A 1153433-nucleotide genomic window follows, 5' to 3' on the forward strand; every position below is an offset into this window, starting at 1 on the left:
CCAGGTTTGGTTTCATCTCAGCCTGTTCTGGAAAAATCCAGCCTAGGGATGCCTGCACCACGTTTGCAGAACTGGCAAGGCAGGTAGTGCAGCTCAAAGCAGCCCAATGTTGTTACAGGTGCAGCTCTTAAATTGAATCAATGCTGGTACAAGGAGAAAAGGAGGCAGGAGCGTGCAGCCAGGAGCAAGGTCAGGGATGAGGTGAGAGAGAGAAGAGGACCAGAGCAGCCCTGAGTGGTCTGCCTTAGGTCACAGTAGAAACACACCTCCTGAACTAGCTGAAATTTCATCATGTCCTGCTGCACCAGAGAGATTTAGAACTTGGGAGCAGTGCTCCAGTAATGTATGGGGACAGCAAGGGCTCACAGTAAGTGATGTTGCAATATTCTGAATGAAAAAGGGGCTGATGGCTGGTCATTCCTTGTCTCTAAGCAGTAAAAAACATCAAGTGAATTTAGTAGTAGCCAGGTTCAAAATAAACACAAGGAAGTGGCTCACCACAAAGCAGAGCTGCTGAGAAATGCCTTGCCTGAGAGACTGTGGGTGCAAGAATTGTGGCTTAAACGGAGTCTGCAAGGCGCATTTAAAAGATCCTGAGTGCTGTAAAAAAAGACCACAGCAGACTCAAGAAATGCCTTCAGCTGGGAAAGTTTTTTAGAAGAGAAATATATGATAGATTTGCTTTTATTGTTCCCAAGCCATCCGCTTTTGGAGACTGTTGGAGGCAGGGTAATGGATTAGCTGGCCCGTGATCCACGCCAGTGCAGCCATTCCTCTGCTCTTAAGACAGATAAATCCTACCAGCTTCCAGTTAGCAGCAGCTGGGAGATTTCCAGGGCCACAGCTAAACTGCTCTGTTCAAAAATATGCCTAATCCCTCTTTTTTTTTAACATGTTTCTGATCTCCGCAACATCTTGTGACAATGAATTATAAGCTTTGTATAAAAAATGTGCATAAAGGCACTTCATTTTTGTTACTTTAAATATGCCACTTGGCATCCTCATTGAAAGCGCTCTACCTGTCATAATATGAGAAAATACTAAAAAAGTAGGAGGTCTTTATAATATTCTTTCTCATATATTGCTACAGCTCTTTTCTAGCCTGAAGGAGTTCCTTTACTTATTTATATTTATTTACAACTCAGCACAAAACTATTCTCACAAAATGTTAGAAAATACATATCTTGGGAAGTAGCTTTGAAAGTGTAATATCAAATCTACAGCAGACAAAAAATAGGAAGTTAAAGCATAAACATTTGTTTCTACAGATTATTTGCAATTCCTTTTATGGTCTCTTTTGTGGTTGTGCTGATTTTTCATTGAATACAGACTCTACATTTGTATCAGACTGTTCTGCAGCACTCTGACCTAGTTCAGACCTTTACAGGCATGTAAATCAATCCAAGGGAGTAGTTTACGACAGTGAGTACTGTAATACTAACGTGAAAACATCGAATGTGAAGTATAGCAGTGGGGAATCCACAGAACTCAAAAAGGATGGACTGTGTAAAGTTACATGCTGTGCTTTCACCATGGCCGTGAAAATAGATAGTAATGGTGGCTAGACAGGAATGATGACAGAATAACACTTCTGTGATTCATTTGATTTTTGATGCTGGACTTAAACTATTCTTCTCTATTTGTAAACAGAGATAGAAGCAAATGTATAAACTTCCAGTATAAAGAAAAATCTCTGCTGCCCACTAGAAACAGTTTGAATTATTTGCTGGATCAGCATAGGTTTCCACTAGATGGTGCTCCTAGCATTAGAAAAATCATAAACAGATTCACCTGCTGCAATGCAAGCTGAGGAATAAATTGCTTCATGGGCTGGTGAACTAACAGACATGAACTGGCTTCTTGCAGACCTCAACCCACCCTCTCAGATCCCCAGGCTGTGGTGATTCTGCTCATTCTTCATGTCTACTAAGAACTCGCAAGCATAGCTTTTTAAATCTCATTCTCGTTTTCCTAGAACTTCTCCCAGTAACCTTCAGATCCAGCCTGTGTCCCTAGCTGTGACCTGGCATCATGCTTTGACCAAGCTGTGTGAGTGCCCACCAACCTCAGCTGACAGGCACATGCCCACCAAGCCCATGTTCCAGTCTTGCCTCAGAAGAGACCAGCCTTCTTGGCTCATGCTTTTCTTCAGCTGCAGAATTTCACACAGCCTGCAAGACACCTCTAAGATGTCTTCTGCAAAGCAGGCTCATAAAGATACATCACCTTGGAAAGCCACTTTAGGAAAAGGTACATATACACACATATTGTACAGGTTCTTTTTCTGCTCACCCTCATTCTTGCTATAGTTCTTTATACCTCCTCCAGTAGAGCAATAAGGTGTTGCCATCTTCATTTTTGACAGGAAAAACCCCCTCACATGCTTTCCATAAATAAAGTTCCATACAGACACTACCTTTTTCTTTTCCATTCAAAGATGTTTTAATGTACACTGGAGCCCCCCAAAAAAGCATTAATTTTTTTGAATCATTGAATAACACCTGTTGATTCCTTCCCCTACTCCTTTCCATCTGAGCAGCTTTTTCCCCAGTCAACCTAGTACCAACAACACACATAAGAAGAATATTGAAATACTGGAGACATTTCAGAGATGAGCTGCAAAAATGATTGAAGGTAGGAAAAGTGTGGTCCTATGAGAGATTTAAAGAGTTCAAATCCATCCATTTCAAAAGTGTTTAAACACCACCAAGTCCCATGATGGGAAAAGAAAGGAAAGAATTAGTAGAGAACAAAAAGACATAGACATAGTGAAGTCCAACACTACCTGTGTGCAGCAGAGTTGGTTCATATGCATTTGGGGATATTCCTTGCTCATTCAGCTCATGAAGAACAACTGCAGCCAGTTCCTGGGAACATTGCACTTGCCAGGCTAATGCAGAGTAAGCAGGCGTGTCATACTAAGGCTTTCCAGAAACACTCAAGCCTGGTCAGAGCTGCTGTACAGCATAGTCTGTGCAATTATCTGAAGGACTGATGGCATAGGTTTGTGAGGTGGAAGAAGCTAAAACTGAGCAGACATATCTATATGTAGGCTTCCCAAAAAAAAACCTTTTTGTTTTTTTGCAAGAACTGCCTGTCTTTGGCTCAAAACAGCTACCACTGGCTGGTGGAACTGACAAAGAGCTGGCAGTATCAGCAGAATTTTTACCCTAAAGTTCTGCTACTATGGTTCACCAAACTGAGATTTCTCATTTGGACGTAAGAGTTTCCTCTGACTTCTGCAAGATCAGTATTTAAATTTGCTGTAACCAGAGCACTGTTGATAAATCTTTGCTGTGACAGTAATACATGCTGCCATCCTGAAGGATCAGTACACCGTGTTGCAATGCATCTGGAAATAATACATCCTCATGTGGGCTGCTGGTGGCATTCGTGTACCCAGAATACTGAGTTTATTCACAGAAAGAATACTTCTTTGTTGTTTGTCTGACTTTAAGAGAAATCTTCAGTTACACTAAGACTGTCTTATCACACTTCATAAGGAAAGGCAGTTTGGTTTATTCTCTAGGTTGCAAATCCAATTAATAATTACTTTGCTAGAAGAGAGGAATGGCTGAACTTGGCCCCGGGCAGACTGGCAGTGAAATCTGCACTGACAGACAAGTGAAGAACTCTGAAGTTGAGGCCAACAGATCCATTTAGCCTGCTGTGGGTGAGCAAGACGTGTGAAAGAATGGGACAGAGGGACAGAGAGAAAAGCTAGAAGTTCGAACTGTAGCTGTCTCTTCTACGAAATGCTGCAGCTGCTGGGGGCAGCCCACTGTGTCCTGTTGCTTCAAGGGCAAACACCTGACTCAGTGTTAGACTGTGCCTTGTAAAGCGATGCTCTTAAAGGGAAGCAGCATCAAAATGAACTGCTCAGAACAATGTCCAAAATACAAAAGAGAGAGGAACTGAAGCCACGGTTGCTGCAATGTATTTGTGATTGCAGACGTGACAGCCACGCACCTTTCATTACAGTAAATGGTGGAGTTCTTATGCTTGGGAATTTGAGGTAATGTTGATTTCTGTTCCACAGCAGAAGCCCTTAGGCTCACTCCATTACCTACAAAGCCATCAGGCTCTCTGACACGTCCTTGTCCACCAGACAGGTAGGTACCCGATATATTGACTTACCCTGGTCTGGGGAACCTGTGATGAAAATACGGTGCAAGCTGACCATGCTTTCCTAAACTTGAATGTCCTCTCAAGAGCCAGGCAGCCTCCCCCGTGCTTACAAATATATGAATACTAGGTCAATGTAAATAGATTAGCAGCCTCTCCAGTGTCAGCTGCAACTAACCAGAATTACTAGTTACTTGAAACCCATCAAAGGAGGACAGATAGGTACTGCTGCTACAAATCCTGGCACCTCCTCCTTTCAGGAGTTTTCACGTGCAGATGTAGAATTGAGCTTTTTCATTCATTGCTGCAGAATGACCCTGCCCCAACTTAAATGGTGTTGGGTTAAAAGTGTTGAGATCTAGCTATCTGTCTGAGCTACCAACATGTAAGCACCCTGCCTGGAAATCAAACAGGAATGAGGACGTATATCAAGAAATACCAAGACTTTCGAAAGTTATTGAACTCAGTGCAAGAAAAATCTAATTCTATCCATCCTACCAACAGATTTTTATGTGTAAAAAAAAATCAGTCTTCAAAGAAAAAAACTTGGAAACAAAAGCTGCACACTCCATGGCTTACAATTAAATGTGGTGGAATATAAAAACTAGCTAATAAAATGCACTAATAAAGTAAATGCCTATTGTACAATTTGTCAACGCATCTTAATTACAAAATAAAATTAAGTTGATCATTTTGGGGTTCTTTTCTATGAGAAAAGAGCACTAAGCAGTAGTCCTGAGTGAAGAAGAGCAACATGCTGGTGTAAGAGATGTTTGGGTGGATTCACAGAAGAACACAAGACATTTTGGGTTAATTGACCTGCATCTTTTGCAGAAGGATATAAAACTGCAGGATTTGCATGTTGTCTGTAGCAACAAATTACCTAGATGTAACCAGTTCCTATATGGTAAATGACATGATACCAAGAACTGAAAGTACGATGTATGCCTCTGTGCAGTGAATGTATATAAATTATTATTATCTGTTATATTTAAATAAATATTATGCAGTTGCAAAGCTTCCGCTGAACTGATAGGCTACCAAGCTATATTTCTTTCAATTCAGAGAATAAGCCAATGACTAGGGATTTGACATTCATCAGAAGGGAGAGGGCTAAGCTAAGAGGGTGTTCCTCGCACACTGTGGACTCTGGCGTGGTTGGTTCATTTTCTGAAAAGTAGCAGCAAGGATTTTCTTCATCATGTAAGACGTCAGAGGGCAGTATGTCGATGGCATAAAAGAATCAAAGTTATAGGAATAATGTTTTCTCACACCTTCTGAATAATCCCAAAGTTCAGTTAAAAAGGAGAAAGAAATGCTTTACACCACAGCAGTAGTTCATCTGAAGAACAAGCTACCTTCTGAGAAATTTCCTTTTAAGTCATTATCATGTTACTAACACTTCATGTGACAACAGCCCTACTGATGCTACAGATAACGGAACTTGAGATTTATTAGAGCAATCGAGCCCTGAATACATTTCAACTTGACTACCTGTCACATTTTGCATTTTCTCTCTGGTTATGACTGTGACCATTGCCTGAGTCCCTGGCTGCTGGCAGATCTGAGCAGTTCATTAGTTAAACTTCCTAGCCAAAGAGGTAAAGTCCACACTTCTGGAGCAATGATCATTCAAGCAGAACACCACATGACCACCTAAGCTCATCTCTATTCTTCTGCCCCAAATCCCAGGCAGTAACTTTTGCACTAATTTCTATTTCTATTTAGAAAGACATCAAATCGCTACTAAAAACATCTAGTGGGAGGGATATAAGCATCTGGAAGGAAGCCTTTCAATGTTTAGTTATTTTCTTTCCACTCGCCTTTCCCCAAATCACCTCTTCGGGAATTTAATTTGAATCCGTGTGCTTTTAGCTTCTACTAAAGTCATTGAATCTCATTATGATATTGTTTTCTGCAGGCTTAGAGTTGTCTACCACTAAGTAATAAATGTAAGTACATATAATTATGAATCCTACTGAGTACATCAGACTCCAAATTTCTCACCAGCTCTTTTTTACAAATTGTGGAGTATTCTTTTGTGTTCCAGCTGAAACCTTACTTAAAGGACAGTGTTGTTTTTGAAGGGAGGATGTGATACTCAGGTAGCAATCTTGCTCACATAGCAAACAAAGGACTGTTGGACACTCAGTTGAAACAGGAGAGCCATGTAATTGCAGGCTTATGGCATGAGTGGGAGACTGTTGGGAGGATGAGAATGCTAGGCTGATGATCCCCTTGCCCTCTTAATAAATCCATGATCTCTGAATAATGCTGCCCTTTTCTCCATCTCACTGGGATGTTAGCTGGAGAACTACAGCATATGCAGTAAAGGCTAAGGAGAGGGCGGCTCCTCTAAGGGGTTGCAACCTCCACGCAGACGTGCAACTACTGCTGCTTCCCGGGCACAATATTTGAGTAGCTCAGTATTGCTAGTAACACACAGGGGCAATAAATCTCCCCTGCTTCCCTGGCAAATCCTCTGCCAGCTGTGGTAACTGCTGGTTGTGGGTGGAGTTGTACAAAGTCACATAGATGAGCTTGAACCTCATGTAAGATATTTTGTTTAACAGAGGTGGTTAAACAGGGCCAAAGAATCTGTATGACTGTTCTTCTCAGCCACCGAGTAGGTTTTCTGAAATCTATCCACCCTTGTCAAAGGCTTTGGAAAGCAAACTGATCCAGACAGCGATAGCACACTATGAATGAAAGAAGAGTCACTAGCAGGGAGTTCCTACTTACTAGTAGTTGCATCCCTAGTACCATCTTTCTCCACCTTCCACAGCTGACACTAAAAAAATCAATTACCTTTTGGCAAGAGCCAATAAAAGTATTAAAAACTGAGTAGAGGATTAGTATAGAACAGGCCTGTGCAATTTATAACTTAATCCCTCCAAGTAATTGTTACCAGCTGACAGGGTTTTAAACTTTCACATTAAATTACTGCACTTAGTTTTGCCATCCTTATTGTTTGACACCATGGATCACTGTTGTAATATATTTACACTGAAATGTTACTAACATGAAATGTTTTATTCTAAGAGTTGTCTTTTTGTTGGGTATCTGATCTTGAATTTAAGAAAAGCTGTAGAAAAGTCAGGTACAATCCGTAACATTAATTAACCACTCCAGCACCTAGAAATTATTCATAGTGTCAGGAACAGCTAAATGATACTCATACAAGAGCCTATCTAAATTTAACTGCTGTATCATGTTAATGAGAGATAAAATGCCCTGCGTCCACAAACAGATGGTGTTAGCCCACATTAATAAACTCACTGGAGAACTTAATATGCTTAGATTTAGATGGGTTATTCCACTGGACGACACAGTCGATGACGCATCCTGAAGCAATGTATCTGTATTTGGCAGTTCTTTATCGTCTTACTCAGTTCTACTGGCTACGCCGTCTGCTCTCTCTGCATCCTGTCCTGCCTCTGGGTTATCCTGACTGGCAGATACACAAGTGCAGCTCTTCGTGGTTCTTATTTGTGGAAGCCAAATGCAATCAAGATAAACCACTTACTGTTGCGCAGCCATATTTTGTATTTTCACATGATCCCTGGATTTTATTAACCCCAGGGAAGACCTGTGCATCGACCAACACACATACACACGCACACTTAATTTATCTCCCTCTTTCCCTAGCAGAGTGGGGAGGGCTATACAGGTAAGAAAGATCTGGCTGCCTGATTCTGCCTTGCCCTGTCTCATCCGAGGGCTGCAGCTGCCAGGGAGCTGGCACGGGCAGTGGCATGAACTGGGCATAAAGCCACTGGCACCACCATGACTCCCACATGGTCTCCTTTTCACCACAGGCTGTGATTTTGCCTCTCTATAATCTGCCTCTCAAGGCAACAGATTGAATCTGGACATTCTTGCCCAGGGATCTTTTGGCAGCTCATCCTATTTGCACTTCCAAAAGCCTAAAATGTTTGTATGTTATGTTTTGCATATTTAACCAGTGTTACTAGCTTACAGTAAATAAATATTTTAAACACATTAAATACTAGATTTTACTAATTAAATTAAACATTCTATGTGATTGGAAAGTGGTATTGGATATGATTGGGTCATGGCATAAATTTCACAAAGGCTGCTTCTAGTGAATTAATTTATATGAATTTGATTTACCTTATCAGCAATCTCCACTATTATTTTGTTATATGAATAATGCACAAAGCTTCCTAAAATAAATCTTTTGGATACCATTTTACTCATCTTCTGAATAATGTTAATTTAGTGCTCTTTAAATAAAGGTTGCCTAATACAAAAGCTCTGTAAATACATACAGTAACTTAGAAATGAGAAAACATAGGAAGCGGGTAGAAGAGAACGTGCAAACTGAAAGTTCAAATGTGTTGGAATTCAAAGGGTATTTTCATAAGATATTGTAATATTTGCACAAAGATACAAGTGTGGTGACTGCAGAGAGCTCAAGATGTTCTTATCTGCTTTATATAATGTGGTCTGGAAGATGGAAAATGTTGACTTAGTAGTCAGTATTCCAACTTGCAGAATTTACAATGATAGTCATATGGAGCTTTACTTGTTTTACACTGGGGCACAGGCTTTATATAGGGGGAGAGAAAAATTACTTCTTTTGAGCATGTACATCAGTAGAATTAGACAAGAGTGCATTTTCTACTTGCAAACCACAGATATACCTGAATATACACAGAGAAGAATTCAAGGGTTTCATTCCCTACCTTCCAATTATCTTACACAGGGGAGAGACTGTTTCATTTCCTTAGGATTCCTCTTTTCTGTTGGTACTAGAAACATAAAGTGGTTTTAGCTAAGACATTCAGAGAAAGAAGAGGAAGAAGGTGTATAAAGATGAAAAAGAAATGAACACAGATACAGAGAATTACAAGCACAGTAAAGCACTGAAAACATTTGCTACTTTAATTCGTACCTAGTCCCCTTTATCTGTGCACTCTTTTCATCTTCATATACCTTGTGTGTGTGGTCCTTTACCAGGATGTGTTTTTTCAAGTAAGAACTGAGAGGGGCTTAGTCTAGATCTGAACCATGGCTGAGAACCAATACATTTAAAGGTCAGTGTGATATTACCAGAACCACCATGGCCATTTTCTTCTGGGTTTCAGTATAAGAACAATGAGGGACAAATAAAATGCACAAGACAAATTGGGATACTCTTGATCAAGCAATCACATATGAGGCACATCTCAGATCCTAGAATAGTTTATTCCACAGACTTGGATCAGCCTTATGAAAAAGTTAAGCAAGGCTCATGTTGCCCAAAATTTCTTTTCATCTACTGGGAAAAGATGGAATCAGCTCCTTAAGGTCACTCGATCTCACAATGTGATTTCCACTGATGTGCAGGGTTTGTGCAACAAGAGTGGACGGCTCAGCACTGAGCACAGTGTCTGTGACACCTAACACATCTGCCCTCTCCTACTCCAGTACTGAGAGGCCATTGTCAGGTGGGAACTGGTGAGTTTGTTTGCAATCGCAGAAGCCAAGGTCATTGAGTTGATTATAACATCAGGAATGCTCAGGTGAAAAGTATATATTAAGTGAAAAACTATTACTCGAATTCCCTGAATTACATTTCCTAATAATTTCTCAATTACATAGGTCTTATCCTGGTTTTTGGTTGTTCTTTTTGTCACAAGGGCTTTTATTTCTTCAAGCTGACACATCCAAGATAATACAGCACTATCAAAAGAAGAAACTGTTGTTATCCCCACAGTCCTGCCACTAACTCCAGCCATTCCTCTCCTGATTCAAGAAAGCCAGATGGATGCTGCATTTCCTCACAAATCAGAAAAATGTGACCACATTTTCATTGCAAAATCTGTACAACTGCTAGTAATCCAAGAAGAACTTATTTGATTTTTCTCTTCATAGAATACATCTTTTTCCAACTATTTTTAAAACCTTTCCTGGTTTAAACACTGAATAGATTTGCAATGGGAGTCACAAGGGAAAAAAGAAAGAAGGAAAAACCCAGTTCAGAAATACCCCCTATGGAACAAGTGAAATCAACTGCAGAAAAGTTGGTTTAAGGGTGGAGGTATACCTGAACTGTGTTTGAACAGGTATCAGCTGATTCTACCAAGTGACCATCAAGGTCAAGTACCATCATAAACATCAAAGCAAGGACCTTTCCTAGGATGGAAAATATTTTTTTTAATAAAGTTCAGTGCTGAGGTCAACATATTTGCTTTTTATGAACATTTATTTGATTTATTTTAGAGAAAACCACTTCAGTTTAACTGTTAAATATTGAATACTCCTTTTCCTACTTCAAGGCTCAGAGAAGCATATTTCTGAATTAATATTTGTACGCTTTTATACATGAGTCCTTTTATTTGTACAGCTCCCTATAAATCATATAAATGAATGACAGAAAGGACCAATTAGAGATTTTGTGCACCAGAGTAGAATGGCACTTATATGTTTGTGCAGTCTCATTTTAATGGTTTCAGGTTCCACAGTTTCCCTGAGGAGATTATTTGAGAGCTTACTGCAATTTATTCTCATGATAGTCAGCTTCAACTTTTCCTTTTCGAATTGTACGATAATACACTTACATCCAACATAATGCATCACACATTTTCTTCTCTTGTGAAGCAAGGTAGTTTCCATAAATCCTGCAACAAATTCGTCATCTCTTCTCGTGTCCTTGTAAGTCCTTATTAGATGAGCCGCGTAGCATACACCAGCCTTGACAGCAGTGTCATATTTAAGGCTTTTTTGTGATTTGCACAAAAAAGTAGCAATCAAACCCCAATTCTGTAGTCGTACTTTATCCAATTTCCAAATTAATTCATAAAAAATTCCCAGGATACTTGTTTTTAAATAAGTATATTACACTATATATTGTAAGCATAAAATACTGCCCTTTTTTATATGCTCCCGCAGAGTGTTGCCCCCAGGAGCAAGTTTCATCATATGTCTCTTCAAGGATCCAAATAAACTTTGCACTTCACTGCACAGAAAGGAGCAGCATTGTGTAAGCATGGCTTATTCTGTGCTGCCATTTGCGCCAGTCCCTTCACCCCCCTGCTTATCATATGCCAAACTGGTTTGCTTGCAGACTCCCAGCCTGCCTTTCCCATTCAATCCCTGCCATGGGATTGCTCCTGTTCCAGGGCTCTCGCTCAGCCTCTTTACTGCGTGAATTTTCTCTCACAAGAAACAGGGCTTAGATGCATCATTTTAGATTTTCACAATTCCAAATTAAGAGGACTACAGAAATGCAGAAATATATTATTGCAAATTTAAGAAAGCGAGGCTGGACATTTTAACTTATTCATCTTGAGTTATACTGATCACAGCAGAATTTCAAAGAGAATAAATGAGAACCGAAATCCAGCAAAGCACCTGTTAACCTCCTAATATTTCGTGTCTGTTCACACACACTCTAAAACAACCCAGAAAACAGCCATCAAGTTATAGTTCATGGTACAGACATGGTAATTAGAAAATAATAGCCTAAACCCATGAAAGCAGTAATAAAATGTAGAATGCTGCTTGCACACCCAGTCATACAGAACAGGTGCTCTAATAGCGAAGGCTAAAGAGCTAAAAGAACAGGCAGGTAACACTCCACTAGATTTTGCAGTTGTGGAAGGTGCTACAAATACCAAAAACCCTGATGCAACCAATAATAATATTAGATCATTTTTTGGAAGCTGGCTTTAGAAAAGTGAGAAAACAGAGCTGGCAGGATTCAAGAAGCCTTGCTTGCATCTCACAGCTGAGCCTGTTCCAAAATCCTCGCTGCATCTTGTGTCCTACGCCTACGGGACGGGGAATGAGGGCATGTGCTGGAGCCCTTTGACGGGCTGAGGAGCCAGCAGCCACCACTGACCTGACAGGATGGTTTGTGGGGAGCTGCAACAAACCCCTCCAGGGCCAGCCACATGCTATGCGGACCCTGTTAGAGGGAGTCTTTGCTTCATTCTTCAAGAAATCTGTCATTTATTGTTGAAATTGGCCCTGTATGGCTGATCTAATCACTGGCTTGAAGGCACCAGAGAGGGAGCAAAGGAAAGGACAGCCAAATAGTCTGGAATGCAGCTAAAATACTTTAGAGAGTTTAAGGTTGAAAGGGATCTCTGGGTCACATACTCTGACCTTGGGCCAGTACATCTTATCACTAGTCCTGAACTGAACCAAGGAGCTTGTTTATGATTAAAACCTTTATATTAACATTAGATTATCTCAGCTTCCAAGCACTGATCCTTATAGATCATTTTAAAAAGCGTTAGCATGCAATACATTTTCCTTGTGAAGGTATTTGAACACTGCATTAAGACAACCCCTGCAGATCTTTTTGACAAATTAAACTGACTTAGATTTTTAAATGTATTGTTGTAAGAGATTTCCTCTAGTTCTGTAATATTTTGGGGGGTCTTTGCACCGCCTGATCTCTGATGTCAGAGGTACGCACCTTGTTCTAGTATCAGTCTCATTAATAGACACAGTAATTGATTTTCTGTGCACTAATCCTGGTAGTACACTCAACAGTCGTACTGGACACATTGCACTGGGACCTTATCTGTGATAGTTAGCTTGAAATTGGTTTTAGATGATTTTTGTCAAGACACAAGCTCTCATTCCAGAGGCATGGCTTATACTCATAAAAAAATAAATATATATTGGCTGTAAAAACCTGATTGAAAGTGCTAATTTTTCTCAGCAGTCCTGATGACAGTACAGTTGCTCTCACGGTACCTTACCAGGTTACCATATAGCACATCCATGGATTTTATTGATGGCGAGTTCATTTGGGATCTTTGGGAAACTCTTGAAAGATGATGAGCCTGCAGAACCTTGCAGACTCCAGCATCATTAAGATTAACCTCTGAAAAACTTTCTGATCCTTCAAAAGTCAAAACCTATTTATATGTTTAAGATATTAGCCATTTCACAGCGTTAGCCACTGGAAGTATGTATGGTATTAACCATAGGACTCAGAGACCATTTTGCAGTTCTCAGCCTAAAGATAAGGAACTGTACAGTCATTATCATTTTGCAGTTAATCAATTTACCTTTAAATCTCATTCAATAAGATTATCAGAATTGTTTGATTGACATTAAGGCTATCTTCCATATTTCTTTATCTAACAGCATATATATCTTCTGGACTGTTTTGCCTATGGCTGATGTTAAACAGTAAAGAACTGTACAGGTCATTCTTCTTGGTCTTTCAAAACCAGGCAGAACACAATGGCTAGTTTGTCTCTCAAGAACTTCTTTTATATTTAGAGATTTATTAAACCCCAAACTTAGATACTTCCTTAGCGAACTCCGTTAAGATCCCAGGGTGCAAATTAGCTAGACTCTTCATTAAAAGAAAAGCCAAGGTTTGCTTGGAACAGGAGATTCCCTGTAGATTTGACAAACATCTCGCCATGTGATGTGAGGACAATATCTTCCTTCTTCCAGGTACAGCAGGGATGTTCATTCACTACTATTGATCTAAGAACAACAAAGAGATTCCCTTCATCCCTTTCGGTTTTGGGGTTTTTTAGATACTCCCCATACTCAGTCATTGCCCCACTTTGGGATCCGAGCGAGGTGCCAGACCCGAACTGAGCAGAGCCAGCAGGTCCCCGGTGGCCACCCTGTCCACTGGTGGTGACCCCTCAGCCATTCCCCGAGCCCCCCCTCCCTAATCCTATTAATGACACCTTCCCCTAGCATGACTGTGGAGGTCAGCGCGTGTGGACGAGTAGATGGGTGGAAGGAGGGATGGAGGGATGGACAGACGGATGGGTGGAGGGAGGGAGGAAGGGAGAGATGAACGGAGGGAGGGAGGAATGGATGGGTGGGTGAGTGGACAGGTACATGGGTTGAGGGAGGGGATGGAGGGATGGATAGAGGGGTGGGTGAAGGGAAGGAGAGATGGGTGGGTGGGTGGAGGGAGGGAAGGATGAATGGAGGAAAGGATGGGTGGATGAGTGGGTCGACAGGTAGATAGGTGGAGGGAGGGAGAAATAGGGGGATGGGTGGAGGAAGGGATGGGTGGATAGAAGGAGGGGTGGGTGGGTGAATGGAGGGATGAAGGAAGGGAGGAAGGGGTGAATGGGAGCATGGAGGAATAGATGGGTGAGTGGGTGGGTGGATGGGTAGATGGGTGGAGGGAGGGATAGAGGGGTGGGGTGAAGGGAGAGAAAGATGAGTGGGTGGGTGGGTGGACAGGTAGATGAGTGGAACGAAGGAGCGGGGACAAGGAGGGGAGGGAGGGAGAGATAGAGGCATGGGTAGGGGAAGGGATGGGAGGATGGGAGAAGGGATGGGAGAATGGAGGGAGCGATGGGTGGATGGAGGGAGGGATGAATGGAGGGATGCAGGAATGGATGGGTGGGTGAGTGGGTGGGTGGACAGGTAGATAGGTGGAGGTAGGGAGGGATAGAGGGATGGGTGGAAGGAAGGAGGGAGGGTGGAGGGAGAGAGGGCTGGATGGAGGGATAGATGGGTGGGTGAGTGGGTGGGTGGATGGGTAGATGGGTGGAGGGAGGGAGGGATAGAGGCATGGGTAGGGGAAGGGATGGGTGGGTGGAGGGAGGGATGAATGGAGGGATGCAGGAATGGATGGGTGGGTGGGTGGACAGGTAGATAGGTGGAGAGGGGGAGGGATAGAGGGATGGGTGGAAGGAAGGAGGGAGGGGTGGAGGGAGAGAGGGCTGAATGGAGGGACAGAGGAATAGATGGGTGGGTGAGTGGGTGGGTGGCCAGGTACATGGGTGGAGGGAGGGAAGGATGGAGAGATGGGTGGATGGAGGGAGGGATGGGTGGATGAATGGAGGGATGCAGGAATGGATGGGTGGGTGAGTGGGTGGGTGGACAGGTAGATGGGTGGAGGGAGGGAAGGATGGAGAGATGGGTGGGTGGATGGATGGAGGGATGGGTGGATGAATGGAGGGATGCAGGAATGGATGGGTGGGTGGGTGAGTGGGTTGGTGGATGGGTAGATGGGTGGAGGGAGGGAAGGATGGAGAGATGGGTGGATGGATGGAGAGATGGGTGGAGGGAGGGAGGGATGGAGGGAGGGGTGGATGGAGGGAGGGATGTTTGGATGGAGGGAGGGATGGATGGAGAGATGGGTGGATGGATGGAGAGATGGGTGGAGGGAGGGAGGGATGCAGGGGGGATGGAGGGAGGGATGCAGGGGGGATGGAGGGAGGGATGCAGGGGGGAGGGAGGCAGGGCTGGGTGGGCGCGCGCGCGGGCGGGCGCCGTGCTGGGCGGAGGGGCGGCCGCGGCGGGCGCGCGGGGCGCATGCGCGGCGGCTCGGAGGGCGGGGGCGGCCGCTGGCGGCGCTGGGGGCGGCGGTTCCTCCGGCCGGGGCCGGGCGGCGCGCGCGCTCCGAGCCGCAGCGATGAGGCTGAGCGGCCGCGGCCGGGGATGCTGCGCGCCCGGCGGGCGGGAGCCGCCCCTGCGGAGCCCCTTCGTGCACCAGCTGCGCTTCAGCCCCCTCCAGAAAGCCAAGGTAGGGGCGGCCGGGGCCCGGCTCTCCCTCCTGCCCCTCCCCGCCGGCTCCCGGGCCGCGTCCTGCGCCGGGCGGGGGCTTCGGGAGCCGCCGGGGGGGGCGGCGGCGCGGGGGCCGTGAGGGGGGAGGGGGGGTCGGGGGGCAGCCCGGAGGCTGCAGGTTGTGAGGCGGCGGGGCCGCCGGGGGGGCTCGTTCCTCAGCCGCCCCGCCGCCCATTTCTTGAAAAACACAAACCAATTTTCTTAAAAAAATGTGGGATTTGATAATCCCACGCGCACACGGTTAAAAAACCCGCATCCCGCCCGTCTGAAGTTTGGCCCCTGGGTGAATCATCCCTGTGGCACAATTTACGCATTGAACAGGTAGCAAGAGTCGGTATTAAAATGCTATTTCCCGGTTGCATGAGGGTTTTTTTCCCCAGTTTACGGGTTTTTTTCCTCCCCCGCTCCTTCCAGGGGCAGCAGGAGCTGGCTGGGCGGTCAGGAAGCTCAGCCCTTGTCTGAGGGTTCCGCAAGATCTGGGTCGCTTGCTGGATGAGGAACTGCCGTTACGGGCTCACCTAGGAACCGCTTGGCCATTTCTGCTACTTGCATCACTGTAATGCTTCAGTTCCCTAAAGTTGTTGTTGTTTTGGGGGCCTAAGAGCCTGACAAGAAAATTAGGGTCCTCTACTACCGAACCTCTCGGATCAAGGTGCTTTAGATCCAACCTTAATAGAATTTGCTTATTGTTACGTTGCCCTGTTGCTGTCCAGATACTTAATACAAGGCGTGCACGGCCCGATTTAAAGGACGTCGAAATGTGCTTCGTGCTAAGTATCTAACAGCCAAGGAGTTCATAGCAGACTCCAGCAGAAAAGGCTTTTGCTTTTTTTAATCAAATTTCCCAGAATGATACAGTTAAATCCTGGATTCGGTGGTTGCTGGTAAATTGTTGTTTGAATAGGAAAAGGGAGAATAGGTTTGTCGTTCACCTCGTTCTGTCTGTACCTAGAGCTTCCTCAATAAACCATATAGTTGTAATTTCTTTTCCATGTAACCCAACTTTATTCCTGAACTCATGTTTCTGATGTAATTAATGAGATAGAACTCTTTTAGAGAGGAGGGAGAAGCAAAGATAAAAGCATGTGTTCATCTGGACTAGGATTGTATCTAATTATAACAAGATTTTATTTTGCAGTGTTAATGTATCTTATTTTTAGTGTCACTTTCTACTTGGTTATTTATAAGGAATTTTAAAAATACTCTTGGAGGGGGCAGAGTACCAGTTTCACGGTTCTTGCAGTACTGAGTCCCATATGAGCTACTGGTAGTGCAGATTTGTTGTTAGGTCTAACAGACCTTCAGCTGCTTCAGTGACTGGTCATAGAAAGTACCTGCTTTCTGTGTGGGCCACCCTGTACATCTGAATGAGACACAAGCTTTGCCACTGGGTTTCAATGATTTGTTATTTTCAATTAAAACTACAAGATGTGTTTAAAGCTCTGTAGTTCTTTCCAGCACGCAGACCAAACGAATAGTGTTGTCTGAGTGCAGGTCAGACTTGCTTTTTAAGTGAATGATCTTCTATTGATGTATTGCAGCACAGAGTTCTTGAACCCAGACTTTCTTGCGGTCTTAGTTTTGCAGTTTTTATGTGTGGAAAAAGCTGACACAAGGAGCTGTGATAGATTTTCTTCTTTGCCTTAATCATGCTCTTCTAACCTCTTTGCTGATTAAAAGAAAAGTTGTGCTTGAGGGTAGAGGTTGCTGAAGAAGAGCTATGGAACTGTTCCAGTTATGGGAAATGCTGCTCTCGGATAGGGAGACTTCTTGAATGGGAAGTCTGCTTTATAGTCAATCATAGCAGCTTGTGTTCTCTTCCATGCAGTCCTGGCCTCTTACTGAGGTTTCTGTATGAAGTATTACAGCTGAACTCACTTCCTGCTCAGCTGCGGGCGCCTATTGTGTCACAGGCTTTTCTGTCTGCCCTGTGAATCTAACGGGTGAGTTCTGGGATTGCAAAGCCTATTGAGGAAGGTTAGGAATGCGTGGTAAGGAGGTGGGTGAAGAAGTTGATGAGCACAGAGGACTTGGGAGACAAGACTGCTTTGTCTCATGGTTTGTTGTCTGTTGCTGATGATCTGTCAGATAGCCCCATTATCTTCACTACCACCACATCCCTCCCTCATCCTGCACTCTGCAAGAGGTTAGATTAGCTTTTCTGCTCGTTAATACAACCCAAAGTAAATGCATTTTAGAACACTTCAGCCTGAGACTGTGGGAGTGGAGGGAAAAAAAAAGTAGAAAGTAAGAGCACAAAACAACCACAAAGAGGAGGAACACAGCTACAAAAAAAAAATCCATTTGAGTGCCAAGGAATTGTTCACATCATCTTTTATTGGCTTTATAAAGAACTAGGAGATAACAGGAGTATAAAAGCAGTAAGGCTATTTGAGAATGAAGTCTCATGCTTCCTCTAGAAATGATGGTTATTTCACTCTGATCTGAGAGTGACAGTCATTCTTGAAGCTACCTGTTTTATTTCAGTACTATAATAAAAAGATTCTTTATGGAAGGCCAACAGACATAATTTCATTAATCGTGAATTTTGTTTATCTTAACATCATCTGGGCACCTATAACATAAGTCAAAGCTCTTGATGCTAGTTACCTCTGCAGAACAGGCAGGAACATTACTGGAGCTGTCACAAAGTGCTCATAGCTTTGTTTCCCTGCCACTTAAAAGCAATATGATGCCATTTTCCTTGCTTCCAGTGTTTCTGGCCCTCTTATTCCATCACTGCAGGTGTTCCTTTGGTGTCTTGGTGAGCTTTTTGGCTCATTAAACCAGCAGTTTATTGTGGTTTTCTGTTTTCTGATAATTTTCTTTTGCTGGCATTGCTTTTCTTCACTCTCATGCTGTATTGGCTCATTGCAAGCTCATATAAGTGCTAGAGCTGACTCAAGGGGAAGATTGAGGAGAGAGTGAACAGAACCACCCTCTTGAGCAGCAATGATCTGTTAGATTGGCTTGGTTGCACATGAAAATTTCTCCTCCTTTATTTAATCTCCATGATTTTGTCAATCAGGGAACTCTCAGAGTGGGAAAGCAGAGTGGCAAGACTACTGTTCAGTATGTGACTGTTACTTTGTAATAAGTTGTGGAAGTGTTGGGAATAAACTGTTTTTTAATAATGTATCTCGTATCATTAATTCCAAAGATGCCCTTTTTCACCAGAGGTACTATACTGACTTTCGAGAGACATACAGAAGAGGAAACAAGGGTACTGACTCTTGTTCAGTGCTTAGATATGTGGGATGTGGTGTTTTGGAGAACTTAAAAAGGGGCTTAAGTTCTTATTTTATACCTTCATTGTAGGTTCATACTCAAATCTGAATGCAGAGTCTCTAAATGAGGAGAACATGGTACGTATTTAGTTAAGGTGCCTTCCTGTACATCAGATTGAAACCCTTCTGACAGAGAAGTAGAGTGCAGTTTCCGAGGGAAGCCTTTTGTTACAAGCTCTAAGACCATCCTCTTCCTTCCTGCAGTCCATGTCAAAGAATATGCTTCAAATGCTGGAAAATTAAATAGGATCCCGTAGGCAAGCAAATGTTATATGAGCTGTAGTTAAACCCTGCTTGAGAAAATCGGTCATGAGCTGAACCTGAACCTCCCAAGGTACAGCTCTGGATGGACTGCTAGAGATCTTTAAATGTAGCTTAAAATGCAGATATTTACATATGACTTATTATTAATTCTATATGCGTACTTTAATAGAAAACATGTCTGGGTGCATGTCTTAAATGTGTAGAAATAAGATGTCTTTACAAAGTCAGACTGGAAGCATAGGTCTCCTGTGTCCTGATCTCTGACAGGAGCCAGTGGGGACCGTATTTTCTCTGTTTTCCTGTCTGACACTGACACTCCTGCTGTACCTAGGTTTTACGGGATAGAAGCTTTCTTATCGACATTCAGGCACCTTCCTGGATATAGACAGAACTGTGTTAGTGTCTTTTGTTGATTCCTAACCTTCTTCAGGGGCCAAACATACTTCCCTCTCCTACCAGATTTATTGTGTGACAGGTACTGCACTACCACCTGCAATAAAGGAGCCTGGTGTCACAGTCAGACCCTGTATACCTGTATGCTTGAAACTGCTTCTTCCTGGTGATTTCCACCACTTATCTCTGGACACAGATGAGCAAGAGGTCTTTTCTACATATTTATTCCATCTTTTACCAGCTTATGGATGCAAGTACTACTTCCATTCTGTGATGTGGCTCTAAAGTGATCTTGGTACAAAGGATTGGTACAGAGTTGCAAAGGACTGAATAGCTTACTACCAGTCACCTGTCATTCAGTTTGCCCTAGTACAGCAGGAGATGTTGAGGAATGGGAGGGAGAAGGTGCGAATCCCAGAGGACTCGCTTGTTTCCTGTTTTTTCTTGACAGCTGGTCCTAGGCTTAGGAGCCTAGAAGGGCTTTTCTGCGATAAGAGTGGTAGTCTTGTGTATGGATGCAGAATTACATGAGCTGATGTGACTTCAGTGCCTGCTTGACCATCACCAATTTAGGAAGTTGAATTCCTTCATCTGGGAAGCTAGCCTATGTAAGGGGGAAAAAAAAGTAAAATCATTTTTCTTCTGATTCTGCAAACTGAAGCGGTCCATCCAGGGACTGGAATCCTGTTTTGGGGAATAAGACCATGGTTGTTAATGAGGTCATGGTGTCAGTCTGAACAATCGCTGTAAAATCTACCATTGCAGTTGGCTGGTTTATACCCTAGATCAACGAATTTGTAGAGCTTCAGGATGAGTTGACTGTTGAGCTGTTTTTGGAACTAAGAGGAAGCAGGAACCGATCAATGGGAAACTGAGCTGCACGATGACTAGATCTGCATCAGGGAAAAGAATAATATGAATAATGCTTACCACAGCAGCCTGGAGATGCATCAGATTAAGCAGAACACGAGACAGCACCTTATGCCTCATTAATCATCCATGCCCAACCATTGCAATGGTGAAAAGTGCTTTTTGACCTCATGTAGTGCATCTGTCAACATATAGCATATTCCCTTTTGAATTCTCTTTCTCTACATGGCCCTTCTGTGTCATAGGGACGTTTTCATCTTCTTCTAGCCTCCGCACAGCTTTGAAGAGTTTTCAGTTCCCTTTCTCTCTTAGCCAGTCATCTGAAGCTGTACCCTCCTCCACTTAAAGAGCTGATTTTCTTCCTGTCCTTTGAGTGAGAAAGGTGGGTCTCTCAGCTCCTAGAACTTTTTCCTGGAACAAGTGTATCATTGCACAGACTGCAACTAAGTTGTGTTTTCTGAAGGACAGTTGGGAACAACTCCAGACAGCTCAGGGCTGCAAGAGAAGTTCCAACATGACGTGTTTTTCACCAAAGTTAAAGGCAGAAGTCTGGCTGGGAATAGGCTCTCTCAGAACTAGAGTGCTTGGAGGAGGGGCAGGAGCAGCTAGGCTCACCATGGCTAACTGACTTTGAAAACACATGCTTTCCAGGAAGTTGTGCCTGTTAGCATGGGAATAAAAACTCATATGTGTGTCTGGATGTTTGTCCAGAGCTGTCTCTGCACAGTGGTTGCTCACAGCTTCTGGTTCCAAGAACGCACAGCAGAGGAACTGGTGCCTGCCCAGTCCTGGAAGATCTTTCCAGCTTGGGCCATGCACCTTGCTGAAGAAGTGCACATCACCGACTGGCAGGTGCTGTGATGGACTGGCTTCTCTACAGTGCAGCAAGATTTACAATACACCCATGCTAAATATTTACTTAATGTGAGGCTGCAGAAAGGGAAAAGAGCATGTGGATATATTCACAGACAAATACAGGGTCTGAAGAAGTGTGGAAAGCTAAGGCTGCGTTAGCTTTAAAGCGTGTGATGTTTCAGCTATAATTAAGATGGGTGAATACAAAGCTGTTATGTACACCATAATTATTTGTTTGGATTGAAGTGTCTTCTGCTATTTTTAATGTTATGTATTTTTAAGTTAAAATTTCAGGTCAGTTTCAAGGAATATTGACTTTTTCAGTTTGAGATTGTGTTAGAATAATGCATTTGTTTTGGATTTTGCAGATTGCCATCATGACCTTGACTCTGTTTCCTATCCGACTCTTCTTTGCTGCATTTATGATGTTGCTGGCATGGCCTTTTGCATTCATTGCTTCAATGGGACCTGAGGAGCAAGAGCTTGAAAAGCCTCTGTCCTGGTGGCGAAAGTGAGTAACTGATGTGAATAACTTTTTAGTTCAGCAGTTTGAAATGGAAAAGATTGGAAATAACCGATATCTGTCCCACAGACCTGCTTTTCTCAACAAAAGAAAAATATAAAAGCTGTTGCTTAAACACTTTCCTCAAATGAGAAACTAAAAATACCTTAACTGTTTGATTTACCAAGGATTACAGGGAGAGAAACTCATCAACTCTGACCTCATATCTTTATTGAGGATGCAGTGTGAGGCTTCATTGTGACATCCTTCAATTTCAGTTATTCTCATAGTGTCAGCTTCTTGTTATAAAGATTGACACTATACAATGTACCTTTATTACACATTCAAAATTGTTGTTTTAAACTGCTTCACTCTGTTTTTTTGCCTCTCTGATGAATTGACAAAACCTCTGTTGATTCTGTAAGGGCTTGCCCCATTCTTTGCTGCTTATTAATAAGTCTGTGCTTTCTTTGATATTGGAATGCTAATTAAGGTAGAATGTAAGGTAGTGTTCACCCATCCATAAAAACTGCTGTTACGGGAGCAAGGAAGGAGTGTGTAGCCTCCTCTGTAGAGAACTTTAAAATTAGGAGCTGGTACTAGCATGAGGGAAGCTAACTGGTTTTTGCATCACAGGAGCAAGGAGGCTGAGAATTGAAGGCATGTAATTTTACATTTCAGTTGGAATGATAGCAGTATAATGGCTAAAGCAATAATGGAGTGCCTTTGATCTTGTATACAGTTATTTTGAAGCTTTTTAGATTGTCCCTCCTCTATTTCATCCACTTCTCGGTGTCACCCTGCTCTCCGGTGACTATGACAATTTGTGGTGTTTGGTTTTTGCACCCTAGTGGTTCAAAGGTAACAAAGTAAATGTTTATCTTTTCATGACCATCAGATAGCTTAAAAAACAAACAAAACAATCCCCCCCCCCCGCAAAAACCAAACCACCGAATCACTTTAGGAGGAGAAAGAGAAAGGGAAGGAAGTAAAATGTTGCTAAAGCTCCCAGATATGTTCTGTAGGCATCCCTGTGTTTGAGAATCTGTGCCCAACAATTCTCTACTCTTTTACTTGGGTAAGCTTGAACCCAGGAATCAGAGTTGTTGCATTCTAGTGATATCCTAATAGCATTTTTCAGGACTCAGTTTATTAGAGCTTTTTTTTGGTGTTACTAGGAGGCATTATTAGACGTTATATAGAAGAAACGCAACAGTCATAGTCTGAATCATAATTAATTTAGTGATAAAATAGATGCTAATATTATTGTAATTAAAAATCATTCATATTCAGGTGTGAAATAAAATTGAATGGTGTCTTAAAGTGATCTTAAGTCTGCTGAGAAAGAGACAACAGAAGGTCTACGCAATGTTCCTGCTCTGTTTAAGCAGCAGATATCTACTCTGTTGTGCATACAAAGTATTTACATAACATTTTTCTTTTCATTATTTTAAGGTATTCCTCTGGCACCATAACTATTTTCTCAACTCCTTACAGGATAGTGGATATTTTGCTGAAAACAATCATGAGGCTGATGTGGCTTGCTGGTGGATTCCACTGGATAAATGTAAAAGGCAGACGGGCATTGCCAACAGAAGCAGCAATATTAACTGTGGCTCCCCATTCTTCCTACTTCGATGCCATTCCTGTAACTATGACGTTCGCCTCCATTGTGATGAAAGCAGAAAGCAAAGATATTCCTGTTTGGGGAAGTAAGTTGGCAGATACTTAGTTTCTGTGCTTACTGAAAAACAAAGAAAATTTTGCTGTAATGCTTGGTGAAATATTTTTTTTTAGTGGTTTACTCTGAATGTCAATAGAAAAAAATTGAGGAGGATGTGGATTTTCTCCCTTTTTCCAAAGTGGGATTGTTGTACAAAGTCAAAACAATCACACAGAACTCATGGTTAAATTTGCAGTGAAATTGCAACATTTTAAGACCTGACAAATAGAAAAGCACGTTAATATGGGGCTATAGAAGCAAAGAGTGAGTCTATAGAGGAAGTTCTTTCTTGGTGCCAGTTTGAGTGCTATCCCAGAAACGTGTTTTAGGAATGTTGTCTGCTCTGATGCCCTGCCTTAAGGGAGTGCTGCTAATCCTTCATGCATCAGTAAGTTTTTTTCAGGCAGGGTGTGAGAGATAAGCAAGGGCAGATTGTTGTGCAGTCAGATTTAATCGTAAGAAATGCAGATGCCTGAGTTGGTAGAGTTTTGGTTTCTGTCTTTGGAATTACCAATGAAGATGCTCAAAAAGGCTTGAGAGAGACCTCTGATTTTTGATGCAGTTGTGCCAAACAAATGTGTTAGTGTTTAGGCTTGTAGACTTCTAACCAAAGTCTGGAGGGAGGTGTTCTGGAGAAACCCAGCACATTGTTTCTAGGAACCAACAAAGTGCTGAGAATCTTACTGTGTCTAGTTGTGCAGATTTTTAAGGTAATATAAAAATAACCAAAGATTTTACTTTGGCCTTGGGTAGAGACTCTTTAAAAGTCCAAACAAAAGCTTGGAGTTCCTTTGAAACTAAGTGGAATTGGGCTGTTGGTGCTGACATCCTAAAATTCCATTAGATAATGTGGGTTTAAGGGCAAAATGAGAAACTGGGATCATGACCACAAATGGTGTGAGGTTACCTATGGAGGCTTTGTGGAGGGAATCTCTCTGTTTAAAGGTGTCTCTGTATCTGATAAAGCTCAGACCAGAACTGTAGGTGTATCTCTGTTTCACTGAATATCTGATTAATATAGTTTAGGGGAAGTTAGTGGCACTGAAAAATCTGTGTAAAAATTATTGTTAGGTGCTTTGAACAAAACGTTTGTAGGCTTGTGTTTTTAAAAACAGATGTATACAAACAAATGTAATGTGAAAATAGAAATGTAACTCCCTTGTCCAGTACAGAAAAACATATTGTTCTGAGATGGTAAGTTTGCACTTCAGCACGGTATATGTTTATGCAGACCTCCTTTGGTTTTAGGAGCAGTCCAGCCGCAGGAGCAGGGGCAGTTTTATCTTCTTTCTCAGATGACTCAATTGACTGTTTAATATTTACTGGCTTAGTAAAATAAAGTAGTCCACGTGCAGCTCTCCTTTACTTGCACATGGACTGTTTTGAAGACTCCACGTAATAAGTTCAGTGGGGACTGGTGGGAAGCCTGAGGAGAATCTACAGGGATAGGGAGGTTGTCGTTATACTTAAGGTAGCACAAATATATAACAAGTAGTTCAAGCCATTTCCTATATACCTAATTTAATTTTAAGATAACTTTTAGAGGATTTAATTGAAAGTCTAAGCTTACTGCAATAAACTTTAAAAATTATTCACTTGGTTTTGTTCACGTGTGAGAGAGACCAATTACAGAAAAATATGAACCCCAAAGAACTACTTGTAGTGATTTGATGGAATATTACTGGAATGTACAGTGCAGTCAAGTAAATGAGTGTTTTGTCTTGTATAGCTGCATTTGCTTTGTCATGCAACCCCCAAGAAAACGTAGTCCCTTATGAAGTGTTCAGAAAAATGCCACGGAAATGACACATGGCAGAGGTCACAATTGGAATTCAGAGTTCAAAAGCTTCTTTTAAAGGAGTACTTTTATATGAGCAACATTAATTTACAGCATTTTGTGTTTATTAGAGTAAATGGACCTTAACAGAAAGGTAAGTAATTGCTGTTATGATTAGTTTGGCTTAAAATTTAGTGAAAGTTTTCCAGGGGGGTGAAGTTGTGATTTATTTTTCTTTTACTGTTTGAAAGAGATTTTCTATGATGGTACTGACTATCCTCTCCTCCTTTGATATAGTATTTTAATATCAATGTTATTTAGACCTCTCTACATACACACAAACATAGATTTCGTGTTATTGGACCACTGGTATTTTCCCTTATGCTGTATGTGAAGAGATGGTTGTGGTTTTCTTGGATTGTGTGGTGAATTTTCAATGCTTCAGGCATTCATCTAGAACTTATCCCTGAGAGGTCACAATTGTGTTTTATGTTCTTCAATTCTGTGACTCTTGCATACTTGGTATACAATCTCCAGTGAAATTTTGGGGCCAGCCATTGATAGTCCTAATCTTGCTATGTCTTAATTGAGTCTTGTTAATAGTCATTCAGGATCTTTTGGGAAGTTTTTAAAAAATACATTCATTTAACTGTGTGAACAGGCTTAATTAAGTACATGAAAAATGAGGCAGCAGAGAATATTTGAAGGTAGTTTCCAAGGATTAAGACTTAAGATGAAGAGTAGATCTTCATCCAAAATATCCAAATATTATATTAAAAAGTTGGCTTTCTGATGTAATGACAATGTTTATCAGGACATTATGCATTGTGTACCAGAGGGATCAGATGCTTTAGCAGGCACAAAAATCTCCAATTGCGAACTGGTTACCAAGATTGGTTCCAGAAGTATTTTAATAGGTTTCTGAAGCAGCTGTCTGTATTATTTTACCCTTAGTTTGCCAGTCACGGAATATTAAGCTTTTGATCCACTTCTGAGTCTTGATAATTAAAAGCCCATTGTTCATGGGATTGGAAGCATTCCACAAGTGTGTTTGTGTATTAGTATTTTATTGCTTTCTGACTTGAAAACAGCTCTCCTGAACCAGTAAGAATGCCAGAACAGATGGGGCACACCACCACGATGCTGAAGTACATGTATTTCTGTATAGTGACTTTCCGGGGTTTTGGGGGGTTAGAGATTTGCAATTTGCTGGACCATTTTAAAGTGTGCAGCCCAGGGAAGGTGACGTTTTTGAATCTGTTACACCTTACATTGACTGAAGAAGTTGGATCAGTTCATTTATCAGCACAGGTCCTTAAACTTTCATGTTTTGTCTATTAGATCTCACTACAAGTCAAGACAAACTCTTCGCATAAATTCTGGATGGTTACACTTCACTGCCTTAGTTTTGGCTGGTAAAGCAACCTGGATAAGTGTTTTTTGTTGCCAAAGTAGTCCATGCTACTGCAGAAGTACTTCAATAAGAAGGAAGAGGGATTTGTCAGTAAATACGATTTGGTGGAGATTTTGTTGGACAGCTTTTGTGATTCGGACATCATCTGTGATCTGAACTTTTGAAAACTAAATTTAAGGTGATAAGTTAATTTAAACTTTAAGCAACTTCTCAACATCTGTAATCTCACACTGTGTAAAAGAGGAGGTCACTGCCAGTGAAGTGAATGGGGGGATATGTTACCTTAAGTTTATAAAGGGAAAAGGAGGCCATTTGTACCTGGCAGAATACAGAAGAGCTATAGGGGAAGGAACAGTCATACTGTGCTATAAAACCTATCAATTCTTTTGTGGATGGTTTTTTCCATATCTATTAAACTTAAGAATTTTTTTTTGTTCAAGCTCATCTTTTGAAAGTACTTTATAGGCCTTTCTTGAACATCATGACTAAAAGACAAGAAATAAGTAACTTAGCAGGAAATATATCCAGCTACCTAACAAAGCATGTATGTTTTTATCTCTGAACTTGAAAGCTGCCAAATTACTTATCAGCTCTGTTACGCAGCCTAATCCTCCAGTCCTTCACCATAATTGTGACCCTGTTGTTCCCCCTCCTCAAGTACATGAGAATGAACAGTGGTAGACTCCTAGATCTTCATTGAGGATCTTGCATTTAAATACTTACAAGATTCATCAAAACAGTCCTTAAACCTCTTTTGGAAAAACCTGCTGTAAGGTGTAGATATCACGGATTTCTTCTCTTTATGAACTGTAAGTCAGTTGCTCAAACACTGTTAAGGTCACCAGCTTGAATGCCAATATCCTGTGCTTTGTTGGCATGATAGCCTGCCATGAGTATACAAATGATTGAAGATGAGCTCCCCAGTTCTGAGGAATGTCTTGAAGTTATTGCCAAGCTTATACATTTCGTCCTCTCATTTTAAAACTTCTGTTTGAAAATTCAGTGTTTCCTTCAGGCTGTGCACGCTCGGATAGTCTTGCAACATTTCAGCCCTCACAGGAGCTCTCTTGGAGAGACTTAAAATAGTTGTGCTGTCACCTGTGTATTATACATAAGTCCTTATTGTTTGGATTAGAATCTTAAACTTGGATTTTTTTATTATTTTTTTTTACCGTAACTTCAGTAAACAATTACTTCTCATGTAAACTGCTACTGGAATGCCTAAACCACCATTTTTTTAAGCATCCTAGTTGATATCATTAGTGGAAGTTACAAAATACAGTATATAGGAAACCTGCAAACCAACACAACTGCCTTCATAAAATACTTTATAGACTGACAGCTGCAAGCTAAAACATACAGCCATGCCCTCATACAGGTATTGCAGGTGTGAGAGCAAACAGCAGTCTTTGTAATATGAAAAGGGTCTTTGTCCCTCAAGAAGTTCTTAAAGGAAATGGATCGCACTTCAAGACCAAGCCAAATGCCATGGAATTTACTTTTCTTAAAGCTAAAGAGAACAGCGGTTATTTGCTTCCCATTGCTGGCCTCTCCTTGTCGTACTGACTGCACGTTTCCTACCTTTTGCTTTAGAAACAGCGAGAAGCACTTTCTCATTAACACTGTCTCTATACCAGGAATACTTGGTATCTGTTCTGTCAGGTGGTCTGTCTGCTAAGCATTTAGTCAAACTAGGAAGTTGTTCTCAGCACATATTTATCTTTAGTAGTTGGTTCAGGCTTGGGTCAGAAAAGTATATATCCCTGTGTATGATTGTTGCTGTGGTAAGATACCATCACTAACTTGGAAATCTCACGTAGAGTACCATGACTACAATAATACTATTCCTGTAAGAACAATATAATTCCAAGTGCAAAAGATCCTAATCTTGGTTGACTTCAATTTTGTGCATTGATACAACTTCGTGTATTTGTTGTGCGGGGGGGTGGGGGTTGAGGCTTTTTTTTTCTACTTTTCTGTGTCCATATATACAGGAAGTCATTTTATTGTAGAACCTTAGTGGTTTTTCTTCCCATAATGTTCAGAAGACTTCTGAGCTTCTTGCAGATTTTTCTTCTCTTCTCTCCAAAAAGGAGCAGTTTTCATGTTAGATATTACTTCATTAGAAAAGCTTAGAGCTCAGAACTTTGTGAGCATTTTCATTTGCATAAGGCAGCTCTTAAAAACTAAGCCCGAGGTAATGCTTTTCATCCTTTAACCTTCTGTAGGCCCTAAAAACAGGCATACAGACTGCACATGAGGGCAACTCCTATTAGAAAAATAATCTGGTTTTTTTTTTCCCCATAGTAAGAAAAATCATGGAGTAAATACAGTAGAATATCTCTATTTACAGTAAGTCTACCTGCATTACCCAGTCTACCTCCACGTTAAATGCAACCACCTTGTACTTGTCTCTGTAGGCTGTCATGTCAGTATATCAGAGGAACATATGTAGTGGGATTTTGTGGTGTTTGAGGGAGAGACCAAGTGAAAGCCTCAGGTTCAGCATTCTCTGTTCTTGCAGCAGATCTGTCAGACTGTTTGCTGTTTGTACAGTGGTGGTAGTGTAACTGCCTACTCAAAAATGTGTGTATGGATACATTATAGAAGAACAGTACTTAGTGACATACTGCTGTTCAGTTGCTTTTTGTGTTCTCTGATGCCTTGTAGACCAGTGGTGATGCTGCCAGTATAACTTTATCTACTATATGATCGTAACAGTTGAGCATAATTTAAATGGTTTGTTACAATACTTCTATTGTATATTTTTTATTTTCCCCTCTGTTATCCTGAGAATTTCATTGCCACCAGTTGTATGCATGGAGCTCATCAGAGAGAAACTTTTTTTTGCTTATGCATCAGCTTGTGCTTGAAATGTTTGCATGGGAGCTAGGGTTCTGAAATCAGTTGGAGCTGCTACCCTGTAACTAATTAAAGCAATACTGATTTTTTTGTAGGCTGTATCATGCTAGAGCGACTTCCCATCGGTTAGCCTGTCTGTAGCTTTCTGGCTGCCCTGCAAGGTCGAGGTTTTGATGTATAAAAGGTGGAAGTGTTGATGTATTACTGGTGTCCTATTTAAATTGCAGGCATCTGCCCAAGAAGGTGCAGTACAGCATGTGTCACCTGTCTTCAGGACTACTCATAATGAGCTGAAATCAGGGATAAGAGTGACTCCAGCAAGTAGGACTGACACTGCTAGAGAAAAAGCTGGAATAACAACACTGGCAAGGTCAACTTTGAGAATTGAGGGATTGTCTGCCATCGCCCACTAGAATTTATAATTTAAGGGTGGTTTTAGGGTGAGGAGATGGGCAAGCATGTCTTTCAGCAGCTCTGAATACTTGAGCTGTGTTCTTCAGTACCCAGTTAAAATCAGTCTTGGACAGTTAAATTGATGAGCAGAGAAGGTTAAGATTAAGTTTAGTTTATTAAGCATACTGCACAGTTCTACATATTTCCTTTAACTGCTCCAGTATGCGTGCTGCTTTTTGCTCCTGCCCTGACTTTACTCTAGTCCTACCTATTCCTTGCCTCATAAACTACCTTACAGTATGGCGTTCAGGCTTCCCTGTGTTTCAGCTTGACTTCTGACTGCAGTCTGGTCCACCTATTTGGTATGTTTCTCAGCTTCTCTTTACAGACCTTTGGCCCTGCTCCTGACTATTTCTTGCACAGACCAACTTGATACAGCCTTTGAATTTTCAGATTCCTCTCTGTTTACCAAACATGAAAATAAGTGGTGAGAGTGAAGTTCTGTGTAGCCTTGTTCTCTGTTTTCAATAGTGGTTATGGAAAGAATATATGAGGAAAGGCAAGTACAGAGCTAGTCTTCCCTTGGTATATATTTTCAGCTTCTTACTGGTTTCAGTTTCACTTAAATTGTTGGACTTGGCCACTAACAGCCTGGTAGTTGGTGTCTTATAGGATCTTAAATTGCTGTTTAATGTTAGAACAAGAATTCTGTCACCTTTTAATCTGATCCCTAAGGAAGTAGGACTTAATATGATCACCTTGTCCACTAGGCTAAGGTTTGATGTGGTGGATTAAAATAATGATGGCTCCATAAGTGTTTGAAAGAAAGGTGATGCATGAAAATAGTGTCTGAACTACAATAACAAAAAAAAGAACTTGCCTTATAGCCTATTTTGTATCATATAATTCGACAGGCAGGACATAGCCATAGGAAACCTGGAGAAGCGGAGGCTGAGGGGTGACCTCATTGCTCTCTACAACTATCTGAAAGGACGTTGTAGAGAGGAGGGTGCTGGCCTCTTCTCCCAAGTGACAGGGGACAGGACAAGAGGGAATGGCCTCAAGCTCCGCCAGGGGAGGTTTAGGCTAGACGTTAGGAAAAAATTCTTTACAGAAAGGGTCATTGGGCACTGGAACAGGCTGCCCAGGGATGTGGTTGAGTCACCTTCCCTGGAGGTGTTTAAGGCACGGGTGGACGAGGTGCTGAGGGATATGGTTTAGTGTTTGGTAGGAACAGTTGGACTCGGTGATCCGGTGGGTCTCTTCCAACCTGGTTATTCTGTGATTCTGTGAAACCAAGCTTTCACTTGTCTATGTGCTTTTTCAACATACCATAATAGTTTTCCTTTGCATGTGGCTGTGTGGCTGTTTGTGATGTCCATTTGTAAAGTAATTTGCAGTCTGTTATTTTGGTGCTTGATAACATTGCAGTAGCTTGATTTTAAGAAGGTTGGAACAGTTAAACTCCCAGGTTAACACCACTTTCCTGTTCAGTTTTCAGATACAGATTACATTAGTGGTTAGAAACTCTAAACTGAGTTGTCTACAGTCTGTTTCTGTCATGCTGTCCTAAGTAAAATCTGCTTGTTTAATTTTGTGTTATGAAGAAGACCCTGCTTGCAGCATATTCTCAGATAAGAGCCTCAGAGCTCTGGAATTACCTTGTTCATTCCTTGACCTGAAATAACCTGAATAGCATCATTTGGGAAAAACGTAAAAGAAATTTCAGTGTGAAGGCTGAAGACATTTGAGTGTTTTTTGCTTCCTTTTACTTGATAATAATGGTTTTGCAACAGAATAGTAATTTGCAGGCATAAGGGAAACTCAGGACTTCATTGCTAAGAAACAAAAGGAACAGAATTATGAAACCAAGTATGATTTCCTTTGTGTTTTTTATTGCTTATTCTGTTTTTCTCTGTTTTTTATATTTATATTTTTTAGTGTATGGTTGTTTTGCGGTTTATTTGGGGTTTTTTTTGTTTGTGAGTGGGTGGTTTTTTTGTTTTGTTTTGGTTTTTACCTTCCCACAGCGGTAACCCCAGTTGGCCCATGAAGATCTCCTCTCCCGTAGTGGACATTGTTCTATGGATATTGTGTAAGAGCAGGCATGTAGGAAATGCAAGCGGATGGTCACTGCTCTGATATGCTGTCTCCTAAGCTTTGGCGACTTGTGGGATAAAAACACTATTTCAGAGACTGGATGAATGTTTGGAAGCTTGCTGTAAGATGTGATGGTTTAGTTTCAAAGAACCATAGAAGCATTTTGGTGAGTTACTGGCTAAACTGCCAGTGTGGTAATAACGAGAAACGGCAGCTTTTGCTGAGTACAGGACTGTAATTCCTTATACTGTTTCTTTGTACACATTAAGCACTGGCTGATCCATTAATGCAGTAAGTCTATCCATGACAAAAGAAGATTAGACAACTAGTGTCAGTGAACTCATCTTGCAGTGGCTGGAAATAGGAAAAATGTGGTTTATATTTGTATTTTAGGCAAATAGAATAGCTAATGATTTAGTGGCTCTTGAGCCTTTGAATAAGCTTGCAAGATACAAAAATGATAAAAAGGTATTTGAAGACCACCTACTTAAATAAAAGCATGAAGTAGTATGTTTGAAGAGGATTCTCCTGTACTTCTTGACGCTATAGAAGAATTGTATGTGCTACTTAGTGTTTCGTGAGCGGGCCTTGGTGTTCTTGCAAGGCATTCGTGGAGAGAGGATTTCTGATTCTTGCTTGTGCTCTTTTTGTCTGGCTGTGCATAAGAGGTTTCCCACTAAGCCAGGAAGAAAGTGACTGAGATCTGATTCATCTATTATGAGGAACAAGCAAACAGGTGATGATGCCTATTCACTAGAAAAGATAACTTAATCTGTATTTGGAGTATCTTTGGTGTACCTGCAGTGGAGCTGGGTATCATTGAAGGTAAAAGCTCTGAAGATAGTGGCAGTTTGACCCGCAGGATGTCTTTTGGAAGTGCTTACATAGGGAGATTCCTGATATTTTGCTGGGCTGGGGGCGGCTATAGATTTTGTGAGTTTTGTGGTAGGTGGAAATGGCCTCGGTCAGCCACAGCACTACTGCTTCATTGCAGATAACTACACAAAATACCTCCAATCACGTTTTAAATTCTGTGACGTATGCGCATTGGTCTGTGAAAAACTGAACAAGTACGAAGTACCAGAATTGTGAAAATGGTTTTCCTCATGGGATTTTTTGAAAATATTTCAATAAAACTTCAGAAATTCAGCTGAGTATTTAAGTTTGCAGTGTAGTTTACTATAAGCAGTTATGTACTTGTAACAATTTCTTTTTGTCCAGAAGATTGTTGTGGGGCGAATCTTTTTCAAAAAAAAAGAAGAAATAAAGGCTAGTTTGGTTTTTGTTTTCTTCCTTTTCAGCTCTAATCAAATACATCCGACCAGTATTTGTATCTCGGTCAGACCAGGATTCGCGCAGGAAAACTGTTGAAGAGATAAAGAGACGTGCTCAGTCTGATGGTAAATGGCCACAGGTACTGTATATTACTACTGTGTGACAGATGGTATTTGGCATCTCCAAACTTTGGATATGCAGCTTGCTTGTTTCCATGTGGGATGCTTTAGATGGTTTCTAGATCCCACTCCTCCTTTCTAGAACTTACGATGTAAGATTCTTATTGGTATAAAAAGCCTAGCTTTTCATTGCAGCATGTTTCAAGGGGAGACTTGGTAAGTACTTGGGATGACAGCTCTATTAAGTAATAGTAAATGGACATGTCGCAGCAGATTTAGATAGTCCTCTAAGAAAGTACTCAGGTGTTCAGCAGAATACCAGAGGGAGTATTGTGTGTTGTTGCCCTTTTCAAGATTCTGGCATACTGTCGGTGTTGTAGATGTGCAGCCAAGAAAGCCCAAGCAATTCATATGTTCCAATAACCAGAACACACCTTTATTGGGCCACTTGATGAAAACATTGCTAAAATAAGTGGCTTGGGTTTTTCTGCAGCTACATATTAACATGATTTGGAAGAGAGTTAATGGAAAGGAAGGAATGGCTCCCTGATGTCTCAGTTTCCTAGAAGCATGTCATTATTTTGAAAACTCAAAGCATTCCTGTGAATTTTTGAGATTAAGATATAGTATGTCTTTTATGGCATTTTTACTATGACAGTGGTTATGTCTACGTACTGGAGTAGAGAAATATTATAAACAGTTATAAACAACATGACAGAAATATGCTTTCACATCATTACTTTCTTTAATAGATTTGAAAGCACTTTAAAAAATATTCTTACTTACAGATGAAGAAAGTGAATTGCAGAGCTAAAGGGATTTCCAGGGTATCTAGCAAGCTAGTACCAGAGTGGGCAGTAGAACTAGTAATTTTACTTCTAGTCCATTGCTTTGTCAACCTTATTATATGTATTTATTTCCATTAAGTGTCTTGTTCTGTAACTCAGCAGAATTTCAGCAGTTCTTGGCTTTTTGCTGTCCAAAACTTTTTTTTTTTTTTTTTGGTATCTAATCTCTTCCTCTGAATTCAGTTAAATTGAGCAGTTTTTACTGTGTTAGAATTCTGGTTAGATACTTTCACCCTCTGTCATTCTGACATCTGTGCACATGCCAGGTAATAAATGTAAAGAGAAGTCTTCCTTTCCTTAGCCTATAGGCAGGTAGCTTGGGAGCAAGAATTTTGTTTTGGTGCAAAACAGAGTATGATTTTTAGCAGCACCAAAACCTATTGTGAAAATTCTGTTATACTTACAAGTGTTTCTGGTTACTGTCAGTGTTCCAGTCAAACAGAATTATTATCGCAGGTCAAGAAAGAGGCGAATTCACAGAAAGAAAAATATTTTGACTATTAAGATAGAATTTCACTTCCTTATTGAGCACTACTTTTTAATCTAACTGAACTGTTTTTCCTTTAAAGCTTTCTTTACTGTAGTCAGTTAATGTTAGCTTTGAAAATGTGTTTTTAAATGAATCCACGTTGAAATATTTCTTAAAAGACAACTCTTTTTTTACTTCAAGATAATGATATTCCCAGAAGGCACTTGCACAAACCGATCCTGTCTAATTACATTCAAGCCTGGTAGGTATGATGCTCATTTCTCTGTTCTCTACAGAATGTTCTTGTATCTTCATTTTCTGAAATACCATTTGCATTGCAATTTCCTTGCTGTTGCAGAGGTTGAGTAAAAAAATTTGCAGTAGGGTGGAATTAGAATAGAAATTTTCTTATGCTACAAAAAGATTTTAGTTCTACTGTTGAGCAAAACAATTTAGATAATTCAGGGGTTTTTTTTCTTGACTTCTGAGGTACATATGAGCTAGAGGACTAATTTTTCTTACTGGGTTTTTGCTTTTGGTAGTCTTTTTTTATTTCTTGCCTCCTCCTTTTCCAATTTTGGATCTGTCATGCAGCATTTAGATACACTGTAAAGCTTACTGTATCAATGTGAATCTATTTCCGGCTGCTGCAGCATTTGTTGCTGTGTGGTATGTGATTAATTCCTCTCAAACTCCTGAGCTGCATTCTGGTGAAGATGGCACAAGAATCTTGCCAGTATAGCACTGTTACAGAGACTGGCATTTTTTACAATATTCTTTTAATTTATCCACTTTCTAAGCTCTCTTCAGTTAGTGTCACCTTTTTGGCTTATCAAATCAGTAGAGGGCATAACAGTGAACAGAGCTGTAGCTGTAAACTGCAGTTACAGTAGGGAGAAATGCCAACACTGCAGTGAACCAACAATGTTTAATGTAAAATTAACTTTATGATATAGATAAGGAGATGGTGAGTGAGGAGGCTGCAGTGAGTGATGCAGTTGTGAATGGGGTTTTTTGATTCTTCGATTTCTGCCTAGTTCATTGTGTTCTGATCTTACTGTGTGTCTTATTTTGTGTTGCTTACAACTTACATATTGCTATTAGAATATCATGCAATGAGTCAGCATTGCGATTCCTTGCAGTGCTTAATTTGACTGAAGGAATCTCAATATTGTCTCCTTAGCAAATATTCAAAAATCTTTTCTTCCTGCCCTCTTAGCTCTTACCTTTTTAGTTTCGTGGTGGTTAGGAGAACATCACTTCCTTCATTCTTTACTCTCCCTCTCTCTCCACCTGAATCCTGGCCGTGCTTTGAAAACCAGCCTGAATCCTCCATTAGAGCCCTAATTTCCTGCCCTCCCTCAGTGACATAGACATTCCAGGCACCATATACTTTCTTCCTCAAATCCCCACTCTGTCTTCTCCTCTGATCTAGTACATACTGCTGTCTACCTCTTGACTATCTCACTTTTCCTGCTGGAACCTGCTTCTGTATCCATCCAGCCTCCCAGAAATCCTTTGCCTCCAGATTCCTCATTTATATCAAATTGCTTTAGGTCTCTATTCAAGTAACTGGTTTCAGGACGCTTTTCCTCATTCTGCTTGTGTGGCCTTACTACACGTTTTTTTGGGTTTGTGTTTGTACAAGCTAGTTGTACAGGGGAAGCTAGTCTAGTTTTGTTTAAATAGTGTTGTCCTCTACTACTCATATATTGTCATCTTTGGATTCTTCCAAAAGTTGCTTAGGCTGTTGTTCTTGGAGACTGCAAGTACCACTGTGCCAAAACCCAAGTCTCTGCTGGATCCTATTCAGACAATCTTCGCTTAGAGATGTTTATACACCACTAACAAATGCTACTTTTATATCTGGGCAGTTATTCTATAAAGGAAATGTAATTTTAAGAATACAGTATAATTCTGTTGCTTGGTTCTTAATTTTAATCAAAATATTAGGCAGAACTTAGGAAACTGCTATAGATAACTTCATTTAAGTTAAGCTTTCTTTTTGTTTTGCGAGAAAAAGATGTTTAAAGAAATCTTGAGCAAGGTAGTTATAAGTCTTATCCAGTCTCTGTGCTACAAACTCAGAAAATTATTAGCAAATGACACAGATCTTGTGCTACTCATTTATCAGAACTGTAATTTTCATATGAAATGAAGCAATACTTTTGTACAATAGCTCTAGTTCAGTACTGTTAGACTTTCCATAGCTACAAAATATGTTACATTAATTCTGTTGTTTCAGGGATTATAAATTTCCTACAAATTGTCACTCAGCTAAAAATAGCTTATTTTATGTAAGAAAGCTTAGATTCTGCACCAAAAATACTGCTGATCACAATGAATATATTGACTTAACTGTCTTGCACGTATGCATAGTTTTAATCATTTATCAGGCTGAATTTAGTACGTGGCATTCATTTGTGTATATGACACTTTCTGTAAATGGTAGAGGATAGTTTAGAGAATGCAAGCAAGTGTTCTTTATTTATCTGCTGCAAAGGTGGGTATACATTGTCATTCTCCAGGGCTTGCTTTTTAGATTACTTTTGAGGCTACTTTCAGATCTTATTTTTTCACTGTCAACTTATTCCTATGCATACTAGCCCATTAATTGTATCGTTTATTGATTTGCTGCAATAAATTTCTTCTGTACCAAAGTGCAGTATAAAGTAATTGTCATGTGTGCCTTCTAGGAGCGTTTATTCCTGGAGTTCCTGTACAGCCAGTGGTTCTGCGTTATCCAAACAAACTGGTAAGTTCAGCTTACAGTGCAGTTGGAAATATGGGGTGTTTCCTCGAAATAAATTGGTACTCCTGTAATCTTTTAGGTTAGATAATTGGGTTTAGAAATTTGGAATGCTTTAATAAATGCGTGTTGGATGAGTATGTATTCCTGAAGCCTGTAGCAATATAAATAGTCTTAACTCAGGCAGTTTAAATGTTTCTGCTTTTATTAGGCTACTCCTTTAGAATAGTGCTCTGAACGTTATTTAGGTTGTTACAAGAAGTGCTGTACAGATGACTAGACAGAAGTCAATTCTGTCTAGGGTTTGCGTTCCCGTGTGCTTCCTGTTATTGCAGTATGTCCTGGAGAGTTTTCTTATGATAATTTATTGCTGGAAGATATTTCTGCACCTCCTGCCTACATGGGTGTTAGTCACAAATTAATGCAACTAGCTAAATGATAATAGAATAATGTGTTGAGGACCTTGGTACCTTTGTAAGGTGTCTTGTCCATGTTTTATTGTGCACTTGGCTAAGGAATGCTAGACACTAGCTAATTTGGAGTAGACCTTCAATATGAAACAGGTAAAATGCAAATTAGAGTGTTTATTTACAATATCAAAATTAAACAATTTCTACAAATGCTTGTAAATATATAGACAAAAGAATTAAGACAGCACTCACTTCATCTACTTCAAGGTTAAGCCTACAGGAAAGCAAGGGAGGGGGAATTTTTTTATTATATTTTTATTCGGTTTACCTTATGTAGATACTTTGCTGTCTTACGGTAGCCAGAATCCCATCTGTCTGCATTCCTTGCTTAATGAGAAGATGCTTCCTAGTGAACTTCGCTAGCTTTCCTACCTGAATTTTCTTTTGGGGCCCTCTGGGGCTATATTCGGGTCCAATCTGTCCACTTCTAAAGTAAGAAGTTATTTAGGGGTGGGTGGGAGGAGCATCAGAAGTAAAATAAGGCATACCTTATCTCTTTGCTGATGCATGTTACATCAGAAGACCTCATGTCATCACTCTGACTAGTCCATTGGCAACCCCTTGACCTGAGGAAGGATTTCTTTTTCTCTTGGTGCCTAAGTGCTTAAGTTTTAGAAGTGTTTACATCCATTATGCTTTCCAACAATTTAAAGGTTGATATAAAACATATGTTTGATGGGGAAAAAAAACGAAAAGAACCTAAGCAAAGTTTATTCATACATACATAAACCACCACTTGCTCTTGAATGAGAAAGCGTGATGGCACTCAACTATCTTGCAGGAACAAACCCCAAAATTATTTTTGTAGATGCTGTGAGAAGTATAGCAGCTTGTTATGCTCAGGCAGCATTAAGTGCATTGTGGTTGGTTTTGTGGGACTTCTCATTATGTAATTGCTTTATTACAGAAGACAGATTCTTTTCCAAAACTATTTTTAAACTTTTACTACACTGCCAGCTTAAATTGCAAGTATGCACGTGCCTTATCATAATATACCGCGATACTTTCAGTTAATATTAAACTTAGTTACTGCAATATAAAGCTATTAAATGTTAATTTGCAAGTATCTTAAAACAATCTATTTTCATACTGAAATGTCCTTACTGCCTGTAGTACATAATAGGCAATGTTCACAAACTAACACTGAATGTTTTTAATACTCTAACAAAAATTGTGAGTTTTTTACTTTGAAGTCAAATAACATAAATTTTAATGAAAATTTACATTTTTTTTTACTGCAAAATGTTGTGAAAGAAACTGTGAATAATTACATAAAAATCCATCAGAGTTGGCCTGAATCTGTGTATGGAACTTACTTTTTCCTACTATTTTTGATTGCTGGAAAACACTCAGTTTTCAGTGCCTTAGTGAATCATTTAATGTCTAGCAGTATATTATGTCTTAGCAGTATATTGCTGCTAAGCATTAAGGAGTGGGGGTAAATAATTGCTATTAGTATTTGATTTTCAGATTAGCTTTTGCAGCAGAGTTAGAATGAGGAGAGGAGAGAGGAGTATGATATGATCTGTGAAGGTGAGGTGGTTTTTTGTTAGGATGCAGTTAGTTAGGTAGCAAGTAAGAACAAGAGAGTAGGGAGAGAACGCTTTTTTTTTTATTCACTGAGGCAGCATTTCTAACAAACTTTAATTGTCTCTGACTTCATATTTGTTGTCTTGTTTTACTAATGCTTATTATAATTTTAGGTTTAGAAAGGAATTTCTTAAGATTTTTGCTTACCCAGTGGATTCCATATATTCATTGCGTGCAGTTACCCCACTGCTTTTAGCTTGAACTACCTGCTCTGATCTACCTTCAGAGCCTTAAGTTCAACAGTACAGCTGAGAACAGTCTTGGACTTGAGTGCACCTGACTGTTTCAGGAGGCTTTTTAAGATCAGAGCCTGGAGTGAATGTATTAGGAGTGTGCCTTCTTGCATGCTTTCTTTCCTTGTACTCTATTCAAGAAATAGATCATAGAATCATAGAATAACCAGGCTGGAAGAGACCCACCGGATCATCGAGTCCAGCCATTCCAATCAAACACTAAACCATGCCCCTTAGTACTTAGATAAAGTACTTCTGCTGTGCAGTGCATTGAAACATGTGGCAAAGGTGATGACTCAGTTCTTTTCTAGTGAATAAACCTATTTCCAGTTGCCCAGAAGGACACTTCTTCTAGTCAGGGTTGGCCTCTGAATACCTTTCTTATCTGGGCTTGTGTGTGTGTTTGTGACACTTATAGTCCTGTGTCAGTATTTCTTTAGGAGTAATATGTTAGTGTGTTGCTCCTGTAGGTACATGAAGAGAAAAAAAACTGTAAGGCTTAAAATGTTGTTTAGATCTGAAATTCAAGATTGGCTTCTGTTTATCTAGTTTGGTAATGTTTTGCTTATTGGATGCTTGGCAGTTATTACCTATATTCTAATGAAAATAAATGCTCCAGTGTATCCATCCGTAGCTTCTACAGCAATCCTTTGTGCGGTCCTTTTTTGCATTAATTTTCATGTATACAACTCCTTCCCTCATTTGAATTTTCTGTCAGAGTGCTGATAATTATGAAAGACTAGATACCTTTTAAAATATCACAGAGCCATTTTAAATGTATTCTTATAGCCAAGTGTCTTCCACAGGTAGCTGTGCTATTTGATAGGTTTGGCAGCATCTCTTTTGCAGCTTTGGTGCGTCAGAGTTGACTAAGCATGTAAAAACACAGCCAACCTGCTGATTGAAACTTGGCATGATTCTTGATATGTTCTTGTGTAAACAGAAGTTACAGTGAAGATGTCCTTCCACATAGTTCAAAAGATTCATTATCTAGATATAACAGTTTGAAAGTGTATTCAAAATGCCATCAAAGTGAATGCTGTCCATGAGCATTAGCTGGTAGCTGTGATAAACATAGAAGATATCTAAACTAGGTACAGGAAATACCACTTCCCATCATCTGCTTGCTGTTTTATTGTAAAAATATTGGATATACTGGCAGGAGTCCTCTACAAAATGAGTCTGGCTTTTGCAGACCAGAATCTTGTTTTCCACTGCATAGCATTTGTAGCAGTCCTGCTGCATCCTGATGTTTTTTACAAGAAAAAGTATGCATATGGTGACAGTTAACTTGGGAATTTCTTACAGCATTTTTGATAGGCATGGCTTTTTTGCGTTTGTCATGCCAGCTCACCAGCACAATGGCTAGATTGTGAAAATACTTAATTCACTGCTGAGTGATCTGTTGCCCAGGCAAAGTACCTTTATAGGTACAGCTGTGTTGCTGTTATATATGGTGAATCTAGTGTCTCGTTAGAAAAATTATCACCTATTTACACTGCATGGTCAGTTCCTTGTGGAAGTAACAAACCCTACAATGTGCTTACTTGCAGTATTATCAGAGACCTCAAAATTGCCAGAAGCATTTTAACAGTAAAACTATAGACATTAAAGTTCTACAAGATCATTACATGGAGAAGTCTCTTTTCATGAGTGTATGTTGATTGCTAGTGATAGAATAATCCTTTACCATGTTTTGTTTGATTTAAAATAATAGTTGGAAGTAAAAATTTAGATTTTAAGAGTCCTTCATGATACATTGACCTTTTTCCAAGCTGTTGATCTGTCCCATTAATCATATTTTTCACCTTTAAGGAAAATACACATGGGCTATGCATATTGAGGAACATCAGCTTATAGTAAATAACTTTTCCAAGGCTAACAGTATTTGAAGAATCCCTGGATCTGTAAATGTTTTATAGATAGATGTTCTGTATTTAAGAGCTGGCTTACTAGGTGTTTCCTAGCTACATAAAAGGTAGTCTGATTCCTGTTGGGGCTAAGAAAACTTGCAAAGAGGACATGAAAGCTTCCATGAAAGCCTTTTAGTCATATGTCACCAGTTATACTATCTACAGTGTAACAAAAGTTGAAAGTACAATAACCAATTGCAGCTGTCCTGCTTCTTTCTGTAGGATACAATCACATGGACGTGGCAAGGGCCAGGAGCGTAAGTGGTTTATGTTTCATTGCTTTCTTTCATTAATTTTTATTTACATGACTTATAGGCATATATAGTGAAGTAGTAATTACTGGTTATTGGATTACTCTTTGGGGTTGATTTTGGATTTGATTATCTTTTATGTATTATTGCCTAATTAAGATAACATTCAGTTAGAAGAATTCAGGTATAAACAGCATACTTCGCCATCTATGATTTTGACTGTTTGCAGAATGGATTTTATGTTTTTATTTCAAATTTCTATTGCTTTTTTTAGCCACATATCTGTAGTAAAACAGCTAGTTTCTGTTCTACGTATTTCATTGCCTGCAAGTCAATTTGGTGTGTTTCTGTATAAAATCTGTATGGCTGTTGTTTGAAACTGGCTTAGTCCACTTGAGGATTTTGGAGATGCTGTTTTCATTATCTTGCCTCAATGTAATTTTGATTATTTTGTTATTTTGGAGGCTCCTTAGAAAATTCATGTAATGTAAAATACTAAATGAAGCAATTCTTGCTTGTTTAAAAAAAAAGTAATTTAGCTGTGTTTTCATTTTGGGGCTAAATTGTTTAGATGAAGATCGAAACAAGAAATTTTGAACCCTAAGTAAAGGGGAGTTGGATTCTATAGCTAATGGCTTGCCATTAGCTTCATCCTTGGGGACTATTGTTTTGAATATCACAGCTGAGATCCTATGTTTTAGTAGTAATGAGGAAACCATTGGGATTAACAAGGATTCAAGTAATTTAGAATTTTGTCAGTTAATTTTGCACCTTTAAATGGACTGGGAACCAGCTATGGTTAAGGATGCGTCTAGATTTGGAGACTTGAGAAAGTCAGTGGTCACTTTTAAAGGTCCAGTTTTCAGTTAAATTATCACATTTGGAGCTGATGTATCCATGATACTGTCTAAGTAGGTGCTGCAGCATTTACTGCATACGGATATTTCTGTTCTTTCTTTGTGAGTTTCTACCTCTTTCATTGCATTTGGAAGAAAATTGGGAGAAAAGTGAGTAGCTTACTTCCAGCTTAGTGTCCCAACTGAGAAGTCAAGAACACATATAAGGAGGAAGAAGAAGGAAGGAAATTGTAGGTGTGTTGCTTCGAAAATCCCTTCAATGTATGCAACCCCCTTTTTTCACAAGTGCTGACCTCTGCTAGTAAAGTTAAATTTAATTAAAGCTGAATCAGAGTCTGAGGCAGCACGTGATGTTATGCAAATTCACTGGGTCAGTTTAAATTACAGCTTTGCTTAATTAGGATTAATTCTTCTGAGTGACCTGAAATGTATTTCTGATGTCTTAGCAGAAAATAATTTAAAGACTGATGAAGTCTACACTTTCTCAGCAAATGTCTCTCTTCTTTTGTCTTAGTGTTAGCTAAAACTTAATCTGGAAATGTTACTGTATCCAGGCGTATTCTGTTTGTTCCAATTTTGATGTAGCCTATGAAATGGATTAAAAACTTGTCACATGGAAACTATGCACTTTCTTCCACTTATGAGAAGTAATGTTTTTACTAGTTTGACAGTATTCAGAGCAGATCAATTGGCTCTGCCTTGAAAATGGAGGTTTAATCTTTGAGGATTACAGAGATCTGGCAAAGAGAAAAGTTTACTTGTAACTTACTGGGAGTTTTAATTCTCCTGGATACAGATGTAGGAATCGGATTCCTACGTTTCCTGTCAGTGGCGGACCTCAAACCACAAGTTCCACTATTCTTTTGCTCCTTTTCTTTGCTTTAATGTGGTGGAAGTTCAGTAGGAAAGAAGGTTAAAAAGAAAGTATGTTACAGCCCTCGATGCGTGTATAGCAGAAGGAGTAGGATGTTGCTTCTAGGAACTGCACTTCATCCGCTTAAAATTTTTATCAGCCCTCCCCTCACAATGGCTGACTGCTGTAATCACCTAGATACTATGTAAAATGTGGCTACTCATGCTGCTCCTTAATTTAGATTTACTAAATCCTTTCCTGGATTTGAACCTTACTGCTTTCTAAGGTCAAGTTGATTCCCAGTATCTTATGTCTTAGGCTACTAAAACACATGTACTGCACTTGATTAACAGACTTCTGAAGGATAATGAACTTTGATTCCAAATCAAGATAATGATAAAATCTTAGTGGTTATAATTAATCTTGCCGACTCTATGCTAAATACACTGTTTTCCTGAAACAGACTCAATTTTTTGTTTTACATACTACATTGTATCTTACTGTATGCATTAGTACCTATATATCCAACTACTGCTTGTCTTCCTGATTTGGGATTTCTTTTAAGATGCAACTTCAGTGTAGATTGCTTTTGTTCCACCTTATAAAATGTTGTGTTTAGAAGTACTTTCAAAGACCTTTTCTTTTAAGTTTTTGTCTGAACAAGATCAAACCTAGAAGTAGAAAAGTTACTGAAAGACTTTGGAGCATAATGTACTATTGTTTCACTACACGTAATTTTTTCCTCCATCCTTCTCTTTTTTTTTGTTTTTTTTTCACCTTTTAGGTTAAAAATTCTGTGGCTTACTTTGTGTCAGTTGCACAACTCTGTGGAAATTGAGGTCAGTAAGAAAATAAAGTGAATTCTGAGCAGTATCAGAATACATAATATAGTACTTAATTTTGCAGTGAAAGTTTGTTTTCAAACTTTGTATGTTAACACAGTCTGTGAAAACAGATTAAAATAATAGTTATGTTTTAGAAAACTGGCTTCTGTATCTGCAAATGTAGACTAAAAATAAAATAACAAAATAGTTTTCCACTTGGCTTAAAACTTTACTTACTTATTTAAATTGCGTAGATTTCCAATTCTGTTCAAAGAGTGTTTTGTGAACAATTTTTTTGTCTTTTACTGGCCTGATTGCTATTTCAGTTAGTATCCAACTGTGTGTGTTAGATATCCAAGTGTGTGAATGCTGATGTACAAACTAAGGACTGTCTTCTTGAGAAAAGTCATTCCAAGTAGTTTATTATAGGCCAGAGAGGTTATTTAATATCTCTGGCTATTTTCCTCTTGGACTTAACTATTCAGAATGTGAAATAAAGAGGAAAAAAAAAAAGATAATATATATATTTTTAATTTTATCTTGAGGAAAACACTGTTATCCTAACACTGAATACTATTGTAGTGAAAATATGAAAACAACTAAAAACTTTCCTTTTAAATGGCTGCACTTATGCATTCTGCAGAGTAATTGATATTTTAGAGGTGTTACATAAGATGGTCTGCAATTCTTTTGCTTCCATTTTTTAATAATGAAGCAGCTGTTTATCTCTGGAACTGATGGCAGGTTAAGCTATTAGGAAGAACTATTACATCTTTACATACAAATATATGTTACTATTATAACATATAACATGTGCTAATCTCAGTATTTGTCATCGCTGTGCTCTGTGTTTACTTATTTATGCTATAAGTTCTCAAAAATACTCTAACTACCTATAGGTGATTATATGAAATATAACTTAAGTTTATTACAAATTTTGGGTTCTACTTCAGAAGCTTTCCATAGGATTATGAATATTGTTTGCTTAGTGCATAAATTGTCTCATAGTGCTGCACTACTACAGGAATTGTCTGGTACTGAGCAGGGATGGGGATTGGAGTGATCTCTTCTTGTTCCTTCTGAGAAGTTACTGGACAGACGTGTGATGTTTTGAGTTTTTTTATAAGTGAGGCTGGCCGTGATCTTAGTGCTTACATCACATTTCAATGAACACTTAAACATAGCCAAAAACGGAAGGGTCTCTTAATACAGGACATCCTATTCTGAAAGCTACCTTTTCTATTGCAGGTGTCCAGCAGTTCTGGTTTAATTTTCTCTTTCTAACCTCAACTGTTCTGTGGTTCTGTTGCCATCTAAATTTATTTAGAGTTTTTCCTTCAATCAAATATTAATAACTAATGTGCAATTTGAATGAGAAACTTTTTTTAAAACCTCCAAGAACAGAAGATAAAAACATTTGGGGTATACATTAAGCAGTCATATGATTTCAAAATGAGCAGGGAGAACAGTAATACCCAATGTCCTAAAAATTTGGCTTTTTAATATTTAAGCTTTAGAACAATGTTCACATAGTAGGTGCTTTTCTTGGTTATCTGGAAAGAGCTGAACAATACAGGACGTAAGAGAAAAGTTTATGAAAGAAAATGCTAATACTTTTAACGGATTTAAAAATTCCTGGTCACACTTACGAAAGAAAGATGAAAGTCCATTTGAGTTCCATCAGTCACTGTTACATGACTTTCTAGAAGTATGATACATTCTTAAGCATTTGAAAGTTCATATTTTAATTTTCTATAGTCCTTTTGTTAATATAATTTTGTAAGTAGCAACAAACTGTATACATTTTTCACTATAGTGCTGTAATAATGATTGTTTAAAATGTTAAATATTCTTGTTGTAATTCAGTTCTCTGTATGTAGTTTCTACCAGTGTATACTCCTTCAGAAGAAGAAAGAAAAAATCCAGTGTTATATGCCAATAACGTCAGACGTGTAATGGCAGAGTAAGTATGTTGTAATAAGGAATAAAAATAATGTGTGATTTTAATTTTAGAATCAAGAAAATGTTATTAAATCAAGTCAGCTTGCAAAGATGCTTGTAGTCTGCGGTAGTGTATATGAAACATTATATATAGCACTCGTCTTCCTCTCTAAGGAGAGGCCAAGGAGTCACAAATACAGAAGGAACTGTAGGAAACGGTGGGTTTGGGAGCTTTTTTAACATGTCTTCATATAAAAAGCCAGTTCTGCCTGGTGCTGTGGGTATTCAGTCTTCTGAGGAGAAAGGCATAGTTGAATTTTATAGAAGTTTATGTAACCAAAGTTTGTAGCATTGAGGTTGTATTTTTAATTAACCACTCTTGCTCATTCTTTATCGTTTCAGTAAATCTTCCATTACTTGGTAGATGCTCTTTTCAGTGTTTATAAAGAACCTTCAGGTCTTTGATCATCCTCTTGAAGGATTTATGAATCTTTCTGCTCTTAATTTTGAAAAAAATTGTGGCATCTTGATTTCCTTTGTGTAACTTTTTTTCCATGTCTAAGTTAGCAGTTTCAACCGAAGTAGTAGATGGAAACTAATAATACTTCTCTGGTTTATAAGCAGAACCCAGCTCTGAGTGTCCTTAAGGATGTTGGGCCTGCAGTATAACAGTAGATTAATACTCCATCTCTTGTTGTTGTTGTGAGAAATGTCCTTCTGAACAATAAGATCTATGTGAATCTACCTGTCTTAGAGTTGCAGTGGCCTCAAAGACTCTTGTAGTTAATTGAAGACAGTCAGCTGGTACTACATGAGTGTTGTCCTCAGACTTAAGTTTGAAGGCTGTATTATGAAACCTTCATTCTGACATCTACTCTGATGGGATGGCAGGGCTTGTGTGGTACAAGGAGAAATTCCAAAAGCCTACAGAAATTTACAACAGCCTGCATATTGAAGCATTTCTATGTGTGTGTGGGAGGAGAGATGTGATTTTCCTCATCCTTTTTTTTTTTCTTTTTTTTTTTTTCTCCTCCTCCTACCCCTGGAGAATTAGGCATGTGGACTAGTAGAAGTAAAGTGCAGGTCTAAAGGAACAGTGTCAGAATGAGAAATAACAAACGTGGTTTGCTTTGATATGAAGAAGGGGCTGCAGATGCTGTGTTGATGTGATAGGAAAATAAATGTTTGGGTATCAGAGTTCTGAAGTTAAAAATGCAGATGAGAATAAAACAGAATGCTGATGCCTGGATACTGTGGATTACTGTGGATCAGTTAAAATAACATCAACACAGCCGACATTTTCTTTCTTCTGATCACTTGCAGGTGTTTACTTCTAGTGGCAATTTTCCACTCTCTCCTAGTTTATTCATGTCGTTTTGGTACAGGAGATACCAACTCAGATGCTGTCAGTCTGTTGTGGAGTTGTAGCAGTTGCAATTCTAGCACCTCAGGTGCTATTTGGTGCTAGCACTGCACCGTGTGTTGCTGGTTAGTGAGTAGTATTACTGCTTCATCTAGAGTTCTCATTTTCCTGAAGATTGCCTCAGTTAGTGCACCGTTTTGATGAGACACGTCACTTCAGGATGCTTTGCCCTTCCTCCCCATCATGTTTTCCTGGAAGAATCTAATTCTATTGGATATCTTACAATGGTAGAGGTGGCAATCCCAGATAATAATGCATTTGTGAGTTTAGAATCAGTGTTGTGGCAAAACCTTGTGCTTTGCCCCTGATTTCAAGGGGAGTTGATTAACTTGCTGAGGGCAATGTTAGATAGAATTGCTACTCCTGAAATCTGTTTGCCTTCATGATAATCTTGTCTGGTGAACAGCTTCTGTTAAGTGTTGAAGAAAGTATGTGACAGGATGTCTCATTCTTACAATGTTTCTGCTTGCTGACTATGTGGGAAATGTTGGGGTTAGCCTTATTTGTTAGGCTACTCTGTGGGCAGCCACAGATGCACGTGGTGGAGTCTCTACATAGTTCCTGTTCACTTAATAAATTTAATATTTAACAAAGGAAAGGCTGTTATCCACAGATGATTGCTTCCTTAAGACATTCGTTTCTTGCACGATAGATGAATTTACTTGCCCGAAAAGTGAAATCCAAAGTGTGCCTGGCCTTTTGCATCTCTTTTTCAAGCCAGGAACTTCAAGCATAAGTGTTCTATGCCTCAGGTTCCTTCATGTAGCCATACGAATAACAAAGGAAATGCCATTTTTAAACTGCTATAGCACTCCACGTGTCTTTATTGTATTCCTTCTCATCCAGGATGAAAATGATTGTATACTTTTGAAGATGCATTGAACTGTTAACCCAGCATTTGTCTCATTCATCTTTTCTACTTCCCTGTATTATGCATTTGAGTATGAACACACTGGATTGTTTTTCCTGATCATGTTGGGTATGATCATCTCATGCATGTGAGCATTGTGGCTTAGAACTTACTCAGTTTGGATTACTATTCTGCAAGCACCCTTTCCTGCTGCTCTTCAAGACCTCATTTCCCAGACACCTTTTTTTTTTTCTAAAAACTAAACCTAGGGTTTTTTTTAATTCAAGTGTAATGTGAGCTGATCTTTTGATTGATGGTGTTTCAGTATTTATGTAGTGATCTGTCACCAAATTCCACAACAATCCAGGTGATACATTTCCACTTTTTGAAGGACACTGTCATGTTAGAAAATTAATTTAAAGCTTAGAGACCTTTCAGTTATGCCTGTGGCTATTTGCTTCCTGCAGTGCTAACTTGTAATGATATCTTTCATTGCAGTCCTTCTCATCAGGAGGATGAGCAAGATCCTTGGTGGCTGGTCATTTCAGAGCTTCTATAAACATCCAAACTTTCTTTTTAAAAGGATTTCTTAATCTTGCCTATATGATTACCAGTATTTTAATGTCTATCACCTTCAACCTTTTTTCTCATTGACAGATACTTACTCAATAGCATTGGGGTAGAGTCATGTACTGTCTTGTTACAGCTACTCAGCTCACTGTTTCTTCTGTTTTGGGGATTATCTATGTAATCAGTACTGTAATTGCTCATACAGGATAGCCACTGAATAGTTACTCCATACTTGTCTTCCTTTGTATCATTTTCTTACTATGCACAAAAGGTATGTGCAGATTAATACAACTTGCCATTTTAAAATATGCCCCCCCTGCTTATTCTCCATCAATACACTTTGTGTTTTATTTTTTCATACAACCTGTGTTGTTTGAGTGAGTCTGTCTTTGATCTTTCTGGCCTTGTTCTTATGCTACTGTGTTCAGTCACCGTCTATCTCATCTACAACATGGTCTCAGGAAGTGTTTAGAATCACTTTCAAATCACTGAACGTGTTGTGCTTTTAAGTATGGTGAAAGTCTACCCAGGTTCTTTCTTTAAAATAAAGTCTTCATGTGTGTGAGCTGTTATCTCCTTACACTGGTGGTAGTCAATGTTGATTATTTTGATCTGTTAAGAAACAGTAAGTGCTGAAATTAAATTATCTGTTTTCTAGTTTAGTGTCAAGCTTTCTGGCCCACATTGTTAATTTTTTTTTTTAAATATCTTCAAAGTATTAACCCATGATTTACTGGACATATGGTGGTGGTGTAAAATTGTCAGTATGTAGACTTGAGGCTTCAGTCCCAGCTCTCCTAGAATTTTTAGGAGCAGATCACCTGACCTTACCATCACAAGTATTTATTTATAAAAATTTCTTAGTGATAAAGGAAACATCCCTACCAGTGTTAAAGCATTGAAAAGGACTTAATTGTATTTGTAAGATGTGTCATCATAATTGTTTCTTGATGTAAAGTATTTATTGCATATGACAGCTTCTTTTGTCTTTCGGCGATTTTGCTGTCCTCCACTAGTAGTAAGTTATGTCCCTCTTTAAATGTTTCCCTTATGCTTTAAAAAGAGTTTATAACTGCACCAGTTGTAACTTTCCCTGTCTTTATCTTTCTACATTGTATTTATGCTTCATAGTTCTAATTTACTGGTGCACACTTACAGGTTTTTTTTGGTGGTTTGTTTGGGGTCTTTTTTCCTTTAACAAAAATAAAAAATCTCTCTTCATTGTGAGATTGTAGCCTTTTGCCTGTTGAATAAGCTCTTGGGCACCTAATTCAATAGTTGGAAAGTAATCAAAGTCCTGATTAGGGTATAGAAACTGTTCTACTCCAAACTCTTGTACTTTGCCAAACAAAATTTGCTCGTTTGTTACCTTACGGTCCATTAGGGCTCTATTATATTAAATAGCAGTATGTCAGTAGCTCATTTTGTACACAGATAAGCCCATGGTAGTTCAGGCAGCTAGTTGTGAAATACCTGCACTGTGGTTTTTTTGTGGAAGTCTAGAATAACCTCACACATAATTACAGATGTAAGCTGTTTAGATAATTATACACAGACCTGTTGGACACTTGTGAACAATATTTGGTTTGCTTTAGTTTGTTAATTACTTTTGCAGAGACTGTCGTCAAATTAGGGGAAAATACAGTTTAAATGATACAGTTTGGGGAAAAAATGCAAGTTAAAATATTGGAAATTATGCATATGGAAGATGGTTAGACTGAAACCTGATGGAAACTGCACACCTTTGCCTCTCTCTGTTTTTCTAAACTGTAAACACCCCAGAACTGAAGTTCTGTTAGCGTTCCTGATTTAAGCCTTTCACTTTTCTTATCTTTCTAGTATTAGAACTCAGTGTTATCACTACGTACATAGTCTGGTTTGTATTTTTCCAGTGACTTTGTTTTTCTTCTCCACTTACACAAACATTTAAAGACATATTTTTATATTTACAATAGATGCTCAAATCGATTAAAGTGCTGTGTTAGACATGGAACTTGAAAACGTGTGTCTTCCTTATGTTTTCTCTATCAAGACTTCGCCAGATCATGTTCCCCTTGTCAGAGCATATCATACTGTTAAAGCAGTAACTCTTATCAGCTTGATGTGAGGATTATGTTTTTGCTTCTGAGAAATGAATCCTTTTTTCCAGATGCTGGTGAAGGCAATAGATAATATAGATCATCTTCTGTGTCCATCTCACCTTTTGTCATCTTCTACATAGTCAAAATCAGATTTTTCTTTCTTGCTGGCTTTGACAGCATCAGAATGTGATCTCTGTATATGGTACAGTAATGCTAGTTGCTGAAGAATAGCCTTAAGGATTTGCGTTTACAGTAGCTTACTGGTCTATCTCATGGCTATTTGCTGTGTTCTGTCCCTATGCTGTCTGAAGTTTTATATGTGATTCTGCTGAAGCACTGGTTGGGGGCTAAGCACTCAACTTTGATATTCAAGACTTTTTTTTTTTTCCTGTCTTTTTTATACCATCAGAGGCATAAGGATCAATATAAGTGGAATTATTGAAGTGCTGGAGTTAACAAGGATCCATTGTCTAGGTTTCAGGCCGTACACAAAGATGGAGAGAAGAACTATATTGTGCAGTCTGTTTATTTCTGCAAATGCTCCAAGTGTAGCAATTAGGCAAACAGAGTTACTGAGCTATACTTTCCAAAGCTGACAACGCAGAGGACCTGCTTCATTTTTCGTCTCTTAAAGACTTGTGATGTAGAAGTCTACAAGATCTTATCAGACGTTAACACTAGGGATAAATACAGCTGTTAGTATCTTCTTTTTCTGTCTAAATTAAAACATCATGAGATACTGTAGTCTTGATGTGAACTCCAGACTCCAATGACTGGACCTTCATTTGCTTGGAGACTGTCACAAGCTAGGAATAGTCCAAGGAGAGAAGGGGGTCTATATGCCCTGGCCTTCCAAGGCTAAATAAGTAAAAGCTCTTCAGCCTGGGAAAGAAAGAAAGAGAGAGAATGAAAATAGAGGGTTATTTTGAAGATTACTAAAATGAGTGTTCTGAAAATACATAATAAGGCAAGTTTGTTACTTCCTATAGCAGAAGAGATAGAAAGCACTCAGTGGTCAATCAGCTAAAGGTAAATAGAAGTACTCTTCAAAGCACGAACAAAATTGTGGTGTTCACTACCAGATGCATAAAATATATTCATCAGAGCTGTTAAAAAAAAAAAAAAATCGGTCTACCAATGGTTCTAAACTGCAGTGATACAGAATAGTCTTTGATTCAGGAAGTTAATATACGCATGATTACTAAAGGCCTGAATAACTATCCACCATGTTAGTCTCTTTCCTAAGCATGTGATAGTGAACTAAAATACTAAATTTCCTGTCCTTTTCAGCACCCTATAAAGTTTATATCCAATTTAAAGGGCTTTTGTTGAGCAGCATGTGGGATATTTTCTAGATTATTAATAAGCAGAACTGTAAACTAATGTTTGAAAATGTTTTTGTTGAAGTGTAGATTCAGTTTGTCACTATATTGCCAGTGCTATTTTCTCTCACTTTATGTAATATTATGGCAGTTACTTTCCATTTTATGGTCAGAATTTTGTATGTGTAGTGGATTGGTATGCAGAAAATGAATACTTTATTTTTATGTTATGACTAGACAAGTGTTAGACATTGAGCTGCTTGGTGTGAGAAGTCAGGATATAACAAGTACAACTGCTGCATGTGACAGACTTGAGTTTGCAAGAAAGCTTTGGGCTTTTCGTTTGGTTTTGTTTGTTTAAACTGACTTGCTGACTTTGGAATTTCGTGTAGTGTAATATCATGAAAGGTAAATAGACAGCATTTCAGAGAAGGGAGGAAGGGAGAAAGTCTCAAGTTATGTCAAGCCAGACATGCATATCTGGCACTGTAAAATTGCTGAACGTTAAAAAGGCCAGGCTCAGGCTAACTGGTTGTAAGAGCAGAGATAGTATGAAGAAAAAAGGAAAAAAAATGCTTCCAAATGAAGACATGGGAAAAGCTGTTATATTCCTAGTTTATTAAGTATGTTGGATTCCCTTGGAATTTGCATTTCAAATCTCAGATTGAAATTATCCTATTTTTTCCTAGCAGTTCGATTGAAGTAGAAAAAGATTATCCTGGGCATGAGTTGAAATAGTTTGCTAACAGGTCCTGTAGAAAATCCTACCATTTGCAGACTTTGCAGTGAATCTACTATGCCAATCTTTATTCTAAAATTCACAAGTGTTAGCGCCAACAGTGAACTTTGTTCCCCACCTTGAGTTTCCTCAACATTCTGAGCTGAAATCAAAGTCGGTTTGTGTTAAACATCTAGCCATATACAGTTTGTCATTTACTTCCTGAGTTTAAGAGCCCCTTGAACTCTATGTGGCTTTGGGTTGGTCCTGTGACTGAACTTTACTGTGAGTAGAAGTTGTTTCTTCCTCTTCTGATCTTTGTAATTCTGAAGGTCTTTAGATTGTTTCAGTTCAATTTGCTTTTCTTCAGAAGTCCAAAGGCTGGAAAATTGGTAAGAGGTGAGCAAGAGCAGATGCATTTATACTTCTCAATTCTATTTTGTGTTTGTGTTAACACTGGGTATACATGCAGACGATTGTAGTGGGAATTTTCCCATACTGATAGCATGGTAAGTCTAACGCAAATACACACTTTTCTTTAAAGGATGCATACAGCTATAAAAAGATGCATGTTGTAGTTTCCCCTTATGGATTGGCTGAGCCTGAGATGATCCCTGCTTTTGTTTGGAATTTGTTCTGTATCTTAAGTGTGGTTTTGGTTGTTTTGTTGGACTTGGATTCTGTTTATTTATTCCTCTTTGGCTAGGCTCCTTTAACGTGTTTGAGGACCATTAGTTGGAAGATTTTATTTAAATCTGGCATTGGTTCTAGGATGGCAGTCAGTCAGTCCTCCCCCCCAGGTTGAATGACCTGATCTTTCTTAGTCATCTCTCTTCCTTTTGATGTGTGTGGAAAGCTTATAGCTTTCAGTTTTAACAAGTTATTTTTGCTTGCTTTGGCTTGCCACCTTTACACTTATGTTTTAACTTGTCCAACTTCTTTGTTTTCCTTGAGAGAACATGGGCTTTTTAAAAAATATGAGGGTTTGTTCTAATTGCTACCTTTAATCAGTTGCTGAGTCATGTGGGATTTTTTTGTCCTTTCAGAATCTTTTTAGTGTCTTGTTGCTTCTCCTGATTCCTTTTTTTTTTTTAGTTTCTTTTAACTTATTAACCAGCTTCCCCTTTTCTGTATAGTTGCCCTATGCTTGTGCTGATGGCCTGCAAGTTCCTGTGTTTCCCTTGTGTGCTATACCTACTGTTGCCTTAATCTGAAGAAATTTGGTGTAATGTGCCTCCTTTCATCCACTCGTTTTTCTTCTTCCAAGGGAAACTGGTGTTGTATTGTATAATACCAGTGATCTCTTACGGTATAATGCAACAATATATTGTATACCATATAGTTTTAAGTATTGCAATGCCTGATCTCTAAGTCAATTTGAACTTAAATTTAAATCCCCACAGCATAGAGGAGTCCATCTGGATTTTACACAACATTAATTACTATGTTAACCGTAAGTCCGTGGGATGAACCTCTTGTCTATTCCACTAAGGTGGTTAACAGATTTGCAAATGCTCCTAGGACAGTTCTCGTAGGAGTAGAAGAATAATGAAACAGGAACAGATCAAGAAGTGAAAAACTGGAGGAAATGCATTTTAATTGCTTAGGATCATCCCCATGAGGCAATCTAGCCTTCAGCAGTCTGCAAGATTTCAAGATGCCTTTTGTATGTGCCTATATCTTTTTGGTTTAGTTGACTTCTTCCTTTTGTTGTTTTTTCTTGCAAGGGGGAGGCTATTCATCTAAAATTGCTATATCCTGTATGTCCTTTTTTTGTCCTTCTCTGCCTTAGAGAGAAGAAACCCTGATCAGTTGCTTTAATGTTATGTGCATATTTTACTAATGTATTAGTATTCCTGAAGTTTGACAATTGGTGTGAAAAGAGAACTGGTTTGTTATTTACATTGGCATGTGCATTCAGCAGCCTTATAAGGAGATTCTGGATAAGAGGCTGCTTAAAAGAAATTAAGCGATTATTGCATGAGAGGTAACTACAATTGCAGATCATACTGTTGTATAAAGCACAGAATTAAATGCAGAATTTCTGTCAAAGAAAGTCATAATGACTGTGGCGTGCCTGAAGGTTTTGTATCAATCTCACCATTGCTATATGTTAGTTTCCAGGCAAAAAATGGTAGTTAGTAGTGAGGTAGAAAAACCTGTAGATGAAATAGTGAAGGTAAGTCAAGCAAAAATTTTGTGAAAACTTCATCAAGCTGCAATAGGCTGCACAAAGGAGATAACAATTTGTAGTAATACAAGTAAAGTCAAATATAATGGAAAACATGTCACGTGAGTAACTCGTAGAGCAGTGTTTACTTTCTAAATTGCGTCTTATGTTTGTACACTGAATTCTCAAAGGCCTCTTCCAAACGGAATTGTCTCTCCTTCAACTTTGGCCAAGTAAATACAATGGTTTCTTCAAGGAAACCCTTCAATATCAGGGTTTCCTTGAAGTATCTTTTGGTGATGCTGTTACTACAGAGCATTAAGTTAGAAGTAAAGCAAAAATGAACATGTCATTGTTTGACATACAACATCTTGGAGTAGTTTTTCTTATATGTTTCTTATGCCATACACTTAAAAAAAAAAAAGTTGTCTTTACTTGGAGTTAAACTCCACTTGCTTTAATACTTTGTTCTAGCCACTCTTTGTGGACAAATGGCATAATAGTAACGTAATTTAACATAATTATTAATGAATATTTTTGTTCTAGATTAATAATTTTGAAACTCTTGTTATTCTAGTCTATAAGAATACTAAGGAATTTGAAAGTCCATGCGTTGCCTTTTTTTTATTTTGTGTTCTTTTATATTTTCACGTACCTGTAAAGTTCAAATAGATATTCTGCAGTTGCACAAGGTGCCGTATTTCATTCTTTGTATATGAACTTTCTTTTACGGGTTCTTCCGTATAGCTTTTTCAGAACAGAGAGCACACTTGTTACAGGATTTCTTGCTGTAAAAAAAAAAAAAAAAAAATGACTCTGCTTACTGTGTTTCTTTGGTTTATTCAAGGGCATTGGGAGTTTCAGTGACAGACTATACATTTGAAGACTGTCAGCTGGCTTTGGCTGAAGGGCAACTTCGTCTGCCTTCAGACACATGTCTTCTGGAATTTGCAAAGCTTGTGAGAAGCCTTGGGTGAGCATGCACACAATATTTATATGTAAAGTGCATCTTTATTATGTGTGCAAGGTTTTGTACTTTTCCCTTTATAAAACAATACTGCTTTTATGAACGTGTGGAATGTTCTGGTATTGTAATCAGGGAAATGCAAATATAAAATTAAACCAATACTGTTCTCTACTTCCAAACAGCACACTAGTTACCAATGAGTAGAGTAGGTTGTAAAATTCACATTTTCCTAGTCTGACAAGTGAGTGAAGTGTCTGAAGTGTTCATACCTGAACAGAACAAGAAGAGACCTCCTGAAGAGGGTCAGGAATACTGTGGATTCCTAATATTTGATACAGTTAAGAGTCAATTGCCCTTTCCTGTGACATGAAGGGAGAGCAGTGCTGCCCTAACAGTCTTGTGACTGGATTAACGTTACTGTAGTGAGGGCAGAGGGGTCACCCTTTCCCAAGAAGTACATAGAAGTGATTGATCCTTTGAGTAGGTTGCTCCTAGATTGAGGAAAGTGAAGCTAGTAGTTCAGTTCGTGCAATGTAGCTCCTTTCTAGTGAAGCTGTAGTTTAATATGTGCAGTGCGAGTCCTTTCTTTTCTCATACTGTCAGATCTCTCTGGCTTCACCTTTCAGAAAAGCTTCAGCAAACGGTGAAAAGAGTTACATAAACCAAATAATAGAACTTGCTGCTGTTTTCCAATTTTTTCCCTGTTTCTCCTCTCATCCTATTGAGGAACAACAAACTAAATTTGCAGCCTCATCCTACGAACTGCTTTAATATAGAAACAACCCTTTCCATTTTTTTGTCCCCTCACCTGAAAGTATAGAGCATAGTTTCTTATTTCCATTCTGTACTGTATTTCTTTTCACTAATTTTCTTTTCATCTTCCAGCTTGTGTACGTAAAGGGTATAAAGGGAGAAAGACCTATTGGATAATAAGGAATGTAGGACAGTATGCATTACGCGTTCAGATGACATTCATTCGTTGTCAGGACCTCCATCTGGAAAGACTTCCAGCAGGACAGGAGAAACTTATAAGGCAAACAAAACAAAAACGGCCGAAAAAAACACCCACATCTCTTATTATGCAGTTGATAATCCCAGGATTCACTTTAATCCTCTTGTTAAATTGTCTGGCTTCTGTCTGCTCAATTTAAAGCTGTTGCTTCAAATTATGCTTTTCTGGGTTTTTGTTTTGACCTCTAAAACAATTATGTGCATTTGTGAGTGAGTCCCCTCAACTCAGAAGTTCTTAGTAATGTCTGAGCAACTATACATTGAAATATTATCCTGTCTTGAGTTGAGTATGTGCCAGTAAGAGAACTATTTTGATGGTATTTTTCTGGCACAATTGGATGAAGTTCGTCATATGACTTCATGTCTAATGCACCTTTGGCAATGCAGTCATTTTGCTGTTTATTCAAAGGCTTTTAGGCCTAGAAAGGCATTAAAGACCATCCATTCGCATCCCTAAATAATGGGAACAGTACATCTCTATCCAATGTATTTTGCATCCAGTCTTAATACTTGTTTCTGAGCAGTAACACATATTCAAGTTAACATCCAGTTATAAATGCAAGATTTTTATAGAGAGGGGAAATCCAGGCTTCTTTTTTGTTTAGACTCCTTGAAATCAAGTTATACTTCAGTTTGCTACACTGGAGAGAAATTTCTGTTTACGTATCTACAGGATTCATTAACATTGCCTGTAGAATTGCTTAGCCTGTGCTCAGCTGGACGTCATCCAATCCAGAAGCCAGGCAGCCACAGCAGCAAGTTCTCATGCTTCATCTAATGAAGAGCTTGAGCTCTGTTAACACAGCTGTACAGCTGCCAGATCACAGCTGGCTGAAACTCAGCTGCCTTGTACTGAACTTAGTGGTAAAATGTTGTGTCAATGAGATCAGTTGACCATAGTTTTATCTTCTCAAATTCTGCATTAGTCCACAAGCAATTATGCTTCTGTTGAGCCTGATAATCTCTCTGACTGATGAGCTGATCACTAAGCTGGGTAGTCTTTATTGTATCTTTCATAAATTGTAAATCCTTTGCTTAATTTGATTTATTCCATAATTAATTACCCCACTGCTTAAAATAATTCTTTGTTTGTACTTTGACTGGATCTGTTACCAGCTTATTTGGATTTTCTTCCTTATTAAAGATATCTTTGGTTATGTTCTCCTTCAGAAAGTGTTAGTACAGTAGAATTAAGTCTCATCTTTTTGTGAGATGCTTTTAATGAGCTGCTTAAGGGTAGTTGCCTGCAAGAAAATCCTTAAGTTCTAATTTGAATTGATCTGTTCCTATTGTCTCAAAATTCTGTTCATTGTATTTCCTGCATTCGCTTTGCCCATAAACTAGAGGGACTGTCTAGCCTTAATTGTTCCTTGTACTTATGGAACCATGGCTTTTAGGCTGTCGGTTGATCCTTAGAGAATTCCCAGTTTTCAGTCAATTTTCTAGATTTTTTAATTGACTGTGTTCTGCTTTGCTGTTAGATGAGGCGCTTAAAGTCATGTCTGGATGTAACTTGAAATTTTGTTCAAGTAATTCTACTGGTACAGGCCTTTTGCATCTTTTTTGCGGGGAGGAAGTATAGCTTCATCAAGCTTCAAGCCAGATTAAGGATCACCTTATTCCATGCTTGATGGTTTGTGGGAGGTTTGTGTTTTCTTCTCTTTTCTCTTGCTATCTGTCTACCCTTTGACTTATTAACTTTCAGTACTCTGCTACTGCATTGTTTACTTGATTGCTTCCTGGTTGGTTTTTTTCCAAATCTTTTGCTTTTAAAACTCCAGGTTTAATTTGGAATGTGTAGCAAGGGTGGATGCACCTCACATCCTTCTGGTTTAGCCAGTCTTCTACTTCTGGATTTTTCTTATCCATTTGTCTTTGGCAAATGCTCTTCACAAATTTAAGATTTTTTTCATTTATTTTTTTGTCTACATTTTTTTGGAGGCTAGTACTTGTACAAGATGGCACATTTTCTCTTCCAGTATGGTAGTGGGCTTCCAGTTTGTGTATCCAAAAGCAGTAGGTATGGAAAGTACAGCAAGAACATTATATGGTGACATGGTGAGTGTGCTTTTTATTATTGATGTGTGTGGCACCAGAACCTTCAGTCTGACAAGTTCTTGATCTGGAGTATGCATTTAATACATAGACTCTGAGGTTCTTCGTAGCTTTCACTGAAGACGTTATGTCTATGCTGATGATGTCCGTCTATTAGAAGGTATGGTTTGCACTAGATCATCTTCTTCAGGTCAGATTTCAGAAAAATCCCCTATTTTTGCCTTCTAGATTTCTTTGGTAATTCTTAGCTTTAACAATGGGCAATTCACTTGGGAATTCTTTTTGGATCCTTAGCTATCTCCTTTGCATTCCTGAGCCTGAGCATTGCTGGTGTTTTGTATCCGTGTGATGTCTTGTGCCCATGTGATGGCATCAGGAAGCCTGTGAGGTTTACCTCCTTACATACTGCCTGCTGTGGTGAAATTCAATGAATTTAACCTACTTGAGTTGAATCATTTCTACTGCGTCTTAAAAACCGTAGTACTTTTGATAAGAATGACCTGCATTAAGCAGTTACATTATGGCCATTACTCTTCAATATTATCTCATCCATTTGGCTTTGAGGATCCTACTAGGCAATGCCCCTACAGGTTTGTAAGATCTGCAAAGGAGGATGTAATTACCTCATAGTCCTGGTACCTGTCTCTTCCTGCTTAACAGCCTTTACCATCAAGCCTACAATGCAAACTTCTGCTGTGTGCCTGAAATGGTGGTCCATGCTTTGCATCCACAAAACTATAACCCCTTACGGTTAACAGTGCCACAATTTCAGAGTGTTCAGGGATCATCTCTAACAAAAAAAAAAAAGCCCTCTGGAGGGTGTTGGCTATCTGCATTCATGGTAATAGCAATACTGTCCGTTACAGGAGGTGATCATGGATCAGGCTTTACATAGAGGTATTTAAAAGACCAGTAGATGAGGTGCTCAGGGACGTGGTTTAGCGGGAGGTAGGAATGGTTGACTTGATGTTGGAGATCTCTTCCAACCTGGTGATTCTATGATAGCAAATATGAGCCATGATAGCCCCTGCCTCATGAATCAAGGCAGGATGTGCCAGAGTATTCAGGTCACTTTTGCAGCTGTTGAGAATCTTTCTCCATTATGACAAGAAGTTGCACAGAAGTACATCTGCAGATGTAAAACTGAATGTATTGTGCTCTTCTGACTTGAGGCATGTTTTGCAGGGCTTGCAGTTTACAGTAGCTAGCTACAAGGTCCAGCTGTTCTTATGCAGCTTGATGCTTTGTGAGATACCAGAAGGTTTTGGTTATTCCCATCATACAAGAAGGGAGTTTGTTTTCAAATAGTCAAGTACAGCTAAAACTAGCTTTAAGTAGGTAAAACATCTATCTCGCTTGCTAAAAATAGTGTTAATCATGCTGAAAACATCCTACCTTCAGGGATCTAGTTTTCCTTGTCAAATGTGCTATGCAGAGCTGTTAATCTCGAAAAATGCCTTTTCCATCTTCAGGGACTCAGGAATGACTTGTTATTCTCTTTAATGCCCATTGGTCTAAAAAATGAAGCAAAACACCCCAACAGCAAATAATGTTATATATCATAAAACCTAGATCCTGCATGGAAGCCATCAGGCAAACAAGTATTGTTTCACAAGCAAAGACATCCACTGCTGACTTTCCAGCTTTTTGTAACCCCCATTGGGATAAAAGTAACAGTTCTATAGGAATTGAGACACTCAAACCATTTCATATTGGTTCAGAAGCTATTGAGAGGTCTGGAACACTTGGCTTTGAAAGACTTCAGTGCAGTAGCTCATGATCAACTGCACATCAATCACTTCCTGATTCTGAAAGAGCTAGAGGGGGAAGTACGATGCAGTCATACTCAAGCTGAAGCACTAAGTTTGCCTAACTGATCTGCATACTCTTTTGGAGATTGGCTCACAATCTCTTTTGATGTTTACCACACCCAAATCACAAGAAGTTTTTAGGATTTGTGGTAAGCCATACTGGCTTTTTGGACTTAATTGATGAAGAAAAGATCTCTCAAGTCACAACTACTACTCACCAAACAAGTACTCGCTAGTAGGTGAATTTTGGGTCAATTCATTGCAAATCAAATGTGTCTGATTTAAAGACAGATGTTAGACTGCGTATTCTGTGTCAGTGGTGGCTTATCTTAATGGAGGATTCATATGCCAGCTGTCCTCATCCTGGAGTTAAAATCCAGTTCGGCTACTGCAGTGGGGATGTATTATCTGTGGACACTTCTTATGTGTAATCCTGCATGTGAAAAGCCGAGTTCTGTGTGCATCTTGAATCCTCCATGGATTCCTTTGTCATTGTTCCTGCTACTTTTCTACTTGATTGTGGAAAATGAATGTTTGTGGAGGAGTGTTTTGCAGTTCTTTTTATACTATCTAGGATCAAAAGTTAAGATAGGTTCTTTAACACTGGGACGAAGAACATAGGAATGTTCTGTGGGAGCCATGGAACTGTAGAAGAATGACCCATGACATACAGGAGTTGGAGTTGTTTAGTACATTTTTGGTAACATTTAGGTAATGACAGCATAGCAGTTGTGGTTTTACTTAAAAGCAGTGATTTTTAGCAAGGGTCATTTCAGCAAGCAAATCAGGGTCTGAAGCTGACATATCAGAAAATCTTCCTATGAGAAATGCTCTTCTCTTTTTTTGTAGAAGCTCCTGAGAATGCTGATATTAAGTATTTTATTCATTCTTGTCACTGAGAGGAAGTTGCAGAGGAGTCCCAGCTGCAGTCTGGGAACGGTTCTGGTGTGAGCTTCAGTTATGTAAAAAACCTGCTTTTCCACGTCTGCTGCAGCAAACAACGAAACTGACAACTGCAGAAAAATATTGTAGAAAACTTTATCGGCTTTTTTGTCTTCAAACTGGAAAACTTGGATGCCCACACTACCCTAAATCAGTTCAGAGTAAACCTGCTGATCAAGATTTGGTTGATGAATCAGGGAGGGAATTCTCTACGTGTCTGCAGCACCGTTTCTTATATTCATACTTAGACTTATTTTCACAAAGCAAACAGGAAGCTTGACTTGGGGAAAAAAAACCAAACCAAACTAACCAACCAAAAAAAACCCCAACTGTGCAGTATCTATCTGCATAAATATAAAGCTGTGAATTCATCAGCCAAAATCTGGTTTTGTATTTGGAAGGACTGAGGGAATTTCTGTTCTGGTTTTGCATTTGGAAGGACTGAGGGAATTTCTGTAGCTGTATTAACTGCTATAACTTTTTTTGGGTCAACCTATAATGATGTCCAGCTCTGGACTGAATGTGAAAAATTAGGTCTGACAAACAGGATTAATGGTATAATCGCTATTATGTAATCCCTGATTTCTTTTAGGCAAGATGCATCAGGTCTTTCCTGTTCAGTGACATTAGTAAATTTGGAATCGTAATTGGTTTATGTTACTGTCCTACCATACAGCCATATTCAGGTGACCTAAATCCCACCTAGTTCTCCATGCCTTGTGTTTCTTATTAGCTAGTTCTAGACTGGTTTTTGTTCATGTTGAACTGCTTATATATATGGCTTGTAATCAAGGTAGAATATAGAATAAAAAGCACAAGCTTATGACTACAGTTCCTAAGATCTTCCAGAAATTTCTAATAGTTCAAAAACCAACAGGAGCCTTAAAATGGCAGAAATACATTATTTTATTGTAAAGTTGCTTAGTAATTCCGATTTTGGATTTTGTGATGTTTTAGACCATTATCATCCATGTCTTTATCTTGTATAATGAAATTTGTATTGTAAAACTGGGTTTATTTTGAAAAATGTGCAAAACCAATATGCTTTCTAGGCTGAAGCCAGAAACACTTGAAGATGATCTTGATAAATATGCTACAAGTGCCATGAAAATGAAAAAAGAAAAGATTGATCTTAAAGAGTTTTCAGCATATTTGGAATTCCCAGCTTCCCACACATTAGAAAGTATGTTTGCCCTTTTTGATGAGGTAAGAAACAATATTTTGTTTAAAAAATTTTGCTGTTTTTTGGTTAACAATGCCTTAGCCTAATTCCATTCCAGCTGAATTCACTGAGGTCTGATTTGGGCCAGTGCTATATGCTTTTGAGCGTTTCGCCACAGTATTTGCCTACTGCATTCTCCTTTCAGCAAGGTAAAGCACCTGTCATCAACTGAATAAAGCATTCATTCAGGTAAAAGCTAAAACGAGTATCAGTTGGACAAAACTGATTTTCTTTCTAGATGCAAAATAGAAGAGGAAGAAAGATGAGTTCAGGCTAAAATTCTTCAGTCAGTGCCTGACTGATATTTCAGTTACCTTGTAAATAGATGACTTGTTCTTTTGGATTTCTGAAATGTGAAGGACCTAGGGACTTGGCAAATGAGCCAGTTTTCATTTCTCTGGCAATCAATCAGGAAGGGGAAATGACTGCTGTCTTTGTCTAGATGAGGTGCTGTTTGAACCAGAAGATGGATATGCCCGGACTGTTCTCTCCTAGACCAAAGAGTAGATGTCATGTATTCAGGGCTTAAATTAGGCTACTTTTCCCTCTAGTTCACTAATTTTAATTTCAGCATGGTAATTCAGATGGTTTAACATAAAAATCTTAAGTGTGCAAGTGAAGGTTGACAGTAATGGCACGGTCTTCCAAGAATCTTCAAACTATGACTTCTGACTGTGACTCTGAAAAGGCCCTGCAGAGCTCTGTCCTGCCCTGAAGTAATTCCATAGTGATACTTTTTTTTTTTACAGTGGCATATGTAATGATCTTTCTGAATATTCTACATCTTTAGCAACCATTAGTTATTTATGAAAATTCGTGGACAAACTGCAGTATTTTGAGGTGAAGTTTTCCTTCACAGAATGAAGATGGCGTTATTGACATTCGGGAATTTGTCATTGCTCTGTCAGTTGTCTGTAAGCCATCCAAAACTCTGGAAACAATTCAGTTGGCATTTCAGGTAAGCAGCATTTTCTTCCTCCACGTAGTTAATTTTTCTTAGAAATGATTAATACTGCTTTTACACTTAAGGGCACGTGAAACAAGCTTCTGTTTTAATACTTAATTATATTTTTAAATAACATTAATAGAAAGTTAGACTAAGAGGTTGTGTAGAGTGAATGCACCGCTAGTTTGTTGTGTAAAATCATGGAAGTTTGCAGTTTGAAATTGTTGTCTGTGGAACTCTGGGTAGAATCTTTTTCAGCACACTGAACAAACCTGAAGTCCTTTTATCGATTCCTCTAAACTAAAGGCTAATGAGTTCTGCTTACTACTTTTGTGTTTCAATCAAATCTTATTTTTAAAGCTAATAAAATTTAAAAACTTTTCCTACACATTAATCGAGATTAACTTTTTTTTTTACCCTCTTTTATCTTCTTGATAAGATTTTCTTCTCTCTTAGTCTCGCTGTGTTGGTCCTACAGTCTCTGCCCAGACTTTGTGATTCCTAGAAGTCCTCCTGATGTTCTAGTTTCAGCAATTTATCCATCTATGCTGCTGTGACAACGTAGGCTTTTTGGGAAAGTGACAGCAGCAATGCTTCCTGTTTGCCATTTCAGGGGGGTTTGTCTGACACCTTGATCTATTACTTCTTACTTATTTCTTTAACTTAATAGAACTGTTTCTTAGAAAATTTCTGTTCTACACTATGTGCTCTATTCTTCAACTCATAATATATAATTTTGAGTTCTCTGGTTAACTGCAAAATATAAAGTTAACTGTAGAGCTGCAAAGATGTTCCCTGCATGTGTTAAGAAGGGGAACCACTCTGCAAGGCTAAGCAGGTGTGGCTCATTTTATCCTGCTAGTGACAACTTGATGGTTTAAAGAAAGTGTCAAGCTGAGGAAGTTTTTCTTACAGTATCCTAGAAAAAAAGGGAAAGAGAACCTCCTCCCCTCCAGTCCTTTCTTCCTCCCTGCCCTTGTTTGGTGTACAGTAAGATATTCACACTTTACAAAGCTGAACAAGTTTTCAAAGTAGAATTGTTCTGTATATAGCTGAAGACCTGGAAAAATGAGACTTACTGAGCCACCAAAGTTCTAAAACAGTGGACAATTAAAAGAGAAGGCAGGGGGATTATGCTAATCAAGTCTAAGAGCAGCACTCCACTCTAAGTGCCATGCATCCTCCCTTCCAAATTGCTAAGGAAACAAAAGGGTGTTGTAAATCTTGCCAATATGATACTTGTAAGCCTTCTGACTACTTGATCTGTGAAAATATAGCAGGTTTTATTAAATAAGTGTCTTGTCCTTGCCCCTAGTCTTTGTGAAATAGTGTGCGAGTTAGGTAGAGAGGAAAAGGCAAGATTCCTGATTTGAGCATGAATGTTGTCCTTCATGGAACTCCATATTTATTTATTTTTTCATTTCATTAAGGTGTGCTGTCTTGTGGCAGCAACTTCTGCTGTGTGAAAAATACATCCTTAGGCTGTTTTGTGTAATCTTCTCAGTTCCCACCTTTTCAATCATGTAGAGAAACTAAAAGGAATTTTCCCAAATAGCATTTTTAACATGGTTCAATATTTGCAGAGCTGTCATGCTTGAAAACGAGACAAGGATGTTTCAAAAACTCTTGTCTCAATTTCCATTGCACAAGCAAATGGAGTTATTTTAGAAAGTTAGAAGTTGTTTGTCACAGACTTTTTTTAAATTCTCAAGTCCTTTTTGTTCAGGGAAAACGCTGTACATATACAAAGATAGAATGAGACTATGAAGAATTTTTAGTTATCGATCTCCTTTAAGGAGTAAAGCTACCACTGTAGGAAAACTCTTCGCTTCACGACTTAAAAATATATGCCAACTATTATTTTCTAGATTAACTATTTGTAGAAAATTATAGGCCTATTGCTTTATGGGGTAGGATTCTCCTGACTAATATAGCGCCATTTAGGTATAAGAGTTTTATGCAAATTGGCTGTCAAATCAGGTGGATGTTGGTCAAAGGAATCTTGAGTTTTACATCTGACCAAGTGGAAACAGTGTCTGCTTTAGGCTAGATAAATCTCCTGATTCCACTGACGCTCTTGAGTGTGGACATGTATCTCAATGGACCAAAAATTATTTTGATCTACATAGCTGCAAAACATGTTCCACAGTTTTGTCATTGAATATCACTGAAATTCCAGTGGTTAGGCATGTAAACATAGTTTTTTCTGAATATAGCAAGCTTTACTTTATAAGTATACACAGGTGAAATAATAATCAAGTCTATCTTTTATCTAGACTAATCAGAAATCCTTAGTAGGTCTCATCAATCCCAGAGCACCTAGAATTTCCTAATACCAAATTTAAATTTTTAACAACGTTAGTGTTGTGCTGTTTATGGGAGTTAAACTACTGCAAAGCTGAATGTTATCTTGCTGTCTTAATTCATAGCTGTACCAGTCAGAAAATGGAACTATAACAGAAGAGGATTTAGCTCATATTCTGAAGACTGCCATGGGCGTGTCACAGATTAATGTTACACATCTTTTTAGAGCTGTAGATGAAGAAGAGAAAGGAGAGATTACATATGGTAAGTATTTTAAGTGGATCTGAACTGTCACAAAATGTCAAAGCTGTCTGTACTCATGTTGATACTCAAACCAGTTATTTTTATTAAATTTTATCTTTTGTAATTGATTTGTTGACTCTAATGGTGATAAAAACACTACATACAAAGTAAATTTACATTTAAAGAAATTGAGTTTCACCTTTAAAATCAGATTACATGTTTTCAGTTTTCCCTTCCATGTTGAGTCAGGCAATACCTAGATTAGCTTTTTCAGCATGTTCTGTTCCGTGACTTACATGTATGTGAATACATGTTTTTTAAGAAAGTTATCTTAGCTCTCTTCTGTTGTTTCGTCTCTTTATATCTGTTCCCCACTGGTTTTGCCCTCCCAGAATACACGGGACTATAAGATTTTTCTACTCCCAGATTTATTTCTCAGCCTGTTTGAAAATAAATCAGGGGGAGTGTGAAGTGAGGGGGTATTTACCAGGCTGCTCAATATGTAGTCTAATGCAGGTGATATGGAGGTGAGAAAGTTGCATTTAAAAAATTCTGAAATCTGGGTGAACAGATTATGCTGGGAGTCAAAAGTACTTGTGTGTTGCTTCAGATTCTTCGTCTCGTATGCAGTAGGGTTCTAAATTTATGATTTAAGTAGGGTTATGATTTAAGTATGAACACAGTTGTTGATGGCCAACGTGTCACATCTCTAGTAGAAGTGCTCATGACATGCGCTGTTCTAGTGTTTTTCCTACAGAATAATCAGTATTTGATCTGTAAAAATCTTAAAATTTAAGACATCAATCATAATTTCTACAGTAGTAATTTCTGTTTCAGTCACACAGTATGTATGTAAAGCTTCCACTATGTAACTATTTTAGTTATTGGAATGAGTATCATTGCCAGTGCCCTCCTCTTTTTTCCTGATTGCTAAGTCTTTCTTCCTTGATTCCTGCTCCACTGCCCTTTTCCTTTCTGTACGTCTCATCTGGCACATCTTCAGTGTGTCCATGTCCACTCTACACTGTTGCCTCTTTCCCGCCTGTGTCTGTTGCTTCTTCTTTTCTCTCAGCTCATTTACGTGGTGACTCAACTGCTTTTTATTGGGTTTTTTTTCCCCCCCTCTCTCCACCTCCATCACCAGCTTCAAAAATAGCAGCACAGAATCTAAGCTGCTGAGCCCAGGAGAACTCTTAATTTTATTGCACTTCATTGTTTGAGAAATAGCTAAATTTGAAATAGTGTACAATCAACTCAGACCAGTTCGTGTGAGTTACCAAAAATACGTATTTTAATATGCATCTTTGATAGCACAAAGTTGCATTTAAATCTGTGTACCACACACCACTGAAGTGCTTAGCTCTCATTTTCACCATTTTATTTCCTACAGTCAAGAGTAGTCGTTTGTGAGGGTACGCAAAGTAGAGTGGAATTTATATCACTTCTTTGAAACTTGCTTGGATCTTTTTCTGAGAGAAGTGCTCATTTTATCATATGAATGTTGCACTGAGATTTTAACATAGCTGAAGGCTTAATAGTAAGGATAAGTGTCTGATTTATTGTGGCAGAGAATTAGAAGATGGAAAGAAACTTATGGTATTGCATTTCTGTCTTGAATGTTCTTGCAGTAAATATTCAGTCTCTTGCCTTTCCTAAGAATATGTGCATTCAATTTGTTGCACTTAAATGCTGAGAACAGAGAGGTGGAAAAGTTGCAGACTACATATTTTCTGAAGGCATTATCCAGACAAGTTCTGAGAAATCAAAGTTTTGTATCCAGTGCAAGAGTACTGACTTTACTTTGGATATACATAGCAGAGGAATCTGCTCTTTAGCTCCTTTCTAAGGTGTTAAAATGTGAAGCTGGAATATTAAGTCTTCATTGTTACTCATCAGAAGAGCAACGAAGCTGGTGAGGGGGCTGGAGAGCAGGTCTTATGAGGAGCGGCTGAGAGAGCTGGGGGTGTTTAGCCTTGAGAAGAGGAGGCTGAGGGGAGACCTCATTGCTCTCTACAACTATCTGAAAGGAGGTTGTAGAGAGGAGAATGCTGGCCTCTTCTCCCAAGTGTCAGGGGACAGGACAAGAGGGAATGGCCTCAAGCTCCACCAGCGGAGGTTTAGGCTGGACATTAGGAAAAAAATTCTTCACAGAAAGGGTCATTGGGCACTGGAACAGGCTGCCCAGGGAGGTGGTTGAGTCACCTTCCCTGGAGGTGTTTAAGGCACAGGTGGACGAGGTGCTAAGAGGGGCATGGTTTAGTGACTGATGGGAATGGTTGGACTCGATGATCCGGTGGGTCTCTTCCAACCTGGTTATTCTATGATTCTATGATAAGACTTAAAACTTGTAAGACCTGTAAAATAAAATATCTGAAGTATCAAACCTTAATTGTTGTACATACAGCAGAATTCTTGAAGCCAGAGATCTTATCCCAAAGGAAAAGCTTAAGTTGCAGGTAACCGGAATAACCAATAGCAAAACTGAGATTCTGTAACTAGATGGGTAGTCTTGGATGTGAATTGTTAGAAGCCTGAATTTTTTGTTGCATGTTTGAAAAGGCACTAGTTGCCACAGATTTGTGTGTTGTTTCAGTTCTTTTAAGCAGTAGGATGCTCTTGATTCCAAAGTAGATGCATCTTGATTCCAAAGCTCAACCCTTCACTGCAGTCTGTCAGAATCTGTCAGCAACATTATCCTGTTCAATTTAGTCCTCCCTGGAATCTGAGGGGTTTTTTTTAATTTGGATCCAGTACTGATAAAACATTAAGGCATGGATCCTGACAGAGTTGTTGAGATGCTGATCTGGATGTAGACTGTTATACTTGTGTGAACAACTGCCTCAAAGGAATTTTCTGAATTTATTTTCTGAAAAGATAAAGTAGCTTTTTGAAGAATTACTCAAAATGGCATGTACAGTAAATAAATATTCTAGTCTTACCCATACAAAAAGGATTATAATTAATGTGATTTTAAGAGCATCTTTGCTGCTGTTGGTTGAAACTTTTAAACTCATCTTACCTGGACTTTCAGAATGGCCTTTCCTGAAAAAGTCTATTTTTTTCCATAGTTGCACACGTTGATATGTGTTGTTACAAAAAGGAGCCCTTGGGATGTTCTTAAAGCATCCATGTGAAAAACGGAAATGTTTTCATGTTCTTGTTGCAGGCCAGACATGGTTAAGGCTGATAGCTAATTGCTCTCTCCTTGTTAGCTGCAGAAAAATAATGTACTCTGTTGGGTTTGCTGATTATGCTTAACTGTTTTGATTGTGATGGATCAGTTTGCTCTCAAGTGTTTCTAATGTATTATTTGTAGCTACTTACTACCACTGTTAAATATTTTAAATATAAACAGATGTTCTTCATTTCCATCTTAAAAAGGTCAGATGCATCACACTCTTTGCTATGGGAGTATTTTTTAAAAGTTGAACTTGCATGAAATATGATTGAAAGAAGAAAAAGTTTTGCTTGTCTGCATTTTCAAACATTTAAGATATTCCCTCCACCTCCCACCCCCAATATGATCATTTACACGATCAAACAGGGTGTTGTACATGCAGGTTTTTTAATATAGAGGATAGTGTTGGGTTTTATGGCCTGAATATCATCAGCTTTTGTTGAAGCTACAGGGTGCAAAATACTTCAGAAACAAATAGACTATGGATAAAGGTTACCCACTTTTTTGTTTGTGGAAAGATGAAGTTAAGTTTATTGCATTCTCCCAACTTGTCCCTTGGCAACAGTTCAGAGGCAGGGTTGACCTACAACTGGGCTTCCCTCCTCTGAAAGGCTCTACCGTAGCTGTCAACAACACTGCACACCAGGGAGCTCACAGCATCATCTGATCGTGACCTCTTCTGGGATAACACAGTGAATTTGAGTGGGCTGTGAGAGATACATTGTAGGTTCCTGAGTTAGTGATAATGTTTGCATCCAGCTTCTTCCCGTGTCAGCTTACATTATAAGGATAGCTTCTTACATCTTGAATTCTGTACAGTATTTTATGTTCAAATCATGTTTGAAAATATGTCATATGGGCAAATTGTGACAAGACTTCAATGCCTCTTTTTTAACACCAAATGTAACTTCTTAAAGGTAAGGATTTCCTGCTCCCTCAAGAATTAATCTTGCTCTTTTTATTGTCTTATTAGTATCCAGCATTAAATAAGTTTTTTTTACGTAATGTATTACAAATTATCACAGTGTTGTTCTCTAAAATATTAGTAGTTTTGAGAAGCTGAAATCTTGAAAGTAGAAGGCAGCATTGACAGCTGCTGTTAGGTTGATGGGAATTGAGTGCAAGGCATTAAAGGGCATGTTTGCAAAAGTCTCCCCAGATTTTTAAGAAATTATTACTCTTTGTTCATTGTTCCTCAGCTGGAGGGCTTCTGCCCTTCTCCCTGTGAACAGTGAGATGCTGTGTCAGGGCATGTGGTGGTGCTCGTGCATTTTAATGCAAGTGTAAACCTGTTTACCCCTTCACTACACAAGCTAAGCTCTAGTCTGAAGCGTTTTAACAGGGCATAGATAACTTCGCAGTATTTCAGCTCTGTGGATGTTGTAAACTGCTGAGAAGCTAAAACAAGCTATGAGGATAGCATGATGTTACTTGCTGCTATTTTTCTCCAAAGTGATCATATGTTCATATATGTGTAAGTATTCAAATTTAGCATCCTCCTGTTTTCAAAGAGCTGATTCTGTGTAACAACGTGGTGTTGTTTTTTTTTTTTTTTAGATGACTTCTACAGATTTGCTGAATTGCACCCACACTTTGCAGAAGACTATCTCTATGCAGATCAGATGGGAGCTGAGAGTGGCTTGGAGACTTCATCTCTTTCTGCTCCTAATGGTATCTGTACTGACTTCAGTCCCGAAAATGCTGAAGATAAAAAGCTCCCGCAGAAGAAACTGAATTAACACTACAACTGTTACCTTCCTCTCCTGGTGAGAGGATTGTCTTTGCTTGGGATTTTCATCAATAACTACAACTACGCAGCAAATACCAGTTTTGTGTGTGAAAGTTCTTCTACCTTAATACCCTTATTTGAATCATATGTGCTGTATTTCACAACACGTTCCAGGTTATTTTGGGGAAGGTGGTTTGATATTTTTCAAAAAGGTCTTTGAAAGGCAAAAATGTGAATGTGCTTCAATATTAATATTCATATTTAAAAGAAAGCAGCACACTTATTTATATTCCATTGGCTATTTTCATGTACAAAGTGTCGCACAAACTGTGCATGTGTAAGCTGTAGCTACTATGGTGTTAAGTGCACTTTGGTGATTAGTGTTTTCCCTAGTTATGGGGATGTTTATTTGGGGCCAAACTTTGCTGTCCATATTTGCATCGTCGGTCTTGTTGATTTCAGTGGGATTGTTCCCTTGGGCAAGGCAAGCACATTTTGGCCCTTTGTTTTGGTTTCAGTGAACAGTTTGGAAACAACAATGCAAAAACGTGCTAAGGATTACATTTCTTTTATGGTTGAAGGACAAAATTGTTTCTCTTTCAGTCTATTCCATGGTAGAATGAAAAGGAAAGGCTCCTTATCCCTTACCCCAACACTTTTCTACTGCAGTCTTTCGGATGCAATTAAATGTGAATTATTTCCAAACTGACATACCACATACGGTTTGCAAATACATGACAAAACTGTTCGTGCTTTTCTCTTATAGTAAATACAAATCATGTCGACCCTACATTTAAATAGGAGATGTTTACACAATTGTATTTAATCTAAATTTATCAGGAATCACAGGTTTCTTTTGTAGCAAGCCTGTATATACAGATGACGTAGCGTGGAACACACTATGAAAACTCCATTGCATTAGCACAAGTTTGAAAGGTTGCAGTTACTTCAGAGGCCAAGCCAGCAATAGTTGCAGAATATCCTGAAGAAATGCTAGTTAAATCTCTATAGCAACATTACATAGACTGCATATAAACTATATGAAGCTTAAAAAAGTTTAGAACTGTGTAAAAAACAGAAACAAGCCAAAAACAAACCAAGCAACCTAAAACACTTGTATTGGTGATGATTCTTATCTTTCCTTTTGTAAAACCAGATGCCTTAATTACCAGTGGAGGTCTCAGAGAAAATTTTGAATTATTATCAAACCACAGAGCTTCACTGATTAGGAAGTGTGACAAAAGCCTCAAGGATTACAAAGGAGGATTCTGTCACAAAACTGTGTTGGCAACAACAAAATACTTTCAAGTCATTTCTGTAACTGCTTTGATAGGGGTGCACTAAGTTATGGTGGGTTTGTGATTAGAAAACTGGTGTTGAGATTTGAATATTTGACATGTTTAAGTAACTGAAAACTAGATATTTTTTTTAATTTTTTTTTAACAAAATAGCAAGAGGTGTTGTGAAGGTCATTAGGGTATTGTAATGTGTCCTTAGAAATCCCTAACTCTATGTGGCAAGTCTCCGATCTGAAACTGGCTTTAATAGAGTTTGGACAGGGGAGGAAATAAGAAATTACGCTTTCTGTGTGTTATGTGGAGGTAGGTCCTCATTTGGAGGTGGTAATTAATTTTTTTTATTTTTCTTGGCAATGCATGCCAAGCTGACAGGACTGCAGCATATGGGCAGACAAGACTTGAGTTAAAACTGATCATGGAAAACAGGAGAAATTATTTGGAAAAACAAGACATGTGAGGAGCTATACTTAGGTAGGAATAGTCAGCTGCACAGACGAGGGAGTGGGTATTACTGCATAAAATATCTTATGCAGGTATGGTTTGAGTACAACAAACTGAGCACTGTTAACTCATTGCTGCAAAAAAGGTGCTTCTTATAGTGGGATGTATCAACAGTGTGGCCTAAGAGAAGCATAGTGGTGTTTCTGTGTTACCAAGATGTGATAAGGCCTTACCTGAAGTACCTGTCCACGTTTGAGCACCTGAGAAAGATGAGGAGTAGCTAGATAGTCTGGAGAACAGAAAGTATTTAAAAAAAAAAGATGAAAAGTATTCTTTAATCCAAAGGAAACTGAAGAAAGATGTGAAAACAGTCTTCAAATATGGAAAATTTTGTTATAGAGAAGATAGGAACAGTGTTTTCTCCACATTGATGGTAGGTACAGACTGTATATTAGGAAAGTGTCCTTCCAATACACCCAGTTAAACTGAGGAGAGCGGGTTATTCTATGTGGGGTGAGGAGCTCTCCTTCACTGCAGCTTTTGAAAACAGAACAGACAAACAGCTAAGGCAGAGACACTTAATTTTGTTAGCCAAGCCGCAGGGTCATAGGAATACATCCTGAGGTTTACTTTCTGTGATTATACAGTATGTACTTTAGTTGGTATGTAAGGAAAGGCACGTGAATTGTAGGCTGGGTGTACCACATCTCCTGAACAAGACTGAGATACTCATCTTTTGCTTTGTATGTGAGCGTCATAATTTGAGAATTTTGGAGTACGGGGGTTGAGATAAGAGTTCCCCAAGACACATCTCTGAAAAGAAAAAAGGTAAGCTCGGTATCACATGGACAGCTTTGGCGTGAGAGAAGCTCCAGAAGAAGAAATACTCTGTCCACATCTGTGGAAGCAAAAAAACTCATTGAATTTGCATGTATGGTGTGCATAACTTGGTTTTCAGAAGACAGATTCCCAAGTACTTCATTTGGCTTCATATTTATTTAGGCAAGGGAGATGTTTTCTAACTGCGAGTTTAACAATTGCACTTGTTTGCAACTGAGCTGTGGAGGGTGTTTATGTTGAAGGGCCTGAAGGCTACAATAGACGGGCCTTTAAACAAATGCTACACTGCGTGGTGAAGAGGCACTGGAAGCCACATGCGTCATCGAGTTCTGTGCAGAGCTGCTGCTGAAGAAGGGCAGTGACCAGTGCATTGTTTGCTTGGTGAGCAAGTACTCTGGGTGGAAGCAACCATTCAAAAAAGAGAAAGGGAAAAACAAAATAAAAAGAAAAAAAACAAAGAAAGAAAGCCCATGCACAAAACAACACTTAGATTCTGTAATGAATTGCAACACTTCATCTTTTGTGAGATTGTTGAACAACTTCTGTAAGTAATGGGATAAGCGGTAGGGTGAAGTCCTGGTCAGCCTGCATGGGAACATTAACATCACACATAATGTCACAGAAGCAGAGATTAATGAATAGAATTCCTGTGGGTTTAGCGTATGTAGGATATAAGACTATAATACTGGACTGCCTCCTAGTGGCAGAGAAGCCACACTATCATAGGTTGGTAAATGAGGTTTTATTGAGGGCTGAGACCTGTAACGCATTGCACTATTTAGTGATGTTCATTGCAACTCATCTATCAAACTCCCAACTGCTGAAATGTATTAGTAATTCCACATTAAAAAAAAAAAAGGCACCTGACAGTGGGACAGCTGGGTTGTGACAGGCAGGTTTCAGCGGCTTGTTGCAGCGTCAGGGTAGAATTGAAATCTTCCTTTCACCTTCAGGAAATGATCTAAATTAAAATATAGATTTAACAAAGACACTGTTTTATTTTAACTGGTGCTGTCAAGAGCCCCTGAATTTACAGGGAGACATAGGAAGAAATTACTTCTTTGCAACAATCTAAATGAATGTTCCTTACACACAAAAATGCAGGGCTGTGAAGGCATTTGACATTTCTGATGAGCATTTTTACTGCTTGTATGTAGCGCTGCCATCATTTGCCAGTGAGCCAGAGCTCTTGCATCAGGCTGAATTTTTATATATTGTATGAGACCCAGTCAAAGCTTTGCTATTCTGACAGGGTTGAACAAGTATACTCTGTATCTTTTTTTAAAGTAACACAGCAAATCATGAAATCAAAGGTATCTAAAAAGGGGGGGGCATCATTTGTGTTTCTTCAAACATAATGAAAACCCCACTAAAACCAGCAGAAGTTCATGAGGTACAAATTAGACTTAGACTATTGTTTCTACCACAGCAAAGCAAGTCCTGTTATAGATTTTTCAGGAGTCCAGTGCTATAAGCAGATAAGCTGGAAAGGCTTTATAGGCAATTGTAAGCCTTATGGAGAAATTAGGTTGGACATTTAATTTTATACCAATTAATTACACTATGTTTCAATGTATTTATCATAGCTAGAATAATCTTACTGTGATAAAAAGTAACTAAGCTTGTGTGTGTGTGTGTTTGCTAATCCCACTTTGAAGGTATAAATCCTGAGGTCACAAAGGTTGAAAAGCAGACACGTGTGCAGTAAGGAAGTGCTGCAACGTCATTAGTGGTAAAGCTGCTGAAAGTAAATAGTTAGGGTTTGTACACAGCTGTTTATTAATATTTTCGTGCAAGCTGGATAGGTAGTTTAAGTATTGGGCTAGCTGGAATATCTTTTTATTCATAAAAGCGTAGTAAACTTTTTTTGGAAAAGGGATTGTTGCACTTTAACATCTGTATAGCGTGATAAACTTTCAAAAGCAGATATGTTTTTATTGAGTTCCCTTATAAGGCTATTTTAGGAACTGCCATTAAAATAGTCTTCCTACATTTATATTACCACATGGTAAGTACAGTTTTTCACGCTAGTTGTTTTAGTGAACACTTTCTGTAAAGAGTACAGGTTGCAGAAGTTGAGAAGCATGTACTGTAGATCCTGTGATCTCAGAAAAGCTTCAGACCAAGTCAGACTGATTCTCGTTCAGGTCTGTGTGCATCATAGGATTTTCTGAAATGTTGCATTCTGCTTAATGTGAAGTGTCTGACTTTTTTTTTTTTTTCCTAGCAGCACTTCTGTAAGTGTTCTAGCATTAAAAAAATGGCAAATAAGTTGAACAAGAATTTTACGTTAGCAAAACTTAAGTTCAGCTCCTAAATTCATATTGAAGCACAGAAGTTGCCTGTGAATCAAGCACTTCAGATGGTTTGTTATTTCTTAGATATCTGAACTTCAGCTAATTTGGAAAACAAGTTACCTAATTAACATCACTAGATCCTTTACAAAAAAAAGAAGGAAGGGTAACCAACAGTTAGAACTGGAAAGTAAGAATTTGTAATCAGTGACATCAGTAATTAGTTATTAATTTAATTATTAATTTAACAGTCCACCAAAACTGCAAGATCTCTTTCATAGATGAGCAGAAAGACTGAGAGTGTCATTCAAGTGATTTTGCAGTCTAGCTAGGCAGAAATTAAGCCAGCTGTTCTTCAGTAAGAGGATTGATTGATTTCTTGAAGGTACTGCAGCAGTGAGCATCCAAGTAATGTCTAGGTCACTGGCAGCACAACCAGTGAGGTTTCATCTATTCTCACTGCCTTTTTTCCTTTGAAGACCGGAAAAAATAGTCAAATCATGACATTTTAAGACCTCTTCAAAGGTAAAATCCTCCAGCACCACCTCAGACAAAAAAACACTTGTTCTGTGCTATAGATAGAGCAGTGAATTGGGTATACATGTTAGTCACCAACACAATGTGCATAAAGTATATAAATATAGAGATAAAATTAATGCAATAAAGAGGTCATGCATTAGATGTTCCTTGACTTCCACCTGTGGGCATTTCCTGCATCTCATTGTGATCTAGTTAAGATAAGTTTCTTTCTCTAGAAAACCTTTCAGATTTATTTCAAGATAAGTAGTACTTTGAGTTTTACTAGTGCAGGAGTGATAAGTTTTGTAGAAACAGCTGCTTTTTCCCTAGATGGTATGTTGTGCTTTATCCTTTGTAATGGGATTAAACCGAAGTGGGTGATAACCAAGAGAGCAGAGGATTTAAGAGGCCTCTAAATTGGAGGTTCTGTGTTTCTGTGAAATGTGCTGAGATCTTTTTGCAGTAGTTGATGCTCTGCCTAGATTGTCTTGCAAGTTTGTTAGGCAAAATTGTTTTAGTAATTGGCAGCAGCTGCTTATTCCATTTTTTTTAGTAAAGTGGCAGAGCAGAGTACTCCTATGCAGGTGAACTTTAGGTCACCTGTAACTGCTAAAGATGTAATTGCAGTTTCCAAATGATCAGCCTCTGGGAATGGAAACAGCAGAATTGCTTTAGCACAGATTGCACCTGAATAAATTATTCTTGTTAATTAACTTACTTGCTTTTCTTTATTCTGAGCTAAATTGCACAGGGCCAAGTGAACATCAGAGCTCATTTGAAGTTAGATTGGGGATCTCAAAAAAGGTGCTGTACAATAATGTCAATATAGTGTTAAGTTTCTTTTTTTTCTTTACTTTGACCAAAACTGTTAGAAGGAAAAGTCATAATGACTTTTGTAATATTCTGGTTTGATATCATGAATGGGGTGTTATCTGAGAGTGCCAGTTCTGAGCCAGAGTCAGCTGGAGAAAAATCAGGCTTCGCTGTGTGGCTGGCCTTTTCCCACAATAAAGTAGGATCTTTTCTGCCTCTCGGGCTGGTGAATTCAGTTTCCTGTATCCCTAGGTCTTGCTTGTGGTGTTTGTTTCTTGTAGGTGTGTTGCAGCCAGAGGGAGACCTCGCTGCTTCTCTCCATTCATGGACTTCTCTCCCTGAGCTGTAGATGCAGGTGAATATTGAAATCATGTTCTGGTAATGACACCCAAAATTAAGGGCCTGTGAACTGCTTTAGCTTGTACCTGCCCTTAGATACAGGACTGCTTTTTCTTTTCCCACGCTTTAACCATTGCAGATATGTCCAGGTGACAAGCAGGTGAGAAAGAGCTTATGAGATTAGCCTTGTTCTTACAAACAATAAGAAATTAAATTTAGAAATATAGTGCAATGAAACCTTAAATTGCATTGACTTCTGGCTTGCTATGTCACTTTCAGTGTATGTTTGTTTACTTCCAAGTTCGGAATGCAGCATTTATAAATGTGGCAGCAAACAGTCTCCTCATGGATACTGAAGAAAGCTTAAGCTCAGACACTTTTCATCCTACCATGGTACTGGAAATGAAATTCATCTGATGATGGGTTATCTCTAAGTCTATGAATGTATATGGGGAAAACCCAAATACATGTCTCTTACTATCCAGCATGAAGATGATTTTGTATTTTAAATGCTGAAGAAATAAACTTGTAAAAATCTTGTATGCCCTAAGTATATATTTTTGTTCCATGTTTTCTTTTATAATGAAGTTCAAGCAAAATGTTTCTTATCTTTCAGAAGGGAGGGCTAGTGGTATACTTTCAAGACTAGAAAAGCAATTTTTAAGTAAACATCTAAAAAAGAAATTGTATTTTTAAATATGTGAATTTGAATCCTTAAGTTAAACATCTCTCCTTAGCAACTGTATATACTAAAACCAAAAGCAAAACCATTGGTGTCTATAGTTGTTTGTGTTTGGTGATTTTTTTTTATCTTGCTTTCTGTAATTGTTCTAGGGGTGTTGAGAGCTTCATGTAAGTAAGTCAGTAACATTAGAAATAGAGATCAGAAGCACATTTCTTTATAAGTGATAGGTTTTGTTTCCTGGAGGACCAAGACCAAGCATCTTCTCACTTTGTATTATGTGCTATATACAGCTTCAATGTTGCAGCATTATGCTGAGCGTATTTGGCATCCATTCAATGGGACCACTTTCTAAACTTTTTTGTAATTCCCAGCATCTCTCCAGGTATGCAAGACACTTCTAATCTGATCAGTTACTAGATCATCTTTTTGGAAGAAAAAAATTGAGTTATCAACAAGCTGAGAAATAATTCAGAAAAAAAAAGTTTTTGATCTCGAATTTTTGTTAAACTTGCATTGAGAATATCATTTATATATTTTGGGAAAAAAATATTGCTATGTTTTTGAGCACACTTGAGAATTTAAATATAAAAGCAAAAAAAAAAAAAGCCTTTTAAATGATCAAATTGTGGAATTTTCTCTTACTGCTACTGAATCCAAGTTAGGCACTGCCATGAAGAGGAGGCTTCTAGTTGAAAACCTGTGCTGACAGAGCAGGAGGCTGTTTTGTAGGAACTCACTTGCAAGGTATCCTGTGCTTGTTCCATCAGAGGTACAACTTCTGTTGACTTCAAGGCTGCTCGAGCAGACCTGGTGTGTTTAAAGATGCATATTGGCTGCAAGCTTTTTATTATAAAAGCCCTTGGATGTGCAGTGTAAATCTGTAACAATATATAGTGCTACACTGAATGCGTATTTCCTGCTGTAAATTTCCCTCCTGTGGCTCCTGTGGTATGTGTACATAAACTATTATCTTTGCACTGAACTGACTATACTTCATAACTGAAAAGCAAAAGCTTGTAGTATATTAAAGATGACTGTAGCTTGTGGTTCCAATACTTTTGCAGAATGAGAAGTATAGCTTTAGTGCTACAGATTTGATTTTTATATTTTTTATTAACGTGCATGGAAGACTAAGGACAATATTTTTTAAAAAATGAACTTGGTTTTGTACATTTTTCAATGTTTAAAATGATATGATTTAACATTACCTCTGAATACCAGTGATCAGTAAATTCTTAAAGGAAATACCTCAATTCGAGCATTCTTTTCTTGTTAGCTGTCTGGTAGGTTGAGATGGACTATAGCATGTGATGAACTGAGCCAAATGATGCAGATGCTTAAACTATATAAGTCGTATGATGATTTACTAGAAGGGAACTAAATGATACACTACAATGTGTTGAAGTGCAGTAAACAATCACGGCTCATTCTGCCCAACTGGACATTTTCCTTAAAAATGGCTTGCAAATTGAATTTTCTGCGTGAAACCCAATTAAAAATGAAACAAAAAATGTTTGGTTTCCTCTGTATTTTTTATTTCTTTTTTTTTTATAAACACCAAGGTTTACAATAAGGGAAAGGATACAAATCTTAATTGTGAATGACTGTCTCATGTATGTTTAGGCATATGTTGTTAAAATATGTTCTTTGTGGCAGTGTGTGCAGAACAGTGTTTATTTACCAGACTGCTAAGAGTAAGAAATTCATAGACTGAAGGTAGCTCCGGCTGCTTGCATTTACCCAGGAAACAGACGAGAAGTGATTCAGTGCTCCAGATGCCTACAGGTACGTGAGAAATTTGTAACAGAAGATGGAAAAAGTACAATGAGGTCCAGTGGATATAAGCTGAACCGTTTAAAGAATACAAGTGAAGCACTGGAAGTTCACTGGGGAAATGGCACATTCATCATGATATGAGAATTTCAAGGGAAGACTTGTTAACTGTTCTCCTTCATGTTGGTCTCTAATTTCAGATTTATGGGGTGGATGCAGATTTTGAGTATGTTCTTTGGCCCAAGTCAGGGTAGACATACAGTGGCTTCTGTGAAAAAAAAAGACATATGTAGGTGACAGCAAATGCATCTAATTTCTTTCTCTGTAAGAAAAAAAATTGAATAGCATTTGTCCAAAACAAAAGTTTATCTAGTTATTTCTTCTTTCAGTGAAGTCCTAGTAGTCTTGCAGTGATGTGCTATGTTTTCTTCTGAAGAAAATCTTTAAAACATCAGATATTTTTTGCTTTAAATATTTTTTCCTCTTTTTCCTCTCCTCTGAAATGCAAATAAGTTATTTGCTCTACACTTATCAAAGTAGATTAAACTAGAAATCACTTTAATGCCAGAGCATGCTATCAGAATGCAATACACAAATACATACTAATTAAAAAATGGAAGCGACTGACATAATTAACGAAATACTACAGATGTGTAAATGCACAAAATGCAGGCAGCATTTCTTTCTTCCAAGGCTAAAGATTCCCCCGCCTGGTACTATCTGGTTTTAATGCTGTTTTTCACTACTGCTTGCCAGGATTGCACAAGGCCTGCCCTCGCTTTGCTCCTCTGCTGTGCCTGCCACTGCTGCTTGGTCCAAGAGGGAGATGGCAGCCTCCAAATCTGTAGCCAGCCCTTCCTCTCTGCTCTCATTTTGTTATCTTTTCAGGCAATCTGATCTGCTGAGGTAGCATTAGGAGCTGCAAGTCCTCACATCGTGCCTTCCTCTCCTTCCCCACCCTCATCTTCCCAACATTCTCCCGTTGCTCTCCACCATTTTCTTCTCTTAAAGATTTCCATCTTCACCTTCCCCCGTGTACTTCCAAGCTCCACGCTCCTGTGATGCGCTTATGGTAGCATCCCGCACTACCCTAGCCCTTCACTTGTCCGCATGCCCATTTCCTCATTCCTCTGCCTTGCAGGGAAGCTCCCTGTTGTGCCACTTCACTGAGCTGCCAGGGCAGTCATCTCTTACCGCATGCTTGCACCTTTTCCACCTCAGCACAACTTCTGCCTGGAGCTCTCAGTGAAGGTGTGGCTCAGGTACATGCCCATGCCACCACTTTCTCCTGGATGTGTGAAGACTACCAGAAACGCTTGTTTTTCAGTGCCAGTGCAGGGACTGGAAGAGCTTTCCCAGCTCCCTTGAGGAGTAATGTTTGGTAGCTGAGCCCTGTGAGAGCAGAGCATGACTGACCAGTGGGCAGCATCATTGCCTCCCTGGGCTGCGTCCCTCCCTGCTGATAGACCCAGATGGGTCCCTTCCCTTCTCCCCCATGCAGCGCTACAGGCTTGGGGAAGAGTAGCTAGATAGCTGCCTGGAGGAGAAGGACCTGGGTGTGTTGGTTGACAATAACTGAACATGAGCCAGCAGTGTGCCCAGGTGGCCAAGAAGGCCAATGGCATCTTGGCTTGTATCAGAAATGGCGTGACCAGCAGGTCCAGGGAGGTTATTCTCCCTCTGTACTCGGCACTGGTGAGACCGCTCCTCGAATACTGTGTTAAGTTCTGGGCCCCTCACCACAAGAAGGATGTTGAGGCTCTGGAGCGAGTCCAGAGAAGAGCAACGGAGATGGTGAAGGGGCTGGACAACAGGCCTTATGAGGAGCGGCTGAGAGAGCTGGCGTTGTTTAGCCTGGAGAAGAGGAGGCTGTGGGGAGACCTTATTGCTCTCTACAACTACCTGAAAGGAGGCTGTAGGGAGGAGGGAGCTGGCCTCAAGCTCTGCCAGGGGAGGTTTAGGCTGGACATCAGAAAAATATTTTTCACAGAAAGGGTCATTGGGCACTGGAACAGTCTGCCCAGGGAGGTGGTTGAGTCGCCATCCCTGGAGGTGTTTAAAAGATGGGTAGATGAGGGATGTGATTCAGATGGAGATCCATGACAAGTAGTGTCCCTCAAGGGTCCATACTGGGACCAGTGCTGTTTAATATCTTAGTCAATGATATTGACAGTGAGATAGAGTGCACCCTCAGCAGGTTTGCAGATGACACCAAGTTGAGTTGCCACATTGGAAGAGGGAGCTGGACAGGCTGGAGAAGTGGGCCTCTGAGAACCTCACAACATTCAACAAGGCCAAGTGCAAGGTCCTACACCTGGGTCAGGGCAATCCCCGATTTCAATACAGGATGGGGGATGATGTGATTGAGAGCAGCCCTGCAGAGAAGGATTTGGAGGTGCTGGTCAAAGTACTGTGCACTTGCAGCCCAGAAGGCCAACCGTATCCTGGGCTGCATCAGAAGCATGGCCAGCAGATTGAGGGAGGTATTTCTGTTCCTCTACTCTGCTCTTGTGAGACCTCAGCTGCAGTATTGTGTCCAGTTCTGGAATCCTCAACATAAGGAGGACGTGGAACTGTTGGAACGGGTCCAGAAGAGGCCTACAAAGATGATCAAAGGGCTGGAGCACCTTCTCTATGAGAACAGGCCGAGAGAGTGGGGTTATTCAGCCTGCAGAAGAGAAGGCTCCGGGGAGATCTTATAGCGACCTTCTAGTACCTGAAGGGGCTACAAGAAAGCTGGGGAGGGACTGTTCACAAAGGCTTGTGGTGATAGGATGAGGGGCAATGGGTATAAACTGGAGAGGGGCAGATTTAGACTAGACATAAGGAGGAATTTCTTCACCATGAGGGTGGTGAGGCCCTGGAACAGGTTGTCCAGGGAAGCTGGGGCTGCCCCATCCCTGGAGGCGTTCAGGGCCGGGTTGGATGCGGCCTTGGGCAGCCTGGTCTGCTGGGAGGTGTCCCTGCCCACGGCAGGGGGGTTGGAACTGGGTGATCTCCGAGGACCGCACCCTCCTCCGCCTCTGAGAGTCGCTGACTCAGCCCCGGGCAGCTCCCCCGCCCTCACGGCCCCGAAGGGCCCCGCCCCCTCGCGCTCCGGCCCCGCCCCCGGAAGTGACGCGCGGGCCATGGCGCGGGGCGGCCCGGCGCGCCCGGGGCGGAGGCGCCGCCATGCTGAGCCGCAACTCGTTCACCAGCCTGGTGGTGGGGGTGTTCGCCGTGTACGTGGCGCACACGTGCTGGGTGATGTACGGCATCGTCTACACGCGGCCCTGCCCGGCGGCGGCGGCAGGAGGCGGAGGCGGCGCGGGGTGCGTTTGGCCCTACCTGGCGCGGAGGCCCAAGCTGCAGGTGTGCGGGGCGGGGAGCGCGGTGGCCGCGGGCCCTCGGCCGGGGCCGCCCCGGAACGGGGCTCCTCGGGGCTGACCGCGGCGCCGACCCCGCTGACCGCGGCGCCCGCCGCCCAAGTGGCCCGCGGCTCCCCTGACCCCGGCTCCCCCTTCGTCTCCTCGCCCCCTTCTATCCCTACACCTCGTTCTTTCTCCCCTTCTTCTTCTGCAGCCCCCTTCTTCTGCGTCCGCATCCGCTTTCCTCCCCCTTTGCCCTCTTCTTCCCCCAACGCTGCATTTTCCTCTCCCCCACTTCTTCTCCCCGTTCCCCTTCGCCTTCCTCTCGACTCCTTATATTCCTATACCTCTTTCTTCCCCCCTTCATTGCCCCTGACCCCCTTCTTCACCCCCTTCACCTCCCTCTCACCCCTTTCGATATCTACTCTTCTTTCTTCCTCTCTTCTTCTCCCCCTTTGCCCTCTTCTCCCCCTTTGCCCTCTTCTCCCCCTTTGCCCTCTTCTCCCCCTGTGCCCTCTTCTCCCCCTTTGCCCTCCTCTTCTCCCCCTTTGCCCTCCTCCTCTCCCCCCCTTTGCCCTCCTCCTCTCCCCCCCCTTTGCCCTCCTCCTCTCCCCCCCCTTTGCCCTCCTCCTCTCCCCCCCCTTTGCCCTCCTCCTCTCCCCCCCCTTTGCCCTCCTCCTCTCCCCCCCTTTGCCCTCTTCCTCTCCCCCCCCTTTGCCCTCCTCCTCTCCCCCCCCTTTGCCCTCCTCCTCTCCCCCCCCTTTGCCCTCCTCCTCTCCCCCCCCTTTGCCCTCCTCCTCTCCCCCCCCTTTGCCCTCCTCCTCTCCCCCCCCTTTGCCCTCCTCCTCTCCCCCCCCTTTGCCCTCCTCCTCTCCCTCTACACTCCTGTCTTCTCCCCCCGTTTTTGTTCCCCGTCTCTCTTTTCCTCTTTCGCCTCCTTTTCTCCCCCTGCACCTCTCTCTGCCCCATTTTCTTTTCCTTCTCCCTCTTTGCCCTCTTCCCCCATCTCCCCAGTCCCAGCAGCACTGCAGCTATGCAAGGTCCAGCCCCCGGGTCGGGGCAATCCCGAGCACAGTTACAGGCTGGGCAGAGCATGGATTGGGAGCAGCCCTAAGGAGAAGGATTTGTGAGTGCTGGTGGATGAGAGGCTCAACATGAGCCAGCAGTGTGAGCTGCAACTATATCCTGGGCTGCACCGAAAGAAGTGTGACTAGCAGGTCAAGAGAGGTGGTTCTGCCCCTCTTGTTTACTCTCGTGAGACCATATCTGGAGTATTGTGTTCAATTCCAGAGACCTCAGCACAGGAAAGACTGTTCAAGCAAGTCCAGAGGAGGGCTATGCAGAGGGCTGAATCACCTCTGCTATGAGGGCACACTGAGAGAGTTGGGGTTCTTCAGTCTAGAGAAGAGAAGGCTCCAGGGAGACCCTATAGCAGCCTTCCAGTACTTAAAGGGGACTAACCTGGGAGCACGTGGCTGGCCGGTGGTCCAAGCAGACCCCTGCCCTGTGGGTGATGCCCCAGGCTGCTCTTTGGGTAGAGTGAAAGCATGTTTTGGATTTTGATTTCCTGTCTCTGAGGGCGTGCATAGTGAATGGGGCAGCCCAGCTGGAGGAGTGGCTCACTTTGCTTGGAAATCTCTGACTTCGAGTATAGGTTGTCCTATGAAAATGTTTTTAGTGTCTGCATTACGATGTGTTTCTGCCCCCCAAAGGAGGGGATGGATAACTGAAAGCTATTTTAGACATTTTTTTTGTGTACACTTTTTCTTTCTAGTGAGTATAGCCACCATGTTACAGAAAAGCTGGGGAGGGGCTGTATCAGGGAACGCAGTGATAGAAAGAGGGGTAACAGTTTTAAGCTGAAAGAAGGGAGATTTAGATTAGGTATTAGGGAGAATTTTTTTCCTGTGAGGGTAGTGAGGAACTGGAACAGGTGGACCAGAGAAATCGTGGATGCCTCATCCCTGGAGGTGTTCAAGACCAGGCTGGATGCGTCTTTAAGCAACCTGGTCTAATGGGAGGTTTCCCTGGCAGGGGGGCTTGGAACTGGATGATCTTTAAAGCCTGTTCCAACCCAGACCATTCTATGATTCTTTGTGACTGCAGAAATTAGTGAAACTGAAGGGCATACAGGTCTGTATTCTAAGTATACTAATGCATGAACTTCATATTTCTGTACTCTGATTTCTCTGTGCTGTGTTTTGTTTTCAGCTAAGTGTGTATACTACAACACGGTCAAACATTGGTGCTGAGAGTAATGTAGATCTCGTTTTGAATGTGGAGGATTTTGATATTGAGTCCAAATTTGAAAGGTAAGTATCCAAACCGTGGGTTGTTTAATTCTGAAGTATGTATCCTAGCTAGTAATTATATGTATGGAAGTAAGTATGAAGCAAGGCAGGCTGTTCACGTCAGTTACATTGAAAGAGTAAAGTTGTTGTGTTGTTTTGGGGTTAAAGCTGGTTTTGTATCCTGTAGAGACTATTCAATATACACTTATTTTCACAAAGTAATAACCATATTTGCCATCTTAAGGTAGTAGAGGTGTTAGTTGGATTTTCAGCCTTAGAGTTGAGGATGAAATGCTGCTGTTAATGAAACCAGTATTTTTCTCTTTAATTAAAGGTTCCTAGAATATTTCTTGAGTTAAACATTGGTAAAGTGTGTGCCTTGATGGAAATAGTGTGCTAAGTTCACTTGGTACTGAGGAATAGGTTCTTAGACAAACATTTTTGCATTGAAAATCATCTTGTAGTTGCAAGAAACAGTGCAAAGTAAAGCTATACCAGTAAATACAGAAAATGCATAAATTGATCTCTTTTTTTTTAATGTCCCCAACCTTTTCTTGCTTGCGTCCAAAACAGCGATCCTTATGCATAATAGCAAAATATTTCAACATGTCATATGTCATAACATATTTCTTTTTGTTTTTTTAGGACAGTGAATGTCTCTGTACCAAAGAAAACCCGAAATAATGGTACATTATATGCATATATATTTCTTCATCATGCTGGTATTTTGCCTTGGCGTGACAGTAAGCAGGTGCATATAGTAAGTCCTCTGACCACATACATGGTCCCTAAACCAGAAGAGATTAATTTGCTCACTGGAGAATCAACCACACAGGTAGGTGCTTTTTCCATCTGTGGATGAACAGCTGCAAAAGAAGTAATTTCTTTTCGTTTAGCATCTGTTCTTGCATCTCTGCGGTTGTTGTGATGATATTTGGGGAGGAGAAAAATCAAAGCCCCTCTTCTTGATTGTCAGCTGGCTAATAGCAGACCGCTCAGAATAGCAGAGGTAGAGTCCTTGATAACACTGGATGCTGTTATAATAAAACACTTCCCTTGCTAACATTCATTACCTTTTTAAGGATTCATTGCTTTTGGTAGAAATACTGTATCATACTGTAACTGCCTAATGCTGCTTTGTATAGTGAATTGTGTTCTTGTGGAACTTTTGAAAACAGAGATGATGACTTGATTTTGACACTAGTTAATGATCAATGTCAAATTGCTTCTTTTTCTTTCGGATGTTCTTTCCACTTCAGTTTATGAGAATAAGAGAGCATTATTTGACAAATGCTACTATTGCTCACTGGGGGTGGGAAAATGTAATGCTATTTAATGAAACACTTGTGAATAACTGTTGTACCTCATATTCAAGTGGAGCTTGAGAATTTCACCTTATTCTTTGAAATCTGAAATAGAACTGTAGCCAGCAGTGTTGTTTCCAAGTCCTGTCAGAATAAAGTAGAAAATTAGTTGAGGCTAGAGTCCAACACAAAGTCAGAACAGGTGGTGTTCATCCAAAGAAAAGCAAGTAACATCTGTTTATTATTAAGTTCTTATTTTCAAACGATTTTTCCTGTCTGGTATCCGGATTTCCACCATGTTAAAATTAATTAGCTGAATGTTCATGCTGATGAACAAGGCTGTGAATGGGCAGTGAAGTTTTTCAGACAGATCATAGCAGGCCTTTACAATTGGTTCTGTCATATTTGATCAAAATACTTGGTCTACTCAAATTTAAGGTCAAGTGTTTGTTTCTTAGTGGTCTTCTATTTTGTGGTATAGCTAATGACTCTATAACTTCTGTGAGTTAGAGTGTTATCCTATTAAGTTCTGTATTGTCATATCAGTATTTGTTTATTGTATTTTTAAAGCAAATAGAAGCAGAAAAACAAACCAATGCTCTAGATGAACCTGTCTCTCACTGGAGGTCAAGATTAACCTTAAATGTCATGGTGGAAGACTTTGTGTTTGACGGATCATCGCTCCCTGCTGATGTTCATCGTTACATGAAGATGTAAGTGAATGACTTAATTTTGCTAGATTTGTTATTACAAACTTAACTGCACATTTCTTTCAAAAGCCTCCTTTAGTATTCTATATTTAAAACAGAGCTTAGGAGGCAAGAAAAAAATACTCTTAATTCTTGCATTTTCGTAGTGACTGTTGCTAAGAGATTGCATACTAGGTAGCCTTATTGAAAATATCTTGTTCCTGGGCAGCTCAAAGTTTAGAATACTTTGACCTTTCCAGTTACCCTTGATCTGCTAATTATCTGTACAAACTGCAAGTGCTTAAGAGTCACAGATGATCTCCTATGACATGGGTTTTTTTTTTTCACCTTCTAAGATTGGCTTTGTTTTATGTTGACAACATGTGTTCTTACATTATATTGTTTTCTCAAGAAAGTACTGAAAAAGCAAGGGTAGGTTTTTAGGCCACTAAATGTAGCAGTATCTTCTGTTCACGGCTTGCTTTAAGTACTCTCAGTGTTAACCATATAAATCGTGTTGTATTGGCTTGTGCTGCTGTATGTTGATGCCTTTCTCAACAAGTATCCTGTTAAATGCAGAAGTAGTTGCTTAATCGGCAGATTCTGGGATTCTGGGAAAGCTTCCCAAGCAGAACAGAAAAACTTTGCAACTCATAAGATAGACTGATAACAAAAAGGGATTGGATTGAGGTTGATGATTGAAGATATTTTTTTCTGGGTTTGTTTAGATACTGAATCAGTGCTGTTTTGTTATTGCGTTGTACAGGAGATAGTTTGGATATGAAATAGCCTGCTGCAATTCCACTAGCAGTTGTTTTAATTGTAGTTATTATATAGAAATCTAAACCTCTTCAGTTAAATAACCAAGCACTATTTCTGAGCCTTGGTTTAGTAGTTTTCTGCATTACTGTTGCCCCTTGCATGTTTAGTATGCAGTCTTTCTTATCATACATAGAGGCTTGTTTTCTTTAGTCAGCAACTAAGATTCAACTTCCAGGCTTTAAAAAGATCCATTATGCTAGTTCCTTAGACTTCTACTGAGAATATCACAGTGTAGTTCTTCTTTCTACTGAAGAACTTCAAAAATTTGTCTCTCTTGGGGCCTTAGGCTAAATACTTGCATGTAGGTCACTATTTGCTAAATAACTTCCCAGTGATTGAGTTTGTAGAGGGCTCGAGGGCTGCAAAGTTTCTCTTGATTTCACGTAAGTTGGTGAAGTGGTAGAGTAATCCAGAGTGCTTCTGTTGAGGAAGAGACAGAGAAGATTGCTGCTCCCTGTGCACTCTTCAGTAGTATCTAGCCATCTGGTGTGTGTACCAACCACTGTGTTCAAAGTTCCATGCTAGCAGGAGCATGTGCTTTTGTTGACTAAATAGATGTCATTGGAAGTTCAGAAGAGCGAGTGAGGGTTGTCATTGCTGTAGTAGGAAAGGGTTACTTGAGGAAAAGGATACAAATATATGGTAGTAAACTTCAGCACCTTTTTCTTCAACAAACTTTCTAATTTCCTCTACTTTGGTCATGCAACAGCTTCAGCATCATTGCCGCCAATTTATTTTTCTTTTTTTTTTATTTGCTTATTCTTTATACAGAAAGTAAAAACAAACTAAAAAGAGAAATATGACGTGTCTAATTTCTTATACAGACGTCTCTCAATGAAAGACTCTAGAGTCGTTGCTTCTATCTTGCTGTGAATTAAAGGAAAATGTGCCTGAAAATACGATGGGAAATATCTACATGGGTAGATCTGAAAGCGATGAATGAGTGCTAATTTGAATAAAAGTAGTTTTCTTTTTGGATCACTACAGTCATAAAATCCATGTTTAAACATCCTAGGGTTCAGTTGGGGAAGACAGTGCATTACCTTCCAATATTATTTATTGATCAGCTAAGCAACAGAGTGAAAGATTTGATGGTAAGTAATAGAATGCCTTTAATTACATTTGACAGTTTTAACATTAATTTTCAATGTTGCTTTAATTAAGATTTTGTTATAGGTTGTTTGCTGTAATGAAAAAGTATAAATTCACAAAAAGACTGTCAATAACTGATGTAATGTGGTCAACAGGTGTAACTGCAGAGGCTGGATCTGGGTTTTGAGACTCCTCTCTGGCAAAAATATCTGCCAAGCACTCCCTTCTGTTCCACCAAAAGATAATTAGATTCCTTTGCTTCTGCCTTTTGGGTGGATATGGAGGACACCACTGTAGAGCAGCTGTGTTAGGAGCAGTTTCATGAGGGATTTGACTCCATAAGGTGATGAAGTTGTGTTAGCATCCCAGAGCTGCTTCCAATATCTTCGAGGGAGGTGAGCATATTGAACACAGCTGATACTGGAGCTATGCTGAGATAAATCAGTTACAATTGTCTTATCTGCAGAAAATTCACTTGTGGTTAAATTTTCTGGTGGTGCTCTCTATCACGTTAGAGTAACTTCAGCACCTGGAAGTTTGGTACTGCAGTACATCCAGTGATTTTGTGCACTCAAACAAATCAGGGCTTAGAAACTTAAATAATGGAATCGCAGAAGGATGAGGTTGGATGAGATATCTGGAGCTTGCTAGTTCAATGCCCCTGCTCAGAGTAGGGTCACCTAGAGCAGGTTTCTCGGAACCTTCTCTAGTTGGGTTTTCAATACATCCAAGGATGGAGATGCCAGAGCCTGTCTGGGCAACCTGTTCTAGTTTTCAGTCACCCCTGCAGCTGAAAAAAAAAAAACGCAACTCATACACGTAAGTAGAATTTTCTCTATTCAGTTTTTGCCCAACTCTTCTCTTGTAGGAAATCATGCAGTTCCTTTACTACAAATTACACATGGCAGTCCCTTGCATCTAGACTGTGTTTATGTTAGCAGCTCTAAGTTAAGCCCTGCAGTTCTTTTCAGTTGTACATGACTGGAATTTAGCAATTGGAGTTTCTAAGAACAAATGTCTTGAGGAATGTCTCAGAACTGCTAAGCAAGTATGCCTGGGTTCAGCATCTTCTAGGTAGAAGTCTTGGTAGATGTAAATTTTCCGTAGACAACCTAAATTGTCTTTCCAATTAACTAACTTTAGAAAGAATTTTGTTACTTACTGTTGGGGAGAATCTTTAAGAACTTGTATCTCCCCCCCACCCCAAACTGCTTCAGCAAAATAAACTCCTGAGCATTTGTTTCAAATCTTGGTAGCAGATAGTTTTGTCCAGTATTTCTTTAGATATAATTTTGTGATGTCTTTATCAGTGGTCATTGTGTTTTGTTTTGAGTTTCTCAGCACATTCAGTTGAGTACATTCATACAAGCTCCTAACTGGTCGTGTATCCTGTTCACAAATAAAGTCAACATTCTCATGTTATTAATGCCATTCCTGCAGTTGTCATGCATGTCATGGTTAATACTACTGTAACTCTCTGCCTTGAAGTCGTTAAAGTTACAGAGAAGTGCTGTGAAGACTATTCCATCAAAACTAGCAAACTTCCACTTTGGCACTGGCTTATGTGACTTCTCAGTAATGACTTGCCAAACTGCCCACAAGTCTTGCAGAAAGAATGGTCTAATAGTATGCATACTGTGAGATAACGAGGGGTAAGTGAAGAGCAGGAAAGAATAAGGGGAGGAAGATGATACAGCTTTTTTTGGAGCAAGGTTGGCATTTGACTGTAAATAGGGGCATAGATTTCTTTTTGATATGCATAACCTAAAGTCATGGAGCTGAAGATGTGTTCTCCCTGCTTATGCTAGGCCATGTCGATTCCAAACTGACTATTACTTTGACGCAGATACAGATCTTCTACAGTATGTGCAGTAGTTTGGGGTTTCTTCTGTGTGTTCTCACACTCTTAAATATTCTTGCTGTGCCAGGGGTTTGGGGATTGTGTAGGATTATGATTTCATAAAGAGAAAACATTAATATTCATGCCACTAACGTTATTTTCCTTGTTTACGTGCAGTTTTGTAGTACTACAGAGTAGAGGTCCAGAAGTAATATGTGCTGCGCTGAGGCCATAGTATAAAACAATAGTACCTTGTGTTGCAGAGGTCTGGTAACCGTCTAGTTTTCGAAGGCTTCACACCCATCTACTAGGTTGTGAGGCAGCGCTTGTGGGCTTTTAATTGAGAAAGAGTTCATTCTTCTGATCTTTGTACATTCATTTGCTTGTGGTGTTGAACTCCTATCTCCATCTCTTATTGCAATACAATTTTCTCCCTGTGCTTAGTAGTGCTTTGTCTGTGTAAAGTGCACTTGCTGCTTGTCACTTGCCCATGCATTTGCAAAGTTTTTATTTTTCTGTTGGTCCTGCACAGATAAAATTTCTCTTCCTTTTCTCCCAGACGTGTTTGATGCTGTCTTTGGTAGACTGAGAAATTGGAATCAGAATGGAGGAATTACAGGCATCCTTTAAAATGGGAGAACCCTGGAAATGTTTATGTAGCTTTTGGTAAATTACTGTAGAATCTCACCAGCGTTCTGTCATCAGCTCTAACCATGTTGGTTTCACGTGATTTTGCTGGTTTTGGTTTTGTTTTTTCAAACAGTTCTGAGATCCCTGGTACTATTCTAGTTTCTCAAGCTTTCTCGCTTCTGTATTTATAAAACTTCCCCAGCTTCCCTTTCTCTCCTTTGCATGCGTGCATGTTCTGCCACTGTCTGAAAAGCATATAGGGTCTTGGGAGGGTAGTGAGATTGAGAATTGTTTGTACGCAATTCAGAGTGCCTGCCTGTCCCTAGTCTCGAGATATCCTTGCAAGTTTAAATCATGCTGCTTGAACTTGTTCTTAGGTAGCTGCAGAGAAGCCCAGTCAGTATCTGCAATGGCATTTTTTTATTCTTTGTTTTACACCTATTTGACAGTCAGCTATCATGCAGAAAGAGCTGAGGCAATTCGAGGTTTCTTCCTAGCTTAAGGAGATGCCACATAGTTCTCATCATAGCTGAAGTATGGAAGATACAGTAGGATTAGCTGGAACTTAATTGGAGCAGTACGAACATTTATGTGATACCCCCTGTCCCAAAGTTTGCAAGCGGGGTAGCTTGCTTAGCTTTAGTTGCGGTGTTTTCACCAGTCCAAGCAAGAAGCATCATCTTGCTTCCTGACCTTTTGTTTTGATATAAATTGTGACTTTAATTTCTCCCAAAACAGGCCTCAACTTAGTGAAGTTCTGTCTGTGGCCTTTGGGATATGAGGTTTGGTTTTGGTTTTGGGTTTTTTTTGACCAGCAGGAGGAATCTTATGTGAATGCCTCTGAGGCTTTTGTATACAGAAACAGTGAGCTTGCTGTAAGAAGTTGAACAGAACAAACTGCTTATTTAGGATTTCTTGGAAAAAAACCCTAAGACTTCAAGTATAGTATAGAAATCTTAAGATCTCATTCCCTCTCAAAAAACAAACTGACCTCTAAAATTTTGTGATTAAATCATAGTGTGTTAAATAAAAAAAATGAAACTCTGTCTTTTTGAAATACAGGTTATAAATCGTTCAACAACAGAGCTACCTCTTACAGTGTCATATGACAAAATATCTCTTGGAAAACTCCGATTTTGGATCCATATGCAGGATGCTGTGTATTCCCTGCAACAGTTTGGTATGTTTTCTATCTTTAATCACTTTAGGCCAAGTAAAACCGCAACCTCTCATTTTTTTTCTTCTAAGTACGTAGATGACACTTAACTCTCTCTTTTTTTGCTGCTGAAAAGGTTAAATGCTTCAAATCTTATGTTGTTTTACTTTGAAGTAAAGGTGGAAGTAAAATGTTGACATGTGGTAGGAAACAAGAATATAGAGGGGACTAACCATTTTTAAAACAAATCATATTTGGATAGTACTACTGTAAAAGTGTAAGAGACCAAAATAGGGGAGAGAATTTTCAGCCTCAAGTATAACATGCCTGTTTAAAATAACTGTCTTTAAAGAGTCAAGTAATTGCTTGCTCAGAGTTTGTGTGTGGCATTTGACCCCTGTAACTTCTCCATCAATTTTTGTGAGCCTCTTCAGAATGGCATAAGTGAAACTTTCATAATCAATGCCTTGGCTGTCTTGGATAAGCGTATCAAGGCCTATCACCCTAGGAGTACCTCTTCTGCCTGAAAAAAAAGCTTACTTAAGGTACTGTTTATTCTCTTAGTATGCAGATAGTGTACTGTAGCATTTAAAATTTTGCTTTTGGAATAACTTATGAAAAGGTCACCTTAGATCAGTAGCAAAACTCCCAGGTCGCTGGAAAATGTGTAAATTCACATTCTCCTTGCTGTGATACAAGACAGCTGATAGGACAAAGTGAGTTGGTACTGTGCTCACCAGTGTGCAGCAATGTGTGTTTTATGGGAAGGGTAGACTTAAGTCCCAGTGGCTGGGTTAACAAAGGAGGCCTCTTAAGACTGGCTGAAGGAGTTCAAAGGGATGCTGCTTTTCTGGAAAAAAACACTCCTGGGTGCTGGCAACTGTATTGAGAATCATAGAATAACTAGGTTGGAAGAGACCCACCGGATCATCGAGTCCAACCATTCCTATCAAACACTAAACCATGCCCCTCAGCACCTCGTCCACCCGTACCTTAAACACCTCCAGGGAAGGTGACTCAACCACCTCCCTGGGCAGCCTGTTCCAGTGCCCAATGACCCTTTCTGTGAAGAATTTTTTTCCTAATGTCCAGCCTAAACCTCCCCTGGTGGAGCTTGAGGCCATTCCCTCTTGTCCTGTCCCCTGTCACTTGGGAGAAGAGGCCAGCTCCCTCCTCTCTACAACCTCCTTTCAGGTAGTTATAGAGAGCAATGAAGTCTCCCCTGAGCCTCCTCTTCTCCAGGCTAAACAACCCCAGCTCTCTCAGCCGTTCTTCCATTTATCATGGACAGCCTCTAACTTATTTTGAATTAATGGTTGTCCAGCATATAACAAGAAACCGGGGTTCCTCCTTTAGGAGTTTTGATAAGACAGTAGAGAATATGTATTCAGCTTACAGATTGTGGGTTTTGAAAGATGCTTTGCCTCTTTCCATTTACCAACGAGAAGCTTCCAAGTTAATTCTGCAAGGACTGTCAAGACTTGATCCATAATCTGTGGTCTATAATTTTGCGTATATGGCCATGTTTCCCACTGACCTTTTTTGTCCTCCACAGTGTAGTCCTTTTCTCATTTTTTCAGTTTTTAATGTGAGGCTCACTTTTCTTTTGAATCAAATAAAAGTTGAATAATCCTTTCTCTTCCCACTCAGGCTGCAATGACTTCCTGTGTCTTGCCATTTATGTGTCTGGTGTTCAGCTTGGATTGTAGTTACACAGCATGTTAAACGCGCATCAGTGTGATTGTAACTGATGGGCTTTGATTAAGGCGAGCAAAATAACTAGCCAAATTATGGGTCAATTTGAGTTTTAACAATAAAGCTGTCGTCTTGCTTTGTATTTATGATTCCTTAATAAAACATGTGCAGGTGATAGAAAATTCCTTTTGTACTGGACTCTAGCATAACAGCAGTTAACTGTCTAGTACTTCTCCCATAATTACTTTTTCTTTCTCTTAGGGTTTTCAGAAAAGGATGCCGATGAAGTTAAAGGAATTTTTGTTGATACTAACCTGTACTTCCTGGCTTTGACGTTCTTCGTAGCAGCATTCCATGTAAGTAGACAAACTGCGTTTTAGGAATTATAGCATATTAAAAAAAAGAAGCGGTGGGGGATGGGTTGAACTTCAACTCTTATTGAGCTTTATCTCTTTATTGAGAAGTGTTCTAGGAAGCAGGCATTTCAGTAGAGTGGTGGGAGAGGTTTCTGGTACAAGTCAGCTGTATTTCCAATACCAAGTTATCTCGAGATAAAAATGTGAGATAACTAGGTATATACTAAACAATCTTGGCTGAAGTATAAGATATTCAACTTTTTTTTTTTTCCTGAACCAAAGCACTGAGAATTAATATGCCTGTCAACATTTTTAGATTTCGTTGTTCTCCTTTGAACATTTTTGTCTTATACAATTGCTGTATTCTGGGATGGATAAGAAATTGCTGAGCATGCTATGTTTCTGTATACATACATTACAAACAGTTTGGTTGAAACCCTTAGACTTCCCAGCCATTTCAATTTGGGTTTTTTTTTTCCCTGTTAATTACATTGTAAGGTATCTGTAGGCTGAGACTAGCTCTTCTGATATGCTTTGCCTTTCGTGTATCATTTGCCCAAATTAAAGAAATAAACTTTTTCATTAAAATTCTATGACCCAAGCATTTTTTGAGTCTGTGCTAATTTTTTTATTTTTTTTTTAAAGACAGTGAGTGCTTAAAGGAAATACTGAAAAATGTCCTGGCAGCATTAAGGGGTGCATTCAGCACAACATTACCAGCCAGTCAAAAGAGATGATTATCCTGCTGTATTTAGCATTTGGTGTGGACTCACCTTGAGTACTGTTTGCAGTTCTGGCCCCCTACAATTCAAGAGGGATGTTAAGGTACTCAAATGCATCCAGAGGAGGGCAACAAAGCTGGTGGAAGGGCTGGAAGGAGTGCCCTGTGAGGACTTTGGACTTGTCTGATTTGCAGAAAAGAACGCTGAGGGGTGAGCTCATGGCTCTCAACAGCTTCCCTCAGGAGCAGAAGCAGAGGGAGAGGTGCTTCTTGGTATCCAGTGAGAGGACACATATGGGAATGGTTCAAAGCTGCACAAGAGAAGGTTTAGACTGGGCATTAGGAAGTGTTTCTTTACCAAGAAGGTGGTCAAACACTGAAACAGACCTCCTAGAGAGGCGGTCGACGCCCCATGCCTGTGAGTGTTTTAAGAGGCATCTGGACAATGCCCTTAACTACATGCTTTAACTTGTGGTCAGCCCTGAAGTGGTCAAGCAGTTGGGCCAGCTGATTGTTGAAGGTCTCTTAAAACTGAAACAGTCTTTTCCTTTCTGTTCCATGCTATTCTAAACACAAATACTGGAAGTACTGGAAAAAGTACCCAGTAAAAATAAATTTAATGCTAAAATGCCCTTGAAGTTCAGATCAACTCTTCGTGATGAAATAGAAGAAAATTGCTTGCTGTATTTTAGGATTTTTTTTAAAAGACTCTGGTACTATACAAGCCTAAATTGACTATCAACCTGATACAAAGCACTTTTAATCTAATTTACTGTGGCTTTCCCTGGTCTGTCAAGGAGGAGAGCAATTCTTTGGAATCCTCAGTTCTTCATCCTCTCATAATATGTTACCCTATATTGGGTCACTAACTTTCTTTATGGAATGCAACATTGTAACAATAGGTGGAATTCCTCCTGTGCTTTTGCACTGGTTGGGTCCTTGGGCTTCTAAGACAGTTTTTCATTTTAGTTTTTATTTCTGAGGCTTCTAAACCAGATTTTTCTTGCAACTCCATCTTAAATGAATTTTTAACAGTTTAACTGGTAGTCTTTAACTGCTGCATGTTTGAATAAATAAGTGTGTTTCTTGCTATTTGCAGCTTCTCTTTGATTTCCTTGCATTCAAAAATGACATCAGTTTTTGGAAGAAAAAGAGGAGCATGATTGGGATGTCTACAAAAGCGGGTAAGGGCCAGAATGTGAAGTGTTGTGCATGTGCTATCTAATGTATGCCGTGTGGTTTTAGTCTAAGTCGAAACTTCATAGATTCACCAAGATGGCAAAATGAGATGTGTTTGTGTATGAAAAGGTGATGGCTAACAGGCTGGTTCAGCATTGTGCTCAGGTATCACCTGCTTTTAAGCACTTTACGTCACTTCTGAGGTTCGACTTTCTTACAATTGAGAATAAATTTAATACGAAGTCACCAGAATTCCTTTGTTGAAGGAAGAGAAAAATACTTTGAGAAAAGAATGAGGAACAGAAGAAATCCATGGGTGGAGAGATTGTGCTGTCATGGATAATGCTGTTCTGCGAGTCCCATATGTTCCTTGTAGATACTGAGATACTAAAAAATATTTTTGGGGAAAAATGCTGTAGTGTAACGCTGTTTGATTTGGGCTTTGGTGTAAGCAGGGGCAGTAGGAGCAGCTGTGGGAGGGTTGAATTGACTTGGTTGTTGGAAAGACGAAAGAAATACTGTGGTGTGACGTTGTCAGGCCTTCCTAGAGACAGATGAAGGTAGTAGCTAGCCCTGGATGCTTGAGATTTAACATGCCAGCGTTGTTTATTATGCTAATACTCCTTGTCTTTCTAATAGATTTTTCCATTCTGAGTGTAAACCAAAATGATAAACCTGGAGACATTTGACCTAATTCTACCATATTTACAGATTGATTAAAACACGTGAGAGATATCAATACCAGGAAAAAAACTGGACTTTCTAAATATTGGTGGTCAGCAGCATGTTTTTCTCATGTGGAGAATCTGTTTATCATCTTTACTGGAGAGTGTTTGGTTTTGTGAGGCATTTATGCTGTTGTTGGTGTATGTACACCAAAACGTTAGTGAAAATTGAAAACGGTCCATGGAATGTCAGAATTAAGAGTTTATTGCCAGTTTAAAAAGTAAGTAAAGTCAAATTAGACTGAGTGACAAAGGTGGTTTTTTTAACCTTACTGTCAAAGAATCAGTCTTTAGTCTCCAGTAACTGATGGTTCCATCCTCTCTTTAGCAAGCCTTAGTCACATTTCTGCCTGTCTCCTTCTTGCCCTGAGGGAGAAGAGGGACAGGCAATTGCCCTTGAATGGTACAGTGTAATTACTGATGTGTCAGTGTGTTTTAGCTCTTCTCTCTTTCTGTCCCTGTATAGGAGGATAGATATTCAAATCTGAATTAGTTGCTAGACATTTATAGGCATCCAAAGTTTTTGCAAAACCTGAAAAGTAACTCTAAAATATTGTTCTTCACATTCACAAACATTAAATTAGTTGCATGAGTTTCAAAGGCTGACATTACGTTAACTCACAGCCTTTCAGCTTCCCTGAGAGAAGAATCATGAAGGTAGTTCATAATAGCACTGATACATCACTGAATTGCTGCAGTACAGAAGTCTTCCTTAAATAGTCTGATTTCCCTTCCTCTTTTGTGATAAGGGTTGCATAAAGTGCTTTCAGTCCTTATTTGTCTGGAGGTTTATAGATCACTGTTTCTAGGACTACTTGATATATCAAGACATATACAGGAAAATTTCGTGCTTTAAGCTGTATAAGATGGAATTATAGTAAATAGGCCGCAACAGTATTCTGTCATCTCAGCTGTGCAATTAAATGTTAATATGTCTTTTGTTTTCATTTTTTTATCTAGTGCTTTGGCGGTGCTTTAGTACTGTGGTAATATTTCTTTTCCTTCTGGATGAACAAACAAGTTTATTGGTACTTATCCCAGCAGGCATTGGTGCAGTGATTGAGGTGAGTTTCTAAAGCTCTAGAACCAAATATCAGTATCTGTAGCAACATCCATAGTTTATTGTAGAAAAAGAATGCTAAACTAGTTACTGGGAAAATACTTCTGTAGTATGCATCTAGATGGAAGTGGATGATGTTTAAGGTCTCTTCCAAACCAAACCATTCTATGATTCTGTGCTGTCTTAGCAGCATTGTTTAACTGGCTTTCAGTAATAGACAAGTTTGCATCCCTTTATCAGGTAACTAAACTGAAAGTACTAGGTTTTCCTGGGATGGGCCAGCTGGCATCGTGGAAACCAAACACAGAGCTATGCTGAGGTTCTTTCTTATCACACCGTCTGATAGGCATCACTCCTGACCAGGCATGTATAACCATGTCAGCTGACTCCATGGAAGCGTTTGTCAAAGGGCAGGCTGTGTGCCGTCAGAAAGTGCTGCAGGTCTGCAGTTTTCTTCCTGGCTGTGACTGAGGTGCCTGGGGAAGGAGGAGACTGCTGCCTGTGTAGCATGTCCAGTTGCAGGTACTGATTAGAAGCTTGCTTTATGTGTAGTAAAGCACAAAGTCAACAGTAATGGGAAGGGAAGATCGCTCTGTCTAGTATTGGTTGCAGATCTAATTACTTCACAGTGTTCAAAAATAAATTTGGGACTCTCATGTGGAATTTTTGACTACTATCCATTATAGTTGCCGGTCACTCCCATGGAAAGAAAAAATAATTTTTAGTTAGTGGTTAAACTGTCGAATGCAAACTCACAACACAATCCTTAAATTTCAGCTTATTTAATGAGACAGATTAGAATCTTGCAAAAACTGCTAACAGTAGTCACACTAAACAGTATCATTTCATTGACTGTAACATTATTATTCAGTAAGTTGAGATTTTTAAGTCTGATGTCGTTACTATGTGTTAAGTTTTCTGTATCAGATTTACTGGCAGTTTTGTTCCTATAAACAGAAATTTAGTCTTGCATTTCAAACTTCCTTTAACTGCCTGAAATTTTAACAGAAGAAAGAAATGGTTCTGGTCTCTAAATCACTTTTTTTTTTTAAGAAGTTTTAATGGAAAACTAGATCAGGCATGTATGGTAGGGTAACAAGAATGATCAGCTATGCTACAGGATTTAAGTTGAATTAAAACTGTTAAGGTTTTGCTTTTGTCTTGTATAATGAAGATTGATTTTGCAGCTGCCGTTGCCTAAGAAGAGGCAGATCCAGATCTCATTTGGTCATTTTGTCAGTCTGAGGTTCCTCTTGGAGCTGTCCAAAGATCTGTTAAATAGACCTCTCTGAGATGTGTAGTTGCTGTGATAATTTAGCTCCTGTGGTCTTCTCATGAACCTTATTTCCTCCTATGTTGCTTTTGGATTGCAGGCTAGGGGAAAGGGTTATATAGGAACACTGTATAGGACACTTAAATAGAGGGGAAATGTTCTGTAGGTTTTATTGAAGTTACGCATCTCTTCTCACGTGACGGTGAGACAACATGGTTGCCTCAAGGTGGAACTGAACATACGTACCATACATCTCAAAGGAATTTGCCAGGAACAGCTTTTTCACAACTTGTTTTTAACACCTGTTTCCCATGCAGTACTAATAGTGGCATTGCTTCTGTAATAAGAAATTCTCTTACTTCTCATCAGAGATGGCAGCAGAGGACTGTCTTTACCATATTGCACTTTTTGTTTGGAAGATATAATGGGTGAGAAGAGAATATCGGTGCACCTGAAGTAACATAATGCAATGTAATGACCATCTAAGTCCCCACGTTTAATGTTATGAGTTCTGAGTCATTTTCACCATGCAGATCCCAGCTGACCTTGAAGGCATGTAAAAACTTGCTTGGCAGCTGGTTACTGCAGAATTCTCTAAATGCTTGCCCTGGGGTGCATGCTGGTTAAGTAGCTAACCCCTACTTAAGTGCTGCAATCGAAATATCCTGGAAGGACTGCAGTATTTCACTTACGGTATCACTTACGGTACATTATCTAACATGGAAGCTTAACAGTGCATGCTACCAATATTATATTTGTCTGATGATCTATCATTTCATTTGTACAGAGATGCAGGCAGTGTGCTGCAATCGTGACGTCAGGGCTTTATGCAGTGGGTGTTTAAAATAGATAGTCTAGGATCTTCATTCTGAGTATCCGAATCCTCCATAAGACTTTCCTTTGGATAATTTGTGTGTACTTTTTGGTTTTGCTAATCACAGCTCTGGAAAGTGAAGAAAGCTCTGAAAATGACAGTCAAATGGCAAGGCTTGAGACCCAAAATTCAGGTATGGTAGACATTGGCCTGTTAAGAATTACACTCTTGAGCTTTCCATCTGTTTCCAGATTATTCTGCAATTTGGCTTTCAGTGAAATGAAGGTTAAAAAAAATATAAGAGTTTCCTGTGTACATGTTCTCTTTATGGATGGCTTAATCTAAAAGCTGGATAAGTATTCTTGAACTTATTAATTTCTTTGATGAATTCTGTAGAAAAGCTATTTGTGTGTGTTGATAATATGTGAAACTTCAGAACTCTGTCAGTCCTGCTGAATCTTCACAGGTGGGACTGTGCTTCTGCCACTCTGTTGGAAAGGCACTTTTAACTGGCATCATGATTTGAAATAAGAAACTGAAATTTTCATGAAACTGTAGGTGTAACTTCTCCATTGTGGATCTAGTAGATGATGTGACATGTTCTGGGGACAAGACAGTCTTTGACAGAGACTGTAAAACATGCAGAGGCAGCTGGGATTCAAATTAACATTTTTTAAAGTACAGTCTACAATGAAAGTTTCCCTTGTTGGTAGGAGAAACAGTTGTATAATCTTCAGTGTTTACTTCACAAGTACTGTGGTTTTGTGCTGCTTGAAGTCCATGCATCTTGAGTGGCTCTTAGCTCTGGATCTTCTTTTGTCAGTATTCAAGGTACTGTGTTTAAACAGTCGCAGTTTCTTGTAACTGACCTGTTCATGCGTGAAAATGGTTATGTTTCTTAATAATGGCTTCCTGTATCTGCCAGATTCTTAGCCACTTGAGCTTACTTTCACTTTGTGAACTCTGCTATGTTAACAGCATTTTCCTAAACAAAGAAATCCTGAATGTTTGGTGTAAAAAGTGAAGGAAAAAAAAGTAAACTTTTTCCTTACACTGTATTTGGCAGGCTGCACAGGACATTTATGTAACTCTCTTGTATAGAAGCTTATAAGAGCTTTGAACTTTTACGTAGCTTGCTGTCTGAGCAGTTCAGTTTGCAGTTTAAATCTGTTTGGGGAGCTGACTAGCAAGTGCTTTTCCTCCCAGTTCTGACTTGATTATATATCATATGTGTTGCAGTTTGGAACATACAATGACTCTGAAAAGAAAACTGAGGAGTATGATGCTCAGGTAAGAGGTAATCCTGTGACTTCTGATCTATAAAGTCTACATTAACTTGTTTCACTCCGTATTACTACAAGTAAATTTTCCATTTTCCCCGTAGTTGTCAAGTGGATCATCATTACATGGATGATCAGATAGTGAAGATTCATTCTAGTAATTTAGAAAGAACAGTGAAAGCCTTGTTTGTTAGCTGAGTCAGGTTGAAACGTTTCTCTTGAGAAGCAGAATTGCAGGTGAAGAGACCTGAAGAGAAATATCTTGAAGGGTCTTTGTTTACTAATTTTAAAATTTTTATTTGTACTGGAGTAACATTTATGTGCTTCCTGATTCCTAAAAGTTGTTAAAGAAATCAGGAAGTTAAGCAGAGCAGAGAACTACTCTTAGACTCTGATCTTAATGCTGCCTCATGTTACTCATGGTCTAAGGTCCTTGGTAGTCTGAACTGAGCATTGGAATTTTCATCACCTGTAGAACTGGAAGCATACTGGAAATAATAGTAGACATTTGGAAAATAATTTCAGGAAAAAAAAAATACATGGCTGTCTTCTAGTTAATGCCATGACAAATCCGCTGTATGTAAAATGTAAGCTAACAAACTATTTTTATTGTCTGTTAGGCTATGAAATACTTGTCATACTTGCTCTATCCACTGTGTATTGGAGGTGCAGGTTACTCCTTGCTGAATGTCAAATACAAAAGGTACTGTAAATCTATAAATGATTTGTACAGAATTGAAACATTCCCTATTTTTCCTGTATTAATTAATTGGAGATGATGGGAAATGAGGTGTTTTATTTTGCTTGATTCATAAGCTAGGGGCTAGAAACTTCCTTGTTCCATACAATCTAAAGCTGAAAAGTCTAGCTTTTAACATCTTGTAAGCTACAGGCTTGCATTTAGCAAGTAACCTGATATTACTATAGTATAGAATTCAACAGCTTACATACAGAAGTAAGCTTTGAATCAGAAGAGGAGGGAGAAAGCTGCCATTAATGTTCAGAGAACTGATAATGTGATAAGAGAGGTGAGAGGACTTCAGTTGTTAAAGCTGTCCAATAACAAAGAAGCAAAAACTTCTGCAAAATTACTTGCACTGACCAAAAGGTTTTTCTGTTCCTAAATATGATAGCTAGGATGGCAAGCAAGTGAAAGCATTTTTAGGAAAGGGCTCTGTATTCCTTTAGAGCCATGAACTTACAGCAACATATTAATACTTCAGAAAGAAGGGAAGACTCGATATTTCAAGAAGAGGTGATGTCCCCTTTCACTCAGAACAATATGGCTTGTTCATTTTATATTGGAGAGATGCAAGCAAGCATGCAGGCATGAGACTGTTGTAGAAAAAAGTCTGCAAATGCAAGTGTTGTGATGGCCCTGTAAACAGATTTTTTTTTTAATAGTCCTTAGGGCCCTAATGGGTGTGAGGGAGAGCAAGTAGTAGCTTGAAATAACATCAGAAAGAACTACTGTTGTTGCATATGTGGGCCTAGCACTTGTAGTAGAAACCGGAGCAATTTCTGGGCTATTAGAAAAATAATTTTTCTGAAAGTTTCTTGTCTTAGTAAGGAGCTAACAAACGTGCATTTAAATTCTGCTTTCTCAGAAAATTCTTAAGTTCATTCAGTACTGTGAGATACTATATGCCAGGTGTTCTATGACCTGTAACTTAAGAAAGTGAAAACAATTGATATTACAGAATTTTTATCCTTGTTAAATATTTGTAAGGAAATATGGTGGAACAACTAATCTAAACAGTGGATTATCCTTTAATCTCGCAGGCATTTTCTGATGCATTTTTTAGATGGTTGCACATTGGCAAAATGCTACTGCTGCTGTAACATTGCTATTAGCAAGTCACTAACACAGCCTTGCAAGTTTAACTTTAAATTATGTAACTTGAGCATCACAGTTACTAATCCTTCTTACTGTTGCAAGCAGAAGTACAGAATTTGACCAGTATCTCTAACACTATTCTTATGTTGCTAAGATGGTGCTTCATTGAACATCTGGGAGGATTTTGTGATTGTAAGGAGGGAAAAATGTAGATTCCTTGTATTTACCTTTTTTTTAAGTGCCTGCTATAGTGTTTTGCACTGAATGGTATTTGTTACTTGAAATTTTGACAGTTCTTACAGTGCCATGTGAAGTATCTCTTCATATTTAGAATACAGTGGTACCTTTGTGAGCCTTAATACAGCTGGGGTTCCATGCATAGTATTATCATTTTAGGTGCAGAAGCCTTAGTATAAAAGCAGTTGATAAAACCCTCCAAAATTGTGGGATGCACGGATAAACATCCTTTGCTTAAACTGTTAGCACATTTTTTGGAGCCGTTCTTAGTCAAAGGGAAGTGCCAGGTATTTAGTTCTTGTATAAAGTAATTGACAACACAGCCATTTCTTGGAGCAGTCATAATACAGTCATGTAGAGGATGAATTACATGTATATATTTTTGGCTCAGGTTAAAAAAATAACTGGACTGTTGTCTTTGTTTGTAGCTGGTACTCCTGGTTGATTAACAGCTTTGTCAATGGTGAGTCCCTTCTTAATTTTTCTTTTTTACTATTCATATTTCTTCAAATGGAGGGCAAGATTCCTTCAAATAGAGGGCAAGCAGAATATTAATTACTGTCTGCTGGTTCAGTGTAATATAGAGCAAGAATTTGACTGTTGGTTCCAAAATTATCATGGTGATTGAGAAAGGGAGAAGAATCAAACCAAAAGGAAACAAAAAGGATTAGATGCATCTTCTCTCTTTAGGAAAATGGGTGTAAATCCCTAACAATGAAAAGTGTAGTTCTGTGGTTTACTTCAGTTGTGTTTGTCTCTAAATTTTTCATCTTTCATTTTCAGGAGTGTATGCTTTTGGATTCCTGTTTATGCTGCCCCAGCTGTTTGTAAACTACAAGGTAAGATTGAAAAGTGATAAAAGACTACTTTTTTAAGTTTCTTCTTTGAGAATTTATTAAAAACTGATGTTTTTAATCCTAGATGAAATCTGTTGCACACTTACCGTGGAAGGCTTTCACGTACAAAGTAAGTAAAGTTCTACTTTTTTAAAGAATTTAAAGAAACCGCTTAGTATTATGTAGCTTAAGATGACAGCGCTTTGTTTGTTTGAAGATCTACACTGATAGTAGAACCAAATTTGTTTACAAATGTCGTTAAAAAATAGGAACATTGATTGCCATTTTTCATAATGAATTCCATATGATGAAAATACCCGCAACCTAGTTTTGATGATAACGTTGGGTTTTTTTACTGTCAGCTGTCTTGCAGCTTACTAATAGTTCAATACCTGCATACCCACAAGCACCCATGTATGTGTCTGAGAGGTCTGCGTAGCATTCAGGCACTGAGATGGATGGACCTCTGTACCGCAGTCAGGATTCCTTGTGCTGACTTCGAGGACAAGGGCCACCCACTGTTGAGTTCCTTTGTCTCCTACAATCTTCCTAAGTTGATAGCTACATGCTGGTTTTGTTCTTGTTCTGATAGTATTTTGACTCCATCCTTGCCCACTTCTGTGAGTCATCAGGATTTTTGTGCTTTCATTTATTTTCCCGATCATTGTGTCCTGAGAAGCACTAGATGGATGTGCTGGAATCACAAGGACCTTGATGCAATGTTTTCTTCTGCTTCCACTCATAAATACATTAACGTATTCTTCCTTTATGCTGGTATGCATCAGTACTTTAAAAGAAACAGTATTAAAATCTGCTCAAGAAATGATGTCCAATTCTGAATTGGGGCAAAAGAACTAAAATCTTAAAATTTGAGGTGCCTTTCATAGCTTTTCCGTTTCTGTGAGTCTACAGCAATAGCTAAACTTCCCGCTGCTTTAATATTTTTAAGGAGTCGTGGGGCATCCAGGAAGATGTTGAGATACAGCTGATAGCGGAATAGCAACTAAACAGTGTTTGATATGGAAATATAGTCAAAACATCGAGTGTTTCAGATGTATACTAGGCAAATCAGCATGTTTCGTAATAGAAGAGTTAAATATATATCAGTCACAACTTTATTTCAGCAAGAAAATACAATAACTGAGCAGAGACATCAGCAGTTAAGTAGACAACAAAGGGACAGTATTCAAGCAAGTAACCATTAAAGCAGCAGAATTTTCTTCCTGAATAGCCTTATCTTACAGAGCATTAATTGCTTCCTGTTAAGATGCCTGAGGCTACCCACAACAGTGTCTTATGTGTATGTAGAAAGAATTGTATGATGTTTTCAATTATGTTTAACAAATTGGTCTTTGGAGGGGGTAATACATTTTTTTTGTTGTGGATATTTAAAGTTTCTTGCTGTCCTCTGTACTTTGAAGAGTGGAAAGAATAGTCTGAAGTCTCATCTGCAATTGTTTAGAGTGCCTTTTTTTTTTCTCCTTAATTTAAACTTTTTCCTGTTTTGGAATACATTGGCAGAAGTTAAGGTCAGTTTAGCTCTCTAGTTTCTGTAGACTTTACATTTATGGTCTTTATACTTTTACAAGGAGTACCTTAAAATGAGGTAATCTCAAAAGAAAACTAACTAGAGTGAATACTGTTTGGCGGCTGCCTTGATGCATTCCGTTTCAGTGGTTTATGAGGGCTGCCCAAGAGCCTGAAGGATGAAACATTTAGCTTTTTCTCCCTTTCATCGCTGTAGGATCACTCCCTTGGGTGTTGACTTGGAAAAGGCACCTTTTCCAGCTTGCCAAATTGTTTTTGTTCCATGAAAAACCTTTGCACAGGCTTGAGAAGTGCCATCCATATCCTTTGACCTCATCAGATTGGTGTGTTTGTTTTGACTTGCCAGAAAGAGCTTTGCCGTTGTAACTAATAGGGACTCTTTCCTGTCCAACACCCCTACTTTCTGCTAATGCTTCGCTTTATCGTATAAATGTTGGTTCATTTGGAAGAGCGAGTCCTTCTGTGCTTACAGAATACATTGCAGCTTGCTAATATTGAAAAGAAAAAGCCACATTGACTCAGTTTGTTAACCCAACAGTGAACATTCTTTGTTGGATTTGTTTCCTGCTGTTCTTAGTGAGTGAAACAGTTTATTGCACAGTATGAGGAGCACTAGAGATGATGCACTGTAAGAGAGGATTTTCTCATCCTCCCTTGTAGGCTAGAGCCAGATCCAGATGAATTGTCCTTCTGTTTACTTTCTTTACCTTCTCTGACAAAATACTGTTGTCTTTGCATGCTCAGAGCCTGTTTGCAATGCTTTCCCTGCAGATGTCTTGGAATTTAAACTTTCTCACTTAGGAAGAAGTAGCGAGGAAAGATTTCTTTATTGCTTCAGAAACAGATCCTATAGTATGCCTAGTTGAGTTGAAATTATTTTAGAAAATTGTCTCTGATAATGATGGAGGAGAGCACTGAAAATATTTTCAAATCTTTCCAAGACTGTAAGAGCAGTAAATTAACAAGTTTTTACACAAATCTGAAATTCCCGCAGAAAATGAAAGTGAATTGATGTTTTATAGATCTTCAGTCATTTGAGTACTGACTAACTAAAAGTTTTTTGCCAGTTTCTTTGAAACGTTTCACTGAAGTTGAATTCATGTTTTTCCCCTCGCATAACAGTACTCTTACTTACCTTAAGTAGTCCTGTTTTCTTTGTACTCGTAACTATAATTGTGTGATCTGGAGCAGACAGTGTTGCCTTCATTAAAAGAAAGCACTTTAAAGCTTGCATTAATTAGTTTTGGAACATAACCCTTAAGTATTGTTATAAATATGAAAATAGTCTTCATTCCTACTGAGAATTGGAGTTCTAGGAAGCCTGTTTCCTGTAGCTTTGTGTGACAGATGACTTCCTTTCTTCACAGCTAATTGAAGTGTACTTTTCTTTTATTTTTAGGCATTCAACACCTTTATTGATGATATATTTGCTTTTATCATCACTATGCCAACATCTCATAGGCTGGCATGCTTTAGAGATGATGTGGTGTTCCTGGTCTATCTTTACCAAAGATGGTATGCCTTTCATTAATATTCATCAGTTTTTACAATGCTATAGATGATTGCAGTTTTGTTGCTGTAAAGAACTATGAAATAATTTGGGATTGACTTCAAGTATAATTTTTATACCATACATAGTACGGTCTGGATAATGGTAGTTGTGTATATACCTGATGAAGGGAATGTTGAGCAGGGGACTCTGGAAAGAAGATCTCAATACAAATAAGAGGAGTAAAGTACTTTTCCATAACTGACAGCATTCCTGGACCCTTTCTAGCATGCTAAGAGAGTAGTCAAGAAATTCCTCTTCTCACAGCACTCACAGAATTTTTGTCAGTTACCTCTTCTTCCTTCCCAAAATAGCAGTCCTCCATTTGAGCAGATAGTTTCACATTTGCAAGTTACAAAAAAAAATTAACCTGAAACATGAATACCTGAAGTAAGGTGAAGGAGAACAACTCTTAAGCCTGTTTTCACAAATCCTTTTAGGAGTTCTGGGCTTCTAACCCTTGCTGAAGGCCACATGCCTACATAAACACTCAGTATCTGAGGTGTGTTTTCCAAGTTACTCTGCAAGGCACTAGCAACAGATGTTTTCTGATGCCCTGCTCTGCTTTCCTCTTTATCTAGATTCCAAAACACAAGTTACCAGATTCTATTGTAAGTTGAGTATCTGGCAAGTTTAAGGTTCTTTAACTAAAATCAGATGAGGAAGAAGGCTGTATGCAGTAATCATGGAAACATTGTTCATAAGTGAAGCTGCAGAAAGAGTATTCTTGTTGCCAAGAGGAAATATTTAGGTGTGGAGCAAAAAACAATCTTAAACCTAGTTCCACATTGTAGCAGAATATATGGATGTGTACATTTATCATTAATACTAAATGCAAACTTCAGTTTTGGGTTTATATGGTTGCATACAAGTGTAGTAAAATATGTCCCCTTCCAAGGTATTTTTGTAGAAGTTAAGAGCTCCACAACTTCTGGTAGGGGCTGAACACTGGTTTCAAGTTTGAGAGGTATCCTGGATTGCTTGAGAAATATTCCAGAAGTGCTTTAGGGGAGCTAATACATCTCCTAAGAGGCCCTGTTACGAGACAGCTGATTAAGCTTTAATGTGAAGATGCTGATGGATCCATAGCTACTCTTTAAAACTCTTGTGGGTTTTACCACAAATGGGAATAGAGACTATGTCAAAAAGGAAATTCACTTTTAAAACTAAGTAGCACAGAACTTCTTAATTGTTCAGGTAGCAGACAATATTGTAAGTGATTTTTTTTTTTTTTTTCTGACAGGCTTTATCCTGTGGATAAGAGCAGAGTGAACGAGTATGGAGAATCTTATGAAGAAAAGCCAAGAAAAAAAGCTCATAGAGAATAACTAAAAATTGAAGAAGATACTGACCCCTGGACTCTTACTGACTTAATGTATTATCTTGTCTTAAGGAAGGAAAGACTTATTTAATAAGAGTATTTTTAAAGCTTATGACAGAACTACATGGACAATACATCTTCTATATTGCCAAAATCTAGTTTTGATATGCTCTTATTTCAAGATGCTCTTTTGTCCTCACAAGATCTGCAGTCTGCCTGATGTCATAAAACAAACATCCTGCATTTAAACTTCTGTTTGGTGAAAGCGTCAGTGTCCTGACCATTGTGATTAATATCCAAATCTACATTTTTAAGACAAGTCACTAACTGGAAGCGTGGCGCCCCTGCCACTAGGTGAAAGTGAAAAAATAAGCCAGTGTGTTTCAGCAGAATTGAGCATTATTGCTAAACTGGAAGCTGTCGAAAATGTGTAATATTGGATTACAAATCATTTTCATTTGATAATTGAGGTAATGGAAATTCTAGAAATCACAATTAACTTGTAAGTTGTATGTGGGCATTTAAGTTCAATGCTTAAAAAAAAATTTTGTTGGAAATATACGATTAGAGAGATGAGGTTGTTAAAATTCTAATTCTGCCACGTTCTTAGCCCACAACATGGCAGAGGGTTTCAGTTGTCTTAAACTGAATGAAGATGTGAAAAACTGTAACGTGATTCCTTTCAGTATGTATCTAAGTTAGTATAAATCCTTCATCGCTGACAGACCTCCTGATTTCTTGGCCTAGCAGGCATTCATATAATGCAGGTCATTGTTATGTGCTAGGAAAGTCTCTTAACACACCTTAAACTCTTCATCGTGTGGTACCTCAGTACCTAATAGGCTAGTTCTCTCATGTTTGAAAGGGAGTAATTCCTTGGTCTTTCCCCTCTCCCTCCCCGTCCCATTCTATTTATAAGATGAAACACACATCATTCAAGTAAGATGATTTTGCTCAAGTACAATACTGGTACAGCAAACTGCCTGGATACAGAGAGGAAAAAAAAAAGCAGCTTGGTGAAGAACAGGTGTCTGCCTTTCACACAATTTAAAATCCATGATACACACGAACAGTTCATTAAGGGAGATATTTTTATCTGTTTCTTTCAAATGAGTAAAAATAATCAGGTTGAGGTTTGATATAAAAATTCAAACTTCATGGCTGTATCTAGAAACCATGGTTCTAGATTTTCAAAAGCATGTTTCTTAGTAAGTGGAATACAGAGTGCATTCCCTTCAGCAGCAAATAAAACTCAGTTAATAAATTCCAAAAGGCACAATTCTAGTTTCCAATTCTAGTTTTGCTTTGTAAGTTTACACATTAATGCTAATGATTTTATTTAAGTTTTTATTAAATTGCATGCTGTTTGTGCAACACTATTTAACTTCAATTTGTCATTGATTGAAAATATAAACGTAATAACCTGGAACGATGCAGCTCTACTCCTATTGTCCAGCTACTTCACAAAGTAGATTTTATCTAGTTCTGATACTGAAGAAGTCTGAACATATAAATACTTGGGTCCCAAAAAGACACAGAAATGTGCTTAAGCCCTTGTGTCACAATCTATACTCTTTTCTTATACTGAAGTCCTTACATGCTACTGGCAGTGGTAAGGAGCCTTGAAGTGAATATTTAACTTCTGTTCATGTTAAGGTCTCTACACTGTTAAATGGAATTAAGGAGCTGGGACTAGCATATCTAAGTATATGCAAAACCTGGGTTGCATTTACTGTATCTTGCAGCTATTTGGATTTGTTTGGAAGGAGCTCTTTGCTGTTAGGCAAACTGATTTGGGACTCCTATTTAATAATAATTGAATATAAGTGCGTGAAATTTTTTTCCTGATATAAATAATGCATATAGCGGTTTCCCTTTTTGTGCCATTTCAAAATAAACAAGTTATTGGTTCTTCTAGAATAACTTCTGAAAGTCCAGGATACCATATTCCTGTATTTCTAATGTCTGATCACAAATATTTTATATGTAGCTGTTGAAAAATCACTCTTGCACCTTTACATACTGTGAATTTATCCTGTCTTGCATTTCTGATGACAGTGACCTCATAATATCGTACACAGTAGTCATAAAGGATATAAAATTAGAACATTTTAAGTCTTTAAAATTAGGAAGGCTTTCCTGTTCAAGTCGTTGTTTCATGCATTCCATTTCCAAATAAAAGACTTGGAATACAAGCTAGCGAGTTACCTTGTGTTGTTGGGAAGACGGTGAAAATCTGTGTAAGCAGTGTAATTTTGGAGATATTAAATGAAATGTTTTAACTTCCTAGTTGTGGAAATGACAGCTTAAGACAAAAGAGTGATTCTATATGTGGGTAAAGCAGAAGAAAAACTTAACTGTATATAAAATGTCATTGAATGTTCTCTTTCTGTACAGCATTACACTCCAGAAATTGTCAGCTACAGTATCTACAGCTCAGCACCAGAAGCATTAAGTCAGATAATTCTGTAATTTGTCTGCTTGTAAATGTGTTCTAGTTTACCATCAGAAGATGAATCTCATGTTGAGGAAGTGAAACATGGTCATTTATTAGTAATACCAGTCCTCCTTTACATTACAGCTTATGGTTTTTCAATTTTGCAAGACCTAAAATAATGCAGGTGGAAAGGGACCTTAGGAGCATATCCAGGACCAGCACAGCATCTTTCCCCCTGACCCCTTACAGAGACCAATCAGGCTTCCCTGATAAACCATCCAAGTTATTCAATCCAGCTGTAGGAGTTGAGAAATGAAGTCAGAAAGAGCACAACTTTCCCAGAAGCCAATGACTGACTGTTTCCCCTCTTAAACTGGATAAATGCAGTTTTCCAATGATAATAGCCATAGTTAAGAATTTCTTCTTAGTGCAGAGGGGAAACTGTGATATCAGTCTCCCATGTTTTCATCCGTGTTAAATGCCACTGCTCCTTCTTAAGGATATCTGGAAAACGATCAGTTTGTTCCATTTTTTCCTTTATGCATTCTTACTGCTCTTTTTAATATCAGCTCCCTCAAAATCCTGTATTGTCTTTTTTTTTTTTTTTTATCCTAACCCCCACTCTTGATGAGTGTAGCTGCATTGAAAGGAATGAAATAACTTCAGAACCAGAAGACAAACTCTTTAACACCAGGGAACCCTTCTGCCTATGTTCAGTTTAAAGAACAGGATGACTTCTCCCTGCTTCCCCCAAGCTTTCTGTTTGGCAGTGGTCTGTCCTTTCAATCTTTGCCACATGGTACCCATAACTTTTCTAGCAAGATGTTTCAGGTACAGTGTGTACCAGTTGTCTCAGTTTTTGCCCCCTAATGTTCTCCTAGTCATCTACAGCCCCACAGTCCTTATTAATTCAATACAGAGCTCTCTGATGGTTCCCTTTTTGATGATTTTCCCTCCTGTTCTTGCCTTAATGGAGTCTTTATCAGGCATTAATTGCCTCCAGCAGTCTCTAGCCACAGGCTAGTCTGTGCCAAGTAACTTAAAGCCAGGTAGGTGTTCCCTTGCTGTGGTTCATCTGCGCGCTGTAGTCCAGCCAACCACCTGGCCAGTGAAGAAAGAGCCCTGGAGCTCTTTGGAAGCCTGTGGAAGTGCAGCTATACTCTTCACTCGGAACACGCGGCCTGGCACAGCTCCAGCTCAGTGTTACCTATTGTTCAATGTCTGGCTCGTGGCCAGCACAGTTTGCCTCCCTGCTGCCCTGCAACCTCCCATCTGCATCGCTTCCAAGCTTCACCTCAAAGAGCTGTCACAGATACCTAGTTTGGACTGACTTCCACAGGTCCTACCAGAGCATGGCCTCTGCTTTTCCAACTGGATTTAGCAATTTGCATTTCCTATACTGAAATTCTCAATTTTTGCTACATCTGCTCTTTAGCCTCCATCACAAGCAGGCGTTTCATTTGCCCAGTGCTGACCATGAGGACAGGAAGGGATGAATAACCGGTGTTCTATTTGATAAAACCAACAAACCCTTCATCAACTTATTTGAGAAAGAACTGGTTAGCCTCATCCTCTCTGCCATCCCAGAAGTTGTTACAAAGATACTTAGGAAAAACAAACCACAAACCCTTGATCCAGGAATTTGTGTTGCTTCAAGCTGACCTTGATTTCCTAAATCTGGAAATCTCAGAAGATCAGCGTCAGAGGAACATGCAACCTAAAAAGTTCCAATCACAGCCCTCGATTCCGTTACTCTCAGAACACAGTGCGCATTGCTCTGTAGTCTCATACAGGCTACCTCTGATCCTCTTTAATTATGATGAATGTGCAAGGATCACCAGTACATTATGGATCCATTTGCTTATTATCAAAAACCTCCACAGATCAGCAGTTTGAAAAGCAGGCTTGAAGATACAAGGCTCTGCAAGCATCCATGCCCTTTACTAATGCTATCTTCAACCTGTCACTTCACAGAACCAGTATTTCAAGAAGTAGCTATTCGTTATGGAAAGGGAACAGAAACATATTCATCCCTTTCGGGGATGGAGGAGGGAAAATGAAGAGAGTGCTCTCTGGTTATGCTGTGTTTTCAAATGATTGGTTACAAACACCTCTAGCTGGAGTGCCAAACAAGTCCCTTAGACTTCCTTGTTTTCTATCCCAGGAACTGAGGGTCTTCTGCTAATCAGCTACAGCTATTCTCAGACTACAACAATCTGTTTTAAAAAGCTGCTCTTTTCTGCATTTCTAAAGGTAGTGCAGCCTCTGCCTGAAAGTCCTCCAGCGACAAAGGCTAATTTACTTAATATATAAAACAAGTATTTCATTCTGCTGAAGATGTGACCAACTGAGGGAGCTGTTCTTACATTCAGCTATCAGCTGGATCATGTATTTTGCTTCTTTTAGATTACTCTTCCCTGGCATCTTCTTCACAGGTTAAATGCAGTTCCATAGCTCTTTTTTGGGACTGTTTCCTGCTACCATAGTACCGGGGCAGCGCTCCGAAGGACTCAGCAGAGAAGTGGAAGGATACTACCTTCCCTAATGCCAACCACCAACTCTTTTTTTAGGGTCAGGCTGGACATTTTCTATCAGAATGGATCATCTTTGAAGTCAGATAGTAACAACTAGGTTGGCCAAGGTCAAGAGCAAATGCTGAGCACAGTGCTTTCTTTAAAGAAGCAGAATTAGACTCTTCAGCACACAGAGCTTTTCTACCACTGGAACATTCCTGGACACCACTGAGGTTTAGCGCACGTGGACTGCGATCTCACTGCCAAAGGGGTAGGACTTGCTTTACACTGGGTTGCTGAGCAGCCTATATTTCTGCCTTCTGGCACAGTGAGTCACAAACATGAGCTAAGTAAACTTAGAGCACTTGTACAGCATTTACTCCACACATACAGACATGATGCTTAGAAGCCGATTTTTTTCGCTTGTGCTCCTGGTAGGTGGCAGTTACCCAGCAGTCTCTGCAGGGAAATGCTGAGTTTCTTTCTCCTTTCCTCAAACACCCGTGTATAGTGAAACATGCCTTTTCTTGTATAGTAACACCATACTGTGGGTTTGTGAGCTTGGATGGAAGTGTAAAGGGTTAAGATATTAAAGCTGAGTTGTTCTTACTGTTTCTTGCATAGCAGGCTTCCCCGGGGGTACAAGAATAGGACTGAGAACAGAGTTCCCACCACCCAATAACAGGTACATGAACTGCAAATGGTCAGTTAATTGTCACCAGTTAACGCCACCCAAGGGGCTGGGCAGAACAAAGATCCAAACACAAAAATGAAAGAATGAACACATTTGAAAACCCTCCCGTATATGGTGAAAATGAAGAGGATTTCAAGACATAAAAGATTGTTTAAGAGCCCCCTACTAGAACAGGATAGGTTACAACATGGAGAGAATGCTACAGCATTAACTCCAGGTAAGGAAATTAGGACTGACCAAGATCCCCTCTTAACTACCAGCAGGTTCTTTCCCTTTTAGTACAGAAAAAATGATCCACCTTTTGCTACTGGAGACTGCAATCACATAGCGAAATAAATAATCCAGTGAGGTGTAAACTATTAAGTAAATCAAAATTTTAGAGAGCCAACAGTGCACACATTTTCTGCTCTGCCTCATCCACGTAAGAACGTCAAAGACGCTTCACTTCAGCAGAGTACATTTAAATGCAAACTGGTGGATGAGCCAGGCATCTTCATCACTAAAGTAGGAGTCAGAGTCTGGGAGCAACTTGACAGAGCACACCTGGGCTACGAAGAGATCTGTGCCAGAGGGAATGAGTTTGTGTGGAGGTCTCAAAACTTATGAATCTCATTTGCATGAACAAGGGCATGTCAACACATCTTGCAGATGAATGAACTTGCAGAAAGTACTGATTCTGTAGAGCCTGAACTCGTGGTGTCGTGGTTTAACCCCAGCCAGCAATTAAGCCTCACACAGCCACTCACTTCCTTCCCCCAGCTCATGGGATTTGGGGAGAATCAGAAGGGTAAAAGTGAGAAAGAAACTTGTGGGTTGAGATAAAAACAGTTTCATAATTAAAAAGAAATAATTAAAAAAAATGAGGAAAAAAGTTAATAATGAAGAGAAAGGGAAACAAAACGCAAGAAACATGAGCGATTCAAATGAAAACGATCGCTCACCACTAAATGACAGATGCCTAGCTAGTGCCTCAACAGTAGCTCCCCCACCAGCCTCCCCCTTAGTTTTGCTGCTGAGAGCACAATCCCCTATGATATGGAACATCCTTTCGTTCAGTTGGAGTTGGCTGTTCCAGCTGGGTCCCCTTCCAACTTTTTGTGCACCCCCAGCCCAGTCGCTGATGGGGTGGTGAGAAGCAGAAAAGGCCTTGACTTGTGAGGGATAACAAAAACATCCCTCTGTTATCCACACTGTTTTCAGAAACAATCCAAAACAGAGCTCAGTACCAGCTACTACGAAGAAAATTAATTCTCTCACAGCCAAAACCAGCACATGTGGAAAATGGATTTCCCCCCCAAACTCTCTTATATGGAAAGGCAGTGTAAAAAAGAGTGAGGAAGCACACACTTGAGGAAAAGCAAAGTGTGATGTACTTGGACAGGGCTGGCTGCCAGCCAAGGGGCTGAGAAAAGGATCAAAGAGTTTGTGGAGGAAATATCATATCGGGATCGAGGCGTGAAAGGCAGCATTGAACCTTGATTAAACAGAATTGAAGTGAGAAGTTCAAAGTTTAATTGGCACAGGGTGTGTCTGATGCAGTGAAGACCATGACACTGAGGCAAATGTAGGAGAAGGAAGGGCTAAACATTTGTTTTAAGGAGAAACAGGCAAGTGTGGAGGACTGGGATGGAAACACCTGGCAAGAGCCATATCCATGCAAGTAATAACAATGGTGCTAGCCAGGAGTTCTTCCCCCACACCACACCCTCCACTGCAAGACGAGCTCTGTAATAAAGGAAGCTGGACAGAGAAACTGATGGCACCTCCAGTTAACAATTCCACTGTAAAGACAACCAGTGCTGAAAACGCAGCCCAGCAGAGAAGAGATCAAGTCCTTGTCATGGAAGGCTTCATTCCACAGCAGATGAAAGCCATGAGAGGTATGGGTGCTGTAAAAAGGGGATTTTATTGTGTAGCTGGTTAGACTGGAGGGATGCCCTTTATTAACAGCATATGAGTGTATGGCTCTAGCTCAAGCAGCAGCCTTAGAGTGAGACTAGAATCAAGACTAGCTATATTGGCTGAAGATCTGCTAACTAGTGATCACTCAGACTGATGGATATGATGGATTATTAAGGGATCTTACTCTGCCAAGGTGTCCTGGGTTTAGCTGAGGCAGTTACCTTTCTTCATAGCAGCCTGTACGGTGCTGTGCTTGGATCTGTGACTGACAGCACGGACAACACCCTAACATTCTGGCTGTTGCCGAGCAGTGTTTGCACAGCATCAAAACTTCTTTTTTCCCCACTCTGTCCAGACTATGAGTAGTCAGGGATGGGCAAGAAGTTGGAAGAAGACTAAGCCAGGACAGCTGACCTGAACTGACTAAAGGAATATCCCATACTACGTAACCTCATCCTCAGCAAAGGTAATGTTTACTCCTCCAGTATATCATAGTTAACAATGTGTCCACTAAATCCATTTTCTATTATGGAGTTAAGTCAACTTCCACAGTAGAGTCCTCAGACTTACTGCTAGGTAGTCCCCACGATCTCCTTTGGGATCCTTGGTGTCTTGTTATTTATAGTCATGGCTTGTGATATTAAAACACTGGCATGATACAGGTAGTTATTCAGTCATTGAGTTCGTTTACACTCACTGGTAAATACCATCTGATCATGGAGTCTCACTGATTTTTGAACTTTTTTTTCCTTCTTATTGAACAACATAATTTGTAGGACTCGAGACAGATCATGTTCTGCACAAAGATTTGATGCAGGACCCCACAGAATCACAGAATCACAGAATCACAGAATAACCAGGTTGGAAGAGACCCACCGGATCACCGAGTCCAACCGTTAAAGTCCAACCCCACTCAAGTTCCTTATGTAATTTCCTCAGTATCATCACAATTGCCCTAAGTGTTCCTTCTCTACTTTTACATTATTGACTTCCTGGCAAGCTGTCCCACTTCTGATGTTTGATGTTTCTTTCCGCTTCGGGAAGTTATTCATCAAACTATTCTGATTTTGGTTTCTTAGTATTTCACTTTTCTGTTTGAACACAGCTTCAGGTTTTTGAAAGACATTTCTTCTCCTGACAGTTCTCAAAATAGTTACTAGTTTCCTTTCAGCCTTTTCAAAGAGAACTTTAAAAAGAGCAACACATTTGCAGTAAGCTTGTGTCTTTAAATAGTCCTTTCTGAAGCTGGACCTAACCATAACACTGTTGGATTGTAAAAACGGCATTTTATTTTTATCACTGCACTATCATCATCCTTTCCCAGGGTAACTCCCTTTCACAGAAGCTCATTGTAAAGCAGGATGTGGATAAGATTAAGTCTGCCTTGAAGGATAAGTTTTGTTGAGGAGAACTGTGCCTTTATTATTGATCCAGATCTGGGTTCCCAGAACAAGAGTGACATGGATACACAGGAGTGAGCCCAGTGAACCTGCCACTGAGTGCAACTATGATGACTAAGGAGATTACATTCTATTGCTTTTCAAGGTCTAATTTTAACGTTATTACAAAACTTTGTGACAGTCAAAACGCTTGTTAATTTGGAGCTGGCTTCAGCTCTCTGCCTGACCTTGCCTTTGAGATAGGAAGAAACTCCAAATCGAGATGATTGCAGAAGATCCATCTGTTCAGCTCAGATCATACTTCACAGAAGACTTTATCATCTTCAAGGAAAGAACAATCTCTGGGAAAAAGCTGTCTAAAAGCAAACACCTTATTGGGGGGGTGTTCTGTCTAACTTTCAACAAACACAATTGCTTAGACGAAACTTTAGCTTAAACAAAAAAAATTCCTATTTTTGTAACAGCAACTACTTCTTGTGTCAGAGAAGAAGAAGCATCCAAGGTGGAGGAGGGAAGGAGAATCCAAGGTGGAGGAGGTAATGAGCATCCCAGATGGAGGAGGGGAAGGAGCATCCGAGGTGGAGGAGGGGAAGGAGCATCCGAGGTGGAGGAGGGGAAGGGGCGCCAGAGGCGGAGGAGGGAAGGAGCATCCCAGGCGGAGGAGGGCAGGAGCATCCCAGCTGGAGGAGAGAAGGAGCACCCGAGGTGGAGGAGGGCAGGAGCACCTGAGGCGGAGGAGGAGAAGGAGCATCCCAGGTGGAGGAGGGGAAGGGGCGCCCGAGGCGGAGGAGGGCAGGAGCATCCCAGGCGGAGGAGGAAAGGAGCTCCCGAGCTGGAGGAGGGAAGGATCATCCCAGCTGGAGGAGGGAAGGGGCATCCCAGCTGGAGGAGGGAAGGGGCATCCCAGCTGGAGGAGGGAAGGGGCATCCCAGGTGGAGGAGGGAAGGATCATCCCAGCTGGAGGAGGGAAGGGGCATCCCAGCTGGAGGAGGGAAGGGGCATCCCAGCTGGAGGAGGGCAGGAGCATCCCAGCTGGAGGAGGCAGGAGCTCCCGAGCTGGACAGCGTTCTCCCGCCCCGCCCCGCCCCGGCCACGTTGTGTCCCGGCACACGCGGCGCTCGCAGAGCCGCGGGTCGGGGTTGCGAGGCCGTTGATCTTCATTTTTTTTTTTTTTTAACCCCCTTTAAATGCCCTCATTTCAAAGACGCTCTTGGCTTCCGAGCGGCCGGGGGCATGGAGGGCGCGGGGCCCTTCGCGGCGGTGCTGGGCGCGCTGCGAGGCTGCTACGCCGAGGCCGCCCCCTTGGAGACCTTCATCCGGCGGCTGCGGGAGGAGGAGGAGGAGAAGGAGAAGGAGGAGGCTGCCGAGGTGCTGCGGGGCGACGACTCTCCCCGCTACCGCTCCTTCGTGGGGCAGTGCCTGGTGTGCGTCCCCCGCGGGGCCCGCGCCATCCCCCGGCCCTTCACCTTCCAGCAGGTAGGATGCGAGCAGGAGACCGAGCGAATCCCTCCCCACCATCCCCACCACCCACCACCACCGCCATCCCCCTTCGTTCGGGGCCTCCCGAGCCGCGCTTCCTGCCCTCGTGGCTGCGGGGACCCGCCTCCCCCTTCTGCTTTTTGTGGGGTCGGCGAGAAAGTTGAGGGTGGGCGGTGGGGAACGCAAAAGGGCTGCTCTCTCCCACCCCACACCCCCCACCTTGCTCGCCCCTCTCTGCTCGCCTTTCCTCACTAGAAATGAAAAAAAAAACACCCCTTTCCCCGCTCCTGAGCGGGTTAAGGGAAGGAGAAAAGCCCGTGCCGGGTGGGTGTTTTGAGGAGAGGCCTTTCCAAGAGGAAGGAGTCGCTACCGTGTGTGGCATAAACCGTGTCCCGGTAGGAAGGGGGCTCTGGCGGCCTCAGGAGAGCCTCTGAGGGTTTGTGTGAACCGAGTCGTTGAGTTGAATGAGAATGGACTTGACGTAAAAGGAAATGGAGGCCTCGAGAAAGTCGGTTTGGGTTCCCTGGAGGTCAGAGCCTGCGCGAGCAGGTACCTGCGGACCCTGAAGGCTTTGGAGCCCCTTCTGGAGTCGCTGAGGGAGCCGAGGGGAGCAGTGCAGCCTGTTTCCTGCGTGTGAAAACGAAGATCAAAAGGGCAGACGTTAAAAAGACTTCCTTAAAGTCGTAGGCCCACGTAAACGGCTTGTGGTGTAGCTGAAAATCGTTCTTTTTTGGATACAGCACGTGCATCGTTAGAATCGTAGAATCGCTAGGTTGGAAAGGACCCACTGGATCATCGAGTCAAACCGTTCCCATTATAGAATCATAGAATCACCAGGTTGGAAGAGACCCACCGGATCATCGAGTCCAACCATTCCTATCAAACACTAAACCATGGCCCTTAGCGCCTCATCCACCCGTGCCTTAAACACCTCCAGGGAAGGTGACTCAACCCCCTCCCTGGGCAGCCTCTTCCAGTGCCCAATTACCCTTTCTGTGAAGAATTTTTTCCTAATGTCCAGCCTAAACCTCCCCTGGTGGAGCTTGAGGCCATTCCCTCTTGTCCTGTCCCCTGTCACTTGGGAGAAGAGGCCAGCACCCTCCTCTCTACAACCTCCTTTCAGGTAGTTGTAGAGAGCAATGAGGTCTCCCCTCAGCCTCCTCTTCTCCAGGCTGAACAACCCCGGTGATTAATATCACTTTGAAAGGGTTTGACCTAAAGCTGATGTCTTGGACTGTGTCTTGCATGCCTCTTTATTTATATCGTGATTTATAGAACAGTCGGTAATACAAGCTAATTTTCTCTTTTCTTCCTTTTTCAGTTATCAAGTCAGAGCGAAGTCATCACAAGAGTTGTCCAGAGGCTGTGTGAAAAAAGAAAGAAGAACGTCCTCGCATATGGATACTCCTTACTGGATGAAAACAGTTCTGATTTCCAAATCATGCCGTCTTCAAATATATACAGCTATCTACCCAATACCGCGACAGAAAATATTCGCATCAGCGGCCTCTGGGAGACATTGCTGAGCAGGATAGGGGATGATGTGATGATGTACTTACTGGAACACTGTGCAATCTTTATGCTGGTTCCCCCCAGTAATTGTTACCAAGTTTGTGGGCAGCCGGTTTATGAACTTATTTCAAATAATGTAGACCCGGCCCCAGTGTTTGTTAAACAAAGGTGTTCAAGATATAAGCGTAATAGCTTGCTTGACTATATGCAAAAAAGGCTCATGTTTCATAGACAACATCTTTCAAAGTTGCCTTGGTGGAAGAACAGACAAAGACTTGAAGCTTATGTCTCCAGCATGGGAAATAAGAAAAGTAACAAGATAGAAAGCTTAGCATCCACTTGCAATTATTCTGCAAAAGCTGTTTCTAGAGCAAGTAAACAGATCAAAATGTTTACTGAACATACGGAGAAACAGAGTAACTCCAGTTTCTCTCCGTCAGCTACGGCACCATCTTTAAAAAGGAAGCATGATAGGGAACAACTTGAAATTCCAGCTAAGACAGCAAAAGTAGAGGAGCAAAACACACAAACCTTAGTGTCCAGTTGCCAGTATTCTGCAAAAGCTGTTTCTAAAGCAAGTAAACAGATCAAAGTGGTTACTGAACATATGGAGAAACAGAGTAGCTCCAGTTTGTGTTTGTCGGCTACCGCACTGTCTTTAAAAAGGAGGATTGGTAGGGAACAACTTCAAATTCCAGCTAAGAGAGCAAAAGTAGAGGAGAAAGTGAGAGAGGCAAAGCCTTACTGCATTACTCCTGAGGTAAACCGAAGTAATTCCAAGATACATGGAACTGCATATGTAGAGTCGTATTCTGTAAGTCTCATTAAAGAAAAGCACATTTCTCAAAGAAGTAACAGTGATATGTCTGGTCCTTCTTTGGTTCACACGTCTTGTGAAGGGAAGAAGTTTGTGGCAGGTGAAAGCTCTTTTCTGCACGGAGTTCAGAGTAACAAACCTTCAAAGTCTGGCCTTGAAACACAAGCAGAATCCCGTAGGAAAGGAGTAGAGATGCGTATGTATAAATCTCAATTGGATTCTGTACGAATCGAACCTATGGAAGGTATTTCTTCAAAATGCAGAAGGCAGGAAGGTCCCTTAGGTCATTTGGCAAAGAAGTTACCAAATACACTCTTGCGTTCTGCAGTGTATATTGACAGGAAGCTTCTTCTGTATTCTCGCAGCAGTTTCCAAGAATGTTTTCCTAAATCATTTTTATTGAATCGCTTGCGAGGCTGTCAGGCAGGTGGAAGACGGCTTATAGAAACTATATTCTTAAGCCAAAATCCTTTAGAGCAAAAACACGGCCAAAGTCTGCCACATAAAAACCGGAGAAAGAAGAGGTTGCCCAAACGCTACTGGCAAATGAGACATACGTTTCAGAAGCTGTTAAATAACCATGGAAAGTGCCCTTACTTAGTTCTCTTGAGAAAAAATTGCCCTGTCTGGATATCTGAAACCAATGTGAAAAGAATGGAGCTGCATCGTCAGGCAGCTCTGCCTGGGGAAGCAGAGGTTCACAAGCAAGCAGAACAGTTTGGGAAAGAGCCTACTAAGTGTGTGACAAGCAGCAGGCGTGAGTCTGGTCATGGTGATGTGCCAGACAGCTTATGTGCTCCTGTTGCCAAATCTTTGTGTGGGGAGTTGCAGTCCGAGGAGCAAATCCCAGGAAGGGTGTGTGATTCAGCCCTCGGGGCGCTCCTCAAGCAGCACAGCAGCCACTGGCAGGTGTACGTCTTTGTGAGGGAGTGCTTGGAGCGGGTCATCCCCGCTGAGCTTTGGGGTTCAAACCATAACAAGTGTCGGTTCTTAAAAAACGTGAAAGCGTTCATTTCCATGGGGAAGTTTGCTAAGCTTTCGTTGCAGGAGTTGATGTGGAAGATGAGAGTGAATGACTGCCTGTGGCTTCGCCTACTCAAAGGTACTTCTTATATTAATAAGAACTAAGTGGCGGGGGTGTGAGATGACTGGTGTTCACGTTTAAGATGGGAAGGGGAGGGTATTGAATGTGGGTTCAGGGTTGTCAGGTTCACTGTTAAGAGCTACTGCCAAGAGAAAAAACTTGGTGATGTTTGTGATTGATGGTGGAAGAACACTTAAACCTATCTTCCTTCCAAAACTTCTGTTTTCATTCACACTTTGTGTGACATTTTCATGAACATGAATTCAGAACCTGGGCCTTTAAACACAACTTTCTCCCTTGTACCCCTGCCCTCCAAACTGCAATAACTCTGAAAATTGATTGAAGTATGACCTAAGCACACACGGTACAGGGGCAGTCTGCCTGTTGGTTACCGTAAGTTATCAGAAGGAACTAAAGGCAAATCAAGACACGTGTTCCTCTGCTATGGAAGTGAATTTTTGCCCCACAGCATGGGTTTTCACCCTCCTCACATCAACCCTGTGAGATGGGCATGAATTTGGGACTCATGCAATGCAGGGGTTGCCCACCATCTCTGTCACCTTTCTGGAGCCCTTCTCTAGGAACCAGAGACCAGTACTGAGCAGAACATCAGACTGGTTAGTTGGTAGTGCAGGTGTCACCAGACTGAGTGATCCTTAGCTGAAGGCTATCCGAGGTCTTCAGCTAATTACTCCATATTCTGTACAAATCCCTTCTGTTTAGTCCTCTTTTCAGGTGATGACAGGTAAATCTCTCTTTCCTGAAGAAGTCTTTCTTCAGACACTCCTAGGACTTAAATCTAGGCTGAAGCTGTGGTTCAATGCTTGGTTGTCATAGGATCTGATGCATGTTATCATTTCTCTGTGTTTCCGTTCTCCATCTATACAATGTGGATTGCACTTTCTTAACTGGTATGTTTGCAGTGTTTATTCTTACTTGGTGAAGTACTTGAATCCTACAGCAATGTGAACAAAAACTGTATTCCTTTTTAAAAGGTGTGATAAGGTTCTGAAATAACTATCAGTCCTTTGTAAGGTAGGAAAATAGAAGGTCTGATGTTTAAAAACTGATGCCAAAATAAGGCACGTTACATTTCTATAAGAAACTGATCCTTTGTTCAGAAGCTATGGCTCAAAACCAAACTTTTCAAAATACCGGTGAGTTAAATATTCTAAAAGGTTTTTTTAATTGTAAGATATCCATTTGGTTCATAGCCATTTGGAATATCTTATCTTAAAAAAATGTAATACCCTTTTATTCTCTGGCCTTATTCCAGGAAAAGCCACACACAGGCTTGATTTTAATTTTCATGAAACTACTCCCTTGTGCTTGAAGTTTAAGCACACATTTAATCGCTTGGCTGCACTGTAGGTGGGGATTTTTTTGCTGTCTTCAAAAGTAGCAGTCGTGGTTTCTTGTCAGTTCCCTGAATTGTAGTCATAATTTACAGCTGTTGTCAAGAACTTAGGAAACAAATCATGTAGTTCCAGGACAGCTACTTAACAACATCCTGGCTTAATTTGTGTATTACTACTGCATATGGCAACTCTCCAGTTAGAGAATTTTCTGGCATTCATTGGGTTTTTTTCATTGGTGCTACCTGGCTTCTGAGAACACTGTTTTATGGCAGTCTTTTCTTAGGTGCTGTAAGTACAGGAAAATGTCTCCGCCCTGAAGAGCACAAAATCCAAACAGGGTAGAGAACTGGAAACTTATTTCCATTTTCTAAGTTTCAGTTTTAAGCCTCAGCTCTGTTGTGTGAAAATTAAGCTGGTTTTAACACATTTGTGCCATAATAATGATAATTTCTGCTATGCAGCCAAACTAATATTTCTGTATAACTTCTTTAAATTGTCCTGTTGTGTTTTGCTAAATTTTACTCTTAATTTAATTAGAAAAAGTATTATTGGAAGTTACCAAAAATATCAGTATTGTAGCACAGGGTTTTATTCCCTACTAACCCGTGTTAGACCTCACTACAAATCTCTGTGGCCTTAAATTTCGCAGTAGCTAGGAATGTTCTGATTTCAAAATTTTTGTGCCACCTGAATATTGTAAGTACTGATGGACTTAGAGTGATTTTTTTTTAAATTTTTTTTTTAGAGTGAAGCTCTAAGTTTTATATAGGTTGTCTGAAATAAAGACTAACCCTGAAATTAATTTTCATATAATTGGAAAATCTAAATATCATTATTATCCCCAAGTCAACTCAGTTTTAATGCAGTTATTTTTACAGTATACCTAAGTATTTTCGTTATTTTGCTTATTAAGTTTTATATTGTAGTAGGCTTATTTCCATTTTACCTTTCACTTCACAATAGTCTTGTCATTGTACATTAAAGATCTTGCACGATCAACGCTGGGGGAAGAACCTAAGTCCTTGGGCTACTAATAGCATGCATTTATATCCTGTATGTCACTTTGTCACTGCAAATTAGTTCCTCTGTTTGCACTTTAAGCTCGAGTTGGTCACCTTATTTAATGCCACTGAAAATTTGGAGCTGCATCTGTGCAATTGCTTGTATTTGCTTTATTCTTGCCATTAATCTCAAATTAAGAAAAGAGTTTTATACGTGGGGGTTTTTTTGTTGTTTGTATGTTCTGTTTCTTGACTAATACAAATAGTTGATATTTACTATAACTAGCTTTGAATTGTTTATTGAAGGTGATCACTTTGTTCCTGCCTATGAACATTGTTTCCGCGAAGAACTTTTGGCTAAATTCCTATACTGGCTGATGGATACCTATGTTGTTGAGTTGCTCAGATCATTTTTCTATATCACCGAGACCATGTTCCAGAAAAACATGCTTTTCTACTACCGAAAGTTTATTTGGGGCAAGTTACAGGACATTGGAATTAGGTAACATTAGAAAACTAATCAAACATTACTGGAATATGTGAAAATCTCATGTTTTGTAGTGTAAAGTTACAGTTATGCTTTTATTTATTGCTCATTTATCCTCCTTTTATTTGCTTAATTTCCCAAAATAAAATTCAACCTGTAGCATGCACAGTTTGTAAATTCAGAAACGTTTTATGTGGGAAAGCTAATTCAAATTTCAAATTCTTTGGTAGGAAAAGAGAAACCTTTGCAATTATAAAATCCATTATGAGGAGGATTTTGTTTTGATAAGACTATTTTTTTTCACCTTTTAGCAATGGGCATCGTAACAAAATCCCAAAGTATCCTTGGGAAAGTTAATTTTAAAAAAAACTCAATTTGCTTCAACAACTTTAATTTAAAAAAAAACAAACAAAACAACACCAAAAAAACCTACCAATACCAAATGTCTGCTGAAATACTGTAATACTCTATTCATAAATTCAGATAGTGGCCTTACAATCTTGTGGTGTTTTGAAGGTTGAGGGTTTGAGAAGCTGCAGCTTCTTTTTTTTAGAGTGGCTGTGGAATTCCATGCTGCTTTTTTAGTCTTATAAATGCATGCATGTATTAAAATTAGGGCATTTCTTAAGACCAAATTTTAAGCATCTAAGTGAGAAAATAGGAAAGATCTGAAGGCAATTCTAATGAACAGTGTTGTGTGCACATCTCCATAGTTCATATCTTTTTGGGGTTTTGTTGCAAATTGTTGGTGTCTGACAGGGATTTGGAACTGTGCAATATGAATATACTTGAAATCTTCTGTTTTAATGGCTGTTTTATATAGTGAACGTTCTTTCACTGTGTTCTGTTGGTTTACAGCATTATATGTGTGATTTTTCCCTTCTTGCCACACCGCTCCATGTTTTCAACATTGGTACCTCTAATGTATTTCTTCTGCATAAATGTTTGCATGTAGCGAGGCCTCAGTCTTGTTTGCAGTTGTAGAATAGAATACACTATTTAAATAGCGGTAGTAGAATAATATAATTTCCATCCCACATATTCCGTTTGTCTTGTCTTCAGTCTTGCAGCCTTAGTGTTGCAATTAGTATTTATGTAGTTTTAATGTACTTTGAAGGTCACTTTCTGACGTAAATTATCATCAAATAGTGACTTTTACATATTGAATATAATGCTGTTTTATTGGGGTATGTGATTAAAAGAAAACATATTTTTGGTTTTAGCCCTTTTGTCCCTATTCCCAGTTTCCTAGAAAAACCCAATATGTAAGGACAAGGTGCGCTGAACTCAAAAGGCTCTAATCTGGACTGATCTTGTTTCTTCTGATTTCCTCCCCACGTATTTCCCCGTTCTCACCTTTGCCTTGGGAAGTTTGTGAGATTACTGGAAGCTGGGGAAGCAGCCTAAGGAAGTACTGCTGCATGCTTGCCAAGGGTGTGCTCTAAGAACAGATTGTGCAGCTATGTGGACTTTCAGCTGTGCTTTGGCTTCACTGACAAGGCTGGGGCTTTCAGCACTCCACTTTTTTGGGATGTGCTGTGCAGTGTGAGGTCTCCTGCTGATCCAGTGTACTGCAGTTGTACAAGTTGCAAGCTGCACACTTCACGTGGAAGGAGAGAAATTGGAGGTTAGATGTATTGTGAAGCAGCTGCTTAGGGCTTCCTGTGCCTCCTTGGCCATTTTGAGACTCTCCACGCACCATCCCCTCTTACCTAGGCAGTATTTTCAGTCACTGTCGGTGAATCGTTGCCAAAGGCTGTTGAGTTGCTTCTGTCTTCCCCAGAGGATGAGTATTTGGTGACCTTAGTTGTTGTCCTGCTGGCTGTTCTGTGGCTGTCCTGATTCTTCCTCCTCTTCAACTGGAGCTGCTTGCACTGACTGCTCTGAGCTGGCTCACAGGAGGGTGTTCACAGCCAAGCATAATCACTGATGCCTTTCCGTTCTTTTGCATCCTCCTTTGAGAGGAAAAGGATGAATTAAACAGGCTGAACTGAATGGACCTGGACTTTACTTACGAGCTTCCCACTCAAGGGTACTGAGCACGGTTCTAGGAAGACACCTGAATATCTGTTTATCTTGCTGTATAAGTGGAGGTTAGAGTATGTTGGACTTTTTGCACACAGACAACTTCTAATTCATTTTTGAAGCCACACCAAACTTCATACCCCAAATTAAAAATAGCGCTTATTCCTTATTAAGAAAAAATCATTATTTAAGGATACAGTTGGTTCAGGTTAAATGGCCCATTGAATACAAAGTTACGTTTTAAAAATAACATAACCAGTGCCCTGGTGACAACACCTACTTTTGTAAGGACCACAGTCTCCCTGCCCTTGCCACACAAAGTAGCTGCTGAGGATTGAAAATGCTGCAGAAATTCTGAATCTTCCTCCGTCAGGTTGTAGTGTGATGTCAATAGACAGCAGCACCATCCACTCAACTTCCTCCAAGTTCCAGTGCACAGTAGCACCATCAGCATAGAAACGAGAGTAGGGTGGCCGCTAGATTAGTACACGTTCAAAATCTTTACTGCTGCTATAAATGCCTTGAAATAAGCAATGAATGTTGCTTCAAGCAAATGTCATCCACTTGTACAGCTGACCAGAGGCAGTAATGATGAATGTCTGCCAAAAATTGGCCTTTGCCTTCACTTTCAGGGGAAGTTGTATTTCTTTATGTAGTGATTGTTTGGGTTTTTCTCCCTCTCTGTCTTAAATGTGCACTGCAAAGCAATGGAGATTGGATCATTTGGTTGTTTCTGTTGAACTGAAGTTCTTTGTTTTATCTTGGTGATCTAGCTGGTACATGATGAAGCTTTGTGGGTCCAGGAAAGAATTTGAGTCATAATAAACAATAGTGATCTCTAGCTGTGGAAAACTGATCTTCCTGTCCATGCTGCTCTACTTCAGGCTACAACTATACCAGGAATATAATCCCGAAGTTTGAATATAAGTCCTCAAAACACTTGCTCGGTAATAGCTCAGCTTGCTGGCTCTGGATGTCTCTACATCTTTTAAGTATAATGCGTTGTGTCACTCAGATGACAACAGTCCCAAGCAGCTGTATCATTAGCTTGTGTGGGGGTTGATGTTGGCATATAGAAGTAGTTGTGTGCTTTTCTTACCTGCATGCTTGGCTTCTCAGGTGTCTCCTAGAGCACGCTAACCACATTTCCATCAATCATCTACTCACTGCCTTTTGCTGAATCAGCCTGTTGGTTGGTGTGGGATGAGGGAAGTCTGCATGCAGGTTTAGATTTGCATCGCCCCTTCTGCAGGGATTTGAATTGTCTAGCTTCACTTCCCAGGGGAGTAGCCTAACCACTAGGCTGTAGGGATTTTTAGAATGGCACGTTTTGTCCTTTTGAACAATTTAAGCAATGCAGGAGATTGATCTGTGTCTTTTACATTGTAAGTAGGCCACTTTGCATCACCTACTTTTCCAGACTCATTGCCTGAGAAAGTCTTGATTTGGACTAAGCTACACCAAACTAAATCCCAAGGGGAGTATCTGTGGGGAAAAGAACTTTCCTGGTAAGATGAACTTAACTGGGCTTAGAACCTGTGGTTTGGGAGCCTTGTGTTCCTCATTATTCTCTGCTGTTAGCTTTATTTAATACCTGCTCCTGGTATCATGGAAAAAATGGTCTTGTTATTGTATTACATTTTCATTAAGGTACTGTGAAATTGTTCTGAAATTTAGTGTCATTTTCTGCAGAGGTTATTATTTGTGATTATCTTCTTAGTAAAATATTTGGCTTCAGTTATAAAGAGTAAATGAAGAGTAAATGTTGTAACTTGCTGCCTTTCCTGTTGCTTACACTGAATGTGTATTTGTATTTTAGAAACCATTTTGCCAAAGTACATCTACGTGCTTTATCTTCAGAGGAGATTGAAGCTGTCTGTCAGAAAAATTATGTTCCTGTGGCATCAAAGCTCCGGTTCATTCCCAAAGCAAATGGATTAAGACCCATAGTAAAAGTGAGCGGCGTTGTTGAAGCACGAGCATTCAGCAGGCAAAGCAAAGCAAAAAAGGTTTTTATTTTCTTTATTGTTTTATGTGGGTTTGGTGTAGGGCAGCTAATAAAGTGCATGAGTTTTTTTTATGTTATATACAACTAGTTTTAATGTGGTGAACTGGAAGATTCAAATCAGAATGACTGAATGGGTCTACCTGTTGCAACTTAGCTTCTCCCTTCCCAGTTCTTAGTTACTATCAGCCTCCAATTCCAGAATCACAGGGGGCTGAACAGCAGGGAATTGAGTGTCTTACAGAGAAGGTAAGAAGGACATGGAAGCTGTATCAAACATAGCAGGAAGATAGGAGGGAAGCTGGGAATTACTGCAGTCTGGGATGACTTGAACATACTAAAGAAGATGAACGGTCTAAGTCAACCACGGTAGCTGGTCAAGTGATTTGAGCTAACCTGGCTACCCTGGAGTTGAGAGGGAATGCTTATATCTACTGAAAAGTGGAGAATGCCGACAACAACTGAGCATGCTAAGACTTGCAGCTGTTAAGAGTTCATCTGTCTAAACTAATCGCAATCACAAAGCATAGCTAATGATTTTCATAAATCCAGGAAAGAGAGGGAGATGTGAGAGGTAGTGTTACCTCTCTTCTCAGATAATAGACTGAGAGAAAGAGAAGTATCTAGTGCAAAATAATAATCATATTCATGAATTTTGTGCTTCCAATCTAATGGAAGTGATGTGGTCTTTTTCCTTTTTTTGTTTCTTTTTTTTTTTTCCTCTTTTTTTCCCAAAACTTGCATGGCTACTCAGTTTGTGTCTGTCATGGCCTTTTATCCTGCTCTCTATTCCAGTTTTTCATCCTCTACCATATTCAACATGTTTCTGCTCTTCACTTTCCTCCTACCATTTTAAATTGTAGGAGCAAGATGATCTTGCAGTTCTTTCTGTCTAACAGTATTCGAGGTTTTGGAATGTGGAAATCACTGTGGATTTGTAGGGGTAGTATTGGTCAGCTTCTGTACCTCAGTGCTGGAACATATCCAGATTAATTGCCAGGGAAAATCTCCCAAATATCCAGTAAACCAGTTCTGATTTTTGGGCAACTCTCAAACTTTGCTGCAAAATACATGGTGGAATGAGTCCAGGTCTGTGAATTTATTCTCTAATCAGTGTAGATTTGGGTTTGGCTCAAAGGGTTTATATATTTGCTTTACATCCCTCTCCCTTTTTCATTTGAACCAATTTTTTTTTTTTTCTTTTTAATGGGAAGCTCAAAGCACTGGGAGGCAGCAGAGTGCTAAAAGATGTGATTTGTCTGAGACTTCATAGTCCTTTACTGCGTTCTGCAGAGATTCCAGGCTGTATTTAGAGTTTGCAAAAATGGTAACAACTCTGTGGATTAGACCCCTTCTGGGAAGTTAAGAGGCTCGAGGGAATTCCTTCTTACATGAAAATGAGGAGCTACTGTGAAAACTGCAGCTCTAGATCTCTCTGGGGTAGTTCAAACTGGGTTTGCAGCCAGTCTAAATTTTCTTTTGTTGACTCACCTGCTAACACCCATATGGCCATCAGCTTTGTGAAAAGGTGAAGGTGTGCTTTTTGTGCAAAAGAACCATCCTGGGATAGGCTTCTTAAGAAGGAAAGGAGGAACTTTTCTGCTGATGGTTGCTTTTGATCTCGCTGCTTCCGTTAACCTTTGTACTTCACTTTTATCCTTTTAACCGTTTTTCTTAGGAACTTGGCGTGTCACAGAAAAAATACCACTGCAGTGATTCAGGAAAATGTCTCCATTTTCAGAAAACTTTGTTTTATAAACTGATCAAAAACATTTGGCAAGGTCAGCTGATGAATGAACATAATTATTTACCTTATGTAAAACAGTGAAGTTGAATCAAGTTATTTTGGAGGCAGTGGTAGTGGTACACTATAAACATTTTTGCTTTTGCTAGCTCTTCACTGAAACCTGTAATTGTTTTTTTTCAGTGAAAAAATGTTTTCAGATTAATTGGAATGCTTCCATTATTAGTAGTTTCACTGTATCCATATCATGGTCAACTTGCTGTTTAGAGTAAGAAACCTTTTATGTTCTTTTTGTGTATACATTTTGGAGGATTTCTCTGAAGTTCTGAACTGATTCATAAGTACACTATGCATGCAGTCTGTTTATTTTCTTCAGTAGCATGGCTTGCCCGTTCAACATTCTTTTGTTGCCAGGGCTGTCAATAGTCTTTTTTTTCTTAAAATGTTTACAGAGCTAATCAGCTTGAACGATTTCACTGCCATTCTGGTGTATTTTACTATTCCCGTAGCTGAGAGTTAAATCTTTGCAAATGTATTTGCCTAAAATACCTCCAGAGGCTCAACTTGATGGTGCAGTTGGAGTTAGCCTGGCATCTTGGGGGACATGTTCTTTTTGCTATTCTTGTTGTGATAATCTCCATCAGAGAGAATGCATGATATTTAAGAAGTTACTAATTGGTGGCAGTTTTATTTGCTGGAGTTCATCTGTGTATCTCTATAGCTATTAACACCTTGATTTTCAAGAGTCGAGTAGAGAAAAAAACAGTTTTCCATAGGATTTAAGTGTACCTCTTCACCCCACCCCAAGGCTGTTTTGTCACTTCCAAGTAGTTACTACAGCTATATTCAGGCTTTTGGAAGACTGCGGTTGACCAAAGCAATATACTAAATGTACAAATTTAATCTATGTATTGCTGAGAATTTTATATGTTTCAACATACTTTAAGGTGATTCTCTTTGATCTCTTTGTAGATGCACCACTACAACACTCGATTGAAAAATCTGTTTAGTGTGTTAAATTATGAACGGACTATGAACACCAGTTTTATTGGCTCTTCAGTGTTTGGGAAAGATGACATCTACAAGACATGGAAGAAGTTTGTTACAAAGGTTCTTGAATCAGATGGTGAAATTCCTCATTTCTACTATGTAAAGGTTTGTATTTTTAAATACATATTCAAAGTAACTTTTCAAAGTCAGCCTTTGAAATCTAAGAAGTCTACTTTCATAGCTTTTATAGTTGTGATCTGAGTGTATAATTATTTCTTTTTCAAAATAAATTTTTGTGCATACCTAACAGACTCTGGTTGTTTTTCTGTGGGTGTGGGTTGTTGTTGGTTTTTTGAGGGGGCAGCAGTGCTTCCTTTACTTGGATATTTTTCTCTCCATCTTTCTGTCATGTAGCAGCTCTTGCTTCTGCACATGTAGTTACAGTTACTAGACAGATATACATTTTATAGACATATAAACGTGGGACAAAAATAGGAACTCAAATATGCTTTTAGGGCCATCTTCCCAAAGGAAAACCATGAAAAACTTGCTATGTGCATTTGGATAAACTCACATCTTTTTAAAAATAGATTTCTTTATTTCAGTATGATTAGTTTCTGTTGAAAATGAACAATTGAGCTCTAATATCTCTCCAACAATTTTCTTCTTTCACTTGAGAGACATGAGTGCTTGTCTTATCTCACTGTTTGAAGGAGCATCTTCTTAACACTTCTGGTTTTCAGCTGTGTCTAGCAACCAACCTTTTGTGTTTGAGCTCAATTCATAGCTTTGAATTGGAGCAATTTACACAGATGTATGTAAATGCCACAGTTTTATAAATATTATAGTGGGGCTTCTTTCCTGTGCTGTCGTATGTCAGTTTTCATCCTGTCCTGAAATCACTTTCAGTGACTGTCTCCTTATCTTTCAAGCCAAAGAATTGTCAGTGACGTAGTTCTCCTAAGACTGTTCGTTGCTTCTTCAGAAGGTTTTGAATTTTGACTATGACAAGTAAAAGCAGAGTTAAAATTGCAATAGGAGGTTTAGGAAAGGTAAAACATCTGGGTTTGCTGCTTTCCAAAAGCTTAAGATGCCACCTTCATGATCATATGGAAAGGAAATTTTCTCAAAATATTTAAACAAACAAAAATATCAGCAACAAACTTTGGTTAATTGACTCAATGTTGAGCATTAGATTTAAGGTTGCACATGGTATCACCTTCAGTTAATAACAAGAATTGTGCTGAAACTGATGGTTTAATTATCCCTTGTAAGGGAAAACTCATTGATGAGTGAGAGAAGGTTTTACAAATCAGAAATGAGGTTTGGTTTTGTCACAAATTTCGTCTGAATGATGCAAAAATTTCACTAGTATGTGATATAATATCACCCTTGTTTACATACTACAATACTCTTTTCATAGTATCACTGTAAACACTGTGATAGTGATGAATATATAATGGAAGATATTTCTTCTATTTCAGGCTGATGTTTCCAGAGCTTATGATACCATTCCTCACAATAAACTTGTGGAAGTGATTTCACGGATCTTAAACCCTGAGAAAAGAACTGTCTACTGCATACGGCGCTATGCCGTGATTATGATCACCACAAGTGGAAAAGCCAGGAGGGTCTATAAGAGACATGTAAGATTTGATGATTTCTTATATTTGCTGCTTTCAATATCTATTAGTCCAAGGAAAATTTTTGTTTATAGCTGTATTTAGTCACGATTTGAATTAGGCAATTACTTCATGAACACTTAATTTTAATAGTTTTGGATATTTTTCTGAGAGAGCAAAGCTTCTCTTTACTTTTTGCACTTTTTACTCAACATTAGTAAGAATAGAGATAAATGCAGTGTGGAGATACAGATGTATGAAGGAGGTATTTAATTTTACCTATATGCAATTGTTGAATTAAAATAATGCAGTAGGGCCAGCCCTTTGACCTTCACGGAATAAGAGAGTCTAGTATTGAATTTTTTATTGTTTTTGCCATTTATTTCTTTACACTCAATATACAGGTTTCTACTTTCAAGGATTTTATGCCAGACATGAAGCAGTTTGTGTCCCAGCTTCATGAGGATGCCTCATTGCAAAATGCAATAATAGTTGAACAGGTAAATATTAGGAGGCTTCTTTTTCAGCTGAAAAAGAAAGCTATGGAAGAACTGGAGGAAGATTGGATTTCCACCTTTGGTAGAAAGATTTTTTTGTCATCTCTTCTTTGATGTTTAGAACAGGCTCTTGGTGGTCAGTGAAAGGAGTGCACCAGGCAAGAAGTCTGACAAAATGTCGTTCCAGGCTTTTCTTATATTTTCTCATTGTTGTCTCAAACTTTCATTTCAACCAGTGTTTTCTTTTTCTTTCCTAATTCTTTTGTGTGTTGCAAGAGTTCTCAAGTGATAAATCTAGTAAAGAAGGGCTTCAACATTTGCTGTCACCAAAATATACAGAAGTAAAACTGAGCAAAATGTATTCTAAGGTTGGTAGGTAAGGAAATAGATGTGGCATCTGGAATAGCAAACTGCACAGAACAGAAAAATGATTTTTTTGTTTCTTACATGAGAACACTTGTCTTGAAGCTATGCAGGATGTATTGGAAAGGATGTATTTTTTTTGTTTCTTGCCTTAAAGGTTTGAACTGTAGCAGTCGTAACTTTTCATGAAGGTTTCTGTGTATCTTTTATATTATATTTTTAGTTTCAGTACATTTCTTAAGTACAAATATTGTTTTGTTTTGTCCCATTTCTAGAGCTTAACTTTTAATGAGACAAGTTCCAGCCTGTTTACTTTTTTTCTTCAAATGATACATAACAACATCCTGGAGATTGGGAACAGGTAAAAAAGAAGTTAGTTTTATTTTGTATAGCGTGGGGGGGGGGTTTGGCTGATTGGTCTTTTCTGTTAAGCAGGATAGCTTTAACTGGTTCAGGGAATTTTTTATAGTGTTTTTTAAAGGGTTATGTTTGATGTTAATTTGAAATCTATCAATTTAAGCTTCATTAATGCATGAAGAGTTTGGAATGAAATTTATATTTGAACAAAATTTCTCTTTTCCACCTGGATCACCTTAACTATACACAGATTGCATTATACTACAAATATGTGACCTTCTTAATTTAAAAGTGCAGATTTAGTTAAAAAAAAAAAGACATTAAAATGTTGAGATCTATAGGGGTGCATAAAAACAAGGTATCATCTAGGCAATCGTGCAAAAGCCTTGTTAGTTATTTACCTGTAGTGCAAAATTAAAACTTTTCTGCATTGCTTTTCTATTTGACAAGTTGCAATAAAAGGCAGTAGCAATAGAAGTTAAAATTATTTCTTGCACCAAAATTAGGAATCAGATGTTATAGATAGTAGTAAAGAAGATTTCTTCTAGAAAGGTTGGTCTGGTATTTGCATTTTACCTCTAGGTGGCAAATGTCAACTGTGTCTAGAAAGCAAGTACTTATGATTTTTGTAAATGTAGAGTGAGGTGTATGAGAATGAATAGCTTCTTGCTCTTGGAAAAAATACCTGTGTTTTAGAATAGTTAATCTCACAGGATTGAGGGAGAGGAGCTCTCAAGGAGGCAAATAGAAGAGCGTTTGTAGATTTTCCTAGCATTGATACTCCCTTTGACAGGATCGTGAGAATGATGGTGTGCAATGCCATCAGTAAGGACTAAGTGACACCAGTATGTTTAGTAGAAGTTTAATGGTTTTAAAGAAAGCACACTTTTACAAAGCCAACTTCACATTTACTTAAATACAGTCACAGATTGGCTGAAAAAATACTGTTTGTCCTAGAATTAATTTGCCATTTTTAGGTAGTTCATTCTCATTTATTTAAAAAAATAACAGACAAAACCAAACTGCAAAAACGTTCAGTAAATTAATACACTCTTTAACTGATGGTTCACAGTTAGTCAACATTCACTCAATGTTTTGAGAAAAATGCTGATTGTTGAGCTGGGGATCTAGAAGGAATCTTTTAATACCATTTGATACATTTATCAAAAGTCTGAAAAAAATTAAAATTACTGATTGAAAAACTTGCAGATTACTCAAAACATAAGTAAAATCACTGCTAGAATGTAGTGTGTGGTCTGGTGTCCAGTTTCATAATTTCATTCTCTTCGGTTTCACTAAGACTTTTATGTAATAATGGTAAAATGGGCATTATAACATGTCACTCTTCTGCCAGGAAGCAAGGATGAGAGGAAATGCCCTCAAGTTGCATCAGGGGAGGTTTAGATTGGGTATTAGGAAAAATTTCTTTACTGGAAGAGTGATCAAGCGTTGGAACAGGCTGCCCAGGGAAGTGGTGGAGTCTCCATCCCTGGAGGTGTTCAAAGGCTGTGTAGACATCGCACTTCGTGATGTAGAATCACAGAATTGTTTAGGTTGGAAAAGACCTCCAAGATCATCAAGTCCAACTGTCAGCCCAACATCACCATGCCTACTAAACCATGTCCGAAAGTGCCATGTGGTTTAGTAGGCGTGGTGGTGTTGGGCTGATAGCTGGACTTGATCTCAGAAGTCTTTTCCAACCTTTATGATTTAAAGATTCTGTGATTCCACTTCAAAGGAGTTTTGTGTAAATGATTGCCTTGGGAATACTCATTCTGCTATTGCCAGCAAAGAAAAATCCACAAAGTAATGGGGGGACCTCTATCTTCAGTAGCATATCTAGATATGATATGTTACTATTCCTACGTATGGTCTCACTGGCTTTATACAAGTTACAAGGCAGGGGAAGTACTAATGACCCCCCCCCCAGCTATGTCTGTATGAATCTTTGAATCTGTGAGAGTCAAAGCAAGATTTACTCTTTTGCAAAATGACAACCAGCAACTCCACTGAACTTTTCAAGGTTGGGGGAGCTTGAGTATATTTACAGATAAGAAGGGTTAGCATTTCACAGGATGTAGTGGTTTTACCTAATGAAAAGTCAGATAGCTTCATGCCTGAACAGTTGAATGAGGAAATAAACGTGATTCACAGTGTAGCTGGGATGTATAAAACCAGATCACATGCTGTATTTAACTAAGCCATCAGAAATTTCTCTAGAATTAAAATATTTATTGGGACACACACACCCCAAAACAATAACAACAACAAACCCAAAACCTCAATAAAATAATTTTCTTGGCTAGATCATGCTGTGCAAGTATAAACAAAGAATAAACATCCCAATTCAAATTATTAATTTAAACTATTTCATAGTTAGACATTATTATTCTGTCTTGTCCTGCTGAAAGAGCTTTTTTTCCAGAAAACTTTGCAAGATTTGATAGTGGTGAACATTTATATTTGAATTTAATGTGGATATCTGCTGTTTCTGAGAAAAGTTGGAATTGTTCCATCTCAAAATCCACCTGAATTCTATTCTTGTGATAGATGTACAGTACGAGCTTCAGCTTATGGATTTTTAGTGGGCACCTACTAGGAGCTGTTTGGATAATAATTAAATAAATTGTAGTTTGAAAGATTTGTCCAGTACGTTTTGTTTCTTACACGAGAACACTTGTCTTGAAGCTATGCAGGATGTATTGGAAAGAATTAAAAAGCTTAAATGAAGGGTGTCTCTGCAGCTGAAGCAGGAAGGAGGCATTGTGGTTTGAGATCAGTTAGAAAATTTTTTGGTTTTATGACTGTTTACTGCAGATCACTAGTAAAAAATTAATATGTGTTTCAGTGTTCTTTTCACTGTTTAACTTAAAATTCCTGGGACCATATGTAGATTTCCTAGAGGAAAGAACAAATTTAGGCAAGGCTAACTAGCAAGCATGTAGAGTATTTCTTATTGAAACATACGTGATATGCTTGAAAAAAGTAAGTATATGTTTAATGGCTACTGGAATCTCCTTGTTGCATGCTTGGATTTTTAAAATTACTTTATCTTTTATTAGGTACTACTTGCAGTGCTGTGGGATTCCACAGGGCTCCATTTTGTCAACCCTACTTTGTAGTTTATGCTATGGAGACATGGAAAACAAATTGCTCTGTGGAGTACAGCAGGATGGGTATGGATGCTGTGTTCTGTGCTGTGTTATAGTAATGCATAATATATATTGGTTATAATGTATCTGTTAGCCATTTTCTCTGAAGTTTACTTTTCAATTTCAAATATTTCCAGCTCTTTATTGGCAGCGTGGTACACACAAACATCTCTGCAGCTTCAGTGTCACTGTGTCTGTTTTATGGGGGAATTTCTCTGTTTGCCATAGATTTGGAAGAAGAGTGCTGAAAAGAAGTTCCCTCACATCTGTGTGTAGAAGACTCTTCTCTACAAAGTGCACAGTGTTTAATGATGTTGTAAGGAATTTGATACGTTGTTCTTGCAACATCTAAGAAGCTTTATAGCTTTCTCACACTTGTTCCCACAAAATCTGTGGTCTTTTGTCCTTGAACAAGATGAGGTGTTCATTACAGGCTTTCTGATATTCCAGGCTTCTGTCTGAGGGCTTTTCAGTTCACCATCTGTAAATCTTAACATTTTAATCAAGGTCACAGCTTTATTGCAGACTTTTTCTGAGTATGTTGGTTCTTGGTTGAAGCCCTGTGTGGCTCTTGGTACATCTTCTAAATCTTTGTGCCCTGCTTGTGCTTTCTTCTTAAGAGCCTAACAGAAAGTTAGCCTGATCATTTTATTAGATGTAAAAACTTTAGAGTCCCTTTTACCTCCATATGAACTGATCACCAGTTGAATCCCAGATTAGGCATGAGCTGGACCCTGAAGATTGACTGTGTTCACACATCTCCCTCCTTTGCTATGAACTCTGTCCTAAGAAAGAAAAAAGGAAAATAAGAAGTATATAGGAGTACTGCAGATAAGTGCATCTGTCTGATGTCTCTTCCTGGGAGGCTCACTGGGTAGTGGAAAGGCTCAGAATTTTAAACATTTCCCTATACAAGTAGTACCGTTCTTCTCCTAAGCTTTAGGATGCTATGATGATGTGAGTCTCAACAGTATCTTTTGCTTTCAAAGGATGTTGTTTATACACATTGAAATTATGAAACTGATTTGGAAGAATGCACTCTTCAGTGCAGTGGCTATTTTTATGCAGAGCACATTTTAGAATGTTACTTAGATGTCTGTTGAATTATTTTGGTAGTTTCATTTGGCCTTGAAGTCAAAAAAAAAAACAAACGAAAAAACCCTGGCTACTGACTTGGCTCAGCCAAAGCGTAACTGATCTGATCATAGCAATGGCAATATTCCTCTTAGAAAAGGAGAGTGGACAAAATCATCTCCAGAGCTTCCTCTGTATGATCTATGAGGCAGATTTTATTAGAAAAATATGAGCATGCTTGGGACCTTAATTTTGTTGAAAAAGAAAATTCCAGCCTTTACAGTGGTAGACAGTAGTCTGTTTTACATTCAAGCTATAGCTTCACAAACAAATTATTACATGGTAAACAAAGATAAAGAGTTAGAGCACATCAAGAGTCTGACATCTGCTTGTGTACCTGGTATTATACCTCCTTTCCTTGTCTTGTGAATAAAAATCCTGTAGATTCTCCCTTGGAAAAGCGTAAGACCCTGAAGCCAAGAAGCTGCTGTGGAGTAGCTTGTGTACTCAGAGTTTCTGTCGTGTGTCAATGCAACCTGAGTCCCTTTGCTTTCTTCTTTGCTTTTTTGTTTGGTTGGGTTTTTTTCATTTATTTTTAGGAAAGAAGCAGAAGTGAGCATGTCTTTATGAGGCTCCATTTGGAGATCATATTGGCCTCTACCTTCTTGTGAATTAAAAGGGGTACATAGTTGCTGTGAAGAGAAAGACAAAAATTTTAAAGGATTACAAATAAAAAAATCTTAACATCAGTGTCTTCTTGATTACAGGCTCCTAATACGTCTTATTGATGACTTTTTGCTGGTTACACCGCACTTAATGCAGGCAAGAACCTTTCTGAGGTATGCTATTAGAGACATAGTCTTTAAAGTAATAGACCAACACCTTCTAGGTCATTCTTTTTCATCTTTATTTATGCTTGTATGTATAGATATATTTGTTTTATAGGTTTATAGTCAAGGGTTGTTCTGGAGTCCTTGATGGTAGCCTGTACCAGGGGAGAATCTTAATAGCTACCTTCTTGATGGCCAACTAACAACCTCTTGTAGCTCAGATGGTAGAGGATTCCTGCTGAAGTTTAAAGCTACTGACCTGGACAGAACTTCTAGCAGCAGTTAGGAGTGCAGACTAAACAAAGCAGCCAACAGTTGTATTTTAAGACCATTTTTCCTCAAATTTTTAAGATGTCTTACTTACATCATTAAAATGTTTCTGTTGGGCAGACATGCTGTTGCCTTTGTTCCCCAGGAAAGAGCACAACTTTACTCTGATCCAATATTTTGGAATTTTCTGGTCATTAATATTCTGGGGTGAGTATTTGAAAATATCAATAGCATGGCAGCACACAGCTCGTGCTGGAGTTTTCAAACAGTAATTCAGAACTGCTTTTTTTTTTTTTTTTCCCCAATTGGGCCCCAAAGGAGACTCTTGGTTATCATGGATATGAATGTTCAGTCAGTATCCAAGAAGAGTTCTGCTGGTGCCAAAGCCAGTTTAAGGGTCCAGAGGAGAGGTCTTGAAGGAAAGCTTAGCATCTGCAGTGCAGTCTGTTGCATCGTGGTTTTCAATAGCCACGCAGTTCTGTTGTGAGTCCAAAAGGTGATGAGGAAATCAATTAAGTACAGTTTGAAGTACGAATTGTAGTAAATAGCAGGGAATGTGCTTTGAAGACTTCATTTGTCCTCATTTCTTATCAGCACAGAAAGAAATTTCTAGGGAAACGTAGATTTACTGTTCTGGAAATGATGTCAAACTAAGAGGCTGGGGACGCCTCAGTCTGTTAGCACATATAACATCTTTTCTCGTTCATGTCACTTGCAGTAGCATAGCAGATACTGTCCTAATAACCGTGTGAAGCTATATTCATCTTTGTTGTACATCAACACCAGCTGTATTGATTTTCTGTATACAAGTAGCCTCTTCAGTGCAAGTTTTCCAGATCTGCTTACAGATCCAATGAACTCTGCCACAAATGCAGTGGCAACAATTTTTTTCTGATGTGATATTAGAACTGGGGTACTCAAGAAATTAATTTTGAAGAGACAACATGGTAACTGTTGCTCTGCAACAAGAAGATCCTACCTCTTCCTCTCACTCTTTAGAAGGATGAAGCCTGCACATTAATAATTAAGATAAACTGTTGCTTGCCCATGAAATGATACTGCTGATCCAATGTGTAGTAGGTAATCAACAGACATTCTGGCAATGAAAATATTCTTAGGGAAAACTTTGTGAAGCAAGTTCAAAACTTTTCATCAGATAAATGTGGATTCGCTTTGCATTTGTTGACTTTCAAACCAGTAACTTTTCATCTGTCTTTTTTCCAGTGATTTTGAGCTCAGTGTTTCTGTGAGGACTGGTTTATGTAGCTTGTCTCAAATGCTTCATGGCTCAAGTTCTTAATTTCCGTTAATCTGTAAAAGCTTTTCTCCATTATCCTCATATCCTCAACTTATTTATTTATGCACTTATTTACATCTGATATCCTCGATTTTGTTAATTTCTAATTCTGTTCCTTAGCCTAAAGAGTTGGCTGTTGTTCCCATTACTCTTTAGTTTCTGTCCTTTTATGCAAGGTCATACATGAAGCATGTTGGGGTTTTTTGTTTGGTTTTGGGGAGGGGAATTAGGCTAACTGTTTATATCTGTTTTAGGACTCTAGCAACAGGTATTCCTGAGTATGGCTTTTTAATAAATCCCAATAAGACAGTCGTGAATTTTCCTGTTGATGATATCCCAGGATGTTCCAAATTTAAACAGCTCCCAGATTGTCGTTTAATCCCATGGTGTGGTTTATTATTAGATATTCAGACACTTGAGGTTTACTGCGATTATTCCAGGTAAGTAGAGTTGTGCACTCCAGTGTCAACTTTACAGTATATTGTGCATAGTGTGAGAAGAACAAGGCTGTCTTGTGAATGGTGTAGTTGACTTAACTGCAAAATAGATCTTAGAATTCTGTTTCTTCTACAGTAATATAAGCTTTTTGTTATGCTGTGCAGCCTGCTATTTTCTTCATTTCATCCTGGTGGAACATGCATACCATTAACACAATTAAATGTGGCACAGACTACTAGTAACCAGAAGTCATATACTATATAGTGTCTGTGTGGTTCTGAGAAAGTTTATTCAATCACCTCAGTTCATCTTCTTCCACCACTGTGCACTATATTGTACCTGATGTCATGTAACTCCATTTATTGTTCTGATACTGGGGTTTTTTGTACTGTCCTAAAAGAAGAAGGAAGTATTACATGAGTTGCAGATTGGATTAATTTTGTACAGACTAGAGGGGCTGGAAATCCTTTCAACATCAGAGATGTTCCCTCTGGTACACTTCAGATAGTAGCGTTGGCGAGAAGTAACCTCTCTTTAAACTAGCAAACTTGACTACGTACACAAAGCAGTCTGAAGTGGCATAGAACTTGGGATGGGACAACGTATCCTACTGAAAAGCTCTGTAGATCCTTTACATGGGTTACCAGAGATGGCATTAGACATTTGCTAAAGATTAACAAGAAAGAGCTGTTTAAATTGAAAGACAATATTGCTGTGTTATTGACCATATTTTGTATAAATGGCCCATGCACATATTCAAATAGGAAAACAGAAGGAGGTTTTCCATCACCAGAGTGGTGAAGTTCTTCAGTAGTTTTTCAAAACAGAAAAGCTTGGTCAGTTTAGGAAAGGAATTTACATGACATGATTTTCTGTAAAAACAGAGGATTAAAATCAACAGCGTAAGAGGTTTATTCACTGGCTGCATTTCTAAAAGAAACGGTTTACGTTGATGAGGGCATTGGTGCTACTGGTCTGGGAGACACTGATCAGAAGGGTGTTTGTTACAAGGGATGCCTTACTTAGATCAAGCTTATCAAAAGCAACTGGAACACCAGGGTGAAGGGAGGTAGCTTCCAGCCTAAGCTCCTGCACTGCATGGATCACAAAGTATAAACTGTCACTGCAGTCGTTAATAGTGATTTGCCTAGGTGATGTGTTTTAGAAATACACCAAGTTTAAGTTTGTGTTTGAGATTATTGCTTGGTTTTTTTTTTTATTTGTGCTTTTTTTTTTTTTTTTTTTAGCAAAGTGAATTATTCAGCCCTGAGATAGTGGAGTTAGTTGTTCCTTAGCTAATAGTCTTAATGCCACAATGTCTAGTCCTTTCCTAAATTGAATTAGTTATAATAATCTTTTAGCTACTGGCTCGTTGATTAGCAGGCTCTCTCTATAACACAAGAAGTTAAATGAGGCTTACTTTACAGAATTTAATTTAATCTCTTACGCAATGGAGTTTAACTACTTTTTTTCCCTTTTTTTCTAGTTATACTTGTACTTCTATCAGATCAAGTCTTTCCTTCAATTCAAGTAGAACAGCTGGCAAAAACATGAGAAACAAATTGATTACTGTCCTCAAACTGAAATGCCATTGTTTATTTCTTGACTTACAGGTGGGAATATGGAAATGGGTGTTTAGGAATGTTGTGATTATTAAAAAAGAGCATTAAAACTGCTTTAAATGCTAAGATAAAGAGTTGATTTTGAGAGATAAGCCACTGCATTTGTACATGTTGGCATCAACGAAAATGTGGGGTCTCAGCACCTTCCAGAACTGAGCCTTCACAACATTGTTAACTTAGGTACATAACTTAAGTACATAAAAGAGATCTTTGAAGTTTCGCATGACATGTTTTTTCTCTAGGTCTCTAAATCTTCTTATGCTGTTGAGCTTGAACAAATCTGACTGTGACACTAAAATATTTTTATAGTTCTGTTTCTGTTCTGTTTTGTTCTAGATCAACTGCCTTAGAACAGTTTTAATTAATATCTACAAAATATTTTTACTTCAGGCTTACAGGTAGGTCACTTCTGCAGTAACTTTGAATATTCATTGCTCTTCCTTGACACAGGGAGGAGCTATGGATTAGGAAAAAGTATGCTGTATAAATGTATGCTGGTAAATGTCAGGAGTAAGTAGTATTATTCTTGTTTCAACACTGTTCTTGCATAATATTAGTAGATTCAGGATTATATTGATCTAAGTGTTTAAATGACACTTTACTACATTGATTTTCAGCATCTCTTGGTATTGACCTCAGGAAAAGCGGTCTGTTTTGCTTCAGGAGGATGACAAGAAGCCTTATCACTCATTAGCCAGTTTATATTTAGAACTTTGTGTCTATTACGATCATGTAGAACTTTGACCTGCATAACATTACCTAATGTGAAGTTTCATTCTACCAAGTTAATTGCAGTTTTTTAGCTGTTGATGATGTCTTAATTACTCCTTAGCTGGTAATACCTTGGTTTCTGTGAGCTATTCTTGACCAGCAGAGGAAGTGAAAGTTTTATACAAGCATAAGGGAAAGAAAGCAAAACCAACAAGTAGGGTGGGAGAAAACACTAGTCTCTGTGCATCAAAAACTTTTAATTATTTGTAACACCAAGTAATTGTATGTTTATTGTCTTAAAACAAAAAAGATAAGAGGTACTTCCCTCTTTGCAGAAATCAGGTATTGTTTTCTTTGCTAGGCTCATGCATGTTAGGAAGTAACATGTTAGTTTGTTCTTGCATTGAACTTGGTCCACATTCACCCTGTATCGTTCTTGTGTCCAAGAAGTGTAAATGGATTCGTCTGGAACAGCACTGATATGTCAAACTCTTAAGCTTTGTGTTCTGAGTGACTTAGGGGTTTTCTGTGATGTTGGATTTGAATACTTTATTTACCTCTTTTCTTTTATGTTAACACTCTAACAAAGGTCTTTATGTGAGAGTACTTTAAAAAAAAAACTGTCCACCATGCTTAAAACACGATAGGTTAATTCATCCAGAGCTCTGTGATGCAGTGTAGTAATAACGTTTATTCTTTAATTATTTTAAGATTTCAGAATTTCTTGAAGTGATTATGCTTATGCTGGGTTAATTTAATAAATAAGTATATACATTGTTAAGTAATTAAAAATCAGCATTGTAATTGTTGATTATATTCAGAATAAGCATTATAATGCCAGAGTCTGAGGGAAAAAAAAGTTTTAACATGTGTCCAAAGAGAGGTGTAAGGGAGTATACAGTAAAAGTAATTTCCATAGTATTGAATTCCAAGTAGGCAAAAGAGTGGGCTTCTTTGTCTGTGGAACTCCATGACATATGGAGGTCTAAATTCCTGAATTTCTGCACAGAATTTGTGGTGGGGTTTTGTTTTTTCTTCCTCTCACACTCTCATGTGGGTGTTCTCTGGCTGCATGGTCTGTGGTATGGAATTGGTGAGCATGTGCGGTTTATCTTTAACTTGTAGACAGCTACAAGGCCTTTCAGGAGAGAATTTACAAACATCATATGTGTCTGACACTTCAGGGATGTCTATATATAGGAGAGGCATCATATGTTGACAGTGTTGATATAGCTAAAGACTATTTGATACTTTTAAATACTGTATAGTGCTTGAGTTGTGTATTCATGGTTTCGCTTGAAATTGCAAATGACTTGTAATTCAGCAGGCTGGTTTTGTGAATAGGTTCCATGCCTGTGTTCTCCAACTTCCTTTCAACCAGCAAGTTAGCAACAACCCTTATTTCTTCCTGAGGATCATCTCTGAGACTGCTTCATGCTGCTATTCTATCCTGAAAGCGAAAAACACAGGTATAGTGTGTTAATGACTATGAAGTGGTGTGTTGGGTTTGGCTTTTTGTTTCTTTAACAAAATGTCTCAAATGCGCAGTCAGATCATGCCATTTTGAGATAAAGATCAAGAGTGAAAAATACAGAATGCATTATAGGGATTGCAGTGCATTTTTTTTAAACTCAGTTTCCTGAAAATACTAAAATATTTCAAGTTCTAGTTTTTAGTCCTCTGCTGGCATAGGAGACTTCATTGACTACATAGTCTTTTAGTAAAAAATATTGGAGCGATTTTTTTAGAAAGAGAGAGGAAGTCAGACAGTTCTTAATGCTCATAATTTTCAGTGACATTATTTTCCTTTTCTGTCTCTAGGGGTTGCTTTAGGTAAAAAAGGTGCATCTGGTATGTTCCCTTCTGAGGCAGCAGAATGGCTCTGCTACCATGCCTTCACTGTCAAACTTTCAAACCACAAAGTTGTTTACAAATGCCTGCTTACGCCCCTAAAAATCTGTAAGTATTTGATTCTTTTTACAGTTTGAAATATAGTTCATTGTAATAAAACAGGAAATCTAATGGATTTTTTTAACGTTTTCTTATGAAGTGTCATTCTAGGATGTACATTAACGAACTTACTGAATTTTTTAATGAACTTTCTGATTTTTTTTTTAACCTACTAAGTGTAAGTGGACAAGTTAAAATGATACTTTTCCATTCAATAGGTTTGTACAGTTCAGAAAGCTGAATAAGATTGGGTTGATTATATACACGTTCTCAGCAGGTTTAACTAAATGAAACATGAACGCTCAGTTTTCCATTGTAAAAAATGTAGATTAACTGGCAACTAAGTAAGTTCCTCCCACAATGTAAAGGCTGGCCAAAAAAAGTGTCACTGGGGTCACTTTGAAGCAGAAACACTTGTAGCGCTGCATATGCTATGTTGTAATAAGGTTGAGTGATGTTGGCAAATCTCTGACTCTTCTACTCCGTGAAAGAAGCTGTCTGTGTATCTGGCCTCTGGGGAGCTCTCTCTCTGACCAGTTGTGTGGTCTGTCCCCAGGCTGGCCACTGAAATAATATAATTTTCATTTTGAAGATATTAAAAGTGAAGAGTGGCAGGTTTTTCTGAAGCAGTCAGTACCACTGTAAAATTTAGCTGCAGTGAAAGCCGGTCAGTGACAGTGACTCTCTAATTCACACTCTGAATGAATCATTATTGGGTGATTTTGTTATACAATACTGAGAAGTTCTTCAGTTTGGTTCGAGCTTCCCTTGTTATCCATGCTGAGGCCCAGTGCTCCAAAAGCTGAAGAGTTTAGTTCTCGGGATCTTTGACTGACATATCACAATTCAAGCCAAAGCTCCTCCATCCTTCTGTGTACATGCTTGACTGTTGCATCTGACAGTCCGTTCAGGGTGGAGCTGCAGCCCCACGTGACATCATCCTTCAGCAGAATCTCATCTTTCATGGGTGTGTGCATCTGCGGTGAAAGTGATCTCCACTGCCCACAAAATCACACCACCACAGATATTGGGGAAAATGGACTAGAAAGTAGAGATGGAATCTTTCCTAATTTGAATAACGACTTTTTTCCTGTGTATGATTGTTGTTAGGTTCCTTGTGCTGTATCCATACAGTCCCTTGCCTCATCACAATACTAATTCAAAACTTGTGGGTGGTCCAGGCCTATCTCCATACATGCAGTTTCTAACCCAAGAAGGTCCCCTCTGGCAGTGGGAATTGCCCAGACAGAAATGGAATAATCTTGCTTCCTAAGCTGCTGTGGAGGACTGTTAATGTTGTATTTGCTGAGTTTTGTGTGGGTGGAGCAGGAAAGGTCCAAAGGCAAGCAGAAAATCAATGGTGTCATTCTCTTTTAAAGAGTAATTTCCAGCTGTTCTTTCATAAATCTTCTATTCTCTGAGGCAGAATCTGTTCTTTACATCCATAATATCAAGACAACTCTCTTTAACCTAATTTCTATTCCAATTTCTTTTGGAAATATCTGAAACTTCAAGTACACTCATGAAAGATCAAGCGTTCAGAGATTTTTGCTTAGTGGCTGCCTAAACCATTAGCAGGCTGTGACTTGTCCTTACTGTGAAACTTTTAAGGTGGAAGTTTTTGCCGCGATCAATCAACAGATCACTGGGCCCAAGTAAGCTGAATGCCATTTCTGAGAGCTCTCCTATTGCTTACAGCCTCATGAAATCTGACCTGTACTTCCACAAGCCATGTTCCACCTGTGCTGCAAGGGTTGATACAATACTTGGTGGAGCACTTCTGTAGTTGCAGTTTTTGCAAAAGGCCCCCAAAACATCTACTAGACAATTTGGCAGGAGGGTAGCTGTTTGGGGTCAGCTTGTCATGCAACTTAAATACTTACCAGTAACTGTTATTTTAAGAGGTGCTCTGACTGCATGTATAGTTGCTTCCCACCTGCCTTTCTATTTCCATTAAGAGTGCTTGAGGTTTTAAAAATAATTTCAAAATAATTTTTGAAAATGAACTGAGAAGGCACCACGAGACACTCCACCTAGGGGCTGAGCAGAAGGAAGGGTGAGGCATCAGTGTGCTGCTACGGTAAAGCTGTGCAAAAACATCTTGTGCTTTGTAGTGGTAAGTCATAAGCCTACCCTTGGTGTGAACATGCATCATTATGAACAAGCTGCCTAGGGAGGTAGATGAGGTGCTCAGGGACGTGGTTTAGTGGCAGATAGGAATGGTTGGACTCAGTGATCAAAGAGGTCTTTTCCAACCTGGTGATTCTATGGTTCTATTATTATCTCCATGTTCTCAAGATCTCTGATCATAGATAATGATAATTTTCCAGTCACCTGATTGAATGTGGTATTTTCTTCCACATTTAGTAGGATACTAAGTCTCACAATCTTGCAGGAACTTACTAAAATCCATTTAAAGAGACATCGATATTCAGTCAGTTAGTTTGCCCTGCATCAGACACGTTCCTGGGTTCATGTTAGTGAGATCGTGCTGCAGAGAAGGCTACTACAGAGCTCAGCACTATGTGGAGATACCAGAGCTAATTTTAAACACTGTATTTTAAATTCTGTCATAATAGTTCTGAAAAACAGGTCGCATGTGTGGATGTCAGAGTAGCTGTGACAAGAAAGTCACTGGTTCTCAGATGTGTTCCTGTAAAGTTAGCTTAGTATCTCTGTGTAGCACAGAGATAAGCATTGCTAGTAATAGGGCCTTTGTTGACTTAACAACTGCACTTTATGTTGTTGTTCTGCAGTTTGTATTGGCTATATAAAACCTATTACCCCTGTAATATCATGTTGTTGACGGGAATTGATACAAACTTAGGTTTTTTCCCTGTGTCCACGCACATGCCTTTCCATTACTCTCTGTGGGAATCAATACCAAGCTTATAGGTTTTGGCAAGGAGATTCTTCCCACTATTCACAAACCTGTTAAATAGCAACATCAGGGCCTTGTCAGTACAAGTTGTCATCATTCTTCAGTTAAGTATTTAGAACATAGTTACTGTTTAACATCCCTCCTGTTACTACCAGTGGGGAAAGGAGCAGGAGTCTTTCCTTATCATGATAAGATATAAATACATCATCTATCTCCTTTCCAAAGACAGAACAAATGTTTATTGAGCACTTCTGCCTTTTTGCATCATTGACAATTTTGCAAACTCTGTTTAGGTAATGGGCTTAAACTGTTGCTAGGATTTTACATGCTCTTCCTAATCTTTGAAAAGTTCTTTTTATTGTCTGTAATTCTGTAGGCACTAGACTCAATGACCTTTTGTGTCTCAAAACTATTATGTCCTCTTACAAAAATTTCATTCCTAATTGAAAAACCTCATTTAGTCTCCATAATTTTATATCTTAAGAGTAGCTTTCCTGTTAGCCGCTCTTCTCTTACAAGGAAACATGGTGGGGAGAATTGTTGTTGCCAGTGTTTTAGCAGAAGGTGCATTTTCCACATGATTTTATTTTCCTTATTCTTTTTATATGTGTCAGTTTCAAGAATAGGCTATTTTGATGTCATATCTGAACATAACAGGGAACAGAAACAGTTTGAGAGTATCTCCTTGCTGTAGGTAAATATTAGCAACCAGACAAGGGAGGACCTGTTCCTTGTCCTTAACGTTGTCTAAAATAGGGTCTTTCAGAGTAACTATGGTTTGACAGAAGGCCTTTTTTTGGTGAGTAGAGCTATTGAATAGATGATCTTATATGTTTCAAAAAAATATTTACAATTCTTAAATCCAAACAAAGAAGTGTTACAAAGACATGGCGGGAGGAATTTGCTCCTTGTTGTTTTATTTTGTTAATTTTGTAGCATATGATTTTTAACTTTTTTTTATTTATTAGCCTGATTTAAGGGAAAAAGAATAGTAGCATATTTTATTATAGCCTTTTTTATGCTTGTGTTCTAGGTGTTCCAACTTTTTAATTGGATACAGCTAGTATTGGTTTCATTACTTTACTAGCATTCCCCCTTAAAGTGAATTGTTGTTTGCTTGCAGTTGTAATGAATTGCTTCTGATGTTCTGGTAGGTAAAATGCAGCTGTTCAGGAAGATCCCAAAGGATACTATGGCACTACTGAAGACAGTGATAGAACCGTCTCTTTGTCAAGATTTCAAAGCTATCTTGGACTGATGGAAGTTTATTTAATAATTTTTCCAGGTTTGAAAATAAATACTATGTCTTTAGATGACTTTTCTCTGTAGTTTTGTTTTGGTGGAGTGGACTGAATAACTTCACTGGGAAATTTTTTGTGTTTGTTTCTCAGGTGCCAAACAAGGACTTAAAAAGAGCAGACAATTTTGTTAATACCTTCTTGTTTGTGTTTGCCTGTAAATTCACAAGCTATTTGAAGTAGTTGACTTTGTTTCAGTCAGGAATTCCTGTCCTCTTGATGGAGGCATCTGTAAGCTATGTTTGTATGAACAGATCTACTTTCTTGTTTCAGTGTATTTCTGAAGGACCGTTTTTTGCTTCACTGAGTTGTAGACTATTTTATAATAAATTGTCTGGTTAAATGCAATAACACATACTTGTCTCCAATACCTTTGTTTCATTGTAATGTTTAACATCCTGCCCAGCCAGGTTATGTCCTGAAAGACAGTTACACACACAGGGCAATTGCATGGCACATGTCAAGATGTACAGGATAGAATTTTTATGCTTTGGAGAATGCAACTAATATATGCTAAAATTTCAGCATCAAAGCTGTTTGTTTAGTGTGTTATATATTTTAATACTTGCTGATATTTTTAATACAGTGATATACAGAATGATGGTGGTGCTTTTATGCATACAAAACAAAAGTTCTTGATTAAATAATACACCGAGTAGATTACTCTTCTATTTGCATTTCTTGTTCTTTATTTAGGTTTATCATTGGCTCTGTAATGTTGCTGCAATACCATCTAGCCCTGGTGTTGGCAAGTTGTGCACAGCTGAGTTTTGCGCTGTGACTGCTCGGATAAACCTGCTGTGATTGTTTTTCTCTTCCAGGACTGCGTGTTGAATGTGCATTGCTCTCGTGTAGAGTTATTTTATTAGGATTTTTGTGTCTGTGTTAGAGGCTAAATAGCAGCTTCTGGGAGGTTTTCTCAAAGAAGATGGAAGATACCTTGCTGCAGTTTAACACAGTGAAGGCAGTGTTACTCAGTAAATGTTTTCAAAGGACTGGCAGAGTGACACCACACAGGGGTTGAAAACAGCTCCTAGAAGCAGATTTGCAGTATTGCAGTCTGTCCATTAACACCATAACTCAGTTCAAACTGTCAAAACCTAGAGAGAGTCAGTCATGCAGTTGTGTGGGTTTTTTTTTCTTTTTATGAAGCAACACTGTTAAAACATAAATAATAATAATTTAAAAAAATAGAATAATTGCTCTTAATAGATTGGAGAGCAAAGGAAAAACAGCCTGGTTGCTCCCTACCCAGCAGCTCAATCAAAACCCCTCATTGCCCAGAATGTTCTGCAGAGATACCGATGTGAGGGAACACTATCATGGACAACGTCGCATGAGATAGGGCTGGTGTTGCAGGAAGGTTTGTTTTATCAGATCATATGGCAGGAAGAGGCAGTGAGGTTCTCCAGTGAGGGCTTTGGCAGGGGTGAGACTTGAGCACTCGGAGAACTTAGTTCACTTTGGCTGGAGCTGTTCCTACCTGTGGCTGTTCACCCTTTATCCAGACTTTCTTCAACTGTGCGTTCCTTCCTAAATGCTTCTCTTCCCTGCTCCTGCTGTGCTGCATATAAGACCGTGTAGTAGCAGGTGGTATGAATTTTGACTCTGCTTCTTACTGCACAGGCCCTGTGTATTTTGTGTGTCATATTGAAGAAGGCTGTGCTGGGGGGCAGCAGGAGGGATGAATGCACGCTTACTTTGTCCTTATCATTGTGTTCTGTATGAACCTTCAGAAAAGGTTGAGGCAGAGAAGCCCAGTCATTTCCCAAGATCCAACAAGCATGCCTATTTTGAAAGGACCTTCTGGAATAGGGGTTGGGCATCCTGAAAGGATACCTCAGAAGCCAGGATCCTACGGCCTCCAGGAAGAGCAAGGAGCTTTTCCACAGTGAACAGCTGTCCAGAGGCAAACTTCCAGGGTGATCAAGATTGTGTCCTGGGTAAGTGGGGTAGATAACTCAAGCAAGATATGTGCTGAACTGGTCAGTGTTTCAGAAGGGTAGGTAGACTTGAAGAAAATCTGTCTGCTCCCATCCAAGACCAAGGTAGTTACGCATATATTTCCTTCTAAGCCTCTGAACTTAGATTTTTTTTTTTTCCCTGTGAGCCAGAACTTTTTAAAAGTTTTAATGTTAAAGACAGAAGTTTATAGTGTCATTCAACATGCTCCCTTCTAGAAAATTATGTGGTTGTTGGCTCAGAACAGTGGGTCCAGTTTCCAGCATCATTGCTTCTTTATGTGGCTTCCACAGGGTGCTCTGGCGTGGAGGGTGGAGGAAATAGAAACTTCACTGATGACTTGGTTTAGCCCATTTTTGCTTTGCCTCACAATGGATACTGTGATAATACAAACTGCCAATGTGGTCTCGGTTGGGGGTGTAATTTTATAAAGATGCATGAAGAGTAATGCTTGCAAGTTTCTGAGCCAATGTTTGGCTTTCCCCATAACTACCTGCTGAGTTGTCAGTTTTAAACAGTGACTGCGGATTCTGAAGGCTATTTGTAAACTGTTACACATATGATTCAGAAATCACAAGAGAAGACTGTTTCATTTTAAAATATCTTCCATTTAAGAACGCTGAAAGGACTATGTGTTACAGCAAAAGGAAAAATTGAGATTTTAAAGAAGAGCCGGCAGTCTGTACTAGAAGCTTGTACTTACTTGCTGCTATGGCTTAATACAATTGGAAAGAACAGTGTGAGCCTTTGTGTAAGGAATGGAATAACCATAGCAATGGCATAGATTTAATACTCTAAAATGAGATGTCTGTTTTGTAGGGAAGGTAAAACTATTTCATAGTGCTACTTCTGTAAGGAACTGTTCTAAAAGAAATAATGCAATATATTATGGTGTTAAAATATTTTCTATTTAATTGGTAGCAAAATGGTACTTCAACCAGCAATTGGAAATGCTTCGGTAAATTGAATAACTTTAATCTGGAAATATTAAAAGAATTAGGAGCATTCTGAATGTGCAATGTAGATTTTGAAGAGTCATTGGAGAGCTGGGAATATGGCAAATGATTTGAAGGTTGGAGGAAGATCAAGGATTTCTCAGTGTTTAGGAGAAGTTAAGTAAAGACGTTGAGAGTTAAGCTACTTGGGTAACTGCTCCGTACAACCTGTATTACAAGTGTTGCAAAGCACTGTAAGTATGGGGAGGAAGAGTGATAGAGCTGAAAATTGTTTTTTAGTATCTCTCTGCAGGGCTGGAAGGGAGGAATTTGACAGAAGCCCATCTAGAGGAAATGGTAGCAGTTTCATGCATCCTTCTCCCCACTCCTTCCTTTTGGGGAGAGGATTATGCACCACAAATCTCAATTTTAGGCAGGTATCAGATTTTGCAATGTAGGGAACTGCCTGTTTTCCAGAAGGAATATGCTTTTCCCTCTGCAGTTTTTCTCTGTTTACTGTTTTATGATAATTGGGATGCTTCCCTGTTTATAGTGCTGTTGCAGTGCTCCTTCTGAGGCTTCCCCTTTAATAGGTACTTGAGCTCCTTATCTTAGTGCTATGGATTCTGCTTAAGGATGAACATCACCATGCCTGTGTCTGTGTCCCGTATGGATTTGCCCCCAGAGAATCCAGGTCTTTATATCCTAGAGAGTTCTGGAGAAGTCTTGTCTGTCAGAACAGTATGAGTTCACAGAAGTGTATTATAGCAACAAAGATCCGATGGGATATGCAGATGAAAAATTGGGAGGATATTTATCAGAAGTAGAAAGTGCTTAGTATGCAAGACAAACTCATGATTCAGTTTCATGTTTGCGTGCACATGCTTAACTCAAATAACAAAGTCAATCATGCTATTCAAGAGAAAAAAACCCTACCTATAAGATGTACTTCGTTTGAATAGGAAGGGGAAGATTGTAGCACTGATTTTACTTGAATAAGGCTACAGTTCTGGCACAAGAATTCTAGCAGAGTTCATAACAGAAGTGCAAGAGTTGCTCAACACATTTTTCTACCTGCTTATTTTTGCTTAAAAGTAACTTCATCTAGTGTTTCCCTGCCTTGAGTTGTAGTTACTGGAGCTGAAAGCTGTCTTCCCCTCGTGTCCTGTCCTAAGCTGAACTGTGTGTCCAGCGACCCACAAAGTCCCTCTTCTGGTGAATGGGAAGGGGCACCTCAAAAGTCAGGAAGTCTGTGATGCCACGACAGTGACTCAAGATAGATTTATAGACTTAAGTCTTGTATATGTAGTTAATTATTTTCTCAGCTTATGTCTATATTAGTTGGATGTGGTTTTCTTTAAGAACAGATCTCTGACCAAAGACTTAAACTTGTTTCATATACTCTGCATGTATGATTTTAATTAACATCTAGTTATATGTAAAGACATGAAAATTGAGTGTACACTTTGGTTAAGCAAAAATTCTTATTTATGTGTTTACAGATTTTATATGAATAAATGCTAACTATTGCAATTATATTTTTTTTCTTGATTATTCATTCTTTATGGAAGTCTTTTTTACTCATAATCTTTCAAATTTACTTTGCAACAAGCAGAGTGGAAATTGAAATCATCTGTGTCATTGTCAACAGCCTTTACAGTGCACAGCTGCAGAATATCAAGAAGTTTTCTTGGACCTTTGTGCCTTGTGAGGTTTCTGCTGACAGAAGCTGTGTTTCCATGCTGAGAGGCCTGTCCCTCGGTTTACTTCAAGGGCTGGGGCTGTTGGCAGGTTACCATGGGGAATTGCTGAACACCATCACACAGACCTGTGGCCAAGTCCATGGGGAGGCCACGTGCTTAACAGCCAGAGGCTCTGCTTTGGCAACTGTTGTGCACACGGGCAGTTTACCTGTGCATTTCTTTTCAGCAGGCAGGGGCACAATGTACTTTTGATCATCTGGTAGATCTGGTGTGACAGACTGGATGCTGCTGTTTCTAGTAGCATCACTGCTCCAGGAGAGCCTTACTCTTCAGGCTAGTTGTAGGGCAGGAGGTTACAGCAGCTCTGTGAGGAGAATAGTAATTCTAAAAAAGAAAAAACTAAAGAAGTCCCTTCTTTTTCTTTACCCTGTTCTTACTTTAAGCAGCAAGATAAAAGTAATCCCCTGCTCTGTCGCAGGCTTGCAACTTGTCTTGTACCCCTTTCAAGTAGTTAGATAGCTGCCTTTCTTCTGCAGAGTTTGAGTTCATCTAATTAATCTTCACTGTGTGGCCAAATCCCCGTTACCCATTATGAAGTCCTGCTGGTATGTAGACCATCACAAGACTAAATACTGAAATTACTTCCATTTTCCTTCTCTTCCTCTCCTTGACTCTCTTAGTTACTCAACCTTGGGCTTTGTTATACCTTATCCTCACATACTTTCCCTTTATTTTTTCAGAGGCTGCTGGTTGCTCAAGTATCTTGGCTAAAAGAATACTAATCTCCCACCAGTGCGGAGTGGCTAGAATCTGCAGGCAAGTGTAGGAAAACGTATTTTTAAGTACAGATGAACTTCATTGTCATGTCATGTAAGGCTGCAGCTCACTGAGAGGCTCTCATACATCTGCACTTTTATTACAGTATTCAGTTACTGTGTTCAGTATGAGAAATCAAGGGAAAAGAAATAGAGACATTTGTTTTCACAGTATTTTCCACTGCAATAAATTCTGGAATCTGCTAAGGTAAAGAGATCTGTGAAAAATTAATTACTCAGATTTACTTAATACACAATATTTTAATTGCTTTAATTTTTCTCTTTGCAATGCTTTAGAATATGAAATAATCATAAAATAAACACTATTTAAATCCCTATATGCATTTACAAAAAGTACAGTGTCGTGGACAAGAGGAGTCCTTACTCTTCAAGAGCTTCCATTCTAGATGTCTCAGAGAGGGATGAGTGAATGAAACTGTAGGTGTCTGTATTCCAATTTTTATGTTGCTTTTCTTTAGGAACAGACCTTTTTTTGGAAGAGAAGTGAAGGAAGACAGAGGCCACTAGCAGTAACTAGTAGGCTTTCCATATTTAAAGTCTGTTTAAAGTCTGGAGAGAGATATGAAGTTGTTAATGAGTGGAAAGTGTTAAAGCAGTGGGGCTAGTACTCAGCATGTAGGATTCAGGACAGGATGTAGGAGAAGCAAGATTATTATAACTTGTGTGATTTGTTGAAAATAAAGGAGACGCAGCAGCTCTGTTTATAGAGTGTTTGTGATTGGCAGTAAGCATATGAACTGCATAAACCATGTTGGTTGAATGACACCTTACTACAGCTAATCGTGTCTAACAAAAGCTTTCTTATCTTTACTTACAGACAGATACAATGGATATTTCTTCTTTTGGATGAGAACAGTTGCTGTTAGCCCCCTGAGATGAAAAAACTTCTGGTGGTACAAAGCTTGGGTCCTTGCTTCTGCACTTTTGTTTGATCAGATGGAAGAGAGCTCTCAGAGGTATGCACACACAGGGAAGGACAGCTAACAGCACACAGATGGCCTGGACCCAAGGTGGATAAACTTTCTCCTCTTTCATAGGAAAACCTTCCTATGGAGATAAAAAAGAAAAAAGCAAAATAAATAATTGGTAGGTGCAATTGCATTTTGCTATGATTTCCATATGCACTTTTTTATTTTGTTACAGTAAGGATAGCAAAAATTTACTCTTGCTCTGCAAGAGTGGCCGTGTTCTCTGTACAACCCTCATGGGTCTAAAGATGGCTGTAAATGTTTTATAGCTTCAAAGATTCATAGCTGCAAGTGTGAGATACTCCTAGGGGTGCAGAGGTTGCCCAAAGAGTTATAAAATTCACCCTCCTTTGGTTTTAAGCTCTGTTTATTCTTGTAAGTACTCAAAGCTTACCTGGTTTCAGCGATTACCAAGCATGATCATTGCCAAATAGGAAAGATTTGTTTGAGACATTTGAAGGGAATGATGATAACGCAATTTCTGCAAGTCTGTGATATGAGTTTTAGTTTGGGATGGTAGGTACATAACGGTGTTTGGAGGAGGCACTGCTGGTGTATGTACTGTTGGAAGAAGAGAGCTTTTCCATGTGTATATTTACTCTGTGAAGGCTGATGCCTCTCTGTGAGAGTGACTGCAATCCTCGTGCAGTTTAAGGCCACAATCAACCTTCAGACCCCTGCATGGGGTGTATTTGATAACTATCTGGGAAACTACAACTGATGTGAGTCAGTGCCATGCAGATTAAATGTTCTCAGCATAGACACCTCTTTGGCGCTAAATTAACCAACATGATTCTTGGACCACTGCCTCCCTCCCTGTCAAAAGTTACACATTCCTATATCCACAGCATCCCAGTGATATTAGTAGTTGTCACTGAGAAATGCTTCCATCCCCAGCACCTGTTCTGCAACTCCAAAGCTCTGCTCATGTATTTGTTCTACTTCTGAACCCCTTATAGGTTCAGACTCTTTGTGAGAAATTTCACTTCAACCGTTCTCTTGTTATGCGCATCTGGTAGAAATCCAGAGCGTGGACTTCTCAAGAAGAGGCCTTGTTAACAGGAAAGTGTTTCAGTATGTGTGACCTCTGGGCACACTGGAGCCTTCTCACCTCTGAACATTGCATCATTTCAGACAGCGTTATGTAGATAAGCAGTAGTTAGCAATGATTTCAGAGGATCTGGTAAGGGAGAAAAGTACACAGCTCTTGCATTTATTAAAAAGTTTAGAAGATATTTGCATGCATACATATTTAGGGTTCCAGGCTGCATAGCTTGGTGGTTTCTGTATCTGAAGAGTAACAAAGGCCATGAAGACAATTAGCAGGAGCAGAGGGCTAATAAACCTCCATGTGATCTGCCAGTAGAGGTTGAGTTTTCGTCCAGTCATCCATTTCACATCTTTGCTGAACCTTTCAAAAGAAGAAATGTTTATGATGGGGTCAGATCTAAGTGGTGTTTCACTTTTTCGTATTTTTCTGTAAGTTTTAAACACATTACAACTCCCTAAATCTTTTCTATACCATACCTTTCTTTAATAATTTACTATAGGCTTAATTAAATAATGTAGGTCTTCACTGATCTTTACATTTTTACGTTTTCAGTTTACGTTACCTGAGCACCTAGCCTAAGGATTCTAAGCGCAAGTAAGTGATGAAAATATTACAGCAGCTCTGTAGAACTATGGAAATCATGAAAAAAGACAAAATTGCCTAGGGAACAAACACAGCTTCTTAGCAGGTCTGAATTAACCAGTACCAAATGCATCAGGGACAAAATTATTGCGACCTGAGCAGTTAGTAGGGGCAGTTGTTTGGACACAAAGCTGATCTTTCACATGTACCTCTTACAGTTTTGTACATTGAATGGGCAGTAGATACGTGATTCTGGGTTTGATATTGTTTGATAACCTGTATCTATCAAGTTGGAAAGAGCTTTGTAATCTGGAATAGGAATTGTGAAGTGTGTGAGTGTGTATGTGCATGTGTGTGTTCAAACACCAGCACTGTCTGTTAATCTAACTGAAGATATTAGAAATTCCTTTGAAAACTAGGAAAAAGTGTTTTGGCTATTCTTGTATTGCATAGTGACAGATGAAAAATAATCTGTGTACTGTCAGAACAGAGAAAATGCAGGTGCTGTGGAAATCAGTGTCTGTTGTAGCATGTGAAACCAGATTTTATTGCTACTTCTTGCTGCTATATGGGCAGCAAGAGGGATGTGTGAAATTTTTTAAGACAATGTAACCTGGGAGTCACCTTTAACGTGGGCAACACTCCAAGAATCTTGACAGTGGATCTAGAAAATTTAATGCAAGAACTTTAGCTATAACCAAGGAATATTTTTCTTCAGTTTCTTATTTTTAAAAACATAGCCTCTTTAAAAACTTTATGATTATTGAAGCACCTTGATATGCAACAGCACTGGCTGAACGTAAGCTCATTGTCTAGATGGTGTACAGACTGATACACAAAATATCAGGACCTTCATGATCCAAGTGTCAGTAAAAACTGGAGATAAAGTTTGTGGCCTTTACAAAGGATGTAGGTGAGTTTTTAAACTAAAGAGTGAATTCAATTAGTGTTTGTTACTGTGGGGATTCTCAGTGGGCAGGGTGAGCCTTTTAATATGGGGGAGTCTTTTAATATGGGGGAGCTGCCGCGTGTTGCTTACTGTGAAGTTTGAGGGGAAAAAATAATAGTAAATAAAAAATACAAAAGTATACAAATCAAAAGGGCAGTAACAGAAAGACAGTGCAATCCCTCTTTGCCAAAGAACTACAATGGCTTTTGACTTTCTAGCTTTAAAATTTGTTTTCCCCCCTTCCGTAAGTCCTGTCCAGAGATTACCCCGTATGTTTTACATATATAGGCAACTTGAAGCAAAGAACAATAACTACATTCACAGAACTAGTAAATGCTACAGAAATAAGTCAATATTGTCTACCTGCATGAAACAACATGGATTGAGAGTAAAATGCATTTACCTCTTAAGAGAAAAGAGTACATCTGCATCCAACTTACCTTTTAATTTTATAGACGTATGCAACCCCAATCACTTCAAAGAAGGCAATTACTAGAAGAGGCACTGAGCCTGCATAGCTGTCAAAAATGTCTATCCAGTAACTCCCTGAACCCAGCGTAAAACACAGAGCAATGAGGAAGCAAATTAGACATATGACACCTGAAGAAAAAAAGGTATCTTTGTTACTGGATTGCTGAACTGAATTTGGTCAGTGTATTTTTGTTCTAAATTTTTTCTACTCTTGTTCTGGTGATATTTATTGTCTCTACATCTGTAGAGCTACATACAACAAGCAGTTTTTCTCCAGTGGAGCTAATATAATTTCCCAAACACAGTCTTCTGCTCTTTGTTGGCCAGGAGGCACCACTTTTGCAGGAGGAATGCACTCATGTGACTCAGAGCATCCTTCAGTTATTAGTACTTCCAGAAACAGTCTGTGCTGTGCTTTTCTATTGCCCTCTGTTAATTTTCGACTGATGCAGTGAGTTTCAAGTGCCCTCATTTCCATGCAGTCATTGGCCTGAAGCAGAGGCAGCTGGGGTCTGAGAAGTGTAAGGGCTCCCTAGATTTCTGCTCTGCCTTTCCTCAAAGGGCCTCAAATGTGGACCTTTTTATGTTGCATGTTTTAGTTTTCACTGCACTTCCCCACAGTCAGTCTCCCTTTAACCTAGAGGGGCTCTTTATCAGGGAGTGCAGTGATAGGACAAGGAGTAATGGTTTTAAGCTGAAAGAGGGGAGATTTACGTTAGGTATTAGGAGGAAATTTTTAACAGTGAGGGTGGTGAGGCATTGGAACAGGTAGCCCAGAGAAGTCATGGATGCCCCATCCTTGGAGGTGTTCAAGATCAGGCTGGACGAGGCTTTGAGCCACCCGATCCAGTGGAAGGTGTCCCATGGCTGAAGGTTTGGAACTGGATGATCTTTAAGGTCCCTTCCAACCCAAACCATTCTATGATTCTATGATATGGATTTGGGGCAACTGAGAGAAAAAGTGGGAAGGAGGGAGAGTGTCCCATGGGCTGCCAATCCAATCTGTATGTCCTTGTGCTCTGTTACTAAGCTTCTGACTCTGAAATGGGATTTGGTTCAATGAGTTGTAAAATTTGCTTACACTTCTTTTTTTTTAATTGGAAAATCAATTTCAAAACTGTATGGTGACCTCAACAAGTTGTAAATAAATTTGTTTCTATGTAAGTAGTAAACTGAGAAGGATATAGTTTAGATGTCATAAGAAGACTCTAAAAAAGGCATGACAGCAATATTCCCCATAAGAATTTGGAAGGGCACCTTGCGGAAGTGTAAATCCATTACTTCAAACTGCCAGAAATTTTCCTAGATCAATTTTTCTACACTAGCTTCACAGTAAGATCTCACTGAGTCTGCTTTCTGAGGAACAGTTGGGTTCAGTCACTGTCACTGGTTGAAAAGATTCCAGCTTAGGTGCAAGAACAGGATCACATGCCATAACTACTACCTCGTCTATGTGCTGATCTTCTGCAAACACAATCCATTGTCCTTACTTGAGACTGTGTGACTGCCAAGTTAATATAACAAATTGTTATTTCCTCTGTAATATATTGTTACACAGGTGCTAGTTTGTTCATCCATGAAGAAGCCATTTTCTTTGAACAAAGCAAAGCAAATATCTTACCAGATAAAAGCTCTTTGGGTATTGAATTAGATAGAACTCGAATCTCCAGAAGAGGAGTGAAGACTCCCTCGATGTTCCCAAACATAGAAGAAAGGCCCAAGCTGAACAACATTATGAAAAACAGGATGGCCCAGGCCTGGGAACCTGGCATGAGAATGATGGCTTGAGTGAAAATGATGAAAGCCAAGCCAGTTCCTGATACGCTCTGCAGAATTCACAAACAGATAAAAATATGCATTATAAAGTCGTAAATGTGGTTCCTTATCCATACAGAATTATAACATGCTGCTATCCTTCCCTGAAGTCAAAGGCCTGTGGGCCTCCGTGGCAGCCAGCGGTTGAGAAAATGGGTAGTGGGGAGTCTTTGTGGGGATTTTACTTTCACGTGGTCTATCAGAGATGTTTAGACAATCATACAGCAGAATTTTTGCTTGCACAGAGAGACAGGTCCAGAGTAAAGCAGAACAGAAATTGTTCTGCTAATACCATCTTAAATATGTTTTTTTTAAAAAAAAATCTGTGATGTAATCGCTGCTGGAAAGAAAAAGATATCAGTAAGGAAATGATTGCCACTCCAGCAGCAACAGATTTGGTGAATTGTTGATCACAACTCGTCCCCCCCACCATAATTACCAGGGCAGAAAATGCTAACAGGGAAAATCCTAATTTCAGCCACGTTTCTTTGAATTCAGTCTCCCAAGGACAAGGATATTTAAGTCCAAGCACTGAAAAATGCTGATGTTGCTCTAATTTGGAAATAAAATGTATCAAACCCTAAATTAGAAGTGAGTGACATCAAAGGAAAGCAGACAAAACAGACACCAACTCCCATCAGAACTGGGGTGTCGTCCTTTGACTTCATCATCGGAGTAGAATAACCTGTTTCACCATCATTGTCTATTAAGGCTATTGTGCATTAACCCAGTCTATCTCTAGCAAGTACGTCCACCTTTTTGTCCTAAGATTTTATTTTTTTCTCAAGCTCCTTTCTTTCTTATTATGTCCTCCAGCCATGGCTCTATTCTTTTCTCATTAGGTGGTGAGGACTCGTAGCAAGGGAGCACAAATAGGTCAATAGTAAGTGAGAGTTACAGGACGGGGTGGAGTCGCTGGAGCAACTGGAATGAGGCTGGAGAAGAAACATCTGTGTTTAGTAACAGCAGAAATGTTTTAGTAGGGCTGGAGAGGGAAAGGGGAAGGATCATGTTGTATTTTGCAAGGAGGGAGGGGAGTTGGGGGAAAAGGAAAATTAAAGTATCAGTGAGATCTGTCTAGAGAGGAAGCAAAATAAAAAGCAGAAGTCAAGAGGGAACAGAAAGATGGAGGAAAGAAAGTAAAAGACAGTGATAAGATACCTTCCTGGTGGTCGTAGATGCGCTTGAAGACAAACATTTTAATAGATTTTTTTTTTTAATGCTTTCCTAAATATGGATTTAGGAAGCTCCAGCAGCCTTTTTCTGTAATATTTCAGCTAGGTATTTTTCCTCTTTTGTACTTATTCCTGTAAACCAAAGTAGGACTGAATCTTGTGTCCATGGTAGGCTCCAGGTTGGAGCACCTTTGAAGACTAGTTTTGTGACAATAATATATAACTTTGCATGCCATATCAGACAGCTTTGAGTTCAAACTGACTTACAGCAATGTGATTATTTGAAGTTTTCTGTAGTTGTTTTGTTTCATGATTATATATAATAGATTCATTACAAGCATAGTAAAGTACAAGTAATAAAAAGTAAAGTAAGTAAAAAAAAATAGTAAAAAAATAAGTAAAAGTAAGAAAAAGTAAAGTAAGAAAAAGGAAGGTCTTGGTCATTCTCCATATTTTGTTTAAGGGTTACTTGGGTGAAAGCAATTGTGCTACCTGATCAAGAAATTCTTGAAGGTCACAGCTTTTCAGTCTCAGTCCAGCAATTTTTTCTGGATATGATGCATTTAGTAAACTAACCCAGGCTGTATAGTCCTGACGCGTGATACTTTCTTCCGGAAGATCAAATTCATTGATGATACTGATAATGTTTCTGCCAGAGAAGCCAACATATCATTAATTTAAATGTTTGTAGATGATCTTGCTGGAAATGCTGTACTGGTATTCTGATGTTAATAGAAAGTTGTGTTTACTTTCTGTGCTCTTATTTATAATATAAACAAAAATATTAAATGAGGACTTTTATATAAAATAGCCTGAATATTTTCTCCTATTTAGTGTTTTCTCTTTCTGATACAAACTCGGAGTACTTTATGAAGATGCAATCTCTAAAACATTTCTATTCTTATTTTATCAGTTCTTCAGAGCATTTCCACCACTTGTGTTTAATAACTAAAGTGAATCTGGTAGAATAGGAAAAAATACTATTTTTTTAACTACTTCTAATGCTAGTCTGAGACTGAGATGTAATCCCTGATGTACTGCTTGCAGAGGATAGTTTAATAATTTGTATTGCTTCTTAATGGTTGGACTCGATGATCCAGTGGGTCTCTTCCAACCTGGTCCTTTCTATGATTCTATGATTATTCCATGATTCTTATAATGCTTCCCCAATCATCCTTGCCTCAGCACCATAATACTTTGTTTTTCTGTTAGACTTCTCCATATGAATGGAGAATGAATGATGAGGCTATGAGAAACCTGATATAGTGGGAGGTGTCCCTGCCCATGGCAGGGGGGTTGAAACTAGAAAATCTTTAAGGTCCCTTCCAACCCAAACTATTCTATGATTCTGTGGTACAGATGCTTTTCCTTTTTAGTGAAAATGAATTCTTGAAATGCATGGTTTTCAACACATTATCTACTTAGGAGTCGAAACCACAGTATAACACTGGAAATGCAAGTTTCTCACCTGTCGAAGCAGTCCCAGTAGGCTGTGGTTGCTTTAAACCCCAAAACAGAAAAGACTGGGATGGAAGCATAAAGGGATGTCACGCTGTTTACAATCGCTACTGTCACCGCATCCTTTTCACAGTCATTTCTATAAATAGAATTCAAACAAGCAAAGTGACTAAAAAGAGCAGTATTTACCCTCCATAAGATGTGGAAAATATTTATTTGTTTTTAGGATACCATACAAGTTGTTAGTCTATATTGAATGTACGTTCTGAGGATGAGATACAAATCTGTTTTAACTGGTAAAATAAAATGGTCTCTCAAACTTATCTATCATTCTCTCGGGTATTTCTCCAAACATTTTCTTTTTTTAGATAGTTTTCCCTCCTTCCTGTTAGAAAATATATTTGGCCTTTTATAAAGACAGCAGCAGTTAAAATCCTTTAGAAATACCCCAAGGAAGGAGTTTGGAAGATTTTAGAAAATTTCAGAAAACACAGCAAGAATTTAACCAACTTGTAAAGGCTGGACTTCTACTTACTTTGGTGGATTGTAGCTTGAGAATGCAATAAGCCCTCCAAAAGCCAAAGAGAGAGAGAAGAAAATCTGGGTAGCTGCATCAAGCCATACACGGGGATTTTTCAGAGTGTTCAGCTGCAATAATTGAATAAATGCGTGACTTAAGCTCGAACTAGACTTTCTTTTTCTCTCTTGGTTCTCATAACTCAGCTCTGATTTCACATGTGAAATCGTGAGTTGTGTTGCCATTTAAATACACTGAAAATGGAAATTAGTGCAAAATATATAAGTAAAGCAGGTGTTTCTGAAGGTGTAATTTGGTCTATTTAAATGTATGTGGTAATTATAGAATCTGTTTCATTGTACGCCTCTTCTGTCTGATGATAAAAGTGTGTTTCTAAATGATAGACATTAGACACACAATAGGGACAGTAGATTACATTTTTCCTCAATTTTTTTCTTTTTGTTAATCCACATACTAGGTAACTTACAGTTTAAGATTATTATCTTCCTAAAAGTGTATAAGCAAATACTAAACCTTCATTATTTTAAGACACAAAGTGATTCCATAGCTTTCTAAATTCACTTTAAAAAAAAAAAATTAAAAACCCATGCAGACAAAAGGTTATTAATTAAAAAGAGCATCTTAGATTCAAAGTACTGTGAAAACAGAAATAAAAATAAAAGGGCAACAGGAAAAGTAAGGAAAAAGGAGGAACTAACAGATAAAAATTTGAATTTTGATGTATAGGCGATGTAATAGAGGAAGCTAAATTAAATGATCAGTTATTATTGCATTACAGAGAGTAACAGGAAATTTTAAATAGCCACACTAACAAGGAATCTTATGAATAAAATGTCTAAAAGAAAAAGAAGAAAAAGATAAAACATAAGTAATTTGCAGACTGTAAATGTGCTCAATAAATATTACTTTCCTGAAGAAAGTAAGAAGCAGTATGTTATATTCATACCCTACCAGGTGAATTACTTTCCAATTCATTAGCAACAATAGGGAACAGAAAACAGTATTAGTTAAGAATGATTATTTTAAAAATCCACTGGCCCAGAAGTAATTCTGGGTACGTAGAGTATTTCGCTTTGTTTTAAATTAGCCTGAGTCAAATCTGCATCCTAGTTATGTAGGGAGAATTTTGTGTTTCTATGTCATGTCTACATGCCTGTGCTATTGAGCCTAGTAGGAGTATTTTTAGGAATCATAGAATCAGCAGGTTGGAAAAGACCCATTGGATCATCGAGTCCGACCATTCTTATCAAACGAGAGATAAATATGCCAAAAACTTAATAGTATTTTGGGCTTCTCTGAAGCCAGCCTGAGCTTGAAGAGCAGAAATAATGGGTTCACATCAGCATGATGGGTGCAGTGAAAGCCGTTACTGCAAGATGCTTTCTCCACAAATGTGCGAGTGCTTTGACCGCAGCAGACCTAGTAGAACATTTTGTGCAACTTAGCATAGCAAGCAGGTATGCGTAGCCATTACTGGCTGAAAGGCTTCAGCTTGGGCAAACCTTCCTGGAGATGTTTTAGGAGATCACAACCAAACCCTCCAATGCCAGGAGTGCTCATGGGTCGGAGCTCATGCAGGTGTGGAATTAGATTGCTGTTGCAATGTGCAGCCTCCGTATTGGTATTGCTGTGTAGCCTTGATAGTTTAAGTGCTGCCAAGAAAATTATCAGTGCTGATAGATGCGACTGCCACATCGCTGTATTTCTGACTGAGGACTTTGGCAAATGAGTCTGGAGATAGTTCAGTTTGCTGATAGACGCAATGCATTTATTGACTCTAAAAGATATTTATCAACTCCTAAACTTGAAAAAGTAGTGGACACACAAGCATGCCATGGCAATGTCATTGTCTGATCTTAAGCAAAGAATTATGACTCTAACTGTTATTTTATGTTTTCAGTAATATGGCATAAAGGTCACAAAAGTGTGTCTTCAAGAAGAAAAAAAAGTGCTGAAGCTAGAAATGTGCAGATGAAGATACATAACCAGAATGTTAATGAATGAGTGTTACATTCATTAAGGAAGTGTAGTTGCTCCCCTCCCAGGTGATGAAATGTTTGGTTACTTGAGCACGTGAAATACAGACAGAAAAATTCTTACAACAGAATTACACAATATTGGAATGCCTATGATGTAATTTTGGTGTAAAAAGAGCTATTGCTTTTCTTATAAGCAAGTGGCCAACGAGTAATACTGCACTTAAGGACTGCAGTTCATTAGGTAATGCTTTCATTCTGCTTAATATCAGGTGTATACTGTGAAATAGAGGAAAAAAAATACAAATTGCCTCTGTGATAGAGAATCTGGTACTTGTGCTGCCTTTTCCCCCTCCCTTCTTTTGGCTCGTCTCACTGCAGAGCTCTGGACACAGGCATCAGTTGCCCAACCAAGTTCCTGGAATTGTTCATTGCTAGAGAACCCCCAGATATTTACAATTGCTGAAGCTCTTTCAGCTGTAAAATACACTGGAGAAGGAGGCATTTGTGCTCCTAAACTGACACAGATGGCCACAGAAGCTGAACCCTGCAAAGGCCATTGTTGATGCTTGATGCAATCCGTTTTCTGCTGCTTCTGATGATTTTTTTTCAAGAACCTTTCCAACACCTTCCGTTCCAGCTCCTGTGTTACTTCATCTTTGTACAACTTCTGCATTCCCTTCAGGTGCTTCTGAGCATAACTTCAGTATATTTTTTGTCTTCTTGTCAGCCACACTTTCCAGGTAGCCAAGGATTTTAGAGGGGGGTGAGTAAATTGCCAGACTTCTCCGTGTCTGAAAGTCAATGAAAAGAAATATTCATTATTTATTCTAGAACTTAAAGAGTGATTGTGTGTCATAAGGTAAAGAGCTGACTGTATTTTTGCATGATTATAAAACCACAGCCTGCTGTATTTAAAACCCACATGCATCTAGTTGTTATTTGTGAGACTTAAGGAGAGCTAAAAATACAAACTTGGAAAGTTAAAGAACTGATATAACAATTGTTTAGGAAAAAAAATCAATTAACTTAGGTGATTATGATGTAAAACCAGGTAAGATGTGACTTTTAGCACTTGGTATTACTTTCTTTCACAGATTTTCAACAGTGAAGTGTAGCAGTTACCAGGCAGCGGATGGGGCAGCTGTGGCAGAGAAACTACAATTACTGCTGCGCTGCAAAGTTGGAAAAATGTCCAGAAAAGGTTTCCTCCAATGAGTGGAGAATGTCAAGAAGGTTGGTTCTTTTTTAATTTGTTTTTGAAAGCAAGCTGAGACAGGCAGTAGGTGAGCTAACTCTTAGTTTATTTTGCTAAAGCTTGACAAGGTTCCTGCAAAAAGACCCGAAAAGAAGAAAACGGCACATGCTTAAGAAATATGCTTTATGGTTTTGTAAGCTAATGTTGTCTAGGCATGCCAGGTAAATCTTTCCAAATAAAGCCCCCACAAACCAACAAGCCCCTTGTACAACTTGTTTTGGATCATTCCTTTTGGAGAAGCGTAACAAGAAAAACAGGTATATTTACTGATGGCAGTGGTGGGAATAGTTCCTCATTAAGCAAACTAACAGAAAAGGCAGTACTGATACTGCAGTTGTGGGCAGGGGGAAGAAGAGAGAACAGAAATGTAGCTGTATTCTTACTGTCTTTTTGAAGTCCTTTAAGTTCCAAAATCCTCCATAGTAGTTACTATGTTAATTTAACAAAACCATCTCTCAGTCTTGGACTGTGGCTTTCATAGAATCATAGAATAACCAGGTTGGAAGAGACCCACTGGATCATCGAGTCCAACCATTCCTATCAAACACTAAACCATGTCCCTCAGCACCTCATCCACCCGTCCCTTAAACACCTCCAGGGAAGGTGAATCAACCACCTCCCTGGGCAGCCTGTTCCAGTGCCCAATGACCCTTTCTTTCTATGCAAGAACAACACTCATAGCAGATATCACTTACCACTCACCAGGCTGTTGCCTCATGTTTTTCCATGTTTGTAGATACGAACATTGTTTCATCACCAAAATGATATTTTGATGACTCTTCAAGGACGTCTCCAGATTCTGCTTTCTCAGACCATCTAATCATTTACTGTGGGTTGATTTCAGTTGGATTTTCATTCTGGTGCCAGTCTACAAAACCATCCAATGCATCTCCTTCTGATGATCCGTTCCCCCTCAGCACTGCAATGCCTCCAGGCTTTGTGAGTATACACAAATCTAGGTTTGGTGTTAAGTTCAGTGTACCAATGATCGTTAATCCCAAAGATGTCTGAGCTCTTCCAAAGAAACCTGCCAGCGAGACTAAGACCAAATGATAACAGGCCAAGCCCTGTCATGGTTGTGTTGTCTAATCTTTCTTCTCTTAGACACTGCATCAAGAATTTCTTGTCCTGTCTGGGCCCTACAAAAATTGTGGTGGCAGAGAATGCTCCAAGACCATCTGTTGGCAGGTGCTGCTTTTGCACCTCTGCACTCACTGCTTTATGGAGCTTTTTAGTACGAAGGCAGAGTTGTGAGGATGCCTATTGTTGATAGCAGCTGCTAGGCAGGACAATTTGACTTTGCGTTTGGGAAGGCCAGTAAGGACAGTGTAAAGAGGTTCTTCTGAAATGCCCAGTGTATGGACAGATCTGGAACTTCTGTCCCCTTGAGAAGATGAGAAAGAATGGTTATTCTCCAGTAAGCAGTTCCATCTTATAGGGAAAGCTACAGGGCTGGGGGAGAAACTTCAGCTATGGGGAAACAAGGGTAAGAGAAAATTACTTTCAACCTTAAAAATTAAAAAAAACCAACGCTTTGCAGTGTAATTCGTCAGTTGTTTTCCTTGTAAAATCTTAAAAGATTAGTTGTGTAAATTCTGTACTGTTGGGAGAGAAATCCCGTATTTATCATATGAAAAAGAGAGATGATGCTGTTTATGAAGTGCAATAGTTTCACTTATACATTCAACACTCATGCATCCAAAACACATTTATACTCAATTTTGCAATATTTTCTGATATGCTTATTACTGAGCTGTTAAATACTTTGCTACAGCTTATCTTGCTAAAGTATATTAAAATACTTAATCACTCATCTCATGGCAAAAAAAGAGCTTTACTCAGCCTTTGGATAGGGAACTAGAGTGGGAGTTCCTGGGAAATTAATATGTAGCATGAGATCTGAGGGGGAGAAAAAGGAATAATGATAATTCTGAGTAAAGCAGTAATACTTACATTAGGGGTGAAAAGGTAAGCTAGACCTTCAGTGGCTCCTGGTAGAGTGAGTCCTTGAATAAGGAATATAGTTAGGACCAGGTAAGGAAATATTGCTGTTACATAAATAGCCTAAAGAAAGAAAACAGACGGACAGTTACTGCCCGGTATCTTTGATAAATCCTGTTTAAGTTATCATAACATCCAATCCTAATAATATTAGATAAGACAGCTACAGGTAAACAGTATCATCTTTAAAAGATGGCAGAATGTGCTTTTGCAGTTTGTATTTGTAACAAAATTGCTCTTAAAACTGTGTGAGGGGAGACTGGTAAGGTAGAAGCATTTGCAATGGAAAAGGAGAGTCAAAGTGTCACTTCCATCCATCTTTACCACTGTTACTGCTTCGTAGGACAAGGAGAACACTGAAATGGTGCTGGTGAGGTAAGTGGAGAAAGCTTTCCTTGGTAGTGAAACTCAGTATATGAAGAGTAAGATCCATGGTGTGGTATAATACATTTCTCTGTCATTTCCATACCTTTCCCGTGGTTTCAATTCCTCGGATGGTGCAGAGGTAGACGATTGCCCAGCAAGTTGCTAAGCACAAAATGAGCCACCACTGTAACGTGCCACTCTCAGTGACATCAGGTGTTATGTTCAGAGTTTTCCTGTACCAAAAATAATTTACTGCGGTACTTTCGTAACATTCTTCATTGAGCCCTGGAAAAAAAATGTGGCAAGCATAAGAATAAATATTAAAATTGGTATTGTTCCCACTCATCGTATAGATGGGAAGCAATACTTTATACTAACAGAGAGTGGCAGAATGGTCTTTTGGGGGCTGCCAAATCAAATACAGAGATGGACTGAACTGGTCTTTCTGCCCTGTCTGTAATATGCAGTGAGACAAACTCTGTTATGCAGGCTGAGACTGTGAGACTTTTATGTGAGACCTACACCAGAACCACACCAGCATTTCTACAGGCAATAACGTTCTACATAGAAAAGGCATCGTACTCAGTACAAGGTAAGATCTGAACTATAATTGTGGTGGAGACGGATTTTTTTTAGCTGTACGCCTACATGTTGGTGGAGATTCAGGCACCTGAGGATACATCTAAGCCCAGGGTCCCCTGGCTGTGTCACAGCCCTGCAGTGGGGCCAGACACAGGCATCAGCCTCTTGGGATCAGGTTTGCAGGACTTCTGTGAGCAGGAATGTCAGGCTTCTGCACTGGGGAGAGCAGGCTCTGCACCTGGAGAAGAAGGAACAGGGAACATGACATTGCCCATGGCTATGGGCAAGAGGAGGATGATCTTCAGGAAATCCACTAATGTGCTGTCTTTAGCTGGAAACTCAGCTGCAGCTCCTGCCTTTGCTCTCAGCCAGAATCAGTTGTGCCCCAAGAGTACGAGGCAGCCCTGTCCGTTTCCAGGAGCTGGGTTTACTCAGCGTGGAGCCAGCAGAGGCAGCACTGATGGCAATCCCTATAACCAGGAGGTCCAACACAAACCCAGTCTGGAGGAGCTCTTTTTCTTTTCCCTACCTCATGAGATCTGAATGCATTTCTTCCTCTGCCTAGAAGAGCACGCTAATTTTCTTGCCATGTCTTGTGCTGAAGCTGCTGATTTGCAGGCAATCCCACTCAAGTTCAGCATAGCATCTTTCCTCCTCCTTCCCCAATTTCAAGTCCTGTTAGCTTTGGCTCTGGGCTCCTGCTCGAATAACCTAAGGCACTGAGCAGAATACCTCACACGTGGCAGTCTGCCACTCTCCTGCCATGAACAGCTGGTAGCCCAGGCTTGAGAAAGGACAGCTCATTCTGCTTACCTGGAAAGGTAATTCAGTGTCCTGTAATGACTTTATGAAGGGAAAGAGAATGCCTGCAGGCAGGGAAGTGATAAAATGTGGCATTTTGGCAACATCCTGATTCTGCATTTATTGCTAGTAACTTGGAGGTGGCTGAGTAAGGTAAGTGACTAAAAGAAACCTCCCCTGTTCTCTTATTTAAACTCTAGAGCTGATTCTATGATTTTAGGAAGATAATCCTGAGAGTACAAGAAACAACTCTTCCTTTCATTTTTAGATTTTTTTCCTGTTGTATGAAATGGCAGCCTCTTCAATCAAGCTCTCAAACTGGCACCTTTCTCCCTTCTCTTGTGACCTCTCACTCACTTCTGAAACAGCCCCATTCAAAACAAAATTCTGAAAGCACACAAATGAACAATGTGGTAATTAAGTCACTAAGCAGAGCTCATGGATCCTCTGAGATGATCCCAGTGACTGCAGTGGGGAAGCTCTGATGCTCCTGGGTGGCCACCTCCATGATCTTGACAATGAATTGAATTTGGTTCCCTTTTTGCCCTGATAGATTACGTTTAGCGAGTTTCATGTTATGCAGGAGATGTTAATTCAAGTATTTTCATTCAGAAGGACGTAGCAAAGCGTATTGCTCTTCCATCCTTGCCTCACAGTCCCCCAGCCTCTGGAAGATAAGTTGGCTGTGGTACTTTTTGCTGTGGTTTGGGAGAAAGGACCAATTGAGAAGCTCACTTCTGGGAGAGGTTTATGGAGTGATGCCCCAGTGTTAGGAGAGGATCCCCTGCTGCCTGACCCTGGGGAACAGAACCACCAGCACTAGCTGCTTTAAGGAAGATCTTTTAAAAGAGAGAAAGAAACCCTGACAAATACATCATAAAATTGTTCTTTATGATGTAAATAAAACAAAGATAATACTGGTAAATCAACATTTTTTCCCTCAGTCTACTGTAAAATGGAGCCATCACAAGGCTGCCAAGTAGTAAAGATAGGCTAGAAAATGCAGCTTACATTAGAAATCATCTACAAATGATAAATATTTAATTGAACAGATGCTGCAAATCTCAGTGGAGACAGTGGAGGAGATTCCTGGTTTGAGAGTCTTGAAATAATGCTGTTATAGAAATAACCAAAGTTAGGGCACCTGTCTTTGAAAAGCAAGAAAAGTGACCTAAATAGTGTCAAAATTGTGACCTCAACTCTGAGCTAAATTCTGGGAAAGCTGGTCTAGCTGGCAAAAGGCTGATGATGAAGAGACATCATGATTATGGTCATTGCATCATTGTGAAACTTGTCAAACAAAACTTGGCGTGGTGAGATTGCAAGATGGAGAATGAAGTGTCCTGCAGGTATGTGAGCTGCTGATTTAGCCAAGTGACTCTCCAGTTACAGATTTGCATTTGAAGGTGTGGTTGCTGTGAAATGTCATTGCACCTGAAGCTGATGATCCTCTTTCAGTGTATGAGTGTACTTAGATTTGCTGGTGTCCTCTCCTTGGTGCCGAATTAAAATAACTGGCCTTGTGCCTGAACAAACACTGACCAGCGCGATCCCGGTTACCTCTGAGTACATAGTCTGGCTGTTAAATAATCTGTGTATTATAGCAGGGTGTATAAAAAACAACCTAGGTTGTGAAAAGCTTTGCTGCTCTTGACCCTTCAGTCCCAGCTTAACTACATGAGCCTGAAATAATGCCATTTTAGTCTATGTTCAGCTAAGCCTGATGGATGGGAACAGCTGCTACTCGGCTCACTTAGGAACCAACTCCTTGGAGAGAGCTTTGTGGTCATGACAGAGAAGGGCAGGTTCTTCTAATCTCACCACTGATGTTGAAAAATCTGTTCTTAAAGGACTTCTTCAATATTTTCTAAAAGATGCTTAACTAAAAGTTGATTTTTTTGAATGCTAAATTCGTTGATTAAAAAGTTTGTTTAGTTCACTAGTTGGGACATCAGTATCCTGAGGAATGAAAGAATTCTATTTCTTAAGGTCTGAATATTTTCCCTACTTTTGTAAAAAAGATTGGGGATGTCTGATTGTTTTCTTACTATAGAATAGTCCTTAGAATAACTAAGATCTCCAAAAGAAAGTTGACTTCTAATATGTTTTGCTTTTCTTCTTAGCCTCTTACTCAGTTTATGTTTATTGCTCTGTCCCCGAACTTGTCACTCATGTTCTGAACAAAAAAGAAAGCTGAAAAATAACTGTAAAGAACTGAGAGCAATCTTCCTTATCCTTCTAAAGCACGCTGCCTGTCTTTTGTCTTTTGTCTTACTGCAGGTTTTGTAATGAGTAGTGTGAATTTGGCCAAAGCTTCAAAGATTCCTTCTTTAAATAGCTTCTCTGCTACCTCAAAAGTGGTTTCCTTGTTTAGTTTCTTCTTTTTTTTTCTTTTTTTTCTTAAACACTTATTTCATTTCCCATTTTGAAATCAAGCAAAAGGGGCTTTCTGGCTTTTGTTGTTCCTATGAGGATGGTGAAGTTGAATAGGTCATGAACACTCTCATAGCTTTTTGAGAGAAAACCAAACCAGGTCTTGTGCACAAATTGGGGCCCGATCAAGTGTGGTTTTTCAAGTTAACTGCTCTAGGAAGCTGTCTTGTCAAATGTGTCAAAGTAGTCTCAGCAATCTACAGGCAGAAACCAAAGTTCTCCAGTAGGATTGTGTTTCCTACTCTGACAACTCAGCTGATAGTTCTCAGAACAACATGGCAGATGAGCTGAAAAGTTTCTGTAAGAAGTTGTTATGAGTCATAACCAATGTATCACTGCCTAATGACCACTCAAAAGTCTCATTTAAAGCAGTTACTGGAAGATGTAGTCATAAATTTGGTTCTTAATTACGCTAACAATCTCACACATCTTGGTACGTAGTTTATGATACAGATACATGTGTGTCTTGATAAAGGACTATTACTCAATAGCCAGAAATCAGAGAACACTCTTTCAGGCTGGTATTTGTATTATAGCACAAGCCTAAAAGACTAAACAAAACTTCACTTTTTCCCCTGCTAGCCCCCAGACTCTGAAGTTTGCGATAATCCTTTTGCTAGCAATGACACCTGAAGCAGTAGTTACCTGTTCTGTTTTCGTTTAGAGGACAAATGCTCCAAGGAAGGGGTTCTTGGAAGGAGTTTATGAAGTACCACATCACCCAGGTTAAAACAGTGTTGTAGTATAAGCTCACCAGAACTGACACCACCCATGAAGCAATCCCTGCGGAAAGCACAAGATCTCAGCTTAGAAAAGCTTTGGAAAAAAAATTTATGAGTCACAGCACTTGCTCTTAGAAGATTGGGTTTCCTATTTTTTCAATTTTTTCTATTTTTCCGGAGAGATTTTCACATGAAAGATGGACATTTGTATCCTCAGTAGCCGGACACTTCCCCAGCTCACCAGCCCTGCTCCAAGTCTGAAACTCAGAAGATTAGGGTTGAAATCTTTGCTCTAGTATATAATACATTATTTTCTACAACGTGGGACAACTTTAACTGCAGAAACCAAAAGAGGCTGAAGTTTCACAGCATGCTCTAGCTGCATGAGGGCACATTTTTGTCTTCATATACTCTAAAATTGTTTTCCTACTACAATAAGGAAGGAAGAATATGATAGCAACACCATTGATTCTGCTTGCTTGCATTTTTTGCAAAGGGAGGACAAGCCTAATTGTAGGAGATGGGTTTAACTGGAAGCACCACCCTGCTGCCTGGTATTTCTTCCCGACTGCACTCTGGCTCTTAGATAAGTCCTCTCACCCATCCTTTCTCATGGGTGTCACTGTCAATCCCATTGTCAGACACCTGCTTGAAGCAAGGCATGATCCAGCGGTGCTGGCTGGAGCATCTGAGGTTTTTGGCTTATCTGTGTAGGCAGGAGGGTGCTATCTCAAACCCGATAGAGCTGCTACTCCCATTCACTTTTTGCAGCCTAACAATGTGCATAAGGCACATTTTTTCTGTGTATATTAAATAAATAGAAAAAATTGCAGGTACAGGACCTCATGTTGGTCTGATGCGCACTGCCATGTGCATTGTCCCTTCAGCAACCCTGTCACGTCTCCCTCTTCTGGAGGGGAACTTTTGCAAATGTTTTAGACTCTATAGGATATGCCAGGTTCCTGTTCCTGATTTCTTGTCTTTTTGTCCCTTCCCTCTAGTCTGAATGTCACTGGGCAGAGAAGACTGTCTCCTGGAGGGGCTGTGAGTGAGAAATGAGAAGCACTGAGGGCAGACAGCTCTTGGGTAAGATCCAAGATGTAGTAAGAACGGGGCAGTATTTGCTAGCAGAGTTCATGGTTCCCATAAGCAAAAGTTCCAGGGTTTGTATTTAAGGCTGCTGTGTGCCTGGAGCAGCACCTGATGGGAGCGATATAGAATCATGGAATTGTTTGGGTTGAAAGGGACATTAAAATGTCATCTAGTCCACCCCACCTGCAATAAACAGTGACATCTTCAACTACATCAGGTTGCTCAGGGCCTTATGCACCCTGCCCTTGAATGTTTTCAGGGATGGGGCATCTACCACCTTTCTGGGCAAGCTGTTCCAGTGTTTCACCACTCTCATCATAAATATGTTTGTTTTATTTTTGTCTTGACAAGCATGAAGCACAGGTCTGTAAGAAGTGAATGCTGGGTTCCTTGGGCTGGGACCCCAAGAGACATACCAACTCCTGCAAGGTAAGGAGAGATGGTGTTCCAGGCACCGATGCTGCCTTTCCTCAGGCACTGTCCTAGGGCCAGTTCAAGATGCAGCAGTGGTATTCCTTCGAAGAGAAGAGCGATGAAGTATGGAATCAGGAATGCCCCTGAAAACAAAAATAACTGCAATTGAGCCACATGGTTACCTGTATCTCACTGAAATTGCTGTTTGATAATTTGTCTGCTTTATGACCCTAACAAAGTCCTTGTAGGGTGTGTTGGGAGAGGAAGCATCCCTGGGGATACCTGCCAAGTAACATCCGTTACTGGTAGCTTTGTTGGTGAAGACGTAGGAGGAATGACTGGGATGCCTAGTGCTGTAGGATGCTTCCGCTCAGGCACTGCTACAGCCCATTGTAAATAGTCTCACTATTTCCATTTCCCTTTCTTTTAAGCATCTTCTTTTCTCCCTCTGGTCATAAAGCACAAGGATTTGCCTCTCCCCTAAACTAAAAGCAGGACAAGTTGTTCTAGGTGATGTGCGAGCAAAGAAACTGAGTTTCCTCCTGCTGGTAACCTCTACTTCTTCCCTGTTTTGCTCATAGCAGCTCCCCTAGGCTCGAGGCAGCGTGTGCTGTTGGGTGCCTGCAGGCAGGTATCGGTCTTGTTGGCAGCCTGGTTGATTCCTGCAAAATGCAATGCCTTGTCTCCCCCACTTTCCCTCAGAAGGGACACAGGATTGGGTCTCCTTTGCAGAGATACTGATTTTCATGAGACCAAGGGAAGTTTCATTAGTACACTTAAACCACTCACCCAAATATCCTATTAAATTGAAATGGTGTAATGGATTGAAGTTTATTGCCATGACCAACAACCGCTGTGACCACAAAGCCTCTTTTCTTCGGGGAAACAAAGACAGAAGTCCTTCCTCAGTCCCCTCACAATCTTCCCACCAACTCGTGCTGACCCCACATCACTTTGTCAGTAAATCTGTGCCTTGTTATTCCGTTTCAACTTTGCTTGCAGAACTCGTATCTGAGTCTGCCCAGCTCTGCTTTTTCAGCTCAGGAAACGTCCTCTCCTCCTTCAGGGCTTATAGGAAGAACAGCTTCACCATCACCATGTGAGAGAGCAGGGTGGAGCAGTTCAGCTCTCTATTCTGTCTTCAGCCAAGAAGGAGGTGGGGGAATGCATAAGGATTTCTGGACTCTTCCTGGAACGGCTCCTGTGTTTTGCAATCACTGATTATTTAGAAAGGCTGAGCAGATAAATTGAATCACTTGGGTTAGGCATTGCAATAACTTTGCTACCTGTTGTTAGGTGCTGCAATAACTATGTACAACACCCAGAGTGGTTTTGTTGTTTAATAGTTTAGCCCTTTATCAAGAAATACATATGAACAAAAATAGGCAAAGCCCTTCTTAATGAAGCGCTCTTCTTAATTTGCCAAAAGTAGAAATAAATGTCTCTCCTTATGATCTGATTTCTTAAGTGCTTTTAACTGCTAAGAAGCAGATTTGAAAAATCTCACAGGAAATTTCCAGTATGTTAAATTCTCAGTTTGGACCCTTGATATTCCTGGTTTGTAGTCCCCTTGCCTGCAGAAACTCTAAAGTGGCTGTTATAAACCCATCTAAGAGAGAGGTACAGAAAGAATTAAGGACGACAATGTTTAAAAGTTTTACCACCTGATGAAATCTCACCTGGAGCTACCTTCTGAAGCTCCCATGTAAATGTGAAGGAATTTGCAGGTTCCTCTTGCAAGTACTGAGTAACCTCTCCCTGTGCTCTCGATGATCCGGTGGGTCTCTTCCAACCTGGTTATTCTGTGATTCTGTGATTCTGTGCTCAGCCTAGTGCTCTCTCCTTCAAACTGCTACAATTTTCCCCCTCCACAGCGCACCTAAGGGTGCCCACCCAGCCCTCCTGAGAGCCCAATGCCTTGTGCTGGCTCCTGGAAAGACCAAAACCTTCACACAAGTGACCAGAACACTTCAGTGTGGCGTATTCTGCTTGTTTGCCTGGCTGGCTGCGCACCAGCTCCAGGTGGCATCTGTTTTGCTGCAGTCCATGTGATGCTAAGCCCTTGCTAGCAGAGCTCTCAGGTCGGTCCCTTACAATCTCCCATATCATATCTCCCTGGAAATAACTGTGTAATAATTAGTGCAAACTACCCCCTGTTATCTCTCTCCTCTTTTCTGTTTGCTAGTTGAACCATTGACAGCAGAGCATGTTTAGATATTCTGTTGATAAAAGCCTGTTTACTTTGTGCTGGTTTGTACGTATCTCCAGTCATATTTACAGCACGGCAAAGCATAATGTTACACTTGGAAGCAAAATACTGGGTTTTGATGAGACCAATGTAAAAACTAAACTATCCACAAATATGAAAATATGTCAGAAGTTTGGCCTAAGAAGAAATAGTTAACAGAGTTAGTCATAGAATCATAGAATCATAGAATCATAGAATGACCAGGTTGGAAGAGACCCACCGGATCATCGAGTCCAACCGTTCCTATCAAACACTAAACCATGCCCCTCAGCACCTCGTCCACCCGTGCCTTAAACATCTCCAGGGAAGGTGAATCAACCCTTCTTAAACCTAATTAAAATACGTGTCTGGTCCTGTAGAAAAATGTTTTCCATTATTTATCATATTCCTTTACTTAATTATTATATTCCTTTACAGTATTTTAAGGCAAAAAAGAAACAGTCAGGAAAAGCATAGACAGTTTGCTTAAGCACTTGTGTCTTGCTCTTTTCCATGATAAAATCCCCCACCCATAGGAAGAAAAATGATACTGGAAATGTATTGGGTACCTAATAGTGAGCAGGAACTCTCTAGCACTATATAGTCAAGGTCTCTATTTAATAGATAGGGGCAATTAAATGGTACTTTTTAAAAATAGCTGTAAGAAATCTAACTGTGGAAAAGACAAGAAGAAAGTCCAAGAAGCAGAACGAAGATGCATAGAATCATAGGATCGTTCATAAAATGGTGTGGAAGGGACCTTAGAGATCACCCGGTTCCAGGGACACCTCCTGCTGGATCAGGTTGCTCAAAGCCTCATCCAGCCTGGCCTTGAACACCTCCAGGAATGAGGGATCCAAAGCTTCTCTAGACAATGAATTCCAATTCCTTACCACCCTCACTGTTAAAAATTTTCTCCTAATATCTAATCTAAATCTCCCCTCTTTCAGCTTAACACCATTACCACTTGTCCTGGAGCACATATCACAAAAGAGAGCTCAGCATTCAAATGTGGGCACCCCAAAACCTTATCAGCACACACTGGGTGTGTAGCACAGATACAGCAGAAACTCAGGAGGCTTGGCTTCCCTGAGGCATAGGAAAAGGAAAGCTTAGTAGAAACAATAATGAAATTAAGAGAGCAAATAATGCTATATCGGGTTATTCTAGGTATATATATTTATATTTATATATATATTTAATATCTGGATGTTCTAGATCTGCATGCTGCACAGTTTGAAGAAGCTAAATGACATAAGAAGCAAGCTCAGGGGGAAACCCCCTAACCCCAGTAGTTTAGCTTCATTAACTTATTTTTTCATCTCAAAAAAATAAAAATCATGTTAATCAAGCATTTGCAGGTTCTCTAAAAGCCTGATGAAATGCTCAGGAACATCAGAAGGCACAATTTAGTTGGAACACTGAGAGAAGATGAAGGAAAATTTTCGTTTGCACCATTCGTTCTGTCAAAAAGACTCCCAAGATGCATAAAACATCCATCGTGAAAGTAAACGTACACGTTACTAAATGAAGGTCAAGAAAAAAACCACACGGTCAAAAAATCTGCCGAAGTTAAAAGTTAGATTGGAAGGAAATTCTGCATGAGGATAATGCACAGCCAAGGAACAATCTGTGTCGTCATGAGAAAACACAGAAAGTTTGAAAGGTCTTCGTCATATGAAGGTATCAACAACTACGATATTGCGTATATTGATAAGTTGTTTTCATTAATAGTGGAGTCTCAAGCAACAAAGAACACCAGTGTGTAGCACAATCACATTGCTAACTTAGAAGAACCATTAGAGTGGAGATGCATCTGTAGTCATGGCAGTAAAACAGAGAATACCTGGTGTGCTACATCGAAGATTTTTGAAACCTGACCCCTCAGTGGCAATATAGAGGCAAATCAGGGTAGAAAAGCAACTTCTCACCTGTATTCAGCCCTCTATCTGCAAAATGACACTTAAAGGGCACAGTTGTTGTGGTATCACCTCCACATGACATTCTAGAAGAAAAGGGCATGAGCTACTAGGTGCCCTGTTGAGACTTGCTGATGAAAGAGAGGGAAGAATGACCAGGAAGCTAATGAAGGAGCACAGCCCAAGGCCACTGGCAACGCAGAGGGAAACAGCCAAATTGGTTTTGTCACATCTTAAAAAGAGAGAGCAATAGACCTGACTAGTGGAAAAGTAAAGCAGTTAGAAGGGTCAGCCGTGTGATCTTCTAATCAAGATGTACCAAAAACAGCAGAAATTGTTGAGCTTTGATGAGAAGTGGTGAGGAAAACCCGATAGCTTTTCTTGATATTGACGTACCAATGAAAACTTCCTAAATGAAAGAGAAATAGAATCATAGAATGACCTGAATTGGAAGGGACCAACACAAGGATTGAGTCCAACTCCTATCCCTGCACAGGACAACCCCCACATTCACACCATGTGGCTGAGGGTGTTGTCGAAATGCTTCTTTAGTATTGTCAGGCTTGGTGCCATGGCTACTTCCCTGAAGAGCCTGTTCCAGTGCTTCACCACCCTCCACATGAAAAACCTTTAACTAACATGCAGCCTAAAATACTTGGAGAAACCAATCCATGTGTGCAGTATTGCATCTTACCAGCACCTGCAGGTCAGCTAGCAGAAGTAACTTAAAATAATAATCTAAACATAATAATGGAAAAAAATAATTGTAATGAAGAATTAAATGATCTGGGAAGTAGCAAAATCCTAATTCCAAAGGAAATGCATCTGTATAGTCTGAAAGATTCAGCAAGCCCTTCTCAACATGATATCATGCAACAAGCATTCAGAGATTCACTTCACTGGTTCTGTTGGTACATAGGAAAAATTACGATGGTGGGTGAATTTTTCCAGAAGACTGAGAACTTAATGGCAAGATACCTGTGATAAGTTATGTTTTACCTACATGAAATTGCACAAGGTGGTAAGAACTTGTTCAGATACAGAGAAAAAGCTATTAGCTATTGAAATAGGATTATAGAACCTGTCCCTTTTTCTCCGTGGGAGTTAATTCAGCTGTGTAGTAGCCAACACAGCAGTAAGTCACATTAAGAGATCAGTCAGGAAAAAACATAACAATATTTACCCCTCTCTCTGGAAAACGAGACTTCCTGAGCTTTGTTATGTCTTCTGCACAGGCCTTAATCTGGATAAAAAAGTATGAGCTATTATAAATGCATTTGTGCATCGCATTCGTGGTTTTGACTTACAGACCCCATTGTATGTGTTATAGACTCTGAAACTTTGCAGGGTTGAGTTTCCTATGTAAATGACTATATCTCCTTGAGCAATAGTGAAGGAGCTAAAGCCATGTCCAGAAGACCAAGGGGTCAACAGCCATTTCAAGCTGAGATGGTAACACTTATGCATCAACTTATAATAACATAACCTTGGTGAACTTCCCTATGAAATAGTCATGACTGAAGGATGTAAACGAGCAGCACCCGCATGCACCAACCTGAGCTGTAAAGGGCAACTAAATACAATGCATTATTAAAGTTTCAACCCCAAATGCCATAGGTTTTCATCAAGGACTTGAGCAAGAGATAAGAATCCAGAAAATGAAGTTTGTTGTATTATTTATTTTTCTATCAGAGGGTGGACTGTTCTTCTCTTCCTGGCATACTTTTTTTTCCCCAGTGTTTTCCAGGCATACTTGTTGTTCCTTTCAGATTTTATTTTCTGCATGAGGACACAGTGAGACAGACAACTGCATTTCACAGCAAGTGGTCATTCAATTTCTAGCAAAAGGTCGGGTAGGACACAGGTTATGAAAGTCTGTAAATCATTGCCTCAGAAGTAAAGTTTTCCCTTTGTAGCAGAACTTTAGTGTTTATGCGTATTTATTTTCCTAGAAAGAAACTGTATTTTATTCTAAAGATATTTTTCAGTTATTCTCTAAGTTTGGACACTATGCATATTTTTAACACTGATGGGTTAGGTAGGAGTATAAATACTAGCTATAATCAAAAGTACAGCAGTGCAGTAAGTTCCAGCTAGAACTGTTTGGGGTTTTCTAAAGTATGTTCCAATTACATGTATGTGCACGTATCTAGCTATATGACTTGTTTGAGTGTCGGTTTTAAGAGACAAACTGTACGATGGGCCATTTGGAGACTTCTTTTCAATCTCAGTTGCTTGGGAACCTTTGTGTTTTTCTCCACTTACTGTGGCAAACAACCTTCATATCCATTAGTCATGAAAAGTAAATAACTAACTTAACTCGGGCAATAAATCCAAGCAATCAGTAACGACAGTGGGTGACAAATGTCAGCGAAACTGATATTATATTAGGTCCAAGTTACTGAGTAACACTAATGTGCAATGAATAAGGTCCAGAGGTCTGATGAGAACAGCTGACATGAGACAAATATACAAGCACTTATTTTTATCTCTTGCTTTTTAAAACATCTAGGAATGAGGAGAAGTGCATTGCCTAACTCTTAAGCACTCGGATATTGCCTGAACCAACTGTGAAACTGTGGTCTATACCCCAGAGGCCATTAATCCTTTGAGCATGTCTACGCTCTTTTCCCATCGGGCTTTGCTGAACTCATGGTTGTGGCTGCAGGCGCTGAGCCGCTGCCCCTCTCAGGGCTCCTAGTTAACCACGATGCTGCTGGCTGTCCTGTGTTCACGTTGTCAGATACACACAAGCAGGATTTATGCTCCAGTACCCCTGGCAATCTATTGGGCTTTTGCATTTGAGTTGCTTGCTTTCAAAAATGCAACCCCGAATCACATCACTGCCTTAAATTAGCAAAAGGAAAACGCAACCACATTTTATGCACTGGTATAAACCTAACAGCATTGTCTTCCTAGTAGTCTTCACGAATCACTCAACTCTTCCAATGCCAGCTTTCGGAGATAAATTCTTCACAGCCCCCACAGTACTTCATTCATGATGTCCATCATGCTGTTGGGGTCCCTGAACCTTTTGTTAAAGTCTGTTGACCAAACATTGACCACACATCCATACATCAACCTTTAATCATTGCTAACTTGTGCTGCTGTCCGTCTGTCGTGATGCTGTATGTTGTTACTGAGTCTGTTGGCTATTTTATATATTTAATTGGCAGAATTAGTATTCATGATGCAAAAAGTGACTCAACCTTTGTCCTTGCGGCATTTTAATGCCTTTTAATCTTTAAACCTGCTCTGAAACCTGTCCCTATTTGACCCTAGCAGCGCTGATGGGATATAGCAGTGCTGAGAAGCTGGATACAGAAGCAAATAGACTTTCTGTGCATGATGTGTTCTGCAAAACAGGTCACTGTGGGTCTCCTTGCCCTAGGACTCACACTTTTCCCAGAGTGGTAGGTGTCTGCAGGACAGGGATGTAGGAGGCTCCAGAAGGGAGGAAAGGAGAGGAGAGATCAAACCTCATTAGGAAGTGAGTGTTGCTGATCTTCTGAAATGCAGCTGGGATTTGAAGAACAGCTGGCCACAGCTAGACCCTTGTCTCCAGCACAGAGAAGCAACTTTTGGTGCTTAATGGCAAGATGTGGGAGCCCTTTTTATAGGCAGTAGATCAGTGTTTCATCTTAATCTATAAGAGAGATTTGCACAAAACGCTGAAGTACAAATTTCATGCAGCCTTATGCAGGTGGTGGCCCCAAAAGCAACTCTGAGATGTGCAGAGAATCTGCATTTTGCTATGGTCCCATGTGTTAGTTTCAAACCTTCCACTGAACACTTAATGTTAGTTTTTCATTACATTAAAAAAATATTTATTTTATTTTTATTATGTTGTTTGCTAATACTGAATACTTGATCCCTTGCTCCAAGATAAAGAGGTAACTTGAGATACCTGTAGGGCATTTGTTTGACCTCCAGTTCCTGCTCCAGAAGAACATCTTCCACGCAGGCCCCATGCCATTTCTGCTATGGGGATGTCTCTATGAAGGTGTTTATCACGTCTTATAAATGCATGTATCGTTAACTAAAGTGGCATGCTGTTTCTCTTCATTTGTTTGCACCCATGACTTTCTAACTACCTATTTAGAGCACTCATTGGAGAGAGTTTCACATCTTGCAAATAAATAATGGAAAACGTTAAGTTTCCTGAGAGGAATCCAACCTACTGCTTCTTCTCTTTTCTTATTTTAATTTATGTAATTGTAACCTCCATCTGTTACATATTCACCAATAAAGAGCTTCTTGCCCTCAAAATAATTTCAATGTACTTGTTTATAGACAATATATTATAAACACTCCTTCATTTTCAATTTTATGAACAAAGTAGATTGGATTCTTAAGTTATTCCTTGTCCCATAAATTTTCCAGACCTTGAATAATTGTTGGGATATTTCTGCATTTTGTCAAATTTTTAAAGTTAACTTTGAACAGTGGACTTCAGAGGAAGTCAGAAGTTCAGAAATTGTCTGAGTATCAGTAGTAAGATCTACACCTACTTCCTAGTTCTCTGTTTAATTATGCCGAGATTGTTTTTGCTGATACAACCTGCTGTATTTCATTCATTCAGTTACTTATCAGAATCCTTAAGTGGCTATTTCTTTCGAAAATACCTTCTTCCATTAAAGGCAGTAACCGGTCTTGATTCCTTGGTTGAATCAAATATATGTAGTACGTGAAGTAATACAGACACCTTGGTAGAACAAGCTTGGATTTAATAAATTTCTTCCTGTAGTCTGAGTTTCTCTAGGTCTGAATTTTCTGTTAATTGAGAGATAATTTATAATACTGGACTGAAACAGTTCACTATCTCACTCTGCTTTAGACAACTTTCCATTGCAGATTTGAAAAGCTATTGTGAATGATGAGTTATCAAGTACTCTTTTCTGATCCTTTTTTATTTACTAAATTGGCTGCTTCTGAAGCAATTCTTTGTGAGAATAGTGCCCAAAAACAGTCTTGGGCAGCTGTTTGTTCCACCTGGCAGGCTCCTGTTGGTGTTCTATGAGCTGAGCATTTTAAGCAGCCTCTCAAACATCAAAAAGTGCACTTAGTTTTGTGCAGAGGCATTTCTAGGCGATGAGTTAACTCCTAAGAGCATCAGATAAATGAGGAGAATGACTCGCTGACTCGTTTATCTTCCCAAAGACCATTTGCCTTGGGGCCAGTTCACTCAGACCTCCCCAGGTCTTCTTTCTTTTTCCTTAAGCTAAGGAGCTGCAGGTGCAGTTTTCTCATCCCATTGGAGCTGCAGCAGCAATGTAAGAACTTCAGCATCGAGGGTGCTGAGAGTTAGCATTAGTCTGGTCTTATTTCCTAAACAAATGCATCATTTTAAAATGAAATATACTTCTATAGAAAAAGCTAATCTAACAGGTGCTAAACATTTATGAGACTTCGATATCTAAAACCAAAGGTGATGCAAATATATAACTGCCGTGTCCATTGTAAGTTAGTATAGTTATATTAGAATTGTAGTTCAATATTTCAGCAAAGTCTCATTTAAATCTTACCGCCTCCATGTATCTGACACAAGTATGGAAATCGCCACACGTTCCCCAGACCAACAGCAAATCCAATGCAGCTTAAAATGTACTGGAACTTATTGTCCCACTTGGGTCTGCCATCTTCTTTATGGATTTCAGGTGGCATGGATAAATCTTTTGACATTTGAATGAAATATCCTTGGGTCCTTAGCCGCTTTCCCTATAAATGGGGAGATGATTCAAAATCTGTCTCTCCTACGGGTTTTATGTGGGGTGACTGGAGGATCCTGGAAAGAGAGGTGGAGCTTTCTTTTTATGTGATGCAAAGAAAAGTGTCATTGCCAAAACTGCAGTTTAAAGACAAAACCAGGAATTATTATTATATAGTGTTACCACCCTTGACTTTTTTGCAGATCCTTCTATAGTTGGAGAATGTGGGAATATGTTGTTAATGGGTAACTTGACATCAAACGATTTTTATTTTCTGTTCTCAGATACTTTCAGAGAAGTGTGACACTGAATATAATTAAAAATAAACCTTACAGAAGACATGAAAATCATGAAATACTTGGAAAAAAACTGTGAATAAAGTGTTGCCATATCCTTCCTTAGTTTGTTAATAGAGGTAAGTGAATGAAGTAGCTTTGGGCAAGTGTAAAAAGAAAATTAAAAAAGATCCAAGAAAAATTAGACTGTGTAAGCTCCGACATTAGGATTTTGTGCGTTTTCACCATAGCTGCTAGAGGTTAATCACTTCCCATCTGTCAATGAATCCCAAGTGACTATTTTTATTGTTCATTAAATAGTTACTGATGAATGCAAGAGCTGAATGCTTTCCTTCAGCTGATTGTATGTGAGAAGGTTTTTATTCTGTCTTTCAGTTAGAAAAGGGTTTTGCTATTTTGCACGTCAGATCAGTTCGTTCCACACTAAACAGATCAGCCAGTCAGCTTGCTTGCTAGAGTAAATCGACACTTCATGCCTCGATTCCTCTTTTAGAAATAGGAACAGTGTCTAAGTGACAATGTTTGGGGTTTCTTTTTGTCCCAAAATACTTAGAAATAAAACCTTGCTCTGCAGCTGAGCATACAAATATGATCAGGTTGCAGCTCATCCGACCAGAAGCTAATTTCACATCTAGGCTACATGAGCCTCCCCTGGTAAGCACAGTTCATCTGCTTGCAGCTCTGCAAACACCCAGACCCACAGGTGGAATAACTCAACTCCTCAGCAGCTTATCAGGATGTTCCACAGGGTACGTGCAGCATAGTTTGGCAGCAATTACACAGCATCGCTGCTGCCAGGGCACCCACCACCATCGCCCCTGGTTTTATCATAGAATCATAGAATAACCAGGTTGGAAGAGACCCACCGGATCATCGAGTCCAACCATTCCTATCAAACACTAAACCATGCCCCTTAGCACCTCGTCCACCCGTGCCTGAGCTTTGGGCTGGGGGATGACTGTGCTGGGACCATTTCAAGCAACACGCTGGTTTCCATACCTGCCACCTGTAGCTGGCTGCTTCAAAATCGGTTTTACTCATCTTTGGTGGCTGAGCTTTTGTCTGCCGGAAAATATGACAAAAAATGGGTTTTTCCCATTTTAGAATAACATCTTTAAATAGTTGAAATAATTACTCACATTCAAATAATTTACAAAAATGAAATTGGAATGCAAAGGAATTTAATCATTCAAATACACATACGATGCTTTGTATTTTACTGTCTATTCAGAGCAGGTACATACTCTGGATATATCCTAAACACCCTTACTTATTTTAAGAGAATATTTTGATTGTAAGGGAGTGTCAGGGTGTAAACTGGATTAATTTTTGTCTTAGAAGGTGGGTGTAGGAAGAGCTGCCAAATGATATAAATTTGTTGCCTATGTACAGGGACAGCTGGATGAAAGGGACCATCTATCCCGAGGGGACATCTACACTCTCTGCTTCTGGCATTCAGCCTGGGTGCTCTAATGCTGCCCCTTTCACTCTCCAGGGACCACGTGTGGAATGGAAATCTGACCGAGCTCTTCTGGGTCACATGGAAATTAGACGTTTGAAACAATTGTAAGGTGGGGGGCATGTGTGTGCATGTGTCTGGGGTTATGTGAACTTGAGATACCCACCTTGACTGGGACAGATGAGGGCAAGAACTTTCACACCACTTGGGTGCCTTATATCCCTCATCAGCATGGACCTCCCAGGCAAGTGGTGCACCCCTTGCTCATGGGTACCAGAGAAGGCAGATTTTGCTATTTCCTGAGCTGCTGCTGCTGCTCCATTGCAAAACTACCTCTTCTGTCATCACTGAAAGCAGTATTGCCTTCTGGGAACTTGGAAGTAATAAGCAATTAATAAAATATATAGAATTATAAACAAATCAAATTGTTATTCTCGTACCTAGAAATGTTTTTATTAAATATTTTAATCTTCTACATGAGGCAAATAATATTGATGGCTTCGTGCAACACAGTGGCATGTAAAGTAAAAAGAATTTACTGTGCAAGAAAAGTCAGTATTAAGTTACCCTTCATATTGGCCACCCGACCAGAACAATTGCACGTGGAGGAGTCGCTTATGGCATGTCAAGCACAGAGCATCACCAGGGAACTGCAAGCCAGTTTCAGACAAGCTGGCTTCAAAACTAGAAGTAGGACAAATAATTTGGCCTGGTGTCCCAATCATTTGCAAATGTGGTTGTTTTGCTTCCAGGATCCAAGCCGTTAACTCTTCATCGTGCATTGCATTGTTAAGTAAACAAGTGTTTACCTGGAAACAACATATAGTTCTATTTTTATGAAAATAAAACTAACTCTGGATTCATAAAAAAAAATATTTTTACTTTTCTCACTAACAAAGCAGCCTTACAAATATTTTACAATAGTTTTATGCTGAATACTTTAAGTTTCCATTAACTGAAGTCTCAGATGTGGAGGTGATAAGGCCCATACGATCATTCTTTTTCTGGCAGCAATTTCTGATGGCTTTGTAGATGGCAAAGGCAGGGATGACCAAGCTAGGCACACCAGCGAGGATTACAATGATAGCATACACCCAACCGGGATATTCAACCTTCTGTGTTTTGGGGAACTCCTCCTGAAAGAGCAAACAATCAAGTTGTAGGAAGTCATGAGAAGCAAATACCTGGATACATGCACACATTCAATAATTCACCAGATCAAAATTAGAATCAATAATGTAATCGGAAACAGTAGCTAGCCCAAATGGCACAATAATTTGACAATTCCAAAGCAGGTTCCAGCTCAAGGGTATCCAGTTTCAGTTGGTTTGGACTTATTTTTACTTAAAAGGAATGGAAAGAAGATGGAGTGAAAGAAGTACAAGTCAAGAAGGACTGGTGGGACTGCTCCTGGCATGCTTCCTGGGCACAAAAGTGTGTGGGGCTGAAGGGGCCTCACAGGATTTAAGGATGGCAACTGGTATAAGGCCAGAGAACAAAAAGGAGAGCGTGACTGTCAGGGAAGAGACTGAGTGATGGAGAAAATTATGTGATCCACATCCTTTCTAATATGCTCTTCTCTGTACCACATGCAGCTTTTTATTCTGCAAGAGGAGGAAAGGAAAAGTAGGTAACACTGCTGCAGTTATAATTTAAATCATACCAATACATTTGGAAGAGGAAAGAAGAAATCTGGATATTAATATTGCTCAATAATTATTTCTGCTGTCAGTGATGAGTAACCAGCACTACCACAGTTCTTTGATTTTAAATGCATACAGAAACAAGTGCAGTATCAAAATGACTTCACAGATTTGGCCCTTTATCAACATAAAAACATGATGACCTTTCCGGCTCTTTCATAATCCCTACTGGGGAAATGAAATCCATTTCAGTCTTGCACGATTACTGGACTAATGTTTTGGTTTTGCCTGCTTTGGAAAAGTTACTCAAGTATCATTATATACCAGCTGCAGGCATCACAGCAGAATTTAACACTTATTTTTCTAAGTATTACTTTTTTATCATTACTTTATGTCTTGAAATAAGCTTTTTTTTACTGGAAAATGTTTCAGTATGAATGAATATAACTGACTCTGACTCTTACATCAAAGAAGAATATATAAAATAATTCTAAGTAAATATTTTGAGTTCATATACTTACATAGTTAGGGTCCCAAACACTGTAAAGCAGTTCTTCATTGACTTTCACCACAAAATAAAAAAAGAAGATAACTAACATAATGAGGGGACTGATAACTCTCCAAGTAATCTGCCAGAAAATATTTGGCTTGTGTCCAATCATGAACTCAATATCTTTGTTAAACCTAGAAATGAAAACAAGAAGTTCAGGACAATGAAAACTGTTCAGGATCAAAGGGTGCCTGCTCATACACAGGGAAGCCCAAAGTACATTTAGCTGGGCTTCCCAGGACAGTGCGAAAAGAGGATTGACAGCAACATCAGAAGTTAGACCTAGGTCATTCAAATTAAGTCAGATATAGTTGCAACTATATTAGAAGTTTTTTAACTCGTAGTTCTCAAAAGTAAGTCAGGAAAACTATTTTTGGAAATGTACTTTCTGCAAGAAGTATATGCATGTGCAAAATAGTTTCAGCACATAAGATTCAATACATATGGACTTCCCCTGCAGCACATGGCACTATTGTTTTACAGGTTTTTTGGTAAGTACCTCAGAGCTGCAAAAAATTAAAAGGAATGGCACAATATTAAAAATGAGTAAAAGCAAATTAGAGTAATTAAAAAACATTAGATTAGATGAATAACATTTGCTTAATTTGGATTTCTACCAGCTTTCTCAGGCTGATTACTGAAAGAATACTTAGCTTTACACATTATTAAGAAAAGAAACAGTCCTTGCATTGAGAGCAATACTGTTTGCATCAGTCTTGAACTAGTTTATGGCCTCTACGTCTGATGCAGCAACGCGTGCACACATGTCTTAAAAGCAATGTTTTAGAAGTTTGGGACTACTACTGCTAGTCCTCTTTTCTGGCTTTCCTGCATGTCCTATGGGGATAAGTCTAGGGAGATTATTCAGTTGGTCCTATGGCTGTGAACAACACAGATTATTCAGTTGAGTCTCAATTGCTATGTAAACTTATTTTATCTTTCATTCCTAACTTCTAAGATTTAGGTATCATTCTTAAAATTACATGGAGCCCCATGTCCTGACTGCAGAGTACATCCAGGTGTAGTTCACGTGAGTGTCATGGATAACACGCATGTTCCCCTTCAAACAGGCGAGCCATTTTTCACCAATGAAATTTTGGTGTGATGCTTTTTTTCCAATCCCTACCCCACTATGGCTTCACTCCATGTTTGTGTCCTGCGAATACTTTTAATTTCACTTTGTAAGATGTTCTGAGATTTTAAAAGGAAGGAAAAGTGATCAATGCAGACTTTTCTGTCCTCTACAAATTAAAATAAGCTTTCTTTCTCTAGGGTACTCCCTCTGCTTGTCTTATTTACCTAAGTTGATTCATGCCTTCTCAGGAAATATAGAAGTTTAAGCATGGGGAAACGAGACACAAGGGCCTTCACCCCATCACCAGGAGTGTCACAGCTGGAGGGTCTGGCAAAGGTTCAAGCAAAGCCTATGGGTGTTAAAGTCCCTGCACTTGTTTTCATACTCTTATGTATTAATTATGAACAGAAAGATGGTGACATTTCTTTTATTACATCTCTAGAGAGATGTTAGGATAATTACTCACTGATACAACTGATAAAGTTCTGAATCTATCAGCTAAGAATGCATCTCAGTAGCCTTGGATTCACATCCTGTTGTAAAACAATATCTGCAGCCTGCATGGAGATCCCTGCTTTTGATAACAACATTCAGCATTCGCTTTAAATGCTCCTGGGTTATACCTGTGTTTTTAACCTTTCATCTCAGTGCCAATGTGCTTGTACTTTGCTTCTGTGAATTAAATAAATGATGCAATTAGCTTGAAGGGGATTTGTTGCAAATGCCACCATATTTAAAATGTAAATATGCCATAGCAGCATTTTGTAACTGTTGCAAATACTTACATCCTGATGCTTGCTTTGAAAATAAATGATTTGCATTCATATTGTTATACTCTAGGTTAATTAAGCTAATGCTTAATATTTTCTTGTAATATCTTGCAGATGTGTTTATTTTAGCTGTTATGGAGCATTACCCATTATAACATATTAATAGAAAAGTGAAAAGTTTTCATATGCAAATAAAAATCCCCACCACACACTTGATGAAGAATCATTTCTCTTTCTTGAGAACTATTTTAGAGACCTAAATCACTAAGCAAGCCTAAACTAACTTTGCATAATTGCAGTGATTTCTGTAACAGAAATTATATGTGGCTGTACCACTAATCAATTTATTCACTAGTTTCTACTAATGTTTAATTTGCATTTAATTGCATTTAATTTTAACTTGTATTTCAGATATTTCATACCTGTCTATTCCATAAATGTAGACAACAGAAAACATCTCAAAAAATGCAATTATTAGCAAAGGAATAGAGCCAGCAAAACCGTCAAATAGAGCCAGCCAGTAATTACCAGACTTCAACACAAAAATGAAAGCGATCAAGTAGGACACCAGGCAAATAAGACCTGTAGGAAAAAGAAAACAAAACAAACAAACAAAAAAACAATAGTATATTGTTAGTATATATATAGACAAATACAGCAAAAGCGAAAAAGGTAAGATATTTTCCTGGTAGCTATAAAGTTTTGTAAGAAACTTAATTCAGTTTCAGCCTAAAGGTAACTGCTTTACTTTTTAATGCTGTTCTGAGAAGGTCTGCTTCTGTGCAGGTAAAATGGCAAAAATCTCATAACTTTGCACAGGTGGGAGTTGCTGCAAACAAAACCGGAGAAGTCTGAGGAGAGATAAGAGGTCCTCTTCCTCCTAGTTGGTGGGGCAATGTTGCACTGAGAGAAATCCTGCTCAGGTGAAGGACTCGGGTCCTCCAGATTCCCAACAGAGACGATGACAATTATCAAGAGCAGGGGAACAGGGAAACCATGGGGTGAGCAGCTATCTGCAGGCTCAGAAGGAATCTCACAATGAGCTGCCCCTTTAGGGGACGTGAGAGAACCTTCAGAAGGTTATCTAAGAGTCTTAGGACCACGCCAGATCAGAAAGTGGAAGAGTGGTGGGTTGAGTTTTCAGCATACAAGTTGTTTCCTGGGGATGTCACTTGTCTCTTAAAAAATCACTTACCAGTAACAACTTCCTTAGGCACTTTGGGGGGTATAAGCTTAAGATCTTGCAAAGGCACAAGCACACCTTCCATATTTCCAAACATAGATGACAAACCCAAGCAGAAAAGCATGATGAAGAAGAGAATGGACCACAAAGGTGAGATAGGCATTTTGGTGATGGCTTCAGTGAAGACAATGAAGGCTAGGCCAGTTCCTTCAACTCCCTGTGGAAGATTTCAGAAGGTCCAAAATTAGGCTCGTCAACATGGTGCAGCACTTAAATTTACATTGGTATTCACTAGACCTGGTGTATGCTATACCATAATGATTCTTTTTTGTTTCCACAATATATTGCTCTTAACGCAGCAATATATTTCCTGTAATGATAATACAGACTCTATTTCATGGAATTTTATGGACACGTGTTTTCATCCATAATTCACCACCTTTGAAACAAAAAAAAAAAAAAGAAAAGATGTACACATTTAATTCTTGTTTGGTGTCCAGGTCAATTCTCTATGTTGTGAGAAACCTACACTGATCAGTACAGGGCTTCCTTATTCTGTTCCCCAGCCTTCCTTTCCCACCGTGGGACAGCTTGAGAGAAATACCTGCTGCTGTTTTTCCAGCTACGTCTGGCCAGCTTAGGAGACTTGTGGATTTAGCTACTAGTCTTACAGATTACTAGTACTCTTCATAGGAATTAAACAGTTCATCTCTTCAAAAGCCAAACAGGATAAAGAAGACAACTGCAATCAGTTTATATAATAAACCCAACAACCTCAGAAGGAAAAGCATTAGGCAATTAAAAAGATTACCATGTGTTCCTATCATATTTATGATATTGATAGAGTCAGAGTGTTAAACTTACATCATTCAGGAAACTTTCCAGATTACAGGTTTCAAACTTCAGGCTTGCAAAAGTTGTTGGATCAGTCATGTTACACAGCTGCTGCATTTGTTCGAAGTTAGCTTGGGTTACATTACCTTCTGGCAAATCAAATGCATTCATCAAAGTAAGAATATTTCTGAAAAAGTGAATACAAGAAATTTGAAAATATTTATTTGTAAGCATCCTCAGTATTCACTTTCATCAGCGAGCAAGTTATTAAGAGCATGACATCTTTTATAAAGATACAAAGAAAGTAATGTTTCTGTTGCTTGAGATCAGATTTTGAAATTGGGAAGTCCAACGGTTTTGTGCATGTATAATTCTTTCTTTTTCCAGGCTGAGTCAGATGCTGTATTTCATGGTGTAGTTGACAGACACTCCAGACACCTGTGCAGAAGTTAGGTGCCCATCTTTGCACTGTAGATTGGGCAACAGTTGCCAGACTTCACAGCTTCTGAGAATGTGTAAGGTATCTGCAGTTATGTATTATGCACTTTTACAGCTGATGTGGGGGAACTTGACTGGAATCCACCAGTCTGGCAGCTCCAGTTGGAAGGGAGTCCAAATTCCTTTGGAAAAACTGGATACCTGTGATGAGACCTAAGTGTTCAAGCTCTCCAGGAGGCAACTTAAATACAGAGCTGACATTCATGCCATATGTTGGCTCAGCAGGCAACAATTATTGTGAATTCTGCTTTCATTTTTCCTTTTGCAGAGTTTCTAGACACTTTTCCAGTGGTTGGAAGAGCTTCATCTAATGAATTAAAATGGGAACAATTTAATTAATTAATTTGAATGATCTCCCAGTGTAGAATACAGAGTCACTAGCAGCACCTGAGGGGCCTAAAATGTGATCCAGCTGTGGCCAGAACTCTTCAGGATTGTCAGAAATGCCTGGTCATGAGGAGCTTTCTTAAAAAAAAAAAAATGGGCAGTGCTTTCAATGGCTCATTGCAAGTGCTCTCCAAGGCAGAACTGCATCGTTTGGCCACCACGTCAGGCACCACAGAGGATTTGACATCAGCCAGAGTAGAAAGAGCAGCAGCAGCAGCCTAGTATCCTTTGATTATTTGTTTGTAAAGAATGCAACATAAGATCCAATTTTTCACAGAAACACTTTTTTGAAACTTGCCTATCTACTTAAGTACATATATTCCTTTAGAACATGTTCCATATCCACTGTTGCAAATAATTAATTTTTCCCATTTACCTCTCAAACTATAGATATTGTAGCATGTTTTAGTGAAATAATGCGTTACTAGCTGTATCTGCCTTTATGTAAATAGAAATTGTTACATAAATCACAGTTACATTTGAAAGAACTCTTTCAAAAAAACCCCACAATAAACATGGAATATCCTTGTTACTTTTTGGAAACTTGATACCTTTTGCATTGCTTATGTGACTCTGTCAAGGAAATAAGACTTCTCGAAAATTTGTCACTCCCTATGTGGTTGAAACCATATGATTTAATTTTTTTAAAGTAATGAGTGGTCTGATACCATGTGGGTCAGGAGCTGTAATTGTTCAAAAATACTAAATCCATTATCATCAAGCTAACAGAGCTGCCTCAGCCAAACACACTCCTGTATATTCTGAGGGGTTTTTCAATAACTTACTTGTCAAAACAGTCATCATATCTTTCTGTGGCTCTGAATCCAATAATGGAGTATATGACCGTTGCTGCATAGATGGATGTGAAACCATTGATCACTGAGATAATCAGGGCATCTTTCTCACAGTTATTGCTGCAATTCAAAGAGAAGAAGAGAATGGATTTCAAACACATTCCCAAAACCTGGCTACCAAGACTAACAAAAAAGCAGTCTACAAATGCTTAGGTACATGAGTAAAATCTCTAAGAATATACAACTGTTACAGATAGATGTAGTGAATTAAAACGTCATGCCTTAAGCAGTTTAATGTGGGAGCAATGCCAAGTACATGGAAGATGAACTGGGACTAAGACAAAGCATGAAGCTGATACCAAGCACATTATAATAAACATTATTAAAAAGACAAGGTGTTTCAAACAAGATACACAGAATAATGAATCTTGAATATGTGAGAAGGCCAGGTAGGAAAAAATGCCTGGGAATAAGAGAATTGGAGATATGGCTGAAAACAGTCAAGAGAGTGTAGAATAGACAAAAACATCGTCTTTGTCTGAATTTGAGAAGCTGAAGAGCTGTATAAAGATCTGCCTGAATGAGAGAAGCCACTAGTATTTTCTTAATTTGATTCCTGTATGCTGTGCTGATTAAAAGAATATGCTTAGAGAAAACTGTGAGGTCTGTATCTCATTCATCAAGACAGTTTAATAGCTGTGCAATCTTCCCCACCCCTTGCTCCATAAGGAATAACTGCCTGGAATAACTGCATTCTATGTCTGGATCTTGGGAAGTAAAACATGAAGAGTGAACAAATATGTCTCCTTCTTTTGGTATTTGACCTACATGTGTTCAGATACACATTGGCATAAGCTGTATCTTAGCTCCTGGGGTGTTCTGCTGCAAGGCGAAAGATTTAGGCCTGAATTTGGAAAGTCAGAAGGGAAAAATGACCAAAAGTTTCCACAGCACTTGATGTTGCAGTAGCCAAGAGTGTTTTGGAACAGTTTTGTTTGGTTGTTGAACAGAAGGTGGTTCAAAATGTCCTCAAGTTTTGGAAATACGATGGAATGTTTTGCTGATGAGGTTGGACAGGCAAGCTATTCCATTGCGAAAGTTGAACTGTTTTGTAGAGATTTCTCTGCTATGGGCACTTGCCAGAGTATCTATGCTAAGATGAAAAAATTGGAGAGCTAGAAGGAGACTCTCACCTGAGAGAAAAGGTAAAGAATCAATATTGAATTAGTTAATGGTTTTATGAGAAGGCTGTAAAGCTCTAGGTATCATATTTCTCTTGAGCAAGTGATGACTATTGAGATTAACTTGATGTTGCCATATTTAATTTTCTGATCACCTTCAAGATGATCAGCCTGTTGAGTCAAGACTTGTGATCTTTCCTCATTTATAGGATTGCAAATAGCTTTCTAGTTTTTAGAATGCGTTGAAATTCCTTGGTGTACTCTTGTATTATTTTTTTCAACATAAATTGAGATTCTCAATAACAGGCTCGATAAAAAATATTTCTTCCTTCAGAGAAAATGTTCACATTCCTCTCAGGTAAGGAGTGAAATCCTGATTGCAATGAAACCTCATAGTATTTCCTGAGGTGTTTATAATCCCAAACCATCTGGGTGCAGAGACGCTTGCACCCGGCCCAGCTGGGGCTGAATGTCAGGTTGTGTAACACCACAGTGTCACATTATGGAATTTTCATGTTTTTTTCCCATGTATTCATGGAAATGTCATGACTTTCTGCACTTTCCTTCTTAAGTTATGAATGACTGAGGACTGAAGGAACATGGCATGGTGCCACAGCCCTGCATGTTGGAAAAACATGAGGACACCGCTCCTTTTCTTTGAGTCTTTTGGGGAGATGTAGAACGTTCTCAGCCCTGCTCCTGACAGTTGTGGCAACACTGGCTTGGACCTAAAGTGGTGCTTGTCACCTCACACTGAGAGTTGCAGGCACCAAAAGCTCCTCATGAACTTCAAAAAAAATCTCAAAACAAGAATGGTGGTGAGGAATTACAACAGTGACTGAAATGCTGCTGTGGTGTGGTCAAACCTGAGCCAAGACTGAAACACAGATTTCTGAATGCATGAAAAAAACAGATAAACAAATCTTAATTTGGAGACATTTATCAAAAATACTACGTTTAGAGAAAGCCACACAGTTTGTATTTCAAGACGACAGTGTTGAAGAGAATGCCACCAAGAGGAACTGGTTGTTGCTCCAGTATTTTGGAGGGATGATTTTAGAATATAGCACCATGTCTTAATTTGCTGACAGAGTCATTGCCTGGGTGATGGGAGCTTGTACTCCACCTCTCCCCTGGCCCCACCAAAAATATAAAGGAAAGAATTGAATTAAAATTTCAAAACTCGTAGATGTATCTTCTAATATCTAAGCTAAAGATTTAAACTGTGGTCTATAAATTGCTTTGGGACATGTGTTCCACCTAGCTCCAACAGTGTGGAGACAAAGGGCAACACTGTGCATTGATCACTCTCACAAAGAAAGCTCCTGCTCATCAGCTGGTGGAGGGCAGCCAGTCCTCTTCTTTCTAGCCTGCGCTGCCATGACTTTCTGCAGGAAATCACCAGGACTGAGACCTGAAATCTTAGCTCAGGAGAGCCCTGATCAGTGAGAGATGTGCCTTACATGGCTGAGGGGATGGTGTCCTGATCCCAGGTGCTTACGGTGCAACAATAGGGCAGAGTTGGAAAAGCTTCATTTGAAAGAATTAAATGTTAATATAAAATCTGGCTTTTGCCTGGCTACTTACTGAACAGAGTTGTAACTGGAGAATGAAATGAGTCCTCCAAAGGCCAGAGAGAAAGAATAAAACACCTGTGCACCTGCATCCAGCCATGTCACCGGGTTAGCCAGCTCGGTAACCTGAGGCATCAGACACACAGCTTTAAGCATATACAACATTCCTCTTCAGACTGAATATGAAGGATTTAAAACAATAATTAAAACAAGAATATTAACCATGAAGAATTCGCCATTTTTTAAGAAAGTTAACAAATAGGTCACTATTTCTAGCAAACTTTTTTTCCCCCAGATGAAAAGCAATCTGTAGGTTTTCTACAAGAATTTTAAAAATTGATTAACTTTCTATACCTGACAGCTGCCACAACTGTTTCCAGAGTAGATATTTATTATTTAGCAGCAATAACGACCTTTCGGAGGTTTTATGGAAAATGAAACCCCTTTTAATTTTGTTTACGATCCGTCATCTAGTTAAACCAGTTAAACTTAGGTCTTTTGTCCATGCAGCCATACTGATTAGATGGGTTCTACTCCCACCTGCATGATTTGTGCTTTGAAGTTAGACTTGTCCTTAACTAGAATATAGGAAAAGAAAGCAAGCTCCCTTATGGCAACCCTATTGCATTGTTGCGTGATGATCTTTCCTATTTTAATAACAGATTTTGATTGGTGGTGGAGGGAGAGAGAGAGTGTGTATGCATATCTGTATTATACACCTGATGAAAAGGATTCACCTCACGGAATTAAGATTTTAAAGGTGTCTGAGGGATAGTTAGAAAAGCACCAATGGAGAGGGCTAGTTTTCAATCAATTGTTAATTACGGAGATAACTACACCGTGTTTCACAAAGGGAGGAACTATGCAGTGACTTACATTAGGGGTGAAGAGATACACAATTCCATTGGTTGATCCTTTCAGCGTCAAACCACGGATTAGAAAAATGGTGAGCACCAGGTATGGAAGAGTTGATGTTACATACACGGCCTGCACAAGAAGCATGTAAGTAAAACACTTGCAAATAAAAATAGCACTGCAGGTCAGAAAAGATGGGAATAAGTAAGTTACTGTGAGTAACAAACAGTAACAGCAAGTGTCAAATGAGTCATAACTAACATGCTACAGAAAACTATGTTCAAGGGAAACAGTACACGCGGGACCTTTTCATAATAAACATTTCTACAGTTATAGTGGTCTATTTAAGACAAATTTTCATCGGTAAAATCCAACTCAGGTCATTCAAAAGTAGCACAAAAAATAATCTAGACCCTGAGATCAGGTTGATCCTGCTGATGCAAGGATGGGCCCTTAGGGCTTCTCTGGGAAGCAGAACACTGGTCACCCTTTCAGAGAGATAGAATTACAAACTAGCACAAAATCAAACAAGTCTATACAAGTATGTTTTGAAAAGAACATCAATAGCAAAAAAGACATAGTCTTTTTAGGTGAAGGAAACTCCATATAATTCAACTTCCTTCTTCAATAAGCAACCTCACTAGTAACACTCAAAATTTTAGACATGGTTTTACTCAGGATACACTTTCTACACTATGATTAAGTCTATATGAATGAGGAATCACAGCAGTATAATGAATATTTTCTCATAAAAAAAAAAGAATAGTGTACCTTTCCTGTTGTTTCGATGCCTCTAATTACGCACACGTACAGTACACCCCATGCACATGTTAAACATAACAAAAGCCACCACTGTATTGTGCCAGAATCATCAATGGAAGTGGAGATGTTTAATGTTTCTCTGTACCAGAAGTAATCTACAGGAGAGCTCTTGGCACACTCTTCTATGTAATCTGTAACCACAAAATGATTGTCATTCTCTATGTCTTTTACTTACCTGAAAAAAGGAAGTTAAATAATAAACACCAGTGTTCTCAATTATACCACCTAATGCCAACAAATTTCAGATTCTTGGAGGCTGGTTTCATGGGAAAGTGAGATACTTAACAGAGAATTTTTAACAGGGATTTTAATACAGATTTTATTGTTATTTCTATTTCTTCAACCATGCAGAAAAAATCTTTGAAGCTCACTTAAAGACTCTTCTATCTTTATAATTTTCCTTGTGAGGTTAGAAACTTCTTGTGCCAAGGACAGCGTGGAGAGTATTTCTGAACATAAATGTATATTGCATGGAATACTTTTTTTTCGTAGAAGAAAAACAATCAGGCAGAGGTTTTCTAATGACTGTACACTTCCTATCTCATCTTAAAAGAAAAGCCAAATGACTACAGGCTTTCCACATGCCTCCTGCTCTTTCTTGCCTGTTTCCTGCAGCCAGGTGGCTCTTCCTCTCCCACATCTCCTTTCAGATCAGCAATACTTCATCTTTCTGTTTTGTGGGGCATTGTTCAAGGTCTTCGTAGCTCAGGGAGGATTCTCAGCTCCCTGCAATGCACTGACCTGTGCAGTATTCTGCCCTGCCTGCTTTTATATGAGGCTTTTTATACAAGGGAAGGGAAGGGAAGGGAAGGGAAGGGAAGGGAAGGGAAGGGAAGGGAAGGGAAGGGAAGGGAAGGGAAGGGAAGGGAAGGGAAGGGAAGGGAAGGGAAGGGAAGGGAAGGGAAGGGAAGGGAAGGGAAGGGAAGGGAAGGGAAGGGAAGGGAAGGGAAGGGAAGGGAAGGGAAGGGAAGGGAAGGGAAGGGAAGGGAAGGGAAGGGAAGGGAAGGGAAGGGAAGGGAAGGGAAGGGAAGGGAAGGGAAGGGAAGGGAAGGGAAGGGAAGGGAAGGGAAGGGAAGGGAAGGGAAGGGAAGGGAAGGGAAGGGAAGGGAAGGGAAGGGAAGGGAAGGGAAGGGAAGGGAAGGGAAGGGAAGGGAAGGGAAGGGAAGGGAAGGGAAGGGAAGGGAAGGGAAGGGAAGGGAAGGGAAGGGAAGGGAAGAGAAGAGAAGAGAAGAGAAGAGAAGAGAAGAGAAGAGAAGAGAAGAGAAGAGAAGAGAAGAGAAGAGAAGAGAAGAGAAGAGAAGAGAAGAGAAGAGAAGAGAAGAGAAGAGAAGAGAAGAGAGCTCCCCAAAGACCTGTTCGCTGATCCACCAGAAAAACCTGCTTTATACAGCTGTGTGCAGGGCTGACAACAGAAAACAAAGCTGGTGTCACCAAGCAGTCTTCAAGGAGCTGTAGACTGAGATATGCAAATGTTTCATATGGATTATGCTAAATTTTTATCCATTCCAATGTGCTAACACAGGGCTGTTGATGAAGAGATGGATGAAATGTATTAACTAAATCTGGAAATTGTTAATGTTTACATTAGACTTGCACTTTGTGAGTATTCTGTATGTGGACACTTCTATCAAAATCAGCCCAGAAGTTTCATCTAAAAAGTCAAAATTTGTCCTAAAGATTAAGGGTTGATCCCATTTTAGATAGTGAGAATTTTCACAAAATACGAGTATTAAAAAAGTACAATGTCCTTGACAAAACTGCCATGCCTTGCTGTTGTTTTACAGAAAGAGGCTCAGTTAGTCTAATTGCTACAACTAGAAAAATGTGCTAGGCAACAAAATACAATATTTCCTAAAATATACCTGTTCTGTTGTAATTGAGAGGACAGCTACTCCAAGGCAGTGGCTCTTGAAAGGAGTTGAAGAAATACCACATTACCCAGGCAATAATAGTATTATAGTATAAACCCACCAGGAAGGATACAAACATTGCTGCTATGCCTAAAAAGAAAAATAAAATCAGAACACAATGTAAGTGCCAATAGTTTTTGTCTTCAAGACATATCAAAATATATGCTACAAACCTAAACCTTTTCCTAGCCTTCTTCTCATGGCTTATAGCCTTTCCCTCCTCCTGTCTTTGTTTTGGATATAGGCTTAATCACTGTTACTTAAAGGTTGGACCACTAAGTCCTATATAGACGTATAGCCTAAAGCTACTCTGAGACTGAAGCTGACACCAATTTAGAAGCCAGCATCATGGGTGGACTAACTCACTACAGACACTACACAGTCCTGTTCACAGTCTTGTCCACTGATATCTAGGGAGTTTGGGATGCTGGGCACATGTAAAGCTCAACTGACCCAGGATTTTACCTAAATGAGACCCAGATTTTCTTCCCCTTCCACAACGTCACTGCACAGGTCAGCAGATCCGTTTGGCTAATCTTTGTTGTATGGGATGAATACCTGCCAGGAGGCATAGTATGTGAAAAGATGCAGGATTCAAGCTCGTAGCTCTCCTCCTTCCCCAAGTAATCATCCTCTGATGACTTCTCTGGCAAACAGTAAATGCTAATGATTAGCTCCTGAGGGTTCTGAAGAAGTTTGAAAAATTCCGGATGCAATGAATGAATATCTTTTGTAAATTATTTACAGATGCAGTGGATGCCAACGTAAGTCTTAACTGGCTGTGTTTCTTCCCTTTCAAGTGTGTGGTATTCACAGAACAGCTGAGGTGGGAAGGGACCTTTGGAGGTCATCTTGTCCAATACCCTGCTCAAGCAGAGCCACCTACAGCTGGTTGCCCCAGACCGTGTCCAGGCAGATTTTGAATATCGCTAAGGATGGAGACTCCACAGCCTCTCTGGGCAATTTGTGCCAGTGTTTGGTCACCCTCCCAGTGTTTCTTATGGCAAACCAGAAAAAAATCCTCAAGTTTTGCTTTTAAGATTATCAGTTCAAAGACTTCTGCTTTCTCAGGTGGCCTTTTGTATCCTCTTCAGACTTACCAACCCCTTTCAAGGTAGGGTGGATAGAGCTCCAGACACCCACACTGCCTTTCCTAAGCCTTTGACCGATAGCAAATTCAAGATGAAGCAGGGGGATACCCTCCAGGACCAGCAAAATCAGGAAAGGGATCATGAAGGCTCCTGAAATGGATAAGAAAAAAAAAAAAGTTGTTTCCCACAAGTGAAGTAATACTATAAAGCACAAACTTGAGTTGAGGGGGCCTTTGAAACCGCAAGCAAGTTAAAAGCATACTTATGGAAACCCTCTTCCAGTTTCTCAACAATGCTTTTGACTGATTACCCAGGGACTTCATTAAATACATGCTTCAGGTTAGAATTCTTATTCTTATAAACAGAAGTTTTACACTCCCAAGGTTAAACTTTGAAGAAGACACCTTTGGATTGCAAGTAGAGGAAAGGTGGTTACTTTCCTGAAATTACTTCTTTTTTTCTGTAAAAGATTATTTTTTTATAATTGTGAATCATGCAAATTATGTGAAGTAATTGAAAGAACTAAGCAAGACGTCTTGAAAGGCAGAAGCCTGGGGCTGTCTGTATAAAATAAACAATAACTTCCTGGCAACTGAGTTCAACAACTTTTACGTTTGAGTAGAATGGGTCTGAAGTTCAGGTTTCAAATCTTGTGAATTATGACAAAGCTGGTTAGCATCGGACAAGTTTTTTAAATTAATATTTTCCTGAATAAAGTGGAGATAACATATAATCACAGTGGAATACCAAAGTGCAGAGTCAAGTGCTTGAAAACTGCTACGTATTTCAAATATATTTATCTGTCATCACAAAAAGTTTTTCACTTCCTAGTCATAGGCAGTAAATAATCTAAGTGCATTAAAATAAAAGCAAAACTGTATATGAACATTTCCGGTTTGGGTATTTGCTGACATCTTCCTCACGTATGCAGTGAAAATCAGAGAAGTTGTTGTGGTCTAACCCAGCAATGAGCTAAATACCACAGACACGTTTGCTGCCTCCCATCCTCCCTTCCCAGAGCAATGAGAAAGAAAACTGAGAAAAGTAAAACTTCTGAGTTGAGATAAAGGAAGTTTAGTAGGACAGAAAAGGAAACTAATAATCATAATGATGATAAAAGAATATACAATACAAGGGATGCACAATACAGTTGATCAGCACCTGCAGACCGATGCCCAGCTGGTCCCAAGCTGTGGTGTTCGCCAGCCAACTCCCCCCAGTTTATCTGCTGAGCATGGTGTCATACGGCATGGAATATCCCTTTGGCCAGTTTGGGTCAGCTGGCCTGGCTGTGCCCTCTCCCAGCTTTTTGTGTGCTTCCTTTCTTGCTGGCAGAGCATGAGAAGCTGAGAAGTCCTTGACTTAGCATAAGCAGTGCTCAGCAACAACTAAAACATCAGCGTGTCATCAACATTATTCTCATCCTAAATCCAGACCACAGCACCATACTGGCTACTATGAAGAAAACTAACTTTATTCTAGATGAAAGCAGGGTACAAGTGAAAGAGGAAACCTGAAGAATGGAAACTGTAGTTTCAAATTCAAGGCAGTTGAATGTGTTTTGGAAGAGTTAAACTGTGTGCTTTTCTGCTCAGTGAGTTATCTTTTTCACATTGTCTACACTAGAGCTTTAGAAATGATCATTACTGCAAAGTCTTCATGTTCTACATTCATCAATAAAGTGTGTTGAAAACAATATTTTTGTATCAAGTGGCTGGTGTGATAATGGAGTTGTTCAGCTATGCTTTTTTGCTTTCCACTTCTATGAAATTCATGTAATGCAAGTTACTCACTCATCTTTCACTGACATTTTTGAGATTTACTAATCCAAATCAGAGTTTTCAATACATAAAACACTAGTCAAAACACTGAGCACTTTGAAAATCCACATGCCACATATCACATTGACTGACTGATCAATGATGCACCAGAAAATATACTCTTTGTTGAAGCCAGCTGCCACAGATAACTGTATAGAAACAATATTCTCAGGACTTCATTAAAGCAGGTCATTTAGCAGCACAAAAACTTCTTACTAAAAATGTAACACTTTTCAAAATCAGTGTAACTCATCTGGTATGAATTAAGAACTATTACTGTAAAACAGAGACTGACAAACTGAAGGGGCTTCGAAGGAGACACAGAAGAACAACTGACTTTGGATGTATTTTTCATTAGTGAAAAACTCAAGGACTTACTATGAACTATTATTTGTAGAGAAGTTTGCTAAACTTCCAGCTCTGCTGACTCTTCGCCTCTTTCTGTCAGTCTTTCACCTTGGGAAATGAGTAATCATCACCAAGGAGGACAGTATACCTTTGGTTTTCTCCCCACTTCTCACCTCTCAGCTACATTCCTCCTTCCAGAGACCATGTAGTCCTTGCAGGAATAAAAGCCCTGCACTAGTAGGGAGCAGCCCTCTGTTAGATCTAGGAACCTCAAGATTGTATTCTTCCACCTTGGAGGAAAGTGGCTATTTTGTAATGCCAGAAAGGAATGAAGGACAGTGGTCCCCACTAGATTTGATAGACTGAACTCCTGTAGTTGCAAATCCTAGTTTAGAGCTGTGGTCTTTGCTGGGATGTCATTACAAACGGTATCGGTGCTAAACAAATCACTTGCTGACTTGTGTCTTTCTGAATATATATTTCCACATCATAAACGTGTGAAACATATAGGGTGTATTTCAATGTTAGAGAGACTAGGGTTACTTCCAAAACTAGGCTCTTCCACCTCTGTATTCCTACCCCTCCAGGTATTTCTATGAAACTGCTGACAGCAGGAGCTCTGTCCTTTCAATTTCTCTATCCGTGCTGGCACACGGACTGGCATCCATATAAGCATCCCTCTTTGTCTGATTAGACATTGTACATGCAGATTTGTCTTCAAAGAGTTTGTACTCTGATACCTGACCCTATTTCTGCATGTAACACTTTGCCCAGCTGTTTTATTCTTGTTTTCATAGAAAACAGGATTTTTGCAGTGTATGCAATTAGTACCACCTCACCGTGGAGAACCATCTCCCTAATGATGATAACTTCCTTCCTACACAGGAGAGTCAAGGCGACAATCTCCAAACACCAGATCTCTGGCCTTTCACGGAGACAAAGTTACTCATTAATGCACAGAGCTACAAGCAGCTAGAAATATGTCCCATGCTCCAACCTCATGTCAGGCTTGCACGCACTTTCCCTCCTGTTACACGCTGTCCAGGGGCTCTCATGAGAGTAAAACAAGATAAGGACAAGATAGTTGTGTTTATACCAGCAATTTTTAATTCCAGAGCATTGTCTCTGTTTTAAGCCCAAGACACCTCCCAGGAGTCTGAAACCTGACCCTACAGAGGACATATGGCTGCTCCATATGTATCTTTTCTTTTTATGTCCTCTTTTGGATGCCAGATAGGTCTCTGCTGTACCACAATCTCATTTCTCTCTGGCAAAGCCCTTCATCGGCAATGGTAATAGTCAACTCCAGAAGATGTATCTGTACAGCTATCTGATCAAAATACTCCTTACGTGCACTTACTTTTGTAAGTCCTTGTCAACCATTGAAACTCAGCTTGCAGTGATTTTAGATCATCTCTTGAAACTTCAGAATGGGCTGGCAGTCAGTTCTGCTAAGGTGCATTGCTTAACCACCCTTCCCCTTAGTGGAGACACATCACTTTTTTTTCATTGGGTCACAGTAAGGTCGCTTAAGGACTTCATCAGGTATTCTTGCCCTCCTGGTCAAAGACCTTGTCGTCTAAGGAAACACACAGCCTTTATAATCCTTTCAATCTATGACCCCTTGTTTTTTATCATATCTGTCAAGAATTATTTTTTTTTTCAGTAGTTAGTTACTATTTCTTTTAACAGAAGGGAAGGAAGATCAGATCATTGCCTATGAAGCATTAGAAGCATTTACTTCAAAAAGCGTTCAAAAGTAATCTCAACATTTCACTTTCCATAGAAAATGGTCTGATTGATATTCTCTTTTGGGATCCGTTTTTTCCATGCTTGAGATACTCTTGTAGGCCTCAAATGCAAAGTTATTCTCCACTCACACAGCTCCTGAAGTCAGAGTAGACATCATGTCTCACTCTCCAACAAGGCAAGATGCAGCAATAGCACTGCCCCTACACTCTCCTTGTGGACAATACAAGGCACAAAATTTGCTTCAAGGCTCTCAGAACTGAACAATCTTCCATGGTGACAGGACATGCCATGTGCCTTCTATCAAATCCAACAGATTTCCAGAGGTGTCGAGATATGTACAGAACAATTTTTATTAATATGTTATAGAAGAAGTCTTTAAGCATGACATATCTTTGACAGAGCAGTCAGATAAAGGGACTCCATGACCTTCCCTGCACAGTGAGTAAAAAGGGAAAGGATGCCTTTTGCTAAGACATCTATCACATGATAAAGTTATGCTGTCCAACTGCATGCTCACAGCTCCCAAGCTTCCTCGCTACCTTGGAATCACCAAGAAATAAATTTCAGGTTCTGGGCTGGACACAGATGGAGAAGGTAGGGTTCTGTTCATCCCCTTCGTTATCACAGACATAAAGTAAATTTTCAAGAGAAATTAAACGGGAGTTCTCAATTATGTATGCCACTTTTTTTCTCTTTCTTGTTTTTTTTTTCCTCATTCCAGGATTCAATTCTAACAGCCAGCTCAGAAATCCAACTCTTCTCTGTTTTCCATTTCTCTCAGTTTCTCTCCAACCTTTCTAAAAGAAGCTATAATGGAAAAAATAAGTGACAATGATTCTGTGAAGCTGCTCTAGGTGACAACAAAAATCAATGCATTTTAAGCTATCAGTTTTATGAACCTAACAAATAAAACAATGATCAAAAAATTAATGCTATGTAGATATATCTTAAAAAAGAGTAATCTTTCCAGTTTGAAACCCTTATAGCTGAGCTATTAGATTTTCATCCTGTTTCAGTACTGTATTTCAGAACTTATATTCTGTTTGAACATAAGTATAGCTACTACTCTCTCTTTAATCTAAGAGTTCCTAATGTGAAATTGAAAAAAATATTGCTTTCACATAATTCCTCATAAAAGAGAGACAGACAGGCTTCAGGCAGAGATGTTTTTCTATGCTTAGATTTCATCTGCAGTGAGGGTACCAGTACTAATGAGGAACCACTGATGTCATTACTGTCACTTTGTTCAGTGTGGCACGCACAGAGATGAAAAAATTCTTCCTCATACAGTGGCCAGGTTTACTGCAGATGTATACAAGCTGTAGCCTTACAGACCTTTTTTATATCAATTGTTTGAACATTAAATATACATTCTCTTTTTTATAATACTCATCAAGGATGAAACCAAAATGTTTAACAGTTGATTAAATGACATGTTGGTCAATAAAGATTAAACAAGAGCTTTGTCTAATGTCAGAGACAGCTGTCAAATTAAAGGAAATTTCAGTCTCACTAAGCTGGTGAAAGTACCAAGGCAAACACTGTAGGTTTTACATTGTGTATATGTTGAATCTAATTTGTCTGGGGCAATGATGTATTTTAAAACTTTTAAGGTGAGAGAAGGATAAAATGTTCTTTACTGTACTAAATTTTCCTGGGGTGAATATTCCATTTTAAAAAATATAAGCTCATAAGCTATGACAACAAAAGTAAGTAAACTATGTAATCACTGATTTATTTTGGTAAATTTGGGTATCACAGTTTTGAAACACTATCATAGTGTTGTGTATTGGAAGAAGCAGACCTCAAGTAATTCCAGATTTTCTTCTGAATATAAGAGTTCTCTATACAACTTAGTGTTCTTAACTATCTTCACTACAGTGAGTTTGCAGAGAAAAAAATCACTTTCCTTGAAGTCCAAGTACTACAAGGGTAAATTTTATACCTCATTATAGTCTGTTTATGTTTCACAAGGGATATAAAATGTGCAAACACTGTTTCACAGAGTTGATGGTCATCCAGCCTCATTTGGGAGTGTCCTTGCTGAAATATTTACTACAACCCTGCTACAAAACCTCACCCATGCCAAAAGACTCCCAATGTTCATCCATATAACTCATATTTCATAAAGAAAGAAGTTAAGACAGCAAAGCCAGCCCTCAGAAATTAGAAACAATTTGCATGAGGTTGTCTATGTAACTTTGATTCCGCATGCATCATATGAGACAACCTCTAATTGTGTGATCACATTGGACTTTTTCTCATCCTCTGCAGATATTTACTGTGTGGCAAATAGCTGGATTTTTTTCTGTCTCTTAGTGCATGACCATAATCCACCAACATGTTCAAAGTGAGCTTTAAGACTCTATAAAATATTCATGTCAGAGAATGAGAAGCAGCATAACCCACATTTCCAGTGAAATCTGCACCCAGGATTCAGAGAAGACATATCTTGAAGACACAAAGCATAAAGATACACATGTCCAGTGCCATTGATGGTAAATGCACTGGATAGACTTGCAGAAAATAGAGCTTCCTCCGCACACTCCTGAGTGTTGTGTGAACTATGTATTAGTTAACTTGGAAGAAGATGCATAACTTTGCAGAGATCCCCTTCTCTGTTACAGAGGCACATCTGTGTCCCTGAGAGGGACACACAAATGAAAAGATGAATAAATCATCTTGGTCACCACATTGAGTGGTAAAGAATAAGGTGAAACTTGTCCAAAATGTCTAGCAAATGTGAATTTCCAACTGGATGTAGCTGAAGCCAGACTTAAGAGTGTCTGTGTAGTCAAAGATGATGCAAAGTGCTGCATCTATTGAGTGCTTGCTATCCTGTGAGTAGGGCTGATGGGGAACTAGACATGCGGAAGCCAGAAAATCCCATGAGGCAGAAAATGCCTCAACACCAAAATATCTTCAAAAGTAAGAACTTTACAATCTGTCCTTAAAATACAGATGCTCAAATTCACACAAATTCAAAGCCATTGAGGCAAAGAACAGCAAAAGCCTTTTTTTTTTCCTTATTGAGGGGAGAAGTTGAAGCACAGGCACTGTAATGAGAAGGTGGCAGTGGTGGCAGGAGCTGGATTTAATCTTACCAGGAGAGGGTGAGGTGCAGTGTACAGCAGGTAGGGAGGAGGGATTGCACAACACCTTTCTATTCTTAGGTGTATAAAGTCGAGGAGTCTTTTCTAGGCAGTCACGAGAAGGCATTTGTGCTCGCTATTATGTATTGATACAAATTACAGCATTTAGTGTTATGCAGAAGATTTGATAGAGAAAGTAGTGAAGTCTGGCTACAGGGACATATAGCTGTACAGTAGCCATAAGCCTAGATCCAGCTACATCGTTCCTTTGCTATCTGCTACCTTTCAACTTCTGCATTAAAGTTGAATGAGAGCCCCAGGGAAGACAGAAACCAGGGATAACTGTTGTTAACGTTCCTGAGTAAGGACAAGCCATGTGATGATGTAAAAGAAAAACAATTGCTGCCAAAGGATAAAATACAGTACTGTCACACACACATAAGCGATTCATAAATCTTCACTGACATCAATCAGAAAACTATGATCCACACCAAGTTCTTTGCGTTTGTTGCATGTTCATTTTTCAGCTGTGTTTCATACAGCTAGAACATGAGGGAAAGGAAAGATAGTTGGAAAAGCAGGAAAGTGCCTATAAATCAACACTGGAAAACAGGGATGCCCATTTTCTATGACTAAGAAGAAGCCTAAGAGTGCCATGAATTTTGGAGATACCCATCCACTTCAAATTAAAATTTTCACACGTGGAAAGGTGTTTATTCTGTGTATGTCTTGCAAATTTTTTGTTACAAGAGGTGGCTGTGCCACAAATGACCTTCAGTTTGTACTGCAGACTCTGAACACCAGCCTACATTAGAACAATCTCAATGTTAAGAGCATCTCTTCTTGCAAGTGAGTCATCTGTCATTAAACGTCCTTGAGTTTGTGCCAGCAACTCCCCACAGAGCCCTTCTTGGTCCCTAATCTAAGCAGGAGGAGCAATTTTTAAACATGCCACTGTGTACATTTAATGAAAACTAATTTTTATGCTGTACTTCAAGCCAAAAGTTGTCTTTTGAGATTAAACATCACAGAGGAACAAACACTTTTTACATGTAGCCCAGCATGAAATGCAGATAACAAATAGATTGTGGGCAGAATAGCCTCTCAGAAAATGAGAAATTTATGTTGCCCTATAATATTTAAGCAATGGTTCAGCTTGAGATCAGATTTAAAAACACAGAGAAAAGCCATGAAACAAAATTTTTAAATGGTCATTTTGTTCTAACCTGAACCCTAAAGAGCTGCAGTAAGTTATATGCTAAACAACAGACATTTGGATTTTAAGTGACTTAGTAACACCAACTGCTAAACCATATTCTTAACATGAACCACTTTCACACTGTTACTCCTACCATAAATCACATACACACTGACCCTACAGCTGACACACAGATCAGTCCAAAAACTAATGAAAACATTGTTATGAAAAGGTTATTTGGGAACATAACCAGAATCATACTCACAAGTAGTGTATTAATATTTTAAACGTATATTATACATATGCATGTTTGTAAAGTAACAATAATTTTAGATTGAGAAAATACACTTGACAGCACAAGACTGATGTGATCAGTCCTGTGTCCTGAAATACAAACTGTCCCTTCCTTTCCTTCATTCACTAACATAACTTCATAACCTGTAAAATAATCTTTTATATTAGACAGTCTACTAGAGGTGAACTTCACCATTCTTATAGGAACTGACCAGGTCCTAGCACATTCTGTTATTTCTTTCCGAAAGGAGAGATTATACCTAGTTTACAGCCAAAGTTATTTAAGATATATTGAATACATACCTCCTCCATGGCTCTGACAGAGATATGGAAACCGCCACACGTTTCCTAAGCCCACACAAAACCCTACGCACGTCAGCATGTACTGAGCCTTGTTATCCCATTTTGGTCTGGAGTCTGCCTCTTCTTTCTCAAGGACCTCAAGTTCTGCATGGGAAGGTATCCTGTCCTCCAGGCCAGGATTGGGCAACTGTAGCTTCACCATATTTCAAATTCCCTGACTGAAAATGCTGCCCCAGTGAGGAGATGATGAAACAGGCAGCTAGTTAGAAATCTGGACAAAAAGAGAACATCTATTTGCTGTCTTCAGCTATATATAGTGAACCTTTGGCACTAAACTTGAAAGTGCAGGCTTGTGGTAAAAAGAAGCGTCAGCAAATCGTTCGATTGACCAAGTCAGCTCTGACACTTATTAATGCTTTATCTGTCAAGGTTTTATGGAACAGTCTGTTCATCTAGTAGAAGACATTGATTTCAGCTAATGTAATTCAGGAGATAATTTGGCCATAAACTGTAATCACCTATAATGCTATGAAAAACCCCCTGCCACTCCTGTGTTTAAACTCACTTAAATACATGTATAGCCCTAGCAAATATGGAGTAGGAAGATTCCACTGGCCTCAGAATGAATATACAGGCTTCACATTATTTTTTATCAGAAAGACAAACTGCTTGTGAATCCCCATCATTTTCAGCTCCCATTGTGTAGGCTTAGAATATTGCATGATTCATAATAATTACCAAAACATGCTCTTTCTTCCCTGTATGAGACCTTACTGTACTAAATGCTCTGACAAAAAGAATGGAGAATGAAAGGGACTGTAAAATCTGACCTTTAAAATCATAAGCATAATCTGCTTAACCTAACACCTCTAATCATTATAGAACAAGGTCTGAAGAATATAACATCTTTTAAATGGCTTGAAATTCAGGGTCCCTTCACCTGTTCAATGACCTTACGATATGCTGGTCAAAAATAAAAAAGAGACACTGGTTAACAAATATCACAGATATTACTGACATCCTCAGTCTTTCAGTATAATCATAACAAGACTGTTCCATTTGTACCTCAGTGTTATCAAAAGGCAAATATTTGACATTGAAAACTATATATAAAATCTAACACAATATATGCCATAAGAAAGAATTCTGCAGGCTAAGCCCTACAGGCTCATTGCATACAATGACACTGGGTGGTCAAAACAAAGAACTAGAAGGGCTCTTGTAAGTCCAGCTCCTGCCAAAGAAGGTGAGCACATCACAGCATCCCTTTGCAACTTTATCACTTTGATTCAAAATTTATTTTTCTTTTCACTCCTTATTTCTAAAAGGCTGGTCTAGTATTTCAGTTCTCTTATGCCCCAAGAAGGCTGTTTAATATAATTTGAACAGAAAAGTTATAAAAGGAAGTCTTCATCCTTGATGTGGACAACTGCATACTGTAGCCCAGACAAATTTTTCCTGTGCCTTGTAATCATATGTTACTGCTACTTCCCTAACTTGACTTGAAATATCACCATCCATCTGCAAAGCAATAGCATTTGCCTTTTTCTTAACCCCTTCAGTTCTGTGGATGAGCTGTCTCCTGAATTACCCCTGTGTCAACACCTTTCTTCTCCCCTGACAGTTCCAATTAAGGATTTCCTAGCTTGCAGCAGAATTTCTTTTTCTAAGTTATCATATTTTGAATTTCACAGTTTCTGCTACCCATGTACATTGAGCTACCCAGTTATTCCTGAATGATACATTTTCCACATTCACAGTACTTCTGAGGTTGTGTCACTAACATGCTACTATTTTTTTGTCCCTACTTAACGTGTCCCATGACTGTCCCTAAGCTGGTCCTTGAGGAACTGCGTTAGTAACCTCCCCTTAGACAACCATTTCTGCTTCCAGTACAGCTGACCACCATCATCATATCTTTACCAAGTTCTTTGTTCATGTTATATCTACTTAGCTCAGATAATACATCTAGTTGTGTGGTCAAGTGGCAACTGTTCTACTGAAGTCCAAAAAAACTATATTTACTGTACATCCCTCATCTAGAAAAATCAATTTTCACTTATAAGTGGCAATAAAGAACTTCTGAATTGCAGCTCTTCAGGTTCCAGTTTCACAGAAGAACATTGACCTATTGGTCAACACCAAGAAACCTCATGGTGCAGGAGCTTGCAGTTCATCTGCAGTATCATCCTGCCTCCTGAATCACTTGGAGATAATCCTAGTAGGGAATATGAGGCAGTAATAAATAGCAGACAGAAGACAAATAGGAAAACCCAACATCCTCCCCATAATATTTCTACATTCCCTGACTTGTAGACTTTAGTTTTAAATCCTTGCACAGTCATATGTAGACTTTCAACTGATGGAGAATCTCTTTCAACAACAGAATCACATCATGATTACACACTCTCCACACAACATAGCTTACAGCTACAACCTAATGACTCTTCATAATCAGAAATCTTTGACAATCAAAGTTCGGTATGGGAACCTAAAACAGCATGTTTTTCTTTAAGCACAGAGCGAGCTGACATGGAAGGAATTAATGTAGCTTCATTTGGGAATCAAATTATATGAGGAAAAATTGCTAGGATATGAAATAAATCCGCACTTGTGTTAGGATGATCTGGAAATTCCTCTCTGCTAAGTTTCATGTGCAAGCAGTTTCCGTCGGGATCAACAAAAAATACATTCCAAATTGCTTTTCACGGAATAAATCCAAAATGTCTTTCCAGAGAAGTTTATCTTACTTGGTTAATGCCAGGTTCCAGTGGTTGTTAGCTGTATATCCCTTGTAAATATTTGCGGAAGCAAATATGCTGGTACAGCCTCTAGCTCGAATTTCTTTATCAGTGTAATTGCATAGCTAATGATCTTGGAAGGCACAGTGCCTTTCTCTGAACGACCTGTGGTAGCAATGAATGACACCAGCTCACACTTGATCGCAATGGCACGAAGGGGTTGTCTATATTGCCACCCTGTGGACTTGAACAAAGAAATTGGCACTGCTCTGCAGGAGTCACAGTCACTTGCTTATTCTGCAGAGCCCTTTCCTTTGCTCTAAGGTAACTTCTCCTTCAGGTTACACAAGGCTTAGGTTTGATACATCCCACAGAGCCTGTTATGGCTAATAACATGTTATGGCTAATAAACATCTATGAAACCAATCCTTTCACAATACAGGCTGCTAAAAAGAATTAAAAGGAACAAGTTATGAACATCATGTCTGCTGTATTTCATCTAGAACTGAACTAACACTGATGTCCATGTGCACTTTCCTCCCCTATATCTTCTAGAAATAGGCACTATCTCTATTTTTTTTTATATACTTCAGCTTTGTATACAAATACTTCACTGAAGTAATAGCACTTTCAGCATCCTCCTCCTCCTTTGTTTTGTTCTTCTTGTTGATACCAGAGAGGGACATGTGCTGTCCTTAATGTAATGATGCACTGCATACATTCAGAAGATCCCCAAAATATTGTTTTCCTCCTTGAAAAATATATCTCATCTTTGGAATCACTTGGGGGTGGAAATAGAGGTAAAGTGCATAAGTGTAGAAATGCTTCTGTGGATAGCATCAAATTATCTGACCTCATGATCATATAGAATCATAGAATAGAATCATAGAATGGTTTGGGTTGGAAGGGACCTTAAACACCATCTAGTTCCAACCCCCCTGCCACGAGCAGGGACACCTCCCACTACACCAGGCTGCCCAAGGCCCCATCCGACCTGGCCTTGAACGCCTCCAGGGATGCGGCAGCCCCAGCTTCCCTGGGCAACCTGTGCCAGGGCCTCACCACTCTCATGGTGAAGAAATTCCTCCTTATGCCTAGTCTAAATCTGCCCCTCTCCAGTTCATACCCATTGTCCCTAGTCCTATCACTACAAGCCTTTGTAAAAAGTCCCTTCCCAGCTTTCCTGTAGCCCCTTCAGGTACTGGAAGGTCACTACAAGGTCTCCTCGGAGCCTTCTCCTCTCCAGGCTGAACAATCCCAACTCTCTCAGCCTGTCCTTGTACAGGAGGTGCTCCAGCCCTCTGATCATCTTTGTAGCTCTCCCCTGGACCCATTCCAACAGCTCCGTACCCTTGATCTTGTCCATGATGGCCAGTGTCACCCTAAATTTCTTAACCAGTAAAGTTCTATTGCTTGAATCCTGCTCACCTCATGCATCTCTTCCCTAGCAAGGAGCAGAACGTGTTGGCAGTTGTAGATTGCTGCTTACCATGTTCATCAATCAATGGATAGTGTTCTTTTGAACAAGGCTGTTACTGCTTTCTTTTCCAGTGCTGTGGTATACAGCGAGATGCTAATAGGCTGCTGAACCACATCCAAGTCCTGAACGCCACCTTGGCATAGAGGTCTATCACAATACTTACTTACTTTGGTGGGTACGAGTTCGTCCTGTCTCAGTCACTAAACATGTTTTTCTCATCTTTCTTGTTACACACTCCAGTCACGTTTGGACCAGAGAGTTCTGACAGTGTGCCTTTGGAGATGTGATCCAGAACAGCTCATGGGAACAGAAGGTCCCGCTGAGCCTGCTGGCTGGAATAGCCATTAGCCACAAGGGGGAGGCAGTATTTAATGATACAAAGCATCATACATTTCAGCTGAGGATTTTGTTCTGATTGTGTAAATCAATTTTAGAAGTGAGGTGTTTCAGAAATACAAACCTGCAGGAACAGTCATAAATAGAAGGGTGAAGAAGTGTTTTTGCAGCAGCTGGGCAGCTCAGGCGGGGTTCAGCCTGGAATACAAGGCTGTTCGAGGCGTATGACAGCAAACAGCCATCACAGCAAGCCTCACAAGCCCTCTGCGCTCTTCAATCTCTTCTACAGAATCTTTGTTTCCAGAGGCAGCACTTACTTTCAGTTGTCTGGTTGTTACCACTAGTGTTATACGCAGTAGGCAGTACTTTCAGGGCTATTGCATCAGCATGTTTACTCTTTTCACTTTCTCTGATGACTATCCAGAATCTGTCTGTAACTGGTAATTTTGCACAAGTCCTTCCACAATAATTTCTCAGACAGCACTACCTTGCGAGTAGGACTACAGGCTATGACTGCTCTTCTCCGTTTATAATACATCTTGCCATGCAGGTGACTTATCAGTCACCAGCCTTAGTACTTTTGCACAGCAGGTGATCACACATACAAGCTGTGAGATGTGATCACTTTTTAAGAGCCCTTTCGAAGTTAAAGACCAGGCTGCATCATTCATGTCTGCATGATTCAGCAGGCATGAGAGTCTTGGTACTGTGTAGGTCTTCAAAGCAGTTAGCTTTCTAGAAAGTTTTTGTCAGTGCTTTTCCCATGTTAGAAAATCAAGAATTGAGTTTCAATAATCGGATTTAGATGTCTTTATCCAAAGGTATATTTTCAACCCTGGGGTATTTCAGTCTCCTGGAGCAACTGTGTTTGGCTTACGTTGAACAACTTCCAGTAGCTGCAGTCACTGATCATGGAAGGGTCATGGGTGGGGTTGATGAAAAAGCTGTGACACTTCTCCCTCGTGGGTTTTCAGATCAGTGCACTCACAGAAAGGTTTCTACAAGGCAGACAGTGTTTTGCATCCCCTCCCACGTGTTGTTTGGCAGAACCAAGTCATTCGCAAAGGCCAAGGTGGTAACCTGGCTTTGCCAAATTGTGGCATTTGCTCTGGTGGAATCCATAGACATGTTTTTCTAGGTTGCAGAGTAATGGATTGATTGAGTGACATTGGAATGCCTTGTTTGACATTGACCTGGGCGGCAACTGGCTCAGCATGATCCTTTTTAAACTCCAAACCAGTGGTAGCACTTCCAGATGAATTTTCATCTGACCCCATACTCAGATAGTTCTTTTTCCTTCAGAACCAGAGGGTATGTTCAAGTGTCACTGAGTAAAAGGCCCCAGACAGTTCTATGATTACTTCGCACAAGGGTTATAGTTTTTCCTAGCATATTGAATGATGAGTCGGTGTGATTTCACATTCTCAGAGCACCCACTTTCAGACATAAGGCCTTTGTCACCCATTGGCTATTAAAAGGCTAAGCTTTTTTTATCCCGTTTTTTAAAATTTATGAAATGAGTATTAAGATGGTTGATCAGATTGTGATAGGTCTCCCAGTTTCATTACATAACTTGATTTCAATGTCAAAATAGTTCTGTGTTCCTTGACACTACCCAGTGCAGATGCTGCCACCCTTAAGTGAGACAGACTGCTAATACCAGTCCTTTGGGGGTGTGCCTGTACAAGGTCTTTTAAATATATATAATCCAGGTTAGATGCTGAGTTTTTACTTGTTTCTTCTAACTCCTTCAAAATGTATTTAGTTGTTATCAGTTTAAAAGGTCAATTTGTCCACTTTTCTAAGATTTTGAAACCTCTCTGTGCTGAGAAATGGTTTCTTACTTTTCCACATTGACTTTACTGACCAAACATACCGATGCACACATTCATAGAGAGAACCTGTCATTATTTTGAAAAAGGATATTTTGCATAGGATAGTGCTCAGGAAGGAGAGGGGTATCAAATCTTTTGACCAAGAGGGTTGGTTCCCACCTGGGTCCTGATGTTGCAAACACCCCTGCAGTGGTGTCTTCTGCTAGATGGAGTAAGACTCACCAAAGTGTTGTTCTGGTGAATTCTTGTAATCCAGCCATGGACCTGTGTGACCACTAGAGTGCATGCGCGATCAGTTTTGATTATCTTAAATCATGTAAGAAACATGTCTACATGCAAAAGACAGTCCTACACGCAGTCCTTGCAGAGGCAGAAACCATTTCCACTGCCTATATAGAATTATGCATGATTTGATCAATTCATTACTCAACAATACGAGCAACCCAGGGAAATCCATGGCTGTGCACTGGACCCTTCACCCCAAATGATTAAGCAACATCTAAACATACAGATAGCATGTACCAGCTTACAGACCAGAGCTGCTGCACATCAGCAGGAGCTCCTTGGGAAAACCTCCGGCATAGCCCCAGCTGCCCTGGGAGTGCCAGCAGCAATCAGTCGGTTGTTTGGTTGTGAAGTGGCTAGCACATCGCTTGACCTCCTCATTGCCAGGCTACTCTAAATTTCGGTGAGTTACTTCTTTGCAGATCTGTCTGTTGTTGCAGCGATGCAGCGATTAGCTGGAGAGCTCCTGGACTGGGCAGTTAATGACTGAGTCCTTGGCATGCACGCAGGCAAAGCCTTCATACACAGCTGCACCATGACTGCAACTATAAGCTTGAATTTCATCCTTTTATCACAGCTATAATTTAAATTCCTTTTCTTTTGCCACAATACCTGAACTGTTGACCACCGTTTTCTGCCCTGTATCCTCCACACAGGAACTTTATTTTCTCATCCTCACACAGAAGCGCTCAAAAGTATGAGCAAGAGGTAAAGGAGAGCTTTAAGAGAGCCGCCACTAATAGTGTGGCATCCCTTTTAGCAAGATAGGTTGGTGTGTCAGATGTCTTCTGGCAGCTCCTAGTTAGGCAAAATGAGCAAAAGGCACCTGGACCCTCTGGGCAGCCTCCCTTTACCCACCCCTCTTCAGGAGCATTTTCTGAGGCAGACTTCCCTTCTCTAGCACTCAGTTCCTTGAAAGTACATAGTGTGTTTTGTGTTTCTCTTTGTGCTGCACATACCCAGGGCAGCAGCTGTATCACAAGCAGACACACCAAATAGGATGTGTGTTTTGCTTTTATTGAAAGCATGAGATGTCTCAGGGCATTTCCTTGCCTGCGTCAAAATGTGGAAAGTCATATTAACAGTTATTGCCTTGCAGAGCATGACTGGGAACTAGTCCACCAAACCCAGCACCACTATCTGGACCTCAGAACATTGAATTTTCTTCTGGAAAGGAACCCACAGCCCTCTGTCCCACGGCAGCCCAAGGACACCTCTTCCAATCTGCATTTTACTGATTTTTATAGTGACCAACCTGAACAATATACATATTGAAAAGATGCTCTAATCTCCAAGTTCAGTAGTTTTAAACTACTAGTTTGTTAGTAGTTATACTAACAAACCTAATACTAGCTCTTATTCTCAGTTTGATAACAAGTTGTCCTCTTTTTCTTTGTTTACAGTATTTCACAACGAAGGCATTCTCCATGTGAAGATGAGGGATGGCTAAATGCAAAGGAATGTGTCAAATACAAAAGATTAAGGATCTTTTATGAAGGTAATTCAGAGTCCTAGTGTCTGAACATTGTCCTAAAGCAGCTGGATGCTATAACAGTTCTTCACAGAGAGCAGGAAAACAAGAAAATCCACACAGTGAAATAAAAAGGAGCTGACTTGCAGAACGAGACATATCAGGGATCGTGAAGGAAGGCAGAACACCCCACATAACAGACAGACCGAAGGAATTACCCATCTTTCAGTGGTATAGTCATCTTTAATCACTCATGTTTAGGTAAAGCTGGTGCACTTACTTGTTTAACGATGCTCTTTCCTAAGAAAGAAAAAAAACTTTCCAATATAACCTCTTCTCAGCATGAAGATCCAAACTTTTATATGCCAATTTAAAAACTGTCCAATTTGTAAAGCACTAAAATTGTGCAATTTGCTTAGAAAGATGGGATAAAACAGCAACCACCTCACCCAAGTTTACAAAACAGTGCAGAAATGTGCAAGGGTTTTTATTAATTGTTATTGTTTAACAGGTGAGTGACCGTTTTCATAACCAAAAACTTCATTAAATATTCTGAAAACAAATTATTCTTGCATTCTACACATATGCGGCCATTTCCAAACAAATAACCAATCCAGAATGAGAGCTGTTTGGCAAGATGAAGCACACAAAAGAAGTTTCAACTTAACAACTTACAGTGGGGAAATGTTTCAAAAATCCGTAACACACCAAGAAACGTGAATTTGGGTAGAAACTAACAGGCCTGGTGCTTATAAATCAGTTGTACACTTTTAAAAAGCCCTCCTCAAATAACTCTTCAGTCTTAATATACCAATCTGCAAAGCGTCCATGGACAATAGTTCAACCAATAGTTGTACAATTGACACTTCTAAAGAAGTGAAAACAAGTATCAAACATTTATTACATTGCATCCAACCCTGTACAATTGAGCATATGATGCTTCAACTTACATATTCATACTGAAAAAGTATTTTATCCCCTTGATTACGTTTTCTTTGAGCATTTTGAGTGATGTCAGTGGCAAACTACAAAAAAAATGAAAAAGCAATTAATGTTTAAGAACTCATGAATATGCACAAAGTTGCAAGTCTTAAATAGACTGGCACTGATTCACTGGCTACTGTTTGGCAGCTGAGCTGCTTAACTGGCTGTACATCCATACGAAATGTGCCACAGCAGTGTGGTCAGGTACTTTCTGCGTCCCGGAGGAATTACACACAGGGTAATTAGGTGTTGAAACTAATTTGTTCTACTGGGCAATCAGGGCTTGTGCATATGGTCAGCTACAGTAGCTTGGCTCAGGCTGTCGCAAGAGGGGTAACTCAATTGCATTCTCATCTCCCAACCCACATATGCTTGGCATACAGACAAATTTGGGTGTTTGTGATGGCATCTCTTTTTTTTTTTATCTCTGTCTACTAGAACTTTGTTAAAAAAATAAATTAAAAATATCCAGTACATAAGATATTAATAAATTGGTACAACAGTATAATTGGCACCAGCAAGGCGAGCAAAAACACAACCGGAAAACTGAATAGTTGGGAAATATATCCAGTTTAAGAATTTTGTTTTGTGTTAAGATATTTTTGATGAGTAACTGGATTAGGTTGCACACACTATTTCAAAAGATTTATCTGCTGTCTTCTATGCCCAGATTGAAATGAAACTAGGAGGAAATAACGGAAGAAAAAACTGTATCTGCTGGAACTCTGTTAAACTTGGATAGGCATTCACTTAGCTCGATTGCTTCTGAGCCATGCAGCAGCTGATTGCCTACAGCAAACATGTTTGCCAAGTCTAGCCCTCAAATAAACAAAGAACTGCTAATTAAAGAAATGAAAACCTACCAACTTTAATCAAAGCCAAGTAGCAGAGAAGACCAGATGTTATAAGCAAACAGGCAAATACTGCCCCTCTGAGGTCTAAGGCTGGATTAGAAGGAAAAGTGTCAATTCTCCAAAACACATGGCACATCTGAAAAACTGCTTCTTACTGCTACAAGGACTCACAGTTTTAATGTATTTCAAGGACAGAAATGCACTAGAGTAGGGTTTTTTTTAAATACATCTAGATGTGTTTATTTTAATGTGCTAACTAAAGTAAAAAGTCCCCCTTCTGAAAAGTTTGCAAAATGTGTATATCTAGTTCTCACGGTCATGTGCATGTTAAGCATAAGCTCAAAATTTAAGAGTCATGGAAAAGCATAATTCAAAGCATAGTTCAAATTCTTCTGGAAGAACTGAGACAGTCAGGGAGAGAGGCAGTGGCTACCAGCGCAGGCTGCATTTAGGTTCCTCTCTGTGGATAACTAACAGGACCTGTGTCCAAGGAACCACGCCACGCGCAATGGCTGTAACTCACAGAGGTTCCTGCAAGCTAACCAGGTACCAGCCAGGTGCTGGGATGCAGTGGCAGCAGTGCAGTGATGTCTATAACAGAGACACACTGTTGGGTTACAATTAAAACCTTGACTCAGAAAAAAACGTAAGAATTCTTAACTTACCTACAGTATGGTAAGAATATAACTTCAACTTTGTATACTCTCCAGCATCCAAGTATGGATTCCTAGCTCCAATGAGTCTTTCATCAAACTGTTTCTTTATGTGTTATTTTAATTAGAGTCTTTTGGATGTTTCATTCATAAAGTTCTATTTATATATTATGGTGGAAGACAATGAAAAACTGATTAATTTGAAACATGATCACACTATTCCCCCCCTCTGAATACTAATACATTTATACACACGCACATTCACAAATATACGTTGTGAATGTGCGTGTGCTATAAATGTATAGTATACAAGCAGGAGGGAGGCAACTAGCCTGCTTATCATGTCTCTCAAAATCAGTTTTCATTGTCTTAAACAAATAAACAAAAAAAATAAAAACAAAATAATAATAAAAAGATAGCCTTGAGACACCATGTAAAACATCAGGGATAAGGAGCACAAAGTGCTACCCCACTTAGCGGAGACAAATCACACTTCTCTGCTGACAGAGTATGACCATCAATCAGGTAAATCTCTCTAAATTGAGTTCTGTTTTGCTACTTCTGATACCTGTGGAAGCTGGCATACACTGCAGTCTGCAATATAAGCACACTCACAGAGTTTTAGAGCATGCATAGCTCATTGGAGCATCTGCTGTTAGACACTGAAAGGAAAGGCACCAACACTGCGTATGCCCCATGCAAATACAAGTGCAACGAGGACGAGAAATGGAAACACAGTAGGAGAATTTAACAGCTTCAGACTACAACAGTGATTGTCCCTACTATACACAGTGGATCACGTGAAATCCCATTACTTGCACTACTTATCGTTTCCCTAAGATGGCTTTTTCTGCCCTCTTGAACTTCTGTAATTCAATAGCTAGTTCCCAATATCTCAGATACAGCCACATAAGTTTTCCATTTTGAGTTTTGTTTCTGTTCAGCAAATTGCCACAGTAGTTATCATGTTTGAAAATATCTTTTAAGCCACTTTCCATATGTAGAGACATAGCAAGAGGATCAGTTGCTGCTTTAACTAGCAGATTTTTCTCTATTTCTAATCTCTGGCTTCTGGGTACAACGAGACTGCAGTAGATGTCCTGTCTCTCTTTAAGTCCCTCTTCAAATTCTTTCAGTAAATTATTGGCTCTCTTTTGCCACTCTTCTTCCTTTGCCAGACAACTTCGGTACAAGTTACCTGCTGCTCCAGAGTGCAAAAGGACTTGTTTTTCTCGCTCTAACTTCTCCTGTTCCTGTTCTAGAATCCTTCTTTCTTCTACTAGTTTGCGACTCTGGGACACAAGGGCTTCACGGTAACTCAGGGTTCTGTTCCGTTCCTTTTCAAGCTCCAACTCCAAGTGAGCAACCGTGCGACGATTTTCTGTAATTACATCCCGGTATTTGGCTTCCAGGTCTTTTTGTAAAGATGAATGTCTTTTATAATATTCTTTTTTTTCTCTTTCTATTTCTTTTTGACATTCTCTGGTCCAGATCCAACCTATCATATACAAATAAGACTTCAGACATGAGCTAACATATATAACATTGATAGTTATGATTAATTAACTATGCCTCTACAGAAGCTATTAAGTGCTAGAAAACCTTCCTTCCTGCCCTCCCCAGTAATAGTTACTGTCCCACAAAATGTATTTCTGTGGATATGTGTTTCGCAGTAAGTAATTTTAAATGATCATGTTTCCTTTGAAGTGAAACCTCCTCTAGTCTTTTATTATTAATACAAACGCTTCTTGGATTAAAGAAGAAAAATAAAGTTATGGGGAAACAAACCGTTGGTTTCCAATGCAGGAACTACAATAAGAACTTTTCAGGTCTAGTAAATAAATACAGAATCATACAATGGTTTGAGTTGGAAGGGACTTTAAAGATTACCCACTTCCAACCCCACTGCCATGGGCAGAGACACCTTCCACTAGATCAGGTTGCTCAAAGTCTCATCCAACCTGGCCTTGAACACCTCTGGGGATGGGGCACTCGCGGCATCTCTGGGCAACCTGTTCCAGAGCCTCACCACCTTCACAGGAAACAAATTCTTCCTAGTATCTAGTCTAAATCTCCCCTCTTTCAGCTTAAAACTGTCACCCGTCGTCCTATCCCTGCACTCTTTGATAAATACCCCCTCCCCGTCTTTCCAATAGGCCCCTTTTAAGTACTGGAAGACTGCTATAAGGTCTCCCTAGAGATCTTACAGATAATATACATCAGTAGCTCCTCGGGTTGTTTGTTACCTTTGGGCTCTCTAGCACATCGTACATCAGCTCCTCTGAGACAAACCGGTAAACTGGAGCTTAGCAAATACGGATTCAATTCCGTGTGTGGAGGCTGGGCATTGCTTTAGCGCTATAAAGAGCGGGCAGAGCAAAGGCCACGCCCAGCCTGTCCCCCTGTCCTGCCGCAGATCCCCTCGGGTGGCCCAGCAGCCAGGCCTGGGCGCTACTTACGGAAGGCTGCCAAGCCCAGCATGGGGACCAGCAAGGCGTAGTTCCATCTGCTGCCTTCCCCCCCGGGCTCCCGCTGGTTTGGCAGGATGTTCCAGTTGGGAGGGTCATTTAAGTTATTCATCAAGGCACCTCAGATTTACAGGGCAGAAGCGCGGCCTCAGCAGGCCGCAGCGCTGCTACTGGGGTAGGGGGTGGGCGGTGGGGGTGCCCACCGCCTTCACTGCTACTGCTACTGCTGCTACTGGGGATGGAGGCGGTGTCGGAGCTCGAGGTGGTGCTGTCCCCCGGTTCGCGGCTCTGGGGGGCAACGCTGCCCCCCCAGCTCCGCTGCCGCCGTCCCGCAGGCCCCGCACGGTCCGGGCCGCTCTCACCGCCACCCGCTGGCCCCGCCCCCTCCCGGGTTAGCCCATGGGCCCGCGGAAAGGAGGGGGGGACGACAGCCCGGAGAGCGGCAAACCGCCCCGCCCGAGTCCTAAAGGGCTCCCGGTGGTTCGGCCTCTTCCCAGATCTCTTAGGCGGTGGGAGGAGGGGCAGGTTTGAGGGGAAGCGGGGGCGTCCCGCGTGCAAGTACGGCCGCAATAAGCCAGTGCCCCCCCCCCCACCGCTCCGGGGCAAGTGGTCTCTCCCGCCGGGCCTCACCGGCAGCGGCGCCGCTAGCGGCGGCCCCGCGCGTGCGCCCTCTCAGTGCGAAATGGCGGCCGTGACCATCGCGGCTTCGCGCAGCCTGGCCAGGCGCTGCCTGCGGCCCGCGGGGCGGGCGGTGAGTGACGGCCCGGGAAAGGGAAACAGGGAGGGAGAGGGAAAGGGGAGGAGGAGGAGGAGGAGGGGAGAGGGAAAGGGGAGGAGGAGGAGGGGAGAGGGAAAGGGGAGGAGGAGGAGGGGAGAGGGAAAGGGGAGGAGGAGGAGGGGAGAGGGAAAGGGGAGGAGGAGGAGGAGGAGGAGGGGAGAGGGAAAGGGGAGGAGGAGGAGGGGAGAGGGAAAGGGGAGGAGAAGGAGGAGGGGAGAGGGAAAGGGGAGGAGGAGGAGGGGAGAGGGAAGGAGGAGGGGGGAAGAGGGAGTAGAGGGAAGCGGGGAGAGGGAGGGGAAGACGAAAGAGGAGAGGGATAAAGAGGGAAGGGGGAGAGGGATAAAGGGAAGGGGGAAGGGGAGAGGGTAGGAGAAGGAAGAGGGGGAGAGGGATGAAGAGGGGAGGGGAGAGGGAAAAGGGAGGGGAGAGGGATGAAGAGGGGAGGGGAGAGGGAAAAGGGAGGGGAGAGGGATGAAGAGGGGAGGGGAGAGGGTAGGAGGAGGAAGAGGGGGAGACGGAAAAAGAGGGGAAGGGGAGACGGAAAAAGAGGGGAAGGGGAGAGGGTAGGAGAAGGAATGGGGAGGGGGAAAAAGAGGGGAAGGGGAGAGGGAAAAAGAGGGGAAGGGGAGAGGGTAGGAGAAGGAAAAGGGAAGGGGAGAGGGAAAAAGAGGGAAGGGGAGAGGGAGGGAAGGAGAGGGGAAAGGAAAAGGGGGAGGGAGGTTGGCACGGAGAGGAACGTAAGTGGAGGGGCGAGAGGGAGGGGAGAAGGATAAAGGAGGGGAGAGAGGGATCAGTAGGGGGGAACCCCGCGAGCCTCCCCTTTGCGACCTCGGCGGAGCCGCAGCTGCCTCGGGCCGGGGGCCCCTCCGGTTCCCGGTGCGGAGGGCGGGTGTCCTTGCTGCTGGGGCAGGTTCCTGGGAGGCGGCTGGCCGTAGGCGTACGTCGGCAGCTCCTGGTTTGAGGAGGAGAATGGCGTAGCCTTAGGCTGTGAGCGGGCTCGCCCAGGGACATACGGAGGCAGCGGGTTCAGGGTGTCCTGGGGAGAGGCTCGGGGAGAGTCTGGCAGCTGCAGCACCAGGGTAGGTAACTTATCATTGGATTCTTCTGGACTTTCATGGGAAGCTAGCATAGATCCTTTTGATAGGGAAAGCCTCGCATAGAGGCTGGCAGCTGCAGCACCAGGGTAGGATGCTTATCACTGGCTTCTTCTGGACCATCATGAGAAAATAACATAGATCTGTCTGCTGGGGAAAGGCTTGGAAAAAGTCTGGCAGCTGTAGCAGCTGGTAGGATGCTTATCACTGACTTCTTCTGGACCTTCGTGGGAAGCTAACATAGATATGTCTGCTAGGGAAACGCTCAGGAAGAGTCTGGCAGCTGCTGCACCTTTGTAGGAAGGTTGCCGCTGGCTCCTTCTGGAGCTGCGTGGGAAGCTATGTAGATCTGTCTGCGTGTTGTGTAAATCTGCCCACTGTTGCTTCCAGGATGTCCTTAGTGAAGGGTTGTTTTCCTGTGTGCTGAAGTGGAGGGTTTCCATTTCTTTCTACTCGTCTTCCTGAGTGTGTCCGTAGTGAGCTTAGGATTACGAAGAGATACGCACAGGAGAAGGACCTGTAAATGCAGCTGTAGCTACCCATGTCTTATAAAGTAAGTGCAGAAAAGCCAACCTATGAAGGAGAAAGGCTTAAAGAGCATCATTACGTTTAGGTGGCAGTGAGGTAGCCCTGACTGGACCTTTGAATTTCAAACAGGCCATGATTTCCCTCATAGTTTAACAGTCCAGGATTAGTGTGATCGTTCTTTCCTTCAAATTTAGTGCAGTGTCTCTTTATGCTTTGTGGACTTGTATTCAGACTCATTCTGAAGAAAACTTGGTGGTAGCAGAAATTCTGATGTATAGCTTTAACAAGAAAGCGTATGTGGATGGGAACAGCAGTTCTGAAAACTCTGTTTTTATGGAAGCTTAGATGTGAAAAGAAAAGTAGTCTGTTGAACAGTTGTGTGATTTTGGTTTCTGCAATATATTTCCAGAGTCCTCTGATGGAAAATGTGTGATGACCGTTTATAGTGACTCCAGAAAATATCAGTTTTTTTATAAGAAAATTAGTTGCAAGGCATTGTTGCAGAATTCTGATTGGAGATGGCAGCAGGCTGTTTATTCTCAGGGGAGAGGGGGAAAAAAAAGGGTCAGTTTCTTTTGGGGCTTTAGGGCATAACCACACTTTATAGCTCTTGGGTTTTGTTTTTTTATTTTTATGTTGGCTTTTTTCCCCCCGGCTCGTTTGCACATTCTGTAAGCAATACTAAGTGTGTACAAACCTGTTTGTTGTGTGCTGTCTTTATGTACAGTCAAGTTTTTCTTTGAATTGCTTTATGCAATATGCAAAATGTATTATTCACTTACACAAAGGAACGTATTGCAGTAAAAAGAGCTGTAGTATTGCTGGAAACAAGAATTTTGGAGATGAGCAGTAGTAGTATATGCTAGAGAATGCCTGGCTGCCGCATTTAAAGTGTGTTGTAGCCTGCCACACCAACTACAGTTCTGCCAGCCTAACTTTAGTTGCACTCAGGCCTGTGAAAGCACTTTTGCTGCAGAGATGGTACCCCATTTTAGCTTGGTCTGCAGTTGTTGGGAGAGCTGTTTTGGTGATAAATCACATCTGATAATTTTGCTTCACCTGGCTGCCAGTAAACTGCTTGATCTGATTCTATTGTGAATTATTAATGAAGATGATTAATACAGGAATTAAGATGGGTATGGAATTGCCCCAAAACATGATAACACTGCAGGGTGGAAAGGGGAGAAAAAGTGCCTAGAAGTGTTAAGACTGATCTTATTTAAAGATGGCTGTAAAAAGATGGAAGTGTGTTAGAAAATACAATGACACATTAGATTCACTGTTACACAATAAGTTAATTTGAAAAAACTAATATAAGATATGAAATCAGATCAGGGAAAGTGTGCTGTAGTTCACTTCAGGGGTGGAGGAAGAATGGACCTTTGGAAGTGATAAGAGAGGGAAGACCTATTTGTTAGTATATTATAGGGTGACTGTGACTGAACCACGAATAAAGCAGTTGCTGGATAAGGCAAGTGTTGCTCCAGTGCATTTTAGGCTATATTTCAAATACAGTATTGCTGATATCACTGTACAGGTGATTAGAGTGGGTTTGTGTTGATGTTCTGATCAATCATACATGCTCAGTTAGCTGTATTTTTCTGAATGGTGTGAAGAAGGAATACAGTGTTCCAAGAAATTGAAGATTTGTCCTGTGGAGATTTAAAATTCTCAGTTTTAACTTGTCAAAGCAAAGACTGGGTACTGGATAGGTTTGGGTGGTGGGTGTTTTTGGTTTATTATGGAATGTGCCAGAGGAGAGGGAGTAACATTACAGGAGTGGAAAACTGTGCATTTGTGCTTCATTTAGATATTACTAAATTTTTCCAAATTGTCCACTAATTAATAGAGAATGAGAACAAGAAAAATATCTCTGGCTTTTGAAGCAGTGATGAGCTGGAACACCTTTCCCTTTCACCTGCATTTTTTTCATCGTTACTCTTGTCCACACAAAATGATTCAAATTCTGAGGATTGCTTGATATGAGAGGTATTTTCCAATAATTCCTGTGGTCCTTCATCTGTCTTCATCTTTGTTTACGTTTGAAAAAATGCAATAATACTACAGCATTAATTGCTAATGTTCTTCTGTCAGTGAAGCCTCAGATGGACCTGAAAGACTAGTTATTGAAGTGAATAACAGCCTGTGACACCCTGTTACTTGCAGGCTGTTCTCTCATCGGGTCAAAACTTTTTGTTTCTGGGTATGAGTCCAGGAGAACCAGAATTTCATTATGTGTAGTTCCAAAATACATTGATAGTATTGAATGTGTGGTGTCAGTGATAAGTAAAAGTTTGCTAGAAATGTAGGGTAGCTGAGAATGCTGGAAGTCTTCCTTGTGGAAACGTTTCTTTCTGTAATATTTGCCTTTGTTTTGTAGTGGCCAGCGGCGTTCCAGACTTTTGCACGGAACTTACACTTCACAGTCTATGGGAAGAAAAATGCTTCTACAAAGGTTTCTGATTCGGTATGTTTATACTTCTTTATATCTTAAGTAACAGGTTAGATAATACATGTAATACTTGAAAGACATGAAACAACCAGATGCTTAGCTTTTATTGGAGTGTTGTGTTCCAAGTATGTAGTGAGAGACTGAGTTGCTGAGTTGTTTTTTTAAAGATAGTTTCCACCCAAGAGAGTATATGATAGCTGTAGCGTTTGATACAAGAGTCTGTTAAGGACGTAGAACTCATACTGTTCATGTCTCTGTGAAATTTAGGTTTGGCATAGCTTGAAATATCTGTGATCATAACAGAATTATTTATTTTTCCAGATTTCTACACAGTATCCAGTAGTGGACCATGAATTTGATGCAGTCGTCGTGGGTGCTGGAGGAGCAGGTCTGCGGGCTGCATTTGGTTTGTCAGAGGCTGGCTTTAATACAGCATGCGTTACAAAGCTGTTTCCCACCAGATCTCATACTGTTGCTGCACAGGTGAGAAGTGAGGTAGAACAAATATTTTTAAAAATACACACTGCCAGAAGGCTGCTTTGGATATGCAGATGAACATCACATGTCCAGGCCACACTTCCTTTTATAACTATTACTTGTTTAGTTGAAACCATTTTGCAGGGCAATATACGTTTAGGTTCTATTCAGTGCTTTTTCACTACATTCAATGAAGCCTTGCAAATCACTGATGTGCAAAACAGAGCAATGCAACAGCCGTTGTGAAACTCACTAATTGCACAGGTTTTTCACAGCCACATTACTTCTGACCTAGTTGTATTTCTTGTACATGGAGGCATAAATGGTTTGTGATTTTTAACAGAAAGGAGGAAGATCTACTAAAACTGTACCAGTAATATAATTCAAACAAAATGGATGTTTGTTTTCAGGGAGGGATCAATGCTGCTCTGGGAAACATGGAGGATGATAACTGGAGGTGGCATTTCTATGACACAGTGAAAGGATCTGATTGGCTGGGTGACCAGGATGCCATACACTACATGACTGAGCAAGCCCCTGCTGCGGTGATAGAGGTGAGATTCACTGGAATTTGTGTCGGCTATATAAGTATTTACAACACAGATTAGCTTCCAAAGAGATCTACTTACTAGAATGTAGCAAAATAATTTGTTGGATTGTTACGTGCAAGTGATTCTAATGCTTGCGTTTGGGTTCAACAGCTGGAAAACTACGGGATGCCATTCAGCAGAACTGAAGAAGGAAAAATCTATCAGCGTGCTTTTGGTGGACAGAGTCTTCAGTTTGGAAAAGGAGGACAGGCTCACAGATGCTGTTGTGTTGCAGACAGGACAGGACACTCACTGTTACATACTCTGTATGGCAGGGTAAGCAGCTGTGAAGTAAACTTAGTTTGGGGTTTTTGTATTTGTAGTTAATTGTTACCCCAACCCCACTCCAAGGAATTTGAAGAAAAAACAAACAAAATGTATAGCTGTTCACATATCAATGAGGAATTTTGGGGGAATGACTGGTAACAATTCTGGATTTCCTTCGCCAGTGTGGAAGGGTGTAGCCTAGGTGATGCTTTTTGGATTTTTGTCAGGACTATGCAGAAATAGGATCAGTGGAAAGACCATAATTATAATGGCTCTTGTGAAGGCAATGAGTGATGGTGTACACTGTTAGCTTTATGGCGTGGAGTAGTTCCTCACTGTTAATACTGCTGTGTCTGTTAACTAGACCCCAAAAGAATTTATGTAAACTTTCCAAAAAAACTTTTTTCAAAAAATCTGACATGGTAGCATTGAGGAACTCTGAAAAGAAGTACAAGGCAGCGGTCTGTTTCACTTATCTTCAAGCAGGCAGCAACCAAATATGTAAATGCATAAAGGCATCCTGTGCATTTCTGAGCTTACTCTATGGCATGTAAGTGACTAGTGTTCCAGCATCTGTTTCTATCAATTCTACAGACCATAACTGAAGGAAGATCTGGTTATTTTAAAATGGTAGTAAGCTACCTGAAGCCTGAAATTAAATACCTAATAGGCAATGTGGCTTTTTTATTTACTTAGTAGCAAGCTAATTGCTCTCCTTCAGGCTCAGGCTAAATATGCTGCTGCAGTACAGATGCTCAGTGCTGCCAAATATTGGCTTGATCCTCGAGGGCATGAAAGAATGTTTGACTTGGTGCCTACTGCTTCTGCTATTATACTAGGCTTCTGGAGGTGTATTCCGCTTCTGTGTGAGAGGTTAAGTAAAGCGTGCTTGTACATGTATCGAGCACCGCAGCTGACTAAGTGTTGCCAAAGGCAGAGAGAAATAACAAGGCCTGTTGACTAGCTATGACTTCTCAGAATTAAGTGGTTCAGTAACTACTTGTTTTTCTTTAAGCTTGAATAGATATTTTAGCAAATTTTTATAAAAATCTGTGAAGAAATGGGCTTTCCTGGGAGTTAGTGGGTTTTATCCTGATACAGCCCATATGCATTGACGATTTTGAAGAGAGGTTACTTTGGTGTCTGGATTTTTCCCAAAGTTCCTTTTTTCATTTTCCTCCAGTCTCTAAGATATGATACAAGCTACTTTGTTGAATATTTTGCCTTGGACCTCCTTATGGAAAATGGAGAATGTCGTGGTGTTATTGCCCTTTGCATAGAAGATGGCACTATACATCGTTTCAGAGCAAAGAACACTGTCATTGCCACCGGGTAATGTAATGTTTATGATGGATAGAAGCTCAAAAGTGCTACTAGTTGAAGTCGATTTGCACATGTATTTGAATCCACAGTGTAGAGATGACACATTGGCTTGAAAAACATAGCTTACATGTTCATCTTTTCCCCTCCTTCAAAAAAAAATTCAATGTAACCAAATTCAGTCAGTCCCACTGAAAGAAGGCACGTATTAACTTTGCAACAAAATTAATTATTAAGTAATTAAGTTTTAATGAAGTATAAATTTGAATTCCAGAACAGTGACATAAAGATGAAATGTGTAAGATCACCATGTATGATCCAAACGGTCAGACTTATAAAATGTGTTGTTTAAAGTAGACATTGTTTCAGTGCTGCCAACATATATATATCTTTAGGGTTTCAAGTTTCCTGTAGGAAACAACTATTTTCAAAGTTTAGGAGGATCTCTTACATTAGGATACAAAAATTGTAAGTCTAATTGTTGTAGGATTAAATTATTGTGAGTGTAGCTTGACATTAGTTGGTTGCAAAAGTTTATGTACATTATTAGAATGCTATATGCTTTGGACAGCAATAAGCACCAGATATTTCTTTTCTGGTTCAGTATGACAGATGTGTCTGGTGATTGTCATTGTTTTTTATTTGGGCTGCTAATTCCGGTAACTTTTGTGTCCTGCAGTGGGTACGGCCGCACTTACTTCAGTTGTACATCTGCTCATACTAGTACAGGTGATGGCACTGCCATGGTCACACGAGCTGGTCTTCCTTGCCAGGACTTAGAATTTGTACAGTTTCACCCTACAGGTATGGAATAATACTTAAACATCATTTTTAATGACTTGAACAGTTCTAGTATTTTGTATACTATGAGTGTTCCAAATCAAATTGCTTACCTTACAGGAAGTTTTGGAAAGAAACAGCAGCACTTGTTTCTGTGCAGTCTCAGAGGACTGTTACTAGTGGTGTGATCAGGGTGGATTAAAATCTACCCCTGTCACTTGTCTGGTTATTTTAAGACGACCTTGTTTATCCAGTCCTGGTTGTCCTATTTATGAAGCTGTTGAGAGACTATCTCATTTGATGGTTATTTTCTTTCTTGACAGGTATCTATGGGGCTGGCTGCCTTATAACAGAAGGATGTCGTGGAGAGGGAGGTATTCTAATTAACAGTCAAGGTGAAAGATTTATGGAGAGATATGCACCGGTGGCTAAGGATCTGGCTTCCAGGGATGTGGTGTCTCGTTCTATGACCATAGAAATCCGTGAAGGAAGGTTAGTTAAACATTCTAGCAAAGCTGCAGAATCAATACTTAATCATTCTAGACTTTGTGTTGTACAGTAGTGCATTTGATAAACACCTGATAATTCATGAGATTGAGCTTTAGTAACTGTTAGCCGAATATTACATGTAGGGCAGAAACTTTGCTTGTTAATTCCTAATGATACTAAAAGATGTTAGGATTCTTCTGTTCAAATTCAGTTCGTATAGAAACAGTTCTTCAAATAAGTTTAATGTATATGCTTTTATTACAAACAATGGAAATTAATCAAGAGAACAGAACACCAAAGAATGATTGTAATTTTTTACTGATTTCTGCAGTGATACAGTGGCTTAACGGCTTGAATACTATGATTTATTGTGAAAAGAAAGCTGGGAGGTAAAAGATACACTTAAATTCTGCCAGGTTCAACAGGTCTTAAATATGCTAGATACTTTTTTTTTTTTTTCAAATGTTATCTGACAAAAACAAGTTAAAATTTTTCACAAATGAAACAAATTGGATTAGAACTGTTACCGGTGTTTGCAGAATTCCTATTATGTGTTCCGATGTTGACTTTTTTTTTTCTTTTAGGGGCTGTGGTCCTGAAAAAGATCATGTGTACTTGCAGTTGCACCACTTACCACCACAACAGCTAGCAACTCGTCTCCCAGGAATTTCAGAAACAGCTATGATATTTGCTGGAGTTGATGTCACTAAAGAGCCTATTCCTGTTCTGCCTACTGTGCATTATAATATGGGAGGCATTCCTACTAACTACAAAGGACAGGTAAGTACTACACATCACTTTTAGTATTTTTTTAAATTGTAGTAATAGGAAATTCATCTCCAAATACAAAAGCATTAACAATGTGTGGATGATTAATAATATTAATAACAATAATACTATAATTATAGTGTTAGAGTACTTAGATAATCGGGCTTGTTTTTCTGAAGATCTTGAGAATCACATTCCATTTCATCTGGAGATGGGAGTTCCAAGAAACATCTAAAATGAAGTCACTATCGTGTCTGACAACAATTCTCTGTCTATGAAGCTGAGGATAATATAGTTGAACAAAGATCAAACCAGGACTCTTACATTTTATAACTTAATATATATTAATTCTTTGTGCCTCATGTAATCTCTATACTAAAGCATATTCCTCTAGCTCATACTAGTTAGAAGACAATGTGATAGTGTCAGCTAAATTTTTCTGTTTCAGTGCATTGTACTTAATTTTTTTTAACTTAAACTTTTGCCTTAGAACTATGTGCAGGTTGGACTTCTATCCTGTGCTTTTCTGACTTACTGCAGAATTGTGATGAAACGGAACCATGAGCATAAGTAAAGAAGTCTTAGGTTTAGTGTCATCTGTTTTTACAGACTATTACAACTTATCCTTTAGAACAGAGGTATTAATAGTTTTAGAGTTGGAGAAAATTTTAGATTACTTTGTTTCAGCCTTACACACACATGGCCTCTGCATGCAAGGAGGTTTGACTGTTATAAACTGCTGAAGTATTAATGGACTGTCTGAAACAATAGGTGATTACACATGTGAACGGTGAGGACAAAGTGGTACCTGGTTTGTATGCTTGTGGGGAAGCAGCTTCTGCATCTGTCCATGGCGCAAATCGACTTGGAGCGAACTCTCTCCTGGATTTGGTGGTCTTTGGTCGTGCTTGTGCCCTTACTATTGCTGAGACGTGCAAGCCTGGTAAGTCTCAATTTGCCTTTACAGTTTCACTCCTGCCCAGCAGAAGTTGTTACCTAATTCAAGTTCAGAAAGCCAGACATAGACTCCTTTTTGTTAGAAAAGGCAGAAATCTGTTTATGCTTTTTATAGGAATGTTCTTTGCAGTGCGAGTACTTGTCATTAACATTTGCTTTGTGAGTTGGTAGTCTTAAAACTAGAATTGGGTCAGTGCTTCTGGCAGAAAAACGGTTGAGATTTTTCACAAACTAGTAGAACAGAATATTGAATATGAAGACCGACTTTTCTACATCCTGTGCTACGTCTTCTACAGCAAAAGGAAGTCTGTTTTACACTAGGTGCTTCCAAACAGTGGAATTTGCTGCCACCTTGTTGATATATAAGGTGGGCTGCACATGCAAGTGGTAAGAGAGAGATAATAAAAATTGTAACACCTTATCCCCTGTATATGGATAATCAGTGCTGAATGTTTTTCAGTAGTCTGGTTCAACCACAGTTACTTACCTGAAGAAAAACCCCACTTAAAAAAAAAACAGAATCGAAAAAACCTCCACAAAATACTCTTAAGAGGTGTTTATGTTGTCAGAGCAGCTGGAGGCCAGAAGCAGTCATCTGTTTCCTCACTGCTTAATGTCCAAATTAACAAGACTCTCTTTTCAGTCTGACTCTGCACGAAGTGCACAGAATGATGGTCCATGATGGAATCAGCTTAGATCTAGCAGTGCCTGTTGGCTCTGGCTTTGTGCAAACATTTGTTTGGATGGATCTTTCTGTGGCTTCTTTAATTTTGAAGTTGCATGAAAGTTTTTATTAGTCTTAATGCAAAGTTACATGAGAGATGAAGCATGCCAGTAAGATACTGTTTGGTTTGTTACCCAGTAACAGATGGGCTCTGATATTGAAGGTAGGATGCAGAGCTTGCATGTAACTGCCAAGCTTATTAACTAATCCCTGGTTCTTTTAACAGGCCCAAGAGAAGGGTGGGAGGTGTGGGGGGTGAGGAGACAAAAGTATAGGAGAAGGTGGTAAGGAACCACAAGCTTATTCTGTAGTTTAAACTAATTTGCTTCAAGTATTGGTTTTAAGTAATTAATAGCAGAATTTAGCCAAACTGATAAATTCCTTGCTAACTGTTATAGGAAAGAATGTGATTCACACATTCCACAGAGAACTCTGTTTTTAAGTGTGTGGATACTGCTGGTATGAGTTCAGGAAAGTTAAAATTAACCTGCTCCTCAGAGGAAGGAAGGAGATTGTGTTTTAGTCAAATTGACTTTTAGTAGTTGCTAGCCTAGTAGTTGCTGCCAGAAACCAAAACCAAACCTGACTGACTAAACTTACTGAAACTTCCTCCTTAGGAGAGCCAGTTCCCTCCATTAAACCAAATGCTGGTGAAGAGTCAGTTGCTAATCTTGACAAACTAAGATTTGCTAATGGAACCATAAGAACTTCGGAATTGCGACTTAGCATGCAGAAGGTAAACCTGGTGAAGCTCTGAAGTATAAGGTGGGAGAAGCTGCAAGCAAAGGAGGTGGTTTGGTCACTTTGTGAAGTACAGTTCAGGATTTGCTTTGCAGAAGTAAAAAGCAGCATGGGAGGATTGATTGTGTGCAGTAAAGGCTGTATCAATTTTGTTAGTTTGTTCTTCCCTTCCTGGTTATTCCTCTTGAGCAGTTTATCCACAGTGTAATAGTGGGGTTACCTCTGTTTGGAGTGAACAGAAGAATGTGTTGGGTTTTTTTCTCTTCAGGCTGCAGGCATGTCTGAAGTCAAAACAGCACTCTGTCGGTACTAATTATGTGGGATATTATGGATACGCGGCAGATGAAAACTGATTTTGTTTTACTGCCTTGCAGGCAATGCAAAACCATGCTGCTGTGTTTCGTACTGGCTCTGTACTCCAAGAAGGCTGTGAAAAACTTAGCCAAATTTATAGTGATCTGGCTCATCTAAAGACCTTTGACAGAGGTAATCTTATAGCAAAGAATATACCTTTGCAAAAGTACTCTCTGGGAAAAGCGTTTCTTTTCGTTTTCTAAACCTTATGTGTTTCTTGAAACCGTAGCTGAAGAGTTCTGACCATTTTGAATTGTTCAAATTATTTTATAGAGTCCTAATTGCTAAACATCGTAATCTGTAAAGCACTTGATCTTTCTGGTCCTTTTTCTGGTTGCTTCTTTCAAAGAGTATGCAGAGACTGAAATCTGTTTACCTCTATAAGGTACTTACTACTGTTTTCTCAGAATGCAATGCGAAATTGTTCAAATACTAAGACAGACTTTGTAAGTATCTTCTGAAAAGGCCAGGGAGCTGCAGAATGGTGGAAGGACTTCTCTTTTCATTCTTCAGCTGAGCAGATAGCTCTGCATGCAGATACTGCCATGTCTTGCAGCATATCGTAGGAGAACTTGGCTAATTAAGTACAACTGATGATGTACGTTTTGTCCACTCCCACTATGTATTTCTCTTCAACTACTGATACGTATCCTAAACCGAAAGTAGAACTGGCTTTCTTGGACAGCTCTCTCTGAGCTTCCATAAAAATGTTACAATAGTTTAGAATGTAGGCATCAAAATGAAAGATATATTCATGTAAGTGAACTTGGATCCACCTTGGAGATACTTAAATGAAGAACTGCCTTGTAGAACTTGCAAGGCTTTTTTTTTTTTTTCTCCTTTCTCTGTGGGTCAGAAGGAAAAGCCTTGTTGCCTGGATCTGCTAGGGGTCTACTTAAGGAACTCCCATCTAGACAGATCCTGTGATCTGAAATGAGGCATGGGGACCGAGCTGTAGGTATGATATAAAGCAGGCAAGAATCTAATAGTGTAATTTTGTCACAGGCATATATGGGCAACAGGGATGGCTGGTAGAACTACTGAATTTTTCTAAGACTTGTTAAAATTGTTAGGGTGTAGGAAATCATTACTGAGCCTTGCAGGCAGTAGTAAGTAATTCAGTTTTGCAGAGTACTGTGACTGCAGTGGGTAGAACATTGACTAGTTTATTTCTGAGAATCAGCAATAGGACAGAAGTAAATTGAGGAATAACTTGTTTGTAGAACATCTTCCATAATATTTTAATATTTTACTAGGTATTGTGTGGAACACTGACTTGGTGGAGACCCTTGAACTGCAGAACCTGATGCTTTGTGCTCTGCAAACCATTTATGGTGCTGAGGCTCGCAAGGAGTCCAGGGGTGCTCATGCTAGAGAGGACTATAAGGTATAAATATTTTGTGTGATTGAATTTTCTTGTTTATGTGTGCTCAGGTGGATTATTTAGAAGTTTTTTAGTTTCTTCCAAGTACAGTCTTCAGAGTCTTAAGTTAAGATTAGTGTAGTATTTGTTTAGGGTCTCATCTGCTTTGTTTTACCCATTCTTATTTATGTATAAAATGACCAATACATGCAACACTGAGTAATGATCTTGAGAGTAGTTCTTTGTGTGCAGACAAATGATTAGAGAGATATAAAGCAGGACTATAGTAATAATAAGGTCACAAATGCATAAACAGGACTTCAAGCAGAATAGTTATTCTATTTTAGTTGTTCTGTTAGTTGTTCTAACATTACCTTTAATACTGAAGCTTAACAAGGGCTTTAAAATTTGACATGAGCAGTGTCAAGATAAAGCTTGCTGGCTATTAGGAGAAACATTGTATTACAGTTGTAATTGGAATGCAGCTAATCACATGGTCATAAAGTAATTTGCAGATGCATTTTCTGGTCTGTTCTAACCTAATTTTATCCTTAGTTACGGATAGATGAGTTTGACTATTCTAAGCCACTCCAAGGCCAACAACGGAAGCCCTTTGAAGAGCACTGGAGAAAGCACACCCTTTCATATGTGGATGTCCCATCTGGGAAGGTATGTTGAGCCTGATGCATGAGGCTCACTCTCGCTGTCAGCAGACTGTTGCTCGTTAGACAGCTGTTGATACTGTGATAATACTGCAGTTGATTGTCACTGTCTGAAGTACCTGATACAGTTTAGTGTTCTTAGGGCAAAAAAGTCAACATTTGTTCTGTTGTTGAACAGAAGGCATAACTGAGAGAAATTACTGTTGATCTTTGGGAAGTAACTTTGCAGTCTGAGCTGGAATTGTTTTTCCCTTTTTATCAGGCTAGTTCAAGAGCTTTTTTCTTCTTGTCTGACGGTGGTAAAACCTCCTGTTGGTATTTAGCATAAAGTTTTTATGGCGTTTCAAAGATAAAATTGAAATCTGACCCTACAATAATTTTGAGTCTTGTTTTTTGTATCCCATTCTCTGAATCCTCTTCACTTCCTCTCCCCAAGTTCCAGCTTCCTTGAAGTCTAATTCAAGGACAAGTGAGAATACTTCAGTTTCTGAATAGCTGCTGAAGACAGAAAGTAAAGAGTGTCTGTCTCTTAACTGATCAGGAATGAGGAACGAGTAATCTTAGGCAAAATTTTACATATGTCCCAAAGGCCTTTTTAAAGTAGTAGTCGCCTTATACCATTTCTGGTCAGGCTTTGCTTTAAAGGAATTCAGTCAGTGGTAACTTGTAGGTTAACAACTGTTCATTTCCATGGGAAGGAAAAGAATAATGGAGGAATTGGGTTAACATCTTTGAAGTTACTCAGTTATCCATGTTATTCAGATAGGCCGTCTTATATAGATACAAGAGGTTCGTTTGTCTTAAAATTCTTTTGTTCTCTTTTACTTTAGGTTACCTTGAAATACAGACCTGTGATTGACAGAACTTTGAATGAAGAAGACTGTGCCAGCGTCCCACCTGCTATCCGCTCATACTAGTAACTTGCATTCAACTTGCAGCCCTCTCCCAGTGGAGGGGTTAGTGTACATAAGCATAGCGCAAGCAAATCAAAATGATATGGTCACTATCAGTTAATGGAAATGCTGACTAAAATTTTCGCCAGCTTCTATTCTCCTGCAGCTTACTGTACAGCTATGAAAATGGAATGCAGGACAGTTCTTTCATCCGTCTGTCAAAAGTGACAAGGAAAACACAAAATGTGTCTAAATAAAATTATTATAAGCCTTGTATTTGTGTGAATATACTGTTATGTATGTAATAAGTGCTTTTACTTTGAGTGTATAGTTATTTCTATATTTTAAGAAACATAAATGCATTGTGATACCTTCAGACAAGACTGAGATGCTGAATTTTACAGTATGGAGACAAAAGCATTGTAATTGCTGATTGTAAGTAACAGGAGAGAAAATTATAAACTAGTAATTACAACTTTGTTTTTTTTCTAAAGCTAAAATGGTAAAGATTGTCATGCTGTTGCTTTATTGAAGGAAACAAGACTCTTCTACTTCAGTTGAACAGAATAAAATCTTAACAGCTAGTCCGTGCTCTCTGTGGAACTTCTGAAGATCAACATTGTTGTGCTTGTGTAATTCTTATGCTGTTTTTGCCCAGAGGAACCAAAGGGCACTTTTGCAGAAGACTGAACTAAATCTTAAAGCTTACCGGCTTTGACCTTAACCTGCTGTAGTGCTACAATGTAACTTGTGAGGCAACACTAGAGCAGCATTTCTGTGAATAAGGTTCAGTTCTTGAAGGACAGGAGTGTGGCAATTGAATGGAGCATTTCTTGATTTTGGACACTTTTTGTTTTCTCAGCTGCTGAATGTTGATTGTTGGAAAAAAGAATGCTGGAAAAAATGAAATGTGGGGTTGTTGCTGGTTGGAATAATCTAATACACCATGCTTCACTCTTGTAGTGTTTCTGTACTTTACACCGGCGTGTTGAGACTGAGCTTAGAGAAATGTAGCACATGGAATCATAGAATGGTTTGAGTTGGAAGAAACATTAAACATCACCCAGTTCCAAACCCCCTGCCATAGGCAGGGACACGTCCCAGTAGATCAGGCTCCCCAAGACCCCATCCAACCTGGCCTTGAACACCTCCAGGGATGGGGAAGCCACAGCTTCCCTAGGCAACCTGTGCCAGGCCTCACCATTCTCACAATGAAGAAGTTCCTCCTTAGGTCAGGTCTAAATCTGCCCCTCTCCAGTTTATACGCGCTTCCCCTCGTCCTCTCACTATGGCTAGAAGTGCTACATGAGCGAGGGTAGAAAGGGAAAAGGGAAGAAAGATATCTTGACTTGGCTTTTTTTTAATAGGAAGATTTGAGAAGGGCAGCGAAGCTGGTGAAGGGGCTGGAGAACAACCCTCCTGCGAGGTGGCTGAGGGAACGGGGCTGGGTTAGTCTGGGGAAAAGGAGGATGAGGGGAGACCTTATTGCTGTCTGCAATGGCCTGAGAGGAGGGTGCCGCGAGGTGGGTGCCAGCCTCTTCTCCCAAGTGCCAGGCTTGAGGGAGCAGCGTCAGGAATGGTTGGCTCAATGATCCCCACACTCTTCCCAACCCAGGGTTTCTACAATTTCTTCTCTGGAGCGAGTCCAGAGAAGAGCAACAAAGCTGGTGAGGGGGCTGGAGAACAGGCCTTATGAGGAGCGGCTGAGAGAGCTGGGGTTGTTTAGCCTGGAGAAGAGGAGGCTGAGGGGAGACCTCTTGCTCTCTACAACTACCTGAAAGGAGGTTGTGGAGAGGAGGGTGCTGGCCTCTTCTCCCAAGTGACAGGGGGGACAGGACGAGAGGGAATGGCCTCAAGCTCCACCAGGGGAGATTTAGGCTGGACATTAGGAAAAAATTCTTCACAGAAAGGGTCATTGGGCACTGGAACAGGCTGCCCAGGGAGGTGGTTGAGTCACCTTCCCTGGAGGTGTTTAAGGTACGGGTGGACGAGGTGCTGAGGGGAATGGTTTAGTGTTTGATAGGAATGGTTGGACTCGATGATCCGGTGGGTCTCTTCCCATCTGGTGATTCTATGACTCTATGACTCCCCGTCCTTCTTCAGGAGGGAGGAAGCGCCGCCCTCTGCTGGGAAGGGCGCAGGCCAACCGGCACGCGCGCCCGCCCCCTCCCCGCTCTGGGACGGCCCTGGGGACCGCTCCGCCCTCGGCCTCGTCCTCCACCCCCTCCCACCCCCGGTGACGCCCGTCCGGGGCGTTGCGGCCGCGCTGCCCGCCCCGCGGGTGCCTTCCCCGCCGCCGCCGCCATGCAGCGCTCACTGCGCGCCTGCCGCCGCCTCGGGCTCCTCGCGCGCCGCCCTCCGCCGCCGCCCGCCCCGCGCTGGGGCCCGCGCGCCGCCATGGTGGGTGAGCGGCCGGGGGGCGCGCGCGCCCGGGCCTCGCGTGGGGAGGGGAGGGGGGGAGCGTGCGCCGGGCCTGAGGAGCGGGGGGGGGGGGGGGGCGCGAGCTGAGAGGGAAAGGACTGAGGGGAGTGGGAGGAAAGGGGAATGGGGCGGTGTGAGGCTGGGTAGGTGGCGCTGCCTGCGTCGGCCGCGGCCCCTTCGTCCGGCTCTACAGCTACAAATTGGGACAAAAGAACCTGCCTTCGCACAATGACAGAGCGGCTTGAGTTGGAAGAGCCCTCAAAGGTCATCCAGTTCCAGCCCCGTGCCGCTGGATCAGGTTGCTTGTCCAACCTGGCCTCGAACGCCTCCAGGGATGGAGCGTCCGTGGCTTCCCTGGGCAGCCTGTGCCACTGCCTCACCGCCCTCACAGGAAAAAAATGTCTTCTTAATATCTGATCTAAATCTCCCCTCTTTCAGCTTAAAACTGTTCCCCCACATCGTATCGCTGCACTCCCTGATAAAGAGCCCCTCCCTAGCTTTCCTGTAGGCTCCCTTTAACTACGGGAAGGCTGCTGTAAGGTCTCCCCAAGCCTTCTCTCCGGGCTCAACAACCCCAACTCTCTCAGCCTGACCTCCTAGGGGAGTTGCTCCAGCCCTCTGATCATTTTTGTGGCCTCCTCTAGACTCGCTCTAACAGATCCATGTCCTTCCTATGCTGAGGACTCCCATTCTCACAGAAATGGTCTGTCTGGAAAATCTCTGAGACTGCTTTAAAACTGTGGAGCTTTCAGCTAAGAACTGTCAGTAACCTCAAGCAGGCACCCTCAGTTACTGTTCAGGTATTAGCTGGTTGACTGTCTGACTGAAACATGAGTGGAACACGTTTATTGTGTGAAGTTCAGAGTCAAAACGAAAATTATGTTCAGATAAGGAGCTCTGAATCTCAGTGTCACAAGCTAGGACATAGCAGGGAAACGTTAGTCTTAGGTGCATTTCTGAGTTCACTTTTTAAAACGAAGTAACTTGAGCCTGTCAGAAGAATTCCAGCAGCAGAGCGTTAAGGATTTAGAGTTATAGAATGGTTTGTGTTGGAAGGGACCTTAAAGATCATCCAGTTCCAAACCCCCTGCCACGGGCAGGAACGCCTTCCACTGGGTCAGGTTGCTCATCCAGCCTGGTCTTGAACACCTCTGGGGATGGGGCATCCGCAGCTTCTCTGGGCAACCTGTTCCAGTATCTCACCACTCTCTTCGTGAAGAATTTCTTCCTAATGTCTAGTCTAAATCTTACCCCTTCCAATTTAAAGCCGTTCCCCATAGTCCTTGTAAAAAAAATCCCAGTTTTCTTGCAGGGCCCCTTCACGTACTGGAAAGTCGCTATAAGGCTTCCCCAGAGCTTTCTCTTCTCTTGGAGCTGAACAAGCCAACTCCCTCAGACTGTCCTCATAGCAGAGGTGCTCCATTCCTCTGATCATCTTTGTAGCCCTCCTCTTGATCCGTTCCAACAGTTCCATATCCTTCTTATATTGGGGATTCTGGAACTGGACACAGTACTCCAGGTGGGGTCTCATGAGAGCAGAGCAGAGGGGAGGAATCACCTCCCTTGACATGCTAGCCATGCTTCTTTTGATGTAGCACAGGATATGTTGTAAATTAATTTTATTACTTAGCTTACCAAAATAGTTAATAAATGTAACTAGAGCATTGGTTCCCGATCTGTGATATTTATTATGGTATGAAAAATGGCATTAAAAAAACAAGCTTCCAAATGAGTGATTAAACTGCATAGTCAATGCAACATACCTGTGTAAGAAAACCTGGGTCAGAGTGCACTGTGTAGCCAGTGGCCTGTCAAATGGTTCCTTTTTTTATTTTTCTCTTTGGCATTATCTAAGAAAAACATTGTACGTTGTGGTTCTCAGTTGCTTGCTGGAGACCCAGTATTAATGAAGGGCTGCAGCCTTGCATTTTGATCTTTGCTGGTCAGAATTATGACCTGTCTTCTAAATAGACCTCTTTAATTGTGTGGGTTTAAATAACAGCAGAAGTTACAGCAAAATGTCCCTCAGTGAATGTGGAACTCAAGCAGCCCTCGAATTCTTACAGGCAAATTTTGTACGTTCCTACTTTGAGAGGACCAACAAAAATGTACCAGTGGGTATTTAAATTAAAAAAAACAAAAACAAACCAAAAAAACCCACCACTTTTGGATGTTTGCAAGAACTTTTCAGCATTTTTTTTGAAACACCCCGTATAGACACAACCAAACATGCATGTTGTCCTGTGATATCACCATTGTGTTGCACAAGATGTTTTAAATGGAATTGTGGTCTTAATGGTCCTTCTTCAGCTGAACGTTGTAAAATATTTGGGTTTATTTTCTAAAGTGTAAATTTCAGAATTTGTGGCTCGATATTATAAAGGAAAAATGACATGTAAAATGGAAGCATTCTGCCTCTGCTAAAGAAGAGCAGTTGAGCACAAATTCTGTTTTCTGCCAGGCCTTTAAAGATTGGCTTTGAAATGCTAATAATGATCATTCTTTGAATTGAAATACTTGCATCCGAAAGTTGCTACATCCTTAAATCAATGTAATTTTCCACAGGAATCGTTATTGCAGCAGTTCTGACATTTGAGTATCTCCCAGTGTGTTATGGTGCAATCAGTCCTAGCTGATATGTTCCCTGCAACAAGGCAAAAGTACAGTTATGTTTGCCTAACTGTGTATGCTTTGGACTATGGCTTCTTGGGATTTTGGGAAGAAGAGTACACTTGGTCAGCCCTCTTAAATACACGCATATGTATTTGTTTTGTAAAGGTGAGGAGTGGTAGTTCTGAGCTGAGAGCTGCTGTAGCTGTCATAGAAACTAAGTGAGCACAGGAGTTTGCCCTGGCTTGTGGTGCAGTTGCTAAGTCTCCTTCTGGCTTCCCCTGTGGCTCACTGGTGTGGGAGCAGGCGGCTGGCACCAGGGTGCCACTGTTGCAGTATTTCACAGCAGGTTCCCTAGGCAGGGAGTGACTGCAGAAACTAATTTGGTTATGGGAACAGGGACCTTCAGCTCCTAAACTCAGTCAAGAGGGTGAATTTTGTCTAAGGAGTGAGGGAAGGATGTTTTTTTACATAAAAATTCAGACAGTAACTTATGCAGGTTCCGCATTAAACTGAAGGTAACACTGAAGTTTAGTTACTTTAGTATGTATGAAACATATCGCTTTGCTTTTCAACCTAATGTCTCTAGTTACTCTGTTAATCAGCAAATGACGTTCAGCTTTAAGCAGCTTACACTGTTAACACCATTGAGTTTGTGAATATATGTAAGGTGGAATTGGCTAGGAAAAGGATTTTTATTTACTAACAGGATTTAATTGTTAAGAGGTACTTGTATGGGAAGGCAGCGATCCTATTTATCTTTATTTCACCTTTGTTGACATTGGAGTTATGTAAGTTTGAGGATTCAGTTGTGCAACTGTTAGCATTTTTGTCTTGAAAGGTTACAGGTAGTTTAACTTTTTTTATGTTGTTTGAGCATGGATAATTCTGGTACTTGAACCAGTGATGACATCAAGAGCTGGGCTTGGAACCGAATCAATTCTGCTCATCCAGCTCCAGGAAAAACTTGATATTGTCTGCTTACACAAGGTATCCAGATATCAAAAAGCAAGGATTTCAGATGCATCAATGATATGTACTGTTGGAATATTAACGTGTGCACACATAAAGTAAGGCCCGCAAGCATCTCTGTTAAACGTTTTTGGTAGAAAGATACTAAATGTTGACTCTGTTCTGTTTCTTGTTAGCATGTAAATGAATGCTAGGTGATTAAAATAGGATAAAGAGGAGGAACATAGGAATGCAATATTAGTCCACACTAAGCTTTATATTTTTGTGAGGTCAGCATCTGGGAGAGCATCAGCCAAAACACAAGGTGTGGGGAGCGGGACAGCAATGTGAGAGCTAACCCTTGCTGTTTTGGGGCTGGGCTGCAATTTCTTCTGGGTCATGTGCGTGACCTGCTCTGCAAGGATGCCCTAAGCAGGTGGGTCTGGTGTCTTTGGTATGCAGCTGCTGTAGTACCTGAGGGCAGAGCATCTCCGTCTGGCTGGGAATGCTGCTTAGGACTGTAAAAAGGTTGGAACACCCCTCACCACTGCTGCCTGGAGCTTAGTGTCCATGGTTACAGACCTGGACTGGCTGGTGCAGAAAGTCAGTGTTGCTGGAGAAGGTGATCTGCCCAATATGCATCAGTGCTCCTGTTCTTGAGACCCATCAAGCAAGACGCAAGTAAAACAGACAAAGAAAAGAAAAGAACAGTCCAACTTCAGAAGTGGACATGTAGGGGAAAGTAAGAACTGTGCAAACTTAAATGATGCTTTCCTCTTACTGTGACCTATACTCCTCATTTTCACGTCAGAGGATTTCTTGAGTCGGTGGTTTGGCTGTGTAATAACCCAGTTTAGATCTTTATTCTGAGTGCTCATCTCATCTTTCACGAACTTGTGCAGACTTCTTGCATCTGCAGCATCAGCTGGCAAGGAGTTTTGTCTGTCTGCTGCTATTGTGAAGAGCTGCTTCCTTTTCCTTGCTTTGAACCTGACTCCTACTACCCTGTTGTTATGGCACCTCTTTTTGTATCGAGGTGACAGTGAACACGTAATACCCATTACCATTCTACCAGTGTTTTTATTGACCTCAGTTTTCCTTCAAACCCCAAGTTGTCTCTCTTCTGAATGAAAAAGTCAGTTGTCTAAAGAAAGCTCTTCCCTACCTTCCATCAGCCTTATTGCCTTTCTTTGAACTGTTTCCAGTAATATGCTTTTTGAGATAAGAGAACCAAATATGCACAGATTTGTGGAGGAACCGAGGTGCCAGGGCAATGTTTCTTTGGCTGCGCTGCAGCACTGCCTGCCTGCTCTGATAAAGTCAACCCAAGGACTCACCCAGAGCCTGGCGTTCTATATGTATATAACGTTCTTACTGGCTATGATTAAGAATTAAAAAAGTCTTCTTCCTCTTCTTGAAGACTATGCAAGAAGGTCATCTTCTTTTCTGGGGAAGGATGAACAGAAAATTGGGACTTTGCTGACCAAGGCACAGGGAGAGGAAGAGCAAACTGCTCTTGCTTGTGTCCAGACCAATAATCTTTATAGACCTGCCTGTGAATGTGATCACATCAATGCAGATGAATGGGTTGTTTCACAAAAAGTAAAAAAATTCTTCTTAGTTGGTATATGTCAGTTAACTTTAGTTTACCTCTGGGTGTGTGAGATAATAAAGTGTGCTAGGTATACGTGATACAGAGATACTGCCTTACTTAACTCTCCTACAAAATATTCCTAGATGCAGTTTATTTGTGTTACACAGCTTTTTTGGTTAGGACAACTGTGTTCCTGGCTTATTAGGCCTAAGAAGATAATTAATTGTCTGTAACTTGAATTAATTGTTCCCTTCCAGCACTTTTCTCCTGTCCTGTGCGCGGTGTGGATTTCAAGTACCACATGTCTGTTGCCTGGCTGACTGCCATCTGGGTTCTTACTGTGCTAATTCATTCAGCTGGTTAAAACAAAACACCAGTTCTGTAAATTGTGGGATAAGTTACTCATTCTTCAAAAAGAAGAAACAGATCTTTTGTCAGGCTGGTGTGTTTCGCACAGTGGGCAGCTGAGGCTGCCTGTCACCAGCGGGCCTGCTAGACTATGCAGTGTTAGTAATTGTGACTGTTAGTGAGGCAGGTGCTCAAACTAGAAAAATGTCTTAACTTTGAAAAAAATAGTTAGAAAAGTGCCTATGCCTTGCTGTGTGTCTTTGTTTTAATTTTTTTCCCTTTCTTGCGCATATTTTCTTAACTGTATCTGCTTTCAAAAAGAATGTGCTGTTTACCAGTGTTTGAAATATATTTTTCCCTCTCCATAGTCCAGCCAAGAGGCTTTTAGGATAGAATATGATACTTTCGGTGAACTAAAGGTGCCGAGTGACAAATACTATGGTGCCCAGACTGTAAGGTCTACAATGAACTTCAAGATTGGAGGAGTTTCAGAAAGAATGCCAGTGAGTAATATAACGCTGTGTTCTTTTTTTTTTCCTCTTTGAGCATGTTTAGAATGTGGGAGTGAATACCTTCTTCTTAGACCTCTGCTGGCAATACAAGCAACATGGAATTTTAATTAAAGTTAGAAATTCCATGGCAAGATATTGTTCTGTGTTAGAATTCTTTTTTTCATTTAAATAATTTGAATGTTGCTTTTGTATAATTATTTTATTGTGTTGCTTAGTTTTTGTATTAAGATTAATAAGATTAATGGAAATCTTATTTTTCATTTTTCTGGACACGAAAATTGAATAGAATAGTTTGTTTGCCATAGCATTATGTAGTTTGTTATTGAACATGTTTAGTGTAGCATGAGTTGATATAAAGTTGCTCTTTCACATGTAGCTGTGCATAGAGCATTAGTGTGTGTGGGCTTTGTCATGCACTGACTTTCCATGTACTGAAATGCAGATCAGTTTGCCCTCAAAAGGCTATTTTAGAAATAAAAGTAGTTTTCCTTTTCTGTTCATTTTATTGCATGTAATCTGTTTCAACACATGAAGCATACCTGTCTTATAAAGAAAGGATGAGCTGTGAACTACTTTCTGTGCTACTTGGATAAATAATACTGATAATGGGAGCATAGGTTATGTGACTTAATTGTTCTTCAGTTTGTTTGATGGATTACTGCTGGATTTAAGTTCAGAAAGAGTTTGATTTAGAACTAGACCTGTGCTATAGATTCCTAAAAAGTCCTTTGAGCGGAAAAAAATAGGTATTTAAACTTATTCTTGTGTTGCAGGTTCAAGTTATAAGGGCTTTTGGCATCTTGAAGAGAGCAGCTGCTGAAGTAAATCAGGATTATGGTCTTGACCCAAAGATTGCTAATGCTATCGTAAAGGCAGCAAATGAGGTAGGAACGAACGTTTCAAAATAGTAGAATGGCCATTATATTTTTGCTAAGCTTCTCATGGGATGTTTGGAGAAACAAAGGGAAGGCCTCTTGCATTTCTCAGATTGTTACAAGGGAGGAATTTATTGCTAGTAAATTTTGCTTTTCAGCTTGAGGAATCATTTACTTAGTGTTTTGCTGTTCTACTTCCTACATTCATAGAAATGATAGAATGTTCAAATACATTTTGATACTTAGGTTATAAAACCAGTGTATTTTTTCTTCTCTGTTAAGTTTACTCATTACTTGCACAGCATTGACTCTTACCAGATGAACAGTATTAAAAAAACTAGGAGGGGAGTAGAATCTCAGTTCATTGAGCTAATGTGAAGTCTGACATGCTAAGCAAAGCTTTTTCATTTTGGAAGTCTCCAATCTGTTAACAATTGCATTTTGGTAATGTGAGACCATTTGCAATCTGAGTAGTTTCTCTATTACTAGTCTCTTTCCTCTTCAGACTTAAGCTTACTAGTAAATCTGTGCTTTCTAAGTATCACTTTTATAGCTAAAGAGGACATGATGTGACACTCAGAGGCATCTCCTCTTTCTCAGGATAAATGCCATCCAAGTGCACAGAATTGTGAATGACCATTATTTGAGGTATGGTAATATCAGGTGTGTTGCTTTCTATAAATCAACAGATACATTTATCTTGAAGCGTTGTTTTACCGAGGTTTCTTGTTCTGATTAGCTTCAAAATATTTCAGTATTTGCAGCTCTATCTTCTTTCTACCAGCTGTAGCACCATAAGTCCCAAGACCCAGGAGCTTTGGAGAACTCCAGAATACGTTCAATTTCTTCTTCTGGTTTCTAGGGTTCTCCTAGTTAAAAGTGGATCAGGATTTTTGGTGGCTAAAGGCTACCTAGTTTAGATTCATGAGTTTCTGAAAGTTGTTTGGGGCTTTTTTATTGTGTTTTAAAAACATCCCTGCAGTGATATCCTATTCCTTACCTCCAAAATAGTTTTCTAGTATAACTTAAAAAGAAAGCAAGGAATGAATTTGTTCTTCGAGGTGGGAACTTTGTCACTGTATAAGATGGGAAATACCCAAGATCCTTTACTGAAGAGCACAATTCCGAGACTGATGTATCCCGATAATCTGGAGGTAGTTATCTAGCCTCAGAGTTGTAACAACAGATCCTTTGCTTTCCATTCTCAACTTTCCTGAGGCTAAGATACACAGAGGTGATACTTCTGAGCACAGATTTTGATACTAACACACATTTAGAAAAAGCTCTGTGTGCATATGAAGTTCAACAGGCTCAAAAAAATGTGGATCAAACAGCAGAATATTTGTGCCTGTTTGTCTGTTTTAGTTTGAGATGGCAGTTGTCATTGCTTGCCTGCAGAAGATATAAGTTGGTATAGCCACCTCTGTCTGATCAGGACCTTGTTCCCACGGGTAATCAACCAGTCAATACCTGGAAATCCATGTCATATTCATACTTGTCTGTGTGTGTAACATACCCAGTTGCAGCAGTCACTAGTCCTTTTTAGGCGTCTCAGTTTAAAGGTTTATGTCCAAGGCAGCATTAGGGAAAGCACGCCTTGCAGGAAGAAGGTGTTTGATAGCAGCAGCCATCTGTCAGCTAATTGTGTTGGTGCAAAATCCAGTACCTACAAGTGTTTGTCATAGGTCGGGAATTTCCCTACATTAAATTTATTTCTGGAGAAATTTTTGAGACCAATTATACAAATATGATGTACTGCACGTGCACGGCAAATGACCATTGACACAAACCCTTCTTCTGGGAACTCTTTCCCATAAGGAATGGACTTCCGAATGCCTCTAATTTAAATTGTTTTATGGTTGTGATCAGTGTTCCTGATGAAATTTTGCAGCTGTTGAGAAAGAAGTGTACCCATGCTGATTCCTCTGTATCTCAGAATTCAGCATCTTCAAAAAGCATAGCAAAAGCTTTTGCTCTTTTAATATCTAGGATTGCATCGAACTATTGTAGTTATTCTAGTATGAATTCACAATTGTTATAGGTAGATTTAGAAATAGAACAGAGAAGGTTATTTGAATTATAGCCATAGAATTCTCAGTTTTATGCTTTTTAATTTTTTTCTTCCAGTAGAACAAATTTTCTTTCTCTTTTTCCCATTTAGGTAGCGGAAGGGAAATTAAATGATCACTTCCCGTTGGTGGTGTGGCAGACTGGGTCTGGAACTCAAACCAATATGAATGTCAATGAAGTCATCAGCAACAGAGCCATTGAAATAATGGGGGGCAAACTGGGGAGTAAAAACCCAGTACATCCGAACGACCACGTTAACAAAAGCCAGGTCAATATACATGTACTACTTTTAATGTCAGAAGTATTTTTTCTAATTGTGAATCTTTATTTCTCTCATAGTCACTGTTTAGATATAAAAAAAAAGGAGTGTTTCATATAGCTTTGGCAACTATTTTCCAGGTTTTTCAGTTTAAGTGAACTTTAAAATGTTGTTTATTGACACTGTGAGTTTTGGAGATTAAAAATTTTGAACTCATTCATGACAGATGAATTCATACATGATGTAGTGGGCAGAGGGGGGTTGGTGACAACCACTGATACTGCAAATAGTCTTCAAGAAGTTAAATACAGGTCCAGTTACTAAAGTTTGGATATTTATAACTGTTATATACATAATGCATTATATAAAGCACGTAGGAAGAATAACAGGAAGAATGGCTGAAGTTCTGTACTGGGTAAATAAATTATCCATTTCATTTTTTTTCCCTAACGATCATGGTAGACATTTTTACTATACTTCACTCTTAATATTTGCTTCAGATTAACTGAAGTTTAAGCCACTGACTCAGTTTTATTCCTTCCTGATCTTTTGTACTTACTCAGTGTCCCGGGAACTATGGATTTAACACTACCAAAGCAACACGTAGGTGTTGCAAAGTCACCTACAAATCCTTTAAAATCGTCCATCTGTTTACTTGTCTTTTTTCTTTTCTCCAGTGTTTTTGTGACCAGTCTACTTATGTAGTTAACTTCCTGTGGGTATAGTTATAAAAAGTTGACTTTATCATTAAGATGCTGAACTTTTAGTTCAGAACTGAGTTTAGAATATTTGACTATTCCTGCAGATTGACTTGCAGATTACTCCAAAGTTGCTTACTCTTAGTTTCTTCTTGTTTTTATATATATATATGCAAAGAAAATAAAGCCATACATGTACATCCTACAGCAACAACGGTGAGAGAAGCCTGTCAATAAATTTCTTGACCTTCCTTCACAGAGTTCCAACGACACTTTCCCAACAGCAATGCATATTGCTGCTGCCCAGGAGGTTCATGAGGTGTTGTTACCTGGACTAAAGAAGCTCCAGAATGCACTTGAAGCAAAATCCAAAGAGTTTTCTCAAATCATAAAAATAGGACGCACTCATACACAAGATGCTGTTCCACTTACGCTTGGACAGGTAAAAAAAAAAAAAATTATGTGTTTGTTTGGAAAATTCTTGTGAATATATTGAAGGAAACTGAGGCAAACTTGAGGAAGCTTAAATTAGCTTAAGAAAAATAATAGAAAACTGTCTGAATCTCCATCAAAGTATTCTCATCTTTATTGGAGTTTGCTGGATGCTCTACTCTACCGAATCATAAATTTTCTTAATCTTTTTCTGTGTGTTTTATTTCTAACAGTAGTGAGATATAAATTATATAAAAATCACGTTCCATTATCAAATAACACATGATGTTTTTATTGCACTGACACTGCAAGGAAGAAGGTAATTAGTCAGTAATCTTTAAGCTTATATAAATGAAGCTTTGTCAACAGACAAAGCTACAAAGTATTTTGAATGAAAAATCTTTATGACACATGATCATGTATATATTTCGTAGCAAATCTTTGTTGTCGTATTGCCAAAAATGGCTTATATTTCATTACGTTGGTAATGAATTAACTTAAACTGAAATTGTAATAATCCATGTAAAATTTGTGGTTTTTTTTTTCCAAGAATGCTTAGGTGGGTTTTTTACTAAATAAAATTTAGTAAAATCTGTTTCTCTATTGCACCTTAGGAACATTAATTTAATCTGAGAGCTGATTTACCTTAGTTTCAGGTGCTGCTAAGTGCACAACTGAAATAAAAGGCAAGAGAAAGATGTATTGTTAATACGTTTTTATCTGTAATTGTTCATACTGTGAGAGCCAACTTCTAATATATGTAAATTTTTCCTGTTATTGAAAACATGCTAAGGTTTAGCATCTGCCTCATGCCTTCAGTGCCTTCAGGTTTTTGAAGAAACTAGTTCAACTGTGTTAAAAATCTAAATAATTCTAGATGCTTATTCTTGGTTGTTGTCTTTCTTCCTTTATTTTGTCCTTCTCTCTTTCAAAGGAATTTAGTGGCTACGTGCAACAAATTAAATACGGTGTGGCTAGGATTGAGTCGACCATGCCAAGAGTGTACCAGCTGGCAGCTGGTGGGACTGCGGTTGGTACAGGATTGAACACCAGAATTGGTTTTGCTGAGAAAGTTGCTGCTAAAGTGGCTGAACTCACGGGTGAGGAATGGTGTTTCGGAGTTGTCAGTAAAGCAGTGTATGTAACATACAACCAAATTCAAACTAAATCTTTCAGCTTGCATACTTCTCATAAGAAGTATTGCATTGAATCTGTTTAAGAAATAGCTTTGTGAGGTATTGTCTAGAGAAGAGAGAGATGAACTTACAGTGTTATTGATTCAATTCTTTATTAAACTAGTCATGTGTTTGATTATCAGATTTATGTCTACCAGGAAGGGCCTCATAGGTTTAATGTTTCTTGTGATCCCTGCAGGTTTGCCTTTCGTCACCGCTCCAAATAAGTTTGAAGCTCTTGCAGCTCATGATGCCCTAGTTGAACTCAGTGGTGCTATGAACACAGTGGCATGCAGTCTGATGAAAATAGCTAATGATATTCGTTTCCTGGGTTCTGGACCACGCTCTGGACTAGGAGAACTCATCTTGCCTGAAAATGAACCAGGAAGTAGCATCATGCCAGGTACAGAGAAAACATCCAGAAAAATTGCCTTTTTCTTTTGTTATGGACCACTAACTTTTAATAGATATTTACCAAACACCACCAGAAATGTCAATAAGTCCATGATTTAACACTTCTGTCAGCTTTTATCTTCTGCCATATTTTGCTAAAATTTGTGCTTATAAAAACGCTTGTTTGCACAGCAAAGTACATGGTCGAGAGTAGTGTCTGTAAATGAATGACTTTATTAATACAGGCATACAACCTTCTTTTAGAGTTGCAAGATCTCTACTGTTTATATTTAAAGGCTTCTCTGAAACAAGCTTTAAATGGTCCCGTCTATGAATTGTAGCAATATCATGATGTAAATTGACTTCTGGCTTTACTTCTTAGCATGGTTAGTGTTACGTACCCGCATATTCCCTTCAGCAATGATCCCATTGTATGGAAGGATGAGAAAGCAAAGAATAATATTAGTAATCGTTCCTTGCTTCTCTTTTGAAAAAGTATGTGTATGTGCATGTTGTACATCCAAAACTATTGTAAGCGTATTCTTCCTGTATGATAAATTATAAAAGAAATGGGTCATGAGCATATCTGGCTTTCAAAAAAGCAGATTATGAATGTTCTTATTAGGATTATTTCTAGAAATTAAAGCAACCATAAAAGTTTCTTGTTAGGAGGCCACTCTGATTTATTGGGTTTGGATTTTTTTTCCTGATAAAGTAAACAGTGTGTTAATTTTATTACGAAGTATTTCTAACAAATTAGTAATGCTTTTCTGAAGTGGACTGAGATTTGGTAATGAGTTACCAGCAATGCCTGCTTACACAAATAAAGACAAGTTATAATCTCTTAAGAATTAACAGCTGCTTAGCTCAAGCATGTTTGATCCAGCCCATAAAGCCCTGCTGGATTGCCATGGCTGCTTTAAAAATCCTAAGTGAATTACTGAAATAGTAGAGTGAATTTAATATCCATGGAAATTATTTCCTTTCTGAGGTGCACAAATACAGGTAAGTGAGACAAAACAGCTTTTGTTGAATGTGATTTGGTCAATGGGGGAAATACTGCATTTAAAAATTTATTTTTATTTTTTTCTTCTGTGGTAACCTTTTTCTCTCCCTCCCACAACCAGGAAAAGTGAACCCTACCCAGTGTGAAGCTGTAACCATGGTGGCAGCCCAGGTTATGGGAAACCATGTTGCTGTTACTGTAGGAGGTAGCAATGGACACTTTGAACTGAACGTTTTTAAGCCCATGATGGTAAGTTATTTCATAAAATTTGAAATGCCTAAGACTGTTAAAGTCAGCATTCGTGCAATCAGATGACTCGAGGGAAAAAAACCTCCATGAATACAAGCACCAGAGGAGCTGATAAAATGTGCCAACAAATTTTAATTTTTTGTATGGTAAGTCCTTGTTACACCTTGGAACAGGTTTTTACGTGTAATTATTTTATGCAGATAAGTTTTCATCTTAAAAATGTATGCTTATCATCATCTAAGGAAGTCCAAAGCTGAAGGGATTTTGGTATTTTAGCTAAAAATGAGGATTTTTTTCTTTAACAACTACCTCTTACTAATTTCTGTTACTGCTGAATACTGAAGGTTTATGTGCTTTTGGCAAGTGAGTCATGTAAAATCGTAATTATTAGTCTTGGAATTCAGTATTTAAAATAATGTTTGCCATCTACAATGCAAGCAGGATACACTTAGCTACATTGTGTGTGTTAAAGGTTGAAGGAATAGTAAAGATTTTGGTGTAGGTGCAATAGTTTATAAAGAATGAAGCTGACTTGTGGAAAAGATCCTAATATTAAATAGAAACAAAAGGAAAGGTCTTGAGATTTTGTCATTCTCTTAGAAATAACATTGACAGAGGAAGCACCAGGTCATACATTATTTTTCTATGCCACCTATACCGACTGATGCTGCTTTTTTATTATGCCTGCAAGAAATGATTGAAGAAAATAGAAATCTTATCATAAAATCAGTGTTTGTCTCTTCCTTAGCGAGTCTGCTTAGAGTACTGTTTTTCCTCGTCATCTGAACAAACAACTTGTAAGCATTCAGCACCTGGTTTTCACAAAAAAAGAAAAATAACCCTGTTGAACAGCCAGGAGATGTCCCTAGCAGGAGATAAATTTTGATAGAAACAAACACCTCAAGAAAGGCTAACTATACATTGCTGCTGGAAAGTGACAACAAAATGCTTTTGTGGAAGATGACAATTTTCCTGGCAGAGACTTATTTTGCTACCAAGGGAAGAGACTATGAGTGAAATACCTGATATTTGTCAGTGCGACCTACACAAACCCGTGCACATCAGTCTCTTGCAGATACCTGTGGCTGGGGTGAAGAGAGAATTAGTCATAGTTTGTGCTTTTCCCAGTGTTTTATTTTACTGACAAAGAATCTGTATTGCTTTTTTAAGCCCAAACATATCTCCAGGTACGTTTAGCTAGAACAGTAAATAGAGCATGCGCTTGAAAACAAGAATTAGCTTTCCTATTGTTGCCAACTTCAGTGAGTGGCTAGAACTCCCATATCCATCTGAGATACTGTTATTGATGCTTCAGTGAGTGGCTAGAACTCCCATATCCATCTGGGATACTGTTATTGATGCTTCAGTTTGTCATTTTGGCAGCATAAGCTGAAGACCAGGAAACCTTCTTTCTGTCACAACAACTCTGTCTTAGTCCGTTAGATCTCTTTCAGGGCTGATTTTGCCAGTTGCAAGTCAATGTGCATTTTCTAATGTTGAGGCAAATCCAACCAAAATTTAGTTATGCCAGCAGATCGTCTTCTTTTAAGAGAGTTTGTTCAATCCCCGTAGATTTTTTGGGCACATATTGATGTAATTTAAGCAGCTGTTGTGATTGTCAACACCAGGATTTTAGGGTTTCTTTTCTCAAAACAAGTGGCTGTCAGTTCCACCCAGCAGGAGCTGCGTGCAGTTTTGATCCTTTTCTAGTTGTCTGTAATTCCATTCTCTGAAAACTTGGCTCTACAAGACAGCAGGTTAACTGAAAACCAGAATTTCAGGTTTATTTTATGTAGTTACGACCTTGGCAACCAATGATGAGTTACAGGGTGGTTTTCAATCCATATATATATGGATTGTCAAAGTAGAGGACTAATGCCAGACATTATTGTACTTCATATTTTTAGATGTCTTCTCTTGATCGGTAGCTGAGGGGGGAAATGACAATGAATCAAATGCCTTCACGTGTATTTTTTACTTGGTGGTTTCTGAATGGTTGTAACAAAATGATTATACATCCTGTGGTTGTCTTTATGTGAGAGTTCTCCTGCTACTGAAAGCTTCTCACAAATTCTTCTGAATAGGAGTGGCTGAGCTTACTTTACCAGAGGAGGGTGTGTTATTTACTGTGCTGCTTTTCCACAAAGTGATGGCTGAAGAAGTGGATATTGCAGGGTGTGGGGCACACAGGTTACGAACAGATGTAGCAGGCTGGGCAGCTATTAATGTCTCAATTTAATCGTCGGTATTTCTTCTTTTTTTTTTTTTTGTTAGATTAAAAATGTTTTAAACTCAGCAAGACTTCTTGGAGATGTTTCTGTTTCTTTCACTGACAACTGTGTAGTCGGAATCCAAGCCAATACGGAAAGGATCAACAAACTAATGAATGAATCTTTGATGTTGGTAACAGCACTTAATCCGCATATAGGTAGGCTTACAACTCAGAAGCTTCTCAAAACATTGTAGAATCATAGTTGGGTTTGGATTGGAAGACACCTTAAAGATCATCCAGTTCCAACCACCCTGCTGTGGGCCGGGACACCTCCTGCTGGCTCAGGTTGCTCAAAGCCTCATCCAGCCTGGCCTTGAACTCCTCTGGGGATGGGGCTTCCACAGCTTCTTTGGGAAACCTGTGTCAGTGCCGCACCACCCTCACGGGAAACAATTTCTTCCTAATGTCTGATCCAAATTTCCCCTCTTTCAGCTTAAAGCCATTACCCCTTGTCCTAACGCTGCACTCAATGATAAGAGTCTCTCCCCACTGGAAGGCTGTGATATTATTATAAGAAAACCTTATGCAGTAACATTACTTGGCACACGTTATTTCTATTGTCACAGTGTTTAGGAGACCAAGTCATGGGTGAGGCCACAAGTTAAATTACTGTAATGTCACCAACTACTATTACTGATGAGGAGGATGTGTCCTCCTTGCAGTAGCCACACCATTGTATGATAAAAGTAATTCTGGTGAGAATCAAAAGGAAGGAGATTGGTAGAATTTGTGTACCTGTCACCCTGATTTGACTGCTCATAATAATGAGAAGTGAAAGAGCATAGTAGGAGGTGTTTTTTCTTTAAGGATGAAGTCACATAAAGCTTTGATCTAAACGCAGTAAGGCCAGTATAACAGAATTTATCTTCACTTTGCATGAAGAAGTTGTGTAATGCAGTTAGTGTGTTTACTGCCGGTTGAGTTAAACAGTAGAAACTAACAGGTTATTTCTCCAGAGGCCTGTTGCCTTACTTCCTTTCATACCTCTAACAAATCTCCTGAAACTGCAAATACCTAACGTGTTCGGTTTTATTTGTTACAGGATATGATAAAGCGGCAAAGATTGCCAAAACAGCACACAAAGAGGGGACGACGTTAAAAGAAGCTGCCATAAAGCTGGGGTTCCTTACATCAGACCAGTTTGATCAGTGGGTGAAGCCTAAAGATATGTTAGGTCCTCAGTAACTCCTGTATAAAGAAGTGGTGTTCTTAACGTAAAACAAATAAATTAAATAAACACAATGCCCTTGTTTCACGTTTTTGTGGTGTTATAAAGCATCATAGAATCACTAGGTTGGAAAAGACCCACAGGATCATCGAGTCCAACCATTCCTATCAAACACTAACCCAAGCCCCTCAGCACCTCATCTACCAGTCTTTTAAACGCGGCCAGGAATGGTGACTCAACCACCTCCCTGGGCAGCCTCTGCCAGTGCTTGATAACCCTTTTGGTGAAGAATTTTTTGCTGATGTCCAGTCTGAACTTCCTCTGGAGCAGCTTGAGGCCATTCCCCCTTGTCCTGTCCCCTGTCACTTGGGAGAAGAGGCCAGCACCCTCCTCTCTACAACCTCCTTTCAGGTAGTTGTAGAGAGCAATGAGGTCTCCCCTCAGCCTCCTCTTCTCCAGGCCAAACACCCCCAGCTCTCTCAGCTGCTCCTTGTAAGACTTGTTCTCCAGCCCCTTCACCAGCTTTGTTGCTCTTCTCTGGATTCATTCTCTTCTCTGGACTCATTCCAGAGCCTCAACATCCTTCTTGTGGTGAGGGGCCCAGAACTGAACACAGGATTCGAGGAGCGGTCTCCCCAGTGCCGAGTACAGAGGGAGAATAACCTCCCTGGACCTGCTGGTCACGCCGTTTCTGATCCAAGCCAAGATGCCATTGGCCTTCTTGGCCACCTGGGCCACTGCTGGCTCATGTTCAGTCACTGTCAACCAACACCCCCAGGTCCCTCTCCTCCAGGCAACCTTCTAACCACTCTTCCTACACGTCTGTAGCTGCTCAGGGTTGTTGTGCCCCAAGTGCAGGACCCGGCATTTAGCGTTGTTGGGCCTCCCACCCCGTTGCCCTTTAGCAGCTCGGGGCAGCCGGTCTCAGGGGCGGGCTCTGTGGCCGCTGCTGACGCTCCACGGAAACTATTCCCAGTGGGGGCGGGGCCGAGCAGCAGCCTCCTTCCGGCGCGTGCCCGGCGCTTCCGGCGCGGGGCCCCAGCCGGCCAATGGCAGCGCGCGGCCGCCGGGAGCCGGGCGGAAGTGCCGCGCCGCCCGCGCTTCCGCCCTCCCCGCGGCCCCGCCCCCCGCTGCCCGCGCGCTTCCGGGTCGAGTCGAGTCGCGTCGGGTCGGGACGGAGAAGCCGCCGCCGTCGCGGGCACCGAGACACCATGAACCGGTTCTTCGGCAAAGCCAAGCCGAAGGCACCTCCGCCCAGCCTCACCGACTGCATCGGCACGGTGAGCGCCTCCCCCGGCGGGCCCCGCCGGTGCGAGCGCGGGGTCGGTGCGTGACCGGGACGGGGCGGCGGGGCGCGCCGGGCCCGCGGGATGGGGAGGCCCGTCCCGGGTCGGACAGGGCTCGGAGCGACCCGGCGTGGTTGGGGATGTCCCTGTGCCTGCGGGGGTTCGGCCCGGTGACCTGTGAAGGGCCCTCCCAGCCCGAACCATTTGATTCTGTGACTGACGCCCCGTGTTTGCCGGGCTGTCGGTTTGCGTTTCGGTGTCAACCGTGCCCTGCGCTGCATCAAAAGAAGCGTGACCAGCAGGGCAAGGGAGGTGACTCTGCCCCTCTGTTCCTCTCTTGTGAGACCTCACCTGGAGTATTGTGTCCAGTTCTGGAATCCTCAACATAGGGAGAATATGGAGCTGTTGGAACGGGACCAGAGGAGGCCTACAAAGATGATCAGAGGGCTGGTGCACCTTCCATATGAGAACGGGCTGAGAGAGTTGGGGTTGTTCAGCCTGGAGAAGGCTCCGAGGAGACCTTATAGTGACCTTCCAGTACCTGAAGGGGCTATAAGAAAGCTGGGGAGGGGCTGTTTACAAAGACTTGTAGCAACAGGACTAGGGATAATGAGTATGAACTGGAGAGGGGCAGATTTAGACTAGATATAAGGAGGAATTTCTTCACAATGAGAGTGGTGAGACACTGTCCTGGGTTGCCCAGGGAAGCTGTGGCTGCCCCATCCCTGGAAGCGTTCAAGGCCAGGTTGGATGGGGCCTTGTGCAGCCTCATCTAGTGGGAGGTGTCCCTGCCCATGGTAGGGGGCTTGGAACTAGAAGATTTTTTTACGTCCCTTCCAACCCATACTATCCTATGATTCTACTGCAGATGAGCTTGCTAACCTTGCTTGTTTAATGTTGAAGATGTGTGCAGATGAACAATTCAGCTTTTCATAGTTCATCTGGGCTTGCTTAGGAAACACATGGTAGAACACTTTACAGGTGTTGTAAGGTTACCCTGTCTGAAAAGAAGGTTAAGGAGAAGTTTTAAGAAGGTTAATGTTGTAGTTTCGTAGTCATCTTTTGGCTTCTAAGTTTGTGAAGAAAACTCTGGTATGCTTTTACAGATCCTTCTGTTGTAAAATGATTTTAAAAGGTGAAGAAAGAACACTGAGGTCTTGAATATTTGTAGTTAACAAAGTAAAGTATCAGTGGTTTTCAGAGTCAGGTGAAAGGTCAGTAATGGTTGTGGTATAAAGGGGGATTAACTAAAGTTAACTAAGCCTAACTATCTCTGGAACCTGACAACAAAACACTGCCATGGAAAAATCACTATTTTCCTTAGAGAAGACTTATTTTGCTGCCAAGTGAAGAGACTCTCCAAGTTAATTGCCTAAAACTTGTCAGTGCGATCTACACAAACCCATGCACATCAGTCTCTTGTAGATACCAGTGGCTGGGGTGAAGAGAGAATTAGTCATAGTTTGTGCTTTTCCCAGTGTGTTATTTTACTGGCAAAGAATCTGTATTGCATTTTTAAGCCCAAACATAGCTCCAGGTATGTTTAGCTAGAACAGTAAATAAAGCATGTGCTTGAAAACAAGGATTAGCTTTTCCGTTTTTACCGTAAATGCTTCAGTGGGTGGCTAGAACTCCCATATCCATCTGGGATACTGTTATTGATGCTTCAGTGGGTGGCTAGAACTCCCATATCCATCTGAGATACTGTTATTGATGCTTCAGTTTGCGAATTTGGCAGCATAAGCTGAAGACCAGGAAACCTTCTTTCTGTCACAACAACTCTGAATTAGTCCGTTAGATCTCTTTCAGGGCTGATTTTGCCAGTTGCAAGTCAATGTGCATTTTCTAATGTTGAGGCAAATCCAACCAAAATTTAGTTATGCCAGCAGATCGTCTTCTTTTAAGAGAGTTTGTTCAATCCCCGTAGATTTTTTTGGGCGCATATTGATGTAATTTAAGCAGCTGTTGTGATTGTCAACACCAGGATTTTAGGGTTTCTTTTCTCAAAACAAGTGGCTGTCAGTTCCACCCAGCAGGAGCTGCGTGCAGTTTTGATCCTTTTCTAGTTGTCTGTAATTCCATTCTCTGAAAACTTGGCTCTACAAGACAGCAGGTTAACTGAAAACCAGAATTTCAGGTTTATTTTATGTAGTTACGACCTTGGCAACCAATGATGAGTTACAGGGTGGTTTTTAAGATATAAACCAGTGTTGGTCAGCTCTTGAGAGATAAAGGTCTAGCTCCAAGCACAGGTATTTGGCATGAGGAAGTCTATAAACTGCTGTTGTCATTACTGAGCTCCATGTAAGCCTTTTACCCTGCTTTGACATCTTCCAGTTTCTGTGGTTGGAACTAAAATTTAAGAGTTCTACATATTACTAAGTGGGGAGAAACAGACATCCTTTTACAAGTTCTGTGTTTAAGGATTAACTCTTTGTGCCAGTTTACATGGAGTAAGGTATCTGATTGGTGAGAGACTTGCTATATTTTCAGTTCATTTTCGCAACAGCTAAGTCTTTAGTACAGGTCCTGCTAAAGGACTAGAGATGCCATTAGATTATTTTCTTACATGGTATATAAGTTATTATTAAAGAGAGCTGTGTACGATAGTAAAAAACCCTGTGCTGTTTCTTTACCATGTTAAATTCAATAGTTAGTCACATCACTTCTGTGTTGTCTTCAATCTTAGGGATATTTTGATGTCCCCTTTGAAAGAATCAATTTGCTTTGTAAAATCTCTTACCACATTATTTCACTTGCAATTAGCCATTAAATGGCAGTTGGGAATTACTGTATTTGGCGAGCAATGGTTAATATTCACAGTTACCATGTGCTAAAAATATAGGCAAGTCTTTGACAGTGATTATTGCTATTTTGAATGTTCTTCCCTGTGTATGCCAAAGTTGAATGACTGAACTCATTAAGATCAGCACACAATGCGCTTTTTTTTTTTTTTTCTGTGGCAAGAGAACAAGCATCAACTTAAAAATCTTCAATTGTGTAGAGCTCTTGCACTTATAGAGCTGGTTCTGTGGGATGGCTGATCTGAAATGTTTACTGAAGCCTGTGAAACACTTCTCCCTAGTTTTCTTGGATGTCTGGTTACTATGGAGTTTGCCAGCTGGCTGTGTGATGCCCTCCTGTCTCCCCGCTTACTCCCCATGTTTATGTTCCCATTCTCTGCCTTCTGGCTCTTGCTCGCTCTCTTGCTGTGCCTGCCTCAACATTGTACTTAGTGGCAAATCTTTTTTATTCTTGCTGGCTGACAAAATCAGATGACTCAAAGCTGTCACGAGGCCAGTAGGAGGAAGGATGCATCAAGAACTGTGGCGTTGGTGTTGTTTTTACTTTGAAAAAACACTCTAAACTTACATTTTTTCAGAGTAGTAATTAGGAAACATAGGAACAAAGCTGAGGTCCTGTGTAATGTGTCTGTGCAGTTTTTATGTAGATAATCAATGTAGGAGGATCTGTCTCTGTTTAAAGCTTTTACTGACTAAAAGAATCCTTGTAAAAACAAACCACATAGCTGTTTTTTCCCCTGCGAGGGAGGCTGACCTCAAAGATGCTTTTAGCTGATGAGGATCTCGAGGAGGTGTTACACTGTGAACCTGCAAGAGTTTTAAAATTGGAAATATCTCTTTTTCTTGCTAATAGTAAAATATTTGGTATAATAGAAAGCTTAATACAATTTCTTTCAATGCCAGCTGTGCCCAGGCACTTTAAAGTCTTGTGTGGATTGTTCATATCAAACGTTCTGCTCAAGATGCTTCTGGCAAATGCATGTTGCTGTAATAGAGCAGAGATTTAAAAGGATCATTGAGACACCAGAATGAAAATCCACATAATTGTGCATGCTTAGCCGCACTATTAGCAAGTCAGAATTGTAAATTTGCACTGATCAGTCTCACGCTATAATTGGAATGTCATTATATTCTAATCCCTAGAGAGGCCACTTGGAATGAGACGTTAATAAGCTTTATTTTGTTGCTTCAAGAGAAATGCTGTGATAGTCAGTTCACATTAAGGGGCCTTACTTTGTTTTTTTAATATGAATTTGTGTACGCTATTAGAATGATCTATACCCATGCTTAGTTATGTAATTAATTGCCATAATGACAGCTCTGTGATACGCTTTGCTCCAGGGCTGTTAGGATTGACTGCTGGGGGTCTCTTACTGAGCTACGCAGCTACTGCTGGGATTTGGAGCAAAACTGCTGTATTAATTCAGAGTCGCTACCAGGAGGAACTGCAGCATTCGAGCTCCCTTTGTGGGAAGCAGTGGGAAAAGTGTCTCTCTGACAAAGAAATTGGGCACCTTTGAAAAAGTAGTTAAGTCTGGGCTTCTTATATGTAATCGCTAATACATGTGTCATTCAGAAGGACTGATGTTCTATGCCCACCAGGAATAAACCTCTAGCCTTGGTGAACACATCCTTCCCCCTTTTGCATTGCCCTCATATCTGCAGCATGGTACACTTCTGTTTTCCTTTGCTTATTCTGGTTTAGACCCTGATACTGTATGTTGTTACCAGAAATTCCTAAATAGAGATTGTGACTTGAGTGGGTGTGCAAGGAAGCATCTCAAAGTTATGGGAACACGTTAAAACGGCACAGCTTCCTGTAACCTCAGAATGTTTCTTGTGCTCCTTGCAGAAGGTGTTTCACTTGGTTCTGGTTTTGGATTCTCTAAAACTAAACTGTTTATAAAACCACTGAAAAAAAAGAAACAATTTGGTTAGAAGCACAATAAAACACTGAAGTTCTTCTTTTTATTGTCCCATGTCTGAGTAAAACCTTCATGAATGGTGTTTTTGTGCGTTTCACGTATTAAAGGTGGACAGCAGAGCTGAGTCAATTGACAAGAAAATCGCAAGGCTTGATGCAGAACTGGTGAAGTATAAGGATCAAATGAAGAAGATGAGAGAAGGGCCTGCAAAGGTAAGAATCTTCTGTGGTATTTAAGAATGAGAGGATGTGACTCATGCTTCTTGTCATGTGGTGGAGCTGTTTAGCCGGTTCATCAGGTTCATAGAATTGCATCTTGCCCTACTGGATGGGATATAACATCCTGTAGGATTGTTTTAGTTCTGAGGCATCTCTTAGACATTCGTATTTGAACGGCGTTTTAACTGGCTTTTATTTCCTCCAAAGTGTAATATAATTCCTTAGTCAGAAGTATCTTGCTTCCCTTCTTCCTTCTGTTACCTGAATTAAGTCTGGTAGAGAGTCTGTTTTGTTCATCACCCAAAATATAAAAGTCTGTACTATGCAGAAAGGGGGGAGTAGGAAAGCCCATTTTTGAAAGGGAATGAACATATAATATTAAACGTATCTAAAAATAAACCTATCTTATGTAAACAGTATTGTTAAAGTACCTTTTGCAGTATTATTTCATGCTGACTGTTGAAGTCTTTTGATAAAGATGATTCTGTTGGACTAGGTTTGACTTTGTATTCTGCTTATCAAAAAAAAATTAAATTCAAAAGCCAGAAATTTTTAAAGTATTTCCAATTAGAAGCTTATATACAAGCCTATTCAGTTAATCAGTAGTGCAGGACAAATGCTGAATGTGACTATTGTTAAAAGTCTTTGCACTGGTAACTAAGGAATCTTTGCGAAAGCTGAAATGCAATACATTAGGTTTAAGTAGCATAATCATGAGTAAAGTCAGATATTTTTTCCTAATGTTACTATATTGTGTCTTTCAGAATGCAGTAAAGCAAAAAGCATTGAGAGTGCTAAAGCAGAAGCGAATGTGAGTTTAAACTTTTCTCAGTTTGGGATTAATGAACACCGGTTTTCTTTAAGGGGTACTTGCTGAGTATTTGTTAATTCTTACCATCCAAAATATCCTATAGTAAGGAACACAGTAGTTTAGGTGAGGAGGACTGCTTGGGTTTGCTTTTGGGTATTTTCTTTTCTTTTTTTTTGACTGCGAATTTTATTTGACAGCTGTGGATTGCATAACCTGCATCTCTTCCATTCTGCTCACAGCATTATTGAGCTGTGGCACACATCTCTAGTGATTAAAACTTTTGCTATGTCCTCACCTACTGGGTACGCCTATACAAATGTTGTTTTGCCATCAGTTAAAACAGAAGCTTAGTTCAGGGGTAGCGTCGTTAAGTTTAAATACACAGAAAAGCATAACGGCCAGATATTTATGAAGCTTTTTATTCTGCAGTGATTGTTTGTATTAAAGGTTTTAAAAATTATCTTATGTTTTGACTACTGTTGCTGATTTTGTAAATTTTTAAAAATTTAGATATTTTTTTTTTTTTTGCAATAAATAGTGTCGTGTTTTAAAGGTGCTTGCATTGTTTTTAACAGGTATGAACAGCAGCGGGATAACCTGTCACAACAGTCTTTTAATATGGAACAAGCTAATTACACTATTCAGGCACTGAAGGACACAAAAACAACGGTACGAGTATAGTAATCTCACATTTATCTAACTTGTGTGTGCTGCACCAGATACAAGCATGTTGTTTGACTCTGTTCTAGGTCGATGCAATGAAACTGGGGGTGAAAGAAATGAAGAAAGCTTACAAGCAAGTCAAAATCGATCAAATTGAGGTGAGCTTCTATAGCTTACATTGTCAGAGAACAGAAACAGTGCACTGAAACAGTGATAGGTATACTATGTAACTTAAAGATAAGCTGGCTGCTTTAGTTTACATGAATTTGCCTCCCTTTTTTCTGGGACCACCATCATAATTCCTTCCTGATTTCTCTGGTGCTGCACGATCAGTTGTTTGCCTTCTTGCACTGATTGTTTTCTTTTTTTTTGCTTGCTGGGCTAATCTTTAATCTCTCCCTTACTTTCCTCTGCACTTCACTATAAGTGAATTATGGTGCATACTTCCTGCTATGGCTTTTTTTGTCTTCCTCCCCCCTCTCAAATGTTAGCAACATGTGGATTAGTCCTTTACTTCCCCAGTTCCAGGTAGTGCCTGATTTCTTATTTTTTTTTAAAAAAAGGCAAAACAGCCAAAAAAACCCCATCAATACCAACCAACGAGAAAAAAACCCAAAACCAGCCAAAATCTCAAGAGGTCTGCAAAGCCTGGCCCTGTCTTCAGAAAATGCATTAACCCCCCACATAATAACTCTAAATATAAAGTCTACTGTGCTTAAACTCTTTACAAATGCCAGTGTAAAATTCCTTTGAGGTTCTCTTTCTTATGCTGTTTTTATATATGGGCTGCATTGTAAACCTTTTGCCATGTATTGTTTCCTTGCTGTACTCAAGTGCCAGTAGGTATGCAGAAATAACTTCTAAATTATGCTGTGGCACAGCTCAGGTTAATGCTTCTTCATCAGACGGTAGGTTTAATTTCTCTAGATTTCATACTCTCCTGCTTTTCAAGAAAATGCTGGACTCTGGATAATTTATTAGAGGTTTTCTGTTTACCCTGAAGGATACTTAAACTGATTTACAGAGATATTATTTCAAGGTTCCTCTTTTTCTACCTGTTATGTTTATTATAATTTTAGTAGTAGTTAAGGCTGCGCTATAGTGATAAGTGCATGTGTCTTGTATTAATGCTCCTTCAAAAAAGGGCTTATGCATTACAAAAATTTGAGTGCCTTATTCAGTTTAATAATTCCAGTATATTTGATTAAGCTCTGATAAATTTAACTAAAACTATTACATGTGGACCTATTGAAATAGTTTCTTTTTCCAGGACATACAAGATCAGTTAGAGGATATGATGGAAGAAGCTAATGAAGTCCAGGAAGCACTGAGTCGTAGTTATGGAACACCAGAGATTGATGAAGATGACTTGGAAGCAGGTGAGGAGGGTGGAGGATGACTTTTACATTTTATATTAATGTAAAAGTCATCATGCAGTCATGCACTGATTTTTAATGTCATTAGCCAAATATTTTAAGTGTGTTTAAAAAAAAAATTAGTTTAAATCACTTTTTTTTAAAACATAAAAGCTGCATTTCCTTTGCAAGCAGTAATAAAAGTACCACATAAATATGAGATATACAAATAGAATGCAGTGAAGGAAAGAAAGTTTTCTGTTTTGTATGCGTGTGTATTGCTAACTGATGACTTAAATGCTAAATGCATATGAATATAAGCGTTCAGCATGAATCCTGTTTCTCTTTAAGAAAAACTTTCTTTTCCAAAAGGATTTCTTGGAAAACTTTTAAAACCTACATAATTAAATTTCAGAACTGGATGCGTTAGGTGATGAGCTTCTTGCTGATGAAGACAATTCCTACTTAGATGAAGCTGCATCTGCTCCAGCACTCCCAGACGTCACACCTACTGACACAAAAAACAAAGTGAGTCCTTTCATTTTTGAGTCATAGAGTAGAATCGTTAAGTTTGGAAAAGACATCTAAGATCATCCAGTCCAATCATCAGCCCAACACCACCTTGCCTGGTAAACCATGTCCTGAAATGCCACATCTACATGTTTTTACAACACTTCCAAGGGATGGAGACTCCACCACTTGCCTGAAAGCAAAATACACTTTTTTGTTGTTTTGGATTAATCCCACTTGTATTGGTTGCTTGATATTTGTAATCCTTAATATTTTGAACAAAAATGGATGTTGAATCTTACATATGAGAGAATACAGTAGACTTAATGCTCCTTATTATATTTTAAAGAGCTAAAATGGCATTTTGTAACTCCTATCTAACAGTGTCAGACTGCAAGTAGAATTTAGGTGTACCATTACAGCTCCTAGTATAGTTATTCTTAAAAGCAGAAGAAACTCTGTATGTTTGCTTGTGGGGCTTTAATATAACCTCATAGCGAGGAAGAACACTGGTGCTCTTATTCTGATCTCCGCTGTCACACTGTGACAATTACAGAACCATCACACTATAGAAATCATAAGGAAACTTTTGTGCAGGGTTCTGGTTGGTGGAGAGTTGTTAACCTGCTGCTGCTTTTTGTTTCTCACAGGATGGTGTTTTGGTGGACGAATTTGGATTGCCAAAGATCCCTGCAACATAAATGTTTCAAAAGCACAATGGATATCATGAACTACGCTTTACAAATCAAATTAAGAATTTTTTTTTTTTTAAATCCTGGAGAACTTGTCCTTCCAGTGTAACCTTAATATCACTACATCCTAGAGTGCAGTATGAGTGGCTGGTGGTGTTCTTCCTTTGAGGAAAGTTGTTCTACTACTGACTTTTCTATTAATGGAAAATTCGGCACAATTCCCTTTGGTGGAAGCAGTCACATACATTTTGATTTCTGTGTCTTATGGACGAAGTAGTATGTGAAGAGTATTGGTGGCTGTTGATAGCTTTATTTTGACTTTGTATTATGTTTCTCTTTCTTGAAACTAAGACCGTATGTTGCTGCTTACTCTCTGTAAAATAGCTCCCTTATTACTATGCTTATTTGATAAAAGAATTGAAAGCAATTTTTAAACTACAGCAGTCTTGAGACTTTTATGCTGTATCGTACTTGTAACCTTCTTGAAAGCTGTAATAAAATAGGGTTAACTTCATGTTCTATGGAAACATAAAATCATGTAGATGAGCTGCTCCTTTTGCATGGTGTTTCTGGTAATTAATCTGGTCTTAACTAGTCTTCTGTCTTTATTGGTGTTGCGTGCTGCTCAAGTACAGCCTCTGCCAGAGCTGGAGTTTAGTTCTGATCATAAAAGCCACTCGTGCTGCCTTTTGCACTTTCATGTTTACACCAGGATTGTTCTGGCCAGGTCGCTCCTCCTGTCAGGAGCCACTCAGGAGTGACAACAAAAAACAACCAGAAAAGCAGCACCCTAGCAAAACCAGCTGAATGAAACCTGCTGATTTTCATTCACTAGCTGCAGATCTGAACCTGGCCTCTGGTGCTCATGTTTTTCAGGCCTGCAGGCGAGGGTTGCTGAGGAGAGGCCACGGGTAAGGCCTGGCGCAGTGTGCCGGCAGCGCGGCTGGCTGGTAATGGCTGCTGCTCCCTCAGGAGGAGGGAATCCATAGAAGCATAGAAGGGTTTGGGTTGGAAGGGGCCTTAAAGATCATCCAGTTCCCACCCCACTGCCAGGGGCAGGGACATCCCACTGGATCAGGCCTCCCAAGGCCCTATCCAACCTGGCCTTGAACGCCTCCAGGGATGGGGCAGCCACAGCTTCCCTCGCTAGATGGGGGTGCTGGTTGACAGCCGACTGAACAGGAGCCAGCAGTGGCCCAGGTGGCCAAGAAGGCCAATGGCATCTTGGCTTGGATCAGAAACGGCGTGACCAGCAGGTCCAGGGAGGTTATTCTCCCTCTGTACTCGGCACGGGGGAGACCGCTCCTCGAATCCTGTGTTCAGTTCTGGGCCCCTCACTACAAGAAGGATGTTGAGGCTCTGGAGCGAGTCCAGAGAAGAGCAACAAAGCTGGTGAAGGGGCTGGAGAACAAATCTTGTGAGGAGTGGCTGAGAAAGCTGGAGTTATTTAGCCTGGAGAAGAGGAGGCTGAGGGGAGACCTCATTGCTCTCTATAACTACTTGAAAGGAGGTTGTGGAGAGGAGGGAGCTGGCCTCTTCTCCCAAGTGACAGGGGACAGGACAAGAGGGAATGGCCTCAAGCTCCCCCAGGAGGTTCAGAATGGGTATCAGGGAAAAAAGTATTTCATGGAAAGGGTTATTGGGCACTGGAACAGGCTGCCCAGGGAGGTGGTTGAATCACTTTCCCTGGAGGTGTTTAAAAGACGTGGATGAGGTGCTGAGGGGCATGGTTTAGTGGTTGATAGGAATGGTTGGACTCAATGATCCGATGGGTCTTTTCCAACCTGGTTATTCTATGATTCTATGATCTTTAAAGTCCCTTCCAGCCCAAACCATTCTATGATTCTGTGATTTTTTTGAAAGTTAGGCAGAATGCACCTCAGATGGCGTGTTTTCTTTCAGACAGTGTTTTTCCAGACACTGTTTGGAGACGATAACGCCTGCTGCAAGCACGACCTGTGCCCATCTGTGCTTCTGCAACGCCCTCTGCTCGCGGTCTGTCCCTGTCTCCCGGGCGGGGTCCGGCACAGCTGGAGCCACCTCCCTATCAGCGAGAGTTCTGACCGCTGCGGAGTTCATAACAACATTACTATTAGCCCTGAGAGAGTATCAGAATACGCGTAAGACTCCTGGGAAGCCATATCCACGGCCTCCTAGGTGGAAAGACGGCGCCTCAGGCGGGGCTACCCCCCTCCCTCCCCCCCCCGCCGGAAGTGACGCGGCGCGGGGGCCGCGTGGCGGGGACATGGCCGCGCCCGGGGCGCCGCTCGCCGTCACCGTCACCTACGGTAAGAGACGGGGCCGGCTGGGACGGGGACCGGGCCCCCCCACCGCGGCAGCCCGAGCGCCGTGCCCGGAGGGTGCTCCCTCCCTCCCTCCTGTGGAGTCACGGGATGGTTCGGGTCTGGAGGGGTCTTAAAGAGCACCCGGTTCCGACCCCTTGGACCTTGGGCCTTGGACGCCTCCGGGGGTCTCTCGAACTGACCCAACACAAAGGAGGGGAGGCAAAAAAAAAAAAAAAAAAAAATCAGGCTTTTTTTTTTCCGTATCAACAGGATGATCAGACTTGCCGCACGGGGTTTGAGCGACTGTAAGTCTAGGAAGGCTATGGAGCTGTTGGAACGTGTCCAGAGGAGGCCCGCGAAGGCGACCCGGGGGCTGGAGAAGCTCAGCCGTGAGAACAGGCTGAGGGAGTTGGGGTTGTGCAGCCTCTTCAGCTCCGAGGAGACCTTATAGCGACCTTCCAGTACCTGAAGGGGTTACAGGAAAGCTGGGGAGGGACTGTTTATCAGGGGGTGCAGGGAACTGGGGTTGTTTAGCCTGGAGAAGAGGAGGCTGAGGGGAGACCTCATTGCTCTCTACAACTACCTGAAAGGAGGTTGTAGAGAGGAGGGTGCTGGCCTCTTCTCCCAAGTGACAGGGGACAGGACAAGAGGGAATGGCCTCAAGCTCCACCAGGGGAGATTTAGGCTGAACATTAGGAAAAAATTTTTCACCGAAAGGGTCATTGGGCACTGGAACAGGCTGCCCAGGGAGGTGGTTGAGTCACCTTCCCTGGAGGTGTTTAAGGCACGGGTGGACGAGGTGCTAAGGGACATGGTTTAGTGTTTGATAGGAATGGTTGGACTTGATGATCCGGTGGGTCTCTTCCAACCTGGTTATTCTATGATTCTATGATAGGCCGAGGGGGAAAAGTTTTAAGTGGAAAGAGGAGAGATTTAGAGTACACATTAAGAAGGCTTTTTTTTTTTCCTCCCTGTGAGAGTGGTGAGGCCCTGGCCCAGGTTGCCCAGGGAAGCTGTGGCTGCCCCATCCCTAGAGGTGTTCAAGGCCCAGTTGTATGGGGCTTTGAGCAGCCTGATCTAGTGGGAGGTGTCCCTGCCCATGGCAGGAGGATTGGAACTGGATGATCTTTAAAGTCCTTTCCAACCCAAGCTGTTCAATGATTCTATAATTCTGTGATAGTGCTGGGAACAGCTGACAAGGCTGACCTTGCTAGAGATAACAGACTGAACTTCACTTTCTTGGTAGCAGTCTTCATTCAGATGAAATAAATGACTAGAGCCATCACTGTATGTTAAAAGCAGGTGCTTCCCAACAGGCTCTCATCCTGTTCATTGAATAAGCTTGAATGCTTACAAGAACGCAGCAGAAAGTGATAGTTTCATCAGTGTGACAGCTGGGTGCTGACCTGATGAAATGAGTTACTCAAAGGACTGTCGGCACAGTTGAGCTTTCTTTGGGAAGAGAAACAGGAGAGAGAAGAAGGTGGTGAAGGGAAGATTAAGCCTGGATGATCTTTAAGGTCCCTTCCAACCCAAACTATTCTGTGGTTCTATGATAATTCCAACATCCCGCTGTTTGCCAACAGTCTTCTTCTCTGAGAACGTTTTTATCTCCCGTTGTTTTCTTATCGGCCAATTACTTTATAATAACAGATAGCAAAACGAAGGCATCCTTCAACTTGGACTTCAGCTTTCTGATGTAGCTGTTGCTGTCAGGTGCTGGCTTACTACTTAGCACAAATGTTTTCATAAAAGTTTTGCATGCGTGAGTGAGTGTGGGGAAGGATGGAGATAAGGCTTAAGAAGGAGAAAGGTCATAGACCCACATGTATCGCTTGACAATCTGCAAGAAATTGAATTTACCTGTTGTTTTTTTTTGGGGGGGGTGGAATTTATTATTATAAATCAGTATTCTCATTTGCTGAAGCAATCTGGTGAGTTATGATACCTCTTATAACTCAGAAGGTATTTTTCATGGTGATTTCACTGCTATGAATTTACAGTAAAATTTTTGTTTCATTCAGCCCAAAGTGGTACTCACCATTTCTGATTAAATCTGTTTCTATTGCATAGCAGACTTCAGCTGTTCTCTTCCCCATTTGCTGTTTGGTTTTTTTTCTCTGAACTGCAGTCAGGCACAGCCCTTACTCAGAGCAGTTGTATACATCAAAACAACCTTTTGAAATATACTGAGATTAGGTTCTGAATTTTTGGTTGTTTCCCCCTCCAAAACAAACTGAGAAGAAGGTCTGTTTATAAAAACTATTCCCCCAGGCATTTTCCGTAATGTAATTTTGAGTTGTTGGAGCTTGCAGGTTTTTGAGGCCACAGTGTCACTTATCACATGACTCTGTGAGGCTGGAACGTTTTAAAAATCAGTGTTTCTAGCATTTTTCTTTGTAAAAGATACATGCACTTCAAATTAGTGGCCTGAGAATAGTTTTCTTTCTGGTATTTGTTAAGTTCTCTCTTCCTGCAAATTACAAAATGTCTGTCTTGATTTCCCTTGCAGCAAGCGGTAGCTGATACCTGTGGGTGCTGTCAGATTGACATACCTTAAGCGTGTGGGAGCAGAGGGTTATAGAAAGGGTCTTTTGCAAAGCAGAGATTAATAGACGTTCTCCTTTTTTCTAAGAACTTCCTGCTGTTTGTGTGAAAGTAACCACAGGGAGTCTGAGTAGGATGTTCTGTAAGCGGAAGGTGACATACAGGCTAAGACTTCTCAAAGCAGCTAAGGCTACATAGCAGCAGCAGTACAGGGAGAAATAATTTTTTGACCACAAGAGTTCTTTCAGGTGGGTGGTGGAGGGTAGGCAGGGTAAATACTGGTTGCCTGCTTCTCATATATGAGGCGTAGGGAGCAAAGGAAATGATATATCAGATCAGATTCTCCAAGACTCATGCCATTAAAAGTTAGAATAGAATCGAATCGAATCACCAGGTTGGAAAAGACCTCTGAGATCATCAAGTCCAACCATACCTGCCTGCCACTAAGCCATATCCCTAAGTACCTCATCTACTCCTCTTTCAAATGTTTCCAAGGATGGTATCACAACCACCTCCCTGGGCAGCCTCTGCCAGTGCCTGTTAACCCTTTCAGTGAAACATTTTTTCCTAATGTCCAATCTGAACCTCCCCTGGTGCAGGCAGAGGCCATTCCCCCTTGTCCTGTCCCCTGTCACTTGGGAGAAGAGGCCAGCTTCTCCCAGAGGCCTGGAGGTTGTACCTCCTTTCAGGTAGTTGTAGAGAGCAATGAGGTCTCCCCTCAGCCTCCTCTTCTCCAGGATAAACACCCCCAGCTCTCTCAGCCGCTCCTCACAAGACCTGTTCTCCAGCCCCTTCACCAGCTTTGTTGCTCTTCTCTGGACTCGCTTCAGAGCCTCAACATCCTTCTTGTGGTGAGGGGCCCAGAACTGAACACAGGATTCAAGGAGTGGTCTCCCCAGTGCCGAGTACAGAGGGAGAATAACCTCCCTGGACCTGCTGGTCACACCATTTCTGATCCAAGCCAAGATGCCATTGGCCTTCTTGGCCACTTGGGCACACTGCTGGCTCCTGTTCAGTCGGCTGTCAACAAACACCCCCAGGTCCCTCTCCTCCAGGCAGCTTTCTAGACAGACTTCTCCTAGTCTGTAGCTGCACAGGGTTGTTGTGCCCCAAGTGCAGGATCCGGCACTTGGTCTTGTTAAACCTCATGCCATTGGTCTCAGCGCATCGGTCCAGCCTCTTTAGATCCCATGCTCCTTCAGTTCCTACCATTAAGAAATGGAATGCATCATGAAGGTGCGGGCTTTCATGCTTTAGCCTGTGGGATGGCTGGACACCATCTACACTCTTGAAAAGAGGTGGGGAATAATATTTAGCAGGAGCATTATGCCAGTAGAATACTTCTGATTGAAGTCTTTAGGTTACAATAATGTAAACCAAAATGTTCAGCTGAGTTAAGGTATGCCAAGAGGAAGAAAATGCAATAGAAATCTTTGATGGAAAATTATGGTTGTACATGAGAATCATTCATTTGACAACTTTCTGCATTAATGGAAATAAGAATTAGAAATGGAATTCCTGTAGTATTTTCTAAGTAGCAATAAGTATTACTGTTACTCTGTTTTTTGTTAGGCAGTGAAAAACACAGTATTCAGGTCGCTTCTCAACAAGAAGATGGTGAACCTACACTACAAGACATGGCTCTACTTATTGAGCAAGTCACTGGAGTTCCAGTTCCTTTTCAGAAACTGATATACAAAGGTAACTTATAAATCTGTGGATGTTTCTTATAGGTGATACCTTTTGTCATAGTCATTTTCAAGTATCCATGTTTTGAATGTCTTCCTGAAGACATTTTTATGCCACTATTTTTTAACTTTTATTTTCCTTTCTCATTTTCCGTTTAGGGAAGTCTCTCAAAGAACTGGAACAACCCTTGTCAGCACTTGGTGTTAAAAATGGTTGCAAAGTCATGTTGATTGGGAAAAGGGTAACTGTTGCCTTTGGACTTTTCTTCTTTGTTTTTCCCCTTAAGTTATTGTCGTTTCCTTGAGTGATTCAGCTGTTGTGCACAGAACCGTGTTACAGTGTAAACCTAATCTTGTATTCCTACCCACAAAGTTGAATTCAATCTCACCTTGTACTGCAAATAACTGCAGTTTGTATGTTTCAGTGATTACATTATTGACTGACTTTTGCCTTATGTTATTGAACAATTTCTGCGGGATCTGTTGCTTGTCGGTGCTTATGAACCTTCTGTACACTGATGATCGTATCTGACCATCTTATTTTTCTGGTTAAAAAAAAGGAAAAGAAGTGTAGCTACTGCATCTGCTGGGTTATTTCTAGTGAAATGGCTTGTGGCTGGCTTTGACGAGTAGAGGATGAGGTAGTATCTTATGATATAAATGTTCCTCTCTAAAGATGGGGTCACAGAATGGTTTGGGTTGGAAGGGACCTTAAAGATCATCTAGTTCCAACCCCCCTGCCATGGGCAGTGACATGTCCCACTAGATCATGCTGCCCAAAGCCCCATCAAGCCTGGCCTTGAACACTTCCAGGGATGGGGCAGCCACAGCTTCCCTGGGCAACCTGTGCTGGTGCCTCACCACTTTCATCATGAAGAAATTCTTCCTTATATCTAGTCTAAATCTGTCCCTCTCCAGTTTGTACACATTGCCCCTAGTCCTATCACTACAAGCCTTTGTGAACAGTCCTTCCCCAGCTTTCCTGTAGCCCCTTTCAGGTACTGTAAGGTCTCTCTGGAGCCTTCTCTTCTCCAGGCTGAACAACCCCAACTCTCAGCCCGTTCTCATATGGAAGGTGCTCCAACCGTCTGATCATTTTTGTAGCCCTCTGGACCTGTTCCAACAGCTCCATATCCTTCTTAGGTTGAGGATTCCAGAACTGGACACCAGACGCTAAGCTAAACAAAAAAATCCTTTCTGCCTTCAAATTCATCTACACATATGACTGTGTGTATATTATCTACATTGCCATTTTGACTGTATTTGTAATTGGGCTTTGGAAGAAGCTTATTTGATTGGTATTAAAATATGGAAACAACCACAGGGTAACATGCTTTTTTAAATCAGCAAAAACCTTCTTGTCTCTATCAACAGTCTTAGTGCTTTTTAGTTGCGTAGTGACTCTGTTTGTTCCATAGTTGTGAATATTGTATTTTTCAATACACAGAATAGTCCAGAAGAAGAGGCTGAATTAAAGAAGTTAAAAGACTTGGAGAAGTCAGTGGACCAAATAGCTAATAAGTTAGAGGAAGTTAATAAAGAGTTCACAAGTATCCAGAAGGTAAGCGAATTTTGTGTCATTTTATAATTTTGCAAAACAGTTTTGTGGGTATTAATAATTTAAAAAATTACCGTTTAAAGGTTTTGTATAGTCAGTAATAGTTTGCCCCTTCTAAAGGCCTAAGAGGCCTGTAAAATTCTTACTGAATTTCAAATGCTGTTTATAAGCTTGCAAAATGACACAGTTTGGAGAAAGGTATGTATTGTGGCAAACTGAATAATTTATGTTCTTTAGATTTAAAAGATGTCCAAAGGAGAATTGTTTAATCTTCTAAGTAAACTTAGCAAATCTTACATTTTGCATTTCAAACATATAATCATAGAATGGTTTGGGTTGGAAGAGACCTTAAAGATCATCCAGTTCCAACCCCCCTGCTATGGGCAGGGACACCTCCCACTAGGTCAGGCTGCCCAAGGCCCCATCCAACCTGGCCCTGAACACCTCCAGGGATGGGGCAGCCACAGCTCCCCTGGGCAACCTGTGCCAGTGCCTCACCACCCTCATTGTGAAGTATCTCTTGTTAATGTCTAGTCTAAATCTTCCCCTTTCCAATTCATACCCATTCCCCCATGTCTTATCACTACATGCTCTTGTAAGAAGTCCCTCCTCAGCTTTCCTGTAGCCCCTTCAGGTACTGGAAGGTCGCTATAAGGTCTCTCCGAAGCCTTCTCCTCTCCAGGCTGAACAACCCCAAATCTCTCAGCCTGTCCTTGTCTGGAAGGTGCTCCAGCCATCTCATTATCTTTGTAGCCCTCCTCTGGACCCATTCCAACAGTTCTATATCCTTCTTATGCTGAGGATTCCAGAACTGGACATAATACTCCAGATGGGGTCTCATGGGAGTAGAGGGGCAGAATCACCTTCCTCAGCCTGCTGGCCACGCTTCTTTTGCTGCAGCCCAGGATACGGTTGGTCTTCTGGGCTGCGAGCACGTGTTGCTAGCTCATGTCAAACTTTTCATCAGTGAGGAGCACCAAGGCCTTCTCCACAAGGCTGCTCTCAATCACATCATCCCCCAGCCTGTATTGAAACTGTGGATTACCCCAACCCACATGCAGGTCCTTGCAGTTGGCCTTGTTGAACCTCATGAGGTTCACACAAGCCCACATCTCTTCATAGAATACAGACTGAGATTGGAATCCCTGTCATACCTGAAACTACAGAAACAGTAAAAGACGTTTTCTACTGTGGTAGACTGACAGATGGAATAACTTTCCTTCCTTCCATCTTTTACCTCCTCAGGGATTTTTAGCAAAGGACCTCCAAGCAGAAGCACTAAAACAGCTGGACAAGAGAATAAAAGGAACTGCAGAGCAGTTCATGAAGATCCTGGAACAGATTGATGCCATTGTAAGTAAATAACCACAGAGGAGGATCAGTTCCCAACAGAACCTTACTGTTAGGAATATATCTTTCTTGAAATTTGTTTGATGTTTAGAATACTAGCAAATTTATTTTTGCTTTGAAAATTAGTTAATTGGTTTGCTCATTTTTTTTAATATCCAGCTCTTGCCCCTGCCTCCGAAAGAACAGTTGTCAGCATCTGTTTCTAAATGGTGACATTAATGCCTGTGTATGCATTCCCATTCTACAGGAGAGCTTCATTTGGGGCAGCAGCCTTTTAAGACTACATGAAATGGGTATCCTTTAATCAAGTTTTACCCGTTTAGTTTGTCTTGGCAAGCAAGCTTCTGTTTTAAACTTCATGGTAGCAGTAAAGCTCTGTAAAAACCCCACTAGATAAACTTTGTATTCTATATGGCATATGAACAAGGAGGTCTTGAATACTGAAGAATTATCTGGTCAAGTCATATGTGAACTGATGGTACATTTATTTGAGATGCCTGCAGATTGAGGACTGGATTCTTTCTTTGGAATGTACTGAGGTACGTCCAAGTGCTTCACAGTCATTAATGAATCATAACCCTACGGCATTTATATGCATTTATAGTGCATAATCCTTCCTGTATCATGTAGTAGCTGAGAGCTAGGTGAGAATGGACCTGTGCAGAGATGAATAGAAGATTATTGCAGCTAGAGTATTTCCTTATTCTGTTTCTCTGTCTGCTGGTATTTCTTTGTGAACTTCATTATATTATTATGTTGCGTATCACGATCACTGGCGGTCATATCACTGCGCTGGTTCAGCTCCACCTTGAGTACTATGTGCAGTTTTGGGTGTCACAGTATAAAAAAAAATGAAGCTACTGGAGAGTGTCCAGAAGAGCCCACAGAGTTGGTGAATGAGGAGCATTTACTGCATTCTCACAAGGGGACGAGGAGGAGCAGGTGCTAGTTTCTTCTCTCTGGTGACCAATGATAGGACCTGAAGGAATGGCAGGAAGGTGTGATGGGGAAGCTTTAAGGCTGGATATCAGGGAAGAGTTCTTCACTCAGAGGGTGGTGGAGCACTGGCACAAGCTGCTCAGGGAAGCAGTCACAGTGCCAAGCTTGACAATACTCAAGAGGGATTTGGACAACACCCTCATATGCATGGTGTGAATGTTGGGGTTGTCCTGTGCAGGGACAGGAGTCAGACTCGATAATCCTTGTGTGTCCCTTCCAACTCAGAGCATTCTATTATTCTGTGATCATAATATTCTGCTCCAAAGGAAAAATGCTGCTTTTCTGTGGTATTGATGTCTATGGGTCTACTTCTGTTGCTCAGTGACCCTTAATGGCATTGTTTCAAAAAGATTCCACCTGAATGCCCATAATTGGTGAAGCAAATGTAGTTCATTTGATGGACACTGGAAAAGTTAAATCAGCAAAGAGAAACCATAGAGTAATAATTTGAATTGGCCGTCATCATTATATGCAATATGGATGCGTTCCTAGGAATGATAGGGAGCTCATTAACTTATTTCTTCCTTTCATGTTGTGCATCTTTAATGGTAAATTAGCCTTTGCTGTTTGTTATAGCCAACAGTTCTTAAATATTTTTTATTTAAATTGTAATGTGCTGACTATTTTAAATTCTTAAAATTACTCTTTCCTTCTCTGCCTCATATGGAAGAAAATATTTTGCTGACAGTTCTTGGATGCTGTGAGATATACAGACTTTATGTAACTGATTCCCTGTTTGAAGTGGCACATTAATTATGAGTTATCATGAAAATAGCAATAAGGTGACAACTGCTTAATTTGGATGGGATTAAAGCTTATTTCTGATCCCTTCAATTCCTGATATTAAGTCCTATTTAGAAAAAAGTCAGTAATTGTATGCTGGTGTACAGTTCTGGAACCCAGCAAGCAGCCTTGAAAAACCCTTTTCACTGATTTCTAATTGGTCCAAAATGAGATTTCCAAGTTTACTTTTGAATCTGATACTTTTTGCATGGCTTATCTATCTCCTTATACAAAATACTCTAAATAGTACCAGTCAAGGGAATTTTAGGTTTGTACAAGATTTTAGAAGACTTATAACCTGATTATTTCATGTTTAGATTTAGGAGATGATGGAGTCCCTGTGCTTCAGTTTTGTCTCTTGTGGGAGTGGAGCAGCCAGTGCTAAAACTGATTATAATTACTATCTTTTAATATTTGTCATAGTATTTTGTTACTTTGTTACAAGAGCCTGTGGCATTGACAAAGCAAGAAGTAAGTGAGGGGTTTTATCACCACGGATTGAAGTTGCATTACACATAGCGAAGTCTCTATTTATTTGTTTAAATATAGAAAGGCAGCTGTGGTTTTTGTTGTGGTAACTGAATTTCTTTGAAACTTCTGTGAGATCTTGCAGATAAAAGGTACATGTAGTTGGATGCAATCTTTACGTAAAATATAAAGTCATTTATGTGATGTGATATTCAATGTAGTAGCATTACACTAGATGAGGTGAGCAGGCCACTAGCTTCCTGAGGTGTTACTTAGCTATATGGTAGTTGTGCAATATACAGAGGTAGCCACACGGAATGGTAATGAAGTATGTATATGAACAATAAAAGGGTTCCACTGAAGTAATAAGTGGTAAATAGAAATGCAAACCAGAAGAACATAAAGCTTCTAGAAGGTATTTTATCTGTATCTCAGAATTGTTGTATGCAGTATTTAGTGTTCTTTTTATTAGCCAAACAAAAAAACCAAGTTCTAACAAATCTTTTAATTGCTGTTGACAACATAAATGTGCTATTGATTCAATCAGCAGTATGTTAGAAAAATATAAGGGGAAAAACAGTGTCTGAGTGAGCTGCTTTCTACTAAGACAGAACAGTGGATGCATTTTAGAAGTGAAATGTACGGCAAGCTCACACTACAAATGTTCCAGTTTGTTTCTTTGGCAAAACTGCTGTGAAAGCTCTTCAACATGTTTTGGCTGTCATGCATTGTTTGGATCAATCAAAACCATCTAGCTTGATACAAAATGAGGTTTGTATGGTTATAGAGAGCTAAGGGTGAAGAAGCCTGCATATTGTTGTCGTATCTCTTCCAGGGATGTCAGTCAACCTCTTACTGTTAGCAGATAAGCTCATTAATTAGAGGAGCTGAGTTTGGAACTAATAAGTCTCTTTTTCTGGTCTGCCTGTGTTGAACAACTACACATTTAAAAGAAGTGATTTAGGAAGTGGAGAAGTAGGTCAGTAGTTGTAAAATATTGTGATAGAAGAGAAAAAATAGTGTTGTCGCTGCCAGAGGTGTTAAAGTCTGTAAAGGATGCTTTTGGGTAGAGTAGCTGCAAATTAAACATTTTAACATTAAATGTGTTTAAATAGCTACTGCTTCCACAGTGGGAAGTGTGGAGGGTTCTTGTGATCATGTTACAAATTTTTGAATGCTGTGACACAGTCAGATGTTCCTGTAAGCCACAGATCTCTGAAGTTTTTTTCAGAAGGAATAAAAAATTGAGTCATGTTCAACAGGTGAACATGTGTGTGTCCATCATCAGAAATCCCATTTATTTCAGTAGTTAAAACATATAGTCTAGGAGTAAAAGTTAAAGTACACTGCCTATTACAAATCTCAGTGAATGGAACGCAGAAAATCCTTGACTTGATCAGCTGGCACAGTTATTTTGAAAAACTGAAAGGCTTTTTTAAGAAAAAAAACCCAAACCAACAAACTTTTCTGAGATCAGTAGGAAAATTTAAATCCACAGGCATGACACTATGCACTTCTTATGACCCTGCTTTCATTTACGTGAATTCTGTCACTGATACTGCAGTCTGAGAAATTACTTTGTTCTCGTGATGATTTCTTATTAAATGGCAGATTTGTAATCTATAAATTGCAGAGAACAGATTGTTCTAACAGCTGAAAAAAACCCCACCCTTTCTCTTCTGAAATACCAGTCACTGATTTTGTTTACATAAATTCACAAAAAACCCATCTGTCAAATTACATGTGTTACTGTTGAGGACATTGATAACATTCCTGACTTGTAATTATGTGCTGGTGGCCCATCCTCCTTTTTCTGAGGACTTTTTTTGGTTTGTGAAACTTAAATTACTGCAGTGTTCTGATGAAACTTTTTTCACTGTCTCCTTGTCACTGTTATACTTGGTAAATCGATACTAAATTAACAGTTTAAGTTTTAAAACAAAGAAGAAGTATTCTGGAAAAAAACCATCATTGTGCCTGTAACAAACATTTCCCAGGCTTCTGGGAAGTTTTGCCACTTATAATAAGATGATAATTTATTGCTAAACCTTTGGATTTATCTGGGTAAATAAATATTTCTTACTGTAATTCTCAAATCTGAAGAATCTCAAATCTGAAGAATCTCAAATCTGAAGAATCTCAAATCTGAAGAATCTTATGAATCATAAAAATGAAATCAAAGCATCCAGGGAAAATTTTTCTACAGCACAAGGAACATGAAAATACTGTCATCCCTCAGTGAGGGCAGAGCGCTTTGTTACCATTTCTGCATTCAGAAAACCTGTGGATGCATGCTGCCGTTTAATAGTTGCTTTTAAAGAAGCTGCTCAGATGTCTACTTAGGTGAAACAGATTTATTATCAATGTAATATGCCTTTACCCAATTTATCTACTTATTTAAAAATAAATTCAAAAAAAAAGAAGGGCTGGTAATCAATAAAAAGTAGTCACTTAGTAATTAAAAGAACACTCAGGAATAGAGAGAATCTACAGACAGGAAAACATACACGTGAATTTATTACTTATGAAATGGTGATTGATTTTAAGGTTTATAAAGTGTGTGTTGTTCATACAGAAGATGAGGTTGTAATAGGTGTGTGGCTGCAGTGCATCTTAGTGTATCTGCAGGGTGAGAACTCTCCAAGAGATGTGGTTAAGCGACTCTGAATTCAGGTGGTGTGGGGCGGAAGATTGTCACTGGCATCAGAGGGTCACAGGCTCCATTTCTGGGTGGTTGGAGAGGACAAAGAACCTGTGACCAGGAGTTCTACTGAAGTTGTTGGGTTGAAGCCAGCGCTGCAGTCACTTTTGAAAGTTTAATGCCATACAAACCAAGTACTGTGAAACTTGGTGAGGATTTTATCACAGAGGAAGTGCAATGCAGAGGGGAGACTTACTATAGAAGTAAGAATATGCTGTGCAGTAGAAATCCACATGCTGTTGTACAGCATTGCTCTGCAAGCAATGCTAGCATCAAGATGTCGATTTGGCAAGAGTTTTGCATAAGCATTGCCTAGGCTTAAGCTACTCCTTCTTTAATTAAATTTGATTTTAATTAAATATTGAAATGTTATTGTGACTTAAGGTTTATTACCAGCTTCACCTGTTAAACCCTGAATAGTTGGACAACGTATTCCTGGAGAGGAGACGTAAGCTGACTAAGGTAAAACAGAGAGACTGTGAGATTTAATTTGATGTTAAGATTTGTAAACCTCACTAAATTTGATTGCAAAACACCTTTTAAGCAGCTTGATAAGTAAGTTAGTACACCTAGGCCTTCCAGTTCGCTGTCTCTGCAAGGAGTTTACAAGGTGTGATTTAAAAAATAAAACCCAACAAAACAGCTATGAGGGTGTGCAAGCAACCACAGGAGTTTGCACACATGGATGTAATTAAAAAGAACAGTTTTAAAATGTTATCAAAAATAGAAACAGTCTGAACATTTTCTCTACACTCAAAGTTTCCTCTGGTTACCAATATCTGTTTCAGAAACAGCCTTTGTGTGCTAAGCGCAGCTGGAGTTCCCTGTCTGCTATTAAATGTCAGCTTAGGCCTTTTTGGATAATAGAAAATGTTAATTTGCTATTTCAGATTGGCAGGCACAGTTGCAAAGGCCAGAATCTCTTTCAGAAAATACAGCCTGAAACAGGTACTTAGCAAAGGGAGTGTAAACAAACTAGGGCATAGTTTCATTTTTAATTTGATTATTAAGAAATTACAATTAACGGAGAAGTTCAAGGCATAGAAAAATTTCTGTGACATTGAGATAACGTCTTGATTTTTTTGGTGAGAATCAGCTGTTGACAATTAGGCCTAGCCAATCTTTGCCTTTTCAGACTATTGCATATATAGAGTAAAAATAGAATGCATCAAATCCTCTCTCTATGTTAGATGTTTCTTGTTGTATTTTATTCATCTTAAAAGGTGAATCGTGTTGTTGAAAACCAAGGGAAAAGTAGGAATGTTTTCTCATGGGGTTGCAGGGTCCTATGTCCAAGATCCCTTAGAATAGTTCATGTAATTTCTTAATAACTTCATAACTTGTAGTGGGATGTATCCTTGCATGCGTGGTTGGAATTAGAAGATCTTTAAGGTCCCTTCCAACTCAAACCATTCTATGATTCTGTGATTCTATGATTCTATAATACTTCTTTAAAAATATTTCCCCCTCTGACAGCTATAATAACTTGCCTTTTTTTTATTTGTGAACCAGATCTGGTGTTTGAAGAGGATTCACCCACAGCTTTGAACTAATTTCTCAATTATTTTGTAATGTCTTTGGAGCATTCAGTTTCTGAAAGAAAAGCATGTAATGCAACCTTTTTACAGCGTCCTGCTTTTTGGGAGGAGAAATGCAGGTTTAACATGCTACAGCAAGCACTTATTGCAATACACATTACTAGAAAGTACACTTCGTAAAGAGCAAAGTAGCTTCCCAAATGAGCAATTAAAGAAGTTGTGCTTTGGAAAATGGACATAGGCCGTCTAGTAAAAAGGAGCTTCTGGTTTAGGCAGACCACTGTTGAAAAAGTAGTAACATAGTAAACGTCATGTATATATAGACGTCATACACAAGATTCCCTTTGTTGCCTCAGTCTCTAATTCTTACCGATAAGATTTCAACTTGATTGTGGCTGCTCTTCAGAGACAGCTCTTCCCAATCTATCCATTTCTTGATGTAGAGGGCGACCCCTCCACTCCTCCTTCCATGCCTGCCTCTTCTGAACAGCCTGTAGCCAGCGACAGCTGCGCTCTCTAGTCATGGGATTCATCCCACCAAGTTTCTGGAACAGCAGCTAGGTGACAGTTTTCTCGCAGTATTGTGGCTTCCAGCTCTTCCTGCTGCCCGTGCTGTGTGCATTGGTGCAGAGGCGCTTCAGCTGGGCTGTCAGCTGTGTCACCTTAGAGGAACACACATTAATTCCTTTGAGATATTTCACTAGTGTTTCCCTGTTGGCTCCTCTTGCCTCAGGAGCCCCTGCTCATCTCTGTAAGACGTCAGGTGTGCTCCAGCATACCCAGTGTGTCTCAGAGCAACATGCTGAGGGCCCTTGCTAGCACCTTGTGCCTCTAACCTTGGTGTGATGTCCCACAGGTTGTCACAGGAAGCCTGATATTATCCCTCTCCCCCTTCAAGTCTAGTCTAAAGCAGTGACACTAACACCAGTCACAGAGCCATTATTAACGGGTGCAACTCGAAGGATAAAGGAAAGAATTGCCTGGGCTCCAGATTCCCTTACCAACCATCCCAAGGCCTTGAAATCTCTTTTGATTGCCCTTGGAAATGTAAGAATGTGTCCCGGCGTGCCCATTTTCTCCTCACCCATGGTTCAGGGAAAGTAGGCGAAGCCTGGTGATGATTATTTCATTGAGTTATATCACTTACAATGTGCTAATTACTGCACAAATACTGGAGCAATGGAATCCCCAAACTTCCTGGGATCTCAGCGATGCCTGTAGTTTCACTTCCCATGATGGGCTGTTTTTGTGGTGTGGATTATTGTGTATTTTTAACTCCTATATTAGATTAGGTGCAAGACTCCTTATATTTAAGATCATGTATGTTTGGCTGGACACTAAAAGAGTCCTTTTTTTTTTTTTCTTTTTTCCTTTGATTGTTATAAAAGATTGTGTATCTAAAACACCTAGTAGGACTTGCATTTTAGCTGAAACAAATCTGAAACGAGACTAGTATAAGGAAACCTCTATTATTGATGTGGAGTTAGGTTGGGAAATAAAAGGTATCACAGTGAGAAATTCCAAGATCTTTATGCATCTTCAACAGTGAGAGCATGATGTTTCAAAGCAAGTTCGTGTAAAATTTATATAATGATAATAATCTGTACAGGCTTTTTACATGTTTCAGAATAATATCATAAACCTGAGCAACCAACACCCCAGCTTGACATAGCTCCAAAAGGACAAAGCCTGTAACATTTGCTAACATGACGTACACGAGCACATTGGGTGGTAGGAGTGCAGAAAATGATGCAATTTGAAATAAATTAAAAGCTGTCAGCATGTAAGATTTCACATCTGTTGTCTTCCATGCTTGCAAAGATCAGTTGTACAGCTTAAGCAGACTGGCAGTGCCTGCGTTACTGGTGATACATTCTAATGATGGTGAGCGATTGAGTTAATGGATTCATAAGAAATTAATTCATCTTGTAGCCTCTGAAAAAAACTGAAGTGGAAGCTCAGCAGAACATTTAACATAAACCACAGCAGACAGAAGCAGTGTAGGTGGTCTGTTGCTGTACATTACCCAAAGACACGTGGTACACTCGCTAGCTCAGTTCTTTGCACTCAGCGTGCCACATCCCTGACTTTTGGGATTTATAGCTTTTTCTTTCAAATTCTTTCTTGTATAATCTTCCTCAGTGAGGAGGCTTGGCATTTTCAGGATGCCTGTTCAGGGGGTTCTTTGATACATTGGGTTTCTGCTGTTGAGTTTACTCTGTTGATGTCAACATTAAGCTGCATCAACTTCTTTGTTTATTTTACTGCAGAATCTACCAGAGAATTTCAGTGACTGCAAACTGAAAAAGAAGGGGTTGGTGAAAAGGGTTCAGGTGAGTTTTTTTGTTTGTTATTCATTAATGCTGCACACATTTGGGAAAATGAGAGCTGCTTAGAGCTTAGATTTTCTTCAGTGATGTTGGTATTTCTTACGACCTCCTTTTGAGAGGTAATTAATAGCTTTATAAAACAGCATACAAAAATACAGATTTTCATAGTTCATGCTGGTTTTGGAGCATGTTTTGTAATTTACTTCAGCGGTTGGCCTTACGGCTGCCTGATGATGCAAAGTAATTTCAATAACTTGTAAACAGAATGGGATCATTCCTCATACCTCTCGGTGGGCTGGAGTAATGAATGAGACGTGGGCACAAGGACGGAGTCAAGTGTAACTCTTGCCAGAAGTGTTCTTTGGAAAATGTAGCTTCTACTGCAGTGCACCAACTTTCTATGGAGAGCAAGGCTCTGAAGTAAAATCTGTACAGAAGAGCAGCTGTGCTGGGAGGTGGGGTTTGTAATTGCTTTTGCCATTGTGTGATGCTTATAAATTCCTAGGGATTGTTTCCTTAGCGACCTTGAACTGAATGTTTGTAAATAAATACTGGAATTTGTCCTTCTTCCCCTCAAAGTCAAGACTTCCATAAATGAATGGTAATGCTACTCATGGTACTGGTTTTATTTGTATTATGTGAGCTTCAGTCATAGATTAGACTCCTGAACATTGTTTGTGAAAGTACCTTGCATTCATATATGGAGCTGAAAGGTTTTGTCTTTTACTGTATCCTTATTAAATACTTTCCATTAGTATTTTCCAATTTTTTTTTAAATATCCGTCTATTTTAAAGGAAGCCCTACCAAGAAGTACTTCGTAGTAGAAATGTTTTCTGTTAAAGCTTTTAGGGACAAAGCACTCAGTTATGGATGTAAGTTTAGATAAGGCAAATAGAAATGAAGATGGTTTTGGTGTAGGTATGTTATACAGGGCTCTGAACATGCTCTTGAGTCAATGTGCCTAACCAAAGCAGCAGAACTTTGTAATAGAGGTATGGTGGTAAATCTCACGGCAAGCTCCTAGAGCTCTGCTCTTGGATGAATTTATTGCAGAAATAAGAGGGGGTTTGCGTAAGAACTGCTGTTAATGCATTAAACAGGCTATTGAGCAGAGATCAAAATTCCTGATGAGCTTTTATAGGTGCAACGTTCTGCAGCTGTAGGTTATGAAGCCTTTGAGGACTGCAGAAGAATCTAAGATGTTTCAGACCAGAGCAGTCAACAACAATTTGTTTTTCCAGAGCAAGATGACGCTGGCAAGTTATGCTTGTCACCTTTAAGTATTTATGAAAGCAAGGGGGAGCTATTAACTGCCTTCTCTAGCTGGCAGTCAAGTGTCTTCCAGAGTGAGGATACTTACATAAAACACTTGCATACAGCTACTGCAGTTGTTACTACCTTGCCGGTGACTCAGGGAAGTTGCGGGTGCCCCATCCCTGGAGGTGTTCGAGGGCACAGGGGCTGGAACTAGAAGATCTTTAAGGTCCCTTCCAGCCCAAACTATTCTATAATTCTATGATTGATCTCTCAAGTCCTTACAGAAGTGAGGAGATGCCAGTGCAAGGAACTGGTTGAAGACAGAAGATTCAAAACTGTGTGATGGTTGAGAAACATTCACCTGGCACAACAGTTAACTGCTTTAGAGGGAAGGAAGTTTATTAATGTAATTTTAATGTAAATAGCATTAAATATCTGGTTTGACTGCTAAAGCCTAGTGCAGATGTAGCAAAAATGAGTGAATAGATAGTGGGAGAGTCTGCTCAGAAATGGTGATGTACTCACATATACATTGGAATTGGCCTAAAAGAATTTGTTGTCTTAAAATGGTGGCATGTTGTGCTGTGTACAGCATAAGCAGAATAACCAGTGGCTGCTGGCTCTTAATCACTGTGTGCAGGCTGCTATACTTGTAAGAACTTGTGGGCAGGTCCTGAGAAAGTTTCAGGTGCTGTGGAGTGCTCTTTTTGGAAAGAAGCCTTTGGTCTTTTGAGGCACACCAACTACTTGCTGATAAAGATGAGGGCTCATGTTGTTTATGAACTTTGAATCAGCTCAAAGTATTTCAGGAGCAGGATGGTGAGGATGGGCAACTGCATTATTGTCTTATCAGATGTCACGTTTCTTGTTGGATTCTGGATAAACAGAATTGTGACTAATCTGTTATCAAACTGAACTGGAAGGTGGTTGTTGAGTTGGCTTCTTCAGATTAATGATGGAAACTGCAGTTTCTGTTCTTAAGAAGCATCTACTATTGCTATAAGTGCATCTCCAATCACATTTGTTTGTTTCCTTTTTTCAGGCTTTTCTTGCCCAGTGTGACACCATTGAAGGAAATATCGGTCAAGAAATGGACAAGCTACAGTCAAAGAATTTGGCTCTGGCAGAATGAGGCATTGCCCTACGTAATTAGGAAACATAATTGCTCTATGAGCAAGAAGACAAGTTTGCTCTTTGTTTTGGAGCACGTATTCAGCTTTTTTTTGGTTTTTTTCAAAGCCCAGTCTGTTAGACTGGTACCAGTCAATCATTTCTTGCTAGTTGTATTGTTTGCTGCTTGGTTAGACCTCTTACTTTGAAAAGAAAATCCTTCCTGAAGAATGGCAGAAATAATCTTTGTGGTGAATTGTTATGTATCTTATGGATGAATGTTTAGTTTACTAAGTTATAAAGTTTGCAGTGACGGGCAGTTTTGTCTGATATGTCTTTGAATTTATTTAGAGCTCGAATCAAAGAAGGTCTGTAGTCATACAAGTGCCGTAAGTGGCAGTTGTAGGGCTTCATCTTGATTGAAAAAGGCAAACTGAGACGACATCTGGGAGAACTGAACATTCTAGTAGACGGTTCAGAGCAATAAAGAAAACCCTACCCATTTGTATCTACTTAATGTTTGTATGCATTTATAAATATAAGAAAGCTTGACTATAAGGGAGTCGTACCTATTTTAGCCTTAAAGTGTCATAATAAATGGAATGTACTGTAACATGTATGGTACTTAATTTTGAGTGGTGCTTTAAGTTGTTACTGAGCTCCTTGATACTGACGTATGTTTTTTACATAGATTACTGATGTACTGTGGATTTTATAGATTATTCTTATTTTTATTGTTTGTGTTCCCTCTTGATTTATGGTGGGAAATGAAATGAGATTGCTCATGCTGCTCATATACCAAGGGTTTGGTTCAAGCAAGGTGTAACTAAGGAGCTGTTTTGGAAGGACTTTTTTATACTTTTTTCTGATTTCACTAAATTAATGATGCTATATTTAATGGAAAATTGTAGTGATTATTTCTAGTTTGTTAAGGTAATTGGTGAATTTTTATAACCTATTACAAAGTGACACAGCTTCATTTTAGCAGTGCCATGCATCTGAGGGTTATGACTGGTTGTTGCAGTCAGATACATGCCATGCTTACCTTTCTCTGTTAGGTGAAAAATAAGCTTTTGCAGGAGATAGTGTGATAATTGCCAGCAGGCGCAGCCAGAGCTGTTGGTCAGAGCCCATGGCTAATTTAACTATAGTGGAAGCTGCTTTTTCACTGACACTTCTGATTGGTAGGTCAGTCATGTACGCAGTGGCTGGTAAAGTAGTGACTGTTAAGGAGCCTTTTTCCATGGGGGGAAAAAAGTTTCTTTAATCTCAAATGAGTCAGACTAAGAATTTTTAGAAATGGCCTGTAGGTAGGGAGACTTTATCCATGTGTGACTATTTTAAGATTAGCTGTCCTTTCAAGATAAATGTAGGAAAAGTGTGTAAAAAGGTTTTAAATTCTAATAGGTTATAAACCTTAAATAATACCTAAAGTATTATTATTATTAAAGCATTGTCTTTGATCTTTGTAGTTGGAGGAGCATTTCTTTATTGAAAAATGCCATTGGACAAATGCAGTGATAGTCCTGTGTTTTATTCTGAAAATGCCTTTTGACCATACCAATGTTGGAGTTGCTCTATTTTTTACTGTTAACCAGTTTCTTCAAGGTTGTATTTTTGATTCAGATAACTCTCTTCTCAGCATCTGTGGAGGATTTTAAGGTTTGGGCTTCTAGGAAGCTTGTCTGTCGTAGAATCATAGAGTCATAGAATGGTTTGAGTTGGAAGGGACCTTAAAGATCATCTAGTTCCAACCCCCCTTCCATGGGCAGGGACATGTCTCACTAGATCAGGCTGCTCAAGGCCCCATCCAACCTGGCCCTGAACACTTCCAAGGAAATGATGTGTTTGGTAGAACTGTGGATATTTTTTTCCTAAGTTACTGGTTTGGTCAATGCTGGATTTTCCCAGCACTTTAAGGTCAGGAGGAGTTGGTTGTAGCCATTTTTTGTGAAGACCTACCTAGCTTGGTGCTGCTCCTAGGCCACATTCGGCTAACTCTTAAAACACCAGCAGCACAGTTGCCTAATTCAGAGTATGCAAAATTATCCACTTTCCTCTGATAGGAAGGATCCTTACTCTCTCAAATGTAAGTCTTCTAATGTGTTGAACTTTCACAGGTGAATGTGTAACAAACAAATTGCCCTCTGGTGCTCATGAGGAGAACTGGGAGCTGTAGTCCTGGCAAGGGCTGTGTCTGTTTCTGCGGCTCCTTTTTATTTTTCCTCTCTTGGGCGAGAACACTTAAGGCTGTAGGCAAACATCGTCTTCCAAGCACTGCTTCCCAAAAACTGCTGCTTCTTGAGATGCACTTTTGTGAGTACAACCTCAGCTAGTCTCAGAGCCAGGTGGATTCACTTCAAGTTTTTCCATAGAAGGTCTTCTGATAACCTGGTACTTCGAGGCAAAGAAAGTGGGGATGAACCTTCCCCACTAGCACATCTGGATTCAGCAAGGGATGGGTGTCCTGAGCTGGAGTTAAATTACAGTGGTAACTCCTGGTATCAGAGTGTTTGATTTCTAGGTCAAAAGTGTAAGTGAATGAAGACAAACCTTTGCAGTGTAAATTCGTTTGGCTTCCAAATAAAAAAAACTGAATTGATTTATTTTGGAAAACAGTTGTTGTACTTAGAGTTATCTAAGGATTAACTTTTATACATGGTTTTGAAAGAGGAGCCCTACTTTTTTTTCGTAATAGCCTTAAATTTCAGTAAAAGCAAACTTAGGCACTTTTGAAAAGTGCAGCAGACTACAGTTGTGGGAGGAAGGGGAAGGAAGAGGAGATTTTAAATACTCATCAGAATTTGTAAAGGTAAACGTGGATCTCGATCAAGCTTAAACTGTATTCTCCCTGATTCTGTAGTCTAAGTATCCTATGTTGCCTATTTTGCTGCTGAATCATTTCCTCACCCCAGCCATCTGCCCTGATCCTGTCAAGTGAGAAGTGACTCCCTTGTTTCTTAGTTGCACTTATCCGATTGTCTTCCTCCAGTTACTCTGTTGCTCTGGCTGTGTTTACGCAACTCGGATTTGCCATCTGGACAAAATGTCTTGCCACAAAGTTTGTCTTTTATAAAAACAGAAATCAAATTACACACTTCCTTGCCCCGTTTACCTCCCCAGCTCCTAGAGGCTGGTGTGAGATGGACCAAACCCAGCGTTCAGGGGGCTGCAGAGTCTGGAGCTGTGGGATGTCTTGCTCTCTGCGACAGCATAAAATAGGCTGCTTTAGTTGTGTCCTCTGTGACCAAGTCCTCTTGAAGGAAATGTCCTGGTAAACCTGGAGTAACGCGCTTTTGACTTTTAATGGTCGCTCATGGTTTTGAGTGGAGTACTTGACACTGTGGAACTTGGGGCTAGACTTTTTTTAGTTAACTTATTTTATTGTACTATCATAAATGAAAAGGTAAAAATAAAATATGGAAATTCTCTGCTGTCCTTGGTCATGGTGCTGTTACGACGTGCCGTAGATGGACTTTGTTGTAATAGGGAGAACGCACACTGTTACATTACACCTTGTTGCAGTGTGTGCTGTAAACAGCAGCTGCTGTGCCAGGCCTGCTGAAGGATGCTGGGGCTCAATGCCTGGAATGTTGCGGTGATGGGCAACAGGCTGAAGCTTAAAGAAAAGCTGTTTTCTTTTCTCAAGCACACTTGGAATCATAGAATCAGAGATTGGAAAAGACCTCTAAGATCATCAAGCCTATCTGTCAGTCCAACACCACCGTGCCTACCAAACCATGTCCAAACGTGCCATGTCTACAGCTTTTTTAACACCTCCAGGCATGGAGACTCCCAACACTTCCCTGAGAAGCTTATTCCAATGCTTCACCACTCTATTGGTAAAGAATTCTTTTCCTGATTGCCAATCTAATCCTCCCCTGCTGCAATTTGGGCTATTTCTTCTCCTTTCACTTGTGACTTGGGAGGAGACCAACACCCACCTTGCTACAGCCTCCTTTCAGGTAGTTGTGGACAGCGGTAAGGTCTCCCCTCAGCCTCCTCTTCTCCAGTCTAAACAACCCCAGCTTCCTCAGCTGCTTCTCCTAAGACTTGCTCTCCCTTTCATCCGCTCCATTGCCCTTCTCTAGACACACTCCAAAGCCTCAATGTCTTTCTGTAGTGAGGGGCCCAAAACTGAACACAGTATTCAAGGTGTGGCCAAGTACAGGGGTGTGATCACCTTTCTCCTCCTGCTGGCCATGCTATTTCTGGTACAGGCCAGGATGCTATTGGTTTTCTTGGCCACCTGGACACGCTGCTGACTCGTATTCAGCCGGGTGTCAACCAACACCCCCAGGTCCATTTCCAACAGGCAGTTTTCCAGCCACTCTTCCCCAAGCCTGTCGTGTTCCATGGGATTGTTTTGCCCCGGGTTTGGGACCTAGCACTCAGCCCTATTGAACCTACAATTGGCCTCAGCTTATCAATCCAGCCTGACCAGATGTCCCTGGAGAGCCTCCAGGGACACTCTGTGAGCAGATCAACAGCTTCACAGGTGTGTTGTACACTGAGGGCTTCTGGATCTGAGTGTATCATAGAATCGTGGAATAATTTGCGTTGGAAGAGACCTTAAAGATCCTCCAGTTCCAAACTCCTTACCATGGGCAGGGACACCTCCCACTGGACCAGGTTGCTCAAAACCTCATCCAGCCTGGCCTTGAACACCACCAGGGATGGGGCATCTACAATGTCTCTGGGCAACTTGCGTGTATAGGAGGTACTGGGTGTTTTTCCTTTTTTTAATCACTTCATTAGAACACTTTTTGGGGCCAGAGGCCACTGAATTTCCTCTTACCCCGCCCCCTCACCCAATAGTCCCTGCCCCCTCGCCTCTCCCTCAGTCTGCAGGGCGGGGGGCGGGGCTAGTTTCCCGCCTAAAGCCCCTCAGACCCTAAGCCCCGCCCCTCCTTAGCCCCGCCCCCTCTCCCCTCATCTCTTGCTTCCACACGGGGCGGAGCTTGGTCTCCCTCCGAGAAACCCGCCCCCATAACCCACGCCCCCCTGGCCGCTAAGCCACGCCCACCCCTCTATGTCCTCACCAGGCCCCGTCCCCTCAAAGCCCTCGTTTCCCCGCCCTTCCCGCCGTGCCGCGCGCCGGTTCGCAAGATGGCGGCGCTGGGCGCGGGGCGGAAGCAGGTGCGGCAGGAGGAGCTGCGGCGCCTCATGCGGGAGAAGCAGCGGCAGAACGCGGGGAAGAAGCGGATCGACTCGCCTTTCGCCAAATATCCTCGGCGCGGGGGACGGGGAAGGGGCTGGGGGAGGGGGTGGGGAAAGGCCGTGGGTCGGGGTCCCGCGTGGCAGCGCTTTCCCTTAACGCGGCGGGCACGTACAACAGCCTGGGGCACCTGAGCTGCTCGCTGTGCAACGCGGCCGTGAAGAGCGAGCTGCTGTGGCAGACACACGTCCTGGGCAAGCAGCACCGCGAGGTGAGCGACCCCCCGGGGCCTTACCGGGACCCCGGACACGTCTGTGGAAGCGCTGCGGGAAGGGGGGAGCGGCCGCGGATTTCTCTTCAGGTTTTTAACTTCGGGTTACGTGGCGGAGACGGGGAGAAGGGGGAACCCCCGCTTGGAGTACCGTGCCCAGGTCTGGAGTCCTCAACGTGAGGATATGGAGCTGTTGGAATGGGTCCAGAGGAGGGCTACAAAGATAATCAGGTGGCTGGAGCACCTTCCACGTAAGGACAGGCTGAGAAAGTTGGGGTTATTCAGCCTGGAGAGGAGAAGGCTTCGGAGAGACCTTATAGCGACCTTCCAGTACCTGAAGGGGCTACGGGAAAGCTGGGGAGGGACTGTTTACAAGGGCATAGTGTGATAAGACTAGAGGCAACAGCTTTAAATTGGAAGGGGAAAGATTAAGATTAGTCAGTAGGAAGAAATTCTTCACGATGAGGGTGGTGAGGCCCTGGAACAGGTTGCTCGGGGAAGCTGGGGCTGCCCCATCCCTGGAGGTGTTCAAGGCCAGGTTGGATGGGGCCTTGGGCAGCCTGATCTAATGGGATGTACCTGGCCACGGTAGGGGAATTGGTACTGGATGATCTTTCAGGTTCCTTCCGACCCGAACTGTTTTATGATTCTTTTTGCTCTAAGACTTGCTTTACTTTTTTCCACCACCTTGAACTTCATAGAGATCTGCTTCATAAACCCTGCTACCCACCCTCTGCTGCATTAACGTGGGAAGCTTTCAAGATAGCTCCGTAACTACATACTTAGTTTTAATTTGCTGAGCCTTCACAGACTGCCGTAGCCTGACAGAAGTGACAGCAGGGTAGCTAGCTCAGAGATACCCCAGGTAGCTTAATAACTTGTGAATAAGGCAAGCTGAACACTGGCTTAAATTAGAAGGAGCATTGCCTGCTGATTGAGGGCACTTAGACTTGCTTGTTTTGTGTTGACCAGCCTGGACATGAAATGCACTGGACATGGACTGTAATTTGATGTTGGCTGGGCTGGATGGGTTTTTGTTCAGGAGTGACCAGGGTCTGGATGAGAAGGGGTAGAGATAGGGGAGGTTACACTGCCTGAGTGGTCTCTTCTCCCAGGTAAAGAGGAAATGGCCTTGAAGTTGCACCAGGCAAGTTTTAGGTTGGATATTATGTAAAACTTCTTTACGGAAAGAGTGGTGAAGCACTGGAGCAGGGTGCCTGGGAGATGATTTAGTAGGCACAGTGATGTTGGGCTGATGGTTGGACTGGGTGATCTTAGAGTCCTTTTCTAATCTCTGTGAGTCTATGCTTGTGGAGGTGTATACTGGTGGGTAACACATGAGCATCTGCCAGGAGAGAGTAGTGTTAAAACAAGCCTGCTTGTTCTGTCTTGTTTTGTTTTCTTAAAACCTGTATAACTATTGGAAGGCCAAGCACTTGGGAGAGTTGGCCCGTGCACTTCAAGGGGCGTGCTCTTAAAATGGAGCTTCTCCAACCTTAGCTGTCACTTGTGTGCAGCTTGGGCTGGGAAACCCTCCTTGGGATCTCTTTGTTGTGTGTATTTTACTAAGGGACATGTCATTAAGAAAATGTTTGGGGTTTTTTGTTTATAGTTTCACAGTAAAGGTAAATAACTTTTAAAACAATTTCACAGAGCTTGTAACTTGGATGCAACTTTAAATCTCAATTTTTTTTATCCTTTCAAATGTTGCTGCTGCTGCTTAGTGATTGCTGAGATTTATTTATTTATTTTACATGTAGTGAGGAAAAGACCAAAAGAACTGAGGGGTTCCTAGTTCATTGCCCACATTCTGAGTAGGTCATTGCGGCAAGGAACAGTAACATATCTTTAATACTATTGCTGTGTTTTAATTTTAAAACAATATTCCAGGACCCTAGGATGAGTCTAGCCTTCCTGCTCCTTCCACCAGTATTTTACTGGTTTTGCTGCTGTAAACATCACTGATCTCAGCATTTCCTTTCTCATTCTTGTAGCCTTTCTTGTGTAAGGGTTGATTCCTTTGCCTCAATGTCACATCATTCAGGAGGCTGACAGAAACATTGGTCTTGGTTTGGTATCCATGATATGTATTTCAGCAGTGTTGTTCTAGAAAGATTGTAGCTCACTGGAATAAACTGCTCTAAAAGTTGTGCTCCAGAAGTTCCTGCTAGAAAAGCTTCCTGAATTTTGTACTTCTTTACAGAGAGTTGCAGAATTAAAAGGCACAAAGCAGACAGCAACTAGTTCAGCTACTAGCACATCATCTCATCCTGTCAAGAGAAAAACTGTTGACACAGAAAATGCAGAGTTAAAGAGAGTAAAAGGTAAGGAGAAAAAGTACTTATCAAGCACTTGTCAGAGTCTAGCCTTTTTTTTGTTTATTTATTTTGTTTGGGTTTTTTTGTTTTCTTATGGAAGTGAGTGTGAATACAAAAGACTGATAGACTTTTTTCTCCCCATCATTCTATCTTTCTCTGCAAGTTCACTGATCGGGAGAAAACTGTGCTTTTGGTAGTTTATCTAGTTTTCATCTGGCTTGTTGGTTAAATTAGGTCATGGAGCTGTGGACTGAGTCCAAGCAGAACCACAAACCCTGTAAGTTAAACAGTAGAAGCATTTACCCTGAAGTGGTTTTAGTCCTTTTCAGTGGGATCAAGCTACTCATTTACCTCAAACCAGGAATGAAATAAAAGTTCATACTAAAGGAAAGATAGTTTTTTTTCCCTTGGTGCTATTGAATGTGCAAATACATGAAATGCACGAAAGTGTGCGTTTGTGAACTTGCTGCTGTGGTAGGAGTCTGTTTGAGGGATATTTCGTTTCAAAGCATGATTGACTCTTGGCTGTTCCACAGGTACAGATGAAAAGCCACACACGTCTGCGTCTGGGTAAGTAGATGTTATTGCATATTAGTTTTTTGTAACTGTACCAACTGCTGTATTCCCACCCTGTTCTTCCTCGTCTTTCCTCCCTTAGCCAAGGGTGAAGATTCAGAGAATCAGCAGATCCCTGCTTCTGCTTATTTTCTAATGTGGGTGTGTATTCCTAAATGTGGCAACATCTTCCTCAGTGCAGGTGATAAAATCGTGGTGTGAAGTCTAGAGTCAGGAATTCTCTTACTGTCAGCCTTTTAAGGATTAATATGTGGTGGTATTATGCAGTTTGCTAGAATGAAAATAACTAGATTGTGACGTGCACTCTAATGTCAGCATACTGCAGAAAAGGCAGGAGTCTGAAATTAAGACAAATGTAAAATGTATATTTACACGTACATTTAAATGATACTTATTCACAAAAACTACTGATAAATTTCATCTACAGGTCTTTATTAAGATGTTTTTGTCACTTAAAATCCATATAAATGCATATCTTGCAGTTAAATTCCAACAAATAAAGGAGTGCATTTGACTTCAAGGGATCAAGTTAAGCATCTTACTGCCACCCAAGATTTCTGACAGTATTTGGACATCTTTGTGGGGGTGGCAGATGTCACATGAAGCCTGCGTGTCTCCTGCTCTCTTTTTCACAGGATAAATTATTGTTATCTTGCATAGATATTTTGTGCTGTTATCTTGACTCTAGAAGACACATACCTTGTAGAGAATTTGCGTATGCGTGTGCAAAATAACCAGTTGAGAGGTTTGTTCGGTTTTAAATTGATGGGTATGATTATTTTAACGTATAACCTGGAAAAGTGTTTGACTTGGCGGCCTGCAGCTGCTCTAGGGAAATCTAGTTTTTCTCATTGCTGAGCTTATGTGACTCTTATAAGCTGCAGTTCTGAGCAGCAGTAGGTGCCTGAAATAAGCAGTTGTGTTATACGTGACGGTAATCGAGGTTTATGTGATGTAAGTGTGACTGCTGAGATATGAATTTTGTATTTAATGTGTTCACAGAAGGTATACTGATGCAAATAACTCTGAACACAAAACCAGAATTTTCTAAGCTACCGTTCCTCCAAATGCACTTCGTTATGGGATATCTTTATTAATGTTTCTGATCGTGAATATTCAAATACAAAAATGGAACTGAAATGTGTTTTCAGAATTAACCTGAGCATTTCTGGGCAACTTCAAGTGAAAGCAACAAATGTGTGCTGCCCACAGACAGTGGTTGCATTGGTAGCTGCGCAGTTTAGTGTATTGTAAAACGTGTAAAAGATCATGTTGCTCACAGACTGGATAGGCTTCGGATACTAGACTTCAGCTGATTTTTGTAAAGTTTGAAATAGTCATGTTGTGTGTTCTTTACTAGGCTACCAGCAGACTTTTTTGATGAAAAAGAGCAAGCTAGTGCAAATGAACAACTCTTAAAGGGTCCAGGTCCCAGTTTATTGTCAGGAAATTATGATGACGATGATGATGATGATGAAGAGGAGGAACAAGATCAATCAAACAAATCTTCTGTTACGAATAAAACTGAAATTCCACCTCCAACTCAAGAAGTAGCAACTAATTCTCTGCCTGCAGGTAATAGTGACTGAAATAAGAAGTGATTTAGTAAGGAGTAGCTGTGTTTTCACTGATGATGGAAGGAGTTTTGTTTATTTTTTTAATTATTGCTGTTAGCTGGTTAGGGTGTGTAATGTTGGAATTAGAGAAAGGAGACTTTGCTAGCTCATTACTGTGGTATTTTCTCGCCATGCTTATTGATTCGTGTGTTCTAATTGTTAAAAGCTATCAAGTGAAATAATGTCTGGCTGTTCTTCCCTTGGTTCAGTAAGTTATTAATTGAAATTCCCACCTAGGAAGAATTTTATACATTGTTCTTTTTGTTCATAGGCTTCTGTCCTTTCTTGTAGACTTCTTTGACAGCAAACCTGCAGCTGCTCCTGTAGTTTCCCATTCAGGATCCATACAGAAACCAGAGGTACAAGAGAAGGTAGTGGAAAGGTAAGCAGTCAGATTATGTATCGATACTTTCGGGAATAGTAAATAAACATTTTCCTTCCAGGAAATACAGACTGTGATTACTTAAAAGTCTGTCATGTTGTTAACTTGTATTCAGAATGCTTTGTATATACATCAGCATCTAGCATGATTTCAGGCATGTATTTTGCACCCTAAGGGCATGATGATAAGGGTGGAACATCTCTTATGTGCATCTATCTGCACATTTTGACACAGGATGATTTTGAAGCTTGGGTGTCAATGGCTTCATTTAACTGTTTAAAGAAAACCACTTGTTTGTTCTGTAGTAAAAGTTCAGCTCACTTAGGCATTTTTTTGGCAGTGGTTTAGGCTTTCAAAAATAGAGGCTATGGTGTTTAAATGTTTAAGGGCTCAGCACACTAGAAATAAAAGTTTAAAAAGCCTAAGCTCTTATTTTGACAGTGAACTTCTTTGTAAGTTAGGTAAGACCAAACCAAAGAAACAAGTTTGTCAGTTGTAGGTAAAACTTGGGGAATAAAAAAACTTCACTGTATTTCTAGGTCCTTTTATGAAAGAACATGGATTTTATTCTTGGCTACTTTTAACTCTACAGTAAAGAGGTTGTAAAGTGTCAACTTGAGATAACAGTAATCAAACATTTCAGGAAAGAAAACACTGCTGAAGCTTTGCCAGAAGGCTTCTTTGATGATCCTGAAGTGGATGCAAAAGTAAGTGATCTGCTGTCTTTATGCTGCTGGATTTATTTCTTGCCAGTTTTAATGATTTCCTGAGTAGGAAGGGTAATTAATTATACCAGAATATAAGAAAATGATTGAACTGTTTAATTCCATATTAATTAGAAGGATGAAAAGGGACAGAGGCAGGCAGGAAGAGCTTGTAAATCATCTCTCAGAATGTATTTTTTGATTGTGGTTCCTTGTGGCTCTTAAAGAAAACCAAAGAAATATTATTTGTTGGTTAAAATACAGAACTGCAATTTGGACAATCCACCTGTTATTTTACTTCTTTGAGTTACCCCAAAAAAAGCATTTCACCTAATTTGTACATCCAATTCTGTTTCTGAATTGAGGATATAAAAATAGTTCTTTCATGTCCTTTGAGAGATTCTGTTGAAAAGTCTTAAAGAGTTACTGTGTGACCGACAGTACAGCTATTTTCATCCTAAGGGAATGTAGATTGACGTACACTGTAACCTCTAGTACTGGTGTTCTGCAACAGCAAACTTCATTTACAGCCCTCTTGTCTTTTACCACTGTGTCTTTTTTTGATGCTCGGAAAAGAAATGGGGGCATTCAACAAGAAAAAATCCTGCAATTTTGATCAAAGTAATTTGTACTTCCTTCACCTTGCACGGTACAAAATGATGACCAAAATAAACACTGATAATTGAAATACAAACTTTTTCTTTTGTTAAATTTTCCATAGATTTGATGGCTTTTCTGTTTTCTTGATTGAAATAGTGTTGTAGGCTCAAAGTCTTTTTTATTTTTTTTTTATTTTCCTTGAGTGTATCTCCCTATTGTTCAGCCTTCAGAAGACAGCTGGTGTATTTAAATTGAGTTGTGAGGTCAAATGCTGACTTCTGACTCGGAGACCTTCCAAATAATGCTGCTCTATGTTCAGTTAATCCCACTGTTCCATTCGCAAGCTTAGGTGTCTCTTTGCTCTGGCAAGATTCTTTTGGCACCTCTCATGGCCATGTGTTGGCATATGTGAATAGTTTTGAATAATGACATTTTGAAATTGAAATATGTAGCTGAAAAAGCTCTTTTTTTTATTATTATTATTTTGCATATGACTAATTGGAACGTGAAATTTTTCTGATACTTAAGCTTCTCAACTCCTGGTGAAACTGTATAAAGCAGGAATGCCTGTCTAAATCTGTGAGGACTCTGGTTAGTGACCTTTGTTCTGGTTATCACCTCAGCTGATAAAATTTACAAGTGAATACATGTTCCAGTAAGCTCTTCCTTGAATTGCCTGCAGGTGCTCTTCTTTTCAATGAACACTTTCTAAGTTTAGTTAATAAGTAGGGGAAGGAGGATGTTTGTGACACTGCCTGTTTTAAGATGGCTGCAGTGATTCTGTGTTGGAAACATACACCAAGTGATTATTTTCAGTATTAACAGCGATCATTTGTAAGGGAGATTGTGGGCTTAGAAAATGTTTGTTCTTTACATCAGGACTTGATAAAGCATATGAATTCTGGATTAGATAAATATTTCAAGGAAAAAATAGTATCTTTAGTGTTTAAATTTATTTTAAGAAATACAAATAATTATGAATTACAAAAGACAACCACAATGCGTAATAACACAGTACATACACATATGATAGAAATAATCACAGAACAGAAAAAAATGAAATGGTGACTATTACTTCCGAGTACGTAGTTTGCTTGGAAGCTTCTAATTCATTCTATAAACTTAATTCATAATACTGGATTTGGTATAATCATTCAGGAACAAAATGTACCAAACTGTAGTCTTTACCGTGATGATGACTGATGTGTTACCAAAAGAGAGAAACAAATAAAGGGAAAATAAAACTAATGCAAAAAGATGGTGTCATGGATTATTCTATTAAAACTGCTTAGTTCTCCTAGCTATATAATTTTGACCCAGTCCAGAGCCAGGCATAATCTGTTATCTAACACATTATATGCCACATCTTCCAGTCTTGAATTGTGGAAGTCTTGGTTACACAGGTAAATTATCTTGTTTATTCACTTGTATTAAAAGCACAATCTGGTTTTGATTGCCTTAGTTGTAGATCTTAAATGCATTCTTACAGCTACTGTTTTTTAAGTTGACTTTTCTTAGTAATTAATGCTGTCTACCTCAGAAGAAAAAGCTTTGCATGTCATTAAAACTGGTATGTAGCTGTACTATTTCTTATTTTAGCCAACAAAACTAGACTAGATTTGAAATACAGTCAGACTACCTAACACCAGTCAGACTAGTGACTGGATAATTTGATATTTTATGTTACGCCAAAGGCAAATAATTCACTGCTTTCTGGCTTGCGAGATAGCCACTATATACTGTTCAACAGGCAGCTCACAGAAGAATTTAGTGAAACTGCAGACCATCAAATTAACAGACTTAGTCACTATTTAAATCCAAACATTCCGCACCGTCCATTCTTAGTCAATTATTCTTTAATGATACAGTCTAGGACCTTGTTTCAGGCCGGGACTAGAGTTAGGTTTTTCTTCCCAAACCATTGTGCCGCTGCAGTCTCTTATTCATACGCATAAAGTAACACTTGAAGTATGTCGACCAGGCATTTCTGAGAACACAGCATAATTTGTCCTATTCCTCCAGGTGCTTTACAGTGCCCCAGAGAGTCACTAGATGTAAATTGTTAATAAGTCTGTTTTTTCACATTCCTTAGGTGCGAAAAGTTGATGCTCCAAAGGATCAGATGGACAAAGAATGGGATGAGTTTCAAAAGGCAATGCGACAGGTCAACACAGTAAGTAATGGAATCTATTTTTATTGATTCTAAATACTATACACAATAAGGAAAACAACAGTTTCATGCAGCTCTGCAGAATGACTGACATCTGCATTTCTCAGCTGTTTGTTGCAATGCAGTGTGTGGTTAAATGCACTTTATAAATGAGCAAAGGGTTCCTTATATTTTCCACTTAAGAGGAATTAGGTTGGAAAAACTTGATCAGGATCCAGTCATCGACATGTATCTAATTACATTTGTTGAACTGTATTTAAATAAGGTAGCATATACCTCTGATCAGTGTCCTGTATCCAAACAGGACACAGTCGTGAGCTCTTCTTCAGATGAGATATATCCATACTTTAACCTTGGAAAAAAAACAGAAGAAAACACCACCCATTTGTCTTTTTCAAAAAGGGTCTGTGAAGTGTAGGTAACCTGGGTTTTATGGTTAGTTTAAATGTACTGGAAAGGAACCCCAACATTTGGGGAAGTGACAAAAAATTTAGTGTGTGAGAGACGTAGGTCGGCCACAATTTTTCTGTACTTCCATTTTTTTACTGTTTAGCATTGCATGGAAAATCTTCCTGGAATGGGTTTTTATCTGCCCTTTTGTACAATGTAAAACTGTAACTAAAGACGCCTGGTGGTCTCGGTCTTCCCTTGGAGTGTTTGCTGGTTTTTAAATTTTAATTGTAAATAATTGTTAACTGTGAAGGAAGTGATGCAAAAAAATTTGTCATTGCTCATTTTAAAGTGGTCAGCACTATAAACAGAGCGAAATGTTCATACAGAAGCAGTGGTGGATACATTTTGCTAGCTTTAGCCATTCAGATAATTCTTCAGCTTAGAAGGAATCTTCTCAGTTATGCGTGGACCATTGATTGCATAGCATCTCCCAGACATTCAGATTTGAGAAAGTATATGCTGAAAAAAATAACAGGTTAGAAACACTTCGGGATCTAGTGTGAATATTTAACCAATAATTTCAATAAGCTTGTGCAATGAAGTCCCAAGCATTGGGATATAGCTCCTATTTCAGCCTCAGACTTTGGATGCACGTAGTTTGTTTATGCTTAGTTTGAAATAGTAGTGTATTGAAAAATTCAAAAAGTTAACCCCAAAGCAGACAAACTACTTTTAATTTTTTAGTTTTAAGAAAGAAAAAGTTTCCATTTAAAATTAAACCAAATCACAAGTCTTTTTCTGTGTTCGCCTTCAGTGTCTTTTGTGGAGGTGGGAGTATACATATAGGAGATTGGCATTGACTTGAGGTAGAGAGGAAGAAGGGAAGACAGACATCAGAGAGGAACAACAGTGGGATTCAGGATGAAAGTGAATTCTCTTATCGCTTTTCTGGTTTAGATTTCAGAAGCAATAGTGGCGGAAGAGGATGAGGAGGGACGACTAGATCGTCAGATTGGAGAAATTGACGAGCAGATGTAAGTAGATCAATTTTTCCTCAAACTTTCTGTTCTCCAGCAGTAATGAACTGCTATTTGACTACAGTGATAGTAATTTTAATTTTCTGCAATGCTACCTTTCATTAATCACCTAAATATTTAAAGGAGAAAGACAGACTCCCTCAAGTTGCGGAAGGATACCTAATAAAAACATGATTTTTGGTGCAAAGTTGTGTTAATTATTTCCTAGGAGTGAATGTACTAGAATCACCAAAAATACAGCAAGCAGGCATGAGCAAAATAAAGCAGTAGAAAGCAAATTCTTTGAGCGAAGTGTCCCCTTACCCCCATTTCTCTGCGAATTCTAATTGAGGTAGAATTTATGTGAACATTTTTAAAAACCAAGGTCCGATAGTCTGTACTGCAAGTAGAATTTCAATAGTGAGATTTGTGTTGTGACCATCCATTTGCTGTACTGAAAACACCCTGTTCTGTGACTAACTCTTTTGGTTTCTCATAAAAGTATACTTAAAGGTTTTGTTGAATGGTGCACTTGATTACATGAAATGGAGTTGTTTTGTTTTGTTGAAATGGTTCGTGTAGCGATTGGATCAGCATTAGTTGAAACTCTGAGTAACCTGAAATACAGCTTAGTGGAAGATTGTTACCATTATCGTGTAGCTTAACACACTGGTTAAACAGTGATTATGGCAACGCTAGTGATTGAAAAGAAAAAGATGAATTCAGATTTTAATGAACCTTGCAACAAGAAGAAAACACTAAAAATTAAAGCAAGACTTAAACCACCTGACCAAATTTGCATTCTACAGATAATTGGCAAATGATAATAATAATGTTAGGTTTGAACTGAGCTTTGGTACTACAGCAGTTCCTTTTAACAATATTCACGTAATTTTGGGGAGGGCTTGAGCTAAACCTGGCTGTTCTTGAGTGTTCCTTTTTATCAGTCACTTAGGATGCATATAGTACATAGAACCAGATTCAGAAATGTGTAGAGAATTTCAAGTTTGTTACCATAATAATTATTTTTCCCAAAATAAAATTTCCAATTAGATTTTTGAAGACTGTTTTTGTAGCTTTGTCTTCTGGGTGCATTTATAAATGCAGACTGTTTCAAATTAAATTCAAGATCAAATTAATTCCAGTGGCATTCCTGTTTTCTGTAGCCATCAAATCTTAAGCTGTGGCTGCCTGTAAGTAATCGTATTGTAGATGTGCAAAGGAGAACAGGATCCAGATAATAAGTTTTCTTTGTTGACTCTCCCTAGCAAATAGGAATGAAAGAAGCAAAGATGTATTTAAATCAGGCTGATACTACTTGGTATTTTCAACAATATACGCTGTTAAAATGGCTAGAATAATAACTATAAAACATATTACAAGGACAGAACATTTTTAGTAGATGGGAAACTGAAACTCAAGGATTGTGTTTACTTAAAATGTTCTGTTATAGCACACAGAAAGCAGATGAAGGTTCTGAACGCTCGTGCTACTTTTTACAGAGATGCCACCACTAAGTTATCAAAATTGAGAGCCAGTTGATATCTCACCTTTCTGCCATATAAGAAAAACATAAATGGCATCTCTTCTTGGGTGGAAGTGGATATTGGTTCTGTGTTTTTTTTGGAAATGCTTTGTGGTAGTACTGCCATTGTTAAACATTTGGAATAGATTTCATTGCTAGAGAACTGACTGCATCTCTCCTCTGTTCTGTTTCCGCTTCATTAACACAGAGAAGATGCACTAGCATATTGAAAGCTTATTTTTTTAATTGGTGGGAAGACATGGAGCTTTTTTTTTATCCAAAATTATAGAACCAAAATTCAGCCCTGTAGAAAATCCAGTGAACGTGTAAAGACTACAAGTATTAATTGTTGGTTTACTTTTCAACAGTGAATGTTATCGCCGTGTTGAGCTTTTGCGTAACCGTCAGGATCTGATGAAAGAGAAGTTAAAAGAAGCCATGAGATTAAGAGCAACTCAAGAGAAAGAGGATGAGGCTGTTGGTAGTGAAGATGAAGAAGAATTGCAGGATTTGCTGTCTCAGGACTGGCGGGTGAAAGGGGCTTTATTGTAGCATTTCTGCAACACCACTGATATTCTCTTGATACGTGAAGTTACTTCCATTGTTAGAAGTGAGACACTTGTGTTAAATATTTATTTAAAGAGGATTGTGAAATGGTAAAAAGCCAAGTGTATTAAAAAACCCCAACTTTTTAGATCTGCAGTGGTGTATTACTTGCTGTAAAAACTGTATATTGCAAATGTTTTACAATATTGAATGCACATTTCCTATTAAAATTATTGATTTCTTACAAGAGGTATTTTAAGGGGATTAATAAGTAACTGAAGAATCTCTGAGGTTTTGGAAGCATTAACTATATCTGGTAATTTTGAGACTTGTCTTATTGTGTATAGAGGTAAAGGACCCGCAAAAGTGGTAGTGTCTGGAGTTTTCCCAGATTAGGGGGCTAGGGAAAGGAAAATATTATGCATTTATATTATCTTAACCTTTGTAAGTGCTTTTCTGTCCATTGCCCCAGCTCCCAATAAAATATGTACATTTTTTTCAGGATCTGTTACAATTTCTCTGTGCATGTAAGGACCAAGCTCTGAAATGGTGAGCTACAGCTTCTCCACAGCGTATACTCTGTGATGCACCATAGGCAGTGCCGAATATTTTTCTTGATAGCATCTTGTTTTGCTTTAGTGCAGCTGTAGTGTAGCATCCCTCACTTTTCTTAAACCAGAGGGATGAAACCAGAATGGGTACATATCTGCATAACTAAAAGAGGGACAAAATAACAGAGAGGAAGGTGCTGCACTGGAAACTGATGAGGTAAAATAATGTAAAATCATTTATCCAGTTGCAAATACTGGAAGCTTTCTTAAGATACTATCTTACTAACAGAGAGTGTCTAAAACTGATTTCTGTTTTGAAAAACACAGATGAGTAAAAATGAAGAACCAACAAATTTAAGACTGGGACATGGAAGGCAGAACTACCTTGAGCTTTGGTAAATTGTCTCTTTTTTAAAAAAGACGAAGCATATTTTTTTACTTTTGCAAATCTTAAAATATTTCAAATTTGCTGAGGACTTTTGAAAAAAGAGGAGATGTGTGGTTTGATTTTTATCAAAAAATAAAGTTGTGAAGGAACCGCTTAACATTTTCCTTTTCTTAAAAGATTCACATTTTAAAACCAGTTAGTTACTTGCCTCAAAGATGTTTATTAACCAAGCAATAAAGAGGAAAACTAAAGCTAGGTGTTTGGTTTGCGTGTTTTGTAAGAAAGATATGGTATAGTGGGAGCCCATTCTGTATATGTTTATAAAGCTGTCAGAATTCAAGCCATGGTCCTTAGCAGACTGGTGCATCTATTCCTGCTCACACATAGAGCCGTTGTTTTTTTGGTTGATACAATGACCGTAAATGTAAGAAGCTGTTGCTGCTAAAATATTTGACATGATACTGCAGTCTTGGATGAATTGGTGCTGTTGTTGAGATAGCAACATTCAGGAAGTATTGAAATGCAGAATATAGAAACATTCAGAGAGTATTGAAACAAATACTGAATGTTTTGGCAAGTTGGAGAAAACTCAGTTAGGCTAAAACTGAAATAAAATTTCTTTCTATAGCATGAAACATTTGAATGTCAATGTATATGGTGCCTGTCATGGAAGTGAAAGATGTCTAGGTCTGTTTATCACTACAAAGGGAACTTTCAGCTGAGAAGGTGGTAAAATATGAACAGATGGGCAGTTGTTTTCAAAAGAAAACCAAAGATACTCTCCCAGTTTTCACTCTTGAGAAGAGCTAAGCTAAGTTTCTAACTGTTCTGCTTTGCTTTTCACTGACCTCACTCAACAAAGTGTACTGGCTTGTCAACACAGAACTTCAGAACCACTCCCTGCATTTGACTTAATGTCAGAGAGAAAAATGTGACTAAAATCAAGTCACATTGAGCATCACGGACTGAAAATGTTAAGCTCTGAGTTTATAGCTTACACTTCCCTTTTGTACATATATCTGTAACTTTAATTTTGTACATGAGTCTGCAAGTATCTAAGCATTAAAACTGTTCAGCTGGTTTAGTTCAGTGTCCCTTCTCTTCAGAGATACCTAATGGTAAGAAGCTGAAGGCAGTGAGGTTAGTCACAGTGGAGGCAGCTTGTACATTCCAGTCCAAACCAGTGCAGCCCATTGTTTTAATTATTAGGAATAGATGGCAGGAATAAACACCAGATCACTCATCACTCTATTCATTATCCTTGCATAACTTCTGCTGAAACAGTAATGAGGATGGACCAGCCAGTGAGTTATGTATTGCTGGGGAAGTAACTGGCAGCACTGGTTCCTCTTGGTTGTTGCCTGTTTAAGAGTTGATGCTTTTTCCCTTGGAGGAATCTCATAGATCCACATAGAGAGCTATATACAAGTTTTATACACCTTGTTGTGTACAACCGTGTGTTTCTTTGCAATTTGAAACAAAGCTTTTGGAGAGCTTTGTGAAGAAGTGACTTTGCTATCTGTATGCTACGTGACCACTGATGTACATATTCTGTTGTGTCAAGAAGTTATCTCTCTTTTTAGCAGTGAATGTAACGTGGCTGTAAGGGACAAGAGGGAATTATTCCAACCCGACTGCACAGTCAAGCTAACTTATTAAAGTAAATGATCTCCTGCGTCTTAGACAAATGTAGGCGTAATTAATTTACATTAAATCTGTCCTCAGTTTTAGACAAAGATTTATGAACTTCTGATGAGCCACCAGAACGAATAATTGTTATTAAATATATGCATTTCCTTAATTTCTAAGTTCTTAACTTTCTTGAATTCGTTTTTTAAATAATAAGGATGAAAGTAGTCCTAGTAACTAGCACTGTCCATAGTCACTACTGAAAATGAAGCTTTAATCTCTAGCACAGTAGAATTGAAAAGAATACTTCAATTCTCTGATCTCCAGGACTTCCAAAAACTGAGGAATCAGGATTAAGGGGGAAGACAGCTTTTGTAATCCTTTTGTATTGATATAATAAGAGGTGTTGCCCATATTTAAGAACTATGCAATTTCTTACTACCAAAAAAATAGTTGTGATTCCCCAGTTCAGTGGTTTTGAAACTAGTGACTTCCAGGGCCAAAATGTGTGTGGGCACGTGTGGGTTTAAACTAGAGTTCTGAGGAGCAGCTCTGCAGGGAGCAGCCAACTACAGCTGCAACTACCAGTTGTTGGTAGTTAGCTGTTCTCTGGCAAATGTAGTCAGTCACAAATAGTAATCTGTGCTGACTTCTCTCCTGCCATGGAAGAAATAAATCTCTGCTGTTGTGATTTAGAAGTAGATGTGGAAAAAAGCGCTGTATTTGGTACAGAGGAGCCCAAAAGTGATTGTGCAAAAACAACCAAACCAAACTAACAACAACAAACAAAACAATATTCTCATTTGCTAACACGATTGTTTGTCAGCCCTCCAGTGAAGTGTGTAGTTTTAGAATTTGCTTCAAAATTACAAATACTGGTTAAAATGAACATTAACCTTAGCTTTGGTCAGGCCTGCTGCCTTCAATTTGAGGAGAGACAAATTTTGCTCATTACACGCCACTGTAATTAAATTCTCTGCATTTTATCTTCTTAAAAACACTGAGCTAGAAACAGCTTTGATGCGGAAAGTTGTTACTCAAAAGTTTTCAGCACTTAAATACTTTCTTTTTTCTTACAATCAGAAAAGCTTGCTTTAGGAAATCAGACATTCAGCCGATAGGAATCATGCTGTAGCTGTCATTACAAACCACAATGTGATTATATAATGTTTCAAAAAAATCCCTTTTGTTAGGTAACATCAGATGAATCTAACACTTATCTTCAGTTACTATCTTGAGACATATGCCAGTCTTGTATCCCTAGATGCAAGGCTCGCGCCAAGAGACTGAAATTTTCTATGGTGAAGCAGTTTTTCACTATTTGCTTTCATTTAATCTTCTCCACTTCACTTAGAACTATCCTGGCTTATTAGCTGGGAAACGAAATGCGAGTGATTCCCTTGTGTAGACACCTAAACCAGGTCTTTCTTCAAAAAACAGAGCAGTAGGACCAATGCCTTCCATAACTGGTTGTTACAGAGGATGCATGAGATCTGTTCAAATCCCTCCTCTCTATGCTGTCTTCCGAACAGACAGTTCCTGTGATCTAGCTGAGCAGCCTAACAATTTCAGCCTTCCTTGTAGAACCTGCGTCAATGTAAAAGGATTGAATTAGTGAGCACGTGTGACTTCCTTGTTCGATAATCATGATGCTCACCCGAGAAGAAGGTCTTGTTCCAAGTATGTAAGTAGTGCTGAAATACATTCAGCCGAGATTGAGGCTATGGAAGAAATTGGATTTGACTCTCCCTAGCTAGTGTTTGTTTTCATGCTGTTGTGTATTTACAAATTAAAAAAAAGAGTGACTCTTCCATTTCTGCCTAGTCTGGACCAAGAAGGTTCGGCGCATGCTTTGAGACTGTCCTGTGAAACCTCAGGACCATGCCCATGCAGCCCTGTGAGGCTGAGGCACTTACCAGGTGCCTTTGTTCATGGCATCAGTGAGATTTATGCTATTAGCTTCTTAGGAGCCTTGACTGGCACAAATATGCACTTTGGGGCTTAGAGGTGCTCTCTGGCTGTGTCTGAGAACAGAAAACACCCTACGTATTAGCTCTGGACTAGGTTATGTGGTTGAATACCTCTGACCTTGTTTGTTTTCCTTCTGGTTGACTATTCCAGACAGCATTCATACTTCCTATTTTTTTTTTTTCCACTTGAGAAGCACAACAGAGCTGCTGGAATACATTTGAGATATTTGCCAGAGCTCTGATAACAATATGATGATGTGAAAGCTGCAGAGCTTGTGCTGTCTGTCATTTGGAAACTCTCAATTGTATGGGCAGTGACCTTTTCATATTGGGTGCCTACTTCCTTTTATCTACCTTTGGGCACAAGTGCTTTAGTTTTCTATCCTGGATAATGTTTTCACTTTTCCCCCCGCTCCCTCCGGATGTATCTTCTCATGTTTTATTTACCTGTTTTGTATATTAAAAAATACCCAGGAACTTTTTCTTGCTATTCAGAAATCTTTTCCAACTGAAATAATTAAAATGGGTCCTCAATTAGACTCGACTGTATCACATTTCTGACTGCATTTTTTGCAAAAGCCCTCTCAAAAGACTTCTTTTCCTTTGTTGGTGTTTTCCTCATTCCCCACACAAACATGCCCCTGCACTTGTTTGCTTAACTCTCAGTCTTTTCTAGCCAATTCTGCAGGGCACATCGGAATTATTTATGTGAAAAATGCTATAATTGACAGAGCTGCTGCTGCCCTTTGCCTGGCAGCTCTACTGGGAGAGCAAAGCCTTGACCTACTTAGTGCTGAGCTGCAATAAAATGTTCTCCTTTTTCCCCTCCTCATTTGCACTAGCCAGAGAAACAGCTTTCCCTGTTGAGGAAATGAACAGTATGTGTTTAGGAAATGAGGGGTATGGAGATCTCTGTGAAAGCAGCTTCAGATCTCCTTTCAAGAATAAGAAGTTAAATACATTTGAAGTTAAATATATTTTAAGTAATATAGTACTACAGCCTATGGTTCTTCCGACCTAAGTGTTGGAGTAACTAATTCAACATTTGATAAGGTTTCCTAGATGCTGGGATGCAATGAGGCATGCTGTAATCATCCTTGGCAGCCTGATCTTAAAGTTCTTTTCCAACCTGAACAATTCTGTGATTCTGAGTTGCTCTGTGGCTGCATCTGTCTTGAAAAAGCTGTATGCACATCTTGGCCATACCATAGCTCCAGGCTCAGTTTCAAGATGCAGACACATAGGAGCTTTCTGTACCCTAAAGTCTGTGGAAAATACTAGTGATATGCCCCACAGGTACTCAGCCAGGGTAGTAAGGGGAGCCAGGACCCCAAGCTAAACACAAATACAGACCTTAGTAGAGTAGAGATGCAGGTTGCAGCAATAGTCTCACATCATTAAGGATGCTACTTACTTGCACTGCCAAACCCTCTGTTTTCTTATGAGGATAAAGCGGTAAATATGAATTACCGGTTCCCTAAGAGGAGAGGTGGCCAGAGGGCAGCCTGAAGCCCTGAATGCAGCAACAACTTGGGGCCAGCCCCTTTCTTTCACTTTCAAGTTAAGAGAGAATTGGAAGCTGTGACTGCGGTGCTTCAGCAGATTCAAAGAAGGAGCTGAATGGCTCAAGCAGAGCGGCAGGGCAGGATGAGGCATCTCTCTGGGCCAGCTCTCCAGTCTCTCTTTTTAATGCAAGTTGTCACGCTCCCTTGCAGCTGCTGGGCTGGTTTCCTGGCAGGGCAAAAGGTCTAGAAGCTTCCTCACAGAACAGTGCTGCCGGGAATGGGAAAATATGAAGGGACTTAGCAATAATGTACTCAGCACTTAAGTTTGGTATTGTTTTTCTTTCCACAGTATCTGATCTTAAAATCAGTGTGGGAAACCACCAGGATCATAGAATAGTTTGGGTTGGAAGGGACCTTAAAGATCATACAGTTCCAACCCCCATCATCTAGTTCCAACCCCCAACCAGAGACTGATACAAACCAGTGTCAAATACCAGATACAAATTCTGTCCTTTCTATGCAGTGTGAGAAGTTCTCCAAGAGCAACTTTGTTAAAAAAATAAGGTATGGCAGAAATAAATGCTTACTCCCCTAATTACACGATCTGGCTCCATCTAATCATGACAAGACTCATCATCCCTGACAATGGTCTCATGTACTTTCTAACGTTGCCAGCATTGCACAGTTATAACACTCTCTTCCCAATGAGCACTGGGACCTTAAGCGTGATAATATGAAACCTTTAATCATTAATGAAAACAAGCAATTTGTCTATGATCTTAGTTTGACAATCCATAAAATAGTGTTTCTCAAATGACAAATTAGCAACTTGGTTACAAAGAACAAAGTTTAAACAACACAACAGTTGTATGCACAAAGCTACCACGTCTCTTTTTTTTTTTTAAATCAGGAAAAAAATTTATTTATAAAAACGTCTTATTTAATTTACTGTTGAGTCTCTAGCTGAATACAGTGGTTTAGAACACTAATGGCCCATGCTTTCATACAGATTAGCCAAAGCATGAACATCAATGAAAATTAACCCCCAAAAATAACTTTGCTTTATGTTAGGAGCCACAACAGTGTTAAAACTGGAACAGTAATGAAAGCAACACAAGAGTTAGGAAGCACAGTTGCTTAAAGAGTAAAGAAAGTATTTTCTTTTGATGTGTCAGAATAATAAGAAAGTTAGAAATGGCAGAAACTCCTCTGTAGGTTAGTCCATAGAAAGCTTTGTCTCATGGGGCTTTGGAAAAGTCCTGTCTGGTGGCTAATGCACTAGGGCATGATGAGATACATTACAGAGCCCCCAGGCCAGTAACTTCTGAAGACAGCCTAAAATGTAGGAACAAAAATGAGGAAAAGAAAAGGAGAAAAAAAAAAAAGGCAAAAAAAGAAAAAAAAAATCTTCTCACTATTAAAAAAATAACACTTGAGTACAACCAGCATAGAACAGCATTTCAATGCAGGCAAGTTTTCTCACACAGAGGTTGGTGCTTTGTTGTTTTTTTTTTGTTTTTAAAATGTCAGTTATTGAAAGAGTTACAGTAGTCCAGAACAATTTTACAGCAGTTTTCTAGAGCTGTTAAATAGCTGAGGTACCTTGACATTGTTTCCAGTCTCTCCTTCATTATATACATATGACCAAAAAAAAAAAAAAGCCCCACAAACAACAAAACCAACCAAAACCCCCACTTGGATAAGTGCAAACTGTAACAGCGGCAGTTCTACAAAGGGTTACAGTGACAAAGCTTAGTGCAAAGGTACTAAGGTGAGGAAAAGCCCACAGAATACAGAAATGACACAAAATACTGAGATCGTACTTAGCCCTATACAATAATAATAACACATTTTGAAATACCATGTTTTAAAAAGTATTGCATTTGCATTCTGATTTTAGTTTATATTAAAATGCACTGAATACAGTTTAATTGTTAAAGCTTTGTGTCCAAGGAGTGCAAGGTGGATGAACATGGTGGGCTAATGGGATTCTGGATTTGGAAGCTGTGAGGAAAACAATATTGCATTACTGAGTTATGCAACAGAAAATAAAAAGAAGGTGGATGGACAAACGGGAGATGCAGTTAAAAACTAGTTCCAACAGCTAGCAACCAGTCAGTTACATCACCCAGCTCTCTTCGGTTTGGCAGCAGTTAGGTGTCTGGTTTTAGTTAACCTGAACATCATTGAGTTCTTGTTAAAGGGATGTTATCTGGCCAGGCAGCAAAACCTTTGAATGTCCTTTGCTAAGCACTAGATTTTATGCATAATTACAATACAACCCAGTTGCATGACTAGTGGTGAGTTAAACAGGGCTGTATTTTGTACAGAAACCTAACAAAAAATGATCATTTTGTCTGAACAAAATATACGTGGGAGAGGATACCAGTATAGTGACTGTGGGTCTGATTTGTTCCTGCTATTAAGTACTTGGAGACCTAAGTATTTCGTCAATATAGAGGAGTAAAACATCTGTGTGCAAAAGGAAGGAGCCTGCTCTCTCTCTCTGTCTCAAGTAGAGTTGAAATCAGAGTTTTTCCAAACCAGAATAAAATTGTTGCACCGTTTAAAAGATTAAAGTGGAGAGGCACAGGTGCCTGATATTTTTTCTCTTGTTGTCATCCAATCATTTTAATTTGGCCATTTTTTTCAGACCAGCAAGCTTCATTAGTTGTAACCAGAAGTACCTGAGGTCTGGTACTTTCTGTCCCCATCTCCTGCTTGCAGAAGCACAGAAGATGGGAATCTTCAGGCTATGAATGAGGGGCCAGCACTTCATGTGGGATTTCAGGGGCGCCAGCAATCATCAGAACTGCCAGCTTCGCAGTCTCCAGCAACAGAAAAATCATTAGAGTTGCCAATTTGGCATAAAAAAAATTGTTCTGCAGCTGGAGGGATCTCTTCAAATGGATGTGAGTGTATTTATATGCCAGGCAGTAGTGCTGGAGCAAGACCTGGCTGAAAAAATTGTGCCTTGTTTATGTTTTTTTTTTTCCTAGATGTCTCCTTGCTGGAATGGGGGCGACCCTGCCGGGGGAAAGCGAGTCCCAGTGCTGGTGCCCACCTGCTGTTGGAACTAGTTGGTAGGTGGTGCCCGGGTGTTAGTCGTTATGGAGAGCGGAAGTCGACTCGAATTGGAAACAGTTAACACTAGCAATTTAACAGAAAATAAAAAGATGCCGTATTGTTTCCTTGATAACTAGGATCTACCACAGACACTTGGTAGAGCTGGCAAAGCTTGCTTTGTGTCTCATCCCTTCAATATGGAGCAAACTTCTGGCGGTCAGATTTCTTAACCCCGCTCGTCGAAGGAATTTTGGCAGTGTAAGCGGACAAACTCCCCGTGGCCCCCGCGGCGGCCGCGGCATTTAGTGCCAGGAGTGGGACAGTTTTCATGCCAAGCAGACTGGAGACAGGAACGGCATAGTGGGTGGTTGGCAGAGTTGGTAGGGGAGGGGGGGTACTGACGGTAACGGCGGAGGCGGCCGCCAGCACGGCCATGGAGGTGGGGGTGGAGGTAGGGGTGGCAGACTGAGAGAGGTTCATGTTGAGGTCAACAGGGGTCGTGACGGAAGCGGTCTGGGTGCTGACTTTAGCCATCTCTAAGCTGCAAACGAAGAGAGGAAGAGGAACAAACAGGTTGGGAAGGTCCAGCCAGGGTGGTGGGGCCAGGAGGAGGAAGGAGGAGGAAGGGAGGGACGGACAGAGGGACAGCAACCACAAAAGGGCAGGATTAGATCGGTGGTCGAGGGGGACAGACGAGAGGGAGGGATAGGGAGGAGAGAGAGAAAAAAAGGGAAAATGAGGGTCAAAGGAGGAACATGTTATGTGTTAAAGAAGAGAAATAACAAAAGGGTTTTTCATGATTTGATGGTGAAAACATTACTGAGAATCTAAGGTTCTTTCCAAAAAATTAAAAAAAAATAAGAGGTTGGGAGGGGTAGGGGTCTGCTAGTTCATTTTATAGATGAAAAAAGAAATCCAAGGAATGCAGGTAATGGCAAAAAGATGGAAAAAAACGAAACTTAAAAGAAAACTTAAAATAACTATGAAGTTTACTCCCCAGCACTGATATGGTGAATTTTGCTTTTCAAAATTAACGGTATTTTTGAAAGGGGGACGCGGGGGGTTTTCGTAATTTTTTCAATTTGTCAATTTTGTCATGTAAATAGTACCCTTTGTCATTTTGCCAGGATGAGAGGAGAATGAGCAATGAGTTGCTGCTGCCATCTAAGGCATAAAGTTTTGGTTTGGTTTGTTTGGGTTTTGGTTTTTTTTTTTTTTCAGAAAGTTAGTTTTTCATTTAATTCACTGTGAGGTCAATGTGCATTTTTCATATAAAACAAACCTGATTAGCCAGTGTGTTCCCCAGACACTTTGTTTTTTTTTTTTCCTAAAACACAGCAAAATATTTATGCAATCTAATTAAAGGAAATTAGTAAAAAAGGAAGACTGAAAAACATCCCACAGCAGTGGTATCTGAGCTTGTGGCAGTGGTTACAGTGAACATAAAAGAGCTTAACAGCTGACAGACAAGGTTCTACATAGATACAACATACACATCGTCAGACAGACCCCGCCAGCACAAACAAGTTCAGATTGACCCAACCTCTTAGCCCAAGGCAGTTATGGGCTTTTTGGAGGATGTAGGTACCAAATCACCTTCACTTTCACTCCAGCCATCAGCAGGCAAGGTAAGTTTGCCCCGTGTACTTAGGCTTTTCTGTACATGATTAGGCATCAAAATACAATAATTCCAAAGACACATTTTTTTTCAGATAACAAGATGTTTACCTTGGTAAGTCCTCCATTTGCCGATTGTTGCAGCTTGTGCACTGGGTTTTGGGTTGTCAAACAACCAAAATACTAACTTTAGGAGGCATTTTGCTGTGACCAGCTGGGAGTTATGGCAGCCTGGCATAAATTTAGGACTAGGGCTTAGAAAATCTTTGCTAGCTATGGTTATATGTGTATTAATTCCAAGTTTGGGGTTTTTTTTCAGTCATTACGAACTTGTAAGGCTCCTGGGCTTTCTCCTGAGGCGAGCTGAGGAGCTGCAGCAGCTTTTCCCTCCTGGAGTGGAGCATCAGCGACTGACCTGCCAACCACGCAGAGGATCTGCCTGGCAGAGGATCTGATGCTTTCTTATCAAATCCTATCAGGCCTGGGACAGCTTCCTACCACATGGTTTGTGCTGGTCCCTGTTGGCGCTAGTGGCTGCGTGTGCAGGCTTTGAGAGCAGCTGTAGCCAGGGCTACAGGTTGGGAAGAGAGCATGGTCACCCTACTCAGGGCTTGGAGGAGCCTTAAACTTAGATACGGTTTTGAGAGCAACAGCCCCTGGTCTATTCAAGAGAAAGGCAATGACCAGAAGGCCTGCCCGCTTTGTGCAAGGGCACAGATGGAAGTGATCAGCTAGTGCTACAGGAGGAGATCTGGGCTAGGGCTTCCCAAATCGTGGCTGCTGCTGAGTCTAAAGGACACCTGAGGTGGGGAGAGGAATGTGGAGGAGAGAAGGAAACACTTAAGCTCCGAGCTCTTCTCTTTCCAAGGAGGCAAAGAGGGCTCTCGAGTATTAACTTTTGCTTTTGCTGGGGAGTTGGATGGTGCATGAGGGGCTGGGAGGGAAGCAGGGCAAGTGTGTGCAAAGCAGGCCTGTTCGTGGGAGGCAAAGCTTTGGTTTCCCTACCCCATGGTGTTTATCTGGCCCCAGGGATAAGCAGCAGCTCAGAATTTTTCTAAACCTCGCAGCGGAATTGTTGTTTGCAGGCACAAGAGCATCTTTGTGCTGTTAGCCATGCTACTTGCAATCTACTCACAATCTACTCACATGGTGGGATTTTTACATCAACAACACTGAATCAATGGCTCCAACTCCAGTGAACACCTTTGACTTGGGGTACGAGGTGATCCCTTAGTAGGTTCTGAAAAACTCAGTTTATACAGTTGGATTTTTTTTGTGTTCCTAAGTCAGTATTATTCTGGGAGAGAGGCATCTAAAAAGATAATGTAGGACTCAGTGTTTCAGTGACTCCAAGTCTGCCTACCTTGTACTTAAGAAAACAAAAAATCCTTGCTGATATGGGGGTATTTGAGCCTGAGCTTTTCCCTCCACCAGCAGGGAGAATAGATCCCACAGGCTAAATGCTGTTGGTAGCAGCCACTCAAAGTCCGTCTCTGGTGCACTCGCACAGGCACAATTAAAGGTTTGTTTTGCCCTGCTTCATGTTTATTACTGGTGGTAATAAATAAGGTAAAAATACTTCAGGTTAACTACCAGCTGTCCTGTGACAGTGGCTGTTTCCCAAACCAATGGCAGATGCAACAATATTGAATGTGAAAAGTGGAAGAGGCAGTCTGCATATAGAATTTCATGGTGCCAATTTTACACAGCCCCTTGGAAGTACTATGTTTTATGAATATTTATGCATTACCTGGAACTGGTGAAAGGAATAGAGCTCGAGTGTAGTTTTGGTGGCCCTGTTAGGTCTCTGAATTAACCTTTCATCAAAATGGCAGTGAAAAATACCTTCAGGGAACTTCAACAAGGAGAAAGTGCTGCTGGCTACAATTCAAAGTAAAATATTACACAGGAAAACTAAACTGCCGTTCATTCTTAATAAAAGCTAGACTGTGGCATTGGATAATGACAATCGAGTTACTACAGTGGAGACCAGTTAAGAGACAAAAGATTTTACAGGAATAAGACACTTCTACTGCAAACAAGCTGGGACACATTCTACTTGTACAGAGGTCAGCGCTCGGGTAATCAATACAGAATCAAACCAATACTTTAGAAATATTTAAATCTCTGTCTTGAAGTATCGATGCACTTACATGGCTATAATTTAGTGTATACTATGTACATATTCAACACCAATTGCAATAGAAGTCTTAAAACAACTTGATAAGTTATTCTGTAGATGGCAGCCTTGGTTGGAGGATAGTTTAAAGACACCCACAGATTGTTTCAGGAATACAGTGGATTGGATAGATACTTTTTCTTACAGCTATGCTGCTGTAAGACACTGATTTATGCCGAAATACTGGCCCTGGAAACCAAAACCATAAGAATGACAGATCTTGCAGGGAGAGGAAAAAAAAAGTCCACCTTACCCTGAATGCTTATATGGCTTTTATTTACTATTGTTATTATTATTTTGGCATACCAGGCTATATCTTGGGTACTGTTCTCAGCTCTTCCCCAACACTGTTTATTTCATGCCATCATCTTTAAAAGAGACAGAAGTACTTGTGCAGGTTTAGGACTGACAAACACTGAAATTGGCTCCCAGTGTGTACAGATAGCGGCAGCCGAGATCTGCCTCTCAAAAACCTGCCTGAGCACCTAAGCCCCAGCTAGAGCAGACCTTCCGCTTGCTCGAAAGCTTCTCAGTTCTTAGAATCATAGAATGGTTTGGGTTGGAAAGGACCTTAAAGATCACCAGTCCCAACCTCTTGCCGTGGGCAGAGGCACCTTCACTGGACCAGGCTGCTCAAAGCCCCATCCAACTTAGCCTTGAACACCTACAAACTCACATTGCTGCTGTGGTGGCACCCAACTGAAGAGGAATTTCTCTTGGAAAAAGAGAAATCTAGAACAGTGCCACTTTTAAAAATGAAAGAAGCCGCCTTAATGTCCTGTGTTGCCTTAGAGCTTAATTTATTACACATTATTTAAAGAGTCTTCATTTACAAGCGGTCACTTCATCTAAATACAGTTCCAACACATGGTACATAAGAATATATGATGGTTTATTGTAGATGATGATAACAAATGACTTCTATCTAGAAATTCAACAGGAAGAAAATATTTTGTTTCTGGTTTCACAGGGTATAGATAGAGTATCCATAGTATATGACTGCTGAGAAGTTTTCTTCTTTGCAAAAGCATATTAAAAGACCTCATATATATCCCATTCCATCAAAAGAACTATTAAACAGTAATAAACAGAAGCGTGAGAGTTCACAGGCTTTTCTAAAGTGAGTCAAACAGAGGTTTGTTCACTAGAGTTTCTTTCTCTGGTGAGCAGCTCACTGCAACTCCATTAATAAGTGCATTATTTTATTTGCATGCTTTAGCTGTCTTGAAGATCTTAAATTGTTATCTTCTGAGATCCAGATGCATGCCATATGGTGTTTGTGCAACTAAAAATGAAGGGGTCTATTCTCGTCTCGATGTGTGGGGAATCCCTGAACACCAAGAGAAGAACATATCCTTAAGGGTTAAAGGAGGGAACACATTTTTATTTGATTACAGGGCTTATGGAAGTGACTTATATTTGCTACAAAGATTATAAAACAAAAGAGTTGTAGGCTGTTTTAGGATTCTGGATAACGGCTTATCTTAGGCTTCACCATGCCACCCCTCAGTATATCTTTCCCTGGGAAACTACTTTCAAACTGAATTACAAAAAGTATTATTTTTGCTTGCGTTAACACCGAGCTGCAGTTTGTTTCCCTCCATTAAACCATTTACAGTGACTTGCAGTGGTGCAATTAGAACTGGGCAGGAGAGGAGGCTGCACCATAGGAGACTGTAGCCCTGCTACAACTACAGCCCCCACCTCCCAGTATAAATCACATACTTTTCTACTACCTCAACAGCAAACATAGTTAAACACAAAGCTGGGTTTTTATCACAGTGTCTTGGGTGGGGGAAAAAAGAAAAGAGGGGAAAAAAAAAAAGAGCAATAAAATATGTAGATACTCCCCCATCCCACAATATATTGCCTTGGTCCACCATTTACAAGCAGATCTATGAGACAACACTACATCCATTGCGCTATCTTCCCAAGATAATTGCAAATAAAGGCGATATCCATTTTAATATTTTTCTAAATAATCATATAAAAACTGATAGAGACTTAAGCTGTCGCAATGGCTTAGCTAAACAGCCAGCACTTTCATTAATTCTGGCACCGAGAAGTGGAGAAGCAGATAGTCTCGCCCTGTCTCATTAGGGAATGCTTTTTACAAATTTGTGATGCTGTCTCTGAAAAAATAAATCCCATACCCCTTCAGCAACCAAATGTCAGTTTAATATCAGCTCTGAGTGGCAATTTCCAGTTAGTAAATTAAATCTATTTGGCAATCTGTTTCACTATATTTGCCATTTAGGATAGCAAAATGGGTCTGTGAAAAGTATTTTCTTGTAAAGAATTTGTAATTGTCATTTAACTTCTCTGCCTGTATTTTAGGCAGACACCAATGTGAGCATTTTTGAGCTTTTGTCGTTCCACATGTACCTGGAATTGCACCAGATTAAGCTGCCTTCCATTTAAACCAACCGCAAACACAGGTTCTAATGATACAGAATTTACAAATCATTAGGAATCGAATAACACTGTGCAAAATGGACACTGCAAAGAAACTTTCTGGATCTATCCAGGACAGACATTTGCTGGAGAGCAGACAGAGCAATCTTGCAGAAGCATAATCACTTACAAAGCAAACTTACCTTGCATTAATGAGGTACTGTGCTAAGCTGATGTTTGCAGGGGATCCTGTGATTGTAACTTGTCGTTCTGCGGAGCCTTCTGTGGCATTAGCAATCTTGATCTGCGCTCCTGACATCTGCCTGATTTCATTTATCTTACTGCCTTGTCTGCCAATAATGCAGCCTATTAACTGGAGCGGGACAAAGACTGAGATTAGTGTCACAGACACAAGCAAAAACCACTTAACTGCAATTTGTAGTATTACTAAAAACACGGTTATGAAAGACTTAAGAGCAAAACAAAAGATTTTTGCTGTGCTGTTTGGAAGGAATAACTCCTGCAGACTGTTTGCTCTATGGTCCTGTGTCTCTCAATCAAGTTTCGCTGCTACGTGGTTATTAGCTCGATATCAGATTATTTAACTGGCTTCCATGGTAGAAAATGAATAAAGGAATAAAAACCACAGCCCAGCCTGACTTGCCAGTGGCAGTAGTGAACCAAGAGCAGCAGCTGGAGGTCTGACTAACTATCCGAAGTTCTCGCTGTGTGGCCCTGCACCGTCCTGGTGTGTCTGCTAGTCCTAGATCTCCCTGGGCATACGTGGTCCTTGCTTGGCCAAGGGCTGCGCTATTAAAGCCAGAGGGATTTACAGCTCTGCAGGCAGAAGCAGGCATTGGAAGAGCCTCAAATCTGTCTGCATTCCTTTACAGAAACTCACAAAACCTGGTATTGTGTAAATAAAACAGAGCTTCAGGTTTGTGTATGTATCCCTAGATTCCCTCACTTTTTTTTTTTTTTTTTCATAAAATTGCACTGATGTTAGCTTCAGTTAATGGTATTTAAATGGTCTTGGTGGAGTCACAAGCTTTTGGAAGCTGTATGCAAGACCTCGAGCCAGAGTTTAGCAGCACACGTAAGCGCTGCAGCTGCAGCTTGGGTAGGGGAGCATGACAACTGTGCCAGGATATTGCTCCTCTGGCACACAGAGCTCCCAAGAGCAAGTGGGCACCAAGCAGCAGGCAGCTGAGCCTGAGATGTTTAGGCTCCCGCAAGGGTGAGGAAGCAGACTTTAGTTTTGTGTTAAAGAAGGATGGGTGCTGAGACCTTCAGCAATGGCCACAATAGGTAGAAAACAGAAACTTCACTCTACGGGTCTGTCGACACTGGGATGATGTTGCCACTTTGGCAGAAGGATGTGCCAAGATGCAGAAACGGCTTTCCCTTCCCACTGCTTCAGACTGATGTGTTATTCTTTCTGGTACTGTACTGCTTGGAGTATCTTACCAGAAATGGATTCACATTGTCCAGATGTTTTCTCAAAAGAAGCTTCCTCCCTACCCGCCCCCCCCATAATCCTTGCTTCATGCTCAGGGATGAAGCACAGGAGTACGCATGAGGAGAAAAAAAAACGGATTTTCAGGAAATGCACACAGAATTTCCCATCCTGTTCAACAGGAGGTCCTTGCTGGGCTCTCTGTCCCTATCCCGAGTACCTGCCTCTTAGTGTGTGACTGCACCTGCCACCACAGAGGACCTACATGAGCATCACCAAGAAGCCTCCAGCCTGTCTCTGTGTGCACACAAACATGCCTGCATATTCCAGCTGCTAGTGGTGCCCTAGGTGTCTGCTTCCTATAACTCAGTCTCACTGGCCTCCACGGTCCACAGGTAGTGAAGGTGAAGCAGGAGAGAGGAACGCTCAGAGCACAGGTGGTAGCACCAGAGCCAGCTGGCAGGGCTGTTGTTTTTTAACACAATATGCCATCCTTGCAATGAAAGCAAAGGCAGTCCTACCACAGCATCACTGTACAGCAAAGCCAGCAGCACTAGGTCCACTCCCATCTATTACAACCCGGTCGTGGACATCATTAAGTTCCCATGAATGATTTGCATGCCACACTGCAGCTATAATTTACTCAGCTCTGGTCAAACACACTCACTACTGCTGAAGAAGAATGGAGTACAGAGCAGGGAAAAACCTTGGGCCATCTTTACTGCTACCCAGAGCCGTGCCCCCAGATTCCAGCGGCTTGAAATGGCCAACAGGAATGTAGGCTCTTGGTATTTCCTTCTGCCACAATAAGTATCTCATAATTTCTGTCATGGTGACCTGGAAGTGGCTGGTCAAGGATCTGTCTGTCGCTACAGTTGATTTTATGAAGCAGCGACCAGGATTTAAGTTCTATGAAACAGCTGTTACAGTGCTGGTCATGTCTTCAGATTCCTCAGATACTTCTCACTCAATGTGCAGATCTGAACATGCTTCTGGTTGTGATACAAAAAGTAGTTACTACTACAAAAAGTGGAACATTCTGATTTAAGCTAAAGTAGAATTAAGTTCACCCAATTAACTGTACTTTTGAAAGTTAGACAGGATGTCCCTCTGATAGCATGTTTTTTTACAGCATCTTTTGTTAAATTGTGTTTCTCCAGATGCTGTTGTGTTTTGTGTGAAGTATGATGTGTGCCAAACAGATATCTCTTCTGTAGTCACTTCTGTTTGCAGTCTCTCCCTGTCTCCGATGCAAAGTCAAGCAGAGCTGGGACCAGCTCAGTTAGCAAGAGATTTGACTGTTGTGAAGTTCATAATAACATTAAAATTAGTCCTTGGAAAGTAGCAGAATATGCATAAGATTTCTGGGGAAATTTATATCTATGCATGTAAGTGAGAAATACATTCTGTAACCAGCTCTTGTCTTGCTGCACATGGTTGATGGAGATCACTCCCTTGTGTTGCCCAGGCCTGATAAAGGATGCTCGCTTTCTAAAACTCCGAAATGAGTCTTAGAGGTTATTCGCTGGCATTTTCAGTATCAGTGGCTTTAATAATTATGTCCTAAGATGTAGACTGCACATTTTCCCTCAGCCTGTGCAAAGCAGACAAGCCACTTAAGTGTGCCAGGGGTCCTCCAAGGAGGCTTTAACCGAGGTGGGTCAGTACAAAGAATGTGCCATCTCCTAGCTGACCTTGAGTTAGGTAGCAAGGAATCATTGCAGACCAATTGAGGATACTGTTGATGCAAGCATCTGGAAGAGAGCTTTGGTCTGAAGCTCTCCAAAGTCATCCTTTGTTGCTGTGACAATGGGCTGCTTGAAGATAATCTGCAAGCCATGACATGACCTGTAGCTCATGTAGAATACACTTATACATTTGCTGTGTGCGGAGGACAGTAGAGCTGGGGTGCTTGGGATCCCTCTGGGGTGCCTTTCCCAGTGCGTATTACTTACACTGAAATTTGTCCAGTATCTGCATATTCAAGACCTGATGGGTTCTGGAAGAAGTTCAAGGGACTAGTTTTCATCTACAAAGCTTTGATCAATCATGGCATGGCCACCTGGTTTTACATAAAAACACCTGCCCTGCCTTGCTCTGAGATGAAGCCATGTCAAATTGCATCTAAATACGTATCTCTTTTTCAAGACTGACCTTTCCAACGCCTTCAGCTGCCCCCTTGTTGTTCTGTAGCTGGCCAATTCACATGACTTGGCAGACTACGTGTAATTCAGTCCCACAAAACTCCCTCACCACAAAAGCAAACTTCCCCAGGCTTTGAAAGCTGCTACCTTGCATGTAATGCTGCGTGTTTCACAGGTGTGGGTTTGCTCCTTTTCCAAGATCAGTAGATGGAACTAGGGAACGTGGAGGACAGTAAACATAGACCCGTTTTTAAGGACTTTAGGTGCTGCATTTTTTATGCTCACCTGCGTGCCCAACATACAGTGAGACTTACTCTCACTTCTGGAATAAATTAAAAGAAAATTCTCTAGAAAATAAGTGATAAACTTGGCCCACTTGAGAAAGGAGCTAAACTTTCCATAGACTATGCCAAGCCTACTACGCACTATAGTATCATATATAAACCATAAAAAAAAAAAGTATAGTATATATTTATAGCATAGCACATATACTATAAATATATACATATGTATAATACATACAATATACACATAAGTACATACAAACACACACACACGTGCCTAATATGTGCATGTGTATGACTTGAGAGGAATAGACCAGATCAGATGTGCACCTAGCCCAGAAGCCTGCCTCTGACTGTGGCAGGAACACATGCTTAAAAAAAAGGATAAAAACAGTGTGAGGTATAAAAAAAAAGTTTCCACTGGTATCCCAAATTGCCACCTAAGTCTTACAGACTACTTGAGCAGCAGCCGGTATTGCTGCCTCTGTGCTCCATAGTCCACGTGTCTGACAGTTTCTTTTTGAGCCCGTTTTTCTTTCTGCTGGTGGAAGAGGCAGCGCCACACGGACCTCCTTGGAGCATCATGTGGAGATGATGCTGGATTTCACTGAGGGATCCTCCAAGAGCATTTTCCACATGTGGAAACCACTCTGTGGTTTGTAGAGAAGCATTTCTGACTCCATGGGGAGATAAAGATGGTTCTTCCCTATGCCATTTCCAATTTGGATGGATTAACATGTCTGTTTCTCGAGTACAAGATCAGACTTACAGCTTTCTTAAAACACTGGTGTTTTCTGAGGGGGAAGTTGTTTTCCTGCTACTTGCCTCTGCCTGTCTCTTTCACATATATGCAAAATATACATAATTTTTAATAAGACAGAATTTTTTATTGGTTTGTTCATTTGTTCTCAAGGGCCATTTTGGAGGATTGGATCACAAAATCTGAAAGCATACATCATCTGTGCCCAAATTAGTTACACCCAGTTATACCATTCCTTTCATTCCCTTCAGGACCTGCCACTGTTAAGCACTTTATTCTGGGATTTGTGTGAAATGTGCTTACATTGTGTAACTTTGGTAGCAGCAGCAGGTCAGGCAAGAGCCCAGCAAGGAAACCAGATGTCCCTACAAGAGGCTTTTATGAGGAAAAGGTGATACTAGATAAGGATCATAGTCACTTCTGAGAGGGATTGGGAGAAATGTGACCTCTGTGCTCTTTTTTTTGGGTACATAGAAGTTATAAGAAAATCTAGAAAGAAAAATCTTCTGAATTTCCTATTAGGAGAGGAAGCTCAGGCTTTTTAGGATATGGAAAACAGCTTTCTGTAAAATGCACTTCTCTGTTGCCTGATATCACTTTTTGCTATTTAACCAACAGGTTAGCTGCAATTATCAGCATATCGTATGAAGAAAGCAGCATGATGTTGTTACAGTAATCATTAATAATAACAGAAAAAAAAATCTATTACTGCATTAACGCCAGAGGGAGTAATGGAAACTTATTTTAATAGGAAGCTATGGAAATTGTAAATGGCTATTAGTATCTACTTTCTGCAGAGTAGGCTAAAGTCTAAGATGCTTATTCTCTTTATATCTGATTTTGCCCCATCAGAGATTTACTAAGGCTTTGGCTTTTTATACTTCTTATGTTGGTTTATAAATATAAGTGTAACACTCACAGAGATACACACGGAGTTCTGTGGTAGCTGCAGAGCATGTGGATATTTGCATCCTCATGTTCTCCTCACATGCACTGGACTTGTGCACACATAAGCACAGATGATGAGAAAGCTGCAGGACTCATGCAGGGCAGGGGATCCCTGAAGTCGGAGCAGACAGCAAACTGGCCTTGGGCTGTGCCACAGCCCTGTGTGAGGGCCTGCAGCTTCCTTCACTTCCAACCAGATATATAATCCCTGCGCCACACTGACTGCCAGTCTATCAAATCTGTGACTCGGAGGTGCTTACCGAGAAAGTGAAGTCAAACTCCCAGTGCAGGGTTTGCTGCGCAGCTGCTGTTGCCTCTCCCACCCTGACCTCCCTCTGTGCCCAGCAGGTGACTGACGGAGCACACAAGGAACAGGTGCTGGTGACTCCTCACTCGGCTCCCTCTCTGCCCTGCATCCCTCTGTCTCCCTCGCCTCCTCATTTCTAGCCATGAGGCTGCCCACAGAGCAGCCTTGCTGCCAACAGCCTGAGGCACAGGCAGAGCAAACACCTCCAGGAGATCATAGAATCAAATCATAGAATCACCAGGTTGGAAAAGACCCACCGGATCATCGAGTCCAATCCTTCCTATCAAACACTAAACCATGCCCCTCAGCACCTCGTCCACCCGTGCCTTAAACATCTCCAGGGAAGGTGACTCAACCACCTCCCTGGGCAGCCTCTGACAGTGCCCAATGACCCTTTCTGTGAAAAATATTTTCCTAATGTTCAGCCTAAATCTCCCCTGGCAGAGCTTGAGGCCATTCCCTCTCGTCCTGTCTCCTGTCACTTCGGAGAAGAGGCCAGCTCCCTCCTCTCCACAACCTCCTTTCAGGTAGTTGTAGAGAGCAATGAGGTCTCCCCTCAGCCTCCTCTTCTCCAGGCTAAACACCCCCAGCTCTCTCAGCCGCTCCTCATAAGGCCTGTTCTCCAGCCCCCTCACCAGCTTTGTTGCTCTTCTCTGGACTCGCTCCAGAGCCTCAACATCCTTCCTGTGGTGAGGGGCCCAGAACTGAACACAGGATTCGAGGAGCGGTCTCACCAGTGCCGAGTCCAGAGGGAGAATAACCTCCCTGGACCTGCTGGTCACGCTGTTTCTGATACAAGCCAAGATGCAGAGGGAAATAGTTTTCACCCTTGCAAAATACTCAAGAAGCCCTTCATGCCTGGTGGGGTGCAAGAGCCCTTCCTCCCCCCTTCACTGGCTGCACACACACACACACACACACACACACACACAAAATGCACGCCCGCAGCGCACACGGGCAGCACTAATGCCTTTTGGTCCCTTAATGCACACCCTGACACCATAGGAACATCAGAACTCCCTTTCATCACGAGCAGAGCCCCTGGGGGCTGTTGTGAAGCCTAATCCCATTTTGGTCTTGGTTTTGCTCTTTCAGGAACAAGTGAGACACACACTGTGTAGCCAGAAAAAACCTTCTCTTCTATTGGAAGCAGTGCAAGATGTGTGTTTGCTTCTCAGAGGACAGAGCATTTCACACCTCCTAGATGAGAAACACGGATTTTTCAAATTTCCTATTGCACTACAGGACACAAAGCCAACTTTCTCCCTCTCTTTCTCTGCTATGAACCCTGAAAGAAGTGAAGTCAGAAGAATTACCTTGGATTTATATCACTGATGGCAAGAACAACATCTGCCTGAAAGCGAGATAAAGAAACTTGCACTGCAAGGATAAACACAGTGCTCCCATAAAATTCTCAACATACAATAAATTGGGTTATATAGGTATGGACAAATCAGCAGAACATCTTTTAAGTAACAAAAAGCTCACAAAATCACAGCACTCATAAAAGATTTACCTTTGCTTCTTTGCTATTTTGTATTGTTTTCATACTGTAAATCACTGCCACTGAATTTAATAGGGCTTACACAATATTGAAAGTATCTCTTAAGTAATATAATTGCTGTTTGTGATTCTACTCATGCTTGAGAGCTTTTTTCACTGGAGGGGAAATCTTCCATTTTCCAGGTAATTCATTTGAAATGAAAACTGAAAATAAAACCCCATTTGCAATGAAGATGAAAAAACGGGAAGGCACTTTTATATGACATGCAGCATATCAGTTGGGCATTTTGAGTAGCTGTTTTAAGATTCAGCACCGCATTGCTCATGGAAACTGGGTCTGTCGATCACAGCCGGTCCAGAGTTGCTGAAGCAGGAATGTTTTTAGCCCTTGTTTTTCAAACAAACCCTTATATTGCACTTCTACATAACCAAGGCAGCTTTTTTTTGTTGGAAAAAAATGCAGTCTTGGATGATGCAAAGCCATTGCAGTGCAGGCTCTCTCCCCCCTAGCACAGAGGACTCCAGCCCAAGACACAGCACATGGGGCTGCACGTTTTTCCACCCTATTTAAGTGCTTGTGCCACCCGAGAGAGGAATCTTGGTTGCTCATCTAATTCCACTGCAACCAGCAGGCACCCAGGCTTTAACAAAGCTGGTGAAGCACCATGGAACTGGTGCCGTCGCTCAACTAAACTGGCAACGCTAGAGGCCTGACACGAGAGGGGTTAGTTGCTCTTGTCCAGCATTTCAATAGCCCCTAATACCTTTCCCTAACAGACTAATTGCTGTGCAGTTTACTTTAAAGACTAATATTCAGAAATCAGTTGAAGATGAGAGGTTTCCCCTCCGGTGTCAGAGGAGCGAGAGAAGAGAAAGTGATAGACTATTGGTCCACTTACATCATTGGGAATAGTAAGTTCATGGGAACTGGTTGGAGTAGTGGCATCCAGTCCTATTCAGGGGACAGAGGGAAAATGTTACACCAGTTGTTTGCACAAAGGGCAAGACACAAGAAATGATATTTTAAAGAAGGAAGCAGACAGAAAGAAAGAAAAATGGAAAAAAAAGAGAGGAGCAAAGGAAAATAGAGAACTGCTAATGAAGCAGAAATAAAAGCAAGAGATGCAAAACTCAGCGGGCTGGACTTATTTTAAACAAGTCTTCTTTTAATTAACTTTTAACCCACCAAAGCAACAAGTGTCACATGAGATTCCACAGGGTCATAAAAAGCTTCCAGAAAATTAAGGGGTTTCCCCTAAAAATAGTCCCTGAAGTTTGTTCTAAACACATCAATTAAGAAATTAACCAATGGCTGAAATTTGACCTGTCTACCAGGAGTTCTAGAATACGGACAACGACAGTCAAGCAAACAATTAGCATGAAAAAGAAAAATTAATAAATTAAAATAAGGATGAGGAAATTAACCTACGAAAATTTGGAAATTATATGTGGGATTAGTTCCAGAAGAAACTTTGGGAAGGGTAATTTTTGAAGGAAAATGTACAAAATACTCTAAGCTGCATACATTTGTTTGTAAATTGGGTGGACAAAAGGAAAAAGCTCAGGAAAAATGGAATTGCTGCTCTAACACACAGTAACATTGCAGAAACTTACATCTCACAAATATAATCAGGAAAAGATTAAGAAGCAGCATGTTAATGACAAGAATAAGGGAAATACAAAGGGAGGAAAGGTGATTTAGTATTACTTGTGCATATTTTATCAGATACATCATGAAGAAAAAAGTGTATTTTGGATGTCATGTCTCTTTCTCTCATTTTTGCTTTTTTTCGGTGTTTATCATTATCATTATTATCTGTGAAGACATGCCAAAAATACTCTTTTCCAACTAGAAAAGACGGAAAAGAAACACTCTTACAAAAATGTGGCTCACCTACATTTTACTTACGTTCAATTTTTCAATTTTACGTTCATTTTACGTTTACGTTCAATTAAGAGTTGCATATGTTTACTTTACATTGAATATAAAGCAATCGAGTTGCTCACAGAATTTGATGTAAGTGATAAAATGTTATTTGCCACACAAAGCATGTACCAGTACGTATGTATTTCTGTTCTATAAACTTTCCAGATTCCAAGCATGTAGGTAGTGAAGTACAGTAAAAATGATTTATTGCAGTGTTGACTGACTTCTCACTCTTAAATCAAGCATTCAGCTTCTGTATTTAACTACATTTTCATTTCATTTTGTAGCTATATCTGCATAGCCATAGGAAGAGAGGCACTTGTCGCAGCAGTGATGATTACAGACACTTGGGTTGACAAGGACTTCGAGGTTCTGCGTGCTGTAATTTCTTTAATCAGTATTTTTGTACTGCAATTATATACAGTTTTCCTATGCTTTCTTCTTTCTGAACCGAACTGGAAATTTGACAAGATGCACACTCAAGTATTTCACTCGGGACCAACTGGTACATACTGTATGGCCATAATAACTTTACAAGGACCGAACAAAAGAAACTCGGGTCTTTTAGCCAATGGCACAAATGAAGCAGGTTTTATGACATAAACATAACAAACAAAGCATGTTTTAGTAATGATGAAAGGAACTGTAACAAAGGCACAGAGGAGGGAGGGGAAGAAAAGAGATTAATGTGTGAAAACAGAAGGATCGCTGGTCATTGACGACATTCATTATTAAAATGATGTAATGACCACGGGAAACAAAGCTGTTAAGAAGAAGGACATCCTCAGGGGGTCATGGGTACGTACCAGGGAAACCAGGGGTGGTCTGCCCAAGGGGAGTAAAGGGGGGATGCTGCATAGCCAACTGGTGAAGCTTGGTCAACTGCAGGGCAGGATGGGAAATTAGAACTAACCAATCAAATGGAATTATTTCAGAGCAGAGAAACTATCTTAAATGTTCTAAAACCGGATTAATTAAAATTATATTGGAAAAAAAAAAGGTTTAACCATTCATTCTAATCTACCATAGAGAAAAAAAAAAGGCAAACTGGTTATAAATGACATATCTACTGTTATTACATGTAATGGCTATTGTTAATATTAACTAATTACTGTAGAATTACATATTAAAAGAACTCAAATATATCACATGCAAAAAAAAGACCAAGATAGATAACTGTCATTTGTTCCTGGGCCATTGTACTTTCTAGCAATTATTACATAAGTTCAGAGAGGCAGCTGAGCTAACATTAGGTTCTACAGCGTGTTGTTCAGGAAAGGTGTCCTTAGGCTGTCTCTTTACTGCTAACTGTAGAAAGCAAATGTTGCCCAGAACAAATAAGAGGGAGAGAAAGAAAAAGCGAGTAATTTACATGACCAAGACTCACGTCTGGATGAGGGATGGCATACTGCCCCTGAATCGTGAATGCCTGAAAACAACAAGCAGAGTTAAGACACAGGTCAGTCAGGTGGGACAAGCAGCGTTCCTGTTTTTCATCAGAAAATCTCCTTCTAGCTCCCCAGGTGAATGCCACTTGCATTGCTTCCAATGCTGAGCAATGTTTAATTGTCTTGTGCTGCTTGATAATGCTTGACATGGGACAGAAAGATCTTACTTGGGCTGCCCACACACCCCTTCAGGGCAGGGGATGCCAACTGCCACTGCCTGAGCTCTGGTGACCCCGTTCCTCAGGATCCCTCTTCAACCCAGTGCATCTGCCTGAAGCAAAGCCGGGGACATCATGGGAATTGAGGAGCATGGGGGGTGGCCCCTTCCCCTCCCTGCAGCCCCATCCACCCAGTGCCACTGATGCACAGGGGGAGGTGCTGATCTAGGGCAGCAATAATAGGACAAACCTGCCTGGGGGTGGCAAAAAACCCCATGTGAGTGAGGAGGAATACGGTGGAATGCCTGGCACTAGTTAGCATGGCCCTTTGTTTCTTCTGTTGTCTCTGTTCAGCTTTCTGCAATGACCTACAAATAAAAAACTACAGAGAGTTTATAATTTCCTATTATATTCAGCAGGGCTTTTCTGAATGCAACAGTGTGTCAGGAGAATTTTATGTGCTTGTGCTTTCACAGGCAGGAAAGCAGAAGGAAAAATTATGAAGTATAAATATTTGTAGTGGGAGAATTATAAACAGGAACAGAGCTGATTAGCTTAGTTTTCAAAATGCTTATTTGACAAAAGGCCTCTTAGAAAGTAATGAATCCTTTGCAAATGATAAAACAATTCATTTAATGGAGTTAGGATATTAAAACCTTTAATGCTCCAACTGCTTAATGCATGTTTCTGTGGCAAAATTTCCCTTCTGGAGAAGAAACATTTCATTTAGTTTTAAAATTAGTTATAAAGCAAGGCTGCAATCTGGTAAACATTATGCACATGAGCAGTTTTCTGGCAGAAGTATGTGTGACTGGGCTCAGTGGGAGGTTCATAGGTAAACATACTCAGGTGTGTCTACAGGGGATGGCCATGACACACGCTTCATAAATGACAAGAAATGACTCTAATTCACAAAAAATAGGATCAATGCCATCACTGAGTCTTAAACAGGGATGGACTCAAACAAGAAAAGCATGTGTTTAAGTGTTTTAGCAAGTGAGGACAACCTTAAGTAAATGTTATGATGCTTTGCTGAGTGAGGGTTCCATGCAGAGCCAAGCACAGGAGCAGCCTCAGGGATGTTATAGCTGGAAACAGCGCTGGGCAGGGGCCTGGGTCCATGAGCAAAGTGCAGGTTTGGAAACCACGCTTTGGACTCAGCCTCTGTGCTGGATCACAAGTGTCCTTTCTGATCTTGGCTTCACTTCAAACCCAGCTGAGAGAACATCTTTTACATGCTTCCAAAGCAGTGGTCTGCAAACCAGCAAGTAACCGCTGCAAAAAAAGTCAATAGCAAACCTAATAGAAGTCTCCCCCGTCCTCATCACCCTACTCATTCATACTTCCATCTATACACAGAAGGAAGCAAACAAACTGGAGAAATAACAAAACTAATGAACATTCAGAGCTTATCCTAGCTTTTATTTGTCAATGAAAATCATCAAAGCAGCATGGACAAGATGGGTATTGAATTTTCTTTCCCCGGGGAAAAAATAAAAATAAAAAAGCTCTTCCTTTCTTAGGATCCCCAAAAAATCATTTGATTGATTTAGTTTTTTCCCCTTGGCAGACGGCACTGGTCTCTTCTGTGGCAAGGCCAGACTGAGTTCAAGCTTGGTAGAGGCTACTGAAGCATCTGTACTGCAACGTTTCACTAAGGACAGGAGCTACAGGTCTGCTTCCATGAACGTTAAAGGCAACTTTCCTACTGATGTACTGAGAGTAGTAACAGCAGGAATGACCTGGTCTACAAATTTTCTTCAATTTAAAACATAAAACTCCTGTAAGACATAAAGCAAAGCGGTACCCTGGGAATACCCATCTAAACACCAATGTGGCACAGTGGGTAGAAATTTCCAATTTGTTTCAATCAGGCAGTTGTGCTGGATTTATTTATTTTTTTTAACCACTGTATGTGCTAAATATTGGTAAGGGCCAGAGCAGGGCAGGACAGTGTTCAGCTTCCTTTTAATTCTGTCATGCAATACAGTATCCAAAAAGCACAAGAGATTTAAAAGCAATATGTAAAGCAGAAGAACCCATACTTGTTAAGAAAAACTAGAAATTTGATTTAGCTAGTGTTGTCTGATATGCAAGCATTAAATAAACCAAAACCTTTCAAAATAGCCATCATGTAATTTAGAACGAACAAATAACTTCTGATAGTGTAGCCAAAAAGTTAGATGGAATTAACACTGCTATAAAAAAATTATTTTCAGTATTAATTTCCACTTATAAAACCTGGTTAACGCGTCTTTCCATACCAAGTCTGCTTAGTTGGCAATCACAGAAATTCAAAGCACAGAGAAAGCATCCGTTCCGCTCTTTCTCACATCAACAGGTTGTGTTAGAAAAGTGGGAATACTTTTTTAACTGATAAAACTGAAGATGACAAGAGCTAGTTGACTTTAAAATAGGACACTCAATTATTTATATAAACTCCTCAGAGCACTCTGGCAAATGGTACCAATACTTTAAAGTGATCATATACAGAGACAGTCTTTGAACATGGTGGCAATTATAAAATTTGTAACATGGGATGCTGCGTAGATACACACAAATTTCTTGAAGGAAAACACTGCAGTGTAAACATAAATATGGAGTAAATAATTCATTTCAGTCATAGACCTATTTTTGGCAAATTATTTGAAATTTCAATTCAACTTTGATCACTAAGGTAGTAGATTTCTTATTCTGAGTACAAGTAAGAGTGCTGGGCTTGAACACCAAGAATTGAAAGCTATTACATGCAGATTATGAACATCTGGATATACATCAGAACATATCATTATAGAGTAGAAGGTAAAACTCTAAAATTCAGAGAAAGCTTATTACAAGGGCCTGTCAGAAGCAATGGTGCTTTGGTGTATGTTTGAGATGTGCACAAGCTTCCTTACAAACTGGCTGATCATAGCGGCAAGGGTCATCATACCAATACCAGCAGCACCTTGTGCTGCCCCCTGTCCTACCAGGAACCCCGTGTATGGCTTGTCACATCACCTCCAAATCACCTGCTGGCATGAGACATGGTCTCCAGGAGACCATGACAGGGTGATGACCTGGGCTGGACTAATGGGACTGGATCTACCTGCAGATGTTACACCACGCAGGCGAGTGGCTTTTCCCACTAGGTAAACTTAAAAAGGGGCCTTGCTCTTATCATGGGGAAAAGATTTGGGTAGGTTGGGGTGCCTTACTGCCAGAGAGGCTTCACATACATGAATTGTAAGTAGAGAGATAGCTGCCTTTCTAGGCCAGACTTGGGAGTTCAGTTTCCCCTTGAGTTGGGTAGGGCTTGCAGCATCTCACTCCACCACCACTGCACATACCCCGAGCAGTGCTGCTCTTAGCCTGTTGGGTCATCTTGTGAGCCTTCTATAGTATTTTTAGGGTACATGTCAGTTGTGTTTGTTGCTCATCAGTTACTACACTGGCATTACCCTTCAACAGATGATGGAAGAGTAAATTCCTGCCCTGTCTCAGAGGCACATTGCAGACCTGTGTCAGTGCACTATCAAAACACACGGAAATGTCACATGGCATACAGGGTTTTAAAGGCAGATGAGAACCCTGACTAATACAGCTTAAGATGAAGGGGGAAGAGTTAAAACTCCATTATATAAAAAAGAAAGAGGAAAGATCTGTGTTATCTGTAAGGCTGTTGCACACCATGGTTAGGAAGGTCTACCTCAGAACTCCATTGCTACTTGGTCTTGTTGGACTATAAGCAGCAGCAACTACACCTGTATAAATTTTTATTGCAAAATGCACTATTTGGTCCTAAAAAATGTGAAAACATTGAGAGCAAGATTATGCCTTTCATAAGCAGAGATATCCTGCTGTTTGATCACCTCGGAAATTTGACAAAATTGTTTATACTGCTAGTGGAGCTGTAAGTGAATCATAGAATCACAGAATCATAGAATCACTGAGAAAGTGAAGTCAAATTCCCAATGCAGGGTTTGCGGCGCAACTGCTGTTGCCTCTCCCACCCTGACCTCCCTCTGCGCCCAGCAGGTGACTGATGGAGCACAAATGAAACAGGTGCTGGTGCCTCCTCACTCAGCTCCCTCTCTGCCCTGCATCCCTCTGTCTCCTTCGCCTCCTCATTTCTAGCCATGAGGCTGCCCACAGAGCAGCCTTGCTGCCAACAGCCTGGGGCATAGGCAGAGCAAACACCTCCAGGAGATCATAGAATCAAATCATAGAATCATAGAATCACCAGGTTGGAAAAGACCCACAGGATCATCGAGTCCAACCATTCCTATCAAACACTAAACCATGTCCCTCAGCACCTCGTCCACCCGTGCCTTAAACATCTCCAGGGAAGGTGAATCAACCACCTCCCTGGGCAGCCTGTTCCAGTGCCCAGTGACCCTTTCTGTGAAAAATATTTTCCTAATGTTCAGCCTGAACCTCCCCTGGCGGAGCTTGAGGCCATTCCCTCTTGTCCTGTCCCCTGCCACTTGGGAGAAGAGGCCATCACTCTCTTCTCTACAACCTCCTTTCAGGTAGTTATAGAGAGCAATGAGGTCTCCCCTCAGCCTCCTCTTCTCCAGGCTAACAACCCCAGCCCTCTCAGCCACTCCTCAGAAGGCCTGTTCTCCAGCCCCTTCACCAGCTTCGTTGCTCTTCTCTGGACTCGCTCCAGAGCCTCAACATCCTTCTTGTGGTGAGGGGCCCAGAACTGAACACAGTCTTCAAGGTACCTTCCCTCCTCCCCTACCCCCCAGTAAGCAATTTTGTCCCACTCAGGCAGCATCTGATTTGGAAACCTCTCAATTAGCAGAAGGGCAACGTTTTCTTAATTACACAAGTTAATTTTAAACATTGGTAAAATACCAGTCATCACAATTCTGCGTTGTTTGCAATGCAGTGTTCTCCTTCCCTGCAAACCGTGAGCACACACAGCAGACAAAGCACAACAATACTATACCGGGTGAAAAAGAGTAAAAGTTGAAAACTAACAGGCGCTGGCTGAGGTTGGGCCAAGACGGTGTGGTTTCCAGCTGAAGCCAAAATGGTGTCTGCTCTTACCTGGCCACCTGCAAAAATGATAGGTGCAGAGGCAGGTTTGGGACGGTAGGGGATGGTGGCACCTTTGGGTGGGGACTGCAGACAAAAACACAAAGCGATCAAAATGCAGAATGAAGCAGAGCTCGTATTAAAACACCACTCCCTCCCTTAGTCACCTCAGACAACAAGGCACGCGCCTAACCTAGCCCAGCCCACCCCATCCTGCCTTCCACCCCACCAGCAAAAAGGCAAGCTAGAGGCCACTTGTTTGGGCTTCCAGACGAAGAGAGGAGTTCCTGGCTGCACGGCCAAACCAGGCAGCACTGACACTCACGGCTTCATTGCCGACATCATTGGTTGAAGCTATGAAGCTTCATCAAGCATGTCAAGGCATTTCGGGAGATTAACACAGAGCACATCTTCTGCTTTATCATCTCTCTTACGCTGCTAAACATCAAGGTTTTTTTGTTTACCAACTCAATTTAATCAGCTGCTCCGTTGCAAATAACCATCCTGTTCCTGCCTTTTGTCTGGTTTAGCTGGAAGGCTGGAGAAAAAGCCTCCCGGTTTCAGCAGGAGCATAACCATGGCCTTTGTAATTTATGGAAAGGGAGGTTTGCTCCCTGCAGCCCAACCCAAGGACCTAAAGGGAAAACCTGGGGTCCAAGGCTAACTTTCTCCTCATGAATAAAGCAGGAGAGTGCATCTGTAAAAAAAAGGCTTCAACCTGTCTGTGCAACACCTAGCAGAATGGCGACGTGATTTCAGTGCATTAAATACAACTAAGGAAGTTAACCACGTATCACTTCCACTAATTAATATCACATATTAGCTACATCATGTCAATGAAACTGTCTGTTGCCTAATTAAATATATGCTGCAAATCAGAGAACATTCATTTTCTTAAATATTTGAAGCAGTAAACCGTAGAAGCCAGTGTCAGTCTACTTGCAATTTGCCTGATGCTAAAATTAAGTACTTCTTATGTCAAAGTGGTTGTTTAAAATATGGCTCTACCAGTAGGAAAATGGGGCTGTATCTCTCATTTTGACAAGTGACTTCTCTTATCTTCTTTAGCAAATAACTATTTATTCCATGAATGTCACTTGGACAATAGACTAAACTTTGTATTCACAAGGCTGATAACTATTGCCATCACGTACACCAGCTCTCACAAACTAAAATTATTTTTTAATACTATCTTTCTGTTCTCTGGCATTTCTATAAAGAAATTCCTTCTTCACAGTAGTTCAGCAAAAACTGAAGCAAGAACTCACTTTTCCCCAGGAAAACACTGGGGATTTATTAGTTTTTGATGCTTTATTTGCATTAGGCTGTATGACATTCTGATGCATCGCATACTTCTGAACAGCCAACAGCTGCAGTGCTGTCTCAAATACTACACTGTTTCTGCCTTTTCTAAGGAAGAACAGAACAGCAGGGTGTCAGAGATCATCATGAGACAGCCCTTGACTAGAACTTAAGTAAAAAAAAAAACAAACCAAAACACCACAGAAAAATTTCTGGCTGAAATTGTGATAAAAGCAGAAATGTTTCATGATCCTTTTCAAAAAATATGGTTATTAGGTCAAAATATTTAATTTTGATTTGCTGAAATATTTTTTTTTCCAAAATTCTATTCAACTTAATCAGTTGAGAAATGTACTTGCACGAAATCACAGGCATTTTCAGCAAGGGTTAACATGTCCAGATTTTTATATAAATTCATTCTGCATCACCTAATTTAAGAGCTAAAAAATTGTTGTTAAAATTAAACGTTCTGGTCTTAAGCAATGACCTGACCCCAAGGCAGCAAAAAGTCCTGGTAAATCTAAATTACACTAGTCAAAATTATTTCTATTTAAAACAAGACCTAAATCTTTTCTGCTCTATTCTGCATCAGAATAAAATGCTTTTCTCTTAGAACAGTCTGTAGCCCCGTGCTGGACTTGGTTTGTGGTTTGACAGTGTCATGATAGTCCTGGTCTTTGATTACTAAACCCTGCTGGGAAACGTTCTCAAACACAGTCTAACAGTCTCGAAATCCTGGTCACGGAAAGGGCTGGCAGCACCTCTTCAAAATTAATAATGTGTTTGAGCATCTCCTGAGTGAGAAATGATTTACCAAGCACTCACTTACCTCCAGCATAACCACGCATATTTGTTTCACGCACTGGATAATGGCATCAGGAGTACCCGAGATAGTCACTGCGCGCTCCGTTGAGTTTGGCAGCATGTCCCCTGCTACTTGCACCTGGGCTCCTGTGGACTTAAGCACAGACAAAGCAAAGAGAGAGTCATCATGGTTGGGCAGGCAACAGCCCCTCTCAAACCTATGATTCACTGATGTGATGGAGGGTAAGCAACTCGAAACTTTTTGTCTTTTCTTTGCTAGATATGTGGTAGAGCGTCTATGTAAACTCGTGCCCAGAGAGGGTAATTGGGGTCTGGTAGGACATGGATTTGCCTGTTCAAGCTGATTTGCAAACAATCCCATCCTAGGAAGATCAGTCCTTAGTAGCTGTTAATGAATCAAACTGTAACCTGAATTGCAGGACAAGTCTTTTAACCTCCTCAAAGACTGACAGCTGCAATACTGACTGAAAAAAGAAAAAGGTGAAACAAAATGCTTTTCAGTAATTAAAAAAAAAGGAAAAAAAAATGCTCATAACCAAAGAAGGTCTGCTAATCAAACGAGTTGCAGATAAAAGGCTCCTTAATCCACTGATGGCTGACTCGTGTCTCTTGATGAAATCTGGGGCTGCTTTATACTCTGGTATGTCTCAGAACAGTAGAGAATCACTTCTAATTTATAATTAGTGTTGATTAAATAACAGCACATCATCAACTTTTAGCTCATTAATGAACCTAAGGAGGTAATGAGCCAGTTTTGGTTTATTTTTTTTTATATTCAATCCTGGGCCTAACTAATGTATCTAAATTAACCAAAATAAGTAAAAAAAACCCCGAAATAAGAAAAAATACATGAGGCCAAAAGAATCCCTAGCATTATTTCACAAACATCCTCAAAGGCATTTTCAGTCAACAGAAAAAAGCCCAACTATTCTGAATTGATTCAGTACTTTCACAAATTACAAACAAAATCTATTCCTGACTGTAATTGCAATGCAATATTTTGGGCTTTTTTTAAAAAAAAGTATTTTTAGTAACCATTGACTATGTGTCAGCCAGCAAAGGGTTAATTTGTTTTCCTGCTGGTTACATGCAACACATGTTATTCTTCTTCCAAAGACTGATTAAATTACTGATTGCATCTTCTGTTCACTAGTGCTGTTTAAGGCCAGAATATCAATTCCTTGCTCTGTAACAGGCTTTGGAATTTTGCCATAATTTGATCAATCAGTCATGACTTTCTTTGCTTTTGTTTTGTAATCTTATCTTGAAAATAGTACAACAACCCTACGTGTTCTTGGGTACAGGAATGAGCACAAAAGTCCACCCTTCATGCAATTGCTTCTCAGTGTGTTGTGTGGTGACAAAATTAGACTACATCTTGAGCTGGATGCTCCTTTTTTTTCCATTTGATCGTGTTTGCTGTTTAACTTCAGTTCTGAGTATCTGTACATCTAAAACTCTGCCAAATACTGCAATCATATATGCATTTAATTCCAGTGCTAATCTTGTTTATTCTTTGACTTTGGTCATGTGCCAGTAATGAAAAAGTGAGCAATATTTTGTTCTTTACCCTTACACTTAAGAAAATGTGCAGTGTGACATCTTGCAACACTAGCCTTATCAAAAGACCTATTTGGCTAAACACTATCCTTTGCCTTCCCTGTATCAGACTAGTAGGCAATTGACTCTGAAACTATGCTCACCAGAATAATCACCTAAGTAACTTAATGTACCCAAACCAGCAGACTAATTTCCCCTTTAAAACATCCTAATTTCACTCCCTATGTCCTAAAAGCAAGGCAAACTGAACACCTTCCTTCCACCCAGGAAGTGCACTCCAACACACAAGTATCTTTTCCCATCTATACAAAGTTCTCTGACAGAAAACATGTTTTATTTCCCCTAGTGTCATCAAGTGACTCCTTTCTCCCACCTCTCAAAAGCTCCTTTGAGAATAAGGACTGCTGCAGAGGCACAGCTCCTGGACTCTTTGAGGAAAAAGAAAGTAATAGCATGCCACAAAAAAAAAAATCTGCTTTGTAAGTACCTTTTATTTGCAGGTCTCAGTACGCAGAGACCCCTTCAAATGGCAGGGTTGTGAAGTGTTTTTCTGCAAGTTTAAAGCAGACAACCTACGCATGTTTTCATCAACGTGGTTTACAAAGTAAGAGGCACATGGCTAAACAACATGTAGTTGGCATGTAGTAGCAGCAAGAACTCCGGAAGAGCTTTGGGCAGCGCTCTCAGCTAATGGAAGTGGTTCATGTTGCTTTCGCTTCCCTGTATACAAGGGCAGAAAAGACCCTTTCAGTAGCAACCAAATCCTAAAAGGTGAAGATAAGCCTTCAGAGGGAACTTTGTTAAAAAAGTCCTGGGACAATCAAATTGGAGTTTGAAATTTGAAAGTCAACACGATCACCACCTTTCCCTCCAAGGCTACCACAGACTAAGATTTCACTGCAAATACTGGATATTTTGATGAAAGGGTTTTCCACTCCTTTTTTGAAATTTTTAAAAATCTTATTTGCTAAAAAAAAATCCATTAATTTTTATTTTCACATTTGAAAAGAAACTTAAAAGCTCAGTGAAACCTACTCTCTTGAATCTACATTTTAGATAAAAAAAGGAAGTTTCATTTTGATAAAGCCTGTCAAGCGGGAGTGCAGTGATAGGATGAGGGGGAATGGTTTTAAGCTGAAAGAGGGGAGATGTAGATTAGATATTAGGTATTAGGAAGGAACTTTTCCTTTGAGGGTGGCGAGGCACTGGAACAGGTTGCCCAGAGAAGTCATGGAAGCCCCATTCCTGGAGGTGTTCAAGGCCAGGTTGGATGGGGCCTTGGGCAGGCTGATCCAGCAGAAGGTGTCCCTGCCCATGGCAGGGGGCTGGAAACTGGATGGTCCTTAAGGTCCCTTCCAACTCAAACCATTCTATGATTCTATGAAATGAAAAAAATTGTTCTGTGTGTTATCTTTATATTCAACATCTCATACCATGTTAGGATGAATATATAGGTAGAAGGAGTATTGTCACTTTATCCAGAATAAAAATCATTTTTACTGAAATGACCTATTCAGATTTTCTCTACATGAACTTAGCATCTACCAAATTTTCTTGTTTGACTGGTTAAAAATATTGGATCCTTGGCTTGGCATGTGCTATGTTGTTGCAGTCATGCATGGAAGAATCAAAACTGGCACCTTATGATAATTTTTGCATTTTCTGATTAGAGAAAAAAGTGGCTGCTAGCACAGAACATTGATTGAATATTGTTAGAGAAATTCTGGATTAAAAAAAAAATCAATATGAAGCACATGAAATCAGGTCACCTGTGGCACAGTGAGATTAGGGAGAAAAAGGAAAGCAGCATGAAAGTAACTCTCTTCTAAAAAAGTGGATTAAGCGTTTAACCCACTAACTTGGACTCCCCATTGCTACTTGGGCCTTTCCATGGTCGCAAAGGTGGTAACTGATTCGGAAACGGCTGCAGTGTTTGAAACTGGGATCACCTGCGTATTGCTGGGGAGAGGGCTATGCCTGAAGAGCAACTGGACGAGATGTTTCTGTCACTGAATTGTTGCTTCCCTAAATTGTAGAAACTAATACATTGTAAAGCTATTTCTTTACATCACACATGGTCTTTAGCTTCAAGGGAGGCAGAAGGGTACATCTGTGTAAGATCCCTGCTTACCCCAGAGCAAGACTTTTCCAGGCTTTTCACTCAACACGTGCTCACGTTTGTGCAATGGGCAAATTGTAGTGGACAACGCTGGCAGGACACGCTGTGGTAGGACGCTAAGCTAGCCAGTGTCCCTGGCCCAAGACTTACCTCCCTGATTTCTTTGATTTTGGAGCCTCCTTTTCCTATAAGGGATCCACACTGACTTGCTGGGACCACGAGCCGCAGTGTTACAGGCGGTTTGCTTGTCACTGTGCTGTTTGTCATTGAAGCGTTTATGTCCTGTAATCATAACATGAGTGAGAATTAGCAGAGGATTTGTCATTCCTGACAAGCACTGAAGGATTCAGAGCAAATGCCTCAGCTGTTCGTGGAGACCGGGCGAGCATGCAACCAGTCATGGTTTGTTTCTGTTGCAGGTAAAGCTGCTGGCTTTAAAATCATAGAATCACCACCAGGTTGGAAAAGACCCACCGGATCATAGAGTCCAACCATTCCTACCAATCACTAAACCATGCCCCTCAGCACCTCGTCCACCCGTCCCTTAAACATCTCCAGGGAAGGTGAATCAACCCCCTCCCTGAGCAGCTTTCACTGTCTGGTATTGCAGGTACCAGAAGAGAGTCCCTGAGACAGGACTAGGAAATGGAGGTGGTATCTGTCATTAGACCATCCAAAGCAGATGGAAAAGACAAAGAGGCTTTTGAGTTCACAGGCCCCTGAATCCTGATTTGGTCTCTTTTCTACCATGTCAACAGAACGCTTCCACTAAACAAAATATCTTTACATTTCAGGAAATTTCTTGTCAGGATTTGATACAAAGAAAAAAGGTTAAAAAAGCAAAGTACAAAAAAAAATGTGAATAATCTGAGCAGAGAAAATCAGATTGTTTTGATAAATATTTTGCTGTACCCCCCAGGTATAATTTCTCTTTTGTAGCAGATCTATAAGTATTTGTACTGTTACATAACTCCTAAACTCTTTTCCATCAAAGTTATATGACCAGAGTACAAAGAGCTCAGCAGAACAGCAATTAGCCATATCCAGGTAATGTAACCTGTATCTCTGTATTTCATTATCCAATGAGACTATACCACACACATACATGAGTATTCCAATATACTTCTTGTTGCAAGGTTTACATTGCTTTACACATATTTTGTTTGTTCAAAATCTTCTAAGCAAGACAAAGCAACACCTCTAAAGTCTTCATCACAGAGGAAAAGATAAAGCTTATCTTTCCACTGATCAGTGAGATGCTGCTGAGGGCACTTAGGATCACACAAAAAAGCCACAAGATACGTGGCAGTTGTCCAATGACTCATGAGAATCTTGATGTAGTTTGCTAACATTAGCTGTGAGCTGAAAAAACCATCTCATCCATTTGTGAGGTGGCATGGTGCAGCTATCACAGAATCACAGAATCACAGAATAACCAGGTTGGAAAAGACCCACCGGATCACCGAGTCCAACCGTTCCTACCAAACACTAAACCATATCCCTCAGCACCTCGTCCACCCGTGCCTTAAACACCTCCAGGGAAGGTGACTCAACCACCTCCCTGGGCAGCCTGTTCCAGTGCCCAATGACCCTTTCTGTAAAGAATTTTTTCCTAACGTCTAGCCTAAACCTCCCCTGTCGGAGCTTGAGGCCATTCCCTCTTGTCCTGTCCCCTGTCACTTGGGAGAAGAGGCCAGCACCCTCCTCTCCACAACCTCCTTTCAGGTAGTTGTAGAGAGCAATGAGGTCACCCCTCAGCCTCCTCTTCTCCAGGCTAAACAACCCCAGCTCTCTCAGCCGCTCCTCATAAGGCCTGTTCTCCAGCCCTTTCACCAGCTTTGTTGCTCTTCTCTGTACTCTCTCCAGAGCCTCAACATCCTTCTTGTGGTGAGGGGCCCAGAACTGAACACAGGATTCGAGGAGCGGTCTCACCAGTGCCGAGTACAGAGGGAGGATAACCTCCCTGGACCTGCTGGTCACGCCGTTTCTGATACAAGCCAAGATGCCATTGGCCTTCTTGGCCACCTGGGCACACTGCTGGCTCATGTTCAGTCGGCTGTCAACCAACACCCCCAGGTCCCTCTCCTCCAGGCAGCTTTCTAGACAGACTTCTCCCAGTCTGTAGCACTGCATAGGGTTGTTGTGCCCCAAGTGAAGGACCCGGCATTTGGCCTTGTTAAACCTCATGCCATTGGACTCTGCCCAGCGGTCCAGCCTGTTCAGATCCCTTTGCAGAGCCTCCCGACCCTCCAGCAGATCGACACTTCCACCCAGCTTAGTGTCGTCCGCAAACTTGCTAAGGGTGCATTCGATGCCTTCATCCAGGTCATTGATGAAGACATTGAACAGGGCTGGACCTAGCACTGAGCCCTGGGGAACCCCACTTGTCACTGGCCTCCAGCTGGATTTCACACCATTTCCCACCACTCTCTGGGCCCGGCCATCCAACCAGTTTTCCACCCAGGAGAGTGTGCGCCTGTCCAGCCCAGAGGCTGACAGTTTCTCAAGCAGAATGCTGTGGGAAACTGTGTCAAAGGCTTTGCTGAAGTCCAGGAAGACCACATCCACAGCCTTTCCCTCATCCAGTAGCCGGGTCACTTTGTCATAGAAGGCGATCAGGTTAGTCTGGCAAGACCTGCCTTTTGTGAACCCATGTTGACTGGGCCTGATCACCCGGTTCTCTTGCATGTGCTTCATGATAGCACTCAAGATCACCTGTTCCATGACTTTCCCTGGCACTGAGGTCAGACTGACAGGCCTGTAGTTTCCTGGGTCCTCCCTGCGGCCCTTTTTGTAGATGGGCACAACATCAGCCAGCCTCCAGTCCAGTGGGACTTCCCCAGTCTTCCAGGACTGTTGGAAGATGATGGAAAGGGGTTTGGCCAGCACATCCGCCAGCTCCTTCAGTACCCTAGGGTGAATCCCGTCTGGCCCCATAGACTATTACACAGTTCACAGAAATGCTACCTAAAAGATTAGGACAGGAGGGAGAGAAAACATGCATTCCATATTCATTTAACTCATTTATGACGTAGCATGAGTTACAGCACACAGAACTGATGTAATTCCCTACATTCTCACTTATCATAGAATCATAGAATCACCAAGTTGGAAAAGACCCATTGGATCATTGAGTCCAACCACCAAGACTATGACTTGCTGAAAAAAAAAGTGTGTATGATCATTACCCCAAACTAAAAAAAAAAAAAGTACTTTAAACAACTCTGCACACCTTGTTGAACCTGTGCGGGAGCTCAGTGACATCAGCACTGATTCCTACAGTACTCCACATTTGTGACGGCAGCATTTTTCCATCCAAGAAATGGCTCTGTGTGACCTTGCTTAGCTTAAAAAAGAAGAAAAAAATCTTGAACAGAATGAGGCATCACTGCATGCCACAAGACAGCTATCAAATCATTCCTCTGCCAGACAGTAGCTCACATTTTGTTTGATGCCTGTGTCAGTGAGAGACTGAAATCCAAAATAAACTAAGAGGGATAACAGAACTTAGCGGCACCTATATATCTGAAACAAAGCACAAGCCAGGCCAATTTTTCAGATGGAAGATGCCAGCTCACTATAGCACTTTTGTGTCAGGTGGAGGCACAATCATCCAGATGTAGATAAACACCCCTCCTCAGCCACCCAACATGACCCTGATAATGTCTCCCATTTTCTTAACATATGTGACCTGTCCTCAAAGCTTTCACTGCACTTATTGCCTTCAGAAGCACTTCACAAAAAATCTCCTCCAAAACTGGGGGCTCCCAAGTAGCGCTGGCTGGACACCTTCTCACACAACAGCTGCCTTTCAAATTAGGAGAGTCTTACTTCTTTAACCTCTAGCTTTCTGTGGCACTGCATCTGTTTCATAGAATCATAGAATCATAGAATCATAGAATCACCAGGTTGGAAGGGACCCACTGGATCATTGAGTTCAACCATTCCTACCAAATACTAAACCATGACCCTCAGAACCTCATCCACCCGTCCCTTAAACACCTCCAGGGAAGGTGACTCAACATGTTCCAGTGCCCAATGACCCTTTCTGTGAAAAAATTTTTCCTAATGTCCAGCCTAAACCTCCCCTGGTGGAGCTTGAGGCCATTCCCTCTTGTCCTGTGCCCTGTCACTTGGGAGAAGAGGCCAGCTCCCTCCTCTCCACAACCTCTTTTCAGGTAGTTGCAGAGGGCAATGAGGTCTCCCCTCAGCCTCCTCTTCTCCAGGCTAAACAATCCCAGCTCTCTCAGCCATTCCTCATAAGGCCTGGAGCCTTGGGGCTCTGGCAGACACTAGAGATGGACATGGATTTCTGCCTGCCTGCTGGAGCTACTCCTCAGGCAGGATGGGCTAACTGCGAGCCGGGAAGTGGTGGGGAAGCCAGCTCACAATGCTGAAATGTGGCGTCCCTAGCTCCTGGCATCCCACAGTCACAGTGTCTAAGGCTTCCCAAGGCAAGCAAACCTGACAGCTCAGAAGTCTACCAAGTCTCCAGGGAAAAACATATCAAAATTCTACTTCACTGTTTTTTAAATGAAATGTTAAAGCTGCCAATTTCCACAGCAAGCGCAAGTCTGTGAGATGGCTCCTCACTTGGTAATGACCACCACAGGATTTACTTTAGTTGTAGCAGCAGGAGTTAGGATTTGTCAAAAAAGCATCATCTCAATTGCTTTTACCATATCGCCTTTCTCTCCTCCTTATTCCTAGAGTGAAGCCATTTCTTCATAAATGTTTGCAAATGAACAAGGATTCTGCCATCCTCTTCCTTATTTATTTGGAGACGGTCTGAACACTGAGCTCTGTCTGCTGTTTTTTCCAGCACTGAACTACCACGTGCTTCCAGTGGATTATACATATTTATACCCAAAAGCAGAGCTGTCCCACTCACCAGTGAACTTATAGTTGCATTTCTTGGCCTCCAGTCTGGAAAAGTACTCTCTAAAATGCTCCCTCTTGCAACTCCAGTGATCTGCCTGGGTTAGTGCCATGTTTTAATGTCACGTTTTAACAACCCTTCCTCCTCAGCAGAGAATACTTCAGTTGCTTATGCAATGACCTACCTAGCTTGTAAATTCAACATCAGGCTGCTAGAAAATCAACTTTTATTAAGAAGGTTGTCAAAACAGAGTCATATAAGTCTGCAGAGCAACCACACAGAGAACACTCCTCCAGATCTTTCTTTTTCTTCTATCTACCTGATGCTTTTTCAGATTTCTGCTAAGATTACAAAAGCATTCCAGGGCTCCCATGTCTTCTGAGATCTGCTTATCCCCAGCTGTACAGCTGTAGGGTTGAAATTTCAAGGGCTTCATATCAAAACGCTTCATATGGGCATGCATAACAAATACTAAAAAATCTCTCGAACCATAAATCTCACAAATGTATCTGTTTTTTTCTTTTCTCTTTCAAGGTAGGTGTGATAACCACAGCTGGGACAGGCACTGTCTGCTCTGTGATTTTCAGTTTTTTAAATGGCTGAAGAAATCTCCAACAAAAAGATATGCATGAAAAATAACATTTGGTAGTTAGTTCATTTGTAGCTGCTGAACCATTACTTTATTTTGCCTCCAGAGAGTAAATTACCTCATTTTATTGACAGAAATAATTAAAGGAAACCTAACTGATTCTATGAGATATTTTCCTTACCACTGTTCTTTTAAATATACCAGAAACCAACTACATTTAAACTAAATACAGATATTTCAGAATATAACCACAGTACCTTATCTGCAGGGAGTGCCAATCTCCCTTTGCTAATAGCCACATGAATAGTCCAGACTACCCTCTAAAATCTATAAGGGTAAATAACCATATAATCCAGTCAGATGCCTGAATTTCAGATTTCTTTGTGTGTTGCTAACTACAACACTTTCAAAGACAACGTGGTGTTGGATGTCAGGGTGGGGACCTGATGCTGTATTCAATGTTTTTATGAGAAATGCTGTTATTTCCACTGGGTACTCATTTGGTGGGAACTGACAGGGATTATCTCTGTTAATAATTCCCTCAGCATTTCTCAGAGTAAGGCCTTAAGCAGAGCATGTTTTTCATGTAGAAAGCAGAGTGACCGCACTCTCCATTTCTTCATGGATTGGAGGATATCGTGCCACGTACAAAGCTGCCTCTTAGCCTAGAAGAAACAGGGAGTGATATGAGATGGGTAGGAGATAAAACTGAGGAGGAGATGACAACAGGTGGTTTTAAAATTGGGCTGAAGCAAATTACTTTTGTGGTTCTGCAGGATCCAACCTCAAAATCATTGTTATTGAATTAATAATTGGTGAGGAAAAAAAAAAGCATTCTCATAAAATATACCATGCCACAAAACCAAGGTGCCTCATCAACTTATTGGAAGACAGGAATATGACACAGGTATACTTGAAAACCCACAAAGGATTGGAGAAACCTAAGTAGGATTAACATTTGCAGTATAAAATAACAGATCATTTGTCTGGGGGATGACAAGAATTGAGACCTGAGAGGTTCCCAGTGGAAACTCCTGAGCAGGAACTGGGGATACCTGTCAGGCACAGCATGTCTGTGTGTAAAACATTACACTAGCAGGAGGTGAGGCATTTGCAGCAGCAGCAGAGATATGTTAGTGTGATAGCCGGACAGGGGACTGTTAATGCCACTAAATCAAGCTTGTGTGGAACTTGATTTGCAACCTCTCCACACTTAACACATACAGTTAATAGAAACTAGCTAGGAAAAAGTAGAAAGGGACTGCTAGAGTTTTGAGAGGAATGGGGAATGCATCCTCTGAAAAACTGAGCTTGGCTCACTTACTCCGGCAAAGGCAAAGGCATGAAGGAATAAAACTGGTTTGTAAGGTATGTCTAGAGGGTGGAATCCTCAGGGATGGAAAGGCAATAATTAAACTAATGGCCAGTACTGGCACAGGAACGAAGCTGTATAAACTGGCCATGAATAAATTTAGGTAAGGAATGAAAAGAATGTGTCTAATTATCAGAAAACGGAGTTTGTGGATCCAATTTCAGGAAAAAGTAGGAAAAACTCTAACTAGATGATCATCACGCTGTGAAGGAGGTTACAAGACATACTGCTTATGCTAGATGACAAAATCTGATGACCCACAAGCTCTCTTCTAGTCCTGTTACTCTAAATGTGAACAATCACCACGGATAAATAAAGGTAAACACTGATGTTTCTGATTGATGCCAGCATCTCCTGGCAGTATGAGAAGGTGTGGATACTAACTTCATTGATTTGAAGAGATAAGCACGTAGAAGAAGAGGATTCAAATCCCTTTAGTTTAATTACTGATGGAGAGACACAGCCCCTTTCTCCTGCTGCTGGTGATTCAGTCCATCTACCTGCAGGCTCTTCCTTTAGCAGAAGGTAAATTTCCTTCTGCAGGGACCTCTGTCTCTCCACACAGGACAGGACAGATGCCTGGACTGGACATCTGATTTTCCAAAGTTGAGAGAGTTAAATCCTCTCCCGAGTGACCAGGGTTCATCTTCTGTAGCTTGCTGCCTTTTCTGTGAGGCTTCCCACTAAAGGGTGACAATATCTAATCATCACTGGTCCATGAAACTTGAAGAGATCCCAGGACTTTAGGTATGTATCTGCACAGAACTGTAAATCTACAGTAAATTGAGTGTTCTCTTGCCTCACTTCCTTTTAGAGCCTTTATTTTAATTAATTTTAAAAGCCAAGCTTTAACTATGGTAACTGGTAATCATATAGTTTGTTTTTAAAATAAAATTTTCTTGTTGAGTGAGTTATATATTCATTTTGACATATATAAAATTTCATCAATACCAAATGGAGTAATATAGAAACAGCTAAAAGTTACGCATTAATCTTTTCAAATCAAACCCACAATGGGACCAGAAATTTTCCAAGACATTTTTCCCACCATTAGAGCACATTACTAGAAGCAATTGCTTTTCCCTGAAGCCTCCAAAAAGCAGAAATGAAAAAAACAGCTTGCAAATTGACCTATTATTTTTCTTCAGCATTACTGCCAAAAGCATTTATAAAAATACAACCGCTTTCATTGCTGTTAAATAGAACATTAAACAAATCATATTTAACATTAAAGCAAACATGAGAAAATTCAAGCAGTGTTTGTTTTTCAGCTTGAAGAGAGAAAAACCCATATTTTATTTGCTTACCTCTTCAAATTTTAGTGCAATCATAGAAAAAGCTTTAAAAATTGCATCTGTTGGGCCTGTTATGGTCACAATTCTCTCTGGACAGGAGCCTTCTGAAATATTGATTCGAGCACCACTCTGTCAAAAAGAACAAACATTTTTTGAATTTATACTTCCCAGGGAGTAAACTGAGTAGGATTAGGGATATAGTTTGGGAAGGAATAGCTTGAAGCATGTAATTCCCTCCCCTACAACTGCAGCCCCAACATCATATAATTTCAGCATGAACTGATCATATTCCAAAAATTCATCTAACTGTGGGAAGATGAAATCTGTCTGGGTAAATACTTTTACACATAGTACGCTAGAGCAGTACGCAAATAGTACCTCCGTAACCCAAAGTTGTAAGTAAGTGCATAATCAAGTCTTTCCCCTTCCCTCTTTCAGGGTCAACCTTAAGCAGGATCAGAGCTGCAGGATTTCAGACAAAGTCGTCGTCTCCAGGGAGCATCAACACCTCCCAGGAAACATGCACCTCTCTGGTTTGGAGGTCCAAATGCAGGGCTTGACCTGCCTAGCTGAGGCATTGCTTTGCACCTAGAAAGTTCCTCATAGACATGTCTTACGAGAAGGCAGTCAATTAACATGCACTGAATAAGCCTTTAAAGGAGTAAGCAGCAGGACAGCAAACAGTAAAGGCAAGGAGCCTGTTGGAATGGGTTAGAAAGCCATAAGAGAGAAGCCAGGATGGTTCTCAGGTACACTTAGCGCCCTTTATGCCACTGCTGCAGTGGAGAGAAAACTCCTAAACCAGATGTAAATATATGTAAAAGGATCTTGGTGCAGATAACAATCAAATCCAGTCCAGGTAGGACCCACCCTACATTTTCCCTGAGGTTTCAGGCACGGAAATGTGTTAATGCAGCCTAACAAGTCAGTGGAGCCTCAACTCATCCACAGGCACCGACCTTCTCTAGGATGTGGGCCTGGAGGAAACATGAGATAATCTGGGTTAATTTGTCCCTTTGCCTTCAGGTTCACCACGAATCAGCTGATGTGTCTGAGCCCTTATTCGCATGCATCCTGCTACTCAACAGCAAGATATCTTATTTCCTCATATGACAGCAATCAAACACAACAGGAAAAAAAAAACCCAACACCTCAATAGAAAATCTTGCTGCCTCAGGTTTTTGGTTTTAAAAACCAAACCAAACAAATAAAGCCTCTTGTGACATGTAAATCAAAATAGGTTTTCAAGAGTGGAAGATGAACATTTGATATTTATCTTGAAAAACTAACCAGGGATCATAACTCTTCTCTAAGATGTTTAACTCACAAGTCAGGAGCACTCTGCAATGATGGCTCCCCTTTTGTTCATGTACTTTATATGCATAGATATTTGCTCATATCATAATTAATAATTAAACTAAAATGTGTTTGATCAACTGTCAGGATTACCTGATACATTGGAAACTTTTTTTCTTGTTTGCTTTTTTAAGTCTTAGCAAATGTAGTTATGTGTGAAAATATGGGTGAAAGCTCTTATCATCAAAAAAGGAGCTCTGAACTCTGTCAGGCTGACAATGAATTCCCTATTGTGTACATTTAAAGATGGATCTCAGCAATTTTCTTTACTACAAATACTTCGAGATTTCCCTGTCACAGACCTGCTATCAGTGTGTAAAACAACAAAGCAGCTAACATTGTAACATACTGGAGATTTACCAGAACCAAATCAACTTTGCTTGAGGCATCCTCTATCCACTCCGAAATCCTAAAGTCTTAAATAGTAGGATTTGTCTTTGACTTATGCTTTTAACACTTGCTTCAAAGAAGGAAAATTGCATCTGTCTCCAGGGAAGATGTGATGCCTTGCAGGACAAGTGGGGATCTGTAACCTCCACATCGGCACAATGATCTGAAGACAGTGCAGCCTGCAAACACTGGGGAGACTGAGGTTTATGCAGAGTAATGTTTTAGCTTGTCTTTTTGTGTTTATGTGAGTGGGGAGCGTGGTCTACCTTGTCCACATCCTACTCACAGCTGCAAAACGAAAGTTAAGGCTCTGCCAAGCCATGGCAGAGGGATACACTGGCTTATACAAGTCTGGCTCCAGCTCTGCTGCAACTTGTGCCTTCCCTCAACTTTACGCAGCATCAGTCTAATGCTTGGTTTCAGATTTTGGAAGCTCTTTACCAGGAGTCCCAAGCTACGTGCAGGACCAGTGCTGATACGCTAAAGAAAGACGCCGTGGTTTTGATGCATAGAATCCTGCTGGCTAAGCTCTTCCTGAGATAAGACAGCAGTAGGCATATTGCTAAGGGAACTAAAGACTCCAGACCCCTGTGGGATAGGGTGACATTAACAATAATGTTTAATTTAGGCCAGCACGTTCAGACACCAGTACTTGCAAAGAGTGGTGATGTTGTATTAGCTGCCCACTTGATGGCAGCGTCGGTCTACATGAGATGAATTTTCCCTGTTCTCTAAGCTGGAAAGAAAGGCAAGTGAAGACATCAAGGCTTGTCTTACCTCCTCTCTCATCTTCTTAACTGTCTCACCTTTCTGTTAAAGAAAAAGGAAAAAAGTTAGCCTGGGCTGATGAAGTGAACTGATATACAATATTTTGACATGAAAATAAAGAGAGAAAGTAATTTCCTCACCTTTCCGATGATGCTTCCAACCTCCTGAAACAGAAAACAAAAGACAGTGTGAATGATACAATTCACTACAGAAGAGCGTTTGCTCTGCTCCTAGCCTATTTCACTATCATTTATTTCAAACCTGCACTGTGAAGTGCAGCCCTCCTCCATTGTTGCTCTATACAAACATATCATGTTAGACACAAGGTGGTGGTCTAAAAATGGGTCTTTGCAGCTTATTCATGGTGCAGAAAAAATACCTTTAACAGAAACTGATTTTGTAGCTACAGATCAATCCTGCTACTACAAACATAGATAAACCCCTATCATAAAATGGAAAGTTCACAAATAATAGAGCTGCACAATCTGCTAGAGAACATGGGATATAATACAAGCATCAGAACAATTACTGATCTCTCTGAGGACAGGCATTTACCCTCTTTACACCATGTAATAGAGCTGAATTTCCATGCTACCGAGTGTTATTGCATAAACACCTGGTGGCCTGTCCTAATCTCCCTGTTAAGCGCTTACAGAACAATAACCACTAATCACTTTTCAGGGATTTGGGAATTGCTACTGGGCTCCCACAATCTTCCATGCAGGGACAGAAAACATTGAGATATATCACTGTGAACGTACAACGTGGCAACAATTTGGCAGTTCTAGCAACATCCCAAAGGTTAAAAGCTTGGGGCGAAAAAAAAAACAGGTAGCAGAAATTAAGCTAATAACTCTGAAATGAATAGTCTGGATATGTTACACATCACACAGGTGTGACATCAGACTGGAAATCATCTGACAGAGAAGATCAGCTAAAGGAAAACAAACTCCTGTCCTTTACTCAATGGTTAAAGACTGTCCCACACGGCTGATCTGTCCCAGACATATGTTATACAACTTCACCTGCTCCACAGTCAGTATACTTAAGTATACAGCCTGAAACAAAGTTTGAAGTGTATGATTTAAGAAATTGTCCTCCATTGCTCAATCCAATGATGTACTCATGATGAAGTGGTGTAACACTGACTTCACCTTGCAGGAGAGGACTACCTGCAGTGCCTTTGAGAACTATTTCATATTATGAGAAGTTCATAATGCGAAACTACTTGTGCTTGCAAATTCTCACATCCTGCTCAGAAGACATAAAGACTTGTCAGTGAGAACATCCATCTCAACGGAGAACTTCAGCACATAGTTCCTTTACACTCTCTGCAAGTCTGCACATAATACTAACCCGGGGGGAACAGTCACTACACTGTCAGACAAGGCTGCTATTTGGAGTCACCTAGACAAGCTGGTGAAATGGGCTGAGAGAAACTTCAAGGAGTGCATTAAAGTCAAAGGAAAAGTCTCATGTCTGGTACGGAACAAGCCTATGCAGCATGACAAGCTGGGCAAAAAGTTGCTACATACAAACTGGCTTTGCAGAAAAAGTCCTTTGCAGAAAAAGCACAACTCCCAAAGTGAGTATGAGTACATCAGCAGTACATCCCTAACCAACCAAATGATGGGCAAGAGTGTAGCTAGCAGGCTGGAGCAAATAATACTTGCCTTCTTCTCGTGTTTGTGAGACCACATCTGGAGTACTGCGTCCTATTTTGGGCTCCTAGTACAAGGCAGACATGGACACACTGAAGTGAATCCAATGCAGGGCCAGGGGACTGAAGCACGGGACACATGGTGAGAGGCTGAGAACTGTGTTTGTTTTCCCTCTTAGGGAGGGAGAACTTGAGAGGGTCTTATAGCAGTGTACAACAAGGAAAGCAAATTCCAACATCAAACTCCTACTCAATATGAAGAAAAAATGTTTTACCATGGGAAGGGCTGGACACTGGAAGAAGCATCCAGAGAAGCTATGGAGTCTCCATCCTTTAAGGTGTTCAAACCCAGCCTGGGCAAGGTCCTGAGCAACCTGTTCCAATGGGGTCTGCTTGATTCAGGAGATGAGACCAAAGACCTCTGGCGGTCCCTTCCAACCTCCATAGGTCTGTGATTCTTCAAGCATAGAGTTATCCCCATTGAAGTCAATGCGTAACTAGCCACAAAGCTCCTCAACCCAGTGAGGCCCCTTCTCAGGTTTCTTTTTAAATTTTACTTTCCCCATTTCCCTTTTTTATTTCCTTTCCTACTTCTCTTCCAAGATGGGATTCTGCTGTCTCATATATACTGACCAGAGAGCATACAGTCCAGACAGGCATTGCAAATCTTCCAGGGGTTCCTGCTTTGCAAACCTATAGTTCTGCTGGCTGATGTACAGTAGACTTTTTACATGCCACACAGCTGTGCGACTGTCCTTGCTAAAGCTTCCTGTGTCCATCTGGAACTGTGAGACGTTTGTACATCTGTACATACAATGCAAAGAAACAGCTCTACCAGAAGAGGGATGAATGAAGCGGACTCGCTGCAGTTTTGCATCTTGTGACTGAATTATCCTGTGTCTTCTCCTATGTGGGTCTAGGTCATGCCTTTTCCTGTGGCTGAGACAGCCGTGCCAGCATGTGTAGGCTCACTAATGAGGCGCAGCTTTTTTTGTTAGCAGTGAAACAAATTTAGGATACCCACAAAACTTTTAAGATCTTGCTGTTTTCTTATATGGTCACTGTAACTCTGCCAACATGCCTCTAACTTTGAATGGGATTCGAGGGAGTAAGACTCTCAGCGATGATAAGCCTTCTGAACACCTCATGTCTAGAAGTTCCTATCTGTCTACTCAGCACTTTCAGCAGTTTCTTTGGTAAAACAGATTCTTAGGAGGTAGAAGGACGTTTTGCTGTGGGTGAGCATATTGTGTTTCACTTGCTATGGGTCATCATGTTTCAGTCCAAGGTATACCTTCATTTTTTTTATATCTGAAGTTTCATTAGAAGCTGCAGGCCTGGTCCTGAACTTTCAAGGCTCTTGCTAGTATGAAATCAGCCTCAATTAATTTGATTATCCTGGGTCTTAATATCACACACCATTCTTTCAGAAATGTAGGGGTGAGTACAAAGATATCTTCCTTGGAAATAGGAAAAGATACTCCTGCTTAGGAAACAGAAAAGGCTACTCTTTGTAGCCCTAGGAAAAAAAGATGCTCCATTTCAAACAAGGAAATTGGGAGTATTTTAACAAGCAGAGTAGAGCCCAAAATATTAGGATTGTCAAACTGCTTGTTTTACTGAAGTCTGTGGGAGTTTTCCTATTGATTTCAGTGGGGAGAGGAATTCTAACTGACTGATCACCACCTTGTTATTACCAAAGAGCACAAGCTGCTGAAGAACTGAGCAAATGAACAGTCAGAATCCCACTGAGAAAAAAAAAATTCAATATGACTGGTGACCAGTTCCTTGCAATATGCTAGCAAATGCCATTGTAATGCTATGGGGTACATCAAACCTTCCCCTCCTCAGAGGGAGAATTCAAAGCTTATTCTGTAAGGAGGCAGTTTCAAAACATCCAAGGAAGCACCACTTCTCCCCCTGCACTGGAAGCTGGGATTCTGCTAGGAGATGTGAAGGAAAGGTGCAGCAGAAGAGAGAAACATTAAATTCATATGGATATTCCTGATTTTTCCAGAATTTTTGATCTATACAAATTACTAAAAAAAATAATTACCTAGAATGGTTCTAAATGGGTCACTTGCAACTTTTTTTTGGCCTTACCTCTTTCTACCAAGTCTGATTTGCACATAAGTAGTAACAAGGATTGTGCCTTTAGTAATGATGAGAACAGAAGATTCTTTTTGCTTCATTCTCTAAACTACCAATGCTACTTCAATGAACCTTTAATATTTCTTTTTACAGTTCAATATTTGTTTCATATAAATTCTTGTATCACCCTAAATTACACTTAATGAGATCCCTAATGTAATTTTTATGACAATCCAGTGTTATCAATATTTCTAGCCAAGGTTACTTTGAGGGCTTTATCTTTAGAAAATGTTTCTAATCTGCCAGACAGCAAACTGTGCAGTAGTTAACTGCACAAGACTGAAGGGGTGGGGTGTCTGTCACCTACATCAGTTCATTAAAAGTTGGAGTCCAGTCTAAGCCAGGCACACAGCCTTCTCTTGCAGTCTAGGGACAGAGATAATGGAGGATGTCTTGTTCTACAAGAGGAATGAAGAAGTGCACTCCTGAGGGTTTTGTCTTTCTTCATCTGCAGCAGACACAGGGTGGACTGACACCAAGATACCTGGTTTGGTAAGAGGAATCCTACAGTTGATGTCAAATTCAGCCTCAGTGCAGGTCAGACAGGAGTTTGATTTAGCTGTCCTAGCAAATAATTGCCTACCAGAATACAGTAATAGCTCCTGAACGATTTGCTGTTTTCCAGTGCTCAGGAATATAAGCGAAAGGCAAATATTTATCAAGAATTTCAAATTGATTTGTTGACTAACCATCTGTGTGTAAACATAGTGGGAAAATAGATTACATGATAACAATTACTGGGTTTCACACAATCACATTTCAACAGCTGATCGAAAAGTAGCGCACAACAATAAATGACAAATGGGGGAACTAAAGCTCAGAGGAAGGAAGACAGGTCCAAGGCTCTCTGGCAGTCTTATGCCAGAGCTAAAAGTATTACCCGAACTCTTTGGTCTCAGCATATAAATACCCACCCATCAGAAGCAGATATGCCACAGCAACCGTGCTGGATGAATAGGATGCCTCTGAAAAGTTGCAAGAATGTCTGCGCCTACATCTACCAATACATATCCACACACAACCCACACAAACATTTATATATTTGTGTATGCAGTCAATATATACAGGCACCGAAGAGATAGATACAAACTTTTCTTTTCTTTGAGAAATGGCAGTAACGTGGGGAGCCTATCTTGAGATTGATCAAAGAGGCCTGAGTTTTGGATGGTGCAGAGTATCCAGCCCACATAATGCCTTCCGAAAAGCATATCCCCAGGTGGCAGTATTTCAAGCAGAACAGTCTCGCACTTGGGCTCCCACAGTGTCATTTTGGAAAACATCAGGAAAATTTGCAATGTACATGCTGATTTCAGATAGCCTGAAGCAAATTCTTTAGCCTGGGGGGCTGAGTTGATTTATCCCCATGATTCTTTGTAGTATGTAATTTCTAATAAAACAGATAAAATGACAAGAAGTAAACCTCACCAACAAGCACTGGAAGACTGCTCAGTATCAATAAAGTATCTTGCTAGCCAACCCCCCAATTCATTACAGATAACATGAGGAAAGTAAACGATAAAGACAGAGGATGCTTTATTTCATGCTGAAATGCAGCACATTATGTTATTTGCACATTGCACTCACACAATGGGATGCGTTTTAGTCTTTATGAACACTTGGGGAGCAGTGGGCTCATCACAGTGCAGAAAGCTCTTTCTGCAGTTTTTGCATCATCTGTGGTCACCTAAGGGCAAGACAGCATCAGCAAGGCAGAAGGTGACAGCAGATAATTCTGTGATACAAGACGCACAAGAGCAAGGCTCTTGATGATGCAAAAAACTAAACAAAGATATAAAATAGGTTATAGGAGAAACCTATTCCCTACTCCATTTTCTGATATGCCTTTTCAATAATAAGAGAAAGAAACTAGTCATGTTAAGAAAACAAGAGGCTTAACAAATGGCAACGCACCTTGGTATAAAGATTAACCTTTGATCTGTAAACATAATGTGTAAAATTCCATCATCTCTTTCTACGTGTGAGGTTAGTTTAATAATTACTGTGGCCTAGGAAGTCAAAACAAAACAGCTAGCTATTCCAAGACCATGTAAAAGCACAGATCTTGTTCTGTTACTGTAGGGCATGCCGCTTCTATTATAAAGGCCACAGGGCAAATAGAACGCTAATCTCACAGGAACCCTGAGAGAAAGTCACCTCTAGAAAGAAAAAAACATTCAAGAAATAATACAAGAACATATAATTTCACTCCAAAGCATCTGACAAAGAACAGATCACATCTTAAAGCCTGAAATTCATTGACGCAATGCTTTGATTGCCTAAGTCTACCTGCTTTCTATGAGCAAGGGTAAGGTAGAACCAGTAGGACTGGAATCTACAAACAAAAAACCTGCTTGGAAAGCACTGAAAAAAAGGAAATACAGCCATCCATTGTGGAGAAGCACATCCTTGTAAGACAAAGAGGGATCCTGACAACAGCAAACACCACCTACACTGATATAGTTTTCTAGACCAGCACCAACTGTCCTTCTCCTATCCATAAAGAGGCATAACACAACACAACTCTTTCTCTTTGCCTAGTTCTGAGTATACAGTTCCCGATATTTGTAGAAGCTCATGAAGACAGTTGCATGGAAGACCTTAGGAATATGTTCCATGAAGATGTTCGGAACAATGTGTTTGTATGGAGCACATGAGGCATCAGCGTTTTTTAAAGGCTGGGAATAAAGCCTTAGTCAGTTTTGGGAAACATTATGTAACACATCTACTTCAGGGAACAAACGGCTGCCTCGGATAAATTGAGAGTCTGATTTGTCCTCTGGGATTATGTGGAATCAGTCTCACTGACACAGGAGATCTCATATTCCTAGGTAGTCACCATCGGATGCTAACAGCCCTAATTTAGGAGTACACTGCAGTTCAAGCCTTTACTGAGACAGATACCATGCTGACAAATGTGATGGAGAGGTCAGTGTCATGTATGTTCCACAGGTTCATCTATTATTTTTTGGCCAGCTGTGCCAACAGGCATTTCTCATTTGCTTTTGTATAGCAGATGAGTAACCAATTCATATTCAGTTTCACAGCAAACCTCCCACATTTCCTTCAAAAAAACAAACCACAAACTGGTTCTGTCCCTTTGCTTATTCCTCCACCTGTGATGGTGAAACAGCAGCACTGAGTATGTTGTGCGCCTTCTGCAACCTCATTTCATTGTAGCTGTGCACCAAAGATGATATTCTGTTTGACAAAAGTGGGAAAATTCAGTGTTGGAGATTGGTTTTGGGGTCATACAGTGCCCAGAGGCTGGAGGAAGAGACCTCTGTCCTTGCTCTTGATTTTTTTTAGGCTAAGGAGAAATTCTCAGCTCTTACTACAGACACACCAAGAGAAGACCCATCTCCTGTTGTGGATTTGCATGCAGAGTTTTGTTGCACAACTAAAGCTCTTAGGTACCACAGTAATGCAAACAAACAAAACAAGAACTATAACAGCAGTGGGCAGGACAGTCAATCCTCATAATACCCTGACAGTGTTCGTGGAAACCAGAAAGAACAGAACAAACATTGGCTTGGTTGACATTTTAAGTCTTGGATTAAATTACTGACAAGGTGATTCTTAAAGCTACTTTGTTGTACTTCATGCTTTAATAAGTAAAAAATAAAAGAAAAAATGGGGAAGGAGAAGGGCATTACCTACAAGATGAGGAAAAATTATTTCTGTGCTTGTTTTACAGTCTTTCAGGGGGCATTTAAGCAGCTACAGCAAAGTGGCCACAAAAACCAAGTCCCCAGTGCTAAAACTATATAATAGATACTGAGTAAAATATCAATTTTCTCAATGACTTTATTCTGTCTATGTTTGAACTGCTAAGAGCAATTACCTTAATGTGTCTAAATGTTCTTTCATTCTTGTAAAAAAAAAAGTTATATATAGCATCACAAAATAATCACCAACACGTCTGAAAATCACTACTGAAGCTGGATGTAAATTTGCAGTAGCCAGTCCTTCCAGTGCCACTCACTGATCCTGCTGAAACCATTGGGAGGTAGAGTTCCACAGGCCATTTGAAATTAAGCTGTAAATACCAGTAATTTAAAAATCAAGGCACTTGTAGGGTTTTGTCCAAACTTGAACCTTTGACTACAGGTACAGTTTTCTAAATCACTGCTGCAGAAACCATGAGAACCATATCATTGAGGAGATGGTATTGAGGAAGGAAAAACTCCACTCAGTCATCTTATCTTTCCTTCCTCAATGCAGGTTATACATTCTATGTAGTACATGTGCTGCTCTTCCCCAGACATGCTTAAAATCTGCTTAGGAGACTTCCAGAACCTTATGAAAATCTCAATACTAGGAATTTCTCTTGGGATTCCCTTATTAGGATTTATTTTAAAAAATATATTTTATCCCATTATTTCCAGCCATAAGCACTTGTACCATTCAAAATAACGACACTCCTTTATGCAGGTATTTATGACAATGTCTGAAGAAAGCCAGACGCAGTCTCCTCAGCCTCCTAAAACTTTGTTATTTTTCTGCAAATTCCCCCTCTGCTGAGTCTCCAACATAATTCACACACACGGCACCTGCTGCTGAGCACAGAACCGCAGGTGCGATTTTGCCAGAAGAACAGTAAGGTAATTACCGCCTCTTTGCCCCGTGATGCACCAACTCTATACATCCAAAACTGCATATGCTTTTGTTGCAATAACTTTTCTCTCCAACCCAGCACATCCCAAATGTGCTACTCTCTAGACACAGCCACATCTGATGCTTTTCAGCCTTTTATGTTTTCCAGATTTCCTTCTCTCGCTGAACATGTATCTTGTAAATGATCTTCTCCACTTAATTGCCTTAACTCTTCAATTTACACCTCTCGGCATTTGGCAAGAGTCCTACTTCCCCGCCAGTTTTCCCTTCCCTCCTTTATCCTACCTGTAAATTATTCCCTTGTTCTTCCTAACCATCTAACTTTAATAATCCATTTTGTTTTCTATTTCTGCACTCCTTCCCTTTTCTTTAAAAGATTCCTCAGACTCAATATATTACTATATTCTACTTTGGTTTCTTGCAGACTTCACTGCACCCAATATGGTTTCACCGATGCATACCTTCACGCAGTGCTTTTAGAAATAATACATTTTTTTCTTCTGCAGGTTTGTACTGAGGGGAGGAAGAAAAGACTCCTGCACTATCGTTATGAGATGGAGACCAAGTGGATTTGTGACCCTGCTGCCCTTTTCCATGAAGGCACATTGAACATTTTCTCCCATTCCACTTCATGTACTCAACTTTTAAATCTCCATTAAGCTGCTTTCCTGAAACGTACCATCTTTCTACTAGCACAGTCTCTTTACCATCCACATTTAAAATTAACCTTTAATGGTGAGCTTCCAGGGTCTTAACCAGCCTGTTAATACTGGTTGTGTACAAACCACTCAGAATCATGTAATCATTATCCAGTATCGCCAAAGTAGGTGCTTTTTCAAGAGTTAATTCTTTCTGGGCATGAACTGACCAAAAGTAGAAAGAGTACTGCAGATGTCAGGTAGTAAGGTCTGTTGGCAGAGATGACTGGGCCAAGTTATGACTTTCCAGTCTTCCAACCTCATCACCTATGGCAATAAGCAAGAAAAAAACCCCAGCTATGAGTCATGGGGATAAAAAATTCAGCAAAAGGTGAGCAAGGAATGGTAAGAGACAAACACTGATTTCCATCAAAGATCCTATAACAACATAACCCTATAACTCATGATGCCATAACAAAGACCCTATAACCCAAATGGGGTTGATTTTGACAAAAACTGAAAAAAAACACGAAAAAGTGAAAGGCAAGTTTCTTTTGGAGCCCGAGTTCTGCCTTTCCTTATAGTGGGCTCTGATGCCTGGGGGCTGTTTGCGCACGAATGCACACACACTCGATTTGTGTTCCATAAGCCCTTCAAAAATGTCAATTTGATCTGATGCTGTCATTTTTACTTTCATTGGAAGCAGAAATCTTGCAATCCCTGAACTACTCCAACCCTGTCCAGAAACTCTATTTTAAAACAAAACAAAGGTACTAAAGTAACTGTAGCCATTTATGTATCTACCCTACACAGCGATTTTATTTATTTTCCTTCAAGAAACACTAGGGTTTAGATGGAAAATATGGAAGCAGGGCAATATAAACAGCCCCAGCCCATATTCCTTGTTCTTCCCTACTGAAATGCATGAAACAGCTTTATCCCTTAGTGTGTTGCATTTTTCTCATTAATAAAAGATGAAAATGCATATCTGCATTACTTAATATACTCCATATATCCAACTCCTGCACATGTTTCAAAAGCCTTTTCAGTTCCTGCCCTCTCCAGAGCAGCATTCAGGTAACTCAGTCGAAAAGATCCCAGGCAGCAGAGGCTACAGGGCCACGGCAGCTTTACAGAATGCGTTCCTGTATGTTTAACTTCTCCTTAAAAACCTCCAGTGATGGATGCTGCAACATGTCCAGGCATCCTCCTCCCCTCCTCACACCTCCGCATAAGAAGTTTTTCCTAATTTTGCTTTTAAAATTCCCTGTAAACAGAGACAATTGCTTCTCTGTGGAAACAAAGAACATCTCAGCACTGCTCTTGTAGCTTACTCCCTAACACCTGTCCTCGAAGTCATTGCAAGAAAGACGAAATATTTTGTGTTGCTCTGGGTTTCTCTTCGGGGCTATCACACTACCATAACATTTTTACTGATGTAAGACAGCGCAAATTGAAAATTAGGCCTTCCATCTCATATCATCACACACCCTCTGAAGTCTTGGCTCAGGAGGACACCATTCATATCAAGCCTTGGAAATATTTACCCTGAGGTTAACCTTTTGTACCTCACAGTGGTTAGCTTTTTGCTGGGTTCGTACAAGCCTTTTTGCTATTTCCACAGATAAAAATAGTACTGTCCTCCCTTAACATCGCTTTTTCTGCACTGAGAAGACTAAGGCTGCTACCATATCTTGCTATGCTGCAGACGAGTGGCAGAGCTGGTCTTCCAAGCAGCCATCCCAGCCTCTTTGGTAGGAGGTTGCACAAAGCCCTGGAGGAGTTCAGCTGGACCTACAGCCACATCTTTCCTCAAAGCAAGATAAAGTAAAGGAACTCATAAGAGGTGTCCTACCTGCGGGGATGCATGGGCCCTGGGTTCTTGAGAACTTCAGGAATGTTCCCCTGTGTTTTCCTTTCACCAGACACTAATATTAGTTTTGAATTTTGCTAATTGTTTCTTGTTGTTAAAGATGCTTTAATCCTTACCCTTTCACAGAGGTCTGCCCGTTCATACAAATCCTGCTTTTTCTGTCTGTAGGTACAGAATTTAGCTTAATTGTGTAATTAAAATGACCATCCTTGACTTAAAGCTCCTAAACAAATCACATGAAAAATACACACCAACAATCTCCTAAGCCTGCAGAATTTACAGCCAAGAAAACGAAGCACAGTAGCACAAGTTATGGACTTCCATTCAAGCTGAATGCAAATACTACAAAGCACGTAGATCTTCCCTATGCAAAGGTACACTGGTAACAGAGGTTTAGAGACAGAAATGAGGTTAGTAGGGAGATACTCTCATATCTTCATGAAGCACATTAATAAATAAATAACTTTAAAATGATCTTATTCTAAAATTATCTGACTGAATGCAGTTTGCTACTGTTACTTTAAAAAAACCCCTTTTTATTCCCCTCTTCTCTTTCAAGTTATTTACAGCCCAATTTCAGCTTCAGTTAATTGTTTTGTCTAGAAATACTAATTAGAGATCAGCAGTTTCCACTGATGTCACTACCACAACAAATCTTAAGGAAAAGCCTAGTAACACATTTCTTCTTTTTCAGAGCCACATGTAGCTTTCAGTGACCTTCTCACACTGAGTTCATATTGACTTAGGCATCCTTCATTCCTCTATATTAGCATTTCTAAATCAGAGATGACATCAAAGAAACCATAAGGGTCTGACTTCTATCACCTAAATAAATTCTGATTTAATGTCCTCTTTGCAATATTTAGGCACAATAGGATACATGATTAGAACATAGTAGTAGTATAGTATACCCATTGCGCCTTGTGAACTGAGGATTCATAATATACTCCCACTAAAAATTTGAACTTTGTAGCTTTTATGGGTTTAATTTAGACCTTTGGAGGTATATGTGCATTTAAGATTAGACATAATATCCTTTACTGTTAGAAGTGGTTGCATACACAGTCTTCGGTGCTTAACACAGAAAATTAGCTTTTTACAATTTAATTTCTGATTACTCATCTTCTACTTCAAAATAACTCTAGCCCACGGTTTAAGTAAAATGTCCCGAAAATGATAAATCATAAAATCACAGAATGGTTGGGGTTGGAAGCGACCTCTGGAGACCATCTGGTCCAACCCTCACCCCCGCTAAAGCAGGTTCACCTAGAGCAAGTTGCACAGGAATGCATCCAAGTAGGTTTTGAATGTCTCCAGAGAAGGAGACTCCACAACCACTCCAGGAGGCCTGTACCAGTGCTCCATTATCCTCACAATAATGAAGGTTTTCCTCATGTTAAGGTGGAAATTCCTGTGTTTCAGTTTGTACCCGTTTCCCTTGTCCTGTTGCTGGGTACTGTTGAGGAGAGTCTGGCCCCATAGTCTTGACACCTGCCCCTTAGATATTTATAAGCATTGATAAGATCCCCTCTCAGTCTTCTTTTCTCCAGCCTAAACAGACCCAGGTGTCTCAGCCTCTCCTCACAAGAGAGATGCTCCAGTCTCTTAATCCTCTTTGTGGCCCTCCAGTGGACTCTATCCAGTACTTCCTTGTCTTTCTTGAGTTGCAGAGCTCAGAACTGGACTTAGTACTCCAGAAATGGCCCCACTAGGACAGGGTAGAGGAGGAGAATCTACTGGCCACACTCTTCTTAACGCATCCCAGGACACCATTTGCCTTATTGGCCACCAGGGCACATTGCTGGCTCAATGGTTACTGGTTTTATTTGGGATATTTTTCTACTTGATATGGGGTTTTTTATATCTTATTTGGGATGTTTTAGGATTTACCGCTTGGGCTTTAATGGCATGATTCTGAAAGAAGCAGAGCCCAAGCATACCTAGGTACATGGGAATTTGACTGAAACAGTAGGGCTATTTATACCCACCAGGATAAGTATGTATTCAAATGCTTTTCTGGATTGGGATCAGAACGCAGTAGAATCAACCCCTAAAACCTAATTTTCAGTGCAGACATGCACACAGATTTTAGGTGGGTTTGGTAAGATAGTCTGTTATTAAATTTGTTTGACAGATCCTTACTTAAGATGCAGATTTTACACACCAGATGCCTGCCTGAAGCTGAATATTTCAGGGGGGTGAAAAATCAAACAAAATGGTTGGATCATTTATGAGAAAATACATAACTTAATCTGGCATAACCCAACTTCTGAGTTATCTAATTTGCAAACTTAAACCATGCCACCTCATACTTCTAAGCCACTCCATTGGTAAAACACAGAGATACCTTAGCTTCCAATTTGTGCTACAGGTATATCCTGTGTGTGTTCATGTTATAGGTTGAAAGTATGCACTGTTTTAAAATGTAACTGTATTTTTAGTTATTACATTAGATTTCAGGAGTAAAAATAGTTTTAAATTTCTATATACAAATTTCATCTCCAGAATTTTATATTTACATATATACTGTCAGTATCCTTTATTAGAGAAGAGCGAAACCCACCTCCTTTATATAACATTCATTCATTACGCCTAAAAATGTCTGGTGTTGCCTGACGTAAGCAACACAAACAAAGCTATGAAATGTGGTTTTCTAATTAACAGCCCACTTCGTGACCTCACAATGTGAAAGAAACAGCTATCAGACTGTTAAGTCTGACAATACTGAATTAGCACTTTGTCTATGGCACAGATTTCACACTTATCTGTATGCTTTAGTGGTGCACTGGACAGAAACAAAATAACAGTCAACCTTCCAAAACAAACCCGCAGAGGACCTGAACGAATGCTTGGTATATAAGGGGGTTCACTTTAATAAGATGCTACATCAGAATAATGAAGAACTATCGCATTTGCATTCAACAGAAATAAGACAGTAGTTCTGTGGCAATTACTTCACCCTTGTCAATGTTCTGGTATCTTAAAAATACCCTGCAAAATCCAGCAAATAATGAGGCAGGCGAGCTGTATGCAGGTCAGCTTTGCTCAGGGCCTGCCTAATTTGGCTAACTAGCAATGGAAGAACTCTATTTTTTGCCGCTGGATCTGCTCAAAAGCAGCGTTTGTTCCAATGAACTCAAGCTGCAGTGCAAACTTAAGTCTGATGCCTTGAAAGGCAGAGGGTGATTTTACGGTCATGGCAGTGCTGCTTGTGACTCAAGCCAGAGGGGGAGGAACAGACCCTCTGCCAATGCCACTGTCAGGCTCTGATGTGCACACACTCGCTCAATAAACAGGCAACTGCTGTGGCAACAGTAGAAGTTTCACCTTGCCATGCATGAGAAGGCGTATGGTAAGTGTGACATTGAGACCTCCTTCAGACACTTTTCCGTCCCTCGTGTTCATCCTGGCCTTGTATCTTCAATACTCGAAAGGAGCTTCGTTTTTCTTTTTTTTTTTTTTCCTATTCACTTAATCAACCTATGAAGACAGAGAGAGAGAAAAAGAAAAAGTACCATTGAGTGGTTGCGGGTACTCTGAACTGAGAATATCATGTTGTACAAACCAATTAACATTCCTCCCTTTGATTTTCTGGACTACAGTTTAGTGCTGAAAAGGTTCCTTTGATCAGCATCGTTCCCCAACCAACTCTTTAGCCCTCCACCAATTACAAGACAAACTCCTTTTGAAACCTTAAACATTCTCTTAACTTCCTGTATTTCAAAACCGAAGCACAGAGCACAACAGAGTGAAATGCGATGTTTTCTTCCCAACAGAGCTTTCTATTAACCTTTGCAGTATGTATAATATATGCAACACATACATATATGCATTTTTACATACGCCTGGTGCTGTTTTCATTTCTCTGTTATTATGCCTTTCTCTTTCTGTTACTTTTGCAGAAGAGATATTTTTGTATTCTCTCCAGCAAAAGACAAATTAATTCTGAGCCTAAACACTGATCCCTACCAGCAACAGCAGATGACACATTAGCAAAGATAACTGAGTAACTAAAAGCCACTTGCTGCTGTAAATCTGGGCACTGTCTGATTTTATTTTTGTCTACCAGGCCCAGAGGTGGCTCAGTACCTCAAAGGCCAAAGCTGAGCTCCAGCCCTAAGTAGAAGGAAGATTTTTTCTTAATTCCAAATGACAAATTGCAGATTTTCAGTCATTTACAAAGCCATAAATATCTCCAAATGCTAATGAAAGCTGCAAGGTCTCAATTTGAAGGGATAAACATGATGCATTATGAGTTTATTAATGCAAAGACATTTAACAGTACAAACAAAAGTGGGGGCAGGGAGGAATATTACTAAGGGCAAGCAAATTCCACAGTACAAAAAGCTTATAGACTCTTTATTTGGTTTTGACCTTTTCAGGCCTATCTTACAGAGCATAAAATCCTCCAACAGACATCATGTCTCTCAGTAACCACCTCTTACTAATGACAACCCTATTAGCTTCCCATCTTGGAACTTTCCAAAAATTTGGCTAGCTTGGGCCCTGGCTAATGAGCATCCCTGGGGAACACCATTTTATGGCTCAGATCGTTCAACAGCATCTCACCGGAGTGGGAGGCTGCTCAGGCATGGGACCAAACTGCTGCAGGGACCTATGAGATCATTCCCCTAAAAATGCAGGAGGTAGTATCACGCACACTGTGTCATCAACTGATTAAGCACCATCTTAAGAGCCACTAAACACTGATATACTAGGTCAAAGTAAAGCCCATCTTAGCTGAGCATGTGTGAGAGAACTCAAATGCAAAGCTTAAAGAAAGAGCACAAGAAATGTGTATGGTCCTTAGAATCATAGAATCACCAGGTTGGAAGAGACCCACCAGATCATCGAGTCCAACCATTCCTATCATACACTAAACCATGCCCCTCAGCACCTCGTCCACCCGTCCCTTAAACACCTCCAGGGAAGGTGACTCAACCCCCTCCCTGGGCAGCCTCTGCCAGTGCCCAGTGACCCTTTCTATGAAAATTTTTTTCGTAATGTTCAGCCTAAATCTCCCCTGGCAGAGCTTGAGGCCATTCCCTCTTGTCCTGTCCCCTGTCACTTGGGAGAAGAGGCTTGGCCTTTGCGAAGAAAGGTTGGACCAGATGATTCTTTAGGTTGTTTCCAACCTGGGAAGGGACCTAAATATTAATTGTTGGTGTGGAAAAAAGTGCTCCATTTTATCTCATCTTAAATCTCCTGACCATCATTTTCCCTTGTAAGGCATTTTGCCCTCTGTGTATTATCTGAAGACCATCTGAGAAAGTCACTCCTCTCCTGGCTGACACTTCTCACTTCAGCCTGAGCCTGTTAGTGGCCAAGCCACTCCTCATGTGTTTTGCTGCTGGGAAATAGTCTGGAAAACGCAGAGTTTTTACTCAAGTCTCTGCAGGAGTACTTAGGATCATAGAGAGCTGCTGTGCCTCTGGTGACTGTAAGAATAAGAGGAGGAGAAGTGAAAGCAAAGAGGGAGAAAGAGCAAATTCATTAGTCACTATCACAGGGCAGCTCCTGTCTACCTGCTCCACTGATGACACAGACTTACAGTTGCCATGGGCTTTTAGTGCTGTGATGCTACAGCAGAACGCTCATATTGGGAAAAAAATTTGGAGGAAAGCCTTTTCCCAGACAACAAACCAACCCCTATCCAAGCCTGACCTTTTCCAGATAAAACCTTAAAAAAAAAAATTCTGCATTTTTAGCTAATGCCTTTTGGATTCATTTTAAAGACAGAGGTAAAAAAATAAAATTCCACTGCAAATATTGTTCAAAATATCACTGCCATCTTATTTTTTTTGCAGGATTTTGTCTTTGCCTCACCTTCCAACAAGCTCAAACTCTGGCACCTGGTATTGAGAGGCAGAACAGATGTCTGGGGGAGGGCTGAGAGCATGTGTGCCTGCACGGAGTTAGGCAGCTGTGTGAGTTACAAAGGGAATGAATTAAAAAAGGTGACCTCACATGATATGGAAGAATACATGAAACCTATACGTATACCATGAAAAGAGAAGAGTGTTTAGGATGCCAGGTCATTTACAACACCCCAGTTGTCCTGAGAGTCCAAGTGTTCTGGTAAAACACTTACGGCTTTATAAAGTAAACCTACAGGACTGTTAATTTCCTGCGTATTTCAGTTGTAAAGGCAGATTAAAATAAAATGCATTGTTGTACTTTATTAACTAATTAAAGTAAATTTTTTCTGCAGGCATTGTCACAAACACATGCTGATCTAGACCTCTGTCTGCATGGGGATGTTTGATCATGGCACAAGGAAGTAAATGTTTTCTTCTACAAAGCCTTCAACCAGTCTGCAATACGTCCATGGTTTTATAAACCCACTGCTATAATATAACCTACAAACACACAATGACTATTTAATCAGTAAAATAATATCCCTCTCCTTTGCAAAATCAGCATTTTGGACAATTTACTACGTTTTTGGCTCACACATGCCACTCTCTGTGAGCAAAGAGAAGGCTAAATATATAAGGCTTTCCTTTGTCAAGCTCTCTGTGATAAGGTGGCATGGCTACTCTGGGGGTTGGGAGAGTTGAGTCTCAGGCTATGAAAAAATCAGCGTGTCACACTTTTCCTGATGTCAGAGGAAAGTCAGGGACTATACAAGTGAGTAGAGAGCATCATGCAGGCAGCTACAATCAATGCAGTGGCTAAATGTTAAGAGTCAGGTTTTATGCATTTTCCCCTGCCTTCAGCAGAAAGCTGGCAGTGACAGGAGGGTGGCTGGACAACTTTCTCCTTATGACCTTGGGACCCGTATATTGGGTTTCTGTGCAAAATTTTGGTAGTGGAGAGGGGACCCCCATGCTGGAGCAGAGTAAGACTGTGGGGAGTCCTTCCCCTGAGAAGCAAGGAGCAGCAGAAACAACGTGTGATGAACTGACTGCAACCTCCATTCCTCATCCCCCTGCCTTACTTGGATGGAGGAAGTAGAGAATTTGGGAGTAAAGTTGAGCCCAGGAAGAAGGGAAGGATTAGGGGAAGGTGTTTAAAAATTAGGTTTTATTTCTCATTATCCTACTCTGATTTGGTTGATAATGAATTAAACTAATTTCCTCAGGTCGAGCTTGTTTTGCCTGTGACAGTAATTGGTGAGTGATTTCTCCCTGTCCTTATCACAACCCATGACCTTTTAATTATATTTTCTCTCCTCTGTCCAGCTGAGGAAGAGAGTGATAAAGTAGCTTTCATGGGCACCTGGCATCCAGCCAGGGTCAACCCATCACAGCCAGAATGCGCAAAATCCAGCATCCTGTGCTCTGCAGCTCCAGGTAACAAGCAAAAGAAATCATGCCCAGGAAACAAAGGAAAGTAGATCACATCCAATAGTTCCCACGAAACAGCAGATCTTTGCTTTCTGCGGGGATAACTGTGAACTTTTTACACGATAAACAGCAGTGGAAATGTCCTCAAAAGTGAAAATACTGCTTTAGGTAGTAATAGGCACCCAAATGCATTAAAAAAGGCTTTTGAAAACTCCAATAACACAGATAATGTAATGCCATGCAAATGCCTTTTATGTGTAAGTATGTGTTTCTACACATTTTCAATATCAATTATCTCAAGTTTGTATACAATTACATGTCCTATATGCTCACTATTCATTACAAAAGAACCATCAAATTTCTGACATGGCTTTTCAATAATTGTTGATAGGTTAAATGACTAAAACAACAAGCAGCTAAGCCACCTGTTCATCAGACTATTACAAAGAACAACATAGCTCCTCGAGTATTTCACTGAATTAATAAAAGCAACAGGATTAACTACACAGCCAAAGGGCAGTGACACAACTCCACACCCACCCCAGACACATTTGGGTGTCCACATAGCCAAGGGGATAGAGTGAGATGGCTGCCTGAAGCCTGAGACCTGAAAAGTCAACTTCATGACCTTGTTTCTTTCTACCCATCAAGCCTAATACTCTCCCAAGAAAATATGCAGACCATTGCAGAGAATATGGCTGCACAGTGCTGAAAAAAATTTAAATATATATATTTTTCAAATCTCTAAGGTGACCACTTCAAGCATGCAGGAGAAGAAAGCTTTTGACTCCGTAGTAGGCAAGGATGCCAAAGATGAATAAAGTCACCATAGTACCAAGTCAGACATCAGCCAACTGATCTCCGAGTTTAAAGCTACAATAAATTATTTGACATCCGTGAATCTGCCAAGAAAGCTACTCATCTGGAAGATCAGAGGAATGAGAGGGAGGAAGAAAGATTGTGCACAGGATGGAATGGAACAGAGCTGCACAGTCATAGAGGTCTGCTGGAAAGGAAAGAGATGCAGAGAGGAGAGAATAAGAAAGGCAGGGAAAGAGATGAAGCTTCAGGTGGCTGATACAGAGAATAGTGTGAGAAGAATCAATGTGGAAGTAATAACTGCCTGAAAACATTCAAGGAGCAAGCCTGCTATGGGATGTGAAATCTTGATCAAATAGTTGCTAAATCTGAGTGTGCCAGGAAAGATGAAACTAGTCAGAGCACCTAGCAAAGCATTCCCCAGGCTTCAGCCTTGAAAGGAATGCTTGAACCTAATCATGGTGCTTTCACAGAATCATAGAATCATAGAACCACTAGGTTGGAAGAGACCCACCGGATCATCGAGTCCAACCATTCCTATCAAACACTAAACCATGCCCCTTAGAACCTCATCCACCCATGCCTTAAACACGTCCAGGGAAGGTGACTTAACCACCTCCCTGGGCAGCCTGTTCCAGTGCCCAATGACCCTTTCCGTGAAAAATTTATCACTATCAACAGAAAGATGTAATTACGTAAAAAGCAAGAAAGAATCTACCAATAAAATTAAAAAGAACAAATTCCAGTCGTACTACTGGAAGAAAAAATATAACAAAAGAGAAAGAATGGGGGAAATTACAGGGACATTCAGCAGAAGCCATGTCTATTTTAGATGAGTACACTTAAACTCAGTCATAAAGTTCTCATGTATCTGTAGGCTTAGAAAAAGAAAACTTCTGTACAGGGAAACTAAGAACATCCAGTTTCTCACACAGTAAATCGGTCACTTGCATAATATACAGAAACATCCCAAAGGACTGGTAGCTAAGCAGGTGATCAAGCCACAGGAATGGAGGCAGGGAAAGACAGGGTCTGAACAAGGAGATGAAGACATGAGCAGAGTAACCTGAACACAAATAAGGAGAATTATCATGAGCTATGAAGAACTGGAAGTTGGATAGTAACACAGTGATGTTATGAAGAAATAGTTCAGAGTTTGGTTTATCTAGCAAGAACTCTTTAAAAAAGTGTTATTACAAAGAAAAAAGAAAGAATAAAGGTAGTAAGACTGAACAAAGAAGAACGGAGAAAACTGAGACGTGGGAAGCTATGAAAAGGCTGTAGCTAAGTCCTCTTGATCAGAAGTCTCCATGTGGAGGGAGACCTACAGGGAATTGGAAGAAGCTCACTGCCAGGTATCATGACGAGAAGAAAGGACCAGTGCTTTCAGCAGAGAATAGTTCTTCAGGGACAGATTTATGCTACTCACATGATTTTAGTCTTTCATTTAAACTGGATGGAATATCAGAAAGGAGAAAGAGACTTAAACTTAAAATTATTACAGGACAAGGACTGATGGCATTACCAATAGAAATTAACATATTCAGCCACATATGTAAGGTTTAAAATTAAAAATAAGCTGTCTGCCACAGAAAGATTCATGCTATCAAATGAAGAAATAACTACTTTGCTTTCAAGTTCTTTGATACTCCAGTTATCCTCTATGACTTTTGACTTGAAAGTAACATATCTGGATGTCAAAGGATGTCAAAGCAGCATAATCAAACTCTTTCCCCCCCAACCCAAAGGGAATCAAAAGCAAAACCAGCTCATTGTATTAATTAGGATCACTAATTAATTAGGAAGTTATTTTCAGGAGTAGTGAAAACTGATAATGATCAGCAGCTATTTATGGTGTCAGCTGAAGAAAAAGAAGTAGTCTGGACATTTGCTAAACATACGCTTTTTCAGTTTCTGTGCCAACAGAAGGAAGAAGACGTCTACTGTTACTAAACCATATCATTGTGAGGTTACTGAGAACAAAAGGCTCACAGGATACCACAATAACATAACAGTAATAACAATGATAACTCTTCCAAGGATTTCTCTCCCAATAATAACTATTTAGAAAAGGAGAATTCATGCTTTGAAGCACTCCAGTTTTATACAGAAGCCTCACCAGGAGAATCTGATTAAAAAACAATAGAAAGGGAAGCAGGTACAGTATTAACCTTTCTACTTTACCAGTTCCATCTCTAGAGAGAAATGTACACAATGGAATGAGATTATACATTTTATTCACACCCTTATCATTTATATCCCAAAATAGATTCAATGATAATCTCTAACTCTTTGGTGAAGTGAACAAGACCTGCAGATCCTGGCGCCATTACATCATCATATCATGGCCCATTTTAAGTAAGTTGATAGTTGAGATGGATCCAAAATGAGAAAATTAATTCTTTGTGTTAGCAGAACAAAGCAAGTGCTTGTGTCAGTTGGTAAAATGTGTTTTCACTAGAAAGATAAGATAAGATTAAGGAATAGCTCAAGAATGGAATTTAAACACTAGAGAGAACAAGGCTTCAGGACATTCATAAAGCACATAGAGATCTAAAAACAATTAACTAATATGAAAGTAAATATGGGCCACTGAAAAAGCAGCAGTTGAATATACAAACAGATACAAAAAATATCTTTTTACCAAAAAGTTGTAAAATATCATTTCAAAAGTCAAAGGGCATTATAGAGCAGAATATTATTCCACAATTTAACAGCTACTGACAAAAGACAGTGACATACCTTAGCAAGCCATCTTTTGCTAATTACAGTAAAAATCTTTATCTCTCTGATATGCTAAGCTCCGTAGTTACTACAGATATCTGGAAGTAGCAGATATACCACAGATGTGATACTGATAAGGAAGTAACAGATTGAAAATATAACAGAACAACTTTTAAAGGCAATAGCAAATATCAAAAGTGGCAAGACTCCAAGAGTGCTGCTTCTTAAATGTAACTGTAGGAACTATGACAAGTGGTACTAGATTTTTGTATCCTATCTATAGAAGAAGCTGTATTTGTATTCTCCCTAAAACTAGAAATATTCTTACTCTATATGACTAATATATTTAGGTCTATTTTGCTGAAGATGACTAGATGGCGTTATGTCATATTTAGGAGATGTCATATTTAGAAGAAATAATCTTTGACGAGAACAGCAAATGATTAGACTTATTGTGGGAGTGACGCCAAGTGTATGGAAGATTAATTTTGGGACTAAGATAAAGCATGAAGCTGGTGCCAAGCGTATTAGAATAAACATTATTAAAAAGACCAGGTGTTCCGAACTAGACACACAGGATAATGAATCTTGAATTTATGAGAAGGCCAGGTTGGAAAAATATGTTTGGGAATAAGTGGACTGAAGATGTGACTGAAAACACTCATGAGAGTGTGGAATAGGCAAAAAACCCCCCCATCCTGGGGTTCAGCCAATGGCACTGCTTGTTTCCCTGTTAATTTATTAAAGGAAATGAACAGCAATGTATTCATTGACTCTTCTAACATTTTCTGTAGAGCCTTCTGCGTAAACAATATGTCATTATGAATTTATTACAGGAGGAGAACTCACAGAAGCACAATAAAGACTATCATCTCTTTGTTCACAAAACTATTTCTAATATCAATTATATATTTCTAATATTCAGTTATGAATTACTTATCTAATACAAATTAGTACCAAAATATTATGTTGTTTGCAAACATACAGCTACGCACTTTGCAAAAACATGGAAAGTTATCCCTTCAGAAAATGACTTATGTCAAAAGGTAATAAATGCTACCAAATGCCTGGAAATCAAGTCTGAGGACATCTAGAAATCTGCACAATGGTCTTCAGCCATAGCCAAACAGATCTGGGATTTTGTGGGTAGTAAGTAATTTTCAGGCTATGGAAAAAAACAGTGATTCTTTAGTCAAAGATACCTTTCCAGGTTGTTGTGCTTGGTTTTTTTTTTCTTCTTTCTGTAATTATTCCAGAAAAAAAAATCCTGGCAGGAATGCGGAGAGCATCTTTCCAGTTTGCCATGAACTAAAAAAAGCACTAGAGTGCGCATATCAATACTTTGTACAGATCCACTACCCAACTTGCTCTTCCATGTATGTGAAAAAGCCAGGCAGCTAAAAATCTCTTGTAGACGGAAGCTGCTACACTACTCTAATGAAACATAAACTCCTCCACAAATATGCAGTTTGTGGCAGCCAACTGTAAATTACTCTGTACACATATTCCCCAGGAGGATTCAACGAGTTCAGGATGGATCAGAAGGTGCTTTCTTTCCTTTCCTAATGACTCACAATGTAATTAAATGTAAGCTTTGTCATGGACCTGGCACTTTGTAAGATCAGGGAAGACAATATACACATAGGGTAGACCAGTTATTTATTAACAAATAATGCCTCATCATAGCTTTGAGCACAAAACCAGCTTTATCTGCCACTTTATCCTGTGGCTCCAAAACTGTCAAGTTAAGCATCGTGTTTCTCAAATCTTTGTGAGTTATGTTGCTCAAGTTTTAAATAAGTTTTTCTTGACTTCCTTAATTTCAACTAAGAAACAGATACTCCAACTAACTTTCATTCATCATTCCATATGGTCCATGATAATTAATCCAATAAAAAATGTGCATATAAGCCATAGTGAAGGCCGGGGAAAAACTGAACAGACCACTATCAACGGTAGCAGAGTGGCCTCTCCAGCACAGACACAAAAATCGCCTACCATATAAAAAGAGATTTTCAGTCCACACCTGTTCCTGAAACACTCTAGATTCTGATGATCTGAACATTATGAATGTGTGGTATATTTCTTAAATTATCTCTGCCCCATAAAGTCAAATATATGACTCTGACGCTTCATTAATTAAATATTTTTATTTTGAAATAATGTTTCAATTGCAATTTCACCTTAATTTAATTCAAAGCACAAAATACAACTAAAAATATTCTGGAGCATACAAACATTACTTGTTGATTTAAAAATCAATGCACTTGCACCAAACAAAAGAGAGTCAAGCCTACACAGATGCTGTTTGTTACATTTTTCAAAATCTCTAAGAGAATACAGGAACTGTTCACATGACCTATTTCCAAGATATTTTCAGTGAGCAAAATTTATGTACATATATAAAAAGATATATTTTAATATATGCAAAGAGCATGGTAAAATGTTAGAAAGTAAGCAATGTATGTGGGGACAAATGTTAAAAGATTGCTGGGGCATAATCTAATAAGCAAGTATTAAGAATAGCATGACTTTTGAAATGACATTTTTATCTTTAGTAAAAACAGTCTCACAGACATGAAGAAGAATTATAATATTCTTTTCCAGTACATACAAGAGTATAGAGAGCTTCTTATTGATCAAAGGAAAAAGATGCTCCAAATTAGCAGAATAATCCAAGAAATACGGGAGCTTCTTTAATGGGAAACATTAATGCATTGAGTACGTTCCCACTGGGTACAGAATAAACAGATATTTAAATATATTCATATTTTTATAATCCCATCAATGCCGCTATGACATCTGCCTTAGACTGGAGGCTGGTAGATGTTACACCCATTTACAAGAAGGGCTGGAGGGAGGATATGGGAAACTATAGACCTGTCAGTCTGACCTCAGTGCCAGGGAAGGTCATAGAACAGATCATCTTGGGTGCTAACACACAGCACAGGCAATACAACTGGCTGATCTGCCCAGTCAACATGGGTTTATGAAGGCAGGTCCTGCCAAGCTAACCTGATTGCCTTCTAGGACAAGGTGACCTGTTTAATGGATGAGGGAAAGGCTGTGGATATAGTGTACCTGGACTACAGTAAAGCCTTTGACACAGTTTCTCCCAGTATTCTCCTTGAGAAACTATTTTCCACTGGCCTGGACAGATGCACACTCTGCTGGGTAAAAAACTGGTTGGATGGCGGAGCCCAGAGAGTGGTGGGAAATGGAGTTAAATCCAGCTGGAGGCCAGTGACAAGTGGTGTCCCTAGGGCTCAGTGCTGGGTCCAGCCCTGTCCAATGTCTTTATCAATGACCTGGATGAGGGGATTAAGTGCACCCTTAGCAAGTTCATGGATGATACTAAGCTGGGTGGAAGCATGGATCTGATGGAGGGCAGGGAGGCTCCAATGGGATCTGAACAGGCTGGACCACTGGGCAGAGTCCAATGGCATGAGGTTTAACAAAGCCAAATGCCGAGTCCTGCACTTGGGGCACAACAACCCTATGCAGTGCTACAGACTAGGAGAAGTCTGTCTAGAAAGCTGCCTGGAGGAGAGGGACCTGGGGGTGTTGGTTGACAGTGACTGAACAGGAGCCAGCAGTGGCCCAGGTGGCCAAGAAGGCCAATGGCATCTTGGCTTGGATCAGAAACGGCGTGACCAGCAGGTCCAGGGAAATGATTCTACCTCTGTACTCGGCATTGGTGAGATCACACCTCAAATCCTGTGTTCAGTTCTGGGTCCCTCACCACAAGAAGGATGTTGAGGCTCTGGAGCGAGTCCAGAGAAGAGCAACAAAGCTGGTGAAGGGGCTGGAGAACAGGCCTTATGAGGAGCGGCTGAGAGAGCTGGGGTTGTTTAGCCTGGAGAAGAGGAGGCTGAGGGGAGACCTCATTGCTCTCTATAACTACCTGAAAGGAGGTTGCAGAGAGGTGTGTTGTTCTCTTCTCCCAAGTGACAGGTGATAGTCTGAGAGGGAATGGTCTCAAGCTGCACCAAGGGAGGTTCAGAAAAAAATTCTTCACTGAAAGGGTTATCAGTCACTGTAACAGGCTGCCCAGGGAGGTGACTGAATCACCATCTCTGGAGGTATTTAAAAGACTGGCAGATGAAGTGCTTAGGGATATGATTTAGTAGTGGACAGGTATGGTTGGACTTGATGATCTCAAAGATCTCTTCCAACCTAGGGATTCTATGATTCCATCATTTGTCCAACCTATCTGTAAAGTAAATATTTTGTAGACATATCCGGTTTGATAAATATAAGTCAGTTGATTCACTCAATCCAGTATAAAACACGGCTTCTTGTTAGGGAAAAGAGGCTAAATATAATATCACATTTCACCTTATTAAGGATAAAAATAATATATATTGATATAATTGAATCTCTGACACCAACAAGCAAAAGTATCATTTTTGTAATCACCTTAATTAGATTATTTACAAGGCTTTGATTTGAAAATACATTCAAGCTCCCTAGATGAATAAAATAAATACTCATTAAAAAAAAAAAGAATTCATATAGCATCTAAGACAGGAAGGAGGCTGAACTCCTACCCTTCTGTCACAAGGGATTGGTACCAGCCTCTGGGATGTTAGTCATGGGCTCCCTTTTGAGACACCACAATTGTGCTTGCTTGAGGCAAGGATGGATTAGGAATTGTCTGAGAAACTGGTCCAAAAGGATCACAGCTGTAACAGCTGTAACAGCTGCAACTATGACTGAGCCCTGTGAAGACTCAATCATTCATGGAGATAAAAGGGTAAACAAAAAGCACCACTGCAATTTCCTGCCAGGTTGCTGGAATTGGTATCATCTAAAGTCATGCGCACAAGATGAATAGTTAAGCTCTTGATCACTGGTTGTTAGTCAAAACTTAGAGCATTACAAGAATTCCACCATGATTATGCAGTGGGTATAAAATCCAGTAAGTTCCCAGATTTTCATTTGAAACTACATTCAACAAAAAAAAAAACCAAAACAAACCCCCCAAACCCCAAATCACAACAACAACAAAACCCAAAACCAACAATGACAAACCTAACAACTAGCCCATATTAAATGACTCTTTTATGGACAGTCAATACTCAGACTAGAGAACCAAACACATACTAAGATTTAAGACACTTAAATCAATATTTTTGTCACTGATTTAAACCAGGAGAATCTTTAAAACACAAAGGGAAGTCTAATTGATGAAGTATTCAAAAGTGAAGAAAAATCAGTTTATTAATAATGACTTCAAAGTGCTAGGTGTAAAGTAATCACTATGTCTTTCTTCTGCATTGGGATAAAAAGCAGTGCCAAAGCTGTCCATTTGCTACTTCTGTGCAGCTTTTACAAAGAAAAGTGCCCAATTTTGCATAAACAACTCATTTGGTTCACAAAGCCACTGAACTGAAACTGCTACATGAAGTATCTGTACTTTTATTCTATCCTTCAGCCCTTTTCCTTACAAATACATGCATACACACCTACCTATATACACATATGCATCTGTAAGTTCCTTGACCAATTTCAAGATTTCAAAGAGATACAGGGATGTCCAGTGTTTCCAGTCCCCACAAGTTTCATGGAGTCACAGCCTAACTAGAGGCACAAAGTCATGGTTCCACTGCAGGAAAAGCTTTGGTCTGATCGCTGCAGTGAAGGTCTTCCAGTAGGGGTGGGAACCTGTGGGTCAGCAGATGTACGCTGGTCGCTCAACAGCCCACAGCCAGCCACAACATGCACTCTGCTAATAGTGAGCATCACAAGAGAGAAAAGCGGGAAGAAGGGGCTCTGGAAATGAACTAACACAATTACTAAAAAAGCCCTCACTTTGAGAGGAACTCCCTCCAAAGAGTGTTTTAAACAGACATAGGATACCTGCTTGAATTTTACTCCTGTCACTCCAGTAGCTTTGTTACTCATATACAGCTCCACACTGCCTTTAAAGGAGTTTCACAGACATAACTGGATGTGGAATTTGGTTCTACGTTCTTATGAAAACAAAACAGGACCTGGGCTAACGTGAAGGATTTGATGCTGCCCTTACCTTACCTTACTCTGGCTTGGGAACACAAAGCAGTCCATTTGCTCAACAGAAGGAAAAAGTGTAAAGATCAAGAGAAAGTAATTTTTCACTCATTGCAGAGCCTCCGGAGAAATACTGAGGAATACATTACTATTTAAAAAAAAAAAAAAAGAAGAAGAGAAAGAAAAGCATTTCTAAAGTTTTGGTAATATTTCACAGAATCACAAGGTTGGAAAAGACCCCCAGGATCATCGAGTTCCAACCATTCCTATCAAACACTAACCCATGCCCCTCAGCACCTCATTCACCCATCCCTTAAACGCCTCCAGGGAGGGTGACTCAGCCACTTCCCTGGGCAGCCTCTGCCAGTGCCCAATGACCCCTTCCATAAAAATTTTTTTTCTGAGGTCCAGCCTGAACCTCTCCTGGTGGAGCTTGAGGCCATTCCCTCTTGTCCTGTCCCCTGTCACTTTGCATCCAATAGGGACTGAATATTCTCCCTGGTCCTCCTTTTATTGTTAATGTATTTACAGGAAGATTTTTTGTTAACTTTCATCAACTTACATCACTAATTGGAAGAGCACATTAGCAGGACATTAATGACATTGTTAGATGATACTCAGTTGGAAGGACTGCGAGCATTATAAAGGACAAGAGCTCAAATATAAGCAAGAATATAACACCTTGAGAAGAAACACAGCAAAGAAACATAATATGATACAACTAGGGAAAACCAGTTCTTCATAGTGAGTCAAATCCTGAAGGCACCAATGATACAAACGGCTTGAGATGACATAAGGCTGCAAATTAGAAGTTGAAAACGTCTTCTTTGGAGCAGGAAAAGAGAAAGCAACCATGTTCACATAAAAATAACCTGTTTCATATTTGAATCTGGACACTCCACAACCACAGAAAAAAAGAAGAAAAAGCTGCAGTTCATGAAGAGGAGAGTGGAAAAGAACCACTGACAGAGAAAATTATACTAAGACATGGGTGGAGCTTAGCTGGTAACAAATGAGGCAGTATTCAAAAAAGGCTACTAATACTGCAGGAAAATTGGAAAAAGGAGAGAAATTAAGATCCTGCAAATGCAGTTGGCTAGTGCAAGGGCAACTTAACTGCATAGACAGGGAAGCAATTAAAGCTAAATTTCTGTCCCCAAAACCTGTTTGGGTCATCCCTCAGACCGTACGACATTCTCCAGAAGTGGCTGTGCCTCCAACATTTCCATGTAGAAAAGTCACATAGAACTACCTGGGAGCGATATAAGAAATACACTGAAGTCAGCTGAGACTCAGCACTAGCAATGCTGGATCAGGCCTCAAACAGAATTCAGACACAAATTGCCTATTTTATAGGAAATTCCACCTTGCAAAGTTTGCTTTCACTCCAAATTGAACCAAAACATCAAATTAGTTTGTGCACTGTGTGTTTGTGCATGTTTTAATATTTTTTGTTGATCCAAAGAAGTTATTTTTCTACAACTAAATTTTTGTACAGACTTCAACTTCCTGATTTTATATGCTATGAAGTATAAAATATCCCAAAGAATAAATATCTGTTTGAAACATAAACCCCAAATGGCACAATTTTACAACCTTGTGAAGGTAGTATGGACAGTACTTATCAAAGCCCTCTCTATAACTACCTGAAAGAAGGTTGTAGAGAGGAGGGTGCTGGCCTCTTCTCCCAAGTGACAGGGGACAGGACGAGAGGGAATGGCCTCAAGCTCCACCAGGGGAGGTTTAGGCTGAACATTAGGAAAAAGTTTTCATGGAAAGGGTCATTGGGCACTGGAACAGGCTGCCCAGGGAGGTGGTTGAGTCACCTTCCCTGGAGGTGTTTAAGGCACGGGTGGACGAGGTGCTGCGGGGCATGGTTTAGTGTTTGATAGGAATGGTTGGACTCAATGATACTGTGGGTCTCTTCCAACCTGGTTTTTCTATGATTCTATGATTTAATTGTTTTTAATAACAAAATCAACACATTCCTACAGAGAATTTAGATATTGACAATTAGAAAAAGATATTTGAAAAATTTCTATCTGCTCTTCTACAGAAATATTTTGTAATGGAAAGGACACAGTCATGAATGGATGAATGAGTTTTTCCGAATCTCCAGTTTCCAAGACTTTTAATGTTTTCTGTCTCTTTTCCATTTTTATAAGAGACGTGGTGTCATCTTTGTTGAAGTTAGGGAGAGGGGGTATGTTCTAGAGATTTTTTTACTATTAATTAGTCGCTGAGTAAGTTAACTTGGTAAGAGAAAAATGAGGTCACATAGTATTCAAAAAGATACAATACTTGTTTTCTTCTTTCCCCTCCAGCACTCTGTACTGAAAACTGAAGAGCCCTGTTTCATATTCTGCACTTTGCTATTGCACACGTAATAATAAGACACACTGGCCTTTGATACAATTCTTTTCAGAGAACAAAAGCTTCCTTTGGCACAACTACAGCCACTGCTTGTTGTAGGTTACACATGTCTTTCCAGTCAAGCATGATTAATAACTGTTAAAAAAAATGCTCATGACCCATGGCAAGTATTCTTTCAACTATAATACCAGCATTATGGTCTCTGAATCTCAGTAATTTTAAAATGTGCTTCTACAATGGAACTATAATTTAATTACTTTTTCTGCAGCCTGTTCCATTTTGTTTCATCACTTTGATTGCACCATGCGCTTGGCAGCTTATGGAAGACTGCATCTGCCTCCAGGATTATTTCACTGGGGTCTTTCGACATCTGTTTCTGAAAATGACTTTATTTGCAGTGGCATAAAGTATAATCAGAGACTTGTTTAATCCAGATAAATTGGAAAAGAGAGAGAGACAGAGGCAGAGTTGGAGGGAGGGAAGGGATGGGGAAAAGGAGAAAACAAATCTATGCTGCATGCTGCAGAAGATATCAAGATAATCTGACATGTTCCTGTGCTTCAGAAAATGCTGTTATCTAATGGGTGATATGATACATGAAATGATGAGTCACTAAGTCAGTTCCTTTTTCCATTTGGGTGGAGTTTATAGATGTAATACATAAGACATTCTAGCTAAATCTTCATGTTGTGCTTGATCGGTTTAATATATTTTTCATGAACTACATTTGCAACCTCATCCCCTGAGAATGACAAAGCACTCTGAAATGATCTGTAGCAGTTGACAAAAGTCCCTATAATAAATGAGCTAAACCCAGGCTTCAGCGTGACCTGACCTCCTTCCAAACACAGCTACAGCCAACACCTGTTGCAGAGAGCCACAGCACAGACCTCTGAGCACACGGTGCTCCTGTGAGAAGTGACCCTGAGAGAAAACTCCCCGCATATTAGCAGACGTGCACTGGGTCGCCTGTGCATTAGACGAGCAAGTACAAGGCATCTATAACATGCCTGTGCCTGTCTCGGCTTGTGTTCAACACAATGGAAATCACCACTGGCAACTGCAATTTGTTTTTGTGTTATGGATGGGTTTGTTAACCCACAAACCATCATAAGCATTTAAAGAAGTTCTCTCTAACAGGTCACAGGTGTTGACCAGGTTTTGTTTTGTTCTTTGTTATTTGTGTTTATTTTTTGCAGGGGGTAAACAGATATTTGTCATGAAGCATCCACTGCCTTAATAAGGAAGCACTGCAGGAAGGCTCTCCTGGCAACAGAAGAAGAATAACGACTGAACAAGCCATACAATGTGGCTTTAGGGACTAGGGCCACTAGAATCAAAGCAACAGCATAGGTAGACCATAACAACAACAAGCAAAAAAAATTCCCAACATGCTATTATGTTTTGAGAGTTCAAAATCTTGTTGCTTCTTCCCTTTTGAGATTTTTCATCTGTGTTACTTGCTGGTCTTGTGCTCTGCTGCTGTAAGAAGCACATCAGGAATAGTCACATTGAACAGATTAACCAGCTGGTTTGACGCATGTATTTTGCTAGGAATTACGTAAGAACAATCCAAGACAAGGCCATAAAGTTCTCAGAACAATAATGAAAAAAAAAATAAAAATCATTGCCCCCAAAAGTAATAGGTACAATGCAAACACAACAGCTGAACCAAAACAACTTTGTAATAGCCTAGTTCCCATAGTCACGCAGCCTTAACTAACTGTCATGAGAATGTGGGCTTTCCTTTCCCATGTGGCCAGACTCACTCTTGTCCAGTTAAAAGTGCTTCCAGCTCTCTGGGATTTCACCCATCCAGGGCACTTAACTACCTGCACCCCCGAAGATGTGCTCTTAGAGGTGCTCATGCTCTGTGCTGCTGTCCCTGTGGGAAGGCAATAAAAAGGAAAGAAAAAAAAAAAAATCTTTCTCTTCCGTATTTCACCGCCACACCTTTTCTGAGCAAAATAAAGGAGCTGAGGACCTTGGAAAGCTCAAAGCTTCCATATTGCTGATCTACTTACAGGCAACGTGAGAAGCAAAACTCCGCTGGCAGCCTGCATGTCTAGTAACTTGGCAAGCTTGACAAACTGCGTTTGGAAGCTTGGTTATTTTCATAAAAGACAAAATCCCAAAAGCAAACAACTCAAACTTTTGGAAGGCAACACAGAGCAAAACAAAAATAAACAGCTAATGAAAACAGTCATCAGTGTAGAGTATTTCACTGATGAACCACCTGAAACCCAGGAGAATAAGGTTCCCTTCTCTCCTTCCTAACCAACCCCCTCAATATCTATTTGATGTCTGAAGATGAGGTGAAGATTTGATAAAAGATATTGTCTGTTCAAGATGGTTTCTATTTGGTTAAAACAGACAGGGAAAATGCCCTGAACAGAGATATTAAAGTGGCAGGTCATGCCTGTGAAAATCTTAAGAGTTTATTAATAATTATTTTCTTTCTTTTCTTTTATTTTTAGTTTAGATAAATTCACTTCCTCCCCTCATTTTTGACCTCACAAGTGAGGGTTGATGGCCTTCCAAAGAAGTTACTGACTGCTTCTCTAGAGCTTCAAAGCAAACTGTGCACTGCATAAGAGATGCAGAGGGTTATTACGTTTTCATAAAGCTTTGTTGTCTTGCCAGTATTACCAAAGAACAAAACCCGTCAAGCTTAACTGGAAATTCTCCCTGAAAAATTTATTGCTTAACAGCAAAGATGAAAATAAGCTTGCCCCTATAATACCAGCTAGTGACCACTGTTGGACAACGACCTGATGTCTGTACTGTACTGCTGGTCAGATGTGGCTTAGTAGCACATCTGTCCCCAGTTTGTTTCATAAAAAGTGTCCTTAAAGACAGGATAAGTGTTTGAATGTATGGATGTTTACCTTCACTTGGTCACATGAACTTGGAAAGAAGCTTTCAGACTGCTGGTGGCCTGACCCAGTAATGTCACCCCTTAAGCACTGATAATAAAAGCAGTTTGTAAGGTCAGGGTCAGGGTCAAGTCTGGACAGGATAGCACAGAGGAAGTGGCTCTTTACTGATGTTACTTAAGAGAGGAACATAGTCGTAAGCTTTTTGCCTGTACTGATGCCACTTTGGATGCTGGTGCTAGGACCTGTTCAGATGTTCAGAGGTTGGCTACGTGCTTTGGTAAGGAACTGAGCCAGTATCACATGAAGTCTCTAGATGCTCGCAGATCCTCACTTAAGTAAGTGCAGATGACTATCCAACTGGGTGACTTAGGCCCCTTAATCCAAGCACATGGAGGATCTTGGAACCTGCTGAGTGTGGGCACAGTGCAGCCAAACCACCACGCCACCAAATCTAGTTACCATGAAACAAATGAAGTTTGTCATCATTCTCTCTTAAAAACAAAGCAAAACAAAAAAAATCATAAATGTTGGACAGTTCTCCCCCAAGCATATATGCATAGACTGTCCAAGACTGCCGGGAGTCAACTAGTTACATCTAACGATGCATCTGAAGTGCTAACCTGCACAACAGAATTGCTCTTAGGTCAGAAAAGAGGAAGACCACACTATAGTGTATCAGCTGTACTTCCTCCTTTCCTCTAACATGCTCCATACAAACTAACCATTTTTCTTGCAGCATTTAAAGAAATCTACTTATAAACTGCTTTCTGACAGCCCATTTCTCAACTATGTAATTGATTTTCATTTACAACTTATATGCATGTCCTTGAAGTGAAATCAGTTAAGAGCAGCTGAAATGAAAATTAACCCTGTCTGTAATGGGCAGCTCTAGTTCTTGTCTGTAGCTATTCTCTACCTTAACAGGGGAAGTGCTAAGATACAGAAGGAAAATAATCCATGTGGGTGGCTTCACTTTCTCCATTTAATTAACTGCTGTTTAATATGTGGAACGTGCAGCAGTGTGCACCTTCATGTCCTCACATATACTTACATGTAAAATCAATGCATACTGGTAAAAGGTTTGATATATTTTCTATAAATTGGGATGTGACACCAAAACATTGCCAAGAAGGACTAGTCTGCATTAATTTATAAAACAAGTCAAGATTTTCCCAGTCTGCAACACAGAATCATAGAATGGTTTGGGTTGGTAGAGACCTTAAAGATCATCCAGTTTCAAGCCTCCCTGCCATGGGCAGGGACACCTCACAGTAGATCAAGTTGATCAGCATGTCTGAGCCTGTTTAATATCAAGTTCATGAGCCGTATCTTTTTCTTCAGGAACTAACTCTTCAATCGCTACCTTAAAGGTGAAGCTCTGTCTTTGCAACAGCATTCTGTTAAACTATCTAGAGTCTTCCCAACCTGTACTGTAAGTTAAAATCAAGATAATTGAGAGATCAGCCATGCAGTACACATTTACGTATATATATTTTATTCTGATGGAGTCCTACATGCATAAAACCACGTGTATTAGCCTCAACACTCCCTCAGCATTCAGAGATAATATTCTGATCACATAAAATGCAGCAGCAACCACTGCTTTATCACACAGTCGTTCTATACACAAATGTCAGATTATGTATTGTTCTTGCCAATGCAAATGTCAGTTTGGATCATTCATACGCTACAGACATGCCCCAGGTTACCCTGGGTACCCTGTGGAGCTGAGGCATGAATTCTCAGCATCTCTCAGGAAGAAAGACCATTGCTGTAGTGATGGGCAAGGATACATTAGTCCTGTCTTACTGGCATGAGAAGGGCCCAAATAAACTGTTGAGTTCCTGCACTTCTGACCCTTAAAATGCAGCATCAAAGAAAAGCAGAGCAGGACAGCTTCTGTGGATATGAAAAATTAATGATCCAGCTTCTCTGATCTGGGAGCACAGGTGAACATGGAGTTGGGAGGTCACAGGTGGGGCTCTTCTGTGCACAAACTGGACCTTATAGGAGGGAGGTGAAGCATCTAAAACTCAGGGAGAGAAGAAAAACACAATGCCTAGTGGGTGACCAACAGATAACCACTCCTTTACTGTTTCTACAGCAACCTATTGATTATATATGGCTGCTGGTGAATATCTGTAATATAAGAGGGTGAAAAAGAGGGCATTTCAGGGAAAGGAAATGTCAGACACACATGGTGTGTTAAGTGTTTCCCTCTCTTTTCTTTGTCTTCCCTGTGCTCCAAAAAGGAAAGGTGGTGAACCACTCTGAAGGATTCCCTGGGCTTTACCAATAGTGTTCAAACGGCTCTATTTTACCATTTCTCACCATGACAGATATGGTTAATGGCAAAATTGATGAATAAAGATGTAGACAACCTGAAAACACTGGACCAAATAATTTTGTGTGTAGGGTTTTTTTTTTGTGTTAAAATCTGAGAAACACAAATTCTGCTGAAGTATTAAGAACTTCGAGAATTACACAGGTAATTTGTTGCTACGGCTAGCTGAATAACACCCCCCCAAACCTCCAACAACACATCGCTGCCTTCCAGAGTATTTCTTCAAAGATTAAGTTTCAAATGCTATACAAAGCCTAAGGCATCATGTTTTATATGAGGTGTGTATGTTCTAACAGAGGGAGATCTGTCATACCCTCAAGCCCTAAGCAAACTAAGTGTCTCTCCTCCCTCCAAGCCTTGCTGCCTGCTTCTATCCCTGCATCAGGTCTCTGCCAGCTAGTTCAAGAAACTCAAACTCAATTATTCTGAATTTCTGCAAGCTATTTTGTTAAGAAATCCTAAATGAGAAACTAGTCGAAAAGTCCTATTTCTGTTACCTAAATGGCCCTAAACATTTGTCAAATATCATCCATTTCCAGATTTTTTTGCTGTTGAAAACCAATGGAAGCCAGCTCTCCCAGGAGTACAGATAAACAAGGTAACCACAGTTCTGAAACGTTTCTGTACTCTTATAGTGCTTGGGAAGACCAGCAGAAATAATGGCAAAACAACAAAAAAGTTGTAACTATGAAATACAAAGACTACTAAATACTTAAGCAGTACCTTTCAGGTCATGCAAATACATAATGCAAGTCATTCACTTTGTACTCCATGAACCATAGAAGCTGATATAGAGGAATGGTTGAAGCTACACGCTCCCTTCCCCTGCACCTGCCTGTCCACACACACACTCTACAGTTGCTGACATCCAAGCATTTCTGAAAATGGCTGTTTTTCCATTCACCTTTTCGAAATATATATTGCAAATTCAGTACATCTTACCTCCTCCCTACTGATGGAGTATTAATACTAGCTAGCTTGACTTTACATGCAGATGGAATATACTAACAGCTGCACTCTTTCATAAAATGAGATACAGAGTTATTAATTTTGCCACCAAAGTCATCAGACTAGAGTTTCTTACTCACGGCCATGAAATTCATTTCAGATGACATACTTCAAAACCAGAAAAAAAAATAAATTAAGAATTCACAGAGAGGAGGATAAAATGTGTCATATTTTAGCAAAACATAGGCTTGCAACTCTTAAGACACATAGGTTTGGCAGGAAGCAAATTTGTACACAGCCTACTACGAAAAGCATCTTGTTGGTCTTACCCACAAATGCATAAGTAAATGACAGGCTACTTGAAAAACTTTCACAAAACCAACATTTTTCATGGCAAAATTGTTCTGTTGTTGGGTTGGTTGTATTTTTTCTTTTTAATTTTAAACAGAGTGTTGTCTTTTTCACATGAAGGACATTCCAAATTCCACTTTCCAACTTTAATCACAATGGTCTTCCCTGGGAGAAGTCTTTGCTGGATGAACTGGCAGCTGACAGATGCCATGTAGCTGCTACAATATCCAAGTGTGAACCCACTGGTCAGGCTGTCTCCCTTTCTACTTTTCAGATCTTGGTTAAAGCAGTCACAGTCTGAGCTTTGAGAGAAGACTCTCTTTCCTTATCCCATTCTTTCATGCTTGAATGTGAATGCACTTCTCTGGAGTGTGATCAGGAACAAGGATTTCTGTCTCAGCACGGAAGAGGGACACTGCTGTCCTATGTCTGCCGACTCCACAGAGGAGCAGGTCAACATGAGCAACGAAACACAAGGATGGGGGGATGGCTGGAATAAAAATACTAGCAATGTCAAAAGACAGGCATGAAGCCCTACACGTGCCCTACAGAAAATGGCAGAGGTATCCTGAAGTCTAGATTCAGATGGGTGAAACTCCCTGTGCCCAGTATTTTGTACTGGATAGACTCTTCTGGGGGGTGCAGCCAGAATATACACAAACTGAGTCCAAGGTTTCAGGTGCAATTAAAGGTATCTGAATCCAACCATCTATGCCATTTCCTACACCGCAGTCATCTCCTACTTCCTGCAGTAATTCTGACTGAGCACAGCTTCTCTATTTAGACCTATACATCCTAAAATTGTGACTTCAAGACTCACAAACTTTCAGACCTCATCACTATCAAAATGATGCAACAAATTCTGCAAATACATAAGACAGTAACATCCCACAGACTATCTGTGGACTTACCTAGCTCAGAGCAAGGAGGCAAAAGCCCTCCCCCCTCATTGCAGGTAGGTGATAATTACAACAGCTACGCAGGACCAACACAAATGATAAGAACATCTAGTTCTGTATGGAGGATTAACTATGACAGCATTAGTCTGAACCACAGGCTTTCTAGTAAAGGCTAACTAGATCTATTCTACAAATTTCTGCCAGCACAGGCTTTAAAGGGAGAAGATGTAATTTTTGGGTACGGAAGCTCTTTAGATACAATCTTCCAGGACAATTACGGTCAAACCCATGGACCTACCATTGGTAGTTTACTGTGCTTTGAGATTGTGTTCACTTGCCAGCCCAAGCTGTAAACACACAGTGGTGCGCTGGTGACAGGGTACTGCAGGTTTGCAAAGCCATGGTAGTATTTGCATCACCTGATGTAAATACGCTTAATTTTACTAGGACTATTTAAGTGATTGAAGGTGTGCAGGACTGGGCCTTATCCTTACACTGGTAACATTACCTTGAACTCTTGCAAGGTGAACGGCCATTTACATCTTTAGTAGATAAAAAGTGTCGGCTTCATTTGAGTTTGTTTTTCAAACAGATTTAATTTGGAGATTTTGAGTCCCTTTTGTTCTTGGTATGTAAAAAGCTAATCCACTTACTGTGGTACATGTCCCTGCTTTAAGATGCTTTATGACTGCACATTTTTTTTGTGACAGATTTACAATTTATCATATGCTGGCTGAAGGAGATTAAATCCAAAATCTTGCAATACTGTGGCAGTTAAGTGATCACTATGAACACAGGAGCTAGTTCAACCACTGCCTGTCAACAGTTTGATAAATACAGTGTTTTTATCCTGCTGGTAAATTGTCTGTAAAGAAAATAAAGCTTTTCTAAGTGTGTTTGCCATTTTCAGGTGTGCTGGGATTGATTTATTAATATCAGGCTACAAGTTTATCCTGCACTGTTCACAGTGAGTAACAAATTGACTGGACAACATACTGCATTTTGTATTCAAGGACAGTTGTGTGTGCAGCAAACTTGGTTTATTCTATCACAGCACAACCTGTCTTAAATTAGTATCACAAAATAAAATATATTGCTCGATTTAATACAACCTGATTTATAAGTACTTTCAAAAGGTACTGACAGATCCACATAAAAACAATTTTTAATTTAACGGTTTATTCAGAGGTCATTAGTTTCTGACTCTGGTTTCATTCAAATGTAACTAGGCTTTCTCAACATCGATGGCTCTTCAAATGTGTGCATGAAGCTGAAATGAAGTTTCCATGGATGTGGAATAAAATAATTATTTCAAATTAATCAAACATTCACCATCTGTCTATGTATGTATGCATTTCTATAAAGTTTTATAGTTTAAAACTTTAAACTCTCTCAGACAGGCTGAGAGTTTTGGAGTTGAGCCTGGAGAAGAGAAGGCTCTGAGGAGACCTTACAGTGACCTTCCAGTCACCTGAAAGGGCTACAAGAAAGCTGGGGAAGGACTGTTTACAAAGGCTTGTAGTGATAGGACTAGGGGTAGTGGGTGTAAATTGGAGAGGGGCAGATTTAGACTAGACATAAAGAAGAATTTATCCACTATGAGAGTGGTGAGGTGCTGGCACAGGTTGCCCAGGGAAGTTGTGGAAGCCCCATCCCTGGAGGTGCTCAAGGCCAGGCTGGATGTGGCCTTGGGCAGCCTGATCTAGTGGGATGTGACCCTGCCCATGGCAGGGGGGTTGGAACTAGGTGATCTTTAAGATCCCTTCCAACCCAAACAATTCTATGATTCTATAACTGACCCTGAACCACAGAATCACAGCCTCACAGAATGACAGGGGTTGGAAGGGACCTCTGGAGATCATCTAGTCCAACCCCCCTGCTAAGGCAGGTTCACCTGCAACAGAGTGCACAGGAATGTGTCCAGGCGGCTTTTGAATATCTCCAGAGAAGGAGACTCCACAACCTCTCTGGGCAGCCTGTTCCAGTGGTCTGTCACCTTCACAGTAGAGAAGTTTTTCCTTATGTTGAGGTAGAACTTCCTGTGCTCTAGACTGTACCTGTTGCCCCTTGTCCTGTTGCTGGGCACCATTGAGAAGAGTCTGGCCCAACACTTGTGCTTTAGATATTTATAAGCATTGATAAGATCTCTCAGTTTTCTCTTTTCCAGACTAAACAGATCGAGTTCACTTAGCCTCTCCTCATAAAAGAGATGCTCCAGTCCCTCAATCATCTTTGTGGCCCACTGCTGGACTCTCTCCACTACTTCTTTGTCTTTCTTGAGCTGTGGAGCCTAGAACTGAACACAGTACTCTAGATACAGCCCCACTAGGGCAGAGTAGAAGGGAAGGATAACCTCTGTTGACCTGCTTGCTACACTCTTCTTGATGCACCCCAAGATACCACTGCGCACATTAGTCAATGAGTTGTGAATGTCCAGTTTGCCTAGATGATCTCTAACCTTATCTTTGTCGATTAAGGGAGAGTTTTCCTTTCTCCAGACTGTTTCCTTCTCCAGGGTCTGAGATTCCTGAGCGCTGGCCTAAGCAGTAAAGACCAGATTAAAAAAGGGTGTTCAGCTACTCTGCCTTTTCTGTGTCCTTCATCACATCAATCACTAAATTATGTCCCTGAGCGCTTCATCCACCCATCTTTTAAACACCTCCAGGGAAGGTGATTCAGCCACCTCCCTGGGCTGCCTGTGCCAGTGCCCAATGACCCTTTCTGTGAAATATTCTTTCCTGATGTCAAGCCTGAACCTCCCCTGGTGGAGCTTGAGGCCATTCCCTCTTGTCCTGTCCCCTGTCACTTGGGAGAAGAGGCCAGCTCCCTGCTCTCCACAACCTCCATTCAGGTAGCTGTAGCGAGCAATAAGGTCTCCCATCAGGCTCCTCTTCTCCAGGCTAAACAACCCCAGCTCTCTCAGCCGCTGCTCATAAGACTTTTTCTCCACCCGTCCCTAACAGGCTACAGTCATTGAAAAACGTCCCATTGCTAAAACATCAAAACCAGCTGGTCCTGACAGCACCAGCTACCTAACCAGGAGCTGATATGCATTATACGCCTATTTTCTGGCTGCCCCCTTCCCTCCAGCTGGTAAAATGGAGGGAAAGATAACTTGGGCACCTGTACCTTTCACTTGCATCCCTACAGATTTACAGTCTTCCTTGATTCTGCTTAGGTTCTGGCTCGCTCCGACAGCTGTGCCGCCATGGAAGCATAACAGTGGATACTAATCTGTGTGTGTTGTGGCACCCTCTCAGTAATGCCTCAGATCTTAGCTCCTGGAAGACACCACACCTCTTGTGGCTCCATGTCAGGGCGACAGATAGGTGCCTCAGTGCCCTTTAACAGAGAGTCACGCACTACAAGCATGCATTGTTTCTTTTTGCAGTATCCACTGTGGGCTGCTAGTACAGTTTCCCCTTGTGGACCTTGCTGGTGAGAGTGTCTGTGGCTGTTAAAGCTTTTTTATCTGTTTTTGGTCATGATAGTAGAGGACGGAGACTGAAGTGGAGCCCTGTTTGTGGGTCACCAGGGTCCAAGGTGCCTCATCCTCAGCAGTGTTTGCTGCAGGAACATGGTTCTGAAACCACCTATCTATCTCTGTTCTGGCTCCCCTAATACTACGCCACCTTTTAATGTTTTCCTGCAGTTCAGACAGTTGACATAATAGATCATTGACCCGTGCATCTTTTTTTGCAGGGACTTATTTTTCCTTCCAGCAGAAGTGTCTGGGCATATTTTTGCAACCTATTGCCTGTACCAAAGTCTCCTTCTTTACTAGTTCTGTCTGAGTGGATCCATCACATCTCAGGGAGTTCTCTTTTTAGGAACACTGGGTTAGGTTGAGGGTGAGTGCTCACCACTTTGACGGAGACCTGGAGCACTTCCCTGGGCTGTATACCCACAAGCCAGTGGCCAAGCTCTTCCTACACGCCCTTTCTCACAATCTGCCACGTAAGCTGCTGTGCCATGCACTTCTGACACTCTACATCTTGTCTGTCCACCCTGTTAGCTGTTGCTCTCTAAGGTTTAAATCATCTGCAGTTGCTCCTGCCAATGCCCGATCCATGTCAGCCTCTGTTGAGAGAGCGCTGTGGGCTCCTAGCGGGCCCTCCTGCTCTTTCGAATGCTTCCCTGGCTCTGGGAATCACCTGTCCACCTCAATCTATCACTCAGTCCCAACACTTAGAGCTGCTGCTGCCACATGCCTCGCTAACTGAGGCAGTTCAGCTCAAACTCTCAAGCTCCTGGTATCAGAGCAGGCAAGTCTACATGCATATTGCACATACTTATCTCCAGCACACGTGCTATTACAGTCACATCCTTAGCAGCCCTCTAGGTAACCTGACAGATAACGAGGGATATTTCATTAGAAGATGATGAAACTGCTTTATTTCCATAAAATATTTGGATAGTGGCAGATGATGCTATTTCTGACAACTCTCCCTTCTTTGTTTCATTAGGGAAACCAATGAAGCTCCCGAGAAATTGCTGCCACATCACAACAGTGGCACTGCACATCCTCACCTTCAAAAAATGAAAGCAGAGTTCCAGAAACGTTTTATGTGATAACAAATGCAGCTTAAGAAGTCTAAATCCTTTTTCTTTCTTTATATTTGCTTCTTTTCTGCAGTCCTCTGTCTCCTCAGTCGTGCTGATGCAACCATAAATTGAACAAAACTGTACTGAAATGATTTGACTTCAAAACCAAACCAAACCAAGAAAAATGAAAAAAAACCAAACACCTAAATATGGATCTGGTTTATAGCACTACCTGCAAATAACCATCTGGTACAACACGGAAGTGAGTGAACAACAGTGCAGGAACTTATTAAACTGGCTTTGCTGACTGAGAAAATGTTTTTGTACTCATACCTGTCTGTACAAAATGGATGGTACTGAAGAATCAGATGTTGCATTTTTTCCCTAGAAGGTTTGCCCATTTCTAGTTGGCCAGGGTTAAAATATTCTTCTAACTCCCAGGGACCACAAGACAACTTGGTATATCTTTGTACCTTCTTGCTGTTTCCCAATCCTGCTATCTCAGTTCCAGGAAGGGATGTGATTGTGGAACAGAATTTCTCAGCAATGTGCAGGGTAACTGTGGAGTAGCAAAACCAGAGAAGGGGTAATTTCTTACTTTTGCTGCCTTCATCAGTCTGAGAGCTGCAGTGCTGGTAGTTAACCAAATTGGAAAGATGTATTAAATCTGGAGGCTAAATTAAGCAGCAAATTTTCTTCAACAATTTACACATCAAATCACAGGTGTGAACTTTTTATTTTGAAAAGAGCAGCATGCATTGTTTTCCAGGTAGTTGTGACAGCTATGTGCTTGATACAGACTGAAAAATAAAGAAGTTATTTATTGTGCTTTCTTATATATTATTTATAACTATTTAAGAAAATGAAAGCCTTGTTGCTAACACATTTTGATCACTGAATGAAAATGTTTCTTCACATTTCCGACATGTTTTGAGATCCCCAAAGAGAAGATAGTGTATAAACCTTACTGTTACAATTACCACCTCCTCATCCTTAGAGGAATGTATGCAAAATGCAGATACTATTTCTCCATGAACATTTATATTTTTTTCCCCATTTTAGAAAGTAACTTGGGCCCAGATGATGTCAGGTGAAATTCAACAGTGGATGCCCTGTCAAAGGCACGTCAAGCAAGCTGAATTTATTTTAGTGATCTGCTGGCACTCCAGCGTAAATGGCTCAGTGTTATTAACTGAGTTCCCCCTCCTCACCTGAAGTGGATTTAAACTAATTTTCATCTTGCAGAAGACACAGGAGTAATCTGATTAGTTTAGAAACTGCTGGAACGATTAAAGAAGGATGCTTAAACTGAAGTGTGTGGCAAGGAACAACAACCAATACCAGGAGGCTTCTTGCTTTTCCCAATTAAGACCCAGAGGCAAACTTTGCCATCCCATTCCTATGCCAGGGTCCTGGTGTCTTTTTGTATGACCATTGTGTTCTGACCGTTTAGCCAATGTATTTTTTGGAGATGAGTTGAAACCAAGACCTGAGTCAACAATGCCAAACTCTGAAGCAGCACTCTTCCTCACTCTTCCCACAAGCACAGATATTCCACCAAGCCTCCACAGACAGAGCTCAGCTCCAAAACTGGCCATTAGGTTTCCCACCCACCCGCCCCCCAAGTTCCCTATATGTTATTTTAATAATCTGCAGTGTCTTGCCCAGTGAAAATAAGGCTCTGCAAAATATCTGTAGTTCCCCATTAAGTCCCTCTAGATCAGGAAAGGATTGTTGCTTCTGGTTAGCTGGAGAGCTTATGCCAGTGAGCATAAAATCACGAAGATCTAAGCAGCTAAGGACTGCATGCTCCTTATATCTCCCCAGAGGTCCCGCCAACCTCAATATCTCACTGGTTCAAACTCATGACCCACATCCTGCCCACTGAAACAAAACATGAATTGACACTTATGCCTGGCTCTTGGCTCCAAACTTTCCTTTGCTGTCTTATGCAGGGCTGGTAGTCTGGTGGCCTCTGGTCAACACAATCTTGGCACCGACTTGATTTTTTCTAAATCTTCAGACCTGAGCAGACACCTCCTCTCCTTGCCCTACAAAGCACAGAAAGAAACTGTTTCTCACCATTGGCTTATACCCTCCAGGCTTTGGAAGACAACATGTCCAAAGCTCAGGCTGTCCCACAGCTGGCCCTTCCCTGCTGTAATTACAGCAGCACGCACGCTGTGTTGGGAACCTCAGGGAGCAGATCAGCCTGGCTTGCCCATGGCAGGCACTCAAGAAGAATGAATAAGCCTGGCTTGACCTCTCCTTTCCCACACTGCCCAGAACCAGTTCCTAATCCAAATACCTTCCTTCTCCATGCCACACTGGGACAGTGCCAACACTGAAGTCTCTAGCCTCAAGTTCATTTGATTTAAACACAAGTCCGTCATTTCCTTTCCTGAAGTCATCCTCCCTCTTCATCACACAATTGTCAATTTCTTGATTAACTTCTTTGACAACATCTTCATTCACTACATCAAACTGATTCATGCCCTGAACACTGCTCATCTCATGCCTGAAGGGAATGCTTCTCCTCTGGAAAAACTGCTGCAATGATGTAATTCATGACCGTAACACAGTAAGTATGTATAACAAAGCCAAATTGAAGGCACAGAAAACCCCACACATCTGGCTTTTCCTAACTTCCACGAGCTTGTTTCTGCCACTTTGAAGTTCTTTTACTGTTGTTTTTCAGCGCAACACTATATACTCTTTGTTAAGCACTGACAGTGGGGTTAGTGGCACAGTAAAAACCTACAAAGAGAGTCTCAGTCTTGAGGAGTATCCTTTCAAGTAAGAAAGGTGTATAAAGAAAAAAGCCTGAACCCCTTTAGCCTCGCAGAACACCATGATCTCCATCTCCCACTGCCAGCAAAGGGAAATAGACTGGCATTGAAGCCCTGCACCACTGGCAGGGGACTCATAGGAATTCCTCCAGATGGAAATAAAGCTGACCACTACCCAAGTCTATATTGTTACCAGCCTAGAGTGTTAACAGCATTTACACCACAGATACAAAAACCTCCAGTGCCCTGCCAACATTCATTCATGAAAGCAGACCAGTTGTTTTTCTTATTTTTTTAGCAAATAACTTGCACTTCTAGCCTACTCAGTATGGAGCCTATGCCTTAATAATTTCTTCATTAAGGTTCATTGTAACCAATATCACATCCACTTTTGCTCTGCTTTAGCGTTAGCATCACATAATGCACAAGTCATCACACACCATGAGTTTTTTAAATGAGCATCATAGCTGTACTGCATGCAAGCAACCAACACCAAGAAAAACAGCACTACCTTTAGTTCTGCCCTCTCCTTCCTTGCAAGCCAGAGTTCTCCCCCTGCTATCCTCAGTCTGTTCCAATTTCTAAAAAGTGCAATTTTAATGCACTAAGAATTTTAGGCACGCCAACAATTTGTAGATACATTTGAGCTGCTGAATATAAAGGGTCACTCTATGCGAAATTAAAAAGCACTGAATAATCATTTATTTTAAACAAAGACTCTTTTGTTCCCTGAAGTTGTTGCTATGCACATTGATGTGGGAATATAACTTGATCACAGGAAACAAGAAAGCTTTGCAGTTTGCATTTTTTGGCTTACAAACGCAGTCCTGTTCACAGCAGACACAAAGACATGACTTGATTTTTCACCAGTATTAGTAATGAAACAATCTTTTCTTGCTGATGTTTACTGCTGCACAATTAGTACACAACTGTAATACAACAGAACTTTCTTTATGGGTGTGAAGGCTAGAAAACCTGGGTTTTGCAGTCTTAGTGTTTCAGACACGAATGGTATCAGTGATGGGCAATAGGTGATGGCTTACAGACAGTCCAGCTGTGCCTCTTCATAGCCAGTTTACACGGTGCAAGATCCATTCCAGACCTGTTCATGCTGCTCTTCCTGCAGCTTTTTGATTTCCACTTTGGAAACACAATGAGGTTCTGACAGTTGAACTGGATGATCTCAGAGGAATTTTCCAACCTTAATGATTCTATGATTCTCCATAGCATTAAGGCAAGGCTGCTTCAGAGAAACAATAACCCCAGGGAAGCAGATCTGTGCCTGGGGAGAAAAAGCTCCAAGAGGCAAAGAAGACCCACCCAAATACTCGAAGCCATCACAGTCTGCTGCTCTGTGCTATGCAGTTGGCAGCGTAGACAGGAGATCAAAGGGGCTCTCTGGCCTCAGACCAAATCTGAAACAGCTCTGGTCATTTCAACAGCACAGGGTGTTTTCATTTGTGGTCATGTAAGTTTAGAAGCTCACTTGCACATCAGCCTTTAGGTACAAAAAATAAGCTTACAATGCATATTCCACTAAGAATAAATGAAACAGAACCATGGATATGTAAAATGACTTCGGGAACCGGGGAAAAAAAACCCAAACAAATATTTCTTTCTGTTGAATAAGTCTTCAGTAAAGCCTGGGAAAAACGGTTCTCTCTTCTTTGACAGCAACAAACTGCATCATCACTAACCCTAGCATCAGAGAAAATCAGCTATCACTGCCCCTCTTCAGTTACAGCTCAATCACTCTTGACTCCGCAAGCAAGGCAAGGATGGGAACTTGAGGTTGGAGAAGCAGGCTTGATTTTGTCACACTGAGTTATTACACAGTGTTACACTGAAAGCAACTTCATTCATCATGAACCTTATCTGACAAGGGGAAACTATAATATTATTGCATTTTACATGAAGGAAAATAAGGTATCAATCAAAAAATTGGAATGGACTGCCTTCCTTAAGGACTTTTCCTTAAGGAAAATAAATAAATAATATGGGTTAAGTGTGCTTTTCTGGCATTGCCAATACTAATTTTCACTGAGTGTATGCATTTAATGATTTTCCATATTAGGAGTCATGAGAATGCACTTAATTTGTTAAACAGTTCTGCAAATCCATTAAAACAGGCAGACCACAATGACATTCATTGGTTCAAGTGGCAAAACAGCACATACTCCCTTTAATCTGAAGCACACTTAGAAGCATGTCCTGAAGTGTTAGGTGAGCATTCACCTAACATAACAATGGGTTTGCTTATGTAGTGGGATTAATGCAGGGCAAGAGAGAACACTATTGCTTTAACATGATGCTTTTACCCTAAGGAGACTCTCTTTCTTATTTCCTCTGCAAAGAAAATGTAGCTGTCAAGTGTCAGTCTGAACTCAGACTGAAATCCTGATAAGATTTTAACAACATAAAACTGTCTTGTTCATTTCCGATCTTTGCAGCAACTAGAAATGATCCCCCAAAAGTAGAAGTACCTATTTATAACATACAGAAGCTTGAATTAAAATGAACACTTCATGATTTTCTGTTCTCTATGCTAATGTATGGGGACTAGAATAAAGTGAAATTCTCAGGATGTAAAAAAATCACCACCACCACCAAAACTCTTGCTCGCCTGTTTTTTTTGGCGCTTCGGTTTGGTTCTGCTCTGTTAAGCTAGGATGAAATCACAGCAAACACTACACTAAAGCTTCTGTTAATTAACAACCTGCTCCGAAACTGCACTTTTCATTCCCACAAAACGTGCTGCATTTTCACAAAGTATCACTTGTAGTAAGGCATTCAAACATGCTAATCGCAGCTTTGCCTCCCTGGGAGATGTATGGGCTTACTCTGCATTAGTTAAATGCTTCCAAGTTGATTTCCTTTTATTACTGTTATTATAACTGGGAAAAAAAAATAGAATTTGTTGTATTCCTGCAACTTAGCACAAATTCAGCTAACAAACAGATAAAATGACACCATGGCATGCTTCACAAAGATAGCCGTAACCAGCTAGGCTTAAAGCTGTGTCACAGAAATGCAGTTTGGAGGGGATCTGGGAGAAAAAAATTCTTCAGACATCCCTGTTTTTGCGCACACCACAGAAATGGAAGATAGGCTGCTCTGCAATGGCTACGATGGGAATGGGACAGAGAAATGACTGCAGGCTATGCAAAGCAGATGTGATTGCAAACTGCAACACATGCAAATCGTTCCGTGTAGCTTCCTATAAACATTGCATATTCATTTTTTTAACCATCTTTACTTGTTATTGAGTATTTCAGACTTCATTCCTTTGCTCTATTTATATCTAGTTGCTGTGTAGAAGTAACATGATTGAGAAGTTTAGTCACAAGACAAAAGGATCCAGCACTTGGTTACTGCAAATTCCTGTTTACTGTGAACACTGACGTATGTGAATAAAGAATCTAGGTCAAAAAAGCACAACAGAGGATGCTACCTGTCTTTGTACTGAATAGCAGGCAGCTGGGAAATTGGCAAGCTTTAGCACAAAAACAGTAGGAAACTTCTTCAATGAGATGATTTATATTTTTATAAGGGCATTTTTAGATGTTGAGCCCAAGTGAGAAGTTGTTTCCTGTTGAATTAATGCTCCACTTTCCAATAGATCTAGGCATCCGCTACTTCTGTGTCTGTGCAGCAGGGAGATTTGTCTTCCTAGGCAGCGTAGCACTGACTGTATTGCTAAACAAATTAGCAGGGGACTGAACCTGTGGGTCTGGGAAGAAGCACTCTCTCGAATAGTTGTCCACTGCTAGACAGGGAAAAAGAGAAAAGAGATGCCTCAGAGAATGTGTTATTAAGCAACTGCCTAAGAAGACAAGCCCCAGGGATCTTGCTCTATTTTGAAAGCAGCTGCTGTACCAATAACATATGATAATCTGCCTGGAAGATTCTAGGCTAATGTTTTAACTAGAACAAATTGATGATGCATTTTTTTGTCCATGTGTTAGTGGTAGAAGATTGTACAATATTAAGAGACAAAAAACAGGCCACTGCATGAAGAGAGTGTCTGGAGCACATCAGGAGTAAGTTAACAGGGCATGGAGAAATGAACACAAAGGGGCCAGAGTGCCCCAGACCAATTTACAATGAGTCATGATTCTCCGAAATAACAAATCAACATGGACAACATAACCAGTTGTCATCCAAACAATGAGGCGCTTTCTGAACCAGATCTTGAAAAGAATAATTTGTCCCTTGAAACCAAGCATTATGGTGAGCCTTTTTTTCAATCAAATGTGCAACTAATACCATTAAAAAAAAATCAATAGACAAATGCATTTAATTATATAGATGTTACTCGTTGAAGGTGTAGACCTATTTGAAAATGTCATGCATTAAGAGATGAAGGGTCTTCAGAAGTTCACACAAAGAGAGCACATAATGCACTATTAGTCTTTTAGTTGTATTTGTACACAAATTGGTTAAACAAAGTTGGCATATTTTTAAAAATTCTTTTTCTGAAAATATATACATAAATAATACATACAAAATCTTTACTACTCAATCTCACTAGATGTTGTTTTGAGCGGGACTAATGAAAGCCTAATGTAATTAATTTAGCTTATTGGTATTACTGCATAGGGAAGGGCAAAGGCCGATTAGGTTCCAAGGTACAATGCTAAAAAGAGTCAGATACACTCGCTGTAAAAGTTTTAAAATATGTTCCTATTTTAAAAGAAAACAAATAATTTTTTAAAAGTTCTTCTAAATACATACTTTCTTGCAAGTTAAGTCCTGAAAACAAAAATTAAAAGCTAGGACTCCTCCTGTGGAAATCATCACTTTCTGCCATAGTAGAAACAGTAGATTAATTATCTACAAGCACACCTTTATTTTAAAAAAACTCACAAGCATAAGATTAATTTGTTACAACGTAGATGCTAGGATTTACAGAGGCAATTAGAGAAATTAAAAGTTTTGTTAAATCCATCACTGCCAATTAAAATGTGGTAAAGATGATATTGTCTCTTTTGTGTTCTTTCAAATGTAAAGGCATTTACCCCTAGGTTATTTTTATTCAGCTCCTGTTTGTGAGCATTAGTCTGTGTCTAAATGATGCTCCACAATCTATACATTTTAAGGGGTTGTTTTCTTCATTTAATGATGACCTACTAAGCAAAAAGACCACATCCCTACTGCTACTTTAGGATGTATTTAAGAACTCAGTAGCAGGACTGAGCATTTTTGCTTAAACACCGCCAGCTAACTCTTGTTTTGCTTTCTCTTTCTGCTCCTTCGGGGCCGGGCTCTGAGCAAGGCAGCATCTTGCTTTGTTAAAATTCTATCACCTAAGCTTCTTCTGAAAAGCATAAGCTGCTTTATCTTTAGCTTTGAGAAAATTTTCAACTTGCACATTTTCTAGATCTTGGTGTTTCCTTGACCTCCAAAAAAGGGGCAGTGGGTCTTGGGAACTTGCAGAGAGCCCATATGCCTGTTGGCTTCCACTCCCACCTTGAATAGGTGAAGCATAAGCCTAGGCTGCTCAGTGATCGACCACACTGTTAAACTTCCAGGCAGGTGCACTGCCAATCTGGGAGGTAAGAGAGAAAACCTGTAGCCACCTTGCAAACTCAAGGCATGTCGGGTCCCGTTTCCACAAAGGGGAAGCACTGAGGGAAGTCAGCTCAGGTGGGGCAGGCTGGCAGCTTGGTGTAAAGTGGGACCCTGACCTCCTGTTGAATTTGAGAATCTTCTGAAAGTCCCTGTGACCTCTTTGGATGACTTTGTTCATTTATAGTCCTTCAAGAGTCCTGCTGCTATTACTTAACCTACAATGACAGGCAGGCTGCTCCCAATGCATGACTACAAAGATGCAGGAGCAGAAAGTAAAGAACAAGAATCCAGGTTTTAACTTAGGAAACCCGGACCAATTAACAGTACTAGTAGTGATGCAGATGGACACTTTATCGAATATCTAAAATGTTTGAGATGAATGACAGAGCCCAGTTTTCCAAGAAGAAACCCCACAAAAAGCATCAGCTGGGCACTTCTTTCCCTAGATAAAGAAAACCTTCAAACTAAGCTCTTCCCTGGTAAACTCCAAGAAGCCTTTATATTTCACTACATCTACACAGACTGCTAGCTCTGGCTGGGCTGGGTGAAAGGTAAGATTAAAGGTGTCCCTATTTTTTTTCTCTCTGTGATGAAATGAGAAGTGGTATTCACCCTGCAAAGAGCAGGCTTTGTCCTGCTGACACAGCAGAAGGGCTGTCCTAGGAATTAGCACTATAGGAGGCAGGTGAAAAAGACAGTTGCCAATCTCTCATGCCTTGCCTGTTGTATGAAATGCACTCTATTAGAACTAAATTGTACTGCTAATGAAATCATATTGTTAAATGAAGCCATTTAACAAGGACAAGCATTCATCAGAATTAACTAATTTTTAAAAACTGCCCATGTTAAAAAAAATTATTGAACTCTTTCTTTGTTGAGAAAACACAATTAATACAAGACAGCACTCCCACTCCCATTATAGGCATAACCAAGCTTACACAGAGGAAGACAACTGATGCTATGGAAAAAAAGACATTTTCCTCTAATTGCCACTCTGCTGTCCTCTCCCAACCCTGCCAACCAGCTTTGAAGAGGGTAAGATACACAGCTCTCTATTGATTCACGGGGCACAGTTTCAGCCATCTCAATGAATGAATCCTAAGGTAGAAACAAAAGAAACGTAACATTTTGTTCTACATACTGAAACACAAAGGTCTTGATCTTGAAATGCCACTGCTCAGAGATGTCCAAATACATATGCTTCAGCAAGAATTGTAACCTTTAATAAAAAGGTACAAGTACTTTCTAAGAAGAGTACTTTCAGCACAAACACAAGGTATACAAATAAAAACAAATCCTAAACCACAGCTGGTCCTTATACACACTTAATTTACATAACAATATCAGAACTGAGTGTTTATGGAAGTGACAAAGGATGAAGAAGATGGTTTTACCTTCAAACTGCTACTAAAAAAGCCTCCATTTCCATAGATGCTTCCCAAAGCATCACCTTTTCAGTAATGAGTGCTAGGAGAAGTCATCAGAAACAGATGCTTACTGAAATACAAATCCACAGCCAGTTGCTTCTTCAGACAGCAAAATTCACCTCAGAATAATTTCCTCTTTTGCAGAGGACCAGAAGTTTGAGTCCCTCTTGAACTTTCAAACTACGGTTTAAATAAGACTTCAGAGAGGTGTAATTATTATGTTGACCACCTGCCTGAATGCCTAACTTAGGTGTGAAGTAGATCATAGAGCACCCGAGTCAACAAGCCTTGTAATCAATAGTGTCAAAGGCTGATAATACACCTAATAAAAACCATTGCAGGCACCTCCACACACAGCATCCATTGCTAAGAGTCAATTATCCATCATCTATGGAAGTGCATTTGAAGTACTACTTCTGTTACTTGAAATAAAATTGCACCTAGTCAGGGCAGTTTTAATGGTTGGATTTCTTGCTGGCTTAAGTCCACACCTCTTTTCCTGTGCTTCAATGCTAGCTGCAAACTTCTAGTAAAACTGCAGTATTTAACATTTTTTTATTTATTTAAAATTAAGCCTCATGTATTGACACTGACAAATAACCCAAATTAGCACCTACAGAGCTCAAAATTCCTTGGAACCAGTCAGCTCTATTTAGCTTAGGCACCAGTGACTGTATCCAGCCTTTCTCTTCTTTGGCACAAAGAAAGCTCCCCTGCTGTATTTTCACCCCATCGACCCAACCTCTAGCTTTTAAGAGCAACTGCTCCCCAAGCTCTCCACTACAGCCCTTGTTTTCATATTGCTGAGGGTTGCAATTGATCTCAGTGAGACTGGAAGTCCAGAACGCACAAAACCTGAGCTCCAGAACAGGGAGCTGCTCTTGAAGCACTTTTAGGAGGTTGTCATCCAGCTTCCTTCTCAACTCTCTCTTCAGTTTCAGTATCCACATCCTGATATAAACTTTGCATTATTTATCTGCTTTTCTCCTTATTTGTTTAGATCATAAAGCTGGCTTTTCCTTTCAAATGTTTATAAGCTGATCTGCTACATCACTATCAAAAAATAATATACCACGTAGCAAACTGCCACAATTACGTTACAAACAAGTATTTCTATGATGATAAAAAACATGAGGGAATAATCATTTTGTAAAGAGAAAACTGACATTACTATTTACATGTGTGTGTGTGTGCACGTGTGCACAAAGGGTAATTTCCTGACATCCTACATTATTCAGTGAGTTGGATAGCATCTTCCTTCCCAAGATATACTTAAGAAAATGCATGCAATAACTGAATTAGGTATTGCAATTTTGTGTAATCCATGTAAGATTTTCTGTAGAAATCCCTGGTTCATCTGTAGATTTCTGTAGAAATCTTCCAGTTCGTGGAATTTCACTGGGCGGCCTTGATCAGTTCTTCTGATGTTGCACAAGAACGTTTCTACTTCACATTATTAGCTGAAAAAAGCATTCCCTCCGGACACCATAACATTCCAATACTATTTGCGCTTAGCATGGGAGGCACTGGTGACACAAATATTTACTGGATATAACTGTACGTGGAGACAATGGTGTGGATTCAATCTGCCATTCTAGAATATGACTGAATGCCTCTAAACCACAAACTCCTACATGAATACAACCTTCAGCTCACTCATAGTGTCTCCTTACCAGCTAAGACTATATAATTTCTATTTAGCCCAATACAAACTAAAATAGAATTCTCATTAAGCACAGAAGTTAAAAACATCTACCTGTTTACACTGCCCTGGAAGTATCTTTACGCAAGTAAAAGGAGTAGAGGATGTGTCAGGAGTAGAGAATGGTATCTAGCAAATAAAGAAACTACTGAGTAATAGTATTCTATCAACGTACATGGAGGTACATGCCCACTCCTTTTTAACACATTGAAGAAAATGTGGTATCAGAAAGGGGCAGGATAGTCAGCTGAAAAGAAGTGTAATCTCCTACTCTGCCGTGGATCTGCTGGGTGATCTTGGGTGACCACTGTGAAGCGCCCACTCCCGTAAGCACAACTAACAGTCCTGATGTTTTCTGTTCAAAGCACTGAGAAATCTCTTCAGGAGACAAACAAAGAGATCAGTTAGGATATATTGAGTGCTGTCTCATTAAATGGCCAGAAAGAACTGAAATGCTCAGAAACCTCTAAGCCTCTCCATGGCATCAGGTGGTGTCTGGCCCTGATGCATGACTAAGGCCATTCTGATGTGAGTAGCTAAGAAGCAGTTGTGTCAATACCTTTGAAATTCGGTAACATACTCTGGTTTCATCATCCTTTTCTCTATTATTCTCAGGGAGACAAAATTTCAAATCAAAGATAAAACTTGAAGATACCTTACATCCTTCTCCCTCAAGAAAATTTAGGACTGAGTTTTAGATGGGTGGATGCTGGTTCAGCCATTCATACATGTTTATTGAAAAACAAAACAAAATCTATCATTAGGGAATTAATTCCAAGAAGCTGTAAGAAAAGTAAAACATCATTGGGGAGCTCATTTAGAGAAAGCACAGCAGGATGTGGAGTCACAGAAAAATAATATTAAAAAATTCTGACCTAGATAACATTATTTCCTAGTGACTAGAATTCATTAAAAACAAGAGATTAAAAATGTACTGCGCTGGATTTATTGAAGCCTGAGTGTCACATTCAGTTTAAATAACCCAACCCAGCTAAAAACAAAAGCAATTTTTTTTCATTTTTTAAAAAACACAAAACAAAGAATGAAGAGAGTTCTATTATTAAAAGTATAATAATAATATGTCAGTATGAAACAGAGCTCTGACTTTGTAGGGTTTCATATGAGTGGATGCTTTCTTTGGCTATAAGCGAAGCTGATAAGCTCACAGATCTCACTGAGTTTAAAGGGTTGCTAAATGAAAAAGCAGAACTCAGCAGAAAGTGTCAATGTTTCCATACTATTAAACTAAAGCATTTTCACAAAATTTTAGTGGAAAATCCTGATAATTAAATTATGCTGTCTCATGGTAGCAATGTGTTAGCACAAGTTATTAAATATTCAAAATTTTCCTACTTCCTTGCTTCTCCCCAAGTGCTATGACAAAAGTCCCTGTTGCAAAAGGAGGTTCAGTTGTGTCCCTGTCACAGAGGGGAAGAAGGGAGAATCAAACTCTTCCGTCCTTTAGAAATCTTTGAGTTGTGCCGACTACAGCCCCAAGTCACCTCTTCATTTCAAGAAGCTACTCATATGCTTCTTTACTTGAATTTAAGCACTATACTAATGCCAAAGTACATTTTTTCTACATCAAGCCTGTATTCATCTTACAAGTAGATATGGTTTACTTTAAAAGATTTACTGTCATGCATGCATGAATAAAGGGATGAGATTCATAGACTTCACATCTTTTCTGGTAAAAATAACATGATCTATCTCAAAATATTTTCTAGTGTATAATTCAAAACTTTAGATGCCTGCAGAATGTGTTCTGGACATCTCCATGTCTGAAAAAGACACTCTCCCCGCCCAACAAAAAGCATCATCTAACCTCTCATTTAAAACTGCTGAAAGAAAAGAATCATAGAACTGCAATCCATATGAATGCACCTTCATGCTTACCACTTTCAACAAGTTTGACAGTTCCTTAAAAATGACCCCAGAAGCAGCTGTGAATTGCTTTATAACTAGTGACTGCATGGTTAGCCATTTGTCATGTGGTAACACTTATTTTTGCCCTGAAACAATTACAGGAGTCAAACTAAGATCTCGTCTTTTAGGAAACACTAAAATAAGTTGATGAACGTGCTCCATCCTAGTCATTATTTACTTACTACTCGTATTTGGTATTCACTTCCTAGCCATTAAAGATCAATTAGAAGATGACTACACTTACTAGCTAATATAGGGCCCATTCACCCCAGTGCTGGTCAACCGTGTTGCAGGAAAGAAAAGGTTCACTACACCTTCTGCAACCTGGACAGTGCTGGATTTAACAGCAGTGACTGAAGAGGCTTGTCAGCCCTCCTATCCTTTTCTGCCACCACCCCACTGCCACAGTTAAATCAAATGAGATAGTGAGTCCAAGTCCCCCACTGCCTCAGTTCACATGCTGCCTCAACACTAAATAAAACCTGAAAGTGGAAGCTGCAGTGGCTGGGGAGCAGGCACACTACTTTTTGCTTTTTTTACCTCAAGGATAAGGTACTCCAGCAGAGGCAGGGCAAAGGAATCAGAAGTAACTTCTTAAAATGCCTTGGTCTGAATCAATGCAGCTCGTCAATCACAGCCCATGCAGCAAAACCCAGCCAATGCACCCCATCTGCTCCACATAAGTCACCCACAGAAGGATTTGCTCAAGTATATCGAGTTGGGCTTTCTTTTGTTGGTCCAATCACCAACTAATCTCCGGAAAAAGTCTTCTTATAACTCATTTTACCAAGCAACTGAAATTTCTTCTTACACAGGCAGTTCTGCCTAAAAAGGCAGCTACCTGTGTGGCTTTGGATCCCAGGCAAAATTACAGACTTTCTGGAATTAAATCTGAGCAAAACAGCCTCATGTGTTCTTATTGATTTTACTCTTGCATTTTAGAGTTACTATTTTTAGGCCTCACAGGCTGACATCTTCTCCTTGCAGGACCAGTAATCATTAAGTTAAAATTGGTATCTTGGAGTCAGTGCTTTTCCACCTGGGATTTTTGCAGGTGATCTCAAAAGTATTAACATAACTGGTAGGAAAGAAACCTGTCCAATTGTCTCTAGTGACAGTGCCTGCTTGGTAGCCATCTGCAAGACCTCCCTAGCATTTTCTTTCTTAGTCATCAAGAAGAATGCTTTACTTCACTGTATTCAGACTTTAGGCTGTTGTATAATATCAAAGTGCTACAAGGTCTTTCTGCTGCTTCAAAGATTTCTGGCAGGAACCTTTTGCTGGATTTTGATTTACTCTGTTCGTTATCTAGTGTTTCTGCATCAGTTTCCATCATCTCAAAGCTCAAAACATTGTTAATGACTAACACAGGCTGTGCTAATCTCCTACTGTCAGAGTTTATGCTTCATCCCTCTGCCCAAGAACTGTAAGGCAAGGCTGCTCCCAGTTTTAACCTGATCCCTTCCTACCTGAGAAGCTTTGAAAACAAATGTCCCAAACTATTTTGCTCTTTCCCTGTTCAATAAGAATTATGTTTTTTCCCTGTAACTGGATGGATGTTTCTTCTTCAGAAGACACCACTTCAATTGTACAGCAAACAGTCAAATAATAGTTACTGCCTGCCTGATGTTCCAAATAATTGATTTACATTAACCTTGGCAGCTAAAATTGTCCACACTGTATAATGCTTAATAAGGGAGTTTCTTCTTACATCCATGAATCCAAGATTTCCAATTTCAGCCTCCCATACTCCAGAAAAGCAAACGGCGAACTGTTCCTTTTTATTTATTTACTTCATTTTACCTGAGCTCCTTCTAGGAAGGAACATTTCAGTGTGAATTTGGATCATAAGACCTAAATTCTAGGAGAAGCAGGCAAGAACAGTAGTAGATGGACAACCCCAATGTGCCATGACATGCAAAGTAAATGGATTTATATTAGGTAAGGATAGTGCTGCCTAAGCTGTGAAACAAGAACTCATTCTGTGGGGACGTGAATCTGATCTCTACTACACTAGGGGTAAATCAGGAGCAACGTCAGGACATTGACTGGATTTACATCAGCAACAGAGTAGGAGATAACTGGTTTTATAGATTGTACTTCAAGAAGTTGAACATAAACAGCCTATAGTCTGTCATCCCCCCCTTTCCCGCAACCCCAAGCCTATACAGACTTCCAGGATGTAATTCACGAAAAGAAACTAAACTCTCACATGCATCTTTTATTTTTCCTAAAATTTGCTTTGGCCCTAACAAATATTCCACTTTCAGAGTAAGGTTAGCAAATAGCTAGCCAAGCATCTGCTACATTTCCTTGACTTTTCCTTTATTTTCTTCATTGGGAAATACTGCAAAGTCTGTCCTTAGGGACGGCTGCTCAAAACCTGTGCTTAGGCTGCGACTAAGCATTGCTCTGGTTTGCTCAAGTCCCAGATTCAATAAAACTGTTAAATTTATGCTGAGGTTTATTTCTACTGAGCAAAAGGCTTACCTATGTGCATAGGACTCACTGAAATAAAAAGTATGTAAAATGACTACTTACATTTATGCAAGTAAAATATTCAACTGCTTTCTGGAGCCAGGACTTCAGCAAGTCAAGGCACGTAACAGATTAAATTTAAAAGTACTGCTCTGCATTTCTGTAATAGCACAATAATTAAGATGCAACTACAGAAGTACCAAATGGCACTCTGTACCTCTAACTTTCTTTGCAAAGAATATACATACAAATGAATGTAATTAAGGTATTTTAAATGTATCATTGGTTATACAATGATCTTTTGGGATTATTTTACTATGTGCCTAGTTTACTTCCCCAGGAATGGGAGATCCCTGCTTTCCATACGAAGACTTGATCCCATCATTGGGACGTACCTTATGTGAACTTTAAAACATGTTAAGATTACATGTGCCAAAATGCAGGTAACTCACCTGAGGATGAGCCACCTCAGACTAATGTCATAAATTGTTATTATTTCAGTCCCTACTCCAGAGATATTGGAAGAGGCTGTGGCTTTAAGGCATTGACTGTAATACAATTTTGAAATTGTAAAATCCATTCAGATGCACAAGGATGAATCCAAATTATCTGAAGTTACTGACAGTTATACTGTTCTGCAGAATTTTAATACATCTCAGAAAAGTTGATGCATGTAGAATCTAACACCACAAAACCCCTTATATAAACAAATGAAAATCTAATTGCAGATGGATAAAAATAAATGACTTCTAAATGATTTTTGAAAAGCTCTTTAGCATTTACCAAAGAAATGAATTTTAAGTTCCATATTTGAGGCTTGAAAGCCCATAAGTAGCTGTTTAGCAAGGTACAGTAGCAAGTGGAAAGCCAGTAAACAATAGACGTATTTATAACATAATTCTGTGATGAACATCACGTGATGATATCCACATACCTGTATACATACATAATGTTTTAACAATAGTGTATGTACTTTCTAAGGGCATAAAAATACATATACATAGATAGATTATGTGCAACAATATTAAAATTTTAACCGGGTGTATATTAGATTAATGGAATTTCCAATTATATAAATATTAGCATTTCATGAGAAAAGGGGCAAAATGCTTTTGTCCTTTTAACCTTCTAATTGAAATTGAAAAGATACTAAAATTTACATAAATCTAAACACAAGGAAGCGCCAGTTTCACTGGAGATTTTATGAAAATAATATTCTCTGCTTTGCTTGTGGTTGTGTTCCTCAGGCTTATTACTGCAATTCTCTTGCAGTTCAGTTAAATGTCAATGCTCCAATTACTTTAATAGTCAAACTGTGTGCTATTTTCACCACACAGTCATTCAGGCTTGTCATGTCTGACAAATCCAGTAATTGAGATGAACTCTTGGAGAATACTGACATGTAACCAGTCATTTCCTACTACAGAACATTGACCTCTGCAGCATAAACCACAGAGGATTTATTCAGCAGCTTGAAAAAAACAACAAGCTTGTTAAGTTTAAGATCATCATTTTACACATCTCCACATATTTCCTTGTTTATTCACTTTATGTTCTGTTGGGGTGGGAAATGAAACATTGGGAGCACTTTAAGCACCGAAAAAGGACTGGAGCAAATATTCTGAAAAACTATTGTAAATTAAAAGTTTCCTAACAGACTACTAGAGACTTAGTGTATTGTCAAACAACTTCAACACCTCCTCAATCTCTCCATGGCCCCAAGCAGCTGCACCCCACCCCAGCTTCAGCTTATTAACAGAAGACTGTTATACAAAAGACTGTATTATACAAATGGCATGAAGTGTTTTATCAAACAGGGGTGGTTTCTGTCCTTACAGTACATTAACCCTTCCTAAGGCCTTTTTCTTTTTACTATTTCTCCACCACAATGTCCAGCAGCCAATATGTAGGCAACACACTGAAACCTCAAGACTATCCCCATTTACCTCAGATTCACTGAACCAAGCACAAGTGCAAAACCTACAAGTGTGTACTTGCTAGGCTGGAAGGTTCTTGGGTGATGCCTTTGGGACAACCATCAGGTCTGGACAGCTACAAGCCCATCACATTTGTATTGAAAAACAATCACATACTCTTCAATGCCAGCTTGCTGCACTGAGAAAATGCAACCTGGTTATTCTATGATCCTATGAAGATGCAACCTAATTAAAAACCTGTGATTTACATCAACTGGAGACCTCATGCTACTTTGTTATAATTATGAAAACTACTAGGGACCTTTCTACCGGAATTTAGCCCTTCTTTGTATGAAATGCTAACACTTCATATAAAGAATAATGATAAAAATTAGTTGAGTTAAAAAGCAAATGATGGCTAAAAACATAAAGAAGAAGTAACCCACACAGACAATACCAGCTTTCAAGAAGTGACCTTTGCAGTTGCCAAAATTAAACATCCCTTTGAATGCTTCTGACTGCCTTTATCATCAGAGACAGGGGCTGGTCCAGGACATGTTAGCAAACTGAGTTATAAGACACCTTGCTTCATATCCCCTCTCCCAAAGGGTTTTTGCTTGATCTTGGGCAAGTGAATTAATTTATCTATTTTACAAGCTGATTGATTGCTCCTCCCTGGAGGCTTTGAAAGAAACGTGTTAACTATTGCAGGTCACCTAGATTCTGCAGGGAATAAAGACCAAAGACACCCTGTCCATGTAATTCTTTTAATGCATAATAATTCACAACCAAGTGTATGGCAGCCACCAAAGCTGAAAGGGCAAAAGGAATCATTGGAGAAAGCAAAACTAAGAGCAAAGGCTTTTATTGGAAATGACCAGCTGGAAAGTACTTGTGCAAAATTCTTTTTCTAGGAGAAACAAACAATTTAAAAGCCCAACAACAGAAAGGGGAAAATGAACAACTGAACAGCTGCAGTCTTAATAAATTACTATATTTCTATTTTCATATAATTTCCTTACAGTATTATTTTTTCAATCAGTCAGGCATTGCTCACTTGAGACGGACCAGAAACTTATAAGGCTACTTAGAGCAACTAGTAGCGTACAAAGCCTAACAGCTGGGGGTGAGAACAACACACTTATCTCACTGCGTAGAGTTGCTCAACCTGGTTGAATCTTGTGATAAAGAACAACCAGTAGCCAGAAGGCCATAGAAGAGGCTAGGTGCTCTCCCAAGGTACTGCAAACTTGCTTTGCTACCTCTGCAAGGTCATCTATGTTGTTTGGTCACTAACACTGAATTCAGATCGGTTGCCAACAGTATCTAAGACTTTTTTTACAAGCTCAGCATTGACAACCTGTGAGCCAACCACATCCTAGGCTGCATCAGGAGCAGTGTGACCAGCAGGTTGAGGGAGGCGATTCTTTTCTTCTGGTCTTATGACCAGAAGTAAAGTGTTCAGTCTGGAGTAATCAGCACAGGAAGGACATGGATGTGTTACAGCAAGTCCAGAGGAGGCCACCAAGATGATCAGAGGGCTGGAGCACCTCCCATATGAGGACAGGCTGAGAGAGTTGGGGTTGTTCAGCCTTGAGAAGAGAGGGCACCAGGGAGACCTTCTAGTAGCTTTCCAGCACTTAAGAGGGGCATACAGGAAAGATGCAGAGGGGCTCTATCAGGGAGTGTGGTGATAGAATGAGGGGTAACAGTTTTAAACTGAAAGAAGGAATACTTAGATTGCATATTAGAATGACTTATTTTACTGTGAGGGTGGTGAAGCACTGGAGTAAGTTACCCAGAGAAGTCATGAATGTCCCACCCCTGAGGTATTCAAGGCCAGGTGGGATGAGGCTTTGAGCAACCTGATCTAGTAGGAGGTGTCCCTGCCTGGGGCAGGGGGGTGGAACTAGATGATCTTAAAGTCCCTTCCTGCAGAAACCATTCTAGGATTCTATGAAATATCTGAGAAATTACCTTCCAGCATTCCTTTTAGCTGCTATACAAAGCAAGCTACTGCACAAGAGATGGTGGCTAAGGATTACATGAGAAACAAACACACTATGCAAAATTCCAGCTTTACATGATTTTTTTTTTTTTCTGCATAAAAATCCAGGGGAAAATGTGTTCACAATACATCTCCTCCCGATATCTGGAGGGGGAAAGGGAGCTGTCTCATGAAATTCACCTTTTCTTTTAATAATCAGTCACCAGTATTTCTCAGGGAGCATTTTCAGGCCCCAGAAGCTGTCAAACTACTTTTGCTGAATGCTTCAAAGTCTATTTGACAGTCTGAAAAAAGATTATCACATCCTGTATTTTTTTTTCCAGGCCAAATCCTTTTTCTCCACAATCAAAACCCCAGCGAGCCAGGTGTTTGAACATCTAGGCTGAAAAAAAAGACTTTGCTCTTGCAAAAAGAGGCAACAAGGAGGGAGGAGCAAAAGGGCAGGAAGAAATCATTACTCATGGCTCTAAGTTGGGAATACGGGCAACTGAGAGGAGCAAAACTGCATGAGGATCAACTAGGAGTATTGTGGCTTATGCCTTCTGAAGATGCTACTTTGCAAGGTGGCCTGCAAGCCAGGTAGGTGGGTGTCTTGGCTCCCAGGAGACCCTAGGATGGAAGGATAAGAAATTATATGGGGCATTCTTTCCTTAAAAATACATTTGTGTTTTGCTCATAATGTTATTTCAGGTTACTTCATGCATTTTTGCACTCTCAGATGGTTCACTTGGTGCTGGCTTATTAAAAAAAACCAACAAAACAGAGCCCAAATTATGTTCTAGATGTTAAAATGGCACTGCCTTGTGAGAGAACCTCCATTCATGTCCCAGTTTCCAGAATTACTTAAACCAGACTGTAAATCCCCCTAATGTTCTAAGCAGAATAGTTGCATCCACGAAGACCATAAATGGGGATTAGTAATACCTAATAAAGGACTTATTAACACATCTGGAATGGAGGAATTGAAGGGGCTGATGTCCCACAAAACAACCAAATGTTCTTTTCTAACCACAGTTACCATTTAAGCTTTGGAAATAATTAGTTACGTACTGAATATTCCACTCATACTGATATGAATGACCTTTATTCCTTACATTTCACTGATTCCTACAGCCAGCTAGGTTCTTTACAGAATAGAAGATGTAAGCTTTGTGGTCAACAGCTCTATGTTCTATTGGAGACCAGTGATGAGTGGTGTTCCTCAGGGGTCAGTGTTGGGACTGTCGCTGTTTAACTTCTTTGTTGCAGACATGGACAGTGGGACTGAGTGCACCCTCAGGGAGTTTGCTGATGACACCAAGCTGTGTGGTGTGGTTGACATGCTGGAGGGAAGGGATACCATGCAGAGGGAACTTGACAAGCTTGAGAGGTGGGCCCATGCAAACCTCATCGGGTTTAACAAGGCCAAGTGCAAGGTCCTGCGCATGGGTCGAGGCAGTTCCAAGAACAAATGTAGGCTGGGCAGAGAATGAATTGGGAGCAGCCCTGAGGATAAGGACTTCGGGGTGCTGGTGGATGAGCAACTCAACATGAGCCGCCAATGCGCACTTGCATCCCAGAAAGGCAGCCATATCCTGGACTGCATCAAAAGAAGTGCAACCAGCAGGTCAAAGGAGATGAATCTCCTCCTCTACTCCACTCTCATGATAACCCACCTGGAGTACTGCGTTCAGTTCTGGGGCCCCCAGGATAAGGAGGAGGTGGACCTGTTGAAGTGAGTCCAGAGGAGGGCCATGAAGATGATCAGAGTGCTGGAGCACCTCTCTTAGGAAGGCTGGCTGAGAAAGTTGGGGTTACTTAGTCTTTTTATCAGGGAGTGCAGTGATAGCATGACGTGTAACGGTTTTAACCTAAAGAGAGTAGATGCAAATTAGGTATGAGGAAGAAATTCTATACTATGATGTTGGTAAGATATTGGAACAGGTTGCCCAGCAAAGCTGTGTATTGCCCCATCCCTGGAGGTGTTCAAGGCCAGGCTGGATGGAGCTTTGAGCAACCTGGTCTAGTGGAAGGTATCCCTGCCCGTGGCAGGGGATTGGAACTGGATGATCTTTAAGGTCCCTTCCAATCCAAACTATTCTATGATTCTATAATGTCACAAGTTACAGGACAAAGGGAAGAACCTTTATGGGTGGTCCTAACAGGATACAAAGAGCTTTGCGAGTAGTTACCTTCTCCCATAATCATGGAAAAATGAGATTAAACACACTCTTTTAGCCATAATGCAGCTCTCAAACTTACTGATGTAGAAGGGATGAAAAAAAAAAAACAGACCATAGGAGAAGTAAGCCGGGCTTTTCTTGATGCTAAACGAGAGCTCCTTTTAATCATGTTTGTTTTATATGGTTCTGGAGGCTTTTGGCAAAAAACTTGTTGGAGTTGCTAAAACATAATCCCACAGCCCACACTAAGCTTCATCATTTATTCTGAGAATTTAAACAATTTTGGCCATTCTAAAACAACATATTCCATAGCACCTGTATTTTCTGTCACAAATTGTGTGCATATTATACAGAATTTTGAACATATAAACATACATAGATACATACAATATGGAGTCTACTTTTCTGTATGTGTAGTTCTGTAAAATATATACATAAAGTACATTACATTATTCCATGTACTATACCCCTTTCCCTTATTAGGTTGCAAAGGTCATTGTACTGCATGAACAACAAGTAACAACAGAGGATGTTTATTATGCATCTTGAGCTCGATACATAACTGTGTTTCTCATCTTTTACACCTCCTTAATTAAACTGAAATGAAAGTGCCACACAGTTCAATAATTGGAAAACCCAAATAGTGAACCAATGGCTGTACTGTACCATGACTCTAACACCTAACTCAAATACCTTAAAGCACTTTACAGACAAGATCTGCATATTTATGATTCCCTTAGAATCTGGAAAAATGGAGTAACTGCTGAAAATTTTCTGTTAATTGCCCTCAAACATCTGTTGAATAACTGAGAAAATATGAAATCAAAGGGGTATCTTTAATAGATGTTTTTTCTTTATGTTTCTTTCATATACATGTTCACAAGCATATACTAATATATCAACCTCTAAAAACCAATAGAAAACGTCAAATTACTTTGAGTGGAAGCTGTATTTTTTATTCTTAATTGCACAAACCTGCAGATGCCCAACTCTACTGCCTACACTGAAAATGAAGCTAATATAAAAGTTTCGAAATGAATAGGAAAAAAGAAAAAATTCCTCACACAATAAAAACAAGCAATAAGATGCAAGAGCACACATACACACACAAAGGAGGCTTGTCTTGGTGCTGCAGTAAGCAATCATTTCAACTTATGTTTCTGGTTGGTTTTCATCCCACCAGAACCCTATCAACAAAATGATAACCATGTATTACAGACTGCCTACTTACTGTTAACACACACTTAATCCTGCCAACACCAGTTCTACAGAAAACATTATCAGTGTGCAACCATAAATGAACAAAATTACCATCTGCACATTGAAGAACAGAATTGCAAACATAATTATATCTCTTACATGTTATAAGTACACAGTTGTTTTAAATTTGGTCTTATAACCTGTTTTCAAATAACAGCTTTAGCCTGCTTCCAAGTCACCAAGGTAATGGCTGTAATAAGCAGCTATACCTCCTAATCAGTGAGTGTCACAATAAGCATAGTGCATCTATCTATCTAATCTTTTTTGGCCACGTTATTATGGTTTATGAGCAGTTTTACCACCCATATGTTATGCTGTCATGTTCTTCTAAAAGCTGGTTATTAGGATTAACTGGGGAAAGTGAAATATGAGTGGCTGTATAAATTGCAGAGCTGACTGCTGCTAAAAGCAAGGTGTCCTAGGTCAGTGAAAGACATGTTATTCATTGCAGGGCATGCCACTTATTTCATTTGGAAAGCCACAAAATTTGCGTTGGCCTCTTTGAGCCTTTCTGACTCTTTGCTGCAGTTGGTTTTATGTGGAAAATAACAGCCGACCCCCATTTATTTCTACTCTCTTAATATGTACCATAGATGTATCTACAAAACAGTAGAATCATCCTCCTTCTCACCAACTTTAAAGCTAGATGCTATCATGACCATGTTATTCATCACATTCTTTTTTGGTACAAAATACAAGGGATGCACAATGGAGTATAACTACAAAACAAAAAGAAATTTAAAAAAATAATCAAAACCCAAACGCCACAAAACATCCCTCAGGGATTTATGACCCACAATGAATCATGACTTGTATAAGAACGAATGCTGTAAGGCTGTTCAGGGCTGGGGAGGCGTGGAGTGGTGGAGACAAATCTCATTCTGTGACATATGAGCAGAAATGTTACGTGCAAAAGAGAGAAGGCTATTATCCTCCGCTCAGCCCTGAGGAGGCCCCAGCTGGTGTTCAGGTCATTGCACTTGCAGGAAGTGCGGAGAAATTGGAGAAAATCTAGAAGAAAGCCACATATTTAAGATAGTTCCTAAACCTCTGACCAGGAAGGAGAGACTGAAAGGTACGGTTTCCTAATCTTGATGAAAGAGGAGAGTTTTCTGAGAGAAAAATGTTCTTGCAAATAAGGACAGTTTTTTTTCCCCTCCATGTCTGGACAAAGATTTACTGGTTTAACATGCAATAAAGAGGAGAAACCTTCTAACCAAAAGGACCACTAAGTATGGAAGCACACTACTGCACACAATCCACTTTGCTGCAGATTTTTAAGAAAAAAAATCCCATAGAAGATAACGTAACTATAAATAATTCTCCATCTTAGTGGAACCAGGTGACTTTTAGAGATTCCTTCCAGCAGAGGCAGTGTAAGAATTGTGTCCAACACAGCAAAAGGGAAGACATGAGCCCCTTCCATCTGCAACACTGCTTCCTGCTCACCTGAACAAGAGAGGCTGGCAGCCTGGAGGAAGCACCTTCACAGCTTCTCAGTCCTCTATTTTTTTTTAATTCTGAGACTGAGAAAACAGGGCTGCATAACAGGGCTGAGTGACAAAAATATCATCTTCCTGCATGCAGGAGAAGTCAAATAATATACTTTCTTCACAAGTCCCTTTGTCAGCACATCATCCAAAAGTCCTCTGCTCTCTCATAGAGTCATCTTCCTGGTGTTTCTGGGGCTACCTCTGGCCCTTGCTGCTGTGCTTCCCCACCACCTGCTGTCCTTCCCTACAACCATGTACCCTGGCTTTTCAAGCCTTCTCAAACCTTTGCATGGACAGCAGCTCCCCGTGGAATGTGGGGAACAGGCTGCTGCTCCTGTAGGAAACTGGCTACATAAAGAAGGTTAAGGATCTCTTGACACCTATCATAGAATCATAGAATCACCAGGTTGGAAAAGACCCATCGGATCATCAAGTCCTGACAGTAAGGCTGAGATCTACACACAGTATACTAAGATGTATTTATCAGTAAGGCACTAGGTAAGACACTTCTGTGACACCTCTTGCTACATTATTAAAATGGCAATTTCAGTATTGGAAGTTCATGCACTTCTCCAGGGTAGACTCTTCTCTGTTCCAAAGTTTCAGTATCCTTCCTTTCTGACATACATATCTTTAAATATCTCTTCTGTATATGGATTCCTTCAAAAGAACATGAAGCTTATGAAATGCTTGAGATAAGACTTTTTTTTTGTAGCTGCCTCTGAGATTCAGGAAAAAGACTTTGACCAAAATTGCCAATGTCTAGGTCCAGGGAGTCTAACTTTGCTCATAGCACTGTACCAGGCACAAAAAGCCAGCATGGCAATCTGTAGACAGAACAGCATCTGTACTGGTATCGTGATGACCTTATACACTGAGTGGGCTGACAATTGGCTGCTAAAGCAAATGAGATGCCAGCTGATGATGCGCAGCACAGGCGCTGTGTGTTTGCAACGCTGTCCCTATTAATGAGGTAGGCTGCTGCGCTGTGCAGTAGCTGAAGTTTCTATGGAGCTTTTATCTTCAGCTTCAGTGAGTTACAATAATCCAGCCTAGTTGTGCAGAACTTGCTCATCTCTACTGCCAGATCCACGCCAAAGAAAAGGAAACATAGCTTCTTGGACAGCCAGAAGTAGAATAACTTATTTCTGACTATTTCCAGCATCTTGGTATTGAACTACCAGCTAGAGTAGAATGCTGCACAGAACTCGTAATGCTTTGAAAAACGAAGGTCAAGTGCCTTCCCAGAGAAAAGGGGTCACTGCCTCTTCTAGCTCCCTCAAAGCACTCACACTAGACACACTTCTGTGCTGTGGCTTGGATACAACCCGAGTCAGTTGCTTTTGCCGAGTAATTTAACAATATCTTGTGATCTGTATGTCAAAACCAGTAGGAACATCAGGTATGGATGTTAATATGATTTAAAAGGTACTCTGGAGCAGCAACAGCTAGAGACACAATTAGGTCTCTGTCTTTGCTAGTCATGGAAATATAATGAAAGATTAGTATAAGTAATTACATTACAATGGTCAAAATAAGAGCTAAGTACTCCATTCTCTATGGTGTCTGTATTCATCTGCAAGTTTGAAGCAGCAATTCCTTAATGTCTTAGCCATGATAATATACTGCGGAGGCTGTATTGCAGGTCTACCTTTAGCATTCTATTCGCTTCTAATAAAACAAAACTGAATAAAGGCAGCCCAAAATGGTACTTTGCAATATATGTTGGAACAAACACTTCCCTGATACACAAGAACTAAAGATTATGGTGCAGATGTATGAGAAGATGGGCAGCATGTGGCACTTTACATTAGCAGCTGATAGCAAACTAGTACCTTGTAGGTGAGGTGACAGCTTAAAATGTTCAATATAAACCATCTTGGTTGGGGGAAAAAAGAAATCTCATCCTGGTAAATGAAGCCTTAAAATGGTCACACCCCCACAATTGCCACCAGTGCTTCTCTGAAGCAGGCTACATTCCTAGTTACTATTAGTGCTTTTGAGCAAAGGGAGGTTTGGGGGTAGCCAGATGTAGCTGCTGGCTTTTTACCCCAATGGGAGGAGGGAGGGAAGGGAGGGGAGAGAGGGAGGACCAGCATTTCTCAGTGACAGAATCTAGAACACAGGCTGAAGAGTCTAGAGGCCATCTGCTTGCAGCATTAATGACAATAAGGGATTACCAGGATGTTTTTGCAGAGGTGATCACCTCTGGTGCAGCCTTCCAGTACTTAAAGAGAGCCTACAGGGAACCTGGAGAGGGGCTTTTTATCAGGGAGTGCAGTGATAGGGAGAGGGGTAATGAATTTAACCTGAAAAGGGTAGATTTAGATTAGATGTTGGAGAGAAATTTTGTGCGGCACTAGAACAGGTTGCCCAGAGCAGCTGTACACACCCCATCCCTGGAGGCATTCAAGGGCAGGCTGGATGAGGCATTGACCAACCTGATCCAATGGGGGGTGTCCCTGCCCATGCCAGGGGGGTGGAACTCGATGTTCTTTAAGGTCCCTTCCAAACCAAACCATTCTACAATTCTATGAAGTCTTCCCCTCTGAGGTGACGCAATGAAAAACAGAATTGCACATAAAGAGAGATAAATATCTGACCCTCCATGCAGACCCTAGGACCTGCAGCACTTTCTGCAACAAATAATACCTAGTAAATGCGAAGACCGTGAGTCAGTGAATGTGACTGATGGGTACCTCTAGGACATAGCACCCATACAGCCAGACATTATCACAACGTGAGAACTTTCAACCAAAGCAACGTGCAAAAGGGCGCCTCTGCCTTATTCATTCATGCCTAGTTGGGATAAAGAAGTTTTGCCTCACAATGCATTTTTGCATTCTGAGAATAGACACGACTTCTTGATTTCTCCATCTATTGTGGCCTTTTGCTTTCTATTACCAGCCATAACTGCCCAGCAGGTAGGAAGCTATAAGCAGCTTGGCAAGGTGTTGCCCTGCAGAAGATGACTGGTGAAAGAGGAGCTGGTACAGCATCCATCCCGTTCTCACTCCAGTGGAGCAGCAACCATGACTTGTAGCTGCTTGCAGGCACAGCCATTGGCACAGAAACCCCCACACTCATTTTAGTGACCTCATTTTAGAGATCCCAGCCGTATCAGGGGAGCACACCTCCTTCTGCTTCCCTTGGGGCTGCAATACACGGTGTGGCAACGCACACCCAGCTCCTGGGAGTACCTTTCTCCCCATTACAGGGGCTTAAAAATGAGCTCGGCATAATCCAGTCTTACTGGTAGTGGCTTACGGGGCATCACTTTGTTACATCCTGCCAAGGATTATTAAGAGTTCAGGTTGCTTCCTCAGCCCATGAATCTCACGTAGTATCACCAAGTAGTACTTAGTAAATCCTCAGCTGCTATAAAATGAAACAGAATAACCGATAAGCACTATTTTTAACCACAAAACATGCTACTCGGTATACAATATATGCTTCTGCCATTCTTTGATTGAAAAAAATGCCTAATTGCTTACATTATATCTCATTGGAAACATAACAAAGAAAACAAGCAAGGCCACTGAAGGATGAAAATAACTACTATGCCAACTTGTGGTACAGGGCCTCACCCTAAGAGAGACATATTTATTCTGAAGAAATTTAAATTATAACAGGAGTTTTGAGAAGAGCACTGCCAATTGAAGAAATTGCCTGACTTAGACCAAGGACGTCACACCTACCTAAACAGGATTTGCTTAAGCTTAATGCATATTGTTCTGCTCCTGTGTGCAGGCGTGGCAAAGGGGGCATACAAGACTGATGGAATCCTGACTCTGCTCCTCCCCCCCCGCCAAAAATACCCTTTCTGCTGCTCTTTGGGACTATAACTCAGTGTAATACAGAAAGGGCAGTTTTCTGAAAAATTATGGTGGCTGTCACTTACTGTTGAACATACGGTCAGTTTGACAAAATTCCTAGCAGCCTTATGGCTTAATACCTGCATATGTTTTCACCTTGGTTTTGCCTCAACAAGCACTGGGATAAACCTGTATCTTTATTCCTCTCTGCTGACTGCCCATCACTCACACATATTTACACAAACAGGGGTGTACAGGGAACTAATAACAAGTGACATTACATTTCTGCAAACGTGATGAGTAGCCATTTCTCAGGAATCCTGTACGTCCTCTGCAGGTAAAACTTGCAGACCTCCAGAACAGCTGCTACTTATTAGGAGTCTATAAATCTGCACGGCCATAACTGTGTTGGATGTGCTTGGTTATCTATCAGATATGCAGAAAGGTAATGGTGTGGCATGCATTAGAATTCATGAATGCACTTCTGTAGTGGTGTTTTTTTTCCCCCCCAGAGGTATATTCAGGCCAAATCAATGGCCTCCAGAAAGTGGCAATGATGCAGTGCACAGCTTGGAAATCCATTCATGAGGGAGCTTGACTTGAAAGATTAATTAGGTATTTGTACTTTCTGGGGCCACAGTTGTCATTGTTGTGGAAAGGCACCTGTTACATATATGCATTTACCACCTATGGCAAAATAGGGCATAACTGGACATGAAGCCTTAAAAATCCAAACCTGCAATTGAAAGAGTAAATGTTTAAAGGACACCAAAGCCATCATCCTACACATGCAGTGCACCACATGGAAGAACGGTGAGGCACTAACATTACCGTTAAAAGGTTTGTAGTAATGACTACCTGCTAAATACAATATAATTAGAGAACACTTCCCATGAATTAAATGCAAATACTTTGAAATGTGACTGAGTGAGCACATTTAGGTACTATTAGCATATTAAATACAGTTTAAACTCCTTTCTCAAGCACCTGATTTTTTTCCTGAAATGGTAGTCAGGCAGAATACAATATTTCCACACCAGGGGCACGAGGGGGACTGGAAAGCCTGGTGAGGCATGAAAAATTGAATTTCAGCGAGGCAATGGAAAGGACATTGTTGGGCAATTACGGTGCTCCAGTATTTGCAGTCTGCAAAGGCTGCAATCATCTGCAGCGACAGCATGGTGTACGACTCCCCCAGGGCAGGGCACTCTAGTTAAATCAATTTGTCAGAAGCGGGGCTGCTCCCTCCCTTCTGCAGAGGAGACCCACTGGAGCGGAGGACAGCTGGGGCGCACAGCTGTCTCTCCGCAGCAGATCATTTAGAACATCAAAATTCATCTGCTAATTAGCAAGCATGTACAGAGGGGAAAGAAACCTCCCTTAAATGAATAATTTCCATGTATTAATGAATTCAGTGACATCCCAAATTTAGAGCCTAGCCCAACGAGAAGAGACACAGCCACGCGAGGCACTGGCTAACATGATGAGACAATTTCATTATTGCAAAAGTTGAATCTGCTGCTGAGGTGAAAATAAAACTCGCTAAAACTAAAAATTTGCACTTCCAATATCAGTGAAGGAAAACCCATAGCTAGTACAGCTACTAATGTCTGATCACAGTATAAATAGTGATCACTGTTATGTGGTATTGAGAGTAAACACGAGTTGGACCAGGAAAAATACAGATTGCAGTCAGCCTGACATACTGCTTGTTTTGAAATGTGCTGAAAAGTCTCTTGACTTCAGTGATTGAGGACTCGGCCTCAGGTCAGCAATTTTTATCCTTGCTTTTATTTATTTTTATATCAGACTTTTGCATTGTTATTAGAATGACACTTACTGTTTATTCACATGCTGCAGTGTTGCTGAGGGGTGTTTTTACAAGAGAACTTGGCCAAAGTCAGCTGCTGATCCAATGCCATTTCAAAGCTTAGCAGGACACAGTCGCTCTATTTCTTTTTACCTTCTGACTCTTTTAGCGTGGTTAGTACAGATGACACAGAAGAGAGTCATGCTACATTTTGCATCAAAGCTCAAAGCATAGCTGTTCATTCTTGCATGCGCAGTTTCCAGCCCAAAGAGAAGCCAGTCATATTGATTGGTAATATATAGAAAAATATTTTTTTCAGCTGGGAAGCGTGCCACAAGCCTCTCTAGTTACTTTTTACTGCCTTAGCCATCACAGCCTAATTGAGCAGCTCTTCTCCAGATAACGAAGCACAAACCCTTTAATCTCAGAAGTTTGTCCAAGAACCCCTGTATGATAGATATCTTTCCAGAAATGGTTAAGGACAAGAGAACATTGGTGTGGACAGGACTAAGACAAAAAGACCTCCTAGAAACAGCAGCATAGACTCATAGAATCATAGAATCACTAGGTTGGAAAAGACCCACAGGATCATCGAGTCCAACCATTCCCATCAATCACTAAACCATGCCCCTCAGCACCTTATCCACCTGTCTTTTAAACACCTTCAGGGAAAGTGACTCAACCACCTCCCTGGGCAGCCTCTGCCAGTGCCAAATGACCCCTTCCGTGAAATATTTAGTAAGGAGAAAACTGAAACTGACAGCAGCAATGAGCCTACAGCTCATTTGAAGTGGCTGATTCACTATACTTCAATTAATTCTCCCATAGTGTTTATTTTTTAAGGCTTTGACTTCTTACAACACGCAACACCTACTTGGAAACTATATTCTTTAATGTGACATACAGGCACTGACTACTTACCTTGTTCTTGGTAGTTTAGTTGCCTCACCAAGATTCCTCCTCTTTTGTTCTCTTAATGGCACTCATTAAAAGCAAAACTGCATTAGAAGAATGAAAACACAAAGCCACACAGCAATGCCAGTACATGAGGAGCTGAATTCTCCAAGGGAAGGCTATAAAATGTTACTGTTAGCTCTGCTGCAGTAAAATAAATTGCCACAGAGAGCCATGTCCGTTCTCATCTACTGAAGGAGAAAAGCTGAAAGTAAGTCAGAGAGGAGGTCAACCAAGATAGTGCCCCACGTGCTTTGCAATAATGAAAAGCATGTATGAAAAATGTTTAATCATATGAGGAATTTTTATCACTACCCTCACTTCTTTTCAAATCCTGTATTGGACTTGAATTTTACACTGATCTCCATTACACCAAATAAAGTCCATCCATGAAAAGGAAGAGTGTGACCGACCAAGTTTTACAACTTTAAGCAGCCATTTAGTTTAAATGTGAGGACTGCTGAACATGGCAAGTACTGAGCTGTAATATATAAATATACTCCATTAAAAGCAGTCCAGAGAACGTGACATTCTTCTTATCCTATTACCTCAGTTACTGGCAGAATAATATAATTAGGATTCACATTGAAGTGGCCTACAGAATTAATTTAATCAAATTTTAATATAAAATATGACCACTTAGAGCATATTCCATTCAATAGCTTGTTCAGTCAAGACGCTGTGTAGGGAGGAGAAGTGCACAGTTGTCAGTCACAGTAACAAAACAACCATCACTTCTAAGTCAAACACAGCATCAGGATGTTTAAGCAGACATTAGAGAATGTCACTGCTATTGTGCTGTACTTCGTAAATAATTTGGCATGGATGACTGCTGTGTCACTTTCAGTCCCCTTTGATTACAATACAGACATGAAGAAACCTAGTATTTGAGTGCTCCTAGCAAGGAAAGAGTAATTCATTCACTGAGAAAACTCTCCTCCTACACTTATTCATGCAGACCAAGTGGCTGGATCCTGTTTTAAAGGCCATCTGTGCAAATTCAGAGCATAATCACTGAAAACACACCAGTCACTGCAATTCTACGCTGTTCTGGCTGAGTTGGTATCTATTGATTTACTTATAACTAGATGACTTCAAAGTAGAATGTGTCCCCTTGATTAGATCTTGGGGAACTCCAAATGCAAGGAGATACTGTTCAGGTGTGGAAAATTCTCATCATGTTGGTAGTTTTCAGACAAGTATCTTTGTACCTGTGGTTGCAAAGGTTAAGATATGAAACTAAATGCAGAAAATGCATAAAAAATACTAAATGTGAGGAGTACTAGATACAAAAGGCATTTGTATAGGAGTTGAAGTTCATTACTGTGCACATTTTCTGCAGCACAAACTTGGATTTGCTGCTCTTCAGTTTGATGCTTTTCAGTTTTAAGGCTCTAGCAAAGCCCGTATGCTCAGGTTACACAGAAGGAGCTGTGCAGAGTTAAAAATAAATAAATAACATCAGTGGAGAGCCACACCTTTTAATTTATAGCATCTGAGAGTCCACACACACACTTTACAACTATTTACAACATTTTAGCCATTTGGCTGTGATTTCCTAGCAGTTTATGAGATTTTTCTTGAAGGTGGGTTATATCCATGAATCCCTTGGATGTCATTCATGGGTTTCATTGTTTTATTTTGTGGGTGTTTGGCACTTCTTTGTTTTTATTGCCGTTGTTGTCTGTTTGTTTTCTTTTAAAAAACCTGTCCATCTGCTAATCTCCTAGGGCTCTCACCACATCCCTCACTGCCTCAGAGCATCTGTCTCTCTTATCCTCTCCTTACACTAGCTCCAGTTGCTCTTTTCTTTTAGTTTTCTTCTGTTATTTTAGCTTCTTTTTGCTTCCAATCTGCTACGTCTGACCATCTTTGTTCATTTATTCTCTCTTCACTTCCCCCTCACGATCCCACATCCTCACCATCTTGCCTCTGGTGACATTATCCCCTAGAAACAACCTTCCTGCCAGGTCAACCTTCTACTTCCCACCCCAGTTTTGGCACTACCCCCAGAGCTTTGGTAGCATTACTTACACCCGCATAACTTATCTCTCATCCTCTTATTTCCTTCTGTCTCATATTTTCTCTGAAATTCTGTATTTAAAATTACCATAACCAGCCACAGCTTCCTTACAATTCCCTTTTCCACTAGCTCAGTTATAAACAGACGTCACCCAAAATCACCTTGACTTAGCAGGAAGTCCATAAAATCTAAAACGTTTCCAGCGTTTTCATTAATCTTTAACCTATTCTTGAAAACAGGGAAGGAATGGGTTTGGTCTGAGAAGATATTTCAAGTTAATGGTGCATCTCCACAACCATAGCAACAAAGAGTTGACTTCCCGCTGCTGAGGTCTGACATGGGAGCTGCAAACGCAGTACAGTGCTGGGATCATGATCGATACCAATGGAAGCACTGTGGTTTTACTGCTCCGCAATAGCACAGCTACTTCAACGCGTTTGTTATCGTGCATGCAAGTCACAGTAGGTCATCACTTGTTTTAGGATTATTTTCCAGTGAATTTAAACATATAACAGCTTTTTAAACGTATCAACAACTTCAATTAAAAATAAATGGTTTTGCTCCAGAGCTAGCCAAATATCTTGGGAAAACCTGTTTTGTTTAAAAACATGTATCTGACTTCTAAACAGAGATTTTTTTCCTGATTATCCAAACTAAATGAGAAATCCACTATTTTAACTGAACAGTGGCTGCAAAAAGAAACTCAAAACTACTATAGATTACTCTAAACAAAATATTACCTGTCAGTAGTGATTTCTACACAAATTCTAATTGATTAAAATTATGATGAACTATGAGTATCTAAACATGCTATTTATAATGAAGACAGATAATTAGATATTGTGATTGTTGTCAGAAATACTAAAGCCAGAAATGTATTGTACAAAATTAAAATATTAGATAGGCCATCTTCAAAGTTAACACAGGGTATTCTGCTCTCAAGAGAACTCTTTTCTCAGGAAGAAGATGAATTTTTGCTTACTTCCTAATCCACACATCTTAAAATAATCTATGGTATAACTATGGTACTTCTGTCTGTTCCAGAAACATGCCTTTTCAGTATTACCTTTTCATTTATCAAAACTATGATAAATATAAAATCAAAAGTATCATAAATTATCACTGTCTAGCCACTGAAAATATTAGAAGTTGAGTAGAGAAGGATGCTAAAAAATTTGTCTTGCCGAGTGGAATAACTGAAAAGGTAGCAGTGGAGGGGGCAATGCTATGCATGGAATTAAAATAAATGGAGGGGTCTCTGTTTCACTGACTGCTCAGTGTATATTTCTGTCCAGATTTCTCTAGCAGGTTAATAGCTGGGCTGTCTTAACCATGATAGCCTTGATGACTGTATTGACAAGGAATCATGATCTACAGCAGATCTGCTTTTACGAAATGACTGGATAAGCTCTTCCATTAACAATACTAATAAGATAAAGTATTCCTAATGGATGACCCTGCATCTGGTTAGCATGAACTGTTCTGTTTAGTATGTATATGCTGTATTTCTCATGCAAGATCAAGATGTCACTGCTATAAATTTATACATTATGTTTGGAATTTTTTTATTTTAATTTATACTCTACATCTGCTGCAACTTTGGAAAACAGAGAGCTGGGTCATTGTGCTTGTCATTAAACCAGATTATTCTCAGGCACTGCTAAAGATTTCAATGACCTAAATAGCAAAACAGGAGACCAACACATAAAGACACTCTAGGAATTAATTTACACATTCACTTTTCACTCCTGCTATAAAGGACTTATAAATATAAGATGTGAGTCTGGATAATCACATTTCTAGGTGAATGAAACTAGAAGTATAATACAATAGCCATTCAACAGATATGGTGCATAAAACCATAGTGCCCTGAGCATCAATCCCTTCATGTACCTATAAAATATTTAAAGTACACAGCATATACAGGCAGTTAATAGCAGTGATAAATCCTTTCCAGAAAAAAAACAAACACCAAACCTGTCCTGTGAACATTACAGACAGGAAATAAATCTGAAGAGGTGCAGCATCCACATGCCAAGCGATCCCTCACACTCTTCTCCATGAAAAGAATGGCATCTGTGCCAAAGTTTGCATGAAAACTGTATTCCTTCAGTCCTGTGGTGAGTCTACCACCAGATCAGTAAAATCTCAAATGGTTTTACAGCATTTGTCTTCAGTCAGTGAAAATCTCCCTTATTGGCAGCACAGATTGCTGAATTTGGTTATGTTTTTGTAGTGTTTGGATGCCCTTTCAGCTTTAAAGCTTTGACCTACATATTGTCATGCCCCATGTAATTCTGATGTGGTTTAGTGCCTGGGGTTATTTCTGTGCATCTTTTTGCCAAATTATGCAGGGCTCCACCTATGGATTGAAACAGATACAAGATACCATCAACTGTAAAGGCGTACTTGTATCTCTTTATAATTCATATATTTTTCTTGAAACTTTAACCTCTGCTGCTGCCAAGTCTGGATTCCCTTACTGCTGTTCTTGTGCCTGCAGTGAGGTTCTCAGCTTGGTCTATCTTCTTATGGTACCTGTCAACTTGCTGTTATGCTTTCCAAGCTCTCCTTACTCTCTTCACTGTATTCTTTTTTTTTTTTTTAAATTGGAATGAAAATCAGGGGCTATATGCTCAGCTTTGAGTGAATTCAGGCCTACACGACTATGCTAAAAAGCACAATGAAATAACCAAACTGTGTTGGGTTGAGATATCTCCTTTAAGGCCTGGGACAGGCTCAGACAGTACAAGAGCTTCCCCTTAACTTGCTCTGGCACTTTCCAGCCCCACCGCACAACAGGAGGGCGTATAAAGCAAGAAAGAGGAGAGTTTTGGTAAAAGGAGGAATTGAGCTGTCTATTCCTACAGTTTTCAGAGTTTAAAGGATGTTTTTCTCCCTATAATAGCTATAACAAAGCAATGATCCCTTTACAAATGAGCCAAGTTTTCTTCCCTGTCTTTATGAAGCGCATCAAAAAGCACAGACTGGAGGAAAGCCAAAGGGCAGCTCCAGCTCAGCAATTCTTGACTGGGCTTCAGCCTGGGCACTAAGCCCAGTAGGACCATATTGCAGAGGAACAAGTGGTCCAGACTTTGTACAGGATGATGGATGGAATTAGCTTCAACATGGTGACTGCTGCAACTATTCTTTTCCATGAGTGTTCTTCAACACTGAGGTCATACATATGGAAAACTTTTCCATGTGTGTTCTGGGGGTCGTACTGACACTGTGCATGCTTTTGTACTGGATAGAAACATATACAGTTGAAGGAGTCCCTCTCACAACCTAGAGGTATCCTTTGGCCATTGCTTGAAGGCAAGAACTTTCATTAAAGACCTGAAAGCAGCATTTTTTTCAATAAATTCATGACTGCAAATTGTCAGGAATACCTGTGGCTATTCTTATCATTAAGATGGCATCAGTGTTACTGACATAGTGCTTACACTTTAATAGGTCTGTGACTTAACTGTGAGAAATTCTCAGAATAGCTCATGCTGCAATCTCAGCGTCATAAACATGTACCCCAGAGTTCAATTACTCAGCCAAAATGCAATAGTTGTTGTATACAACATAATGTAAGAAAAAGGTGCCTTTTCACACAAACTCATCTATCTATTTTCGTTCAGGGTAACTTTGTTACTCAGTTGTCTTTTTATTTTAATGCAACTTGTTTGCTGCATTGGTGATTGCAAGATGATTCGAGGTTGTTTTTTCCACCCCTGTAGAGAAAAAGGGGTAGCTTGGGGGTAGTGGTGGTGGTGGAGGGTGAAAGGATCTTTAAGAAATGGGGGACGGTTTGATGTTTTGCTTTGAGGGTAGCAAGTTTTTTGGATAACCTAGTGGCTTCAGACAACATCACAAAATAAGACAACATGGTCTCGGATGAAGGAAAGGAGGAAGGTCATAAATGTAGCGGTGGTCCAGTAAAATGCAGTATAACTAACTCCATGAGCTACAGCTTCCCTGCCTGCATTGAGTGGTCTCAACAAATACAAGTTCCAATTGCCTGAACTGGAGGAATGTCTTCCTGCTCAAGGCTGCTGCCAAAGGCTACGATCAGACATGAGCAGATTTCATGAAGGTGACAGTTTGAGGGGAAACAAAGTCTGGGCTGATGTCCACCCTAGGCAACTCTAGTGATTTCAGTGCATAATTTAGGTAACAGCAACATGTTCTATGCTGAAAAAAAGCAAAGAGAACCTCCAACACCAGAAAAACAATGCCACATCCCTTAAAACGCCACCTTCTGTCACAATGAAACTCAATTCCAACCTAAACGCCTTTTAAGGGCAACCTCTTCCTACAAACCTCTAAACAAAAAACCCACATGAATACATAAAATAAAGAACTAGAATATAAGTATACATGAACAAGGTCTGACCTTTCCTTCTGGCTTGCCCATATGACTAAAATAATGACATCTGCTTAAGGTCAGAGGTCTGCAATCTATGAATGCTGTGCCTGTAGTATATGCGTTCCAAAGGCAGGCTGCACTGTCATGGATAATTATGATATCTAGAGTAGAGATAGTTTCATTTACAGTAGGCATTTTTTATTTTGGGCTGTAAACAGACATAAGCCTTGATATAGAACTATAAGGCATCTTCCTTATAATGGGAGATCTCTTTGGCAAGACTGATCATTTAAAATTAAAGTGAAAAACATGATATTTTTTTCAAATTAATTTAACTTTGCATTTGCATTTAAATTTGCAGTACATCAGAGAATTGTATAAGCAGCCTAGGAAAGCTCCATGTTCATATTTCAACACAAAAAGATCTCATTTATAAAGATTTTGACCACAAGAAAGGGAAGGTTATAATCTAGCTACAAACCACGTGATCCATTTGTAGGATAGGAGGTATGGGCAAAAGGCATCAACATGACCATAGAGAAATGCAATGCTAACTCAGTCTTGCTGGTTTTCTGAAAACAAGGGAATATATTTTCAGGTCAATGGTTTTCAACTGTTTTCAATTCACAGATCCCTAAATATTTTCCAGCGGATACGCAGACCTTTGAATAGCAAAATTAAGCCCAAGGCAAAAGTGCTTGTTTTTCATCTTTACCTGCCATGAGTTTCCAAGATACAGTTCACAGACCATAGGCTGAAAAATGTTTTTAATGAATATCTTTTTATCGCAATTTAGCTGTTTCATTTAGAATACTACTATCCCAGCTTCTTCCAAAAGGGAGAGGAAAGATACACTACTTCATGCTCTGTGGACAAGATTTCTTTGAACTGAAACCACAGATACTTATGTTTTCAGGTTTCCTCATTCTAGATATATTTAGGCACAAGTTAGATCCCAAGCCCCCTTTCTGTAGTTTATCAGCATTCAATTATACAGGAAAGCACTCACGTCTAACTATCTGAGCCTGATCTTCAGCACAGGAGATCTGCACCTGCTTCTGGTTCAGAGCCAGAACATCTTTGGCCAGAAGCACAGACACAATTTACAGCACAAAGTGAAATACCAATATACTATCTGAGGCTCAATGATGTGCATACCTGCTACCCTGGAACAGTTGTATGTGTTACCTTCATTTGCCCGAGAATCATCACAAGTGGGACAAACCTATACAAATCTTTGTTGCATTTTGTTTTAAAATACCTTCCTTCTAGTTGCCTGTAGAACTCTTTCATTCCCTCAGTTCCACTGGAATGAAGGGATGATGTGTTGCTCTGATAGAGGTTTACACTATGTATAGTCCTCTCCATGTTTCCTTCAGGAGCATCTCATGCGTCCATCTAGTAACAGATATTTTTATTCACCTAAAGGACTCAGCCCATCACTATGTGGCCTATATGAACAGTCGTCTATGTGACAGGCATCCCCTCGGGCACAAACTTGGAAACAAAAGCCTCTTTGTGCCCACAGATCATTGAAGCCCCTGAAGCACTTCTTTCAATCCATGTTTTGTACAGATGTTGGTTTTGAAGACACACATTACTTCTGCTCTTTATAAAGCGTTCTCTGTGCACGCATTTAAAAGAAATATTGATTTGAACAGGGTTCTTCCTGGCCGTGTACTTTCTCTTCCCCAATCCCTTTCTAATTTTTAACTAGAGGTTTGACTAACTGTGGTTTCTGGTAATGTGACATCTTGGCTTCTGGTGATATACGCTGTATTACAAAGAGGAAAGAACAATACAGTCACCATGCAGTGGCTGAGGCCCAATTTAGATGATTATGCAGGCTTTTCCCAATAATGCTATACCCTGGCTTGATAGAATCACCAGAAAAAAGTTCTTACAAATTTAGATGGTGTGGTAAACTTTCCCCCTTTCCCCTCACCTGCAGTGGTTTTGAAGTTACTAATTCCCACATTTGTGGGATTGCGTTAGCAATCTTTGCCCTTGCTAATACACTGTAGCAATCCCTTTCCTGGCAAACATTATGATCAAGGGGACAATTTCCCAGAGAAATCTGGCTCAAATTCAAGATTCTTTGGTAGGATCAAAGATGGATCAAAAAGGGGGGAGGAGAAGTCATGACCACATCAATCAGAAAATTTGCATGCATCTACTCTTGCCCTTGATCAAAGAAAAAGGGGGAAAAAATTGTTTTCTTTTAGTCTCTGTATGACTGATCAACATTGAGGCTGAGTCAACACTTCTGATTTGCAATTGGGAGCAATCATGCTTTCAGTGAGATGCAGATCAAGTACATGAAATATAAACAAAGATCAGTTAACACCAGAAACCTTCACTGTGGAATAAAAGATGTAGAACAGGGACCTGTGCACTTCACCACCCCTTCCCCCTCAACAAGACAAACCTATAACATCCTGACAGATCTAATGTTTATACTGGTATTACCATGGATCTGCAAAACACTCCACTTCAATAAAAACTTGATTTTGATGAGCTAAGAATCAGTGGTCTAGAATGGCTTCAAAGAATAATGGACTGCTTCAGAAATATCCTTCATATTTTTGGATAAATAAAACATACTTCACTTTACAGGGCCACAAAAGGTTAGTGAATATCTTTGTTACTTCACGTGATGGCAAGCAGGCTGCTTAGTTAGAGAAAACTGAAATTATTAATAAACTACTTTAAAAAGCTAAAGAAAAGAAAGAACTGTGTTGTTGAAACTTGCACTGGAAAGAATGGGAGGGAAAGCATTACACCCAGCCTTACAGCTAGCTGATCTTTGGCTCTTTTAATGGCTGTAAGCTTTCTCCCCCACCCCAGACACCAGGAAAAAGTGTGAGTAGGAGCCAATTTTCCTATTCAACTTTGCAACAGCAGCTCATTACAAGCTAACTTAGTACAAGTTAGTGGTGAGACCCTGAAAATCTGGTTTGTTTGCAAAGGGATCCCCCTGCAACCACACATACGACTGCTGGCTCAGGAGAAGCTGTAATTGTATTTCCCCTGAAGCTGCTTAACAGCCACTTCTGCTCATCCGAGAAGGTACACAGACACCCAGAAAGCAGATAGGAGCAGGCAGTTGGCTCGCACAGACTGACAGACCAATCAACCTGGGCAGCTTAGATTTAAAACCAAAATAAAATAAAACAAACAAAAAACCTCCAAACACACGTATTCTCCCTGGCTGAGGATATGATCCCAAGCAGCATCACTGTATGCTCCCTGCCTCTGCCTTGCCTACCAACAGTGCTGGGAGCACCTACAGATACTACGGAGACGCAGACTTGTGGTATGGAACCCACGTACGCTGTCCTGTTCTTGTCACTGATAACCAGACAGTTCTGCAGGGCTTCAAAGGTGCTCCCAGGCTTTTGTGGCAGGTTGGAATAACATGGTGACATGATTTGCCTCAGAAACAAAACAACACAGAAAGCTTCAGCTCGATAAGTAGGAACCAGCTGGTTTCTTTTACTCCTGTGAGCCTGCTATTCTTACATATCTATCTCCCAATGCACATTTTTCTTTGCTATTTATGCATTACAACACAAACTCCCGGAACAAGCTATTAATCTTAAATGATACCAAGTAAAACAAATAAATAATGAAATACAAACACAAATAATGCCTGCAATATTCTACACTTGGGTCCTCACAGGATACCCAGTCCATCACCCCTCACCACCCTGCAGTTAACAGCAGTGTCAAGGGCATTCAAGAGACCTGCTGTGAGGATGAAGGAGGCAAACCAGGAAAACCAATCCTGAACTCCTCTGCTCCCAGCACAGTACAGCAAGATGAACTCCATGTTTAACAGCCCAAGATGGACATTAGGAAGGAACTAGCAATTTACCAAGGGAACGGTAATCAACGCTCTGACTCTGCAGGAGAGTGGCAGTGAGGTATAAGCCAAGGTTCCAGCTTTGGGGCTACAAAGATGCCTTAAAGTGGCTTAATTTTATTTTTTGTTTTCCTAAATCCTGTTATTTTCTAATTCCAGTTCGAATTCTGCATTGAGTCCCCTTTCCTTGGGTTCCCCTTGGGACAGTAACACTGCATTTCCCCTTTTCACAACTAACACTGCTCTCCTAGATCTCAGTGACTGCTAACTTCAAAAGCGAACATACTAGGTTCATTAGACTGCTTAGCAGCATTCATTTTGGCATTACTCCTAAAGTATTTTATGTATTTAAAACTTTTTTAAAATAACCAGTATAACCTAACAGTCAGGACCCTCCATCACAGGAGGAAGCAAGCACATTGTAAAGACAGCTTGCCTTATTGAAATCTCACCTGAATTATGATAAAGCATCACACAGAACCATGAATCAAAATACACTGTACAATACTATGGCAACACTTAATTTTTTTCCAACTGAACATAATGAAACAAATTAATCTCTCCCATAGACTTGTATGGAAGCAAATAAGAAATGTGGCCACTGATGCCAAGTGTAAATTTGTAAGGGAAGAGTAAGAAACCACCAATGGGGATACAACCAACACAAAGCCTTTACAAAGAGTTTACATGTGCATGATTAGAAGAATTTGATAATGAAGAAGCAAACTGCCTTCTTACAAATCCTGAAATCCTAGCATTCACTCAGGCAAGAACAATACAAGATGCCAGTAGTGTAAGCTATTTCACACAGATAAGCAGTTCTAGAAGGAAGCAAAAGGTGCTAAATGATACTCAAGGGAGGAGAAACAGCTATAGAGAAAGAGTTAGACACACAAGATAAATTTAGCGGAAAAAGACCATGGACTTGGAAAACACACATTACAAGAAAATTACAGGAAGTTAAAATAAGGATTTTTTTAATATAAAGGTTACCGCAGATGTCATTAAATAGAACCTCATAAAACTTCAATTGAATTTGATTTATAAATGTAATGAATTGTTGGATGTGAAACTGGAAACACCTTGAATAAAAGGTAGATAAATCAGACACAGTTCATGGGTTTGATGTACTTGGGGGGGGGGGGCAGAGAACAAAAACAAAGGCTGTAATAATTTAGAGGTCTTCTAAAAACAGAAAATGAAGTTGGTTTTGTGAGACTTCTGGTATGTCCAGCCGCTGGTCTAGTACGCAGTTGATTTCTATTTTAAAACTGTCATTTTTTGCTCTCTTGAAAACTGAAATGACAAATATGCATCAAAATTTACTAAAACCCAGATACACATCAAGTAAAGATGTAGGATTTTTAATATTGGGGTTTTTTTTTGTGTGAAGTCCATAAGCATAGGTTCATGTACTTTGGAGGAAATATTTTGCATCTTCCAAATTTATTTGCCCTTGTTTACAAAGCCAAAGAGGGTATGAATCCACCAACATTCGAAATGCACTGACACAGAAAACAAGGTTATATTTACTCATAATAAAGAAAGCTGTGGTTGCTTTAGCTTGGAATATAGGCAGCACTGACAAAAATGGTAGTTGTCTAGAAGCATTGAGTATGATGCTATCTGAAAATAAGGTCAATATTTGACTGGAGAGCAAAGATTATTTTGCAAGTTTGATCTGTTTGCAGGATAAGCAAATTTCAGATTTCAGTGTGCGTGTATCTCCTACAAATCCAAGGAGTTTATAATTCCACAGTACAAAGCCATGATGTGACCACAAATGGAATACCACATGCAGCTCTTATCTCATTGGATTGCGAAGAGAGATATAACATAACTAGACACACACACAAATGGCTGACTTAAATGATATGGGAATTGCAGGATAAGATACTGAATGTGAAGACAGACTAAGGAAGCTGGAGTTATATAATCCAGAAAAGAGGATTGAACAGAATATGATCATAGTCTATAAATATCTTACAGGTAACAATATAGATGAAAGAAGAGAATTATTTAAAGTCCTGGTAGAGGGTAAGATAAGAAGCAATTTCCTTTAGCTAAAGCAGTAAAAACTGAAAGGAAGAATGTAGGCCAAACATTTACAAAACCTGACGCCCAATAGCAGTGTGCATGAGACTGCATTTTAATCAAGGTAGATGTGGCAGTTCCAAAAAAACAGATGACTCCTGCGCCTAGAAGGACACAACCCAATCCTATGGTCACCTGCCAACAGACTGGATGGGGTTTTGCTTTGCTGTCTGGCCACCCAATAGCAGAGACGAATTCAAAGAGATATTAAGGTTAAGTATGGCTTTAAAAGCTAGAAGATAGGCTGTCCAAAAGAAGTATTACTATTTTCCCTTTCAAATTATAGGAGACAGATTGCTAATACTAATCATGGACGGGAAAAAAAATGCATTAGCATCAAAAATAACCCATCATAACAGTTAGAGATGTGCATATCTTGGGTGCTCACTGTATGTCTCAGCTAGAAAAGACTTGCTTTCAATTAATCCAACTTGCAAATTTTCAGATAATGTCAACGTAAGCAATAACTGCTCATAGCAAATAAACTGGAATGAGTAAGTAGCGATTTACCTCAAAGAGACTGAAAAAAAGTGAAGTCTAAGTTTGCAAATGCATTCAACAGAATAGCAGGAGTCTATAAAAGAAGACAAGAAGCTGGCTGTGAGATTGATACGAGATCCAGAAGGATGATGCTGTACCTCGCATGCTGCTGTACGGCAGTGTGAACTGAGCTAGCTTGACAGTAATTATCTCCTTGGGCACTGTGCAGGCAGCAGAGCTATAACCACGCAGATGTAAGCACAATCTGCAAGACCACGTTTGGATGCCAATAAAAGCTTAAGCTCTTCCCTGTTTTTGTGCTGCTGTGGCTACGTTATTGTCACTAAACAAGTAGCCAACTAAATGACAGTTTTAAAAGATCTGCAGGAGGACTGTGGTGATGCACTAGTCTGCACTGTAGGCAGCCAAATACTGATGTATTCAAGTGGTTAGTATCAGCCTAGCAAGGCTTTCCAATAGTCATGGGAGAAATGAGGCTTCTGAGATGGGCAATTCAGAGCTGCTTTGCTTGTAGATGCTTCTCTCTGCAAGGACAACAGACCGAGCCAAGGGTCAGGAGGCGTCTTGTTAAGAAGCTTTGGGGAACACTGCCCCCCATCCCCCTTCTATCAGACATGTAATAAACAGATATAACTCTGCCCACTAAATTCCTGACGTAGCAGCATTTTACCTTGAATCAGACACCTGTACTACTGTTAAGTGTTTTTCTGATAATCCAACTGATTTACAATGGTGTTAGGAAGAAGCAAGCAAGAAGCTTCTGTATTTTGTAGCATTGCAGCACACATTTTGGGAGGATTTCGTTATTGTCATGAAAACTCACATGGGCAGTGGAACAAGAATTCACCCCTTTGCCCTGTCAAGATGGCCATTTCAGGCATTTCATCTGCAATGGAAATGCCACAGGTTCAATAAAGGTAATCTAGTGTGGTCCATCTGCTGACAAAACTTCTGCACATTGGTGTTTCTCTACAAACACAGCCAAGATGCACAGTGGTAATCAGCTCAGAAGAGAAAATAAAGCAGTAATTAAAAGCATAACTAGAGCTACAGATTGCCTTCAGCTGCAACAGAGTGTTGTTGTTGGGTTTTTTTCAGTTTTACATCACGCGTTGGTGTCTACAGTGCTATTACAGTACACTAGATAATAAACCAGTGTTTACCAGGGAGGACTGGTCAACAACTAACCAAAGCCTACTTGTTCCAGCCTATTAAGAATCCCTCACTAATGCTGACACGTACAACTTCACACAAAGGTTTCAGATGCACTGGGCAACATCCCAGACTGAATGTTCACACGCCACCACAGCACCTTCTTGAGCATTTATTCCCATTTCAGCTGGCATCAGAAGTACTGGGGCTCAGAAAGTTGTGAATGAGGAAACAATGACTGCATAGGATATGGTCTTTTAGCTATTTCATCGCCACATGTTCAGAGTGGTTGAAATGACATTGCACAAAGCTTAGAAAGTTCATATTCCTACTAAAGTGGTTGTGAACACAATACAAAAGGTGTTACAGTTCCTACATTAAGCAATAGATCTTCCCCATGTCACTAGAAGTAACGTCTCCTCTTAGAGATGCGTTAAAAAATTCACATACCAAGGTAAGCGCTTTCTGCAGGTGCAATGCCCCAAACATACTGCGAAGACTTTCACTCTTCCTTTCTAATCTCACCGACCCAACACTCCCACTCTCCTTTTCCACTGGTCGAGTATCTTTGACAATGTATCTTTGCAACCCATTTCTTTCTTCTTTTACCCCAACAAAAAGTGCCATTCAGCCTTAAGACTCAGAGGACCTTCTGAAGAGGGAGGGTAAGTCAGGAGAAACAGGTGGAGGAAGGTGACAGAGCCTATGAAAACACAGCTTCTGTGGATCTTATTCAGATATGAGCTGGAGTAGCATCACACATCACTTTCTGTGACATGACATCTTGCAGCCTAAGTCAACAGAAGAGGCTGGTAACATATTTGTGTTTGTCACAAAGATGGATATTTCTGGGATGTAGGAGTACAGAGGCTCCCAGGAGCCCCCAGGAATTAAAGAGAAACATGTTCTCATCCTACTGCTCCAACAGAATAATCAAGAAGAAATTCCTTGAGGGACTCGGTGGACATCTCCTCAAGGCCTTCCTGAGCTACCTCCAGCTCAACCTTTTATCACATTTGGTCTTCTGCAGGCATGTTAAAATTCAGGGCAGTCTTCAGTCTGTTCCCAAAAGAAATCAGGCAGCAGGTGAGTGGAACAGCTTCAATTTACAAAAACTAACCAGATAAACAGTATTAAAATATGGCTACAGCTACAAATCTAAAACCATCGTTGGCTAAGAAGGCAGATCAATGGCACTTCAGATTGCCAAAAAAAAGAGAAACAGAAGACAATGTTTAGGGCTCAGAATCACCTCTAATACCATTTTTGTCATTAAGCCCCTATGGGTGTATTACAAGATACAGATAAGCACGTAAATTAGGTGCTCAGTGCTTGAAAAAAACTACAGAGTTTGACTAAATATTAATTGGGCAATATTATTAGGTTAAAATTAATATTGATTAACTCCATACTTTGTTGGATACATATAAATTAAAGAGATTCTTCTGAACAAATGTAATTTTGTCTTTTTTTGTGAATGAGAAGTGTAAAGGCAAGACAGATTGTTATGCGCAGCAGTTATTTAAAGCTGCAGACATGAAAGCTAGTCTCACAAGATGAGCTATAAACCCATTTTTGTTTATTACTACAGCCTACTTGTTTGACATCCACATAATAAATGGTTCTCAATGAAAAACACACAAGTATATACCATTTTTTTTTGGCCTTCCCCAGAGCACCGAGGATCATTAGACAAAATATTCGCTTTCTGGAAGAGATGTGTGCATAGTTTTAAAATTTGGACTAATAATATCTTCAAATAAGGCTTGCAGCAGAAGACACTTTGAGCCAAAGTCATCACTAGTCTCCATCTGTAAGGACATGATTTTTAAAGATGACTTTGCCCTCAGCTTTAGATGTACTTACAGGTCCAAAACGGTTTTATTCTGTGCCTATCTCCAACCCCCCAAAACTGCAGTTACTACCAAGAACACAGAAGTACCAATCCAGAACAACTTCAACTGAGATATTTGTGTGACTACTCCTAGCAACAGAGCTATTTCTCAGAATCCATATAAGTTTCCCTTTAAACTTGGACAAATATGTGCACAATTTTTACTTTATTTGCTTAGAGTCTACAAACAAAAGTACACAAGAAATTAAATGTAGCATAAACATGATAATTTTCTTCAGAAAGTTGCTGGACATGGTTTAAAGCTGTAGTTAAGTTCCGAACTTTCAGCTTCAAAACCCAAATTGCGTTATCAGTGTAGGAACTAGAAACGAAATACATTTTAGACACATTTGCAATCTTTCACACTTGCCCAGTATGTTTTAAGGATATTATTTAGAAAGCCATTTCCTTATCTGTCAATTCAGCCTTGTTCTCATTGACAGCATCAGATTTTGATGTATTTTTAAGTATGATCTCAGAGGCATGTAGAGCTAAAATGAAGGTGACATTTTATTAGTAGCCGTAGGCTACCCTAGTTCTGGCTACTTTCATTATTATTTATCTCCCCATATATATGATCTGCTGCTTTTAACTTTATTGACTAATAATAATATTCACTGGAGACTGGGTCTTTCCTGTCTAGTGATGGGAAAGCAGAAAGGTCACAAGGTAAAAGAAAACTCCATTTTCATAGGCACTTTAATGCATTGCTCCTAAGGGAATTCAAGTTGCTTTGGAAAGGTTTGGATATATATTGGTGGCCTCTTTACTCCCGAGCCAACTAAAAGCCCATCCATCTGTGCACAATGCAATGTAATAAAAGCACAGCAAAAAGGATAGTTTCTGTACACTTTCTTTGTAAAGCCTCACTTGCATTTTATTGCCAACTCCACAGTAACTTCACACACCCATCAAAGGACAATCGGGGTTGTTTCTCAACAGGAGGTACAAAAGGCAAGAATAGGTCACAGTGCTGTGAGATTTCCTTTTAGACAATGAAAAGCATTAGAAGTGAGTAGGTCCCAGTGAGCAGATTTACTCTAAAATGCAACCCAGGGATAGCAGGGCAAAGCCCAGGGTCCAAACCATGTGTCAGCAATGGTTGGACTCGATGATCTGGTGGGTCTCTTCCAACCTGGTGATTCTATGATTCTAAGTGTGGAGTCAAGAAGTAGCTACCAACAATACCACCCTACATATACAAATGTAATCCACAAGGAGTGTGGATATATTTGCCCAGTCAAAGAACCAAGTAAACAAACAAAACCATGTAAAAGTTTATCAAATATGGAAGTTAAGGCTATCATTGTAGAAGAAAAGTAGTAGCAGAAAATTTGGGAGTATCAACATAGGTTGCCTAAATAGTTCTAACTCTGCCTTTTATCATCTTTTCATTGAAACTGAAGACTAAGGGAGCAGAAAGAGTGTTCCTGAAAAATCAAAAAGCATCATCCAACCACAGTAAAGTCTGTTCATACAACTGCAAGGAGAACATATCAGCCACGGGCTATAAAATACCACTCATCTGCGGACACTCGGTAACTGGTCACGGATATGACCCTACGTGGGGGTAACATGAAGTAAAGCAGGCGAGCTACCGTTACATTTGATCAGGACAGTCCTAACAGCCACAGAAGGAAACTACTTGTATTTCTAGTGTTTAAGGTAATGCATTCTGCTCTGAAGCCAGGATCAGGTATCCCTGAAGTTACCATCCCACAGCTGAAAGTTACAGTGTCTTCTTAAAGCACACTTTTTAAGATGTGCATGAAATTACTCAAAACCATGAATTTGCTACCAGCGAGAGGCCTAATACTATGATGTCACATATTAAGTTATGACAGGACATGCAGACAGGTTAATTGCGCTCAAGCTCCCAGAGTTATCTAGGTAACTATGGCTCCTGTAAGCATTTGGGAGGCAACAGCAACACTGGTTAGAAGTATGGGAAAGAGTTCTATCCAGCACACAACAGCCACAGTAGGCGCTCACAGTAGGCAGATGCAATTCTATCAGTATTAGAAGCTATTTGGGGAGCTGCTCTAGATAGTCACAGTCAAGTACAGCTTCAGGAGACTCCTCAACCACAGCTCACACAGGAGGCTTGTCAGAGATGTATCATTTCTGCACAAACAACAAGCTTTCAAAGTTTCAGCAGTCTTTTAAAACACAGGGTCAGAGCTTATTGTCTGACACTACAAACACTGAAAGAACATTAGACTTTATTACAAGCAAAGTTTAAGAGCCCTTATGATTTTTACTCTGCCTCTCCTACCCTACTCCAGTCCACACTAAGCATCATGGAAAGCTCAAAGTACTTAACAGTCTTTCCATTACCTGCTGGGCATCTGTATTTGCCCAGTGTGAATGCTGACAGTGAAAGGAGGGAGAGGGAAATGAAGCGTATCTCTGGCTCACAGTCTCCCCAGTGCTCTCGCTTTTTGCTGAGCAATCTAATGGTGTAACTTACAATCTTCCCTACTACTCAATCAAAACCCAGCAGTTTAAACATCTTTGAACTAAAATGAGTTTAAGACTCCAAACCTGATTCTCATCACTGAGTGAAAACTCTGAACTTGCAAATCAGAACAACAGTAGATCAGAATATCTCATATATTTTACCACTTGCAGGAGCAAAACATTTTTTTTTTTATTTACTCTTATAGGTAGAACACACATTAATAAAAAAGACAAATAGTCTTTTTAACCACTTTGGTCATATATAAGTAAATCTCCACCAGATCCAGGCAGCCCAGGGACTTCCAGTAGTTAATCCAGTACTACACATTAATTATAAAGTGGATTTACAGCATTTACAACGGTTGCATCTGTTCCCAATGTTTCTACAGCCTTTTCACTTAAAATCTTTGCTGTTGTTCTATAGAATGTTTAATGTTACAAAACAGACAGCAAAATTTCCATTTGATCTTCTGGCTAGATGCTGGCACACAGCCACAACCATGCTAATGAGATCCTCAAGGTATGCAGAGCTTAGTATTTGAATGAACTCATAGAAAAGCCATTTTACAGTCTTCATAGCTCAGCTTCTATCTTTCTATTAGTTTAAGTCAGGCTCAAATACTGAATAGGTGCTTTACTGCACATTCCTGAGAAAAACATAAGCCAATAGAGGTAAAGGTAATAGACCATCACAAATGCAGGGCTAGCTTCATCGCATGAAGCATTTCATTGCCATGTAGCTACATTCAGAAGTACTCTGTTTTGGGGGAGATGTACACCTATTTGCTTTTCTGTAGAGTGTTCTACATCTAGGATAGTATTCAGATTCCCTCGTTGCCCCCAGGACAACCACACAGTTCAGATTTCATTTCTTTAAATCCTCAGATTAGCACTAATATCTTATCCGTATTCGCTTACCATCAAATGCATACCTATTTGTATACAAAAGATAACAGTAGTCTTTTTGTAGACCTTCACTTGCTCCCCACACAGCTGCTCAGACTCTTGCTGTGTGCCTGGGACTGCGGTTCTGATGCAGCCACCCCCATTTTTAAAACTTGGCTGAACATTCATAAATCTGTGCTTTAAGCATTACAGTCAAGTGCTTCTATTTGGCTGTGTATTTTTATTTGTTTTAGGGGTTTTGGGTTGGGTTTTTTTCTTCACTTTAGTGAAATTACTCTTTGTTTCTTATTGCAGACTTGTCCCTAACCTATTCTGTAAGTATAGCCAAAAGTTTTTCAGTTAACAAACTGCGTACAGACATAAAGCAGTACAGAACAATGCAGAGATGAGCAAACAATGTTTTTCTAAACATATTAACTGCCTTTAAAAAAATTATTTGGTAATGTTTGTCTTAAACCGTTTACATAGTAAAAAAACTCCCAAACATTACACATTCAAGTATTTCTCAACCATTCAATAGGAGTTTTCAGGTCTCACTGTAATAAATCTTACTAAAAAATGCTGCTAAGTCCTCCTTGCACGCTTGTATCAAGCCATAAGCTGTCTGAGGAACTAGATTATGCTGAGAACAACCTGAAAACAACAGGAATGTGGACCTTTTGTTCATTTTATAAGTCTTCTGCTTATTTATTCCGTAGTATGAAACCTTCCACTAGTGCTCATGCCCTTCTTGGGGGGAAAGTCTGTTGAGGTCACTGGGCTCAGTCTTGACAGTCTGAATCACTGCTCAATGACTCCTAGCAGCATCTTGCTATAACGTCAAGCATGGACCTCTGAGGGGGTGGGTAGAATAAGAAATTTCAGACTGTAAATGACCATTACAGCTTTGGGAAACAAAAGGACTGATCCAAGCGGGAATCTGCTATGAAGAGGAAGAGAAATTAAAGGGGGAAAAAAGAAAAAAACCCTCTTGCAAAAAAAGATCAATTCCTGTTAGTTTGCATTTTTTTTGATGTATAGATAATAACCTTCTATTTTTTTAAATAAAAATGACTTTCTATACTAATTCTTTTCTGTGTGTCTGAGCTAAAGGCTTTCAGGGCTTGGAAAGAGTCAAGATGCTGAACAGCATGCGTGTACACAAGATGACAGCCTTTGGCAGGGGACACAAAAGCTTCAGAATACGGGTGAGCACAGCAAAGGGCCACCCATGTGCATCAGGGATGGTGGGGCTTTCTGCTAGAAATCTTGGCATACTGCTCAAGTGGGAGCTTGTTGACCTGAACTTGATTTTTGTGCCCGATTGATATATGTTAACATATGATTGCACTTGCTGAATATTTTCATGGCTTTATAGATGCTTGGACATATCAGATCCCTTCCTTTCCCCCTAACTGATGGGCACTACATTCCATAGAAGCACTTATACACCCTTAAGACTAGGTGGATGCCTATTATGAAGATCTTCTTCTTGATTTTAATCCAAAGGAGCTAGCATTGAGATGTTATATTTAATTAAAACCTCCTTCGCTCAGCTCTTTTTTGTCTTGCAGAGCATCAATCAATCAGTAGTCACCATGGGATGCATCCAGTGACAGAAGGCTATTTCATCCCCTCCCCCAACCCAGACACTGACTTTTTTCTCTCCCTCCCTCCTTCCAACTTCATTAACTAAATGCACTGAATAAACCTTAACATCCCAGCTAAATCCTATTGGCCCTGGATTTGCTGCTTAATGCTAAAACCCAAGCGACCCATTTTTCTCCTGTTGATACTTCTATTGCTGATGGCAGCCAGCAGAGAAAAATACCCAACCTTAAAATATTTTAAGGTAGGGAACAGAACACAGAGAATTTGTGCCTAACTCTTGCTGCTGCTGCTCATAAACTTTATGTAAGCTCTACTTCATGTGTCAAAGCCTCCCTTGATTTTGTGCTTCACAGGCAACACAGCGAGTCGATTGCTTAGCAAATGAATGCAAGAAAGTGCATCTGTTATTAAAAGTTAAACAAGGTCTCTTTTAAAGAAAAACACTCTTGCAAGTTCTTTGAAAATTAATTAGTGCACGTTCTACAATCTCCAGCCTTGATGCTATTATAAACTTTAGGATATGAAAACCCCAATAACTGCAAATCTTTGGGAAAGACTAACAATGACAGTAAACAGTTTCAGTGCTATAGATTCATTTTGAGTTCCTATCCTTATGTTTTGCTTTGAACTTTAATAGTTCAGCTTCCCAATTTCACATACACAATTAAAAATCTAAAGATCATTTACCACCCCCTTGCCTCCTGGCTGGCAGCCCTCCTGCTACACCCAACCTTACCCTGGCTCAGCTGTGTAACGCTTCCTCCATGATGATGAGCAGGAATCCCGATGGTCATTTCCCAGCTCCTTACTCTTTCTCCCAAAGCACCCAAATTGGGTTACCCATCCGGCTGCAAAGTCTCCCTATAGGAGCATTAAGAGCTTTGGCTCCCGACTGCTCCCAAGACCACCAGCCTACCTTTACTCCCTGGTCCATCAGACCTCCGACATCTCTGCCCCTCTCAAAACATCACCGTCACAACCACCATGTGTTTTTTTCACAGCATCTACCACTCCAAAGCCCTTTCTCCTGCAAATACCTCTTTCACTTTTCTGCCACATCCCCAGTTAGCTTTGCAAGCTTCTTCTAACTTCATGCCACGGCGATATATACCCTTACCCTACTGCAGGGTCCTTTTTCCCAGCGTACTCGGTCCTGGCTTCCCAGACCTCCTGAGCAGGAGGGATGGCTCATCCTCTGCTCTCCTGTGTCATGTCCTGTCCTGCTTCCTCCGGCACAGAGCACTGTGAAGGGTGTGAACCACTGCATTTCAGGCAGGACAGCCTCTTTTCCTCTGATGGCTCTGTGGCAAGCGGCTTCGCACGCAGACAACTCAACACTACCCTCATGGTTCGCAAAAGTCACTCACCACATTTTCAGTCACTCACCACATTTTCAGTAACGTGTTGGAGAAGGCTATTCCAGTTTGTTCTTGAGTATCCAACCAACGCAGCAGTCTTTGGATTTGACTTATATTTTTAATAAGAAATTTTGCTTTACATTAATATCAGAACTCAATGCCTTGCAATACCGAAGCAGGTTTCTGAGAAGAAGAGCTGTATCCCAAAACTGCACGTACACTCAACCTTTTGCCTGGAAAATCCCTGTGCCATTCAGAGGCTGCAAAGGCTAAAAAGAACTATGGAAACTGGACATCTAGTAGAAATTAAGTTATTTACCAAGTACTTAAAAGTAAATCTAACCTAACACTGAATATATGTAGCACAGGTTACACATTAAGGTTATCAGTACGGTGTCCGTTATAAGAAGGCTTTCAAATAAAAATGTTTTCTTATTGACTGTGCACTGGCATTAATGCTTATTACCAATACCACTAATGGGACATTTATCATGTTTCTAGCTTCTGTGAAGTAACAAGAAAAATATATTGAGCCATGTAAGAATAAAATGAATATATACATCCATGTCATTATGTATTATCATACTGTATGCGCTCTACAGATGCATTTAAGTACGGTCCTTGAAGGAAGCAATGGCAAATGACTTTATTATTACAGAAATATATAAACCAGCATAAACTGGAGACCAAGTGTGAAAGGACGGAACCAGAGAAACGGTTACAATCTTATTTTTGCAGTATGGAAACACGTGAAATAAAGAAAAGGGCACGGTCTTTTATAAGAAACCAGCTATTTCAGGTTGTAAGGAAAGTAAAAATATTTTTGTTCACCTGATTGTAGATTAAGAAGGTACAGAGAAATTACCACACAATCAATCAAGTTTTTCCTTTTCTTGAATACAATGAGTAGAACACTAGATAAATGATGTATTTATTAAGAGGTTTAGAGTAGGCAAGCCTCAGCTTTTCAGTTTATTTTATAAACTCTTGCCTGATTTTAGTATGGCCAGTTCCTGGATTTCACTTTGAACCATCCTCAGTGACAGTTCACAAACTTTATACCAGGAATCTTTGTAGGGATAAGGGGAGAACAAAAGGATTATCAGCTGCTCAACTCCATTTTTCACTGTTGTTCTACTTCTGAAACAGTGCACAAAAGAAACAAACAAGACCTACAGCTAGAGGAATAGTACGCATGCTTCTAATACCAATTTTTTAAAAAATATTTGAAGATAGACATGCACAGCAATTTCCAGCTATGACTGTATTTTTGCCAACTATAAGCTACACAAGAGCTGTTAAAACATGCGTTAACCAAGCATTTACTTTTCCAGTAGTATTATTAGGGTTATCAGAAACACAAACAGAATTTGTACAATAAACATAACCAGATCCAGCGTTAAGAGGTCTGCTAGAATGCAGATTTATCGGAGCGATTAAAACAGGTTTTGGCGCGCAGTAACAAAACTTATGGCATCTTTAAAATACTAATACTGCTAATAATAATAATTATAATAGGCATGGAACCTCAGCGTCCTCTCTCACTACCGTTATCATAAATCTACCATATATTTCCCAACTTTTCTTTAAGAAACACACATGTGGAAGTTCACTGCGCAACGCACAGAACAAGGATAGAACTGTTTACTTAGGCTGTTTACATTAAGCAACTTAAAACCGAAAAAAACGCCTCCAGAAGCGTTACCAGACAAACAAAAGGAAGCAACCTCCAATGCTAACCCCCCCAAATCATGGGGCAACATCCCAGCTCGGTGGCTTTTGGCAGCGAAGCCAGTTTATAGCAAGTCAGAAACTTCTCATCCTCTGCCTCCCCAGCCCCTGCGGTTTTGCTTGGAAGGGGCAGCTCCACGTTAAACTCGCAGGAAACTGTTAACCGGGAAAGCAGGACACACACAGAGCGCAGATTTTATGGGATTTAATCCCCGGAGCTGCGGGCTCGGGCGGGTTTAGCCGCCCAAGGGAAGATCAGGCTTCTCCCACCTCGCCCATCCCGTCCCCGGCTGGCAGAGGGACGGGGGAGGAGGGGGGTAAACCCAGCCCCTAAATCAGCCGCAAAAGCAACACGTTCGGCTCCGGCAAAGCCACAAACCCAAGCGAAGCCCCCTCCCGCAGCATCCCCCCCGGTACCCACCTGCGGAGCGGGTCCTGAGCGCCTCCGGACCCCTGGCACGCCCCCTCCTGCAGGGATGCGCGGGGACAGCCCTCGCACCCACCAATCTTTTTTTTTTCCCTCCTTTTCTCCTCTCTCACCCTTTCCCTCGTTTCTTTTCTTTCTTTCTTTCTTTTTTTTTTAATGCCTTTTGCTCCCTTCCCTCTGCTTTTTCTCTCTTCCTCCCCCGGCAGATAAACCCGGAGCGCACTCACATCACCCCCTCCGCCAATCATCTCAATTAGTGCCACATGAGAGGAGCTTCTGCCCAAAATCTGCTTAGAGAAAGGGCCAGAGGGCAGGGCAATCTCCTTTGCTCAACAATGACCAGAAGCTGCTATAAATATCCAAACAAAAGCACTGTCAAGGCCGAGAATGTCACATCCTAAAGTGATAAAAATTGTAAATATCCAAAATATAAAGGAGGAAAAAAATATATATTTTTTTTTAAAGAAAGAGACAGAGATTAAAAGCAGTCACCGCCTTCCTACCCTCTTCCCCCGATACGTAACCTTGTAATACGTTATCAAAGTTCCATATTTCTGAGTGCCAAGCTATTGTGTTCTCGAGGTCCCGAGCAGCTTGCTCACAATCCCTCTGTGACAGCTGCACGCTAACATTTATAGGTACCCAAGCCTATGCATCTTATATAACAAAGTACAGTGACCAGGGCTGGTCAGGGGCAGCCTCCAACCCCACCGATACATCACACAAATGCTATAAGCCACGGCTCCTCTAAATTAAAACAGTAGCGAGAGGCTCCCAATATGCCAGTAAGTAAATCAATACGGTAATAAAGTACAGACTCAGGTGCGTTTGTATCAAAACTGGGAGACTTAATCTAATTTGATTTAGACACGTTCTACACCAGCATATTCCAGCGTGGTGAGTGAGGGCTATCACCCAGCCTGAGGTTACTGACTATACTGCGAGTTAGAGCGGAAAACTCACCCCCAAAAATTCCCCAACCATATTTAAACCAAAACAAATTCCCCAAACACCCTTGATCAAGCAGAGTTCTCCCACTGGCAGTGCCCAGACCTAGCACTGCTTTGCAAGCCTCCAGTTTGTGCTGTGCAAGTAGCTGGACATTGCTTGCTCCGGCATGGGATGGGGAGGGCAGGGCGGGAGTAAGGAGTGGTTTTGGTCCCGTTTGACTGCTTGTAAACTCTGCAATGCCTTTGAGATAGTAATTTCCAGCCTGTTGATGGCAGGATGACAACAGCCAGGTTCATCTGAGGGGAAGCCGATAGTCACTGTCACCTAATTCCCTCCCCAGACGTTCCCGAAAGTAATCATCACAAAGGGAGGGCACTCAGCTGATGTCCCTCCAGCTCTTGCATCTCAATGTTTATGTACAAATCTATGTAAAAGTAGTTAATCCTATTGACTAACCTCATGCTCTTTTAGAACAGAGATAAAAGCCATCTGAAATTATCCCTGTTTCGTCTGTTTAGTTTCCACCAGCTCAACAATAATCATCTACAAATAAATGTTATTTTTTCCATTTCATTCCCATGCCCTCCTCTGATCATACTTGTTTGTCCTGCTGCAGTGAACACTGCTTTCTCATACCAGACCCATTCACATACAGGCTCATCCTCAAAGAATGTCCAGATATGTTTTTTGCTGGCTTATTAATTCCCGCAATTTAAGCATTTGCCCTCCATAACATAAAGTGTACATTTAGAAGATCATTTGAAGAAATGCACTTAAAAGAAAGACTATTTAATTGAAGCTCATGCAAAACCCTTGTACAAAAATTACGTGCACAGGCTTGCAAGAATAAAACTGCTTTCAAGATTTCCAGACTTCCTAATTCAAGCAGGGAAAGAAATATTCTTTATTTCAACAAAAGGCTTTCAGTAACCCAGAGTGCACAGATGCAGAACAATAACACAAACAAGACAAAGCATTGTCAGGCCAAAGCTGCTGACCTGTGGGCTGAGAAAGCCCTCCTGAGGATGGGGGAGAGCAAAACAGAGATCCCTGTTCTGGCACAGGCAGTGGGGATGCCCATGTAGCCCAGCACAGCAGCCGGAGGTACAGCAGGACATCCAGCTGTGTTTGCAAGGCATTAAAATACAGCTAATAAACCCTACCAGTTCCGCCAGCTGATCTTTATGTAGGGTCCAGCTTTTACTTCAAGCAGGACCAAGCTGGGTGTCAGCAGCAGTAGTACAGACTTGCTTTGCATTGCAAAGGAGTAGACAGGACTTTTGCCGAAGGAAAAATAAAATAATCCTCAACAACAAAACCCCATCCAGGTAAGCAATAAAGGATTTTTAGAGTAATGAGCTTACCTGGGAAAAACATGACCTATGACTTAAAGAGCTTCAGAACTGATCCACTGGTGCCAGAAGTGAAAGAAAAATATTATTCTCTCTGAATTCTGGGTGGGTTTTGTATCTTCCACTTCCTGGATCAGCTCTCATTACACAGCTCAAAGAGGAAAAACAGTTATAAAAATAAACAATATTTTCTCATTTTGCCAAAAGGCCTTGTTTGAGTTGATCTGTCGTGACTTGCTCCTGATTGTTGTCCTACACCAGCTTTCCCACCTATGCACAGAAACAGTGGAGGAATTCTGCAACTTCTCTTACGGATGTTGAAAACGTACCATGAAGAAAACTGTGTGTATGGAAACGTGCCACACAGAGAGGTATTCAGAAGGGTTCTCCTTTGTAAGTTCAGAAGTATTCAAAATGCCATCTGCTTTACAGATCAAAATACTGTATTTGATGATAAATCTAAGAGACAGATGACAGAAATCTCTGTGAGCAGTGCCCCCCCCAAAAAAATGTATAGAGAAAAGATACTGTTCAGTCTGTAAACAATTTAGTGTATATTTGCAGAATTAAAATGTTTATAAAATACTCCACCAGTAAATCAGGGTATGACTTCTTGTTTTATAGAAAATTTTGACTATTACATGGAAGTGCTTTAAGTTAACCCATCGTGGAAATGGAAAGCTAGATCAGATACATCGGATCCTCACGCTTGACATAATTTCCCAGAGAAGCAAGCCTGTATATGAAAAGCTATCCTCAAGCACTGGTTGAAGTTTTCCCTTAAACACTGTTTTGTTTGATAAGTGAAAACTGACCACACCACCAAATCATCTACTATTAATGTTCTTTTCTTTTACATGTCTCCGCTCCTGGAAAAAGAATAATAATGGATTATGCTATTTCTTTGTCTGAATAAAATGTTGCAGTTCCGGAGATAAAGACGTATTCAGCTGAGCAATTAAATAGCTAAATAAATGAATCAGCAGAGCAGAAGTGACAGATTTAATTACTGCTTAGAGCTAGGAAGGGGAACTAATTATGGGGTTCATGAACCACATGCCTTTCTTCTCCTTAAGCATGTGCTTCAATTCTTCTGGATCAAGTTCTGCAAAGTAGGACCATGCACCATATTTTTTAAAAATGGAGGAAGGGGGAAAAAATAGCTATTCAAAATTTGGAAATAAAGTCCAGTATTTGAAGAAAGAAGAGTCAATACTCTATTTTAAAAGTCCACGTAAAAGTGACCAGATTAGTATGAGTTAAAGGAACTTTCTTTCAAACAGGCAGGTGTTAAAAATGTAGTTCTCAAAAAAATGAAAGCACTGGTGAACTTCACTGGAGTGAACTTCACTGGATGTGAATAAACCAGAGATTGTAACAGAAACCTTTGGTAAGTGAGGCATAAAACATATAGCTATATTAAATGATTAGGAGCCCTATTTATCAGAAAGCATCTGTAGCTGGGAAGCCTGAGAAAGCTGTTGATCCTGGCTCTCATCACATTCGGTCTGTTCACCACAGCAAACAATACAGTTTAAAAAGATGTTTTTGTGGGCACCAACTGCAAAGCCAACAGCAGTGGAAAAAACTGCTCCTTCATTTCTGCTTACTGTCCCATTTCTCTGGTTTACATTTACTTTAGCCTCCTAATTTTATTGTTGTTTGATAAGATTGTCAATTCCAATGTTTGATTAAAATCATGAGCCTTGCAGCCCACAAAGACTCCCCTCTTCAGTGGGAGGGAGAGAGAGGGAAGAAATCCCAAATGTACTTAATTTGAATCACATAATTCAATGAATTGCATAATTTTGGTGAGTTTATGGCTAACAAGCAGATTAAAAGAGACAGGTATAATTTTAGAAAAGAAATGAAAAGTAAAAAAAAAAAGCATCAAGCTGTATTTTTTAAAAAATATGAATTAGTGGAGGTAAGAGAAGGGAAGTCTTTCATTTATAACCAGTGGTTTTCTAAAATTAAAATCTTGATGTGTTGTGATGTCTGTTTTAGTGTAATTTTCAAAATCAACACATTTGCTTCTTCCTAAAAATCCTGTGAAGGAAGAGATACATTACTCCGCATGGCTGACCCGGTGCACCGTTCTGAGAAACAATCAGAACTTCTGCTCCACTGACTGAAATTTTTTAAACAAACAGAATATGATGCAAACAATAAAACATCTTATTGATGGGAAAGGTCTAAATCCACCCTAGCTACAGCCATGTTCTCTTTCCACACCACCGGTAATTTTGTCAGATTGAAAATAATTATGTCCATACTCAGGGATGTGGGCTGATCCCTGGGAAGGCTCACTGGACAATTGCAAATGGCATTGTCATCCGAGATCACAACATCAGCTCTGCTTGACTGAAATTCTGTTCTTTGAAGGCAGCCAAAATTAAGGTCTAATGCATCAATAAAATCCAAGATGAACCCTATCTTGAAAATCAGTGTCTGGGCTTCTGTATCAAGGGAGACTATCTACAGGGAACCAGGAGCACTGTACAAGATAAGGTAAAAAACATTTTTAGTTTTTTTAAAATGGAATTATGATGTAGCTATATAAAAGTGACACCACCTGCTTAGAATTCTAGTGCAGCTGGGTCAGAAGAAAGTGCACTTTGTACCTAGAAACACAGCATAACAGAGAGGACCTCATCTTCAAAAAAAGCACTACATCTGAAACATTATGAGCAAGTTGCATTAGCACTCATAACCATACGAATTTTACAGTGTCTATTATCTATGTTAATAAAGAGTAATACCTATCAAAAGTCACTAAGCTACCGGTGATCATGAACATATGCACATATGCACTAAGCTACCAGTGATCATAACATATGCACAACTAATAACTCATAATGGAAATATTATGGTTGTATAAATAACCTCAGCAGGGTGTGAGGAGCTGAAAAGGATCCCATGGGCAGGGGTTGCTAGTCAGCTGACTGCCAAAGGACAAAGGGAGAATATATCGTTGGTGCACAACACTTCTGATCGCAGGAGGCAAATCTAGCTGTATTTATCTGACAGTCCTTGCCAGGCTGACATGGAAATGACCATGTAAGTATCTGAGGTGCCCTTTTCAAGACAGGACATGATTGGAATTTGCATTTGTATCCAAAAGCACAGCCCCAAAGGATTACAGAGGGTTTGGAAGTGGAAATCGTGCAGAAGTGCGCTCGCCACCTGGGAGGAAGGCTGACTCTGGGAAGCCACCATCTTCGACTTTCACTGCAGGACAATGCGAAAGAAATCCCTCGCGGGATACTTGAAACAGGAGTCATGGTTAAATATAGATGAGAAGCAAATTTGTCACTGTTTTATTTATACCCTTTTGCTCTCAATCTTGCTCTTGGATGTTTGCCCTTAAGCCTTGCTTAACATAATTTTGCAGCGTTTCACCACCCAGCCAGTCTGGTGCAGTGGAGAGACAAGATGAAACACAGTGAAACCAGCAAGTTCTCAGTAGAAAACAAAGGAAGGTGCACAGGGTGTCTTGAGATACAGAACAGTCATAGAAGCCCACAGCTGGCAAATATCTCTTTCCTATTTTCAAAAGATCACTAGGGGATGGATGGGAAGGGAGGATGGTACTAGCAGGGAAAGGACTAGCAGAAATGAACTAATTCCTCTCCTGCAAGAAGCAGACGGCAAAGCAAACTCCCCAGTTCTGGGTGAGCCCTGGATTTTCAAACAGGCTCAGACTTCGATTTTGGTTATTACGTGGAAGGCAGATGGTAGTTTTTCATTGCTGTGGGGAGCATGCCAATTTATCAAAGCTACCCTTGGGGAACTTTGCTTGTGGGGATTTACAAAAGAGGTGACTAAGCATGCCGGTGGGTGTAAGAGGAGTTGCTACTTGACTGGAACAAAGAAGGAATTACTGTGATTTTTATATAAAGTCTAAGTAACATTTATACACTAATAATCACAGAGCTAAAAATAATTTAAAATCACCCACCATTTTCTTCTCAAAGAAAGCTCTTTTCCTTGTTTTTGAGTGCCCTTTTGCATTTTTCTAATAGTCCATCAAAGACTGAAAGCAAACATCCAGCCTTTACTAAGGACTAATATAAAACCCAATCAAGCTCCTTGACAATAACGACAACTGAAATAACCGGAGCCACTGTCCAAACGAAAAGCTGAAGCAGGCATCCAGCCATGATGCCCAACGGGTTTTGACTGACAAGGGCAAGGATGCCTGCATACAAACGTCGGAGCTTGCTTAGTGTTGGAAAAAGTTGTATCTGAGAAAAAAAAAAAAGCCAGATATAGCAGGAGCAAGGAAGCATGTGAACTGGCTAGAGGGCAGCCCTTAAAAACTAAGCCTGGGTGAACTCAGAGAAAGTTCTTTGTTTCTCCTAGTAGAGCAGCATACCAAAGGGGAAGCAGCTATAAGGAGTATAAAATAAGGAATAAGTAATCTGATCCTCATGAGCTTCACACGTACAACTCATTATAATATGGCTCACTGTGACATTTTTTAACAATTATAATGAAAAGCTATCTTGATTTGTAAAACCAGAGAAGCAGCTACATTGTAAAATTCTGTCTCCTTGAAAACCACTGGCTGCAACATGAGGGAATATCACAAGCACAGGACGGACTAAGAACAATTCACAGGCCTGTATGAATAGTTAAATTCCATCACTTAACATCTGAAGTCTGCCAGCCCAAGGGAACAAAACTCCAGGGCACAAAAATCAGTCAGACATTTATGGAACAAGCTTGGGAAGTTCCACTTCTAAGACTCTGAATTTGGCTACTGAATTTGTAATCTCTGGAAGATTCCGCAAATGGAGGTGTAGAAATCACCAAGACAATAATCCTGGAAACAAAGTAAAGTTTGAAAGTTGAAACTGAACCACATTTGTGGTTCAAGTCTGAAATGCAGACAGTGACGGCAGAACGTCCATCCATCCAACCATACGGAATGAAAACTAGTTTTAAAATTAATCTGTTGAATTTGCAACAAAGAACCTGGGGTAGTAAAAGGAGAAACTGAGATATCCAGGAGTAGAGGATGAAATGCTGATGATGTCATCTGGATTTTGGAGCGAGTAGCATGGTATATGTAGCATTTAGACGGAGAACACTCCCTGAATTTCTAAATATAAATAATTCTATCATTACTCCTCATTTAAGACTATAAACATTTTGCAGGCCTTTTATTCTCGAGCCAGCACAAGACTTTTAAATGACTCAGAAAAAATTGACAGTCAGCCACCCCCTAAAATAACAGATGGGACAGGGCCACCCCGACTGCTGCAGAAAAGTAGGGAATTGCAATGGAGAGATCTAGAGGATCCATGCTGCTAATCTGACTGCCTCCTGGGACTGATACCACTCAGCTATCACAGCTGCCGGCACTGGGCATTCTACCAATAGTTTCCACTCCTACTTTAGGGGCAGCAGCAGTTTCAGACAACCTGTTTTTCCCAGTCCTAATATGGACAAAATTATGGGGGGGACACATTAGGAGACATGCACTTTGTCTTCCCAGCAGTCCGTTACCTTAGGCAGTTTCTACTTTGCCTATGCTCAGGAACAATCCAGCTTGCTGCTGGAAGCTGAGGACTCAATTTAACTTTGCTTCTGCATTTTCAGAAGATTCATCAAAGACTACGTTCACTAGTGTCATAATTCTTTGGAGAGTCAAGGGCCTTGACCCTAAATGCATGAAGTCCATCTTATGTCAGCCTCAATTCTTCTGCAGGGGCATCAATGTAATATCATTCTCAATAAAAGCAAATAGTTCACATATAATTATTAAGTTTTTTTTTAATATGCTGTCATATTGTGCTCTTCAAGTCCCTTATGAAAGAGTTTGAGCACAGTGAAATTCTTGATGTAAAAGGCTACTGTGAGATATTTCAATATGCTGGTACAACATAAGAGAGTAATCAGTGTGCTAGTGTAGAGCTTGACTAGTTTGATCAGGAAACTATTGAAGATCCGTAGAGCAAATAATAGATTTCAAAACAGGAATAGCTTTGAAGTGTGTATTGGCAGTTACTCATTGTACAGCACCATCAGAACACATGTTCCATCAATATTGGCAGATAACACACAAATTTGAGTAAATATTAGTGTTTCAAGCTAGAGTTATTAAAGCCTTATGCAAGTATATTTGCAACAGCTTTGCTGACAGATTATACCACTGCTGGCCAAGTCTGCCAGCATAGCAACAACAGGAAAAATATGCAGAGCAATGATTTTGTTCAATATAAAATCATACTTTGTCATTCCATAAAGACTTTTTATACCCAGTTTTATATCCTACTTAATTTATTATTATTTTTTTTTAATATCCAAAACTTTACTGAGGGAGAAGATACTTCAATGATGCTCACTAAGTTCAGACCCCCTTCTCCAGCTGCAGATTTCCACTGCACCCTCTTGAGACTCACTTTGTCTTTCAGAGCCTTAGATCCACTGACATAAAATAATGACCTTGTCCTACATCCCACAGAATTGGTATTAGCACAGCCCATTTAGATTCTGGAGCGTTGCAGTATTATGGGAGAAAACTAGTTTATCTATGTACCATTTTGTGTGTACATTGTCTACTGTTTTTTTTTTTTTTAAAGTGAATTTTTCTCTTGAACATTTGAGTTTTTAAATTCTCTTTTCTAACTTGTGCTGTGCTGTGTCTCATAGTACAGTCTTCCACCTTCAGTCACTTCTCTGTGTCTTGTAAGTGCGATGATGTTTCCCTCCGTACTTTTTCTCCATAACTGCATCCTTCTTATTTCTCCTGTTTTGCCAGGGTCTCTAGATTGAGAATAGATGACTATTCCCAAGCTTCTCCACATCTTTACATCTCCTTTCCTAACGTTTTGAGACTTTCCTTTACTTCCCTTGTACCATCCTGCATCCCCTCCTAAAAGAATTTTCTGTCTTTACAAGGGTGAGAGGGAGCCTTGCGCCTGCAAGTGGTTGTAGATGAGGAGGCAGGGAACTTACAATAGAAAGAGCACTGATCATAGAGCTTTTATTTGGGATACTTGTAGGCCTTCAGCTATGTATAAAACACCTCACTGAAAGAGATAATGAGCACTTCAGGACAGGGATGGTATCTGCCTGAAATAAGCATTTCTCCAGTCCTTGGTGCATAAAAGCTGCTAACCTTGCAGAGGACTTAAGAGTTGCTACAGCTCAAATCCGAGGAGGCTTTATAGGTTAAATCCAAGTGGAAAATAAAAACAAAGCTGAAACAAATCAATGGGCAAGCCCTCTCCACTCCCAAACATTTATTAGAAACAAAGGAATAATTTCTACCCAAGCCTCTAAACTTCAGATTGGAGAAGGTTGAGAAAAGTATTAGAAAAAGTATCCCCCTAAAGCTGGCTTCTTACTCTTGAAATATATGTTATCATCTACATTTAGAAAAATATACCATGTCTACCACTTAGGCTGATCAGAGATGTTTTCCTTTTCTTACCCTTGCAAGAACTGTGCTCTAAGCAGAAGACCTGCATGGTTCAGCATGGAGGTGCAGAGTTGCCCAACCAATCACTAACAGTGTGTCAGGACAGCAAAACAGAGCAAGAGGGATTCTCCTCTCTTGTTGGGAGCCCTACATCATTTGTACCCACGCCTAAGGATAAAGTCTTGGCCTCTTGAGAAAAACCCCTTCTGCTCACAGAACCTTTGGGCAGTAGAATGGTCTGCATGGCCAGACAATGGTCTGCACAGCTACCAAGAAGCCCTCTTTGGCCTCCCCTGCCCTCTTTTTTGATACCAGAGCCCAGAATATAGCTCCCTGCCTTTCTGGTATGCCTGTGTGACTGTCTGGGCTGTGGGCTGCTCTGAACCCAGGTCTAGGGAGGTTGTCCTCAGAAAGCAGCATCTTCTCAGAGTCCTTTCAGGGCATTCTCCCATGGGAACCTGCCAAATGGTTCCCAGAATGAGCTGTTGAAACCTGTAGTTTCATTTGCTCTTCTCATTTTGAAAACTTCCCAGGTTTTGCTCAAAGTATTTTTGCATTTCAAATGATCTGCAAAAAAAGAGAACTTAAGTGTAAAAAAGAGATCAAAACAAAACTTTTTTCTATATTGAAGTCAACTTAGATGCATCTGAAATTTTACAAGGAACCATAGCCACTTAATTGTGTTCATTGACTAAGCTGAAATATAAAGTAATGGAGTATTAATGATTATTGATTATCAATAATGGAAATTATTTGTGATTTTAAATATTAATTTGTGAATAATGATGCATGGTTGAATCTGACAATGTGGCTGGAAAATAAAATTGAGAGAGATTACCAAAAACCCATCCCAACTCAGCATCTCATTAGTTTTGCTTGCTACCTGTCAACATCTGTTTCCCTTCTCAGCAGACCTAGTCTCACCCCCTTTGCAACTCATGGTGCTGCCTAATTTATACATTCCACAACCATGTTTTTAGTCCTACATCATGAGTATGTGAGATATCCAATTATTGCTTCTTTCATGTTATTCACAAAAGACAAGCAAGAGGGAGAGTACTGTTTTTTTACTCCCACTTGTTATGCTAGGAGAAGCTGAACAAGTGTTTGACAGGTAAAAATATAAATTATGAACCCTCAAATTAAAACACTATTGGAATTAAATTCACTTACATTCGTGAGAGTTTGGGTCAGTTCCAGAAACTGACAGCACTTTGCTTTTTCTTTGACACATATAGCATGCTCAAAAAGCCTCCATTAAAATGCCATGTAATTAACTTAGGATGCAAGGGATAAAATGGTGAAGAGAACAACAAAGATAATTTGTCATCAGGTTTTTCATTTAAAACCACAGTATTATACAAATTAATTTCAGCAGTGCTTTGCCCTGATTACTGCCTGTCAGGTAGTGTATGGGAACCAACAAGATATTTGAACGAGGCGTGTATGCAGAATTGCGTCTTACATCAGCATTATGAAGGTAAGTGCTTTATCTAAATTGTCTGTAATTAATTATCTATGTTTTAATATTCAAAACCTGAAGACTTTGATTTTAACTTCTCCTAACATTGCTATTTTCTGGTAAATGTTACATGGATAATAGCATTTTTTTGACACACATTGCAGTATCTGTCTTTGGCAGGGAGAAAGACTGATGAGCTTCAAAATCACAATAGCCATTAATTTGTCACTTTTTTCTCCCAAACTTTGCAGTCATTCACTAAATCGTGGCATATCACATAGGCACACAAACTTTATTGGCTAGAAAGGAGAGAACCAAATTTGATTTCAGACTCTGAATTGTCCTACGACCTGCATAGCATCTTCTTATCCAGCCTTCACATTTTAATATTTTCAAAATGTTCCCCTTCTAAAACAGACCACTTTGGAAACTGCAACACATTCTAATCCACTAATCCAGTAGCATATTAAAGTGGCACTTGAGAATTTAGCTGTATGATGTTAAATAGTCTCAGCTTACTGATGTCTCTCTTAGTATCCTGTATTTCCACACTTAGTTGAAGAGTAAAGTTATTTGAACTAATCCATGCCTATACTCTACTTCACACGGTATTTCTTGCTTGAAAAGCAAACAATGCAACATGTATGGCTTAGAGCAAGGAAACTGCAACATATGGTCAGTATTTCATTTTCTAGTACATTTTTTCATCCAAGTGGTCTGAAAATATTTTTATAAACAATCTCACCTTAAATCCAAGAATGCCGTTGTGGAACTGCATTACAGACATTACTTTGGTCACTTTTGGCCAAAACAATGCAGGAGTTCAATGTCACTGATGGGAGCAGTGAGGGTGGAGCAGATAGAGAAATCAAATTAACCCCTACAGCATACATGAGATATTCAGCATTAGTGAGGAACAACAAGACAAGTATTGTACAGTGTCTTATAAAATCATGTTAAGTGAACACAGAGGTGATTGAATGTTGCCGTGAGTTCTTTTTCCTCGTTGTCAAGAATTTATGATTTATTGTCTGCTAAAATTTGACTGAATAATGCCTGTACTGCATACAGCTGCCCGTAAGGCACATAGGCAAAGTATTTTTATGGCTTAAAAATTATTAACCTAAATAATATTTTAATTTAGTTATCTAAACTCAAAGAACTATGCTTTTGATTTACCCTCTTTGACTGGGCTAAAAGGAGGTGTCCTGGTACTTCAGCAGTATTTCAAACAAAAAAAACCCCAGTATTCTCTAGCATTACACTTTAGAAGTTGTGTTGGTGCACTGATTTTCCATCAATTCCCAGCTTTGCTAAGAGCTGTCCCAATATACTATAGGTATGGGGATCAAATCTGCTTTGCTTGCATCTTTTGTTGTAATCGCATTATGAAATGACACATACAACCGTTTGGCTGTAAGAGAACACTTAGAAAAGTCAGGTTAAGATGACTCAGTTGCCTTATTTAGATGAAAAAAATCCTTCAAAGTATACAGTACATTAAGCTTTTTATTAAGTAACAAAATGTGCCATCTCTCTTCTCTCTGTTCTCACTTTTCCGTTCCTAGCTTCCTGGTCCTTCCATTACCACATGTTTTCCTTCTTCCAATCTGTTGATCTCTTTTCTCCTCTTTGCTCTTCCTTCTGTTCCTTCTCACTCTTCCCACACTCTCTCCTATTCTACTTCTACATAACACTGCCAGGTACTCCCAGCTTCTCTTTTTATTCACATCCAGCCTCCTTCTGTTTATGCTCTTCCTTTTCATGGGGTATATGTACACGGCAGGAAATCAGCAGCTTTCCCATTTTCCAGTACCTCCGTAGGGAAAATTCATGCTGTTGCATAGGAGGTAAACCTGGTTTATAGCAATGTCCCATTCATGAGGTGCCCGAGAAGAAAAAGGCCACCATTGCTTTTTAATGTCCTGCAGGCTACAGAGTTATTCTAGCCAAGAAGCTCTAAGTGGCATGCATGACAGTGGCTCCACGGTAAACACTAGGGCTTGCTCTTCCGTGAAACTCTGCAAGACTACTGGATGCATAAAACAAGTTACATTGGGTCACACTTCAGAAAAAAAGTGCTAGATTTGCCTTTTAAATTATTAAAGCTACTCATCAGAGCTACTTCTGCCAGGCAAGGCCTGGGGCTCCTGAATACAATGATATCACAGGCATGAAAGCATTTATTTTCTGCCACAACAGAGCCATAGAATGGAACCTAAAATAAAAAGTAGAAAATGTGGAGCCAGAACATTAGATTTTTCTCTTGGATTTTTTTTCCTTAGATGTAAAACCCATTAAATAGGCCAGTATGTAGGCAACCTCTTCTTTAACTAGAACTTCGCAGTTGCATCCACTCCACATAGAAACATATCAAGTAGTAATGGCTAATTATTTCAAGCGTTTTTCTGAATCAATAATTACAACTGCGAGATATTGATTAGATTCTATATCTTCAAAAATGTCAACAATTATTGCTAAAAATCTAAGTAATTACTTATAAATACAAACATGCGCATTAGGAGAAAGGAATTATTCAAAATTATGTGTGTTTTGCAACACAGGAAGTCTATTAGCACACACAAAATAGCAAGCTAGTTTGTGTTTCCAGTCAGGGAACCATAATAGTCTATAGCTTGTAATCCAGAGCAGAAATAAAGCTGTGAATCTGCTGCAATTGAAAGTGCCACAAGTGATGTTCCTATATTTACTATCTTGCATAAATAAACTAGTCCAAGAGGAAGGTGGTTAGATGATGTTTACTTACATTTAGATATCATCCTTTATGTACTAACTATAATCCGCTGTCACGGGGCCTATGTGAGGACACTAATACCTGTGCCTAATTCTTTCCGCTTAGGTGGCTCTAAAACTTTAGGTGACATCTAACTTTAAGTAACAGGAACTTAACATGGAAATTAGGCCACCTGAAGATGACCTTCTCCCCACAGCCAAGCAATGGGATAGGTTATAAGGATAACGCAGCAGCCAAGCATGTCCAAAAGTGTGTCCAGCGCATAAAGAACTGTGAGGACTTCCTCCAAATTAATCTCCCATTTTCAATATAGTCACACCAGTTCTTCATGCAGGGCAGTACCATGACTTCAGAAACTTGCTGAAATTACTTTAAAATGCTTTCTCTCACCTTTCTTTATGGATGCTGCTGACACCAGTCAAAGATGATTCTAAAATCCCATCCTCAAAAAAGGCACAGGGAAGGACTTCCACACCATGCTTTTGGAACAAATCTGTCTTGCTAAACTCTGGGTTTTAATAAATCTGAAGCAATTTCTGTTCACTGTGTAAAACTAGGGCAATGGAAACACGATTGCTAACAATGTGACAAAATACATTTAAACCTCTGGCAATAAATGAAAAGCACTAGGCTCTTAGTGCAATGTTGCCTCTATACAAGGTCACAAGGATCACAAAGCCAGTTTCCACTGGCTTCAAGTGGGAACTGGTCGTGTAAATAAAACCTGGTCCTAATACATCTGGGTGTAAGTCTGTCCCTGCTGTCTCTATGCTGACAAGCTTCTCAATACCTGAAGTCACCTGGCCAACAGGGTGGCTTTGTTAACTCCATGAAAACCTGGGGGTAACTTGAGGGTTTATTTTTCTTTTTTAATTTTTTTTTTATTTTTCTTCTTCTGGCAATCAGTGCAATTTCCGGGAAGTAGAGTTAATGGGCTAGAAGAACAGTGACATGCTTTTCTATAAATCTTATGGTAATTAGGGTAGAAATGTCACACAGTTGTGGTCTCCCCTTTAACAGCAGGAAAGTGAGGAAACTACAAAATATGGCAATATACACCAACGTCGCTGTGAGTAGATTCTGACTCGTGGGACTTATTTGTAACTGAAAAATCAATAAACGTTGAACAATTATAATACGAGTAACTTTTCCTAGCACAGCCTATAATGAAATTGTGCTTTAGATAAGACTAATGCAAGCCATATTTTAACCGTATTTTGGTCTTAGCAAAAGGCAAAGCTCTCCAGAATTATCCACTCTTACCATGGCATAACCTGAAATTTTACTTTTCTTGTCTACCAGATAGATTTTCAGTTATTCTTTAGTTTATTTATTTGCTTAATTTACTTCTTGCCATGTTGTCCACAATCTCTGGATAGGGTTCAGTTTAAAAATATCTCTGTTTTTGTTTACAACACAAGTTCCGTAAACACTTATATGCTTCTTAGCATGAAACATTAGTGTTTTTAAATACATAGTGATGCTTTGAACCTTCACAGAACTAATTGTGAAATGTTCAGCCCTTGTCTGAACCTGAGTGACCCAGGCTGGGTCCTACTGCTTTACCCATCCAGAGGAAAGTGCAGTTAAATAATAAAGATAATGTATTTATACCACTAACTACAGGTCTATGTGTGTGTGTGTGTATACACACATACATATTTCCACTATGCACACATGTGTACTCTACATGCATATATTATATATGTAAACATGGTTTTATTATGATTAACTTAATGATCAACTAATTTGATTGCACTTTCTTCTTTGACTTGAATCTGAGATATTCAGGTCCTGCTGAACCAATCTGATCTCCTTCTATGACAAAGTGGCTCCCTGAATGGATGAGGGAAAGGCTGTGGATATAGTCTTCTTGGACTTCAGTAAAGACTGTGACACAGTTTCTCACAGCATTCTGCTTGAGAAACTGCCTTCCACTGGCCTGGACAGGCGTACATGCTACTGGGTAAAAAACTGTCTGGACGGCCTGGCCCAAAGAGTCATGGTAAATGGAACTAAAACCAGTTGGTGGCTGGTCACAAGGGGTTTCCTCCAGGGATCAGTGCTGGGTCCAGTTCTTTTTGACATCTTTATCAATGATCTGGATGGAGTGAGCACCCTCTTAGCAAGTTCATGGATGACATTAAGCTGGAAGGAATGGAGATGAAGGCAAGGAAGTGATCTATAAAAGGAAGAAGAAAACCTACTTGCTGAGAAGATGCATAAATATACAGCCTCGTTGCCTGGCACAGGACAGAGGAAAGGATGCTGAATGCATATATGCACATACACCTTTCTACTCAGAGCACTACCTGCTGCAAAGAGAAAACAACCATCTTGAGAGAAACAGAGAGGAAAGAGATGGAAAGTAAAGTAAGTCCTGTCAAACAAATGCAATAAAAGCTGAGGCAGATTTTTGGAGGAGTTCAGCACCCACAATGGAGGTTCTGTCCTGCCAACAGATCTCACAGGCTCTTAGAAATGGTGTGGGATACGAGAGGAACAAAAGAGCAGTTCTGAAATCTTAGTGAGGGTGCTGCTGGACTACCTTACACTGCATCCCAACACAGTCTTTGCACTGGGCCCGAGAATACTCATGTCTGTTTTGGTATCTCATGTTCAGTATTTATACAAGTCACCAGACTCTCTGCACAGTTCAGAAGGAACTTCCCTACCTGATGTTCAAGTCTATTTTATGAGCATGTAAGAAGCACGGAGAACCAGAGACACTCTATTAAACTGTGTTCATAGGTTCACAGCACAAGAGGTTTGGGCCAGATACATTTATTATTGTACAGTGCCACGTGAAGCACTTAATAGGGTGACGCAGCTTACTGTAGATTTAGGGTTACAATTTATGTGATCCAGCTCTGGGCACTTTTGGTCTTGGACTGGATTGTTGTGACACTGAGCACATGCATTAATACACAAGCAGGGCTGAGCAGCGTGGACAGTCATTCTCTGGCTTAGCTAACTGGATTCCTTCAGATAAAGCATGAGTCCATAAATGTCTATGGAGAAGACATGTTTAGTGGGGAATTCAGCAGCAGACAAAAGGCTGAATGGAAACACCCCATGGAGAGGCTACTGCATCCACATGGAGCCATATGTGGGCACAGCAGGGTAAAGCCAGTGTCATCTCTTGCCACAAGCCATATTAGCAGCTGCGTGGGAATCCTTTGCTCCAGAAACATCCACTAAATATCCCAGTTCAATATATGTTTGAGCAAACGTTACATGGAGGTGCACTGTTGTAATGTTAATGTATGGCAGGTTTTTCAGTAGTAAGCCTTGGCATTTCATAACACCATCTGATGGACTTTCCAAAAGTATAACAGTAACGTATAGAAGTAAGTGTTTTTACTAAAGGTTGAGTGACCATGAAGGAAGGAAAATATAAAATCCAGACACATAACAACTACTTGGAGTGATTCCTGGACTAAATAGCAGCTCTCCTCATGTCTAATGTCATGAGGAAGATAGGCAAGGAATATCTAATATCCTGGATGCATAAGACAGTTAATGATGATCATAAAATAAGATACTGATATGACTATTCTTTGGCAGAAACTGTGATATTCATTATAGCTGGCCTTTCATGCTTCAACAAAAGTCTATAAAATATCACCTCTGACTTGACTGCTGTGGATAGTTTCTTGAATCAGGAGTATCTCCACTGCCGGTGTATGACAGAATTCCCTTCAGAGTTCCTGGCTTTTGTATTAAAAAGTTTTCTCCCTCAATGTTTTCTTCTCTCCTGTGGCTAAAGTTCGGAAATGCTACTCTGCACATGTTTGCATGGGCACAAATTTCCATGTGTATTTCCTCTCAGTGATTTTATCCAAACCCCCTTATGCAGGGATTAACTAATTCTCATAAGTGACTTCCAAGCTAAGAAACCACATTTCTTCCCCTACTTCTTTTGTTAATTCTACTGATAAAGGTTATTGTTGTCTCCTGATGGAGAATTTAAACAATAATTTTGTTGATACACTTTGCAGCAGAAAATAGATCATTGTCATTATGACAATGGTGCTGCAATCTGCTTGGATACTGTAACAACAGGTTTCTGATTCCAGAGGGAAAAAAGAGATGAATCAACCCCATTCAGCACCTGGTTCCTCCTCAAGTGTCCAAGCCATGTTATCTTTTCGATATACTTAACTTTTCTTCTGGAGGAATTATCAGGGATTTCCTAGTAAGTTACCAAACTGAGCTCTCCAAACTCCTTAGGGTTTTCCTGAGCTGGGAACATGGAACATTAGTTATCTACTGCCAGGTTAAGATCTGTGAGATGCTGAAATAACCTCCTAATCGACTCTTGTGCTTCTGAATAGTTGACTCAGACAATATGCTGTGCTCTAAACCAAACTTTTGTCTTCTTTGTACTAAAGGTTTGACACATCTTCATTGATCTCTATTTACTTAAATTAACAAGCCATTAATGTGAAGTAAAAAAACCCCAAACCTTCAAAATCCTAGTGTAGGTCAGCTTTAGTCTTTACAGGGAGGGAAAAGGTGAGCGAATGTTTAAATATCAGTGAAAAAAAGAAAAGAAAATTGCATACAAGTTTCATTACTGCATGTTTAGCATCATACCTGAATGCAATTCCACTGGACATAACCATGCTAGAGGCACTTCTGCTTCTTTCTCTTGGGTTTAAAGAGCTTAAGGCTCAGGGAACGGCAAACACTCACTCTACACATTATTATGCTGGCTTGACAATATTACCCCTTTCTGTTTTCTGAACTCTGCCCCACAGCCACACCAGCAGAGGGGAGCGTGTGAACACTCTCTAAAATGCTTGAGGCAAAGCCAGCCAGTTTATTTTAAGTGGAGAGAACGATGAGTCTGGACTGGCTTGGCTGAGTTTGCAAGTTTCAGGCTAAGGAGCAATCACGCGAGCCGCTCTGCTAGCAAAACTGCAGGGGCAGCAATGCCAGTTGGTGAGTGAAAATGACTGGAAAGCAGGAATGTCTGTAAGCACAACTGGAGCCTAGAAGGTGCCATCACTCGGCAGTGGTAGAACTTCTACATCAGTGTCCATTTAGTGTGGGAAAGACCAAACCCAAAAGAAAACAGGGGTAACAGGGAAAGAGTCTGTTAGTTATCTGGAAAACAAAAGAGCTAATGTATTACTCCAATCCACTTGATATAAGCTATATTTGGGAAAAAAGCCAACAAACCAACAGCTAGTAAATCAGCAAACTCTGTAAGTACAGAAAGTAAAAATTTCTTCTACCCAAACCCTGAATAAACAAACTACAGCCTACTGCGGTGTAAGTGCACCAACTTAGACTTTTTCCTGGATTTTGACATTAAAAAACTCCAAACTCACAAACCCTTCAAATAACAAAAGCTATCAAATAACTATTCCTATATGTTGTTCCTGTACTGGCAAAAGTTTTCAGTAAAGATCTGATTCAGAGAAAACTGCATTAGTAGCACTTAACCATAAGCATGTTTATGTGAATTTTATATGATAAAACATCAAGCAAGAAGCATGTCTTAAAATCCAGTGGTGGTTTGATTGACACACTTTTCTGGCCTGACTGAACCGAAGCAATTCCCTTCTCTATGATGCATGTTCAGTTGAGCTGGTGCAATGATTTGGGGGCTACACTGCAAGCCAGATGAGCACATTGATCTACTTTATAAAGGTTCTTGAGAAAAAGAAAAATGAGATGAGTCAGTTTCCAAGGTTGCTAATCCAATTCACTGTCCAGTCCTACAAAAAGCTATACGAGCACAATGGGAAGGAAAAAGGCAGAGGCAGATGGAAGGTTGTGGACAGGGGTAGGAGCTGCTTAAGGTCAACTTTTTCACCAAAAATGTACCCATGGAGGTCTAAACTGGTGTTAGATATGAGTTCTGTGCCCCACTCAGAACTATCTGTTAGCATTTAATATTTTATATTAATAGTAGTATACACATAAATTCAATAATGGTAACTTAACTATTAAATATATTAAATAAATAATATTATAAACATTGATTTAATAGTCCTTTAAAACTGTAATCAGGTAAAACTAAAATTTATGTATATTTAACATATTTGTATTTTAACATCTTTAAAGAACTTCACCTAGAAATATGGTATGAATTCTTATGCAGGAAAAATTTTGATTCAATGTGATTTGTCTGTTGCATTTAGAAGGAACTGTGGGATGGCATTATGGATGTGTATTTTCTCTCATTCTATTAGGCACACAATAAAGATTTCAGAATTTTTTTAATGTATCATAAGAAAAACTCTATAGGAAGCAAAAAAATAGATGAAAATTGCAGAAGTCTACTTTCTGAGGCCTGCCTCTGACCCCAGACACAACCATTAGCACAGAAACTGCACTTGTCTTACAGATATGGAATATGGGCTTCAAGCAATGGTTGCCAAAACACATATTTATTGAAGATAAAGTAACAGATCACTGGAGAATATCAGCCAGTACACTTATCAGGGTTACTCATGCAAGACATCATCCTATTGTGTAAATACACAGTGCCAGCCAAAAGCCATGTTAATCTAACATTGAATTAAAGGTAGTTTTAGCTTCTGGACTTCACATTAAGGATTGAGGGTGACTCTCCCCCCTCTTGGTGCTATGCCAGATTAGAAGTACCTGGAGTTTCCTATGCTGCACTACTGCTTGAGTTTGTATATTGAAAATATAAATGTACCACTTCTGAGGGGGTGTGTGTGGCATGTTAGGGCATAAAGGTCAGGAGAGGAACTGAGAGAGATTGCTCCAAGGGCCAACCCCTTCAGAGGTGATGCAGCATCATGAGAAAGGATGGTTGTCTCACCATCAGCTTAATGCCTACAATAGGGGTAGCAATCACGGCTGCAATGCTTTAAGTGTGATTGTTTAAAGACACACAAGTCAGCCCTAAAGAGGGACTTAAAAGCTTGGAAATTGCCTGCTTCTTGCAACTTTTCTGGTCAGCACAAGAAAAGACAGTGCCCCTCCCTTACAAGCCCACCTCTCTCATCTCACATATTTAAAATTAAACACAGCGTTTTGAAGCCAAGAAAAATCTGTTCTCATCTAAAAGGAAAACTAGGCACAAAATTATTCAACACATTGAATCATGAGTGAATACAAGAAAACTGAACTGTGTTTACAGCTGGACTCGGTGATCTTCAAAGTCTTGTCCAAACTAAATGATTCTATGATTCTGTAATTAAAGCTGCACCTCTTACTGTTTTCCGGAGCAGAACATAAATTAGTTGAGCGGCAGTACTTAATGCAGCAGTAAAGCAAAGCTGGAGCACTGGATCTTTGGGTCTCAGCTTTAACCAGAAAAACATTAAATTCTGCAAGGGTTGAAAGCTATAAGAAGTTGCTGTTACATTGCACAACTGGTGCTGCGGCTTCACATTAAAAATAAGTGATGAGAAGTACAGGTGCAACAGACTAAGGTACTGTCTTTTATTATTCAGTGGGCAGTACTGAAGTAGCGCTGAAAATAAGGTGCGATCCAGTCCACTGTGGAGGAGCTGTTGCACTCATTTTATAGACTAATAAGATATTTGGACAAAGATTTTAACAACAGCAGCAATACCTGAAACAGCAGCAGGCACTATTATCTATGAGAATATACGGTGGATGCCTTTGTGGCTTTTGTTTTATCAAAGAACAATTAACAAGAAGTTTTGAAATTTTTTGTTTTGTTCCCAGGTATTTAATGACAAGCACAGCTGCATGAGATCTCTCTTATCCTTCTGGACTCTGATTTCTCATGCAGAATGAGCGTATTGAGGTTTTAATATTAAATAGTTTACTCACAGCGCTTTCATTCAGACTCACATGCTAGCTTTCCTCCTTCATAAAAAGGTATTTTTGGATACATGGCTGAAGAGCCAATCCACAAAGTTGCCTTCTAAATGCAGCAGCTGAGTGCAACACACGGTCCCGGAGTTATCCCTCTCGATGTGCTCAGAGGAACGCTTGGGTAACACTCTGCGTATCGTTCTGAACACAATGGGAAATGCCATCCACGCCAGCAAGGCTGGAAGAAATCTTTTTCCTGATTGGCTGCTCATCCCAAACTGCCTGGCAGAGGTTTGAAATATGCAATGCAGGGAAGTGATATTCTGTGGCATTCATTCAATTTACCTGCACTAGACTCCAGGGAGCCATGCTATTAAACAACAGCTCCAGTGGGTCAATAAAGTTAACTTAATTAAATTGCTTTCCCTCCCACTCTTCCAACTAGCAAGATTTAGGGCACAGGGACACCAGTGCTGCTTGTAAATAAAAGGATGATTTAGCTAATCATTTGCCAAAGACAGATATATATTTGTCAATAATTCTAAATACAAAGCAGAGAGCTAGTTTAAATTAAAAAAATCATGTAGGATGGGAAAGAGAATACCTACTAATGAAGGTCCATTAATATTTTCCAAGCAGTGCCAATTAAATCCACTACTTAAAAGTTAAATCTCAGAGATTGCACTTTTTGCTCCATAAAACTGAAATTACATTTGCTCGATTGTAATGTTATAAAACATACTATCATAATTACAAAACATGATGATTACACATTCTTAATTTGCTGGGGACTGATCTAGTCTCTTTCTGGTCATTTTGATATGTGCACACTCACTGCTTTATAAGAAGCGTCTTCTAGGTGTCTCTGGTCTGTGCTTTTCTATGGCTGAACACAGAAAATATCATCAATAACTAGGAATAACAAACATTACAGTTGAACCAGTGTTTACAGTTAATTTGCAGCCTTATCATGCTTTCAAATCCTCAGTCTGAAATCTCTGAGGCCGCTTGTCTTTTTGAGGCTTGATGCTTTGAAAAGCTACAATTAAACTGATGCAGCTGTTTTGCAAAATGATATTTAGGTATCCTTATTCATTCTTCCTCAGGAACTCTACTAGTCACTCAGAATACAAAGCTGAGTTTTGGCAGGGATTGAGCTGTTGTGCACCCTTTGGTCTGTCTCTTCAGCGTTTCCAGCTTTGACCCGAATCTCCCTTAGCATACACTGAGCAAAAGCACACCAAGCACTCGCAGCTAGAATCTCTAACGATTCTTCTGCACTGTTTATAATCTGTTCCCTCTGACCTTTTACCTGTAAGGAAATGGGTCTTTTTTGTTTCTTTTCTTCAAATATCTTTATTGTTTCCTATGAACAGCAAGATCTTGGAGCTGGTCTCTCCACAAACCTGCTTGCCATGGGGCCTGAGACTATCCTTTACTCCTAGAGCTCAAATCTTCCTCCAGTGTTGGATTTGTTGATCTTTATTCTACTCTGACTCCATCCATCCAGTGCAAGTGAAGGTCTCTGGTCCCAAACCAGTGAAATCACCAAGTAGCCTTATGACACTGTCCTTTCACTGCTTTTCATACTGATTATTCTTCCTCTTATTTCTTCACAGCACAAGCTGGAATAGCAACAGCCTTCCTGCACATCCTCTCCCAGTATTACAGAAAGAAGCCCCAGGAGAGCATTAGTTACGCAGATTTGATTGACATTCTGTAAGAACTCCCACTGAATACCATAACAGAAAACTCAGATTAAACATATTTTTTACTGTGATTAGGAGTGTCAGAATTCAGTCAGAATGAACAGCCATTTAACTGCTTCATATTCCAGGCAGTGTTACTTCATCAATATCTTGTCAAAGTCGAGACTCCACAATGAAAAATGCATATACAAATACAAATATTAAATAGCTAGGTTGAGCAATTAAGTATGAAACTAAAAATCACTTGCCTAAGGAACTATCTGTCAAAAAGACTGCCAGCCAAGGACTGTCAGTCAAGCCAGGAGGACTGGTGGGATTGCCTGTCCCTCTCCTTGCATAGCTCATTCTACACATAGGGGTGCTCCCTCCGGGAGAGAATAGTAACATTCAGCTGCTCCTGGTGTGCTTTTGCACAGATGGATCTCAGCCTCAGAGAAAAAGAGCTCTATTCACAGCACTCAGAGATGCCAGGAAGGGGCAGGAGGGCCCTCTTGTAGGACAACAGTGACCTTTTGGCTAGGACTGAGCATACAGAATAAGACCCTTCTGGAAGTAAAATGGCTAAGAAAAGGGGAGTACCTATTATAAAACAAATAGCATTGAAATGGAAACCTTCTCTTTTCTTAACCAGTTTAACTCCATATGGCAGAATAAAATAATTCAATATAATAGTCATCATATTTACATATTTTCTTTTCCTTTTGTCCCCTGAATTCCCCAAGCCTGATGAAGCTGATAGGCCAGGGGACAGATGCTTTATGCTTTTATTGCAATATATAAATTTCAGCAAACAGCAGGAAAATGATAACTACTACCAAAATAAAAAAAAAAGAAAGAAAAAGATTAAGAAGACAGTTTTCTTAGGGTAATTAAATAGCTTGGTTCCTTCCTAATGAACTGTACTTCTGGCTCTTTGCTCATTTGTACCCTGACAAGACAAGCAAAGAATGTGTCTATAGTTTCCTAATAAGCATTGTTATCTTTTAACTGGTTATTAGTTCCACAATATGAAAATAATATTCGTGTTGAGCTGCACAGGACTGCATTTTGCCAGCCCTGCTCTTAAGCTGGGCTGAGTCTGCCCTTTCATATTAGAATGAAGTAATCGCAGTTTGGAGGTGGCACTCCTCCTTAAAAAGACACTAAACATTTGCTCTCTGCCCCAAATTCTTTGAGCTGTCAGGAATTTGCAGCCCTTTGCCAGAGCCCCAGGAGGAGATACTGGAGGCTTGGTGTTACAGACATACACCATAGCCCCAGGGATCATCAGTTTCTTCTATTTTTAATTCTGTGGGTAATTAAGTGCCAGTCTGTTCTGCAGCCAAAGGGCTGAGACAAGGCACACTGACCCCAAAGACTCTCCCAGGCCAGGACCCCATGATCACTGCAAGGGCTGCTGCTGGGCATCAGTAATTTGTGCCTGTGGGAGGAGGCTGAGGGGGATCCAAATCCAGAAGGCTCATCTCCTTCTGCCTGCTGGAGAGCAGGAGCAGTCTCTACCTGTAGGGAGCAGAGACCACTTACTTCACTGACTGGAATGAGGACAGAAGTTTACAGTGATCCTGCTCACCTTTAGGCACTTAATCAAAGCTCCTAATTCAGGAGAACAGTTGCCTTCAACCAACACGGGAGACACCTTTGAAGGCAGACGCAGACCTCAGATGGACCAGGGTCTCTCCCAGTAACTGAAAGGGAAGCCTGAGGTGATGGTGTCTCTAAACTTCGCAGCCTTAGTTATACGCCAGAAATTAGACAGAGGTAGTTCCATGGGATCTTTGAGGAATAAAAGAGGATTTGAGGATGAGTGCGGTGATTTCAGCACTCGATAGCCCAGCAGGACCTGCCTGCTCATCTCCTCCCATCTTCCTGAGCACACCTGCAAAGGGCCCCGTACTGCCGCTCAGGTGGCTACCATCATCCTGATAAGCAGGTCCAGCTGCTGCTGCATTCCCTGCCCCAAGGTACTCCCTGCCCACAGCAGAAATGCCAGCCTGGATGAGGCCTGGGGCCGCAGGAACATTTCTGGGGAGGAAGGCAGGACTGCAAAGAGCTTCCCACCACCACAGCTGGGACAGTGCTGCCAACAGTTTCAGCATCAAGCATGAGCAACAAAGACAAGGCAATCCCTAGCTCCAGCACAAAGTCTCCAAGGGGAAAGGCAATCCTGGATACAATTTTCACACACCTGAACTGGGGTGAATTTCTGCTTTTTTTTTTGGTCCGGCGCCACTGGCATTTCCTGCCTGATGAGAGGCTCCCTGAAATGGAATTTCTCATTCAGGTGTCTCCTCTGCCATCCCCCAACCAGGTGACTGTGACCCTTCATTTTTACTCATGCATTCACCTGCACAGCTCTGAATTAGCAAAGACAGGTGTCACAGGTGCTCAGCATCTCCTGTGGCCAAGATCTGTATTTTACACCTGTCAGCTCAGTCAATGATTGCTCTGTCACACTCTACTGTGGGCAAGCATAGTCCTTCCTGCCAATGTCAAAAGCAGATCTATCTATTCAGCAAAGCTCTACACTGAACAACTGTCATGCTGTGGGGAAAGAAGATTGTGATCAGCACCATTTGTCTACATAATTACGCTTCTTACCAGACAATTGTTGGGTCAGAGGCTAACGTTTTTTATTTAGAGCGTTTCACATTCATCTAAATTTTCCTGTGCCTTTTCCCATAACAAAGATTGCAATGCTGCAATGCCATTTGGCTTCATACTGTGGGAAACCTGCTAGAAATCTGAGAAGAAATATCTGAAAGGAAATGCAGTATACTTGACTGAACAAAATTTTGCGTTGAGGAGCTGGAGAGGTGCCTAAAATTCAAGGTGCATTTCTAAGAAAAAAGAATGACTGTGCACGTATTTAGCTTCTTTTTTTTTTCTTCATGGTGTGAAACTCTTAGTTCTAGGAAAATATATTGAATTCTGCTAATGGTATGTGTGGAGTTATATGTATCTGGAATGTGAAGATCTATACATCTTCAAGGTTAGCTTTATTAACAACATTACGAAACAGAACTCAGATAAACTTGCCTGGATACTACCTTGTCTTTAAAGTCTGAAACAGAAAAATATGTCTCCCTTATATCTTAGGGTCCATTTAATATCATTCTGAAATTCCCTAAATAAAAGGGAATATATATAAAAAATGTTTCCTTTATAGTTAGAATTCTGTGTATTTTCACAAAGATAACACTTTTTTTGTTATGCTTATTAAATAAGCAAATCAACATCTAAATGTAACACACTTGTTGCCTTAGGCAAGCCACTATTTCACTTCTTTAATAGATGAAGTGTGTCCAAATCATGCAGAGTAGAGCTGCTTGCTTCATTGTCCACTGTCTTGTAGGCAGCCTGAAGAGAGACTCATGAATAGTTTTTAATGTAAGAGCAGATTTTGCCAAAACTGGTTTTTTAATCCAGATGCACTTTTTTCAGATCAGATATATATTTTTATTTAAAACTAGGATAATTTATAATTAAACATGACATTTTAACAATGTACTGTCAAACTTCTTAAATTCCATGTTGATTTACCTTAAATAACATGCAGAATTCAAGTCTTACGTGTCTGTTGGTAATGATTTGCTGACTATCAAACCACTGAACTGGGAGAGTTTGAGTGACTGGAGAAAAGGGTCTCTGATGAAGTGTTCAGTCCAAGTTTGATAGCTGTAGCTTCATCTGCAGGTGCAGAGAAGATATTTTCTTCACTTTCTTCAGGTTAGCTCAGTTTAATATCTAGTTCATGCAAAGCTGTCTCTTGAGAGCTGATAAAGGCAGGAAATCTTACTTTCTACTGTATGTAAAAGCTCCATGGCAGAGGCTGAAATCTGCTACTTCTAAAATCTTGTAGCACACAGTAAACAGAAAGAAACACACAGTTCTGTTTACTCAGTACAAAGAATTGTTATTTGACTAATAAATCTGCTGAATATAAGTAATAAATGAAACAAATGAGCATGTAGTAAATGTGAAGTGGAATTCATTGGTTTCTAAAATGACAAAAAATAGAAATCAGTAACCTGAATAAATATATCAGGAACTTTTATATAATTCCCTAAATGCACCTTAATATAGTTGCACCTTTACAAACAGAACTACCTAATGTAAACTAAGTAGCAGTCAAAATAATCTTGGGTATGATATTGTCACAAGAGTGTAACAGATCTGACTGTAGTGATAAAGGACTTCTCTCCCAGCACAATTTTGACCATGGGAATTATACTGCCAGTCAACAATACTGTAAGCAAGGAAACTACGATGTAAAGAAAATTACTCACTCTTATTTGGATAATAACATACTTCCCAGTCTAGATTATCAAACAATGGAGGTCACTCACCTTATTATTTACTGCTATAAAGTGTCAGAAAACCAAAATCCATTAATGATACCTACAGAGAAGAACCAACTCTGTTCCAGGAAACTAGTTAAAAAGTAAATGCATGAAAAAAAAAAAAAGACAGTGATGACTTCAATTACATTCCTTGCTTGCTTTTTCCCAGTAAGGCCATCAAATTTGGTCTCGTCTTCTTTTAAAAAAGCAAATCAGACTGAGCTCTTTCAATCTGTTGCAGACATTTTGTTGCCTGTAGACATTTACTAATGATTTCTTTGGCCCTTTCCTGACCCTCTTCATTTTTCACAAGATCCTTTCTTAAAGCAGGGTAACTGAATCACAGCCTTCTAGTATCAGTTTCACCAAAGCCAGAATCATGACCAAAGCAACAACCCCTGCTCTACGTAATCAGTTTTTTCACTTGAGTTGCTTATCTGCTGTGAGTCCTACAATATTTCTGTCAAAAGTTAGGACTCCTTAGAATGTAATTCCTCTTTCTGTAAATGAAACCAGAATTCTCCAGCCTTAAATTCAGTATTTTGCTTTATATAGATGGACTATGGTTACCAAGCAACCCAGCTTGCTCGCTATAGCAAGTAGCCTGGACTCTGTATCATTTACAAATTTCACTGAAAGTGATATTTTGTCAGCTTCTAGGTTGTCTGAAAAATACAGAAAACATATGTTGAACTGTGAACCTTGTTGAAACTTGTTGCAAATACTCTCCCTTTAATATGACTCCTCATGCAAAGTATTTTCTATTATGTGCTCATTTAGTGTGGGCTCTATTGACACTGTGTAGGGTTAATTTTTTATTAGAACATTGACTAAATTAAATTAAACTCTAATAAATACTTTGCCTGGGAATATTATAAAGCCAAGACAGCTAATAGGTACTATAACCAGATGTGAGTGATTTGGGTTCAAACACTACTTAGCAGAACAAGGAACGGACCCTGTGACTATTACAATTCTGTACAACAAAATAAAAAGAGAATTGACCACCACTACATCTGCCTATGTTGTGAGTCTGCCTATACTTCTCCTTTGCTTTTGTAACATCTGTCTCAAAACAGTGTTAGTTAAAATCAATTATCTGCCTAAACCCAAATGGAGCCTCTTCCCCACCTCCTTGTCCCATCTCAAAATGAAACCCTCCCATTTCTCCAAACAGATTGTCTCAGTAATTATTATTTATTTCCCGTGTTGATGAAGTGATGAATCAGTTTTGTATCCTGACATGCTTAATGCCACAGAGATTCTGTAATTGAATTATTAAGCCTGGATTTATTATGTCAAACACCTTCAGCTTCCTTAAGGAATGCATTTCATGGTCAAAAGGACAGCAAAACTGCATCTGAAGACAAATCCAAGAAGAACTGAAACTTTTAGTTCTAGCCTGTCTTTCCTTTTAGTAAAATCCAAGTGAATGGTCAGTTAAATAGATAAGGAAACTCATGTTGCTATACATATCTCTGACATATTATGGTCCAGATATAAAAATGAACCACACAAAAGTGCAAATAATTAAAAGAGAGATCACTGAGTAACAAGGGATGTATACGGCAAATCTACTTTCTGGGAAAAGAGAAATCTAGATCATAATCCTGTGTCCCTTTAAGACCCCTAAATAAAGTTTCAAAAGTTTGGCTACATGCTTATATCCAAAACACCTGAAGAGGAAGCACACGAGCAATTCAAAAGAAGGAAACTGATTTTGCACATGTGAAAAGAAGGGAAACTGAGAAAAACATCCTGAAATATCATTTACTTGTATAGAATGTGAAATTTCAGAAGTTCAATCTATAGCTTCTAATAAAATTACATTAAAGTAATAAAAATAAACACAAAGACTTTTTATTTCTGGAGTTTCACTTAAGTTCAATGCATTATTTTCATCTTGATCTTAGAAACATGCAGTGGCAAAAGTGGTAATATTCGAGAATTTGTTTGGCTATAATAGACAGGATGATAAATATGATTGCTAAAGATAATCCAGCCTGTAACAAGGCACTGAGTTTCATAAAATTGATCAGATAGACTGAAGTATATTCCAACAAGAAGCAAATAGCATAATCTTTACAGTAGCTATATAAAGCCTCAAAGAAAGATAAAGAAGTGTGGTAGTGATATGAGAATCTTCATTGCTGTTTTGGCGGAGCAGTCTCTAGAAAAAAACCCAAACATATATATAAGAGGTCCCTCACTGAACAAGCTAGGATGAGTGGACTTCCATGTTTAGCGATAATTTTGTGTTTAAAAATGTAGTTTCTTATAAACTTTATTCTTATGTTAACAGGAAAACTTCAAGAAGTTCTGAAGTTCTCCTTCAATAAGCCCTGAACAGAAAGTAGCTTTCTTTTCTCTTCATCTTAGTAAGTAGCAAGGATCCTCTTTCTCCTCTTTCCTATGCAAGTTCTTTTTTCTTTCTGCTTTTCCCAATCCTATCAGCCCTCCTAATAGTTTTTCCTTATACCGCAGAGGCTATCCTCAGACACTTATTTCCATCAGTTTCCATATTCTTCCAGCTTCCTTTCCTAAGTCCAGTAAGGACTTCCAAATTGCTAAATACTTTTATTTTTCCCTTTCTATAAAATCTCTGATATTTTTGAGAGATATCATTATTGTATTTCTCTCACAGTTTTCTCCTTGGTCTTCGTTCTGACTGGGAGAAGCAACAGCCAGTAGGTTCCTTTATAAAGCTATAAAAACTTTGAAAAGGGGTTTTCTCTTGTTCTTTTAGAAGTGAAGCCAAGGAACAAACAAGATCCTCTTCCCATTTCCCAATATAGACAACAGAGTCCAAGAAATCTAACAGTAATGTGAGAAGAATGAAGTTCAAAGACCTTTTTCAAGCCTCCAGGTCCCCATTTTATGACAGTTTACCTGTGGATTGGTATGTTATCATGTAACAAGCCTTGAGAACGTTTAAGGTCAATGGTCTACATTTTTGGGAATGCAGGGGAATTTGAGAAAGACAATGCAGAGGCAATAGGAGAAAGTGAGTCAGGTATTGCTGCCATATAGATAGTGAGCATAGTTATGGAAACAAGTTATATTAAAAGGTTATTCTAATATAATCTGTTGTACTAGGTGGATCACACTCTGTAAGGTACTGATTTTGATACAGTGTTAGCAAAACCCTGACCTAGTACAAGTCTGAGGCTAAGCTGCTCAAATTTCCAGAGAATAAGACATGCAGAGGGAGCACAGCAGATGAAACAGGCAGAAGAAGCATATGACTACAGGTTTTGTATCCATGTGAATTCTGGAAATTTTAGGGTTCCATTTACTGCAATGAGTAACCTCTGGAGGCTCCCAAGAAGAAGAAGAGCCTGAGTACAAATGGATAAGCATTTCTAGACCCAGATGCTACACAATTCTAGTGACAGAAAAAAAAAGGCTATAACCATTTACTGTTATACCAGGGAAAAGTTCCCAATCATTCAGAGATATGACAACAGTCCCGCTGGCATTACAAGTTGGAATAATGAGGCAATATAGTACTTCATGTCAATTATATGTGTAATATTGATAGGATTCATTCTAGCTGGAAAAAATTAAGATGACTTTCATATTATTGGCAAGGATAAAATGCAAGTCAGGAATACAGAGGAGAAAACAAAACTGAGAATGAAGAACTTACTTGTCAGAAGACCAGTGATATTTGAAAAATTGCTGTTGTTGGTCAGTTTTTGCAGTCACTCAATGGTCTCAGGGAAGAAATCTAATGGTGTTGAGTATGCTCTGAAAGGAAGAAGAATCAAGGACTCAGTAATTATATCACCTATCAAATACTAAAATAAAACTTGTCCTAAATAACTGGCTTTCCTGTTTTATGGGATTACTAATTCATAAAATAATTTTTTTATTCCACTATTGAATTTCTGTAAAGAGTTTATGGGTTTCCAGCACCTGAACTGCTCAACTCAGGCTTCCTGGAGTGCCCAGGGAATCAAAACAACAAGAATAGTTATTTAATTTATTCTCTTGCATACCTACATTTCTAAGCTGTTTCAGTTGTGAGAGAACAGTGAAAATGAAAGAGGCCTGGCTCCTTTCTTATATAATAAACCAATATGTTGGAGTAAATGGCACATAAAATAGGCACATTAAATCATGTCCCTAAATGTCTTTCAAACAATTAACTAGAGTTCTTTGGCTATCTTTTGGACTAGTTCATGTATTTCATCTCCTTATTTGTGACCTAACAGCTGAGGATGTCCCTGTGTACTCACAATGTTATTCAGCACTCCAAGTCTAGCTTTTTAATTTCAAATTGTCCTTAATGGACAGGATAACTGACTGAGTCATCTCAGCTCTCCAAATCAAAATGAAACAGAGACTGGGACATGATCAGTGCTTCCAGCGAGGCAGACTATGGGTGGAAGAGCCAGAGGATTTGGGAATGAAGTAGTGAAGCTGAGCCTGGGAAAAAGAAGGAGTGGAAAGAAGATGTTTTTTCAGTATTGTCTTTTTTTCACATCGTCCTACTCTATTTTAAATTGGTAATAAAATAAATTTATTTTCATCAGTTGACTGGTTTTGGTTTGGTTTTTTTTTTTCTCATGATAGTAATTGGTGATTTATCTCCTTGTCTTAATCTCAATCCATGAGATTTTCTATTTTATTTTCTCACCCTGTTTTGATGAGAAGGAGAAGCGAGAGAGATGCTCGTGCCTGGCTGCTGGCCAAGGTCAACCCACCAAACCTATAAAACAATGTTTCTGTCACTGATCTCTCCCAAACCAGCACGACTGAGACCAGAAAGAGAAGAAAAGCCATACAAAGAGAACACTGCCTATAATGCATGGGAATAAACAGAATTAGTAAGCAACAGAAATCCCTGTCAGAGAAGACTGCATGAACAGGAAATCTTCAAGAACCGGAAGCTTCTGTATGGTAGTGCAGCCACAAATTTTGAAATAAGATCTTTTGTTAACATACAGAAAGTCAAATGAGACATAGTCCACGAATGGAGAGTGCTGAAAATGTCATTTAAAAAAGGTCTCTTCTTGTGATGTGATGTGATATGATACAGAGGCCTTTTTGGCCCACTAAGGAGTTTTTTACAATTATCACTGAAATATATAATAGCGAGTGTTTTAAAGTCAGAGACGAGACTGATTGACTTGCACTAATATATTTATTCTGTCAGCACTTCTTTTAATAACAACTATTTTAAGTTCTTTCACAGCTTGGTTTTAACAATCCTGAGGTGATTTATTTAATTCCAGATTTCATTAAGCTCCAGAACTCTATTTTAGCAACCATTATGATAGTAATAACATGTTTCAGCTGTAAAAAATATTGAAAGGCTATGCATCTCTATCTCATACTGAAGACTGTAGGATGAAATCTTCCTTGAGTTCGTACAGCACAGGATTATGCATGTTTGGATTCCTTTGCTTTTGGTCAGGATTTGCCTTACACTGACAAAATTAGCAAAACTGTCTTAGAAAAAAACTCACTGGACAAACTCTTTCCAGAATCTCTTTCTTGTTATAATTAATGTTCTGCTAAAATAATCAACAATGCACTAAAAAGATGGGGTCCATGTGGAACACTGGCACTGCCTCACATGCTTGTGAGAAATCTCTGGTATAACAAAACCTAGAACAGTATAAAGCTGCCAGCAGAGGTGAGCAAATATTAAATTCTAGCAACAATCATCCTGTCTACAGCCTAAACCAGTCGTGTAATTTAGCTGTGTTTTCATGGCTAGATAACTAATGTCTCATGCCTTTACCCTGGGAAATATATAAACACATCATGAAATTAACTGTTGGTTGGGAAAGAGAGCTTGGAAACAGCTTTATGAAAATGTCACCTAAATCCTCATCAACTGTCAAAAAAGAAAATGGTGTGTTAGGAAAAGAGCAGAAAACAGCAGAAGAAAACATGATAATACTGCCATAAAAATCCATTGCCCATCTAAAATTTTGAATATTGAACGTGGTTCCAGCCATCCTATCTCAAAAATGACAGGGCAGTAATAGAAGAATAAAGAAGAGTGTGACAGGATGATCAAAGGTATGTCACGGCTTCTGTACTAGAAGAGAAAAAATAGCTTTAGAATTTTCATATTGGAAGAGGGATGACTGAGGGAAAGGACTGACAGAGCACCAGAAAATCATGAATTGAGAAAGTGAATAAAGAATGCTTTTTCACTGATTTCATAGCACAGGAAGCAGTCTCAATAAAACAAGCACTTAACAAGTTTAAAACGTAAAACCCAAGAAAGGATACTTTCCACAGAGATCATAATTCCTGTGGAACTCATTGCCACAGGATGAGGTGGACATCACATGCATATCTGGGCTTCAAAAAGGAATTCACTGGGGTGATAAAAGAAACACCCACCAGTCTGTATTTTACATAAAGATGAACAATAGAAGCCTTCAGCTTAAGAACTGCAGAGTGCTGTGGGATAACACCAGGGGAAGCTATCCTTTGGCCTAATTTAAATACAGCTGTCACAGTGTCCTCAATAATTTTGCTCTTTTATTGCATTCATGGTAATCTCATGCAATATGCAGATGTTTGAAAGCGTATTGTGCCTCCAGCGAGTGCAAAAGAAAGTTCCAGAGGGCAGAAAATTCCCAGTTTCTGTCATTCTCCTGTGCAACTTCACATGCTAGGATAATTAGAATAAGTGAAAGCATTAGTTTTAGGGACTTTACAAATTCATCCATAGTTTTGAAATGAATACAATGATAATAACAATAATACTCCATACAGCCTTACATAAACAAATATTAAGAACTATTAAAAGCAGCTATGCTAGGTCAGACAGAAGAACCATCTATCTAAGGCTGTATCCCATCTGAAACAGTGGCCAAAATACGAAGTCAGCTTTGGCTAGCATGACAGATTCAGCTTTCAGGGCATTATACATTTCAGAAAGCTGCGCAAACATTTCTTTCATCCTGAACAGACACTAAGTAAGCACTATGAAAGAAAAAGTTTTGTAGAAAAATCCTTCTCAGGTCCAAGTCCTGGTTTACACCCCAGTTATTGTAATCACACCAAGATATGCCTCATCCCTTCTAGTTTTTACTGAAAAATAAAATGGGCAGAAGCACCTGAGAACGGTCATGTAGGAATGAGAGCTTCTCCCTCCAAAAAGATGATGGGATCAATAGTCCAACTGAAATGCATCTACACCAATGCATACAGCATGGGCAACAAACAGGAGCAGCTGGGAGCCATTGTGCATCGAGAAAACTATGTCATAGTTGCCATCAAGGAAACATTGTGGGATGCTGCAATGGATGGCTATAAACTCTCGAGAAAGGGTTAGCAAGGAAGGACAGGCAACAGGGTAGCTCTGTATGTTAGGGAGGTTTTTGACTGTCTAGAGCTCGATGATGGTGACAATAGGGTTGAGTGTTTATCTGTAAGAACCGGGGGAAGGTCAAGAAGGCAGATAACACGCTGGGAGCCTGTTACAGGCCACCCAACCAGGATGAAGAGGCAGATAAAATGTTCTATAAGCAGCTGGGAGAAGTCTCATCAGCATGACCCCTTGTCCTTGTGGAGGACTTCAATTTAGCAAATGTTTCTCTTTACTGAAGAGATGAAAACAACTTCTCAAAAAGACACAGATTACTAAGTAATGACTGAATAACAAAAAGCAAATATCTAGCATGTTAGTTTGCACCTGGATATTGTTTGCACGTAAGTACAAAATATTCTATAAAGCAAAGTACTTCCTCACACATATAATTAAATATTTCTCAGTTCTTCATGTAAGGAACTGAAATATCATCAAACCAAATACTTGTTTGGATCTAATAGATGTTTTTGTCAAATGTTATAGTGGTCACGAATGAGTTTAATCTTTAAGAAAACAAGTTTGCTGTGACCAATATGTAATCTGTAATGCAAAGGTTGCCTCACTGAAGGAGTTTGCTGTGGGAACAAACAATTACAATTATATGTGCTGTAAGTTTGGAGAACCACCTGGAATAATTTTGTTTGCTTTAAGCTTGGCCAAACCAAGTGCATTCTCTTTTTCCTGATTTTCCTTTAAAACTCTGTTCCACCTGGAAAGATCTTATCTGGTGGGGTCAATTCTTTTTCTTTGCACTTCCAATACCACACACACAAAATTTTTTAAGTCCCAAAGGCCTTTAACATTGCATTACAATGCTTCAACTACCACTAATATGCTGAGAAGGAAGAAAAGCTGACTCTCCAAGAGAGGGAAAGCAGACAATCTGCCCTGAGGCTCTTCTGCTGTTATTTCATTTAGAGAGACAAGCAATACCACAGTATCTATGACAAGAGAGGAAAAGATTTCCAGTCCCCCCAGTTGTCTCCTCCTTAATTTGATACTGATTGTTCAGTTGGTGCCAACTGAGATTTTTCATGGCTGCTGTGCTAGAGAAATGTCCTGCCTGCTTGTGATGTGCTGTTCTTCTACTTTGAGCAACATTCTAAAATCAGGAGGATAAGGGTAGCACAAAGGTAATCGTGAGCAGCAGATACTACTGCCTTAACCAGGAGCGAACTGTATTTTTATTGAAGATTATCGTGGTGTGTCAGGAAGCAACACTCATGCTTAAACTTTTCTAATTGCCTCAGCTTAGTTTCATAGGGGCATGGGCAACATGAAGATATATGTGAACTTTACACAGTTCAGTAAACATTGCTTTGGGGAGAATGGACAAAAAAAAGAGGGTGGTCAGCATAGTATCTTTGCTTGACAAGCTTGGACTGACAGCTGGGGAAAACTGCGCAGATAACAAGGAACAAGTGTTGTTTCACTGACCATACTCTGTAGGAGATAATATCTTCTCTATAGAGTAGGCACTGCTGAATAATGGTTAGGAACACGGAATCTGAGAAACTGTCTAATTAGTACACGATCTCAACTTAAAAAATAGTAGCATGATCGATGTGCCATATTGTTTAGTAGAAATATTAAGCACTTCCAGACTTGTTATTGTCTTCTGCGGTAGGTATCAAAATCCTTTTCTAGTTGAGAAGTGGTATTATGCAGACTGTACAAAAATGCTGAGCCACCTGCCTCAGCTCCTGCAATGGAAGTGGTAGAACTCGAAATAAAACTCATGTCATTTATCATAGCTACTATGCAAGTTCCATCACTGCAGACACCTTACACAGATGACACATCTCTACCAGATAAGGACAGACAAATGACATAACTTGCCCCGTGTCACATAGTTGAGGCTTACTTAACCTTCATGGTATTGCATTATCTACTAAACTGCTCTGTCCCTAGAATTAGCTAAGGCTAATGAAATGGTGATGTCACTGGAAGGCAACTGAGAAGGAAAATCTCACTGTGAATTACTGAAAGTTGTTGCTTACATCACAGCAATGACACCCATTCTCCAGCAAAGAGAAGCTGAACAATTATAAGACAAACACAACAATTGAGAACTAACAGTATGGCAGATATGACTTAACTAGGAAGAAAAATTGTCAACATAGCATCAATTTTATCAACTATTTTCATTCTGGGACTACAATCAATGGATACATGCCATTGTATAAGAATCTGTGAGCACAAATCCATTTCACTTCTATGTGAAATCAGCAGCCTTACATTAGAAAAGAATCACAATCAGGGACATCCTTAAACCATTAATCATTCACATGATTAAGATGAACGAGATTTCATTGCATTTCTCTCTGGTGACTAATAATAGGACCAAGAGAATGGCAGAAAGATGAGCAGGGGAGGTTTAGGTTGAATATTAGGAAAAGGTTCTTCACTCAGAGGGTGGTGGAGCGCTGAAACAGGCTTCCCAGGGAAGTGCTCGTGGTGTCAAGCCTGACAATATTCAAGAAGCATTTGCCCAACACACTCAGATACATGGTGTTAATTTTGGGGTTTGTGCAGGGGTAGGAGTAGAACTCGATGATCCTTCTAAGTCCCTTCCAACTCAGATCATCCTGTGGTTAACAGGGCCACCTGATATCCCTGATGCATACTACACATTACCAGTTATGCAGTGTAGCAATACTTAAAATATCATTTCATCCATTAAAACATCTGGCTAAAAAGTCTGTTACCAGTTAACCAGTATGAAAAATCTCACCTTCTCAGCATTTTAGTTTTAGTTAAATAACTCAGCTGAAAATTATGAGAATATTTCTTATTTAATTTTCTCATTCTACATACGAGGAATCTAATTCAACCTCCTTCACTCAAACAGCGATCTCCTGCAGTTTTCCCACAAGACATGAATGCAAACAAATAATTTTGATCAATCTGTAGGTTATCCACACAACAAAGAGCATATTGCAATCAGTAAGCAAATCTATAAAGGTATAGTTTATAGCAGCAGGTCATTTGCTTGTACTGCAATTTAGATTTCAGTTTTTTCATATCAGCTTAGCAATTTTACCAGAACACTGTAGTGTATCCTGTTGTCATAGGCAATTTGGCTGTTCAGAAGCACAGTAATGTTTCCACTTGCATGCAAAAGTCCACCTTGCCCTTCCTTATGACAAAAGGAAAGCCACAGTTGTTTTGATTGCTTACACATCATGACCTTCGTATGCAAAGGACAGTGGGTCCTCTTCAATCACTAAGTGTGACCTCCCACAGAATATGTCATGCGGATACCTACTTGGTTAGTACATCCCCAGCTGCAAGCCTAAACTACTACCTTCCCAACAGATTTCCACCTTTCAACAGCAAATATGTTTGGTGTTAGTGTGTGGAGATGGGATTCCTCTTAGAAATTAGGCTTCCTTTGCCTTCCATGTCTGTCTCTATCTCCTCTAAAAATAAAAGAGACAAAAAAAAAACCCAAACAAAAAAAAAGATGATAGACAGAAAAATGGCTGTACAGAAGGAAAGAAGTTCAGAGACAACAAACTGTGGATTTACTTCTGGCCAACTCCTGCTGTCCAGCTCCAGGGTAGGCTTGTCTATAAGACAATCACAGAATCATAGAATCACCAGGTTGGAAAAGACCTCTTGGATTGTTGAATTCAACCATTGCTATCTGCCCCCAAATCATGTCCCTGAGCACCTTGTCTACCTGTCTTTTAAATACCTCCAGGGATGGTGACTCAACCACCTCCCTGGGCAGCTTGTTCCAGTATCCAATGACGCTTTCTGTGAAAAATTTCTTTCTGATATCTACTCTGAACCTCCCTTGGTGGAGCTTGAGGCCATTGCCCCTTGTCTTGTCCCCTGTCACTTGGAAGAAGAGGCCAGCACCTTCCTCTCTACAACCTCCTTTCAGGTAGTTGTAGAGAGCAATGAGGTCTCCCCTCAGCCTCCTCTTCTCCAGGCTAAACAACCCCAGCTCTCTCAGCTGCTCCTCGTAAGGCCTGTTCTCCAGCCCCTTCACCAGCTTCATTGCTCTTCTCTGAACTCTCTCCAGAGCCTCAGCATCCTTCTTGTGGTGAGGGGCCCAGAACTGAACACAGTATTCGAGGAGTGGTCTCACCAGTGCCAAGTACAGAGGGAGAATAACCTCCCTGGATCTGCTGGTCACGCCGTTTCTGATACAAGCCAAGATGCCAAGTTAACTCCATTTCCCACCACACTCTGGACCCAGCCATCCAACCAGTTTTCCACCCAGGAGAGTGTGCGCCTGTCCAGGCCAGAGGCTGACAGTTTCCGAAGCAGAATTCTGTGAGGAACTGTGTCAAAGACTTTACTGAAGTCCAAGAAGATACACCCACAGCCTTTCCCTTGTCCAGTAAGCGGGTCATCTTGTCATAGAAGGCGATCAGGTTAGTTTGGCAAGACCTGCCTTCATGAACCCGTGTTGACTGGACCTGATCACCCTGTTTTCCTGCATGTGCTTCACGATAGCACTCAAGATCACCTGTTCCATGACTTTTCCTGGCACTGAGGTCAGACTGACAGGCCTGTAGTTCCCTGGATCCTCCCTGTGACCCTTCTTGTAGATGGGTATAACATCAGCCAGTCTCCAGCCAAGTGGAACTTCTCCAGTCAGCCAGGATCACTAGAAAATGATGGAAAGGGGTTTGCAAGCACATCCACCAGCTCCCTCAATACCTTCGGGTGGATCTCATCAGGCCCCATAGACTTCTGAGTGTCTAATTGGCAAGCAAGTCTCTAACCATCTCCTCCTGGATCATGGGAGCTTTGTTCTGCTCCTTTAACTCCTGGGTATGCACACACAGGGAACAACTTTTCTCAATATTAAAGGCTGAGGCAAAGAAGGCATTAAGTTCCTCAGCCTTGTCCTCATCCTTTTTCACAGTCATTCCCTTTGTATCCGATAAAGACTGGATATTGTCCCTGGTCTTCCTTTTACTATTAATGTATTTATAGAAAGTTTTTTTATTATCATTCATTGAATTGGCGAGTCTGATCTCTAGTTGGGCTTTAGCCCTCCTGATTTTTCATCTGCATGATCTCACTTCCTCCTTGTAGTCCACCCAAGATGCCTATCCCTTCTTCCAAAGTTCATAGACATTCCTCTTCTTTTTGATGTCCCCTCAGATTCCCCTGCTCAACCAAGCTATTTTTTTTCCCCCACCTGCTCATTTTCTGGCACATGGTGACGGCTTGCTCCTGCACTCCCAGGATTTCCTTCTTGAAGACTACCCAGCCCTCTTGGGCTCCCTTGCCCTTCAGGACTGTCTCCCATGGGATTCTATCAACCAGCTTTCTGAACAGTCCAAAGTCTGCCCTCTGGAAGTTCAAGGTGTCCATTCTACTAAACCCCCTCCTCACCTCACCTAGAACTGAGATTTTCACCATTTCATGATCACCTTGTCTCAGGCATCCTCCAGCCATCACATCCCCCACAGGGCCTTCTCCTTTCACAAACAGCAGGTCCAGGAGGGCGCCTTCCCTTGTCGGCTCTTTCACCAGTTGTGTGAGGAAGTTGTCTTCCACACACTCCAGGAACCTCCTAGACTGCTTCCTCTCTGCTGTATTGTACTTCCAGCAGACATCTGGTAGATTAAATTTTCCCACAAGGACAAGAGGTTGTGATCTCGAGACTTCTCCCAATTGTTTATACAAGAGCTCGTTAGCTTCTTCTGTTTGGTTAGGTGGTGTATAACAGACTCCCAACACAACATCTGCCTATATATTCCACCAGCCAGATTATTACCAAAAATATTGAATAACTGAAGGAATTGAAAGCTGCATATTGGAAAGGGCTCAGTTGATGATTTCAAGCCCAGGCACCCCTGGGAAAATCGGCAAGACAAGAAGGAGGTCAGCAGAGTTGAGAAAGTCTAAAAATCACATTGAGTATTTGTAGTGTTGGTCAGTCAGGGGTTGAAGGACAACAGAGCCCTCATAAGGCACAAAAGCCAGGAAACATCATGCCTTGGTGCAGCAGAAACCCACTGGCACTCACTGCCGCTGTCCTTCACGAAAGCAGCATGCTACTTTGGCAAAACATATGCTGATGCAGGCAGAAGATTAAGCCCAAAGATATAAATATTGTTTTGTCCCTTTAGCTGCGCAGTTTGCATAAACTGAAGTTAGAAGGACCTTGCTTATGTCTAGCAGGCACAGTCATATTTTATCTGCACTTTATTCTACTTTCCAAGGAGGGACAATGAGGCCTAAGGGAAATCTGACCCTTTCTGCACCAGTCTGTCACCATTAAAACTGAAATCTTTGTCTTACAGCTGCAGTAGCATCACAGTCTATGGATTGAGACAGAAGCTGATTTTTTTTTTTGCGAGTACCCATTGCAGTAGATGTGAAAACTCTTCAGAAACATAAAAGTTCTTTGAATCACCACAGTATTTAAAATGAAAAGAGAAGTAAGTCACTATAAATATTTAAGCATCTTAAATAAAGATTAATTAAGAACTAGGCAGAATGCTGCCTTTTCTTTTAAAGCAATAAATTTTTAATTGCAAAGTATGCTTTAGTAACAAATTGGTGCTTAATGGAGATATAAAAGGAGAAATCTGAAGGTCAGGGATAATGATCGCATACTGTATATGTGTCTGCACAGAGAACAGAGAGCAATACTTGAGAAAATACAGCAAAAAATTATTAAAAGATATTCATTTAAATAAAATGCTAAGTTCTATTTAAGTATTTACCATCCTTTTTATTTGCATGAGTTCATGCTCATATGCAAGAGTATCCCTGAAAATAACACAAATTGCATATACCTATTTCTACAAATTTTTCTGCGAGTGACGTGCTATTGATTAGGAAAGTAGGGAGCAAACAGAAAGACGCTGCTTGGAAGAGAAGAAAGTGTCTTATTTTAATTATATGGAAGAAGCCACATCTATGAAGCATGACCATCAGTTTTCTGGTAATCAGGTAATAAATAACATTGTTAGCCACCTGAAGATATATGAAGGCATTCCATGTGTGATGTTCATGGCCTACTTTAAGGTGTTCTCTACCTGTTTGAAAAAAACCCCAATTCTTCTCTGGTCTTTTAAGGTAAACCAGAACTGGAAAGGCACTGTGAGTTTTTGATAGAGATTACATTTTAAAGATTATTAGAATTTATTAATTAGAAAGTAATATTAATGGCACTGATCATTGGATCAAGATGTTTATTGATTATAGTAGGAGTTTAATGTGCTTAATTTTGCTAGATTTGCAAGATCAAGAAAAAATGATCAGAAATGCATCTATACCAAACTAGATTTGGAAATAAGCACCCCTGCTGGCAAATAAAACCACAGTGTCTTTTAATATTATTTACAAGGGTTGTTTTGGTTGCCTAGTATAGTGATTTGCTACCTACATAACTCCATTTATTTCAAAAGAGCTATAAATTCTAGGCTTATATCTCCACTGAGGAACACGTTTTCTACTGAAGATTCTGTGCTGAAGCCTGTAATTACATGGTGCCATGTCAGTGTAGCTGAACACAGAATCAGGACCCGCACGTATTTTGACCACTGTATCTGTGGTCTTCCACTTGCCCACACAACCGCTAGTAACTAAGTGACATTTCCAGGGATTTCAACTAATGATCAAATTTGGCTGATAGAAATTGGAATACAGAGGTTCTTTTCTATTCACTTGTAGTTTGTCCACAGCAGAAATGAAACAAGCACATCCCTTATCATTGATCTTTTTCTATTATTTAAGCAATGAATGTGTCAAAGCACTGCTGTAAACAGGGTAGGAGTACTACTGCTGTGCATCAGAAGCCAAACAAATAAGACAAGACAGTAAAAAGAGATACCTCCTTGCTGAAACAGACCAAATCACAGCATGGAACTTTTTTACAGAATCTGACAGCAAAACACTAATTTGCTTCTTTGAATGATGCAGATTCAATCAATAAAACTCCAGCTATCAAAATAAATCCTTCAAGAAGGTAAACCAAACCAGAAAATTCACTCTTTCCATAGAACATTTGAAACCTTTCTCTGCTGTACCATGTTTCTGAGATACTGAGTTCATACCAAAGCCATGCTTTATTTTCATCGCCTAAGCATATCAATGCTCCCGTGTTCCTGTTCCTTAAAAATTCGCTTTAGTAAATTAAAAACATAATAAAGCTTCAGTGAACCAGTAAACTGTTTCTGCACAGCTTTGATTCTACAAAGTTCTTCAGTATGCATCTTGCTCACTAAGACCAAGTCAAAGCTGAATATGCATGGTAAAATCCATGACAAATCAGTGATTAAAATCTATATCCTGTATCCACATGGTGGAGTAGTACATTATAAATGTCACAAAATAATCTGCAACAACCATGTGCTTCCCAGTGATCTGAGTACCTTTACTCTTACCCCTTACAACCAGTGAAAATCTCCATGTAGTTTTATCCCAAATGAGTCCCATGTTATACAAAATGAAAGGAGTTAAAACAGAAGTTTCTATGTTACTAGCAGATCTTCTAAAACCATTAAGTTCACAGTGACTGAAATATGCTGTTATAGGAGCTTTAATACCTCAAGACGTCATCTAAGTAAATGGGCATTTTTACTCCTAGACACATTAGCAGATGAATAACCAAGCTTATAAATGTGTAATGAATGAATAACTTAAATTTGAGTCCCTGGAGGTTACACACAGACTACATACCATAATTTTCTTCTGAAGAAGCCTATGAATTTCCTGTAGTGTGAATCAGTGTCATCACAATGTGCTTACCTTTACTTGAGTCTATTTGCAGGAGGAAAGCCCCTTCTGTTTTAAAAGAGAGGTGCCAGATATCATGCCTTTTGCACATTTGGTGGCAATGATGGTGACTGCTGCAGCATGACTACAGAGAGGGAGCTGTGAGAAATAGCTTACGGTGAGACCCTGAGTCTTACAGCAGAAATTGTTTTCTAGCCCATCCTCTTGCCTGCAGCTCATTTAAGCTGCCAACAAGTTGGGTGCATTGTAACAGCAAAAAGACACGGGGCAAAGCTGACTCCCTCAACTCCGTTCACAGAGTGGACAGGGGAAAGGGAAAAAAGGCTGCTGAGAGGAGAATAGTCATAGAATCATAGAATCATAGAATCACCAGGTTAGAAAGGACCCATCGGGTCGAGTCTAACCATTCCTATCAAATACTAAACCATGCCCCTCAGCACCTCATCCACCCGTCCCTTAAACACCTCCAAGTTCCACTGACCAATGACACTTTCTGTGAAAAATCTTTTCCTAATGTTCAGCCTAAACCTCCCCTGGCGGCGCTTGAGGCCATTCCCTCTTGTCCTGTTCCCTGTCACTTGGGAGAAGAGGCCAGCACCCTCCTCTCTACAACCTCCTTTCAGGTAGTTGTAGAGAGCAATGAGGTCTCCCCTCAGCCTCCTCTTCTCCAGGCTAAACACCCCCAGCTCTCTCAGCCGCTCCTCATACGGCCTGTTCTCCAGCCCCCTCACCAGCTTTGTTGCTCTTCTCTGGACTCGCTCCAGAGCCTCAACATCCTTCTTGTGGTGAGGGGCCCAGAACTGAACACAGGATTTGAGGAGCGGTCTCACCAGTGCCGAGTACAGAGGGAATATTTGTCAGCAGAATAATTTGTCAGCAAAGAAGATGACAGACAGTTGCATTGTTCCCCACTTGCAGGAAAGCTGTAGCAAAACTGAAGGTGAAATCATATCTCTATACGTACACTTTAATCAACTCAGCCTGCTTGCTGATGACACAGTAGTTGCTGTCATTAATGAAGACAGAGGAACACAAGCCTCTGTATGAGACACCCCATGAAGGTGAAGGTCCAGAGAAGGTCTCTGCAGTATATGCTGGTGCCCAAGGGACCACAGTATTACTGCTCTTTATACTTGAGAAAGCCTCTGGCCCTGAAAACCCTGGCTGCACAGCCTGAGTCTTAGAAACCATCTCATTCCACTGTAAGTTCTTTTCCCGTGAAAATTAGTCCCTCTTGAGTTCTTTCTTGCCCATCAATTTACTGTAAGAAGATTTAGCAGCATCTCTGCCAACGCGTTGCCTTCCACCTGCAACACATAATTCATTATGTCCAATATCTCCCTCCTTCAGACTTCTCTCGTGTGAACCCATACGGACACCGTTTAAATGAGATAAGCATTGGCCTTTCACACACTGGAGGACTATACCAAGCATCTTACCTTTTAAAACACAGATTCAGCTACTGAATTCTTATTAAATAATTACTGCCCAAAGGTATAAAAAAAATCCCAATTATAAATAAACTATGTATTGAGATTTAATGTATATGCCTGTCAGATTTCAGGAAAAATTACAGGATTCAATAAAGAAGGAGAAATATCCATCTTCAGCAGCTGTTATCACTAATTAACTAGCTCTGATATAACTTTAGAAACATTTTAATGATAGCCATTCTGATTAATCTATGACTTGAATGCTTTTGATGATGAGAAACCTTACACCTAAGATAGCACAATATAAAACAGCTCCTATCAGCTTCTGCATTATCTGTGGTGGTGTCCACCCACTTTAGTGAAGAAAATGACAGATGAACCTCTTAGAGGAGGAAGATGCTGTGTGTGGGTATTGACACAGAGCCCTGTGGAGTCAGAGGACTAATATACTCTAACAGCACGTGAAAGACTGAACATTCAGAAGCAGAGATCACATTGGGGGAGGAAGGATTGTTTCATTGGTTTTGCTGGGTTTTGTGAGTGTAGTTTTTCACCTCCCGATCCTTGTGTATTTTTCTCTGTGCCAAAGGAAATCAGTTCTCTGAAGGCAGGACTTTTCAGAAAAATAATAAAAAAAAATCCGTGCTGTCCATTCCCTCACTGACCTGACTCACTCACTATTCCTCGTTTTTCAGAGCTTTGCATTGACATTAGGCTCCGATCCAGCAAGGCCACGTTCCTATCAATCAATCTTTTCTCCTCAGGAGAAAAACAGGTTTCTCTCTACTATAACTGCTACCTACACTGGTTCTTCTTATTACAGCTAGATGACAAAACACAGCAGCTGAGACTGTGTGATGTAATCTAACTGAGCTACATGTCATAAAGTATCAATCTCTACAGCCCTTTAAATGCGTTGCTCCCTACTTTCAACTCATTTCAGCATTCAAAGTAAATTCTTCCAAAAATCTCCTCCCAAATGAGAAAGATTTAATTTAACAGTCTCTGCAGCTGGGCAGAGCCATGCCTTTCTGTGTTTATTTACAATATCTTATATATTTGAGACAAATGTCACCTAGCAACTGCAACATGTCCCTTTTTTTAACTCTTACACATAATTCCTAAAAAGACCAATGTACACATGCAGTTTGCTTATTGTGAGTAGAAACTGTTGAATGGAATGAAGTTACTCATCTTTAGTATTTTAGAGGCCTGAGGGAATGAAATAGATCAAATAGAACAGAAATACATTATTTCTGATCAGTGCTAAAATTAAATATTATTATACCATATCTGAATTTTTGAAGTGTATTAAAAAATGCTCATTGAAATCTCATCCAGAATGAAATTCCATTAATCTCACATTACTTTATCTTAGGCACAAATAAATTATTATTATAGAAAAGTTACTTTGTTTAGAGGATAGATATATACATACATGTACATTTATTTGTGCAAAACAACATAATGATAGTTCTAATCTATTCAACTAGATTTGTCTTAGTACAATGATTTTTAATAAGAATGTGCTAGAAGGATTTCAACAGTGTATTAGCCAAACGGACACTGTTCACTCAAAGTTTCTACATATTGACCTATCTTTAAAAGACCTTTAAAATATTCCTCCTGTTAAAATATTATTAAAACATCTCTCTCCTCTACTATCATGACAGTCTGGATGGAGGAAGACAAAACCACTTTGGAGACTGTTTTTTTTTTTTTCCTTCATAAAGTGTTAACATTGGAAGAATTCATCTGAGGAACAGAGGATTTTAGATGTTTCTAGTATGTTTGCCAATTTACAAGGGCACTGGAAAACATGAAAATGGTAACAGATTACATGCCATGGCTACAAACCAAGACAAAACTGGCTGATCTGATTTAAGCCGAAGATGTTTGATGGCACCTTGTCTGCAGAACTACAGAGTAGGCTGAGATGAAGATACTCCCTTGGTGCCATCGGTCTGCCGGGCGCATGCCCTGGATTACCTGATTGCAGTGCTAACCCATAGCTGAGATTGGTGCTCTCTATCTTCTTGTTAGGATAACTATACATTTGTATTTTGATCTCTTCATGGCTACTGTAAATCCTAAAACAAGGCCACTAGTGTACATGTCTTACAGTCTTCTGCAGTGACTCTCATTGTTCCTTTGTAATTCAACTACTTTTCTCCACCACTGTTCATTTTTAAAAAATTACTATACCTACCTAGCTTAAGACAGATTAGTTTTTTTGAACTCTTCTATAGTACCCATTGAGCTTCTTTCTTCTATTTTCAACTAATAATTACATAGTTTTACAATAAATTTAATTAAAAAGAGAACCCTCAAATCATACTACACAGTGACAATGCTTTTATTTGAACCTGGATCTACTTTTATCTTCACTGACAACATTGCTACTGTTGTGAGGACATGCAGTGCTTTACATGAAGCATCTTAATTTAGTGGTGACTATCCTTGATGATAAACAAAAAAACCTCTATCTTCTCAAAAATACTTATTATTTCTCAGACAATGACAGACCAAAATGTTATTCCAGAGTGGCTTCTATGGGCCTGTATCAGAAAGAAAGCAAAATCAGAAGACACCATTACTACCATACCAATTACATTTGCCGAGCAAAGCTACGGAGAAGTGTGATCCCCGGAGAGCTAGAATTGCATGCTAAAATTCACTCAAAGGGATCACCTATAACTTGATCCAAATAGGTGCTGAGAACTCATTTTAGGAGCTTTAACTGATCACAGCAAAAACTGTTGGTTAAAATCATCCTTCTGTTTTTAACTCCATACGCTAACGTTGTCCAGATGGGGTGCCATTATCCCATAAACTCACAGGCCAGGAGAAAACCCTTGGTTTAACTCTATTTACAGTGACTGACAGTTGCTATTACACAGTTCTTATTTAAAATATCCATAATTCAATCTCCAGAATGTTTTTGTTAATGAAAGCTTTACGCCCACGTAACAAAAATTAACACACCACGACGCGTCTCCTTGTAGGTGCTGCCAGCCCAGGGCCCCTCATACGGCTCTTGCATCCTTGCTGTACGCAGACCAAACTCCACTATTCATCAAGCCTTGTTTTTCACTGCACCTTTGACAAGCCGAATGGCAATATTCATTCGGCCTGCCCCACCATCACAGTCTGATTTGTAACCTAACTGCTCAGCTGTCAGCTTCACTGCTGGCCAGGTTTTATTTTAATAAAAACTGTGGGAGTGAGACAGTTTCTTTGTACGAGCACAGCAAAGGCCTTGAGCTTTCCTAATTGAATCCATTAAGTCTTTATTATTGACTGATATTCAAAATTTATTTAAATACGTAGTTTTAGTAATCGGACACAACACTGAGAATAAGTTTAATTGGCAGTTGTAATTTTTCCTTTTTTGGGGTCAGAAGCACTGAGTTACTTTGTTTAGAGGATAGATATATACATACGTGTACATTTATTTGTGCAAAACGACATAATGTGTTAAGGCTCTGCTACTAGGAAGGGCTCAAAGGGTCCTTTATCTATTACTGACTGCAGAAGAGGGTACAAACCTACTGTACCAACACTCAGGACTAAAACCCAGTCCACTGAGGACATTCAGGCTTCTTATTAAAACATAAATCTTACAAAGCATTTAACTGAAACAGGTGAAATATAATGAGGAACAGGATGCTGGATATAGTTAACACACAACTAATCGTGACAGGCTACTTATTCTAATTTTAAATATCCAAACAAGTGGTGTACAAAACTCAAATGTTTTAAATTGCTTGCACAGACTCAAAAAAATAGGCACCTGGGATCGCCATTCCTAGAACTACGCTACACTCACATCAGCCCATTCACTTGCATTTCTCAAATGGAAAATTCAAGGTCCTGGGCTGAGAAAAGGTAAGGCTCACTCAAACCAGAGGAATGCAGAATCCTTGCAAAATCTAATTCATACAGCAAAACACAGCAAAAAAAATATAACTAAATATATAGGAGACAACTAGAATTGGATTCCCAGGTCAGTGACATTACTGGTTCTGACAAGGTGAATTTATCCAAGCTTTTACAAAAAACACATCCAATTTATCTCAGAATACTGTATTTTTCTGTTCCATCTTGTCAATCTGATCACATTTCATAGACTGCTGCACCATTAGCAAATAGGTTGCTACTTTTTAAAAATGGCTTTGCCAAGCTCAGAATTTAACAGAGAAATACAGTTCAGGTTCTGTGACAGCTATATTTAAAAATTCACTCTCAATCATCAGGCTAATTATTGCTTTAAGAAAATCAAGAATTAAATGCAACTGAAGTTGCAAAACACCCTGAAACAAATTCTACCCTCTTTTATGCACTGTTCTGCCCCACTGACATAATCAGATTGGAAACGGTAAAATTAAGATTGAAACTCTTTCCGTTATAGAAAATAGTTTTGAGCAATTAAAATTTCTTTGCAGGTCTTGTTTAGTTCCATAAATGTTTCTGAATGAAATTTTGATCTAATTATTTTGATGATTTTCTGTTGACTTGCATAAAGCTACAAATCACTGACTGCCTTTGGTTTGTAGGCAGATGTATACAGAGGATGCGTTATTAATTTAATCTATCTGTAAAACTATTAAAAACCATCACCTAGTTGCTTTTTAAAAGGTAAAAAGTAGACTACAGGTCTGATTCTGCAGCTCTGATCTTGGATCCCATTGTCTTAGACAGACTTAATATACACTACGAATGCTAAGGGTGATTTACAATTATTAACTGCCTTTAATAAAGTTTTTTTTCCTTTGCACATACTCTATATATACTGATAAAGAAAGAGTGCTCAACTTAAAATTAATTTCATTGCTTAAAATTCTGTGATAAACAAACATAAAGACTAACTGAAATAAATATGATTCAAACCTCTCTAGGGAGCAGTTCATTTACTGTGAAGACCGCTTTCTGTGTCCTGCACTGCCCCTTGCTGGAGTATCTCACAAATGTGACTAAATTCTGATAGCGGCACTAATTAAAATGTTTATCAGTTTCTGAACCATGAAATAATCATAAAATATAAGGATTGCACAATTTTATAATCAGTCACTTAATTAACAGTTCATTATCACATGGACTTCCTTTTCTAAAAAAGTATTGTCTATTCCCATTTGCAAAGACTAATTTTAATCCATAAAGAGTTGATGAACAGTTAGCTTTTTCTGATTGACTTCTCACAAGAGATTACTATTGAAATAAGAAAAACATAAAATGAAACATCCAGAAATATTGCTACTTTACTACTAATGAAAAGTGTCAAGGAGACCAAGGCAAGCAGATGCTTTCCTAAAAACATAATATGTACAGTAAATGTGAAAACAATCCATATACAGAATGAGAATAAGAAAAAAACCAGCGCACTTAGCAGTATCTCTTATCTCTGAAACTTCCATGGCATTTCCTGCTATCCTCCAAAACTGTGTCTGATGAACTAGTGTCTGATGAACTAGTGTCTGTTCTCTCTTCTTTTTATGTGTGCTATCAGTTATAGATTAATTCCTTCATTCATAAAGTCATTGCAGGCTTGACAAAATGAACACACTTGAATACCTGCATCTGCAACTCGGTACCTTTTAACTTTATGACTCTGGTATTTGTTTGATTTAAGTTTTCTGTCGTGGACACTTTCCACCTTAAAACAAGGGCATGTTTTCCCAAAACTCTGAAATGTCATTTGTACAACTGTGTATGCAGAAAAACTGACTTACATGTTAGAAGCTCAGTGAACAATTTCTGCATTAAGGTAGATCCTGCCACAACATATCTTCCAACCAAAATATTTGTAATACCCCTCAGATAGTCATAGTTTATTCAATTTATGCTGATATTTTTAATTGCATACTACATGCAAATATTAAGTTCAGAGAAATTACTCTATACATCAGATTTATATAACCCCAGTGGAACTTATTCTCTTCTTCCTTCCAATGTGGAAAATCCTTTATTGGTGAATGAAGCCAAGGACTGACCTTCCTTGAGTTCTCTCTATCACAGAATCACAGAATAACCAGGTTGGAAGAGACCCACCGGATCACCGAGTCCAACCGTTCCTACCAAACACTAAACCATATCCCTCAAAATATGAAACCATATGAATATGAAACCACATATTCTTCTTTGTCAACAAAGAAGAACAAAGAAGTTCTTTGTCAACAAAGAACCCTATGGTACACTCTGTCATTGCAGCGACGTGAGTGACATCACTCTCCTGAAAACAGGGGGCAGTGTAAGGCTCAAAGCATCTAGTCTACACGTGAAATATTGCTTCAAATTTAAAAATGCACAGGAGAAAAAATTAGTGTCATGGACAACTAGTTACTTAAAACTCTTTTTTTTTTAAAAGACCTTGCAGGAATAGCCAGATGGAAGAGGCTAGCCTTGCCTATATTGAGAGCAGAGCACCTTCTGACTTCACCAAAGCTTTGATTTCACCCTCAGACTTTTAAACTGACCTTGGAATTTGGCCCAAAATATAATGGGGTCAAGTGGCAAGAACAGGAATCGAGCCATACCTCTTAAATAATCCTCCACACTAACAGATCTTATTGGTGATAAGAATACCAAAGGAACTGAAAAGACTAAAGAATATGACACTGAAACAGAAAAAGAGTACCAAAAAGCACCTGCAGCTCTTTAAGAACTCAGAAAGAAAATAAAGACTAAAATACTAACATTGGTCTGTTCCTGTGTGCCATCCCAGGTGTCGATTTAACTACTCCATCTTGGGATGTGAGGCTGACAGAGGTCTAACACTCTGCAGTTCTCTTTTTCCTGTTCTCCTGACCCAGGAGAATCAGGATTCATAAACAAAGCTGCAAACAGCATAGGGTGCTGCCTTTCCTTAGCTCGTGCATATCCTGCGACTAGAGGGAAGATCAACACGGCTATTTAAAATGTCAAATCACTGCCACAGCTGATTACATGCCTCTGCTCTAGAGTGGAGCGTCATCAAAGAAAAAAATTCTTATGCGTTGTACAGAGTGAGGGCTCTACATGAAAGCTAAATTGAAGCCTGCCAAACCCACCAAGCCCCTTCCCAGCAAGTCTGCAGAAGAGCAGCACTGTGAATAAGAATCAGGATGCTACCACAGACACAGCATGGCAAAAAAGGATGACAATAATTTCCAAGGGTAAGATGGTATCTCTGTGTTTCATCTGTATAAAACGAGGTAGGGCAGCTCCTGATTTACTCCTAAGACTTGATTGAGAGGGACAGAAGTACAATACATTACCTCTATGTTTGGCACCAGTGTAACTGTGGCTGGAACACTGCACCTATTTCAAGCATCCACATTTCAAGAAGGATACTGAGAAATTGGACAAGGTTGGTAACAGAGCCTAGGGAATGATTAAAGAATTAGAAGACATGCCTTCCAGTGAGAGACTCCAGAAGGTTAATCTACTTAGCTCATCAAAAAGAAGGTTAAAAGGCTGGGACTTAATCATAGTCTCACATTTAACATGAGAAGCGGAAGTTTGACAGTAAAAGAGTTTATCTCCTTCCTAATTACTAAAAGTCCAGCGGTTGAAAGCTGAATATAAATAAATTTGGAAATGGCAGAGGACAGATTTGTTTACTAATGTATTTAATTTTAAACAAGGAGAGTAATTAACTAGTGAAAAAAAGTGCTATATTTTGCCAATGATGTCAAAACAAGACTGATGCTTTTCTAAATAAACTATGCTGCAGTTCAAGCACAGGTTAGAGGCTGAGCTCTTTAAGAAAGACATAAATAACACAGAATGAACTTACTAAAACAAAGTCATCAATGTGTTGCACTGAGAAAGTGCCATAATTTCTAAATATAGCAAGTCTTTTGGTTCAAAACTATTTCTGCCTAAACCTGAATTAAAAAGGATGCCCACAGAAATCTGAATCTCTAAAAGCGCATACCTAGCAGCAAACTGTAGCTAGACTGAGACATCTGAACTTAGCCAACTTAAAAAATGTAGACAATATCCACTTCATTAAGGTCTATGTTCTGAGAGACTGTTTTGTTGTAATATCCCCCCAAATCATTTCCAGTTATTGATTTGCAATGTCCAGGTGGATGCATGTAGCTCTGATAAGGATGACTGCTTCAAAGTTGAATGGTTCTCCACAGATGTCTGACAGATAAGCTTCTGAACATGCCGGGCATTACTGGGAAAATACAATATAATTGAACAGGAAATGTCTCCGCCTCAGGCCCTTGCCTTTGGTAGTGGTATAGTAGCAGAAGACACTTGCAGTATCAGTGTTTTTTCTGGTGAACAACCTCTTCTGTTTATTCATGCAAGGAGAATACAGTGGTAGCATGAATTCTGAAAGATACGTAACCTCTGACTCAAGAATATTAGGGTATATAATTTTTAGCTTATTGTGTTTTGCATTGAAAAATAAAAACAAAGAATAAATACATTGATAAGCGTCTCAGCCCTTAAACTAAAACTCCTTTGTGTATGCCTTCATCTTTACCAATAGCCCACAGGCCTAAATTTCACAAAGAGAGAAGTTTATTCTTTAAATGATATTAGCTATCACAAGGTAGCAAACCTTTTGGCAGACTCAAGAAAATATTACAGCAACCTGATGTTCCTTACATTAACCTGAATATATACCAAAATCTGCCTTTTTCTTATTCAGCTTACCTCTTATTATATGCTTATCAGATCCTGAAAGTATTGATTTTCAGATTGCAAAAAAGTTCATTCTTCTGTGTGTCAAGCTTGGAAAAATAGCTGTCAGACAAGAATCAGACTGATACTGTTGCCTTGACATGCAAAAAGTGAACTTTGTTAGAGACAGTCTAGCATTTTCTTAATTCACGTTTTGATTAAGTTTCACAATTTGTTGCCTTGTGAAAAGAATCTAAAAGTATGTTAGAAATACATTAATTCTCACTTAGGCATTCATAGGTTCTTGGACACTTGTAATATTTTTCATTACCCCCTTAAAGTTAATGGTGAGAGCAAGATTCTTACTCCTGTTTGCTGTGATGACTGGGTTAACAAGCAGAAAGGTGCCATGAGTAGCAGTATAGTAGTATTGCAACCCAGCATTGTTGAAGTCTGATACCTTATTTGAGTTCCTAGAGTCTTTCCAAAAGAAAAGGGGATAGCATGTTGCTACAGGGCACAGAATGGTTTCACAGTGCAGGTCAACACCCCAGATAAACACACAGATGGGTATAACCACGTACAGAATAAAAAGCACAGCATTAATCCATGTAATGTATGTTGTTCAAATAATTTAGACAGCCACAGATCTAAAATGTGTCCATGTTCTGAAGGACAACCCTTTTTTTCTTTTCAACATACTGTTTCTTTTTTTGCTATTACTGTTTATTAATTTGATCTATTTTAAAAGTTGACTACTATGTTTTCCCATATACCAATAGGACAGACTTATCAAGAGAGACATTAAAGCAGTTGGTACTTTGTGAGCAATCTGCATCACTCCAAAAAATGTATCTGCTACTACAAAGCTTAGGAAATGAAACACCAATTCTAGGCAGTAGCATTAAGAGCTTTAGAGGTTTAATGTTTTATAGCTGTGGAGGTGTATGCTCGTATATTTCTAAAATGCTTAAATCAGTGGGATGAAATGTTCTAAATCTTGAGGATCAGGCTTATTTTTAAAAGTTCAGGGGACAACAACAAATGCTGAGGCAGGTTCTCTGTATTATTCTGAGCTATATTTGTGCAACTGTAAGGTGAATTCAGAATATTTTTGCATTAGATGGGCAGATTGTTACAAGTTTCCTTGCAGATGTGCTTGGGACAAATGCTTATATCTTCCTGTTTTGCCATATTTTGCTATTTTTTTCAACAGTCATTGTTGACATCATAGCATCACAGCACTGAGGCATGGCTGGAAAAGGCAACTCAGTAAGAGACAGAAGCCTTTTTCTGATGTGTTACTCACAGAGGGATGCGTGCAGGGAAGTGTGCAAAGGGTGAAGTTGCAAAGTCTGTCTAAGCAGATTTTACCAAGGTAGTTTTAATGAACTGAACTGGCTTGCTGTGGATGGCACTCAAGCCAAAGGTGGGTGGTGTGTGCAAGGCATTAGGAGGTAGGCTTTGGGAGGTATGAGCTGAGGCTCTTATCTGAGTGTTAACAAACTAGCCCCTTTGAATTAAGCCATACCTTGAAACTCTGTCCAGAAGGGTTTTTTTCCTGCTGTTTAAGTGACTGAGTCATGGAGGAGTCCTCCTTGAGGAGTCCAAGGAACACGAGAGCCAAAGCAAGGGAATACACTTAGCTCAGAGACAGTATGTGACAGAGCCATAACATAAGAATGCAGATAGGTAGACAAGTGAAGAGAAATAAACTTTTAATTATGTGATTTTTCTGAGAGGTTTCTGTCCAGCCCTGCCCAGGAACAAAACCCAGAAAAACCTGATAAGGAAACAGCATCAGTAACTTATGCAGAGGTGAGACATCTCTCTGTAGAAGGAAAAATGTGAGGCAAGAATGGATTTGGGCATAGGGATGAAAATATGTGATCCAGTGATGTTGTTACATTGGTTAAGGTACACGGGGAATGGAGACACACATCCATTCCAATGGACGCACACATCTGCTTCCTAAGAAGCAGAACGAACATCTGTCTAATATTCTTTCCTCACCAAATTACACATCTATGCAAATTTAACAGCAAATTTTTCATTTTCAATTATTTATAATGGAGATATTACAACTAGTACACTCAAATTAATGCTTTGGAGACTACAATTAGTAGATAATAGTTAACAGAAAGTCCCCTCGAAATTCTTGTGCCAAGAAGGGCAAGCTCCATGTATGTATACCAGCATACCATACAACAAACTTGCTAAAACCAAGATCTCATAAATAGCATGATAACAGGAAACCTCATTATAGAGAGTAAACTAGCCACTACCTGACAAAAAATGTATCTGAGAACACACTGTGAAGAAGCCTGAATATTGATACTCTACATGCAAATCTAATAATAAGGAATATTCTTTAAAAGTTCCACATTTCAGTATTACGTGTGTTAGCTGAGTTAATTGGAAGTCTTACCTGTAACCTTTTCTGAATATTTCCTCTTCTTACAATGATCTATTATTTCCTTGCTTGTTAATGGAACAACAGTTAGAGTTTTCCCAAGTGACAGCCTGCTTTGCAGGCTCACTTAGAAACACTGAAGAGTACATTATAGCCACCCTTTGTCAAAGCTGTTTGTTCTGTGAATGCAATTTGCAGTCTTCCTGACCAACTCAAAATAACCTTAAATACATTCTTTTTCACTATTAGAAAGGTAAGGAAAAAAAAAGAGCTTCTTTTTTTTCTTTGAAGGAAATCTTGGATTCTACAAAAACCTGTTTCAGTTTTTCCAAAACTTAAATAATCTGAAAAACAAACACCTGGAGATATGCATTGTATAGTTATAATCTAAGGGGATAGAATGATACAGTGGTAAAGAGAAACAAAAATTCATTTTTACAAGTTTTCATTTTTTTCGTTGAAATGAGAAGAGTATGTATATGCACATATATTAGCTTTCTATGTATCACTGTTGGTTTACTGTACGTGTTGGCATGGAAAGGAGTCAATTTCAAAAACAGCAAACATGATAGGATATTTTCCTTTAATTCAGAAGGAGATCTTTTGTCATTCTCAGAAATCCTACTATGTTTGACTCCTTAATTCACAGTAGAAGATGATTCAGTTCTCTGTGATGTGATTCAACAGAGGTATAATGGGAGCTCTGCTTCACAAAGGGAGAGGAAACATGAAACAAGAATGCTCTGCAAATTCAGAGTAGTGCTACAGTGCTAGCAAAACAGGCAAATTGATTTTTTTTGTTGGAAGTCAGTTTTGGTCCAAACTATCATCTGTTTAAGCTGAAACTTGTTAAACAGATTAAAACTGAGGCATTTCTATAAACCCCATAAATCTTACAATTTAACATTGAATGTAAAACTATTTATGAATAAATATCTAATGGCCAGGAACGATGGAAAACACGCTTAGCAATACCTGTTGTGAATACTTGTTTGGTATTTAATCCTTTTCTATGTTTACCTGCTTTCACTGCCCCTAGGTTACAATATTATTCCTTTAATGAAGCTTGTCTGTATGAATTAAATTATACTTGGGTTCTGAAGGATTCGGATACTGTATTATTTTTTATATTTTCCTCCTCAGATTGTTTATTTTCCTGAGAAAAGTATGCTTCAGCAAGAAGGTGTTGCCACTAGCTTTCAGCTGCATTAAAAAAAGCTTTCAGAGCAGCACTCGGAGCATCCAATTTAGATAAGGACAAGTTCTATTTGGAAAATTTTGGAGAATGCTAGGATAAGAAGGTTATCTGCTGACCAGCTGAATGACAGTCAAGAAAATGTAAGCACTCTCCATAAAGGAAGATTGTAACATAAAGAGTGCGTTAACAAAATGAATAAGAACCTCCTATTCAGAATCATTTACAAAGTTATTGTACCAGATAAGAAAGAACCAGAGTTCAGGAGTATATCTCTTATAAAACATGATTAGATTGCTTAATCTTAGGAGTGATGAATATTTACTCTTGAGCTTTTAAATTTATCTGAAGATTTACATACATTTATTCCAATGATTCAAGATTTGACAAAATACTGATACAGCTTGTAAGCTTTCCCTCATGAAGGCACAGCTGAAATGGTGAAGCAGCCCTCTGCCAATACAAGTGACAGTCAATACATCGAGTCACATAAAAGAGGAAAACCAAACCATTTCTTTTTCTGCAAGAATCATGACTGTTACACCAGGCTCCAGCTGCAATGGGGAAGGTATCAACTAGAGGACTCGCTCTCTACATCCGTGTTCCTGCTTGGGTGGCCCTAGTAAAACCCTGACACGTAAATGATGCCTCTGCAGAAGGGGAAATGTCTTAAAGATAGAGTTTCATAAACAAAGAAACTAGGACAGCATGGTTTCTGGAGGATCTGAGGCCCTGGACTGACTCACTAAGGAGGTGCAAGTTCCCACAGGAATTTCTCCCAGGGTGCCAGCATTGATGAAGCCACCCCTTGGAGGGAATTCTCTGCTGCTCAGTAAGGTATCAGGAAACTATCAAGAGTCTTCCATTTATAAAAGAAGGATAAATGAAAAAGGTAACTGTGTACATGATCAAAATGGTGAAAAAGTTACCAGCTCTATCAAAAGTAGAAAAATATCAGAGAAACTGAACTCATTGACACTCGCATTGCCCTCCCCATGTGGGATGTAGTAGTATTTGTAAATTCCTACTGATAAGATGTTCTTTTATTACTTCTTCAGTTAGCATGGTTGTTGGAATGCCTTTATATAATTAAAAAAACCCCCAGCATATGATCTAATTTGCAGAGAAAAGAAAGCAAAATAATTCTTAAAGAAAAAATTACATTCATAGCTCTTATCACAAATAAGGCCACTTTGCCAGATCATGAGATATATACTCAGACTTGTTTAGATCTTCTATGAGGAGGAAACAACAGATTGCCACCATAAATGTCCAACTGTGCTCCAGAGATGGTGCATTTCTTCTAGAACACTATGACCAAAAATGATCAGTACCTCGGTAGTTTTATGGTCTAAGCAGTAAGAGAAATACAAGCTTGATTTGCAAACCAGAAACATACAGGGAAGCTCGTCAGCTGAAGATACTTCTGAAGAGCTCAATTCCATGCAAGCAGAAAGCTTTTTCTTTTTTCTCTAAATACTGTTTCCTTTTCCTCTATGTTTTATCTCACTGGAGTTGTCTGCCTCCTGATTACAGATCTTGCTTCAACACTTCACAAGGTGTGAATGCACATCTATGGGTCTAAGAAGTGCTAAAACTTCAATATCTGCATTTTGACAAATGATACCTTCAATAAGAATGCTTCGCTGGAGACAGCAAGAGTATGTTTGTGTGAAGCTAATCTTCTGGAAAAAAGTAATCGAGCCATTTTCATAAGAAAATTCCCACCTAATATTAGATATCTACAATGCAAATATCTACAGCCAAGCTAGTCTCCTGCACTTTCTTTTGAGTCAATGAAGAAAAGTAAAGACTTGTAAGGCATGATTACTGTTACCATTTTTAAACACATAATTTAGAATAGATGTATTTACATCCTACAAGTGGTTATTATGCTCTGTGAACTAAAAAGGTGCTACATCAACTTTTACACTGTAAACATTTATTTTTGGCATTGTGAATCCCACCTCCTGTACAGCACAACAAGTAGGAAAAAAAAGAGTAACTAATGAAGCAAATCTAATTGACACAGCTGTGCCTTGAAGGGCTGTTGAGTTGATTCAATCCCTTGCACTGGTGTGGCTGTGCTGCACAACTTCTTAATTTGAATCTTCCTTCCACCTGCAACTGAATGCTGTTGATTTAATTTCACACAGATACTAATTCATTAAAAGATCAATTTAATCAACTAAGCAAAATCAATGTGACTCCAACTGCAAATTTGATTTGTTCATTGCACTAGTCTTTTGTGCTCAGTTTTGTAAAAAAAAACAAACATACTTGTTAATTGATTTTATTCTACAAGCTTGTTAAATTTCCATAAAATGTTGAAAAGAACATTGAAAGATCCTGCTCCCAGAATGAAACACAAGGTGTAGCCCTGTAAGAACAGAAATAAAGCAACTAAGCCCTTTGCCACATTTCCATCCTTCCAAATTACAACAGTCACCTGCAGAAGATCAATAAGTAACACAAGGAACTTTGAGATAACACTCTGAAATTATGTGATTACCTACCAACTAGTGGCAATTCTCATGGAACATGGGAAATGTGATACAGAAACGTTTTTCTCACAAAGAGAAGAACAAAACAGATTCAAAGACCTAGCACAGAAATTTATCTTCCATGGAAAATATATTTAAAAAAAACATAGGCTTAGAGCAGAGCACTGAAGCCCACCCTTCTTCTAGACCAGAAAATTATGCTGGAGAATCATTTGCCCTAGAGTTTCATGCTCTCGATTTCCACTACTCCAAATTATAGGAGTTGCCTTCCCTCCTGGACAATAACTCCTGAGAAGGTGAAGTTATTAAGGGGAAAACAGACAATAGGGTAAAGAGGCACTGAAAATTAACTATCTTTTGTCAACAATTGCCAGATTAAGGTAATATAGTCTCACATGTTCTGGAGTAAATAAATAAAGAAAAGCATATTCTGTGAAAAATGGGGAGAAATATGAGCCTTCCAGAGCAGCAATAACTGATACCAAGAGATATTGAGTTCAAGTGAGATGAGATCTGACATCTCGAGGAACGTTCCACATACGTTCATGGTCTCTCAGCATCAGGATTTTTAAGGTAAGGGAGGTAACAAGTGCACTTGTGGGAAATGGTTGTAGTACCAGCTTCTTTCTACATAGTGTATTGATTCTGTGTGTTCTAGCACACAATCGTTGATAGGGGTGTTTGTCAGCTGTACCCACCATGCCTGAAGAACTTCAAAATTTATTGAGGTTGTCATACAATCTAGACTGGGCATTCAGCTGCAATTTGGACAGTATTTGCTCAGCACTGGGGATAGAAATCTATGAAATTGGTTACCATATTACTGCCAAAAGGTAGCAGATGTTTTTGTAGACCTCATCAACCAAGATACATTTTTTAGCCTCTGAAACAAAATTCTAATACTGATAAAACCATTCCACTACTTAACTAAGAACTAACTAGAAGAATTAAATCAACAACAAAGTCTTTGCCAGTGTGCTAGCTCCATAGCTATAAAGAGTAAGACAAGAACTGGAGAAAAACTGTAGTTTTTCAAATTTTCATTCTTGTGAGTAAGGACATCAAAGGTAATGCAGAGTAGAAAGGTAACCTCACACACTGGAAGCAAGATATACGTGGATCATGACCCAAAGGTCAAACAACATTTCGTAGCTCAGATTCTACTCCCAGCAAAACAAGATACAAGCTGAAACATTTCTCTTGGGTTTACTGGCAGTACATCAGATCCGCACGTGTGTAACAAAGCTCAGCTATGAATATCAGAGATCAACATGTAATGTATTTATGCACATAACTGATGGCTGTACCTGTTAAAGTATCTTGATTGGTGGGCCAGACCATATTGATACGAAAAACCTAAACTAACAACACTGTATGTGAGTGGATGGGGAACACATATCAATATGTTAGAGCTTTCCAAGGAAAATACTTTGATCCAAAAAGAAAATAAACCTCCCTAAACAAACAAAAAGCCCTCCTGCTCAACTGAAATAGTGACAACAGGAAAAAATGTCAGACCTTAGTGATTAGCTTTGGCTGTATTTCTTTTTCTCCTGTATTTTCTATCCTCGCATGGAACTGTGCCAGTTTTCTAAAGGATACAAAATTCAACTGTGGTTACTTATTTTTTGAAGGTATAGAAAAGAAAAGAAAGAACAAGATAATGAAAGGCTAAATCACTAGCTTAAAAGAAATCACTAGGTTAAAGCAAGCTGTGGTCCCCGTATTGTCCCGAGTGCAGACACAGCTCCTCAGCATTTCAGAAAGAAGGAAATTAGCTTCTGACCTTGCACATGAAATAGTCTGGGTATCTAGTCATTACAAAAAGCGGCTTATGATCCTCCCTTTGATCTGAACTGATGGGGAAACTTGGCCAGTCTTGGATTAAGTTGAACATGGAAATTTGACAAGAGAGGTTTCCTTCTGTCCTTTTGATATCCATTTTAAATTTAATTTATAAAGCCGTGCCCTTAATCTGTTTGTAAACTTGCTTTTAACTGTCAGACTTGAGTAGCTATCAAGCAAAATGATACACATTTTGAACAACTGCCTAACTGGATATTTACTCTAGAGACATGACTGCTTTCAAATAAGGTATTTCATTCTCACAGGCAAATATTTTTTAATTTATATCATTTCATGAATGATTTTTGAAGATAATAAATATTCCTCAACTTCTACTCCTCAGTAGCCACTGAGATTGTAAAAAATATTGGCAAAGAAATGCAGACTAATACTCTGTCCTTCGATGCCTCAGCAGTGCCATTGTTCTGTATTTTTACAGCAGTAGCTAATAGCTTACTTGCTAGTTCCTCCTTTGTGTCATACACCTGGCTGTCATTTTGTTATTTAAGCATATTTTTCCCTTGTATCTAATATAAACACAAGCATATCTGCAAAACCAAAGCTGTGCCTTCTCACTTTTAGTCAAGCACAACTCCTGTGAGCTTCAGTGGGAGGAATAAGTCCTGTTTGCTAACTATCCCAGTGTACGTACCCTCAGAAAAAGCAAGAAATGTGCCAACTTCAGTGGGAACATTCTACCCAATAGCTTCTTCTGGACACAGCCTGCAAAGGGGGCTGGAGACAGCACAGAGACTTTATGGGACACTTGAGGAGAGCTGCATGGGGAACCTGAGACTTCTTCAGACCTCTTCACACTTTGCAGCCAGATAACACAATATTGTCAGATCTTCAAGCCAAAGTCTTCAAAAAAGCTGTACTTGAGCAGTAAAATAAGGGGTCTAATCTCCAACAAAGTCAAGAGCCAGGATCTTCCAGGGAGTCTGGATATTCCATGCTTTCCAAATTAAGCGAGTTCGTTAGCTGTTACAACTCCATTCCTTTCACCGCCAGACAGATTCTCCAGTATATAAATCAGGAGCTCTGTCCTGTTTGTCACTAACTTATCTGATAGGACAGATCTTTAACACCCGTGTGACTTTTTCACTGCAGAGTTAACTTCAGTTAAAACATGTGCTGTTGATAACTCAGGTCCCATTAGTGAAAAAATACCCACCAAAAAATCAGCAACCCTCATTCAAGAATAGCTACACTTTTAACTGCAGTTATCTGGCCCATCAGTGGAAATCAGCTCAGGAGAAAACCCCGTATCAGCTACTGACGGAGCTACTCTGTGCTGCTGTGGTGTTAATTCACAGGGTGGCTTTCCTCATTCAAGCCATATTAACTTGAGACACATTACCTTGAGTGTATGAAATTTAAACTAACACTTTAGTGAGGACAAGTTCTGTGGCTTTTACCATAACCTTATAACCTTTCTGCCAGTAGCTCCTAATCAGGAATACATTTTGAAAAGAAGAGCTTTTTCCCTACTCTTAATGCTGGACTAGCTGCTCTCGCCTAGGACAGTATAGAGTCACATTTTTATTTCATTTGTTGTTTTATGTGCTTTGACCTCCACATTTTGTCATTTTTACCAGAAGGACCTATTATTAGGAGTGCTTTTTCCTAGCCAGTATAAATCCTTGGCAGCCAGTCCCCTCAGTCTGATTGAATCAATTAATCTGCCAGAAAATCACAACAATATCATGTGCTATGAATATTTTAGTTTACTTACTCTAACTGCCCATTTCAGGACCAAGCACACTGGTCACACCTGTTAGGATATTTTGTCCTCCATGAGACTGAAAAGTAGGTGAAAAAAACAGATTAGTCTCACATCTCATAATTCAATTAGAGAGAGATATCTGGGACTAAGAAATAGATGAATCGACAAGCTTCTCCAGGCCAAAGAGCTATCAAAACACTTTCAAGACAGCTGACCTCTTTTCACCCTGCACACATATATGTGTCAGGTCCTTTTGTCAACATACTCAAGGTCTTGAGCCATGTGGTGCCCATCTCAGTCAGTTCGTGCACTGGTTGTTGTGATAAGTGCTGATATGGCAGGCTGACAATTAACCTCTGCTTGAGCTATCTGAAGAGATACCTGTGCTATGTGACACTCCCAGATTCAACATGTTCTGTACAGCTGGCACAGAACGCAATGCAGTAATACGCCAAGGATATTTCTTGGATGTGTTAGTTACAGTTTCCTCTCTCTAGTGTGGTTGAGATAGATGCTGCAGCTCGAACAAAACGTATCAAGCAATGATTTATTAATAAAGATTCTCAAGAAACCTTTACAAAATTTTACTATAGCAGGACATCCCCCTCCCAATTGCAAGCAGAGATACAGCATAATAGGCACATTAGAGACAACAGTGATGCTCAGGGAAGAAATCATAAACCATCTTGTCTACCAAGCCAGGGAAATTAACTTGATTATAGTCCTCTTTTCCCTAGACAAGATATCTATATATAACTGCAATACCGCAAGTGGCTTTGATTCAGCACTGCTTCAGGGTTTTACTGCTTAAAGACAAGCATGCCTTCACAAGAACACTTTCCACAATTCCAGCAAGAGATACATGACTTCTGCAGCATTTTGTACTGCTGTGGTAACGCAGCAGCTGATTAGAGATTCAGACAAACCCATCTTTCAGTGCAGGTCGTGCTGGTGTTCCACAGGCTGTGATAAGAGCCACTGGGTGGAGGCCAGGTTTGGAGATACAGCACTATTTTAAGCACTAAAAGCAGTTGGGAACCTTGTTATGAACATTTGAAACATGGCATTCTTGTAAAATAAGATTATAGCCAGTAGATTCAGATTCAGTACAGACATGATATTCTTCTGCCAGAAAGAAAACAAAGACAGTGGTAGCATTTCTGTTCAAGAACAGGTGGCTCTCAGCTGTCATGCATATTGATATTCAGCAGGAAACCCTAAAAATGAATGTTTGCTAATCATTTCCATCCAGGCCTAACCATATTTAGCACAGAAAGCAGTTTACCAGGTCTGTCAGCATATTACTACATATGTTATCTGTCTGTCATATCCCTACACCTTGCTTTTTGTTGTCATTCACTGCTAAAAATTAGAAAAAGTAGAACTGAACAAAGAAGCAATCACAGTTGCATAAATCCCATGAAGCTGTCAATAGAGAAGTAGCCTGAAATAGAAATGCCATGTACTAGACTGGTCTATTACACATTCAAGAAAGTGATGGTTTATGCATTTCTTGGATTTCCTTCAAAGATTTTGCTTTGTCAATGTACAGAAATGACAGGTCAGGCTGTTCCTCACCAATGCAATACCTGGCAAATACAGGTTCTTAAAACAAATAAAGAAACACATACAAATTCACACACACTGAGAAGTGATTTTGGTTTTGTGTTAAGGTTCTGCTTCAACAACTCTATTATCATTCTAAAATGACAATAAATCAGGGAGGTTATTCTCCCTCTGGACTCAGCACTGGTGAGACCGCTCCTCGAATCCTGTGTTCAGTTCTGGGCCCCTCACCACAAGAAGGATGTTGAGGCTCTGGAGAGAGTCCAGAGAAGAGCAACAAAGCTGGTGAAGGGGCTGGAGAACAGGCCTTATGAGGAACAGCTGAGAGAGCTGGGGGTGTTTAACCTGGAGAAGAGGAGGCTGAGGGGAGACCTTGTTGCTCTCTACAACTACCTGAAAAGAAGTTGTGGAGAGGAGGGAGCTGGCCTCTTCTCCCAAGTGACAGGGGACAGGATGAGAGGGAATGGCCTCAAGCTCCACCAGGGGAGGTTCAAGCTTGACATCAGAAAAAAATTTTTCACAGAAAGGATCATTGGGCACTGGAACAGGCTTCCCAGAGATGTGGTTGAGTCACCATCCCTGGAGGTGTTTAAAAGATGGGTGGATGAGGTGCTGAGGGGCATGGTTTAGTGATTGATAGGAATGGTTGGACTAGATGAACCAGTGGGTCTTTTCCAACCTAGTGATTCTGTGATTTTGTAAAAAAACATGCAAAACACACATTCCGAATCATCTTTAAATAGTGAATGATTCTCGATAGCCAATTTCAGTGCTCTATGAATTTTATTGACACTGGATGTAATTTCTCCTCACTATTTTTCATATACTTTGGAGTGTGAAAATGGGCATCTTGAGAAATACTGTTGAATAAATTCTAAAAAGCATCTTTAGTTTCTTTGTATTATTCTGAATTTCTGAATGCATAATATAGAGTAACAATTGCATGTCTTGAATAAGTAGGATGCAAAATAATTGCACCAAGCACAATGAGCTCATGTAAAATTTCACTATTCGGAAACTGGGCAAGAACCCCCTTTTCCTTCTCCTTCTGTCAATTCTTTGATTTTTTTCCCATTCCTTCAGACATATTCTATTTCATTCAGATTCTGATCACTGGAAGATTCCAGAGTATTTGTGTATCTGTATGTCCACTTCCTTTTGCTGGTATTCTTACTGATTCATTTACTCACTAACATCAGAAACAATAATTTCAGTATGACTACCCTGTTAACTGGGTAGTATGAATTTGTCTGAAAATCTGGTGTCCTCAAAAGCTTTTCTGATGGTGTATAGGGAGATGCAGCAGCAAATATGCTTGCCGCAGTCAAATTCTTGATGAAAATAAAGCTGCATATAATGTTTTGCATTTTTTTTCTGATTCTTCAGCTGGTGAAAAACTTTTGAAAAGTAATGCAGTAATACACCAAGGATATTTCCTGGATGTGTTAGTTACAGTCAGCTTTTAAAAATTAAAGATGGAATCAGAAAATCCTCTATCTGGTTCCCCTATGACAAAGATCTTTGTAAGTACACATAAAGCAAAAATATTAGACCATTCTTAAGTAAATTCATCAACATTGTTTAGCAGCTGTAGAAATTATTTAAAAGTTTAGTGCAAACTTGAACTAGCAGTTATTTATAACCAGAATGGTTTGTATAGTTATGTGTCTATCCCATATTCCTAACTGTACCGAAATAAACTTTAGACTGTTTAAGTATATTTGCCCTAAACTGATGTGAAAACCCTTGGCCACATCCAGAATGTAGGTCATGCTTTTTTTTTTTTTCCTAGGAAAATATTTTATATATTCTTTCTTTTCAGGAGGAAAAAAAAACACCTTTGGTGTTCCAGGACAAAGCTTTGTAGCTTGTTCTTCCTTTTAACAACTTCCCATCCAGTGCAAGCCTTCACTAAGTCGTCCTTCCCCTAATTATCAAATTTCCTTAGTAGCAGTAGCTGTAAAATGCCAAGCACTTTCAGTTAAAACTCTTCAGCAGCAGTACTGCATACTTTCCCTAGCATGGCACATGTAGTCCTAGATTCTCTGTCCTGGAAAACATTTTTGTAAAAGTGTTCTGTTACAGGCACCATCAGCTGAATAGTCAGCAGTAGTGGCACTATCATAGATACGGACTACTTTCTTGTAAATAAAGTCAGAACTTCTTCAGGTCAAGGAGCTCGCATTAGAGCTAACGAATTAAAAATGTTGAAGCTGCTACTGTAGTGACAATCTCTATATTTACTAGATAACCTACAAATAGGAGAGAGCACTGGTGTATGATTTAAAAGTGTGGCCAATAAGGACATCTGCCTACTAGCAACACGAGTCAATGCGTATTTCTGCTTACTTTATATTAAAATATTAAGATTCTACACTCAATACTAATCTTCTACACATGGGACATGTCTGATAAAAAGAGATTTTTCTTTTGAGATATGCTTCATGTCTATTAAAATACTTCTTTATCATCCTGCTGTTCTTTCACAAACAAAATCATATGTTACTGTTTCAAACCACGTTTCTTTCTTTTAAGTTGATCTCATGGTAAGCAATTGTGCCATTCTTGCTCTGATGTTTTCTTGAATGGACAAATGAACCTGAGCTTCACAAGACCTGTTCTGTGCCTATGGCAAGAAGTGTATAACTTTACAGACAGTGACTAAACTGTCTCCTGTCTCCAGTTCAAAAGCAAGCAATGTACAAACATTGCTTGTGGGTAGTTAGTGAATGAAAGGCAAATGTACTGGTGTCTAATTGAAGCCCGCTAATACAATACAAAGCAGACACAGTTTTAAAGACTTAAATGGTTACCCTATCCTCAACATGGACACTTTTCAAGAGACAGTGGAAAATACTGGTAATAATAAATCAGTAAATAAAGCAGATGAAGGGAAAAATAAACTAATACATTTGCATGTTGGGTATAGAGGACCTGAGCTGCTATAAATGGCAGTAAATTACATGCAGTATCTGAGACTCAGCACTGTGCATCAAACTAAACATGAGACAGTAGACATCATTCAGATTAAGTGGCATCTGTTGTGAGCACTGAACACCTGAAAGGGAACCTGATGCAGGGGACATGGGATATTATGTTGATAGACATGAAGAATACAAAGGCTGAACCAGTTGTGGGTTTCCAGGGGTGCTGTATCTTCCCACTGTCTCCGAAAATTGGGCAATGTACAATCGTATGGAAAGCTGGATGCTCAAGGACAGCCACTCTCTCACCTATGATTAAAAAATACATAGTACTTTCTGCTTCTGACAGCTGATTTCAGACTGAAGGCTATATATTCCCTTGATGCAGTACGCCCTTGAGTAAGATTTGAAACTCAATTTCATGTTTGTTTAAGTGGAAGCAGTGGACCACAAACACATGTCCTTTCCTTCAGCAAAGGGACAGAAAAACCTTCATTAATCAAATACAATGAATGTTAAACACTGACTCTATTAACTCAGAGTAAATAAGCTACACGATTACATTAATCTTGGAGGTCAAGCCCAAGGGGATTTGTCAGAGACCACTTCATAACAGGTTACCCTTCTGCCCTGCTACAGCCTTTCCACTCTCCAAGAAAAGCTCAGAAAGAGATGAGCACAGGCCATGTGGTGTCCATACTGAATGTCTGCATTGTGGCACAAGGACTGGAGCAGTAACTCTGGACGTTTTCAAGTCACTGGACTGGATTGTTTAACAAAAACAAAGTTGCCCACAAGGATCAATGAAACCTCTTTATCTGTAAGAAGCTGCGAGGAGAAACTTTTGTTTTCTGTCCTGACCTAGTCTATGCAAAAAGCAAAAGGGTAGAGAAGATGCCCAAGATACCCTTTTGCTGAGGTATCTGCATGGTGAGCTGTGCAGTAGACCACAAGATGAGTTGTTACCCCTCTTCACTGCGACCTGCAGAAGAGGTGGGAGGAAGGGCTGAGCGAGCTGACAGACCAAAGAAGAACCAGGGCATCAGATCTATAACTAATCTGCCTGATTTTCGTAAACTACCTCTGCAATATGCTGCCAGTTGGAGGCTTGAGGGAGTAACAGAATTTATCCTCATATGAATAAATAATTTATTCCACATGGGTATAATCAGTCCATATAAGTTTACAGAAAAAGAAACACAAGAACATAGTAAAAACAACTAAGTTTTCCAACATTTGGCTACATACTTACCGATATAAGCTCATTTAATACTTTTGAAAGCGGCCTCGTGAAAAGATATGCATATTCACAAATGCAATGAGTATGTTCCTTACACTTAATTAGCAGAACTTCTGCACTCTCCGATAACTTATCTGTGAAAATTACATTGCAGATTTTGCAGCTGATATGAAGACATTACAGTGAAAAACACCTGGTAAAAAATATGAACTAATTACATAATGAGCCTTCAGAAATCAAGTTCTCATTCGGTACATCACTCGTGGTATATCAGATATCTACATCAGAGATACCCACCAGCACTAATCTACTCTATAAACATCGGTGATTAAACTTAATAACTAGCTTTTAATTCTGCTGAACTGACTATCCAGGATTAGGTGTCTGCAGATGCCTCCAGTGCTTGGTATGATTCATCTATGTCAAACCAGGACAGGCAGCATGTACTTGTGTTTCAAAAATGTACCTCAAACTACTCATACTGTAAATCTTCTTGATCCTCCTTAGAGTATACACATCTTTTAGTTCTCTATCTTTGTCCCAGCATATACCACCATAAATTATTTTCTGGTACTCAGATGGAAGTCATGGGAATCTCTGCCCATGTGAATGTCCTGCACACTTGAGATCGCAAGGGCTATTCCTACCTTAGCCACTTGTGCACAGCAGCATGAGCAGCTCCATGAAGCAAAACACTTGTAACTATAGATCCAATGGCTGCATTATTCCCATTTTGCAGCTATTCAATCCAGACTACTCCTTATCTGACTCCACTGATCCAAAGATCATTTACAATTTTAACATATTATGCACACCACAACTCTGGAGCAAATTTTGCAACTTAGTATCCCCCCCAAAGGAAAGCAGCTCATGTGTTCTGAAGCAGTTCCACATTGAAAAAAAAATCAAAGAAGGTAGGGACAGTTGGGAGACTTGCATCTAAGGTGTCCTCCTACAAACTTAAAAGCTAATGTTGACATAACCCATTTGACCAAATCATGCTTATGCTAAAGGGTGAAATTTGTTTCATCCATCTCATCTTTGAGGAAAGTTGAGGAGTTATAGTAGCTGGGAAATTCAAATGTCATCACAAAATTTCTCCTACAAAATGATAATATATCACTTCAATGTGAAGATGCCTTTCCCACAAAACCTTGAGCAGAAAACTTACATGCTTTTGCTGAGTGGCCTTTCCAGATTTAGCTGTCCAAAGAGACATAAAAACCTCTACTAATCCAAGATGACATGAGAAAAGGTTTCTAAAAATGTATGTTCTGCTTAACTGTTCACTTGCGATATATGCTCAGTAGTAAAGAGGTTTTTCTCTATTAGTCATGACTACCTTGCGGGTCAAGGTCAAACAAATTTAGAACAGATCTCTGCATATGCTTTTGCTTCCTTACACTAATCACAATCCAGTTGACACCAGAGCAAAACGTGGATGGCCTGCTAGAAGCACCACCAGATCACACCAGATGCTTGGGTCTGTCAAGTAGAAATGCTTTGTAATTACAGTTGGTTTATAGTCAGTGTGAAAAATATTCAATGCTATTTGCTCTTTGTGCTTCTGCGTGTGTGTTTTAATATGATTTACTAGTCTTTTAGAACTAGTAATTACATTTAAATGTTTCAAGCCTAGAAAGAAGATTTTTTTCTTCAAGTTTGTTTGTTTGTATTTTGTGGGTCAGATGAGAGATGATTACCTTTCCCCTTTGTTCATCTTGCCTCTCTGGTAATTGTAAAGGCCAGTTCTGAGAACTGTAGCTGCTCCAGCCTTTAGCTGCTTGTTGAGCATTCACAAGACCCTGGATTGCCATCTAGAGCAACGCACCCACAAACATGCCAGCAAAAGAGAACTGTAAAAGACTGAACAGAAACCTAAAGCAGAAGTACAACAGGAAAGATTCAGAGGCTGATCTAGGGAATTTCAGCACTTGTGTCTATGTACATATTTACTTCTCTCAACTTTACTATCTGTGATAGTCCCTTACAATAGTCATCATTCAGACTCTAAAAAAATGACAGCTAGTTTTTGGGAAGATTTCTGAAGTGTACGCCTGAAGTTTGAGAAGGTACAGTTACAACAGTATGTTGTCTTCGAATTTTGTCCTGCTGGGACAAGGCTGTAAAAGATACTTTTGACACAGTGCTATTGGATTTTGACATCAAGAAAAAAAAGCCTGAACTAAGGCTAATAAGACAACACGTTTCATTACACTTTCTCAGGAGTTCTTGAAGAAAATATTGTCTTTGAGACTATTCCAAGAATGGAGAAGACTAATGATGTATTTGATCTTAAGTTTACTTCTCTCTTTGGATATTTTCTTTCTGTTTCCTTTCACTTTGATTAATGCTGTGTTAGTCAAACTCTTTTTCATTATTGCAATCTGTAATATTTCTTCTGATGTGAAATTAAACTTTTAAAATGTGCTTTTTTTTTAAAGCATTTTCTTCCTCCCTTTCTTCTTTCCACTTTCTCAGTAAAATTAGGAGGTTTTTGGGAAATGCTGGAATTTCCTTTAGACATGTCTTCTATGCCCTTTTAAAAGAATTTTAATTTCCATTCTAGAAAAGCACAGGGAACAAAATGAAACCGGAGTGCAGTCTGTCTAGCCTCACCACTGTTCAAAGGGGTTAGTTAAATCGTCAGTATGATCGTTAGTATAGCTCGTTCTTGACATATTTTTGCCATTGCTCATTCTGTTTTATAAAACAGAGGGATATGTACAGAAGCTAACTCTACACTATGTGGCCAACAATTATAGAAAATGCAGAGACTCTATCAGCCCTCAATTAACTGGCCAGTGCTGTGTTTTGCCATAATCCAGGTTTGAAACACATCTTACAGCAACATATAAGCATGTGTTTCAGAAACACAGCAGTAACTTTCTGGAATTACCTTCTTTTCTTATTTCATCCCAATAAAGTCCAAAAGAGAAAGTCAAACAAGAAGAAAAGCAAGATTGGAGTGTATTACCCAGCTAAGATTCTTTCTCTGAGTGCAATTTCTCCCTGCGCTCTCAGTCTTCAGATCTAGTGTTCATGTTATTTTAATAAATTTTTTTTTTTAATGAGAAAAGGCCAACACACTACAGTCATGAAATGGCAAATCAAACTGTAGGAGGTGTTTATAAACATCATCAGTATTTTCTTTCCAGAGCATGGTATAAGATTTTAAAAGGGTCAACCGCTCTGCCTCCTAGAAACTTATGGGAAAGTAGTTGGAGACCCTGTTTTCCTGAAGTAGTATTTCCTGCTTATCATTTCCACTGAGATAGTGCCTTAGAGTGTCACCTTACTGTAATAAGGATTGGAAAATTGTATGCTACTTATTGTCCCAAGAGACAAGAACACACCTGAAGTATACGCTAGGGCTGCAAATCTTTCCTGTTCACTTCCCCCCCACAAAAGTCCAAAGTAATAGGTGCTGTGACAACTGTCTATAGTAGGATGGCACATAACAAGTCCTTTCTCTCCAGTATCCTTCTGTCAGAAAACTGATCTAACTTCAATCTGTTATTAATATTTGACTTCAGTTTTAACGTCATAAAATATATGCTAGTAAAGTAAAAGAGTATTTATAGAAGTACTAGTACCTGTACATGACGAAATTATTTTAGCGGCAAGGACACCAGAACAGAATGAGCTATGAACTGGAGATTTACAGCTGCATATATGGGATTTTGTAAGACAGCAAAGTTCTTTACTCTGTAAGTTAGTCTTAATATTGATTTCAAATCCATTTCACACCTACACTTTCAGAAACCCTAGCAAGAGTTTATCCCCTACTTATAATTTGATTTACACAGCAAACATGTGCTAAAGATTACTGAAAAAGTTTCTTGCTTTGACAGCCTCGGTGGAAATAACTATCCAGGCAGCAAACCAGAATTTTTCAATGCAGACTCACACAGGTTATAGAATTTCTTTTAATGTTCTTAACCAAAGCAAAGCTTGACAATACTCCACTGCCAGAATAAAACCTTATCTTATGAAAGCTGCCCATGTAGATGAATAGATGGAAATCTTTCATAGTAGTTAAATAATATATACAACTTCATGCAGAGCAATAAAGTGACTATCATCAGAATTTCATATTGACAATGGGAAAAAAAGAAGTAATGGGCAGCATTTAGACCCATTAAGCTTTTATTATCTACAGTATGCTTATACTTTGAAGTATATTTTGTAGGCTTGAGCATGTCAGATTTATGCTGAGTACTTCTTTTCAGACTATATGGGTTTTGATTCAGTAACCTGTTGTAATTTCTTGTGCTCAAAAGGACTGCCTAATAAGTCCTGAGGTCCAATGGTTTGGAAATTTTAAAGTAAAATCAGGGGTTACCAAGTCAGAGAAACTTCTGTGTCTTGCTTGGTGTTCACATAACATTGTTAGCATTAGGCTTTGCACTAGATCAGGGAGTTCAGCTTGATTTTATTCACGTACAGCTTTCACAAAAGTTGGGTGGGGAGACTCACCACTGAAAGAGGCTTCATCTCTGAATAGAATACTCTATCAAAAAAAATACACCCTCCTAACTTATTAAACTAGGTGCCATACAAAGAGTAACAAAATTTTAATAAGATGACCTTCAGTGAACTAATTGGTGGGTGCCTACAAAAATTGTTAGATATTTCAGTTGGTACCTTACACACTACCAGTCATTCTTGCATTCCAAAGAAATGCTGAAAAAGCTGTGAAAGGGAGAATTTTCCATAGGAAATGTTTGTCTTCCTTTCTTATTGAATTATGTTTTGGGTTTATGTTGGGCTTTTTTTTTTTGGTTGGTTGGTTGTTTTATTGTGGTTTTAATGGTTTTTTTGGGGGGGTGGGGAGAGGTTTAATTGCCACATGCTGCTCCAGCCTCATGGAGTGACCAAAGGCAAGAATTCAGACAAAAAGATTATGCCAACTTCAGCGTCTGTAAGGATCAGGAACACTGGAAGAATTTTATAGTAGGTAAAAAGGAAAATAAACTTGATTTCCTCCATGGGGTAAAGATAAAATTAGGGATCTTTCTTTCACAGCTAGTAGGGGAGGTTTAGGCTGGACATTAGGAAAAAATTTTTCACAGAAAGGGTCATTGGGCACTGGAACAGGCTGCCCAGGGAGGTGTTTGAGTCACCTTCCCTGGAGGTGTTTAAGGCACGGGTGGATGAGGTGCTGAGGGACATGGTTTAGTGATTGATAGGAATGGTTGGACTCGATGATCCGGTGGGTCTCTTCCAACCTGGGTATTCTATGATTCTATGATTCTAAGAGCAATCACAGCCTCTCCCATGCATATGGCTGATGTCTAGCTGGATGCACTGCAGCCAGGATTTGCAAGAACATTGTCATAGATCCCCTTTCTGATTTTTCCACTAGAGAAAATATAAAGTGGCATCACAAGCTCTTCTACAGTCTCTGTTATGTAAATGCTTGCACACTCATCAAACCTTCTCTCTAAACTCCTGCCATTGTGTACTAAACCCACTGCAGCGGCAGATACCTGGCACATTCCAGGAGTACATACAGTGCTGAAATAAGGTTTCTTTGGGCAACAGCTGTGCTACATAGCTCCCTCTCCAACTCTAATCACAGCTATAGATGTGTTTGAGTGGAGAAGCATATTTTAGTTCAAGTATTGACTCTTCTCCATTTCTGATCTAATCTTTGGTATAGCTGTTCCCGTAGTTTCCTGGTTTATTTTATCTTCTATTAATAAGTAAGCCAGCAACCATAAAAAATATATATAACAACAATGGAAACAGTAACATAAAACTTGTTGCCATTTGGCTCCATGAATCTAAACAAAGCGTTATGAAAGAATCAGAGACACAAGTCCTGTATCTTCAACCAAAATCCATCTGAATAATTTTAAAATTGTGCAAGTGAGGAGCTACTGCTCAGGTTTATTGGTTCACATTTACCCATGGTATAACAAAGTAAATGGTGGAACAAAAGGACTAACTTTGGTCTATTACATAGTAAAGAGTTTTTATAGCTTTGCTGAGTGAATAAATAATGATAAACAGGTTTTGTTGTGTACTATGGCACTTATTTTCTGCATTGTACATTCATATTCATAGCAAATACACTGAATGTGTTTTAAGAGAAAGCAATCACAAGGAGTTGCACACTAAGTTAAATATGCAGTGTGAAAATTAAAACAAAAACAAACATACCCCAAAGGGTCATAAATGCTTAGTTATGATCTTAGAAGCCAAAGAAATGAGTCTACCAGTGTTTCTGGAGTGTGGATCTGATCTTCTGCAGTGTTCCCACAGAGTTATTCTGCGCGATTAAAGTGTTGAAATTTAAGATATTACATTCCTGGACATCCACCCTCTTAGCAATTACTGTCACCACAGCAAAGACAGCAGAAACAACATGCAAAAAAAGCAATGGCTCTCCGGACACTGAAGTTCACAAGTTCAGTACATTAGCTTAAACTACCCTCTGTCTGTTGGATTTAGCTGCAGGGTTTAACAGGTCCTCAGCAGGATGCTGAAGGGAACAGTATTCTCTTCTGCCTCTCCTCTACATATCTTCTTGTCTCTCACAGCACACTGTATGGACACCTGAAAGCAGTAATATCCTTATTGCTGTAGCTTAATCCAGTACAGCCAATCGCTCTCAACCCTAAACTATCTGAAAACTTTCCCAGAGAAAGAATAAAGATTACTTTACAACATCTATATTGTTTTCTCACACAATGCATACTTAATTTTAATGGTCTCAGACTGCAGTAAAAGCTTGAGCATCCATATTTAGAGGGTCCAGGGAGCTTTGACAAGGTGTGAGATACCCTGAAGCATACCCTGGACAGTAACACTTTGCAGAGATTAGATAAGAAATTGTAGTACACCTCTGCTTTCTTTACCAGGGAATAACTCTTGCTTCCAAGAAACCAGTGGCAAAATATTCTTTTACTGCAGGCCACTGGGAACTCACTCCAGTCCAATTCTCAACAGTGGCAGAAACTGTAAAAATTTTTATTTAAAGCTAAATCTTATACTGAAAGAAAGTAGGCTGGCTCACTGCTTTGCTCCACCATACACAAGCCCACTCTTTGTGGGTCCACAAACAGGGAGATGGTAAAATACTATCTTTTAGTTCCACAGGAGAAAATGAACAGACATAGCCATGCTACGTTCATTAACGTAGTTTACCATAGGGCGCCCCATAGTACTGTGCAATCATGTGGCTTTTATTGCACAGGACAGATAAATGTGTTAAAATATGATTTCATAAAGTATTAGTAATTAAGTAGGTAATGAACATTAACACAGAGCAATTCTCCTTTGCCACTGCTAAGAATTCAATCCTGTCTTGTTTTTCTTTTTTTTAGAGTGAATTTAATACCTCTTTGCAGCTGATTAACACAAACTCAGAAAATTTTATTAGCAGCACTGTATATTCATAGATAAAGCCCTTGACCCCAGGTAACCTCACTTGCTTCTAAAATCACTATTCCTTAAAAATACATATTGCACTCTCAGGTAGCTCAAACTAAGTGAGAGGTAAGGACAGTGTGGAAGGGATCACTGAGGGAGAGGGAACAGACCATAGAGGGTCTCCCAGGAAAATTTTTCTTTTTATTACTCACACACATATACAACCCACTCTGCTGCTGAATGACATTCTATTTTTCAAGCAGGTAACCTGCAGGTTAGACAGACAGAAATTCAGGTTATTATTATTTGAGTTGCAGTATACTCAGGAATGGACTTGCACCCTAGTGTGCTGGCTGTATTACAAACAGAATCTAAAAAAATGTTTCTGTCCCAGTAGACCTTCACAGTCCCATAAAATTACAGAAAGGCCAAATCTTGATGGTAAATTCAACCCAACTTTTTTATTTTCTGGTTTCAAGCCACTTGGAGTGTTTTATATTACACCCTTGGGTTCTCTGTAGTTTCTTTCAGTCACAAAAGCATTTGGCAATCACATTATAAACAGTACAGAAAAATTCAGAATGCAAGAGCATAAATTACTTTAGACACTCTCAACCTTTACAAAGAGAAGAGGGGAGAGAAAGGTAATGTGAATGTGAAATGGGGGACAAACAAAAACTAGCAAAAACTTTACTTTCCAAACTTTGGTCTGACATCCAAGCAAGAAAGGAAGCATTGAGGGTATGTCCCAGCAAGTTCAGCTTCCAGTAAATCAGGTGGTAGTCACGACAGGGTGGGAAATATCATCTTAGGCAAAATTTGCCACTTTACCTATAGGTTCAAAGAATATGTCCAAAATAGGTTGGGGTGTTGCATATAAGTCCGTTTTTTTTCTTGACCCCTGGTGAATGGGAGCATGCTAAGAATGCCAGCTAAGTATGCTCTCCATGCACCATGTCCCTGAGACTTGTGCAGAAGAAGGCAGAGAAAGTTCTCAAAGGCGAGACTGCAATGTAGAAGCAGAGATCATGAATGAAAGGATTTTCTTCCATGAAAACAGAAGTAATAAAAAAACAGCAACAACAATAATGACCAGTCCCAGTCCCCAGATCTACAATGGCATAGGGAAGTGATCTATCTCTTAATTTTTTCAGATACATGTCTGAGCATACAGATTTTCTACTTTATCGATACAACTGAGATCAGGTTATTGAAATTCTACCAGCTTCACATTAGTCCTCTGTAAGACTGATTTTTATTAGCCCTACTTGTTATTTAAAAAGTAGTCTCAATAAGAGGCTCCTATTGAATCAGGAGTCCCTTTTTGGAGGAAATTGCAAATATATTCAGTGAGTTGTCACTAAAAGACATAACCAACAAAGCATGTCTATTTTTCATTTTAATCAAGTAAGCATGCAAGTCCATTGTAAAAACACATTCTTCTAAGTAAATGGTCATGTAGAAGTTACCACTTTATTCCATGCCCCAGGCCACTTCCCTACATCCTATATTTGAGCAGGAGAAGTATGAAAAGATGTCACATTCTCTCTTTGCATCCCTTTCTTTCATTTATCTTATATCACCAAGGTACACTTCTCCAAGCAACTTCTAACTACATTTTGTGCATCTTAAAAGCAATAGTGACGTATTTTTATTATACGCATGAATAGAGTTACAAATGGCATTGTCCATCACAACGATGGAAAGAGGTATGAATGTTGTCTTGGCTACTTTTAATATTTGAATGCCGAACATGCTGCCAGAGGTGAGCCAACTCGCCTATGTCAGTGAAATAGAAACACTAAGAAGATTTCAAAACAAGCCTCCAACCCAGAGATGTAAAGCAATCTAACAGCTGTGACACTGCGCTGGAATCCTCCTGTGGTGCTGGACATACCTGGAGCAGCTGTTAATTACTGCTTTTTTTTTTTTTTTTTGCATCATAGGGGAAAACCTTCAGTAGAGGATCACAAATGAAGGATACCTTTTTTTTAACAACCATGAACTGGAGCGTAAGGACACAGCATAATATGTTGCTAAACCATTCATGCTTGGTTTGCACACAAACAGAAAATCTGAGATTAGTAACCTCTCCCTGGATTAGTTACAGAGATCAAAGATGCAGAGGTTCAAACACAGAGATTTGAAAAGCAGGCTGGGGGCTGTGGTGACACAGGACACTGAAACCAGGCCAGGGACCTTGACTTTGGCTCAATTAGTTTACAGGTACGGACGCCTTCTCTCAAAAAGGGATTGTGGTATCAGGTCCTCTGATCCCGAACAGCAAAGGCAGAGGACACACACACACAGAGCTGGTTTTTGGATGGTAATTTACTAGTGACTGATGAGTGCCACCCATGCTGTTACTCTGTGACTGCTACGCTTACTGCTGTATGTGTTTCACCTGACAGAGCACTGGCTGAGTTAAGAGAAGCAGCAACCATTCAGCCAGCAGCAGGAAAAGTGGAAAGGCAAAGAAAGAGCAGTGCAACTACTGAGGACACTAAGAGGCTGGGCAGGAGACTTTGGCATAACATCTTGGCCTTTTCAAGGACTACTGTTAACCCCTTGTGTCACCTGCTTTCCTAACAGCAATAGGACATCTTGCTGATATTTGCACAGTTACAGAGTAGGTTAGGCTAGACTATCTGCTAACAATCAGTACCAATCTATACAGATGTCACACACTTGACTGCTTCAGCATTAGTTGATAATTTGTCAGATGAAACCCCTACAGTGAGGTTGTCAGCCTGGCAATAAAGATACTCAAACCACACTGCACCAGAAGCACAAGGTCTCACTTCCCCTCTCTCCTCTCCTGCTCCTCCCATCTGCTCTCCCATATCCATCCCTGTCACTCTTCATCTTTCCTTGTACTAGGTCTACCTGTCTTTTTGCTGGAGGAGTTTCCCAAGAGGTCAGGGGGATGAAGCATTTCACAGACAGGCTGGATGGGCACCAGAGCTGCCCTGATGTACTGAACAGAACTGTGTGACACAACAAAATCAGGGAAGATGAGGTAAAGAAGCACAGTAACTGCCCATTCTGGTGGCTGTAGGATGCTGTTAGATTAGTTCAAGGGGTACTGCCTTTCATCCTTTCAAATACACTCCCAGTACAGTGTAAAGGCATGATTCATCTTTCTGTAAGGCTTGTCTTGCTGTGCTGACCCTGGAAATACTTGAGAGTTCTAGAGCAGGTGATGTCCGTGCATGAGTGCCAGTGGTATTAAGCAAGTGGAAAAAATGGCAAGAGAGTGCTAGTAAATCACGTATTGGGGCATGGATTTAACATGGAATACAAAGAAAGGTACTTGAACACTTGCAGGGGCTATAAATATGTGCACAGCTAATGTAATAAATTCAGACTCAGATCCACAGTTAACTGATCAAGAAGTACAGGGAAGAGGTGAGAGGATAAAGGGAAATGGTAAATAGGAAAGCATTAAAAAAGCATACATACCTACAAAGGAGGACAATGAAAAGAACATCTGAAAACTAATCTTCTTGTACCATGAAGCTTCTATCATCAAGGCAAACGTGCAGGTCCCCTGAAGGCTTACTCTCCTTCCTCTTCTCCTCATTCCAGCACTAGCTAATTTGTAGCAGTGTGATAAGTCTGATCAATGACTCATCCATCTGAAAACAAAACCCATCCCCACCTTACTTTTCAGTTGGATTCCTCCCTGAATCTGCCCACATGGCTGCATGAGCAGCAATGTTATTAATGGATTGGCATCCTGTACTTAGATGAGTCCAAAGCACCCATCATTCTGCTACCTAATACACCTCTACAACACGTTCAGAGCATGAACCTGTGCCATGCATCCCAGGACTCCTTCAGGCAGGTCTGTCAGCCCTGGAGAGACAGTCAGCTGTGCAGTAGTGGCTTTCTGCCTTGTTCCCAGTCCCCATTGTCTCATTAGCAGATAAGGAGAAGGTTGCATTAAATGCTTTGCTTTTCATTTTACTTGTGAGCACACTGTTCTAATTAGAAAAGGAAAAGTGGTAGATAGGCACAGTGTGCTTACACAGTTATCTATCCTAGGAAATAAGTAGAAAACTGATGTCCTCTAGAGCCTCATCATCTTCTACTTACTCACATGTCAATAACTGAATCCTTTTTAAGGCCACAGAGACTTGGAATAAGCAAAGCTAGGGAAAAAAATAGTGTGCGCAAATATAAAGGGCTAACATTTCATTGGTTTTGTGGAACAGGTCTTAAATAATTAACTTTTAAAAGACTTACTGGATTCTTTGATGTCTAGAATTAAGGCAGGTATTGCACCTGTAAGGAGTATTTTAAGAGGCAGGTATTTACAGTGCATGCTGTTAGAAGCAGTGTGTGAACTGCTGGCCAATAATCATGGACCAAAGGACACCACCCCATCATCTAACACATCTGGTTTCTGATGGAAGCTCATTTACAGACTGTTGGCTCTGATGTCATCATTATGACTAACATGTAGCAATCTGTTAAAACGTGGAATTAAGACAAATACAGGTGATACTCAAAAGATTATTTCTCAGATTAAATACAGGGGAGAAATATTCATGTTTCACTAATTATGACAACATTGTACAAATGGCTTTCCTCAATTAATTACATACATTCAGAACCAAATAAGCTTTAATGTGGCTGATGAGAGCAAAGCTGAACATGGTCTTCCTTGCCTAAGCAATGATAGTTCTGTTCATATAGTTGTTACTTCTGAAAGGAAGATGAATTCTGGCAACCAGATCTATTTTCCTTAACAGATGTTTCAAAATATGGTAATGAGGTAGGGGCTTCCTAGGCTGTCAGCTGGAATTCACTAACCAGAAGACAGAACAAAATGGATATGATGCAACCCATCTTTTCCCTTTAAACCTTTGAAGACTACATTAGATTTTATATTAATTTTACAAAACATTGCTTGCAATAAATTATGAAATAGTACATCCACCTCTGCTAACACAATTTTCTCTCAACCTTTCCTTCACTAATTTGCAACTCTTTGTGACAGACACCATATCTATTTGAAGGGCTCCAGAGTGGCTCTGGCACCCAGAACACTATCACAGCCCCCTGAAAGAAAAAATATTTTAAAAAAATCAGAAGAAACACAATTTTTGTGACCTGTTCAAACTGTAGTTTTAAAAATGCAACACATTTTTAGGTAGCAAACAAAATTCATACTGAACTAGAATCTTAAGTAATTTCTTAAACACAGCTTTATCCTCACACTCATGAAAGCTGTACTAATGAAGGACCAGCTAGAATTACATATCTAGCAGAGAGATGAAAGAGAATGACTCTCTTAATTAAAAGTCGAATCACGTTTAAATTCTCCACTTACAGTAGTTGTCAAACTCTTCTTTCCTGTATTTTTCAAGAATAACTCCCGTGTACATCTCAGTATAACAGAGCAAATCAAATCCTGACAGGGACTGTATTAAATCTTAGCATACCCACAGAGAATAAACTGTTGAGAAACACATCAAAACCTTCAATTTCCAGCACCACTACTCACATAAACGATAAATTTATGTGCCTGATGTTATATGCTAGGCACCATTAACATTTGTCTTTGGTTAGCAGGTAAAAAAACCCTACACTGAATCCTGACAATGCAGAGAGAAGAGCACTAGTCATTTTTAGCCAACGTGGACTGTTAGAAAGCCAATAACATTGGTATCTCTATCAACAACATTATCGCTGAAAGAACTCATATCTTTGCCAGTTATGAGGGCTGCCTGCCAATTCTTCTTATGAAGCCCTGAAAAGAAAGGAAAACAAACAACTGGCTTGACATTTTCTGACAGTCTGCAGCTGGATTTCCCATATGCAATCACACCACCCAATTTCAGACACAACAGTTCAGGCATTTCTGTGAATTAGTTTAGAGAAAAAACACTGGTCTGCAATCTCAGACAATTCAGGTGATCGCTCCCTGAGAAAGTGTAGCATCTCATGCACTGGAAGAATAACTTGAAACTTGGACAATTCTTATGTAAGCTTCTGTGTCAGAAATACACTCCTTACTCTTACACAAATAATACTCCCAAAGTTGGCCAAACTATGCAAATATAAACTACCGTGATGAAAAACATGCACTTATGGAAGGTTTCTCAGAGATGGCTTAAATGCTTGGACCTTCTGTTTTTGCTGATGAAGATCCATCCTTTCCTTGTTCCTGTCTATGACTGGACTTATCACTTGGAGTATCACCTGCCCTGCAGGACTGGGACTCCTCCAACAAGGAGAGAAAGGGATAAATTTCCTTTATCCGTCTGAGCTGTAGCAGTACAGGACAGTGTAATATAGGTCACTGAGTTTGCCTTCTCTTCACTATCATCTAGTGCAAAGGAGGAAGCTGCTGGAATTAAATATAGGAAAAGAACCAAAATTAACATAGTTACACGCTTATTTAGGTCCCATTATAAAAGTTACTTGTGATCTACATCACAGGCAGTCAGGTTCTTTTTTTACATTCTTATGAGTGGCAGGGAAGCATTACTCCTCCCATATTGCAAATAAAATACAGACTATTAGAAATTTAAAGCAGCATCCCCCAAAATGCCAGTGTGTTGCAGAGCAGACGCTGAATCTGAGTTTCTGATTTTTTCCCTTCTCTGCTAGCATGGTGATAGGTTGGGGTAGAAGGAGAACTGTGACCAGGGCTTGGCCTAAAATCTCCAATAGTTTTTATCTAGTTAATTCCCACCTGTAAAAGGGAAATATGTGTTCTTCATTATTTTTAAGGTTTATTGTGGAGATAAATCCATTGAAGACTTTGAAGTGACCAGATGGAAACTATGAAAATAAGTAAATCAGTAATAGACATCTTAGTTCTAGGATGAATATGACTTCAGAGTAGTAAAGTTTATTCATATAATAAAAAGATCTAGTTTGTTTTATTTTGCTTTTTAAACTGACGATATGAAAGCAAGTGCATGTGAACTTGCACACATAAAGAGAGATAAGAATAACCTATACCAAAATTTTAACTATAATAAAAATCAAAACTTTGCTGGAATTTCCCCCAATCTCTCATTAAATAAATCCCTCCACTCCCCATAGGGTTAGAGTTGCCCTTATCAAGAAGAATTTGAAAGACAGTGACAAAACAGGTAATGTTTTTTCCCTCTGCAGCTTGTGGAAGACAGTAAAATGCAGTTTTTTTATCACAATTAGTCAAACTTATGTCTTAAATTTGATGTCTCCAATAAATAACGGGTAACTGCAAATCATGCCTCATAAGCATATTCCTCTGTATGTGTTTCAAATACTATTATGTTAGTATTATTGCTATTGCAGAACTTATATACAGTAAGGGTTGTTTTTACATCAGTCTTTGCCAAGTGTTCATACCTAGCAGGTATTCTCTTCTTCAGACTATGTTGTTAATCTTGTTCCAGTTTTGAATAGATAATTTTCCACACACAAGCCCTCAAACAGGCACAAGACATCACCCATGATGACATCAAAGCAGAGTATCATGCAGCTGAACCAGCATGCATTTCAATTCTATCATATATAGCAGCACTCCTTCTGAGGCAAGAAAGTTCTTAGAGGAAGTGTTTCAGGTTTCTGCAGATATAAAAATACTCTTTTTGGACCTACCAGTCCACTGCCTCCTACAATCACTGTAATATTTATATTGAGCAGAACTTCAAAGCCTTCCTGAAGAAACCAAAAACAAACTGTGTTTTCATCATCTACTTAAAACAACAGCCCATCCAATAACAAGCTTGCCCACACTTCGCTGTTACTTAGCATTACAGCAAAATGCAAGAAAAATCTCCAGACTAGAGCACTTAAAATAGTTTATGATCACAAAAACATCCACAGCATGACTTGCTTATGCTCTGAAATCAATAAATGTTGAAGGCATTAATAATTTACACTGGTGCCATCTTTCATTTGCAACCCCCATCCTTATTTTACACCTTCATCCGCACTGTTACAAGTGGCAGATGTACATTCATGAAAATGCTGGAATAAGCTGAGACTCTGGTTGAAAGACACTCTTTTTCAGAGATGTTTTACTACCATTTGGGTGTTTCACTTATGTGCTCACCTCCCCAGTACTTTGAGGCTTGCAGTAAAAACATTTACTTTCAACATCCACTCACCTCTGTCTTTCCTAGCTCTACCCTTTCCTTGGCCAGGTCATTAAAAACACACCATTGAAGTTTTTTGCATTTGATGGTCTGTGATATTTTAAAGACTACTGTTGACTTCCTTCATGCTACTCTAGCTATCACAGAGCTGCCTCCTGATGTCTAGCTTGGTGCAAACTAAGGATTAAACCCAGTTTATTTATAAAAAAATATTTGATTTCCATCACCACCACCACGTCAGAAACAAGTAGCCTAAGTAGCCTAAATTCAGTCTTGTTGATTTATGTATGAGGAATCACAGACCTGATTTTAGGCAAAGGATCTGCCTGCCTTGGCATGTCTTTAGCCTTGTTGCACATCAACAGTGGTCCCAACTGTGCAAAGCAGAGCTCTTCAGTTTCCTGTATCCCAAGGGCTGGCAAAGAGATGTAGCTTTTGTCACTTTCTCCAGCTGAAAGTGAGATGTAATCCCTGTATTAGCATACTACCATTGCTCACAGGCAATTTACACAACTAAAAGCACTGGCTTGTGCTCTGACATCTGCCAGAGGCAGTGTCATGTTACTGGAAATTTCCAGGTACCTGCCAAGCTATAGGAGCCACCATCTGGTCTGCAGGGCTGTCTACTGCGTGGCTTAATTTTATAATACAGCACTACCACTCCCCTTTTCCTAAAGAAGGATGAACCTCCTGGCTCTATGCACTAACAAGCTTCTAAAAATTCACTCCCTCTCCCAGCTGGATTTTGATTTTGCGGCAGTTCTTGGGAACACGTCTCACACCTGTTCTCACTTCCATTCAGTGGTAGTTATGAAGTAGCATTTCTTGTCTTGCATGCAGTGTCATGCAAGTGCACACATTCAGAATTTAATACCACAAGGCAAACAAATATAATTCTCAGATTCCTATACTCATTATTTCCAATAGCAAACAGACAACGTCACTATGCCACAGCTGAATTTGGCAAAGCATTTCACCGTGGCAGCACAGTTCATATTGGAGACCTTTCCTGGAGTCTTCCTGAAAGCTAATGTTTAAAATACAACTTAAAATTACTTATTTTACTGATCTCATTCACATCTCCATTAAAGATTTTCTTGTAGGTGACCATAAATATTAAACAGAGTTCAGACTACTCATTCATTTCTGATCTCATCTGTGGATTGTAGCAAGCAGCTTTTCATACAGTAAGAATAGGGTTTACATGCACATATTTTATTTAAATTGCTACTTTATTCTTTACCACTATATGCACAACAGAAAGAGAATATTGGAAGCTCAGTTTCCTGGGGTAAGTACTTCAGGCCAAGAGGAAAGTCAGGTACTAAGAGAAATGAGAGCAAACTTTCAGTCTTTCTTTTAGATTATGATTCGTGACGCTTCACAAACAGAAATGAATGAGGTATGATCCACTTGCAATTTACAATTGTAAGACACTTTGCTTTTTTAAGAAAAAATAAGTAAACAGAGTTTCAAATAAGTAAAAAAAAAATCACAATATGTAACTAGCACTTTCCAAAAGTGCATTAAATAACATGATTAACACCTGTCACACGCTTCTCATTAATTTATCTTTTTCCCAGTGCAGGGGGTGCCCAGTTTAGAAGCAGTTTTACTCTCTTTATATTATAGCATAAGATAGAATTCACTGTTTATTCATTTAGAAAAAGCAGTATTGAAGACATGTACCCACACCTGGAGGCAACTATGATAAGACTGTGATAATTCTTACTTCCTAAGAGAGCTCAGTAGACATCTGTTTTGTTCTAAATTCTGTCTCATCCAGCTATGCTTTACCTGTATTGTAGAACAATATTACTAAATCAATGACTCAGGAGACATTGGAAACTGATCCAAATAGTAATCAAAAAAAGTTTTGTTTGTAAGTAAATATTTTAAAAAATGGCATGTATATTCCTATGCACTGAAAGTAAACAAATAGAAATGAGAAAATAAAAATAATGTAAAGGAACTTCAATAAACTTGTTTTTCTGTTTGGTTGCAAATTAAATATGGCCTCTAGTTATCGAAAACATTTGGGGTTTTTTGAGAAAGAACAGATTACTTTGATTTAAAAAGAGTGAGAAATTGCAGCACAGAAGGAGCAGTACTTTTAAGACAGGTTCTCACCCTAAGATTGGGCATCCTGAATGCCTCTAGGGGATCGAGGCAGGAGAAAAAGACTGTAATTTTGAATTTGATTTCAAATTCTCAATGAAGTCTAGTAGAAAGCAGAAACCAGTATTAATTTGCACTTGGCATAGCTTGCATCATTGAAGAGTCATGTTAAAGCAGTATACTATTTATTGATTTTCAAGAGTTCAGATTTCTGTGCTATTCTCAATTGCAATACTGAATTACACATTGAATTGCTACAACTAGCCCAAAGAGGATATCATCTAATCAAATCACTTGCTAGCTATATATGCTTAATGAAAAGAACAAAGGAAAGAACATGATTTTTTTGGTGATAGTACACAAAAGAGAAACAAACTGCTAAACAGTTTTCTTAATTAGATTTATTCTGCAGATGTTTTCCTAAGCTGAAGTGACACATATATAGATAGCAAAAATTAAAATTGGTGTTTTCACATATGAATGCATTTTTGTATAGCTTATGGTTGCCTAGCGCCCAATTAATCTCCCTCAATTCACAACTTGCCTGATTTACTATTCTCAACCTTTCATTGATTAAAAGGTCCCAGCAAACTTCTCATTATTCAGTCTATTCTTCTACAGCCTGCTATTGTGAATCTTGGTAGAGATGTTTTCCTGAACCCAGCAGGATGAAAAGTAACCATATGAAAGGTACATTTTAAGGAATATTGCCTCCTGCCATGAATGCTCTGGTAGTAGGATTGCTTCAAAATTGAGAAGTTATTATCAGGGCTTGAACTGAAAGGGAAGCAAGGAACAAGAGGGTTTTGTCAGTGGAGCAGAGAAGCTACAAGTCCTTACTAGGTTCTTCTAGTGGTGAGAACTGCCTGTTAACTGACAGGACATGTTACACATTTCTTAGTTATACCCACTAGGCTTCTGGTGTTACACTACACAAGAGCTTTCATTGTCCTTTCCAAGCTCAGGTCTCTCCTAGGTCCATGAACACTGTGCCAAACAGGGAATACAAATCACTGTCCTGAATAGAACTGACCCAATTCCACTCTTTTAGTTCTTGGAAGTAGCTCTAATCCACTTTGCTATATAATAGCATTTAGGCCTTGAATTTTCCAATGTACACAAGCAATGAAGACAGAATGGATTCAGTTTTGATGACAGGAGAAAAATCCTGTCATATAAAGCGAGATGAAGACTTCTGTCCAGCATAGGAATTATTAATATGCAACAAGCTGAGTGCATGATTTCTATGTCTTTGAAAGATACATGAATGCACACACATACCGATTAACTATAAAACCCCTACTGCGTTGTCTTAACTCAGTTTTCAGCCTGTAACAATCTGCACTCTTCGATGGAGTATTTTATTTTTTGGAACTCCTACATACGTAGGCTCATATGAGAAAATATTACATTCTGAATACATATATCCACAAAGGTAGCCAGCAGTGACAATGATCTCAGCAAGAAGGCAGCACAGTTATTACACTGTGAATGCATCTGTCATCCTGACATCTAGCTTTGCTTAATTACTTGTATAATATCTTTAGGGGACAGTTTAGAAATATCTCATTTCATCCAAACTGACATTTTCTCAGAGTGAGCCTGTGTTACTATTATATGAAAAATATCATGAAAGGACAGCATCAGAAACATTGCTTCACATATGGAGTTACTTGTGGTACAGTTTTATTACATCTCATAGTCTGTATTAATTCAAGTGACTGGCACTCTGGTCTAACCATCTTAAGATATTTAAGCCTACAGTGAGAAGACACATACTCTGAAGGTATACCCAGATGGCTGTATTTTGATTTGAACTGACCAGTAAATAGAAGGTCTTTCAGCAATAACCCACAGTTTTGAGACAAAAGCCAAACCCATACCATTGTAATGGAAAGAAGAGCTGTAATAGCTTGCGTCAAAAACACCAAGACAGTCTACAAACCTGGACGCAAACATGCAAATAGCATCATAAGCAAGGGAAGTAACATCATTAAAACACTTTCAAGTTTCAAAACTCAGATCTGAAATTCATGTGAAGTTTCATAGATACAGCCATGACAGGGTAGTCCAAACCATATTAGCTGACCTACTCCTAATAGAAAACTGAGACCTGGAGAATAGTACTCTCTGAATATTCAGTCAAATTTCCTTATAAACCTAACTGGAACGTGAGTTTCAGAACTGAGTAAGAAAACTGTTTGACCTTATGACTTTCCCTAGCAGTATATTTACAAGATGTTTTAGCTTGCAAATGTGTACATAGGTTATGAGTGCAGTTTTAGAAAGAAGGCAGGTTGTTCTGTGTTTAATTCTTTTAATTACATGAGACTAGAGTCAGACTTAAGTCCTGGTCTTTGATAAAGCTATTTACACAAATCCTTTTAAGAGCAGAATTTGATACTGCGTTAGTATTAAAGCTATTTCCAGAAGTAAATGGGTGGATATGTTTATTAAGACACAAACAATTAACAGAGACATTATATACACCTGTTTTCTAAGACTAGGGGAAAACAATGCTATCTCAAGTACTAAGCACTTTAAATTAGACACATTAAAATGTAAACATCAGTAAATACTTATGAAGTGCTGTACCCATTTAGGCTAAACCTTTTGAATCAGGTGAGCTGTGCAGTTTCCTCAATAGCACTGTCCATACAAATTGCTGGTTTAAAATCACGTTTCCCAAAGGGATCACAAGGGGAATCACATGGGGAAGGTTGGAAGCAGATTGCAAAAACCTCAGCAGCAAAGACACCACTGCTGCAGCTCACCACGCTCCTGGCATGAGGAGTCCCACGTACGACTTGCAGTTCTGATACACCAGCCAGACCTGCAACAGTCTACAAATATCTCCTCTGTCATGAAAATCTCACCGCAGCAGCTGCCATGTAACTCAAAGGAACTCCAGGAGGACACTTCCATCAGCCTGTTCCTCTGAATTGGAACAGTGAAGACTGGTAGGAAACCACATCTTGGACTCTGCATGTGTCCATCAACATTAAGCTTTGCAGTCAATGGCACAAAGCATTGGAGAGAAACATGACTGGTGGGGAGGAAGGGAGAGAAAGCAGGTGACATTTACTTTGTGCTTTCTCTAAAAATCAGCCAAAAACCCCAGAGCTATTAAAGTACACAGAGAGATACATAGCTTTATGAAGTATCAGTACCAGCTGAGTCTTTAAAGCAGAAAGGATGTGAATTGACCTCCTGGGTAATATTACTGGCATTACTTTTGCTCATTGTAGAGGTCCAGTGAATCTCAGGGAAAGTTCTAAAGATCCCTGATTCTCTTCTGGTCTTACACCATCCCTTTTACTTCTATAAAGTTATCGGCTACCACTGTGCAGAGCTTGAAAGAGGACACTGAGGAGCCCACTAACACCATATCCTAACTAAGCAGAAAATACACTATGAGTGGTGTTAGGAGGCACTCCTAAAGAAACTGGAACTAGGCTAAGAGTAAAGTGTGTTGAAGATATTAATTTCAAATGATGATGCTGTTCTTTGTCTCAAAATTAAGATGTTTGGCTAACAAAAGGTTGTTACCATAGATAAAACAGAAGACCAGAGGTTAAATAATCTGTGATACATACAAAGATCCTACTGTTTTCCATTTAAGAAGAAGAGACTCCACTTTTAATTCTGTCACTATGGAATTTACTTGGACCAATTCAGCAAAAAGGCTTTAGTGAAAACAACAATTAAGGATGGGAAGCTGCTATATGACTGGAAGCAAAGTCTGAAAGCCCATGCTTAGTAAGTGTTAATTTAAGACTGCTAGAGCACACCCTGAAACAGAGCTGCCATCTGCAACACTTAAGGACAAGAATAAGAAAAGAGAAGCTCCTTTTTTTCTTTTTTTTGAATTTCCAAAAGATTTCCAACCACACAGAGGTAGGAGAGACAGGGAAAGTAAACAAAACACGAAACACGATGAGGTGCTGACACAAAACAACCAAAGATCTGGCACTATGATGAATGCCACACAGCATACAGAACAACAGAACATGACCTTTGTGCTTTGCTTCCCATCCAGCTCTTTGAGGAAGCTACAGGGAAACACACATGCATTGAGGGAGTGCAGTGTCTACAGAGCACCTCAGAGAATTCCTGATTCCCTGTTCCGTCAGTCTTCTGGAGTCTAGCACTGTAATATTTAGTTCTCATCAATGTTTTAATTCTGCTATTTGTTTTCTTTCTACTGAACTCTGAAAAATCATAGGCATGCTTAATGGCAGACATTCCAAATGCCTTTAAGAGAGGTTGAAGGTGAATGAGAAAGATGTTGAAAAGATCAAGCATAAAAAATATCTGCTGCAAAACTAACAGACAGTGTGAGACAGTGAACATCATTTAACAAAAATAAAAGATGCAGAATCAGATGGAGTGCAACTTAAAGGTTTTCTGTGACGATTGTTATAACATAACAAAAATACGAAGAACAACAAAGATGATCTTGCACAATGACACCTTTGAGAGGGATGATGACTAGATAAATCAAGATACTTGTTATTTTCCTTTTATATTTACCTCTTATTTCCTATTTGCATTGCTCTGGGTCACAGGATTGACACTGACCACTGAAGAATATCAGAATACAGAATGGTTGAACTTCCAGGGTCTTTTCTGAAGGTGCTACATGACCCACCTAAATCAGCAGTTGTCTGTTTTTGTAACCTTGTGTGTTTAAGAAAATAGTTATAGACTTTTTTTTTTACTGTTTATGTTTCTGGTTCTGCATATCTAGGATACAGCTAATGTTGTCCTGTCAACAGGCTGTAAAATGTAAGCATGTTTTCATAACTATCAGAATCCTGTAAAATTGCACTGGGGTGCTGTTACATGCAAAAGCAGGTAGGGGTCATGTTAGTGTAAGAGGATATTGAAAAAAATGAAGCTCTTAGATGATACAGTTCTGTCAGATAGAAAAAGGTTCTGCCTCCACTTAAATGTCAGCCTCCTGAAATCAATGGATACAAAGATAAAAATAAAGCATAACACATCTCTCTATGTGCATTCCTTACAGTGCACACATTTGTATGTGTGACATAGATAAAGGACTGTGTTGCCAAAAGCCTGTCCATCTTTCTGATTTTATTAGTGACTTAATGAAATATATTAACCCTGCTTGGACACCTTGCATAATTCATCTGTGCCACACTGTAAATATACTTCTTATCTGTTGAAAAGAACACAAGACGCCTAAAGACCCAAAGTAGCAGCCACCCAAATTTAAATACTGAGGCATATGAATGATTTTAAATATTCTATTTCTGAGCTTACTTCTGATTCAGGGATAATAAAAAATAGTAAAGATAATGAGTATATTCGTTCATAGAGAAAGACCCTGTACGTCCTGTGGTCAGAGACAGAAAGCATCTCCGATGACTTGCCCCTGCCCAACCAGTATAAGGAGAGGAGCACTAGGTGATAAAGAGCATTACAAAGTCCTGCAAGAGTTGAGCAGTTCAGAGGAGAGCTCAGAAAGACCTGTAGAACCAACACAAATAAATTTTACACCTAGCAGTCTTTTTGCTGTCTTGCTTTAAAAAAAATTGTGCTGTGCTGCAAAAAGACCTAAGAACGAGCAAGCCTCAGGCTGCTGCAAAAAACATGAATCCATTGGCTGGATGTTCAGTCCCAGCTGATGAAGGGCTCTGCCATACACAGCACATTTTATCTTTTGCCTTGTAGGGGTATCAGAAAGGACATGGGAAGGCAACTTGAGTTACTGTGGGGGTGGAGAAGGGGTGCAGAACAGATACTAACAGTTAAATCCTTGTTTAACTAGTCCAAATGGATCAGCTTCTGACACCTAGGTCATGGTGGTGAAGTGGGGCCATGGCGGTGAAGTGGGGCCATGGCAAGAAAGTTACCTGAATTGGCTGCCTTTTCTGCTTTTTAAATATATACAGAGACACAAAGCGTCTCCCAGATGCAACTTCTGTGTGAGAAACAAGCTTCAGCTCTGTTACTCTACTCGCAGAACCTGTAAGCAGTTTTCAGTCAAATGGAAAAATAGCATCAATTACAAATATTCACTTAGCAAAATTTATTTAAGACTCTCCAGTGATATGGAGTGGCAAGGGATGAAGAAAAGGATGTGCTACACCTCAGTATTCTCACCCTTTTTATGTGTTTGTATTTCAGTACCTTTATAATAATTTAAAATTAAAAATTCCCCTTCATGTTACAAGGGATTTTTGGCTATGTCTTGTGTCTAGGAAACTAAAAATCCATAAAGACAACAAGACACTCTCAAGTATATCCCTTTTAGTACAGAATAGATATTTGAAGCTGCTTTTATCACTTATTTGTTTTATTATTTATGAGGCCATCTGCAGCAAGTCAGTTCAGCTAAGCCTGGTCACAGCTGAAAACTCTTTCTTGTTGTTGTGGTTTCTGCTGTTTCTGACATAGAATTTGCCTCTTAAAAAGGCATGATATGAAATGCACTACTCACTCACAGCTGCCCCCTCTTTTCTCCAGTAGCTGTATGATTGTTTGATGTTAATGTGATCCAGGTCTGTAGGATGTTGCTTGTTACTACTGTTATAAAAAGCATCGCCTGTAGAGGCAATTCACATTGATGGCTTGACAGCCAGAAGTAGTGTACTTAGGCTCATTTTGTTCAGTTTTTGCAATTTTTCTGGGCCTTTTTTCATTTAAATATCTTTCAATAGCAGGAAGTCCGGCTGAATAAAGTATCTGAGAAATATATATTAGAAGCATATTAAAGTAAAACCAGAGCACATTCTTCGAAGTCGAGTTCTAAGTCTGTCTTCCCCCACTTAGACCCACGTTTTCTAGGTAATGCATGAACTCTGTGCTGCACACTTTGTTAGGTCAGGTTCACCCTTTCAGTTTGTGTGCAGAAAAGCTTCCAGTCCCCAAAGGGTGGAAGGATTCCTGAGCATCTATTTCTACCCATTTTGTGAGAAGTATTCCCTTGAAAAAGAAGTGAAGAAGGACAAGTGTTGGATGATGAGAGCCACCACAGGTAATTAACTTTTAATGTTCTGAGGATACCACATCAAAACATACTGTAGCTATTATTCCTTATTTCAAAGTTCCATTTACGAACACTAACCTGCAGTTGAGGATCACATTTTGACCATCAACACCAAACAGGACAAGAACTATTAGGCAAACACAAGCTGGCTAATCACAATATGGGAAGTTTTAAATGTGATTTTGAACCTGCAGAATGCAACAAGACTGTACTTTCAAACTTTCCTCCACAATCATGAAGACTATCAAGTTTCTTCTTTTGGGTTCTCCCAAGAACTATAGATTTAATGAAAATGCCTGACTACATGTCTTGTGGTAAAGCTACCAGAAATAACAGCACTGTATCATCCTATAAAATCATTAAAAGTTTGAGTACGAGGGATGGACAAGGCACAGCGACTGTGACCATACAAATAGATGACATTACACAGAAAATGTAATGAAAGGTGTCTCAGAGCTATGGTTAGGCAAATGTGGTGAATTAAATTAAAATTAGCAGTAACCCTTCTTCTACATAAGTGCCCAGTACTTTCCAGCGTAAGTACTATGGTTATTTTCTGAAAAGACAGAGCATTTCTACAGCCTCTAGAGAGGATCTCATATATACCAGGGGAATTTATCTAAGACTGAACATGTAACTTTTTTCAGGCTCAATAAAACCATATATACCAGCTTAGGTAAGACTTTCCATACAGATTTTCCTTGGTAGGTTTTTTTTTAATTATTGTTGTTTTTCTTTTATGTTGACAGGCTTTATGAACATTCTCTAATCTTTGCCTAGTATCTTAAAGTTCATATTTCAGGACGGACGTGGACAAATTAACTGTGCTACAGTCTAAAAATTTATTTTTCACCATGGAAAATTATGCTAGGCAAGTGTTCAGAACACATGATGACATTTATCTCCTAAAATCTTTTAGATGCTTTTACAAAATCTAAGACTGAAGAATTAATACAAAATGTCAGATCTAATTTAGAAAGTTCAGTATCCAAAATGTTATGTTACCATTCCTCAGATGTTCGACAGCCAAGCTGCATTCAGACAGAAGTCTTTACTTATGCTATCTCCTAACTGAAGTCACCATGTCAATGCAAATTGTCAGCATTTTACATTTAAACTAATAATCATGAACAATGAAGCAGAGGCTTCTGCTTGAGTTACTAGACAAGCAACTTCAGACATCTGTTTGCAATAAAGTATGAGCAGAAGCAGCTTGTCTTTCCAAAATACATTCAGATACCTTACTCTATGTCAGTGCTGGTAAAATATGATATAAGAGTAGAGAATTTACACAACCTATAGTCTGTTTTCTCCAGATAAAGTATACATGATGCCTTTCATGTCTATTCTGGAATAAATAAGCTTCTACTGATTCCATAAGAAATTATTCCACAAGGTATTCATTTTGGAAATCCCTGCCTTCCTTCATGCTGGAGTTCCTTCCACTCACAATCATAAACAACTGTTTTTTAAATTATAAGCCACATTCTGCCAAACTGGCACCGAGAGACAGCTGAGGACAAAAATCATGAATGTATTTTATCTCCCTGAATTCCTTTGGGATATGGCCCAATTGTCATCAGTTAAATGAGCAAGCATCTTGGGGGAAGTAAGATTTGGGGAAAGAAGATCCTGCGTCTCATAAATCAAGTAGAAGAATCAGGTTCCACGCTTGCATCCATGCATCTTTCCTCCCTATAAAATCCAAATATTAACATAAACAAATCATGGGCAGGCAGTAAGCACTTGGCAATGCCAAAACACTTGCATCTTTCTTGCTAAGTAAGGCCATGTGCACTCCACAGAAAGGAGACTTGGATTTTGTTGCATAGTCATCATATTTTGAGCTTGACAGAAATTAGAAGTTAGCCAATGAATGACAACATAATCCTGAAGAATACAGTTGGCATTTGTAGTGCTTGCATCTTATCATTTCCATGTCACCTTTCACAGAAGTGAAAGATCCATATCACTTGTCCAGAGACTATCTGAGCAGAGAAAGAAAATGAACACCTTTAACATCTTCCTCACCAGATCTAGGATTCCTGGCTTTGTGAGGGAGCTGGAGGACTAGAATGACTGGGAGGCAAACAACTGAACAACTGCCCTCCAGTGGCTGAAGACTCAACACACCAATGGGATGAAATGAGGCAGTTTGTAATTTCCACACTATGTTTCAGCCTGTTAAGTACCAAAGTATACATGAATATATGTGGTTTATACTTCAGCGTATTTTTTCCCCAGTGGTCTTGCTGCTCTCTCATTAATATCTGTTTTGCAGTCACACCGTGTGCAATACTTCTCTATTGAATGAATTTCACTAACCCTCTTTTTTAATTAGCAGACGATGCTGTAAATACACCAGTTTTTAAAAATGTTAGGCCTTGTTATCTTGCAGCTTTCTTCTTTAAAAACTCCTCTCCTCTACAATGTTAACTTGCACCTGCTACCTCCTGCAAGTGATAACTTTTCTTCATTACCAGGCAAACAAATTTAGGCATTAATCCCAAAGGAAGGACCATAAAATTGGTTTCGGCCTGCCTTTAAATTTCCTTGCTATTTACCTCAGCTAAATCCACAAACCAATCTCCAGCTTTGCAGCTTTGCTTCCTGAACTCATGTATTAATGATATGTCAAAATCTAAAGCTCCCTGAAGAAAAGAGGTTGCCATGGGATACTGCGTGCTTAAGAGCAAAGTGTAGAAAGACATACCCTGCTAAGAAAGGATCCGAAGACCTTGCTGTGTCAGCCAGTATTGCTTTTTATCTCTTTAGATGAAACAAAATCGCTGCTCTGGGAGTCACTGGGCATCCGTCAGCCCTGATTGCTCCATCATACTGACCATTTCAAGAGGGCTAGAGGAATCATTAACAGAAAGGAAACTCCTCCAGTTCCGCAAAAGCTCCCGCTTTGCTTCCTGGTATCAGGGCTGCTCTCCTGTAACACATGTAGATAAATAATTTTTCTTCAGCAATATCTGTCTGTAATCATCCTCGTAGCTTTTTAAATGTCTCCAAACCCATATGCAAAGAAGTTGTGTGCTACAGATTAGTGATGCTTAGGAGGGAGGAAAGAAGAACACAGCACGGATGGTTTAGGTGAGGCCAGCTAGCCAGATGGACATCATTTCCTCAGAGGTAAAGGTGGCTTTTGAAAAAGACAGAGGAAAAGAAGAGGTGAAGACTAGAAGATGTGACTGCCGAAGGATAATTTGGAAGAGAGAACATAGCTTCTGCCAGAAGTGTGTTTTTGCTGAGAAGAATAGAAGTCTGAACTGCCTGAAGGGCTAACAAGAGAGAAGGCACTTGTAACCCACATGAGCAAAAGAATAGTCCAAGACAGCTCTCTGTGCCATCTTTCTTCTCTGAACTTGCAAGAGTAAGTTATAAGTGAAAAGTGAGTTAGTAAAGTAAGTGAAAAGTAAGTTAGAAAGAAAAAGTGTCTCTAGTTCCAAACAATAAATGAGAGAAGATTCTATAAAATATCATATAAACACAGTTCTTCGTTTTAGTTATACCTTTTCTCCTACTGGAAAGCTTCGAATCTCTTTTTTAAAAAAAACAAGAGAGAATACAACAATAATAAAAAGTTGTCTTTGTTGAAACATTTGTCCTTGAAAAATATTTTGAGCTCAACAGTATTTTAAGGGTAAGAGATCTCTTACAAATTGCAGAATCTTTCCAAACAGTTTTTTTTGTTATAAAAGCAACCACAGTGATTTTATGCTTACTGTATTTCTAAATAAACATGAAATTCTCATTAATTTTTGACTGTATTATTGAAACAAGCAAAAAAAAAATTCAAGCTGCAACTAGTACACAGCTCCCACTGCACACTTTTGAAAACTTGATGCTCCCTGGTATGAACTGAAGCACAATGAGATTGTGCATTCAGATTGGACTGATGCTCCAGATAACCTGCACAGTTAAATGCAGGATCGACTTCCACCCATTGACCAGGACAAAACCCACGCAATGAATAGTGCATTTAGGCAGACAATAGCCTTGGATCATTAATGAAGAGTAAAATACAACCTCATACCTTTAAATTTCACTACCTGATGCTAGACATCACTTTATGTAGAAGTCAGAGCTCTTGGGAGTGGGGTTTTGAAAAGCTCCTATTGTAAGTCAGTGGTAAAACTTCCACTGACTTCTGTGAAATTTTATGAGCCCTTCTGAAAAAAAAAGTCAGCAGTCTGAGGGCTGAATACTTAAACTGTTACAATGCACAGCGCCATGGTCACTCAGAGTAGCAAAACGGCATCTGTAAATCTGCAGTTCACTTGGAGAGAAGCGTGTGTTTGGCCTATGTGATTCTAGCCAGCTAATGTAGACATCTAATGTTTCCCTAGGCTCCTTCTGTAATCAATTAAGAGTGATATGTAGCAGTTTGCTATGTCTTATTGCTCTCACATTTGGCAAAATCAAGTCTAATATTCAACATATTCAGGCACACTCCTGGTTCTCTTCTTCTTCCAGCTAAATTGACTACTGGGGATAGGATTTAATTCCTCTAACTATAGACAGCTGTAGTGTTGAAGTATACCTCCGAAACACTGAATCATAGAATCATTAAGACTGGAAAAGACCTCTATGATCACCCAGTCCAACTGTCAGGACAGTACCACCATGCCTACCAAACATGCTTCAGCTTCCTTGCAGAGCAGCAGAGAACTATTTAGATTACCCTTCATTTACCCAAATGTAGACCTCTTCAAACTTAAGCAGCCCTTTCAACTGGAGACGGACCCTTGGTAACACAAAACCCACCCTTTGAGGCTGCACTAAAAGAGAGACCATTGTTTACTTTGCTTTAACACAACCTGTGTTAAACATAGGAAGTCAGAAAAGTTGCAGTTTTTATTCCTGGAGTAAAAGTCTGCCAGTGTACAGTATATTCAGGCTTAACTTCCTATGGATACAGGGAATCATGGCCATTTTGGTTTAAATAAATAACCCAGGATGTCCATTAAATCTCTTTAAAGCCCCAGCTTTGGTTTTGTACTTCATCTTAAGGTTGACCTCAAATTGCCTATGACAATGCTAAAACTAACTTACTCTTGCCTCCACTGTCATAGTAAACGAATGCCACTACCATCTCAAAGTATTTAATGCAGTATAAATATATCCACTTTTTTCAGTGAAGACATGGCCTGAGGCAACTGCTTCTCCTTTTCCTGTGTGTTGGAGCGTGGATATCTTTTGAACTTCCTGAAGTCAGCAAGATCCCCTGGGTATTATGTTTATTTTAGAGAAGACCTATTGTTCTGGAGGCTAAGACCATTTCTGAGGCTATTTCAAAACTGCTTTTCCAAACTGTTTATTGTTCTAACCTTCAATTTTATGGACAACAGAGGAAAAGTGATTAAAGACCCATTTTACCCAGCAGAGACACTATTTTTATTAATTTTTGATGCCCTATTTGGCTATTTATTGTCCTTATTGTTCCTTGTGATGGTTGCTAGGGAGAAGGATATTAAAACTCAATGTGCAGCATAGTTCATTCTAGGGTATAATTTTACTGGTATTTAAAATAATATATGCTAGATAATAGATAAAAATTACTGTGTTGAGCTTAAAATGGGATATTATTGCACCATATTTAGTTTTATTTTTTCCTAGTCTTCAAAAAAATGTTTCCTAAGGGATACACAGGAAGAAGACAGATGTGATAAATACAAACAGAATTCCTCTGTGAATGAAATAGGAGAAGCATAAGTCCCTGAACAACTGCCTCCGTTTTCCTCCATGGAACAAAGAAAAAGTTCTTCTCTAGACAGGACTAATTTACTTTAATTATGATTTTTTTTACTGAAGTATGTGCTGTCATGCATCATTTGGAGCATATGGTACAATTCTGTGAATAAAAATAGTTTCTTAGTATGGTTGTATTAGTCACACACCCACAAAAAATAGGAAAATATCCCCTACTAGGTGATCAACTACACTGGGCAGGGCAAAACCCAGGGGCTATCTTGGAAAAAACAGTAATTTAGTAATCAATCATGTTTTGCTCTGGGCCTTTGTTTTCTTTTGAAGAATCTTGATTTCTTTGGGAAGGTTGCTCCTTCCAAACGTGATCTTCAGTGAAGCAACAGGTTCTGGGTAGATCACAAGAACCATTAACTTCACTGATAAAAGCTCGTCTCATGAAACTGAAACAGGTGGTTGTATGCAGAAGATGGACTCACATGCTCGCACTGCTAATCTGAAGTCACTGTCCAGAGAAGGAGGAACAATTCATCCACTTAGCCTGCCTAGACAAGAGGTGGGAAACTCTGGTGAGGGAGAACTGTCCTGTGCAGAAGAGCAGTACAGCTAAAACCAGGGCCATAGGAACAGCTGTGTCATCCATAACGCACCACTCAGCTTATGCTAGATGTCAATTTAAATAAAACAGGAGGCAACAAGTTTTATCAAGTAGGAAAAAAACCCAAAACCTCTTTCAAGATGACTGACAGATTTTTTAAAACTCCTAAAATCTGGGAATGAATAGAGACTTGTGAATGAGTTTGGACAAAGCATTTACGTTCTTTAGAAACAATACCTGAAGTGGCATAGCTGATTCCTGCTGTTGACACCTGTCATGAAGAATTCAGAGAGGAATTTCTCTGCTGTATTAAAAGAGAAATCATGCCTGTGGTCACAATCTCTTCTTACTTCCTCAGGCTCAGTTTCTACATCTGGCTGCCTTTGGGCACATGTCTGTTGCTGCTCACATAGTTTTAACAGCTTCCCATGAGGAGCAGAACTTGGAAAAAGTGAGGTTTGATTCCCGGCTCCACCAAAGAGTTTCTTGTGAGCCCTGGAGCATCTCATTTCATCTTCGTGGTTCACTTTTTCATTAAAAAAATGAATATAGTAGCACTTACCTATTCTACCACAAGCAGTAGAAATAAAAGGATTAATGTACTCAAATGTCATAGTGATAAACATCACACAGAAACATCTCTAAATATTCACACTGAACAACAGTCTGTCAGATCAAAGTATCTGGCTGTCTCGCATGAACGTGGCCAAGAAGGCCAGCAGCATTCTGGCTTGTATGAAAAATGCCATGGCAAGCAGGGGTAGGGAAGTGATTCTGCCCCTGTACTGGGCACTGGTGTAGCTGCACCTTGAATACCATGTTCAGTTTTGGGCCCCTCACTACAAGACAGACATTGAGCTGCCTGAGCGAGTCCAGAGAAGGGCAATGAAGCTGGTAAAATGTCTGGAGAACAAGTCTTACGAGGAGCAGCTGAGGGAACTGCGATTGTTTGGCCTGCAGAAGAGGAGGCTGAGGGGAGACCTTATTACTCTTTATAACTACCTGACAAGACATTGTAGTGAGGTGGGTGCTGGTCTCTTCTCCCAAGTAACAAGTTATAGGATGAGGAGAAATGGCCTCAAGTTGCACCAGGGGAGGTTAAGACTGGATATTAGAAAAAATTTCTTTACTGGAGGAGTGGCCAAGCATTGGAATAGGCTGCCCAGGGAAGTATTGGAGTCTTCTTCCCTGGAGGTGTTAAAAAAATGTATAGACATGGCACTTTGGGACATGGTTTAGTAGGTATGGTGGTGTTGACCATTGCACTTAATCTTAGAGATCTTTTCCAACCTTAACGATTCTATGATTCCATGCCTCAGTTGTATGGCCAGAACTTGTAAAAGCTGAACATTAACTATCAGCACCACTAATTTTTAAAAAAGTCAGATCAGCACAATTTGAAAGAGCTCTAAAAGATTCTTGCTTAGATGTCACAGTTCAGCCTCAGATTATTATGTACCCTGTGACTGTTGCATCAGACATCTTCTGATCACCTGGAACACAAGCTATCTGCACAGTGTGGTGGAACTGGCAAACACTGCAAGTACTAGGGAAACTCTTTTTCTTCTAGAATCTTAATTTACCTATGTGTCTCAAGATCAATAAACAAATGACCTCAGGAGTAACAGCTATTTTTTAAAAGAAATTGGAAGACCCAGTGGTAATGGATACAGAGACACTCACATAAAATACTAACTCGGCTGCTTTCCTCATGGATCCTTTAAAATCTGTGATCCCTGAAATTAAGTCTATCTAGAGATTATAAAGTACGCCATTTACTACAGTAGTTCATATACTCTGTCAAACTCAAAAAGAAAAGTTCACAGAGATCATAAACTTGCCAGATGCAAGACCTGACATCGATATACATGCTTTTCTTTTGACTGTCAGGTTCTGAAGAACTTTCATTTATGATATTTTCTTCCCCCCCAGCTTTCTAGCTGCTTCTGTATGTGCATGCTTCTCTAACCACATGTGGTGATACAAAGTCTAACAAGTAATGTAATAGAGTAACGAGACTTTCAACCCCAGTACAAACTACAGGAGAGAATATGCTTCCTTTGGAATAGTTTCAATTTTATAAGCACAGACATTGGAAACCTGAAAAATACACAGAAAACCCAATGAAAATAGTGACTATGTAAAGGTCAGCTGATAGAAAAGCTGAAAATATGACTGGCTACCCAGGTCCAAGAAAGAAGGAACTCAGAATACAAAAAAAGGGGAAAAAAAAAAAAGCTAGAGAGACACTTGCCACTTGGAGAGTCAAGTTGTTAATTAAAACAAGAGCTGGTGGAGGCAGGTGAACTGAGCTGACATTTTAGGGAATTAAACATAATCTAAAAATGGAAATAAGGTATCAAAAGGATGATGTAAACATATGGTTTAAAAATAGATTTGGAAAAAAAGAAGGAAATTCATAAAGTGAACTTTTCCTAGATTTGAAGATCAGCTATCAAGGGAAAAAAATGAAAATATTAAGGTTTAAAGAGATGGTGAAGAATAAAAAAAAAGACTTTATAGAAGTATAGACAATGTTGAAAGTCATTAGGAATATGAACAGAACTTTCCTGAAGATGTGAGATTAGTATCACTACGCAGCTGCAGCACCTTAAGTAAACAGACACTTGGGGTCAAGTATAATGACTGCATCAGCTACACCATTTTCAGATGAATAATTTCAGTGGTCAGATATTACTCTAAAATAAAAAAACCAAACACAAAGTGACTGTGCAGCACCATTACTAGTGTGCATGTGTGCTACTACCTGTGCCTGGAAGGAAGACGTGTGGAAATATTTGCAATTAAAGTCTCCCCAAATGGAAGAAATTATAAATATACATATACACAGAGTACAGTCTTTGGCTAACTACAGTAGTTTGACGCACAGAAATGTCAGAGATTTCTTTCTTGAATCTAAGACATTAGGTAACCTCTTTGATGTCAGTTATATTCAGTTAACAGTTGTAGTTTCTATGAAATATATAAAATACCGGTGTGATACCATACTCAATGCCTATTCTATTTCAACAGCATGCTTCCCTATGCTTTACATTTTGGCAAACATATTTCAACTTTTGGAAGACTAACAACAGTTCTCTTGAAGCAATTAGTTTTAATTTGGAAGAAAATTAAACCATATAAAATTTATAACCTTAAGTAGGTTAAAATTACAGCTTCCTCTGAAGGAGAAACTAACTAATTTAGAAATCTTCTGCACTGAATTTTTACCACAGTTTTGTTCAATCTTGATTTAAATGTTTCAATCAATACGGTTTCAAAGTACGTCCCTAGTGACATCTTACTTTCATCTCTTCAGCACATCAGCTCATCTAAAATCCTAAACTCAATGACATGATGTCTAAATGGAACCAGTTCCACTTTTTTTATCAGATATGCAGTCCGAAATTTTCAAAGAAAAGGAATCAAATCACAGCAAGAATAATGCAGAAACATATCAGAATGAACTCTTGACGTATTTTAAAATATCGTACACTCAGAATGAGCAAACTTGATCTTGTTTTACTATCAAACTAGACTGTATTCAGACGTAGCTTTTTAAAAAAAAAAATAAATCAAAAACCTGAGAGCTTCACACTCATTTAGGTAGCAGAATGGGTCTCGTGAAATATCAGATTCAGGTTATTTATGCTCCTTTCTTCATATCAGTGTATTTTCCTTCTTTCTCATTTTGATTGGAAGAGTATGTAAACATACATAAGCAAACTGCCATCCACATCATATGACTTTCTTTTACAAGGAGGAGTGTAAATACTGAAATGTAATGATATGATATTTTCTAATATAAACAATCTTGCAGACAAAAAGAGAAGATTAGATTAAGATGAAGAGAGGAAAACATAGAGACCTAATTAGAAGGTAAATTCTAAACATAGAAATAATCACAAAACTTAGCTGTGGGAAGCAATTTCCATGACAACAACAACATGAAGTAATTTCATCTCCTGTCTGAGCCCTGGCCCTTAGCTTCCCTAACATCCTATGTGGCACCTCTGCACTCTGCATGGCAAGAAACAGGCCAAAATGTTAAGGTTTGAATCTGTAATTAGCGCAGAACCTATTTAACTTCAAACTGCAAGAGGAAAGTTTGCATACAAAATACAAAACACGTTATTACAATTGTCTCTTCTTCCTTGATGATCTAAATCCAGATACCAAGCTCAGGAAATACTCATAATTCTGAGTCTCAGATTCTATTCAATACTTCTACCAAAACTTAGGTCAAGTCTCTGTTAGAGGAGCTTATTACTCTAATCAACTAATGATGTTACTGACTACAATGTAAACACAGGGCCAGTACTCACATTGCTTTAATTCTTGTTTGAAGTCCCACAGAGCCTGTGATAAAGCATTAATCATCAGAGATTTCCACACCTTTAAGTGATAATCTGCAAAGCTCTGCAAGTTGTGTATATAGCTACCTCAACATAAAAAACAGAAAGATAAGCCAAATAACTTTCATAGCATCATTCATGATTGAAACCAATACAACAAAAATCATACGTTCCTTATTATAGTCACAAACTGCCTGTTTTACTTAAAAGTGGAAATAAAAACAAATGTAAATTTAGCTCACTGTAGTAAACAATAGGTGAAAAAAAATCAATAATCTCTAATTGAAATTTTCTTTTTTTTTAATTTTTCAATTATATTCTGCTTAAGAAAGCATTTTCAAAATGCAAAATAAGCCCAAAAGACATTAACTAGCCAAATTAGACCACATAAAAAGATGAACAGAAATGAAAATGAAATGGTTCTAAACTTAATCTAGGCATAGGTTATAATCATTATGAAACTTAATAAACGATAAACAGAATTTTAAAAGTCACCTCTTAATTCAATTGACACTTGATATTGTCAATTTACATGCAAGACATATCCTGTCTATGTAAGCGACCCATGTCTGATCTGGAAGTGGTTCAATTTTTCAGTTACGGCTAATAGATATTTTACTGTAAGTAGAGAGAAAAATTATAGACCACATAAAAATGTGTGATGATCAGTTAAGTTGAAGAAGAGTAGGTAGTCAATGACAAGCTAGATTTGGAAAAGGAAAAGCAACTCTTGCTTCAAATAAGGGAAAAAACCACTGTAGAGATAATTGGAGGGACAGATCCTGGTGGCTACTGGTGCATGTCAATGTGCATGCACGTGCAGGGTGGCCACGTAAGAAAAAGTATGAAATAAGATAACAATCATATGCCACTAGGCTGATGATTTGCTGCTGTTCTTCTCTGTTTGTACTTGACTCTTTGTAGAGGCATTGAAGCCAGAAAGAAAATGTCAGGGTGAATGAATGGACAACCAACCATGTGCTGGTTTTCCAAGCTGTGAATACGTCTACTTAGAGAGGGCCAAGTGCACCTAAGCATCATCAGATTATATGAGCCTTTTGGAGGACTGCTTTTCAAAGAGTATTCAAGTATATTTTTATGCACATTATACCCATTAATTTTTCTTTAAAGATATGCATGTTATTTCAGCTCTTCTACAGCATTACAAGAGTTCAACTAGGAAGAGCCAGGCCACCTCACCCAGCTGGTGTTGCAGGGGTGGTTCAGGCTGGTGCTCTGTTTCCAGCCCCAGTCACACATCTTCCTTCAGGCCCTGGACACCTGACCTTGCACTATCCGTTCTTACCTCTCTGTCTCACACTGAAGCCTCAGAGCTATATTCTGGCCAGAAAACACAGGAACAACTGGAGAAGAAGAGCAGTCTGTGAAGCATTTAATCATAGAATCATAGAATAACCAGGTTGGAAGAGACCCACCAGATCATTGAGTCCAACCATTCAATCTGAAAGTGGGTGTGGCTGGTCCCACCTGAGCAATGTACAGAGACTTCTAGAAGGAAAAATCCTACTGCATACAGATTTACAGCCTTTTGCAGGAAGGCCAGGCAGGATTTCCACCTGCAAACATTTGCTGTTGTTAGCATTGTTCTGTAGTAGGAATTCACAATGGAAGAGAAATGCAGCAAATGCTCTCAGATGATGTCTGTTCAGGTTTTTGTAAAATGATGTAAGTTATTAGCAACATTAATTGCGTTCTGCGCTACCTTACAGGGAAATCCTACCCAGGCAATATCTTAAAAACAGTTAATGGGGGAAAAGAATTCTTTTTTTCATGGTACTACTACTGTTGGCAGGCACGAAAGCAGAATCTCCATAGGATAGGAGAGAAGAGGAAGGAAGGATGGGGTTTGCAGCCAGAATAAAGCATTCACAACTAGGTTTATTTTGTGGTATTACGTATGCAGCAAATAAACAATTGTGGTTTTATTTTTCCTCCTATTTCTTTTTCTGGAGGGGTAGAGAATAAAGGTGAGATGTCAAAAAGAGTCTGAAAAATCTATTTTTTTAGCCTGTATAATTTATACAATTATACAATTTATACAATTGTACAATTCAGCCATTGTCATGATAAAAAATGGAAGAAGCAGCAGCAATAGAGGTAGAAAAAAGAATTGAAAACACAGGAGGGAAAGAAAGGGTAAGTGGGAAGAAATTAGGGCTAGCTAAAGCACTGTATCTTATTATGGTACTACCTTTTGATGTAAAGGTTTCCATTATCTGCTTCAACAAAAGACTGTTTTATACAGCCTAAGAAAAGGTTAAGCCACAAGACAAGGGCAAAAGTGGAATGTTAATACAGGCAGAAATATATTCTTTTGTTAAAGAAGTGAAAAGCTTTCCTTCATTGTTTTATTCTAAGAGAACTTTGTAAAAAGCACATTTTAATGCGAATTCATGATTTTCTCTGCAGCCTGTCAAGTGTTTTTCCCAGTATTTAACATCAGAGTGAGTGTGTAGGTAGATTACTAACTCACCTAGACTATTATTTCACAGATTTATAACCGTTGTTGGTTAAATAACATTCTCGTTTAATACACCTTGGAAATCTGAGGTTTCCAGTATTCAGTCTTCACTTCAGCTCTGATCTGAAAGGAAAGGAAAACTTCAGGCTGATAATGAGGACAGAACAAAGCAGTGATGTGGCTGAGATTAAAGGAGGGATGATTTCAGTGTGTAATCAGAGCAGCTCACAAGGAATCCTTTCTTGCAGACGTCCACATAAAAGACGCCCTGACAGGAGGCACTTGGCATTTTTGCATCACTGTTCGTGCTACACATCAGGGTTGGAGTCCAATACATGGGATTCTCCCAGTTTCTGTGAGGGCTGAAATGGCAAAAGGGTGTACATAGAAATATCACTGCTGAGTTAGCTCCAGCTGCAGAAATATTTATTGCCTTTTGATGCCTGTTCTTCCCTTTCCTGGACAGTGCTATGAGGTCCTGCAATTCCTTCTCAGGGTACTCAAAGGAGCTGAAAACAGAACAGTCCATTGGCAAAGACAAAGGGAAGAGTTTCTTCCAAGTGGCCAAAGAATACCTCAAACAAACATACAAATACCAAGAAAATGGTTCTAAAAATCTTGCCAAAATGCAACCTACTGGATTTGCCAAGTTTCTCGTGATTACTGTATTTATTGGAAATATATATGTTACAACACACGTACAGTGAATGTATACATGTGCACATAATGTACTGCACGTTACTATATGTGTATGTCTAATTACACCTACATTATATACATATTTATATACAATAAAATGAGGTTTTATTATTGCTGAGATACATTGCCAGAGCTGTAGGGTGCATTTTAGAGCCCAAATGACAGGAGATCACCAGATTACTAGCACATTTGCAGTATAAAGCTCGACAAGGTCTATTTCAACTACTGTTGCAAATAAAAACAGACTGACAAAACACTCATCCATTACCAAAGCATCTTTCAGCCTGCACTACCTTTCATCCAATCCTTCCATTTTACAGACTTCCACTTAAAGATATGCCCCAGTTTATGCTGTTGCTACACAGGATGCAACTAACACATTGTATATTGAAAAGAATGACATTAAGCGGAAGAATGTGGAGACATCAGGAATGCTATCCAGCTCTCACTAGAGTTAATAAACACATCATAAAGCCCCACTCAATTTTACTCTCCAAACTGCTGAATATATACAATATTTTGAAACTACTGCTGTATGCTAGAGGCTGAAACACAAGAACACAGAGGAAAAATTTGTTTGAAAAGCCAGTGTCAGACTGCTCGTATAACTAAATTTCAGCTTGCTCCATACTTAGCTTAATTACTCAAATTGAAATGAAGGCTCTAGATAAAACCAGAAAAGCTATACCAGTGATTTGTGCAACACAAAGGCAGAACCCCTGCATGGCAGGCAGTGGAGGAGAGAAGGTGGGCACAGTGGACGTTAAGAGTGTAGCAAAGACAGCTAAGAACGGGCAAGTGATCCTGAGTGCTGCTGAGGACTGGCCTAAAATGCAGTTTAAGATTCTGGGTAATACAAACCAGTATATTTAAACTCAAATAAAGCTATACTACGTTACACCTATTGAAAATTCAGTCCAATGTGTTTCAGTTGATAGCAATGATAAGTTGAGAAGTGGATTTAAATTACTACTTGCATTAGATGAATCAGTAATAATGAAAATGCCACCACTGGGGAAAATATTCCTTCAAATGAGAGCTTTACGATGCTAATGTTATGTTGCACACATTATTAAAGAATAGTCTAACAGGTTGATTAGCTCCTTCTAATGCTGCCCATCCATTATTAATAGAGCAATCATACTTTTAAGGCCTGATTCTCAATTATTTCATTAGCTGAATGAAAAATTGAACAAAGACGAAAGAGAGAAACATTTTAGCTTTCTTAGCAGCCCTGAAGAGGAAAACCTTATTTCCACAATATCTTTACTGAATTATCTGACAAATGCAATAACCAGCCTTTATCACTGAGGATTTCTGCTGGTGAATGCATACCAATGAACCCACCAAATTTGTTCATTAAGTCTGACTCATGGAAAGACTGAAAAGAGTACATCATCTTAGCAGCAGGAAAATGCCAAAAGATTTAGATACTTTGCTTGACCTTTGTTTATGAATTACCTTCATCTAGAAATGGGGCTGAAAGCCTCCTATAAACATTCTTCATCTTTTGAGAAAGGGCAAAAAGGATCCTTCTTGAAATACAAGCTCAATAACACACACACACAAATCCATTTTTTTCCAGTGTATATAAAACACACAATACTTTTTTCCTCATTCAGCAAAACACTCAGAAACAAAAATGTGCTGTTCAGGCCAACTGTCTGAGATGAAATTCATAAACGGAACAGCAGATCATCTAAGAACAAACCCAAGTTCAAAACCATTCTGCTCATCTTCCCCATACTTATGCGAACTTATTAATCACCACATTTACATTTTTTGACAGACTAACTACTACCTTATCTGAGAACCAGAGATCCAGCTAACATCCTACCATATGCCAAGAGTTGCATACTGATTTTTGCAGGCCAGTTTAGCTCAGTCTATTGCATTGATTTTCCTTACACAGGCAGGAAGTGACACCAGCCTCTAGGCTGATACACAAGTCATGGTTTGAAGGCAGTGTGCGAACGATAGCCAAAGAGGGATGAAACCTTATTTGTTCGAACCTCTTAAAGGTTTTGTACTTAATTCCTTAAGTCTTTCTGAAAAGCCTCCACATACAATACAGACCTCCTAATAGTTATTCTGAAACCCAAAATACCTGCAGAATGTTGCCTATCAAAGATTTTCTTCAAAAGACTTAGGGACGGGACTGAAGGACAGGCAATATATACTTGTAGTTGGGCATGGTGAGATCCATCTCTATGGGAAAACAGACAACAGGAATATTATCATTACTATTACTTTAAAATAATAAATCATGGCATTTTTCCAAAAGAATATTATATCATCAAGCTAATCCCAACATAACGTTCAAGAGTTGAGGCAGGAAGAAATCAATAAACAAATTTCTTCAATGAGGCCCAAAGACATAAGCAGACCAGCTGCTGTTGCTGCATCCTTGCAGCTCGTGCACAATACCTGTAATAATGTTTGATGGTATTTTGGAGAATGAATTAAAGGGCCATTTCCTTCACACATTCCTTTAGGTGCCTCCCAGCCCAGGGAACACAAGCGATCAGCTTATTCTTGCTTGTCAGAACTGAACCTGCTTCGCTTGGTCTTAGTGCTTAAACCACTTCACTGTCACCCAAAGCAGAAGAACCAGAAAAATGATTTTTATTTTTTTTTTCACATGATCAGAAAAGGCAAAGCAGGGTATTCAAGAATTACAATTGTAGGTATGCTAAACTAAGCACACATTTGTCTTGGTGTTCTAAATGGCAATTTCCTTTCTTTTTTCTTTTTTTTCTCTCTCTTTTTCTTTGATTTAAATGGAACTCTATAGTATTAAAGTTCTTTTTATATTCATGGCTAACGCAATAGAGGGAACATTTGGAAAGCGAAGTGAAAGCAGAGATGTAGTGAATTTAAAAGGTCCTAAGAATACAAAGCAACAGAAAACAAAAAGATATGTCTCTGGGAGAAGATGATGAAGGGCACGGTGAGTTCCATCTCTATGGGAAAACAAACAACAGGAATATTATCATTATTATTATTATTTTAGAATAATAAACCATGGCATTCTTCCAAAAGAGTATTGTATCCTCAAACTAAACCCAATGTAACATTTTCTTTCTTCTGAAGGTAGTCTATTTAAGAATTTATATAATTGGTTTCACACAATGGTTTGAGGCCATATACTGTGGGTTTGTACTATGTACTCAAGCCTGTTCTCTAGCCCAGATATGCCCAGTCTCTCTCCATGTATCTATCTATCAACACAGCTGCAGCTCGGGCCCAGACCAGAAAAGTATGTCAGAACACTCGCCTGCATCCAGGCTACAAGCTCATCTCCATCCAGTCCAACAGCAATAGTAATAGGAAGCACTGAACACTCTAAAACTTATCCATCTGCATGGCTCTCCCTGGGAACTGTGGAGGTGTCAGGAGCTGAAGGTCCAACCATGTTTCCATACATCATTGAAGATGGAAATTGCACGGTTCACAGTACACCACATACACATATCTGCTCCAGCAACCTCGTGTCAGCTGGGAGAGTAGCCAGCAGCACAGCCCAAACAGCACCTGCCAGAGTTGGCACACTCAGCAACTGGCCCTCAGGGTCTTGGAAAATGGCAGGAACTTTTTTGTTCATTTTGTGTAAGGTGTAGCACAAAGGTAACCTTTGCTTACTCTTCCTGTTGCTATTTCTAACAAATACAAATTTCTGGAGTACATGAGACATTATTGCCACACCTCCCCTGCAAGATTTTTAAGTCCAAAGATTGTTTCTCGTATATTGATTATAAAGCAGTGCTTCTTGGGTTTTCTTGGGTATAACACCATGATGACCCACCTCTACTAAATGACAGCAGACTGACCAAGATATTAAAGTTGTAGGAAGGGAGGAAAGGTTTGCTTTTATTAGCATTCTGTTAATGTGTTTCGTGTTGCTAATCCTTGACCTCAATCTGCTAATACAATATTTTCAGATTTGGAGTGCCAGGATCATTTTTTAGTTCATCCATTGTGGTGCAGTAAATTTAATTTGAGCTTAGAGTAAGTGACAGAATTGAAAACTGATGAGGTGATAGTACAGCATATTATAGCATTAGAGTATCTGATTTCTGATTTATTTTTTGCAGTGCTAGAGAAACAGACTAATGTGCAGAGATTAGAGGTCTGAAAGGACTGGAAGACAATATCCATATCCAGTAAATCAGATACTTGGTGCAACAAATACCCACTGATTACCTATCATTTAAAAAATGAAAAAAATACATTCGTAGTAAGATGTAGTGTTGCAAGAAAGGAAGTACAGTATAACAAACTGATAACCCTGTGAAAGATGAAAAAATGCTGTGTCTTTTTGAAGAATGGCAGTTGTGATTATTCATAGTCATACTTTGAAATAAGTGATATATTTGTCATTTCAGTATCTCAGGAAAGGCTGAATGAATTCCCCTATTGCTGTTATGAAAGAGCTCTAATCATAACTTCTGCATCATTATGTTATTGAAGAACTAGATTATGAATCCTAATCTTCCCACTGCAGGTGACAAGCACAGTTATGTCATCAGATTTTGAAAAATAGAATTAGCCTGGATATTCAAAGTCAGTATTTCAGCATGAAAAAATGGGCTTTGTGTAAATGTTGACAAGCAGGAAATATTACTGCTCCTGCATGTTCAAATGAAAAGTGGATGAATAATAATCAGAGAATCTATTTACTCAAGAAAATTTTGAAGTTATCCACAACCTTCTTTCTCCATTATCCTGGCTCGTGGTATGTAACCAATGTATTTCAGGATATCTCCTATCTGAGAAGCAGTTATCAAAAAACAATAAAAGAAAAAAAAATGCCCTGCTACAAGGTAGGGGCCTTCAACAAACATTTGACTTGGAGCAGTAGTCCCTGGTTCAGCAAGTCTGAGGAAACTGTATTTATCCTATCTCTGTCAGTACCTCGACTAAGGAGTTAGAGAAACTGCATAAGTTTCCCACCTATCCAGTGGGTTTCTTGGGACTGTTAATTCCAAGTATTTTGGATAACATTTACAAAAAACTTTCTTCTTTTGTCAGTGTAAAAGAAAGAGTATGAGAGGTTTTTTTTTATTGTTTGTTTGGGTTAGGGTCAGTTTTGCGTTCAGTTCCCCATAGCTGATAAGATTTTAAAAAAAATTCTTAATCACCAGACCATGGCTGAAATTTTGAAGCACAAAAAACTCTCAGAAAATGGAATGAATTCTGCATCAACTTTGTGAACTCCCTTCTAAAGATCAGGCTTCAAATCAGTTATTCAAACTCCTTTTGTTACTTCTATGTTTATTATACATACACAAACTTAAGAGGCAAAGAAACTCCTTTAGACAGGAGGATTGTTTCATTGGTTTCTTGTTTTTAGAAGTGTTTAGCAGTAGGGAGGGATTCTGGAGAAGCTTCTCTATCTTCCCATGTTAACACTGCTGGGAAGTTAAAACCCGAGTCTTACTCTAAATAGGTGTTTTGATATCTAATAACTAATTAATAATTGAAACTTCTTCTCCCTTTTAAATAATGCATTGAGAATTCTTTATAGCTGCATCTAGGTTTTGAGTTTCTATAATTGCTTTAAAAATTTCTCTGTGCAGCCTGCAGACTGTAGACCAAACTCACTTTCAGTTTCTACATAACAATAGGACTTTAGGAAACGGAGCTGTAGGACAGTCTTACTCAGAATATGCTTAGAGGAAGCCAAATTTTTCTTTTAACCAACCTCTTCCCTGCCAGAAGAATCCTGACAGATGCTTCATACTCTTTTCTTCTTCCTCCCTCTCCTCTCCTCCTTTTTTAATTAAAGAAATTTTGGCTAAAGAGAAAAACAAGCTTATTTTTACATGTGACAGTCTAAGCCACTGTCAAGAAGCAATTAACAGTCAATGGCACATGACATAGTAGTGTTGTAGACAGACACTTTCTTTAGGATATCAATGAATAGCGACCAACTTAAAAAAAACAAATCCTTCTCCCGCCTGCTTTTAACAGCGACAAAGAAATTTTTCTCAATTAGAATATAACACTGACTTTCTTTCTTGTTCTTCAAGACTGCAGTGCTCTTTTCCCCTAATTTCCATTCTTAAACTTTGCTTAGACATAAAAAAGACAATGAGAGACATTACAAAAATGAACTCCTCCTGGGAACTACAGGCCTCCTAAGATATAGTTATGAGTAAATGGAAATTTGGATCTGTGAAAAAGAAAAGCACCTTGTGCAAAAACACATGAATAACTAAGAATCAAGACAAAACTACAAGAAATAAAGCAGTGCTGTAACCCCAAGAAAAACTTCATGTGATGATTATGCAGAGATAAAAGTTATATCCTTCCTAAATGGATTTGTTTGTATACTACAGCTTCCAGGGGTTCTGAAGACAAAGCTTTGCTTTCACTGCTTCTCTCCCGTGCCCCCCACCTCAAGTCAAACCCCAAATGGTGACTCACAAATGACTCAATTTCTTAATAACAGTCACAGTTCTCTCTCACCATGGCTGGTTTAGCATAAGGTTCTTTTCAATGAGTTACTGGTATTAGAATTTTCTCAGCTATTCCCCCACCCATTAAAAAAGCACTGTAATTTCCCAACTTGGTGTCAATATGTCATTTTTCTAAGACACTTTACAACCCCCCTACTACAAAATCCAAATGCTTGTATTTTATATTTACACTTTGTTTCTTCATTTTTTTTTTCCAGCAGCCATTACTGCTTTTCATGATTTTACTCACTTTTAAATGTATCCATTTGGTTCTCCTCTCTTAGCAAAAGTAGCTTATCCTGAATCATAATAATTCTTAATACTTGTTTGAAAATGAATGAATGTTTTTCTTATTGCACCACACACAACTCTGTTCTGCTTAACACTGTACTTAAACCCCCAAAGTGTTAACTGTTTCACAGATCAGAAATTTTGTAAATACTTTTCATCACATTCCAACTGTGTAAATGAAGAAAATGTGGGAATAAGATTTTTATCTAGTTTCTAGTACAATTAGATGAAGATAAAATGGTTTGAAAAAGCACTAACAATCAGAACCAGATCTACCATAGTATAAATGAAACGGTTTACTTCAGCACACAAAAATATATGAACAGGTGTAAACCCCAGAGCTTTCTTTCTGTTTCCTACAGGAAAAAGGAAAAATTCTTGCAATTAACAGTCTGTTTACGTCAGTAATCATTCTGATTATCAATAGTTCCAACACCTTGTTAGTTGGAATTCATCTTCCAAATTTGTAAAGTATAAGTGAAATTAAGAAACTTGTAAGGAAGTCTATAAACTATGTGATGTATACTCTGTGAAATGCAGATAATCCTAGCTGAGACAGAGCAGAGCCTGCGTAATGACCAAAATTTTAACAAAACCAATCTTCAACAGGTCTGTTTTCTATGTATTTTTCCAATTCCCTGTTGAGCCAACTTTTCACTTTCACAATGTCCTCTGTTGAGGAGCTGCACATCTACAATAGTGTGCATGAAAATCACCGTACATTTATTTGTTTTCAATCTGGCTTCTACCAGGATCACTCAATGGCCTTTGGTTCTTGCACTGGAAGAGATGGTGAGCACTCAGTATTATTCACCCTCTCATCACACTTTCATGGAATTCCACCAGATCTTACCTTAATCATCTCTTTTTCAAGGAAAAGAAGTCCCAGCCTACTCAGTTGTTTCATAAATATGGGAGTCATTTCACATCCTTCCCACCTGGCAGTTTAACTCTCTCAAAGACCTCTCCATTGAGAGACCTAAGAGTCAAAGGAGACTCCATCAGTTGAGTCACTCCTCTCTACAAGCTTGCTGACCACTTAAACTAGAAAAGATTTGAAGACAAAAAATCCTTTTTGGTATCCATACTGATTCTTTCCAACAGATCTTGTTTATCTGGGTGTCCACTGAGTCTATCTCTTATTATAATTTCTACTAGCTTCCCAGCATGGATGTCAGTTACAGAACTGCTATTTCTATGTTTAGTCTAAATCTTTCTTCAAAGATCGTCATCACACCCTCCCCCCGTATTCAAATATCAACAGAGTTTTAGAACAGGATGTTACAAATTGCTACTATTAAGCTATTTTATCCCAGAGTTATTTTGGAACCCTTTGTGAAACTGTCCAGTCCTCATATTCTGTTATTGTTCATTTCCTCCATTTCTACCACAGTCTCTTTGAATTTATTTCAATTCTACATAAAGCCACTGTTGTGCCCTTCCCCCCAGTAGGGTTTGCTGTGGGACTCTCCTCGGTCTCCTCAGCCATGAGTGCTGACATAAAGAACTGATTTGGCCTGTCAGCAACGCACTTCTGCTTCTTCTATGCTTCTACCCCTTCCTCGAATGTTTCTTCTTTATGCTTGGCCTTTTAAACTGTCCCTGAAGAGCTTCTTGCTCCACAGTGTGCATAGGGATCAAAGCTGGTTCCAATTCCTTTAACTACTTGCTCTTCAAGCTCCTCTTTTGTCTGCACCTTTGTGCAACTGGCTGGAGTTTGAGATCCTTTATCTTTTCTTAATTTACATTCAATTTCAGTTCCCTGAAAGATGCTTCTTTCTAGGAACCTCCATTACTTTGATGATTAGAGAAACTTTCATCTTTTTTTCAGTCCTTCTTCTAGTGCTTTATTTCCAGGACAACGTTCCTTGCCAATTGTCATACCACAGGTAAGAATAACTCTATCAGGTGGTTCCTCTAGGTTCTATTAATGATGCTTTCTCATTTTCACACAGCTCACCTTTTGAATAGAAGCAGGTTATTTTTGCTACCTATTGCTCTTGAATGGATGCCAAATCTTAATATAATACTGACCAGAACACTGCTTAACAGGAACACTGCTTAACCAGAACACTGCATGCTTAAGCTGTAAGATTTCACACTGGACCACTTCTTACATTGCTAAATACTGATTCAAGGGCTGAAATTTTCTGTGTGAGTATTCTGAATGGATGTTCTACCTGAGATAATAATTGATAGCACCTAAGAATCATGTCTCTACTTCATGTCTTGATATAACATTTGCCCAATTCACATGGAAAAAACTTTAAATTACCCCATATTAATTTAAATAAACCCCATATTAATTAATACTCTGCTTTCTGCTTCTCTCAGAATATTGCACTTATTCTGCCATTCTGGTCAAGCAATCAGTAACATCTCAAGTATTATTTTATCTCTGTTTACATCTAGAATTTCAAACCATATTGATTCTGATGTTACAAATTGCAGTGATGAGTTGACTACTGTGATTTGAATCTTATCTCCTTTAATGTATAGTAGTATTATTCCATTTTATCTTTCTTGTATATTTAGTATTACTGTCTCTTTGATTGTCTTCTTTCCAGTAAGATGTTGACGCACACTATTACATGTGTCTTCATTTAGTTATAAATTCCAGCTCTATCTTAATTCTTAGACTTACACAATTTCATTAGAAGTACACATAGCACTACCCCATTTCACTTCTTGTCAGTCTATTTAAATGACACTCCATTTGTTTTTAATTTCCTATATATTTAAGAAAATAGACAACCAATTATTCACTTAAGGATATGAATGTTTTCTATCTTGCCTAACAAGCCTTATCCCAAACTGCTATTCTGGACATCCCAAGCTGACCAAGGACCATTTGGAGAAAATCTCTGGTTACTCCTGTTAGTTTTTGTTTTTCTAAAAAACGTGCAAGGTATTTCAATGAAGGCATAAATTCTTCATCTCATCAAACTGTTTTGTCCAAATGCTACACTGTTATACATGTCTGGGTAATATATACTTATGACCTGCAAGAGGCTCAGCTCTTATATGTCGGGTTTTATTAGCAACTTTACAAATAATCTTACTAAAGTCCAAGATGTAAGCACCTGCTACCATTTTCAGCAGTAGAAATAGTAAGAAAAGTCCAAATGTATTTATGCCGGATGCCAGCAATTCAAGGACTACCAGAAACGCTATCTGCTATTTGGCAAACCTTGACATTCTTCTTCCATTGATTTCTCCAATCACATTCTGAATTCATGTAAATAAAGCATGAACGAAATTGTAGGCAGAACACAGAACATAATCCTTGCTGATTACTGGTCTGTCAGATTCTTATCAGGAACAGTATCCGCAGCTTGTGCTGAAGCAGCTACAGACACCAGTTACACATAAAAGACAAGGAGAGTTGCTTTTCTTATTTCTGAATTTATTAAATATAGAATGAGACCAAGCTGCATCCCTGCTGAAGTGAAACATGGCACTAATGCTCATGATTACTCTTTACTCTGAAATTTGAGGAGAGCAAAATAAAATCTTTTCTCAAGTACTATGCCATGTCCTCTGTATAAGAATATCAACACAACTCCACGGAAGTTCAGGGGAGTGACACAATTAACAGGATCTCTCCTCAGTTTCTGCCTCCACCCTCACTGTGCTGTCAGGTACAGCATGCACCTGAAAAGAAAACATCACAGACAAATCTATTCTGTTGAGAGCCTGTCTAATGTAGCTTAAGCTACAAACCCCACACCTTCAGTGAACACTTCACAAAAATAAATCCACCATCTGTATTTTATGAAAGGAGAAGAACACTAAACTATGTATTTCACTCTCTTTCAACAACGGTACTTCAAAAGTAGATGGGATGTGAGAGGTGCACCTTGCTCATGCACATGGCCCTCACTTAGCTCTCCTTTGAAAGAATTCCGACCTAGCAAAGTTCAAAGCACTTGAACACTGTGCTGGGCATGTTCTGCAGCTCTTTTACTAGCCAAGAGGTGTGCCTTGAAATAGAAACATGATACATTTTCTTGCAGCTATGAAATGTTCTGCTTTTGAAAACTGTAAGAAGCACCAGATGAATTTGCCCAACTGCTACCTCCTAAAGTACAACTTATCGTTTGCTCTAGTTCAAAACTATGTCGCTCAAAAATATTGCATCTGAAAATCTAGATGTTACAAGTAGTTTAAGTCAAACTAATGCTTCAGAGCTTCATGAGAACCTAAATTCTGGTCATTTATATCAAGTTCATCTAGGAGAAAAAAAGGATTAGTAATCTTTTCTTGGAGGAAGAGAGAGAATGGGGAAGTAGCTGTATCACCCTGAGGATTTCTTGAACTATATATATAAAAATTTTGTATGGGTATTTAAATAGCTATAAACATGCATATATACAGATATCCACATACAGAAACTGTTCCTAATCCTAAAATAATATCAAATGGTTTCTTTCATTGTCTGAGACAGAGTATGCTTGCTAAATTGGCTAGCTAGCATACCATTAGCATTGTGACAAAACAAATCTAACATTGACTAACTAGAGACAGTTAATCTCCAGAATTAAGGATTTCTCTAGGAAATTGAACTCAAGTTGAACTAAAAGATCTATGATTCTGCTGGAATGATGTCTATTGATGTGAGAAGCAAAAAAAATACCTATTTATCTGTAATTTTAAATATACAAGCTGCATTAATAAAGCTCTGTGAAATGACAGTAATTAAGAGACAAGTCACCTTGTAAGAATTCTGTGGATTTCTTGCTGCTTGGTAGGGGTTTTTCTTAGACTTTTTTTCCACTATATTTAGGATCCGGAAATGTTCACAATCAACATTATAAAGGAAAACCATCCTCCACACTGAAATATTTACATTCCTTTAGCACCAACTTCACTAGCAATCTCTTTTTCTCTGTCTGAAAGGTGGACTGACCAAACATGATTCCCTTTCTAAACTGAAACTTGCTCCCCTTCGTGCTTTAGAATTCCCCGGAGGCAATTCCAGTTTATATGAAAACTGGGAAATCTAATAGAAAAAAGTTCATTTTCCCCCAGATGTTTTATAGGAAGTGTCATCAAAACCAGATATACTCAAGGGGAGAAATATTTATTCTAATTTTGCCACAATGCACAGTCCACACTGTTTTTTTTTATAACAGCCAGCCAGGAGATACAGACCTTACTGTGGGTATAAGTTAAAGATGTCTGTGACAGCAGAATACTGAGGTGGCTGTGGCTAGAGAAGGGACCCAGCAACATCAGTATCACGTACAGCTTCTCACCCTTCAGTTCTGCTGCTACCATGGAGAGCGAAGCTGAGCTGAAGAACACAGCAGCTACTGCAGGGAGGAAATGGTCCCCTAAGCAACTGTGGTTGGCAGCATCAGAAGCAGAAAGCTGTCTACACTGTTACAAAGCCTTGATCTGGCTCAGAGAGGAGAGCTGATGTATTCCTCACTGTTCTAAGATGATTGTGTCTTCTTTCCATCCCTGTACTCATTTTGTAATCAACCTTTCAGCATACAAAATGAAATACCGTTCTGATTGCAAGCGCATCTTTAGAACACCTCTCCTGAGCATAATTTCCCACTGACTACAAAAAGAAAACTTCTGATTCACCATCTGCTTTTAATTCCTTGCTGAGTGAAGATTATGAGTAAATAGGCCATTTTCATGTCTACTCTGTTAGTCTACTTAGATCCTCTGCATCTGCCCACCAGTGACTGAAGGCAATACATACAAAAGCCACGCTATCTGACATTGATGAGTGGCTTCTCTTCCAAGTTTGCTGCCAGACAGATACATTAAAATCTCCAGCAAATACCTATGCATTATGGTGATGGGGAATCTTTCCCTATCACTTGCACTTTTATATCCTGCTAGGACTAAATCATAACTGCCTAAGGACACTCAAAACTATTATTCAGTTGAAGATTCTTTTTCTCTATTAAGATGCATTAAAAAGGAAACACTATTTCTCACATTCAAACTTTTCATGTCACATTCTGCAAGAGCAAGGTTATTAAACAGCTGCTTATTTTGACCCTTTGAAATGACCGCAATTTAGTAATGGAATTAACAGTTCTTCAACTGTCACTGCATACCAATTTGCCTGAAGCTTTTCAATGAGTTTCTGTGCAAATGAAAATGATTGTCACCATTGTTACTGGTCATAAAGAATGAATTCAGAGTGTTTCTTAATAGAATGCCAGTGCTGAGAGTTGTTTCTAATAAATTACTTTAGTCCTAATAAATAAAGAGTTTAAAAGGGTGAACATGAAGATGCAGACAGCAAGACAGTAAGTGTTAGAGGAGGACAGAGCTGTAAGTGCAGGCACAGCAGGATGTCAAGACTGCAGAGAACTACCAAAAGTGCAAGACTGGAGTATGGAGTCTATTTTAATTAGCATCAAGCTAATCAGCTTCTCTGAAACAAACAGCCTTCCAAAGTACCACTGTACTTGCTGTAGAAGTTGGATGGAAGTCAGTTAGTTGCTTCAAAAACATTTAATTTCATTGTGTAACTCAAAGTTTCTCATTTTAGCGTATGACACATTTCTCTGTTACATGGAGAAGTGCGATCCCAAAGTTGACATCTGGTCTGTTTAATCACACTCTTCATATTTCAAAAGTGGTTGTATTCAGAAGTCCTCTGTTTAGTAACATCTCAAGCAATCAAATCACTGTGAAGACTCGATGCATTAGCATGCTATCCTGATGCATCACTGATATACATTGCTGTGCCTAGTCCCTTTCTGGAAAAGGACTGGACAGCAAAAAGGAAGATGAATTAGACCTAAAATTTGTCTACTGCCTTCAGAAAGGACCAAAAAATACAGGATCTGCTTCTTCCAGCACATCCATTTCCAAGATCTTACAGGCCATCTTGGAGATAGTTGTTGTTCTGGTACACATTTTAAAAACCAGTTTAGCTGCCTGCAGTTTTAGGCTACCTTAAACATGGGAACAATAGAATACTGATATGGGAACTCAGATTGCCAAGAAATAGCTCATAGATTTTAAAACTGCCTGCAGAACTCTTGTATTTCCTAGACTAACAGGACCAGTACGTTTGGAAGGGACAAAGGAGGTTTTTGGTCCAAAATCCTGCTCAGAGCAGGTTCAGCCATGAGGTCAGACAAAGTTGCTGAGGACTTTATCCAGGCACGTCTGGATATCCTCCTATGATGGAGACTGCCCAACATCTTTCTTTGCATACTTAGCTGCTCTCAAATTGAAAAAGTTTCTCCCTCTGTCTAGCAGGGACTGAATTTCCCCTTTTCAGTTTACAGCTATTGCCTTCCATCCTTCAGCCAAGCAACTTGGTGAAGAGCCTGGCTCCGTCTTCTTGCTTACCTCCTCATAGGTGTTGGCAGACCACTGTTAGATTTCCACTCTTCCCCAAGCTAAAGAAGCTCCATTCCCTCAGCTTCTCCTCACAGGGACATGCACCAGCTCCTAAACCATCTTGATGATCCTTCACTGAATGTGCTTCAGTTTATCATTTTTCCCTTATTAGCAGCCCCAAACTGGACACAACTTTCAAGATGTAGCCTAGAAAGTCCAAATAAAGAGGAATAATCCTTTGACTTAACTGCAGTCCTGTTAAAGTACACAAGCATATTGCCAGCCTTGCTTGCTTCCAGGGCACACTGCTGACTCTCAAGCAGCTTCCTCTCCACCAAAAGTTTGCCCAGTCACATGCTACTTAGACCTTTTCTAACCCTTCTGATGCTAATCATTTCTTCCAAGAATACAATCTGTAAGAGTTTGGTGGTCCTGAAAGCAGTGACAAGAATAGCATCACTGTAGCAAAACTAGGGGTTCCTTGATGATGACCAGAAATAACACAGTAACCCACATATCTTTACCTTAGTCATTCAAATTCTGAACTTAAACAACGAAAGCATATTCAGTCTGGGCAGGTCAAAAAAAAGACATAAAAATAGATTAATTTGATCTATATTTGTGATGGAAAAGATATGTAAAAACTGCATGCTAATAGAAATAAAACAGTATCTACATCCAGCTGTAGGAAGAATGAACTACACTAACTACTAAGGAGGATAACAAGATAAATAGTTACTTATACCCCAGGCAATTTTTAATCTTCAGCATTGATGTTCTGTTTCTGCTGACAATTACTCCTAAAACCTTACAGGAAATAATAGTTGAATATTTCAACTGTTCCAACAAGACAAGTTAAAAAAACCTCATTCACTCAACATGCCACAGTTTACCAGGCTTATTGTTCTGCTGAAACTAGGATCTATTTGCCCTCCATCCCCTTTTCCTAAAAATTTTTGTGAGTACTAAATGTACACAAGAGTCACTGAGGAGGGAATGGTAACCAAACTGCATAACATCACTGAATTGGCAGCCCAGTAGTTTCTGATTCTTGCTTTGAGTCAACATTAATTGGAATGTAATTTTAAGAATATGTAACTTGAGGTTGGTCACAAGCAATACTACATAAGATTAGATATTTTATAGTTGTCTTAGGATTTCACGTTTGGACCATCCCCATAGACAGCTATCTGCTAGTAGTAAAGAACACTTTGTAGGACTTGGGGGTTCAACATTGATTTCATCATATCATAAGGCACGGATTCTTACTCAGATCTTTTAGAACTTCTAAAAGCTGAGTGATCTTCATAAAGCCAATGCAGCATATTCCATTTCTGTTAGGTTATAGCTAGCTAAAGCCAGAGTGGACTGATAGTATCAAAGTGGACTTTCATCTGAAAGGTCCTTGTTTAAGGTCACAGCAATTTCTTACGTGTTTCTCCTTACTCATGCTGAACTCAAAATACCTCCTTGATCACCTATGTTTCTTCAGAGACATCCACATTTTCCTCAGGCCCCTGTGTGCTCCCTTAAAAGTATGCCCATTTATAGGTTATCTCTGTCTCGAAACTAGATTAACTTCTGCAAGAAGAAAGTCACTTTTATTCAGATCTCATTCTTTTAGTGAGGGCAAATGAATTCCAAATATTTTCACCTTCAGCGCACATGGTGTGTATTAAGCCAGTGCATCTGCACCATACTGTTCTGTGTCAGTCTTCCCTCATTTCAGGGACTTTCCTGAATTTTCTGTAATTTTCTTGTTCATTTCTTTTCATGGGCTCCTGGAGAATCAGTTGCTAATGGCTTTTGTAGACAGGGACATGTTGCTTTTCTGTTTAATGTTTCTAATAAAGTGCATTGTGAATCATCACAGTCTCAGGCCAAATTGCACTTGAGTGAAGAAGGAAATGAGCAGGATGAAACCTCCAGTCTCCTTGTGCGATTAGATGCATGCAGGCTGCAGGGCTCTTTAGAGTGAAGGGATAAGACTCAGTTATGACAAACATAATGAAGATTCTTTATTCAGGACACTGGAGACTGTCAAACCCCCTGCTTCTTCTTCAGCCTTATTAAACAAACTGTCCTCTCTGCTGCTTCTTGCCCAAGAATTCTTTATGCCCATGCATGCTCTGCAAAGCTCCAGAGAAGAACTTTGTTAGCAGCAAGTACAGCATTGTTTTTGAAGACTTGTTCCATTCCTAGTAAATACCTCTAAATCTTCAGCAGCAGTGAAAAATCAATTTATTTTCATTAATAATCACTTATGTCTCAATTATTTTCAGAAGCTCACATAGTAGTCCCAGTCACTGCTTTAGACACTGCAAAGTTCTGCTGCCATTAATTTTACTGTCAATACAAGGTTTGTTAGCAACTACCATTTTGAATGTCAGTATTCCTTTCTAATTTTTAACATTTTAAAGCTGTCCTATTTATATCTGCTCGGTTCAAAACTAATAAAAAGATTCATTTTGCCTTCATAATTTAAGTTCTACTTTGAAGGTATGAATATATCATCTATTGTTCACTCAGTTCTAAAAATCTATAAATCATCCAAAAAGCAAACACTACCTCTAATCACTACCTTTCTTCAGAATTTGTGCCACTCACATGTGAAATTCTAGCTTGAATTGCATGACAATGCTGTTTATTTGACTAAAGTGCCAGGGGAAGTGAAGTCGGATCTCAGTCGTGATATGTGGAGAACAACTCCAAAGAAATCTAAAGTTACTCCACTTAAATATGTGTCAGTGGGATCAGAGCCTACCTGCACCAGATCTAGCAGTCCTGCTTGCCCTAGTTAATGTGGTTTGCCAAAAGTCCCGATTGTAACATAATCAAGCTGGGTTGGATGTACTGGCTAGCTGGAAGTTAACAGAAGTCACTTCCCAGATGCTAACAAGAACTATTGCTTCATCCAAAATGGCATTCAACGCTGCTTAGGTAAACATGTCATCAAATGCACTTCATAAGCACTGCAGCCTGAATGTAATACTAGAGGTAGACTGACATAAATTATTCATGGACAGCCAGTGGCATTGTAAAAAAACCAGATTCCTCTTCTGAGAGAGTCTCACTATTCTTTTGAGACTATCAGTTGAATGGCTACTGCCCTTTAAGACAGAAGTCTTTCAATGAATACAAAATATAAAAACCTGTAACGATATCTCTATCTATGCAGCATAAGTCCATGTCTGTAGGCACAAGCCATCAATTATGTATAACGAAAAGGGTATAAAGTGCCTAGCCTTGAGAAAGAAGAGTAATATATCGATGCCTTAAGGTATCAGGGTATAATGAGTCCTGGAACTCTCACAATCAAATGTGCAGGACCCACACAAGGAGAGACATTGATATTTATATGACCAGGAAGTTAAAAAAGATCTTTTTTAAAAAAACTCCTTATGCTGTGTAATTAGATATTAGTATAAAAGGTTATTAACTAAAACAAAGTGAGCCTAAGTGCTACTAAAGGTTATTGTTCAAAGAGGAATAATCACTCAACAGACTGTAAAAGCTTATATGCAGAAGTCAGTGTAGACAAGCAGTATGTCTAGGCAACATCATGATCACAAGATCCACACCTTTATCACTGTCAAGGCTCCTAGCAATTCCATGCAGCAGCATGCTACAATATCATTTACAATCAAAGCAAGAAAAACAGACTACTTAGTGTTTTTCACATTCAGTCACAACTTTAATAAATACAAGCCATGACATTTCATGGTGGAAAAAGAAAATTAAAAAAAAAATGTCCAAAATGTGTTACTATGCCAGAACCAAATCTGTCACCTTGTAACATGGCACAAAGTGCTTCATCTGTAATTTTTCCCCTATATTTATTCAAAACCAAGAACTGAACAGTAATAGGCAATTATCTAAGGTGTTAACATCCAGCAACATTTGTCTAAGCAAAGGCCTGACAGTCTTTCTCAATGAGGTAGACAGCTTCCTGGTAGACTTTGGCATTTTTGAACCCACAGATCTAAGGCAGAGGGTGGGATAACTTCAGTGATCTCATTGGAAATGCTAGCAGAGAACTTGCTATCTCCTGTAACTTGTTCTGCAAAGAGTAAATATTTTAGCTTTCTGTATAGGTAGAAGTCCACTTGGAAGAAAAAGTAATGCCTGTTACTTAAGATAAAAATCTACTTCATGTTACTTTGTTTTTATCAATCTGTTTACTAATCAAATAATAATAAAAAAGCTTTTTAAAAAATTTTTCCCTATTGCTTTCTAACAAGTAATAAAAGACCTATCGTATCTCCCATATGGTTTTATTTTTTGATGCATTGTGAAGCAGATTCCTTTCTAAGATCTCATATGTTGCTTCTGACTTCCCCAACCTTCCTATCTGACAGTGAGAAAGACATTGCCATTGAATGTTTCTAGGTCAAACCCAAATTGAAGCTTCCTGTATGACAGATGAAAACAACTTATTCTTCACTGTCACTAGGTAAACACAATATTGCTTTTCAAAGAAAATCATAGCAGGAGAGGAAGCAAAGGAGACAGTGACAATAAAAAATCCATCAAAACAGTGGCAATGTTTTCCCAAACAAAACCAAAACCCCTCAACTCCTCCACAGCACTTATGCAATTTTTCAGAGATGATAGACGTTTGCACAGGGAGATCATCATCTTAGTGAAGCTCGATTCATTAAAATTAGGAACTCAATAGTAATGTTTTTTTTCCATGTCAGTAAAAGTCTTACTAAGACTTTACTTACTAAGACTTACTTTACTTACTAAGACTTACTTTACTTACTAAGACTTTACTTACTAAGACTTACTGCTACTGCAGTCATGTTGGAGTAAGGCCAACACACTACCATTGAAACCAAAGACAGATCATAGAATCTCTAGTGCTTGTTTGGTACACATTTCATTTCTTCTCATCGTGCTTACTGAAAGTGTCCCTGTTTTTCTGGCCAAACTTAGAGGTACCCAGGGCAGGCAACAGAGGCAGCACTATGTTCAAAGATAGAAACTTAAATGGGAATCTCTAAAATGGCTGTAAGAGTTATACTTGCAACTATCACTGCAATGAAAGCCATCTGCCTGTAGTTGATTTGGTATATAATAGCCCAAAGATTGGATAAGGGACACTGACTCTTCATTTAACCAGGAGCAGTGGGGGAAATAGTGCATTTGCTTTTCTCACATCACACGACTGGTGCAGTTGCCACACCAGAATGACGGGATGTCATCCACAAGGACCTGGACAAGCTGGAGAAGTGGGCCTGTGAGAACCTCCTGAGGTTCAACAAGGCCAAGTGCAAGGTCCTACACCTGAGTCATGGCAATCCTCAATTTCAATACAGGCTGGGGGATGATGTGATTGAGAGCAGCCCTCTGGAGAAGGACTCGGGTGCTGGTATGATGAGCAGTTTGACATGAGCTGGCAATGTGCGCTCACAGCCCAGAAGGCCAACTATATCCTGGGCTGCATCATAAGAAGCGTGGCCAACAGGTCAAGGAAGGTGATTCTGCACCTCTATTCCTCTCCTGTGAGACCTCATCTGGAGTACTGTGTCCAGTTCTGGAATCCCCAACATAAGAAGGATATGGAGCTGTTGGAACGGGACCAGAGGAGGGCTGCAAAGATAATCAGACGGCTGGAGCACCTTCCACACAAGGACGGGCTGAGAGAGTTGGGGTTGTTCAGCCTGGAAAAGAGAAGGCTCCAAGGAGATCTTATAGTGACCTTCCAGTACCTGAAGGGGGCTACAAGAAAGCTGGAGAGGGACTGTTTACAAAGACTTGTAGTGATAAGACTAGGGGCAATGGCTATAAACTGCAGAGGGGCAGATTTGGACTAGACATAAGGAGGAATTTCTTCTCCATGAGGGTGGTGAGGCACTTGAACAGGTCACCCAGGGAAGTTGTGGTTGCCCCATCCCTGGAGGTGTTCAAGGCCAGGTTGGATGGGGTCTTGGGTAGCCTGATATAGTGGGAGGTGTTCCTGACCATTGCAGGGGGATGGTAACTGAATAATCTTTAAGGTCCCTTCCAACCCAAATAATTCTATGATTCTATGATCATCAACCTGAACATTCACTGTGTCATATGAAGTGAAATACTGAATCAGACAGAACAACATGTCTCTGGCCCATGCTAGATGCTTCAACAGAGGTGTGACATTTTGTAACAGAGAGCTAGGAGAAATAGAGGGCTCTCTCAGTGGAATAAAAATCTGAACATATTCAATGAGAGATCCACTTTGAGGAGCCTCACAACAAGAAAGAGAAGCAATAACCAGTTAACCCAGAAAATGGTTTTGCTGAGAAATTTTCTAAAACTGTGAGTAACAAAAGGAAGCTAGATAGATGAGGGATCAGGTTTAAGGACAGAGAGACATTGTGAGTCCACAAACTCATACTTCTAAAGTGTCTGCTGGAAATTATTTCATCCTAAGGAACCTTGTGGGAGAAGTCTATATCAAAAAGCCCAGTACAGTGTCCTAGGACCATAGTCACAGCTCTGTAATTTGCGAGTACAGCAGACAAGACTTGTAGTACCCTTCATCAGCCCTTCCTTTATAAAGCCCAGAGGTTTGCCCCTGCATCCTGCTGGGGAATCTAGATCCATCTGCTACTCCAGATTTCCAGGTCTGCTCCCCAGCGTTCAAGGAATTTCTATTCCCCACAAATCTTTCACTGTACTCTGCTCAGCAGGCTGAACTTCATCACATACCATCAGTTTTTTTAGAGGAGTGAGATTTCCCCAGCTGCCCTCAAATCAAAAAGGCAGCTCCTGGGCTAACCTGAAGTGTGACACTCCAGCTTCTCTCTAAATAGGGAGAAACTAGAAGTGACAGAAAGGAATGACACATTAAAGACCAAAATAGGAGAGAACCTGATAAAATTTAATCAGAGTGGACAATTACCAAACCTTATTGGTAGTTTCTAATTTGAATCTTAAAACAAAAGGCAGTTTTCAGGTGACTGTAATATATTCGGGTTTTCCAAGAAGTAATAGTTTAAAACAGGCAGTTTAAGTCCATTGAAGATAATTAAGCTTCAACTTATTTAGACACATGTTATTCTCTCTTATTATGTAAAAAAAGGAATACTTCCACTAATAGCCAAAACCCCTATTGTTTTCTGATCTTCCTTGCTGACAGATTATTTAAAGTACAGTTAACAGGGAGTGCCACAATTACGGAATCTATAGGGTAGTATTTTTTAGGAAGTGATTTTCTTCCTTTTCTGTCGGAACGGCTGCACAAACCTGCTGTGTAGAGTTTATCAGACAGCTGGCCCAAAGGCACAAAGGCTACATGCTACCTGATGAGTTACCAACTTTAACTGGGGAGCAAATATCAAACCTTGGTCTTGAGTAAACGAAGGTGGCACATATATTGAGAGGATCGAGACATTGCCTTCGTGTTGCTCAGTATTCCCTTGGCAAGTGATTTTATCAGTGGAGTTTGCATCAGCTTTGCAGGGCTCTGTTCACCTGCTCTTCCAGTCGCAAGTGCAAGCACTAAGTAGGACAGCTCATGCTTCCTGCATGCAGAAAAGGAGGAAATATTCCAGAGAGAGGATTTGGATGAACTTGACCAGGTGCAACAAATAAAGGAAACTGTTCTATAGGTGGAGACGGAAACTAACCCTTCTTATGAAAGTACATTCAAAGGAACGTTGATTTTCTAATGTTAATTTGAACTATGAGTTTGAAAGCAGTGTCACTGAGACCGTGTCACAGTTTGTGAGTCCATATTGCACTGATGTGGACTGTTTCCTTCATCAGACTAAGACATGAGTTTCTCTAAAAGCCATTAGTTATTTTTTTACACAGTTTGCGAGTCCATATTGCATTGATGTGGACTGTTTCCTTTATCAGACTAAGACAAGAGTTTCTCTAAAAGCCATTAGTTATTTTTTTTTAAGGTCTTGAAATTTCTCATTCTGCAGGAGGGATTCAGCCAAAATATGTGAAATAATGCCCTTGCCCCCTCCACACACACTGGTTTGTCCAGAGTGAAGATACAATCCCAGAGAAGCAATGCCTGTGAACCTAGCAGATATAATATGTTCAGCCAAACCCTTTTGTTTCTACCTGGGAGCAGTACTAATGGAAGCTGCATTCAGAAATCTTATAAAGATACTCCACACTCATTAATGCAAGAGCACTGACTTAATTATAAATTTCATCTTCTTGTTCAGCCTGAAACTTGAGAAGCAGTTTAAAAAAAACTCAACCCAATCTTCTATTGTTAATTAATTACTAATTAGAGGGATACATCCTACACCTACTTTTTTTTTTTCCTGCAACAGAGGTTGCTATGCATTTTGATGCCTTTCACATGTGCCTTTCAATGAACAAAACCACACAATGTAGTCCCAACTGCTCCATGTTCTGACAGAAATCAGACCTGTTCCAGTAAGCTGACAATCTTGCCTCACTTAGAGTCTTTTCTTGGATACTTTTACATGGTGGTTTAAGCCCCATATCAAGCAACTGTCCAGCTGGGGAGGACTGTGAGGTGGGTTGAGAGAACTTAATTCAGTGTCTAAACCAGGTCAAATTCCTACTTCTTGTGCCACCCTCTGTTCTATGTTAACTTTAATTAAAGCTGTAAATAGGTGACAAAGCCATGAAATGTTTCAGGAACACACAAATAACTAAAGTTTTACATTCACTTATAAAACCCAACCAATATCCAGATTATTTAATATATGCATGATCCCATCTTTGCTTTCTTTGCTTGGAAAACATCTGCCCCGAATCAGTTATAAACCAGGGATAAAATATGCAGGCAAAAGAGAGGCTTTTGAGGCCCTTTGCAGTGTTGCAATCTTTCTGTTTTTCCACAGACAAGAGCGTTAGTATTTTTCTTTCTTTACTTTAGTGTGAAAACAAGAAATAGTCTGTGTGCATGCACTTGCAGAACGTTTTGCTAAACATATAACTAAAAAAGAAAAGCAATGCTTCACAAGTTTTTACACTGATCACCCAAAGAGTTTGATGGTCTGTCAAATTTCATTGTTTCCACAGAAACAGCGCTCCCTGATTCAATGCACATCACTGATTAACAAGTACTAAAAAGAGCAAATTTGAACTCCTGCCCTTCTACCAAAACTCTTTTCTTCCCATGACTGGTATACTAGTCTGGCAGTATGCACAAACAAGTCCTTACTTCTTTTAGAAGTCTTGGTCCTGAGAATACTACCTCTTTAATAAACTAGGTTTGAGGTAAAGAAATTATCACTGTTTATAATCAGCTGGAAATGAAAATTGTAGTTGTTTTGGAAAAATGATTGGAGTACATTATCCAATACAACACTACCTGCTGCCAAAGAACAAGTCTCTCAGGTCTGTGTCTACTCTGTGCATACAGAAAACATGCTGAGCAGGTATCACACCCATGATATGTCCAGCCTCGAGCTAAAGTAAGGTCTCTTACATCCAGATGATGTGTATGTGATTCTTCCTGTGTTCATTATTTCTAGACAGCGCATTGTATATTTGTGTCTTACACAGGGTATTCCACTTGGCCTGGCTGCCAGTTTCTATCCCATTTCAAGTGACTCTCCTTCAAACTGCAAATGCACCCTGGCACCCATACTCTTCCACTAGCCAGGAATATTAAGAACAGAACCCAACCATGCCTAATTCTCATCATCCTGACGCACACCACAACAGTTCATAGATCTCCAACCACTGAATCGCTTGCATAGTTCTCATCCTGTTCAGTCTATGGCTAGACATGCAGCTGCAGTTCTGAAGAGTGCCATTAGCACGCCAGCTTCAGAGATTATCCATACTATGCATGAGCAGCATGAGCAGTTTGAACGTGTACGTGCCAGTGGGAGGATGAACTGTGTTCAGCAATAAGCCAGTAGAAAACAGAAACAGACTGTTTTCAAACATGCACCAATTCAGAGGGATTCAATCTGGAGTTCAAAAACTAACAAGCAGGAATACGTCTTGGCATACTGTCATGTTCAAACCTCCTTTGGACATCAAGAGAGACTACCACACCAAAGGTCTTAGGGATGGCTTTCAGATTCTGGAGTGTCCTCTTCCTGAACAGTGAGCCCAGTGTATTGCTATAAATATAAATAAAATAATAGATAGCAACAGTCTATCCCAAAATGTGTTGTTCTGCAACAGACTGCAACAGAAGAATTTTTTGCTGACTGAGTAGAACTCAGACATATTAGGGATTATTAATTACTTTTCAACCTCCAGCACCCACACAGTATGGAGTAATTCTACCAGAACTGCAATATGGGTTGAAACACAGTGGTTACTCGAGCAAAAAAACCTGCAAGGCTTACAAGAGTGCTCTGCTGTTCAGAAAAGTCTTCACTAAGTGAGAACAACTTTTCAAGGGCTTAAAAGAAAGAAAGTGCAACAAATATTCTCATCGAAGCAACTCTGTACTTTACTTCAGCATTCAAAGAGGCAGGTTACAGCAATCCATTCACATTTTAGTACTTTTTCTCTTTGTTCCACCACTGTCAGTGTTTTTTTGGTGTAAATATTTCTACGGCTATTAGCAACAGTTTTTTCTTACAACAAATTTGTTTGTTCAAGGCATTGTAATAACTGCCATGTTCACACCAGTGTTCTTCACACAGGACCATGCTTAAACATATCTGAAGTAAATAGGCAGTTTCTGCACAAAGAATTTGGCTTAGGACAGAGTTACCCAGTGAGGTCATGGAAAGCTCATTAGATTCCTTTCAGCCTGGAAACTAGAAAATTTAAGTATGTCTGATGTCACAGGGGAAATAGGATGCATTCTCCTGTTTTCTGACTATCCTTTGGTCAGGAAATATAAGTATATGCATGTATGCATATGTAAATTCATGTTTGTATAAAACACACAGATCACACTGATACAACTGATAGCTTGTCTGCAACATGAAGAAAACATCCAATGCAAGCAATATAATAATAAAATAAAACCAAAATAACAACATAATAGAGATCAGAACTAATAAACACAAGTTTCTCAAGATGACTGTTCACATGCATTGTCTAATGTTCAATGCAGACTAACTTTTTCAAGTTATTTTTTGCTCTTAGCTATTCTTACAACAGTCACTATAACTCAATAGTTTTAGAAATATAACTCCCATCAAGTCTGGCTGAAGTTGGCTTAAATATTATTAAGAGGATGACTCTCAGATACATCCAGAGAATGATCATGGGAGTTTTATTTCCTTAGGAAATTATGATTAAAGGAAAAAAGAAGGAGGAAATAGAAAAAAAAAAAGAAAAAAAGAGAAAAGATGAGGGATATATTTAGAATAAAACACTACAGAGGATTTTGGGTCTTTGGCTCTGAATTGTAACCATATGTTCTTTCTATATTGACAGGGTCTGATCCCACTTTATGTGCGCCTTGGTTGTCCCTTAATGTGAAAATTACACTTCCACAATCAAAGGGTATTTGGATGGCAAACTCCCATTAAGGCTCATAAACTGTTCAGACACTACAAGTATAAAGCCATACACAATGACCAGACAGTCAGGAAGTGTCTATGTTGCTGTAAATCAGATGCAACTGAAAAAAATATCCACACTAATTGTGTTTTAGAGGCCACAATCCTTCATTGCTGAAGGGATTCAAATTTCCTCAAAGTTTAAGAGTTCTCTTTCCCTTGAATTTACTTATTCTGCACCTCATTGCTCACTGTCTTCATTTTCAGCTATCATTTCAACATCTAATTGTCAGTATTGTGATTGCTTTGCTTTTTTACATAGAGTTCCTCAGGGAATATTATACTAGACAAAAATTACATAGCAGAGCTTTTTAAAAAGATTTTTTTGCTTATGTTCCATTGATTTCAATGTGTGTCATTTAACAGGGGTGAAACATGTTTTAAATTCAGATGTATTTTTTTTCCTGCTACCCCTGAAGGGAGAAAAAAATTCATTGATTTTTAAGTGTTGACTAAAAAAAAAAATATATTTTAGGAGTATTTTTAAATAGTCATACAATGAGAAAACAGGCATCATCCTTTCTTACACCACATGCAAATGTAATACCAAATTCCATACAAGAGTAAGTAGGGGTGACATAGTTAATGGAATTCTTTGGAAAAAAACCTAATTTCATTACATAGGGTTATTATGAGGGCTCAGAAGTCAGTGCTTAGAGTCAACACATTAATATTTCTGAAGAAGTGGCATATTGCAATGATTTCAGTGAAGTTACTTGTCAAAACTTACCAATGAAAGATGTCGTCATATTATCTGGACCTGAATTATTGTGCCATAAAAGCCCTTGGAAAATATCAAACCTCTTATCTCCAACATAAGTAATAAGTGATTTTAATGAAGTAATCCCTGTTTGTGTATGTGTGTGGAAAGGAAGTAAATCTATCCAAACTAATTAATACATATGGTTAATATTTTAACATTAACAATGCAGATGAAATGCACCCTCACAAACAACTCCGGTTAGAAACACTGTATGCATTTAAATTTTAATTTTATTCACTTTATAAACTATTCAACGTTCAGTTGCTTATTATACCTGCCTCCTGCTTCTTTCTGTTTCAAAGTGGAGACCATTTTATGACTTGAAATCAGAGTATTCACTTGCATATTTAAACCCAAGGAAAGCAGTACATCCTCAATCCAGGGAAAGAGTGAATTTTCTGAGAGTACGAAATACGTACGAAATTCATTTTGCAAAAGCCACAGAAGGAAACCTTGGAAACATAAAGCCCATCCCTGCATCATTAAAAATTACTTTAGCAAATGTTATTATGACAAATTAGGAGTGGATACTTAATAAACAGCATTACCAAAGAACTGAAGTAGGTTTATGAGAGTGTCCTGCAGTTACGATGCCCTGAAACTAAGGGCTGCCTCTGTGCACTGCTGGTTACTCAGCAGTAGGATCATGTTCCAAGCCAAGCACAGACACACCAAAGTGCTGCACTAGAATTCGCCCAGGCACACTGTACACTGTAGATGTGTTTATGCTGGCTGAAGAAGAACAGATGATATGCAATGAGGCATGAAGCCTGCTGGAACAAAGCTCCTGTCAATGTTTTGTGAGCTGATCTAAGGTACTTTAGAAAAACTGTCATGCGGTTGCAGTGGGCTTGGTCTGGCAGAAGTCTGAAAGATGGGTTTTCTATACCACAGTTTCATTGAGCATTTCTGGCACAGCTTCCTTTCATTTTAATTTTAGCTAACATTTTGACACAATTACTGTGAAAAATTATTTGCTTCACCTGCTATAATTCATACAAAAGCTCTCGTTTCCAGCAGTTCTGATCTGTCATAATAATTTGTTCTGGGTAGACCCAAACAGCCTAACATAAATCCAGGGAATGACTCCTTCCATGCATCGCCCTCATTTACCTCATGACCAATCCTAAGACTACCTCATAGGCCAGTAGTTAGGACCTTTCAAGGGTACCTGCTAAAAGAGTGCATCTGCAATAGTGTGTTAGTCTGGATCAGGTGCACACTTTTCTGACATGTGTCCCTCACGTCCCCATTTTGCAGTCTGGTTCACATCACAAAGAAATGTCAGAGCTATTGGACTGGATTTCTCCCAGAATGGAAAAAAAAAAATAAAATCAGACTTCACATCAAAGAAGAGCAACAAAGCAGGTGAAGGGTCTAGAGAAAAACCAAAATCTTATGAAGAGTGGCTGAGGGAACTGGGGTTGGTTAGTCTGGAGAAAAAGAGACTCAAGGGAGACCTTGTCATTCTCTACAGCTATCTGAAGAGAGGCTGTAGCAATGTGGGTGCAGGTCTCCTAAGTAATAAGTAATTGGATGAGAGGAAATGGCCTCAAGTTGTACCTGAGGAGGTTTAGATAGGATATTAGGAAAAATTTCTTCACTGAAAGGGTTGTGAAGAATTGTAACAGGCTGCCCAGAAAAATGGTTGAGTTACCATCCCTGGAGGTATTTAAAAGACATGCAGATGTGCTGCTTAGGGACATGGTTTAGTTGTGGACTTGGTAGCGTTAGGTTTGTGGTTGGACTTGATGATATAAAGGGTATCTTCTAACCTAAGTAATTCTATGATTCCACAAACAAAATGATGTCTGTAGTGCATCATGCAGCAAAGGAGGGTTCAGTCTAAGTAGTGACACTGGAATGAGACCTGAGTAGAACTACAGACAGCTGCAGTTGCTATTCAATATGTTATTGTGGTTCTCCTGACCCAACACCTTCCCGTTGGGTTGAGTCTGCTAAAATGAGACAAATGTTAGCCATTTCTACACCTAATAATTTAACTATGGTCTAAATAAGACTACAATGCACTAAATAGACTGTGAAAGAAGCTTCAAGCTCAAATTTGGTCGAGCAATAAAATGAGAAATGGACGACAAATGTGGTAATTTTCACCAATTGTGTGTTTTGAGTGCATGCAAAACAGGTGTAAAATATATAATGCAGAAGGGGAAGCAAGGTTAACCAGGGTAGGGGAATGCATATAACCTGGAGAGTTCATATGTGATAAACATGTATCCTATGAATTCACAGTAGGATAATACAGCTCAGAAAATCAGAACACATAAGAAAACCAGTTTGAAATTATCATAGAATTGTTTGGGTTGGAAAGGACCATATATGTCATCTGGTCCACCCCCACCCCTGCAGACCCTGGAATCTGTTTTTTCTTTTCTGTGCATCTTTTTTTTTTTTTCCTGTGGGATAGAACGTAGGCATTGAACATTATTTCAGCGTAGGATACTAAATTCTGCTTTTAAGTTCTTATTTGTAAGACAGTGCAATTGTCTAGACACTGTATAAGGCAAATATTCCCTTATTATTTTGTTGCCTGCCCAAAGTTTATCCCCCAGAACACAAGCATATTGAGCAAAGCTTGGTGTCCAGGAAAATGTAGACAAGATGATCAAGAATTGCCTTGGCTGGATCACACCATTAATGAATTTGTAGGAGAGGACTAAATCAAAGAATCCCCAGATAATGACAGGTAAGATACCGCACTACAGTGGACTGTTAGGAAGAAGGAAATAGTGGACATTTTATATATGACTTCAAGTAATATGATCTAACTCTGAAATTAACTCCAATTTTAATGTTAGCCCTATTTTGTGCTGGTGCTGAGGGGGAGAGTGGCTTGGACCGGATGGCCTGCAGATGTCCCTCATACCTTAAATTATTCTACAACTCCACAATTTTTAATATTTGTTACTAGAAATGTAAAAATACTTGATAAGGAACATAAAATGCCAATGAGGCCTTCTGTTGTTTCAGGGGTCTTCAAACAGTAATTCACATGCTGGAGGAAAGAATTCTGGTGGCCAAAAGATTACAGTGCTTCACTGCAATGAAAGCAAATAATTTTTTACACAAATACATAAGGTTTATCTCAGAGCTTGAGCCTTTAATTTAAAAAAGCTTACACCATAGGTGAGTCCAAGTTATTTATCACCCATAGAGCCTTACATGGAATAAATGAGGATTCCAGAAGAGCCTGCTCCTAGCCTCCTTTTGCACTGTGTCACCTTAGGCAAACTACTAAAAAAAACATTGATAATTCAATACGCATTAAATTTTTACACCACAGCGAGCAGTTAAGAGCAAGTAAAATTTTACTTATTCTAATTTGCATTACATGTATATTAAAGGTCTGAAAAAACAAAATTGCTTCTGCTTGAGGTGTATTTCTCCAGTTATAAAACAGGAAATATGATAGGGCATTGGAACAGAAACTTCTGGAAGAAAAATCTTTCTCTTCTGTTTTACAGGAGTCAGACTAAATTATCATAATAGTCAGTTTGGGCCTTAATCTATACTTCCTCCTCACAGGATAAATTCACTTGAGTATTATCGGTGATAGGAGCAATTTAAGCAGATAATAGATAGAGAATGTTCCTTTCAAATTAATGGATTGGCCATTAAAGATATAAATAGCATAATCAGTTCTTCAGGTTCATTACCAATTTTCTGTACACACAGGTGAACACACAAGAATTTGATTTAAAAAAAATGACATTTCTTAAACATTAATATTTTAATCACAAACATCTGCATTAGCTAATTCTCCCAGTACTCTGGTAAAGGAGGTAAATAAGCATTAATATTCCTTTTTTATCTGAAGGAGACTGTGGTGAGCAGTAAGCTACTTTTTCCAAGACCATGTATCAAATTAACGGAAGAACTTAGCTCCTGGTTCTATGCTCATTTCTTCACTCCATGTTGTCTCTAACTTGATTAGTTTCTTATGACTAACCATTAATAATTCTGCATTAGGCGTTCATCCCTAGGTAGAAAGAAAAGTTTATTCTTAATAAATGACAGGGAAGTTAAACAATTTTAAAGTACCACAAAATGTATAATAATCAGATTAATTAAAGTGGACTCTGATTATGCCATAACCCAATATACCCAGCCAGTCAGTCTCTCATAGGCTCTAATTGCCAGAAAAAATTACATTTCAAATGCATCAGAAAAAGAGAATTTTTTTCCTGCATTTAGAATGTCATTATTTATAGTCTCTGTAAACAGTAGAAAATCCAAAGTAACTGCTTCTGCTCCTTAGTAAGCTAAGTAAAAAAAATAATAATAGTGCTAGGGCATCTAGAAAATAAGGAGGTGATTGATGATAGCCAAAACGGCTTCACTAAGGGGAAACAGCGCTTGACAAATTCAGTGGCCTTCTATGATGGAGTTACCGAGAGTTGGTGAAAGAGTTGGAAGAGCAACTGACATCATCTACCTGTACTTGTGCAAAGCATTTGACACTGTCTCGCACAACATCCTTGTCTCCAAATTGGAAAGGATTTGATAGAAGGACCACTTCATCGACAGGGAATTGTCTGTGTTAGCACAGCAAACTCCACCAGCTCTTAAATCTTCCTGGCTCGTTCTATGTTCAAAGCCCCCCTTTTCCAGGCAATTTATGGGTGGAGCAACTCTGAAGCGGCAACTCTACAGTGCCAGGCCATGCTCCTGCCACTTGACACCTTCTGATGTCACGTGCTTCTTCCTCCAGCTTTCTCTGAAGTGGGACAGGAAGCAGGGATGAGTGGGTACTGATGTGATCAAATATAAAGTTACTGAGCAACCTGGAAAAATCATAGAATCATAGAATCACCAGGTTGGAAGAGACCCACTGGATCATCGAGTCCAACCATTCCTATCAAACACTAAACTATGCCCCACAGCACCTCGTCCACCCGTCCCTTAAACACCTCCAGGGAAGGTGAATCAACCACCTCCCTGGGCAGCCTGTTCCAGTGCCCAATGACCCTTTCTGTGAAGAATTTTTTCCTAATGTCCAGCCTAAACCGCCCCTGGCAGAGCTTGAGGCCATTCCCTCTTGTCCTGTCCCCTGTCACTTGGGAGAAGAGGCCAGCACCCTCCTCTCCACAACCTCCTTTCAGGTAGTTGTAGAGAGCAATGAGGTCTCCCCTCAGCCTCCTCTTCTCCAGGCTAAACAACCCCAGCTCTCCCAGCTGTTCCTCAAAAGTCCTGTTCTCCAGCCCCCTCACCAGCCTTGTTGCTCTTCTCTGGACTCTCTCCAGAGCCTCAACACCCTTCCTGTGGTGAGGGGCTTCTTATTCTATAGCTTATTTAGGATTGCCCTTTTAGGAAAGAGAGAGGACCAGAGTCACACTTGCAGTCCTTCTCCTAGCCCTAGGTCAAGTGATACCCTCTACCTTAAATAATCCGGCCTGTCACTTATGCAGAGGGCAGCACTGATGGACTGATAGCACTGCCTGTAAATGAAATTCTAATTAACTGTACTATCTCCTTGATAATTAACAGTAGCCTCCTCCTTCCTTATTCTGTTCCTAGTGCCTATGCAGACATTCAAGGCATCAGCTCCAGACAGAAAAATCAATTTAGCCCTTCAGCTTTTTTTGCATTTGCTTTCTCTTGAGCTTGCTCCCAGCCCCAGTGTCTGCTCCAGCCTTAGCACTTCACCTTTGATCAGTAGGGCCAGAGCTTTAGTGGTCATTTGGAGAATGAGGTCATGTTTGCACTTTGGCTCAGTAAACTGAGCTATTTCAATCTAATGGCACTGCTAGCATTGTATCTCAGCAGAAGTCCAAAGCAAGATTTTCTTCCAAAAAGTCCCAAAAGCCATTACAGACTTTGTTCATTAGGCATATCATCAGTAACCCTTCTCTAGCACTTAAGAAGTACCCACAAATTCAGGCCAACAACCACTCATTCTCAAAACACCACCACACAAGGAATACAAAGGAAATGCACAATTCAAAAGTTTTAGCAGAAGTGAGGAACTCCCAGGTTGCAGGTGGTTATAGTGTGAACCATCTGTAATGCTAATTTGCTGTTTATCTTCTTCTGGCACACAAATTAACCCTTGACTACAAAAACTTCTGTCCAGAGTTTCTGCAGGGTTGCAGCCTTTAAAAAGATGTGGTTTTGTGTAAGCATAGGGAAAGAATTTCCATTATTTTACGGAAATCTGTCTTCCCAGAGAATGGCAGTAAATCAAAATGAGATTGGATCACTGAAGGGAAGATCATATAAGGCATGTGAGTGTGTGGCAAGAAGAAAGAAATGCCTTTGTGAGAAAGAAATTCCCATGGGTTTTTAACCAAGTCTGAAAATTTGAACCTTTTCACCAGAAATGTTGGCCCAGTAGACAGAGATTCTTGTGGAGATGGTGACTCAGGAGTAAGAAAACTTTTCACAGCTGTTCCTCTGTTCCTTCTTCAACCTAAAATCACTGCTCATTAATCCATAAAATACAGTATATTTCTGTATTATAAATATTAGCTTGTACATAAAAAAATTGGTATAATCTATGAATAAATAAGTATGTTTTTCAAAGACCATTACTGTGAATGAATATATCAGACAGTCTTCCTCCATCCACATTTAACTGACTCAAATGTCTAAGCACTAACAGGAACTGAAAAAGATTTTCCTAGAAAATGTTCAATATAGAAAAGATAGCATACACTGCAGGAAATGCAGTTCAAGAACAATGATATCATATTCCAGGAATAGACACAGATTCCTCCAGGTTGAGATAATGGAAGCAATTTAGGATACAATTTAAGCTAAATCGAAATTACATCTGTGTGAGAGAGCTATAAATTCAGGCAGGAAGAGAAAGGGTAGGTACATGACTGTAGGTTTTCAGTGAAGTACAGCTCTTTGGATAATTGTTGAACCTGAGTTTTTAATCTATAATTGAGGTGATCATTTAATTTTAATTTTATTAGGAACCATGCACTGAAGCAATATCCTCTTTCAGTTTACAGATACCAGCTGGGTAACATAGGCGTGAAGAACTAGGATGAAACGTTACACTCCACTAGAAATTCAGCACATCTAATTAGTCACTTAAAGGACTGATTAAATAAGTTTTGGGGGAAGGGGAAGGTTGGCTCTATCATAATAAATCCTTCCTGAAAATGTACAAATATTCTCATAAGAACACTTTGAATGATCCAAATTACAGAAGGCCACTACTACTCTTTCTGAGCTTGCAGAAATCTTTTGCTAGATACTACATACCACAGTGAAATACTGGAATTATAGACCTAAGAGGCATTCAAATCCACAGCTTCAAATATCAGAGAAATTCTATCAAATCATATTGTACTTCCTGGTAGAATTTTAACAGAGAGAATGATGCTACTCTATTTTCTTGAAAAAATAATAATAGCTTTCAGAATCTGTACTTTTGCTAGCACTTCAAGTAGCTAATAAATGTCTTTAATTTTAAATACAATATAATATTTGCAGTAAATTCAGATTATACTATCTGGCAGCTATTAAAAATTTGTACAATTTTTAATAATCTCTTACAACTTTTAGATTACTAATGGATTATGAAATTCACCCACGGAAGTTGGTAGGTTGAGAACTAGAAAAACAAAATAAATGAAATTTCCATATACCTATTTATTCTCTCCTAAAAATAACAGGTACATTCTCAAATGTATTTATTATTTGAATTGTAATGACCACCTGTTTTTTGTTGTTGTCACTGCTCTTCTTTCTAAGACTGGTATGCTTAACAGACTTTTGGACAGCCTTGCTTTTAAAAAGCAAGACTGCACGCTACACCCATGTAGTTTTCATCCCACTTTGATTTTCTGAGCATCAGTCATCAAGTCTTCCTGTGATGGTGTATTATGTTTTCCCTCTTAGTACTCTGCACAACAGTGACAGAGTTCTGCTGCCATTCTATCTTCCTTACCCAGGGAAAGCCCTTCTGACTGGCTTTCCAAGAAGTCTCACTTCAACTAGGAGAGCTGATCTCATCCATATAACACGTGAAAGGGCAGAACTGGGAAAATATTAGCTACACATTTACTTTTTATTTCATATAAATAACATGCATTGCAGTATTCCATGGCAGCCAGACATTGCTGTGCTTTAATCCTCTTCATATCACATGACAGACAGAAATAGGGAGTTTATAAAATGCAAATACTAGTTTACCTTAGTTGTATTTACAAGCACTATCTTGGATAGAAAAACATATTCATAGTCAGAGGTCCATGCTTACCCAAAGCTGCATAAATGTTTAGAACAGCAAATGAGTAAATTCGTGTCACCATATAAACTGTAGCATTATCAAACATAGAAATATCACTCTATCTGAAATATGACAGCTAGAAAAATGTGTGAGCATGGACAAAACTATTTAGGAGGTTTCTTTCCTGTAAAAGTTAGAAGTTAGTATTCTTCAAAATGTTCTAAATATTTGGATTTTTGGTACTACGATTTTACAAGGGCGTTGTGTACAGTATCCTCCAGTACTTCCACTTTAGTTAACAAACTTAAACGCATCAAATTGAAAGTGTCAAAAGCCTGGATAGGGAGATGCACAGCTTTGAACTACTGTCTCACACTTCAGTTATCAAACTTTGCTGGGGTGTTTTTCCTTCAAAATACATTTCAGCTTCCTAGTAATGTTTTCCAAAGGAAAAAATCCTATAAACAAACAACAGCCTTTCTTCCTGTCCCTCAACACCTTCCATGGGGAAATATTTGAAATTTTTTTCAGCAGGGAGATTTTTACAAAACAGTACCTCCCAGGCTGCTTTGATTTGATCAATATTCTACTGGCTTTTCTGTCTTCAGCTGCAGCTATTCCACTTGGCATAAACCACTAAATAATCTTCCAGCCATAAGGCGAAATCTCAGAGAAGAATAATCACTACCATAAATTCTTTCTTTTCTTCCTTTTTTCTTTCAAACAAAAAAATATTTAGGGCTTTTACCAGTGCAAAAGAACAAAAACACTGAAGACACCTCAACTTCCAACTTGAATACCATCCAACGGCCCAAAGGCTAACAAGCCATGTGCAGATACCTAGGGAAATACTTTCCCCTCTGCTGCACTGTGCAGAAGAACATAATTCCAAGTAGACTAAATCTGATCAGATGAAATTAAAAATATAACGAACCCACCATCCTGTGCCCTGAAAATGGTCAGTAAATGGAAGAAGGTTAACACAGATCATGGATATCTGAAGAGCATATGCCTCTGACAGGAATGCAAGCAAACAAAACCAAGTTACCAGCAAAACCAAGTTACCAGCAAAACCACTCTGGGCAGTTCTCCAGAAAATTTACTACATCCCAGCAACCATAACTGGTTCTATGGTCTGCTGTCTCTCAGCTGCAGCACCATCTTTCGCTGGCAGCCTTCAGTCCAGACCCACACCCTGGTATAACTTTGACCCACACCACACAAATGATTCATATATTTGCAGCTCCCATTTTCAGGCAGTTCTGCACTGGGGACGACTGTGATTAGTAGCAAACTATTAGATAAAGTGGTAGCAGAGCTATCTTTCCCCACTGAGTCCAAGCTGGGTCTGGATGCATGTGAAAACAAAGACCCACCTTTACTACTTCTTGTAAAACATAACCTGCTTCACTGCTTATTGACAAAGAACAGTTTAACGGTGCCAAATTAAATTTCCCAACCATTCTGGGATTATCAGACCCTTAAAAATTTCTCAGTAGAAACATAAGTTTCAGTAAATTCAAGACCATTGACAACAAACTTGTTTTTCTCAGTTAGGCTTTAGTAGTAGCTCATGGATCTCCACACCTGTGCAAATCACAAAATGAAAAACAATCCCAGTAAATTAGGAGACATATTATACATACAAATTCTTTATCCAAGAGCTCATAAAATACAATAAAACTTCAGTTGCTCTACTCTGAAGCTAGGAAATCATCATGGTGTTTATCTGCTTTGTAGAACTAGAATTTAAAAAAACCCCCACACACTAATCTGGAAAACTCTATTCAAAACCATTGTTTTCTTACATGGTTGTCTCAGACACAACATTCCTTCAGTTCAAAATAAACAAGAATGACAAGCCAGCAAGCGAGTTCCAAACACCCACTACCTTGAACATGATTTTTCTGTACTGCTGATTTCCATTCTCAGAAGTGAAAAGGCTTCCTCCAGGGATTGCTCTGCACTTAAGTAAAAGATGCAAATAAAAATCCGTCTTGTAAAACATTATTGTTTCCCACAGACAGGTGACTAGCACTTGCAGTCTTGCACAACTGGAATGTGGATGAGCTCACACTGAGTCCCATACGATGTGGCCCTGTTTAACAGATCTGTGTGTTGTCAGAAGGTAAAACAAGGACAGGGACATTGATAATTCAGAAAATCAGGACCTGAAGTGGCAGGCCAATAGCAAATACTGCCTAGCCAATAACAAATAAGTTCTAACTGGACATATGATTTCAGTCCATTTCTAATTTTCAAATATTTTCATGAAGCGCATAGAGATGCTATATTTTAATAAAACCAGTTTCCTTTCATCTACTAAATCAAACACTTAAGCACTGTAAACAGCCCTTAAAATGTATCTTTATTTAAAAGATTTATAAATGCATGGTGTACTGCATTAGTATGAAAAAAAACCCCAGACAGATGGAATGTCACTACTTTGCTTTTGAGTACGCTATTAGCAACTGATGCCTAAGGAAAAAGTAGATGAGCAAGAGAACAGCAGCAATATTTCCTCAACAGCAAAGGGACTACTCAAGTCAAACTTTGTGTCTATGCCTTTGCCCTGATCACACTTCAGGGGGCTTTTACCAGAAACTTATTAAACAATTTCACAGCCTGTGTGTAAAAGAACTTCCAACAGTTTAAAATTTTTTGAAAGCTTTCAGGTTGAAAAATTGTGTGTGATACTGTGATTTCTTAAATCATTAGAAAAAGACTAAATAATCTGTTTTGTTCATCTCCACACTGTTCAAGGTTACATAGAGATCTGGGCTATTGCTCAGATATATTTATTGTAAAGCTGAAATATGCCAGTGAGCTTCATCTCCTTACATATGGAAGTTGTCTCATACTCTTGATTACTGACCTTTTTATTCTTTTCAAATTATCTTCTTTTACTTTTGAAAAAGAAGTTCAGTGCAGCATGAAAATTTCAATATGTGAACGTGCCATAGATTTATTCAAGTATGTATACAACACCATGATGACATTTTCTGGTTTGTTCACTATTCTTGCTTATTAGTGCCCAGTTTTCACTGTTTCTGAGTTTCAGGAGATGTGTTCAAGAAGTTATATATAGGATTGCTCCAAGGCCTAATGTCTAAATGCTAATAGCTAATTTCAGGACCATAAATGCAATATGTATACTGTAGACTGTTTCCAAATAAACTACTTGTATTATTTGAATATGAAGTTTCACCTACTATTTTACTGAATATTTATCTTGTGCCTATCATGATGGAGTTGCACATATGAGAGAATACGGTTGTTAGAAGTGACTTAATTTTAGTTCTAAAGACAGATCTCTTTCTATTCACAAATACTATGCATGGCTATTTTAAGGGGGTGAACCACTTACACACAGAAAAAGAAACAAAATTAAACAGTTCAGATTTAATTCAGGAGTTAAATTTAGAAGTTACATCATTCTCCACTCATTTTTCCAGCTCATCTTTCAAAAGGAGACCTAGATGGCATAAAGAAACTGAAAAGTTAGATGAGCAGTCCGCTTACGCACAAGTTACAATATACAGGAAAATCAGCTGTAAGCATGAGGAGACGGTGTGGTCTCACAATGAATGCAGTTCTAGGAGGACTATGTAACAGCATAGTCAAAGTAATTTATGCACACAGTAAATGATCATAAGCTTGCAGAAGGGCCTCCATTGATTTTGCCATTTTATCTTCCACACAAATAATTCTAGAGAAAGCTCCAAATTAATCTGTCAAGTAAATATGGGGGAAAGATCCAGCTAAAACACTACCTGGTATTCTTGATAAACATAAAAATGGCACTGCTGCTCAGATCACAGTGTGCAATCACAGTGGAAAATGTGAAAACTCTCAATAGTAATGCCTTACTAAAATTAAATTTAAAAGCCAGAAACCAGCACATTTTGGCCAGATAAAGACATGTGGTTGTGGTCCAGATCTGCAAACATATCTATGCACTTCACTGTTATTCAACACTCTCAGCATGAAACTGGCTTATGAACACTTTTGTTGGAAAGAGGGTCTCAGTGCTTCCAGCTTCCAATACCTACTGCTGGCCCACAGCTCCTACACAGCTGGGCAATTTCATTCTACTTAGCAAAGAGACTACAGCTAATTAAAAGCAATGTAGTCTTTTGGAAAGCACACAATGGAGGGTATTAAACCTTTCCATCACTTCAAGACAAAATGCTCAGATTCTCTCTCTGCTAACAATTTTGGAGTAAACAAAGCCACATTGATTGCAAAATGCAGGCGTCAAAAATATTTCTAATATCCTGAAATCATGAGTATATTTAAACATCACCTTCTTCTTTCTTAAAAGAATTCTCTAGATATTTTAAAACCTTCAAAGGAAAAGAAATATGACACAAACTGCAATATCTCCAGCCTTTGAAGTACATATGGGAGACAACTCCAGCTAAGAGAAATGTTCCTGGTGAAGACAGTGTATATTTAACTCTAGTTAGGTTGCAACACACCTCTTCTTCAGATAAGCAATCGTTATTTTCTGTACCACTGATAATTCTCAAGTGTGGAGATATTTCAAGTGATTTCCTGCAGATACTCCAGTCAGAACAAGAGACGTATTTTCCTTGGTACTGATGGCTTTTAGTCCTAGAAGTAAGAGACCTGTATTAACTTAATTTCTTTCACTAAGAGAAAAAAAAAAAGGAAGGAAAAAAAAGGAAGGGAAAAAAGAGGAAGGGAAAAAAGAGGAAGGGAAAAAAGAGGAAGGGAAAAAAGAGGAAGGGAAAAAAGAGGAAGGGAAAAAAGAGGAAGGGAAAAAAGAGGAAGGGAAAAAAGAGGAAGGGAAAAAAGAGGAAGGGAAAAAGAGGAAGGGAAAAAAGAGGAAGGGAAAAAAGAGGAAGGGAAAAAAGAGGAAGGGAAAAAGAGGAAGGGAAAAAGAGGAAGGGAAAAAGAGGAAGGGAAAAAGAGGAAGGGAAAAAGAGGAAGGGAAAAAAAGGAAGGGAAAAAAAGGAAGGGAAAAAAGGAAGGGAAAAAAAGGAAGGGAGAACAAAAAAAAGCTATGCAGGTCTTCTCCTTCCCCAGCTGTACTAATCTTAGTTGAATACTACAAGTAATTAGCCCTGGCTTGTGCTTCCAGCACTGTCCATGTCCAGAGAAGTCAGAGACTTTATTAAGGAAATCACATAACTGCTGTCAACCACTCAATTTCATTGAGCTTTACTCCCATTTATTTTTCCTCCTGGGAAACAAATTTATCAGCCCTCTCCAAATTCCCACACTGCTGCACTGCCAGTCACTGGAAAAAGAAGGTTCTTCAAAGCTGCTGCTGTGGTATCACACAAGCTGCCTAATTGGTGATACTATAGAGGGGTCTGTGGTGTGCTTCATGGGTTTTTTTTCATTTTCCAGCTCTGTCAGCTAATCTAAGCAAAGATATAACCTCACTCTACCAACTTTGCAAATATTTTTAGGCAAGCACACATTAACCACCGTGAATAAGTTAAATGAATAAGCCATTGGTGAGAATCACCGAGTGAAAGGTGGTTGTTAGAATCTAGACATTTTACAAGGAAATATTGCAAATATTTCTAATTGCTGACAAAGAGCTTTGCAGTATGATGCTAGTGAAGGAAACTACTACCTTACAAGTCCAAAAGAATGATAAATTGTAAATGCCTGATAACAAACAAACAGTTAAACTGTTCTTGTTTTGCTTGTTTCTGTGTTTTGTTTCTTTTTTTTTTCCCAAAAGATAATGCCAACAATATAAAGGAGTTTGTGGGTTCTTGTTTCATAAGTACAGGAAGTATTTTTTAAAGGAAGAAGCTTGTTAACATACTGATGACAATCCTAAATATTTTGAGAGTCAAAAGAAACTTTGGAATCAATTAAAAAAATGTCTACCTTGGAAACTCTTATTTTATACTAAAGAAAATATCTTCACAAAACAAAGGCTTCTAGGGTGTTTGTGACTCCCCTCATAATACAGGGGAAAACATAAGTTGCTTCAGAAAGAAGCAACTCTGAAAGAGTATTTTTTGCAAACCAAAACTGCTCAAGAATGTTTGGTTTTTGCTGATTTTTCAACATCACACAATATTGAGTGAAAACGATGTCTTTAACAACGTGAAAAGTGGGAGGGGAAAGAATACCTATCTTGAGCAAGATCCGATTATGACATTGCAACCATGATTATTCTCTACAGAAAGAAAGAAATGCATATTTTTTTAATGAGAAATTTAATTTTTTGTTAGGGATGAAACAGTACAGAAGAGTAGGAAATGTTTAACCAGGAAACGTCTCAAAAGTCTTTTCAGTTCCATGCTAATCCTGCACCCTTTATACCTGAGTATCTTGTCTGTACATTTGATGAATTTCCTAGCTGTTATAATTCTCCCCCACTGATAACTCCCTGCAAAGCAGGGTAGCAGCGGGGCCTCATTGTGCCAACCACAATCCAAAGCACAATGGCAGAGATGTTATCTGCCCCAAATTGCTTATAATCCAGGATTCATGAAACACAGCTGAGTGGTGATAATGCAATAGCAGTTGTGAAACAGGCCCTTCTCCAGTAATATTGCTTAACCAAAGGGTTAAATTAGTATTTATCAATCCTGTGCAGAAAGGTTTCATTCTGAAGACAATCAAGCATTTGAAAGCTTTCCAGACACTGACTACCCGGGAAACCAACATGTCAGCCAGGCTCCAGGCTCCACTTTGAGCAGAGCAGCGTACACAGAGCCAGTGTGCTCCACAGCCCTCTGGAAACCATTTGTGCAGAGTCCTTTTAGACACAGTTATTTCATTTAGCAAAAGCAGCTGAGGCTTTTCATTCCCTGTGCAGTATTTCTGATCCCAAATTGCAACTGATCGTAATTTCATGAGAAGCAGTTTAGAAATGGAAAAAAACCCCCAAAACATCAGGTTGGCTACTTTCTCTCTGTAGAAAATTGTAAGCTTGCTACAGAAGTTACTTACTGAATACCCAAATTTACTGCAACAATAAATAAAAGGCCTGGTTTTGTCTGTACCTTCCCTTTTAAAAATGGAATCTGAATTTTTGCACATTTACTCATTTGCAAGGTCGGGACTCCCAATGTTTTTTGGTTTGGATGATCTGCCAACTGCAGTCTTTAATACATCACTGCTTAAAAAGAGTTCCCAGTTTTGTCTGATGGGCATAACTAAAAATGGATTTTAAATGATGTGGATGACAGAAGGAGTACTCTTTCCATCCATACCTTGCACCCACAGAAGGTTTTTGCCCCTTCAGCATTAATTCACCCTTCAGCCAAAAAACATAAATGGTATTGCCTAGCAAGGAGGAAGCAACTTCTAAAACTAATTTCCTATCAAGGAAACTTCTGCTCTGCAGATGCTGGTTACCTTTCAGAAGGTTTGTCTCCCATCACTCAACCTTGCCCTTCGGCAATCGGAAATGGCGTTAAGTCTCTCTTCAAGCAGTAAAAAAAAAGATAAAAAAAGTTATCATAAAAAACCCCCTGATACATGAATAATGGGCTGCTGCTTAACACCTGCTTAATTATTACATCCAGACTATATCTTTTCTACAGGCCTTTTTAACTTATCTCTAAGAGGATTTATGGGATGGATAGACTATCTGAAAAACAGATGATGAGGTCAGTGTAGCCCAAGATATTTCATTTCAGCTTTTACAATTAATACAGATACTGGAAGTGCTGGAAAGGTCTCAGAAAAGCAGTGGATTTGTCAAGCGCCCTCTCTCTCTCCCACATGCATTTTCAAGAGGAGGTAATGGAAGACAAAAACCAGTACACCAATATTGTGCAAATTAGAAAACCACAGATGGACAGCTCTGAGAGAGAATGGTACAACCATACATGACAAAAAGAAGTACAAGGTACAGGGTTGATTTTTTTTTTTATATTTCTTGCAGTAAGTGTTACCAGTGAGAAGGAAAGTCCCTGGCGTACAGCTTTGCTAAATGCACCTGGCTGAGAATGACGTGAGCTTCACTCTCTCTTCGTAGTTAACTTTCAGTTGACACACTTTGATGGCAGAATTCATTGAACTTTTGTGTGGTTTTAAAAGCAATACCCCTTAAAACATTAGCCTTTGACCAGCATTATTATTTCTATCTGCCTCAGCAAATACAAAAGGAGCAGTTCAGATGCTATGTTATTAGAGATGGGGCTGTGCAGGATGAACAAGAGAAATACTAGGACATCCTATTAAATCTGAACTCCACACACAGTACAGGACTGACCTGGAACCTTGGCACTGCTGTAGGAGATAGCAGTCTCCAGGGATGCCTCTAGTCTTTTGAACCCAAGCTTGGAAATGAATCTCTAAGGTGAACTGAAAGCCTACGGAGCTATGAATACACACATAAACTATGTTATATAGGATGAATCCTGAAGGAGCGGCAATGTATTCAAAGAAAAAGCAGCACTGAGGGTGGGAGGAAAAGGAGGAGAAGGGGAAAGGAAGAGCAGAAATCTGAAAAGGAGAGACCCAGGGGAGGAATTAGTAGAGAAGAGAGTCAGGGGTTTAATTTTCACTTGGCTCCCCAGACCTTGCTAAAGCCTGTAGCTCAGCTTGATATATGTAGCAGTGGATGTCTTGCTACAGGCTTATTTGGTGATCTGAACTGGAAAACATTCTCATGTTTGGGGGAAGACAAAGGGAGAGAGTAGAATATCCTCCTGCTCAACTAGGACTGAAACTGTGTTTCAGATTCAACTAAGTTTGCAACAGAATAAAAGATACCAAATTTTCAACCCGAACTTGGAGTTAAACAGATTAACATAATTTCAGTATCAGTAGCTGGAAAAGAAAAATCACTATATTTTTCCTGTTTTATTAGCAGCTCAGTCTCTGAAAGTTAACTTGATTTCCCAGACCAAGTTGGCAGGAAGGCTGGATTTTCAGTTTGTGAGATATCGTTATTCTCCTTTCCGCTATCCCTGCCATGTCTTTACTCTAGGAACAAACTAACAACTCTTTGTAAGTTACCAATACACCAGAAACTCAAATAGATTTTGTAATTCCACACATAAAAGCAGAATAGTGTTTCTAACACAAAAGACCCTCAATTGCCTGGCTGTGCCGTCTTTATGATAGGTGAAAAAGAGAAAATTGGGGTCAAATTAAGAGGAGCTCTCAGCTAATTGATATAAATTCAAAGGTAGAGCGTGGCTGGAACAGTCAGCTGCCTCTTAAGACCACGAAAAAGACAGATGTATTCTTAGGGGGAGAGGAGGCAACACTGTTTGACACACTAAATCAGAGTGATCTGCTGGGAACTTTAACAAGGAGAGTGCTGAGCAGCAAGGGCTGCCCAAAATGGATACAAATACATTGTCAAGCCACTGTGACAGATCCATTATGGGTGAGCAGCTTAGCAAAATGAACTCGAGCTGAACTGTCTCACAATATAAATGCCACAAGCTCAGAAGGACTTGAGCTTCCATCCACTTCTCCCATTCCCTCCTCTGAGGTTAGCAAGACAGAGCCAGCATCAAAGAGAAGCGGCAGGTCAAAGAAAGCTTTATCCACAAGAAAAAACACACCTGGACAGACCCTTCTGTCACAGTCCAATGCTGCCTCATTGTGAGACTGTTTTCAAACGCATGTGCTCTCACAGATTCTCTCTCTCCTTGTCTGGCTGTGGGAAGGAAATTTCAATCCAGTTGCACAAAACAAATAATACATCTGTTTGCATATGCTGATTGCTCAGGTTACACCAAAACCTCATAGCACATGACATCTTTTCCTACCATAAACTAACAGAAGAGTACAGAAAGGATAATGACTCAGTGCTGGTAGCAACTTGTAACTTGTGAAATGACATTTCCCCAGAGGTGTTAGCAGTAATACTTCTGAACTCAGTCTATGAGGTATACATGTGACACGTATGCATAAGTGAAAGCTAAAGCTTTTAAAACGTATTTCATTTTCAAACACAGGATGTTTAACACCAAATTAAGTTTTGTGATAACAGTTAGGGCCATGTTAAATTTTCTCCTCACACTCACGTGACTGTTTAACAGAAAGTAATTCAGCATATGCTTAGATCTCATTGAAGTATCAAGAATGTGAGCCTGGTGATTTGCTGAGCCATGGCATCAGCAAGCAACTCACTAGCCAAACACAAAGCATCCTCAGAATAGGCACAGTAGCGAGGCAGCAGGGTTGGGACTGAGAAAAGGTTAGGTATGTTATCTGTGCTCTTCAGGAGGTTTTCTCTCACACTGTGATGAATTTATTAGGAATTATAATAATTTAAAAGATTTCCTAATATTTTTTCCTTTAAAATAACAAGCTCTGCCACTCTCTTCACATCCATCCACTCCAAGGGAAATGCTAGTGCAGACACAAAAGTTTCATAGAGGATCTCTTGGTAATTCAGCATAGAACAAGGATTGCCACATGCATAGATCCAATGCAGGGAAACGCGAAAAGCATTTCAGAACAAAGGCTCAGCCAAATATACCTTCCTAGCCAATGGGAGGAGAGACTGAATTTCAGTAGGTGCCATCCTTGTAGAAGATAATACTACTGCACTTGCTTATTAAAATCCGACTGTGGCCTTGCTCTGAATTGTATTTTTGATGCCACGTAATAGGTAGAATAGCAAAGACTCTCTCTAGGCTGATGACCAACTAGCTCTATATGTTGCTCCATAGAAACAGATACTGCTGAGAAAACACATGAAGGAAAAGGTTCATGAATAAACCTGACCACACCAGAATCACTTTTTTTTCTCCTTTCTTTTCCTTTCTGTCATTTCCCTGCCCTCCCCTCTTTCCAGTGCTGTAGCAGAAAAGTGGTCCACATTTGGGTGAGATCTTACTGGACTGTTTTTCAGCTCCACTCAATAAAAAACTGACAGCTGACACTGCGACTCCTAATCGTAGCTGAGGTCCAATGGCAAGTTTCCTGCCATTGCAGGCCAACCAACTCTGTGTGGCTCATTCGTGTGATGAGGATTCCTTGGTCACATCCAAGAGCTGATCAACATTCATCATACAAACCAAATACTTTCTCATGTAGTTGCCTAAAGGACTTTAAAGTCACCTGAGTAATTCAGCAACCCACTCACTTGTTCTTTAAAGCATTCAGTCCAGTAGTTACAACTAAACTGTGTAATAACACCTATATGCTTTGATATTTGTAAAAGTGAGTATCCTAGTGCCGATTCTATCTTTGATGGATCTTTGAGAAGGGAACAAAGGGCATTTGCTTTTATTAAAACTGACCAAGTCCTCACTGACCAGGATTTTTTTGGTTTGTTTTATTTTATCTGTGGATTTTTGTGGGTTTTTAAAACATAAATAGTTATATTATTGCCATGAACTCCGATTTGATATCTGATCTAATAGACTAAAATTTATTTCACATAAATCTCACAAGACTGGATTGGATTATCAGTACCATTTGATGAAAACAAGTGCTCTCAAGTTTTTCAGTGAGCCCATGTTAAATGAAAAGAGATATCAACTTATGGAAACATTTATCTGAATTAAGTTACCATAATCAAGTAATATACTTGATGAGGTTGGGTAAAGAAACAGTCATTAACATAAACTGGTAGACTGCCATGAAACTAAAGGAGAAAAATAATGAGACATCAAGCAGAATAGCACTAACAGAAAACCCCCAAAAGAACAAACCCAAACATAACAAAACACAACAACAAAGCATACATGAAAAAAATGATAAAACAGCCTCCAATCCAATATTCAGTATTTATTGCACGTATAATACCAGGTTGTTATTTTTACTGACATCTTTCTGAGCCTCTGCACATTGCAGTTCTGCTCTAATAGAAACAACACTGGCAGAACAGAAATAGACTCATTTTCAGGAGCTCTGCCTCCACTAAAACTTTATTTCAGTTTTTCTCAACCCCTAGATCTTTTCTGTAAGAAGAAATCAACTGTCAAAACATAAATACTGACATCACTGTAATAAATAAGTTTAATAATCAATTTAAAATTAAAGCAACATAGGGGGGAAAAATCCTGAAAAAGTACATTTAAAAATAAAACCTGAATGTGCCCAAATCCATTCATGTGTTCAGTTATTCTGGTAAACACATGCCAAGGATATTAAAGACCCTGTGTTATAAAAGCAGACCAAGAAAAAAAGGTACAGCAGGATATATTTCAGGGCAAACTTTTTTTTTTAACGAAAATATGTAAGATGAGGAAGATCATCTTGTGATGACTAATTTTTAAAGGTGAATTTGCTGTAACTTCTTACACATACAAAGCATGTTCACTGCACCACTTCCACTATTCAGCACCTGTCCTGTATCTTTGTACTATATGTGCTCCTTCATTTTCTAAACACCCCAGTTATCAGCATTATTCCCTAACAGATGAGTAACTTTTCAAAATTCCCCTCAGCAGATTAGATTCTCTTCTGCCATCATTAGAGGACCTGTCTGAACCTGGCCTTTGCGTCTGTGATTTCATCCCCTTTGTACTTTTGCTCTATTCAAGTCATGCAACTGGTAATTAAAGCAAAACGAATCAAGAAGGGTAGCTACCATCACAACAGGTAATAAAGCACTAGGAACACCAGAAACATAATGCACCAAGCCAGGGATAATGAAGGCCATTTTAAATTGTATTTCTTTACTTTCTCATCCCCTCCAGTTTCTCATTGTAGGTCCTCCACTATAACCTCTGCCACTGAGCTCTTACATTTGGGCTTTTCATCTCTCTTTCAACTCTATATTTCCAACTTGCTGGAATTTCCTTCCCTGAACCAGCTGCCAGTGCCTCCTTTCCTTTTTCAGCAAACTGCTGTTCCTCTTGCAAGAATAAAAGTCTCTCCATATCTCTCCCAACATAATGAGCTATATACATATAAAATCTGCTGGCTGACATCTATTTTCCTGATTTTTTTTTTTTAGGTCATTAATAATGTTACTCTGAAAAATTTTAAGAGTGTTCCATGGTTTGACAGCTTTGTATATGTGCTACAGACTGTTATTCTGTTGCTCTCATATTTTCACTTCAAGCCTGTGACATATGTATCCCATTTCCTCAACATCAGACCTTCGAAAACATTAGGACACTTACTCCTGACACAATAAGGGAAAAACTGACCCTGAAAACATAGCTTCTTTTAAGGAAAGATCTATCTATGCCTAGATCTGCTATGATGCAGAGGAGATACACACATATGTGCACTCACACAAAGAAATCCTCTTCTGAAAAGATGAACTCATGGAGTGTCCCCAGCTGAGATGAATCCTTCCCTTTCTGCAAGGAAGGAAAATCTACATATCTCTGCAGCACCATTTTTCCTTTTTCTGCTTCCCAGAAGCAAAAAAGAATTGATTTATCCAATCCATAATAAGATGCAACATAGCAATAGAAAAATATATCCATTTGATCCAGTGCTACCAATCACACTTGCATTACACACACTGACACAACTCCATTTAGTCTCATGCACCCCTCATTTGCCTGCCTGTATAATTTATTGCAAGTTATTAGACACACACACAAATTCAAACAAAGGTTTGTTTTTCTGGGAATGGATGAGTTTCAGAACTAGAAATTACTACATACTGACATTTTAGAAGCTACTCAATCAATGTGTGATACACAGGTCTGGATGGCAAACTGTTTTGGTGCTAAAAATGCTTTATATTCTGTATTATTAATTTTACCTTCATTTCATCATCCCAATGTCTGTATCAAAATGAATGTAAAATGCAAGTTAAAAAACCCAAACATATTTGATACCTTGCAAAGAAGTGATGGAAGTAAAATGGATGAATAGAGTTAAACTCTCTCCTAGACAGTTTCATAAAAAGAAAGCTCTGAAGTATCAACGAAGTTCTAGAAATTCATCATCGTGTTTAGACTAGTAGAGAAAGCACTGACACTTTTCCCTACCTCTATTTTTCAATCTTAACCATAAAGACTTGAACGTAGAGAACAACATGCATTAATAGCACTCAAAATCCTATCAGTAACATATACCTTGTCTATATTGCTTCAGAAGAAGTTATCCTGTGACCTGAAAAATTACATCATTAAGCAGTCTCCTAAACTGGATTTCAGGGATGGTGAACTAATATATGTAATACATTTGCATATTTAGAAAATTCTACTGCAAATTTCGGTTCAACTTTCAACTCTACCCAGTTAAATACACTTCTCCACAACACATCTTCTTGAGTAACACAAGTAAAGCAGGACATCCCCAATTGCCTAATTGCTTCTTAACATCAAAACCCTTCCAGTAACCACTTGCACAGTGGATATCCCTGTGACAAAGGGTTTCTAGAGCCTTATGCAAGCTTAGATCAAATCCCTTCACGTTTCTTCCCACAGTTCCTGCGGAACTGGAGCAGCCTCACATACTCCAAAGGATGCAAAACTCCTGCTTGGTCACACCATATATGCCCTAATTATTAAATTATAGCCATGAATAACAGCACTCAGTGGACAGCACAACATAAAATGCTAACCCTACTTTAGGTTCTCTTTTATGTACTACTGAGGTGCTTGGATGCCTTCTTTGCAACACTACCCAACTGATTAAGTTGATGAAGAGAAAAGAGAAACAATGACACTAATTTATTTAGCATCATTGCCTATTATTATACCCAAAAAGTTATTTATTACTCTATGAGTATGTGGACAATGCATCAGTTATATTAGATTTTCTGTGTCCCCATAAGCCCAAATATCCTTTGTCACACTAGAGCATGTTACAACCTTATTTCCTGAAGTAAGGTATACTGAAACTACATTTATGTTCACTGCTGTATAGTGTTTCTGAAGAAAAAACTCATTAACAGTAATTTGTACCTTGCTTTTGAAGTGTCATTTGGGAGTGAAGGAAAGGTAAATTTTCACTTCCGCTAGTGTAAATGCAAAAAAAGTAAGATAATATGTCTATAGTTTGCACTTAGACTACCAAACTCAATATCAATATTTGTCATGTGGCAGTTATGTAATAAGACATGTCAAAATCAACTTACCTGTCACTTCAAATGTCCATGAGCCACAATTCCGCTTGAGTCTGAAGAAAACTTGACCTGTTGAATATGAAGCAATACGTTTTAACTCATGATGAAGTCTTGCCCTCTTTAGAAAAGGATAAGAAGCCACAGGTTTTTGTGGGGAAGGAGAAAGAGGATTTTGTCACTGCAGAGAGCTTAGCACCCCACGACTTCTTTGCTTTCCACTAAGATTCAAAAAATCTTACAGATAACTTAGATTTCCCAGTCAGGAGTCTATTCCATTTTAATCTTTCTATAGAGTGTTCATTGAGGTTCAGCAGCTGATTCTAAGAAGTATCTCCCAATTGAAAAAGATTTATACACATCAATTGTTACGGTGCTTTTTGAACAAATCTGCAGAGGCCAGAAAAGAAAACATGCCCTTCTTCTTCCTTCACTTCCACTTTTATTTTTCACTCCTTTCTACAGATGACCTCTCTCTTAGAATGAAATTAAGCAAAAAGAATGGTAAGACAGGGAATGGAAAGAAATAAAGAGCATCAGGGAGATGAGGGGGCTGTTTTCTGCCAAGAGTACAATGATATTAATTACATTTCTGTAAAATCAGCTCTCTGAAACTCATAGCTGTCAAGTATTTAGTGTTCTTATATTCATACAACCTAACTAATATTTAGAAGAGTTTTGTTGAAACTTCTTGAACTATAAAACAAGGCAAACTCTCTAATAGCCTGTGTTGACTAGGAAGTAAGCAGGAATTAGAAGTGTCCAACTTTTGGTAATGTACATAAAACATACTCTTAATGCTAGAATTGTTCTTGAAAAGAAAACATCAAGTTTCAACACTCTACTAGCATGACACCTACATAACATGGGTCTTTATTATATGACTATGAGTCTGAGATAGTACAGTACACAATCTACATATTTTGGCATACAGAAGAGCTGTCTCCTATATTAATTGTCTCCAAACTGAAGCACAAAACATGATGCTACCATCACTGACGCCACTTAAGCAGTGCAAGTGAACTGGTTTTAAGGTAAGCTACAAAAATATATCCAGGTAGGAACACTTAAACTATGACATGACACCTGAAATTGTTTGTTTTTTTTTTTTTTTAATTCAATCTATATTAATGCTGGCCCTTCTATTTTTCCTTTGGTTGTACGGGTGCAGAGAACTCCACTGCATCAGAATGAGGTTATCAAGTAAAGGCTCAATCCAATTTCCACTCAAGTAAGCAGCAGAACTTCCATTACTTTGATGGGAGCTATCACAGTGCCTAAATAGCAAAAGATATCCTACAGGCCCCCTTTTCTTGCCTTGGGCAGGGATTAGAGGTATCAATTTTTTAGAATAAATAAAAAAATAGCTGTTATTTGGGAGCGTTGAGAGAAGGGATTATTTTCATGGTTTTGTCTATTTGTTTTGAGGTGAGGTGTGTTGACACATAGCCGAGTGCAAACAAGAAAGTAAAAACTAACACTGCGTTATGTGCCTCAAGGGGAGAAAACCAACAATCTGTTTTTATAATGCATCAGGAAATTTCCTCAGGAATAATGCTGTCACAACATGCTTGCATGTTATAAAGAGGAAAGAGATGCAGAACTGAATAAATGATTAGAGGAGGAGAAATTTCTAACTGATCAATTAAAGACCATCAGGTTTCTGATACTGCCTGCAAGCAAATTGCCTTGTCATATATTTACATGTCATAGGAGAGGAGACTTACACAGCTAGCCCTTTCTGCTGATTTGCAGTGCTTGTTTGCTATTACAATGGTTTTCCTAGGGAACATTTCAATTATTAAAATGGATGAACTTGAAGCTAACTGGACAATACTCTGCAGCTCAACTTAAATGTATCCACTGCTTTCAAACAATCCAAAACTGATTTTCCCCCCTGCGTATGAAGTATATTTCACTTTGGTTTACATTTCCTTAATTCTCTAGCTTAGTAACTTTGAAGTAATATTTGCATTAGGTCCTTGGAGGCAAACCTCTGTCTTTCTAATTATCAGGAGTAGGAAATGGAAACTGCTCCCTTACTCCCACGCTGTTCTCAGAAGAGTCTCTCTACTTTTCCTGTAAGGTGCACAAATCCTGTGGACTTCATTCCAGGAGTCGGAGCAGGCTGTGCCCTAGTAACAGCCATATCTGAAAAGGGCTTTTACAGCCTCTTCCTATGAGGATATCAAAACATTTTAAAAGGTAAGTGGCAGGATAATCACTGGCACATCAACTACATCTTCATAATCTATTTGCGAAAGACTGAAGGAAAAATCTTTTGCTATGGTTTAGGATCCATAATGTCTTTAGGAATATTACTCGCTATTTTTAATCTATAGTGCTTTTCTCTTATCTTAATTTTTTATTAGAGGAATGTTTATCAATCAGCTTCCGTATAATGGAAATATATTAGCAACTTATTCAATCATAGACACATTTGTTCATCTAGATAAAAAAATGAACATTCACACACTAATTTTGATACACAATATTTTTCTTCTTTTAATTTCAAAACTTGTGTTTCCTCATATACAGAACTGAAATAGCATTTCCTTTTAGATCAAGGTAGAGTTCGTGGATTTAAATCTTCTCTTTGCTTCTTTCTTTTAAAAGACCACCACTTCTCAGTGCACAGCATGTGGTTATGCAATACTAATGAGGGAAAAGGTCCTTGCATGAATCCTATTAGATATGCTCAGTGCTGTTTGTCTGCAGTACAGCTGTTTACAATAGGGAACATTTTATTATCTTTGGACTAGACTTTAAGAGTAGGAAATGTACCATATAAAAGCCGATTCAAATACAATTAGAAAAATGTGCAAGTCACCCAAACTAGCATCCAATTTCTTGAAAGAGTTAAAGCTTCCAAAAAGAGTAATTTGCTCAATGTGTAACATGGAGTATTCTGTATGCACTGTTATTCCATTTTCCTCTTAAAGTTGTTTTACGTTTACAGTACATGTGTGGTTTTTTACTCCCTCAAGTAACAATTTTAAGACCCTCAACTTTATGTTATTGCTCCACAATGTCTGAGACAAGACATAAATTTCCTGTTTGAGTATGGGAAAAAGTAACAGTTCAGAAACCAGAGTGCCTCTAAAGACACAGGCTTATTCCACCACCGCTCTGCCCCTATGCAGAGCTTCCCAATGAACCAGTCATGATGGGCTCAAGCGGAGGAAAACTAGATGTCCTGGAGAACAAACTGAACCTCCTCTCAGAACAGACAGACAGACACCAAAAGTCATATAAGTCAATGACACTGTGAGATGTCTATGGTGGAGATCCTCCATCAATGTCTTCCATGAGACCAGGCACCTTGGGTGTATGTTGCTAACATGAATTTTAAGACAAATCCATGATGTTACTTCTCTGTTATGACAGCCCATTGGGTGATATAAGCTTGTAATAAAGCAATTATGGTGTCACGACAGAGGTGCGTCAGGAGACAGTAACACAAAGCCAAACCAAAACCAAAGCACATGTGGAAAGATGAATTCTTGATTTGAGGTCTAACATTAATTTTTTTGCATGTCATACAAGCCAGCACACTCTACTGCAGTGATCAACCAAGATAAAACTTCACTTTGTTCTGTTTCCTAGCCATGAAATGCTTTAAAGCACTACATAAGGGTTACTTCTTTTATCCAGCGCACCAGGAGACTATCGACAACTTATTTGAAAAGAGAAGACTTTAAATACAAATAAAAAAGGCAATGTTGATTAATATAACTTGGTATTTTCTTTTAAAATGGAGTTTAATATAGATGAAATGTTAAAAGGTTGGGGCCCAAAGCTCTCTGCTTATGCACTCAGAACATACAAACTGAACAAAAGCAATACAAGCTTTCCCAAGGCTGTTTCCAGCTAAGGTTCATTACCCACTGTTTTCTGAAAAAAGACAAAAACTCAAACCACAAACCAAACAAATTATCCAAACCTAAGAGATTCACTAATTAGATGATTTACGCAGTTTCTATCTGCTGAATACACCAATGAGTTGCCAGTTTCAAAATATAAATGTATATTTAGAAAGGAACTAATTTCTCGAGGCATTCCCGCAACTGATCAGATAACAGTAGATAACCACTGAAGATTTAAACCTGAAATTCTTTAACTTAGTAAGCATGCTGTGTAGGAATTTACATTTGTATAAACCACAGAAAGAAAAAAACCCTCTACCAAATCGTTGTTTTACTATTATAAGAACACTTTACAACAGTGAAGACTATGAGAGCATCTGTCCCTATATTACTAAGAAAATACTTCTTTTTTTCTTGTTTGTTTAATAAAAAGGAAATAAAAACAGCCTCACCAAGCAACATTTGAATTTCACAGTATGGATTTGGGAATGCTTTATCTCTAAACTTGGAAAAGACTGCAATGTTTTAGAATGGTCTTTCAAGAGGCTGGACTTTGTTAATTCACTTACATGACTCTGAGAAACATTACAAGTCAACACGTTTAGATAAATAAACAAACAAGACAGAAACTGGGGAAAGAAATCAGCTCAAAAAACTGCATCATAATTACCAAAGGCTAAAACCAATATACAGTCACTGAAGGCTTCAACATCACAATACTTTACATGCATTCAAAACATTTGACGTAATAACTCATACAATATCAATTAACATTTTCCATTATGGCAAACTCAAGTAAACCACAATTACTGTGCACGGATTTACGACTTGGCAAAGTGAAAGCTAACAATATAAAATGTAGTAACTCCCTAAAAAGCTGACAGCTGCCAACTGCTAAGTTCAGGTACTGTATGCTGGAAACAGCAATCCATCAACTGTGTCACATCAGACCGTTCGTTTGATTGAAGGCAGCTGAAACTCATAGGAGCCCCGCAACTTTCAGACTCCTACTAATCTCATAAAGAAAGAAGGAGAACTAAACATACTGAAAAGAATTACAGTGTGAGACTGAAGTTAATGACACGTCAGGAAGAGCATAAAAATAGAATACTTAAAAAATCACACGTGGATTGAAAATGAATACAGAAGTGGCTGTAGCACATATGGGTTGGATATTTTGTAGTGCTGAGCTGCACTCAGAGACTTAGACAAATATGAGGGCTACAAGCTCTCTTTTAAAAATGCTTGTTATTTATACTGATATTTTAAAGCTCTGCTTAGAAGTCAGTAGGAGCTCTAGATACTCAAAAGAGCAATAAAAACTTATTTAAGCGCCTAAATTTCAGCTTATACATATACATTTAAATATAAGTTTGTGTTCCAAATTTCTGTCAACTATTAAAAATCTGGGCCAGACTGTACCACCGTGTGGTGCAGATCTCTGCACTGTAAGAAGTTCTTACTTCTGTGTTTCTTTTCCTCTTAAGTCATAAGATGCTTTTCCCATATTTTTAAAATAAAATCAAGTTATTTTACTTCAGATAAGAAAATGAAATATGTAGAAATACCTCACCAAAAGCTTAAATGACTTAAGGTAACAGCAACAAAATATTTCAGTTTCTTCCTTTTCTCATCCACAGGACCATTCATAATTTCAGAAACATAAAGTTTTTAAGGGTTAATGTCTATCCAACATATTGATGATTTCTAAGAGAACTTCTTCACCCTTCAAAATATTTTGAACATATGTACTATCCCTGCTTGTCAGACCTCAAAATCCAGGATCACAGCTGTATATGCAGGCTCTTTTTGCCTTCCAAAATGGACATACAAAGGGAGTCACAGAAATAATGCCTTAAGTAAAGGAAAAGGACTTGGTATTGTCGTACCCACTGAACAACTTCATTCACCACCACTGACTAAATCCATTATAGATGTTGACAGCTTTAGATCTATGTATTACATTTTGGTGAATAAATGCCACTACATATTTAGCTTTTATAGAGCAAAGCTTTTATTTTGTGTATAAATCTGTGTTTAATGAGCCTTGAAAGAGATGATTGCTAAATAACAGCCTGCTGCATTCAAGCTCAACTGCCTCCAATTATATTGTTTATAATTATATAATTGCATAATATAATGTGTGTCCAACAATCCCCATGTTTTATTACCACACAGCACTATGACACCGGTGTAAATCACCTTTTCACTTTCACAGTCAGCCTCTTTCATTTTGCTTACTCAGCCAACACAAATGCACATGGAACTGCACTTTTGACTGCTGAATGCATCAAATCGGCTTACAAGCCTCAGCAGAAATAGGAAAGTAATGGAAGTGGTCAGCTTGCAAAGATGAAAGGGGAAACGTAAGTACTATCTACACAAGGAAGTGAGGAAGAGAAAAAAATAAGAAAAAAAGAACTAGTTCAAAATCATACATGGTGTTTATGAATTCTGTTTGTTTGGGTGTGCCTTGTTGGCAGATGCTTTCTGGATATATTGGCTATCCAAAATTTCCATGAGAATGAATGTAAAGCAGCTAACATTAGTAGGTAATGTTCCTTGTGTTATTCTTGCTCTTGTATGGACTTCACAGCATTTGCTGTAATGGCACTAAAATTAAAAAGAATCTTATTAGCCAACACACCATTATGCTGTCAAACACCTGCACAAACCTCTCTTCTTTCTCCACTTTCAAAGAACAACTTTTCTTCTCTCTATTCCATCATTTGAAAACTAATACAACTTTTAATCAGCAATTTAATACACTGCCACTCAGTATACATTTCCATGGCAGGAATTATTACAAGTGTAAGTCCCAAAGTTATCTATAAAACTCCTTTTTGACTTAATAGGGACAGTATTGCATTTTCTTGACATGACTTGTTGGACACACCTTTCAAAGTAATACTATTCTTGTTTTTAAACATGACTTAAAGCCCTCTGCATCCCTCCTCCTTTCCCTTCAAGCACACTCTCCACACAAGATTTTTTTTCTCTTCAGTCCACGATTCTCCTACCCAAAACACCCGAATTTTAATCGGTGAAGTTCTGATGCTGCAATCCACTGTTACAATGGCTCCCACAGGTCTCCCCATGAGTGGAAGGCACTCTGCTGCATCCTGCTGCTACATTACTTATGCTCTCGGCTGCCTGTAAAGCACTGACTATGGGTTGGGCCATGCTGTTGTGTAGAGCCCACAGTTTAGCCTTAATATAGATTAATACACTGAATTTCGACGATCCAGAACATTTACAAGGTTTTTGATGTAATTGGGCAGCCATTGGTTGAGCCCATAAGAGATGGCTTTAGGCTTCACATCCTGCAAATTGCTCCAGCCTGTCCTCTTCCCTCATCAGCATTTACACACCTTTAAAACTCACATACTTGGAGGCATATGTATAGTGGAGCGCCTCATCCTGTGCTTGATGGCTCAAATCGTTGTCTTCTGAAATCTACTTCTACTGTTATTTTAACAACTTAGACAATTTGCCAAATTCATAGAATCATAGAATCACCAAGTTGGAAAAGACCCCTTGGATCATTGAGTCCAACCATTCCTATCTGTCACTAAACCATGTCCCTCAGCGTACACATCTTTTAACTACCTCCAGGGATGGTGACTCAACCACATCCCTGGGCAGCCTGTTCCAGTGCCCAATGACCCTTTCTGTGAAGATTTTTTTTCTGATATCTAGTCTGAATCTCCCCTGGCACAGCTTGAGGCCATTTCCCCTTGTCCTGTCCCCTGTCACTTGGAGAGAAGAGGCCAGCACCCTCCTCTCCACAACCTCTTTTCAGGTAGTTGTAGAGAGCAATGAGGTCTCCCCTCAGCCTCCTCTTCTCCAGGCTAAACAACCCCAGCTCTCTCAGCCGCTCCTCACAAGACTAGTTCTCCAGCCCCTTCACCAGCTTTGTTGCTCTTCTCTGGACTCACTCCAGAGCCTCAACATCCTTCTTGTGGTGAGGGGCCCAGAACTGAACACAGGATTCGAGGAGCGGTCTCACCAGTGCCGAGTACAGAGGGAGGATAACCTCCCTGGACCTGCTGGTCACGCCATTTCTGATACAAGCCAAGATGCCATTGGCCTTCTTGGCCACCTGGGCCACTGCTGGCTCATGTTCAGTCGGTTGTCAACCAACACCCCCAGGTCTTTCTCCTCTAGGCAGCTTTCCAGCCAGACTTCTCCTAGTCTGTAGCTGCACAGGGTTGTTGTGCCCCAAGTGCAGGACCCGGCATTTGGCCTCGTTAAACCTCATGCCATTGGACTCTGCCCAGCGGTCCAGCCTGTTCAGATCCCTTTGCAGAGCCTCCCTACCCTCCAGCAGATCCACAGTGTCATCCGCAAACTTGCTAAGGGTGCACTCAATGCCTTCATCCAGGTCATTGATGAAGACATTGAACAGGGCTGGACCCAGCACTGAGCCCTGGGAACCCCACTTGTCACTGGCCTCCAGCTGGAGTTAACTCCGTTTCCCACCACTCTCTGGGCCCGGCCATCCAATCAGTTTTCCACCCAGGAGAGCGTTCATCTGTCCAGGCCAGAGGCCTGTATGACAGCACTCAAGATCACCTGTTCCATGACCCTCCCCATCACTGAGGTCAGACTGACAGGCCTGTAGTTTCCCGGATCCTACTTCTGACCCTTCTTGTCAATGGGTAAAACATCAGCCAGCCTCCAGTCCAGTGGAACTTCCCCGGTCAGCCAGGACTGCTGGGAGATAATGGAGAGGGGTTTGGGAAGCACATCTGCCAGCTCCCTCAATACCCTCTGGTGGATCCCATCTGGCCCCATAGACTTCTGAGTGTCTAATTGGCCAAGCAAGTCTCTAACCAGTTTCTCTTGGATCATGGGAGCTTTGTTCTGCTCCTCTAGCTCCTGAGTATGTACACACAGGGAACAACTTTCCTTACTACTATTAAATGCCTTCTTTGCCTCAGTCTTAAGTACCTCAGCCTTGTCCTCATCCTTTGTTGCAGTTGTTCCCTTTGCATCCAATAGGGACTGAATATTCTCCCTGGTCCTGCTTTTACTACTGATGTATTTGTAGAAAGATTTTTTATTATAAATTGCAAGAAGTTGATTTAAAACTAAGATTAATTTTTTCAATGTTACAAATAAAATTACTGCAAACACCTTTTCAGGTTAATTAACTTCACTATTGCACAGCAGTTCCTAAACAGTCCCTTAGCTAAAGGCAAGGGCTGTAGAGAAACAAGACACCTAAGCTTCTCTTAGGTTTAGATGCTGTTTTGGAACTGAAGACTAAATTAAAAATTAACATGTATTTATAACTATGAAGTTTGAAAATAATGGCTGTGTTGCTCTCTTTGATCTTGCAGAAACGTTTCACAATCATTTATCAAACAAACTACTTATATATGCCATATTTTATAAAAAATTCTTCAAACTATGACTTTAATACAGGTATTTGCATTGTGTTGAATAGAAAAGTGTGGTGTAGCGAAAAACATCACTCACTCATAATTTTGAAAAACTCTTTGTCACAGTGAGAAATAGCAGACAAATGATAAACACAAAATCTATTAACTTGGGTTTAGGTTTAGCGAATCATTTCCTATCGCCAGGCAAATTTGTTAAACAAGATCCAAACAGAAAGCCAATTAAATCAAATATTCAAGGGCAAGTGGGAAAAGATCGAGGGAAGAGGCAGCCTAACCAGAGTGTCATACAACCACGGTCACCTCAGAGAAGTCCAGGGCTGACTGTGGTCCCTCAGGGAAAAGCAATGTACTGTCACAGCACGGGCCACAGCACCATTTTCATTCCCAGCGCAGAGACCTCCCAAAGCTACTCAGAGGTACTGACCCAATTTCCAGTTGCTGTACTTTCCTAGCTAAAATAACTGTCAGAGCTTCTCACGGCACCCTCCCCAGGTGCTCAGCCTCTTCCGAAGAGAGCATCTGTGCACCTCGCCTTGAACACTGGTGCTCATTGCTGCAACATGAGGAATACTGCTGATGGAAAAGTTGCTTTCTGCTAAACTGTGCGAGTACATGCACCTCAAACTGCTAAAGTTTAAGTCAGGTATTTCTAAAATTCAGAACTCTTTCATTTGCCTTATTGTTTCCAAGTCTACAGGATTTGCTTTCCCAAATTCTAAGATTTCCTCAGCAAAAACAAGACCTAAATGTTTTGGCTTTTTCAAATAAATGCAAAGATTTCAACTGTTTTCTTATTCCTCTTCCCATTTCGCTGCAGGGGAAACGAGTACTGAGAATTGTGAGATCAGCAGTAAAGAGAAACGACCATTCAGAGTTCAGGTAGCTATGGTGTATTACCAGGGAGTACTTCCATAAGACTCCACTGCTCATGAGCAGCTGCCTGACACGTGAAGTGATAACAACCCCTGTTTCAGTATTTTAAACAAACAGGCCCCTAAACTGTTCTCACCTGGCTTGTTTTCAAGAAGAAAATTAGGTACAAGAAACAAAGAAAGGAAGAACTTGTTGCTTGGCAGTGGAAAGGTAGGGCAGGGTCAAATTTAAAGCTTGCAGAGGGGCAGAGCAGACCAAGTATCATAGAATCATAGAATAACCAGGTTGGAAGAGACCCACTGGATCATTGAGTCCAACCATTCCTATCAAACACTAAACCATGCCCCTTAGCACCTCATCCACCTGTCCCTTAAACCCCTCCAGGGAAGGTGAATCAACCACCTCCCTGGGCAGCCTGTTCCAGTGCCCAATGACCCTTTCTGTGAAAAATATTTTCCTAATGTCCAGCCTAAACCTCCCCTGGTAGAGCTTGAGGCCATTCCCTCTTGTCCTGTCCCCTGTCACTTGGGAGAAGAGGCCAGCACCCTCCTCTCCACAACCTCCTTTCAGGTAGTTGTAGAGAGCAATGAGGTCTCCCCTCAGCCTCCTCTTCTCCAGGCTAAACACCCCCAGCTCTCTCAGCCGCTTCTCATAAGACTAGTTCTCCAGCCCCTTCACCAGCTTTGTTGCTCTTCTCTGGACTCGTTCCAGAGCCTCAACATCCTTCTTGTGGTGAGGGGCCCAGAACTGAATACAGTATTTGAGGAGCGGTCTCACCAGTGCCAAGTACAGAGGGAGAATAACCTCCCTGGAAAAATTTGTTACCAGCCAAGGAAAATATAAATATTTAAAGAAAAATCAGGGCAGCTAATATCTTAAATTTTGGGTCAGTTTTCTTTCACACTTGTAACACATAACCTTTGATACCTTCTTCACCATATCAATCTGTACTTGGTTCTGTTTCAAACTTCTGTAAAGTCAGAATTGTTGTGGTGTTTTGGGTTTTATCCATGTGCCTTAAGGGTTGTTTTCCTGACTGTTATACTTGGAATTATTCTCTGGAAATTAATGAGTTGCTTTGCACTTTCAGAATATCCATGTAATACAAGAAATTATATCTGCTATAGAGGAACAGCTTCAGAATATAATTTTTTTCTTCATTTTACATTAACAAAAGTTATTAAAAAGATTTTTTTAAAAAAGTGTTTGTAAGCAAGAATAATTAAACAATAGTGTATCTATTTCAATCCAAATGGAAGAAATACACAGCAGTATGTCAAATTTTAGAGGAAAGAATGAGTCTTTTTGTCATAACCATTGATAAAGGCCACTCTCCAGATTCAGAAGTATAAACTGACAGTAGATAAGAAAGTAGTAGAGAAAAAGTATGTATTAGACATAAGAATTTCTGCAGAGAGATAGAAATTATATCACTCTGTAGACATTAGGCATACCAAATAGGTCAAACTGATTTTAGTTTACTACATATACATGGATTAATTGCTACTTCCACAGACACTGCTACCAGGTGCAGCAGTTTTCTGGATAGTGCTTCCAGTTATCCCAAGAGGAAAAAAACTAAATCATTTTTCATTATCAAAAATCCAAGAAAATGTACACATTCAGGATGCCAAATTGTACACACTTCAAGACCTGAATTTGCAAAAACTTAAATGAGGTCTAGGCAATAAAATCCTTGCATAATTTACTACTGTCTCCTACAATACAGGAGAAAAATGCACAACTGAAAGACTTAACACAGTTAGATGTGGTTGCACACCCAGCAACAGTGTTGCTGAGAAACAGCTGTTAGTTACTTTGACTTCCAGCTCAAACAAGATATGAGAAAGTGCTCAACAGTTACCATTTTTTACATTCACTAGGAACAGCTTCCTTCACAAAGTTAAGAATTATGGGAGGATAAAATATTCATGCTACAACAGCTTTATCACAAAATCTATCTCTGTTTAAGAAAAAGCATGTCAGTTAAAGTGAATGTTTTCACAATTCCTTTAACAGTCTTGCAACAATACTTTGCACGATAGGTTGCTTTAATTTAATTATTTTTACACAAAAAGATTTCAAACACATTTTTTCCACCGTTATCCTTCAGACAACTCAGCACAACTGAAGGAAAAATGAGTTCTTATTTCTTCCTCCGTTATTTAATGGATATTCATTAATTGAAACATTGGTGAAAGTAGCACTCTATTTACAACTCCATCAAATACAGTATGCCTTAATTTGATTCTGTCAAAAGCCACTATGTATTTGAGTTATAATAGAAGTGAAAAAATAAATTAAGAAAAAATATTTGAGGTCCATTTTAAAAGAACATGCGAAAGCAATAGAAATGAGTAAAGAAAAAGTAAGGGCAGGACGAGTCGCTCCCCCAGTATTAGATTTTTTCCTGTAATGAAGTTCATGTCCTCGCTGACAGCTGGCAGATAATAAATTATTGAAAATAACCAACGCACATCCCTTGATCAAACACTGCTATATTGCATCAGGAATTTATGTAAAATATTTTTTATAAAGTACAGAGATATGTAAAAATTATGTTTGCACCAGCTTAAAATAGCACTTCCTCCCTGCTTTCTCCCTACAATCCTTTCTTTCCTTTAAAAAGTGTTTTTATTACCCAGTGAAAACATTATTACTGTAATTTTTAAGGCTGTAGGGTATCAGGCAGTCATTTGTGACATTGTAGATACCGTAAGACACAAAAACACACGTTTCAGCCATTGGTTACACACATTTTGACTGTTCATGTCATGTAAGGATGGGTTCAAACATACTAGAACATGAAAGTGAACAGAATAATAGCTTTTCCATTTCACATGTGAAATACATGGCTGATTCCAAAGCCAGAATCGCTGTGTGGTAGTGATGTCTGGATGAGTTGTCTTTCCCCATTGGATACATCTGCCAGAGGCCTCCAAGCCTGTCAACACTAGTATTTCAACATCTTTTACAGTTCATCATTACTTGATGATCCTAAAGGTCTTTTCCAACCTAAATGATTGTGTGATCTCTGTTTTCCACAATGACGTATTTTACTTCTGTTACCTATTACAACAACAAAAAAAAGCATCTTGCCTGCCTCTGAAGCACTAAGAAGTGCCAGTTTTTGGCCATCCTTACTGAGCTCTCTGCTCATGCCCTGAACAAGGATAATTACTTCACGGGGCAATGATTGTTCTTAAGACATTTTAAGACTAATTTTAAGCTCCACCTATGCAATCATATCTTGGGTTATCTGGCAAATATAAAAAAGCCCAAAATGCCAACAGCTGTATATCTGAAGATTGTCCCTAAATGGGTCTTCAGCTGTTTGGAGGAAGTGTTTGCTTCTTACACAAACCAAGCCCCATCGCTGGAAGTTTGTCTCTCCCCTCAAATTAATTGTCTCCTAAAGCAATTTATCACCTTACTAAGAGAACAGCTTCCCATAGGTAACTCCTTACCTTACAGAAAGAAGAAAGGACAACCTAGTTCCCTTCTGTGAATTCACATGTTCTCTTTAAACTCCTCATACATCCCCACTGGGAAGCGTCTCTGAAGTATTTTCAGGACCATAGAGTGTTATTCTCCTTTCTGAAAATGCTGATTTTCTTCTTGTGTCACCTTTCAAAGATTTTTTCACAGTTAAAACAGGCAGAGTTTCCCTCCTGGGCCTATCAGGACTCCTCTGGGCTTTCTCTCTCTCAGAAAAAAAAAAAAAAAGAATTGCCTGAACTGCCTGTTACTTTCCGGAAGTTCTTAAACTCTCATTCTTCATCTGCCTGGTTAAACCACTCATCTGATGCTTTCTTTTCATGATAATAGTCCTGATTCAGTTTTTAGTTCTGCTTCCTCATACCAGTGTTTCCCTGCCTGAAGTGTTACAGGTTCTGGTTGGATTTTTTAGCTGGACTCCCTTGTATGACCTCCCAGCTGAGCTGCATCTGAGCTAAAAACTACTAAGGCATCTTAGCTTTGTTTTGCCTAGAAACTGAGATGACACTTGTATCTGCAGCACACCTCAATCCACACATGAAAAAATAGTATCTAGAAACAGCAAAGTTAGGAAGCATGGTGCCTATGTACTGAAGTAGCTCTTGTGTAACAAGGCAGGGTCCATTCAGGCAGCTGTGATGAGCACTGGCTGCTCAGGACTACTGCGATCTTCATAAAAAGCCATGACATTATTCCTATCCTGACTTCTGAAAACAAGTATAGCACAAATACACCTGCCATGGATGCGCATGGAGCCAGCTTGGGTCCCACACAGATTTATTTCCTCAGGCTTCACATTGCAAGACAGGGATTATGCTGCTACCACTCCAGAGCTGGCCCTGGAAGCAGTCTCTCCACATCCACACGTACTTGAACATGATCTGTCAGATAGGACCTGGCTCCCTGTTACAATGTCTGGTTAACAGTGCCAGTGAGCAGCACTGCCTCCTACCCGGCACTAAAACATCATCACCTTGAGGAAGCATGATCCCATGTTATTAACACATTAGCAAGAACACGGACTTATTCTCAGACTTCACAGTGGGAGAACATCACAAAAGTCCCTTGAACTGAAACTGCAGAGTATTTTTCCATTCCCAAACTGCAATTCCACCCACATTGCTGCTATGGACCCAAGTACCGTATTTTCAGAAAGAAAGAGGGAAAGAGGGGAAAGGAAGTTTCTTCTTCTTTATATGAACTATAATCATAAATATTTTTCATATGAATTTTCAGTGAAAGAACATAGAAAGTGCAATGGTCTGATGAGGTCATAGACTGTGTTAGTTCATTATAAAACAAAACAGGATTTTTTGTGTCTCGAGGGGACCTACTGTACAGGAAATGGTAATCCAGGATAACACAGCTCTCTTATGCTATGCTTAGACATTGTAATTAGAATTGTGTCTAGATTTGGTTTTTTTTTTAATGGCTTGGGTTAAGGGGATTCTGGATCCCCTAAAAACATGCTATTTTGCTATACTTCACATAACAACCTAATTAATTCCATTTTGAAACATAGAAATTGATCATATTTAGATTGACATACAAATTCTAAAACAATCAAGGTTTTATAGATCTCATAAATGTTTATATATCAGGATGTTTTGTGGTGGAATATCTTGTCACTCCCACATCTCTGGCTTCAAGAAGGAAATTACTAAGACAGGAATCTTCAACAAGACTCAAAATTTGGAAACAAGACCTATAAAAGTCAGAAATCTCTTGCTGTCCTTTCCAAAACAAATACTTTCTAATAAGTACAAAACAAAGATTTAGAAAATCTGGTAGTATTAATATAAAAACATTTATCTTGGACTACGAATGGTTCTGTAACCTGTATGCTGCCCTAACAGTCATGTAAGCGTTATTCAAAAAGTAAGAGTAGATCTCTGATCATTAAATAGATGCCATATATTTTTATTTTTTAAACAAAAGTGACAGTGTAATCTAAATAATTTTTTTTTCATAAATACTGGAACTGTTAAGAATAAGAGGTATGTCTCTTGTCTCTATACACAAAGCAAACTACTACCCTCACATCCCATCATCAAACATTATGGTTTTAATCTTTATCTAATTTGAGATTGGCTGAAAAGAAAACAAAAGCTGAGAAACAGGACAGCAAATTCTGCCATAAGCAAAGACATTTTGTGTTTACTATGAGGAGGTAAAGACATCTGAAAATACAGCTCTGTTAATAAATGAGTTTTCCAAATGACTCCTATAGAATTTCTTTGAGACAGAGGCACTAGACAATGATTAAGCAAGCCCAAGTGCTGTGAAGATAGTCCCAACGTCTTATGTTAAAGGGGAAATCTTTCCCTTTCCCAGGAACTTGGGAAGACTGACTTACAAACTGCCCTCCACTGATGCTGCTACAAGCTCTGGCATATGGAGAAGGCCTCAGCACCATGAAGACTGCAGCTTATTCAAAGCCATAAGAGACAGATCCAGAGAGATTACTAGAATTCACAGTGGCGTCCAGAACTAGACAGTTTACCCTAGGGTCCCTTTTTGCCTCCAAATCATCTCTGCATCAGGGAAGCACAAAGATAACTTAAAACATTCTTACTTATCCTTTCCTTTGTCTCCAAAACCTGCATTGTGCTTCTGAAAAGGCAAAAGGAAAAGAAAACACGTACGAGGATATTTCAGTACAGATTTTCCTTGAAAGAAAGCCTTCAACATCAAATAGGGAGGATAATTCCCTGTAAAAAGTTAATAATACATAACAAAGAGCTTTCTAACTTGAAGCTCAACAACAAAAATCAACGCAAAGGTTTTAAAACATTCTCTAAAATGCTAGAGATGTGACATCTCTTTTAAGTGAAAGAAGACTTTAGATACAATGCAAAGATGTTTCCTTTGTGTACAAAACCCAATTCTTCACATCAAGAAGGCCCTTATTCACTAATTTCCTAATCTGATTTATGAGGTCATTAGTATCAATGATTACTGTTATTCCTTATGTTGGAATAAAAATATTGTTAACTTCATTTAAAGTGAGCTCTGTCCTTTCCTCTGTCCTATCTATCCATTAGCCTCTGTTTGCACTGGTTGGAATCACAATCCCAAGATAATTAGGAAGATTTTCAAGCTTAGGGACTACAACTCTATAAATTGTCTCTCAGAAGACTCATGAATAGAAAGTTTTGCAAATAATTTTCAGGCATCACAGGCATATTTGTGAAAGTTAGGTGAATTTTAATCCTTGTTCCTTTTCAAATTTCTACATCAAAACCTCAGTTACAGAGTCTCAGTGGTAAAAAAAAATACTAGCCAATTTGACGCAATTTTGAACAGCTTCTTGATGGAGATTAGGAAGACTTCCCAAAGTTAAAGATGTTTTGTTTTAATTAGCAGTTTCCAAAAACTGTCTGCACTTCACTCTTGTAGGGTTTTTGCTGCTGAATAAATCCCAGTTTATTTACTAGTAGGGTTATAATCCACCATAGGTGCAGAGCAGAGGGCACTATGATAACACCTAGGTTTGAAACAACAAGCCTTTGAATTGCTTTCTGACAGTACCCTTGGGGATTTCAAGATTTTATTTAACCTCACAATTGTACCGTTTGTGTTACTGAATTATATTTTCTTGTTGTTGTCAAATCACATTCCATAAACCCCGTGACATCCTTTCTCAGCACAAACATGAAGATCTAACTATAAATAAAGCAAGTGTATGGGAGATGTTGAAGAATTGTGGTTCTTTTCGTAATCAACACTTTCTGGCAGGTTTCCTTTGAAACCTCAAAGACATGCATAGCTGAAGGTAAACCCCATAGGTTTGAGGTTTGCAAGGGTCACTCAACAAGCTACAGCTTATGTTCTATGTCTTGCTAAATAGAACCCTAGAGTAATAGATTATTCATTAAACAAAGGAAAAAAATTGAAGATGTTAATTGGAACAGAAGTGATCAGAACAAACACTGTGAAATATATGCAGTAAAATCCAAAACAGATAAATCTGTCTGTTGTGGGCATTCTGGTTTATGCATTTAGAAATAACCACTGTGAATATGAATAGTTATATTTCAAGTCAATAAACATCATCCTTTGTAAATTCTCTGGTCTTGGGAGGGGAGTGGGGCAGGGATGAGTGGAAATATTTTCCCATGTTTTCTAGATCACCTGCTTATTTTTCCTGATTTAAGTATTTTGTACTTCAAAAAAAAGAGACACAAAAAGGTTTCCCTGATCTAATATAAATTCAAATCACTGTTCTGAGAAGCTTAAATTCTGACTAGTTTATCTTTCCCAGTGATTCCTATTAAATCAGAAAAAGCCTCACTATGCCTATTTAAAAAATTCTTTAAGACATGGCAAATAAAATATAGGATACTATTCCTAATGACTTCAGCCCCAAAACTTTTAAACCATTTACACACTTCAATACTGAGTCAAGTTGTTCCATTGATTATTTCATGTGATAGAACCGAAAGTTAAAATTAAATATTGCAACATAGTAAAAAATTATGCATTCTGGTGGAAGAGCTTGCCACTGCCTTACAGTCACATTCATCACTAACACTAGGTTTGACTGGGCGATTTATTTCATTTTTTTTTTTTTAACTCCAAGCAAAGTAGAACATTTCCAGAGAAATCACCCTGCCACAGTTCATGTGGTGGTTCACCTATTTTTGCACTCACACTTGTCTTTGTCAGACACACTCTTACTATGTAAAGGCAGGAAGGGAGCTGTTGTGGTTTAACCCCAGGAAGCAACAGAGCACCACACAACTGCTTTCTCACTCCTTCCTGCTGGGATGGGTGAGAGAATAAGAGTAAACCTGAGAAATCGCGAGGCTTGAGAGAAACACAATTTACCAGGTAAAGCAGAAGCCATGTATACAGCAAAGCAAACCAAGGAATTCATTCACTACTTCTCATCAGCAGGCAGGTGTTACCATCTCCAGGACAGCAGGGCTACATCACATGTAAAGGTTCTTTTAGAAGACAAACCCCATCACTGCAAATGTACCTTTTTCTTGCCCAGCTTTTATTGCTGAGAGCATCACACCATATGGAAGGGAATATCCCTTTGATCAGTTCTGGTTAGCGGTGCTGCCCATGTCCCCTCCCAACTGCTTGTGCACACCCAGAAAAGGACTTTACTGAGCACTGCTCAGCAATAACTAAAACATCCTTGGAATTATCTACACTCTTTTCAGCACAGATCCCAACTACAGCCCCATACTAGAAAATTAACTCTATCACAGCCAAAGCCAGCACAGGAGCAACACATGGTACTTCGCTGCAGTATAGTCTGGGGAGGTCTAGCCCATTTACAGCACAGAGTCAGTAGTGGAGCAGAGAATCCAACAGAAATTCACAGAAGACAGAGCAGTAGCACTGTGAAAAAAGCATTTTAATTTGTGTCTTCAGGAGAAAAAAAAAAGAAAAAAGAGGAACACGCCTTTGGCCATCTGATTTTTATTTTTTTCCTAAAACATACTGAGGTAACTTGCTACATGGGGAGTGGGAGGGAGGGAATTCATTGAAAACCCAACTGTCTGAGAAAACTAACACTAAAATATAGTCTTAACTAGCCCTAGTTAATTTCCTCAAGCAGATAAGAAATTCTTTGATGAAATTCCAAAATATCCAAGGAAATGCAAAACTAGAAACAGACCAATTTTTCTGAAGGGAAAAGATGTTTGCCCTCAGTGTGGAACAACAAATACTTCAGGCAGACAAAAATAGGGAGACAATTATTTTGTTGTTTTAAGTTTCATTACTGCATCTCTATATTAAAAGCCAAAATATTCAACTCTCTTTTAATGCATACATGGCACTAAGTACATATCCCACAAAAGCCGTATCTTTTGTCACAGGTTTTCTATTGCCTTTAACAAAAGAAAATGCAAACAGGAAATAAATTTGTAATGTACACTAAATAAATAAATAAAATTACCTATAAGTAGAAAACTGGGGTGTTTGAGTGAGAAAACAAAGCAAAACCAATCCCTGTGTAATAGTGGGGTTACATTGTTCCTAAATGCATTGTGAAATAGCAATCTTCTGAGGAAAGAAAACAGGAAAGTTAAGAATTAAGAGTTTTATCCACATACTTCCTGAATATTCGTATTTGTAGTTAATGACATGGTATCACTGTATCATTTTGAAGTCAGCTAGGCAGCAACAACTAGAATAAGAAGTGTGAATCTTCACAGCCTAAGCGAGTTGCAGGAGATGAACATTCTTGCAAACAAGTTTCAGTTCAACTTAATGCTTCACTCCTGAAAATATCACTCACTTCAATATGCAACAATAGAGAATCAAGGAGCCATCAATATCTCTCGTTGTCATTAATAAAGCCCTGAACAGAAGTGGTGAACATACCTCCGAGACCAATTCAGAAAAGTTTGACTATATCCTGAGGTGCTGGTAGTTTTCTTTATTAGTCCATCTGTACTTGTCTGCAGCAAATTGCTTGCACACACATGCAGAGGTACACACACACCTTCACAAATGCCTAAGTGGCTTAACTATACCCCAAAAACGTGACTGAAGCCCTCTGTGGACGTACCTAAGCTAGATCACGTATTATAAATACATAACTACTGCAGAAGTCAACATGAGCTGCAGAGCCCTGCCAGCAAACCCCAGCTACCTTACAGGGAACAACGCTGCTGCCAACAGACTACAGCCCCAGTCGGCCCGAGATGATACTGCTCCATGATAATACTTCTGGAGATGGAGACAGCTGGAATATCTTTGCACATGCATCTTTTCACTAATGCCTTTTTTTTCCCTGCAGATGAGTAGTAAAGCAAGTGTGTGCTGAGCAGACAAATACCCACAGCAGGTACATGAATAATAGTTTCTCAGTTCTCAGGCAGATCAAGCAATCCATTCCTATTTCCCAACAAAACCAAGTGGAAGACAATCAGGGACATACAAAAGTTGTTTGTTCACTCTGATTCAGGTCTGCATTTTGACTATGTGTCAGTGAAACTGAAGATTTGGCTTTGGACCTTCTTAAAAATGAAAAAAACCCAAACAACCCAGCTTCTGACTTGTGGTGATGATGAAGCTGGTAAATCCAGGGATGGGAGGAAACTTGCATCTCTATATCATAGAATCATCAGGTTGGGTGAGACCCACCGGATCATTGAGTCCAACCATTCAAACACTAAACCATGTCTCTCAGCACCTCGTCCACCTGTGCCTTAAACGCCTCCGGGGAAGGTGAATCAACCACCTCCCTGGGCAGCCTCTGCCAGTGCAAAATGACCCTTTCCATGAAAATTTTTTTCCTAATATCCAGCCTAAACCTCCCGTGGTGGAGCTTGAGGCCTTTCCCTCTTGTTCTGTCCCCCGTCACTTGGGAAAAGAGGCCAGTTCCCTCCTCTCTACAACCTCCTTTCAGGTAGTTGTAGAGAGCAATGAGGTCTCCCCTCAGCCTCCTCTTCTCCAAGCTAAACAACCCCAGCTCCCTCAGCTGCTCCTCATAAGGCCTGTTCTCCAGCCCCCTCACCAGCTTCGTTGCTCTTCTCTGGACTCTCTCCAGAGCCTCAACATCCTTCTTGTGATGAGGGGCCCAGAACTAATTCAGCAGCTAATCAGGGCTAATGAATTATACGGTGCTACCCCTTACTGAAGTGACTTTTGTGGACTGAAAGGATATCAAATCAGCAAGTATTAATATAATTTTAATCACACAGCCCATTATCCTGTCATTCCAGCTCTAACACCGAAACAGCTTGCAAACATATACACACCTTCCTCAAGACACCTCTGTATCTTCAGGCCTCGTGGGACACATTGCAGTGCTTTTCAGCTTCTCTCTTAGGCTTTAACTTATGATGGTGCATTGCTTACTCACAGATCTGGTTCTTCTAAACCCTGCATCGGTAGACAAGTTTATGCAAATGCCAATGTGGGTAGTACAAGGATACCTCAGCAGAGAAGTAAGCAGGTGTAGCCTTTGTAAGGAGGTGGTAAATGAGATTCCTAAAACATGGTGTTTTGAATTGCGGATCCACAGGATAGATATCATACATTGACTGTTGAGAGTCAGTTAGCATGGCTACGCTGCATAAAAGGTGATTGCACAAGTCTGTGTTCAAAAGAAAGGCCATTAAAATAAGAGAACAGATATAAGTTTCAAGGCATAGATATGAAGGTATCACAGTAGGGAATGGGGATGTTAGTGTGATTTAGCTATGCATAGCTGATAAGGTGGCTTACTTAACAGCTTAGCCTTTTATTTGGTTTGGGCAGCCTCCTCCAGAGCACACAGAAAAGTCATAAATTGATTTTAAACAAGGTAGGTATCTTCAAAATTATTTGATGCTTGCATATATCAGCTGGACTAAAGATGGGAATTTCTTCTTTTTTCCAAGCCCTTTAAAAAGAACTGCTTTTCATATTGACACCTCCCTAGTTGCAAATGACAGGCAGATTATCAAAAGTGAGCGCATACACCTGGGAATGACTGTTTCAGCTTCTTGGCAAACTGCATGATTTATTCCTTTTACATTTCTGAAGTATTCTCCAAACTTAAATATAAGTACAGATTTCAGTGGTAAAAATGTCAGGACAATCCTGCCACCTCAAATGAGTGAAACAACAACAAAAGCAAAGATCTTCAGATATGGTTAAGAAATTCAGTGTAAACCCATCTGACAGCTGGCCACCTGTAGCTCTAATAAAAGATTAATTGGCACACTTTCATTGACTTTCATTAGTCAACTATTCCTGCCAAGACACCATGCTACATGGAGTTTTAAAGATTCTGTCCTGTATTACTTTGCTCATTTCCACCTGATAAACTTCAAAATAATAAAAAAATATTTTAGGACTGAAGCTTGATGAGGAAACCATAATTTCCTGTCTAAGTTATGCACTTATAATCCTTCTTAATTTAGAAATATTGTAAGAAGATATATATAAAAGAGAACAATTATTTCCAGCTATTTACCATAAAGCAAGAAAAAGAGATTAAAACAAAGTACTTGACAACTTATTTTTAACGTGGATGTTTCGACTTTGCAGAGCTCCCTTACACGTGAATTCCTGAAAGCATTAAAAAAATTATCACTATTTTGTATTGTGGACGAGATACTTGGCATTATATGTAGATAATTATTATTGGCTTCATAGTACTGTAGGGTGCATTGCACATCTATGCAGCATACCTGGCTGCTAGGCCTGATATTTCTTTTAAGCCAGCAAATGAATAAAAATCCGACAACTCTCAGTTGGATAAATTTCTCAGAGGCTTTTACAAGAAAGTTTTATTCCCACTAAGAGCTGAGAGAAACCCGTACCTCATTAAAGTTTTGCCAGATAAAAAGCAGTCCCCTCCCCCTGTCCCTCAGATTTATGATACAGATAACTGCTAAGTCAGGCAGAAAATGATATTTCAAAACAAAATGATCCAGATTTACAAGAAGGAAAAAAGAAAAAAGCACAGAGACCTGCAGGATGTAGAAAAAAAACCGAAAAATGCATAGCCTGGAATTTAATTCCCTCGCTCACTAGCACTAGGGAAAGCTTCTTCTAGATATGAAGAAATAAATGTATTCTCCATACTGTCCTTCTGAAAATGCATTCAGGTCCCATTAGAGACTAGTATTTCTAGCTCCTTTTTTTTTTTTTTTTTCCTAAAGTCTGTAATAAGGTTCTCATAAAGCTTCATATCACTATGGGAGGCCAAAATAACCTCCAGCTCAATAGAAGTACTTCAGCCTGAAGCTGTATGAAGCTACCATTCCTTTAAGCGGCAGGGAATGTGGCAGTTTCACTTAGACGGTTTCACTTAAAGAATTTCTAACCACTGGCTAAATAAAACACTTCTCAACAGCAGTACTGCAACCACCACTGTTCTTCCAAGTATTTTTAAATTAAAGGCTATTACCACATAGAGATAAGCTACCGGCTTTTGTCTGTTTAATTTCATGATTGGGACATGGCACGAAGACAACTTTTTTCTCTTGATTGGTGAGATACACCTGCAAAAGCGTAAACATGTCACAAATGAACATGACTTTTGGTCTACTAGCCACTTCTCTAGGACTGGCTTTTTTGGCTGAAGTAGCAGCAAACCCAGGGTAAACGCAAGAGCTCTACCCTACTGTTTGCTCACCATGCCCAACGGGGCTTCCTCTTGGAGGGAGAAGTGTGGCTGCCCTGACTAAAGCATTCTTGCAAGCATCAGAGAAGTCTGGAATTATCCTAATGAAAAGGTCTCCATGCCAGATGTCCCTTGCCATCCCCTTCCCAACCTTTGCTACTGCTGCAGGCAGCTGCCCTCGCACCCTTCTCCTACTCCAAGTGCAACCCGCCCCACCAGCCAAAGGTGGCTCCCGAGAAGATGGATCCTGGAGGGACCCTACCACCTTTTTACTTATTTGTTTATTTATTTTAATCAAACCCATGGAGGCTTTGGCTGTTATTGTGGGGTGGAAGCATTTTTACGCCATGAAATGGGACAGGCAGGTGTCCTGATCACAGGTCTCTTACACGCACCAAGCAAGATCCACCTTCCCACCCCTCCCATCAGCTTAGGCCCAGCTGAGACGTCATAATTAATGCCATCTTGCCTCCTTATTCCTGGACAGAAAGAAAATACCAGAAATAATACTAATAATGATACTTTCTGACTTCATAGTTTGCACCAACTGAATAACCTACTGTTGTGGTATTTCTTCTGCTTTAGGAAGGACATGCTAGCTATTCTTTTCAATGTCAGGGAATATGAATGGTATTCTTCCATGCTATTTATTTCATTGCCAGACTGATCAGTTTGAAAAGAATGGAAATTATTATTTTAAACCCAAAAACTGATTTCTGCCCACAGTCTGCAGGGCAACACAGAAATACATCAGAAGGCAAGGGGAAAGGATGGAGAGTCACTCTGGGCCAAAATAAACCCAATGATCTATAAACGCAAGTAAATGTGAATTTTTGCACCTGTAAGCATCCTTTAGGAAAAGTTAAATATGCTAGAATGCGATTGACAATTTTCATCAGTCCTGAAAACTGAATAATTTAAATGCAGGGTTTTTCCTTGTCTAATATAAAGTGCTGAGCACAGAATCCTAAACAAACACCGTTGAATTTAAATCTGGTCTGCAAAAAATTGAAATGGAAGAATGCATTTAACCCAAGGTGAGCCTGCATACTCTGTGCCTGCAATAGCACCTGATTACTGGGATAGTGGCAGGAAAATCTATCCCAACTTCAAAGAAAAAAAAAAGGGCATGTTAAGCTCATCTGAAGAACGCCAGGAACAATAAAATCCCTAAACCTTGTAACTGTGCTCATGTCACGTGTGCTTTCATTGACTCTCATTAAAGCAAAGTGCTGTGTTCATGGGAGACAAGCACTGATCCTCGTGCATCCCAGTAGTCACCATTTCGCTGAAGAATTGAATAAGAGCCTACCGTCATTTACAAAAAACCTCAGAAGAGCTTTGGAGCTACAGGAGAAGAGCACAGCAAATCATTTAACTTGAGGAGGCACTGACATGCACATGGGCAGACTGGCAGTGCTCTGGAATCAGTGCTGAGGGACCCACTTTGGTGTCAGAGACCATTCTACAATATACAAGCTGCCAGGTTCCATTGACCAGTTCTTTTCAAAAACCTTATCATAAGCCAATGATTTAACTTGCTCTTCCTAGAAATTTTCACAGAAATTAATTTTGGTAATTTCATCTGCAAATTGATCCTAGGATTGCCTTACGTGGGCGTTCTTTAACATCTGTGTCAGTCACAGCCAGTGAGAAGTTAACTCCAGTGGCGGGTCTTGGCCATCTCACTCTGTTGGGTTTTTTTTCATAAAACCACAAACCTCTGTGACTTGTGAGGGTGGTGAGACACTGGCACAGGTTGCCCAGAGAAGTCAGGGATTCCCCATCCCTGGGGGTGTTCAAGGCCAGGTTGTATGAGGCTTTGAGCAACCTGATCCAGTGGAAGGAGTTCCTGCCCATGGCAGGGGGATTGCAACTGGCTGGTCTTTAAGGCCCCTTCCAGCCCAAAACATTCTATGATTTTGCGACTACAAAAGACTCCAAATTTTCATTTTGCCTCATATGTCTTTTCTCATATCTGTAAGACTTTTGCAACTCCCACACAGTCAAAAAACCTCAGCTTTCAGTCCTCCAGTACACATAGTATCGATGGTGGTAAAGCCACATTTCACTGGCCTTGTATCATGTTTTAGCACAAACTATGGACTGATGCAGCACTCTTTTCCTTTTGGTCATAATTACTTTAGTAATGACTAACCCACCTACTTATTATGCTAGGATTATACACTGCATTTTCAACTTTACAACAGACAACTAAAACATGGCCAATACTTTGTGCACAACACTGATATCCTTACACAAATCCACACCTAGTACAGGCAGCTACTTCTTCCATTAATCATAAAAGCTAGAAATATTCTATTCTGCACAATCTGTCCAAATAATCCTAACTGCTTTTTTTTTGCCAGATGTCATTCTCAGAAGTAACGCTGATAGGCCCATTCCTGCCCCTTTCTTCCTTCCATCCCAGTCAAACTGATATTCTTTATAATCTAGGTCTGATTAGTAAAAAACAGCTAATTTCACCACTATGCTTTTGACATACATTCAGGATGGGATGTTTGCAGTCATCCAGTTTCTCTTAGGTTAGTATTTTATTTGCAGCCACTAAAATGTTTTCTACCCCTTGTCAAAAAAGGTACAGGAAAGTTGGTCAGATTCTGTTCAGGAAAGGGAATAAGCTTCAGATGGCTTAACCTCCTGTAAATAAAGATATGAACTGTTCCTTATTAATTTTCTGTCCAGACTTCTAATGCACACCTTAAAACATTCAGTTTTTCTTACATAAATAAACCTCTGCTTGGTTAAAACCATACCGGTTTAGGACACTGCATCAATGTCCTCCTAGGAAGTGATCACAAATAACCCTGTTTTGTGTTTGTGGCTTCTGTACAAACTATTCTGTTCTTTTATTCCGATTTTCATAAGACCACATCAAAAAGCATGATAAATTCTTATAAGGATCAGAAGATGCCTCAAAATGAAAACTGACTTACGTGTACATCTCTAATACTTGAATTATCTTTGACAATATTAACTTTAAAGCACACATTTAAGAAGTATAATTACTGCTTAAATAACTGTAATAAGCAATGTATGAAACATTTATTTGAATATGAGATTTCACTAAAGTCAATAAAGCTTGTCTTTTTCTTTTCACAATGTGTCACCACATTTTTCTTCAGTTCTTAATCCAGATGCAATCTGGCATGACAAAAACTGCTGGCTTCCCAGACAGTCTGATAAGCCAAATTCCATGCTGATTCAAACCCTGCTTCAGCGGTATCATGTGGGTATCAAAGACAGCATACAACAGTTGCCGTTGTTGAGAAACTTCTGAAGAGAGATGAATCACCATATCCAAAATAAAATTGCAGATTACTGTGATTTCTTTTACGAAGCAAGGATCTCACTAATTTCCATCTTTGTATTTATCTACTGCATTTGCTGTTATGCTTGTTTTGTATTTGATATTACACAAATTGTCAGAGGTCAGGTCCTGATTTTATTGCTCCTATATCAGATTATTTCATTTCCTTACACATAGAACATTCCACTGGAAAATAAAAAAAAAAACCAAACCCTTAAAGTAGCATAGAAAATTTTTCTTCTGTACAATCCTAAGCAGAACCAATGCTTTCTTGTTTCACCTTGCTTCCAGTCTTGATAATGCACGATGTAGGCATGTTTTTTTGTTTGTTTTGGTTTTTTTTTTTTTTTAAATCAACTTTTCCATTTTTGTATACACAGTCTGGATTGAAGTTCTTTGCCCTATTACAAATGCAACAGAACAATAAAACAGATTAAAAGTCATACACTGCTTCTCTCTCTTTCAGCTGTGAAACTGAGATGCATTGCCACTGATACTAATAGAATCACCTAGATTCAGATATACAAGAATAAAAGACAGAATAATCTAAATATAAATTTGGACAGAAGTTTAGGCTTACCTTCATGTAAAAGCTTCTGATATTATCATGTTTCGGAAAGCACATTTAACTAAAAATGTATGGCTACAGATAAATATGTTCGTAGGCTAAGCTTGTAGCTGCAAAACTATAAATAGAAATAGAGATGAAACAAACGTGTTTAACTCTCTAAGAAGAGAAAGCAAGAGGGGAAATTAAACTGGAATCTGGAATGCTTTAATGATTTTTTGGTTTTATCATAAAATACTCTTTAGTAGACACATATGCATGCAGGCACTCACTAAAAACTAGCTAATATTGCTTCTGTCAGCACTTGATGCAACAGCAACATATGCCTGTTTGTGAAGGAAGATTATTTTTCCCAGGAAGTTAACGTCCTCAATTATAGTTTATCATGAAGCACTGTTGTTAATATTCACTCTGAGCAGAAGAATGGCTCTGATTATGCCTTCATCCATTTGATTTTTCTCTGCACACATGGTCCACATTGGCTTAGTGTGTTTGCTGCTGATGAACAGAGAATAAGCATTGGGTTAAGCAGTCTTTAACAAGCATATGTTTTACAGCTCTTAAACAAATCTGAGTTTTTGTTTTTTTTTAAAAAAAAAAACCAAGCCCAAACGTCAAAACTATGGTACTTCCAGCATCTGTACCAGAAGATCTGAACAATGCAAGTTAAATTTCCCTTCAAATTCTTAGATCTGGAGTAATGTCTCTCAGCTTAATCCTTAAAGCACTGGGGCAAAACACAAGGGCAAAGCGTAAAGTACCACGTTGGGGAATGAGAGGAAAAAGAAAGATGATAATCCACCGAAGCCCTAGAATAGTAATTCAACATCTGCTTAGGTGAAACAGATGATAGCACAACAGCTGATGCAGTTAGTGGGCACACAGCCCTTGGGATAATCCGTCTTTTCTCCTACACTTCCTCCATCATCATAAGGAACAATATCTTCTAGTGACTTTGAGAAGAAGGAATCACTAACCTGTGTTTTCTCCAGAGATCTAGGGATGCCCATGGCAGGGGTATCACTCTTACTAATCTCCTCAACAGGGGACTCAGTAGAAGAAGGTATAAAATATGCCCTGGGGGTTCTTTTTACCAGCCTGAGAAGACAGCAGTAGTAAAAGATTGAACTTTTCCTTCCTTCCTGTGTTTTATGACTACTGCTAGGTTTATGTGTATGTGCTGGAAAAGAAGAAGAGTAAGGAAAGTTGTTCTGAAGGATGTAGAGTGGAGACAGTCTACAGAAAATTGAAAAATTAGTCTGATCACATTTTGAGCTTTTAAGACTATGTCTAAGAACCACCATAGAATTTAGAAAGAAGAGCAGTGCCCATCCCAGCTAAGACAAGTCTCTAAATTTAGAGGTTTATCATCCTAGTTGGATACAGCCCAGCTGTTCACCAGGCTTCTGTCTCCAACCCACCCCACACAGGCTGCTTCCTAGAAATGGCTTTTATGTTGCACCCTTTGTGCCTAAATTTTCAAAGCAATTTGGAAAGCACTATTTTTAACTCATGCACAAAAAAGGCAGGAAAAAAATTAAGCGACCCATCCAAGGGAGCTCCTCAACTTGAATGTGCTCTCAGTGTAAAGCTGTCAACGCTGGGCACATCTACGTGCAACAGAAAGTAAGACAAATACCCAAGCTAGTCTTGAACGTGCCAGGAGCCTCACTGGCAGCAATATAAAGTTATTGACATAATGCTCAAGGCTATGCTGAGAAACAGGGAATAGCAGGTCCTACAGCACCACTCTAATATAACCTTGCTGGGAAAATACGCAAGCAACGTCAGCTGTGGGCATGGTGCCCAACATAGACCTACCCACTACTAGACGTAGTGTTAATTTGTCTGTAGGTGGAGCTCAAGAACACCTATACAGTTCCTGCATTTTGTGGGATTAATATCTTCTGTTTCATGCACTCACCCTCTCTACAAGCTTCACAAGCCTTACATCAAAAGCTAACCCAGAAGTTTTTATTGGAAATGACCTCACAGGGTCAAAGCCACATAAGTGTATATTGAGAATCATGCATACCTGACTAAAGAAATGGACTATTCTTACTTTAAGTTATGTAATACTCCATAATTTTAATTACCTACCCTGTTAATCTATTCATAGAAGCAACTGTAACTCCCAGAAAGACTTTCTTCCCTTGTCCCCGGCTCAACTCAAGCCCTTTCCTGCAAGTCACGGGGAAACAGCTCACAAGCATGCCCTCCTTAAATCTAACACCCCAGACACTACTAGCCAAGTCTCCATTTTCATTTATCTTGATTTCACAGCAGCAAAACCGTGTGCTTCAGAGGGCCTTATACTGTGGGCAGGAACAGATTTGCACCTGTTTGATTCCTTGGTACCAGGTAGCAGGAGAGGCACTAGAAACATTAACCTCTTCGTACGATGTGCTCTCTCTTTGCGAGGTGAGATTTTAAATATCCAGTCTGTTGTTAATTGCCAATATTTAATTTCTTTAAAATCTGAACAGTTTTTTCAGTTGTTGTTATTTTATTATTTACACATGCAAAATAAAAATTATGAGATGTTGGGAAGCATCCTATTGCAGTTCTGATAGTCTGTTAAGTATTTCAAATGACAATTATTATAATAAATTTATCTAGATTATTAAGACAGTACATTTCAAATTCTGCTCTGAGTTATACCCACCGTCATTTCTCAAGAATGGAGCCAAATGCTGCACTGTATTAATCTTCTACAATGCTATCTGAACATAACTGGGAACAAAATTCAATGAATGTGCTAAAAAAGCAACTTCAAATCGTATGTAAGCTCGTATCATATTTCCAAAGGCAGGATTGGCCTGTAAGCTGAAAGAATGCTGGACAGTCAGTTTTGAACTTCACAAGGCAAACATGGCCAGAGTGCTCCCACCTACATGAACTTAAAATTGTGAAATAGCTGTTAGTCTGATAACACCATTTATGATACAAAACCAACACACAACTGGCACAATCCTGATTCCATTTAAAAAGAGAATTAGCCTATGCTAAAGCCACTAATGGATATAAAGGGATTCTGGGTTTACACCAAGATAAATAAGACCAAAGTTTGTCTCTTGTTGAGAATATTGAAGGGCAAATGGTTGCACTACTTGTTTTTATTATAATGAGTGCCTGAAATGATTCACTAAGCTAGTGTCCACTAGGGATTAGTGGGCACATGCATGACCACATTTGGATACTGTATATATATTTAGAGGTGTTATTTTAAGAAGTGCTTGAGAAAATCAGGAACCAGACAAACACCAAAACCTTGGAACTTATGCAAGTAAAACAGGAACAGTGACGGCCAGGGAAATCAGAACAGCAAGTGCAACAGAAGTCAGCACAGAGCAGCATCAAGATCAATGATTTTCTGTTTCTTACATTCTTATGACAAGTTTCTAACCATTTCACAGAAGTTGCAGCATCATTTGTAGCAAAAAAATGAAGGAAGCCCGAGGTGGTCACAGCCACAGAACCAGCTGCAGAAGGGAATGGCTTGATAGGAATCCACAGGACACTGGCAAGTGCGAAGGAAGAAATTCACATTGAAGAAACCAAATGACAGAGCATTCGCTCAGCAGAGTGCTTGATCTGGTTCAGTTTGCTTTGTAGCAGTGAACAGGCTAGCCAATGCCACCAAAAACATAAACAAAACCAGGAAAACAATGAGCATGGCTGGAAAAAGAGGCAAAAAGGCAGCTAGAAACTAAAAAGGTGTTTTGGATGTTCCATGGTGTGCCCCGACATTCAAAGCTGAAACTGCAAAATGACCCTTCGAAAGTGGCAACCCTCAAGCTCTCCTTTCACAATTTAGCATCTGACTTTGGTGTTGCTGGGATTTTTATAAGACGTTTGTGTATGTATTTTAAATTAATTTAAAAGTTAAGGGCTCAAACAAAAAACATACAGTGCTTCTCTAAAATACATAAGGACCAGTTTTCAAAAGTTTTCTCTTTCTTCTACAAATATACTCTCTAGAACAAAGACATTTTCATATTAATTACCTGATTTTGAATCTCACAGTTTTATAAAAGTTGGCCCAAAAAATTCAGAAGTAAGCTTAGAAAAGTTCTCAAATGTACATCACCACATAACATTGTTTGAGTACATTACAGAAGAACCACACCAGTTCAGCAACAGATGCAAGGATCATACACTAAAATTATGGGAATTTTGCAATATTGCTGTTGCCTCCTGTCACTAAAGTGGTAAGAACTCCAGGGATTCTGGTAACCTTTATGATCCTAATACAATAAGCCTGGCTTCTGGTTTGTGCACGTCAGACCCAGCACGAGGTAACCAACAAGTGCAATGAAGGCTAAAGAGTGAGTGTGGACACTAGTAACGAGCAATAAACTTCTCTACGGCCTTCCCTCTCACACCAAGAGGGCAAGGAGAAGAACAAACCAAGAAAAAGAGAGGGCATTGTCAGGAAATGAGCCTGGCAATCAGCTGAAGTGCTGACGAGAGCACTTATCCATGCACCCCTTTCTGGACCGTTGCTTTTCCCACCGCACAAAGGCAGTAGCAGGAAGACATACACATTGCTCTGCATTTGAGTCATGCAAAATTAAGTTTACATGAGTCAAAACGGAGAAACTCAAATCCCAGATCACTTACTAGTAACACCAATCAATTAATTATTTTAAGCTAATTCACACTTTGATAAACAGCACCTTCCTCACTGGCTGCAAAAATCCCTATTCAGCATTAACTCTATTGTAGGCTGCTTGCCACTTTGTTTACTCAATTCCTCTCCCCCATCAACTTTATGCGCTAATATTGAGCTGTACAGCCAGTTAAACACATGCTAACTCATCAAACTGAACATTTTATGCACACGCTTCCATTTCAACAATGCTTTCAGTAAAATTATTTTTTATGAGCAAGAAAAACAAGCAAAGACAAACATCATAGGCTAGGATGGTGGAAGCCCAACTTCAAGTATTTGAGCTCTGTTGCAATAAGTGAAACAGGATGTAAAACTATTTTGAACTAGACAGAGTAAACCTGAGGTGGGCTTGCCCATATCCCACCAAAGAGCCTCTCACTAGAGACAAAACTGCTTCCTGAACTCAGACTCATATCCTTTACATTTGGAAAAGGAAATGCATTGACATTCAGACATCAGATCAATGCAAAACCTAGAAATTTGAAATTTCTTACATGGTACCTGAGAGAAATAGAATTTAGAAGCCCTGGGCGATGAGGCAAAATGGCAATAGTAGCATTCCCCAGTGAACCAGAGCCTGCCCCTGCTCTGTAGGCAGTGGCAGATGCTCAGAGACTGGCTCTTTCATCCCGCTATGTTAAATGAGAAGTAAAAAAAAAAAAAATAAAGCTAGAAACAACCCCCAGATCCTTGGGTTTGGTCCTGCCAGTGAAGCTCCATTACATTTTCATCAGGCTCAAGACAAAAGAGCATCCAAAATAAATTGCCAGAGTTGCTGTGATTGATCTGGAAATCAGAGTTGGTGATAATTCTTTGATGGTAATTAATATGTTTTTAGTTTTTTTAAATTTCTAAGAGTAGCTGTAATTTTCCCTCAAAGCATTCTGACAATGAACGACAATAAATCAAGTTAAATACACCAAGTGAGCCGCAGTATCAGGTGGCATTGTTTCAACATTTACTGCAATAATAATTTGAATGACAGGAACAACTGATTAGAAAAACAATGTGGAATTGAGCGGCCCTTGAATAGCAAAACAGCATTTCATCAACCACTGACACATCACAGCCATCACTTTTATTCCATCCAGTGTCCAACAGCAACAGGTTAGACAGACAGAGTGAAAGGGAAAAATAAATACGAGAAAATTCAAATTGTGGGTTTTTTCCCCATCCCGGTTCTGCAATTCTCAGCTGCACTGGGCAACATGTCACATTTTATTTTCTTCATGGAACATAGTTTTTTATCAAAACTAATAGTATAATCACTATAATATAATAGTAAAATCACCATAACTTATTAGTTATCTATCTACTCGATACACCAAAAACCTTTTTTCTGCTATCATAAGTCTGTATCAAACATAGCATGGAAGGCCAGTTGCCTAAGATGAAAAAGAGAAAATCATGTTCTGCAAAGAATCTCCCCCTACCCTGAGTTCTGGGAGGCGGTGGGGACGGGACCAAAATCAACAAAAGGCAAATCAATACTACATTTTTTAAAGATACTAAGATCTATCATTGATATTAAATGGAGTAATATGGATAGGAATTTACAGCTTGCTATTTCTTTTTTAAAGACGAATAAAGACCAAAATAAACATTTGGAAAAGATCCTATTCTTGATCTCATTAAACAGCAATATCAGTAGCTTTGTTAGCCTGTTCAGTTTACAACATGTATCTGATTAAGTCCGATAGGGACATTTTTCCAACGGTCACTCCAACACAATTTCTTTACAGGATTTAGTTGAATCATCTTTTATTTATACTTGAAATGAGGAGAAAAAGAACACTCACCAACCACGTAAAAAGACAACACATACAGTACTTTGAAAAGATGAAGTTGTAAGAGTTTTGAAAACAACATATTTTTCTTAACTAACATGCTTACGCAAAGACAAATCAAAATACAGTAACTAAATCACAACCAGGTACCTGATCAGCAAGCGTTGCTGGAGGATCTACTTAGTGTCGTAAGTACACTCAGTGACTTCAATAGGAATTGTGGTTCTAAGCACCACTGAACATTAAACATTTTCCAATTAGTAATAATTTATGAAAGGGGAGTTTGCAAGAGGTTCCGAGTCCCTCAAATAGAATATAGTTGAATTCAAAGTGCATCAGATAAGGCAGCAGCAGCTACTACTATCATATATAATTTATTGTAACAGGACTTCTTCAGTGTCCAGCTCTGTAGGCTGCTCCTCGAGGCAGTTGAAAGAGCTGCTGAACAAGTGGCCTCTAAGAATTTTTTGGGTATCGCAGTTCCCCTGAGCTGAAAGCTCCCTGTGCTGCTGGCAAGGCCAGTGAAGGGGCTCTTCATTCCTGTTTGATGTCATTTTGGCCTCTGAGTTATAGACAGAGTTTGTGGTATAAGGGCCATAAGAATCCTCTTTGAAGTCAGAGTTGAAGTAAGAAATGAAGTCATTTAAGTAATTCCCTGGGAATATAAGCCACTTTCTATATGAGCTATTAAGTCTTTTCAAGCCACTTGGAGAACACAGCTGGAAGTAAAATCCGTCCTTCTGGGAGATATTTTAATTGCTACTGATGCTAGGAAAGACACAGAAACCTTCTGGGAAAATCCTAGAGTAAAAGTCTACTGGGGAAGCCAATATGTAACAGAAAAAAAAATGTGCCTAATGACAGCAGTCATTTGCAGCTACAGATAGCATTTGAGAACAAAAAACATAGGAGAGGCAAAGGCAATAGTTTAAAGTACAGATTTTTCCTTAGCTTCTTTTTCACACCATTTCGGATACAAATTATGTTTTGGAAAATGTGTAAAAGCATAGTAAGAAACAGAGTAAAGAATCAGTAGCTTTAATTGATCAAGATATTAATAAAACAAATTTTGCCTCGAGATGGCTTCTTCTAGTACTATTATCTCCAGCAGTAATTACACACAGGCATCCAATAGAAAAAAATTCTGGAGTATTTGAGACAAATCAAAGTATGAGGTAATTAATCCTGTAAACTAAAGACTATTCAGCATTACTTGCACATTCAAAGTCCCCAAGGAATTCTGCCTAATTGAGACACTGCACTGGTTTGGGCTGGAATAGAGTTGATTTTCTTCATAGCAACCAGTCTGAGTTTATGTTTGGGATTTTTGCCAGAAACAGTGTTGATAACACAGGGACGTTTCAGTCACTGCTAAGCTGCGCTGATGTAAGAGTCAAGGCCTTTTCTGCCTCTCACACCCCACCACCAGCGAGTAGGTCAGGGATGCACAAGAAGCTGGGTGAGGACACAGCTGGAACAGCTGACCCTAGTTGACCAAAGGGTCAATTATATTATGTCATGCTCAGCAAGAAAATCTGGGGGAAAAAAGGAAAGGAGGGATACTCAAGAGTGATGACATTTGTCTTCTCAAGTAATCATTACGCGTGACAACTGATAAGTAGTGAATGAATTCCTTGTTTTGCTTTGCTTATGCACATGGCTTTTGCTTTACTTCCTAATCTGCCTTTATCTCACCCACTGAGTATTGTCACTTTTACTCTTCTGATTCCCTCCTCCACTCCACCCGGGCCAGTGAGCAAGTGGCTGTGCGGTGCTTAGTTGCCAGCTGGCAATTTTTAAATTGAAATTTTTATTTACAGGAAAAAGACTCATTACACTTGCATAATAAATCAGCAATCAACTGGCAGAAGGCAAGTGACAAAAATTCCTAACACTGAGGCTAGGAAACAAAAGAGGACAAGGAGAAAGGAAAGCGTATGTGGCAGTTTTATGAAAAATAAAGCTTCCTAGGATGTGCTTACTGGCACTAAGAAGTGAGAAGTCTATGGAAATATGAAAGGATTATAGAACATAGGGGAGAGGAAAGGGCTCTAACTACATTAGAAATGTGACTAGAAAGGCCACCTTCAGTGTTATTTTATTCTAATAAGCACAGTCCCTGTCCTGATGCCAACAGACGCATAGACTTTGTTCCCTTTGAAGTTAATTATAGTTGTGCACATTACAATAGTTGTTGTTCTGCTGCTGATTCTCATGTCAATTTCTAAGAGCCATTGTTCTTTACTTTCCTTTGATAAAAAAGGGTCAGGCTAAAAAAAGAATAAGGCTTGAAATGTTGACACAAATGTTTAACTACTGTTCATAAATGCAGTCCATATTGCCTTCTTCCTTTCATCTTAGAGCAGACCATTGACTCAGTCTAATGTGTCTCTGCTTGTATTCAAGAGATACGAGTTTTGGTCCAATGCTATGTTCCAGTAAGAAACATTGTGTATTTAGAGTGTGGAATATAACCTGTTAGATGTCAAACTAAGCACACCCAAGAAGGATCCACCTGGAAGAGAGCCATGCTCCTAGAAGTGAAGACTGATTTATGCCTCTTCTTTTCATATAAAAATGCCATACATTTCAAACAGGGTAGAAGTTGCATACCTAGAGTATTTTTGGAAATGATATGTTTGTTTTGCAGGGGAAGATAGCAGGCATTTGCCAGAACCCTTGCATAAACAAATGCCTCTGCTGCTTAATTTTGAGTAATGGAGTATACATAGACTGACTCCACATCCAGAATTCCTACACCGCTTGATGACAAAGGGATCAACTTGACAAATGAGTGGTACTGGACACACTGAAACACAAATAACCACAATAAGCCATGACACTGGAGTATAAATACATTACTAAAAATTTCTAAAAATACAAGATTCCTTAATAGACATTAACCAAGCAAGTAACTTGTCCATGCTTATGGATGCAATATGCTAATCAAAACCAGACTCTCAGAGAGAGACTATTAGACTCACCATTAGAAGAAATGAGTTTTAGAGTAAGAGCACTGTTTGAAACCTCAAAGTAAAAGCTTTAGACAACATTAATATTTCTGTTAAGACAACAGCTACAGGTGCTAGTTGGAAATCTCTGCTTTACTGAAAAGATGGTGTGCTGCATGCATGTGAGAAGTAAAAAACTCTTGACCAAAGCCCTTTATGCAGCTCTCAAAAAGAGGAAAACAAATTAATTGGAGCTCCTGAGAATGAAAGTGGCAGTCTTATGAGACAGGTTTCCTCTTTGTCCCAACAAAGAAACAAAAGACAAAAGCACGAATAGGGAATATTTTGGAAGTGGTTTTAAAAATAAAAGCAAAGTGGTGCCTTAATACTACTGCTTCCATTGAAAAAAAACTTTACCCCTCCTTGCATGTCCTCATTGTCCATTTTCTGTGATTATACCAAAAGCATAATGTTAATGAATGCTCCTTAGTGTTAAAGACAACTAACTGTTCTCTAGTTTTATGCACAAATTTAAGTTCCTCCTGAACAGGTGAAGACTTGCATCTCCTTAGGTCTTTTCTCCACTCCCATTCAGTACAGGAATAATATGAAGCAGCTTTTTCCTTGTTATTCTTAAAGAAAGCAGCATGGATACAGCAGACCCCTAAAGTTTTACTAAAGGTTACTTTGAGCTCTTACGCAGTCATAAAATCCACGCCCTAGAGAGTTCAGGGAATAAAGTGTAGGCAGCAATGCAGACTAGTCATGGTGGGATGATAACCCTACAGACTGCTTTATGATGGGAACTGCTTCCAATTAACAAGTATAAAACTCAAAATAGTTTACCTATATTCATAACATATGAAGCCATGAATGGTGTTGACCAATCAATGCCTTCCACTTCTAACCAATCTAGCAAAAGAGGTCACTGACGTATACAGTCTGTGCCCCGCTCTGTCTGAAAGAATACATTACGCACGGCAGAGATACCCAAGGACAGCTACCAGTCATCATATTATGCTTATTTACTCTGAAAGCAGCAGGAGTTTACTGTAGGCCACCAGGTGATGCATTGCAGCACTTACAAACTGGATGCAAGTACCTCTGAACTCTCTCTTACATAAAATTGGCATCACGTGACCTCCAGAAAAAAAGGCACTGTTGTAATAGTTATAGACTAACCCATAACTAGGTAAGTTATAGACTTACCTATAACTATCACAACTTCTCCAGTGATGTCAGTTGTTATGTACAAGTCATTGATTCATCACCAGATGAATTACCTGAGCCTCAAACACCTTTTAGTAGCAAAGTCCCTCCAAGAATATCCAATAAAAATAGATGACTCCTGATGAACACCTATGTGGAAGCAAGGATCTAGCTCCTTCCACTTTATTTACAATGGCCATAGACACTATACAAAAGCAGAAATGAAGAAATTAGTGCACCAGTAACAGAAAAAATTAATCAAAATGTGATTGGTGATTATCATGGAGGACTCCCAAATATGTTTGAGAAAAACTTACAGCTCTTTGGGAGTGAAAAATCCACCTGTTTATTATGTTTTATTGCTGTACAGCAGATGCAATCCATTATTGAATTTACTAAAATTGTTGTGGGGACAGACACAGTAGGAAGTAAGCACTAGGGCTCAGTAGTGAAAAATCTTTTTGATGCTGTGTGGCAAACTTACTTTAGAAAGCATAGCAACTGATCTGGTCTCAGTGCCTATCACTCTTATCATCAAACTTGGTACTGGGGCCAGTGATTCATCGTTACTACTGGAGACAAGTGAGGAAAAGAACTATTTTGGGCACCTTTTGGCATAGAGAAGGAACACTCACTAATCTTGTAAGTGTAGGTCTTGTCCTTAAATGTTGATGACTAAGACAAAAGCAGCAAGATATCATTCTAAAGAAACCAGTAAGATTTCAAAGAGGGGAGAAAATTAGGAAACCCAGGAAAGTGCAGAACACTTGCACAGAAGAGAACTATGAACTATAGTATAAATATTTCAGTATTTTCCTTTGTTTGAACTTAGAAAAAATAATTTAGAAAACAAACAAAAATTTTAACTTAAATACCCTGACTTTGAAAATGCTGGGTCATACCCCATTTTGCTATGACAAACTCACATTTACCAAAATTCTGAACTATGTATTTGAAATGAAAAAGAACTAGTAGGACACATAGAAGCCTGAGGTACTTTCCCAGCATCAAAGAATTTTATTTTTTTCCTTTGGTAAGCTGAAATTGTGGTTTCCCATGTATTTACCTGAGGGCCAAACGTATTGAAAGCCAATTAAAATAATGGATACTTTGAGGTAAAAATCTTTAATACTGCTTTGTAGCTTAAATAGAAGGAAGCAATGGAAGTCATGCCACAAATACACACATTCCTACAGGTCTGTCTCCGATGTTGCCACTGAAGTCCTGGTGAAAGTGCAAATGAGAAACGAATCAAACACGTTGTTTCCTGCTGTCTTCCCCATTTCTTATGTTCTCTTAGTCATTCTATGCAGGGAACAAAATTTAAACCAGCCTTCAGGCTGCAATAACCTGAGTTGTGACAGTGAATCACAGACACGTAACCATCTGTTGGATCTCAGGTTCCCCTGAATACGCCATTCCTGAGCTGCTAGAGAAGGCTGCCTCCCAAACCAGCTTTCTCTAGGCACATCCTTTGGCTCACACAAGGTCTATAATTTTTTATCCTAATCCTCCACAAAGTCTTTCAGGGCCAGATGCTTGTCTTGCACACAGAACCACTTTAGTTTCAAAATGACAATGAGCAGGAAAACAACTCTTCTTTTCACAAATCAAGAAGTATATATTCTCTCAAAATTATCCAAAAGCCACACTGTAAAGCCTCAAGATCAAAAACCTGTTTGAAAGCCACAAGAAAAATTACCACAGGCTAGAAATAATTTCAAAAATAGGAGGTATTTGTCAATCCTTGTATAAATTGCAGACTCGGTATTTAATGATCCTTGCTCGTTTGTGAGCAAAGTAAATGTCTTTTCAACATTATAAACATCCATCAAGTTTGTTGCTTGTGCTAACACTGGATTCTTTAGAGGACCACAAACACTTCTAATTATTGGGAAAGTAAAAAACAACTCCAGATAAAGTCTGTGCAGGTTAGCTCCATCTCTCCTCTATCAAAGGTCTTCTCAATACAAATCTCAACTACCTCCAATCTAAAGTACTGTCATTGAATAGCTGACACTCCAGCCATGACCCCTCCCCACCAGCAGGTAGAAATAAAGGCAAAAAGTAATTATACCAGGATTTTTTAGCTTCATTTACACTTCTTTATTGAGTGCTCAGAGCTGCTATGGTGTGAAATACTCTAAATGTGGAAGTAGCTGTATCTGTGGGAGACTTGGGCGCACCACCAAACCAGAGGTATAAGGACATGGTCACACCTAAATGTGTTATGGCAAATATATTACTTTTGTTGACAGGCATTACAACAGAACAACTCCAGAGAGCAGAGGGGACTGTGCAAAGGTGAGAAAGAGATGTTAAGAACCTGTAAAAGAAGAAAAAAAAAAAAAGCAAGAGTATTATTTTTACAGGTGACAGCGACGTGATTGTCACCTTGTACCCTTCATAGACCATTACATACTTTTCTCCTTTAAGTTCCAGTACAGTTTCAACTCTGAAGCTCAATGCCACAAATGAAACATTAGAGAAACAATCAGCCTACCCCGGAAGGACCCCACACAAGAAACATTTCCTATCCACATTTTGCACATAAGGGAACTGAAAACATAAGGATTAGAAATCTCAAAATAACACTGATGGCATAAGTAGGAAATAAACCCTGACTTAAAGTCAGCCTGTTGTATCATGATTACTGAATCATCCCACTCTCCTTAACGAACCTGAGTGCTAAGAGGCAGTCAGAAGAGGATAGGATTTTTTTAAATAAGTAAAATCAGATGCATCTTCATTCTTTACTCCCTGTTCATTCTTCAGTATAAGAAATTCTTACCTTCATGTTGCACAGTGTAGGTGGCAAATAAAAACAACAACTCAACGGAAAAACAAAGCCCACAGCATTACTGTGTTTTCAGCTTATTAATGAAATCAGCTCCCATGAAACCAAAGGCAACAGTACAGACCAACTTAGAAAATGTGTATATGAATGTAGTGGGTACATGCAAAGCTGAGATTGCAGAAGGATGATGGTATGATCTCATTTTTGCTTGGAGTTACTGATGTAACTGTGTGAGATTCAGTGGAGGGCTCTTAATTTCACACTACCAATCAATCAAAAGAGTTCCAGCTGCTAGTAACATCAGCTCTCAGAATTGCTTTTAAGCTGTTTATGAGCCTGCAGGGCATCTGCAAAAAGGTTTATTTTGGGGTGTAAAAGTAAGCATATTTTCATGCAGGCTTACAGAATTTTAATAACAACGTACTAAAGTGAACCCTCAGTGGGAACAAGCTGTCCATTCATTTCAGTAGAGCTGCCTCCTCATATTTAAATATTTCCAACTGACCCTGTTAGAGATGATGACAACTATTGCTTTCAGAAAATAAGCAGCTGAAACTTTTTTGTGTTTTCATTGACCTTAAATTAAAAAAGCCCCACCTCCCCAAAACACCTCAAACAATCCACTACACAAACCGAATGATCCATTATGAAGTCAGAATACTAGTATTTCCTCCATAATTACACATCTAAGTTGCTGTCCCAGAAAGAAGAATAGTTAATTTTAATTGAAATATATTATAAACATTTTTTGAAGTCAAGGCTCTCAACAATCATGCTTCTCTTTTAAGTCTTTTGTAAATGGAAAGCATCGCAGTCTGCAGAGTTGTTAAAAAAAAAATCTGTTGTCCCATTTTTCAGTCATACCCATTCTAGCTTATACTTAGAACTGACCAGACACAAGCAAACCCTATTTTTTCTCTGTTACATTCAAGCCCAATAAGTAGTGTAGAAGTCCCATTCTGCGAAGGATAAGATTTAATTTTGTTGGCTCTGTAGAAATTCATTACCCAAATGTCTTGCAGTACCACCACCTGAGGAGGCTAAGTCTGATCTTCTCACTATCATAAGCTAGTGCTTACCAAAGTTGCACACTGGCTTAAGAGATCAAGGCTCAAAAATACTCAAAACTGACGATAGCAAGCAACAGGTGAGATTAGCATACTTAGAGCAAAAACCCTTAATGGAACTTCTGCTAAAAATATTCTTTTATTTATTTTTCTCACCTGAGCTCCAGGATCTCTTCTGGCCCCAGCCTCATGCAAGGAGGCACTCTTAGAAAAAACCCTGAGAGCCAGGAGTCACTGGCCTGTTTCAGAACTGCAAAGTCAGTGAGCACATCTTAGTTGAAACTTCCTGTTCTCTGGAAACGTACTTAGTAGTCCAAAGAAAAGGAAGCTTTGGAATTGAGAGAGGAATTTGAGATACCACAGTCATTGTTACTGTTGTTAAAGATGTTAACTGCCTTCAGTAATTAAGTATGATAATTTAAAAAGTAAAATTATTATGATGCATTTAAAGCAAAGATATTAGTGAATAATTCACTAGTATATGAATGGTGCAAACACATCCTGGCACTTGAAGTAGATTAGCTTGCATCTGAAATAAATCGTTACAAAAACATGTAAATTAGTTTTCCACTGCAATCATATTTTATTCACATTGTATGATATTTATAGCCATTTTCACTGTATAGCAATAAATACCTTTATGAAAACAAAGGCATCTAGATTATTTCCATGCTATGTAAGTGGGTTTAAGGATTTTTTCTAGATATACATATAATTTTTAAAAATCACTTCTCTCTGGAAACAAAAAACCCCAAACTTGACAGCTGAAGATTAATATCTTAATTTTCAGTTTTTCACAAGAATACTGTTGTTTCTGTAATGCCTATGTGTAGCCTGCTAGATGCAAAAATGAACAAGATCCTGGAGCTGTTCATAGGGTATAAAGTTTTACGATGTCTCATACATGTTATTTTGAGCAGCTAAAAAAAACCAACCAAAAAAACTCCCCAAATCCCCACCAAACCCTTCCACACACCCCGAAAAAAACCCGCACCCCAAAAAAATCCAAGCAAAAAACTACTGTCACCACATCTCATTGCCAAAGATGAATGGTCTCTAAGCCTTCTATGCCAGAGATTACTCTTCCCTCTCTACCCCAAAATCCACTAGATTAAAAGAAAATGGAATTTTTAAGTAGCTTTTCAGTGTTTCACAAAAAAACTTGATGCAGTTCTCAGACTGTAAGAAGAAAAAATCCCACCTGTTTCCCTTTAATAGATTTTAAAATTATATGGGTTGTTTTGGGTGAATTCAAATATCTGAGATCAATAACAAAAATGCATAACCATTTCACATTTCCTTCTCCCTTGTCTACTACTACAGTATCTGAACCTTCTCCCAGTCCAGAGACAGAGAAAAAAAAAATCTCCTCTCATGTAAATGCATGTCAAGTATCATGAATGTTCAAAAGAAGCTCTAACGAGAGTTTCTGCACTCCCGCTCTTGTCACTGCAGTGACTATTCTTCACTTAGTGGGCTCTCTGATACTGCTACAAACTGATTCCTGTTGAGATCTGTAACTGCATCTCTCAGCTTCCTTAAAATTTTGCTTACACAAAATTTAATCTGAATTTACAAAATGTGAGCCCAGAGATGAGCCAGTCTGCTCAGGAGCACCTAGAAACTCAAACCATAGTGTTTCAACATTAACAATTGATTTTATGCAGCTCAGTTTGTCAAGTGTAATAAAACCCCAAAACCTTTTGAAATCTCATTATGTATAATTGTTTTCAACAACATTCAAGATACATAACTTCAGGTAACCAAACATTAAGTCTGTATTTGCATATGAAATTTCTATCTCTCCTCCACTTATTTTTGCAAGGTGTCCCAGCATATTCAGCTAATTACTGGCAACAGAAATTAAGCTTTGCTCGTATATTTCCAGTACCGCTTAATAATTTTTAACTGCAAACATACATTCTAGACCAAAATTCAGGCAATAGTAAATGTGAAATGAGGCTTACTTTATACTGAAACTATGCATTATAATAGAAGACAAATTATAGCATTATTTCATGCATATAAAAGCTTGCATTGTTTTTTGCCTTTTCTTTTTTTTTCTTTTCTTTTGTTTTTCTTAAATATATTCAGATAGATGGGAACATACACAAATAGCTTTTTAGACTCCATGAGCGTCCCCTCAGCATCATGATAATTTTTGTCCCTTTCAGATTTTTGTAGTCAGATACTTCAAGAGGACATACTCTTCAGAAAGAGCGATTAGGTTTTCAGAAATTATCTTATCTTGACCCACTTATCAGCTGAATTCTGAAGCAAGGAGTCAGTGAGATTTGAGAGAGGAGAAAACCCCAGTAACCTTCAAAACCAAAAGACTTTGCTTTTGCCAAGGAGAGCAGATCTCAGCCATCTCCTTTCTCAAAAATACAGTAAAATAAAAGATTTTTTTGTTAGAAGCAAGAGATAAGGCATTCTAGCCTTTCTCTATACCTCACTATCGATAACCTGGACTACTTAACTCAAGAGCTGGATCTTGCATGGGCTCCTTTAAAACATCTACTATCTCTCAGTCACATTGAAAAAGCATAGGAGGTTTCAGTACCTGGAGCGGGTAACTTTGCCTTAGAAAGAATGATATAGAAAAGCTTCTCGTCAATAGTGTTCTACTTCATACAGTGGCCAAAGTACAGAAATTCGCTTATCTACACTTGCCTCTGTTCTGTATTGAGGGCATTTGGGTTTTGGTGTTAAGCCTGGCAGGAAGCAGATACCTTAAGGGCTGAAGGAAATTCTAGAATCTGTCGAACCCTGCATAAAACAGCAGCTAGTATCCAGAATATTAAGATGTTATCAGGACAGCTGGCATTGTTTGAAAAAGCCACGCCCTCAACACATACCTGTGCAAGTATGAATCAGAGTACATAAAGTTGGCACAACCATATGATATGGAAAACTACCATAGAAGTGTAAAACAATAAATCAAAACCCCTCCTTCCCAATACCTTTCTGTGGAGCTAAAAAAAAAATATATTACTGAAATTATCTAATCAGCCTTTCTTTGTATCGCTTCAGAGAATTCCTTTTCCTAATTCTTATACTCAGTCTCCATATGATTACAAGAGTGTCTTTCTCATGAGAAGATATGCATGAACTAGAAGTTTCTTTCCCATATTGATTATTGATTTCACATAGTATTGATTAGAGGCCTCAAAATACTAAAGATCACCCTCATATTTCACTGTTCTAATTGTTGTCTACTCTCAATGTTGTTAAACTGCTGCATTCATGGCCTGAACTGTCCTCACCTTCCAGACACTGGATCTTGCTTTTTCCTGAAGTGCAACAAGTGCAACCTCTTTGTGTAGATTATCAAAGGCTTAAGCTAAAAGAGAATTTCCAAAATGATTCCAACATCAAAGCACTGTTTCATACAGGAGTTGCGTATGCAAGATCTTTTAATCAGTATTACTTATGAAGAACTATGACTTCCCACAGGCCACACAAGCATCATCATTCCATGCACATCTCAATATCCTTCTCTCTTTCCAGCTGCAAATAAGCCTACAAGGAACAACATCCAAGGAGTCAATGGGGGCATCATTCCTTCACTTAATGACTTGGAAGGGCTCCCCCATGGCAGGGGCGTTGGAACTGGGTGATCTTGAAGTACCCTTCCAACCCAGACCATTCTATGATTCTGTAACTTCAAGGACAGTTCTACATCAGTAGAAAGAAACATAGCGGCACCACACGTATTTCCATATACTTCCTAGCCAGAAATCTGCAATATATATTTGTGTATTTATTTGATTTTAGCAAGGATGCACAAATCAAAACTATTTCAAGCATTTCTCTGAAATCAGAACATTTGTTGCATACCAAGAGAGATGTCCTAAAAACCTACATAATGCTAGATTTTACTTTTCTATTAAGCAGCAGAGAATTCTATATTCATGTCCATAAGCATCAGGATGCCAGGAACTTTATATATACATAAAATGAATATTAACCTGTTAAACATTGCCAGTAATCAAATCCTGTAATTCCAACCCTACCATACAAGATTTGTGAATGTTTTCTTCCCCATTTTAGGGCACCAATTGTAGCACAACTCAGTTGCCCTATTCTTGATTACAGGCACACAGCTTGTCCTTCAAGACCATTGATTCTCAACTAAATTTGAAACTGGATGATGAAAGAATTTGAAAGATTTGTCATTGAAATCTCAGGATTCTCGTAAGTCTGATAGATATTTTCTTTCTGCCAAATCTTCCTTGTCTCTTACAGAGCCCGTATCATCTTATCATCAAGACTTCTCCGTATAAGTAATAAGAGGAAAAATACATAAGAGAAAATGCATACTTACTCTAAGTCTACTTAAAAAAACCCCAAAACTTGGAATGGAAAAAAGTTTAATTAATGGCCAATGATAGGCAGTAATTGGTGCTAGTAATCCCACTGCTTCCCACATTTATAGGGTGTTTGAATCATTTTTACGTTCATACACCTAAATAAATGAAAGATCTCTTGCCTTTGCTGCTCTTTGAAAAAAGAGGGGATTGACAAAGAGTTTTATTGTGCAGATATGCAGGCTGACTCATGGATGAACATAGTCTCTGGACAGACCTTCTGCAGCCTGAAACCTTGTGCAATTGTTCGTTCGCGGATGGACAAAACACCTAGTGTTGGTATCAAGCTGTACTGCAAATCTGTACTTTTCGATGGGCAGCATAGTGCCCTAGAGCTCAAAGAAGCTGGGTGAGTGGCACCAGGTTGTGGATGCCCCTGAGACAGTTCAGCTTGCACCTGCAACCATTCAGCACCAATGCTTCTCTACTCTCTTTTGAATATAGCTGAAAGCACCTTCCAACTCAGAAGAAAAACCAAACAACACCAACAGTGCCCCCCTGCAAACTACCCAAACTCCTGAAAGCATAAATATTAGAGACTTCTAGGATATGTATGATATAGAAATGTTTACAATTAAGAATGGCTGACATTGAGATGAAACTCAAAGCAGAGGTCATGAACAAAATTCCTTAGATGCCTTGAAAGTGATACCTTCTAAGCACTGATAACTTCCTTTAATTAAAGCTTTCCTTCAAGCCTCTAAACAAATATCATTGAACAAAGTTGGGTTAAACTCCCTCAGGGGTTGTCATGGGGAAGAGACACATTGCAATCAAAATATTAACCAAATCTTATCAAGAAGCAGAAATAAGATTTCCTAATTTGTGTATATTCTACCCTATTTCCTGTTTGTATTATGATGAAATGGTTTAGCTTCCATAGCTGTCGCTGCTTGCACCAATGCATTTTTATAGGAAAACTTGGTTTTGCTTTAGTTTTTTTAAAATTTGTTTTTGTTTTTATTTAAGCAAAACAAGAAAAGGGAATCATTTTCTAGCTATTCTTCAAACTACATCCATGATGAAGGGCCCACTAAAAGTGCTCATCAAACAAACAACATGATAAAAGCACTGGAAAGAAAATGACAAAAAATATGTCACAACTATGTGGCTCATTTACAAAAGACATTTCTCTGTTTGGAGATTGTTTCAATGTTACTATTTCTAGATCTTTCATCTGACTTTTTGTTCCCCAGATATTACTCCTTCCCTTAGATTTCTGTTTTCTCCCAGAAGTTTAATTAAAAAAAACCAAACAAACACCCAAATATATTGAAACATTTTTTTTCCCCTCATCTCAAGGAAAGCTGAATACAGGATTTATTCATGCTTGCATATAGTGGATATTTGTAGTAGTTATCTCAATTAGCTTATTTGCCACCTTCAACTTCTACAAATACGTTAGGACTGGACAGATCTGTCTTGGATGAAGACTGACAATCTGTACCATATTTATTTTTCTCTCTCAGTTGAGGGCTTGATTTCAATAGACAGTTTAGCTTGTAGCAGTTTCTGAACTCTAAGATGGTGGTTCAGTAAGTCCTGTGAAACCACCAGCACCTTGCTATATTCTCACATCTCTTTTACCATGCAGTTAAACACGTTCCTGGCTTATGCTGTAAATCTAAGATAAGATTTGTTATAGGACTATACATTAGACGAAGAGTAATGCAGCTGAGCTCCTTAAGTCCACTAATCAAAGTCAGTCACAGCGTATCCATATATGAATACGGATGCCAACACAGCATCATCAATGCTACCTGAGAACACGATAATGATGTATTAAATGTCCTAAAATACAGAAAAAATTAAAAGATTTCACAGATGTGTAACAACTCAACTTTATGGAGAGATGCTGTTGTAGTTAGTTCAAACAACAGCCTGCTTGCACCAAACCATTGCTGGCTCTAATATCACCAGGTGGGGACCAGGACCTGGCTCAGAGTCCCTCCATCTGAGCAACTCACATTCAGAATGCACAAAAAGCACTCCCTGAAGAACAGAAGCTATTCTCTGCTCCTTATCACCAATGCACAAATGAACAAAGAAAGAACAAACAAATGAATTAGGGAGAGAAGTGGTGGCAGGTAGGGAACAGCAACGGCAATTAAGCTACAGCTGAAAACAGAGCAGAAGCTGGTTAGTCTAAATACTGTAAGCTTCTGCCTCCTGTCCATCTCCAGAGCAGATGGACAGGATGTTAAAAACAAACGAACAAACTATTTTAATTTGGAAGCTTTCAAATTTCTCTTGGAAAAGGAATTTTTTTCTCCCAGTGGCTGTGTTCTGGCTGCATGTCCGGAAGAGATGGGAAAGCACTCACCTCTTGTGGGAGCTAGCTGCACCTCTCTTGTCACCCTCCAGCTGAGGCCTCAGTTCTACTCCCGCAACTTACCTCATCCCCGTACACCCAGGAAGAAGACCTGCAATCCCCAGCCCTGCAGCGTACTCGATGTAGCCAGGAAACCAGGACAGAAGGTCACCCTAAACAACAGCCCTTCTGCGGGCCAGCTCCTAGGGCACCAGGACCCCATTGCAAGAGCCAGGGATGGCAGCTTTCATACCATCCCTTGGAATAAAGATCTTCATAAAGGTCCAGTATCCCTCAAAACCAATAGTTCCTGGCTTAGAGAATATGAAGGAAAGAAAGAAAATGTAACAGTGGTAATTACCTCTATTGCTATTTTTTGTTTTCTTTTAGAGTTTCCTTTCTTCCTCTACTCAATCTCCAGCTTGTAAAGTTAGACACAAATGCATATACAGACACCACAGATAGAATTTATATTGTCTGATTCTACACTGGGTAGTATCCTTCAGATACCAAACATACACAGTTTTAAAATGGTGAAATGTCTCAACTGACTTTTGCAGATACTTCTCCTTTTTTTGAAAAGCTTGTAAATGGCCAAACCAAACTAGTAGGACGGGAGAAACATCTCAGAAATTATATCATATTGCTGGGGGACAAAACACTGCACTGCTGCTTTTATTTTTCCACTCCAAGGCAATGTCTAAGTCTAACCTGGAACAAAACAATGTCAGATAAGAAATTTATGATCATAAATAGCCAAGGAATAATACCTTAAACAGTACTATCCTGTCTGTGAAGAATTGCATCCTGGGCAGTATTATCCTCACAGGATCATTTTTGAGTGTTCCCTGTTATTACTTTTTTTTTTTGTGACTATAGATACCACACACACAAGAGCTGTCAGCCAGCAGAATCTCACAAGTGGATGCTGTGTTGCAGATATACCTAGGAAACAAGTTCAGTCACATCAATAGAAACAGGTAAATTGGTGTCAGAAGGAACTACGTGCAGTTAATTTTTGGTCTCAGTTTTCTAGTGTCAGTTGGAGCAACTTTCTTCCTTCCTTTAACACAGGGTTGGTACAACAGAGCAGGAATTTGGTTAACTTAACTACAGATGACCAACAAATGAGATTCAGTTCCTGCTCTCAAAAGCATTTTTAATAATGTACATGTGTTTCTGCTGGATTTCTGAGATCTCCCCAAGAGTTTCAGCAATGAGATGGCTAAGCCCTGCCATGCCAAGTGGTGTGGCTGCAGCTGTCCCGTACTGCCTGACAATCCCATCGCTATCCTGAGAGGATGACACTCTTAGCTCTGCCACTAGGTATTTTCATCTGCTTATTTTAATAGGGGAAAAGTAGCTTTACCAACGAATTTTACAGCTTGATTTGCAATGCTGCCCTGGGAGAAAAATCTGGAAATTTGCACAGACTCTTAGAAGAACTTTAATAGCAATACATTACAGAGAGCTTATTAAATAGAAGCCTGTGATCGAAGATGATTGCATAGCTTCTCTCGTCTAGGTAATTAACAATATTGCATGGAGGAACTTGCTTGCAATACATTTAAGATTTTAAATATTTGCAAAGTATTCCCTCTCTTCTTATCTGCCCAGACCTAATCAGTTGTTATTGCTGTTCTTTATTACTCGTTAAGCACCTTCCCTCTGCTTGGTGCCTGCAGGATCCTTCCCAGCAGAGTACAAAGAGTATTAGAGTTGTAAGGAGCACAAAGGGGATTCTTTATTCAGGCTACGGGAGACAGAGTGCCTCCCCATCCTCCTCATTCCTTCAGCACAGCTTTTGCTGCTTCTTGTCACCAGGGCCTCCCTCAACCATGGTCTGGCCCCTAAGCTCCTGGAATGAATCGAGGACTATGCTGTGCTGGCTCCATATCAGCAACAGGACATCAGGAAGTATCATAGAATCACTAGGTTGGAAAGGACCCACTGGATCATCAAGTCCAACCATTCCCATCAATCACTAAACCATGTCCCTGAGCACCTCATCCACACATCTTTAAACACCTCCAGGGAAGGTGACTCCACCACCTCCCTGGGCAGCCTGTTCCAGTGCCCAATGACCCTTTCCATGAAAAAAAAAATTCCTGATGTCAAACCTGAACCTCCCCTGGTGCAGCTTGAGGCCATTCCCTCTTGTCCTGTCCCCTGTCACTTGGGAGAAGAGGCCAGCTCCCTCCTCTCCACAACCTCCGTTCAGGTAGTTGTAGAGAGATAAGGTCTCCCCTCATTCTCAAGATGCAGCTCCCTTCTGGCTGTGCTAACCTCTCCTTGTGAGTATGTCCAGGTGGGTTCAGCCTTACCAGGACAGGTGAACACTGTGTTTGGTAGACAGCTACTCCTACCCCATAAATGACTGTCACCTCTCGTGCATTACAGTCCTTCAGATTTTCTTTCCTCCCCCCCACTGCATTACCAACACGGCTGACTTAAGACTTTTAACTGGTAAACTCCCTTAATAAACTTCTATGAAGATAACAAATCTGTTTAAGGATATTCAAAGCTTTCTAATCTCTCAGCCATTTTCCTAGACATAAGAAATAATTTTCAACCCAACATCCAGTCAGCTTTTAGAACTTCAATTCCCAAGAGGGGAGAGGTTTATGGGCTTCCATGAACTCAGGTGCTAAGTCCAAAACTGAAGAACCAAAAACTTAATTTCCTTAAATAAACAACAACAACAAAAAATGGTCAGGAATCAACAGAACTTTTAGAGTAATAGCCCATAGAAAGGGCTATTAGAACCTTTGAAAAATGTTGATTTTTATTGTCTTGCAATGTATTTGCAGAAAGCACTTTTGAATCCACTGATAATTCTTCATTTATAAAGCGGCTCAGAGGAATACTAACCAAGCTTCAGTTCTTGCAGCAAGAAACTCTCTCAGCCAATGCTGCAGGGATGGGGAGCACTGCGTTCCTTTGTGGGCAGTGCCACTCAGGAGAGCAGAGGCAGTGGCAGAGCCATTGCTGAAGAAGGCTGTAATGAAGATTCAAGCAGGCAGCAGAGGAGGATTGTTTTAACTTTAAAAAAGGATTGACTCCTTGACTGAGGGGCAGCATTTGCTTGCAGCACACCGTACATATGATATTCTTGCACCTATGGTTGTAAAGTAGACCTAGGATAGTTCAAATAACCTGCTGAGATAAACATTCTTTTTCCTTCATTCCTGCAGCCGCTGCTTTTGCTCCTTGTTCCACAAAGAGCCCGTAGCTCTTGAGACACTAATTGAAAGAGAAAAAAGGAAATCTGTCAAAAAGCTAATAACTCCAAAGAGATGAATGTCACAATAAATTAACTAGTACTTAACAAACTACTCAATTTCTGGCAGTCTGTCACACATTAGCATGGGATATACACCTAACTGCATCAGACTGAAAAATGCAAGCCTGAAATTTTGTGTTGAAACAAGAAGCTTCTGAGGATTTTCACTTTTCAGAGTTTCTCAGCACAATGGAAAGGGAAATAACCTTATATTACATCTTCATCAGAAGATTAAACAGTCTACTTTGTCACAACCCAGATATATTTTATCTGTGCTCTTCCTAACTTTGGTCATGCATTGACAAAAGCACACAGAGGAAAAAAACAGGAAAGATAGGCCATCTTTTTTCCTTTGTGCTTTTATTTTTTTCAGAGGACCCATCTGAAGGCCTCTTTGTTTCTTTGTCACCATCTGCTTCTGCTCTCCTTGACAATGCCTGGTCCTCTCCCCTCACTTTACAGGTGCCTCACCTTGGCCTCAAGAAAAGTCTTCAATTTACCCTCTAACCTGTGCTCCTCTGTTGTGCAGCAGAGCCTGCACCTTTTCCCTTCTTTACCTCATTCCCCCACAACCTTTTCCTGGGTAAAAAGCTGTTGTCAAATGGTTGCTGTTTAGAGGGTCTTCCAGTCCTTCCTCTTCGCTTTGTGGCCAGAGAAGAGAGCAGACAGCATTTTTGAATGGAGGTCATTAGATAAAATGCTTAGAGTCTTACTTCTGTCCTGCATGCCAAATAGCATCTAAGATACTGTTCCCAGCCCCAGGCATAAAACAAAAGATATATTTCTTGTAGATATGGAGGGACAATAGACTGGTTAATACGAGTATAACTTGGTACATTTACCACATGCCCTATAAGAATGGTTGCAAACACCTGACTTGTGTGATTGTTATCCTGAGATCTGCTTCTTGCAAATGGCTTTTCAAATAGCTTTTTATGGCTTTTCAAATAGTATTTTATCACTGCTTTCTTTTCTAAAAGAACAGTCTTAAGTCTCTCCCATACTAAGTTCCTGAGAGTAGATACTATTTACACCTAGCTATTTGCTTGAGAACTCAAGATCCTCCTGAATGACCTTGAGCAAATAATCCCACCCCAAAGCATTACATTTTGGCTTGAGATGCCAGAGAACTTTCAGGGTTCTCCATAAAAACTTCAGTATATTGGACATACTATAATGAAGTCTGATTATATCCAACTGGACCATAGTGTTTTCAAGGTGCATCCTAGTTCTACACATTGCATTTTTGTTATTTTTGTGGTTTGACACAAATCATAATTCAGCTTCCAAAAAATAAAGTTGGCATGTTTTTCTGGAAAGAATTTACACCAGCAAATAAGTATGACAACTGTTTTGCTGTTCCCTTTGTCATATATATTCTTGCCGTTGCTACTGTGTGTACCTCCCTCTTTACCATTAGGCCTCCCTAGGACTCTCATGCATATTTCAGTGCAGTCCCATGCAAACTTCTTTGAACAGGTATCATCTCTGACAAGCCAGTGAAAAACAGTCCTTGCAAGGTTCTGCTTGTCTAAATTACCGTAAGAAGGTCCCAGTCATTACAAATCTAAATTTCAACTCATGCATGCCCAAAGACTCGTACAGCCATATGGTTTTCAGTACCTCAAAAAAGATGTATATACACACATGACTTCTCCACTCCCCATATGCCCAGTCATGTTAGCGAACCTCAGCAGCCCATGACTTTCCCTAGTCTTGGCTTCACATATAATACAGATTCCAGCAATTCTTCGTCTCCTTTCTCAGCACTAGACCAAACTGCAATGCTAAATTTTATTTGCTTCTCTGTTCGTAAAATACACTGTGGTATACAGCAATCTAGGTCTGTTTTTAATGTACCGCATAAAATAGATTGCGAACATCACCATATTTAAAGACAATATACAAAGAACAGAGCAACAACAGGTGAAATGAAACAATATATCTGGTCAAGTGCTAAGCTGAGTAGCATTAATGACATCAATACACCAGAAAACATTCAAAAGCAGTTTGCTGTTGCTCAAGTGTCACTTTTCTGTTGTGGTGAGGATCAATAAGTCTTCCAAATGGCTTGACAGCCGTACAGAACAGATTAGCATGGAAGTTAGTTTCACTTGAAAGAAGACCACAGAAGATTAATTTGCACCACAGAGTCCTGTGCACCTTGATGTTTCAGAACAAGAGTCTAAACATATAATAGAAAACAGAAAAAACACTCTCCTTCAAGAGAGAATAAGAATTCCATCAAGTTAGAGAAGCTTATTTGACCTACAGCTCATGCTACTTGGCTGAGAGGTAACAGGTGCATAAATTAAATATGTTGCAGCGCTATTTTACTATGGCAACAGTAATGCCTTGGTAATTTCGATGTCCTTCATTATGACATCTCTCTCTGATTACAAAGAAATGTGCAATGTGTCCTGCTGGAGTGTCAGAAGTGAAGTTACTGAGCTAGAATACATTTGTTCAGCTTGGAAACTGTCACTAACTCTTTATAGTTCATTTGTTCTTGTAAGGGTTTTTGTTATTTTTTTTAAATAAAAAAATAAATTACAAAATTCCGAAAAAGTTTAAGGTGCCTTTTTCCAAGCAAAGTACTACACATTTGGAAGGGCAAGTAAGCATTCATCTCAGAAAAAAAAGAAAGAAAGGGGGGGAGGAAATCAAGATAAAAGGCTTTATTTAACTTGGAACAATCTGATAGGAAATCTTAATTGCAAAATTTTATGTCAACTGTTATCCCTGCTTCAGGTGAGGAATTTAGTTAAGTGATGGGGAGTTGCATAAAAACTTGCAAAACTGACCTATGTCAATCTTTTCAGTCTGCAATTGTCAATGCTTCACGGTGGAAATCATCCTTCTTTCTCTGTATGTCACTAAACTGATGACAGTCTCAGTCATTATTATGCATTTTGTGTTTCTGAAATTCTACTCTCAGCAAGAATACAAGAACACCAGTGATCCTTACACAGGAGGAAGTCAATAGAAAAAGGAACTAATTCTCTACGGCCAGCCTTCCAATTTCCAGCTGACTTCCACTGACTTTCAGCCCCCACTGCACAGATCCTTCCAGCTGCTTCGCCAGTCCAAGGCATTTAACAACCATCCTTACTTCATCTTGGAAGTGAATTACAGGCAATTTCCAACCTTAAGAGATACAAAGTTGTGTCCTCCCCTCCCAACACAGGGTACTGGACAATAATATGAAGTCCTCAAACATCTAACCCTTAATTTAAACATCTTGTAATCTTCTTCAAGACCCCTTCATGTTTCTTTTAGGACTCCATAGCAGCTCTAAAAAGTGCTCCATATAACACAACCTGTGAACACAGAGAGCATATAGGGCCCAAAACAATGAGTTTTGCTATAATCAAGCCTCATGCTGCAGCAGGACTTACAGTGAATAATGCATTTGATTCCTCCCAGATTCTCTGGGCAAGGAGTGGGTCATGGTTTTAGGGTTTTTTTTGTCTTAGTTTTACTCTAATTTAAATTAATGACAAAAGAAAAGCTTTACAGGTTCTTGAGCATTGCCCACATGCAATAGATGCCATGGGCTTCACAGAAGTTCACAATTACTTGTTGATTGTAGAGGACTGGATAAAGACTTGACAGGGAATACATTTCTTCACAAATGTAGTTCACGTGAGTATTGGTGTATAAAAACAAGAGAAAGAAATGAATCCATGTATTTTACAAGTTTTAATCTGTATTGCCTGTGTGGTTAGAATTAGTTAGGGCTAGGTTGGGTTCGATACTGAAGAACTAGAATAGTTGAGAGCATGAGCAAGAGCTGATTTATCTATGAAAGACAAATGAGACCTACACAGGACTACCATGGGAATGCTTGTACCTGCTTCGCTGCACTCTTGAGGTCAAAGTTTGAGGAGGAAAAGTACTGATCTTGCCATTCCCTGCACGGTTTTTGACACTGACATAGATATGTATGGTACAACATGATAAATGGGATACATTGGCTTGTCCTATCAAAGGGCAAGGAGAATTATCAGTCTGTATTCAGAAGTCCTACAAATCACAAATGTAAAAAAAAAAAAAAAAAAAGATAAGTCTAGTCCTCTGAGTGGGCAAAGATGTCCTTGTTCCAACCCCTTTCCCAACTGTGACATTTCTGTCTTACTGGCAGAAGAGCACTAAATGCACTTGTGATAAGCAGAGAAATTTTGTTACTTTCTCGGGTAAACTATGTTTATTTTATTTTAACATATGGCCATCACACTTCAGTTTTTGAAAATAAACAGCAGTAGAGTATATATAGCACTCGGTAGTATTTCAGCACCACTCTATCACGTTCAATATTTAACTAATGTAGGTATCATTCTATTTTGTGCGTCTTTTCACAGCAGATTGTTATAGAACTCAGATTTTCACAGAAAAAGGCAGTTATCAAGCATACACATAGAAAACAACAAGCAGCACAAACAAGTGTTCAGCAGTCTTCAGCGTGTGCTCTGCTCTTTCTCTTGAGTTATGTACATATTGCAGATCAATATAACCATTTATCTACCATAAAGCTGATGCTGCCAATTAATACTACAGATGCAGAGCTATGTGGATCAGCTAACTACCACTCCTCCCATTTTTCCTTACTTAACTTGATCCCTGGAGGGCTTGAACAACAGGACATAGTGCCTTTTCAGTCGAGACATCTAATTCTCACAAGAAGAATCATCACTGCATTGCTAAATAATTCTCAGGTCCTCTGTCTGCCAGTACATCCTTTGGATACACTCTGTTAGTTGAGGCTCTTCTATACATAAGCATAAATCATCCTAGATTCTGATGTCTCTTGAAGAGCTCTCCACAATCCAGATTTTGCAGTGACCATCACTCCAGCTTTCTGCCTAAGAGCTAAAAAGCTTCTCCAGATAGTTTGAATCTTTCACCTCAAACATAGACCATCTCCTAACTTCCATATCCACACAGTATGTATATTTTTGTATATTACAAGTGGAGTTAGGCCTTTGATATAAAATTAATAATACCATATTCCATACCTGCCATGTGTCCAAACATTATGAACTCAAACTGAGACTGTTAAAGTATCCTAATAGGCATGGTTGCCTATCTTCTCTTACAGGTGATGTACATTTTCTACATAACTTTGAAATACCTTAAATATCAATGCCATCATTCCATTAATACAAATTTCATTATGGTAGAATATTGGTCAGCTTTTGTGCCTCTCATCCTCCATAAAATGCAAAGGCTTTATTACATTCTGCTTATTAAGAAATTTTTTTTTTCATCACAGGTGTATGCAAACAGCAGATGGAAGTTAAAGGGGACACATTTAGATAGAGGGTATTCATATCAGTGCCTCTTAAAACAACTTAAGAATCAATTAATATTTTGCAGCTTGGGACCATTTTCCAGCATGATTTGCTTCTTTTAATAGCTTGTATTTGCAAACAGTACTTTAAACTGCCTCATGCACACATTCTATTCCTTTGCCTCTTCCTACAGACCAAGCATCTCTATTGCAACTTAAGCAATACCTATAGCTAATTAGGCAGCTGCCACAGTTCCCTAAATGATTTCTTTATCTGGAAGGTACTCTTCAGCAATTTTAGCAGGGCATACAAATAAACAGATTATACTCACTTTGGCCAGACTGTATTCTCTCTGTAACAGAGTCGTGGAGTACATGCTTACGCTTTGCCTATGACAATGTACATCTCACTCTTATTTTTCCAATCTTGACATAAGTGGGTAATTTATAATGTCCTGCAGCAACATAATAAGTGACACAAATTGTGTATCACCAAACTGGACCTGTCGTGGGCACTGAGATATTTGCAAATTTGTAAAAGTTCTGCCACTTATGTGACACCATCTGTACACGATCAGAACTTAAATGACCTCAGAGCGTGCAGGGCTGGCCACTGCTTAATCTGCTGTAATTGGTCTTTTGAAGAATGAAACAAATCCCAAGAGCATCATAGCCATATATCCCCTATGGTATGCCCAAGAAATGTATCCTTTTCTAAAAATATTTATTCTGATTTTTCCTGTAGCCCTGGACATCAGAAGTCTCTCCTTCACAATGGCACCAGGGTAACTCCAGGGGCCACAGCAGATGCAGTTGGAAAGCCAGGACATATATGTGTCCCTCATTTGGAAAACTCAACAGGAACACAAAAAGCACTTAAATAAGAATCAATATAAGAATATTTGTTGGTACTCAACATGCTTCCTGGGCTACTGAAAGGCTGTCACACTCCTTTGTTTTTCCCAAAGGCTTACCACTGTTGAGGTGGTATGTCACAGCTGAAAAGCTTATGGTATTCCTTTCATTTCACATAAAGGCATGCTGTGCAATGCAGCAACTCTAACTGCAAAATACCACCACAGATCCCATACATTGATCAAGCGTATAGTATTACTGGGCTAGTTACAATGGCAGCAGCCATAAAAAGGCTAAGAAACTGGGGGAGAGATAAATATCCACGTCTGTACTTTTTAGGTCACACATATGGTGGATTAGCTGTGTTTGGCACATGAGCTTTCAGCAGAAGATCACTTATTTCACACTTGCAGTTATGTTAAGCACACTTGTTTCTTATGCCTACTGAAGGATTGTTTAAAAGTCCTCTTCCTGATCAGGCAGCCAAGTTGAGACAAAGGAAAATAGAGTGCTTATATAGAAAATTTTGTATCAAGAGCACTCAGGTTAATACACCGGTCATATACAAGCTAAGTGGAAAGACAAGACCAACATCTGGAAAGTCAGATCTCTCTTCAGAACTCCATGGAAAACACTGAACTTAACAGAAGTAAGTGGAGAAATTTCTTTTAGCATCAGTGATTTCTTTTAGCATCAGAAGTGTACGTGCAAGGCCTAAGCTCATATCTACAGCACCTAACAGGGAATGCCCTACTGCTGTTAGCAAATCCCAGCACAGCTCTCCACAAAAGGCAGCACTTGGCCAACTCAATTATCCAGCATAACAGAATAGGATAACTCAGAATTGATGCATGCTGCATTTCACAGCTAGCAACATCCCATTGCAGCTGGTCCTGCTGGGGAAAATCTTAATTATCTCAATATCAGAAGCAACAGAAAGTTGGCCAGTTATGTTAGACCCCATCCCCACTGCACACCCGTTCTTATTCCATAAGTTGCCCACTTCCTATGAAGGAAGCAACTATTGGATTTCCACCAGCATCTCTCCCCATGTGGGCAGCTGTTGCTATACCTAAGTTCTCCTCAGGCAGGAGCAAGGAAGAGAAGGTGGCCAAGTGAGGAGAATTTCAGGTCCTGTGGAGGATTTGTGTGGGCAAGAATACGTACCTAACTCAGAAGGATTACTTAACAGACGGAACTGAAAATTTTTCATGCCCCTGATCCTGAAGGGAGCAATTATGAGGCCAAGACAAAGAAAAATTTTGCATCTTTTCTCCTATAATATTCTCTTTAGAGCAGGAACACCTGCTAGCTTAACCTGTCTCACCTACAGATGCCCCATCCTCAAAAACAGATAGCCAGCTGGAAGGCAACCAGCAGGAGAAATGATACAGCTTAGAGGAAGTGAAAAACAAAATAGTCACAGGCAAAGACAGAAAGAGACTAGAAGTGAAAAAGGAAGAAAGAAAGTAAAAAGTAAAAGATTTGGAAAACAACTTTTAATCAGACAGTGAAGGTGCAGCAAACACCACAATGATTTTTATATGAAATTAGGGTTAAATTTTAAAGATCCTTGTGCATGTTTACTTTGTCATATGAAAGCAAACTTTTGAAAAAGCCTCACTTTCCTTTAATATTGCCAGCCAATGGTTGTTACTACAGTGTATGAAAGCTTCAGAAGCCTTGCACCCTCCCATCACAGAAAACTTTCAGATGAAACACAAACCGATCTACAGATCTGGCAGCAACTTGTGTTCTCAAACACTGTTCATCCACCCCCGCTACCAGCCTACAATCAAAACCTCTTCAGTGTCACTCAACACACTTGGATGAAGCGCAGCTCAATGAAGAATTTCTTCCTTACAGTACTTCCATTCTCCAGAAGAAATAATCCAAGTGAAAGACAGTACCATTCAGTCCCAAGAATAGCATGCAAGTGTGACCGATTGTTACGCTCTTCAAATGTGGCATGAAAGACAAGCTGCTGAGACTTCAAATAGTCCACATTCAGAGATTTCAAGAACTTCTCTACAAAATATTAATAATCCCACTCAAATTATTAGAGAGAAAACTCCCCTTCACCCAGCAGTATCAGCCCAGACAAGCAGCATGCACCACCACTACTTAGAAAGAAAAATCACATGCTCCTTCATCGATAAGGAAAAAAATTCAGATCATTTATAACCCCACCCAGCTTTTTCTTTTAAACCATTCTTGAGCATATGCTATCAAATATACCCGTTAAATCACAACTTTTGGACAAAAAGGAGATCCACAAACAACAAAAGTAATATATTGTTACATTAATTAACAAATGTATACCACTATTTTTTTTTCTATAATGGCTCAAATTATATATAAAGAAATCTTGTGGAATCTGCACACATTCACTTTCAAGCTTCGGAAATATTCATGCCAAAAACATCTCATGCTTTAGTTAAATTCTCTGTAGTCTTTCAGCTACTGCTGCTTAGCTTCAAAACCTATGTTACAACTCAGAGATTGTACAGGGTATGAAACTAATTGTAAGGATACAAACCCATTGATGCAATTACTTTGAAAATTAATTGCAGATGACATGGGCTGATCTAGAAGAAACACAGGGTGCCCTCCCTTATGGCATGCCTGCCTATCTCCCAGAGCTGAAGGATGGAGAAAGCTGGTCACCAAGGCAGAATCTCATCTTTCCCTACCTAAGAGGCTAGTCACTCACTTTGGCAAGCTCTTAAGTACCACTCAGAAGCAGAGTGACAAACGCACAGAAGGTATTTCATTCAGTACTGCATCCCTGTGCCTTCTTGTAACATATTAGAGCAAGGTTACACATCTAATGAGCGTCTGATACACAGCACCATGGGACTAGGCCTACCCAAAATCATTGACTAAAACACAATAGGGAGCTAAATGTAAGCACCTACTAACCGAATAGAAATGCATGAATGCTATGATGCTTTCTCAATTTAATTTACATCCAAGTATCACTGACTAAGACAGTCAGGAATGAGTTTTAGAAGGTTTAGAATAACATATTAAAACCAGAACCATGTTCTCCCAAGAGCCTCCAGCATGCATTTAACTATGTCATCCCAAATCTGATTTGTTTACATCGACTCCAGATCAGATCGTGAATGTCTTCAGATTATGAATTCCTTGACCAGAATCCTAGACAATATAAGCTATAAATCTATTCTTTTGTGTTTTCTTTGGTCAAGAAAACCCCATATCTCTTAGATCATGAAAAGTAAGTACTACAAAGAATAAAGATCAGCCAAATGAAAAAAATCTTGATATTTTCCTGTATAATGAAAAAGATACATAAAGCAAGTGTTGCAAGTACACTATTTAGAAATTAGGTGGCAGTACCCATCTGAAAAGGCTTTTCCCAGTAATCTTAAAAAGCAGCAATATAACATAACCTGTGATGTGATCTTGTCAGTCAAAGAGGCAGTCTGTAATGGATGACTAAATAAGTTTGTAAGGCTGTACTACTAGGACTGAAACATAACATTTCAGGCTTTTTTTCATGCTGGCATCTTGTAATTGGTTCTTCAATAGTTTATCTATTTAGTAAATTTTTGTATTCTAGCTTATCGAAGATACATTTTCAATAAATAGAAACAGTGTTATTTATTAATGCTTTTAGCAGCATATAACATAGAAAATAAATCAGCAAGATATATTCGAGGATAAAGAACCACCAATGAAATTTCTGATTAATTAATTTTAACAGCTATAATAAGAAAAAAGAAAAAAAAGTTGTATCAGTTCTATAGATGGATTCCTTTCACTTTTCATTGGAACATCGGGGAGCAGCTAGTAGTACTGACAGGACACTGAACCTGACAGACCACAAAGCTGGTCTAAAAGGTTATTCATAAATTCTGGTTATGGTGACTAGTTTTAGATAAGAAATTAACCTTCATCTCTGCTCCTATAAAACTGTATTAACAGATTATTGCAAAGAAGGAGTGTTTTGGGCAACAATATTCCATACAATTCAGCCTTTGCCAATCACAAATCTCTCATGCCACAAAAAGAAAATATGTTTAGCTTTAAATAATTAATCAGATACTCAGAATAGCAATTAATATGAAATATTTAGTAGCTGCTACAGGGCAGCCATGACAAGTGCTGTATTCAGTCTTACTTTACAAATAGAAGCCATAACTCTGCTCTTTTCACATTCATAAGTTGGAAACCCCAGTGAGCTCAACAAATTCACAGCAATACAAAAATTAGGTGATGTTCAGACAATACATCTAGTATAACTAATCCCATGTAAACTAGGAATAATTATTCTTTCTACATGTAAAGTGTTTTATCCTCAAATTTGTAATATTTTTCTTTTGGGGTCAAATTGTACATTGATAAGCCCCTGAAACTCCCATCTAACATCTGGAAGGAGAAGAAACACAAAAATAAACTATTCATTTATATAAGTTTGTACCTCAACAGTGAGGAAAAGCCACCAAGGCACAGAAATAAAGCATTTGGAAGTATGCTTAAGTCAGATGTTAAATTCCACAGCACCCCAAACAATGACCTATAGTTTCACAGAGTCTGGAACCACCTATTTTATATTAACTAATACATTTTCAATATAAGACCATACATGCAAGGTCTCCTTAAAACAACAACTGGAGATTCTGGATCAAAACAACATTATTTATAATGATTTGCATTTCTGGATTATGGAAAAACAAGCTCTAAAAGGAGACTTTTTTTTAAACCATTATTTTTGTCTGCCAACAAAAATGCTACTCTGCTTTATCTTGAGCAATTTAGAGCCTTACTTCTTCTTTGTCCAGCACCAGAGCTGCAGCAGCTGATAGGACCAGTTTCCTGGAAGCTCTCAGGCAGCTTTGATTTATGCTGCTACGGATAAATCTAGCATATACCAGAAAAACATAGTCTCTTCCCACCTACAAAATATTCTACACGAAACCAACCTCTCCTTGCTAACACAACTCTAAAGAGAGACAGTGCTGTGCCTCATAGATGCTGGCTGCTGTAAAGGCCCTTCAGAGCTCTCTGAATCCACCCTCCAGCTATCTCTAATCTGTGTGTCAGGAACAGTCTGGCAGCAAGAAAGCTGAGGAGCCACTAAGCACGAAAATTACTTTGCACAAAACACCTCTCTCCAATCTGGTCTGAGCACTTGATCTGGTCCACAGATCTGCTCATCCTTCCTTACTTTTCCAGTGCCCTATCAGTCTGTGACATTTTAAGTGCACATATGCTTCTTGTGCAGATGCAAAGTCTGTAATTAGATGGTGCACTTATTCCGAATAATCAATATAAATTCAGTCACCTAAGAAATGCTCCTGAATACGTGCTTCTAATTATGCACCAGACTCCAATTCCATGCTACTCTGACACAAAACTGACAGCGTAATCCTCTCCATGGCAGCATATGGTGTACTCAAAAATCCTGAAAGTACCAAGTGCAGACAATACCTAAACAGATACTTAAAAGTGTACTACATATAAGCATGCAAGTGATCAAAAAATTAAAGACTAAACATTATGTAAGTGTAGAACTCTATTACCGAAAGATTGATAAAATATTTCATACAATCACTCACTACAAGGAATGTCTGAAGCCATTCATCTGTCTTTCCTAAGAAGGGTAAATATTCCTCCACTGTTCAAGAAAAACAGCACTGTATGAATAATTGATTTTTTAAACAATTGATACGATGTCCAAGTTCACATAATTAAATTTCCCTTTGTCAAGACATACCACCAGTAAACAATTCCTCAAAGGGAATGAGAAAAGGTAGACAGCAATATTAAAACTTAAGTGGCACTGTAACCTCAGGAAACCATAGTGAACTATAAAATCCTCCATTGCTAGGCCAGAGGTACATATTGCTTATAAATCCCCTCTTCCTTCATCCAGCCTTAATCATAAGTAGATGTTACTGTCTGTTAGACTCCATATACAAAATATGTAAAATAAAGGCAAACAAAAATTTTGTCATCTAAAATCTATCCCAACTGGAATGAGTAGCAAGTCTCCCATGGACTTCAAAGGCAGCAGGATTTGGCAGGGATTAAGCATTCCAAATAGCATTCAAACAACAGATGGATACACTAGTTCAAAGACACGAGACATAGTTTGTGCCTTACTTATGTTAAAATCTTATCCCAGACCATATCATTGTGGACAGATCATGACTTCTAAAAGTGAAGGACAGGCTACTGAGAGAGCCTCACACAAGCCTGCTCTAAATCTGCAGTGAAAGTCAGCTTGCTAGGATGAAGAAGAAGATGATGAACAGTGAAAGGCAGCTGTATGTGGTCAGAGAATGCCTACGCTAGGCAACAATCCAGCTGACCACAGCAGATGCTGGGGAGCAGGGATACATCCCTCCACTGCATGTTTGGGTTGACTCTGGTTATAAACTCATGCTCAGCAGGTTGCCCGTGCTACAAAAAGATGTGCACATGCTCACATCAAGTTATTGCTTGCCCTTAGTTTATTATTAAAAGACTTGTTTATATTTTGTAAACTTAACACCTGTCCAGTTCTACAAAAACCTGCTATAAGGATCTACACATTATTAATGGAAGTTTGATGAACAAGCATGATCATGTCTTACTAACACAGGAAATTGAGACATTTAAGAGAAAGAAACCCATTCTTACTGCTCTCATTTAATCTCCTGGCACCTCTCCAATCTCACTAGCTTTCCTACACACCCTGAAAACATTGTTCATGTGTTTGTTTTCTTGGTTTCCTCCAAACAGTACTTATATATAATCACGTCTATTCAAAACTGAAATCTTCAGATGTCACCTGTCTGAAATCCACACATTTCTAGGAAAGCTACAAATTTCATCCTGAAGAGAGGAAATTCCCTACTAAAAAGCAACAGTTTTATAGCCTTAAGTGGGTTAAACACACTCAGACAAGACTGAAATTGTAGTGCTAAAGGACCCAGTAAAGATCTGGAAGTTATATTTATATTTATATCAAACCTAGCCAACTTACCACCACCCATGGGCAGTGTACCCAGGCGTTGGACTACGCAGGCTACAGGCGCAGAAGCATCTGTGCTGGCTCTAGGCAGAGCCAGTTTGGACTCTGCACCCGAATAGCCAGGCTCACATGGCAAGTGTCCAACTGGCTTAGGTGAGTATTAGCTCACAGGCATCTCATCTGCATTACACTTTTACTGTGCATTTTTATAGTGCGATTTGCATATGTTTTGTATTATCTTTGTTTTTCATATCCAGCCAGTGTCATTGTCCTTCTCTGCTCTGTCTCCTACCACCACAGATAACCAGGAGTCCCTTGCATAAATGAAGTGGCATTTGCAAAGTGGTGGGAGCGAGGTTGAAGAAAGCTCTGCAAAAGCCCCATGAAACAAAAATACTTCATTGAAATTGAGAGAACCATTCAGTAAGCATGATGTGAACTTCAAGCAGTTCTTTGCTCTGATATCCACATCAGCTTTGCTGTATCCTCTCATATTCCCAATGCATAGAAGCCAGTTCAAAGATGCTTCAGGTTTCCAAAGAGTAGCCCAAACTCTTCAGAGTTACCATTCAGCAGCCTGCCAAAAAAATAAAACAAAATGGTTCTTTTGTTCTGGGTGTCTCTGACTGAGAAATGACTTTGCTTTACAAGTCCCTGTTTTGCATTTTCTCTGAGCATACACAGTTTGGAGCAAAAGTGTTCGAAAAAACAAGTGAGTTATTAAAAGGTCTTTGGGAAAGTGACAGACTATGCAAGCAGCCCTGAGAACAAAACATTTCACCGGCAATTTGACAATTACACTTTAGAATCGAAGGCTACAGCAAGATTTCATTTTTATAGTGCATTTGTCTTATAGTGCTATATTCCAAAATGTAAAATTGATGATGAGTATTACAGGTTTATCATGCAGTAATTATCATGTCCTTATAAGTAAAGTACGTCTTCGACAAGCTGTCCAATTAGGTCTTTTTTTAGGATGCAATGAAGTCATTCTATCCCTAAAGTAAATGCATTTGTGCTTAATACAACATGGATTAACATGGATCTAAACCAGCGTTTGCACCAAAAGCCATCCCACACTTCAGCAGAATCCACTCTAGCAAAAACATAGACCTGTTACAGCAGCTTAAGATGTCCTATAACCCTGCCTGCTGGCGAAAGGCAGCAGTGAGAGAGCTTTCACATTCCCTGCACAGTATCCCACCACTGCCTCCACAGAGTCTCAAATGTAAGGCTGAGTAAAGAACATCTCTTGGCTTGGCCATTGAACAAAACTGAGCATAAATGCACAAAACCTCATAACATTTTCATTTGTGTTCAGCTTCTACTAATTCCAAAACTCAATATACAGTTTGATCACTTAGAAATGAAGAATCCACAGTAATACAAAAGCAGAGAGCAGCAGTCATTCCCTTTTGCCCAATTTCCTACTGTGCAGAGCATTTCCTTAGTCAAGGTAAGTTAACCCATTTCATCCCAGGAGAATGGCTCTCTGTTGTAGCATCAGCTTTTCTAAGGTGGCATAAAACTTGAGAGAGTTCCTAATTTCTCCATTATACATGCACTGGAGCAGATGCGCGAATAAAAATCTTTGCTCTCTCAGACAACATACACAGTCACTGTCTGGCTTGATAAATATCTCTGTTTTCAGTGTTGACAGAGTGGCAAAACAGGAAAGATCACGCCCAGCTCAGAATTTCCTATCCTTGAAGTGGCAGAAGTCAGAAGACATACAGATTCAGACCTTTCAGGCAAAAGATGCATTTGAGCTAATGTCCTCTGTACTTCAGAAGCAGGAAATGCCTCATTATGTTAAACACAGGTTGTGGTGGGAAAAAAAACAAACCTCAAAACACACCACAAAACCAACCTAAACTGTGAACAATTCCACTAGCAGGATTATCCTAGAATTTTTCTGAGCCAAAACTATAAGCTCAATTCCATCTAAATTTACAAGTAATGCATGATTCATCCATCAAATATTCAACTCCTGAATTTATTTTACATCTATTTGGTTAAATATAAGCAATACAGCTTTTCTCCCCCTCTCCTCCCAGCAGCTGGAAAACAGACAGCAGAGTATTCCACTTCTTCCACTTTCTGTGATATTATTTTAAAATGAGCCTTGAGGTTCAAAGATGAAGATGGGAAATTACAGATCTACAAATTCCACACCACCATCATTGCATTTTGTGAAGTGAAGCTGGAAGGAGATTTGCAGGAATGGAGGCATTAGAAAGTGGCTATGAAAATGGATTTTTATATTGAGAATGCTAAGTTTACAACTGGGGGTTCCACAGAGGGACTAAAGAAGCAACTTAGAGGTAAAACTGAGCAAACCAATTTCCATCCATACAAGTCAGGCCAAGTGGTAAGGCACAGAAGAGAGTAAAGGTTAGTCTTTAATGGTTTCACAGAGATACAGTAATTTTCCTGTGTTCACCTCTTATGTCAGTGCTGAAAATCCCATTTATCTACACTCAGCATCTTTTACTCTTAGTTGGAAAAAATCTCAGTCCCAATGACCAGTTACACTTGCAATGCAACAAAGCAAGCCTATTCAATCCCAAGCCTACAATTATTCAAGTATTAGAATATCATTCATTGAGAACCATTTTTTGCATAATTAAAACTGAGGCCATTTGTGATATTTATGTCCTGTAGTTCTTCCAAACTGCCCTGAAGAACTGAAGAAATTAGTACGTCCAATACCAAGTACTTCTATCATCATAGATGAAAGCAAGCTCTAAAATTCATCTTTATACAAAGGCTGTAAAGTCCTCCATAGATTACAGGTACAAGGACCAAGTAATAGTGATGGTACAAGGCATAGAAGGGTAAAAGCAGCCAACATTAATTGGTCTGTGTCACTTGCCCATGCCAGAGCATCCATTAAGCCATATGTTGGGAAAAATAGGAAGTTGTATCTGCCTTGAATGATTTATGCCTTCTTCCGATACCCATATTTCACCTCTTGCACTCAATTTATTTTCTGGAGCATCGTACTAGGAAGTCCTCCCTCCTTAAACCCTACCCCTCAGTGAGAATGAAGGGAATGTGGTCTAATAGCAAGCTGTCTGAAGAGTGAAAAGCTTTAATGCTTTTGAGGTAATGCTTTGGGTCTAACTATCACAGAATATCATGAAAGGAAACCTAAACAATAAGTTACGGAAAGATGAAGAGAATTGTTCTAGACTTCACTTTTGTCTAATTTCTCCTACCTTTTTATAGCATATATGAGAAATAATGATATGGAAGAGGCTTTTCTGACAAGGGCCAACAAAGAGGTATAAATACCTTACAAAATGTAAAACATTGAGAGGAAAAATAAAAGAGATTAGAGGATTTAATGAGTTGTAAAAGGGCTTATACTGGCAGTGGTCAGATTCAGCATGGCAATGATCAAGAAAAATGTGTTCAGCTCTCTGAACTGCAGTCAGATATGTGAAGAAAAAACTAGAGGATCTAAGAAAAAGCAAAGTCAATCAAAACTAATGATAACACTGTGGCTGACAGTGAACATGAGCAATTCTGTACCACCATCCACCCTTTTGGGCTTTATTCATGAGTTTAAAACGAACAATCCTGGTCTCTTGACAATAATTACCTGCTTGTGGTGTGCTGGGTACATGCTTCTTTGGAGGAAAGGAAACAAGGAGCTATACAGAAAAGAAGAAAGAGCCAGTGGAAAATCCCAGTGTTTGTTTCACTTTAGTAACCATTTTAAGTGGAAACTTGTCCCCTTCAATTGAAAAAATAAAACCACAATGAGTTTGCTACCACGGTTATGATGGATCTTTTCTTGAAGCACATATTGTTTGGCCAAACACACGTGCATAACAGAAGGCAGCTGTCCTCAGAGGGAGGATACACTGACCCTGGAAATGTGGCATAAAGCAACGTGCCTGCCACTCTGGATGTGGGAAAGGAACATGGCACTTTAGGAACCCTTGCTATGTTTCTGACCTTGGCCATTCCATGGAAAGACACGGCATCAGCCAGCATGAAAACAGTGCTTGCAGCTGTGTAGTTTAAACAGGTTGTCCCCTTATTTATTCCTGTACAGCTTCACAACAGCATAACACATGCCCCTGCAGTCACAAAGACCAGCTATTGTAATTCTCTCCATATTGAGTTTCCCTGCAGGGTTTTCCTGCCTTGTGAGGTTAGTGCGGCATGGGGCAGCGCAGCAACCACCAGGACACAGCCACAGCTATCACGTTACAACCACCCAGTGCTGTGCCCTGTACTCAGGCAAAAGAAAGCCTTCAGAAGAAAGGCATTTTACAGATTTGTTCGCTACTGGTTGCAGAGTTACATTTCTTAACACAACCCCTCACTCCTGCATTTAAACTAACATGAAGGAACATTTAGTAGGTTTTTCTCCATGCAAACGTCTTCCCTTTAAGAAGTTCTGTGCACCTTGGCAGGTCACGGCTGCCCTACACACAACTCATGGATGTTCATCCAGCCTTCTGGTCTACAAACATTTTTTTGTCTTTACTCACGTCAGGAGACCTTCAAAGCTGTACCACTTCCCTTCAGTATCATGCCCAGTAAAACTCCCCTTGCTTTGCTTATGCATCCTCTCTCCTCTCTGGCCTCCTACCTTCAGGAACTAGGTAGAGCAAATCTGTATGTCTATTTCCAGATAAATTACCTTCCCTACATTAAAAAAACACACTATATAAATATGTATCAGACCCAACTGTGGCATAATTACTATTACTCCTGAATTTATTGTGCTGAGTTAGTTCAAGTGGCCCTAACTTTCATGCAATTAACATCCAAGGCATGTGGCAGCAAGCGCATTATCTGCACACAGAAGTTAACAGGTAAGAATAGTCAATGTGGCACCCCCTTGCTTCTCTGCAGGTCTGCTTGGAGTGTTTCACAGAAAAAAGCTGAGCGTGGTTCTGAGGACTCATCTACATGAGGTAAGCGTTTTCCACAGGTCTTGCACAAAAGCCCCAGCTTCTAGGTCATCCCAACATCCAAGCCTCCTGGCAATCTCTGCAGTGCCAATTAGCTCGGTTTCAAGTAATAAGGAAGTCAGCGCAACCCAAACAGAGCAGTAGTCATGCTATTGGTGTAAATTCACTTATTATCCCACTGAAAGAATTATAATCAGAATTTGATAAAGTGACCTTTAAGTTTTCCTTGAAAAAGATTAAACGGTAGCTGTAGAAATCAACCATCACAGTAGATCAAGTGCAAATAGATGAAGAATTCAGGTCCATGTGTTTTGTTAACCTACCATCCACCTGTTAGATTATTATAGTATAATCCAATAGCCTATAAAAACAAATCTTGATCAGGTAGTACAAACACACAAAACAATCAGATTTCTGACAATTAACATGAAGGGGTGTTTTTGCCTAAAGTAATGCACATCACTATCAGTATAGTTCCCCTAATGGAAGCAAGTTTTATAATTGACTGAATATTTCAAGATATTTAAGTTAGGAAAAGAGCACATAAAGGCTTTAAAGTAAAAAAGAAAAAAAAAACCAACAAAAAAACCCACCAACCAAACATGAACCAGTACCTTCATTACCTGCATATCATATCTTTCCAATCCAAACTGTTGAAAAGTTGCATGATGTAGGACATAACCAGCACAGACTTGTAAATCCCTCAGTACACACACATTTTTAACATTCGTTGGAAGACACAGGACTCATTAGCAGCAATGTTTCAACAAGCAATTTCAAAAAACTATTTCAAAGATGAGCTGTGAAAAAAGCCTACCATTGTCCCACAAGTTACTGTCTTTATTAAACGTGACTCTTTAGAAATAGGGCAACTGTTGTAACACATTGATCAATGGATCCCTGGCTCTCTCCTCCTCTCGCCCTCCCAAGCATCAAATATTGAGGAGAAGCTTTTGTTTAAATTGCTCAGTTACTGCAGAGTTGTTTATTGACATCTTAAATTTTATATTACAACACTCTGCCGTGGTAAAACTGTGAGCACATACGAAACAGCTGCCTTAAAAAGCTTCCCCCGCCCTTCCCTCCTCCCCGCCCCCCTTGTATAAGGGGAACAATTCACCAGAAGATGACCTTGATACCATACTTTTAGGATGAGAAACAGCTACAACAGCCTAGAAATGAATTATTATGAGGCGCAGTGCTCCACTTGTTGGGTAGCTGCCTTCAAGCACGTCAACCTGCCAATTACAGTTACGGAAAACATTGGAGACTGAGACATGTGAGAGCCTGGAATGAAGATTGAATGCAATTTCTGGAATTAAAATTACTTTAAAAAATAAAATAAGAAAGATCCATGGGTTTTATTCAGGGATTAGGACCAGACTACGCAAATAAGAAGTGAAAGTCACTGTGAAAGTCTTCTAAGCCACATCAAGTGCATCAAAATTTAGAAGCAAATCATAAGTTATGTCCCATAAATGCCACAGTTCAGATCACATTAAGGCTAATTTATTTTTCAGTTCTGGAATAAATAAGAGCAAATATTCAATTAATAATCACAGGAGCCACAATACCACAGGAGCAGAATCAAGGCGGATATATTCCTTTCCGGTAATATTTCCAAATATTTCCTTTTTACAGCAGTAAAATACTGCAGCGTCAGCACAATTAATTTTTTTCTTCAAAATCCAGTGTTGGTTTGTGTTATATTCTGCAAGTACTCAAGCTGCAATTAACCAAGAAGCTTATACCAATAAATTGCTATACTCCCTAAAATGAACTGAAATTACTTTTCTGGAAATTGTGATGTCACAGTATTAAGAAATTGTATTTTTCTCCCTGTTTGACATGGAAACAAATACTTCATCCCTTCCTTTTACATTTGTGAGGAGCACACGATTGTTCATTCACTGGACAGGTTGCACGAAGTTCACTAGAAAAGTAACTAACTGTTATGGCTATAAGGGAGTCAAAAATATACGGAGAAATCACAAACCTATTTTTCCTGCTGCCTGTGTAAAATACTGTATCTTAAAATTGCTGTGAAGCCCACCTGTTTTCTTAAGAAGTGACAATATGTTCAACTGACATAGAGCAGGTGGCTCTGACCTCTGCAGGTGCAGCAGTGCTGCACATCTGACTAGAGCAAATGCAGCTACTGCCAAGGAGAGGAGGGAAGAGCCCATGTAGTGGTATGGCTCTGCAAATTCCCCAAATAAAGTAAGCTATTAAAAGGAGCACTTGCTTTGTGGACAACAGCACCCCACTCCACACAACATCTGTCTTTAAACAACATATTAGGAAATGGCAAAGATGTACTACGATATTATTCAATTTACTATGGGAACACTGACTTGAGAAAATCAAGTCAGATTAGCCTTGTATATGGTTTCAGTAATACTTATATTATGCCCTTATAAAACAGTAAGGGGAATATGGCTTTATAGCTGCCTGGAATGGGGATTGTTAGTAAAAGAAAAATTCTCCTTGGAGTATTTCAGAGAGTATTTTTTTTTTTTGATTATAAAGGCAGAAGGGAACAGGGAAAGTAAGAAAATTTGGACATGACTTTCAGAACAACTGCTTAGCTTGCCCATGGGAAACAACACTGTAATGAAACATTATCTGTGGAGTGAAAGGGAAAAAAACCCACCACATTTTCCTGATCTTCAGTTTAAAAAAAGCTAACAGGCACATTTACTAGTGACTTATACTTAGCGGACCATGTTTTTGAGGAAGTTGTCTCAATTAAGCGAAAAAAGTATATACTTTTAGTATAGTTTGAACATGTAGCAAGACTAAGTTTCTCGTCCCTACTGCCTCTGTAGTAGAATTAGTAGAAGGGGAAGAAAGCCCCATGCCACTAAAAAGAAGCCTCAAGCTAACATTAAAATATTTCCTCTTCCCAAAATGTCATAATTTACAGAAAGGTGATTTTACTGAAGAAATAGCACATGCATCAGATTGTACAGATTAACTGGCTAAAAATAATGTCACTGAGGGGATATGACAGAGAAAAGATGTGCTGTGTGAAAGGGCAGAACAGATCTTGCAGGATATAGGCTTTAAAGAGTGCAAGGTGGAACAAATTCTCAGCTTAAACCAAAGTCAATAATAATTTATAGTACCAACTACAAAACATGACTGAAATCTGGATTCTACATCCGATCCTGGACAAATACTCAAATTGGTCTAACTTGCAATATGAATATAGCCCTTGGACTATACAATACCTTCTGCAATATTACAGAAGCAAACATCTAAGGTATTGTATTAAAGTCTTTTCCCTCAAAGTATTCTGTATTTAGATTCCAGCAAAATCTGCATTTAACATCTGAAAACAAGGGATTACTTGATTACAACAATCAAGTAGCATGTACATTTTCATGAGAAAGTACTATGCTTGCCAGGAAGTTCTCATATGTAAGTACAATACTCCAATCCATCTCAAGATCACTCTTCCTACATACTATAAATTTTATTTAATGTATTAAAGCTTATAGTAATGTCAATTTATAAACAGTCTTTCATGTGGAAATCCTTCAGAAACATGACAGTATTGTTGTTTCACGCACTATTATTAAACCAAATCTTACATTCTACTTTTATGTTAAACTTACTGTTCCATGGGGTTTTTTTGTTACTACTAATTATTTAATGAACATTTTAAACAAGGGCTTCATAATGTTCTTAGCTGATATGCAATTTACTACTACTAACTCAATTTCAGGAGAAGTTAATTCACCTTTAAAGTGTCAGCCTGGATATCAAAGAGCAAAAGAATGCTTTATTTTATAAAATTTTGTTTCCAGCATACTTTGGGAAGAACAAATAAAAAGAAAAAAGAAGAAAAAGGGCAGCATAACAACTTGTTTACATTGTAAACTAAAAAATAAATCTGAATAGCATGTTGTTAGAATTTTATTGTCACATAGTCTAAATAGAATATACTACTGTCCATAATAATTGTCTAATATTCCCTAATATTAGACAATAAGGTGTTATTTATAACCAAAAGGTCTTGGATAGAAATTTTGGAATAAATATTCTGTCAGACACATTGTTTTCTAAAAGATGAAATTCTTCAGTAAGATGATAATCTTTTGTAGCTCCAAAACTCTATTTAACCAACTGCAATCAAGACAGAAAACTTTTGATACAAACTGAGCTTGCATTCTCTAAAAGTGCCTTTGAGCACAAAATGACAAATTTGAAAACCTTTAAAGTTTCCATAAAGCTGAACTACAATAATTCACACTGCTCCTCTGTAAAATATGTGAAAAGACCTGATTGCAAGCAGTTTTTCCATCTCCTTAATCTCATAACTTAAATACTTCAGGAATCAAACCGTTTTACACCTGAAGTAGGCATCTTTGCTCTTTGTCCTCATCTCTTTCAGCAAGAAATTGTTGCCTGTACTTTTTAAAGGAACAACTGCATTGGCTGGCTGGCCTCCTTTCTCTTCCCTAGCTGCATTAGGCTTCTTATTGTACAAATACTGCCTGAGGAGGATCACCAGCTCTCCAGCAAGCCAAGAACTGAGAAAAATGAGTCCACAAGAGGAAAGCAGAACACGTCATTTGGGAGAAGCTGCTAGAAGACCAAAGAAAGCAGCTCACACTGTCAGAGAGTGTCTTAAGAGAGCTTTAAGTAACTACAGAAGTATCAGTCTGCATACCTAGCCTGTATTTTCACATACATGTAGATAAACATGATTCTGAATTAGCACTTACTATACACATAACCTGCAGAGAAGATCTTAAATTTCTAAAATGCTACACGTTTGAAATGAGGCAGTGGTGTAGTACCTAGGTGAGTAATTCCTGAGGTATTTCAGAATTGAAAGTATCCAATTTCCTTTCCCAGATACAAGATGCCTGGAATTCATTTTTTTTTAGTTGATTTTACATAAATTAGTAGGATTTGTAGTAATACAGAAAGGAGCTCAAGTTATTAGCTGTACTAATTCACAGGGCCGGGGATGAAGCCCTATTTGTCATACCAATGGAGATGTTGCCACTGATGAGGCTTCGTCTGCATGAAACAAGGAAAAGTACGTCACACAATCAAGTGATTTTAAGTTAGACTCACAACGGGTAAAGATGACCCTTAGATCAGACCTAGTTTTAAAACACACTCCACAACCTCACTAGTAAACTCTGTTTTCTTTGAAGAATAAACTGGTTCAAAAGCCAGCAAAACAAAGCCAGTATGTTCCAAATATGGCATTCTAGGTCTGGAGACAGCATCAAGGTCAACCTCTTATCACGAAAGACAAACTTGAAAGTCTTCTAAAGGCAGACGGTCAAAGACTTAAGACTGCAACAGCAGATTATATTGGAGAAGAGATGGATAACACTAGCATTACAGTTCTAGGAACCTCCAAGCCTCACAATACTTGTAATTAGAACAGATAATATTACAAAGGAAAAAAAAAGTACAATGGCACTGTGGAATCCCACAAGGTTGGATTATAAATGAAATAAGTTAAACAGTTGCTCTCTGACAATTCATAAAGCTTTCATGCCAAGACAGCAGGTACAGCCAAATGAGAGAAAATGAACTCTTAGATTTGTAGCTGGCTTCCAAGTCTTCAAGTAAGCTGGCAATGGAATGGTGGTGAAAAGCGTGATATGGAGTCATAGTGAAGTGTGATACGAATTGGGGACAGCATCATGAGACAACATAGGGCAGTGCTGCTAATTAGGTGGTAGTTCCTACACAAGGTCTACAAACTGAGCAGGAATATGATGCTCATGGAATAGATGAGCCACACTGCCTTAAAAATGATTGTTCAGTCCCACAGCCATAGGAGCAACTGCAGGGATAAAGTAGAGAAATACTGCAGCGACATCAAAAGGCGCTGGCAGCTGCTTCTCAATTGAAACCCAGACTCTGGACAGCATCCATCAGCTCTGCCTCCACAAAAGCACAATTGCACAGTGAAGTGCACGCATGCCAAGTCAAAGAGCAGAGTGTGACTCGTGAATAAGAATGACCCAGTAATAACATTTGTTTTGTCCATTCATAAACCACCAAGGTGATGCACAGCCATCATATCAGAAGATGTAAACTAGATTAATTTTATCATCATTTCAGAAAGTGCAATTCTGCCATGAAAGAAAACAAATCACTATCTCAAAACCTATAAAGTGGCAACACACAAAACTATTCACTTCATTTTCTGCCTTGACAGGCAAACCCATAAGTGAGGCTTCCATTTACACAGGATACTGTGAGGAAGACATAATGCCTAATCCAAACCTCTTTCAATGTCATTCACTGAATCTCATTCCCTTTACATTTCATAGCAATAACAGTTTCTCCATTTTTGGATACACGTACCACAATGGGGATACCTCACCCTGGCCATCAGAGGCTGACAGTTCCTCCAGAGGCTTTGGATGGTCTCCATTACATTTGCCCATCTATCCATCTCGCCTCGCTACGTGTCTAAGCAGCTCTGAATGGACACTGTCTGCAAACAAAGGAACATGCTTCCCCTTTCTTCAAAGCAGAAAGTGTTTCCCCAGCCTGCATTGCCCTCCAACACTAATAACTAAATAACTAATATTTCTTGGTTGGAGGACCAGTCATTCTGAGTGAGAAATTTCACATTGGTGGGGTGGATAGGTGGAACTAGACAAGTTTTTAAATACAGTTAGACTCAAACTTTTATGATCATTACTGATGCATGTTGGAGGAGACACCTTTAGATAGCCTTGCGCTAGCTTTGATTACGTTTCCAGATAAACTGCTTACAAGGCTTGTAGAAAACTGTGAAGCATTTCCAAATTGGCTGTTACAAATAATTTTGAATAACTGTCATTCAGCACACTTTTACAAACATTGTTGCCTCCTTAGAAAAGAGATTGACTGAGAACATTATATTGATTTAAGCCCAAGCTGATACTTGGCTTTGGTATGAGATTGAAAATTGGCCTTCAAGCATTTTGAACACTTTTGTACTTCCTTCAAGGTCTGCATAGCACTGACCAACCTTGAAAATTCTTGCTCTACTCTAGGTCTGCAATGATATTACTTGAAATTTAACTAGCAGTTGAGTTTGCAGAAAGCATTATTCAACTGAAATCATTAAAAACAATATCTTACAGTCCAAGGTCTTCTATCTAACTTTCTATTCCCTGCAAGCAGCCAAAGAGTCCTACTGTCCTGTCTGACATCTAACAGCTTTAAGTAGCATCAAAAAATTATATTTGTCTGAGAGACTTCTTCCTTGCCAACAATGAACTTTTGCTTTCAAGTTTTGAAGACAGTTCAAGAATTCATGTGTTTTGCAAAATTAAGTGCAGAATCAGTCCTCCATGTCTATTACTCCAGAAAGAGAAAATAGGTCCAGTTTGTACAAGCATGTCTACAGCAGGTCTTAGACTTTGTCTTCAAAATTTAATAACATAGCTTAAGATATGAGAAACGGCAACGTTATATTCTAGTGTGTTCCCACTATATACACAAGTACATGCACTCAGACAGCGTCAAGGTTTACCATTATAAACCAGGAGTTAATCTGCCCATTAGAAGGAGTAGGATTATTCTGATTAAATGCAAAAATTGTCATCAAAGCAAGCCACCTCAGGCTTCCATGATTCTCAAAGATTCACGGTGTGATTCTTACCATACTAAATTAGATGCTTAAAATAGGTCAGGCTAATCACATCCCAGCTCTACCCACTTCTTTCTATTGACTATACAGACAAATCAAAGTGACTAGTTTATACACAGATACACAAAGCTAGGGGAGACTCTTCTAACTCAAGATGCCTCCAAGCTACCAAAAAGTGCTATATCTGTAGGAGAGACTAAGGCATTTCAAGAAATATGTTTGCATAAGGAAGCATCAATCCTGTAGAAACTGATGGAAAAATAATTTGAAATGCTGGAGTGATCATAGTTTTTACACAATTTTTAATAAAAATTGGAGAAAACAGAGTGAACACCTAATCAAAATAGCAAGAAAATAAACTCCACCTCTACAATTCACTGACCTGAAAAGACACATTTCAAATGCCTTAGTTTGTTAACTCTCACAAAAACAAAGCCTGAGGAAGTTTCACAGGCAATAGAAAGGTGAACCCATTTAAACTAATGGACAATATTGCAGGAAAACAAATAAACTGACCTTGAATTTGCCTTAGCCAAAAATTAGAAGCTTCTAATTTTCACAGGAGCTCAGCTGGGGTAAGAGCCATGCTAAACTGAAGATGGACTATCACAGCATTCTTAAAGGGATTTATATACTACAGCAGCTGCGACAGCAAGAGGAAAGACAGGATGACTCAGGAGGTTCCTTTCAATCCTATATTCCTAATTTAAGTTTCTACTTAATAGCAGCAGTCACGCTAATCAAAGACCAAACAGCACCAGTGTCCATGTAATTTATGACACAACTTCAAATCTCTCTTCTTCTTCCTCCACGTAACCCACATGCCAGCCCCACTCTGCCTTCATCTGACCATAAGCCACTAGTGCCAGACAGAGTAAGGAGCTTTAGAGTTTTCTTCCAGTAAGAGACCCTGAAAAAGGAAAAAGACAGCTTCCAATCCAACTTCCTTCTTTACCACAGAGAGGATACTAAATAGCTACACAACAGAAAATAATTTGAATTCACTCTAGCAGCACCCTTACTTATGCACTATACAAAATTGCATTTCAAAACTGAAGGCAAAACAAATCACTCTGTTAAGACACTTCCTTTAGGAAACCAAAGATTAGTTTATCTATTTATGATAATTAACTAAAAGATATAATCTAGAAGACATACCTTACTTCCATTTGCAAGACAGCTTTATCTCATCAGAAGAATTTAGCTTTCTCACTGTAGCACAGCTCCACAGCAAGATAAAGTCTATTGCTAACTGGTAGGCACCAGGTGAGAACCAGCTGTAATGAGAAGATATCTTTCACCTTGGCCTCACAGGAAGGCTCTCCTCCTTTTGGGGAAGATAATTTAATATAAGAATTAAGAAATCAAAACAGCAGCACCTGTGGATGTGGCACTGATACTCAGAAAAACAGACTGCTAAAGGCATTTTCTGGGGAAGCCTGTAAGCTTTTGATGAGTATATACGTCACCTAAGTCAAATAAAACCCACATAAACCAGTTGCAAGGTCTGCACTGAGGTGTGAACAACCATAAGAGTAGGAATACAGAAAAGTTTAAGAAGAAAAAGGGATGTATGTTCATAAACAATACATTAAACACAAAACTAACTCTTCTCTCTGAAGAGAGGACAGCACCCAGAAGCACACCCAATTCCCAAATCCAGTGTGGGTAGTCCAGGAACGGGACAGCATACCCCTGCCCCTCCTTTTGCACTTCTACATATTCAGGATGGAAGAGGCAGGGACTCAAAGAATCCATGGCTGCATGAAACACTCACATTAAGGAAATGCATGTGCAAGGGTTGGTGGTTGCAATGGTAGAAGATGTGCTGTACAGTAAAGTGCAGTAAGTAGCTCAGTGCTCTCCGGCAGGGAAGAGAGGAGTACAACAGGTCCAGGGAAATGTGAGTTGGTACTGCTAGGGACAGGGGAGCTTTGTGTCATGTGCAGTGTTAAGGTAATGGATACTGTAAAGGGATGTGTTTATGCAGTGCAGCAAAAGGTGTTTGAAAGTTCTATTTAAGAAGAGCAACAAAGCTAGTGAAGGGGCTGGAGAACAGGTCTTATGAGGAATGGCTGAGAGAGCCTGGGGTTGTTTAGCCTGGAGAAGAGGAGGCTGAGGGGAGACCTCATTGCTCTCTACCACTACCTGAAAGGAGGTTGTAGAGAGGAGGGTACTGGCCTCTTCTCCCAAGTGACAGGGGACAGGACAAGAGGGAATGGCCTCAAGCTCTGCCAGGGGAGGTTTAGGCTGGACATCAGGAAAAATTCTTCACAGAAAGGGTCATTGGGCACTGGAACAGGCTGCCCAGGGAGGTGGTTGAGTCACCTTCCCTGGAGGTGTTTAAGGCACAGGTGGATGAGGTGCTAAGGGGCATGGTTTAGTGTTTGATAGGAATGGTTGGACTTGATGATCCTGTGGGTCTCTTCCAACCTGGTTATCCTATGATTCTGTTTGGGCCTGCTTGAAGGAAAAGTTTCTCTGGCCAATTATTGGTGGGAAACATTATTGAATGGAGTAGGAAGTGATTCAGGAGAGCAGTCATATCCTATATATCACTATATTCAGTGAGCCTGGATTGGTTTCAGTGACCAACTTCACAATTTTTCCTGTTAAACTCCATGACAGAGAAAACACAACCATTCAGTCCTTGTTGCAGATGGAGGACAATTTGCATGAGTTGTTATTGTAAAGGAAGCAGTAATTGCATAACTAACTTTTCACCTGATTAAGCACTAAGACACACATAGGGGTAAATCACTGAACCTAAGTAACTTATTGGAAAAGGGAAGAAAAATAGAAGGCAAAATTAAATGACTTTATATGAACCCTTCACAGCTTGAGGCTTGTCCAGAACTCTGTTATAAAGACTATGTTGATTTCAAAGGAACCCCATTATGAAGAAAGAACATGATGTAATAAATCGTAGCAGACAAGTGAAGTCATCCCTCCAAAATGCTACTGACCCTAGTGAGAGGGTATATACTGACTATATAGGGTATTTCTGGACAAATGATTTTTCTAAAAATACACTGTTTAATGTTTTCTGAGATGCTAAAAAGAATCATTGCTACTATTACCAAAGCTCTTCCCCACTAATTGCAATACAGCTGCTATTAGCCGATTGCCCCAGCCACTTCAGCTTCCACAGTGATTTGAAACCCTGATAATGTTTTTCATTTTGTTTCTTCCATAGACAGGCAAAAACATTTCCTTTCCAACAGCATGACACAGGCTACAGACAGCCTGACGCCAAAGCTTTCTGTAGATCAATATATTTAATGCATCTGAAGTCAGTAAAATCTCCCAGGCTAGTCCAGGGTTGCCCGAGGAAAAGAAAGCCAAAAGGCTAGACAGCTGTATGGATATGGATTTAAGATTCAATTTACTTACTTAAGGATCTCTCTGTTTTAACAGAAACCCGCTTAGGTTACCCTGGGTTGTAATTTAGAGTATTTTTCTCAAAATGTTTTGGTGAGTATGGAGAAAAATTTAATGAAGTACGTGGACGCACATATACTGAAGCCCAGGTAGGTGGGAATAATGTCTACAAGCATAAAGACAAAATAGTGAATAAATCCCAAAGACTGCGGGAACAAAATCCCACCATACCAGCTGTATTTCTCCCTATGTCCCAGATTTACTTTGTTCACTTGCATATTGCTCCAGCCACTCTGGCCTTTACCACTGGTTTTCCTCATTTACTTAAGATACTGAACCTCCTATTTTCACTGAACCTCCTATTTTCACTGAACCTCCTATTTTCACTGAACCATCTTTCTTGCCCATCGATGAAGTTTTATGGGCTCTTAAACATAAATCCAGAGGCAATCACGCAAGTGAAGAAGCACGTCATTCTCCTATCAAACCCATTGGAATCGTTCTTCTATTCAACCTCAAAAATTCCTCAGGGATTCTTATTCACTCTACTTTCTTTCCCCCCCTCTCACTTTGTGAAATAAGCTTTGCTAAAATTCTTCGCTCTTATTTTGTATCCATCAAAAAACATTATTATGTAGTAAGCTACCCTGTAAATCTCTGTAGTACCACAGAGTAATTGCTGCCTTGCTGTCAATATTTAAAACTTGCTAATTAATGGTACCCTAAGTTCAGTATTTGTCTCACAAAACAGAAGACTTTTTATTGCTTAAATTGGAAAAAAAAAAAAAATAAACTTGAGCTCTATGTACAACATCAGGCTGCTAGAAACAGTGAATAAAGTAACATCATCTTCCTTAACATATAACTAGCTATGATGCTGAAACATACATTGCTTTAAATGAAAATTTTAATTATTTTATGCTAATATTTCCGCAAGAATGAATACAATTATTTCATCAGAGCAGATGCAGTGGGAAGTGAGCAAGGAGAGATTTCCCAGTCCATGAAAATGTCTATTTTGTCTCTTATATTTAAATATGGCAACTAGACAGTCCAACCAATATTGACTTAGGCAGATGACAGAAAAATAGTCTGCCTGCAGACTTGTACTCTTTTATATGTCAGTAGTATATGTAAAACTCCAATATAGCCCATCAGCATATGGACCAGGGGCCAAACTCCTCTCTGCTTGTATATTGGAACAGCTCTGCCAGTTGACTTCAAATAATCTGTGACATTTCATTCCAGCAAAGAATTTGCCTCAAGGGTCTTTCTAACACTTCTGATTATGAACACTAAAAGGACAGTAATACTCAAGCTCACATGAATTAACACACTAGGCTTCTTTGGATCAGAAGGAGCAAAAGCTCTTCAGTCTACTGTAAAAAGAAGCAGTGTGTCTGATAAATGAAAAAAAACCCATCCAAAGTGTTGTCAAATTAACTGTGTATATGATGATTCCAAAATACAAATAATTCACTCCTAAGCACATATAAGACTAAAGATTATGGATGGCAAGACATAGTGGTGCTCTTCTAGAAGCTTCTCGTGAGGAAGGCAAGTGCTGCACTCTTAAAACTCCAGCTCACACAAGGAAGTCCACCAAAATCACTGGGACGTTTCACTTTGCTGTAAGGTAACCTATAGATGCATTTCCCAGTGCAAGGCTAGAAACTCCAACTGTTCTACAGAGTAACAGAGGGACTGTGCTTATTTTTTGTGGCTGTAAAATGAGTTACACTGAGAAACTTTCTACAATAGCAAGAGGTGAATAAGAGGGTACAACATAATATTGCTGTAGGCTTTCATTTGTTGCATATATTTAATTATTTTTCTGAAGGTGAGGTAATGACAAACCATTAATTGAGTTAGCTAGATCTGAAGGAAACTGTTAGGAAAATCTGAGGGACCTCTGATTCAAATGGGGCTGCGATGAGAAGCAAAAAGCCAGGCTGCCAATTAAAGGTCTGGTGATAGAGTAGAGCAACAGGAGCTTCTCATGCAGATTGCTAAACCTTAAACCAGCTATTATCACTCAAAGAAAATCACGAAGTTTCACGTGAACAAGTTCTTCCCTAAAACAAATACACATTTGCTCAAAAAGCAGCAACATCATCTTCAAAAAGTACTAAGAAGGGTAGTACTGCAGTTATGACTCCTTATAACTTTGTGGAACAGCATGTTCTTGTTAGTTACCTATATTAAAACACTGTACCAACAAAACAGCCAACCAACAAACAAACAAATAAATAATGACAAAAAAGAAACAATAGCTGCAAAATATTAGGGCAATGAAAAACTTGCCCAAAAGACAAAAAGACATCTACACAAAAACAAGACAGGAGTCCTTTCCTATATAATCATTTCTCTTCCTTTTATGCTCTTTTATTCTCCTATCACACAGTAAAGTTATCTTCTTCTCAGAAGTTTCTAATGCAATTGTTACAGAGGTTTAAAACAAAATGGCTCCAATATTTTCAGTGAGACAAAGAATAAGAAACACAATAACATTATACAGTAGCATGGAAAATGTAAGTTACAATACCTTCAGTAGAGCATAATTAAACTGTATTAAATATTGCTGTGAGCTGTCAGTAAGCGCATCTACAAGCTATGTATATGTTAAAATAATGCAGATAAAACAATGTGTTTTTTCTGCTCAGGTTAACAGCTCTAGCTGAAGTTAACATGGGTGTGAATTCAAACTCCAAACCACATCTAAATCCCAAGCTATTTCATCCTGCAGTAGTTTTGAAAAGAAGAGCAATTCCCATGTGAAATGACTCTACGAGGAGAATCTTAGCATCATACGTTGATAGAAGAAATCTTATTTCTTTACATGGGTTCTTGTTTAAGAGGAAGTTTGGACACATAAAAATTCATGTGTCTGAGTATGAAAACTGCCACCAGAAAAAGCTTGTTCAGCAGCTGCTGAAGCTCGTTTCTTACTGTCTTACTCTTTGAAGTCCCACAAACAGCTCCGTCTTGGCAACAAGATATTTATCTTAAATTCAGGAGCCTCTGTGACCCTGAAAGCACACTTAAGCCCCAAAACTTCAGATCTACTCTGTCTACACCTAGCAGGCAAATCTGCACTTCTTGGAAAATACCCTTGTTTTCTAGGGTGCAGATGGAAGAAGTAATATCATATATTACACAAACATACACCTAAATCACTCACTTGAATGTGAAGGATCTTCTTTCCAGGCTCTCCTCACCCTGAGGTAGTATGAACATCCGCTTTACAGCAGAATTGCAAGCTGGTCTGCAAATCAGGATGGGGGAGTCATCTACTAGTCCCACTACAGCCCTGCCAGAGTGAAGTAATTTGCAAATTCCGTGCAGCTGCTGGAAAGTCTCATGAGAGGCCAACACAACCAGCAGCTGGGCAACTTGGTGGGGAAGGGAAGAGCCCTCAGCATCACACAAGCAATGAGCTCCCACATATCTGCTGGGCTGCAAGGACATCCAAGAAGTCTAAGTCTTTATATAAAACCCTGCTATGCAAACCTACCTCTGGGGAAGAGCCTAGACTCTGCAGCCTGTAGGCACTGGGCTGTGTTCAACCTTTGCTATGGGCTATTTCAAAGCAGTGTCAGCTGTGTTTGCAGGTTTTCACCCAGTCCTGGCATGCATTACAGAGGGAGACTGTGTGTCCCAGTACTGTCTTTATTGATCCTTCCTGGGACTGGCTATTGAAGACACCTGTTTCAGCCCTAAATATGGCAGCAAAGAAGCACAGAGACTACATCCTGCCCTTTGTTCTTACACATAAAGCATTTTTTGCCCAATATTGTAAACACTTCACAATTCTCCCACCAACTGCAGTGGGAAGTGTATTGCACCTCCTATGTTTTGATTTAACTCTCCTTTGTACCTTGCAGCTGAGGACAAAAATATCCTTGTGATATGTTTCCTTACCATAAGCTTAAAGACAGTAACAACAATGAAGGAAAGAAAAAAAAGCACTAGAAAAACAGAAGTGCATTACTTAGCCAAAATAATGGAAACCATAAATCACTGTAGTGACAGGATTAAATGTGAAACCTTTAATTATACATTTAATCAGTTACCAACTTCTTATTTTCTTTGTAATAAAGTTCATGAAGCTTCAATCAAATTTGGGTTTGAGTGTGATTTTCTTTTATACTTGAATTGCAAAAGCAATAGGCATAGAAAGGGTTTTAAAAATAGAAACATTAATTTTAATCTTCAACTATGTTGACACGTTTACTGAACACCTTTATTTTTTCAGTCATACTGGCCCTCACCTAATGGCATCACTGGTCTATGCGTGTCTAGCCTATCTCCATTTCAAATATATTTTATAAAATAAAGTAGAACTAAGCGGGAAATAAGTGCTAGTTCATAAAGTACACTACTGTATTAAAACAAGAATTTAATTACATTGTTGAAGAAAATGCTGTTATTTACAAATAACTACTCCACTGCCTTTTCCACAAGGAGGCAAGAAGCAGCTGCTAAACCAGAAATGCGACTTCTCAGCCCCTGAACACCTTTTCTTATGGACTGCAGAGCCCAGCAACAGAAAGCAGGGCTGTTGTTGCTGTTGCTGTCAGGTTCAGAGTGGGCACAGGAAAAACCTGATTTCAGTAAAAATTCCATGCACCAGCAGAATCTTTCAGCGCATTGAGAGAAATACTCACTGGAAACAAACAAACCAACCAAACCAAACAAAAAAGAATAAACAAAAAGAGCAAAATCCTGCTTCTTCTAACTGGAGAGTAAGGCAAAGTCCAGACAGCCTTCATGCTTACATAGATCCCCTCAAAGAACATGCAGTGGGAAAAAGCTGACTTTCATCAAAGTCAAAACAATGCCTGTATGCTAAGAAAAACAGCCTAACATTGTACTAAGCACATCATCTAGTAGCAGCTGTAAAGATACTATTATAGCAGTAGATATTGCAGTGCATATCAGAGAGCAGGAAAGAATGTGTCCTCTGGAGCACCTTTTCTTTTGTTCTATCATGTTGCTGGCTCTGGCAAATTGCCACAAGGTTCCTCGCTTGGGTGGGCTCTCAAATAGCTGGAACCGTAATTCCACTGCTCTGCATTTTCTTTTAAAACATGTCCACTGAGCCTGGGTTGCAGGAAAGACAGATTTGCTCTACTCATTCAGCTGATGGTTTTTGCCTCAGCATAAAAGACAGAAGCAGATGGGGCCTTGCCAATGCTTAGGGTGCAGAAATGGGACGGACCAAATACAGTGGGGAAGTGCATCCTCAGAGGGACTTTCAGCCACCTCAACAGAAGAGGGCAACATTTTTATCGTGTCTTTTATAGAGACACCACCAGATGGAGGACTCCAAAGTAACCTTCAGGTTTTGTTTGGATTTTCTGCCATAGAATCCTAGAATCATAGAATGGTTTGAGTTGGAAGGGACTTTAAAGATCATCTAGTTCCAACTTGCCCTGTCATTGGCAGGGACACATTACTCAAAGTCTCATCTAGCCTGGTCTTGAACACCTCTAGGGATGGGGCATCCACTACTTCTCAGGGCAACCTACTCCAGTGTCTTACCACCCTAACAGTAAAAAATTTCTTCCTAATATCTAATATAAATCTCCCCTCTTTCAGCTTAAAACCATTACACCTTGTCTTGTCACTACACTCCCTCATAAAAAGCCCCTCCATGGTTTCCTTGTAGGACCCCTTTAAGTACTAGAAAGCTGCTATAATGTCGTCCTGGAGTCGAGTCTTGTCTTGTCTTGTCTTGTCTTGTCTTGTCTTGTCTTGTCTTGTCTTGTCTTGTCTTCTCTTCTCTTCTCTTCTCTTCTCTTCTCTTCTCTAGCCAAACTCTCTCATCCTGTCCTCATATAAGAGATGTTCTAGCCCTCTGATAATCTTTGTAGTCCTCCTCTGGATTCATTCCAATAGATCTATGTCTTTCCTGTGTTAAGGACTCCAGAACTGAACACAGTACTCTAGGTGAGGTCTCATGAGAGCAGAGAGGTAGAATCTTGATGTGCTAAGAACATGACGTGATAGTTAGACTTCTTCTGATTGCAGCCCAGAACACATTTGGCTTGCTGGGCTGCAAGCACACATTGCTGGCTCATGTTGAGCTTCTCATCCCCAAGTCCTTCTCCTTGGGGCTGGTCTTAATCCACCCTCCACCCAGCCTGAAACTGTTCTTGGGATTGCCCCAACCCAGGTCCAAGACCTTGCACTTGGCCTTGTTGAACCTCATGAGGCTACCACAGGCCCACCTCTCAAGCCTGTCCAGGTCCCTCTGGATGGCATCCCTTCCCTCCAGTGTGTCAACTACATCACACAATTTGATGTCATCAGCAAACTTGCTGAGGTTGCATTTAATCCCACTGTCCATGTCTGTGACAAAGATGTTAGTCGTCTGTTTTGATTTGGATCATTCTTTTTTGAAAAATAAGCCATGTTCTGTACATGGGACTTTAATCTGTTGGATTGGGTTGTTGATACTTGACAAACTTCTTGATTCACTGCTGTGAACTGGAGAAAATGCTCCAGACGCTACTCAATCTCTGCCTCTACCACTTTTTGGAACAGGCAAACCCAGAAAGAAAAAGGGATCATGTAATTAGGTTTTGACTATCATATGAGTTGACTGCACATTTGCTTTTTCTCTAGTTAATTTTTTCCATTGCATTTTGTAAGTATGCAAAAAAAATACCTAGGGAAAGCAATGGACACATGCCCAGATCTGCAGAAGCCTCATCAGAGCCTGTACTAGGAAAATTACTGTTCTCTCTTTCTTTCCTCTTTTGGATTTCTTTTTGAATCGTGAGGAGTTTGGACCGATTTGGTAATAGTTAAATATTTCTGTTTCATCCACTCAATTTGAAAAGGGCATTAACAGCACAATATGAATAAAAAAACCCCCAAGCAAACATGACAGAGAACTGCATATTCTATAAAATCCATATTAAACACATCAAACCAAAAATATAGGAAGTGTCTGACTTAGTACTCCTGAACACATGTGGGATACCAGTGCCAGAGACACGGAAACAGGAGATATTTTTATGATCTTTTCCTCAAAAATTGCTGGAGAGGAAATTTTTGAGGTAACACTTAGAGCAGGATCACTCATTGTGTACCTGACAACGGACGACTGAGAAGCTGGGACATTTACTCACCCTGCCAGCAAGATGAACTGAAGGTCTTAGGAGATTTTCTCTCTTTCCTTTCTCTAGTCCACTCGTGCATCAGGTCCTTTAAGAGATATGGGACAGCCAAGTGAATTTACGTTTCTTGCTCCAGGTGTGAGATGTATTCCTGTGACAGAGAGGATAAAGAGACCAAATGTGGCATATGAAGGCACTGGAACAATAATTTCCAATCATACTTATTTCTAGTAGTTTGTCCTTCTGCCTTCAACTATAGCCAATATTGAGGAATAAAAACACCAAGAGGTGGTTTCCAAATAAGCAGCCTAGGGGAAACATTGCTTAGTAAGTACCAGAATCATTTATGCTGCCCTGTTTATTTGTAGAGAAATAATATGTGTGAAAAGAGTTTCCAGAGTTTTACTCAACAGTTTCTTATATCAATCAGTTCTAGTAGTTTACTGAGCACATTTCAAAGAAGTTTTTCTTTCTTCAGTGTTAACTGCATTTATTTTTAAAGTTTTTGTCCCATTGTTCAGGTACCACAGCAATGACCATGACGCTTTCTGAAATATTAATTCAATCCTATCATTCTACACATATTCTCTTCCCTGTACCTTATCTAAACTCTCTTCTCTACTTGTTTCTTACTCCAGAATATTTTCCTTAAAGATTATTCACTACTTCGTGGGGTTTTTTTAATGCCTATGGACTTTTCCTCTTTAAGAATGAGCTGGTCAGACCTAAATATATTTCAGAATGGTGATCAAGCATTCTATTTCCTTCATTTCCTCCCTGTACCGCCAAGTGAGCTGTGGGAAACCAGTTCAAAGTCAAGCATGATAATCATACATGGCACTTTTCTGCTCCATTTCCTTCAGAAAATCAGTGTCTCTGGTAGAGAAACAGAAGAGGAGAATTCAAAACACACACATGAATCATGTCCTCTATGACCACTGGGCTGCCATGGGTCAAGTGGAGAAAATCAAACATGCAAACCAGCAAACATACTGCACTTAAGGACATTACTAAAAACAGAAATAGGCAAATATCTACCTTCAAGGATTTCAGAGCTCCTCTGAATAATTTTTCTGATTTGTCAACTGAATAGCCAAGAAACTGGAATAACTTAGAAAAAAAGAAACCACTAGAGGTAATTGTGGAGATGAAATTGGAAACTCCTCTTCAGAGATTTTTCTATTAAAGGTGACGGGTATCAAAATCTATCGTCTCACTTTAGATCAGCTATAAAGCTGCTATAAATAAAGTCTCCTATTTAGCACCTTGTCATTGGTTCCTACTTCAGTGTGATCAGCACTGGAGAAAAAGGAAATTCTTAAAATAAGCAGCTGTATTCTCTACTTACTGCACTTAAAAATGGAGTCAGGAGTTCTGTACGTTTACTTTAAGGTATTCGTTGTAGCTACTCATTGAGCAAATTGTTTTATTACTGTTTAGATGAACACAGCTATTGTATCAAAATACAGTGTAAGTATGACAACAGTAATTTAGAGTTTATACCACTCTCTTTACCACCAAGCAAATTAAGTAATTTTTCTGAATTATTTCTTAATAATAAAAATACTATCATTCCAAAGCAGCAGTGTTAGCATTTATTGTTCTTAGAACTACTCCAATATCTTCTGTGGCAACTGTAATATGTCAACATATCTTTCTTGGATAAAAAAAAAAGACCATACAACTGGAAAATACAGTGCCTATTCTGCTGAAGTTCTTAGAGAACTCATGCTCCAAAGTTATGGCTAAAAAAAAAAAAAATCCAGAAAAAAAGTCAAACTACTTGGCAACTTCTAAAAAACTAAAAAATAACTTAGTAATAAATTTACTCTCATACAAATGAAAAATCATGCTTAAGAAAAGGAAAACCTCATGAAAATACAATGTTTGATATCCTTCAGATTAAACTGCTGTATCTTGCTGAAAAATATTTGGCTATGTGAAGATGGAAGGGTGGGAAGTTAGAAGGATTACCTGAAAAATCTAAACCTAATCTTTGAATCACTTTCTTTACGAGAAAAAACTGAAATGTATCTCCTGAAAACCAAGGCAATAAAGGGGCTTAGAAGCACAAGGTGCTTGCTGAGGGCAGCCTCCCCAGTGCACAGGGACTTTGCAGCTTTCCGTGTGGAATTCATGCAGGCACAGCAGAAGGGAAGCATGGACAGAGGATGAAGAGGTTGGGAATGTTACTTGGGAGCAGCGCAGAATTTCCCTGTTCTGGTCTGCTTGGGTGAAACTGAGGAAGCCAGGCTTCAGCTGGACTTAAAACTGGTGAGGGATGTGAGAAGCAGCCAGCTGAGCTTCTAGGGGAACACTGGCAGTAACAGGAAGATTTAGGAAGAGGTAGTTGGGAGATGCTGGTTAATCTCCACCCTTGTAGGTCCTCCCAGCTCGACTGAAAATAGCACTGAGGAATATTATCTAAGTTCCTATCACTTGTACTAGGACGTTATTGATGCCTTCCAGAGGTCTGGTCTAACTGACACAATTCTGTGATTCTATGAAATACTTAACTTGTCTGCAGTTTCCTTCCCTCTGAATAAAAGAAGGGTGAAAGTAAAAAGAAAAACAAAGAAAACCGAATAGCAGTAAAAATCTGTTTGAATAGAATATAATATGAATGGAGTAAAACTGTTAGACCACAACTAACATTGCATTTTTTTTACTCTTTCACTCTCTGTATCTTATATGATTTTATAAGCCATCCACCGTGTTCTGCTTTTTTTATTTACTGAATTAATGAAGACCAATAATAGGAGACTAACTGATGCCCTAGTTCTCATCAGATTCTTCATTGATCCAGACAAGCTCCAAGTCTAGGTAGATGTTAGGACTGATTAGCATGGTTTGGTAGCCAGCCTTCCCTGTGCCACATACTGGCAGTTCACAAGTGACACTACAGAGATCTTGAGTCCAGGATTCACAAAAGGCTTTATAGGGGCATTTCATTTCACCTGATGTTTCCCTGGACAGAAAGCCATGGGATGGCACCAGAGTGTAAGCAATATCATTTTTTCCAGGTGCATGCTCCATCTGTTTTTCCCTCTTTATCTTATCCTCTTCATGTTTTCCCAAGAAAAAGCAAGGATCTAACACCATAAACTCTTCAAGACTGAGTAAGCAGCTTAATTATTCAGACAAAATACCATTGATTTGAAAGTGTCTGAACAAACGAAATTCAAGCTTGCCAACCTCATTGAGAAGGACAGCCAACCTTCTTGGGGAATTTCCAATTGTGTTACTTACAGTTCTTGTTCCTTTCTTTTATTTCAGGGGCATTTGATACAATACAGCTCAACTTCTGATACTGCACACACAGAGCTTCTTTTGAAATCAGAGGAGGCTTCTTAGCATGCAGACCTTCAGCTTCCTCAGAATTCAAGAGCAACCTATAGAATCGTGGAACGGTTTGGGTTGGAAGGGACCTTAAAGATCATCTACTTCCAAACCTCCTGGGGCAGGGACACCTCCTGCCAGACCAAGCTGCTCAAGGTCCCATCCAGCCTGGCCACGAACAATTCCAGGGATGTGATGTCCACAACTCCCCTGAGTAACCTGTTCCAGTGCCTCATCACCCTTATTGTGAAGAACTTCCTCTTAATGTTTAAACTAAATCTTCCCCTCTCCAATTTATAGCCATTCCCCTTGGTCCTGTCACCACAAGCCTTTGTAAACAGTCCCTCCCCAGCTTTCCTGTAGCCCCTTTCAGGTACTGGAAGTTCACTATAAGGTCTCCTCAGAGTCTTCTCTTCTCCAGGCTGAACAACCCCAAATCTATCAGCCTGTCTTCGTAGGTCCCCACTATGTGCACCTGAAGACAATATACGAGTCAGGGAAGTGAAAGAAAAATAAAATCCCAGGCTCATTAAGCATTCACTAAAATGAACAGGACCACATACATCTATGAATGTTGTACCCTTAAATGTGAAGTAAATCTCACACTTCATTGACTACTTCTTACAGTATAAGTTCAAATTTCTCTAATGTCATTCCACTAGGTCATTTTACCAACCAGCCTTGCCTTTTTTTCCCTTCGGTCTTTCCAGGTGCAAGGAGTTAGACAACAGACAATCATTTTCCCCAGTATTTACTTTTATTACAGTAGGCATCCTATAAAATAGAGACCCTATATATTACGTTTACTAAATGTAGACAGGAAGAAACTTCCCAGGCTATAAATGGATCATATTACATTATTTGCTTTAATAGTTGAACACCACTGAGTTGCAGATCCAACATATATTCAAAAATGGCTACCCAAAAAGCCCTAAAATTATGTTCTTCACAGATAACTAATGCTGTACACCCCTACTCTTTATGTTATGAACAATGTGTACACTATATTTATTCAGAAGAAACCAGTATTTAAACCTCTTACATTTATCATAAAAATAGATTTTATTACAGAAAACGGTGCCTTTCCATAAGAGATTTACAATTGATGAAATAGGATGGCTTGTCCTAAAACACTTACATGATTGCATGCAAAGAAAACAGATGGCCTGTGTAACAGTAATTTGATTTCTTCCAGTAACCATTACTCATGATATAGAAAACGCTTATGTTGATCTCTTCCAGAATGATGTGTGTGCTTTGCATCCCTCTTTAAATGAAGCCTGCAATTCCATTCAAGAAACAGCACAGCAGTTCTGGTTTTCCAACAAATCAAATAAAATCAGGTAGTCCAATGCATCATTCCTCACTTAAGAGACTGATGACACAGAGATTGATTTTAACTTTTCACTCTCCCAAAACTGCTTAACATAATGTCATGCTGCTTTCTCATTTACTCCTTTTTGTAATGCTTCTTCATAATGAAAAAAGAACACCAAATCTACTTTCATTTCTGCCTAAGAGAAGTATCATATGTCAAAATACAGTGTCTGTTCTCTTCTGATTGCATCTAATATTCTTCTCTTTATATGGTTGTGGGTATGTAAGAAGGGAAAAATGTCTTACTGGTAAGTCTCCACCTCTTCACCTCAAATTTTGTTCTCTCTTGCCTCACACCAAGAAAGCTGCTGAGGCAACTTCAGCACTGAAATTTCCCTGAAATGACTCCTCTCGAGCTTCATGGAACCCAAACAACGGATAAAATACCATCTGCCTTTGTAAGGTGGACAGCCCTCGTGAGTTCATCTAAATTACTGAAGTTCTTGGGATCAAACCCGTGGACGGGAACTTTGTCACTTGTTCCCACAGAATGACAGCGTGGGCTGATAAAGGATTCATGTGGCCTTTTAAAGATCTTTTGCACGGGGTGACTACTGGCCTATCTTTCTCAAAGACATAAATTTAACCCCTAAGAGTACACCCTTAAATCTGTCTCTAATTTTTACAGGAGCTTCACACTGCGATATGTTCCATCATCTGCAAGAAAGAACATTCCTGCTGGGATGTAACCCTATTTGTCATTACCTTGTCTTGTTTGATTACTGTTGCTTCACCTGACTGGTCTGGACTTACCCCAGACGAATGAAGTAAGGGCACAACGCTATTAAATGCCTGCTGGGAACACCCTAAGCTGCCGCTCTTGTCAGTGGGAATTAAGGGTTCTCAGTACATTGTAACAGGTACTCAGACCCTTGAGAAACTGGGCTCTTAATTAGATATTCCCACACGACATTGTGTTATTATTTAATGTTCTGACAAGACGCCTCAGCAATCTCACACGCCCTGAATTAACTACCCTAGAAGAGCTCTTTGCCAACTGCAATTCTGTGAACCCTTTGTCATGCTTGGCCATGGAAGAAAATTGCATTTCATGGAGCATATGAAATGATTTACCTGATAAATTGTCTGAATTATATATAACATGAACTACTGGCCAGGTTTGAGATGCCCAGTTTTAAATAGCTGTTCTTTCTTTGTCCCTTTCCTAATCCCTCACATGTACCCTCCTCTCCATCCTTCCATGGGAACCTTTTATTGTCCCTCTTGCTGACAGAGCTCAGCAGCAGCAGCCCTTGCAGCAATGTGGGATGATTCATCATGCAGTCCACATGAGGCTGATTAATACTGCCAGAGAAGTCCCTTATTATAAATTTCCCTTTCTCCTGTCTGGCTCATCTGCATTATAATATTTGTTACTTACACATAAATTTCCAACTCAAGCCTATCCATTCAGTGGCTGCTGAAGTTTTTTAATCTACACTGAAAAGTTTAACAAAACCCCAACAGAGTAAACATTTCTGCCTTGCAGCTGATGCCATGTTATCAAACACATTAATAAAAGCTACAAGAAGCATGAAAAAAGTGCAAATAAATAGAAGAGTGCTGAATGACATATTATATCACATAACAAATGCACACAACAAATGGTCATCTTTTTATCATTCCCTATGCATAACAGCTTTAGGTACAATCACCTCAAGGGAAAAGGACACAGCATCAAAAGTTTTCTATTTAGCAACACTGTCATTTTGATTACTAAACCCTGGCTCAAGTTTGCAACAACGTGGTGCTTAGCAATCAATACTCACCTTCCCTCTACCTTGTAGAAATGAAACCGCAGTAAGAGTATTTGGACCATCTACCTTGACTCCCATGACACCCAAATACCCACCTCAGACCCAAGGACTACAGAGTTTATCAGCTATAGGCAACAAAAACTTGCTGCATCTAAAGAATAACAGAGACAATGACTATCACGAGAGGTATGAAAATACACTTCAAAGGTTGTATTTTTAGGATAAGCTTTATTAGACCTCAAACTTCTCCATCCCTCCTGGGTTGCAACACACTTTCGGAGACCATTATGCAGAAATCACAGGACTTGCATAGTCTCTGTTAAGGCTTATAGCTTGAAAATACTTTTCAAAAGGTGAATTCAACGCCACTGGTCTGTGGTCACAATTTCTACTAACTTCAACTCAAAGAATTCACAGACATTGGTTCTATCCCAGTCCCCTCCCTGCCCTCCTACCCAGCCAAGACTCTTGTTTTACCTGCTTACCTTCTAGGGAGGTATTTTTCATCCTTTTATTGTTAATAACATTTCCATTGACCTTTTTTTTTTTTTTAATGAGCCTTCAACACAACATTAAATTGTGTCTCACAGCATCATCAAATCCACTTCCACAATGAGGAATCTCACTTCAGATAAATCATTCTACCAACAAGTTTGAAATGCAGCAGAAAGTGCTTTATGCATTCTGGCAAGCATCTGCTTTGCCAGGAGTGGATTAAATAACACTACCTCTATTACTATAATAGCATGGGAGATCATATAAAATATTTATATTGTGAACTGCCAGAAAAAATGCCTCTTGTAAGTTATTCTCCAGAAGCTCAATAAGATCTTATATTGATAGAAAAATATTCCAGTTTAAATAATTGGACAATTTTAGTTATTCCTTGTTCTATGAATCCCATAAAATTTTGCTATTCCTCTCTTGGGAATGTGGTCTATTTTCATAAGTACTATTTTCCATGTTCAAGGATTTCATGTGTACTGGTACTAACATCTCACCCACATCATACTGAATCACATAGAGATAACTAAAAAAACCCCAAATGTCATCAGTGCAGATCAATGTTCTGCCTGGACTTCTTCATTGTGTTATACAGGATATCAGACACTTTTTAGTACACACTTATGAAAAACTTTACTTAAGGTTCAATTTTCAGCTGACTCCCAAATTTGCAAACAAATAGTTTGCATGTGCAGTTATTTGCAAAGACTATAAGCACAAAAGCCCATCAATGTGGTAAGCTGACACCAATCTGCATGTGCAAGAATAATGTTTATACAAACTGAATATCCTTTCTCCCCAGAGCTGTATTCATGATTTTATTTGGCTTACACCAGTATACTATGTGTGTATCAGTGACTGCTTAAGGATCACAAGCATTCTCACTGAAGTCACTTGTTTCAGCAGGCTGAAGTTCTAATTTAAAGGACACTTTTTTAAAAGCACAACAAATGCTAGTCTTTCCCACATTTCACAATTAGATAATGCAGCATGGTTGGCATTAGGTTCTCCAACCAGTTAAATGCAGTGTATGCACGTCTGTTTTGCACAGCCCTGGGAAAATGCATCTTGAGCAAGAAGGACACGAGCCATTCCTGTGCAGAGTTTTCCCTGGGTAGCAGCTTTTTCAGTCAGTCTGGAGCCAGTAAGGACAGCTCACTGAGTCTGCACCAGCTTTGTCTGACCCTGTTCATCCTGTGCTGAGCATCATCAGCAAGGGGAGGTATGAGGAAACAAACCTTCTTCCAGGAAGAAGAGGTCGATGAGCTGTTTTCCAAGAAACTGGGAGAAGTCTCACAATTGCTAGCCCTTGTCCTTGTGAGAGACTTCAACCTACCAGATATCTGCTGGAAGTATAATACAGCAGAGAGGAAACAGTTTAGGAGGTTCCTGGAGTATGTGGAAGACAACTTCCTGACACAAATGATGAGTGAGCTGACTAGAGAAGGTGCCTCGCTGGACCTGTTGTTTGTGAACAGAGAGGGCCTTGTGGGAGATGTGACGGTTGGAGGATGCCTGAAGAATAGCCATCATGATCCGACAGAATTCTCAGTTCTAGGAGAAGTAAGGAGGGGGATCAGTAGAATGACTACCTTGGACTTCTGGAGGGCAGATTTTGGACTGTTAAGAAGGCTGGTTAATAAAGTTCCATGTGAGATAGTCCTTAAGGGCAAAGGGGCCCAAGACGGTGGATGATCTTCAAGAAGGAAATCCTGAAGACACAAGAGCAGGCTGTCCCTGTGTGCTGAAATATGAGCCGTTGGGGGAGAAAAACAGCTTAGCTGAGCACAGAGATCTGAGTGGATATCAGAAAAAAGAGGAAATTATATGAGCTTTGGAAGAAGGTGCAGGCATCTCAAGAGCACTACAGGGATGAAGTGAGATCATGTAGAGAGACAACCATGAAGAGAGAAAACCATTGGCTAAAGACCTACCGGAACTTAGATTGGCCAAGTCTGTAAAAGATAATAAAAATCTTTCTACAAACATATTAACAAGAAAAGGAGGGCCAAGGAAAATCTCCATCCTTCACTGGACACACGGGGGGACATTAGTGACAAAGGATGAGGTACTTAATGCCTTCTTTGCCTCAGTCTTTGATAGTAAGGTGAGATGTTCTCTGGATACTCAGCCTCCTGAGCCAGAATACAGGGAAGAAGAGCAGAACAAAGCTCCCATGATCCATGAGGAAATGGTTAAAGCGAATTCGACACTCACAAGTCTATGTGGCTGAATGAGATCCACCGAAGGGTATTAAGGGAGCTGTCAGAAGTGTTTGCTAAACTCCTTTCCATTATCTACCAGCAGTCTTGACTGACTGGGGAAGTTCCACTTGACTGGAGGCTGGCTGATGTTGTGCCCACCTACAAGAAGGGTCGCAGGGAGGATCCAGGGAACTACAATCCTGTCAGTCTGACCTCAGTGCCAGGGAAAGTCATGAAACGGGTGATCTTGAGTGCTATCATGAAGCACATGCAAGAGAACCGGGTGATCAGGCCCAGTCAACATGGGTTCACAAAAGGCAGGTCTTGCCAGACTAACCTGATCGCCTTCTATGACAAAGTGACTCGGCTGCTGGACGAGGGAAAGGTTGTGGATGTATCTTCTCGGACTTCAGTAAAGCCTTTGACACAGTTTCTCTCAGCATTCTGCTTGAGAAACTGCCTTCCACTGGCCTGGATGGACGTGCCCCCTGCTGGATGAAAAACTGGTTGAATGGTCAGGCCCGAAGAGTCACAGTAAATGGAGTTAACTCCAGCTGGAGGCTGGTCACAAGTGGCATCCCTTGGGGTTCAGTGCTGGGTCCAGTTCTGTTCAATATTTTTATCAATGGCCTGGATAAAGGGATTTAATGTACCCTTAGTAAGTTCATGCATAACATTAAGCTGGGAGGAAGCGTTGATCTGCTTGAGAGCAGGGAGGCTCTGTAAAGGGATCTGAACAGGCTGGATTGATGGGATGAGGCCAATGGGATGAGGTTTAACAAGGCCAAATGCCACGTCCTGCACTTGGGGCACAACAGGCCCGTGCAGCACTACTGACTAGGGGAAGAGTGGTTGGAAAACTCCTGGCAGGAAAGGACCTTGGACTGCTGTTTGACAGCCAGCTGAATATGATCCAGCAGTGTGCTCAGGTGGCCAAGAAGGCCAATAGCATGCTGGCTTGTATCAGAAACTGTGGCCAGCAGAATGAGGGAAGTGATTCTCCTCCTATATTCAGCACTGGTGAGGCTGCACCTCAAATACTGTGTTCACTTTTGGGCGCCTCACTACAAGCAAGACTCTGGAGGTCCTGGAGCATGTCCAGACAAGAGTGACGAAGCTGGTGAAGGGGCTGGAGAAGTCTTTGTGGAGCGGCCGAGGAACTGGGGTTGTTTAGCGTAGAGAAGAGGAGGCTGAAGGGAGACCCTTATCACTGTCTACAACTACCTGAAAGGAGGTTGTAGAGATGTGGTTGCTGGTCTCTTTTCCCACGTGATAGGTGATAGGACGAGAGGGAGTGGCCTCAAGCTGTGCCGGAGGAGGTTCAGATTGGACATTAGGAAAAACTTCTTCACCAAAAGGGTTATCAAGCACTGGAACAGGCTGCCCAGGGAGGTGACAGTGACACCATCCTTGGAGGTATTTAAAAGACAAGTAGATGAAGTGCTTAGGGACATGATTTGGCAGTAGACAGTCACGGCTGGACTTGATGATCTCAAAGGTCTCTTCCAGCCTAGGGATTCTATGATTCTAAGCAGTAGGAAGGAAAAGTTACACACAACAGAGAGTGTACTTTGCCTTGAAAGCCTCAAAAGCAACCCCTTTGTAGCTCCCACATGTCTTTTTATATGCTAAGTGCAAGGAAGCTCTTTAAAGGTGGGTATGTCAGTTAACAGTTGAAGCAAGCTATTAGGCAGATATTCAGGCTAAAGACAATTGTAGTGGCCTTGGACAGTCTTCTCCACAGACAGTCACAGGTGGTTCTATTTACTCTCAGATTCAGAGACTACTCTAGATTACCCTTGCCCAGCTTAAGTCTCATTGCACATATTTTGCTGACAAAACCAGCCACACAATGCTGTTGATACGTGAAGTTCACCTCCTTGCATGACATGCCTCGCCCTCCAGCCTTACTCCTCTTAGTGACAACATGCATGGCAAGGGCACAGGAGAAAAGGAGGCGTCAGAAATGAAAAGCAGGTTTTCCTCAACTGTCTTGCTTTTGTCAATTATGTCTCAGCTCTAGCACTGCAACCTGGAAAGAGATGGGGCAGCAAGGCATACTGCTTCCAAAAAGAAACTGGACATTAAGCGGTGCTTGCTTTTCCTGATCAATACCCCTGCATGGATGTGCTCCTTTAATTTGTGATTTTATAGGCACCTTCTACTGCAGTGTCCTCCTGTACCCTCTCTCCTGTCTCTCCTGGAGGCTACCTGTTCCCTAGACCAAACAGAGCAGCTCCAAGCCCTTTGTTTGCCAGCCCCTTCTGCCCAGACTGCAGCTGGGTTGTGACAGTCACCAAGATCCAGTGCAGCCAGAGGAGTGACTGGTTTTCCATTCATCCTTTCTGGGGGTGGGCAACATGGATACCCAACACTCTCAACTCAAGTAGATCCAGAAGTATAGTCAATCCCACTCAAAATCAGGGTAATTTTCCAGAAAAAAAGATCAGTTATGTTACTGTAGCCTGTCTTGTAACTTAACTTCCCTCCCTTCAGCCAATTTATGCAAAACTGCAATAACTTCAGGCAAAAAGTGAGCCTTGGACACATTTAAAATGTACACATTTCCTTACTGTTTACACAGACACCACTGTGACTCTGCTCACATCTATAAGAAAACCTGCGCATTTCCCCCTCACTGGTCTGATTTCTTCCTGCTTTCTCCACCTGCCCTTCATGCTGACTCTCATGCTCCTGCACTCTCACTAGTCTTTTTTTCCTTTTACTGACCCCAGTAGAGAAAAAAAACACAGTTAGAAAAGTGAACAATGAACATATAGAAGCCAGTAAGTACTTGTCCCACATATTAGGTTTTCAAATTATTTTTCAACAAAGATTTATCATCTTCCTTGCGAGTGGATGGTAAAGCATTCTGCCAAATAGCACCTTCTCTAGCTTACTGCTTTAATGATACTTAAAATTCTTAAATAAAACAGAGCAAAATCTCAATCATTCAAAGTATGTAAAACAATTTTGCACTGGTCTCTTTTTCTGCAGTTACTGTCAACTATAAAAACACAGAAATTATCAAATAAATTTTGTTTATTGCTCAATAAATACACTCAGTAATATACTGCTCAGTAAATAAAATTTTCATTAAAGAGAACAAGATCACAACAGAATTATCCAGGTACCTAAAATAATTCATTTCACACTTGTTCCATGCCTGGGACTCTAAAAGTACTTTCATAAATCTGTTCCTACACTATCTTCTTGGACAAGACCCCAGGAACAAAAGAAATCCTTCACCACTGCTTAAGCAGTCATGTCTTGCCCTACAGCAAATCTGAAGAGCATCTCACATTATTGAGAGCAATCTTCCTAATATTCCTGCAGAAATAGCAGTGCTTGATTTTCACTTCCATTTTAATCTAGATATGACTCCCCTCACAGTGTAGACCTAACCTTAGCATCAGACAGATTGTTGATTATTTCAAGGTCTCTGTTGTGGATAGTAAGCAGCTGAAGCAGCTGAAATGTCCACAAGGCTGCAGCCTATGTGAGAACTGCATTTAGCCTAAGGTTTGAAGCAGACTCCAAGTATCAAAGTCTAATAGTGGGGAAGGGAAATAATTCAGTTAACCCAAGAGGGCCCAGTTCTAATTACCCACAACAAGATTGCACTCAGATGTGAAGCTGAGCTTTTATTTCATATTTAAACCGTCTTGCAGAGCAAAGAGGCAAATAAAACTCCAGCCAGGCATTCAGATACATAGCAGTACATCCTAAGGTGACAAGGAGGGTTGAATTTTCACATCATCTCTTTTGGAAACCTGGTCAACAAATACGAAGAAAGAAATACAGACCAACCATTTGAGTAAGAACAGCTGTGTCAGACAGAAACAGAAAACCTATTGTGCTTTGAACTTTCTTGCCCTATGATCTTCGGTGACAACACGTTGTCAGCAAGTAGGATTCTACTGATGCAGTTCTCTTCCCCCTGGCAAAATAAGAACCAGGTTCCCCAATACTGATTTTAATATTAAAACATGTTCAGAGAGAGTATTTTTCAGGTTCTCATTGAAAGTCTAGCTTCGCTTTATGGCTTGTCACAGCTGACATGATTCCTTAATCAGAGCTCCTTTAAAAACACACTGAATAGATAATAATATCTGGGAAAATAGGACATTAAAACTTTGATTCACATAGCACATCTCTCTAGTCTTATCATTCATTATGCATGACTGTACTATATTTTGAAGGAAACTGCTGTGACGTGTTTTCAGTAGCATCTCTACGTGACTACAGCATCTACAGCTTATCAAAAAACAGGATTCTGATCTCTGGAAGATGTTCAGATAATTAGGCAAAACTGAATTAGAGGAACACTTTGCCACAAACCAGAAGTATCTTGCATTGATAATTAAACACTCAGATTCTATATTACCATGGGAGTTATCGTTTCGGTGCCTCAGCAGACCAGCACCAAGGATATTTAGTTTTCCTAAAACTCCAGTTTGCCATGTGAAGACTATGTCATTGGAAATATTCAGACTTCAGTTGGTAAACAATAAAAATGCTGCTGCCAATAAATGTAGCTGCCTACTTTTATCATCTTAGTTTTGCTTTCTAAAGAAATGGTTATTATTGACAAATTGGTATTGACGCTGATGTCTTTAACTGTTATGTAGATAAATTTTCATCTTTATCATTTACTTAACAGTGTTAACACCATTTCCCTACTTTAATGACATGACTGACTTTAAAGATTCATAAATTCATTACTACAGTACATATCAAGGTTAAAAGAGGGAGAATTCCCTTATCAGTATGAAGGACTCGTACAGTTCGTAACAATCCTATATGAAATTACCCTTTTGTCTTTCAATAAGCAGAAATCTCCTGCAGTGGCAAATGTTCATAATGGATTGTTTCATCTTGGCAATCATCTGAAAAGGCATCTAATTTAATTAAAGCTTTAGGACAAACTGGTCTCTCCTTTAACAATTACATATTCATGTTAGCACACATATCAAAGGGTATTAATTGATGGTTCAGTGTATAACAACTGGGGAAAAAAAAGTCTAGCACTGTTTTAAAAGTCTTTTCTCTATTGAATGCTAAATAAAAAATTGCAAGGCAGAGAAAGGGCATCAAAGATATAATAATAAACAAGAATTAAGAAAACTAAGATTTCAGATTTTAACGATCTCTGTGCTACCACTATGCTAACTGCTGGCAGTACAAGCAGGATGACAAATCACCAGAAATGCTGTGTTCACAGAAGCCGCATTAACTTATGCTGGAATTGAGAGAAATAACAGGAGCAGAGATTAGAGAGATCCTAGACTCAACAGTAGGTCTGTGTATACTTGGTCATTAATCACTGCTGAACACTTGATTCCAGAGCTGTACGAAAGAAGCTGTAAGTGGCATAATACTGTCTATGTCAACATGAACTGTATAACAAAACAATATCTACAGCCTACATCATCTTGACAAACATCAAAAGAATATATCACATTTTATTCAATTATCTGGCAGAGAGAGACAGAATTTAAATATGTGAAAGCCACTCTAATTGGAAACATCATTTTCAGGCTTTTTTTCTGTCTTTTTTCCTAGAGAATAAGAACATATCTGTGAAGGGGAGGAGGTGAGAATTTGTCTGAATAGCTGCTAAAATTAACTTAAATGTGCAGTTATAGGCCATCTCTTCGGCTAACAAGCACTTACTGATACCATTTTATTTGGTAATAAGCTGACTTCTACACTAAAAAGTAGCTCAATGGGGAACATTCAAGAAGCTTCGTGGGGGAAAAAATCAGAAATTAAGCTCTTATGTACTACTTTTTGAGGTCTTAGAGCCTCTATCCTTAAAGACACATTTTTATTTCTCTGTCAAAAGTCAGAAAAGAAAACAAAAAATTAACAAGTTTAGATATTCAGTACTAATTCAGTGAACAACTTCTGTCATAGATATGTGTAATTACCATGGTATACACAGGCATTTGGAAGTGTAAAAGCTGCTAACTAGAGTTGCAATTATTAGGAAATAATGCCTGTTTAAGTTTTAATGTTAATATTTTAAGCTGGAATGAACAGATATTGCTACCAAATTCAGTCTCGGATATCTCTGCTAATGTTGCTTTCTTTGTGGGTTTAACTCAGGCCCTTTTCTCCCAGAAATACTTGTGGTAACATCAGAGAGAACACAGGCAAGGGAATAAAACATTCGTGTGGAAGGAGAACAGGATCGATTCCTTCAGTGGCAGTACAAGTTTGAAGTGCTTGATGATACTGATCTCCACACACTTTCCTAAAAACAGAAAAAATTGCAGGAGGGAAAGATATCTCCACCCAAACCAGAAGGACTCTTCACTCTACATCCCAGAACTAGTTGGGAATGTGGTCTCCCCAACATTTATTTGAAATACTATGTCAATACCTAGCCTGCGTGTCAAATTTCAGTGACTTTGGAAAAGTTTGCTCCTCATACCTATCTTGATTGCTAGTACACTTATAAACACTTGTAGAGAAGCAGTTGCTTATGAACCTTTCCAACACTGCTCTGCACATGTCCATTTGAGCATTCATGATGAACTTTCACACTGTGGTTTTCTTCAAAATAGATTATATGCTATTCATCAGTTTTCTAGGGTTATGTTTTACAGTTAAGAACAATATCTGGTTCCCTGAAGGCAAGGAAGTGGATGTTTAAGAACTATTAAAGAAATTTCAGTCTGAGATGGACTGAACAGTTGATGAATGTTTTCTTCATAAGTGTTATAAGAAATGGCTGCACTAGATCGCAATATATAGTCCAGTACTCTAACTTTGACAATTGCCAACAACAGGTACTCAGGGTAAAAAAAATTTCAGAATCAGTGAAGTAAAGAAATTTCAGTAATCTTTGTGATTGGAACCTTCTGAGCCTGGGCTGTTCTGTCCTTAAATAGTATTGAGAGATCACTTTTACATATATTTTTCAAATTTATATTGAAATTATACATATTTTCACTATCTAAAATAGTGTAGAAAGAAAAGCCTTTCCTTAGGTTTTAAAATTCTCTAACTTGTTTTGATAACTTCTGTTTCTTGCATTGTGAGAAACTCTGAACGTTTGTTTTTGTTTCACATTACCATTTCATATTTTACCATATCTGACCTCAGTTGTCTCTTTCAAAGCTGAAAAACTAGGTAATAAAATAACAGATGACATCCAGTCCTGATAAATTCAAAGGAATATGTATGGAGAAGGTACAATTCAAACACACTGCTGGGTCTGAATTAGCGACTGCTGATAAGGAAACACATCTGAGAATAGCCACGGACAGTTTGGTGAGAACATCCAGTCAGCTACAGTGGTGGTCAAAAAGGCAAATATAACACTGGCTAATGAGTAAAGGAAGAGAACAAACAAAAAATAATAATAACAACAACTAATAATAATTAGCATAACTTAATATTATAGTTAGCATTAGTATTATTATTATTTCTTACTATTTGTTAGAATTATGCTATTGTGCAAAACTAGCACAGGTCCAGACCTTCACTGATGCACACAGTTCTGGTCTGCACACTGTGAAAAAGAACAGAGTAAGACATAACAAGGAATATATTGTATACTACACCATACAGAAATCTCAACAAGCAGAGGGTGGTGAGGCACTGGAACAGGTTGCACAGAGAAGTTGTGGATGAACCATCCCTGGAGGTGTTCAAAACTGAGTTAGATGAGGCTTTGAGCGACCTGGTCTAGTGGAAGGTGTCCCTGCCCTTGCTGGGGGGATGGAACTAGCTGATCTTTAAGGTCCCTTCTGGCCCAAACCATTCTATGACAATGATGATGGTGATTAAAGACTGTGCCAACCTGAAATGAATGAGGTTTAACAAAGATAATCACAACATTGTGGTCTGGGATGGAAAAATCCCAAGCAGCAGTGCAGGCAAGTGACTGAATAGGAGCGTGTAACCTTGCAGCAATGAAAAAACCTGGGTCTTTGACTACATCAGCAAAAATAAAGCCAACAGATTAAAGATTGCCATTGTTTCGTTTGGCATTTGTTAGGTTACCTTTGGAATAATATGTCCAGTTTTGGACTGCCACTTACAGACGTTCAAGCACTGGAGATCCAGTGAAGGGCCACCAAGTTGATTGGAGGGTTGGAGAACTTGACACATGTTGAAAGGTCAAAGCAATTTGGTTTGTTCAAATTAAAGAAGAATAGGGGCAGATGGGAGTTTAATCACATTCTTTCAATACCTAAAAGTTATAGAGAAGGAGGAGGTTCTCTTTTCACAAGGACACAGTGACAGGATAAGAAGCAATGGGCATCAAGTGCTTAAAAAGGAAATGCCATCAGTCTATATGAAAAAGTTCTCATCTTTGAGAACAACCAAACATTTCAACAGATTGCCAGAAAAGTGGTGGAATCCGTCATGCTGGAAGTAATTCAGGACTTGTCTTGTTGGACCAATGGGTAAACTAATCCAAACCCCTGCTGTCAGCTGTAGATAGGCTCAAGTGATCTCCATACATACCTTCCAAACTAGGCTTTTCTCTGGTTCTACATGGCAGAGCAGCACACTTTAACAATGAAAAAGAAATGACAGAAGTCAGAAAGGGGGAAGATGGAGGCTTATGGCATCATGAAAGACCCAGAGGAGATAAGTATGGAACAGATGTTCAGTCTTTTTCACAATACAGGAAGGAGGGGATATAAAATGATGGTTTCAAAGGGAAGACTTGAAAGAAATCAAAGTACTTGTACCAACAAAATGTAACTGACCTGTGAAACTCACTGACTTCTAGTTTCTGGGTATCAAAAGAATAAAAGGAATCAAAAGCACATGCTGAAATGAGTCCATCAAGGGCAGTTAATAGAAGAGATGCAGAATTAAACTCTGGACAGGAAGTCACCAAGCACTGAGCTGACTGTGCCAAGGATCACAGCATGTACTCATGCCTTTCTGAAAGGATTTTCCATATTTGGAAAACTAGAGTTCATGGAGAATGAGAATGTTTTACCTCAAAAAAACTCAACAAAAATAATTTCTGGTGCATTTACTGCCATGTCTGAATCAGGAAAACATTCACCAGCTCAGTGGCTCGTAATTTTTTCCTTTCTTTTTAAGGATTTCCACTAAAAAGCTTAATTCTTTTCCTGAGGACAAAATTAAATCCTGCAAAATATATCAAGTTTCTAAGCCTTTGGATAGCTAACTACATAACAACCAACATTTGGCCTATTTTTCTTTTTTAACTGATGCTGGGAGCACTGAGATGGAAGAAGGATCATGCATATGATTATAGCAACAGTGGGAATTCTCCTGGCTTTACAAATGAGAGCCATGGCTTACCACAGGGAAGCCACAGAATGCCTTAAGGCCCCAACTGTAGCAGTCTGTCTAAACCTACTGTGCGGCAGGATTTGTTTCTTAAAATTCTCAATTTACATCTTTTTGCCAGAAGGGAAGATGCACAGTCTCCTTACAAAAAAAAAAAAAAGGTAGATTTTACAAGTAGCCTTTGGTATTTATTTCTTTCTTTTAACCAAAAGGCTCCAAGGTAAACCTGACTTGTTTAAAAGTGAAAAATGACCTCGCATGCATTTTCTTGGTAGCATTCTCAGAGCACAATGCTGCAAAGCTGCCCCATCAGAGCAGATCTCTGGTTAGTTCATTTTCTCTGTCACACAAACTCAGAGGGCGATAAGTTGCTCAGCCGTAACAAGAAGGGTACAGGACAAGAATTGGCATAACATGTATCTCCATTGCGATCAATGTCAGAATGCTGACTGGTTTCATTTCAGCCATGAATTCCTGTTCCAGCTAATGTAGGGTAGGCATAGTGATATAAGTATTTCTCTACATTTTTATATATTGCTAACTTCAGAGATTGTGCACTAAAACTGTTACTTCTTCAAACAAATATTTTTCTGATTGATCCAAATTTCACTGCTGCTTTTTGCTCTGATCAAGTACCAAAACCAAATGGCAGTATCCTAGGAAGATATATGTCTTTCAGCTATATTCACAGGCATTCTGGTTAACTGATTTTAAGGCTGTTTGGTACATCCATCTTGTCAAAATATTGATAAGAAATTCAAACATCCACATTCCAGTCATTTACAGCACATGGCTCAATCATTCCCTTCCAAAAATAAACCGCAGAGCATTAAATCTCTTTATACTTTGTTTTTCTAAAATTCTTCAAAAAACAGAGGCAAATCAGTGGGCCTGTCCATATATAAATATCTCATTTATCAGATCCATTGTGAAATATTGTTTAGTTCTTTTGTGATCAAATGCAGATTCTTGAAAAGATTCGATTCTGTGTATATAAGAATCTCTGTCTATTCAATGACAAAGAAACAAAATTTTCTTTTGCAGATGGTCGTAAGCAATCATCCAAAAGTGCTGAAATCTGCTTTATTACAAGTCACTACGTTAATTTCATATTGCAGTGATTCACGAACTGCAATTTAGCAATTTGTTGTTTTGATTTGTGACAGTCAGTTATGTTCTTCAGCAGACATTCTCTGGGTTGCCTTGACTTCACCATAGAAATGATGCATTACTGTTCTCTGCTATGTTTGGACAGATTAGAAGGCTAAGGAACTGGAACAAGAACACCCAGCGAATTATTTGGATTTTAAATACAAAGGAAAAAAGAAGTCCATCCAACCCCACACTTGAATAATGACATTAATCCAGTGAGTTTTAATGAGGAAGTAGTAAATTTCAAGTTACGTGGGTGACTGCTAAAGACTGGTGTGAGGCAATGGATTTTACAAGACTTCAAAAAAAAATCTAGAAGGGCAAACCTTAGACTCAGTAGATTAAATAACATTAACTGAATGGATGCACTGTTTTAATGTGTTCCTCTCATTTATGAGAAAATACAAATAAAACTGTGAGGCAATGATAAAACCTCCAGATAAATATATTCTTCAGACCAGTGAAGAGAACAATTCACTTCATCTAAAATCATGATCCATTTAAATGGTTCACAAGTTTTGCTTTAAATATTTATTTTTTTTTCAGAATAATACATCAGATTATCATTATTCTAATTGAATCTCAGCTATCTTTGGCCCCATTTTGTTGCTATTTGGAATACATTTAACAAAGTGGAAAAAAATGTTTTGAGCTGTTCTGTTGCGACGATGAGCTATTATTTTCAGATAATCAATAACTTTCAGATATGGTTGCCAGCTTCTTAAACATAAACAGAAAATCCAACTTTGGAGAAGAACAGAACTGATGTTATTATCTTGTGACCCTAAGCGAAGCTGATTTTTCAACAACTATGAATAAAAAAAATACAAAATAAAACTACAGACTACTCTGCAGCTACTGACTTTAAAATATCCCAGGTACATCGTTCTGTTAAAAAGCTTTTAAAATCCATCTACATTGCAGTAACAGAAGCATGCAGCAATTAATCACAAGTTAATTTTTTAAATGGAAGGGTTTAGAGGAAAAAACACTGAATCCTTCACTGACATGAATCCCATATATGCATCCACATTGGCATCCACAAAATGCAAAAACTATAGAATATTATAGTTTCTCAGCATTTTCTCCGAGGCTGGCAGTCTATACAAAACACAAGCACTTATGAGTCAGCAGTTGATTTGCATGTTACCCCAGAAGATCAGAAAATTGTTATTTTTGTTTGGATTTAGGGTTGTTTTTAAAGAATCTAAAGAGGGAAAATTATAATCAGGCTTGATTACTCTAAAACAACGCGTGCATTCAGATCATACATAAATCAGTTTATCAGACCTGAAATGAAAGCACACAAAAACGTATGCTTGGTTAATGCACAAGATTTCCAGTTATATTTCTTCCACAAATCACCTAGGACACTATATTGTGAATTTTGAAAGATTTTTATATTCACAATTGCAACATCAAGTCGATCAGATCCTGATCTATGTAAATTAAAAGCCTTAACACATGCATTAGATCTGTTCCTGTATCTGGCATAATTGGAGGCAGTAATCTCTTCACAGGACATGTCCTACCTGCACATACACAGAAATCTACAGTATCTAAACTTTGACTTCAGACTGGCCTGTTTGTAACTCAGTATCTGACATTTCCTATGGGATTGCAAGTTATTCTACAGGTTTTCAAACATAATAAGGTCAATCCCCTACTACATCCATGAATCAGAAGAACAGATGAAGTAAATAGCCTGAGTGGGTGCACTTTTAGCTTCCCTGATTCCTGAACTGGTTCTTCGCACTTTCTTTCACAAACTGGTCTTGCTACGCAGCAATAAATGACCCTATGAAATAAAGTGATGGCACACTGGCTGAGAGTGCAATTTTTCTCCAGATCTGGAAGAGAAAATAACCCAGTTGCCCAGATCTCCCAGGTCAGAAACTATCAGCTGTTTGACTGCACTTTTTCTTCAGCACTTCCCTTCTCCGGCAGTCTGAGGTTCAAGTAAGACAACAGGCTAATCTGGTCACACCTATCAAAAATCTTGACTGGACTGACTACCACCTGACATATTAACAAAATGTTCTGGTCAGATTTTCCCACCTACCAGGACTTATTGTGTTTTCAGACCACACAGTAATGTTATGTTCCAGTTACAAATGCATTTTTGCTAGCAGTCTTTATAACATAGTGCAAAGCCCTGAGTGTAAACCCCTGCTTTTCCTCACCCCAAAGAATTGGGCTCCTACAGACATATTTAAAGTCAGTGTTGCTATCAGTAAATACAATCAAAATATAACAAGGACAATGTGGACAATAATACTTAGTCATGTTCCAGTGGTAGTAGACAGACAGGAGTTTTGATTGAGTAAATAATATACTTGATTTCTGCATATAAGATAATGCTGCAACTTTAAGGCTTCATATTTATCAGGATGTGTGTGGCGTTTTATTAGTGACATGAAAAGTGTTGGGATTTTGTGCCATCTTAAAATCTTATTTCAATTTGGATTTTATCTCCTGCTAGTAAATCCAGGATAACACTTTTATGTTGCTTGACAAAACTATAAAAGTGCTCACACATATATCAAGTGCTTTTCATTAAGAGGGGCTTCACATCAGCATTCCTATTCCCCCTTAGAACAGATGTCATGCCATTTTACAATATATAATTCTAATTTATCGACACCAGTAATGCTGAATTACAAAACCAAGTAATTGTTGGCAGACAATATAAACAATTCATTTAAAGCCTTCTCCCACCGCTATGCTTCTAATCCTGCCTCAAAAAAACATTCAATCTGTGACTGATTCTTCAAATCAGGGATTCAAAATCAATGTACTGGCCCATTTTGGGGAACAGGAGGGGGTATTGTTCTTGGAGTGTCATTTAATTTTAACATTTTAAGGTATATACGTCTGTGTTTCTTTCACAGAAGTCATTGTCTGTTCCTAGAAAGACTCTGCTAGGAGAAAAAACCTAGTTATATATGATTAAGACAGAACAGGTTCAGATTTACAGACTTAGATCCTTTACTGATAATGACTATAGGTAGAAAGATGTCAGCTCCTTAAAGCACAACCATTGCACAGAAACATATCATGGCATATACATACTAAACCCAGAGCTGGTCATGAACAGGAAAGGAATACTTATTTACATTAATATTGCTGCACAGTCTTTTCTCCCATCAGCTTTGTTTCTGAGATAAAGTGACAAAGTTTGCTCAATGTTGTGTTCTGTTTTGAAAAGAAAATATTGGAATCAAAATTTCTAGTGAAATCGAAATTATAATTTCTGATGATTTCTGGAGAGGAGTAGCTGCCATGGAGGCTTTGCCTTGGACTAGTAGTGCCAGTCACTTATGTTGGGGAAAGAAGCTCTTATCTTTCTTAGCAAGGCAAAATTTCACATAGAAACCCCATCAAAACCTTCACCTGAAAACAGTTGTTTACCCACAAGTAGGTAGACTAGTTGTGCTTTCAACATCAAGCTTGAAATCAAGATGCCTTTTTCTCTTTTGCCTGGCTCTGAACAACTTCATATGGAGTACGAAATAGGCCAACAGTCACAGAGTAGTCTAATGGATTTTGGTATCTGTCTCTCAAGGCCCCTTGCTTGAGTTCATTCACTATATTAAGGACAGTTAAAAAAGCATGGCCTGGGAATTCAACTCTCTAAGCTCTAGTGCTACCATCTTATTTTATCATTTTACCCATTACTTCATGCAGCTTCTTTAACTTTTTATATATGAAGGACAACAAAACTCTGCCTCATACTTTGGTGCAAGCGTGTGCTTGCTGAATTGCTTCAGGAGGGCTCATCAGCTGAACCACAACAGCAAAAGGAAAAGTGCTTCTCTCTTTGGTTGCTTCTTCTCTGAGCTTCTTCATAGATACAGGAGAAAGAATTAGAATTTGTCTCATAGCATCCTATAGCTGCAAACAAGTACAAACACTAATTTGGAATTCTACAAAACATGCGGCTCAGCCCAGCCCATACCTCTAATACGTAGGACAGGGCGAATCAAGGACATCCTGCAGTGCTCTTTTGATCTAAATGCCAGAAGTGATTTACGAGCAACTATACAGTAAACATTTTTCACAAACTATTCCATGTTATTTGTAAAGAAATTAATACATTATACTCTTTAGGAATGTGACTTCTGATGCTGCAAATATACTGGGAGAAATGTAGTTGGACAGTTTGGATGTGAAATATGTTATTACTTAAAACCACAGACATTTATATTAATTTCAAAATGCATGGACACTTGTACAGCTGCATTAAAAGTAATTTTTTTTATATCCTCCATGGATTACTGATAACTATGCAAATACTGTAGCATTATTGTAATGCTTTTGTTTTGCCTTTTGATTGCAATCAATTGTTTATCTTTTTCATTCTCTGTTGGAGCAGCACATACTAGACCTAATAAATGTTTCTAACCAGTAACAGGCAACATCCACTGTAGGCAGATTTAATTTGTGCTGTCAGAAGCAATACTGCACCAAATGAAAGGTCCCTCCATGCATTTTTGAAGCATGATAATGAATTCTATGCAGCTGAGATTAAGAGCAAGCTCTCTACATAACACTCTTCAATCAGTTCTTTTAATTTTGTAAGAAATACTTTAGGTTTTAAGGACTTGACTTAGAACATGAATAATTTGCCTTGCATTTACTAATGGTAATTTTTCCATTGACATACAGAAGACTATCTGGGAAAGTAAACAATACATCGAGGAAAAAGATTTACAGAACTTTCCTTGAACTCATGATATATTTGTTTCCCCTTGGCAAGTCTCCCTTTTACAGAGGACATATTTTTTCCAAGGCTTGCATGCTCGCCTGTAACTACTGCTTTCATGGTTTCTACTGTATTTTTCATTCTTCCAGACAGAATTAATTGCATAACATTAATTAAACAACTACTTGAGTGATTATCTTTCCTATCTTTGAAGAAGCATTCTGATTTTTTTCTTTTCACATCTAGATAATTTATAAGTTCCCAACTTTGCAGGGGGTACAACCTGTGACCTGTGACGTGCATAAATAAATTTGGAAACAGTTGTAGATCCTAGCTCCAGAGAACAGTAGAGCAAAGCTCGCTTTTGTCCTCAGTGAAAGTGGAAGGCTGTTTCAGTAGGAAGGCTGCAACTATCTGCAGCACTGACTGGCACCACAAGCATATCCACAAAGGGAGCACACTGGTACATTTTCATGTCCTTGTTCCACACTTCTTCATGTGGTAGCCCATGAGCCAAACTGCAACCACAAGACAGTGCCATTGAATAGTATCAGTGCTTACACAAATCCAAAGTTGGAACAATCTATGGAAATACTCATCAAACAGCCTGTGTTTGATGACAATTCAAGATGCAGCCTGTGGCCTATATAGTGCATATTTTCTTTCCCATCTGTCTGTCTCCAAAAACAGTAAGAGTACTGCACTGTGCTCTGTATTTCTCTTCTCACAAGTCAGTTTTCCTCTTTCAGTTCTGTTTGCCAATCGCTTTGCTACGCAAGTGATACCATGCCAGACTCTCTAGCGTGAACACAAGAGAGCGTTGCTTATGCTTCCTGTCTGCTCCCATTTATGTCACATCTGCATTGGACCAATTGTATATGTGAAGTTCCATGTACTATTTTGGGACCATCCTTTCCTTTGCCGAGTTCAAGAAGCCTGCTGTGAAGTATCCACTCTTGAGAATGCTTCATGCACCTTTCAAGCAGACCTAACCCACCACCTCTTCACTAACACATTTTGCAGTTGTCTCTGTAATACATGACTTTTGACATAGTCTGTTCTTACCTTTACAGGTAACCAAGTAAAGGAAGGTCTAACAAGCACAGAGGAAAAAAAACAAAAAAATCCCCCACCCCAGTTGTACTGCGTCTTCCAGTGTGCAATAAAGTGTTGAGGATTTCTACAAGTGGCCAATTGAACCACCATAGAGGAAGAAGTGGCCCACGGGAAATGCATGGCCAAATCCAGTTAATCTCGTCCAGCTTCACATAGTTTTCTTCTGTATGATTATAAGTCTCCAGCTTTGCAAGTACCACAGGAGGAATTAATGAATTATCTACTCTTAAGACTTGATTCACCATCCTTTGTCTTCTGATGTTATTACAGTCTATGATGAGAGGCAAGGGAAATATTTCCTCCCTGGAGAATTACTTTTAATGAGTGGCATGTTTGTGGTTTAACAGTATGTTTTAACTAATTGATTCAAGAGAAAAAGAAAAGGTTTCAGTTTTTAGTATATCTTGGATCATTAGTGCTTAAGTATAATAAGTCAGATGTGTGAAGTTTTTCCCTAACTCCCTATATCTAGTCATCAATTTTGTATTTAACTGCTTAGTTTTGGATTCTTTTTGACAGTTGTTGTAGTTATATAAGTGCGTGTATGTATGCATGAGTGTGTATGCATTTATATATAAAAATACATTCTGTTCTTAATACTTGTGTTGTTAGTGTAGAGTACTAGATTATCAGCATGCGATTTTTCATATGGTAGTATCTCAGATGTTTTAAATTTTTGTTCTTGAATAGAAATCATACTCACAATGGTGGCATGGAGGTTGTAGAGAGGAGGGAGCTGGCCTCTTCTTCCAAGTGACAGGGGACAGGATGAGAGGAAATGGCCTCAAGCTCCGCCAGGGGAGGTTCAGGCTGGACATTAGGAAAAAATTTTTCATGGAAAGAGTCATTGGGCACTGGAACAGGCTGCCCAGGGAGGTGGTTGAGTCACCTTCCCTGGAGGTGTTTAAAAGACAGGTGGATGAGGTGCTGAGGGGCATGGTTTAGTGATTGATTGGAATGGTTGGACTCAATGATCCAGTGGGTCTTTTCCAACCTGGTGATTCTATGATTCTATGATTCTATGTTTTTAGCTATATTAGGCTTGTCACTTGTATAACGGGGCAATATTGTGTTCAGCATGTCCCTGGGGGGAATATTTGCCATTTATTAGTACGTATGTGATAAAAAAGTCAAAATTTTTTATAGGTCATAATTTTACAAATTTTAAATCTCCAGAAGCCAAATATAGACTCATTAGAAAACCATTTAATCAAAGTATGGTATGCATACAACTACATGTAGTGAGCATTTTATATCACCAGTCCCAAGGAGAAATGGACTCTGCTGCTGCCTACAAGTGCTTTTGGGATGACTGTTTATCCTATGGAGCAACTTTCTTCCACCAGAAAATGCTTTATAATTTTCACTGATTTATGATTGCCAAGACCATAGCAATAACAGGACTTAGTCTCTGGTTTTACTTATCCTGAAGGGGAAGAAGGACAATTGGGCTAATTGTGCACAAGAATGAAGTCTTTGATGTGCAAAGATAAAGCTTAGGTTCTTCACCACTTCTTAGGAAAAATGACATCAAGTTTTAGTGGTCAGAACTGGTACAAAATAGAGCTGTTTGTTTCACAAAATGGTGAAATTGTACATGTCAGGTTCTTTGATCCTATGTCTTGCTGAGGTCATCCACTCAATCATTAAAATCCTTTTTTTAGGTACCTTAGTTTCCCCTTGAAGGTCTCTCATTCAAGCTGTAGTGAAATCTCATCTTGTATAGCTAGTAGCAGGTTCACAGCCCAAGGTCAAATTTTATGTTTAACAGCTAAGATATAGATGGATAATAAGACATTACATTTAATGAGATGGGCCCAGTAGGGCAATTAGGAGTTGACTATAGAGCACATATTTCCTCCAGGTTCACACCGGTGTTTCTATGGAGGTTTGAAAAGCAGCAGTGGCAGAGAAATGGATGCACAAAGAATGAAAAGAATCATGCAGAAGATTTTTTTCTAGGAAGACCTAGTGGAGACCCAGGAGCTTATTCACTGAAAACATCAACTCAGTGAAAATCAGAGAGAAACAGAGGCCTAATTCATCTTTCTGTCTTTGAAAATCTCCCATGAAAATGCAAAAAATAACTGAAAATCCGGAAGACTCACTGATTTACTTGAATGAAAAAAATTCTACTTTGAAAATAATTCCCTGGACTTTGTCAGCAAATAATTTTCTGTGGGAAATACCATAGATTCACAATGATGAGAATAATGTCTGGCCTTATAATCTTGTATAAAATAAAATTGCCTATGATGACATCTTCTGAAAACTGTAAGTGCAAAGGCCTGTAGTCGGACTATCTAAAGAACAAAGTGCAGCTGGGCTGCCAAGCTAACCTGATCACCTTCTGTGACAAGGTTACCTGCTTACTGGATGAGGGAAAGGCTGTGGATGTATCTTCTTGGACTTCAGTAATGCCTTTGACACCATTTCTCTCAGCATTCTGCTTGAGAAACTGGCTTCCACTGGCCTGGACGGACATGCCCTCTCCTGGGTGGAAAACTGGTTGAATGGCCAGGCCCGAAGAGTTGTAATAAATGGAGCTGGAGGCTGGTCACAAGTGATGTCCCCCGGGGTTCAGTGCTGGGTCCAGTTCTGTTCAATATTTTTATCAATGACCTGGATGAAGGCATCGAGTGCACCCTTAGCAAGTTTGCGGATGATACTAAGCTGAGTGGAAGCGTGGATCTGCTGGAGGGTAGGGAGGCTCCAAAGGGATCTGAACAGGCTGGACTGCTGGGCTGAGTCCAATGGCATGAGGTTTAACAAGGCCAAATGCCGGGTCCTGCACTTGGGGCACAACAACCCTGTGCAGTGCTACAGACTAGGAGAAGTCTGGCTGGAAAGCTGCCTGGAGGAGAGGGACCTGGGGGTGTTGGTTGACAGCGACTGAACATGAGCCAGCAGTGGCCCAGGTGGCCAAGAAGGCCAATGGCATCTTGGCTTGTATAAGAAATGGCGTGACCAGCAGGTCCAGGGAGGTTATTCTCCCTCTGTACTCGGCACTGGTGAGACCGCTCCTCGAATCCTGGGGTCAGTTCTGGGCCCCTCACCACAAGAAGGATGTTGAGGCTCTGGAGTGTGGCCAGAGAAGAGGAACAAAGCTGGTGAAGGGGCTGGAGAACAGGCCTTATGAGGAACAGCTGAGAGAGCTGGGGTTGTTTAGCCTGGAGAAGAGGAGGCTGAGGGGTGACCTCATTGCTCTCTACAAGTACCTGAAAGGAGGTTGTAGAGAGGAGGGAGCTGGCCTCTTCTCCCAAGTGACAGGGGACAGGACAAGAGGGAATGGCCTCAAGCTCTGCCAGGGGAGGTTCAGGCTTGACATCAGAAAGAAATTTTTCACAGAAAGGGTCTTTGGGCACTGGCAGAGGCTGCCCAAGGAGGTAGTTGAGTCACCATCCCTGGAGGTATTTAAAAGACGGATAGATTAGGTGCAGAGGGGCATGGTTTAGTGGTTGATAGGAATGCTTGGACTCAATGATCCTGTGGGTCTCTTCCAACCTAGTGGTTCTGTGATTCCTATTGTTTTCTACCCAAAGTGTTTACAGACAGTAACATGTCATTGATTAGGGTGGAAGGCTAAAGAAAAGACCCAAGAATGGACAAGAGTACAGGAGATGGATTTTCTGTACTGTCACCTGAAAGAAAGGGAAACGTCCTTTCCACCTTGTTTGCACTACAGTAAAAAAAACAATTTCAATTTTCATTAACTTGTCATTGGTAAATTGGCCACTCCTTCTCTGTATAATTCAACTCAGTTGCTTCATAAAATGAGACTTTAGATATAGCTCTGAAGAAAAATACATCCTTTGGTTGACATTTCCATGTGGATCAAATAAAGTGTTCTAAGTTCTGGACTTCTCAGGTGATAATCACTCCACAATGAGGCCTGTGAGGAACAAATGCTATATACCAAAACAAAGGTACAAATTACTTAGTCATATAAAGTGGAAAAGGAGATTAAGCATTCCCAGAACTGTTTTTAAACATAGAAGAATCTATTTGACTCCCAGTTAGAATTGTCTGACAGGAATGAAACGACTGAATTCGAGTCCCCAGCTACCCCAGAGGAGCATGACTGAAGTCCTCCTGGCTTACAAGCACTGTCCTCAAGCTATTAATTTTCTGTACGTGCCTTTGAAGGCATCAGTTCTGCTCAACAGAAATGCATGCTTTCTTTTCAGACTGTTCTCAGCCCATCCTCATTCTATCAGCACATGTACTGCTGTGTGTTTTGGCTCCTGGCTCTGAACGACAAAAAAACCTGCTTGCATTTTCCTAAGCAGTCACAATGCCTGAATAGGACAGTAACCAATGGTTACCCAGGCAGGATTTAAAAGCAGTCTTTTGCCATCTTACCTTATCATACCATTTCATGTCAAGGTCCACAGGGTGGAAAAAGCATAGTTTCCTAAGTGACACCAATCTGCAGTGCTCGGAGCTTCTATTTAACAACCACAGGGCTCCGGATATTTTCCCCTGATGTTCTCTCTCATTATCTGTGTATTCCTTTCAAAGTTGAGCACAATGCACAGCACAGATCTATACTCTGATTACTCAGCAAGATTAAAGAATATCTTCAAGGCATTTACTTAGAATGTTAAACAAATAAATATTGACTCTTCAAAGTTTTCTGCTTTGGATCAGAAGTCAGCTGATTTACACCCATTGAGCAGCATACTTCTCACCCAAATTCAGTGAGATTATTTACAAGATAACATTTTTTCAGCCAAAGTTTTTGAGATGCAGCCCCTGGGTTTTAGTTATTGTATAGAGCTTCTTGATCCTCACTTCAGAGAATTACTCCTGGAAGAAAGGACTAGTTTCATTTTCTTCAATAAAACTCTAATATTCACTGTAGGCTATTCAGATCTGACCATAGAAGAGATTTTCACAGATGTGCAGTGGCAACAGAATTATTGTTATTGCTGTTATTGGTTTCTCAGCTTGAACATTACCCCAAACTGGAGCCTTTATAATGTTATTTCTGCTAAACTAAGAAACAAATTTGTTTCGACTAAAGTAAGAAAGAGATTATAAGCATTTTGGCTAAGTGCAAGGCTGCTTACACACACACACACAAAGGGGAAAAACAAATGCCAACAAGTTCTGTTTCCCTGAAAGAAGCCGAAAAAAAGAAAAAAACAAGCAGGGTTTTCTTCCAATCAGGTTTTCTATTCCAACAAGTTCTGTGCTCAGGAAGTCCTCCTTTGTTCTTTTGAGGGCCATTCTCACAGATGCCCAGACAGGCTGCTTCTACAGCCAGAAGCTGGTTTCCCCTACCAAGCACAGGCCACAGTTTGGGTAGTTTCTCTCTAACATTTTGTTCTACCCAAAACCTCAGATGAAGCCTTCAACTAATATTATTTAGCTGTGTGCAGAGAGTGTTTATTCCTTTTTCCACTGAAAAGTATCAGTTTGTACACTCACAGACCATCACAGGTGCACTAGTGCCCTTTGGATCTGAGATTGCCTGCCTAATAGCCACCATGAATTCCCTCCAAGGTTACCCTCTAGCTGTTGACATCTTTGCGGATCACCTGTGTAATCCTGAAAGAACTAGTCTGAACAAAATAAACTGTCTGCTTTTGAAACTGATAGTTGTTCACCTTTGCCCCCCTCTACAGAAAGAAGTTTCCCTGGTTTCTAAGACACTTCTGCTTTTGTTTGTCTTAAGAACTCTTCACATATTTTGTCAGTTCTTTCTTCTTGTTACATAACCGAGACAACTCTTGAAATTCAGTATTATAGACATTGTGTCATGATTAAATATTTTATTTTAGCAAATATTTTACCATCTGTATTTATATTATTTACTGCCCAAGTGAATACTTCATTCCTTGGTTTTACCATGTTTCTCTTCAGTATATGTGTGTTTATTTTTCATGTCTCAAAAAACCCACCTGGTACTCCGCAAAACTGCATATATATTTTTGTTATCAATTTTTACCTTGACGTGTTCATACATGGACAGGATGAATAACCTAAAATTATCAATTATATTATTGTAAATTAAATTACATTTTCTTATTTGCTACAAGGATAATTGTACTGGTTTTGGCTGGGATAGACTTATTTTTATTCAGAATAGCTAGCACAGGACTATGCTTGTGATTTGTGCTTAAAACAATGTTGATAATAAAGAGACATTTTCATTATTGCTGAGTAGTGCTTACACAGAGTCCAAGCCTTTTCTGCCTCTCACATCACCCCACCAGCAAGTAGGTGAACAACAAGAAGCTGGGAGAGGACATAGGCAGAACAGCTGACCTCAACTGACCAAAGGGATATTCCATATCACATGATGTCATGCTCACAGCAATAAAAGCTGGGGAAGAAGAAGGAAGGCGAGGACGTTTGGAATGATGGCATTTCTCTTCCCAAGTAACAGTTACAATTCATGGTTTGCTTTGATTGCATGTGTGGGTTTGCTTTATCTATTAAATTGTCTTTATCTCAATTCACAACTTTTCTCACTTTTACCCTTCCAGTTCTCTCCTCTATCCCACCAGAGAGGGGAGTGAGCAACAGCTGTGTGATGCTTAGTTGCCAGCTGCAGTTAAACCACAATGATAATATAGCTTACATAACTATCATAGAAAAATACTTGTGGATACAGTTCAAGAGCGTACAACCTCTAGGGAATGTTACAAATCCATACAAGGTTCCCAAACTTCCAGTCTTCTACAGGAATTGAAGGATATTTACACATCAATAAGGACGTTCATGTAAATTGTTTATTCACACGGTGAAGGAGGTAGGATATGGGAAAACCCCATGTAAATACTAAGGAAAAAAAAAAACCCAAAAACTTAATATGGGTAAAAAACCCCTTTCCCATTCTAAATCCCACATTTTATTTTCAAAGGAATGTCTAGATCTACTATGTCTACCAGCCAGGAGGAAAACTCAAGCTCAGAGACCACAGGAAATACAGACAATGCAAAAGAAAACAATGATCTGTACTTCTATTATACATTATAATCCCTTTTTTCAGAGCAACTCGAGGTTCAGATATGCAGATTTTTATGTTCAGTTTCCATCAAGTGATCTTGCATACATTTGAAGACATTATTTCTTAAGTTTGAAAAAAACCCTTATATCTGAGCTTCAATCTTATCATCTGTTGTACTTCACTATTTAACAATAGCGTTGGGAATTGTTAAAAACACTGGAACCAGTTGCCTAGAGAGTGTATAAGGTCTCCATCTGTGGAGATATTCAAACGCCAACTGGAAAGGTTCCCGGGCAAGCTGCTCCAACTGAGCCTGCTTGAGTAGGGTGCATGAACTGGATGATCTCAAGAGATTCTTTCTAACTTAATCATCTAACAAATGAATCTGTGATCCTGCGAAACAAAATTATGTATGTTTACAGTCGCAAGCCAGGTAAGTCCTTTAGTACTCCTTTTTTTAATGACATAAGCAGAACACAAGACTGCTTTTGTACTTTAAATTAGACAAGCAATTAAACAATTTGATGTATCTTCGTATCTCATTTCAGTGGAGAGATTTAAGCTGCTTCACTTCGCTGATGCATCAAAAATGCAAGACTATAATAGCCTTTTAAAAAGTAAAACTTGTTAGCTGCACATTAAGCATGATCAATAATTAAATATGGAAAATTTAATTCCTAAACTTATCAATAATCTACAAATGCCGATGTATAGATAGAAGCTGAGATAACCACTTACTGTAAACATATACATATCATGTTATACTGTACTGTGATCAGGTTGTCCTAAATACTTGCAGAATGGGCTGGATTCTGTAACTTATATATTGACCTGTAGTTATGCAGTAAGGCCTGTTTCACTCAAAAAACCACCGGTGTAAATAAAGGCAGTTTCATAGAATCATAGAACCACTAGGTTGGAAGAGACCCACCGGATCATCGAGTCCAACCATTCCTATCAAACACTAAACCATGCCCCTCAGCACCTCGTCCACCCGTGCCTTAAACACCTCCAGGGAAGGTGAATCAACCACCTCCCTGGGCAGCCTCTGCCAGTGCCCAATGACCCTTTCCGTGAAAAATTTTTTCCTAATGTCCAGCCTAAACCTCCCCTGGTGGAGCTTGAGGCCATTCCCTCTTGTCCTGTGCCCTGTCACTTGGGAGAAGAGGCCAGCACCCTCCTCTCTAAAACCTGCTTTTAGGTAGTTATAGAGAGCAATGAGGTCTCCCCTCAGCCTCCTCTTCTCCAGGCTAAATAACCCCAGCTCTCTCAGCCGTTCCTCATAAGGCCTGTTCTCCAGCCCCTTCACCAGCTTCGTTGCTTTGGGTGATATGTGGTGGCCCCAGCATCCTGCCTCCTTCCCAGTGCTGCCCAAATGAGAAAAAATAAGTGCTACAGAGTGTAGCAGAAAATGCCATCTGATTCTATACAGATTACCATTGCAGTTGAATAATTTGCTGGTCTAGCGGCACAAAAGTGGGAGGACATTATAATATAAATTATCATTGAATTATTGTTCGTACTGTAATTACTAAGGTTCTTGTTTGCTTCTTATTTCATTAGTAGAAAACAGAATTGTTGTTACAGTGCAAAAAAACCAACCAGATCTTCCCTAAATGGAAAGACTTTCAAGCAGTAAGCCTAGTATCTTCATCAGTGCCAGTGATATAAATACCAGGAATGACAGCTAATCCACACGCACTCAGAAGCAAAAATGAAAAGGCCAGCTACACACACTTGTCAGTGCTAGTCTCTTCCACACCTACTAGTTTGCAAGAACTTCAAACAATCAGTCAGTAATGAAATGAGTAGGGGGAGGAGGAGAACAGAGGAATAGACAAGAAGGAAATGGAACACCAGCAAAACATCATTCTCCTTTCATCTAAATGGGAACAGGACATTCTAAGCGGGGCTTCAGAAGGTGGCATAAATAATTTCAGGACTAAACATTTCTTGGTACTATATCAGCTTCTCAGGGTCACTGTATGTTGGGGTTTTTTGCATTTCTCTATCTCCTTTTCCATATCCCCTTTTCTAGTCTCCATTGTTTACAGCATTTCTGCTTTGACAACAGCAGAACAAAGAAGGGACAAAACCAAGAGAATCACATAGAAGATTGTTTTGGCAGTGCTATGCAAGGTTGCTTTAGTAATCCCACACACACAAAGCATTACTGACTTCCAGTCTGTTAAAAAATATTAGCAGAGTGAAAAAGCATCCCATGCCAAATCCAAGGGTTGCTGAGCTCCAACTGAAGTTTTCTCTTACAGCCTTCACCTTCCAACCTCACTCTGCAAAGCAAGGTAAAAAAAACCAACAGACCGTAGCTTTTGTTTGCCTAATAACAACTCTTATAAAGGCAACATGCATATGGAACCAGTGTCCTCAGCAATTTGATCAGCCAAGCCTGACTGACGTGTTCTCCCAAACTATGTTTTAAGTTACAGGTCATCTATGCATCAAAGGGGAGCTTTGTTATCCCCTCTAACAGCTGTGGGATGAAAGTACTGATTGACAATGCAATTTTACAGAGATATATAATTAAGGCACATAATTCCTTAGGCTTCTTAAAAAATCCCATCTGACCATGTTCCTGTGGAAGAATCTTTCCATGATTATATTTGAGGGATCCACTGATTCACTGAGGTTTCTGAATTCACTCAAGGCAGGAAATAGAGCTCTGAAGCTTTGCAGTCACAAAGCTCGGCAGTGTTTCAGAAGTACCATTTTCACAAACGTTGTCTTGATGTCAATATCCAGGAACAAAGATTAGCATGCTGGTATTTGAAAAATGAAAAAAACCTTGTCTTTGGTGACTAAATCAGTGAAAACATCATTGCATTAGCAGTTTGCTTAAGCAGGCTATGCTTTGGTCTATCTAAAGGTTAGTGTAAGACTTGCAAAACTGATCTTCAAATCTCAGTCTTCATTGAGCAATAACATAGAGGTAAGATGGAAATTTAAGGAAATATTTAAGTAGAGTTATATTGCATCTTTAACATCTGTCATTTTTTAAGAAATGCAAGCTGCTCAGTAGTACATATGTGCTGGATATAGTGCTTGGACTGGCAGACAGTGGGAGAAAAGAAATGTCAATTGTCACCATATTCAGCTTTATCATCTAAATTCCTCTTTTTTAAAGCATAATGGACGTACAAACTTTCTACTCTAAGAGTCGTGTTAAAGTTGCTTTATTAAACACTTTTCAAACTTCTGGGAAGTTTTGTTCTTGGTAGATAGTAGTCTTTTAATTTCCTCCTGGAAAGAGTATTATGCAGCCTTAAAGAAGATGGTTTTCCTTTAGCTATTTATGAAGAATATAGAAAGGATTCATGTAGGATTAAATTTACTTGCCAAACAAGTAGACTCAATGATAGCTCAAAGCATGTTAGTCAGCTTTTCCTGTGCAGAAACAACAACAAAAGAGGATCTTAATTGGGCAACTGAATTCCAGGACCATGCTTATTCTAGTCTTGGATTTTTACCAATGTACCAGGAAGAAATGAACCGCAGAGATTTAAGATGCAACCATCAACTGATTGAACCCTCTCTTCTCCTGGATGTTAAATCTTCCTGTAGCAAAGCTACCTGTTCTTTAAGGCTCTAGCTGATAGCCTGATATATTAATGCAACAATACTTGAGGCAGGTACTTTGCTCTGTGATTTGCAGTGACTGAGAAGGTGATAAAAGCTCCCTTCTGTTATTTCTGCTCCAGAGCCGTTGTCCACTGGAGTTTGAATGGCACAGACCATAGCGTGCTATAACCTACACTGCTAGAGCAAGTTTCAGCAGAGCTTGATCCATTTGTGACCTTATTAGATTGGTCATTTTAAACATTAAAACCTACAGCTGGACAAAGAATTATCCAGCAGTTTTTGACGGTACGCTCCAAAAAGAGGAAAATCCCCCACCTTGAGGAAACCACAGTCTGTTGGCAAAGGCTTCAGCAAGTACTGACAAATGGGTTGTTCTTTGGCCTCTACCAGCTTCCTGAGGAGCAGTGTTTTCTTGAACGTGTTATAGATTGTCGCTGGCACAGATAAATATGAAATTATGACTCTTCAGAAAGCAAAAAAGTACATGATGAACAAAACTGACAGGACATATCAAATTCACACCTCTCCCAACCTCTGCCTAACACATTGACCCACTGATAACACCAACACCAACTAGTCTTAGTTTCTTAGTATCCTCTTTTCTTCAGTCATCAAACCTTATCTTTTACTTTCAAAGGAGTATTTGGACCTGTTATTTTTTCTTATCTCTCTGACAGTAAAGACTATACGCATTCAGTGAAAAAAAAATCAAGCCAAAATACTACAAACACAAGGCAGGCTGTGTGCATATAAATGTACTACTTTATTGTTAGACAGAATGAAAGACCAGCCCACTGAGGAAAATAATGATATTCCTCAAAACATCACAGTGTTTTTTCCAAGGTGAAATTTTCATTGCAATGTATAAGCATCATGGGATGGCTAACTGCTGTACAGGGAAAGGCAAAAGAAAAAAAAAGAAAAGAAGAAATATGTGGTTTTTAATATAATCTGATTAGTCTCAATAGCCCACATGAAGACATTGCATTAGAAAAACATTTTCTTTTCTTTTGCAACATGAAAAAGATGTTGTGTTGCAGAAGTAGTCAGTAACTTTAAGCTATGCTGCAAAGAAACCTACAATAGCATGACCATCTGTTTTAATTGAAAGGTACTGTTGGATACTGCAGTACTGAAAAATCTTGGAAAAAATGGTTATATCAAAAAGCAAAAAAATCAGTCAAAAGATAATGACAAAAAGCATATACATTTTGCTAAAACGTTTCCCTTAGTGGGATGCCAAATCCTAATTCTTAAGTAGCATTGCAGCCTTTCTTCATTGTGTTCTAAGGAGTATTTACTTTTTGGTGGATTTTTTGACAAGCCAGCAGGAATAAAGGAATTTGCCATTCAGTACTTTTTTAATCTCTGTCTCCAAAGTGATTCAATGTCCATGTAGCTATGTCACTCATAAAAACTCAAGAAACAAAACATAAACGTGCTTGTCTAATTTAGTGGCTCAGAGAATATAGTCAAAAAGGAAAATAAAACCTTCATAGTTCTTCTACTTTCTTTGAAATAATTCAGTCTTTCAAGCATTATATTCCAGTCACTTGCTCTTCTCCATTCATTGACTTTTCTTATTTTTATTGCTTACGAATGTAATGATCATGAACTAAGCTGGTATGAAAGCCCCAGTGAATGAAACTCGCTGTTTAAGTTTTGTATCGGAGTACAGCACAACATTCTCTTCTTTTCCCTGCTGGACACATCAAGAGCAATGACAGCAACAGATTGCTCTATCCCTGTAACCAGTCCAAATCCAGCAAGAACTGGATCTGTTTCAGTTATGCCTTTTGGCATTTGGCATCATTTAACAAACAAAGTACCATTTATCTATGTAGAAGAATGATAAATTCTAAGTATACCTTTTATAGCCATTTGTTAGCACAGATGTAAATGCTTGGGCCAGATACAAGAGGCTCGTGTAGCAACAAAGCAAAGGGGACTCAGGCTCCATCCTCTGAGCACAATGGAGAACTCGGGCCCCACAGCACAGAGGATACTTATAGGTCCTAGCAAGAAGGGCTAGCAAAGGAACCAATTAGTTTAGTCCTAGGCATAATCCCCTTTCTGTGGCCTGGATATCTGTGTTAGGAACTGGAAGAACTGTGTCAGATCCCACAGGACCACTTTTCAGAAGAGCTCAGCACCTTGCATTTCATGTTCCTGGAGTCTAAAGCAAGTTCATCCTTCTGAGCACATCACTGTGTGAAGGATGGTTTCTATCAGGCGGTCAAACAAAGGGCCTCACTCTGCTTCAATTACAGCCACTGTGCACCCAATAAAACCTACTTTCCTGGTCTGAGGGGAGAAAAAGGCTCACTTGGTCACATTTCAGCTTAAAAGTATTATTTTTCCTTAGGTAGGAAATACATTTTCAAGGGCTGAGGGCAGTTGTGACATTGATCTGGGTCTATGCTGAAGAAATGAAAACCTGATCCTTATCCCAATTATGAGGCGGTGCATGACACAGCAGGCAATGCTAATAGAAAGCATGGATTATGTATGTCAGTCCCAGAAACAGCAGTGGGAAAGTTAATATTTTCAGCTATCAGACCATTCACTATCACCATGTCATTTTCACAAGCCCATGATCTATGTTCAATAAGAGAGGCATGCTCTTCCCAGCATTTCACCAACATGACCAGCAGTTTGATATCTGCGAAACTATCTACAAATTGCTACCTTTCACTTTTGTTTAGAGAAAGAAGATACAGCTTGCTTTTATAATTTGATTTAAAATCAAAAGATTTCATGCAGCATTACCCAACTCAAATGATTACTTACTTCCAAGTCTTTTGATGCAGTATAATCTCTCTGAGGAAGACAGTACTTTAAAATGTAAATGATTAAAAACCTCTATCAGTTTCTAAGAACTACAGGCCTACGGTGCTAGCTGGTGTAGGTTTTCCATTAACACTTGATAGGTAAATGAAGTTGCAAAGTCTTAATTATTCTGATTAGAGGACACATAATATTTACATTCAGACAATCCTGAATGGGAAGCTTACCTGCACAGAAGAACAATCTGGGTCATCACGGTTACCTGTATGCTTGCAATTTATAGTCCCCAGTGAACATAAATAATGTCCACAATATATTCAGAAGAGACACCCTGGAAAGCAACACAGCGGAGGGCAAAAGAAAAAGCAGTGCAAGCACTAAAGATGCATGGCAGTTGTATCCTCATCTGGGTGACAACACTTACTCTCTTTCCCTCCATTTAAACCTGAGAATGAAATAGGATGGTTTCCAAACAGAGGCCTGAGAGTCCTTTTACCAGTATTATGGATCTCACCTTATCCTCTGATAACATAATAGGTAAACATAATCATCTTGGTTAGATGGCTTGACGTACCCTGTAAAATGAATCCCTGAATAACCTAAGACACTGGATATCTGGTATAGAATCATAGAATCATAAGGTTGGAAAAGACCCATCGGATCATCGAGTCCAACCATTAGGTCACTGCACTTACTTATGGAGTTGGAGTGAATCAGTATCCTCACAGGACTACACACTGTGGGGCAGCAGGAAAATTCTGTCCTAACAGTCAAATAAAGAGCATGAAAGGATTCAATTAGGAGGGAGAAATTACTGACAGGAAAAACACATATAACAGTCTTATAGAGCACTAGGGGGGTTTGGGAATGCAAATTGTTACATACCCTGCACTTGGTATTAATTGTTAGGTCCGCAAAGGAGTAGCTTTTGCTGATATGTAGGCCTGGGCTCTCACCACATGAGAGAATTGCATCGCAGTGACTATGATTTTCATATGCACACAAGATCTGGACTCCAAAGGGGATTTAGGACCCCACAGATGTACACATGGGCATGTAAAGTTTTGTGCCATTGAAATCAGCCAACATTTTCTTTCCCGTGCATATGGCATGGAAGCTTACTTTCAAACAAATCTGCATCAATAGAAGCTCTTCATATACTTAAGATAAAGGTTTCACATCTCAGCTAAGCAAGATATGAGAGAGAAGTGCAAATGCAGGGTTCTCACTTCAAGCATGGTGACTCAGTGAGTGTCAACACAATGACAATAAAGATTTACTTCCTCTAGCATACTTCTCTTTTTTTTTTTATTTTTTATTTTTTTTTATGTTCTCATCCCTATCTTTAAGGTAATCTGGACAAATTGTTACCAGCACTGACAACATCATGTCGAAAACTCTGGCAAATTAAATGATAGACAGGGGGATACTTGGTGCACTGTAATGAAATAAAAGACTCTTATTACCCAGACACAAAAAACTTTTCATTCCAAGGTGTACTTGACCCCTTATATCCCTTGAAGCTGCCTAACAAATAAATAGTATCCTAAAAGCAAGTGTCTGGTAGGATACATGGAAATGAAGAGATATCCTATGCAAGGTCTATTATCTCTTTGAACTTTCAAGATGATGTGTGCTCAGTTATCTTGAGAAGCCTTATAAAACCATCTCCTACACTTCCCATAGATCTGTCAATACAGCAGGTCCAAAACATTTAACTCTTTTTTGTTTATTCACGATGAAGCTGTGGACTAAATTCTCAGAACTGCATTTCCTTTCTACCTTGTCTCATCCCTGAGAAATCATTTAGAATGAAGAGTCTCTTAAGAATGTATGTTTACAGGCAAGGGAGAGCTCAAAATGTTAGAAAGCATTGTTATTGAAAGAAATGTTATATTAAGCATATAAAATTAACACTAGTGGGTAAGTAAATAACAGGCATTGCTTTTGATGTTTGGGAACATGGGAGTTCCTCTCTCATATCTGCAAAACTTTCACATACTGGTATGAGAGGACATCTTTGCTGGTATCTGCCCCCAGTCACCACTCACCATACTTCCACAGCAGTGGAATTATAGTCTTAGTCAGCAATTACAGTCTACAATTATAGTTCCAGAAATAGCGAGGAAGTTAATTGTTCTCCAAAATCCTCCCACAAGCAGACTGCAGTGTATCTAAAGAAATACTGTAGACATCGGACTGCCTTAGCCTGTCAGTACTCTGGGTTCTTCACGTTCTGGAGAGAACATTCTTCAGGAAATATGTGGAACTTTGTCACCATCTGTCTAGATCACCATCTATCCAGACAGATAAAGAATATGGCAATATTGTATGCTCTTAGAGCAGCTTCCAAAAGACAACACAGACATACTTCTTTACAAGATGTGAGAAACACCCATAGTAATTTAGTGGAAAGTGCATTTAAAACGCTTCTCATAAGCAATCTGAACTCCAGGCTAGGATATAAATATAAGCTATCTATTAACAGTTGAATACAATTTTAGACTGTTCTCTCTGTCGATGCTACCTGCTGCAATATGAGGCATAACTCAGTAAGCAGATTTATGTGAAAAGTAGCCATGTCTAACAAAGAAACTGGACGACACACAGGTCTTTTCATTTGTGCTTTCAGTTGTATGTGGGCAAAGGTTGCCAATGCAAGAAAGGACTGATGAAATACAAGATTTAGTATTCACTTAATTGGAGAGACGTGGTATTTCTGTCAATGAAATGGTGAGCCGAAGCTTAGTGAAAACTCATCTACAGAAACTGAACAGTAATTCTATGGGTACAATGCTCTGATGTCAACAATACCATGATATCCTTGTGCATTTGTGTCCACAAAGGAGTGATACATGTCTTCCTAGAGCAGCCTCAGACTCCATCTCTGTCTTCACAGTGTACTTGCTGAAATACCCTGCAAGAGTTTTCACCCCAGCTAAGATAGCTGGCAAAGAAGCAGCTTAAAAAAGCTATAGAGAGATACTGTGCAAAGCAGTGAAGGTCTACAAGGAATACATAAAGAATAGACTTCAGGTTTTTATTGTGGAGGAAAAAGTTCAAGAAACATTAGCAATCGGTGCAGAAAAAAAAATAAATTTCTGGCCTGAAGAAAAAAACAGGAGAAAAACTAGCCCATGGCCAAAGCCCTAGGGACTATTTTGAAGCCTAATGTAAAACATGTGATTTACTAACAATCCAGAGTCAATTGGAATATTCTTCTGCAGATATTGTACTAATAAATACTCTGATTGATCTTTTTAATGCAAACATTGTGCTAACAGAGAAAGAACATGATGCTACTTCAAGTCTGGAGCCCTTTCCATTAGCTATCTGATCATGGCTGGAGGATTTATTGAATAATAAATTGTCTACTAGCAATAGGCTTGAAAAAGCTCAATACATCCTTATTAGTGCCCCAAAATTTAGCAATATAATAATTAGGTTTTGAGCAGAACAGAGACATTTTTTCTGCATTGTGCAAAGCATCGACTAATGGTTTTTTGAAGTTCTGGCTGATTTTAGTAGCAGAATATTCTTATTAGTTAAGATCCATGGGAGTAACAATTACAACTCTTGATGAGTCAAAAACATCCTCTATGGGAAATTTTGACTGAGTATGCAGAATTAAGACCATGTGCAGTGTATAATATACATAATCTAAACAAACAAAAACCTCAAATAAAAATGTAGGATACCTCAAACAGTCTCTAAAATTTACTATTTCTCTGTTTCCCTGCCAGGGAATAAAATGGCACGTTACATGCAGCTTGCATAAGCTGAATAGGTCTGAAAAAACCATATTAGATAATAGAGTGAATGTAGACCCTAAATTCCACTTCTGTCTACCTAAACTCCGCTTTATACTGGAGGTGCAAATAAATTCAGCATACAAAAGAAATCATTCCAGTACTACAAGCATGAAACCATAAACCCCAACTTAGTTCCAATTTTTTTTTGTACAGTCCAGATACATATTACTTCAACTTCTGCAAGGATATATTTTGGAGACACTTTAGATGCTCAACTGACGTATAAAGAGAAGGCATGGCTGATTTAAGCAAGAGCAGATTATATCTTCCTTTAAAGATGTAAAGAATAACCAGAAGCATCTTTTGACTCAGATAGCTTTTCTTCTGATATAGCACAAACCTAAATAGTTAAGAATATTCAGACTCAGCCATTAACTTACTGCTTTTTAGGGGATGGAAAAATGCCTCCAGTTCCATATCAGCCAGAAGAATAGCAACTGTTCATCCAAAGACAATTATTGCAGGACTCTTGCTTGTACCATCGTGCAACGGGATACCACATAGCTGTGGTCACATTTACCTGAAACGTGCTACCACTCTGTTCTGAGTGTCTGGCTGTGTTACAAGCAGCCACAACTAGCGACATCTGTCCACAATTTTAATGAAAATTTCTATACATGCTGACAAACATCCATCCCAAACTAATCTAACCCAGTCCTTCCACCCTGTTCCTGTATCTCCACTGAACCATTTGCAAACTATTAAAGGTTAAGGGGGTGTGCATCTCTTTTTTCAGTTACTGAACTTCATAGCATACTGTATACATGCTAACACACAGAGGCTTGCGGTTCTGAGTTAGATTATTTTTTTTCCTGAAGCTTCCTCCTTCTCCTAGACGTTCACTATTATTGTAAAGACACCATACAATACTTAAACAGCTGAGTAGGCAGTGGATCATGGAACAGATCCTCCTAGAAGCTCTGCTAAAGCACGTGGAGGACGGGGAGGTGATTAGTGGCAGCCAGCACGGCTTCACCAGGGGCAAATCCTGTATAACCAACTTAGTGGCTTTCTATGATGGGGTAACCGCAACAGTGGACACGGGTAAACGGATGGATGTGATCTATCTGGACTTCCGTAAAGCCTTTGCATGGTCCCCCACAACATCCTCCTCTCCAAACTGGAGAGATGTGGACTTAACAGGTGGACAGTACGGTCCTACACCTGGGTTGGGGCAATCCCCAATTTCAGTACATGATGGGGGATGATGTCATTGAGAGCTGCCCTGCAGAGAAGGACTTGGGGGTGCTGGTCGATGAGAACCTCAACATGAGCCAGCAGTGTGTGCTTGCAGCCCAGAAGGCCAACTGTATATTGTATCCTTCAAATGAAGCGTGGCCAGCAGGGCGAGAGAGGTGATTCTTCCCCTCTGTTCTTCTCATGTAAGACCCTGCCTGGAGTATTGTGTCCAGCTCTGGAATCCTCAACATAAGAAGGATATGGAGCTGTTGGAACCGGTCAAGAGGAGGGCTACAAGGATGATCCAAGGGCTGGAGCACCTTCCATACGAGGACAGGATGAGACAGTTGGGGTTGCTCAGTATGGAGAAGAGAAGGCTCCAAGAAGATCTTATAGTGACTTTCCAGTACTTGAAAGGAGCCAACACGAAAGCTGGTGAGGAACAACTCAGTTCTTAAAGGTTTGTGGTGATAGGACAAGGGAGAACAGGTATAAACTGGAGAGGGGCAGATTTAGACAAGACATTAGGAAGAATTTCTTCACCATGTGAGTGGTGAGGCACTGGCACAGGTTGCCCAGGGAAGCTGTGGATGCCCCATCCCTGGAGGTGTTCAAGACCAAGTTGGATGGGGCCTTGGGCAGTGTGATCTAGTGTGATGTCCCTGCCCATTGCAGGGGGGTTGGAAATAAATGATCTTTAAGGTCCTTTCCAACCCAAACTATCCTATGATTCTATGATTCTAATTTGCAAGATACATCTTTAAAATTTCTCGTAAGTATAAAAAAAAATAATAATCAAAACAGGTGTTTCTGATGTTTCTTATTTTTAAATAGTGTGGGAAAATTAAACATTTCTAAGATACTTTCCAATCTGTCTTACAAATTGCAAAAGAACAAAGAAAGGGAAAAGTTCAAACAGTTAAAAATCACTTGACAGTCACTTTGCATTGAGTGAGCATCTATAGAGACAGTAGATGCATTTATTCTCTAATCCTAGAAATGGCTTTCCAGCAATACATACTGAAGACCTAGGATTATATTTGATCTCTGGACCTTACAGTAACATAGCTACAGCAGGACTAGATTCAAAATTATAATTGTCAATATCTGAATATTCTGTGAAATTGAATAATTACAGCAAGCTTTCTTAAAAGAGATGATATTTGAAGTGGAAATAAAAGAAGCTGACTCAATTTAACCTGCTCATAAGTGATTTCTAATGTTACGTGAACTAATACTTGAAAACAGGGAGAAGTACTGCTTGAAGCTATTAAGATGTCCATTGAGCTATATGAAACACCTGAAGCCTTGCTTTCTTTCACTGCTTGTCCCAGAATGTAGTATGAGCAAACATGCTGGCATACATATGTGATCACATAAGCTAATCGTGAGGCACAGCAGCACATCCTTCCTGTAATGCAAGTTGCCAGGTTATCCCTAAGCAGTCAGCAATGCTCATTAGCCTTCTCCAAAAAGGCCAGATGCTCTTGTGGTGACTAAATTAAGTTCTCCCATCTACCTCTCTCTAATGTGAATGCAATGTTTCCCCTATTATGCTTTATGTCAGAGCAAGAAAACATGACCCTGTGGCTTCATTTGTTCTGGTAATATTTGATTTTTTTCCCCAAATGGTTGTGATGTTTTCTAGTTAAGTCTTTTAAGTATCTATGTCATATTTAAAGGGGATCTTTAAAATGCCTTGTGGAAGACTTAGTGGCAGTTCCTTAAAACTATTATTATGTGATAACAGTTCTCAGCCCTCACAACGTAGGCTTTGGCAGGGACCTGAACAAGGTCAGGACTGTATTCAGCTTCTCAGTTTCATGGAGTATCCATGTAAAGCTTGATTATTTAACTCTCTCTACAGATTCATATGCCAAAGTGCACACTGAAATAACTCCCAATAAACATCATTAAACTGAATCTACCAAGTCATTGTTGATTCAGCTGAGAATTGAGCAAACCAGACAAAAATCATTAGATATTCAGCCTCTGCTTGCTCAACATGATACCACCACCCACTGCCACCACCACAAGCCAGTACAAATACTCAGTAGATTTGGTCTATGGCTTTTTCTCTGGCAAAATGTCAAGTTGCACACTAAGGCAGCCTTTTAACTCCATAATGCATGTACTGTCATTCCACTCAAATCATATGGAATAAAAACATGATTAGTAATTCTAACTCAGTGTTTCAGTCTTTGAGCATCTACTACAGGAAAGGAATTATAGCATTTCTGAAGCTTCTGTGGTGCCAAAGCCAGCTTCACAGTGAAACACTGAAGACTGAAGGCCAGGGCTTTGGGAAAAAAGAATCCTTATTCAAAAAATGGACTTTTTTAAAAAAAGTCCTGGGAAATATCCTTGGGTATTGAAATTATATTTCAGCTGAATGGCTGAAAATATATGAAGTCATTGGATGTTTCTTCATTTTTTTTTTCTTTTATTACCTTGTTCTTCTCTGATAAAAGGAAGACACGCAGTAAAAGACAAAAAGGAGTGAACAAAAGTCATCATCATAATTTCTAATTAAAAAATGGAAGAGTGTTAAGAATCTGCAAGTTTAAAATTAATTAATGAGAATGCACTGCAAATCTAACTAACTACTTTATTGACTGCTCGCAACAATGAGTGAAAAATTAATCCAGTCCCAAACTGATAATATACAGTGACTACAATTGAAGTTAATGCTTGACTATAGCCCAGCATGTTGAAAAAAAATGACTGGCAATGTGATACGTTTGAAATGCTAGGCTGTAAGCACTATTTCTGTCTGCACGTTATTCTTCCATTTCCAGCTATAATAGTTTCATCTAGAAACTTAAGCCTTCCAGGCTACATATTCATAACCTTTGAAAAACTTCTTGCCCTAAAAGTACATTTCTACAAAGCCTCTGTTTCACCACAAAGGAAGATGTAAGGGTTTCTGTGTGTCATGTCTGAGATGCCTAGAATCAGTCAAATCATAGCTTTTCATCCTTCCAGCTTACTGGAAGATGAAATAGATTACATATAGCCTGTCCATGTGTGAATGCTTCTGTATGTATTTAAAACTGTATTTCTTGCTTGCTCTGCAGTATTTTTCTTTAGAGATTTGTGTCAATGTCTTTGGCAAAACTCCCCCTCCTCCCCACTGTTTTGCAGCATGCTATGAAAATGTCACCTACTGCCCATCTGCAAGGTGGCTGAATTTGAGCAATCTCGAGCATGTACTGAGCAATGTAAAGCAATGAGTGTGCCATAAATTTGCAAAGTGGTATATAAATTAATGATATTATTCTGTATTTTCATCTACTAGGCCACGTGATCCTATTTCAGCCAGTAAAAGAGCTTAAACATTGCTTTGACAACTATGTGTAATTTGCTATTCATTACTTCTTTATACTGCTGAATCTCCACATTTACTTTGCTCTTCAAATCTGATTGAGAACATCTCCAAGTCAAATCTTCTGTTGCCTTCTGGCATATATAAAATTATATTTTTTTCCTATTTGTCATCTATCTTCAGTTTCCTATCCATAACACTGGAGCTCTGATATGCAGCTGAAAAGTCTTACAGGCAAAATATAGAACAAGAACTGTTATTTGTGAGCTGAGTGAATCAAATGTAAATATTTCAGACAGAGGTTCCCAAACCCTGCTTAAAAATCAACTCTGAACTGCTTTTTATTTTTCTATAATATCCAGTGTGCAGAGAAAGATCTTTCAATGACTACCAGGAATGCTGAATAAATTGCAGATGGCACTGCAAAGGAACTCTCCTTGTGACAGCAAGAGTCATTTTGTTGTAAAGTAAAATAAAAAAAAAAATAAGCCTACTGTAACCTTAACAAACAGGCTGCTGCATGAGGCTGGTAGAGACTATTCTTCCACAGCCTCCTACAAGTACAATTCAAACTCTATCTGATCGATTCCTGTTTGAACATATCAGATTTCTATCATTCACGCAAAAGTCCTACTACTAAGAACACCTAGTGCTGCTTGAAATGTTCTAGTTTTTATAGCATTATCTAGACGTTATAGGTAGTAAATTGATCCATATCCTGAATCAGAGAACAAAATGGTGTTAGATATCAAATTACTCTCAGCAAATAGTTTACCACATTCAAGGCATTTAGTGGATTTTCCCCCCCTTGATTTCGGTGGCTCAGATTTCTCCTGTAAGAGTGTAATGATTGCAATGGTTAGAATACAATGGAATTCGATCTTAATAATTATTACTATTAGCCTTCACTCAGTCACTCTGCACTTTGCATATATATATGTATATATATAGTTCCTACCTCTCCATATAAGATCACGGCTTCAGACTGTGAGCAATTTATTTTTTCAGTGTCACATTCTTTTTCCTGTCTTTTGCTTTCTTTGGTATTAGAATTCCTAGTAGAACTCTATGTCTTGGTAAGATTCTGTTTCCACGGAAGACTATGAGTTGGACCTTTGCCGGGATGCAATGATCATTTCACTTGCATGAACAAAATGGTGCTTACACATATCATTCCTTGTAACAGTACTTCAATATTTATTTAATGAAAATTAACAACATGGAACCATGTCCCTGATGCAGCAACAGATGCACTACATACAAATTAGGGAAGGTTAAACACATGTATATAGGAATAATCAATATGATCCCCTACTGTAGGAACATGGTAAATTTTGGAATGTGGAAATGTAATGGGCTACCAATTCCACTAAATATCCGGTAACAGAAGGATACTGTCCAGCGATAAAATAAATGAGAATATGGTTCATAGATTAAGCAACCTTAATACAGTGACTGCTATATTACAGATCAGATTTGTTTAGCTTAGTAGTAACCGTCTTTATACAAAACTCCTACTAGAATTGCTTTCAATGTGGCTTACCTCTGGGTTATACCTATTAGGATAATGCTACTAAAAGGATAAACTGTATAAAACAAAGTTTCCTCGTCAGATTTAGACTGCAACAAGTCCTGAATAAAAGCTTTCTGTTGAATACAACTTGCAGAATTACCTGTTTACTTTCTTGATGGACATGTAACCTATGTATGCACATGAGTCTCATCCCATCTGCATTCATTCGGCTAAAGTGTAATAGTAAACTCCACGACTGGAGAATTGCTGGAGGACGGGGCCATCTGCTCTTTTGTCTCAGTGCCTCTGAAAGGGGTGACCTTTCACTGACAGCCCCACACTGCTCTCCAGTGAGCTCATGTTGCAGTAGTCAGCACTGGGGAGCAAAGTAAACCCACCAGGCAGACAGGTGGCTGACAGCCTGTGAAGGTCCCGCCCAAGACCACCCAGATACCAGGCTAAATTCAGTATCTATCTTCACATCATCACTCTGACCTCATGGTCTTCAGTAGAGGGTGCTGGTACAGCCTTTTCTAAAATGAACACATAAACTGGCTACACATGTGCACCTCTGGCTATGGTGATCCTGAGATAAATGTGCACATTTACCTAAAAGAATTTATTCTTAAATTTTGTCCTTTCTCTGTAAATATGAAAATTTTGAAAGGAACAGCTCCTTCCTAAGTAAAAATCATCAGCTCTGTATTTTACAAACTCACACATATGCACTACTTAAAATGTGCAAGCTCATTTTGGAGGGTATGGCATGCAACAGGGGAAAAATTATCATGTATGAAAGTTATTTCACATGTTTCCTTGGCTGTTTGTCATGCCATTACCTTTATTCTCCACAAACTTGTACTCATCCTTCCTTGCCAGTCTAGGCTGTTCAGAGATGTCACAATCTACTTAACATTCTACAATGATTTCGACAGTGCACATACACATCTGACAATTTCAATATGAAAATATACTGAGAAAATATTATATCGCATTCTGTAGACCAATATAAAATGAAAAACAAATACTGTGTTTTCATCAAATTAAAAAAAATATTCAAGTATTATTGTTTCATTCACAAAATATATCAAAACTGCCAAATAAAAAGAGTAGGTTGCAAAAGTAATCAAAACAGATGCAAAGTATTACAGTACTTCAGAAAGGGCAAAAGAAAGATGATTCTTAAGACTATTTAAACATATAGCTATTAGTATAATTTCTTCTTTTTGATAACTGGATCATTTAAAATCATTGAATAGTGATAGATCACAGTTCTGAAGGAGATCGCATCACCCTCAACAGGGTTTTTCCAATTATTTCCAGCTTCTTGTCCTTTCAGAGTCAATTTTCAATACTTCATATCTCCATCTCCAGTCATTATTCAGGGGCAGCATTAATATAGCCAGCAGCAATAAAACTGATTAGAAAAAGAGGGCAGGGTGGGTAAATACATTAGGAGTGAATGAGAGAAGCCAGGGGTAACCAAGTTGCTTTTGTTATACATGCCGTGGGAGCTAGGACCATACACCAGGGAGGATCTTAAATAGCTAGCTCACATTAATGCAGTGCTAGTGGCTAATGGACATGCAACAGGATTAAATCCATATGGTAATGGCACTGAAAAGGGAAAAGAGGGAGTAATAAGAAAAAAATTCATAAAATGGAACACTCATCTCCTCTCAAACAATTTTAAACCTCAATCCATCTTCTGCTGAAGTAGACTGATTTGCCATGGACTGATGGAAGTAGCGCTGGTCTTATTATTGGCAGCAGGGTATTTACAATACATTACATAACCCTCCATAACATGCTCCCTGAAAAAGTGACTACCCAAAAAAAGCCCCAAAAGCACTCACTTACGGAAGGGCTTCTATAGTGCTTAGCATACAAAATCCAGCTCTGTTCTTATTTGATCTAAAAGGCAATGGTCAGGGCTCTTGGCCCAACAGCTGATCTTTCCATTCTTCCTTTCAACAACAAATGGCTGGGACACCCTCACATCAAAGGAGGCTACTGCCAGGTGAAAAGAAGCAGTAACAGAACCCTCCCCATGGTCACTTAGTGCTCATTCGGGCTTGATGCTCTGATATTTTCCAATATATGTAATGTCAACCAAGAAAATTCCTCTGACTGGATGAACATGACTACTACTCGGCTTAGGAGTTTAGTAAATGTGTAATTATTGGCAGGACCAAGACAGCTGAGGCTCCTCCTCTCCTCCTCCTCGGCCAAAAAGCCAAATTTCCATTTTCTTACAACTTCTGACACACCAGAATGGAGTTGCAATGCATTGGATTTGCAAGATAATTTCTAAAGTGATTTGAAACTATAAGGAAGGAGAAGCGCATTTGCAATGTATTCCCAGTAAGAGACACTGTTTCCAACAGCACAGAAAATTGGAAGTGCTTGGTATTTCCCTTCCACAGCACAGTTAACTGAAATCCTACTGCTCTATCTGAGGGAAGTCTGGAGGCACAGCATTTCTGACTCTACAGTTTCACAACACTACCTTGAAATCGCAGAGATATTCTTGACCTATTTCTAAAGCTAGGGACTTAATGGCACTAAACGGAACAAGGTCACATCTTTCCTTGTAACATTGCATTAAATGTAATATTGAAACAGAAGGGACAGGAACAGAGGACACTTTCGCTGGAATGAAGAGGAGCACTACTACCTCATCTTATGAAGAACTCTTTTTAGTCGAGGAATTTTGCTGAGCTCTGTTGCTCCCACTTCACTAATTCCCCCCTCCTGACAGATAGACAATAAGGTCACCGTTTTCAAAGCAACTGCCAAGGAACTGATGGAGTGTTTCCCTAAAAGGCTTGAGATAGGAACTGACAGAGGAGTCTTAGTCCTCGGCAGGGGAGCACCATATGAAACATAAATGGTGGTACACAAGCCCATGGTTCTTCTGTTCCCTTGGATTAGGAGCCTACTTGTCCTGCTAAGACCCACAGAGGTCTAAGAAAGACCCTGTTGCTCACACAAGAGAACCACAAAATGAGAGTGGAGAAACAAGCCCAAAATGAAGTACCTGGATCTGAATTATTCCATAATCAAAAAATACTGGAGTCTAACTTTGATTCACATCTACTCACACCAAAAAAGCAATGTGAAGCTTCTTGTATCAAGAAGTCCAGCAAGTTTGCTGTACTGAAATTTGCTTTTGGCTTAGCAGTTTGTAAGGGCGGACGTAGTAAATTGCAAACACTAATTATAAAGTAAGCATAAAGAATCCAACACTTTAAGCAACGACTAGAGATCACAAAAAAAGTGTGATGAGACACCTAAATCTCAGAATTAGGGACTTGTCTTGCCATTGGATATCGGTAGTGATTGATGGCTAACAGATACAAAGGTACTATCTCAAAATATTTTGGAGATTTGGGAAAGCTCTTATTTTGGGAAGATTTCTGCTAGAAGAGCAGCAGCTTATCCATGGCACTTAAGAAATTTGCTGTTCTCTTCCTGATCTGAAGCTGTACCTGCAGCCTGGATACAGAACTGCATGGATACCTCTGCTGATACGTCTGGGCTCTTGAGATGTACCAGGGATGATAATCTACAGCTTCTATAAATACACTCATCGCTCTGTTCTCCCGTCCTGCCCAGTATATTTTACTGCTGAATCTTTCTCTTTTTGCCCTCTAATGAGTGCCCAGCTTGGCACACTCTGAGAAATGCATCCTTGCTTTGCTTTTGCAATAAAAAGCTAAGGGAAAACTGACACTTTCATCTGATTCTCAGCCACAGAGACAGTGTTAATTTTTTCTCATCTGATAATCACACTTACTATACTCTAATCATACCCATCATATTCTGAGATCTCCTGCCAAACTGCAACTCTGACTCATAAGATCAGAACATAAATATTTCTGTTCTGTAATTTTCATAACACACTTTAAAACGTTGGGGTGTTTTTTTCTAAATGCAGTTCCAGGGCCTGTTGAAGAAGCAAAAGTTTGATCCATCACACTAAAAACATCACATCTTGGGCTATGACTAGCCTACTCAGCCACCCTATGAGAACAGAGAACTGCAGGAAAGGACGCACTCTCTCTCAAAATTGCTGTATTTGGAGAGTTTCCTCAGATGGCTGTCAGCTGCTTCCCCTTTGGGGAATGGTGTCAGCAGTTGTGACACTGAATTCTATAACAAGATCTGGTGCAGCTACACTTTTGCTTTAAATAAGCTTTTTAAGTATCAGAAGAATTTGTACTAAGCAGCATAAACTCCACACATGGTGAAAATGGAGTTATGTCCCTGAACTGAGCTTTATGATTTTGTGACAAGATTGAACTGACTATTCAAGCTAGCTATTTAAAATTCACTCCAGTGTCTCCACACAACACTGAAATCTATAGAACAGATGTGTCCTCAGGTCTGCACAGAGATCAAATTCTTTCTAGCAGGTAAAGCTACTCAACCAAAACCCTAATTTTTTTTTGTACCTCTGAGTAAATAACTATTTAAAATAATTTAAAAACATCCTATGTTATAAGCATAATCTACTTATTTCATACAGGAAGGACTCCCAGATAAAGTACAAAAAAGACACCAATCTTCCTTACCTTTGAAGGAAGTCTAGAAAAACTGAGGAAAAACTTGGGGGTACTGGTAGATTAAAAACTGGACATGAGCAATTTGCAGTTGCAGCACAGAAACGAACCACATCCTGGGTCGCACCAAAAGAAGCGTGACCAACACGCTGAGGGAGGTGATTCTATCCTTTTACTCTGCTTCTGATGAGACTCCATCTGGAATACTGGATCCAGATCTGGAGTCCTAAGCACATGAAAGGGGTGGCCCATTTGGAGTGGGTCCAGAGGAGGGCCACAGAAGTGATCAGAGGGATGGAACACCTCTCCTATGAAGAAAGACCAAGAGAGTTGGGGTTGTTCAGCCTGGAGAACAGAATGTTCCATGGAAACCTTACAGCGACCTTTCCATCACAGAATCATAGATGGACTAGATGATCTTTAAGGATCCCTTCCAAGCCAAACCATTTTATAATATTTAAACAGACTTTGAATTCCAGTTGGGAAGGGGAAGACATAATTAAAAAAATCCCAACCAAATCATATATGGGTGGGGCAGAATTTCCCAGTAAAAATACAGATTTAAAACATGAATAGTCAGTGTTGAACCTTTCTGTCTTGTCTAATAGCTACTTTAATATGTAGTCCTTAAAACATGAGATGAAGTATTTTAAAACTTTACTAATTTTTCCATAATCTAAACATAAAATCACAGTCTGTCCATAAGAATCGATGTCACATCATTATTCACCTTCATGCAGCTCTGATGTTTATATTTACTATACAGTATTTCTTTAAATGTTCTACTCCAGCATAGCAAGCAATTCCAGCTCCTAATGATGCCTTTCTCTGCAGGTTCTGTACATCGATGAAAGATAGTCTGATAAGGAGCTGGGGCTGAGATAACACAAACAGATTGCTTGCTGCTCCACCGGTACGCTGCTGTATGCTGCTCCATTCTCTCACAAACTGCACTGGATCTTACACAACCTGCTACAAGTACTTCATGCCATCATCTATGTAAAACTAGGTGATCACATCGTGACTACGCCATTTAAAACACTTAATTGCTCTTGTTTGGCTTGAGAACAAATGTCCATAGCAAAGTTTTTGTTTTCTGTGCCTTCAGGGTATCTGGTGTATATGCAGACAGGTGACAGTGCCAGGGTGGTGAAAGAGAACAATGAAGAGCATCTCCTGAATTAACTATTTTTGTTAAAACAGGTATTAATAGTGGTCTAAAGACTGAGCTTAATCACAAATTATCTTGACATACACAGGTCTTCATGACATGGGTCTGTAGTACCACCATCTGAGATTAATAGTGGGGCATGGAGCTGTTTCTCAGCACAAATGTTGCAGTTGCTCTGAGAAAGAGTATATCATCTCCTTTTCCCAAGCTTTTGCATTTCAATGCTGTCTTGTCCCAGTTACACTCAAATGTGTTAGGCATGCAATAAGAAATATGGAGTTGTTGAAACTTTTATTTTGAGATGGGCAGGATGGCAATTCAAACTCAGGCTTTAAATAGAAAGCACATTGATTCCTTCAGTGTGGAAGCATTTCTGTGACTGTAACAGAGATTATTCTTATTTGAACAAACCTTACCTCTAACGACCCAAATTATGCTATTGGTTTAAAGCAGACTCCCCGGTGATATCAATGGAGAAGTTTGCTTAAAAACCAGTGGTAGGACATGGCAAAGGTATCTAATACAATGAGTTTCCCATCTAAGCAGCAAATCCTCTAATAGGATCTTTCTGGAAAGGTATTGGCTATGGTTTAAATAAAAATACCCCACACAGTGCTGGATTACTTGCTATTTTGGATTGACTCCAAAGTCCTGAATACTCAGATTAGTACTGGGGAAGATGAACTGGTAATACATGAGCAGATGAGGTAGCTGCAATAAAAACCACAATCTCTTACACAGGTCTGTAATTCATTATGTGGATCAGCAGCAACTTTCCAAGGTGTGTAAAGAATGAAAGGAAAGAAAGGAAAGGAGGGAGGGAATCAAGGAAAGGAGGAAGTGAAGGAAGAAGGAAGGCAGGAGGGCTGGAAGGAAAGAGCAAAGGAAGGAAGGGAGGACATGAGGGTGGGGGAGCAAGAGAGGAAGCGAGAGAGGGAGGAATGGAGAGAAAGAAATAGGAAGGGAGGGAGGGGATGGTATCCAACACACCCAAACTTAAGGTAGTTACTGTCTCTTGATTGTCATCTACAGATGAGACAGCAACACTACTCCAAAGGATTGTGCTGACCACCCAGGTAAGCTTTCACTTTATATGATAATCCAGAAGCACAAGGTGGTGCAATTTAAGCCGTGTAACACGCCCTGTCCTAATTTCTCCTTCACCATTATTAAAAAATATTGAATTGATATTTTTGTCATCATTTTAAAAAAACATATGTGGAATCAGCTTTTCAAGCTTTTTTTCTGTAAAAAGGATGGCAAGAATGTGGTTTTTCTAAAGAAAGATGAAGTTACAATGGGCATCAGAGGAAAAATCATGAAACACGGCAATACTTTGTTGTTATACAAGACTTAAACACCAGTGTTTGCAACAGGAAAGTGAGCGAACAAACAGAATGCACTACCTTTACCACAGACAGGGAAATAGTAACACGCTATGAAGGAGAAAAAAATAATCAGGATATAAGAGATGAAACAAGCTACTTACCATGGGCTGAATGTATTAATAACCATGGTTTGATTTAGTCTAAATAATAAAATGTTTTGAATTAAAATGAAATTATTTTCTTCTTACCATTATGTGAATGGTGGATTTAAAAAAGAACAGAAACAATTTCTGGCTGAGTTGAGGTGATGTTCTGCCTTTGAAAATTTCTGGTCAGAAATGAAACTCAAAGAAAATCTCTCTTATCATAGTGTTCCAGTCGATGGCCATGAATGAGACCTCCAAAAGTAGCTTCTCTTGACCCTCTTGTATTTCCTCACCTCCCTTTATCTTATGTTCTTCAGTGCGTACAACAAAGAGAGTGTTCAGTATTCAGTCCTTACACTGTTAGAAAGGATACTTTTTTACATCAGGATACAGAATTTAATTTATGTCATTATTCTCAGTGTTTCTTTTACAAGATAATCTAATGATTCAGCAAGTAAGAGAATCTGTTCCACTATATGTCACGAAGAGTAATATTAGCTATTATTGTTCGTGATACATTAGGACATTATCTTACTGGATGTAACTAATTCAAAATCAGCCTGCTGCCTCTCAGGAATCCTGCAGATTCCTCTTCTAAACATAACAAAATAAGTAAGAATGCTTCCTAAATTAGCATCAATCCAGTAGAACATACATCTGAGGCTTAGGCTATCTCTGCTAACTTCTTAGCAGTTTTTCATTTAATCTACCCACCTTACAACTTTCCTTGGGAATATGAAATTTACTTTCTTAAACACATAATGAAACATGCAGTTTATGACAAGACTTCATTCAGTTTATTCCATAAAGTAAAATACTCCAGAGTATTATGGAGGCACATGAGTGAAGGACCAGCTAAAGTGTTTGAAAGGTGTCTTTGCACCATGGGTCTGAAAAAAAACCAAAACAACCCTTAAAACAAACCCTCACTTTAAATAAATTTTAAACTATAAACCCAGCTGCTAGTGTAGTGATGACTAATTGATTGCAGAAATTCCAGAACAATTGCTTTGAAGTCTGAATGTCCTAAATCCTCTTAATAGATGCTAACTCAAATGCTACTGATGCAAAGCAACCACATTCTTTTTCTCATCCAGGACTTGTACAGGACCACAGGTCCTTGTACAGGACCACAATACTTATAGAACACAGATGGGACATGCCAGTAGAACACACTAGGGAAGCCCAAATCACAGGCATAATTTTCCTGGGAACTTTGTAGATGATGACCATGCAGCAAACAAGCATAAACTCTGAGGTTAGTAGTCCTAAATCAATTCTATAAGTAGAGATTTTAGTTATAAGTATGCATATAGACATTCACCAAATTCAGAAACACTCACTCTTTTTTAGTAATTGCAAATGTGATAAATCTAACACACTAAAATTTAATTTTAGCCACTTAGAAATTTCTTCAAAAAATACAGTGGTCAAAATTTGTCACACAGCATGATCATCCATATTGCCTTCAAGATAACAAGAACAACGATCAATTCCACAAACAGGAAAAGCCTATCCATTTTTTTTTAAATTAAGATGGGTTAGAGTTCAACGAGAATTTTGCTAAGAGCATTTTTTTTTTTAGTACACTTTAAAGCCTATGGTATAATATACACAGTATTAAAAACACCTAAAAACCCAGAAGCTCTAAAGACCTCCTACTTGTCCCCTCATGGGACATCAGTTCCACCCAGTAACACCAGATCAAGCACTTAGCAAACACCGTAACATTCCTGTTAAAACTAGCTGGGTTTTTTTTTCTGCTTATATTGGAGGGCTTTTGCAGAAACCCATTCTTCTGATAGCGAGTAATCTTTAAATTTCTTTCCTGTTCATACCCACTTTTTCTTTGCGCCAATGAACTTCCTTAGTTCATTCACCTCCAATGTTTACCTTCTGATGTTATAGCAGAGAATAATAACGTCTTCTCTCAGCCTTTGTTTTTCTAGACTAAGAAGCCAGGCTTTTCAAATCTCTCCATAGAAAACAGTTTGGGGAATTTTTTTTCCTGCCATTTAGCCCAATATCTCATTTAGACAAATTCACATATTTTTAAGAAGCCCTAAATGGACCTTGCAATCCTCACTGCTAAATTTCAGTCCATTGATACTATTTTGCCCCTAAAGGTGATACTGTTTTCCTCCTATATTGTGAACTTTCTCTTTGTTGTTAATCTCTGCAGATTTAGAATTTTCCTCTCTCTCTCTCTTTAGTTTTTGTTTTGTTTTTGTTTTTTGGTAAAATCACTAATAAAAATACAGTAGTATAGACATTTAGAAAATTCCTTACTAATTTCTAGCATGATTTTAAGAAGTATTTATTTCTGCCAAAAGAAGTATATCATTGCATGGTAGAATTTTTAGCAGTACTTAGACGTATAACTTGGACTAAATTTGGTGACTGTTGTACTTTCGGATTTCCATTATGGCACACATCCTTGCAGTCTGACTTGAGTCATAGAATCATCAGTTTGGAAAAGATTTTAGAGATCATCAGCTTCAACTGTACCTGTCATCTACTAAATCATGTACCCAAGCACCTCATCTACCCACCTTTTAAACACCTCCAGGGATGGTGATTCAACCACTTCCCTGGGCAGCCTGTTCCAGTGCTTGATAACCCTTTCTGTGAAGAAATTTTTCCTAATGTCCAATCTAAACTTCCCCTGATGCAGCTTGATGCCATTCCTTCTTGTCCTATCACCTATCACTTGGGAGAAGAGACCAACACCCACGTCTCTGCAACCTCCTTTTAGGTAGTTGTAGAGAGCAGAAGGGTCTCCCCTAAGAGATTAGCTGCAACTCAAATTTTCTCTACAAATTTTTCAAGATTGATCTCCCACAGAACTATACTGCGTAAACTTAGTGATCATCACTTTATCTGCAAATCTTTCCCGATTTGTCTGAATATTTTCTGAAATCCCTTTTTCTTTTTCTTCCTTCAAGTGTACAGTATCAATTCTCCCCATCACTAGTGTGTTTCATAACCTGGTCATATGACATAACACACATAGTTTTCCAGTGATATAGTACACAATGACCAGAAATACAAAAATCAGTTCTCTCTTCAACAATGTACGAGTTGTGAACAGACAGCTTTTCTTTGAATACTGCAGCATACAAATGGGAGGGGATTACTACAGCTACTACACAGAAGCAAGAGGAGCTCTGACTCCACAGTTCTAGAGCAGAAAAGACAGCATCTCTTCCACAAATGAAAGAACAACCCTCTTCTCCCCTCCACATTCTTGGGATTTTTATGTGAGACTAGGACTTGAGTCCTTTTGCTTTTAGCTATCAGACTGGCACATTAGTCTTTGACTTCCTAAATAAGTTCTAGATTTAATGTGAGAGAGAAATAATTTTTTAACCTGCAAACGTACTTTTGTTTTATTAAGAAAGAAATTGCCTGAATTGGTCCTCAGTAAAAATATACTTATTTAATGTAGCCAAAACCCAAAGGGAAAACAAAAACTGAAAGCAGAATGAAGCAGAGCTTGCATTCCTATCAATATTTTTGTTGTTAGTACTGTTGTTACTTTGATGGTCATATTTCCATAAATATGCCTCTTTTTGGGATGTCTTTTAGGATGACTGCTAAAGCCCATACTGATATCAAAATCTGCAAGTGTAAAAATATATTGGCTTTTCACCATCTTTGAATCTGCCACTTTACAATTGTTTCATACATTTTTGTTAATCATTTGTATTTCACTTAAAAGCCCACATGACAGTGACAGACTTTTGGAATTTAATGAACTTCCATACAGTGTTATTTGCCTTTTTTCCGTTTGTGCCATAGTAAACGTATCAGTGATGCTGACGAGTTGCAGTCTCAGAATTAGGCCATCTTTGAGTTTACAGGAGATATTTTTTTAAAGGCTCACTAACAGATAGGTAACATGAGGTGGTTAGAATGCTACTCTTCTTTTTGGTAAAGTGAATTTCTTTGGATTTTCATCTGGCTGATAAACCGAAACGATTTGGTCTCGGTTAACTCCTGGGCAGGAATAGCTGTTACTACAAGGATGGTTGCATCTGTGTTACAGTCACGGCATTTGTCTTTCATAACAAGCTTTCAGCACCCTTCAAGGCAGGAATGAAGAATGTTTCTTCTATTTAATCCTATCTCTGAGTTATTTTGTTGGTCTTGGCTTTGACTGATTAGCTTAGAGAGGATAGTAGTGTGGGGAGGGAGAGAAGCATATGAAGGGAGGGTCTGTTTGTTCTCTTTTTCTACTCTGTATTGACAATATTTGGTCTGCATCTTATCTGGATGCTTGTAATTTTGTTTGTAAAACACTGGTAAATCCACAGAATGCCTCTGATATAAAAAGCAAGAGGGGAAAAAAGTTTACTACAAAAATTCTTACTTTCTTCTACAGTTTCTAAGGAAAATTTACTCAAACACTGTGTTTATAGGGTTTGGATTTTTTTTTTTCCTGATAATCTGGTGCCAGTGTTCTGTAATGTTATGTACTTGACCTGGATTTTATTCCTCTTTCTATTGTGTCACCTCCAGAGGCTTCAATAATAATATACCAAATAAAATACCAAACCAATCTAGGCTTTAATCTTTTCAGCTAATATGAGTAAGGGAAGGTTGCATCTGATCAGGGCCTCAATAGAGGCCCTTAGAGGAAGAAAAGGAAAGATTTATGTACCATCATTATGCATCCCGAAGGAGATGTTCTTTGTTCTGCAGATTCTTCTGCAGTTTTGGCAAAAATGCTTTTCTTTGCCTCTCTGTTTCCTCATTAAAAAACCCAAATGAAGAAAAAAGCCTCAAACAAACCTCATTAGCAACTCCCTCCTTCAGTTTTGGTGAAAAATGAATAGATCATGTTGGTAGCACATAGAAAACAGTAAGCTAACAATATGTACAGTTGACTCACTCTTAGCCACACTGGAGAATTGCTGCATGAACTTCAGCTACCTAGTTCAGATGGAAAAATGAGGTTTCCCCAGTGAGCAGTGGAAATACACAAGCTACCCCAGAAAACATTTTACATGGAGCTTCTCTTGCTCTTCTTCCAGAGACTGAATAGATAATCTATATGTTGACAGTGGCAGCGCTCTTCTGTCTCTGTATGTATCACAACAGCACTTTCCTTATGAAGTAATTCCCACTAATAATTACCACCCTTGTGGCGTAGCTTTCACAAAGGACATCACCCCCTGGAGATCAAGGAGCTTCCCTCCAGTCAACAAGGTAACTCCTGAAAGGCAACCGGTCTTTGATATCACTGAAATGAAACAGATGCTGACCTGCCACCACCCTGCCCCTACTACAAGACTTAAAGCAGAAGCAAATGAAAAAGTCGCAGGATCAATCAACCTGTTTATTTCTCAAGCTTGAAGGAGCCTGCAACTCTGGGTAAGTTTGAAAGTTAAGAAAAACATCTGATTAGAGCTGCAGAAACCATGAGCCGGTTTGTAATTTTAAGATCGGTATATCTCAAGCAAATAAAGGAACTCCTGGGAGCCCAACATCTTTGTAAACAGAGCCATTCATTGATATGTTTGATTATGAATTTTAAGTCTACTATAGGGATACAGTTCTGAATCTGCTGGACTGTGAACTCCTTCGGCATTTCTAATTCCCTTTCTAGGGCTCTGAGAGTGTTTGCAAAACTGGTGACATAACAATTATGTTTTCCAAACATAAAGCTACACACGTGAATGAGCTCTGCCAGGAGAGTAGGCAGACATTTGGAATCCAGAGCCTAAAATGTAACAGCACAACTCTGTTGTTTATAAAAGGAATTTTTGCTTCCTATCATTATCCATGGTTACTTGCCAACAGTCACTTGATAAAAACCTGAGGTACTAATGCATACATAGCTTGATTTAGAAAATGTAGCAAGTCATTAACCCTAAGCAATATATGCTTATCTTTGCTGGTGATGCTGTCAGTATTTAATTTCCTGTAGATCATAAATTCAATAGAGAGTTGACAGTGCTGCGTGGAACAAGTAGGGGGAAAAATCCCTTTTTAATATCTCATCCTATTGATCATTTTCTTTACTAGTGAAGCTCTCTGTAAGCCATTTGGACAGTAAAACCATTCCTGAAAGTGTCAAGAGGCATATGATTCATAGCATCTCTCTGGTCAAAACAAATGGGGGAAGAGGAAAAAAAGGGAATTTCTTTTCTCTTATCTCCCATTCTTAAATTCCTTGATTTTTCCAGTATTTTTTTCTCATGAGCAAGTCCTACATTATTCTGAAGTATTTATCTATTTATGAAATGGTTTTCTTTGAGAAATCAGCTTACTAATATAATTTGTCCTTCATGACCAGGAATTTAAGTTAACATTTTTTGGTTCTTTATTTTATTCACACTGTTATCCAAACAATTACTTCTACTCTGTGCATTTTAATGGCCCCTTAGATACACTACAATACTATGTAAAACCTGATCTTGTTCTCAAATAATCAGATCTCGGTCTATCACCCAGATGAGGATCAATACAGACAGATGGTGCCTGAGCAAAAGTCTGTGGAGATGAACAGAAGTCACTCCATTGACTCAGGCCCCAGGAGCCATGAGCCACAGCCTCCTATCAAACATGTGCTTCAGCAAAATATTAGGGATTTGTCCACATGTCTAACGCTGTTGTGCTGAAGATCTTGAAATTGGCATATGGCTTAACTTGGTGAGAGAATTCAAGTTTTGCACAAAGTTATTTATGTATATCCTGTAAAGTCTGTCAACTTCAGAGCAAATAGCTTTGGAGTAACTTAATTTAGACTTTTAGATTAAGCAATGTGCATCAGCCCTCTCAAATTCATATTCAACTGGGAACCATCTGGCTACTTTTAAGTTGATATATCTGTCAACTGAAAAGAAACATCAAATAAAAAAAATGCTGTGTTCAGAGACATCAGCGGTATTGTCACATTCCTACAGCCCTATGTTTATAAACCTGTGAATAGTTTATATTTAGCAACATATGTAGCTTCAGAATGATATAAAACAGCACTATCAGTGCAGCAGTCTACTTCAGTATTTAGTACAGTACACAAAAGATCTCACAGATTTTGGAGAGGCTAAGGCTTAGCACCTCTAATATTCAAAGGCTTGCAGCTGAGGTAAAACTCTCTGGACAGCAACAGTCAGCTGCTCTCCATGTGCAAGGTAGCACCATGTAACCTTATTAGTTACGTTCTATACCCTTTGTGTTGTGTGAAATGAAAACCTTAGTAGAAATTCATTGAGAGGAAGTTTGGACCACTTTGTAGTTTGCTACAAAAGCCTACAGTCCAATTATACTCCTAGGGAGAAAAATGTGTATTATAAGCTTCAGTGGCAGAACAGCAGTTTTTAACCAAGAGCAGTTCCTACTGCATCATCCCAGTATGATTAGTAGTTAGGAAACTTTTAGACAGGACCAAGATTTTCACTGTGGGAGTAGAAGTGCTATAATAATCCAGCCTGAGAAGAATATCCTGCAGAGAATCCCGGATCTGACTCTGGAGCTATGTTTATTATGTATTCTACCTTTGACTAGAACTAGAACCATCAAAACATGCTTTTCACATGAGTAAGCATCACATCATGACTATGTTTTGAATACAAAATAACTGGTTCTTGCAGCCACAGAGGATCACAGGATACCTGTTGCAAACCTAACAAGCAACATCCTAGATAGCTTTAAGTCTTGCCATTCCATTTCTACATCCTGTATACTTTGAATAACTACATTGATTACAAAATGTTGACAAATAATATGTATATGTGCAGCTAAGAAGAAAGAAAAACTTTTAAAACATTTTTTTTTTCTCCATCAGAACTCATACAGCAAACATGCAAATGATCTACAGGAATCTGAGGATCAGACAGTCTAGAAAAAAAAACAAACTTATTTGGCAAGAGGACATCTTGAGAGGTCTTTAGAGTGTTTTTTCCTACAAAAAAATACTTCAACAAAGGATACACATTTCTAAAAAAAGGAAGGATTCAGGAATCAGTCTAAAAAGGAAGAACAAAGTTTCACTTTTCCAAAAAGCTCTTTGAGAAAGAAAGGCGAATGCTATTTATGTTACTCAAGTCATGGAGGTGGGAAGTGAAAATCATAAACCTCATTGCTAATAAAACTGAGGAGTGGGGGTATCATCTCATTTAGAAATGTTTCTTGTAAATAAGGGTATGTTTGTATAGGCACTACAGGTCTAGGGTCACTGTTTTCAGAGGAACAGTGGAGCAAAGGGTCTATGCTCCAGGGAAACTCTCTCACTTGGAAAAAGTTGCGGAGCTACCTGGAAATGAAGAACAGGAGATAGGATATGTGAGTCAGGGAAATGTCTTCCACTGAGGATTATTCAATAACAAAAAAACTAACCATACAAGACTGAAAAGATTGATTGTGTAATCCCTATTCACCATTACTCCTATTCATGTGCCATGATGATGGTGGAATGTGTGTAGTGTCCTCCTCAGCGACTCATCACAGATGGCTGGTTATGAAAGAGCTCTGTTTACTGCCACAAGCCCCGCTGTCCTCTGAATCATGAATGAAGACAACAACAAGCTTCAAAATCCCAGAAGCTAGAGGATATAACCTGTGGCATGACATATCACAAGGGCAAAGATTTATTGCCACAGCAACAGAAACATGTATAGAAAGAGTGATAAAAATTAAAGTAGCTGTGATGCTGTGCCTTGGTTTGTAAGAAGAGCCACATCCTTCATTTTTTAAACTGATAGGTTAGGAGATATCTTGCTGCATGGCAATTTGGTTTGGTTTAGGGTGGTTTTTTTCATCTGTTGTTTTTAAGATGGAAAGGTATGAAAAATGGAAGTTACACAAGGAAAAACGTCTTATCATGGCTCCTACAGTATTTCTGACAGGAAGAGTTTAAAGCCTAAAGCAGTCATGAAAATCTAGAAGATACTGTCTACATTAATACAGAAGAACTGAATACTTCCTGTGAAGAAACACAAATCCTCAATGAGCTGTAGTATATGTTTTTAGGACAACAAACCTAGCTGACCTTAACTAAAGACAACAATACCCTGCCACACCCACAATAAAGCTGTAGGTCAAGATTACTATGTTCGTAATTATCTGTATTCGTGTATTATCTGGTCATTTTTTGTTTCTTTACATCCAGTCCATGGAAACAAGTCACCAATACTCTACCATGCTCCTTGCAGACAACTGGTTTGGAGATTTTGTGAATGATGCAAGATGAAATACGTAAATAATGAGCGTAGGAATAGTTGTAGACAAGAGTAAAACAACACATTTTAACAGGAACTGTGAACACCACGTTCTCTTCTTGGGGGTGCACTCATCCACTACACTTACTTATTTACGGTTTCAAAAACTGCCACTCCTATAAGTAAAACAACAAGAATTCTCCTTATCCTGTGCCTTTTCATAGAACTAAAACAAGTTTATGAATCCCTTATAATTCTTATTAATTTTATGAGTGTTTTTGGCACACAAGGGAGGTGCTTTTCTTCACAGATTTTGAATAATTTTAATTTTCATTTTATGATTAACACAATTATAACTTGGTTATGCTTTATTTCTTTCAAAGGAGTCTATTACTAAAACCAATTGTTTGAATTCACCACTTGTTCTATGTGTCCGGTTATTTTAGGATCAAAAAGTAATATTAGTGATGCTGTTATCCACAACAGAATTAATCCATTTAAAAAGATGTTCTGAACTAGTAGTTAAACAGTTAAAGAGTCTGTAAGTTGGAGCACACATGAGCCTTACCCAGCTATTAATAAAAATAATCTGACCCATTACTGCTTTATGCACTTCTGGTAAAACTATAACTCAGCATGTCTGGGGTTTCCTTTGCTCCATATTCATCAAGAAACAACCAAAATAGAAACTGAATTCCATCCTGTCCAAGGGATGGCAAGTTCCTCCTTAACTAAATCAATATTGTCGTTATTAATTGAATTTTAAAAGCAAGTTACTCTTTCCACAAAGAATGCTGACTCTTCATCCTACTAATGAATAATTTTTTTTAATTCAGAAAATTCATGGACAGTATTGAACATAACCTAAAAATACTATATTCAAACTTATTAAAAAATCAGCAAGGTATATTGGAATCATAGAATAGTTTGGGTTGGAAGGGACCTTAAAGATCATCTAGTTCCAACCCCCCTGCCATGGGCATGGACACATCCCCCCTAGACCAGGCTGCCCAGGGCCCCATCCAACATTGCCTTGAGCACCTCTAGGGATGGGGCAGCCACAGCTTCCCTAGGCAACCTGTGCCAGTGCCTCAGCACTCTCATGGAGAAGAAATTCCTCCTTATGTCTAGTCTAAATCTGCCCCTCTCCAGTTTATAGCCATTGCCCCTAGTCCTATCACTACAAGCCTTTCTAAACAGTCCCTCCCCAGCCTTCTGGTAGGCCCATTCAGGTACTGGAAGGTCACTATAAGATCTCCTCGGTGCGTTCTCTTCTCCAGACTGAACAACCCCAACTCTCTCAGCCTGTCAATTACTGTGATATTTACATTTTTAAAGTAGCACAAGCTATCTAAACCCCACCCCATGTTTCTGTCTTCACCATCCATGAGGTCTGAAGCATGTTATAGCTTTTGTACAAACAATAAAGATCACATTATGGGACATATTCCCTGAGAGTAGATACTTGCACAGATTCCAGTAAATCTATTTTCATGCTCTCATACTCTCCCTGACAGGCCACTGAGCTGGAAATGTCCCTGGCAGAAATGTGGGTTCCTGACCATATGATTAACTAAACATATGGAAATGATGAAAAGGGGCAAGGGAAGAGAATCTGTACATTTTGGACACTCTCTTTATGGCTTCTGTAGCACAAAATTAGCAGTAAAAGACTACTAAGGCTTTGAGGAGGAATGCTTCTTACTATGCACAATGGCTTTGGCCTGTCTAAGGGTTCTGATAGGAGACAAGATATTGCAGAGTTCTTCGACAAACTCAGGTTTTTAACAGACAAGTCAGTATGTCTATTACTATAACCTCTCAGCATGCTCCCTCTGCTTATCCATGAGCTTTGAGACTGCTGCACAGCTTCATCCTACTCCACAAAGTCTTGTGTGAGGTAGCAATTAAGTGACTCAAGATCAGCAAAAGATACAGAAGATATTAGTTCAAAACTTAAAATCTTCAAGTACCAAGAGAATACATCTTTTTCCATGTTTCCTACTTGGTCAAAATGCACGAACTAATAACTTTTTAAAATGTTTGAGAATATCTAAAGTATTTCATAGAATCATAGAATCATAGAATCATAGAATAACCAGGTTGGAAGAGACCCACCGGATCATCAAGTCCAACCATTCCTATCAAACACTAAACCATGCCCCTCAGCACCTCGTCCACCCGTGTCTTAAACACCTCCAGGGAAGGTGAATCAACCACCTCCCTGGGCAGCCTGTTCCAGTGACCAATGACCCTTTCTGTGAAAAATTTTTTCCTAATGTCCAGCCTAAATCTCCCCTGGCGGAGCTTGAGGCCATTCCCTCTTGTCCTGTCCCCTGTCACTTGGGAGAAGAGGCCAGCACCCTCCTCTCTACAACCTCCTTTCAGGTAGTTGTAGAGAGCAATGAGGTCTCCCCTCAGCCTCCTCTTCTCCAGGCTAAACAACCCCAGCTCTCTCAGCCACTCCTCTTTACCTGGACATTGTACTTCCCAATTTACATATGTCTGTGCTTCTGGCTGTCTATAGCAAGACTACACCTGAGTAAGCATGGCACTTTGTCTGAAGGACAGCCATCCTGAGCAGCTGGCAGTGTCACAATTACAACCCATTTGCAGAAAAGAAGATGTACCCTCTGCCTACCTGAGCCTCATGTTTGATGGACTTACCAAAATACATCTTGAGAAAAGTCTATGATTGTTCAGGAAGCATGTTACTGCGTAGCATGGGCCTGCTCTGTGAGGGACTGTTAGATCAAGACCAATTAATACAGGAATGCCAACAGCTATGACTTCTGTGTATCACCCAGCAGCCCTGAATTTTGCCCCCCTGCATGACCAGCACAGCCAGCTCCCAGATCTGTGGTCATCCAGGACAAAGACAGCTAGCTGAGGGCCTTCCTAGAACCACAGTTTCGGGAAAGAGCCCCCCAACACACTCATGACAATCTTCAGGACTTCAATGTCTGTTAAACACCCTACTGGTCAAAAGGTGGCTAAGGTTTGTGTCTTCATCTCTTTGAAAAGCCTCCTTTGTGACTATGCTTGATGAACCACAATTGTCTCATTTATCCATTTTAGAGGAGCTCATCTGCACCTCACATAGACATTTATACAAGCTAAGCCTTGAACTGGAGCTCCTGGGATCTTATTAGAGCTTTTCTACATATATTTTACAAATTCAATATTTACATATTAAAAAAGAACATTTTTCTCTCATGAATGCAAAAGCATCACAACACGAACACACTTTGCTTCCTGCAGCTGTATGAAATATCTCCTTAAGCACTCTAAAATGCATTTGGTCTAGCCATTTAATGACAACTTGATGAAAACATTGTAAAGACCTTTTCACAAGAGACATCTGAAAGCAAGCTAGCTCCACATTTTACATATTTCATAAATAATCAATGTGAATTTTGAACTAATTCTGGGTGATATTGTTAAGATAAATTTAATGAAGTTTAATGGCCTTCATCTTGGTATTACACTGGTGTCAGTCTTAAATGAAGCTGAGTTCATATCCTGCTTTCTTTTTAGATAGGCATAGATTTCTGGCTCCTCCCCCTCACCTAGTATTAGAAAATTTCTTTGTCATGCACGAAGAGCTGAAGTTTGTCAAAATTTAGGTTATATGTCACACCTAAGCAATCAGCTCAGGAGATACCATGTAAAGCTATTAGCTACTTTCCATACATAATGACTTTTATTTCATATCCAGCTTAATCTTCGTCCTTTCCATTAAAGCAAAACAAAAAAAAGAAAAAAAAGGAAATATTTTACAAACTTTTTAATGTCTCATTTTGAAGAAGCTCCAGTTTCTGTGCTAGTTACAGTTGTAGTTCTAATTGTGACTTTGACTATGATGCAGTCTGTAACTTGCAAATTGCAATGTTATGTATGTTAATTCTTTGCTAAAGACACAACAGCCCTTAAGGACTTTCCCTGCATAGGTATAGAAATGCTAATTTTTTCTTTTCCTTCCTCACCACTGAACAATTTATTTGAATTTTAAAAACAGTTTACAGTTTAAAAGCATTTAACCCCTCTAATACAATACAACACAATACAATATTATCTTCATGTTTCATGATAAGAGCCATTTATTTGAAAGATGGTGATTCCTAGTTAAAAGTAGTACACCACGACTGTCCAAGTCCTTCCTAGAAAGTATCTTAAAGAGGCATTTCTTTTGTAAGACATGTCAGTCATCATTTCACATTGTACAAGAAATCCAAGTACTTTCTGAGAATCCTCCCCTGGCTGTCATGCAGACCGGGGTGGCATTACCTATTGTGCAGAGTAAAGCTGTTTTTTCAGAGAATGAAACGTAATAACTAAAGGTTTAACAGAGACAAATTTACTTTCCTTCCTAGTAAGGAATCTTCTGAAAAGGTAGCTAGGTAGAGCACCTAACTCCTCCATTCCCCACACTACACTGGCCACTTATCTTGAATGCACACAATGCTTTTCAGAAGCACTTCAAAATGCCATATGATGTCTTTAAACCATACAGATTTGTTTTGTCTAGTTTAAAGATCACTATATCTAAAAAAGATAAACTCATAAATTAGTTTTAAAAGCCACTGCTAAGTAGCTATTGACTGCAGTTCTGTGAAGCAGTGTCTTTGCAAGCACTTAAGAAAAGGTCTTCTTCCCATGCTATTCATACATAACCAATTGTCCACAGTGGCAGTGTTGTGCATGCCTGAAAGGGAAAGCATCCCAGAACATGGATTTCACAGGAATGGCAGCACTGCAGCAAAGTGGACAGAAAGTTGCGGAATGGATCATGCTGCATTTCTCATACCACGTGAGTCAAAATTATGCTTTGCAAGACCAAAACCAGGATGACAATTACAAGTATTTTTTATCCAGTTTTCATGCTCTATTCAAAAGCTTATTCAGTTGTTTGACTTCTAAATGAAGTCCTAATTATGTGTTTCTTTAAACATCCTAGGTACAAAACATAATGAAAGATAATGAAATTTGTCTGTTAAAAAACCAAAACAACTTACTGCAATGCAAGAGATTTATCACAGACTGTTAAGTATATGGTAACAGCAACCATATTTCCAAGACACTTGTTCTGTGCACTCCTGCAAGAACAATAACTTCTTCAGCACTAAATGACAACTTAAATACTCAAACACCAGACTGTATCACAAAACTATCCATGTACAAACACATGAAGAATCTCTAAATGGCATAAAACAATTAGTTAATAATAGCAGAATTGAGCTGTTTCTTGCAAAACATACCAGTCATCACTTATCCCAGTAGCCCAGTAACAGATCTTAGAAAAAAAGGCAGAGAAAGAAAAGCTCTATTAAATCTCTTATATAGTTCCCAGATGCGCCAATACAAAAATCTTCTCTTACAATTGTTCTGATCCTAAAGAGATTAGGTGCCACACACAGAGGAAAGAGAAGAACAAGGCTACTTTTCAGTGCAATGTGACAGAAGAAGCGGTACCACTACTGCTGGACATCAGGCATAGCAGGATGTTGAAACCACTTACGCATTCAGTCCCTTGCAATCTGGAGTGCCAAGCAAATGAACTGTAGTAGGGCTACTGGCAATTAGTGGTGCTTCTGCATCTCAAGAGATACTAGCTGAAGTGCAATTCCGAACACCAGTCCTTCTCAGGCCCCCTGGGAACTGAACGGATGATAGCAATTTCCAAGGATTCTATACTCTATCTTTCCTCCAAATTAGAGCAAAACCAAAACACTTCAAATAATCTTGGAAGGAAAATTTGATGGCTCTTTTGTTTATTGTTTGCACTTGCTTCTAAAGAAATCAAAATAGATAAAAATAATTGAAAGAATCACTTCAAAACTAAGAATTAAAAAAGATATATTCCAAACATTAAAGTGTGCCCTGTCTGACAAGCTTTTAAATTTTTTTTTAAAGAAAAGTCTGCTGCAGTTGACCTGCTTCTGTGCAGTATTTTGATTTCAACAGAGCTGCATTTTCCAGGAGAGTTTTCACACCCCCAAAATTTGTAGATTTACTCCATCTGTCTGTCACTTAGCCAAAATATGCATTTAAATTTTATTCATTTTTTATCTTCAGCTCATTAAACCGCCTTCATCATTCCCCAACCGATTCCTATTTCAATGTTACCCACCACCAATCTATTTCTTTCTTTCTGTATGGAAGCGCGGGGTGCGGAGTCTGCCAGAGGTGGTTTCAGTGAGATACCATGCTCTGGCCCAATAAACACAACAATACATGTAGCAGATGCCTTTATAAACAAATATCAAGGCTCCAGGTCACTCCTAGTGGTCTCAACTCCACTGCTTTGTCAAAGTTGCATCTGGCATAATACAGGAGAAATCTGGGTGAATTAAGTACCAAGTGCACTGTCCATCAACACCCCCTGCTCTCCAGTCAGGTAATTTCTTCCTGTCTGCTTCTTACCACCTGATCAAACTCTACCCGCACAGATATGTGCACAAAATGTGATGCTTTTCAGACAACCACTGCAACTGATCTAAACACACAATTTCTCAGTTCTCCTCCATCACTGCAAGTGTGCAACATTCTTCCTTTGAGAAAAGATCAGGCATCAACTATAGAAGGAATCATTTTTTTACTAACATCACATTTCACCTGAAAGCAGCATTCCCTGCCACTAGCAGGAGTTTGTGTCTCTCAGGTACCTCAGCCTGCTGTTGAGCAGCAGAAAATTATTTCCCCACATCCAAAACCTTGTTAAAAAGTCACAGGAAGCACATAAGGGTAAAGACACCTTTGATAGACAGAAAATGAATGACTAATACATGATGAATCATAGAAATGATGGTTGGAAAAGTCTCTGGAGGTTGTCTAGTCTAACCTCCCACTCAAAGCAAGAACTATCACTAACTATCACTAACATGAGATGCTGTCAGCTGTGACCATCCTTAGCTAACCCTAGAAAACCTCCAGGGAGCAGCAAAATACCTGAAACCAAAACCAAATAAAACCCCCCCAAAAGTGGCAGATGACAAAACCATCAGACAATTCAGAGCTTAAAAAAGTACAAAATAAAGTATAATAACAAACATTCATATTGAATATCATACAATCATGTTTGAAACAGCACTGCCAACGCTTAAAATTAGGCTACTTGATCACCAGAACATTTGAAACCCAGCCATGCTAAAACCAACAAGCCTCTAAAACTTCTAAAACCAGGAGGTGTCCTGGAGGGAGGTAGAAAATGTCCAAGAAAATAACAAAAGCAATGAGAAGGGACTGAGTGGCTTAGGCACTGCAAGACGACACGTATCTCTCTTATCTGGGTCACCCATTTAAAATTTTATGAGTATAAACACATTCCACACTGTGGAAAAAAAAGGTAATAAACCAATCCTTAAAGAGTGTGAGAAGACTGTCCTTTCTTTTTGCCTACCTTTGGAAACAATCCTCTGCGTGGAATTCATTCTGGTGTGGCTACACCAGCACCTTGTGCATACACACAGGATACCAAAATGTTCAGCTGGGAGTTAAATCTTCCTCATATCTGCCTGGAGAATACTTCTCCTGGAAATAAAAGGAACTCTCTACCTCTGTATCTCAATCCACAGAAATTGATCCAGATGGGAGAAGGAAAGGAAGCATAAGCAGGACTTCTAGCTTGTCACATATCTTCTCTTTGCAGGAAGATTGTGCATGTGTCATTGTTCTTACGTGCAGTTCTCCATTCAGATGTTCATTGCATTTCAGAGATGTTTTACTTGTCCACAGGTTTATCTGTTGCAGGGTAACAGCCAAATGAAACCCAGAAGTAAGCTGTCTGGTGGCTACAGATACTCTTAGAAAAACTCTATAGGTAGTTGGTGGATGTCCTTTTGACAGTGAATTGTAAATCCAATGCAGAAAAGCACTTCATAAAAAGGTGCATAAAGGAGTCTTGAAGACGGAAAAAAATGGAGCTGCTTAGAAGAGTTTAAAACGTTACTGACAAATTTTTGTATTTACAGAATGATCTCAGTATTGCATATTGTGAAAGAAGATCTGAACAAGAGGTCTACAAAAGTTTTAGGAGAATGGAGGATTTTCAAGCACCCAGCAGCCAATAAACATTGCAATGGGCATTGTCTTCTGCAGGATCTGCTCCATACTGAAGTCCACAAAACTACTTTTATTTAATCCTATTCCTTCTGTTTGGGTCACAGTCACTGCTCATGGGAAACAGTCAAATCTTCACATCAGTCTTTCTCTTGGAATGACTCGTATTTAAAAAACAATTGGTGGCCACCTGTTTCCTACCAGACAGGTGCCTCCTGTTTTGGTTTTGCATGGGCATTAGGCTCACAGCTTATTCAGAGGCCAAGGCTTGTGAGCAGACAATAACATATCCACTGGGTTGCAATGACAATTTCTTTCAGTTATAGTCATGAGGCACCTGCAAGGCATACCTAGGTGAAAGCTTGTCAGTCAGCTGGTGATTCTGTCCTATCAACGGATGAAAGATCTCTGCTTTCAGGGGAGAAAAAACCCATCATGCTTTTAATCAAAAGCATGTCTTTTAAAGTGAGCAAATAGAACAAACTTTCAAATAACAAACCAAATCCTAACAACATCATGAGCAGTTGTTTTGCATGCATTAGCACACTGGGTATTCTGTCACTTTTCACAGCATTTTAAAATGCATCACATTTTCTTCTAGTTAGAATAGAAATCTTAATCACGGGAATAGGTAGTGCTGATGGTGTAATATCTGCAAAACTACAGCCATGCTCTTCTGAATAACCTCCCAGTTTGAACAAAAAAAAACACCCAAGCCTTCCAAATACATATTAAATCATCCTTAAGAAATGCTAATGTTAACCATTGTAAATGAAGAACTGTCCTGAAGACAGTGAATTATAATGACATTTCATTTACATCTACAAATGAAATGCTTTTCTCCTCTCTAAGCTTAAGTGTTATTATGCCTGATTACATTTCAGATTTCTTTCCCTCTCTTTTGTTCCCTCATTGGACTGTCTGTTTTACAAACAGGTTTAAGCAAAACAGTTAACATTTCCATCACGTGGACACTCATCTCACTTAATTGTGTAGAGTTCAAACATTTCTGGGATGACTAAAATTTATATGGCTTTGCTTAGCAATGCAAACTTCCTTGATCTGCTTGAGCACAGCCTAAGACACAGCAGTGTTTTTGTTCTGTGCTTTTAATGAAGACAAAAAATTAGACAGATCTAGGTCAAAGAAAAAAGAGCATGCTAAAATGCTGTAGAGTTAAAATTCAGCTGCAACAGTAACAACATATCCTAATTAATAATAAACTTCATGAATACTAACTCAAAGATAATGCCAGTTATCACAGCACTTGCAACATTTTTCTTCAAAACAGTACCTCACTATTTTGGTGCCTAATGCTGCAGTGAAAATTCCTCTTTATCTCACCTCCCCAAAATTTTTCCTTTTCATCACAGTGAGAAGTGAAATTATCATTGTGGTGCTGTGAAGCTGTCCCATTTTCTGCTAGTAACAACAAAGCTGACTTCAGGTTATAAATTGAATACATTTATAGGGGAGATTATAAATTGAATATATTTATCCACTTCCTATTCCATTAATTTACTATCAATATTTCCAAAATATTTTGACAACAAAGAATCACTGTATGTGCCAACTTTTATACTGGCTCTCTCACAGAACTTTTTCCTATTCAAATTAGTTAGCCAATGACAAGCCCACACATAAACTTCCATTACATGTAACCATACAAATGATGGTGGCAAAAACAAAACTGAAAATATTTTCCTGACTTTTGGATTTGGGATTTGTTTGTGGGAAAAAGGGAAAGACATAAAAAAACCCCAAAAAAGCTAAGCGAAAGAGGCATATAAGAACATTGATTTCTGCTGGTGTTCATACTTTGTTGAAAATTCTATTTCCGAATCAAATTGAAGTGAGAGAAAAAGTGTTTACTCGGGACCTTTTTCATGGAAAATACCAGCAGTATTGTTTTTAAAAAGAAAAGTAAAAAGTCAAAACTGGAAACAAGGCTTCTGCTTTAGGGGAAACTGCAGGAGAGGGGAGCTATTGGTGAAATGTGGTGGGATGTACTGCCTTCATCATGGCATTGGTGACTATGCTATAGAGAAGACTTTCTCACTGCTCCTTGTGAGACAGTGAATGCTGTAAAATAGAAACTCACTTCTTGACCTCATTACTCAAATGCACTGAACGATGGGTCAGCCTTAGTCCAACCAGCCAGTGAAAATAAGGCTAGTGTAATGCTCTGGCCATAGCATAAATTGTACCCAACCTGTAATTTCATGTTCTAGCACGTACACAGAAAATCAAAATATGCTTCCGTTAGATACACTGAACATTTAGAGGAGGAGCAAAACTGAATTCCAGGCTGTTCCCCTCCCTTTCCCAAGATATTCTTCAGATCTCCAAAGACAGATTCATACATAGATCTCACATGTGACACCAAGGACTGCAGTATGCTTCTAATCAATCCATCTTGTAATGATAATTTCTGGACAAATCAAAAGGCAGATGGATTCTCTGTTATGCTACACACCTACCAAATTCAGTTGTAAGTGGTTACAGTGAAAATACTAAACCTGTGAGATAGGAAGGTGTTGTTATTAACTATATTGCACCATGACACTCTTGAGTTTCAAAAGTGTCACTGATGAGTTGAGTCTTCCCCAGAATGGCAAATGGAGAAGTGCTCCAAATAACAATAAAAACAATCAGTGAGCAACTAGACAAGCAAGGAAGGATTAAAGGAAGGATGTGGCTAACATTTATTCATTCATTTATTTCAGCGGACTGCTAAGTTTTCAGAGAAAGGATGGAATTGAAACTCCTGAATCAGTCAACAACTCTGTCCAACAGTATGTCTCTCAGAGGCTTCCTTCAAGAAAAGGCCATGCTTTCTGTGCTATTTAAAGCACAGGACATTAGTAACAACTTGAGCACAGTGGACAGGAGGAATAATTTGAAAAAGCTTGTGTCAGAGGTTCAAACAACTATTTAATACTTAATTTTGTATTCTTGACAAACAGGATGCCAACTTTCTCTTACAAGTCTTAGCTCCAGTATACAATTTTCAGTGTTTCTCACAAGAAAGTGAAAAAAGGAAGAAGAAAATCAAAACAAAAATATATGAAAGTAGTACAAACCTGTCTGACTGCATTCACCAGAGAAGTCAACACAGACCATCACAGAGGTATTATTCGCTAACTGCATAAATGAGGTTAGTGAATCAGCTCACTTATCACTACATTGTTCTACCCTCTGGTTCACCCAAAATGCTGTTTTCCAGGATGAATCACTCAATCTAAATTATTACTTCATAGTACTTCCATGGTTCACAACTCTGCACTGCAGCAAAAGCTGATACTTAACCAACAAATCCACCCTAGGTAATGGATACTGTTAGTAAACCCCTCTCTCCTCCCACAATTAAAGCATTATTACACATAAAAATAATAAAGATAAAAACTTTAAAAATAAAGATACTCTAGCTTTTTACACTTTATCTTAACTATCATACTTAGTTGGACCTTATCTCCTGCTGGGTTGATCTTCTGTACACTGCAAAACTTCTTTTGAGTCACTGAAATGGTATCTGGTAGCACAAAACACAGATTGGTAGCATAAGACAGTAGGGAGACAGGTGGTGAAACTTCAGATGAGGTACCTGACCAGAAGTTAAATAAAACTGAATGAAGGTAAGAATGCTAAAAGTCATAACTTCTTGAACTGCCAGTGAAATCTACAGGCTCCACAGCACTATCGTTGAATTGTGCTACTGAGCCAAATGTACACTAAAAGAAAGTATGCTGGCATGAATTATTCATAGTCAGACTGCTGTCCTAATATACTCTGTAACCATTATACTGCCTAAAATTCAGAATAGTGTGAGAATATAAAGAACCAATATTTCTCCTTTGAACAGAGAGTGGACATAAATTCAGGACTGAACAATACCTAATCAGGTATACAAGGAGAAAGTCACTATTACTAAGAAAGCAAGAGCAGTAATAAGTACGAAAGATGGAAGAGAAAACACATGATGCAGAATTGCAGAAGAGCAAGCTTGGGAAGGGAAATAACAACTTAAATTTACATTCATTCAAATTAGGCTCTTCTCAGGATGGTAAAAATGAGAAGTATATGAACAGAAAAAATGTTATTCAAGCAATGAATCATTTTGAAATGTTCTTAGCAAAAAAAAGATTCCCATCAGCATCTTTGTTATGATAGAAACAGTCAACAGGACACATATTTATCAGCTGAACTGACAGCTCAGGACTGGACACATAGCTTCAGTGCATCACAAACAAGCTATCTCAATTACACAGGGCTGAATATGTAAAAGAAATATATTCTGGTAAAAAAGGGAAGAAAACCCCAAATCAAAACAACAAACCAACACACAAAGCATCAAAAAACATCTATATCTTGTATAGGTCACCTCAAAAGACATTCAACCAGATGTTTACTTTTCTGTGTTCTGCTTTATGATACATGTTATCATTTGAAGACTTCAAGATAAAAATCTTTAATCCTTCCCCCTAAAAGAAGTTTCAAAACTTTAAAGTTGTGTATGCACATTATCTCACGGTGCAAAAATATTCACTATTCTTGAATTTACAATAATTATTCTGTTTTCAGAAATCTATGAAGGAACAAAAGTATTTATATGTAATAAGTATTTGAACTTAGGTGCTATTTTTAATCCCACAGGCTTATTTTTCCAAGCCTCTCATGACCTAAAATGAAAATTGTGAATGCACCAAGTGAGAATCAACATGAATTTGATGGAATAATGATGACTGAGTATTAATTTTCTGAAGACTGACTGTTTTAGAAAATTGTGCTGAATGTGTTTGAAGATAAACTCCTACAATGTAAACGTAGAACTAAGGACTGAAATGCTGCCTTACTTCATTTATTTCCCCATTCAGTTTTGTTTCATTGGTTTCTTGAACTTACTGTTAATATTTAACTCAGTTCTGATATGACTTATAGTCATGTAATCCAATCCACTCCTTTAAAAATAAATCGTAGAATCACAGAATCATTTAGGTTGGAAAAGATCCTTAAGATCACCAAGTCCAACTGTAAAGCTAACACTATGAATTCCACAGCTAAACCGATAAGTGTGACATCTACATGTTTTCTAAATACCTCCAGGGATGGTAACTCAACCACTCTCCCAGGCAGCCTGTTCCTGTTTCAGTGCTTGATAACCCTTTTGGTGAAGAAAATGCTGATTGCTATTTTATTGATGGGAAACTAAGATATGATGCTCATACAAAAAGCAACTTGTGACAAAAGTAGACCTCAGATCAGTAATCACATCTGCCAGGGTCTGAACTGTGACAACATCTCTGGTTATTTATAAGACATCCTTGGTGCACCTCCATCCACTAAAGAATCAGAAGCACTGTGACTATCATAATTCACTCCTAAAGAGTTCTAATGATGAAACATGTAACTCAACTGATTCATAAAGAACTTCACTACAAGTGAACTTCGGTTAATGTTAATTAGCACTGTCAATGACCTTTACTCAGTGGATCCTTGAACTGCTTACAAGTGCCTCACTTGACTGGAACACTTTAGCTATTTGGGTTACACGTTAGCTATTTTAACTGAAACCAATTTGGAAGGTGAAAAAAAAGCTTGTCATTTTCTATGTCCATTGATTTTGTTAATACTTGTATACAAACACACATAGGTTTTGGAGGAGACACGCTAGATCCCAAACCAGTGTAGGATTTGCACAAGAACAGGTAGTTTCTGGTAAGTTTATGCTCCTGATGTCACCTGAAAGCTTGTAATTGCTGCCCTAAATGAAGACCAGCAGCCCTGATTTAGTCTTGAACCTGAACATGGAATAACTTGCCGATGTAGGGATCACAATGCAGCACGGTGATCAACTATATGTTTTTTTCCTGCCAGCACTTCAGTGTAGCAGCACAGCTATCCAAATGGGTTTGTAGGTTTAGGACAGAGAACTGGAGGATCATTTCACAGGGAGAGTTCAGAAACTTTCTGGGCAAAAAACAGATGACTGCAAATAGGTCATATCTTATAATCTGTAGACACAGGGGTAGAGCAAAAGGTGAGCCACATGAACTCATGAATCTACTGTTCTATTTTGTTCTAGCATTACATATTGATGCTTGAAGAGACGTCTTTGAGAACTAAGAAGAGAAACTGGCCAAGAGCGGTTCACTGATTTAATAGCTTACAGAAACCACTTCCATGAAAATCTAATGGGTTGCTAAAATGCCACCGTACAGTGCCTCCTAAAGGTTTCCCTGGGTCTGTTTCTACAGAATCAATCTATGGAGCTTGCTTTTATACCAGATGAGACCTCAGTTTGACTGCTTATTTTTATGTCCAGGTTTTTATAAAAGCTCACCGGAGTGAGACCTGATCTTACTTCACAACACATGAAGGGTTTTTAGGTCTTGAGCTCCTTTGAAAAACTGACCGTGTGCAGTGAAACCCTGCAACACATGCATATGTACACAGACACACCTCAATAGATTAACGACTGGCTCAAAATTCAAGCCGGCTGACTACTCATGTAGCAAAAGGAAAGGAGGGACAATTCACCACCAAAAAGACAAATCTGACCCTTCCTGTTTTAAGAAAAATCAGAAGATTGTATCGCTTTCCTAACCTCCATTTAGTCACACTGCTCACACATAGTGCAGGTTTACTCCCCGGAGTGATTTCACTGAGTGTCAGAGTAGTCGATCAACACTTAAAGGAAGAGTCTAACAACTTGAAGAGGAGCTGTTCCAAATGACCAATCTCATCTTCCTCCATATACTTTTACTCACACAATTAATATGGTTTTATAAAAAATGATAATATTCCATGGTCTTTTGTTATTATCAGATTGCCATACCCGAAGAGCATTCCATAGCCAAGGTAGTCTTGTCATTCTGCATAATTTGTGCAACATAACCATGTGCTAATAAGAAAAGAAATTGAAGGTCTCCACTTATTACTATAAAACTAAACAGATATTTACAAAACATACACAAAGCCTGACTCAGACTACAATATCAAATGTTTTCCATTTTCCAGTTACTAGGCATTTGACCTCTTAAGGCAGGAAGGAAAGGGAAGGGAAAGGGGAAGGGGGAAGGGGGAAGGGGGAGGGAAAGGGAAAGGGAAAGGGAAAGGGAAAGGGAAAGGGAAAGGGAAAGGGAAAGGGAAAGGGAAAGGGAAAGGGAAAGGGAAAGGGAAAGGGAAAGGGAAAGGGAAAGGGAAAGGGAAAGGGAAAGGGAAAATCTCAGACTTCTTCAAATTTAGTGCTTGCCATCTTTAAATACATTATGCTCAGTCTGGGCACACAAGCCTATTAAGTACTTAGAAAAAGGCTCGCAAGCCTTCTCTGGAAAAATTCAGCCTGAATTCAGTACAAAGGCTTGGCTTCTTCGGCCTGTGTGTGAAAAATATTGAGGCAGATGGCAATTAGCTGAGGTATTTTTGAGTAAAACTGGCTGTATTTCTATTTCATTTTTATTTGTAAAACTAGCTACATTTCTATTGAGATGTTTAAAAATAAAATTTTTCATTAGCATATTTTTCACTTCAGGTTAAACTAAATATTAGAGCTAGTGTCTCATTTTCCTTTTTACATTTTAATTTTCAAACCAAAATCCTTTTGAGTGATTTTTTCTTATTCTTCTGATCCATGCAGTCAATAAAAAAAAAAAATTGCTTGCTTGCATTGTTCTACCTACACAGCTGTCCATATAAAGTTTCTAATATAAACTGCCCCTCTTAGCTAGTTATGAGACCCTCAGACAGGGTAATTATGCCCAAGTCTGAATGAATACAAGGAGGAAAAAGGTGAATACTTTCCAAATGCTGCTGGGCAGTAAATAAAAGTAAATCAGTGATCCTCTCTCTAACAGTATGCCCTCAAAATAAATCCTCCTGCAACTACTTTTTAAATGTTCCTGTTGCTTTCACTGTGTGTGGTCTTCTGATTCAAGCTGCTTCTGCCTCTCCACATGTTTTTCTACTAGTTTATTGTCGTCAGTGTGAACAGAATGAGCTCAAAGCATCAATCTGTTGAAAGGTTTTGCTCTACGTAGTGGATGATCAGCTGCTACAGACAGTCATATGGAGAACTGCAGCACATCACTTCTAACACCACAGTTCTGTCTCAGAAACAGAAGACTAGAAGAACTGATTCAGAAATACAGACCTATTTCCTATGTAATCACACAGAAATAAGAGCTCCCAGGAGGACCTCTTGTAAGATCATTACCTTCTCTATACATGCCAACCTTATCCTTTAGAGATATTTAAGGAATATCTTTGTTTACATGATAAGTTAGCATGTTTCTTCAACTGCTGATATCATTTGGCTCCAATGCAGCAGCTTTCTGTGCTTTTCAATGTTTTTCTGTTTATATTCCCCAATAATTTTCTGCAGAATGCATGGATCCCTAGATAACCAAATAAAATTTTCTACCAGTGAGTTGCTATTGTTAATTACCATTCATAGATCCCTTAGGAGTAGCCCTTAGGCGTCTGTAGGATCATATCTGAACACTATTGTGATCCATGTAACAATTATTATTTTTGTTCCCAAAGAAATGTTACTTAAATCTTTGCAGGGCAAATAAAAACTCTTTGTTTACCAAGGGGCTATCATCCTCTTAAAATGGAGGGTAACTCAATCCATTCAATAACTGAATGGCTCTTTGGAATTTCGCAGCTCTCTACATTGACTAGCAGATGTGCTTACAGCAGCAGCTAAAGAGCTTAAAGAAGGGAAATACATGATATTTATAATAAATGGCTGGCCAAAGAGGCTTCCAGTCCTAAGCTCCATATCTCATTGATGCTAAAACAAGCCTTATTGTGACAGATGTTGGTTCAGAAAATAGTAATTCACCGCAGTGGTTGCTTCAAAGCTTAGATGCATCAGCTCACGTTGGTTTATCAAAAAGGAAAGACTGAGATCCTCCAAGGCATATATGTGAAAGCTCACAGAAAAATGTGGGAATTTGGGGTTTGTATGCATCTTTTTAGATCACTCTAAATGGGCAACAATCTGCATTTCTCACATGGGTCACATTCAACACAGATTCCTATACGGATTTCTGCAGGCATCGTGTTAATCTTAACAAGTAGTTTATTTTGTATCAGAAGGTTCAAAACTAACCAGGAATATAGATGGTTGAACATCAGTGCCTTAGAGAATTGGCTGCTTGATTGCTCATGCTACACAGAGAAAACACCGCTAGACACTTCGATTTTGCCTGGGAAGAGCACAGAGCAAGAATAATGGAATAAAAAGTGATGGCCTTATCAGTGGCCCATATCTCAGATTATTCCTGTTTAAGGTCTTAGGTTTGGGTTGTTTTGGTTTTATACATTGTTTTAAAACATGGGTTTTGTTTTTAAAAATGGAGCAAAGTGCTCTCTTTGTCAAAGTATTCTCTACCCCCCTAATTCCCTCAGATCCTCAACACCACTACATAGCAGGAAACAGCACAGGCTGAACAGTACAAAGAAAAGACTCTGGTAAGAAGGAGGTTGGGGTGCATGCATACTGAGAATGTTTGAATCTATATTTATCAGTAAGTCTGCTTTACGTATATATGTTTCAATTAGACATTTAATTGCAAGTATTGCTTTAAAACAGGAATGAGAAGTTGCACCCACTTCTACTCCAGCAAGGCAAATCTTGAAGAGTGTTTGTCAGCTCAGTAAGTATGTGCTTTGGAGTGCTAATGTGCTCCCTCAATTGTTTTTCTTGCTACTAGCAGTATCGACAGCAAGATTTGTGTTGTACTGCTGTACCCCAAAGGTCATTATTCAAAACATCTTTACGCAGCCCCTACCTTAGCAAACAGAAAGTTCTCTAAAATAACATGTGCAGACAAAAGCTTCTTTGCTAGCTAGCGTGTCACAAATAAAAGACAATTAAAAAGTTAAAAAATTAATAAGTAGCTGATGGAATCTTCAGCTGCAATTATATTTTTGTCTATATCCACACAAGTATTTGCAATGAAAATAAGCATCACAACAAGGTTATGTAAGCTAGCAGCACTTCTCACATATGAACCCCTTGGCTTCTTGAAGGATTAGTTGCTAGAAATAATGCGAACAGAAATGTGAACTCCTAACTTCAATGTTTATATGACTATTGCATTATTCAAACAGAGAACGGATTGGGAATTGTTTTAAGTTGTTATCCTAGATTTTTTGCATTCCTATGAATTTGAACTGTGAAAGGCTTAAAGGATTAGGAAGATAGTTATGGAGAGGCAATATCCTTATCTTCATTGAGATGGCTAGGAAGGTGTTGTTTCCCTATATTAAAGCTGACACTTTCAGTGACCAAAGAAACTGCCGTACATTAACCTATAAAAGAGCGGCAAAAAGTTGAGCCTTCTTTATGTTCAGGTACAATACTAAGGCAAAGATGGAAGAACCAGATTCTGACTAAACAAACAGCATAGCAAGAATGTTCACTCTTAGCTATGGACTAAAAGGCAGATAGAACAGCCACCGCTGAACCTGTGAAGACACACTTGGACAACTAGAGTCACATTGCTGCCCAAAACTAAGCCTGCAGTTGAGTCATGCAGGCACTACAGGTTTGTATGAAATGCCTTCTTCGTGATGGTAATGAATCAGTAAGGCATGAAAGACTGGCAGAGGAAGGAGAGAGCTAGAAGAAGCAGATGCCCTGCTGCATGGCTTCAAAAATAAACATGAAAGGAACAAAATTAAGAAAATAGTGGCTCCAAGCAGGGTGTCTCGAGTTCCTTCTTGGAAGTCTGAAATTCCGGGATTCAATAGTGCACAAAAACCCTTCTGATAGTAAGCCAGTAAGGTGGCATCATCCATGTATGGCAGACAGTAGAAGTGAGTGGGGAAAAACCTTTACTTGGAATGGAACACTTCACAAAACTCTCCTGAAGGTGGTAAAGGAGGATAAGTAACTAGTAGATATTGCTGTGTTATGTGAATTGCTGTGTTTATTGTCCCCGAGTTTCTTTTCACAAACTCTTAGGAAAATAATGCAATCAAGACCACCTGCTTCTTATATTTGCTGAAGAACACCACCAAGTCTGCAATTCATCAAGTCCAAGGCAGAGAATACCTGCCCAGGGTAGCTGAAATGTTGCTCTTGATTATACTGTAGGACCAGTGGTACCTATCAACTCTCATCTGAATGTGCTTGAAAGAACGGAATTTTTTGGTAAATCAGAGGTGGCTTTCCACACCTTACTAATCATTTTTGCTTAAGGAGCAGTGAGCCACACAATGCTTACAAGAAGCTGGAAAAAAACCCCTAGTCTCTTGAAAAGGAAAAAAGGAACCTCTTTATCTATGAGACAAAAAAAAAGAAAAAAGTCTGCTTGACCAGAAAGTTTTCTTAGTACCAAATAGTATTGGATAGACCTGCAGACTTAAAATATGCAAACCTGAAAATTCAGACCATCTCCAGCTTTGATGTGATTTTTTTTTTTTTTCAGTTGTAATCAAGCATATATTTAGGACAGTAGCAGTTTCTCTGATTTATGAAGCTGAAGCTCTGGTCCACTGGTTTCAGGAGAAATTGATGGTGGCTGAGTAATGCTCGGCAACTGCAAAACTGAGCTTTTAGAGAAGTCTTGAAATATATACCAATGAGGCTGATTTTTCACATTGCCAAGTATTGTCTATCTGTAATCTTTGCAAGCCTGAGGCTATTCTCATTCTGGTTACAGAAATGTCTTCCAGCTGGCTGGAGTTCTGAAGTCAGGTCCACAGGAATATGAGTGAGTGTTGGTCACTGAGCCACAAAAGTGGCTTCTAGGAATCAAATACCACAGCTTAAGTCCGAGGTTCAATGTGCAGTTTGGATAAAAAAAACAGATAATTGCAGATTATTAGCAGTAAGGCCTTTTTATGAAAAGCATTTGCACTGGATCAAAGCATAAGACCCTTTCTGCTTCTAACAGATCTTTTATTCCTAATTTCATAACATACTGAAACAAAAAATCTGAAGCCAATTGGGCCCTGCAAAAGCCAGTGCTTTCTAATGAGCAATAATACTTATGTTTAATGTAAAGTTACACCACAAAAATTGAGTAAACTGCTATAGGAGAGTCATCGAGAATAGGTATACCTATCAGAATCAAGTGTTCTGCTGACTTTAACTTGAATCTGCATGCAAATTTTGCATAGCTTGATCATGAATAGTCACATGCAGTCAGTTTTTGATAATGTCTTTCTTAAGTAACAAAACATCACATACAAGCCAGAACATCCCAGACAGACTGCAATTAGCTGCTGGGATTAAATGGTCACTTAATGAAACAAGTATATAGCTTTCAGAAAGGTACAGTATTTTATTGCCTTAAAAGCATTTATTCCACAAACTTGCTATCACCTTTGAGTTAAGTAACAAAAACACTGAGGTACAAAATCAATATTTACACACTGAAACGGAAAACTAAAGGGCTTCTAGCATGCTGAACAGCAGAATAGAGGTCCTTTTCATAAACAACCCCAACTGAAAAAATGACAGCTTTGGTACAACTCACAGTTGGAAGGAGTAGAGGTAAGACAATTTTTTGTTGCAGAGAAATGTAGTCTACCTTTGAAGAATGCACATCAGAGAGATCATTTTTTGAACTTGCTCTAACTTAGCCATTTAAAATATTTCTGTGCGGCGAGAGACCTTGTGGTGGACTATGTTAAAATGTTCAAAATGGTAACACAAATAAGAAGGACTTCAGCACTGAACTTGCTCATACAGTCAGAAACCTCAGTGCTTGTGAATGTTAGCTACTAGGGTGGACTCTGAAGCAAAGACACCAGCAGAACTAAATATGCTGAATGACAGTATCTTAGTAATGCTTTATATTTTATCCCAATGGTTAAAATTTCAATAAAAGGGAAACCAAATATTACTTTAAAGTTTACAAATAAGATTAGGCAGAAACAGATGAGATTAGCAGATTACCATGACTCATAATAAAACCCCAGTAAAGCTATCTGTGAGAAGTCCTACCATGAAAATCAAAGCCACAGAAGACTTTAACTGCATTGGGGCTTGGATAAGGAAATTGAAAACTCTTTCTCTACACAGAATATACAAGTATATTTCCATTCAATGTAATTGCAGTGAAATAAATAATGCACACAGTGCCCATACACATATGTGCATTTTTCAAGCTTGAGTTTTGTGAAAACTGTGAAGATCTAAGCAGATAGCAGATTGAGTAAATCTCAGTTGCATTTACCAAACACTGGTCTGGATTATTCTTCCTCATAAGAATCTCACAAGAAAGACCTCAGGAGGTGAAATGTTCTTTAAGCATCTATATAAGGCACTTCCTCATTAGGTCCCCAATTCATATGAACTTGACTACCCAACCTACTCTCCAACCAGCAGAAAATATGCTTCAGGTATTAGAGAAAATCTCTATGAGCACAGGCAGGATGAAAACCCTTCTTGAAAGCGATGCCAATGAAAATATATTGAGGTGACTCCTACATTCTCCCATACTATATTGTATTTTTATACCAAAAGAATGATGGGCACTGTAGATAATGTTGCTTATTACACAACAAATATTTGAGACTATAAGCCCTCCCAACACCAGCATAGGTATAATTTGCATCAGTAGATGTAAATAACAACATGAAACTAGATTTTTTTTGAGTTTTGTGCATTTGTTTCTACTATTTCTCTTTGACAGCTACTTTATTAACAATGTGATCTTACTCATTTTCTTAGTACTTATTCCAGTTTGTAGACTAGCACTTTAGCCTGCAATAAACTGCACTGCAACAAAGTGACAGAGATTTTATAGAGAACTGTACGTCTGGAACCTGCAAACAATTATCAAATTGGTACTAGATGAGAAAGTGTGCCTATAAACCAGCTACCACAGAATCCTTTCAGAATCAACCTGCCAGCATTTTTAATCTCCTTTCAACCAATCTTTAGATCATGTGAATGAAAATTTATATATACACACACCAGGGGAGGTGTGGGGAGGGAGGTGTGGGGAGCTAACAAGTTCTGTGCTCTTTTGCAGTAAGAATGCCACGTCAGTTCCAAGCTCTTGTGTTCTAACTTTCATATATCCATCTGTATGAATACATATATAATAGTTTAATGAGGGATTCCATTTTGTGAACCCCTGCTACCCGCAGGCATAAGTTACATTTAAAATATTTAGGGTTTTTTTTTTTTCCTTACTGTCCTCAATTATTCTGATTCATTCAGCTCTCTGTTGCAGCTATAGAATAGATCCAAGGAACCTTCAGTGCCCAGAAAGATGTATAGGTGACTGCTCCTCCTTCTGTTTATGTGGTGCTATGGCACAATGGCTAGATTGAACACTTTGTATCAGAAATTCATTTTTATAAATACTTTGGTGATCATACTCCTTGGCCATCTCCACGTGCCTTTTTCAACTCACTCCAGCAGAAAAACTTGCTTGCCATGAAAAAGTCTGACAGAAAAGCTTTTCCAGTGTTGGACAAACCTGGGACGCTTGCACTTGGAAGTAAACGCGTTTCCTGCATCTAGTTCACCTTCTTCACTCAGAGGGTGGTGGAGCAGTAGAACAGGTTCCCTGGGGAAGTAACCATGGTGCCAAGCCTGACAAGGTTCAAGAAGCATTTTGACAACACCCTTGGACACACGGTGCAAATGTTGGTGTTATCCTATGAAGGGACAGGAGTTGGACTCAATAATCCTTGTGGGTCCCTTCCAATTCAGGACATTCTATGATTCTGTGATTCTCTGGTTTGAAATGTATATACTCCAATTCCTTTCTCTGGCTTGATTAAAACTTCTGTGATGCTGTTCACCATAAGATTCCCAGAATCCACTGAAAAAAACAGACAGGGCTGATCCTTATACCATAGGACACTGGTTGGTCAAGAAGTCAAGTTCGTAGGAAAACAAGTCCCCTGAACTTCAGGCCATGGAAACAAGGTACCAAGGAAACATCTCCAAGCTGTCATATTTTAGGTTTTAGTCACGTTTACACTTTTTGACCATCGTCTTCTGATTTTCATTTCTTTTTTGAAGAGTGATCACTGCTGAAATGTGAGAAGGAACCTGAGCATAAAAACTGGCTCCTGCCAAGCTTTTAGTCGTGCACCATTGTCTGGGGACTTGAGAAAGGCAGAAAAGAAATTTCATGTGTGTGTATATATATATGGTCTTTTCTGCTGATGAGGCAAGGAGGACACTATAATGGAATGCATCTTTTCTGAAGCTGGAATATCACTCTATAATTAATTTAATTTCATTTATCTATCAAGAGTGATTTAGAAAGGATATGCAAATGTCTTGGTGTATACCCAACATGAATAAGCATGTAGACTACCAGTGTATTCAAAACAATGTTCTTCATTCTTTCTAATGTTCTTTTGGACAGTGAAATCATTGATGAGACTTGAACAGCAGTCACAACAAGAATAATACATGCGTTAAAAGTTAGTCCACAAATGAACATAACATATGCATAAAAGCTAATGGCCCACTGAAAAGCAGAATCATTTAGAAGGATAAGAAAGAAACTTTATATAGTCCTCCCTTATGAGATCCTCCCTAGAACCATAAATTACAGTTCAGTGGAAATTAAACTTCTAAATCCCCTCAAATACTCATAAATAGAACACTTCAAGCATGCTTTACAGGGGAAATAAAGTTGACTTTGGTATCCAGTGATCTAAAGCCTCTCATCATTCTAATCAGATTTCTTTGATTTTTAGGTGTTTGCTGCTGGGGGAACAAATGACAATACTTTGTGGCTTCCTCTCCTCCCTTCCTTCCTAATTCATTCCCACATTCTGGTACAAACCCACTGTCTCTTCATTATTTAGAAAACTTCTGCTATTTCATGGAAGTAAGATGAAGGCTTTATGTTATTTATTCACAAATGTATAAATGTATACATGTTCTAGATACTATTCTAATCATTTAGGTCTTTCAAAGAAGACAAATACTTTAACAGTTACGCTGACCATAGCATTACTTAAGTACTTGGATTAGCTAAAGCCTAAAATTGTAAAAGAAATAAATTCAAATCCAGCCGTATGCCAGTCAGGATGCTCTATAAATGCCTGAGATCCTTCAGCATCATACTGTTTCATACTTTCTGACTCTATAAACCTAACAGTAAGGCAAATTCAGAGAATGACAGCTATTCAGAAGTACACCTTCATATCAAGTTAATACACTTGTCCAATTTCTCATATCTGATTTAGTTTTTATAAACATTTCATTAGCATAGCTGAAAGCTGCTTTGCCTCTTTGCTGTCCCACAACATCATAGTATAAACAGATAATTTGACATGTAATATAGAGTTGCATCTCCCATAACACCTGTACTTGCCCTTAAGTCATCTATCTGCTTTCTGAAACATTTGGATTGATTGATAATAAGGAATTTTATGTGACTGATCACATTTCTCTTTCTCCAAGGCATAAACATTTTTGGGATAATTCCCTTTCTTTTCTTTAAACCAAATTCCACTTTGCTTTTACTTTCAGCACTTTAAAGTGCCTCGTACTGGAATTGTTAAATTAAACAGGACCTAGTTCTATACTTTCCACCAAGCCCACCAGGTTTCTCCAGAAAGCTATGATAAATTATACCTCCATGACAACAAACTCCTGCTGTGTTTTTAAAAACAGGTATTTGTTTAAGTGCATCTTTTCTCAGGAAATATTTGGTGGATTGGTAAAGAAGTCAGCGAGCTTGTACTCTTCTGATTAATTCTCCCCATAATTATAGCTATTTATTTTGACCCTAATGATGTTCAACTGGATGAAATACAACTGCTCTAGTAAGACACGCCTGGTTTCAAGGGCTGTATGCTCCCCACATAGATGAGATGCTCTTGATCATCACCCTACAGCAATTGCTTTCAGCCCATATTAACAAGTTTCCCCCAGAAAATGCGTGGCTGTCACCGAACTACGAAAACTCCTTTTATGACGTTAACTCCCGATTTTCACTGCCAGTGTAAAAAAGTAGAAATAGAACGTCTGTCTGGAATAAAGGGATGCAGCACCAGGGAAGCACAATTGGTGGCTTGTTCTCTGCAGCTCGGGCTGGTAAAGGGCCTGTTAGGAGATTTCTGTAGGACAGAGCAGCACCTTGGACCAATGCACTTGCAGGCACTAAATCTTGCATACAACAGTGGCATTTCCAAGCAGGCAGCCCATTCAAGCAAGGTAAACACAGTACTGCCTGTATGAAATTTGCTGAAATGGCATCCGAGTGTTCCAGCAGAAGGGAAAGCGTTAACCAGAAATCTTTTATAAATCACATTTTGCAGAAATCACTCTGTTACAACAGATTGTGCAGAACTATTTTTTCCCACACTTTCTGATACAAGCACCCTAGGCAAACTTTCTAATTAGAGCAGCAGATGTATGCAGTGCCATGTCTCTGTGAAGTTATTATGCCCAAACCAAATTTTGTCACTAGCAGCCAATAATTCATTTTTCTACTAAGGGCTTGAAGTGGCCATATCAATTATTTAAAAACATGCTAAGACGAGGAATCCATTTAAAATCTTCTGGGAAGCCCAGTTAGAAAACAGTACATGCTCAGATATCATTCACAATATTGCCTTTTAAAAAATACAATATTACTAATTAAGGCTTAGTGTCTTAGGCCATTAGAACTTGAGTGAATCTTGGCAGCATAATGATCTCGCTTATCATTGTGCTTTAATTTATGGGGTACTAAGAAAAAACAAAGGAAAAAACCTAAGCAATTTGCAAAACTGAAACTCATCCAAAAATTGCTTGCAGTAATTTCTCCTGAAAAGTGATTTCGCTGTGTGTAAGTGCTATGCTGGTAAGAAAATGCTTCCTATCAATAATTAAAGTATAATGAAAGTTTCATGTGACAGAAGGCAATCTCAAAACAGGGCCATGAAGAAGACCATTGCTTTTCTTTCAGACCTTTCACATTTTAAATCTCACAGTAACACCCTTCTCAAAGAAACATTTTAAATAAACTATTTAGTGAAATATATAACTATTCAGAATATACTATATGTTGTAACAACAGGGAAAATTAACACAATTCCAGCAAAAGTTGCAGCAGAAAACAGTTGCACAGTATCAAGCATCCCTAAATACCAGAGAGCAGCCATGAAAGATGTGTATAGTTACCAGACATCACGGTTATGAACAAAAGCATTATAGACAGGACATTAAAACAGCCTAGGTTTTTACAAACTTGTGTTAACTTCACGTGTCTTAGTTGTCTAAGAAGGTCCAGCCACTGACTGACTCCTATGGCTGGAGTACATCAAAGGTCTGCCTGTGGCCCTTCACAGACAATCTGTGTCCTCCTCCTCGGGGCCAGTGTCCTCCTCATCTGTCCAAGCACCTATTTGGATAAAACTTCTAGGGACTGGATTATATGGTAAGCTTTTCAGTCCCATGGCAGATGTAGCTGATATTGGAAAATTGACACAAGGGTTACTTGAGACAAGAGGAGAAAGGCAAGAAGTAGACTGCTATCAGCCTTTCAGAAAAAGTCTAAAACTATAATAACAGTAATTCTGCATGCTGATTTAGAATATCCACATCTAATACTGACAAAGGCAGAAGGTTAGAAGCACTTTCAGACAGGTCCTTGGCATAAAATCCTTTTTAATACTGACAGAAGTCAGAGACTGAAACACGTTAGAGAGGGATTTTACAAAAGGCCTAAGTTTTCAGCCAGCTGATCCTCCTGCTTCTTCATTCCAGTTATTACTGAACTCCACTGTCTTTACACTATGTGAAAGCACCTATAGTAACAGGCAGGAGGACCGCCAAGTTGAGGATGGCCAGGTTTGCTGGCCTTGAGTAGCATCCCTCAGGAGGAATACAGTCCCTCCACCAGCAACGAGGCTCCTTCACCACAACTCTGCTGCCTGGGAAGTTTGAAAACCAACATGCAAGTGACACCTGGTATATTTGATAAAAATATCAAGCAGGCTAAACAACCAAAAGCTAACCCTTAAAATACATAGGTTGGTCTAAACAAGGCTATTGTGAGCAAATGCAGCCAGGACAGTTGAAGGCAAGCCTGCCACATTGCTAAAACACTTAGTGGAAACACTATCACAATGCAAACTTTGCATGAGTCCAAAGGGATGCTGGACTTGGAGTTAGGCCACCAACTTTGCAACTGAGGTGACGCCAGCTTTGAAAATAACTCATGTCATTGCAGCCTGAAGAATTAACTAAACATATTTTCCATTTTAAATGTTTAATATTAGAGAGCCACTCTTCCATGTGGCATTTAGGTGATAGTTTAGAGCAACTCTTGGATTGATGGACAATTTAGATAAAAAAAAACCCTCAGGGTTGTGGTGAGAGAAGTTACATCTTGACTAAACTCTCTTGGTCAATCTCCCTTGTTCTGGCTATCTAATGGACAGAGGTCAGACTGGAGTACCCTATATTCCAAGTCCATAATCCAGGTGGTGACCAGCAATCCTCACAAAATTTTTCCCCCAGCGTCCTGCTTCGGGAATGGGAGTTAGCCTTGTTGCTCTTTTCTAAAGCTGAGTAAGGACTCTCTTTGATCTCCTGATCTTCTAGCAGAGCCCTTGACTGTCATTTCCCGTGGATTTGGCTACTCAAACAAACCTGGGAGTCTTAAATCCCCTCTCCAAGCCTTCCAATGCTTCATTCTGTAACTACAGTCAAGATTCAAAAGGGCAAAACATAAAGCTTCATCTCATGTGATAAGCTTAGTTTATCACATTTCAAAATGGACGTAAATTCTGTTCAGTAAATTCAAAATTCTCTTCAATAGGCTCTCTGTTTAGCAGGCTGTTGTACACAAGTACTGTTGGTAATATAGTCACAGTAATTAGGTCTGAAACCACCTGAAGATGCCACCTGTTTTTCAGCACTCAAATACTTTGATCAATCTTTACCATGCAGGAGCTTGGCATGCCATTAGAGACCACAGCTTGTATTTCCAAGTTCTTGCACTCATGCAATTTCATCACTACTTGATTCCTAAAAGCCAAAGTAAACTTTGGGCTATATGCTCCTTCTCTACCACTCCAAAAACCTAGAAATTTCTAATTTGTTTTTCTTAGTTTCATAACCATTACACCATAACATTTCCTTCTGATTTTTTTCTTTATAGTTTCCTACCTCATTTATGGAATACCTAAAATTCTCTAAGGGAGGTAAGAATTGCTTGGTGACTAATATAACCTTATTGATAAAATTGTCAACTTTCTTGATTTGCTTTAGCCATGCAAAATAGTCCACAAGTAAAACTAGAGATGTTGACCAGTTTGAAAACTCTTTTGACAGGGCATCAGCTGAAACTCCAAACTAACCCTCTTCTGTCTCAGGAAAAGCAAAACTCTAACAGGTTGTTTATTATGATATTATTTGTTACAATAACTTTCCCTGATGTGTTGATTCTTACCATAGCAACAGCACACGGAAAAAAAAATTAGAAAATCAAAAGATGTCCAAAACATCCTTAGAAAATAGATCACACATTGCCATGACATACCATTATATTTTTTTGCTACATCAATAGTTCATTTTTTAATTAAAAATCAAGTGGGTTTTTGAAATATACGCACCACAAACAACCCTGTGTGCACTGCTGCATTTTTTTTTCAGCCAGCATAAACATCCTGTTTTTTTCTGAAAAGAGTTGGTGCAAAAGACTCCAGGCTTCTTCCTAGTGCCAACCTTTGTGCATGCACATGCTGGCAGTCTACTCCCCTACACAGATCTTGAATCCCTTTTACGCCCAGGTCTGCAGGACAAATATGACTCAGAGCTTACTCCTACAAACACTCCAAAGAAAAACTACAGCATTAGGTTAAATGGGAGAAATTGAGTAAGTGAAGTTATTTGCCTGTGTAGGTATACATAAATCTTAATGCAATGACGCACACTGTTTTCCATGAAGAGGATGCCTGAACCAGGATTAAACATTGCTCATTACTAGACATCACTAGACTAACATCTTGCAGATAACATGCATAGTCATTCTGCAGGAGAGGTAAATGCCAACAGGCCCTGGAGAAAACAGAAACAAGTGTTTGGTGTTGGGCTGCTGATATGAATTACAGTTCCAGCTGCTTTGATCACTGTGGGATTTTACTGGTTTAGATACTGCTTACTGTAGTACTACTGCAAGCATTGTTGTATTAGATACTACTTATTGTAGTATTTTTAAATATCTAATAAATAACAAAACTGTATATCCATCCACATTAATCTTTTGATGGAAGTTTAATAACAAGTAATATTGGAAGGTGGGGATTTTTCAATGACAAATGCAATAAATCCACATTAGGTAAATACTAACCTATCTGCATAACACAGTAACATATAAAATAGTTTGTATTTACCTGAATTTGATAAAGACAATGATAATCACATCAGTCTAACTCTAGACATTCACTCTTCCTTGTGAAATGTTGGTTAAAATATTTAATGCATAGGGGAGATGACTTTAAAGTTGCAAATGCTTTAAAAGCTTCAAACTTTACTCCTTAGTTTTTGAGAAAGGAAAAAACCCACCACTAATGTGTCATTAACAGAACAGAACAGTTGCGAAGGACCTCGAACAATCATCTAGTCCTATTGCCTCTTAGATGCTGACAGGCTTGGGATATTGACCAGCTCTCTAGGAAGCCTGTTCCAGTGTTTGACTACCCACTTGGTAATGACACGTTTCCTAATGTCCAGTCTAAGCCTCCCCTGTTGCAGCTTTGAACCATTCCCATGCATCCCATCACTGGACACCAGGGAGAGGAGATCACCACCTCCTTCTCCACTTCCCCTTCTCAGGAAGCTGTAGAGAGCTGTCAGGTCACCCTTTAGACTCATCCAATCTAGACAAGCCCAAAGTCCTTAGCTGTTCCTCATAGGACGTTATTTCCAGTCCTTTCACCGGCTTTGTTGCCTTCCTCTGAAAACATTCAAGTACTCTAACATTCTTCTTGAATTGTGGGGCCCAGAACTTCACACAGGACTCCAGGTGATGCCACAACTGTGTTGGTGCCCTTCACTTATCAAAATAAAGCCAATGCAGATAAATTCTTGACACATGAAAAGGCCATCTGCTTGTATTTCCTGCCCTGTTTGCAATGTACTTCACGGAACAAAAATAAAATATACGCATTACTTTTCCCATTATTTTTAAAATTAGAAAATTAGTCCAGAATCAAAACTTACTATATTAATTTCCAGCTTCCCAAATGAAGTACAAGTGGTAAGTGCACATGAAATCTCATGCATTCTTGATTAGGAATGTTAGATAGTCTGATTTGAAAATAATTTGCTTAGAGCAAAATCGCTATCTCCAATTTGAAAGATTAATGCTTAGATTATTGCATCTGTTTAAATGTTAAAGTATAAACTCTCACGAATTGAAATTCAATTCAACGGAGAAACAGGATTTTTTTTCGAACTATAAACAAAGGTTTCTTCTGTCTTACTTGAACTATTTATAGAAAGAAACCAGAACTAAGCCAAATGAAAATGAGTCTGCAAAAACCCTGTAGAACACTACACCCTGGAAGACCAAACCTGCTCCCACAGAGGAGCGTGGATAAGGCACTTGAAATATCACTCTCTCTCTCTGAAGGTCAGTATTAAAGACTGGTATAAGATCAGTCATGACATAAATGAGGAGAATGAGCAGAACGCCATTGTGTCTAACTTAACACTATCCTCCACAAGAATTTAGGAGCTGAACGTTGTCAGGCAAGGACTTTGCACAAGACAGCCTAGCACAGGAACACAGCAAGAACTGCTCCGTACTTTGGGGCAGAAAACACTGTGCAGAAAAAGCCACTGGATATCAAGTACTAGTCTAGACCAAGAACAAAGTAATATAAGCAGGCCATGAACATATTTAACAGGAGAAGAAGCCAGAATACTGAAACAGCATCCAACTGGTAGTATGGGAACTAAGAAACCTCCCTAGACAGTTGTAAGAAGGAGTTTGCTCGGTATATGAAAAGGATTATATGATATCTTGGCTGCAAGAGCGAGGGGCTGATCTGGATAAGACGGAAGAATCAGTCATATCGTCTTATGAGCATGCAATTCTCCATAGGTATGCTTAAAGGAAGAAAAAGAAGCATATTAAAAATATGTTACGAAAAGACACCAGAACCCATAAAACATGATCAAAGTAAAATCTAAGATAGCACTCATAATTTCTTAGAATTTTAAAATATTTTATTTAAATAAGTTAGATAGGATTTTTTAATACATCTTTTATGGTAGTCTAGACAGCATGACAACATCTGCCAGCATCTTATTTTGCACAGGGATGGGTAAACCATCCTTTTTCAGCCCTTCAGAGTCGAATACATAATGTGGTTTTGTGTGTGTGCGTGTGTGCACGCGCATAATCAAATTTCTCCATTTAATATTAAAAAAAAATCTTGAAAGGGATAGTCAATAAGAACTAAGAACTTCATATTTCATTTATTACAAAACATGTTCTAATCTTTGCCTCCTTTTCTCTGAAGGCATTTTACTCTGAATTTATTTTATTTTTCCATATTGTTTCTTTTCATTCCAAGACAAACTTGAAGCATATGTTACCATTTAAAAGCAAGTTTAACACATCCTGCACATGTATAACATGTTGCAGGGGCAATTATGAGGCAAAAAGAGGCAGCAAGATGTTTTGTTCGGGAGGCATAAACATTGGATTAATAAAAAGCAGTACAAGTCACTATGAAATATGCTAAGGCTGATGAAGGAGATGTAGATGAAGGTTGTGAGAGGGAAGTTTGGAGCCACTGGTGGCACTACTGAGCACTGGATTTAGTTATTCATGATCCAGTAAGGTGAAGATCAAACCCACAGGCACTGCCCTGTTCAACAGAGGTCACGAGGGACAGGGCAGCCACTTATGAGGGATAAGGTACTTCTAGAGCCTCTGCCACCCTGCCTCTCTGCAAGCTGTCCTGGGAAAAAAAGCTCTGGTTGGTCATGTAATTAAAGACTACATCAGCAGGCGTGTCTATAGATGCTGAATTAAATACATAGGCTATATAAATACCAGCTTTTTTCAACTTTTAAATGCTTGATTTTGCCTCCTAAGTGTTTTGAGCACCATGCTTCCTTTGCATGCAGTTATCTAAACTGCTCACTATAAACACTGTCCCAGATGACTTCTTCCTTTTGTGTTAACACTCCAAATCTTCCTAGCCAGCCTCTTGTCTAAATGATTTCTAACTCAGAATCTCACCAGGACTTCAGACCAAGAGCACAGATCGGTCATTAGCGTAAGTAAATTTTACGCTCCCCTTTGCCATGTCCACCTCACTGCCTCTTTGCCTTGAGGCAGGTCTAATGTTAATTTGAGCAGTTTGTCAGCTCGATCAAGGATTCGGTCTGGATAAATTTTTCTTTTTCCACATTGCCAGTTGCAGCACATCATTCAAAAGAAGGAAGGAAAGAGGAGTGTGCAGGACCTCCTTTACAGCAGCAGCTGAAATTTAGATCAACTTATGCTGATCTCGAAACTACACTTTAAAGTGTACAGCTCCCTTTCAAGCCTGTCTTTTTGCCTTCCACCATTAATGTGCTTTCTTGCTTCCAATCCAACTTACACCTCTCATATTTGTCTTGTGCTTTTTACCTCTTGCATTTTGTTAAATCTTATTAATTCCAGCTCTGTGCAATGCCTCTCCCACTTCTATCTGCTCTCTTAAGGACATCCTCACACTTACCTTTTTGCATTGTTGCCTATTAATGTACTTTATTATTACTCTTTTGCTAAATCCTTTCCTTGAGTCCAGCTCCTTCAGTATCCCTGATTCTGCCTCCCATCACTTATATCTCTAGGCTGCACGTATAGGTGCCACGCACAACCAAAATCTGAGTGACAGTGCAAATTTAGGAGTTGTTTTTAAGATTTTGGCCTTGGAGATGTAGCTTGAGCTTGCTTTTGCAGCATGCACTGGAAAGACCTCAAAGGAGTGGATGATCTGATATTATCCATATGGCACTGCAGATTTTACCTTCAGACTTGAAAGAATCACACAATTCTCCCCTTCCCAGGTTCTTCCGTATTGCCAGGCAGGGGAGCCTTGCCAATCCCAAATGCTAATACAAGAACTGGTCCCCACTCAAAAAGAGTCAGGAGTCTTAAAATTCAAGTCAGTGGCTAGGAACAGTGAAGTCTACATGTGCAATTCTTTCCTAGCATCTACCCTACATCAACATTGAAAGCTAACTATAAAAGAAAAAGAGAAGGAAGATAAATTCTTTTCTCCTGATCTCTCATTTTACTATTACCCCTGTTTAAAATTTTGTCTGTGTACTACAAAACCGAAGGGGGAGAATGAAAGGGATGTGTGCTGTGATGGCTAATTAGTGGATATCTGTAACACATATTCATGGAATCATAGACTGGTTTGGGTTGGAAGGGATCTTTAAAGATCATCTAGTCCAATCCCCCATGGCAAGGACATCTTCATCTAGATCAGATTGCCTAAAGCCTCATTCAACCTGGCCTTGAATGCTTCAAGTGACAGGTCATCTGCAACCTCTCTGGGTAACTTGTTCCAGTGTCTCACAAGTGTCTCATCTCTGATATGTAAAGAATTACCTATAAATTATTTATCTGCTTTTAGAATTCCTAAAATATTTTTATATTAGTTGAAAATTAAAAATCTTCAAAATATTCCTATACTTATCACGTTATTTACTTAGACTTCAAATTTATTTCATACTGCCATGGAATCAAGCAGTGCTGTGTAGCAGAATTGAAGTAAAAGCTGCAAGGAATTTTGGTTTAGTGATGCAGACTACCTGGAAGATGATCTAATCTCATTCAAGATAAGCTTCTAGATAATAATAATGGTGATACTTCACACCTTTCCCATTGTCACTGTTCTATGAGCCTTTTCAGAGTTTCTTGCTTGGGCAAGCAATGCCATTGAAGTTGAGGAACTATTTAAGATGACCACGAACTGTTGAATTTAGCCTTAAGAACACCATCCCATTTTATAGCTATTAAAACCGTCACACAAACTCCACATTCGGTGCCACTATAGATGTCGTCAGAGCTGCAACAAGACTTTCCAAGCCATAGACCATTCCTCTGTAATGTTTCAGTTCAAGATAAACCTTAACTTGGTATGTCTGTATTTTTCTAGTCAAAATAATTCCCCATTCATTACTATAAGTTAAAATGTATACACCTTTTCAAAAGGTACACAAATAAAACAAAACACACTTCTCCACTCGTATCACAACAGGAGAAGGCACTTTCACATTCTTACAGAAATACAAGTATTACAGTTGTTAAGTTGTCCCTTACTGCTCCTGTGACAACCTCTGCTGGATTATGTAAATTCCATTAGGATTTTTCACTGCTGGTAAACAACTGGGATTTTTTCATGTACAGAAACAGTCCTTTAGTCCAAGCAAATTTAGAAGGACATCATTGCCACACATGGTCATGGTCATGGTCATGACTTCTCCTCCATAAAGATAGACTATTGTTTCGTTTTGGTTTTTTTTCCAGAGAGTTTTTCTAAGCCCACATCATGGCCCTATTTATTTTCCAAGCTGATGTTCCCCGTCTTTCACCATGTTGTCAATGAGTACTGTGGCATCTCTACCCAGATAACTGAAGCAGCTATCATGACCTAAAGGCGTTGCCCCAAATTGCAACAGTGGACTTGTAGATACATTTTTTTAGTGAACTCACTAAGGTGAAAATATGGCAATGGAATTACTGATAAGTAAACCCTATCTTAATGGCTGTTCTATTCTACCTGAGCTCAAATAACTCAACCACTTTGATTGGCTTAAAATGTTAATAATTTCATTGCAGATAAAAAAAAAAGCTCCAAGACGACTCATTATTAAAGATATTGTTGTACGCAAAGCCCCAGTAAGTTTGAAAAAGACCTTGCCACAATATATTTCATTTATACGAATGGAAGTATGATAACAACCAGTCATTAAGAGGGCTAAGGTCTCATCACACCTCAGTGGCCTACCATAAAGCATTGTTATGAAACTGAATATTTTATTAAATGCATACATATTATCTAAAATTAATAATAATGAATCCTTTTGTAGTTATTTTTAACCAAACTAAGAGACAAATTGTAATCAAATAAGGTGCAGTCCTGAACCGTCCACAACCCTTAAAAGCAAATGAAAGAACAAATTAAGGATTTTATCCTTCATTTCCAGAAGATAAAGATTTTGCTTCCTTATAGCCTATTAAATGTCCGTAGCACTTAAATATATATACATATATATAAAACGCAGAGATGAGAAATTCACAGCTGTAGCAAGCTAAACAGACCCATAATCAAAATCACTGGATTGATACATCCTGATAAAAGCATTGCTCGTTAGCAGAATATAGAGTAGTTATATATTTTGCCCTATTAATAAAGATTAGATTTTGTTACTAATACTACTGCAGTGCTGGAATATGTACCCAGTTACAAGCATGATGTTATAGTAGTGGATCAAGCGGGAGAAGCTGGTCCCATCCCACTTTGACTAGGAATTAATTGGGCTGCTATATAGAGATCCCAAAGAACAAGAGTGGTCATGGGGACTTACTGAGTCTCATTCTGAGAAAAGCATTTCCTTTGAATTAAGTTTAAAAAGGTGTCTCCTCTTATGGAATCTCATATTCATGTCAAGGGAATTCTCAACATTTTACCTACAAAACCACAGCTATTCTTGCATTTGGTTTGGATTGGCGGAGCCGTTGTATTGTGTTTTATTCAAACTTAACAATACTATTCTTTTCCCTTTCTTTCAAACTCTTTCTCCACATAAAGCAGCCTCCAGCCTACCTGCATGGTATAACAGCTGGATGCAAATACAGGAAAAACCAGCATCAATGAAAATGTACCACAAAGAAATGCCGTAGCTAGATAAACGTCTCCAGAATTATTTTCTGTTTGACCTCTTATGAACGTTTGTCATGAGAGCTGTTAGCACCACCAGACTGTAATTAAGTCTTCTGTATTTACTCTAACAAAAAGAAAAACCAAGCAGATCACTAAATTTAAATCACGAGATAGTTTAATACTTTAAAGGGTGAGGAAGCAACTTGCTATTTTAGCCCTGAAGCACACAGCTACTCCAGCACCATATACCTAGATACTCTCCTTTCCCTAACAGCCATGCTCTTTCCCTGACATGCACAAGCACTTTTTACTCCTGACACTCATCCTCATTCACCAAGACTGGGAAGGTAACTGCTTGCAGCTTTGTTCAGCATCTGGCTCTTCACAGTTACATGTCATTCCCAGGAGGAATAGACCCATTATTTTCTATGTGCAAGAAAGTACCACAGAAAAAAAAAAAAAAACAACTACAAAAAAAGTACATTTACAGAAGAATAAATGCAAATAAAGAGGTAGCTTTGCATAAATACATGTTATTTGTCTAAGCGTCTTATATACACTCAGATTGAAACACACACATAGTTAAACTAGTGAAGAAAGTGGGATTTACAGGGAAGAAATTATTTGCTTGGTTTCAGATGGTTTATACTACTGCTTTTTAAAATATATTGTGATTGCATTCCGCATGGATACATTATGTGCCCCATTCCACAAAATGCCAGGCAACGTTGTGATAGGTTTTGTTTCTTTTGTTAAAAAGTTAAGAAAATCCGAGATCAACATGTAGCCGCCTGTAGCCTCATTGAGTATGTTCAGATGTAAGAGCAATTTTGCCCTGAAACTGATGGGTAGTTGTAGTTTATGACAAAACAAAATACACACAATCTTCATTTGTGGAAGTACCACATCCACAGAATAAAAAATCCTTGGACTAAGTAATTTAGACTGGTATTGCAGAATAGTAATGTGCAATAACAGAAGAAAATCATTTTGGTTGGCTAACAGTAGAGAGAAAATCCACCTTATTTTTATAGCAATAAGCTCCACATAGAGTGACTTCTGAACCCTCCCTACATCACTTTGTTTATAGCAGCTTTATAAGGCTTGTTTCAACTAAAAAAATAAATAAATAAAAGGAAAGGATTTAAAGATAAAAAAATCCGAAGTTTGAGGTTTTATCCAAGTCTCAAAATATAAACTAAAGGAAAGTGTCAGCTAGGTTACCATGTTACAGAATAACCTAGGCATTGGTGTCCTGCCATCGATATCCATGGGAGTGACCACAGATCAAACTCAACGTTAACCTTCCTTCAGCATCTTCATAAACAGCTGAAAGCCCTCTGGTCTTTCAGCTATTGCAATAAAAAAACCACATTAGTTGGTCTTTCTTTTTTCTCTTTTCTTCTTTTTTTTGTACAAATATTCCATCCATTCTTTTTCCTTTACCAACGTCAACCGCTAATCAACCAGCGTAAGGAACTTGGTGCATAGTCTTCTAAAGCAAACAGTACTTTTCCACAAACAGCTAAATAATACCAAGAGAATTCTCTTAATGATCCCATGAGAAGAACTGTGCTAAAGTTTTCCATCTACTGACACATTTTTGTGTTGCTGTGGTAAAAGGAAACATTTACTTGTAAACATACTGTATGCACTCAATGTAAAATCTAAACAAAATGAGACATTACAGATTTGTTGGCAACTGTATCCTTTGGAAACATCCTGAATCCCGACAGCTGATGAGTGCTGAACACACGTAACAACTAGTGACTTCAGCAGGAGTTGTGAATATTTCAGCCTTCTCTGGATTAAAACGAGGAGGCATGATTTTTATCAGCACCACATGTGACTTCAGCAGCAAATTCTATCAAATCAGAAAAATTGTACCACATTGCAGTGCTCACCAAGAAAATGTATTTAGCCAGTAGTCAGGGTTCAGCAGAACAGCAGCTGACAAGCTGACGTGTATCACTCTCATTTATTTATTGAAACTGCTAGTACACTGTGCTGGTTTGCTATCTCTTTTTTCTTACTCCTGCGTATCTTCAGGTATGACACATCAGGTGTTTCTCTCCCCACTGCTATCAAGCATTAGGGAAGGCATAACTCACTCAAAGCATGCTTTCTGCTTCCACAACAGAAGCCAGCCACAGCAGAGAAAAAAAAAAAAATCCCAAGGCAAATTTGTGTAAAATATTTTAATTTCGGCCAAGAAGAAAAAGAAACAATGAAAGGACTCTTGATAGTGCAAAACTACATCCATGACTGCTCATTTTTGTTGAACGCCATCTACGCAGTAAATGGAAAAATAGGATATTTTGCAATTGCATTAACCTGACAGGCAACATAAATGTTCCTGTACTATACAGCATGAAGGCCACCAGCACACAGGAGAGTAACCTTTTTGGTTAATTTATAAACTTCTTGATGCAAAAATTATTCAAGCTGTTAGAAAACTGCGTGTACAAAGTGCTCCTTCCTGTCCTTTGGATCCACTTGATTTCCCAAGCAAATTCAAGTTTCACAATCAGACAAACGTAATGATTTTGAGCTTTAAATATTTGAAACTGTGTATCCTTGTACAGCCAGTTTTTCTTCCAAGTTGTTAAGCAAAATCACCCGCTTGTTTTAAAACAAACAAGGTAGAAGTAAAAAATCCATGAAAAAATGCTAGGGGCTGTTATTTTGCTTCATATTAAGTGACACTTTGGAAATGGCACCCTGCAAGTTAAGTCTTAACTCCTTGCTAAAATGCAACTAATATCTGTATTACTCTGCTTCGCGCACGTAAGTAAAATACAAAGTTGAAAGCACGCTGAAAGACTGAGGGAAAATCCATGACACAGATAAATTACTTGATTGCCTCTGAATAATAAACTGTTCCCCAGCAGGTTTATAACAGAATGTTTTCCTGTAGAAACACACTTCTGTCAACAATAAGAACAATTAGCTGAAGAAAGACAAACAATCTAAAGCAACTTTGGAATTGGGAAGTAAACCAGGCTGTAAAGGTCCTGTTGGATGGCCAAACTAATAGTGTTTCATCTCTCTTTTTCTCACTGAACACTAATATGTGACAGCAAATGATGCATTTACTCCGGACCACAACGCTGTTTTCCCCACTTATCCCTGGAATAACAGTCTCGGGAGCTTGAAGAACAGAAACACTGTCAATTCATGTTAGCCCTAAAGTTTTCCCCCTCGGCACTCCTCTGCTGAGAAGCCAGGAGAGGAATGAGAGCCACCACCTTGTAGGTGCCAGTAATCATCTACTGGAAGATGTCCTGGAGCACAAGGGACGGAACTCTGAGGAGAGCTCCGTAGCCTTCCCGCATCCTGGACCGATTTCTCTATGAGCAGCTTGTGCTGAGCTCCTCGCTCTGTGTACACTGACTGTTTGGAAGCTTTATCACTCACCATCCGATAAACACAAAATAGGAATGCACTTCACCCATACATACGTGCACACACCCCCCTCCACACACACACGTGCACACGGACACGCACTCCCACCCCCATCACATGAAATTCTTTCCAAGTCCCCTGTGTATTGCTTAAAAACAGAAACCAACCACACACACACACTCCAAAGGAAAAAAAAAAGAAAGCCCCAAACAAAACCTACCCCACAGATTCCCCCCCTCAAACAACAAAACACAGAAAGGAAGAGGGAAAGGGGGCGGGGGGAGGTGAAAGACAAAAAAAAAAAAGAGATGCTTTTATGCTTTTTTTTTTTTTTTTTTCCCCTGCTGTTGCTGTGGCTCCCAAGCATGCAGTGCTAAGGAAGAGTAGTTCCCCACTTTCATCAGCCAGCTACATCCTTGGGATAAAAGGGAGCAGTCCGAAATGATGCTGAGGCTGCAGAAGGGAAAATAATAAGGCTTTGCAAACATGCCTGACTCCCCACGAAATTCTCTCCTCCACATCCCGTCCTCCCTAAAACGTACCCTGAAGGGGAGGGGGGGAGAGAACAAGAACAAAAGCAAAAAAAAACAAAAACAAAAACAACACACAAGGAAAAAAGTGATGAAAAGACACAACTCACCTTAACAAGGGGTGTTGGATGGGGTCAGAGAGGAGGAAGGGTATATAAAAAGATCTATTTTTAGCAGAGGTTGTGATAGTATTGGAACACACAGACACAGGGTTTGGAAGCAGGGAGAAGAGTATAAAAAAACGAGGGGAAGAGAAATTATCGAGAAGGTGCAAGTCAGTCTGGCGGAAGAGAGTCCCCAAGGAAAAAAAAAATAATAATAAAAGAAAAAAAAAAAAAGCGCAAAACCAAAAAAAAAAAAAATAAAACCACCACGACCACCAAACGTCAGGAGGAGAAGCGGAGCGAGCGCGGCGGAGCCGGGTTTGGTTTTGTTTCTCGTGCTGGGGGCGGGCGGAGGCGGCGGGGCGGGGGTCGCGCTGGGGGCGAGGGCGCCCGGGCTGCCTCCCCGCGGAGTCCCCGCGGCTCCGCTCCTCGCCCGGCTGCGGCTCCTCTGCAGCCGCCGCCCGCGGGCGCCCCCCGCCGCCGCGGGGCCGGGCCGGGCCGGGGCGGGGCGGGGAGGGGCTGGGGCGGGGGCGGGGGTGGGGGGTGGGGAGGGGGATCGGCGGGGGCTCCGCGGGTGGCGGGGAAAGCGCGGGGAGAGGCGGCTCCGTGCGCGGGGCGGAGCGCGGCGGCGGGTGGGGGGGATGCGAGCAGAAACTTGGGCGTGAGGAAAGGCGGCCGGCGGCCCGTGGGCTTCGAAAAAACAACCATAAACGTAGATCGGTAGAATCACAGAGTCACAGAATAGCCTGGGTTGGAAGGGACCTCAAAGATGATCCAGTGCCAACCCCCGTGCTGTGGGCAGGGACACCTCCCACCAGGCCAGGCTGCCCAAGGCACCTTCCAACCTGGCCTTGAGCACCTCCAGGGATGGGGCAGCCCCAGCTTCCCTGGGCAACCTGGGCCAGGGCCTCACCACCCTCATGGTGAAGAAATTCCTGCTTGTGTCTAGTCTAAATCTGCCCCTCTCCAGTTTATAGCCATTCCTTCTCATCCTGGCACCACAAGCCTTTGTGAATGGTCCGTCCCCAGCCTTCCTGTAGCCCCTTCAGGTACTGGAAGGGCGCTATAAAGCCTCCTCTGAGCCTTCTCCAGGCTGAACAACCCCAACTCTCTCAGTCTGTCCTCATATAGGAGGTGGTTCAAGCCCTCGGATCATCCTTGTAGCTATCCCCTGGATCCATTCCAACAGTTCCACATCCTTCTTAAGTTGAAGATTCCAGAACTGGACACAATACTCCAGGTGAGGTCTCACAAGAGAGCAATAGAGGGGCAGAATCACCTCTCTCGCCTGCTGGCCATGCTTCTTTTGATGCAGCCCAGGATACGGTTGGCCTTCTGGGCTGCGAGTGCACATTGTCAGCTCATGTTGAGCTTCTCATCAACCAGCACCCTCAAGTCCTTCCTAGAACCAGAGAATCATAGAAACAAATCACAGAATGGTTTGGGTTGGAAAGGACCATAAAGATCATTCAGTACCCTCCCCCTGTCACCGGCAGGGGCACCTGAACATCCCTCGATATGGTTGAGAAAAGCACCAGCAGTAAATTGGGAGGCTAGACCTGTGCTTGTTTCCACTAAAAGTAGTAAAACTGCACCCAGCCTTGCCTTAGATATGGACACGTGGCTCATGGAGAGCAGTACCAGCAGATGATGTTCGTGCTTGATCCAAATGGAAGCTACTCACAGCACCTTTTTTGATGCCGTCTGTCAGAGGGTCACATTTGTCTTAAACAGCTGACAAAATCCTGTAAACATTTAGATGTTACAGAAGCAAGATTTTATCCGACTTATCACTCCCAGAAATACTCTGCAACTAAAAATAAATACTGTGAAAGCTGTTTTTAAGTAGATAAATACAAATTCTTTGGATGCTTTTTAACATTTTCATTGTCTAGATTGAAAGGAGTCAAATTAAAAAGGGGAGCGCGTAAATGCAGAGAAACAACTGGGCATTTACAAAGTTTTATTTTTATCTACAGTACTATTAACAATTGTAAGTAAACACATCTGTTTTTAACACCACTGTTACACTGAGTCAAGCAGGAGGGCATATAGTAAATAGTAGAGGAATATGCTCTAGTATATAAACTGGTGCTAAGAAAGACATTTACTCAAACTAGTATCATTTGTTGATATTTGGCAGTAGATGAAGCCATGTGGAATGAGAGTTGTGGAGATACTAGGGGATGTAATTGTTGCTCTTAAATACTAGCCTTGATACGCAGGGAGGGACAGTGTAGGAATCACGTGGGGATAGCAGGCAGCCTAGCTGAGCACATCGTGATGGCCAAACTGCCTAAGACTGTACTGCTGGTGTAATATGGCAGGGGACATTGAGTGCCTAGTTTAATTCTCCAGTTAAAGATTAGCTCTGGTCTTGCAGGCACCTTTGGACCACTCGCACAGGGGCTCACAGGAACAGTTACCTCTGTGCTCCGGCTTCCCAGCCACTCTTGGCTGGAATAGTGGAGCAGGTAAAATATTTTGCACCTAGGTGTTGGTTGGAACTGGAACATTTTTGCTAAATAATCATCCATTAAAGAAAAAAAGACACTCTCAGAACTGAACAACAATTTTATTATGTTATATCTGAACTCTTTTCCTTCTCCAGAGAAAGAGGCTTCCTATGGGTTTGCAGCAGAGGAACTGGAGGAATAATAAGCTTTCCAAATCTCTCATATGAAGTAGAAATAAAACAAGAGGATGTAGTTCCTTTAGTGAACTTCTCACAGGAGCCAGAGGAAGAAGATCCTCTTCTGCCTTGGTGCAGGCTCAGCTTCTGTCTTTTTCTTCTCCAGTTTCTTCCATGGACAAAATTGTTCAGCAGTCTAATGACTGAACACAAGAGTTTACAAGATCTGGATCACGTCTCCCTTTTGTGAAATCAAATATGTACAAAATTATTCACAGCCTCACAAAGGGGAGTAAAGACATTGGAAATAAACTCTGCACTGCTTGGAGCCCTGATTTCTGCAGTAACTTAAGTTGGGGAAATGTTTTATACATTAAAGTGGAGGTAATGTTTTATACATTAAGTTATTAAATATTTTCTTTAATTTCAGTTCATTTTCAAGAAACTGCATCTCAGTTAACATGTATTTACATGTCCTTTCATTGGCTTGTAATATTTATGAATCATTTTGCACTGTTGCAGAAGGACCAATTTACTGTAAAACACAGGTCAGTCCAGTACGCAGTGCAAGGCTCTGGCTGTTACCAATTCCCTGAACCGCTCTGCACCTAGTAGCACCAGGGCAGTTTTTACTGTCAGTTATAACTCTGTGGCCCTATTGACTTTGCCAGATTTGCACAGACCTATCATATTTCATTCCACTTCTCCAGAAAAAAAAAATCCTCTTTGATGAATGGCTTTATTGTTGGATTATGAAAAGCACACATGCTGGTGGTATTCGGGAACACCTAAACACAAAACGCCAGCGTGTCTTTTTTAAAATGTGCATTTCAGTTGCTGTGTCACAGGATCTGCATATTTGATGCCTGATTTACAAGCATAACTTGGCTCTCACATCATTTGCATACTGGCAAACAGTCAATTTTACCACTTCAGCATACATTCAAATGGACAGAAATCATGACAAGGGTTAAAATCAGACATTTTTATTATGTAAAGAGTTCCTGTAGAAATCCTTTTTCCGGAAGACATACATTATAGGTAATTGTCTGAATTGATCAAAACCCAAAGGTATTCAGATAGGTTATTGAGGGAACAAGTCAGAGCATCTAAACTGTCATAAACAAAACCATTCCTCACAGGTCATTACATTGCTTCAGGGTGTCACTCTTGCTGCAGACAGTTAATGCTGGGAAGCTTTCCTCCAGTTTTCATTCAGGCAGTCCAGAGGAAGTCATACTTTGTATTTGGTTCATTATGAAAAACACAAATCATGTACACTGACAGTGCTGCAAAGTAATCTTTGAGGCAGAGAGGAAAACTTCAGTCTGGGTAATGCTTCAAATGCCCTTATACTGATGAGAGGTATGAACCAGGTCACCATAAAACCGTGCCTTCCAGTGGTACCTGTTCAGAATTTCTGCTGTAGGGTTGACACAGCCAAAGAGGAACTTGTCTTCCTCTCAGCGTGGAGGAGATGTCTCCAGGTCTCCACTGATGCTTAATACGATTCCCACAAAGCCATACTGTAGCTGGCATGAGGTGAACGTTCAAGAAGGATGTTAAGGTGCTTGAATGTGTCCGGAGGAGGGCAACAAAGCTGGTGAAAGGGCTTCCTTTAAGAGGTTTGCGTTATACTAGCCTACATGTGTTTAAAATGCTAAATATTCCTGATAATGTGTGATGTTGAATGAGTTTTTTTCATAGGTTTGCTCTATGGCCGCAGTTTGATGCAACTGACAGGAATTTTAAATATCTAACTACATATTAATAGAACTATGACATGCATTATCACATTTTTCCTCTTGAATTATTAGCATTGTGATAGATCTGGAAGCAATTTTACATACAGACTTGGATTAACATAAACCAGGCTAACAGCATGTACTTGTAGGCAAGTCGTTTGTTCAAGGCTGAGACAGAGCAGCTCTGCTAGAAACCAGGCAGACAAATGATGGAGCTATGGAGGGAAATCCCTTCTCCTTCAGGAGAGAAGTAGTTGTTATCTTAAGTTCCCTATTAATATGAAAATTTCTACTATCTATCAGAGGAAATGCCTATTGTAATCACTAGTCCAGAGTCACAACTGTATTTATGTGTCTGCTTCCTGTCAAAATTGCTCAAAGTATTAAGGATTACTTGTGATGTCTTGGCTTACAAGGGGTTTTCTTGAAGGATGTCATAACTAACTTTATCAATATTCATTTATGCTGCATCCACTTAAGTTGTAAACAGTCCTTTCTGGGATAAATTGATAAGTATGTATCTCTAGATGACAGTGATGAGCACTTCCCACTCTCCCCACACCAATTAATTGCTTTTTGCTGTTGACCAGCATCATTAGCCTATTCCCCACATCCTTCCAAGGATGTCACACAGGCCAGGACTGATGGACTTCTGTGAAAGCCGTATTATTCCAGTTTTGTTCACTTTCTGTGTTTCAACAGCTATGTCACAAACTTGCCAGAAGCTATGCAGAGTGACTTGTCTTCTGCCACTGGACTTACTTCTTCCTGAAAACAGCCAACAAGTTCTCAAAATGACATTCTACTTCAATGATTTCTGAAATTACAATTGCATTTTAAGAAGTGGGTGTGCTGCTTATTTTGGCATCTGGCACCATGCATACAAGGCTGACCTCTACGAGTTCTTTCCCGTGCATCAGGATGACGCTAGCTCTTCTACCATACTATTAGTTTATTTATTAAACTTTGGTAGGCTATCTGCTCAGACTTATTGGTAATTCTTATCTGACCAAGAAGATTACTGACAGGTTCATCCATTTTAAAAGGAGACTAGAATGAATTTCTCATTTGGCTGTCAGTCTGTGTTCTTATTTGTCAGAAAAAAGTCAAAGCTCACTCTTCATTTGTCAAGTCTGTCTTTCCCATCATATACAGTGGGTCAGAGATTACAACTCATCTCAAATACTTATAGCAAATATGGTTTGGACAATAAGAATAGGATTGCTTAACTTTGAAAGACATGTACAGTAGCTCACAGCAAGCGCTACTGAACTCCATTGGTACGATCAAGCCAATAAAATATAATAGAACAAATGTAGTAGACTCCTGCCCCACTCAGAGGTACACGAACTTCCCCTACTGCACATATAAAAAACTGTCATCAGCAGGATTTTCTTAAGGAAGCAGTTGATGTGTTGGTTCATTTTTCTAAATCTGGTGAGCTTTTTAATTTTTGGTATTCCAAGGATATTAATGAGTCAGAAGATATATATATATATTTCAATGTATATATTATTTAATATATTAATATATTAATATATTTTTTTATTTTATATATATTAATATTTTAATTAATATAATCAGCAAGGAGCAGCAAGGACCAGCAGCTCCCTCAAGGACGAGGAACATGGAGCCAAGGGGTATAACCCCTTCCAACAAATCTTTTTATTTTTAAACTGACATGTGGAAGGTGTGTTACTATTTCTGGTAGGTGATAACAAGAACAGACAGGATGTAGTGCTTTAGTATGGAAATGGAAGGCACATACTCAGGTTACTTTGATTTTAATAAGAAGAAATTATATTTACTATTCAAAATTGTTAAATATTGAGTGTTAGGCAAGGAATTTGCCAGTTGGTTTTAATTAGTATATGTATTTGTTTGTATTATTCTATTATGTCAACAACGAAGAAGCAGATTTGAATCTTCCATACTTTTGCTTCAACCAACAATGAAAATTGGTTTTTGTTTTCCACCTGACATATCAAATTCCATCAATATTTCAAGAGCCTTTCTATCCTGAGCCCCGTTCCATAAGAACCTTTATCCACCAATTTGACCTTCTTCAGAAGGTTTTTGCTGGTTCTCAGTACCAATTGTTTTCACCTGTAACTCCTCAGTACAAATGTGCCTCAGGCAGATGAATTAGAAGTCCAGTGTCCTCTGAGGTAGGGACTGTCCTGGATCATTTAGGAGTGGTTCCAAGAGTCTCACTCTCACAAATACAAGTTTCCAACCATGTCCAAGACTTCCTCCACTGTGGCCCTGAGTTGATGACTTCTCGCAGCCCCAGGGTGCCAGAAGAAGGATGGTAGCAGCAGCCACCAGAAGCAGCAATGAACGCTCCCTAATTTGTTTCAGGTAATATTGACTGGATTAGCGCAAGCAGTTTAAATGTATTTTCCAACCTGGTTATTCTATGATTCTGTGATTCCGTCTGGTGAGGTAGAGCCTGCTCCTGTGAACTTTTCCACCTCAGGAATACTGGGTGTAGCAACCTCTGACATGGAGATATTGCTACACAGTGCAGGTTAGTGAGGAGCTGTTCCATCACTCTCTGGCAAAGAGGGGTCTAAAGTTGAAGATTACTCATGAGCAGTTGAAGACTTCTGGATAGGATGGAATGGCTCTTAATTTGCTTCAGCTTGTTCTACAGCTCCTGAAGCTCCTGAGTCTGCCCTGTGAGATTTTGACACCCAGGTTTGGAGATGCTAAGCATCAGGAAGCTCAAAACAGCTTCAAAATCAGCACAGGAAAAGATAAACCTTAATCAGCCTTTCATATACCAAGTCTGATAAAACTTTGGAAATTTCATTGCCAGTCTAACTTGTCTTTAGTCCTTTCAGTCTGCAGAAAAATATATTTTTTACCTCAGCAAATGGTAGCAGTATTTTTTCCCCTTGTTCTGTGTGGGATAATAAGAAATGTTAGCTATCTCCTTTCATTTGGGAATGTTGATGGTGGGAAAACCTCAAAAGCTCCTGAGAACACACAACACCTCAGACTTGGATTGCATACAGTGACAAATTCTTATCTGGAAAGCCCTTTGTGGAGTTTCTGAATATATACATGAAAGCTATTACAGGGAGGGGGAGAAAAAGTGAGGAGGAAGAAATAGTGAAAAATTGATTTGAAGGTTTTCTTAAGATACAATTTTTCTCTGAAGTTGCCGTGCATTTCCATTTCCCATAGGAAATGTGTTAATGATATCAATGGAAAGAGTAGTATTTGAGGTGAAGCTCTTTTACCACTTTAGAAATGCCGCCACCACCACCAAACAGAAAATGCAGCAACTCTACTATTACAGAGCTTGTAGGGAGCCTTAGAAGTTCCTGTTATGAATTGGTCTGCAGCTTATTGTTTTATGCAGAAACCCATAATATACTGTGCTGGTCCGTTAGAACATGGATGCATTAAGAAACATTTCTGTGTTAAAATCCTTGGCTCGCAGTAACTGCTGAACAGCACGTGGTGCCAGAGAGAAAGGAGGTATAAGAAAATGCCCACCAGTAGTGGGTAGTTTTCAGATATCCCAGACTGGCTATGAAACTGTATTGCAGAAATCTGAGAAGTATTGTTTTCCATACGAAAATGTATGAATACTCATAGGGACATGCATTTTAGCAGAGATTACATAAAGGAGAGAAGAACTTCGAGGACTTTTTGGCTGATAAAAGACTGAAGAGTTAGGCTTGCAGTTTTGAGTACCTGGATCTTCAATACAAGAACAGATCTTGAAAAGAGGAGGAACAGATTTAAGCTATGATTACAACAAATAGAATTTACCAAGCAAAAGTAGTAATGTAATATAAGTCTTTAATTTGTGGATGTTGTGCAGTCTGGACATGACAGAAAATCCAAAGCATTAAAGGAATGGAGGTTTTAGCTAGAAAGGCATGAAAAGTTCAAAGAGAGGGTTCACAAGTAAATACCACAGGAGCAGCACAAGCTGAAAGTAAATGGGACATTTCTTATTCCTAACTGCAATACAGGAGACCAATTAATGAGCTGTCAGAAACAGTTACTTGCCAACTGAAAGAAAAGCCATAGGTAGCAGAAGATAAGGAAGTGAAATTCAAGGCTTAGGGAAGGAGAATTACCCCACTAAGTGAATTTGTGGGTAAATGAATTCACGATGATAGAGATTTTAATATTACAAAGGAAAACTTAAAATGTCTTCCTGTAATATAAAGGGCTGATCCTTCAACCAGTACCTGAGCTAGTTCTGGGCAAGGTATCCCACATGTTGAGTAATGTCTTCGTAAAGGAGAAAACTGCTTTTTTAAATCTTTTTTTTTCTTTCTTTCTTTTTTGCTTTCAGCAACAAAACAGCTCAATGCCTGTGAACCTGAGTTGGTCTAATACAGGCTGGTGGTCTTTGGCATAGGCTTGGGTGTCACTGGGTGATTACTTAAGTTGAAGTAAGGATATTCCTGGTGTCACGGGGCTGGGCAATAGCAAGTGCAAATCAAGGCCAGGAGGTGAGAAAGGTCATTGCGAGGGAAGCTTTCACAGCTCCTGTCACCTCTGCATCAGTAGCTTTACCTGGATGCCATTCTTGGCGTCATGGACACAGACGGAGCTGCTTCTCCCCTCCTACATATCCATGCTATGCTCCCTTCTTCCTCTGACTTTTGGAAGGATGAGGAACTTAGAAAGAGAGGGGATGTTTATAGCTACTTCAATGTACAGGCAATGGCATAAGGTCTTAGTTACGACACACCTTCTTAGTCAGAGTCATTGTTTTCTTTCAAAGAATTAGACTTATTTAAACCTTTAAATGCTGCTTTCCAGATGTTTTACAAACAAATGTATCAATTAGCAAAAGGATTTTGTAAATAGTGGTATAATGAAACCTATGAAGAATTGAAAACAGCCCAAAATATATTTTTCTGCAGTCTGAAATCAAGCTTCAAACTTGTGGCGTCCACAGGAGGAGTCAGTGCCAGGACAATAACAATACGGGAGTTAAGGTGCGTATGGATATTGGCTACATAGTGCTAGTCTAAATCTTCCATCCTATATTCCTGCCACAGGATGGAGTGAATACCTAAACAGACACGAGGGTGCCACGCTGGTTTGGGGAACATGCAGTAGGCTCATGTCAGGTGAGAACAGACATTCATCAGGCAGTGACCTGTACACAGGGTCAAGTTAGGTTTTCACTACTGGATGGAGGGTAAGGTACCATTGTCCTCAAGGTATCCTTGCCTCGTTCCAGGAAAAGACAATGGACACAAATTGAAACACATGAAAATCCTCCTAAACATCAGAAGACACTTTTTTATGTGAGGGTGGTTGAGCACTGGGACAGGATGCCCAAGGAAGCTGTGAATTCTCCATCCTTGGAGATACTCAAAAACCATCTGGACACAGTCCTGGGCAATCAGCTGTAGGTGACACTGTCTGAGCATGGGTCTCGGACTAGATGACCTCCAGAGAGCTCTTCAAACCTCAGCCATGCTGTGATTCTGTATTTTGCCCTTAGGGCTTTATTTTATAGGTAGCTGTTTACGTATATGAAGTTTGCATAAATGTTGTTTCCGAGTTATGTACATTTCTGTCAGCTTGGATTGTTACTGCTTGGTGCATTCAAATTTTAGTAAGTTATCTGTGGAGGAGGCAATCACATCAGAATGTAATTATATAAAGTGACAACACTTAGGAAACCAGGGTAGTAGACAACCAAAGAAAGTCTGCTTTAACGGAAGGATTGTTTGTCCTCCTAATTTCCTCCCTATGCTTTTGTCTGGTCTCCTCTGTATTACATGAGTCAGAAAGCCTGAGGTGAAGTTAGAAATGGAGCATAGATCTCCAGAATCCATCACTTCATCTAAGATAGGAGAAGTGCTTCTTCTCCTATCTTATCCTCTCCTATCCTGCCAGTACTGTGCTACTGCTGTGTATTGTGGGGTTTTTTTATAAATTGTATTCGTACTCCAGATAATTATCTTATAGCTGCAACTGTTTTTTCAAAATGACGATTCAAGCATTTTGTAACCCACATATGTATTTTCTCAAAACTGCCTCATCTGCTTCAGTTTATACACCTCAATCAAGTGTAAAATTAAACAAAACAAGGAAGAAAATAATGCTTAAAGAAAGAAAAACACATCTGGAAAAATAAATCATTATATTGTCTTAATGCATTGTAGTCAAAGGCTGAGAAGTGGAAAATAGAAATCATATTCCATTTTGTGAAAGCTTCACTGCTGCTGGAGGTGAAACTAATAAGGCTGGTAAATCTTTATGATAAATATTTAATAAAACTTCATAGGTGTATGATTTACTACATTATCATTTCTTGAAGAAAGGAAATAGCTAAGACTGTGTACTTTCAAAGGCTATGCATTTCCTTTAATATTGCAAACTGCAAGTCTCCCCACTGGTCACAATCATGTGGATGTAAAATAGAATTTTCCTCTAGTTTTTGCTGGCTGTAACCCATACCTGACCAGTACTTCCTAATCTGAAATGTTGAAAAAATATTAAAATTTGCCCAAATTAGAAAACAAAAAATAATTCCAAAGAGAATAGATGCTTTTTGGAATATGAGGAAGTTTCTTGGTGGACAGCTCACTCGTAAGTCCTGGATCTCGTTGCTCCTCTCAGAGGAGTCAGAGTTCATGGAGTTAGCATGAGGCCTTATTCCTGTTTTAACAGATCTTCCCCATGCGTGAGAATGTAATTTGGCTAGATTAAATCAGTTTATTCATTTGATGTGTATATAAACCCATACACTTTTTTGCATGTAATTAAAGACTTCAGTGAGCATATTTATTAAAAAAACCTACAAGGTGCTTTATCTCTAAGTGAAGATGTTTTAAGTTGCAGTTTTAAGCTTCATTAAGATTTTTATGAAATAGAAAAGTGCTGCTGGCATCATACAGTTCTGTAGAAAATCTTTGATATGCGTGTTAGCATCAGTTTATGGATAGGTTTTAGCTGTCTGTTTATTTAAAGGAATATTTCATGCTTTTTGGGGAGAAGAGACTAAAAGACTAACAGGGAATTTTGCACGGAAGGAAAGATCATTTGGTACCTTTGCAAGACAGTCTGCCTAAAAGAGACAGCTCTCACTAGTGATTAAGCACGTGAATTTGCCAGAAGTGCAGTGATTCATGGAAATAGCTTGTATTGCTTTTTTACCATACCACTCATTTCCGTGGATCAATTTATTGATGGGTTTGAGCCCATTAATAACTATATTTGAAAACTGCTGCCTTCTGTATATTCACATCGTATGTCTTAAATAGGGCTGAACTCCCACAAAAAACCCCATCCTCTTGTTACCTCCCAGCAAGACAGGGTTTGTCATGTTCTTGAACAGCCAAAATGCTGTGGATAAAGTAAAAAATAGAGAACGAATAACTGCAACGTACTGCTTGGGAACAAGACTCTCTATTCTGTTAGAACCTTGAGATACTGTGAGAGAAAAATATGGGAACTATAAAAACAATGTGAAGTGACATTTTCTGCCAACTTCCACAATAAATATACTGGTTGTGTAGTAAATATACTGGTTCTGGAATAGCTAGGCGGGACAAGATGATGTACAGTACTCATCTGCTATTAAAGAAAAACCTGGTTTTGTCCTAAGTGTGGAGAAAGTGTTCAAGAATAGTTCATCTATGTGAAAATATGACCCAAGAAGGCCTACCAAGCAAGGTCAGCATGTCCTAAAATGATTTGTTAAATAAATTCAGCCCTAGGGACGTTAGGTGCTGACAACTGCTTTAACGAGCACATCAGGTCTCCTTGCCCCAGCTTTTCTAAAGAGCATAGAATCATAGAATCATAAAATCATAGAATCACAGAACCATAGAATCATACCATAGTTGGGGTTGGGAGGGACCTTAAGGACCAGTTCAAACCCCCCTGTTATGGGCTGGGACACATCCCACTAGATCAGACTACCCAAGGCCCCATCTAACCTGGTCTTGCACACCTCCAGGGATGGAGCATCCACAACTTCCCTCACCAACCTGTTCCAGTGCCTCACCACTCTCACGGTGAAGAAATTCTTCCTTATGTCTAATCTAAATCTGCCCCTCTCCAGTTTATAGCTGTTGCCCCTAGTCCTATCACCACAATCCTTTGTAAACAATCCCTCCCCAGCCCCCTTGTTGGCCCCTGAACATCCTATTGGTACAAAGAAGGAAACAGAAAAAATGCATAAGGAGTATTCCAGAAACTCTTCCTGGTTTAAGATGTGGCAAAGCCAGGCCTAAGTCTTTAAGAGAATACCAAATTGGTTGGACTCTCCACTGCTCTTTTCCCCTTTTCCTGAAGTTTCTGTCAGAAAACGTGTTCCTTTTTCTCCCATATGGATTTTGCTTCAGCTGTTAAAACTTGCATCATAAGTTTAAAAATAAATGTCAGTCTATGCTGGCATTTGCAACAAGGCAGCAAGTTTGGAATAATGATCCATAAAATTTCTTGTAGTGTTCTTTTCCTATTTTCAAGCAAACCTTCCCCAAGAAGTATGATGAACAAGTGGAGGGCTGCATTCAGCAGCAGGGAGTCACTGACCATTTCTGACCTCATGAGTAAATAGCCCAGCAGTTAATGGAAATTGCTTTTGAGTATTTTTAAGACAGATGAATGAAGAAACCAGTCAAAGACACATTTAAATCTCCTCTGCCTTAATTAACATGCATCCGGCAATATATAACACTGTAAATATAATATTATCTCTGATACTGTAAAAGAAGAACAGTGGGTGGATTGAGAGAGATAAATTAGCTTGATAGATGGTCTCCCGGTGTTTGTCGCTCACAATCACGCTAATTACAACTACATTTGAATAGTTGGTAGTATGCAAATCACAAGTTAAAGTAAGTTGTTTAATATATGTGTCTGAGGTAACTGTTCAAACAACATATTCCATGAGAGACAGAGAAAGGAAAAGAAAGGTGTGATGCGTTCACCCAAAATTAATTTGTTTTTAAAAATGGGAGAAAAAATACTGTAGGGAAAGCAATGAGAGTGCCCAAAGTTTTTGTTCTCCTTTCATCTTTTCATTTGCCTCTCTTTTTTTTTTATCATTTTGTTCTTTCTGTAAGAGTTGATTTCTAAGGCAGGTCCTCAGTAGCTTCGGAGAAAATGAATTCTTTACAGCCATTTAGGTTAAGCACCTCTGCAACTGAAACCTCCAAAATCACTAGTCACTTTTGGAAACACAGGCCTCTGACGGCTTAACATAAAGGACCTTCAGACATGACCTTCAATGCAGTGAAAACGTGCACTGATTTTCCAGTCCAACATTGTTGAAATGCCCTGGGCTTTAAGAGAATTAAGTATGCCACAAACTCAAGCCGGGATGGTGCCATTTTTGGAAGACTGTACTAGTGGTTTTAGTTCAGGCATGTTGTGAGGAACTGAGCTGGAAACCTACTGCTGTCATGGAACTCAAAGTGCTGTGGCAATCAACTCTGTGTGGCCAGAAGTCCTGAGAACAGGAAGGTCTTGATTTGAAAAAGCGCTGAGCATTCCCAAATCATGCAGAATCATGCATGGGTGTTGATGGACACAGCACTGACTGAGGAACTAAAAACTCTGATATGGCTCTAAGCAAGACTATAGGTAAACCTGATCAACGATGCATTGTTTAGGAAAGGGAACAGACAGCTTACATGCAAATAATTTTAATAGGTTCTTTGTGGACCAGAAAGGATGTACAAATTAATTTTCTTCGATTTGATGATTGTTTAAAAATTATTTTTCTTGTGTCAACCAAACTAATCTGGACAGAGAAGTCCTACACTTTGCACATGTGCAATGTTTGTCAAAATGGAAACAAGATCTCTAGGTCTTGGAATTGTGGGAATGAGGGTAGGTCTGAAGAGCCTTTTGGTACTTACAAGGTGATGAGAGAGACTGTGATGGCGCTGAGACCTTATCTCAAGCCTCCACTGGTGAATTCCAGGCAGTGCCTTCCTCTGGGTACAGATCCTACAGAAATGCCTCTGACTTCCCCTCCCTACTGCCATACTATTAAATGCCTTGCTGTTCCTGCACAAGAAATGCTGTCATGCTGATGATCTGACAATTGACTTCTGCCCCCAGGCCCTGGCTTTACCAAATCATTTTCTGCGGCACAGTAGCATTGGTTAAATGCATGAACATCTTTAATTCTAGCAATACCGTTGCCATTGCATTTTCCCATCTGCAATAATCATAGAATCATAGAATCATAGAACCACCAGGTTGGAAAAGACCCATTGGATCATCGAGTCCAACCATTCCTATCAAGTACTAAACCATGCCCCTCAGATAAACCATGCCCCTCAGAAATGCACCCCTGATGATGTGCTCTTTTCTTCTACCTTACACTATCTACAAGTCCTTTGTGAACTCTGCTGTGATTTTTTTCCCCCCTTCTCCTGAATACAGAAGCTAGAGCTTAAGTCATCTACATTAAAATAACAGTCTCCTAGCCTACTTCTTTCTCTAGCTGATGCCTGGGTCTGTATAAATGGTTTCTTTGCACAAGATTTGCAATGCATTCCCATTTGAGTATGGAATCAAGCCCTGAAAGATCAAGAAATCCTCTTGGAAAAGGAAAGGCTAAGAATCATGACTCAAGGACAATTTATGTGAATCTCTGGCCCATAACTGAAAACCCTCTGGCCTTTGGTGTTCCTGTCTCCTTAGCAGCCTTCGTGGCTTGTTTCCCCAAATTCATAAGAGAGTTTGGGTTGCTAAGGAGCCAGGCACTTAGCAGTCTGCAGGTCACTTCTTGTTGAACTTCCAGGTTTCTGGCTCTCCACCATTCTCCTAGAAGGTTAACAAGCTCTTCTACAGCTGGCCGGCATGCTATAGGTGAGGTGGGAATGAAAGATCTTGCAGAGTTCCTCTCCACACAGCCTGCTAGTCATTCTTCAGAGAAAACAAATAATAAACAAAAAGCTGAGACCTATCTCACAGTAGGAAACTCAAGGCAACAAAAATCGGCTTCTGTGTAAAATATACAAGTTACCTGGATGTTCTCCTTTAGGAACATCTCACTTATGGAGAGGGTTAAGCAGCAGTGACCAAAGTATTGGTAGTATGGGAACTATCACAGCACCCTTGTCACCACAGGGCTTAGATGCATCATCCCACTGCCGCACATTTCTGACAGACCACTTTGCCTTTCTGACATTAAGCAGGGTAAGTCTACCACCTCCCTTTGCACTGAAACAGCATCATTGTTGCAATGTAATCCTGAATGGAGCCCAGAAAGAAGAAAGCAGAGTTTCTATCTAAAAAGCAATGGACTGACACTGTTATCAGGATTTCCTTTGTTCCTAGTTTACTTAAAAGTCTCATTTGCATAGTTTTTAACTCTGCTGACTAGAGGGTTTTCATCATGCTCCTTTTTCTCCCTTTACACATTTTCTATAGCTTTTATTTTAGAACGTATTGTTTATATTCACTTCATTATGGCCACAGAACCACACTACTTCACTTAAAAGGCTCACTTTTGCTAAGTAAATGCTTATTTCATAAATATTAAACAGAGGAATGAACAGTTTTCTCATCAAAATCTTATTATGAGTTCTATGTTGAGAGTTTACCCCAAGTTTACACACATTTTAAAATAATGAATCACAGTCAAAACACTTTGATTAGTTATGGATATATTCTCTCTTTTCCATTTATAATATACATATACATAAAGATATAAAGTGAATATAATTTCGTACCTGCTTTTTTTCCTTTACTAGGTTGCTTTTTAGGCAGTGCAGATATTTTTCCACTTTTTTGTACTGTGGATTTCTAATATAATGTGTGATAGTGCCAGTCATCTATCAGATGCTTCTGTTTATGTTCTTTTCTCTTGACTTATTTGATGCGTAGTCATTTTCAGCATTTCTAAGTTGACCCTGTTAAAGCACCAAGTCTAGAACATGCTGGTTACTGCTATATATTTGATTCTGTTACCACATAAGAAATCTAAATCAGTCTCCATTAATTCCATTGAATTAGGCACCATTAGTCTGATATCAAGCACTTTCTGCAGCACCCAGTGCCTTCAGGTCAGACACAGCACTCAGGAAATATTTGTCTATAGTTTTATGAGTTCCAGATCCAGAAATGTCCCAAATAGTTAATTTCCGCGCCTCCCCTCCCTCACCCACCCCCGCTCCCCAGCACGTTATTGAAGAGTACTTTTGGAGCTCACACTGCACTGAGCTTTGATGAGAGGAAGGACATGCCAGATATATCCATACTACGATTTTTCTCTTGAAGTGGTGGTGTATGGTTATTTAAGACATTTTGGTCCCGGGCTGTCAATGACTTGGGAGTGGAGAATGAGCAAGAATACCCTTCCTCCATTGCTTTTGCTGTTTAGTTCCTTCTGATATGATAGGAATTATTTCCTTCTAATTTGATAGGAATGGTTGGACTCGATGATCCGGTGGGTCTCTTCCAACCTGGTTATTCTATGATTCTATGAATATATCAAGTATTTAAACATTTGACTAATATATCCCCTTTCGTGTGCTTTAAGTAAATAAGTGACATCTGTGCTCATAAGCAAATAGTCTGAGTAGCTCTCACCTACTACCCATACATCACCATAGAGAGAATCTTAATTTATTCTGGTATTTTCATCTTGAACTAAATAGGAGCTGGTGTTTTCTCTTTCCTTTTGTTGCCCAAACAATGTCCCTGGCTGTAGCCAGGCTGTTCTCCTAAAGATCACTTCTTCTGTGGTGAGTAGATCATTCAGACTGCCTGGTGGCCTGTGCTCATAGAAGGGAAAGTGATGTTCCACAAACCCCAAACCATCTTCTTTCCTATATAAAATATCTGTTAAAATATGACTGTGCTGCTTTTTCCTTCAAAAAAGGTAATAAAATATAAAGTATGCTTCTGTATATGCATAATGTTTATACAAACTTGCATACATGTGGGACTCTAGGTTTCTTTTGCTTCCTGAACTTGTGTTCCCTCATAATTATGTACCCAAGGAGCAGGGTGATGCTTGTATGCAAAAAGTGAGCTTCTAGAACTCAGTGAGCCGAGTGTTACCCACATGGGGCACACACTTAGGACACCAAGCCCATATATTTCTCAGAAAACAATGTTTTATAATTAGGCTTACTTGATTAAAATTTCCTTCAAACTGTTTACAAAATGTCTTCCTAACTGTAATGAAGTCAGAGAGATTGGGTAATGAAGACCAGGGATACACACAGAGCTTTCCTCTATGTTGACAAAATGTAAAGCTCTAACTAATTTCATTCACAGTAGCATGGCACTGTCTCTGTTCATGAAAATACCTTCATAATTTGACATTTTTGTGTTTCTTAATAAAATAAAGATCCTTACAAGATCCCAGTTACTTATGCTCAAAGGATTTTCATATCCCAGCTCAGACAGGTTAATACTGATGATTTTTAAAATGTTATGCATTAGTAAGGAAATGATGTGACGTCTTGCAGCCTGGGAGCTTTCTTGTGGGGCATTGCTTTAAAATGTATATAAACACAGTAAACCCTTAACAGTAATTGAAATGAGATTTTGGTGACAATTTTATAATACATTTCAATCTTAATATTTATGAAGTATACATTTGCTCAATAAAAATAAGTCTCTAGGAAATGCAGAGTGGTTTGATGGCCAGGATGCAGACCTATGAGTCAGAAGTTTGTGTTCTATTTCTAGATGTGCCAGAAGGCTTTTTCTATAATTACCGGCATCTATATTTGTCTCTTTTTTCTCACTCTCTTTTGTCACATATTTGGAAGCTCACAAGAAAGACAAGAAATTAATTTAGAGAGAGGGTGTCACCATCCATTTTGGGTTGTATCCTTATACTTGTAAAAAGTAGCACAATTTGCCTTAGTACTTTCAAATCTTGAAATTATTATTTATTCCTGTGTGAATCCTATTCATTCACATCTATCCACATAGAATAATGGTATCAGTGATTAGGTACCCAACACCCTGGCTAGAGATATTTATAAAGATATTTGGCCAAAATACAGAAAATTCTCAACTTTGCTCATATAAATCTGCTGCATCACTAATTTGGACAAAATCAAACACTTAATAAGCCAATCAGGCTTCATATGAGATTTTCTTAAAAATGAGAGGCAATTATTGCCTCAGTCCTTAATAGTAAGGTAGGTTGTTCCCTCTTGTGCAAACCCAGGACTTAGAGGAGCAGAATGAGGCTCCCATGATCCCTGAGGAGATGGTTAGAGACTTGCTTGCCCAGCTAGACACCCACAAGTCTGTGGGGCCAGATGGGATCCACCCAAGGGTATTGAAGGAGCTGGCGGATGTGCTGGCCAAACCTCTTTCCATCATCTTCCAACAGTCCTGGAAGACTGGGGAAGTCCCACTGAACTGGAGGCTGATGTTGTGCCCATCTACAAGAAGGGTCACAGGGAGGATCCAGGGAACTACAGGCCTGTCAGTCTGACCTCAGTGCCAGGGAAAGTCATGGAACAGGTGATCTTGAGTGCTATCATGAAGCACATGCAAGAGAACCGGGTGATCAGGCCCAGTCAACATGGGTTCACAAAAGGCAGGTCTTGCCAAACTAACCTGATTGCTTTCTATGACAAAGTGACTCGGCTGCTGATGAGGGAAAGGCTGTGTTTCTCTCTGCTTGAGAAACTGTCAGCCTCTGGCCTGGACAGGCGCACACTCTCCTGGGTGGAAAACTGGTTGGCTGGCCGGGCCCAGAGAGTGGTGGGAAATGGAGTTAAATCCAGCTGGAGGCCAGTGACAAGTGGGGTTCCCCAGGGCTCAGTGCTGGGTCCAGCCCTGTTCAATGTCTTCATCAATGACCTGGATGAAGGCATCGAGTGCACCCTTAGCAAGTTTGCAGACGACACTAAGCTGGGTGGAAGTGTGGATCTGCCGGAGGGTAGGGAGGCTCTGCAAAGGGATCTGAACAGGCTGGACCGCTGGGCTGAGACCAATGGCATGAGGTTTAACAAGGCCAAATGCCGGGTCCTGCACTTGGGGCACAACAACCCTATGCAGTGCTACAGACTAGGAGAAGTCTGTCTAGAAAGCTGCCTGGAGGAGAGGGACCTGGGGGTGTTGGTTGACAGCCGCCTGAATATGAGCCAGCAGTGGCCCAGGTGGCCAAGAAGGCCAATGGCATCTTGGCTTGTATCAGAAACGGCGTGACCAGCAGGTCCAGGGAGGTTATTCTCCCTCTGTACTCGGCACTGGTGAGACCGCTCCTCGAATCATGTGTTCAGTTCTGGGCCCCTCACCACAAGAAGGATGTTGAGGCTCTGGAGCGAGTCCAGAGAAGAGCAACGAAGCTGGTGAGGGGGCTGGAGAACAGGCCTTCTGAGGAACGGCTGAGAGAGCTGGGGGTGTTTAGCCTGGAGAAGAGGAGGCTGAGGGGAGACCTCATTGCTCTCTATAACTACCTGAAAGGAGGTTGTGGAGAGGAGGGAGCTGGCCTCTTCTCCCAAGTGACAGGGGACAGGATGAGAGGCAATGGCCTCAAGCTCCACCAGGGAAGGTTCAGGCTGAACATTAGGAAAAAAAATTCAGAGAAAGGGTCATTGGGCACAGGAACAGGCTGCCCAGGGAGGTGGTTGAGTCACCTTCCCTGGAGGTGTTAAAGGGATGGGTGGATGAGGTGCTGAGGGGTATGGTTTAGTGATTGATGGGAATGATTGGACTCGATGATCCGATGGGTCCTTTCTAACCTAGTGATTCTATGATGATTCTATTGGAATCTCAGTGTTCCTGGAGGCTCCTGTACCTTCAGTAACTGCTTCATGCCTTCAGGGTTTTTTTAACCAGTAAAATTCAGTAATTCATACTACAATATTTCAAATGCAAATCTAAGAAAATCTTCAATTCATAAGTCTGATATTATAATAAACATGTTTGCACTACTGGTTTAGAGAGGGAGAAATTTGTGTCTATTCTTATTCCAGGAGAGAAAGAACAGCTGAAAATTCTGATGTGTTCAATTAAATTCTGTTAGGGATTATACAAAGTAGTATTCATTTGTCATCTAGCAAGTCATATGATTATTATTTTTAAATGGGATATCTAGTGGCAGGGGAACAAAATTAAAGTATCAGCTGAAAGCAATAAACTACAATGGTGCTAAAGTGAAAAAAATATATCTATGACATTACAACAATCAAATGTCTTTCCAACGATGCCAACACAATAAGAACAACAATGATATACCCACTGTTGCATGAAATAACAAAATGTATTGAGGCAATTTGTCTTCAATCTGTGTTGTATGAATAATATATTGATAAAATATTGGCTTAGACGGGATATCTTCAGTTATATTTTGGAAATTTCAAACATCTACATTAGGACAGAATAACCAGGTAAGAATAATTTACAGTGAGACTTTCTAATATCTTGGTTTACCTTTGGTACCTTAACCTTCATATGCAGCATAGGTTTCAAGGTATTAGTCCTAAAATCAAGCTCAGTTACATAGTGAGGAGCATGGGAAGGATGACTAGAGCCAATTTGCATAATCTTTCAGAAGTTTACTTCTCTTAATACCAGTACACAAATATTCTCACTAGAAGTAGGCTTTCCAATGTAAAATGTTAGATTTACCACCTGTGTTCCGCATGACTAGGTTTTCTTTTCAATTTTTAATTGCAATTTTGATGTGCAACTGGACCTAATATCTACTGTTCAATTTAAAATTAAGTCATGCTCCATTTATATTCAAGGTACTATTCAAGTTGCTGGACCTAATTCTTCTACTAGTAAATCCTCAGTGATGCTATTATTATAATAACTTTATTGTTGCTGAACACGTTTCTTTCTGGAGAATATATACACTTCTGTTCTTAGCAGTCCATTTCATTCTTGTTTCAGGCCTTTTGGAAAATTATTTTGGTTTTCACAAATACAGCAACTCTGTCCAAAAGCAGGTTACAGTTTTTGTCTGAGTTTCCTCCCACACTATGTGTATGCTCTGCTTTTCACTCTACATTTTAAAACATGTCATCATTCTTTGCTGTGGATCTGCCCAGCTTTGCAAAGATATCGAATTCTTGTTTGGACCTTTCCCATTTACTTTTGCAGTTGTAGGTACTCTAAATACACTGGATTCCTTAGTTGCTCTGACTGTGACTGTCTGAATGTTCTTCTAGAAACTTTTCTTCTGTTTTTCTGTTTCCAGGTACCAAATGTTATTCTCCAGTGGCAGGTATTGAAGACCACACATAAAATATCTCCATAATCTTAGAGCTAAAACCAAAAAGCAAAGAGCAAGAGTAAGACTTCTGGTAGGATTCTCCATGGATGGCAAGCCCAAAGCTCTAAATGCCTGCTTTGTCAAATATCTCTGTCTTCTTGATGGAAAGTAATTATAACACAGCAGTCTGAGCAAGTCTCTTCACTCTTGTATTCCTTCACAACAGGTCCCAGGTTTTAGTTTCTGGACAGTTTCATGCAGGTCATTCCCTGATGATGTCTGATCCATCGGGTCCTTTTTAGCCTGTTCTGATTTGCTATTTTTAGGCTTAGAGTGCACCTTCTTTTCTTCCTTCCTTTGGAGACATATTTGAGGTGGCCTCCTATTTCTCTTGCTGATCTACTTCTACTTACTAATTGCTACAATAAGTAAGCAGGTACCATCTTCCAAAAAGCATTTTGTCTTTTGCACGTATGTTTTGCTATTCTTATGTTCACTGTTTTATGCATGAAAAAGCTTTAACTTATGTTACGTGTTATCACATAATCTGCTTCATTTTCTCATAGTTGATAAAAAATTTCTGTACTTTCATTAGCAATAGTGACTACATAAAAGACTCTCAACTTCCTACTGAATTGCATGAAAGTATTTCATGCAATTATTGTAACCATTCCCTGAAACTCTGTGGCACCAAGCAGGGATCTGAATTTCTTTCTATGTGTTTTGAAGTTGTTTTTTTTTTAAAAAAAAAAAAAACAAACTTAGCACAGCTTTTATAAGGGCAATTCACTGTGGGTACCCCAGACAATGAAGCATTTAGAACCATATCCTTTAGCGGAACATCAGAAACACTCTTAACAAATCATGTTGCCATCCGTTATTTGTCACTACCTCACTTGGTATGCTGTATTTAGCACATATTGATTTTACATGTGAGAAGCAATTGAAACAGTACAGAAGCAGCACTCAGGTTGCTATTTCTGGATAAAGAAAAAAAATAATTCTCAAACAATGTGTAATGTTTTCCAGTGTAAAAATCAAATTAATACAAGCCTTGTGCATGGATCTGAAGTTTCCTTTAAAATACCTGAATTATAAGCAGAATTTTCAGCTTCAGTGTCCTCCTCTCTTTAGTCGTTTATCGTTACAGACTTTGCCTTGCTGTGAAGTTTTTTAACCGTACCAAAGCATTTCACCTTGTTTTCTTTTTGGTATTTTTCTTTTTCCTGGGGAGCTTAGTGTTTCCTGTGAATCATACAATCATAGAATAGTTTGAGTTGGAAGAGACCTTCACAAGCATCCAGTTCCAACCCCCCTGTGATGGGCAGGGACACCTCCCACCAGACCAGGCTGCCCAAGGCCCCATCCAGCCTGGTCTTGAACACCTCCAGGGATGGGGTAGCCACAGCTTCCCTGGGCAACCTGTGCCAGTGCCTCACCACTCTCATGGAGAAGAAATTCCTCCTTATGTCTAATGTAAAATGAATGTCTATAATTTCTCCTTGTCTCTGTTTTTTTTCTCTTTTAACTTTTAGGCACCACTTTTCTCAGTCTCCTACAGGGTAAATTCATTCACTACATAGCATATGTGAATGTCAATTGTTATTGTAACACTGGATTTCAGTCTAGGCACCCTAATTCTCTGAAGATAACCTGTGCTTAAAGGTGTGTTCAGCGGTTCAAGAGTTAAGAAACCCATTTCTATGTTTATGGCAGCATTTTAATTGTGTATTTAAAAGGAAAAAAATATTTGCAGCAAGGGATGAATTAACATTTAAAGGTAATTACTTAGTTGTATTTTTAAAGTAACCTTTCTAATGAATAGATGCCACAATGAATTACATTTATTTTAGAAAAGAGTCAAACTACTCTTCATAGTGGGATAATGGATGTCTTTAATGACAAGCCATATATTATATATATATTCAGAAATGAATATTCATGCTGCAAGTATTCACAGATACTGATAATATTTCACTTATTCTGTGATGGAGAAAAGTAATCATGTACAACACATAGTGAATAACCAAAGAGCAAGTAGACCACAGACAGCTCAGGGATGAAACGTCTTCAAATAAATCATTTGTTAAACAATTACAACTAATGAGCATATTCATAAAAATCAGGCTATTCATTGATGATACATCAAGTGACTAGAAGGCTATGTTTGATGGCTGCATTATTTGCTATGAATAGTTCATCCTTCTTCAACTGTAAAGCTTTAATTTTTCTTTTAAAGTATGAACAAATATGACTGAAATTATCTTTGAAATTTGGAAAAACTGAGCTTTCTTCCTTTTTTGTGTCAAAAGGTTTCCTATTTGACTTTGAACAAACCATTTATAGTCAGAATCTGCTGTACTTGTTCACAGTGGCCAAGATTCCTTTACTATTTTGACACTATATGTGACAACAGTGATTTTAAAGGAGTCCAGGGATGTGTGATATCCCTTCGACGGCTATGCAAGAAGCTGGGCTTGAGTTTCTTCATTTCCTTGAGCAACTAGCATGCAAGCTGTCTGCTGTAGCTCAAGTAAAGTCCTATCCAGTCCTGTCTACTCCATACTGTCCTAAGCAGTCTAGCTTTCTGAGACACTTTTTCTCATGTGTCAGAGTCCCCTAGCTTTCTTGTCTAGCTCAGTTTATTCCAACATAGGGATCTCATTTCTGTGGTGTGATGCTAAGAGTGAGATGGTAAGGAAGGAGGGACCAAGTCTGCTGAGACACCCTTTGAAGGCTGGGCGATGAGTCATTTTAAGCATGGCCAGGGCAAACTGCTTGTCGGTGAAGATTTCACACTTGAGGTATACTTCAGCCCTGTGTGTAAGCTCCCTTGCTCAGAAAGCCTGTTGACACATGCTAGGTTACAAATAAGCAGGTAATCAGTGTGGATCCTCATCAGATTGTGGCTCTAGTCTGATTTCTGGCACCAAAATTAATATGGTGTGTCCTTAATTGCAGCTTCAACTGGAAGATGTATCATGTTTCCTTAAACTTGCTTTTCAGAAGTTTCACCTGTTTTCTTTTAAGTGTCAGTTGGAGAGGCAGCCTAAGAGCCACCTGTAAGCCATGCCCTCCTCATTTGTGATGCTGCCAGCCTTGCACTGAAAACATCCCTGCAAGCCCTTCCTTTACACAGAAAATCAGTGATGGACTGGGTGTAGCTAATTTGTTTGAAGCCCTGGAGCTAATTTGGAGCAAGGAATGAAAATACATGAGACTAGCAGGAGAACAGGACCATCTGGGTGGACACATAGGCTTGGACTGTGAGTCACTGGTTGAGAATAAATTAAATAATTTAATTATCTGGCCTTGAGAATGGGGTCCTCTCTCCTTTGTGAAGTGAGTGATTGCCAACTGGAGTTCTCTCCTATTTTCAGATCTGGCTTCACACTGTGGGATCTGGTTTGCAGATGTGCTGAATATTCTGCTATTGTAGCTGAACCAGTGGTTCATTTTGAGCATCTACAGAGCTATCTAATAGATACCAGACTCAATAAGGAGGATGAGATGCTTAATGTAGGGTTGAAGGCAGGCTGCATAAAGGAGGTAAGAGTTCAGAACTGGAAAAAAGCTCATCTGAACTGAAAGCGGCATATGAAGAACACTGTACTTGGACAGATACACGGCATGTTACAGAATACAGAAAGAATTGACATATGAGTTTGTAAGATTCACAACAAGGACTTTGAAGGCAGCTAGTATCTGGTGGGTTTGGACCTTGAGACAAAGTATTTGAGATGTGTGTGGTGGAAGGATGGGTGTTATAACAAGGTTCATGTATTTGGCCTTCTAGACATGGTATGTCTTAGAATAAATGTTTGTGGGAAGAATAACTAAAAGTATAAAGTAAATGAAAATTGGATAAAATGTGGCTTGGTTTTGCTGAAGATGTCCCACAGTATACTGGCTTCACACCTTTGTTAGGGAATTGATTTTACAGATTAGAGATATTGCATTGTCAGAATCAGTCTTGTCTTTAGCGTGATGTCACACATGAAACTATTAGTTAAAATGGAGGAAGTCCAGCTTTTATAGAAGAACTATGAGATTAGTAAGGAAAAAATCTAGATAGGGAGCTTCAGATTGTGCTGAAAGAGCATCTATCTGGCTGTAGAGTGATTATTCCTCAAATATCAGTCTTGAGACAGAACTCATTAAATATTTTTATAAATAGCCTTGACACCAAAAGTGGCAGTGTGCTAAATGTGTTGTTAACAAGCAGTTGCAAGGTATTGATGATATTCAGGGAGAGTTAGAATATCACTCAGGGTACACCTTGGAATATCACTGACAACTGGAGTGGCACAAATACTGTTCAATACAGTAGCTGGAAGTGGGATTGGGAATGAATAACAGATTTCATCAATAAATTTGGAATTTGTCAACTCTTAAAAAATGATGAAGATAAAGAAACTGGAAGTATCAGTCTATTGTGGGAATATATGAGTCATCAGTTTGAAATACATAGACTCAAAAATATATGAGAAAGTTTAAGATGTAGCATCTCCAGTACTGAAAGGTAAGTATTACTGCTAATGTGCAAGACCCTGTCTGCAATATTTTGTTCTATTCTGGATGGTTATATGTAATGAAGATGCATCCAGAGCTGAACAGGTAGACAGCAGGGTTAAAATGAATGGGTAATGGAAAACTTTAGTTAGAGGAAGGAGATTAGAAAAGCATAATTTATTTAGGTTATTAAAAATAAAAAAGAGGAAACGCTTGCTGTCTATAAGGAAATCAGGTAATGTTGAATGTGGACAATATTGGCACAAAGGAAAAATATACAAACTGAATCTGGTTAAACTTGGCTTGGAAGCTAAAAGAGTTCTGGAACAGCTTTCCAGAAGAAAAGCAACAATATTTAATTTCTGTCTGGAGTTTGACTTACTTTAGGAAGTAGTTTCCTACAGCAAAAGAGAAAGGCTTCTGAGGCATAAGATCTCATCCTTTTGTTCCTGTAGGAGGACATTAGACAAGAAACCCTGAGGGATGCCTAGTCGGGCATGAAGATAAAGTCTGAGGAGGCAAGGACAGCTCACGGGACTCAGAAGGGATTTTGCTGCTAGGTGATGGTAAGTCCAAGTAATAAAAGGTGCATGGATAGAGGCAACAACACAAAAGAGAACAGGCTTGGATAAGAAAAGAAGAAGAGGAGAAGGTGGAATGCAAACACTTGGAAGTCTGGAGGAAGACTGAGATGAGTTTGAGGAGGCTGGGTGTATGCAATGAGGATGTGCATAAGCAAACTGAAGAAAAAAAAGGGCTGTGAATCAGGAACCAGAAGTCGGAAAGAAACAGGGAGCAAGACAGCAATAATAGACTGGGGCCAGAGTGAACCACCTCTCCTCAAAGCTCAGAAAGGAACCATCCCTGAGTCCTGTTCCTCTGTTAACATGAATTATCTGTTGCTGCATCTAATACAATTTATTGTCATCACTCTTAATCCAAAAGATCTGAAGTCCTTGTGAACTGTCCCAGCCAGTGAACACAACTGTCACTACAAAGCTTATGATTAAAAAGATGCCTCCAGGTGCTATTAAAAAAGCAACAAAAGCTAACAGGAGACTCACAGAAATTAACTAGAAGAACTGCGGTGGCATACTGAATAGTTGTTTCAGTTGCTCTGAAGTCAGGATGCTCTGAAAAAGTCCTAGAGGATGGGGAAAATCTAGTATAAGAAAAATAACTCTTAGTTAATTCTGGCCTAATTAAAAACTGTGGAAAGTATAGCTTTGGTTTTAGCTTAATAGTAATTATATTAGTTCAGGATAAGATCTTTCCTTCAAGACTAAGATAGTCAGGCATTCTAGCCCTATTTTGTTTTCAAAGCAAAAACAGCACTAAACTGATCTAGCTTTTATTTGCACTGCTGAATGTTAAGGTTTCTTTAGCACTGCACTGTGTCCTTAGTTTAGGGCTCCTAAAACGAACCTAATTAAAAAAACACATAGTTTTTAGGGGGCAGCTAAATTCTATAGGTGACCCAAAATGGATGAAATCTGTGAAAGAATAAGGCCAGCTGCAATTTAATTCAGGACTAGTTCAGAAAACACAAACCTACTGCAACATAAAATGAGTGAGATTAAAATATAAAAAACCAAATAATTGGAGGGATAAAAAGATGCCATAAAAAATCTGAACTTTCAGTTCTTACTACATTTTCATTTACTGCTTTAAAAAATGCTTGAGATGTGTAAGGAGATTTACTTTTTTTTCCACAGGGCAGGCAATATCGGTAGGTTGGTAAATCTTCCTAAATTCCAGCATGACTATAAATAGTCACAAGAGAATTACTGAATATCTCCAGTAAAATGATGACAGTTTATCATATGTCAGCATCTACCATCCTTATAGTTTCTGTCTCGTAAAGAAACACAGAGGTTTTAGCTAGGTAAAACCTAAGAAACTGATGGGCATTTGTCCTTCATCCAGCAAGGCAATTTGTGCTGGCAGGCAGCAAAAAGAAATTAACATTTTTGAGATCTAAAGAAACTATAACATTTTTGCTCAGGCAGACCAGGTTTTGATATTAAGAATCAACTTCATGTATTAATTTTCCTTTGAAGTTATTTAATCCCTTTTATAATCTGACTAGGACTTGACATCTTGCATTGAGGGTGTATTTTAAAGTAATTTTATTTTAGTTCTACTTCTATCCTTGCACTGTTGCCTGCCATTTTAGTAAACCCCACATACTTAAGTGAGACAGTTTTAATTTTTCCAAGTAACTACCTGGAGCAGAATGGGAATATCTAGTTACTATATGTACCCATATTACATTTCTGTGCTTAGAGAAACACTGTGGATTTCCCAAGTTTACATGAAAAAGACTCAATCTCTTGTGCTTTTTCTTCAAAATTATTTTCATTTTGGAGATAGACCTTATTTTGATACTGCTTAATACAGAGGGCACAACATACCCTTGCCTTTCTCCTAGACACCTACTTTCAAGCAGTCTTGCCAGAATGCTTTGTCAGCCTTTGATTAAAGCGAAGTGAAACTCAAAGGATCAAAGGGCAAATCAAAACCGTTGCTCCTTCTACACACACTAAAGGGAAACGTACAACAGATACCTGTCATGAGGCTTCTCACAGAAAGGAATAAAATATGGTCATTAAGTGTGGTACTAAAACATAAAAGAATACCCCAGGGTGCCCAAGGTAGTGCTTATTGTTAAAGGTTCTTACTGAAGGTGGGATATCAGTGGGTGTTAGTGATATCCTAAAAGAGCCACAAGCATAACTTTAGGCACAAGCCTGGTGATGTGTGAATGAGTTTATTAAATATGGCCTTAAATATAGGGGGAAGGGAGAAGAAAGGGTTAAGAAACCACAAACACATCTGATCTGTTTCTTTTTTGTTTGGATTTATCTTTCATGCCATATCTCAAGAGGAAGTTTAGGAAATAAAGGTGGAATTGTATGGCAAATAGGCCTGCACATATAAGCTCTGGTCCAGGGGATGCTTTTAATAGTAGTAACGATACACTGGGATAGGTTGCTTTATGGGTTGGTAAACTACATATAAAACCCATGGGAACCTTTGACTTTCTCTTTGCCTGCTAGCCCGTATTTTCAATTGTGTGACCTGTGGTAACCAGACGGAATCTGTTTAGTTGCTTTCAGCCTGAAAGCTGAATACAAACTTGAGTAAGGTTTCTGCAAGTATCTTTCCCTGCCCTGCCCTGAGTGTTCATGCCTGAATAATGTATTCATATAGCTTGGCAGTGATTGGTAGTACAGAATTGCTTGGGTTCCTCCCTCTCCTTATTTTGTATATCTATAGCTGTAGTATTTAATGGTTTAGGATCAGACATCACCAAAAGGCAAGATCAGCTCCCAAGATTTCTTATTCCTGGCACTGGGTTGTGCTGTTTTAAACCATGTCTTCCTTCTACGGCTAGATTATTTAAAAAAAAGGTACCCCCTGTGCAGTTACCTCATGAGATTCAGCATAAGTAGTTGCAGAAAGTGCCGAAGGCACAGAAAATTGGACAGGAAGGGCATCTGCAGCATTGTCTTCTGCTTGCTGTCTGTGGTTCTGGTGCATAGTGATTTGCTACAGCCATAATTACTATTTTCCCTGTTTATTGTTCATTAAAATTCAGCGTAGAATACCATCATGCCAGGACTGCCCACAAGTGCAGCCTGAGACATCTAATCATTGCATTCTGGAAAAGGTGGTGTGCTTGTTCCTTGGTACAATCTGTTGTTCTGTTGCACAAACTTCTAGTTATTCAAACTTACAGAAAAAAAATAATGAAAGGCATTAAAAAACTGCTATGCATGATGGCTTGTCAACAAAAGGATTTATATTCTCACATAGTCATTATTAGCAAAATCTTCAGTTGTGGTAATATTTATTTCTTCATTCAAAAAACTGATGTTCAGCTCAACAGGTGCCAATTTCTACTTAGTATTTAGACACAGCCATTGATGAAATCCAATACTTCAGAAGAAAAAACGTTATAAGGACAGCAACTATCATGTTTTTTCATTACCATTTCTACTGCATAATTTTTCAACAATGAAAGCTTTAACAAAGCTTTTTGAAAAATTGATCATTACTTCTATTCTGTGCATAAAGAGGATGAGTTTGGGAAAATTAAACCCTGTGAGTGTCCAGCTACTTAAAGAATTATATTGACAAGTATGGGATGGAATACGTGGTCATGTAAGGGGAATACCCTTATCACTACTACTCTCTTTTTAATCACACGTAGTATGGAAATACAGTTAACCATTGTGGAGTTCTGCTTATTTTTTGTCAAATAATTCTATTTTTTGAAGAAAGTAATAAAAGTGAACTTCACACTGGAATTAAAAATTTCAGTGCGAAGGAGAGCATTTGAGGGTAGTGATACTGAATGTGTATTTTTACTTCAATTTCTTTTTAATGCTCTCATTTTCTTACTTTTAATATTGATCAATAATTTTATGTTAATTAACTTGAACCTAATGTCTTAATATTATAAGAGGGAAAAATGTGACGCTTTAATAACCTTGGAAATTAGATTGATTGGAGATTAGATTATAAAGTTAGAAGAGATGGCTTGACTTTTCTACAGGAATAAGTAGTGATGTGTTAAGCAAAACAGAGCATCACATGCATCTGACTATTTAGTACAGTGATGTTGGTCAGGCAAAAGCTTTCAGTAACTTATTTGCTCTCAAAGCTTCCTATTCATATGAGTGAACTGGTTAGTGCATACCATGAACCATAAAAAGCTGGAGACAGGAAGAGTAATGTATCTATACACAGTAAGCTTTAGTGATAGGGTGAGGAGGAATGGATTTAAATTGGAAGGGGGAAGATTTAGATTAGGCATTAGGAAAACTTTCTTCACAATGAGGGTAGTGAAACACTGGCACAAGTTGCTCAGGGAAGCTGTGGATGCCCCATCCCTGGAGGTGTTCAAGGCCAGGTTGGATGGGACCTTGAGCAGCCTTGTTTAGTGGGAGGTGTCCCTGCCCATGGCAAGGGGGTTGGAACTAGATGACCTTTAAGGTCCCTTCCAACCCAAACCATTCTGTGGATTCTATAGATAAATTGCAGAGATTCACATACATTCACTCTGCAACAAGCATCACCTGACACCTGCTAGAGCAGGGCAGACTCTTGGCATAGCTGTCAGTGAAATGGCATCAGTGGCCATTTGTTAGCAGTTGAGGATCTGTTTCATTGTCCAAGTTTGAGTAGGGGAATTCAGGAAGTTAGTGACAGAGATGGAGAGTCTCTCCCCTTCCTCCTTCAATATTCAGTGAATCTCCTCTTGAAAAGTTCTAAGAAGAAACAGAGCAAGGACAGATAGACACGCTCACAGATGAGCACATCTTGCAGAACCTAACTTCATCTGCAAGGGCTGGATCCTAAGAATCTGCGTCAAGATACATCTCCAGGGTGTGAAACATGTAGCTTGCACCTTGGCCAGCTAAAACAAGATGCTTAGGCAAAATCAAACCAACAAGCCAAACCAACCAAAATTCATTTCCATCTGTGACCTCCATGAAAGGAATGCACAAAAGTAATTTCTGATGTTTAAGGCTTGAAAATAGCTTTTCAGTGCTAAGCACAAAACAGATAGCAGAGATTTTAAAATATAAGACTCTCTAAGAGACTACACATTTTTTTCTCTGTAGCCAGTAAGCTTTTTCTGATGCTATGCTTATAAACTAAATAACTGAGATTTGTACAAGTGACTTAATAACCTGAAAACACAAATGAATGAATGATTGAATGAAGAAATATAAATGCAGTGGTTGCATAGCTTGATAAATTCACCTCAACACTTCAATTATATTTATTTCTTGTCAGAATGAATGCTTTTGAGAAAATTACAAGAGAAGCCTATGTTGGATTAGGTGTCCCCTGCACTCTTAAAAAGGTTGTGGTTCTCTAAAATGAAAGGATCTGGAATAGCAAAGAGATCTAGAATGAGACAATGGGTACTAGTGTAGTTATAGAATCGTATAATTATTAATGGTGGAAAAGACTTCTAAGATCATCAAGTCCAGCCATCAGCCCATAAAGTAATTTTCAGTTCCAGCTATTCACAGTAAATAGTAGTGTTCTGTGTTAACATAGTACAGTTAGTAAGTTCAATTCATTATTTGATAAACCATGTTGCCACATCCCCACGGCAATCCACAGGGAATGTGTTATGGTCTGTGCAGAGACTTTCTTCCAGCTACTACTTCCAAGAAGGCAATAATTCATGTCTAATGTACTCAAGAAGAGTAACACTCATTTATTTCTTTTAATCATAATTTTTTTTCATTATTTTAATTCGGGTTATACTCCAGGCCAGAATACAGTAAATCTTTTACTGTGGTTCAGTGGGAATTTAGCAAAAGGCTTGTCAAGACTGTTAGGACTCTGCATGGTTTTGGGTCAGCGTCTAGTTTAGTGCTGAGTCACAAGTGGCTAAGGATGTCTGATTCTGTCTCACATATTTAGGTTCTACTCTCTTCCTTTAATTTAAGCAAAAATTTGAAGAAGCAACAGGCAGATTTTGCACAAGAATGCTGACATACCTTGGTTGTGTCTCAGCATAAATTCTACAATAATGGTTTTAATCACATAGAATTATTTTTCTATGACTTTTTTTCTTTCTACAAAAGGACATGCAGTTCTGTTCCAGAAGACAATGTACTGCAGTTTGTTACTGGAATGGAAATAGCACTGGAAGTTCAACAGTTATCTTAGCTTTCAACCAGTTAGGAGTAATTCAAGGTTCTTAATCTCTTTATTTTTGGTAATTGACATATCATCAATAAAATGTTTGGGCAAAATGATGGCCATTGCCCTTGAGGAAAATATGTAAATGACACAGGTTACTTTGATATGTCATCTCTTATCTAGAGAAGACAAGCTATTAGGTTAAAGACCTGAGGCTTTGCGTAGTGCTCGGCATGAGGGTTACGTCTGAGCTCTGGGTAGCAATGGTATATGAACAGTAGCCATTATACACTCCTCCTTTTGGCATTTGGTTTTAGGTCTAGAATGTTAAAAAGTCCAGTTATTTTCCCACTCTAATCTTGAAACAGAGCATCAGCGAGGCTTTCAAAAATCCCAGTAAACTTAAGCCAATGGGGACCATAGCTAAAAAAAAATCCCATTCCTTATTTATAGCTTCACATATCTTACTGAATAAAGTAAAAGTCACTTTAAGTATGAGCAATCACATTTAATATTGCTGAAATACAGAGTCAACACACTGGCAACACACCTTCAAACCAAACCTGAATAAGTACAAAAGTTTCAGGATAAACATCAGAGCAGAGCTGAGCTTTGCTCCACTCTGAAAAGTCATCCATCTAATGGCTGTGTCTCTGAATCAGATATTTTAATCCTCTTAGAAGACTTAAAGTGATCCACTCTAAGAGTTCCTCTGCCATTTCTATATTTAACTAATGGCAAAACTTTAATAGGAAATTCATGATATTCACAGAATTCTGGTTGTGCAGGTTCTTAATGAGAAATTTGTCCATTTTTCTAGATACCAAGGAAATAAGATTTTTAAAGTTTAGGTTAAGAGTTCTGAAGATGGGTAAGGGATTTCTTTACCTTTCTTCTGAGTGATTGGATATATAGGTAAGGAAATAAAATATAAAACTTCATGGACTTCTCATTCATTCTCTGTTCTTGCCAGAGCAGACTCCTGCTTTCATAAGCTTTCAAATATAAATGTTATTTACATGGAAGTCACGAATGTAGAGACAAATACAGAATAATTACTATAGCAGCCAATTCCACAATCACCTCACTTTGCCCCAGAGCCAAGTGATAAAAACTAAACAAAGACATGATACATTACTAAGACTAATGGGTTTTACTCAAGTACCCACGTGCCTTCAATCATGGCCACATTGTTTGTGGACATATATGTTTGCACGTTTTTGCAAGAATAAACAGAAAAAAGAATAAAAGAATAAAGTAGGACAGATTCAACCTGCAATACACAGCCAGTCTTGCAACTAAAATTTTCCTTCAGTCACCAGTGTAGCAAAGCACCAGGTTTTGTCGTAGCATTTTCTTGATTATATTGTCACTGTACAGACTTTAATACTACTTAAAATAGCAGTGTATGCCAGACTTCTGACCTACCAACCAGAACAACAATCCTTTGATTTTGCACCATTGATACAGTAACATCATACTGTTATTTTTAAACACTCAGAACTTACCATGCCACCCAATCTGGTATTAGTAAATCTTGCCTAGACAAATTCTTTTCTTTTACTGTTCCACTGGAACAGTGCATGATTCTTTTTTCCTGCCTTTATCACAGTACTAGCATGTAGGATGCAATCAGAAAAATATGTGGTTTTGTTTCAAAATGGTCTTTACTTCGAGATATTTTTAATTATGGCCATTAACAATAATTAGAAATAGCAGATAACCTTTATCAGTACAAAACAACTAAGGTCAAATGAGCTTAAAACAGAACAATTTTTCCATCTTTAAGAGAGTACCAGCTTGGCAATGGAAAAAAAAGCATTCAGAGAAAAAGATGTGGCCTTTTCTGTGCTCCTTACTGAAGCCTGAAGATGCTGCAGAGATTTTATGTATCAGTAAAAAAATAAAATGGAAGTGCATCATCATTCAAATACAGATCCATAATGCATTCACATAATTTGAATGATACACCCAATTTCTGACCATTGATTCATGGCCAAATCTGGTTAGACTAACTTGTAATGACTTTTTCAGCAGAACCATACTACACATTTCCCCTTTCTGTCCAATTAAAGAAGTCAAACAACATCAATACTTATGACTGATGGGGCTAAGGTTTTGCCTGCTTAGAAAGCCTGACCTCAACCCCTTCTCTGTCATGAGTGGCATGATCATCTTGGTTGTCAAAGATGGCATCATCAGATGCACCGAGTCATCTCTGAGCTTGTGAGTGAAGATGATAGAGATCACAGTCCTGCTGGAAACATTTCTAACTTCCCACTCAGTGAACAAAGTTCCATGTTTTGTTTGGTGTGTGCTAGATGAGGTTACAATAAACTTCAAGGGAAGAAGACTCTGGGAAGCTGACGTTTTCAGCAAAAATATGTTTTTCTTCTCATCTCAGAGAGGTTTTGAAGTCTTCATGCATTCATCCTGCTTGCAGATCTGCCTTCTGGCTTTAAGTGACAGTATGGCTCTCTTGCTTATGCAATGAGAGGTTAGTGCTTCTGCTGAAAGAACTGCCTCTGTTTTGCATTGATTTATGCTCCTATTGGAGCCCGTGAAGGGGATTTTTCTGGCAAGAAGTCCCATAACTCCTTCCTTCCCTCAGCCTGTACCCACCTCCCCCTATTTGCAATGATGGGTACATCATGGTAAATAGCAGCTGTTCAGGAGATGAAAAGAAATTTGCGTGCGATGGAGCAGATAGGCATGAGAGGAGAGGGAAAGAGCAGCCACAGTGAGTGACCTTGATACCTTCTCTGACAGCCTTCTATAGTCCTCTAAAAATCATCCCTCCCAAATACCCCAGGAGTCTCATGAAATGAGTAGCAGATATCATTACAAGTGGCCTTGGACCGTAGTTGTAGTTGATCTTTTTTACACTCTCTTGTTGAGGATGGCAAGTCCGATGTGGTGGCTGCTTCTGCAGCAGCAGCAGTCTCCTTACTCCTGTCTCCTTGTATTCCTGGTGATGTTTCTGCCTGCTGGGTTCGAGGATGGCTCTTTCTAATGCAGCAGTCTCATCAGCATCAGTTCCAGTTCCATGCTTTAAGGCATTCTTGCTAGCAGTATCATGGAGCTGCTCAGCTCCCTACGGACAAAAAAGACTACAGTTTGCAAATCACCATTGTAGGTTTTAGTACTGCATTCATGCCACTTGCAAACATGGGACTTGTAAACAAATCACTGAAGCACAGTAAAACCTCCAGGGAGTGGAGAAATCTAGGTAGGAATTGCAGCAATAAAAAAATCACATGCCCTGTCGTTTTATAGTCTCAATAGTTTTTGTTGCATGGAACGATACCCCTCAAATAGATAAAATTACTTTTAAAATGTTTCCTTTTTTCTTTCTTTATATATAGACAAACAAGCTACAGCCCTTATATCTCTTTCTTGGAACAGAGCTACCCAACAAGAAGTCTAGATTATAATTTTCTCACATAAGCTTCACCTCAGGTATGTCTGACTCAATTGTGAATCTTAAAGGATCTGGTCTTTTTTTAGACACTTTTCCAATGAAATAATTTAATTAAAGGCAAAATGCCGTGTTATTGAGGATTAGGTCATGTATGGCTCTAACATGCTGGTAACTTCAGCATCCATCAAATGCCTTGACAGCTGATATCCAGATAAACTTTCAATATACAGAGGTTCTTTGCTTGCTGAGACACTGAATGAAATACCCAGGGCTGTGTTTCCTCTCTCTAAGGTAGGGAGCTTCTCACACTTGGTCAGATATTTAATGCTGATGGAGGAATTACACAGAAGAATTAATGTAAGGAGACTTATATAGCAGCAATAACTTGGGTTCCTGAAGTAAGCATTGATGCTTAATGTTCCATGTGAACCACAGAAATGTAGGTTATTCTAGATAGAGTACTCTCAGATGTTCTCCACCACATACAGGAAAACACTAGGTGACAGAATTCCCACTCAGCAAAGCAAAAGGACATTGTACTTAACCTCCCTTTAGAAAATATGACATGGGTATAAAATTTCTCAGTGCTTGTGCTTTATCCACAGGGCTTAATTAAATCTGATGAAGGTTAATAACTAGGAACAGGTAAATCTCCAAGTTTTACAACATCTAGATTTTATCTGAATGAGCACCTTTTACTTCAGAGGCCAATTATTCTGCTCTCCTAAATGGAGATTAATTGGGTGACCTGCTCCCAGGGCAAATGGCCTAGTGACCCCCCTGCTCAGCTTTGAAATGGCTGTCTTCCAGGATGCATCATGAAATTCTTAACTGCAATCTGCTGCTTTTTAGTTCTCAGGGGAACAATTTCACAGCATTGCTGCGCCTGGTGAATGGGTTTTCTCACACCTAGCAGATTTAAAGCATGTTATTTAGATGGCAAGGGCTACTGTGTCCTACTGCACCAGAATGAGGGAATGAATTGCCCTTTTTTTCCCTGTGAATAGTTTTGCCTTCGAGCGTTTTCACGAGTGATTTCTTTTCTAATGAAATGGATTTTAGTAAACTTGTTTAAATTCATTGCTTCCCTTGCATATGTAATATAGAAAGCCAGAAAGCAATTGGTGTCAGTAGTCTCTGTCCTGGACACTTAGTACTTTCATCCATAAAGCACTTCACAAACATCAGCTAATCCTCATAATGTTCTTATAAAGTCCTGTAGGTAAAGCATTAGAGATAGGTAAATAACTCACTACCAACAGTTTCAAGAATTAAATGGCTTTTTTGCATGTAAACTATTGCCAGCCCACTGTGATGGGTTTTTTACCTCCAATCCCCAGCTGGCTGCTGCATGGTCTGTAGAATAGGTGGAAGTGGGGGCTCTGGTCTCTTCCTTAGGAGACATGGCAGTATTTGATCCCTTGACAAATCCCAGTGCGGGATTTCCCACTTCCCTTTCCCACGGTCCACCCTGCTCATGGCCATTCATTGCCACCACTTGTCCTGGGCTGGTTCTGGTGATCACCAGATCTGTCTGTGAACTGCCATGAACATACCTGATGGCAGAAAGCAAAAGTAGTGACAATCCTGGCTAGCTTTCCACTGTGTTTGCACATTAAATTGGCTCATGAAAAAGAGTGAGGAGTGCCGGAGCTGGCCCAAAGTAGAATGGGAGACTTGCATGGTCAGGAGAGAGGTCAGGGAGCGAGGAAAGCAGAGCCAGCAGTGGGCAGGAAGATGATGGCCCTTCTGGCTACATCTGAGTCAGTTTTTCAGTGTGGCAATAGGAAGAAGGGATGCTTTTGTACTGCTTCTTTTACAGTGATAGTGTTGAGTGTCTTAGAGTTGAGAGACTCACGGCGAAAGATGGAAATAAAGTAAAAACAAAAATTAGGAAACAATTACTCTCACATTTCACTAAATACCTCCTGTGTTAGAAGCTGCAATTCAGATGATGTACTTTTCTTTTATTATTTATTAGAGCAAACATTGGCATCTGCTGATTTCCCATGATCAATCAATGCCCTCAAGCCTTTGCATTGCACCACTGCTGCTAGTCCTCAGACAGAAATTTCATGAATGCAAGACAGTTGAGACAGTCCAGAGCTGAATAAAGAAGAAAGTTGTGAAGTTCCTAATAGCTCCTCATCGTGTTGTGAATATAATTGAAAATCCAAAGTGTAGTTATGCATAATGTGAGGCCAACTAACTATCATCTATTGCTCTCTTTAGGCTTCTGCACAAGATTTTATTTACTTTTCTAGCTTATCAGCATAAGTGCACACAGAAAGTAACTTTCTAAATCCTACAGCCAGAGTACAAGAGAAAAATACTGAGATAATTATATTTTACTGCAAATATGTTGCTCTGGATTCACTGCCTTGTTTTGGAAAGCACTTGTATATGAAATATTTGAAGAACAATACAATAGGAAGCAGGCAAAGCAAAACCCAAAAGAAGAAATAAATCTGAAAGAAATAATGTGCAGCGAATAAAGTTCAGAAAAATAAAAGAGCTTTTGTCTTCAGGAGAAAAACGATGAATCTTGTTAGTCAGTTGACTCATAGTCAGTTCAAGTTGTTAGGGGTTTTATGATTTGATTCAGCAAGTTGCTTAAACATATCCCTCTGCACATGAGTAATCCCACTGGGACTACTTGCATATTTAAGCTAAGCATGTATTTATATTCTTTGCTGAATCAGGGCCTTCTGAGAGATATGGTACAAAAGTACTCAGTATCACATCTTGGTGTGATGCTAAAACATCCACATGTTCTGTGCCAGATGCAATTCTTAGAATTGCTGCATCTGGTCACATATCTACTTGTTTTTGTCTGCATTAGCAACATCTGCAAGTTTTGCTCCTTTTAGCTGGAAGTGAATCCAGTACTCTATTTTAGGAATTACTTTGCTGCCAGAACACCCCTAACAAACTACCTCCATTCATAACAGGAGAGTTCATATTCTGTTCTTCTAAACTTTTTCTTAATTATAAACTGCTTAAAAATCTTTGAATGGTACTATTAAGTCATTGAATCTCACGCTTTTTTAGCTAATAACTAACATTATTTCTATTTTGGGGGGGTGTATATTTTAATCTTTGGAACTCAATCAGATTTTCTCCTATAAAGCCAAGTTTCATCATTATTCTGTGCTAAAGGCTGAATTTTCAAGCATGCCAATACAGCTGGCATGACATTGGCCTTCCTAATTCAAGGACACAAAGGATTACACTAAACCATAAGTAGAAAAGATCCACATTTGTCCTATTAATCAAGGTTTTTTCTTTTTTTTTTCAAATGTGATTTGTACTTGCCTCACAGCTAGATCTCTGAGCAGCTCTGTTTCCTGTAAGCCTTTTGGTTAGTAAAAGCCAAGTATTGAACCAAGCAGTTCATCACCTGCCACACTATTTACAGAGTCATTGAATGGGAACAAAATAATGCAGAACTTATGTCAATAATTGACCCAGTAGTGACCACTGACATAAAAGATATCACCAGGACAACTTCACAAAAATTCCATTATTTCAATTCATAAGGAGTAACAGGGTCTCTTTCTCTCAGCTCTTGTTTCCTCCACAGATTTTTCTCCAAATATAAATAAGTAAAAAAAATAATAAATAAACCCAAAGTTTTGGAAGCCAGAATGCACTGTGTTCCCTATAAAGCATGCAGAATTGTAATGGTTGGTGTGGCAGGAATGATGGGGGTCCTGGCTTCAGGAACAGAAAGAAACAACATAGTAAGTATAATAGTTCCTTGGGCAGAGAAAGCTTCCAACATATCTGTCCCTGACATTCTGTCTCAAGTGTTTGAGTCTCTAATTACCTAAGACAATTTAGGTTGTGATCTTATTCATCTTTTTCACAGTGGGGAACTAATGACCCTTTGGCTTGATGCATTGTTTTCACCAAACTCACAGAACCTTTGTGAAATTTGATTGAAATTTAGTAATGGATTAGAAATCAGGAGAACAAGTTGTACATACACGTGCCAAATGAGTGATGAAACAAGACTCATTTCAGTGGGACATGAAGCTAATATCCTCCCACTCAATGCAATGTCTCAGATTTTACGCTAGGAACTGAGGCAGTCAGGACTGTCATAGAGAAAAATTCCAAAATCAAAGAGAAAATGTCATCTAAGGCAGCCCTTTTAGTTCATAAACTATTATTGGTATGAAAATCACAAGGTAAGAACAAAGATGCCACCTCACAGTGCTAACAGCAGTATGGGTGTCATGTAGTGGGTGAGTTCAGCTGAAAATGGCTAAGGGAAGCAGGCTCTGTCCTCCAGTGTTGTCCATGGAGGACATCAAGGTGGAGTATAGGTGCTGGAATTGTTTGAGGCTCTGTGGAAGACGGCAGCTGCTTACATTCACACAAGACATGCCAACATCATCCTCGTTTTCTGACAGTCTTACTTAGTTTAGTAATGAATTTTGGACAGGGTTTGAATGAGAGATGCTTTATAATACTCTGTAAAGTCCTGAGCAACTCCGCCGAAGGTTTCATGATGTCTTTGATGAAAGATCCCTAGCTATGTTAAAATCTTGCTTGATTAGTGAAGTCAGCTGCTGTTGGGATGATTTGGGTGGATTTATTTCCTCTTTTAAATTCAAATTACCTCCAAATAAATTTTCAAGGCACTGCCTGTAGATTAAAGGATAGAAGGAATGTGACACAGAATATTTCAGTAGAAGATTTTCCTCAGAAAACTAGTCACTTGAGATTCTAGTTCAGCTAAGTAAGTTATCTGAACGGACCCAGAACTTTTTGCTGCAGTATATATATAAAAAACCAAAAAAGTTACTGAACACAGCCAACATCCCACAGAAGGTGGTGCTGAACAAAGGCACCCTATTGCCTTGTAGGAGCATTGGGGATCTTGGAAATCAGATCTTTTGCTCCCTTATGCCTCACTAACAACCCAACCATCCCTTTGCAGAATCACGGAGGCATTTTCTCATTGACCCTCAGGGAACAGGAGAGGCTTGGCAGGACTTGGGAAGTCTCATAGCAGGTTAGTGTGACTGACTGCCCATCACCAGTCCTGAGTCGCCCGCTCCCAGGCACTTACTGGTGTGGCTGGGCTCCTGTAGGGAGAAAAGTGAGGACTCTGGATGCCTGAAAACAAGAAAGATCCTTGGCAGATGTTAGGGAAGTGTGGTGGCAGAGGAGGGGGTACAGAGGGTATCACAGAGGGGCAAAAATGTGAAAAGAAGGAGATTGGAAGATCAAGATCTTAGAGGGAGAAGATCAGGCAGAGGAACAACAGAGGAACTCTGCAAGTACCTGAAAACGAGAAAGCAGGTTTAAAGATTGTCTTGCTTCTTCAGGGAACTGCATATGCAAATCTCAGACACATTTTGATTGGACATCTTTTGGAAAGTCAGATCTATTGTTATACAACACTTTTCTATCCTTTTCATTTATTTCCTTTAAAGGAGAGGTTTAAAAAGAGGGATCTCTAAAGAAGCATCCCTTTCACCCCTTTGGTATGGAACTTAATAATTTGAGAATAAGGGAGAGCTGCATTTTAAAATATATTTTAACAGAAAGGAGGTAGTAAATAATAAAAACATCCATATGCTTGGGCTCCCTTATATAACAGAAATACTGAGTGCATTTTTGCATAGGTTCAAAAAGACTGAACTTTTTTCCTATCATAAAATTCTCTTCTGCCAGTTAAAACACATTTTATGAACTGACTTTAGGGCTCTATGTAAATCTTCTCAGGATTCTGAGAAAGGAGAGGGTTATTAATCTGGAAAAAAAGTCTTTGCTTGGAGCCAACTTTAGAATCTGTTTAAAATAGGAATTTTTAACAAGTGAATAGTATTCTCTCAGTTACCCTTAGATAAGCTTCCTTTCATGGGTACTGGGCAGAGTCAGTACAATTTCACTCCTGGTAAAAAGTTTTACATCCCTGAACAGATATTAAACATGATCAGCATAACATTAGTGAATTTGATGAGATTCAGCCCACACAGTTGGTTCCTCCAGAGCTGACAGAGCTTTTGCTAGCCCTTATATCCCAAACTAATAAAAAAGGAAGACTGAATGAACTCCCACAATTGAAGCAAATAAAGCCAAATACTAGACAATTTTAACAAAAATAAGAAGTTTTCATTCATTAGTGAACATTGCAATTCTGCTGAAATGAAATGTTCTCAGTGAGCCAAGTGCAAGGCATGTGTAATTCAGTATTATTGCTAAATCTTTAGTGGCTATAGAGAACCACATCTTCAAATGCTTGCATTACTACTCTATTCCAGCTTCATGTAGGGATATCATCACTTACATTATATTGCAAAAGCACCCACTTTTAGGTAAGTTGTCATGAATCTGAATACACATGTTGATTCAGTGATTTCAGTTTTGAGCCTATGGATGTTTCTTTTATACTGTTTTATACTATTTTGTGGCATGATTTGAAATGTTCGATTGTTTAATTTACTTAGTACAATTGAAATAATGCTTGTTACTATTGCTTGTTACTATTTAAGTTCATTTTCATGGTATAATTCATACGAGGCCTGAAGATAAGTGGCCTTTAGTTGTTCCTTTGGATCCTTGCCATTTGAGCCAAATAGTTTCCCACTCCTGACAGTCATGCTGGCAGCTCATCTAATGTTGGCTGTTGCATAATATTGCATTTTCCCTTTAAATTTTCCCAGGCTAAAGCTAAAGGGTACGCAAGAAGTAGAAGCACACTAGGTCACAGTTCATTTCCCTGCTTTCTTCAGGCCAGAGCCACCCTGATCACAGAAGCCATCATACAGTGGGAAGGCCCCCATCCTTTCTATTAATATTTGATTTGTAAAATCTCATGCAGAGTCTGACAGGCTGGTTTATGCTATGTATTTTCAGCGCTGGTCTTAAACTTTAGCCCAATAACTCTATGCATAAGGCGTATGCAAGCTGCTTGGGTCTGATACCATGTAAGGCACAGGTCCTTTTCCATTTCTTCTTTATCTCCCATGCTTTGTCATCCTTCATACCTTATGCAGAACCAGAGGAACTGCCATGGTTAGCCTATACTCAACTGTCAGCCTCATTTTTCTGGCCTGTCTATGTAGCCACCGTAAACCCTTACTCAAGCCTTCACACTGCTTTCCTCTCTCAATGTATTGGTGCTTTGCTATTCTGAGACATTTCATTTAAATATCCCTTTCTGTTCCAATTCCACAATGGCAGCTGAGAAATTGATATGTTTAATGTGTTTTAACATTTAAATAACACGTCTTACTTTGTATTGCATCAACTTCACAGTGATCTGTAAATCTAATTCCTGCTGCTGTATATGCCCTCTTCCTTTATCAGACCTTTACAAAGACTCTGTCTAATAATCTTTATTTCAAGAGAGTAATAGTGTTGTTTTATCTAAGTGTTATATTGCAGACAAATTCATTTTAGGGTGGTGCTGCATCTATTTGGCTTACTATTTCCCTTTGTGCTAAAATCCATAAACAGGTTACCATTAAATTGTTGAAGATTTGCATAGCGGACAGGGATCATTTTTTTGACTCCTTTGTTCGCTGTTGTTGGAGATCCCTTTATGAAGTCCACATCAGGTGCAGCCCCTTGAGGGTAAAGCAGATGGTTTCAGTCTATCCAGCAGCTGGGCATACGTGGGTGGAAAAACTTTGCAAGACAGCTGAGTGTGGCACATAGAAGAATTACAGCACAGAGCTGGGAACCTGCAGCTCAGGAGGAGCAGACAGACAGATTTCGGCGGCTGGTGGAAAGGATGTCCTAGGGATCAGAGAGATTAATCAAGTCTGTGACAAACTTAGAAAGCTCATAAGTTGACAGAAACCAAGCTTGTAACTGAGGAAAACATGCTCAGGAATGCTTTATATTTCTATTCTGCTTGAATTGTCATTTTGAGTTTTTTCTATTAAATTTTTTTAATTTGGTTCAAGCTCTAATAAAACAGAGTGTTTCAAGGCTTTTGGTCTTCTTTGGGGATCTAATTATAATGAAAAGGTCTGGGCAGTTCCATTAAAAAATCTTAGCTTACTTTGGCTTCTGTCACAGATTTGTAGTTAGGAGATGCTAAATACCTCCCTTCCTTACATGCTTCAAACTGGTGATCATAATGAGTTGCTTCAGTGCAGCAAAAGACAGGATTTGGTGAAATTCAGAATTTGTACAGTTTGTACAACTTAATTATGCTACCTTACAAGGGTTATGTGGACTAAGCTGCATTAAAAAAAATCTGCAGCAAGCATTCATTACAGCAGTACTGCTTTTGGACTATCTGGTCTGTTCGGGATTTGGAAGTTTCTGCAGTTGGTACCTCAAAATGAGTCTTAGATCAGTTGCGTATGTTCTTATCTACAACACTAGCACTTTGGGGCTGGCAGTAGCAAGCCTTTGCCATCTTCTGCCCTAATAACTAAGTGTAGGTAAACCTGATCCAGCTAAGTATTGCCTAGTTGTTGCTCATTGTGCCTTCAGACCGCAAGTTTGCCTCTGATTTGGTGTTTGTTTCTTGACCTGGATCTTGCATTGTTGATATTATCTTTTGGTATTCAAGTGTTGGCCACTCCTTTGGCTTGCTTTCTGCTTTCATGTAGTTTTTAATATTTCTAGTTGGTTCTGATGGTTCAGACACTATCAACTCCTTCTTGTTATGCAGATTGGTGTCTCTGCAAGGGTGTCAAGATCTTGGCATGTCACGCTGAGGTGCACACTTCACAGGCCAGTAGTTAATAGCAGAACTTTTTGTTTTGTTGTACATTACAGTGGAAATTTCCCATCTGGTCCATCATTAGAATATTTATGAAACATATAAAGAATATTTACAGAATACCTTTCATTTCATTATGCACAATGTTTTCTTCCCACGTTGGGGCCCAACTCTAATATGCAGTTGCTGATTCACTGAGAGGAAGATCAGTTTCTCAGATTGAGAAGCCATCCCTTATGGGCCGACTATCTTCTAATGTGCTAGTGATAAAAGAAGTGACTAGCCTGAAATAATTAAACCAGAGTTTGGTGCTTAGCTAACAGCAAATGGAAAGAAAGGTGATCCACAGAGACTTTGTAAATGCCTGGTAAAGAAAGAAATGCAATGATACAAAAGTGGGAAGTGATAACAGCAATGATAATATCCAGGTGGCTCATCTAAAAATGATATGTTTGCAATCTGCTTTTATGTGAAGCAAACCTTAAGTGGAGGAAAAATAATCCAAGGTAGGAATTCTGAGGAATAAAATCAGCACAAGTGCAATGACTGGAAACAAAACAAAACAAAACAAGTAAGCTCACCTGCAGAATAAAAAGCTGTAATTGGTGTTTAATGTATCTTGCTCTCTGGGATTGATGCTGGTTGGGATAAATGAAGGAAGGAACAGATTTCTGTCTGAAGGATGCTCAGAACACAAAGAGATGGGCTAAAAAATGATAGGTAGGTAAGTAGCTAGTCAGATACATAGTTACATATATGCACACATGCATACATACATATGTGCTTATGTACTTGCAAATACATCTGGCAATATTTCTTAATGAGAATCTGCTGTAGTGTTGTGTCAGTTGTCTGTATTGTTTATATATGTATATATAAAGTCCTATCAAAATAAATGTGTGCTGAGAAGCATTACAAGATGCACTTTGTCCTGAGCATGGAAGTGTCCATATCTTTGGTTTGGAATAGGAATTCTTTGTAAGTTTTCCTTTATTATGCCAAAACCTATAAAGACCTGTGTTGGTTCAGACCAAAGTGCTAGTCCGGTATTCTGTTTCAGTGGTGGCCAGAAGTTGACTCCTACAGGAAAAAACAGGATAAAGCATGATATTTACACTCAGTACTCTCCCACCATCCAACTATTTGCTGCTTTAAAGATATCCTGAGCTTGGTAACTTTCAGTGGACTTTTATTTGAAATACTTGTTTAGCCTCCCCTGGGATCCATGGAAAATTTTTGCCGTCCAAATTATCTTTTGGGAAGGAGATTGGTGACTGTGCTGCATTCTTAGTGAAGAACTACCTCTTCTCTTTGTTTGTGTTGTTTTTTGGTTGGTTTTTTTTTTTTCCAAGCTCCTATCAGCTTTGTTTCATGACCCCAGTTACATCATTGATGCACAATACTATGATGGATTTATATCTCTCTATATACATTTAATTACAATAGTGTATCTTCTTTACAAAGCCTGAATTGAGTGAAATTCTCAGGAGGGAGGGGAGACTACTCTCGTGTGGTGGGGAAGTGAGCTTGTTTCTGGGGCCAAAATGTTTTGCTCAGGCAGCAGGCAGACAAGTCCTCCTGAAAAACATCCTGAGGACTATGAGTTGCTAGGCAGATTTTGCTGCAATTCAGTTACTGACCTGTCATTGAAAGAAGGTTTGAGGAAATGACTCACCTGCAAGGACACAGTGGGAAGGGGGAGTTATTTATGAACCTTTTAAATTAATTGTTGATATTTGTACTCCAGCTGGCATAGTCACTTCAGATATTCTCCCTTCAGAAAAGTTAAGGATCTTAGTGGGACCCCTCCTTGTGGGGCAAACTAGGCAGATCCTCCTCAAAGCTGTTGCCCATATCTATTTCCTCAATAATGCTTGTTACTGTATTGTACTGTATCCTGCTCAGTTTGCCCCAGCAGGAGATCCCTGACATCTGTTGCTTATAGCTGTTTCTTATGCCATCTCTGTGAAAACCTGCTCATATTGGCCAAGTTATAAGCATCTAAAAAAGGCCAGTGATACATTCACAGTAAATACCAGGGTTTTTCCAAAGGCTTTGTTTGTATGGAATCTGTTCCCTCTTGAGACTGAGCTCAAATTCCCTGCATTTGCATTTCTCCATTAATGAAACTCAGTGGCTGATTAAAGATTAGAAGTGTTATTTTTTTCTTGGGTATTTTGTCCCTCTCTTCTCTTTCTGTAGGGCCCAGCAGGCATTTTGTGTCTAGAGGGAAAATGATCTTTCTCATCTGTCACCTAGCAATTCATATAAATGTCACTGATGACATTTTAGGGTGGCACAGATATTTAAGTGAAAAACAATGATTAGGTGGTGCCAGCCCAACAGAAAAGTTTTACTGTTCAGTAAGCCAGGCTGCTTCCAAAAGAGCTCGTCACCCAAACAAAGTCCCCATGCTTTATCTAGAAGACAGTGAAAAGCTAGCAAAAACATATGAGAATTTAAAAGCAGAAACTCTGCCAAAGAGGTAATGGTCACATTGGATGAGTATTCACTAATAGGCTCCTGCAAAATTCTGCGACTGAAAAACCTTAATGTGATGTTTAGTTGCATAGATGGGGAACTATGAGGGGAGTCGTTGCTATTTCTGTGTAATATGAATATGAAATGAGTCAGAGAATCGTTAAGGCTGGAAAAGACCTCTAATATTTTTTAGTCAAGCAGGTCAACAAGTGGTTTAGATGCAGTTCACAACAGCTCCAGCACTAACAAAGCTGATCTAAGCCAATCTAATAACCGCTTATATTTTTCTTGTTTTATTTACATGAGTACTATCAAAGTGATGCATTTTATATCTTTTTCTTTTCATACATTTCTATACATTATACTTTGTTACCAAGCTTTCTAAAGTTCAGAAAGCTTCCTTCCCTGATTTGGCTACTTGCTGAAACTATGGCTACTCTTTTGTTTGTTTGTTTGTTTTTAATAGAATCTTCATGTTTGCCACCTTCTTGTCTGCCTGTTCTTCTATAAAATAAACTGTAATTGGTATTCAGAATTTTACATGTATTCAGCCTTAGAATTTTTGAAACAATTCCAAACTTTCTGTTTGCAAGACTATATCTTACCTTTCTGCCCCATTTACATCCACCCACTCTGGAAATAATTTTTGCAATATATCATTATTATCTCTTTCCTTATGCCTATGTTTTCTCTTCAGACCTTTCACTCAGGCTTCAAATATCACACTCACTTGTGAGATCTCCTGAGTGTTGAAGCTTGCATGTAGTATTCCAGCCAGCGGATATGACACTGTTGTCAACAATTTCTACAAATAACTAATATATTTCCTAATGTGTGTGAATCTTTTTTTTTTTTCTCCTTAAGAACTGTTAGTGATGCTGTGCTTTAATGCCTGTATTTCTTTGCAGGCAGTGCAAATCTACTAAATGCAGGCTAGTGTTTGGTTCTGTGTTTTTCCTCTGTCATCTTTACATTCTGTGTTCTAATTTGGAAATCACCATTGCCCCTTGCAGGTTCACTTTTCTTTTACTTCTGCATGTTGCTGGGGTTTATTTTATTTTGCTTTTAAACCAGTCCACTGCTGCACTGAGGAGCAGAAAAAAACCCTTTAATCTGATCTGAGTACATTCTGCAGGCTGGCAAATTTCAGTTGCTTCTTCTCTTATCTTTAAGCCTGTTTTCAAAAGTATTTATCTCTGTTTCATGTCTCTGAGGCCCATTAAAATCTGATCTTACATTAGAGATGGTGCACACCCTCCAAACACACTTGCTGAACTGAAGTCTGCTATAAATGGTTCAAAAAATTCTCCTTTCTTGATTTCATATATGAACCCAATTATCTTGCAAACAAGCCATTCTTTCTAAGAAGGGAGTATTTTCTATATCTGATTCATGGTTTGTTCTCTATCAGTAACTATTTAGGCTGATAAGTGAAACATGTGCCCCAGATCCTGCAATTATCACTTGTTTGGCCCCAATATATTTAGATATGGACTTTGATCTTGCTATGCCTTTCCATAGCTTCACCTCCATTTAGAAGAAAACAAATTCTTGCCTGAATGACTTCCAAGGGTCTGCTGTATCTGTGGCAAATTCTAGATGCATTAGTACGTTAGCAGTATTGGGAGTACCAGTAGATGAAAAGCTGGACATGACCCGACAATGTGCACTTGCAGCTCACGTGGCCAACCATATCCTGGGCTGCATCAAAAGAAGTATGGCCAGCAGGTCAAGAGAGGTGATTCTGCCTCTCTGCTCTGGTGAGACTCCACTTGGAATAACACATTCAGCTCTGGAGTCCTCAGTACTGGAATCATAGAATCCCTAGCTTGGAAAAGATCTTTGAGATCATCAAGTCCAACCATACCTGTCCACTACTAAATCTATCCCTAAGCACTTCATCTACTTGTCCTTTAAATACCTCCAGGGATGGTGCTCAATAACCTCCCTGGGCAGCCTGTTCCAATGCTTGATAACCCCTTCAGTGAAGACATCTCTCCTAATGTCCAACACGAAAGAGAAAGATATGGACCTGTTGGAGTGGGTCCAGAGGGAGGCCACAAAAGTGATCAGAGGGCTGGAGCACCTCTTGTATGAATAAAGCCTGAGAGAGCTGGGGTTGTTCAGTCTGGAGAAGAGAAGGCTCCACGGAGACCTTACTGTGGCCTTTCAATACTTTAAGGGGGATTACCAGAAAGATGGGGGCAAACTTCTTAGTGTAGCCTGTTGAGATAGGGCAAGGTGTAATGATTTTAAACTAAAAGAGGGTACACTTAGACCAGAAATAAAGAAGAAGTTTTTTACAATGAGGGTGGTGAAACACTGGAACAGGCTGCCCAGAGAGGTGGTACATGTCCTATCTCTGGAAACACTCAAGGTCAGGTTGGATGGGGCTTTGAGAAACCTGATCTAGTCAAAGATGTCTCTTCTCATTGCAGGCAGGTTGCACTAGGTGACCTTTAAGGATCAATTCCAATCCAAACTATTCCATGATTCTTTGTTAATATACTTTTCCATTTTGTCATTTCAAACCTTTTGTTTTGTTTTATGATGCTTTTACCCTTCTATTGAGCATGCTAGCTAGGAATTATTGGTGGCAATTTATAAACAGTCAGTGTGAGACCATTCAACTAATACTGACTGAGGCTGGAGGCAGGGCCAGAGGCTGGGCTGCAGCTGCTTCATGTGTGGATTCGTGTGCATCTCACAAATTGGCTTCTGAGAGTATGAAACGCTATAAAAATTCACTGACATCTCAAACCACGCACCTCAGTGGAGTCAATTGCATAGACATTAATGACTATACTAGTCCACAGTCAAATAATTTGTTAAGATCTGTAATAAGCTCATTGTGAGAAGTGGAGATCAAGAGCCTCATCTTATCCTCGTTATATCCCCTTTTCAGCCAAATTTAAAACGGGACTTGTTTTTCAACAAGTCAATAGAGTATTAGGCAGAGTCAGGAGACGTACATTCCTCCTTAAAAAATATAATAATAATAAAAGAAGAAGGAATCAGAAAAGAGCTTTTTTCCTGAACAGATATTAACTATTATCTGCATAACCATGATCAGCACAATGGCTTTGATGAGACTCAGCCCACACAGTTTGTTCCTCTAGAGCAGACTGAGTTTTCCGCCAGCCATTCTGTATTCATTACATCCCAACCTAATAAAAGAACCTGAATGAACTCTTATGATTGATGCAAATAAAGCCAAATGCTGCTACAAAAATATTTCAGTCTTTATCAGTCACTGTTATTCTGCTGAGAGGGAATATATTCAGCAAACTTCATGCAAAATATACCTAAGCGAAAATGTGTTGCCACATTTTAAATCATCCTTCAGGAACTCTGTCCAGACTGCCATATAACACATTATTTTGTAGTATGTACTGCTCACTGTCAGTGTCGGTATAGCCAGTTCTTTCATCTCCACAGGTGGTTTATCCGGATTTTCTTCATAAATTGTAACATAAATACCTAGATATTTTAGCTGGCTCTGTACAGGTCAGCTCAGGTTCAAGCAGAGTTCATATTACCCGTGGAAACTTGAGCATATGCTTGTGTGATTTCAGCACAAAAAAAAGGGTAAGGAAACTTTAGAAGCTAGAAGCCTCTAATTCAATCCCAAAGTATGTTGTCAACTGTTTTATATTGGCCTGCAGGTTTAATGTAGGGCCAGAAAGATGCGACCAGAGAGAGACTAATGTCTGCTAACACTGTTACTAACATATTGCTTTACTCATGGGTTATTTCACTTTGTATTTTATTATCAGTGGAGCGGATAGCACTGCCTATTATTAATATTGTTGGATGTTGCCCTTGAAACTCACCCCAGTTTCTTCTATCTTTTTCAAGCTTTTAACTACTAGTGTTGAAAATTTTTACGCTGATAAGGTGCCTGCTGCTGGCTGCTTTTGTAAGTTTTATTTAGGTATTTATTTCCCATACATTCCAGCTGTTTTGAAGAACAATGCTTGAGAAACATAGGTTGTTTCCCGTAAGTTTAAAAACAAAGTGATTCTTGACAGTCTCTTTCGTTACGCGTCAGTAATTTTTATTTTCTTTTCCTCATCACCTGAAGAAACATCAAGAAATTGGATGGGGGGAGGCTGTTATAACAGGGAAATACACATATTTGTATAAGGAGTAAGTGGTTTAAAAATTACCATTTAGACATGGCCATTGCTAATATGCAAAATTCCATTCCCACAAGAAAAGGCTGCTTCATCTTAAAGCAAGGGAAGAAGAAAATAAATCTGTGGAGAAAAGAGGGTTTTGTCAAAGTTGTTCTCAGGAAAGAGAAAGAGGGGAAGAGGCTGGCAAGAAAAAGGGGAAAAAGATATTATGAGTGGGATGGGAACAAAGATTAGTAATAAGGAAAAAACAGCGCTGGATGAAGAAGGTGAAGGAGGGTGGACAATAAATACATTGAGGTCTTAGAATGCAGTGAGGAAAATGGAAACTGATGAGTAAAGAAGCATTAAAAAAAGAGCCCAGACTGCCCAAATTTAGAAACAGACTTAATCTATCTATGTTAAAGTACCTTTTGCAAGAGCTAGGCTTCCCAGTTTATAGAGAATTCTGAAATCCCATTACTGAGGCTTGAGGGAATGTTCTGAAAAGGCAAAGGAAACTGAAGATTTGAAGAAATCCACTTTTCAGACTAAATTGTGAAGAAAAAAGGTTAAGCCAGGTGACAGGTTTCACACTTGTGAAAAGTGTGAAATGTTCAAAAAGTTGAATAAAGTTTTGATATTTATCCATTTAAGCATTGTTACAATGTAAAATAAAATACATTTAAAGCAAGTGATTTTGAATTACAGATGGAACTGTAGTATTTTGAAACTGATATTCTAACATTTTGTAGTTAAGCAAAAAAAAAAAAAATTCAAGCCAGTACATTCCCCAAAATTATTTGCTTTCAAATATTTGCTTACTGATTTACAAGATAAAATTTTTCATATAGAGAAGCATCAAATCTGTTTAGGTTCAATTTTCAGTTTCCTGGTGGTGTGCAATTTTTTTTATGAATTAAACTTCCTTTTCCGTAGGACTCCAGCCACAGAATTTGGGAGACATGCAGGATTCGGAAGAGGTGCAGTTAATGAAAAAAGGCATTGCAGAAAGAAAATGCAGGAAAAGGCTCTGTAAGAAGAAAATCATATAAAACAAGTATTTTACAGGTGGTCTTTTTACTGTGTTTTCTTAATTTTCTGAGTGTCTGATTTGATACCTCAGGGTCTCATTTGCAGAAATAATGACAACTTTCAAATGCTGTTGAAATCCATGAAAACTGTCTTTTGATACGCTAGCTGCGATGCACACTAAATCCTTCAAAAAAGTAGATCCAAGTTATTTCAAATGGAGCAACCAGAATTAGTGGGTATTTTTCACGTTAATTTCTCTGAGTTAAGATTTCCCCTCTGTAAAACAGCAACACTGATAAAATGATGCTAATGGGTGGCAAATGCAGTATCTCTTATTGGTGGAATGCTGAGCTGTATAGCTACAGTGGTTTTCTTTCAAAGCAAGTTTTCTTTTCTGGACTGAGTATGAAAGAGTAATTGCTTTCTTTCTATGATCATAATTCTGTGGAAGAAAGTCATGTGAACAATCTTGAGCCTCTCACAGAGGAGACCTGGAAAATATTTTTAAACTACTGAACTCAAGTCACTTAATCTTTCCCGCTTACTGCAGTGTATTGAATTTTTGAGACCAAACAGTGTAGACTTCAGCTAGGTTTATAGTCTTGGTTGTTTACAGAGCATTTATCTAAAAGAAGAGTAATGCAATACAGATGCTTCTTAAATATACCATAAAATGAATAAATTTACAGGAATATTAAGAATAGATATGTGGAACTATTGCATAATGGTTAATCATTCTCCATGAATGAATAACATTTATGACCTTTATTCTTCAATTAAGAGTATACATGCATAAAGACAAAATTGCAAGAGTTCTGCGAATAAAATATTTAACTTAAATATGAAATGAAAACCTTTCAGATACCTAACAATGGGAAATTAGGATTTACTCTCTGAGAAAATGTAAACCTGAAATATGAGAAAACATTTCAGTGTTCTATTTCCCTCCAAATAAAAGCTTCTGTGGGCTGATAAAAAAAAATAAAATAATTTCTACCAAATGCTGTTGCCATCATTTTCCTTCTCATTCTGTGTAATGCATTAAAATTATCAATAATGACTCTGAAATTGTAAGAAGCAAGGCTAATTTGTGTTTATCAGGCTTCTCAGTTGCACAAATTGCTGTGAGATACAGCTTAAAACTTTTCCAATTACACTCCATATTTCCTACAGTAAGTAATGAAACTGAAGGCTTGATTGCTTCTGACTTAGCTTCCAGCCCTTATCTTTCTCTTCTGCTGTATCTTTGTGGCTGCCATTTAAAAATTTCCTTTGGATTTGTGTCAGCACTTCTGGTACCATGTAAAGATTAGCAATAACTCGGAGCAGCTGTATTATCTAAAGCAACAATGAGGGCTTATTATTCAACTCTTGTCAGTGAGGAGGGAACCATGTGGCAGCAGCACTTTACCCTAGAAGTGTTCACTTCTCTCAGCATGTTGAAGAATGGTGCTATTATATACTTGCTCCATCATCTCCAAGGCTGGCTAGTGTAGCGGCACCATCAGAGAGCTTCCCAGGTTGACAGTCCTTTCTCACACGATACAGCCATCCTGATTTGTTGAGATGGAGGACAACATCCATCCTAGCATGTACGTGCTGCTTCTTTGGTAAAAGTGCACAGGAGCAACCTTGTTTTATCCAATCTGCTCCTGTATTGCTAAGACACTTTTCAAGAAGCACCATTTATTACTGTTCTTTGTTTATATGTCATGTGGCTTTAACAAGAATCCAGAGGTGCAGACTCATTTGGGGAGAGGACTGTCTGAGCTGCCAAAGGCAAGGCAGAGTGTGCAGCTGGAAAATGCACAGAGAAATTAAATTACTTGTATACGGTCCCAAAATAAGTCAGGGTCTGTGGCAGAATTAAGGTTGTCCAACTGCCAGCACTTTTATTTACTACCACACCACTCTGCTACTGGCTGGTTTCAGAGGATTTCGACTTCTCTGTGCTTTATTATGTAAAACTACAGCAGAGCAAAACAAAGACAGCTGAATAAGTGCATCTAGGAGCAAAAAGAAGTTTGTTAGGGCTTGCTGCTACATTGATACAATAGCTATTGCAGTTACTGCCTGGGGAGAGTGTGTTTGCAGAGTGTGGCAGCAGCAGGTTCTGCAAGATGAAGCACTCTATGTTTGACCACCATGGTTAGCAGTTTTTCTGTCAAGTAAGCACTAGCAGAGAATATAGGGTGTTTCTCTAACAGCCAGATTTGAGACATTCTGTTCTCCTTCCAAGTGTGGTCTGTGTTTCCTCATGAGCCACTCATTGCCATCCTGTTAAAATTTTCTTCAGTACGACACTGCCTGTACCCGGTAAAAGCAAAACATGGTGCAATTCCCCACTGAAAGACTGTTTCAGCTCACACTGTGACCCACTGACAACATCCTAGCAGTGCCAGGAAGATATGAACAGATTTATTTTTTCCAGGTACACTTTGAGGTCCATTCACACATGCAGCAGAACATAAAGCAACCTCAGGGCAAACGAGAATTAGTGCCATTACCTCTGCCTGTAACAGTCCCTTCACGACTCGTTTTTCACCTCTTGCTTCTTTGTGGCGAGCCTCAATAATTCTGGAAGAGAAGTAGGAACGCCTTGCTAAGGGGAGCTCTGTAGTCATCTCATTGTGAACAAAGAGAATTAGTTAAGACCAAGTCATTCTAGTTTCACCCACAATATTTGGCATGGCTGAAGTAATTTCTTTACAAAGGAACTGGCAATAGAAGGGTTCCCTCTTGATGGAACTGAGCCGGAGCTGATCACTGAGATGAAACTTTATTACATTTATAAGGACAACTAAGAATTGAGCGAAGCAGAGATAGGTGAGGGAGAAACAGAGGATCTACAAGTTTCCTCCTCCTCTGGCAATTTATACCAACTGACATGAACAGTAGCTAGTTCAGACCTCAGGGCTTTGTCTTTCATTGGCTTTGCATCGGAGCTGTGAAGGTGGAAAACAGAGAAGGAAGGGATAGAGGGATAGAGGTCAGTCGGTCCTAAGCAGGAAGCAAGTGCCGTTCCATGCCCTGAGCTCAGACATGTACCACAAACACACCAGGCTCTCATTCATCTGCCCTGGCACCCATTCCCTCTGCAACTGGGCTATGCTGTAAATGAGTTGGGGATCCCTTTCTAAAGAGCTGCTTGTTTAAAAACTTTGGTGGAGTTTACCGCTTGTAATCAGACAAGTATTGCTCACTTTTGGGCAGTCCTCTGTTGTAGTTCTCCAGCTCGTGGGACGGGAGTTGAAGTTTCAGTCTCAGCGAGGACCCAAAAAGTTGAGCTGTTCTGGGCTGTTGTTAATAGAGTTTCAGAGGTTTATTATACTTCAATGGATACATTCCAACTAGGACAAAGTTTTCTAAACTGCCTATTTGCTTGCAAAGATCATTGAAGGTTTTTAGCCTCTTCCAATTTTTCTGTTCTCTTTCTTTACCCCATCAAATTTCTTCCAATGTTCTTTCTGCCTCTTTTCACCAGTTTGACACCACCAGCTACAGAAAGGGATTGAGTAGGATGCTTATCTCCTAACTAGCAGCACTGCAGAGCTCTTCTAGTCAATTCTACTGTTTTACAAAGGTACTTCATGGAAAAAACAGCAGAAAAAGAAATGTGCAGGTGCATGTTTCCTGATTCTATATGAGAAAAAAAAAAGTACATTTTCATGGTATATAATATATATAAACCTCCCACCAGGGGACGTTTAGGCTGGACATTAGGAAAAAATTCTTCACAGAAAGGGTCATTGGGCACTGGAACAGGCTGCCCAGGGAGGTGGTTGAGTCACCTTCCCTGGAGGTGTTTAAGGCACGGGTGGACAAGGTGCTAAGGGGAATGGTTTAGTGTTTGATAGGAATGGTTGGACTCGATGATCCGGTGGGTCTCTTTCAACCCTGTTATTCTATGATTCTATAATTGCTGATGAATGCCTTCAGAGGAGAATATACCTGAACACAAAAATTAATGATGTGGGAAAGCATCAGTATAATCCTATCAGTTTGCTGTGGACCTTCTTTAGATCATACTTCTTCTCTACTTTAATACAATTAATAATCCTGATCTTGCATTTATCTTTTGTAGAAAAGCATAGAGATCTCAAGGCCATAGCTGCATGGATGCGCAGCTGATTCATTAGCAGGGTTTTGACAGAGAACCTCCCCCTGAAAGCTTTTTCTGCAATGATACAAAAGGTATTACTCTGTCCTCTAATGGAAGGTGATTTCCTCTGAGTTTGGTTTGGGTTTTTTTTCCCGGAGCTCCTGTGCTTGTCATGGAAAAATTAGATATTCACCGTATAAATGGGCTTGGGCCTGGCTCTGTCTTTTACTAATGAGGATCAAGGAAATTTGAGTACCATTCCTGGCCTTTATTTAGTTTAATACTAAATAAAATAGTGTAGATTTGAGAGTTAAGGTGGCATTTGTTGTAGACTAGGTATTTTAAATATGTCACATGAAAGGGAACGGTCCGCTAAGAAAGATGAATAACATTCCTTTATGGTATAATGGTTAGAGGTTACCTGGAGATGGAATCAGATCCCTTTAGAAAGAGGACTGATTTTAACTCAGGCCTCCTACATCCCACAACCAAATTTTCTAGCTGTAGAGCTGTTTTCCAAAAGCCGAGGGCTTTCTCACACCCCCTCTCATTTTGTGTGAAGCCCAGCCAATCAGGTGGGACCAGCAAGGCAGCACCGGGTTTGCACACTACAGCTGCTCAGGGCATTACTGGTGGGTTTGTGGGACCTTTTCCAATAGGAAGCTGAGCACCTCTGGGCTCACACACTCTGCCCAGCTGCCCTTGGGGCCATGATTCAGTGTCTCTTTCAAACTACTAAGTAAACAGCAAAAACGTGCAGTGCTGTTAAACTTCAGTTTCAGGCTTCCAAAATTACGGTTATTGTAATTCACATTTAATTAAATGCACACACCCACTTGTAAAGACCAACTTTACTGTTTTGTGTGTCTTGAACATTTGTATTGTCCCGCCTGATCTAGTGGGACATGTTTCTGCCCATCGCAGGGGTTTGGAACTAGATGATCTTTAAGGTCCTTTCCAACTGAAAATATTCTATGGTTCCATGACTCTATGACTCTATGATTCCATGACTCTATGATTCTATGATTGTCTGCGTGCCTTCTCTGTGGCACAAGGTTCAATGGGAGGGGAGGTACAGGAGTAAGCACCACTTTCCCCACCTCACCTGGTCAAGATCATGGTCCTGAGCTGGCTGCCATGGGGAGAAAGGAGGTGCGGCAGTGGGCACTGCTCCCCCAGCCCCCCACCTCCTGAAGGAGCTCCTGCACACGTGTGGCAAGACCACCCCCTCCCTATGTGCTGATAGAGCACAGACGGGCCTTATAAAAGAACTTGCGAGGAACCACACAGTGCACGTGCCCATCACTCCTGGAAAAAGTGGCATGGAAGAAGCTGCGGCTGGAGATTCTGCTGGAGTGACCACATGTTCCAAAGGAACTGGTGGCTACCCATTGAAGTGGTGACCCCCTTCCTTTAATTTTCTCTCTCTTCTTCCCTGTCCTCCTCTCTGCTCTCCTCTCTTTCTCATTTATCTTTTCGTGTTTTCTTGACTGGTATCAGCACGTGTCGGATCAAATCCAAGTGACCTTGGCTGTGTTCAGGGGTCAGATTGTAATCTGACCAGATTGAAATCTGTTTTCTGCAACTTTAGGAAGTTGTCTCTCCACCCCCCAACTCAGCTGTGCACTTGAGTGTTTGGTTGAAGCCAGAATAAATTTTGCTTTTAATTTTTGCCCTGAGAGTGACCTTGTTGGCTTCTGGATCACCACACAGATAAACAAACCACCTTCTTTTGAGGTCGAAAGAAGCCTCAAACATGAGCGTGCAGCTCATGGATTGGTGCATGACACCACAGTCCCATGTATAATTCAGCCAGTATCAGCCACCATGGTAGATGCTGCTGGCGAACGCTCCTGACACAGTGAGGATTTTAATCTATTGATCTCACAGACCTCTGGCTTGGCTATACAGAGCATAGCATGTAACAAGAACAACAACAGCTTTCTTCACCCAGTAATGATGTACAATACTTTGAGCTATTTAAATTAACAACTGTATTCTTCAGCTTTGTCATATGCATCCTATGCTTCAAAGTCACATTCTCACATTTGACATTTTTCAGGGAAGTTGCTCATCAGGCATGTTGGCACCAGCACAGTCAGTCTGTGATAGAGTGATCCACCGAGCTAACCAAGATTGCAGAAAAGAAAGTGAAGGCAAAGCCCTGACACAAAAGACTGCTTATAGATACGAAGAGGGAGTAGATAGGGAGAGCCCCTTATTTTCACAGCTCAGTGCTGCATGTGCGTTGTGACACGTGGGGAGGAACAGCTGATCTGGGCAGCTCAGCTTTATCTGACTGTGGCCAAATAGATTTCAAACAAATCCCACACTTGTAAAAGTTGGCTCGACTTCCACTGATCTTAATAACAGCTACACGAGAACATCAAAAGAGCAGAATTTGGCCCCATGAAAGGCAAGAAATAACCCATTTAAGGGTCTCGTTATAAGGTATTAGCAGTTTAAAATTACAGTCATTGTGTGGCACAAAGAACATTCTGAACAATCCATTCCCTTATGGATGTGATTTAAAATTAATTCATTCTTCCGCCTCACTCCATTATTGCCAGCAAACCAGTGATGTGGAATTACTTACTCCTAAGCCATATGGTCTTCTGAGGACAGATACCTCCTTAGCTTACTCTAATTAATACATTTCATGTATCAGAAGTTCACTCTGATATTTTAATTTTACGCTAACTAAACTGAACAAAAGGAAAAGTAGATTTTGCCATTAGGTTAGAGATGCTTTTTGTTGTTTTTATCATTTCCTATTTACATTAAAACCAAAGGGGCTTGCATCTTGGCATGTCACTGCTTCCTAGCAAAGCATTAGAGTATGTTGGAGAAGGGATCAAGTAGTGTTCAACTCGTCTTTTTTTTCATGCTTCCATCTAAAATTGTAATTCTTTAAAATCGTTTATTGTTACGGAGTCACTTCTGCACGACTGTGTGAAGAGCTAGGATCTAGACCTCTCTTACTCATTTAGTAGAGATTTCTTGATTTTCTTAACAGCTTGGGTTTTTGTTTCGTTTCTTTCCCTGCTGTTTTAGTTTCCTGCTGTCAAAAATAGAGAACGTGCAGCCCACTATGCTTTATATAATGTATATCCAGCTGAACAACATAGAGGTAAGCATAGTCAGAGGGGCAAAACACCATCGTAGCAAGTGCATTCATAACATTTTCAAAGACTAAATTCAGTGTCCTGAATTGAGGAACATTTTAAAACTATTTCCTGCAAAGATTTTTAATGTGAACAGTAATATGTTTATGTGATACTCAGGTGGAATTTGGTGTTGTAATAGTGGACCAGCAGAATATGCCATTAAAATATCAGTGGATGTGTAAACCAGATCAAATAGGCCCCAAATGAATTCACGCATTCTCCTTTAAATGTATTTTTTCCACCTTTCCACTACTCTGTATCTCATTAATCGAGTACTGTTTCCATCTTCTTTTTTCTTTACCTATGTAATTGCCCTCTATGGGAGTATATTGTTTCACAGAAGACCCTTCCCTGCCACTGGGCAGTAGTGACAGCCCATTTTGAAGGTTATGCCAACAATTAGAAGGGGAAAATGAGAAGTCTTACTGGAACTGTGAATGGGCTGCCAGTGTGAATTCTCTCCACCCATTTTCTTGCCTTTAAAATAAAACCACTCTGAGGTTTGTCCTTATCATCTAGTTCTATGTAAAAAGGTAAACTGGAAAGAAAAAACTTTCCATATCAAACCTATTCACTCTCAGTACCAGTGAAAACTAAGACTCCTGAAAGGGTCTGAGAAGTATGCAGAGGTCTGACTGTGCTGACAGACATTTCGGACCACTGCACAGTCCCACATCAATATTTAATAATTAATTTAATATTTATTTATTTATTTTAAGGCAATCACTAGTTCTGCATGCATGCAGAAAACCTTGACATCATGAACCCAAGAGAAGACAGGGGATGTTTCTTACTGGTGACTTTGTCTAACCCTGGCAATTGCACTGGAGAGGATTAAAAGCACCCATTCAGTCTGTTGATGCAAGTCATCCATGGGATGCAGAGCATCATTCTCAGAAGAAGTAGCTGCCGATATCACTACTTCTCAATCCCCAACGGCAATTCTGGTTAATCCCAGAGCCCAAAGAATCTCTCTTCTGAATATGAATGCCCACAGAGAGAGCTAAAGGAGCAGAAATAATGCAAGATAAAGTTCTATCATACCTGGTAAAGGCACAACCTCCCGACACAGACATGGCCCTATAACACATCCTCTGCTTTGTCTGCTAGCCCTGTGCTAAGATTTTACACCCTGTGCTTTTTGGCTATCATCGCTGCCTCTAATAATTCATTCCCCCACAAGGCCTACGAGAATACTGATGAACGTAGTACTAAGAAAGGAAATTGTGATATCAGAACCTGCAGGGAAAGAAATCATATAATGTGTGTTTGGATGACCCAAATTATAATAATTTGGTCATTCTGCTACGGCTGCATACATGCACGTATTTGTATCTGTTAACATAATTCCCTTGGCTGTTTAAAGGTTATAGTTAGTGTTCCACATTTCCTTAAAGAATAATTTATTTCTAGCCTTGAGGCAGGCTCATGAAATAGCTGACAGCTTTCTATATATCTGCAGCACACTTAGATCATAATCCCAGTTTTAGGAAGCATCTGTACCAACCTCAATATGTTCATAATGATGAAATAATTATGTTAGTATTAAAATTCATCCTTTCCCAGTAACAAGCTGCCGAAATCTTGAATGCTCCCAAGGCTAAGGTTCGCAATCTGTTTAAATTGGCCTTTCACGGCACAAGTAAACAGCTTTAATTATCTGGGCAAATAATCAAAGTATTCTTAGATCTGGGGGTAAGGTTATATTAATCATATCCTACCTCTAGAGAAGGTTCAATTCTATCAAGTTCTTCATGAAATGCAGTAATACAGTACAGTATACAGTAATGCTTACTGTATAATAACACTAGCCTTCACTGATTATGAAAACATTATGGATGTCATACTGTCAAATCTGTAAAGCTGGAGCTTCCTAATAACAAATTACTGAAGGTCAGTTTATACCATCAGCAAAAAGTACCAAAAAAAAAAAAAAATATATATATGTACCACCTGCATTTATCATAAACAAGAGCTACTTCTGAATAATGTGCATATGGTATATACATGTATAATGCACAACATATGCCAGAGGCAGGCAGAGCCCCAGTGTAGCTGGTAAAATAGCTTTGGACTTACCCCAGGTAATCTGAAAAAAAGACAGGGCATTGCACCACTAAGATTAATGATTGGGACTAAAAATCCTTTCTCAATTCTCTCCCTTCCCCAGTAAATCTGCCCCAGAACTCATTTGCACAATATTTAAGCAGCTGAAATGGCATTGGTCAACAGGTACTATACCAAACCTAAGATTTATTGAGGACTACATTTATGTTTTTGCCTTGTCACAGGCTTCGAAATATCTTATGCAGTGCTGTATTTATTACATTACACGTCTGCTAGAGCTTTCCAGTTACTTCTATTATGTGAACTCAGAGGAGAAATAAGGTAGAAATAAATATACTGTCACTTTTCCAGATGAATCGCTCAAAATGTTAAACTTACCACCTGAAATTTACAGCACCGGGAACTAAATTACATAATAATATAAATTTGGCAACATGGCTTTTTTTCACTTCATATATTGCAGTATACTGCCTGGACAACACCCCTGTGGAGTTAAACAGTGACCCTGTTGTTATATTACCTGTAGCAATTTTGGAAGGAAATTAAGTGAAATGTAAGTTCAGCATGTTTGAATTAAGCTAATGATTTATTAGAAGGTGTCTTTGTGATTGCTAACAAATGGCTGGGTGAAACCTCTGTTCCCCACCCATTTTTTTCTTGACTTCTTCCCTGGAGAGGCTTGGAAACAGAGATCCTTATTTCTTTTGCATTAGACTTTAAAAGGACTTGTATGCTTTGTTAGAGACAGATTGTCAAAGTATTTCAAAGCTTATCTGAACACCTAAGAGAGAGTTGCTCCTTCACAGATGCTTCGATATCATTGCTTTCAATTGTAGTGGCAGACTATATGTAGAGATGGGAACAAGAATACAGTTAGGAGGGTGTTGAGCATCTCTAGGGATGCACATCTTTGTTGAGCTCTGTAGCCTGCCTCTTTCTCCTATATTTTCAAATGCATTTGCCACTCAGTAACAGCTGCTTTTAGAAAACACTCCAGTGGTTCATTTGCAGCAGGATTCTTTTACATTCCTAAACTGACTGCAGGCACTGAACACGTATGAAATAGTAAATTGTAGTAGTTTAGCCTACGTCCCTAGTGGAGCCAAAACATCTGTTGACTACATCTACAGTGCTCAAAGGGAGTGATCTCCAAAGCGTGCAGTCTTTGGAGCACAGTCTTCTCCATTTCAGGCTGCTCATATAACTGGCATTGCCTGTGGGATATGTGTCCCCTGTGTGTGACAGGGGCTCGTACAGCCTGTGATTTGAATCAGACCAATGGGTCAGTGCGTTGCTGGTCCATGTGGTTATTCTTGAGATACTTGCAGTTTGATTGTTAGTCAAACCCATGGAAGAAGGGCACCTAGGAGCCTTTGAGCATCTATATTTTAGCCATGGGGCAGAGGAGGTAAAAAGAGTGGCTAAAAAGGACTAAAAAGTCCAAAGGAGGCCTGGGGGACACATTCCTTCATGGCATTATTCTTGTGTGCCAGGAACCTGGTGCAATAAGAGCCATTTTTGGGCATGCTGGGGTGTATAGGTAGCTTGCTCCAAAGATATATGTGTGGATAAGTTTACTGCTTCTGTTTCCTTGTCCATCTGAACTTAGGTTCACAGTAACCCATGGACACATGATCAGATTGGTTATATTCATACCACAAGGGCTGTGGTTGGGAAAGGCCTTAGGCTTTCCAGGGTTGCCTTGTCCCCTCCTCTATTTCCATCATATATATATATATGTGCAGTAGCACCACAGTAGCCATGATTTCAGTCCAGAAATGAAAATTAGTGAAATTTTTCAATATTAAAAAGTCTATCCTGCCTACTTAATGTTTTCTGTGATCTCTTACTGGCAAATACCTGTTTCTTAACAAACAAATGAACACATCTTAAATGTCAACCAGAAGAGCTATTAGCTTTGAAGAGAAAAATCTTAAATCTAGCTCAAAACCCCCAGACAGGCAGAGCGGTTTTGTTTCGACAGGAATTGTCTCACAACAGGCCTAGTCTTATTATCTTAAGATGCATTATGTGTATTAATGCTGCTTGTGTCTCATGATATTGCTTTAGTAAAGCATCGGTAATCAAAGGAGTGCATACATATGTCCACTCCACTTCTGAAACACTTTCTAGCTGTCACAGATGCAGATTTTGAAAACTAGCATTTAGAAGTCAAGAAAAAATAGGGGAAATATATAAAAGAAAACCACTGTCTGATTTGATTTAGATTCTCATGATTTCAAAAAGTATCTCACAATTTATTTGAATCTCTTGGCATCTGAACGCATAAGGTTGGTACATATTTGAAGCCTGAACAAAGTGCCACACAAATCAATAGAAAAGAGACCTTTGACCTAGAAGTAAGTTTAGTTAAAAATGGTGAGAACATTTATAAAAAGTGCTGCATATGTTAGACATAGAACAGAAAGAAATTACCTAGATTCCTTATCTTTCATATTCTTGCTTGTTCTAGTGACTTTCCTTTGCCCAGTACCAATCCAACCTGTACTGATGCTGTTGCTTCTGTCTTAAATAGTGAACTGTCCTGAAGCAGAGAATAAGGAAATTGAGCCCATCTATAACACATTTCAATAAAGCATGAAGGTGGTATTGGTTCTGTCACCTGCACATTAAAGTAGCTGGTTTCGTTATAATTTGATAGCATTTTGTTCTCATTCTATTATTTCACCGTATTTTATTTAAAAGAAAAAGAATTGAAGATATTTAAAAATACATTGCCATTACAGAAAAAGGCAATTACATTAGCTTTTTGCTGCTGTACTTCTGTCTCAATGTGAAAATTCCTCAGTTTTAAAGTAGGTTTTACTTTTCAGTTAAGCAAGGTGGGTACAGACTCTCCTTAAATCATCTGTGGATCCTCCTCCTTTTGTTTCTGTGTTTTTATGTTAACAGCATAAGAAATTAGTCTCAGAACCAACAATGAAACACCCATTTATTTCACTGGGATGATAACATCTCACCTGGGTTTAGTGTTTGCTGCCTGACATCCCAGAGGTGTCTAAATTTCTGTGAATGGATGAAGTGAAACATTTTCTCTTTAAAGACTAAGCTGATGATTTGGTTTAGTACTTTAAGCCTCTTGAGAATTTCCATGAAGGGCCTCACTGGAAATCCTCTTGAAATAAATGGCAAGACTATCCCTTATATTGATAGATTTGAGCCCAACCTTCACACGTTAGCAGTGTCAGAAGTAGTACTAGACCCAAATCCACAGAACTTGGGATTTAAGACCTTGCAGTGTATCTCCAGTTACCTGAGTCAATTTATTTCCTGTGGGGCACATGAAAAGTTGAACCAAGCTATTGTCACTATCTATTCCTGTAAATTATTGATATGTGAAATGCTGATGCTTCAGCCTGTGGTTACAGTAAGCATTAAGGCTTCCTGCTGTATTATTTTTCTTACTGGCTCTTGTCCCAATTTTTGGCCTTGTCCACTTCTAGAATAAGCAGTGATGGATTGTGATTGACAGATAATTATTGCTTGTGTATATATGATTATTTGTGTTCATTTCAGGAATATCAGAGAAAATGCAATGTTAATTATTGATATCAAGCAGGAGAAGGCAATGCTTATGGTTAACAGCACACATCTTTGCAACTACAGTAAATTAGACTTTAAAAATTTGAGAACTTGTGTTTATGTATTTTTGTGAAGACAGAAATGCTTTTGCTAGATTCAGCAGCATCTCTCCCACTCTTCTCTGCTGTTCTGCTGCCCAGAGAAAATCAGCAGCTATTGCATTCTCTGCTGTTAGTGTAGAACAGAGAGCAGTAAGTTAAAGCTGGCTGTCTAGGTCTTGAAGAAAGGAGCTGGATTTTTTTCTGTTTGGAAGAGAACGGCTGCTGCCGATCCGATCAGGGAGGATCTTCCCTCTCACAAAAAACAACCCCAAACAAACAACAAACAAAAACAAAAAAAAACCAACCAAAAGAACACCCCCCCCCCCCCCACAAACCCCACACCACCAAAATCAAAGCAGAGTGCATCAGTACTCTTCTGTGGGATGGAAGATTGTGTGCCTGAGAAGCCTGAAAGCACAACAGTAAATTATTATGTGTAAAGCTATTGGGATGGATTGCTCAACCTTATTTTCCTGAGGAATTTTATCATGTTCTGTCAAAGAGAACATATTACAGTAAAAACTGAAAATTTGGGGATGGCAGGGTACTGAACAACCCATTTTACCCTGTTCATATCAAGAGTAATTAAGAGTACTTGGATCTCAAAAGTTAGGGGTCTTGGTGATTTATTTGAGGACATACTGAAGTCTGCAGGTGAATTGATCCATGACGTTTTTATGAAGCTAAAGCTAGTTTTATGTTAGGCTGCCCTTTCCTGGTATCCCATTCTCAAATGGCAGGGAGCTCTGGCTCCATTCCAGCAAAGCATTTAAGCACAGCATGGAATATGAACTCAAAACCCATAAACACAGGGCTTGCCTTAGTAACTCCTTGGGGATTCGAATTACATTTCAGCTTTGCTGGAATGGGCACGTGATGGGTTCTTCTCTCTGTTCTCCTGTTATGAATGCAAGGAGAGATGTTTACCCTCCTAGAAGAAAGCATGAAATCAGCTCCAGACTGCTGATAATCTGCCTGAATGTTTTAAATGTTTTGAGGGTAGGTAGTTGTTCATGTACATTCCTGAAGTCCCAACAATGTCCTTGCAAATATGGCATTATTGACTGTCTGAGGCTCTCCATATTTTCTTGTTTGAAGCACGCTACTGCCAGGACAGTTTGGATACTTCCCTTGGCATCACCCTGTCTCATACTCTCCTGCTTCTCTGTGCCATCTTTCTTCATCCAGAAACCCAGTGAGCTCTAGCTGTGGTCTGCAGGGGCAGGGGCAACATTGCTGTGGAAATAACAGGTCCTGACATTCAACTCAAGGAGTGGGAAATCTGCCATCACACCTTCTGCTAATTCAGAGCAAGCTTTCAGACCTGAATTAGACCCTCAGCCCTGAAAGCCAGGCTTGAGTGTCTGCAAGAAGCTGACCTGGACTACTCCATGGTCACAGTACAGGAGGACATCTTGTGATGCAATCATACGCTGAAGTTGACGTAGTGGCTTGTGAGGCAGACTTCTCCCTAAGGAGAGTGGCGGGTATCTTAAATTATGTCTAACGGTAGTCAATTTTTAGCTTACTAATCTTACAGAACACTCATTAAGTCCTGTGTTTCTTTATCTGATGTAAAGGAGCCAGCCTTTAACTAATGCTGATGATGCAAGCTGTCTGGATATGCCAGCCTCCTTTTTGACCACTATTTAAAATGCTACATGCTGTTCTTTCCCTTTCCTAACTTCCTCATCCTTGCTTCTGTATATCATTACAAAAAGAATTTCCTTCATCTTCTATTCATCTTTTAACTTACAAGAGCCAAATGTACTTACAAGAGCCAAGTGTACTTACAAGGATCCGGGTATTTCAGCACTAAAAAGGAAAAAAAAAAAAAAATTATTTACTACTTTTCTGATATCAGAATTAAATTGTGTCTTGCCAGGCTTGCTTAGCTGGCACTAGGAAGATTAATACACCCACATTTGGCTTACTCAAGTTACAGACTGTTTACGCTAACAATTTGGGGAAAATGACACCAGTGGTCTCCAAGAAGCAAAGTGCCAACATAACAGATTTTAAAATCTGCAAGAAATAAAAAGATGGGCCTCAGTAAGAAATGAAAACCTTGCATGCTGGATTAAAAAAGAGGAAACTCTTCATGGTATATAAAATACAATGTGTGTGCAGGACCTGCTTGCTAATCCAAAGCTGTACTGGATCTAAAATGTTTGGCTACTACCATTGCTAAATGCCTAGGAAACCCAGACATGCTACTGTATTAAAACGTTCCTTCAAAATGGCATTTTCTTGCATATACAAAGGTCCCTTTCTAATCGAATCTCCATTTAAATCCACATACTGCAAATGCTTCTGCACATCCCTAATTCAACTTGTGTACATAAATACTTGCAAGATTACAGCCTGGAAGTATATATTTTTTAACCTTTTTTCCTGACCTTGCATGAGTGAAGAGTGGGATTTTCAAGCATGCTTAAGAAAGCAAAGTATGCAGCTCTCCTTACTTCTTATATTGGGGGCCTGATCCTTAAAGATCTTTAAAAATTCTGACCAGAATATTTGAAGGAGGAAAAGAGTGTCCATAACTGCAGACTTGAAAACAGTTTTTAGGAAAAGGTGAATGCACTAAAGGAACCATCAAGAGAACAATGACTAACAGTTGCAAGACAAACCAGACTTGAGTAAATCGCATGTTTGTACATGCCAAGTACTCCAATGCAGAACATTTATTTTTGTATCCATGTGGGGAGGGAAATGTGTAGTAAATGACTCACCCTCACTACCAACTGCTTACAGACTTCACACCATATTTTCATCTAAATTACTATAACTGTTCCAATAGTCTATAAAGAATATGCCCTTTGAGTGTAACGATACAATTAAAACAAGGGGATACAAAGGATAGTTATAAAGATTTGTAGAAAGTTTTCATCAAAGCCCAAATGATCAGTTTGTCAATAGTGTCTGTATCACTTAGCTATGTTTCAACACTAGTTTTCATTTCTGGCCCAATCTTTAGCCCGTTAGAGGCGGTGAAAAGATTTTCACTGAGAACAGCACAGACACAATCAACTCCTAACCTTCCAAAGCAGAGGCTGAGCTGTTTTCCAAAAAAAGTTCCAATGGGGGCAAAAATAACTTTCCTTTCTTATAATTCACAAGTTCTCATCTCAAGACCAGATAATCATAGGTATATGCAATAACATACCATCAGCCTGTTTCCAAGATTTCTAATAAAGTCATGGAAACCCATGGCTCTTCCAAAAAGCCACTGACAATTTTTTAACTAATCCATCAAGCTCTTTCGTGGTCTCAGTCATTTCTGAAAGCTCTCTCTGTTGGGCTGTCTGCAGAGTGACAGTGCAGCCTGAACTGCTGTTAATGCTCTGGTGAAGTACCTGGGGAAAGGTAGTCCTTAAAACAAAATATAAGCAAACAAAAACTGTTGTCTTAATTATAATGGCACAAGCTGTGGTTTAAGTGGCTACTGAGAAGGCAAAATAGGATGCTAAGGGTGGTCTCTTAAAATCTGTCTCTTCTCATTGCTCTCTACAACTACCTGAAAGGAGGTTGTAGAGAGGAGGGTGCTGGCCTCTTCTCCCAAGTGACAGGGGACAGGACAAGAGGGAATGGCCTCAAGCTCCGCCAGGGGAGGTTTAGGCTAGACGTTAGGAAAAAATTCTTTACAGAAAGGGTCATTGGGCACTGGAACAGGCTGCCCAGGGAGGTGGTTGAGTCACCTTCCCTGGAGGTGTTTAAGGCACGGGTGGATGAGGTGCTGGGGGATATGGTTTAGTGTTTGATGGGAACGGTTGGACTCGATGATCCGGTGGGTCTCTTCCAACCTGGTTATTCTGTGATTCTGTGATTCTCTGAGCAAGTCTAGTAAATACCACTAAAACACTGACGTTATGTCTAAAAGCTGTCAGAGAAGCTCAAAAGAGATATGTTAGGCAGTTATAGTGAATCCTTTAGCCACAGAAAAGCACTATATGAGACAACAGTTCCCTTCAGTACATTAGCTGGTCATGACAAATGATTCATAAAAAGAAACTGAAATAAAAACACGGTTCTAAATCTCTCCCTCGTGTGTTGAGGCTGTCATGGATTTTACGGAGAGAATATTGCCCATAAACTTTAATTCAAAAGAGAGCTGCTTTCACTAATTCTCTTCTTACTGGCCCAGATAACTCCACACTGCATGAGGTAGTTGAGCTTTATGTGCCAACAGTCTGTTCCTGTGACTTTATTCACAGGAAATGTTGTCATCTAAACATACAGAGTGGATGGCCGAAAGATGTGAGGTGTGACTCTACACATTGTCACATCTGAGCAGAAAGCAGAGTATCTAAATGCTTTCACATCCACTGTGCTGCCTAAAGAGTGCAAAAAATAGAAAATTAGCTCTCTTCTCTTTTTTGTTTCGTATCATCTGAGGAATAACAATTTAGTCAACACAAGTTAATAGTGACTATAATTGATGCTAACCAAGGCTGTGTCTCATGGAAATCAGCTACTGGCAGTCCCCAGATCAGTGGTGGTTTGCCCCGAGGGAAGAAATGACACTTGGGAAAGTATGGGACACATGGGAGTTTGAAGATTGAAGTTGTTCATCGGAGAAAAAGACCTTGCTTCCAGACCTTGCTTCCAGGTGTACTGTATAGAGGGTCTCAAGAGAAGAAAACTGTTGCTCTTGATTCTGCATTAGAGCAGAACTTGATTGTAGTTGTTTAAGTATGCCAATACAGCTTTTCAGAGAAGACAGAAAAACTTCCTGCAATGGAGGCTTTGAACAACCTGATCCAGTGGGAGGTGTCCCTGCCCATGGCAGGGGGGTTGGAACTGTATGATCTTTAAGGTCCCTTCCTACCCAAACCATTCTATGATTCTGTGATGCTGATTCTATGATTCTATGAACATTAAAGATTTGTGCACATGATCTTGAGCTATCCCTTGACCTGATCAAAAATAAGATATTTAATGTCTTGAAACAGCAGTGGGCAAGCATACCTGTTAAAACAATATTGAAGTGGAAAAGAAAACACAGAGCCTGAATTTCAGCAGCTTCTTGCTGAAATACAAAGATGGAGAGCAGAACAAGGACTGAATTCACAAAGGATGCAAATCAAGGGGAAGTTTAACATGCTTTGGGAGAATGACTTAAGTACAGCCATTTTTTAAGTAATTTGATGTATGGTCTAAAAATTTTAAGACTGGGTAAAATGAAACCTTCAAGTGCATTTTTGTTTTGAAAAATGGGAGCCTAAAATGCTCCCTCTTCTTCCCTTCACGTGAGTGCAGATATTTACATTGAGGTCTCTGTCTGCTAACTTCATGGACTAAAAAAATATTGCTTTATTCTCCTAATATTCTAGTAGAGCTGGGCTCCACTGTATACCCACAGGACTTATTAACTTAGCTGCAGCTGCAAATTTCACTCAGTGTCATTGAGAACATACCTTGAAAACAATAGAGGCTCTGTAAATACAGCAGACATCTCAATTTATTCCACACAGCCTTAATTTCTTTAGTTAGGACCCTCAGTAGCTGGTTGAGTTTACAAGACTGCAATTTAATACCAGTAATATGAGATCTAAAATATAGAAATTGAGAGACAATAAACATGAATGTCTTCCTTGCCACGTTTGAGGTTTATTTTACAAGCATCTGCACTCTGAACTCCAGAGGAACAATCATAGATACTTATATATGTAAATACAACTTGAGTTAGCAGGGATGTTGGCATATTCATGTGGAAGTTCTAGGGAAGAGGTAATAAATGAACCTAATGAGCCCATACAAGTTGTATCTTATGTCCCAAATTAAATTTGAATTTTTACCTGGTTTAGTTTTATTTAAACTTTGCCCTTTTCATTTGATTTCCCCCCCTCCTTCTCTTCAGTTTTCTTTTCTACTTCCTTCTGAAATAATCTCATAGCTAGCAGGTCTCCCACAACTTCCTTCTTCTTGATGAACTATCTTATTTTTTTCCTTCAACCTTTCAATTTGGTTATGAGACAGAGACACTATGCTGTCTCTAGAATCAAATCCTGACAACCAGTTGCTCTGACAGCTCTACCTACAGTGCACAGTTGATACCTTTTGAGTTTCAATCAGCCATAAGTTGTACAGTGAAAAGATGTTTGTATAGTGAGGATGACAATGGATCAAAACAACATACAAACATGGTGTCAGCATAATACGAAAAGCAAGAGTGATATTATGCCACACTGTCATTTTTACAAGTGAGAACTCATTGCTCTCACAGAATCCCTCACTTGATTATTGGTGCCACATTTTTTGAAAGACAGACAAATCGAAGAAAATTTAGAGATAGCAAAGCATTAGGAAATGGTCTGGAAAATAAGAATGTACAAGGGCAAAATCAGAGTTGGGCATGTCAGGTCAAGAAATCAGATGATCAAGGGGAGATATAATTTATACATTAAGCATGTTGTAGTCATGGACAATTAATTTACAGAGGAAGAGAAATTCAAGGCTTCAAGCAGAGAAGGAAACACGCGAGTTTGATATTAGGGAAAACTTTTGAGTACGAAGCAAAATTGACAATTAACAAACCATCAGGAAATATCATGTAATTGCTATCACTGCAGAAGCTAAACGTCAGGTGAGAGATCCCCATCCATTTAACGTCAGTTAAGGAGGACTAAAACATACCTGCCCTTTACGAGGACAACCCAAACCCAATCTTCCTCCAAAAGTCTCTCATCAATAATCCTCACGGGTAACCTGTCTTGTGCTTTTGTCTTAATGCAAACCACAAAATCTATTTAAGATTAAGTGTTTGGATTTTTGAGGCTTAAAGAAATTAGAATATTCTCTACAGGTATGCAGAAATCAGCGCAATTCAGATAAATAGGAAATACCATGAACACTCAAAAAGAACACTCAGCAGTTGATGGACATACCCAATAGCAATTCCTTAAGTTGCTTAACGTGGTTTAACTACAGACAGCCTACTTGATAGATCACACCTGGCCATCCTCTGAGCTTAAATAAAACGCAGATGCCTGAGAGAACTTTGTAAATGCTGATGGTGTTCCCATCTGCCTTCTCTGTTTTGTGGGTCTGGTGTTAAGGTTTGATAGTTGCATTAGTTGGATGAAAGTGCTGCTCTGTGTTTTTATAGTACAAGAGCTACCTATCTAGATAGCAATTGTTTTATTGCTGCAATTCTGTTGTCCTTCAGAGGGTAATAATTCTCTCGGTTATTTTTGCCAATTGTTCTTGATGATCAGATTTCAATGGACCCTACAGGAAAAGGGTAATATTTTCTTTACATGTAATCTCAAGTTTTCTGATTCTGCTTAAGAAAACCCATCCTGTATATTATTGTCAGGCTTATGAGGTTCAGATGCAACTTTTGAAAAAGGAATAGTGAGAAATGTGCTGTCATAGAAACAAATGATATAGGTACAAATGTGATGCTGGATGCTGACCCTGAAATATATGTAACAATCTCAAAGCTGGAAATGTTTCATGATGCACAGCAACAGAAGAACTGCTTAATAACTTTTGCATTAATTACTCATAGGATTCCAAACATCCCTTGTAATGTTAACACTGGCATTGAAAGTTTGTTTACCAAAAAGCTCATCTAAATGAGGTGGGATGTGCTCTCATTTAAACTGACTACAAACTGTTAGCTAGTCAGTAGAAAGTCTTCCTAGCCCTGAAACTTATTTCTGTATATGTTTTGCTGAAAACACAGAAGTCTGGCCTGTGTTGAGTTAAAGCAAAAGGCTATTCATGTACCAAAAGGTATATAGAACCATAGAATCATTAGGGCTGGAAGGGACCTATAAAGACCATGTAGTTCCAACTCCCCTGCAATGGACAGGAACCTCCCACTAGATCAGCCTGCCCAAGGCCCCATCCAACCTGGCCTTGAACACCTTCAGGGATGGGAGAGCCACAACTTCCCTGGGAAACCTGTTCCAGTGTCTCACCACTCCCATGGCGAAGAAATTCTTCCTTATACCAAGCCTAATGTCTGTCCCTGGCCAGTCTATATCTGGCCCCCCTTGTCCTGTCACCACAAGCCTTTATGAACAGTCCCTCCCCAGCTTTTCTGTAGACCCTTTCAGGTACTGGAAGGTCGCTGTAAGATCTCCTCGGAGACTTCTCTTCTCCAGACTGAACAATCCCAACTCTTTTAGCCTGTCATCATATGGAAGGTGCTCCAGCCCTCTGATCATCTTTGTAGCCCTCTTCTGCACCCATTCCAAAAGTTCCATATCCGTCTTATGTTAAGGATTCCAGAAAAGGACACAACGCTCCAGATGAGGTTTCACAAGAAAGGAATGAAAGGGTAGAATCATGTCCTTTGCCCTGCTGTCCACACTTCTTTTGATGCAGCCCAGGATATGGTTGACCTTCTGGGCTGTGAGCGCACACTGCTGGCTCATGTCAAGCTTCTCATCAACCAGCACCCCTAAGTCCTTCTTTGCAGAGCAGCTCTCAGTTACTTACTCTCCTGCCATCCTTTCATGCCACTATGGAAAACAAGCTTCTGTTGAGGTTTTGGGTTTACTTAGGTTTTTGAAATTGAGTTGGACAATACATGGTATTTCAGGGTTATGTGGTCACAACCAGCTACAGCAGGACAGAACATAAATTCTGTAAGGCCACAAATAATGCCCTGAAGATGTTATAGACCACCTCCCCCTCCTCCTTTCAACTGAACTCTGGAGACCTTTTCACTGAAGGTAGGAGGAGCAGAGGTAAAACAGGTGATGTTGAGGCTTAAGGTGAGTGGAAATGAATGTGGATTTGCCCAATTAGGTGACTGTGTACCTCAGATTTTAAAAACAAGCTGCTAGGGGTTATGCAGAGAATTAACCATTTTATGAATTTAATTAAGGGGTAAGTCTTTCATGCTGACGGAAATATTTTTAGATTGCAAATAAGTGGTTTGAATTTTACTTGTGATGTTGAACATCATGTGCTCAGTCCTGTCAACCCTCTAATGCTCTGCCCACCCTTTTCAGTGTTAAATCATCCTGTGCCTACTGCTGTGTCGGCTTAGTCTGTAGTTGGTCAGTGTATTTAGGGCATAATGCTCTTCACTGGTAAAGCATATGCTGTACACCTGCAAAAGTACATCCATAAGTAAAGCAAAAAGTGTGATAGCAACTGTGTGCAAACACAAGCCTCCCACAAACTGATCTATTTCTCTGGAGAGAAAAAGGCGATTTCTTTTCAAAACTCTCAGAAATTTTCTGTTAGGTTTATGGGTTCTCTGAGATCTTTTCTTTCCCAGTGTTCTTTTATGAACTCCAAGGTCAAATCGTGCAGGCTGAATTAGGTAACAGTGTCTAGAGAGAGGATGACTCAGTTTATTTGGGCGGCACAATATGAGCTGCTCACAGTCCCAAGAGCCACTCTCAGCATGTCAGGGATTTGCAGGCAGTATTTATGCTTGTCTTTTTTCTCTTGTAAATTTTAATACTGGAGAAAAAAAAAAAAACAAAACCAAAAACCTAAATATTCGCTTGTTTTATTTGGGGAGAGAGGGTGGGATTTAAGCAATCATCGGTAATGATGGAGGGAGGTTTTCTGTGTTCTGGAGATGAAATATTTCTTTTACTTATTGCTGGTTACTTAATGATCATCTTTGATGCCTAAGTCAGTACTTAAACAATCTCCTGGCATCTGTGTTTTGAGTAGCATGTCACAGCAACCATGGGGTGGGTAGTGGGGGTGGTGCTGGGCTGCAGGATGCGTTGGACCTTATGACAAGTCTCCCTTCAGTTCAGCTTCTCCCAGTAGGTGATGCAGCCCTGTTATGCACACTGAAGCAAGACGTCTGTCTGGCCCTGACTTGTGCACCAGATTTAACAGGTTGCTGTGCTGGGGGAGGCTGACCTAGCTTACGGGGGAGCTGAAAAGACAGCCTGGAGGAAACGTGTGGATCTACATTAGTGCACAAAGAGAGCAGAGAGCTGCCTTAGAGAGGTGGCACCACCCTGCAGCAGGGATGCAGAGGGGAGCTACCTCAGGTAGTGAGCACGTCAGCTGCACTTGCTGTAAATGTTGCTCCCTTAAAGAGGGAGGTAATCAGCGTTAATAGTGGCTAAAGCATTTTAGCTCCTCTCTTGGGAGACAGATGTAAGCATATATTTTTTTTCTTTTGCAGTTCGTGGTTGCTAAATGCAGAGCAGACTTCAGCTGCTTTCTTACTTGAGCCAAACTGGAACATCTTTTTAACTGAACCTAACACAATTAGAAGCTTGCTGACATTTTTGTTAGGAGACAAGCAACCCAATAAATAATCTGGAGAGTGTCTCTATGATAGATTGAGTCACTGTTTTCTGAAATAGGCCAAAGATCATGTAATTTATGTATCTGATCTTCCATCTGGCTGTCTTTAAAACCTTTTAAAACTTAAGCTGCAGGAGAAAATATGCCTGATCTTGTCTCTTGTACTGAGCAAACAGTTTTGATTCCTGGAACTGGTTGTACCATTAAAAAAAGTAGGTGATATTGTCTTATGATGCGATCAGAACAGTTCGGGGGGAGGAGAGGGAAATAAGCTTATTGTCACATAATCTTTTTTTTTTTTTAAGAAAAAATCAGGAAGTGCTCATCTGATGTGTTTTCACAAGCTATCCAACCACAGGAGTGGGTAACGAGAGAAAGCCTGTTAATTCAATATTTTATTTGCAAAAACTTGTCAATGAGTTTTCAAATGCCTTTGTCCACTACTGGCAGTCATTTTTCTTGTGTCTGCAGTCTAGTTTCTTTTATTAAGGGGATTTAAGAGTTTCAGCCTAGCTTAATTTTTACATGCTTCCAGTTAAACATCCTCTATCTCATATATTTATTGCAGCCTTGTGATTGTTTTTAACTAAAAATGTTTTTTTAGAACTGAATGTTTGTCAAAGAAACTGTTTATAAAAAATTTCTCTGGACACTTTCATCAGGAATTTCTCTGGTGGGTACCACATTCCCTCCAATAACTTTTATTAGCTTGCTTGTTTTTGTATTATGAGGGGCTGCTTGCTTGATTGTTTGTTTGTTAAAAAAACCCAAAACAAACACAGAAAGTCCCATGAGCTTTGAAAGCTTTGTCTGAGAAAAACATTAGTAATCTGCAATAGTTGTTAGCATTCAGCCCTTTTACCACAACAACCAGTTCACATCTTTCACACTCAGTTCTAATAGGGCTTTTCTTAACTCTGATATGATCAGCTTCTTTCAGAGTGGAACCCTATCAAATAAAGAAGTTTGTTTGGTTTTTTGTTTGGGTTTTTTTGCCTCCATATTAGTCAACTCTAATCCTGATTTGTTTTCCTCTGTTAACCAGAAGAATTCACTTAGTCCTTTTATTTCTCTATTATTTTGTTTATTAAGGAATATTAGTTTAAAATATCTCTTCATACACTTGGCAAAAAAAAAGTGGTTTAGTTGTAAAATTATGAAAATCAAACTCAAAGAACCAGTATCATGAAATTGTAGGTTGTGCTGCATTAATAGCTGGTGTCCTACATTAAGAGGAGTTAATGCAATGATATCTTATTGCCTCCTGGATCTGCCATGGGAAGCTGTAATCTTTTTCACATGTGCAGTCTCCACATTTTCAGGGTACTGAGGATGATTTCTGAGATACAAACCCATATGCATTCTGAACTCCTCAGAAGGTAATACAAGAAGAGAGTTATTTTTTAGTTCAAGATGAAAGTCAATAAAAACCCTGATAGACTGAGTTCTGAATTATGATGGCTGTTCTGTTAGTTTGACTTCTTGGCTTTCTCATCTGTGTAGTACGGTCAAATTCTTCCTGCAGAAAACCTGGGGGAATGGAACTTTTATCACTTGTTACTCTTGATTGAATGAACATAAAACAATGTAACACAATAGCTAAGAAAGCCAGCTGCAGAACTGATATTATGAGATGCTCACAAAACATAATAAAAAAAGAGAAATGTAATGCCTAATCATACCTTTAGAGAATTAAAGGAGCCCGTTAGTGGAGCTAGCACTGATTTTGTCCATTTTTTTACCGTGGAAGTTAAGCAAATTGGTTTACTGTAACAGGTATCTGATGTATTTACCATCAAACCCCTATTAACTCATCTATTTTATTTTTAAAAAAGGGAGGTGGGAGAAATATTTGCTAAATCATTGTTTTACAGGATTTACTGCCTTACAGATCTTGACTTCTGCACTTCTTTTTCTCCTTGAGTTACTGAAGAAATGGATGTTTCACAATAGTTTATTTCTTAAGCTATCAACACAATTTTTTCCATGTATCTTACACAAGTATACTTCCTAATGGTGCTTTTACTAGGGTAGCATTTGCCTCCAGGCTTACAAACCAAATTGGCAAGGCTTTCACTTGGAAAATGTATTGTAGGTACAAAATCAAGTTTGTTTTACTCACGCAGTTAAAAATGCCATCCCAAAACTTGAATAGATAAATCATGTTTGCAAATACAAAAGGCATAAACTAAATTAAATGATTCACCTACTGTATATGTGAGTACAATAGTCTTCTCGAAAATAGCTATTTTAAAATCTAGGTTAGAACTATGTTAGATCTTGTCCACCACAATTGTCCAAGTAACTCTTCTGAACAGATCATGTGTTACCCAATTATGAAGCAGCCTATGGGATTTGCGTCATGGAACTCAAACCATGTGTGATCTGGCTAAAAGAAATGAGAAAAATAGGAAGGAGTTGTTTTTTAAATACTGCACTTTGGAGTATGTACCATTAGCACTTTCTAGAACTGCAAAGTAGCGTAAAATCGGGTTTTAAACAAACTGATTTATTATGCCAACAATACATCTGACCTAGTTGTAGAACTTTTGCTTTTAATAGTTCTGCAGTGCCAGAACACCAGCAGAAGTCAGTAAAATGATTAAAGCATTCTCTCTAGATTTCAGGGGATGACTGAGGTATATTGCAGCTGTGATGGACAGGAATGATTTGTACCAGCTGTGATAAGCTTGATGTAAAACTGGCAGGCCACAATTTCATTGGCTGAAATAAACCATAAGAAATATATTTGGCAATACTAGTGTGGTCCTGAATGAGAGAAAAGGCTGGCTGTTCCCATCTTTGTAACAAAGGAGAATAATTTCCATGAAAACCAGCAAAAAAAAAAAAAAAAGTGGTCTCTTAAAGAAATGTGGTCTCTTACTTTCGAACTGAGTCTTTTAAAATAAAGATTCCTTTCCCTCGTGCCATGCAGACTTTTTATACACTGAGCAAATCTTCTCTTTCCTATTATTAGCAGAGCTGCTGCAATGTATAACACTATTTCCTAATTCCTTTTGGTAAGCTCAGAACTCTTTTTATGAAGAGTCCACAAATGCAGTGCAAATAAATGTATACACCATAATCTTTTGAGAAAATGAAACTAAAATAGGTTATAGGTGTCTGCATTTCTTTATATGTTTAGTGCAACCTTAAGCGGTTAATACTAGAAGACTCCTACTGAATTTCAATAATATGTTTGCATCTGTGTTACATTGTTTTAAAAATTAATTTGGTCAGTCCCATAAGCAGTCAAGACATGGACTAGCAAAATAAATGCCCAGTGATACATTCCATAGATTCCCCTCCCCACCCTTGAAGTGAGTTAATTGAAAACAGTATATAGGTATTGACTGGGACACCTAGCCACTATATTTTTTAACAGAACCATAAACTCAATAATGATTAAGTTTAATAGATCGATATGAAATTTACTAAAGCTCTGTTAAACCTTAAGCAGTTAAAATCAATAGTTAACCTACTGCAAACAGATATGGAGAAGCCCTTGATTCCCAGCAGAGTTAAATATCTCCTTTTAAAGAAGTGGTGGGTAGAAAGCTCTTGTATGTTCGTATACTTGTCAGTGTCATGCTGTTTCTGGACATCTTATTAAGAAGAAATGCATTTGAGGACTACTATGCTAATCTGATTTTACAACAAGAGTGTATCCAAAGCTGTGGGCATCGCCAGCATTTTCAGGTTCAAGTGCAGAGATTTTACCCCGCCTGCTGTTCGGCGTTACCAGGCATATGGCTCCTGTTATTCTATGGCTGCAAGTCTCTAGTCAGCTCCTTACACTGTCACTTCTGAATCTTTAACTGACCCCAAATTCTAACTGGCATATCACCAGAATTTAAGAAAGCTTGAACCTGATCTTGAACATGGTACCTTAAGCATATATCTATCATTTCTGCTGTTTCTTTTTTTCTTCTAGACCTTTTTTTTTCATGCTTAAAGCCCTAAATACTTAGAAATGCTCACAGTATAAATAAAGTACTGCTAGAGCTGCACTTTTTCATGTTGCCACCTGCTGTACCTGTACTGCTGTGAAAGGTGTTGTGTCTGTACTTAGTTCTAAACTAGAATGGATGCTTGTAACGCTGCACGTCACAACCCAGGCTCTACCATGGTATGCAAAAACAATTTAAGTTCTCACTGATTACACCCACGAATCTTAACTTGTGAACTTCTCTTAATCACAAATGCTGTCTTAGTTCCTCAGATATGTTTTTTACAGCATTTTTAGAATATTCCATGTTTTTCAAGATCTTTTAGCTAAGAAACTGTCAGGCAACCACGTCTTTAATGCTAAAAGGTAGACTAGGCTTAAAGCGATGAATAATATTGAAGTCTAGAATCTACTTGTCGGCAGACCTTGCCGTCTTTATGGAGACCTGTATGTTTCCCTGTGGGTACAGATCTATGGGTGCAGGATAAGGAGATTAAATTAACAGTGAGGCTTGAGCTGGATGTGTACAAGACTGAAGGAGAATGGGGAGGCAGGAGATGAAGTACCTGTAATGGGTGTGATGAGGATACTTCTCATAATTGAGGAATATCTAACTTCAACTAGATGAAGTAACATATTCAGAGAATTGGTAGCAATTTGGATCGGCCTAGCCAAACTAAGAGTCTCCAGTGCCTCTTGGTTGGTGCTATCAACCTTCTGCCATGCTGAATAGCTTCATAATTCATAGAAATACTGGGCTGTAGAAACAGAGGGGATCTATTGTAGGGATTTTACCTGAGGACAGAAAAGTTTCTTGGATTCTTTTTAAGGTTAGATGAGTGAAGCTAAGGATATATATTGTTCTATGCCCTGCTGGAAAAGATGAGCTTGCATAATCAGTTTAGTCATCTTTCTAGGGGCTTCACTACCAGCATGTCACTGGAGATGGACACTTCAGTAACACAAATGCTCCTCTGCTGTGTTGTTTTATTGCTGAAAGACCACACAAACTTACCATCAATGAAGAAAGGGTGGGTTGTAACAATGTGATAGGACTCTCCATTCTCCCTCAGTGTAGGGTGTATTATGATAACTTGGAGAGCAGTTCTTATTCCCTGATGTATATTAGATCTTTATGATAAAACCATTTCTTTGGGGTTAGTTACAATTTAGCTCCAAAACAAAGCTCTGACACTAATCACTTTTACAAATCCTTTTTCTAGGGCTTGAGTCAACTCCCTTTGAAGTCAGCGGAAGTCTTTGAATTTACTGAGTTGAGGCCCCTACATTATAAGCAGGACTTGGCTGATTGGATTTTAAAAAAAAATCAGAAACCAGTTATATTAACTGAACTTACACGCAGCACTAAAACATTTGAACAACAGCCTTCTAATAAAAATATTAATTTCTAAAACATGGGAGCCTAATTATTATTCATCTACACTTGCATGCTGTGCTACCTCTTGCAAAGCTTTCTGTCTCATATATCATGTTGTAATTAGTAAAACAGGAAAACACATTCATCTCTTCTTCAAAGCAAAAAAAAAAAAAATCGTACTTCAATCTTAAGTACATCATAATTAGCAAGAGGAAAAAAAGGCTGGGGGAGGTACCTGAAAAGTACCTCAAGAATTTTCCGTGCACAACATTTTTGTTAAGGAATCATTTCTGCGTAGCTCTTTGCTGTATTATAAATTGTTGGAAAAAATAAGGGATGGGAACAACAAAAGGAGCACAAGGACTAGTGTGAGGATGAGGCATCAAAACAGAGAAAACTGCCCTGTATGGGGAAAACCTGCATTCCCTGTCTTTTAGGAACAAAACTGAAGGATATTGAGAATACTTATCTTGCTCATAATGCTGTCTCCCTTTCAGAGCCAACAGGTTGTGGTAAAAAGGATTATAGAACCATAAGGAAGAGAAAGAAAATTGAAGTTAAAATTTGGACGATGAGGCTGCGGTGAGGTTGTGGTCCATAGGATGTTCTGATGGTAAATGTAAGTCCATTGGTCTAATGTTTTGGAATCCCTGGTTGAAGAGTTGCTTCTAGGCAAAAAATACCAATAAGACAAAAAGAAAATCCATATTTTTACAGCAATGAAAGAAGAGGATGATCACATTGGTCCCTGTAATAGACTTGAATATGATCAGGAATTCAAATGTATAAATCAATTTGGACTGCAATTTGATGCTGTTAATATTTCTGATACAAACAGAGTACTGTAATATGATTAATCATCTGTCTAAGGAATATTCAATTGGGCTGAATATTTAACAACAAAAGCATTAGGGGATATATATTTTTAAATAGTGTAAAATGAATGCAAGCTTAAATATTACCAAAATGGGAGTAAAAAGTGATACTATATGCTTCCCAGGTGTCAATGTACTGAGGATTCCAGAATACTTTAAGCAAACACCATCTGAAGCTCCAACCCACAAACTCTCTAAGCTTTAAAATGTGCTACTTTGGAAAATTAACAGTATTAGTTTGGATTTAGGTCGGACTTCAAAACTACAGGAAGCTAGATAGGAGCCAAGCTTACCTACCAAGGACAACATTTTTAGTTCAAATGTCTCACCCAAACTTAAACACAGAGTTTACTCAGCTGTAAATGTGATCTAAGTTTTGTTAGTCTTCCTCTCCCACCATGTCAAATCCTGGAACCCAAATGTTACAGGATTGTGCAAAGTTTGCACCTGGTTCTAAGTAGTGAAATTAATTCCATGCTTCTGTGAAGAATCAGACTGCAGCAGAGACAGAGTTGAATGTCTCCTTAGAACAGTATATGAACTGCCTTTTTCACATTGTAGTAAACTGAACCCCCATACACACACACTTTAGGTGTCAATTGTCTACATTCTAGCTCTCCAAGTCAGCAATTGGAGCAAACTTCTACCCCTTATATACCTGGCCCAGTGTTTTCAAGCTCTTAATTTTCCATCATCTTTTAAAAATATATAAACTTCGCTTGCAGCCATGTTCTCCTTAGAAATATGCCAGCTTTCATTTAAACAGTCTATGGAGCAGGAAGAATTGGGCAGGAATTCACCCAGACGGAAAGCCTCAGCAGACGAGCCCCAAGGAATTGGCTTGCTCATCCCCTTGGCATGTTTAATGTGTATATATTATAAGCAGGACATTGAGGTTTTAGGGTTGACTTCACGACGTTGGGATTAGGATGTTTTCTTGTAGGTTATTTGCTTAGCTATCTACAACTTTGGGCAAGGTACTCGACTGTTTTGCGGCCTGTGAAAACTTCTGCTGCTTTGCTACAGTTTATGAAGTGTCAGATATACTTGGACAATACTCCAGTACGTAAGTGGAGGGTAACAGAAATCCTTCGTTGTACCAGAGGGCACACTTCTGTAAAAGAGTCTTTTCCAACCTGGTGATTCTATGATTCTATATGATAGGTATCAGCTGTGCACTGAGGCTGATGGGAAGCCCTGCTGCCTGACCTGTGAATATCAGAGTATTATATTTTGTATAGGTCCTTTTTGTGGTAGTAAGCTGAATCATTTGTGTTTGATGAAGATAAGTTGCTTTGTTGAGGAGCAGGCTGGAGTTTGCCCTGCCTCGTGCTTTGAAACTGTTGTAGGTGAGTCTGCCCCGCAGCAGCAGGATGCTGAGGTGTGGCTCTGGGGCAAAAGCCTGTAGTTTGGAGGTTGCTTGTGTGCTTTCAGGAGGGTGGTGGGCACTGTGGAGTGCCTTCAGCCATCGCTCTGATCAATGATCTTCTGCTTGACAGCGAGGATGAAGTCACCTCTCCTTGAAACTTGTTCCAACAGTTGAACGGTTTTCAGGGAAGATCTTAGTTGAAATAAAAATTTGTTGAGTACCAGCTTGCAGGTACTGACCCTTTCTTATCTCATTAAGAACCACCTCCTTAACTCTTTTCTTTCCCTGCAAAGGAGATAAGATCATGTCGCGAAGCCATGTTCTATTTTCTTCTCTGATAAAATGAACTGATAGAATTCTTTCAAAGAAGGGCATTTTCTCTGGTCCTTCTGTATTTTTTTTGTGCTTCTCTGTCCTTCTAAATTTTTCATTATGCTTTTTCGCCAATGGACACTAGATTTGGACAGAGATTTTTAAAACAGGAAATGATAGCTTTGTGGTTATAATTCAATGTACACAAAGTACTACAGCCAAGAATGTAGATGGTAGGAAAGAAAGTGTAAGTTAAAATACACAGAACTTTGTCTCAGTTATTCCTGCCTCACCACTCTTTGCAACAAGTAACTTGCTTTGAACATATACCCATTGAATACTAAATTACACTGCTATGCACATAGACTTTAGTTCTCGACTCAGTGAATCTTGGTTACCAGCCTTGCCCTTTCAACAAAATGAATCTTGTTGCATATGAATATCTTAATTCAGTAAAACAAAACAAATAAGTAAGTTTTAGCTCATTAGACAAAATCATAGAATCATATAATAGTTTAGGTTGGAAGGTACCTTAAAGATCATCCAGTTCCAACCCCCCTGCCATGGGCTGGGACACCTCCCACTAGACCAGGCTACCCATGTCACCATCCAACGTGGCTTTGAACACCTCCAGGGATGGGGCAGCCACAGCTTCCCTGGGAAACCTATGCCAGCGTCTCACCACTCTCATCGTGAAGGAATTCTTCTTTACATCAAGTCCAAATCTACCCCTCTCCAGTTTATATATGTCCCCTCTCATCCTATCACTACAACCCTTTGTAAACAGTCCCTCCCCAGCTTTCTTGTAGCCCCTTTCAGGTGCTGGAAGGTCACTATAAGATCTCCTCAGAGCCTTCTCTTCTCCAGGCTGAACAACCCCAACTCTCTCAGCCTGTCCTCATATGGGAGGTGCTCCAGCGCTCTGATCATCTTTGTAGCCTCCTCTGGACCCATTCCAACAGTGAATATGGATGTTGCTGTTGTATGAGGGAAACATTCAAGCTCCATCAGACATCAACTTCCTGCACAATGCTGTGGTCTCAAGGAGTCTGGAAACTGAGTTATGAGCATAGCCCTTCTGCTTCACAGCTTTGTAATTGGTATTTCAGACACAAGACTTCGAGATTACAAAAGTTACTGAGGAATTTTTCTGAAAGCAACAAAACAATTCCAACACTAATGCTATTGATTTGATTGGAGTTAATTTATCACACATTTTCAAAAAAACTCAGCAAATCTTTGACTGGGAAATAAAACAAGTATTAACACAAATCTTAATGGCATGCTAATTTCCCCAGGGGGCATAGACACTATAGATTTTTCATCATGTGTATCTTTTGCAAGAATTGATGAGTAATGATAAAAAATGTTACTGTTATAGGAAAGTGGCACATACATTGCTTACTGATTGTATATTTTGGGGGGCGGGAGAGGGAATTGAGAAGGAGAGGATTTTTTTTCTGGAAGATGGTACCACAGAAATATAACTGAATGCTTTGTAAGAAAGCTCTGTTATCATTACCTAAATCTTGACTGAGCTGTCCCAATCTCTCTTCTATAAATGGAGCTTTCAACTTGCCCTTACACCTCTACTAAATAGTTTACTTTCTAAAATACAAAATTATTTTTCTCCATCCTTCTTATGTCTTAACAAGGCTTCAGAGTCAGTAGGCTGGTAGCTACCATTAGTTCCAGCTCCAAAGCCTGGAGTCAACCTATACCCTGAAGTACCTAAATTTCTCCAGATTTACTACTGGACATAATCAATCTGTCTTGCTAGCACTAAACAGACCAGCACTTAAACTCATATTGAGATCTCCATCCCAGGCAGTGCTACGCTGGTGTAGCCTGTGAGGTCTGAGTGGGAGCACAGCTGCTGACATGAGCATCACAAAGGCCAGCATGGAGCAAAAAGGTCTCCTGAGTGAAGTGTTCACCCATAAGGCAGGAGAACTTGTCTTTAATCTGCATTTGGGATCTGAATCTAAGACAACCATCTATTTACACTGCAATCAGCTGGCTGGAGCCCGACAAGACCCTGGGTATTGGTCTCTCCTACTGAAGCCCTCGCATTTTGAGTAAAATACTTGCTGACCAGGTTAAGTGGTGGGAGCCTGGATCTACCTCACTGGCCAAACCAGAATAAGTCTGTTTTTTTTCTATGCAGGCTTATTAATATGGCATATAAACAAGGAAGTGTTCCACTCTAGAGATTGAGAGTACAAACTCAGTACTCTCCCTGTTTCTTTGTGGTTAAAGAACTCCTCTCTGAATTTCAGTGCTTAAAGTGAAGACCCTGTTCTAAAATGAAGTCTCTCACAGCTCAGCCATATGCTTTCATAGCTGGCTCTTGGTGTGGATGTGTAAGAGCAGACTGGGGTCAGCTTTGCCCCAAAACTTTGGAAAGAAAGCCCAGAAAAGACTATGCAAGGTCCCAACTTTATATCCTTTACCGTGCAAATCCTAAGGATACTTGACTATTTCATAGGAGCTACAGCTTGAACCAGAATCATCAAGGTATAGCAGCAAACTTATATGATAGTCCAATAGGACTGTCTAAGAAAATGGTTCCACAGGCAGTAGCATCTAGTAAACTTGTCCTTTTCAATCCTAAAAAAGCCATGTTACACATATAGGGCAAGATCAGGTGATATTTTTCAGATGACTGACAGATGATTACATTTTTTGGAACCTAGAGTTTTAGCAACCTATCATTAGTTAATCAATAATAGTGATGCCACCCCAGCTGGTTGCTGGACTTTAAATCCTGTCACTGAACAGGATGATAAACTATTATTTTCATTGACATCAGATCCCACGTTCTGGGATCAATATGGCATTTCTCACTAGCCTATCTCTTACACCTCTACGAGTTGCCAGCTTCCTGTTATCCCAGACACCAGCTGAACATACAATAACCAGCACCCCAATGAAGTAGTGAAGTATGTTTTCTGGCATGTTGTGTCCTTGTTCAGTGGATACTTTGGAAATGAACACCACTCTCCCTAATAAAAACCTTTATAGAGTAGGACATCACAATTTTGGAGGTTTAATATAACTAGAGACAGAAGCTCCTCTTAGTGATTTTGGAATAAACAGGAGAGTAATAATCTGCAGCTAAAGGCTTGCCAGCAGGTGCATTCTCACTCGCTCTGGGACCCTGCTAGGGTCCTGCTTTCCATCCCTCTGTCTACTTTAGCTTATCCAACTTCTTTTGTCCATCTCTCTTGCTCACTTTTCTTTTAAAAACTTGCCTGCCATTGCAGTAGTAATAGAATCATAGAATCACATGGTTGGAAAAGACCCATCGGATCATCGAGTCCAACCATTCCTATCAAACACTAAACCATGCCCCTCAGCTCCTTGTCCTCCCATCCCTTAACCACCTCCAGGGAAGGTGACTCAACCCCCTCCCTGGGCAGTCTCTGCCAGTGCCCAATGACCCTTTCCATGAAAAATTTTTCCTAATGTCCAGCCTGAACCTCTCCTGGCGGAGCTTAAGGCCATTCCCTCAAGTATGCTATAAGGACACTTTATGTAAATAAAAATTGGATGTTGGGGAACAGTAACAAAAAATTAGCCTAAAACTATGCTGAGCACAGGAAATGTCAAAGGTTTTTGCTGGTGAGAAATACTTGATTCACGTCATTGAAAGTTTGTTAGTTTCATACTAAAAACAGGGCACATGCACTGCCTTCTCTGGAGTCTAGAATGCAAATCCAAGTGGTAACATGCTGGAGTGCTGCTGACTGCAGAATAAAAAGGAAGAAAATGCTGAGTAGCCTATGGTACAAAGGAAATATACCTAATCTGTGATAATGTAGATCTGCCATATGACCGAGACATGCTTATTTTCCTTTCTTTTTAAAAGAAAGAAGATCTAGCTTGCCAGTTGAATGCTTTTTGAATTATTATGTTTTTGCATGTAAAGCAATAACACAGCAACCAGGCTATACAATAACATGTTCTGTGTTCCATAATCAGATGGGACCAAATGTATTCTTGGTACAACTCTATTAACTTTGATGGGCTTACAGAAGAGAAAAGCACAGACCATTGACATTAAAAGGGGATTTTTTTCCTAGGTAGAGAGCTGCAATATCTCTATAGGTAATACTGTTATGATTGTTCTGTGTCTTGGAGGCACAGTCATTACAATTAATGGAGTGAGTCAACATGATATACAGCATTTTGTTGTATGTCTGTTTTTCATTTAGTAGGCTCACACTACATTTTTACGTGTAGTATTTCTGTTCAAGAGTAATAGCTGTGTTTTTCATGTTCTTGCTGCTCAGCGTGCAGTCTCTGAACTGAATAGTAGGAGTGTTTCTAAAGAAATAACATTACTGAGGACAGTAACTGCTAAGCAAATGATACAGGTGGATGTGTTTTTACTGCTGACCAAGTCTCATTTGAACTTTTTGGCACACCTCTAAATTAACTGAACAGATGGATTTTTAATTAGTTCTGTCATTTCATTTTCTGCATTTTTAATACATGTCAGGCTGTATGTCAGGGAGTATTAGCATCAATTTCAAGTGATACAAAAACATTCATAGCAAGGATAAGCTGATAATAACAATAACATAACATAATTAGAGTACAAATTGGGAGGTGTGTAGCTTTATGAACATGGGAAACCTAGATTTATGTGACTTCAGAGATTCGTTTAAAATGAAAAATGCATGAAACTTGCTGCAAACCAATTAGTTCTATGCAGATAGAGAGCAGGATTTTCCAGCTTCCAGTCAGTGGGCTAGACCTTGCTCATGTGAATTGGCTGAAAGGAGCCACTGAATTTATGCAATTGATTTATCTGGTTCCACCTGCCCCAAAGAGCAGAAGCGCTTGCTTGGGAACTAAAGTACTTTTTAGCTTCAGAGACAGTAGTAAAAAATGTAGTTAGTTATTCTTTCCTCCTGACCAAAGTGATACTTGTTCAAATGCAAAATCCTTTCTGGCTGCGATTTGCAGCCAGACCAGTGGGACTGTTTTCAAGGCCAAGACAGCAGCAGAATCTAGTCCAAGTATAATAATATGGCCACAATAGTTGCACTCCCATATAAAATTTAAATGAATGATGATTTCTGAGCACAGATAAAACAACACAATATTATAAACTTGGTTTACAATGTAGTCTTTCAGAATACTGATAATGTTGTTTATATGATGTTAGTTAACAAGATGAAGTGCAATCTACGTAAAACCAAATTCCCCACAACTGTATAGAATTAAGATGCCACACTGTTCATATAGTTTAAGCTACAAAGATTGATTTTTATGCATTTGTAATTTTTCATGTCAAGCTCTGGAAAAAATACTCATTTCCTCCAGATTTATCTCTGCAGGGAATACCTTAGAATTATGGCAGGCACTACATCACAAGCAGTATCAACATCTAAGTTAAAGCAAATAGCTTTAATCATAGATTTCCAAAATATGTTCCTCTTTGGATCTACAGGAAATGGCTAATGTGTAAACAGGCCTAATCAGAGCAATAACATTTCCAGCAGCAGGATCCTAGAGAAATCAAATAGGAGTCATCTCATCAAGGGGATATAAAAATGCCCGGTAGAATCTCGATCCCTTGACACATTTCCAGCAATATAACACAATGTGCACATAGCAGGAACTGTTTGGTTTAATATACAACATTAAGACTGGCATGAACATGTTTATTTAGGAACATCTTTTGTTGATTTACAATTAACTGGTTAAAACTTACACAGAAAACTGTTGCTTTTTTTTTTTTCCAAGAATAAGGTAAGTATTTAAGCCTGAATGACTTTTCTGCATGTGCCAGTTACTCCCTGATTATCTTGTTCAGTCTTGCTACACTTGCTGTCCTTTGAGCCAAATCTTCTCAGCATCTTGTGAAAAGCAATTGCCAGCAACAGAGCTTCTGTTCACAGAGCAGGCAACATGCTGGCTACTAAGGAAATGATCAAATGTTCAAATCTCCTCTCCAGTTCAGAATTGGGGCAAATACCTAATCGTAAGGTTATTGTCTCTTCTGTCATGGGGTTTTTTGCTTGGCTTCTTTTGCTCTGGCCATTGACAGCATCCTGAATATCCTACAGCCAGCTCTATGTTTTTCTGAGGCATTTCACTTCAAAAAATGGCCTTATGCGGATTTTGAAAAACTTACTCTTGGAAATTCCCTACTCAGATCTGAGGCTGAATATCGTTAGTTACCGCTCTATATTGTCAGAGGACATGTCTGGCTGTCTTCAAACACAAGGGTATGCTGAGCAGCCGTGAAGGTTTCACGTGTATTCGGGCTCTGATAGATGAGCCCTGTGTGCAGGTTTCTTTTACTGATTTGGACAGTCTCAGGGAGGTCTTTTCAGGATCTGGACTAGTTCATAGCCGATGCTTTAACTCATAATGGCAGTGCAGGATCTGGTCTTCATCAGCTCCTCTGCCCAGAGGGTTTGACAGATGGATCCTTGCCCGCATGTGAGCGGGCTTGGGTGTCTCTGCACTGTTTCCTCTGCAAGGAGCACACTGTGCCTGTGCAGCACTTCTCAGTCTACAAGGCATCCAGAGTCATCCTAGGAGGACCTGAGACAGTCTGGCCTCCTCCCGGACAGATAAATCAAAGTTGTTGCTTTAATAAGGTTTGTAATTTGCGTGCTTTTAGAGGAGAGGCAATGTTAGGGAGACAGTCTTTGGCTGCAAATACAACTAATGCTGAAAGGCAGTGGTTGCAGTCTTCACATCAGAGGACTGGGCAGGATCTCTGCAGTAGCCCTGCTCTCACCTCCACCCAGCCTGTTGTTGTTCTGTCTGTTTGTCTTTGATAATTCAGAGGTGACAATGATCTCATTGACAACATGCTTTGTGATCTGATATATAAAAGTCAGCAAATATTTATTTTTACAAGAATAAAAGGTTTGCATGTACAAGGACTACAGGGCATCAAATAAAACTAGTATGGACCAGGTTCAAACCAAACGGAACTGACCTGTGGCACAGCCCATGGCTGAGCTGTGGAACACCTTGCCACGGGGTGCAATGGATCCTAAAGTTCTCAAAGTTTGAAACAGAACTGGACATGTTACTGGAAGAAACACTAATTAAGGTTATTAAATATTAAAGGCACTGCCTCTGCTTCAGGAAGCCCTCAAAGCAGGTAGCACCCAAGGTTAGGAGAGGATGCTGGGCCATTGTCACTGTGTGCCTTCTTTAATTGTACCTTGGGCATGAGTTATTAGCATGTTACTGGAGGCAGGTGCTAGGCTAGGTAGACCTTTTATCTAACTTAGTACTAGTTTTCTTATATTTTTATGTACTCTGATGATCACCGATGTCCAAAAAAAAATTTCAGGGTAGAGAAATCTCTTGTATTATTTTCCCAAAACAGGAAAAAATTGGAGAAACGGCGAACAAAAATCCCTGTAAGGACATACAGTCTCTGTCTCTTCTCACAACTGATTAAACTCTGAGAGTGAAAGGACAACCAGTTGTGAAACAGAAAGTAAAGGTGAAGTAAAGAGGAGACAACAGGCACTGGAATTGCATGCCTGCTTCTTCAAGTTCCCAATGCAATCAAAAGTGTTTTCATCAGCCTGCTAGCCAGGACCATTGATGTAAATAGCAGTCTACTTAAATTGTAATGATCAGGCTGCTGAGGTAGCAGCCAGGCTCATCACCTCAGTAAAGAAAGTGCACATTGCTGGGAAGACTTGTACCACATTATTCATGTAACATAAAAGCACATTCTGAATAATTGTGTTGTGCTAGGCTTAACGTTGTGTTTGTTTCAAATTGTCTGAGGCTTGAGTTAGAGAAAAGATTTTTCAAAACTTTTTGTAGCACTGTGGAGGAAGATCCTTAAGGGACAAGAAATATTAGATGAAGGAAATGTATGTTCATCGATACAATTCTGAATAAATTGGTCTGTGGCTGTTCTTTAGCTGTATTATTTTTTGTTTGTAACAACTGTCAGATACTCTTGAAAATGTTCATGAGTTCTGGATGATTCTTGATTCCTTGGCATTGGTGATTTTTCATCAAATGGTTCTTACAGAAGCATGGTCTTTATCATTCATTAGTTCAGTATTTGATATTTATTGTTTTCTCATCTTTTGTTTTAGAAGTTTCATATACTTGATTAGGAAGCAGAAATATTGTCTGATATCTTAGGACTAGTTATGAATGAGGAAGGGCAAGCAGACAAAATGGAATAGTTTGCTGACATCAAACACAATATGTTCAAACTAGTTGGGAATACCTTCCTTTAAATATTATGTTAATAGAAATGAGTATTTGCTTATAAAAGTTGGAAGCAAGAAAAGATACTGATTGCAAGCCAATATATATTCACACAGTTTTAATTAAATACTCTTATGGAATAGGTCTCTTGTTAGATGCCCTGGAAGATGGTGCTCATGAAAAATATGTTAAAGTAAAAGCAGCTTTATATTTGGACACATTGCCCTGCACAGTGTAGTTTCAAGCACAAATGAATGAAATTTTCACGAGGCTGATAACTTTTTTCTCTTGTTATAAAGTTGAAGCACAAATGCCAGGTGGAATTTTGTTTTGCTTTACTTTAATTATGACCCATGTTACATAGACCCAGGAGGAAAGGCTTGAAGCTTAAAATGATTCATAGATAAGTATGTACCCTACATGTACTCTACTTTGTGGGATGGAATTTTTTTTGTGACACATCCCTCATGAATCCCTTAAAAGGTTAGTTTATGTTCATGTTAGGTCTAGTCCAAACTGTGGGAGCAATGAAAAGGGGGGAATATAATTGTTATATTTTGTACAAAGTTCATTAGGGCTATGCTTAAGGCTTTTGTGTGCAGAACACTATAGAAGCTGGCATACAGTATATCCTATCGAAAACCACACCAAATTCAACATACAGTCTCAATGGCTTCTTGATATGACGGTAACGTGTTATTAATGTGTCCTTCCACATTAGTTTCTGCCTTTTGCAGATGGACTGTTGTTTCCTTTTGTGTTCCTTCCTACTCTACAGTCACAGTGACTGGTTCCTCACCTAGAGCACCAACATGTCATGTATATAACGTTTTGCCACAACACAATATTTTACCTCCCTCCCCTTTTGGCTCCTCAAACCAGCATGTGGTCAGATCTCCTCACTTTTCTCAAATGGGCTGAGTTTCACAGAACCCTGAATGTGAAGCATCGTAACAGGGTATTTCTGAGGCTATAATTACAGAGGTGCACGAGTGAAGCCACTAAGTGATGCACTACCAGATTTTGAACAAACTGCTGAATGACTTAGAAGAACAAAAGCAATCAAAGTTCTACCTCCAGCAAGGCATGCGAGGCAAATTAACTAGGCGTGCATTGATTCTGAGGCCTCAGTTTCCTCTCTGCTGCACAGTCCCAAGCTGATAATGGAGTACCAAGGATATCTTATGAAAAGGATAGCTTATGAAAACCTGATCTTTCAGTCCTGTGATTAATCATCGCTCAACTTTCATGCACATCCAGTTAGCAGCACTGTGGGATGTGCTGGTAAGAATCTTTTGTCTTACCACCACCACCACCACCTCTTTGGTGATGAATGCTACAAAATCCTTTTACTTTGAGTGTATTTCTGCCATGTAAGAAAAATGGTAATGAGAACTTAAATCTTTCCTCCAGTGAAGAATCACTCTTCTTGTGTATATTTAGAAGATCTCTTTTCTCTATTGCATCTTCCATTGAGAGACTACCTTTGTACTCGAGTAGGAAATGATAAGGCTCCTTGTCATCTTGGGAACTTGCTCTTCAGAAAGGAAATGATCTTTTAACTGCTCTGGATCCCAGTGGTGGTGGAGATGCAACTGCTGTCAGAAGCAAGAGGTTTGTGGAAAGAGAAATAGAAAAGTATATCACTTAGCATTGTGATATGGTAGCACAGCAACATAATACTTATGGGGAGCTATCTATTCAAGTGGGATCTCCTAGGAGTCAGCAGTCCCACTCAGTGGGGATGCAGGAAGATGAAGGGGGATGTGAAGAGGTCAAATTTCCCAGTGACCTGTCAGGCCAAGCAATGGTTGGTCAACAGGGATTTATTAAACACTGTTTTTTTTCTGTTTGTGCAAATTTCTTTCCTCCTCCAGCAAAAGAATATGGCAGCAGTGCCAAAAATGGAAACCACGAATCCAAGTGACCATCACAAAAGAATCTGCTATTCTCTTTGTGAAGGGAACTGGACATACTTGGGGGATGGAACTAGCTGATCTTTAAGGTCCCTTCTAACTCAAACTATTCTATGATTCTATGATTCTATGATTCTATGATTCTATGATTCTATGATTCTATGATTCTATGATTAGAGTAGGAAGCTAAATACAATATTACTGTATTTACAATGTAACTCTTTGGAGAAGGGGATCTTCAGTTTGTGAAGGAGAATAACATTTCAGAGGGTTCATTGTGAAGGATTACATAGGAAAAGACAACTTGAAAATCATTATACTATCCATCCATGAAAATTTGCACAATGATTTTATTAACTTTGTTTTTTCAAAGCTCTAGCAGCTAAAGTCACTGTAATTGTATAAAGGAAAAAAGAATGTAGAGACACATGCTTTTGTCATGCTAACTGAGGTGATAGGAAATTTTATGTATGTGTGTACAGAGCCACATTCAGATTGAATTCAAATGGTATAGAGGAAAATAAAAGGCATATTAATCTTATATATTTTAATTATTGTTTTACTGGATTACATTGGCAATAATGTCTTAATAATTCAATAAGTCTCAATTTAGTAGTTCAGTCTTAAATCTTGGGCAGCTGGTGGAGATTTTAATAGAATTCAGCAATTTAGCCGAAATATGAGAACTGAGATAAGCAAATTAAGATCTACCAGTGATCAGATATAAAATTAGAGACAGTATAATTTTTGATGGCCATGACCTCAGCAGCCTTGGGATTGTCATTTCTCTGTGAAATTAGATGAACGGATAATAAGGCAATTACCTTGTGAATTTTGAAATTATAAACAAACAGCAAGGCTGCAGGACAGGCAAAGTCAGTTACTTTCAGCATCTGGAGAACCTGCATGCAGTGCAGTTTATCTTTGCCTGATGCAGTTTATCTTTACATCCCAAAAAAACCGTTTAAATCTGCACGTGTTAGTATAAAAAACTAAACCCAAGTATGATTTTTTTCCTCTCAAAGGCGCAGGCACATTTCTTAGTGACACAAATATGAATAAATAAGTCTCTTTAAAATAGTTTACCAGTGACAAGTCAACCAAGCTATCTTATAATTTATGTATCAAATTCAGGTGGCCAAGTAATTACCTTTATCATATTTCTCCCAACGATATCTGAGATAAGATACAGTCTGTGTTTTCCTTAGCTTTCAGTGAAATGACTGCTTTTCTTTAGCAGGAAATTAAGAGCATTGGGAAGAACTGAATGTGTTCGTGCAGTGGCTTTGTAAATATGAAGTCTGTCTGCCTTTTCTTTACCTTGGGTGCAAATGTATGGTCAGCAGATTAATTCTGAGCTCACTGAAATCTAAGGCGTGAGAAAGATCCTTTCATAAACCTCTGACTGACACGACAACTGGCAAAGTCTGTTGTTCCACCCTGGAGGGCATGAGATGTTTAGCCACTGCAGCAAAGGACAGGATAGGCAAGTAAATGGTATTTTATCCTGTGGTGATTTGAGTAATATGGACTTCACGCACTTCTCAGTCTGTGCAGCAGGTGATTTGACTGACATATTGCTGCCAGTTTTAGACACAATTTTATTGCAAACAGACATTTGGTTGACTCTGTAGGCATTTGTGCATTTTCTCTGAGTATTTGCAAGTGCCTTACTATAGGTGCATCTTTATATAATCTTCTTTAGCACATTAGACATGTACTTAATGAAGTGTGATCTTTCAGTAGGAGTTTATGATAACTGTTCCTCCAGACAGGCAGTAACGCATTTGGGTGATCATGAGAATATTTGCTGTCTGGTCCACTCAACTCTGGAGTTACTGAAAAGGTGGAAAGGATTGCATTACCAAAGAGGTAAAAAGTAGTGTTATATAAGACCAGACTACAAACTATAGCTCTGTTTTAAAATATAAGGAGATTAGTGATAGCAGGCTTTTTCTTCGATTGGTAAAGGTCAGTAGGGCAGGGAGGATAGGGACAGCATTCAAAGTAGAGGAAAAACCTTTATTTGCCTGTTCAAAAGCTTATTCCCCTATATTATGAGCGAAGCAAAACTGAAAATATACGCAGACCAAAACAGAATTTCCTCCTCTGACCCCTTTAGACTTTGAGGAGCCAGATAATCTCAGACTTCATTAGTCTTTTTTCTCCATGATAACCACAAATGTGAGATAGGAAAGGCAGCATCCAAGAGCTTAACTAGGGTGTTTGGTCATTGTGCCCATCTCAGCCTCTTGGTGTCAGTAGGTTGATAGAGATGTTAAAATAAAGTAGTACAGGGTTGAATGGGGTCCATAGTTTCTATACCTGATTTTAAATCTTTTTTTGAGATTATGCACAGGTGTAAATCATGAATAAGTCCTCACAAATACAGCTGTATGAATCTATGGATTCTAGTACCAGATATCAAAATTGGATGTTTTCTGTATGCTTCCACTTCATCAGAGAAGCTTTTACGTTTCCATGCTTCTATTTGCGTTCCACAGCCAGGCAAGTATTTAAGGCCAAATTTACCATTAGGCACATCTTTACCTTCAGAGTGACTTTGCTTGAACAGAAGCTCTGGTCACTGGAACCACTGTATGAAAAGCCAAAGAGATTTGTAGAATTTCAGAGTAGGATCAAAAAGCCTTGGTTTGAGTAAGGCCACATTAGGAGTGTCAGGGGTATAAGCTGTCAAGTTTCCACCAAATACATTTTAAAGTTCCTGAGTCAAAGGAATCTTTTGCCTATTACATCACAAAGTGTCAGGAAAAGAAGGAAAGCCTGCTTACCCAGAATACAAACAAACTGTGCTGAGAAAGTCATACCAGAGGCTCTGCCTGCATTAGATGTGCCCAACAGGGCCAGATGCAAGATTTGGAGAACTTCCTAAAACACCAACAGAGAAACACCAAGTGGGATGGGGTGGGGGCAGAATATGATGCCTTTGGAGGACAAAGACAAGACTATTTTCTGGAGAAAACCTATTAATCAGGCTTTTCTGCAGACTTGTTGTCCTCCAGGTTTCAGTCAGGATCTGCATTCTTCCCCAACTCCCAAACAGTTAGGACTCTCATATATTGCCTGTTTTACAGACAATGCTTAGAGTAGCTGAATATAAAAATGGAGAAGTTCTTATCTGTGTTACTACAACTCACTCAAACTGACAAAATCAGCAAATTCTAATACTGACTTGCACCAGTGCTATTGGTTATCTTTTGTATTTGCTAATGATTTTTTGTAATGGCTAAATTCTCCAAAATGAGGAAAAAAAATTCCACTTATTTTTCTTTTACTTGGCTTTCTAGTTATTTTACTTCTAGTTTTTATAGTCTCATGGTGTTGTACTCATTGGATGGAAAACATTGCAAGGAATTGTTTTGATACAAATGAAACATTCCCTATTCATTTTCTGAACCAGAACAAATTTTTGGTAATATTAGATCTTGTAAACTTCTTAAAAGAAACTTAACTTTGAGAGTAAACCAACAGCACCACCTTACTGGAATCCATATGATGCGTATACTAAAAATGCACTGTAGTTTAGGATATTCATCTTAACAATATTAACCTTTCTCTAGAGAGATGTTTCAGTCTGTTCCATCTGCCTATTTCCATTTTTATCATACTTATCCCTGTTTCTAAATTAAGTTTGGCTCTCTTGTTCGGGTTTCTTTTTATTCCCACCTCTAAAGATTTCATCCATCCAGTTGCCGATGCAAAATTTTCATTTATAGGAAGAGCCTCGTATTACCATTTAGTTAGGGGCAATATCTCAGATTTATCCCATCACTTCATAATTTCAGGCTACAGTAGGGTGTCCCTATTTGTTTTAGAGTTTCAAAAGTAGCTACCTTCTGTTCAATGGGAAAGTATAATCCATGTATATGGCAACTTTGCTACATAATCTTGACATCCAACTGTGTTTCCATCAGCATTAAAAACCTCCTTTTATGGTACCATTCTGGGTTTATGAGCACACAGATGATAATGATGATAAAGAAATAAGTACCACCCTAGTAAATGTTGCTTACCCAACAAGAATCTGTATGACAGAGAAGCATTTATATAATTGATGAAAAAGAGTTGCTTCAACACTTTTCACAAAGCCAGATTTCACATGATCTGCAGGCAGACAAGGCTAAGTAACTCTCAGCAGAATCTAGTTTTCAGTGCACCACTCCTGACTCTTGTCCCGTGCTGCTTCCTCCTTGACCCAGCCTCCATTTAGTGACCTTCCTAACTCTGATGCTCTAAGTATGATTTAATAACAGAATAATAGTATTACACTGGAATCTCAAATAACATTTCACAGTGGATAGCTTAGGGTGTGAATTTACTGTGGAGACAAAAAGAATGCGTCACCTAGCTGGGCAGAGGGAGGTTCAATCCACCAACCATGGCCTTTACGTTCTATTCATTTGAGAAAGAAATTTTTTCAATCTCTGAAGGCTGCAGGTGGGTCTGCAGCTGATGGAAATGAATGTAGCTCTAACAGACCACAAAGAGCTATACTTGCTTATCCCAGCTGAGAGTCTACCCAAATCTACCCCAACTACAACAAACCAGGTTTTACTTTCGCTCAGGTCTTGTTATAATTGGTGATGAAAGCACAGTGCAGGAGAAGCTGTACAGTTCTTACGATACCTGTCAAGAAGAGAGGAATCCATACAGAAACTACAAAGAAAGGAGAGCAAACTGTTAGCAGGGAGACTGAAATTTCCTTTTGACCTCCAACTTGGCAGATGCAAATATGGTCTTGACCAAGGAATTTGCACACTTCACACAACAGATTTTAGACTATCTCAGAGTTCACAGGCAGAGTACTTAACAACCAAAGTCTGAGACAACTTGCGTCAATGGCATTAAAACAACAATGAAAAGCAATGAAGCTGGTGAAGGGGCTGGAGAACAGGCCTTATGAGGAACAGCTGAGAGAGCTGGGGTTGTTTAGCCTGGAGAAGAGGAGGCTGAGGGGAGACCTCATGCTCTCTATAACTACCTGAAAGGAGGTTGTAGAGAGGAGAGTGATGGCCTCTTCTCCCAAGTGACAGGGGACAGGACAAGAGGGAATGGCCTTAAGCTCCACCAGGGGACATTTAGGCTGGACATTAGGAAAAAATTCTTCGCAGAAAGGGTCATTGGGCACTGGAACAGGCTGCCCAGGGAGGTGGTTGAGTCACCTTCCCTGGAGGTGTTTAAGGCATGGGTGGACGAGGTGCTGGGGGGCATGGTTTAGTGTTTGATAGGAATGGTTGGACTCGATGATCCGGTGGGTCTCTTCCAACCTTGTTAATATATGATTCTATGAAAACACAGACTGCTTGAGATACCACAGCAATGCACTGCATTTAAATAGAGGCAGGGAAGGGAAACAGCATGTTGCAATCACCACCGGTGGCACGTTTGGATAGTGGTGAATTACTTTCAGACAGAATAAACAAGATGGTCATGCTGTACCAGTTTCATCTGCTTGGCAACTCTGTCATCAGTGGTGATGACAATAACACTAGCCATAGAGGAGACTTTTCATTTTGACAGCGAAGTCCTCATCTCCTTAAAGAGACTATGCACGTCTCTATCAATATAAACTGTTAAGATTGGTGTCCTCTTTCAATCTAACTTATTGAAGTATAGGTGTCTCCAAGATTTAGTATCTACAAGCTTCAAAGAAGAGGTGGCCAGGCAACGGACATTTCTGTTATCTCTGTTAAAGGAGAAACTGAAGTATAAAGTCTTCCCTATTGCAGCTGTATAAATATATATGCACCACCATAGGGGAGTGACACTAGTCACAGGATAACTCATACTAAATAGTGCACCTTTAGGTGCTTAAGAATTTCATCTTGGGAACCAAATATGTATGAGATTGGCCATCGTCATCACCCACCAAATTACTGTTTCCTGCTTGAGTGAAGGTGGAAGATGTTTGTCTTCATTTCCTGATTACAGGGATGGCTGTTCTGATTAGCAATAGCCTGCTCTTGAGTTCAGCAAATCGAGTTAAAGAAACTGGGAGAAGCAATCTCAGAAACTGGACAACACTTCCACTGCCTGGCATAAGGCTCTTAAGAGGGGAGTGACATGAGCTGGGGAGCCTGTGGATGACAGGAAAGGAGAATCAAGGTGTGAAGGTGTTGATATGTCCATGGGGAGAAGATACAAATCTGCTCAGGAACAAAATGTATTTTCTCACAGAAGTGGGATGAATACAGCTAAGAACAACTATACATTTTACTCCTTGGTCCCTAAAGTCTGCACTCCTCAAGGCATCTGATCCCACAGTATCAGGGGCTAAAAGCTGTTTTGTGCTGTTCTGTGTGTTTTGTGCTGTTCTGTGCTGAGCCCAGCTAGGCTTTGATATACTGTTTTTTTCTGATGGCTTAGTTAATTTGTTTGTTGGGTTTTTTTTGCTAATGAGGCATTTTCCCACCTTGAACAAAAATGGCATGATCCTATGATGAGCTAGGGTGCAGTATTGAAAGGAGGAAGAACTCACAGACACCGAAAGCATGTCTGTATGTACAAATTGAACATTACCCTGATTACAAGATAAGGAACAGAAGAAAAGCTACTTATTTTATTTAAATCTATACTATTGACTGAATTATCACAATCATGGGCTGGTGCTGCAGCAACTGAGGCTCCACAAGGTACGGGAATCACAGATAATGGAAGATGACGACCATCTGAAATACTGTCCTAACAAACAAGTAATACTATAGCAGCTGGCCTCTACTACTTCAAACATTTTAATAGCTAAAAATAAAACAAGAAACAAAAGAATAGACAACAGATTAAAATAACTTTGTCATACACGTGCCAGGCTTAGCAGAAGGTAGTTGCAGAACTGAAATAATACTGGATCAAATGTTCCCCTCTGCTTCTGCATGGCAACAGCATAAGCTCCCTGCCGGGTTCTGAAGTTCCCCACCCACAGCAGACACTCAACATCAGCAGACGCTGTGGCTCCACTTGATATGTGCTATGGCAGACTTAGAGATGTTCTGGAGGACAAAGGAACACTTTGTGGATGTATTTTTTTTTTTTTATCCCTTGAAAACAGGGCAAGGTGTTATTTGGAACTTTTTTTATGGTAAAATCTATTTCTACTTTCATGTGAGCAAGTGGAATTAAACAAAAAAAACCCCAGGTAAATTGCTATACCAACACACTCGGAAGTCTCAGATCACCTTTTCAGGATACATTTAGTGGAAAAGAGTGGAGTTTTTCAGTCATATCATTTTGTCAAGAAGAGTAGGAAGAAACAACACAGTAAGTGATCATACTTTCAATAACCGATGACCTGTATTAGCTGAGCTGATGTCTGGTTCCACATCTGAAATTTTTTCATTAAAGTCATCTTTATTTTTGTTGGAAGAAGTCCCCTAAATTTGTCATGAAACTAAAGTTCACTGATTCATATTTTAAATTATAGTTACCTAATGAAAGAATAGCATTTCTCAGCTCAAGCACAGTCACTGGCAGGATTTCTTTTTCCTTCTTGTTTAGAGAACTGTATGGTAAAAACTTGCACAAGGCTGCTTTGCACCACACACATGACTGATAGGACATAATGCCGTCGGTGTCTCTAACCCCAAAGGACTGAGGTCACCCCTCAAAATAGGAAGAAAAAGAAGTGTAGACATTGCTTACACTGTGTATTGCCGCTTAAAATCAGACATATAAATCACTATAGGAAAAAAACCAAAATAGTTATGGTAAAGCCATTATATTTCCTAATGATAAGGATTTATGTATTGCTGTAGATATATTTATAGTTGGCTTATTCATGACAGTATATATAGTATTACCTTGAAATTCTGAAGTGGAACAAAGCAGGATATGATTTCCTTGCATGAGGATAATTTTCAAATTGAGAGACATCTTTGTCCCAGATTGGTAACAAAAGTCAATGTCTAAAATTTACATCTACCAAGAGTACTTCAGGATAGATTAACTAAGATACCTGTGTTAAGTTCAATCCTTTCTTTTGAAGTCATACCTATGAGAAATCAAGGATAACTTCAAAAATATATATTATTTTATATACTGAAGTGAAAAATTCTCCTAATTGTATATTAATCCCCCTTAACTTTTTCGGTACAGAAATTTGTTACCTAGGCAAGTGTGTAAAGAGCACACTTGAGAAGTTTGAAACTTTTAAAGAAACAAAGTTTGTCTCCAGAACATTTTTCAATAAGAAACTGCCAAGGGAATGTGAAAATCAAAGCTGTGCAAAACTGAAAATGCTCTGAAATTCTATGCTAACGTGAATGTTTCTAAAGCAGTCTTTATGACATTTGAATGCTATTTATGTAAAAACCATCATGTATTCTTCTTGGAGGTGAAAATAGAGGCTATCTATATTAAGGCCTCCCTATTACCCTAGATCTATGACAAATAGTCCTGTTAAAATCAGCAAGAATTCACTAGATCCAGAGCATATTAATAAGGGTGGTAGAAATAGATGTGCACTTGTTTTGCTGAGTGGGAGCTTTTCAGGGATTGCTTTGAGGCACTCTATTCGTGTTACTTCACATGCTTCCAAAGTAGGTTGGTGTTAGTGTTGGAAAAATTAGATCGGTCTTGAGAGATGAAAGAAGAGCTGTCTGTATGACAGTACTTTCAACTGGAAAAGAGGGAGGATAACTGGGTTAAGCCAGCTCTGTGTCCTTGATAAGAGCTGCAGACAGACCATCAGCAAATAATGACATAGTTATAGAAGTGTTGATTGGTAGGGACCTCTGGAGGTTGTCTACTTCAACCGCTGCCAAAGCACAGTCTACTTCTATCAATAAATAGCATGTGTCTCCAGGACTGGTCGAGAGTTTAGCAATGGTTTTATGTAGCCAAGTAAGTAAAGCCTCCAAAAATTCTCATCATCTCCAAAACCAGCTTATTTCAGTGCTGCGCTACTCTCCTAGTGAAGAAATTTTTCCTGTTGAGTAATCTGAACCTCTCAAGCTGCAGATTTTGGACATTTCTCCTTATTTTATACCATCTGCCATTGCTGAGAAGAGGTGGGTTCCATTGTCTTTTAACTTTCTCACGCAGTTGTAGGCTGTTAGCAAACTACCCCTAAATCTTCTCTTCATCAGCCTAAGCCCAGTTGTTGTAACACACAGCTTCTAAGGAGCAGCTCTAGGACTCAGTCATCTTGATGGCAACCTACTGGACCTTCTCCTGTTTCTCAGCATCTTTCTTGGACTGAGGGACCAAAAATAGGATGCAATGTTCCAGCTGAAAAAATCAATGAAAACAAAGCTTCATCTCATGTAGCCCAGCACTAGTTTTCTGTATTGGCAATGACAGCACAGAGTTAGGTCCTGTTTGCGCTGATATTCACTGTAATCCTCAGTTCCCTTTTAGAAGGGCTGTTGCTCAGCCAGTTGTCTCCCAGTCGTGCCGACACATGAAATCACTTCATCCCCAGTGTGTGTCTGTGCTTTTTTCTGAGCTTCTTGAGGCTCCTGTTGGTTCAGTCCCCAAGTTCCTCAAGGTCTTTCTGGACTGAACATCCTTATAGATTTGCTGAGAGTGTGCTCTGTTGCTATCAAATTTGCTGATCAAAGTACTGAACAAAATGGGCCCTACCACTTACCCATGGCATGTTTTGTTTCTTAACCATCAGCTCAGCATCAAACTATTGATTTCTCTGTGTGTGTGTCTTTTGACCTTGCTGTCGTGGAGCCAATTTACAATCTAGTGTTGATACCAGTTAAAATACTTGCCTGTGTAGCATAACAGTGATATGTCAACGGTATCAGATGCGTTAAATCACACAGTATTCAAATCTGAAGACTCACTAGAGTGGTTTTAAGTTGAGATGAATATAATTCAGTTCCACTATTTTCTCAGATTTTCAAAATCCTATATTAACATAGTTTATATCTGAAACAGTATTGATTAAAATTACTCTAGTTAAGCTTCTCCAGAATGCTTCTTTTCAGACGCCTGTCCAGATGTTTCCCAAGACTGCTGTGAGGAGGCTGACAATGAAATGAAGTATTTCTTACTGATTTTAAATAGCATGAAAAGGCAAGGAGAGTTAGTAAGCAGAAGAGATCTTTCAGAGTTAAGAAACTCAGATTAACCTCTGCTCGGCTTCTTCCAGATGTTGGTCTATTTCTCCCTCTTTACACTAATACTGTTGTGACAGAGATAAAATTTTTATAAAAAGTGGGATGCTGATGACATATTTAACATCATTTATTTGCCAGTTACGCACAGAGGCCTGAAAGATAACGGCCCTAAATTTTTCCTCATATTGATTATGCTTTTCAAAAAAGATAGCTATTCAATTCCAGAAATGCTTGTACTTGTAGCATTTAATATCAATGCAAACACTGTTCAGAGTAATCATGTATTCCATATTTCTTTTTTTTTCCCCTGTACTTCTACCTGTCCTTAAAAAATTGCAATCTATTAGTGGAAGAGTAAATTTCATGAGCGTAAAGATAGTCATTTAGATCCTGAAAACCACTCCTAGTGGGATAGAGTTATTTCATCTAAAGTATAGTGCTTTTCTGAAATGAACCTACATTAAAGTGGTGGGTTTTCTCACCGCATCTCTTGTAGTGCATTTTCAGGCTCCCATCTGCTAGTTTGAGTGACACAAATACACTTTTGCTATGCTTCATTCCTGTTTGCCCTGCAGAGGTACCACTGCTGAGAGACACTTTAATTTCTTTTTCTTGTACTTTATCAACAGAATTGTTTGTTAAGAACCATTCATGGAATATATCAAAGGCAAAAAAGAGGATAACTGTCTGCACACTCAGAGACCTTGAGGCTATGCAGGAATACCTGACGACCAGATTTGGCAAAAACCCATTAATGGCTAATGAGTATTGTTTGAAAGGAACCCAGCAGGATTATGAAGAACTGAATAGGGAAAGGAGCAAAGAGAGAGTATTTGCAAACTGAACAAGTCTGCAGTGCATTTATGGAGATGCACTGAACAGACTTAGCCAAAGAACAAAATGTCCATTCCATAGGAAATGGCAGGATGTGTCAAAATTTAATTTCTTCACTGATCGGGATGAGAAATATAAACAATGCAATCCATAGGGAAAATGTTGATTTGTGAGTAAATGTGCATTTGACCTTTGTGTGTGGTTAAAAACAAACCATTTCAACTGTATCGAGATGCTGTGATAACTTTTTTTGTCAGCATTTTATAACACTACTCCATGACGCACAGCTAAATTCCATTGACTTGTCATCTTTCAGTAAAAAACTACCTCCCTAGAAGTTGTTTAATCAGCTTACAGATGAAATAGTGCACTATAACACTATAAATGTTTTCAGTTTCTTGACATTCTTCCCTGTGTGGTGAGTGCTTGACTCACCAAAATCAAAGGACTTGATCTCTTATCACTATTGGTGCCCTCTTCACATTTCCCCACCCATTCCACTTTAGCATCCTCCTTTACCTTCACAAATGATTCGAAGGAGAATGAGAAAATATTAAGCTTCCTGAGTAAAATTTTCGAAGAGCAGGCATTTTGTAAAAATGCATTGAGAATTTCTTTTAAGGACAACCATAGACCTGAACTATTCCTAGAGGAAGTACGACTTTTTAATTTAGTTTTTAAGTGACTTTCTATTTTAACATAAAGCTGGCCCTCAAGAATGGAGATCCAAAGAAGAATTCAGCTGCTGTTCTGCTAAAGAGCTCATCACTGTGGATTCATGCCACCAGGCACTGTTAGGATCTCAGGATAAAAATTAAATCTTTCAGCTCCTGAAGGCTCAGAAAAATAGTGAGCTTGGAGACTGCAGGGATGTGCTTCCCCAGACTCAAATCCAGAAATATTAGTGAAAGTAAAAACTTTATTCTTATAGTAAGAAGAAATGACTGTTGGTCTTAAACTTGGCACAACACTTCATGTTCCTAGATATGGTAAAAGAGCTCACTCTCTTCAAAAAAGGCCTGGAAGTTCTGCTGATGTTCTTGATGACCAAGTTCAAGGAGATACTGGGCTTAATTTGGAAACCTTTTATGACACAGGTTTCCTGGAATCATAAATATTAATGAAGTCAATATTCTGTATTATCTTCTAGCCACAAACCTTCTGGAAAAACATTTGTTATGAACCAGCATTTAAAGTAAGTTGAAATACAAATGCCGCGCTAGATGGAATGATAACAGAGACAGCATCAAAGATAACATTTTCTGAGGATTCTGATTGCTCATCTCTGTAGTTTCACAAGCAATAAGGCTAAAGGTCTTGACTATAGCATTGAAGTGACACTAGACTATGTGGAGAATTTACCTGAACAGCACGTCATCAGTATTCAACAGAGCTTTGTGTTTAGGATGTTTTCATTACAAAATGATGCTTTGGAGATCAAGATTCATCTTCAAATACAGCAATGTCACCTGTTAAATTAGGATCCTAATATTACTATGTTCATTTTGGAAAATAGCAATAATACTTGATTATATTCTATTATGTTAGATCTGATCTGTTCTTTAGTTTATAACCATGAAGTAACTGAGAAGTGGAATGACTTCCCAAATGCTGTTGTAGACTACCCATAACTGCAAGCTGCTATATCAAGATTGTATGGGGTTTTCTTTTTCCCACAAAAGGATCTTCTCTAGTCAGAAAAGGCATTAATTCAGGGGATTTCTCTGGTGTGCATTGCATGGTGTGGTTGCGGGATCACAGCCAGTGATCCCACCTGTGGTCTTACAACCTATTAATGTCCAGTGCATAGATAAACCTACACAATTGGCACTAGACCCAGGTCCACCGGATGGCTCCATGGTGACTTTAAAATGTGTTGTATAGTAGTAATGCCAGTTTGTGTCACAGGGTAGTTGTGATGTTCATAGTGCCAGCATTCATAGAACACTTAAAAATTAAAAAAACACACTGGATTGTGTGTTCCTGTAAATAGGGAAGTGGTTTGACTTAGTTGTGAGTGATAAAATTTAGTTATGTGGAGTTATCAGTAGACTGAAACCTGCTTGGAAAAAATTACAGAAATCTCCTGAGGGTTAGGACACCTTGCTAACAGCCACCTCATTTCACAGTCTCAAGCCTAAACTGGAAATATACTCACCTTTCTCTCAAGCTGGCTCTGTAGCCCAAGTGTGAGTGAAGGGGCCATCCAGTTTTCATGCACCAGGCTCAAGTAGAGGATAATGAAATTGTAAAATGTCTTCTCTGCTTTGTTTTGCTATTGATGACTGAAACCAGACACCAACAGCAAAATAAAGATTATCCCATGAAAACAGAAGTGAAGGAAGCCTATTCCTTTGAAAGGAGTTATAATAGCATTTTAGGGTGAGACAGTGGAAAGATTAAACCCTTGTCCTGAATATGATCCTGAAATGCCTGTCTCTATGTATATACAAACAAGTAAATAAATAGCTTAGTGTTGAAAACTGCTGAGCACATTCAGTAGTTGAACTCAGTGGGATTACAAGTGCTTGCTGCCTGCTTTACTATTTTAATATCCATCTTGAAGACTTTAGGAAAATTTAGGATCAGCCTTTTATGCCATCCAACAGTAAACTTTCCTTGTCAGACTGTAATCACATCCTCAGTTGTTCTCCATCAGCCTAGCCACAGAATTCGCAACAATTACAGCTGTGCTGAAGTCCTGGGGAGGGTAACCTTCCCTTCATCCTGAGACAAAAGTCTCCTGACTCCTCAAATATTTGTGTCTCAATCTCAAATATTTTGTTGGCTTTCTGGGACAAGTTGAATTTATAAATATGAGATGAATTAAGCTTGGTATGGCATAATACTTTGGCCCCATCTCTACAATTAAAGCTGCTCTTAAGGCCCAAACAGTAGTTACATGTTTTTCTCCATACTCTGCTGAATTCCACAGAAAAACAGTTTCACCCATCTTTTGTGCTTTACTGTGGTTGTAGATAAAACTGGGCTAACACGGATTCTTCTTGTGATCTTATTTTTTTCCTGACATTGCAATACAACAATAATTGCAATAATATGTGGAAACCTAGGATTCTGTACACACTGTATAGGCCAGTCTCAACTGATTGGCAAGGACGTGGGAGATGGCTGGTTGGTGCAGCTGTCGTGGATGATCTGAATGTACTAGGGAGACAAGCCTCAAACAGCCTTATACCAACCCAAGTTGTGCCAGGCTTATAAATACGAAACCTTTGATGGGAGATGAGATGGGGAGTGGTGTGGGAAGACCGAGACACTGTGTCTTACTCTTTGCATGTTGTCATCTCAGTGCTCGGTGCTCATCTGAGGTTTCAAGCCACTGCTCAAGCCAGATAAACTGTAAATTCTGCTTTTGACTTTAACGTTTATCCTATTCTCCAACTGGATGTTTCACATAACTTGAAAAAAAAAAACCCAACCAACTACAAGATTCAGCTAAGGTTTGCAAATTTGGATCTCACAGCTTCATGTAATTTTAAGTGATAGTTAAGGAATTGTTTCTTCTTGGATGGAGGGGTGCAACCTCCCAACCCAATGCTGGAGTGTTTGTTGGCAAACCTCAGCTTGCTGCATGTCAGCCAACATCAATAACAAAATACCAATGAATTGCATCCCAAACAGGACTTCACTGTTTCTAAAGTGGTTTAATACACACAAACTCTGGAACGAGTCCAGAGAAGAGCAACAAAGCTGGTGAAAGGGCTGGAGAGCAGGTCTTACAAGGAGCGGCTGAGAGAGCTGGGGTTGTTTAGCCTGGAGAAGAGGAGGCTGAGGGGAGACCTCATTGCTCTCTACAACTACCTGAAAGGAGGTTGTAAAGAGGAGGGTGCTGGCCTCTTCTCCCAAGTGACAGGGGACAGGACGAGAGGGAATGGCCTCAAGCTCCGCCAGGGGAGGTTTAGGCTGGACATTAGGAAAAAATTCTTCCCAGAAAGGGTCATTGGGCACTGTCAGAGGCTGCCCAGGGAGGTGGTTGAGTCACCTTCCCTGGAGGTGTTTAAGGCACAGGTGGACGAGGTGCTGGGGGGCATGGTTTAGTGTTTGATAGGAATGGTTGGACTCGATGATCCGGTGGGTCTCTTCCAACCTGGTTATTCTGTGATTCTATGAAACCAACACAAGTCCATACAAATACATATGTAATACCCACCCCTCTACATTTGCAGATAACTGGATATTGCCATGTTATTTTTTATGCCACATTTTGACTGCCATTCTATTTCAGTTATTAGAGGCTTGGGGTGTGGGATGCAGTGCCTGTTAAATCTAATTACCCTTACCATTATCATCAATTAACCCCGATTAATGTCAGATAGTAATGCAAAAATGTCAGACTGTTTTCTGCAATTCAGTACAGATGAATTCAGGGGAAGTGGTAATGACATCTTCAGGCTGTGCACAAGAAACTCAGGCTACTGAAAAAAAAGTAGTTGCTTGTGTAGGCCAAGCAACTGGTGCTTTCTGTTGTCAGGTCACTCAGCTCTTCAAATGGGAGGTGATTTTGGCTAGATGGTGAAGCGGGGCAATGTTCTCCAGCATGACAGCATTGGCAGCTTTTCTAGCAGCCTGACAAGGAGGAGTACTACTGGCACCACCTTCATCACTTGGCTAATTTCTCTTTGTCTTCTAGTATTATGGATTAATTTTCCCAGCACAAGGCAGTTTGTTGTAGAATGCTGATTTTGTTAATCTTATAAATATTTAGTATATAATGAAAAAAATCTGATTGAGTCTTTTCAGGTTTTGAATTTTGCTCTTATAGACCTGTTTTTTTTCTTTCTGCTTCAGGCCATGGGGGCCTTGCTGAGTAAGGATTAAGCCTTCTGCTTTACACGACATCTCACTGGAAGTGATGTCAATGCCCTTGTCCTAGTCCATTCTTCATACTTGTAAATGAAAGGAACCCCAGTTCAGTTGAAAGGTTCTGTGTGCATGGTGAGAATCTCCTGAAGGACGGCAATGGCTTGCAGGCCAAGGGAGTTGGGTGACAGGAGTGAGACCAATTTAGCGTTGCTAGTGTAACACTTCAAGATAAAAATTAAGAAAAAGCATTAAAAGGTGAGGAAAACAGATTCTGCCGAAGAGAGTTACTTCCCCTACTTGTTTAAAAAAAAAATTAAGTAGCTCACTCAACAATAGGTATTATGACATCAGTGTGTACAATTTTGCCATAAGTGCTTTTCATACATAGCTTTGCTGTTAAACTAAGAATGGAAAATAGAGTCACTTTTACTAAGTTAACATTATGATGTTTATTATAGTAGTCATATATAATAGCACAAGTTTACTGATGTTATTGGCTCATGAACAGTAAGACTCAGCCAAGCCCAGTCCTGGCTATCACTCTAGGGATGATGAATCTAAGAAAGGAGTTGCTCAGAATGCTCAGATTTTCTGCAACTTTTCCTAAATCTGTTGCTTTACCCTGGCTGCAGTATGTAGCTTGGAAACCTAGGGCAGAGTTGTGCATTATGGGGATAAAGCACTGTTCAAAATATCCTCTGACTGCATCTGCCAGCATATCTCCTCAGCATCCTCTACCATCACTCATCACTTTCTGATCCTTTCTATTGACATAACCTGCATCAGGATTTGGAAAGCTTTCAGGGATGATTATTGCATCTGTGCAAGGCAAAGATGACTGTTTCTCATTATTCTGTTAGGATGTAGCATGACACATATGACAAATACTTTAACAACTATGTCTCTTTTGTTATTTCCACAGATTTAGTTATTAGTAGTTGGTGACAAACATCCTGAATTTTTCACTTTTTTGTAATGCAGCAAGGAACATCAGTAATTGAAGAAAAAGATTACTTTTCTAATGACAAAGACTGTATATGAAATACAAACTGCTTTAAGAATGGAACCCGTTTCAGTACCCAGCAATACAAAGAAACCCCACTAGTTATTTTATGAAAGATTATAATAAAAAAGAATAACATACATCTATTTGAGATATATAGATATATAGTAATACTTCATTTCTTCCTATGCTACCAATAGCCTCAGTTACAATATTTTACACTGTATCTGTGAAACTGCTGAATGGCATTAGGTTTTAGGGAGCGCAAGTGTGATCTACTGGTCAAAGCACAGGTCTGAGAAAGGGGAAGTTTATACTGTAGGTCCGTGTTTGTGTCAATGTCTAAATTATTCTATCTGATCAACTCAAAGGCAGTTTGGTTATATACAATGGTATCTCAGCCATACCTCACAGCTTTCCTATCTAAAAAAGGAGTAGGAACAAAAATCATTATCTCATTGACTAAAACATTGTTTGGTCCTTAAGAAAGATCAGTGATATGTGCTCCACAGAAAGGCAGAAGAATACTAAAGTAAAGACATTTTGAAATAACAATTTGGAATTTCCCACTGCTGTTCTTTTTGCTTCATATGTAGGCTGGTTTGTGCTGTGGAGTACTGAGGCTTTAAATCCCTTCTGAATGTTAAGCTTTATGAAGTATTTTGATAACTTCAGTTGAGAAGCACTATATAAGCCAAAGTAGTATTATTATTAATTGCTTTATTATACAGTACTCACAGATGTCAAGAAATATAAATACTGGAGTTTCTTTGGCAGCTGTAGGCCTAGCAGGGTTTGCACAAACTGGAATGAAAGGCTTGTACTTTTTTTTTTTTTTTTCCTGAGTGTTGTTTGCAGAAATACATATTTCAAGAATTTCACTTTTCAAGTTCTTACAGTATGAAAGAGATTTCCTTCTGTATCCCTGAGATAAATGTAACTATCTTTCTCCTCACTAGAAAGGGAGAAAGTAAGTGAAGAGAAGAGAGAGCCTGGCTTCATCTATTGCTGCCATGAAGCTGTCTCAGACCCTTGAAATGTATTTTTTTTTTAACATTTTCTTGCTGTCTCATGTAACAATAAGGATCCCGCACTTGTACTTTGTCATGTTGTCCTACCCGAGATTACTGACGAGTAAAATGATGTGGGAATTTCAAAATCTCAGATAAATCCTGGTTCTGCATTGCACAGGTTCTGCATTTTACTTGTCTCTTTGTGTAAAGCTATTTTTTTTTTCACCATTCATAAGATAAATGGAAGTCTGCAAAGTAGAACAAAGCATATATCTACTAAGCCGTTGATATTTTATTGAGTCACAAAACCACGCATACTCCTCCTGTGATAAACAGCCTGTCCTACTCCTGAATGTCAACTTTGCCATTGACTTAGTGGAAGTGGTGTGGTCCTGATCTTGATTCCTTTCTCGCTCCCTTGAATCCTAGCAATATGTGCATTCTTATGACAGAGGCAATATCCATTTTGACTCTTCCCTTTTAGCTTGCTTAACAGTTTACTAAGAGTGCCAAGAAATTATTTTTGCCTCCATAATCCCTTCTTTATGAGAGCACTCATATATTTTTGTAGTATTCCTAAACTCTGTTGACCTGCAAAGGAAGAACCTTGGGTTTAAGAAAAATAACCTCTCATATGGTAGGTGTATGCCATTAGAAGTGAGGGGCCAGGGCAGGTGATTGGAGGTTGGGATCTACTAAGGCTGAATCCTTCTTTGAATTCCTGTATACAAGGCCAGTGATGTTGTTAGCTTTATCTTTATGATCTACACATAAATAAATGGTATACAACAATGTAGTTCACAGTGGTTTGGAAGTGATTGCCTTTTTTAGCAAGAAATGGTTAAAAAAATCAGTAGTCACTTTTGTAATTCTTTTTCGGTGCTTTATGCTTAGAAGCTTGTTTGTTGTTATCAAAGGCAAAGTCTTGATTCACTGTAACTGTATGACCTAATTAGAATCAAATTTCTATTCACACATATTTCATAAATAAATTAAATGACTTTGCACATTCTTTTCTTCAACTTTTGGAGACACGTATCCTGAGTAAAAAATGTAATATTGCAAATAAATTATTTTCTTTGAAATAAGAATTTTGCAAACATTGGCCTAGTGCTGTCTCTTTTGCTGCAAGCTAATGTCTCTCTTTATTACCATGATAAAAACTGGAACACAGAGGTGTGACATTTTCTTTATTTACACACAGTTTCAATGAACAAAAATGTAGGTTGTCATAATTTGTAGGATTTGCGTGGTGTTAGTTCTGATTACGTGCAGGGGGACGTATCAGTGATTTTGTTAACATTAACTACTGCACGGTTGCTGCTATCAAGAAATTCTTAGACCACAACTGAACACAAAGGGCCTTGGCTGCATATCATCAAGTGAAGTAAATAATCTTTTCCGTCAGTACCTGGCCACGGCCTTCTGACTGAGGAATGATGTATACAGGTGACTTTGAATGACTTGGTTGCTGAAAAATTTGATGTGAAGCTGTGTGGCAACATTTTTCCAAAGTGACAGTATCTTTTCATTTCAAATTCAAGAATCTCTCATTCTTAGAAACAGTGGGCTTTTCATGTTGTCAACACAAGGCTGTGAGCGCTGCTGCCAGACCCATGCAGCGAACACGCTGAGATTGCCAGCAGAGAGAGATTTATGTGTCCACCGTTGCGGTGAGCTACGGAGAAGCTGAGATAGTCTCAGGTATGTCATTCAAAGAGAAATCCCAGGAGTAACTTCCTTTTGCTGTGGGTAATAGGTTTTCATTTATATTAATTATATTCATGTCACGACCTTTCTGAGACTGATTTGATTTCCCCCCTTTGTCTTATTTACAAAGGCTCCCTTTCCTTCTATTTCTTTATTTGCTGCTGTCTAAAAGGCCCTTGTAAAGGCAAAAAAATAGTACAAATTCTGAGCAGTATCAGTGTAACAAATTTTCAGACTTGCCTGTCAAGGTCTGACATTAACTCCTTTCGCTTACATGACAGTTGGCAGGTAGATACCTCTTTGTTGTTTAAAAGGGAGCTTGTGTTGTGTTTCTCTCTGGCTTTTCAGTTTTATGCAAAATTCTTATTTCCTTATGCTATAAACATTTTCTATGAATTTGAAGGAAGCCAGAAATTGCTCCTCTTTCATTTCCTTTTCACGCATCCCCTGATTCTTTGTTGTGTACTATAAATACCATCGGACTGATTCCAGTGCTCCACCCAGATATTTTAGCAAGCTGAAGAGATGACTGAGGGCTGCTGCCTGCCAATCAGATGCTGTAGAAGGATGTGCCCATGTGCACGGAGGCAAGATGAGAGACATCCTGGCAGGGTCAAGTATGCATGTTCACTTTGCCAAGTGTCAGCTCCAATTACAGAATGCTAGCTACCTCCCAATGTTTTAAAAAATGCAACTCTTTCTAAAAGTACAAAGAATACTTCTTAATTGAAGGAAAACTCTCTTTCTTTTAATTTTTTATAAAGAGAGCATAAAAAATTTAAATGAAAACTTTTAAAGGGTATAGCTTGAAATGTAGAAAAGTTGGGAGTGTTGCTGCGGTATATTTGACTCTAAACCCTAACTGTAAATTGGCACTTTTTATTGTGCAGTAATTTAACCTCATTTTCATTATGTATCTTCTTCTTAGACCCGACATGAGGTGATTATTCCTCTCTTTGGCTAGGCAATGTACCTCTTAACCATCATAAACCACAGATTTGACTCAAACTCTGAAGTCATTACACTAAGTCCAAGAAAGTGCTTCTAATGACACTCACTAGATGCCAGTGATCTTGGGATCAGATCTTTTGTTAGAAATGGTACAGTCCTTTTCTGTCCAGAAATAGACAATGCACAGAGTTAAAAATGTGTTTGACAGTGAATATAGAGTGGGAAGAAAGTTCAGGACACAAAATATTCTGGAGTCAGATTCACCGGGTTTAACACAGTCCACTAAAATAAAATATTTTTCTGCGGTATGCAGCCTGCCACCAGATTACAAGATCTAACGGAATCTCTGCTGCAGAAGACCTAGTGAACTTGGTGTTTATAGCAGCCCTGCGAAGTATGATTTCAAGTCCCTGGTTTGAATTAGGGATTTGGACATTGTGCTGCAACCCTATCAGCACTAGCATTCAGGGTTTATCACAAGCACCCAGTGTACTTGTTCACAACATCAACTGGAGGAAGCAGTTTCTTTCCAGCCAGACTTGAGGCAAGCGTATGATGAGGACAGAATTTTGTTCTCTATAAGTTAATGTCAACAACTTCTGTTAATGTTTTGTTCCTATTAGTTTAAATTGCTTCCTGACAAGCTGATTTCTGCGTCTGCTTCCTTAATATGCCAATGGGTTGCAGGAAAAAGCCTATGGGGATTTTTGGAGATGACCCTGCCTCTAACCGGCAGAAGACTGAGATGCCGCACTTCCCGTGTTGAAATGCCCATGGGAGCCAAGACTTTGTGCCAGCAGTAAATGAGTTGTCTGAAGCTTCACCAGTGAGTCAGACCATCACTTCTCTTTAGCAATTTTATAAAGTGTTGTGCTGATCTAGTTCGCTGAGGTTAAATGTCACCCTTGACAGAAAAACTGAGTGGAGATCGGCATTTACACAACTGCCCTTCTTCACTAGCTTTCAAACGCCTCCTCCACACAAAACAGCAGGCTAAACAAGAGGGCTTTGTATCAAAGCCTACTCTGAAATACTTCTGAAGATTCTCTGACTAAGTGAAAATATGCCAAAGACTTAATGTATTTAGAAACTTGAAACTCCCACATGCTTTTCTAACTGCTTTAACAAAACCCAAGTCATGGAGGTCTGCATTTTCAGAGATGTTAAAGGGTTAAACATGAAATCCATGGGAAATATGAGTATTAAAATTATTTGGAACCTAGGACTTTCCCTTTTCTTTTATCATAATTACTGTGTCAAGCCCAGGAGCTTCTCTCCCTTCTCTGGTGCAATTTATTTAATTATGCTGGAGAATTGCACACTAATATGCTATGTTTTCTTTCTCTCAGTTTAGTTTCACCTAATAGACTGCTTACAGGTATGTGAAACCCTAGCCGCTGGTCAGTGTATCATATCTTAACTTACTGATCACTGCTGATGGCATATGTTATATGTAAAGTAAGACTCCTAAGCAATATTTCTAAAGCCATGAATGATAGCTGCAGTGCCTTTCAGAACACAGTACAGAAGAATTTCAGGTAGCTGAGACTCCACCCAAGACAAGATCCAAAATGGGTTTTTTTTTTCAGTTGTGAGCTAGAAGAAATCACTTTGGAAAGGCCTAAATTAAACAGACTAGCCATTATCACTTCTTTAAAGCTTCTAGTCCCAAGGTGGAGTTAATCTGTTTTTACAATGTGTCTAACATGCCCAACAAAAACAATTAACACCTAGATCTTATGTCAAATTCTGTGTGTAGATAGAGGAAGTATTTTTATTGTAGTGAACCGTCTACTATAGCTTGGAGCCCATCTGCAAGCACAGAAAAGACTGTCAAAACTCACTAAGAATAGGATTATTTTAAATTAACAATGGTGATTGTTGTTTTCCCCATCACCCATTTGCACTTCAGAAACTAAGGATAAAAGTGTCTCGAAAGTGAAAGCTGTTGTGTTTGGAAATTAATATTTTTATGCGGAATATTTTGTATCACAAACATTTCTCATGAAAATCACTATTCACAATACCTCAGTGTGCTATCAGAAGTGGCAAAATCGGTCAGCAGCATCAAATATACTTTAGCTTTGTACTTGAAGAGAAATGTCAAATATATAACCTAACAGACAAAGCAAGTACCTTAAAAAAAACCCCAAAAATAATTCAGAGTAATATATTGGAAATAACGAAGCTCAACTGGTAAAAGTAGCTCATATATTTGTTTCGTATTGTTTTTAATTCTGCACAAAAGATTCTGAGTTTTTCAGGGTGAACAATCAAATGATAACAGAAAGCCTTTTAGGATAGGGAGTGGGATGAGAAACATTATTGCTTATTTAGGTACATATTTAAGTCTAGAAACCTATTTCAAAGAAGGAGAGAATTAAATTTTTGACAAAGTTGCCAGCATGTTAAAGCTGAACTGCTGGGAACGTTTTTTGGTAGCTTGTAATAACAGGTATAAATTGTAAGCTCCATGGTTTTAAACAACACATATGTTGATGTGTCACATTTATTATGCAGTACAGAAATCTCTGCACTTCTGTGTGTGGATATACAAAGCACTTTGGATTTCCTAACTGTAAGAAGATGTTTTCATTTAAAGTCAGTATCACTAAGGCTCAGCTAGCAAATTATTACTCTCCAGTCCACATGAACAGTGTCAAATACCTTAGTGACACTTTAGCACTGTCAGAGATCCAAAGTGTTTATATTTCTGGTTACATCATACTAAAAGCAAAAAGCACCGGTATGCTGAATGCATCTACAAATTGTACTTATGGCAGAAGTGCTATCTATTGGGCACTGGAACAGGCTGCCCAGGGAGGTGTTTGAGTCACCATCCCTGGAGGTGTTTAAAGGACACGTGGGTGATGTGCTGAGGGGCATGTTTTAGTGATTGATAGGAATGGTTGGGCTTGATGATCCAGCGGGTCCTTTCTAACCTAGTAATTCTATGATTCTATGATAAGAAACCCAGTTCTGTATCATCCCTCGTGTTGATTTCTGTATGTCACACTGATTTGTAACAGGCATCTCATGACAAAATTGCCCTGTCTGGACAGCCGATATGGGTGAGGAGAAGTGGTAAAACCTGAATCCCAGATTACGCTCACTTCTGGTCTCCATATGAGGCATGAGGTTCTTCAAACACATTGAGTTTGGTCCCTCTTGTTAAAATAACTTTTTGGGTTTGTGCTTCCTTCAGTCCTTCAGTTTACCTCACATCTCCATCCGGTACCCCCCTGCCTGAGTCTTAGGGTGACAAGGGGTTCATGAAAACGTCTTTCCACTGAAATCTGCTTTAGCCAGAATGACTTAATGAGAGATGGCCTAGCTACTGTTTGTCAAACTCACGCATGTCATATTTGCAACACAATCAGACTCTTGAAAGCAGAGGCTTATGTGATCAAGTCTTCCTTTGAACTTCTGGATTCTCATTAGCAACACAAAGCTTTGTCATGCTGTTGCAATAAATCATATTTTAATAACTGTTAAACCCTTCGAGCATAAAGTTTAATAGTAACATTTGCAGGAATTAAATAGTTTCAATGAGTATTAGTGTTTATGGCCTAAACCCGTTAGAAGCTCACCACCTGCTACCTCAGGTGGGGACTGAGGTTTGCCTTGGAACAGGGGCTGATTGCATCAAACACTGAATAAATGCATTGAGTAATGGTAGAATAAAAAAGGTTTCTGTCCCAAAGTTTCCATGTTAAAAACACAGACCTGGAGAGGAGTGTGGAAATGGAGCAGAACGTGCCAGCTATGATATCGAGGGATTCCTTTCCCATGTCATAAGAGTTGCTATTTTTTAAAGGGATGGGACTCTGTCTCAGGATTTACCACTGGCAGGCAAGAATTAGCCAAATTTCAAGAAACTGTGTGCTGCAAATAGACTGTAGGAGGAAGGGGGTAGCAGACACAGACTGAGGCTACAAAGAAAAGGTGAACATTAGTGGAATGGGAGGGCAAAAAAAGGCAGGGAACCGAAAGGCTATCCATCCTGCTGGCTGTACAGCTAGACCCACCAACTCACCACAGTACTTGTGTTTCTGCTCAAGCTTCTTGCTCTGCTGGCTGAACTGGGTCTGTTTAGAAACCTTGACCTCCATGGGGGAAGGATTAAGCAATGCAACTGTTTGCTGCATTGGAAGCAAATGTCTTGGAAGCAGTTGACCACAAGGGGTTGGAGGACACAGAGGTTTACATGGTTATGACTCTACCAGGGCTGCCTCCTCCCCACAGCACCCTGCAGTGGTGTGAGGAGTTGCTTCTCTGCTTGCTCTCACATTCCCCTCCTAAAATGCTTCTTCTTAGCTATCAAAGTGGCACTAAGTACCTAATGGGTGCCATTAGTCACAGCCCTGACAATGTCAGGGGACACGCAGTGAGCCAGCAAGCAGGGACAGCTGTCTCTTCACGCAGTGATTCTTCTGCTGGTAAGCTATTTAAGAGCAAATCCCAAGTCCCGCTGAAGCCTATGGCAACACTCTTGCTGGCATATTTCAGAGCTGGAGTTAGTCCTTCGAGTGCTTGATTTGAATCAATAGCCTACTTCCACTTAGGCCACCAAAACTGTATTTTCATACTTGCTTCTGCTATAACTGCAGTATAATTGATGTACAGGAATTTTTTTTTCTTTCTTCTGAGTGGAAGATCGCCACAGACCAACATTCCAAACAATTCATAATGATCAGCCCTAATGTCCATTTTTATTACTAAAGACAACAATTCACCAGCAAAATAGAATATCAGATGTCAGTGAAAAAATTGCCAGCTTTTTTTTTCTTGTGTATAATTAAAAAAAAATGTGCACAGGGATAAACTACAAGTTGTAATCTTGACTTTTGCCATAGATGCCCTAGTAGTCTTTTAAAACTCGTAGGCTCAAAGGGCCATAAAAGAAGTAGATTTCTTGTAACCAATTGTAAATGTAGTGAATTAGAAAAAGCTTTCCTGATAGTCAGTAAATAACTGTTTACAGACAATAAGCAACTGCATTAGAGTTTCTGATACTGCACATCTTTTCAGATCCACCAGTTAACTAACCAGGGACTGGAGCAGTGTGTGCACACATCGGAATGTATCTGCAGTGAGCGAAATAGCCTTTATTTTATTGTTCCATGACAAAACATGAAAAAAAATATAGCAGAGTAAAAACTCATTTTGGGTATAATGAACAAATATGGGTTGCAATAAGCTAATAGTGCTTCTCCTAACATAAAACCACAAAAGCAAGGCTGTGCCTATGCTGACCTCCGTGCAATCATTTAATGGCTGCAGCATTCATTTCCACTAATGCTTTTAGTGTCAGTGGAGAATGAGAGCAGAATCTGGCTTTCTGTTGGCAAAAATTCTCCCTGAGAGCAAAACCTCTCCATTCCAAGACCTTTCTTGCAGTGTTCACACAAACTGCATTATGTTCGTTCTTAATATTCTGCATGCTTTGTGTTACACAATTCCAAACCATTTAACCCTTTAATACAATGTCAAATCATGCCTATAAACTCTGATTCATAGTTTTCATTAATTTATACCTAAGGCTATTTAGTATAAAGAAGGGGTGAGCTCTCATGCTTATACAGTAGACCAGTGGCAATCCCTGTTTTCAGTACACAATGGGGGATGATGTGATTGAGAGCTACCCTGCAGGGAAGGACCTGGGGGTGCTGGTTGAGGAGAAGCTTGACGTGAGCCAGCAGTGTGCACTTGCAGCTCAGAAGGCCAACTGTAACCTGGGCTGCATCAGAAGAAGCATGGCCAGCAGGTTGAGGGAAGTGATTCTGCCCCTCTATTTCTCTCTTGTGAGACCTCATCTAGAGTATTGTGTCCAGTTCTGGAATCTTCAACACATGAAGGATATGGAACTGTTGTTACGGGTCCAGAGGAGATCAAAGATGATTTTAGGACTGGAGCACCTTCCATATGAGGACAGGCAGAGAGAGTTGGGGTTGTTCAGCCTGGAGAAGAGAAGGCTCCAAGGAGATAGCGACCTTCCAGTACCTGAAAGGAGCCAACAAGAAACCTGGAGGGGGAGTATTCATGAAGGCTTGTGGAGACAGGATGAGGGGAAACAGGTATAAACTGAAGAGTGGCAGATTTAGACTAGACATTAGGAAGAATTTCTTCACCATGAGAATGATGAGACACTGAAACATGTTGTCAAGAGAAGTTACAGCTGCCCCATTCCTGGAGGTGTTCAAGGCCAGGTGGGATGGAGCCTTGGGCAGCCTGATCTAGGGGGATGTCCTTGCCCATGGCAGGGGAGCTGGAACTAGATGATCTTTGAGGTCCCTTCCAGCCCTAACTATTCTATGATTCTAAGTTTGTGTAGTGACTCTTCTTGTTTCTTATATTGCTTTCAAGCAATTGCTAGAGCAAAAAAAGCATCATTGTCACACTGCAATGAAGGGATTAAAATGCCTTTTTTCTGTTTTGTAACATAGAATCATAGAATCATAGAATAACCAGGTTGGAAGAGACCCACTGGATCATCGAGTCCAACCATTCCTATCAATCACTAAATCATGCCCCTCAGCACCTCGTCCACCCGTCTTTTAAATACCTCCAGGGAAGGTGACTCAACCACCTCCCTGGGCAGCCCGTTCCAGTGCCCAATGACCTTTTCCATGAAAAATTTTTTTCTGATGTCAAGCCTGAACCTCCCCTGGCGGAGCTTGAGGCCACTCCCTCTCGTCCTATCCCCTGTCACTTGGGAGAAGAGGCCAGCTCCCTCCTCTCCACAACCTCCTTTCAGATAGTTGTAGAGAGCAATGAGGTCTCCCCTCAGCCTCCTCTTCTCCAGGCTAAACAACCCCAGCTCTCTCAGCCACTCCTTGTAAGGCCTGTTCTCCAGCCCCTTCACCAGCTTTGTTGCTCTTCTCTGGACTCGCTCCAGAGCCTCAACATCCTTTTTGTGGTGAGAGGCCCAGAACTGAACACAGTATTTGAGGAGCGGTCTCACCAGTGCCGAGTACAGAGGGAGAATAACCTCCCTGGACCTGCTTGTCACACCATTTCTGATCCAAGCCAAGATGCCATTGGCCTTCTTGGCCACCTGAGCAAGAAGATTCTGATTGGCCATTATGAAGGATGAACTAAGCCCTGTACTGAGAAGTGGTAGCAACCCCCAGGGATCAATGGTCATCTCCAGATTCCATGCAATGTGCAAATATAGCACATTCCTAGTTAGTACTACATCTACGTATGTGTTGTTTCCAAAGAGCTACTCTTTCAAAACCAGGAAAAGAAATTGAAAAACAAAAAGATAAATTGATTGTGATGAAGTATTTTTATATAAAAATGTGAATGGAAAATACCTCTTTAGAATGAATTTATTGTAAGATCAGAAAGCTGCATCATCAAGGAAAAAGGTTATTTTGCTGAAAAAACTAGTCCTGGTTCAATAAGGAAGTGAAAACAACCATTGAACATACACAATATATGAAAATGGTGTGGGAACTAAGCAGAGTGACCAATATAAATTAACTGCTCTGGAAGCTGAGAACAGGAAACTAGAAATAGGGGGAGGAATCCATGACAGGTATTTTCTACATATCCTTGCAGTAGAAAAAACACAGTGATGGGACAAGACTTTCTAAATTGCAATGTATAAATTATTAAAGTAAAAAAGGTATTTGGTGCTGGGGTCTGTTTTTTTAAAAAAAAATACTTCAGGAGATCAGCCTAAAACATTTCTCTACTTGATGGCAGTTGGTTTTTTTTCGACAGAAATGTTTTGTTTGCCTGGAAGGAAATGCATAAAGTATAGTCGTATAGTTCATTTGGTAATTAGTTTTGGTGAGATCATGAGCTAGGACAAAAAATGCATTTTGGGCACGTGGTGTATCTGCTAAGCCTATCTCTCAGGACTGCTGGAAAAAGAAGACCCAGGTCTCCTTCTGCTATGCAAACTGAAACTGGTTTGGGATGCAAGTTTCCGGCCATGGTCCCTTGATAGTCCTGAGAGTGCTAAATTTTCACACAAGGCTATCGTGCTTTGTGAGAATTGCACTGAAGCCATCTTCCTGACTGATTTGCATAATATAACAAGTTCCTGTTAGGTGAAGTTTATTATAAAATTATGGTATATGTACTTAGTTCTGTGAGAGGTGCAGGCTTTGCCCCAGATGGTATCTATGGGGTGTGATGCAAATGGTCAACGTGGTTTCAAAATTTCTCTGGATGTGCAGACAATGTGAACATGTTCCTGATTACAAGTTTGTATTTTTTTTAATAACAGTGAAACCACATTTGCCATGTGAAAAACACAAAACCAAATCCTTTCTCCTAAAAAAAAATCTGATTCTTCCACTGAAGAAATCATCTTTGGATTTTCGCGCTACCTTCTTGCTTCTTTCCTTCTTGCTTTTGGCCACATCAAAGGAAATAGCAAAAGCTCTTCATTATTGTTCTGAATATATTTTAAAATCTTGTGCTCTGTGAACAGCAGAAATGAAGCCTGGTTTTGTATTTATTTGCATCTTTTTCCTCCAGCATCCTCTTTCTCATGTAGGCTAGCACAATCCCACTCTGCAGGGACTGGCAAATCCAGTTGCTATTCCCAAACCTTGGGGGTGTGGGCCACCTGGCAGCTGTCAAACAAAGTGTACAGTGATTTGGTGATCATGATGTGCTACTCTTAGTTCCCCTACCTTCATTAGTTCATTAGCACCTTCATTAGTTCCCTCACTTTTCATTCAGTAGGGGAACTAATTGAGGCTCCTCTCCGCCATCTAACCACTGATGTTTTTTAAACTCTGAAGCATCCTAGCAGTCTCCCCCATATGATTAAACTGGCAAGTTAGTTCAAGAATTATTAATAATTACTGATGGAAGCAAGAAATGCCTTATTTTCTGCAAAGCTCTCATTTCCTTATGCAAGTACTCTGCAGGCAAAAGACGAGGCAGTGAGGTACTGTTTCTGTCCACATTGTATTCTGGTGACTCTTTGAAATTTTAGGCTGCTTAATGTGTGGGCCTCAGAGCAAAAGTATGTGTGCAACTTGGGACATTTATAATGTTTATATAATACAAGCTAGTTGTTATGGGGATATTATTTTAAATAGAAACATATTTGTATTTCATTAATACATCATACCAAAGTAAAGCAATGGATTTTGTAGATGATAAAATGACATCCTTTTATTTCCCCTAGTTTTGGCATCTGGGGAAAAAAAAACCAGGGTACAAGCAAAAGATAGAGGTACAGTATGGGTGATGACAGGTAAAGCAGACTATTAAGACTAATCCTGCAGCAGGTAATTATGCCCAGCTATGACACACAGTATTATATACCTGTCATGACCGTGATTACAGGTCTTGGACAACAATACTACATTACAGAAATGTTCCTCAGTGGCTCAGAGTCTAGGTTGTGTTCTTAAATTACAAAAAAATTCTTAATATATAAAGTAGGGTGCAGATTAGCATGTTTTTTTCATGCCAGACTAATTTTTTCTAATTTTCTACATGGTTTTTATTCAGTATATGAGTGCAAATCTTCATGGTTGAGTTAGGGTTGAAGTTTTTTCTTAGTAGTTTCGCATTTCATTGATGACCTGTTGGTAGTACTACAAACTGAAGAGTCTGTCTAAACCAGAATTCAGGCACAGAACAATCCTAACACGTGCAGTTCTGTTTTAGTACTGGACTAGGGGGTCATTTAACACTATATGCAGATTGCAGAGCTGTGAGCAGAAAAATTAATTGCAAATAGTGTGTCAGGAATAAAACATTTAAAAAGAATAAACCCAAAACAACAATGAAAAGACAAGCCTCTAAACTCTCAAAAAAACATTTCCTTGACTAAGGCTTTTTTATGTATGTCTATGGTTATACTTCATCCTTCAAAGCAATGGTTTTTGTTTTGTCTTCTCACTCCTCCATCTTAATACTTTGCTTTGCATCTTGTTGCTGTAAGTAAATCCTGTTACTGAACTCAGGGCAACTCTGGGGCACTTGTGATGAAGAAAAGAAGGCAGAGGAAGGCGACAAGGGGGAAGGAAGGAGAGGAAAGGAGAGGGAGGGAAAGGAAGGTGAGGAGGGAGAGGAAGAGAGACAAAGGGAGAAGAAGGTGAGAAGGGAGAGTGATGCTGTGAAAAGCCAAACTCAATAATCAATGCCAATTTGATTATTAAGCAGGTATTCCTTTAATAAACGGCACCCTAATGTGTCCAACCATTGAGCCTGGTTACATGACTTTTATACTGATATAAACATACATATTCATAAAGATTCCTGGAATTATGTTACATGTCCATTTTTTTCCAGGAATTTATTATCAGTCTGTCACCCACTCTTGTATGCACGTAACAGTTTCTTTTTGCCTTCAGAAGCCTCTGATGCTCTTTATCTTATCTCCTTCCTCACTGTGTCCTCTTGGTGAGCTCAGGTCTGTTGTTTGTTCCTGTTGTGGGACTGTCCTTTCAATACTTGATTTGTTCCTTGTTTCAACTAGTAAACAAACTAAAGTCCTGTTATAATCACATTGTTTCTAACTGCAAGCTGGCCAAGATTTGATTCTTATAATTGCTTAAGCTAATTACTTCCCTTAACATAATGATTTATTCCTTCCCTCAAGATGAAGAAAGGAAGGTGAGGAGGGAGAGGAAGGAGAGGAAGGAAGAGGAAGGTGAGGAGGGAGAGGAAGAGAGGGGAGGGGAAGGGAAAGGAAGGAGAGGAGGGAGAGGAAGGAAGAGGAAAGAGAGGAAGATGAAGGCAAGGAGGGAGAGGAAGGAGAAGAAGGGAGAGGAAGGAGAAGAAGGGAGAGGAAGGTGAGGAGGGAGAGGAAGAGAGGGGAAGGGAAAGGAAGGAGAGGAGGGAAAGGAAGGAGAGGAGGGAGAGCAAGGAAGAGGAAAGAGAGGAAGGTGAGGAGGGAGAGGAAGAGAGGGGAAGGGAAGGAAGGAGAGGAGGGAGAAGAAGGGAAAGCAAGGAGAAGAAAGGAATGTGAGGAAGGGATAGGAAGGCAAGGGAAGAGAGGGAGAGGGATGAAGGCGAGAAGGGAGAGGAAGGTAAGGAGGAAAGTGAGGAGGGAGAGGAAAGTAAGAAGGAGAGGAAAGTGAGGAGGAAGAGAGATGAAGGCAAGGGGGAAGAGGAAGAGAGAGGAAGGCAAGGAGGAAGAGGGAGAGAGAGAGACAAATGCAAGGAGGGAGAGGAAGGAGAAGGGAGAGGAGGAAGAGAAAGGGAGAGGAAGGAGAAGGGATAGGAAGGACAGGAGGGAGAGGAGGGAGAAGAAGGAGAGGAGAGAGAAGAAGGGAGAGGCAGGGAGCTGAAGGCGAGGGGGCAGGAAGGGAGGCTGCCTCCCCCCGCTCGGAGCCGCCCTGGCGGCGGGGCGGGCGGCGGGAGGGGCGAGGCGCGGCGGGGCCGGCGGCGGCAGAGGCGGCGGCAGAGGCAGCGGCGGGCAGGGCCGGGATCGCGGCGCCGCTCGGGTCGGGGCGCTCCCCCCGCAGCCCCTGGCATGGCCGGGCCGCTACCGCCCGCGCCCCCCGCCGCCTGCCCCGCCGCCCTGCGCAGCCTCCGACAGCGCGAGTTCCCACGGCTCCGAGGTACCGAGCGCCTCCCCGCGCCCGCCTCGCCCGCCGCTCCCCCTATCGCCCCTGCCTTCTGCTTCTCGCTGGGCTCATCCGTCTCCTTTTCCTTTTCCCTCTCCTCCCCCCCTCCTTCTATCTCTCCTTCCTTGTCCCTCTCCCTCTCCTCCTCCCTCTCCTCCTCCCTCTTCTCCTCCTTCTCCTTCTTCTTCTGAGGTGCTAAGGGGCATGGTTTAGTGTTTGATAGGAATGGTTGGACTCGATGATCCGGTGGGTCTCTTCCAACCTGGTTATTCTATGATTCTATGATTCTTCTCCTCTTCCTCCTCCTCCTCCTCCTCCTCCTCCTTCTCCTCCTCCTCCTTCTCCTCCTTCTCCTTCTCCTCCTCCTCCTTCTCCTTCTCCTTCTCCTCCTCCTCCTCCTCCTCCTCCTCCTTCTCCTTCTCCTTCTCCTTCTCCTTCTCCTTCTCCTTCTCCTTCTCCTTCTCCTTCTCCTTCTCCTTCTCCTTCTCCTCCTTCTTCTCCTTCTTCTTCTCCTCCTCCTTCTCCTTCTTCTTCTCCTCCTCCTTCTCCTTCTTCTTCTCCTCCTCCTTCTCCTTCTCCTTCTCTTCTCCCCCTTTCCCTTTCCCTTTCCCTTTCCCTTTCCCTTTCCCTTTCCCTTTCCCTTTCCCTTTCCCTTTCCCTTTCCCTTTCCCTTTTCCTTTCTCCTTCCCTTTTGCCCTTTCCCCCTTCCCTTCTCCTTCCCCTTCCTCTTCCCCTTCCCCTCTTCCTCTCCTTTCCTCTTCTCCCTCTCCTTTTCTCCCTCTCCTTTTCTCCTTCCTCTCCCTCTTCTTTTCTCCCTCCTCCTCTCCCCTGTCTCCTTCTCTCTCTCCCCATCTCCCTCTCCTCCAACATGAGTTCAGTAGCAGGACTTACATACTGCAACAAGATGCAAAGCAAGATATTAACAAGGAGAGGTTGGAAGATATTAACAAGGAGAGGTTGAAAATTGTGAAACAGGCCCTGCCTGAGTAAAGGTTTATCCTGAGGTGGAACTTTGTAAACAACTTTGGCAGCTTATATAGATCCCCCCCCAACATTAAACGCTTCTTGAACATATTACTTCAAATCTAATAATGAACGATATATTAAAATAATTAATTTTACTTAAAGACTTATCAATGCCCATGGTATTAGCTCATTAAAATACTTGGGGAAAAAATAGAACAGAGAGCAGAGTGAATGACATCAGTTTGGATGTCTTGAACCTGTCATTTAGGCAACTGTCAGTTAAGAGTCTTGCTTTACTACTTCATTTTGTCATTTCTTTGATTTTTAGTGATAGAAAGCAGGAGTGGCTTTCTGACACATGGGTGTTTGGGCAAAGAATGGAGTTACACACCTAGTTACCCTTTAGAGGGATGTGGAAAACACCTATTTTTGAGCATCAGTTTGAGGAACTTTAAGATTCAGAAAGTTAATTTCACAGTCTGGTGTTAGTCAGTTGCATCAGTGGAATTTTGATAACAAGAAGCTGCTTGTCCTAATTTCATGCCAGCACTCTGAAAAGTTGGTGTTTTGTAACAAACATTGTTTGAACACTTTATCAGTTGACTTTTCAAAACTCCTGAGAACCAGGCTTGTTTTTCCAAAGCTCTTTGCTATACCAAGGTTTTGAAATAAAGTGTATCTGATGATGAATGATGTCTATGTTCCCAAATGGAAGTCACTGTAAAGGCAGCATATTAGGAGTTTACCTTCATTTGAAGATGCCTTGGCTACTGTAGGCTACTGAATTACACTTCATTAATGCAACCTAGTAAAATAGCATGTGGATGATAGATAATTTATATTTCCTGAAAAAAATAAACAAAACCAAACACAAGTTTGAAACCAACGCTTTCTTAATATTAGCTAATTGCAATCACATAGCAGTCTCTGGTAAGGTGACCTAGGTTGCAATTTCCTTCTGCCTTTGTAACTAAATGGGGCTTCTCCAAGTGACATACAAAGGAATTAATGGAGCTTTCAGGATTTAGCTAGTTAAGCATTTTCAGTGATCTGCCAGAACATGCAGGCTGGGAGATGAGGTAGTTGTTTTACTTCTCTGGTGGCCCCAGGTCAGCTTTATGGATAAGTCCTGCCTGTACAAACACTGCTTCTCAAAGGAACCTGTAGCTGTTCATGGAGTTTATCTCTGCTGGTTGTGTCCCTACTCCACAAATATGCTGCAATTTAATCTCTTCTAGTAACCAGTAATCCTAACCAGTTCCACTAGGCAAAACAGAATGAACACGACATTTTTTTTTTATTTAAGCAGACCTCAAAGATCTTTCAGTCATTAAAGGTGGATAAATATTCAGATTTTGCTGCTTGCTTTTTATGTGAACACAAATATTTTTGAGTCCCTGTCTAGAAATCCATGACTTAAGCCTAATGCTCAATTTTTGAAGCAGCATCTTCTGAGCAGCATGTGATAATAATAATTATCGCATGTTGATATTTTCACGGCTTTCTGATTGGTGATATTTTGTGGCATGACCCAAGGACATCTTGTGCAAAGGGTACTCTCTGGGGAAGGCAGAAGCCTTTTCTGTGTCATAAACCTTTGCTTGCATGGCACTAGTGCATGGCACTATTTCAGCTCTGATATGAGTAGCTGCACAGGTGCCTTTTGAGAAGAAGGTACAACAGAAGCGTGTAGGGAACACTGGCTACCAGACACACTATAAAACCAGGATTTTTCAAAGGTGGTCAACCTGTGGTCCTTGCAAAGTCTGGGGGAGTTTCACTCTTGGCTTTATCATAGGGAAGGTGAAGCTTATACTGAGTGTATTGGGCATCTCCCTTTCAGGTTTTGTGAAGGGATAAAAGAAACTACTTTCCTTCCTTGAATCAGCAGGATCTGTCTGTTTTGGCACAGAAGCCTTAAATTCTACCTTTTAAGCCACGGTTTATCTTCAGTTCTGTAATTCAAGGACTGTTGGATGATGACTGGAGCAGCCCCTTCTAAAAATATATGTGCAGTCTGTGAAACGGATCCCTGTTTCACAGGCAGCAGTGTATGCGCATTATGTGACCTTGACTTTAATCTTGTGAGCAGTGTATCCTTATCTGCAGTGTAGGATTGTAAATTACACTTTAGAAATGGATAAAGAAATCAGCAGGAGTTTATAGGTTCTGTTGTTAAGTAATGGGGATGAATATGCTTCTGTGATGTTTATCAAAGCAAAGAAAATACCAGCTTCAGTTTGTATCATGGTTTTAAAAAAGAAAAAGCTGACGTGATTTGTGATCCAGTGTTTAATCCAAAAATACCTTTCCACTTTCAGTTTTGTGCCAGCATCCTCCTCTAAGATAGCTACGTCCATTTCAGTGGGAGCTTTCCAAGAGTCATAAGCAGTGGATACCTATCCCACGAATAAAAAACAGCGCATATTACCAGCAGAGATAAAGAAGTCATTATCCCACTCTAGTCAGCACTAGTCAGACTGCATCTGGAGTACTGCATCCCGTTTTGGTCCTTGCAGTACAAAAACGGGATGCAACGGGCTGGGGAGAGTCCAGAGAAGGCCTACTAAGATGATCAGAGGACTAGGAAACCTTCCATACAAAGTAAGGGTGAGAGAACTGGGTTTATCCAGCCTTAAGAAGAGAAGACTTAAGGGAGACCTTGTACCATGTACCAGTACATAAAGGGTGTCTACCAAGAGGATGGAAACTACTTTTTCATGAGGAGTCACATAGAAAAGACAAGGGGTAATGCGTATAAGTTGTTCCTGGGGAGATTCCAGCTGGATTCCAGAAGAAATTTTTTCAGCATGAGAACAGGTAAACATTGGAACAATCTCCCCAGGAGAGTGGTAGATTACTCTACACTGGACACTTCTAAGGCTCAGCTTGAAAGGGTTCTGGGCCGTCTCATTTAAACTACCTAAAAGGCTGGAACTTCTTTAAGGGTAGCTGACTATTTGAACATAGTCTTTACTGAGGCAAGATATGCTGTCATATTGAATGTCAGGTGGGTCATTGTTCCATATTTCAACAACACTCATGTAACAAATCATGAGTTACCTTAGTAGTACAAACATTTGTGGTATGTGTGATTACATACAACTGACAATAGTAAAATAGTTTGCCTGTTAAAAAAAGAAAGGCAAGCTAGGCTTTGAGTGACAGAATAAGCCTTTATTTCTTTGAATCTTGAATGGTGTCCCAGGAACTGGTCACCTGCATGAGAGCTTATTCTACTGTTCAGTTAAGGAATAGCTTCTTACACACCTTGCTGGTAATTATTCCCATCAAGGCAGATGCAAGAATTAATTATGAGTTCCCTCAAGCCCACACAGCTGGCCAGAATTAAGCTACCCAGCTAGAGTCCTAGGAGAGACAACACCTCCTGGAAAGGTAAAATGATTTCATCCGCATGCAGAGATTGACATATGCTAATGTTAATGCAAATGTAGTGCTTACGTTGCCTACCTAAAGGCAGCAAATGTAATGTGTAGGGGAAGGATGAGGCTGCTTTTGTGGTCTTGTTGGAAGATTCTGGGTAGCTAGGAGTGCTGCTAATTGTGCTGGAGAATAAGTCTCACTGAGTTACCTCATCTCTAGCTTACCCTGAGCAGAAAATGAACCTTCTAAACCTCTCATTTTGGTGTCTAAAGCTGAAAGCTCCTCTTCCTACCACTGTGCAAAACTTGTTTATTCGCTCTTTCGTCAACAGCTGTGAGATCTCTGGCTGATAACCTGCTCCTTTCCTCTATAGCCCCTCTGTGATAACATGATCTGATTTTGAGAAACCCTTTTTTTGGGGGGGGGGGGGGGGGGGGCAGGGAAGAAGAGGGACGAGAAAGCAAAATAAATTATATTTATTGAAGGGGGCTGCTGGTGGGCAGTTTGAAATGTTGGAAGACATCTGGTAAGATGCATTTAGTGGGTGGAGAAGGTGTAAAAAAGAAGCTGTGACATGGGAAGCGTAACTGCACAACTGTGTGTGACAATTGTTTTGTAAAAATCAATATATGTGCTCAGTAAAGCCTTAATGCTTCCTGTCGATTTCAAGTCAGCAGTAGTTATCTAAATAAGCTATTATCTAAAGAAAAAGAGTAAGCGTGTGTGGAACATAAAGTAGATTTAGTACCAAATGCAGTAACAGCAACTGTGTTAGTTTCAGATGGTTTCCTCTGGCTACATAGAAGTAATGGCTACTGTTAAAGAACTTCTTATCTTGCATATCAGGGTTCAGAAGGCTATTTGTGTTCTGCTCTGTGCTGGACTGGTCTTTCAAGTTATCACTTGGATGTGGGAGATCTTTTACTCTTCATGATGGATATAGCTCTTGGTGAAGCGTAGTCAGTGATACTGTCATTGTAATGTTTCAGCACTGAAAAAAGTTTTAGTTACTTAAGAGAGGAAGAAAATTCCCTCAAAGATACAGATATTGTCTTCTCTCTCTTGAATTATATTACTCACAGTAATATGTATAATTCAGATTTAGCTTCAGATTTGGTGTTGTAAATCCCATATAAACATGTTCACTGCACCACTACACTGGCTCTGTAATTGCCTATGCCACATAGTACAAGACATTTAAGACTGTGTCTGGAAATCAAAAATGCTGAACAAAAAAGCAAAATACCAAACCCCCAAAATACCAAACCTGATACAGCTGACATGATCTCAGAATTTCCAGGTGTATTTTAGAAATAGTCAATCGCTTGGGACTGGATACATTACAACAGGAACTAATTATATAAATAGACATTATATTTTTTAAATCAACATGTAGAGATTAATTAAAAAAATTCTAGATTTGGAAAGATACTTTATGGAACTCCAGAGATGCTGCAGGGTATCAGACACTCATTGAAAAAAAAACTTGCACTTTTAATTAAAAGATATGCTATCTCTAAAATTAATGTCTGCACAAGATGTATATTAGCGTATGAAAGCATTGAAACAGGCAGATGTTTTATTTAGAAAAGCAGAAGATGCTTTCTTATGTCTTACTCAGAAATTGGAAATGCACCAAAATCTTGTTCCTACAAAATCCCACATTTGTGGTGCTTTCCTTCTTCTATTGCCTTTGCTTCCTCTTAAATTCTCCTCTTTGCCCTTGTCTCTTGTTATGATGTTGCTATATGTGAGATGTGCATTGATTTCTTCCCAGCCTATTTCTGTATATTTCCATGGGATGTGCATCTGGGGTTTTTGTTGCAGTTGTGTGGGCTTATTTAATATGAAATGTAAGAATATTAATTGAATAGTATATGAAAGTTTTCAGACAGATGTGATCTGCTTCTGGTGTCCTTGCTTTTATACTGGAATTTATTTCCTCTGCAAAATCAGAACATGGCATGTGACGCTCTTGAAATTTGCATTATTTCACTAGCAATTCCCCTATCTGAGCTGCTCACCAGAATTCAAGGGTCTGAGGACAAAGAGACAAACAAAGAGACAAGAGGTCAGTTTTTGTTGATCAGCTTGATTCATTGCATACTTGATATCAGAGAGCTGCTGCAGAGGCATTGCTTGAATGCGTAAAAGTCAGACACTGAATTCGGGAAGACCATACTGCAGAGTCCTGCATAGTAAAAAGCACTGATACGAAGGGTTGATAAATGGATGGACAGCACAGTATATTTGCAGAGCAGGAGGCTATTGGGATGTTTAACTTGGAGATGGTATTTAGGAAGTAGGATGCTGAGCTTTCAAATGTCTCAGGCTTTTTATTATAGGTTGTCTTGGCCAAAGCCATCAAAGCAGATGTCTTCCTTTATGTGACATTAAAATACTAGTAAGGTGAGGGTTTTTCTGGTAAAAAATAACTTCACTTAACTTAGAAACTTAACTAAATGCAAAAGTTTCTTCTTAGAAATATGTTAGGTTGGGGTTGGTAGGATTTTTTTTTTCTCTTTGTAAGTTAATAACGCTGATGGCATTACTGCGCCTGCATATTGAGAACCACAGAGTGGTTCCTGTCACATCTGTTAGGAGGAGATGTGTTTCATGGAAGTATTATGAACAAGATGGTGTCAAGAACTGAAGGTATGGGAAAGGGATGCCAGAGTTATGGAGAAACGGGAATAGTAAGGCAGGGAGGCATAAAGACAGACTGTAAAGCACTAAAAAGCCAGGCTTAATTGGCTTCATTGATAAGAAGGCAAATTGTTACACTCAAGGAAGGATTCATGGCAGCCCAGATATATCCTGTGCTGTGGTGCTCTTTGCCTCTTCACCTTCTGTCCTGCCATGGAGAAGTGATCATGTGCGAGGTGCCTGTGATGCGCATGTGGCCACAGGCAGGCAGCTGTTATGGGAGTGTCACGCAGGAAAGTGTTGGGTTTTTTCCAGCATGGGAAATACAGATATAAAACTGGAAGGCAGGTATTTGGAACTTCCTCTTCCTGCTATTTTATTTTCCCCTTCTTGCCTTCAGCATTGTACTGACTCACTTCTCCTTTCTTGTCGGAGCCAGGGGAATGTGGCTTTTACAAGAGAAGTAAAAAAGGTATGGTTTCTGTGCCCATTCAGATTATTCCCTGGAGCAACAGGACCTAAAGTGCTTGTAAAAGAAAGCTAATAACATGACTGGACAGAATTTTTGTCACTTACAATCCTCTTAAAAGAAAGAAATATCCAAGGATGTGATCTTCTGGTGACATGGTTAGCTGAGGAAGGACAGGCACACAACTAAGCTTACTTCTTCTAGCCATATACAGAATAATGTTTGGAGAGATGACAGGAATCTAATTTGAACAAATATTAATTAATTAAATTAATGTTGTGTAAATTAATTTCATTAATGCACAATTAAACACCAAATATCACTGTCTGTACCATTTACAAACTCACGAACAAGTCAGGTGAAGTTACACAGTCATCAGAAAGTTTGTCCTGTAACTTTTTCCTGAGAAGAAATTGAAGCCCAACCTTTTCCACATTTTTATATTCAAGCCACAAGGTGCATTAAAGTTGTCATAATTCAGTAATTTGGAACTGATGCTATCAGTAATGAGTACAAACAGACGTTGACTTCCTTTTAAAAAAAGGGCTTCGTGTTGCGTAAAATGCGCTGTTCATCTGCTGTGCCACTGATTTCCCAAGTAATATATTAAAGAATGTAACTTATTAAATAATTTATGAAATGTGTGACTGGGAGTCACATTTTTATATTTTGTATATCTGCCTTTAATTTCATTCAACGTAAATAATTAGAATTGTCACAAACCAAAATGTTATTCAGCTGCTCTGGCAGTATAAAATGTCTGAAAAATCTGACATTGTCTTTGATTCATCCCACGCTAGGAAAATATTTGTTACAGATTTAATCAATTCAGGAGTGCGTAAACCCAGTGAGCAGAATTGGGAAGCTCTTTGTAATACCCTGTCTTATCTCAGTTGTGATGGACAATTTGCTTTGATAATGGATGTTGCCTTCTCATGAGACTGGATAAAAGCAGATAAATAAAATAAAACTAGCTAGAACTCGTTACCTGCAGGAAAAAGGAGCCTTTGCCAGATGCAGAGTGGATACCGCCCCTCACCAACCCCCCCCAATAAACTCACCAGTATAGCGTAGCAGAGAATTAATGTTCAGATGACACTGTACAGAGATTATTGCACTCTTGTTACTTGATCATAGAGTTTATGGTCATGGACAAATGAGACATTTGATTTATGAATAAGAGCTTTTAAAATGTATTCACTTAAGGATGCGAATATCTGAGAAGTGTCATGGAAAGTGGTCATGAAGCATAGCAATTTAATAATTGTTTTCCTACAAGCTTAGCATAGATGTTTAGCGACAGGTACAGTGCTGCTGGGACAGCCTAATAATACAAATGCAGGATGGCTGGTTGCCCTTTTAAAAAGATCATTTAATACTACTACGAGCAAAGAAAAACATACGTCGTTTAAATTCATTAGAAGTGAAATGAAAGACTTGCAGTACATAAGAAATAAACTAAAAACCCATGTAAGACACGTTTTGTGTAACATGACATATGCAAAAGACATTAAAAATGCAAAAATAACCCTCAAGGGATTTCTGCCAAGGTGTATTTTGAAGTCAGAATAGGGAAATAAAGAGAACAACACATCTAAACTGCACTGCAGCAAATTTTCCTTGTTTACTGGGAGAGAGCAGTGCCTGTGAGAACTCTCAAACTCCTTTCCATTCTGTTTACAACTATTTCTGATTTGGCTGAGGCATATGTTCATGCCAGGTGTTTTTTTTTGCCATTAATGAAATTAAGCCCTCTGTTTTAAGGATTGTTAACTGTCCAGTTAACTGTTCAGTGAACTGTCCTAGTATTTCTCCAGGCTCACCAAGAGCCAAAATATAGAAGGAAGTGGGGGAATAAACCTGACAACTTCGGATTTGGGTTTTTTTTTTCAGTTGATAACAAGAAGTTAGGATTTGATACCATGAAGTATTTTCCTTGAGAAAGGTTGATCATGAGTGATGATTCTCATTTCAGTTGCGCTGTTTAAGGCTCTCTGTGTCTGTAAAATGCTGAGCTGAAGGAAGAAGATGGGTGTGAGTAAGGGGGAAAGGAGACAGATATCTGGGGACACAAAGTGAGCTTCTTTAGTATTCCTTTTCATACCGCAAAAAGTCATTTCAGCGGTTACTTTCATAGCTTATTATCAAGATCAGTTTTAAATGTTCAGTTTTTCTGTCTCTTTAGAGACCTAGGGTTTTTTTTGATTGGAAAATGGAATTTGAAGTGATATTTGGATGATGAAGTACTGCTTGGATAGGAACCAGACTTCTGGGAGTGAGCAAGGAAGTAATAATGATTTTGTTAGAGTCTGCCTTATGTTCAGTCTTGGAGAAGCTTATCTGCAGAGCACAGTTAAGTGTCACGACACCTCAGGGTCTTCAGGTAAGGACTACTGTGGTCCCTGCTTCATCTAACCTTCTAGGAGATATTTGGGCATAGAAGACAAAGCCTTTCTGTGGTGCTATGGTAGCCCTCCTTGAGATGTAGACTGCATAAAACTGCATTCCTCCACCCTGTGTTTTTTGATATCAACATGCCCAAACGGTGGGTCTAGTCCAATGAAATGCTCTTTGCTTATCCGTAGATGCCTGTAACAACACAATGTTGAGAACTTTGTGAATGATGAAAAAGTATAAATCCTAGTGAGTTACAAAATTCTTTTCTTTTTCTACTGAATTCCCTTTCTATCTGGTTAGTTTCTGGTTTTCAAGTGTTGGGAGAAATTTTCCGCTGTACCCCCTAAATGTCAAATTTTAAAACACTTGCTTTCTTTGGAATTTTTATATTCTGATTAGCTTTAATGAAAGACAAAGCCAGCCTTTTAGCTTATTGGAGCTGAAGCTGCGCGTTAGAAAGGAAATAATGAAAATCTCCGTTCCTTTAAATGTGTGGACTGTTGCTGAGTTCACAGTGTGTAATGCTTGTTTGGAGGCACTAGGTCAATTCTGTGAGTTTTTCATCACTGAGCATGACAGCTCCTAAGAGATTAAATAGCTGTTACCATCAGAACTTTAATTCCATTTCTGCAAGTACAGGGAAGGATAGGTGTACTTGCAAAGCATCATGAGGATTACACTGCAGCGCTGCTTGGATAAACGTCAGTGCTACTGAAGTGGGGGAAACACTACCAACTAATCTCATGAAGGCTGTTATGTTTCCAAAAGTGCCCAATCAAATCTTCGAATCTGAATGCTGGATATCTTACAGGTACATCCAACATCTAGTGTCAGTCACTGCGGCTTCTGCTTTCTTGTAGTAGAAATGTGGCTACGCACTGAACTGATCGAATAGCAGTTCATTTACAGTGATCTTCTTCGGGTTTTGTATTTCAATACTACATGTAAAACTATTTATAATAAGTGTGTAGTAAGAACTTGGAGGGAAAGCTTGCCTTTGGCTAGTTCTAACCTCTTCTAATGCTTCCTAAAATTTATAGAACTTACCGTGGCTTTAAAAATTAAGTTCTTTTAATACTAGCATAAATGAGACTAACATCACAGGTGCCATAAATCCTACTTTTATTTAAACAGAGAGCATCCAGATGAACAAAGTAAAATTGCAGAGGAGAAGAGTATTTGGCTGAATGGACTTGCATTGAGCTGAGCGACATTAGAACTTAGTCCCCTGTGCTGGAATTGTCTAGTGAATGGAAATTTATTCAAGTTAGAACTGTGCGTAACTCTCTTCAAAGATATCCACCAATAGTTATGGTTAACTTAGATATTTTAGATACCTTTGCTTTGGTCTGTCTTATTTGGGGGACGAGACAAAGTGAAGTATCTTTTCTGTCTTTAACAAAAGAAGCCCTGAAAAAGAAATCCCACAACTTTGTTGTGTTCCCAAAAGTTGGTATTGGCATTGTTGAGTGTTAATGCTGTTCTGTAGACTTTAATTTTGATTAACTGAGACTGAAAGCAGAAGCAATGACTTCTAGGTTATCACTTTGCCAAAAACCATCAAAATGTATAGACAGAGAAGGTGGAAAAGAGTTTATAAGGGAAGAGAGTCTCTAGATTTACATCTGCTTTTCCTTGTATTTGGCAACAAGAAGCAAAGTAAAACTCTAATTATCCTCTTAAGGGAATACTTACATATATATATTCATATACACATCTCAGTCCTGTATACAAAGGCATATTTGTAAATAAAGTCATATAATATGTACATAGAGGAAACACTCAATCACTTGGATGGTTTGAGACACGTCTGGACCCATTCTTTGTTTGTTGTAACTGACTCTAGTAAGCTCATTTATGTCATTTTGAGATTCTGTTGCCTCTGTTATTATAGACCTCCTACTCTTCATGTCAATGGATTTTTAAAGATGATGTGCATTTTGAATTGATACTTGGACTTCTAGAGAGTGCATGCATACCGCAGAGACTGAAGATGACCTGTGGACACCGTATAGCCATATGAGAAGCCCAGCATATCTTATTCAAGAAAGAAAAATTTCACTTGTTTCAAAGGTCATTTAAGCTTCTGTGCGGATCATAACCTAACTCTTTGACTTGGCCTGGAACCAAAAAGGTAATCAGTGCAGTATGTTTAGGAAGTGCTGATTATAGCGTATTTGTTAATGGTTCAACTCATAGAGTCCAGCAAATCCTCGTCATTACTTAAAAGGCTCTGAGTCAGACCTCGATGCATGTTATCAATTTTGAATAGAGCTTGCTTCTCTTTCGTGGAAGCAAGGTCTCTATGACCTGAAGGCAAAGTTCTACTCTGGTTATTCATTGTAGTACTGTACTCAATCAGACCTCGCTTGAGTTCTTTTTTGACTCACTGGACTTTGGAAAAGACATTTTTTGTCCCATTGCAGACCTTCAGGAGTCAAAGAAACTGACCTCTGCAATGGTAATGTCTGTAGCCAATGCAAAGTAATGTCTCTGGAAGAGCCATAAACTGCTCTTTACAAACAGCTGTTTAGAAGTATCCAACAGTGGTTTTTTTCTGTCTAAAGTTAGATTCAGAGTAAGGACTAAACCTCCAAAAGCTGTGTCACAAGTTAACAGTACTTTAGAAAGAGGGTCATAAACTATATGCTTGTGTCAACATCTCAAGTGATTTTTAATTTTCTTTTAGTATGCTGTGACATGCCAGACACTAGGGAAGTTACAAAAAAAATAGAGTATCTAGAAGCTGCATGCTGTTATTCCTATTAAAAGCAGGCCTGCGTTAGGTTGGATTTCTCTTGCATACTGCTGTGTTCAGGCCCAGTCATTAGGAAGCTGGTATTTTGTTACTTTTGTCAGAACTAATTAACAAATCTCTGCAGTTGTCTTACTGTTTCAGAATTAAAAGCTGTGGTTTTCTGTAACATTATTTTTTGATAAATATTCTTTTTCATTCCTGGCACTTTCCTCAGAATGGAGGTTGAAGACTTTGAATCTATGCTTGATCCCTAAGAAATGGAAAATAATCTGTAGAAACTACTTTAGGTCAAATACAATACGTTATTAACAGAACATTTATACCAATGTATAATTATTTTCCTATTAAATTATTGACATAAATGTGTTTGTTGGCTATTTATTTTTTTCAGTGGGAAAAATCTTGTTTTCCAATTAGGTGATGCTTTTTGAAGTATTGCATTGTGTGTGGAGATATTCGTAAATTGCAGTTGTCGATCCTGAAATAATTTTACAAAATAATTATACTTTCAAAAAAATCCCCAAATATGAAATAAATTTGTTTAGTGAGTTTTGTTATTGATGTCTTTATATCTAATGCAGTCTATGAACTTCAGTAAAGGTGAAGCAATTGAGCACAATCTTATAATTTAGATTGGTCTGTCTATAGTTGAATCAGTTTCACTTGAGGTAGCAGTTTGGATTGAATTACTATAAAGTAAAAGTTAAACTGGCTTGTTCTGTGTGGAATCACTGCCAGAAGATTTTATGATGGAAAAATATTTAGATTAACTCAATACATATACACTAAAAAGGCTTATACATAGTTTTTCATGCATGCTTCCCATGTGCCTAGTAAAATTTCAGTATTTCTGTGTTTTATTGAAGTGAAATTTCCACGATGCGTTATATTCAGGTAACTACTGAGGTAGTTACTCAGAAGTGATATTGAAACTCCTGGACTTAACATTTTTTCTCACTATTAAAAGCATGCTGAAAAATTGTTGTTGTCTCCTGTTTGTGGTTTCCTTTTACACTGGTGACTGTTTACTGGTGAAAAGGTGATAAAGAAAATGTTGGTCAGGTGTTTCACATGGACTTTCCAAGTGTTGAATCTCTCCCTGGTTTAATAATGCTGTTTTTTCTGACTACTAGAACAATTAAGAGTGTAAACCAGATAAGGAGTAACAGGTAGGAGTGTAAGCCAAGAGATGTGGATGCAAAGGTCTGAGCAGGTGTTTTTCCAGTAAAGTTAGGGAAGATTAATCTAGCTTTCCAGAGCTCTGAGATCTTTTAATGGAATATGCATTCTGCTCCCCCACGCCATGCTCTCCAGCCCTCTATCTACCCCAGAGAAAGCACTTCCATCTGGAATAGGTGCCACTGGGACTGGGTTGTCAGGTTTATCATGCATTAGAAATAAAAGAAGATGGCATTTTTTAGCCAGATCAGGTGGAGAGGGTGAGTCTCCCTTAACTGATTTGTCACAAGGGAGAAGTACCTGTTGAACCTTAGTGGGTAAAGATAGGTATTAAAACAAAAAAAGATGCTGACATGGGAAATAGAAGAGTACACTGACATGATAAACATAGTCTGGAGGCAAAGATGTAGTTTCTTACTAGGATGGTGTGATTCTGAAGCAGTGTTCTGGTTTGAGCAAGGTATACTAATAAGGTACTAATTTTTCAGATGGGAATGGCTTGGTTGATAAGTGTAGTCACCTATTGTAGCAAAGGTCTACACACTGGAGGCCAGGAGAGTCTTCTCAGACCTCTCGTTTCATGAGAGGACAACAGTCCTCACTTTCTTTGTTTCACAGTCTTTGAATCTGCACAGTTCCTCTTGATAATGTCGTTACTTGGTTTTATATGTTTGCCTCTGAAAGATAGTCCTGATATGTGCTGAAGGAAAACTTACGTTTCTTTTATGCCTATATTCCTGAAGTTGATCCTCACTATCTGTTCCTGGCAACAGACTATTTGCAGGATGATATAAGTTGATTAAGGGCTGTAACTGTGTGTGGGGAAACTTCTGTGAAGAACTTCCTTTGGAGCATAACTTTATTACTGGTGAGCAGTAGCAGCCTCTTCTCTTGCTGGAAAAAGCCAGCAGAGGGAGGTGCTGTTGTGTTTGTCTACGAAGGCATTGCACGTTGTCTTGTCATCAAGAAGCTGGGAAGTACTTCTGTAAGGCCTCAACAGTCAGGGTTTGCTGTTTGTCATTCACTATTCATTGCATGTGCCAGTTCCCATGCAGGAATTACTATTAATTATTCCTATGATTGCACATTCAACCCAGGGCTCTGGCTCCCAGAAGCTCATAGTTATTTTAGTGTTTCTGTGTAATAAAATGAGTTCTAAGTGAAAGGGATAAAGAAAAGAGTAACTTTTTGGTTTTCTGTTATTTTGAACTTAGTTTGTCTTTTCCTAGTGTTTTTGGAAACCCATAAAGTAATTAATAAGACCTACTTCTATATGTCACTGCACATTTCATTTGATATATTTTGCAGGGAATGTTTAAAGTCTCTGATTTGTCCTAGATTTTATATGAATCCAATTAATTCAGGTCACAAAGAAAGAAATATAAATGACTAGAAAAGTCAGTTTCAAACATTATCTTGACATGTTGCAAGCCTGTGGCTGTTTTATAGGAAATATGTGAAGAAAAGAAGAGCAGGAGAATGCTACTAGAATGTTTAGCTAATGACTGCTATTATAAACCATTATTATTAAGATTCCTTAAACATTGCTTTTTACCATCATACTTTTGTCCTAGTGGAAATTCTGAATGCTTTTTTCCTACACAAAAGTGAATGTTTCTGTGAAAATTCAAGCAATACCAACAAAAGCATTTTCCAGAAACAGAAGAACAGGGAATATGTTCTCTTTCAACTCTTCTTGCATTTGATCAATTGCATCAGAGAGAAAGGAAAGAAAAAGAGCCTGAAAGATGATATTATGCTCGCTAGGGAGGTGTGAAAGCTAGTTTCAGTTTGGGTGAGCTACAGTTGTTTGAAGACTTGCATAAATATGAATCACTTGTGATTTATATTTTATCCAAAGACGATGAGACAGTTGGCTGCACTGTGTTATTCGCATGTAGGTGAAGTACCTCTGATTCATGCCCACCAGAAGGGCTTCAGCTGTTCTCACACAAACTGTTAGAGGTGTCTGTGGAAATAAAATTGGAGGTCAGTTGGTATTTAATCATGCCCTAATGAGTAAAAAAGTGAGCACTGAATGGAGTCATGTATTACAGATAGACCACATGAATGAAGGTGGGTGCTGACTGATCCCTTTACTGCGGTCTCAGCACAGGAGCTGGCAAATGATGAAATTTGATGGCATGCCTTTATTTTTTTTTGTTGTCTGCAGCTGTGAAAGAGATTTCATAGAGTTAGATGTGACTTCTTAATAAGTGGGAAATCCTTGCTTTCTAAGCGATCACACATACCTCAATACCAGCAAGCTGTAAACTATAAGCTGCAAGTAGGCGCCTGTGTACACAGAATAATGCCAGTGCTTGCTGGAATAACCCCAGACAACTAAAGAGCCTTTGTGGAGTTGGTATGGGTGCATGGTGTTGACTGTAAACTGTTTGAATGTTCTGTGTGGTTAGCTGTAGGTAATAACTCAAGGAGAGCAAATGATGCAAGCCAACAGCTTGTGGAGAAAAATAATGTGAACTTATTACGGATAAATGCAATTGCACTTTTCATGCTTTGCTTTTTGTAATCAGTCCGTCAAGTCAAACACTAAAATACATTAATTAGACATCAGTTTCCCACAGAACTCAGTAGCTTGTTAGTGGTCCTTAAAATATTGATACCATTATCCAGGTTGCTCACAGGCAAGTGCGGATCAGCATTTGACAGTTGGGTCGAGCTGTGATTACTTGAGTTGATGAACTTGGCGTTCTGGCAGTGGGAAGCGGAATGTGGCCCGTGGCTGCAGGCTGACTGCTGTGTTACTTCGCCAGGCCTGTGGCAATTAAGTCAAATCATGCTGGGGAACAGCATCTCCTTTAACTGCATGGCAGCTATTCAGGCCGCGGGCATCTATGGCCTTGTCCATAAAAGCACTATGCTTTTGTGGTCTTTTTACAGGCTCCTTGGCCTTAAGCAAGGAATACAAAACATTACCTTGTCTAACAGAGGAGGAGTGTTTAGGTGAGAGGCATGTTGTTATTCAGAAAACATACTCTGGTTTTGATAGCTTTTGTCTAAATTAGTGCTAAACAGGAACTGAAGATACAGATAACAATATTCACGAAATACTTAATCCAGAAAATATCCAGAAGAAGCAAATCTCAAGCCATAATAGTAGGATTTTTTTTTTCCTTTTGTTTTTCTTTTAAAGTACTTCATTAATGGTTTTGCAGAACCAGGAACTTTATGTGTCTATACAATGTGTGGGCGTATCATGTCCTGTGTCATTGTGTGATTTTGGACACTTATAAAAGTCATGTCTGTTACATAGTTAAATCTACTTTTGACATTTAATTTAGGAGCATCCCTGGGTGGAGCTAAATTCTTCTATGCAGTCAGTGGAAAGAGGGAGTTACCTCTAAGGGGCATCTGACTTACATGACAAAAATAACCTGAGATACCTGATGTGATTCTACTACCCGTTAAAACCTCACTGTGTCCAAATAATATTTCACTTGTCTACAACCTCTGTAGAGCCCTCTCCTCCTATTTTGACACTTGGTTGTTCCAGTTTTCTCTTGGTTTTGTTTTGGTGTATGAAAATCTCTCATATATATCTTTTGACTGATAATGCTTTATTTTGCCTTCAGCTTGCTTTCATATAATCTGTTTCATACTGCTTTTGTTAATATTGCTGTGCTTAAGATATATATTGTCTCCCCAGGGCACTGGCAGTATCTGCTTCCCAAGTAAAATTGTGTACATAATCCCACTGAATTGCAATTATATCCACCAATCAAAATTTATGACTCTGTACAGTTGCTGCCTCGTAACTACACATTTCATTCTTCATTATGAAATGTTTGGCAGTGTAACTGGCAGCCTGTAATCAGCTGGAGTGCAGGAATTTTGAAGTACTGGGGCAGTGATAAACCTGTGATGCCACAGTGCAGGTTGGCTTGTTTTGGAGACCATGGTAGAATCACAGGACGGCAAAAGATTTAAGTGGTGGACATGGAGCAGACACATGCTATGTAAGTAAATTGGTTATTTTTGGAAGTGATCCTCAAGTCAAAGTTCAGAAAGGTGTAGTACCAAGAACAATTTCAGGGAATAAAAGAACATATTCCATAATATTAAAGTGCTAATAATTTAGCCAGATAGGAGCTGGATGACCGGGCACGTGTTTAGGGGTAAAGCGTGAAGGAGGAGAGAGCTTGCTCTCCATGTGCCACCAGGCCATTGTTGGATGTGCCTCCATGGTCTCTCTGTACTCCTACTCCTGTAGACTGTCCTTTGGATGGTAGATGTATATATAGCTTAATAGTTACTGAAACGTGTAATAAAGACGTAACTGCCTTGTTCTACTCTCAGTTCATCAAATAATGTCTTTAAATTTCTTCAAAGTCGTCTGGAGTTGCTATTTAGGGAAGTGTGCTTTTGTCAGAATCAGGTATTTGGGCTCCAAATGATTAATCTGGGTATTTTCTTTTTGCCTTGTGTATTTTGCAGTCAGTTGGACTATTTACAGTTGACTGTTCTCACTTGGTCTTAAACTGTAATTTTAAAATGCTCCAAATTAAATGGTCTTTATATTTTTCTCATTTAAGAGATAGAAATGTTCAGTTAAACTGAATGGTCCCCTGGCATTTCTGAGGCTCCATGTGCATGTGCGCTTATGAAGTTCTACAAGGAGCCAAGGCAGGCACACAGAGGTGGTGGATGCTTTATTGAGAGATGAATTGTAGCGCAGAAGGAGAACAGAAAGCTGGGCTGGGACTTTCTTCAGCAGGACAGAATGGTCCACGTTGGTTCCCAAAGAGTTTCCCATGTAAAATTCATCTGCAAGAGTATTAGCATATGAATATTACAGCTTATGAGCCACTACTCTTGCTGAATAACTTTCCATAACTAATGCTGACACAATGAATGGTTTTCGATACTCCTATAAAAAAGCCTACTTCTGAAATGTGATTTTATCAAATAGGTGGTATATTATTAGATCAATGAAGTCAGTTACACATTGCAAACATAATAGCATGTAAATTAAATGAAAAGTTAATTTTACATTTTCCCTGAGCAATGAAACCACGTCCTGATAGAGATTGCATTTTAATTTTCCTTTGGCTGGTATTATTATATTTTCTTTCTCCTATTACTTCCTGTAAACAGTATAATATCATAGTGCTGACAGCTTATATACTAAATATCACAGTGAAATAGGGGAAACTGTATTATTCTGTATATACTGACAAATCTTTTTGGTTAATGTGCATTCAATAAAGTTAAAATAGCAAATGTTATTAAAACGGGTAAGAGCGCAATGAAAGTTATTAATGTTCTTTTCTTTGCTGGTGTTATGCATGTGCCACATTTTTTTTCTTTCCTTTAAAAATATAATTTCTTTGAAATAAGACAGCAAAGAGAAAACTACAGTATAAGAGTGCAGTAGCAATAAGGACATTTGTTTCAGCGTGGTCTTAAACAATCAGAGCCTATTTCTTTTTTTGGGCCGCGGAGGGAGAGTATTAAATGCTGTTCCCTGTTTTCAATTAAATGGCAGCATTAAAGAGAAAGTAAAAGTTTAAGAATTAATAATTCTTTTCTTCCTCAACCAAATGCCCTCCCACATTTTCACAGTAATATATACCCAGAAGAGGACTTCAAATAGCGACCAGCTGGAGTTTTTACCTCCATTTCACAAAACCACAGTATTGTCCTTCGTAATGAGCTATGTAATGCATCAAATTCAAAAACTCATGTAAGGTGCCTTTACCCAGAGATCTTTTAGTCCACATTGCCTCACAGGGAGGTCAGCTGGGAGGTTGGAAGTTTAAGTGCCCGTCCTTTCATGGGAGAAGGGTTTGTGTTTGAGGACCCTCAGCTGGTTGCTCATTTTTCGCTCGTGCTTTCCAGTTGCATCATCACTTCAATGCTGTCAGCCTCCTTAGGGCTGAAGAATCCAAACCTGGCAGTTGTCTGCCTCTGGAGGAGCATTGCTTGGGCAGGCTTTTGGTGCCTGTAAAATCTAATAAGCCAAATGTCATTTGTGTGCAGGCTTTGTTGAGAGGGAGTGTTTGCCACCAGTGCCTCCAGGATGGCAGTCGTTCCCCCGTGTCTGGTTCAGGGCTACCTTTTCCCTTTTTCAGCTCTAGGGCTGCCTTTGCCAGTGCTGTGTATAGCTCTGACTGCTGTCATCATGCTGGGTCCTGCTGTTGGGGGTCGTGGCTGTTACTCCCTGCATCAACTCCACCCCAGAGCAGAGGCATTCAGTGCCAAGCTATGGGTTGCACGGCAGGCTCTGGTCTGAGGACACCTATGGTCTCTCCTGCCATGACACAGTATGTCTCTCTCCTTCCAAACCCCCTGCTCAGGTCGGAGCTGTGACCTCTCCTGTCAGAAATTGGACTAGAAGGACGCTCGTGTTCATTGAGACCCCCGTTTACTTCTATGTGCCGCCTCATACTGCTTGGGAGAAACTTTCTAGGGTTTAAAGAAAAACAAGTAAAACTCTGAAAAGTCTATACTGTTAATAAATAAATCCATTTTTCCCCCTCTTCTCCACCCCTCAAAGCATCCCAAAACACTTGATTAACTTCAAGCCATCATTAAAATCCTGCTTTTGCTAGACACTGTAATTGGGGAAATCCTGAGGCAGGGAGGGCCTCAAGATAATAAATAAGAGAAAGGATGGGTGTCTGGATTCATTTTATCATTAGCACTGCATCACATCTTTACCCAATGAATCACGGCTACAGCAGCATAATATATAATTATATGTATTTCCAAGTGTGAAGGCTTCTCATTTAAAGCTTAACTCAATTTTAAATCCCCATGGAAAGTGAAGGCCTTTAAAATACTTAAACAATTCTAATTTTAATCATATTCATCGCTATTAAAATTTGAAATAAGTTGAAATACTTAAGGTAAGTGTAATGAAAAAATGTTATGAAAAGCATGAAACACACTGGAGAAATGAAATAATTGTTAAAGATTAAGAAATCTAAAATAGCCACACGTGAAAAAGCCTTCATTTCCAATAAGCTTTTATTAAAAAGTTTTGCAATAGTTTAATGATATAAAAGGAGATTTAAAAAATGAATTAAATGCTAAGTGCAGCAGAGTGGAAAAAAAATATGTAAATACATTAAAACTTAAACTAGTCCTGTCTTTGTGCTTCAAGCATGATTTAGACCTTGTCACTTCTTGAAAGAGCTGCTTCATCTCTCAACAAGGGGGCAACACTACTATGGTTGCTATTAAAAATAATTGTTATCATTATGGTCATAGTAGTTTTCATAAGCAGTGCCTGTAGAAACAGGCTGTAACAATATACAGTGACTGTAGGAACCAGCTTTGCAAAGTCTTCTACAGCCAGAACAAAAGGTTCTTTCTCTTCCAAAGAACGTGTAATCTGAACATGAAAGGAAGGACCTCTTAAAATATTTTATTAATTAAAATATTTAATTTATTTATTAAAATATTTAATTAAAAATTATAAAGATGCACTAGAAATGTTTGGCTTCTATTGCATCCTCCTTTTTTTTCCTGCTGTTTAATGAGAGATGCCTTGCTGTTAGCATTGCCTGACTATTGGAACGTATTTGAGAAGCATTTTTTGAGAGCTATAGGGACCTCTAAATCAGGCAGAGAAATACCACAACCCAGGAACTTCAGGGAAATTGACTTTTTGTGTGGTGTACTGCATACACTTCACAGTGTAGTCTGTGGGGGAAAATTGAACTAAGCATTTAAAAAATTGAATCTAGTAATTTTATTCTGTTTTAGGGATTACTTACCTTGACCATGCCGGTTCAGCACTTTTCCCAGAGAGTCTTCTTAAAGCTTTTACTGATGACCTCAGAAACAACGTTTATGGTAAGTGCAAAACAGTGTTCCCATTAGTCTTCTCAAGTTTCCATCTAAAAAGATCAAAACTGTGCCTCTTGAGTTGTTGGAAAAGTACTTCTGTGGGTTTTTAAGCTCTGCTATTAAGTAGTTAGAAGACCAGTGATTTTACAATGGAGTCAGTCCATTTGTGTCACCCCTAGATTTATTCTTTGGTGGCCAAGAATAAACAAAGACAATGTACCTCTGAGTACTCTGTTCAGTCTTTTTTTTTTTTTTCATTTTCTGTCACAAAATGCAAAACCAATTTCTTATACAAGGACCAGAATCCAGAACCACCCCCTTCACAGTGAGAGTCGTTAAAGGGACCTTATACTATGGCTCAGTAAAGCATTTTATTTAGAAGAAAGCTTAGTTCAAAGACCCAAAATTAATTTGGTCAGGGTATAGGTGCTATACCTCTCCCAGACTACTGGACTTAGGTGCATCATCAGGAAGGAATACTAAAGTAATCTTGCACATAAGAATATGAGTAAAATATTTCTGCACAATTGTGCAATATCTGGGTGGAGATTTAGCTGTTGCGGTTGTGGATGTGGAAACTTCAGCGCAACTTGAAAGTATTTCTGAGATCCTCTACTTAAACCTTTCATCTCTTTTGAACATTATTATCTAGCCAAGAGCCACACACTGAATGTGCGTTTCTACAAAGGCAGCAGCATTTGTTGTTTAGGAAATATTGTTACTGTGTGAGACAGTTTACATTAGAGTGATTTCAAACAGAACCAGAAAAAAAGTACAGTGTACAGTATTATCTATATGTGCTGCGAGTAGTCCCACTGAAGTAATCAAAATTTCCTACTGTGTGTTACTATCTGTGGGCTATGTGTCCTTTTTTATAGTTTTGCGTCTTTCCTGTGCTCCCTGATACATAGAGCAAAGTGATTCCTCACTTGGGAGCTAGGTACTGCTACTTTAAAAGAAAGCTGCCTTCACTCAAACACCGGCACACTTGTGCTTATCACCTGGGTGAGCCACCTGAGAATTCTGGGTAGTTTTCATTTTTGATGTGCTGTTCTACGTGTTATTTCCCCCTCTCTTGTTTCCTGAATGCTGGCAAAGCCAGGATCTAGAGCGTGGATTTAAGTTCCACTATGAAATAGATGCTATTCATGATTGGGATAGGTTTTTTTGCTGTTATAACAAGATATGTTGATTTGATTACATTCAAAATCACCCATTCAAGTGCATGTCAGTGATATTAAAATTAATGTTCTGTCACTACAGCCATTGCAAAGTGAAATGTATGCACTCTGATCTTAGTCATTTCAAATGTTGAGTTCAACCCTTATAATAAGTGCCATCTGTGGCAGAAAAAAATTGAACTTGTGAATCAGTTGAGTGCTTGTGAATAGAAATAGTAGTGCTGCCAGTCTGGAGCAGATTTGTATGGCACTCTATAATGTTATGGGAGAACAAATTGTATCTTTTTTAATACTGCTTTCATCTAAAATGATAATGAGATCTCTAGTATGGTCAAATCTCTTTTTCAGTTACATCTCTGATACTCTGAGGGTAGTAACTATTGTATAAAAAGAGTTTATTTAACAGACAGAGGTGTGAATGAAGAGGGATTCTGACTTGCAGCTTTTTTATATTTTCTTGATGATAATCCGGAGGCCCAAAGAACTGTAGTTTAGCTGTTGCACGTGTAAATGGGGGAAAAGAATGTACGTAAGAGAGATTCTCACTTCTAAATTGAGAATATTTGAATTGGAACGTGCAGAAATGAAGCACCAGACATTAAAAGTTCAGGTATTAATTTTGGTTTTGAGCTCTAAATTTATTATTCTTTTCAAAACCTTCCCTCAATAACTTTCAGCAGGGTGATATTTAAATTTAACAAAAAAGAGCATCTAGTATTGCAGCTTACTGCAAAAGCTGCATTAATATGGCAATTTGTTTCTTGTTCTCTTTCCAAACTGTTTAGGCATGTTTTTTAAGCATTTAGTAATAGGAAAGCATTCTGTTTCTGTGTGGATATTGCTGTAATCTTTTTTGCTCAAGAAGATGAATTCATTCAGTTCTTATGTTCTGTCTTAATTAATACATGCCTGTGCTCAGCTGTGCTAAGGATGCTACTAATTTTGCAATGAAATTTATATTTTCACGAGATGTTTGAATTTTAGAGACTAAAAAAAAGAGGTTTATTCTTGGTGTCCAGTCATGAATGTCTATTATTTCCAAGATGCTGTATCTTCTAAATTGCTTCTTAGCTAATGCACAAATACATTTATGAATGTACATTTGTCTATAGTATTTCCTGGTATGTTTGTGCATATGCAGTTGCATTTTCTTTTCAAGCGAACTGCCTAAGTATTAGTAAGAGATCCAGCTGAAATTTCAAGGTCTGTCGTAATTGCTTTCTTCCGTTAGATATCCCTCGTCTTGACTAACTGCTCGAAGGGCATTGCTGTGAAGTATATAGTAAATCTCTCTTTGTCATCTTTTCAGGCTGCCTTGGTGTAATATTCTGATAAAAGAAAAAAAAATAATATCAAAATTGTGATTAATGATTAACTTCTATATCTCTATTGTCTCCTAGGCAACCCTCATAGTCAGAATATCAGCAGCAAGCTGACATATGACACAATTGAGCATGTCCGATACAGGTAGAATAATCTTTCTTTCACGTTGTATGATGTACTTAATAGTTTTGATTTTGATAAGACCTGTGCTGTTTTGATGGCTTTGATGTGCTTTCATTTTCTGAGGGGTCATCTGTCACATCTAGAGAAAACACCTCTGTTTTAAAACACTACGTACTTGGATAGGCAATGTTGGAAGAAGTCAGTTCTTTTTCTCCCACATGCCTCATTTCTCAAACTCCTCAAGTTAAATTAGTGCTGTAATATAAGTCCCCAGTTTTAATTAAGGTATAGAAGTTGGAAACTCAAAAGTGATTATTAGCTGGAGTCCCTCCCATATGAGGACAGGCTGAGAGTTGTTCAACCTGGATAAGAGAAGGCTCTGAGGAGACCTTATAGTGACCCTCCAGTACTTGAAGGGAGCCTACAAGAGGGTTGGGGAGGAACTTTTTAAAAAGGCAAGTAGTGATAGGATGAGGGTGAATGGGTATAAACTGGAGAGGGGCAGATTTATACTAGACCCTCACGATGACGGTGGTGAGGCACTGGAACAGGTTGCCAAGGAAAGCTGTTGATTCCCCTTCCCTGGAAGTGTTCAAGGCCAGGTTGCATGGGGCCTTGGGCAGCCTGATCTAGTGGGAGCTGTCCCTGCCCATGGCCAGGGTGTGTGTGGAGTAACATGATCTTTAAAGTCCCTTCCAACTCAAACCGTCCCATGATTCTATGATTTTATGGAATATAACTTTATTGAAGAGTATATATGCTTTGAGTTTATTTGCCTGCTTTTAATGGCACTCTTTGTGCAATGCAAGAAGTGTCATGGATTCCTGTTTGTTTCGTCATCTTCCTTAAAAGCCAAGATTTCTCCAAAATACATCACAGAATTCAGATCAAAAGCAGTGGAACTATAGCATTGCAATGATCGTAGTTATAGTGAAGAAAACCTGTCTTACACTTTCCTGTGGCTTTTTCTCTGACTGCACCTTTATGAGGGAGTAAAAATACCAAGATTTCTAGCTGGAAGTTGCTGGGGGCTATAAACTGTTCCTTGTCCTCCCCTCCCTCCCCCACCTCCTGCCCTGCCTTTCCCCTCCTTCACTACCAACTTTCAGGAGAAAAACTCTCTTATGTTGTGCAGGATGGCAACCTATTAATGTGGGTTCAAATGAAAGGAAATAGACCATCTATGAGGAAAAGCTGTTTTCAAAAGCAGACACTTACAGCCAGGTACAGCAATACCTACAGCCCTGCAGAACCTCCTGAGCATACCTATGTGCTCATATGTAGCCTTAGGATTCTGGTTTCCACTACGTAACTTATATAGATTACTTAAAAAGAGGAAACATCTTCAATTAGTTCTAACTTGGATCCTGCTTTAAAAATCCCAGGGTAAGGGTTAGGGTTATAAGGTGAGGCCTTTATAGGAGCAGGATGGGAGATGACAAGAATCATACCCGTGTTTGTATTGTTTGGTTTGGGGTTTTTCTTGAACAAAAATATAAAGCCTGCTGCATCCAAATGAACATTTTCAGTATTGCACGTAATAGAATTTGTCATGTATCCCTATAGAAATTCAGCCATTATTCCCCAATAAAAATTTAAAAAGCACAGTCATCAAAAAGACATAGTCATAAAAATTCAGGAAGAAAATGCCCCAAAAACATTGTCAGTAAGTCAGCTATCTAAAAGGCAATAAAAGTATATTAAAAATCTATACTTCCATGCCATTGCAGCTAATCAAAATAAGCAATATGACAAGAACGGGAGACAGGAAGCTCTGTCCTGCATCACAGTGCAGAGACTGGTTTTCTTCAGTGAAAGAGTAATTCAGTGGGTAGTTTCAGAAATCTTAAAATTAATTGCTTGCTGATAATTTTGCTTTTCGCACATGGCTACAGCCTGAAGTATGGCTTTTTCTCAGTATTTGATCCTAAGACAACATGATGGTTTTTTTTAAAAAAAAAATTAATTTTCCGATGAGATGACACAAGCAGGTAATTAAAGATAAACACAAAGCTTAATTTCTGATTTATATTTGTCAATATTAATGATAATAGCACCAGAACAGACCTTCCTAATCTGGCAGCGTACACTGTTCCACAGCACAAAACTGTATGATTTCATTTTTCTTTCATATTTCCTTGACAGACAGAAAACACTCTTAGAATATGGATTTGCAGGAGAATAACATAAATAAGTCAATACTTGAGTTAATGGATGATCTACAAAATTACAATAATCAAAACAACTTTCCTTTTGACCAACTCAACTACAATAAGAATAAAAAATAACCATTCTTAAAAGCATTGCTTTTCTTTATTTGAAATGAAATGCTGAGGTATTTTCAACATTACGTGTATCTCTACATTAGCCATGAGTGATGCTGAGAAGAAGATGCAAGAAATGTAATAAACCTTACCTAAATCTATTGAATGTATACATCAAAAGATTGTAGATCCTTTTTATGATGTTGCTTACAGATGTATGGAAATGACATTGCTCCACTTCATACAACTAAAGAACGTGAGTGCAATATCTCCTTATGACGCTGCAGAGATAATGCAACTCAGAAATTCATTACACTGAGTATTAAATAACCCTCTTCCCATATGCAAGCCTTTTAAAATACCACCTTTATGAGTATTTTAAGACATTGTCCTTGTAGATCTTACACTTGCAGTGTCAAATAGTGCAGCAGTGTCTTCTAACTACAGCCAGACTGAAGTTTTAGTGTTGTTTTATGTTTTATGTTTGTGGTGTGTTTAAGATATACAGCAGGATGCCTTTTTCATTTAAACACAGTGTTGTTGAATTTAATAGAGTTTTGATGTTCATCCTTGAACTTTCAGGTTCTATAAAATGTTAAACTTACGCATACTTTGGGAATTCAAATCCATTAAAAAAAAAAAAGCAAGAAATTTCAGCTAAGGTTTCAGCACCAGGCATCTCTTAGACTGTGGCAATATGTGTATTATAGAATTTTCTCACTGAAGCTAAAAGGGTTTGGCATTGAGCCAGATGGGATCAAGTTTAAATATAGAACCAAAATGTGTATTTCTGTAAAGGCTTCTCTCAAAATATGCCATCTAAGTGAACTGTAAGAGAATAATCTCTGTGGTCTGTGTATATGAATGAAGAAAAGGTATATTGTGTGGGCACAAAATTTATGTGAAGAGCTTAGTGTTTTTAAAACAATATTTGTTTCCATAGTAAAACACACAGATTGTGCCAGATTTTACTAAGGAAGCAGTGTTGTAAATGTTGTTTATGATTTTATTTTCATTGTATTAGTAGAGATCATCTCATGATAGTAAGGTAAAGCTTTATATTTCTTCTATAAGCATCATACCTTGCTTATGAAATAAGTTTCCATTCAAAGTCTTCTTTTTTAAATTATCACATGTTCTGAAATGGTGCTATGTGCAAGATAAGAACTTTTGCCTTCTTCCCAGGTTTATGTAGTTCTGTGTCTGAAAACAGTAAAGTTAGAGCTGATACATACATGAAAATTGGTTGACCTTTCCTACACAGTAAGAAATGTTAGATACAGTATCTGCTTAGTATTGATTTGTCCTTTGCAAAGGTCATCAATGGGAGATTGTATGGATGAGTGACATCCGAGCGCTGCATCCTGTCCTCTGTAAGGGTACCTATCAACCTGAAACCCTTGTTTTAAAACTAAGATGGTTCAGCCCTTTTGCATGCTTGTTTTAGAATGCCATTGGCACATGCTGCTTTTCCTAATCCCAGTGCTCAGCTGGGCAAGTCTGAAATACCATAGTCAGTGAAGTCTAGCAAAGGAGACACTCTCTAAGTGGCAAATAGGGGAAGCATTAGAAGATAATTATGAAAAACAGATAGGGGGTTTTGGAATAGTTTGATAATAGGCAAGTGGGTTGATCTTTTTCGTCATGGTTCTTGAAGAGATTTTATGTAAGCGTGCGATGAAGCAATCTCAGAGTGCTCGCAGTGAGCTGGCTGATATCCCAGCACTGTGCACTGATATGCACTGAGCAACAACAGAGCAGTGGCTGCAGTGCAGAAGATCCTTGTTTTCTCCTGGCTACATTTAGCCTTTTAATGCAACTGTGAAAACCTATTTTTTTTCTTCTTAGCATGGATAGTAAACTTAAATGAAGACAAAGGGCTCTGTTATATAAGCAGTTGTTTCTAGGATTCAATCCATTACTTTTCGTGGGTTAAAACTTTGCAATCCTATGCAAGGTAGTAAAAAAATTGTGGACAGGGAAATGGGTATTGTTATTTTTAAATGTGTTAGGAGTTGTTTAAGAACAGGTGAAACCAGTCTGGTTTACTTTGGAACTTTGCTCCTGGACTTTCATCTCTGTTTTAATAAATTCATTAACCATTAACATGACAACCTGAAAGTTTAGAAGGGAATTTGCTAATACGATCTGTTACTCTTCTGGTAGTTAGCTTTATGCCTTTATGGTTTCTATGAAGAGACTGCAGCAAATGAAATTCATGCATTCATGGCCATGCTGTTTGAGTTATCTTTGCTGCAAAGAGAGCCAAATCTGGAATGTGTCATTTATTGAAAGAAACAAATATTTCAGCAAAATAAATTAAAATATGGAGGTAAAGACTGCTGGTTTATGAACTGAAAGGATGAAATGGTTCTGGGCAATTCTGGGTTTAATTTCTGTGGGTGGTTAGAGGGTGTTTTGCAAAGAGGTCTAAAAAAGGATGGATATGACCTTTAATGTTTTTCTTTCCCAATTCAGAAAAAAGAAACCAAGAATCTGGTTTTATAATATGTCTGTGGCAAAGAAGCAAATTTAAAAGCCATCTTGTTGTGCCATTGCTCTCTAAATAACATTTAGAATAGGGAGAGTGGTACAGGCTAACTTTGATTCAGGCCACCATGTTAGTTCAAATTTTTTAAGGCACATGGTCTCCCTGGCTCTTCAGCTGCGCTTTTTCAAGGACCTGATGGCCTCTCTGTCCATGAGGATCCCTAGGAAAGGGCACCTGAGTTGACAAACAAGGTATTCCAATTGGAACAAAATACGTGAATGAAAATAGTGACATTTCCCCAATGCAAATTGCACTTTTCCCTTATCTTCATCTCTTCTTTGCCCCTTTCAGGGTTTTTTATTAAAGCTTTTTTTCCTCCCTAGTCTGTACAATACTTGTAAAAGAAATGCAGTGTTCCTCCCTCTTGTAGATTTGCAGTTGCTGCCTAAGAAGCACTACAGTGAGACAGGTCTGTGAATCTTGTTGCCCTTGCTATTTAGTGAGCTGTAACATGGCCCTGTCTAGCTGTTGGGGACTGTAGTAGTCCCTTTGCCAGCTCCAGGAAGGTCTGACGACTTCATTACTGGCCTACATGATTATTTGTTTTTTAAATAAGGCTTTCGGAAGACCAGCTATTTCGCACAAAAGTACTTCCTGCTGACCCCTGTGGGCACCTGTTGTGCTTCACAACTTTGTTTTGACTTCAGTGGACTTCTCAGAATAAGTTATATAGCATTGAAGAGGTCCTCCATTTGCTTCAGGTCTGGTTAAGAAATTTTGAATGCCATCTTGAGTTATATATGTTGTCCAAAGTTCATCTGATATTTTTTCTCATGCCTAATTTTTTGAAGACTGCAGACACTTGCTGTTTGCTCCACCATCTGAAACTTACTCAATGATCCTCTGTTGAGAAGTGCCTGACCAATGAAAATTTAATTTATTCTGTTTATACCTTATGTTATATTTAACATCATAACCCTGGGAAAAACTAATTAATCTTTATTTTTAGAAGCACAGAGATAATTTATTACTGCACCTTTTATGTAATTTCTAACAGTCTTTCTGTGAAGTTAGCAAACCCAGTATAGAGCTGCGTTTTGAATCTTATTTCACTTGTAAAGCAATCTGAATAATTCATCTGTTGTTATAATTAAGCTGTCGAAGAGACAATAAGCATCCCTAGGGGCATCCCTGGTGGCATCTGCGTCTCCATGAATCTGAAACTCCTGGTGTCACTTCTGCTGGAAGGCAGAGCTTTTTGCACTTATCTTTATATTTGCTACCCATGCCCCACCTTGTTGCAGTTTTAACCAGCAGTCTTGAGTCCTTGAACAATCATCATTTGCATTATGAGTCTTTCTTCTCCATCCCGTTCTGACTCTACTTACTGTTCTGTTTCCTCAGCTCTATGGAACTGTTTTTTGTTGCACACACCTCATCATCCTGTCTTGATTTTTAGCACTTCAAGCACTGGTATCCACTGAAATGGTTTTATTATAAAATCCACTTAAGTAAATAGCTATTAGTGTGGCTTATAATTTTTTATCATTACGAACATGGGCTAGCTAGTTCATGGAATATTATTTACATTTTGAATATATATATATATTTCTAAACTACTGGTGATCTTCTAACCTCCTGAATATAATGATGTATTCAGGAACTTCCATTATTTTTTCTCCAGTAGCAGATATGAGCTGTAAGTAGAGGTAACTTTGGGGGCAGGTGGCTTTGCAGTGTTTGAGTAGTTTAACTATGGTGTTTTGTTTGGGCTTTTTTTCTCTCAGTTGTGATATAGCCGGAGAATTATCTTCTGTCTCTGCTGCATCAAATATAAACGTGTCTGCCTTCTCATCTCTAATAATGCCATTGGCTTTTATGTGTTGTTCCAGACTATCTCTAGCACATCTAGTCTTCTCACAGACAGAGTGAACATATTTGCTTTGCCAAACAATGGCATGTACCTTTAGCTCTCTCTTTCTCTGATGAACAGGTTATTTACAGCAGCCATGCTAGATGCTGTAGTCCTAACACTGCATTTTTTTTCTATTTTGCTGACCTCAGCAACCTGTCGTCTTGCTGAAATTCTCAGTCAGTATCTCACATCTGTTATGATCGTTGCCTTTTTTTCCTCCCCTCAGCACGGACAACCCGATTGTCCACAGGCAGATGCCAGCTAGCTGTGTTCATTAAATATATAACGGTATGTTACTGAGGACATGGGTACCCTGCTGAAAGTTCAAACCATTCAGTGGCAAAAAGCAGGGCACAGCTTTCAGGCTTCCCCAGGTGGTGTGTTAGAGGGAGTGGAGCCAGCAGGAGCACTGCAGCAGCAATGTTGAGCAGAGGAAACTGAGTAAGCAGAACAGGGAGTGTGGGAAGATGAGGTAATGACACGGTGAAAACTGGCTGCTTTAGCCCAAGCCGGGATGAAAAGAGAGCCCAGTAGGTGTTTTATTGTGCCACGCTTCAGGAGAGCCAGATAATAAACTCATCCCATCTTGAATAAGAGTGGGAATTCACATAACTTTCAGGGGTTTTGTGTCTTACCTTCTGCTGTTACAGGGTACTTCTCATGTACTGTTCATGAACTTTCCCCACTGGAAGGGCTAGAAAACTCACTCATCCACTGCCTAATGAGAAGTCAGTGTCCTTTTGTTTCTGTGCTAAAATTTTCTCTTACCTATAGGTTTTTGTGGTGTTTTCACCCATTAACAACTTCTGATGCATTTATGTAAAAGGGACCTGTCCCATTCTCTTGGTTTTGTATATTCAACAAGATAAGCTCTTCAGTTTTGTTCTACCAAGGTGTATTCTTCATTCCCCTCTCCAATCCCACTGATCCTGGCTCTGGGCTTGTTCTGGATTGCCTTCATCTTTCTGAAATAAGTAAACAAAATAGAATGGGTCATTGGAATAAGTCCTGCAGTATGGCAATCAATGGCTGTGGTAACAGGGACAGAGATTCTTTAAATGGTGATGTGAGCTGATCAACTGTATTGAAAGGATAAGGAAATGGCATGGGCATTTCAAATAAATAGAGGAAACATGCAGACACAATGGATTTCCAAAATGAAAGGAAGCACTCTTTGTGGGGATTCTTCTAGAATGTAATAAATTAGTTGGAAGATGGTTTTTCCTGTTATTCTTGTTCTGAATTTTCATGCTAGGCTGAAAGTGAGAATGTTGTCCATAAACTGGTTGATACTGATAGGAATGGAGCAAAAATGAAAGATAACTGTGAGATTTTGTACAGATAAGTATTGTGTAGGAAGCCACATTGGCTGGAAGGAGAAAAAAATATTTAATTAACTTGGATCAATTTGAGTGTCTAGTTCTTTGAAGCTAAACACAGTAGCTTTCATCGGTAGTTTGAAAATATGTGGCAAGTGCGTGCGTAAAACTCAGACTGACCTTTGCAGTATTCCTTCAAACTTTCCTTTTTCTTTCTTTTGCTTGTCTGCTTATTTCATTGATGCAAGTTTCTCACCTGGTTTAAACTTTCAACTTCTAATATGAAGGTTATAAACACAGATTTTTTTGAATCCTTGAAACAGAAGGGTGGCTTTAAGAAGCAGCATAAGCCATAGTAAGATACAGGAATATGAAAGATAAATGAAAGAAGATTTTGAACAGATCTATATCCTTTATTTTAAGGTTAATAATGTCTAGTGAATCCAGGTTTAATTTGCTAGATTTTATTAGTATATTTGGTATGTGTCAAGGCAGAAGAAAATTGCATCATTATTATTATTGAGTGCCAGCTCAGTAATATGCTGCTAACATTTCAGAATTTATTGCAAGCTTTTGGATGGTGAGACTGTTCAGAGAAGTAAGATGTGTATGCTTTGGATTTTATGAAGGCTCCCTAGGCTTGTAATGTATCCAGTATTCACAATCAATAATGTTCAAAAGAGCTTTTCAGCATTCTGTATTTTCTCAGCCATCCTCTTACCACTGCTTTTCATTAATTTTTCTTTACTTTTTGAAAGATGTTTAGTATTTCACTACATTTTTGCACAATACCTGTTGTGATAAAGGAGGTTTAAAGATACAAACCACTTATTTGGAAAATCTGTTCACAGACTAGATTTTTCTGACTTGTGAGTAAACTATGTATGAAAACTGTTGTCTTGCAGGAAGCAAAACCAAAAAGCCCACCAAAAGACCAGAGGTGATGAACGACACTAAACTGACCTCAGGAATATAATACTGAAGCTTTTGTGCTAACAAGGGGAGCACTCTACGGCAGAGATGCAAGACAGAAGTTACTTTTGCCCCGCTAAGAATAAATTCACTGACCCGTTGATTCCAAAATTCAGTGTGTTGTCCCACCCAGACATCTTTTTAGAGGCTGGCTTTCTTGTGAGCCTGCTGGGAAATCTCCAGTTCACTTGCTGTCCATGTCAGTTTCCTCGTGACGGGAGAATAAGATCTGCCTGCCAGCAAGATGCTTACAATCTTGCTGTAAATTCATAGAAGCTGCAGTTTGGTTTATTTCACACAGCTCTGTCTTCCTGTGGAAAGTGAAAACTAGAATCCAAAACATTCTGTTATACAAGCTGCTCTGCTAGCCCTGCAGTCCTGGAACCCCTTTAGTCCCATACTGATATGCTCCAAACGCTGAAGTCCACATGTACAAACTTAGTGGATAGTACCTGTCGGGCCTTCCAAACACTGAACAGTGGACCATAGAGATAGGATTTTTAATTATGCCAAAATGCTGTGTGTGAACTCCATTAATATCGTATACATGGCATAGTGTGTCTTTTTTTACTGAAATACTTGGGAAATGTTTCCTCCTCTGCAAAGTTTCCATCACTTGAGGTTTATCTACACTTTTGTAATGGTACATTTACAATGACTGTTACACAGCCTGCCTTTTTAGCTTTTTGGGTATTACTGTACTTTCAGATTCGAATAAGAAACTGTAAAGACCTCTGAAGTGGTGTGGCTGAGAGTTTAAGAAGGCAGTGACTGAGCCTGGATTGAAACAGACCTCCTAATTCTATCTCGTTGTGTTCCTCCTATGTAGATAGTGTTCTATGAGCAGATAACTTCTGTATTTTTAGCCATGAATGAAACTTTGCTTGTGTTTATTTGTGATGAGATAAATGTGTTACAGTGGTAGATAGAAAGAGTTAGTAAATCTGTCAGCAGCAGGTTATCTTAGCCAAGGAAGAAACCTAAACAACCATGATGTTGGTCAGGTAACCAAACTGAGACAAACTGGGTGGGAGCAGTGCCCTCCTCCTTCCTACGTGGCTGAAGGCAACGCACTAGGATAAGTTTCTGTCAGTCACTGAGAAATGCTTGCTGTGTGGGATATAGTCTTGTCATGAGTATGATATGCTGATTCATTTGTGAGAAGGAAATAAAATAACCTGATGTACTTTATAGGCACAGGTATAAGCAAGAAAAGGCTGTAGTTTTTCAACACCTTGAGCCATACCTGTGAAAATTTAAAATCAAGGATACAAAACGTCACTCACGGTAGCAGGTCAAATAGAAAAGACTTCATGTGAAAAAGCATAGAACATTTCCAAGCCATTCCAAGTTTATCTGACCATGTTTGCCTATTTAGACATCTAAATGGGGTTGGATCAATATAGCAAATACTACTGGCATTTAGTGTTTGTAATGAACTTCAGAATGAGTTTGATGAAATATGCTTTTAGTATAAATTGGAGTTAAGCTGCACTGGCAAAATGGGATATTATAGGTGGTATTCTTAACAATGAAGTGCAAATGAAATTTTGCCTGCTTTTAATTAAATAAGCACACACTCCACTGAGTTTTGGAAATTTAATTCTCTTAATCTGAACTCTCAGGCCCTGAACAGCTATTGTAATTTGAAAGATAGTGCTGATATATTTCAGTCTTGTTTGTACTTAACAAAATACTCATGCTGTTTTCTCTTGTAAATTTGGGGCCCTTTTGATTTCTTTGGATGTTTTTTCTGTTGGGTGATAAAGAATAACCTTGTTCCTTGTTTGGAGCCATGAAAATCGGAGCTGTCAGCATGAGTATCAATGAATGGGCTAAAGCACCTGGATTCTGGTGTTTCTACTGAGGAGCTGTTGGTTGCAATTGTCCTCCCAGGGACAGTGCAGTAATGTTGCTGTGCTGTGCCTAGGGATTCAGAGCTGTCACAGGCCTTCCAAAGTGGGAACGAATTGACCACAAATTATTGCCGGGAAGGTGCTCTGCCTTTTTATAACAGCATGGCCTTTATAAGAGGCTGCCACAATGGAAGGATGGGATGTCATCCAGAGAGACCTGGAGAAGTAGAGCTCTGAGAACTTCATGAGGTTCAACAAGGCCAAGTGCAAGGTCCTATACCTGGGTTGGGGCAATCCCTGATTTCAGTGCATGATGGGGGATGATGTGATTGAGAGCAGCCCTGCGAAGAAGGACTTCGGGGTGCTGGTCGATGAGAAGCTTGACATGAGCCGGCAGTATGCGCTCGCAGCCCAGAAGGCCAAACGTATCCTGGGCTGCATCAAAAGAAGTGTGGCCAGCAGGGCAATGGAGGGGATCAACCCCTCTACTCCTCTCTTGTGAGACTTCATCTGGAGTGTTGTGTCCAGTTCTGGAATCCAACATAAGAAGGGTATGGAGCTGTTGGAACAGGAGCTACAAAGATGATCAGAGGGCTGGAGGACCTACTGTACGAGGACAGGCTGAGAGAGTTGGGGTTGTTAAGCCTGGAGAAGAGAAAGCTCCTAGGAGGTCATATAGCGACGTTCCAGTACCTGAAGGGGCTTCAGGAAACCTGGAGAGGGACAGTTTACAAAGGCTTGTAGTGATAGGACGAGGAGGGACGCGTATAAACTGGAGAGGGGCAGATTTAGGCTTGATCTAAGGAAGAATTCCTTCATGATGAGGGTGGTGAGGCACTGGCACAGGTTGCCCAGGGAAGCTGTGGCTGCCCCATCCCTGGAGGTGTTCAAGGCCAGGTTGGATGGGGCCTTGGGCAGGCTGATCCAGTGGGAGGTGTCCCTGCCCATGGCAGGGGGGTTGGAACTGGATGATCATTGAGGTCCCTTCCAACCCAAACTATTCTATGATTCTATGATTCTTTGATTCTTTGCTTTTTTGATTCTATGAAAAGACTGAAAAGCCAGGTGACTGAAGATGTTGCTATTGACAGGTCATAGACTTGGAGGAGAGAAATTCCCCTGACAGAGGTCTCCTAGGAGATGTGATAAATTTACTCATACTACTGCTAATTACTGCGTTCTTAGTGTTTTGAGGAGACCTGCACAGCTGATTGAATATGGAGGGAGAAAAGGAGAACTGTCAGCATTCATGTGATACTGTGCTTTGAGTTATGCGCCTTCTGAGAGAAATGAAATATGCTTCATGATTTTCCACTCTAATTTCATTATCATATTATTCAAGTTACTACAATCTAAAACAAAAATGGATACAAAGTTGTTTAAGAATGTGAAATACAATTTTATTTGACAAGGGTGCTTGATGTGCAGTAAGGTCTTGTTAATTAGCTAATATGTAAAAAGCATTGATGCTTCTTCACTGTGATGCACTCAAATTTAAATGTTTTGATAGTGCTTTTTGCAAACAAAGTCCTGCATTCAAATCACTTCAGAACCATATATAAGAGATGGCAATCTTTTTGAAAATATTTCTTTGTGGCTTATATGCTTTGGAGTCATCTCAGTTTTATTTTCACAGCCTAAAGTACTTTTTGACCTCCATTATAAGTAATTTAAAAACAGCAGCATATAACATTTCCTATTTCTACTTGCTTGACATTCATTTTCAAGTCTAATTGAGGTTTACTTGCAATGAATTTGAGCTCTGAAATCACTTAAGCCATTACTGTAGGAAGCAGTCTGCCTTTAGGGTGTACTTGCATTTCTACATTAGCACAATTGTATTTTCTGCCTGAACAGTGAAATTCTCCATACCAAACTGAAACAAGAGAAATAGAAACGAAATCCTCATTTTTGCTCCCTCTTTCTACATGGGGGAATATTGCTGGTGTGGCTTTGTTTATTTGTCACCATATACCTGACCAGTGTAGTAGCTATGGCAGTAGAATTAGGTAAATACAGAATTAAGCATTTAGGAAAGTATATTCAATATAACTTCAAGAAATCAGAGTTTTAGTGTGCAATTAACAGCTTAATGGACCTTTACTTCTTCTAGCAGCTCATTTTAAATGAGACAGATTGCTTGGCAATGTTTAATAAGAAGTTTGATTACATACAGTGTGTAAAACGAAGACTTTAAAATTAAACATATTCAGAAGTAATTTCTCTCAAGCACACGTGGGTCATTAGAAGAAGAGAGCGTGTGTGTACTTGGTAACTTCAAATATAATTACTGAGGTGCAAAGCATATTGTAAGTAATTTAAAATTTGTGAATGGAAGCTCTGTGGGAAGGTTCAATCGCAGCAAAATATAAATGTTGCTAAACTTGTTTTTACAACCACAGTGAAAGAGATTGCCCTGGTGATCTATTCTGTGTAGCATGCAGATCAGCGCCACTTTCTATAAGTAAAAGAAAATACAGCCAAATACTCCTTGGTGAACAGATTGCCATCAGACTTCCATGCATTCTGATGTGGTAAAGCATTTGAAGACAGCTTTTAAGGGAGGTGTGAGATGAATTGTGACAAATATGCTGTACCAGCTTTGGTCATGTGCTGTTATATTCTCCCACGGCTTCCTTCCACGCTTCTTCCAGAGATTCACCCTTGGTACCGGAGCCAGCAGTCTGGAGCTGCTGCTGACAGTCATTTTAAGTGCAGATGCTGGATGTACTGCTGAAGTAGTGGAGACACACATGTACTCTCAGTGCCAGCTGTAGCAGATATGGGTAGTTTTTGGCAGGCAACAGGGCAGGCAAATGGAGATGGTCAAAATCACTGTTGCCAGACTCACAGCAGCTCCTAATAATGGCTGTGGCATGCAGCGTGCCTAGGGTCCCTGCTAGGCTAGTGTGCTGTCTCTGAAGGTGGATGTACTCTGGAACGTGCCCTTCTGTTAGTGCTCTGAGTAGGTGCTCAGATTGCTTGAGACTTACATGACTTGTGGATCTGGGGCTGGAAGTCCAGGATTCTGGGCATCGCATGGCAGAGAACAGCTTTCAGAAGGTTTTATGTCTGGGCACATAGTTCTCACTCAGGTTGTTCATTATTCTGTTATGTCAGGGGAATTGTGCTAGATGGTTTTTGGCTGTATGTAACATTTCTGCTTTTGGGTCTAGCACAAGCAAGTGTATTGCCCACAAAAAGCTACTGATGCAACGTGAGGAAGAAAATGAGAATCTTAAATTCTTCCTAACAAATTGTGAGAAGATTATTACTGTGTTATGCAACATTTTAGGGTCTGTTACACCTATTAGAAAATGAATACACGTTCCTCCAGTGCACTGGTAGTCATACTGCCACTGAACTTTTGGAATCTACAGTGTTTACAGTTTAATAAGTACAATATGTTATATGCTAATGGTATTATATTTACTTATTTATGTAGGTAATTTTAAATGGAGCCATTCACCATTGTACTAAGTGCTTTGCAGAAGAATTAAAACCATAAATTATATAAGCTACCTGCAGTGGATACAGTAAACTAGGCCTGATGATAAAAGTGACCACCAAACCACGTAGCTGAGTTATCTGAAATAAAACTAAAGACAGAGAAAGGGCTGCAAGTCAGGAGAGGAGAACTGCTTCTCAGAGGCAAAATTAAATAACGGTTCTGTGCACCTTGTTCTAGGTTCCTGAAGCAGCTTGTACCAGGCCAAAATGATGAATCACAGAATCATAGAATCACTAGGTTGGAAAAGACCTCCAGGATCATCTAGTCCAACAATTCCTGTCAACCACTAAACCATGCCCCTGAGCACCTCATCCACTCATCTTTGGATGAACTGGAAATAGTGTTCTAGTAAACTTAATGATTTATTTTTAAAAATTTCTTGAATAAATGTTTTTTTTCCCTTTTCCTTACCCACTCTTCTCTAGATATTTGCTAACAGGTTTATCTGCTGATTTAATAAAAATGCAAAGGGATTGTTATGTTTTCCTGCTGCTACTGTGGGCAGGTGATATGACTACAGGAACGAGCTTTGCAAGGCAGAGAAACATTGAATAAGCCCCTGTTTTTGTGCTCTGTTATACCTGTGTAGTTCCTGTGATGTGGCTAGAAGACTAGTAATATGAAGGAAAAAAACAAACAACTTCAAATCTGTGGGTGGTAGGCTACTGAGAGAGAAAACTCTTTGGTCCTCACATATGCAATTTCTCTGTTTCCTTGGAGGACACTGAAATGAGTGGCCCTAGAATAGTCTTGGAACCCCAGAGGGCTCTTATACAGTTAGGCAGCTGCCATGATTTTATTTTTGTTGCTTATCTCCACTTCTGTAGCCCACTCTTGAAATGTAAGTCTTAGAAGAAATTCTGGTTGAGAAGTTTCTTAGGCATTTTCACAGCTTTTTGCTGCTGTGCTCCATGTTTTACAACTTCTTGACATTCTTTTCTCTCCTCTAGCTTCTTTACATGGACTAAGACTGATCTCGTATTATTATTGTCCAGGGAGTAGTTATACTTGAAGGAGAAAAGACATACTGATATTCATCACGATTTTCTGTGGCCTTAAATGCTTTCCTGCTTGTTTTCTATCTAAAGTGTTCTTTTCTCACATCATAGGCTGCACTGATTTTACCTGAAGGTTCTAACTCTTCAGCCTCTCTTCAGTGATTCCACTGTCAGCTGCGTCACTTCAAGACGTATTTCCCGTTTAAAAACAACTATATGAGCTCGTGTGTGTCCTGATATTGCCTATGTAAAGTAGATCTTCAAACCAGCCTGGCTGCTTCTGAAAATCTGCTAGAAAAGCAACAGCCCTTAGCTTCTAGCCAGGTACCTCCCTTGAAAAGATTTGAAAAGGATGCTGTGGACATCAGAACTGTATAATGGCAGCAGACTTTTAAAACATACTCTGCATTGAATAAACTTAACCAAATAATAACAAAACAAACCCAAACCTCAAACCAGAATTTAAGAGTCATCTCCACCTCTGTGGGATTCTGGTCCTGCGGTTGGGCAGATCTTATGTCTCTGCAAAGACCTGGCACTCTGTTGTCAGTCAGAGGAAGACTACTTGCACTGACTATGAGATTTTGGGTTTTAAAGCCCATGGCTGGGATGTCTACTCCCAGAAGGAAAATTGAAGGGTAGCTGTAAATAGTGGGAGACTTGCAGTATCTTACTTTTCTTTTTTTGAAAGCTTCTGAATTGATAGTATTTAGTAGAGAGTACTGTAGGTTTATTAGTAGGCTTGGATGGACATTTTGCTTGTCTGTCTGGTGGCTTGGCTCCTGACAGATGGCAGGGTTCATAGCAGCAGCTTGCTCGCTTTTTTCCCCCAGCAGAGGTATTGATTTGGGTCTACTTCATCTGATAAACCTAGCATCTGTTTTCCCCTGTACCAACATCCCTGAGTCCTCTTCCCATCAGTCACACTGATCTGAAATTTGACAGCATCCTTTCAGGAGAACCTTGAGGCAGAGATGCTACCAGAGGTTGTCTCATGGTCTGAAGTTGCTCCTCATTCCCCCTAAAATTATCACAAGGTTTGGCTTTCAGATCCTCTCTGAGTTTTTGCTGTGACAATTTTCTTGTAACAATAGGACAGAGAAGTTGCACCAGCAACAGTGTCGAGGTTGGATAATCAGAGGGAAGAGAATGCATGAAGTAGAAAAATATTAAGTAAATCCTACGTGTGCATGTCTTGCAGAAGTCACAAAAAATATGAGAGTCTAAAATAGTCCTAAGTGCTCTTTTCTGCCTGATTTGGACCAAGGATTTAAAACTTCAGTGTTTCCTTGAGGATGCCATTCACCATTGGTCAAGAGATTTGGTCCCTAAAAGCCCACTTCTATGTAATTGATATTAGTTATGTAAGAAGCAAGTGCAAAGTGGAGGAAGAAGATAGATGCACACTTTCCCTATTTCTCACCTAGATTGTTTGATACTGGAATTTACATGAGCTTCCTGGTCTCATTCTTTCAAGGAAGGGAGTTAAAGCTTAGTCTCTTGAGGAATGAACACTCGTTGATTTTGTCATGGCTTTTTAGCTATTCTAGGATTTCTTTTTGCTGCTTCTACCATGTTTGGGTTTATCATGTGTGAAACATGTTAAACTAGATCACAGACACTTGTGGGTTCAAGAAACTTTGTTCTCCCCAAACCAGACAGTATTTCCTTGTTTATCTGCCCACTATAGTTTGGACATGCTGTTCAAAAGTGAGTGGACTATTTCATTTAACTTTTATGCTGAATCTGTGCAGATGTTACGCAATGGATTGTCTCCCAAATTGCGTGGGGATGTATTAACAGTACCAAATATATACTAATATGCTTTTCCTCTGGTCTCCAAATTTTTCATAAGCTTCTCGAACCAAGAAGAGTTTTCTTTTTGAGGAAAGCTGAAGCATAAGAGATATTATAAATTATAATAATTAATAATCCTATTTTAAATGAAAATGGCTTGTTATTATTGGCTTGCATGTCCAGCAGGGTAAGGGAGGGAGGTGATTCTCCCCCTCTACTCTGCTCTTGTGAGACCGCGCCTGGAGTATTGTGTCTGTTTCTGGAATCTCCAACATAAGAAGGATGTGGAAGGATATGGGAACGTTGGAACAGGTCCAGAGGAGGGCCATGAAGATGATCAGAGGGCTGGAGAATCTCTGCTATAAGGACAGGCTGAGAGCGTTGGGCTTGTTCAGCCTGTAGTAGAGAAGGATCTGGGTAGACCTTATAGCAGCCTTCCAGTACGTGAAGGGGCTACGGGAAGGCTGGGGAGAGACTTTGTACATGGACATTTAGTGATAGGACAAGGGGAAACGCCTTTAAATTGGAATGGGGAAATTTAGATTAGCCATAAAGAAGAAATCTTCACAATGAGAGTTGTGAGGCACTGGAACAGGTTGCCCAGGGAAGCTGTAGATGCCAGCTGCCTGGAAGTGCTCAAGGCCAGGCTGGATAGGACCTTGATCACCCTGATCTAGTGGGAGGTGTCCCTGGCCATGACAGGGGGCTTGGAACTGGATGATCTTCAAGGTCCCTTAGAACTCAAACCATTCTATGATTCTATGATTACAATAACCATAAAAAAAAATTACACGACATGTGAATGTGCAGCTATATGAATTGTCTAAAAATGCTTTCATTTCCTCCCTCCTATACGGTATTTGAGTTGATACAAGCAAGGAAGAAGATGGGGAATATTTAGCTTTGGTGAGCAGTGCTGGAGTGTCTGATTAATAATACCTAGAACCCTGCTACTATCTGAAGCATGCTGAAGTTAGGATAAAACAATGGGAGAACACTGTAGATTTTCCAGAAGCTGTTGCTAATTCGTTGTGGAATCTCATACAGTTCTGGCATTGTTGGGGCTGATGTTTCAGTGAGAAAAGCTATTTAAAAATTATTATTGCCAAAATCTCTGCCTTGCTTAAGCTCACTTATCGTAGAGTATATTCATGTCATTTAAAAATATAAAATGCTATGATGAACTCAGATCTTCAAACCATGTCCTTCTGCGAGAGAAGGAACTGCCAGACAGGTAAAGCAGAGGTTCTCAGGAAAGGAAAGTGTGTTTGGATCACTTGAAATTATTTGATTTTAACCAATTTTTGTTGTCTTAAATGTGGACCGGAGGGTTATAATTTTTTCTTCATGAAAGCATTCCCTGCTGTCTCTCCATACAGAACTTGATACAAGCTTTTACTTTTATTCCCATCAGAACATTAAAAAAAAATTATTGACACAATTAAATAGTGTCTTCTGGAGGTTAGTCGACCTCCATTGGTTCCACGCCATCGTCTGTTAAGTCCACCTCCATGGGTTCCTCCTCATCCTTTGATGGATCCACATCCGTGGGCTCCATGTCATCTGTTGGTGGGCGCTCATACCTGAGCCTCACACTGTTCCTCATCAGATGGAACGTTTGGGGGGTTTGGGGGGGGACTTGCAGAATGAAAGGTCCCCTGTTGTGGGTGAAGTATATAATAGAGGATTTCAATTCAAATTGATTAGCATTCCCTAAACACTCCATATTTTAAAGTTACAGAAGAGGAGGCATCCTGTTTCTTATCTTAGTTTGCTGACAGGCAACTGTGGTTCAGCAAAGTAGACCACTTGCTCACAATCGCTCAGGAACTGAATGTATGAAGTAGATCCACAGGTCTGCGAGTCTCACTCAGCAGCTGGATCTTCAGGCAGTATTTTGTGTCGTACAGACTGTGTATATTCACAGAAGTAATTAATCAAAACCACACTCGATACAGAGTAATACCTGCATCACTTCCCTTTCCCCACCTTTGTTGAGTTTTTGGTATCCAGTTGTTTTGCTGGAAAAGCCTTCCAACGAAAAACAGGGAGACAGGGTCTTCTGCATTCCCTCTTTCTTTTAGTTCCTGGTCACATACCATCCTTCCTATCCCAGTCCTGGAGCCTACCAGAGATGCTGCTAATACCTATTCCCGTCTTCACTTGGACAGCAGCAGCAGCAGAGGAAATATGATGGGTTTTGGCACTGCTTTCTATAGACATCTGGGTTGTGTCTTTTTCTGATGTCTTAATACCTCATATGTCTATGTATATATGTATAAAGGTGATGTTGGTGGGTGATCTAAGGTCTGTATATAGATATGCAGACAAGCAGGGAAATTGCCAGGGAGCTCATGCAGTGTTGGTGCATATTTGGTGCTTCTAATCAATAATACTTTCAGGTGATTTTGTTACCAAGGAGCTGTGTTAAGTAGCTGAAATGCTTAAATCACAATGTATACATGTCCCTTAAAAATATAAAATGCTGCAATGAATTCATATCTTCAAACCACATCGCCTTGCGGGACAAGGAATTGCTAGACAGATAAAGCAGAGGTTCCCAGTTCTTCTTGGATTAGGGATAACAAAACTTCCCAGCCCAGATTTCACTTTTGCCCCTAAATCTTGAAATTTAAAAACCGAAAAGAAAGAGTGCTTGGATCACTTGAAATTATTTGATTTTAACTGTTTTTGTTGTCTTAAATGTGGACTGGAGGGTTGTAATTTTTTCTTCATGAAAGTCAAAGCAATCCATGCTCTCTCTTCATGCAGAACTTGGCCTTGCAGAGTGCTTTGGCTGTATGGAAATAAACCTTCTGGGAACTGCCCTGCTTCTGTCGTGCACAGACCTAGCAGTAAAGCTGAACACTATTATTTTATTTTTATGCGTACAGTTGTTGGTTTCCCAGTGTAGAAGCATGTGCTTCTCTGTCACCACCTACGTGAGACACTAAAGACAAGAATGTAAAAGCTTTTGCTTTTATTCCCAACAGAACATTAAAAAATCGAAATTATTTGACACAATTAAATAGTGTCTTCTGGAGGTTAATCAACCTCCATTAGTTCCACGCCATCATCTGTTAAGTCCACCTTCATGGGCTCCTGCTCATCCTTTGCTGGATCCACGTCCATGGGCTCCACATCATCTCTTGGTGGGTGCTCATACCTGGGCCTCACCCCATTCCTCATCAGGTGGAGCAGGCAGGCTCGCCAGGGCCCCAGGCTGTTCCACGGTTTGCCCACAGCTTTACGGGTGTTGGGCCCATGAGTACAGGCGATGGCTTTCAAGGATCGGAGAGTGATGGTGCTCCTGCTTCTGGGCTGCCTGTCCTCCTTCATGCCCCTGGGACGTGTATTCCTCCTCGAAGGCAGCGGGAGGCCATTCCGTGCTGTGCCGTTCAAGGAAGAGCAGACACTTCCCTTGACGCTCTGGCTTCCTTGTGCTCCTGACATGCTCAGCATCCGAGGTCCTCGAAGCTAAGTGACACATGGGCCAGCTGCAGAGTCCACAGCTTAGCCAGGTCCCGAGCAAGAGCCAGTGAGGTGGCTGGTGACAGCAGGAGGCCAATGTGATATCATAGGGGTTGTCGCTGGGCCAGAGTGGTGCTGCCAGTATGGCAGGTTTGAGGGTGGGTGGAAACATGGCCTGAAAGAGGAGATTCATGGGCGCTTAGGGCCCCTTTCCTGGGCCTTGCTCCTGCCTGCCATGCTGCTTGCCTGAGGGAAAGGGTGCCCCTTGGCCACAAGTACCTCCCTCTGCCACTTCTCATGAGGCCTGGGCTCCAGCCACCTCGTCATCATCCCGTTCCTAGGATCCCCTCAGTCAGAACAGCAGCAACATTCTGGGAGGGTCAGAGGTTCTCATTGACACCCAACCATTCATCCAGCACCCTGCAAGTGGCAAAGCTTTCCATGCTCAACAGTGCCTTGGAGGGGGTGAAGCATCCCTACATCCTGCTGGTGTTTTGTGATTTGTGAGGTGTCTGTTCCCTCTCCTGTCCTTGCCGCTGCATTGTGGAGAGATTCCAATTTTTTCTGCATTGATCCTCAATGAGAGGGAAGGAGAGGGCCTGTACATTCATGGACAGCATGGAAATTGCCAGGGAGCTCATGCAGTGGTGGTGCATATTTGGTGCTTCTAATCAATAATACTTTCAGGTGACTTTGTTACCAGAGAGTTGTGTTAAGTAACTGAAATGCTTAAATATCCATGTATACATGCCCTTTAAAAATATAAAATGCAACAATGAACTCCTGTCTTCAAATGATGTCCTCCTGCGGGAGAAGGAATTGCTAGACAGATAAAGCAGAGGTTCCCAGTTCTTCTGGAATTTGGGGTAACACGACATCCTGGGCCAGATTTCACTTCTGCCCCTAAATCTTTAAACTTAAAAACTGAAAAGAAAGAGTGTTTGTTTCATTTCAATTTATTTTATTTTATCTATTTCTTGTTGTTTTAAAAGTCAATGAAAACTGAAGAAATTGGTAGGTTTGGGTTCATTCTATCTTCACGTGGAAGGAGAGAGTGAAGCAATACTGTTCTTTGCCACTGCGTTTCTCTCTCTTCCAGCTTTTGGGCAGTACATTTCCCCTGATCAGTATGAATAGCTATGGTATCATCAATATCAACATCTATGATACGTGTAACTGGAGACATTATGTAGTGAATGCTCTGTCCTTCTTGTTACAAGTTTGGATCACTATTTCATTTTCAGTCCAACCTTAAAAAAAGGAATAGAGTTTACTCACAAAAAAAGCAGTGATAGTGAGGAATGTGTGCAAATCAAAATCTTGTTTCTCTCCATGAAACCTACCTAAAGGTTGCTTCTGCAGCGGCTGTAAGATAACAGACTAAAAAGAGGCAATATTTTTCTCAGTGTAGAGTTGATGTTTTAAGTAGGTACGAATATATGGCATTATCATCTATCTCTCTGCTGAATAAGTGAAAATGAGAAGAGCTCTTATTTGCAGGAGCCTGTGCATTGATTTTGTCTCTGCAGAGCTTCTTCAGGGAAGAAGAAATGGTAGTAGTAGCATATCTGTGTGTTTCACAGCCTGTTCTTTAGCTTCTTTTGAATTTACAGTTTTTTGGAACAACTCAAAATTATTGGAGAAATGAAACTCTTTATTGATTTCATATTGTTAAAAATTTGTATTACAATAAGATATATAGAGATCAGTATAGCTGTTAAGCTTTCACACGTTAGAGCTGTGGAGAGAGTTTAGGATATGTTAAAATGTTCTTCTTTTGAGAGAAAATGCTAAGCATTTTTTTAATGATGGTGTAAGATGAGATGAAGGACTATTATTTCCCAGTTACGCATACATGTCCAAGCCATGAAATAGTGAAACTTGCCCCAGCTCTCAAGAGTGTAAGCTGAGTTAAAAATTAAACCGAGAAGCCTGCTTGCTCACTTTTTGTTTTCACAGATTCTATCCTCACTGCAACTCAAGCAAGCAGGTACAAGAAAGAGGAAAGATAAACTCACCTGTACTTGGGCTTCTAATATGGTTCTTAAGGCTACAGCTCAGCCAGTGTTAATAAAACAGGGAAAGCTTCAGCCTGATCTTTCATTTGCACAAGACAGTTGTCTTATCAGAAGCAAAGAAACTGATAAATGTAATGAATAATATTTCTCCCTGTGCTTGGGTCTATTTGAAAAGGAGAGAGTAAATTTTATTTTCTGAGAAGTTCTGGATGGAAATTTTTAAGAGGAATATATTTCTCACCTAATATAGCATATTAAAGGAAAATATTTAGGCGAGTGAGTGTGAAGGAGCTCCAGCTGCAGTGGCGAAATGTAGAATAGGAAATGTTACAAGGAACTACACCCTTATCCAATATTCTGCCTAATGAGCATTAGGCATGTTTGTGCATGTAAATACAAGCTTTCCCTTGTGTATACTTTGCTGTTCATATTCAGAGTTAAACTCAACTGTGGGACAACTAATAATGTGCCAGCTGCATCATTAGTACATTGAATGCATCTTAAAACATTGTAAAGCAGGAATGTACTTCAGTGAATAATAACTACTGGAGAGGGAGACAAATATTTTGGTTGTAGTCTTATTAACATACTCCTGTCTAAGGTAAAATGTGCTGGTAGCAGAGTTTAGCCCAGGAGTATTGGTGGTGATCCACAAGTTAGACTATTGAAAATACAGGTTTAGACTATGTCTGAAGTTAAGACACAAACCAGAAATACGATACTCTAGGTAATACACTTAACACAGCAGTGCTAATGAAATTCAACTTATTTTAATTCATTAAGCGTGCACTTCACTAAGTTGCTGAAATTTAGTTCTGTTAGGTTAAATTCTCAGAACCTGAATAACTATTGTGCTGTACAATTAAAATGCTATCGTCTCATGATCTTAAGTGAGGTTTCCATATTGAAGCAGCCTTACTTTTTATAGCTTGCTAGGTCAAACTTTTGAGGACTCTGTTTCTTCAGACTGTTTTGAGACTTTATGTTACATCATTCCTAAATGTGACACAATATACACAGTTTATTATTATTGATATTGATAATGAATATATCATAAAAGCTTGCAGTTTGTAGATCCCTGTGTGTATAACCTTGTAATGTCCAGTTATTACAGATCTGTGAAATGTTGATTAGCAAGGTTGAAACATTAGTTATATTAGAAGTTAGAGAGCTCATCATTTGGAGTTTGCAAGATTTTGAGTTCTTCCTAATACACCAATTATGTGATGTTAGGTGTCTGTTTTAACTTTTTAGGAACCTGTTTCTGCGCATGTAGTATGTGAGGATGATATAACACTGACTTACAGAGGTGTCCTGAGGCTTAGTAAGAGGATACTTCTGATCATTTAAAGATATCTGAGTAGCCAATAATATATTGGAACAAATTACTTCAGGAAAAAAAAAAACAAAACCAAAAAAAACCAAAACAAAGATTTAATTTTGGAAGTATATGCAGCCAAACTTTATAATGATCAGTGTTGTAGAAGGAGTGGGTCTTTGTCTGGAGAGTTTGGAAAGTTTGAGAGTTGGAGAGTTTGAGACCAAGGTTAGATTGACATTTTCTTAGAGTATCTCATACAGCACATAGTCCTTTTGATGGTTTGCTGTAAAATAAATGCTGCTAAAATTCTGTAAGGTGAATGCACAAGTGCAGTTAACAAGACCAAGGGCCTTGTCAGTACCCAGAATTGTGCTCAAAGTCATTTGAAAGTGTGATAGATCATTGCAATATATCACACATGCAGTTGAGGTTTAAGCTGTGTTTGTATTGATGTTTCTATCATCTGTTCTTCTGAAATCTAGGAGAAAGAGCTGTTCACAACCAGTAATGCTTTTCCCTTCATGATAGCCTTTCTGAAGTATTTGATTGAAGCAAGTAAAACAGAGTGTTGATGAATGTGGCATTCAGGAGGCTCACAGACACGAACCACCATTTTCTGAGTTCCCAACCTACGGTCTAATTCTCAGACCTTGCTCCCCTTGCTTTGTTTTCTAAGCCAGCAAATGCTAGCGAAGTGTGTATAGGTTTTACTTTATTTTAATTCAGCCTTTTAAGTAACTGTATTTAAAACTGTGGGCCTTTGAGTATGAAAAAATAGGCAGACTATATTGACATTGTTTTTTCTTTTCCCCATCTGTGACGTTTTGTGCCCTTTCCATGTCCCGTACATGTGTAAGCTCATTGGCTTTAAAGTGTTTGCTAGTTTACAATGATGCTGACTGGGAGGATCAGTCTTGTTACTTGTGCAGTTGAAATATATTACATCTTTTTTTACATCTTTTTTCCTCAGAAGGGGAAAAAACCCCAATCTGGAATAGACCTTTTTTTTTTGTACTTTTTGTTCTTTTTCCCCCTTCTGTAGGAGGAAAGGGTACAGAGTCATTTGGGAACTGTCTATGAAAACTTAAGGTTGTGACTAGCAATACAAGTTAATAATTGACAACCACACTGCAAGTAGCAATGTCTTCTTTGTGAGTTAGTTTGAATTTTCTCTTTGACCTGGACATTTTGGTCTACAATGACACTGCAAGTAGCAATGGCTTATTTGTGAGTTAGTTTGAATATTCTCTTTGACCTGGACATTTTGGTCCTGGCAATGAGGTGAGGTCAGGGTTTTGTCACCTGTTTTGTCATTGCCTCTTGCGCTTTGATTTAAGTTACTTAGTCCACTGCCTGGATATACTTTCTTCTCCTTCCATATTCTTACACTTCAAAGGGTTAATTGAGGCAGCTTGCATTGATAATTTCTAAACAATTCAAGTCTGATTGAACACATTGTGAAAAATGATGGATTTTAGATTACGCATATTTAGAACTGATTTCTCCAACGCACAGATGGCTTGGATAGACAAAAAGAAAAAGTGAAACTAATAACTTATTGAAGAGAAAAATATGTACAGTACCATTCTGACATTTATGTAGCTTGTTGGGGGACTCAAACCAAATGTGTCATTTACAATACCCAGGCTTTGCATAGTTCAAAAGTATTCATTCTCCTGTAAATCTCAAGTAACTTTACAGCAGTTAGCCTGACATCTGTATGAGATATGTATGAAAGATTTAATCAGTAAGTATTAAAGGATAGAAACTTTACTATTGCAAATCAACATGATTTCACAGAAAAATGGGTCTTGTTTGCTTGAGATCATTTTCTGAGGTTAGTTGGTAGAAATAGTTCTTTACATAGCAAACTTCTGATAGGCATTTTACTTAGCACTGCACGGCATTTTCATGTCTTTATGTTTTAAAGGCTCTGCACTGAGAGATGAAAAGCAGATTTTCCTTCTACAGAATAAAAATCTGTAATTTGGCATAAGTGATGTGAAAAGGTTTGAGATACATGAAAATAACTGACATATGCTGCACTTCTACTGCTAGCATATAGAAACGGGGGTATTTTAATCAAAAGAGATTGTTCCAGTTGAGGAAAACTGGCATGTACGTTCACCAGAAGGAAAGGATGAATATAAAAAAGTATAGTCTACATTTTAGTTTGTTTGTTTTCGGTGTAAGCATTTAAATAGAGACAAAGAAAGTTGAGTTTACAAGATATCAGGCAGTATCTGAGAAATAAAGGGACCGTGGTGTGGACTTGAATATACTAAAACTTTTATAAACTTGGCAAAGATACTCCCACAGATCAGACATATTTGTGAAAACAGATTTTCTAAGATGAGAAGGCACCTTAGAGATCCTGACATGTTTTATACTGTTTGCTTCCACTGATAATTCCCACTGAAATCAATAAAAATGTGTATGGAAAAACATAATACTCAGTTTAAGCCCAGTACAAATATGTGCCAGATGAAACAGTGGAATACGCAAAGCTTATTTGTAAGTTAACCGGAAAGGTCAAATTCTCAAATCACCTACTTAAGCCATGTATGAATTCCACCCCCTTGGCAAAAGAAGCCATATTTTATAATCATTCTTTTTTCTAAGTTTTTTCTTCAGATTACAATAAGGGGTGTATATAGAAGCATACCACAATGCTGAAAGTCAATCCTCTAAAATTAATTAATGTTGTTTTCATGTGGCCATCAACAAAGAATCTTTCTCATCAGGGAAAACACATTGTATCTGTTGCTGAAGGATGAATGTATCCTGAAAGCGGTGGAAAGCTTCTGGATTTAGTAGGGCTGTCTGCAAATGGCAGTTAACAGGAGAAAAAAGAAATAACAATAGGTGACTAGTAAAAGTCCCGCTGTGTTCTGTGGCAACTGACAAGTTGTTTTTCTTAATGCCTTGGGGACCATCACAACTTTCTCTTCTCTGACACAATGTAGCTCTGTGAGACCTCGGGCTTGACCAGACTTGCTTTTTAATAGAGAAAACGTAAATAAGTAGAAACATACCATCTCCAAATGACACCCTGAAACTATTGTGTAAGAACACCAAAACACCATAGCTCTAGCTCTTTCCATCATGTGGAAGATGACAGATCATTGTGCATTCTTAGGAAATATTTTCCCTCTTAAACAGCTATGAACAGTAAGATTTTCTCACATTTTCTTTCTAACAAACTGCTCGAAGTCTTTCTCTGGGTGGTGTAATTGAATCAGTTAAGATAGAAGGATGCATTGGCTGTGAAAGGGGAATAAATCATATTTGAATTTCAGTCCAATTTGAATTTCAGTGGCTTTGAGCAGAAAGGTAAGAGGTAAAAGCTGTCATATTTGCAAATCAAGATGTTCTGTATTCATTAAAATATTTCTAAATATTTCTAATCAGGTCTATTTACATGAGGTAGGTTTTGCAGCTTGCACCTTATGTAGTGTCCAAATTATATGTTGTGAAAATCACAGTTTTTCCTATTGCATCAGGAACTGTCAGGATCTTTTGATACCTAAGGAAGACTGCTATTATTTTAACTGGAACTGAAAGCATTTTTTAAACACTATGTGGAATCGGAATTGTGGAATCATAGAATCATAGAACAGTCCAGGTTGGAAGGGACCTCAAAAGATCATCTGGTCCAACCTTTTGTTGGAAGGGGACTGTAGATGAGATTACCTAGCTCGCTGTCCAACTGCATCTTGAAAATCTTCAGTGATGGGGACTCCACCATGTCCCTGAGGAGGTCGTTCCAGTGATTGATTGTTCTCACTGGAAAAGGTTTCTTATATCAACAGCAAACCCTTTCTGCTGCAAGTTGTTGAACATCATGGGGCCCAGTATTGATCCCTGAGGGACCCAACTTGTGACAGGCTGCCATTTCTCAGTAAAACCCGTTGATCACCACCTCCTGCATGCAGCCTGTGAGCCAATTTCTTGCCCATCTCACAGACCACCCCTCCAATCTTTGGGTAGTGAGGAAGAGGCTGCAGGAAACAATGTCAAACATTTTGCTGAAGTCTAGGCAAACAGCATCCACAGCTCTGCCTGAGTAGACAGAGAATGTTGTTTTGTTGTAGAAAGTGATCAGATTGGTCTGGCATGATTTGCCTTTGGTAGGCTTTTCATAATTACCTGCCCTTTTTCAGTGCCATGAACTTCAGTGATTTTTGTATCGGGCACTTGGACAGAATTCAGTGCCACCATTCTTACTGATTTCATAGTTAGATGTTGCCTCCCAACTATTTATAAAGTACAGTCTTTTTCCAAAGAGGGAAGGATTTATACACATATCCTCCTTGACCTCATGTTAACCATTTACCATCATTTTCAAGCTGCAAGACATTGGTGGTGTTCTGAGAGTTTTTTACATATTGAACAATCACAGAGAACACGTCTGAGCTTTTATCCAATTGAAATCAATACATCTTGTCTGGTTTTCATCACTTGCTAGTATTTAATTCTTTACAAGCAAGTAAAATTGATTACACAATATAAGAACCTTACAGCTTTGAAGCAAAATGACTAGGCCTTTAGATTTGGCTCGGATAGCTATCAATGCTGGTGGCAAAATATAATTAAATACAAATTATTAATATTTTTGATGGGGAAGAACAACTTTAATAACTTTGAAGGACTTTATACAGTTGTAGCTTAGAATTAAAATCCATCGTAAGAGTGAAAATCATTGTTAGGGTTGGTTTTTTTTCAGATCTTCTGTCCTGAGATCTTCATTATAGAATCATAGAATAACTAGGTTGGAAGAGACCCACCGGATCATCGAGTCCAACCATTCCACCATTATCAAAGGTGCTTGTTCAAGTATATATCTTCTTATATTTTGGATTTAAAGAAAAGAGTTTTACATTTTTTTCCCTTATTTCAACTGTTGTGATTATTGGTAGAGGAGGTTTTGAGCTTGGAATAACAGTAGAGAAATGTATCTGTAAATATGTGCCTAGGTAAAGGCTTGAATGAGCTCTTCTTGCAAACAAAAATGTACAACTTGAGTACAGTATATGTACAGGCATACTTGGCATGAAATCTCTAGATGCTGACAGAAACTCTTTAGCCAACTGGAAAAAAAATTGTAGATATTTTCTCATAAAAGACATTTCACTGCTCTTTATTTCATATTTCTTTAGAATGAAAGTGAAAAAGAAGGATGAAACTTAAACATCTTGAAAGGAGAGAGAGATTAAAGGGTATCTGAAATGCTAGTGCAGAAAAATGAAGGCTATTCCAGAGGGAAACAGGATCTAAGGAAGGAAAGAGAACTCTTGGTCAGGTAACAGATGTTTTCTCTCACGGATAGTGATGAAACAGACACTAGATGGACAAAAAATAGCTAATGAACTGCAAAAGTTCCATTTCTCTTCTTTTTCTTCCTATTTCCCATGTCAGAACAATATGTCTGAAGAAGCGTGACAAGAACTGTCACCTTCTTTGATACTGAAGCAGAACCTAAGAAAACAGATAGTTAATTTCAAGTTTCCACGTAGGACAAGAGGAAATGCTCCTATTAGTCAGATTACTAGATATATCAAGGGAATCTCCAGCACAGCCTAGTGCTATGCATTTAGTTGAACTGCTTTCAAAGGGAGTGTTGCATGGGCCAACACTGATAGTTTTCTCCTTTCCATGGCTGAAAAGAAGAGAAACAGCAGCAAAGTGCTTTACTCCTTAGAATGCTCACTAACGTAGGATATTAATAGAATACTTGTTAGAGATGTATCTACATTTGTGTTACGCAGGTAATTATGAATTTATTGTACTTTTGCTACTCGACTAGTTATGTGCTTATTCTCTGGTTCCCTTGCACAGGCTTCCTTGTTGCAGTTCCTACCTAAGGTCAGGCTTTGCACTGACTTGCAAGAGAATTGGATAAATCCATTTCACATGAAATAACAGACTTTGACATTTGGCTGGCACAGAGGTTTTTTAAAAGGATGCTGCCAATATATCAGTCAGTTTCCATGTGATGAACACATTGTTTCCAGTATTTGAAAAAATCAGCAATTTATCAGAATAAAAGGTCATCCCCGAGTCAGACATATATCCATGACTGCATGTCTTTTTCTTTTTTTCTTTTTTTTTTCCTTTCCTCCTTTTTGTAACAGAAAATAGATAATGCAACAATAAGCTGGGAGGCAAATTGCCCTTTGACACAGAGCTCTTGTTGATGAGAAACCACTGGCAGCCATATGCTTCTGAATTTAAAACGTGCTTCTTTGTTTATGCTGTTTTAATGTAGGCTATGATCCTGCAGCCATTTATGCAGTAAAAATTCCCATCAAGTTGAACAGAAGCATGAGGATCAACAGTGGCAATTTTCTCTTAGTAGGACTTCCAGCAACAGGCTGCCTGCTGCTTCCAGCTATTGCTGAATGCAGCCTCATGCTGCTCACAGGACTGAACAGCTGTGATCACATTACATTCACCCAGTGGTCTTTTCACTCACTGCCTATAAAATGGCAATGGATCAATTTTAAACTGACCCTGTTGACTTTTAAAGCCTTTAGAATGGAAGGAACTGGTTTTCTGTAAGCCTCCCACATTCATTTGGCTCTTGAGTTGTCTTAGTTGTCTTCCAGGTAGAGGTTGTTGCTTGGCAGAAATTCTGTTGTTGTAAATGCAATAGTATTGCAACTTGTTTTCTCTTAAACATCTCTTTGTTTTTCTTTTTCTTCTTCCATCTTTTTTAAAATTTTGTGGGAATCACCATTTGTGATGCACCCTTCTTCCCCCACTCCCCTGCCTCCCAGAAGTGTGTTCAGTTTCAATTGCTCTCCTACAAAGCCGCAGAAACGTCCTGAGCTTCTTACAGCATCTCATAATGATTTTGCATAGTTTCACTTTTCAAATACAGAGTCATACAATTCAGGTTGGAAAGGACCTCTCTACTCAAAACAGGACTTGTTTCAAAGGGCTGTGTGTACCTGAGGTTTGAGTATCTCCAAGGATGGAGATTACACAGTGTCTCTAGGAAACCTGTTCCGGTGATTGACTGAGCTCATGGGGAAGACTTTCTCCTTTATGCTTGATCAGAATTTTCCTTGCTGCAGCTGTGATTGTTGCTTCATATCCTTCACCTACACATCTCTGAGAAGAGCCTGGCTCTGTCTTATCCATAACTGCTATCTATTTGATAACTGAAGACAGCAATGACGTCCCCTGAAGCCTCTTCTTCTCCAGACTGAACAAACACCATCATTCAGTCTCTCTCTATAGGGTATGTACTTCAACCTCCTGGTCATTTTAGTGAGCCACTGCTGAATTTGCTCCAATTTACAGATCTCTATTATACTGAAGATGCAAAACTGGACACCATTTGAGTGCTGGGAAATAGGAGTAATTACTGGACCTGCAGTCCACGCTGTTGTTAGTACTGCCCAGTACGTGGTTGGCATTGATTGCCACACAAGCGCACCGGTTGCTCATATTCCACTTTTCTACCAGAATCAAGTTCTTTTCTGCAGAGCTGCTCCTTGTCAGCCGGTCCTCAGTCTGTGTTCCTACTTCATCTCAGCACCAAAACTTTTCTCTGAACTTCGTGAAGTTTCTCAGCCTGTTTCCTCAGCCTACCCTCTGATGAGCAAAGTCAGGAATAGTTGGTAAACAGACTTCGAGGGGAAAATACATCCTGGTCAAGTGCTTGATTTATTATGTCAGATTTAGGTATATTTCACTTTGGTTTTCTAATATCTTGTCTTAGGACGGCCTATTCTAGTCTGTTTAGCTCCTGATCACCTTATCGATGCTTCTTGGGCTAGAATTCCAGGTAGCACCAAAGAAATGGAGACAGCACTGTGGTATGAAAGGTGCATTTGCACTCAGTAGGAACATTTCCTCCCATGGCTGAATTGACTTTGGAGCCTGGGGAAGCTGAAATTATAATTTTCATTTTCTTTCTTGTCCAAGAGTCTGGCTGCCTTTCTATCTTGTGTGTAATACCACTGCTGAGTAGCAGGAGAATGGTATATCCTTCTCTATAGGGACTGGGTAATGGGTAGATGCCCACAATTCTGAGCAGCTTGGGAGATGTTTTGACACAAGTTTACATAGTCTTGACGTTCTGGACAAGTAAAAGGGGTTTACCAGGCATTACAGGAGGTCTCAGTGCTCGTCAGTGCCATAGGGCAAGTCCATGGATTGCTCCTTTGGAGCAGATTGCCTGTGTGTGATAAACCTCTAGGACTTGTAATGATTTGGCCTGTTGGGTTGCTGTGGAAGTTTTGCAGGACCCTTTTGGCTACATATACATGTGCTAAAATTGGCTCTACAAGTGCAACAGCAAAGCTCTGCAACTTTATGAACCTCTTTATTATTACTTGAGGGAAACAAATGGCTGTCTGTATTATGCATGAGCATGCTGTGGTACTGCATTACTCTGTCTTCTATCAATATGTCTTGTTCTCTACTGTTACCAGCTAATGCTTGTGATAATTCCAGGTGTACATCTTAAAGCCCAACGAAATGAATATCATAACCCAAACAGGTGGAAGAACATGATATTAGGACGTTGAATATTCTAATACATGAAACAGGCAGCTGAATAGTTATGTTTTAACAACATAATCAAAACAGAGATATGTCTGTGTAATAAAATTGACTTGTTGCTGTAACAAATACTCTTAGAATGATTACATGATTATAATGAAAATGTGGTGCTTATTTGCTACATTAATTAGCTGTTGATGTGCTTCCTTTCAAGTAATCATATTTCTTGCTGACATTTCTGAATAGAAATACCAATAAGTTAAACGTGGGTAAGTATAGGTTCTGATTATAGGTAAGCTACAATAGGAGGCAGCGGAATAGGGCTGTGTAGGTTTAAACTTTTAACATGTTACTGTCCAAATCATGTTGTTAACAGAACCTTCTAGCTGCATTAACAACACCTTTCTAAATAAGCACTCATCTTTGATATCTGCTACACAAGTATTACTGCCCTACATAAACACAATTTATTATTCCCTCTGCTAGTATGAATTGTGGGTAAAATTATCTGTTCTTCTTCTCTGCATTATCATGTTTTTTTCATGTCATCTAACAGGCATAAGTGTGAATTGATGTCAAGAATCTGACCAGTCTTTATCTAAATATTGAAATTGTCTTGCATGCTTGCACCATCAGTCAGCTTTGAAAAAAAAAAACCAGCAGCACATCCAGTTGGAGCTATTAGCCAGACTTCAGGTTCTTAATTATTTAAGATGTAACTATTTTTATTTTTTCTTGTTGTGCAGCATAAATCAAACCAGTGTTCATACTTGCAATGAGGGAAGCAGTGTCTGCTTTGGGAGGCATTTTTGCTCCACTCCCTGCTTTGCTGTTTTTGTAAAGTGCAAAAGAAAACATCCAAAGATACCAGTTATGCCTTCAGCTTTAAATTTGGGGAACCTTAACGGAAGAATGGAAGGAGAAGTTGTTTGATACATGGTGAAAATAATGGGATCTGTACTGAGAAGGAAGAGACTAGGAGGAAATGAAGAAACCTTATGCTGACTTTTTATTAGAATTTTAAAATCACAGGTTAGTTCAGGTTGAATGGGATCTCAGAAGACTTCTAGTCCAACATTCTGCTTGAAGCTGGGTCAGCTATAAAACAAAGTTGCTCAGGTCCTTATCCAGTTCTTGAAAGCCATATCCACTTGAAAACCTCCAAGAACTCCAGCCTGCACAATACCTTTCAACAGCCTTCTTCATTGGTTTATTTTCCTCATCATGAAAAAGCTTTTTTTCCTATCCAGTTGGATCCTGTCTCATTTCATTTGATATCTTTTGCCCCACATCCTCCTCCTGCACCACTATGAAGAGCCTGGCTCTGTCTTCTTGATGACCTCATGACAGGTAGTGGAAGGCTGCTATTAGAACCCCCCAGAGCCTTCACTTTCACAGGCTAAAACCTCCATGTGGAACACGTGCTCCACCTTGATGTCCCTCCACTGAATGGGCTGCATTTGATCATCATCCTTCCTGGGGGCCCAAAACTGCAGTATACCTGATGTGGTCCAATGATCACTTAGCAGAGGATGACAACGGTCTATGCTGCTGGTAATAAGCCCAGGACACTGCATGCCCTCTTGGCTTCCAGGGCATTTTGCTGGCTTGTATCCCCTTTTGCAGTTTTTTTTATCTTTATCTGAAAGGAATGTTACTTCATTACTAAAATGTTATAGAGTGCTCTGTGTTAGGAGCTGGTTATTAACTTACATTTGGCAGAGTTACCCTGTCCTCACTCAGGGAAAATGCTCAGTTATCCTCCTATGAGACTTGCCTGGCCCTAGAACGTGTAAAGATTGTGGTGTCTGGTCCATCATATATTTGGTGAATTGTAGATGTTCTGTGCTCACTTGTTCTCAAATGTGATACCTGCTAATCCCTGGTGACAGACGCCTGCTATTTTGAGCATGGGGTTGATGCATTATTGATTAATCTAGTTTAGGCTGCACTTAAAGTGGTTGTACTTTAATTACGTTTGGTATCTAGAAATAATAGCTTATCATTTCAGAGGCTTCTTGGAAAAGATGGGGGTTTGTGTACTGCAGAATGTTTCTTCTGACGGCATTTTTGTCGTATCAGAAAAAAGTGTATCTTTTAATGCAGTATCCTTTTGATCTGATTGCTTTTATATTACAATAATTTATCATTAGTAAGCTTCCTTTTTCCCCATGGATGTCTTATTTTAGCAGTACAATTTGTTACTTCCAAAGAAAATAATACATCACTTGAAACCATTAATCTGTGATCGCAAAATAAAGCGTCTTTACTGAAACTTTTTCTTTTGTGTGTGTATGTGCTTTTTGGTCAGTTATTCCTGTTTTATAAATGTTTAATTCTTCTATAATAATTTATCTTAGTTTCTGGCTGTGCCCATTAGTATACTCTCTTGCTTTCAGATATTGAGAGCAAAAACTAGATGATGTAGCTAAGCTTCATGGTTTAAAAAAATATTATAGGTTTCCAGGTAGCTTTCACATTAAAAAAAAAGGTTTTATTTTCTTTTTTTGGATACTAATAAGTACCTCTTAGCATCATGCTGATTGTGAAATATTTCATATTCTACTGCTGACAGAAGCAGCTTTGATTTAGTAAATGGAAGAGTACATCTACTTCTTCCCTCTTCCTCTGTGATTTCTTGGGAGAATCACTTCAACAAAATTATCAGTTAAAGTAAAACCAGTTTAAAATATAATCACTTATTGATTAAAGAGAAGTTAAGTATATTAAGCTGCCCTCCAAGGAAGCAGTAAGGGCACCAAGCCTGACAATATTCAATAAGATTTTGGGCAACACCCTAAGACTCATGGTGTGAATTTTGAGGTTGTCTTATGCAGAGACACGAGTGGGACTTGATGACCCTTGTGGGTCCCTTCCAACTCAGGACATTCTATGATTCTGTGGTTGTCAACATTATTAGATGCTAGAGGTATGTTGCTTGAGCCTGCATTTCAGAGGCGCTACCAAACCAGACACCCAAAATCTTCATGCTTTATTAGCATTTCGGATTGCATTCAAACATTTTGGGCACAAATATTTACCATACTTCTATTTTTCTTTGTACTCTGATAGTGCATAAAATACCTGATGCATGCTTGTGGTAATTGGTGTGTTAGGTAGTATCTGGGGAAGGTAGCCTCTTCCCCGAAAAAATTATTATCTAAGTTTAAGACCAGAGACTGCAGGTGTATACGGATGTTTAAGGGAACTGTTTCTTGCAGTAGAATTTAGTGGGCAATGAGACAATGGAGGCATCCCAAAGGCAGAGGAGAGCATGTTACAGTAGAAACTTAGCCCTTGTGGGCAGATAGAAAAAGGCATGACTGAACATCATAGTAAATTGTGTAAATGCAGTTTCAGTCAAACTCAGAGGAACTCAAATAGGTTATGGATTTATTTATTTGTTTTTCTTCAAAAGACTTAGTGGAAAGAAATGTTTGAAGTTAAATATACTAGTAATTTGTTTGGGACAAAACCTGGATGCTCACACTTGGCAACTTTTCCTTATCTTGGCAGTCTTTATTTGGTGCAAATATAGCGGAATTGCTGGCAAGAGTGTGAATTTGCAGGATCTGACATACAATATTTAATAGTACAAATGCCTAAATGTTATCATCCATATAGGGAAAAGGAGAAGAGTTCAGCCTATGTAAGGACTTCAGTTTGTAGCTTTCTAAGACTAGCAAAGAATGGAAGTGGTGCATATTTTGATTCCTGAAGGTAACAGTGGATGTTCAAGAGCAACACAGTATGTGCAAATACATTGTAATGCTTATGTTTTTCTGACCTGGATTTTTAAGCATCAGTTACCAAATACTCAGCCAAAGCACAAAGGGAGGAGAGAGATCGAGGGGAGAAAAAGCCCCAAAGTTGTTGAATTCCCCAATTTTTCAGTGGCTGCAAAATAAATAAACATTTTTAGCACCTATGTTAGTACCTATGTATCATGACTTAAAATAAAACCTTTGTTTGGTTTCCCCTTCAGAGTGAAATAATAACACCTCTATTGACCATACAGGAATGCAACTTTGTGGCAGGTGTATATTCTTAAATTCCTTTGCAATTCTCCTGAGCAATAGCTAATAATAACAATAAGCTTAATCCTCATGAGAACAATAAGAACAATAAATCTACAAATGATTTCTGCATGTCCATATGAAGTCTTATGTAGCAAACAAAGCAGATGTCACACGAGTGTAAGGTTTTTCTTTCTCTTAAATTATCGGTCCTTTAGCTTTGTCTAGGGAGCACATGTTCTTTTGCATAGCTTTCCATAACTTGCAAAGCTTTGCCAATATAGTGGCACAATTTTCTTTTTATTTATACGTGTTTCTCCCTAGCTTGATGTGTTTTTTGCCTGTGTGCGTGTACATAGACACCTATCTAAGCAAAACAAGATTTCTGTTTTATTTTGCTTCGTGCAGTCTGCCTAGTTGTAAAGTGTTTTTCAAGGCTCTGCTGTAAACCTTGTTGGTTCTGCAGCATATTCAGTCTTTCTTGGAAATCAGAAGGAGATTAGAGCCATCCCTAAATTCTTCAGGGAATTTAGTTTCTACTGTGTGCATACTATATTTCTCACAGTGGGATCCTGTGGGTGAGCAGATCTTATTGTATCTTAGAAGAATGACAATAATTAAACAACAACAATGGAAAAGTGTGCGTCTGTACTACCAGTCTGTGAGAAGCAGAAGTGAGATTTTGGGAGATGGTTCTTGGAGTGGGTGTTTAAGCTCAGTCCTTATCTGTTAATCTTGCAGCTCTATGTCAGATGATGCACAAAGGCAATAGAGACAGTCACAGTTTTCAGAAAACTCGGAATAAAAAGCGCAATAATTTAAAATTATATTAGTTTTAATATTTTATATTATTAACAGCATAATATAAAATATAGAAACACTATTTTTATAAGTTGGTAAGTGGTATTATTTTGATAAAAATTAATCTTGAAAGTTGCATTTAAAGAAATACGTAGGCACAGAGATCTTAGAAGACATCTGCACTGTAAATTGAAGGAATATTATAAGCAAAGCAGCTTTTCTTTTCTAGAATCTCTCTACCTGCAAGTGTTTCAGAGAAACCTCCACCACATGACGTTCATGCAAGGAGAGAAAGAAACAAAAAAGGCTATGCCAATACCCATGACAATCCTGCTCAGCATCTACCCCTATACTCCCAGCAAGCCTGCTGGCAATAGGAGCAGTGACAGTCTACTGCCATTTTACCACTTAACCTGTGGTCAAACAAAACTAATCAGTATGGCTTAACATTGAATAAAGAAATATTGAACCACTTATACAATTTTTATGACACTTAAGATATTTGAATAATTTCTGGGGATTGAGGAAGAATAAGAATGCATGCGAGAAGCTTACAGTGGGATGTCTCAGTTCAAGAAGCTTTTTAGATATGTATGTAAATGTAGATAAATTGAAAACAATAGGTAAGCAACAAGAGTTAAAGACACGCTTAAATACTCTCCTGAACCAAGGCTTAAGCACCCAATAAATCCACAGTAATCTTGTAGTACAGATACGTCCTGTCAACACTCCCTTACTAACTTTAGTGAAGTGTTATGGGTACATCTGCTGCTTCTAGTGAAAAATAGACAGGATTTGAAGTGATAGCTGTTGCTGCAGTTTTCAGTAATAGCTGCCAAATGGGAGGGAGGAGGGGAAGACAGCAACAGAGGAAGCAGTAACCTTCCTGTTTCAAGAAAAGAAACAAATCAATCAGTAGCTCTATGCGGAGAGTTGGAGAACCTGCCCAACACCTGTCAGATGAAAAACTGACATGCTGCAGCAGAATCTGCTTTATAACCAGTCATTGTAGGTGTTCTGCTTTCAGAGAGTTATTCAGAGAGCTGTATGAAGTTCTTTATGTGCTACAAAGGTGGGACATCAGCGGTAGTGTGTCCCTGTATAAATTCGAAGCAGTACCTTAACAGTAAGTATAAACAGAGCTTCATGTATATCTTTATATACTTTTCATATTCTTTTGTTAAGCTCTTGTGTCTGGATTACTATGAGCAATATGACACTTTGATATAGTGGACCTCTAACCAAAGTATACAGTGACCTAAAAATGGTGGTGGTAGGAATAAATGGTTTATAGGCAGGTCTCAGCAGCGTACAGAAATTTCCCAGGTCATGGTAGCATGCAGAAACCCTCCTTTAACCTTAGGAACTCCCTGAGGAGTGAAACACCCTGGAACAGAGTATTGCTCACAGACTTGCACCAATCCATGCTACACATCTCAAATGAAAGCCTTGAATGAAATGAACTGGCTGCCCAATATCAACAGAGCAAGGTTTTGCCATATAGTTTGGGCTAAGTAAAGGTATTGGCTTTCTTGAAGATTTTGTGCAACAGGCTGTTGCAATACCTTTATTTTTATATTGCTGTGAAAATACTGTTATGCAAGGGAATGACAGGGTTGCAAAAGGCAGGATAATACAATTCTTGCTGTTTTCAAAAACTTGTTTAAAAATCACGCATAATGAAAAGAGCCCAATAGGTCTATAATGTGAATTAGCATAAACAATAGAAAATATCTTGTACCCATCACATTTAACTGTTTTTTTGAATCACAAGCAAAGTACATTTGGAAGCCCTTTAGTTTTTTCTAGTAGACAACTTAATGTTTCTGTCTCCTCCTGTTAATATTCATAGCAACTTACTTTGATAGCATCTCTTGACAATTCATGTATCTACCTTTGTTTTAGGAGCATGCAGCGTTGAATTGCAGCCAGATGGTCTAAACAGTTGATAAAAAAGTATGCAGTGATACACCAGAGCACTTATCTCCTGCTGCCCTGTCACATTGAACAAAGGCTTAATGAAATCTGAAGTTTTAATAGCTAAAAATATGTTCAGCAGTACGATGGACTTTCACACATGCCTTTGGGATTTAATTGTCCTTTAAATATGGCTTCTGCAGAAAAGTTTCCTTTTGGTGTGTATTTATGAACAAATTCCTAGTGAGCTGGTGACACTGAGTTGGGCAAAGAACTTTTTTTTTCCTCTCCCCAGTGTTAGGAATTTCACATGACTTATTCTGGAAATTACCCATAAAATTTAGACTGTTCTTCAGTGTGGTGTGTTATTCAACACATAATTTCTGGTGCCATCCCTGTTGAATGGAACGTTTGCCAGCAGTTCATTTTCAGATCTTGCAATTCAAAATTTGAACCCTTTGATGAGACATGGGGTGAGTGTTAATCTTCTGTCTTTGGCTTTTAGAGCATAGCCCTTAGAATCAGATCTCCAATGTACAATTACAAGTTCAGTATTTACTTTCCTAGAACATTTTGTAATCGTTCATACTTGCTGTACATTTGCTGGGATGTTTGCAGAAAGCAGTGTACAAAGGGCACAGACAATACATATCATGAATGTCTTTAGAACTCTGAATAAATATTCATCAAATATATTCTGCACTTTTCATTCTGCTCCTTGTGATATTAAATGTTACCAAAGCTAATATCAAAGCATTGGAGGTGTGACAAATCTTCAGAAATAGTGCTGAAATCATGATAAGTAAAGTTAAAAAGTACGTGGAGCAGAAAAGGCAGTATATTTTGTCTTTAAAACTTTTGTAAAATAAATATATTGGATTTCTGTTTTCCTGCTTTGAGGGATTGAAATCTGACTTGATCCTGCTGAAATTTTAGCCCAGGGCTGTGGAGGGCAGCTTTGGAAGATCACTAAATCTCTAATCAGGTCTTACTGCTCACATTCCATCTGGTTTGTGTTTGAGATCACTTTCACAACAGCTCCCCTGTTGTAATGTGATGCTGCAGAGTAACACAGAAGCTGTTGAAGTATATTGTTGATTTTTTTTTTCAGCTATTAATAAAGCTTTACAATTTTGATGAATTTGTATAATCCTTAGATTCACTAATGCAAGAGGGTTATAGGTTAAATCCATGTCTAGTGTAAGATTTATTCACTCAATTATGTTTTTCCCAAAAGGCTTTCATCACTGTAGAAGGTAATGCATGAATGTACCCACTCTTTTGTTTTAGCTTGAATACACTTGCAGGACTTTTGGATCCCAGCAGCAATAAATTCTAGACCATATTTTTCCTTGAAAGTTAATGAAGGGTAGAGGGCTTAATTTTATGTAACTGTAAGTAACAACCCAAGAGCCCCTACATAAGAATACACTGATAGGAATTGCATCAGTGTTGTCACAGTTATTAGTTCTGCCTCAATGACTGCAAATTTACCAGTAATAGCAGAAAGAATCATTAACCCCTCCCCTCAACAACAACAAAATTTAAGAAATCTAGTAGTGAGGAACAAAATTTGACAGTATTGTGAAGTTAGCCAAGTCTGAATTTGGCAGTTTCTGTATCTCTACATGTAATCAAGAAGAATGAGTTTTCCTGCTCTTCTGCCTCAACACATGTAGGTGTCAACTGAAGTACAGAAAGGCTAAATGCAGATTTCAGTTGTCAGCTGCAACATGTGACTTTCTTTTCTGTTTTTAAGGTCCTTGATACTTGGAATCTGAAAGAGGAATCTTGCAAATGTTCTTAACTGTTGATCATCACATTTAAAATAACCCTTCAAAGAAGTCAAACATGATGAAGTTTTTCCATCCTATTTTTTCTGGTTTTATTCTGTAAAAACTCTTGAACTTGAAAAGTCAACTTTATCACTGTTCTGAAGGTGTGATCTGCGGGTCTTTGCTTACAAGATGCTGTGTTTCAGCTGAGCAGGATATGTCATCCTGTGCATGGCAGCATCCTGCGTGTGTGAGTAGTCCTCTGCTCATTTTGAGAGAATTTTCCCTGACGTGATTTTTTTTTTTTTTTTTTTTTGGCTTTGCTATGCAGCACAGCATACTTGGGAAATCAGAAGCAGGTTCCTAAGTATTTCTCCCTCCCTCCTTCCCTGTTCTAATTGGCTTTAGTGAGGTGGTAGTGGTTCACAGCAATAATGAATTTGCTATTCAGAAGGTTTCCTAAAATACAGGGCATAGGTGTCTATTATCATGTATGGACTAACCATCCCACATCTGGATTTCCTGGGTCAGGTTTCTGTCTCCTAGGAGCTAGGTAGTGAGAAGAAAAGAAATCCAAAGCAACTACCACATTTTCTGGCTCAAATTTTCTGCTTAGCGTCTCTGCAAGATGAGGATATAATATCGAAGTATTACAAGAAATTATGGTTGTTAGCATACTTTGTAGTTACTTTTGATTTCATGAGGTTTGCTGCTGCCAAGCAGCACAAATTGCAAAAAGGAAAGGTTACTTAACATACATCCTCTGGGGTGAACTTCCTAATTGATAGCAATTTAAGTTTATATCAGAATTAACTGATGGAACGCTTTTGACAGCATTACTTACTTTCAGTTTATAATTTCCATGCCCGTTTTGTTTTGAACAGGATGACTCCTCAGACAAACTCGGAAAGATCGCAGCAAGTTACAAAATATTTCCCTCAGCTCCCTGTCACACATGCAGTGGCTGGTTCCTGAATTTGATAAATATTTTGTGTTCAAGGAGTAAAGCAATGACATTTATACAGAGGTTTTGTCATAGTCTGGGTTTCAAGCTGCTTTAAGTTCCCTCTAAGATGCTTTCATTTTATGATTCTAAAAGTGCCACTTGTGAGCTCCTTAAAATGCTGTTGTTGTTCCTTGTTCCCTAATGTGTTGATTGTAGATTGCAAACAGGTTCTGTTTTAAGGCAAGCCAAGAGTATCCCTCAATAGTCATTTATGCCTTGTTGCATCTATCACGTGCAGAACAGTTTCTCCCTCAACTGCCAGGAGCACTGGAAGCACAGTTTTCAGGATTCAAAGTGAATGAGGAGTGACTTGACAGGCAGAAATTATGTTTCCCATATGAACAAACATCCATTGATAATTTCTGGGAGGTCTTGGGGCTGTTTGAGCCGAAATATGAATGTGGCTCAGTGCGTGCACACTGACACTGAGATCCTTTGGTTGGCTCAGCAAATGAGCAGAAAAGCCTTTCAACTATTTCTGAGTATTTCTGTGAGTATTTCTGTGAGTATTTCTGTGAGTATTTCTGTCATTATGGTCATCAGGATGGTTTCACAAATATTCATGGTATTGTGTTATTTCTAACTCATAAGTGATCAGGCAGTCCACTGTTTTAGCAGACTACGGGGGTGCTGCAGGTTTCAAGAACACATGTGCCAAGGATTACTGGCTCTGCTCTTCGTATTATTGACTTTCATACGGATAAGATGTTTTTGTGATTTTGACCAAAATGCTTCAATGTTCTTCCTAGAAAGCAATATTGGAGCTGTGCTGCTGAGGTGGGTCATTACACCAAATGAAAAATAAATGGTGGCCAGAAGTCTTCCAGACTTCACTCTTGTGGCTTTTCACATGAGCAAGGGGAGGTACAAAAGGCTGTTGAGGATTTGTCTGATTTGCCTGGGGTACCTGTGCCATAAAATGCTGTTGAAATGCATGACTAGATTTATGTAAGCCCTCTGTATTTTGAAAGCAGGCTGAGGTGATTTCAGATTAACATCTTCATCTAAAGTCATCTCCAAACAAAAGCATAATACTTGAAAAGCAACCCTTGATGAAATAAGGCCTATTTATGTGTGTTTGCCATAATCCTTGTCACCATAGTAACAGAGGCCCAGATTCACAAAATCATCCAGTTTCTGTGTAAGCACCTGAGCACCTCTGAAGTTCTTGGCCCAAGTGTTTCTCTAGTAGATGTGAACTCACTGTGCAGGCCTTCTATGAATTCCAAGAAATCATATTCATATTTTTTTGTCCCTTGAGCAAGAAAGCTCTGGGTACAGATTAAATGATTTTTTGTAGTCAGGCCATCAGTCATTGAAGAAGTAGATCTGTAAGTTTACGCAAGAAATGGTCAGTTTCTGAGCTTCTGGGCATCTGGGATCAGAGAAGTTCATCACTGCTGTGGGTCTGTTTTATGTAGCTGACTCCTTTTGACGTGAAAGCATCTTTGTCCATCTCCTTCCACCTTGTATTTTGCAATTTTTCCAAAGGAATATTAAAGAGTCAGCAATACATATATGATCACTGATACATCTATCTTCATTTGTAGTATATGAAGCATATGTAGTATAGAGTATATGCTCTCTGGCACCAGCATGTAAAAGAGATGGAATAAGGTCACAGTGTCTGGTTTACATGACATACTGTTTCAGGAAAAAAAAAAAAAAAAAGGATTTCTTTTAACTGGTTGCAAAACTACTACAAAAACAACAACAACCAAAAAGCACCATGTCTGGAGAGATCACAGAAGTACACAGTTTAAAGGTCAAAGCTGCAATAGAAACAAATTCCATTGAAGAAAAGTTAAACAAAGAATAATGTTTAAAAAAGATTGGAAGCAGTGGTATGTTATTTTTACAAGGAAAAAAAAAGAAAATAAAGTGTAGCTTAGGAAGTTTCTTTTAAGACTTTAAAGAATATTTAATTTCTTATCTAAGTTTACTTAAAAGGTTAAGCACTATAAATACTTGAGACTGTGGAGCCATCAGAACACCTCAATGTGCTTTTTGGCTTTTCTTTTTATCTTTTCTTTTTCTGAAACAGCCTTTTCAAGTTTATACTTGTTATAATGCTGAAAAATACTCAGCTGTCATGCTCCACTTTCCAAGAACCAGAAAACAAAGTTAAGTAGCTTCTGACCAGTTACCAGCAAATATTCCTAGGGTAGGTAGGCAGGCCTCATGCCAGTGATGCTTCCTGGCATTAGCAGAATTAATTAGACACTGCAACCTGCGGAACCAATTTCTCTGTCAGGAGCTCAGAACATGTGGAAAGGTTAAAGGTCAGGACTTACTGAGTAAGATTGTAAAGAAGGATGATTGTGCTCCATAGATACGGAAGCTGAGGTTAAGCTGGGTAAGAATACCTGTGTGCAATGCACAAGGCATTTAGATGCCTTTGGCAGGCAATGGAATGAACTGGACATGGCCAAGGTGAGACATCTCAGCCTGAAGCAGACTTGTATGTTGGGCCAGATGAGTTGCCTGCTTTAGAGTCTTTAACCTTTGAGTGATATGAAATTCCATATGGACACTCTTTAATTTGTTTACGTAGCCTGTGAATAGGATATTACACCTATTACTGATAGAAGTGATACCTCTGGCTGATAGTGTACTGTCTTGAGTGTTCACCATTGAGCTTAACTTTAGTACGTTCTTCATTTCTGCTCAGGAGGTGCCTAAATAAAAAAACAACTTATGAAGTGTGCTAGGTAAGAGGAGTTTGGAAAGGGAAAATACAGTCACCTTAGTTGTTAGATGTATCTCATGAAGAAAATACTGTGATGAAGACATCTCATGCTGATGTTGCTCTCGACAGCAACTGAGGTGTTACGCTAGTCCATGTACAAAATATTCCTATGTTTGGTATTAATTTTGCTTCCTCATGGTGACTTCTAGTATTTTTGCCAAAAATTCGGTGAACTATAACACATGAATGATTTACAAACTGATTCAGATTAATTTTAGGTTTTTTATTTGGCAATACGTTTGTGCAACTACAGCTTAGAATGGTTTGTTCATGCTGCTTATGGCTAGTCCTCCTTAAACGGTTGCCTAAAATATGCGTTATTTTTTCCATTTCCTTCCTGGTTGACTTGAATAGCAGGTGGTGAATTTTCATTTGAAGAACCTATGGTATAAATTTGCGGAGTCATTTGTGTCCTAATTAATGAAAATACTGGGATTCATGAGTGTTTTTACAAATCTTTGGCAGATGTTCAAGCACCAGAGTAAATGGATCTGGCTGTTCTTGCTCACAAAAAAATATCCACAAAGTGGTTTTAAAATTATGTAGCTATTGATCTTCCTGCTCTACACAGAAAAATAAGTATTTAATTTCAAAGGCAACAGTACCCAGGAGTTTCTGCCACATCTAGAAAGTTAGAGGAGTTATAGGCTCCTGTCAGTGCAAGGAATTATATTTGTGTGTTAGAACAAACTGTACCAACAGGTAGCCTGGAGTGTTGGATTTTATGGTTTTCATGATTCCTTCCCTCTGTTTTGCTCTTCTGGTGCCGTAATACAACCCTAGATTTTAGTTTGTGCTGTCAATATGCCTGGTATGACACTGGTTGCCTTCTGGATGTACACTTTGTAATGAGGATCAACACCTTTGGGTCAGGGTGGGTACTTCTCATAGGCTTTGTTCATCAAAGCATCTTTTCCTGCAGGAAGACATTTTGTAGCCATAAAAGAGTTCTTGCTCTTCTAAAGATGATGTGTGAGAGAAACGCCAGGCATTCTGCTGTGCTGACAGCTTTGCAGAATTGGAGAGGGGATTTATTTGGTGAAGATCAACTATGACCCTTTATAAGGAAATAGGCATTTCTTCCACAGTGTGTCTCCAGTGAATCGAGCAGTGCTTAGGAGAATAAATGTAATGGATTATAATGCTTCAAATCAGATGGCTGAGAGTGAATGCCTAGAGAAAATAGTGCTTTCCAATAGAAAGGGAGGATTTTTCCATCACCTACCTATGCCAAGTCGAGCTTATGAGGTGCATTTCAGCTAATCATTTATTTCATGTGTTCAGGGAGCTAATTTTAGTGTTGCTGTAAGCAGCAGTAGTTCAAATGGGTGAGATGCTAATCACTCTCGTGCAAGCAGAAATGGGAAGAAGCTGGGTTCAGAAGGAGTGCTTTTCGAGTAAAATGGTCAGAAAACAAGTTTATATGGACATGCCCAGGGAGGATAAATAGAGCAGCGTGTGCCTATTTCACAGTTAGTGTGTGTTCTGAAAGGTTTAAATTTGTGCGTTGTCAGTATGAGAGAGGAAACTGAAACAGAAAAGGGACTGAGCAAACTTTTGGAGATGACTATAAAGGATTATTTATTCCAGTGCTCTTCCTTATGAAGGTATTAATCTTTGGGCAAATCCTTCAATCTGATGGACTGCTTCTAGCTTAGATGGACAGGTTGTAGCAATGATATGGCATAGATTTCTGTTGAAAACATTACTTTAAGAGAAAAAAATCCCAGCCTTTACAAGGACTGTTTTTAATTAAATTAATGTTTTGCAGTAGGAAGACAGACTTGGTATATTTTTTCCTGGTTAAACACATTTATTTCTTAAAAAATACTCACAGATTTCAGTTTGCTTTTGTTTGGACTGGGAATTGACAATAAGACTATAACTCAGTGCTGGGACATGCTATATTGAATAGACCTTGTCTTCACTAAATAAGCTATGAGACATTTCTTACCCAGAAGGCTTGTCTTTTTAGTTTGCTAAACCAGAGCATTCCCCTTTTGGGTACAGCTGTAACTAGTTAAGCTCAGCTGTCACTTCTGTCAGTGAGAGAAGTTAAGGTTAAGATTTGAGTTGTGTGCTGAGCAGCATGTGCTTCTTTATGGTATCCTGCTGCATTGGCTTAAATGAAGATAAAAAAGTGCAAGGACACCACGTGGGCTCCAGTCCTCCTCTTCTCTCTCCCAGGATGGCGGGTGTGCTGCTGCAAATGGCCCCTCTTCCAGAGTATTATTTATTGTTTTTTTGGGGGGCCTGCACAGTGCTTCTTCTAGGAAAGCTCTGGAACTGAGTTTGAGAGGGCTTAGAGGTCTGAGGTGAGTCCAAGGAATCATTCTGCCCCTGCTCTCCCTATTGGCAAGACTGCAGCATGACCTCTCTGGGCTGCTTGCTAGAATGAGATAAGGCTGAAGGACACTGTCTCTGCTGCAGATGAAAACAAGTAGTTTAAAGCAGCAAAAAGAATCAGTCTCTTACAACATCTTCGCTTCCTTTTTTCTTCATATACAAAGAGAGAAAACATTTACAGAAGAACTACTGCTGCACATTAAGTTAAACCTAAAAGCAGGGTGCCAGTCCTGGTGTCAAACAGGAGTTTGCCAGACCTGTGGACTCCTCTCTAAAGTTGATTGGAGTTTTTCAACTGATTGCCTTGATAGCTGAAGCTGACCATTAATTAATAAATGAGAAAAGTTAAAATGCTTTTACGCAGAAATGCATATGAAGACACTGTCTATACTTCTCACTTACTCATGCATGTGGAGAGCATTAAAATGCCAGTTATAAAAAGTGCTATCCTGTCACATTAAATAAAAACCTAAGTCAAAAGATTTTGTTTTTATTCAGAAGTCTTTTTTTTTTTACTTTTTTTTAGGGCCATTTGTACAGAATCTACTCCTTAAACAGGAGTACGTGTCATCTTTTTGAGTTTCTATAGAGCAGAATGCAATGTGATGAAATTTCTGAGGCTCAAGCTAAGCATCTCTCAATACACGTCCAAACTGGATTTGTGCTCCTGGGTAGCATGACAATGGAAAATTTTACAGTAAGAAATAATTTTTAAATATAAATGCGCAGCTGAAAGGAAACCTTTATAAAGTGCTACCTAAACTTGTATTGTTGAATATATAACTATACTTCTGTCTTCAAATCTGAATCTCTTGTTATAATGACAATACTTGAACTTTTAAAAGGAGTCTTTTTTAGCAAGATCAGCTGTTGAGTGGGTAGAAAATCATTGTGCTGACAATATTTATGAAAGCTCATATACAATGTAAATAAAAATGTGATTCTTCATATAAAACATGAAAATCACACGTGCCTTGGCTGTGTTTCAATCTTGCCAACTAGAAATTGTAATGTTTGCAGCAATTGGAATTAAAGTGTGGAAGGACCCAAATCTAGCAATATAAGTTGCTCTTCAGCTTTTTACAAGTGTTTGCAAAATGGTAAACTTGAAGACAGTGGAGAAAGTGACATAAAACATATTTTAGAAGTATTTAAAGCCTGAAAGCATGGGGGAAAAAAAAAAAAGAACCAAACCATGTAAATCAGCTGAATTTTAGGAGGCTATAATGGAAATGGTATAGTGTGGACATGTGTACCTTTGCAGTAGTGTTGCTCCGGATCCAATGTTGACAGCCACAAATGAAGATAATTCTATGGTTCTATGAAGTACACGGTATTTCTTGCATGAAGCAGCAGCAGCCAGGTGGCAGCTCTGGAGGGCATCCCTTTCATCTAACTCTGGGTGACACTGTGTATCTACGGTAGCTGAACAAATCAGTAGCATTTAACTTCTGCGGAGCTACCAATGGAAATGTGGAGTGTCCAGTTCTAATTAAACGATTAATTCAGCTTATTGTATTAGGTAAGTTAGGTGATATGACTGTTACCTCAAAATATATAACTTCATTATACAGATCTTTAAATATAAAGACCATTATTAATTACAAGTTTATTAAAGGTATAATTTGAGATGGCAGTCTTTGTTGAAAATTAATTAACTTTCCCTACCAGTGTTTACTTTAGAGTAGCACGGCATTTTGGCTTTACTGCAGTCATGAAGATGCAAAACTCTTATGGCAACATTTTAAAAAGATTAAACATCACCTGACAGAGAGGTCTCAGAATAAGAGTGCACAGGGAAGTGTGGTCAAGTGAGGGCGTTTTCAGTGGCTTCTCCGTAGTCTGGCTTTTTGGCTATGCATTATTCATCTCCTTGTGTTGTGATCTGTGTGCTTTTGGAAACGTCAGAAGAAGGGCAGAAGGGGTGGTGGGTCATGGTTGATCTGCTGCAGAGATGGACCGTGCAGCTTCCTCTACGATCTTGCTAGCCTAAAGGCAAGGTAGTGGGATAAGTTTCTCAGCCTTTCCATCTCCCCTGCGATGGAACATCGGTATCACTATGTTTAATGAAACAATTATCCTCTTAGTCATTTCTTCCAAAGGGTCCTTTGAAAAGTGGGAATTTGTAATGCTGTAAAATACCACTGCTGTTTGCAGCTGCAAGCTATAGTAGATCAAGCTATCAGTTTTCTACTGCAAGTCTTTAGTCCTGCTGCCAACAACCACCTTATATGGCTATAAATCTTCCAGGAGTGTAGTAAAGGTGAACTGCATTTCACTGTAATGGGGTATGCCTTACACAAAGACAGAGAGCATTAGGAATTCTGTGGGTAATAGCCAGTGCTTCCCAATATTCATGTCAAAATAGAAGATGAAGTACTGTGGGCTGCAGAAGTCATTCAGATGTATTGTGGTTTTCTATCCTTGAGTACTCTGATTTTATCATAGCAGTGCTGCTCTGCTTCAGGAGTTTGTGGTAATCATTTCATAAACCTTATTCTGAGGTGCTCACAGTCTCTTCTGAAAATACTGGAATGACAGCAATTTTATGATGCATATAGAGACCCAAAGTGCAAATAGGTACCTGATGAGATTCACAAAAAAACCTATTTCCTACTGAAGTCAATTAGAAATCTAACTGCTTTGTTTCTCCAGCTCTAGGAATTTAAATACCTTTTAAAAAGATGGTTCTAATTAATTTGGGCACTTTTGAAAATTTTGCCTTGAAACTTGATGTTTTTTCATGTGAAAGTCAATTTCTGGTAGGGAACTGAATAGGTAAATTCATCAGTGTTATGTCATGGGTTGTCACAACTGTTCAGCTGTATCTGACTTTGAATTATTTACAACTAACACAGTTGAAATGCTACTGATGTACATGAGCTTTGTCTCTCTCATTTATTAATCAAACATACAGCTGTCACAATTTATGAGCCTAAACAACCCACAGTAATCTTTATTGTTTTGTAAATATTTGAAAATATTTAATAACAGTACTCACTGACTTTGATATTCATGGTTGGACAAGAGCATCCCATTATTAAATCCACAATTCCTGCATCCCAGCTATTGTCATTCTACAGTGTCTTTAGGTCAAATTAAGTGCTGCAGTAAGTGAATACAATTCCTGTGTAGAACTGCAAGTTGTTATTCCTGATCAAAATTTGCCATTTTCCCTAGCTGTGTCTCACCTCCCACTCAGCCTGTGTGGCACTAAGATGCTGACTGGGGAGGAAAGCAGAGAAAGCATAGAAAGGAGGAGCAGCTTGATGAGAGTCTGCAGTGTGCTTTTTGTTGCTGCTTGTCAGCTTACTCTTATGAAGAAACATTACATGCTAAAAATTTGCTCATCACCTAGCTTTTTAACTCAAAAGGTATTTTGTATGTGCATATACATAAGAATATGTAACTTGTCCAAGTGCTTACAGAGGTAAAAACATAGAAAGCCTGATACTTAGGTGGTGTTGATTTTTTTCTTGGAATTGCACAACCTTTTTATAATTTCTTTTTATATCAGTGTAATGATTCCAAGATCTATGCAATATGACTGTACATCTTACAAAAATAAGCCACATACAAAATTATGTCTATAGCCACAAAGACCTGGCCTTCTTATTGACTCACTTTTGTGCCGTTCCTTTCCCATGGAAACAACAGTTTAACGCTGTCTCACTCGCTCCTTGAAGAACTTGGGATTCTTGCTTGCCCTGCTTTCCACCATTTCTCTGTCTAGGTGAATGCAAAGAAATAAAGGCAGAAATGCAGGTGATGGGAGGAAAGGCTGTAGAGCTCACTGCAGGGGCGTGGATGTGACCAGAGAGTGCAGGTCACAGTGGTGAATGAGGCAGGCTGTCAGTAATGATACAAAACCTTCTGTGATTGTCCTCATCTTCATCCCTAACATGGTTTCTAGAATCTGATGGAGTCTGTAGTCTTTAAAAATTATGTCTGGAGCTGTGAATGCTTGCAGCACCCATCCCTGGCAGATCTATTTCAGAAAGATTCTTATGAATTCTTCCAAACAGTTTCTCAGAATGCTTAAAGATTAAACCCATAAGTTGCTGATGTTCTTTTTAAAAGCTAGAGTTCTTTCTTCATTTCCAGAAGACATAAAATACCTACCAATTGCATCATGTTCCAAAAATTTATGTTCTGAAGAAACTCAAGTCTCATTTGGGCCTATGAACCCATCTGTGCATCCTGTATTTTCCAGTACAAAAAAAGTTTTCTTCAGCTGAGCAAAGTATGCATACCAAAAGGTGCACTAGATGGTGTTCACAAAAAGTAGTTTAGAGACAACAAAGTGCTGTCCAGGCATGAACCAGTTTGTGGTGTAGACATGTCTCAAGAGACCAACTGGCCACTCTGATCAGAGCAAGGCAGAATTGGTTTCTATCCTCAAAAACACAGCCACATTCACTGCAGCACTGAAAAGTTACCTGTGGGAAAAATTATTTGGTTTACACTTGTTGAAGTTTATTGTGTTTTTTGGTAAAACATGTCTTCTTCTATTCATATCAGGTGTCTGCGAATTTCTGCTGAGGAAGAACAAAATATGTCACACAGCAATAAAATAGAAAAATCATAAAATAACTGGATTTTTTTTCTTCCATTTTTCAGAATATTGCAACATTTTAACACCACTGCTGAAGATTATACTGTCATTTTCACATCTGGATGCACAGCTGCACTTAAACTGGTAGCAGAAGCATTCCCTTGGATACCTGAAGGCACAAAGCAAACAAGCAGCCGATTTTGCTTCCTGACTGACAGCCACACATCTGTGGTGGGTATGAGAGGGATAACTGCCTTAATGAATGTCTTGTCTGTTCCAATAAAACCAAAGGAACTCTTGTTATCAGAAGAAAACAGGTTACCAGCTGAAGAACAAAACTGCACAACACCTCATCTTTTCTGTTATCCGGCTCAGAGCAATTTTTCTGGTACCAAATATCCCCTTTCATGGATACAGGACATAAAATCTGGAAAACTCTGTCCCGTCAAGATACCAGGGAAGTGGTTTGTTCTACTTGATGCAGCGTCATATGTGAGCAGTTCTCCTTTAGACTTGGGAGTTCATGAAGCTGACTTCATCCCCATCTCGTTTTATAAAATCTTTGGATTCCCAACTGGTTTAGGAGCGTTATTGGTAAACAACAGGATTGCCCCCCTCTTGAGGAAAACTTACTTTGGAGGTGGAACTGCAGCTGCCTACCTTGCAGGAGAGGATTTTTATTTCCCAAGGAAATCTATAGCAGAAAGGTAAGGCTTTGTTTAACAAAAGAGGTTATTTTGCTGATACTGTTTGTGTCAGTCAAATGTCTTAGAGTCAGTGCATGCACTGGGCTGTGACACCTGTGCTTCTTTATGAAGTTGTATAGGTATTTTGCATCTAACTCTGTTCTCTTCTTATTATTCTTTTTTTCCTGCCTAAAGAACATCATCTGAAATATCTGCCTTCCTTCCCTGATCTAGTTTGTCACAACTGGTAAAAATATCAGGCTTCTTTTAGGTCGGTCTATGCAATTTTTCATTTACATTTAAGGTACCTCTGAAGCCCTGATTTGTTTTCAAAGCTCTGCACCTGGAGTAGCCAGGCCAAGGTTGATCACCCAGTGTAATGACCCTCAGTGAAACTGGAAAGTAAGGTACATGTATTTCACTGGAAAGGTGTCATGCTTTGCTCTCAAGAGAAGCTTTATCAGAATAATATGTGAAGCAAGATAAACTACCCAGGACAAATATTTGTAGTACTCTTATTCTCTGACTGAGGTTCTGGAGAAGTTGTGAAGCTTTCTTACAGAAAATAGTAGAAACCTAAACGAGGTCAAACATTCATGAATAAGGAAATGCAAGGCAATGGATAAGCTTCCCCAGTCCCTTAACACATTGAAACACCACTTTCAGTGATGTTTGGTTTCTCTACCTGTCCCCCTCATGCCAGCAACAGCTTATGGAAATGCAGTAAAGACTCTTCCTTCCTGTCTCACGTCCAGTACATCTGCACAAAAGAAGTGCTTGAAATCAGCATTTATTATTAAATTATAGTCCCTGTGAAAGGCTAGATGTGAAAAGGGGGGACGATAAAAAAAACATTCACGTCTTGCATTTGCTTATGGATGTGTGTTCATCAGCAGCACATCCTTCATCTCCTGTGATGTACATCTGACCTTTCACTGTACATGCAGTAATGCACAATGATGCCTAATCTGTGTGCACCTCTTGGAGATCTGAGCTCTGAGTGCTGCTTTGGGGTTTTGGTTCTGGACTCATAAATGCAGAGGCTGGCTGCATTAGCCCAGCTCTCTTGCCATATGAGGCCATGCATTGTTTCTAAAACGGAAATTGGTATGGAGAACATCCAGTTAATATTTTAATTTAGAAATTAAAAAAAAAGAGAAACATTGGTGTTCTGACCTCTGTTTCTGCTTTTTCAAATCAAAAAAGCTTTGAACTGCAGCACTCACTGAAAGTCAGGATGAAAGAGCATAAAAGTCATGGGATCCTAGGGTGTTTCTGCGTTACCTGCGAGCCAAGGAGAAAACCTGCTTTAATCTGACCTGGGCAGGCTTTAATTTCTGAGTGGCTTTTCTAGAGGTAATTGACACAGAGCACCCGAGATTGCATAGCAGATAAAAATGTCCGAAATATGTTTTACATCTCAATTCTGCTTTTATATGTTTTTAATTAAGAGGGGAAAGGTATGTGAGAACCTTGAGGAGAGCTCTGTCTCTGGTACCTTTTTCAGGAGTTTTCAGAGACTGGCTAACTATAAGCCTCTTGGGTATTTGAGGCTTCAAGGGCTACTGCTTTCAAGGGCTTTTCTTTACTGGATCAGAAGGGCCTGCTTTAACCTTTTTCTGCTACAGAGTTATAAACAAAGAATTTATCCGATTTGATTTCTCAGTCAGGCTGGGTACAGAGTGTCTGATCTTTGTATGAGGAAACATAACTAAAATCATTAAATCTTAACAGCTGGATACTCAGGGATATGATAGTGGTTCCTATTAAACACCAAAGTGTCACTCAGGCAGTCTGAGTCATTGTACGTAGGTAAATGTCCTCATCTAATCCTTTGGTAAAATTTGAAAATGTAGCATTTAAAATTCTATGTTTAGAACATTATTGATGCTGTCCATAATCCCTAGTGAACTGTGGTAACTACCTAGAGAGGCTTTCAAAGTTTTCAAAGGTCAGTCAGGAATGAGGATAACCACTGTCTTGAAAAAAATAAAACTAGCAGCATTGAAATTCTTCATCAATGTCCTCTAAGCTGTATTATCCTTTTCTTTTTTCTTTTCTTTCAGCTGTTATGCATTTTTGCTTTGCTATGTTTTTAAAGTGTTTTCCTTATAATAAAATACAGAGATGGAGCAGTTAGGAACAGAACTGCGCCACTTCAAATGAAAGGCCAGGCCACCAGAGCCAAACCTAATGCGATTACCTTATGTGTGGCCATGTTTCTACTTCTTTGCTATTGACTGACATGCCTCGCTCATTATTTCTCATATAAACAGCAACACTAGCCAGGTTTTATCTCCTCCAAATTGCAGTAAGGAGCCTCCATCCTTGTAGGTATCCAAATCCAGTGGGAGAGGGCCCCAAGCATCCCCAACTGTCCTTTCGAGCTTCTGTGCCTCTGTGATTGATTCTGCGCAACTCTACCTAGCTCTACCTGTATTCTCCCTTTAGGCAAGTCTTTGTGATTTCAAAAGGTTGATTTCTTAAAATTTTTTTTTTTTAAAAAAAAAGAAAAAAAAGCTGGTTTACAGTGTTGGATTAACATTAGGACTGAATACACTCAAACATGTAATTTCCAATGGTAATTCATAAGGAAACCTGAACTCTAGCAAATACAATTGGAAAAGTGGATTAGAATATGTGTATCTGATTATCTTTAGAAAGTGTTCCCTGTCCATGCATAATCAAACTGCAGCATACTAAGGAAATGGCTTTTTCTGTGTCAAGGTGAAACTTGAGTGGAGGTGAGTAAGGAGAGGGTGTTTATTCATCTTTCCTCCCCAGGACTGTCAAAATGGTTACCTTTTGTCTTAATGGATACAGCTTTTGCTAGTGTTTCCTGCACTGTATTTTGTTGTTCTTGGTATATAAATTATTCTATCGCAGACTCTTTTATATTCCTTTAATACCCTTCAATCACTTCTGCATTTTCCCATTTCATGGCAGTAGCCAGTCTTCCTATCTCAACTTTTAAAATCTTGTTTATTGTATTTTCATCCTTGTATCAAACAGCTTGACAAATTATTATTATCATTCACAAATCGAGCCTCATTCCCCATGTTTTTTTTCTGCACAGCATGAGATAATAAAATAATATGATTATGTATAACAAGAATTCGGCAATAAAATATGCATCATCTGCCCTATTTTTCTTTTGTATCTCGAGTGCTATTCAGAATCTGATCATCCTGGAATTTATGACTAAGGGGAAAGAAGCTGTTGTGTTATCTGTAAATTGGATATCTGTGTGTTAGTCTACCAGTGTGAAATATCTAGTGTATTAGCTGTTGTGCATTTAATTTCCAAATGCATTTCCAAAAGCTTCAGAAATCCAGATGGCATGACTTTGTCGCTGATGAGTTTTAGTGGCTCTTGCCTCTGCTGTTTGAATGATTTGAAAGCCTCAAAGCAGCGCCCACACTTTTGTAGTCTGATGCATTGTACTTACCCAAACCAGATTTCTGTACTCCTGATGCTGTAGCTTTTTATTTTTAAGCTGATTCAGGGCCTGTAGATATGACCTGTAGATAAAAGGCTAGATCCCTTAAGTTCTACAGGAAATGTTCTTAATTAGGAGCCTCTCATGTACTGTGGTAGAGAACTATGCCAGAGATCGCTGGGACAACTCTGTACCTGCCTATGCAATTGTGTGTATAACGACATGATTCGGAACTTCAATTACATGCTGAGTTTGTGCATGCTGAGGGGAAAGGAAGGAAGGAGTGATAAATGGAAGGAGAAGGGTAAGGATGAGAGCTATTACTAGGATCTCAAGAGCTGGAGACAAAATCCTGATGCTGGCTGGTGGATATGGAGCCCCTCAAGCATCCCTTGGCAAAAAGCTGGTCTTCTGCTTGAAGTTGCCTCTCTAGCATTATTGCATGTTTCCGTCAGCATTGAGTGAATGAACATCGAGACACGGGCTGGTTTATTCTACAGACACTCTTAATAGTTCCGAGAAATCACCTAAGGACTGGACCATGTTGAGAACAGCACAGTACTTACATACATGCTGACCTTGTAGTCTGGTGTATGCCCACTGATTCCACACAGCAGGCTTCTGCCCATCTGCCTGTAAATAGTTTTACGTGGTACGTGGTCTTAAATATCACCCTGATGACTAGTACTTTTTGTTCAAGCATTTTGTTATGCCACTTCCAAATTTTTGTGATATTTAGAGATCTTCAAACAGGACCACTCATGGGGGAATTTACAAATCCCTAGAATTCCTGAATAAACATCCTTTCAAAGACCAGTAATGACTTTCAAATGAGATACTTGGGAAGTGACGGAGTCTCCCATCTAATTTCTAATGGGCATTTACGCCATGAGGCTGCTTTCTGCATCTGACAGACCTATTGCAGCCACTGACAGGGACTTTCAAGCCTCAACAGGCAACAAGAGGGTGAGCAAATCTCTCCCTTCCCCTCAGCCCTCAATATCACCCCATCCTGCAGAGCTGAGAGGCCAGAGGCCATTGAGCAGAGTTGTGTAGGACTCACACATAGCTGCTCTCCCCATCTGAAAGGCAAAGTCCTTTCATTGAACTGATAAACCTAATTCTTACAACTTTTACAACTGTTTTGCAAAATAAGATCTGTGGGGAAATGAAGAAAAAGGCTATTTTTTGCTTTCTGAGTAACTATAAGAAGGTTCGAGTAACCTGTTGCTCCTTCCCTTCTCTGCTGAAAGGTAAGTATCTAGTGGAAAGCTTCACACGGTTGGTCTTGTTACCTCGTAGAACATCCAAAGTGGCAGTTGACATTTGCTGTGTATTTCTGTCAGCCATCACTGCAGCCAGCCAGCTTCTTCAGTATTTGTTGCAAAGGAAAGTTTTGCTTGATTTTTTTCTAACTCCTACCATTAAGGAAGTATCCAGTGTCATTTTACACTCTAATCCTCTGGTTTTTTTAATAGTGAAGTTGTTTTATTGCCCCAAAATTCAAAAGTCAAAATAAACTGAAAAATGTAAATCAGTGAGCAAAACGGAGTCCTGTGGGATCACTTTTGATCTTGATTCACCATGTGATTCACCTTAAATTGCTAAATCTGGAATAAACTGAAAGCAGTCCCTCTGGTAAATTGCTTGTAAGGCACAACTGAAGGCTTCAAAACATGTTTGTAGACTGGGATTAGCGGGCAGTCACCAAAAGGAAAGCAACAATGTCGGTAAGTCTTTGGAAAGGTAATACAGTTGCTACTGATGGCTTCCTTTAGTCATTCAGACCCACCTCTGTTCACTTGTACAACTCTTGGATGTCCTTATTCTCAATCTTGCCTTGCAAACCCATTTCAGTATTGAAAACAGCCTTTATTCTTGAACTTTTGTTTGAGCAGCTGGTGATGCATTTCTTATTAGGTACACAGCTGGAAAAGATTAGTGGTTAGGTCCTTCCAGGTTATGCAACACCCCAGTTCAGTGCTTCCTGCAGAGGTTCAGGCAGACACCTCCTGGACTGCAAAGTCAGCTCTAACTACCAGGACCCTCCAGCAGAGATTTTGGAGAAAAAGGAATCCCTTTCCACTCTGTTCCTGAAGTGCTTGCTCCCAGAGTCCAGAGCCGCAGAAGGTGCTCTCCTGAGTAAGCTCTTCACTAGATCCCAAGTAGATACAAGAGTTAAGTTGTGTGGTTATCCTCAGGGTTTCCAATTGCACAGTTGGAAAATCCCAATCTAAAGTGGGTCACATACAAGCCTTAGAGCTGTAAATGCTAGGAATGAGCCAAGAAAGTAGGCATCATATTGGCTAATATGTCTAAATGTCTAAATATTTGGGTCTGTTTCAGCATGGAGTTACAGTGTACAGATTCCCAAACTACTTTGAATCAGACCAGTTCAGATCTTTAATGCAATGTGCCAAAGACATCCATGCCAGGCAATTTAGTTGCCTTTGAGGAAGATAATATATTTTGGCACACTAGAGTGTCTTTGTACTAGGCAACAATCTACAGTATAGAAATGAATACAGGGGGAGGTGTTTTTTCAGTCAGGTGAGGTAGTGGACCTTGCACACTTTTTATCATTGTTCAGCAAAATTAAATTAATAAAAAACATAAAAGTGAACAATTTTAAACTGTACTGTGGATTCTCTTACTTGGAAGTAGGCTGAACAAAACTAAACATATTTCTTCTTTCACTGCCAAAGTCTCATTGAAAGCCAGTAGTAATTGTTTACCTCACACACAGGCTCATGTAAATCACATCAATCGTCAATCTCTATTGTTTAGCACCTCGATACCAGTATACGACTGGCACCAAATTATTAATTTATGAAATAATCCGCATAAGTTACTAGGGAGCTACAATGCATGCATTTTTAAATAAGCAAAAGAAATTTGGAGCTCACTGTAAAATGGATCTTTCTTAAAATAGAAAGTGTTTTGAGATGATAGCAAGAAAGAAGGGAATTCTGTTATGTACCAGGACTTGATTTTGCCTTTGATCAAATGCAGTAAAAAATCTGCCTGAATCAGGATGTATCTTTGCAGTCATTGTGGCAAGTTGTCATGACATAGTTTCACCCTAGGGAATTCTTATACTCAAATTCAGAATCAAATCTTTTCCCTAAGTGTTCTTCGAGAGGCTTTGTGAATTTCTAGAACCAGCTATTGGGATTTTACAGCATTTGTTTTCTGGTGATGAACTTATTACACACTTTTTATTGTGTTTTGTAGATTTTTACATTTGTGATTGATTAACCTGTTTGGTATATGAGAAAAAACAGTGATAACTTGTTTGGCATAAAAATCTCATTTTTTTTCTTCACCATTTGTACTGTGTACTTAGAATAGCTTGATATTAGCATGCAAAAAGGTGAGAGTGGATTTTTGACCCAGACAATATTTACGAGTCCTGTTCAGATAATCTTAAGGGACTGATTTACTTCAAAGTGCAGGAATTAAAGCTTTTTCTCTCTTTTTTTACCTCAGGCAGTTCTTAGGAACAGGAATTGCCATAAATACTCCATGGCCTAGCATATAATTAGTATAATGCTCTTCGTTTGACGCCTGAAGTTGCAGAGACAAAAGCATTAGCTAAGGCAGACGCACTGAAGAGCTGTAACGAGTATCAGGGGGTCAATTTAGATATTTAACATTATTTTAACCTAGTTTTTATGTGCTCCAAATCCTACAGCATATGTGTGTGTGTTTTAAATACCTACACAGTGATGCTGAAATTGTTCTGAGTTTGCTACTGAAACTTTACTGGCTCCTTTGGAGTGAGTTTAATCTCAGTTTACAGAGTGTAGTCTGAGCTGTGCAAAAAGCACTGAGGCTGGGCAGGAGTGTGTGATGCTTGTGGTCCTGGTCCTGCACAGGGCACCTCCAGAGCCATCCTAGAAGGGGTGAATCCTTCTCATATTGTCCTTCCTTCCCCCAAAAAAGCAATTACTGCTTTTTCTAACTTTTAGTGAGGGGCTTCCCTGCTCCTTCATCATGCTGCAAGCAGGGGAAGAGTGCCAAGGTCATCAGGACAGGGAAGGACCACAACAAGGAGGTTATTTTTTTCCATTTGGGGATTTTTTTAAAGCATCAGGTGATGTGAGAGAGAGAAAGGCATGAGCCAATAGAAATGAGAAAAAGTAGAATGGAAATGACAAAAATGGAGGTAAAGTTTAAACAATGGGTCTGCAAGGGTGGCAGCCCCAAGGCCCAGATGCGGTGATGTGAGAGTGCTGCTTCCAGGGTGGCAGCTCCACGTGGGGAGAGGGGATTCTGCATCTGGAATGGACCCACCCACATAAGACATCCCACCTTGGAAGGGGGTGTCTTCATAAACCATTAGCAGTGGGTAGGGAAATTCTAGAAATATGACACAATGTCTCCGTCTCCTCTGATAGCTCCAATCTGCAAATGGATAATGATGGCTTGTTAGAAGCTGCCATGAATTTTAGGTCACATTCGCATGTAACAAAGCTTCTGTACTGTCTTCAGGGAGCTGGCCTCTTCTCCCAAGTGACGGGGGACAGGACAAGAGGGAATGGCCTCAAGCTCCGCCAGGGGAGGTTCAGGCTTGACATCCAGAAAAATATTTCACGGGAAGGGTCGTTTGGCACTGGAACAGGCTGCCCAGGGAGGTGGTTGAGTCACCTTCCCTGAAGATGTTTAAGGCATGAGTGGATGAGGTGCTGAGGGGCATGGTTTAGTGACTGATGGGAATGGTTGGACTCAATGATCCAGTGGGTCAAACCTGGTGATTCTATGATTCTATGATTCTGAGTGGCTGCTGCTGCAGTGGGGTACAAAGCAGATGTTGCAACCTGTGGTGCACACACTGTGGGAGAAAATGAGTCCAAAGGCAGGATACTCCCATACCACCTAGGCCCTTTACCAGCAGGTGGACTTTGCACCGCAGACAAAGACATTTGGATCTCCGTGTGGATTTGGGGCTCACAGGCTTGCCTGCTCACAGCTGTGAAGAGGACGTTTCATTTCCCATGTCTGGATGAGAGTTGAATCCCTTATGGCACTCTCCGTTGCCAGGTAGAGCAAAGAAGCTGGAGCCATGAACACCACATCAATCCATTTGCTAGGGCTGATGGTGAGCTGGTGCCTTTGGAAGTGCAGCTCCACAGCAATCCGTGGATGCCTCTCCAGAGACACACACCCTGGCAGCAAGATTGGCTGCACAAAACCTGCATTTTGAACCAGCTTGGTTTCGATGGTTTTGTCATTTTTCCATTGAAAACTCTTATGTTGTAAAATCCCATCCGTCTCTGTCATGTGGCTCCCTGCCTCGGGCTGAGTTTTACTCAGAACCAAGGCATTCGTGCCAGGTAAATGGAAAAACTGTTTTGGATGTGTGGAGGAAAAGGTGCAGGGGGGGATAAGAGCAGGAAGCGGAGCCGGCAACACCCACCCAGGCCTCTTGGCAGGAATGGTGACAGGGAACAATTTTTATACTTAAGAAAGAGTATTGTGTTGGGTTTTAAAAACAGAGTAATGCAGAGCAATGAAGTAGCAGGGAAAGGAATATTGGTGTCTATTCTCCAATTCGGGAAAGCAGTGAAGCGTATGTATTTAAGTCAATCTCCAGTTCAGAAACTTCTTTGAACAGGGACTTCAGCCTTTAAGTAGAATTGCTTTATGCTAACTGCAGTGCTGTATTTCTGTGTGGATCCTTTTGGCAGCAAAACTCTTAGGTATTATTTATTTTCTCCCCCTGTAGCAGATCCTATTCCCCTACTGCTTGTGTGGGTTTGGGTTGTTCTTTTTGGTTGGCCAGGGGCAGAGAGAGGCATGATAGAGTGACTGGCAATTAAAACTGGGAATAGGTCATTTCCTTTAGCATCTTGTCCTTAATGCAAATAATCATTACACAATAAAAAGTATACTTCTTTAATAGATACTGGTACCAAAGTTATGTCAGGAAATGCCTCACAACAAATGATGAAGCATCTCCTCTGCTATAACATAGTAACGCACTGTAGTCTCATGTGTTGATGTTAACCCTTCTTACTTAAATTTATTTGCCCTCTTCAGGAAGAAGGTGCTAAAAATGAGTGGTTTTCAGCCTGTTGTGCATGGACTCCCTGAGATCCATGAACTTGCCATACAGGCACTGAAAAAAGAGACTTGAGACACCATCATCCACTTTCACTGGATTTTTTTTTTCTTTTGTTCAGTGGCTTCCTTCCACTCAGAATCATGCTTCTAAAATCTTTTTGAAACGTATTTTTTAAAAGGTATTCTTCAGCAGACTTATTCTTGTCAGTATCATCAGAGGCAAGTCTTACTGTTGAAGAGAGGATATATTATTGCATATATTAAAGTTGGATTACAAGACAGTGAGCTGAAATGCCCATAAAAGTTTGTTCATAGCAGAAGACTGAAAAAATCATCTTAAATTTAATGACTCAGATTATGTGTCTTCTTATGCAATATACACATTATTTTATATTTTATTTAAAGCTAAGTTACAGGGAGCTACTTTTTATAAAATTTAGTGGCCAGCCGTCACTGTCCTCCTAATAGAGAAAAAAAGAGAGAAAGAAACAGAATAGTTTAAATGTTTAGATTATATCACTTGGGCTAGTATTTGAAGATTACAAGTACAAGCATGGGTTTTATTTTTTTTTAATCTTCTTACTAGTCAAATATATGCAAGAGTGCATCTGGCAGTTGTGCTCTTGGGAACCCGTGAAAGAATCATCTACAGGCTTCTCAACAGATTTAATTCAGAGAAAAATGAAAATATTGATGCTCTTGAGAAAAAAAGGGTTTTACAGCCTTTCTTGACTTTCACATAAGCAATGGTTTCCAAAACAGAAAATACTCTGATTTGATTAAAAACTTGGCTGTCATATTTCAGTCTGTGTATGTTCAATTAAAAAATTCAGAAGGATTCTCTAGCATTATTATAATCTACTTTTCCCATATCTAGGCATTTGTATTATCAAATAGCATCTACTGTGGCTTAATAACTGTATCAAATGATTGTAATAGCTTTACTTTCGGTGAATTTTATGATAAAATGTTACAGTAGAGTTACAGTAGAGAAAGTACTTATGCTGAAAGGATTTTATCTCCTATTTCATACTTTATGGCAGAAATTTTGCAGTTATGTTTCAGGTAGCACTCTGAATGCCCTCTCCCTTTTTTTTTTAATGGGTGCTAATGCAAATAGTTTTAAATTCAGCAATACAGATTGCATGGATTTTCATCGTAACATCCACTGCTGAAGAGTGGTTAGTATTAATCTAACTCTTGTTATCACTCACTTTGACCTAAATTAGAAGTGTCTTGTTTGGGCTTAAGCTAGATAAACTAGTTGTAGCTACTATGACCAGTTTAACTGAGAAAAATGGAATGCTGGTTTTGTCAGTGACAATTTTAGAGTGGTTTGTCTTTGAAGGCAAAACAAATCAATGTTAAGTAACAGTAACTCAGTTAACCCTTCCTAAAAAACCAAAATTTTAAAAATAGATTTTATGATGTCGGTATATAAATAAAGACAGCTGCTTTGAAGTCCTCATCAGTATTAAAGAAGGGTGTTGTCCATATCGAATTATGCTTACATCTTGTTTGTTGTGTATCTACATTTTTCCTGTAATTCAGCATGATGTCTTAGTTTAGAAGGACCGTATCAAAACAATGAGCCTTAGTCATTGTTAGCCTGAGATTTTCTGTGTTTGTCTTGAGAAACCGAAGTTAAAATAAACCTTGTATGAGCTTTTATAAAATGAACGAACCGTGTGTATGCATGTAAGAAATAGAATTCTTCACTTGGAATACTGATACGTGGACACCAAGTTATCTGTAATGATCTTCTAGAACTAATCATTTGGTAACCTTTTCCTAGTATCTTCTTGACTACATGGTTCTAGTGCAGTTCAAATCACGTCTCTGCATGACAGAAGTCTTTCAAAATAAGGTTTTACACATCAAATGTTTATACATGAGACTTCTAAAGAAATAGATTTCATACTGATTTGACTGCCAGCATAATTTAGAAGGCACCAGTAATGCAGTGAGATATAAGCATTTTGGGTCCAGTGGTCTGAATATTAGAGCTCTGTTTGTATAACACAGTAAGGATGCTGTATATTCTTTTGTGAATATCATAAAATTAGCTGTGGTTCTGTCTGCCTTTTTTGGATTTGGTGCGTCTGACTATGAGACAATCCCGTCATGTTTAGCCATCAACCATTATCTCTGATTTTGTGTGACTATAACTAGATCAAGTGGACATCCTAAAAATAGCCTTTGTTTCCATTTAGTATAAATGCTCCTCTGTATTACCTGGATGTTTCTGGAAGCTTGTAGATGTCATATACAAAATCTGTCTTTTGGAAATTTGCTTTTTGACCCAAGATCAGATATTTGCTCACAGTTATTGTAATACACATTAATCTTCAACGATTCTTCCTGTATGGCAAATCTTATTCTACAGAGCCACATTGAATAATGGTATACAAATGTTGCTTGACAGATTCCTACCCTTCATCAAATTAATTAGACATCAGATTTTTTGGATGCAGGGTTTAATTTCTGTGTTATATACAGAAAACACATGGCAGTCTTTATGAAGGTATTAAATGCTCCACAAATAATGTCATGTTTCACTTGTATTTTCTGAAGTTTCAAGAATCTCTGTTAAGTTTGACATCTTACTCTTTCTGAAAAGTGTTGTTACAGTAATTTGGTAAAATTTTGACTGTTCTTTCACTGAAATCCAAATATTTCATGGGAAAGTATCACTTTAGGCGACTTCCTAATGTAAAAGGCAAACATCTTTCAGTCAAAATGGATTGTTTGGTTGAAACACCATGGTTTTCCTTTAATTTACATATATCTTCTATTTTGTGTTAAGTTTTAATATTTAGTCTTATGTTTATGATTAGAATACAAATGTTCATTGTTTACTAATAATCTCATACTGAACATGCTGTAGTGTTTGCAAGGACAAAATATTTTTTTTTGGTTTTCTGTCACCGTAACTTTCAAGATTTCAAATACTTACTTTCTGTACTTGCTTTAGTATGACCCTTTGCAAGCACAACACATGTAGCCCCAGAGAGGTTGTACTCTGTTATGCTAAAAGCCTAGGAAGAGCATTCACAGGCTTTCAAAAACATGACACAGTAAATAAGAATAGCATGAGCTCACTGGGGGAGAGTGACCCAACTGCTGTGTAAGGGCCCGCTGGGCCAATTCATCTCCTGTTGGACTGAACAAGAGACCTTTGATTAATGTTCTATATGCCATAGACATTTCTAGTTGATTTTCCTAGGCAGGTTGCTACAGAACTGGGGATAAGCAGGAAAACCGCCTCTCTAATTGTTCATAAGAATTACACTCTTGACATTTAATGAATGTGATGGTTAAATTAAATCAGAAAAAAAGAAGCACTTTAGCTAATATTTTTGAAAGACTGTGGAATTATACATATGTAAATATGTCATCTTCTCCCAGGAAACAAGTGATAGGATGAGAGGAAATGGCCTCAAATTGCACCAGGGGAGGTTAGATTGAAGATTAGGAAAAATTTCTTTACTGAAAGAGTGATGAAGCACCGCAACAGGCTGCCCAGGGAAGTGGTGGAGTCACCATCCCTGCAGTGTTCAAAAAACATGTTGACATGGCACTTTGGGATGTAGTTTAGGTGGTATGATTTTGGCTGATGGTTGGACTTGATGGTCTTAGAGGTATTTTCCAACCTCAATGATTCTATGATCCTATGATATAAGGACATACATAAGCGAGAAACTATAGTTGATTTTCCAGTAGACAGATAACTATGGAAAAATTGCTACCTTGGAAAAATTCCAAGCTTTGACTACCTGTAAGTATGAATTCTGAATATAAAAACTTCATGCAGCTCTAACTTTATATTCTCTGTTACCCAGTGGTGGGTTTACAATGAGTTTTACACACAGAAATGCAAGTTGCAGTTTTAAATTTCAGTGAGGACTAAATGGTGTGTGGGCTAACCAGGACTTTGTAAAGGACTTGGTCTGCAAAATGTTTTAAATAATAGGATATAATGAAGCCAATTTTATCATAATAGCGTGATTGCATTCCCAAGAAGGTTCAGCACCTTCATAATTTTCTTTCTTGTATTCTTTAAATTGTATTGCTTATGTAAGTTCACAGCAGAGCACGGGTAAACATTATTAATGGAGCGGATGTAAAGCTTTAACTCCAGCCAAGAAGACATTTCAGTGTATTCAGCTTCTATATGAGATGCAAATCAAATTGTGCTATGCTTCTCTTGTTAAAGGAGAATGGACTCCTAAATTGTTAGTGTGCCTGTTAGTCACAGGCATCCTAAATAATTAGGATAAATCTTTTTATTACAGTGTAAAGTATATAAAGATTAGTGTTCACAGTATGAAAACACCCGCAGGCTTCATTTATGTGAAATATGTATAGGAACATAGATATATTCATTTACTGTTCTCTAAAAATTTCTCTAATACTTCCGTGCTATTAATATTGTCACCAAATCCTTATTGTAATAGTGTGCATATCTTAGTGGATGTGCTACCTTTTAACATAAAATATTTGAAATTTTCAGGAATTCATATTATTTGATGAATCAAACTTACAGTATAACTACAGTTAAAGTATGGCAAATATTGGTTTTATTTCAGGTCTCTGTGTGCAAGAAAATGCAGATTAATGCATACTTCTCCCATGCAGGGAGTACTGAATAAGTTCTCATTTAATCTCCCTTCCTGTCTGATGAACACAAATGCTTAGCAATCAGAACTGTGAGTCAAAGATAAAGGAAGATTTCTTATCCTATCCTGGTTTATTTAAATTATGAGCTAAAGGAGGGAATGTGAATCTTGAAGAGATCATTTTGTAGTTAATGAAGCAGTTTTAACAGCCAACGAGATCTACCTTCAGCAATTTAAATGGCCACAGGAATTTTAAAAATTTATGTGCTAAGAATTCTCAGCAGAACATGTTATTTAAGTAAACTTTTCTTATGTCTGCTGCTTCCCTAAATTTAAAATTAATAATCCATTAATTTAAGATTTCTGAAACTTTTTTTCCCTTGGTTAACACAAAGAATTTAAAAAGGAAAGCGTAATCATCATTAAATACTGTGTGGGATTCATTCAGGTACCTGTCAATCTATAGTGGCATATTGAAAAGATGTGAAAATACCTAATAAGTCTGTCAAATTTGCTCTTCTGTGGGGTTCCTGAAGGCACTGGAGGAAGATCAGTATTCTCTCACTATATTTATGTCTGCAAATTACATTCTGAACACATTTTTGAGGTGCAAATGACATGTAGAAAGAAGGAAAACTATACACACAAGCAAGGAGAAAAGTATGTCACTAGTGAGTTTTCCATGGAATTGCTGACCAAACGATATCTAAGCCACAGGGATGGATGCAGCATGTTACATGATGAATATTTGTTCCTCTGACTTAAATTAAGAACTCTTTCTTCCTCCAAGCCTACCAGAAACCTAAGCTTGTACCTAATATGCAAAGTAACAGATGCATGGGACTCAATGTCTCATGACAGATTTTTTGATTCTGCATGAATAAGCCACTGAGACCACCACATGGTCCTGCACATAAGCCCTTTCTTACATCCTCTGCCTTTGAATTCTGGCTGGATGAACAGCATCTCAGGCGCTGACCAGGCAAACAGACTGATCAGCGTGCACTGTCAAAGGGTGCGTGTTAGCTATAATACTGTATTCCTGGCCATTTCCAGTTTTGCTGACTGACTTGCCCCAACTTGCTGTCAGCCTATCTGTAGAGTTAACTAAAGAGAAAGTGAAAAAAAAGAAGCCGAGAAGCCGTGTCTCCTCCTTCCCCTTCCTCTGGACCTTGCTGAGGTGCATATTCTTTACACCTAGAGATTAAAATTTAGAAAACATCAGAAGAACTTGATGCTACAGAACACATCAGCTCAGTAAATTTGTAACAGCTTGACTACTTCAGGGCTACCAGTGATTCAAAAAGTCTATGAATGATCCAGTCCTCAGAAAAAAATATTGTGGATCTTAACTCTTACTGTAATAATTATTGATGAATCACTTCACTGCAAACTGATAACTTTCCAGGCATACACTTTTTTTGAAGTGTTAATAGGGTGATATTCTTTACACTGTTCTTGTGCCAGTTCAGCTCCCACTGAAAACCTAAATATATGAGCAAGTCTCCAATCCAAAGTTTACATGTGGGGAAGAGGCTGAAATCCAGACAGTGAACCAAACTGTTTTCATAGAATCATAGAATCATACAACAACCAGGTTGGAAGAGACCCACCGGATCATCGAGTCCAACCATTCCTATCAAACACTAAACCATTCCCCTTAGCACCTCGGGATTAGTGATTCATTTCATAAGCGGGAGTTTTAAGGCTATTTCAGTGGTCCAGGCTGTGCATAGGGCTTTAGCCAGATGTGTGCAGCCAAATTCTTACCCCTGAGGGCTCTGAGTGCATGGGAGTTGTTGTAGTCAAGGCTAGACTACAGTACAGGTGAGGCAAAGCTCGTAAGTTGTGGTAACCTAATTTATTGGACCAACTGCTATTGCTGGGAAATTTACCTCTCTTTATAAAACTTTCCTTACAAGGTTTAGACACCTTTAAATTAGGCAGCTTTTCCTGGTGCTCCGTGGAAAATAAACAAACATCCAGACACTGCCTTCTGCTTCCTGCCCCTTTCTCCTTAAACCAAAACCAGAATTCTAACAAAGTTTGATTTCCAGGGAAATAGACTTATTGTAGGGATGAAATTTGTTCTTCAGTTTAATACAAAGAACAGTATCACTTCATTTGTACTGAAACATATAGTTATCAATTGCGATAGAGACTTTCTGGCTTCATATACCACAGTGATTTAACATCCCATGGTGATATGATTACTATATGCATTACAGATCTGCAGGAAAAAAAAGAAAGCAATGACAGTACCATTTGTCTGATTTCCACAGGGGAAAATATCTTTGGCATCTATTTCTGTTTGCGGGGAAAGAGGAAGAAAAAGAATTTTAAAAAGACTTTTCTGAAAGTTGGCATTAAGCTGAACTGCACAGTAAAGGCTAGATAATCTCCTTATAATATACTTCTAAATAAACTCTAATCCTGAAAGGAAGAAAAAACATGCAGTTAGTAATACAATTTTAGAACTATGGGTTGGTTTTTTTTGTATTTCAATATACCTAGTGTAAGTGAACATTGTCTAGGTTAGTGATTGATTTTTAGACAGCACTAACACTCAAAGAGTCAAACTTGATTCTGCAGCCTCAGGCAACTAAAATTCAGTGAGGCATGGTGTCTATTGTGTTTCCTCTATTTGTTTAATAATGTATCTATTGAGACAGCCCCAGTTAGATTTAGAAGTTAAGGTCCCTGCTGGGTCTTCTTGGAGTCTCTGGGCAGATCCAAGAACACAGTTTTACCTTGTACTATTTCCAACATTCTGTCTTAATATTTTTATTTCAATTACTTCCCCGATTTCACGGAAAATTTAGTCAACAAAGTGATGAAACCTTGAATCCTTTTCATCCTGGCAACTTGATTACCATTTAAAATAAGAATTTGTTTATGACTGAAAAGTTCAAAGTTTGTCTTTTCCCTTTTAGCATTGCCTTATAGCAGCATCCTAAGAGAGTAAGACCTTCTTGGCATATATGAGATGCATCAGTAATAATCCTGTTTGCAGAAATCCTGCGTGGGTAGAAAATGTTGACATTCAGACTAAAAACTAGTGACAATTATGCAGGCTTTTTTCATAAATTACATTTTTATTATCTTCCTTGTAAGATTATCCCAATGAAGTGTTGACTCATTACTCTGTTTTCACTCCATTGTTTTGCTGGTTTTGTTTTGCAATCCCCTGATTATACTTGACTCTTAAGAAAAGCTTTAGAGAATGCCCTGTATTTGCAGTGTGAATTATGATTGCGCCAGTGTGCATAATAATTACATTATAAATATTTCCTAGCAATTTCATAAAGACTCAAATTAAGAGAAATAATTACCAGTGTAATCACAATTATATATAATTATTCTATATTCAATTTAGTTTATCTCTAACCTCGCCTTGCCACAGTGTGTTCATTGTTGAAGAATGAGATTTTAGCTGACTGTGTGGAAGTAAACATGGATTTTTCTGTCCTTTATGGCATATTTTACATAAGAGTTTCATCAGCATGTTTTCTTACCAGAAAATAATGCAGTTTAGCTGGTTTTGACTCCAAAACCAGCCTCCTAGATGAAGACTGTATTTTCTAATGTGGAGTTTATCTTTGGTTAGGTTAGAAAGACTGTTTGCTCCTAACAATGCTACTTCCTTAGATTAAGTATACCTGGGCAAGTATAGTTCATATGTATTTACACAGTGAGAAATGTATGGCTGCTGTATTTTTTTCCTAACTCGGGAATTGGCTAAGCTCAACAAACACTTTCCCAGAAAAGCACAAAATCTTCCAGAACATTTAGTGAGGGCCCAGTGTCTCAAAGAGAGAGCAGTGCAAATTCTTGGCACTTATTTAGCATTAATGTTAGCCGTGGAGTAATCAGCCTGTCTCAAAACACCTCAGGAAGCAGAACATCTAAGATGTGCTACCTGGCTTTGTTTGCTCAAAGCAAGTGATGTATGTACCTGCTGTTCTTAAGAACTGCACCTCCGCTGTATTCCTCTGGAAGGATTCATCAGCCCTTTATAAAAAGCTAAGTAGAACAAGTGATCTAGAAAAGAAAGGGCTGTTTGTTTTGTATCTTACAAATTAAGAAATGCTCTGTGATGCTCCATTGCTGCTCTTCTGAACTTAAGTACTCAAGAAGACCGTGTTATGTGATCACAGGCCTCTCAAATGGTACACGCTGTTGCTGACCAGGAGTGGCTGTGTACAGCATAGTCTGTTTTGCAGTAGTGCTGTTTATAATGGATGTTATTTGGTATCTTCTTTATGTTGCCTTCAAATAGTCCCTTGATATTTTAAGGCAACCCTCACATGTTAAACAGTTATGTTAATTGCGCTTTTCAGAGACTCTGAGACTAGATATATTTTCTTTTTCTACTTACTTTAGGGATTTCTTATTCTGTTCCAGATGAAATCCTGATTTTAGACAATTTATCTGTGCAGCTTTTTGTCTTAGATGTATGTAATACTGATTACGTGCAGTTCTTTATTCAGTATGCAATCTGCTGGTTGTACTTTGACTCCGCAAAGGAGTAATAGCCTATGATTAAAGGAAGTTCTTAGGATTTGAGAGATCTGGATCATCTTTCTTTTTCAAGTTCCATAAGATGTTTGAATTTAGGATAAATATTTTGCTGTTCAACACAGTTTTTGAAAGTGGCTGCAGATTTTATTTCCTTAGCCTGTCTTAAACTCTGAAATCCAACATTGACGTTAGTGGCAGAACTGTAGCTATTTCTAGCACCTGAAAACAGAATCCCTAGTTTCATAAAATGAGAACCGTAACTCTTTTCTTTTTGAGTTCCTGCTTACCCTTATAAAGCAGGAAAGCAGGAATTATCTTCTGTATGTGAGCACTGTGAAAAGTCGTTCAGAGCTGCACTAAGATTTGGTTTCAAATAATGGCTGAGGAAAACATGCAAATGAAGATAATAAACTTACAATTGCACTTAGGTTAGTGTGCATGGCTTGTTTTTCATTATCATCTCTTTATGGGAATGTCCATGGTAGGACACAAGGTATTAGTTTATTACCTGTTAACTCTAGTTAGCAACATCGAGGTGACCACCTGTGCAGAGTGGTGCAAGGTAGCTGTCTGAGTTGGAGGGTTGAACGTATTCCTGAGGAGGTGCTTGAGAGCAATTTTTTGACACTTATCTGATTTCCTCTAGTCAGGATAAATATTGAGGATGTCTATCTCACAGGCATGTAAGGAAGGAATTAAAAACTACTCAAATCACATTTCTCCACATCAATGTACATCAATGTTTGGTTTTTTTCCTTTAATTAAAAATAGTAGCTTCAGTCCTTTTGAGTAAAAGGTACAAGCAAAGGCATCATAGCAGGCTGTTTGGCAGCTGTTGAGACCAAGGGGACGTACAAGATCTAAAATACAGAGAACTCACATATAGGCACAGTACTCCATGAGTACTCCATAAGGATGTCCCATGGTGGGAGCCAGCAGTGTGTATCCCTTCCAGTCTCTTCAGAAAGCCCCTCAGGCACCATCTCCTTCTGTGGACATGGGTGCTGTAAGTGGAAGCAAGCAGCATGATGCTCTTTCTCAGCCTACCTTCTCAAACACTTTATTTGGTGACAAACTCTCATTACAGTCCTTGATAAATTTGCCTATAGAGCTTGCTGCTGCTAGCAGGAGTGTGATTGGAATGATTCAAAAGCTCTAGGACTCACCTTTGAATTAGTAGCCACATTTTCCAGGCCTGAGGCCAAGTGCTTCTTGATAGTCAGACTTTACCAGGATGTCTCTGCCTAATCAATATCCATCTCTATGGATAATTATTATTATCTTCAGTCCATTCTATCATTTGCATTTGTTCTTATGGTGACAGAAGATGGAAAAAAATGCTGATTCTTTTTGCACAGCTTAGAATTTTCCAAGCTTTTTGTGATGATAGATATGCCGATATCAGATGTTGTACCTCTTGAAAATCTTCCACCTATCTTACTAATGTATTCTGATTTTTACAAAGGAGCATTTGAAATGGCCCCGGTGAGTTTGAACAGCAGAATATTAATGGATGGTATGATAGCTAATTGAACAAAAGCATTAGTCAGATTCTGTCTAACATGGTATCTGCAGAACTGAATCCCAAAAACAAATGTAGCCTTAAAAACCTTAGTAAATGCAGAACTACATTAAGCAAAATATTCTTGACAGTGTATTGTCAGGTATATCCCTTCTCCAAAAAATATACAATATTAGACACAAAATACACTAAAAAGAGGTAGTTTGCTAGACACCCTAAAATCTAGAGACTATGCTTGTTATGAAAACACAGGTGATCAGTTATTTTAATAGGTTACAACTGAAAAGGAATTTCAGATACTTATTTTTGCAGTTCAGATGTAGAAACAGGATGTTGGTAATATTTATAGTTCTATACTAAACTAATGATGATTTAGAATTGTTTCTACAAGAATGGCAGAACTAAATGAAAGATTACTGGGATTTAATGTCTCTGTTGAACTGTAAGCACTTTTAGTATTTGATTTGTTTTCAGAAGAACTTGTGGAGAGCTCTGCTTTTTATTCAGAGGTTAGAATCTGAGGTTTGCCTGAAGTTTAGGAAGATGGAATTACAGCATGTTAGTAAATTGTACCTGACATGTTGTATGTGCACAGTATGCTATGGCACAGTGAGAAATTGCAGCTACACAAATTCTGTTGTGAAGTCTGAACTTCAAATGTGAATTTTCAGCATGTTGCAACTTGAAAACAGTATCCCAAAATGAACGGATTTCATTAAAACTTTTCACTTTAATCACACTAACTACAAAAATAATGAACATAGTCTTTGTTATTTCCCTCCATGCCTGATATTTTCCTGGTAAAGATGCTGCAACCAGTTATCAGTTCTCACAGACAACACATGTAAAACTCTGTCTCTCACATCTCAGGCACTGAGAGCAGCTCTGTGCTGTGCTGGGACACAGCTCCTCAAGGCAAACTTGCACATTCATCACAGAAGAAGGCCTAAGGCTAGTGACAGGATTCACAAGGATACAAGTGAATACTCAATGGGGACCCCCTGAGAGCAGAAAATTCTTTAGAACTAAGTCTGAGATGAAAACAAAATTAATTTAGTGCTACAAAGTGGGGGGGGGGAAGCACAAAACCCCTCAAAACCTAAAAAAACAGAACAGCTAAGACTTATCTTAAAATACCCTGAGCTATCTGTCTATGGCATCCAAAGTTGTTATTTCCCTCATCTGCTGCCTAAGGACCTTAGGTTTCAATCATTTCTGAGCATGTACACGCTTAAAAGGAAGATATCTTTTCAGAAATTGTATCAGAAAGAACAAAGACTGGGGTTTTTTTCCACACATGGTTAATCTGCCCTATTAATGTCAATTTTTAATTTTATCCTTTGGATTTCTCATTAGCTTTACAACATGTCTAGATTATTTAATTATTATATTTCAGCTTGTAGATGACATAAGATTTAAGAGCTTTTGTTGGGCTCTTGCGACTTGTCGCTACATTTTGCCTGAAGCTGCTTTTGTATAAAATAATCTTCCCATACTTAACATTCAGGATACTCTGCAGAGCATCTTAAGAAGACTTAAATGCTAAATAACTGTCATATAGCAAGTCTTAGTGTTATTGCACTAAATTACATTGCAAGCAGTGTGATAAACAATATCATAATGCTTTGACACATTCATCATTAATTATAACTGAAATCTAATCTCAACTGGATTTTTTTCAGTAATTATATCCAGTAAAGCAAACATTAGCATATACGGGGAAGAGAGAGTGGAAGAAAGAAGGCTTCCAAAAGCATATCTGATATATCAAAATACTGAATGGCCTGACAAGACTTATTAAGTTTTATATGGGTTTTTCTACACAGGTTAAGAGATTAAAGTATCTGAGATAGATCTGAAATTCATTATGTGAATAATTGTTTCAAGTGCTAAATTTTGCGGTGACATTCTGAAATCCCAGATTTCTCCTCTCTGACATAGAAGACTAATACTGAACTGAATTTAAGACCGTGGATTCCCCTGACCACCAAAATACCGATTGGGTGGTATTTTAAGCTTCATGCTACTATGCTTCCTGTATTTCTCTAAAAAGTGTATATGGTATTTGTGAATGGCAACTCCATGTACCTTTTCCCTCCAAACTGATATTTGTTTTCCACTGAGGAACTTTATGGTGTTGTGGATCTGCCATTCTGTTAATGCAAACTCTTCCTTTGTACTGGAAAATTTGAGATTCTGGCAGTCATACTGTGGGCAGCAGTGCCATGTGCTGCTTACCACCAGGCTGTGACGCAACCCTGCAGCACCCTTTTGGCTGCATCAGAGCCTATGTCAACTCAATGAATGTGAATCTTCTTTTTGGTTTGTTCGCTTCCTTCCTAACACTCTGTTTTTGCAAAGTACTTCATGACTTGTACAGTACTAAACATAGTTTCCTCTGTGTATTAACATGCATTCCCTACACGCAGAGCTACCTGCTTTCTGCTGTATTTAGTTCTCTCCAGTGGTTAACAAGTCTAAAGAGAATATTATATTTGGATCAACCATAGTTAGTTATTTTATTGGATATTTCTACTTACACCAGACACCTTCACTACCTACTTTAGAAACCTTAGTTACCTAGCTGCCTGTACCTGAAATATCTATGTACCGTTCTTGAAACAGCAAAGTAGTGGAAGAAAAAGTAGTTTCATTTGAACCCTCATTAGTTTGCAGTTGGTGAACTGTGAGAAACTCTACTCTGATGGGCTTTTTGTAGACAACATAGCTATTTTTTCTGTGGCGCAGGACACAGTTCTGTGAAACTTATATTCAGCCCTATTGTCTTATTCTTACTGTTATGCTCTCCATAGCATATATAAAAATTCTATGTAGTTCCAACCAGGGTTATACAATCACTAAAAGCTGAATTTCCAAAGTACTTTTATTGACAAGAGTTAATAGATGACTTACAATATTGGTGTATGTTGAGTTTTTCAAATGAGTAGTTTGCATTACTATTTCATCGTGCAGTTTTCCTTTCTTCTCGATTCTTTTATGTCTGATTTGATTGAGACAGAGAGAATTTCTGTACTTTTAGATGAAAAAAAACCCATTCATGGAAGCCTTCATTTTCATTTTTACTATATTAACATATTTTTACAAAATCATAGAGTTGTCAAGATCACCTTTTACTTCCATGACAATTAATCTAAATAAAATTATCTTTTTGTTTCTCACCACCACCAGAGACCCTTGTTACTGGAAACATATGGAACTAGTCAATATGCCACACTGTCAGGTAGAACATGCATGCAAATTTTTTAAGAAAAAAGCTGTTAGTAAGTGCATATCTTTTGCTCTTCTCTTAGTGATCTCTTTGTGTAACTGATGTGCAAGACAGTGCCACCTTAATTGGGTGTGAAACAGAATAGGCTTGGTCAGAAGAAAACCAAGGGAGATAACTCCATTTTTTTTCAGAGATTCTAGAAATCACAAATGTCTCTATTTATGTAATTTTTATATGTGGTAAAGTGAGAGGAGTTGCTATCTTGGTATTTACATTTATTGGATTCTTAGAAGGGGCAAAACTATTCCAGGTCATGTCATCAACCTATTTACTGCCAAAGACACCCACGCCATATAAAATCCCTCCTTTCCCTCCTTTATACTGAGTCTGTGTGCAGAGTGAGGGGGAGACCCTTGGCACAGGGGAGGAAAAGCATGTTGGTTTTGGGTTTTCACTGCTACTCAAGACATCTAATTTGCAGTCTGTATTATCTTGGATTCAGTTTGGTTATTTATCTGCATTTGTCCTGTAGCATAAGCAGTTATTTTTCCTTTCTGGTAATTACCCACTTCTTCCATCTCTAGAACTACCAAGTGCAATTTTACTTACCTTTGAATTTCCGTATTAACTGAACTGAACATTTTTATAAGATGGGCTTTCATTTTCTCTGATCATCATACTCAGTACGCCACATAAAATCTTATCAAACCCTTATGGTGTTAATATTTTCTGTTCGTAAGTCCCAGAATGTTTGCTTGTCTATCGCGATGATGTCTGATGACTAATCTGATCAGCCAATAAATCTGATATTTCAGTTGATTCTCCTCAAGTTCATGGCAGAATTTAATGTCAGTAATCCCTAACTGCGTATTAGGGTTTATACATGATGATGTACTTATCATACATTATAGGAAATTATACATGTCATCTTATTTCTGGTTTTAGGGTTTTCAGCATTATTAATTTCATACTGCCTACAATATACAGACCCATCTTCTGTATTGACAATCTCCAGATTTCACTTCAACAGCCTTTTTTATCTTCATGTTCCTACTTTTTGTGCCAGGATCAATACTGAGACTACTTAAAGAGATACTTGTCCCCAAACCAGTGCTCGAGGAACTAAACAGGTAACCTTTTCTCATCTTAATAGTTCCCCTTTCAGCAAAAATTCTTTATCTACTATAGCACTCTTCTAATAATCCTTATTCTGTAATAGCTTCTCAGATGGCACTAGAGGTAATGTTTTACTGAAATTCAGATAAATTAGTCCTGCAATCCCTTTGCCTAGAAAAATAGTGAGCTCTTAAAATGACAGCCTCTCTGGACTTGATTTTCCATTGACACAATCCATGGTGCATTTGAAAGTGCTTTTATTTATGCATTTAATTGTCCTTTCATCCAGAACTCATTTTCAGGACATACATAAAACTGAGGTCAAGCTAACAGATGTCTGCTTGGATCACTGTTTCCCTTTCTTAGCTAGAAGTATTGTAGTTTCTGTTTTCCATTCCTGATTTGACAAATTTGTTTACTGGCCTGTGTTATTGGACTTGGGAGTTTTTCATGCCAATTTTTTACTATTCTGGGACATAGTTTGTCTGCCTGTGTTCAAATACGTTAAAACCTTTGAAGTGAATTTCCACACCAGTTGCAATAACTTCAATTTTCACACTTTCCACACACTTTCAGCGGTGAGTCACCCTGTGCTGACCTATGTTTTGCATCAGAGCCCTTGTTTACAATCCAAAGCCAAGTACTCATTTACTTTTCAGGACTTTTTTCCTCTTCCACCACTTGGCTTATTGAATAACTATGATTGTCCTTTTCTTTTTATTTGTATTTCTCATTCTGTTATATAATATGCATATTATTCCATTATATATTATGTGTTATTATTTATTATTTGCATGTTCCCGTCATTTTATATAAAGTACAGCTTACTGTTCAGTTTGATTTCCTTTGTCAGGGCCTGGCTCTTGGGAATTCTCACTTTATCCCTGTGCTTTCTGTCTTTCCAACAGTAGCTTCCTCGCTGAGCCTCACTTTTTCTGATTTCATGTCAGGTTTTATAAGCAGTGCTAAAATCTTTCTTCAGAAGTTCTTTTTAGTGCAGGTTATTGCTGGAGGCTTCAAAAAAAAAATCATTTTCTCTCTTTTTTTTCATTCTCTTGGGATACAAATTCCATGCATTTTGCACCTCAGCTTCAAGTACTTTAGGTCTTCTACATATCTGAGTGTCTGATGGCTCCAGTTCAGTTTTCCTGACCAAATAATTTCATTAATGTCTCATTTTCTCCCAGTCATACTGAAAACCTTATTTGATGTTGCTTATCAATCTGTGCTGCTCTAACAAGAGTTTCTGTCAGTCAAAGTCTTCCACTGTCTACTATGTAACTGATTGTAAAAGCCATTTTTTTTTAGATTATTTTACTTGTAGCAGGTTTTGTTTGGTTTTCACTCTGATCTTAATTGAACTCAACCATTTCTATTATCTTTGTCTTGCTAGTAGTAAATTTAAGGTAGTATTTATTTCTGTGAGAGTGATAACAAAGTATCGGCCATTACCCAAAAATGGTTTTTTCCTGCATTGCTACATAGCCTATAGCAGAATCTCAGCAACTACTCCTCCTTGCTTTGAACGTCTCACCAAGGAGGTTTCAATCCAAAACAGTTCTGTTCTCTTCACCACTCTTATTTCTGTATTTCCTTTAGCATATGTTTTCTACTTCTGATTTTTTTTTACCACATACTAATGTCAAGTGTCCTACAGAGGCTCTAATCCCTCAATTTGTAGCCCACTTACTTTGTCTTAGCTTATAAACATCTCTGCATTTTTCACCCACTCGTTATCTTGTTTTCTATTTGGATGATAGCTGGGATGATTATTACTTACATAACAAATACTTCTATAAACATTTAACTTTTTATTTCTCAGTTGATGCACATGCTTCTAACCCTCTTTCTTTACCTTGCTGTCTCCTCATCTATGTGACTCATAGTCTTTTCAGTCAAAGCAAGGGATAGGAGTCATCTCCTATCTAAAAAAAAAACCTACCTTTGTTTTTTTGTTTTTAACATGAGCACGTTATTCCTGAGGTCTCCATCACTGTTCTCCTGTTGGAGAGGAAAGTGTATGGAAAAGATTGTTGGCTTTCTGCAGTGTAAGCTGCAGGTTATTTAAAACAGCGAGAAATTAAAAGTACCTGCTGCTTCAGCATCACTGTTGGAAGTTCAGTTTTCTGGAAATTTGATAACTTCCAATATCCAGACCAAGCTTGGCAAATCAGTCAGAGTAGATCCTTGGAAAGAAAAGTCATTTCTTCAACTTTCCTGCCCTCATTTTATGAGCAAGGTGCTATGTGTTGACCTCACAGGGTGGTGTGAAGTTTTAGCAAGCCTCAAAACAATGCTAAAAAATTAAAAGAAGATTGGAAGAGGTCTTCATATTATAGTAGTTCTGAGGTCTCAAAGTGGAAAGACAGCTCGGAAGATTATGGAGTAAACAGCTGATTGCCAGGATGCACATGATTTGGTGTAGCATATGTCATATTTTTTACAAGTGTGAGAATGGGGCAGAAAGAATATGTTTTTTTCCTCATGAAAGTCACAGTTGGCTGCATCCCCCAGGCCTAAAAAGGTTGCACACACACCTTTCAATGCCTTATTAGCTGAAGTCTTCCTTGTATTTGCCTCTTCTCATTCTGCTTTGAAGATTTTACTCTTATCACAAAGGTCTCAACTTACTTGTTACTACTTGTACTAACCATGCCACGAGCTATGGGCAGTTCCATGTATGTGTACGTTTGCATCAGTAGTAAAAGACAACAAACAGAGATAACATTATATTCTTGCTGACAGCTATTAAATATTCAGCCCATGCATGAGGGAATACTCATTCCGCTTTATAAAAAAGAATACTATTTTTTGCTTGTACTTTATCTGAGTCAGTGATGAATGTAAAGTTGCTAAGAAGTGCAGCTCCCATGAATTCAGCTGCCAAGTGGATTTCCAGTTCAGTGTCCAGATGGCCTGTGATGCCTTCAACACTTCCCTGGTTTCCAGCAGAAGAAGATCTGGACCTGAAGGTTCAACTGTAATTTAGCAAGACCTGGCACCTAGGGAGAAGCTGCACAATCCTGAGGCAAAATTTGCAGTGTCAGAAAGGTATAGATGACAACTTTCTCTGTATTTTTTTTTAGCCTGAAAACTAATAGAATAGGCAGTGTTGGAGGAAGATGAAAAATCTCTATTTCTTTCTATTTTTTTAATTTCCTGCCTTCCAGCAAAAATTTTCATTTGTGTTGAGAACCCTTACTCCCCAGCCTGCTCTTCCTTTTTTGTGGTATCACTGTCATGAGCATATTTTGAGCCTCTGTCTTCCTGAGAGTACCAACACATGAAATTCTTTAAGTTAGTTTTCAGGTAGCCATGAAGGAACAGCAAATCTGCCCTAAATAGTGTCTTAACACAGAGTAGTTTAATGTGACAGGCTTCATAGCAAAGAACCCGTTTTCATTCACAGCCTCAGTGGATTCTGCTAAACTTGGGTATACATTGCCTCTGAAAATTAGGTCTGGAAGTAGTTTCTACTGCTAGAGAAAGAAGCTTTCTGCATGGGATCAGAGAAGTCTTTTCACCCCCACAACTGAGGAAACAAAGTGCCTAGAAGTGTTACTGAGTTCATTTTTATCTGCAGTGGAAATAAGGCTTATGTATTGCAGTAACCCCTGCTTTGAGGCAGAGTTTTCTGTAAAATGGAGCCCATCCATTGGAAAGCAATCATAGGGATTTTTTCTTTTAACTGAGGATAAGCTGCTGCTAACGTTATCCGAGATAATTGATCTGGGCGTGCCTCACTGGCACACACTATTAGACAGTGATATTTTTATGTGTGAACTTTTAAGAATAAATTCATGTTCAAGTGGAGCCTTTTCTGTCTGCCAGATTTTAAATTGGTTTGTCTTTAGCAGTTGATTACAAAGTTATTCTTTATCCCCAGATGCACCTGTTCAAGGATGAAAGATTGCATCTCAATCTTCATGAGGAAATAAACAAATCTGTTTATACTGAACATGGACAAATGGTTACAGCTGGTCAGATTATTGCCTATGAAAAATTTATCGTCAGAATGTCTTTCATCCTTTCTTTCCTCCTAAAGAGAAAAAAAATCAAAGAAAGGGCTTTGAATTTTTATTAATGATTCATTACTTATAACTGTTCAGTGAACAGTTTATGCAAATACACTTTGCAAATTGCTCACTTTAACCATTACTTGGGGTTATATCTGGATATTACCTTCCCATGGGAAGCCAAGGTGGAACATTTGGACTATTGATATTTAATCATGAGAGAATAATGCACATCAAATGTTAAATACTCAGACGGATACAGAAATCATTTGCAATACACTTGATCACACTGAACTGCACCTTAATGGAGTTCTTGTTGACATTAATAAGTTAGAAGTTAAGATGAATGACTATAAATCGCAAGCTAACTAGCTGATTGTTGAACATATTATTCTTTGAGACCAGTTAACCAGCAGGCCTCGTTTTCCCGAAGTTTTAAATTTAATAAGCCTTGAGGAAATATCTCTTTGCATGATGGAATTTTGAAGAGAAAGATTATTTTGTTTCTCCCTCTTCACCCCATCAATGCAAAGAAACTTCATTCACTTATTTTATGAATTTGGAAAGGAAACTGGCCAGTGACAAATGCAGTACAGAGGTGGTTTTTTTATTTTTTTGGGGGGTTTTTGTGATCAATGACTCTTCGGTTGATGGGGAGGGAAAGCCGTTTCATTATTATTTGGAGGAACCATGTAGGGGTTGGTGGGAGAGGATGTTGTTCCTGAGATATAATTTATTTATCAGTGCATAACTTTAAATGCTTACGGGAAAAGCTCTTGTATAAATACTTCTTTAAAAAATCTACTGGGAACTGTTCTTTGTAAAAATGGTATTAGTAGGAGAAATCTAATTTTCTTAAAGATTTGCATACAGCTTAAAGCAATTGTGATGCATTGATGTCAGAAGTGCGATTTTTACTGAAAGGCAGAGCCCTGAGGAGCTGATAATCTGTAAAATCAGAATGTGTCATTCAGCCTGATTTGAGTAACAGAGTCAAGAATTGCTAATCTTTAAGTGCAAATGGGAAAGATTTTTCTAGATGTAGGCAGAGATCAAAGTTACCAGTTAGAAGTTCACCAAAATGATCATAAGGGAGAGATGCACAGGGATATTTGCGAAATAAAAATGGATTTATTTATTCATTCAACTTTCTCCACCACTACTGGCAGTTGTTCCAGCATTGGATAAGCATTCTCCTTTCACTGTGTGAGAAACTATCATTGCTCATGAACGTGTAATGTGCCACTAACAGAGGTTAAAAGGGAGTCTGAAGTGGCGACAGTAGGTGTCTTATGCAGAGGTCTATAATTTATTTCTGCCTTCCAAGCATTTAAATTCTTGGCTTGTTGTAGCATGCTTCTGTGCAGTCAGTTATGCAAAAGTTGGATTATTACAAAAGCATAATTTACTGACAGCATGTATGCCCGTTACAACAGGCTTTCTCCTCATTTTATTTACTTGCTTCAGTGGGATGCACTGGGTGAGACAGAGATATTTAGTTCAAAAGGGAGTGCATATCTGAGGTTACTGGGCTGGGACTCTGACCCTTTTCCAAAGATTTTACCAGCAGATGATCAGAAAGCCCATGTATAAATGCTTAGACTTGCATGATTTTTCCTTAATTTCCAGTTGTTGGTGTTAATGTGATCAGGTTTTCACCCTGTTGAGAAAGTGACTAATATGGACAGTGGGTAAATTGTTATAAATCAAGAGCATCATCTGTGGGAGTCAAAGCCAGATTGAGGGGAGTGTCCCCTCTGGAAAGCCACAAACACCATGGAAAGGTACCTGAGAACTTTGTCTCAGGAGGAGCTTATAGATGTACTAAAGAGCAGAACAAGGCCCTAAAGTTTTCATAGACCAGTAATGCTGTACTTTAAGTTAAAGAAAAGCAAACCAAATATATTTCCTTTTGCAAATGTTGAGTTTTGATGTTGGAAAGCAGTGAGACCAATTAAGATCCGTTCCCCTGCTAATATCAAAGGTGGTAATTACTGACCTAAGGACGCAAAAGTAACTGAAAACGGTTTGTTCTTACAGCCATAAGCTTGACACCGCATACCCTTAGTGCTATTATAATTCCAGCAAATGTCAATATAAAATAAATAATGTGTAAAATGTAAAAATTAACTTTCCTAAAACTGCTTCTTGTGGAGGAGATATGAAATATCTCTAAGATGTGAAAAATAGGATCTGAATGAACTACTTTTAAATGCATACCAAGAAGCCCTCTGTATTGTTGTACTTTTTAATTAGATGAAAATAAATGAATTGAAAAGATGAAAGGAGCTTGTGTAACATCTCACTTCAAAGGGCAGCTCCACTCTTGAGGAGCGTTTAAAAAAAAAAAGAAAAGAAAAGCAGCTTAATCAAGGAATGTGCTTTCTCTGTGGATTTGGTTTCACTTTTACCTGCTTTAGGAACTCCGGAATGACTTCTGCTCATTTGACCTAAATGGAGTCATTACCCCAGTGTAAAGGAGAGTGGAAGCTGGCTGACAGTAATGTTCCACCTACACGCTTCTTCATTGCATTTTGCATTGACTCAGCAATGCTCCCAAATGAGCAGGATTATTTTTGACCTTCTGAAGGGTTTTTTATCAAATTTTCAAAGCTCTGGTCTGTGTTCTGGACAGAAATTGCAGACATGCAGTGGCTCTGTGTTTGGATTTGCTTTGGGCAAATGAATTGGGAAAAAAAACCCCAAACAGCTGAATCATTCATCTGCCTGCTAAGCAAGTCAGCCTTCCCAGAATCCAATGGCAAGCACTCCCACCCAAAATACCTAGAAGCCATGCCTTTCATTCCATCTACATCCCATCTGTATTCCATCTACAGAATAGCTTATGTTAGGCAAGATATTCCCGCATCTCAGCATTGGCTGACTGATCTTGAGGGCTCTTTTGGGCTCCTGATATAAGCCAGTGCTGTCCAGCTCCAGGGTAATATTTTTGTTTTCCACCAGATTTTATTCATAAGTCCTCTCTTTAAATGTGAATTGTTTGTTCAGCCCTTAAGCACTTTATTTCCAACCGCACCTGTCCAGGTCATGATTCTTGTCATTGTATTTCTGTGTAAAGGTGATCTGGCTAAGGAGTGGGTGATTTTGAATTTAAACTGCCCAAGGTGTCACAGCTTCCTTCCTTGTTTCTGTTGCCCTGAAGTGTGGGATAGTGGCTTTAGAAAATGACATTTGTATAATGAAACCTAACAGGGAAGTGTCACACAACCAATTGAATATGGATTCAAAGAAAGACTAGGGTGTCTTCACCCCTAGATCCTAAAGGCGGGATCTCGCTCTGTAAGCATGAGTTTTGTCTTGTGACTCTAAGGAAAAATTGCAGTTTCTAGAAACAGAGGTCTTGTGTGACTTGGGAAAGAAGAACAGCTCATGAGCTTCATAAGACCTTGATAGATTTAGGCAGGCTGCTCTGTTTTTCATTATGCCATGAGCTGCCAGTTTGGCAGATAGCAGGTTGATGTGAAATGCTATCAGCTTTTGACAAACACAATCAGCCAAGCAATTGAGCTCATCCCAGATGTGATTAAATGAGATCAATTATAATAAGAAGTAGATAAGAGAGATAAGCTTGTTGTTTCTTCGGTTGGTGTTCTGCCTTATTAGGCTTTGTAAGTATCCTTTATACATCATCAGCTGCAAAACCTTTATTACTTCAGGAAATGGCTTTGAATGAAGTTCATTCAAATGAACTTCATCCTAAATTGATTACTTTCACACTGGAACTGCCATTGAGTAAGGAAACAATTCATTTGAAGCATCAATTGCATCAAACAGAAAAGTAGCCTTCAAAGTCAATGTTTTGCAGTGCAAGGAACGTGTTTCCTGTCAGTCACTAAATACAGTTAAATATTCTCGAAGAAACCTCTCTGTGTGTTAAGAGGGGAACAACTACCCTTCGCAGCACCATGGTTTGCTGTGGTACTAAGTGAAATTACTACAGCATGTAAGGCTTAATTTGCTAAATATCAGAATTTATAGATGATTCCTGTAAATTTTTCAGGGGATAAAGCAAAATGATCAATTCAATAGCTGGAAATATGAGGGAGATTAGAGCTTTAAATGAAAGTGCACATCAGGTGATCAGTAAATCTGAAGAATACAAGTGAGAGTTAAGTGCACTGAAAGTAGTATAAATATACATATTATAGGAATAAAGAAATAGTAATGCTTTCTTTATCCAAAATGGAAAGTTGGTAATGTAGAAATAGAGGGGGCCATATGAACATACAAAATAAAAGAGGGGAATGTTGCAAAATAAATTGTAAAAAGAGACACTTGCCCATATCTTTGAGCAAATACTTTTAGCATTATTTTCAGTTCTTTTATGGCTTCTGATTCTTGCAACAGAGCTCCCAGCTGGCAATACTTTTGTCATTCAGAAAGAATAAATAGTGCGGATCTTACAAAACAGTGCAGGATGCAGATACTGCCACAACAGTTGTGTTCTGGAGTACAGTGTTTGATCAGAAAGCCACAATTGTGTTTCTTTTTTTTTTTCTTTTTTTCTTTTTTTCTGAGCAGAAATTCCTAAGTGCCAGACTATTTCTGTGAAAATCTTTGAGATCTTGGAACAGTTCATGCATCACTTCTATTGCTTAGCAATGGATGTACTGCAGTTGTCTGCTTAGTTAATAATCACATCTAATGAACAAAAACCCAATTTCTGCTTCCCCTTTTACTGTAAGTAAGATTCAGAGGCCTTTGAAGATCCAGATTGGCAGCTTTGTTGCCCTTTCAAGTGCTTTTCTGTTCTGATAATGATAAGGTGTTTGAGGGTTGTGCAGTCTTCTCGATGGGCTCAGTGCCAGCATCTCTGCTCTGGTCTTTATTTCCCAGTGTTTTATTTGCTGTGCTAGCCATTGCCAGTAAATGAGCAGGGCAGGTCAATTCACCCTCATGGATCCTTTCTGTAATCTGTCCTTGGCAGGCATGTGGGACCACTGTGACATTTCCTGCAGCCACTGCATATTTTTAATGTTTTTTCTGCATTTAATTCCAAATCCACTGGTAACCTCTGTCTTATCTTTTCCTCCTCCTCCCCCCATTTTTCTGGCCTTTTGGATAGAGTATTGTTTCCCTCAGATACTGATCCATGGGTTTCTGTGAAAGTATTCCTGGTGTTAGGTCTCTCTCAAATCATAAATGGCCATTTTAAATTTCATCACTGACAACCAGCAAGGTTTCTTCTCTGAAGTTGAGGAGCAATAGGCTTTGCTAATAATTATTACTAGGCAAGATTTAGCAAAACCTAGAGAGGGATTGTTTGGCTTGTGTTGTGTTGAAATATGTGAGGATGAATGTTCTTTTTGGGGTCATTCATCCTGTAGCAGGACACCACTTTTCTTTTACCACCTGGTAATTACACCACTTGGTGTAATTATTTACTGCCTCTATCTCTTCTTTTATCCCTGCTGAACGTATTACCACATATACACAATACTCTTGCATTATTATTTTGTGTGGACCTTCACCAAATAATTTTGGAAGCTTTATATGTCCTTCACCTGCAAGTGTCACTTTCAGTGTTTAAATTATTTAATAACTGTAGAAAAATGAAACAGAAGTTAAGCAAGAAAAATCACAGTGAGAGCTAATATGTTATTTGATGGAGGTTTATTTTATCAAAGAAAAAACATTTGAAGTCTGACATTTTTAACCTTTGAGACTTTTCACAATACTTACTTAGTTGTGGCACCAAAAGCTTTTTATGCACATTATGAAAAATTATATATCAGAAAGAAAAGTAATCCCCTGTATCGTTATCTGTTGGGGGGGCATGTAAAGTATGTTTGCCTAAGGTTACCTATGTTTTACTCCATGTTGTCTAGTCACTTCAGAATGTGGACATCATCAACCCTTTCTGAGAAAGATTCAAGGAACACCAGATTACTGGGAAGATCTCATCCTCATGGTCAGAGTTTGATTTTATACTCAAACCATGAGATTTGGTGTTGTTGCTGGTGGGTTTATTTCCAGCGTTAACTGTTACAGATTTGGAGATAGCTCCCTCCTTTGAAATTCTCCTAGACGCAACTTCCTCAATACATCCCCACCTCAGAGCTGCACCTTCTCTTTCTGATCTATGGGAATGGCTGCAGTAGTTCATCAGTTCCAGCACTTCTGTTTCCATTTGGTGTTTGCATTAAAAGATGTTGGTAGGGGATGCATGTTTTCCCCCACCATTGTATACAGCTCTTGTTATAGGTCAGTTATTCTTAGTTTCCATGAAGAGCACGTGGAGGGAGATTTGTCAGTGATCTTCCTCTTTGCTCCAGGTAAGGAGAGTCTCTTCTTGCCTTCTAACTCAACTATATTAGATGTAATCATGTCAGAGTAGGGGGGCACAAAGTCTCCACATGTCTCCTCACCTATTCCTGATATCTGACATTGTCAGAAAGTAACTTAGGACCTTGTGACATTAGTTCATAAGACAAAACTGTTTAACTGTTACTCTAAAAGTCTAAAACCCACAAGTATCCTACACAGCGGAAAATGTAACTTTCCCTGTGCAAGCCACTGTTCATATGAGCCTCTATAGCTTTGAAGAATGTATTTTTGCTTCATAGGGCACTACAATACAAGAAGATGAATTGCTAAGGGAAGAGTTTCCACTCTGCGAGTTAGATTCACTGAATATAAAATAATAACTCAAACTAGATTTAAAGTCTGTACCATAGCTGCATGATTTGTTTACTGTGCTCATTTGTTCCATTCTTTAGGTTTGAAGATGGAACAGTCTCTTTTCTTGATATCATTGCTCTGAAACATGGATTTGATGTTCTGGAAAAACTCACAGGTCAGTTAACATAACTCTAATACTGAAGAGTGAAGTTCCAGATTTATACTTAGGGCATAAGTCCGATCCTATTTCCTATGGCTGTAGCCTAATTTTTCTTTCTAGATTTATTATCCATGTTCATCAACGTGACGATCAGACTTGAGTGTAATGGGTTTATCCAAGTCTTACGTATTGGATTACTCCAACCTGGTTTTTAAAAAACAAAATGTGCAAACTGTTTTTCACAAATACACATGAAAGCTGGAGTACATCGAGCACATCTAGTCTTCCTCACAGTCACAAAAATGCTACAGAAGAATAATAGGAGCTACATCCTATAGAAACTTGATGCAATAAGAGTTCCTGCTGTGCAAGAGGACCAGGCAACTTGACCTGGTGCAGAAAAGCCATTTAGTACAACAGATTAAGAGAGGAACCTAAAAAGAGAGTTTAGTATACACCCCAAAGCTTTTTGTTAAATAGGAAATATAGTATCACTGTGCAGGTAGCCATCTTCAAACAGCAAACTTTCCAGACTATGACTTCCCACAGCATTTTATTTGTGTCCATACTTTAACACACTTTAGTGGAAAGCAGCATTAAATTGGGTTGTTTTTGGGGGTTTTTCTCCTCATTTTGTTCTCTATTAAAGAAATAATTTTTTTTCAGGATGAGGATAATCAAACCCTGGAGCAAGTACTCAGAGAGGCTGTCAAATCTCCATCCTTGGAGATGTTCAGAATTTGACTGGGCTCTGAACAATCTGATCTAGCTTTAAAGTTCCCACTGCTTTGAGCTGGTGGTTGAACTGGATGACCTCAGGAGGTCAAACCTAAATGAGTCTATGATTGTCTAACTACCAAAGGCCATCACCTCCCTCCAGGCAGAGGGTAGTATAGTGCAGGCTGGGGCATATCAAGCTGCAAAGAGTGGAAGACAAACCTTTCCAGTGACTGCTTAGCGCATATTTGTGCAGTAGACAGAGTCTGAGTCTGTGGCTGTGTGCAGAGATAACTAGATTTGAGACTTATAATCAAGCTTTCAGCATGCCATCTTGATCTTGCCTGTGATTTATGGAATTGAATTTCTCAAGTCACACTGTCTTTGGGAAGCTAGAGCAAAATTGGAAAAGATCTTTTAGCAATGGACTTCCCTGGAAAGATAATTTCCATTGCATATTTACTACCATGACTTAGTCTCCCCATGCAAAGGGCAAGTAGCTTGGGAAAAGAGACCAGTGTGGGCTTTCTATACTGCTAGGGGATCTCATGACTTTGAAGTTCTTGTCAGTGACTCCCACTGTTTGGGCATCATTGAAGCCCTTAACATAGACCTAATGGTAAAGTCCCAAGTGAATTCTGAGCTTATCTTCAATCAGAAGCAGTATGTGACGCTCACATGCCTTGTTGACTCCAGAACAGCCTGCTGCTTCTCTGGCTCAGTACCCTGAATGCACAACCTCTCTGTGATTCCTGCTTTGGGTCAGTGATTCTCCTGAAAGATTCAGGAGATGACATCCAGCCAGGGAAGCTTGCACCACTGGCTGTGCAGGAGGCTTGCACCATGGTGTGCTTCCACACGTGGAGTATGCTAGGCTAACATATTCCTGAAATATGTGTCTCATACTCCTGTATGTGCACAATTAATGTGTAATGTCTGAACGTCCCTTCTCCAGTGCACTCTTTAATTTCCTATATAAAGGCAGAAAGTGTTCTATGATGTCAAAGAAACTCAAATCCAGAGGGACACTATGTATTTTTCAGATTGATATAATTTCTGCGATTGTCTGTGAAGCTTTATCTGAAGGATTCTATTTACTTGCAGAGTAAGACTTTTGTGGGAAGTATTCTGTTAGATGCTTGAGGTCTCGCTCCTGTGGAGATCAATAGCAGAGTTTTCACCCACTTCAATGGGAGTCTGACTGACCCCCAACAAGCAAGGATGTTTTCCTTTGTGATGCTCCCTGTAGAGACCAGGGAGCAGAACCCAGTCTTTAGTATATGTTCTTGTAGCATAAAATGCTTCCAAAGAATTGAATTTGCTCATTAATAAAAAAAAAAAAATCATTTGGCCATATCAACACAATATTTTTGATCAGTGTGCTTGAGTAAAATCATTAGAAGTCTGAGGCCAATTGTGTGAGGTTCAACAAGGCTAAGTGCCAGGTCTTACACCTGGGTCACAAGAACCCCATGCAATGCCACAAGCTTGGGTAAGAGTGGCTGGAAAGCTGCCCGGTGGAAAAGGACCTTGAGGTATTTGTCAATAGCTGGCTAAATATGAGCCAGCAGTGTGTCCAGGCGGCCAAGAGGGCCAATGGCGTTCTGGCTTGTATCAGAAATTGTGTGGCCAGCAGGACCAGGGAAGTGATTGTGCCCCTATACTCATTGCTGTTGAGGCTGCACCTCAAATACTGTGTTCTGTTTCAAGCCCCTCAGTACAGGAAAAACACTGAGATGCTGGAGCGTGTCCAGAGAAGGACAACAAAGCTGGTGGAGAGTCTGGAGCACAAGTCTTATGAGCAGAAGCTGAGGGAACTGCGATTGTTCAGCCTGGAGAAGGCTTGTTACTCTCTACTACTACCTGAAAGGATGTGATAGTGAGTCAAATGTTGGTCTCCTCTCCCAAGTAACAACTGATAGAATAAGTGGAAATGGCCTGAAGTTGCACCATGGGAGGTTTAGATCTTGTATTAGAAAAAAATAATGCCTGAGAAGGGTTGTCAAGCATTGGAACAGGCTACCCAGGGAAGTGGTTGAGTCACTTTTCCTGGATGTATATAAAAGATGTGTAGATGTGATGCTTAAGGACCTAGTTTAGTGATTAACTTGGCAGTGCTAAGTTAAGGGTTGAACTCAATGTTCTTAAAGATCTTTTCTAACCCAAATGATTCTATGATTCTAAATCTAGTAAATTTTCCCAAGCAATAATTTCTGTTGTCTGATGTATAGTAACATCTCTATTCAATTAGCTTCACAGAGATTTTTGTAATTTTTGCAGAGTACTTTCACTGATGCGTTTTAACTGCTATAAAACCTCTTTTTTCCCTGATGTCCTTTATTGCACAGCTTGGATTTCCCTAGACAACAAGCTTTTTTGAAGCTTAAAATTGTCTGTAAAATCCATGGATTTCCCATCAAATTATATGGTTCATAATCTTTTCATAAAAAATGAAAACCAAAATTTTAGGAGTATTTCCATTTTCGGTTTGAAAATGTATTTTTTCCACAATCATAGAATCATAGAATCATAGAATAGTTTGTGTTGGAAAGGACCTTAAAGATCATTGAATTCCAACCCCCCTGCAATGGGCAGGGACACCTCCCACTAGATCAGGCTGTCCAAGGCTCCATCCAACCTGGCCTTGAACACCTCCAGGAATGGGGCAGCCACAGCTTCCCTGGGCAACCTGTGCCAGTGCCTCAACACTGTCATTGTGAAGAAATTCTTCCTTATGTCTGGTCTAAATCTGCCCCTCTCCAGTTTATACCCATTGCCTCTAGTCCTATCACTACAAGCCTTTGTAAACAGCCCCTCCCCAGCTTTCTTGTAGCCCTTTCAGGTACTGGAAGGTTGCTATAAGGTGTCCTTGGATCCTTCTCTTCTCCAGGCTGAACAACCCCAACTCTCTCAGCCTGTCCTTGTACGGGAGGTGCTCCAGCCTTCTGATCATCTTTGTATTGAGGATTCCAGAACTGGACACAATACTCCAGGTGAGGTCTTACAAGAGAGGAACAGAGGAGCAGAATCACCTCCCTCGACCTGCTGGCCACGCTTCTTTTGATGCAGCCCAGGATACAATTGGCCTTCTGGGCTGCAAGCGCACATTGCCGGCTCATGTCAAGCTTCTCATCAAGCAGCATACCCAAGTCCTGCTCTGCAGGGCAGCTTTCAATCATATCATCCCCCATCCTGTTTTGAAACTACGGATTGCCCCAACCCAGGTGTAGGATCTAGCACTTGGCCTTGTTGAAGCTCATGAGGTTCTCACAGGCCCACTTCTCCAGCTTGTCCAAGTCCCTCTGGATGACATCTCATCCTTCCAGTGTGGCAATTACACCACTCACCTTGGTATCACAATGCTAAAATATTGAAGGGTAAAGAGAGATGAGAAAAAATACAGGCTGAAAGAGTAAATGAGAAGAAACCTTTTCTGAGGAGCAATTTGAAAAACAAAAGAAAAAGTTGTTTTGATGGATATTTGACTTCCAAAACTTCTACACTGCAGGTGTAGCCTAGGTATGTTGGTGGTCTCTAGTGAAATTCTGGAAGGCCACACTGAAAAGCAGAAGTGCAACACTGCCTCTTTACATCTACAAGTAACTGGAGTAACTTACAGGAATCAATAGTGGAAGAAGAAATTGAATTCTCTAAAGGATTTCAATCACCACATGATCCATGAATTTTCCACAAAGTCAGACTAGTCCTACACTGTTATCTGTGACCCCAGATGAATTAAGCTTGTGTTCCAGTTAAGTAGAAAGTTTCAACATCTTCCTGTATGGTAAAACTTAGGTGATTCTGCTTGCATGTATGTTCATGTAAGTAGAAAGATTTCTATATGGCATTTTTTTTAATTAGCGTTTAATCATACAGAAGATAGATGAAACAAGCAGGATGCAAACGTAATAATAGTGTGGTATGGCTATGGTCATGTTTGAGTTTTTCTGTCATGAACTGCATTTTTTGTGCCCACTTATCAAAGCTGATGTGAAAGGTGACTGCAGTGTTCCAGCTTCCTCAGCCCCGTCAACGTTTCTAGTGGACCTCTGTGTTGGCTGTGAGAGCAAGGCTGCCTGGGGCCATGCAGTATAGCACTACAGCCTGCAACGTGGTACACACTGTCCAGAGCTGTATGATTACTTTTCCAGATGTTTAGCTTTTCAATTTCTGTAGGCATTGAATAGACCAATTCCTGTCATGACCAATGCAACTGAAGATTCAGTGCTTTGCAATTGCCGTTTTCCCCTCACCATCTTTTTTTTCCCATGGAAATCATTGAGAAGGTCAGAGTTTTGAAGGTTACTTATTTCTGTCAAAGGTCTGCTGTTCCTTTTGAACAGAGATCGTTGACCTGGTACGTATACGACAAAGCCATCACATGCTGTAGAAACACTTCATAAGCCAGAAGGATTACAGATTTGTTTTAAGCTACTTGAGGCATGTTTCTTTCATTTCAGCTGTCAGACTATTCAGTGGCAAAATGCACTGTCAGATGTGAACCACTTCTGAATCTCACCTTGCTGTAGCTCCTGTTGTACTTGCTTTGCACTCTTCCAACATAAACAATGACTCTCATTCTGGGTTGGAAATAGCCTGGAGTAGAAATTAGCAAAATAAACAAAGTATTGTTGTTATTAATTGTGTCCTCCTGTGTAATAAAAGCACTGCTGAAGTTCTTTAGGAATGTAGTGTAGCTTGATTTTACTGCTATAATTATTGAAGATGAGGAAGAAGATCTCTAATGGAAGGTAAAACAAAGTTTCAGCATTAGGCAGTGTCATGAAAAACAGAGATCAGTGTCCGAGTCTGATATCTTCTGACTAAATTCTTGACCTGTTTCTGGTATTTCGTACCAGAGTTGCATCATGATGTGTGTGTATGAAAGCAATCTTTCAGAGGTCTTGTGTCTTTTTCATTTTTAAACTTAACCTTTATCTGGTGTGTATTCTTATTAGTAAATGTGTATCCGTTTTACAAATTGTGCTAAGGTGCATAATTTGCAATTATGTTAGAAGTAGTACTTTAATTATGATATCTCTTCAGGAAACATTAATTCTCTTTGCAACAAAATATAATATGTATATGAAATTTTAAGATGCAGATGAAGCCTCCTAAGGATGATGAGTTCAAAGTTGTTTTTAAATTCACTGGATGCTTGAATGGTTGTTGGAAAGTAAAGGTTGTGTTGGCTCTCATAAAGGCAACTGCATCACACAATAGCCAAAGTGATATACAGTGTAGGGTGCTAAATGGTGATGCTAACTTTGATTTTTTTAACTTGATCTTTGGAACTTTTGAATTGTGTTTTGCCATGTTATAATTTTTACCATCCTCTGGTACATTAAGGACCGGTTGCAGCCAGTGGTGGGATACTGGGCAGCCTGCGTTCATTGGTACTGCAGATTCTCCTTTATGTTGTGTTTAGATACATAAGGTTATGCAAGTCAACCATTTTAGGGTCAAAAAATATTTTTTTCTCAGTCAGATTGACAGGGATTACTGGGATTTATTTTTCTGTGTGGAGTTTGTGACCACATCTTGCTGTTTTCTGGGCACGTGACCTAAACTTGGACAGTGGGTGTGACACTTGTGAATTTTATTGCTTTCATCATTGGTGCTCCTGCTTTCATTCATAATTTTAATGGATTTGGGGTTTTCTCTTTTTAAAATCGTAAGATTAATGGATGATGTTAATACATGTGTTCTGGTGTGTCATATATCAGTGTGTTGGAATTGGATGCTCCAGTTTGGACGATCTTTATGAGATTCTTCATTTTAGAGGGAAATTCTTCCCTTGGCTTAAGAGAGAAAATGAATAATTGATGAAATTTTTATTGTGCCAAGCATTTGCCACAGATGAACTTTAACTTAAAAGAAAACTGGGCAATTTGTAATAATATCTTCACCTTGTTGCTCATAATTAACACCTTCTCTAACTGTATTTGAGAGAGAGTTACTGCTTGGGATTTCTTGCTAAGAAAATATGTTTGATGAGTTGACAGTAGGCAGAAAATGCTCCACCCACCCACTGAAAATATGGATACTCTGTAGGGAGGGCATTTTAAATGCTGACATCAGAAATGAAAGTTTGACTTCTAAATGTGAAGAGAGTGCATAAGAGCTTAAAATACAAAGATATTCTGATTCCCAGATAATGACACTACCGGTGTGTCGAAAGATAAAAATCTCTTTCTTTCATGGATAGTGAGGTGACTGTCCCTCTTATTAAATTTCTGTCCCAATATAAACTTGGTTTAGTGAACAAACTAGAAAGGAAGTTAGTTATTTACTTCTAACAGTTCTTGCTGGTTTTGTTAGCTTTCTTTTGTGAGTTGACTAATGCAAACAAGACATCATTTGTAATGTTGAAAGCAAAGCAGAAGAGTTAGGGCATAGTTTGAGAAGCTTTGAAAAAGTGAGTTGCCAGAAAAAAATCTGCCAGGGCTGCCTTTGCAGACTTTAATCTGTATATAAGGTTTCTTTCTGGAAATAAAAACTGCTTTCATGTTTTGGGAGTTTTTAATATGTAGTTGGTAATATTGATGTGAATTGCATTCACAAACTACTTGATCTGTGAAAAGGCCTAGGAAAGGAGGAAAAATGTCAGAGTCATTCCTTGGACCTGTAGAGATAACACAGGAAAAGGTAGTACAGCACATAAATGTCTTAGGTGGTTTTGCATAATATAGCTACAGAAAAAAATGTGCTGCTCAGAAACTAAAAGAAGGGGAAAATGTCTTTATTACAGGCTGAGATGATGAAAAAATGCAGCACAGCTGACAGAAAATATACTCATGGCAAAAGATAATTGTTCTGTGTTCAGACAAAAGAGTCAGCAAGACTTCTGCGGTGAGCACATTTGATGGCATTCGGTGTTATTGCAGGGGAGAGATTTGCAGCAAAATATTTTAATGCTTGGGAGACTTCTGGGAAGAGGAAGCTGGGGAAGCTCATAACTGGGGGATCACTGCAGGCACTCCTAGACAGTCTGTGGCTTGTCACAGTTAGAAATGACAGGGAATGTCTGTGTCCAACACTGATAGGCTTCTCATTCATAGAATCATAGAATAGTTTGGGTCAAAAAGGACCTTAAAGATCATCCAGTTCCAACCCCCCTGCCATGGGCAGGGACACCTCTCACTAGATCAGGCTGCCCAAGGCCCCATCCAACCTGACCTTGAACATTTCCTGGGAGGGGGCATCCACAACTTTCCTTGGCAACATGTGCCAGTGCCTCACCACCCTCATCGTGAAGAATTTGTTCCTAATGTCTAATCTAAATCTTTCCCCTTTCAATTAAAAGCCATTCTCCCTCATCCTATCACTACGTGCCCTTGTAAACAGTCTCTCCCCAGCTTTCTTGTAGGCTCCCTCAGGTACTGGAAGGCTGCTACAAGATCTCCCTGGAGCCTTCTCTTCTTCAGGCTGAACAACCCCAGCTGACTCAGCCTGTTCTCACAGCAGAGGAGCTCCAGCCCTCTGATCATCCAGTGATAACTGACCTCTTGAGGTCTGCAATTACTAAGAATTTTTCCTTTGCCAGGGCTGTGTGCATTGTGGGTCTCAAATATTAAAGACTACAAGGAAAAACTTGAGTCAATTTTGTTTTGAGGGGCTTTATGTGCTTCCACATGAAAGGGTGCTGGAGTCACTTATCTTGCTTTTCTCACCAAGGAATCCTTAACCCCAGGCTGCTGGCAACAGAAGAATCTCTTCTATACCAGTTAGTGTGGCCTGTGCCAGCCTTTCTTCTTCCGTCCTTCTTTATGTATCTAGTTTAGTCCCTAGATGAAGAAGAGGTTAGTCACGAGTATTGAGTGTCCTACTGGTTACACTTTGATGTTGTAGATCAGGAATTACTTCTCAAGTTATTGAAACCTGCAATAACTAAGACCACAGTATGCACTTTTTGTTATGACTTATACAATTTCATCTAATTGTTGGTTAAGTCATTACAGGAAAAAAAAGGCCAAACCAAAACCTTCCAAACATGGGGAAGAAACAGAAAAAAAGTCATTTCCACGGGGAATGTGACAGCTACTGAACATGTTAGTATCCTCAGTTGTGTCGTGTTGTGGGCCACAGCATTGACTTTACTAAAACCAGCAGAAATGCCAAAGACCCAGTGAATTTAAAAGAACTATTGCTTTGTTTCTCAAGGTATGGCAAAGTGCAATCCTACACTGGTCATTCCCAAATACAGGATTTAAGGCAGGAGTACAGTCATTAGTTGCACATTCTTGTCTGTTTTCTTTCTCTGCTAATATTTTTCTTTCCAACTCTGATTGTTAATGTAGGAATGTGGATGTCCCTGTTGAGCTGAGGTAGCTATAAATCAGAGTTCTTTATGATCTAATAAGAGAAGAGTTTGTCTATGCGTTAGTTGTTTGATTTCTTGGAGATAATGGGTGGTGATCTAACAAGAATGATAAAATGCTGGTCCTGCTCTCTCCCTATCACTGAAATCAGGGAAGGTATACAACCAGGAAACCAAGGTGAAAGAACATTTAATAAACTTCAGTGATTAACCGAGTTCTGTATCTACTCCATTTATTTAGTTCATAATAAAGCATTCCACTCTTAGCCTAAGAGATTGACTTTTTTTTTTACAGTAGTACAGCAAGTGACTAAGCGAACAGTATTTTTTTTTTACATTCTACGTGAATCCTATTTATCCCTGACTTAAAGGTTTTGATAACGTGAGCACCAACTGTGCAGTCAAATATTTTGCAATTCTGTGTACTTTATGACACACAGGATAATCTAAGAAAGGGGTGTTTTTCTGTTTTGCATCAGATAGTTACTGTCAAACTTAAAGGCCTAACCTACTGATAAAGCAGAACCTCTACCTGCACTTTTTCACTTTCAGGTTTGCAACAAGAGGTTCTCTGTCACTCCGAGTCTATGTGGACACTCTTAAGAGTGTTTCCCTTGAAGTCAATGGGGCCACGAAACGAAGGCTGATGTAATACCAGTATGGATAGATGAGGACTTAAGAGAGTTGAGTCCCTTTTGTTGGCTAAAAAATTTCCCTGACTTTTATTAAATCATGTAGATATCAATTTTCTGGGCAGCAGGGAGGTAGGTAACTAAACATGTTTCTATATCTGTGTTTAATCTCTGTGTAGGTTTTGTTTTATGTTGCTGTCATCACCTACATCCAAGGTGACCATTTAGATTCCCATTGCAGTCGGTGGAACAGACAGGACTTCACCAGCTTGATCCCTCTGGCATGTTTTTTGAAATTTAGGACGAGAACAGTTACAGCCAGCGATACCAATTCTTCTCATTTTCTGCTAAGGAAGCTTAGATGGTAGCTTACCATGGTATAGGACATTACTTTTACATAACTTTCCTGCTAATGATCCCTTTCAGACTAGAAGTCTGAACTGTCGGATTGATTGAGGTGGAAGCGGTGTTTTAGTTTTTTTACCTTTCTTTAGATCTGCGGCTTGCATTGGGCAGGTCAGGTTCCACGTTTCTTATGGTTGAAATAAACGAGTAAAGCAAATTGAGGAATGCGCTGGAGGAACCCTGAGGAGCCTGCAAGCTCAGTGTGAGATTTTCTATTTGGGAAGCCATCATCTGTCTATTACTATATGAGTGAGTTCTGATTTACAACATATATTTCATGCTTCAAAACCAAGCTTATTCAGGTAGATGTTTCTTTCGCTGAGAGGCAAAGGCTAACAGTCTGACAGCAGACAAACTATCTTGCAAAGGCAGAACAATTTCTGTCTCCAGGGTGAGAATGTCCCAATCAAAAAGATGTCTTATGTAAAGAGTGTATGTGTACAGCTGACTTCTGAAGTCTGTGATCATTTTCATTTTCAAATGACTGGTTAAAGTGGATTAGGAGGAAAGAAAGCTCAGTTGGTTCTTTGCATCAAAAGAAGCGTTGTTGGTACTGTGGTTAATTTATTCGGGAAGATGTGCTCAACTAAGCACATATTTGCTAATGGTTGTAGATGGAATTAAAACAATTAAATAATTAGTATTACAAATTGAGCAAGGAGGTGAGGCACGCTTGTGCAACTGTCTGAAAGTACATCAAAGCATATATAATGTATTTTGAGGGAAAGTTTGAATTAATGAATGGGGCCTACTTTTTTTTACCATAGATGCAGAATCTGTTCCCAGTTCTGCCTGAGGTGGCATTGTGAAATAACTTCTATCACTTCCAATAAATAAAATGGCAGAAATTGCTGTAGCATACATCAAGAGAGAATGAGTGTAAGACCCAACTCTTCAATAAAGTCTGTAGAAATATGAACAGCAGTCAAGAGTAATGCAATTCTGATCCTCCAGTTCCAAGACCAGTCCAGCATCACCTTCTCATGGTTAAAAAAATGTCTTGGAGAAGATGTGCTTTCTGTCTGTAATACCTTTTTCCCTAGGTAATTTTTTGTTAGACATACTTAGCATATGAAACAATTGTCATTTTCACTACAAAGTTGTCGTTGGTAAGAATTAGAGCACTTATAAATTCCTGTAGAACCGTAGATTGCAAAGGATAACAAAAGTGAGGGCTTTTAGCCTTGAGTGCAGACCTTTCAAAGAATCTTTACTATCTAAACTGATTGATTACATTAGGATTCTTGCTACCTTGGGTATACCCTATTAAAATGAAGAAAAAACAAAAATCTTCTGCAGTTGTATTCTTAAAAACTGTGTAAGAAATAGTCAAGAATTATCTCTGTATAGTTCCAGCTAAAAAACAGAATTGAAAGATAAATGGAAAATAAAAATGCACACAATTTTTTTCCCATTACATTTTAAACAATGTAATATATTGCTAATTAATTTTTGCCACATCTTGACGTACTAACAAGGAAATAAAATGTTCCCTTGTGGATACTAATTTCCTTGACATATATGTCAACTGTTTTCTTACCAACATACACCTGGAAAATGAACCTTGACAGGGCGGTGAAATGAATTTAGTTATATGAAAAAATAGAGCATACTGTGATTGAAGAATGAATCAGCATTTTGGCATTTGTGGAAGAAGGTCTGGCTGGCATTAGGGGCGTGCACTTCAGACATAATTCAGCAGATCTCAGTGTCTCGTTCTGGTGTGTGCTGGCTACCATAGCAAGAATTACCTTATTTCATTTATTACAATTTTAATTTCCTAGCTAACTGGATCCAGCTGTTTCAGCCCGTCATGCAACACAGAGATTTTATGCTAAATCCAAGGGGGCTAAATTAAAGCAAAAGGATATTTGCATATTGTGTAAAACTCTACTTGTTCAGCAGATCCAGATTATATGGTGCTAATCACAAACACTAGACAGAGTAAATCCTCTTGAAGTCACCCTGGGGTTAAGTCAAATGCTTTATACTCTTTGACACATATCCATGAAATATGTAATCAAGTCTGTTTGACGTCCTCTTCTAATTACGTGTGTGTATTTTAAGCAGATGCTTTTCCAGCTGATCTGCGCCTTTTGAGATCCTTTTTTCATTATTAATCAGAAAATCACGCTGTATGTTAAACGACAAGTGCCAATTATGAGAAACTAATATTAGTTTCTTCGCTTAGAAGCTGTTCTTTTGCAAATAAGACCATTGCCAAATAACATATAGATGTAAAGAAAATGTAAAGACCTCTGAATGTTATCCATCAGGGCCATAATTATTCTACTACGTACTGTGCTATTTCAGGGTAAAACTAAAATTTATTCTTCAACATACTGATTTTTTTTAGTTTGAGGAGAAATATGAAGTAAAGGAAGTTCTTTGTTGGAAGTAGGAATGGACCACTTTGTTTTCATAGAAGCTAGAATTCAAATGCTAAGAATTTTTTTCCCCCAAGACTCTATGTAGCCTTTTGTAAATACATCTTACTCAGTATGATAATATCAGGAGAAAAAAAATAGTATTTAATTACCTTTTATGTAAACCCCATTCATGTTGAACTATGTAAGAATAGTCTGGAGAAATTGCTAGTGACCTGGTTGGTTTTACCCCTACTCTTCAGCTGAAGGATGCAAACTACCACTTGCATTCTGCTGAAGTTTCAGATTTAGCATGTTCCCCTCAGTGTGTTTAGCAGAGACATCTACTGGCAAAGTATTAACTGGCATTCATTCTCTTCCTTAGGTCCTACAATGACACTTCTTATTCCTCTGAAGGTAGACCTGCTAATATAGAAATTAGAACTTCAAAGCTTTTAGATGTACTGGAGCATTAAATATGTTATTTGAGAAAAAGCGTTAAGTAGCATATCAACAGATACAAAATTAATAAAGGCAAAATAAAATTTTCCTATTGTCTCGCTAAGGTTACTTCCTGTTGAACCACTGCACTACTTTTAGAGGAGATGTGTTTCTCAGACAAGAAGAGAATAAAGGAGTTTATGATCCATTGTAGATGAATAGAACTAATTGCAAATCACGTAATAATCATAGTTAGTCTCCACTGATTTTGGTTCAGTCAATGTAGAATGGAAAGAAAGGAATTACAGGATATAATCAGAAGAGCTATTCCACCTACAGTGACTGGTTTCATGTCTGATGCTTACTACACACTCAGGGTTTATTTTTTAAGTAAACATCTGCCTCAGCTGTCATCTTTGCTGGGTTTCTAATGGCTCTCAATAGAGCTGTTCCAGATGTTTTCAACACTTGTGCACTAGCTGCCCAACTGCAGTTTAAACACTTAGAGGTCACCAGTGATGGAATGAGCAAATGCCTGACACTCACACGGACAGAGTTATCAGCAAATTCCCCTTGGGCTTAGGCGCTGCAGGAGTCCTCGAGAGTCTACCTGGCAGCCCTACCTCTTCTTCTCCAGCCTCGCCACCTTCCCTGGAGACACCCATGTACCTTGGGGTGGGCATAGCTTTGAGGAGGTGGAAAAGCAGAACTGAAAGAACACAGATGATTACATCCCCCAACAAAAGATCATTAAATATTTAATAGTCAGTCTTTGAATTTTTGGGTAATCTGTGGATTCAAAGCACTAAGAAGCATCTTGTCTACCTAGCTGGAGGGGGAATATTTTCTCAAAATTGCTACTGATAAAATAACGTCTGTTTTCTAATTTCTGTTTTTTGGGGTGCAGTTAAATCATTTTAAAAGAGATTTTTCCCTCTTATAAGAGGCCTGCCATAGCAGTCAAATTTTCCATATTGGCTTTATTCAAGTTAAATGTCACTATTCTTTGAAGTAAATGCCCAATGAACCTGTTTTGATCAGTTCATGTGCTATATTCCTGAAAGTATTAACTGTATTTCACTCTAAGTTTATATGCATTTATAACGGCCATATCAGGGTTTTTGTGCTTTCAGGTCTGTGTGTGCACCTCAGCCAAACTCCAGATTTAAGATTGACACATCTGCTTACCCATATCACATCCCCTATTCTTTTATTTTCATCTATTTCCTAATTTTTGTGAGAGGAAGTCTTCACTGGGCAATGGATCTCCACATGTGAGCTGATTTAATTGTAAATGTTCAGTTCTGTGACAGCTGGAATTTTTTTTTCAAGTTTTTCCTCTGCTCCCCCATTTTCCTCCCATCCTTTCTCCTTTCTTTTTACTTTTTATCTTTTTCTTTAAATAGTTTGCAAGTAGTTTGTTAAGGCATTTTACAAATTGTGCTTTACTATAGTGAATTCAATACAAAGGATTGAAATTGGTTCATTTAACTTGGCTGTTACTTACAGTGTTTCAGCCTGAGTGTTTTCGCAAGTTGACACTAAAATTTCCATTTTATTTACTGTTTTGACCAAGAATTGCTACTCTTTTTATGTTATTCACATTATTAGGCTGGACATTAGGAAAAAAAATTTCACAGAAAGGGTCATTGGGCACTGGAACAGTCTGCCCAGGGAAGTAGTTGAGTCACCTTCCCTGGAGGTGTTTAAGGCACGGGTGGACGAGGTGCTGGGGGGCATGGTTTAGTGTTTGATAGGAATGGTTGGACTCGATGATCCGGTGGGTCTCTTCCAACCTGGTTATTCTATGATTCTATGATTAACTGAAACCACAAGACACTAAAATTTCTGCCTAGTTCCTCCTTTAAAGTATAAAATTCCAAAACAGCTTGAACTTTGGCTACCTTCCTACTGAATGCTTCATAAGATTTTAAGGTGATCATAAGAATCAATTTATTTTGTAACTATTAGGCTGATGTCAATGATATTCTCATAAATATCAACAAAAAAGTAGTGCAGAACAGGAAAATTTCTGCCATAAGATAGTATTTGAAGAAAAGATACATTTAGCTTTATAAATTGAGGGTATAGGGATGTGATAAAAACTTTATAGGTTATCCAGTCTATTAAAAAATCTCTCTTAAAAAGATAAGGACTGAATGAGCAAATTTCTAATTGCAATAAGTTTTATCATTAATAGTAGAAATCACAGGGATTTAAGGAGATAAGCTTCCTGACACAAATTTTCTCAGCTTAATTATGACAGTCAAAGGACTGTCATTTTTTAGAGTAGAGTGATGGTGGCAGAAGTTTACACTCAGTTTTATGTAATTATTTCAGAAAGCCTAGGTTGGGCTTTCATCACTGAGATGGTGCAAACCCCCTTTAGGTTACAAGGGTTTCAATACCGTTACCACACTGGCAAAGCCTTTAAGAATTAAAACACTGTTTATTCCTGAATGTCTAGCAGCACAATTCTGTATTTCAAGCATGATGTTCAAGTCAGTGTAAAATAAAGTGAAAATGCTCTACTTCTGACACGGCATCTACTACAGCCTTTTTCTAATGATCTAGATAATGACAGGACTGTGCAAGGCAACCAATAGTCGTGATCCTGTGGGAAGTATTCACCCAGTATAAACTGTCATTGTTTATTGATGCTAATGGAGGTATGATAGTTGACACCATTTGCCTCTAAATATTTGGTCAAGATCATGGAGGTGCTGTTTAAAAAGCTGCTATTTATAGGTGGGTTTGAGAAATAAATACCTTCAGAGTACTGAGCTGCTTTCAGTCCTTGAATGTGGCTAGGATTTCACACCACAAAAGAATTTCATTCCAGAAATTAAAGGGCAAAGCTGGGGGTCAGAATTACTGAGCTGGTTTTATTTATATAAGTAAATGTTCATAAATTTTGACAACACTTTAGAGCAATGTGATTGTCTTTCCATGCTGTATAAATAAAAATGTGAGCAAATTGAATCTAAGTGAGTGAGCAAATGACAGGGTAGGTTGGATGCTCACAGTCATGTTGCCTTTCAACCTGTTTGGGGACAGAGGAGGATGTCTGTTTTGAAAGGTATCTTTTTTAATATAGAGCACATAATCACAACAATAGTTTATTTTCCTTCTTGTGACTCTATGTTACGCAGTGAAACTCAGCTTCTAACCAGTAGAGAGCCTGGGCCCAATTGTGAGTAAATTGTTTTCTTGAACTATACCAAAAATTATATTATGTGAGTGACTGAAAGCAGCAAGCCGCTGCCTTTTCAGAGTGAATTCAGGTACCTGATTTAAATTTTTTACCTTTATTTTTCCCTTTTTTCTCTTCACATTAGTGGTGGTTTTTCTATTGTTGTTTTTTGGAAACTAAGATCATCTCTATTCTTGGAGGTGTTTTCAGCTATTTTTTCTACCTGATTTTATTTAGAACAAGTATAGATGGATTTTTTGCTGTAATTTCCTTCTTCTCCACTTTCTTTGTTTATTTGGTATGAGACTATCTACTTTATTTTTAAATAAACACAGCGATCTTCTAGAGGGACATGAAACTCAGATTTCACTTAGGCTCTGGCTCTCAAGATCTGCTAATTCACTGTCACTGCTGATTAAGTAACAAAGAGATTTCTGTTTCCAGACATGCACCTCAAATCCTGGCCAGAATTAATGCCCAGAGGCTCAGTAGTCAATGTACTTACTTCCGAGCTCTGGCAGTTAGCAGCCCAATCTACTGATTAAGTTTCATCTGCCTCTGCCTCCACGAATAAAAATCATGAAATGCTGTGGCTGAATGCTTGAATTCACAATCCGTGTTAATGTTGTGGGTGACAGTTACAGAGTTTGCCACTTTTGGCTTATCATAGCCAGCATGTTGTATCATCTTAAAGAAGGTGCTAAGCTGAGGCTTGAAATTTCTATCAATATAACCTGAAAAATATGAGTTGCATACAAAGGTATTTGAGACATGAAGCCTCTCATATTTTTATATTGTGATTATCTGAGTGGAGAACAGTTGCTGCATGGACTATTTTGGAGAATGATGTGGAAAATACTGAAGTGACACCCTATAAATCGTTTCTTATAGTCCAAGGTATGTAGTACAGTCCTGATCACACAGGCCTTATGAGGAGCGGCTGAGAGAGCTGGGGGTGTTTAGCCTGGAGAAGAGGAGGCTGAGGGGAGACCTCATTGCTCTCTACAACTACCTGAAAGGAGGTTGTGGAGAGGAGGGTGCTGGCCTCTTCTCCCAAGTGACAGGGCACAAGATGAGAAGGAATGGCCTCAAGCTCCACCAGGAGAGGTTTAGACTGAATATTAAGAAGAATTTTTTCACAGAAAGGGTCATTGGGCACTGGCAGAGGCTGCCCAGGGAGGTGGTTGAGTCACCTTCCCTGGAGGTGTTTAAGGCACGGGTGGATGAGGCACTGAGGGCCATGGTTTAGTGTTTGATAGGAATAGTTGGACTTGATGATCCGGTGGGTCTCTTCCAACCTGGTGATTCAATGATTCTATGAAGTACATCCAGAGAGTTGGAGGGTGCTCATCAATGAGCAGCAGCACGACAGGGTGCTCACATGAACAAAGACTAAAATGATCAATAGCATCCTCTAGGGATGTGGCGCTGCTTGTCAAAAAAAAAGAAACCAAACCAAACAAACAAACAAAAAAAAGATGCTTGTGTGAACTTAAACCCCTGCTTAGTGGAACACAAACTGTGTGTTTTCCTGCATGTTTCGGTTTGCACTGTTTGCCAGGTTTAAAGCATTCCCAGGGTGCTTCCTATTTCTGCTGTTCCACAGGGCTATTGCTATTCTTAGAAGTGTTCAAGAAAGGAGGATGAAAACAGGAAAAGAAACTGTAGGGACAATACAATTGTTCCCATGCCTCTTGATTCAATGAGAACAAAAACATTAAAAGGGGGCTGCAAGTTACCATCATACTGACTGATTTACCATGTGTGTCAAAGATCATTGAGGGGGGCCTTGAGCCAGCCAACATACACTGGTGATCTGGACAGTCGAACTGCTGGGTATATCCAATTATTAAGGAAAACTGTGAAGTTCAAGCTCCAGAATATCTTTTTCTTGATGTGTGGTATTCATATGGATGTTTGGATTGTGCTAGTTCAGTTGCAAGAAACGCAATGCAAAGATAATAATTACCCAGTTAAATGGGCTGGTGTGCTTCAATTAATCACTCTCATTAAATTATTAAGCCACTTCTCTATCTTAGCAGTAGGGCACAGTACAGAACTAGTGGTCATTACATTGAGAACAAATCTATAAGGTATTTTTACCCTTTTCGAGGAGTATCAATTAAGCAAACTACGTGGCTCTGTGCGTCCATCATACACTGATAATGCAAAAAGTTGAACCAGCCTCCCTCTTACTTAGCAACTATTTTCATTAAGGGCTTCAGAATCTTTCTAGAACAAACCATAACTTTCTCATTATGATCTGAGATTTTTATTCCTAGAAAATAAAATTTCTATGTAGGTGACAGTATTATGTGTGATTTGCAACTGTGCTTTGTCTTTTACACTCCAGCAAGCTATGATATGATAGATGATTTTCAAAGTCTTGGTTTTGACACTCTCCAACATGAAAGGTCTCAAGTCATACTGTAAGTGTATGCAGAGCATAAAGGGTTGCAAGAAGGGTATGTGGCTGGCTTCTTGAGTTGTAGTTGGAGAGAGATGGGGAGCAGCACCTGTCATCAGCTAATCAAGACAATGAAAGGATCAGGCTAATGGCTGCATCCAGCACATAAAGTTATAGAATGGCGAAAAGGAAGGTGATGATAGGTTAAAATGCTTAAAATGCAAGCCCATTTGCAGGGCAGTATTACATGGGAGTTACCTGCATAGATCTCATGATGAGGTTTGATATTTAGTGAGTTGGATTTGCCAGATCTATGTTGTACTCATGGACAAAAATAATTATTTTCATTATTTTCCTCCTCCACTGATTTATTTATATAAGTAAAGAAATACCGGATATTCCCCCTTGCTTCTGTTCCAGTATGTGAGACACTACAGGGAGATGATGTCTCATGGGCTCCTATATCTGCCACGTGCTGTCCTATGATGAGCCTGGGTCACAGCTGGGAAAGGTGCCCATGGTGTTGAGCAGTTCAACAACCTCCTCTTCACTGAGTGCAGGCACAACTGGTTCAACAGAGCAGCTGTTCCTGGAGTGCAGGCTGTGTGTTCTTCGGTTTCCATTTCCACCATGATTTTGCATTCATATTTTTTCCAAGTACAGAAAGGGAGGGTTTCCTGATAGTTGGTGGAAATGCAAGTAGTGGGAGTTTTGGGATGATGTAACAAAGCAAAGGACATTCTCAAGTGCTGCCAGATAGTCAGGGGGAAGGCAATACATCAGATAATTAAATTAGAAAACTGATGTTAAAAGGGGTAAAAGCAGAAGTAGCATTTTTTGTTTAGTAGTAGGTTTTGTGGGTTTTTTTCAGCAAATTCCAGAGAAAAAAACTTGCTATAATTTGATGCTCATAAAATCTAAAAGCGGTGGGGGGAACAATTAACAGATTGCTGCAATTTGTGTGGTGAAACGATATTGATTTGACTCATGGGTTTTAGTAGCCCAAAGATAATTTTTATGTCAGCCTTTCTTGTGCTTGTGGTATTTGATAATAGCTATACAGAATGAGATAAAGTACAGTACATTTTCTGCCAGGGCAGGAACTGCTAAAGGAAGTCTCTGGGAGAGAGAGTACAACAACATAGAAACAAAGGACAAATAATGCCAGAGGCAAATAACTCCAGTGGACAACTCAGGCATGTGGTGTTTAGTATAAAGCATTGTAGGTAGAGCAGCGGCTGGACAGAATGAGGAATATTAAGACGGATCTGAATAAAGCCCAAAAATGAAATCTGTTACTATTTCTCTATGGTCTTTTTCACAACATAAAGTCAGATCATCAATGGATATAAAGTGGTTTATGGCCTAACAATATTAATGCAATTAGGACAACTGAGCACCATTAGGAATCTCTCCACTAAAGTGTACACCCATCCCATAAAAACAAGACTAAATTCCCACTGTTGCATTAAACTTGCCTGAGCACCATCCATCATTCAAATGGCGAGCAGTGACTAAGCAATGTCGTGTTTTAATGAATATTCAAATGTAGATACATCATTTTATTTCTGTTGGCTTTTTAATTTTCTAATGCTTTTTCAAGGTCTGTGCTTTTGAGAGGGGGAGGGAGAAGTTTGCTGTTAGAGAGGAAAAAAGGCGCATTGCCATTTCATTTCTTAGTAGAGGTTCATAATGCGATTACCAAAATGTGAATAACAATCAAATAATGTAGAGGCTTATTCCCTATGGATAGCAAAAATAAATTTCAGTCAAATGTTTCCGGCAGAAATCTCAAATTTGTCATGCAAAGTACTTCTCTGCATTCAAACATAATGTATTTATGTGAGTCAGAAACATCAAACATTAGGATAAATAGCCAGATTATAAGTACAGTCTGCTTATGAAATGATTGGAATAGAAGTGCAGTTAAGAAACTGGCAGAATGGCTATGAAGCAGTGTTAATGCCTTGAGATTTAAAGAAAGCATCCATGTCTGCTTTACAACAAGGGGTGGAGGAGTCACTCAAAAACTGCTTCCCCTTCTCCCCTGTTAACAATCTTTGACCACCTTTTCATTTTCTTTGTGGCCTATGGAGGCCAGCGGGAGGAAAGCGACAAGATGAGCAACATCACTGAGACTTTCCTTCTATCTAGAAGGATGCGTAACACTACATACTTTTACAAAAAAAAAGGAAGGATGGTATGTGCCTATGCCTGACAAAAGTGCTGCTATGAACTCTTTAACTTACCTTTCCCAACTCCACTGACCAGGAAGAAGTGTTGTCTAAGTGGCCACAAGTATTACTTGGCCCCAGAAGATCTAGTTGAGTAGTAGTAGCATCTGTCTCCTCTTCTCCCTTGCTTTTAATCTGAGATGACTGGGTTGGATCTATAGATGTTTGTGAGAGGTCAGATTGGAGTGGCATAAAGCATATGGGCCATCAGGTTGTGACAATTGTGTGAGTCCTGTGTATTTCTGGAGCTGAAGGTTGCTTGTTTGGGAAAAAGAACTGGAGTAAGCATTGACTGTGAGGTATATGAGCCCTCTATTGATTTGTGTGCACATGGTTCTGTACTGGGAAGAGATTGTGGAGATATGTGTCAGCAGTCTGATATCAGTGGATAGTTCAGTGGATTTTTTCAGTTTTCTGTGAGCATCAGCTAGTGGTGATGGAATAAAACATTTCAGTTTTTTAAGGACCTTGGAAGGCAATGCCCAAGCAGAGGCTGCCGAGTACACCACCAGCCTAAGTCAGCAGCCTCAGATGGCAGTGACTGACATTGATTTTAAGTGGTGAGAAATGCTGAGATTCAGCACCCCCTCACCAGGACTCCAGAGATTTTTTTTGAGAATTTGCTGTGGCTCTAATTATTGCTCTTTTTTTTTTTTTGTTTCCCACCAGTCCTTTTAACTTCTGATATCTCAGTCTGACGTTATACAGAAATCTTTGGATTTACCATACTCCGCTGTTATGTTGCTGGCAAACTGTAACACTCTGCTCCAAATAAATGTAATGATTTAATCCATTATTCACATCATAATTGAGCCTGCTCAGTGCCAAGTTATCACAAGACTTTGAATATGTTATTATTTATTTCAGTAAATGAACATATTAATAACAAACCTCAGACTGGTTTTGGTGAGGTGAGGCAGATGATACCTAGGTGTGGATGCCCCTTGTGCTTAGTACTGAGTTTAGGGCGTATGAAAGTAAAAGAATAGAGGCAAAAATGGTATTAGGACAGCTGTATGATAATTTTGAAGCTGTACAGAATATAACATAGAATCATAGAATGCTAAATTGGAAGGGACCTCAAGGATCATCTGGTCCAGCCTTTTAGGTAATATGTAGTTTAAATGAGATGGCCCAGCACCCTGTCAAGCTGAGTCTTTAAAGTGTGCAGTGTAGAGGAATCTACCACTTCAACTGGAGAGATTATTCAGATGTTTAACTGTTCTCATGGTGAAAAATTCTCTTCTGCAATCCAATTGTAATCTTCCTGGGAGCAATTTATACCCATTAAAAAGGGAGTTTCCATCCTTTTGGTAAGACACCCTTTATGTAAATTTATACCCATTAAAAAGGGAGTCTCCATCCTTTTGGTAAGACACCCTCATTGCTCTCTATAACTACCTGAAAGGAGGTTGTAGAGAGGAGGGTGCTGGCCTCTTCTCACAAGTGACGGGGGACAGTACAAGAGGGAATGGCCTCAAGCTCCGCCAGGGGAGATTTAGGCTGGACATTAGGAAAAAATTCTTCACAGAAAGGGTCATTGGGCACTGGAACAGGCTGCCCAGGGAGGTGGTTGAGTCACCTTCCCTGGAGGTGTTTAAGGCACAGGTGGACGAGGTGCTAAGGGGCATGGTTTAGTGTTGGATAGGAATGGTTGGACTCGATGATCCTGTGGGTCTCTTCCAACCTGGTTATTCTATGATTCTATGATTCTATGATTCTATGTACTGGTACATGATAAGCCTTCTCCTCTTAGGGCTCAACAAACCCAGTTTTCTAAGCCTTAATTCTTATGGAAGGTTTCCTAGTCCTCTGATCATCTTAGTGGCCCTTTTCTGGGCCCTCTCCAACCTGTCCATATGTTTTCTGGTATAGCAGGGAGACCAACTTATAGTCCAATTTATGTAGCATTGAGGCTAGCGTAGTTTATGTCCAGTTATCCATGGCCAACAGATCTTTACGAGGAGGGGTTTACTAGAAGATAGAAATGTTATTCTGTCCATCATAGGGGAGGATTCCTCCATAAAGTACGAAATTTTATTAGTCTCAGATTTGGGGGTTTTGGGCTTTAACTGACCTGCAAGTATTTCCCCCTTTTTCCCCCTTTAACTTAGCAGTAATTATCCACTATGTCCAAGAAAACTCTGTGCACTGAAGCTATTCTTCCTGGAAACGTGGAAGATCCATAAGGACCACAAGATTTGTTACGAGGTGGTGTCTCACACAGATGATTTCCTTATTCCAGTAAGTCCCTCAGAAGTTCTCATGTGCCCACATAGGAGCCCCTTTCCTATTTGATGAGCCTGGTTGAAGGAAAAGTTGGCAGCTGCCTTCCTTGTCCTTCAAGCATTGCCCATGGCGGTTTGTGAAAAGGCATGTTCCTGAGGAATTGTGTTGAGACCCACTTAGCTGTTCATAAATACAGAAAATTATTTTCCTTCTCTTTGTGTATTGTGGCCAACTGAAGAGTCCACCAGATTTCAGAAAGGTGACTACAGAAAGAGCTAAGTCTTCTACAAAGCTTCTTGATGATATTGACAAAGCCTTCATTTCAGATGTTATTGGTCAGAAATGTATTTACTAAACAAATAATTCTCTGATATTTAATTTTCACAAAATGTAGACATTTTGTGGAAATGTACAATTTCTGAGGGTTTTTCTTGGTAAGAAATTTCATTGTGTCCTGTGGAAATATGTTTATTTATTTGATTTTCTTGTAGATTACAAGATATTTGTTTTCATACCTCTTGTTAAACGCTGTCAAAATGCCATTAGTAAGATATGTTTTTTGACTATCTTCAGCAATTTACAGGAATCAGAACAAACCAACATGGTGAAGGTTTAAGTTTTGTCACTCAAAATGTTGCTGGTGATGGAAAGGCACTTTATCAGGCCAGTGAGTGCAACCTCTTCAGCAATCCTGGCAATTGCTTCCTTGATGTGTGTTTATTAATTACTGAGAAGATGCTTGTCCATGGGTATGAATTGTGTGATGTTTTTCTCTTAAATTTTGACTTCACAAAAATTTCATCACTTTATGTTTGCAATTCAAATCAGAATTACTTTTTAATATGCTGGAATTTCATATATAACAGGAATTCTGGTTCCTGATCAGCCGTGTAGAAACTTTGCTTGCTCTTTAAAGAGGCTGGATTTTACAATACAGTGAAGAGAGTTGTAATTAAGTCCGGCTGCTCTCAGGTTATTAAAGCTGTTTATCACTGTGTCTGAATGAAAGAACAGTGGATTCATCATCAGAAAACTAAACTAGCAGCAAAAATGTATAGGCCTTTTTGCCTTTTGCTTATATCGATGAATGAGTCTGTGATGATCTTTGGAAGATTATCAGAATTGGCCTTTCAAGTGACATCAAATAGCTCTCTCATCACTCATGGTTTCATTCCATCTGGGCCCATGGGCTTATTTATGCCCCATTTATTTTATCGATTCCCTAACTTGATCTTGCTCTACTGATGGCAAGTCTTCCTTGGACTAGGTTTTCCTTCTGGTCTCAGGGCCTGGGATTCCTGAAGATAAGGCTCACCGGTAAAGGCTGAGGCAAAGAAGGTCTTGAGAACGTTAGCCTTTTATGTGTCCTTCCTTGCCAGGGCTTCAGCTTGTAGAAATCCTTGTTACCCGCTACATCCCTCACCAAATTCCTAATCTCATTCCTGCATGCTCAGACCCTGGGTCTGCTTCCCTGCTGGGTCACCTGGCCCCATTTCCACCTCTCTACTTTTTGCATTTTAGTTTAGTGAGCATCTCCTTGTCCATCCCTGTAAGTCTCCTGCTGCCTTCCCTTGGTTTCCTTCTTGCTGGGATGGAGCATTCTTGAGCTTGAAAGAGGTGATCCTTGAAACATTTTCTTTGACCTGAAATCGAATTTTTCTTGTCAGGTTACAACCAAATTTTTGCAGCAACTTGTCCTAACTGTGATTTGAATAATTTCTGAAAAGCTGGACAAGGCCATCAGAACCTGCATAAAAATGGGCATACCTGAGTGTAGACTAAGTATCTGATTCTGGATTAATTTAAATCACTGAAAAAATTCTCATTGATTTCTGTGAGCACAAAATCAGGAAGGAGGTTATTCCTGTGGTTCATGAAGTCCATATGCCATTTGGGGAAGAATCAGTTTGTCCTACACATATGAAAATGGTAGCAAGAGAAGAAAATGGAGCCTGTAAGTTTTCTATGGACATAGTAAAAAAAATAGTTGTTGAAACTAATCCTAAATATTTAGAGGTTAGCCCTTCCTGAAAAAAAAAAAAAATCAAGGATTTAATACAAACTAAAAGCTTCCATTACATTTTTAACCATATGCTAGCAATTAAACTAGAGTCATGAGCTGGATGTAGGACCTCATATGAAAGCAAGAAAAGCCCGCAACCTCTGAAAAGGAAAAATTCCCTGTTAAACTGCCCAGGCTTTCACAGTAATTACTAGGCAGCCCAATGGATTTGATTTTATCCAGTTTTTCTGTGAAGAGTCTCTTACTAGAATTATAACTATTAATGATACTTAACAAATTATTTCCAAGATTGAGATATTAATGAAGTTTTTACTATCAAGCAATTTAAGAGGCTGATGCTGATGCAGTAATTTTGTAAGCAGACTGCCTTCATTTTAGAGCACATTTGTTAAACCTTTTTCTGGAAAATGCACCTATTTATACATCAAACTAAAACCTTTCTGCATACATCATAATAACCAGGGAATAGGAGGGGTCTGTGAATGGAAGATTTTGCTCAGTCTGAGTAAAATGCATATATGTGACAAAATGAACATAACTGCATAACGGTATCTACATAAATATGTATGCACCCCCTAAGAAAATTCTTTTTAATAGAAGTCTTTTGCTAAAAATGACCCAACATATATTCACAAAACAAGTGCTTTCATTTTTGCTACTATTATTTAATTTTTTCCTCAGCACACAATACTTAAAGAGCTATGTTTTATGTATCGATCCTTAGAAGGAGAGTTTTAAATCAATGCTAATTTTGAATTCTCAAACTACTTAAAAGGAACATAACTATAAGATTTTAGTAGGCAATGGCTTTTCTATGTTCTAGTAAAGTCGCGGAGCAGGGTTTCCTTTATGGGGCTTTTTGATGGAACAGTAGTTCTTAGCAGACAACCAACTTCAGCAGTGCATCCTTTATTATGTCTGTATATAATGTATATGGCATTCCAGGTGTATTTATCAGACTGGCATATTCAGTGACCTACACAATAACTAAAAGAGCATTCAGCAATTTTAAAAATAATACTAAATTGTGCATCTCTGGAATTTTCTAGTAGAAAAATTTAAATAATTTCAAATGAACTAATGAAGGTACCTCCACCTCAAGAAGAAGGTTTTCACAAAATGATAAAATCTCTTGAAAACAGGGAATGTTATAGTTGTTACTGAATGTCTGAGCAAAACTTTTTCAGAGCTTTGCAACTTGAGAAGCACTTGTTTTCTTCTCGTATTTTTATAGAATCATAGGATGGTTTGTGTTGGAAAGGACCCTAAAGGTCATCTAGTTCCAACCATCCTGCCATGGGCAGGGACTCTTTCCACTAGACCAGGTTGCTCAAAGCCTTATCCACCCTGGCTGTGAACACCTCCAGGTATGGGGCATCCACAGCTTCTCTGGGCAACCTGTTCCAGTGCTTCACCAGTCACTGAGTTTATCCACCAAGTGGTCCATCCATCAAATCCATGTCTCTCCAATTTCGAGACATGAATACTGTGCGGGACAGTGTCAATGCTTTGCTCAAGTCCAGGTAGATGATGGTTTTGAACATACTAATTGATATGTATTTTGACTGCTGGGATTAAAATAAGAGTCAGTTTAATATTATGAGTGTCTTTTAGCCAGAATTCTTTTTCAACTCCAAAATATTCATTTTTTTAAGTTATTTAAAGTTTTTGGCTGAAATGGTTTGAGTTGGAAGGGACCTTAAAGATCATGTAATTCCAACCTCCCACTAGACATCCCACTAGATCAGGCTGCTCAAGGCCCCATCCAACCTGGCCTTGAACACCTCCAGGGATGGGGCATCCAAAACTTCCCTGAGCAACCTGTGCCAGTGTCTCACCACCTTCATGGTGAAGAATTTCCACCTTATGTCTAGTTTAAATCTCTCCCTCTTCAAATACTGTTTCATCTCAATAAATCCAATGTCAAGTTTCAGCAGTTTCAGTTGCAACCACAAATTTTTAAGAGGAATAATAAAGCAAAAAGGGGAGAAGAGTGTTTTTAACATTTGCAGAGCAGAGGGAATTTTCTGTGAGGCTCTACATCCAGGAAGTCGCATAGCTTTGGTAGTTCTGCCTCACAGTAACAGCAAAAGCTGAGTAATTGAGGCATTCACTCATATCCTGAAGATCAGGATCATAGAATCCCTAGGTTGGAAGAGATCTTTGAGGTCATCAAGTCCAACCGTACCTGTCTACTACTAAATCATATCTCTAAGTACTTCATCTACCTGTCTTTTAAATACCTCCAAGGATGGTGACTCAATCACCTTCCTGGGCAGCCTGTTCCAGTGCTTGATAACCCTTTCAATGAGGAAGTTTTTCCTATTGTCCCTTAATGGCACCCAAGAGGGAGTCCTCCTTAGGGGGCTACAACAGCACTGAGAAGGCAGCCTTGCAGCCATTTCAAACACGGGAAGAGGCGAGGTACTTTCCCTCAGAGATCCCCAGCACATGGCTTGGTTCATGTTGTGCCTTGAATAGGAGGATTTAAGCCTAATTAAACAGTAGTTATTGACTTGTGTGTTCTGTAATAGGCATGGCACCATTTGGTACTTAGTTGTGGTCTACCATCAAACAGCTCCCTTCAACTGCCGATCTGAGGCATGGCTCAAAGAATAATTTCATTTGCCTGTGAAAAGCTCAGGACTGGCTGACAGAACAAGTAGCATTAGAGAGGGTGGAGACTGCCAGCATCAGTGATGATTATACACGCCACTTCTGCCTGTGATGGGCTGCCAGCTTGTAAATGCTGAACAATTGAGTGACCTTGGACAAACCCTTCCCAGTAATGGTACAGCATTTGTTTTAATATGAAAGTGACAAGAAGGAAAAGATCACAGTGTATCTTTCTTTCATGCAATCCCTCATCTCCAAAATGGATGCATCTCATGTGAGTTTAATCATTCATTTCATATGCAAAGCCTCTTTCTCTAGTATTAAGAACATCTTCATTTCAAAGCTTAGAAAACTTAAAGAAGACTGAAGGCTGGAGTCGAGGAAGAAAGATAGTTCTTATACCTGGCAGTTGCTGTCACCTTCTTAGAGATAATGAAAATATCCTCTGAAATTTAAAACCGTACTTTATCTCAGCTTAGGTACTTGCAAACTTTTTTTATCTAAATCCGTTTTTTTGTATTGGGACCACTCAGTTAATTGGGCTAAAATGCCCTTTTTTATTAAAGGAAAAGTATAAAACACTGGCAAAATATTCGTGCTAAAAATATGAACCAGAGCTAATTTTTGTTTGCATAGTTTTGGGAAGTTTCTTTTACTTTTAAATGTGGATCACCTGCAAGAGTATTTGATTAAAACCTTTCTAAGCAGAAGAACAAAGTCCCAGATTGACAAAACTGTCTGAAGTTAGCTGCAAAATATAAGCTGCCCCACAAATTGGAAGGGAGAAACCAGTAGATCAAGCTACTCAGAACCCCTAAGTTCTCATTCTTACAATTGCTTCAAAACCCTGATAAATGGTACAACTTTAGAATAATTTTTTAAAAGCTGATTCATCTTTTCCTTGTAGATGTTTAATTTCTCTTTTCAGCATTGCTTCTCTGTTTGCTAGGCAAGACGAGAAAGCATTTCTTCAGAGGCAGTCTGTGGGACACTGGATACATCTTCAGCCCTTCTCTCTCTTTTTATAACATTATTTCTTTTGAACGGCTTTTTTAATATTTTTTTTTATGTAGAAAGAAAGGGGTAGTTTCCAGCCCATAATCCAGCAAAAGCACCAAAGTTCAGAATTTATCACTGTGACAGTGTGAGAAATAATGCCATCTTGAGTGGAAAATCATACTGCAAACTACTTTCAGAAGTGCGAAGTATTGTGTCACCTGATACAGATCTACTGGCTTTCAAAACAAAAGTGGACTTCTTTTCTGGTCCACTTTTTTCAACACATTCTTCTGGTAAGTTGTTTCTGAGGACTGAAACAGAGCAAGATGAACGTGCAATGGAGTGCAGCAGCTCTGGGACTTGGCTGCTGACAAGCTTGACTACTGCTTTCTAACTGTATGAAGGGCTTTTAGTGCCCTTATTTTGGGCACTCTATAAAAGGGGGGTTTTTTGTAGTGAAAATGTGGATTCTTATATTTATTCATCGCAGAGAATATTAGTTTTAGGCATCAAATGCCTTTGGTTTCAGAAATAGTTTAACAGATTTGTAGCCACACAAATGAGCAGACAAGAAAGGAGAAGCTACAGAGCTTGCACTCTTTGAAGTGTGGAGAAGCTGATATAACCATGAGGCATCAAAATTACAGCCCATGCAAAAGAAGCCTTGCTCTTTGAGATTTGCATGCTTGTCCGAGACACACAGTACAGCCATGGTCATAGTCAAGCTGAAGAAGCTGAGTGTAGCCTGTCTCTGAGCGTGTCCAATTCCTACAGCATTCAGTGGGAGCTGTGTGTCTGGGTAAAAACGCATAAAGTTTCACTGTGATTTGATTCACTGCAACTGTTTTAGTGGGGCTAAGAGGAGATTCACCTCGAATATTGCCAACTTGAAAGCAGTATTGTTTGGAGGTGGAAACCAGAAGCTGTCTTGTAAAGCGTAATGCTTTATACGTGAAGAGAAATATGAATTTTTATTATTTTGGTGCCATGTTTTTAAAATTATTTTGGTGTTATGTATTGTGTAACATTCATGTAAGAATTTACAGAGTTTTCTTGAACATTTTTGGGCACTTGCTCATCGTCACAAATCTTCCCTCTTACTTTAAAAGTGAAAAGAGCTAAAAATCTCCCTATTCCCTCCAGTTCTGTGTGTTTATGTTTATATTGGAAACTGTTTGCAACATCTAAGTATTGTGGTTTCAGAGACCTTGGGCTGTTACGCAGGGTCCAAAACAGAGTTGCAACCTTCAGCTTGTGAACTGTTCTGGCAACAGCGGGGAAAATAAAGCAAGGGTGACATAAGCACGAGGTCAGAGTGGCCACAGCTGGGATCTTCCAAGTGGGACAATGATGCTGAGATAGCAGGGTGAGCTGTGTAAAGTTGACCAGTTGACCGATATTGACCAATCCCACTCCAGGAGGCCATGCATGGGTTTGTTTGTTTTTTTTTTTTAATATTGCAGAATAGTCATAAATATACAGATGCACAGTTGCGCTATTAGGAATTGTGTTGTTTTAGCTGTTTTGCAACTAAAGAAACCCTTGCATCTGATGTGCCACCCATCTGAATGGTGTGTACTTGTGAGCAATGCTTGTTTCACAGTATATTTGTAGAGCAGCTAGGTAAGTGTGGGCAACTGCCACGTCTTGTGAGGCTATCCCTTCGTTCTTTCATGTCTCAAAGTTTTGATCTGTTGAATCCTTGAGTGTTTGACAAGGCACATTTCATTACTCAGTCAGTAAAAAAGAGGACTCTCTTCTGAAATGCTGTTTGTATGTTTTTTGGGGCTACTTTTGTGCTGCTCTGTTTCAGCTTAGTTTATGGGATTAATAGTGCACAAGGTAGGACATCATAATTTAAATATTTATACATTTAAAGTAATGGACCAATAGATTAAGAATGCTTTTTGAATGAGTGCAGGTTCAGTGATCTCAACCATTCAGACTTTATCACAAGTCTGAGATAATTATCATTTTCCTCAAAACCTTTTTTCGTAGTCATGAGATCAAGAACATACTGTTTGGGAAAAAGCTTAGTTCTTGAGCTCCTTGTTTCAGAGAAAAGCTTGAAACATAAGCTATCTGTATTCAGAAAATAAAAGGCAAGAAGTAACAGCAAGCCCTGAGAAAGCCCTGAGAACTAAAAATGATGAGTCTTGCAATGCATTGGTATTTACTTCATTTCTCGCATAACCACATTGGGACTTACATTTTCTGATAAACCCTTTTCTGTTTTGTTTTTTTTAGAGGAATTGTCTCCTGTTGCTTTCCATCCATTCTTAGCAGCTTTGCAATCACATATTCATAAACAAAAATACCAACTGCAAGATTCTGAAATAATTTCAGATTTGGAATATCATTTCTCATTCCTGTTTATTCCTCACCAAGATAAGCATATAAGAAGTATCATTCCAAGCAGTGTATGTATCACCTTGTCACTTGATAGTTTCTGCATTATGAAAATGCGTAGCTTTGGCACTGTAGAAAGAATAAAGCCCATGCATAAATAGGAAATACACTTAAGGGAATACTGGTAAAGGAATACAAGCAAATCTCTATAAATAATGTAAATAATTAATAGCCTTCATTTTGAGTAGATTTAGTTGTATTTTCATAAATGCAGCAGAAAATGGAGACAAGGATAAATGTGATAGATGGATATCTCATAGATTGACACCGCTTTAAATGAGATCTGAATATGACTTTGGTGTGCTTTTAAAAAGAATGTGATCTTTATTTAGCAGAACTGCTGTTTCACAAAGTACAGGGCAAGCCAGTTACAGTAAGCTACAGACCAATGTCTTGCATTTCCAACTCTTTGGCTGTTCTCATAGTCTTATAGTGTGTGGTGTCATTCCTAAATAGCCAATACCTAGTATAAACGATACTTGATTTTATTGTTAGCAAGAATACCTTTGCCCTTGTGTTTATAGAAAATAGCTTGAAAATGTTGTTCTTTAAACCCCAATGTTCATTATTTGAATCATCTTTGATCAAAATCAGTCCAGTCTTGATTTATTTATTTATAGAATAGAAATGATTCTATTATTATTTATACAACATATGTGCCATATATTACATATATAATTATATTATATATAAATAATTATTTCTAATCCATAAAATAATATAATAATTATATTATATATAAATAATTATATTATTTTATGGATTAGAAATAATTACCTCTTGGAATACAAGAAGTAAATAATACTGCACAGCCAGTCTCCCTCAAGCAAGTTTTGAATGTTTAACAGGGATAAAAAGTCAAAAATCGTACATTTTTCTGACACAACTTTATTTCCTGTGTTGACCAAGGGACTCCATCAGAGTTTATGATCTCACTACAAGAAGAAATACATTAGAACTTGTATGTGTGGGTTTGAATCTGAACTGTGAGAACTCCAACTTTGGTTTTGATTGTAGTTTTGCAGTAATTATCTGCTTGTGAGGTTCAGAGAAAGGGTGATTTCTATCAATATCGTTCATATAGTGAGAATTGGCAACAGAAGATATTAGCCTCACCACAGCTGGTAAATGAAAGGTCTGGTGATGAACAGAAATACTAGAGAAAGACATGAAAATGCTTGAGAGGCTGGTAGAGAAGAAGGATTGGCAGGAGAAACTTGACACAGAAATTTGTACTGCTGAAAAGCTTAAGGATAAAATATAAAACCTGCCAGGGCTGTGACAGCTCTGCTCTTAATCCACGTACCAGAAAGTGATTTTTAAATGAGTCTGTCTTCACTAATGCCCACTGAAGAGAACTTTTTTCCCAATTTTTACTCATTATGCCTTCATTAGGAGTTACATCACGTGTTTGACGCAAATGGTATTTTATTGATCACGATTATTGTGTTTCTGAGTTGGAGTGTGTGTGTACAGACCAGCCATCAGATTACTTTTTGCCCCCAGATTGCTTTTGAGGTTGCTACTTTTCTTTCTAAAAATTGGTTGAATATATCTTACATATAAAGGCAAGAGTAGATCCTTTAATAAAGGCAATATAAAAACTCATAATAAACACAAGAGTTATTTTAAACAAACAAACAACACCCCCCCCCCCGAAAACAAACAAACAAACCAACCAGAAAAAGAGAAAGAGTATAATGTTAAAACCAAGACAAACATGAGCTGTTTCTGGAAAAGAAGTAATTTTATATGACCTGAACATCTCCTTGATTTAGAAAAATAAACAAAGGGTAGAAACGTTATTGCAGATGTTGAAATATTAATTGTCTCACATTATAATCCTCTTTTTCCTAGTAGTAATGGTTTCTAAATATAAAATAATAGTAACAATAATGATAAATCAGCTTTCCTCCCTTTGATTTGCTCAATCTTTTGAATAAGCAATTGGACTGGGAGGGAGGAAGAGTTTAGAACTGGTTATAATTTTCACTGGAAAATTGTCTGAGGGAGTATTTGTCTTATTGAAATCTGTTATTCTATATATACAGTACTTAGTATTTATTTCACTGTATTTTAAAAGTATTAATAAATCTGCAGTTCAGTATTCACAAAAGGTTTAAATGCATGGGAATGAAATATTTTAATGTCTTCAAAACTAACATTTCTTTGAAGTTTTATTAGCTGAGAGATCTGGATACTTCAGCTTTCTTCCTGATACAATGTCTAGAACATACCACTATCCTAGTTTCTTCATAAGGAGAGTCCCGTTTTCCAACTACCATTAACTAAAAGTGAGCATTCTGTATAATGATAATGGATAAATTTCTCCCTGAAACTGATTAATGACATATTTTATAATTTTATCATATTTTATTCCATTGCTTTTGCAAAATGGACATACCTTTAGATTATTCCAAGTTCCAAATGGCAGCTCTAAGGGGAACAGTAAATGTGTTATTTAAAATACAATTCAGTGTAACTGCCAGAGAACATTCCTGATTTTCTTTAATGATCTATAGAAGCTGGAGGTTAATAAAAGGGGAGCATGAGAGCAAGAACAGGGTAAGCTAAGGGTAGAAAAAAGAGCCTGAGAGTTTTATAAATTGGAATTTATAAATTGAGAGTAGCAGTACCAATCCATTAATTGAATAACATCGTAAGTGTTTAAAAGCAATATATTTTTATGGATGTGTTAAGAGGTTTTAAAGATACATTTTGCTCTCTGTTTCATAAATTAATCTTGAAAATGTCCTCCTGTTCATGAAAGCAGAAATTCTCAAAATCTGTCTCTGGGCATCCTGCCATTTTGTGGTACTAATAGATCATTCTGTTCTGTCAGGAAGAGTTTTAAATATATGTCTGCTCAACAAGCAGCTGTGTGAAACAGGCTGGTCTGGCCTCTGTCTTTGGGTCAAATACTCCTTGTCCCTGCTGCAAAACAAAATATAATAAATAAATAACTAAAACTTGATATTGTGCATTCGGTTAGTGTGGCAGAATTTCAGAGTGTCTTGAAAAGGTGGATCCACATCTCAGCAGCACAGAGCGTATGGAAAGATGTTCTTGCCAATTGCCATTGGAGAGCTTTACAGCTGCTGAGGATCCTGTTGGCTTCCATAGGCTCGGAGTGCTTTACTGATTAACCTGGCTTACGAGCAATGGATGTTAAAATGCCTGATGCCCCTGGCACATGCCTTAATCTCTCCCCTCCATACAGATCAAGGGACAAAATCTATGCAGGAAACTAATATCAGCATAATCAAAAAGCAAAAATAGCAGAGCAGTACAGTGATGTGTTTAACTTCTGTCTTACAGAATATGTTCAGGTACAATTATAAATGTATCATGTGGTGAATGTGATCTATAAAGTTACGGAGATGAGGGAAGAGAAAGAGCTGCATAAGATGTGGGAAACAATTCTTCGTGACAGAGCTCATAATATGTTACAAGAAAGTGTGATATGAGTTCAGTCAAAGTTTGGCAGGTTGCAGCAGAAAATGAAGGCTGAGGTTGCAGTCTCTGGCTGTTGATAAAAGTGAGCCTTCAAGGTTCATCTTATAGTCAGAAATAATCAGTATGCTATCTTGTTACCAACAGATTTTGTTATCTGCTCTGATAGAGAAGGATCTAGACTTTTGTAGTAGATCGCATACTGAACTTGACAGCTTCATTCTGATAAAGAAAGGGAAAAGGGAAGAGCTGTGATGAATGTATTTGGCAAGACTTGCATTGCCAGACCTAAAAAAGAAAACTACTTATTTTTTTCATTAGTTAATTTGGCTTATCTTATGAGTGAGCCAAGACTGGGCAGAGATGTGAAATTATGATGATTCTGAGTCATCAATTTATGTCTTCCATTTTCCTTTACTGTTCTGTGTTCAAGACAAATGAAGTGTTCCAACTTCATCACTTCGACCTATCCTAGGAAAGTGCTATGGTTCATCATAACTTGGGGATATTAATCAATTTATTTCTTGAATGTTCAGAGATATAGAAGGAAAGAAGTTCTTGGACCAACATTTATTTGCTTATCTATGTATTTATCTATTTGTCCTCCAGCATTTTAAGGGCTGTCTTACCCCTGTGAAACATCCATCTCTAGTTAGCATGTGAGAAAGCAGAACTCTCAGAGATACTAGAGAGTCTCTCTTGAGAGCAAAATGTAGGTTTTCTATCACTTCTCACAGTAGGTGGAGATTGTGATATTCAAATAGCTAGGAAGGATTACAACAAAAAAGGATAAAACACAATACTGTTAGAATTTATAGACAGCAAGGGGTATGTCACGTGCTAGGCTTCCTCATGCTCTGGAGACCACAGTCTTCAGATAAAAAGACAAGAAAAAGCAAAATTGCTGACTATTGTAAAAAAACACCCAGACCAGTTCCAGACCACTGAAGTTTCAGTATCTTGCTGCAAAATGGCTTGATACATAGCAGTCAGTAATGCTCTGTCTCTCTTGAGCAGTTCAAGCTGACTGCCTACCATGGCCGCAAAGCACCAGCTTATGCTGCATCTTTTTTATCTCTCTTCATAGCTGTATTGATGCCTTCTCATTTGAGAAGGTAGCAGTCATAATGGGAATTATAATGAAAGGAAAAAGGATAGAGATACCATTTCATCATCTAGGCTAACTTTATCTGATAAACACTTCGTGTGATCACTTTAGGACACCCTAAAATAGAATTCCAAAACGAGGCTGATGGGCTAGAAGTTGCCTTTTGGTCTCACTGATTTAGCAAGAGTGTCCCTGTTGAAAACTGCTCAGTAAGTTCAAACAATGTTATAACATTGGAGATGTTCTTGACATTTCTTAACAATGATTGAGGAGGTCCTTGGCAAATATGGCACTGAGTACCAGTTAAAGATTTTGTGGGTGGAAATCCACAGTATATTGTGAAACTGCTATTGTTCTAATAAACTGAAACAGGACTTATCCTGTACATATTGTTTTCCCCATATCCTGCCATATGCAAGAAGGCAGAGAGGAGGTAAATGAAAGTACTAGTTCTGCATGAAATGCACCCACATGGATGTTTGATGCATGCAGCCTTTACATGCATTGCCATGCATTTAAATTCCTGCTCCTTAAATATCACAGTCTTCCTCTTGGGCTTACAGGCAAATGTTTGAAGAGTTTGATCAATCACTGCAGTCCTAATCTGTCTGACATTAGCTGCTGTTTTGAATTAGGTGTCTTGTATCTCTTACGAAGCACCACAGTAGGGTGATGTAGTTCCCATAGGATCATCTCCTAGAGATACAAGACCACTAGAGTCCTGGTCAGCCCAATCAAGGTTGATTACAGAAATATTAGAAGCCTGGGCAGCCTGGAATAACTGTTCTGGTTAGTTCAGTTCAGAAGAGGTTATCTGTTGAATAAAGTCACCTAATAGACAAAATAGACAGAATAATAATCTTTCAAAGGTTTGAGTCATTTCAGCAGCAAAACAGAGCTCCCAACTGCTCAGCTAAAGACTCTAAGCCAAGGCAAGCTTATCTGAGCAGAAGTCTCATGCATGATTGAAGCCATTGGAATTCTCTCATATATTGAGTTAAACATCTTTCAAGGTGGAAAAAATAAGAGTATTAGATGATCATATTTCAACAAGTTTTTGCAATTCAAGGCTAAGGTAATAAAACAGATTCTTTGCTTTATATTAAGGAGTTTGCATATCTCAAGTGTTGCAGCATGTCTGTGTAGCCAAAGATCATTCAGCTAAGCTTCTGTCAACTTTCTTTGCCAACAGTAATAACACTCAAGTGTCTGCTAGGCATAGTAGCCATATATGCTGTGATCAGTTTCTAGAGATTTTTATTTCATGCTGTTTTAAATGTGAAGCTTTCTTCATGGCGATGCTTTTATTTATAGTAGAAAGACTGCACTGCATTGATGGGGCAAGAATGAAAAAGGAAGTAATGAGGATCATCTGTATATTAATTCCTTAAATTTATTTGTTCCTTGGTAAAGCTGCCAATATATTCTGAATATTTCCATAAATCAAATAATAAAAGGGGCGTGTTTCTGCATTCTAGATGTCTTTGGCAAGTATGCTGTATCAAAGCAAGACCGAAGTATATGGCAGATAATACTAAATAACCAGAAGCCACAAAGAGAGCTTTATTTCTTATTTTTTCCCTTCATTAGCCCTGACACTGTTCTTTAATGTCTTAAGATATGGATCTCATAGAACAGTCTGAATAGTAGCAACCAATATTATCAATTTAGTAATATTGTGACAGGATGTACAAAAAAGCATTCGAAAAACTGAGAGCTCCCAAAGAAACCAAGAATGTAAAATATCTTGGTTTATTGTTATGTCTGTTGACAAACTAAAGTCTGAAGGGCCTGAAGGGAAGAGTTAAGTGAATCTGGACTCCAAACCCCTTCTGAGTGTTGTAGCTTCATCCATCCTTGGTGTGAAGGGAATTTTTGCCATCCTGCCTCCTCTTCCTCACCTGAGAAGGGAAGTTTGTGAATGGTGTCTTGAACTGGACCTTCCTTTCTGAAGCCTTGCTATTATTAAAAAAATATCTGAAATGGAAACAAAGGGTAAAATGAGGGAGTTTGTGAACAGTTTTTAATCATTGTGTTTACACATTTACTGTGAAGCCTCTCACTTTATAAAGCAGCAAGCAGCCCTTACTCTCTTTCTCTGACATCTGCAGAGCTCAGATGTTATGAGTTGCTGCAGGAAAAGGTAAAGTCTTCCTAAGTGCATGCTGCCTTGCTTCTCTTCCCTGACAATGGCTCTCTCTGAGCTGGTGCTACTCGTCCTTCACTGATGCCTTGCTTGGATCAGTGTTTTCTTTTAACCTTGTCTAAATCTGTCTTCAGAGGCAATTCTCTAGTTTACTGTAGAACTTGATTTACAGCATGAGACAGCAAGTGGTAGGCATAAGAATTGCTCATGTCTTGAAATACTTCAGCTTTTCAGAATTGAATCTGAAGCACAGATTCTGACTGATTTATGATGTTATAGCTTATTGAAGATGATGTAATACCAAGAGTGGTTAATTATTTCTGAAGCATACTACAAACAGTCTTTAGAAGGAAGCAAAAACTCGAATACTTTACATTAGAATATTCATATTTTCTACCTTAGGTTTCTCTTCCAGCCTTCTTTCTAGTATATATGCATACTCTGAACTTGCAGTTGATTAAAATACTCATCCTGTACTTACAGAAATACAAATGTTCAGTCTTTATCCACCACACTGTCTTATTAATCATCGTGACTTGCAGAGCACACAATATTTTAGGTGCAATGTATTTCAGAAGCTCATAGGAATGAACAATGTAATGACAGCCTGGCAAAAGTTAATTTTTGCCATCTAACACTGCTGGACATTCTGCTTATAAAAACACTGATACTGTCTTACAGAGGCTATTGCTGACTGTGCCACAGCAATGGTTGTACTTTAAGTATTGGCATCTCACTTTTTTTGAATGAATTCTTGAGAAGTGAGACTGGGACTGTAACATCATTGTTCAAACCTGTGTGTTGAGAGTGTACAGCATTGAGGTAAAGGAGCTAATTTCTGCTCTCGTCTTTTCCTTTCACTATCTGTGAAATGTTATGTGTGTTTACACCTCTTACTCTCTCACAGACCTTGCCACTGAACTTCAAGAGACCTGAGCCTGCTGCTAACAGACAGAAAAAACAGCCACATGAAGGAAAGTGTGTCAGTGGGTCACAGCTTGGTCCTGTTGTGGATTAACCTCAACCAGCAACTAAGCACCACACAGCCACTCTCTCACTCCCCGTGGTAGGATGGGGGAGAGAATCAGGTGCTCACCACCAACCAGCCGATACCCAGCAGTGGCTGCTCACCCTCCCCTCCAGCCAGCTCCCTTCAGTTTATCTACTGATCATGGTGTCATATGGTGTGGAATATCCCTTTGGCCAGTTGGGGTCAGCTGTCTTTGCCTCCTCCCAGCTTCTTGTGCTTTTTCCTTCTCACTGGCGGAGCATGAGAAGCTGGAAAGTCCTTGACTTAGTGTAAACACTGCTTAGCAACAACTAAAGCATCAGTATGTCATCAACATTATTCTCATCCTAAATCCAAACCACAAAACTACACCAGCTACGAGGAAGAAAACTAAATTTATCCTGGCCAAAACCAGAACAGGTCCTCATAAAAACAGTGAATGATGTAAAGCTGAGTTAATGTTGCAGGCTTTCAGAAAATTATGACTATCAATAAATCCAGAATTTCGTGAAGGAAAATACTGCTCTGCTAAGCTAGAGCTTATTTTACCAGCTTTCAATATTCCTGAATGTCGCAGATAGAGAAGGGAAAAATTGAGTGTATTTTTTCCTTGCTATATCACAAGTCAACATCATGCCTTAGAATTTGTTGTCTGGAAACTTTTCATTTTCTGTATCACACTTCTTCGTTTAATTAAATGAACTTGTGGCACATACTTTATTACGATGTTGGGCAATTTCTGTGGAGGCTTAGAGAAAATGAGATGCAAAGCCTGCACAAGAGCTGACATAGAGCATCCCACTACTTCATACACTGCCAGCCACAGCCTGGTTCAGAGACTGTCAGAGAAAAAGAGAGAAGGTGTCCATTCAATGTTATCAGGCAGGGAAAACCTTGAATGGAAGTCAGTATGTTGCCTTGGGTACCAACGTGTTTCCCTGACAGAGAGATTTCCAGAATTGTTATGTTAAAATGATTGCTAGTGCAAGAAGGCAGAGTCAAACCAATGGCTACTGAAGTGCAAGGGAAACAGGGGAAGATAAAGCCAAAAACGAACAACCCTCAGAACTGCAGAGCAGTAAGAAGTCATGAGACTGTCAAGTAGTACTGATGACTGGACCTTATAGAAAAGTGATTTGAGGCAAGAATTGTATTTAACTGCAGACCTGATGATAGTATCATAGTCTCTGGCTGAGCAGAGATGAGAAGGTTACCCTGCTACCATGTTAAAGTGATTAGAAAGTTGTCGCTAACTCAAAGAAATAAATAAGTAAGTAAGTAAATACATAAATAAATTATAAACAAGTGTTCATGCAGTCAGTGCTATATTAGTCGTATTGGCTTGAAAACATAAGATTTATTGCACCATTTCACATTTTTTTTATCTCCATGACTGTAGCTTTGAGACAGAGGTTTATGCTCAGCCTCATATTAGCGATCTAACTGTTGAGAGTTGAAAACACCAGGAAACAAGCAGTAGCAGAGCTTTCACATGCTGACTTTAAGGAATTGTGCAGAGCAGGCTCCATTAAACAAAGGACAGGGCCACTTTTACAATAAAGCAGAAAACAGGACTGTATGTTACATTCAGGTTTCTAACAACTACCAGGAGAATTCATGTGCTTTTATAGTACAAGCTTCTCTTGCATTTAGTCCTTAAAATGACAGAATCATGAGCAGGAGTTGTTCTGGTGGACTGAGAAGAATCTTGGGAGATAAAGCCTTTAGAGGTAAAATGTAGTATCACATTAATTCTTTACTTTCAGCAATGATTCTGTTGTTCTTGCAGTAATCTCTGTGGGTTCATGTCAGCCAGCACTCTTGAGGTGCAGTTTGAATACTGCTTCCATGAGGTGTGCAAAACACTCTGCCTCCCCATTCACGTTGCCAGTTCTGTGGTTTGAAAAGTCACCCTGAAATTATTTCCTCTGCTGAGAATATGCTCATGCAAGGAAAAGAGGATGGGCATGTACACTCCAACATGCACACACACCCCCTCTTCTGACTCATAAAGGAAATCCCATAACAATAGCAAACAGTACATTAAATAAATCTTACTTATTTTAATTGTTGGATAGTTTTTACTCTAACAAGCAGTCAAGCAGAACTGAATTGTACCTGTAATTAAAATAGTTACACTGAGCATAAGTCAGCCAGCTGGCATGTAGAACTTCCCCTCTCTTATACTACTCCCAAAAAATTATAAAAAAATAAAGACAAAGTATTCCTCATTATGATACTTGAAAATTAGGAGCTGCTTATTTCAGAATGTGTTGCTCATTTTATTCAGAACAAAGACTTCTAACTTCCCTCACCATGTGAAAACAGAGCTTGAATTAGCTGCCCGAAAGAAGTGGGAGATGGGGCATCAAAGAGCCTTCTGTTCATTAAGATAAACACTGAATATGTGTTTCATGTTTGGTTTTGGTATAACATTCTGAATAGAGGATTAAGCAGTTGCTTCCCACAGTCTTAAACTATTGAGGTGGTGTGGGAGAAGGAGGAGAATGAAAGGATTTAAGCTATTATGCAAAGAATTAGTGTTGAGAGACTAAAAGGTCCCCCTATTACCCACTGAATTCTGTGTAGATTTAGTTGTGTTGAGGGTGTAGCACAGGTCTCCATTTTGGACACACAGAATGTACGTGATTAACTTGCAAGAGTCCATCTAAAGTTTCAATTTGGACACCAATCTTGTGAGATGGACTATTGCAACTTAATTTCAGTCAACACTATGGACTTTTTGACAAAAAGAGAGAAAAATTACATAGGTTCAAACTTGAAATTTCCTTTTTATCTAATTCTTTTTGCTGTATCTTATCTTCAGAAAGAAGCCTGCTCTAATCCATGCAAACTATTATTGTTTTGGAAGTAAAATGACATCTTGGGACATAGATTTTTCCCTTCTTGCTCATAAGTACAGTCACCTCAGTGGCAGAAAGGGTCGTGGTCCACCCCACTTTGTGTTCCCTAAATTGATTTTTATTACATGTGTTTTATAGATCAAGCTGAGTGTACTGTTCATATGAGTCACTGTGAATAAGGGGTTTCCAATCTGTCCATGACTTATGCATTTTCTGGGAGTGTGGATAATGGATGGTTTTATGAATTTGCTGATAAGCCACTTACAGTGTTTCATGTGGAGTTTTAATGAACTAGATTTGCTAACGGTTATGTCCAATATTGAAGTGCTATTACATTAGAAGAGCTCCTTTCTGTTGACTCCAGGAAAGTGTTAATGTATTAATTTTGATGCTGAAGTTCCATGATGGCCTCTTAGACCTTTAGTTCTGTTTCTAGAAGAAGTATTTAGTTGCTGTTAGCCAACCTATAAGCTCATTTTCATCTATTTTAATTTATATTCTGTTTATTTAATCTTTAAATTTATCAATTGTAGCTACTTAAAAGTTATATACTTTTTTTCATATACTTTTTCCTCTGAGCATCTATTATTCCTTACTCTGGGAGACAGGCAATAGCTAGATTTGGGCTGACTTAGAATAGTTGTTCTCATAATTTAGGGGGAAAAGAACCCCACCAGGAGCATGTATATTTAATATTTTTATTGATGAATGTATGAGCCCTACCAGAGGATGAGTGCTCAAGGTTTCTTATTAAGTTGATTTTATTTTTTGTCTCATTATTTGCTCTTCTAGTATTGTATTCATACATTTCAGGTTTGCACTTAAGGGGCAGGGGAGTGGATGGTGATATGAATATTGCAGTTTTTTGTTTGCAGCATTTTGTTTGAAGCAGGATTACTAAAAAATAGCAGTGTTTAGACAACAGTTAATGTCGTTTTAGGCCAAAACACTCAAATTTGCAAAGGAGATATATGAAGCTACTATTAACAAGTTCATCCTCAAGAGATGTACTTTGGGAGAATAACACTAAGTAGGTGACAGACTTCAGTCAGAGACATTCGGTTCTGTGCTTAAAAGAACACAAAAAAAATGCTCAGAAGTAAATCTTAATGTGCCCTTCTTGGAGGAAGTGAAGGAAGAACTCCAAATGTTTGACAGGATTTATAGGTTCCATGGCTTCATTAGCACAGTGGCGCACAGGTCTCACGTGGTGATATGTCTTGTTTTGGATTTATTAGAAGGTGGCTACATCTTGGTTTGACTCTCTGCTGATTAGTTTGCTGAGATTTCAGCTCATCATTTCTCAGCCTCGTTGCTATCTGTTAGGTAATGCTGGAGAATACTGATTAACACTGATCTTTTCTTTATCCAAAGATGAGTTTGGATTTACTGTAGTAACAGAGAATTTGTTCATGTAAACCTTGATGTCTGTGATTTTCATCATGGCAAGTTAGAAAAATAACTGTATATTTAATTGACGGGTCTCTTCTGTCTTATCTCCAGTATTTAATATCTCATAATAAGAGAGATAAGAAATGTATTAGAATGCAGATCACAGAGCTTTCTGTGATCTGCCTGAAAACCTTAAGCATCAGAACTTTCATTTTAGAAGCTCAATTTCGGTCTCTGCTTTATCTTAATCTCTTTATTCAAAATATTTTATAGATGTTAGCATATGCCTTTCTGTCTATTGTACTTTCAGGAAGAACTAACATTTGAGCATTTAAGCTACTGAAATCCTGGTTGTTTCAGAGAGGAGTTCTATGCCATTACATGCTTGTCATTTACATAATGCAAACCAGGTCTATACTGACTCAGAAGTATTCTATATTGAATACTCTTTGGGCATCTATGTATCTCATATTTCTCTGATTAGATAAAATTGCATGGGAAAAATATAATCTTATTGAATTTTGCATATAACAGGCAGATAATAATACAGAAGTAATGCAGATGCAAGAAGTTATCAACAGGCAAGTCAAACAGTGTATTACAGTAGCATGGTGACAGTCATACGTCGTTTGAATACACGTAGTTTGAGATAACTTACCGTCTCTTCCAGATGACTGAATTTTCTCTGTAGAGTGGCATATGCACACGTGCAATTCTTATGGAAGGGATGACATTGCAAATTTATCTGTGGGTTATCCAGTGCACTCGCACTGAGTTTTCCATTCTGGAGCAGTATCAGTTTCGATAATTGTACCCAAATGGAAGTATAAGATGGAATAGTAGGTTTGAGATTATGCTCATCCGTCATGATGTATCGTACAAACACATATAAGTGATATGAGATTTAACAGGCTCTCCACAGGTTCACTAAATACTTTGGCAAGGAGGTTTATATACAGAAGTACAAGCTTTTTTTGTCAATCTCGTCTGCTTAATAACTTTGCCACTGCAAAAATATATGTAACGTTGATTGTGACAACAAATAGTATGGAAAATGAGGTGCTCTTGGGAAGAAGAATTAATTGAATTATTGTGTCTGGCTGAACGTAAAGTTAAAACATACACACAGGGGCAAAGTAATAAGGGACGTATTAATCCACAGAAATGCAAGAGTTTCCCTTTGACAGGGAAGTCCTTACATTTCTCACACAGGAAGAAGTAAGTCATTAATGAGAGTATCCTTTGTACTGAATGTGTTCCTACACATGTGAATACAGAGAATGGTATTAGACAGCCTTTAACTGGTGTAATTTTAGACTATGTCAGATTCATTCTGATCTGCATTACAAAGTACATAAATTGCTCCTCAGTTTAAATTTTTTTGGGGAGGGTAACTAGATGCAAATCACCTTAATGAAACAATGCGGTGATAAGGAATAAAATCCATACAGAGAGAGGGAGTCAGGGTACTTGAGTCCTCCCCAGCACCTTCTCAAGATGACATACTGATGATTTTTCCCAGCAGTAAGTCTTCCAAAGCCTTAAGGTATGCTGTTTCTAAACAGGCAGCTAAGAAAGAGTATCCAGGTATTCACAGTTAAGGAACTGGACATAAAACCTGATTTCTGTATAGAGGGAAGATAAAATGCAGGAATACAGTAAGGTAATAAATAGCAATTTGGCTGTAATGTAGAAGATTACCTTCTCATTTACCTTAGATAGGCTCAGTCAAGTGATGAGTTTTATTTTTGTCACCCCAAATATGAGACTAGGTGCAGTAATGCAAGTCTTAGATCATGTTAGAATCCAGACATTTATTCTAGTTTTTATTTTCTTCTCCTGATATTTTTTTTCCCTAGCAGGGAGAGGGAGATGAGGTAAGCACTGGATTTATGAAGGAAACAGTGCAGATAATTTTGTTTAGCAAAATAAAAATAAATCACAACTATTTTCTGTCAGGACAAACTTCAGATTACCAGCATTTATTTCACAAGGTTCTCTGTGACATCAAACCTAATCACAACCTATTCTGTTACTCAAAAAATACAAGACCCTGGCAAAATGACTTGCTCTCTCCAGTCACAGGGCAGCAGAGTAACTGCAGGCTATTGCATTTGGATTTGTCAGAATAAATAATTAAGAGGCTCATTAGCTACTCACTAAAGAACAAGGAAATGTGATTAAGCAACATTAAAAGAGAATAACCGAAGACAATATAGAAATGCTAGCAGGATGATTGCTGTGAGTGGCAGACTGAAATTTCTGAATAGAAGTTTTCAAAACAGGACACAAGGCCAGTAGTTTAATCTTCCATTAAGATTCCTGCGAGTTTGGAAAAGCTCTGAATCAGAAGATTGCTGACAGAAAATGAGAAGGCTGTCAGTTCTCTTAGGACGGCTACTTTCTGGCAAATGCTGAGAAATAACTTTCCTTTTTTTTACTGTTTCAAGACTCTTAACTTCTACAAAACAATGACTAGGACATCTCTGACTAGGCAATCTTTTATTCTCTGAGACTCTGAAAATACAAATTGTCTTTCAGACCAAAATGTTCTGGAGCTGCTTGCCAAGTTTACTCTGGCTAACATCTAGAAATTATACCAATTAGTTCCTGGCAACATTCCTTGAAAGTGCTTTGTGTGTTAGTACCTTGTTAAATATCTTATTCCTCTTTATTATTCTCTAGCACCAAAAAATGTACTTCCCCCTCATATCTAATCTGTTTCTATGCTTTTACTCTCTGCTCTCCCAGCTTATCTAAAGGAGATAGCACGTAATACAGAAACTTGAAGAAAAGTGAAATAACAGAAATTGCTGTAACTTCTGTATATCAGCGGAAAGATAGCTTATTTTTTTCCTTTGTATATATTCATAAATGACACAGTCTTTTTACAAGTAAAGGCACAAAAGTTAACAAGCAGATTACAAGATTTCTATCCAAGGGCAGTTATACAGAAGCTTCCAGATACTCGGATATAAAAATGGTATGCAGAGAAGTGTGAGATTCATAGTTAAGCAGTTTAAGAAAAGAATGCAAAAGAAAATGTCAGACATCTTTTTGGTGACAGAAATGCTCATGTACCTCAATCAACATAATCAACATTACAGGAAATACTCTGGGTCTAAAACCCAGGCAGAAAAATACTGTTCTACTTCAACTGTCTTTTGAGGAAAATTCTCTTTCCTTTTCTTTCCCTCTTACATGATGTGGGTCCATCACAGTGCAATGCACTGTGCATTTTCAACCAAAATTCCAGCTGTCTCCTGTGGCTGGGTTTAAAAACGTTGTTACCAGGCATCTCCCTGTGTTTCTTACAATACTTTGAGATCACATAGTTTTCTTTAATTATTATGTCTTACGTCACATAAACATGCAAATTCATAGATTTTCAGTTTCTACTTTGAAGATGAAATGTACTTTTCTTGTTCTGTGTGATAAATTTCTGGTTTATTAGGGTTAGGTTTATTCCTTTTCTTGTACCGTCTTTATTGTCACACCCAGTTACTTGTCTCCTTTCAGCAATTTATCCCATTGAGTTATCACAACCTACTTCATTTCAGATGAAATATGTTCTCCTTTGACTGGCTCTCCTTTGAAATTACTCATATTGTATCTGACACTTATGTTTCAGATTCCCACAGACAATTAAAATCTCCGAAGTCTTAGGTGACTATGGTATATCATCCTATGGTATATCATAGACTCATAGGATCATAGAACGGTTTGGGTCGAAAAGGACCTTAGAGATCATCCAGTTGCCTCCCACCCTGCCATGGGCAAAGATAACTCCCACTAGACCAGGCTGTTCAAGATCCCATCCAACCTGACCTTGAACACTTCCAGGGAGGGGGCATCCACAACTTCCCCAGACAACCTGTGCCAGCGCCTCACCACCCACATCATGAAGAATTTCTTCCTAATGTCTGGTCTTAATCTTCCCCTTCCAATTCAAAGCTGTTCCCCCTTGTCCTAGCAGCACATGGCCTTGTAAAAAGTCCCTCCCCAGCTTTCTTTTACACCCCCTTCAGGTAATGGAAGGTCGCTATAAGGTCTCCCTGGAGCCTTCTTGTCTCCAGGCCAAACGACCCCAACTGTCTCACCCTGTCCTCATAGAAGAGGTGCTCCAGCCCTCTGATCATCTTTGTAGCCCTCCTCTGGACCCATTCCAACGGTTCTATTTCCTTCTTATGTTGGGGATTTCAGTACTGGACACAATACTCTAGGTAGAGTCTCATGAGAGTGAAGTAGAGGAGGGAAATCACCTCGCTTGACCAGCTGGTCATGCTTCTTTTGATGCAGCCCAGGATACAGTTGGCCTTCTGGGCTGGCAGTGCACATTGCCAGCTCATGTCAAGCTTATCCTTTGAACACAAGAATATCATTTGAACACAAGTGTGAGAAGCCATTTCGATAGGGACATGTAACAGAGACGCAACCTCCTCTCAGAAAGCAGAGAAGAAGAAGAGGTGTCCATCTGTCAGGAGATCTCTGCAGTCCTCTTTTCCAAAAAAAAAACCCAAAAACTTAAAAGCTTTTTCCAGGACAAGTTCTGTGAGAACTTCTCTGCAAAGCTCTTCTGGAGCAAATAGATTGCATGGATGTAGTCAATAAGGCATTCACAACATCCTGTTTCTTCTGCAAAAACAAAGGCTGGCTTGGAAGAGTATTTCTTCACTATTCAAATAAATTCTTTGTGAGCCAATACTTGTATTTTGTCATTTCATTTAGAATTTTATTTTCATTTTATTTTAAATAAAGCAATTTGCTTTGTGTGCTATGCAAGAATTGATGCCTTGTTCATGTGATCATAGAATCATAGAATCACTTGGTTGGAAAAGACCTTTGAGATCTTCGAGTCCAACCGTACCTGTCCACTGCTAAAACATATCCCTGAGCACTTCTACCCATCTTTTAAACACCTCCAGGGATGGTGACTCAGCCACCTGCCTGGGCAGCCTCTTCCAGTGCCTGATAGAAGAAATTTTTCCTGATGTCTAATCTGAACCTCCCCTGGCACAACTTGAGGCTTTTTCCTCTTGTCCTGGCATCTCCAGGCCTGCATTTAGAGCAAAACTTGCTTTTCAAATCAACTGTTCCGCAATGTTTTAGTGATACTTATAGGCTGGAATGATCAGTGTCCTAATGTACATGAATCCAAGTCAGTGTAACTGTAGATATCTACAGTAGAGTCCTTGTAGATAAGTCCTTGGTGCAGCAGTACTTCTAAAGCTTTTGTATGAGGATATATGTTTCTTCAAAACATATATTCATTTAAAGGAGCACAAAACTACCAATTTTTGTCTAGTTACCTCTAAGCTACACCATTCTGTAAAATCATCTTTTTATTACATTTCGATAAAAATAAAGCATATGACACGTACATGCACTTTTCTTTTGTAGGTGGAATGGAGAAAATAAAACAGCATACGTTTGCATTAGCTCACTACACCTATAATGTGCTGTCTACCTTAAAATATGCCAATGGGGCTCCTGTAGTGCGTATTTACAGCGATACAGACTTCAGTAATCCTGATCTCCAGGGTCCAATCATTAATTTTAACGTGCTCAATGAAAATGGAGAGGCGATCGGCTTTTCACAGGTATGTTTTTCTTTTGCCTTAACTGAGTGTTATATTTATATTCACAATGAGTTCTTTATCCTAAAGAAAATGTTTTGTCTATAGTGATCCCTTCTGATTTTCTAGTTTTGTTTCTTCTTAGCTCTGCGTAAAATATACACACCATTTTTAAAGAATCCAATAAGTAGTGCTGGCATGATACAAACTATTTAACAGAAAAAGCCAATATTTTACAGATTAAATGTTCTACATATAGGAAGTTGGATGCATCGACTAGGCAATTTGATTTCTTGTTGACTTCCTTCTATGGAGCACTGAAAATTGGAAATTGAAGAACAAGTCCAGAAAAGCTGACATAAGAGACTGCCTTGTCTTTTCTACCTTATTAGAACCTTCAGTTTTAATAATTACACTCTTGTAATATTCCTGAGGGGCAGTGAATAAAGTTGAATGATCAGTGGAAGGAGTGAGATTCAAGCTTAAAAAAATCCTTAACTGCTGTTTTTCTCAACAGATTTCTTTAGTCTTTGTCCATCAGATGTTCTGAGTATCTCTAAGATGAACTTTGTGAAACTTTTCTACGTGCAGTAGAAGGAAAATGGTGTATGACCATAATCAAGTATGACTGTGGAGTGTGTAGACAGTGGGTAACAGAGCAATGTAGCTCACTTGTTCATCAGCAGAAGTCAGAAAAACCTCAGTGCTCTAGTTTTGCTTAATTCTTCTGGTTTTCATTGGCTGGCAATTGAATAAGCCCAGGAGGCAAGTTCAAGTGTGCAACCTTGATTTTTTTTTTAAAAAAAAACCAGACAGCTGTCACCAGCTGCCTTAGCAACTTATCTCCTTCTGCCAGCAGTAGTAGCAGAGCTGCCTTGCTCTTAGAAGCTGGTAAATCTGTAACATTAGGGAGAGAGTGGGAGTGTTGCAAAAGGTGTTCCTCAACACATCTCTGCCAGCGAGGAGAACTGGGTAATGAGGGGAACACAGAGACATGTCACTGAAAATACTCAAGGAGATCCATATACACACAAGGGAGAACAGAAGAGCAGTGGTTACTTGTTAGCCTGTCAATATGGAGTTTCATGGGTGCATTTAAGGCAGTTACTACACTGATGAACATATGATGGAAAATGTGTAGTATTGGAGAAGCTCTTCTTCCCATATAGTTTTTCTGGGAGTGCGCTACCAAGCAGTCTCAAATTCTCACCACATTTCATTTCAAAGAGTTACACATTTTAGGAGTGAATTAGCCATTTATATAATTTTGAATATGTGTTGCAGTGTTCAGAAAAGACTGGAAATACTAACACAGCGGGACTTGTAAAGCACTCCAAAAACAGTGATGTTGCTTCTATCCTTTAGTTAAACCCAAAAACCTTTATTTGCACTCCTGATTTTCACAATTTCTTAGTAAAAATAGCCCTCGTATGTTTCACTTTTTTAAACTCAGCTGTATCCTGAAAGAAAAAGAAAATTGTATTGTCTTATGCCTCCATTTTGCCTGTTTGCTACAGTGGCTGCTCATAAAGCTTTGTTATTGATCTGTGTCATCTGAATTGTGCTGTTCACCAAATTCTCATAATTTTTGGCATGAGTATGTAGAGTGAAGAACTATAAAGTTTTCAAAAGCATACCAGTCACATCTGCAGTGCCTGTTAGAATACTTTGTTTAATTAAAATAATGTGCAATTTATTGACATTTAGAAATTGGTGAGCAACAGCACTATTCTTTCCAAAGCTATAACATGTGTGATCTATAAAAAATTGGCTTCTTTATGGGATGAAATTCTTTCATAGACATAGCAGTTATAGAGGAGAAAAATGTTTGCTTCTTCTTTATGATTACAAAGAAAATACATACAGCAGAGAGTAAGCTTCATCAAATTGACAATATAATCTCATCTTCATACCTGTATGCCTGTCTAAAATGAGATGGATTTATTCAAATCAAAGTTAAATCCAATACTTCCATTAATAGTTTAGAAATTAAATAGGGTCCTCTATTCTGGACGTGGCTGTGATCTGCAACACGTGGATTCACTGGTCAGTCTCCAAATGTGATCTAGTGGAGTTAGGAGAACACAGTTTCAGAAGGCTCTCAGAAAAGATTTTGGGGAATTTTTAATGAAGGGAAGATTGGATGACATTTCTATCATCTGACTTACCTACTCCTAGTGGAAACCAGTTAATGACTCAGGTTGTATTTCGGCTAGTATATTAAAAGAGAAATGATGAATGTCCTATTCCTTTATGGATGATATCTTCTCTATAATTAATTACTTATAACCAGGCATCCAACCAATTCTATTTGTCCTTCTGACAGGTGTTTGTTATGTGCCCATTACCTATTACAGGGCACAGTGTGGCTTGACATTAGCATTTGGTAGCCTGAAAAGGACAACCCAACTAACTGATTCCAGAGAAAATACTATGACAAGGTTTGGAGCAGTATATTTGGAACATTTGAGATTGGCAAGAAAGACTTCATAAGTAGACAGTGTCTTCAGAGGATACCAAGCTTACATTTAAGCCTCAAGATTTACATAATTTACATGATATTCAAAACTCTGAACTAAGTCCAAGATATTTAGGATGTGAAAGGCGTGTAGTGAAATACATGTCATTTAACACTGCCACTGAAAAATGAAAGCAGGGAAAAAAATGTCTTTCATCTGTGTAGCATTTTGGAGAAAAGCTGTTCTTACCTGCCTCTGTTATTGAAATCCATTTCTCACTGCTATCAGAGTTTAATTATCAGAGCTAACAAGACTGTGCCACTAACCACAAACTTGCTTGAATTACATACATGGGATCAATTGCTCCAACAGGAAATAGCCACATTCTTAGGTTCATCCTTGAGTAAAACCTTCATTTCAAATGAAGGCATTTCATTAAAGTGAGGTACACAAACGAGCCTGTACCATGATTGCACTCTCAGGGAGGGCAGCATTTTTGACAGCCTCTCATCATGTATTATATAGAACACTTGGATGTTAAGAAGTGGTAAGGTGGCAGTGAAATAATTATGAATGTTGAACTGCTATTGCTTTTTCATTTAAATGTTTCCTTGTGATTGTTGAAGGGTATCACTGTTTTAGAGTATTATATTTGGAATAAACTCCCTTTATATACTATATATATCATTGGTTTAATTGACAGTTTAATTACTGGTTTAGCTATTTTGCTCTAAATGGTAATTAAAACAATTAAAGAAGAAGGACATGCAGACTCCAAACACCAATAGTCACTAAAAAACTTTGGGTTTTTTCTTCAGATTTTTGATTAAAATTTATCTAGGGATAAAACCACTAGAGTTTTGAAATCTACGTATACCTCCTGCCTTTAAGCACTAAAACGACGTTATTTTTCCTCCTTTGAGCTGCACCAAACACTTCCCATGAAAACTATTTCTTTCAGTAAAGCTGTCTTGTAGACTACTATTGGTAGTAATTTGTTCTTGAAATTGTTTGGGAGGGAACCTGTATTCTTTGTTCACAAGCTGCCCTCAGCAGTTGCTTGTCTATCGTTTTATGTTATGTGTTTATTTGCCCTGCAGCTCCAAAAAGCCCCAGTTATGGCAGGGGTTAAACTATGATGAGCATTTGGTAGGTCCAGGACATTAAGATGGCCTTTATGCCAAACAGATTTTTCATGTACACTTATTGGTTAAGAATGGGTAATTCTCTGGCATTATAGTTTTTGCTATTAATGAAGATCGGACAGATGACAGGCTGGTGATTTTGAAAGGTGAGAAAGTGCAGGGGTAGAAATAAAAACCTCTGTGTCAGTGGTGCAGCATGGAAGCAGCAGCGTTGACATTAATGCAGCAGGCTGTCAATCTTCTGCTTCCTTGTGAGGCTACCCGAAGAAGAAGCAATTAGCCCTAGATATTAAAGGGCGTTTGTGATGTCACAAAAAAAAGGTTACATACATGCTCAGTGCTGAGCTAATACTGCAGATTTTTCACACAGAGAATCCCCATTAGCTCATTTATTAACAGTGAATATCTGCAGCTTTCAGCATATACAAATGTAATGTGTTTATACATCCCTAAGTCTTTCAAGCTCTGAAACACAGCAATGACTTGGCTTCAGTTTGCATCCTTGCCATCCTTTTTTATCAAAGCCTTGCATACAACTCTATGAGGCTCCAGCCTGGTTTGAATGCCAAAGAGGAGATAGAACAGCTGTGAGGGAACAACATTGATTTGGAACAACAATCAGATACAAAAAAAAGTGGATTTTTCCCAAATCAGGTCAAAGTGCGAAGTTGTATGCTCTCTTCCATTTGCAGATTTAAAAAAATCACCACGTCTGGTATGAGGAATGTTTTGTGCTAATATTTTTTTAAGTTTCCCCTCTTTGTTCTGGTAGGGAGAAGAGACCCGTGAGATGTTCTTTGTACATTCAGTAGATAATTGCAGAGTAATTCTGTAAAGTCAGTTTGGGAGCTGGAAGAGGGGAGAGGAGAGGCAGAGATGGGCAGATGGAATTTCACCCCTAACATTGTTGAATTGTATGCCCTGGAGAGCTCTTACCCGTTCACACTTCCAGTTCAGTGTTTTCTGCCTCTGGTGAAAAACAGCATTTCCCTTATCAAACTTTTTCTTTTTCCACTCTGGTCTTCTCAGATATTTTTTTTCCTCCTGTGTGTCATAGGCTTAAAAAAAGTGAGCAAAACATCATAGCTGTCTTTTGAAAAATGGTCGTCATTTCAGCTGTGGATTACCAGCTCCCTTTCCCACTCTGCTTTCTCACACTGCTCCTTTGCCTGAAGCCTGAAGCTAAGCAGTTTGCTCTCATTGTCTCAGCTGCAAAAGTTCCCTTGGTATCCATATTTGCTTGCCATACCTCCTAAAAATCTTGCCAGGGAATGAGCATCAGTCCATTAGCAGTCTCAGCCTTCTTGCCTGCCACTTCACCCTTGCATGTGACAGACAAACTGCTATAACAGGAATCAGCTGCCAAAGACAGAGAGTGTAAACATTGTGGTTTGCCTAAGGAAGGCTCCTATGTAGTGTTGCATATGGATGAGCTTTGCCTTTCCAGACTGAGAATCCTGCTCTGGTAGATTATTATTAGTTTTGTCTAGAAGCCTATATTAGCATGTCCTGGCGCAGTGTTGTCAATCTGGATAGCATGAAGGGAGATCTAGATTTTAAACTTATCTTTCTTCATTCATTTCTCAAGAAAAAAACATTTTCAGCGTGTCTCTTCAGCACAATTCTGTAATGAAATTTGATGACTGCTCTTATTATGGCATCTGCCCACTGTCTTACCCAACTTCCTTCTATCTCAGCCTGCCTTGAGCTGATGTAAAGATAGACTCGATGACTCGCTACTGGTTTTTTTTTTCCTTTCCTGTCTTTATTTTCTGTCATTCTGAAGTGAATACCAAGGTCTTAAATCAAAATATGTGGCCCCAAATCACTTAGATGTAAGAATAGCCATACAGGATCTAACTGTGGCACCTTCTTTACCCTGGTAGCCTCTTTCTGCCAGTGTTCTCATGAAGAGGAAAAAACCAAAATGACACTCCCCTAAGAAACAAAAAACCAAAATTGTTTTCTTTTTAAACCCATTTACTCTTCTACATCCAAAGCATGCTGTGGCAGTGAATTTTCTTATAAGCAGCTTAGCAACCAAGACAAATTAATCCCTGTGGTTTGAGAAGACATGGAGGGGGGAAATAGATCTTAGGATTCCAGGGTCTATGAGACATTACCCATCATCATTGTGTGCCAAGATAGGATCATCTTTACCTGGACCTGTCCATAGCCTTCAGAGGCAGTTTGTTATGGAACTTAGCTATATTCACTATTACAAAATATTTCCTAATGATTAACCTTAATTTCCCACAGTGTAGCCCAAGTTCATTATTACATGGATTGGGCAAAGACAGAGACACCAGTTTGGTCAGGGAAGCAGAAATTCAAGCAGAGAAGGGTTGGACAAGGACTCTGAAACAGTGTTATATGGGAGAGGTGTGACCAAAGAAGGGGCAGAATAATATAAGCAGTTCTGGAAGCACTTTCATGTTCCAAGTATGCTTTCTTTGTTTTAGTTTCACAGTGTTATCTTTTAAAAGATTCCTTTCCTTCAGTGAAGTTTTAATAAATTGCTTAGTAGGACCTAGATCAGTGCCAGGACCCACCAATGGCCAGATGAAATCTCCTCCCTGCTTCTGCCCTAGTCTTTCAGCATCACCTTGAGGGATTCAATGTCTATCTTCCCCACTCATTCTAACCTCACAGAAGAGTGGAGGAAGTATGTTAAACACTGGGAAATGCTCAGATATTAAGTAGCAGATGCATTTACACAGCTAATTGGATACATATTCATATCACTACTTTTTGTTACATGATAAAACAGACCGTGCAATACCTGTAGTGGGTAGGTTTCGTGGAATAATTGCTGTTTGTTTCTTAGGCAGTTTCACTGGTAGATTAGCTCCAGGACACTGTACATCTGGCATATAGACACAGAATTAGAGCAATGACAACTTGCGAATTTGAAGAGTGGGGAAAAAAAGATGGATCTACAGCATTTCACATGCACAGGAAGCTGTTACCAGGTCAATTTGATCAGATTGCTGACCAGAGCCAGGTAGTAGCTATTACTACTTCTCTGGAAATTCATACCATATCCCTACAGGAGAAAGTGAGCTGCTGTTAAGCAATGATGAGGGATAATTTCTACTTTATTTAATCTATATGAAATAAATCTTCATAGAAAGTTATTAAGCAGAAGATCTTTGTCATTCTTCAAACCATAATCCTTTTATGGTTTTTTTCCATCTATTATTTTTTACTTTTGTGTAAAACAATCTTTCGGTTTTGTAGATGGAGATGTGCAGCATTTTTTCATCTGGGCCAGAGAAAATGGAATTGTAGCATTTGTTAATTCTAGCCGAGAATGTCTGTGCTGAGATGGCCAAACAACTTCGAGTTAGTTACACTAATGCTTTTAGAACTATATCCACTCATTATATTAAATTTGATGACTCAGGGAAAGAAAATTGTTCTTAATATGCCTAATGGGATTTTTGGCCATCTTCCCAGTAGCTACCTAAAAATTGCTGGGATGATTTCTCACTATTGATTTTAGCTATAGATTTAGCCATTGATTTCAGGAAGCCAGAGATGGCAGGTGGACCAGCACAACAGAATGCAAACACAATTACAAGGAGAAAATATTATTGTGAAGATTCCTGTTGAACGTCCACTAATTTCTTTGGTTCCAATTAGTTTCCTGTTGCACTGTGGATGTCCAGTAAGTAGGGAGGTAGCATCAATGCAGCAAACCACACTGACTTGCCAATAAATGGCACCTTGTTGCTTCAAACTGTCAAGAAATGTCATTAGAATCTGAATCCCTGCTTACATTTTGTTAAATGGCACTGGAAAGTGAAAGACAGACCCGACAACAAGGGGCTTTCTAGGTAGGAGATTACTGACAGAGCATAAGGAGATGCTGTACTTGAAAGACTCAGTGTGATATCTGCAAACCTATTTAGTAGGTAACGAAGCTCTGTTCTTGCTCAGGAAGTAGTGACAGAGTACAGACTGAGTTCTTTTCTGTAGTAAATCCTTGAGGGGGGACAAAGACACATGTGAGATAGTATGCTTGAAATTGTCTTCTATTAAACTGCTCTTCAGAGCTAGTAAAGGTTAGAAAGCTTCATGAAAGCCTATACTTAAGGTGTTGCCTGACATTGTTTCTCTGGAGTGTCCTTGCATGTTGCTAAGGAAACTGGAAAGGAGATAAATGAAAGATACTCCTAGTTGTTCAGATAAAAGAATCTCAGATGAATGAGAGAGGCTAAATATTTTCTATTTAGTAACAGGGCCAAACTGTGGCTCTAAACTACAGACCTTGTTACACAGGCAAGAAATGTGAAAAGAAACCCCGTGGTAGCAGCAAAAGGACTGCACTTTTAACAGCCTCTGCTGGATTCCCTTTTTCTTTATCTTGCTAAAAGCAGATAAGCTGCCTTTGAATGCATGCAATGTCCAGTTTAAGTCCACTATCTGAAACCTTCAAAGACAAAGATAGCCTGGCTCCACCTTCTCTATTACCTTGCTTGCATCAGCCTGTCCCCCACAAAAATCCTGTATAGAACTCTGCATGGACATAATTAAAGTAGTACTTCAACACAGTCCACCATGGGACTTCAACCCTACAACCTCCCTGTGATCTACTATCCCCATTTTCAGGGGATTAGCACAAACAAAGGACCATTTCAGTCATTTATGAGGAAAAGGAAAAGGTTTTGACTGGGACGTGAATTAAATCTATGTCACTAGACCTTCTATATCATGTACTGCACCTTTTTATTCCTAAGCATTGCTTCCACTTGTATTAGTCTTCTACGTTCCACATTAACCTTTCGGGATATGAGTTATAGCTTAGTCTTCTGTGTTGTTTGCCTCTGGCTTTCATTTCTCTGACTAGTAGTAGTCACGCTCAAAGCCTTTAGCCTACAAAATAACTAGGGATGCGCAATGGAATGGAGAGATACAGGCATTTTCTTATGACTGACAAGGGAATGTTCCATTGAAGTCAGAGTTAGGAAACCACAGAGGGCTTGGATTCCTTTGCTTTGCCTTTCTTCCTGGAATCCATCCTTTCCATGGTGTCATTTTATCATTTCACTGAAAAAAAAAAAAGGAAAAAAGCTAAGAAAAAAATACCATTGGTTGGAGAGACCTGTTGCCTTTGAGATACCAAATCAAAAACAAAACCAGAGTTGTTTAGCCACTCATCAGCCTATTTGGTTTCTGATAACTGGATGTGGACTCACAAAGTTTATAATTCCATGCCCCAGTTGACTGCATGGACTAAGGACAAGAAAAAAGCAGCTGAAAAAATGTAAGGCCTTCCATGAACAATCGTGATTGTGTTTCATTTCTTCCTTATAGCCACCCTATCCCCAAAGTATCTTCTAGTTTCTGCATTGTAGAAATGTAAAATTATTTTAAATTTCAGTATCTCTCTCTAATACTTCACTGCCTTCTGCCAAAGAGGTCTCGGTCAGTGGGTGGTGAATAGGTGCAGACTGAAGGGAGATTTACGTCCACTCTCCAATTAGTTTAAACCATTGTCAACAACTAGAGATGCAATATGGAGGAGAGTATCCGCTTCATCAAAACTGTGGGAACCTGCCCATGTAGAAATTCTTTCCCTAGGGTGGGAAAAAATCCCTCTCTTGCAGGAAGCCATGCAGTTAAACCAGTTTAAATATACATTAACTCAGCTAAAATGCTCTTAATAAATGATTTGGAAACAAGTGGTGATATTATTTTCTTTTTCTTCTGACCTACTATTAAATTGTATTAAACAAGATTAAGTTGCATTGGCAGCAACATTTCACAGTCAAATGCTGGGTGACAGAAAGAGCTAGCTTACTTTCTCTCCAATTCCATGCCATGAATCAGTGAATTAATTTACCAGTGGATCTGGAGAATAGTGTCATGAAGCCTGTTTTATAACCAGCCGCAACTGGTGTGCAGTGAAATTCTTGTAATGAGCAAATCCATCAGACAAACAAACTGCTCTAAAATTTGAGCATTGTAGAAAGTAGAATAGAAGTCCCAATCCCAATTCCTAAAGGACAGTACCTGCCAGTAATGATTTACGTGATTTTGGTTTTTTTCAGGACACTTCATGATCTATTATAAAAAAGTTCATTTATTCACTTGAATAATTCTTGTGGTACTCAGTAAAATAACTTGCATAAATAAGAAGTACTTGCTTGAATAAGTGCTACAGAATTGGATCCTATGGGAATGCCTTCAACAGGGGTTCCTGAAAAATCCATAATTCTTAGTGAAAATCTTAGACTTGGTTGATTAGAAATGATGCAAAACTATGTGCTATTTGTAAATCTTTACTGTTGCTATTTACCCACAGTAAGCATCATTCTTAGAATTATTTCAGTGGAGCCTGATGCCAGAGAAAAGCCCTCAAGTGAATGGATAGCAGAAGCCAATCATTTAGCAAAGGCAGCGGAGTCACTGCTGCAGCTGTGACAGAGAATGGGAAATCAGAACATAACAGAGAAATTTATTTTTGGAGTTGTCCAGCATCTGAATGTGAACTAAAATACCAGATATCCAAGGGGAACTATGATAGGGTAATGCATTAAAGCCAGGGGAAAAAAGCCCTCCATCTTAATATTTTATATATATATATGTATAAAAATGGCAATTTTTATAGTGAGCATTTGGCCAGTTTGGCAACACTAGAGGAAGGCTCACTGAGGATAGCAACTGTTCTTGAAACAGAAATTATGCTTGGAAAAAAAAATATTTTAAAAATTTATTTAGAGGAATTTCATTCATCTTAAACTCAAAGACCGTGGCCTGCAAGTATGAAAAGCTCCTTCTGCTTGTCTAAAATCAAGAAGAGGTGACATCAGATGTGTCAGGGTGTGAAGCGACCTACAGGGCTTGGCCCATGGTAAAGAGCTTCAGGAAAAGTAATGAATGCAAAGGGGCTCTGAGGGGCAGATGGGACTCCAGGGTGTTGTGATTGCTTAATTACCTTGTCCTCACTGACTGAAATCAGTGAAACTACTGCAAGATTTCTGCATGTATTTTGCAGTTTAGTTGTAGCCTTTAAGATCTGAAAGACCAAGGCACAATAGTTCCAAATATCAGACCCAAAACTGACAATCTGGATACATTAAACTCTGTACTTGCCATTAGTACCATTCATGCTTCTTTGGCTTCACTGATGAACATATTCCTGCCTCCCAAAATTCAGCTACTGCTTTTACAGACAGAACTGCTAGTGGTGTTCTGTATTTCATAACCCTGAGCTCAATATCCATTATCGGTCCTTATGGCAATTTTAAAGATGTGCTTTATTTAAATACACTTTTCTTCATTGAAATAACTGTAACAGATGTTTTATGTTCTATTTGTTTTGCTATGTGATAACACTGCAGAGAGAGATTTAATTAACTCCCCAAGTAGCATTTTTCTAGGGAGAAACTAAACAAGATGAAATTGAAGCATATGTCCAAAGGAAAATGAAGCATGCATTCAACGGACAGATATATGGGCCATGCTGACTTTAGTGATTTCATACATGGTGTCACTGCTTGCACTGAAAGGTGTGCATCAGATTCCCAAGTTTGGCAGAGCACCTGTGTGCCTCATCACATTGGTGATTTGATTAATACTAAGGCTATGGATAAGTTATCTTTTTTCTCCTGAACTGTAATTCCCTATATTCACCTAATTTTATACATTTTTCTGTATCAATAATCCTTGTCTGCTGTACAGATTAATATATATCACAATTAAAAGTGTTATTGGAGAAAGGTATCAGGTTGTAAGGGTATAATGAAATTGCTGTTCATTAAAGAACAGTAATAATTTATTCAACAAAATTAAAAAGATTTTTAAAAAATTCTTGTTAGCAATTTTTTGATGTTGAGTCATGGAAACTTCATTGCATTACATATGCTTTGATAAGCAAGGCTGCCCTAGCAATGTTTCTTAATAACAATAAAAAAAATATTTTATGTGTTGAAGCTTTTTTCTGTGTTGAACAGATAAGCCCAAACACTGTACAAATTCAGTAGTGAAGTATCTGCAATGATTTTTGCCTTACTTGTTATCCTTAACAGAATGATAGATCCACCCATGAGTCACTAGCACCATGACAAACAATGTTATGCCGGGATGACAACTTCTCTAATCTAAATGAGAAAAGAAGTCAAGAAAATGTCACTGTTCCCAAATTGAAGTCTTCTGACAAAACAAAGCTAATGACACCACAACAGTCTTCCTCAACAGATGCCTTTTACTCTAACTTTGGTTTGAGAAACGTGCTTTGATCACAGGATGTTCTCCAGGGTATTAATCATGAATAAGGATCTCAGGACTGATTCTTTTCTCTGCTTTCCACGTGTGGACGTACAGAAGTTTTTTTGATTGTTTCTCTATGGACTGAACCGTTTTGAACTAAACTAGTGGCGCAGAACATATTGAAGTGTGAACTTGAGAATTTGTGCGCTATAATGATGTAGGATTACTTTTCTCTGTACAGCAAATTTTTGTGCCCCATACATGAAAACAAATAAAAATTTAATGATGTTTGAACTGCTTTTAGCAGAGATAAACACTACTGAGGTTGAATTATTTCATCCTGGAATAATTTCTTACACAAGGCTTGTTTTTTCACGCTGCTGAAATACTGAAGATAAAGGCGCGTGGTATCTCAGACAGTTAAAGACAGAGATGTCAGAAGGTAGGCTCACATGAGAAGGTTGATGATGTGGGAAGCTAGGAGGCAGAAGATAGGCTGAGTTATACCATCTATTGGGCTATTATCCTATACAAAGAAAATTAATGTTACAAAAAAAAAAAAGCCTATCGAGATTAAGCCATTTAGAAAAGCCAGGTTGAATGTTTACATTGATACCTCAATCAGATAAAGCCTGAACTCACAGTTAGGAAAATGGTTCATTTCAGATGGTCAACACTTCAATTCTTGCACCTTTAGGCTGAGCTGTCGTTATGCTCATGGCTGAGCCTGAGTTCCCTATGAGGAGAATTTTGTCACTAGTGTGCCGGCGTCCTCTCAGTCTGCAGTGTAGTTGTTCCCAAAGCTCTTAACTCTCCGTTTTGCAAAAAAAAAGAGCTAAAACACAGAGAGTTTAATACAGCTTGTGTGAGGCTGTTCTGGGAGTCTATGGTAGAGATAGGATGCTCCAGTTTTCATGCTACCTTTCTGACCATTTCTTGACCATCTTTTCTCCCAGACCTGAGGGGGAACATTCATCGTTTATTGTCAAATAAATAACTAGTAGCTGCACCTGCTCTGCTAACCTTACCAGATGCTATTGTTGCTTTTTGAAATAAAAAAAAAGCATTTTTGGATGCCTGCAGTGTGCTTCCATTGTTTCTTAGCTGTGCTATGAAAACCTGACAAGCCATATCTTCCTCTGCTATGCCATCCTGCTAGTGCCATCCTCCTGCTGCATTCATGTACCCATCTCCTTCCAACGGACATATAGACACATGCTTCTGTCCTCTTTTTCATTCCTTCAGATAATTTATTCATGCCAGTTTGTCATCAAGTATTGTATCTCTGCCTACTTGTTATTTAGTGGACAATAAGGAAATAGTATAACACAGAATAGCACAGCACAAGGAAAACGTACACCAGAGAGCTGGTGGACTGGGTAGTCGTGTGTGGAAGAGTCAGGGAGGTATTCCAGTATCGTCCCTGCCCTGACAGATGTTATTGCTTGCCAGGGGGCTGATTCTTCAAGTGATTGTCTGCCAAAAATCCCACAAATGGTCAGTTTCTGTAATGAGGACTTGCAGTTTCTGATCCTTGAAGAACAAGGTTTCCTCTACCTAACTAAAGAAGTGCCTCAGGCCCCTCTTCAGACTCTACAGATGCAGTTGTAGATGAATGTTCTGTCATGACACTGAATGATATCTGACTGCGGACCTGTAATTAGCACTACTGATGTGGATGAATGTTTTCACCGGTTTAAAATGAAACATATGTACCGTCATTAACAGGATCAGGACCTGAACTGATATGCTCTGTGAGTGTGTGTATGTGTGTGTGTGTGCACATGTGTGTTGTGTGCACTCTCTATCAATACCAAGAGAAGCATTTCTGCTTTCACCAGTTTTCTTTCTGCTGAAATCGAAAGGCTGACAAATCCTAAATGTGTATGGGAATATTAAAAGCTACATTAAGTTGTTAATAATTTAGAGAAATAATTCACCTCCAATTGAATTGTACCTTTAAAACACTGTATGTTGTTTACCACAACTTTAAAATGTCTGCTTTTTGGTTTTCTCCTATGTCTTATCTCCTGCTGGATTGGAAAGGTGGACAAGATGGCCAGTCTCTACAACATACACATCCGCACTGGTTGCTTCTGTAACACAGGAGCCTGCCAGATGCATTTGGGTATAAGCAATGAGGACATCCAAAGGAACCTGCAGGTTAGTTTCTGAATGAGATTGCATGATATTCCATATGGCCTATGGAAAATGCCTAGATTCGGTGACCCAGGAGACATCTTCTGGATATCAGTTTTGAATTTCCTCAGGGTAGGATGTTTGAAAGGAAGAAAAAATTTGGCTGTGTATCAAAAAAAAGCCCTAAGTAGTTAAAAGCTAAAGTAGATGTATGATGTCTTGTAGTTTTGAGTCTCTGCAGCATTAAGAATGGAAGCAAATTTGATTTGCTTTCTCTGACCTTTCAACTCAATTGCCATGTTAAATAACTAAATGAACTGAAATTCAGTTCATTGAAATGGAGAGATTAAAAAAAATCATTTGATGGACTCAAACCAGTATGTGTTACTTGTTTTTATTTCATTGGAAAACATGAAATTGTGGCTTCTTGCTCTGATTTGGAATTACATGAAATCCAGACTTCCTGTAGAACAGAAGTTCCTGGACAACTCATCTCATGTTGTTCCTTAAGTGTTCTTAATCATACTTAATGTTCAAGTATTACAGAACTATTGCTGTTGGATGTTACAGTTTAAAAGGCACGCACCAAAAAACCATAGATGAGAATACACACTGCATCACAGAGGGTGAAGTAAATTTAGATGACACCTATCTAGATTACTGGTGTGTTATACTCTTAGAACATGAATGCAAAGGCTGTTTTCTAGATGACTAATTTTTTCTATAAATTGTCACTAAAAGATGTGTAGCAGGATGTACTACAATTAAGCAAGGAAGACTTCAGGTCTGCATATTTGTCAGAGACTGAAATTACAGTAAATTAATATAGAACAATCCACAACTTTATTGATGGTATTCTTCAAAAGATAAAAAATTATAATGGCTGTATTGATATTATAGCTCCCTTATAATTTCACAGAGACATTTAGATAACTTTTGCAAATACGTTTATAGGCAAGACTGATAGCACAAGTTCTTAAAGGAAGAGAGCTCTTTAATACCCTCTTTGGCAAAACAGTGCTTTGTTTAACTGTGGAAAGCTACCAGTCCATAGTCTCCTCATGCATAACCTATCTAAGAGCAGGTGAGTAATGTTTGAGTTTTTGAGGGGGAGCAGGTTACCCTGAGAAAGCTAAAAAGGACCTACCCTTCTGCTGAAGTGCAAATGCCAAATAAGCAGCTGCAGCGCTCTTGGATGGCCTCTTACAGGTCTAGATCATGTTCAAAAAGCTGAACAATTAAATGGGGATAGGCCAAACTCAAACTTGTAAGTCTGCCAAAAGTGGTGTGATGAGGTGGCACAATCAAGCAGTCATTATTTGGGACATTCCCATCAGTCCTTTGAGAAGGATCCAGATGAGTTATTGACAGCATTACTGCGTAGGGGAAGGCATCTTTTATCACATTATTCGCACATATACTTCGGTTTCACTTTTTCCCAGGGTGCTGACTGTATTTTTCCTTCCCTGATGAAGATTTCCATGTATGAAATGACTGTGAGGGAGGACTTTCTGTCCTCAAGGGTCCCTGGAGAAGTGTGCTTAGTTTTCTCAGGATGTTACGTAGGAACTTGTTTACTTATTTTCACAGCAGGAACCTCTCTCCTTAGTCAGTCAATCAATACTTGGCAAAAGGCTACATGTATATTAACAGATGCAACCTAATTTTGTAAATGTTGCTTCCACTGTATTGTCACGGGTAAAAACTGCATCACATTGCATTAAAATACAATATTTACTACTGTATTACATGCTTTGACATCGAGGGTTTTTTTTTTATTTCTTTCTCCTTCTCTAAATGGCATCTGTGTTCATTGAACTGTGACATTTCTTTCTCAAAAAAGCCCTCGTGAGTAATCTATTCACACTTCCATTTTTATGTAACAGAAGTGCATAAATAAATTAAATTCTGAGTGCAGCTACTGCACTTAGAGGAATAAGGATGCTAGCTTAGGACTAAATATTGTGTCCATTGGTGAGATGTAAGATGGATGAAAAAAGGGTGTCTCTAGCTTATCTCACTGGAGATGAGTAGCAGCATTCACCGTCTCACTTACTGAAGTAGAAACTTTTGCCCCAAGGGAGAGTTTTCCAGAGACTGCTGTATGAAAGACTTATCAGATAAAGGGGTATCTACATGGAGGTGGCTGTTAGGGTATTTGAAGCATTTTTCAACAAAATTTTTTCATCAGTGGCAACCTATGTTCTTCAAAGGAAGAAATGTTAGGGAGGAGGCTAGTTTCTTCCATCCTGAAAGCAACATGTTGACTGGGTCAGCAAAAGAGATTTACTGCATATGCCAATGACAAGGGAAGTCACTTTGGGTGTTGGAGCTCTAGATTCGAGTCTTTTGCTTTGCTACTATCCCAGACCAGTACTCAGCTGTATAGCTATCCCTTGGACTACTCAACACAAGCAATGAATAAGTCACTCATAGTATAAAATAGAACTGTTCTGACAGCAAATAGGAAGAAAACTGCCCCAGGAAAATCATCAATCTCTTGGTTTGTTCACTTTTCTGAAAGTAATATCCCAGTTTAAATCTCAGTGAACTATGCAGAGGAGACTGGAATATACCTGGGAACTGCCCTAGCCCTAGCTTACAGGTCATCTTGGAGCATACAGACTTTTTCTGATTCTTTATATGTTTTCCAGAAGTCTCTCTTGCTTTAGGGTAGAATAGAACAAGTATCTCAAAATGGTCTTTTCCCAGATAGAGTAATAAGTTAGTTGAGATTTTTTTCGTTCATTTTCTCTTTGTATTCATGTGTTAACTTTGATTTTTTTAAAACAGTTTTTCAGGTTAGAATTAAGAGACTCATTAATAACTGTATAAAATTAGAGGGAAATAAAGCAAAATTTGTCTTATTAGCTCTCTGGTTCTCTTCCTATTTCAAACTAGGCTGGCCATGTCTGTGGAGACGATGTAGACCTAGTTGATGGACATCCCACTGGTTCTGTGAGAATATCCTTTGGCTATATGTCTTCTTTTGAAGATGCACAGACTTTTTTGAAATTCATCATAGCCACCAGACTCTCGAAGTCAGGCAATGAGATTCCCGTCCAGTCTTCTGTTACAAAGCTGATGACAGAGTCTGTCCCAGATGACCTGCCTTCCTTTAGCAATGCAGATAAATTGTCTCCAATACCACACATCTTGGACAGAGAACTCAAGGATAATTTGTCTGCAAGAAAGACGACTGTCAACTGGCAGCCACCAGAGTCTGAGGCAGAAAGCATAAGGGCAGCTGTTTCTGAGACGGCAGTACCAACCTGTAGAAGAAGTAGCAAGCCCATCACCGTCACCAACATTTACGTCTACCCAATCAAATCCTGCTCTGCGTTTGAGGTATGTTTTCAATCATTATTAAATTGTCATCTTAACCTTGCATTTTTTCTTACTGCTTTCAGGCATGTCAGCCAGGAATAGTATGTCTATGAGATATTAGGAAGAAGTGTGTGGGTACCCATTTTTCCTTTTCTACGGTTTATTGAATCAATACTGCTCGCTAAGGTACTTTGAAAGGTTTTCAATTAGACTGAAGTTGCAGGATGCCAATGTATCTTCTGCTCTCACCTTCCCTCAATGGACAAATCTGCACATAATATGCAGTCTTGAAGAAAATACTTGGATTGCAAAACTTGGCTAAAATATAATCAAGTAATTAGTATGCTTTTACAGAATGGCACATGATGGACTTGTAGGCATTGATGGGTAGGCAACAGCTGAGAAATAACTTGATTAACATGTTATAATTGAGAGGAGGCTGATTTACATTACAAAGAAATGTTATCATTAAAAATGCATTTGCAACAGAAATATGACATTTAAGTGTTGCTGCACTGTTTGAAAGTTCACTCTCTGAAGATCTTAATTGCTTTTTTACCAAGTTAATAATATTGTCACCTTAGCTGTGACTTTTTTTTTAAATAATGCATGATGAAATATGTGTGTGGCCCACATGTGACCTAGAATGTGACTCTACTTAGTACTATACTGGGAAGTGATTTAATGAATGTTGATATCAATATATCTTTGCCTATGAAAACTTGCTGGTGTAGGTCACTGTCTCACATCTGAGTGAAAATTGGGGTCAAATCTGGTGACAAATCACCTGCATTTAAAATACGGCTTCTCAGCTGATTTTGTTTGATCGTGTTTGTTTTTTTTCTTAATGCGAAAAGAGGCTGAGGAATTAAAGCAAAGTGTGTTAAATGATCAACAAAACATCTGTATTTTAAAATTTCATTTGGCTTATATCATCTTTAATTCAGAGGCAAGTTTTGAGCATTAAATGAGACCTGGACAAACCATTTTCACACCTTATTAACCTCCCACTAAATCAAACCGTTTAGAAAATCTAAGTAATCCCACATTTCATGTGAAAATGTTTTAAGCTTTGTTTAAGTGTTGCAGTTATTATAGCTGTATTACAGATGCCCACTACAGAGGCTGCTGAAATCTGCTGTAGCAGTATTCAGGCCCCTTTGGGGTTAATTTCTATTTTTAACATGCGGTCTGGTGTTGTCAGATACGTACCACAACATTCAGTGCTAGGAAGGCTTTGAAGTGATTGTGCCCAGGAGCAGGTAAGACTTGCTTCAGCATGGAAGGCAGTTTATGTTTCCCCACAAGCTGAGCCAGGTTTCTTCTCTTCAGGCTCTGTGAGGGGAAACAACTGTAGGTGATAAATTCACACAAATTTGGTACTCCCTGGCAGACTGAATGGCAATTTTATGTGGAGATGGTAAATCCCTATTCCTCATGCATACTTCTTTTGCCAGGCATGTGTTAATGGGCTCAGCATTAAAATAGGCTTCATTTTACTTCAACCTACCCCTCCAAAGTTAGATAAATTCAGTAACTAGTGACAGATGGATACCTGCTAATGAATCTTATTGTAAACTAGGCATCTGCTGCATATGCTTGTACAATTCTGTCTTTATCCATTGACTACAGGAGGAATCCAAGCCCACTTGGATTACATAGCTAACACTAGCTGATATGAATAGTTTAAAAATACAGATATTAAAATTACTACTATGTTGTGAGGTTTAGTTTTGCATGTCTATAATCCTTTATGAAGTCTACTGTTTTCTGGTTTGAAACCTTTTTATAACACAGTATCAGCCATGTTAGAACCCAGTAAGCCTGTATTGCTAAATTAAAAATCTGAAATCCAACACAATAAAATATGAGACTATGCCTGTAACTCTTCTTATTTAACAAAATTAAGAAAATCAACTACAATCACCTTCAAAATAGTTCCCTTCTGAGTTGAAACACAGCTGCATATGATGCAGCCAGTGGTCAAAGCAATTCCACGGGTCATTTTTTGAAAGGCTGTTGAGGGTTTCTGTCATTTTTGCTTTCACATCTTCTGCTAAAAAAAGACTGGATTCCCTTGAGCACCGACTTGATCTTTGGGATCTCTTCACTCTATGCGTCAGTCAGTAGTTGAAAAGTTTCTGTCATGGATTTCTTCCATTTCACAAGAAACTTGATTTTATCTTGCTGTTCAGTCCTGTACACCAACATTTCCTGACAGAGTAAGAAAACTTCTATATTTGAACACGTGCCCACTCATGCTGAGTGAAGCAATGGAGTTGAGCCTTGTATCACTGTGGCAGGTGTTGAAAATGTTCTATAACCATCTCTCTGTCTCTCCCATCCCACTCTTGGTTTCTGAGCTATAGGGTTAGTCTCGGGGTTTTTTTGTGTCAGGCTTTATACGCTGGCTTTAGTATATGGTATTGGAAGGGACTCAAAGTTCACTATCAATGGCAGTTAATTCTTCTTGTCTTCTAAAAGAGCATTTCTTTGTGCCTTTGCAGTTAGTTTATAGAACATACATGAGTACATGTGAAGGACCAGTAGAAATTGGCCTAATAGATATGACAAAAAATACTTTCAATGCATAAGGAGAGCACACCAGGAGATGCAGCCAAAAGATTAATTATTTTCATGATATGGCAGTGAACCTCAAAAAAAAAAAGCTTGCTTTCACGATCTTCTTCCTGTCCATCAGATATTCTTCAGGGGTTTTTTTTTCCCAAAAGGCCTGAGTGACACTTCTAGACTTGTCATGCATTTATAGCTACCCATGGAAAGATCTGTCAGCCTCATTGCCTGCCTATAGAAGAAGTGCAAGTGACAACTTAGAGCCAACCATTTAAAATAAACTTTAAAAATCAGTTAATCCCATTCTAAATCAGGTAGTAGCTTGGTCTCTTCCCAGTGGTTGAAAGTAAAATTGAAAGCCACTGCTGCCAGAACCCACATAATCATTAACTGTAGAATGCATCTCTACCCACAAATCTTATCCTCTTGAAATGGGAAAATTACCCATGCCTCATGGCACTGCAGTTTGAAGCGCAACGTGCTAGAGAAACCTTACCACAATTAAATGGAATCAAATCCTGAAAGTCATTTTGCCTTTGAAAATATTCATTATACCAGTGTTTCTGAGCTTTATCATTAAAAGACTGAATCTTGTAGAAAAGTGTTGCTTTGCAAAGCTCTTAGTGATCTTTGTCATACAGACCTCACATTTAACATTACATAATCTCCTCACTTTAGTAAACTTATAAACTTCTGAAGTAATAATCACGTAGTTTATAGTTCAGTATAGAAGCCAAGAATTGAAATTCGGTTTCATGTTTTAAATCTAAAATCATAGAATCATAGAATAATTTGGGTTGGAAGGGACCATAAAGATTCCAGTCCCCCTGCCATGGGCAAGGGCACCTTCCACTGGATCAGGTTGCTCAAAGCCCCATCTAACCTGGCCTTGATCACCTCCAGGGATGGGGCATCCACGACTTCTCTGGGCAACCTGTTCCAGTGCCTCACCACCCTCACAGTAAAAAATTTCTTGCTAATGTCTAAATCTTCCCTCTTTCAGCTTACAACTGTAATGCCTTGTCCTGTCGCTACACTACCTCATAAAGAATCCCTCCCCATCTTTCCTGTAGGCAGGAATGAAATATCTTAAGATGCTTTGTAGTTGTTGGAAAGATAGAAAAATATTTTCCCAATTAAAAATTTTATCTTCTTTTTATCAGTTATAAGGTAGCCCTAAGCTAGTTGATAAAGCTAGTTCTCAATTCTATTCTATGGTATGAAAAGGTGAAAGTTGTTTAGATATTGGGCAGCAATAAATTCACTCATCTTGTACTTGGATACTTGAGATTGGAATCTCATAGATTTTTAAGTTCAAGTGCAGGACTCCAGCTGTTATGGTAGGTCAAACCTTTAGCATATGTAGTAAATAGGCTTTATGGTAAGTATGATTGCTTGCGTTTGTATAAAATAATAAGTGCAGTGGAAAATTCCAGCTAGCTGTGTGTGCAGGACCCAGCCCATCTGCCAGTGAAGTCAGCCTGCTGACTTACTGGCTGCACGACAGATGACTTGATTAGTGAAGGGAGGAGAAACTCGATGAGGATATGAGTACAAACTCACAGCTGTTTGATCTCCTCTTTAGAGTCACATAATCTCTTCCTCTTCTAAACTCTGATTTCTCTGCTCTATTCTAAGTGGTTTAGTATGGGAGGTGCTTGACCTCTAGAGAAAATGAGAGTGCAGAGTGCTTTGGCAGCTGAGGGGGACGAAGCTTGGCATGAAGATCATCAGCTCACAGTTCCTGCAGCCTGTGCATTTTAGAATGTTCCTGTCCACAGGACTGTTTCAGTTCAGTGTTGTTCCATGGGGTTTTTACACACAGAAAGTGTGGGGGCAAAAATTCTAACCTCATAAAAGCACTTTCTTTTCCCTGCAATTATTTTATTAAATGGGTAGAAGCAAAGAAGAGGAGTAACCTCTATCTCAGATCAGTTTTTTCTCCTTTTCCAACATAAAAATGTGGTTTAAGCATCCATTATTAAACATGGTCATCTCTCATGTCAATGAATTTTGCATAATTACATAATGCAGTTTGCCTGGTCAAAAAGGTTGGGACTTTAAACTTTATTATTAAAAATAACTTTATTATTTGTGCAGTAGATCCTGGAGTATAAAAGTTGCAACTCAACACAGAAGACAAATTAGCTTTTAATTTAAAATACAATGTAAATTCCTAGTGATCATGTGTTTTCTGTATTCAATGCAGCTGATAGCGCTGTGGCCAGATTATTCAGAGTTCAACTTTATGCTTTAAGTTTTCAGTTTCAGAGCGCCTGTCCTCAGTTTCAGTCAGGCTGTCAGCATCAAGCTACTGCTGCAGGTTTCTATAAAACCTGGAAAATTTTATGAGTGGGATATCACGGCTCTGTGAAGTTTTGGATAGAGCACATGCTAAACAAAAATGTGATTTTTAATTAATCTCATCAGTGCTTTCAGCCATGCTTTTCTTCAGAGCATCAGGCTATGCCTGACATTTTTTTTTCTCAATACTCTTTGCTGAAGTCTTTTGCCAGTTAATTCATATTAACTGCACAAAGCTCTTCTACAAGTATTAAACAAAGTTCATCTGTAGTTAACTTTTGCTCAACTCAACTGTGACTAGAAAACATACATGAGTTGAAGCAGTATATTTCAATGCCCAGCTTTATGTTTAAAGAATGGTATTAATATTTTAACATTCTGAAGGAGAAAGCAGTTATTAATATCACCCAAAGGCATTATTAAAATTGCTCTCATTTTGGATTTCAAGATTACCATCTGTGTAGCATCAGTAACAGATGTTCTTTTCACTAGAAAAATGTACACGAAGGCAAAGACAATATGCTCGTATAGGCTATTGGATGTAGAGAGTGTTATAGAAGTAATGGAAGAACAGTTAGCAAAGAAGACAATGTGGTTTGTTGTAAGGGTATCTGGGGGTATCTGGAGAAACTATTATGCTCCTAGCTAAACCAGAAACCTCAGTGGTAGAGTTTTTCTCAAATAGACTAATTTGTAAAGTGGTTCCAGTTTCATGAAAAATATGGAAGTTTTTTCAGGATTTCGAATTTCACATTTTTTTTGCTTTTTGTTTGGTTGGTTTTACCTTAATTCACGTACAACTCCCATGGAATGTCCATGCTTTGCAAATTAAAAGGGTGAAAGATCCTAAAAATGGGTGAGTGTAAAACTGAAAACAGTTTTCAGAGTGTTTCAGAGGTTGTTTACTGTATTCTCTTAGCTATGATAAATCAAAGTGTATGATAACATGTAACAAACTATAGTAACTCCATTTTGCTTTTTCAGCTTTGTACAGCGATACCTTTATTTTTGCAGTTAAGGCATCTCTTATGAAACGTTGACACTGGTTCATATATGTTTCCCTGATTTCAAAGTATTTCATTAATGGTTTCTTTTCCCTCTCTTTTCTTTTCAGCATGAAGTCATTAGTGCCTCTAACATTTTCTAAACCTTTCTGTCCTCTCCTGATGCTTTGCCAGGTTACAGAATGGCCAGTAGGAAACCAGGGTTTGCTGTATGATCGCAACTGGATGGTTGTAAACCAGAATGGAGTTTGCATGACTCAGAAGCAGGAGCCAAGGTTGTGTCTTGTAAATCCTTCAATTGATCTGAAGCAAAACATTATGGTCATTGAGGCAGAAGGTTAGTAACCAAGATCCTTTTCCTCCCTTCCTTATTCATGACAAACTTCTAGGCAGACACCCCTCCATGCACCCATCAAACTACTGAATGCTGTGTATACTTACTGATTTCAGGGACAAATTCTGCTACCAGCTGTGGGCAAAGAAAGCCCAGGCTGCAATATACAGCTGAGTAGTTTCCTAGCTTGTTGTTGGGACTGACAGAGAGGTGCACAGTGACTGCGTATGTGCAGTCACTAAGTGGAGACTTCAGGAAGGAGTAATGAATTGGCAAATGAGGAAATTTACTGACTAGTCTATCTCTCCCCATCATAAAGTCCATCAGTCTGAAGGGCCTGTTATACCTGCAAAGCTAAAGGAGTCCAACATCAAACATCCTGGCCAAAGATCTTCCCATTTCATAGTTCTCCTACTCCTTCCAGCTGTGGGACTAAAGGGGTGGACTCTTCAGCAGAAATTAGTATGAATTAAAATAGGGACTGGATATTATTTAGCTCAATTAAATACTTGCACTAGACAGCAAATATTTCATGAAGCGTGGGTTTCTCTGGATTCATCAAAATCCTTTTTATTCTCTGCTAAGTGGCAGGGTGAGGGAAGAAAAAAACTTGTAGAACATATTATGGAAAGCCCTTTGCTACTTGTGGGTGCAAATTATTTATTTTGCTGAGTGCTATTAGCATTAAACACTGGAACAGGTTTATATTCCACAGAAGTCATTATTAATGCTGAGTTTGCATGTGGCTGAATGGTGTTCATCATTTCCCTGGGGTCTAACATTTACACAGCCTGTATATCTTAACCATTAATAATATATGTGCCCATGTTTTCAGAGCAAAACAAGGGAACCTATATTCAGATTTTTCACCCTTTGTTAGAAATCTCTATGAGTGCATCTGTAACTACAGCCTCCTTTCACTTTGTACCTTACCACTGTTGTCCTTTCCAGCCCTCTAAGCACACTCTTTAAAATTAAGTTTGACCAGTTGTCTTCTTCTGTCTGGAATAGGTTTGTCAAATGCACATTTGTGTATGTCCGCTAGTCTTGTGTAATTTTGTGTGTGAGTTTCTGATCTCTAACACAACCTAGACACTTCTTCAGGATTCCAGGCAGGTTCACTGGCACAAAAGTAACTGTTCCCCACTCTTTCCTCTTATAACCTTTCTTTCAAAAGGTATTGTTAATTTATTTCAGTTCTATGTGTGGCACCTTGCACCTCATATTTTTTTAGTACAGTTGCATAGTCAGTCTTCTTTCCCATTTGAATCATCAAGTGATTCAGAACAAATTATTTCTAGACATTCAGTTCCTTTCCCCCTCTCTTCCTTTCTGCCCGTACTTCTTGCTTGCACGCACAGTGTGAAGTCTTGGCCAAACCTTCTCCATTTATATACTTCACATTTTCAGATATTCAGATCAGTTGGGCCTTTTGATTGCGTCATTCTGCTCTTCTGCGAGCATTCTTAATTTTTTTCTGTGCTAGTACCACATTGTTCAGACAAGTGCATATACATTAGTATGTTTACCTGTCAATAATACCTTCACTGACACACTTCAGGGAGTCAGGAACAAGTCTTCCCAGCAAAATGACAGTCAAGATGCCCATTTCTCACTGAGATTTACAGTCTCTTGCCATAGTTAATGCCAGGGAGAAATACACCTTTAAATCCTTCATTTTACTTTATGTCACTTTTGGAATTTTCACTGTCATTCACCTTCCTTCCTATGAACGCAAGAACCATTTCCCTCCAGAAGTCATGGACCACATCTGTGGATCACTTGTCCACCCAAAAGTGATTAATCAAATCTCCAGTGTGCACTAAGAGAATCTAAGTTTGCATTTATTTATAGCCTGCTTTGGTACAGTCAGCATGTAGCAGTAGAATCATTTCATTCTTTGTATAATGACTCTACATACCAATAATTTTAGGCCATAAAGTGACCTAGGCCCTCTTTTATAATAGTCCTGGTATTTTTTGCTTTAAGAGTGTACTTGCAACCTGTGGTAATTTTTTTTTAAAGCTTGACAGTGAGATAATGGCAGTCATTTGCTTGGGGATGCTATTCCAGAGGTTATTGCTCGTAAGATAGCACAGTGATGGGAACACATAGGAACCAGTGGGGCAAGACTAAGCAAATAAATATGTAGAAAGTTGTTCCAATATTTATTTTGTTTTCTCTCCTTTTACCTTCAGTCTAAATGCATTATTTGTTTGTTTGTATTAAATTTATAATTTTTCTTCTATCCCTTCACATACGTGGGTGATTTTTATATCTCCCACTACAATAATTTCCGGGCAGACAGATTTAATTTAATTTGTTGACTCCTTGAAAATGCCATGGTAATCACTGTCACTTTTGTCACCACTCTGTCCAGCCTGTCAGTAGTTTGTTGCTAATGTAGGACCTGAAGCTGAACACTGTTTCTGTAGCTGGAGCAGTGATCAGTGTGGTGAGGAGCACTAGACCTCTGATGAGCCTGGCCTTCTGTGTGCAGCTCAGAGCCTTCACTGGTCTATGTTAGTGGCTAATGGTATTTCAGATTTGTAACACTTAGCCTGCTAACTACAGCCACCTCCAAGTCTCTTCCAGCTTTGTTGCTTTGTGAATTATTGCTCCCGCTAAATGCCTCCCACCCAAACTGCCTTTTCTCAGCCACAGTAGCATGTATCTTTCCAAAATGAGCTTTGTTTTCCTCAACTCTTACTTTTCCTCCCCTTGCCCTCATAGTCCCCGTGCAGTTTCTCTGTTCTTCTCAGTGTGATGGAGACATATCTGGCGGTGAGCAGTGGGTGAGGGAGGCGACAGTGATGAAATAAAGAGAGAGAAAAACCTTTGAGTTGCACATTTACTGAATCCTCCCACACCAGTGAGTGTGAAAACGCAGCGGCTCCCAGCTGACTGGGTAGCGACTGCAGTCAAATAGTTACCATCCTCCTGATCCTCCTCAAGGAGGCTGTAACCACTCTGCTTTCTGTACTAGTTTCTCTGCTGTCATCTGTGCTTTTCCTATTGTGAGAGCAGGCTGTGGCAATGGTCTCCATCTAGACCGTGGTTTGCTGTCTGGAGGAGTCTCTCTCCCATAGAGAGAGCCCAAGGCAACTGTGCTGCTGGATTAGGTGCCTCTGGTAAGTGCCCAGAGCCCAGTGGGTGAATCCCACAGAGCTGAATCATGTGGCATTCTTAAAGAACGTTTTGCTGCTGTTAGATTTTTTTTTTTGCTATTAGATTATGGTGAAGACTATCTTTGCCACTTTTCAAACATAATGAGTCTGTCCTCTCTTCCCCCTCCAGGCACGTGCTTTCCGCTCCCTCTAGAACTTGTCATTAGTGGGAGATTTGTTTATGGCTGCTTTATTTCAGTACAGTTTAATATTCTCTGTCTTCTCTGTCCAACAAAATAGAATTGTCAGCGTGATTTAGTGTGACAGTAACTACTTTAATACCTTTTGCTGAATCCCCTGTGTGATGAGACAATGCTTCATGTTCTTTCTTTAACCCCTGCATGTAGGGTGTTTCTCTGTAGCCTGTCAACAACCAGCTGTGGATAGGCAGACCTGCCAGCTCACTGACCTAGCTGTGTGATCCTGGCATCCCCACAGGGCACCAGACTAGAGCTCTTGACAAGGACAAAACTGCTTGAAGGCTTAGGATCCTTCACTGACATGCCAGCAAAATTAGTTGGCTTGCATGGCAGCGAAGGAATTCCAGGTATTCCCCTGGTATCTGAGGAAGGGGGTAAATGAGAGTAGATCGAAAGGAAGGACTTGTGCTTGGTCTCTCATAGGCTGTACTTTACTTTGGTAGAGGAATTGATAGTTTAATTTTGGGAAACTGCATTTCTGTATTTTGTCAGAATTATTTTCTTAGAGTATGTGTTTGTTAACAGACATTTCCTATATTACTAACAATATAACAATATAAGTAACCCTAGCTACCAGAGGACGCACTTTGGGAAAATCAGTGTAACTTTAAGTAAGACCCTGTGGAGAAAGGCAAGCTCCTGTATCTTAACTGAAGCAGTTTAGGCTCCCAGCACCTTAAATGCAGGAAGGAACAAGTACTTTTATTTCTAGAAGCCATATTACTTGTGTGGGAATCAAGGGAAATCTTATATTCCCGCCTCATCAAATACATGGGGGCACAGATTACACGTATTCCAAACAGAATTTTATTACGAGCAGAATTTGGCTGAGACTACATTTCTGTAGAAGACTCTCTCTCTTTCCATTTTAGCTAACAATCAGCAATACTCTGGCAAGTTGGGCATTAGTTTGCCACTGCACAGAGGGAGAAATTTTGAGTGTTGTGAAGATCCTTTAAAATATTGGAGTAGAAAGATGCTAGCAAGCAACTAATTACACTTTATGGAGTTTATTGTGCTTCCAACTAGTCATGTGTTACTGCCAATAAAAATAATGGGAATTAAGTGCATACACTGATGAAAGAATATACATTAATAGTTTATATTTTAGCCTATTGAAATAATAGACCCTAATTTTTCCCATTGACTGAAAATAGGAGCTATAAGGACAAGAATATTTTTTATATTAATACTGTGAGCACATCTGTGAATTTTATTATCAAGCAAATGACCATGGAGAATGACAGCTTTTACATTTTAGTAACTGGCAATGTTTTGCTTTATTTTTTTTGCCTTAAGATAGAATAAAATTGTAATTAACAATGTTTAACTGACCTACACACATCCCTGTAAAATGTATGCTATTCAATAAAAATGTGATGCACTTGCTGGTGTATAAAAGCAGGGCTTTTTAAAGCCTGAGACTGTTATTTTAAGAAAGTTTGTGATTATGCCTTGCTTAGAAAGTATTTTTAAAAGATATAACAGCTAAGGATGCTTACATGATGAAACCTTTCAAATTCTTATTTTCCAGAAGGAGTGGTGCTAATGCTTAGTTTTTTCAAAGTACAAGAGCATTAGTTGTAGTTTATAAGATGACAACAATAGCTTTTTTAGGCTGTTGCAAGCGAGTTCAATGCCTTTATTATTTAGGTGGTTGATTTTCTTAAGTGAACCCAGCTTTTCCTCTGTCTTCACTTCCGAACTATACCTACATCATTAGCTGAAAAAAAGAGTAGAAGTCTTTCCACTTGTGTGTAACAGAGCTGATAGTTGGGATATCGTGAATCTGAGCTGTATTTCATGACTCTCCATAAGAGAATAAAACAATTTGATTTCATCATATCACAGAGCTGGTAGAGTTTGGTTCATAATTCTACACAATAATATAAACAGGAAGTAATGAGTGAAATGAAAACATGCTGATATAAAGCTGGGATACAGCAGATCAGTCTTTTCTGATTTATGTTGCAATATAATGGAAAAGAGTTGGATTCATTGAAGCCACACAGTAAAATCCTTCATTCGTCGTTTAAGATGATTGCTTTCAATTAACAGAAAGCAAAACAGTTCAGCTTCTCTTGCTTCTAATAAGCCACAATAGCTTTTCCATCTCCTCTACTCACAGAATCACAGAATCACTTGGTCGGAAAAGACCTCCAGGACCATCGAGTCCAACCATTCCTACCAAGCACTAAACCACGTGCCTGAGCACCTCATCCACCCATCCCTTAAACACCTCCAGGGATGGTGACTCAACCTTCTCCCTGGGCAGCCTCTGCCAGTGCCCAATGACCCTTTCTGTGAAATTTTTTTTTCTGATGTCCAGCCTGAACCTCCCATGGCAGAGCTTGAGGCGATTTCCTCTTGTCCTGTCCCCCGTCACTTGGGAGAAGACTCATTCTGTTCAAGATAAGAAAACTATAGAAGAAACTTAACATAGAGCATTACCAGGAATTCCTCATCTGATTTAAACTTAGATATGGTCGATGGGAATACTTCTGTCATTACTGGTTTCCATACATTTTATCTTTAAATTATTGTATTATTGTATCTTTAAGTTATTTTATGGCATCTAACATTTCTTTCCTTATTTTTTTCTCTTCCCTTGCCATTTCCATACTTAATCTTTCTGATCACTCTATCCTACCACTCAAATTAAAAGCCAAACTGACAGTGATTAAACTTATCTCCTGATTTGCTTGACAGGGGAGGCACAACAGCGGTAAACTCATCCTTGAAACAGAAATCACAGCTGAGGGAGTAATGCTATCCCAGTTGTGTTGCCTGAGATACACAGAGAATGAATTTACTAAAAGCTAAAATTGTGTGTTCCTTAATGTGGTTTGGGTACCAAGGTAATCTGCGGCTTTTGCTCTTTGCATTATCATTTGGAGCCACCTGCTGGCAAAGAATATAATTATAGCAAAAAGAAAGAGGATTTTTGACATACACTATTTGGGAAGCTGCTGTGATTGAGAGCAGGTGCAAAACTAAGAACTTTTTTTCATGGCTCTATATTTCTGCATATATGCTTTATTTAAATATGACATGCTCTCTGCCCTTCCAGGCATGGACCCAATATCTGTATCACTAGAAGAAAATACTGGAAAAGAGACTGTGATCTGTGAGAGTAAAGTCTGTTCACATAGGTAAGTGAAAGCAGAGAGGAACTGAGGCTGAAAATCATGGCAGTGACACTTGGGACATGATCAGATTGATACGTAGGGATAAAAGTCCTTAAAAAATGTGGGGGAGGGTGGAAAGCAATAAACGACTTAATAGAGCAGGAGAAGACAGATTTAGGCAGGTAAATTTGGCATGTCTGATAGGAAACGGTAAAAAAATAATAAAAGTAAAAATGGAGAGGAAGGATGATTCAAGGGACTATGGTGACTTGGCACTCACTTGAATAAGGGAGAACTTTGTTTTACTTGCTGTAAGGATGAGAAAAAGGAAAGTTGCTTCCAAATGCTAACTGGAGGCTTCAACAAGACTTTAGAATTCAGTTCACTTGTTTGGCAGTAATGATGCTGGCAACTTTGCCCTATTCATGCTGCACAGATTTAAAATTGCTAGAACATGCTGAAGTTATAAACAGCTTTCCATATCTGCAACCGTTTTTAATTTTGTTATGACCACCCATGTTGATCAGTGTCCCCTTAGCAATCTTGGAAATATTGCAGGTGGGTATGTGAAATAACATTAACTCTAATCAAGAGACATGCCACTTCAGTGAAATACAACATTATGAATAAATTAATTTCCTATCAGTGAACTTAAGTGTTTATCCATCATATTTTTAAGTACTTCCCAGTGTCATTAAGTTTTCTGAGTGGCAGTATATCAAATGCCTTCCTAAAGTACGTTTGCGTATCTACTAAGTTTCTTTTCACCGAGTCTCTGGTAAGTCTGACTAAAAAAGCCACTTACAGATTTATTGCTTCTTTGAACCAAGCCATACTAATTCTTTGTAATCCTCTGCATTTGCTTCTCTGAGGGTAAAACATAAGCAAACCATCAGAAGATCTGGCCATCTCCTAATGGAGCCGTGCAGGAAATGATCTCCTTTTCTACTAGCTATTCAGATGAGAGAGAGGATCTTTTCCTCGGAAGTGTGTTTTCCTCAGGTAGTGGAATTCACCCAGACTCATTTGTTTTAACCATCTGTCCCGCTTCCTTTAGTGTTGACTCATTCTTAGCCTCCCTGTAGTTAGCCCATCTATTACAAGCTGTAAAATAGCCTAGGTTATCTTTCTGTCTGTATGCATATGATTTGCTGCCATATTATTGATTGTAGTTTGTCTTTCATGTCACTGACTGTGTCATTTTTAATGTCTGAAATAGGAAATTTTCTTTGGAAACGGCTTAGAGTTTTGAGGAAGAAGAAAAGGATGCAGTGGCAAAGAAAGGGGAAACACAAGACAAACTGAACAGCACAGACTGTGATTAGCAAATAAACAAGGCAGGAAATAAGGCAGAATGAGTGGACAATGTTGATGAGGCTCCCAAATTACTGAGAGATCCAACAGTGCTGATGTCAGGTTCCCACGTTTCAGCAGGGGATACTTCAGTGCCAAGAAATAAGATGTGGGAGCAAAGCAGTGTTTTGCAGTAGGACATGAGGTGATTTGTGGTATAGGTGTTTTCTGCAAAGTGTCTAAGGTGAGCAGCAGGACCAAAAGTCTTTGTTATAAGGCTTTTATTCAGAAGAAACCCCTATTGAAGTCATTCTCCTCTTACTAATTGTGCTCTCTGCCGCTGTGATTTCATCCAGTTCTGTTGGCTTAGGTGGTCACTCTGAATTTACGCTGAGATAACTGAGAAAAGCACATGATATAGAATCTGCAAGCAGTCACAGGAGGAAGTTTAATTTCACAGCAGCCACAGAAGTTTGATGAGCCCGTTTCCTGTGTGAATCAATTCGTCAGTGTTAGCATTCATTTTGGAAGGTGTTGTCCATCAGCTTGTGCTGCTCACGTTGGAGGGACATGGCTTTGAAATATAATATCTAACAGGGAAGAGATGCAAGTAGAAGCTAGTGATGTTAAGATTATTGATGTTGTAGAAGACCCTAAATGCTCAAGGTTAGTGCTTCACTGAAACAGGGAGGGACACAGCCTCTCTTTGACAGGCCACAATACCGAAGAGATCAAAGGAAGGATATCAGTGTTAGAAGACAAAGTTGTGGTGTAAAACCAAGGTGGACTGAGCTGTTGTGTGTAAATGTATGTATTATATCCCTTGGGATCAATAGTCAGACTTCAGATGTCCTTGTTTCTTATTCTATAGTTTACCTGGCTAGAGAGACCAGCTGTAATGCACTGAATCTAAGTGGCACAATAGGAAGATAAGTGGGGAACTCAAGGCAAACAGCAAGTAAAATCTGAGAAAGATAGACCCTCCTTTATAAATTGCCTGTCATGTGCCAAATGAAATGTAATGCTGACAGATGTAAAGTAGTACTCCACAAAAATAAACACAGGCAGAAAATGAATAGAATTGAGCTACAGCAGAAAGACTTTGAGTAAGACCTTGAAGAAGCGATGGTACTTGCTCAGAAAATGGTCTAGCAATAAGGGAAAGCAATTTGAAAACCTAGGAGTCCTGGAATATAGAAACTACACAGTAACACGATGAAATAGTAGGAATGTTGTTTGTCTCTAGCTCAGCCACTGTGACTCAAAGCAGGAGTCAAAAAGAGGGCCAAAACTTTGTTCCTGATTTATACAGTCTTAAGCCCCAGAAGGCTGCTAGAGTCAGTTGGCTTAGGATAGAATTTAAATACTCCTAAAAAATATTTAGGGAATTTGTTTCATCTGTACTGTTACAATGGAAGATTCATGCCTTCTCAAGAGCAGCCTTCTCCTTAACACAGTGACCAGCAAGGACTCAAGAACTGCTCAGCTCAGACTATAAAATCTCATGTGGAGTCTCACCTTTTGGCCCTTATTTCTTGCCACTGTACCAGAGTTTCATTTCAGCTCTAGGACATCACTGGCTAGATGCAGCTGTGGTTCATAGTTGCTCCATATCAACAAGGCCTACAGCATCGAGTCCTTCTTCTCTGTAAAATGTCTCCACAATTCACATCTGTGCAGAGTGGGAAAAGGGATGCAGAGATGCACCATAACCAAAATTCAGAACAAGTGCTGAAGAGAGATCTGATCCCTGCAGGATTATAAAATCTCTTTGATTTCACTCGTCCTGGCTTTCTACCTGTGTAACTCAGCTGAACCTACAAAAGTGTTCTGTAAAGGCAAGCCACTTCCTTTCTCAATCCTAGAGCTTAGCAATTTTTGCTGTGAGGAGCTGTTTTCTTGTTTCACAGAGTAGATGATCTCCATGCAGATCAGCTTCTTTGGCTGGATAGGACAAATAGGTGAGCATAGGACCACTGCTACCTCACTCTCCTTGCTACAAGAATCCTGTCTAGATTAGCAAGAGAATTTGCATTCCTCTTATCTGTTTATGCCATTTAAAAGATAGATCAAATCTAACAAAAAATTAGTCAAATCTCCTGTTGTAGTCAGTAAAGAGAGCAAGAGTCATCCCATCCTGAGGTCTAATATAGATGGGAGCTACTTACTTCTTTCCATTGTCTCTGAGAGGAATCCAGATAATTAAATGAATATTGAAGTTAAGATTACTCGGGGTTGAAGAATCTAATAGCAAATAGGATCACTGATCTGTGGTCTGATCTGTGCCCTTTCTGAACTGAGAGAAGTGATCTCAAAATCCTTCCAGGAGAGATTACATCCAGGTAAAGAAGGCAAATCTATTACCAGCACTGCATAACTCACTAGACAGTTTACCAGTAAAGGAAACCATCTTCAGATAGAGAGGTGCCTGTGCTTTGCTAGTGGAGCCATGTTTTAGTGTGGAGTGTCTGTACTAACAAATTAAATTAGGGAATTAACATCATTGTACCTGATGGAATCATAAAAAATTCATACAGTATGGCACAGTGGGGAAATCTTAAATTCAACTCCGATTAATCCTCTTTTTTTTTTGTTTTAGTAAAAAGGACAGAGCAGAAAGTAACATTTATTCTAATATTGTAATATGGGCTACCAGTTACTGTACTTCAGCGTCAGTGTCTTGACCGTTACAATTATTTAATCTTTTATTCCACGATATTTTACTGTATAAAACTAAAATAGATCTGGGGAATATTAACTTCAGGACTAATGGAGTAAAGTTGTGGAAATTGGGAGATAAAATTATGCAGGACATCATATCTCTGTTTTATCAGTCATCACATAATGCAGATTCTGTATTTTGTATTGGAAGAAGCTGAATAAACATCTTTGCAATTTGTCTTCAGTTTTGCAAATTAATGTTTGGGCAATCCCATTTTGTTGAGCCCTTCTTTTTCTTAATAGGGTAAAAACGTATGACTGTGGAGAAAGAATTGCTGGCTGGTTCTCTATGTTTCTTGGTCGTCCATGTCACTTGATAAGACAAAGCTCAGACATGAAAAACAGGTCACATCAGAAAAACACAAAAGGTATGTTGTCATTCTTAAAAATATTTGTGATTCCTCACTTAGTAAATATCAGGCTCAAGGACTTCATGCTTACTACATGATTACCTTGATAAAGGGTGAAAAAGTCATGTAATATTTATCTAATATGTTTCAAATGGTTCATTTATACCCCAAGTGTGTTTACGCTGCCCTTCTACTTCTTACATTTGGTGACAATGTACAGATACAACTGGGGGGAGTTGTCACCATGACCATGATTTTGTCTGGATACTGAATGATCATTTTGGAAAATGATCATGAAAATTCTGTAAACAAAGAATTTATTCTTAAACTAAAAAACTAAATTTCATCACAAAAAATGGATCAAGTAGTAAGAGCATCAAAACTCCATCGATATTGCTCTTGTAAATTGTTTTATGAATTTGGTAAAATCTTAGCTTTATCTCACTTTCTAAATGCATTGCAGCATTATTATTTAAAAGTTTGAGGGAATTCTTGGAATCTTTCCTTAGTGTCTGGAGCTGAATGAGTAATTTTTTAATGAGAATGAATCAGAGATCAAAAGAAAGTTGAGATGAAATTACTAGTACAATCTTCCTGAATTTAACAATCATTTTAGAATTTTCGATTCATTTTTTTAGGTCTGGCACCTGCTGCAAACATCTCACTCTCTCTTGTGAATGAAGCACAATACCTCCTGGTAAATGTAGCAAGCATTCTGCAGCTGAAGGAACATGTTTCTGCAAGGTAACATCTTTGTATCTCCAGATGCATCTCAGCAGTCCTGGACTCCAGAATCTTGCCATAAGATACCAATATAATTGTTTTACCTGGAAATTTAGAAATACTTACTTTTCATTGTTCAACAAATGTATAGGTACTAAGATGTGATCATTACTCCTTCATGTATGACTTCTGAAAATCTGGATTAAATACTTGAACATAACTTTTCTGCCAGTCATCTTCAGGAAGACTTATGCAAAATTCTTGTCAAATGATTTGGTGGCAGGAGGCTATTGGGAACCAGCCAACTTCTGTTTGTGGCAAGAACAAGGATAACTGTGTTTCCTGAGCATGAATAACACAGTAGGTGAAAAAAACTAAAAATTGCAACTTACTGAACTATTTGTTTCCTGTGAGAAGGGTTAAGATTTAAAGCAAACTTTCACAACAGAAATACTTTAAAACTACTTGCCAAATTAGATTAATTCCATTTCTTTATTGAATTCGACCTTACTTGTACAAAACTAAGATATACAAGGAGCAAATGAAATAGAATCATCTCACAATTGAAAGATAAGGAAACAATTACCAACTGAATTTTCATGTGCTAAAACCAGAAAGTTGTTGTTTCTAGAACATAACTAGGAAAGAGTCCAATTCCGCAGAAAATCTGACCTTAAGGTTTCCATCATAGCCGTGCACCTCACAACTGTAGTATTTGCCTCTGAGCCACCTTTTCCTGTCTCACAAAACTTCCCTGCCTCTGCTCAGAGTCATCGCTTCTCCTCTTAGTCACCCACAAAACATGCCCCCTGCATTGAAATTCCTGTTTTGAGTGGAGGAGGAATATATATATAAAAATATATATATATATAACTGTAGGAGGATACGTATAATAGCTTTGGGATTTAAAACCACTGATTGAAGGAAGCAACTACAGACCAGTGGAGATTGCATTGCCAGAGGGCTTTCTTTCTTTAGAAGACAGCTGGGCAGTTTCAGCATATCATGTCAGTGCTCCTCTGGGAAAAATGCCTGGAAAAGGTTTGAATTAGTCCATCTCTCAAACATTTTGACTACCCTTTCTCTGTGATAGTAAATGCCTTCTTTTGAGGCTTGACTGGCTGGGTTACATCCACTTGTAAGAACAACACTTGTAGATATCCCCTACTCAGACTGGGCTTTTTACATGGTGAGACCCGGTGAGGAACCTTCCAGACATACAATCTGACTGCAAAGAAGAAGAGTAGAGCACCAGAGGGTGCACTAAGTGAGGATAAGGAACTTCAGTGAAAAATGCAATGTCAGATGATCCACTGATTTTGCACCTAATATCTTGCAGTACAGCTAGGCTTGTAGTCTCCTTTTCCTCAAAGGAAGCTCTAGATAGAAGCTCTAGAGCTGCCATGATGCCTGAGAAGCATCTTGCTTCCCACTCTGCAGCACAGGCTGGAAAACTCCTCCCTCTATAGCCATGCAGAGCTTTCTCAGGGTGCTAGGGAAATGAATACAGCATCATTCTGTACTGTTACTAAATCATGGTGTACAAACTTTCCAAATATTGAACTGTGCAATGTACTTTCAAGAATATGCACATATGGGTCTTTATTAAATATTATTCATCTTTAGAAGCCATTATTTGGCTTCTTGGCATGTATGTTTGTTTTTGTTTAATGGAAACCTGCTAAGATTTATAAAACAATTTCAATGAGTTTTAATCATTTTTCTTTGTTTGTATCTTCTGTAAGTAAAAACTCATCTTCGAATTTGCACTTAGGTCTTGCAAGGCAATCTAAAATAGCAATTTAATTAACAATTGGAATGTAACATACCGTTGGAGAGCTATATGTACATGGAGACATCTGTCTTTCTGGTGTTGCTGCTACAGGTCACCTCTGTGAAAAACCCCATGACCTGGCCTTATGCTCAAATGTTCTTGTTCTTAATACAAGCCTGAAGATGCAAATTTTCTTTTTTAAGTTTGCCTTTTAGATGTGTGTAATGTGTTCTGCACTGCAGGGCCCACTACTGTGGAAAATCCAACGTACCCAGGTTAGCTTTGGAAAAATCCACTGATTTTCATAATAGATCTTTGCTGAGATTTACAGGATGAAGGTGCCTGTCACTCCATCCAGCTGGAACATGTTTTGAGGGAGGGGAAATAAGGGTAATTTACTCAGATACATGCTGCCAAGTAATTAGAAGCAGTTCTGAGGGCAAGGTTAAAAGTGTGCAGGCGAGGTGAATTATTTCGGAGGTTAGCCTGGGCAGGTTAAAGGCAGAGAGAGAGTAGGGGTGTGGGCATTGCAGTCTTGGAGAAGCCACAGCAAGTGATGAAATAGTAGAAACTCAAAGTAGTTTTCAGCAGCTGGCTTAGGACACTGGAGCCCCAGCTCTCATGTTACTGGGGCTTTTGATGCCCCCACCAGTACCAGCTGATGTGGCAGGCACCTGTGTGTCACGAGATACATTCGAAGCTAGAGGCTACACAGCATCCAAGTTCCAAGAATTCACAGCAAAACTAAGCACAACAGCATAGCTGTTATTTTCCTCCCTGTCTGCCTGAGCATTGGCCTAGTCTACACCTTTCGTTGGCTCCTGTCTCCTGAAATCATTATGAACTGTGTCTCAGCCATGGGATTGCTTGTGGGATCTCGAGGAGAAACGTGCAGTCCTTCAGCTTCCCACCCCAGCTTTCTCCCCCCAGGCCGCTGGAGTCATGAACAGCAAAGGCTCCATGGAGCAGGGCTTGTGTGGTTTGACTGAAAGTCTGCACGGGTGGTTTATCCTTATGTGTATTTGTCTGCTAAAGAAGACCATCCAGACTATTTTAAATAAAATCAAGCTCTTTTTTTCACCTAACAGGCCTCATCTGCTAAGGCGGCTTGATGTGAAGAATTTTCCCTTATGTTTTTCCTCATTTTATTTAAAACACCTTTTAAACTGTAAATCCTTACTTTTTTAATATACTTCTTTTCCAGGATCGAAACTTCTCTCTTCACTACTTACCCAGGTTTCTGCCTCTGCTGTAGGGTGTAATGTTCCAAAGTTGTCTGACCACAGCTGAGGGAATACTGAAAGTTCTTCACATCCCTAATAGTTCATGCAAAAATAAATACTTTTCCCCACTAACAGTGATGCTGAGAGAACTCTCCTGCAAATTTTTCTTTTTATGTCTTTTTTTCTGCTGCTGGTTGGCTTCTCCTTTAGAAGAAGAGCAAAGAATGACAATTCTAAGGTGCAGCCAGATTTCTAATATTTGTATGCAGTCTCCTGCTCTGTCTGCCTCATATACGTTCTCTGCACTGACACAAATCTATACTCTGGCAGTTCAAATGCTTGTAAAGAGGTGGAAATATTGTCATGCAGAGATTAATTTTTTTCAAAACAGCTATGATTTGGTGCAATCTGCTACTTTCCAAAGGCAAATAATAATAATATGAGGAACACATTGTCTCATAAAATGCCTTTACTGGCCTTTTTCACCTTCAATGTCTGCTGGTTTTGTCCCTTTTGCCACTGCAGCATGTGCAGAATAACTTTCTGTTTGCCTTCTTTTTAGAAGCATTTAGCAGTGAAATGATTGTTAACTCAAAATATCTTTTCATTTGTTACCATTACTCTAACAAATGAAACTAATATGGAATTTTCTCATATGCATTGGTTGGACTCGATGATCCGGTGGGTCTCTTCCAACCTGGTTATTCTATGATTCTATGATTCTATGATTCTGTTTACCTGCTTTCATACCTACTTCACTGTTTCAGGTGGCTGAAGAAGCCACCTAGATGATTACAAATTGTAGTCAAAGTGTTACAAATTATAGTCGAAGGCTTACAAATTATAATTACCTTGTGCCATTTTCATAGCCTTTCTAATAAAATGTGGCTCAGGTTATTCTGGAGTAACATTTGCTGAAGCATATTATGCACTAGATTCTTACAGAACAAAAATCTAGTACAGAACTCGTTAATAAACCTTATTTTTTCTTTTCCTCTGTCAACTCTGTGAGACAGGTTAGAAGTGCCATTGGAAATAGAGGAATTAATCCGACGTTTCCGTGCCAATATTGTCATCAGTGCACCAGAGTCCTTCGAAGAAGAAGAGTGGGCTGAGATTTCAATAGGTTCTCTGCGCTTGCAGGTGAGAACTCATCTCCCTTGTCCTAGTCCCAGTCTGTCACAGAGTATTTTCACCTCTGGAGATGGAGCAATTTTTGCCAGGCTTTGACTGGAACATGGGTGGCACAGTTTGTGCAGGTGAAATTTATGAAGCATGTTAAAAAACCAAACATGCTGTGACCTGTGGAAAACGTGCTTTAAAATAATTGAGAGGTTTTGACATATTTCTCCACACCTTTTTTTTTTTATTTCATAATTCACAAAATTTCCCACCTCTCTCCAACTGAGCAGAAAAATAATCACTGTTTTGATGTAGTTTGCAGCAAATATTTAGCCAGCATGCCACGAGAGAATACTGGTTGCTCTTAAGCATAATAGTCCAAATGTAACCTTGGATTGCTGCACATGAAGAAACTGACTGCCAAAAGACTGGACATGAATACAAGTGAAAAATCACTATCCTTTGCCCTCTGTTTTATACATTATGTCTTAATCTCCAATCAAGAAATGTCTAAGTCTAGCCTCGTAGAGTTTTTTTCATATGTTATGCTTCGTATAATCTCATAATATATTTTGTACTGTAAGGAAAATACTGAAGAGTTAGACTTTATTGATAATTACATTCTTTTGAGAAAAACTTCAACAAAGGATCCATGAAGTAGCTACAAATGAAACCGAAAGGAAGGAGGCACATATGTATTACATATTCTATTGGATTTGTCTGGTCCTGAGATATGAAATATGTCTTTGAAAATGCATTGCTTAGGATATTTAAGTGAGTTATTCATTGTTTTCTTGGGATGATAATGAGGGTATGAATGACAGAAGTGCTAAAGTCAGGTCTAGGAGCTGTGATAAACATCACTCCTAATTCTGGTCAGCATACTGTAAGAAATAGAGAAGGCATTTTTTTACTGGGGGTAGAAATTCTGCTTATCTGCTGTGTTGTTTTGTGTACTTGGATCAGTAAGCTGTAAAAAGAGTTACAGAAAATTGAGGAAAAATTGCTTTAGGTAGGAGATGAGGACAAAATCCTTGGTGTGTAGCTTGTTGGAGGTTGAAGTTGCACTTGGGATTTCAGCTCGGGATCCTGTTGTGGAAGATACTGTCAAACTACAGAATAAAAAGGCATTCCTGTTTCTGGCACTGAAATAGCTGAAAATAGAAAGGCTTATGCAACTTGCATTGTGCTTTCCAGTCTCTTTTAGGTCCTTATTCAGATACTGATGTAGTAACAGTTGAAATTATGTTAATGGTACTTGGTGCCAGGAAAATGGTAGAAGCAGCTGTTGGAACAAAGCAAAGTAGGGAAAAATATGTCCTTCTCTGTCTTGTTTTCTTGTTCTTTTAGTAAAATATTAAAGCCATGGAAAATCATCTTCAGAAAAGCTGAGCCAAATGTATGGTTTTGGTGATTACACTGAAGTGTTGTACAAGCAGTTCTAGATGTACCTCAAGGAAGTGAGGCAGCACTTCCAATCAGCATATAAAAATGTTTGCAGTGTCAGGTTGAATTATATGCCCTATTTGAATTTTATGACACTTTTTACATAAGTAGAACATGTATATTGAGATGCTGTTAAAACAGTTAATTTCTGTAAGGTACAGCTTTGCAAAAGTTAGGGTTGCAATATTAAGGGAAACTGCAATATGTCTGTCATCTTATTTTTGGTCCTTTAAATGTAAAGAGAAATTCATTGCAGGTTTTTTTCCCTAAAAACAAACCCTTGCTCAAACAGGAATTAACTTTAAAAACCATACTCTGTATGATGCTGTTGTAGAGATTTTCATTATTCCTTCTGATTATATAAACTTCTGAAAATTCACGTCTTGCATTCTAATTGTCCATAAGTGCTGTGCCTATAAAAAAGAATGGGGCGTACTGTATACTTCAGCTGCACTGAAACAGTGTAAGCTAAACACTGTTAATTTAACTCCAAGAAAATCCTCCTTGGGTTAAATCCTGAGGCACTAGCTTAATTTTGTATTCAGTGACCCTTTGGGCAAGTAGCCCTGCCAGCCTGTATATGTAAATGGTTTTGATTTCTCAGATTCTGTCTCTGGGAAAATTTTCCTTAAAAAAAAAAAGAAAAGAAAAGGTTGATTAAAAAATCAGTGACATCTTTGCAATCAGACCCTTTGAAAATGTACCTACGTGAGGTGAACAGGCCTGACCTCTTACATAATTAAAGCATGAAATAACACAGGAAAAGTATGTGAAATATGTTTTTTTTAAGGTAGTAAAATGGTCAGAAGCTTGTGCTGTTCTGTGCTGTACTGCTTTGATATAAAGCTGTGAACCTTCTTTAACTGAAATTTCAGGTTGTGGGTCCGTGTAGCAGATGTCAAATAATCTGCATTGATCAACAGTCTGGGGAACGAAACAAAGAATTTCTGCAGTCTCTGTCTGCTGCCAGAGGCAAAAAGGTCAGTACAGTACTCCAAAAGAGCTGTAGAGAAAGACATAGTAACTACACTGTATGCATAGTGAAATATCTGCTGAGAGAATATTCATTATTAAGTTGTTATGCTAATCATTACCATTTGTTTTTTCAGTATAAAGAGGATACACTTACAACCCAGATAGGACAGGGTTTATTTCCATAAAACACTCAACACATTTTTTTATTCAGAAATTGGCTATGAATACGCAATATTTTTTACTTTGCTTATTTTTACTCAGTATATACTGCTTACAATGTGTTTATTTTGGTCTTGAAAAACGCGAGCTGATGCGCTGATGTCATTCAAGAAGAGAAACGTGCAGAAAAATCAGGAAGTGTTTCAAAAAATACAGTTAGCTTGTAAGACTAAACTTTGTTCTTACTGTGAAAAACTACTTAGTAGGACAAGTAGAACAGATATGAATATAGACCAAGTGGAGAATAGTTGATTAAGAAAGTGATGGGAGGATAAGTGTGAAATACAGGTGTTCTTTTGAAGTCCTCCTGCTTCCTAAATTGCATTGCTGCTTGGAATGGAGAGTGCTCAGACCATGGCTAGACAGTTTGGCATCCCAAAAGCTTCAAAAATCACCTATAAAATATTTATTTAGCTGAAAATGCTTACTCTAACCTCATTGCTTCCTGTTCATTAAACTTGTGTTGTGTTTGTTAGCCAGTCCTGGCTCGGAAGCCCTGCCAATATCAGCCAAACACCAGAGACTGGGCACAGCACAGAGGCAGAGTAATAACAAATAGGTTGAAAATCATTCACTCAAACAATGCACAACCAAGTTACAAATAAGGCATTCTTTGTTTGGGAAAAAAAAATAATAAATTGATTTGTCGCAGTAACTCATTAAGCAAACAAAAGGCTACATTTTCAGTGAATGTTATCCTTGGTGAATGGCTCTATCGGCTGCTTCTCAGAGCCAGACGCCTGGTGCAGAGTGAGACAGGGGAGAAGCGAGCAGGCAGGGGCCGGCTGTCTAGGCACAGCTCCCCGCTGACCTGAGATGACTTAGGGTTGCACAGCAGGCTCTGACACCTAGATCGCCACAGCTCATGTGCCTATGTGAGATGAGCTCCTGGCCATGGTGAGTAGCCTTAGGACAAGATCCCTCTCCAGGTAACGGTGAGCCACAGCTGGAACACCTGGGCAGGGATGCTGCCCAGCTGCCACATGGGGTGTGGTATGCACAGGACTTCCTCTATGAACATGGGTTTCAGTGACTTGAATCCTCTATAAAGGGAGAGCACTCTGTATTCAGGAACCTTCTCAAATGGCAGCAAAACCTTACCTGGGGCACAGATTCTCAGGAGAGGCAAAGCATCTTCCGCATGTTTCCCACAGCAAAGATGAGCTTCTCTTTCTTTCTCATTAATTCAGCAATGCAAAGATTTTTTTGACACAAACACTTCTAGAACCGAGTAACTCGTTCAAAGAGAACTAAGGCAAAGACAGCAATCCATCCTCTTAAGAACAACGTAGCACCAGATAAAAGACACATGGCAAGGCAGGGTGCTACAGAGCATGGTGCTGCTGTTCATTGCAGGGAGGTGATCTGCTTCCCTCAGCTGCACAATGATATTCACGCTGTAAAGAACCCGGCCTTCAGCTTTTTTTATTTTTCCCAGCCTTCAGTGCTGCTGTCAGACAGGATCTTGTGAGCATGCGCTGCTCTGCATAGTGCCAAGTCCTTTGCGTTAGCTTGACAGCTGAAAAACACAGTTTGAACTGGTAGTTTTGCCTGAACTGGTCTTCTCGACCTCAGAGCCCATCGCTCCTGGAAACCAGCTGTGGGGTAATGGTCACCAGCTAGTTATCAGTGAGCATCACCTGAGGACTATGGCCTTTTCAGTGTGCTAAGCAGACCTAGCAGAGGACATTGATCCAGACCTTTCACAGTTCCCACTGGGGAGAGAGAAAGAACACTGAGTTCATGTGGCTGTGTTAAGTTGCAGAGCTAATCCTTTGGTGACTCATGTCTCTAGCATGCGCTTTTCTGTTAAGGAGTCATCTAGTAGACTTCATTTTCTTTTTTTATCAGATGCACATTCAGTGAAGTAATTTAGCAGTATTTGTTCCCAGCTGTCAGTAATGCGATTCAAACTACAATAAAACAAATGCAGCAAAATAAGATTTAAGCCAATTTCCCACTGCAAGGGGAACTGGTATATTTGAATATTTTGATAGGAATCATTGGACTCGATGATCCGGTGGGTCTCTTCCAGCCTGGTTATTCTATGATTCTATGATTCTATGAAAGGCTGTTGTAGTTGCTTGATTTCCAGAACGTTAAAAATACTGCACATACAAATGGATAGCAAGTCCTGAATGCTTAAAAGGAGAGACAAATGTCAATGTTTACCATTTTGTTTTCTTTTTCTAAGAACACAACCTGGAAAAATATATCAAATTTTATTGGACTGGTAGCCCAAATGACAGCACTGCCTGTAAGCTTCAATAAAGAGCTAAATAAAGTAGGGCTTGTAAGAAGTGATTTGATATTTATTTCTGAAATTATTTTTTTCTCCATCCCTCTGAGACTCTGAGAACCTGGCGCTCCAAGTGGAAAGATTGAGGCTTTGCATCAATGGATTGCATCTGAAAGTCAGAACCAGCTACTGTAATTAGGCACACAAGCAATTTGGATGTTTCTTGATAAATGTAAAGCAGGGTGCTAAGGCCTAGCTAGCTACATTTTTATGAAACTTTTTATCACATTGTTTGAAATAAAGCACAAACACCTCTACAAGGTGAACTTGAGCCCTGCTGCCATTAGTTCTGAAGAAACAATCATTAAGGATTCCTTCTGTAATTTTTGACAGAAAAGGAAAAATGAGCTCTCCTTCTGTGTCAGAGCACTCTTTGTTACTGTAGGAGGCTACGAAAGGCTAGATAACTACATTAAGCAAATAGCATAAAAATAGCTACACACTGTTTCACATGCATCACCACCTGATACAAAACACACATAGACAGAAAAGAGAGGACATTGAATTCTTGCTTGTCTTCAGTGTTTTGCAGATGCAGTTTGATACTAATGATAGCAGAAGCCCTGTGGGTAGATTTGCATCAGTGCTGTAACTGAGACTTGCTGTCAAGGTAGCAAACGGAATTTCATTAGCAGTCTGCCCCAGCATAAGTGTATGGATAGCAGTACATCAGGGGAAATCCATAATGTTTGCACATCCCCTCATACAATGAAAGGCTTGTGTTTTTTTCCTGTGGGCTGTTGATCCTTCTTTATGTATCCCATTGTACCTTGGGAGAGCTTCTTTCCCTGCAAAATTAGATGCCATGTCTTTGGATTGCTTACTGAAACATGAGCAAGGATAGCAAATTACTTCCCTTATCTGATGCATCATTATTATAATTTTCATAGTAATGTAGGTCTTTATACTATACTATATTATTCATCCAAACACCTGGAACATTTGCGAACGGTGATTGATGTAATTAATAGACCTCTAAAATAATATAATTCTCATTTCTCATTGGTGGCTGAACTGGAAAATGCATTTATTCAAGGTAGAACAAAGGAAAATCAGTTCTTAGGAGAACATTCTACTGTCCAGATGTTTGCAACAGAACAAAATAAGATTTTTTTGACTCCAAGTTAAAAGTTTCACTTTTTTCCAGTTTGAAAAATCAACATGTTGAAAGTGAGTATTTCCCCCCTTCTATTTTCTAAGGCATTACTAATAAGTTCTACTGAATCCAGAGCTAATAAAACATCCCTGTGTTAAAAAGAGTAGGTTTTAATAATTGCATCTCCCAAACCTTTGTATGGGAGGGAGGTTATGTTATTGTATAAATAAAATCAGCAGATGGGAACAGGTAGATTGATCTGTTGGGAGAAAGCATCTGAGAGCTACATCCAGTTACAAAATTCAGAACTCGCATATCCAAAGCTGAGTTTTAGCATGCAGTATCACTTACATGCTTGTTACAGACTCTAGCAGGGCATTTTCCCTACCAAGGACTAGTCTGAATTGACTGATTGTTTAGGAGCTGTAGATTGAAGGTATCTCATCTCAGTCTTTGCCAGATGTAGCACCTCAGCTTTCTTTCTTACAAAAGGAGATACTGCACCCAGGATATTTTTCTGTCACTGAATATCTAAGTAGTGCATATTACTGTTGATCCAGTAAATGTACTTGAAACAACATGCAAGAATGACAGCGGTTTATAGCTCCGCCTTTAAGTGAGTGTGTTGACTATCATATGATTCACTGTGGGCAAGAATAAGTACATTTTATCTACTTCTTCCAGCATTGTGATTTTTACTAATCAAGAGGCTTTTATCCCTGTGAAGCTTAAGAGTGATGGGAAGAGTCCCTACTGCTGTCAGAAGACCATGTAGATAAAGCCACAGAACTCACAGTTGAGCACTCCCTGCCCTGTTCTTGCTGTATTCTGGGGAAGTTATATGCAGAAAAAAATGCCCTTGAAGTCAGGAAAAGGTAGCAACAGCAGAGAGAGATTATGTGGTTCATTGCAATAACTCTGCAGGCTGTAATCTCTGCATCTGAAAGACTCATTTTTCAACAGTAAAATGTGAGAAGGGCCAATTTCTGTATTTTATCTTTCTCTTGAAACAGAGCTGAAATGGCAGGATGCACAGCTTTTTTGGTTGCTGGGGGGAGAAGGGCTATTCTTCATATTTGCTGGGTCAATATTTGTAATTACTTAGGAAATTTACTAAATCCACTTGCAGTAATCACAAACTAAATTTTGGTCTTAAGAGCATTCACAAGAAGTTAGTCATTCCAAGCAATTATTAGTGCTAAAATATGTATACCATCAGTATGCCATACGTCCTTAAGCATCACCCAGCCTCAGCAATGAAAAAAGTACTATGAGACCTTAGATGCCCTGTGAAAGTAGGGAAATACTAAGAACCAGTATTAAAATAGTATTTCAGAACTCCTGAAGATAAGATGTATTTACACATGCCTTTTCTTAAATAATTTTGAACGGTTTAAAGTGCTTTAAGAAAAAAAATATTCATAACAATATAAAAAGCGGTAAATTAAATTATCTACAGTGAACAATTTGCCCGGATTTATTTTAGTCTTATTTTAAGATAAATGAAAATGTCAGTACAGTAAATATAAGTAAAAACTTCTTGTGCATCATATAAGTTCATCTACTTGGATGAGTTATAAAATTCCTTCCTGTGTGAACTGTGATGTAGTATGAATTCATTTTACAATATTTGCTTTATGATCGCCTGATTTTTTAAAACCACAAAATTATGGCAACTGTCATTTTTGCACTAAGGTGTAAAAGTAAATCCAGGTTATTAACCACAAAGCTGAAAAGCGCATCACTTATGCCAACAGAGAAACCACTGCTTGTCAACAAATTAGAGAAAAGCAAGAATGGAAAAATAATACTATGTACTTGAATATTTTAAATAAGCTGTTACTAACATATCATTTTAGCATCATGATTGATACAGCACAGTCACTGTGCTGGAGGACTGGGATGTTACTGCTGCCGTCATTCCTCAGCACTAAATTCTAGAATACAGACCACAAGGATCTACCCTGTGTCCACCAGTGTTGACACCATTGTGGTCACAGGTATCCAAAAATTGTCATTACAAGGACAGGCCTGATCAGGTCGAACTCACACACCACATATGTGAAATGCCAGTGAGATTCAGGAATAGAAGTAGCCAAAATAAGTCCACTTATAAGCTGTTTTTAATGTGTATGATTACAAACAAAACAGACCTAAATTCATAGACTGAGGCTATGTGTGGACAGATCTCTGCTTTGCAGCATTTCTCTTACTTGAAAGCAGATCTCAGCCTAACCTCTTGCTAATTCTTCAAAGACTAAAAGCTATTTCTTGTTACCTGATTATTCTATTTTTATTTAATTTTGCAGTACAAGAACAGGAGAAAACATACCACCTTCATATTTAATCTGTCAAATATGCTCCCTTAAATTCAGCTAATGCTATTTTTTTTTAATCTATTGCAGTTTATTTTACCTAGTATATTTTTCTAAATGTGCTGCAAATGTAATTCCTTCACTTTCAGGATCATCGATCTGAACAGTGGCAGTAAATGTAATCAGGAAATGGAGAAGGAGAATAGAGTTTGGGTGGGTTTTTTTGTTTGGGTTTTGTTTTGGGTTTTTTTCAGAAATAGCAAATTAATTTCATTTGCTTTTTTACTTACATTACACTTTAGAATGACTGATACCTTTTGACTGTAGCCTACCAAAACAAAATACATTTTACTGAAACGTCTAAAAAAGACAAAAATATTAGTACTGGGTCCAAGGTCCTTGGTTAGAAAAACAAAGACATTCTGAAGGCTACAAATAAATTCGCAATTTAACATGGTATTCAGCACCCCTTTATTTCTTACTTTACATATTTCTCTAGTTAACTATTACCTAATAATTTAGAATATGTTATCATGAGATTGCAAGGCTGTTTCTTGCACATTTCTAAATTTTCTGCTGTTGGAAATGGAAACCACAAAAACACACCGGTCTCGTATTGTAACATTTCCAGGTCATCTCCAGCTGCTCAAAGCTATGACTGGAATAGTCAGTGTGCTTAGGATTAAGACCACACATAAAAGCACAGACACTCAAGTCAGGTTTTCAGTGCCTGCAAGGCTTGTACGGTCAGTGGGTGAAGTGGTTATTCTGTTCTTCTTTTCTTTATTATTCAGTATCACAAGGATATATGTTCAAGGATTTCTAATATTTATGTAGGATGGCTTCACAGGTGATGACAGATAGCAAGTGATAGTCCTAATAAAACAAATTTTGTGAATATTTTCTGTGATATATCCTAAAATATTCATAAAAACAAATGAAGGGAAATTCACAAAGGCTGGCAGAACAAAGTTCTGTTAACAAAGCAAATAATTCACAGTAGAAGAAGCAAGACTTTTCCTCATTATTTGAACATACATGCATTCTTGTGCTGCCTAGCTTTTATTTATGATAATGCATTAACTTTGTTTGTCAAGAAGCCAAAACAGTCATTAAATGACAAGACTGTGAGCAAGTGTAAATTACATATATGATACTATGGAAGTCATCATGGAATACTACATTACTTACCCACTTACTTAAGGTATTCTTCTTGAATGGCATGGAGTTAGCTTTTGTTTACCAGTCTATTATAGTTAATTAGTTAAAAATGTTCTTAATTACATGGTGATAGCACATACTTCCTTATTCTTAAAGCAATATTGTTTTTCTCAACATATCTGGGTTGTGAGATCCTCTGTAGAACTGGTTACTTCAATATGACTTGCATCTCAATAAATATGTTGTTTTTTTCCAGACAAACTTTGGCATCTACCTGATGAACCAGCCCTTGCATTCATCCTTTCCGGATATTTTATCAGTTGGGTCTGAAGTAATTCCAGTGCTGAAGGAGAATACAGAAATTCAGCCACCAACATCCAATGAAGAAAAATGTTCAGGATAGATTCTCTGGTGGAGATGAAATTTATGTGCGGTTCCAGGGAAAAGTCAGTAGTCAGTTATTCAAAAAAAAAACCGAAAAAGCTTCCGTTCATTGCTTCTGTTTAAGTCTTTTAATTTTCTGTTTGCGGGAAATGTTATCAGATGGCAGAATCCTTGATAATTACAGCTCACCTACATGTTTTTGCTTGAGATTAGGTTACAGCAGCCATAAGTCTATTTTGCTCAATTGATTCAGGATGCAACAGGTTTGATCAAGTTATACTGGTGGGTGACTCCCAAAACGAGCTAAACATTGTTGTCAGAAACCCACATCTCAATGAAGGAAAGTAAACACAACTATACACTACTTCCTTATGTTGCTTTGTTAAAACCTCAGCTGAGAGAGAGGCTGCAGGATGTATTTTAGAAACAGTGTGGGTGGGAGGGGAACGGTGAGAGAGTGGCATGAGAGTAGCCGTTCATTCAGCTCTTCAAAAATTAAACTCAAGGTGGTGTGTAAACAGCCTGAAAGCATTGGAGAGGAGGGAACTGTTACTGGGAAATCTGTCTCCCTCTTTGGAAGTGGGGTGTGAGGATGCCGAAAAGGAACAAAGTTCAATGAAGATTCAGTGTGCCATTTGCAAAACACATTCCCTGTGAGGTAGTTTCATCTGTTTGTTCTCAACTTCCCATTTGCTACTTTTCCATCTGATTTATTTTATGTGATGACTTCCCACACACTTGTTTCCTTACATTTATGTGGATGTTGACACATTTTTTCTAATTAGAGATTTTTCAATTAATATAGTCATGTTTTCTATACTAAAATTGTTTATCCTCAGCAGTCTCTAATGGCCACTTAAGGGAACTCTTGAAAGTTTGGATGCTCCTGCATCCCAAACAGGTCAAAGTATACTTTTTTCTTACTCTTTGTGCATTTAAGAATAACCTGTTAGGAAGGCTTTTGAGTTCTTTACTTTCCTAAATACAACTTATGCTTTCTGATTTCTGAGAGCAAATATGTGAAACCTAGGACTTAGTCAGAAATATCAATTATTGTGAAAAATTAAAAAAATAAATAAAGCAAGCCGCACAGCAAAAAGAAAAAATAACCGCATGGAAAGTCAATGTAATGCAAGGCTGAACACATTGCATCCAGGTGTTTTATGACCCCCAGCATGTGTCCAGCCAGCCACGGCTATTTCATGCTTCCAGGAAGTCCTTCTGGAAGAAAAAATTCTCATGGATTAGCTGCTCTGTTGCCATTTGGGAAATGAAATTTTGACCCTGCTGAAAGCACTATCAGAACTCTCATCCAACATGATTTAGGTCTTCCTTGTGGTAATTTTGGCTCAAACTGTGTGAAAGTGCTTCTGGTTGAAGCAATCCTTGGGTTGTTTGAGTATATCCCTGCAGGGGAGTAGGCGTCTTTGTGAAAGAGCTGGTCAAACAGATGTTCTGAAAGGGGAGCCAATTGCCACGGAACAGCATACAATGGGAAAAGGGAAGCTCATCTCCCAATATTCGAATCAGAATTCAAAGATGGTCTTTTTTTTCCTCTTCTTCTTTTTTTTTTAACTTTTTTTTTCCTTCTTTTTTTTTCCTTTTCTTTTGAAGAACTGGTTTGACTTACTGTGGCTGAAACAAACTCTATTAGTCTCTCGGCAGAGCTTTGTAATGGAAATGAGAAGAGACATTATCTTGCCATGAAATACATGGAAAGAGAGGGGTGTTTCATATGTATGTAAACTGAAGATCAGTTTTGAGAGTTCTGCCTTCCACTTCAGAGCCCAAGTAGTGTTCCTTGATGTTTACTTTGAAAAGCAGGGGCTTATCTCTCTAATAGTCAATTATCTGATGTTGTAATGAGCAGGCTTTTTGGAACCTTGAAAAGCAGTTTCCTGGTATCTAAATCTCTTAGCTGTTTCACTCTTTGTGTTATGCAGGACATTGTTTTGTTGGGTGGAAAGCCAGCAGAGCTCTGGCAAATGTAATATGAAGATACCTGCTGTATGCTGACCTTCAGGTGATCCCTGGTACTTTGCTCTGTCCTCTTCACCTCACCAGTATGTCATTTGTTTAAAATGGCACAGAATTTAGAAAAGGATATTGAAAGCAAACCTCAGCAAGTTCTATTTCACTTGTTATTGGATTTGCTACAAAATAAGTCACTTTGGAACACAAAAGCTTGACAAACGCTGGTTTCGAATAGCCTTATTGCAATGTATGATAACTAGGGATGAGCAGATTTGAACTTTAAAAATGCCATACTTGGTCATTTTGACCTATTATTTACAGGCAATTACACTTTCTCTGCCATGGCTTAGTAATATTAGATCAAGAATAATTTTGTGATTTTACAGGGGGGAAAAAGATTTTCTCTGATGTATGAACATACTCATTAGTATATTCTGTGCATTTCCCAGAAGGAACATCCTTCTGCTACAGTGATGGGAAATGTCACAACGCTTCAGATTGATGGAAGAGAAATAAGGAATCTTTCATCTCAACAAAGGATAATATTTCCCTTCTAGTAAGTGGAGTGTTCCCACCAGTATTGATATGTCTTCCCATCAATGAAGACAAATTCTCAGTGCCAATATTCTATAGAAAATAGTGAAGTAGGAAGAGTCACTTTTAAATGACATCTGCTCTAAGTTTGTAGAAAATCCCTCCTATAATGTGAAAAAAAATCAAACAAAGAAGAAAATTAGCATAATGCAAACTCAGGTATGACAGGAATGAAAAGGACAAAGCCACTTCAAAACACTGTATATGTTACATAGAAAGATTATATATTCTATAAGGTGTGACAATCTTCAGAGTATTTAGAAAAAAAATACCATTTCATATGAATGCAAGTGCTTTCATCTGTGTATTCTCATTGATGCACAATTAAATTGTTGAACTAATTTTACATATAAATTTGCCTTATGTGGATTAGCAATATACTTAATCCAGTATTTTCAGTGTACTGTACGTAGAGGGCCGTCTATATATTTCCATATTTCCTTACAATGGATTATTCAGACACATCCTGGTTTCTGTCAAACTTAACTCCTTCTCAGATCTCAAGGAGAAAATGGTGATTATTACAAGCTCTAATAACAGCCACGAGGCTGAAATCACAGAACAGAAATCAGCATTTTTAGGAGAAGCGTCTGAACTAAGGTATTTCAGATACAGTTTATGATTTGTATACTTACAATTGCATCCTTCAAAATGTGGTCAAAATTTTAGGCTGCCCTTCTGTCAAAATTATATATAAATCAAAAGGAAGCTCTGCATAAAAAATGTGATTTGTGATAAATTGTAGAGATTATGCTATGCATTACTTCTTCAGTCTGATTTTTAACTTTCTTGGAAATGAAACCAATAAAAGCTATGTTGTGCTCAACGAGTCTGCTGGTGGTGGTTGCATTCTTGACCTTTGAGCTCATGAGATGCTAATTTCTGCTTGGAGACATTGCTGGGCTTATGGAGGCAAGTATGTGGCTCAGGACTGAAGGGCTGTCTCATTGCTGCTGGGCTTCACAAGTGAGATGTTCCTCCAGCTATTGCACTGGCAGCCTCCATCTGTCTAGCCAGCATGACAGTTGAACACTCAGCTCAAGCCCTGCACAAAATGTGCTGATAATAATTGGTTTCCTCTAAAATATGTGCAGAACAGTCCTGTTTGAGCCATCTCTGTTATCCAGAGATTGGAGCTCTCACCAAAGGGTTTGGAGAATAGAAGGTTCGTTTCCATCTCCTTTCCCTGGAGGGATACAACACCATCTTTCTCCTGTGCCAAACCCATCAGTCAGTAGGCAAGGCTGGGGACTTAAGAGGACTGAGTGTGCGGGGGAATTATAGGGAAGGCTTGTCCTTCACTTCTCATGAAGTTTACATGGAAATGATCTGTGATTCACTGATCCAGAAGGAAAGGGATATGGGCACAGTGAGGCAGGATCCGCATGTGACTCCACGCTACTCATTCATGTTTTTTTGGATTCACTTAAAGTGGGAGGGGAAGAAGAGCATGACTCTGTAACCCAGCAGGTAGGTCACTCCTATGGAGGTGAAAGATGCGGATATGTCCCTGTCTCTCTGATTATACACCTGTCGTCAGGCAGCTACTTGGACAAAACATACACATGGCCCCAGAGAAGGGAGGAGGAGTCAGAGTGCTTCTCTCTGCTGCACATCTGAGACAGTGGGGTATGAAGCCTTGTCTCCTTCCTCTGGCCACCAGCCTTTAAGTACAAAGTAGAACGTCAGCAAGAATAGAGGAGAATGCCCCAAGCATGTTTTGGAATAGGTCATTTGGGGAAACAGAAGTTTGAATCCTCAAATGCAGACATGGAAATCAACCCATGTTTCTAACTTCTTGATAGGTCCACCAGCCACAACGTAAAAGCAAAAAGGAAAAAAATGCAGGAAGAAAAAAAAAAGTGGCATCTCCTACAGTCAAAGTTGAAAAGAAAGTAGTGATATACATGACTTCACTGCAGTTTTCTTTTTTTAGGAAAGAAAGAATGTAGATATCCTCAAGCCCATGAATCAGATTCAGAGAACTCAAAGTAATCAACAGGTGCCTCTTAAGCAAGATGCCATTTAAAAGACCTCTCTTCCCTCCCTTTCGCATCAACTATCTTACTTTGCTGATCGCTCAGTGTAATGGTAGTTGTGGGTCCCTTCTCATCAAAAAGAAAATAGGGATGTGACCTGCATAAGGAGCAAAGTGACTCACTTAAGACTGTGGACGGGGAAAAATGTTACGGAGGTTTGACATGGGACATCCTTGAGCATCACTGCCATATGCATCAGAAAACTCTGCAATAATACAAGACACGTGTCATCAACCAAGTCAGTAATTTTTCTGCTGATGCTGTGAAGTCATCCTAGAAGGGGGAAATTCAACAATTGTGTTATTGGAGAACAGACCATGGCAAAGGCAAGATGTAGAAAGGAGACAAACAACAACAAAAAAATGTGCATTGTAGCGTTTCCAACTGAAAATTGCTAAAGGGTTTCTCAAATACCCACCAAGTAAGACAAAACGTGAGAAATCAGGAAATTCGATTTAGTGCAGCAGTTTTATTGAAAATTTGAAATTACAGTGATTTTGAGTGAAGAGCCCGTTTCCTTGCATGGCTTATGCATACCCTATAATTAAGTGTATTTCTGGGTTAAACAAAGTTTCTTCTGTGAGTCAATCGGTTCCAGACTGGCAACAAAATCTTGTCAACATGCTACAAATCTGGATGTCAACATCAGCTTCTCCTAAATGTCCTGGTTTTGGCTTCTTGTCCTGATTTTGGCTCAGGTAGAGTTAATTTTCTTCTTAGTAGCTAGTATAGTGCTCTGTTTTGGATTTAATATGATGCTGATAACACATTGATGGTTTTAGTTGTTGCTAATCATTGCTTATACCAAGTCAAGGCCCTTTCTGCCTCTCACACTACTCCACCAGCAAATAGTCTGGGGGTGTGCAAGAAGCTGGGAAGGGACAAAGCCTGGACAGCACTTCCACACCATTTTCATGCTCAAGGCAATAAAATCTGGGGGTAGAAGAAGGAAGGGGCAGACATTTGAAGTTACGGTGTGAGGGGCATGGTTTAGTATTTGATAGGAATGATTGGACTTGATGATCCAATGGGTCTTTTCCAACCTGGTGATTCTATGATTCTATGATTCTATGATAATGCATGATGGGGCCCTACTTTCCTGGAGGTGGCTGAACACTTGCCTGCTGATGGGTAGTAGTGGATTAATTCCTTAGTTTACTTTGTTTGCATACATGGCTTTTGCTCTACCTGTTAAATTTTCTTAATCAACACTTTTTCTCATTTTTAACCGTCCGATTCTCTCCCCCATCCTACCAGAGGAGAGTGAGCGAGTGGCTGTATTGTGCTTATTTGACAACTGGGATTAAACCGTGACATTTGGATATACTGCATCTTTGAGCCTATCTCATGCTCTTTGCTGTTCTGGAGAGGTAAGTGTCCCATCTGTATTAAAGTGCTCTGGCCATGATTGTTAATGCCGAAGTGGTTCCTCACTCCAGAAAGAAAATCAACTTTTGCTTTTTGAAAAGGCTGTTTTCCATGAGGCTGTGTTCGAAAATCCAGCCATGATCTAATGTCAAGTCTGCTGTTTCCTGGTACTTATAACAGATGAATCAGATAAAGCTGTTGAAAAGTTTGTGAGCCGTTATTTCCCAAAGCAAAGCAAAACAAAACTAGAAGCCTACAGAAGGCCCTGCACTGCTGAACCCATTTATTCACTTCTACAAATACAGAAGTGCCCATGAAGTACCCATTATTCACGGATCTGATTCCCAGTGAGTCATATATTAGATATTTGTAAATTAATTGGTTTAGCAAAATGCTTTGGACTGATGCTTCTCCTCAGAGCCTTTGTGTTTACTGTCATATTCAAAAAGTGTCATCCAGCAAATGAAATAAAATTGAATTTGTCTTATGTCATGTTTGTCCTTAGTCTGTTTTAAGGAACAAGATTTCTGTGTTTGACTTGCTATCCAAAGCTCAATGTAATGATTTAATACACTTGAAAAGAGAAAATTCTTGTCTCAGGTGTTTCATCTGTCAGTCAGTTCTTGTAAAAAGCTACAGTGCTCTTACGTAATGACTAATAATTAGAAAATATGACCTAAACTACAGTAGCTGGGTACAACTTGCCAACACTCCTTGTCTAGGAGAGTTTGCACCTACTCATTTTTATATATTCTCAAGCACAAGAAATCTATATAGTCTAAACTAGTTTTTTTTTTAAGTTTTAGAAAATACTGAGAAAAAAAGAAAGCATGCACAGCTTTTCTGAGGGACCATGGGATGTGGCACCCCACCTTTTGTATCAGATCCACAGCAGTACCTCTGACATCCAAACAGCTGCTGTCCCTGCAAGCAGAATGAGTCCTTAGTCACGTAGAAGTGCAGGATAAAGTTCTGTAATGCAGCTTTATACCCCTTCTCTTTCATCACGCAGTGAGGAGCAGCTTCCAACAGACACACCGGCTGAACTCCGAGCAGCTCCCAGGAATGTAGATCTGGGGCTGGAGGCCCGTGTTCCTCTCCAGACATGGTGTGACCTGGCTCCACTGTGCCCCGCTCAAATTCTTGCACTGGGACACTGTTTGAAAATTGCCACTGCTGGCCTGTGCTGCAGCACCCGACTTGTATGTTGTGGCCAGAGAACAACTGTGAGCAAATAAAAGTTGCTGATATATCTAGCTAAGCTTGGAGGACTTCTCGTTAATTAGGCGTGCATGGTTATATCTGAAAGAAGTACTTTGTCAAATTCTCATGCTATTTTATGTTGTCTTGTACTGGCATCGTGGAGGTGTTTAGTATTCATTCAATCTCACATGCCTTTCCCACTGGAATGGCATGGTAATTTGGAACTATATACGTGCGAAGTGAAGAGTATGTTGAGGAAAAGAGAATCTGACGTTTCAGAGTGGGTAACCTGAAACAATTGGTTAAATCAGTGAAGCACAATTGAGAACTGTGTGTATTGGAGCCATGCGTGAAATGTGAAAAACACAAGTGGATTCCTACTTTTTTCCTAAGTGCAAAAAATTATAAGCTAGCAAGCATGTGTGTTAAAGAAGCTGTATGTGATCTAAATGAAATTGTCAATTAGCATTTTTATCTGCACTTATATTAAAGAAATATTATGCTTCAAATGAGAACATTTGGATTGAGAGTGTCATCCTACCCCCTGTTGCGTTTCTTCTAATTTTGTCCATCAGCCCCAAAATACTGATAGTAAAAATATTTTTTAAAATTATTCCCATTTTATAAGAGGAATTTAACTTTGAAAAAAGTCTGAACGAGACACAGCTTTCTGCGTTGAAAGACTATGTGTTAGCCATATAGTGATATTACAGTGAAATAATGGAAATACTCTTAGTGAAATAATGGAAATACTTGTGCTATCTACAGTATTTCCTATAGACAAAAAAACCATCAAAATTTGGTTTAGAAAGGATGTGAAAATAAAAATAAAAATTAATAATGAAACTACCTAAAATTATCAAAGCCTTCTAGACTGCATTAATATAAATAAAAGCAAATTCTAGGTTTGTGAAACTCCATAACATAGTTGATCTTACCATTCTTTTTATTGTAGCCTACTGGATCCTAGACAGAGGTCACTTAAATCATGTTGTTGTCAGCTTATTCTTGAAAGACTCATGCCAAATGTGTACACAGTGATGAAGCTACTAATCCAAGTAGTTACACAGCAAAGTAACCTTAAAATCACGGACCTTCTAATCAAATCTGGATGCAGGATTGTAAGATGGAGGCCTCGGGAAGGGAAACACTTTTTCTCAGGAAGGGGATACTTCTGACCTTAATCATGCAATGAAAACCTGTAAAGCTTTCCAGTTGTATCAATACTTACTGGTTCAGAAACGTCATGATTTTTGACCTGATGCTGGCATTATTTTGATGTACACAGCCTTTCTTAACCTGGATTTTCTGTGGATGTAATAACTGCAGCTGTCAGAAAGAGAATGTGTGATCATGAATGGCAGAGGAGGTGAAACCTCTTAAGAGGATGCCAGTAGAATAAGAGATTGTGAGTCACTGGTGCCTTTAGGACAATAGGAGTCATAAGCCTAGAATCCAGCTGGAAATGCAGTTACAGATTCATGAATGGGCTTGGGAACTAGGAACTGCTGCCTTAAAAGTGAGGTCTGTTCTCCAACTTTCAGTTATTTCTCATTTCTATCTAAAAATAAAGCTGCATGAACACCAATGCCATCAGACTACGATGATGTGGACTTCACGGTGATTACTTTTTCACTATTAGTGACCTGTTTTCTCAGCTAATCAGCCAAAAAGTGCATTGCAATGGAACAGCAACTCAGTAAGATTAAGAAAAAATCAGTATGATGGGCTTATGTGAATTCATTCATGTGAAATTTTTGTTTTCAGTGCTATTAACATTCATTAATTTCTAGTTAGCCTCTTGGTTACCAAATTGTTAGTGGTTGAAGGGAATTCTGAAGGTCTCCTAGTTCAACATGCTGCTCCAGGCTTCAGGGACAGATTGGGTTTCTCAGGTTTAAGTATCTCCAAAAACCTTCTTGGACAACATCTCCCTGTGATTTTCCACATTCTCAGTGGAGTAAATCTTTCTTTAGATTCTCTCAGAAATTCAGTTTCTGACTGTTGCCTCTTATCTTTTCACTGTGCACCTGTGAGAAGACTCTGGTCTTCTCTCTACACTCCACCCATAGATGTTTATACATCCTGCCCTTAGCTTTCTCTTCTCTAGGCTGAAGAAACCTGCTCCCTCAGTCTCCCCTCAAACACCATGTGCTGCAGCCCTCAAACCTTCATCTCCAGTGAGAAGTGTGATGAGTGATTTCAAATATCGTTTGCGGAATGCTAAGAGATATGAAGCGGTGAACCCAAGAAATAGCCCCCTGAGACACATGGCTGAAAGACGTTCTCCATCCACTCTTGTGGTGAAGATGTGAGAGGGGTCATGCAGGTCAAGCAGGTACCATTTCTCTGGCAAGCAGGGTCAAAATGTTACATTATTATAAGAATTGATCCTTCAGTTTAGAAATTTGGCTGTGACACATCCACATTTGCTTCTCAAAGACTAGTTCTGAATTTAGTTTTAATTTAAATCTTACAGTGAGTTCAGGGTATAAGTCTATTCCTACTGACTTACTGACTGATTCCCTTATTGACTCAGTCAAGGAACAGTTTGGGTTTCTAGTTTTGGGGATGGGGGTCAGTGTTTAATACATTCCTTGCAAAGCTGGAATATGGTTGAACTCTTGGTCTGAGTGAAGCCAGTAAAAGAATTAAACTCCTCTCTGCTGAGTAAACTCCTGTCTCCTCTAGAAAGGTCAGGTAATCGTATTTGCTTCCCTCAGTGTAGTCTAAATGGATCTTCACAATATTCAGAAAGCTGCTGTGTGACTGAAGTGTTTTCATTACCACATATCTAGTTTTTGTATATTTAAAAAATTTGGTTTTGTAGAAATATGAGATGACCACTCAATAAAAACTGGGTTGATTGAACAGCCCCAAAATCAAATAGCCATGCAGCCCAAGTATTTCTGAAAGTATAGACAAAAATGTAACACCTCCTAATTTACTAAGTTAACTGCATCCAAAAACAGTTAATCAGCCTTTACACTGCCAGCAGGCAAAAGGAAGTTGACAGCTCTTGATGACTGTATCTTTGTGTTTCTCTTTTTAGCATATACAATGCAAAAAATGGGAATTAAAGAGAATAGGTCAATGAGATTTTCAGGCAATCACAGGAATGAAATAAGGGCTGAACAGCTGAGCAGCCTCATTTTTCTCTTCCTGGAACTTCACATACTTATTCGTCCCAGTGCAACCCATGTTTAAAAGCTGCAATCACATGGGAGCAGAGAATCCTCCCTCGGCATCATTCTCAAATCTCTGTGCTCAGGTGATGAATAACCTACATGAATTCCAAGATGATGAAGAACCAGAATCAATAGGATGGTTTTATTGGGAAGAAGCTGTAGAGCCAAAAATCTTTGTCTGCTGAAACTGCAACATTCAAAATAATTTCCAACTTTTTTGTTTCTTTCTTGCTTCTTTTTACAGTTGCAAAGCATTACAAGGGACAGGCTAATCTTGCTAGCACAGGAGCTGAGGTTTGTGAATCTGAAAAGACGCCCTTGCAGACAAGTCTTCTATAACCAGACAGAGGCTGTTCATAAGTCAGTCAACATTCCTTGCTTTTATGGACTCTTCTTCCATTTGATGTAATATCCTTATATGCATATTACCTAGCTGAACTACAGAATTGCACAAAGCTGGGCTCTTCCAGTATGATTCCCAAGAATTCAATATTTACAGTGACGTGCAATTGATCTCAAGGATGAGCATGAGCCTGATATATTAAAGAAGGAGGGCAAAATAGAGGGAGAAGAGTCCTTGAGAGGTTATCAAATCCATCCCCAAGCCCTAGGTCAGTGCCAAATGTATCTGCACCACTTCTGACAGATGACAAATGGATCAAAAAGGACCCTCATTCCAGCATTATTCACCACCAGACCTTTGCAGTGTAGGGGAGGTGTGCACAGAGTACCCAGGTGGAGCTGAGCCAGATCCCTGGAGCTGGGCAGCAGTGATGGGGGTCCCTGGGAGACTGCTTACATTGGCTGAGGTATATCAGTGCCCACAGGACCTGAACCCAGGGAGAATTATCTCTATGGCAGTCAGGACCATTTTCCATCCGGGCCAGAAAGAAGCAATAACCTCTTCAACTAAGGACTGAGGTGGCTGGTCTGCTTCTGCACAAGCCTGAACATAAAGGTCAGCCAGCCTCGCTGCTTTTCTCCCTGTCTTTTTCTGTCAAGTAACTGATGTGGGCCAAGGACCAAGACGATTACTCCTTTCTCACTTTTTTAACAGCTGAACTTGGAAAGGTTTGTTGTCCGTGGGCTGACACAGCTGTGCACGCAGGCTTCTGCCTGAGCCACGTTGTATTCAGAGGATTATACACGTGTAGGTTAATGTGTAAAGGGCAGCTCTTGATGAAAAGGCTTTGCCTGTCCAGTCAGCTAGATATGGTCAATGATCACCACTAAGCTGTCAGAGATTTGAGAGATTTCTGTTGCCATGTTGCCTGCACTTCTAATTTCTCAGATGAAGGCTGTGTATTTCTCGTTCTTTACCAGCAGAGATTTAGTGGTCTTAAAATTTCCAAAGTGGAATATAAAAAGGAAAATTCTTGTCAAGCAGATGTTTACCACCACTGATTGATGCTCCTGCAAGAGATAATGTCTCCTGAAGAGGATCAATTAACAGTATTTCTCCTTCTTTCATCATAAATCTCAGTAAAGCAGGAAATAGTATGAAAGTTGAAAGAAAGATAAATGAGTATCGTTAAAAGGAGTGAGGTATGATGCAGCAAAAGGGTACAGCAGGGTGGGTAACACAGCAGGGAGGGTAACACATCAGGCCAGCACTGAACTGGGGACAACTCATCTAATTGTGACCAGCTTCCCAGCCCAAAGGAGTGGTAATTCAGAAGTTAAACATAGATCCTGCGCCATTGCAATGCTAAAAATTATGGTTCGGAGGATTAACCACGCTGATCCCTAAAAGTGAACTCAGAAGAACCTCTGAAACAATGAGTTTGTAAATAGCCTGAGGGATGACAGCTCACAATCAGTCACATTAGCTCCTGGTATAAGACGGCAGCATCTCACTGACTTCCACCGAAACGTGGCTCTCCTGATATCAGTGTGACCATGAAAAGACAGAAGCACAGCAAACATTTTTCTATTTTTAATTTCTGTAAATGACAAAACTCTTTTTGGTTTCAAAAGAAGTAGGACAGAGCTATTTGCTTAATTATACCAAGTCGTCCCCACTGAATGTAATGGGAATTAATTTGAAGCTCTGCTTACTGTTTCTCCCTGTTGTACCTGAAGCTGGAAGGAGATATTACTTTGCGTCCAGTGAAATGAGAGTGGTATTCACTCTTCTCATAATCTCTTTGCAGCATCTGCACTTGAGGTGGAAGATTAAGTCTGAAGTTGAGGCATTTTAACAAGCAGTGTTAATGACCTTGTGCCTAGCACTGCACCTAGACAAATAATTGCATCACTGTGCTGTATGCTTGTGTTTACTTAACACAGTCTTATGCAAGAGAAGATAACTCAGAGTTGCCTTGCGTGTT

The 1153433-nt window shown here is 39.3% G+C and overlaps 13 protein-coding genes and 1 long non-coding RNA gene across 27 annotated transcripts; 9 read left to right on the plus strand and 5 right to left on the minus strand.

The window, feature by feature from the left end:
* The first annotated feature begins 15463 nt into the window (after positions 1-15463).
* On the plus strand, positions 15464-74757 carry LPCAT1 (lysophosphatidylcholine acyltransferase 1). 2 transcript variants are annotated; one of them, XM_069853357.1, is made up of 14 exons: positions 15464-15601; positions 21680-21822; positions 23311-23525; positions 33384-33496; positions 34995-35055; positions 37490-37548; positions 41971-42005; positions 44494-44548; positions 46414-46496; positions 56456-56581; positions 63447-63600; positions 64476-64574; positions 66992-67130; positions 71845-74753. In XM_069853357.1, the coding sequence occupies exons 1-14, from the start codon at positions 15491-15493 to the stop codon at positions 72024-72026; spliced, it is 1575 nt and encodes a 524-aa protein (XP_069709458.1). In that variant the 5' UTR covers positions 15464-15490; the 3' UTR covers positions 72027-74753. The 2 variants fall into 2 exon arrangements, with proteins under 2 accessions (XP_069709458.1, XP_069709459.1); XM_069853358.1 differs by lacking the exon at positions 56456-56581 and having other exon boundaries at positions 71845-74757.
* Positions 74758-84148: 9391 nt separating this feature from the next.
* Positions 84149-112815, plus strand: CLPTM1L (CLPTM1 like). Its single transcript, XM_069853352.1, has 17 exons — positions 84149-84369; positions 86577-86677; positions 87302-87491; positions 88531-88673; positions 90487-90565; positions 94096-94213; positions 96146-96240; positions 98061-98145; positions 99826-99929; positions 102140-102205; positions 103252-103302; positions 103913-103995; positions 105795-105829; positions 106150-106205; positions 106288-106332; positions 109150-109265; positions 110543-112815. The coding sequence occupies exons 1-17, from the start codon at positions 84190-84192 to the stop codon at positions 110625-110627; spliced, it is 1632 nt and encodes a 543-aa protein (XP_069709453.1). The 5' UTR covers positions 84149-84189; the 3' UTR covers positions 110628-112815.
* A 7984-nt stretch (positions 112816-120799) lies between these two features.
* On the plus strand, positions 120800-152783 carry TERT (telomerase reverse transcriptase). 2 transcript variants are annotated; one of them, XM_069853353.1, is made up of 16 exons: positions 120800-121042; positions 122367-124476; positions 127124-127319; positions 131149-131338; positions 134051-134233; positions 135553-135714; positions 136095-136190; positions 136826-136911; positions 139970-140083; positions 141901-141972; positions 143785-143970; positions 145455-145581; positions 145927-145988; positions 147646-147770; positions 148123-148260; positions 152287-152783. In XM_069853353.1, the coding sequence occupies exons 1-16, from the start codon at positions 120800-120802 to the stop codon at positions 152388-152390; spliced, it is 4194 nt and encodes a 1397-aa protein (XP_069709454.1). In that variant the 3' UTR covers positions 152391-152783. The 2 variants fall into 2 exon arrangements, with proteins under 2 accessions (XP_069709454.1, XP_069709455.1); XM_069853354.1 differs by lacking the exons at positions 141901-141972; positions 143785-143970; positions 145455-145581; ... (2 more) ...; positions 148123-148260; positions 152287-152783 and adding an exon at positions 141733-141876.
* Positions 152784-158667: 5884 nt separating this feature from the next.
* LOC138718793 (sodium-dependent neutral amino acid transporter B(0)AT3-like) lies at positions 158668-188677 on the minus strand. The gene is made up of 12 exons (XM_069853356.1): positions 188190-188677; positions 178521-178661; positions 176936-177073; positions 172578-172759; positions 172061-172171; positions 166871-166983; positions 166346-166474; positions 165370-165526; positions 163509-163713; positions 161857-162016; positions 160083-160245; positions 158668-158913 (listed from the first exon to the last, which is right to left on the minus strand). The coding sequence occupies exons 1-12, from the start codon at positions 188344-188346 to the stop codon at positions 158674-158676; spliced, it is 1896 nt and encodes a 631-aa protein (XP_069709457.1). The 5' UTR covers positions 188347-188677; the 3' UTR covers positions 158668-158673.
* A 1877-nt stretch (positions 188678-190554) lies between these two features.
* Positions 190555-214392, minus strand: SLC6A19 (solute carrier family 6 member 19). Its single transcript, XM_069853364.1, has 12 exons — positions 214102-214392; positions 205304-205444; positions 204156-204293; positions 202243-202424; positions 201493-201603; positions 200630-200742; positions 197853-197981; positions 196213-196369; positions 195361-195565; positions 194588-194747; positions 192292-192454; positions 190555-191263 (listed from the first exon to the last, which is right to left on the minus strand). The coding sequence occupies exons 1-12, from the start codon at positions 214301-214303 to the stop codon at positions 191054-191056; spliced, it is 1911 nt and encodes a 636-aa protein (XP_069709465.1). The 5' UTR covers positions 214304-214392; the 3' UTR covers positions 190555-191053.
* Positions 214393-222720: 8328 nt separating this feature from the next.
* Positions 222721-225010, minus strand: LOC138718533 (uncharacterized). Its single transcript, XR_011337101.1, has 2 exons — positions 224753-225010; positions 222721-223274 (listed from the first exon to the last, which is right to left on the minus strand). It is a non-coding gene; the product is annotated as an uncharacterized lncRNA (long non-coding RNA).
* A 104-nt stretch (positions 225011-225114) lies between these two features.
* CCDC127 (coiled-coil domain containing 127) lies at positions 225115-227551 on the minus strand. The gene is made up of 2 exons (XM_069853040.1): positions 227200-227551; positions 225115-226238 (listed from the first exon to the last, which is right to left on the minus strand). Exons 1-2 carry the CDS (start codon positions 227318-227320, stop codon positions 225565-225567), a joined length of 795 nt encoding a protein of 264 aa, XP_069709141.1. The 5' UTR covers positions 227321-227551; the 3' UTR covers positions 225115-225564.
* Positions 227552-227829: 278 nt separating this feature from the next.
* On the plus strand, positions 227830-243405 carry SDHA (succinate dehydrogenase complex flavoprotein subunit A). The gene is made up of 15 exons (XM_069853362.1): positions 227830-227959; positions 231989-232075; positions 232382-232543; positions 232948-233091; positions 233239-233403; positions 234578-234726; positions 235394-235518; positions 235818-235986; positions 236568-236763; positions 237523-237694; positions 239050-239168; positions 239548-239659; positions 240784-240914; positions 241446-241559; positions 242383-243405. The coding sequence occupies exons 1-15, from the start codon at positions 227891-227893 to the stop codon at positions 242467-242469; spliced, it is 2001 nt and encodes a 666-aa protein (XP_069709463.1). The 5' UTR covers positions 227830-227890; the 3' UTR covers positions 242470-243405.
* A 1302-nt stretch (positions 243406-244707) lies between these two features.
* On the plus strand, positions 244708-261552 carry FH (fumarate hydratase). The gene is made up of 10 exons (XM_069853360.1): positions 244708-244845; positions 250738-250872; positions 251655-251765; positions 253918-254094; positions 255043-255225; positions 256150-256315; positions 256590-256793; positions 257911-258038; positions 260313-260466; positions 261353-261552. Exons 1-10 carry the CDS (start codon positions 244750-244752, stop codon positions 261493-261495), a joined length of 1497 nt encoding a protein of 498 aa, XP_069709461.1. The 5' UTR covers positions 244708-244749; the 3' UTR covers positions 261496-261552.
* A 1067-nt stretch (positions 261553-262619) lies between these two features.
* On the plus strand, positions 262620-272256 carry CHMP5 (charged multivesicular body protein 5). Its single transcript, XM_069853359.1, has 8 exons — positions 262620-262758; positions 267601-267705; positions 268476-268522; positions 269098-269191; positions 269272-269343; positions 270456-270564; positions 270956-271068; positions 271701-272256. Exons 1-8 carry the CDS (start codon positions 262690-262692, stop codon positions 271749-271751), a joined length of 660 nt encoding a protein of 219 aa, XP_069709460.1. The 5' UTR covers positions 262620-262689; the 3' UTR covers positions 271752-272256.
* Positions 272257-273957: 1701 nt separating this feature from the next.
* On the plus strand, positions 273958-295791 carry BAG1 (BAG cochaperone 1). Its single transcript, XM_069853361.1, has 7 exons — positions 273958-274030; positions 278147-278275; positions 278422-278504; positions 279710-279823; positions 281066-281173; positions 289930-289992; positions 292290-295791. Exons 1-7 carry the CDS (start codon positions 273988-273990, stop codon positions 292377-292379), a joined length of 630 nt encoding a protein of 209 aa, XP_069709462.1. The 5' UTR covers positions 273958-273987; the 3' UTR covers positions 292380-295791.
* Positions 295792-297434: 1643 nt separating this feature from the next.
* ZNF830 (zinc finger protein 830) lies at positions 297435-310130 on the plus strand. The gene is made up of 10 exons (XM_069853381.1): positions 297435-297582; positions 297687-297786; positions 299990-300110; positions 300641-300674; positions 302041-302255; positions 302588-302678; positions 303322-303385; positions 306075-306155; positions 307503-307579; positions 309455-310130. The coding sequence occupies exons 1-10, from the start codon at positions 297467-297469 to the stop codon at positions 309636-309638; spliced, it is 1083 nt and encodes a 360-aa protein (XP_069709482.1). The 5' UTR covers positions 297435-297466; the 3' UTR covers positions 309639-310130.
* On the minus strand, positions 306161-805758 carry LOC138718801 (poly(rC)-binding protein 3-like). 12 transcript variants are annotated; one of them, XM_069853372.1, is made up of 17 exons: positions 805555-805754; positions 700640-700778; positions 612369-612425; positions 486558-486658; positions 371610-371762; positions 357487-357510; positions 357356-357388; positions 354845-354961; positions 349930-350043; positions 346848-346979; positions 343023-343151; positions 340835-340978; positions 335648-335689; positions 335067-335142; positions 333233-333285; positions 325135-325304; positions 306161-307064 (listed from the first exon to the last, which is right to left on the minus strand). In XM_069853372.1, exons 5-17 carry the CDS (start codon positions 371685-371687, stop codon positions 307004-307006), a joined length of 1173 nt encoding a protein of 390 aa, XP_069709473.1. In that variant the 5' UTR covers positions 371688-371762; positions 486558-486658; positions 612369-612425; positions 700640-700778; positions 805555-805754; the 3' UTR covers positions 306161-307003. The 12 variants fall into 12 exon arrangements, with proteins under 12 accessions (XP_069709473.1, XP_069709478.1, XP_069709479.1 ...); XM_069853374.1 differs by lacking the exon at positions 306161-307064 and adding an exon at positions 316567-317010 and having other exon boundaries at positions 805555-805756; XM_069853368.1 differs by lacking the exon at positions 306161-307064 and adding an exon at positions 322261-323867 and having other exon boundaries at positions 805555-805757.
* Positions 805759-931133: 125375 nt separating this feature from the next.
* On the plus strand, positions 931134-1144134 carry MOCOS (molybdenum cofactor sulfurase). Its single transcript, XM_069852989.1, has 15 exons — positions 931134-931221; positions 952761-952850; positions 955426-955492; positions 1007149-1007790; positions 1043038-1043114; positions 1091463-1091662; positions 1105506-1105622; positions 1108500-1108946; positions 1114982-1115144; positions 1121579-1121660; positions 1125894-1126018; positions 1126639-1126744; positions 1130737-1130863; positions 1133164-1133268; positions 1140610-1144134. The coding sequence occupies exons 1-15, from the start codon at positions 931134-931136 to the stop codon at positions 1140754-1140756; spliced, it is 2583 nt and encodes an 860-aa protein (XP_069709090.1). The 3' UTR covers positions 1140757-1144134.
* The last annotated feature ends 9299 nt before the right edge of the window (positions 1144135-1153433 follow it).

Source organism: Phaenicophaeus curvirostris, chromosome 3 (assembly GCF_032191515.1).
Source record: "Phaenicophaeus curvirostris isolate KB17595 chromosome 3, BPBGC_Pcur_1.0, whole genome shotgun sequence".
NCBI classification, from domain to species: Eukaryota; Metazoa; Chordata; class Aves; order Cuculiformes; family Cuculidae; genus Phaenicophaeus; species Phaenicophaeus curvirostris.

What these genes read in the sequence shown, in the direction of transcription:
- LOC138718801 (XM_069853369.1), bottom strand. Translation starts at nt 371,687, where the DNA reads ATGAACACGAGGGACGGAAAAGTGTCTGAAGGAGGTCTCAATGTCACA. An exon ending in TTAAGAAGATGAGAGAGGAG is followed by an intron (nt 354,962 to 357,355) that starts GTAAGACAAGCC and finishes TCTTTTTGACAG; the next exon opens with AGTGGTGCTCGAATCAATAT. An exon ending in AAATCAAAGAAATCAGGGAG is followed by an intron (nt 343,152 to 346,847) that starts GTAAGTCTTGGG and finishes TCTGTGCTTAAG; the next exon opens with TCCACAGGAGCCCAGGTGCA.
- CLPTM1L (XM_069853352.1), top strand. Translation starts at nt 84,190, where the DNA reads ATGCTGAGCCGCAACTCGTTCACCAGCCTGGTGGTGGGGGTGTTCGCC. An exon ending in CTGGAGAATCAACCACACAG is followed by an intron (nt 87,492 to 88,530) that starts GTAGGTGCTTTT and finishes GTATTTTTAAAG; the next exon opens with CAAATAGAAGCAGAAAAACA. An exon ending in GTATTCCCTGCAACAGTTTG is followed by an intron (nt 94,214 to 96,145) that starts GTATGTTTTCTA and finishes TCTTTCTCTTAG; the next exon opens with GGTTTTCAGAAAAGGATGCC.
- CHMP5 (XM_069853359.1), top strand. Translation starts at nt 262,690, where the DNA reads ATGAACCGGTTCTTCGGCAAAGCCAAGCCGAAGGCACCTCCGCCCAGC. An exon ending in TCACCGACTGCATCGGCACG is followed by an intron (nt 262,759 to 267,600) that starts GTGAGCGCCTCC and finishes CACGTATTAAAG; the next exon opens with GTGGACAGCAGAGCTGAGTC. An exon ending in TCAAAATCGATCAAATTGAG is followed by an intron (nt 269,344 to 270,455) that starts GTGAGCTTCTAT and finishes TTCTTTTTCCAG; the next exon opens with GACATACAAGATCAGTTAGA.
- ZNF830 (XM_069853381.1), top strand. Translation starts at nt 297,467, where the DNA reads ATGGCGGCGCTGGGCGCGGGGCGGAAGCAGGTGCGGCAGGAGGAGCTG. An exon ending in CAATGCGACAGGTCAACACA is followed by an intron (nt 306,156 to 307,502) that starts GTAAGTAATGGA and finishes TTTCTGGTTTAG; the next exon opens with ATTTCAGAAGCAATAGTGGC. An exon ending in GGAGAAATTGACGAGCAGAT is followed by an intron (nt 307,580 to 309,454) that starts GTAAGTAGATCA and finishes ACTTTTCAACAG; the next exon opens with TGAATGTTATCGCCGTGTTG.
- FH (XM_069853360.1), top strand. Translation starts at nt 244,750, where the DNA reads ATGCAGCGCTCACTGCGCGCCTGCCGCCGCCTCGGGCTCCTCGCGCGC. An exon ending in GGGGCCCGCGCGCCGCCATG is followed by an intron (nt 244,846 to 250,737) that starts GTGGGTGAGCGG and finishes CCCTCTCCATAG; the next exon opens with TCCAGCCAAGAGGCTTTTAG. An exon ending in GAGTTTCAGAAAGAATGCCA is followed by an intron (nt 250,873 to 251,654) that starts GTGAGTAATATA and finishes CTTGTGTTGCAG; the next exon opens with GTTCAAGTTATAAGGGCTTT.
- SLC6A19 (XM_069853364.1), bottom strand. Translation starts at nt 214,303, where the DNA reads ATGGTGAAGCTACAGTTGCCCAATCCTGGCCTGGAGGACAGGATACCT. An exon ending in CTGTCAGAGCCATGGAGGAG is followed by an intron (nt 205,445 to 214,101) that starts GTATGTATTCAA and finishes TATCCATTTCAG; the next exon opens with GAGCCTTCATGATCCCTTTC. An exon ending in TCTCAATTACAACAGAACAG is followed by an intron (nt 202,425 to 204,155) that starts GTATATTTTAGG and finishes TTGTGGTTACAG; the next exon opens with ATTACATAGAAGAGTGTGCC.
- BAG1 (XM_069853361.1), top strand. Translation starts at nt 273,988, where the DNA reads ATGGCCGCGCCCGGGGCGCCGCTCGCCGTCACCGTCACCTACG. An exon ending in CGCCGTCACCGTCACCTACG is followed by an intron (nt 274,031 to 278,146) that starts GTAAGAGACGGG and finishes GTTTTTTGTTAG; the next exon opens with GCAGTGAAAAACACAGTATT. An exon ending in GGTTGGTGAAAAGGGTTCAG is followed by an intron (nt 289,993 to 292,289) that starts GTGAGTTTTTTT and finishes TCCTTTTTTCAG; the next exon opens with GCTTTTCTTGCCCAGTGTGA.
- LOC138718793 (XM_069853356.1), bottom strand. Translation starts at nt 188,346, where the DNA reads ATGTCAAAAGATTTATCCATGCCACCTGAAATCCATAAAGAAGATGGC. An exon ending in GAATTGAAACCACGGGAAAG is followed by an intron (nt 172,172 to 172,577) that starts GTATGGAAATGA and finishes TTCTTTCTTTAG; the next exon opens with GCTATTTATGTAACAGCAAT. An exon ending in ACCCAAAGAGCTTTTATCTG is followed by an intron (nt 162,017 to 163,508) that starts GTAAGATATTTG and finishes TTTTTTCTTCAG; the next exon opens with GTGTCATATGTCTAATTTGC.
- LPCAT1 (XM_069853357.1), top strand. Translation starts at nt 15,491, where the DNA reads ATGAGGCTGAGCGGCCGCGGCCGGGGATGCTGCGCGCCCGGCGGGCGG. An exon ending in AAGCTTGTGAGAAGCCTTGG is followed by an intron (nt 56,582 to 63,446) that starts GTGAGCATGCAC and finishes TATGCTTTCTAG; the next exon opens with GCTGAAGCCAGAAACACTTG. An exon ending in CAATTCAGTTGGCATTTCAG is followed by an intron (nt 64,575 to 66,991) that starts GTAAGCAGCATT and finishes CTTAATTCATAG; the next exon opens with CTGTACCAGTCAGAAAATGG.
- CCDC127 (XM_069853040.1), bottom strand. Translation starts at nt 227,320, where the DNA reads ATGAATAACTTAAATGACCCTCCCAACTGGAACATCCTGCCAAACCAG. An exon ending in GCTGGGCTTGGCAGCCTTCC is followed by an intron (nt 226,239 to 227,199) that starts GTAAGTAGCGCC and finishes TGTATATGATAG; the next exon opens with GTTGGATCTGGACCAGAGAA.
- TERT (XM_069853353.1), top strand. Translation starts at nt 120,800, where the DNA reads ATGGAGGGCGCGGGGCCCTTCGCGGCGGTGCTGGGCGCGCTGCGAGGC. An exon ending in ATGCAATAATAGTTGAACAG is followed by an intron (nt 136,191 to 136,825) that starts GTAAATATTAGG and finishes TCCCATTTCTAG; the next exon opens with AGCTTAACTTTTAATGAGAC. An exon ending in GCTTACGCCCCTAAAAATCT is followed by an intron (nt 148,261 to 152,286) that starts GTAAGTATTTGA and finishes ATGTTCTGGTAG; the next exon opens with GTAAAATGCAGCTGTTCAGG.
- MOCOS (XM_069852989.1), top strand. Translation starts at nt 931,134, where the DNA reads ATGGCCGGGCCGCTACCGCCCGCGCCCCCCGCCGCCTGCCCCGCCGCC. An exon ending in AAGGAACATGTTTCTGCAAG is followed by an intron (nt 1,126,745 to 1,130,736) that starts GTAACATCTTTG and finishes TCTGTGAGACAG; the next exon opens with GTTAGAAGTGCCATTGGAAA. An exon ending in TAGGTTCTCTGCGCTTGCAG is followed by an intron (nt 1,130,864 to 1,133,163) that starts GTGAGAACTCAT and finishes CTGAAATTTCAG; the next exon opens with GTTGTGGGTCCGTGTAGCAG.
- SDHA (XM_069853362.1), top strand. Translation starts at nt 227,891, where the DNA reads ATGGCGGCCGTGACCATCGCGGCTTCGCGCAGCCTGGCCAGGCGCTGC. An exon ending in CCCCTGCTGCGGTGATAGAG is followed by an intron (nt 233,092 to 233,238) that starts GTGAGATTCACT and finishes TGGGTTCAACAG; the next exon opens with CTGGAAAACTACGGGATGCC. An exon ending in TGGATGTCCCATCTGGGAAG is followed by an intron (nt 241,560 to 242,382) that starts GTATGTTGAGCC and finishes CTTTTACTTTAG; the next exon opens with GTTACCTTGAAATACAGACC.